General features: G+C 50.3%; 362 protein-coding genes and 8 non-coding genes across 370 annotated transcripts in view, besides 318 other annotated features; 194 read left to right on the top strand and 176 right to left on the bottom strand.

Moving 5' to 3' along the window:
* The first annotated feature begins 716 nt into the window (after positions 1-716).
* Positions 717-759: a microsatellite.
* A 29-nt stretch (positions 760-788) lies between these two features.
* Positions 789-1,121: a mobile genetic element.
* A 1,584-nt stretch (positions 1,122-2,705) lies between these two features.
* Positions 2,706-2,730: a microsatellite.
* Positions 2,731-3,300: 570 nt separating this feature from the next.
* ACLA_029120 (uncharacterized protein) lies at positions 3,301-4,232 on the bottom strand (the record flags this gene model as incomplete). Its single annotated transcript, XM_001269609.1, has 2 exons — positions 3,301-3,993; positions 4,221-4,232. 2 exons carry the CDS (start codon positions 4,230-4,232, stop codon positions 3,301-3,303), a joined length of 705 nt encoding a protein of 234 aa, XP_001269610.1.
* A 1,509-nt stretch (positions 4,233-5,741) lies between these two features.
* ACLA_029130 (PXA domain-containing protein) lies at positions 5,742-7,113 on the bottom strand (the record flags this gene model as incomplete). Its single annotated transcript, XM_001269610.1, has 2 exons — positions 5,742-6,544; positions 6,615-7,113. The coding sequence occupies 2 exons, from the start codon at positions 7,111-7,113 to the stop codon at positions 5,742-5,744; spliced, it is 1,302 nt and encodes a 433-aa protein (XP_001269611.1).
* A 360-nt stretch (positions 7,114-7,473) lies between these two features.
* Positions 7,474-8,856, top strand: ACLA_029140 (uridine-cytidine N-ribohydrolase; the record flags this gene model as incomplete). The annotated part of the gene is made up of 5 exons (XM_001269611.1): positions 7,474-7,525; positions 7,582-7,589; positions 7,666-7,870; positions 7,938-8,254; positions 8,314-8,856. 5 exons carry the CDS (start codon positions 7,474-7,476, stop codon positions 8,854-8,856), a joined length of 1,125 nt encoding a protein of 374 aa, XP_001269612.1.
* Positions 8,857-9,194: 338 nt separating this feature from the next.
* On the bottom strand, positions 9,195-10,414 carry ACLA_029150 (mandelate racemase/muconate lactonizing enzyme family protein; the record flags this gene model as incomplete). Its single annotated transcript, XM_001269612.1, has 2 exons — positions 9,195-10,170; positions 10,239-10,414. 2 exons carry the CDS (start codon positions 10,412-10,414, stop codon positions 9,195-9,197), a joined length of 1,152 nt encoding a protein of 383 aa, XP_001269613.1.
* A 1,258-nt stretch (positions 10,415-11,672) lies between these two features.
* On the top strand, positions 11,673-13,935 carry ACLA_029160 (GID4/VID24 family protein; the record flags this gene model as incomplete). The annotated part of the gene is made up of 5 exons (XM_001269613.1): positions 11,673-11,696; positions 11,898-13,464; positions 13,517-13,703; positions 13,754-13,801; positions 13,890-13,935. The coding sequence occupies 5 exons, from the start codon at positions 11,673-11,675 to the stop codon at positions 13,933-13,935; spliced, it is 1,872 nt and encodes a 623-aa protein (XP_001269614.1).
* A 278-nt stretch (positions 13,936-14,213) lies between these two features.
* Positions 14,214-14,713, bottom strand: ACLA_029170 (40S ribosomal protein eS12; the record flags this gene model as incomplete). Its single annotated transcript, XM_001269614.1, has 2 exons — positions 14,214-14,338; positions 14,404-14,713. The coding sequence occupies 2 exons, from the start codon at positions 14,711-14,713 to the stop codon at positions 14,214-14,216; spliced, it is 435 nt and encodes a 144-aa protein (XP_001269615.1).
* A 607-nt stretch (positions 14,714-15,320) lies between these two features.
* Positions 15,321-15,349: a microsatellite.
* Positions 15,350-15,453: 104 nt separating this feature from the next.
* Positions 15,454-19,306, bottom strand: ACLA_029180 (putative histone deacetylase complex subunit (Hos4); the record flags this gene model as incomplete). The annotated part of the gene is made up of 2 exons (XM_001269615.1): positions 15,454-15,693; positions 15,764-19,306. The coding sequence occupies 2 exons, from the start codon at positions 19,304-19,306 to the stop codon at positions 15,454-15,456; spliced, it is 3,783 nt and encodes a 1,260-aa protein (XP_001269616.1).
* Positions 19,307-19,746: 440 nt separating this feature from the next.
* Positions 19,747-19,828: a microsatellite.
* Positions 19,747-19,832: a microsatellite.
* Positions 19,758-19,832: a microsatellite.
* A 1,775-nt stretch (positions 19,833-21,607) lies between these two features.
* On the top strand, positions 21,608-22,744 carry ACLA_029190 (putative 3-oxo-5-alpha-steroid 4-dehydrogenase; the record flags this gene model as incomplete). Its single annotated transcript, XM_001269616.1, has 3 exons — positions 21,608-21,706; positions 21,813-22,284; positions 22,344-22,744. The coding sequence occupies 3 exons, from the start codon at positions 21,608-21,610 to the stop codon at positions 22,742-22,744; spliced, it is 972 nt and encodes a 323-aa protein (XP_001269617.1).
* Positions 22,745-22,792: 48 nt separating this feature from the next.
* On the bottom strand, positions 22,793-23,711 carry ACLA_029200 (uncharacterized protein; the record flags this gene model as incomplete). Its single annotated transcript, XM_001269617.1, has 2 exons — positions 22,793-23,422; positions 23,607-23,711. The coding sequence occupies 2 exons, from the start codon at positions 23,709-23,711 to the stop codon at positions 22,793-22,795; spliced, it is 735 nt and encodes a 244-aa protein (XP_001269618.1).
* A 563-nt stretch (positions 23,712-24,274) lies between these two features.
* On the top strand, positions 24,275-24,897 carry ACLA_029210 (peptidylprolyl isomerase; the record flags this gene model as incomplete). The annotated part of the gene is made up of 3 exons (XM_001269618.1): positions 24,275-24,397; positions 24,585-24,687; positions 24,743-24,897. The coding sequence occupies 3 exons, from the start codon at positions 24,275-24,277 to the stop codon at positions 24,895-24,897; spliced, it is 381 nt and encodes a 126-aa protein (XP_001269619.1).
* Positions 24,427-24,463: a microsatellite.
* Positions 24,438-24,462: a microsatellite.
* A 166-nt stretch (positions 24,898-25,063) lies between the features above and the next one.
* Positions 25,064-26,428, bottom strand: ACLA_029220 (UDP-galactose transporter HUT1; the record flags this gene model as incomplete). Its single annotated transcript, XM_001269619.1, has 2 exons — positions 25,064-26,135; positions 26,199-26,428. The coding sequence occupies 2 exons, from the start codon at positions 26,426-26,428 to the stop codon at positions 25,064-25,066; spliced, it is 1,302 nt and encodes a 433-aa protein (XP_001269620.1).
* Positions 26,429-26,813: 385 nt separating this feature from the next.
* On the top strand, positions 26,814-27,476 carry ACLA_029230 (uncharacterized protein; the record flags this gene model as incomplete). The annotated part of the gene is made up of 1 exon (XM_001269620.1): positions 26,814-27,476. The coding sequence occupies one exon, from the start codon at positions 26,814-26,816 to the stop codon at positions 27,474-27,476; it is 663 nt and encodes a 220-aa protein (XP_001269621.1).
* Positions 27,477-27,803: 327 nt separating this feature from the next.
* ACLA_029240 (putative transcription factor SipA3) lies at positions 27,804-32,301 on the bottom strand (the record flags this gene model as incomplete). The annotated part of the gene is made up of 6 exons (XM_001269621.1): positions 27,804-28,783; positions 28,843-29,064; positions 29,126-29,212; positions 29,261-31,754; positions 31,818-32,181; positions 32,246-32,301. 6 exons carry the CDS (start codon positions 32,299-32,301, stop codon positions 27,804-27,806), a joined length of 4,203 nt encoding a protein of 1,400 aa, XP_001269622.1.
* A 417-nt stretch (positions 32,302-32,718) lies between these two features.
* ACLA_029250 (KRI1 family protein) lies at positions 32,719-34,661 on the top strand (the record flags this gene model as incomplete). The annotated part of the gene is made up of 2 exons (XM_001269622.1): positions 32,719-32,893; positions 32,953-34,661. The coding sequence occupies 2 exons, from the start codon at positions 32,719-32,721 to the stop codon at positions 34,659-34,661; spliced, it is 1,884 nt and encodes a 627-aa protein (XP_001269623.1).
* Positions 34,662-35,893: 1,232 nt separating this feature from the next.
* Positions 35,894-35,916: a microsatellite.
* Positions 35,917-36,275: 359 nt separating this feature from the next.
* Positions 36,276-37,896, top strand: ACLA_029260 (ADP/ATP carrier protein; the record flags this gene model as incomplete). The annotated part of the gene is made up of 6 exons (XM_001269623.1): positions 36,276-36,314; positions 36,518-36,539; positions 36,661-36,737; positions 36,965-37,210; positions 37,273-37,650; positions 37,711-37,896. The coding sequence occupies 6 exons, from the start codon at positions 36,276-36,278 to the stop codon at positions 37,894-37,896; spliced, it is 948 nt and encodes a 315-aa protein (XP_001269624.1).
* Positions 37,897-38,394: 498 nt separating this feature from the next.
* On the top strand, positions 38,395-39,162 carry ACLA_029270 (uncharacterized protein; the record flags this gene model as incomplete). The annotated part of the gene is made up of 1 exon (XM_001269624.1): positions 38,395-39,162. One exon carries the CDS (start codon positions 38,395-38,397, stop codon positions 39,160-39,162), a length of 768 nt encoding a protein of 255 aa, XP_001269625.1.
* Positions 38,642-38,693: a microsatellite.
* A 26-nt stretch (positions 39,163-39,188) lies between the features above and the next one.
* Positions 39,189-39,219: a microsatellite.
* Positions 39,194-39,220: a microsatellite.
* Positions 39,221-40,050: 830 nt separating this feature from the next.
* ACLA_029280 (uncharacterized protein) lies at positions 40,051-41,178 on the bottom strand (the record flags this gene model as incomplete). Its single annotated transcript, XM_001269625.1, has 1 exon — positions 40,051-41,178. The coding sequence occupies one exon, from the start codon at positions 41,176-41,178 to the stop codon at positions 40,051-40,053; it is 1,128 nt and encodes a 375-aa protein (XP_001269626.1).
* Positions 41,179-42,038: 860 nt separating this feature from the next.
* Positions 42,039-42,076: a microsatellite.
* Positions 42,060-42,089: a microsatellite.
* Positions 42,090-42,706: 617 nt separating this feature from the next.
* Positions 42,707-42,735: a microsatellite.
* A 2,430-nt stretch (positions 42,736-45,165) lies between these two features.
* ACLA_029290 (CAIB/BAIF family enzyme) lies at positions 45,166-47,081 on the top strand (the record flags this gene model as incomplete). Its single annotated transcript, XM_001269626.1, has 4 exons — positions 45,166-45,544; positions 45,609-45,907; positions 45,969-46,469; positions 46,533-47,081. 4 exons carry the CDS (start codon positions 45,166-45,168, stop codon positions 47,079-47,081), a joined length of 1,728 nt encoding a protein of 575 aa, XP_001269627.1.
* Positions 47,082-47,421: 340 nt separating this feature from the next.
* ACLA_029300 (uncharacterized protein) lies at positions 47,422-48,320 on the top strand (the record flags this gene model as incomplete). The annotated part of the gene is made up of 3 exons (XM_001269627.1): positions 47,422-47,602; positions 47,719-47,830; positions 48,203-48,320. The coding sequence occupies 3 exons, from the start codon at positions 47,422-47,424 to the stop codon at positions 48,318-48,320; spliced, it is 411 nt and encodes a 136-aa protein (XP_001269628.1).
* Positions 48,321-48,616: 296 nt separating this feature from the next.
* Positions 48,617-49,585, bottom strand: ACLA_029310 (40S ribosomal protein eS19; the record flags this gene model as incomplete). The annotated part of the gene is made up of 3 exons (XM_001269628.1): positions 48,617-48,908; positions 48,976-49,100; positions 49,556-49,585. 3 exons carry the CDS (start codon positions 49,583-49,585, stop codon positions 48,617-48,619), a joined length of 447 nt encoding a protein of 148 aa, XP_001269629.1.
* A 503-nt stretch (positions 49,586-50,088) lies between these two features.
* Positions 50,089-51,633, bottom strand: ACLA_029320 (F-box protein; the record flags this gene model as incomplete). Its single annotated transcript, XM_001269629.1, has 1 exon — positions 50,089-51,633. The coding sequence occupies one exon, from the start codon at positions 51,631-51,633 to the stop codon at positions 50,089-50,091; it is 1,545 nt and encodes a 514-aa protein (XP_001269630.1).
* A 451-nt stretch (positions 51,634-52,084) lies between these two features.
* On the top strand, positions 52,085-53,641 carry ACLA_029330 (putative disulfide isomerase; the record flags this gene model as incomplete). The annotated part of the gene is made up of 3 exons (XM_001269630.1): positions 52,085-52,237; positions 52,303-52,310; positions 52,366-53,641. 3 exons carry the CDS (start codon positions 52,085-52,087, stop codon positions 53,639-53,641), a joined length of 1,437 nt encoding a protein of 478 aa, XP_001269631.1.
* Positions 53,642-53,903: 262 nt separating this feature from the next.
* Positions 53,904-57,193, bottom strand: ACLA_029340 (ribosome biosynthesis protein KRE33; the record flags this gene model as incomplete). Its single annotated transcript, XM_001269631.1, has 2 exons — positions 53,904-54,111; positions 54,195-57,193. 2 exons carry the CDS (start codon positions 57,191-57,193, stop codon positions 53,904-53,906), a joined length of 3,207 nt encoding a protein of 1,068 aa, XP_001269632.1.
* A 2,111-nt stretch (positions 57,194-59,304) lies between these two features.
* On the top strand, positions 59,305-62,712 carry ACLA_029350 (putative capsular associated protein; the record flags this gene model as incomplete). The annotated part of the gene is made up of 6 exons (XM_001269632.1): positions 59,305-59,348; positions 59,511-59,880; positions 59,951-60,370; positions 60,449-60,598; positions 60,648-61,078; positions 61,140-62,712. The coding sequence occupies 6 exons, from the start codon at positions 59,305-59,307 to the stop codon at positions 62,710-62,712; spliced, it is 2,988 nt and encodes a 995-aa protein (XP_001269633.1).
* A 121-nt stretch (positions 62,713-62,833) lies between these two features.
* Positions 62,834-62,865: a microsatellite.
* Positions 62,866-63,023: 158 nt separating this feature from the next.
* Positions 63,024-64,241, bottom strand: ACLA_029360 (glycoside hydrolase family 16 protein; the record flags this gene model as incomplete). The annotated part of the gene is made up of 3 exons (XM_001269633.1): positions 63,024-63,281; positions 63,360-63,783; positions 63,880-64,241. 3 exons carry the CDS (start codon positions 64,239-64,241, stop codon positions 63,024-63,026), a joined length of 1,044 nt encoding a protein of 347 aa, XP_001269634.1.
* An 836-nt stretch (positions 64,242-65,077) lies between these two features.
* Positions 65,078-65,113: a microsatellite.
* A 223-nt stretch (positions 65,114-65,336) lies between these two features.
* ACLA_029370 (CORVET complex membrane-binding subunit VPS8) lies at positions 65,337-70,197 on the bottom strand (the record flags this gene model as incomplete). Its single annotated transcript, XM_001269634.1, has 3 exons — positions 65,337-69,319; positions 69,385-69,817; positions 69,874-70,197. The coding sequence occupies 3 exons, from the start codon at positions 70,195-70,197 to the stop codon at positions 65,337-65,339; spliced, it is 4,740 nt and encodes a 1,579-aa protein (XP_001269635.1).
* A 1,236-nt stretch (positions 70,198-71,433) lies between these two features.
* ACLA_029380 (uncharacterized protein) lies at positions 71,434-72,412 on the top strand (the record flags this gene model as incomplete). Its single annotated transcript, XM_001269635.1, has 2 exons — positions 71,434-71,986; positions 72,051-72,412. The coding sequence occupies 2 exons, from the start codon at positions 71,434-71,436 to the stop codon at positions 72,410-72,412; spliced, it is 915 nt and encodes a 304-aa protein (XP_001269636.1).
* Positions 72,413-72,672: 260 nt separating this feature from the next.
* ACLA_029390 (DEAD/DEAH box helicase) lies at positions 72,673-75,960 on the bottom strand (the record flags this gene model as incomplete). The annotated part of the gene is made up of 9 exons (XM_001269636.1): positions 72,673-72,704; positions 72,793-72,907; positions 72,957-73,377; positions 73,436-73,882; positions 73,933-74,094; positions 74,145-74,316; positions 74,366-74,849; positions 74,900-75,082; positions 75,154-75,960. The coding sequence occupies 9 exons, from the start codon at positions 75,958-75,960 to the stop codon at positions 72,673-72,675; spliced, it is 2,823 nt and encodes a 940-aa protein (XP_001269637.1).
* Positions 72,707-72,731: a microsatellite.
* A 443-nt stretch (positions 75,961-76,403) lies between the features above and the next one.
* Positions 76,404-76,424: a microsatellite.
* Positions 76,425-79,476: 3,052 nt separating this feature from the next.
* Positions 79,477-79,509: a microsatellite.
* A 533-nt stretch (positions 79,510-80,042) lies between these two features.
* Positions 80,043-80,072: a microsatellite.
* Positions 80,073-80,540: 468 nt separating this feature from the next.
* Positions 80,541-80,580: a microsatellite.
* A 297-nt stretch (positions 80,581-80,877) lies between these two features.
* Positions 80,878-80,918: a microsatellite.
* Positions 80,882-80,910: a microsatellite.
* A 970-nt stretch (positions 80,919-81,888) lies between the features above and the next one.
* Positions 81,889-81,918: a microsatellite.
* Positions 81,919-82,486: 568 nt separating this feature from the next.
* Positions 82,487-82,516: a microsatellite.
* Positions 82,517-82,799: 283 nt separating this feature from the next.
* On the top strand, positions 82,800-88,113 carry ACLA_029400 (DNA-binding E3 ubiquitin-protein ligase SNT2; the record flags this gene model as incomplete). The annotated part of the gene is made up of 3 exons (XM_001269637.1): positions 82,800-83,571; positions 83,642-84,125; positions 84,186-88,113. The coding sequence occupies 3 exons, from the start codon at positions 82,800-82,802 to the stop codon at positions 88,111-88,113; spliced, it is 5,184 nt and encodes a 1,727-aa protein (XP_001269638.1).
* Positions 88,114-89,803: 1,690 nt separating this feature from the next.
* Positions 89,804-89,836: a microsatellite.
* Positions 89,813-89,836: a microsatellite.
* Positions 89,837-90,163: 327 nt separating this feature from the next.
* Positions 90,164-90,197: a microsatellite.
* Positions 90,164-90,198: a microsatellite.
* A 520-nt stretch (positions 90,199-90,718) lies between these two features.
* Positions 90,719-90,741: a microsatellite.
* Positions 90,742-91,373: 632 nt separating this feature from the next.
* Positions 91,374-91,397: a microsatellite.
* A 936-nt stretch (positions 91,398-92,333) lies between these two features.
* Positions 92,334-95,606, top strand: pdeB (3',5'-cyclic-nucleotide phosphodiesterase PDE2; the record flags this gene model as incomplete). The annotated part of the gene is made up of 5 exons (XM_001269638.1): positions 92,334-92,514; positions 92,593-93,196; positions 93,257-93,319; positions 93,374-93,540; positions 93,595-95,606. The coding sequence occupies 5 exons, from the start codon at positions 92,334-92,336 to the stop codon at positions 95,604-95,606; spliced, it is 3,027 nt and encodes a 1,008-aa protein (XP_001269639.1).
* Positions 95,607-95,894: 288 nt separating this feature from the next.
* Positions 95,895-95,923: a microsatellite.
* A 416-nt stretch (positions 95,924-96,339) lies between these two features.
* ACLA_029420 (SelT/SelW/SelH family protein) lies at positions 96,340-97,139 on the bottom strand (the record flags this gene model as incomplete). Its single annotated transcript, XM_001269639.1, has 3 exons — positions 96,340-96,524; positions 96,621-96,777; positions 97,002-97,139. 3 exons carry the CDS (start codon positions 97,137-97,139, stop codon positions 96,340-96,342), a joined length of 480 nt encoding a protein of 159 aa, XP_001269640.1.
* Positions 96,803-96,827: a microsatellite.
* Positions 96,918-96,975: a microsatellite.
* Positions 96,918-96,992: a microsatellite.
* Positions 96,920-96,987: a microsatellite.
* Positions 97,140-97,553: 414 nt separating the features above from the next.
* Positions 97,554-97,582: a microsatellite.
* A 124-nt stretch (positions 97,583-97,706) lies between these two features.
* Positions 97,707-97,743: a microsatellite.
* Positions 97,744-98,215: 472 nt separating this feature from the next.
* On the bottom strand, positions 98,216-98,728 carry ACLA_029430 (guanine nucleotide-binding protein subunit gamma; the record flags this gene model as incomplete). Its single annotated transcript, XM_001269640.1, has 3 exons — positions 98,216-98,278; positions 98,393-98,450; positions 98,577-98,728. The coding sequence occupies 3 exons, from the start codon at positions 98,726-98,728 to the stop codon at positions 98,216-98,218; spliced, it is 273 nt and encodes a 90-aa protein (XP_001269641.1).
* Positions 98,308-98,334: a microsatellite.
* A 158-nt stretch (positions 98,729-98,886) lies between the features above and the next one.
* Positions 98,887-98,940: a microsatellite.
* Positions 98,941-99,316: 376 nt separating this feature from the next.
* Positions 99,317-99,351: a microsatellite.
* A 121-nt stretch (positions 99,352-99,472) lies between these two features.
* Positions 99,473-99,497: a microsatellite.
* Positions 99,473-99,498: a microsatellite.
* Positions 99,499-99,657: 159 nt separating this feature from the next.
* Positions 99,658-99,689: a microsatellite.
* Positions 99,658-99,724: a microsatellite.
* A 933-nt stretch (positions 99,725-100,657) lies between these two features.
* tif32 (putative eukaryotic translation initiation factor 3 subunit EifCa) lies at positions 100,658-104,040 on the top strand (the record flags this gene model as incomplete). The annotated part of the gene is made up of 4 exons (XM_001269641.1): positions 100,658-100,699; positions 100,813-101,037; positions 101,106-103,480; positions 103,548-104,040. 4 exons carry the CDS (start codon positions 100,658-100,660, stop codon positions 104,038-104,040), a joined length of 3,135 nt encoding a protein of 1,044 aa, XP_001269642.1.
* Positions 104,041-104,962: 922 nt separating this feature from the next.
* ACLA_029450 (uncharacterized protein) lies at positions 104,963-106,343 on the bottom strand (the record flags this gene model as incomplete). The annotated part of the gene is made up of 2 exons (XM_001269642.1): positions 104,963-105,536; positions 105,619-106,343. 2 exons carry the CDS (start codon positions 106,341-106,343, stop codon positions 104,963-104,965), a joined length of 1,299 nt encoding a protein of 432 aa, XP_001269643.1.
* Positions 106,344-106,680: 337 nt separating this feature from the next.
* Positions 106,681-106,707: a microsatellite.
* A 207-nt stretch (positions 106,708-106,914) lies between these two features.
* On the top strand, positions 106,915-107,640 carry ACLA_029460 (peptide alpha-N-acetyltransferase complex B subunit NAT3; the record flags this gene model as incomplete). The annotated part of the gene is made up of 3 exons (XM_001269643.1): positions 106,915-107,083; positions 107,177-107,408; positions 107,469-107,640. The coding sequence occupies 3 exons, from the start codon at positions 106,915-106,917 to the stop codon at positions 107,638-107,640; spliced, it is 573 nt and encodes a 190-aa protein (XP_001269644.1).
* Positions 107,641-108,096: 456 nt separating this feature from the next.
* Positions 108,097-109,481, bottom strand: ACLA_029470 (MCT family MFS transporter; the record flags this gene model as incomplete). Its single annotated transcript, XM_001269644.1, has 2 exons — positions 108,097-109,225; positions 109,282-109,481. 2 exons carry the CDS (start codon positions 109,479-109,481, stop codon positions 108,097-108,099), a joined length of 1,329 nt encoding a protein of 442 aa, XP_001269645.1.
* Positions 109,482-111,373: 1,892 nt separating this feature from the next.
* Positions 111,374-112,111, bottom strand: ACLA_029480 (DNA-directed RNA polymerase core subunit RPO26; the record flags this gene model as incomplete). The annotated part of the gene is made up of 4 exons (XM_001269645.1): positions 111,374-111,407; positions 111,474-111,593; positions 111,650-111,946; positions 112,077-112,111. The coding sequence occupies 4 exons, from the start codon at positions 112,109-112,111 to the stop codon at positions 111,374-111,376; spliced, it is 486 nt and encodes a 161-aa protein (XP_001269646.1).
* Positions 112,112-112,513: 402 nt separating this feature from the next.
* Positions 112,514-114,250, top strand: ACLA_029490 (C2H2-type zinc finger protein; the record flags this gene model as incomplete). The annotated part of the gene is made up of 2 exons (XM_001269646.1): positions 112,514-112,595; positions 112,656-114,250. 2 exons carry the CDS (start codon positions 112,514-112,516, stop codon positions 114,248-114,250), a joined length of 1,677 nt encoding a protein of 558 aa, XP_001269647.1.
* A 1,321-nt stretch (positions 114,251-115,571) lies between these two features.
* ACLA_029500 (uncharacterized protein) lies at positions 115,572-116,983 on the bottom strand (the record flags this gene model as incomplete). Its single annotated transcript, XM_001269647.1, has 2 exons — positions 115,572-116,338; positions 116,395-116,983. 2 exons carry the CDS (start codon positions 116,981-116,983, stop codon positions 115,572-115,574), a joined length of 1,356 nt encoding a protein of 451 aa, XP_001269648.1.
* A 1,096-nt stretch (positions 116,984-118,079) lies between these two features.
* ACLA_029510 lies at positions 118,080-118,163 on the bottom strand. The gene has a single exon. It is a non-coding gene; the product is annotated as a tRNA-Pro (tRNA).
* Positions 118,164-120,453: 2,290 nt separating this feature from the next.
* Positions 120,454-120,485: a microsatellite.
* Positions 120,454-120,486: a microsatellite.
* A 1,991-nt stretch (positions 120,487-122,477) lies between these two features.
* Positions 122,478-126,114, top strand: ACLA_029520 (PH domain protein; the record flags this gene model as incomplete). Its single annotated transcript, XM_001269648.1, has 3 exons — positions 122,478-122,814; positions 122,881-123,038; positions 123,094-126,114. The coding sequence occupies 3 exons, from the start codon at positions 122,478-122,480 to the stop codon at positions 126,112-126,114; spliced, it is 3,516 nt and encodes a 1,171-aa protein (XP_001269649.1).
* Positions 126,115-127,113: 999 nt separating this feature from the next.
* ACLA_029530 (retrograde cargo receptor ERV46) lies at positions 127,114-128,582 on the bottom strand (the record flags this gene model as incomplete). Its single annotated transcript, XM_001269649.1, has 3 exons — positions 127,114-128,056; positions 128,121-128,301; positions 128,390-128,582. 3 exons carry the CDS (start codon positions 128,580-128,582, stop codon positions 127,114-127,116), a joined length of 1,317 nt encoding a protein of 438 aa, XP_001269650.1.
* Positions 128,583-130,473: 1,891 nt separating this feature from the next.
* Positions 130,474-130,582, bottom strand: ACLA_029540. The gene has a single exon. It is a non-coding gene; the product is annotated as a tRNA-Met (tRNA).
* Positions 130,583-131,079: 497 nt separating this feature from the next.
* Positions 131,080-133,330, top strand: ACLA_029550 (mRNA export factor mexA; the record flags this gene model as incomplete). The annotated part of the gene is made up of 3 exons (XM_001269650.1): positions 131,080-131,496; positions 131,695-133,215; positions 133,283-133,330. The coding sequence occupies 3 exons, from the start codon at positions 131,080-131,082 to the stop codon at positions 133,328-133,330; spliced, it is 1,986 nt and encodes a 661-aa protein (XP_001269651.1).
* A 582-nt stretch (positions 133,331-133,912) lies between these two features.
* On the top strand, positions 133,913-136,611 carry ACLA_029560 (putative GARP complex subunit Vps53; the record flags this gene model as incomplete). Its single annotated transcript, XM_001269651.1, has 3 exons — positions 133,913-133,988; positions 134,053-135,848; positions 135,913-136,611. The coding sequence occupies 3 exons, from the start codon at positions 133,913-133,915 to the stop codon at positions 136,609-136,611; spliced, it is 2,571 nt and encodes an 856-aa protein (XP_001269652.1).
* A 718-nt stretch (positions 136,612-137,329) lies between these two features.
* On the bottom strand, positions 137,330-138,411 carry ACLA_029570 (60S ribosomal protein uL10; the record flags this gene model as incomplete). The annotated part of the gene is made up of 3 exons (XM_001269652.1): positions 137,330-138,027; positions 138,103-138,172; positions 138,238-138,411. The coding sequence occupies 3 exons, from the start codon at positions 138,409-138,411 to the stop codon at positions 137,330-137,332; spliced, it is 942 nt and encodes a 313-aa protein (XP_001269653.1).
* Positions 137,368-137,392: a microsatellite.
* A 411-nt stretch (positions 138,412-138,822) lies between the features above and the next one.
* Positions 138,823-140,422, top strand: trm82 (putative tRNA methyltransferase; the record flags this gene model as incomplete). Its single annotated transcript, XM_001269653.1, has 3 exons — positions 138,823-139,250; positions 139,304-139,969; positions 140,029-140,422. The coding sequence occupies 3 exons, from the start codon at positions 138,823-138,825 to the stop codon at positions 140,420-140,422; spliced, it is 1,488 nt and encodes a 495-aa protein (XP_001269654.1).
* A 294-nt stretch (positions 140,423-140,716) lies between these two features.
* Positions 140,717-141,995, top strand: ACLA_029590 (uroporphyrinogen decarboxylase HEM12; the record flags this gene model as incomplete). Its single annotated transcript, XM_001269654.1, has 4 exons — positions 140,717-140,771; positions 140,835-140,876; positions 140,950-141,873; positions 141,925-141,995. The coding sequence occupies 4 exons, from the start codon at positions 140,717-140,719 to the stop codon at positions 141,993-141,995; spliced, it is 1,092 nt and encodes a 363-aa protein (XP_001269655.1).
* Positions 141,996-142,119: 124 nt separating this feature from the next.
* On the bottom strand, positions 142,120-142,715 carry ACLA_029600 (cytosine deaminase; the record flags this gene model as incomplete). Its single annotated transcript, XM_001269655.1, has 3 exons — positions 142,120-142,141; positions 142,222-142,487; positions 142,557-142,715. 3 exons carry the CDS (start codon positions 142,713-142,715, stop codon positions 142,120-142,122), a joined length of 447 nt encoding a protein of 148 aa, XP_001269656.1.
* A 1,544-nt stretch (positions 142,716-144,259) lies between these two features.
* ACLA_029610 (type I HSP40 co-chaperone YDJ1) lies at positions 144,260-145,692 on the top strand (the record flags this gene model as incomplete). Its single annotated transcript, XM_001269656.1, has 4 exons — positions 144,260-144,295; positions 144,355-144,424; positions 144,494-145,309; positions 145,376-145,692. 4 exons carry the CDS (start codon positions 144,260-144,262, stop codon positions 145,690-145,692), a joined length of 1,239 nt encoding a protein of 412 aa, XP_001269657.1.
* A 3,591-nt stretch (positions 145,693-149,283) lies between these two features.
* Positions 149,284-149,307: a microsatellite.
* Positions 149,308-150,105: 798 nt separating this feature from the next.
* ACLA_029620 (SLC26/SulP family anion transporter) lies at positions 150,106-152,787 on the top strand (the record flags this gene model as incomplete). The annotated part of the gene is made up of 3 exons (XM_001269657.1): positions 150,106-150,406; positions 150,468-150,613; positions 150,691-152,787. 3 exons carry the CDS (start codon positions 150,106-150,108, stop codon positions 152,785-152,787), a joined length of 2,544 nt encoding a protein of 847 aa, XP_001269658.1.
* Positions 152,788-153,463: 676 nt separating this feature from the next.
* Positions 153,464-155,763, top strand: mfs56 (putative MFS multidrug transporter; the record flags this gene model as incomplete). The annotated part of the gene is made up of 7 exons (XM_001269658.1): positions 153,464-153,791; positions 153,845-154,184; positions 154,282-154,333; positions 154,394-154,790; positions 154,836-154,943; positions 155,002-155,621; positions 155,680-155,763. 7 exons carry the CDS (start codon positions 153,464-153,466, stop codon positions 155,761-155,763), a joined length of 1,929 nt encoding a protein of 642 aa, XP_001269659.1.
* A 173-nt stretch (positions 155,764-155,936) lies between these two features.
* ACLA_029640 (EMC6 family protein) lies at positions 155,937-156,503 on the bottom strand (the record flags this gene model as incomplete). The annotated part of the gene is made up of 3 exons (XM_001269659.1): positions 155,937-156,052; positions 156,089-156,317; positions 156,429-156,503. 3 exons carry the CDS (start codon positions 156,501-156,503, stop codon positions 155,937-155,939), a joined length of 420 nt encoding a protein of 139 aa, XP_001269660.1.
* Positions 156,000-156,116: a microsatellite.
* A 55-nt stretch (positions 156,504-156,558) lies between the features above and the next one.
* Positions 156,559-156,587: a microsatellite.
* Positions 156,588-157,307: 720 nt separating this feature from the next.
* ACLA_029650 (RNA-binding protein VTS1) lies at positions 157,308-159,259 on the bottom strand (the record flags this gene model as incomplete). Its single annotated transcript, XM_001269660.1, has 3 exons — positions 157,308-157,364; positions 157,416-158,698; positions 158,758-159,259. The coding sequence occupies 3 exons, from the start codon at positions 159,257-159,259 to the stop codon at positions 157,308-157,310; spliced, it is 1,842 nt and encodes a 613-aa protein (XP_001269661.1).
* A 1,034-nt stretch (positions 159,260-160,293) lies between these two features.
* Positions 160,294-160,329: a microsatellite.
* Positions 160,294-160,330: a microsatellite.
* Positions 160,331-160,433: 103 nt separating this feature from the next.
* On the top strand, positions 160,434-163,935 carry ACLA_029660 (tetratricopeptide repeat protein; the record flags this gene model as incomplete). Its single annotated transcript, XM_001269661.1, has 5 exons — positions 160,434-160,741; positions 160,800-161,835; positions 161,889-162,720; positions 162,774-162,989; positions 163,049-163,935. The coding sequence occupies 5 exons, from the start codon at positions 160,434-160,436 to the stop codon at positions 163,933-163,935; spliced, it is 3,279 nt and encodes a 1,092-aa protein (XP_001269662.1).
* Positions 163,936-164,797: 862 nt separating this feature from the next.
* Positions 164,798-166,995, bottom strand: ACLA_029670 (patatin-like phospholipase domain-containing protein; the record flags this gene model as incomplete). Its single annotated transcript, XM_001269662.1, has 2 exons — positions 164,798-165,502; positions 165,562-166,995. The coding sequence occupies 2 exons, from the start codon at positions 166,993-166,995 to the stop codon at positions 164,798-164,800; spliced, it is 2,139 nt and encodes a 712-aa protein (XP_001269663.1).
* A 4,902-nt stretch (positions 166,996-171,897) lies between these two features.
* Positions 171,898-171,929: a microsatellite.
* A 1,104-nt stretch (positions 171,930-173,033) lies between these two features.
* Positions 173,034-173,056: a microsatellite.
* Positions 173,057-173,853: 797 nt separating this feature from the next.
* ACLA_029680 (leucine-rich repeat domain-containing protein) lies at positions 173,854-176,335 on the top strand (the record flags this gene model as incomplete). The annotated part of the gene is made up of 2 exons (XM_001269663.1): positions 173,854-173,895; positions 173,984-176,335. 2 exons carry the CDS (start codon positions 173,854-173,856, stop codon positions 176,333-176,335), a joined length of 2,394 nt encoding a protein of 797 aa, XP_001269664.1.
* Positions 176,336-177,592: 1,257 nt separating this feature from the next.
* Positions 177,593-177,612: a microsatellite.
* An 808-nt stretch (positions 177,613-178,420) lies between these two features.
* Positions 178,421-178,444: a microsatellite.
* Positions 178,441-178,469: a microsatellite.
* Positions 178,446-178,476: a microsatellite.
* Positions 178,477-178,566: 90 nt separating this feature from the next.
* Positions 178,567-178,612: a microsatellite.
* Positions 178,613-178,730: 118 nt separating this feature from the next.
* Positions 178,731-178,768: a microsatellite.
* Positions 178,735-178,762: a microsatellite.
* A 751-nt stretch (positions 178,769-179,519) lies between the features above and the next one.
* Positions 179,520-180,838, top strand: glcA (type 1 serine/threonine-protein phosphatase catalytic subunit GLC7; the record flags this gene model as incomplete). Its single annotated transcript, XM_001269664.1, has 4 exons — positions 179,520-179,696; positions 179,768-180,169; positions 180,349-180,648; positions 180,743-180,838. 4 exons carry the CDS (start codon positions 179,520-179,522, stop codon positions 180,836-180,838), a joined length of 975 nt encoding a protein of 324 aa, XP_001269665.1.
* Positions 180,661-180,688: a microsatellite.
* Positions 180,661-180,689: a microsatellite.
* A 1,120-nt stretch (positions 180,839-181,958) lies between the features above and the next one.
* Positions 181,959-181,980: a microsatellite.
* A 148-nt stretch (positions 181,981-182,128) lies between these two features.
* On the bottom strand, positions 182,129-183,200 carry sar1 (Arf family GTPase SAR1; the record flags this gene model as incomplete). The annotated part of the gene is made up of 6 exons (XM_001269665.1): positions 182,129-182,169; positions 182,222-182,521; positions 182,584-182,649; positions 182,724-182,763; positions 182,881-182,984; positions 183,182-183,200. The coding sequence occupies 6 exons, from the start codon at positions 183,198-183,200 to the stop codon at positions 182,129-182,131; spliced, it is 570 nt and encodes a 189-aa protein (XP_001269666.1).
* Positions 182,812-182,855: a microsatellite.
* Positions 182,827-182,854: a microsatellite.
* An 809-nt stretch (positions 183,201-184,009) lies between the features above and the next one.
* On the bottom strand, positions 184,010-186,037 carry ACLA_029710 (DUF2457 domain-containing protein; the record flags this gene model as incomplete). Its single annotated transcript, XM_001269666.1, has 1 exon — positions 184,010-186,037. The coding sequence occupies one exon, from the start codon at positions 186,035-186,037 to the stop codon at positions 184,010-184,012; it is 2,028 nt and encodes a 675-aa protein (XP_001269667.1).
* A 682-nt stretch (positions 186,038-186,719) lies between these two features.
* Positions 186,720-186,752: a microsatellite.
* Positions 186,720-186,753: a microsatellite.
* A 3,623-nt stretch (positions 186,754-190,376) lies between these two features.
* Positions 190,377-190,409: a microsatellite.
* A 1,290-nt stretch (positions 190,410-191,699) lies between these two features.
* Positions 191,700-191,720: a microsatellite.
* Positions 191,721-192,340: 620 nt separating this feature from the next.
* Positions 192,341-192,381: a microsatellite.
* Positions 192,341-192,385: a microsatellite.
* Positions 192,386-195,100: 2,715 nt separating this feature from the next.
* Positions 195,101-198,203, bottom strand: sha1 (putative calmodulin-binding protein Sha1; the record flags this gene model as incomplete). The annotated part of the gene is made up of 2 exons (XM_001269667.1): positions 195,101-195,477; positions 195,539-198,203. The coding sequence occupies 2 exons, from the start codon at positions 198,201-198,203 to the stop codon at positions 195,101-195,103; spliced, it is 3,042 nt and encodes a 1,013-aa protein (XP_001269668.1).
* A 1,910-nt stretch (positions 198,204-200,113) lies between these two features.
* ACLA_029730 (vezatin family protein) lies at positions 200,114-202,226 on the top strand (the record flags this gene model as incomplete). Its single annotated transcript, XM_001269668.1, has 4 exons — positions 200,114-200,428; positions 200,500-200,981; positions 201,039-201,490; positions 201,559-202,226. 4 exons carry the CDS (start codon positions 200,114-200,116, stop codon positions 202,224-202,226), a joined length of 1,917 nt encoding a protein of 638 aa, XP_001269669.1.
* A 507-nt stretch (positions 202,227-202,733) lies between these two features.
* ACLA_029740 (proliferating cell nuclear antigen) lies at positions 202,734-204,108 on the top strand (the record flags this gene model as incomplete). Its single annotated transcript, XM_001269669.1, has 6 exons — positions 202,734-202,749; positions 203,076-203,081; positions 203,136-203,176; positions 203,250-203,679; positions 203,753-204,039; positions 204,091-204,108. 6 exons carry the CDS (start codon positions 202,734-202,736, stop codon positions 204,106-204,108), a joined length of 798 nt encoding a protein of 265 aa, XP_001269670.1.
* Positions 204,109-205,376: 1,268 nt separating this feature from the next.
* On the top strand, positions 205,377-205,448 carry ACLA_029750. The gene has a single exon. It is a non-coding gene; the product is annotated as a tRNA-Glu (tRNA).
* Positions 205,449-206,273: 825 nt separating this feature from the next.
* On the bottom strand, positions 206,274-207,254 carry ACLA_029760 (SEC61-beta family protein; the record flags this gene model as incomplete). The annotated part of the gene is made up of 3 exons (XM_001269670.1): positions 206,274-206,308; positions 206,371-206,716; positions 207,135-207,254. The coding sequence occupies 3 exons, from the start codon at positions 207,252-207,254 to the stop codon at positions 206,274-206,276; spliced, it is 501 nt and encodes a 166-aa protein (XP_001269671.1).
* Positions 207,214-207,243: a microsatellite.
* A 613-nt stretch (positions 207,255-207,867) lies between the features above and the next one.
* Positions 207,868-209,066, bottom strand: ACLA_029770 (uncharacterized protein; the record flags this gene model as incomplete). Its single annotated transcript, XM_001269671.1, has 3 exons — positions 207,868-208,413; positions 208,475-208,916; positions 208,984-209,066. 3 exons carry the CDS (start codon positions 209,064-209,066, stop codon positions 207,868-207,870), a joined length of 1,071 nt encoding a protein of 356 aa, XP_001269672.1.
* Positions 209,067-212,431: 3,365 nt separating this feature from the next.
* ACLA_029780 lies at positions 212,432-212,503 on the bottom strand. Its single transcript has one exon. It is a non-coding gene; the product is annotated as a tRNA-Glu (tRNA).
* A 96-nt stretch (positions 212,504-212,599) lies between these two features.
* ACLA_029790 lies at positions 212,600-212,671 on the bottom strand. Its single transcript has one exon. It is a non-coding gene; the product is annotated as a tRNA-Glu (tRNA).
* A 1,162-nt stretch (positions 212,672-213,833) lies between these two features.
* ACLA_029800 (sodium:solute symporter family protein) lies at positions 213,834-216,264 on the top strand (the record flags this gene model as incomplete). Its single annotated transcript, XM_001269672.1, has 7 exons — positions 213,834-213,955; positions 214,057-214,229; positions 214,286-214,792; positions 214,848-214,857; positions 214,919-214,953; positions 215,013-215,631; positions 215,691-216,264. The coding sequence occupies 7 exons, from the start codon at positions 213,834-213,836 to the stop codon at positions 216,262-216,264; spliced, it is 2,040 nt and encodes a 679-aa protein (XP_001269673.1).
* Positions 216,265-216,592: 328 nt separating this feature from the next.
* Positions 216,593-217,545, bottom strand: ACLA_029810 (rhodopsin family protein; the record flags this gene model as incomplete). Its single annotated transcript, XM_001269673.1, has 5 exons — positions 216,593-216,924; positions 217,019-217,051; positions 217,127-217,216; positions 217,351-217,404; positions 217,515-217,545. 5 exons carry the CDS (start codon positions 217,543-217,545, stop codon positions 216,593-216,595), a joined length of 540 nt encoding a protein of 179 aa, XP_001269674.1.
* Positions 216,639-216,672: a microsatellite.
* Positions 216,651-216,699: a microsatellite.
* Positions 216,934-216,955: a microsatellite.
* Positions 217,546-218,369: 824 nt separating the features above from the next.
* Positions 218,370-218,978, bottom strand: ACLA_029820 (dynein light chain DYN2; the record flags this gene model as incomplete). Its single annotated transcript, XM_001269674.1, has 7 exons — positions 218,370-218,434; positions 218,488-218,557; positions 218,611-218,637; positions 218,690-218,724; positions 218,775-218,808; positions 218,863-218,885; positions 218,948-218,978. The coding sequence occupies 7 exons, from the start codon at positions 218,976-218,978 to the stop codon at positions 218,370-218,372; spliced, it is 285 nt and encodes a 94-aa protein (XP_001269675.1).
* A 291-nt stretch (positions 218,979-219,269) lies between these two features.
* Positions 219,270-222,161, top strand: mrd1 (RNA-binding ribosome biosynthesis protein MRD1; the record flags this gene model as incomplete). The annotated part of the gene is made up of 4 exons (XM_001269675.1): positions 219,270-219,497; positions 219,627-220,376; positions 220,614-220,886; positions 220,944-222,161. The coding sequence occupies 4 exons, from the start codon at positions 219,270-219,272 to the stop codon at positions 222,159-222,161; spliced, it is 2,469 nt and encodes an 822-aa protein (XP_001269676.1).
* A 1,063-nt stretch (positions 222,162-223,224) lies between these two features.
* On the top strand, positions 223,225-225,765 carry abaA (transcription factor AbaA; the record flags this gene model as incomplete). The annotated part of the gene is made up of 3 exons (XM_001269676.1): positions 223,225-223,666; positions 223,728-223,904; positions 223,979-225,765. 3 exons carry the CDS (start codon positions 223,225-223,227, stop codon positions 225,763-225,765), a joined length of 2,406 nt encoding a protein of 801 aa, XP_001269677.1.
* A 112-nt stretch (positions 225,766-225,877) lies between these two features.
* Positions 225,878-225,901: a microsatellite.
* A 195-nt stretch (positions 225,902-226,096) lies between these two features.
* Positions 226,097-226,124: a microsatellite.
* An 8-nt stretch (positions 226,125-226,132) lies between these two features.
* Positions 226,133-226,158: a microsatellite.
* Positions 226,159-226,347: 189 nt separating this feature from the next.
* Positions 226,348-226,372: a microsatellite.
* A 329-nt stretch (positions 226,373-226,701) lies between these two features.
* On the top strand, positions 226,702-227,831 carry ACLA_029850 (aldo/keto reductase; the record flags this gene model as incomplete). The annotated part of the gene is made up of 3 exons (XM_001269677.1): positions 226,702-226,846; positions 226,939-227,726; positions 227,772-227,831. The coding sequence occupies 3 exons, from the start codon at positions 226,702-226,704 to the stop codon at positions 227,829-227,831; spliced, it is 993 nt and encodes a 330-aa protein (XP_001269678.1).
* Positions 227,832-228,288: 457 nt separating this feature from the next.
* Positions 228,289-229,148, top strand: ACLA_029860 (uncharacterized protein; the record flags this gene model as incomplete). Its single annotated transcript, XM_001269678.1, has 2 exons — positions 228,289-228,429; positions 228,561-229,148. 2 exons carry the CDS (start codon positions 228,289-228,291, stop codon positions 229,146-229,148), a joined length of 729 nt encoding a protein of 242 aa, XP_001269679.1.
* A 535-nt stretch (positions 229,149-229,683) lies between these two features.
* Positions 229,684-231,092, bottom strand: ACLA_029870 (putative protein phosphatase PP1 regulatory subunit Sds22; the record flags this gene model as incomplete). Its single annotated transcript, XM_001269679.1, has 6 exons — positions 229,684-230,127; positions 230,199-230,273; positions 230,331-230,627; positions 230,719-230,790; positions 230,853-230,884; positions 230,957-231,092. 6 exons carry the CDS (start codon positions 231,090-231,092, stop codon positions 229,684-229,686), a joined length of 1,056 nt encoding a protein of 351 aa, XP_001269680.1.
* Positions 231,093-231,131: 39 nt separating this feature from the next.
* Positions 231,132-231,158: a microsatellite.
* Positions 231,159-232,495: 1,337 nt separating this feature from the next.
* On the bottom strand, positions 232,496-234,535 carry psrA (putative general stress response phosphoprotein phosphatase Psr1/2; the record flags this gene model as incomplete). The annotated part of the gene is made up of 5 exons (XM_001269680.1): positions 232,496-232,708; positions 232,773-232,871; positions 232,929-233,078; positions 233,138-234,330; positions 234,436-234,535. The coding sequence occupies 5 exons, from the start codon at positions 234,533-234,535 to the stop codon at positions 232,496-232,498; spliced, it is 1,755 nt and encodes a 584-aa protein (XP_001269681.1).
* A 4,639-nt stretch (positions 234,536-239,174) lies between these two features.
* Positions 239,175-241,634, top strand: pxa1 (putative peroxisomal ABC transporter (PXA1); the record flags this gene model as incomplete). Its single annotated transcript, XM_001269681.1, has 1 exon — positions 239,175-241,634. One exon carries the CDS (start codon positions 239,175-239,177, stop codon positions 241,632-241,634), a length of 2,460 nt encoding a protein of 819 aa, XP_001269682.1.
* A 409-nt stretch (positions 241,635-242,043) lies between these two features.
* Positions 242,044-242,073: a microsatellite.
* Positions 242,044-242,074: a microsatellite.
* Positions 242,075-242,123: 49 nt separating this feature from the next.
* On the top strand, positions 242,124-242,772 carry ACLA_029900 (uncharacterized protein; the record flags this gene model as incomplete). The annotated part of the gene is made up of 2 exons (XM_001269682.1): positions 242,124-242,319; positions 242,636-242,772. The coding sequence occupies 2 exons, from the start codon at positions 242,124-242,126 to the stop codon at positions 242,770-242,772; spliced, it is 333 nt and encodes a 110-aa protein (XP_001269683.1).
* Positions 242,773-242,963: 191 nt separating this feature from the next.
* On the top strand, positions 242,964-244,775 carry ACLA_029910 (uncharacterized protein; the record flags this gene model as incomplete). The annotated part of the gene is made up of 1 exon (XM_001269683.1): positions 242,964-244,775. One exon carries the CDS (start codon positions 242,964-242,966, stop codon positions 244,773-244,775), a length of 1,812 nt encoding a protein of 603 aa, XP_001269684.1.
* Positions 243,051-243,120: a microsatellite.
* A 207-nt stretch (positions 244,776-244,982) lies between the features above and the next one.
* ACLA_029920 (uncharacterized protein) lies at positions 244,983-246,200 on the bottom strand (the record flags this gene model as incomplete). Its single annotated transcript, XM_001269684.1, has 3 exons — positions 244,983-245,860; positions 245,918-246,070; positions 246,137-246,200. 3 exons carry the CDS (start codon positions 246,198-246,200, stop codon positions 244,983-244,985), a joined length of 1,095 nt encoding a protein of 364 aa, XP_001269685.1.
* Positions 246,201-249,018: 2,818 nt separating this feature from the next.
* Positions 249,019-250,311, bottom strand: ACLA_029930 (cyclin family protein; the record flags this gene model as incomplete). The annotated part of the gene is made up of 1 exon (XM_001269685.1): positions 249,019-250,311. One exon carries the CDS (start codon positions 250,309-250,311, stop codon positions 249,019-249,021), a length of 1,293 nt encoding a protein of 430 aa, XP_001269686.1.
* A 12-nt stretch (positions 250,312-250,323) lies between these two features.
* Positions 250,324-250,370: a microsatellite.
* Positions 250,324-250,371: a microsatellite.
* Positions 250,372-252,072: 1,701 nt separating this feature from the next.
* Positions 252,073-252,106: a microsatellite.
* Positions 252,107-252,364: 258 nt separating this feature from the next.
* Positions 252,365-252,402: a microsatellite.
* A 946-nt stretch (positions 252,403-253,348) lies between these two features.
* Positions 253,349-254,124, bottom strand: xgeA (putative endoglucanase; the record flags this gene model as incomplete). Its single annotated transcript, XM_001269686.1, has 2 exons — positions 253,349-253,754; positions 253,805-254,124. The coding sequence occupies 2 exons, from the start codon at positions 254,122-254,124 to the stop codon at positions 253,349-253,351; spliced, it is 726 nt and encodes a 241-aa protein (XP_001269687.1).
* Positions 254,125-255,633: 1,509 nt separating this feature from the next.
* erg2 (C-8 sterol isomerase ERG2) lies at positions 255,634-256,509 on the top strand (the record flags this gene model as incomplete). The annotated part of the gene is made up of 3 exons (XM_001269687.1): positions 255,634-255,985; positions 256,092-256,118; positions 256,172-256,509. The coding sequence occupies 3 exons, from the start codon at positions 255,634-255,636 to the stop codon at positions 256,507-256,509; spliced, it is 717 nt and encodes a 238-aa protein (XP_001269688.1).
* A 343-nt stretch (positions 256,510-256,852) lies between these two features.
* On the top strand, positions 256,853-258,106 carry ACLA_029960 (putative PP-loop ATPase superfamily protein; the record flags this gene model as incomplete). Its single annotated transcript, XM_001269688.1, has 1 exon — positions 256,853-258,106. One exon carries the CDS (start codon positions 256,853-256,855, stop codon positions 258,104-258,106), a length of 1,254 nt encoding a protein of 417 aa, XP_001269689.1.
* A 492-nt stretch (positions 258,107-258,598) lies between these two features.
* On the bottom strand, positions 258,599-258,928 carry ACLA_029970 (LYR motif-containing protein; the record flags this gene model as incomplete). Its single annotated transcript, XM_001269689.1, has 1 exon — positions 258,599-258,928. The coding sequence occupies one exon, from the start codon at positions 258,926-258,928 to the stop codon at positions 258,599-258,601; it is 330 nt and encodes a 109-aa protein (XP_001269690.1).
* A 518-nt stretch (positions 258,929-259,446) lies between these two features.
* ACLA_029980 (putative Ras guanyl-nucleotide exchange factor RasGEF) lies at positions 259,447-262,782 on the bottom strand (the record flags this gene model as incomplete). The annotated part of the gene is made up of 6 exons (XM_001269690.1): positions 259,447-259,530; positions 259,591-260,019; positions 260,077-261,605; positions 261,969-262,154; positions 262,271-262,595; positions 262,675-262,782. 6 exons carry the CDS (start codon positions 262,780-262,782, stop codon positions 259,447-259,449), a joined length of 2,661 nt encoding a protein of 886 aa, XP_001269691.1.
* Positions 262,783-265,341: 2,559 nt separating this feature from the next.
* Positions 265,342-265,992, bottom strand: ACLA_029990 (zinc finger HIT domain-containing protein; the record flags this gene model as incomplete). Its single annotated transcript, XM_001269691.1, has 2 exons — positions 265,342-265,846; positions 265,922-265,992. 2 exons carry the CDS (start codon positions 265,990-265,992, stop codon positions 265,342-265,344), a joined length of 576 nt encoding a protein of 191 aa, XP_001269692.1.
* Positions 265,993-268,534: 2,542 nt separating this feature from the next.
* On the top strand, positions 268,535-269,633 carry ACLA_030000 (NifU family protein; the record flags this gene model as incomplete). Its single annotated transcript, XM_001269692.1, has 3 exons — positions 268,535-268,804; positions 268,867-269,403; positions 269,478-269,633. 3 exons carry the CDS (start codon positions 268,535-268,537, stop codon positions 269,631-269,633), a joined length of 963 nt encoding a protein of 320 aa, XP_001269693.1.
* Positions 269,634-271,166: 1,533 nt separating this feature from the next.
* Positions 271,167-271,189: a microsatellite.
* Positions 271,190-272,577: 1,388 nt separating this feature from the next.
* Positions 272,578-272,602: a microsatellite.
* Positions 272,603-273,589: 987 nt separating this feature from the next.
* Positions 273,590-273,630: a microsatellite.
* Positions 273,592-273,629: a microsatellite.
* Positions 273,631-276,041: 2,411 nt separating the features above from the next.
* ACLA_030010 (PSP1 domain protein) lies at positions 276,042-278,739 on the top strand (the record flags this gene model as incomplete). The annotated part of the gene is made up of 2 exons (XM_001269693.1): positions 276,042-278,176; positions 278,232-278,739. 2 exons carry the CDS (start codon positions 276,042-276,044, stop codon positions 278,737-278,739), a joined length of 2,643 nt encoding a protein of 880 aa, XP_001269694.1.
* A 1,115-nt stretch (positions 278,740-279,854) lies between these two features.
* ACLA_030020 (60S ribosomal protein eL15) lies at positions 279,855-280,913 on the top strand (the record flags this gene model as incomplete). Its single annotated transcript, XM_001269694.1, has 4 exons — positions 279,855-279,941; positions 280,240-280,396; positions 280,475-280,701; positions 280,773-280,913. 4 exons carry the CDS (start codon positions 279,855-279,857, stop codon positions 280,911-280,913), a joined length of 612 nt encoding a protein of 203 aa, XP_001269695.1.
* A 1,230-nt stretch (positions 280,914-282,143) lies between these two features.
* On the top strand, positions 282,144-285,873 carry ACLA_030030 (HECT-type E3 ubiquitin-protein ligase; the record flags this gene model as incomplete). Its single annotated transcript, XM_001269695.1, has 3 exons — positions 282,144-282,684; positions 282,750-284,888; positions 284,954-285,873. The coding sequence occupies 3 exons, from the start codon at positions 282,144-282,146 to the stop codon at positions 285,871-285,873; spliced, it is 3,600 nt and encodes a 1,199-aa protein (XP_001269696.1).
* Positions 285,874-286,175: 302 nt separating this feature from the next.
* Positions 286,176-286,210: a microsatellite.
* Positions 286,211-288,046: 1,836 nt separating this feature from the next.
* ACLA_030040 (zinc-dependent alcohol dehydrogenase family protein) lies at positions 288,047-289,540 on the top strand (the record flags this gene model as incomplete). Its single annotated transcript, XM_001269696.1, has 8 exons — positions 288,047-288,084; positions 288,147-288,216; positions 288,299-288,367; positions 288,434-288,449; positions 288,504-288,704; positions 288,771-288,916; positions 288,970-289,282; positions 289,347-289,540. The coding sequence occupies 8 exons, from the start codon at positions 288,047-288,049 to the stop codon at positions 289,538-289,540; spliced, it is 1,047 nt and encodes a 348-aa protein (XP_001269697.1).
* A 547-nt stretch (positions 289,541-290,087) lies between these two features.
* ACLA_030050 (uncharacterized protein) lies at positions 290,088-291,060 on the top strand (the record flags this gene model as incomplete). The annotated part of the gene is made up of 2 exons (XM_001269697.1): positions 290,088-290,482; positions 290,625-291,060. The coding sequence occupies 2 exons, from the start codon at positions 290,088-290,090 to the stop codon at positions 291,058-291,060; spliced, it is 831 nt and encodes a 276-aa protein (XP_001269698.1).
* Positions 291,061-291,575: 515 nt separating this feature from the next.
* ACLA_030060 (RING-H2 finger protein) lies at positions 291,576-293,116 on the bottom strand (the record flags this gene model as incomplete). The annotated part of the gene is made up of 3 exons (XM_001269698.1): positions 291,576-292,282; positions 292,365-292,850; positions 292,999-293,116. 3 exons carry the CDS (start codon positions 293,114-293,116, stop codon positions 291,576-291,578), a joined length of 1,311 nt encoding a protein of 436 aa, XP_001269699.1.
* Positions 293,117-294,380: 1,264 nt separating this feature from the next.
* ACLA_030070 (histone acetyltransferase NGG1) lies at positions 294,381-296,543 on the top strand (the record flags this gene model as incomplete). Its single annotated transcript, XM_001269699.1, has 3 exons — positions 294,381-294,924; positions 294,983-295,509; positions 295,566-296,543. 3 exons carry the CDS (start codon positions 294,381-294,383, stop codon positions 296,541-296,543), a joined length of 2,049 nt encoding a protein of 682 aa, XP_001269700.1.
* A 444-nt stretch (positions 296,544-296,987) lies between these two features.
* On the bottom strand, positions 296,988-298,887 carry ACLA_030080 (nitrogen permease regulating protein NPR2; the record flags this gene model as incomplete). The annotated part of the gene is made up of 4 exons (XM_001269700.1): positions 296,988-298,100; positions 298,157-298,293; positions 298,351-298,779; positions 298,845-298,887. The coding sequence occupies 4 exons, from the start codon at positions 298,885-298,887 to the stop codon at positions 296,988-296,990; spliced, it is 1,722 nt and encodes a 573-aa protein (XP_001269701.1).
* Positions 298,888-299,598: 711 nt separating this feature from the next.
* On the bottom strand, positions 299,599-300,510 carry ACLA_030090 (uncharacterized protein; the record flags this gene model as incomplete). The annotated part of the gene is made up of 1 exon (XM_001269701.1): positions 299,599-300,510. One exon carries the CDS (start codon positions 300,508-300,510, stop codon positions 299,599-299,601), a length of 912 nt encoding a protein of 303 aa, XP_001269702.1.
* Positions 300,511-301,043: 533 nt separating this feature from the next.
* Positions 301,044-301,073: a microsatellite.
* Positions 301,044-301,074: a microsatellite.
* A 113-nt stretch (positions 301,075-301,187) lies between these two features.
* Positions 301,188-301,213: a microsatellite.
* Positions 301,188-301,214: a microsatellite.
* Positions 301,215-302,605: 1,391 nt separating this feature from the next.
* Positions 302,606-305,262, top strand: ACLA_030100 (putative DNA repair protein; the record flags this gene model as incomplete). The annotated part of the gene is made up of 6 exons (XM_001269702.1): positions 302,606-302,633; positions 302,690-302,997; positions 303,048-303,201; positions 303,261-303,529; positions 303,581-304,177; positions 304,240-305,262. 6 exons carry the CDS (start codon positions 302,606-302,608, stop codon positions 305,260-305,262), a joined length of 2,379 nt encoding a protein of 792 aa, XP_001269703.1.
* Positions 304,613-304,645: a microsatellite.
* Positions 304,895-304,937: a microsatellite.
* Positions 304,895-304,950: a microsatellite.
* Positions 305,263-305,561: 299 nt separating the features above from the next.
* On the bottom strand, positions 305,562-308,476 carry ACLA_030110 (urease Ure; the record flags this gene model as incomplete). Its single annotated transcript, XM_001269703.1, has 7 exons — positions 305,562-305,822; positions 305,879-305,938; positions 305,995-307,674; positions 307,749-308,126; positions 308,195-308,221; positions 308,298-308,384; positions 308,456-308,476. 7 exons carry the CDS (start codon positions 308,474-308,476, stop codon positions 305,562-305,564), a joined length of 2,514 nt encoding a protein of 837 aa, XP_001269704.1.
* Positions 308,477-308,907: 431 nt separating this feature from the next.
* Positions 308,908-308,952: a microsatellite.
* A 628-nt stretch (positions 308,953-309,580) lies between these two features.
* On the bottom strand, positions 309,581-310,971 carry ACLA_030120 (putative HMG box protein; the record flags this gene model as incomplete). The annotated part of the gene is made up of 3 exons (XM_001269704.1): positions 309,581-310,036; positions 310,099-310,485; positions 310,897-310,971. 3 exons carry the CDS (start codon positions 310,969-310,971, stop codon positions 309,581-309,583), a joined length of 918 nt encoding a protein of 305 aa, XP_001269705.1.
* Positions 309,821-309,858: a microsatellite.
* Positions 309,822-309,877: a microsatellite.
* Positions 310,972-311,246: 275 nt separating the features above from the next.
* Positions 311,247-311,275: a microsatellite.
* A 1,568-nt stretch (positions 311,276-312,843) lies between these two features.
* On the bottom strand, positions 312,844-314,016 carry ACLA_030130 (cytochrome b5 reductase family protein; the record flags this gene model as incomplete). The annotated part of the gene is made up of 4 exons (XM_001269705.1): positions 312,844-313,412; positions 313,475-313,549; positions 313,618-313,897; positions 313,972-314,016. The coding sequence occupies 4 exons, from the start codon at positions 314,014-314,016 to the stop codon at positions 312,844-312,846; spliced, it is 969 nt and encodes a 322-aa protein (XP_001269706.1).
* Positions 314,017-314,780: 764 nt separating this feature from the next.
* ACLA_030140 (60S ribosomal eL20 domain-containing protein) lies at positions 314,781-315,675 on the bottom strand (the record flags this gene model as incomplete). Its single annotated transcript, XM_001269706.1, has 4 exons — positions 314,781-314,939; positions 315,002-315,178; positions 315,250-315,466; positions 315,614-315,675. The coding sequence occupies 4 exons, from the start codon at positions 315,673-315,675 to the stop codon at positions 314,781-314,783; spliced, it is 615 nt and encodes a 204-aa protein (XP_001269707.1).
* A 579-nt stretch (positions 315,676-316,254) lies between these two features.
* On the top strand, positions 316,255-317,897 carry csn12 (the record flags this gene model as incomplete). Its single annotated transcript, XM_001269707.1, has 6 exons — positions 316,255-316,826; positions 316,878-316,950; positions 317,008-317,160; positions 317,222-317,283; positions 317,333-317,753; positions 317,811-317,897. The coding sequence occupies 6 exons, from the start codon at positions 316,255-316,257 to the stop codon at positions 317,895-317,897; spliced, it is 1,368 nt and encodes a 455-aa protein (XP_001269708.1).
* Positions 317,898-318,598: 701 nt separating this feature from the next.
* Positions 318,599-319,507, bottom strand: ACLA_030160 (BTB/POZ domain-containing protein; the record flags this gene model as incomplete). The annotated part of the gene is made up of 3 exons (XM_001269708.1): positions 318,599-318,637; positions 318,704-318,977; positions 319,098-319,507. 3 exons carry the CDS (start codon positions 319,505-319,507, stop codon positions 318,599-318,601), a joined length of 723 nt encoding a protein of 240 aa, XP_001269709.1.
* A 1,422-nt stretch (positions 319,508-320,929) lies between these two features.
* On the bottom strand, positions 320,930-322,377 carry ACLA_030170 (ubiquitin-protein ligase RMD5; the record flags this gene model as incomplete). The annotated part of the gene is made up of 4 exons (XM_001269709.1): positions 320,930-321,148; positions 321,210-321,977; positions 322,048-322,175; positions 322,257-322,377. The coding sequence occupies 4 exons, from the start codon at positions 322,375-322,377 to the stop codon at positions 320,930-320,932; spliced, it is 1,236 nt and encodes a 411-aa protein (XP_001269710.1).
* A 1,932-nt stretch (positions 322,378-324,309) lies between these two features.
* Positions 324,310-326,901, top strand: ACLA_030180 (putative Sin3 complex subunit (Stb2); the record flags this gene model as incomplete). Its single annotated transcript, XM_001269710.1, has 1 exon — positions 324,310-326,901. One exon carries the CDS (start codon positions 324,310-324,312, stop codon positions 326,899-326,901), a length of 2,592 nt encoding a protein of 863 aa, XP_001269711.1.
* A 440-nt stretch (positions 326,902-327,341) lies between these two features.
* ACLA_030190 (Tim10/DDP family zinc finger protein) lies at positions 327,342-327,757 on the bottom strand (the record flags this gene model as incomplete). Its single annotated transcript, XM_001269711.1, has 2 exons — positions 327,342-327,522; positions 327,660-327,757. 2 exons carry the CDS (start codon positions 327,755-327,757, stop codon positions 327,342-327,344), a joined length of 279 nt encoding a protein of 92 aa, XP_001269712.1.
* Positions 327,758-328,071: 314 nt separating this feature from the next.
* ACLA_030200 (putative lysyl-tRNA synthetase) lies at positions 328,072-330,153 on the top strand (the record flags this gene model as incomplete). The annotated part of the gene is made up of 4 exons (XM_001269712.1): positions 328,072-328,118; positions 328,333-328,844; positions 328,904-329,329; positions 329,384-330,153. The coding sequence occupies 4 exons, from the start codon at positions 328,072-328,074 to the stop codon at positions 330,151-330,153; spliced, it is 1,755 nt and encodes a 584-aa protein (XP_001269713.1).
* Positions 330,154-331,134: 981 nt separating this feature from the next.
* On the top strand, positions 331,135-332,109 carry ACLA_030210 (uncharacterized protein; the record flags this gene model as incomplete). Its single annotated transcript, XM_001269713.1, has 1 exon — positions 331,135-332,109. The coding sequence occupies one exon, from the start codon at positions 331,135-331,137 to the stop codon at positions 332,107-332,109; it is 975 nt and encodes a 324-aa protein (XP_001269714.1).
* A 370-nt stretch (positions 332,110-332,479) lies between these two features.
* On the bottom strand, positions 332,480-332,761 carry ACLA_030220 (uncharacterized protein; the record flags this gene model as incomplete). Its single annotated transcript, XM_001269714.1, is given in 2 exon segments — positions 332,480-332,692; positions 332,708-332,761. 2 exon segments carry the CDS (start codon positions 332,759-332,761, stop codon positions 332,480-332,482), a joined length of 267 nt encoding a protein of 88 aa, XP_001269715.1.
* Positions 332,762-334,146: 1,385 nt separating this feature from the next.
* On the top strand, positions 334,147-334,561 carry ACLA_030230 (uncharacterized protein; the record flags this gene model as incomplete). Its single annotated transcript, XM_001269715.1, has 2 exons — positions 334,147-334,180; positions 334,215-334,561. The coding sequence occupies 2 exons, from the start codon at positions 334,147-334,149 to the stop codon at positions 334,559-334,561; spliced, it is 381 nt and encodes a 126-aa protein (XP_001269716.1).
* Positions 334,562-335,582: 1,021 nt separating this feature from the next.
* ACLA_030240 (putative aspartate aminotransferase) lies at positions 335,583-337,083 on the top strand (the record flags this gene model as incomplete). The annotated part of the gene is made up of 3 exons (XM_001269716.1): positions 335,583-336,755; positions 336,845-336,950; positions 337,019-337,083. 3 exons carry the CDS (start codon positions 335,583-335,585, stop codon positions 337,081-337,083), a joined length of 1,344 nt encoding a protein of 447 aa, XP_001269717.1.
* Positions 337,084-337,599: 516 nt separating this feature from the next.
* Positions 337,600-337,629: a microsatellite.
* Positions 337,630-337,797: 168 nt separating this feature from the next.
* Positions 337,798-340,210, bottom strand: pab1 (polyadenylate-binding protein; the record flags this gene model as incomplete). Its single annotated transcript, XM_001269717.1, has 3 exons — positions 337,798-337,954; positions 338,021-338,637; positions 338,720-340,210. 3 exons carry the CDS (start codon positions 340,208-340,210, stop codon positions 337,798-337,800), a joined length of 2,265 nt encoding a protein of 754 aa, XP_001269718.1.
* A 124-nt stretch (positions 340,211-340,334) lies between these two features.
* Positions 340,335-340,358: a microsatellite.
* Positions 340,335-340,359: a microsatellite.
* A 597-nt stretch (positions 340,360-340,956) lies between these two features.
* Positions 340,957-340,997: a microsatellite.
* Positions 340,998-341,584: 587 nt separating this feature from the next.
* Positions 341,585-345,325, bottom strand: ACLA_030260 (HECT-type E3 ubiquitin-protein ligase; the record flags this gene model as incomplete). The annotated part of the gene is made up of 2 exons (XM_001269718.1): positions 341,585-342,256; positions 342,317-345,325. The coding sequence occupies 2 exons, from the start codon at positions 345,323-345,325 to the stop codon at positions 341,585-341,587; spliced, it is 3,681 nt and encodes a 1,226-aa protein (XP_001269719.1).
* Positions 345,326-346,166: 841 nt separating this feature from the next.
* Positions 346,167-346,624, bottom strand: ACLA_030270 (mitochondrial 54S ribosomal protein mL41; the record flags this gene model as incomplete). Its single annotated transcript, XM_001269719.1, has 2 exons — positions 346,167-346,376; positions 346,442-346,624. 2 exons carry the CDS (start codon positions 346,622-346,624, stop codon positions 346,167-346,169), a joined length of 393 nt encoding a protein of 130 aa, XP_001269720.1.
* Positions 346,625-346,936: 312 nt separating this feature from the next.
* Positions 346,937-349,893, top strand: ACLA_030280 (UTP14 family protein; the record flags this gene model as incomplete). Its single annotated transcript, XM_001269720.1, has 2 exons — positions 346,937-349,633; positions 349,711-349,893. 2 exons carry the CDS (start codon positions 346,937-346,939, stop codon positions 349,891-349,893), a joined length of 2,880 nt encoding a protein of 959 aa, XP_001269721.1.
* Positions 349,894-351,529: 1,636 nt separating this feature from the next.
* ACLA_030290 (uncharacterized protein) lies at positions 351,530-352,017 on the top strand (the record flags this gene model as incomplete). The annotated part of the gene is made up of 2 exons (XM_001269721.1): positions 351,530-351,688; positions 351,739-352,017. The coding sequence occupies 2 exons, from the start codon at positions 351,530-351,532 to the stop codon at positions 352,015-352,017; spliced, it is 438 nt and encodes a 145-aa protein (XP_001269722.1).
* Positions 352,018-352,025: 8 nt separating this feature from the next.
* ACLA_030300 (glucan endo-1,3-beta-D-glucosidase) lies at positions 352,026-354,629 on the top strand (the record flags this gene model as incomplete). Its single annotated transcript, XM_001269722.1, has 6 exons — positions 352,026-352,140; positions 352,195-352,307; positions 352,362-354,089; positions 354,153-354,214; positions 354,280-354,539; positions 354,607-354,629. 6 exons carry the CDS (start codon positions 352,026-352,028, stop codon positions 354,627-354,629), a joined length of 2,301 nt encoding a protein of 766 aa, XP_001269723.1.
* A 690-nt stretch (positions 354,630-355,319) lies between these two features.
* Positions 355,320-355,351: a microsatellite.
* Positions 355,320-355,352: a microsatellite.
* Positions 355,353-355,612: 260 nt separating this feature from the next.
* Positions 355,613-355,638: a microsatellite.
* Positions 355,639-355,836: 198 nt separating this feature from the next.
* Positions 355,837-355,856: a microsatellite.
* A 30-nt stretch (positions 355,857-355,886) lies between these two features.
* Positions 355,887-355,906: a microsatellite.
* Positions 355,907-356,138: 232 nt separating this feature from the next.
* Positions 356,139-356,170: a microsatellite.
* A 380-nt stretch (positions 356,171-356,550) lies between these two features.
* Positions 356,551-356,601: a microsatellite.
* Positions 356,555-356,600: a microsatellite.
* Positions 356,602-357,124: 523 nt separating the features above from the next.
* Positions 357,125-357,147: a microsatellite.
* A 238-nt stretch (positions 357,148-357,385) lies between these two features.
* On the top strand, positions 357,386-358,851 carry ACLA_030310 (putative calcium ion transporter Vcx1; the record flags this gene model as incomplete). Its single annotated transcript, XM_001269723.1, has 3 exons — positions 357,386-357,775; positions 357,862-358,718; positions 358,779-358,851. The coding sequence occupies 3 exons, from the start codon at positions 357,386-357,388 to the stop codon at positions 358,849-358,851; spliced, it is 1,320 nt and encodes a 439-aa protein (XP_001269724.1).
* A 693-nt stretch (positions 358,852-359,544) lies between these two features.
* Positions 359,545-360,743, top strand: ACLA_030320 (mitochondrial 37S ribosomal protein uS7m; the record flags this gene model as incomplete). Its single annotated transcript, XM_001269724.1, has 3 exons — positions 359,545-359,853; positions 359,920-360,252; positions 360,321-360,743. The coding sequence occupies 3 exons, from the start codon at positions 359,545-359,547 to the stop codon at positions 360,741-360,743; spliced, it is 1,065 nt and encodes a 354-aa protein (XP_001269725.1).
* An 896-nt stretch (positions 360,744-361,639) lies between these two features.
* On the top strand, positions 361,640-364,868 carry ACLA_030330 (putative plasma membrane phosphate transporter Pho87; the record flags this gene model as incomplete). Its single annotated transcript, XM_001269725.1, is given in 6 exon segments — positions 361,640-361,743; positions 361,752-362,090; positions 362,187-363,381; positions 363,446-363,790; positions 363,867-364,644; positions 364,723-364,868. Coding segments are annotated over 6 exon segments (2,907 nt in total).
* Positions 361,703-361,728: a microsatellite.
* Positions 362,098-362,137: a microsatellite.
* Positions 363,840-363,862: a microsatellite.
* A 148-nt stretch (positions 364,869-365,016) lies between the features above and the next one.
* Positions 365,017-365,046: a microsatellite.
* Positions 365,017-365,047: a microsatellite.
* A 448-nt stretch (positions 365,048-365,495) lies between these two features.
* On the bottom strand, positions 365,496-366,293 carry ACLA_030340 (uncharacterized protein; the record flags this gene model as incomplete). Its single annotated transcript, XM_001269726.1, has 2 exons — positions 365,496-365,514; positions 365,584-366,293. 2 exons carry the CDS (start codon positions 366,291-366,293, stop codon positions 365,496-365,498), a joined length of 729 nt encoding a protein of 242 aa, XP_001269727.1.
* Positions 366,109-366,177: a microsatellite.
* Positions 366,294-367,731: 1,438 nt separating the features above from the next.
* ACLA_030350 (uncharacterized protein) lies at positions 367,732-368,702 on the top strand (the record flags this gene model as incomplete). The annotated part of the gene is made up of 2 exons (XM_001269727.1): positions 367,732-368,282; positions 368,690-368,702. The coding sequence occupies 2 exons, from the start codon at positions 367,732-367,734 to the stop codon at positions 368,700-368,702; spliced, it is 564 nt and encodes a 187-aa protein (XP_001269728.1).
* Positions 367,897-368,069: a microsatellite.
* A 494-nt stretch (positions 368,703-369,196) lies between the features above and the next one.
* Positions 369,197-369,856, top strand: ACLA_030360 (DUF2470 domain-containing protein; the record flags this gene model as incomplete). Its single annotated transcript, XM_001269728.1, has 1 exon — positions 369,197-369,856. One exon carries the CDS (start codon positions 369,197-369,199, stop codon positions 369,854-369,856), a length of 660 nt encoding a protein of 219 aa, XP_001269729.1.
* An 835-nt stretch (positions 369,857-370,691) lies between these two features.
* Positions 370,692-371,404, top strand: ACLA_030370 (40S ribosomal protein eS8; the record flags this gene model as incomplete). The annotated part of the gene is made up of 2 exons (XM_001269729.1): positions 370,692-370,765; positions 370,876-371,404. 2 exons carry the CDS (start codon positions 370,692-370,694, stop codon positions 371,402-371,404), a joined length of 603 nt encoding a protein of 200 aa, XP_001269730.1.
* A 765-nt stretch (positions 371,405-372,169) lies between these two features.
* Positions 372,170-372,218: a microsatellite.
* A 228-nt stretch (positions 372,219-372,446) lies between these two features.
* On the bottom strand, positions 372,447-378,770 carry ACLA_030380 (guanine nucleotide exchange factor DCK1; the record flags this gene model as incomplete). Its single annotated transcript, XM_001269730.1, has 1 exon — positions 372,447-378,770. One exon carries the CDS (start codon positions 378,768-378,770, stop codon positions 372,447-372,449), a length of 6,324 nt encoding a protein of 2,107 aa, XP_001269731.1.
* Positions 378,771-379,511: 741 nt separating this feature from the next.
* Positions 379,512-379,541: a microsatellite.
* Positions 379,516-379,540: a microsatellite.
* A 48-nt stretch (positions 379,542-379,589) lies between the features above and the next one.
* Positions 379,590-379,618: a microsatellite.
* Positions 379,590-379,619: a microsatellite.
* A 297-nt stretch (positions 379,620-379,916) lies between these two features.
* Positions 379,917-379,936: a microsatellite.
* Positions 379,937-380,693: 757 nt separating this feature from the next.
* ACLA_030390 (GTP-Rho binding exocyst subunit SEC3) lies at positions 380,694-385,459 on the bottom strand (the record flags this gene model as incomplete). The annotated part of the gene is made up of 4 exons (XM_001269731.1): positions 380,694-381,612; positions 381,673-382,790; positions 382,863-385,098; positions 385,152-385,459. The coding sequence occupies 4 exons, from the start codon at positions 385,457-385,459 to the stop codon at positions 380,694-380,696; spliced, it is 4,581 nt and encodes a 1,526-aa protein (XP_001269732.1).
* Positions 385,460-386,271: 812 nt separating this feature from the next.
* Positions 386,272-387,674, top strand: ACLA_030400 (nucleolar and coiled-body phosphoprotein 1 family protein; the record flags this gene model as incomplete). The annotated part of the gene is made up of 2 exons (XM_001269732.1): positions 386,272-386,316; positions 386,391-387,674. 2 exons carry the CDS (start codon positions 386,272-386,274, stop codon positions 387,672-387,674), a joined length of 1,329 nt encoding a protein of 442 aa, XP_001269733.1.
* Positions 386,627-386,650: a microsatellite.
* Positions 387,120-387,145: a microsatellite.
* A 514-nt stretch (positions 387,675-388,188) lies between the features above and the next one.
* Positions 388,189-390,086, bottom strand: ACLA_030410 (F-box/WD repeat-containing protein; the record flags this gene model as incomplete). The annotated part of the gene is made up of 2 exons (XM_001269733.1): positions 388,189-388,912; positions 388,975-390,086. The coding sequence occupies 2 exons, from the start codon at positions 390,084-390,086 to the stop codon at positions 388,189-388,191; spliced, it is 1,836 nt and encodes a 611-aa protein (XP_001269734.1).
* An 817-nt stretch (positions 390,087-390,903) lies between these two features.
* ACLA_030420 (cytochrome P450) lies at positions 390,904-392,464 on the top strand (the record flags this gene model as incomplete). Its single annotated transcript, XM_001269734.1, has 2 exons — positions 390,904-391,235; positions 391,297-392,464. 2 exons carry the CDS (start codon positions 390,904-390,906, stop codon positions 392,462-392,464), a joined length of 1,500 nt encoding a protein of 499 aa, XP_001269735.1.
* Positions 392,465-393,326: 862 nt separating this feature from the next.
* ACLA_030430 (putative short chain dehydrogenase/reductase family oxidoreductase) lies at positions 393,327-394,088 on the bottom strand (the record flags this gene model as incomplete). Its single annotated transcript, XM_001269735.1, has 1 exon — positions 393,327-394,088. One exon carries the CDS (start codon positions 394,086-394,088, stop codon positions 393,327-393,329), a length of 762 nt encoding a protein of 253 aa, XP_001269736.1.
* A 6-nt stretch (positions 394,089-394,094) lies between these two features.
* Positions 394,095-394,121: a microsatellite.
* Positions 394,122-395,140: 1,019 nt separating this feature from the next.
* Positions 395,141-395,656, bottom strand: ACLA_030440 (mitochondrial 37S ribosomal protein mS37; the record flags this gene model as incomplete). Its single annotated transcript, XM_001269736.1, has 3 exons — positions 395,141-395,260; positions 395,342-395,421; positions 395,530-395,656. 3 exons carry the CDS (start codon positions 395,654-395,656, stop codon positions 395,141-395,143), a joined length of 327 nt encoding a protein of 108 aa, XP_001269737.1.
* A 301-nt stretch (positions 395,657-395,957) lies between these two features.
* ACLA_030450 (DnaJ family domain-containing protein) lies at positions 395,958-397,545 on the top strand (the record flags this gene model as incomplete). Its single annotated transcript, XM_001269737.1, has 2 exons — positions 395,958-396,314; positions 396,370-397,545. 2 exons carry the CDS (start codon positions 395,958-395,960, stop codon positions 397,543-397,545), a joined length of 1,533 nt encoding a protein of 510 aa, XP_001269738.1.
* A 256-nt stretch (positions 397,546-397,801) lies between these two features.
* Positions 397,802-398,557, bottom strand: ACLA_030460 (uncharacterized protein; the record flags this gene model as incomplete). Its single annotated transcript, XM_001269738.1, has 1 exon — positions 397,802-398,557. The coding sequence occupies one exon, from the start codon at positions 398,555-398,557 to the stop codon at positions 397,802-397,804; it is 756 nt and encodes a 251-aa protein (XP_001269739.1).
* Positions 398,558-399,614: 1,057 nt separating this feature from the next.
* Positions 399,615-400,901, top strand: ACLA_030470 (uncharacterized protein; the record flags this gene model as incomplete). Its single annotated transcript, XM_001269739.1, has 1 exon — positions 399,615-400,901. One exon carries the CDS (start codon positions 399,615-399,617, stop codon positions 400,899-400,901), a length of 1,287 nt encoding a protein of 428 aa, XP_001269740.1.
* Positions 400,902-401,203: 302 nt separating this feature from the next.
* Positions 401,204-401,223: a microsatellite.
* A 489-nt stretch (positions 401,224-401,712) lies between these two features.
* Positions 401,713-403,116, top strand: ACLA_030480 (putative proline utilization protein PrnX-like; the record flags this gene model as incomplete). Its single annotated transcript, XM_001269740.1, has 1 exon — positions 401,713-403,116. One exon carries the CDS (start codon positions 401,713-401,715, stop codon positions 403,114-403,116), a length of 1,404 nt encoding a protein of 467 aa, XP_001269741.1.
* Positions 403,117-403,513: 397 nt separating this feature from the next.
* Positions 403,514-403,540: a microsatellite.
* Positions 403,514-403,541: a microsatellite.
* Positions 403,542-403,692: 151 nt separating this feature from the next.
* ACLA_030490 (GNAT family N-acetyltransferase) lies at positions 403,693-405,311 on the top strand (the record flags this gene model as incomplete). Its single annotated transcript, XM_001269741.1, has 2 exons — positions 403,693-405,140; positions 405,194-405,311. 2 exons carry the CDS (start codon positions 403,693-403,695, stop codon positions 405,309-405,311), a joined length of 1,566 nt encoding a protein of 521 aa, XP_001269742.1.
* A 387-nt stretch (positions 405,312-405,698) lies between these two features.
* Positions 405,699-405,728: a microsatellite.
* Positions 405,703-405,729: a microsatellite.
* A 695-nt stretch (positions 405,730-406,424) lies between these two features.
* Positions 406,425-406,448: a microsatellite.
* On the top strand, positions 406,426-407,734 carry ACLA_030500 (uncharacterized protein; the record flags this gene model as incomplete). Its single annotated transcript, XM_001269742.1, has 2 exons — positions 406,426-406,479; positions 407,540-407,734. The coding sequence occupies 2 exons, from the start codon at positions 406,426-406,428 to the stop codon at positions 407,732-407,734; spliced, it is 249 nt and encodes an 82-aa protein (XP_001269743.1).
* Positions 407,735-408,961: 1,227 nt separating this feature from the next.
* Positions 408,962-410,675, bottom strand: ACLA_030510 (3-oxoacid CoA-transferase; the record flags this gene model as incomplete). Its single annotated transcript, XM_001269743.1, has 4 exons — positions 408,962-409,629; positions 409,685-410,071; positions 410,140-410,334; positions 410,411-410,675. The coding sequence occupies 4 exons, from the start codon at positions 410,673-410,675 to the stop codon at positions 408,962-408,964; spliced, it is 1,515 nt and encodes a 504-aa protein (XP_001269744.1).
* Positions 410,676-410,727: 52 nt separating this feature from the next.
* Positions 410,728-410,760: a microsatellite.
* A 2,719-nt stretch (positions 410,761-413,479) lies between these two features.
* On the top strand, positions 413,480-416,384 carry ACLA_030520 (FTFMHR domain-containing protein; the record flags this gene model as incomplete). The annotated part of the gene is made up of 7 exons (XM_001269744.1): positions 413,480-413,555; positions 413,621-413,675; positions 413,757-414,846; positions 414,898-415,020; positions 415,071-415,121; positions 415,172-415,296; positions 415,343-416,384. The coding sequence occupies 7 exons, from the start codon at positions 413,480-413,482 to the stop codon at positions 416,382-416,384; spliced, it is 2,562 nt and encodes an 853-aa protein (XP_001269745.1).
* Positions 416,385-416,622: 238 nt separating this feature from the next.
* On the bottom strand, positions 416,623-417,171 carry ACLA_030530 (uncharacterized protein; the record flags this gene model as incomplete). Its single annotated transcript, XM_001269745.1, has 1 exon — positions 416,623-417,171. One exon carries the CDS (start codon positions 417,169-417,171, stop codon positions 416,623-416,625), a length of 549 nt encoding a protein of 182 aa, XP_001269746.1.
* A 714-nt stretch (positions 417,172-417,885) lies between these two features.
* ACLA_030540 (NAD(P)/FAD-dependent oxidoreductase) lies at positions 417,886-419,275 on the bottom strand (the record flags this gene model as incomplete). Its single annotated transcript, XM_001269746.1, has 3 exons — positions 417,886-418,875; positions 418,977-419,102; positions 419,141-419,275. The coding sequence occupies 3 exons, from the start codon at positions 419,273-419,275 to the stop codon at positions 417,886-417,888; spliced, it is 1,251 nt and encodes a 416-aa protein (XP_001269747.1).
* A 409-nt stretch (positions 419,276-419,684) lies between these two features.
* On the bottom strand, positions 419,685-421,961 carry ACLA_030550 (putative GARP complex subunit (Sac2); the record flags this gene model as incomplete). Its single annotated transcript, XM_001269747.1, has 5 exons — positions 419,685-419,726; positions 419,795-419,830; positions 419,885-420,666; positions 420,723-421,017; positions 421,077-421,961. 5 exons carry the CDS (start codon positions 421,959-421,961, stop codon positions 419,685-419,687), a joined length of 2,040 nt encoding a protein of 679 aa, XP_001269748.1.
* Positions 421,962-422,207: 246 nt separating this feature from the next.
* Positions 422,208-422,237: a microsatellite.
* A 1-nt stretch (position 422,238) lies between these two features.
* Positions 422,239-422,262: a microsatellite.
* Positions 422,263-422,575: 313 nt separating this feature from the next.
* Positions 422,576-423,380, top strand: ACLA_030560 (Eukaryotic translation initiation factor eIF-5A; the record flags this gene model as incomplete). Its single annotated transcript, XM_001269748.1, has 4 exons — positions 422,576-422,587; positions 422,792-423,058; positions 423,119-423,251; positions 423,316-423,380. The coding sequence occupies 4 exons, from the start codon at positions 422,576-422,578 to the stop codon at positions 423,378-423,380; spliced, it is 477 nt and encodes a 158-aa protein (XP_001269749.1).
* Positions 423,381-424,001: 621 nt separating this feature from the next.
* Positions 424,002-426,097, top strand: ACLA_030570 (TFIIB-type zinc finger domain-containing protein; the record flags this gene model as incomplete). The annotated part of the gene is made up of 7 exons (XM_001269749.1): positions 424,002-424,106; positions 424,222-424,275; positions 424,397-424,782; positions 424,851-424,956; positions 425,008-425,146; positions 425,207-425,593; positions 425,718-426,097. 7 exons carry the CDS (start codon positions 424,002-424,004, stop codon positions 426,095-426,097), a joined length of 1,557 nt encoding a protein of 518 aa, XP_001269750.1.
* Positions 426,098-426,651: 554 nt separating this feature from the next.
* ACLA_030580 (ubiquitin-60S ribosomal protein L40 fusion protein) lies at positions 426,652-427,544 on the top strand (the record flags this gene model as incomplete). Its single annotated transcript, XM_001269750.1, has 4 exons — positions 426,652-426,684; positions 426,837-427,007; positions 427,233-427,343; positions 427,458-427,544. 4 exons carry the CDS (start codon positions 426,652-426,654, stop codon positions 427,542-427,544), a joined length of 402 nt encoding a protein of 133 aa, XP_001269751.1.
* A 378-nt stretch (positions 427,545-427,922) lies between these two features.
* Positions 427,923-428,960, bottom strand: ACLA_030590 (Yip1 family protein; the record flags this gene model as incomplete). The annotated part of the gene is made up of 4 exons (XM_001269751.1): positions 427,923-427,980; positions 428,038-428,743; positions 428,806-428,857; positions 428,916-428,960. 4 exons carry the CDS (start codon positions 428,958-428,960, stop codon positions 427,923-427,925), a joined length of 861 nt encoding a protein of 286 aa, XP_001269752.1.
* A 363-nt stretch (positions 428,961-429,323) lies between these two features.
* On the bottom strand, positions 429,324-430,677 carry ACLA_030600 (TBC domain-containing protein; the record flags this gene model as incomplete). The annotated part of the gene is made up of 3 exons (XM_001269752.1): positions 429,324-430,210; positions 430,263-430,394; positions 430,446-430,677. The coding sequence occupies 3 exons, from the start codon at positions 430,675-430,677 to the stop codon at positions 429,324-429,326; spliced, it is 1,251 nt and encodes a 416-aa protein (XP_001269753.1).
* Positions 430,678-431,831: 1,154 nt separating this feature from the next.
* On the top strand, positions 431,832-435,957 carry thtA (the record flags this gene model as incomplete). Its single annotated transcript, XM_001269753.1, has 5 exons — positions 431,832-432,421; positions 432,472-432,586; positions 432,650-434,213; positions 434,275-434,453; positions 434,509-435,957. 5 exons carry the CDS (start codon positions 431,832-431,834, stop codon positions 435,955-435,957), a joined length of 3,897 nt encoding a protein of 1,298 aa, XP_001269754.1.
* Positions 435,958-436,571: 614 nt separating this feature from the next.
* ACLA_030620 (putative mitochondrial translation initiation factor IF-2) lies at positions 436,572-439,909 on the top strand (the record flags this gene model as incomplete). Its single annotated transcript, XM_001269754.1, has 3 exons — positions 436,572-437,018; positions 437,094-439,603; positions 439,666-439,909. The coding sequence occupies 3 exons, from the start codon at positions 436,572-436,574 to the stop codon at positions 439,907-439,909; spliced, it is 3,201 nt and encodes a 1,066-aa protein (XP_001269755.1).
* Positions 437,386-437,414: a microsatellite.
* Positions 439,910-440,602: 693 nt separating the features above from the next.
* On the bottom strand, positions 440,603-441,368 carry ACLA_030630 (rhodanese-like domain-containing protein; the record flags this gene model as incomplete). Its single annotated transcript, XM_001269755.1, has 2 exons — positions 440,603-440,998; positions 441,078-441,368. The coding sequence occupies 2 exons, from the start codon at positions 441,366-441,368 to the stop codon at positions 440,603-440,605; spliced, it is 687 nt and encodes a 228-aa protein (XP_001269756.1).
* A 1,200-nt stretch (positions 441,369-442,568) lies between these two features.
* erg5 (C-22 sterol desaturase erg5) lies at positions 442,569-444,421 on the bottom strand (the record flags this gene model as incomplete). Its single annotated transcript, XM_001269756.1, has 4 exons — positions 442,569-442,604; positions 442,661-443,909; positions 444,003-444,153; positions 444,262-444,421. The coding sequence occupies 4 exons, from the start codon at positions 444,419-444,421 to the stop codon at positions 442,569-442,571; spliced, it is 1,596 nt and encodes a 531-aa protein (XP_001269757.1).
* Positions 444,422-446,515: 2,094 nt separating this feature from the next.
* Positions 446,516-448,480, bottom strand: ACLA_030650 (signal recognition particle subunit SRP68; the record flags this gene model as incomplete). Its single annotated transcript, XM_001269757.1, has 3 exons — positions 446,516-447,020; positions 447,076-448,215; positions 448,290-448,480. The coding sequence occupies 3 exons, from the start codon at positions 448,478-448,480 to the stop codon at positions 446,516-446,518; spliced, it is 1,836 nt and encodes a 611-aa protein (XP_001269758.1).
* Positions 448,481-448,993: 513 nt separating this feature from the next.
* Positions 448,994-452,863, top strand: ACLA_030660 (putative translation regulator (Cya5); the record flags this gene model as incomplete). Its single annotated transcript, XM_001269758.1, has 1 exon — positions 448,994-452,863. One exon carries the CDS (start codon positions 448,994-448,996, stop codon positions 452,861-452,863), a length of 3,870 nt encoding a protein of 1,289 aa, XP_001269759.1.
* A 477-nt stretch (positions 452,864-453,340) lies between these two features.
* On the top strand, positions 453,341-456,444 carry ACLA_030670 (MCM DNA helicase complex subunit MCM3; the record flags this gene model as incomplete). The annotated part of the gene is made up of 8 exons (XM_001269759.1): positions 453,341-453,410; positions 453,478-453,496; positions 453,560-453,611; positions 453,676-453,722; positions 453,783-453,888; positions 453,941-454,204; positions 454,268-456,336; positions 456,408-456,444. 8 exons carry the CDS (start codon positions 453,341-453,343, stop codon positions 456,442-456,444), a joined length of 2,664 nt encoding a protein of 887 aa, XP_001269760.1.
* Positions 456,445-456,855: 411 nt separating this feature from the next.
* ACLA_030680 (Spo7-like protein) lies at positions 456,856-458,271 on the bottom strand (the record flags this gene model as incomplete). The annotated part of the gene is made up of 1 exon (XM_001269760.1): positions 456,856-458,271. The coding sequence occupies one exon, from the start codon at positions 458,269-458,271 to the stop codon at positions 456,856-456,858; it is 1,416 nt and encodes a 471-aa protein (XP_001269761.1).
* A 759-nt stretch (positions 458,272-459,030) lies between these two features.
* ACLA_030690 (putative alpha/beta hydrolase) lies at positions 459,031-460,789 on the top strand (the record flags this gene model as incomplete). Its single annotated transcript, XM_001269761.1, has 2 exons — positions 459,031-459,201; positions 459,269-460,789. 2 exons carry the CDS (start codon positions 459,031-459,033, stop codon positions 460,787-460,789), a joined length of 1,692 nt encoding a protein of 563 aa, XP_001269762.1.
* A 250-nt stretch (positions 460,790-461,039) lies between these two features.
* Positions 461,040-462,224, bottom strand: ACLA_030700 (uncharacterized protein; the record flags this gene model as incomplete). The annotated part of the gene is made up of 1 exon (XM_001269762.1): positions 461,040-462,224. One exon carries the CDS (start codon positions 462,222-462,224, stop codon positions 461,040-461,042), a length of 1,185 nt encoding a protein of 394 aa, XP_001269763.1.
* A 276-nt stretch (positions 462,225-462,500) lies between these two features.
* Positions 462,501-462,522: a microsatellite.
* A 213-nt stretch (positions 462,523-462,735) lies between these two features.
* ACLA_030710 (TatD family hydrolase) lies at positions 462,736-463,824 on the top strand (the record flags this gene model as incomplete). Its single annotated transcript, XM_001269763.1, has 1 exon — positions 462,736-463,824. One exon carries the CDS (start codon positions 462,736-462,738, stop codon positions 463,822-463,824), a length of 1,089 nt encoding a protein of 362 aa, XP_001269764.1.
* Positions 463,825-465,208: 1,384 nt separating this feature from the next.
* On the top strand, positions 465,209-467,579 carry ACLA_030720 (transcription factor domain protein; the record flags this gene model as incomplete). The annotated part of the gene is made up of 2 exons (XM_001269764.1): positions 465,209-466,434; positions 466,496-467,579. 2 exons carry the CDS (start codon positions 465,209-465,211, stop codon positions 467,577-467,579), a joined length of 2,310 nt encoding a protein of 769 aa, XP_001269765.1.
* Positions 467,580-468,569: 990 nt separating this feature from the next.
* Positions 468,570-469,742, bottom strand: ACLA_030730 (nuclear transcription factor Y subunit beta; the record flags this gene model as incomplete). The annotated part of the gene is made up of 4 exons (XM_001269765.1): positions 468,570-468,824; positions 468,920-469,047; positions 469,120-469,230; positions 469,592-469,742. 4 exons carry the CDS (start codon positions 469,740-469,742, stop codon positions 468,570-468,572), a joined length of 645 nt encoding a protein of 214 aa, XP_001269766.1.
* A 2,492-nt stretch (positions 469,743-472,234) lies between these two features.
* On the bottom strand, positions 472,235-472,838 carry ACLA_030740 (putative prefoldin subunit 2; the record flags this gene model as incomplete). The annotated part of the gene is made up of 4 exons (XM_001269766.1): positions 472,235-472,267; positions 472,342-472,534; positions 472,644-472,734; positions 472,799-472,838. The coding sequence occupies 4 exons, from the start codon at positions 472,836-472,838 to the stop codon at positions 472,235-472,237; spliced, it is 357 nt and encodes a 118-aa protein (XP_001269767.1).
* Positions 472,839-473,314: 476 nt separating this feature from the next.
* Positions 473,315-476,103, top strand: ACLA_030750 (putative mRNA splicing factor RNA helicase (Prp16); the record flags this gene model as incomplete). Its single annotated transcript, XM_001269767.1, has 2 exons — positions 473,315-475,699; positions 475,753-476,103. The coding sequence occupies 2 exons, from the start codon at positions 473,315-473,317 to the stop codon at positions 476,101-476,103; spliced, it is 2,736 nt and encodes a 911-aa protein (XP_001269768.1).
* A 365-nt stretch (positions 476,104-476,468) lies between these two features.
* Positions 476,469-477,124, bottom strand: ACLA_030760 (putative oligosaccharyl transferase subunit Dad1; the record flags this gene model as incomplete). The annotated part of the gene is made up of 3 exons (XM_001269768.1): positions 476,469-476,535; positions 476,633-476,808; positions 476,906-477,124. 3 exons carry the CDS (start codon positions 477,122-477,124, stop codon positions 476,469-476,471), a joined length of 462 nt encoding a protein of 153 aa, XP_001269769.1.
* Positions 477,125-477,872: 748 nt separating this feature from the next.
* Positions 477,873-480,422, bottom strand: ACLA_030770 (putative C6 transcription factor; the record flags this gene model as incomplete). The annotated part of the gene is made up of 2 exons (XM_001269769.1): positions 477,873-479,699; positions 479,772-480,422. 2 exons carry the CDS (start codon positions 480,420-480,422, stop codon positions 477,873-477,875), a joined length of 2,478 nt encoding a protein of 825 aa, XP_001269770.1.
* Positions 480,423-481,998: 1,576 nt separating this feature from the next.
* Positions 481,999-483,191, bottom strand: ACLA_030780 (putative mannosylphosphorylation protein (Mnn4); the record flags this gene model as incomplete). Its single annotated transcript, XM_001269770.1, has 6 exons — positions 481,999-482,044; positions 482,104-482,231; positions 482,289-482,600; positions 482,670-482,814; positions 482,869-482,914; positions 483,029-483,191. 6 exons carry the CDS (start codon positions 483,189-483,191, stop codon positions 481,999-482,001), a joined length of 840 nt encoding a protein of 279 aa, XP_001269771.1.
* Positions 483,192-485,138: 1,947 nt separating this feature from the next.
* On the bottom strand, positions 485,139-485,678 carry ACLA_030790 (uncharacterized protein; the record flags this gene model as incomplete). Its single annotated transcript, XM_001269771.1, has 2 exons — positions 485,139-485,255; positions 485,616-485,678. 2 exons carry the CDS (start codon positions 485,676-485,678, stop codon positions 485,139-485,141), a joined length of 180 nt encoding a protein of 59 aa, XP_001269772.1.
* Positions 485,679-486,704: 1,026 nt separating this feature from the next.
* On the bottom strand, positions 486,705-487,430 carry ACLA_030800 (uncharacterized protein; the record flags this gene model as incomplete). The annotated part of the gene is made up of 3 exons (XM_001269772.1): positions 486,705-486,851; positions 486,902-486,999; positions 487,361-487,430. The coding sequence occupies 3 exons, from the start codon at positions 487,428-487,430 to the stop codon at positions 486,705-486,707; spliced, it is 315 nt and encodes a 104-aa protein (XP_001269773.1).
* Positions 487,307-487,330: a microsatellite.
* Positions 487,431-489,324: 1,894 nt separating the features above from the next.
* Positions 489,325-491,704, top strand: ACLA_030810 (C6 zinc finger domain protein; the record flags this gene model as incomplete). The annotated part of the gene is made up of 3 exons (XM_001269773.1): positions 489,325-490,373; positions 490,429-490,706; positions 490,767-491,704. The coding sequence occupies 3 exons, from the start codon at positions 489,325-489,327 to the stop codon at positions 491,702-491,704; spliced, it is 2,265 nt and encodes a 754-aa protein (XP_001269774.1).
* Positions 491,705-492,827: 1,123 nt separating this feature from the next.
* On the top strand, positions 492,828-493,200 carry ACLA_030820 (uncharacterized protein; the record flags this gene model as incomplete). The annotated part of the gene is made up of 3 exons (XM_001269774.1): positions 492,828-492,861; positions 492,938-493,112; positions 493,164-493,200. The coding sequence occupies 3 exons, from the start codon at positions 492,828-492,830 to the stop codon at positions 493,198-493,200; spliced, it is 246 nt and encodes an 81-aa protein (XP_001269775.1).
* A 1,117-nt stretch (positions 493,201-494,317) lies between these two features.
* On the top strand, positions 494,318-497,950 carry ACLA_030830 (DUF726 domain protein; the record flags this gene model as incomplete). Its single annotated transcript, XM_001269775.1, has 2 exons — positions 494,318-496,573; positions 496,631-497,950. 2 exons carry the CDS (start codon positions 494,318-494,320, stop codon positions 497,948-497,950), a joined length of 3,576 nt encoding a protein of 1,191 aa, XP_001269776.1.
* Positions 494,322-494,350: a microsatellite.
* A 1,973-nt stretch (positions 497,951-499,923) lies between the features above and the next one.
* ACLA_030840 (uncharacterized protein) lies at positions 499,924-500,451 on the bottom strand (the record flags this gene model as incomplete). Its single annotated transcript, XM_001269776.1, has 3 exons — positions 499,924-500,183; positions 500,244-500,391; positions 500,437-500,451. The coding sequence occupies 3 exons, from the start codon at positions 500,449-500,451 to the stop codon at positions 499,924-499,926; spliced, it is 423 nt and encodes a 140-aa protein (XP_001269777.1).
* Positions 500,452-502,030: 1,579 nt separating this feature from the next.
* Positions 502,031-503,782, top strand: ACLA_030850 (protein kinase domain protein; the record flags this gene model as incomplete). Its single annotated transcript, XM_001269777.1, has 5 exons — positions 502,031-502,327; positions 502,391-502,718; positions 502,805-503,157; positions 503,305-503,545; positions 503,607-503,782. 5 exons carry the CDS (start codon positions 502,031-502,033, stop codon positions 503,780-503,782), a joined length of 1,395 nt encoding a protein of 464 aa, XP_001269778.1.
* A 2,921-nt stretch (positions 503,783-506,703) lies between these two features.
* ACLA_030860 (RTC4 family protein) lies at positions 506,704-508,164 on the top strand (the record flags this gene model as incomplete). Its single annotated transcript, XM_001269778.1, has 2 exons — positions 506,704-507,815; positions 507,891-508,164. 2 exons carry the CDS (start codon positions 506,704-506,706, stop codon positions 508,162-508,164), a joined length of 1,386 nt encoding a protein of 461 aa, XP_001269779.1.
* Positions 508,165-508,872: 708 nt separating this feature from the next.
* ACLA_030870 (M28 family metallopeptidase) lies at positions 508,873-511,332 on the top strand (the record flags this gene model as incomplete). The annotated part of the gene is made up of 3 exons (XM_001269779.1): positions 508,873-509,764; positions 509,841-511,216; positions 511,276-511,332. The coding sequence occupies 3 exons, from the start codon at positions 508,873-508,875 to the stop codon at positions 511,330-511,332; spliced, it is 2,325 nt and encodes a 774-aa protein (XP_001269780.1).
* Positions 511,333-512,102: 770 nt separating this feature from the next.
* Positions 512,103-512,126: a microsatellite.
* A 338-nt stretch (positions 512,127-512,464) lies between these two features.
* Positions 512,465-514,339, top strand: ACLA_030880 (MFS transporter; the record flags this gene model as incomplete). Its single annotated transcript, XM_001269780.1, has 6 exons — positions 512,465-512,513; positions 512,574-512,597; positions 512,700-512,728; positions 512,795-513,313; positions 513,379-513,748; positions 513,819-514,339. The coding sequence occupies 6 exons, from the start codon at positions 512,465-512,467 to the stop codon at positions 514,337-514,339; spliced, it is 1,512 nt and encodes a 503-aa protein (XP_001269781.1).
* Positions 514,340-514,787: 448 nt separating this feature from the next.
* Positions 514,788-515,430, top strand: ACLA_030890 (TMEM14 family protein; the record flags this gene model as incomplete). The annotated part of the gene is made up of 2 exons (XM_001269781.1): positions 514,788-514,889; positions 515,095-515,430. The coding sequence occupies 2 exons, from the start codon at positions 514,788-514,790 to the stop codon at positions 515,428-515,430; spliced, it is 438 nt and encodes a 145-aa protein (XP_001269782.1).
* An 813-nt stretch (positions 515,431-516,243) lies between these two features.
* Positions 516,244-517,693, bottom strand: ACLA_030900 (putative C2H2 finger domain protein; the record flags this gene model as incomplete). The annotated part of the gene is made up of 3 exons (XM_001269782.1): positions 516,244-517,017; positions 517,085-517,461; positions 517,531-517,693. The coding sequence occupies 3 exons, from the start codon at positions 517,691-517,693 to the stop codon at positions 516,244-516,246; spliced, it is 1,314 nt and encodes a 437-aa protein (XP_001269783.1).
* An 876-nt stretch (positions 517,694-518,569) lies between these two features.
* Positions 518,570-520,780, bottom strand: ACLA_030910 (uncharacterized protein; the record flags this gene model as incomplete). The annotated part of the gene is made up of 1 exon (XM_001269783.1): positions 518,570-520,780. The coding sequence occupies one exon, from the start codon at positions 520,778-520,780 to the stop codon at positions 518,570-518,572; it is 2,211 nt and encodes a 736-aa protein (XP_001269784.1).
* Positions 520,781-523,295: 2,515 nt separating this feature from the next.
* ACLA_030920 (carboxymuconolactone decarboxylase family protein) lies at positions 523,296-523,859 on the bottom strand (the record flags this gene model as incomplete). Its single annotated transcript, XM_001269784.1, has 1 exon — positions 523,296-523,859. One exon carries the CDS (start codon positions 523,857-523,859, stop codon positions 523,296-523,298), a length of 564 nt encoding a protein of 187 aa, XP_001269785.1.
* A 1,255-nt stretch (positions 523,860-525,114) lies between these two features.
* Positions 525,115-526,699, top strand: ACLA_030930 (DUF5427 domain-containing protein MTC1; the record flags this gene model as incomplete). The annotated part of the gene is made up of 2 exons (XM_001269785.1): positions 525,115-525,664; positions 525,720-526,699. 2 exons carry the CDS (start codon positions 525,115-525,117, stop codon positions 526,697-526,699), a joined length of 1,530 nt encoding a protein of 509 aa, XP_001269786.1.
* A 2,255-nt stretch (positions 526,700-528,954) lies between these two features.
* ACLA_030940 (5'/3'-nucleotidase SurE) lies at positions 528,955-530,170 on the bottom strand (the record flags this gene model as incomplete). Its single annotated transcript, XM_001269786.1, has 3 exons — positions 528,955-529,024; positions 529,109-530,103; positions 530,159-530,170. 3 exons carry the CDS (start codon positions 530,168-530,170, stop codon positions 528,955-528,957), a joined length of 1,077 nt encoding a protein of 358 aa, XP_001269787.1.
* Positions 529,321-529,349: a microsatellite.
* Positions 529,325-529,348: a microsatellite.
* A 1,693-nt stretch (positions 530,171-531,863) lies between the features above and the next one.
* Positions 531,864-531,894: a microsatellite.
* Positions 531,864-531,895: a microsatellite.
* Positions 531,896-532,056: 161 nt separating this feature from the next.
* Positions 532,057-532,081: a microsatellite.
* Positions 532,057-532,082: a microsatellite.
* Positions 532,083-532,915: 833 nt separating this feature from the next.
* ACLA_030950 (uncharacterized protein) lies at positions 532,916-535,585 on the top strand (the record flags this gene model as incomplete). Its single annotated transcript, XM_001269787.1, has 5 exons — positions 532,916-533,160; positions 533,226-534,384; positions 534,448-534,556; positions 534,609-534,934; positions 534,989-535,585. 5 exons carry the CDS (start codon positions 532,916-532,918, stop codon positions 535,583-535,585), a joined length of 2,436 nt encoding a protein of 811 aa, XP_001269788.1.
* A 334-nt stretch (positions 535,586-535,919) lies between these two features.
* Positions 535,920-536,505, bottom strand: ACLA_030960 (DUF2462 domain-containing protein; the record flags this gene model as incomplete). Its single annotated transcript, XM_001269788.1, has 3 exons — positions 535,920-536,066; positions 536,179-536,263; positions 536,459-536,505. The coding sequence occupies 3 exons, from the start codon at positions 536,503-536,505 to the stop codon at positions 535,920-535,922; spliced, it is 279 nt and encodes a 92-aa protein (XP_001269789.1).
* Positions 536,090-536,118: a microsatellite.
* Positions 536,090-536,119: a microsatellite.
* Positions 536,347-536,379: a microsatellite.
* Positions 536,347-536,384: a microsatellite.
* Positions 536,384-536,416: a microsatellite.
* Positions 536,506-536,861: 356 nt separating the features above from the next.
* Positions 536,862-536,990: a mobile genetic element.
* A 248-nt stretch (positions 536,991-537,238) lies between these two features.
* ACLA_030970 (protein kinase domain protein) lies at positions 537,239-538,390 on the bottom strand (the record flags this gene model as incomplete). The annotated part of the gene is made up of 1 exon (XM_001269789.1): positions 537,239-538,390. One exon carries the CDS (start codon positions 538,388-538,390, stop codon positions 537,239-537,241), a length of 1,152 nt encoding a protein of 383 aa, XP_001269790.1.
* Positions 538,391-539,057: 667 nt separating this feature from the next.
* ACLA_030980 (GPI anchored serine-threonine rich protein) lies at positions 539,058-539,828 on the bottom strand (the record flags this gene model as incomplete). The annotated part of the gene is made up of 1 exon (XM_001269790.1): positions 539,058-539,828. The coding sequence occupies one exon, from the start codon at positions 539,826-539,828 to the stop codon at positions 539,058-539,060; it is 771 nt and encodes a 256-aa protein (XP_001269791.1).
* Positions 539,829-542,129: 2,301 nt separating this feature from the next.
* On the bottom strand, positions 542,130-543,769 carry ACLA_030990 (aldehyde dehydrogenase; the record flags this gene model as incomplete). The annotated part of the gene is made up of 4 exons (XM_001269791.1): positions 542,130-542,277; positions 542,337-542,779; positions 542,834-543,227; positions 543,303-543,769. 4 exons carry the CDS (start codon positions 543,767-543,769, stop codon positions 542,130-542,132), a joined length of 1,452 nt encoding a protein of 483 aa, XP_001269792.1.
* Positions 543,770-545,027: 1,258 nt separating this feature from the next.
* Positions 545,028-546,000, bottom strand: ACLA_031000 (protoglobin family protein; the record flags this gene model as incomplete). The annotated part of the gene is made up of 3 exons (XM_001269792.1): positions 545,028-545,457; positions 545,525-545,798; positions 545,859-546,000. The coding sequence occupies 3 exons, from the start codon at positions 545,998-546,000 to the stop codon at positions 545,028-545,030; spliced, it is 846 nt and encodes a 281-aa protein (XP_001269793.1).
* Positions 546,001-546,010: 10 nt separating this feature from the next.
* Positions 546,011-546,044: a microsatellite.
* A 2,948-nt stretch (positions 546,045-548,992) lies between these two features.
* Positions 548,993-549,388, top strand: ACLA_031010 (uncharacterized protein; the record flags this gene model as incomplete). The annotated part of the gene is made up of 2 exons (XM_001269793.1): positions 548,993-549,089; positions 549,315-549,388. The coding sequence occupies 2 exons, from the start codon at positions 548,993-548,995 to the stop codon at positions 549,386-549,388; spliced, it is 171 nt and encodes a 56-aa protein (XP_001269794.1).
* A 1,105-nt stretch (positions 549,389-550,493) lies between these two features.
* On the bottom strand, positions 550,494-550,992 carry ACLA_031020 (uncharacterized protein; the record flags this gene model as incomplete). Its single annotated transcript, XM_001269794.1, has 3 exons — positions 550,494-550,623; positions 550,691-550,835; positions 550,896-550,992. The coding sequence occupies 3 exons, from the start codon at positions 550,990-550,992 to the stop codon at positions 550,494-550,496; spliced, it is 372 nt and encodes a 123-aa protein (XP_001269795.1).
* Positions 550,993-551,771: 779 nt separating this feature from the next.
* Positions 551,772-555,264, top strand: ACLA_031030 (putative importin 11; the record flags this gene model as incomplete). The annotated part of the gene is made up of 7 exons (XM_001269795.1): positions 551,772-551,936; positions 552,021-552,121; positions 552,178-552,315; positions 552,369-553,384; positions 553,442-553,914; positions 553,966-554,154; positions 554,209-555,264. The coding sequence occupies 7 exons, from the start codon at positions 551,772-551,774 to the stop codon at positions 555,262-555,264; spliced, it is 3,138 nt and encodes a 1,045-aa protein (XP_001269796.1).
* A 1,284-nt stretch (positions 555,265-556,548) lies between these two features.
* exg1 (glucan 1,3-beta-glucosidase) lies at positions 556,549-557,909 on the top strand (the record flags this gene model as incomplete). The annotated part of the gene is made up of 2 exons (XM_001269796.1): positions 556,549-556,628; positions 556,685-557,909. 2 exons carry the CDS (start codon positions 556,549-556,551, stop codon positions 557,907-557,909), a joined length of 1,305 nt encoding a protein of 434 aa, XP_001269797.1.
* A 321-nt stretch (positions 557,910-558,230) lies between these two features.
* On the bottom strand, positions 558,231-559,703 carry ACLA_031050 (acid phosphatase PHOa; the record flags this gene model as incomplete). Its single annotated transcript, XM_001269797.1, has 3 exons — positions 558,231-559,338; positions 559,397-559,458; positions 559,518-559,703. 3 exons carry the CDS (start codon positions 559,701-559,703, stop codon positions 558,231-558,233), a joined length of 1,356 nt encoding a protein of 451 aa, XP_001269798.1.
* Positions 559,704-561,280: 1,577 nt separating this feature from the next.
* Positions 561,281-562,860, top strand: ACLA_031060 (pex2/pex10/pex12 family protein; the record flags this gene model as incomplete). Its single annotated transcript, XM_001269798.1, has 3 exons — positions 561,281-561,589; positions 561,653-561,916; positions 561,973-562,860. The coding sequence occupies 3 exons, from the start codon at positions 561,281-561,283 to the stop codon at positions 562,858-562,860; spliced, it is 1,461 nt and encodes a 486-aa protein (XP_001269799.1).
* Positions 562,861-563,522: 662 nt separating this feature from the next.
* Positions 563,523-565,512, top strand: ilv3B (putative mitochondrial dihydroxy acid dehydratase; the record flags this gene model as incomplete). The annotated part of the gene is made up of 3 exons (XM_001269799.1): positions 563,523-563,678; positions 563,751-563,964; positions 564,059-565,512. The coding sequence occupies 3 exons, from the start codon at positions 563,523-563,525 to the stop codon at positions 565,510-565,512; spliced, it is 1,824 nt and encodes a 607-aa protein (XP_001269800.1).
* Positions 565,513-566,908: 1,396 nt separating this feature from the next.
* Positions 566,909-569,190, top strand: ACLA_031080 (RNA 5'-triphosphatase domain-containing protein; the record flags this gene model as incomplete). The annotated part of the gene is made up of 2 exons (XM_001269800.1): positions 566,909-567,359; positions 567,416-569,190. 2 exons carry the CDS (start codon positions 566,909-566,911, stop codon positions 569,188-569,190), a joined length of 2,226 nt encoding a protein of 741 aa, XP_001269801.1.
* A 1,049-nt stretch (positions 569,191-570,239) lies between these two features.
* ACLA_031090 (sugar porter family MFS transporter) lies at positions 570,240-572,833 on the top strand (the record flags this gene model as incomplete). Its single annotated transcript, XM_001269801.1, has 14 exons — positions 570,240-570,382; positions 570,440-570,461; positions 570,539-570,557; positions 570,614-570,745; positions 570,808-571,006; positions 571,061-571,094; positions 571,148-571,278; positions 571,337-571,734; positions 571,788-571,804; positions 571,861-571,986; positions 572,037-572,235; positions 572,306-572,386; positions 572,445-572,594; positions 572,676-572,833. 14 exons carry the CDS (start codon positions 570,240-570,242, stop codon positions 572,831-572,833), a joined length of 1,809 nt encoding a protein of 602 aa, XP_001269802.1.
* Positions 572,600-572,626: a microsatellite.
* Positions 572,600-572,627: a microsatellite.
* A 464-nt stretch (positions 572,834-573,297) lies between the features above and the next one.
* On the bottom strand, positions 573,298-575,375 carry ACLA_031100 (DnaJ domain protein; the record flags this gene model as incomplete). The annotated part of the gene is made up of 2 exons (XM_001269802.1): positions 573,298-575,154; positions 575,220-575,375. 2 exons carry the CDS (start codon positions 575,373-575,375, stop codon positions 573,298-573,300), a joined length of 2,013 nt encoding a protein of 670 aa, XP_001269803.1.
* A 741-nt stretch (positions 575,376-576,116) lies between these two features.
* Positions 576,117-577,446, bottom strand: ACLA_031110 (F1F0 ATP synthase subunit gamma; the record flags this gene model as incomplete). The annotated part of the gene is made up of 5 exons (XM_001269803.1): positions 576,117-576,210; positions 576,285-576,319; positions 576,460-576,572; positions 576,631-577,205; positions 577,391-577,446. The coding sequence occupies 5 exons, from the start codon at positions 577,444-577,446 to the stop codon at positions 576,117-576,119; spliced, it is 873 nt and encodes a 290-aa protein (XP_001269804.1).
* Positions 576,235-576,260: a microsatellite.
* Positions 576,235-576,261: a microsatellite.
* A 768-nt stretch (positions 577,447-578,214) lies between the features above and the next one.
* On the top strand, positions 578,215-581,328 carry ACLA_031120 (DNA topoisomerase 1; the record flags this gene model as incomplete). Its single annotated transcript, XM_001269804.1, has 6 exons — positions 578,215-578,269; positions 578,458-578,684; positions 578,777-580,330; positions 580,386-580,625; positions 580,691-581,140; positions 581,194-581,328. 6 exons carry the CDS (start codon positions 578,215-578,217, stop codon positions 581,326-581,328), a joined length of 2,661 nt encoding a protein of 886 aa, XP_001269805.1.
* A 1,014-nt stretch (positions 581,329-582,342) lies between these two features.
* On the bottom strand, positions 582,343-583,630 carry ACLA_031130 (NAD-dependent epimerase/dehydratase family protein; the record flags this gene model as incomplete). The annotated part of the gene is made up of 3 exons (XM_001269805.1): positions 582,343-583,253; positions 583,330-583,491; positions 583,579-583,630. The coding sequence occupies 3 exons, from the start codon at positions 583,628-583,630 to the stop codon at positions 582,343-582,345; spliced, it is 1,125 nt and encodes a 374-aa protein (XP_001269806.1).
* A 315-nt stretch (positions 583,631-583,945) lies between these two features.
* Positions 583,946-583,968: a microsatellite.
* Positions 583,969-585,835: 1,867 nt separating this feature from the next.
* On the bottom strand, positions 585,836-587,176 carry ACLA_031140 (uncharacterized protein; the record flags this gene model as incomplete). The annotated part of the gene is made up of 2 exons (XM_001269806.1): positions 585,836-586,493; positions 586,806-587,176. 2 exons carry the CDS (start codon positions 587,174-587,176, stop codon positions 585,836-585,838), a joined length of 1,029 nt encoding a protein of 342 aa, XP_001269807.1.
* A 642-nt stretch (positions 587,177-587,818) lies between these two features.
* On the bottom strand, positions 587,819-589,244 carry ACLA_031150 (uncharacterized protein; the record flags this gene model as incomplete). The annotated part of the gene is made up of 4 exons (XM_001269807.1): positions 587,819-588,725; positions 588,778-588,905; positions 588,974-589,074; positions 589,142-589,244. 4 exons carry the CDS (start codon positions 589,242-589,244, stop codon positions 587,819-587,821), a joined length of 1,239 nt encoding a protein of 412 aa, XP_001269808.1.
* Positions 589,245-589,654: 410 nt separating this feature from the next.
* Positions 589,655-592,375, bottom strand: ACLA_031160 (calpain-like protease PalBory; the record flags this gene model as incomplete). Its single annotated transcript, XM_001269808.1, has 4 exons — positions 589,655-591,638; positions 591,732-591,830; positions 591,883-592,259; positions 592,325-592,375. 4 exons carry the CDS (start codon positions 592,373-592,375, stop codon positions 589,655-589,657), a joined length of 2,511 nt encoding a protein of 836 aa, XP_001269809.1.
* A 1,039-nt stretch (positions 592,376-593,414) lies between these two features.
* On the top strand, positions 593,415-594,557 carry ACLA_031170 (putative peroxisomal carrier protein; the record flags this gene model as incomplete). Its single annotated transcript, XM_001269809.1, has 3 exons — positions 593,415-593,518; positions 593,595-594,136; positions 594,196-594,557. 3 exons carry the CDS (start codon positions 593,415-593,417, stop codon positions 594,555-594,557), a joined length of 1,008 nt encoding a protein of 335 aa, XP_001269810.1.
* Positions 594,558-595,063: 506 nt separating this feature from the next.
* On the top strand, positions 595,064-596,031 carry ACLA_031180 (thermonuclease family protein; the record flags this gene model as incomplete). The annotated part of the gene is made up of 2 exons (XM_001269810.1): positions 595,064-595,477; positions 595,570-596,031. 2 exons carry the CDS (start codon positions 595,064-595,066, stop codon positions 596,029-596,031), a joined length of 876 nt encoding a protein of 291 aa, XP_001269811.1.
* A 418-nt stretch (positions 596,032-596,449) lies between these two features.
* Positions 596,450-597,268, bottom strand: ACLA_031190 (adenylate kinase ADK2; the record flags this gene model as incomplete). Its single annotated transcript, XM_001269811.1, has 2 exons — positions 596,450-597,021; positions 597,097-597,268. The coding sequence occupies 2 exons, from the start codon at positions 597,266-597,268 to the stop codon at positions 596,450-596,452; spliced, it is 744 nt and encodes a 247-aa protein (XP_001269812.1).
* A 944-nt stretch (positions 597,269-598,212) lies between these two features.
* On the top strand, positions 598,213-599,819 carry ACLA_031200 (DNA primase subunit PRI2; the record flags this gene model as incomplete). The annotated part of the gene is made up of 3 exons (XM_001269812.1): positions 598,213-598,402; positions 598,458-599,008; positions 599,058-599,819. 3 exons carry the CDS (start codon positions 598,213-598,215, stop codon positions 599,817-599,819), a joined length of 1,503 nt encoding a protein of 500 aa, XP_001269813.1.
* Positions 599,820-600,580: 761 nt separating this feature from the next.
* Positions 600,581-603,151, top strand: sec23 (GTPase-activating protein SEC23; the record flags this gene model as incomplete). The annotated part of the gene is made up of 6 exons (XM_001269813.1): positions 600,581-600,673; positions 600,736-600,866; positions 600,925-601,219; positions 601,275-601,748; positions 601,802-602,899; positions 602,954-603,151. 6 exons carry the CDS (start codon positions 600,581-600,583, stop codon positions 603,149-603,151), a joined length of 2,289 nt encoding a protein of 762 aa, XP_001269814.1.
* A 259-nt stretch (positions 603,152-603,410) lies between these two features.
* Positions 603,411-603,432: a microsatellite.
* A 289-nt stretch (positions 603,433-603,721) lies between these two features.
* Positions 603,722-604,382, top strand: ACLA_031220 (60S ribosomal protein uL11; the record flags this gene model as incomplete). Its single annotated transcript, XM_001269814.1, has 3 exons — positions 603,722-603,774; positions 603,861-603,972; positions 604,047-604,382. The coding sequence occupies 3 exons, from the start codon at positions 603,722-603,724 to the stop codon at positions 604,380-604,382; spliced, it is 501 nt and encodes a 166-aa protein (XP_001269815.1).
* A 1,080-nt stretch (positions 604,383-605,462) lies between these two features.
* Positions 605,463-605,492: a microsatellite.
* A 96-nt stretch (positions 605,493-605,588) lies between these two features.
* Positions 605,589-605,610: a microsatellite.
* Positions 605,611-605,624: 14 nt separating this feature from the next.
* Positions 605,625-605,648: a microsatellite.
* Positions 605,625-605,649: a microsatellite.
* A 3,112-nt stretch (positions 605,650-608,761) lies between these two features.
* Positions 608,762-608,792: a microsatellite.
* Positions 608,762-608,793: a microsatellite.
* Positions 608,794-608,861: 68 nt separating this feature from the next.
* On the top strand, positions 608,862-613,980 carry ACLA_031230 (UDP-N-acetylglucosaminyltransferase; the record flags this gene model as incomplete). Its single annotated transcript, XM_001269815.1, has 3 exons — positions 608,862-610,639; positions 610,696-613,297; positions 613,351-613,980. The coding sequence occupies 3 exons, from the start codon at positions 608,862-608,864 to the stop codon at positions 613,978-613,980; spliced, it is 5,010 nt and encodes a 1,669-aa protein (XP_001269816.1).
* Positions 613,981-615,085: 1,105 nt separating this feature from the next.
* ACLA_031240 (putative dimethylallyl tryptophan synthase) lies at positions 615,086-616,431 on the bottom strand (the record flags this gene model as incomplete). Its single annotated transcript, XM_001269816.1, has 2 exons — positions 615,086-615,221; positions 615,284-616,431. The coding sequence occupies 2 exons, from the start codon at positions 616,429-616,431 to the stop codon at positions 615,086-615,088; spliced, it is 1,284 nt and encodes a 427-aa protein (XP_001269817.1).
* Positions 616,432-620,393: 3,962 nt separating this feature from the next.
* Positions 620,394-620,432: a microsatellite.
* Positions 620,394-620,433: a microsatellite.
* A 990-nt stretch (positions 620,434-621,423) lies between these two features.
* Positions 621,424-621,452: a microsatellite.
* Positions 621,424-621,456: a microsatellite.
* Positions 621,457-621,836: 380 nt separating this feature from the next.
* Positions 621,837-621,880: a microsatellite.
* Positions 621,881-621,902: a microsatellite.
* Positions 621,903-621,920: a microsatellite.
* A 1,033-nt stretch (positions 621,921-622,953) lies between these two features.
* Positions 622,954-623,021: a microsatellite.
* A 548-nt stretch (positions 623,022-623,569) lies between these two features.
* Positions 623,570-623,619: a microsatellite.
* Positions 623,589-623,618: a microsatellite.
* Positions 623,620-626,941: 3,322 nt separating the features above from the next.
* Positions 626,942-626,974: a microsatellite.
* A 1,842-nt stretch (positions 626,975-628,816) lies between these two features.
* Positions 628,817-628,869: a microsatellite.
* Positions 628,817-628,870: a microsatellite.
* Positions 628,871-629,596: 726 nt separating this feature from the next.
* Positions 629,597-630,511, top strand: flbD (putative MYB family conidiophore development protein FlbD; the record flags this gene model as incomplete). Its single annotated transcript, XM_001269817.1, has 1 exon — positions 629,597-630,511. One exon carries the CDS (start codon positions 629,597-629,599, stop codon positions 630,509-630,511), a length of 915 nt encoding a protein of 304 aa, XP_001269818.1.
* A 1,173-nt stretch (positions 630,512-631,684) lies between these two features.
* Positions 631,685-631,716: a microsatellite.
* Positions 631,717-632,449: 733 nt separating this feature from the next.
* Positions 632,450-632,485: a microsatellite.
* A 1,085-nt stretch (positions 632,486-633,570) lies between these two features.
* Positions 633,571-633,620: a microsatellite.
* Positions 633,584-633,615: a microsatellite.
* A 2,833-nt stretch (positions 633,621-636,453) lies between the features above and the next one.
* Positions 636,454-636,483: a microsatellite.
* Positions 636,484-636,496: 13 nt separating this feature from the next.
* On the bottom strand, positions 636,497-638,729 carry ACLA_031260 (putative glycosyl hydrolase; the record flags this gene model as incomplete). Its single annotated transcript, XM_001269818.1, has 3 exons — positions 636,497-636,616; positions 636,709-637,784; positions 637,847-638,729. The coding sequence occupies 3 exons, from the start codon at positions 638,727-638,729 to the stop codon at positions 636,497-636,499; spliced, it is 2,079 nt and encodes a 692-aa protein (XP_001269819.1).
* Positions 638,730-640,474: 1,745 nt separating this feature from the next.
* On the top strand, positions 640,475-641,969 carry ACLA_031270 (NCBP3 domain-containing protein; the record flags this gene model as incomplete). The annotated part of the gene is made up of 2 exons (XM_001269819.1): positions 640,475-640,609; positions 640,677-641,969. The coding sequence occupies 2 exons, from the start codon at positions 640,475-640,477 to the stop codon at positions 641,967-641,969; spliced, it is 1,428 nt and encodes a 475-aa protein (XP_001269820.1).
* Positions 641,970-642,276: 307 nt separating this feature from the next.
* ACLA_031280 (uncharacterized protein) lies at positions 642,277-643,805 on the top strand (the record flags this gene model as incomplete). Its single annotated transcript, XM_001269820.1, has 2 exons — positions 642,277-642,529; positions 642,598-643,805. The coding sequence occupies 2 exons, from the start codon at positions 642,277-642,279 to the stop codon at positions 643,803-643,805; spliced, it is 1,461 nt and encodes a 486-aa protein (XP_001269821.1).
* Positions 643,806-644,364: 559 nt separating this feature from the next.
* Positions 644,365-644,951, bottom strand: ACLA_031290 (60S ribosomal protein eL29; the record flags this gene model as incomplete). The annotated part of the gene is made up of 4 exons (XM_001269821.1): positions 644,365-644,400; positions 644,476-644,578; positions 644,784-644,835; positions 644,945-644,951. 4 exons carry the CDS (start codon positions 644,949-644,951, stop codon positions 644,365-644,367), a joined length of 198 nt encoding a protein of 65 aa, XP_001269822.1.
* Positions 644,952-646,069: 1,118 nt separating this feature from the next.
* On the top strand, positions 646,070-646,962 carry ACLA_031300 (F1F0 ATP synthase subunit delta; the record flags this gene model as incomplete). The annotated part of the gene is made up of 6 exons (XM_001269822.1): positions 646,070-646,201; positions 646,279-646,301; positions 646,387-646,517; positions 646,630-646,718; positions 646,781-646,870; positions 646,930-646,962. The coding sequence occupies 6 exons, from the start codon at positions 646,070-646,072 to the stop codon at positions 646,960-646,962; spliced, it is 498 nt and encodes a 165-aa protein (XP_001269823.1).
* Positions 646,963-647,295: 333 nt separating this feature from the next.
* On the top strand, positions 647,296-648,732 carry ACLA_031310 (uncharacterized protein; the record flags this gene model as incomplete). Its single annotated transcript, XM_001269823.1, has 1 exon — positions 647,296-648,732. The coding sequence occupies one exon, from the start codon at positions 647,296-647,298 to the stop codon at positions 648,730-648,732; it is 1,437 nt and encodes a 478-aa protein (XP_001269824.1).
* Positions 648,733-649,573: 841 nt separating this feature from the next.
* Positions 649,574-651,941, bottom strand: ACLA_031320 (uncharacterized protein; the record flags this gene model as incomplete). Its single annotated transcript, XM_001269824.1, has 2 exons — positions 649,574-651,304; positions 651,372-651,941. The coding sequence occupies 2 exons, from the start codon at positions 651,939-651,941 to the stop codon at positions 649,574-649,576; spliced, it is 2,301 nt and encodes a 766-aa protein (XP_001269825.1).
* A 980-nt stretch (positions 651,942-652,921) lies between these two features.
* On the top strand, positions 652,922-653,810 carry ACLA_031330 (putative L-cystine transporter; the record flags this gene model as incomplete). The annotated part of the gene is made up of 2 exons (XM_001269825.1): positions 652,922-653,359; positions 653,448-653,810. 2 exons carry the CDS (start codon positions 652,922-652,924, stop codon positions 653,808-653,810), a joined length of 801 nt encoding a protein of 266 aa, XP_001269826.1.
* Positions 653,811-656,229: 2,419 nt separating this feature from the next.
* On the top strand, positions 656,230-657,006 carry ACLA_031340 (putative C2H2 transcription factor; the record flags this gene model as incomplete). Its single annotated transcript, XM_001269826.1, has 1 exon — positions 656,230-657,006. One exon carries the CDS (start codon positions 656,230-656,232, stop codon positions 657,004-657,006), a length of 777 nt encoding a protein of 258 aa, XP_001269827.1.
* Positions 657,007-657,010: 4 nt separating this feature from the next.
* Positions 657,011-657,054: a microsatellite.
* Positions 657,055-657,661: 607 nt separating this feature from the next.
* Positions 657,662-659,506, bottom strand: ACLA_031350 (uncharacterized protein; the record flags this gene model as incomplete). The annotated part of the gene is made up of 3 exons (XM_001269827.1): positions 657,662-657,940; positions 658,062-658,200; positions 658,260-659,506. The coding sequence occupies 3 exons, from the start codon at positions 659,504-659,506 to the stop codon at positions 657,662-657,664; spliced, it is 1,665 nt and encodes a 554-aa protein (XP_001269828.1).
* Positions 659,507-660,416: 910 nt separating this feature from the next.
* Positions 660,417-660,445: a microsatellite.
* Positions 660,446-660,551: 106 nt separating this feature from the next.
* Positions 660,552-660,595: a microsatellite.
* A 469-nt stretch (positions 660,596-661,064) lies between these two features.
* Positions 661,065-661,094: a microsatellite.
* A 184-nt stretch (positions 661,095-661,278) lies between these two features.
* Positions 661,279-661,312: a microsatellite.
* A 1,922-nt stretch (positions 661,313-663,234) lies between these two features.
* Positions 663,235-663,254: a microsatellite.
* Positions 663,255-663,449: 195 nt separating this feature from the next.
* Positions 663,450-663,473: a microsatellite.
* Positions 663,474-664,363: 890 nt separating this feature from the next.
* Positions 664,364-664,396: a microsatellite.
* Positions 664,364-664,410: a microsatellite.
* A 174-nt stretch (positions 664,411-664,584) lies between these two features.
* Positions 664,585-665,812, bottom strand: ACLA_031360 (phosphotransferase family protein; the record flags this gene model as incomplete). Its single annotated transcript, XM_001269828.1, has 3 exons — positions 664,585-665,290; positions 665,357-665,652; positions 665,714-665,812. The coding sequence occupies 3 exons, from the start codon at positions 665,810-665,812 to the stop codon at positions 664,585-664,587; spliced, it is 1,101 nt and encodes a 366-aa protein (XP_001269829.1).
* A 577-nt stretch (positions 665,813-666,389) lies between these two features.
* On the top strand, positions 666,390-667,056 carry ACLA_031370 (putative dUTPase (Dut); the record flags this gene model as incomplete). The annotated part of the gene is made up of 3 exons (XM_001269829.1): positions 666,390-666,603; positions 666,692-666,864; positions 666,973-667,056. The coding sequence occupies 3 exons, from the start codon at positions 666,390-666,392 to the stop codon at positions 667,054-667,056; spliced, it is 471 nt and encodes a 156-aa protein (XP_001269830.1).
* Positions 667,057-667,261: 205 nt separating this feature from the next.
* On the bottom strand, positions 667,262-668,769 carry ACLA_031380 (pyridoxal kinase; the record flags this gene model as incomplete). The annotated part of the gene is made up of 6 exons (XM_001269830.1): positions 667,262-667,907; positions 667,982-668,099; positions 668,153-668,365; positions 668,425-668,504; positions 668,618-668,628; positions 668,716-668,769. The coding sequence occupies 6 exons, from the start codon at positions 668,767-668,769 to the stop codon at positions 667,262-667,264; spliced, it is 1,122 nt and encodes a 373-aa protein (XP_001269831.1).
* A 1,232-nt stretch (positions 668,770-670,001) lies between these two features.
* Positions 670,002-671,219, top strand: ACLA_031390 (uncharacterized protein; the record flags this gene model as incomplete). Its single annotated transcript, XM_001269831.1, has 1 exon — positions 670,002-671,219. One exon carries the CDS (start codon positions 670,002-670,004, stop codon positions 671,217-671,219), a length of 1,218 nt encoding a protein of 405 aa, XP_001269832.1.
* Positions 671,220-671,640: 421 nt separating this feature from the next.
* Positions 671,641-671,699: a microsatellite.
* Positions 671,653-671,698: a microsatellite.
* An 86-nt stretch (positions 671,700-671,785) lies between the features above and the next one.
* Positions 671,786-671,822: a microsatellite.
* Positions 671,823-671,868: 46 nt separating this feature from the next.
* Positions 671,869-671,900: a microsatellite.
* A 56-nt stretch (positions 671,901-671,956) lies between these two features.
* ACLA_031400 (AFI1/MesA family protein) lies at positions 671,957-674,509 on the bottom strand (the record flags this gene model as incomplete). The annotated part of the gene is made up of 3 exons (XM_001269832.1): positions 671,957-673,672; positions 673,733-673,793; positions 673,866-674,509. 3 exons carry the CDS (start codon positions 674,507-674,509, stop codon positions 671,957-671,959), a joined length of 2,421 nt encoding a protein of 806 aa, XP_001269833.1.
* A 281-nt stretch (positions 674,510-674,790) lies between these two features.
* Positions 674,791-674,822: a microsatellite.
* Positions 674,823-675,162: 340 nt separating this feature from the next.
* Positions 675,163-675,197: a microsatellite.
* A 936-nt stretch (positions 675,198-676,133) lies between these two features.
* ACLA_031410 (putative calmodulin) lies at positions 676,134-677,153 on the top strand (the record flags this gene model as incomplete). The annotated part of the gene is made up of 3 exons (XM_001269833.1): positions 676,134-676,136; positions 676,208-676,670; positions 676,744-677,153. 3 exons carry the CDS (start codon positions 676,134-676,136, stop codon positions 677,151-677,153), a joined length of 876 nt encoding a protein of 291 aa, XP_001269834.1.
* Positions 677,154-677,747: 594 nt separating this feature from the next.
* Positions 677,748-677,775: a microsatellite.
* Positions 677,776-678,041: 266 nt separating this feature from the next.
* ACLA_031420 (putative mitotic check point protein (Bub2)) lies at positions 678,042-679,656 on the top strand (the record flags this gene model as incomplete). Its single annotated transcript, XM_001269834.1, has 3 exons — positions 678,042-678,521; positions 678,584-679,365; positions 679,533-679,656. The coding sequence occupies 3 exons, from the start codon at positions 678,042-678,044 to the stop codon at positions 679,654-679,656; spliced, it is 1,386 nt and encodes a 461-aa protein (XP_001269835.1).
* A 61-nt stretch (positions 679,657-679,717) lies between these two features.
* Positions 679,718-679,750: a microsatellite.
* A 627-nt stretch (positions 679,751-680,377) lies between these two features.
* Positions 680,378-680,401: a microsatellite.
* Positions 680,378-680,402: a microsatellite.
* Positions 680,403-680,439: 37 nt separating this feature from the next.
* ACLA_031430 (RNA binding protein) lies at positions 680,440-681,990 on the bottom strand (the record flags this gene model as incomplete). Its single annotated transcript, XM_001269835.1, has 4 exons — positions 680,440-681,385; positions 681,444-681,639; positions 681,703-681,859; positions 681,919-681,990. 4 exons carry the CDS (start codon positions 681,988-681,990, stop codon positions 680,440-680,442), a joined length of 1,371 nt encoding a protein of 456 aa, XP_001269836.1.
* Positions 680,691-680,740: a microsatellite.
* Positions 681,075-681,124: a microsatellite.
* A 945-nt stretch (positions 681,991-682,935) lies between the features above and the next one.
* Positions 682,936-682,963: a microsatellite.
* Positions 682,964-683,326: 363 nt separating this feature from the next.
* Positions 683,327-683,363: a microsatellite.
* Positions 683,327-683,367: a microsatellite.
* A 274-nt stretch (positions 683,368-683,641) lies between these two features.
* Positions 683,642-683,683: a microsatellite.
* Positions 683,649-683,679: a microsatellite.
* A 2,259-nt stretch (positions 683,684-685,942) lies between the features above and the next one.
* Positions 685,943-685,967: a microsatellite.
* A 13-nt stretch (positions 685,968-685,980) lies between these two features.
* Positions 685,981-686,013: a microsatellite.
* Positions 685,986-686,012: a microsatellite.
* Positions 686,014-686,179: 166 nt separating the features above from the next.
* Positions 686,180-686,206: a microsatellite.
* A 125-nt stretch (positions 686,207-686,331) lies between these two features.
* Positions 686,332-686,363: a microsatellite.
* Positions 686,335-686,362: a microsatellite.
* Positions 686,364-686,445: 82 nt separating the features above from the next.
* Positions 686,446-686,472: a microsatellite.
* Positions 686,473-688,343: 1,871 nt separating this feature from the next.
* On the bottom strand, positions 688,344-688,574 carry ACLA_031440 (uncharacterized protein; the record flags this gene model as incomplete). Its single annotated transcript, XM_001269836.1, has 1 exon — positions 688,344-688,574. The coding sequence occupies one exon, from the start codon at positions 688,572-688,574 to the stop codon at positions 688,344-688,346; it is 231 nt and encodes a 76-aa protein (XP_001269837.1).
* Positions 688,575-689,309: 735 nt separating this feature from the next.
* Positions 689,310-689,339: a microsatellite.
* Positions 689,340-689,448: 109 nt separating this feature from the next.
* Positions 689,449-689,471: a microsatellite.
* Positions 689,472-693,080: 3,609 nt separating this feature from the next.
* Positions 693,081-693,124: a microsatellite.
* Positions 693,081-693,125: a microsatellite.
* A 143-nt stretch (positions 693,126-693,268) lies between these two features.
* Positions 693,269-693,305: a microsatellite.
* Positions 693,269-693,310: a microsatellite.
* Positions 693,311-693,658: 348 nt separating this feature from the next.
* On the top strand, positions 693,659-694,459 carry ACLA_031450 (6-phosphogluconolactonase; the record flags this gene model as incomplete). The annotated part of the gene is made up of 1 exon (XM_001269837.1): positions 693,659-694,459. The coding sequence occupies one exon, from the start codon at positions 693,659-693,661 to the stop codon at positions 694,457-694,459; it is 801 nt and encodes a 266-aa protein (XP_001269838.1).
* Positions 694,460-695,097: 638 nt separating this feature from the next.
* On the top strand, positions 695,098-696,919 carry ACLA_031460 (uncharacterized protein; the record flags this gene model as incomplete). The annotated part of the gene is made up of 2 exons (XM_001269838.1): positions 695,098-695,145; positions 695,225-696,919. 2 exons carry the CDS (start codon positions 695,098-695,100, stop codon positions 696,917-696,919), a joined length of 1,743 nt encoding a protein of 580 aa, XP_001269839.1.
* Positions 695,308-695,331: a microsatellite.
* Positions 696,920-697,815: 896 nt separating the features above from the next.
* Positions 697,816-697,852: a microsatellite.
* Positions 697,819-697,851: a microsatellite.
* A 6-nt stretch (positions 697,853-697,858) lies between the features above and the next one.
* Positions 697,859-697,888: a microsatellite.
* A 131-nt stretch (positions 697,889-698,019) lies between these two features.
* Positions 698,020-698,044: a microsatellite.
* Positions 698,045-698,357: 313 nt separating this feature from the next.
* Positions 698,358-698,387: a microsatellite.
* Positions 698,388-698,556: 169 nt separating this feature from the next.
* Positions 698,557-698,582: a microsatellite.
* Positions 698,557-698,588: a microsatellite.
* Positions 698,589-698,929: 341 nt separating this feature from the next.
* Positions 698,930-698,950: a microsatellite.
* A 212-nt stretch (positions 698,951-699,162) lies between these two features.
* Positions 699,163-699,195: a microsatellite.
* Positions 699,196-699,276: 81 nt separating this feature from the next.
* Positions 699,277-699,297: a microsatellite.
* Positions 699,298-699,327: 30 nt separating this feature from the next.
* Positions 699,328-699,351: a microsatellite.
* A 12-nt stretch (positions 699,352-699,363) lies between these two features.
* Positions 699,364-702,910, top strand: ACLA_031470 (WD repeat-containing protein; the record flags this gene model as incomplete). The annotated part of the gene is made up of 4 exons (XM_001269839.1): positions 699,364-699,521; positions 699,602-702,369; positions 702,443-702,699; positions 702,782-702,910. The coding sequence occupies 4 exons, from the start codon at positions 699,364-699,366 to the stop codon at positions 702,908-702,910; spliced, it is 3,312 nt and encodes a 1,103-aa protein (XP_001269840.1).
* A 776-nt stretch (positions 702,911-703,686) lies between these two features.
* ACLA_031480 (putative MYND domain protein) lies at positions 703,687-705,486 on the top strand (the record flags this gene model as incomplete). The annotated part of the gene is made up of 1 exon (XM_001269840.1): positions 703,687-705,486. The coding sequence occupies one exon, from the start codon at positions 703,687-703,689 to the stop codon at positions 705,484-705,486; it is 1,800 nt and encodes a 599-aa protein (XP_001269841.1).
* Positions 703,930-703,985: a microsatellite.
* Positions 703,951-703,986: a microsatellite.
* Positions 704,952-704,978: a microsatellite.
* A 312-nt stretch (positions 705,487-705,798) lies between the features above and the next one.
* ACLA_031490 (putative cell cycle control protein (Cwf22)) lies at positions 705,799-708,429 on the bottom strand (the record flags this gene model as incomplete). The annotated part of the gene is made up of 1 exon (XM_001269841.1): positions 705,799-708,429. One exon carries the CDS (start codon positions 708,427-708,429, stop codon positions 705,799-705,801), a length of 2,631 nt encoding a protein of 876 aa, XP_001269842.1.
* Positions 708,430-708,786: 357 nt separating this feature from the next.
* On the top strand, positions 708,787-709,082 carry ACLA_031500 (dolichol phosphate-mannose biosynthesis regulatory protein; the record flags this gene model as incomplete). The annotated part of the gene is made up of 2 exons (XM_001269842.1): positions 708,787-708,843; positions 708,900-709,082. 2 exons carry the CDS (start codon positions 708,787-708,789, stop codon positions 709,080-709,082), a joined length of 240 nt encoding a protein of 79 aa, XP_001269843.1.
* Positions 709,083-710,180: 1,098 nt separating this feature from the next.
* Positions 710,181-710,206: a microsatellite.
* A 493-nt stretch (positions 710,207-710,699) lies between these two features.
* On the top strand, positions 710,700-714,071 carry ACLA_031510 (uncharacterized protein; the record flags this gene model as incomplete). Its single annotated transcript, XM_001269843.1, has 2 exons — positions 710,700-710,890; positions 710,972-714,071. The coding sequence occupies 2 exons, from the start codon at positions 710,700-710,702 to the stop codon at positions 714,069-714,071; spliced, it is 3,291 nt and encodes a 1,096-aa protein (XP_001269844.1).
* A 441-nt stretch (positions 714,072-714,512) lies between these two features.
* On the bottom strand, positions 714,513-715,253 carry ACLA_031520 (HD domain-containing protein; the record flags this gene model as incomplete). Its single annotated transcript, XM_001269844.1, has 1 exon — positions 714,513-715,253. One exon carries the CDS (start codon positions 715,251-715,253, stop codon positions 714,513-714,515), a length of 741 nt encoding a protein of 246 aa, XP_001269845.1.
* Positions 715,254-715,881: 628 nt separating this feature from the next.
* ACLA_031530 (uncharacterized protein) lies at positions 715,882-716,583 on the bottom strand (the record flags this gene model as incomplete). Its single annotated transcript, XM_001269845.1, has 3 exons — positions 715,882-716,039; positions 716,100-716,384; positions 716,457-716,583. The coding sequence occupies 3 exons, from the start codon at positions 716,581-716,583 to the stop codon at positions 715,882-715,884; spliced, it is 570 nt and encodes a 189-aa protein (XP_001269846.1).
* Positions 716,584-716,712: 129 nt separating this feature from the next.
* Positions 716,713-716,750: a microsatellite.
* Positions 716,751-717,937: 1,187 nt separating this feature from the next.
* Positions 717,938-717,965: a microsatellite.
* Positions 717,966-718,131: 166 nt separating this feature from the next.
* On the top strand, positions 718,132-721,507 carry mph1 (3'-5' DNA helicase; the record flags this gene model as incomplete). The annotated part of the gene is given in 2 exon segments (XM_001269846.1): positions 718,132-718,206; positions 718,223-721,507. 2 exon segments carry the CDS (start codon positions 718,132-718,134, stop codon positions 721,505-721,507), a joined length of 3,360 nt encoding a protein of 1,119 aa, XP_001269847.1.
* Positions 721,508-721,817: 310 nt separating this feature from the next.
* Positions 721,818-722,968, top strand: cap2 (F-actin-capping protein subunit beta; the record flags this gene model as incomplete). The annotated part of the gene is made up of 5 exons (XM_001269847.1): positions 721,818-721,846; positions 721,986-722,365; positions 722,434-722,703; positions 722,789-722,836; positions 722,895-722,968. The coding sequence occupies 5 exons, from the start codon at positions 721,818-721,820 to the stop codon at positions 722,966-722,968; spliced, it is 801 nt and encodes a 266-aa protein (XP_001269848.1).
* Positions 722,732-722,751: a microsatellite.
* A 416-nt stretch (positions 722,969-723,384) lies between the features above and the next one.
* Positions 723,385-724,019, bottom strand: ACLA_031560 (mediator of RNA polymerase II transcription subunit 11; the record flags this gene model as incomplete). The annotated part of the gene is made up of 2 exons (XM_001269848.1): positions 723,385-723,825; positions 723,936-724,019. 2 exons carry the CDS (start codon positions 724,017-724,019, stop codon positions 723,385-723,387), a joined length of 525 nt encoding a protein of 174 aa, XP_001269849.1.
* Positions 724,020-724,335: 316 nt separating this feature from the next.
* ACLA_031570 (putative transcription initiation factor TFIID subunit) lies at positions 724,336-727,134 on the top strand (the record flags this gene model as incomplete). The annotated part of the gene is made up of 4 exons (XM_001269849.1): positions 724,336-724,521; positions 724,980-725,118; positions 725,176-726,034; positions 726,084-727,134. 4 exons carry the CDS (start codon positions 724,336-724,338, stop codon positions 727,132-727,134), a joined length of 2,235 nt encoding a protein of 744 aa, XP_001269850.1.
* A 337-nt stretch (positions 727,135-727,471) lies between these two features.
* Positions 727,472-728,994, bottom strand: ppe1 (carboxylesterase-mitochondrial 37S ribosomal protein YmS2; the record flags this gene model as incomplete). The annotated part of the gene is made up of 5 exons (XM_001269850.1): positions 727,472-727,701; positions 727,786-728,039; positions 728,095-728,185; positions 728,255-728,739; positions 728,801-728,994. 5 exons carry the CDS (start codon positions 728,992-728,994, stop codon positions 727,472-727,474), a joined length of 1,254 nt encoding a protein of 417 aa, XP_001269851.1.
* A 1,158-nt stretch (positions 728,995-730,152) lies between these two features.
* ACLA_031590 (uncharacterized protein) lies at positions 730,153-731,792 on the top strand (the record flags this gene model as incomplete). Its single annotated transcript, XM_001269851.1, has 2 exons — positions 730,153-730,299; positions 730,368-731,792. The coding sequence occupies 2 exons, from the start codon at positions 730,153-730,155 to the stop codon at positions 731,790-731,792; spliced, it is 1,572 nt and encodes a 523-aa protein (XP_001269852.1).
* Positions 731,793-732,458: 666 nt separating this feature from the next.
* npl4 (nuclear protein localization protein 4) lies at positions 732,459-734,631 on the bottom strand (the record flags this gene model as incomplete). The annotated part of the gene is made up of 4 exons (XM_001269852.1): positions 732,459-732,791; positions 732,814-734,272; positions 734,329-734,459; positions 734,530-734,631. 4 exons carry the CDS (start codon positions 734,629-734,631, stop codon positions 732,459-732,461), a joined length of 2,025 nt encoding a protein of 674 aa, XP_001269853.1.
* Positions 734,632-735,362: 731 nt separating this feature from the next.
* pst2 (putative NADH-quinone oxidoreductase Pst2) lies at positions 735,363-736,367 on the bottom strand (the record flags this gene model as incomplete). The annotated part of the gene is made up of 5 exons (XM_001269853.1): positions 735,363-735,509; positions 735,561-735,647; positions 735,725-736,121; positions 736,186-736,271; positions 736,341-736,367. 5 exons carry the CDS (start codon positions 736,365-736,367, stop codon positions 735,363-735,365), a joined length of 744 nt encoding a protein of 247 aa, XP_001269854.1.
* Positions 736,368-737,441: 1,074 nt separating this feature from the next.
* yth1 (cleavage polyadenylation factor RNA-binding subunit YTH1) lies at positions 737,442-738,209 on the bottom strand (the record flags this gene model as incomplete). Its single annotated transcript, XM_001269854.1, has 1 exon — positions 737,442-738,209. One exon carries the CDS (start codon positions 738,207-738,209, stop codon positions 737,442-737,444), a length of 768 nt encoding a protein of 255 aa, XP_001269855.1.
* A 2,119-nt stretch (positions 738,210-740,328) lies between these two features.
* On the top strand, positions 740,329-740,583 carry ACLA_031630 (uncharacterized protein; the record flags this gene model as incomplete). The annotated part of the gene is made up of 2 exons (XM_001269855.1): positions 740,329-740,403; positions 740,485-740,583. 2 exons carry the CDS (start codon positions 740,329-740,331, stop codon positions 740,581-740,583), a joined length of 174 nt encoding a protein of 57 aa, XP_001269856.1.
* An 807-nt stretch (positions 740,584-741,390) lies between these two features.
* Positions 741,391-742,478, top strand: ACLA_031640 (glycoside hydrolase family 18 protein; the record flags this gene model as incomplete). Its single annotated transcript, XM_001269856.1, has 3 exons — positions 741,391-741,598; positions 741,667-742,321; positions 742,442-742,478. The coding sequence occupies 3 exons, from the start codon at positions 741,391-741,393 to the stop codon at positions 742,476-742,478; spliced, it is 900 nt and encodes a 299-aa protein (XP_001269857.1).
* Positions 742,479-742,729: 251 nt separating this feature from the next.
* Positions 742,730-742,754: a microsatellite.
* Positions 742,755-742,821: 67 nt separating this feature from the next.
* Positions 742,822-742,845: a microsatellite.
* Positions 742,822-742,846: a microsatellite.
* Positions 742,847-743,190: 344 nt separating this feature from the next.
* Positions 743,191-743,223: a microsatellite.
* A 114-nt stretch (positions 743,224-743,337) lies between these two features.
* On the bottom strand, positions 743,338-744,593 carry ACLA_031650 (asparaginase ahrA; the record flags this gene model as incomplete). The annotated part of the gene is made up of 3 exons (XM_001269857.1): positions 743,338-743,595; positions 743,662-744,362; positions 744,413-744,593. The coding sequence occupies 3 exons, from the start codon at positions 744,591-744,593 to the stop codon at positions 743,338-743,340; spliced, it is 1,140 nt and encodes a 379-aa protein (XP_001269858.1).
* A 946-nt stretch (positions 744,594-745,539) lies between these two features.
* Positions 745,540-746,744, bottom strand: ACLA_031660 (DUF3712 domain-containing protein; the record flags this gene model as incomplete). The annotated part of the gene is made up of 4 exons (XM_001269858.1): positions 745,540-745,833; positions 745,890-746,014; positions 746,076-746,494; positions 746,587-746,744. The coding sequence occupies 4 exons, from the start codon at positions 746,742-746,744 to the stop codon at positions 745,540-745,542; spliced, it is 996 nt and encodes a 331-aa protein (XP_001269859.1).
* A 2,535-nt stretch (positions 746,745-749,279) lies between these two features.
* Positions 749,280-749,311: a microsatellite.
* Positions 749,312-749,695: 384 nt separating this feature from the next.
* ACLA_031670 (putative cell cycle inhibitor Nif1) lies at positions 749,696-752,033 on the bottom strand (the record flags this gene model as incomplete). The annotated part of the gene is made up of 2 exons (XM_001269859.1): positions 749,696-749,849; positions 749,911-752,033. The coding sequence occupies 2 exons, from the start codon at positions 752,031-752,033 to the stop codon at positions 749,696-749,698; spliced, it is 2,277 nt and encodes a 758-aa protein (XP_001269860.1).
* Positions 750,565-750,598: a microsatellite.
* Positions 752,034-754,089: 2,056 nt separating the features above from the next.
* Positions 754,090-754,112: a microsatellite.
* A 1,054-nt stretch (positions 754,113-755,166) lies between these two features.
* Positions 755,167-756,123, top strand: ACLA_031680 (uncharacterized protein; the record flags this gene model as incomplete). The annotated part of the gene is made up of 2 exons (XM_001269860.1): positions 755,167-755,619; positions 755,752-756,123. 2 exons carry the CDS (start codon positions 755,167-755,169, stop codon positions 756,121-756,123), a joined length of 825 nt encoding a protein of 274 aa, XP_001269861.1.
* Positions 756,124-756,321: 198 nt separating this feature from the next.
* ACLA_031690 (DUF1776 domain-containing protein) lies at positions 756,322-757,895 on the bottom strand (the record flags this gene model as incomplete). Its single annotated transcript, XM_001269861.1, has 4 exons — positions 756,322-757,179; positions 757,233-757,396; positions 757,453-757,801; positions 757,863-757,895. The coding sequence occupies 4 exons, from the start codon at positions 757,893-757,895 to the stop codon at positions 756,322-756,324; spliced, it is 1,404 nt and encodes a 467-aa protein (XP_001269862.1).
* Positions 757,896-758,855: 960 nt separating this feature from the next.
* ACLA_031700 (metalloendopeptidase WSS1) lies at positions 758,856-760,154 on the top strand (the record flags this gene model as incomplete). The annotated part of the gene is made up of 2 exons (XM_001269862.1): positions 758,856-759,139; positions 759,191-760,154. 2 exons carry the CDS (start codon positions 758,856-758,858, stop codon positions 760,152-760,154), a joined length of 1,248 nt encoding a protein of 415 aa, XP_001269863.1.
* Positions 760,155-761,242: 1,088 nt separating this feature from the next.
* ACLA_031710 (snoRNA-binding rRNA-processing protein DIP2) lies at positions 761,243-764,257 on the bottom strand (the record flags this gene model as incomplete). Its single annotated transcript, XM_001269863.1, has 3 exons — positions 761,243-763,850; positions 763,918-764,172; positions 764,241-764,257. The coding sequence occupies 3 exons, from the start codon at positions 764,255-764,257 to the stop codon at positions 761,243-761,245; spliced, it is 2,880 nt and encodes a 959-aa protein (XP_001269864.1).
* A 297-nt stretch (positions 764,258-764,554) lies between these two features.
* ACLA_031720 (actin-related protein 2/3 complex subunit 2) lies at positions 764,555-765,767 on the top strand (the record flags this gene model as incomplete). Its single annotated transcript, XM_001269864.1, has 5 exons — positions 764,555-764,616; positions 764,706-765,376; positions 765,432-765,532; positions 765,589-765,637; positions 765,688-765,767. 5 exons carry the CDS (start codon positions 764,555-764,557, stop codon positions 765,765-765,767), a joined length of 963 nt encoding a protein of 320 aa, XP_001269865.1.
* Positions 765,768-768,315: 2,548 nt separating this feature from the next.
* On the top strand, positions 768,316-769,511 carry ACLA_031730 (F-box protein; the record flags this gene model as incomplete). Its single annotated transcript, XM_001269865.1, has 2 exons — positions 768,316-769,229; positions 769,283-769,511. The coding sequence occupies 2 exons, from the start codon at positions 768,316-768,318 to the stop codon at positions 769,509-769,511; spliced, it is 1,143 nt and encodes a 380-aa protein (XP_001269866.1).
* Positions 769,512-770,165: 654 nt separating this feature from the next.
* Positions 770,166-771,773, top strand: ACLA_031740 (uncharacterized protein; the record flags this gene model as incomplete). The annotated part of the gene is made up of 3 exons (XM_001269866.1): positions 770,166-770,396; positions 770,472-770,672; positions 770,745-771,773. 3 exons carry the CDS (start codon positions 770,166-770,168, stop codon positions 771,771-771,773), a joined length of 1,461 nt encoding a protein of 486 aa, XP_001269867.1.
* A 592-nt stretch (positions 771,774-772,365) lies between these two features.
* ACLA_031750 (uncharacterized protein) lies at positions 772,366-773,800 on the top strand (the record flags this gene model as incomplete). Its single annotated transcript, XM_001269867.1, has 4 exons — positions 772,366-772,808; positions 772,902-773,566; positions 773,619-773,663; positions 773,727-773,800. The coding sequence occupies 4 exons, from the start codon at positions 772,366-772,368 to the stop codon at positions 773,798-773,800; spliced, it is 1,227 nt and encodes a 408-aa protein (XP_001269868.1).
* Positions 773,801-774,396: 596 nt separating this feature from the next.
* Positions 774,397-774,485, top strand: ACLA_031760. The gene has a single exon. It is a non-coding gene; the product is annotated as a tRNA-Asp (tRNA).
* Positions 774,486-775,678: 1,193 nt separating this feature from the next.
* ACLA_031770 lies at positions 775,679-775,767 on the bottom strand. The gene has a single exon. It is a non-coding gene; the product is annotated as a tRNA-Asp (tRNA).
* A 395-nt stretch (positions 775,768-776,162) lies between these two features.
* On the bottom strand, positions 776,163-777,875 carry ACLA_031780 (rRNA-processing protein PWP1; the record flags this gene model as incomplete). Its single annotated transcript, XM_001269868.1, has 2 exons — positions 776,163-777,525; positions 777,601-777,875. 2 exons carry the CDS (start codon positions 777,873-777,875, stop codon positions 776,163-776,165), a joined length of 1,638 nt encoding a protein of 545 aa, XP_001269869.1.
* A 474-nt stretch (positions 777,876-778,349) lies between these two features.
* On the top strand, positions 778,350-778,692 carry ACLA_031790 (COX assembly mitochondrial protein; the record flags this gene model as incomplete). Its single annotated transcript, XM_001269869.1, has 2 exons — positions 778,350-778,383; positions 778,451-778,692. The coding sequence occupies 2 exons, from the start codon at positions 778,350-778,352 to the stop codon at positions 778,690-778,692; spliced, it is 276 nt and encodes a 91-aa protein (XP_001269870.1).
* A 335-nt stretch (positions 778,693-779,027) lies between these two features.
* Positions 779,028-780,148, bottom strand: ACLA_031800 (rRNA-binding ribosome biosynthesis protein UTP23; the record flags this gene model as incomplete). The annotated part of the gene is made up of 3 exons (XM_001269870.1): positions 779,028-779,839; positions 779,913-780,002; positions 780,061-780,148. 3 exons carry the CDS (start codon positions 780,146-780,148, stop codon positions 779,028-779,030), a joined length of 990 nt encoding a protein of 329 aa, XP_001269871.1.
* Positions 780,149-781,586: 1,438 nt separating this feature from the next.
* Positions 781,587-781,611: a microsatellite.
* A 1,636-nt stretch (positions 781,612-783,247) lies between these two features.
* Positions 783,248-783,274: a microsatellite.
* A 737-nt stretch (positions 783,275-784,011) lies between these two features.
* On the top strand, positions 784,012-784,776 carry ACLA_031810 (uncharacterized protein; the record flags this gene model as incomplete). The annotated part of the gene is made up of 1 exon (XM_001269871.1): positions 784,012-784,776. The coding sequence occupies one exon, from the start codon at positions 784,012-784,014 to the stop codon at positions 784,774-784,776; it is 765 nt and encodes a 254-aa protein (XP_001269872.1).
* Positions 784,777-785,759: 983 nt separating this feature from the next.
* ACLA_031820 (RNA polymerase I-specific transcription initiation factor RRN3 family protein) lies at positions 785,760-787,898 on the top strand (the record flags this gene model as incomplete). The annotated part of the gene is made up of 1 exon (XM_001269872.1): positions 785,760-787,898. One exon carries the CDS (start codon positions 785,760-785,762, stop codon positions 787,896-787,898), a length of 2,139 nt encoding a protein of 712 aa, XP_001269873.1.
* Positions 787,899-787,980: 82 nt separating this feature from the next.
* Positions 787,981-788,019: a microsatellite.
* Positions 787,985-788,014: a microsatellite.
* A 276-nt stretch (positions 788,020-788,295) lies between the features above and the next one.
* Positions 788,296-788,328: a microsatellite.
* Positions 788,329-788,423: 95 nt separating this feature from the next.
* Positions 788,424-788,467: a microsatellite.
* Positions 788,426-788,453: a microsatellite.
* A 150-nt stretch (positions 788,468-788,617) lies between the features above and the next one.
* Positions 788,618-788,643: a microsatellite.
* Positions 788,618-788,644: a microsatellite.
* A 693-nt stretch (positions 788,645-789,337) lies between these two features.
* On the bottom strand, positions 789,338-790,357 carry ACLA_031830 (alpha/beta hydrolase; the record flags this gene model as incomplete). The annotated part of the gene is made up of 1 exon (XM_001269873.1): positions 789,338-790,357. One exon carries the CDS (start codon positions 790,355-790,357, stop codon positions 789,338-789,340), a length of 1,020 nt encoding a protein of 339 aa, XP_001269874.1.
* Positions 790,358-791,720: 1,363 nt separating this feature from the next.
* On the top strand, positions 791,721-794,597 carry erdS (aspartyl-tRNA synthetase, cytoplasmic; the record flags this gene model as incomplete). Its single annotated transcript, XM_001269874.1, has 1 exon — positions 791,721-794,597. The coding sequence occupies one exon, from the start codon at positions 791,721-791,723 to the stop codon at positions 794,595-794,597; it is 2,877 nt and encodes a 958-aa protein (XP_001269875.1).
* Positions 794,598-794,954: 357 nt separating this feature from the next.
* On the bottom strand, positions 794,955-795,817 carry ACLA_031850 (uncharacterized protein; the record flags this gene model as incomplete). Its single annotated transcript, XM_001269875.1, has 2 exons — positions 794,955-795,407; positions 795,518-795,817. 2 exons carry the CDS (start codon positions 795,815-795,817, stop codon positions 794,955-794,957), a joined length of 753 nt encoding a protein of 250 aa, XP_001269876.1.
* Positions 795,818-796,788: 971 nt separating this feature from the next.
* Positions 796,789-796,817: a microsatellite.
* Positions 796,818-797,001: 184 nt separating this feature from the next.
* On the top strand, positions 797,002-798,799 carry ACLA_031860 (tubulin alpha chain; the record flags this gene model as incomplete). Its single annotated transcript, XM_001269876.1, has 6 exons — positions 797,002-797,026; positions 797,110-797,150; positions 797,277-797,303; positions 797,416-797,491; positions 797,563-798,517; positions 798,577-798,799. The coding sequence occupies 6 exons, from the start codon at positions 797,002-797,004 to the stop codon at positions 798,797-798,799; spliced, it is 1,347 nt and encodes a 448-aa protein (XP_001269877.1).
* Positions 798,800-799,792: 993 nt separating this feature from the next.
* On the top strand, positions 799,793-804,017 carry ACLA_031870 (EF hand domain protein; the record flags this gene model as incomplete). The annotated part of the gene is made up of 6 exons (XM_001269877.1): positions 799,793-799,805; positions 799,950-800,107; positions 800,187-800,310; positions 800,382-800,570; positions 800,646-800,868; positions 801,143-804,017. The coding sequence occupies 6 exons, from the start codon at positions 799,793-799,795 to the stop codon at positions 804,015-804,017; spliced, it is 3,582 nt and encodes a 1,193-aa protein (XP_001269878.1).
* A 259-nt stretch (positions 804,018-804,276) lies between these two features.
* Positions 804,277-804,305: a microsatellite.
* A 672-nt stretch (positions 804,306-804,977) lies between these two features.
* ACLA_031880 (plasma-membrane proton-efflux P-type ATPase) lies at positions 804,978-807,969 on the bottom strand (the record flags this gene model as incomplete). Its single annotated transcript, XM_001269878.1, has 4 exons — positions 804,978-805,024; positions 805,078-807,163; positions 807,225-807,455; positions 807,541-807,969. The coding sequence occupies 4 exons, from the start codon at positions 807,967-807,969 to the stop codon at positions 804,978-804,980; spliced, it is 2,793 nt and encodes a 930-aa protein (XP_001269879.1).
* A 1,257-nt stretch (positions 807,970-809,226) lies between these two features.
* Positions 809,227-811,211, top strand: ACLA_031890 (uncharacterized protein; the record flags this gene model as incomplete). The annotated part of the gene is made up of 10 exons (XM_001269879.1): positions 809,227-809,257; positions 809,321-809,424; positions 809,482-809,743; positions 809,796-809,826; positions 809,874-809,970; positions 810,045-810,082; positions 810,140-810,237; positions 810,308-810,702; positions 810,783-810,948; positions 811,009-811,211. The coding sequence occupies 10 exons, from the start codon at positions 809,227-809,229 to the stop codon at positions 811,209-811,211; spliced, it is 1,425 nt and encodes a 474-aa protein (XP_001269880.1).
* A 187-nt stretch (positions 811,212-811,398) lies between these two features.
* Positions 811,399-813,186, bottom strand: ACLA_031900 (origin of replication complex subunit 5 family protein; the record flags this gene model as incomplete). Its single annotated transcript, XM_001269880.1, has 3 exons — positions 811,399-812,559; positions 812,641-813,018; positions 813,100-813,186. The coding sequence occupies 3 exons, from the start codon at positions 813,184-813,186 to the stop codon at positions 811,399-811,401; spliced, it is 1,626 nt and encodes a 541-aa protein (XP_001269881.1).
* A 931-nt stretch (positions 813,187-814,117) lies between these two features.
* Positions 814,118-817,902, bottom strand: ACLA_031910 (putative RNA-binding protein; the record flags this gene model as incomplete). Its single annotated transcript, XM_001269881.1, has 5 exons — positions 814,118-815,232; positions 815,301-816,240; positions 816,395-816,641; positions 816,865-817,298; positions 817,630-817,902. The coding sequence occupies 5 exons, from the start codon at positions 817,900-817,902 to the stop codon at positions 814,118-814,120; spliced, it is 3,009 nt and encodes a 1,002-aa protein (XP_001269882.1).
* A 1,283-nt stretch (positions 817,903-819,185) lies between these two features.
* Positions 819,186-819,211: a microsatellite.
* Positions 819,212-825,032: 5,821 nt separating this feature from the next.
* Positions 825,033-826,741, top strand: ACLA_031920 (putative MFS sugar transporter; the record flags this gene model as incomplete). Its single annotated transcript, XM_001269882.1, has 4 exons — positions 825,033-825,082; positions 825,158-825,460; positions 825,521-826,025; positions 826,133-826,741. The coding sequence occupies 4 exons, from the start codon at positions 825,033-825,035 to the stop codon at positions 826,739-826,741; spliced, it is 1,467 nt and encodes a 488-aa protein (XP_001269883.1).
* Positions 826,742-827,093: 352 nt separating this feature from the next.
* ACLA_031930 (DNA-directed RNA polymerase III core subunit RET1) lies at positions 827,094-830,889 on the top strand (the record flags this gene model as incomplete). The annotated part of the gene is made up of 2 exons (XM_001269883.1): positions 827,094-828,025; positions 828,081-830,889. The coding sequence occupies 2 exons, from the start codon at positions 827,094-827,096 to the stop codon at positions 830,887-830,889; spliced, it is 3,741 nt and encodes a 1,246-aa protein (XP_001269884.1).
* Positions 830,890-831,312: 423 nt separating this feature from the next.
* ACLA_031940 (DUF4246 domain-containing protein) lies at positions 831,313-833,398 on the bottom strand (the record flags this gene model as incomplete). Its single annotated transcript, XM_001269884.1, has 4 exons — positions 831,313-831,888; positions 831,955-832,989; positions 833,070-833,169; positions 833,208-833,398. 4 exons carry the CDS (start codon positions 833,396-833,398, stop codon positions 831,313-831,315), a joined length of 1,902 nt encoding a protein of 633 aa, XP_001269885.1.
* Positions 833,399-834,259: 861 nt separating this feature from the next.
* Positions 834,260-835,141, bottom strand: ACLA_031950 (TMEM53 family protein; the record flags this gene model as incomplete). The annotated part of the gene is made up of 1 exon (XM_001269885.1): positions 834,260-835,141. The coding sequence occupies one exon, from the start codon at positions 835,139-835,141 to the stop codon at positions 834,260-834,262; it is 882 nt and encodes a 293-aa protein (XP_001269886.1).
* Positions 835,142-835,826: 685 nt separating this feature from the next.
* Positions 835,827-837,147, bottom strand: ACLA_031960 (polyubiquitin-binding protein UFD1; the record flags this gene model as incomplete). The annotated part of the gene is made up of 3 exons (XM_001269886.1): positions 835,827-836,699; positions 836,758-837,075; positions 837,145-837,147. The coding sequence occupies 3 exons, from the start codon at positions 837,145-837,147 to the stop codon at positions 835,827-835,829; spliced, it is 1,194 nt and encodes a 397-aa protein (XP_001269887.1).
* Positions 837,148-837,548: 401 nt separating this feature from the next.
* On the top strand, positions 837,549-838,916 carry ACLA_031970 (GYF domain-containing protein; the record flags this gene model as incomplete). Its single annotated transcript, XM_001269887.1, has 1 exon — positions 837,549-838,916. One exon carries the CDS (start codon positions 837,549-837,551, stop codon positions 838,914-838,916), a length of 1,368 nt encoding a protein of 455 aa, XP_001269888.1.
* Positions 838,917-839,282: 366 nt separating this feature from the next.
* Positions 839,283-840,806, bottom strand: rvb2 (RuvB family ATP-dependent DNA helicase reptin; the record flags this gene model as incomplete). Its single annotated transcript, XM_001269888.1, has 3 exons — positions 839,283-840,236; positions 840,295-840,741; positions 840,798-840,806. 3 exons carry the CDS (start codon positions 840,804-840,806, stop codon positions 839,283-839,285), a joined length of 1,410 nt encoding a protein of 469 aa, XP_001269889.1.
* A 504-nt stretch (positions 840,807-841,310) lies between these two features.
* Positions 841,311-843,791, top strand: ACLA_031990 (uncharacterized protein; the record flags this gene model as incomplete). Its single annotated transcript, XM_001269889.1, has 1 exon — positions 841,311-843,791. One exon carries the CDS (start codon positions 841,311-841,313, stop codon positions 843,789-843,791), a length of 2,481 nt encoding a protein of 826 aa, XP_001269890.1.
* A 309-nt stretch (positions 843,792-844,100) lies between these two features.
* ACLA_032000 (putative alpha/beta hydrolase) lies at positions 844,101-845,299 on the bottom strand (the record flags this gene model as incomplete). Its single annotated transcript, XM_001269890.1, has 6 exons — positions 844,101-844,132; positions 844,191-844,494; positions 844,557-844,752; positions 844,818-844,942; positions 844,996-845,035; positions 845,115-845,299. 6 exons carry the CDS (start codon positions 845,297-845,299, stop codon positions 844,101-844,103), a joined length of 882 nt encoding a protein of 293 aa, XP_001269891.1.
* Positions 845,300-845,830: 531 nt separating this feature from the next.
* On the bottom strand, positions 845,831-846,353 carry ACLA_032010 (uncharacterized protein; the record flags this gene model as incomplete). Its single annotated transcript, XM_001269891.1, has 3 exons — positions 845,831-846,004; positions 846,116-846,165; positions 846,221-846,353. The coding sequence occupies 3 exons, from the start codon at positions 846,351-846,353 to the stop codon at positions 845,831-845,833; spliced, it is 357 nt and encodes a 118-aa protein (XP_001269892.1).
* Positions 846,354-846,860: 507 nt separating this feature from the next.
* ACLA_032020 (fumarylacetoacetate hydrolase family protein) lies at positions 846,861-847,990 on the top strand (the record flags this gene model as incomplete). The annotated part of the gene is made up of 5 exons (XM_001269892.1): positions 846,861-846,888; positions 846,948-847,186; positions 847,253-847,568; positions 847,629-847,725; positions 847,783-847,990. 5 exons carry the CDS (start codon positions 846,861-846,863, stop codon positions 847,988-847,990), a joined length of 888 nt encoding a protein of 295 aa, XP_001269893.1.
* A 1,227-nt stretch (positions 847,991-849,217) lies between these two features.
* On the bottom strand, positions 849,218-851,120 carry ACLA_032030 (putative MFS transporter; the record flags this gene model as incomplete). Its single annotated transcript, XM_001269893.1, has 6 exons — positions 849,218-849,350; positions 849,407-850,083; positions 850,160-850,326; positions 850,384-850,628; positions 850,696-850,778; positions 850,869-851,120. The coding sequence occupies 6 exons, from the start codon at positions 851,118-851,120 to the stop codon at positions 849,218-849,220; spliced, it is 1,557 nt and encodes a 518-aa protein (XP_001269894.1).
* A 1,231-nt stretch (positions 851,121-852,351) lies between these two features.
* ACLA_032040 (C2H2 type zinc finger domain protein) lies at positions 852,352-854,168 on the top strand (the record flags this gene model as incomplete). Its single annotated transcript, XM_001269894.1, has 6 exons — positions 852,352-852,466; positions 852,640-852,698; positions 852,777-852,912; positions 852,968-853,012; positions 853,070-853,164; positions 853,350-854,168. 6 exons carry the CDS (start codon positions 852,352-852,354, stop codon positions 854,166-854,168), a joined length of 1,269 nt encoding a protein of 422 aa, XP_001269895.1.
* A 1,453-nt stretch (positions 854,169-855,621) lies between these two features.
* On the top strand, positions 855,622-856,033 carry ACLA_032050 (uncharacterized protein; the record flags this gene model as incomplete). The annotated part of the gene is made up of 2 exons (XM_001269895.1): positions 855,622-855,719; positions 855,781-856,033. 2 exons carry the CDS (start codon positions 855,622-855,624, stop codon positions 856,031-856,033), a joined length of 351 nt encoding a protein of 116 aa, XP_001269896.1.
* A 1,908-nt stretch (positions 856,034-857,941) lies between these two features.
* ACLA_032060 (sugar porter family MFS transporter) lies at positions 857,942-859,905 on the top strand (the record flags this gene model as incomplete). Its single annotated transcript, XM_001269896.1, has 5 exons — positions 857,942-858,382; positions 858,468-858,898; positions 858,971-859,328; positions 859,405-859,544; positions 859,668-859,905. 5 exons carry the CDS (start codon positions 857,942-857,944, stop codon positions 859,903-859,905), a joined length of 1,608 nt encoding a protein of 535 aa, XP_001269897.1.
* A 469-nt stretch (positions 859,906-860,374) lies between these two features.
* Positions 860,375-860,398: a microsatellite.
* A 1-nt stretch (position 860,399) lies between these two features.
* Positions 860,400-860,426: a microsatellite.
* Positions 860,427-860,456: 30 nt separating this feature from the next.
* Positions 860,457-860,479: a microsatellite.
* A 98-nt stretch (positions 860,480-860,577) lies between these two features.
* On the bottom strand, positions 860,578-861,816 carry ACLA_032070 (uncharacterized protein; the record flags this gene model as incomplete). Its single annotated transcript, XM_001269897.1, has 1 exon — positions 860,578-861,816. One exon carries the CDS (start codon positions 861,814-861,816, stop codon positions 860,578-860,580), a length of 1,239 nt encoding a protein of 412 aa, XP_001269898.1.
* Positions 861,817-862,253: 437 nt separating this feature from the next.
* Positions 862,254-862,302: a microsatellite.
* A 140-nt stretch (positions 862,303-862,442) lies between these two features.
* Positions 862,443-862,475: a microsatellite.
* Positions 862,443-862,476: a microsatellite.
* A 34-nt stretch (positions 862,477-862,510) lies between these two features.
* Positions 862,511-862,597: a microsatellite.
* Positions 862,511-862,652: a microsatellite.
* Positions 862,574-862,614: a microsatellite.
* A 48-nt stretch (positions 862,653-862,700) lies between the features above and the next one.
* Positions 862,701-862,805: a microsatellite.
* Positions 862,736-862,771: a microsatellite.
* A 143-nt stretch (positions 862,806-862,948) lies between the features above and the next one.
* Positions 862,949-863,000: a microsatellite.
* Positions 863,001-863,593: 593 nt separating this feature from the next.
* Positions 863,594-864,626, top strand: ACLA_032080 (thioesterase family protein; the record flags this gene model as incomplete). Its single annotated transcript, XM_001269898.1, has 3 exons — positions 863,594-863,709; positions 863,769-864,306; positions 864,363-864,626. The coding sequence occupies 3 exons, from the start codon at positions 863,594-863,596 to the stop codon at positions 864,624-864,626; spliced, it is 918 nt and encodes a 305-aa protein (XP_001269899.1).
* Positions 864,627-864,990: 364 nt separating this feature from the next.
* ACLA_032090 (uncharacterized protein) lies at positions 864,991-865,874 on the bottom strand (the record flags this gene model as incomplete). The annotated part of the gene is made up of 2 exons (XM_001269899.1): positions 864,991-865,698; positions 865,800-865,874. The coding sequence occupies 2 exons, from the start codon at positions 865,872-865,874 to the stop codon at positions 864,991-864,993; spliced, it is 783 nt and encodes a 260-aa protein (XP_001269900.1).
* Positions 865,761-865,788: a microsatellite.
* Positions 865,761-865,789: a microsatellite.
* A 1,235-nt stretch (positions 865,875-867,109) lies between the features above and the next one.
* On the top strand, positions 867,110-867,924 carry ACLA_032100 (uncharacterized protein; the record flags this gene model as incomplete). Its single annotated transcript, XM_001269900.1, has 3 exons — positions 867,110-867,145; positions 867,205-867,271; positions 867,332-867,924. The coding sequence occupies 3 exons, from the start codon at positions 867,110-867,112 to the stop codon at positions 867,922-867,924; spliced, it is 696 nt and encodes a 231-aa protein (XP_001269901.1).
* Positions 867,925-868,316: 392 nt separating this feature from the next.
* Positions 868,317-868,840, bottom strand: ACLA_032110 (uncharacterized protein; the record flags this gene model as incomplete). Its single annotated transcript, XM_001269901.1, has 3 exons — positions 868,317-868,573; positions 868,680-868,752; positions 868,805-868,840. 3 exons carry the CDS (start codon positions 868,838-868,840, stop codon positions 868,317-868,319), a joined length of 366 nt encoding a protein of 121 aa, XP_001269902.1.
* Positions 868,841-869,425: 585 nt separating this feature from the next.
* On the bottom strand, positions 869,426-871,048 carry ACLA_032120 (cytochrome P450; the record flags this gene model as incomplete). The annotated part of the gene is made up of 7 exons (XM_001269902.1): positions 869,426-869,591; positions 869,640-869,803; positions 869,852-869,936; positions 869,984-870,009; positions 870,063-870,383; positions 870,444-870,973; positions 871,030-871,048. 7 exons carry the CDS (start codon positions 871,046-871,048, stop codon positions 869,426-869,428), a joined length of 1,311 nt encoding a protein of 436 aa, XP_001269903.1.
* A 2,553-nt stretch (positions 871,049-873,601) lies between these two features.
* ACLA_032130 (CVNH domain-containing protein) lies at positions 873,602-873,984 on the top strand (the record flags this gene model as incomplete). The annotated part of the gene is made up of 2 exons (XM_001269903.1): positions 873,602-873,734; positions 873,797-873,984. The coding sequence occupies 2 exons, from the start codon at positions 873,602-873,604 to the stop codon at positions 873,982-873,984; spliced, it is 321 nt and encodes a 106-aa protein (XP_001269904.1).
* Positions 873,985-874,302: 318 nt separating this feature from the next.
* Positions 874,303-874,344: a microsatellite.
* A 198-nt stretch (positions 874,345-874,542) lies between these two features.
* On the bottom strand, positions 874,543-876,748 carry ACLA_032140 (uncharacterized protein; the record flags this gene model as incomplete). The annotated part of the gene is made up of 2 exons (XM_001269904.1): positions 874,543-874,570; positions 874,635-876,748. 2 exons carry the CDS (start codon positions 876,746-876,748, stop codon positions 874,543-874,545), a joined length of 2,142 nt encoding a protein of 713 aa, XP_001269905.1.
* A 1,824-nt stretch (positions 876,749-878,572) lies between these two features.
* On the top strand, positions 878,573-880,992 carry abp2 (putative ARS binding protein Abp2; the record flags this gene model as incomplete). Its single annotated transcript, XM_001269905.1, has 2 exons — positions 878,573-879,220; positions 879,283-880,992. 2 exons carry the CDS (start codon positions 878,573-878,575, stop codon positions 880,990-880,992), a joined length of 2,358 nt encoding a protein of 785 aa, XP_001269906.1.
* A 582-nt stretch (positions 880,993-881,574) lies between these two features.
* On the bottom strand, positions 881,575-882,160 carry ACLA_032160 (uncharacterized protein; the record flags this gene model as incomplete). The annotated part of the gene is made up of 3 exons (XM_001269906.1): positions 881,575-881,905; positions 881,976-882,028; positions 882,089-882,160. The coding sequence occupies 3 exons, from the start codon at positions 882,158-882,160 to the stop codon at positions 881,575-881,577; spliced, it is 456 nt and encodes a 151-aa protein (XP_001269907.1).
* An 849-nt stretch (positions 882,161-883,009) lies between these two features.
* Positions 883,010-883,659, bottom strand: ACLA_032170 (uncharacterized protein; the record flags this gene model as incomplete). Its single annotated transcript, XM_001269907.1, has 2 exons — positions 883,010-883,492; positions 883,564-883,659. 2 exons carry the CDS (start codon positions 883,657-883,659, stop codon positions 883,010-883,012), a joined length of 579 nt encoding a protein of 192 aa, XP_001269908.1.
* Positions 883,660-884,460: 801 nt separating this feature from the next.
* Positions 884,461-885,182, bottom strand: ACLA_032180 (uncharacterized protein; the record flags this gene model as incomplete). Its single annotated transcript, XM_001269908.1, has 2 exons — positions 884,461-885,024; positions 885,090-885,182. 2 exons carry the CDS (start codon positions 885,180-885,182, stop codon positions 884,461-884,463), a joined length of 657 nt encoding a protein of 218 aa, XP_001269909.1.
* Positions 885,183-886,592: 1,410 nt separating this feature from the next.
* On the top strand, positions 886,593-887,442 carry ACLA_032190 (uncharacterized protein; the record flags this gene model as incomplete). The annotated part of the gene is made up of 2 exons (XM_001269909.1): positions 886,593-886,744; positions 886,809-887,442. 2 exons carry the CDS (start codon positions 886,593-886,595, stop codon positions 887,440-887,442), a joined length of 786 nt encoding a protein of 261 aa, XP_001269910.1.
* A 1,135-nt stretch (positions 887,443-888,577) lies between these two features.
* On the top strand, positions 888,578-889,296 carry ACLA_032200 (uncharacterized protein; the record flags this gene model as incomplete). Its single annotated transcript, XM_001269910.1, has 2 exons — positions 888,578-889,089; positions 889,212-889,296. The coding sequence occupies 2 exons, from the start codon at positions 888,578-888,580 to the stop codon at positions 889,294-889,296; spliced, it is 597 nt and encodes a 198-aa protein (XP_001269911.1).
* Positions 889,297-889,833: 537 nt separating this feature from the next.
* ACLA_032210 (ketohexokinase) lies at positions 889,834-891,069 on the top strand (the record flags this gene model as incomplete). The annotated part of the gene is made up of 6 exons (XM_001269911.1): positions 889,834-889,880; positions 889,949-890,345; positions 890,401-890,559; positions 890,621-890,682; positions 890,740-890,850; positions 890,901-891,069. The coding sequence occupies 6 exons, from the start codon at positions 889,834-889,836 to the stop codon at positions 891,067-891,069; spliced, it is 945 nt and encodes a 314-aa protein (XP_001269912.1).
* A 460-nt stretch (positions 891,070-891,529) lies between these two features.
* On the top strand, positions 891,530-892,667 carry ACLA_032220 (ribosome biogenesis protein BRX1; the record flags this gene model as incomplete). The annotated part of the gene is made up of 2 exons (XM_001269912.1): positions 891,530-891,756; positions 891,821-892,667. 2 exons carry the CDS (start codon positions 891,530-891,532, stop codon positions 892,665-892,667), a joined length of 1,074 nt encoding a protein of 357 aa, XP_001269913.1.
* Positions 892,668-893,477: 810 nt separating this feature from the next.
* ACLA_032230 (F-box protein) lies at positions 893,478-894,666 on the top strand (the record flags this gene model as incomplete). Its single annotated transcript, XM_001269913.1, has 2 exons — positions 893,478-894,545; positions 894,619-894,666. 2 exons carry the CDS (start codon positions 893,478-893,480, stop codon positions 894,664-894,666), a joined length of 1,116 nt encoding a protein of 371 aa, XP_001269914.1.
* A 1,110-nt stretch (positions 894,667-895,776) lies between these two features.
* ACLA_032240 (Rab family GTPase) lies at positions 895,777-896,704 on the bottom strand (the record flags this gene model as incomplete). Its single annotated transcript, XM_001269914.1, has 5 exons — positions 895,777-895,907; positions 895,963-896,043; positions 896,106-896,495; positions 896,547-896,616; positions 896,684-896,704. 5 exons carry the CDS (start codon positions 896,702-896,704, stop codon positions 895,777-895,779), a joined length of 693 nt encoding a protein of 230 aa, XP_001269915.1.
* A 798-nt stretch (positions 896,705-897,502) lies between these two features.
* On the top strand, positions 897,503-901,334 carry ACLA_032250 (putative Chromo domain protein Chp1p; the record flags this gene model as incomplete). Its single annotated transcript, XM_001269915.1, has 4 exons — positions 897,503-899,089; positions 899,216-900,286; positions 900,338-900,669; positions 900,722-901,334. 4 exons carry the CDS (start codon positions 897,503-897,505, stop codon positions 901,332-901,334), a joined length of 3,603 nt encoding a protein of 1,200 aa, XP_001269916.1.
* Positions 901,335-901,684: 350 nt separating this feature from the next.
* ACLA_032260 (putative ATP-dependent Clp protease) lies at positions 901,685-903,600 on the bottom strand (the record flags this gene model as incomplete). Its single annotated transcript, XM_001269916.1, has 2 exons — positions 901,685-903,081; positions 903,156-903,600. 2 exons carry the CDS (start codon positions 903,598-903,600, stop codon positions 901,685-901,687), a joined length of 1,842 nt encoding a protein of 613 aa, XP_001269917.1.
* An 850-nt stretch (positions 903,601-904,450) lies between these two features.
* Positions 904,451-905,284, bottom strand: ACLA_032270 (FAM207/SLX9 family protein; the record flags this gene model as incomplete). The annotated part of the gene is made up of 3 exons (XM_001269917.1): positions 904,451-904,978; positions 905,039-905,068; positions 905,159-905,284. The coding sequence occupies 3 exons, from the start codon at positions 905,282-905,284 to the stop codon at positions 904,451-904,453; spliced, it is 684 nt and encodes a 227-aa protein (XP_001269918.1).
* Positions 905,285-905,597: 313 nt separating this feature from the next.
* On the top strand, positions 905,598-907,220 carry ACLA_032280 (glycerol-3-phosphate dehydrogenase family protein; the record flags this gene model as incomplete). Its single annotated transcript, XM_001269918.1, has 3 exons — positions 905,598-905,893; positions 905,969-907,101; positions 907,165-907,220. 3 exons carry the CDS (start codon positions 905,598-905,600, stop codon positions 907,218-907,220), a joined length of 1,485 nt encoding a protein of 494 aa, XP_001269919.1.
* A 684-nt stretch (positions 907,221-907,904) lies between these two features.
* Positions 907,905-907,933: a microsatellite.
* Positions 907,934-908,161: 228 nt separating this feature from the next.
* ACLA_032290 (putative glycogen debranching enzyme Gdb1) lies at positions 908,162-912,912 on the top strand (the record flags this gene model as incomplete). Its single annotated transcript, XM_001269919.1, has 3 exons — positions 908,162-908,379; positions 908,439-912,762; positions 912,826-912,912. 3 exons carry the CDS (start codon positions 908,162-908,164, stop codon positions 912,910-912,912), a joined length of 4,629 nt encoding a protein of 1,542 aa, XP_001269920.1.
* A 576-nt stretch (positions 912,913-913,488) lies between these two features.
* Positions 913,489-916,218, top strand: ACLA_032300 (putative DUF221 domain protein; the record flags this gene model as incomplete). Its single annotated transcript, XM_001269920.1, has 4 exons — positions 913,489-913,665; positions 913,753-913,917; positions 913,988-915,161; positions 915,218-916,218. The coding sequence occupies 4 exons, from the start codon at positions 913,489-913,491 to the stop codon at positions 916,216-916,218; spliced, it is 2,517 nt and encodes an 838-aa protein (XP_001269921.1).
* A 2,358-nt stretch (positions 916,219-918,576) lies between these two features.
* ACLA_032310 (F-box domain protein) lies at positions 918,577-920,772 on the top strand (the record flags this gene model as incomplete). Its single annotated transcript, XM_001269921.1, has 1 exon — positions 918,577-920,772. The coding sequence occupies one exon, from the start codon at positions 918,577-918,579 to the stop codon at positions 920,770-920,772; it is 2,196 nt and encodes a 731-aa protein (XP_001269922.1).
* A 1,653-nt stretch (positions 920,773-922,425) lies between these two features.
* On the top strand, positions 922,426-922,633 carry ACLA_032320 (class I SAM-dependent methyltransferase; the record flags this gene model as incomplete). Its single annotated transcript, XM_001269922.1, has 2 exons — positions 922,426-922,431; positions 922,484-922,633. 2 exons carry the CDS (start codon positions 922,426-922,428, stop codon positions 922,631-922,633), a joined length of 156 nt encoding a protein of 51 aa, XP_001269923.1.
* An 884-nt stretch (positions 922,634-923,517) lies between these two features.
* ACLA_032330 (3-deoxy-7-phosphoheptulonate synthase) lies at positions 923,518-924,829 on the bottom strand (the record flags this gene model as incomplete). The annotated part of the gene is made up of 4 exons (XM_001269923.1): positions 923,518-923,669; positions 923,730-924,632; positions 924,695-924,749; positions 924,824-924,829. The coding sequence occupies 4 exons, from the start codon at positions 924,827-924,829 to the stop codon at positions 923,518-923,520; spliced, it is 1,116 nt and encodes a 371-aa protein (XP_001269924.1).
* Positions 924,830-925,469: 640 nt separating this feature from the next.
* Positions 925,470-929,867, bottom strand: ACLA_032340 (uncharacterized protein; the record flags this gene model as incomplete). The annotated part of the gene is made up of 3 exons (XM_001269924.1): positions 925,470-925,799; positions 925,856-929,036; positions 929,752-929,867. 3 exons carry the CDS (start codon positions 929,865-929,867, stop codon positions 925,470-925,472), a joined length of 3,627 nt encoding a protein of 1,208 aa, XP_001269925.1.
* Positions 929,868-930,280: 413 nt separating this feature from the next.
* Positions 930,281-930,301: a microsatellite.
* A 3,976-nt stretch (positions 930,302-934,277) lies between these two features.
* Positions 934,278-935,582: a mobile genetic element.
* Positions 934,999-935,048: a microsatellite.
* Positions 935,583-940,284: 4,702 nt separating the features above from the next.
* Positions 940,285-940,382: a microsatellite.
* Positions 940,285-940,383: a microsatellite.
* A 3,465-nt stretch (positions 940,384-943,848) lies between these two features.
* ACLA_032350 (Zn(II)2Cys6 transcription factor domain-containing protein) lies at positions 943,849-944,951 on the top strand (the record flags this gene model as incomplete). The annotated part of the gene is made up of 3 exons (XM_001269925.1): positions 943,849-943,918; positions 943,978-944,107; positions 944,171-944,951. 3 exons carry the CDS (start codon positions 943,849-943,851, stop codon positions 944,949-944,951), a joined length of 981 nt encoding a protein of 326 aa, XP_001269926.1.
* A 1,620-nt stretch (positions 944,952-946,571) lies between these two features.
* Positions 946,572-946,671: a microsatellite.
* A 996-nt stretch (positions 946,672-947,667) lies between these two features.
* Positions 947,668-947,769: a microsatellite.
* Positions 947,770-950,320: 2,551 nt separating this feature from the next.
* Positions 950,321-951,685: a mobile genetic element.
* A 2,830-nt stretch (positions 951,686-954,515) lies between these two features.
* On the bottom strand, positions 954,516-955,687 carry ACLA_032360 (ceramidase; the record flags this gene model as incomplete). Its single annotated transcript, XM_001269926.1, has 6 exons — positions 954,516-954,720; positions 954,780-954,897; positions 954,951-955,235; positions 955,300-955,420; positions 955,477-955,582; positions 955,632-955,687. 6 exons carry the CDS (start codon positions 955,685-955,687, stop codon positions 954,516-954,518), a joined length of 891 nt encoding a protein of 296 aa, XP_001269927.1.
* A 200-nt stretch (positions 955,688-955,887) lies between these two features.
* On the top strand, positions 955,888-957,570 carry ACLA_032370 (putative MFS transporter; the record flags this gene model as incomplete). The annotated part of the gene is made up of 3 exons (XM_001269927.1): positions 955,888-956,001; positions 956,049-956,459; positions 956,515-957,570. The coding sequence occupies 3 exons, from the start codon at positions 955,888-955,890 to the stop codon at positions 957,568-957,570; spliced, it is 1,581 nt and encodes a 526-aa protein (XP_001269928.1).
* A 404-nt stretch (positions 957,571-957,974) lies between these two features.
* On the top strand, positions 957,975-959,131 carry ACLA_032380 (sterol desaturase family protein; the record flags this gene model as incomplete). Its single annotated transcript, XM_001269928.1, has 3 exons — positions 957,975-958,524; positions 958,579-958,868; positions 958,967-959,131. 3 exons carry the CDS (start codon positions 957,975-957,977, stop codon positions 959,129-959,131), a joined length of 1,005 nt encoding a protein of 334 aa, XP_001269929.1.
* Positions 959,132-960,180: 1,049 nt separating this feature from the next.
* On the top strand, positions 960,181-963,633 carry ACLA_032390 (bifunctional cytochrome P450/NADPH--P450 reductase; the record flags this gene model as incomplete). Its single annotated transcript, XM_001269929.1, has 6 exons — positions 960,181-960,286; positions 960,335-960,577; positions 960,634-961,074; positions 961,133-961,530; positions 961,594-962,721; positions 962,776-963,633. 6 exons carry the CDS (start codon positions 960,181-960,183, stop codon positions 963,631-963,633), a joined length of 3,174 nt encoding a protein of 1,057 aa, XP_001269930.1.
* A 333-nt stretch (positions 963,634-963,966) lies between these two features.
* Positions 963,967-965,076, bottom strand: ACLA_032400 (putative short chain dehydrogenase/reductase family oxidoreductase; the record flags this gene model as incomplete). Its single annotated transcript, XM_001269930.1, has 4 exons — positions 963,967-964,406; positions 964,472-964,763; positions 964,814-965,011; positions 965,059-965,076. The coding sequence occupies 4 exons, from the start codon at positions 965,074-965,076 to the stop codon at positions 963,967-963,969; spliced, it is 948 nt and encodes a 315-aa protein (XP_001269931.1).
* Positions 965,077-965,259: 183 nt separating this feature from the next.
* Positions 965,260-965,301: a microsatellite.
* A 55-nt stretch (positions 965,302-965,356) lies between these two features.
* Positions 965,357-967,025, top strand: ACLA_032410 (aminotransferase class I/II-fold pyridoxal phosphate-dependent enzyme; the record flags this gene model as incomplete). Its single annotated transcript, XM_001269931.1, has 4 exons — positions 965,357-965,562; positions 965,627-966,249; positions 966,306-966,448; positions 966,516-967,025. 4 exons carry the CDS (start codon positions 965,357-965,359, stop codon positions 967,023-967,025), a joined length of 1,482 nt encoding a protein of 493 aa, XP_001269932.1.
* Positions 966,960-967,005: a microsatellite.
* A 566-nt stretch (positions 967,026-967,591) lies between the features above and the next one.
* Positions 967,592-968,783, top strand: ACLA_032420 (NAD(P)H-quinone oxidoreductase; the record flags this gene model as incomplete). Its single annotated transcript, XM_001269932.1, has 4 exons — positions 967,592-967,622; positions 967,682-967,948; positions 968,003-968,094; positions 968,157-968,783. 4 exons carry the CDS (start codon positions 967,592-967,594, stop codon positions 968,781-968,783), a joined length of 1,017 nt encoding a protein of 338 aa, XP_001269933.1.
* Positions 968,784-969,187: 404 nt separating this feature from the next.
* ACLA_032430 (uncharacterized protein) lies at positions 969,188-970,372 on the top strand (the record flags this gene model as incomplete). Its single annotated transcript, XM_001269933.1, has 1 exon — positions 969,188-970,372. One exon carries the CDS (start codon positions 969,188-969,190, stop codon positions 970,370-970,372), a length of 1,185 nt encoding a protein of 394 aa, XP_001269934.1.
* Positions 970,373-970,870: 498 nt separating this feature from the next.
* ACLA_032440 (ubiquinol--cytochrome-c reductase catalytic subunit CYT1) lies at positions 970,871-972,199 on the bottom strand (the record flags this gene model as incomplete). The annotated part of the gene is made up of 5 exons (XM_001269934.1): positions 970,871-971,136; positions 971,193-971,590; positions 971,671-971,733; positions 971,856-972,013; positions 972,125-972,199. 5 exons carry the CDS (start codon positions 972,197-972,199, stop codon positions 970,871-970,873), a joined length of 960 nt encoding a protein of 319 aa, XP_001269935.1.
* Positions 972,200-972,797: 598 nt separating this feature from the next.
* On the bottom strand, positions 972,798-974,438 carry ACLA_032450 (putative pachytene checkpoint component Pch2; the record flags this gene model as incomplete). Its single annotated transcript, XM_001269935.1, has 7 exons — positions 972,798-973,160; positions 973,215-973,566; positions 973,617-973,713; positions 973,770-973,825; positions 973,881-974,139; positions 974,191-974,269; positions 974,325-974,438. 7 exons carry the CDS (start codon positions 974,436-974,438, stop codon positions 972,798-972,800), a joined length of 1,320 nt encoding a protein of 439 aa, XP_001269936.1.
* An 890-nt stretch (positions 974,439-975,328) lies between these two features.
* On the top strand, positions 975,329-978,092 carry ACLA_032460 (exocyst complex component Sec10 family protein; the record flags this gene model as incomplete). Its single annotated transcript, XM_001269936.1, has 3 exons — positions 975,329-975,440; positions 975,494-977,768; positions 977,822-978,092. The coding sequence occupies 3 exons, from the start codon at positions 975,329-975,331 to the stop codon at positions 978,090-978,092; spliced, it is 2,658 nt and encodes an 885-aa protein (XP_001269937.1).
* Positions 978,093-978,867: 775 nt separating this feature from the next.
* ACLA_032470 (putative extracellular SCP domain protein Pry1) lies at positions 978,868-979,707 on the top strand (the record flags this gene model as incomplete). Its single annotated transcript, XM_001269937.1, has 2 exons — positions 978,868-979,140; positions 979,219-979,707. 2 exons carry the CDS (start codon positions 978,868-978,870, stop codon positions 979,705-979,707), a joined length of 762 nt encoding a protein of 253 aa, XP_001269938.1.
* Positions 979,708-980,228: 521 nt separating this feature from the next.
* On the bottom strand, positions 980,229-982,664 carry EifCb (translation initiation factor eIF3 core subunit b; the record flags this gene model as incomplete). The annotated part of the gene is made up of 4 exons (XM_001269938.1): positions 980,229-980,657; positions 980,726-982,256; positions 982,323-982,515; positions 982,592-982,664. 4 exons carry the CDS (start codon positions 982,662-982,664, stop codon positions 980,229-980,231), a joined length of 2,226 nt encoding a protein of 741 aa, XP_001269939.1.
* Positions 982,665-983,542: 878 nt separating this feature from the next.
* Positions 983,543-984,639, top strand: ACLA_032490 (SWIB/MDM2 domain protein; the record flags this gene model as incomplete). Its single annotated transcript, XM_001269939.1, has 4 exons — positions 983,543-983,695; positions 983,797-984,267; positions 984,332-984,385; positions 984,454-984,639. The coding sequence occupies 4 exons, from the start codon at positions 983,543-983,545 to the stop codon at positions 984,637-984,639; spliced, it is 864 nt and encodes a 287-aa protein (XP_001269940.1).
* Positions 984,640-985,496: 857 nt separating this feature from the next.
* ACLA_032500 (E3 ubiquitin-protein ligase HEL2) lies at positions 985,497-987,973 on the top strand (the record flags this gene model as incomplete). The annotated part of the gene is made up of 3 exons (XM_001269940.1): positions 985,497-985,961; positions 986,026-986,264; positions 986,320-987,973. The coding sequence occupies 3 exons, from the start codon at positions 985,497-985,499 to the stop codon at positions 987,971-987,973; spliced, it is 2,358 nt and encodes a 785-aa protein (XP_001269941.1).
* A 281-nt stretch (positions 987,974-988,254) lies between these two features.
* Positions 988,255-991,215, bottom strand: ACLA_032510 (MutS family protein MSH4; the record flags this gene model as incomplete). Its single annotated transcript, XM_001269941.1, has 7 exons — positions 988,255-989,684; positions 989,735-989,822; positions 989,872-989,966; positions 990,015-990,194; positions 990,238-990,282; positions 990,339-990,657; positions 990,709-991,215. The coding sequence occupies 7 exons, from the start codon at positions 991,213-991,215 to the stop codon at positions 988,255-988,257; spliced, it is 2,664 nt and encodes an 887-aa protein (XP_001269942.1).
* A 245-nt stretch (positions 991,216-991,460) lies between these two features.
* Positions 991,461-993,139, top strand: ACLA_032520 (WD40 repeat domain-containing protein; the record flags this gene model as incomplete). The annotated part of the gene is made up of 3 exons (XM_001269942.1): positions 991,461-991,685; positions 991,755-992,836; positions 992,896-993,139. The coding sequence occupies 3 exons, from the start codon at positions 991,461-991,463 to the stop codon at positions 993,137-993,139; spliced, it is 1,551 nt and encodes a 516-aa protein (XP_001269943.1).
* A 166-nt stretch (positions 993,140-993,305) lies between these two features.
* On the bottom strand, positions 993,306-993,913 carry ACLA_032530 (putative IgE binding protein; the record flags this gene model as incomplete). Its single annotated transcript, XM_001269943.1, has 2 exons — positions 993,306-993,617; positions 993,683-993,913. 2 exons carry the CDS (start codon positions 993,911-993,913, stop codon positions 993,306-993,308), a joined length of 543 nt encoding a protein of 180 aa, XP_001269944.1.
* An 862-nt stretch (positions 993,914-994,775) lies between these two features.
* ACLA_032540 (velvet factor family protein) lies at positions 994,776-996,038 on the bottom strand (the record flags this gene model as incomplete). The annotated part of the gene is made up of 4 exons (XM_001269944.1): positions 994,776-995,052; positions 995,107-995,598; positions 995,657-995,736; positions 995,811-996,038. The coding sequence occupies 4 exons, from the start codon at positions 996,036-996,038 to the stop codon at positions 994,776-994,778; spliced, it is 1,077 nt and encodes a 358-aa protein (XP_001269945.1).
* A 932-nt stretch (positions 996,039-996,970) lies between these two features.
* Positions 996,971-997,002: a microsatellite.
* Positions 996,971-997,008: a microsatellite.
* A 5,866-nt stretch (positions 997,009-1,002,874) lies between these two features.
* Positions 1,002,875-1,002,899: a microsatellite.
* Positions 1,002,900-1,002,910: 11 nt separating this feature from the next.
* On the top strand, positions 1,002,911-1,003,882 carry ACLA_032550 (uncharacterized protein; the record flags this gene model as incomplete). The annotated part of the gene is made up of 1 exon (XM_001269945.1): positions 1,002,911-1,003,882. One exon carries the CDS (start codon positions 1,002,911-1,002,913, stop codon positions 1,003,880-1,003,882), a length of 972 nt encoding a protein of 323 aa, XP_001269946.1.
* Positions 1,003,883-1,004,989: 1,107 nt separating this feature from the next.
* On the bottom strand, positions 1,004,990-1,005,586 carry ACLA_032560 (DUF3602 domain-containing protein; the record flags this gene model as incomplete). The annotated part of the gene is made up of 3 exons (XM_001269946.1): positions 1,004,990-1,005,150; positions 1,005,258-1,005,467; positions 1,005,544-1,005,586. 3 exons carry the CDS (start codon positions 1,005,584-1,005,586, stop codon positions 1,004,990-1,004,992), a joined length of 414 nt encoding a protein of 137 aa, XP_001269947.1.
* A 974-nt stretch (positions 1,005,587-1,006,560) lies between these two features.
* ACLA_032570 lies at positions 1,006,561-1,006,671 on the top strand. Its single transcript has one exon. It is a non-coding gene; the product is annotated as a tRNA-Leu (tRNA).
* Positions 1,006,672-1,007,345: 674 nt separating this feature from the next.
* Positions 1,007,346-1,009,609, top strand: ACLA_032580 (uncharacterized protein; the record flags this gene model as incomplete). Its single annotated transcript, XM_001269947.1, has 4 exons — positions 1,007,346-1,008,268; positions 1,008,332-1,009,121; positions 1,009,200-1,009,464; positions 1,009,527-1,009,609. 4 exons carry the CDS (start codon positions 1,007,346-1,007,348, stop codon positions 1,009,607-1,009,609), a joined length of 2,061 nt encoding a protein of 686 aa, XP_001269948.1.
* A 1,002-nt stretch (positions 1,009,610-1,010,611) lies between these two features.
* ACLA_032590 (bZIP transcription factor) lies at positions 1,010,612-1,011,844 on the bottom strand (the record flags this gene model as incomplete). Its single annotated transcript, XM_001269948.1, has 1 exon — positions 1,010,612-1,011,844. One exon carries the CDS (start codon positions 1,011,842-1,011,844, stop codon positions 1,010,612-1,010,614), a length of 1,233 nt encoding a protein of 410 aa, XP_001269949.1.
* Positions 1,011,845-1,013,188: 1,344 nt separating this feature from the next.
* ACLA_032600 (MFS transporter) lies at positions 1,013,189-1,014,825 on the bottom strand (the record flags this gene model as incomplete). The annotated part of the gene is made up of 2 exons (XM_001269949.1): positions 1,013,189-1,014,379; positions 1,014,442-1,014,825. 2 exons carry the CDS (start codon positions 1,014,823-1,014,825, stop codon positions 1,013,189-1,013,191), a joined length of 1,575 nt encoding a protein of 524 aa, XP_001269950.1.
* A 1,412-nt stretch (positions 1,014,826-1,016,237) lies between these two features.
* On the bottom strand, positions 1,016,238-1,017,494 carry ACLA_032610 (uncharacterized protein; the record flags this gene model as incomplete). The annotated part of the gene is made up of 1 exon (XM_001269950.1): positions 1,016,238-1,017,494. One exon carries the CDS (start codon positions 1,017,492-1,017,494, stop codon positions 1,016,238-1,016,240), a length of 1,257 nt encoding a protein of 418 aa, XP_001269951.1.
* Positions 1,017,495-1,018,450: 956 nt separating this feature from the next.
* ACLA_032620 (uncharacterized protein) lies at positions 1,018,451-1,018,837 on the bottom strand (the record flags this gene model as incomplete). Its single annotated transcript, XM_001269951.1, has 1 exon — positions 1,018,451-1,018,837. The coding sequence occupies one exon, from the start codon at positions 1,018,835-1,018,837 to the stop codon at positions 1,018,451-1,018,453; it is 387 nt and encodes a 128-aa protein (XP_001269952.1).
* A 1,264-nt stretch (positions 1,018,838-1,020,101) lies between these two features.
* On the top strand, positions 1,020,102-1,021,237 carry ACLA_032630 (enoyl-CoA hydratase/isomerase family protein; the record flags this gene model as incomplete). Its single annotated transcript, XM_001269952.1, has 4 exons — positions 1,020,102-1,020,427; positions 1,020,492-1,020,602; positions 1,020,673-1,021,029; positions 1,021,084-1,021,237. 4 exons carry the CDS (start codon positions 1,020,102-1,020,104, stop codon positions 1,021,235-1,021,237), a joined length of 948 nt encoding a protein of 315 aa, XP_001269953.1.
* A 930-nt stretch (positions 1,021,238-1,022,167) lies between these two features.
* Positions 1,022,168-1,022,962, bottom strand: ACLA_032640 (presequence translocated-associated motor subunit PAM17; the record flags this gene model as incomplete). The annotated part of the gene is made up of 2 exons (XM_001269953.1): positions 1,022,168-1,022,344; positions 1,022,399-1,022,962. 2 exons carry the CDS (start codon positions 1,022,960-1,022,962, stop codon positions 1,022,168-1,022,170), a joined length of 741 nt encoding a protein of 246 aa, XP_001269954.1.
* Positions 1,022,963-1,023,491: 529 nt separating this feature from the next.
* On the bottom strand, positions 1,023,492-1,024,353 carry ACLA_032650 (putative integral membrane protein; the record flags this gene model as incomplete). Its single annotated transcript, XM_001269954.1, has 5 exons — positions 1,023,492-1,023,678; positions 1,023,729-1,023,888; positions 1,023,957-1,024,008; positions 1,024,065-1,024,260; positions 1,024,331-1,024,353. The coding sequence occupies 5 exons, from the start codon at positions 1,024,351-1,024,353 to the stop codon at positions 1,023,492-1,023,494; spliced, it is 618 nt and encodes a 205-aa protein (XP_001269955.1).
* A 496-nt stretch (positions 1,024,354-1,024,849) lies between these two features.
* Positions 1,024,850-1,025,327, bottom strand: ACLA_032660 (uncharacterized protein; the record flags this gene model as incomplete). Its single annotated transcript, XM_001269955.1, has 2 exons — positions 1,024,850-1,024,975; positions 1,025,301-1,025,327. 2 exons carry the CDS (start codon positions 1,025,325-1,025,327, stop codon positions 1,024,850-1,024,852), a joined length of 153 nt encoding a protein of 50 aa, XP_001269956.1.
* Positions 1,025,301-1,025,344: a microsatellite.
* Positions 1,025,301-1,025,353: a microsatellite.
* Positions 1,025,354-1,025,691: 338 nt separating this feature from the next.
* ACLA_032670 (Zn(II)2Cys6 transcription factor) lies at positions 1,025,692-1,028,450 on the top strand (the record flags this gene model as incomplete). Its single annotated transcript, XM_001269956.1, has 5 exons — positions 1,025,692-1,025,753; positions 1,025,811-1,025,837; positions 1,025,907-1,027,300; positions 1,027,351-1,028,309; positions 1,028,364-1,028,450. 5 exons carry the CDS (start codon positions 1,025,692-1,025,694, stop codon positions 1,028,448-1,028,450), a joined length of 2,529 nt encoding a protein of 842 aa, XP_001269957.1.
* Positions 1,028,451-1,028,555: 105 nt separating this feature from the next.
* ACLA_032680 (putative thiamine pyrophosphokinase) lies at positions 1,028,556-1,029,643 on the bottom strand (the record flags this gene model as incomplete). Its single annotated transcript, XM_001269957.1, has 2 exons — positions 1,028,556-1,029,543; positions 1,029,603-1,029,643. 2 exons carry the CDS (start codon positions 1,029,641-1,029,643, stop codon positions 1,028,556-1,028,558), a joined length of 1,029 nt encoding a protein of 342 aa, XP_001269958.1.
* A 544-nt stretch (positions 1,029,644-1,030,187) lies between these two features.
* On the top strand, positions 1,030,188-1,030,448 carry ACLA_032690 (uncharacterized protein; the record flags this gene model as incomplete). The annotated part of the gene is made up of 1 exon (XM_001269958.1): positions 1,030,188-1,030,448. The coding sequence occupies one exon, from the start codon at positions 1,030,188-1,030,190 to the stop codon at positions 1,030,446-1,030,448; it is 261 nt and encodes an 86-aa protein (XP_001269959.1).
* Positions 1,030,449-1,031,395: 947 nt separating this feature from the next.
* On the top strand, positions 1,031,396-1,032,627 carry ACLA_032700 (uncharacterized protein; the record flags this gene model as incomplete). The annotated part of the gene is made up of 2 exons (XM_001269959.1): positions 1,031,396-1,031,794; positions 1,031,851-1,032,627. The coding sequence occupies 2 exons, from the start codon at positions 1,031,396-1,031,398 to the stop codon at positions 1,032,625-1,032,627; spliced, it is 1,176 nt and encodes a 391-aa protein (XP_001269960.1).
* A 741-nt stretch (positions 1,032,628-1,033,368) lies between these two features.
* Positions 1,033,369-1,033,409: a microsatellite.
* Positions 1,033,410-1,034,309: 900 nt separating this feature from the next.
* ACLA_032710 (putative MFS transporter) lies at positions 1,034,310-1,036,229 on the top strand (the record flags this gene model as incomplete). The annotated part of the gene is made up of 7 exons (XM_001269960.1): positions 1,034,310-1,034,468; positions 1,034,525-1,034,604; positions 1,034,666-1,034,846; positions 1,034,901-1,034,954; positions 1,035,010-1,035,504; positions 1,035,599-1,035,869; positions 1,035,931-1,036,229. The coding sequence occupies 7 exons, from the start codon at positions 1,034,310-1,034,312 to the stop codon at positions 1,036,227-1,036,229; spliced, it is 1,539 nt and encodes a 512-aa protein (XP_001269961.1).
* Positions 1,036,230-1,036,419: 190 nt separating this feature from the next.
* Positions 1,036,420-1,037,193, bottom strand: ACLA_032720 (uncharacterized protein; the record flags this gene model as incomplete). The annotated part of the gene is made up of 1 exon (XM_001269961.1): positions 1,036,420-1,037,193. One exon carries the CDS (start codon positions 1,037,191-1,037,193, stop codon positions 1,036,420-1,036,422), a length of 774 nt encoding a protein of 257 aa, XP_001269962.1.
* Positions 1,037,194-1,037,518: 325 nt separating this feature from the next.
* Positions 1,037,519-1,038,685, bottom strand: ACLA_032730 (NAD(P)-dependent alcohol dehydrogenase; the record flags this gene model as incomplete). The annotated part of the gene is made up of 3 exons (XM_001269962.1): positions 1,037,519-1,037,840; positions 1,037,905-1,038,334; positions 1,038,397-1,038,685. The coding sequence occupies 3 exons, from the start codon at positions 1,038,683-1,038,685 to the stop codon at positions 1,037,519-1,037,521; spliced, it is 1,041 nt and encodes a 346-aa protein (XP_001269963.1).
* Positions 1,038,686-1,039,005: 320 nt separating this feature from the next.
* ACLA_032740 (putative short chain oxidoreductase/dehydrogenase) lies at positions 1,039,006-1,039,967 on the bottom strand (the record flags this gene model as incomplete). The annotated part of the gene is made up of 3 exons (XM_001269963.1): positions 1,039,006-1,039,385; positions 1,039,438-1,039,619; positions 1,039,675-1,039,967. The coding sequence occupies 3 exons, from the start codon at positions 1,039,965-1,039,967 to the stop codon at positions 1,039,006-1,039,008; spliced, it is 855 nt and encodes a 284-aa protein (XP_001269964.1).
* A 683-nt stretch (positions 1,039,968-1,040,650) lies between these two features.
* Positions 1,040,651-1,040,909, top strand: ACLA_032750 (uncharacterized protein; the record flags this gene model as incomplete). The annotated part of the gene is made up of 2 exons (XM_001269964.1): positions 1,040,651-1,040,775; positions 1,040,822-1,040,909. The coding sequence occupies 2 exons, from the start codon at positions 1,040,651-1,040,653 to the stop codon at positions 1,040,907-1,040,909; spliced, it is 213 nt and encodes a 70-aa protein (XP_001269965.1).
* A 47-nt stretch (positions 1,040,910-1,040,956) lies between these two features.
* Positions 1,040,957-1,040,992: a microsatellite.
* Positions 1,040,957-1,040,993: a microsatellite.
* Positions 1,040,994-1,041,345: 352 nt separating this feature from the next.
* Positions 1,041,346-1,041,367: a microsatellite.
* A 412-nt stretch (positions 1,041,368-1,041,779) lies between these two features.
* Positions 1,041,780-1,042,737, top strand: ACLA_032760 (uncharacterized protein; the record flags this gene model as incomplete). The annotated part of the gene is made up of 2 exons (XM_001269965.1): positions 1,041,780-1,042,261; positions 1,042,329-1,042,737. The coding sequence occupies 2 exons, from the start codon at positions 1,041,780-1,041,782 to the stop codon at positions 1,042,735-1,042,737; spliced, it is 891 nt and encodes a 296-aa protein (XP_001269966.1).
* Positions 1,042,738-1,043,350: 613 nt separating this feature from the next.
* On the bottom strand, positions 1,043,351-1,045,365 carry ACLA_032770 (WD40 repeat domain-containing peptidylprolyl isomerase; the record flags this gene model as incomplete). The annotated part of the gene is made up of 3 exons (XM_001269966.1): positions 1,043,351-1,044,783; positions 1,044,839-1,045,224; positions 1,045,289-1,045,365. The coding sequence occupies 3 exons, from the start codon at positions 1,045,363-1,045,365 to the stop codon at positions 1,043,351-1,043,353; spliced, it is 1,896 nt and encodes a 631-aa protein (XP_001269967.1).
* Positions 1,045,366-1,045,635: 270 nt separating this feature from the next.
* On the top strand, positions 1,045,636-1,047,440 carry ACLA_032780 (chaperonin-containing T-complex subunit CCT2; the record flags this gene model as incomplete). Its single annotated transcript, XM_001269967.1, has 4 exons — positions 1,045,636-1,045,638; positions 1,045,696-1,045,853; positions 1,045,931-1,047,305; positions 1,047,381-1,047,440. The coding sequence occupies 4 exons, from the start codon at positions 1,045,636-1,045,638 to the stop codon at positions 1,047,438-1,047,440; spliced, it is 1,596 nt and encodes a 531-aa protein (XP_001269968.1).
* Positions 1,046,041-1,046,073: a microsatellite.
* A 2,044-nt stretch (positions 1,047,441-1,049,484) lies between the features above and the next one.
* Positions 1,049,485-1,049,515: a microsatellite.
* A 252-nt stretch (positions 1,049,516-1,049,767) lies between these two features.
* Positions 1,049,768-1,051,315, top strand: ACLA_032790 (glycoside hydrolase family 76 protein; the record flags this gene model as incomplete). The annotated part of the gene is made up of 3 exons (XM_001269968.1): positions 1,049,768-1,049,867; positions 1,049,949-1,050,643; positions 1,050,728-1,051,315. 3 exons carry the CDS (start codon positions 1,049,768-1,049,770, stop codon positions 1,051,313-1,051,315), a joined length of 1,383 nt encoding a protein of 460 aa, XP_001269969.1.
* A 58-nt stretch (positions 1,051,316-1,051,373) lies between these two features.
* Positions 1,051,374-1,051,403: a microsatellite.
* Positions 1,051,374-1,051,404: a microsatellite.
* Positions 1,051,405-1,051,555: 151 nt separating this feature from the next.
* Positions 1,051,556-1,051,592: a microsatellite.
* Positions 1,051,556-1,051,593: a microsatellite.
* An 87-nt stretch (positions 1,051,594-1,051,680) lies between these two features.
* Positions 1,051,681-1,051,713: a microsatellite.
* A 473-nt stretch (positions 1,051,714-1,052,186) lies between these two features.
* Positions 1,052,187-1,052,223: a microsatellite.
* Positions 1,052,223-1,052,262: a microsatellite.
* A 390-nt stretch (positions 1,052,263-1,052,652) lies between these two features.
* Positions 1,052,653-1,052,681: a microsatellite.
* A 142-nt stretch (positions 1,052,682-1,052,823) lies between these two features.
* Positions 1,052,824-1,056,328, top strand: ireA (bifunctional endoribonuclease/protein kinase IRE1; the record flags this gene model as incomplete). Its single annotated transcript, XM_001269969.1, has 2 exons — positions 1,052,824-1,055,810; positions 1,055,872-1,056,328. The coding sequence occupies 2 exons, from the start codon at positions 1,052,824-1,052,826 to the stop codon at positions 1,056,326-1,056,328; spliced, it is 3,444 nt and encodes a 1,147-aa protein (XP_001269970.1).
* Positions 1,056,329-1,056,783: 455 nt separating this feature from the next.
* Positions 1,056,784-1,056,816: a microsatellite.
* Positions 1,056,817-1,056,988: 172 nt separating this feature from the next.
* Positions 1,056,989-1,057,018: a microsatellite.
* Positions 1,057,019-1,057,121: 103 nt separating this feature from the next.
* ACLA_032810 (uncharacterized protein) overlaps positions 1,057,122-1,057,155 on the top strand; it is a gene marked incomplete at both ends in the record, with an annotated part of 3,284 nt that continues 3,250 nt past the window's right edge. Inside the window, one exon of the mRNA XM_001269970.1 lies at positions 1,057,122-1,057,155. This exon is cut by the window's right edge and continues 229 nt beyond it. Coding sequence (XP_001269971.1) covers positions 1,057,122-1,057,155 — 34 coding nt within the window.

Below are 1,057,155 nucleotides of genomic sequence, written 5' to 3' on the forward strand. Positions count from 1 at the left end.
TACTTTTCTTCTTTAAACTACTTAGCGGCCAGTCCAGACAAGTTCCCTGGTTGGAATCTTCCTGGGACGCTGTTGTCAACACTCCTATAGCTCTATTCCGTCCGTTCCATTTTCCCGGACTTCAATTTCGCCCTTGCTCCCTAGCTCTCTCCTTGACCATGGATACGGAGAGCTCTCACACACAGGACAATGAATTTGCACAGTCACCCTGGATGGACATGGGGGCCTTCCAGTCCCCCGCCCAACACTCGCCCCCGATGGACTACTCAGGGTTCGGGTTTGGGGTGATGCCACTAGACACAGGCTATGGGGTATCGATACCTCCCCCATATACATCGTTGCCCTTGACAATGCCCTCGCACACATGGCCCAGCATGCTCACAACCCAGTCACCATTTCCCGAGTCAGGTCTGCCGCCTGTGCCTATTCCAGCATCGGCTTCGCCAGTCACACCGGTTCAGCCGCCTCGCAAGTCCTCGACTAGCGGTTCCACGCCGCGCAGGACCCTAACGGACGAGGATCGTCGACGCATGTGTCTCTATCATGAAGAGCACAAGTCGGCTAAGCAGACAGACATTGGAGGTAAGTCCTTGCTTGTTCACTCACTCACTCAGCCCCCTGTCGGATGGGTCATGCTGACAATCGTCTGAACAGCCCTATTCGGAGTAGAACGAAGGTATAGTCCACCACTCTTGTTGTGATCTTGAGACTCTACCAAAACAAGAAAAAGAAAAAAAAAGATAAAAAAAAAAAAGAAAATCCAGTTCTAACGCTTGTGCTTGCTTGTCAAAAGTACTGTCTCCAAGGTGCTTCGTCAAAAGGAAAAGTACCTCAACCCTGAAGAGGGAAGCCGATCCCCCATCAAGAGGGCCAAAGGCCGGGTTCCGGACATCGAGAAAGCCTTGTCGAATTGGGTGCGAAACTACCAAAAGCAGGGCTATCCCTTGAGCGATGAGATGATCAGAGAAAAAGCCTTGTTCTTTGCCAGCACATGTGGCAGCCCGGACGGCAAAGAAAAGGTCCTTACGCAAAGCTGGCTGGAGAAATTCAAACACAAAAACAACTTGCTGGGCGCAAAGTCCCGGAAAGGCTCCTTTGCCAAAAGTGACTCTGAAAGCCCGACTCGCTTGACCATCAATTCGGCTCTCGCGTCGGCCGTCCAATCGCCCAGTGTGCTCTCCCCCACGTCCCCTGGGTTCGCATCGCCGTCAGCGCTATCCCCCATCCACAGCCTTGAGAACATGCAACAAGAACTTGCAAAGAGCCTGGATCAGCTTGCTGAAGAATACCAGCACAAACATGCGAAAAGCACAACGTCACTTGACACGAATTGCTCGCTTTCGGCCAGCCTTACCAGTCCCACATCCACATTGCTGTCAGAAAGCCCATTCACGCCCACGAGTCAGTCCCGCGGCTCTTTTGCAGATGGTCAGTTCAATAGAGCCCGTAGCCAGACACTACCTGGCGGTGTCCTAGACCCGATCTCGATGCCCACGGACGAGTCTTCCGGACAAACAATCTCGAAGGCGGCTTTGCAGCGGTCACTGTCTATAACGACACTCGAGTCACCGCTCGAGGACGATTACGTTGCAAATAATGATTCTGGCATTAACACGTCCAACACAATCAAGCGCAATCGCAGCAATCCCGAGATCAAGACAAAGTCCATTTACCCGCCGTTCTTCTCCAAGTCGACGACCGTTTCACCGATCAGTTCCCCGGGATCACCAACCCAGGACGAGGCCCGGAGAGCTCTTGAGCTAGTCATGAACTATCTGGAACACCAGCCAGCGAAATGCACCGCGCATGAATTAGTGACCATCGGGAAACTGATGGAGAGACTCGAGCTCGCGAAAGCTCAACAGGCTGCCCTCCCAGGCGGACTCACTCGCATTGACGAGCAGGATGATGTACCCCAAGTGACCAAGAAGCGAAGCATCCAAAACATGGTCTAAGCCGCAACTCTTGAAGAGGATCGTCTTGAGGAATGTACAGCCCACCGATCTACGATTCGTCCATCGTTGAAATCAACATGTTTTTCCATTGAATCTCTGGCGGTAGCCTGTCGAGGCTGAATCCCAGTCATTCCGTTTTTCTCTCTTTTATTTCCCGTCATTTTTCTTATCACGCCCTCTGGGTATATTTCCTTGTTTCTGTATTTATGGGTGGCGTTCAAGTGACTAAGTTTCGCATTGTCCGTGTCAGACCAATGATTTTCTGTTTCACTAGGTACGCTCGACAGCTGCCGGGCCGTGAAAAAGCTATCGGAATATCGGACCATACACTTATACGAGAGGGCAACCTCAGGTTTCATATCGATCTCAATCCCTGTGAGGAACGCAGGGAGTGTTCTTCATACCGACAGACAGCATGGAAATGGTGAACGTGACAAACTACAAGATGGATGGATATTGTTGGAGTATCTTTTGGAATGTCTTTCTGTTTTTCCTTTTTGGCATTTTTTTTTTGACCTTGCATTTTTGATTCCCCGTCTGATTCTCACTTAAACCAGATCGCCCACAAGGGCTTTGCATACTTTATTCCCCCCTTTTCTCTTCACTGTTAGTCTGATCATTGGGGTTTATGGATGGTACAGGACTAATACTTGGACAAACGAGAAACAGTGTAGGCTTACGCACACACAGGCCATGAGGTTTTATTCTTACTACTTACTTGTCCTTTGCATTCTACTTTTCTCCCTTATATTCTCTTATCTTCTCTTCTCTTCTCATTCGTCTCTATCTGCTTAAGGCCCAAGAGATTGATGAAGACTAAGGTGTCTTGGAGTTGGTCTGCATCCCCAGTTGGCAGCGCCACTTGGGGCGGGTTGTCTCTGCAGAGCTGACGTGACAAAGCTTCTCTACGGAGGTTCCCCTTTCCCCCTTTTTCCATATTAATGACCCCTGTCCATTGTCATCATCGTCAAATTTGGTATTGATTATTCCGTACAGCTGTAACAATTACTTCCTTCTCTTCTTTGCTTTTTCAGTTTCTCTCATTATTCTTGAGTCTTGTCATCATGTGATTCAGTACATGGTAGACAGGGGGATTGAACGTTGAACCAGATCGAGTCACAGGTTCCTGACACTTGGACACGCCGGGTTCAGCTACAATTCGCAACGTCGTGTTGGACATCATGGGACGATTTTAACTCTCCCGCTCACGCGCCCTCAGTCCACAGATGAGGAAGGAAGCCAGGGGTCATACTCAAGAGAATATCATATCATTACATTAATCATGCCTTTGCGCTATATCGGCGATACAAGGACAGAAGGGTGCAAAGAAAGGTTGTATCAAAGGTTATGCTGGGGCATCATGTGTGACGAACGCGACGCCCCTGTCCTCCATCAGTTCCGCCACACTGCGTTCCGACAATTCGGGCAGAATCTTGACCAGGACTATTTCGATGATGGAGTAGATTAGATGCTTGTTGCAATACTCGTCCGCAAAGAGGTCCAGGATATCACGCTCAATTGCTTCCAGGAGGAGCGCCTCCTCCGCGTCGTTAGACGAAGTGGATACAGGCGACGAGGCTCGGGATGAATGCTGCTGCTGCTGCGCGTCATTTCCCTGGGAGCCGTTAGGGGTCGTAGAGCCGGAGTTACCGGCTGAAACGCCAAAGAAACTCCGTGCGACTGGCCGGGGAACGAGTGAGAGGATGCGAGCCGCGCATTCTCGCTTTATGGCTGCAATCTCTGGCGCGGAGGGCGCCTGATCCGGAGGATCGGAAGGTGCAGGAGGAGGAGCAGGGGTGCTACCGTGAGCGTGAGCGTTACCTGGGGCTGCTGGTGTTGCATCGCTAGCAGGGTCTTGTTCCGGAGGGGGAGTCGGAGGATGCACGGACAACTGCGGAGGCTGCAGAGCCGGCGTCGAAATGCGATTTACATCGGATTCTTGGCCGGGAGGTGGATTTGGACGAGCATTCGATGGAAATAGCGCCGCCCTGGATGCGCGAAGCAGGTTGGGCAACAAGGTGGGGGTCAGAATATAGTCCTGAATGGTCTCGTGAAGGAACCTGGTGGAGAAGCCCGAAAAAAAAATTTTCGGTCAGGGGTTAGCACTCAGCAGACTCTTGCCAATTAGAAATGAAAGATATGAGGAATCAGCGATCGAATGGCGTAGCCAGCAGCGCGAAAGAACAATTCCAAAAAGGACCCAGATAACGATAGGGAGAAGCTGGCAGAAGCACCCCGGACTGTGGAGAGGCAGACAAATTAAACTCCAGGTATCATTGTTTCTGAATGGACGTGTCTCAAGGACAATAATGGCGTGGGTGTCGAATTAATCAAAGGTCATGCTCTGAAAAGGTTGCATAGGTGGAGAGCTAATAAGATCTCCTTGGCCAGGACCCGCAACTGGCAGTAGAGAAGCTTGGGCCAGTAATTGGTGCGAAATTGCGAAGATGTAGGGCCAATCGATACCGAAGACGACGACAATCTGATAGAAAAATGGGCTGGGCTCCTGGCGGGCAGGGCTCGCATTTGCTTGCTTTTTTTCTTTTTTCTGCGACATTTATCCATCGTCTCGAATCCAATCAATTCGAAGCGCCGTCGAGAGCAACCTCGGCCATGGCTGGGGTTTGAAATTCTGCTGGGAAGCATCTTCTATGATTGGCTCGAAAGGGAAACCAAATTGGCCTCGCCCTATCCATGCGTAGGTCTCAAAGGCCGCATGGCCGTTTAAATCAGCACGGTCGATGATCGTCACGAATCATATTGAGTAGCGTTCTCCTTGGCGTCCATTTGGACAAAACAGGAGCAAGTGGGCTTCTTGCAGGTGCAAGGGTATCTTGACTAATCCCTAATTCGAACCGTTTGGAGTCACGCCATGAGGCTGATGCGCATGCTGCTCGAGTTGGTAAGAGGAGTTTCTTTCTGTCGGCCTTTTTCTTTGCTTCGACCTGTGCTCGAAGCACCTTTCTGCCATCCCCATCAGATCTGAACGGTGAAACTGGCAGTTGAGCGGCACGGAAAGGGCCGGCCCAGGCCAATTACCCACCACAGCAACTGTACGTAAGTCGTAACTCGTAAGGTCGTTGATAGATAGAGGCGAGGATTGACAGGGGATTTCCACCTTCAATACACTTTCGGCCACTCCGGCTCAGCCACCAATCGGGGAGAAGAGGGGACATAGCAAAGAAAATGCCCAAGACAATGGACAGAAAGAGAGGGGAAAAAAAAAACCAAAAGAGAATATGACGACGGCGCTCTTCTGGAATTGTTTGATTGGATCAACATCGAGACTTGGATACGATCATGGGCTGGCTGATGATAAATCGTTCGGACGGTCAGGACAATACCAGACGGTAACATGACCGTACGTGCCGGTCATGGTGGGTAATGACAATACGGTCAGGTATGAAGGTCAATCGCAGGCCAATGCGGTTGAACGACTCTCCACCGGTAGCGGATCAAGTGACTGGTGCAGTATGCGAGAAATGCGCATCCACTGCATCTTCCGTCCCGCCGGCCCCTCTCAACACTCGAGCCTTCGCCAATGACTCGCTTGAGACGCGCTGACGATGAAGTAGCACTGGCATTTGACGACGCCAGCGTAGATCACAGTTCGAGAAGATTGGATTGCACAACTTCTCTCCACAGTCCTCAGTCCTCGCGCGCACGAGGAATTGCCGGGCCCGTAAAGAGTGGTCTGACCTCTTGATGTCTCGGGTGCGTGACGGTGGATGGTACAGAGAGAGAAGGGTGTGATGTCTTAGTAGAAAGCTAAACAAATTACGTGACTCACCTATCAAGAACGCTGCCCGTACCGCCTAACCTGCCTGGACCAGCTAGACCCAATTGTTGGACAAGCGCAAGGGATCCTCCAAGCCAGGGCATTCGCTGAGAAATGTCTAGAAGTTGTGAAAGGAGACCATAGACTCGGTAGTCGAGGACAGGACGCCTAATCGTGAAGATACCTGATGAAAATATTTTATCGGGCTCCAGGGAATTGCCCGAGGCCGGTGGAGACGATGAGGAAGTGGCCCTGGGGCTTCTTGCGACACGAAACAGTCCCATAATGATGAATTGCAGGGCCGTGAAGGCCAGATACAGATATTGGAGGATATTCCACAGCCAAGTCGGGCCGAAAGAGCCACGAGACGACGGATGATCTAGTTCAGGTTTTTCGTGCTTCGAGAGGAGACCAAACTTCTGGAGTTGATCCCTCTGGCCGTTGTCTGCTGTCTCCGCATGTTTGTCCATTTGGTTCGATGCAGGCAGAAGCTTGCTGATAGTCTCCCACACGAACCATCCTTGACATATCTTTCCGCTGACTTGGTTTCCTATGATTAGGTCTGCCAGGATGTCACAGACTAACGTCCGCAGGCAGATATTCTCCAAATCCTCCGTCGGTAGAAGAACAGCCAGCAGCCCTTGAACCAGCAACTGTCGATAGATGGCCTCATTTTCGCGTTGCTCTGCACCGCTCTGCGGATCAGAGGGGATTGGAGAAAGACTCGGATGTGGATTCAGGGCATGATAAACTTCGCGGACTGAAGGGGAGAGCCCAGATAATGTACTTTCGCCGCGGGCCAGCCTGTACGCTAGAGAGCGATTCCCAAAGTGAGCATAGAAGCCTCTTCGGCCGATTGTAGTAAGGGCGTAATTCCTTACAGATGATGTGTGTCTCTACCAGCCCAGGTATGTCGTCAAAGACCAGCTGTGCTATATCCGTTTCCCGTAACCTTTGCTCGAGGGCGCGTGTACAATGCGCAATCACCTGGATGACCTCTTGCGTAAGGACCTGATCCGAGGTGATCTTCGAATACCAAGAAAAGACAAATTCTTTGACAATGACGGCAATCAGAGCATAGAGCTGGAGGTCGACTTCATTCGAACTCGTCAGGGGAGGCAGCAGCTCTTCCAGAGGCTGCTGGCCCGCCTGCGGGCAGAGAACGCGTCGGATCAGAGCGACAGTTGCCTTATCGCTGGTCGCGTTGACCGGTTCATCACGAGTGACATTCTTTTGGGATCGAGAGCGATGCGGTAGCTGCGCAGATATCTGTAAGTTTGACGAATTTCGTAATGCAACCGACTTAGAGTTGAATGTTGTCGGCGCAGCCTTGAGGTTCGACAGCGGAGCGAAACCTGGTTGAACAGATTCGACGGTCATTTCATCTCAGTGGTGATGCGGGAAGGGCAAGACCATACGAGATCACATAGAAAGACGGCTGTATATTGTCAGGAACAACTTTAGTCTCAATTTGAGACAGCCAGCAAATCCGTCATGAACGTGCAGGCTGATGCAGCGTCGCGGCTTCAATCGCAATGACGCCGCAGATCCACCACATGCTGTCTAAAATAGGAAAGTAGGGCTCAGGGCTGGATTCTAGCAGGTGATTGGCGCTCCGATAAGACAACAAACCCGCCTTTATCTCGGGAATCCCCGCATCTTATCAGGCACGCCTTCATAGTATAAATCCCAGGGGGCTTCACGCATTCTGGATCCTCTTCCATCCAACGGAAATTCAGGATGGCTCCTTCTCCCGAGACTCCAATCCCACTATGGCTGGATTGCGATCCAGGTTCGTGGTTCGCACATACCATCCTTACCACCCCTGTTGCTGACCAGTCAACCTAGGCCACGATGTAAGTTCCTCGCTCTGTCATACCTCCACACTCTCGCATCTACATGGGACATTGTTTTGAGATGCAACTGTCCTAGGATGCATTTGCTATTCTCATAGCTGCTCATCATCCATCCTTGAATCTCCTGGGATTAACGACTATCCACGGAAACTCCTCCCTCGAAAACACAACGACCAACGCATTGAGGGTTCTCGAGGCTATTGGCAAACCAGAAATTCCCGTCTATCCCGGTAGCAGGAACCCATTCTGCCGACCTGCTGTTCATGCACCTGATATCCACGGTACGCATTACTACCATTGAAGTCTCTCAAAGCAGCGGATACTGATCCATTATCGTCTCACGCATAGGTGACTCGGGACTCGACGGAACAGACCTGTTGCCCAATGCGACAACACCACCCGTGACAGATGTCAATCCGATCCTCGCAATGCGTGACGCTTTGCTCGCACAGCCAAAGGGAACACCTTGGGTCATCGCAACTGGCACCTTGACCAACATTGCCTTGCTCTTTGCCACGTTTCCTGAAGTCGCAGAGCACATTCAAGGTCTTAGTATAATGGGTGGTGGTATTGGTGAAGGGTTTACAGGTGCCCCAATGAGCAGACTTCCAGGAGAACATGCGAGAATCGGGAATGTGACACCTTGGGCAGAATTCAACATCTACGTGTGTATATACAAGCGATTGTGCTTCCGTGTCGTCAACTAACCGCGCCTTCCTAACAGTGTGACCCTGAATCTTCCAAATCGATCTTCAGCAACCCTGTTCTTGCGCCAAAGACGACAATGATATCTCTGGACTTGACCCACCAAGTCCTCGCTTCCCGCAAAGTGCAGGATCGGATCCTGGAATCAAAGAACCCCGCTGACCCGCCATCCATCCTCAGAAGAATGATGCACGACCTTCTCATCTTTTTCGCGCAAACTTACGACTCCGTCTTTGGCCTAGCAACCGGCCCTCCTCTCCACGATCCACTCGCCGTGGCCGTGGCAGTCTCGAACCTCAACCCGGTTTTCGCCAAACGGCATCCCGAGCAAGCCCTGGCCTTCAATGACAAGAATGGCGAGAGGTTTGCTGTGAATGTCGTCACTGATGGCATTCATAGCACGAATGTACTTGAGACAGGCCAGCTGGGACGGACTCTGGCGACTCCTCTGGCTAGTCATGGAGTAGCCATTCCGCGAGGGGTCGATCTCGAGGCTTTCTGGGAGATGATCTCGGACTGTCTGGAGCGCGCCGATGAGTGCAACCTGGCACGGAAACTGTGATGATGCAGGTCGCACGCTGTTTGACGACGACTCGAGACGAAATCCCTATTCCGTTTTGAACTTTGTTTTTCTGCAGCCTATGATAAACATTATATAGATGGCTTGCTATTGCTTGAGCTCGTGGTATAGAACATTCATCTGAATAAGGAAATCCTTGATCACAGTGCTTCTCAAAGTTTAGCCTGCATATCTCTCACTGACATATCCCCAGGCTGTCCTGTCAATTGTACATTTTATCTAGTCTATATCCCGAAGACACACCGCCATGCAAGACAAGAGAAGGATTCGAAATACAGCACAAAACACATCCAATCAAGTCATGAAATGAATATGGCCGCTCACCATTCGCGAATACCGCCGTCAACACCGAAGAATTCCTTGCAAAGCCACGGCTCAGTCTTCAGTGCTACCCGACGAACAGTCTCCTCATCGACTTCAATACCCAAGCCAGGCGCCGTCAAGACATCGACATAGCCGTCCTTGACCTCAAAAACGCTAGCATCCTTCACGTAGCTTGTGATATCATACTCGCCGGCTTCTGTGTTGTAGTGGATCCCCAGGCTCATTTCCTGGATCACGAAGTTGGGCGTCGCCAGATCAACCTGCATGCACGCCGCCAGCGCAATGGGGCCCATCGGGCAGTGTGGCGCGATCGCGACATCGTACGCCTCAGCCATGGAGGCGATCCGGCGCAGCTCCGAGATGCCGCCGCAGTGGCTGATGTCCGGCTGGAGGATGTCGACGCTCGCGTCCTCGAGGAATCGCTTCACGTCCCAGCGGCTGTAGAGCCGCTCGCCGAGCGCAATGGGACACGAGACCTGGTCCGAGAGCTGCTTGATGGCTTCCGGGTGCTCGGAGAGAAGGGGTTCCTCGAGAAACAGCGGGCGGTGCGGCTCGAGCGCTTTCGCGAGCTGTTTGGCCATGGGCTTGTGCAGTCGACCGTGGAAGTCGAGGGCGGCGTCCAGGCCGAGCGCCTTGACGGCCTGGAGCCGCTCGACGCAGGAGTCAAGCACGCTCGGCGATTCCAACCAGTTGACGTCCTCGGTGGCGTTCATCTTGATCGCTTTGAATCCCTGCGCGAGTCGTGCTTTGCCGGCAGCTTCTACGTCGGAGGGCCGGTCTCCGCCGATCCAGGCATAGACGGAGAGCTTGTTGCGAACTTTTCCTCCAATAAGCTGATGGATGGGGACGCCGAGCCGGCGGCCCTTGAGATCCCACAGTGCAATGTCGATACCTGAGATGGCCGACATGAAGACGGGGCCTCCACGGTAGAACCCCAGGCGCCAGGCCATCTGCCAAATGTGTTCGATATCACTGCCATTGGAGAAGTCGATGAGTCAGTAAGGAAGGCGACTGTGACAATTACTTATTTGAGTGCATACTCCGCTTCGTAGCCCACGAATCTCTTGCACAGTGCATTCAGTGTTCCCTCCACAGCCTCAGTATGACCCTCGAGGGTACTCTCACCCCAGCCGTACTGGCCCTCTTCGTCCACGATCTTGACGAACAGCCATCTGGGAAGAACACGGAAATACTCGATGCTCTTGATCTTGACCATCTTGATATTGTTTGCGGGGTAATGCGGGGAGAGTGGAGGGAGGATAGAAAGCTATTGCACTCGTTGAACAACCTCAACTGAAGTAAATCGCGCCTTCTTGAGAAACAGAGAAGAGTGAGAAAGGGGGATTTCGAGAAAGAGCAAGAAAAGCTTTAGATAACCCACCTCTCCATGACTCTCCACTCCTCCAGTATGTGATGGGATGTGGGGGTGGAGGAAGTCAAGCTTGTCGGAATTTCTCCGCTTTGCTTGGGAACAGAATGCCGACCGTGGGATGTCAACAGTCCTTCGCCATGATCGCTCAGAAGGCGGCAGACCATCTTCTAGACAGATGGAAGTGTGCAGATGGAAGGACAATTCGGACTCAAGCCGGCCGAGGGCCTCCGTTGCTCGAAGAAGATGAAGTCGAGATTCTTCCCTCATCGAGTATGTATCTCTCTGAGTGTGAGAAAGTGTCTCGCCTTTGTCGTCCAGTGGCATCTCGTGTTGATAGAAACTCCTCCCCTTCCCCGGGATTAGCACTCTGATTGATGCAAGGGGATTTGGAGAAATTAATGGCTGTTGAGATGCTCATCACGAACGAGGCCATAGAAGAGGAGAATTGAGCACAAGAGCGCCAACAGAAAAGGATCAAAACATGCACTTTTGAATCAAAGGAGATTGTAGATATGCGATCTCGAGCTCTCAGCGAAATGATCATCGCCAGTAAGGACCTGGTGGAAGAGGGTGAGAATCTTCCATGCATCAAGTAACTAGTTGCTCTAGTATACCCTTTGCCACCCAAACACCAACGTCAAACAACCACATGGTTGGCAGTTTATTGTCCAGCAAGTCAACCGATTGTGGTCATACAGCAGATTTGATATCTTGCGCCTCATGATCTAGCAGATCTCCAGCTTGTCGGTCGTTTGTTTGATGAGACTACTCGGCTGGGAGGATTTCCCAAAGAGGAAAAACCAAGGCAAACGACACAAGACTTGCTCATCTTCCTTTCATCCTCATCCAATTTCCATCCGACCATCTCATCATCCACCATCCTTTCTTTCACCATCGGATTAGTATTCATATCCTGAAAGTGCTCACTCTTTCTGTCCAGTCTTTCTTAATTACTCAAGCCAAAGCGGTCCCCGCACGCCTTCGCATCCACCTCTTCCTCACCTCCTATCGTCTTCCGTCTCCCCGCCGTCTCTCCTCTCTGCGCCAGTTGTGTCTCAACGGCGGGCTTTATCGACGTCCGAGATAGTCTATCCTGAGGACCATGCCCCCAGCCAATACACCTGCAGTAAGTATCTTTTTTTTCTTTTTATCTCTTCAGCTAGGAGATGTTCCAAGTGTCCTGTCTGCCCAAAGTGAGACCGATCAACTCCACAGTACCGCACGTGGCACGATTAGATGTCCGCCACTTCTCCTTCTGAATCTTCAGTTTGCTGTTCGTCGCTCCAGTCTCTGTGTACTTTAGCTCATGGATTCTTTCAAATAGCAGGGAAATATTGTTCATTCTCCATCGATTTCTGCATCGCCCCTTCAGCATTTGAGCGTCGTTTCTATCCCTGTTTCAACACTCCCAGCGGCCGCCTCCGATGACGCTCATGATGATAATGTGAGCTTTCTTCGATCTCGTGTTCGCTCTCCTCACGGGACCTCCTCCTCAAGTCGCCCACGCCGTCGCCGACACCAGGTCTTATCCGAATTCGAATCTGATCCGATGGAACTGGACGATCCGACTGGTGTACGTATGTCCGTGGAAGTCAGTCGTCGCATCCCTATCGTGCGCCGACAGCGGGAAGGGCCGACCGATATGCCGAACTATGAAGGTCACGTCTCTAATATACGTTCGTTGTATGGTTGGGCACCAGGCTCTGATGACGAAGACGAGGACGACTTGGTTTATGGGCCTTTGCAGGATGCCAGCACCATCTCATCGTGGTTCGGTCCCCCTTCGGATCGCAATGCGACTTCAAGACGCCACATTCGACAGGATCCAAATGGACGAAGCCCCCCTGTACCTCGCGTCGAGCTTTCAGAGAGTAGTACTCAGCCGGTGGATGACACTGCCGCAACGGCGGCGACGGCGACGACGGCAGAGACCTTGCTACAATCAGTGAGGCGTCAACCGCGCTTCTCGAGGACACGAACCCTGCACAACTATCTCTTAGAGCGGGACCAGACCAGTCAGGATTTGGAGGGCAGTCGGGAGCGAGGAGGAGCAACATCGACTTCTCGTGCATATCGCTTTATACCGAGCAGTCGAGGAGAAACACAACGGCTTCTGACACCGAGTGACATTCGTGCTCGAGTCAACGCCCACCGGCAGTTACATCTAGAGCATTCCCCCAGTCCGCGCTTAAAAGAGACTATTCGATATCTTGACCGTCTACGTTACTCCACTTCTTTCGAAGAGAGTTTGTCATCGGCTGCCGCAGGCGGATTTGTCCAGCTCGATTTCTTCCCCTGGGACGAGGACGATTTTATCTTGGATACAACCTCAATTCCCCCGCCGCCGCCATGTTCGTGGCTCCGTCCGGGAATGGTATTTACAGGCTCGCAGATGGCCGCATGTACTCCCAGCTCGATTTTAGCGCACCGTGGACCGACTTCACATCCAGCTGGTGAACCGATGATAGTAAATGGTAGTGAGAGTGGCCGCGTGAGTGTTTACACTACTAGTGGTCGGCGTTATCTAGCAAACAGCATCTACAATCTCGGGACAGGCAAGGATGAGAATTGGCCCGTGAAGGTCACCATCCATAACATTAATTACCAAGACATGACTCTTTCGGGAACCATGGAGGCTTACAACATTCCTGACAAAACCTCGCCAGCTCATGATGCACACATTGTTACTTTTTTAGAGGGGGAGATCATTGACTTCAACACGCATACTCTCGAGACGAAGAACTTTAAAGCCGATGCTGAGACTGATAGTACCTACTGGCGGGAGCTGCAGCCGTTCAAGCACCTAACGGATGACGAAATGACAAGGAGACTTGTGAGTCGGAAATGGATAACAGAAGAGTTATCCAGGCGATGGATCTTGATGAGATGGAAAGGTTTGTTCTTTCTTCATGTCGTTCCTTGATCTTGGCTAACGTTTTATGACAGAACGCTGTTTCATCACGCCAACTGACGTTCGTCAAGGTCTCACGATTTCTGGATTCTACTACATCTCCCTTCGTCGGGACACAGGTCATATTGAAGGTCTCTATTATGATCCAGGGAGCTCGCCATACCAACAACTGTCTTTGAAGCCGGAGACGGAAAAGATGATCCGTCCTTCTTACGGTTTCAGGTAGCCTTGCGGTCTTCCATATTTGGAAAGGTTCTATGTTCATACAGCAGCTGCTTCAACTTCAGTGCTGTCACTCGGCGACTACTTGGGTCGACCAGGTATTCGCTATCGCATAGCTTGGGAGTTTTTTGCATTTGTTTTCTTTGGTGTACATATTTCGCTCGACTACACTTCTTGGTTTTCCAGGGGCATTTCTGGATTGACTCGTTTATCAGGGGTAAGCAGTGCATAGTATCATGCTACTACTGGCTAGAGCAATTATATCTACAATCTCACCATTTCTGAGTGATCTACATGCAGAACAGCTTATTTCTTCAATGATATTTTCATTGTGAATGCGTGAGTATTTAAGACGTGAGGCCAGAGTGAACTGATCACGAAAATAGGATAGATGGAAGGTCTCCGATCCATAGACGAACAAGTCGACAGTGGAAAAGACATCCCCCGCTTCACATTCCGCAACCAATCAACTCACACCCCATCCGCGGCGGCAGGATGGAATGGAGCAATTTACTGCTCGGTCTGGAAGTAGTTGAGGAGGACGGAGCGCTCCTGGGACTCTTCTCCCCAATCCTTGACAACGACGCAAGAGCAGTTGACGACCTTGCGAGCGTTACCCTCACGGTCGAGCTGGCCTATACCACAAAGAAAAAAACACACCCGTTAGCCTCATTCAACCAATGCGGAGGGGGCAACATACAAAGACCAACCCACTCGCCCAGCATCTTTCCATCGGGAACCTTGATGAGGGGGATCTTGTGCTCGGAGCACAGGGCAATGACCAGCTTCTTGTAAGCCTCCTCCTCGCAGCCCTCGTTGAGGACACACATGTGGGCCTGGCGGCGGTCGAGGGCCTTGGCGGCCTCGCGCAGACCACGGGCAAGACCATCGTGGATCAGCGAGATGCGGAGGACACCCTTGAGAGCGTCGAGGACGGACATCTGGCCGCCAGCACCGGCATCGGCGCTAACCTCGACCTCATCGGCAGCGGCAACGGGGGGGTTGGACATGGTCTCTTCTCCGTCCGACTGTGGAAAGGTGTGGTTAGCTTTGCTGGTTGATTTGTCTAGCGAGCTGCGATGTGCAACGAGGACATGTTGGGCGGAGGTTTCGGACTGGATAACGCTGTGTGAAGTGCACCGGTACACGCTTTCAGACCGTTCTGGAGCACTTGTTCGTTCGTCGATGAATCTTCAAAACTTGCGTGATCCATTGTCCGCTGCTTCCAACATGTTCCGTGTACACAGGGGTTTGGATATCGAATTCCAAGAGGTACATACCATTTTGGCTGTTGATATTTCTGACGTTAATGTCGGATTATCCTCAAAGAGTTTCGTGGAGAGTGTTGATCTGGGATCGAAATGTGTGCGGGCGGGAAAATTCGTGGTGGAGGTCACTCGGCTATTTTCTAAATTGTGGTCTTGCCGTGTGCCCTACCGCCTGTAGCTTAGATAAGCCACCCCGTCCACGTGATCTACACTCCCATTGAGTCGATGTGGATAGAGGCATGGGTGATGAGCTACACTTCCTTTACGATTGAAAGACGATAGGTAGAATGACGAGTGATAGATCGACTCTGTTGACTCTATCCAATAGACCGCTACCCGAACGATTGAGACATCACACATCACATCACACATCACATCAACAGTAAGAGGTATCATAGTCATACAATGAAGGAAACAAGCCGCCTGTACATCCAAGGCTGTGCTCAATGATCGCCAAGATGATGAGAGGAAAAACAAAAGCACTAAGCACTAAACATATGTACTTGGCCGTGGTGACCATATCCGTTGGTGAGGTTTGGCAACTCAACAGGGATGCCATTGGCATCATCGAGAGGAGCAGGTTCGGGTCCATGCCCATTAGGACGCGCTAAGAACACGGGTGTTGCTTCGGATGGTTCCTGGTCAATGTGCATCCGAAGGAACTGTATATCGAGGCCGTGAAGATGCGGAACGTGAGGAACGAGATCCATGAAGTCGGAAAGCTAAATAACCAGACATGTTAGCGGCTTGTACAACATCCGATAAGAGATGCTGTGATGAAAAATAACTTACCCTAACCCAAAATACATGTTCCATATCAAAGTATTTTGGACGTGTTTCGCAATCCTTCTGCATCACTTGCCCCAAGGACGAACTCATGAACTCTGTCTCATCGGCTTGGACCAGCATCCTTCGGGTGACACGCCACAGATTCTCCCGCTGAGTGGGAGTCGCGCGGCGCTTCTCCCAACTGGTATACTGAGACAGCTGCAGATCATTGGTCGCCAACAACGGCGCAACTAGATAATTCGGTACCCATTTCTCATTTGCAACAGTCAGGTCGCAGAAAGGATCGAGTTGCTTTGTCTGAGCAGTGACCACAGGCATGAACTTTTTCAACCACGTATGGCTCTTTGCCTGGGGGTCATGAGAACCAACAAGCTGGGCAGCGAGACGAAGTCGGCTAGGCAGTGCCTCGCGGCGTCTTTGCTCCTGCTCTTCCTTCTCCCGTCGGAGTTTTTCCAGGCGCAATCGTTCTTGCTCGAGTTGTTTTTGGCGTTCTTCCTCGGCTTGCTTGAGCCGCTTTTGCTCGGCCTCTTTCTGCTTACGTTCCTCTTCTTCGGCCATTTCTTTGGCAAGACGAGCAGCACGCTCCTCTTCTTCCTTGGCCAGTTGAGCCTTTTGAGCTTCAGCAGCAATACGCTCTTCCTCTACCAAACGCTCCCTTTCAGCTCTTCTCGCCTCGGCCCGACGGAGTTCGTCTGGATCCGGATTCGGCCCCTTGGGCGCGCTTCTCGCGTCTTCTGTCGGAATATCGGCCAGGTGGCTAGTCTCTTGTCTCTCTCGCTCTTGTTTCACAGCCTTTGAATCGTTCACTTTGGGCAATGAGATTTCAACGTGCCGGTCTCGTTCGCGATCTGGCAATCGACTTTCGTCTTTCTTTGGGCGAGCTATCGATTTATAGTCAGCCCCAGGGCTGATTTCGTGAGTCTTCTTCGTCCCGCCATTGGTTATATTTGGTGTTCCATCTTCGGAAAGAACGCGCCGTTTCTTCTTTTGCATATCGCGAGAATTATGATCGGAATCACGACCCCGGGAATGGGGACGCTCAGGGCTCGCGCTGCTTCGTCCACGTTTCAAGAGGGGAGGCCCATGCTTGACGTTTGGGTTTTCAGTATGATGATCAACTCGAGGTTTGACGGTTTCCTCACGCCCTGACAAAGAATCCGACGATGGTATGCTGGGCCGTCTACGGTCACGATCCTGAGGAGGTCGCCCTGGAATCAAACGTCTTCTCCTAGGGGCGTCCTCGTCTTTGGCAACCGCTCCTGAAGGTTTGGAGTGGACTGTCTCTTGGCGAGATCCATCATGATCCGATCCTGTCATCACATGGTCGCCGTTCTTGTGGGATACCTTGGGGCGCGTAAGGTTTGTTCCAGACTTTTCCTTCATGTAGGTCACGCCGTCTCGTCTTTTATCTTTAGACAAAGCATCTTTCGAAGAAGAGTCCCGATGATGGCCGGCACTCGGACTTCTGATAGCCTTCCTGGAAGAAGCCACAGGTGATGCCGACTCTCTGCGCGCTAATCTTTTGTTTTCCTTTTCTCTGTCCCGCGGTCGTCGAGGCGAAGGAAGATCCTGTTTGCGCGCTCGTCTGGCCCTAATGTAATTATCATAGGCATCCCGTAAAAGGTCATATTCTTCCTCCCAATTGTCGGCTCCCCGATCGCGGGATAACTCAAAATAGGTACGATCCCGATAAAGCCGGCGACTTGGATTGAACTTGGGCTGGTCCAGAAGAAGGCGAATGACAGCAAGATTGCCTCGGCCAATCGCAGCCAGCATTGGGGTGTTGTAACCAGGTTTTTGGTTCCCTCCCTGTACCGGTTCAGGATCGGGATCTGCGTCTCCCATCCCTAACAGCAGAGACAAAACTTCATCATGGCCACCTTTGGCTGCAGCGATCATCGATTCCGGGTCGGCTTTCTGTCCCACGTTTAGAATGTTAGCAACTCCAGCAATATCGCCTTTAGCCGCGAATGCTTGTAAATTCTCAGGGGTGGCTTTTGTCCAGAGGAGATCGTTCCGTGTGGCTTCACTTCGCACACTCTTTCGCTTGGTAGCGATACCAAGAGGAGGGCTACGTGGCCCGTTCACTGGGGGAGATTCGCGCGGACTCGTGGCAGACACCCTTCTCGAGCTTGTTTCCTTGTTGCCAGAACCGGCCCGTTCTTCGGAGCGACGACTAGGCCTTGGATTGGACTTGGCCTCCGCGAGGACACGCCTAATTTCAGTGTAGTCTTCCGAGTCAGAGGGTACCAAATCGTATGGCTCATCTCCCTCCGCATTGACGGTGCGCGGGTTAGCACCAGCTTCGAGTAAAAGCTTCACAACATCCAGATGACCGTTCTCTACTGCGTCGATCAAAGGAGTATCTCTGTCAATGTTTTTGGTGTCGATGTCACAGCCAGCCTCAAGGAGGAATTTCACAATAGGCGCACAGCCCTCGAGTGCAGCAATCTGAAGAGGCGTATTGCCAGCGTTATCGGCCACGTTCAGATCCTCTGGACGTTCTGCGTGTCTAGCAATCGCTACTTCCAGCTCCTGGGCAGCGCAGGCTCTTGCCAGGCGTGTCCTCCCGTTCTGATCGCGCTGTTTCTTGTGGCCTGACGGTCTGGCCGGAGATGCTGAAGCACCATCAACACCAGTCAGTCTCCGAAGGTGGGCGCTTGGCAGAGGAGAGCCACTGGTGGAAGACGACACCGATTGTCTGTCTTCAGAACTCTGGCGTTGAAAACCGGAGATGAGAGGAGTGGGAGCCTTCCTTTTCTTTTGTATATCAGTGCCACCGAGCTGCGGACCAGACGCTGTTCGCTTGTGAATAGAGCGAGTAGGGGAAATGGAACGATCGTTGGACTGCGGACGAGGTAGAGCTATGCCATTTATGTCTCTTCGCTCTTTGTCGCGTGGTGCCGCTGAGTGACGACCGGGTCGGGCTCTGTCTTTATCACCATCAAGGCCGTCGCTGTGGCTACGTTTTCTCGAAATCTGAGAGCTTTCACGACTGATCCCGGTTTCCCGGTGGTAAGGAGGCTGAGAGGAGTCGATTTTGCTCAGTGAAGGATGCGCGTCCTCGGGCTTCTCTATTTTCACACAGGATGGCGAATTTGTCCTTCGAGATTGCAGTACAGGAGACCCATCAAGGTCGCGTTCGACAGAGGACTCATCGCTCGATCGCTTTCGCTTTCTGACCTGCGGCTCATGGGCTGGTAAACTGCTTTCCACTGGATGAATATTGCCATCTCCGTGATCGCGCCGTTTCAACTCATGCTGAATATACTTCCGTCTCTTCTCTGGGGACAGAGATTCACGACCCGACTGGATTATCGTTTCTGCCTCCGAGTCAGCTTTGGGGCTCGGTGGTCCATCCCCTTCCCCAGCAGCAGATTCAACCTCCTTGGTATAGCGATCAGCTCCTCTGTGATGGGATGGCGAAGAGAATCTCTTGGTAGGCAATTGACCAGGAGCGGACCGGGGGTTCGCCGTGACAGAAGGGGCATTTTGTCCGGCGTGCAAGGCAGCTGGGAAGGAGGAGAACGCATCGACATCACTCATAGCGGAATTAATCGATGTCTGGGTGTTCTGATCGTCATTTTCGGGGGCCGTGGCGGACAGAGTTGACTCGCAGTCGAAACTACCAGCAAACGTGCGCGGAAGCTGGTGCTCAACCACGCCTAAAAAACGGAAGACTTCTGTCGTCGTAATTTTCACAAAGCTCTGAAACACCGGGCAAGGCCGGGAGGTAGATCAGGAGTGGCGTGTGATCGTCTCGGAGTCGTCGGTTATGAAGCAGTTCGTTCGGAAGTATGAAGCAAGTCGAGGCGGGAGAGGATGGAGGATGGAAAGATTGGGAGGATGGCGCGGAATAAAATAAAGGGTAACCTTTGTGATGGAAGGGAGGAAAAGATGGAAGAAGTATTGTTATTATGGGAGAGATAATATTCTAAGAGAATGAGGGAAAAGCGGATAGGAGAAATAGGAAGAGGGAAGATTAAAGAGAAGAGAAAGAGAGAGAAAGAGAGAGGAGAGAGAGGAGAGAGAGGAGAGAGAGGAGAGAGAGGAGAGAGAGGAGAGAGAGGAGAAGAAATGGTGGAGATTGAAAAGGAAGAGAGAAAGGTCGAGTGAGAGAGGGAAACGAAGGAAGTTGAAACAGCGGGCTTTCGGTGGTTAGTCACGTTTAGTTGGTTGGTTGGATTAGTTAGTGAGTACTCCGTAGTGTGTGGGAAAAAGAGCATCCCTCAGTCAAGTCTCAAGTCTCGCACTCTCCAGACATTGCGGGACTCCAGACTAGATGAACTAGTCTGATGATAGTGGGAGTCGTAGACAGTTAGTAGTATCGTATCTTGTCAGTAGATAGATGAATAGTAATTAACTCATTAGTGGTCCTATGCTGGATTCGGCTGTCTTTTTGCAGTATTGAGTCTGGAGACCTGAGGGCATTCTGGGAGCAATTCGTCAATAACGCCTACAGAGTACAGACACACACCAACTATCTCGGCCGCTCACTAGGGAGGTACTACTAGGTAGCAGTAGGTACTACTGGCAACCTACGAGATACTACTGAGGAGGCGCTCCAAGAATAAACGGAGCCTACATTGGGTACTGTACGGACTTGAGTATCGAGGTATTCCTATTACAGTACTCTGTACTATTATTTGGCCACCGACCAGAAGGCCGCCTCGGCTACTACCTAGGTAAGGTAGGTAGATAGATAGTTTGGGAGACTGGAACTTGGTTGGTGAGTCACGAGAGGTCCGTTATGCAGGCGTAATATTCTGTAATCATCGATCATCAGGTCTTGCCTCAGTATGTAGATAGGTATCTACTCCGTACATTATAGTTTGCTTCCATGTCTTCCATGGGGCTGCTGATAACGTTATTTTTCAAATCGAATTATGGAAGCATCCATACAGAGCTCTCTGTCACGATGCTTATATTTCAAGATTCAAGAAATTCGTGATTCTTGAAGCAAACAGACCAGGGGATGGAAAAGTGGGTTCCACCCACCCAAATGTCACCTTTTTTTTTTTTTTTGTTCGAACTCTCGTACTTCGTAAGAAAATGCGTACCAGGCAGTCGACCACACCAGGCATCAACTGGGGCTCCAGTCAAACCAATAGTTGCGGAGGTAGCAGAAGAATTTACTGCTTCCGGCCTAGTTTGCCTCAACCAAAGCCGCTAGCGTCCCACTTGGCAAGTGATCTGCTTTCTCTCGGCCAATTACCGGGCCTAATCCCTCAGCTTATCGCCCCACCTTTGCCCCTTCCCAGTAAGTTTTAACTGTTGCCAGGTTTGCAAAAAAGAGAGGGGCGAAATCTGATGATACACCCGACAGTTCAAACAAGGAAAAGTGTACAGACTAGGTGTCATCATCATTATCCTCATGTTGTTGTTGTTGTTATTGTGGTGGTGGTGGACAGCTTGTGGTTCGAGAGATAAGATCCAATCGGACTAGAACATATCATTAGATGATCTATCTACCCTAGGTGCTTGATATACTGATAGATATTATCTCGCAAGTCACAATCGAGTTTTCACTGAGACACCTATCCCGCTCTTCCGATCGATCCTGGCTGAAGTTGAGCCTGAGGCCAGCAGGAGTGTGTCCGTAGCTTGGCGTGGTGTGAGGTCTCAAATAGGCCAAGCCAGTACGTAGTTGATACCGGATGTATTACACTTGGTCATTCTCAATATCCATCATAACAAAACTAATAACTATTGCATACAAACATGCATGTGCTTCTGACAACGATCATCTGGTCGTTCAAGAATCTCAATCTGATTTGAATTTCTTCAGCTTCTGACATTGACAAAAGTCAGATAGTATCCAGCTACGCCTGGTTCGAGTCCATCGCAATGGATCTCATCACCAAGCTCGTGGACACAACACTCTCCATTACACACATGGATGCCGTTGATGCTCTTCGAGCTTTCTTCATCTTCGCAACCTGCTTGGTACGAACATCTCGATATTCACAGTGATGCTTTGGACGGCGATCCGTCCATCAAAACAATATTTTTGCCATGATAGGACTAAATTCATATCGAACCCTCCCCCCAGATCCTGTCGGTCAGCCTGCCAGATACACTTCGCTCCCGCTTCGTCACCTACGGCGCTCGTGCAACCTCACCCCCGATTAAATCGGAGTCCCTTGCGCGCAAGGCTTCGGATACATCACTCGTCACACTCGCTCTTGACTACCTTGCCTCTCTGCGAGTCCCGCACAGCTATTTCCTCCACTTCTATGTCGCCGCCGTGCTCTCTTCGCTCTTTTGGGCGGCGCAGTTGGTTTCGCGAGGTGCTGTCTTCCAGGCCATTGCAGCGAGGGTCGGTCCGGAGCATCTGGAGAAGTCAATGAATATCAATCAGCTCTTTCTATGCTGGGTATTGATGTTCGTTCAGGGGGTTCGGCGGTTGCATGAAAGCCGCATCTTTGCGAAGCCGTCTTCTTCTCGGATGTGGTTTGTTCATTGGCTTTTAGGCCTCGCTTTTTACCTCATGGCCACAACTGCCATTTGGATTGAGGGGACAGGTACGCGCGAGTCGGCCGGGTTTGATGATTGGCAAGTCTAATGGTTCTGGACTATCTAGGTACGCTCATGATTCACAAGTTGAGCCTCGACGACGTTCAAATAGCCACTATCCCTACGCTGCGCACCTTCCTCTGTCTTCCAATTTTCTTGTTTGCCTCGGGGATTCAGCACGACTGTCATCACTATCTCTTCTCTCTCAAGAAGTATACTCTTCCGACCCATCCGATGTTTCGTGCAATTGTATGTCCCCACTACACGGCTGAATGTGCGATATACTTGTCATTGGCTCTGTTGGCGGCACCGCAGGGCGAATGGGTCAACAAGACCCTTTTGTCGTGCTTCGCGTTCGTCATCGTGAATCTGGGCGTAACCGCTGCTATCAGCAAGCAATGGTATAAGCAAAAGTTCGGGCCCGAGGCTGTGAAGGGAAAATGGAACATGGTTCCTGGAGTTTTCTAAGATGAGCCTGGATATACGCGGGCGGATTCTTCACACTCAGCTGTGAAATCACTGTGCGCCAAGGAATTTCATCGTGTTCCCTAGCTTGGAGACTTTGAGCACATCTCGATACGTTAAGCTGATGCGAGTCCCCCGGTCATACCGGCCGCACTGATACCGATCCTTCTCGCGCAGCAAATCCCAGTTGGATATCATGTCAGGCGATAGGCCCTCATCGCTGTTAACGTCCGCGATCCCATGCAAGAAATCCGTGTAGATTTTTCTCCTCGTAACCAGCAAACTACGTCTCTCTTGCATAATCCGATACTGAGGTTGCCGCACCCCTGCCGCACCATCACCATTCGCTTCGCTACTTGATTGGTCTTTCGAGTACAGATCCAGTACGATCGATGCGCCCAGACTCACAGTCGCTACGAGCGGGTAGTATGTTGCCCCGTCCTCATGTGGCATGATCCCTTGTCCTGGACGGTACTCATTGATCAAGACATGGTTGGGAGAACCATGCGGCGCATCAGTAAAGATACCAAGTGAATCGAATCGAGGCGCGATGATGGGTGAGACAAGCCATGAAGGCAAGGGAGAGGCGATGAGTGTGTTCGATTTAGTCAGAGCGGAGGGCCATGTCTGCAAACGCCGATGGGAGAGCTGTGTCCACCGAGGAAGAGGGGCGGTGGTTATCTTGTGGAGTTAGCGTTGTCTCGTACATGATGGGAGTGGGACACTGCGTCTTGCAGATATTGAATATCAGTGACTTTGACATATCACATCCGACCATCTTGTTTCGAAAGACCATGCCACCGTGATATGTGGTGAAGGGTAGCTCCGTTGGGCTACACAGGCTATCTTAGTGCCAGTGTCATACCTTGTGCAATAACAACTCCTCCTCATCTTCGGTAATGAAGTCTGCAATATAAAATGCATCTTCAGGCAAGGAAGTGATTCGGGCTGCCTCAAGATTGAACTCCATTGTTGGGAGGTTTTCTACAGTACTTCCACCTTCGAAGCTGTATAGTAGCGTCGGTTCAATGACTTCAAAGGGGATGATGTCCAACAACACAGAGCGTCGGATTCGGATGCGAATGGCCCAAGCCCGTCCCCAGATAAATCGGGGCATTTAAAGGAAAACAAAAGCAATTTAACCTGCAACTCACAGTTCCAAATCTAAGCCTGCTCAGATCACAACCTAGGAGTGCTCTGTTGTCCTGTCCTGAAAAGGTGACCGAGTACTCCGTACCTTAGCATGTCTGCGCCTCTCCCGTAGTCCAAAGCAATGTCTGCCTTAGGCCACCCCACCACACCCACCCCCCACCAACTCCAGCATCATTCTTAGATCTCTGAAGCTTGAAAGTCCTATCAGAGATCTTCCTCCCTTGAAGACACATCTCCAGACATAAATCGCTAATCGCTAGCCGTCCAGTTTCATCTAGATCTATTTTCCCTGTTGCTTAGAGTTTCTGACAAGTCTGACTGGCCACTCCTCACCGATTATCTTTCCTGCTCCGTCAACATATCAAACACCACGCCCCCAGCATGGCACCCAAGAACAACGCCAAAGGCGGCGACAAGAAAGGCAAGGCGAAGGAAGCAGGCGACTCGGGGAAGGGGGGAAAGGGGTTGAAGCCCGCTACTTCGATTAATGTCAGACATATTCTTGTATGTACTCAACTCCGTAAGAACAAAAGCATCATCATCGTCGTCATCGTCATCGTCATCGTCATCTATGTGTATCAGTGTGCGATATATACATATATTTATATGTATCCGCTACGCGACGCAAACCACACCCTCGTACCAACTTCCTTCGAGATATCGCAAGTTGAAGCTAATTCACCACCCTTAGTGCGAGAAATTCTCCAAAAAGGAAGAAGCGCTCGAGAAACTGCGCAACGGGGCCAAATTCGACGAGGTGGCCAGGGAGTTTTCCGAGGATAAAGCCAGACAAGGTATGCTGTCCTCTCTGATTTTTTTTCGTGCGCGCAACTTGCTGACAAGCTGTAGGCGGCTCGCTTGGCTGGAAAGTCCGTGGGAGTCTCAATGGTGACTTTGAAAAGGCGGCGTATGACCTTGAGCCCAGCACGACGGCGAGCCCTAAGTATGTGGAGGTGAAGACCGGGTTTGGATATCATATCATCATGGTTGAGGGGAGGAAGTAGTGTTACGGGGTCTGGGTCGTCTAAATGCTTATGTGACCGAAGAAATGCCGTGAAATCATCTATGGAAAGCTCCTAGCGCAGATCTCTATTTGGTTGAGACGAAGATCTAATATAATGTGTATATGTACAATGAACGGCGAAGCGGATCAACAGCTCCCCTCAAAATTTATTCCTTCTTGCCGGCCAACGCCTTCGCCCGCTCCTTGGCTTTCTTTTCCTGTCTCTGGACGGCCGCCTCAGCACCGATGCCGCCAAAGACAAGGCTGATGCCGAGCCACTGGCCGGCGGACAGAGAGTGTCCGAACCAGAACACGCTCAAGAGCATAGTGAGCATCTTGCGTGTGACCGTCACGGTCACCAGAAGCAGCGACGAGAAGCGGGAAAGCGTGTAGAAAATGAAGAGCTGACCCACAGCGCCGCACGCAGCAAATCCAAGGACGTTCTTCAGGGTCTCTGGGTGTCGTGACAGGAAGGAGATGGCGGATGCCAGCTCCGTGTCGGTAGAGGGTGGAATGGGAATGGGGAGAATTGCATGCAGCAGACCAGTAGAGGACAGATGGGGCATGACCAGGAGATAGGAGGTAGTCAGGATAGTCGAGAGGACGTTCTGGGCGACCATCATCTGTGGGCCGGTGAAGCGCGTGTAGATCTGCGGGGAGCTGAAGACATGGTCTTGGGTTGTATTTGTGAGGCCGTCCAGGAGGAGGTTGATGGAGAGCAAAAAGATTCCGTACATAGAGGAGCCCGACTGGTTCTTTGCTGCCGAGGCGGCTACCTTTTTGCTCGTTCCAGGATGGTGGAGGGTAAAGGTTGCGACTCCCAAGGTGACCAGCAAGACCACACCATACTTATACAACGGATACCTTTTCCGAAAGATGGTCAAATGGAGGAACATGACAGGCAGAAGCTTGCATGATTTGGCCAGAATGAAGGTCAAATAATCAATATGCGCGAGACTGGCGTATCCGAAGGGCGATGCCAGGGACGAGGAGATGCTGACCAGAAGCAGGGGGAAGAGGATCTTGCGAGTCGGGAAGATGGAGGGGACTTTCTTGCCCGCAGGAGTGGAGAAGTAGAGGTAGAGAAACCCGGTGATCGCTGCAAAGGTGGACTGGATGGTATTCAGGACGATCGAGAAGGTAAAACGTTCTGTTGGTGGTTCTGGTTCCGCAGCGCTGGGAGGACGGACGGGATACTTGACAGTGGTGATCGCTTCTTGCAAGACACCCCACGATAGGCTACAGATTTCGTCAGTCACCTATTCAAAAGTCCTAATTCATGCGCCGGGATATAACACATACAACGATGCATAAATTCCAAGGACGCAGATTGCGAGTTGCGTCAACCCTGGAGTCTCCAGGGGAACTTCGAGCATTGGCTTCTTCGCAGAAGCAGATCCAGTTGTAACGACAGACTTGTGAGCGTTGCCATTCTCTTGCCTAGTTTTCGATTCGGATTCTCCAGATTGTAAATGCATCAGCTCAGACGAAGTGGTCCGTTGGAGAGGCACTGCCTGTTTTTGGCGCGCCATTGGTGCAAGCAGACGATGTTGCATACAAAGTGACGGAATGAATTGACAAAAGGACAGAACAACGCGATCTACAAGGTCTATGCCAGAATCAAAAGCAGAGCATGAGATTGAACAAGCGCGAGGACATAGGACAACTCAACAGACCCGGAGAGGGAAAAAAAAATAAGAAGGAGGACAGATCAGCGTCTTAGTTCGAAACACAGATTGATTGATGATGATGATGCCATGTGTTCTTCTTTTTAAGCCAGAAACGCGCTTCTGCGGAATTTCGGCGCGATCGCCCTAGATTTTTCCTCCCCGCCAAAAGATAAGAGCTTCGATCAGCATCAATGCCTATTCCTTCAAACAACAACCTTTGAGAACATTCAGTCCTCAGCGATTAAATATGCCTGCTGTCATCAGGTCATCGCCCCAGGCGCCTGAGTCTTCTGCACTCACAGCCCTCCTGGCGTCCACCTCCGCGGCCTCAGATCCTCACTCTGCAACCGCAGTCCAAGTCCTCCACAACCTCCAGCACCAGCACCTCTGGACATCCCTCCAGATCCACGAACTGCCGAAACCTAGCTCACCCATCTCCGACTTTCCATCTTCGGCCTCCGCCGAACAGCAAGCTACCACACCCCCGTTCCTAATTTCCGGCATCCCCCCGCACCGAGTCTACACCCATCCCGACGAGCAGCTGTTCATGCTTGAGCGCGGCCTCCGCGACGATGACATCGAATTGGAGCGCATGTATGTGGTCCCCACTGCACACGGCCAGTCATGGAGTTTGCGCAAGATGGCCGCCGTTTTCGATGCGCTTCCGGAGGACGGTGATGAGGCGCACGCTCAGTCATTAGATGATGCCAATGCCGACGAGTCTGGGAATAATGCTGAGAAGGTGGCCAAGCTGACTGCGTACTACGAGTACCGGAGAGTGGCCCGACTCTCGAAAGAGTGGGGCGGGAAACGACTCCTCCTCGCTATGGTCGATCGCGGGATGGGTGGTGATGGTACTGTGGTGTACTATGTCGTTCAGGAGGGTGCTGTCAAGCCAAGGCAGAATTAGTGCAATGGCTGCGATACAGTGGAAAGTTGTCTACGCCACCGCTTCTCCATGACCAGGTCATTGGCTTGAGGCCATGCTCCCAAGTTGGACTGAGGCAGACAGACACGAGCTTGAGACAAACCCGTCGAATTCGCTTCAACGCAAGTGACCAAGAAATTATATACACTGGGAAAGTGGAGAGCGACAATTGCCCGAAAACAGCCCAATCGACGCAGTCGGCAAGACAACAGTTTAGCAATAAGCTGGTCAATCACAACCGGGTATCGTTCAAAAACTATCACACCGTCAAGAGTAAAGAAAACGAACAAACGGCCCCCTATGTGCTTCCTAAATACCATATATACGACCAGTCTCGTCAAGCTGCTTCTGTTCAATCTGGCAACTGGTACAGTACTTGTCGTACCACTGCTCGACATCATCCGCAAGCTCAGCAAAGACAGTCTGGCCAGCCTGGCCCGCATGCTCGTCGGTTTCAGCATCCTTGTCACCCTTTCCAAGGAGAACCTCGACTTGGTGGCAGCGTCGCAGTTCCTGCCGAAGCCAACGCTCCCATTCACCTTGGATTACCTCCCTCTCGATACTGTTCACCACGCGAAGTGCCACCAGCAAATTGTGCCGATACTCCGCAAGTCGTTCGCGGGTCTGCTGTATCCGCCTGGCTGCGCTCTTTGTCACTGAGTCTCGCGGACCCGGGGCACCAAATGACAGGCCTGTGCCCGGGTCACGCACCGTTTGTTGGTAAAAAGTAGAGAAACAATTGCTCATATTGTTGCTGGCTTGACCCACAGTCGAGTTGGCAATCACCTCATCAATATCGCTCAAATAAATCGCTTTGCTCATCACATGATCGGGGTGTACCCCGAGACGAGCCATGAAGTTCCCAGCGTTCCTCTCATGCCACCAGTCGTAAGTGTACCGCGAAGTAAAGAGTCCATTGACTATGGCGCTGCCGATAAGGAGCGCAATAATCACCATGTTGGCGTTTGTGGTTTTCCAGGCCCAGCGTAGGAGACCAAAAGTCCACATCATCACGGATGAAACAGCGCTCTCAATGAAGGATAGGAGCGTCTCAAGCAAGAGTTGAGTCAAAGTCCTCTGATGTCGAGGCTTGCGAGGTTCGAGTTTCAGGACTGATTCGTTGCGCGACAACTGAGATGCATGATGCTGCCTTCCGACGTGACCGAATATCGTGATGGCTTTCTTAGTCCGACTGTGGGCGCCCAGTTTGCGTACCTGGTCGCTGACCAGATCAACTAGGTCTAGGGAATCTTGCTCCAGGTCCCCTGTTGCTTGCTTATCGATGATCTCTGGGAATAGGTGAGCGACTGGGTGCTAGAAGGTCCCACGGTGTCAACAGATTACTTACTCTGAAGGCCGTAAGGCGAGGACAGCCACTCCACTTTCGTATAGACAGCGAGCTTGCTCTTTCCCTTGGCGACGAATGTAATCACGATTTTGCTGACCAACCTGAACGAGCGCTTGAAAGGAAGATGCCATGGGGTTCGCTTATCCGTCACCACATAGCATAGATGGTCGTTGAGAACATCGATCATTTGATAATCGGAAATCGTCTTGTCTTGGGTACGTCCTAGTGAGATGATATGTTAGTGATATGCGTAGGCTGGCAAGCGACAACAAAGCTTGCATACCAAGCAAATCCGTCGTCTCGATATGATATTCAAAGTCGCGTCTCAAGTGACGAGATTCGTTCCTAATCCATGGTCCTTGCTTGATATCTTCGACATAATTAGCTCGAGCCCTAGAAGAGTTCATGTGAGGCCTACCCTTGGATCTTCTTTCATGTAGAAGAAGCTGCCACACGGCACTCTTGTCTCCGAAAAGAATATGGAAGATAGCTTTCGGGCTGATATCGAATATCTTTTCCGCTGCAAGATGGAGATTGCCCTGAGGAACATATTGGACAGGTTGTGTTGGCAAACGGAATCTTGTCGTATGCTTGCCATGACCGCCATTCTTCGAATGCAAATCAAGATCATTGTCGATGTAGATTGGGGGTCTGATATCTTTCCGCAGCGCTGTATCAACATGGTCCTCCCCGTCGCCATTATTATCATCCAAGGCAGCCACATCTTCCCAGCTATTCATGCTAGGACTACGCGTCCTTGTATCTGTCTCCATCTTGATCAGAGCTTTGAAGATCGCTTCCAAGCCCAAAGGCTCAACCGCCGTTGAGTCATGAATCAAGAAATTGAGTCGTCTTTGAAGAAGTCTCAAAGGCTCGAGGAACGTCTTCACCGTGACCCGCCCAGGAGTATCACCACCAATGGGAGGGATAGTATGTAGGAACAAAAAGTCACAGTCTCTACCGGAGGCAGCTGTGACCTCCTTAATGCTCTCTAGCGAGACTCCCGTCGTCAATACCAATCCGAAGTAGTGACTATAGAAGTAAATGCTCCTGGTCGTGACATAAGCCCTTCCTGGAAACTCTTGCTGGTCGTTCGGATTCCACGTGGCACGGAAGACCATAACCAGAGGCTCTTCTCTCTTGACATCAGGGAAAAGCAGACGAAACTGTGCATCTTGTTGCTTGAGTTGCTGAGGATAGTAACTGGGATAGTCGTGCGAGATACCAAGGATCGCCCTCTGTACCTTGGATGCATCTCCATCAAGACTGACAGTCTGCCTATGGCGAGGCCCAGATACCGGTTTGGTTGCTGTAGAGCCATTGACCGCGTCCGCACCATTTGGCTGTTGGTGTTTCGACGAATCACTTATTGGAGATGATGTGAGTTGTACGGGGGTGGTTTCATGAGCTGTATCTGCGGCCTGGGCTTCGTGTTCGTGTTCTAGCCGGTTCATGAAGCCCCAGTTGGAACTTCCCCACAGATTCGCCATCATGCCACTGGGCATCCCGCCCGTCTTGTCGGCTTGTCCTAAACCAATACCCCGTTCATTACTTACAATCACGGCCGCCTTGCTCATGCTTGTGGGAGCAGGTGGGTTCGCTAATGTCGGCGGCGCAAGTGTTGTAGGGGGAAGGCTGTTATTCGTCAAGCTACGGCCTCTGTTCACGTCGCCTTCTAATCCACCTGTTGAGGGATTGTTGTGGTGACAAAGGACACTATGGCCGGAGGACAGCAAACCCGCTATACCGCCACCACCCCCCGGTAGAGACACCGAGGGCGGGACTGCATTGTTGGACTTGCGGTGGAGATCTAATTTTTGAATAATTCGGGATGTATGATCTCGCGCGGAACTCTCGGAATCCAATGCAGTCATCCGGCGAGGGCTGCCGAGATCGCTGCTATTGCGGAAGACAGATGGGTCCCGCTCCGGAAGAGCTAGGATTCCGCTGCGATCCGATGATGCCTGTTCATCATTTGCGTGTGGTGTGAGAGAGTCAGCTGGATCTGCGGCAAATTCGGGGGCTGGAGGCTGAGAGATCGCAAAGGCTGGATCTTGAACGGTCACTTTCCCGGAAACCGAAATATCAGTACTCGTCGGGTTCTCCAGCGCTTTACGTTTGGCTGCCTCGAATGCGGCAATCCATTCCATCAACTCCTTCTGCGTCTCCGCCTGAAGCAGTATAGTATTGCTCTTGGTCTTGACTTCGAAGCAGAATCGGCGCTCTTCTTGGAAAGCTGGCCGTATACTGCACAGCAGCACACCTATTCTCTCGCTTTCTTCAACACCACCAGTCCTGGAACCCTGCACGAGGCAGCCAAAGATACCATTTTTCAGGAAAGCCCAGCGTCTTACCCAAACAGTACGGGTTGGTTTGGCTGACAATGTTCGCAGATACACCCATCCTTGTTTCTCTGGGCGGGGCTCCTTTGTCATATTGAGGGTTGATAGAGGCCGTGAGCCTAGATAGGGAACGGTGGATATTGAATAGTCTTCCAGCTCCCGAGAAGGTCGTGCAGCCAGCTCCGCTGCTTCTTCAATCTGTTTCCTGGCAGAGAGAAGTTCTCGCTTTGAGAACCTTTCACTGCCCTCCATTTCATGAATCCACCCCTTTATGCGATCCATTTCCTGGCCCCACTTAGCGAAGGATGCGCCGTTGTTATGATGGAGAGCCTTGAATTCCCTCCACTGGTCGGACGAGACCCGAACGAGCAATCGATCGAGGGAGTTTCGTATTTGGGGGGCTTGCACTGAGAAATCCATTGATGCTTTGAGATACGCTTTGCGGGCTTCGTGAAGCTGAAAGGCATCTTCTCGAAGGGACGAAGGCTCTTTCGACTTGGATTGCGAGGAGAATTTCGACAACAGGTAGTCGTATTGTTTTTGCGCGAGTTCGAGGGCTCGTCGAGTCTCCTATTAGTGGGGTAAGATATTGCACCTCCCATACGTTTTGACAGGGGCAGACAGCGCGTGTACCTTGAAATTCCGTAGATCCTCGTGTATGAAGGTCCTGATAGGCTCCGCAACAAGCGACTCTATTTTCTTCGTGGTCGCAGTCATCCCATTCCACAGGTCCCTCGCGCTCTCCCCATATCGGCTCATCGCCTGTAGAGTATAATCATGGTCGAGCACGGCTTCGGAAACAGCGAGAGGGTTCGACGAATATGCCAGGAATGTGTTCACGACGGTATCTATAGCCGCAAGCTCTGCGACAAGCTTTGACGCGGCCTTTGCATAGCCATCCAGCCATTTTTCGACGTATTCAATCTGATCAGAGAAATGAAGCGTAGTTGCACGGAAGGTCGGGGAGTCGAGAGCAGCCTCTTTCAATCCCACCGGGCTGTATCGACAGAGCCAAGTCAGCATCTCGTCTGCGATTGCGAAGACACATTCAAAAAGCTTACACCACACTAATGAGCTTCCCGACCAGGGGCAATGGGTTCTGCGGCTGAGTCGACATCTAGTGAATATCTCCAGCCATACATTTGATGCAGATAGGGGGAAGGTGCGAGATGACACAAGCAACAAGACCTCGAATTACCCGAAATGAGAGGTCAACGCGCCATTTAAAATCGATTGGTAGATAGGTGACTGCGAGCAACGGTCATGATGAGAGAAGGACTTTGGAACGCTCTCTTCAAGCCATTCGGGGTCAAACAGTCCGCCCATGATCTAATTGGCTACGTCAGTGCTCCGTTGTTGCGGCCTGTATCCTCAGGCAACTGATGGGCGGATCGCGGGCGGTGAGCGCCGGAGGAATATTTTTTTCTTTTTCTGCCACTAAATCCAACCTTTTTTCTTGAGGAGCAATTTCGCAAATTGGGCGGGTTTCACAGAACTAATCCTTGATTCTGCTTCTCGTTTGGCTGTAGCGAAAATGGAGCCCCCAGCTAAGAAACCGCGCAAGCTCCTTGATGATGATAGCTCCAGCGATTCAGGAGACGAATCTGGCGGAGTTCCCATCACCGATCAGTCGGAACCTGGATTCAAGATCAACGAAGAGTATGCGCGACGCTTTGAACACAACAAGAAGCGGGAAGAACTACAGAAACGTATGTATTCGCTGCTTGCAATTATCACTGCAGGTTACTAACGATGCTGGCCATCTTAGTGGAATCGAAATTAGGGAAAACTTCTGCGCTTGGGAAACGCCGTGACCGCGACGAAGATGAGTCGGACGGTTCGGAAGACTCGTCGTCCGATGAAGAGGAAGATGAGGATGGAGAACTGATTACAGAGGCTGTTGACCAGGAGATCATGGCAACACTTAACGCAATTCGATCAAAAGACCCACGTGTATACAACAAAGATGTGAAATTCTACACTGCCCTCGAAGAAGAAGAAGAAGAGCCCAAAGCGCCGAGCTTGGAGAAAAAGGATAAGCCCATGACACTGCGGGATTATCACCGTGAAAATCTTCTGAGTGGCGCTAATCTGGCGGAGGACGATGCAGCCGAAACCCCCAAGACCTACGCCCAAGAACAGGAGGACCTGAAGAGTGCAATCGTCAAGGAGATGCACGCCGCTGCTGAAGACGAGGACTCGGTTGCGGATGAGGATAACGAAGATGGAGGATTCCTCATTCCGAAGTCAACTACTAAGCGGGCCCCGGAACCAAAGGAGGAAATCAAGTTAGACGTCGAAAACGCGGACAAAGATCCTGAAACTTTCCTCTCGAACTTTATGTCTTCCAAGGCTTGGATCCCCGCTGGTCGATCTGATCTGCAGCCGTTTGAGTCTGAGGATGAGGAGGAGGAGGAGCGTGCCGAAGCTTTCGAGGAGGCATATAACTTCCGCTTCGAGGACCCTAGCAAGATGAACGCGGCTTTGATCACACACGCTCGTGATATGACCAACCAACAATCGGTCCGAAGGGAGGAAAAGAGTACCAGGAAGAAGCTTCGCGAGGCTGAGGGTATGCGCAAGGCAGAGGAGAAGAAGCAGCGCGATGCTGAGAAGAGCCGCCTGCGCAAACTCAAGATGGAGGAGCTCCAGGAGAAGGTCAACAAGATTAAGGAAGTCGCTGGCTTTCGCGCATCTCATTTCACAGATGAGGATTGGGCTCACTTCCTGGACGATGCTTGGGAGGACGACAAGTGGGAAAAGGAAATGCAGAAGCGCTTCGGCGAGGACTACTATGCAGAGGATGATGGCGCCGGTAGCGATGGTGAGAGCAAGGGCAAGAAGAAGCGTCCAAAGAAGCCTACCTGGGACGATGATATTGACATTAAAGACTTGGTACCGGATTTCGAGGACGAGGAAACGGTAAAGCCGACATTGGAGGAGTCCGATGTCGAAATGCAGGACGGAGGCGACGATGATGACGAGGAGAGCACAAACAAGAAGAGCAAAGCTCAGGAAAGACGAGACCAGAAGCGGGAAGCTCGCAAGGAGCGACTCCGGATTGAGGAGGCGCTCGACCGCAACTTGGATCTCGATATTGCTCTTCTCCCTGGCGCCACGAAGAAGAACACGACGCGCTTCCGCTACCGCGAGACCTCACCTGAAAGCTTTGGGCTGACAGCACGAGACATTCTCATGGCAGATGATGCAGCGCTGAACCAGTTTGCCGGTCTGAAGAAGCTGGCTTCTTTCCGGGACCCTGAGAAGAAGCGCCGTGACCAGAAGAAATTGGGCAAGAAGGCTCGTTTGAGGCAATGGCGCCAAGATATCTTCGGAGATGAGGAAGGGCCCGTCTTCAAGTTCGGTGGAGAGAAGCCTGCCGCTGACGCCGAGCAGGCTGATGCTGGCGATGGCAAGGTTGACATTCGGGAAGGAGAGCCTAAGCGGAAGAAGAGAAAGAGGTCTAAGAAGCACTAATGGTAGTATTCTGTCCGAGTTGATATCTGTCTTGAAAATACCACACGCATCTGCCAGTACGGTGGCTTTGTTTATATATGGTTTCTCATCTGTAGTGTACCGACCTTCTGTCTGTATTCCATGGTCTTTTCCATCAAGCGGCCTGACCAGGCGGCACCATGCTTCACCTCGAAGAAATTCAGTATGCTATCAAGAAGACAGATACTGGCCCAGTAACTATTTGATACAACAGGGTTTGGTTATGCAGATTACCTTGTTCCCCCATGTTATGTGGGTCTCTTTACTACACTCTGTTTCAACGCCGACCGGAGGGACTCCCATCAACCGGGATGTGGAAAAAATCGGCATGAGAAACAATTGACTATGTCAGGGCCCCCAGATTCAGCTAAGCAGTAGATATCTGGAAGTTTAGATCAACTCCAAATGAACAGTTGATGAAAAGATCGAGATGGGAGTCGGACGTGATACCTAGGTACCTTTGACCTCCCGAGATGTATCTAGGAAAAATATTACCAAACCGGTTGTAACGCATACGGACCGCGGCAGAAATTTCCTCATGAAACGGATATCAGAGATCAACCAGCACTGCTTGAAGAGAAGAGTTCTGATGATTTGGATATTATTTAGAGATCCTGTAACGGCTACTACAAGGACACTATCTTTTATGTGCCTAAGTCAATTATTAGCAGTGGTTGATCTTGACGGAGTTGTGACTCGGCTACTCCATGTTTCTACCCATCGATTGCATATTATTATTGTTTGGGTGGCTAAGATTTGCCATCGGATACTCGGGACCAGGGCGAGAACTAACTATCGAAGACTAAGAGAGATAGATATTATCGACTGGAAAAACTAAGTTCATGCGTTTCCCCGTGTGGATGCTGTTCTTCTCTGTGGGCGGAGGCTCTCCTGGTCACGGCTGGCTCAGTCACGGGGAATCCAAGCATCCACACACCTGCCATAAAGAATAGAATATGGAGACCAATGATGTCTGTTATGACCGGTAAGTGAATAGGATTGATGGTATTATATCTGAGTTATATTTAGACTAAATATCTACCAACGATGAGGAATCCGAAAAGAATTGTCGATGGAATTAAACACCTATGTTTGCATGCTGTATTGAAATTGCGGTTGTTATGAAGCAACGTCGTCGTTACTCTCGATCGGGAGATATCGGCTGTCGTTGCCTGGGCCGGCGTTAGCGCCGGATCCAAATTTTTCTCCTTGGGTTTTTTTTTTTTTTTCTTTTTTTGAGGTGTTTTTTTCCAAAATGAAAATTTTTCTCCCTTGGCCCTTCGTACCGCCTGGCAGAAAGAGCAGAGAAGGCAAGCAAGAAACACCAAACTTGCTGCGAAAAACTGTTTGGAGTTTGGACTCCTGAGGCCAGCAAGCCAGAGTTTTCCTAGACCGTCTTAGCGGCTCCACTCGCTTCCTCCCGCTTACAAGAGCCCTTCGCTCGCTATTTTTCTTCCTTCTCTTCCCCTTCCCTTCTTCTCTTTTTTTTTTTTCTCTTTCATCCCCTTTGAAGTGTCCGGTCTTTCTTGACACTATCAACCCATCTCCCCTCTTTTTTTGTGTTTTTCTTAGTTATCGTCCTTCACAGCCGTCATCATGGCCTCTCAGGGCGACAAGTCGGTCTTCGGCATGCCCGTAAGTTGTTCTTCCAACCCTGTTTTGGCAATATGCGGTGAGAATCGAATCTTGGAGTTTGATGAAATGAGGAAGATGTTGGGGGAACTTGAGATCGGGAATCTTGATATCCATCGCCCTCGTTTTAACATCTTCAATTCGATTCTGCTGGCGTGACGCCGCTGCTCAACAGTCGGAATGGCTTGCTGACAGAATTTTCACAGGGATTCGTGGTTGACTTCATGAGTATGTTTCATCCCAAATCATCAACAAACCTCGTCCAATCGTCAACAAATATCAATTCCTAGCGTTGGGAATTGGGTTGGACCCTCGTTTTATTGATGAACTCATACTGACGAACTCCCAGTGGGTGGTGTCTCCGCTGCCGTCTCCAAGACTGCTGCTGCCCCTATCGAGCGTATCAAGCTCCTTGTCCAGAACCAGGTTGGTAAACTCCGCAAGGCTCTCAATTGAGCGACAGTCCCCTCGCGACCAGTTTTCGATCAGCCATTCGAGTGAAGCAGAGATTTTGCGATGTCGTGTATCCTCTTTTCCTGTCGCTAAGGGCCCAGACGCGTGGACCTGCTCGCAAAATCTCCACTTCGCAGAAGCCGGCCGATCGGATCATATCGAACCCAATTCGGAACAACGACTAATGTCATCAACTACAGGATGAGATGATCCGTGCTGGCCGTCTCGACCGCAAGTACAACGGCATCGTCGACTGCTTCCGTCGTACCGCTGCCGCTGAGGGTGTTATGTCTCTGTGGAGAGGTAACACCGCCAACGTCATCCGTTACTTCCCCACCCAGGCTCTGAACTTCGCCTTCCGTGACACCTACAAGGCTATGTTCGCCTACAAGAAGGAGCGTGATGGATACGCCAAGTGGATGATGGGTAACCTTGCCTCCGGTGGTGTATGTATTCCCCAGAACAAACATGTCTCCGGTAAGGACTCGGGCTGATGAACTGATTGCAGGCTGCTGGTGCCACTTCCCTCCTCTTCGTCTACTCCCTCGACTACGCCCGTACCCGTCTTGCCAACGACGCCAAGTCCGCCAAGGGCACTGGTGAGCGCCAGTTCAACGGTCTCGTTGATGTCTACCGTAAGACCCTCGCCTCCGACGGTATTGCCGGTCTCTACCGTGGTTTCGGTCCCTCCGTTCTTGGTATTGTTGTCTACCGTGGTCTGTACTTCGGCATGTACGATTCCATCAAGCCCGTTGTCCTGGTTGGCTCTCTTGAGGGCAGCTTCCTCGCTTCTTTCCTGCTCGGCTGGACTGTCACCACTGGTGCTGGTATTGCTTCTTACCCTCTTGACACCATCCGTCGTCGTATGATGATGACCTCCGGTGAGGTATGTATCTCCTGAATTCCGTTTTCAGCAACATCACGATATCTAACTTACTCTTTGCAGGCCGTCAAGTACAAGTCTTCCATGGATGCCGCCCGCCAGATCATTGCCCGTGAGGGTGTCAAGTCTCTCTTCAAGGGTGCTGGCGCTAACATCCTCCGTGGTGTTGCTGGTGCTGGTGTGCTGTCCATCTACGACCAGGTTCAGCTCATCCTCTTCGGCAAGAAGTTCAAGGGTGGCTCTGGCTAAGCGATTGATTTACTTCAAATCGTTTCCGTCGATGCAGAATCTCTGGGGAAGGGGTTGGTCGGTGCCAGGTGTAACTGCCTGAAACTGGATGCTGTGGATGACTTATAGAAAATATGCTTCAAGAAGGGTGTTGGGAAATCTTGAGCATAGAGCAGTGTGATATTTCCCTCTTGTACCCGTTGTACTTTACTGCCTGCAAGCTTTTTTTTATTTTTCTCTCAATCTGTACTTCCTTCTGGTCCAAAAAACCCGCCTGCTTTGTTTTGGGGACTTAGTTCGCCGTGTCTCGTACGTATTCAAGGCTCGTAAGGGAACCGAACTTCCTCCCTCCGGTCTACCTAACCCGTCACATGCCATAATATCACGTGATCATAAATCACTCAAATGACGTCGGCGACTCCAATCCCTTTCATAGAGATTCCCTTGCTCAGAATTATAACCAACCCCTTCCACTGCAGTAATATCAACCTCTATAGGGCTCTTCACATAGTCCGCATCATGACTACGACCGCACTTCCAGACGGCCCCGAGCCATCCACATCAAGCGCACCGACACCCTCCAAGCAGAACGAACCAGCGCAATCCGAACCCGCCTCCACAGCAGCCACCGCAACAGCACCCTCGTCCTCTCCAGTTCACACAACCGCGCAAGCCCAGCCCGGCAGCGTCCCATCCATACCCGCGCCAACCGCAGCACCCATCCCGTCATCAAGCGATACCTCTCCCCTCCCAACCCCAACACAGCCCATCAACACCCCCGCCACAAGCACCAGCACCAGCACCTCGCCGCCACCACCCCAGCCCGGCGCACGACCCCAGCCAGCACCCCACGCGGCGCGGGCTGCGACTGCCATGGCCACGGGGGTGGAGCAGCACCCTGCGGCTCCGAGGGCAGGCGCCGTCCCTGTGCCCCACAATCACCAACAGGCTCAGCTGCAAACGCGAGCACCAGCTCAGCCCTCAGGGCATGCATATGCGTATCCCGCCTCAATTCCCCCAGCGGGGACACATGCGCCGCCGAACTCCACGACCACTCCCTACGGCTCTGTCTACCAGCCTCCTGCTGGGGCGGGCGGCGCTGGGTCGGCGCAGCTGCCGCTGTACAATGACCAGGGGCTTGATGGGGGTGGAAGTGGAAGTGGAGATGGAGGTGGGATGGGCGGGTGGATGGAGAGTGCGAGGGGGTGGGTGGCTACGGCGGGGAATAAGTTGGCGGAGGTGGAGGCGGAGGTGTGGAGGAGGATTAATGAGGCGCATGATCGATGAGGATGAGGAGTGAGAAGTAATGGGCGTGGATTGGATGGATGGATGGATGGATGGATGGCGTTTTGGTTGTATTTGTATGCTTGGATTAATATGGGGTATGGGTACAACGGAGGATGTATTAATACTTTGTTCATGATATGCTAGGTTTTGGATAAATAAGGATATACGCTGGAATTATTATAGATAAATGTTGAACAAGAAGCAGTGTTGAATAAATAACTTTGAAGAATATATAAACACATCGGCAGGACAGTGTCATCATTAGGTCTTGCCAGAGGCAATTTTTATTGTTTCTTTGTATGCTAAACATACTATCTATATAAATATACTGTTGAACTATCTGTAAGTTCAGTCCACCAGGAACAAGTACGCAGTGTCAAACTGGATCAGAACAAAATAGGAGATTAGAGTGGAGAATGAGGAATGGAATGTCCATCCTGCACCAGGCACATGCAAGCGAATAAGAAAATGGGCGACAGCATCAAAAATAAAACCGCGAGACCCAGTCGAAGAATTGCAAAGACAGCAGCTGAGCAGGCTATGCTCAGGCATGGTATCAACAAGGGGTAAATATCATAAAGTTCATCCAGCCACCGAAAGAAGAAAGAAACTCCATAACCTGTCCCATATGCTTCCAGTCCCAATGCATTGAGGGCCATTCGGTCGAACCAGTCGACCCAAGGATGCCGTGTTGAAGTATGTGGCATTTCTCCCTTGGAAAAAATGTATATCGTGATGAATCGTAAAAAGGATAGAGAGGTATGTTTGGAGACCATCCGTCCCGCCTCTTGATCGTTGAAATGAAATCAATCGTTGTGTAAATCGGTGATCGAAACCGTGCCTCTCGCCAACGCCGACCCAAAAAATAAACATAAAAAATAGAAAATATCATCGAGATCCAAGTCGTAACAATGCTTCGACTGCGGCACGTTCCTCTCTATCGCCGACCATACCATCAGGCACAGAAAACCCGAGCTGTTGAATGGGGATGTGCCGTGGTGCGGATTTCGCCAGCGAGGAAGGAGCAGGCCCGCCACCTCGCAAGAGAGGCGACGGTCCATTCACAAAGCCTCCGGTCCCATTCAAAGACCGCGCGCGGAGTGCTGCGGCACCTATCTGTGCCCAGTCTTCCTCGTCGGTGATGTCTTCCTCATTCCAATCCCCATCCGGAATCTCATCATCAGGAGCCTCCGAGGAGGAACAATATTCACGCTCCTCCCCGTCGAGGGACATCTTGTCTGCTTCGTGTTCCAGCATGCTGAGATCACCATGTCCGCCATACTCCCGCTCCGTATACGAGAACACAGCAGAATCGCCAGTCATGCTGCTTCCGTAAGGGTGAGAATCTCGTCTCGTCGGAATCATCATGCCTCGTTGAGAGAAAGAATTCGAGAAGCTGGCAGGGGGCGAGACAGCCAGATGCGAGGCGCTTCGCAACGGCTCGCCACGACGTCGCGCATCCCAGCGACCCCATCCGACTTTCTCGAAGATGACATCGCCATCCTGTCCGCCACTGTCGTTTCCGCGCCCCTCGAGCGCTGCCACGACGATTCTACGCGCCTTAGCAGGGGGGATGCGCGAGAAACCGGGCACCGAAGTGGTCAGGTACGCCATAACATGACGGATGGCCAGAGGACCCTGGTTGAGCATGATCTCTGGCAGGTGATACTTGGCCAGCATGCCCGGTGTAATCTCGCCGACAGTATCCAAGCCGTGCGCCGCAATGGCCGACTGGGTCTGGCCACCAATGGCATCGCCCAAGTCAAGGTCAGACTCCTCATGCGATGTGGCGAGCGGAGGAGACCCTGGAAGGGCAACCGCTCGTTGCTTGAAAGTCTGCGGAGGGAGAGTCGGAGAAATGGAGTTGGGGGGCGTGGGCAGCATGGCAGGATGGCCTGGACGAAGCGAGCCACGTCCAGCGGAGGAAAAGCCAGAACGGGGCTTGGGAATATCAACAGAGGCGGTCTTGCCAGCCAAGGCCATGGCGATGCTGGATGTAGCGGTCTGAGGAGCCATGATTGTAGGATGGGATTGTTGACAGAAGGAGGAGGATGCTCAAGTATGGACTTCTATTTATCACATGAGTCAGGAGGCCGCCAACCATAGATCGTCGCAGATACGAGAACAATGGAAAGGGGATGACTAAAGGGGCAAGTCGCAAATAGGGTGCCATAAAGCCAGAAATGAACCGAAAAAAAAAAACACAGAAAGACGACAAAGAGAGGAACAGGAAGGGGAAATTACTCACGTCACAGTAGAAGACAGATGTGATATGAAGTTCAAAGTGAAGATGCAGACACAGCAGTCCAGCTGGGGCTGAGTATAGTAGGAGGAAGTAAGGGAGATAAGATGCGATTACGACGCGCGGATAATGGATTTGGGAGACACGCGACCGTCCAGACAACGGAAGAATTCTTAACCAAGCGGAGATGGGATGACTTGCTCTTGGGATGAAGGAGAGATGAAAGATAAGGAAGAGAGAGAGAAAGAGAGGAAGAGGGGGATAAGAGGTAGGTAAGTATGCGTGACAAGGGACAGAAGGGAGAACTATAAGCAGGTGCAGTGAAGCATACCCGGGAGTTCAACAGTGTCAGCTCACGCGGGGGAAAGGAGTCGCGTATTATGGTAAAAATAATGTAATAAAAAGGTTCGATTAGACCCTTGGACTATTAGACGAATAGATGACGATTGGGAGTCTCGATTTGAAGAAAGATGTTCTTCATGAAGTGAGGGATTAATCATGTTTTTAATTCTATTCATCTGTCTATCTATAGTTATACTCGGTGGTATCTTGTCTATCTGCCTTGGGGGGGTGATCCACGACAATCCTTCAACAAGCGGGCAGTAACCTAGAAAGTAGAAACTGAGGTAATGCCCCATACGGTCTCCATACAGTCTCCATACGGATCCATACGAATCCATACGGATGAAAGCAGGCCCATGCCAATGATAGGGGCGCGTGGTCCTGGTTATTGGCTGTCACCTCTTAGGGCCCGCTTCGGTGACAGCGCCGGGAGGTTCCGGGGCCATTGTGGGCTACGGCATCATTACACTTACAGTATCAATTTCCATACCTTACCTGCCTGCGGGAATCTGGTTATATGCTGGTACCTATATAGTACCCAATGTACTTTAGGGCTGGATTATTGTCCCACAATTTCCCAATATCACAATAAGATAGCGAGATATGATTTGGAAGGGGTAGATGCAGATTGTATCAACTGTATTGAAGCAGGCAAACATTGGCGTCATAGCAATATACTTAGAGGGAAGTAGTAAATCAAGGAAGTCCAAGGGACTTCCCACATAGTACAAAGTCAGAGGGACCTTGGTATCTCCGCACGGAGTCCTTCTCGGGCCTCATTCCTGCATGTACTACTCGGTGGACAGTTTCAGTAAGAGTCAGCAAAAGGAAGGAACTTCCAATGTCATCGACGATGATGTACTCCGATGACTACAATACTACATGGAAACACACCGGTAAACCCTCACAGCTGGGAAGTAGTAGTATGATCCGCGGGGCTGGCCATGGGGAGCGAGAAGTAAAACAGAAAAAAAAAAAAAAAAAAAAAAGGTACAGTCCCGTACCTCTCAAGGATCGACAGGCATATCAAGAACGATGCCTCGTGCCCGTGCATCTGTCTGCACTTAACAGTACCAGGCGTAATGTTGCCACTTGCCATCCTCCCCACGGCTCAGATGTGGTCAGGCAGTCAAGACGAGGCGATAAGCATCCTTGATTAGGGCACGTGGGATCTTCGACTCAGCACATGCATTTCTCCTGCTGATGACTGGCTGCGCTTGTCACCCTCCTATAGGTATATTGTGCTGAATGTCATGATCATTGGTGATCATGCATTCCCAATGTATTGCACTTAGAGTCTCTGGCCGGGAGCAGAGTCCGCCACTGCAGGTAGATATCTATATTCTATCTATTATATCATGCTCCATCTACATCCGCTGTCTAACAATAATATTAACCCACAAATAACTAGTCCAATACCCTAATCAGGTATGCTTCCGGATAAGCAGCGGGTCATGGTCGCGTAAGGTAGTCCTCGTAGGCTTGTGCCATCATGCCATGAATGGAGGGTATTTATCCTTAAGTCGCGCATCTGGGAATGAGGGTGCCGTGGATACTCCGGAGTCCAGACAGTGGGGGTTGGGATTCGGCGCATTGTCCTGGTTGAACTTGAACCCCGCAATGGTCAAGCAGTAGATACTCATACTAGATAAACTATCTATATCGATATCTATCTAATAACCAGTGTTGTGACTGTTCGCGAGGTTGCTTTCATTCATCAGGCCAACCAGTCGATCCCACAGGACGTCAGCAGTGCAAGAGTGTACATTTAAATGCATCGAACTTGCTGGAAGCATTATGCAAAGTTGACACTTGACGGACTAGACTACCTCCCCCTGATGATGCCCAGGGAAATTCATCGACTTAATCCAAAAAAAGAAGTCTGTGCTCACAGTGGCTTTTTCCTGTTGGTCAGGGTGGCTGTTGCCCTTACTAATTCCTAACCACTAACCAGGCTCTCAATAATAATAAGCGAGCAGTGAATTGAATGTCTACTCTACCCGTAGTAGCAATGCCGTTGCGATGTGGAGGGATGGATACATGTTGAACGTGGGGACTGTCTATCTAATCAATTATCAATGTTCAATGCCACTCAAATGATTATCAAAGTACTCTGACAGTGCAGTGACATGCTGAGTCCATCCCATCAGATCGAAATCATTCGGTATGATCACGTTTAACATGCATCGACTTTGCCTACGTATACCTATCTTAACAAAGTAAGACTAGGATAGATACTCTGGACCTCGGCGGATATCCCTCGAGTCTACGGAGTATTTCGGATTGTCTTGGAAATTGTTTGATTTCAGTATACTTGGCAGATCAACAACGGGATGACGCAACATTGTGAGATCTTTTCTTGACTGTGGAGACTCAGATCTAGTAGACAGTAGTAACTGTAGTATATAGGTATTCACTTCTTCAGTGGGAGTACGGAGTATGAAACTGGAAGTATTCAGGGACGCTCCCTGTAAGCGTATTCTCATTACATACGGAACAAGCCAGATGGACCAGTTTGAAATGACACACCCGATATGCATACTGAGATGCTAGTATCAATAGTTCTCACCGATTCTGCATTCTGATTTCATTTGCGCCCCTCGAAGAAGGTGACTGAGATGAAACCCATCATCTTTGATATCTATTTATTGCAACTCGAGTCACCGCATCTTGAACACTAGAGACTATCACTATTCTTAAGGTGTCGAACAATGTGGCGGGAGCACTGAGCCATTGAACGATAGAGTTTGCACTTCTTGAGTTCAAGGACTGCATATCCACTAGCAAGGAACATAAAATCCTTTCTCATGCCTATACTGATTTTTATGTATCTTCAACTCTTATCTTCCAGCAATAAGAGAATACTCTATAACTTCGCTGACCGGCATCTCCTGGATGTTCCAGTCAACATCCGTATACACTGTAGACCAGGTCAATAACTCGTGACACCATCCGCAGCTGACATAATCAGGGCTCTTCCGATCTTATCGCCTCTAAAATCTTCACATCCGATCAAAACATCATCTCGCATTGCTTTCGGATGGAGATTTTCGTCTCGCAAATCTCAGCCATGATTCGTTGTCCCATAAGTCTTTCCAATCATGATTATACTGAAATTGTTTGCAGTGCAGAATCACTTGCGTCCACCCGACGGGCGATATCTCGGAATTGAACCGGACATGCGCATAGTATGCTTCCCGCATCATCTTCCACCTCGCGTGTCTTTGCCGAAATAAATTGTTCTGGATGTAGTCCTTATATTGAAGACTATTGACCTTTCGAAACTTGCTTTTGCTTTTGTAGAGACGCCATTATATTAGAACGTACAACACTTGCAGCGCGTACCCAGCTTACCCCTCACATCCTTTTCTCTCTTTCGCAGAGCTTTGCACCTGGCTTGGGTACGAATCGAAGAGATCATGACGCATACAGAGACCGGGAAGAGATACTCACCTGTCCAAGAGGCAGGCCGAATCTTTTCGTATCTCTGTGACCAAGCCGAACGACTCAGCCTGCCGCCCCAGATCGCGGAGCACAAAGATGCTGTGTCGTTTTCATCCTCCCACGACGAGATCTACTACCCGATTCCGTTCAAGGAGACAGAGACTTTGGCCGCATTGAAGGGTATCGAAGGCGCCGTAGCAGGCGCAATTGCGGATCTGAGATATGGCGAATCGCAACAGAATCGGAATGTCAAGATCAATCTGGAAAAGGCGACGGCTTTCGGATGCCAGGCTTACATGGCCAAGGTGGATGGACTCTCCAAGTTGGACCTGGCCGTCAAGTCGAAGATCAAGGGTGAGTTGATATTGCATTTGAAGAGATCACACGCACTGTTCTCAGCTTCCAAATTATCTGTCAGACACCGATCTGCTCGCGGCGCAATCCGATGGCTATCGTCGGATGTCCGCCAATCTCTACAAAACTAAGAACGAGGGTGAATTCTTTCATATTCATGGCTCGCTTGAGGCTACCACAACCCTCAACATGATTGGCCTGGAAGGCCAACGGCCCGACCTGACGGATTACGAGGAGGTCATCAAGGTCATCGAGAGCCATGTGCAGAAATACAGCGCTGCGGAGCTGGAGGAGATGAATAGGGAGAGGAGACAGGCTGGTGTCACGGCCTTCAAATACGAAGACTTTATCAACACTCCACATGTACGTTTCGCAGCCGAAGGCTGCGTTCTTTTCCAGGAACGTTTAGCTAATCGGATCATAGGGCAAACTTAACGTGCAGGAGCCCCCATGGAAGGTGAAGCGTCTCAGAAGTGACCTACCCCCGACTCCCTTCCCTGCTAGCCGCAGTGGAAGTAAAAGGGTCCTTGAAGGAGTCAAAGTCTTGGAGCTCTGCCGTATCATTGCGGGCCCAACAGTCACGCGCATTTTGGCCGAATATGGCGCAGATATTCTAAAGATCACTAGCCCCAATCTTTCCGACGTTCCCTTCTTCCAAGTTGATGGTAATATGGGCAAGCACGCTGCGGATCTGGACCTGAAGACTGAGGAAGGACGCCGTCAATTCGAAGTACTTGTTGCGGACGCGGACGTCATTATTGATGGTTACCGTCCCGGTGCATTGGAGAAGCTCGGTTACGGACCTGACGCTATGGCCCTCTTGGCAGAGAAACGTGGCAAGGGTATTGTTTACGTGAACGAGAACTGCTTTGGCTATGAAGGAGAATGGGCTGGCCGGCCAGGCTGGCAGCAGATTGCAGACTGTGTGAGTAATGCTTTTACAAGGTGACTTCTGGGCAAGCGACTAACTCTTCTTTCTCTTTTCTAGGTGACTGGTGTTGCATGGGCCCAAGGGCAATTTATGGGCCTGTCCACCCCAGTGGTCCCTCCCTTCCCTATTTCCGATTACGGCACAGGTTGCATGGCTGCTGTTGCCGCACTCACTGGTCTCTATCACAGAGCCAAGACTGGCGGTTCCTACCATGGCATGGCTTCGTTGATGCACTATGACCTCTTGCTCTTCGCCGTGGGCAAATACTCGGACGCTGTTCAGGAGAAGATGCGGGCAGCCCAACCTGCAGAGTTCTTCAAGCTGCGTCACTGTGACAGCGTAGATCGCATTTCCTCGACAGTCCTGAAGATCATGCACTCGCGGTTCCCACATCTCTATGTGGCCCCAGATAGCGAATCTGCACAGGAGGCGCTCACCGAGAAGTGGTTCTCCAAGGCGTACAACGCCGACATCGAGGTTGTTCGACCCATCGCGGAGATTGACGGCGTAGACAACAGTTTTGTTCGAGCCAGTCGACCCAATGGCGCGGACCGCGCCAGCTGGGAGGATTTCAACCTACCCGAGGAGGACCACAAGAAGGCTTGAGTGGTTTACATCTGTACATACTTTGCACCATCAATATCATTTGATCATCGGCAGTCTCTACTATCTGCTTACATACCATATTCCCACCATCCATTCCTGATTCTCCACATGTCCGACCCTTCACATCGGAAATCGGATACGAACAACGAGCCATCGGCCCGAAGCTCTCTACAGCCCTCGCATACTACCACTGACATCAGTATACTAACTAGTAGATAGTCCAACCCATCCTATACATATTCACAACCAACATATCAGAACCTCACTATACAAACCCCCAATACACCTTAATAAAATAACACCCCTCACCGTCCCCAACCCAATAAGCAAAGGAGAAGAAATGACCTACCAAATCACCACCGACCCCACTCTCCTCCCCCCCAATGCCCAGCCCATGATCTCCTTCATGGAATCCTTCTACCAAACCAGCGACACAGAAGCCTGGCACGACAAATACGTCGCCAGCTTCACGGACGACGCAACCCTCATCATGGGCCCGAAGGTCGCCACCGGAGCGGACGGTGAGTTTGCGTCCCCAGTCCCTAGTCCCAACCTTTTTCACGCATCGGGGGAGGAATATAGATCTCTCTATATGCTTTGATGCGGGGCGCAATGCTAATGCACAGCGAATAAACAGAGATCCGCGCCTTGCGCCACGGGCTCTGGACGCACGTTGCGGCGCGGAAGCACGCGCCAAGCAAGATCTTCTTCGGGGGACCGCGGGAGCTTATGCTGTATGGCACGGTGAAGTATGTGTTGAGGTCGGATCCGGGGAGGGAGGTTGAGGTGCCCTGGGGAGGGAGAGTGGTGTTTGGTGAGGCGGAGGGGGAGGAGTTAAGGATGAAGTTGTATCAGGTTTATCTGGTAGGTCTTTTTTTTTGGGGAGGGGGGGGGGGGGTTTGGGGCTCTTGCTTTCTTTCTTGGGGTCTGGGCTTGGTGACGGCAGGCTAATATTAGAGTATTGTGTAGGATACTGCTGCGCAGTCGGGGAAGAAGGGAGGGATTATTGTGGTAGGGGCTACGGTGTATGTATGTATGGGATGTGAAGCAGCGGTGGATAGCTCGGTTTTCGGAGAGAGGGCGGATGCGATGTACATTGGGAGTATAGTCTGTAGACGCAGATGTCTTCATCTGTCTCGGCATGAAACGTTTCGTCCTGATAACACAACACCCGAGGAGGGTACTCTCCGCGTGGCTCCATTTGGTCACGATCATGATAGCGAATATAGACAAGAGTAGATGGTTGGTGTGAAGGGAAGGTTTTTAAAAAAAGGGTAAAAAAAAAGTTTCATTTCCTCTCCCGCTGAATCCCACATAGTGTATCAATCCAACTCATCCACGTTAGCCCGACTTGTATGTAAAACTTGACCGGTGTCAACTCAAAGCCCACCCAGATTTCTTTCCCCTTTCGCCCCCGATCAAAACAGGGAGGAAGAACTGTGTTTTAGACAGGATGAAGAAAGGACAAAAAAGACCAGAGGTTCAAGGTGAAGACATCAGGGACTTTTTTATTATTTTAGTAGGAGAAACTAAATTTACTCCTCGTCCTCCTCCTCCTCGTCAACGGTGGTCTTGGCGATCCGGTCAAGATCACGCTGGCCGGACTGGGTGATGCGGCGGCCGCCCTTGTCCTCATCGTACTCAAGGACACCGATCTTCTCGAGAGACTGGATGACCTTGCGGTCGACGGAGCCGGAGGCATCGACGTGGTGGTTGGGGCGGGAACCGCGGTTCTTGACGGAGCCGTGGACCTTGCGCAGGCGGCCAACACCGACGGTCTTGCGCATGTAGATGTGACGGGCGACAGCAGCGGCGCGGACGTAGTACCTGTGATCGTCATTAGAGGGGATTTTTCTTTTTCGATTTGTTTGTTTCTTTTCTGAGTTTATCGTACCAGTCAGCGTCCTGGGGAGGGAGCTCGTTGGAGCAAGAAGTCTTGACAGTGTCAACCCATCCGGGGATGGGGAGCTTGCCCTGACGCTTCAGGAAGGCAGAGTAAGCAGCAATGAACTTCTGCGCCTGTAGGTGAAAAATCTCGTTAGCACCGGATCTGGCCCTTCACATGTGTGCGTGTGCATGTCTTTCTCGTCGAGGCTTGTCCCTCCTGGATGATTGGCAATGGTCTTCCCTGCAGACGCGTCGTTCTTCTTTTTCTTCTTCCATTTATTCCCGTCGAGTACATTTTTTTCCCCACGTAGTCGAATGCAACCCGTGTGGTTTTCGAATCCTCCGACCGTTGTCTGAGTCCCAGAACCTTCCTTGCCCTTTAGCCGGCGTAAATGTCGTAGATCCCAACGCGCAAACGAGTCGTTCATCGAGATGTATCCCCTTCCTCACTTCATGCAGGCTGCTTTCTTAAATCTCCTCCTCTTCCCATTGCCAATCATCCAGAGCGGCCTCTCCCATCTGCCAAGAGAGAGACAAGATGTCGCAGATTGCAGGGTATGAACTGAAGCAGAACAGGACAAACTTACGTCCACATCGCGAACGGTGACACCACCCATTTTTGCGACTTATAACCTCGAAGGTGAACGGTGGGAGTTGAAGAGGAAGCCGGGGGCGTGAGAGCGGATGGGTGTCGTTGTCGTCGTTGGAGGGAGTCGGGATCAGGTCAAACCTCGAAAATTCGCACACACACACACAGAGAGAACCGCCTCTCGCAGGGCCCGTTCTGTGCGGGCGCCTTCGCTTAGCCTGTTCGGGACTAGCCGTACCCTAACCACCTACAGTCGCCCGTTGCCTCAGGCACTAAGGCACTAGCCAATCAGCGGCTAGGACTTGGCACTACCATACAATAACCAGACTACCACCATTGTAAGTGCAAGTCTAGTACAGAGTAGTACTATTCAAATTCTTTCTAATTGAAAAGTCATGGGACGACAGCTTCCTATTGATGAGTGGAGGAAACCTAGTCTGCTCAACAGACCCGGATGCGAGAGTAATTGCATTGCACCCTGAACGCTCCATTTGCCGACGATTTCTTCTTCTTCTCAAGATCATATTCACATCAATCAAATCTCCAAATGACAAGCTCGCGGTTGCCATTCTCACCTAACACGAATTTTTCATTCCCACAAATCTTGCCCTTTCCAGCTAACTCATTTGCGTCGTCCGGCTTCAAGACGACCCGGGAGGACGGTGTTTGGACGCTCAAGTAGGTTTTGTAGTCAAAGGGCCAGCCAAAGGGAGATAGGTGCAACGCAAATCCTACCTGCGGCGCTGTATCATATGCCTCAGAGATGGCTGTGTACCAGAACTTATCGCACAGCAAACTGAGAGGCTCCGTTTGGAGCCCGCTGCTTCCGCGGTAAGGAGGAAGAACATAATCAACGTCTCGCCTCCAGCAGGGTCCGTCGCCAATCAAGGGGATACTCGTGATTTGAACCTGAGATGTCCACTCTGCCGGTCCAACGAGGCGGTCTAGCGGCCCCGTGCATAGATTCTCGATGATCTCAATGGACTGATCATCCTCGGTAATTTCTAAGCCATGTATTCCCGGTATTCCTCGTTGCCTCACAGAAAAGAAACCAAGTTCGCGGAATCCAAAGCGCGAGACGATAGAGGGACTTTGGCCCAATTCATCATCCCGTTGACGTCCGGCTGGATCTAGAGAGGGCCTATAGGGCGATGGCTTGGAGATATCCCAGACAAACAAGGACTCTATCGGAGCGTCTTCGTCGGCAGTGTATAAGCTGCGATTTGGTTGCCAGATGTAGATCACATAATGTGTTTTGCTGTGCGTGGAGTAAAATCGGTCTCGTTCACTCAGCGGATGCCCGAGAAACATGATCTTCCATTCATTGCGGAATGTGACATTCCACCCATCAGGACCCTTGACCACATCGAACGACGAGGCAAAATGCCGATGAACCCCATCGCTGTCGTTCAGCCAGTGGAAGGCCTTCGGTTCCGCCCATTCCACCACTAGAACTCGTCGCTGTAAACGAATCCTCCTGATGACCTTGCCAATGATCAAGAATGGCACCATCGTCTTCTTATCAGCCTCAACATCTAGAAGAACCAGCGAGGCATAATCTGCGCTCGGATAGACCAGCAAACCATCCTCATACGTCCAGAAGGTCTCCGGGTAGACACGATCAACGCGTTGCATGAGGTGACTGGCATGGTTGTCCCAAGGCTGAACCTGGAACCACTCTCTTTCTCCGGATATACCAAAGTCCTCGCACAGCTTGAGCTTCTGCACCGACTTTGGTTTCCCGCGATGTAGATAATTATACCGAGAGGCAACCTTGTCGAACAGCTTGCGCCAGTGTTGGTCATCAAGAACATTTGAGACTAAACCCTTCAAGGGCTTGCTCGATTCTAATTCGCGAACCTCTTGAGCTTGTGGAAACAATTCGGTCATGAGTCGAACCAAATACTCTGGGTTCGTGAACGCCTCTTTCCAGCACCGTGATACTCGACGAGATCGAACAATATCGACAGGGTCGAGGTACTTCAGAACCATCCAGAATATTTCCAGTGGCATAGATGGCAGCCCCATCACTCGGCCCCGCTGGTGGCATTGTCGCGTGATTGTAGAATCCGCCATGGTTGGGAGTATGCTATTGACTGGGGGAAACCAGATAACAAGTTGCAACCTGAGTCACCTAAGAACATACTAGGCTCACTGCCAGCTGACCTCAAAATAGGCATCTGAGCTAGATAGAGGCTGGTGATTGTCGAATGCGCTGCTGGTCTGCTGTAGTCGTAGTCGGTCGTAGTAGTAAGGGTAGCACAAGCAGCGTAGTAGGAGGAGTCTGGGGAAGCCGATAAGAGTGATAAGAGGATTTGCATGGTTTGCATCTCAGCGGAGGTTACTGCTGCTTATCCCCGTCGCATGCCAAGAGCTTCAGGACACCTTGCTTCAACATCCCAAACAAACAGCTCATATACTGCTCTTGCCCTTGCTGACGGACCTGATTTTGGTCTGCTATGTACATTGCTACATTGACTTACTACTAAATATCCCTAGCCCAGGACACTGACATCCCTTCTTCAACATGATGCAGCCAAGCTCTGCACTTCTTCTTGTTGCATCCCTTCTGACAGCTTTGCCTGTCAACGCGGATGGACTGTATACTAAAAAGTCACCTGTACTGCAGGTCACTCAGAAGAACTATGACCAGCTCATTGCTAGTTCTAACTACACATCGGTAAGACCCTCTTGCATTACATCAAAAATGGGAGGTCTTGTCGGATCAGCTAACCGTCCTCTCAGATCGTAGAGTAAGCTTTCTCCCCCGCAATCTGCATAGTCCCTTGACGGCTTCTAAGACGAGAGTTGCGCCTCTTTCAGATTCTATGCCCCGTGGTGTGGCCACTGCCAGAGCCTTAAGCCTGCATACGAGAAAGCCGCCAAGAACCTGGAGGGGCTGGCCAAGGTTGCCGCTGTAAACTGCGATGAGGATGCGAACAAACCCCTGTGTGGTCGTATGGGCGTACAAGGATTCCCCACACTCAAGATTATCACGCCTTCGAAGAAGCCCGGCAAACCCAGGGTGGAGGACTATCAGGGAGCTAGAAGCGCCAAGGCGATCGTCGATGCAGTTGTGGACAAGATCCCAAACCATGTAAAGAAGGCCACGGACAAGGATCTGGATCAATGGCTTTCGAAGGACGAAGACAAGCCTCGGGCAATTCTGTTCACTGAGAAGGGTACAATCAGCGCTCTTATCAAAGCCGTGGCTATCGAGTTCCTCGGCTCGATTCAGGTCGGTCAGATTCGCAACAAGGAGGCCGCCGCGGTGGAGAAGTTCGGCGTCACACAGTTTCCCACTCTGGTCTTGGTTCCTGGAGGTGGCAAAGAGCCCATCAAATACAGCGGCGACCTCAAGAAGCAAGCCATCGTCGAGTTCCTTAGCCAAGCGGCTGCCCCCAACCTGGACCCTGCCCCTGCCACACCAAAAGCCAAACCTACGAAGTCGAACAAATCGGCCAAACCCGCCAAAACGTCGACTGTGCTCGACGATGAAGCAGAGAACCTGAAGCCCACTGAATCCCCCGATCCCAAGGTCGTCTCGGATGACGCGACGGAATCCAAGCCCGCGCAGGTACCAATCGCAGCACCACCCATCGCCGCACTCCCCACCGTAGAGGCGCTGGAGACTGCCTGCCTGACCCCCAAGTCTGGCACCTGCGTCCTCGCTCTTTTCCCCGAACCCAGCGAACCCAACGCCGAGATCCCCAGCTCCGCGAAAGATGCGCTTCTTAGTCTGTCCGAGGTCGCACACAAGCACGCGCTGCGCAAGAGCAAGCTCTTCCCCTTCTACGCTGTGCCAGCCATGAACAGCGGCGCTAAGGCTCTGCGTGCTGGGCTTGGATTACCCGAGGACCAGACCTCGATTGAGGTCGTTGCTGTGAATGCGCGCAGGGGCTGGTGGAGGCGCTACGATGCCTCGGAAACTCAGGACTTTGGGCCTGCCGCAATGGAAGCATGGATCGATGCTATTCGACTGGGAGAGGGTTCGAAGAGCAAGTTGCCTGAGGGCATTGTGGTCGAACAGAAGGAGGCTGAGAAGCAGGCTGAGAAGGAGACATCCGATCATGATGAATTGTAAATCTGCAGGCAAGAGATGGCGTGGCCGTTTTGTAAATTAAGATCGAGATAGGAATATGAATAGGTGAATACTACTATGAGCATTTGTCATTAATAGTCCGAGAGTAAAGGCGTTGGAACTTGGGAACTAATCTCATGTCTATTCAAACTTTTTTCTCGGATATACAAGGACCATATATACAGAAATATTGCAACCCCAGGAAGAAGAATCCAGAACACCACCCCCATCATGCAAAAGACAAGGATATCTCTCAGTACGGAGTTCAAGCCCTTGCCTTCTTTCCCTCCGTCCCCTTCTTGATGATCTTCTGTCTCTTGGAGTCAATCTCCTGGTCGAAGATTTCCCGCGCGCTCTCTCCCTTCTTGCGCTTACCGCCCTTCGAAGACTTGATGCTCACAGTTGCGGCTCCTCCGGCCCGGATCTGCTTCTCCGCGTCCTCCCAGGCGGCAGAGCCATTATCGATCTCGTATCTGGAGGCTAGAAATCAGTTATTGTTCATTCACTGGGTATGTTGCTTGCAGGGGAAGATGGAGGGGCGGGAGTTTCCACTCACTTGTCGAGAGGCAGTGCGTCGATCAGAGCCCTCTGCTTTTCTCTCAGCTCAGCGTCGATTTTCTGTCCACCCTCGCGGAGCTCTTCCTCGAGTCCCGTCTCCAGCGGCTTGAAGCGGTCGTCGACGACCTCATCGTGTGCCTCGACGGAGGACTGCATGACAGGCACCTTCTCGGTGGGCAGCGTCTCTGCGACAGCGCCCTCGACGAGGCCACGGAAGTGCGTCGACACCTTGCGGACAATCTTCAAGAACATGGCCAGAAGCTGCGAGGAGGGAAGGCTCAGCTCCTTCTCGACATCGTCGAGGTTCTTGCGCTGCAAGCCGATGGCGAGCAGGATGGACTGTTGGACGCCGGAAAGGTTGACCTTGCCGCTGAGGCGGCCGGAGAAATAGTACTCCGCGACGATGGGGACCATGTCGAGGATGACATGATAGTCAAGAAGGTTGTTGGCGTAGCTGTCGAGACGCTTAAGGTCGAAGGGGGAGAAGGCCGCGTCGAGGTCGCCTTTTGCGAGCAGAGAGGGGGTGAAGGACGTATCGAGTTTGGCGCCGGCGTTGGCGGACTCGCAGATGCTGAGGGAGAGGACCGAGGGGAAGTCTCGGAACTGGTAGGACAAAAGCGCCAGGAATCGCTTGTGGAAGTCGCGAGAGAAGGCACCGAGCCAGCTGGAGTCGCTGGACGCACTGGCCAGAGTGCGCAGCATCACGCAGGAGTGTTCGCCGGTCAAATCGTTAGGCGTCTGGCGCAGGTAGACGGGAACAAAGGACGAGCGCTTCCAGAACTTATGGAGGGAGGGGGTCAGACCGTAGCTGACACCGACGTAGTCCAGGGCGTCCGGACGACGTTCAGAGAGCTTGCCAAAGAGTGGTGGCATGGAACGAATATCGCGGACATGGATATTATCATCCAGAAGAGAAGAATTAGCAAGCTCCTCGTCAGTGACCCTGACCATCTCCTCCTGCGCATTAGGGATGTTTTCAGACAAATCTGTAAATTTGCCCTCGTAGAAATCGACCAGCAGCTCCAAGGCGCGAGATCCGTATCCCATGCTCAGGTACTCTGGGTTGGTCGCGATGCGGACAACTCTAGCACCGGAGAGACCAGCGAAGTCCTCATCCTGGTACTGTTGGCTAACCAGCCACGGGATCAAGTCACCACCAGCTCGTTGGCCTCGACTCAAGCTGTTGAGAACACTTTGTCTGCTGATGCGCCCTTCCAGTGCGACCTGGACTACGCACAAAGGCTCAGGCAGCTTGGTGGCTTCTTCATCGATGGGGGGAACAAGCACGAAAAGTTGATGCGCAGGCGCATCGCTCATCAGCTGGAGATCGTTGGGGGTGTTCTTGTAGTGACTGGCAACGTAAAGGGCCATCATCTGCTGCAGGAACTTTTCAGAGACAGGGTGGAACGAAAACAATGTATCCCGGTTGACCTGCAGGAGTTGGCATTGGGATGGGTGGGGGCAGCCTTGGGTGTTCATTCTAGATTTCGGAAGTGTTGCGTCGAGACACAGGACCTTGTTCAGCCACTTCTCCACGGAATCCCCAGGGGCGTAACGGATAGGCTCAGACAAGGTTATTTCTCTGAGCGAGCGTCCACCCAGATTCTTCTCTGCGCCTTTGGCGGCTTTACCAGTCGCGCGGTCAGCGATATCAGTATCGTCCTGACCTGCGGTCTTGATGCCTCCTCGTGACTGCTCGCGGAGCTGCTGGATCAGCTTCAATGACAGGGATCGACCTGTTCCTTCATAACCGTTGATGGTGGAAGCCATGAACACCAGATAAGGGCCCATCAGCTTGCGCACTAGAGGGAGGGGAATCGCTGCGGCTTCATCAATGACCAGAAGCTCCGCCTGTCCAAGGACATGGGCATCCTGGGGTTGGATGTACTGGATCGTTTGGCGGTGCTGGCGGTGAATGTTGACTCTCACGATGGCCTTGTTGAAGTCGGGGTTGGTGGATTGCAGAATAGTGTAGTCCACGTGATCGAGGTATCCCAACGCATCGAAACCCTTGAAGATGAACTCGAATAGCGTCTTCAAGTTCTCGGGGCTGGGTGACGTGATGAAAATATTACTGTAACCATGGGCGACCGCGGCCGCGATGGCCACACCAAGAGCTGCGGACTTTCCTCGTCCTCTTGCAGCCGTCAGCGTCACAGTGCTGCGGAGCGTCTTCTCAGCGATCACATCGACGAAGGTCAAGAGCGCTTTCGCCTGATCAACAGTCCGAGCCAAACTAATCAAGGACCCTACAGGCTGGGTATCTGCGAGGCTATCCTTAATTTCTTTCAGCTCCTTCTTCGGACCTGAAAGGGTTTCATCGAGAGACTCCGGAGGCGGGAGGGGCTTCACGTTCTTTCCGCCAGATATCGGCAAGACATTCATTTCATCATCGAGCACCAGACACGAATCACAGCTGCCCAGCGAGAGAATGAATCTTTCATTGAAACGGGCTACCACATCGTCGTGTGCTTCGGTTCGGTATCTCGAGTGAATGTCCATGGAGAGCGTGTAGAGCTGCTTGAGACTGCTCATGCCCTTCAACAAGAGGATGACCATACCACCTCCTTCGACAGTTTCGATGGTGCGCGCTAGTAGGTTTGGCGTGATGGCCTCGAAGTCCTGAAGGATACACATGCCGTATGTGTTACCGAGAATCTTTTCCGTCTCTTTATAGTACACATATCTGATTTGGTTGAGGGTCACGAAGAGTTCGAAGGCGTCTTCTTGATTCGGTTCCCGGATACCTCGCTTGATTTCCTTCTTGATTTTAGCCTCACGCTTCTTCCGGTGACTGGTGAACCCGAGAAGGTCCTTTTTGTACGCCCACAGGACGGACTTGTTCTGCTTCACGTCGACGCTGGACATGAGCCAGTGCAGGTTCACAATGACATCCTTGGCGCGATCGCCGACGACGACGAAGAAGCTTCGCTTTTTCTCCTGGACACCATTTCGGATGAGCGCAGGAATGCGCGAATCAATGGCCTTGCGTGGCATCTTAATCGTCTGTCTTTGTTGAAGGACAATGCTCGCGAAGGAGCAGCGAAGTTTTGTCGACTCCCACGATCTCTGACAACCCGTAGAAAAGCTCGGTCGGTGCGAGATTTTACCGAAAGTGTGTTAATAAAACAAGTCTCTAGCCCGTGAGAAGACAGAGAAGACTTGGAAAGATTGGACTTAATGGGCAGCGACTTCCACTGTATTTTCACCCTCGACTGATTAGAGGGAAAAAAAATGCTATCAGCGAAGATTATACTGTCAGCTGCTACCGCCTGCCGTTAACATTTACCGCCCAGGGAGCCAGGCACGTGCTCCGAGCTTGGTCTTGAAACCAAGCTATTCCTAAATAAGACAGAATATCTCGTGCCTAACTAGATATGGCAAGGTACAATGGACCCTCCGCCACTAATCCTCTTTTAAGCTAGTGCTGTGACAAAAGCAGCACTGAGCCTTTCTGAGTTAAAAGCAGCGCCTCATCAGACCCAACTTGGAAATTAAATCAGCAGTAGCCCATCCTCATAGGGGATGTATTGTGAGCTGTCTTGCTTCTTAATTGAGTTTAGGAGATTCATTGCTTGAGGTCCCCAGAGCATGTGCGCGATGCTGAAGAGGAGTCCGAGGAGATACAAGACGAAGGCTGCGATACTGGTACGCCACAGATGGGCCACGGACAGATTCGCAATGGCCGTGCACCAGGTTAATGGGTATATGGTGAAGATGAGAACCATGCCCCGGTTGTACCACACGGTGATATAGGATGGGAGAAGGTGATCGGCAGCTCCGACAACCGAGGGCTCTAGGTAGGGCTTGAAGTAGAGGTCCTCGGCGATCGTGAAAGTAAGGTAGGACGAGGTGATGAGGAGAGGAAGAACGCGAAGGAAGACTTAGTGATGCCATCTTCACTCAAACTGATGCTTTCCCAAACTATTGGGTGTTGTTGCCGCCATATTTCCTCGTGAATTCTCTTATACCTCACGCTGATCCAGTGGTGATTGACCCCGAACACGCCTTGTGCTCAACATGGTTGGAGTATGTCCCTTGCTGTCTACCGCACTGTAACCAAAATAGCTGACAGTATAGCCTGTTTGCAAATATGGGACACCTGTTGTGGCAGCCTGTATAGAGCATTCCACTGCTTATGTGGATTCCATAGGATAATATATAAAGAGATAAAGTGTCCTAGCTTGAAAGAGGATTAACAGTGGAGGGTCCATTGCATCTTGCTGGATCTAGTTAGACTGTCTTATTTAGGATTAGTGTGAAATTAAGACTAAGCTCTAAGCACGTGCCTGCCTGGCCCCTGGGCGGTAAATGTTAATAGCAGGCGGTAGCAACTGACAGTATGATCTTCGCTGATAACTTTTTTTTTTTCCCTCTAATTATCATCAGAGCCTCTTCATATTGCAGCTGATGGCTCTGGAAATCATCAAGTCTCTGTTACTTACTCTAATCCTCCCAGCGATACAAGGAGGACTGTTTATATTTTCTCAATGATTATCGAGTCCCCGCCTGTCATGCCCTGTTTCGACATCGCTTCAAGTCTTGGTTCTGCCAATTTCTCACCAGCCAAAAAGGACCCAAAAAGCTCTGTCCCACACAGCCCGCCCCACGGGTCCAGAAGATTAATGCTACTGCTAGGACACTAGCAGATTAGTGCACTCGTTGACGCAATCCTGCCAGGTCCAACTGCTAAAAACTACGACCTACGTGCTCGATACTATCAATTCCAACGGTTATCTGGTCGCTATCGATGCTTCTACCAGGGGTTCTCAAGCCTTCTCCACTGCCTTTCCCCCTTTGCCCTGCTTGAAGGGTACTGCAGAATCTCACGGTTACACTTTGCGACGCGCCTGGCCCTGTCCCCCCCTTGGCTTTCCCGCGCTTTTATTAAGTATTCTTATCGCCTGTCCGTCGCATGTCGTCCTGGCCATACGACTTGTTCTTATCCTTTCATTTTTCGGTACCCCCGGTCGCCAAGATCGCCATATCCTCCTCGACTCAATCAATCTTGTCTACATACAGTCGCAAAGAGTTTTACTGCGACATGACATGAATTAGCAATGGCTTCATAGTGGTCCTTGAAGATACTAACATAACATTCCTTCATAATGATACGGCTTTCCGCTGAGACCGGGCTCAAAGCCTCAGTGGGGTAAGTAGACATCAATGCCCAATAAATCGTCTTGAGCTGACCGGCTTCGATAGGGGTTTTCTTCTGAGTTGCATGTTTCTCACAACTTCTTATAATACGACTTTTGTTTTTGGTGAGTCTAGCCTGCCAGTGTAGCAAAAGATATGAAAAAAAAAAAAGAAGAGGCGCATACGTTACGAACAAGTGGTGCTCACAAAAGCTCTTTAAAGACCAGCCCCTCCATTCTCTAATCTTCGCCTGCCTCCTCTCCGGGATATCTCTCTTGCTTCTTAGCAGGTTCAGCTCATCTGCTCCAAGGATATCGCTCGCGACGCACAAATATTCCGCTATCCCTCTCGCTGAGCGCATTGACGCAACACTTGCGGAGATACCTCCCTCGTCGAGCAGTTTCACTGGCGAGTCTCTTGCCATCAATTCAAGCCGTCGAGCATGGTGGATCAACATTGGCATCGTCTCGTTGCTTGCGTGTGTTCGGGTTGAATTATACCGTCAAGTCACCGTGAAGATCGAATGCGCACCAGCTGGATACACAGTAAGTGGGTGTCGAAGAGAAGCAACGGCCCTATCGATATCCTATTGATCACATGCCTTGTTTCACTTAGTATGCCATTCCTTTTCTCGTCTCGATCTATGACTATTGGCGAAACCAGCGTTCACGACCAGCTCCACAACGGCAGGACGAAGATACAGATCTCTCTTCTAATGCGCGCATTCGAAAATTTATGACGGCCGTCAGGCGTCTCTATGGCTTTCTTTGTCAGAGTCACATACGATACGTTATATCAGCTGCCTTCCTTATGATCGGTGGATATCTCGCAACAGAATTTCAGGAAGGCATACAATCAACTTACATCTGCCCAATTACGTCTGGCCAGTATTTGCAATTACGTTTCGTTAGGATTTTCAGTGTCGTCCTTGACACGCTGGTCCTGATCGCTATTGGCGAGCTATTTGGGGATGCTGCTCGGCCTCGAGAAGGCAGAAGAAGACATCCGTTGGTCGCTTGGGGCTATGCCTTTCTTGTAAGTGTCACAATGTTTTCCGATTGTCTGGTCGCGGACAGCCGCAGAGTTGTGCGATCTGACCATGAATATCAATAGGGAGTCACTGCATTTTGGACTCTGATAGCCATTATACTTGCAATTAGATCCAGGGGTCAAAGTAATGGATTCGTCGACGCTCATTATCTACGAAGTGCATTCAACCAAGGTCTCCTGGTTACACTTCTTGTGATTGCCGCTTCTCAGATGGTTAGCCACGCGACCCTCTTTCTGCCTGGATTTTGCTGAACAATTTTAGATTCCCTTCTATGGAGTGATTGGTGTTACTATATTAGCTGGGTTTGTTTTTGGTTGCTTCTCATTGTCTTCCACCTTATTTAACGGGCAGGAGCCATTCCCGTTGATTTTCCCTTCCCATGCCTTCTTTTCACTCTTCGCTACATACTTGGGAGGCATGCTGTTTCTTTGTAGTCGGATGGCATCTGAGGAAGAGCCTTCATTCCTGTATGGCGCCAATATCGTGATGCGGACATCCTTCTCGGTGTTATTTGGCATTGGCCTTATTCTAGTTGCCAATCAACCAGCGGAGGCCAACCTCCACTCTATTAGCCTGCTCATCCATCTGGCTAGACCGCAACATGACACATGGCTATCCCAAGCGAAAAGCAGCAACAGCATCGCTGATGCTGTCGCAAACTACCGAAAAAGATATAAACAACATCCTCCACCGTGAGCCCGCCCATCTGTTTTATGACTGTACGTTTAATTCAGTTCACTGACTGCGTTCCAGAGGCTTCGATAAATGGTACGATTATGCTGCGAGCAGATCATCCGTGGTTATCGATGATTTTGATCAAATTCATGCGGATCTCCTCCCATTTCGAGCATTTTCACCCGGAAGGATTCGCGAATTAACGCATGAGTTGGCTACTAATCCATTCAATGACATTGGCGCAATCTCAATCCGGAATGGCACCGCCAGAGTCCAGGAGGGGATTAAACCCACCCACGCGTGGATGGTCCAGGGTGCTGCCAAGATGATTGAGAATTTTGCTCAACATCTTCCCGACATGGATCTCGCATTCAATCTGAACGACGAGCCGCGCGTGGCAGTACCATGGGAAATGACCTCCGTCATGAGCAACCAAGCGAAATCGCATCGCCTAGCTTCCGATAATTCGCTTGCCAGCGAATGGTCGGTAGACCGTGATTCGCAATGGGCTGCTATTGAGCCTGCAGACCAGACCACCACGACCGTCTTTACGGATAGCTCTTTTCGACGAATATTCGATCGTTACGTCAGCGTTCTTTGTCCACCCTCGTCAAAAGCTCGATCTCAGCGAATCTGGGACCGCCGCCACATCTGCTTGAGTTGCATTCGGCCTCATTCGATGGGTCAATTTCCTTTGGATTGGAACAGCATGACCGACATATGCCACCAGCCCGATCTTGGTTCACTTCATGGCTTTTTTATCTCACCCGCATCATTTAAGGTTGCTCAAGAATTGACGCCTGTTTTTAGCCAAAGCAAGGTGTCTGGATTCAACGACATTTTGTTCCCTAGCCCGTGGAACTATGTGGATAAAGTCAAGTATGATCCGTCCGAAAAGCATCCCGACCCGAACTACCTCGAGAAGGATAACACATTATTCTGGATCGGCAGTACGTCAGAAGGCGCCAGTCGTGCGGGAGAATGGAAGGGAATACCTCGTCAACGCTTTGCACATCTCATCAACAACAACACTCTGAACCATGTGTCGGTGTTGCTACCTATTGACAGAGGCAATGAGACCTTTCAGTATCGAATTATGGATGGCTCATCGCCCTCAAAGTACCTCGGATTGAACACCACCGTGCACATTGCAGACCCTATCGTCCGGTGCGGCATGGATTGCAATGCGCAAAAGAAGGAGCTGGGCATGACGTCGAAGGTCGACTTCCAAAGCCACTGGCAGTATCGGTATCTGTTTGACCTGGACGGTGCGGGCTTCAGCGGACGGTTTCTCCCATTCCTGCAGAGCCATAGCCTCCCCTTCAAGACGGGCTTGTTTCGACAGTGGTTCGATTCGCGCGTCACCCCGTGGCTGCATTACGTCCCCGTCGACATCCGTCTTCACGGAGTGTGGAGCACCCTTGCCTATTTTGCGGGCGTCGACGTGCCAGTCATAGGACACGCTGACGGCCAGCGCAAGACTGTAATGGAGGGACATGACCTGCGAGGCGAGTGGATTGCCAAACAAGGACGCCAGTGGGCCGAAGCAGCCCTCCGGAAGGAAGACATGGAGATCTACTTCTTCCGTCTGCTTCTCGAATGGGGCCGATTGACCGATGACCAGAGAGACACGCTGGGATTTAAACTATGATGATTCATGCCATTTAGATTTCTTTTCATGATTGCCCTTTTATGTGCGCCTCCAGCCAGTGTGTACATATAATGCCAGGCTATCTACCACAACTATCTTAGTACCACAAATAATTGAAAAAATATATACATATATATATATATATAATATATAAAACAAAATAAATACAGCAATGGACACATGTACATCTCTTCGTCCGGTATCCATTATGAAAAAAAGGTATATCGATCATCAAGCCATAAACATCTCAAAGTCAAAATCACTTCACCCAACCCTCCATGCGGCTGCACAAGTCAGATTCAAACCGCCATCTAATGACCGTGGTTGTGCTTGTGCTTGTGCTGCGACGCATGTTTATGCCCCCTCGCCCGCGCCTGGGCGGTCGTATTGCCGCCATACGCGCCAGCAGCATCCTGGTACACCTTCAACGAGTTGACTCTCCAGTACGCCTCTTGGAAATCGCGAGGGTTGTTCGCGACATAGTCATTGCACGTGCCGGCCTTTGCGGCGCACGCGCCAGAACCCCAGACGGCGCCGGCCCAGTCGCCGCAGAAGGTGGTGTCGAAGACCTACACACGAATACTATTTTAGCTTCGGCCAGGGCCAACAAGGGAAAGAAAGAAAAGGGGGGGGGGGGGGAAGGGTACAATCTGCAGCCCACTGAAGTGCGAGTCGATGTTGCAATCTCCCGCAAACCGCGCCTGGGGCAGGCCCCACGAGCTCGGGTCGGGATACCCGCCCGCGATGTCTGCGGGGATCCCGGTGCGCGGGAAGAACCAGACGCTGATGGCGGAGGAGGTCCATTCGGTGGCGTAGACGCCGCCGCCGCCGGCGTTAAAGGGCGTGCCGTAGGTGTTTGGGGCGGAGGCAGCGATGCCGCAGCCGGTGTTGGCAGGCTGGCCGGGGGCTTTGATGAAGCAGTTCGAGGTCTGCAGGGTGCCGGAGAAGCCGGAGTGGGCGATGGAGCAGCCGTCGGCGGTGTGCAGGGTCATTGCGTTGTTGGTTTGGTCGTTGACGCCCTCGATGATGTCGATTTCGCCGTGGTTGGGCCAGTCGGGGCCGACCATCCAGCTTTGGGGAGTCAGCTTGGGTCTGGTGGTTGATGTGTGCGAGGTCTGAAGGGAAAGGGAGGAAGGGAAAGGGAAAGGGGAAGCGAATGCGACGTACAAGGCAGGCCAGGCTCCGCAGATGCTGGCTGGCATGTGGGCCAGATCAATGATGACAAGGCCGTGCGTGTAGCTCTTAGTGCTAGTGAGACGCACGCTCTGCCGGCCAGCCGGGGCAGTGTTGGTGTAGTCAACACCGAGGTAGACTCCATTATCCGCGGCAATCAGGCCGGCGTTCTGCGCAGTAGCACGGTCGACGTAGTTGACGAAGCCGTGGGTCGGGTCCTCGCCGGTCCAGAAAGAGAACTGATTGAAGAACGAGGCGGTAGTCGCATAGTCATCCTGGAGGACGTAGGCAGCCAGAGCCTGCTGGGCTGAGAGGCCAAGACCGAGGACAGGAAGAAGGGTGGACCAGACGTGCATTTTGAGCCGTTGCTTTGCGCTTCTTCTTGCGTAGCAGACCAGTGGTACTCCGAAGTGTAGACGCAGAAGGGCAGACGATACACCCAGTCACTTCACAAGGGAATGTGTGAATCAAGAGACAGCCTAAAGAAAGAAAATAAAGGAGCGACAGGACCACGGCCAGCGGGGCAATGAACGCGACAGAGCACAGAGAATTGAGGATGAGAAGCATCCTGACTGGGAGATGTATGATTTATAAACACTCATATCCGTATAGAACATTAGACGCCTGGGTACATGGCTCAAAAATTCTCCAAACAGAGCTCACACGCTAGTGAAATGTGGCGCTCAATCATGATGCATCCAGCCGACTGGGCCTTGAGATCTGAAGCAGCAAATTGCATGGGTCTCGCGTACTCCGATATGGAGGGGGAGGAGATGATCCTCCCCATGTGAGCGGGGCCATGAAACGCAGGCCATCCGTTCGCTGGGAGTACGGCACGCATCTATTCGCGGTCAGCCTTCAGTTCGAAACAACATCGCTTATTCGTTATCAACGACCTTACCGGTGAGCGACGGAGTGCTGGCGGCCTTCATCTATCAGAAGAACCAGGGTATATCCACAGATAAAGGATACTAAGGTTGGCGGCGTCGATCACGTTTCAACCCATGCTAGTCTTATCTGCACCACTTGAAGACGCGGAATCGAGTTAAAATGGAGGTGAAGGGGATCGGTTGGAGGAGTGAGGTTGCAGAGTGCAGACGGTCACTCCGGCCTGTCACTTGTTAATCAGCAGCACGTGGGGAGGAGTACTCGATCTTCAGCCATCATCATCACCATCATACTCCGTACTTACCTGCAGATCGATCATCTGTCTGCTGATCGATCATCTGCAGTAGTTAAGCCAGTAACCTCAATTTTTAGGGGGAGTCTTAGCAGCTGTCAAAGTAGACGCCGTGGAGCAGTGGCGTCGGTCGCACTGCATCGTGGCTGCATTTCAGTCGTATTGGCAATGTCAGATTATGGGGGGGGAAAGGCCTCAGGGCCTCACCCACAACCGATGAGAGAAGGTATATATTATCGAAGATATAGAATTGAATGACAATCCGAGGTTCCTATATACATGTCGGACACGACAACTCCAACGTCCCATCCAGTGGAAAATGCGCGGAGTCCCGTTTATTCTTGGTCGTGTCCAGCAAACACTGCCGATGATACAGATGGCGACAGGAGAAAACCACCGCAGGCCCAACAGCCTTCTCTACGCCATCGCCGGTGGCCTGACCGGTTCCAGCTGCTGTACCGGCCTCGTTATCGTGCAAATGATGCGGATCATGATCTACACGGAACCGGGGGTCGACGGCCGCGTCCACCGCAGCGGCCTTTCCCTTTCCGCGAGCAGCGGCAGGATCGAATCTGCCTTCAAGATGTTTAGCCACACGGGTCCGCGCCTCCTCTTCTTCCCGTTTCTCCCACGCCTCCCAGAATTCCGACCCGACCCCTGGCCCCCAGATGCGCTGCCGACAGATCTCGCACGCCTGGCCCCGAGGTCGCCATCCCCTTTGGCGCAATCGTGTGACCTCCTCCACATGCACAAAAAGATCTCGGTCCAGCATGCCGTTGGCTAGTGCTAACAGCGATTTCTCGTAGGTGTAGGCGGAGAAGACCGATGCCAGGACGGCACGCAGCTCCAGGAGCGACGGGGACCAGCTGGCAGCACGAGAGAGGAACGCGCGCAAGATGCGCAGGAATGCGACATCACTGCGCTCTGTGGTCGCGCTTGCTCCGCCAACTTTAACAGTGCTGGAGAGCAAGGCCGTAAAGACTTGCTGGACCAACGTACGGACGGATGATATGAGGCGGGCGGCATTGCCATCCATCGGGGAGGGTATGGTAGCCAACTGTGTCAGCTTATCGGGCTCGGCCTGCTCTCCCCGCATCAGAGCAAATACGCTGCTCGCAATGCGGACCACTGCCTCGATGAGGTCCAACCACAGGATTTCATCGAACGAGAGCGGTTGCTCAACTGCGTTCCTACTGCCTGTACCATTCCTCTCCGGCCGGGATTTCTTGACCGATTGGGATTGGTTCTGGCACAACCATGTTCCGATTCGGGAATATTTGTCCAAAGACTCGAGGAGATCAAGGATCGCTTCAGCCGTACTGGCAGAGTCCGGGCTCTGCTGCACGCTTTGCAGGATCCCTACCAGTCCCGATTCGAGAGTACTCAGATGCGCCGTGAGCCGATCCATTGCGCCTCGCACCTGCCCTTGCCGCGCGAGCAGTATGACCGCGGCATCCACCACTCCGCTCTCTTCCATTGGGGGCAACAACTCCTCCAACCGCACGTCGCCGGTGCGTAAGTCATCCACAAAGTCGGCAACGTGCGAGGGATTGTACTTGCACAGCAGCTGCACATATCGCTCAATCATCCAGTTTGCGACGGATTTGGAGGGTTTCCCCTCGGCGTGAACCTGCTGGGGTTCGACGACGATGAGCAGGTACTGGTACTGCTTGTAGCTGTCCTCCTCCAAAGCCTTCAAAAATGTCTCGTGTGTCTCAGGGGCGACGTCGTCCATGGTCAACGCCGCTTTGCTCACATCGATGCTGACCAGTTGTCCAGCATGACTTTTGATCACGTCGATCACATCCCGCCTTTGCTTTTTGCCCAGAGCAGAGCCGGGGCGGAGGCAATCTTGCAGACACGTAAAGACAGCATCTTGCTCGTTGGGGTCTACCAGGTATGTAAGAATCAACTCGGAGAATTGTCTCTCTGAGCGATAGGTCGACTTCAGAATCCGGTAAAAACGAGCCTCTTTGAAGAGCGGGATCAAGCTCTGCACGTCGGGAGGGCGGTAGGAAGACAAGAGATACTCCGCACTGAGCTCACAATCGTCCGCCATCTCTTCGTCCGGATACCGACAGAGCCGCTCGAGGACCTGGTGCAGCGTCGTGCCGGAGAGCAGGATATACTGAGGATATTTGGGCAGGTTGCGCGCAATGAACATGTCCAGATAGATAGTATCCGACGGAGCGAAAGACGTATGCGCCATGACTTGCAGTAGGATACTGATCAAGTACTGGCGGTTAACCGAAAGGCCATGCAAAGAGACCCCCTCGGACTCCTGGTCGTTTAGAAAGCTATCCTCGAAGGCCTCGTTGAGCATGCTCATGAAACTCGACGCGTCGAACCTTAAGATGGTTTGCAGACTCGAAAAGGATCCAGGCTCCGTTCCAGACAGATTTCCCGAGAAGAGATAATCGTACAGCGATGTCTTGGCTTGTGTGGCCTCGGCTTCTTCCATCTCTTCGCCCGTAGGGTAGATGCGGCCGGTCAGCACGAACGAGAGATAAGGGAACATTTTCGTGGCATTCGCGCGTCGAGTGAACCCGTCCACTGAATCTCCGTTGACCAACCCCGTGGTCGACGGGACCAATTTCAAGAGTTCCTCCAGTGGACCCACGTAGTCCCCTAAGCAGCGATTCCAGACGTATATAAATGCATCGTACAGATTATAGTGTTTGCACAGCGTCGTGACCTGGTCAATGTCCATTGTAGTGGTATCAAGCAGGCATATGATCTCTTCCAATCGGCTGGCGGAGTGGCTGGTCGCAAAGTGATTGATCAAAGCCTTGACGGCAGTAGGAGGTAAGGAGCGCACAGTTCCATCTACAATGTATGACTCGAGAGCATCGAGGAAAACGCCCTGCGAGTCGTTCTCCTCATACCAATTGAAGACTTCATCCCAGAGGAACTCCTCCTCTGCCATGCTGACACAGGCTGAGATCGCTACTTCGGCCAATTCCTCGAGCTGTCGGCTTTCGAGACGCTCATTGTTCGCTTCTGCGTTCCGGCCAAACGCATACTTCAGGGAAGCCGTGACCATCTCGAGAAGTTTCTCTCGGACAATAGGCTGCCGTAATGCGTCCTCTTCCGGTAGACCAACGGTAAGTTTCTCTGCATCACCTCTGTAGTAAGATGTTGCCAGTTTCATAGCCCCAATGAAGTCGCCTGCTTCCATGAGCGCAATTAGCCGATCGGCCCAGTTCGAGAGCCCCCCAACCGATGCTTCATTGAAACCCATCAAGAAAAGGCGTCCCTTGTAGGAACGGAAACTCATGTAAAAGGCATCAGCCACCACACCATGCATGGACGTGTCCTCCTCGTCGAATTGCTCGACCAGAGAATGGAGTTGCGACGAGAACAGGTCAACATGATAGATATGTCGATTCAGAAGGTCAACTGCGTCAGTAACCCGCATGGAATAGTCCTCGAGAATCAGCAGCTGCTGGGTGATTGTCAGCACGGCCAGCACGGAGCGACTCAGCCACTGCACTGCAACAATGGCCTCCTCTGCTTTCCAACGTCTCCTGGGAATAAACTCCAAAGCCGGCGGCTTGTCTCTGCTTGGCGGTTCGTCCGTCTCCACCTCGGACACATCAAGCACTGTCAGCACATTGGACCAGCAATAGGCTAGTTTCGTCTTCGACGTTTCAGACTCCTTTCCCTTCAGTTTAATCGCTGGAAACCAAGCCAGTGCACCCGTCATCGCACCGTGAGCGGCGACCTCTTTGGGTCGCGGGCACTTGTATTGTGTCTGCGCAACGGGGGTGGTAGAGACGATCACCAAGAGATACGGAGTGAGCATGGCGACCAGTCCAAGGGAATCAGTTGACTGCTCGACGTTACCCAGGGGAAGAGGCGAGAAGGCGAGCACCGAGCTCGGCCTCCGTAAACGGTGACCATCTACGATGGTTTGAGGATAGCGGCCCAGGATTCGGGTTGTCTTCACCGTCCGACCTACGGCGCCCATCCCGCGGGTGGCTAGGTGGGAGAATGCCATCCCTCGCTGGTCAGCTGACACCAGAGCCGTGCGCCTTGTGCCTAAGAAGCCGAGGTGGATCACAGCAGTCGCCGCGATATGACCGTCAGATGATCGAGAATCAATTTGGCTCGCCGGAATAGGGGGTATGTGAAGGAAAGGCCGCGCGGACCTCGAGATCTCCCACGTGTATATATCGCCCGAAGCATGGCCCCCAGCCACCGTGGTGTGATCCGCCGAGAGCGCCAACGAGGTGATTGCGCCGCATTCGACAGCTATTTGGCGATGAGTTAGCAGTGAGCCTGAATGTGAATTAGAGTAGTCGAGCTGCCCAACCTACCCTTTGTCCCTGGCCCAATGATAGTCTTCAAGCTCTGCTGGTAATCAAACACGAGGATGATTCCTTTCGACGTCCCAACCACAATACTGGTAGACACAGCCATACACGTGGGATGACCAAAATTGCGCTTGCCCACTTCTGAGAACGCTTGCCCCGTAATCTTTCGAAGCTTAGTCCACCGGACCACATCCCAGGGCCCTTGCAGGGGTTCCGCATCCGAATCGCCGGTGATCAAGGAGATCCGACTGGTAAAAGAGGACTTGCGCGAGTGTATGTGGGCGAGAAACGGGGAGGATGGGCGGAACCCGGTCGGTGACAAGGAGAGCCTCGATTGGAAGCGCAGATCGAATGGGCGATGCGAGGGGCTGGGGCTGGGACGAGGGGATGCTCGGAGCGCGAGAGCACTGCCGCTTTGCGACGAGAGAATGGAGCCCTGCAACAATCAGCAGTGTTCGTTTACGAAGCGTGTTCAGACCATGGCAAACAGACATGAAGAGAAGGAGTATCATCTGGGGTCGAGGCCGTCTCATCGACACTGCCGGGAGCCCCGAGATGCCCGAGACGGGGCGTGGATGGGAGATTGCCAGTCTGACTGTCCGCCGGGAGCGCCGTCTTCTCTGTGTAATCATGGGTCGTCACCGGCGATAGATCCTCCTCAGTGTAGACCGTTGTCCCATTTTCAGCTCTTTCACGTGGCCCAGGACTTTCTAGGACCCCATTCCGCGAGGGCGGGAAGGGTCCCTCGTCCTCCTGGCCCAGGTCAAGCTCATCCTCGCGTTCCCGGTCTTCACTGCCCTCGATATTGGAGCTCATCGGCAGGACGTTCGAATGACCATCGCTCCCACTTCTGTTGTTCGATAAAAGCGATGTGAAAATCGAGAGCTGAGGCGGGTAAGAGTCAATGGCGCTTCCTAGATCTCGGATGAGAATAGAGGTGACGAGGGTTGAGGCCAACCGAGGGAGCCGATCGCGCGGGATGGTGGTGTGATTGTCTAGGATGGATCGGGATGACGATAAGAATCACTCAGAAGGAGGAAAAGCCGAACGATGGAACTATTGACAAAACCGAGGGAGGATAATGGCAAAGGCCGTGCAAGTGATGATAACACCAACGCCGTCGTAGCAGATGAAGCAATTCAGTGGACGGAGGATCGTCGGCCAGAAATGGGGAAAGGCAGTTGGTTGTTGGTTGTTGGTTGAAGGGGAGAGAAGTGGTTGGCTTAAGCTGACGGCTTCAGCTTCATGGCCAAAATCCCCACAAGCACCAGCAACGAACAGAGACTCAAACATGATATGGGATATCTTCGCAGATATCCATATTTGATCCTCTATTTGAATAGTAATTGGCTTCAACATTCAACCAAGCTCATCATGATTTCAATCCATAATCACCCAAATCTCCCGTTGAGGTTCATTAAACTGAAGAGTGTATATATACCTTATATGCCTCAGGCAGCAATATCCAGACTTCCACCAGAATCAGCAGTCCAGCACCTCTAATCCATATCTAAGATCCCATCATCCATCATATATCATCTATATCATCTATAAGTTATCCATTATACTCTTCCGCAATCTCGTACAGCCAGAATACTAACCTAAGGAGACACAGCATGAACTCCATCATCAACCAACCCAGACCACCTCTGACATGATATGCATAAACCACTTACTGCCATCACCAACCCACGGGTCTTGGAGCACCGATCCTCAGACAATTCAGTGAAACTTCCATTGCTAGAGAAAAAAGAATCCACGATATGCAAATATCACCCGAAGTCAGGAGCCGCTGGTCAGTAGTTAGTGGTCACAAGAGGGGCTGGTGAATGATCCCTCTTGTGCGCTTCTACAAGTAGCACATTTTCTCGTTGGACGGGCATGATCTGATCATTCCGAGTTTGAGAAGATCGAGTATCAGTCGTATATGCTTTCTATATAAAGGGCAGGACAGATGCGATAGAGACTTCACTCTGACTAAACGAGCTTGCTCTGCCTGATATCCTCCTCCCTGGTAGGTTTAAACAGAAGAGGAAAAAAAGACTCCCATCAATGTCTCCCTACACATTCCTCCTCCTCCCAATTCTCGCTCTCCTCCCCATCCTAGCCCTCACCACCCCTGCTGTAGCAACAACAACCTGTAACGGCCATGCCTCCTACTGCGCCCGCCGCTACTCCAACCTCGTCCACCTCGGCGCCCACGATAGCCCCTTCGTCGGCCCCCTGCCCCAGCATAATCAGAACCTCAACGTCACCGAGCAACTGGACCTAGGCGTCCGCTTCCTGCAAGGCCAAACGCACCAGGGATTCGACGACTCGCTGCGCCTCTGCCATACCTCATGTCTGCTCGAGGACGCAGGAACGCTGGAATCGTTCCTGGATACCGTCAAGGTGTGGCTGGATGCGCACCCGGCGGAGGTCATCACGCTGCTTCTCACCAACGGGGATAATCTGCCTGTTGCGAGATTTGACGAGGCGTTTGCGAGCGCCGGGGTGAAGGAGGTTGCGTTCGTGCCGGAGTCGGGTCCCGGGGTGTTGGCCATGGATGCGTGGCCGACGCTGGGGACTTTGATTGAGAAGGGGACGCGGATGGTTGTGTTTCTGGGTGAGTTGGAGGATTTGATACTGTGGTTGTTAAGATCTTACTGCTGATGATGGGCCATGGACAGATTACGGCGCCGACACCAAAGCGTATCCTTACATCCTCGACGAATTTGCGTATTTCTTCGAGACTCCCTTTGACGTGACGGACCCGTCTTTCCAGGATTGCAGCATCAACCGGCCCCCTGGCGCCTCGGCCGGCGGGCGCATGTATATTGTCAACCATTTCCTCGACGTCGACATTCTGGGGGTTCTTATCCCCGATCGTCTGCGGGCTCCCAAGACCAATGCCGTGTCTGGCAATGGCAGTATCGGTGCGCAGAGTGCATTGTGTAACTCTCTGCACGGTCGCGTGCCTAATGTTGTCCTCGTGGATTTTGTTGATCAGGGCGAGGTCATGACAGCGCAAGACACACTCAATGGTGTATAGTTTCTGCTGCTAGTCCGTAATCTTTTGGTTCCTTGATACCCGCTGAGCTTCAGTATGTCAGTATAGTTAATTCTATTGGAGATGCCAGCTCTATGTCTGCAAGATATGTCCAAGAAATTTCTTCGTTTCCCAGCTTCTCCGATCCAAAATGTGAAAACTGTCAATGACCTGCACTGGTCACATGAAACGCGACCAATAAGTAGCGCTCAGATGATATGCAAGGCCCATGAACTGTCAATGTGGTGAAGGAGATCTAGCTCTCATTCTTCCAAATCCACTTGCATCTCACGTTCTAAAAAAAAAGAAAAGAAAAAAAAAAGTCAGCTGTATTAGCATGGTTGTCTCAAATCTCACCCAGAATTCTGAGGCAGCACACGTACCCCAAATCTTAGTCGCAGACGCCACAATGATCTCAGCTTTGGCGAGCAGCTTTTTCCGGTAGCGCTCTGCCTCTGAGGGGTGCAATTGACTCTTTTGCGTTTTGCGTGGATTCACCTGGGCACTGTTAACATCTCCTACAGGCTCAATATGAAAGATGCCATACCATCATTAGAACCGGAACGATGTCCTTCGCATCTGCCTCCGCTAAGGCTCTCAGGTTCCGAAACCCATTTTCCCGAAGCAGTCTTGCCGTCCAGCCTTTCACATATGTGACCTGTGCCATTTCCAGCAAGTCGGCGCGTGCTCCAGCTTCCAATCGATCACGCATGTGATCCAGAACTGCGGCAAGCATCCCCCAATCCATGCGCTGACAGAACTTGACCATTCCAGCCGCGAAGCCATGGCACTGCTGCGCGAGAGTCTGAACGGCTCCACGAGGAATGTTGTAGCGGTTCGCGATGGTCGATAACGGAACCTCGTTACTCAAGTCACGAAGTTGGAATGCCGTGTAAGCCCGTCGGTAGATGGTGGCTTGTTTGATCTGTTCTGGAGTCTCCTCCTTGAGCCACCCTCCCGTTTGCACCCTGCGGATTTTGTCAGCACTCTTATGTGCAAAGTAGAAACCAAAGGTACACGGCTTACATCATGTTCACAAAATACGGCTGCACGCCAACAAATTGCAACGCGCGGAGTCCACTCTCATCCAAGTTGTCCAGTTGATCCCGAAAGATCAGCCAGTCGATTTGGATATTCATCGCCACCTGGATGGGAGTGAACATATAGAAGATATGCATCTCACCGTCCATGACGAAAGCCTTCAATGCACGTTTCAATTCCTCGTGAACGAACAACCCATCCTCGGGGGCAAACGCAGAGGCAACTACGGCCTGTCCAAGTTTTGTCGCCTCGTATGATTCGTCTTCCCTCAAGATCAGGAGCTCTTCGTCAACCAATTCCTGCAGCGATGAGGCCATAATCGTGTAGGCGAGTTTCTTATCCACTGTCCGGTAGAGGAGAGTGCACCTCACATATTCTTTGATCGCCTCGCAACCAGAAACCAGTCCTGTCGCGATAGCTTCCAAAAGCGCCCTGTCCCCGTGAGCTTCTGTTACAAGCATTAAAAACTTGGGGGCACGTACCTCTTTAATCCTCTCTTCTCTGGGGCGAGACAGCTCTCAATGGCGGGCATATCAGCTTCAAGAAGATCGCAAACCGCTTGTATGTCTGCCTTTCCGCATATTAGATATGTCTCTCCGGCGTCATCCTTTCCTTTGCGACCAGCTCGTCCACACATTTGTCGTCTGGGTAATCCGTTAGCTTCAGCCCTCTTGGAGTCCTAAACAGATCTTACAGCATCGCTGGTCCAACGAGTTCCCGGCCCATGCGTGCCCCATTGATAATCACCCTTCTTGCCGGGAGATTGACACCTGCAGCAAGACTACAGGTGGCAACGATGACCTTCAAGACCCCTTGGTCATAAGCTTGAGCTATGAACTCCCGCTCTTCGGTAGTCATCCCAGCGTCTGCGATCAAGTTAGTCCAGTACAATCATCTCAACCGCTTATCACTCACGGTGGAATCCGACGCCCTTTAGAGTAATATTCTCGAGAACTGGGTCAAGGCCACTTGGTAGACTTCTAAGTTCCGCTAGGAGATCCAACCTTTTGCTCAGTTCTTCAGCATCAATTTCAGATACCGTGGGCATTGCTTCGCTGATGATTGCCGCGCTGATCTGGCAGCCTTGACGGCTCCCGCAGAACACCAAGGCACCATATCCGGCAATAGCAGTGTCAACAGCCAGGGCCACCATCGCATTAGTCATAGGATTCTCAAGTTGTCTAAATTTTGAGGGCTGTATTAAACGATGCGGGGGCATGGTGTCCGTTAGAGAGGCTGTCTTTGTCTGCTGCAACCGGGTGATGGTCTGGAACAGCTGTCGGGAAGTTGCAGCTGGGTAGATTGCATTTTCATAAATGAGGTATTCGTCGATAGGAACCGGTCGATAGGTGGAAATAAAGAATTTTGCATTCATCCAATCGGCCAGGAGTTCTGTATTCTGGTTTTTGTATCAGATGGTGGGTTCAAGGAGAGGAGTTAACAACCTACCGAGAGGGTGGCACTCATGCCAATGATTTGAATATCCTGCCTCAACAACAGTAATTTTGTGACCATCAGCTCCAGGATGTACCCGCGATGCTCATCATCAAGCATGTGCAGTTCGTCCAGCACAACCACACCCAAATCTCCAATAGTGCACTCTTCGACAGCGGTGTTAATTAATGAATTTGCCTAAGGAGTAGATTAGCGATGAAAAGGGCTCAGAAACTTTTAGAACAACAGGGAAAATAAAATAACGCAACCTTTTCTATCGTGCAGACAGCAATGTCCGTGTCTGCCCAAGAGGCAGCGGTGCGACTGCCACCAAAGTACCCAGTCACCCGAATCGATTTCTGTAACTTTTTCCACCGCTGATAATACGGCTTAGACCGAGTGATCTCATCGTCATCGTCAGGAACTTTCTTCTCTACGTCCTGCACAATGCGTCGGAGCCACTTGAGCTTCTCTTGCACCAGTGCGACATAGGGAAGCACAAGGATGGCTTTGCGAGACGGTTTCTCAATGATGCGCTTTAGCATCAGCACATCCGCCACCAGAGACTTTCCGCCACCGGTCGGGGCTGTATAGACCAGATGCCGCTCCCCTTCAAGAAGCCCCCGGAAAAGCAAACATGATGCCTGCCACGGGTAGATACTGGTGACGCCGAGGGCAGCAAAATTAGCCACTAGCGATGGGGGCAGGTTGTATCGAGGATTCTTGAGAAACAATAGAGGATTCTGACTAGAGCCTGGTACGGAATGATCTGCCCGGCCCTGTTGGCTGCCTCCTGGGAAGATGGCGGCTTCAACCGGTTGAATCTCGCTTGCGACCATTCGGTTTTTAGGTAGGGTCAGCGATGGACTTGAGAAATCAACAGAACCAGACGCCAGGGATGCAGAGTGAGTAGAAGAAGCCACTCCTTGTTTCAAGGCTGAGACTTTAGAAGATTCATCTGGAGGATGCTCTGGCAGTCGCTTGTGGCCGGCGAGTGGGGCTACATCATAGGCCTGTTGGCGGGCAACATCGATGGAGGTTTGGAAGCCATGAATCTGGAATGGCTGTCCCGACATTCCTTGAGCATCTGTCTGTGAAAGCAACAGCGATTCGCAATGATAAGTAACGAGTCAGTTTGCGAGATTTGGGGAGCCTTGATGCGGGAAATGGCACCAAACAACGATGAAGCGGATGCACTAGGTATGTATCAAAGCTTCCATAATCTTTGTACAGGAAAAGTCACTCTTCACTGCGATGTAGTGATGCGAATTTCTATCAATTCGATCTCTGACGGTCTCAATATGAGGTTTCCTCTACCCTTGAAATCCTTCCCATAATATATTTCTTCGCTGAACTTCGCAACGAGCCAACGACGCGCGGGTGTTGCATCGCGTTATTAATATCGGGAAACTGCATGCGGGACATAATAAGAGTTGCGGCCTTAGGCATCTGTGGCGGTGGCATTTCAAGCCTGAGGGTTCAGGCCGGCAACTCTAGAAATCCAACTTCATTTAGATACAATAATAATAATAATAATAATCTGCACTCTGCAGACTACTCTGGTCTCTGAGTGACCCAGGGCGGAACGTTCCTGGATCGGATCCATCCAGCCAACCGGAGCCCTCTATTGAAATGCTGATCCGCAAGTGGCCACCTTGACCAGTTGACCTCCAGCCCACTATTGACGCTAGGCGAAGTCGGCAATAGTGCCATGAGAGGGCTTATTTTTACCTAACCCAGCAGGTTGGACGCTTACCTTAGTGCGAGTGGCCTTAACAGTTGTATAAGCCCGTAAAATGTACTACGTAAGTACTACAGTCTACCGTAGTCTAAGTTCACTTTGAGTCTGCCCGCAACAAAAGGAGATAGTTATAATCTGTTCCCACTTCTCTTGTTCTGAGTGGCTTCCGTAATTTCTCCAGAGTGCTCTGGGATAGTTTGATCTCTTCTCGGTTACTTCGATCGTTTCCACGAAGGTGGTGATTTCAAGAGAGGATTACTTGGGTCAGTCTCCCTTCATCGGGAAAGTTTGAATCACCTGACATGTCTAATCAGGACAGTGGCTTACACACCCGACGATGAGCACGTCCTTCCAAGTCCAATCCCCTCGATAGTGTAGGTAGGCTACTCCATACTTATTGGCGACATCCCTTGACGCGAAAACATCCCCCTCACTTCTCTCCTTCGATTCGGTCACCGGGAGATGGTAACAGAGTAGGTTCGAAACAGTTCGCCAGAAACCCTGATGAAAAATTCAGTGCAGTTTAGCTTGGTTCACTGGGAGTATATAGGACGAATCGCGACCGGCATGGAACAGTCCTTTTTACATGTGCCCTATACCTATTTATCTGAAGTACCAAATCACGGACAAACTCATGTCAGCTCAACACCCATATCTGGTGTGGTATGCTCTTCTACCCACAAGATAGGTTATATACCCATGTGTGCCCCTATATAGTTTATTTCGAAAGGTACCATGCCTGGAAACTCAGTCAGAGGCAGGTACTAGAGTTCGTGGTCTAGGAACTGTGAGACACGATACGTTGGTTCGCATGGCTTCAGTACTCGATATCTACATACTAGCAATCTAGACGTACCTACTCTACATATTAGTCGTCGACGTCAAGATTACAGTGTCAAATAGTGCAAAGGGGCTGTGATCCAGAAAAAGAAGGGGAAACAATGGAAGCAGGCGAGGGAAAATAATGCCGACGGTCCCACTCGCACCTGTTCAGTGGTAACGGGGAGTTGTAACCGCCATTTGAACACTATATCGACGCCTTTCGAGTCACTGATTGAGTGAGAACGAAACACGCTGGTCGATGTCGGTAATTATGTTGCATATTCAGGTTTTGATTTGGAATATCATATAGTTCAGAAAAATATCTTTTTAAACCATAGATAGATAGATATATTGGAGATATTCTGTGGAGTATCAATCCCTTTATGCTTGGTTTCGAGGGATATATATATATTGCCAAGCTTGACCAACAGCATAGAGCATCAGCAGCACTAATCACATCATCTTCCTTAAAATTCCCTATCAATAAATAATAATGACGACCGAAGCCAAGTGAAACGAATCTAAATCGTGTGATTGGGGGTCTAAGTATCGTCGACTTGTCATGTGCTAAGAAAAATGCCTGCAAAGTGTCGAATCCGAGAACTGAGAGGAGAGAGCCAGCTATCGAACATCATGACAGTTGGACACGGACACCGTCACCAACAGATCGCTTATGTACTCATAAATCGCATACCTACGAACCGCTGTATCCAAGGACAGCGAGAAAAGCTCCTTTCTGGGCAGGTTTACCCCCAAGCGTCAAGATCGCGTGGCAAGCTTCCATCAATCAAGGACAAGACCTCCCCGTGACTCTCTCTCACGCAACTCTCAACTTAGCGCCTGCTCCCATTCGACCCTAACCGAGAGAGGACAAACGATTTTTTTCTGCTTTTCGCGATGTGGCACAGTGGCCGACTAGTAATAGATGAGACTAAGGTACCGAAAAGATTCCCAATAATAATAACTATACGATAGGTTCCTCTCCAGCAGTGGTGGCGACCATTCCAAACAGCAAATCATCGGCTGCGGAGGTATTTTGTCGTGGCACGATGCTTGTCATTGGTTGCGTTGGGCGTGGTTCATGATCTCCAGATAAACCAAGGATTTGGGTTCTCAACGGAGAAGAATTTGGGAGGGGGTTAACATTTCTTCATCCCGTCCGGGATGGATATGGATGGTGTGTCTGATTCCTTGACATTGAAGCAAAAGGGGTGATGGCATGTAATTCTGTCTTAAACGGCACAGGCTTCAAGGGGCTGTGATTGTGGAAGAATGAATTCCTGCTTATCACGGACGGAGTACTTCCAGGACCAGCCAAGACTGATGGATGGAGCCAAAACTAAAAGTCCGCTGTCGCGGGGAGAAAGAACCCCAGCAACATTCGCTACTCCCTGCATCGGCCAGATTGAGCCACAATGATTAAATAAGCCAGTGTCACAGTCAACATTTCCAGCCTCTCCCAGTCTTATCTTGTGCTGAAGCGTTCTCTCTCAGTAGTAATAATGTTGGTTTCAACGCCAGTAGTCATTGTTTGCTGAGACTGAGAGTCTCAAATCTCCGGATAATGGTTGTGACCTCACTAGCTTGATCATCACTACCCAAGTCCGTGGACATTGGTTGGTCCGGCAAATCAATCTTTTTCGTCTCACTTCCGTCTTTTCTAGCCTAGAGAGATATCTAGCTGAGCCTCTGAGGAGCAGCGAAGGCCCCTCACTCGACCGTTTGAGTTGTGGGGGGGCAATTCTCTTTAGTTGTACAGAAGGATCATAACCATACCCCTCTCCTTGGGCCTTGACTTTGAGTAGTTTAGTGATTCTTCTGGGGTCAGCAAAGGAGCAGAGTGCAGGCTGATCGGGAGCCGAGACCGAGTAAGTGACTACTTGGAACACTTATTTAGTGGTAAGATGAATGGTACAATTTGAAGTACCCCCCTGGGTGAGAGTTCATGGAGACACTGGTGGACTGGCCTGATACTGTACGGACTACGGAGGGGCCATAGTTACCTCAAGTATTGGATCCATACCAAACGAAAAAAAAAAAAAAATAAAAAAAATGAAAAAAATGAAACTTGTCGGAAATGAACCTAAAATATGCAAGCCTCCCTTGACTTTCCAAAGTACGGAGGGCTTGATTCCCCAAGTCAGCGTCTGATCAGAATAGGCACCGATTTATCGAAGATGGTCAGCTCCATTAACTATCAGCTATCGAGTTTAAATTTCCTCGTGTCTAGAATTAAACGCGATTTGAGCGGGATACATGATTCGAGGGATCCCCCAAGTCCCAACCGACTACTAGCTTAGAATGTCATCGGCCCAAATTCGTCTCATCCTCGGTCACCTTGAGAGAAACCCTGCAAAGAGCCCCGGCGCTTCTATAGGGTAGAGGGAGTTATACATATACTCATGATGTCGACATTTAGATGCACATAGCATGGTGCCTCTTACTAGCGACTATTAATAACCCATAGAATGCAAGTACTGTACTGTATCTATCCGTCAGGTAGACTCCTATATATACTACTCTGGCGCTCGGGAAAGAAGCTCAGATCCAACACGCGCATGCGCTGCCCTACGTGACAACATTCCAACCACTGGATTTTTTCCTTTTTTTTTTTTTTTTTTTTTTGATTTCGATTTCCTCTTCGATACTGTCCATACTCAATACCCATTTCCATCCTTTTTCTCCGGAGTATACCGAGTCGATACCATAACAATTCATCCTTTTTACCATACACCTCTCGTGACTAGGTAGTAACTACTAGGTACTACATAGGTACCTAGGTAGAATTACCATCTCCAGGTAAATTGTTTTCATGCGGTGTACACTGTACAGTCCTACCGACATCAATCAATAGATATCCATCCTGTGTCCTCTTATTCCTTGATATCGAGATTCAAGTACCCATCGAGGATCTTCGTCCTCTCTTGCATATCCATCCATCCACCATTCCATGGGCAGTATCTATCTTCTCCGTATATTCTCACCTCTCAGACTTGCTTTCTCCGATCAGCAGTGAGAGCAAAAAGACGGAGCCTTTTCCATGGGCTTCATCTTCCGATATCATCATCATTCTTTGCATCGGGTCGCTCGGCCCACATAGACAGACACACGCACACACACACACGCACACACAATCCCTTTCAAATCAAATCAAACAAACCCAGAGCGGGAACCGTCCATTAAAACCCGCTAAGAAGAGTTAGTTACCCAGAACCTACCACACTAAGTAAATACTCCCGCTAGCCCCAATATGTAGATCGCCCAACGGGTCAACAACCGCCTTAACTCTTTAAGCCTTGAGCAAGGGACAGCGTGGACGGAGCGAAAAGACAGAGGAAGCGTCTATCTATCTCTAGTGGTTATATTAGGAATTTTATTATTGAGGAAAACCGTATGATTATATATGACAGTACCATTGGAAAAGTTAGGTAGATAGAGAAGAGAGAGAGAGAGAGAGAGAGAGAAAGAAAGTGGTATTGCCTTCCCCCATCACTAACTACAGTAGCCAGACTCCAGTACTCCAAATATGCCTTGTCTGATACAATCAGTCCATCAGAAGGGTAATTTATCGAGGATATCCTGCAGGAAGATCAAGAGGGCTGCGCAAGTCGGTCAAGTCCAGGCTTTCGATCTCTTCCAATTCTTTTCTTTTCTTCTCTTCTGCTTCTTGCTCTTATCCAGTACTAGTACTAGTATCTATCTACTACCTACTGGGGTCACCAGCCAAATAAATAATAACAACCATTCCCATCTCCTCTGGTTCGTCTTTTGGTGGAGGACCCGTCATATTAACATATCGGGACTAGGGGGGCAAAAGGGACAAGATATGGACTGGTCGGGATCCTAGACGGCTTTCTTGTCTTGTCTTGTCTATCATCCATTTCGTTCTCTCTTTTTTTTCCCTTTCTTCAATTCATGCACCGTTTCCTTTTCCTCCTCTTCTTTACTTTCCTTTCCTTTCTCGTCTCTTCGTCATCTTCTTCTTCGTCTTCCTTGCCGTCGCCGTCGCCTTCCTCGTCCCGCTTTCGCTTCGGCCGACAACTTTTCCTCCTTGTGTTTCTTCTTCCCTTCCCGCCCCATCAACAAATTCCCCATCTTACCTGGTTCCTTTCCCGATTTCCCCTTCATCGTTCGGTCTGGGCAGTTCCTGGTCTTGTTCTTGATTGAAGTTGATACACGACTACTACTACGACGACGACCCCAACGACTGTATGAGAGTCCGAGGACTAAAGCGATCTCCCCTAGTCTCAAGTATCGATCCATCTAGGTAGGGTAATCTTCTTCTCTTCCATCTACCGGCAATCCTGCATATACCCATCCATCCCCCCCAATCCATCCATACCTTATTACTAGGCTGCGAGCAAGCCACTCTTTTTCGGCTTGTTCCTCCTAGTTCCTGTAACTTGACCTGGTCCTTTTGCCTCGATTCTTTTCTTCCTCCCTCCCTCTCCCTCTTCCTCTCTCTCTCTCTTCTTCTTCTTCTTTCTTCTCCGTCCGTCTTCCTCTCACGAACTCACTCGTTCGATTCACCCCACGAGTCTAATTCTCCCACCCTCCCCCCCAACACACCGGTGATTCTGTGAGACTGTTGCTCTTGTGTTGTTCCCTCCCACGCGCCGTCACTTGAACTCTATCCATCCTATCATACTTCTTCTCTTCTCTTCTTTTTCTTTTGTTCTTGTTCTTTCTGTTCCCCCTTCATCGATCTCCATCTCCCTTGTGGCCATTCTCTTCACATACCCGGGGTCCTCATATCTTTTACCTCGCGACTTCTCTTCCGAACACTTTGAAGCTTTGTCCCCTCCATACCTTGTAGTCTCCTACTGTGTGGTCAGGTCAGGTCAGCTTCGAGAATTGTCGATCTGGGACTTCTGCACATCCACCATCTCTGATACGCGATTGACCCTTCTTACACAATACACACCCCTGCGGGAACCAGGCAAAGCTCCTGGCACCAATTATTTCCCTCCCCCATCTTTCCATACAACCACTTCCCTTTCCGAACTCATCTTCGGTAGGGAGACTATCGCGTCACGGGACTTTCTCTCTCTCTCTCTCTCTCTCTTTCTTCTCCTTAGTTTCGCTTGCATATTTGGTTCCTTCATCGTTTGATGCCTTTGCCATCCACGCAATCCTCTACACAACCCAGTTTCATGAGGGATCGTCTTTCCGTCACGGCCCGTTGCTGAAACTTTTCTTTTTTTGCCTTTTCCGTGTTCAAGGCCAATTCGGGTGTTTCTGACTCTGTTCTCCTGCTAATACGAACACAGCACTGGCGGTACGCTACATTAGCCACCCCTGTCCGTGTAATTTTTTTTATCATTCGCTTCTGCCGCCATCTGAGGGCTGGTCATGGCCTCCTCGGACAGGTCGCCGTCCCAGAAGCTTTCTCATCACCAACAACACCAATCGCCCCACGTGAAGCCTCACTCTTCACCTTCGGGTGCAGCGCGTCGCATGCCCACCCCTGGTCAATCATCCCGAAGGGGATCTACAGATTCTTCCACCAATGTCGGCACCGCCACCACCAATGAATCATTATCACAATCTATGACCGCCAGCGCAACTCCAGAAGTTGCAGGTGCCGAACCACCCAGCACCTCCGCCACCCCTGCGCCTTATGGCACTCGATCTAGGGGTCGCAATGCAGCACCCCGCCCCAACTATGCGGAAGAGCGTGACATCGACATGGATTTAGAGATCCTGACTCCGGCAAACAGAGTCAAAAAAAGTAGTGGCGCCGCAACCCACAACAGCACTAACGGCGCCAAAGCTGAGGGTGAGAAGACTGTCTCGTCTTCAAATTCCCGAAAGAGCCTGACTACGGTGAATGGTTCCAATCCCGCTTCCGCGAAGGATGCGATCCCCGGCACATCATCCTTTTCTGCAAAACCGGAAGATGGATCAGCTTCCTCGGGTTCGTCCAAAAAGCGGAAGCAGCCAGCCAGCGCCCCCAATTCGAATTCGGCAAATGGTAGCGCGGCCAAAAAATTATTTACCACCGCTCCTGGTCTCGATTCCAACCTGGCACCTGTGACTAACATGGTTTCTTTCGAGAAACGTGGAGCCCGCCTGAAGGATGGCGCTTTGGTTGCTGACGATGGCACAACATTCGCCGTAAATGGTAAGCGCTTGCTATGCTGTGCATGTTCAGCCCCCACCAGGCACAAGATTTACTGATATGTTGGAACCAGATCATGTTTATCTCATATGTGAACCTCCGGGAGAGCCGTATTATCTTGCTCGAATTATGGAACTCCTGCCATCCAAAGACAAGCCGAATGGGCCGATAGAAGCGCTACGCGTGAATTGGTACTACAGGCCGCGAGATATCCAGCGGACTGTTGCGGATACAAGAGTAGTCTTCGCCTCGATGCATTCCGATACGTGCCCGCTTACCTCCTTGCGCGGAAAATGCCAAATCAAACATCTTTCAGAGATTGAAAATTTCGAAGCGTACCGGAAAACGCGCGATTGCTTCTGGTTCGACAAGATGTTTGACCGATACATCCATCGCTACTACGAGGTCGTACCCACGAAGAAGGTGATCAACGTCCCCGCCAACGTCAAGAAAGTCCTCGATGAGCGATGGAAGTTTGTCCTTGTGGAGATAGGGAAGCGGAAAGAACTGTTCAGCGCAGTCAAAACCTGCACAAGATGCAGTTTATACGCTGCAAAGTATGTGACTGCAAGAAGATCCCGATATGGCACGAGGATTGCTAACCTCTTTTTTAATAGTAATGATTCCGTCGATTGTGCTGTCTGCCGCAATACCTATCATATGCATTGTGTGCGTCCTGTTTTAACCAAGAAACCCGCCCGAGGATTCGCTTGGGCGTGCGCAGCTTGCAGCCGTGCGCAGGAACGGAAACTCGAGGCTCGGAACACGCCGACCGTTGGTGAGGCTCCAGCCGAGCCAGAGGAGGAGATCGTGGAAGAGGAGGAAGAGGACCTCAATGGCACTGCTAACGGTACTAATGGCAGTACGCCGGCTCCGACCGAGGAGGTTACCATTCGACCCGCGACAGCAGAACAGATAGCGCAAGCTCGGATGTGGCCATATCGCTATCTGGGAATCCACTGCCGCGTGGAAGATGCGCTTGATTACGATGACCGCATTTACCCGCGAGCCAGCTCGCGATTGGGACCCCGCCACCAGGCAGTGGTCAATCCATGGCCAGGTCGCCCTGTTGAATACGCCAAGCCGATTGATATCAAGAAGAAATATCTGACCAAATCCGGTCGCAAGGAATCCAAACTCTCGAAGGAAGCCCAGGCTGCTATTGAAGCAGCAAGACAGGAAAAAGCGAACCGGCCAAAATGGGTTCAGGATGAACCGGTCGGATACATTCGTCGCGGCGAAGATGAACCGGTCTCAGTTAATGGGAAGCCGACCCGTACCGCCGAATTGCTGTTCAAGATGCCCACTGCGTCACAAATATCCTCTCGTGGCGAAGACGATGCGCCTGCCGCAGAACTCAGCGCTGCTGATCGCGAGAAATTCATGGATGAGTATATGGAACGGGCCAAGGAACTCGCACCCCAGCTGGGGGTGGAGAAGTATTCGACTAACTTTCTCGACAAGGCTTTGGAGCTTTTATACGCAAACAGTTTCGACGTTGAGGCCGCTTTGGCGAAGTTGAAACAGCAAAACAAGTACAAGGATCTGAAGGAACCACATTTACGTCCTGAGGAAGTCAAAGTTTTCGAACAAGGCGTTGCCAAATACGGTTCCGAACTACGCTTTGTGACCAAGCACGTCGGCACTGTGCCGCATTATCAAATTGTTCGATTCTACTATATGTGGAAAAAGACCCCTCGCGGTCGGCAAATCTGGGGTAACTACGAGGGCAGAAAGGGCAAGAGAGAGGCTAGACGACAGAGTACTACCGCCAAGCTTGTTGATGACGTGGCTGACGACCAAGACGATTCAGCTTTCGACAATGGGAAGGCGGTTGAGAAGAAGCGCGGCTTCCAGTGCAAATTCTGCTCCACGCGTTCCTCACGACAGTGGCGACGCGCGCCAGGTGTTCCCCCAGGCACGACGACGCCGAGCGAGTCGTCGTCCAAGAAGGCGGATAAAGGGCCACAGCTTACGGTGGCTCTTTGTTTGCGATGTGCCCAACTCTGGAGAAAATATGGAATCCAGTGGGAGAGTGTGGACGAAGTCGCAAAGAAGATGGCTCAAAGCGGCAACAAGTCCTGGCGCCGGCGGGTCGATGAGGAATTACTGACACAGCTTCTCGCCTCCGAGGATCCGGCTAATATCAACAGTACCACAGCAGCCGCAGCGGCATCGATCGGCATACCAGTCAACGCCACTCCGCCAGCGCAGCCACAGGAACCGGTGAAGAAGAAGGCAAAGAGTGGCGAGAAGGACAGTGCGGCCACCTCGGCGGCCACGTCGGTCGAGCCTGCGCCCAAGAAGAAAGTACCGGTCGAAAAACCGCCAGAACCGGCACCCATCGTCCCAGATCCCCCCAAGGCCAAGGTCCTCCCCTGTGCCATCTGTAACAAATTGGAGCCTGTGGGTGACCAGCATCTGTCTTGCCGCGACTGTCGCCTGACTGTTCATCGTAATTGCTACGGTGTCAGTTCATCACGGAATTGTGCGAAGTGGCTGTGTGACATGTGTTCCAATGACAGAAACCCCATGATTTCGACTTGCTACGAATGCGTTCTGTGTCCTGTGACCTGGACGGAACATGAACTGATGGAGGCGCCCAAGGTTTCGCACAAGAAGAAGACGGAGAGGGATCGGGAAAAGGAGCGTCTGGAGAAGGAGATGGTCCAAGAGGCTATCAAACTCTACCGACAGAGGCAGGAGGCCGTTGGTAAGCCTATCGGGCCTCGCGAGCCACTCAAACGAACGGCCGGCAACAATTGGGTGCACGTGACATGCGCAGTTTGGACCCCGGAGATCAGATTTGGAAACGCCAAAGAACTTGAGCCCGCAGAAGGATTCGGGCTCATTTCCGCCGACAGGTACAGGGATGTGTGCAAACTGTGTAGGACCAGCAAAGGCGCGTGCGTCACCTGCAATCACACCGGCTGCAATGCCCGTTTCCATGTTGGATGCGCGTTTCAGGCACAATACGTGTTCGGATTCAACATTACGCCCGTCAAGAGTTCCCGACGGGACACTGTGAACAGTATACGGTTGGGCGAGGAGGTGGGAGCAGCCACTGCGGGGATCTGGTGTCCCCATCATGCACCCTCATCTGGCGTTCATCAGGTGGGAGAAATGACCGGAGAAACCGGGCTCAATGCTCTCCAGCAGTATGTCCAGTCGTATAAGCAAGCTGACCTGACTTTGCCTGGAACCGTCCGAAGAGCGGCATATGTTCAACAGGCTCTGAACGCTTCCCAGCCTGCCACGACTGCCAGTACACGCCGTTCTTCTACCATCAACGGCCTTGTCACTGCCACCTCGCATCCACCACCACCCCCGAAGGACAGCCAGAAGGTCATCGTGACTGCGGCCCCCGAGCAAAATCCTGATGGAATGGTGATCGATTCCGGCAATCCTTTCCCCCGCCAGGTTGCGAGCCCCGAAATGGAGCGCAAATGCTGCCGTTGCTCTACGTCGTTCAGCCCTCGCTGGTGGCCCATCGACAATGCCCGGCGAGCGGCCGTTCTCAACAGCAGAACATCAAGCGTGAACGGGGTCGGCATGAGCGAACCCGCGGGCAGATTCCCCCATCCATCTTCTGCCAGCCCACCATTTCTTTCTCGCAACCTGTCCCAGCACTCGTTGTCCAAGTTGAACGGAGAGTACAACATCGGCATCGAGGGCCCGCTCTATGAATGCCACAAGTGCTATCTCAAGACGGCCGTGGCTCAACCGTCCCCCGAGCCTCGCCCTTCTCCATACCCCGCGCAGCGGCCTGTGTTGCCAGCTCCCCGAATCTCGGAATACCAGGTCCACCCCTATGGGACACATGCGCACCCGACGCCTCCTCCGACTGGGCCCACTGGGGTTCTCCCAAGACCGCTTGGAGCAGCGCCTTCGCACAATGGTCCAGAATGGTATTCGGGATACGACCAGCGTTCGACCGAATATGGGGACGGGAAATTGCGCAATGGCTTGCCCATTCCGGGATATCATGGGGCCCCCCCTGCTGCCCCAACCCTTCCCATGAACGGGTTCCCGCATCCGTCCACGGCTCACCATGCTCCTCCCCCGCCACCACCTCACTACCCCGGCGGAGCGCCTCCACCTCCTCACCAGTCGTACTCGGCTCACCAGAGTCCGTATGCCCCGGTATCGATGCCGTCACCCCATCCTTCACATGCGCCTGTGTCCATGCCATCGCCCCATCCATCGCATGCACCGGGTCCCCGCCCGTTTGCCTCGTCGGCATCACCGCCTGTGGCGCAAGCGACGATCATCCGTCATTCGCCGCAGCATTCGCTCAGCGCGCTGAACGGAGGTCCCCCTCGGATGTACTCGGTGGATCGCGTCCTGGGCGCGCCTACTCAGTCACCTATCGTGGCGCACGCGCGGATCGATCCCCGTGGGTTGACACCTCCAGGAAAGTTGGAAGAGACTTCGGTGGGGCCGGCGGGAGGAGCAATGAGTACTGGTCGCAGTGCGACTGTCAATGGGACGAACGGGGGGTCTGGGGCCAGTGCCAGTCCGTCGTTGAAGAATCTACTTTCATAAACCATGAGATCGTGGTATAGAGTACGGCCATGTATGATATTTTCTTTTTCTTTTTTTTTTCTCTTTCTTTTTCATCTGATGATTGTTCTGTTGGAGCCCAAACTGTTTCTGGCATTAAAATGGGGTTGGGATACTCAATTATGATTCTGAGCGCCGTCTGCATTTTGACAGGTCTCCCTTTTGTTCATTTATTTATACGCTGGAGATTTTCTTGTTATTTGTTTTACCTTATTGGGGGGGGGTGCAGGAGGGTCTTGACAATCTTGATCGCTAGACTATGGATGAGTGGATAGAGCAATGATCATTTTGGGGTGTCATGTCTACCTACCGTCCTCCACATATATACTGTCACGCATGGAATTCCTCCCGAGTTCAACAAGCAAGAATCCGTTAATAATCCTCGCACTCCAAGTCGTCCCGACTCCCGAGTCTAGACTATTCCTTTCTACGTTCCTTATAGTAGTAGATTGGTAAGTTAACAAGCGAGATAGAATGCGGGGTAGGCAACTAGGCATATGTCAAATACGATCGACTAAATCCTACAATCGAATGAGTATCATTCTCCGTCCTGAATCCTGGCGAGATTTCGTCGGACGGGCTGACGCTAGGAGGGTTGGAGCAGTCTGTGGTCTACCTTAGTTGCCTTTCTAGTAGTACCGTCGTACGGGGCTAAGGATATAGCTAGATGGTTATTGATTGTTACTCAATACTAACTTCCCTCTGGTCCCCGACTCCCCTGTAGTACAGAGTAGAGAAGATAGATAGTCTGAAAAATAGTTCCCTCGATGGTTGATCAAGTTGGGATGTTGAAATTGGACTTGACTGGATTAGAGTTGGGGGGGGGGAGCAGTCATCATGCTTGCCAGTTGCCACCATCATCACATCATCTCTCAATATCACTTATAGATGGAGTAGTAGGTAGGTAAGTAGATACTAGATACAAGGGTAGTAGTAGCGACTAGCGAGCCTTGGATCACGTCAGTGGCCGCCACTGATAAGTTTTTCTTGGGACTTGGAGTGGGAAGACTGGGATGAAATGTGAATTTGGGCAAGGGGCTGAAAGGAATACGGAGTAGGTGGTTGTTGATTGATTGAATTAATTAACATTCATCAACGGGACTCCGTGGATTACGCCGTGCTGCGCCTCGTCTCGTCCTGTTTTCCGTTGACTCGGTCCTGAGGACTCACAGTTTACTGATGTCTACGGAGTACCTGTACATCTTCGATACCTATTCTTGACTCCCACTGTAAATCAGGCCAGGTTTACCTAAATAAAAGCTCTGATTATTTCCAGTATTGTGTAATAATCTCCTCGTTACAAGCCATCGTCCACCCAGGGAACAAGCACTTGGTGACTCAGCAGGGTTATTTCAGAATACGTAGTACATCACGGGCCCACCGAATCCGCAGATGCAAAAATTAAATTACCTTGCACTCTATCTCCCGTCGCCACTAGGTAGCCCCGGTCGTACTTTGGGTTTTTGCAAATGCAAGGTAATGGTTTAGCCGGGATTCTAGAAAAAGTATGGATACGGACTTAGTTGCAAGTTGCAGCAACCTTGCACATGTCCTGCGAGCTAATTGCTTGATTGAGCCCAGTGTCATCTGTTCTCACTTCTCAGTCTCTCTTGTTCCCAGTCGCTCTCCACTTAGTACGGAGTAGTATCTACTTAGTCAGTTCAGCCTGTCAGGACTCCGAACTCTGGACTCTGGACTCTGGACTCAGATGACTTGGGCTGCGCTTCCCTTATCTTGAAAATTTGACATTTTTTTTTTTTGGTGGAAAGAAAAAAGTACAGTATGTTATAACCTATAATACAGCGGCTTTTTAGTAAGTTGATATCTAGTCCTTCTGCATCTCCTTGCATTTCTTTGCAGCCCACTACATATGTGGATGGTGTTGTGACTCGCCAGGGGGGGAGAAAACAGGAGATGATTAGAGTCATCTGTCACGTTCTCTTCTACTGATCTGATCGACTGAGTCTATCTTGATTGATTCTTAAGATCGTCAACGTTCAGTCTAGCCATATTTATTACCGATGAGTTGTGTGATGTGATGAGATGAGATGAGATGAGATGAGATGATTTTAAAATGAAATGAAATGAAGCCATTTGCAAATATCAGATATGCAGGGTACGATACCGTATGACGGTATGATACGTGCTGTGGTCCCCGTACGAGTGAGTGAGTACCTCAGGATCGGCCCCATCGCCGAGTCTCTGACGACGCCCGCAGCCGCTGTGCCGCGACCTTCTGGAAGACTCACAGAAAAAGCCAAAGACACGAGTCTGAAGTCTAGATAGATAGATAGTCAGAGATATTTACGGAATAGATAGATAGAGAGTTGATGGTCTGGAGGGAATCATCAGATCTTAAATCCTATGGGATCATACCCATACTAGATATCCATTCGAGGATCCTGATCTTCACGCCATCGCAGTCAGTTAGATCTACTCCAGTCCCAGTCGTCTGCCTATTCGACACTGACTCTTTCTACCAGAATTCCATCGGTGGACTCGCCCAAAGAACCTCATCTCATCCATCCATCCACTCTGGACTGGACCCTCCCTGAGATCGACTGGACTGAACTGAAACTGAACGGATTCTCTCTCTCTCTCTCTCTCTCTTTTCTACTCTTCCTTTCGCTGGTCTTTTCCCTCCTAAAGTCTATCGATCTATCCTATCATTCTAATAAGTCTACCTCCTACCTGATCACCACCACTACTACGACTTCGACTATCAAACCATCACATCAGACCTCAGTTTGTCTGCCATCCCCATCAACTATTCTTCATTTTCTCTTCTGTTCTCTTCTCTTTCTGTTCTCATCTTCCCTTATCTCGGTTTCCATTTCCCAATAACTCCACCCCATTCTTCATACGGGATCCCCGTCGCGTTTCTTTCTGCCACTCCGTCCCAAGTCCTGCCCGGTGGGTGTCGTTACATCAACAACAACCTCCATCCTCACTTCAAAAACCTGCCCCCCCCTTTCCTCCCTCAAGAACCAACTCGTGCGACAGAACTACTACAAGCTTTTAACTCCCGTCGAGTGATCCTGATCGCTCCGTCTCTTTACGTCTTTCCCTCTGACCCATCTCGTGCCGTCTTCTGTTCCCCCGTGTGGCCATAACCGAGGGCCCATCATGGCATCCTGAGCATTCTCTCCTTGGACCTCGAATTATCCTGTCCTCCTTCGTCTAGACGACTCGCGGGAAATACTGCGATTCCGACTATCACCTGGCGCTTTCGATTCGTCATTTTTTATTTTATTTTATTTTTTTTTTCCTTTTGGACGGGGGCTGCGAAACCGAGAACCAATTCGACGGCTTCTGCTGAGTGTCATTCCCTTGCGAAAAACCCGCTGGGGCGACCTTTCCGACCGTTTCACCTGGCCGCTCATACTACGCAAACCTATTTCTGCTGTGATCGATTTGACCCGGCCCCCCCTTTGCGATCGTCGCAACGTGCGTCGCTCCTCGTTATATTGATCTAAGAAGATTTTTGATCATTTCCTTTTCTCATTCGACCTATCTCCCTTCCTTTCCCCTACCTCTTTTTCTTTTTCTTTCTTTTTTTTTTCTTTCTTTCTACAGTGTGAGTGAACCCGAGTCCTATGTTGTGGATATGGCGATCGCGGTCAGCCGGCGTCTTGTCTTCTGTGCCATACTGCAGGGCTGGATTGTCTCAGAACGAGACATCTAGGCAAGGGACTGCTTGTCTTTCCTACTCGCCCATCCCCCACAGGTCAACAATCGAAAACATAAAGGCCAAACTCCTTCTGGTGGAATTCTGCAGCGAACAAACTCATTGTTCGAATTTGCGCCGCTGGTTGGGGTTGCCTTTCGTTTGTTCTCTGCCTTGTCGCTTGCCCTCCTTTTTGTCCTTCTGCCCCCCTGTCGGCTTGCTCCCGTGTCGCCTGCACATGTAGTACTCGATTATCTGGACAATGGGGAATCTTGAGCGCTGACTCCCAATTTACAAAGAATCTATAGAATCAATCACCGATACCGAGTCTCTCATTGCCTACATCGCTTTTCTCGCTTCTCATCCAGCCGCTCGTTTTCCCTCCTTTCCATCGAGTCCATACACATCCGTCTCTTGTGGTTCTCGTCTACCATATGAGACCTCAGCCAAATCGGGCACCTCCTTCCTCCCTTCTCTCTTTCGATTCTTATAAATTCGTGTGAACTGCCGTCAACCCCCAAAGAAACTCTTGGCGATGGGCATACCCAATCCGGCCGAGACCATGGATCGCGTCGAGTGTTGCGCAGTATATATTGATGACCGTGTTCAATCGGAACGCTGGGTGTATCGCGATTCACCCGTGTCCTCGGCAGGGGATGACGAACCCGAGTCGCTGGGATCAGACGTGGCGCTTCTGCTAGAAGTGTGCAATAGAAGTACGCCCCCGGCGCTGGACCTGATTTGTTTCGTGCTTTGCTGACTATCGGGGGCTTTTTTTTTGGGGGGGGGTACAGTATATCTTTGTCACGTTGGAACCTCCCTCGCTACAAAACTTGCCGAACTGAGCGACAGCACTAACAGCCGTTGCACACCGATTTTCGCCTTTTTTGATATCGAACTGGGTCGCAATGAGGATTCTGTTCAATACGACCGTCGGAAAGCTAGCCGCTCTTCGTGGCCCGACGTGGCGCCTCCCTCTCCGTCCTCCCTTCGCCGCGGATTCACATTTTCCTCCCAGTCAGACACCTCCTACGGCCTGCAATTGCTCTCGGGTGTATCCGCAGATATCCAAGTCTCAGATATCCCGAACCTTGTCATTCCGATAGCTGTACTGCGACACTCCCACGGTGGGCCGACCAGCGCTCCGACGCAACAGACGGCCACTACACCCCTCTTTGACCCGCTGCAGATCTCCAAATGCTTAGATGCAGGCGCCGCGGATGTCCTTACCACACCACTTGACCGAGCTCGAGTGCAGGGCTTGGTCGTCCACGCGTACCGGGCGCAAAAATCGGCGCGCAAGGAACAATCGCGCTTTTTGGCCCGCAAGAAATCTCGGAAACAGTCGTGGGTGGGTGTTCACGACCAACAACCGTACGCTTACCTTCGAGAGGCAATGTAAGTTCAACCCTACAACTGCAGACAAGGAGCAATCGCTGATATGTATTGTTTTTACAGGGTGTCCAAACTCATGAAAGGCATATGCAATCCCGAGGAGGTCATTGAAGAATTCCAGGATCGGTGGGTGCATTTTGATTGATTGATTCTGGAAACAGTCGGCTAACGATACAACAGGGACCTAGACGTAAGCGCTGAGCGGCAAAAAGCCGTGAGGAAGCGCCTGGGCAACTGGAACTTTACTGCTCATGCGTTTTCCGAGGACGAGCTCGTTTATGGAGCCTGCCAGATGCTTCAGCATGCTTTTACCCTACCCAACCTGGACCGTTGGCAATTGACTGCATGTAAGTGAGCTATCGTGCCCATCAAACAGGCCAGTCAGTTAATACTTTCTCTAGGTGAACTGCGGACCTTCCTACTCGCGTGCCGCGCTTCCTACAATTCCTTTGTCCTCTATCATAACTTTCGACATGCCATTGACGTGCTACAATCGGTCTTTTGCTTCCTGGTACATATCGGAGCTTTACCTCCATACGGAGACATCTCTCCCAGCCCTGGCTCCCAGTCTCCGATTGCATCTCTCCTGACGCCGTTCGACACCCTGACCCTGCTCATTTCGGCAATTGGTCACGATGTCGGCCATCCCGGAGTGAATAACTTCTTCCTGGTCAAACTCAATGCACCGCTGGCGCAACTCTACAATGATAACTCGGTCTTGGAGGCTTTCCACTGCGCGGCCTTTTCGCAAATCCTGCGTCGCCACTGGCCCGCGGCTTTCAAGGACAGACAGCTGCGGAAACTGCTCATCAGCTCGATCCTTGCGACGGACATGGGCGTACATCAAAAGTTCATGGAAAGGCTAGGGTCACTGCAGGAGAAGTTCTACGCCAACAACAAGTCGGTTGATGGCTGGAAGCCGCAGGACATCGAGATCTACAAGACGCTGGTGTGTGGCCTGCTGATCAAATGTGCCGACATCAGCAATGTCGCGCGGCCATGGGACGTTGCCGAGAAGTGGACCAAGATTCTGCAGGAGGAATTTGCCAACCAGGGAGAGATGGAGCGGGAGGTCGGCATGGAGACGGCTCTGTTCGGTGGGCCGCCGGAGCTGGGAAATATATACAAGCTGGCGACCGGTCAGATCGGGTTCATGTCTATCTTCGCCCTTCCCTTGTTCGAAGGCGTGTCGGACATCCTGCCCCAGCTGCGGTTCACTGTCGAGCACATTCGGACGAATCAATCCCGGTGGCATTACCTGGCCGACAATGAAAGAAAGAAGCAGGCGCTGACAAACCCACGCTACGTTGAGGGCGTCCTCTCGCCCCGTTCCCATAGCCCTGCTGCCAGTTTCCGCGGTCTTCGTCCTCCATTGGCCGACAGCTCTGCCAAATCGGCGCTCTTTCCAGATGACGTGGCGGCCAAGAAGCGCGCAGCCACGGACGATTACTTCGGCACGCTGGACCCGGACATTGATTCGGGGTCGCCCAGCGACTACAATGAGAACACCATTAGTCCCGTGGTGTCGCCGGACACCCCCGGGCCATCCATGGACATCACAGGCAGCCCTCTCCCATCTGCCGTGGCCTCGCGGAAGTCCTCTGGTGCTGTCCCCGACCTCACCATGATCTCCATTGCGGGCACGTCTCCAGAGACGAACGGGGGACAGGCTGATCATCATTCCAATTCCGAGTCCCGGCGCTCGTCGAGGGATGCCGTCATCGCAGCCGTCCTCTTCGCCGACACGGCAGTACATGATGCCGCTGCCCCGGAACTTAACACCAAGCAGGTTGATGGCCATGGGGTAGCTGACGGTCAAGCAGAAAGACCGAGCAGCTCTCGACAGGGACTGCCGCATCGACGTCACCATGCCAACACCAACTCGTCCGGACGCGGCTCAGGCGCGCCAAACTCACAGCGCAACAGTTGCACACGCACGCATAGTGTGAGCACGTACAGCAATACCATGACGCCGATATCCCCTGTGACGAATGCCACCAGTTTCATCACCGCGGACAGTGGCGATGAGAAGCGCGCTTCGCGGGAGGATATGGCGGGCGAGCAAGACAAGTCCGAGGCCCGGCCGGGGTCGTCGAAACAGCACGCGAATGCTGATAAACCACACGAGAGCTATCGTCATTTCAGCGACAGCAATACCTCTCACTCGCACCTGGGCGATGGCAGCAAGAGCCCCGTCACAGCTTCCATCGTGGGCAACGGGTCGAACAGTCCCACGCACTCGATTACCACCACTCCCAGCATCCGGAACGAGGGACATCCTCATTGGGAGGACTCGATGGGCGGCGAGCAGCCCCCCCGGCGACTGCCGAAGCGACGCAGTCGCCTTCGCCTGGCGTTCTGGAAGCGAAAAACGCATCATTCGCATCAGCACGAGCTGAGCGGGGAGACCTAAGCGGCTCCTTTTATCTCGGCTTCTTCTTCATCTGGCCATTGTTTTTCCCTTTCTTCGTGTTTTCTTGTTTATGGTATTTGGCTGCTGGCGATTCATGGTTGGGCCCAAAATAAGAGGATTGACGATGGACTCATGAATGGTATATCCGCTGACGAACTTGGACTTTATGATGGATTGCACGAACTCATGACTCGGTTGGAGGGTTCATCTGCTATAGGGGGAAAGGAGTTGCTGCTCTTGAGCTTCTTGAGTTACAGCTGGCGAACAGTTGAAGGGGAGACAACAAACCTCTCTCTCTTTCTCTCTCTCTCTCTCTCCAACCATTAAGTCTCATTCTTTAACCCCCCTTTTCTCCCTTTTTCCTTTAACATTCGTTTCTTCTTTTTCTCTTTTTTCTTTGATCTATTTTTTGTGGGCGTGTGCATTGCAGCGCCCAATGATGCAACGGAGGCCGGGTGGGAACAGGAAATCAAACTACTACTAGAGATGGGGCGTGGGCTGGCGTTTCTGAGGATCGAAGAGTCCCAACCATAGGTGGACTGGACTTTTGTATCATCTTTTGTTGACATTCATTGATATCATCCGCAACGGTACACAGCCCGTTGCTGAACCCATTGTTCATTTGTTGTTTTAGAACGAGTCATTGCTTTTGCCAGTTGGTTTATAGAGTCGGATGATCTTGATCAATATTGATATTGGTGCTGAGATATTGGTATATGGCTCGACCCCGTAGCTATTGGCAATCCTCGCACTTTTCTTTCTCTTTCGTTGCCTTCTCCGGTGTCTGATCTCCAGCCTGATCCTCCTGATGCTCAACAGTCTTCTTCTCCTCATCCCTCCTCAACGCCCGATCCGTATGTCCCAAGTCCCGGCTGGGATCAATCACATTCCTCACCCGTGCCTTCAACACCTTGACCTCTGTTCATCATCATCGTCATTCATCAGCAGCAGCAAATCAAAAGATCCAACCCCAGAGCAACAAGAAACCAAAAAAAAAAAAAAAAAACACCATACCAGGAAACCCCCCCTCCGTCTTCCGATCCCAAAGCACCACCCCGTCTCCCAGTCCACGTCCACCCCAAATCGTCACCCGGAATAATCCCCCCGTCGCCGGCACAAGCGCCACCTCACCAATCCCCGTCCCAAACGTCGAGAGGAGTTCCTGTGCGAACTGGATAGTTCGCGGGATGGGGAGATTAGCCATGTTAGTTAGCCATGTTAGCCCGGGTTTGATGGGGGTTACCTGGCTGGTACTTGCTGGAATTGCGTACTACCCCCGCACCCGCCATTGTTTCTTGTAAGGGTGGCGGCAGGGGAGAGGGAAGGGGAGAGGGAAGGGGAGAGGGAAGGGGAGAGGGAAGGGGAGAGGGAAGGGAAGGGAAAGGGGGAACGTACGTATGCGGCGCGCAGCATCCATTTACACTGTGTGCAGTATTGGATTGTGATTCGGGGGTGGGTGATGCTACTGCTGCTGGTGGTGGATTGGAGAGGGGGAGGGGCATTTGATTCGAGGGGGGTTATTGGTTCTGTCATTGTCTTTTCTTGTGTGGTCTCTGTGGGTGATGGTGAGGTGAGGTGAGGTAAATTGGTAGATTCAGATCGATAGATAGATAGATATATCGAGATGGACTTGCCTTAGTTAAGTAAGGATGGACTGATGAGCTCCGAGAGCGGATGATGTCAGCGAGTGGAATGATGGGCTATTATTCATTCCATTATTACTAGCCCTGGGCGTAGTACATCTTTCTCTCTTTGCAGGTCTTCGTATGATTGCTTTGCTGCTGCTCTTACGGTTGGAAGGAAGGAAGAAAAAAAAAAGTAATACACACAAATGCTGGGATTGAGCGTCTGCGTTGACTCCTAAGCCAGCCAAATCTACTTTACAAGAAAAAATCTGGGGACTTCACCCGGCCAGGCCGAGGAACGTACTTTTGGAACCCATGATATAAAAAAAAAAAAAAAAAAAAAAAAGAGAACACCGTGCCATATGACTCTCTCCACAGAACAAAGGAAATTGATGCGATCAAAACCACACAAACTCGCGACAATGATCCAGTCCAACCAACAGAGCCAGAAAGGAGGAAGTTTTGGAAGAGAAAGGTAGTAGAAGAAGAAGTAGTAGTAGTAATAATAGTAGAAGAAAAAGGGTAGATGTAGAAGTAGAAGGTGAAACGTCGGCGCATCCTCAAGTGCACCAGATAGCGCACCTGGTGAGATCGACGATGTTTCGCTGTTGAGTGGTAGGCCTCCCGGAATCCCTGCAAGACCAGCGCGCGTTCCTCCAGTCGACCCGTCATAGCCTCCTCGGCGCCCACTGCGCACAGCACACAGCCGTCACGGATTATCGGGTTCATATTCGGCGGATGAGGGAATTCGGTGATCGTCGTGATGGTAGAGAGAAGAAAGAAGAAGAAAAGGCGAAACGCAGTCGCATTCCAAGGATCAAGAAGAAGATGGTGAAGATATTAGACGGCAAACAACAAGAGGAAGAAAGATGTGGAGGAAAGAGGTCATTTCGGCGAGGATATAATAAATGGACGAAGAACAGCCCAAACGACAAGAATCGAGTCGATTGCAATTCGGAAAAGCGTTGAAATGTCATGACACCATTACATGACCGTGCAGCAACCGCCCTGTTGCTGAGGAGCATAGGGGTCTTCGCGCTTGTCGACCTGGAGGGGTTTGTCAGCCTCTTTCTCTTTTTTTATTTTTATTTTTATTTTTTTTTGTGGCTAATCTGTCGAAAACAATTATGTATCGACCGGGGGGGGGGGGCGACCGCATACCTGACCCCATACAGACGGTACCATAAAATCACGGGTGTTGTTGCAGTAGTTGATGAGGCTGAGGAGCAAAAAGCGGATGGTCAGCGTCTAGAGATCCAGTCGAGCGGGCGGTCGGCATTTGCACGCAAACCACCGCGCGATGGAAAGTGATGGGCCGACGAAGAACGCGGACCCCAAGACTTACGACATGGAAGCCTCCGAGACCTTCACCCGAGGACGATCCAGATCCTCCTTTAAACGAGCATTGAGCTCTGTCAACCGACGATATTTAAGATCGGCCACACTCTGCTTCTTGTTCTTAACGTCTCCCCCCGATCGGAGCTCGTAGGGAGCCATCTTGAGGGGGAAAAAAGTTCCGGCGACGGGCGATGGATTTTTATCGGACGAAGTGACGAGTGGGAACGAAAACCCCTCGACGCGACAACGAGGGTGACAGGAGGGGATGGGGGGAGGGGAGGTGAGAGGAAGATCGTGGGAGAAGAGTTGGTGCGTGAAGAGGGAGAGAGGGAGAGAGAGAGAGGGAGGGAGGAAGAGAGGAAGAGAGAGAGAAAGCTTTTTTGGCGCTGCTGGATTCGGGGGAGTAAGGGGAAGTTCGGTAAAAGCGGGCGAGGAAAAGGGAGGGGAGGAAGTAGATAGTAAGTAGTTAATTGAGATGGAAGTATTATTAGAGAGACCACACAGCACACTTCTCTCTGAAAAGGAAGAGAAAGATATGAATCAGAGGAAGGGGGTGAGGCTGAGGGTCAGTTGAAAAAAAAAAAAAAAATCCAAAGAATGAATGGATGAGTGAACGAGAGGAAGAGGTGGGAAAATAATGAAGGAGAAGGAAGAAGAAGAAGAGTTCAATCCAGATAAAAGGGAAATTAGAGAGGATGATGGGATGGCACTACAGTATTAGAGTCGATACTGGATTATTAAAAAAAAAGAGAGAGAGAGAGAGAGAGAGCGAGCGAGCGAGATTGAAGAATGATCGATCGACTCCTGCAGAAAGGAAGAATCCAACAGATATAATCAATCGTGACTAGACAGAGATCCAATGCTGATCGACTGACTCTATATGATCATCAACGATGGCCTCATAGACAGACAGACAGACAGACAGACAGGCTGCAAAAAAGGAATTGTGGGCGATGAGAACGATCCCCCTGAACGAGTGGTGGGCCTGCAGTTGATCCGTGCTAGTGAGAAGATGCTCCGTTGATATGCATGTTTCCAACCACGCAACTGTCAACTCTTGATCTACTACTACTGAGTCCTGACTTTTATACTACTACTACTACTACTACTACTACTACTACCCACTATCACACAATTACTAACTACTCCTACTACGGACTGCAGAATATATCCTCTCTCTTCAGAGAATTCATGAAGCATCTCACGTGGTCCTGTAATCTTGTCAGGAATGGAATGTAAGAAACAGGAATGTATCAGCATCAGCCCGTCAATACTACTCAATACATCCCATCCCCCCCCACGTAAGGTATGGAGTATGGAACTGTACGGGGTCCGGTATGTGTAATTATGTATGGTATGTATCAGCTTCTAGTCTCCATCCGACATCATATCACGTGATATGGGCATGTTCCCCAGCGGTCCTGCTGTCCGACTGTCCTGCTGTCCTGCTGTCTAGTGCCGCATATACAGTAGATCTATCAGATACAGCCTCACCATCAGGCTCAAGTGTTCACTCAATGAGACGATCAGGAGGGAAATGAGTGCCTGAGACTGATCTGTCACTCTCAGAAAAGTGATGTCTCAGAGTCCGGAAATAACTTGGGTTTGTTTTTGTTTTTTTTTTTTGCCCAGAAACACACCAGGGTGGTCCTTCGAGATTGACATGAAGGAGAACTATAGACCAGATATCATACAGAATTGGTTACCTTATATATTATATGATTCATTGCCGTCGTTGTAGTGTGATCGAAAGCCTACCTGCCTAACTCTTGTAGTAAGCCGTCGAGTATAGGCCTCCCTCACGTGACTCCCATCGCTTATCCCAATGTGGGAACCCCCATCCGGGCCTGTTTTTTTCGTGATTCTCTCCCACAACGACGCTTCGCCCGCCGCCCACACCTTTCCTCTGGCCGACCGTCGCGTGGCAGCGTCATCAAAACGAAGAGAAAAAAAGGGCCTTTTTTACAAAGTCAAATCTTGCTGCCCGCCCGTCGTTGTGCTGACTCGCTATTCTCGAATTTTCCCCTGTGTTAATCCATCCGAGAAGTCTCTTTTTTTCTGTGCACCCCAAGGGTCCCATCGCCCACCATGCCGCCTCCACCCCATATCAAACCGGAGAATGTCCTGAAGGTGAGTGATTATCTGGAGGGGGTGGAACATCAAGCAAAAGAAAAGAAAAAGAAAAATAAAAGGCGTCGCTGGCTGGATTTTGGTGAAACTAACTGGTTCTTTCTTCATCGCAGAGGGCTCAAGAGCTCATCGCCGTGGGTCAGGCTCCCGCCGCCCTGAATGTCCTTCACGAACATGTCACCTCTAAGAGGACGCGCAGCACCCCTATCGTTTCGCTCGAACCTGTGATGCTCCTCTTCGTGGAATTGTGTGTCGATCTTCGCAAAGGAAAGGCTGCCAAGGATGGTCTCTACCAGTACAAGAACATCGCCCAGAACACCAACGTGGGAACGATCGAGGTAGGCAGACACTCTTTCCCCTTTGCGCTCGTCGTCGGATACATGAGACTCACCCATCGCTGCTACAGGTCGTCCTCAAGAAGTTCATCGAGCTCGCCGAGAAGAAGGTCACCGAAGCCCAGGCCAAGGCCGACGAAATCCAGTCCTCGCTGGAATCCGCCGCCCCTTCGTCCAACGTCGAGGATCTGGAGGCCATCGAGACTCCCGAGACCATCCTGCTCGCGACCGTCTCCGGCGAGCAGTCCCGTGATCGCACCGACCGCGCCGTCGTGACCCCCTGGCTCAAGTTTCTCTGGGAGACCTACCGCACCGTTCTCGAGATCCTGAAGAACAATGCTCGCCTGGAGGTGATGTACCAGACCACCGCCCTGCAGGCCTTCCAGTTCTGCCTCAAGTACACCCGTAAGACCGAGTTCCGCAGACTCTGTGAGCTGCTCCGAAACCACGTTCAGAATGCCGCCAAGTACTCCGCTCAGATGCACGCTATCAACCTCAGCGACCCCGATACCCTGCAGCGCCATCTGGACACCCGTTTCCAGCAGCTGAACGTTGCCGTCGAACTCGAGCTCTGGCAGGAGGCTTTCCGCAGCATTGAGGATATCCACACCCTTCTGAGCCTCAGCAAGCGCCCCGCCAAGAACGTCATGATGGCCAATTACTACGAGAAGCTGGCCCGCATCTTCCTCGTGAGCGAGAACTATCTGTTCCACGCAGCCGCCTGGAACCGCTACTACAACCTCCTCCGCCAGTCGGCCGCTGCTCTCGCCGCCGGTCAGGGTACCAAGAAGGAGAACCCCTCCGTGACCGATGCCGATATGACCAAGGCCGCTTCTTTCGTTCTCCTGTCGGCTCTCTCCATCCCCGTCATCAGCACCTCCCGTTCCCGCGGTGCCCTGGTCGACGTGGATGAGGTGCGCAAGAACAAGAACACGCGTCTGACCAACCTGTTGGGCATGGCTCAGGCCCCTAGCCGCGCCGTTCTGTTCCGGGATGCCCTGAACAAGGGTCTGCTCAAGCGTGCCCGCCCCGAGATCCGCGATCTCTACAACATCCTGGAAGTCGACTTCCACCCTCTGTCCATCTGCAAGAAGATCACTCCCATCCTCAAGCAGATCGGCGCTGACCCCGAGATGGAGAAGTATGTTCTGCCTCTGCAGCAGGTTATCCTGACTCGTCTCTTCCAGCAGCTGTCTCAGGTCTACGAATCCGTCGAGCTCAAGTTCATCTACGAGCTGGCCCAGTTCCCCGAACCCTTCCAGGTCACCCCCGCGATGATCGAGAAGTTCATCATGAACGGCTGCAAGAAGGGCGACCTCGCCATCCGTGTGGACCACATCTCGGGCGTTCTGACCTTCGATACTGACATCTTCTCGTCCGCCAAGGCTCTGCACCCCGGCAGTGCGGCTGGCTCCGCCGAGAGTGAGGCCGGCTCCGTTCAGCGCCTGCAGAACACCCCGGCTGAAATCGCTCGCCTTCAGCTCACCCGTCTGGCCAAGACCCTCCACGTCACCTGCATGTACGTTGATCCTTCGTACAGCGAGGTCCGGATCCAGGCCAAGCAGGCCGCCCAGGCTCGTGCCGCGGCCGGTGTTGCCAAGGAGCACGAGGAGACTCTGGCTCGCCGTGTCATCATCGACAAGAAGAAGGAGGCTGCTACCGATGCTCTGCAGCGTAAGCAGAGAGAGGAGGAGACCCGCAAGCGGATCCGCACCCAGCAGCTGCAGGAGGCGGAGAAGCAGAGACTGCTCGACGAGCAGAGAGAGCGTGAGAAGAAGCGGATCAAGGACGAGCAGGACCGCATCCGCCAGCAGGAGTTGAAGAAGCAGCTGGAGGAACTCAAGTCCGGTGTCAAGGGCATCGACATCAGCGAGCTTGACCTGGAGGATCTGGACGCCAATCGCCTGCGCGCCATCAAGCTTGCCCAGCTTGAGAAGGAGAAGAACGAACTCAACGACAAGATCCGTACCACTGCCAAGCGTATCGACCATCTTGAGCGTGCCTTCCGCCGTGAGGAGTTGAAGCACATTGCGGAGGACTACGAGGCCCAGAAGCAACACGATATGGAGGTCTACGAGGCCACCAAGGCCGAAACGCTGAAGGAGGCTAAGGAAAAGCACGCGGAGGCGGTCGCGCTCAAGCACCGTCTCAGCCGCCTGGTGCCCGTCTACAGCAACTTCCGCAAGGAGGTGTCGGAGAAGCGCCACGAGGAGTTCGAGAAGCGCCGCAAGGCTGCCGAGCGGGACTTCGAGGCCAAGAAGAAGCAGCGTATCAGAGAAGTGCAGGAGCGCAGACGTCGCGAGAGAGCCGAGCGCGAGGCCGAAGAGCAACGCCAGAAGGAGGAGGAAGAGCGTGCCCGACGCGAGGAGGAGGAGAGAGTCGCTCGCGAGGAAGAGCGCAGACGCGTCTTGACCGAGGAGAAGGCCAAGCGCGAGGAGGAGAGAAAGTCAGTTTTCCCCATTCGCTCTCAATCGCTATCACCATCGTCTCCATGCTAACGTGGCCTCCTACAGGAAACTCGACGAGATTGCTCTCAAGCAGAAGCAGCGCGAAGAGGAAGCCGAGGCTCGCCGTGCCGCCAGAAAGGCCGGTGTCACAGAACCCCCTCCCCGTGCCGCGGAGCCCGAGCGGACCGCTCCTCGCCTCAACATCGCCCCCCGCACCGGTGGTTCCAGCTGGAGAGAGCGTCAAGCTGCCAAGGAGGCTGCTGGTGGCGCTGCCCCTGCTGCTGCCCCCGCTCCGGAAGCTCCCAAGGAAGAGGCCCAACCCCCCCGCAGGACCGGCGGCGGATACGTGCCTCCTCACCTTCGCTCCGGCGCCGGCGCCAGCGCCGCTCCCGCTGCTCCTCCCGCGACCGAGAAGTACGTGCCCCGCCATATGCGCGACTCGAGCTCTTCGCAACCCCCCTCCCGCACGCAGACTCCTCCCGCCCCGGCTGCCGAGAAGCCCGAGGGATCCGGCGCTCCCCAGAAGTGGGTGCCCCGGTGGAAGCAGCAGCAGTCCTAGAGTGTCTGCACAGGCCACTCTACTGCTTTGCTAGCCCAGCAAAAGCCAAACAAAGCAAGGAAGGTAAAAATAAAAAAGTTCTCTGTTTGGGAAACGTGGCAAGGGCGTGTGGGATTGTGTCTTTGTCTTGGCCTTGGTTCCCCTCTTGCATTCCTTCTCTTAATCTTAACGGTGTCCCTTTTCTCTCTCTCTCCCCCCCCCCGTCTTATCCCACTCTCTCATTCTTTCCCTCCCTTTTTTCCCCTCAGCCGCTTTCGTCTGGTTTATGTTCATGTTTCATGAAGAGAGAAAAGAACTCGGGATCTGTCTTTCCCCTGGTTTTCTCTGGGTTGCCTCGTCATGTTTTGTTTCGACTGCATTCTGTTCCATAAATGAAGTCCAGGTTTTTTTTTCCCCTTAATTCCTTTCCGAACCTTTCTTTTCTTACTTTCCCGCCGCTTCGTATCTTCACGTCAGAACAGCCATGTTGGGATAGATAATGTAGGAAAAAGGGAAATAGGATGTTCTATCTATCACTTCTTTAGTTCTCGCCAGGGACGGATTGGTCCCGTCCTTTTACGCCATGGGGATTTCTCCTGCGCCACACGCTCTCTGGTCCTCATTTTGTAGGTCAATGACCGAGAAGAGAAGACGGGGGGATATCTACTAGAAACCACCCTGAGATCACAAAAGGAAATGTCAAAATGTAGGTATGATTATTTCGTATGTCTTATGTCTTATGTCTTTTCTATGAGGAGCCGAAACCCAAAGGACCGAGTTGGATCTAGATCAACAAAAAGAGATAGAGAGAGAGAAAAAGAGAATCTATATACGGGGGAAGAGAAGAAAAGGAGGGGGTATGTTGCAGGTTATGTAGGAAGTCCCTAGATAAATCACACGCGAGCAGACGCAGAAACAAGAATGTTCTCCGAGGAGGGATGGATCAAGCCGCCGCCATTTCCGCGGCAGCAGCTGCACCGAACAGCCGCTCCCTCCATTCGCCGCAGACGGCCTCAAAGCCGCTGACGACGTCGTAGCAGACGCGGCCGGCCTCGCGGTCGCGCAGTCGACGGTCCCAGTCCCCCTTTTCGATCCAGCGGGTTCCCTCTTCACGGCCCTCTTCCTCGCGGCGCAGCTCCGCAACCAGTTCGCGCGCGGACCGCAGCCGGCGGGAGGCGGTGGCCGTGAGTTGCCGGGATTCGTAGAGGGTGTCGCTCAGGCCGCGGAGGGAGAGGGTGAGCTCGGTGGTTTGGGCGATGAGGGCTTGGAGGGAGATGAGGGGGTTGAAGGAAGGGGATTGCGAGGGAGTGGTGGGTCGGGAGGTGTGATGTGGCTGGCCTGGGAAGGGGTGGGGGAGGTTAGGCAGGAGGCCCTCGTCGATGAGTGGGATCAGGGCGTCAATGGCGTCGGGCGAGAGAAGCGGGTATGGAGAGAAGAGGAGCGGGTGAGTGAGTGTTTGGAGCGTTCGGGTTTGATGGGTGAGATGGGAGGTGATTGAGGTGTGTGCCGTAATGAGTCTACCAATGAAGTCAGTACACACGAAAGCTATCAAAAGAGCTTCCCTATCGGCATCGCAAGCAGGGGTCTCGCCAGACATACCTCGTTGCATTGTTCTCAATGCCACTTTGACCACCGAGATCCCGCAAGGCCTCAACCGCCCGCTGGATAACATAGTCGTTCTCGCTACCGTTGTTCTCGATCCCTCGACGCGCCAGACTCTCGATCTCGGCCATCTGCCCCTCCAGACCAGGCGATATATCTGCTGCTTCCTCGAAGTCGGACTCGTTCCCGTAGTCGGAGCCGTCGTATTGCGACTCATGCCGCCGGTGACTTCTCTGTGTGCCGTTCCGCGGTTTTGCTCTGGGTGGCTGAAGCGAGGCGTGCTCCGCGGCGAAATCCGACAAGGGCGATCTTCGTCCCATATTATACCCGTCCTCTCCGTCACTGCGATCCATGTCGTGTTGTAGGTCCCCTGGCCCATTGTCTTGTCCAGAGACATACCCATAGCCTCCTTCTTCCTCGTCGTCCCAGGCGTCTGCAAGCTCATCTGCAAGGTTTCCCAGCCCCCCGCCGGCATCTGTGCTGCTCCCGAAATCACCTGATAGTCTGTATGAGCCGTTCATGGCCTGCGAATTCCGCTGGCGGGGAGTCATCGGGGAAGGCGGGGCAGACGAACGCGGCGTCCGCGGCGACCTTGGAGGGCTGTGGGAGAAACCATTGGGGCCGTAGGTTCCGGGAGAAAGAGGTTCGAAATCGAGGTTGGAGGACTGGCTATGACTATGGCGGTGAGATAGCCTCAGGGGCGATGGTGGGATGGCCGGCATGATGCAGGTTGGACGATCGAAGGAGTTCCACGTGGGATTCCGGTCAAGAATGAAGCCAGGAGGTGATTTAGGTTCCCTTCCTTGGATATTGACAGCTTTGAAGTCTGTGACAGGAACCCTGTTGTTGTGTTTATCGATCTTAGGTTATGAGAAGATGATGATCTGCAAGAGTGGCAGCAGGGGCTGCACTGAGGAGAAATACGACAGACAACTTCATCACCACATCACCAGGATGTAGGAAGGGAATAAAGGATACAGAGAAGAGAAGAGAGAGAAACAAGGCCACTGACGAAAAAAAGGAAACACCAACCGGGAAGAATAAGGAGAAAACTAAAGAATGATGATGATGATGATAATGATGATGGAGCAGCCGTGGAAGATGTCCATCTTCTAAACAAACGACTGCTTTTTCCCGTGACCGCCCAAAAAGCCCCCAATCAGATCAGCTTCGACTTTCACTCTCCCAACCCCACACAGTTGTAGATCTTGAATAGCTTCACCTCCCATTCCCTCCATGCTCCATTCTATCCATATCTCCTGATCTTCCCAGCACCAGGTCCCGTCGCACAAAATGAGTTCCATCCGTCGCATGTCCCCAACGGACCTCCTCTCCCTGAACCTCACCAATCTCGACCCTCTTACCGAAAACTACGACCTGGGCTTCTACCTCAACTATCTCATGCGATGGCCCTCGCTCTTCAGCGCCGTCAAGGATCGTGACGAGGGTGTCGTCGGCTACAGTATGTCTCCGGACACCACTATTCAGAAACTCGGAATGCGATGAGGAGAAACTGACATACCCCGCCAAATTTTTTTTTTACCAAAAATTAAAGTTATGGGCAAGCTCGAAGAACAACATCCGTCCATGCGCCATTCGGAACACTACACCCCCTGGCACGGACACATTACCGTCCTGACTGTCGCACCTGCATGGCGCCGCCTGGGTCATGCGCGGCGCCTGACGGAGCGGCTGGAGCACGGATCGGACATCAACGATGCCTGGTTTGTGGATCTGTATGTGCGCTCGGGGAATAAGGTCGCCGTGGATATGTACAAGGGGATGGGGTATGATCTCGCGCGTTGTTGGGGAGAAGGAAAGATGGAACTGTGCTAAAGCTGCTATAGGTATTCCGTTTTCCGGCGCGTGGTCAACTACTACAGCGATGATCCCACGGGCATGTCGGACTCGGGTGAGGATGCGTTCGATATGCGCAAACCATGCAGTCGGGATAAGAATCTGCAGCATGTACGGGACAAAGGCGAGGACTTTTTGGTCAGTCCTGAGGATGTCTCGTAGCAGACTTATTAGCGGTATAGTGCGGCGGGCGAGGGGGGCTTTGAAAAGCAGTCCGCTATACTGGTTTCAGTCGATTTAGCAGTCTGGCGTTGGGGAGTTACATAATGCGCTTTGCCGAGGGCTACAATGTGGTCTGAATAAGACATTCGTGATACAGGTACCTAATGATGCTCACATCCCCTTTTCGCATGAAAAATGGTGATATGGTACTCTATATTAGTATATGCAAACACAGCCAAAAAAGAACTTTTTTTTCAACGAAACATCTGCCCAAGATGCAAACCCGAAAACCGCTATTCCGTCTTATAGATGCAAACAACCCTGACCGAGATCCCAGACTTGAAAAATGCGTCGCCTGCCATGTTCTAGATATTAGGTATGAAGTGAGTGCGCTTGTGATAAAAACAAAGTTAAAGGCATATATTCATGCAATAACGACGGGCACACGGACTGGTTTCACGCCCGAACCAGCAGCCTGAACCCAGTCCGTGAGAACCGCAGCGCCGCGAAGATGGCGGCCGATGTGACCAGGCAACAAGCTGTAAACAACTGAACTCCGAGGTATTGATGGGTATCGCTCAAGATGGCACCTCCAATCGGGGTACCGATCAACAAGCCTATCGAAGTCATGGAAAAAATCATGCCCAGACGAGTGCCCAAGTCGCGGATGTCTTTGGTGAGAGTCACCATCACCACTGGGGGAAGCGACACGAAACCACCGGAGCAAAGCCCGTAAAGAACGGCGAGACAGATGATGCCAGGAACGTTATGCACGCCAATCCAGGCAAACGCCAAAATGGCCGTCGCCGTGGCAGCTGGTGTCAGCATGTTCAATGGACCTGCATGGTCCGCGACGAAGTTGGGGAAGATACGCCCAACTGTGGACCCTGCGTTCAGCATGGCGAGGAGGTAGAATCCGAGGTTCCCATCGACGATTCCTGTATCAATCGCAAAGGACTGGACATAGAACAGAAAGTTATAGAAGCCCAGGAAGCCCAGAAACATGGCAACGCCAAACATCACGAACGCTGGCTCTGTAAAGGCCGACAGCTGAACCAGTTTCCGTTTCTCGGTAGGCAGGAATCGCACGCGCATCAGGGAAAGAGAGAAGCAGCAGGTCCCAAAGGCCACAAAGCCCAGCGCTCGGGTTGCCCATGCATATCCGACTTTCTCTTGCAGCTGATTGAACATGATCGGATAGACCACACCACCGATGCTACTTCCTGAAGCCGCCAATCCATTTGCCAACCCTCTCTTCCTTTTGAAATACTGGGGTAAGATGGCAACGGAGGGCACGAACAAGCAGCCAGCCGCCAGACCGATACATATTCCCTGGGAAAGGATCAGATGCCAATACTGCGAAGAGATACTGGCCATCATCAGACCGAAGGGAAGGACGATGGTACCAAAGATGACGAGGGCTCGAAAGTACCCTGCATCGAACAATGGACCAGTTACTACTCCGAAAAGCATAAGCAGAAAGGATTGCAGAGACCCGATCCAGGCGATAGTCGACGACGAAACGTCAGAGAGAAGAGTCTGTTCATAGTATGACTGGAAGGCACCCCAGGTATTGATCATACCCCTTTAACTCCGCAGTTAGCCAGTTGCTGAATCATACTTGATAGCTTGCGTACGCACCATGAATTGAAAAATAGGAAGAAGGACCCGAGGACTTGCAACCATGTCACGAGGCCTGTATCAAAAGTTGGCTCCTCCAAAGGCCTCTCTTCGGATGCATGATTTGGCGCATCTGGTACACGGTTATTGCTACCGTCATGGCTGCTGAAGTTTGCTGAAGGCGAAGGCGCAACCGCCTTTTCATTCACATTCGCATTCATCCCCGTTTGTGGCACTCTAGATTATGTGTAGTGATGCGGCCAAAAGCGACAATCTATATGACTTGGATACTTAGTATGCAAATAGGAGCTAAGAAAAGGAAATAGAAAGAGATGGTGACGATTGTTGGAGAGGCACGCCCAACACACTAAGAATCATGTCTCTCCTTTATATCAAAAAAAAAAAAAAGAGAAAAAAGGGAATGAAAAAGCAGACGAATAATTACAACTTTCTAGAATTATATAAGATTAGGATTTATCAGCATCCCTGGACGCAGCGGGGCATATAGAAGAGTAAGCTTGTTGACTTTAGAGGCCCGAAAGTCGAAAGATTGTTAGTTCAACTGCAGCTACCGAGGGACAAGGTCCACAAGGTCCACTCGAAGATAGCCATCCGTATTTCATATTCCTAAAGAGGCCAACAAATTGAGTCAAGACTCAAGACTCAGATCCTGACCTCAAAAGGGCAGTTCATAATGGAAGTGTTGGACGGTAAACGCATGGGATCAACCCTAATGGCCAGTCTCTCTGACACGTAAGTTGTGTCGGTCACGGTGTCATTCCATACCGCTGGTTTTGGACATCCCCATCCTTATCCTGGGGGAGAAACCCGAGGCCTGAAGGCTTCACATTCACAACCACACAAGCGACAAAAGTGGAGGGGGGGTGTGGGGATCCGAAAGAAGCGACGAGGACCCAATGAACGGCTGAAGTGTGATAGAAGCATAGTACGGCAACTATGTGCTTCCCCGAGTTCTCTATGGTTATACCCGTAAGCCTACTAAGCGCGCAATCATGGATCAGGGTATAGGCTGAGGGGCGCGAATCATGATGAATCATGCATGATTCATGGGTGTATGAACTATGGAGTATGGACATGGGACATCTGTGCCGACTGCCGATTTATCCAGCGAAGAAGGATGTTGCTTCTGGATATTGATTGCCATTAATAATGCCGAGTCAGCTGTAGAGAGGCGTAACTCCATGAGGCCAACCTATGAGGTTTCGTCGATCCTCGGTTGCTGGACATGGACATGAGACTCATCTACCGACACTCTCATCAATCTGAATCCTAGAATGGAAGTTAGTCTATAGGCAGTCTCTGCTCATGCAAGCCGACAGATAAAGACTTCGGGTTCGGGGGTTAGGGTTGAACTTGCACATAGCTACCTTCGGGATTTTGCGCCAAACTCCGAGCCCAGTACCCACGGCCACAGCTCTAATCTCCGACACTCGGATGTCTGGTCGGTGGTTGCAGCTTCCGTGTCATACGTCAGATTCGGAATCGGTTGACCAGATCATTCGAGTCTTAGGGGACCGCTGACATCCGGAGAATCGCGAGTTGTTGGGAGTTGCTGGTGTTGGTGACTTGGTGTCACTCTACTCACTACTCAAGGACCATGGACGTCAAGAAGTTCAGGTACTATATCACGTGACCGATGAAGGGATGCTCATGGACATTGGATTTTGAACTTCAGCAATATCAACATCGAGACTGATCTTCATTAATGATAGTAGCTGATGTCCATCCTCAAATGTCTAGAGGGTCCTGGCAGTTTGTACCAAAAAGGGTGTCCCCTGAGAGTGCCAGAACTCATTGGAACACCAACGGCTAAGCAATTCCGATGCTGGACAAAAGAAAAGCTGCAAGTATATAACATGATTTTATTCTATTTATCACAGGTAATATGTACGTCTTTTTTATTCTTTTGTGATTTCCCCAGTCCGGTGACCCAATGGCTGGCAAAGCCATGAGATTCCGTTTCCCTACTCCGAAACTCCAAACGCTATGCTGGACATCAAATCCCACGACGGCAATTCGAATGAGGAATGAAAAAAAAAAACAAATACCCAGTCTCAACACACATCCACCAAAATCCAAAGATAGTCGGACTCTAAAGCAGCTCTTCACACGTCCAGTCCTCATAGCTGCATCGGTTAAGAATGATTAGCCTTGTACTCTTCCGTTGCAAAGGCAGACCGTGGACAACTTACGTTCCATCCGGCAGATATCTCCGCACAATGAGAGGAATCTTCTTTTGATTGAGCTCCTTCATGGCAATCTGCAGGGGATCGGTCTCGCCTTCGAGATCCACAAGCACGGGAGCATTCATACTGCAACATTGTGAGTTCCACGAGCTAGTTTGCTTGGCACTTCCGAGTGAACAAACCTGATCTGCAGAGCTCTGGTACCCAAGACTCGCGCCCTTTCGTACTTGGTCATGTACGGGGTCGTCTTCCGTTCCTCGTTGGGGATCTTCTTCGCCCGGGCTTGTTCCACCACCTTCCCTGAGTACCCAGCACTTGGGTCACCCGAGACGACGACACGATCACCATTGACGGCCGGCGCATAGGAATCGTCACCATATCCATCGGCGCCACCCTCGGCAGCTTCGATATCCTCGGGGTTTATGAAATCTTCGGGCTCATGGTCGTCGAACACCTCCTCCGCGGGCTCGTAGTCGTAGCTATAGACCAGGGCAAGTTAGCATTGCAAACATGCTTGCAATAGCGCTACTCAACAGCAGAAGGATGCCGCAAGCCAGTTCAGATGAACCAGTCTGCGTATGAGAAGAGATTCGGTCGAGGTAGTCTTACGTCTCCTCAGCGTCGTGGTCTCCGTAGTCAGACATGGTGTCAAATCAATGCCAATCCGGCGAGTCAGCTGGTAAGAAAGTTTACGGGCGTGTACTGCGGCCACACAAGCGTAAGGACAACCAAGTTCGCGTCCGGGGACAGAGACAGCGCGGAATGACCGACGTTGCGACAGGCTTCGTAGAGATGAAGATTTCAATGTTGCGACCCTCCAAAAATGGGCGGCGGAAAAAGTTCCTTGGTTCTCTTGGCGCTAGTCTGTTTTGGGCAAGATATCTCACCGCTTCCAACATTCCGACCGGCAGAATCTTTTTTTGAATGGCTTCATTATTATCAGGCTGCGTTTTCATTGATTGTGTGATCTATCAGTTTCTTTTTTCTTCCCCTCCATTCCCTATGGTTCTATCGCTGTGAGAGCCTAGTCGGAAGGCTGAAGGGCCATGGGTGAGAAGCGCAAGCTCGAGTCCGATGGACTCACAAACCCTAACAAATTTCGAAAACAGACGGCGCTGGACGATGGTGGTAAGATGACCGCAAATATGCGACTTTTTTTTTTCTCCCAACTAAGATCATGCTGTACAGATCCGATATATGAGGAACCTCAATCTGATGCAGATTATATATCTTCAGATGAAGCCAGCGTCAAGAGTGAAAGTCTCCACGAGACTCCGGCGACACCTTTCTCAACGACCTCTGCCAAATACCCTTCCGAGTTGAAAACTCACCGCTGCCCCTTCGATTACTGCTCAAAGGCATTTAATCGACCAGCACGTCTTCAGGAGCACCTACGCTCTCACAACAATGAGAGAATCTTCAGCTGCACACATGAGGGCTGCGATAAGACCTTTCTTCGTGCGTCGCATCTGAATCACCACATCAAAAGCGCCCACACTGGTGTCCGAGACTATGTCTGTGACCGTCCAGGCTGCGGAAAGAGCTTTGTGACTGGCTCGCGACTCCGTCGACATCTGGCTGCCCATGATGGACGAGACAAATACCGCTGCACAGAATACCCGCCGTGCAATGAGACATTTCGGAAGCACTCGACTCTCCAAAACCACGTCATGACCGCACATCTCAAGCAGAAGCCCTTCCAGTGTCTACACACGGACCCGACCACCGGCCAGAAATGCCCAATGGCTTTCGACACAGCCGGGCACTTGCGAGCACACGAGAGCCGAGTCCACACTGAGAAGCGATTCAGCTGTACCGAATGTCTTCAGCAGTCAGAGGCCACCTCGTCCGAGCTGTCCACCGTCACATTTCCGTCTTACGCCCTTCTACAGGCCCATATTCGTTCCGTCCACCCTCCCCAATGCCCGAACTGCTCCCTTACCTGTGCCTCATCCCGCGAACTGCGGCGCCATCTCGAAGTCGCCCACGGCGACGTCAGCCTCGAGGAAAGAAAAGTCTTCCCCTGCACCGTCTTCGGCTGCGACCGCAGCTTCACCAAGAAAGGCAACCTGACCGTCCACATCCGCACGGTGCACCAGGGCGAGAAACGCTTCGCCTGCGGCGAGACGGACCTCTCCTCCTCCAAAAAGGTCGTCGGGTGGACCGGTGAGGGTTGCGGCAAGCGCTACGGCAGCAAGCTCGCGCTCGAAGAACACATCCGCACCGCGCACCTGGGGTATCCGAACGCCAAAGCCGAGCGACGCGAGCGCCTCGGCTCAAGCGCGACGCAGCCGGATCCAACCTCCAGCGCCAGCAGTACGCGCGGCTTGTCCGCGCTGGCCGCGCTCACGGGCGAGGGCTACGCCGAGGAAAGCGGGCGGCGTATCGCGTGTCTGGACGCGGCGTGCCTGCATCGCTTCCACAGGGACTACGATCTCTGGGTCCATATGAGCGGCAAGCACCGCCTCTCCGAGGACGAGATCCGGGATCTATTCCTGCGACGCGCGCTGTTGGCAGACGGCCGCGGCGGTCCCTCGGAGGAACTTTTTGGCGGGATATACGGGCTCGAGTTCGATAACGATGACCCATCGTCTTATGAGCCGTATGTGCTCAACGAGACCGTGCCGTTCTCTGGGGTGGGTACGGCTGCGGCTGACTTTGGTGGCTTGCCGACGCACGACTCGGATGTGCTGATGCAAGACCATGTTGATTCTACGATACCCATGAGCGATGACATGGCGCTGATTGATCCTGTTTTGGCGTATAATATGATTGATGCATAGGGAATTTGTTTGGAGCGGTTTTGCGATTTGACTACTGACTTACTATCTTGGAGCGTTTGCATACTCAGTACACTTTCCCCGCGCTTTCTTTCTATGGGCATCTATTTCTAAAAGAAACATAACATATCATGTAGAGGCCACTCTGGTCCCCCGTGCCTGACCGGGGCAGTCTGTACCAGTCACGGCCATGAATGAACCACCTGGCTACCAGGCTTGGTCAAAATATTCCAGCAGAGGAATAAACATTACTCCTTATTGCTGTAGTGTAGCCCTTCTCGCCCGTTGAGGTCCGTAAGTAACACCTGCTGCCCACTTACATCTCAAACAACTCATGTCTCAGAGTCGCCTGCATGAGGCGTTGAATGAGAATCCCTAGACTGAGTCATTAGCATTCACAAAGCAGACCTCAGCATGAGCAAGCATGATGCCATAGGGAGAGAAGCCTAGTCTACCTTAGTTAGTGAAATGGTTAGCAGCTGATCTTGCTTTGCGTAACGTGAGTGGGTGGGAAGAATGATGAATGATCAATCGATCAAACCCATGAGGGAAGTGTGAGGGTAGAATGACTGCAACAAACGAAATCTTTTTGGATACATGGGTTTGTCTTCTTTATCTCTCTTCTCTCCGTTTTTTTTGTTTTTTTTTTTTTCTCTTGAAGACCATGACCTTGGAAACGAGCGTTGTTGTTTCTTCAACATGGAAACTAGATAGGCCGCAATGCCTCAACAATTGCCAATTGACAGGACCAGCCCCGAGCGTTTGCAAGGATGGCAGCCCAAAAAAGCTTCAGGAAGACAAAAGGAATATCCTCGACAATGAAGAAACGTGAGTTGGAAGCCAAGGGATTTGTGCAAAATGAGAACAGATGCAGGAAGATAGAAGGGGTACCATCGTACCAAACCAAATCGAAGCTGATACTTGAGACTGAAAGTAGCTCAAAACCGCCAATTAGAATACTCCTTTCCACCGTTTCTTCGTGCCTCTGGCTTCTTGTTTTCTGTGGTGAGGGGAGATTGGTGATGTTGCGTGTCGAAAGGATAACTGGCTGTCAAACATTCACCAAACTTGAAGCTGCTAGCAGTTTTGTAGACATCGAAACAGCACATCCTCCGAGTCACAACCATTAGTTACTAGACTGAATGTGGATAGTGGAGAGCAGCGCCAGGCAGGTTCTCGCCCACGACATGAATACTTGAATGAGAGGTTCCTCCCTGAGAAAGGCCGCCTCTGGGACGGGCACTCAATGGGCCGTGTCTGGTAGCCATAGCCTACCCGAGCAAACAGAAGATTAACACTCGATTAAAGGGGACAAATTGAGGGGTCATATGAGTAGACTTGCCGTTGCAACATCCTGCCATGCACCAACGAGAGACCCACGAATCTCGGGAAACTCTCTGACCATCTGGATTTCTTTATTGACGGGACGCTGAGGCTGGCCATCGGAGCTAACAACACTCGGGCCACCGCTCTTCTTCTCGAGGAAAGACGTTTGCTCCACCAGGCAGGACACCAAATCATTAGCTGATTTGAAAAGATCGATGTAGTAGTCCCGATTTCTGTCGGCAAATTGCTTGTCCCGATAAGGAAATGGAGATGGGATCTGGGATTTGATCGAAGTGTCACAGAGTCTGATCTCGGTGAGATTTTGCATGAAGAAGATATAAGATGCGCTGGGCGTCTTGGAAGGCTCGTGGATGGTGAAGTATCTGGCAATGTCACAGAACAAGTGAACAGCAGGGAGTCCTCTAGCCAGGCCAAGCCATTGGGCAACCTTGAACATCAGTCTCAAGACCATCCTCTCATGACTGTCCAGCGGCCACTCAGTGAGATCGACAAAGTCCCTGCCAGTGACAGTCGAACGAGGAACCTCGATGTTAAGAGGTGGCAGCCAACCTATCTCTCGGGCTCTTTCGGGGTTTGTTTCCATCAGATGCTTTCTGTAAAACTGATAGAACACCGTCAGAGCAAGCTCCGTTCTCAAGTAATCATTCCAAGCCAATGTGGCCCTGCAACAGTCGTAACGCTGCGCTCGCACGCTCGTCAGAATGGTGCGCTCTGTGGAAACCGGAGTGTCACTGTAAATCGTTTCTATGGAGAGACAGGTCAGCTTCAACACCGAGGATATTCTTTTGTTGTGCACTTACTGTCCTCGTCCTCCTCTTGTATTGCCTCCCAAATATCATGTTCAAACGCTCGAAGCACTTTGATGGATGCCTCGAGGTGCTCACAAGATCTACCAATCTCCAAGGGCCTACTAGTGATCCAATAGATGGGCTTGCAATCATCTCCACGCAAAGTAGACAGCAGCCGTCTCAGCATCTCAATTTCGGTGACAAAAAAGGTCTCATCGGTGATGCTGGTGATATTGGGCTCGCTGATAGCAGTGGGATAACGGGCACGCATCCACAGAGTCAGGTTTACTTGAGTTGTTTCCATCTTTCCACGGGTCTCCAGCAACATGATCAGAAGGTGGGCGTACGAGCCTGGAAATAGATCATCCGCCAACAATGGGAGCACGGCCATGATCTCCCGAGCAAGAGCATCAGGATCGAAACCTCTAGCGAAATCGTCCGTCAACTCGGCAATCATCTGACGCTCGGCAGCGGTGATCTCCCTGATCTTTTCATCGAACAAACTGTGAACATCGTAGTCACTTGCCTCGTCGATAGACCCGGTGGAAGACTCGAAAGGATCTTCGTGCTCCAAGTCTGGCGAGAGAGGAAACACTTCCATTCTGGCGACAAAGAGCTCAGACACTGGTCATTTGAAAAGTTTCGAACAGATAAAGCAGATTAAATCACAAAACGCCAAAAAGAAAACAAGCTGGAGGGTTAAATAAGTTGTAAAGAAAAACTCCAATGCAGCTAAATGGAAACAGAGCGAGAAATCAAACTGAAAGGGGCTTGTGCAGTCGATTTGACAGCTTAGTTGGGTACTTGAAGCATACACAACTCCACGCTGTAAGAAGATAAAAAGGGGACGATCAAGGAAACGATAACAAATCCCGATGGTTTAAATAAGGGGGATTGAGGAGGCAGCAGACATCGGAAGAAGGAGTGAAAAGAGCAGAGAAATGCTGAAAATGAATGAGTCTGGAGCAAGTGAATGTCTGTTGTTCTGGTGAGGATCCCAGGCACGACATCATCTCAATAAGAAAAAAAAAAAAACCCCCCTGCTCTGAGTCAATGAATATCTACTCTCTGACAAGCTAGAGCTGAATCCGTTGTTAATACAGAGGAAACACCAGCAGTGAATGCCAATATCCTCGAGTTTCAAGGCAGAACTCATTGGATGAGGCGATCTCAACATACTGAACTTGTACCTTTCACTCTAATAAGTGAAGGACCTCTTGATCATGGAGGGGGGCTCTCATGTATCTTCACTACTCAGCATCTTCAGCATCATCTCCATAGTTGTAGAGATCTTGTTGATCAGCTATCTTCATGCTGGGACATCATCTTGAGCTACATCGATAGCTGAGACTGATTCAACGCAGACTATGATCTGCAGAGCATATCCCAAGTCTAGTCTTAATAAGTAAAAAGATTTCCAAGTCAAAGTAACAGCTTAAGTTTAGGATCAGAGAGCTTAGAACCTAGTTGAAAGACTTGTCGAAGCTGTTGGATCCCTTTGTACAGTCATCACCATATGGACCTCGTTGACTTCCTATTTGGGGACATGAACAGTCAGCCTCAGACTACACCGATTGGTCAATGATGGGCAGGGTTTAGAGAAATTGTGGCCTATATCTCGTCTATCATGCTGGCTGTGAAGTATTAGTTGCCAAAGTTCAATGGTCCAAAAAAAAAAAAAAAAGAAGGAAAGGAAAGGCCTGAGCCGCGATTCGAACGCGGGTCTCATCGAGACAGTTATAGAACCCGAACGATGAATCGTACCCCTGGACCACTCAGGCGAAAATTGTTTACGTAATCTGTAAGTATTGTCCCAAGACAACCACAAAGTAAACGTAGATAGAAGGATCTCGATTTCATGTCAATGGAAAAAGCAGTTCAAGATGGAGCGACTTTTTAAAATTATGCGCTTTTGCCTTCAAGTTGGAAATACTATCCGGGGTGTCACTATTATTGGACTGGAGGTAGAGGAAGTTCAGGTTGTCGTTAACAACAACCAGTGATTGAAACCGAGTCAACCCTTCGAGTTCGATTCACTGCTTGAAGCATCCTGTAACGTGCTGGAGTATTTGATCAATGGAGATCACAATCGTCTACCTCAATCCACCGATATTCTTGTTTCAGGAATTGCTTCAACCGAACAGTCCACGTTGACGACATTGACTTGAGTGCCACGTTACTCCTCCATGTATGTTCCCCGCACACTCGAGATGGAATGTGGGTATCAAGAGGGTCTATTCCAGGCTACGCGTTAAGGATCGATCTTGACCCTGGAACCTACAAGATCGAATTTTGCCTACTCCGTAGAAATTGCAAGGGAGGTTGCAAAGAAAAAAGAACCCTACGGCATCACATTCACATGAATTCGCTGGAGCCAAGAAGAAGATGAACTGTCAAGGATCAAAGATGCAATCGACGGCCTGACGTAAGCTCCTCCCAAAAGTAGCCGGGATGCGATGACAATCACTTTACCAAGAACACAAACCTGGATAGTTACGCCTTAGTCTAGTGCACACATGAGATCTCTCATAAGCTCGTGGATGGCTATGAGGAAATGTCTATCTCATGCATTGAGCGATCCATTACGTGGTTGATATCGCGACGCGCAGAAAGTCCCAGCAGTCCTAGGTCTGAACTCTCCAAAAGTGCAGATTGATCGTCATGGCCCATGGATCGAAGAAAAAATTAAGTCCACCCGCTGAGCCTCTGAGGTCATCTTTGCTATCTGAAAAGCCATTTTGAGCAAGGATCGCTGCCCCCCCAGTGCGCGTCCATATGGGTTTCTTTTTTGGAAAAGCTCCGCTGTCCAGCTTCCTGTCGAGTTTAAAGCGACCAGTCGCTGTAGAGGTCTAGAGTATATATACCTTGGCGTTAGGGCTTTAAAACTAGCCAACGGTGATATTGGTGGATCGCTACCACATATCACCAGTTGATCATCTTTTGCTAGTACGGAAGAGTCCTTTATTTGATCATCGAGGTAATCTACATGTGCAACTCAAAGTACGTACTTGGGTTCCGGATCCGTTCGGTAATCGGTAGGACACAGATAGATATTAATTCACCAGTCACTTAGATGTGGTAACTGGCAACTGTGCCTTTTTCCCTCTAACCATGGGTAGTCGAGGCATGGCTCGATCCGTGGCATACTTACACCCAGGGACTGGCTGTAAGCCCTGGAACCCCTGTAAGCAATTGCCGGCTCCAGTACACTGACAATACTAAAGTACCTGTACCGTGGTCCGTGGGATTCAAGGGCTCCGACCCCTCTGGGAGTTGAACGTGGACTTTGCCACTGTTTTGGAGTAGGTTCCCTGATCTGATGTTAGCTGTACTGTAAAGTGTAAGCGCTAGTGATCAGCCAGGAGCAGGGTCAGGATGATATCAATCCCCTTTTCAACTACCTAACTAACTAACTACTCCGTACTCCGTAGTCTAGACTAAATTATAGTTCTTGAACAAAGCGATCAGTTCGTGCAAGTGTGGCTGGTATTGTATTGTGGCAGTACCCGATACATTACTTACTCGACACTTACAGTCCAGTATGATTGACCCTTCGCACACTGCTCGAAATGATTAGAAAGGAAAAACATGTGGATAGAATATCTATCTAGTCTTGAATAGATAACCAGTCGGATCCAGACGGCTGCAGATGGATCACAGCGCTGTTGAAACGGCACTTGGCGCCGACTCTATTGTGGACTGTAGTCGCTTCACCTTGCCTCGTGGCCTGTAGGAATGGGGGATGCTCCAGAGTCCTGGAGAGGTCTGGACACACAAAAGTAGTCAGTCAGTAACACAACAGCGAAAAAAGGGTCAAACATCAAGAATGAATAAGGACAACATTACAGGATCTGAGAGAAGACGATGAGCGTGCCAAGCACTCAGCCATCAAAATCTGGAGGAATTCTTTAGCTTTTTTCCCTTCTCAATAATAAGACATGCATGTTTCTGTGTTGCTATATTTGGGGGTTTCCGGAGAGGATGCAGTACGATAATCACCCGATGTAGTAATCAGTAAGTAATTGTTAGTAGTAGTATGGAACCACCATCTTCGTTTCTTACGATGATTGACTCTCTCTCTCTCTCTCTCTCCCTCTCTCTCTCAACTGCTCTCCTTTTCGATAGTGAATCAATCTCTTTGACCCCTATTCGATATATTAAACTACTTTAGTCCGTCAAGAAGGAGAGATAGAGTGATGTTATTTATTCTATCTGCCTACTCCCGTACCCGCGGGGGGTGGTTGGATCTTTCAGGATGAGCATGGCGTATGGCCGCGTCACAAAAGGAGCCAAGCGCCAATGATGATGGGTAACGGTTAGATTTGTCGAATCTATGAATGGACTTGTGGCCATAGTACGGATACTAAATAGTCTGGCTGGGAGAGAGAGAGAGGAAAGGTGTCTGATCACATCATGGGGGATGGAATGATCCAATCTATTATTTTCTCTTACATTCAGTTACTGTAGGTAAGTAAAATAATAGTAGTAGTAGTAGTAAAAGATTCAAGGAAGAAGAACAACCCTCAATTCAAATAGGTACAAAAGTAGGTACCTCATCAGATATGATTAGCAGATCAAAGGAAAAAGAACGATGACGCCAGACAGAGACTAAAAACTAAGCGTCGAGCCGAATCCTTGAACCTGTTGGCTCTCGAACTTGATCTTGAACTGTGTGTCTGGCAGTTTTGGCTGATACTCATCACCATAATCATCATAAGAACTAAGTAAACGATATCTTGGAACTGATCTCATTCATGTCTTTCTTCCCCATAGTACTATCTGTCTATCAACTATCCATTCCCACTGATAATTATAATACTCTAAACTATCTATCTATCTATCTACCTCCTCGTCCTTCTCCTAATACACTATCCCTCCTATTGAGGGTCTGAACTAAAAAATCCAATATTTCTCCTGACGGGTCTTCAGTGTCCACTGATCTTACTATTCTTCTTCTTCTACTACTTGTGACACCGCCACACAAGCTGAAAGAATCGAATACCGCACAGTACACAAACAAGCGAAAAGAAAGCGCAATATCCTTCCTGGTGAATCAACCTACGGAGTAGGTAAGGTACAAGACCTTGTCTGAGTGTGGTGAGTGTGCTGTGTAACTGTATTACCCTTACCATTACCGCTCTTCCTTCCTGTCAGACCCACGCATTAGAGGATCCTCATCCTCTTAGGTCCCAACTGAACTACTACGACTGTACGCTACTATTATTATTATTACCTACTACTCTGTATTCTTACGACTATGGAGACTAGGTACCTATCTATCTACAGAGTACAACCTAACGTTCTTCTCTTTCATCTTTCATCATTATTCCTTCCCATATCCTCTCTCTCAATTATTATTTACTTTCTTCCTCTTCATTCGTTTCTCCGAATTTCTCTCCCGGTCAATCTTTCTAACTATATCCTATCAGTTTTCCTTTCTCATCAACCCTCTTCCCCGATTTTACTCCCGACTTGCCGCTTCCCCCCCGCCTCACTCTCTATCCACACTGATCAAGAGGTTAACTGAGACACAAGGTGGCCCAGTGACTGCGAATATCCAAGTCAGGCGCTTGCAAACCAGACTTTTCCCTCATCGCCCGCTTTCTTGGCTGTCATTGTCCTTCCACTCCTTTCTTACGCTATATTTGTCTCTTTCAGCAGTCGGCAAGGAATATAACCTACATGGAATCGTCTTGCCAATAACTACTACTCTTGGCGGGCCCTGAGACCCCGTTGCTTCCTCCGTGCGGAGGAGCCGGATTCAACACACATCTTCTCCTTTCCTTTACTCTTAACTCCTCGTTGTTCGTCCTGATTCTGTAACGGCCTGCTGCGATTTTCCCATCTTTTTGACCTGGATTGCGTGGCTGTTGAGCGATATCTCCGTTGTCCTTGTGTGAGTCTGGCAGTTGCGCCAGTTCTTTTTTTTCCCCCTCTCATATCGACGAGAGAGTGTATCCTTCCATCATAGGTCAGGTTAGGGTCTAGACCTCGAACAAGATGGTTCTTTCGCGTGGTGAGTAAATGATCGTCTTTCGATCCACATTCCGGATGACGGTGTCTGATAACCCCTTGCGTTATCAGTGCGCTCTTTCATGTCGGCCTTCGGTGGCTCGTCCCGCAAGGAAAACGCCGAGAAGCATCATCGTACAGCATCGGCCTCGATAGCGTTGAACAATTCCCCGCCCAGATACGATACTCTATCTCTCGATACGCCTTCACCGATCGATGGCTCACCATTGCAGTCAACGACAAAAGCAGAACGGCGGATGTCACGCCCGGCATCGACCATCTTCACACATGATCCCCCGTTCATGGAACTGTCAGAAGATACTCCACCTGAACTGCAGCCTATATTCACCTTTCTCAACAACCATGCAAACAAACTGTACCACGAAGGATACTTTTTGAAGTTGAATGATCTGGATAACCGTACGTGGCTCCCGGAATAAGTCGTTTTCGAATTGCGAAAGTATAGACTGATTCAAACTCATCCAGATGGCCGGCCTTATTCTGACAGACAGTGGGTCGAATGCTATGCCCAGCTCATTGGAACGGTGCTTTCAGTATGGGACGCTGCTGCGCTGGACGCAGCAGCAGAGGGAGAAGAAGTCCCATCGACATTCATTAACCTGGCAGATGGTTCCATCAAAGTGGTGAGTACTGCTGGAAAACATTGCATGCATTCTCTCTTAACACATCTTCTGTGAGGCGCAGATCGAGACATTACCTACCAGAAATCAAGCGATGGAGCCGCTCAAGAATGTATTGAGCGTATGCTCTGCCGGCCAAAATCGGTATCTCCTACATTTCAATTCGTTTCATTCGTTGACACAGTGGGCATCGGCCATTCGTCTGGCTTTATTCGAGCATACCTCTTTATATGAAGCCTACACGGGTTCAATCATCGCTGGCAAAGGCAAACATCTCAACAACATCCGTTCGATTTTGGACCGCAACCGATTCAAGCAGGAAGACTGGGCCCGTGTCCGATTTGGAGCAGGGACACCATGGCGACGCTGCTGGTTTGTCATCACCCCTCCTAACGAGAAAGAATATCAGAAGGCCCAGAAGTCACTGAAGAAGTCCGCCTACGACCGGGCTCCAAAAATGATCACCGGGGATATTAAGTTCTATGACACAAAAAAGACCAAGAAAGCCAAACCGATCGCGACTATCACCAATGCCTACTCTGCCTATGCCATATACCCCCAGTCCAAAGCTCTGATTGACCAATCGACACTCGTCAAAATTGAAGGCACCGTTACAATCCATTCACAGCCGGAATCGGCTTCTGAGGGATTCGTCTTTGTTATGCCCGAGGTGCATCCCGCCATTTCTGGTTTTGAGATGATGGTTCGCTTCCTCGTTCCCACCTTCGATACCTTCAACCTCTACGGACGGCCGACACGTCTCATTGCCGCAACAAACCATATTAAGAGCATCATGTTCGCATTCCCGAACCATCAGCGCTACGGTTACCTGGACATCTTGGATGTCGCGAATCTGATGCAGGTGCCCGGCAGCCACGACTGGACCGAGGCGGAGTGGAGAAAACAGCTGAAGGATGCGACAGCGCGCCATATGGCCGCGGTGGGTAGCAGAACCAGCAGTATCTCTTCCAAGAAGCCGCGCTTCAGAGCTAGCCTTCCAAGCCGGTACAGTAACGTGTCCGCTGGTGTTTCTCGTCTCAATGGGCTACCCGAGAGTCGACCTGAATACAACCAGTCCGCGGATACCATCCTTCATGAATCACCGAAGGAGGATTCCCTTGCCTCAGCTTACCATGCCCGAGGCTCTTCGGATACAACTGGTATAAATTTCATTCGTAAACGGGCGCAGACTTCGGCCTTGGAGAGCTCCCCATCATCCTCCGATCAAGATCTGGCCCCAAGTGAACGGGGCCTGACTGGTACTACCCGTGTCAGCGATCGTAGCAGTGAGAACGACTGGAAGCTGCATCCAGACCCTGAGGCCGAAGCCATTGGGGAGGATCTCCGCCCTCAATCTCCTCCTGACCCTGTTTCGATGCCACCCGCATTTATGCATGCTCCCGGAGACACTCCTTCTCATCGGCCGCTGCCTTCGCCGGATCTAAGAAAGATGAACAACAGAATGTCGGACACTACCCTCACTCAGCTCGCTGCTGCTGGGAAAATGAGTATGGCCAGCTTGGCCTTGCATGCGTCGGACCGTTCTGGGATCCAGGAATCTGACGAATCAACTCAACACGTGTCAACTGCACAAAACATCTGGTCCTTGGGGTCTGACAGCACTGACAGCTCGTCAAATTCAAGCCGTGAGGCACTCAAATCTCAAGAGCAGACTCCCCCAGCCACCGCAAACCCCAACAGCGTCTTTGGTCCGCCACTGGTCAAGCCAACCGGAAACAATGTCTCTGCAGATCCCGTAAAAGTCGTGAAAAGGAAACCATTGCCCTCACAGCAGCCCAAGGAACTGGACTCTCAGAGCCCCGCCGAGCCCACCTACGATGACCTCCGCCACACGGTGGACGAGGAAGTTCTGAACTGGGTCACATCACGTCAGTTGTCGTTCCCTTCGACTGATGAAGATCGCCAGGTCGATGACGAGAGCGTTTACGACGATGCGTCTACAACGTCCCCTGACTACGCTAGTACCCACGAGTCGGTTTATAGCAAGAAGTCTGTACGCTCCACGAAACCCAGAATGGGGGTAATGAAAACCGTCGGAATGGAGCCCAAGAAAGACCTTGTCATTGGGGATGCACACTACTCGCTCGACCAGGAATCGCGAAACAACTCTGACATTCCAACCGTGGATTTTGGACCAACGCTCACCTATCTGCCGACCACTGGACGGCCGAGCACATCAGATACTCTGAAGAAATCCGCACACCACAGGACTGATTCCGATGCAACGGAGAAGCAGCGATACGCAGTGCCTACTCATCTGAAGGACCTTCCTCATTCCCGGTCTCCCAGTCAGGACGAATTTCGTCGCAGCATGTTGTGGCAACCTGGCATGGCTGCTACACGCCCAGTCACCCCTGGCGGTCTAACACCAGAACAGTTTGTCCAGCAACGCGCAGCTCCCAGCCCGCCAATCCAAGTACATCACCATCGCACAACCTCTACGACGCCTCCACCGCGGAGACCACTCTCCGGTGACTGGATGGCACATACCCGCTCTCAGTCTCAAATGACAGTCCCCAGAGAACCTCATCCCCGACCTCGTTCCCGTGGTGCCAGTAGCATGCTGAATTATAACGATATCTCATCTCATCTCTCCGCTCGGGAGCAGGAGCATGTAGCTCGTATGACGGGATCCTCCTTCTTCAATATCTCTAGCGAGAAGAGCAAACAGTCGCCTCCCGTCGACCCCATGGGCCTTGTGGGTGCGATCGACGCTCGTGAGCGGGAGAAGAAGCACATCAAGGAAGGAATGTCGAACCAGATGGTGCAACATGCGATCGCGCAGCGCCAACAACATTGGCAGCACCAGCAGCTCGCTATGACACCACCAGCCAACTACGGGCTGCAAAGCGGTCAGCACAGCAGTGTTTACAACCTTCCCGCCGCGAGTCACACTTGGGATGCCCTCAACCAGTCGTACCACGCTGATGAGCCACGACGTCAATCTTGGTTTGGGCCATACAATCAACCACCGCAAACACCACCCATGTATCCACCAACGCAGCCTGTTGCCCAACCTACTGGGTATTTCAGCAATGGGGCTCCTATGCAATATTAGTCTTTCTCTCTCTCATACCTTATCGACCTGAAAACATCCTCTCATTGTCTTACATCTTTCTTTTTTTTTCTACCTTGATCTCCTTTTGTCTCTTGCATCAGCGTCTGCGATTGCGTCCAACCGTTGTGATATCTTTCCTTATCCTCTCAACCCTTCCAGCCCTCTACTCTTTCATCAATTTCCTACTATTCCCACTTTGATGACGCACCCTAGAGCTAGACTGCCTAGAGTACCCATACGGGACCTCAACTTGCCGTTTTGTTCCTTCCACTTCGATTTGTCATAGCATTTGCTCCACTGCATTGCGCATTTCATGGAGTTACGAGAAAGGGTCTGGCGTCCACGGTACTGCTTCAATCTGCTGTCCTTCCCTTATTCCCTCCTTTTTCTGCTTTCGGTGCGGTGTGGCGGAATGGGTGGTTCAGATTTCTCTTTTTTCCTCTTTTGCTTTCTGGGAAAGAGACCCCTTCTTGTCGGTGGTCCTTTGACTGGCTTTTGTGCATCTAGTAAGGACATGTCTTGCATACAGATTGACCGAATATGCAATATACTTTGCTCCTCAAGAGTCCGTAGTGTGGTTCGGTTCGCCTATCGAGAACTTTATCTTTTAAACCATAGAAGACCGGCCTCGAACTCATGTTAAGAGACACTTTAGATGCTGAACTGATTCTGATCCACTCGATCTTTGGTACAGTAAGGTGATGGATGTACTGTCACACTTGGGCAGAAGACTTGCGGCTGCGAAATAGAAACACACAACGATTGCTAAAGTAGAATACCGGAAGAAACGCCTACGTGCCCCCTAGAACCCGCTATCACACGTCCCCCAGAACGAGTTAAAAGAGAAGAAAAAGTGTGAAAGGTTACATACAGCCGATGTACTATACTGTTTTTTCTAAACGTCGAGTTCGGGATGTAAGTTTGGTTTGGTGTTTTCTTTTTCTTTTTTATAATTTTTTTTTCCCCCTGGCTTCTGATTGTGGACTGGACTGGGGATATCTAGTTGGAATGCAACTTCTTCACACGCAAGGCACCCTCGTACAGACCACGGTCGATCGCCGCGGCAACGGTCAGCGTACCACCGATGATGGCGCAGACGCCCGTCAGGAAGCTGGAGAGGGTCTTTGGGCGGGCCTCGCGGTTGATGACCTTCATGGGGGAGATGTCGTAGTTGAAGAAGACGCCGGGGATACCGTTTGCGGCGTGCAGGCGTTCCTTGTGGCCCTCGTCCTCGGCGTCGCCGCCGCGCAGGGAGCGCTTGTGCGAGGTCACGGAGTACTGGTGCGTCTCGATGCTGCCGGAGGCGCCGTAGCCGATGCCGTGGGCGCCGAGGGGCGCCTTCTCGTAGGTGCTGTGGAGGGCGGAGGAGAAGAGCGGGTCCCAGCCGAGGGGCAGATAGGAGGTGGAGACGACCTTGACGAAGTAGACGAAATTGTAGGCCGGGTCGTTGGTCTCCTGGTGGGTGTTGTCGAGCGGGTTGGTATGGTGGTGGTCGGTCCACTGCCAGCGGGCGGACAGCTCGTCCGGCAGCTGGGGGCCGAAGCGCAGCTGGTGGATCTCGTGCTCCATGGTGTGCTTTGCATCGTCGGGGAGGTCGAGGTCGAAGTAGGCCTGTGTGTCGTGCACGTGGATGTTGCCGTTGGTGAAGCTGCGGCCGGGCGCGATGTGGAAGTTGCCCACGACCTTGTTCACGCGCAGCACACCCTCAAGCCGGCATCCTTCGCGGCGCTGCGCGTCAATGCGTGCCGTGTAGCCCTCGCGCTCGCACTGCTCGATGTTGGCGCCCTTGCCAAAAGCCCAGTTCTTGGCCGCATAGGCCTCCCGCACTTCGTCGCAGGTGTTGCAGCATCCCGGCTTGATGGCGCCAGGGAGAGGGTCGGCGCCGCCGCAGTCGCCGCAGTAGTTGGGATCGAGGTGTTTGGCGACCTCGTCTTTGGAATGTCTGTGAAATCGAAACGTCAGCGATGTTTTCACAGTATTCCTGGAGAAATTGAGGCACGTCTTACAGATCCAATGATCGGATGTCCAGCACATGGCCTCCCTCCGCAGGCGAGCTCAGGCGCACCTTGTTCACTCCGTGGGCCACCCCGACTTGCTGTTCGCCCGAGACATCCATCACGTCAAGGGTTACCAACTCGCACGGTAACCGAGGGAAAGTGATGTTCATATGAATTTCCATCCGCTCGCCTATTCCGACACCATTGTTCACGATCAGCTCGATTCCCTTCGGTCACCTCCTCTCTCATCCATCACCGAAATGCAGCGCTAATCGTACCTCTAGACTTGTCCACAACCAATTCCGGAAGAACCACCACCCTTCGATAATCAACCCATTCTCCCCAGACCAGATACAGTATGACGATTAGAGAGGCGATGGTGACGATGCCTCCGGAGGTGGTTCGGACGCGAGCATCCTCGACTGTTTTTGCGAAAGCATCAAGCCTCGTAAATCGGGACTTGGCAGGCATCTCTTCAATGTGCGACAATCATGTGGTCGCAAGCAGGAGTATGTTGAGCAATGGTTCAAGAATCGATCAGCAACCAGCTGGCTAGTGCCCGCACGGAGGGAATGTAGGGTAACGGAGCTATCGGAGTATAGAAGTGAGCTCAATTGCTTCCATCAAGCGTAAATGGAAGAGAACAAGGGAGAAACTCACATTTGGACAGGGTTAATGAGCGGAATGAACCATTGGCAAATGGCAGAATCAAGAGTTCGCGGGGCTTCACCTCTTGGACGCTTGCTTGATCTTTGGAACAGGCTGTCCTGATGAACCTCAAACAAACTAAACGATCACTGCCTCAGAGCGAGTTGCAGTTCGTACTTCGTAAGCATAATTGAAAGGGTAACGAGCGTAATTAATACACGATAAAGCGTGGGGGAAATGGTGTGTAAGTATCGGTATTACAAAAGGACAGAGAGCATTTGCTGATTGGTTAATTCAATCCATAGTTCCTCAGGCACCCGTTGACACCTGATCACGTGGCTTATACTACATCCTCCATGCTTTCTCTTATCTACTCCCTCTCTTCAACACCTGGCAGTCAGAACACTCGAGACCTTCATAACCTCAAGGACTACTGACCATCCCCGATGGGAAGCATGCATTATACTTCGTGGCGCCAGCCTTGGGTCTTGGTAAACTATCTCACGCGATAGGTTTCAACCCCGAGACAAAGAGAGCTGCGGTTCTGCCACTCATGGGTATTCAATTTCTTGCTGTAATATGACTCCCATTGGGCATGGATGTGTATACTGCTGCCATCGGAGGCGATACCGATTGACTTGACGTCTGAGCCGGGGGGGCAGGGGGGCAGGGGCATCTCACATCTATCGTCTTTTCCCTTCCCACACGATGCGGTGCTGGGGGAACGCCCGCCATATCTCTACGGGGACATGGAGGCAGTCGGGATAAAGTACCACCCTGCGCAGGGGCAGGTGCTCAACACCAAGGATGTGGTGCTTTGATCCAAGGCGCAGAACAACAACAGATCTGTCGAGTAACCCTTGACGTTGACCTTCACTCGGTCCGAGACGACCTCGTCAGCATTCGAGCATGCGCATGGCTTCGAGCTCAAGGTGGGGACCACCTGCGAGACCGGAAATCCATTTGTACTGGATAAGAAGGTCTGTACGGAGGTTTCCACCAAGCATGAGTTCAGGGTGGTTGGGTGAGACGACCATCAAGGTGACCATAATCGAGGCCCCTGTAAGGGGACCACTTCATACAAGAGTCGTTGTCAAGACTGTAGCGAAGCGCTCGGAAATGGATGTTCCGTATACCCTCACGTTGAAATTGAAGGCTTCCGGAATGGTCGTCACGTCTGACGGCACGTTCAAGGGTGTCACTCATTGGGACATCCATGATGATATTGAGGAGGAAACCCTCAAACGATGGACGATGTGGCTTGCCTGTTGCTCAACATAGTCTATTTTTGCGTTGGGATGCTCCTTCGATATTGCTGCCTATTGTGTTAGTCCTGAGGTATCTGTCAATATCAAGCTTGAGTGTAAGTTTGTTCCGATGGGGATATCAGGATATATGGAGTAACATCGCTGTCCTTGTTTTAGTAGATGGTTACTAGGCTCGCTTGAGATCCTGATCCAGTCAATCGAATATATATATAGAGTCCATATGGGAAAAAAACAGAAGCGGAACATACAGTATATGTGCACAAGATTCCAAGTAGGACCGAACTAGAGAAGTAGGGGAAAAGCTACGAGGCCAATCAGTGATAGGACCTTATATGGTCAGAATTGAACAGCACAGTCCATTGACGCTGACCAGCAAGGACATAAAAGTAGTGCAGTATATTGAATTTAAAAATGAAGGGGGAAAAAAAGAGAAAAGAAAAAAGAACTGCCTCCGGGGAGGATCGAACTCCCGACCTTGAGATGTCTCAGAAGTTGATCTTCTGATCATATTCTGTTATATGAGACTCACGTGATAACCAACTACACCACAGAGGCAATTGATATCTACAGCTGCAGGATTTGATATTATGAATGACCGTGGACTTTTTGTTATAGAAGGCGCCCACCCCATTGTACCAGGCACCAATCGGAGTTGCACTCAGGCACCAGCGACATCCAGAACAAACGGCACGTGACCGGGCAGGAGCCTGCGGAAATGCTTTCATTGATTCACGTCACCTTTTTTGTTCCTCGACTTTTGCTGAACAGTCTTCAAACCTCACTCAGAGGCTGCTCTCTCCCACTTTTTGTCCAATATTAATCGACACATCTACTCCTGCCTGCTTATTCCTCGCAATTAGCAGGTCCTTGTACTTGCTATATCCTCTTCTGATATTCCTACCCCTCGTCATTCTTTTTGTTGCATGTCGCATCGCTAAGTGGAACTCGGGTTCTCGAGGCGCACGGCGCTTTTTTCGCCTCTTCCTACCTCGAAACGGTCACCACTTTTCACCTTAAACCCCTCGATATTCTGTTCTCCTCAATTATACACCATGAAGGGCAAAGGCTCCCGTACTCGCTCCGGTGCTTCTGATCGCGGGGGAATTCGCAAGCGGGGTGCGACTCGGATTGACCGCGATGGTGACTTGTCAATGGATGGGGGTGCCGCTCGAGGTCGTGGAAAGAGGGCGCGCGGCGACAGTGGTCGTACCTCGACTGGTGGACGGGGTCCGACCCGGGATAGGGCATTAAATGCGATTCAGAAAGCGATTGCCAGCAATACGGACTCTCAGGCGAATATTCGACAGGGACCCCGTGGAGGAGGCTTGGAACAAGTTAGCGTTCGTGGCTGGAAACAGAGCAAAGCAGCGTCCAACCGTGATGGCGGCCTCGAAAGCCTTCTCGCCTTTCTCGAAAAGAAACTGTCTCCACCCGACTCGAAAACTGGCCCCCGCGCAAGAATATCCAAGGTATGTGCAACACCAGATTTGGCGGTCACCGACAGAAACACGCAACAGTCGTACTCTCCGGTCTGTTTTCGTTTTCACAGGGATGGTCATCCAGAACGACGATCAGCAATGCCTACAAATCGGTTTTCTCTTGAGCGTTTTATTTGTTTGGGTGACTGCGGTTTCAAGGTCTCTTAAGCCTTGCTAACTTTCCATTAGTCGCGGGTTGAAGGCGATTCTATCATTGTGTCTATCCGACCAGAGTTGTTGGATAGAATGCTCCAGCTCAATGGGTTTAGTTTTGCAGGTGCACCTCTCACGATCGAAACGTATGGGCAATCAGCGAATGGCATGGCGGATCAACCTATGCTATCGGACATCGCGCAAAGCGGCGGCGCTCCCTCAACGGCCGACACGAAGAGCAAGATGACTGCGATCTTGGGCAAGCGATACTACCAACAGACGAAATTGCTTGACCTCTCGAAACTGGGAAGCGACCCGGATCTCTTGGCCATGGGTATATTCAACAGCACCTCTACCGAGTCGAAATTTTTCCCGGCATTGATGAAAGTTTGGGAGATGAATTTTGATAATTCTACAACAAGGCGCGAGGCCGTCGAAAGTGTCAGCCTGGCGGACAATCAGCTCGCAAATATCGCAGTTGTCACAACCCTGGCCCAGACAATTCCAGACCTGAAAAACTTGGATCTATCGAATAACAGTTTCAAGGACGCCCAAGCTATGATTGGCTGGCGATGGAAGTTCCGGAGCCTCGAATTTCTCGACCTCACCGGAAACCCTTTCAGCGCCGACCCTACGTTCAAGGATACTATGATGAAGTGGTACCCGAAGCTACGGGTGCTGAACAACGTCGAGGTTCGAACTCTGGAGGAAATTGCGGCCCAGAAGAAGACACCGATCCCCGTCCAGCCGCCTCACTTCCTGGATGAAGGTCAAATCGGAGAGAACTTTGTCCGGGCTTTCTTCATGGGCTATGATAACGACCGCAACGACTTGCTCAACGGGGTTTACGATAATCGGTCCACTTTCTCCTTAAATGTCAACACATCTGCGCCAAGAGCTCAACAGACTGAGACCGCCGGATGGGATCCATATATCAAAAAGAGTCGAAATCTGCTCAAGATCAGCCATCTCCCGGCCAGGATGTCCCGTGCTTATGTCGGAGTGGAAAAGATTCGCGAGGTCTGGAATACTCTACCTAAAACCAAGCACCCTGAGGTGGTTGCTCAGCCGGAGCAATGGCTTATTGAATGTTTCCCGGTTCCTGGTCTTCCTGACCCTTCCGGGCAAAGTGGCACAGGAGTGGGTGGGCTTATGATTATGGTGCACGGAAAGTTCGAGGAACTTAGTGGTGGAAAAGTGGAAGTGCGGAGTTTTGATAGGACATTCATTTTGGGTCCTGGTGGAGGAGTCGGAGGCATCAGGGTAATCAGTGATGTTCTGTGTCTACGGGCCTATGGTGGCCATGAGGCATGGGTCCCCGAGACGCAAGCTCCGGTTCTGCCGGTTCAGCCTGCAGTGGTGCCGGCTGCTCCCCCGGTGGCACCTGAAGGATACGGTCTGCCGGTGCCTGGAAAGCCAGAAGCCCAGGTACAGCAGGAGCAGCTTGTGATGCAGATGAGCTCGAAAACAAACATGACCCTGCAATATTCCGAGATGGCGTTGTCCGGGAATGGCTGGAACATGGAGGCTGCATTGAAGAATTTCGAGCAACTCAAGGTAAGTTCTCATCAAGACTCTCCACGACCTTGACACACACCATGGCTGACTCACCTTCACCTTACAGGCACAAGGTACCTTGCCTCCAGAAGCTTTTCTTCCTGTGGCGGTCTAATATCCAGACGCCACGTCTCATTCTCCACGATAATTTGTCTCATATCTATTCCAAATGCGCCACAAGTCATAAGGAAGGTGGTCGCCTGGAGTACACAATTTATCCCTATCATATGGGTGGTTAGCTTTGCTGCATGGTTTTGGCGAATGGATTTGGCTTCAAGATCGCTATTTGGGGTCTATCTCATCTTATGTTGTTGTTTTCTTTTTTTTTTTTTTTGTCTCAGAGGAGTATTTCTTGATTAGGAGCTACGATATCATGTCCACATACATAGAAGGGAAATAAATATACATCAGCCGCACATTGCGCTTAAACATGCCATAGCTTTGATGGTCTAGAAGTAGTTGTTGATGAATGAATGCCTGAGCGCCAAGGCACACACCACCGTTCCCGCACTGGCGTTAAGTTATCAATAACAGCTTTCCGCAATCAACAATAATAGTACCCCAGAACCCCATCGCTCTCAAAACGCCTGTTACATCCTTTGATTCTGCTCACTGAGTCCTCGCTTGGGCAAGCGACAGATGCCTACTCGTCACAACTACAGCATGCGCCCAGCGAGTACACCGAAGAGCTAATGGAATGTCCGTCTCGACTCCCTCCTCTACCGGCCATATGCCGCCCAACGGCGCGGCGGATCTTGACCCGTTGGACGCCGGTAAGGCAATGCATCAATCCCTTGATTATTGGGTGATATATGCTAATGAGATGATATGGCCTAGCCGACTATGACCCAATTGACCATCTAAATACGATTTTCTCCCATCCTTCCACCCTCTCCTCCGTGTCCCACGTTTCCCAGACCCTCCGCGAATACGAAGACGAGCTCGACAATGACATCGCTGCGCTGGTGGAGGAGCAGGTCACCTCCAACGCGGAGAGCGTTGAGCGCATCCAAACAGCCAAGGCCGATCTCACCGAGCTCTTCAAAAAGATCGACGATGTGCGCGACCGCGCATCCAAGACAGAACAGGCGATCACGGAGATGACGGCGGACATCAAGCAGCTGGATAATGCAAAGAAGAACCTCACGCAGTCGATGACAGCGCTGAAGCGGCTGCAGATGCTCACGACGGCGTACGACCAGCTGCGGGCCTTGAGCAAGACGCGGCAGTACCGTGATTGCGGCCAGCTGCTGCAGGCCGTCATTCAGCTGATGGCGCACTTCAAGTCGTACCGCTCGATCGACCAGATCGCACTGCTGAGTCGCAACGTGGCGGATATTCAGCGGGAGCTGCTGGAGCAGGTCTGTGAGGACTTTGAGCTGGCGTTTGCGAAGGGCGAAGTGGCGCAGAAGCGGACGACGCTGTCGGAGGGATGTCTGGTCATGGATGCCCTGGGGGAGAGCGCGAGGTCCCGGCTGGTGACATGGTATTGCAACTTCCAGCTGCGGGAGTACCGACAGGTGTTTCGGAATAACGAAGAGGCGGGCTCGCTGGACAACATCTCCCGAAGATACTCCTGGTTCCGGCGCATCCTCAAGATCTACGATGAGGAGTATGCGGCCATCTTCCCGGCGGCGTGGAGAGTCAATGAGATCCTCGCCAACGTATTCTGCGAGGGAACGCGTGAAGACTTCAAGGGGATCCTTTCGCGGTCCGTACGGAATGGCCAGGCAATTGATGTCAATCTTCTACTTTCTTGTCTGCAGGAGACCCTTGACTTTGAGCATTCGCTTGAGCGACGCTTTGCGAGCCCGTCCCGTCCTTCCACCGATACCTTTGCCTCCACCGAGACGCCTGTCTTTGGCCAGGCGATCTCAGAGGCTTTTGAGCCGTACCTGAGCGTATGGGTTGAAGCCCAAGACAAACAGCTGGCTGCCTTTATCCCCAAGTACCGGCAGCAGCCGCTGCGGCCGCCGGATGAAGAATTCGACTCCAACATCGTGATCTCGTCTTCCACGGAACTCTTTACTTTCTATAGACATGCCTTCCAGCAGTGCGCGAAACTATCGACTGGCGCCAGTCTTGCGGACCTGGCCAAGGTCTTTGCAAAATACTTAGATCAATATGCACAGCAAGTGCTCCTCAACTACATAAGCGAGCGGCCGACAGGGCACACTCCATCAAATGTGCCGTCACTGGAGGACCTCATCCTGGTCCTCAATACAGCAGATTACTGTTACACCACTTGCAACCAGCTGGAAGAGAAAATCAAAGGCAGACTCGATAAAAACCTCGAGCAGAGCGTGGACCTGCAGAGCCAAGCCGACTCCTTCATGGGCATTGCCTCTGCCGCAATCCGTGGCCTTGTGCGGAAAGTTGAGATCAATCTGGAGCCCTCATGGCGCGAGATGCGCAATACGCCTTGGAATCGGCTTGAAGCTGTTAGTGATCAGAGCCCCTACGTGGTTGAGCTCGTGTCCAAGGCACAAAACACCTCCTCGGAAATCCTGCAGTTCCTACACAAGCAGCAATACGCCAGAGCTCTTGCCGACCATGTTGTCGAGCTAGTGTCCACGCAATTGATCTCGAATATTGCCCAATGCAAACCCATTTCAGAGACCGGGGCCGAACAGGTATATCCTCCACCTTTCATCTCCGTTTTGTGGCTTGACTAAGGATGTCTGACTCAACGCTTAGATGCTTCTCGACGCCTACACCCTCAAAACCGGCCTCTCGTCTCTCCTACCCGCACCGGCCCCCGCAAGCTTCGTTAAACGCGTTAACAGCAGCTTCTCCAAGATAGAAGCCCTCCTCAAGACCCTGCAAGTGCACCCTTCACCCCCCGAAGCCCTCGTCCAAGCATACCTCATCCACATCGCGGACCGCAACAACGCCAACTTCCGCAAAATCCTTGACCTCAAGGGCATCCGCAGCCGCCAGGAACAGAACCACCTTGTCGAACTCTTCCAGGTCCATCGCGCCTCCGATCGCTACGCCTCTAACCTCCAGTCAAGCAACCCAATCCTCTCAGCCATGCAGACCACAGCCCCTCCCACCGCTTCCTCCGTCTCCCAGGGCCTGGGCTTGGGAGCTGCCGCGTCCATCAGCGCCTCGAACCTCCCGACTCGCTTCGACCCGACCATGCTTGGGTCGGCGCTCATCTCCGCAGCGAAAGATGGAGTCGATAGATTCGGCACGCCCCTAAGTTCGTCGAGTGCAGCGAACCCCAGCGGCGCTGGTACCGGCGCAGCGTCTACTACGCCGTCTTCCGGCGCGGCCCAGGGACAAGGTCAGGTGGGGGAGACGGGTTCCAATCTCAACGAAAATCTGAAGAACATAGGGAAATTCTTCCGCCGGGATCTGGGCGGGTTTGGGGGCAGATTCGGGGGGAGTTGAGAGCTTTGTTGATTGTTTTTCTTATTCGTTTTTGTTCATATGCGTATAGATATCCCATTGGGGGTTGGGGGGGAAGGGGGGGGGATGTAAACTTTTCATACAAACAACTACGGATAGCATGAGCGTGGATACCAGAAGATATTCTTCTATGTGATATTAAACATCTGTTCTTGTATTGATTGACTGTGTAAAGTATTGTTGGCTTAATCGAGGAACTACGGCTGCCTTTACGGGAGCATTCCATCGGTCAAGTATTTCTACGCAAGGCAGGTTTGGAGATAATCCTGTAGTCACAGTTAGCATCAGTCATGTAAAACCGGTGCGTGATTTTGGCAAAAAAAAAGAGGCAAGGTAGAAGTGAGGCGTCATCAAAAAATTAGAGTGTTTGTTGTTGCGTGTTTTTGATCTTCAAAGCCACCCCGAGGGTAGCTACGAGTTAAAAATGGTATAATCATCCGCCAGGAGAAGGGAGAAGAGAGTTGTGGGAAGAGTGATTTGGTGCAAGATAATCAAAAGACAGAGATATCATGTCTTACCTGTTTACTCATCAACTGATAGTGGAGCGCGTCTACGTCCACATATCTAGATGAGTTGAGAATTTTCCATCATGTTCACCATGATCGTCATTTTTTTCATTAGCCCAATCAATTAAGATTGAACCGGGAATGTTCTAATACATGGCAACCAGAACCCGCGCACAAGACTTGTGACGAGTTGTTTAGTCGAAGAGACCGAAGCCCATGTCCTCATCGGACGCCTCCTCCTCCTCCTCCTTCTCCTCAGCAGCGGGAGCAGCACCGCCGGCAGCAGGGGCAGCGGCAGCGGCAGGAGCAGCGGAGGCGTAAGCGTCAGGGTTGGCGATACGGTCCTTGAGCTCCTCAATCTCGGGCCAGCTGTAGTCGGTCTCGACGGCAACGGCCAGAACCTTCTTGTAGCCGTTGACGAGAGAGTGGATGACGGAGGGCAGAGTGGGGTAGTTCAGGGCCAGGGAGACGGTGGTGATGGTCTGGATGGCGCTGGTGAAGGTAGCAAGGAGCTGAGACTCCTCGATGTCAAGGACATCGGAGCTGAAGCACTGGCCATCATCGTACACCTGGGTAATGGTCATACCGTAGGTGAAGGGAGAGATGTTCAGCATGTTCAGCAGGGTAGCCTCGGAGGGGCCGACCTTGGAACCAGCCTCAACGAGCTTCAGATCGGTGGTAATTTCGATGGTACCACGAGCAATCTTGGTGGGGACACCGAGAGCCTGGAAGAAAGAGGTCTTACCGGGTTCCATACCGGTGTTACCAGCGGGAACCCAGACATCATCGGGAGCGATGGCACCAGCACGAGCGGGAGCAGCGACACGGTTGGCCAGAATCTTGCTCTTGACGTCCTTAAGATCGCCGTTGGTGAAAATGAAACCAACGTTGCCTACGGAGCACCCAAATTAGCCATTTGTTCCTTTCAGATTTAGAATTTCACAATTGTTAAATCGAATAGGCTTACCCTTGACGAAAGGAAGCAGACGCTCGTACTCCGGGTTGTCGGTGACGAAGCCCTTGATGGCACGGCGAACCTGGATTCATTGTCAGACGACCGTTTCCTTTTTCTAGACGCAGAATTGAGCCGGATTCAACATACCATGGTGTTCTTGCCCATCAGGACAACAGCCTCACCACGGAGGGAGACACGGATCTCGTGCATCTGCTGAGAGCTGACATTGTCGACACCGACAATGAAGACGGTCTTGTACTCATCGAGAAGGTTCTTAAGCTTCTCGAAGTAAGCGGCCTTGGTAGCAGACTTGCCCCCCATTTCTTCTTTAGTTCAATGAAGATAGGTTATTTAAGGGCAAGGGATATTTTCGTGTGATTTGGAGTTGTCCGATGGGAATCGTGACGTTGGAAGTTCATCAAAAGAATTTCCGCCGGCTGCGATTTTGGGGGAATTCTTCGTGTGGATTCGCGAAGCGAGCCGGTCACGTGGACTCCACCCGTCGCGGTGCAAAAATGCCCCATACAGCGTTAGGGCCGGCTTCGGTGTATATGGCGTGTAGTTGGGAACTTGTGCTTGTTTGCTCTGGCATTGCATAAGTCCAAATCTAGGCCGGATAGCTATCCACGGACCATTTGCCCGACTCTTTTTGCTGTATTGGTGCTACGGAGTTCTTTACCTTCTTTTGACGCATCTATATCTGCAACTGTTCTCAAGGTTATATCTTCCAAAATGGCTGCGACATTCCAGTATCCTTTCCAATGTATCAAATCCGTAGAGCGACGGAATTCTGGGAGACAGTTGATCATTGGCTCTGCTGGACCAAAAATCTACACCTACGCTGCTGAGACTGGCGAACGCCTCGGTATCTGGCCAGAGACCGCCAATACGGCAGAAGCCAAGGCTGCCCCCAGCACCACGGGCGAGGAACCGCCTGAGAAGAGGAGGAAGGTGTCTCCGCCTCCAGACCAGAAACCTGAAGATTCAGAGCCAGCCAGTCAGAAATCAAGGAAGCCGGAGGCCTCGCCGGCTTGGTCAACGATTCCCATCCTGGCCGTGTCCGCTGATGGAGAGTATGTGGTTGCGGTCACTGCTGAAGACAAATGCATTCGTGTCTTCGAGGTAGAAGAAAATGGTGCTCTCAAGCAATTGAGCGAACGGTAGGCTTAGCGCTGGCGCTTCATACTAGACTCCGTGCTTACACTTCTTATAGACAAATGCCAAAGCGGCCCAGCGCAATTGCCTTGGCCGATGATGATAGAACCATTCTGTGCGGTGATAAGTTTGGAGATGTCTATTCCTTGCCACTCATCGACACAGGGAAGGGATCTGTTGCACCCAGGGCTCCTGCTAAGGTCAGGCCAGACCAGCCAGCAGCAACAACTCTTACTGTTCACAGTAAGCGAAACTTGGCCTCGCTCGAGCAGCAGTTGCGGCATTATGGTCAGAAAGACAAAAATTCTGCAGAGGAGAAGCCTAGTTCTACGTTTGAGCATCATCTACTCCTTGGGCATGTGTCGATGCTCACAGATTTGATCTGCGTATCGATCCCGATGGATAGTTCATCTGAGAAGAAGCGATCCTACATCCTGACTGCGGACCGGGATGAGCACATCCGCGTATCCCGGGGTCCTTCTCAGGCGCATATTATTGAGAATTACTGCCTGGGACACACTTCATTCGTCAACAGTCTATGCATTCCTCAATGGGCACCAGAGTATCTCGTCTCTGGAGGCGGTGACAACTACTTGCTTGTGTGGAGATGGAATGAGGGCCGTATCGTACAAAAGGTCCCACTAGTCGACGAGACCTCGGATTCTGAAGTGGCTGTTCGTGGGATTTGGGTCACAGATAAAATGGTACTTGTTGCAATTGACGGGTAAGTCAAAACACATCTGATGCACCCATGGAAAAAACGATCTGATTTGTTCGTTCCAGGTCTGCAAAACTTTTGTGCTTCACACTTGAGTCCGATGGCACGATGAAGGCACAGAACTCGATCCAGGCGTCTGGAAACGTGCTCGACCTGACGATTTCCAGCAAAGACAGCGCAGTTCTAGTGTCAGTTGATGCGGTCCATGTGGCTGGCTCGACGCAAGAATGGCGAGCAACCCCTTCTTCTTCCTCGACTCTTATTGAAGCGTTCCGCTTGAAGTCAGACACGGAAAATGTCGAATGGGAACCGATGTCTGAGGCTATCACTTCACAAGTCAATTCTCAAGGCACATCGGAAATATCCGCAACCCTGGAAGAGAAGCAGAAGAAGGAACTCAATGATGCATTGTATAGCTCGGGAAATCTGCGGAAAAAGAACCTGGGAGAGGACGAGTGAAGTATGAAACAATTGTAGTATAGATTTATGATCAGCGAATACATAATTCAGACTCGGCATTTATAATATATTGCTCCCTTCGGGTAGATAGTAGTAGTTAGTTAACTAGTTGAAGGTTGAAGAACGCAAACTTCTCGACCTCTGGGCAACATCTTGGGAGAGAACCGTTGGCGGAACCCGCGCTCTCAATGGCCCGAGGATCCGACCCGTGAGACTTGAGTATATCACCCCTCCTCAGGCCATCTTTTTTTTTTTTTCTTTCTTGATCTAAAGACATATATTCACTTCTTCAAAATGCAGGAAAAATTCGAGCCATTAAAGAACGACCTTCTGCTCAGAGCCGCGAGAGGTATTAGGAACTCAGATAATCTGGGTGCTCGCAATTGAGGAGGCTGACTGATGTAATTCCCAGGCGAGCAAGTCCCGCGCCCACCAATATGGGTTATGCGGCAGGGTAAGTCGCCCAGAGTCAAATATTTCCTTTGACCTATCTCCCACCTCTCGTTACTGACTGGTTTTCATTTCAGCCGGCCGCTACCTCCCGGAATACCATGAAGCCAAAGCGAACCGCGACTTTTTCGAATGCTGCCGCACCCCGGAAATCGCATCCACGCTGACTCTCCAGCCCATCGAGCGGTATGAGGGGCTGATTGATGCCGCTATCATCTTCTCGGATATTCTGGTCATCCCCCAAGCGATGGGAATGCAGGTTGAGATGGTGGACAAGAAGGGCCCCCACTTTCCGGAGCCGCTGAAGTCGCCCGACGACGGACAATACGAGAAGGTGATGCAGAAGGAGGTGGATGTTAAGGAGGAGCTGGACTATGTGTACAAGGCCATCACCCTCACTCGGCACAAGCTGAAGGGCCGGGTGCCTCTGATCGGCTTCTGCGGCGCGCCGTGGACTCTGCTGTGCTACATGGTTGAGGGCGGCGGCACCAAGATGTTTGTGCAGTCGAAGACGTGGATCTACAAGTATCCCAAGGAGTCGCAGGCGCTGCTGCAGAAGATCGCCGAGATCTGCGTTGAGTATCTGGCTTTGCAGGTCGCGGCGGGAGCACAGCTGGTCCAGGTGTTTGACTCGTGGGCCGGAGAGATGTCTCCTGCGACCTTCAAGACCTTTGCGCTTCCGTATCTGCGGTACATCTCTGCTAATCTCCCCAAGAAGCTTGATGAGATGGGTCTGGAGCGGGTTCCCATGACGGTCTTCGCCAAGGGAGCGTGGTATGCTCTCGAGGATCTCTGTGAATCCGGCTACAACGTTGTCGGCCTTGACTGGCTGCATGATCCTGCCGAAGCTATGAACATTGCCAATGGTCGGGTAACGATCCAAGGCAATGCTGATCCTGGTGTGCTCTACGGTGGCCGCGCAGCTATCACTGAAGCCGTTGAAATCATGGTCAAGGGCTTCCGGGGTGGCAAGCAAGGGTGGATTGCGAACTTGGGCCACGGTAATTTTTGACAAACCTCCTCTTTCAACTTCAATTGCTAAAAAACGGCAGGTATCACGCCTTTTGTAAAACCGGATGACCTCAAGTTCTTCTTCGAGGAGATCCACCGTTTGACGGTATAGACGACATCGACACTATTCATGAGAAATTGATCTTCGCCATTATAAAAAAAGCTAGCCTATTTACATGTCATATAACGGGAAAGGTGTGTCCCAATGGGGAAGCGTTATGTTGAAATTGATAGATTTAGACGGCAATATCCTCATTCCTGCAATGAAACGATGAGCATCAGAATACGGGACCGTGCGAGAGCCCCAGATTAGGACGGAAAGTAGGGCTCAAACTTACCAAAGCTCTGGTTTCTCCTTGATGAATGCCCCCATAAATTCCTTGCACTCCTCGTTATCCAAAACAACCACTTCCCTACCCCGGCTCAGCAGATACTCCTCTCCACCCACGAAGTTCTTGTTTTCCCCGATGACGACTCTCTTGACATTGTACAGTATGCACGCGCCTGTGCACATATCGCAGGGCGACAGAGTGGTGTACATTGTTGCGCCCTCGTAGGCCGAGCCGGGAAGACGGCCGGAGTCCTCCAGAGCAGCCATCTCAGCCTACAGCAGTCAGTAAGCCACAGCTGCTCCGGGCAAGCCAGAGTCAAGCAGCAAGTGAAGTGCACTGACGTGTAAAACTGCGCTTCCCTTCTGAACACGCATGTTGTGTCCACGGCCAAGGATCTTGCCGTCCTTTGAGACCAGGGCTGCGCCGATGGGCACTCCACCCTCCGCGAGGCCCTTCTTCGCCTCTTCCACGGCGGCAATGAATCCAGGGTCCTGCTCCATATCTAAAGGATAGTCGTACAATATTGATCACAGAAAGAAAGAATTTACTAAACCTTGGAAGCAAGCTGGAAGCAAGGATTGTATTCTGATTAAGTAGTTCAATGTTTGGATGGTAAGTGGGGCCATTATCGCGATAGCACTGATAACTCCAGATAGATAGCTGAGGAGCATTCAACTACAGAATGATAAGGAGAATGGAGCTTTGATATGGCTCGCTTGTACATATCTAGATGATAACCGGTCCAGAGTTCAAGAAGTAACTGAGCTATACCTCATACTTTACTCAGATAGACCAAGGCGACGATGCCATATGAGTTCAATTTCATTAGTTTCCCCTCCTTTTTTACTCAGACTATCTGTTATCGATAAGAGCATCCCTATGCCGCTTGGAGTAAGAGACGAGGGCACTTCCCTAAACATAAATAGATATATCATCTTTGGCATCAGCCTGATGGTGAGACATAGAAGTCTTTTCACTTTTGCCTGACTTCGCCTCCTTATTAATTCGCAATGGGTTTCCCAAGATACAATGATGGTGAAACTGTTTACGCAGACAGGTTGGTAACAATCTGATAGAAGCCAGAAGAAGGCTAAGAGGAAGGCTGCACACCTCAATTGGTAAAAATTACAGATCAAGGCAGTGGAACACCGTCGAAAATTACATACAAACAAACAGCATTACGCAGCCAAATAGGTAATATCGATGCTCTTCATACTGACATACTGAGGGCCTGTCACAAAACAGAGACAATACCAAGTCTCACTCAGCCATCGAAGCTGGTGGAAAGCCGCAGAACTGGATCGAAAGCAGTCGAAGAACGCTCGGGCCATGGATTCAGGCTGTGACGGAGTCAGTCGAAGCAGCGAGAAGATGGAATGAATGGAAGCTTCTTTGGCTCTGTACGCCTTGACAGGCGCAATTTCGCTTTCCTGTAGAAAAAGCGTAAGACGAGCAGACCTTTTTTCTTCTTCTTCTTCTGCTTCATTTGGATGTGTAGACATATATTCTCTTGATCCTCTTCTTTTTTCCTCTCAACCTCTCGGAGTTCTGCGTTATCATATCTCCGGTTTGAAATACGCAAATCTTTTCCATTGGGGAAGAAAAGCTTGGCGTATCAGAAAACCAGCCTTTGTCAGTGGATCAATACCTAGATTATACAGCCCAGGGCTCTGCGGTGTCCGTCGGTAATCGGATTACATAAATTACGAGTTCCAGCCTGAGCAGCCGCCTCGCCGCTCCTGTCTTGATAATAATCTCGGGACTTCTCCAATCCCTCAGAGCCTTCCTTCTCATCCATTTTCCAGTCCCACCTTTAATTCCTCTATATTTGCGATCTAACTCATTGGACCCTTTCTACGCCTCTCCTTTACCTCCCCCTCCCCTTGCAACTTTTCTTCGCCTGGCCAAATTCTACTTGGACCTCCGTTGTCGTTTAAAAAAAAAGTTTCTGTTGTTGTCGCCAGTCTCAACCGGACGGCATTTCTCGTCAATTTTTTTTTCCTCCCCCTTTCTTCGAAGAAGGTTCATTTAGACACATATCACAATGGTCAAGGACACTAAGCTCTATGACACCCTCGGGGTAGGCGACAACAGACGCTTTTGCTTGTGGGAGTTGAGATTGACGTGCGTTTCGTCTAGGTTCCCGAGACGGCCTCTGAGGCTCAACTGAAGTCGGCCTACAAGAAGGGTGCCCTCAAGTACCACCCAGGTACGTTCATTTACTTGAACCCACATAGGAAAGTGGATAGAACATGAGGTTTTGACGAGTCCTCCACAGACAAGAACGCCAACAACCCGGAAGCCGCCGAGAAATTCAAGGAAATGTCCCACGCTTACGAGGTTCTCTCCGACCCCCAGAAGCGTCAGATCTACGATCAGTATGGTGAGGAGGGTCTGGAAGGCGGTGCCGGTGGTGGCATGGGTGCTGAGGATCTCTTCGCTCAGTTCTTCGGTGGTGGCGGTGGTTTCGGCGGTATGTTCGGTGGGGGCATGCGGGATCAGGGCCCCAAGAAGGCTCGCACCATCCATCACGTTCACAAGGTCAACCTGGAGGATATCTACCGCGGCAAGGTCTCGAAGTTGGCGCTGCAGAAGTCCGTCATTTGCGCTGGCTGCGATGGCCGTGGTGGTAAGGAAGGTGCCGTCAAGTCCTGCACGGGCTGCAATGGTTCCGGTATGAAGACGATGATGCGCCAGATGGGACCCATGATCCAGCGATTCCAGACTGTCTGCCCCGACTGCAACGGAGAAGGAGAGATCATCCGCGAGAAGGACCGCTGCAAGCGCTGCAACGGCAAGAAGACCATTGTTGAGCGCAAGGTCCTCCACGTCCATGTCGACAAGGGTGTGAAGAACGGCCACAAGATCGAGTTCCGCGGTGAGGGAGACCAGATGCCTGGTGTACTCCCTGGCGATGTGGTATTTGAGATTGAGCAGAAGCCTCATCCCCGATTCCAGCGCAAGGACGACGATCTGTTCTACCATGCTGAAATTGATCTCCTTACCGCTCTCGCCGGTGGATCCATCAACATTGAGCATCTCGATGAGCGGTGGTTGACCGTCAACATCGCCGCTGGCGAGGTTATCACTCCTGGTATGTATCCGGTCATTTTCAGCGTCTGACGTGGTTGGTTGAATGCTAATCTCATCTTTTCCATAGGTGCGATCAAGGTGATCAAGGGCCAGGGTATGCCATCTTTCCGTCACCACGACTTCGGCAACCTGTACATCCAATTCGACGTCAAGTTCCCCGAGAAGGACCAGCTCCAGAACCTCGACCTTCTGGAGAAGGTTCTGCCTCCTCGCATGGAGCAGCCCCAGGCCCCCGCTGATTCGATGGTTGAAGACTTCAAGTTGGAGGACATCGACGCCAGCGAAGGCTCGCAAAGACGGGCCCACGGTGCTGCCGGCAGCATGGATGAGGATGATGAAGACGTTCCTCCTGGTGGTGAGAGAGTGCAGTGTGCTTCTCAGTAAAAGAGGGGGCGCTTTGGTCTGGCCATTGCAGTTGATGTGCCAGTGCAACTTTTTTTGCACGTCGCTTATGATACCATGTGGGGATTCATTCCCGGTACACTTCGGTTTTCTACGTTTCTGACCCTAATGATTTGCTTTGCGAATGGCGTTGCTCTCATGAAGACCCGGGAGATGACAATGGAGAGAAATTTCTCTTGTTCTTTCTTCTTCCTTTTTCCTTTTTTTTCTTCTTTCATACCTCAGATTCCCTTGCATAGGATGTTTCTTGTTGTTTCGTGGGAAAGGGAGCATTGATGATGTGGGTGTTGTCTTTTTCCATCGGAGAACCGGCTCGCTGCGAGAGATGCCGCGGGACTGGTTCGTTCCTGTCACGTTTATAGACTACAATGCGGATTTGGGTATCATGGTCATGCTTTTTTTCTTTTTTTCTTCTCCTGAGTCAGGACTGTAATGGCACAAGTAGAGCTCACCACGGCGGAGATAAAGAGTAGCCCCGCATTTCTCTTGCTTGGGCACTGGTCAACAGCGTACGATAGATACAAGCATTAAGCAGGTTGCTGTCTATACCTGCGTGGTGTCAAGAGATATATGCTGAAGATAATGGATATCATCCGGTCACAAAGAACGATTTGTCTCTCCAAGTGAACTCTCCGAACTAGGTATCGTACCAGCATTCAAGACCTACAAAGAGAGGAATCCCTGTATGGATGCCGGCTCGGCCTGTAGAGAACACCGTATCTTGCTAGGTTAGGGCCAAACAACGCCTACTATGGGAATGGAAATCTGACTGATTCCCAGAAACATTGGGGGATGTGAGGGGGAGGACATCAGTGCTGATATGGGAGGGGGCGCGAATCCAACACCTTGCGGGGTGTTTGAGCCTAGAGGGGGGAAAAGGTCCAGTATATCCGTAGAAAACTCGCTTATCGATGCGCTGTGGTCGGACTCGGATGACCTCGTCGTACTCCGTACATATTCCCGGCTGCCTGCAGACCGTCAGACGAAATTTTGCCTTGCGGCCCTGTGCTGCACAGTGCACCGGGGGGGGGGGGGTGGAGATCCCAAGTTCCTTCGATCCCGCGCAACCGCGAAGGAGTAGGGTCAGAAGAGACTGGCAGTCTGGCACATTGGGAATGGGATAAGACTATCCTGCATCGACCGCCACGTGGATGGAGCCCGGAGATGATCGATCTCCTGCGCAGCTCGCTTGAACCGTGTTCTTTTTTTATTTATTTTTTATTTTTTTTATTTTTTACTCTCTTTCTTTCATGTACGAGAAATGCTCGCGGTTCTTTTGAATAAGTCGCACGCACGAGGGCAGCTCCATGGCCTTGGCGGGTAGGATCAGCAGCGCCTAAGCTCAGCTGCTGGGACGCCAACTCCCAGATCCAAAGGGGGGAGAGGCAGGATCTGTCTCGCTTGTGGTTGCCTTTTCCATTCCCTTGCCCCTTATGAGGTTTCAGGGATTCGATGGATGGCTCATCCGCCGTCATGAGCAATGAGCCATGCTCTGTCTGGTGCTTGTGAGGGCGAGCAGACCGGCGACTGGTTTGGTGCTACCGTGATCTGGATAGGTGTGGTTCGATAGTCAGGCAGTGAAGCGATGCGGCGACTCGTATATGCTGTGAGCCTGTGCGACTGGAGCTTAGACGGGGGGTAAGGCCACGGGACCATAGCGTCGGACCATGCAGTCCTTTGTAAGTACTAAGTAGGTAGCATTATCAACTCATTTCCGCGGCATCAGCAACCATCATACGGCGGCGGGTGAGGCGATGTGATGACAGACGAGCTGGTTAAGGTGAGATGCATCTTCCCAGGCGTTTGGGGCCGCGGCGGCTGACGGGATGAGCTGGTTCAAATAGGAGAAGGGAGATGCTGGGCTGTGATAAGATGGTGATGATGTGATTTCGATCTTGATGGTGTCAGAGTGGGGAAGATTACAGTGTAGGTTGATTCCTCAATTCAGGAAAAGCTTTTTTGGGTTCTGACGCCAGACGGTGGTTTCTTGCATTCTCGTTATCCGCAGTTGCCTGCCTTTTGATATATTTGAGACTTGAAGTATCGAGCAGGGGAAGGCGTTCACCAAAGTCATTTTTGATCTAACCGGAGGGACAAAGTATGGAGGGATTCGACTTGTTGATTATTGAATGAAATCACCGCTATTGGGTTTGATTCTTGCAGTAGTTACTGTAAGAGTGTACCTACGTACTCCTACCTACTGCTACTGTAAGTGCTAAGTAAGATACTCCCTGGAGTCAGCACAGACTCTCTCTCCGAGTCAAGAAGTTCGAGATTTTTAAGATTAAAGGTGGTCATAAAAGACTATCATCCTTCCTGCAGACTGCAGCAACCCCCACATTGGCCGCTTACACAGTAAAGCTTTCTACCTCTGTCCTCTGGTTATAGAGTAGTACTAACTACTAAGTAGCAGTAGCCTAGTAGGACAGCAGTAATCAGTATACATCCGTAGTAAATACAGGTCCTGAATCTGATGATCTGATCATATCCACCAGCAAATCCACCGATAATAGTTTAGTACAAAAAGGTAATTACCAACTGGCATTTGCAATTTGCACAATAAACACTCTGCAGAATAATAATCAATAATCAATAGTCAATAATCATTATTTATAATATTGTTTGGTGAAGATGCAAATTGCACAGGTGGTGCACACTGCATATGTGGACTGTCCGACTGATGGACTGAAGAAGCTTTGTCATCTTTCACCATCACTGCAGCCGATGGCGTGTTCTACCGCGTTTCCTATTGGTTCGTGGGCTTTTGTGGAGTTTGGAGGAATCTGCAGCGGATGATGTCGTGCTGAGCACTGTGACTGGCTGAGCTTCAAAGCGGTGAGATCTTTGAGGCTGGAGAGTGGAGAGTCAAGCGGCAGTTCTCCACTCAGTCTTGGCATTTACGACTCCAGCGAAAGTTAGTTTGTACTTACTACTTAGTAGTAGTAGGTTAGATAGACTTCGACCTCTCTCTATCAGAACTACGAGTCCTGTCTGTTTAGCGAGTGCGAAAAGGTACACTGTCGCCCATCGTGGTGAATTTTGAGCGTACTTGTGGCAATATCCCCTACTACTGAAGACGGTGACAACATCGCTGGGAATCATATCCTATCATGAGTACCTACTGCTATGTCAATATCATCCAGATCGTACCTATCCAGATTCTAGATAGACACAGATTCTACTACTCTCGGATGGCCAAACCATGGACCCGCTCGGTCTCTGCAGCTCCACGGCCCGTCATCATCTTGCTGCGGTTTCCAGAAATCCAGACTGTTTGAAGGGTTGAACCGGGGACCCCCATCGAGGCGTCCACTATTGAACGTCGCTCTGACACCAGGATAACTTCGGTCAAGTTTCTCAGCTGGATATTTGTCAATTCCTCTGCAAATGCCAGTCAAATTGATAGGCCCGGAAGCCAGTTTATACTTTTCCTCCTTCTATCCTTGCTCTTTTTTGACTCGACTTTTGCCATTCGCTTGTTCTCGATGTGGATCTGACTGTACCGTCCATGTCGCCATGCGCTCTTGGCTTAATTTTTTTTTTTTTGGAAATATAGGAGAATCTCTTGACAGCATTCCTATTTTTAATTCCTATTTTTTTTTTATTTTTTTTTTTCAAACCACTTATCGTGTTGTGTCAACGCCATGTTCATTATTATGATTAAATGAACAATTTCGCGGATTTCTCGAAACATCCCATGATCTTTCCAGCCTGTTTCTTCTCCTCCTCCCCCCCGTTGATCTACATCCAACCCACTTCTCTCTGCTCATGTTAACTCTTTTTTAATTCCATCCTCCCATCCTCCGTCTTCTCTGCTTTGCTTCCGTTTGCTTTTTCTTCCTCGTGTTTGAACGTCTCTGTTGGCTAGATTTCAAAAGAAAAGAACGTCCTCCGGCTTGATACTCCTGCATTATTTATCCACGCCTCCGTCTGCAACGCTTGTTCCCATCACCATCCAGGATCAAGCTCCCCCACGTCTTTTCTTACTTTTTCTGTGTTATAGACCATCTGGATTGGTTGCCTTTGACGCTTTTCAACTATATCTTACTTTGAGCTTGGGCTTGTTCGTCGCCGAGAGCTAGCATTTCGCATTATCAGCTCGGGATCACGACATCGATCTTGGCTCTCGGAAGCTTCCATTTAAGCTGCTGGACCCCGACACTTTTTTTTTTATATTATTATTACTACCACGATATCATTATCATCAACACCACCATGGAGTCTGCTTGAATATATCAAACCAAGTTATCAGTGTCTGATCAACCATCTCAGTCCTATTGTGTACCAGAACTTCCTTTACACATACCCTCCGTTCAGCAGCTCTCTACCGAGCCCTCCCTCTAGCCCTATTGAGGCTTGGCATATATTTGATTTGCTATCTGCCAATTGTCCATCATGGGTTCCGATTTCACGACCAAAGTTGGCCATGGGCTGGCCAAAGGCCTAGGGATCACCCTGCCTTATCGTGACCCTCTGGGCGCCAATGCCGACCCGGTGACCCGCGGCGAGTCCATGTTCTCTGTCGGCACCGTGGAAACTTACTCCTATGTCGAACCTGAACCTACATCTGCCGATTGGCTCAAGGAGCTTTGCCCTACCTGGAGGGATGTTGGCAATTATTTCTACAGACTGTTCCCTTTCCTGACCTGGATTACACGGTACAACATGCAATGGTTCATCGGAGATTTGGTTGCTGGTAAGTGTCTCACCCTGTGATTCCGACATACAATAGTGCACCACTCTAATCCCCATTGCAGGCGTGACTGTCGGAGCTGTGGTTGTTCCTCAGGGTATGGCGTATGCGAAACTGGCAGCATTGCCGGTGGAGTTCGGACTCTACTCCTCCTTCATGGGTGTCTTAATCTACTGGTTCTTCGCTACCTCCAAGGATATCACCATCGGGGTGTGTATACCCCAACCTTGATCCTCCTCCTCCTCCCCCCCCCTTGACCACACGCTAATAAAAAATGTCGATCTTAGCCTGTGGCCGTCATGTCCACTCTGGTTGGAACCATCGTCCTTAAAGCCCAGAAAGAGATCCCAGATGTCCCGGCCCACATTATCGCCTCCGCAATGGCCATCATTTGCGGTGGAATCGTCTGCGCCATGGGTCTCCTGCGTCTCGGTTTCATCGTCGACTTTATTCCTCTTCCGGCCATTTCCGCCTTCATGACTGGATCTGCTCTCAACATCTGTTCCGGTCAGGTGAAAGACTTGCTCGGAGAGACCGCCGATTTCAGTACAAGAGATGCAACCTACGAGATCATCATCAACACTCTCAAAAACCTCCCCAGCGCAAAAGTCGATGCGGCCATGGGTCTGACTGCCTTGGCCATGCTCTATATCATCCGCTCTGCCTGCAACTATGGCGCGAAGAAATATCCTCAGCGCGCCAAGACGTTTTTCTTCCTCTCGACGCTCCGAACCGTGTTTGTGATCTTGTTCTATACCATGATCAGCGCTGCTGTGAACATCCACCGTCGCAAGAATCCCGCTTTCAAGCTTCTTGGTTCCGTTCCCCGGGGCTTCCAGCATGCCGCCGTCCCAGTCGTCAACGCCAGGATCCTCAAGACCTTTGCTTCGGAGCTACCCGCTGCCGTCATCGTCCTTCTGATTGAGCACATCGCTATCTCGAAGTCGTTTGGCCGTGTCAACAACTACACCATTGACCCATCCCAGGAGTTGGTCGCCATCGGTGTTAGCAACTTGTTGGGCCCCTTCCTGGGTGGCTACCCGGCTACTGGTTCTTTCTCTCGCACAGCCATCAAATCGAAGGCCGGCGTGCGGACTCCCCTAGCCGGTTGTATCACCGCCGTGGTCGTGCTACTTGCCATCTACGCCCTTCCCGCCATGTTCTTCTATATCCCCAAGTCGTCTCTTTCGGGTGTCATTATCCATGCCGTCGGTGACCTGATCACCCCGCCCAACGTCGTCTACCAATTCTGGCGCGTTTCCCCGCTGGACGCGATTATCTTCTTTGTGGGAGTCATCGTCACCGTCTTCACCTCCATCGAAATCGGAATCTACTGCACGGTTTGCATCTCTGTCGCCGTCCTACTCTTCCGTGTTGCCAAGGCCCGCGGTCAGTTCCTTGGCCGAGTTACCATCCACTCAGTCGTGGGAGACCACCTGGTGCAGGGTGATGGCAAGTATGGTTCGGGCAATGGATACACCCCCGCCGATGATCAGGGTCGCTTCCACCGGTCAATCTTCCTTCCCATTAACCACACTGACGGCTCGAACCCGGATGTCGAAGTGCAGCAGCCCTACCCTGGCATTTTCATCTACCGATTCTCCGAAGGATTCAACTACCCCAACTGCAACCACTACACCGATTACCTCGTCCGGACCATTTTCCAGCAGACTCGCCGCACGAACCCCTTCTCCTACACCAATCTCGGTGATCGGCCGTGGAATAACCCCGGCCCTCGTCGCGGCAAGGAGGAACCCGACCGGTCGCATCTGCCGACCCTGCGCGCCGTCATCCTCGATTTCTCTTCCGTCAACAATGTCGACGTGACGGCGGTGCAGAACCTGATCGACGTTCGCAACCAGCTGGATCTCTATGCCGCGCCTCAACCCGTGCAGTGGCACTTCGCCCACGTTAACAACCGCTGGTCCAAGCGGGCTCTTGCCGCCGCAGGCTTTGGCTACCCTACTCCAACCTCGAAAGATGGCTTCCACCGCTGGAAGCCCATCTTCAGCGTCGCGGAAATCGAAGGCAAGTCCTCTGCCGCTGCGCTCGCCGAACTCGTGAACAATGAGCAGGTGCACAGGGCGGAACACAAGATTGACGACATCGAAGAGGGTCTGAAGTCCAACTCACATGCCACGGAGCGCGAGACGCACGGCATCGAGACCTCGTCCGACGGCAGCAGCCACCAGGAAGACAAGCTGCAGCGCGATCTGACGGACAGCGAGGCGTACCGGAACCGCCGCAAGGTGGCTCTGGTGCAGGGTCTCAACCGGCCCTTCTTCCACATCGACCTGACCAGTGCCTTGGAGAGTGCACTGGCCAATTCGGCGCAGGATCTTCATGTGGATCCGGCCGAAGTGAGTGCCACGACTGATGCTTGATTGAGTTACATATGCTCCCTGGATGGAGTTTTGCGATCTATGATTTTTTTTTTTTTTTTGGTGTGAGAGGATGTATTGACTTGTAATTGGGATGCATTTCTTTCTTTATCAGCGAGTTTTAGTTTGGTTGGACCAAGTCCCTAGGTATACCCCTGACGTTTGGTTTTGTATATAATTATAGACTCAATCTGGATATATTCTAGAACACGATTTTTTCTTTGACAATGACCATTCTTTTGTATTATCTTCCCTAGACGAGTTCCAGTTGTTGAGCGGCTGAGGTTAATGTGGCAGTGCATTGACGATCGACATCACGAATTCCATACCCAAAAAAGCCGATACGAGGTGGCTACCCTTTTGGGTCAGGGGACGGAACTACACCAAAAATCTTCATCCACTCTACAGTCCATCTCACTTCGCCAAACCATGCTGGCTATCTTTCATTCTCGAACAACGTCTAGGACATGTTATTGGCTTGTCACTGTGGCTGAAGGCTTGTCCATGCCTTCAGCAATACGAAACTTGCCGCTTTGGGTTGACAAGAGTCTTGACAGCAGTTTCAATATGGTTGAGCTGACAGGAAGATGGACGGCTATAAAGTGGAGGATGGATTCCATCTATCCATCCCCTGGCTAGCTAATTCACCTCCGTTATACCCTCCATAGACCGTTGTCCGATGTATATAGCCGCCAAGTACATATACAACAAGACGCGGACGGACACATCGTCCAAGTCCCGCGCCCACGAGCCAAAGAGCTGCCAGCACCGTCAGTCTATAACTGAGACGGATGCTTCACCATACACCGTGGGACTTGCCCCAGCAGAAGAGCAGAATATACTCCCCATCCTGCCTACTGAAAAATGCTCTCAATGCAAAAAACACCAGCACCGCACCCGCGTCTACCGCTGGAAACTCATCTGCGGCCTAGCCCTGCCATACATCCTCAGCACACTTGACCTCACCATCGTCGCGACAGCGGTCCCCACCATCGCGTCGCATTTCAGTATGGCTCCCTTTTTCCAAACCACCCCACTTACGCAGCGCTAACAGGCCCAGACAAATTCGACCAGCTCAACTGGATCATCACCAGTTTCACCTTGACCTCCACCGCCTTCATCCCCCTGTTTGGGCAGCTCGCGGACGTCTTTGGACGCCATGCCGTGCTGCAGCTGGCCATGCTTCTTATGCTGGTGGGGAGCACGCTTGCCGCGGCGGCGCAGAGTTGGGGCATGTTGTTGCTGGGGCGCGCGCTGCAGGGGACTAGCTCCGCAGGGATCATGAATATCATCATGATTGTGCTTGCGGATCGGGTGTCGCTGAAGGAGAATGCGAGGAATAACTCGATTTTTGTGTTTGTGGGGGGTTTGGGGTATGGCATTGGGCCGGTGGTTGGGGGGTGAGTTCTACGTGCCCTCTTTGGGGTCTGATGATGATGCTGACAGTTGTTAGATACCTGACTGATGTGAGTCTGGAAGTCTTTGTTGCAAGGGAAGTACTGATGGGAACCAGAGTAACTGGAGATACTGTTTTCTCGTGCCGATACCGGTGAGTAGGAGAGGCTGATGATGAGAGGATTGGTGTTTTGCTGATTCTTATACTTTGTAGATCGCGTTCATATCGCATATTCTGATCTTCGTGCTTCTGCGCGGTGAGCTTGTCGAGGGAACCGTGTTCAAGAAAGACGCTCGATCTTCCACCATTGTTCCCGCTCTGGCCACGCTGGATATCTTCGGCACACTTCTTTTCATCTTTGGGGTTGGCCTCGTCATCTTGGGCACAGCATGGGGTGGACCTACGTACCCGTGGTCCTCCCCACAGGTCCTTGCTCCGTTGATTGTGGGTGGGATATGTTTTGTGCTGTTCTTCGTGTACGAGTACCTTCTCGAGCCCGGTCGGTTGTTCGCTCGAATCTTCCCCAAACAGGTGCCCATGCTGCCGTACAGCATGTTCGCTCGTCGGGATACGATCTGGCTGGCAATATCGGAGTTTTCTAGCGGAGCAGGTACGTTCTCTCCTTCCTTTGTATGCGCTATACTGATATGTCTAGCAATGTTCTCCGTCTTTTACTTCATTGGGATCTACTTCACCCTCGTCGAGGCCTATCCTGCCTCGCAAGCGGGTGTCAACCTGCTCTACTACATTCCCGGCCTAGGAGGTAAAAGCTTCCCGCCACACGGTTCCCTTAACAGCCAACAACGCTGACATTCACTCAGTTGGGGTCTACATGGCCGTCTTTTTCTGCAATGTCTATCCAGCTCAAACCTTCTTCACCATCAACTTCGGCGCGTTGACTGAAACAATTGGATTCGCGCTTCTCATCTGGGCAATCAGTACGCAGAACACTCGCCTCATTAATGGGATGATGGTCGTCGCCGGTGCGGGCACCGGCCTCCGCTTGATGCCCATCAACCTTCACACGGCGGGCGTGTGGCCAGAGAAAATCGCCCCGGTGATGTCACTCATGCGTTTTGCGCTACCCTTTGGCGGTACTGTGGGACTGACGATCATGGGCAGCGTATTCAACAACCGCTTTTCAGGCTCAGGCACGGGCTCAACCTCGGGCACAAGGGTAGATGCGCATGACCGTGCCTCATTGGACCTCATTGCTTTGCTTCCTGACTCGGAGCAGGTCGCCATCCGCGCGGCAGGCAAGGAGGGCGTCATGTGGGCGTTCATTGCCATCATGCCGATTGTCGGACTGAGCCTTGCAGCGGGACTGATCATGGGCAATGTCTGGATCAAGCCGAAGCCACGGCAGGGGCAGGGTGAGAGCGTGGATGGCGGTGGACACAGCGAGGTTCTATATGTCCCGTACCTATGGGCTCTGATGAAGGTATGTTCGAATCCCATGGGCTGAGTTTCACACGGATGAACTGACATGATATATACAGGGCAACATCAAATCCCACAAGCATGTCAACAAACCGTCCTTCATAGATGAAACCGAGCTTCGCCCGGTCACCACCACCACCTAGCATGGCAAGACGAATAGCATAGCATAGCAATAGCATTGATATACAAAATACACAGATTTAGCCAACCCTCTTTCCCCCCATCTCTTCATCCAACCTAACCAACAACCCAACGACACCAATCCACACCCTCCCCCCTTCCCTCATAAACCAAAAAGGACAGACGAAAAAGAAAATCACCTCAAAACACCCCCAACACCCGCCCACCCCAGAATGAAGCCCGAAAGCGCCTCCCCCATCACTCCACCCCCAACCCACACATCCCTCCACGCCCCAGCCCTCCTCACCCCGCCTCCCTTCCCCTTCTCCCCACCCCCAGCATTCGCACCCGCAATCCACCCCCTCTCATCTAACCCAGCAATCTCCCCCCCAGCACCAGGGAAGTACACCCCGGCGCCCAGCCCCCGCGACCGCCGCAGTAGCACCAGATGGAACAAGCCCGACACAAACACCGTGCCGAGGAAGTAGAACACGAAGCCCGTGACGGACTGCAGGGCGAGGATCCCCGCCGTCAGGCCGAGGAGGAAGGAGGTGAGCGAGTGTAGTTGGGAGAGGACCTGAATTCATCAAAAAAAAACATTTTTTTTTTTGGTTAGTAAAATGGATTTCTTCCTTTCTTTTTTCTCCCACCTTCCCCGGGGATTGAGGGACGAGGGATGGGGACGTACGCGGTTGTTGTGCTGGACGGATTCGGGGACGAGCGGATTGATGAGGAGGGAGAGTTCTTGTGTTGAGGGCGGCATTTTGGGTCCCTTTTTCGGGGGTGTTTGCTGTTGAGTGGTTGAGTGGATTGTAGATTGCGGTGCGATGTGATGTGATGCGATGCGGCGAAGCTGAGAAGAGCTGTGTATGGTGAGGGTGAGGTGGTGATGCTCTTGTTGTGGGTTCGTGGAGGTTGGGATTCGGCGTAAGAGGACGGGAATTAGGATAGAGAATGTTTCGATTGAACTCCGGAGTAAGAATGACTGAAGGAGATAGAGATGTGTGATATGGAGGACTCCGTTGGCGAGATGGTCCAGAGTTGAAGAAGATCAAGTGAGGTTGAGTTGCTGAAGTCGAGCTTGCCGCCCAGGCACCAATCAGAATGCTTGTTGCCTCACCTCCGGAGAATTACTGATAAGACGCTAATTCAGCGTATCTACAGCCTCACCTTCTCTGAATGTTGCCCAAAAACCACGCTAACATACTCCGTAGTCATGGAATCATATTAGTTGAATTATGTGCATAACTTTAACAGTAGATCAATCAGATTCGCATGTCCGGGTCATAATCCATTCAGATCGCACCGACATTTGAGACACAACCGGGCCTCCCAAATACTATGCGCTCGTTGATCGGCTGCGTAAAGCCAGAAGTACCTCAAACAAAATAAAAAGTACACACATCTCTCCTCCCAAAGTTCATTCCAATGAGATCGCTCATAGGTCGGATCCTGCCACTTATGCCAAGGCCAATCTAGTCAAATTAATGCAGTTGAGAGAATGTTAGAATAAAAAGACGAGATAAATCAAAAAAAGAGAAGGAAAAAAAAAAGGTCATTCGTGTCTTCACGCAATGTTGTCGAGTTTTCCTTCAGCCTTGGCCTCTCTAACTTGCTCAAACACCTGCAATTATCAGTATCAATCCGAGCAGGGGTAACTTCAGACGCAACTCACCTTGAGCATCTTGTTGCGGGCACCAAGAGCATTCACACCACGCTCCTCCAATGCCTTGTCGTTGAGCTCAACCAGCTCAGTCCACTTGAGATCCTTGAGCTGATCGGTGTATTTATGCAAACGGAGAGACCGCAGCCAGCTGGGGATATCCTTCAACAGAGCCGGGTCAGTGGGATCTTCTGGCGGCTTGGAGCTGCCACGACGACCCCGTGGAGAACGACCGCGAGTAACCTCCGAGTGGTCGGACAGATAACCCTCGTGGCCACCAAGTCCAAACTGGCCGAGACCCAAGGCGCCCAATCCATTACCCAGTAGAGGATTGTTCGGGTCATACGCAGCAAGGAATCCATTGTTCTGCGGTGAGGTGAACCCCATCGCGCCAAGGCCACCCTGCATCGCAATGCCAGGAGAGGTGGGGCGGGACCGGCGACCCGCCATCGCGGCCTGCTGCTGCGCTTGCAACGCGGCAAGCTGCTGAGCATTCAGAAGCTGTCCCGCAACCAGGTGATTTGCCCCTCCCGGAAGACCGTGGCTGGCGAGGCCACCCTGATGAATGGTTTGCTTCATAGATGCGGTAGTATTTCGCCCTTGCCCATCGTTCGAGCGAGCACGGCGGTACTTGCGCGCATCGTCCAGTGCGATGCGGTTATTGACCGTAGACAAAGCGGCCAGCTTCATTGCCGTCGCGTTCGCGACCATGTCGGCCTGCGAATTCGCCGGCTGATGCACCTGCTGGCCAAATGTTGCCGTCATTGGAGTGTTGGTCATGGACGCCCAACTGGCATTTCCCACATTGTACGGCGACAGGAGAGGTGCCTCGATTTCAGGGGCAGGCATCGTGGCCGTCTGCGTGGGATGCGGAGAGCGTAGACCCGACGACTGGCTGAACTGTCCCATCGGCTGGTGGCCAGACGAGGACTTGGGCCGAGCAATAGGCGGCTGCGGCTCGTTGGCACCCCTCTGGACCCATGGAGAAGCGGGGGGCTGGCCCAGATTGTCCGTGTTGTCCGGGCCGGAGATGGTCGGCGCAATGAATGAAGACCGGTCGCCAAACACAGCGCTGTTGCGGTTGGAAGGCGGCGCGTTGCCCGTCTGCTGGGTGAATTCAGCCTTCTTCTTGGCGATCGCCGCGGCGGCATCGGGGAACATGGCATTGATGGTCGAAGAGTCGAGGCCCGAGTTACGCTTGGCACCGGGGGAAGGTGGAGGCCGACCGAGAGAGTTGCGCGAGCTGTCAATGTTCAACTTCGACATCGCATCGTTCAGACGGTTGGACATGGCATCTAATTAGAATGACATGAGTTTTAATCCACGACGAGAACGACTTCTCTCCTTGACGTACCTTTCTCGCCAAAATTGGCAGGAGACAAGAGTCCCGACATCGGATGGCTCTTGGCCATCTGCTGGAGAACCTGGATAAAGAAACGAATCTGCACCTGCGTGGTCTGCTGCAGCAGAGCGTAAAGAGCAGCGGTTCTCTCGGCCTCACTGAGCACACGGAACCACTGTTCGATAGCACTCAGTTCGTCCTTGAAGTCCTGGTCCAGCGTGGCAGCTGCCATTTCCTCCAGAGTAGTCTCATACTGATCGATATCAGCAAGCCACTGCTGGGCCGCACGGTCCAGGGGATCCTCCGCGTTGTTCTGAGCCTGAGACTGCTGGTTGTAATACACCTCCGACGACGGACGGATGCTGCGAGAGGACAGCGGAGATGGAAAACCCGACATATCGGCTGATGCGCGTAGCTGGTGGGTGCCCAGATTCCGAGAAGACGACGGAGGACGGAGGCTGGACTTGGAGGCGTCCGGCGTGCTGTTGCGGTTACCGATGAGGTGGCTGGCCATGAGGGCAATTTGATTATCAACGGACACGGTGAAAGAAGAAAGGGAAATTCTCTTCACAGCTTTCCAAGAAATGGGAAAACAATAGGTACAGAAAAAGGAATATTACTGCAAAACACCTGCAGTACCTGCTGAGTTTGCGCGAGAAAGACAACGGAAAGAGGCCGTATCACAACGAAACAGGAAGACCAAAGGTTCTCTCTAAGGACGGAGACAGGGTCTTTCTTTGCAATGGCGAGAAACCCAACCGCGACAGCTCTAGGCGACAACGATCGGGGCACAGACCAAGCCAGTGGCTGCACTACTTTGATTCGAGACTGCGATGGTAGGGATCGAACCGAAAGGGCATCAGCGAATTCTGTTTCCAGATGCGTGTAAGTTGTGGAATCTCGCGTCGATAGAATCGTCAAGAGGATCGTGCGAGGCGTAGCAGACAGAGAGTCAGAGGATTAACAGGGAAGGATTTGTGGTGTCTCCGTAGTTTTCCTGAGGGGGGACGGCAGTATTTGGGGTCTTTTTTCTTCTTCGTTTTTTTTTTGTGGTGGTTTAACGAAAGGATGTCAGGATCAACTGCAATAGTGTGTCAAACACAGCAAGCAGAAGATCTGAGCATCAAATAGAAGAAAAAGGAAAGTGAAGAAAAGACGAAAGGAGATGGAAATTGGGGGGGAGGGAGGATGGAGAGATGGAGATGGAGGATGGAAGAAGAAGAGAAGAAGAGAAAGAGAAGAAAGAGAAGTAAGAGTCAAGGCTTTTTTTCCGGTTGGGCGCTTTTTTTTTCGTTCTCGCCGCATTTCGCGTTCCTCTGGGTCGCTTTCATTCGACTTCACCGAGACTGCGCATCAAAGCAGCGCAACAGTATCGCTTGGAGATCTGAAATCATCAACATCTTCTTCTTCTTCTTGATCGTAATTGCTCTCTGAATGAGTATTGTTCTGACGATTCCCTTCGTCGAGTCGGCGTGAATGTATCTCAGACGCATCCTCCGCCCAATCAAACCGCTCGCTTGCAAACTACTCTGATACCTTTATAGCGGGGATGATGATGATGATGATGATGATGATGATGATGATGCGGTTGTTGATGTTGCTTTGAACTACAGGCATTTGGTTTGGTTCTATCTCCAAGCATCAGACTCACAGACCCCGGTGCATAATTGATCACTGTCATCTACAAAATGGATTATCCTGATGGAGATCATGCGGAACATCCGCCTCCCTCGCCTGAGTTCGCCTATCCAGACATCGACGAGACGGTACACTACCCATGGCAGGGTCCTCAATCAACAGTCCCAGGAGAAGCTCCCTTACAATCTGTAATAGATCCTCGTCTATACAGAGACTTGTTCACTCGCAGCGAATCGCATTTACCTGACCAAAATGGTATGGACTTTGAAGAAGATGGCGAGAATGCCGTGGACTATGACCAGATGGATGACTCTGCTGAAGACTCGAATTATGAGTATTCAGCAGAAGAGACCTCAACGTCAGTGGATGCTCCCAGTCTCCTCGTCCGATCCTGCTATTGCTGACTATTCCTGCAGGGAGGAAGAGCCTTCAGATGTGGGTGAAGGCGCCGCAGAGGATGGCGACGATGGTTCTGTCGGACGGAGGAGGCGCCGCAGACGAGGCACAGGGCCCTTTTCGGGTCGATGGGGTGCGCGTGGTGGAAAAGGCATCAAAAGAGGACCCCGAAAGCCACTGGAGCCCAGTCCGGAGTTCAAGATGCTGCACTCGGAAGCTACCTCGGCCTTCATTGATGGCGACTATGACCGTGCCATCGAACTTGTGAAGCGTGCGATCCAAATCAATCCTGAAATGTTTGCGGCCCATTCGCTGCTCTCGGAGATTTTCCTGGCGCAGGGCCAGAAAGACAAAGCTTTAACCGCTCTGTTCAACGGAGCTCATACGCGGCCCAGAGATGCGTCGGTGTGGTCCAAAGTGGCAAAGATGATCCTGGAACGCGCTGGCGACGATCGGCCAACTGCCCTGAACGATGTCGTTTATTGTCTGAGCCGTGTAATTGATATTGAACCCAAGAACTACAATGCGCGATTCCAGAGAGCAGCTGTCTATCGAGAACTCGGCCACAACGGCCGCGCTGCCATAGAATACGAAAGAATACTCCGGGAGATCCCGCATAACACCAGAGCTTTGCGGCATTTAGCGGAGACATACATTGACCTCGAAGATGTCCAAAAGGCCGTGGCCCAGTGGGCAGTCAGTGTCGAGTACTACATGACTCTGGATCCAGACGACACCCCCGACTTTTCTTGGTCCGATGTCAATATCTATGTCGAGTTATACAGCTACCTGGGCCAACATGAACAGGGATTGAAAGCCCTCAGGTCCGTCTCCCGATGGCTCCTTGGTCGGAGAGATGATACCATGTGGGAGGATTTCAACGAAGACGACCGCGAATGGGATGCCACTGACTCGCCACGGCGTATCAAAGTCGATGGATATATCCCGGGACGCTGGCCGCGAGATTCATATGGGCTAGGGCTCCCACTTGAGTTGCGGATAAAGCTCGGTCTGTTCCGGTTAAGAATGGGCTATGATCACAAGGGTGAGGCGTTAGTAAGTTTCAATATCGCTCTGTGTTCTCCCCAACCCCACTGACCAGTCTGAAGCACCACTTCTCCTGGTTGAATCCTGACGACACTTCTGAGGGCGCCAGACTTCATGATTATGGCGACCTGTTCCGCGAGGTTGCCGATGCGCTCAAAGAAGTCGGTCTCTTGGACGAAGCGCTGCGGTATTATACACCGATCCAACAAACCGCCGAGTATGCGGATATCAGCTACTTCATGGCTATGGGAGACTGCTTCATGCAGTTGGACAATCTCGAAGAAGCGGAAAATTGCTATCTTACCGTAGCAGAGCACGACGCGAGAAACATTGAATCGCGCGCCCACCTGGCAAGGCTGTATGAAAGCATTGGGATGAACGAACAAGCACTGAGATATGTCAATGAAGCCGTTTTGCTAGGACGACAGGAAACCAGGTCTCATCGCCGGAGGAAAGATACTCGACTTGAGCAGCTTGCGCTAGAATTCGGCGTCGAGACCGATCCAGAATTTACGGGGCTGGGGGCAGTTGCACAGCCTGAAGGTCCTGAGGGCCTACCCTCAAGACTTACTACTGCGCCTATCGCGGCCACGAAGAAAAGTATGGAAGACCTGGAGGGGGCAAGGACGCAGCTTGTCCAATTTCTGTATGAAAAGTTATTGGCACTCCAGCCAGGTGTCAAACATGGCAATGTCGAAGCCACTGAGGATTGGCTTGACATTGCAGATGCTTTACTGCGTGAATTTCGCTCAAACCGTGTGTTTTACCCGATGCAGCGCAATGTGGTTTTCTTGGGCTATTCTAGGGAGACGCAAAGGAAGGCGGGGAAGTATAAGAATAGAACCATCATGGACGAGATGGAGGAGATGGCTGGTCGTCTTCAAGAATCTCTAGGTATTATATAACCTAAAAAGAACAACCGAGCAGAACTAACTGGCGAATGATAGGCACGTTGGCGGAGGAGCCCCTTCAAGGAGTCGTACCAACCGACTACCATGGTATCAGCTTTGACGAGTGGCTAGACCTATTTTTGCAATATGCCTTGGCCGTGGCAGGGCAAGGGGAATCCGAGGAGGCATACGATAGTCTTGCTGCTGCCGCAGACGCAAGCATCTGGTATCACTCAAAACCCGACACTCGATTGATCCATGTTTGCTGGTTCAGTAAGTTGACGTGCCCGGCCCGGCCCAGTCCACTGGACACATAGACTAATCTAGCACAGCATGTGCCTTGAGGGTACAAGACGAAGAAACGCTTGCAAACGAAGCGCGCTGGTTCATCAAAGAATACCAGTTCGTCACTGACACTTACCGTCTTTTCTCCATGCTGAGTCGCCTCTGCGGCGACCCTCACCGGTCCCTCTTCCATTCCTCGCCCAACATGAAGTTCATGCTCCGGCAGATCAAAGCCATGGATTTTTCAATACCAGACGGCCCAAACGACTCGCGACCCAGCAAAGCTGTCCGCGAATCAATCTACAAGGAGCGCGCGACCCTCACCACGCGCGACGAGGCCGGCGAAGCCATCCCCGCGGAAGAACTCGACGTCGCCCTGCTCGTGCTCTACGGCCATATCCTCTACTCTGGCAACAGCTTCTACCCGGCCCTCAACTACTTCTTCCGCGCCTACGCCCTGGACCCGCAGAACCCAGCCGTCCTCCTCTCCATCGCCCTCTGCTACATCCACCACTCCCTCAAACGCCAGTCCGACAACAGACACTACCTTATCATGCAAGGCATCTCCTTTCTGCACGAGTACCGCCGCGTCCGCGAGAAGAAGGGCAGTTTCCCGCAGGAACGACAGGAGATGGAATTCAACTTCGCGCGTGTGTGGCACCTGCTCGGGCTCGCGCACCTCGCCGTCGAAGGATACCAGCGCGTCCTGGCGCTCGGGGAACAGATCCGCGCGGCGACCCAGCAGCACATCGCGGGAGCAGCAGACGGCAAGGACGTGGTCATGGAAGATATAGGGTCCGAGGACCGCGGGCCTCCGTTCGTGTTCGTGGAGGACTTCACCCGCGAGGCGGCCGTCGCGCTACAGAATATCTATGCGCTGAGCGGGGATCTTGCATCGGCCCGCGAGGTGACGGGTAAATTCTTGGTCATTTAGATGATTGACCTCCGAAAGTCTCCATTTTGTGTGACTCGAGCCGCTCGGAGGAAGCAGTTGGTGTACTACTTACTATATAGCCCTGTACCAACTAAACATTTTTTCCGAAATGAAGCAAAGAATGACAATCTAATGTTAAATCTATCTATTACTCCACGAGTCCCCGACGTCGGCCAGACGTACAGAGAGTACCCAGCATGTAACATGGGCAGGGTATCTACTTACTAATACTGCCGATGTACCCCGAAACTAAGTACTACGTAGCCTAGTCATTAAGATCTGCCCATATAGCATGATCCAAGCGGGTGGCAAATTCAGATCCGTCCTGCCGCTCCTGTACCGCTACGCCTGATGATCATGAACATCCAGAGTAACGCTTCATGCCCGCTTTCTGCTGAGTCACGGTGGAGTAGAAGTCTAGCAGGGTGAGAGAGAGGGGAGATCATACGTTTTGCCTGTCTTGATCTGCCATCTCGTAGTCGCATCTACTCTAGAGATAGAAGTGGTTGATTTGCTCCGCAGATGCGGATACAGACTATGTAATCAATATGTCTGGACTATCAACTGAGGACTCTGTGAGCGCACAACCCTCCATTACATCATAATGCACAATCCATATTTCACAAAAGTAGATAAAATAAATACAGTACAAGAACTTCAGTTTACTCGAAGGGGGTATGTCCGATGGACAACGTGTCGTGTCCACCAAAGAAAACCGTACTACTCCGTAAGCAGGCTGGAGTCATTCGTGAAGATTCTCGGCGGACCTGCAGCCACAAAAGCCTCCGGCCACCAGCCAAAATATGCAGGCATCCGAAAGCAGAAATCGATGACCGAATGCTCAAAGACAGCAGATGTGATGCTAAGTTGCTATCGCATCTTCGTCCCCGTACATGTCCGGATCGTCGAAGAAGACGGCTGACTGGCGCCGCATTTCTTCGAATATACTGCCGCGTCGTGCGTCCGGGGTATGGGGGCGAGAGGAGTTGGTGGACAGGCTGTCGGAAACTTCTGTATAGTGGGATTCGTCTTTGTAGTCTGAGTGGCGCTCGGGGAAGCTATGGTCGAGGCGCTCGACCATGGCGTCTGCGTGTTCTTGAGCACGGTTCTGGAGCCGGCGAGACAGGATGGGTAACAGTACCCGATCTCCGCCAGGGGAGGATTGCTGCAGTCCCTGCATGATTGTGTTCTCGATCTTGAGTCGGTTTTTGATGAACTGGATCTTCGGGAACGCGCTTTGCTTGCCCACGTGCAGCATGCGCGCCAGTCGCTCTGGACTGGGGTCCGAGAGAATGTGGTAGAAGTCGGAGGGGATGCTCTTGGGCCAGATTGTAATAGTACCGCTAAACTTCTGCAGCCAAATTTCGCTCCAATCCTGGCCCAAAGGTCGAGGTAATAACTCCAGGTGTCGTAGTACCCTCAGCCATTTGTTCATGTCCAATTTGATGTACTGTTCGATTGCAGATCCCAGAAAGCCTCCGCGCCATCCTCGGCCTTTCCTGTGGGTAACGGGTCGTCCGACAGTGCCTCGGGAGCTAAAGAAAAAAAGATTGATGTGTGGATTGACCTATTGAGAAAAAAGTGTCAGTTAATAATCGTCGACCAAGCCGAGGACCGATATCTCACCTGTGATACTATCGTGAAATTCACATTGAAATGGAGATTGAGCGCTTTGATGGGTATATCCGTCCGCAGACTACCATCTTTCCATTTGTGCCCGAAAGAATATGGCGCAAGCGTCCCGTCCCGCTTCTTCGTCATCAGGACAACAGGATTCAATATTCCAGGAACAGCCGCAGACGCGAGGACGGCGCTCCAAATAACACAATCAGGCGAGGTCAGATAATTGGCGAGAATCGTAGGCGAATGAGGATCAGAAGGAACACAGGAAACATTCAGGATGCGCCCCGTTCGTTCATACGCTTCTCGGAACGTGGTAGAGCCCCTGCAAAACCAACTACATTGACGAGCCCAGTCAACTGTATCGAATCGCGCACCTGTTCGCCACCAACGCCATACCCATGTTGTGAAGCCTTCATGGCATGCTCTGATCCGGTAGGCCAATGCCGGAACAAGCAGCTGTTTCAGTTCCTCGTCGGTCCTCGTTGCCACAAGCGCTGCGACCAATGCTCCTCCCGACGTTCCGGTGATGATCTCCGGTAGGACATCGTTATCGAGCAATGCCCTAATCACGCCGAAATGGTAGTATGCAAACGTAGCACCGCCAGACAGACAAAGAGCAGTACGACCAAAGTTGGTGTCGAGATGCTTGAAGTGCTGGTATTTCTCTTCGGCAGGAATCTGCTTGCTGTCTAGAATGAGCTGCATGCAAGCTTGGACTTCATCGATATACTCCTGCACCAGATCCTTCGTTCCCGAGTAAGACTCGCTGTATAACCGGGGATTCTCCACACCGGCAAAATTATTCTTCACGCAAGCCTCCAGGAGGGCACAGAGGTCTTCGACCGCAGGCAGATCGCTCACCCCGGAACGCCCATTATGCACCTCAGATTCAGCCGCCTTCCTTGCCTGTTTCAATTGGGCCACAACTTTATTGATTGTAAGATGGTCGTAGTATGCGTATTCGTCCGTTTCCTTCCATTTCTGATTCCCGAGATGAGTGTCGAGCGCCTGCGCTGCTGTCAGCCAATCTCGGTAATTGGTCTGGACCGAGAGTTCCCTTCGAAGCCGTTCTCTTTTGCCTCTCCATGTCACGCACTGCTCGTACAGGAAGATATACAAGCGCGTCAGGGCATACGCAATCCCCAGCACCGTGATCCAGGCGAAGACGATGAAGAGGAAAGGCCACTTGAGGACCGTGTAGAGCACCCCCTCCCGGGTTTCATCTTTGCTTCGTCTCGGTTTTGTCCGACGGTTCTTCCGCACTCGTTGGTTAATGGGACGCCAGTCATTGATGGCGACGAGAGGAGCGGCCGCAGGGGCGTTCAGCGCCTTCTCGAACTGGTGGAGCTCGTCTGGTTTGATGAACTGCGTATCATAGTCTGGAAGGGCACTCGGGTCGTATATGTTGCGAGTGGCAGATTTTTCAGCCGATGTCATTGTTGGAGATAATTCATAATGGATGGATGGTGAAGTGGTGAGATGGCAGTCAAAACAGATGAAGCCTGTTCGCAGGCCGCAACCGACTGGTATCGACGTCAGACGGTGCCACAGCCCCACGGGTCGGTGTCAAGCCACAATTACATTTCCCAGAATAGTGGATCAGTTGTGGCTGATGAGCGCTAGGTCTATCTGGTTCTAGCGCACAATTACTTTATCTCATGATTAATCAGACTAGTGGAGCACAGATAACGTTGATAAGCCGATACTCCATCCACAGTTTCCACACCTCGTAGTAGTTCTCCGCTCAGCGAACAGCGACGGACCGAAAGGACCGATACATAAGAACCATAAGTCTGGGGTGACAGGGATAAGGACAAAGGGCTTAAATGAAGAGCAAGAAGTCAAAAACTTTGGTGGAACTACTTCAACAACACATATCACCTTTTAGGGAGACTCTCTCCCCTTCAAATAACATCAGATGCTCATGTTCTTGAGACGGTGGCACGTAACGGATACTTTCGACACAAAGAACTCCTTCAGTGCATAATCTCGAGGGCTATGTTATGCTGCAAAGGAAATTCCCTCATGGAATATCAGACCAACCAAAGGTCGGCCTTCCAACATCTGCTACTCCATACTTTTCTGATGGATATGTTCAACCCAAGTGGCTTATTAGTAATCGATCAACATTGCAGATAGCAAGCCCTGCTAGCAACTCCTTCCCTAGTCGCCCATGGTCATCAAAGCCAAAGCATGGTTATCAGGGTATGAGAAAATTCCGTCGATCATGTGTATAGGAAGCACTTTGTAAGTTTGTAACAGATAGCAACGGCGCACATTCCACGCAAGTACCGATTCCTTATCCCCCAGATCCTGCCACAACGATCCGGGGAGCATTGGAATGTGTCCTACCCACATCTGCCTACAAGTTTCAAAACACACGCGGGGTCTCAAAGAAACCACAACGATAGTCAATATTGTTTACCTCTCCTTGGAATGCCGAGTATCGCAGAAAAGAAAAAGACGACATACTTAGTGAAACATCGGCGCCGAAACGACCTCCAAATCAGAATCCCAGGACACAGCACCATGCATACCATTGGTTTCCGTAGTTTTAGCCTCGGGGCAAGGACCTGTCTGCGACACAAGCCATTCAGGATCCCAACATATATTCCAAACCTGACTGGCTTTATCGGGTCTTCCACCATCCGGAACAAAAACCGTTTGAGGCCATGCAGCGCAAGCCGACATTAGCGGGCCAATTCTCAATCATACAGCCAGCCTTGACAGTTGACGTAGATGTTGGGAACTGGGGGCAAGGGTTCGATTTGTCCTGGAGAGTACTACAGGAGATGTAATTGTAATCGACGGAGTTTTGAGTATGTATCTACCAGCCACGTCTCTTGTCATCAAGCATTGCGGGGTATCCGGTAATCAAAAGCAGTGGCCATTGAGGATGGCTAGTTAGCGGTTGTGGTGCAGACTGTGCAGGCAAACAGGCATCTCCCATACACCGAAGTCCACGGAGTAAAGAACAAGTGTTCTGACTTCTGAGCCATGTAGCTAGGGAGTAAGTACTCCATAGCGACGGCTGTATCTGATAAAAGATTGGTCCGAGCAGTATGGAGGCGGTTGATTTGCAGCTAATGTTGAATATCCTGGCTAGCGCTGCAGGCGTGACCCCGCTGGCTGATTACTTGATCAAAACTCTCTCAACAAGATACGATTATTATGAACAGCAATTCGTTCCATACGAGGTTCTCTGGCGAGGGGGACGTTGTCCTGTAGACCCAGTGGCAATCCAGCATGGCACTGTCCAGCCTATTAAACCTGTAAACCCAGGATGATGGATTGGGGATGTAGTCGATGCAGCGTTGGTGGGTTTGATTTAGCCTACTCGGATTGATGCTGCCTCCACACGGACGTTGATCGCACTGAGGTATCTCTTTGCGGATTTGACAATGCTCTTAAAGAGGAAAAAGAAAGGTGTTCTGATGGTTCACTTGCATTGCAATACGTTGATCTGACTTGACACTCATATCCATCTGCTCAAGCTGGAACTGTAAGAGGCTCTACTTTCATTTCTCGCCATGGCTGTCTCTCTTAAACAGTATCATCAATACAGTACTCAATAAATATTCCTTGTACCAGTATCAGATCTATACCTAGTGTTATTATTCCGCATCATTGCGCGATAGCCGCTTAATCCCATCAATACTACCTCAAACACACACACTCCGGGCCGCCGTTGAACCCCCGTCCGAGTCAGGAGGAACCTCCTTTCCGAACTAATACAAAATCGAAAGAGCCATCGCCTTGCCCGAAAGAGCAGCCCGCATGAGGTTTTAATCTTAATCTTGCCACCCCTCCATCAGACGGCTGCCCCATCCAATAACACACATGATCCGACCTGCTTCGTCCGATTTCTTCCTCTTTTTGCACCGTGCATGAAGATCGGTCATTTTATCTCCTTTGGACTCCTTGGTATGACCGTATGATGGTATGTGCGCGATCACGGATGCAGGTAGGGATCATGTACATACCACTAGTCCAGACCGAGTCTCTTGGCGTTGGTTTGTGTTTTGTTCATTCGCTGATATTATTCTTGCGTGGCCATGGCTTCGAAAGCTTCCCAACCAAGGGCTTATGAAAAACTTTGTAGTCGTACGCAGGGATAGTGGGAAGTGGGTGGGTTTTGTATCCGTATGACTATGACCCGCCACGTTTGGGAGGTTATCATGTTACAACTTAACTACTGGCACGAGAATCGCTCCTCGCGTTAGGTTCTGCTGATCATTCGTGTACGCGAGCGGTTGACTGCAGTGGATAGGCAGACCCTCCCATAGAAAAATCCCGGCAGACGCTCGATCTGCCATTCCTAAACGGGTATTCTATGTATCCAAAGTCTCCACGTCCGGCCCGGGTTCTCTTCACGACGGAGAACAATAGGGCGGGTTTCCTCCACTCAAGGAAGGGATGATGACTTCAACTTGAAATATGGAGACCCGGATCAGATGTCATAGCTTGTTTTTTAAAGGTCATGTGAAAGTCGTCAATTCTTCTTTGCATCTTGAATTCATCAAAGAAGAATGTGTTTCCAAGCCTTGGATATCGTCAACTTTGTCGCCTTGGTCATTGCAACCCATGGAGACCACTCCTATATTGGAGGACTGCTCAAACTCAAAAGGCCGTTGCCGCCAAGCCCCTTCACCACGTTTACTGAAACACAGTTGCCTGGGATCCCAGAAGACAAGAAGCAACATCCTCCTCCTCGCATGATATGAGAAGTTAATAGAGGCGCTGTACCTCCTCAGGCAATCGTCAGATCGATGTGCTGGACGTTATAGCAGGGATCTGTGCATTCAGACTTCGTGTCTGGGGCGCCTTCTGCAAGTATGGGCCGCGTATTGCAGCTGCACAAAGTTGCCATTAGATAGTACCTCTTCTCTAGGATTTCAAAGGCGATGATTTCCTTGCCTGGCAATCACCATGCAGCTATTCGAAACGATGTAGGACGTCAAGGTTTTCTCCCGAGGTAAGGAGGACAAGGGATGCATCCATGTTTGAAAACCTTGTCTGATCGCTTCAACCTGAGAGACTGGAGATTTTTCCCCAGCAAGTCTCAGACAATTGAGGAATTTCATACGAGGAGCATGGATTGCGCCCACGCGTAGAATCACAGACATTGATCAGCGTCATGCAATTAGATACGGCCAATACGGAGTCTCAGGATTTCGAGAAGTTTCCGGCGATCATAAGAACGTGGGGCCTTTGTATGGACTATGGACTATGGAGACATTTTACAAGAGATAATATGAAAAGGATGGGGAATGTTCGAACCATGGATCGAGTGATGACTTTTGTCGCCTATCTGAGTCAAGGTGGAAAGCATGTGGTGTGATGATGGAGCGGTGTGCCTGACTACTGACAGCGGAGGAGCAACCTTTCTTACAACTATCCAAGATCTTGAATCTTGATACTCTCTGTTGCTGAGCCTATCAATCAACTTCATGAGAACGCTGTACCTACCTCTGATACTTGATCCTGGTCAAGGCACGTAGGTGTGTGATCTGAGATTCCAAGCTAAATAAATCGCCTAGGTTCTCAGCTAAGACAAGAAGGGTTCATTTCAAGCATTGGATGGCCGATGACATGATCATCGAGCGCCCACCAGCCGCAGTCGGGTCATTTGACAGGGAAAAGTGAAATATATCAAGAAACAATCAAGTAGAATATCACCTAATAATACTCCACTTGAGCCTCTTGAGAAATGTCAAAGGTTAGTGCGAGACTACTTCGTAACTAGGCAAGTGCAGGTGAAGAAGAGTTCTGTGCCGAGTTTCAGATAAGAACACCAGTTACACTACCCATGGTTGCTGATACGGTGTTGATATACAGACAGCGGAGTAGCTTCGATGCATCTATCTTTTGATCCTCACATTGAGGCCACTAACAACGGACTACTGTATAGTCTTTTTGTACGGGGATGAGAGGACCTATGTAGGTTTGTTTTCTTTTTCTTGTACCCCTAGGTAGATAACTACGGAGGACACGACTTAATATCCCTCTTCAAGGTGACTTCGCCTCTGATCGCTTCACTGCCTAGTATGTCCTAGGTAAAGCGTTTATGTAGGCAACTGGGGCAGGCCGATGATTTGTCCAATACACTTATACTTACATGTCCCGCCCAGGGCGCTATCAGGTTATCAGCTGCACGCCGCAATTCCTCCGGCCAACCAGGCGCCGGGGCGCAGAAACCACAGACCACAGTTGCATCGTAAAAATGCGGACTTCCAAGCCAGCACGGGTCAAGCGAACCACCGGGCACTTGCTGGCGGTTGCTCCTCATTCCTGCGAAATCCTTTCTTTCCCTCTAGCAACCATCTGCTTAGGGGCAAAAAAATAAAATAAAAATAAAATAAAACAAAATACAAAGTTTTTCTTACTTTTTTTTTCAGCCGACCTGCATCTTGAGTTGCTGGGACTCAAATTGGTGCTGGTGATCAGCTCGTCTGCCGTCATAATGCGTGTCGGTCTGTCTGGTTGATTGGGTTGTTAGGATTGATGATGGCCTATTTGTGAATCAATCATTAGATGCTCCGTGGTGAGGACTCTTAGGAAGTTAGAACTTAGGACAGTGATCGGGATATCCACAGTCTTTTGGGAGATTCGGAAAGATACTCCACTTAGTCACTTTAGACCCAAAGAATGATGGCTGATAAGTTGATAACCCATGACAATAATATGGTTATATATGGTTGTACCAGCGTTTCGACGATAGCAACGGGGCGGATACAATCAATACAGTCGAACGGGATATTAGATATCCCACTCACTAAGGTGCTTAAGTCCTCCCCAGATAGTTGAAGATGAGAACAAAGGACCAAGATGATACATCATAGGAAGGGATCCCGACAGAGATTACCAATAATAAACCTCGCGTACTATCGTTCACTGTCCAGTCATGTACCATGGAGAGTTTAGCTGCCTTAGCCTATCTATTTCTCAGTACTTAGCACCTGCACTAGCATCACTAAATTTGATAGGGGCGGCAGAGAGAAGGGGAATGTCCACGGACGTCGACATTCAGCAGCAAACCCAATCCAAGCCTCTACCACGTAGGTTGCTACCAGGTATTTTGTACATGGCGTGGAATGAATGCAGACTCGATGCACTCAGTGATAGACAGAAAGAAGAGGAGAGAAGTCTCCGAATAAAAAAAAAAGAAAAAGAAAAACCGCACATCCATTACCTATAAACATTGATGGTACTAGAGTCGATCACTGGGTATCCGATGTCGTAGGTTATTTTTACTCTTACGGAGTACCTCCTACTAGGTACTACTGTACGGAGTCAGTATGATGGTATCATCCGTACCACGGGATATTTCTCATCGACAGCTCCGGCACAGCGGCTCCCTTTCAAAACCACAGAATAATAAACCAGAGCTCATACGATAACAGAATCTATTATACGATAATGGTAATCATCCCTCTATGACTCTCTCTCTCTGTCTACCCGCTGTCTCCGGCGTGATTATTATTATTATTATTATTATATTGACCTCTGAATCCTCCTCTGACCTCTGATCCTCTTGATAGTTTTTCACTATTTTCTTATATCCAAAACTATCAATCCTCATCTCATCGGCTTACCCTGTCATACTCGGTATTATTTATTGCTGACTGCCCCCTCGAGCCCCTCAGCTGATTGATTCAACGCACCTCCGTATCCGCCCTCCCCCCCCAGTCACCTACTCACACTAGGTGGTGGTACTTGCATATTAGCTTCCAGAAAAGAAAAAAAAAATACTAAAAAAAAAAAAAATAAGAAGCACACCCCCTGTCCCTGTCTCGAGAATTCCATCCCGTCCTATTTCTGTCATATTCTTTTTCGACAGTCAACTGCTTCAGCAAGCCTCTTTTCCTTGGGATCTGTCCAGGCGACAATCTTCTATCTTCCTCCCCCCCTAAAGAAAAGAACCACATCCGGTTTCCATTGTTGTGGAAGGTCTTGTGAACTTTTCAAGTTCCCTTCACTTCCTTCTCTCTATATCTTGCAAGGTATTTCCTATCCTTTCTCTTTCCTTCTCCATCGACAACTTTCATCCATTCACTCATATCCTCCTCTGTCCTGGAGGATATGGTTGCTTATGGGAACCCAGGGGGGGAATCGTTACTGACTGGTCCATACTTTTTCTTCACTGCAGGTTCATTCGCGCTTCGATCTCCTCCTGCCTGTGGCCAGCAAGATGTCGACTTTTGTTTCTCAACTTGCGAGTACCTCCTGAGCGTCCCTCTTCAGAGTTCGCCTAGCTAGACCCCCCTCGTCTTGTTGGGCAAGGCACCTTCCGTAATGGAGAAGCTGAACACTGAAGATGGACAGCTTTTCATAAAAGTGCGTACACACCAGTCCTTCGATTTCGTTGTGCACTTGCTGTGGGTATATGTACATGTGCTGACCGTTTGAGTCTCCTGCTTCCTAGAACCTCGCAAGCTTCGTACGCACCCACGAAAAAGCTCTCGCCAATGCACTGCAGCTGAGACGCCAATCGACCAAAAATGTACAATCCTCCCAGTCCGGCTTGTCTTCAAGCTCGGCCTCGTCTACCCTGGCGGCTGCCTTGTCCTTTGGGGCATTGCGGTTTGCCTCTCAAAACATCAAGCCCGCCAAACTCACCCTCACCCCCCATCATCTCTTCTATCTCCTTTCATGCTTTGAAGATCTTTCCATCGCAGTCGGACCTATGAATGTTAGACTGGAGAACATTCAAACAGACGTGTCACAGTCGTATGTCTCGTTTCTGAACAAACCCCAACGGTCCAAAGGCGACAGAGAGTCTATCCACTCTGTGTCCAGTGTCCGTAGTGTCATGTCTGGGATGAGTGCTCTCTGGTCTTCCATCGGTCTGGGATCCAAGGATTCTGCGTCCAAGTCGGAGAAAGCCAAAGCCGCTCTAGATGGCGATCTCAAATACCTGTACTCTGCTTTTACCAAGATACCCTGTCTGCGTTTAGCCCCCGATCATCGCGCCCGTTTAATACGCGGGTACGAGGAGTTTCCCTTCGACACTGCTGTTCCTCTCCACTCATTCAAAAACTTGAGCGTATTAGAGATCATTGATATAGACTATCGCTCATTCTTCGGCTGGGACCGATTGTCTGAGCAGTTGCGGACACTGACCATCAAGAGGGCGAATCTCGAGGATGTGGCAGATATACTGACCAGAATTGTGCTGGACGACATCGATAAGCGTCGGCGCCGATCCTCGAAAAATCAGCACTCGCCAGTTCTCGGGTGGAATGGGACCGCCAACCCTCAACCCGTTCACAAAGCCAACTCGGCTGGCTCTCTTTCCGCTCCCGGTTCCCCAATCGCCGACACGGCATTTGGAACAAGCACGAGTCCCAAGGCTGTCTCCATGATGAGGACTGGGTCTGAAGGCACCGCCCAGAGTCGCGCCCGGAATGGAAGCCTCTCGCCCTCGCGCCCTGGCAGTTCGAAACATTCGAGCTATCGTCATAGTCGCGGAAATCCCTCGCGAATCAGGCGGACGGGATCCGGTAGCTCGAACTCCAGTGAGAACTCTGTTTGTCGAAACGGGAGCCCGTCGAATCTAGCGGCCGGTATTCTTCCACCCTCGAAATGGAGATTTCTGCGCCATCTCGGTCTCCCTGACAATTCTCTCACCTCCATAACTGCGGCTAGCCTGGCACCGGTTGCCAACAGCCTGTATTCGCTCGACTTGTCGGCGAATCTCTTCACAGAAGTTCCTGACAGCCTGTCGTCTCTCGTGGCCTTAAGGGCTCTCAATCTCTCCCATTGCATGATCGATTCTCTCCATTCCCTGTCTCGTAACCCACTTCCTGCTATCACGGCTTTGAATCTCCGCGGCAACCGCTTGCGTTCGCTTGCCGGTATTGAGCGTCTTCCTTCTCTTGAGCGATTGGATCTCAGAGACAACAATCTCTTTGACCCCACGGAAATTGCCAGGCTCACCAATCTCCCTGAGATACGGGAGATCTGGGTGTCTGGTAATCCCTTTGTCAAGACGCACTCCAACTACCGGGTTGTGATCTTCAATCTGTTCCGCCGTACACCAGGTTACTCCGAAGACATCATTATTGATGGGTCTGGTCCAGGGTATTCTGAAAGAAAGCAGTTGGTCGAACGCGCCGCTGAACCCGAAAGCGCGCCCGTGATACGGTCAGCTGCAGCGGACCATTCCGCCGTTGCTATCGTCAGCAAGCCATCAAATGGCACTCATGGAGTTTCTGTTCCAAACCCTTTCCAGGATCATGTATCAGAGAATGACCCTACAGTTGGATCCAGTCGACGAAAGCAGGGGCCGCGACGGAGAATTATTGATGCCTCATTGGATAAGTCCAGCGGTGGTATTGGCAGCGATTCAGGTGCGGTGGTGCCTTCTGTTTCTTCCACCCAGCATGCTCAATTACCCGTTGATCTGTTTGTCACGACGCCTTCCGACGGTCAATGGAAATCTGATGGTGGACCCCAGGCCGCAATTTCCGCCAAACCTCTCCCTGATCCGAAAGTCGACGATCGCTCCGCACTGCAGGTCGAGGCAGCCCCCGCCGTGCAGAGCACCCCTCGAAATACCGACTGGAAAGCCGATGAAGAGTTCTACATGCAGAAACTGGAAGCCCTCAAACAGCAGCTCGGTAGCAGTTGGCTCACACTGCTTGAAGACAATGTGTGGGACAAGAATATGGGCATGCCTCGCACTGGAACGAGTATTGGCGAACCGCACATGATGACAACTGGCTCATTTCCGCGAGCGACAAGTCAACCTATCCTCAGTGGTGGACACCCTTAATTCTGCTGTTATAGATTAGCCGTGAACATCCACGGCTTGACGTCGCGTGGTACAGTGTTTTCAGATCAACTGAAGGAATCGGGATCAGAGAGGAACATGATGGGCCTTCTATCTCCTTTACTTCGACGATGCGAATTTCTCTTTCTCAAAGACGTTTGGGACATCAAAAGCATCTTTCTTCTGACTTTGGAGAGGATTCCGAGGGGACAATGAACAGCGGTACTCTCGACCCCGGTTCGATGTTCTGATTACTTCGGATCCCCACCATCATGGCTGGCTGCCAGACTCATGCCCCATTGGCAATCAGCAGCTCGACTGCATTATTTATGGCGTTACACGAGACTTCAATTTGCGGGCTGGTTGTATGAACAGTTTTGCGCCCTCTTCCTCCTCCTCGACATACTCTTATGGTCCTCTTCCTCCTCGCTCTCCACACTCAAACCTCAACCCGATGAGGAGCAACACTCGGGTGGTGCCATGAAAGGCATTTGCCCTTTTTAGACAGTTTGTATTGTATTTGACGAAGGCTGCTGGGGTTGGTGTCAAGGCGTTACTGGATGTTTGTTTCTCGCGTCATGATCTTTTTTTTTCTTCCGGTTCATCTTTGTTCCTACCCTCTCTCCGACTCTTCTTTCCGCTATCCTACTTTCCGCGAGTCTTCTCGGGATTCTCTTGACGATGCGCACTGGTTTTGAGAATTGCTACTCATGTTTGGATGACCTTTTGCTTCATGTATACCTGCGTGCCATTTTTGTTTTTCTCTTTCGGTTTTTGGTCAACGCTCCAGTGATGAGTTACTGGGCCTAATGCATGAGACATGAAGTTATCTGTGATGAGTCGGATTCTCCCGGGGGAATCTGTGGCTAATGCGAAGGTTTATCTATTCCAAGCAATTTCAGAGGGGAAGCTCCCTATTGATAATCTACATAACCATTCCTCCCAGTAGAAAATCGTCTTAAGTCTCCATAGGTAGGTGTATGTACTACTCCTCCGTAGTGCTCGGCATCAACATCCGGATTTTTGAGATTGTGTTGTCACTGATACATCGAAGCTGTCTCAGGAGAGATCCATGTGGGGCAGACATCTCCCATTCATTGCTTGCATGCAGATACATAGTATTCCACCGTCAGGACTCAGGAAGCTTTGGAGCGTTGTCCTGGGGATAAATGGGATCCGCTGACTGAAGCTTAATCGGACGCCAGAGCGCCAACTCCTTGCAGCAGTTGTGTTGACGCCATTTCACAATTCTGGGGGAGTGTGGTGGTGGTGGTGGTGGTACTCATTGTAACGAGCCATGTCTGAGCGCTATTTTTGGTTGGGTGTTGCGGGTGGGATCTAGACTGGAGTGGCAGGCTCCAGAGGTACCTACTATATCTCATTCATTATTAATCAACACAAGGAAGTCGGGGATGAATCGAGGTTGAGATTTTTGCTTCCTTCATGATTTGGATATAGATAGATATAGGTAGGTGGAAGGGGGAGGTCGGGATACATTCTTCTTTTCGTAGATCTATAAAGTAACCTTGAGGCAGGAGATACAGGGTAGGAGGTACCTATGGATGTAGGTATGTAAGTTACCACGAAATACACCCGCCGCCTTGTTGCGCGCGCCAATCCGCACTCGCAGTAGCGAAAAGAAAATACCTCCAGCTCTCTCTTCCTCTGCCTTGTCTTCTTCCCTCAGCCGATTGCCAGTTCATAGTCTGATTTGTACTCCCTGGGTTGCTGCCTGCATTTGCCCTTGGAAACCCTTGGAAAAAAGAAACTCTCCGGTAAATTGCTGGCCAGGTATCTTTAAATCTTCTAGAATACTCAGATAAAAGGATCGCCGACGGAGAGACTAGGCCAAGATATACAAAACGTCAGCCCGGGACTGAGAAATCTCTGTCTGCTCTCTCTCCCTTTTGCTTGGCGGTTAATAGAGAGAACGAGAGAACAGGAAAGGACGGAAGAGAAGAAGAACATAGGAAGAGGGAAGACGATACAGTCGAGAAGAAGAAAACACGACGAGGAGAACGACGAAGTAGTAGAAGAGATAGATCCCTTGATTGACTCTGTCTCTTCTCTCGCAGTACTTACTACGGAGTACTTTACTCTGTACTTTACTCTGCTCTCTCTCTCTCTCTCTCTCTCTCCCTTTCCCACCCCCTCACGCCACACCACAACCCAGGAACAGTCATCGATTTTCTTCTTCCCAAGCTGTGCTTCCTCCATTCCATCATCTTCATCTCTCTATCTATCTATCTATCAATCCATCCATCCATCCATCCATCAATCAATAATCCATCTTCTTGTCTTGTCTTGTCAGGAAAACCCTCCCACTCCCACCATCGTCGGATTCTTTCTTGTTCACCTTGGTCTGCTGGTTTCTCATCCCACACCCGCTTCTCCCTAATCCAATCCAGTCCCATCCAGTCCCATCCAGTCCAGTCCGCTCCTCACAGTCTCCGTCGCTTGTTTTCCCGTTACACGCTTCCCGTTTTTTTTTTCCACCCGGTCCAAAAGCATTAAGCAACCCCATCCATCAACACCGGTCTCTTTTTTTCGACGCCTGTTCTTCCAGATTCTGCGACGAGCCGCATCAAGTCGTCTTGCAATCGCGCGTCATCGTTCAGGGATCCTATTCGTTTTTTTTTTCTCTAAATTTCCTGAAAGAAAACTTTTTTCTCGGAGGGGGCTGCTACGACTTATCACGTTGTCTGGCATCGCTGCCAGATCACATCCTTCCTCCCTCAACCTCAACTTCCCCCCCTCGAGGCCATTTGGCCTGTTTGGAGCTCCCTTGGAGTCGATATTTTCTTCTAGACCCTATTCGGTAAGCAGGCCACACGTCTTTTCCTATCCGCCGTCGCCCCCTCGAAGATGGGAAAGGTGAAAGAGGGAGTGAAAAAAAAAAAATCCCCCGGGCGCATTTCATCACGCGTCTGAGCTTACACTTTTATCCATCTTTGCATCGCTGATGATATCGCTTGCACTCTGCTAACATTTGGACGCTTCGTATCACAGTTCATAGACACCGCGTAATCCTGTTGAATCGCTACTGAGTGCTCCGAGAAGACCACCACCTCCCTTTTCGGCCTTCTTCTCCACTCGTTTTCCTTCAACGCCGCTGTATTAATTATCGTCTTTTTTCCTCCCCCTTTTCTTTCTCTCTTTTCGTCATCGTCGCCAAAAGCAGCACACCATGGCCGATCAGGAAGTGGATCTGGACAACATCATTGATAGACTGCTGGAGGTGAGGGGCAGCCGACCTGGAAAGCAGGTTCAACTTCTGGAATCGGAGATTCGGTACCTCTGCACTAAGGCCCGGGAGATCTTCATTTCTCAACCGATCCTGTTGGAGCTGGAAGCGCCCATCAAGGTAAGATGCTGCCGCCTTGTTGATGACTGTCGGGTCGATATCAAGAAACTAATGCTCGAGGGTATCATCAGATCTGCGGTGATATCCACGGCCAATACTACGATCTCCTGCGTCTCTTTGAATACGGTGGCTTCCCGCCTGAAGCTAACTATCTCTTCCTCGGAGACTATGTGGACCGTGGCAAGCAGTCGCTTGAGACCATCTGTCTCCTCCTCGCGTATAAGATCAAATACCCCGAAAACTTCTTCATCCTCCGTGGTAACCACGAATGCGCCTCGATCAACCGTATCTATGGCTTCTATGACGAGTGCAAGCGCCGGTATAACATCAAGCTCTGGAAGACGTTCACTGATTGTTTCAACTGCTTGCCCATTGCCGCTATTATTGACGAGAAGATCTTCACCATGCACGGCGGTCTTAGCCCCGATCTGAACTCGATGGAACAGATCCGTCGCGTGATGCGTCCGACTGATGTAAGTCCCCGATCTTTTATTTCTTGGGGCTCGGAGGAGTATTCTTTCTGTGTCCCTCTTCTGGTCAAAGTCCTTCGGATGGTTATCCGCTTTCCCCATCCAAGCAGCGCGGAAAGAAAAAAAAAAGGACTTCTGCCGGGCTCGGTGCAGCTCAAGGCCTGATTTGCTGACTCCAACAGATTCCCGACTGCGGTCTTCTCTGCGATCTCCTCTGGTCCGATCCCGATAAGGATATCACGGGCTGGAGCGAAAACGACCGAGGTGTATCGTTCACATTCGGACCCGATGTCGTCTCCCGTTTCCTTCAGAAGCACGATATGGATCTGATATGCCGTGCGCATCAAGTGGTCGAGGACGGTTACGAATTCTTCTCGAAGAGACAGCTTGTAACGCTATTCAGTGCTCCCAACTACTGTGGGGAGTTTGACAACGCTGGTGCCATGATGAGTGTCGACGAGAGCCTTCTTTGTTCGTTCCAGGTAGGTTCTGTCTTTTTTTTTTTTTTTTTTTTTTTTTTTTTAACACCCATACCCATTGTCGGTCAAACGAACTAATGATATCCTTTCCCTTCAGATCTTGAAACCCGCAGAAAAGAAACAAAAGTACGTTTACGGGGGCATGAGCTCAGGCAGGCCCATCACTCCTCCGCGCAAACCAAAGAAGAAGTAAGAAATCATACGAGCTTTTCCATGTGCAGCAGGTTCGGGCGGAGATAAACGCCATCAATTCCATACTCGTCACCACACGACATAGCGATTCCCCACAACGAATTCCCTGAAGACTCACCTCGGACGATTTCGAACGCGGATACACCAGACCATCCAAAAGACCTCTCAACATTGCAAGACCGTCACCATATCCTCCTTCCATAGCAACCCCAGCGACTCCGGCCTCAAGTGTTTTCCCTTTAGTTCCTTTTTGTGCGCCGAATGTTCTCTCTTCATCTCTATATGGAAGGTACTTTCTGTTCCGTGGAAAGGGGAGGGTTTTAGAGGTTTCTATCATTTTCTCTCTTTCTTCCTTCTCCTGTCCCATTCCATTGTCCCTTGTTTATCTTTTCTCTCGTGTCACCTCTTCGTTTTTGTCCGGGATCTTTTTTTTTTTTTGACAAGGTGAAGGGAGAAGCGACGGGTTGCATCTGGTGTTCTTCCGTTTGCTTCTTTTTACTTTTCTTTCCTCCTCTTTTCTCGCAATTCTGAACAATCTTCGTGTGAGTGTAATGCCAACCGAATAAGCAGACGACATGTCCGTATCTTTCGAAACCCCGTTCACTCTTCCATTTGCTCTCCGCCTTCTACCGCCTCTCGAATCTAGCTACGTTTTGCTGGTGCTAGGGCTCTAATGACCTCCTCTGCTGTGCTGGGGAAGCTTCGGACTTGAGATTGAGAAGGGGGGGGGAGTTCAATTGTGTGGGATCTAAGATACGTCATGGGGGGGAGGGGAAAGCGATGAGATTTGTACGAATTGGCATTGACATTGACATTGGTATGGTATGGCATGGCAGTATCCATCTTGTGGTTGACTTTACACGCGGTGTTGTTGTTCAGAGTAGGGTAGGATTGCAATCCACGGGTTTATCGATTTTGTAGTATCATTTCCCTCTTGAAAGATGTTTGCTTACTTGCGTACTGGCGTGCGGGTATTCCGCAATGTGCATTGTTACCAAGAAGGAGAGAGCGTAGAACAGCATATTTGGGAAGCAATTTCGTTCGAGAGATCAAGTGGGTGTGAAAGGGGGGAAAGAGCTTGCAGGCTTGAAACTGATCGCTAGAATCTGCATTGGACAGAGGATAGATAGATAGATAGATAGAGTAGAACAACGGAGCATGGACGGATCGGGGGGCAAAGTATCCAGCATCATGAGATGAGGGAGTGTGTAGTGTAGGTAGGGGGATAGTGAGGAGGTAGGAGTGGTCGTGAGAAAAGACCATAGGTATCAATGAGAATCCGATTCATCGTTTAGACATATTGAGACAGCCACCTGATACCTTCACCGTATCCTGCCAAAAACATCAGTACTTCATTCAACCGGAGGTAAGGAAGGAAACATACCCTGTCTCATCACAACACTGCACATGAACACCTCGATGGGCCGGATTCCCTCCAGAGGCACCTTGCCCTTACCCGTGGTCTGGTACAGACCCAGCTGGTGTCTGAGCTCGTCCTCGCTGACGGCGTCGGGGTGGTCGATCTTGTTGCCGAGGATGAGGAAGGGAACCTTGGAGAGTTCCTCCATGGCGAGGAGGGCGTCGAGCTCGGCCTTGGACTCGGGGAAGCGCTCATGGTCCTTGGCGTCGACGAGGAAGACGATGCCGCTGACTTCGGGGAAGTAATCCTTCCACAGACGACGGGCTAGATCACGAAACAAACCATTAACACACCCCCTTCCCGTTAAACTGAGTCAAAATACTCACCCTGCTGATGACCGCCCAGATCAAAAGTCGTGAACCGGTTGTTGCCGATGGCCAGCTCCTCCGATGCTAATTACTCCTCGTCAGCTCTTCACTCTCCCTCCCATATTGTCTCTTTTCCTGGGCTGGTGTGGAAAACGTACTCGGATGCGCCGTGGGCTGGAGCGTCGCGACACGGTCATTCTATTCCATCCATTCCACGTGTCAGCCCACAACCTGCATTTCAGACATCTCCTCCCCCTCCCCCTCCTCCTTCTTCTCCTCCTTCTTCTCCTTCCACCCGCAGACTACCAATCTCACCTTCAACATGTGCAAAAGGGTCGTCTTTCCGGCATTGTCCAAACCGAGGAAGAGGAGCTTGGCGTGCTTGTTGAGCAAGCCAAGGGAGGCCAGCACATCGTAGACTAGAGTGGAAACATATCGTCGTCAGCAATGAGATCCCCCAGCAATGAAGAAAAAAGGATTAAAGTGGGAAGATAAACTCCCCAGAAGAGCTGGCTGGGGAAGCTGCAAAGACCAAAAGGCGGAACGAATAACAGGCAAGCTTGGATGCTCGCATGTGCCAGGGAAAATAGAGCAGGAACACCAAGGGACTACCTACACCAGTTGATGATCCACATGGCGGAATCGATTTCAGACCTCAAGAAATAGATGTGAGGAAATTGCTGACGATCACGGAAGTAATTAAACAAAAGGCCAGAGGTGTCGTGGCGAGCAGGTGGGCTGGAGATAAGAGTAAAAGAAGACAGGTTGCGGTGGCCGGAGCAGAGTTGACGTTGACCCTTGGCCGACTCGCTTGCTTTGAACGCTTAGCCGAGCGCTAAAGCCTGCTTACCGCCGGAACGATCAACCTTAAGACCAGTGGCAAGCTGCACACCTGTTTCATCATGATCGAGTTACAAATGACTTCATATTATTTACTGGAAAAAAAAAAGGGATTGATTTGTAAATGTTTCTTTCATTGTAATGTGCCCCCATCTTCATCAGGGCAGGTTTTGGTCTTCTTGTCATGTTGTGGCCTATCTACAAACGCAGCAACAAAAGCAGGGGGGGTATCCTCCATATGAACCGGCAGCATGCAGAACAAAATTGAAACACGGGTTCCGGCCACAACAAAGAAAGGAAATAAAAGTGAGGGTTTAAAACGATAAGGCAGGGGGTAATATGTATAGACGAAGGCAAAGAAAAAGAAAAAAAAAAAGCATTAGAAAGGAATCTCCCTGTAAATGCATGGCAGTTGTCCTCCGAGCAATGCTGAGAATTGTACAAATAGCACAAGAGACCATGGAAATGAGCGCGGACAACACATCAGTCCACTTGGCTGTCGAGAATAACAAATAAACTTTCAGGGAGGGAGAAGTGAAAGGGGGAAAATAATGGTCGAGTATGTACAAGGAAGACACAAATCCTTTTCTGATGGAAAAAAGGCCTAAATGGATAGGACGAGCTGGGCATCTTCACCGACACCGTAAGCTCTGCACCTCTCAGCAACTTCGAGGCCAAGCTCCTTCATCCGTTCAGCTCCCTTTCCGGGAATGGGTCGCCGCTCCATCTGCTCTTTGGCAGCTTTGCGGCAGTGCTGGCGCCAAAACTTCTCCTTGCGCTTCTGGCGTTTCTTCTCCAAGCCCTCGACGATGTCGATCGGGCCTCTGGTGTGTACCTCGCGGGTGCGGGACGATTCACGCTCCGGCGATTCCCTCAGCGTGGCAATAGACGACCACCGGTGAGACTTGTCAAGAGTGCTGAAGAAAGGGTTGGGAGTCCGAGGCAGCGACTTGGTGCGACTCATGTGTGGACGCTGAACCAATTCGCTAATGTTGACCCCTTGGGAGTCTTGACGACGAAGCTCGTCATCCGAGGCCTTATCGCCGCTTTGAGTCGATCTCAGCTTCATCGGAGGCGGCGGTGACCGAAGCCGTCTTGGGGACATGCGACCAAGACGACGGGGAGGGGGAGAGATCATTCGCTTGGGAGACAGACGGGGGGATAATTTGTGGGTCAAGTCTCCAGACTTTCTCCCACGAACTGCTTCGTCGACCATCAACGACTTCTCCATCTCATCCTCTTCCTGGTCATCCTGATTCTCGGGGTCTGATGTGGGGAAGCTCGGGTCGATATCTTGGGGAATGAGAACTTGCTTAGAAAGACGACGTTGCTCGATGCATGATTTGTAGGCGGCTTCCAAAGGACGATCCTCATCCAAAGTTCCACAAACAAAGTCCGTGCTGTCGGGGAGGTTGGGAGTACCAGGACGCATCTTGGAAGGCTTGAAGGGCGACCGACCGTTTGCCTTCCAGGCCAGGACCGGAGGCCATTTCTTGCGTGGGTCGTCAGTCATCGAATCCATGGAGGTGTTGGAACCCCGGCGGTCGAGTGGTTGACGGGAAACATCCACGGTCTGAGGACTTGTGGCAGCGGTCGTCGAAGCTGGAGCCCAGAACTCATACTCCGAACCATCACTCTCCTCATCGGAATCAGCAAAGCCGGCCTCGTTGTCAGATTCATTGCCATCATCCGAGGAGAAATCGTGAATGGTCGAATCTGCGTCGTCATCTTCGTCGTCTTCCTCCTCATCCTCTTCAAGAGCTTCCTCCTCAGCTTCTTCAGCAAGCTTTCTGATAGCAATTTCTTTCTTCATACAATCACTCATAGTGATCTTCTCAGTGAAATCGTCAGCCTTGGTCACCCATTCATCATCCTCGCTACCGGAACTAGCAAATTCGTGGAACCGGGTCGCTTCAGATTCTTCGAACTTGCCGAGACCTTTCACGGGAACGCCCCGTTGATCGTTCGCCGCAGACGGTTTCTCAGTTTTGCATACGTTGGCCAGGGTATACGCAACTTTCTCGGGAGATGCCTTGCGCGCAACAGGGGCGGGAGATCCACGAAGCCGTGACCGGAGGGCAGTTCTGCGAGGCGGGGACCGTTCTCTTCTCGAATCGGAGTCTCGGGCCGGACAAACGAAAGTGAGCATCGTTTTCCGTTTTGTGGGCTCCGTAGACCTAGACTCGGTAGTGGGTGCCTGTGCTGTGCATCGTTGGGGTTTCTGGCCCTCAACCTTGCGCCCACACGCGAAACTGATGCATCTCTTACGTCCGAGGCCTGCCTCAACGGTCGACTCTATCGTATCTTTTTCGGATCTGCTGTTCAATCGAGGAGACAATGGAGGGCTCGGTGTGTTAGACAAGGAGGGGCTGGTAAGACCGCCGTCACTGGTCAACTCGGCAGTCGATATTCCACTGGTGTTGCCGTAGTGGTATGAGCGGTAGAATGAGTGATCCTGGGGGTCGACAGGGCTCAGTTCCGGACTGTGTTTGAGCGCACGGGTGAGGAGAGATTCCTTTCCGCGACTCATGGTGGTTGGAGACTTGACGTAGACAACACCGTCATCCATATCCATGGGAGCCGTGGTAATATGTAGGCGGTGATCGGCAGGCTCATCCATGTACTCAGCCATATCGCTTTCCTGTTGCATAGGTTTGTTGGATTGGTGAGGTGAAAGTAGCATCTTCAGTATGTTGTGTATTGAGGAAAAGGGTCGGTCACCACCGCGTAAGTATGCCATCCCTATAGTCGAAGTAAAGTCGAGGTGAAAGGAGGACGATCGAGTTCAAGATCTATGAGGGCTGATGGTGGGTTCGATGTGAAGCTCGACGATATAGTGGTGGCGGTTGGTAGTATAGTAGGACGGAGAGCCAATGGAGGATTCCGTTAAAGGATCAGGATAGTGAATTAGAAGGGTGGTAAGAAGATGCTCTCTCGAAATCGATCAATGATACCATCGATCGACCCAGGGGGCAGAATATGAGGGTGTCCTAGACAGGACGACGATTGTCATGATATACAACACATGATGTGAGGGGGGGGGGGGGGGGCGGAAATGGAAGGGAAGTAGAGAGAATAGCAGAAGGCAGTTAGGTATGTAGCCAAGAAGCACAGTCGTACAAGTCTTCTTCTTCAAAAGGAGTGGCAGCTCAATAGAGCGCCAGAAGAAGACGCGTCGAGGGAAATCAGAGACGCAATGTGCTGGCAGTGTTCGGTAGATGGAGATGGAGAGGAGGGAGGAATGTTAAGGGAGAGTTGAAGTGTAGTAGTAGATGCAGGTAATACTGATTAGCGGAAAATGTCCAGCACAATTTAAAAAAAAAAAAAAAAAAAAAAAAAAAAAAAAAAGGAATTAGGGTCGCAGTACAAATACTGTACGAAAAACCATACACTACTGTACACCACAGAGAGGGGGAACGGGAATTTGCTGGGGGGCGATCGTCTTTCTATGACGGGGCGGGAGAGCGGCACCAGGTTGAGGAAATCGATTTGGTCATAGAGAAGAAACCAATGAGAACCATTGGTGGTGGTTGCCACACCCAAGGAAACACCAAAAAAAATATGAATAAAAAAAAATGAAAAATCAAAAAAGTCAAAAATTCAAAAGAATAATAAAATAATAAAAATCAGATTATTACACTTTGGGGATCTTCTCTTGGGCTTCTTTCGTTCTGCAGCCAGCTACTGACGCTTGGTCCAAGTCAAACTCATCCTTAACCCACGCCAAGATGGGATCCACCCTGTCGCTCTTTCCCACCAACCCAATGCATACTTCGGTTCCTGCGGCTACGTTACGACGAAATGTATTGTCACACAGTAACCTTGACGATCAATACGTACAGGGAGGAATACGAGCAAGACTTACCAACAATTTTAAAATAGAAACATTATTATGTATGGGATGAGGAGGTCATAGAAACTGACTCTGTATACAGTGCAGCAAAACGGGAGTCTCTACAGAGCAATGTCATTGAGCGGAGAAGATCTCGATTATCATTGGATTTGCTTCAGTTTCTTTGACCGTGAATTTGGAGGAAAAGTGGTTGCAGTGCCGAACGCGGTTCCATCAACTGGGTGGAACAACGATAGCGAATACTCCGTATACCTAAATGACTGGTAGAGAAGCCTCCGAGTCCACTTCTTCACTATGAGGGATTTTGTATATGGGACTAAGCCCTGCTTTACTATACTCGAATTGATCAAAGACGATTGCTCTCTTGGATCATGATGATAAAGGAAATGAAATCCACACAAAGCAACTCTTCAAGTATTCTTAGTTACATACAAAGACAAAAGACAGCATGTCAACAAGTTTCACAGTCATAATAATGATCCGGATCTTGCTGCTGGACTAGATACAGCCTACAGCACGATTATCCTGCAGACTTCGATCTCCCATGTACTCCGTACTACTCATCAATCGACAATCATGTACACCATTTTAGGTCGTCTCTATTACTGTAAGTTGTAACGCCTCTCCACGGGACAGACATCAAGGCGGCACGAGCTGCTGTCAGCTCTCAATCTCTTCGTAATTCACCAACGACCGGCTAAAGCCAGCCAACTGCTCATCTTGCGGTCTGCTGTAGTGCGGCTGCCTCAGTGCGCCTTCTGGGACTGGGAGGTTTGCCCTAGTTTTAGTGCCCTCGATCCTCAAATACCGTACAGCATTTACATTATCTTACCAGTCCACCCACGCCAAAAACACCGGGCGGGCAGGCAGGCAGACTTGGGATTACCACAAAGGGAAGGCGAGTACTAACGCCAGAGCCTTACTCCGTACAAGTACAAGTTACAGACTTACAGTCGCCCGTCGCCCCGAAGCTGTGAAAACGTTGGCTCTGCACTCTGCAGCCTGCCTAGGGAGTCCGGGCAGACCCTTTTACACTGCAATATTACTTAACCCCAAAACTGAACACTCGCGACTGGCTGGTCCCTCTATGCGCCGCTATCATCACTGGACAACAGAACTCCCAGGCTAGACAGATTATAAATTACGATTCGCTGCACTCTGTATGGTTCCTGAACCAGGCAGATTTTACTTTTGGGTCAGAAGGCAGAGTTCACGATAATAATAACGGGCGCTCTGCGCGCTTCGTTGCTCATGTCTGTAACCTTCTTGGTTTCATAATCTTAAGTTTCTCGGTAGACTAGTTAGTCACTGCTGCATGATACTAAGAGTACATATCTTCTTCAATAACAACTTCACATTATTTTACTTTCGTCTTCCTATACTTGAGATAACTTGCAATGGCATTATCCAATGCCAAACGTTCTGCGACATGGTCTTGACTTGGGGACGGCTCGTTTTTCGTGACCTCTGCCGAGCGTTTTTCCCTTGCCTGGCGACTAGGTAGACTTTTCTCGAACGCCCTCCAGATCTGGAAATCACGGGTCTTGGCCCCTCTGACGTACTGTGTACGGAGTAGGTTGCACTCTTAGCTGAATGACAAATTATCCTGGGGGATTTGTAGTAGAGGGGGGGGGGGGAATATTCTAAGGCTGTGAGATACTTAAGCATGAATAAGTCAACAACAATAAAATAAAGGGAAAAAAAAAAAAAAGGCAAGTAGTAATCTCACATCATGTACAGAAGGTTCTCGGAGGGTTGTCCTCCCCTGTAAAGAAGCACGCGGGTTTACCCGATTAATTATCTTCCCATAACGCTATTCGAGTTTGGGCTGGGATAACAGTAACAGTCATACTCAGGTGATTACTTTTATCCAAGATATGCACAATCCATGTACCGGAGTACAATCAATTGAATATCAAGAATCTTTTTTTTTTTCTAAAAGAAAGACAACCTGGGTTGATGTTTTTAAGAAGATGACCGCAGAACATCCTGAAGAATAGTCACAACTCACACAAATAATTGGTACTATTTGACTCTCCTGCTGAATAACTATCTGCTACTACAGACTTGGAAAAGCATAGTTTTGTCTTGGCTGTACGGAGTAGATACTAGATACAACACCAAATTTATTAAAGATCAAGCAGGGGCCAACAGGCTGCCAGAAATAACCACCAGGTGGTCTGGGAGACCTGCAGCTAATACTGATCTCAACTGATCATGGCGGATGGCTCACATGGGGCACAGGAATAGTAGCTACCTAGTAATTTGTAGACTTCACTAGTATCTAGAGCTTGCCAGGAAGGGTCATCTCTCATCCCATCATCAATAGTGATTGTTTCAAGTTTAAAGATACGTCCAGCTAGGCTGGGCTGTTGGCAAGCAGTATTTCCATCAACTTGGTCCATTGTTATTTGCCGTTATGGTGACCCATCAGCTACCTGAACAACGTCCGTTTCAGTGTAGGCAACCTCAATTCCGAAGCTGACTCCAGAGTATGGAGTAGAAAAGGGGCATCATCCATGTCTGCTAACTGAAGGATTGTTGGCTTTGGACATTTTCAGGCTGAGAAAAGCCGAGACAAAGCGATGCATACTGTGTACACAGTAGATAGTGGCGATGAGAAAAATCCACCCTATGCACGATCTCTGCCCTTCGTCCCCTGTTGACTTCAGAAACCTTCCGATTGTGGTGTTTTTTTTTTCCCAATGCCCCGGATCCTCTGGACAGTACTCCCTAATTCCATTCCCCACAAGCCAACAATAGAGATACAAGTTTGGCTGGCAAGGTGACGATTTCAGCCCGAGGAGATAGGATCATGAGGTTGTTGCGCCGGACAAGCGGTCAAAAAAAGCAAAGACAGCAACCCTTCTCTCTGATTGATGGCGAGCGTTGAACGCCAACAGACCAGTTCGCCAGCCTCGTTTGGAACGATGGGAAAAAGTGGAGTCCAGCACAAGGCTAGGACTAGGTAGGTAACTACTATGTACGCCGCTACAAAATACTACGAGTTACGAGCTAAGTAGGAATATTGCAGCGAATGGTCGATGAAGTATGAGTCCATTAGGCTGTCAGTCTTTCGCAAACCACAAGGTTCAGACTCCAGATAATCAGAACCCAGAAATCAAATCAAATTAGATGAGATCAAATCAAAATTCATCGTTAGATCCGGAGTAGTCTCGTAAGTATCTATGGAGTGCTGTACTAGACTACTAGTCACTGGTAAGTCTTGGTCAAGCTTCAGACAGTACAAGGATAACCCCCACTTGCGCCAGATGGAATATCATAATATGGATATCGCGGTTGTTGTCTTTAATTCACCCCCTCCAGTGGCCAATCTGATAAAAGTCTGATCATCGATGGTATCTTTTTAGTTTTTACAGTTTTAGATCTGCCAAGATCCTTGCAGGGTCAAAAGGTGCAACCGGGATGATTCAACTTTCGAAAGAGTTCAGACGATCAGCTGGTCAGATTCGCTCCAACTCGCCGTCATGGATGGATGATGGGTGGAAGCCGAAGGAGAAAGTTGTCCGCTACGAAGAACGGTGAGCACTGAGCACTGAGCAACAGCGACACTGTTACCCAAGCGGGCAGCCGTGGACAAGGGAGGCGAACTACAGTCCCAGCTCCCGGTTTCCCGTTCAGGGTAGCGAGAAAACGTTCGGATTCTCCAAAACTCCAACGGGCTGGGTGCGATTTCAATCCGGTGATCAGACCATTGCGGTATCCGACTGCTACGGCCTACTCCGTTGGGATTCGAGTCTATTGTGCATGAGAGAGATTCAAACAAGCATCCATGACGGAGCTTGATGTCGACTCTTGAGTAATTCTGGCTCTCGCAGCGTTACACGCGTCGTATCGGAGACTCAAAGCGCGTGGGCACTGCAGTTAGACCTGGAGACGATCGAAGTGCCGTCATTCGAGGCTACGACCGAACTCCAATCATCCTAGCTGAAGAGCAAGGGCAGGGTAGCTAGAGGACTCGTGGCCAGCACACCGAAAAGGGCCGGTGTTGGGGGGGCTCGCAGTCGCAAGAGGGCCGGGCGAACAGACTGCGTTGCTCGTTGTCCAGTGTCCACCATCCACCGTCGGTCACCGGTCAACCGGAAAGGGGATGTCCCAGCGTCAAACCTGGGAATGGATCAAGAATATGTGGCATACAAGACATCCTATCGCTAATCGCGAGTCTTCCCCTCCCAAGTTGATTTCCTGCGATTGGAGAAGGCAAACTGCGATTACGTCCTGGGATAAGGGTCGGTGGAGGTTGGTGAATTGTACCTCTCCTGGACATTTCAGCCCTTCCAATGCAGCGGAGAGGATCTTATGGCTATAACCAGAGACAGTCGTAGCCTTAGTTTACAGGTTGTGTAGTTGTCTCAGTGGCCGACGTCGGCCCATAAGCCCCCCAGCTTCACGGGATTATTAACAATAGCCGCATGGCCAGTTTTTTTTTTTTTTTTTTTTTGGTTTTGTATGAGGCATTTATGTCAGTTGCCAGTTTGCAAGTCGCGCTCTCCACTCGAGCAACCGCCCTTTCTCGCTCAGGCACTTTTGGTGCATGCAAGTGTCACCAAATGCAGTAAGCGAAACACCCTAAAAACGCTGACCAGCAACGCCGGCAGCTGAATCAACTGATCGAAGAGCACAGACAGCTGTCAATGATGTCCTCGTTTGACAGCTGCTTCGTTCCAGGACATCGGGTCGTATATCATCTTCATTAAAATGAAGATTTCATCTATCGGGGGTTTGGGGGGGGGGGGTTCTTTTGATGATTGCCAAATCATCGTGGACACAGGGGACGGGGGACAAAGGACTAAAAGGACGGGTTCGCACCAGGATCATATGCGGGGTGGATGTATGGTTGCCTGTCAAAAGTTCTAACAATGCTTTTATGTCGATGTCTCGACTCTCGACCCTTTCGGCCCTCACTCTCCAAGGATACTCTTCCTCCAACCCCAGACTTGAAGCCATACGGAGTACTGATGCTCAGCTGTGATGGAATCCATACTCTGGTTGTACCTTGCTGACATTGTGTTCTAAACTTACAGCTGTCGAGTATCGTCCTGAAAGTTCGATACGGTATCAACCATACCATACCATACCATACTATACTATACTATACTATACTATGCCTACCTACTTCAGTTCCCTGGGCTATTCTAGTACATACCACAACACTGATCATGGGAGTGAGGTTAAACCTCAACTGTGTAACAGACTAACAGAATATGCTCTACACATGGACTCGCCCTTGCTTGGGCCCAGACTCTGATCTGTCATGGAAGAATTCCAGATCGAAAAAAGGGCCCGATCTCAAAAAGGAGAGAGAAAGGGAAATATCACGCCCGCTCCTGAAGTCATACAAAAGCAACTGGCGGGGGGTAACTAGATTACCAAAGTCTCCGTACTCAGCACAGTGGCCCCAGAAAAAACCTCAGCCAGCCGCCAAGACATAACAACAGACAGGCAGGGGAGGGTAGCCCTCCTGATCGACTGCACAATGCATTCCACCCGTTGAATTCCAAATCTAGAGAAGCAACTGCATGCTTGATGAGGCAGCCAAGAGCTCCGCCAAGATGCGCCAAGCGGAATAGTGGTTGCACAGTTATGCGCGCCCAATGCACTGTCCCAATTCGACTTGGGCGGGCGAGGGACGGATCATCATGACGGTACACAATAAGTCGAAAAGACAAGGGCCTCCTATTATACTTTCTTAAAAGAGAGTGGCCTCCCCCTTTCATTCCACAGCAGCACTTGGCAACGTTCCTAACCTCTCCCCTCAACTCTCCGCCAAGACGACGACCTCTCCGTCATCCAGGTCGAATGATGACCAATGTGGTCAATTCGGGCGTCGGTCTATTATCAATCTGCTCGGATTATGCTGGCCGGCTACATACTTTTCTGGCCGTGCCCCGGGTGACCCGTCGGCAGCGGAGGTGGTAGTGAACGCTGGGCAGACGTTTTTGCTTTTTTTTTTCCACCTCCTCTCCTCCAATGTGATGGTCGACCGGATGTTCCGTATTCGAGTTACTCTGCTTCTTGCCAAGTGCTCTACCAAGACCTGCTCATTCTCTGTTGTTGGACAGGAATGAGATATATTGTAAAGCCGGGCCTGGGATCTGCTATCGAGGAAGGGGGAGGCGCAAGAACTGCGGTCTGCGCCGCCCCCTTTGCCTACACACATACATATGTAGGTTCGTGAAGGAGTGAGACTCCTGATACTAACGGGTCGATCATTGTCGATCATTTTCTTCAAAGCCATACATGATACAGGGCTTAGTCAACAGACAATGCTACAAAAAGCAATTATACCTACCCTTTTTTCCTGAATTGTGGTAACGTACTGCCTATCTACTCCGTACTATCCAACTATATGGTGATCACTCATCATCAGCTTGGCATACTGGCTATGGTCTAGAATTCTAGATTTTAGTTACCAAAGGGTGACAGACATCTCACAGTCTCAGGGACCAAGACAATTGATTCACCAGGCCCGCAGGCTAGAACCGCAGACCGGAAAAGGAACTGATGAAGTTGTCTCCAGCTCCAGGACATATTATTCACCAGAGTGGGTAGCTACACTAGATTGATAATACCATTATTCATTAGCATCGGCATTTGCTCATTGCTCTCTCTTGTCCTTATCTTCTTTCTTGGGGGGAATCTACTCTTGCTTGGAAGCCTCGGTGGGCGTTTGTGATACTGTAGCATAGCGGATCTCACAGTCTGATCGCGGTAGTCACGCAGTGATAGTACGGAGTATACGGAGTACTACTACTCCACCGATTGGTGTTAAAATGACCTATCTCGATAGACCAAGATTGACAATCGGAGTTAATGTTCGATTATCTTCAGTACTAGTCAGGTTTTCTAACTAACAAGTAACAACAGTATCTTCCAGCGCTCTTCACTCCGTAATCTCATCCTCTACCCAAGCAAGAGACTTGACTTCCAGGTCCTACCTACATGACTACAGAGTCCGCCCCCAAGTCATACTTACGCCATATGTACACCAAACAAAACCAGACCCTGCACGCCGGAGAATCCCTCGGTAGCTCTTCCCTGCCCATAGGTACATATTAAAAACAACGATCCACGTGATCAGACTCCAATAGGTAAGCCCAAAGAAAGCTCATTTCCTCATCCACCTCAGTCGGCCCCGAACATATCCCACAGCCCAACACCAACCACCAACCACCAAGCTCAACCATAACCAGACAATGAAACAATCCCAGTGACTTTGACCCTTTGGTGATCGCCCGTAATTCCATAGACGCTTACAAGGCATGCTCAGTTAGAAGATTAGATCAGCTGGCTGACTTTCCGTCTGCCGACGGCCGACGGCTAATAGGCATGGATGACATCATCTGGTGTGGCGATGAAACTCTGAGTCTGCGAGTTGCAGCTCAGCCCAGCCCAGCCATTTAACTATCGAGATACTGAACCCAGCCTCGTCTCGTCATTGTGAGATGACATAGGATGAAACATCCAGGGTTCTATCTACTGGTGGAAGTTGGATAGCTGTGGTTGGTGGTGTTGGTGTTGGTGATCGTCGCAGGGCTGAGTTTTTAAATATACTTTCAGGTGATGTCGGAGAGAATATACTAGACCAGGCATCATGATTAAGATGCAGTTGGTATAGAGTACGATTGACTCAAGGATATTCGCAGCATAGCAGTACCGGTCCATTCAGAAATTATACGCAATCTGATCCGCTGTGGCCTGTAGCCTCGTGGGTACCCCCCAAACCAAACACCAGATCGACCAACACCTAAAATCATATGCAAAGTATCCCCCATCAGCATTAACCAGTCCCCATGCTCTTTTCCGCCCCCAGGATCGTGGTTAAACGCGCGTCCTGCCATCCTTCCCAGTACCACGTTGAAGATCTCGTTTTGCTGTTTGGACACGCCGCCGGTCACGTCGCTGCCTCCTCGCTTTGACTGTCCTCCACCACTGCACGATAACCGCTTGGGCCCAAAGCAGTCGATCTTGTGTCTGTACTACAGCTGCACATTGAACCGCCAGGTGCCTTGCCACTGCCCGCCGCTGGGCTTCCCGATGACCGAGGACGCGTCTCCATGCATTCTGGAGGACTATCGCGGCCCGAGCTCGTTTACTAGCGGAGAGCAGTCGGGAGCAGAGGAACGCCAGTGCTCCAACTGTGAAGTCATTTCCGAGAATGTGTGTCCTGCTCGAAGCCTTGGGAGATAAGAGGTTTGCTGTGCGGTCATCACGGGTTAGCTTTTCATTTCATGATTGCAGGTTCTGGTATGTACTCACCGAACTGAGAGCTGCAGCCCAACGCCTGAAGACGGGATGCCAACGAGGCCGATTTTCCATTCGTGGAGCTGGTACTCTCTTCTTCTGGCTTGCTCAGAATGTAGCCCTCATACTCATTCACAATACTCTCGTAAATTTTGCCGTTCGCAAGGCCTGTGCTGAAACTCTCAAAGCGGAGGCCGTCCAGGTGGGCCAAAACGGATACCCACTGCGTGAGTAGTAGAGTTGCTTCGTCGCTGCCTTCCGCCGAAGGTCCTGAAATCTCCCCCTTGAGGCGATATAGTTCGTGCAGATGCTCATATCCAAATCGAGAGATTGCCTTCTGCCTCAGTCTCTCAATCTCCTTCTTCACATCATCCCATTCCACAAGCTCTGACAATCCCCATCTGCTGACCAGTCCCCATAGCAGCGCAATGGTCTTCTCACGATGCCCATTGACAATGTCTTCCGCATGTATATTGCTGATGAGCGTTGCAACATCCTCGGTCGCAGCCAATGCATCCAGAGCGACCTGTACATTGAATAGCTTCACCGCACGGCCCAAACAAGGGAATTTCAAACGTCGGGATAGTGGCCATGGCCCGCTCCCGTCTGGCGAGGCCAGTCGCTTCTCGGACCCCGCTTGAGATGGGTAGAGAAGAAGCTCCACAATCCTTGTCAACCTCACACCGTCTCGAAGATCAACCGCAAGATTCCCCATCTGATACTCGTACTCTTGCAATCGATGCTGCTCATAGAATAGGTGGCAGCCCAAATGCCCAAGTGATTTCATGATATCCCCCGATGCTGGTAGGAGAAGGCGGGCCAGTCCCTGCATCACTGCGGCAGAAGATTTGAACGGTGAATTGGTCAGAAATAGTCGGCCAGGGAGCATCGTTCCTGGGCAGCATCTTGCCTGATCCAAAAGAACGACAAGCATGATGCTACGCAGGACAGTCCGACGATATGCCTGAACCGCCACATGTGAGTCTCCATCGGTGTTATTCTGGACATCTCGGTCCATGTCCTTGTTCTGCACCAAAAAAACATCCAGAAACCGTTCCAATTTCTTTCTGAGCATCTTCCCGGTGTCTGCAGTTGCTTTATCCAAGGAGCACCGAGAATCCTCACCCAATGGCTTTGGACTACTAACAATTTTCCTGCCAGTGATAGCTTCGATTGCTGCTTTCAAAGCTTGAGCGTCGTATGTCTCCAACCAGATATCCAAAAACTTCCGCTTCAAGCCTAAATCCTGCCTTAGTCGCCTAGTGTGCGTCAAAACATCTTTGGGGATGCTCATAGAGCCATAAGACAATGACGCCTGGATTCGCTTGTGCAGCTGCATGAGCGAATCGCTCTGGTAGAGCCGGAGAAGCTCATGTCTCAAGATCTCAGGGTCGTCATATTTCGCATTGTCACCCATATGGTCAAACAAGCCGTTGAACATTTGAGTTATAACCACCTCCTGGTGTGTAAGCCAATTGTCCTCGTACATTGCGGGATTGGTGATATCTTCCGTGATGAGCGGATGTTCGTTCAGGGCGATCTGTGCTTTCGAACGCGAAACAGCGTGTTTGTATCCCCCAGACTGCTCGAGCAATTTGGCAGGGGTCACCGATTTCAGCATAGATAAACCTGAACTTTCAAGCCGTGACCGAGTTTTGGCCATGTCGCTCACTCTGGCGTTGACATTGACCACGGGTGCGTTGGCGTTATTCCACTTCTCGCCCAGCACTGGTTTTTGCCTTGTCTGGATTGGTTTCGCTGTCAGTTTATATATAAGCTCCGGAGAATGATGAGCTCCATATCCTTGATCCTTTATCGGATTCGTCCTTGGTTTATCTCCCATCTCATTCTGAAGACCTTTGTCCTTCGAATCGAAGAGGACTGTTCCTGGAGGTACGTTCTCCTTCCCAGTGTTCTTTCCAGCAATATCAACTCTGATGGCGTTTTCTTGTCTAATTTTCACACTTGCTTGTAGTGGTGTCTTTCGGCCTGAGTTCATTGCTTTCTTTGCTTGTCGTTTCTTCACAATCTGTGCCTCCAAGCTATTGATCTCTGTATCCTCTTGGATGTTATAAGTGGCGTCATCAGATTTGAGTGGGCTAAACATGTCCATGAAAACACTGGCCACCGTAGTATCCTCTGGTGGAATGAAAACCGTGTTGCGACGCACATCCCGCTTGAGCAGATCCCTATGTCTGCTTCCATCTCCGCCGTTGATCTGCATCAAAAGCGACCTGTTCGTCTCTGTGTTTGAATCTATGCTCTGTCTCTTGTGCGCGAGTCCTTCTTTCTGGCTCGATAATTTGGGTGCTGGGCTTGATGCGAAGCTCACTTTCGGACGAAATCTTTGCGCAGGCTGCGCCAGCAAGGAGGACTTGCGGCCTGGAGCTGTCGCTGTGACTGTGTTCTCTCTTTTCCGCTTCTGCATCGCCTCTGTAGGTTTGCCTTCGTTGTCATCATGGATTGCGAAGGATGTTCCCGTCTTTGTCCTTCGTCGTGGCTTGACTCCAATCAGCGTGGATTGTTTGATCTGGGTGGTGAAGTCGAGGTTGGCTGTTTCGTCGGCATAGCTCAAGGTATCTCCCCAAAGGCTGTCAAACGCGTTGCTTCCACGGCTGCTTCTTGAGGGACGAAGCCCAGGGGGACAAGGAGTTCCAACTTCTTCCAATATACCCGACATGGTGATGGATATGTTTAGACTATTCCATACAGATAGCTTCAAGAGTGTCAAGGAGTACCCCCTGTTGATGGGCGGACAGTTCCACCGGGATTTCGGTTCGAAGGGATATATTTGTTCGAGGAGGGGCAACTAGAATGAAGGGATACACACGACTCGAAAGTGATAGAACGATGCTGATAAGATACAGACGATGACTCGATACTTTGGAACAGACTGCTGCGGATACTGAGATATAATGGAACTAGTTAATCAAATGAGACGCTGTCTAGATATAGTTTCATGGAACGACTTCTTTGTATGGAGACGCGAGATCGAGACTGTTGATGGAGGGCGGTTGCTCGGGTAACAGCCCCGTACAGCCAAGGCAGCAAGGCAAGCCCCTCCGGATATCTCGATCAGATCAGCATATTCACCATTATGTACCAGTCTGCAGAATAATTGATATAAATTATTTTTGTTCGTTACGAGAAGCCAAATTCCTCAAGATATTGCTTCGGCACTCAAATGCATCAATCGCGGATATCCCGACAGCATGTCAACTTGTGCGATTTGAATCTTACAAAGGAGCCAAGAGACAACGAAGCCGCCATATATGCTTTGGTAACGATATTACCACAAGCGGAGGCCTTCAACGTGAGGACCAGAGGGCGCGTCATAGGGAGTATCAAGGTAAACCATAGTCAAAGCGCATCTTGCAAGCTCAATTAGTACCCAGGTATTATACGAGATAAATTGTAACGACACACGTTCCAGACGCGTCCGGTTTGATTGAAGTCGATCTTTCATGCTTGTTCCTGTTTCGTAGCGATGCGAAAAGACTTGCCTGCGTATCAATCTCTGAATCATTCGCTAGTTTATTGTAGGCGCAGGACCTGAGTACCTGATCTTCTGGTGGCTAACACTGTGGCTTCACGGATCAGTCAGGGTCATGTCCATGTGCTCGATGAGGACCCCTATCCAGACGTCTTCATAAGAATGTACGGAGTAGTTTATCCCACAGACCACCAGCAGGGAAGCGGAGTAGTCCGAGGTTGACATCTGAAGAAGCCTCCTGCAGCAAGAAGTGATCAGAATGCAGCCTCGGTCGGATCTTGTGTCACTTGAGCATGGATATCTATTGTCATCCGGGCTGGTCATTGGATAGACTCACTGGGTTCGAATGCAGAGCATCAGATGTCATCTTGCTCTCTTGTACTCCGTAGTAAAGAGTTACATCCATGCGCCACGACCCGAATAGTACGGCGATTTGCGATTCTTGTCCCTGAGTTCAGTGGGTCCAAGAGCGAAACTAACAAGTTAAAGCCAAAATGGCTTCGCAAAGAGATGTCCTCCGTGTGAACTCCGATTCGATCAACTGCAAACCGTCCATTGAGACTTCCCCAGAAGGCCCAGACGCATGGTCGGATAGTCCGATTGATCTTCAACGTGGCCCTCTCCCTCTTTCTCCCCTGGCGACTCTCCGTCTCCTGTACCTTGCATGTTGACCAGACCAGGGCACGCAGCTAAATAATTGCTCCTATTGTTTTTTTTCTTTCTTTCTACTGTCTACTCCTATTTACCATCTAATCCTAGATATCCATGTGATGAACTAGTTCGTCTACTCCGCAGCTGTTCTCTCATTAATCGTCGTGTGCTTCCGTCCTCCTCCACCACTCCAGACGAACTGATACACAATTGACGTCGGTCGTCTTTCAGTTACACTGCGCTTTGAGGTCGCTGCGGAGATGGGCAGATAAATAATCTCCGTGCCACTCTTTTCCAGTCTTTTCCATCTCCTTCGTGAGATTTGCCTCATTTCTTTCAACAAACCTTCGCTATCCCGTCACCCCTCATCTTACGATTATCCGCCTTATCCCGCCTGAATCCATCCTCTCCTCCCAACATACAATAACTCGGAATGATCGCGGGCCATGGAAGCTTTGGTTTATGAGAATTCGCCGCTGGCGGAATATCTTAAAGGTGAGATCTATCGCAAGGGCTTTTCTATGCTGAGATCATTGAATAACGCGATTGTTGGCCACTCAGGGGAAGGTGAATATGATGCAGACTGGCCGGCCCAGGAGACAGACAACACCGATGATCCTTTCCATTCGACACCTTCGGAGTTTGCGCCGCGCGGGACGTCAACATTTCAAGAGCGTGTTCGAAACAGGCTGCCTAAGCCCCTAGAGCTGAAGTCCTCGCGTCAGGGGGCAGTTCTCGGCAAACTTTACGGTGCTTGTTCAGTATGAGTCCATTCTTCCTGTCGCATCAGTCATTTTCAGGCCCAAACTGATACCTTCCTTCTACCATTCAGGCCGCATTGAATTCGCGCCTTGGACGAAACGACAACGAAAGGTTTCTGGAGCAGTTTGGATACGTCATTGTTGCATCGCAGTTATTGAACGAACACAGCGCTCCCTCATACACATCAGCCGCAGACGTGCTATCGAACTCTCACCTTGCCGATCTCCCATCGCTATCCACAACTTTCGGTGTGCAAGGAGCCGTCGTTACGGCATCGACATCCTTCTCAATCGCATGGTTGTTGCACTGGAGTCGGTCTCGGACAGGATCAGGGTTTAATCCGCGGAAAGTCGGTGTGCTTCTGGTGCTGGTCCCAGTTCTCGGAGTACTGTTCTACGCGTTTGCCAGGCGACAGTGGCTCAAATATCTGCGGCATCAAGCGGTCGAGGCAGCTGTGGTGTTCATAAGCAATGCGCAGGGATTCGACTCGGCTGCATCGGCATCAGTTGTGTTCATACAGGAAGTTGAGCTGGTCTCACGAGGTTATCGCATGTACGTCCTCCCCATTTTCCAAGCAAGGAGCGCGTTGAAATGCTGACCTCGCATTAGAAGTACGCCCTTGCCTCCCGTAAGCAGGCTTGAGGATCAAGCGCAAACACGACGATGTCTGAGACTGCGTCGTACCGTCTCGGAATGCTTCTACTCAATGTTGGCTCGCTACCTACAGGCGCAGCGCACACTGCAACCCCTTACTGACAATGATAATCTTGCAAAATACCATGATATCTACGACGTCTCACTGGAAGAGCTCGCTGAAGCTGCAACAGCCCTGGCCGACCGGGAGACAGAAGACCAGTATTCATTGCGCGCGCTGCGGACTCTTTTCGGAAGACTTTACACTGTCAGAAAAAGTATCCTTTGTTGTCTGCTCGCCCTGGGTGCTGACGGCGGCGGATCTGACATCGCAAGATGGAGTACCGCCATCGAGCAGATGAGAGATCTCGCTCAGGTAACGGGCGCGAATGTTCAAAAAATGACTAATATCCTCAATGAGGAAGATCGTGAGTTTCCTCCCTGGTGCCGAAACCATACATCAACTGGAAGCCTTCCATAGTTGACCGCGCGCTAGGTGACGCTATTCCTCCGTCGCCTCTACCGACAGCCTCTCCTAATAAGGAAAACCTTCGTGCTCAGTATCGAAAGCTCAATACTCTTACTCAAGGCATCCGCGCCCTCCATGCGAAGATGCACCTCATTCGGGAGCTGTCGACTTCGAACCCTGAATCCGCAGATTCTGGCGAACTCGAAGCGGCGTTACTTTCTCAGTACGAATCGATTGGGACTGACATCAGGGGTCTTTTACAAGAATGGGAGGCTGGCAAATCTGCATTGATGAACAGCATTGACAAACGATCTTCGGTAGACCACCTCTCCCGTCCGCCGAGCGCATTGAAAATACCTCTGTCGCCGACACCAAGCCTTGGAGGCGTCACTGCAGTGGAAGGGAGCCCGTCGGATGCGCTTCGGGCCTTGAATGGTGAATTGCGCCCAGATCCGAGCATCGTCCAAAGTATGGATGATGATGAGGAGATATTCGAATCCATAGCTCTTCCCGCTCGCAACAAGAGAGCCTCTTTAACCAGGGAGGAGCGCATCGCGCGTGTCAAAGAGGACCGGGCAAAGCAGGCCGCCGCACGGGATCGTGTGGATGCAAACACCAGCATGCTCAAAGAACTCGAGATGGTCATTAAACAAAGACCTCGTGTCACAGCTTCCAAGCGGGTCACGAGTATCTGATGCTCGCGGCTGCCCTCCAGTTTCCTGCCATCCTTTCTCGTTCTCTTCTACACTTACCTTTTCCTGGATATACTTCCTCTGTAAGCGAGTATATAATGTCCTCGAGCATGCTATGTTCCACACTGCCCCTGAGTGCGCATTGGTCAAACGAACTCCGCTCGCTGATACCCGATGCAATTAGAGCGGACTGGCGTCACTGGCGTTATTCTTTTCCTCCTTCTTCTTACCTTCTTTCACATTTAAACTCCTTCTTCAGACAATGTATCTACTTTTCTGTCCTTCTTTGGGTTGTTCTTGTGCTGTCTTGATGTTGTATCTTGTACCTCTATTCTTTCATTACTGAGACCGGCAGTCGCTGGGATTTCATATGTACTATAACGTTCTTATTCTTGCATATAATAGGAATCAAAAATTGACTATTAACCTACGGTCAGACGTTCAGGGCCGACAAAGAAAAAGCACCCCAATGATCCTCTGTATGGAGGACTACTCAAGGCAGCGATGTTGATGCCTAAGGCTAGAGGTGAGTCTAACCGAAGATGGTCATATCAGCCTAAGGCCATCCAAACGAATGACGCGCGACCCGCGAACGCGTCCGCTCCCCACTAAACCCCGAACGCGAATTTACAGCACTTTAGAACCTCAACTCTCGCTTTTTTGGCTTCTGTCCATCATTATTTCCTCACACCACTTTTCACGAGTAAGTCTTTCTGGTTCTGGGGGTCAATAAACACTGCAGCTAACAAGGCGTGTTTTATCCACAGACATTCATCCTATCTGATCATTCCTTCTATTCTCTTCGTCTACCTCTAATACCCCTCTAATCCACACACACCTCCATATACACAGTCAAAAGTAAGCATCTAAGTTCCCTATCCCGTCTGAGCGATCCGCTGACCGTCGATTAAGTGTTGGAAGCACGACTAGAACAGGCAAGCCTTCTCAAGCGCGTATGTAAAAACCCTCAATTCTAGACTAGACTGCAAAAGTCCAGGACCAACCTGACACTCGAACCCTCTCCAGGTCGTCGACGCCATCAAGGATCTCGTGCAGGACTGCAACTTCGATTGCAATGACTCGGGAATCGCCCTCCAGGCGATGGACAACTCACACGTGGCCCTGGTCTCCATGCTGCTCAAGGCCGAGGGTTTCTCGCCCTATCGCTGCGACCGCAACATCGCGCTCGGCATCAACCTGGTCTCCCTGACCAAGGTTCTGCGTGCGGCTCAGAACGAAGATATCCTCACACTCAAGGCGGACGACTCGCCCGATGCCGTGAACCTGATGTTCGAGAGCGCCGAGACAGATCGGATAAGCGAGTATGATATCAAGCTGATGGACATTGATCAAGAACATCTGGCTATCCCCGAGACAGAGTACGCCGCGTTGGTGGAGATGCCGTCATCGGAATTCCAGCGGATCTGCAGAGATCTTTCGGGGCTATCTGAGTCTGGTTCGTTTTTAATCGATCGAGAATTCCGTTTGCTTTTGGTCCCCTGCTAACTGTTTTCTTTTTTTCTTTCAAGTGGTCATTGAGGCTACAAAGGAAGGTATCAAGTTCTCGTGCCAGGGTGATATTGGCAGCGGCTCGGTTACCATCCGCCAGCATACCAGTGTGGACAAGCCCGAGCAGAATGTTTCCATTGCCCTGAACGAACCTGTCGCTCTCACTTTCTCCCTCAAGTACCTGGTCAACTTCTGCAAGGCTACGTCTCTGTCAAGCACGGTTTCTCTTGGCCTGTCGCAGGAGGTGCCACTGCTCGTTGAGTACGGCCTCGGAAGTGGCCACCTGAGGTTCTACCTCGCCCCGAAGGTATGTCACTTCTTAAGACTTCGCAATGGATCGATGCTAATTTAGATTTAGATCGGAGACGAGGAGTAATCGGTGGATGCGATTGAGGCGAGATGAGAGCGAAAGACGATAGCAAGCATGACATGAGGAGGGAGCGCTACGGTGGCACGAACTTTTTGTTTTCTGTTTCTTAATATCCCTGAAAATATTCCTGAACATTAGCCGGATAGGACAATGGTGGAAATCATCTTATAATATTTATCAGACGTCCGGGCTTCTACTTATTGAGTCGGGTGAGGGCCAACATTCGCAGATCATGGACTACAAATCTACATGTCAAGGCAATGGACAAGGAAAGTATACGAGCGATGGTCAAGGTCCAACATGCATTTCCCATTTGCACAGTATGCGTACAGCAACAACGACAACAAAGACCTTGTGAGATCCACAGATATCATCACCATCACTATCACCATAATCATTCAGAGTCCAACAACACACATGTACACCCACAAGTCACGACACAACCCTAAACAGCCCGTAGGCCCAAAACCCCCACAAATTAGCAGGGGCATAACAAGTCCTTTCCAGTCCACACAAGCATACACCCAAGCGCAAAAAGTCCACAGGCAGAAATAAACTAACCTTGAAAAAAAAGAGAGGGTGAAGCGCCACCCCAACCAGAATAATCGGAATCGAATGCTACCATCCCCCTTCCCTCCCTCCCTTCCTCCTCCAGAGAGAAAGAAAGAGAATAGAAGAGAAAAAGAAACGGCACGCCGCGCATTGCACTAAAGTGTCATGACACACAATCTTCGCAACGACTCTCCCATGGGGTAAAGAAAAAAGAAGAAGCAGATGCACGTGAGTACAAAAGCTCTTCTCCCCCTCTCCCCGATGTTTCTGATGCCAATTGCAGGTGTGGTAAATCACACCAGGCCCTCACGGGCAGCACCGGCTCTTTGTCTTTCCCCCCGGAAGGATAAAGACAAAAAGAGCGGGTTACTGTTTTGGGTGAAGATTCCTCCGAATTTCTCATTTGCGGGATGTCCCTCGTGTGATGCGGGGATCACGCGAGGGGACGACGGCTCGAAGAGCCATCGCCGTATGTAGCAAAGAAGCGCAGCATTGGTTGGGATGGCGCTTGGAGAGAGGAAAAAGAAGAGGAGAGGGAGACTGGCGAGGGATTTTATGTGTGGTTGGAATTTTTTACGCGGGGGTTTTGGGTGACTCACCGCCTGCCTTTGTGGGGTTTTCGATGCTGTAGCCTGTGTTGGAGGCCAGGAAGAACAATCTACTAGAACTATATATATAAGTTGCAGCTATATAGTCAAAAATGTCGTCGTTTGTCAGCTTCATCCGATATGGTGTAAAGGCTAACATCGCCGTCTTTCACACGGCAGCTCGGGGTTCGATTCCCCGTATCGGAGCTCAATTATTCTTTTTGTCTTATTTTAAATACCCTTTCTCACCTACCTACTGCGAGTATTTTTTTGATCATAACTACACTGGTATATTTATCGCCTGCTAGCTATTCTAATACATCCAGTCATATCATTTCGGTGTCTACAGATGGCGACCTATTTCCCGGATTATGCGATGGCAGGTCGCAGTAAAAGCTTGTAGTACAGCAACCTGGTCAGATATCTCTTTCTTTGAAAGACAAAAATACTAATGGGATTGGAAATACTCCGCAATTTTGTTGTCGTTTCTCTCACTCGCTTGACAGAGGCTACATTCTCTTTGCCACATACGAAGGATCTTGCGAGAGTACATGCACCTTGCGGTATAACAGCTACGTTGACCATCACACTTCAAAGCACGCATGACATAATATACATCTAATATTAATTCTGCCCTCTTCGAGCTCAGTCGCAATCGCCAGTGACAATATCATAGATGGCAATATATTCAACCTATTCTGCAGATAGGTATGAGCGCCAGCACTTCCAACGAGCTCACAGAGAGGGGTGTGCTATTTCTCAGATACTCTCCCTGTCGAGTCTTCAATATGCTCCAGTCAAAGGTAGGACAAAGGGACACCGCGGGGTATATGATTGAAAGGTAAAAACATCGAGTAGAACTGAACGAAAAGCTTTTGCCTGGGATCCTGGCTTCGCTTCTGAATCATCCATAGTCGCAAGTTGGCCCCAAGATATGTCATGCATTGCCACCCCTCAAAGGACCCCCAACACACGGTATAGTGGCGAAAGCTGAAACGACGAGGACCAGGCAAAACAATTCGATTGAGCAGCTCACGAAGAGAACTTGCGGGTGATCTTGGCGATAACTATGTAACACCTAAATTAGAAACCCTCTTCCTTATCCTCCAGAGACACAGATCACACATACCATGAAGACCGACGACGGAGAAAATGAATCCCAAACTGAGAACGAGGACAACGACGGGGTCGACTCTCAGACCGGGGCTCTCATCAGTGTAGAGCTTCAGCATCGTGCCGGAGGAGCCACCGGCGCCAGCAGCGCGGGTGGAGCTGGGTCTAGCATTGCGGAGCGACTCCTTGTGGTCTGCGGCCGCGCGGCGACGCATAGCAGCCCTGGGACCACCGGGAGGAGTAGGAGACGAAGGACGGTTGATGGAGGAGGAGGTAGAGGCTCCAGCACCGGCGCCGGCGGACTTGGTGTCGGGACCGGACTCAGCGCCGGAGGTCAGGGGAGAAGCAGCACGAGGAGAGGCCTGAGATAGGTTTGATTAGACTCGACTTCCCAATTGAGACTAAAGAGTATATATGGAAGAGAGGCGACTCTGGCGCTATCTGAGAATCGACGTCGACGAGCGTGACCTCTCTCAAGGGACGACGATCAATGGGACACTCACCATCTTGAGCAATTGATTAGAGAAAGCAGATGAAGAGAGAAGTCAATGAACGTCGTGAAAAATTAGGAAGTTAGAAACAAGAAGAAGAGAAATAAAGAGAATGAGAAATGAGAACAGAAAAAGTCCACTGATGGGAGGAAGAGGATGAGTTGATGTCGAATTGAGAAGGGAGAAAGCTAGCAAAGGGCACTTTGAGGTGAGGTCGTGAGTTGCCAGAAAGAGGCCACGATCACGATTTCCAGGCCATTCGGTATGGTCACGTATGGTATGGCCATACGGAGTTACCCCAGTTTGTTCTGCGCCAATCAGCGTCGCCCTTGATGTTCTGCCCCCTGAAGTCTGAATTGGATCTCTTATATGCAACGCCTATGCAACGCCTATGGAACGAAGATAACATAGTCAAGGATAATTCAAATCATTTTTAAGATAGCCAGAGGTTGCATTTCTGGAAAAGTGCCCATCTTGAGGTAGACATGTTACAGCTCTCGAGTGATGTTCCCAGTCGGTCCCCAAGTAATCGATAAATGACGGGATGTCCACAAAATATTTGAAATTAAGTTAGTTACAATACATATAAAATGAGATGCACATTCGTGATATAACACATAAACACTGGGAACCGGGATGGGGAATAAGGAATCATCAATTTGAACGCCATGGTGCCATCAAGGAACAGGAAGAGATAGAAGGGCAAAGCAAGCAAGAGAAGTGACACCAAACAAGTGGGCCGGTCACAGTAGAGCAATGATGGTGGAAAATCGTCAGGCGGGCAGGTCAATGATTGCAGGCAAGGTAGGTATCATATCGCAAATTCCGAAAAACACACCACGGGTTCGAGATTGAGTATCCAACAAAGCACCCGACGGGTGCCACGGTGATAGTAGTTGAACCACCGCGTACTGGGGCAGACTCATCTATGACTATATGGAGAATAGTAGAACGCAAGGTCGCAGATTGGTAATTTTCATTGGTTGGGTTGTAATCGTGCATGAGAACCGGGATGCCAACGCTCAATCGATCATCATCCGATTGGGCATTCCACTAGTAACGTTGGTGGACAACTCGGTGGTCTTCTCCTCCTCTTTGGCGGAATTCTTCTTGTTGATATGGGGCTTCAAGCCCTTATGGAAACTGTGCATGCACATGCAAGCATTGGCGATGGTCATGACGATCAGAACGAGTGTGATGATGGCAAAGAATGTAAGGGATCGCCGAGCCGGCAAGTAATCCGCATAGGTCGCCGGCTGGTACATACGTACGAGCTTGAAGAGGAAGTACGCCATCGCTGCGAAGTATAGCAGCTGGTCAACTTGGTCAGCAACGCAGTCGACGAGCATATAAGGACTCGAGGCGGGACATACAATGATCATAACCATTCCGAGTGAGCTCTCACGTCGAACAAAGATCGCTGCGCATACGAGAATCAAGATCGTCACTGGAATCGCAGCGATGGTGAGAGGGAACTCGACGTCGGTCCTGTTGGTCACAATGACGAGGAACTGCACTGTAAATCCAAGGAAAAAGAAGAAGTCGAACTTGAGAAGCGTAACATAAATCTGGAAAACCATTTAGCAGCCGTTCGACTCCATTGTTGGAATATTGATGGCAGCCACCAACCTGATATGTGAGATATCGGCGTTTCATGCGAAGGTCGGCACTGATGTGCTTATAGATCGACCACGCAAATTCGTCATAAAGCTTCCATGCCACAATTATCATTAAAATGGTGCCCATCGCCACGACGCACGGGATGATGATCAAGAAGGGTTCTGTTTCTCGCCAAATCTTGGGGTTGATGGCATGATTCACTGTTAGAACCCCAATGGCCTCCTTAACTTGTTGTACCTGCACGGCTCCGTAAATCAACAGCCCGACGTTGCATATGCATAAACCAATGATCTGAATCGTATTCTTCATGCGTAAAGCATCGTAGACAAGTACCAGCTCGTAGAGGAACCCGAAGCTATACAACGCTAGGAAGATAGGGATTGTTTTGGATGCGATGACACCGGCGGCGATCTTTTCGTCAAGCTGTATTTGAAAATTGGCGAAAATATAACTGTAGAAGGTCATGAATCAGCATCAAAAGGCAAGTACATGTGGTGTGGCTACCAGAACATGCATACCATTCTAGTGCAAGGGTGATGACGGTCTGGACGAAAGTGACGATGGAAAAAGACCACGTCCACATAGAATTTGGGATGTACATTCTGCGTTTTGGTGGATTCGGCGGCACATTCGTGTAACCCTCTCGAGAGCGAAAGCCTCCAGGACCTCGTCTAAACGAGGGATCAAAGGACCCCCCGAGAAGAGAGGCTCGCGAGGTATGTGAATAAATTTTGACGAAGTGCTCCGTGACGGAGCTCGAGTCCGCCGGAGTATTGGTCTCAGGATACAATATGGCGGTTTGCCCACCTATCGGCGGCGTGAGGGTAGAGGCTGCCGTCGTATGGATGACAGGGTTGACGGCAAGTCCTGGAAGAAAAGGGTTGGTAGCCTTTGTCAGGCTTCTCGCCTGAGTTGTTTTGACGAGCCCCTAGTGAATCAGGAGGTCACGTTGCGTGGCTTTGTTGATGCGAGAGAAAGCGACGACTCGTTCGTGAACAGACAGGCGAGCCTCAGCAAGCCTTCTGGAGGTCGACGCAAAGGAAAGGGGGATGGAGAAAGGGTCGACGAGAGGATGAGGGCAGGTGGACAAAAGATAGAGAGAACGGCTTTGTTTTCTGTTCCCCAGGAGAGGATGGGTTGTTGCCAAGCCGCGTGAAACGTCGTCTATCAGGCGGGGACTGGAAGAGTCGCTCCGATCATTGATCACTTTGAGACCGAGTGTAAGGCTGAGCACATGTGGGAATCACGAGTGTAAGGGTTCGTCTCTAGCCACAAAAAACCATGCAAAGAGACGGAAAGAGGAGGCTGTACTGCGTATGGAATGATGGAAGGCTTTTGCTGCGAAGTGAAAGTGAATAGGCTGAGATGAATGAAGGACAATAATCAATAATGAACTGCCTAATGGGAAGATGGCTTCATTGGAAGCGAGAGAATGGTCGATCAAGGAGATAAAGAAGGTAATAATATGAACGAAATGAAAGATGAGGAGAATGGAAGATGAGAAAGATGTGGCTTTCGTTTGCTTTGCAATGGAAGTCCTCCCGGAAGATGTTCTAAGGCGCTGTGGACTGTAGGCAAATAATAACTACCTACATGTGTACCTTACTTGGAGTTCTGTGGTTCTGGTGGATTTGTGTGTAACTAACAGTGTATGTATGTATGAGTTGATGGTGGGTTTGTGGGCTTGTGGTACGAAAGAATGCTGGGCAGTAGTGGGCACTGTCTGTCTACTGTGTACTTTATTATTCCCAGTGGTGAGATGCTGGGGATTTTCAGGCCTGCATCCAGGGTTCAGCTTGAGCTTCCGAAGTCCAAAGTCCAGACTTTCAGATACAGCAGAATAAATTATCATCATGCTAATAATATGGGGCAGGAAAGCTGTCTGCTTTTTGTGAACACTTCCATACAATTTCGTTCTGCTCCTCATTCCCATAAAAAAATAAAAAAAAAAAATAGGTATGACTCTATTACTATTCTCTGTATGGTTGACAGTATTATTATGGAGCCGACTATGTGAGTACCTACTACGTACTCAGGAAAGTCCCAAAGGCTGGAGGACTCAGCTGTATGTAACTTACTACTACACAGTCAGAGTCTGGACTTTCTCCCTCCAAATTAGATTCACCCCCGTGTCTCCATCTCCCTAATTTCCACTGTCTGCTGCACAGAACGCTGTGATGCTTTATTTATCCTCAAATTTGCTTGTTGTCCCGCTGAATCCTCTTGGTCCAAAATTTCTAGCAACAGCCAAGACGTTCCGTACGTACGTACTTACAAGCTAGTCACAATTCCTCCATCGCAGCCTCGAATGATGGGTCCTCTGTGCCTGGGGTTATGGAGAACAATTAAACAAAACTACTTACAATAGAAAACTAGTTGATTTTCTCTTGGGACGGCGCGGTGGGTCCGATCCATCGAATTTCTGCCTGTAAAACAGCAGAGCTGTGGGATTCGGATCTCTGGCGAAATTTTTCTGAGTCTTTTCTGTAGACTGTCCTATGTTGAAACTAGATAGGGATCGATCCGGATCCCCGGCTGACGGCTGTGGCCTGTGAGGCTGTGAGCCTCTGACTGTCACTGAAGGCTATCTAGTATCTACCAGTCAGTGGTAACTTCTCCAGACTGTGGCTCTAAGCAGCTTTACAGTTGTGGCTATCCGTGGTTCGAGAGATACAAATTCTATCCTTCTACAATTATATTGTATCTATTATCTACTGCTTCATGCTAATCAATACTTCTATAGATAGTTCAACCCATATAAGCTGCGTTGTTTAACACCAGGCATTGGAGGATAGCCCCTTCTCATCCCAGGATCATAATGCAATATCAGTGGCTCTAACCATGACCACGCTGGCTTACTGCTAATTTTACTCACACGGGCTGAGTGCAACATTAGAAAGCAGCGATCGTTGCTCCTTTCATTCCTCGCATGCCGATACTTGATATCACTGGTTCTCCATCGATCCGCGGTCTAGAATTGTACTGTTGCGAGTTGCGACTACTCCGAAGCCTGTCATCCCTTCTTTAATCATCAGGTCGATATTCTAGCAGATAAACATCTCCTGAATACGCTGCATTCTTATGTTTTTTTTTCGTACCATCGTAGGAGACTGGGAGTAGCCTACAAAGTACCACAATTCAGGCTACCAAACTTATTCATTGACGTGGAGGTACTCTACATGGCTCTGATCAAAATCGCTGTGCTGTCTGAGTATCGATTATGCTCGGCAGACTGTATGGTGTACACTTTGACCTCTTGTCTCTAAAAGTTATCTACACATGTCAACTACATATCTATCTACACGATGGCGCTAAGACCCTGGTAATTAAGGTTGAGCTACCCTGTACTGCCATGTATAACTCCTCGAGCCACCGGGAGAGATCGCAGCATCACCAGACACCAGCATGCTGCTATCCATAAATTATCCTTATTGCAGGGTTTGCGGCTCGGGCACATGTCTGGCCGTAAGTTTCTTAGGTGGCTGTGGCTGTGCCCTCCTCCATTCATCAGCCACTATTGCTGAGTGTCGCAAATTGCGGCCATGCCATGCCCTGCAGATGAACTTGGCGGGTTCGCATCATGAACATCATGTTCCCTATGGACGATGCTTATTCTGAACGTGCCATGGGCTGTGACATTTGCTAATACTTGTGCTAGAGATGTGCTCTCGATCTCGGTGATATAAATCTCCATTAATATTTTCGCTTTCCACGTACGTATAGCCTAGTATGAGAGAGCGTCCTGCATAACTTAACTGCCGAGTATAGTAATAGAACCATCGCCATATGCGATGATATTCTACGTAGGAAAAAGAGACTATAAGTCCAAGCAAAAAAGGAAAAAAATGAAAAGGAGAAAATGCCAAGAGGCTCTGCCCCTTAACCACAAGACAATAAATAAGGAGCATTGACGCTACACGCTGGTAGTAAGAAAGAGGGAAAAAAGGAGAAAAAAAGAATGCGATGCTCCGATACGGGGAATCGAACCCCGAGCTGCCGTGTGAAAGACGGCGATGTTAGCCTTTACACCATATCGGATGTGATGATGGTTATTAACCATAAATTGATTTGATAGCACAAAGGCCTCTCTAGTTGAGGAAAGAAAGAAAAAATCAAAAAAATCAAAGCGAATGTCTCCGATACGGGGAATCGAACCCCGAGCTGCCGTGTGAAAGACGGCGATGTTAGCCTTTACACCATATCGGATTTGATGATAATTTCGTCCCTTTTTGTCTTTATATACTTCAAATCTTTCACTCAGGATATTCTTAACGCATGGATCCCGTTCCGCGTTGCGTTCGCGAGTTCCAGTCTCATAATTTTGGAAACACTCAAACCTGCGATATGCTAATAACCGAGTCCAAGTAGTACATTTTGAAAGTATCTTGGCATTCGGAAGTTCCGCTCTTCGTCTCGACAACAACCTATGTGCACTTAATGTCCAATCAAGCCTTGTCCTCCTTCGGAAGCCATCCCCTCCAATGAACGGTGCGGTCCCGATCAGATACCAAGGACACAACTTACTTAGGCACCTACCTACCTCCTGGGGAGACAGTCTATCTTCAATACATTTTTCTTGGCTTGATCAGTGACCACAATAACGATATTGCCAACATTTTACATAACTGCCCCGTAATCCAGACTTCACCCCACTATCTTGATATCAGAGGGCGCCAGGGTTCGGAAAGCAAGCTTATCAAGCCATCAACCGCGGAGCCAATCGCAATTCTTCGTTTGAAGAGCTTCCACTGATAAGGACGAACAACGAAAACAACATCCGCCAATAACGCCCGGCAGGATGTGATCCGTCGGTAGTGTCTGGGTGATAACCTAGTTACTGCTCCTCGTACCAAGATGTCCCGGCTGGCTAATTCGAAAGAAGAAGTCCAAGCTTGACGGAGTGACTGCCATGATATCCCATATGGTGCTGTGTGCTTATGCCTTACGGGGGTCACCGAGACCTAGGTATTAGTCTATAGTGTGACGAGATCGATAAGATGTCGCTGCCCAGAGCCTGAGGGCATGCCGATTACGAAAAAGATGATCTTATCGTGCTGTCGACACACGGCTCGCATTTCCTATCTGACTTTCGAGACATGATGATCAGAATGATGATGTCTGCGAGTTCGGAGATTTTCTCTTTCTCTACTTGGTCTTGCAGGCTTCCCCATGAAGTATATGAATGGGCGCACCCTCCTGCTACTGGGGTCTCGTCTAGAATTATACACACAGCAAGCTAACAGGCCCACCTGCAGCCCACTTGGTATTCTGAATTCCTATACAAGCTTTCCGCTTTAATCCACCCACCACTTCCCCAGCAGGCCACTCGAATATATAAATATACATAGTGACCTACGGGCTAACCAACATGTCCTCATCGGACGCCAAATTCGTTGCTCCCCTTTCCCAAGGGTTCGGCTATGGCATCATCATTGGGCTGGGATTTGCTTTCGCTCTGGTGATGATTTTCATCACATGGGCCTTGAAAAGGTAAGCCATTATCCACGAGGTCCCATCATTATCCAATCCAAGATGCACATCTTGGTGCTTCTCCAAGTTACAGCTAGCCTGACGAATTGGTTCAATTGCAGATATCAGCATGAAGTCCAGACTTCGGAGATGTTCTCGACCGCCGGAAGATCTGTGAAATCGGGACTGGTTGCTGCAGCCGTCGTTAGTAGTTGGACATGGGCAGCAACCCTCCTCCAATCCTCGGCGGTGGCCTACCAGTATGGTGTTTCCGGGCCCTTTTTCTACGCTTCAGGTAAGGGAAACCATGCAAACACGGCTTAGTCTCATGAGGATGCTAACCGGGGACAGGTGCCTGTGTCCAGATTATATTGTTCGCTACACTTGCCATTGAGCTCAAAAGACGAGCTCCCAACGCGCACACCTTCCTAGAAGTCATCCGGGCTCGCTATGGCACTATCGTGCATCTAGTCTTCATTGTATTCTGCTTGATGACCAACATCCTCGTTACTGCCATGCTACTCACTGGCGGCTCGGCCGTCATGACTTCCTTGACTGGAGTACCCACAGCTGCTGCCTGTTTCCTACTCCCCATTGGTGTCGTGCTCTATACTCTTTTTGGTGGTATCAAGGCAACGTTCATTACCGACTATATGCACACTGTGGTCATCATTGTTGTGATCTTCATCTACGCATTTTCCGCCTACGCGACGAACTCCGAGCTGGGATCCCCCAGTAAGGTGTACGATGCACTTGTTGCAGCCTCAGAGCGCCATCCAGTCGAGGGTAACGCTCAAGGCAGCTACCTTACCATGAGATCCAAGGAAGGAGGAATCTTCTGGGTCATCAATCTTGTCGGTAAGTGTTCCTGAGCTGTTTCTAATTAGACATAAAGCTGACGAATGGCTCACAGGAAACTTCGGGTTCGTGACATCCCACATCCTTGATTTGAGTTCATCACTAACAACCGATTCTCTTGGATAGTACCGTGTTCCTTGACAATGGATACTACAACAAGGGTAAGTTTGACTGAATGGCAACAGAAATACCCTGGAGTCAGACACTAATAACTGTCTAGCCATCGCTGCAAGCCCTGTTCACGCCTTCCCCGGCTATGTTATTGGCGGACTTTGCTGGTTCGCGATCCCATGGCTCTGTGCCACCACAATGGGAATCTCTGCGCTTGCTCTTGAAGGCACTCAACGGATTAGTCCCGATGACGTTACCGCCGGTCTTGTTCTGCCATTCGCTGCTGTCAAGCTTCTCGGACACAGCGGCGCAGTGTGCACCACTCTCATGGTCTTCATGGCAGTTACATCGGCTTTCTCGGCTCAGCTGATCGCTGTCTCCTCAATCGTCACATACGATGTCTACCAGGCGTATATTAACCCTGCTGCCAAGGGCAAGAGACTCGTATGGGTTTCTCACGTGTCTTGCATAATCTTCGCTATCATCATGGCCGCCTTTGCAACGGGTCTCTACTACGCTGGAATTGGCATGGGCTATCTTTATCTGCTCATGGGTGTCATCATCTCCTCTGCTGTCTTCCCAGGAGCTATGACTCTTGTCTGGAAAGACCAGAACTGGATCGCTGCCGCCAGCTCTCCCGTCCTAGGTCTTGCCGTGTCACTCATTGCCTGGCTAGTGACTGCGAAGAAGGAATATGGAGAGCTCACAGTCGCAAGTACTGGTTCAAAGTAAGTCCAGGGCTGCTCTGGCTGCATCTTGGTCCCGGATTGCTAACGACAATTCATAGCTACCCCATGCTTGCTGGTAATGTTGCAGCTTTGCTGAGCCCCATCATTTTCTCACCTGTTCTCACCTACGCTTTCGGCACCCAGAAGTACGATTACGAGTCAATGCGTGCTATTCGCAAGGTCGACGACACCGACGTTGCAGCCGCTGCACACGTCGATATAGAACTTATCCCCGGCGAAGTCACCGTGCACAACGCCGAGGCAGAGGCCGAGGAAGAGCGCAAGCTGAACAAGGCCGCGTTCTACTCCCGGACACTGACCATCGCCATGGTAATTTGCTTCCTGCTCTTATGGCCGATCCCAATGTACGGCTCGTCATACGTCTTCAGCAAGAAGTTCTTCACGGGATGGGTGGTGGTTGGCCTGATCTGGCTTTTCTGCACAACTTTCGGTGTTGTTATCTTTCCTCTCTGGGAAGGTCGTGAGAGTATCATCCGCACCGTCAGACTCATGGCTCTCGATGCCCAAGGCAGGAGACCCGCTCTTGTTGGGCAAGCGTCCAAGGAAAGTGAAGATACACCCTCTGGCGCTGCGACGCCAACGGAAAAGATGCCGACAAAGTCAGATGCTTGATGCAAGTGTTATTTTAACTATACCCTGGATGATGGATTATGTGGTTTATTCCGACCTGTGTTTTCATGACGGGGCCCACGAGGTCCCTTTCCTGTTATGCTTGACTTATACCCCCCTTGTTATCGGATTAGATAATGTTAATGACGTTTTGACTGAACCAACTACTTTCTGATTCTCCCTCACTTCGTAATCAGTAAAGGATAAATCACAGCAACAATTGCATTAAAAAATCAAGGTATCTTCACAAAACACAAAAGCAACGACCCACACAACGACGAAAAAGCTCGGAACCCCACAGATAACTAGTCAAAGAACTACATCATCATCATCATTTATACGCGTAGTTTTGCTGCGGAGGCGGCGACTGCGGCTGCCCCTGAGGCGGGTATCCCTGAGGCGGGTATCCCTGCTGTGGATATCCCTGTGGTGGATATCCGCCCCAAGCGCCACCTGCAGCGTTATATGCCTGCGGCGGCGGGGCGGGACCCGGGGGTACACCCTGCGGGGGTCTTGTATCGGGCGTGATATCGGGGCGATCGCTGTTGAAGTGGTTAGAAAGAGAGCTGGGAATGGTGCCCTTGGCCATGAGGGTGGGGCTTGGTTTAAACGTACCGAAGGTCTTGTGTATAGCGACACGTGCAGCAGGTGACTTCCTGTGGACTGGGTTAGTATATATATATATATATATATACTCCGTGGACGTTCTTGGGAGACTGAGAGTCGCGTGGAAACGAAGGGGATTTACATCACATACCTTGTACTTGTGCATCGCTAGTGGGATACAGGGCTGAATGGGGTGGGTTAGTTTTTTGTCTCCAGCACTATTGCGTGGACGGGTGCATGAGGTGCATGGGGTGCATACAATGAAGCAGACGGTGAACCAGGGCCTGGGTATTCTTGTCAGCAATGTTGATTGAATGAAGGTTTAGGTTGAGCATAGTGTTGGGAACACCTACCAGCGAGTTATACAGTGTCCGTTGTAGTGTTGGCCTGCGCGCCGGATTAATTGATGTCCATTCATTCTCTGGGTCAGGTATTGGGCAGTCGACTGCATGTTATTGGCATGGGACGGGTCCAGGGACTCACAGTTGTAGCAGTATGCTCTGACATTTTCATATCCCTCGAGCATAGAGGTAAATTCTAGTTGCAGAGTTAGTCTAATGCTATGAAATATTGTAAAAATTGTCCAGTTGTGGGATATATTGGACATGTCGAATAAGATATATAGCTGGATCCCGTGGAGACCTTACCATGTGTTCCAAATGTGATGCAGATAGCCATGACGGTAAGTTTGAGCTGCGTGACCAGCAGGGAAGACCTTGATTCAGATATTGCAACACCCTATCGAGCGGTTTTAGACAATAGTTACAGATATCGCACCTGATGATCAAGGACAGGACAGCTAGAAGTAAAATAATGTTTAATGTTCATCCAAGGGGCAAGGCAGCGCTTTATCCCGTCCATATATAGTGAGTGACGTGTGGCGCGGTGGCTTGGCGCTTGGCGTCTGCGTTCAGAAAGAGATATCTCCCAGTCTCCATGGTCAAATTGTGAGACATGTTGGCTTTCACTACGGCGTACAGAGCATATATTTCTAGAGAGAGCACTGCAAATTATCTACGAAATACTCCGTGAAGATCAAAGATCAGTTCAAGGGGCAACCTGCGGGCATTCCGAGGCTTATACATGGAAGCCATCTAGGGACTATGTGGGTTGTACACATCCGAGCCAGTATCTTTTGAGATCTATAAACATGATTCGAAGATAGGCATGGCTGTCTGCTCAGCAAACACCGCACCTCATCTATCTCAACAATATGTCACCGAAATTGAAGGATAGCGCACAAGCAAACGATTCAAAGTCGCTCAAAGGAAGCAGAGAAATCATTCACGCAGAAAATTGTTGTTGATGAAGGCACCGTGGAGGCAGTGCAGGTTTAAAAACGACAGCCGGAGCTACTCAAAAGTGGTTGCAACCGAGTCCCTGTCAGCCCCCACTGGTCGTAGAAGGGTCGACCCCGAGTATACCATTCCCCCATTTTGCAGCATCCGGGGTTCGCCAGGTCGATTGTCTTTCGGGCTATGGGAGGCGTTATAGGTGTGTATCTATTGCGTCTTGAAGAGTAGGATGGCGCAGTGTCCGAGGTAGAAGTAAATAAAGTGTTTCGTCTCTAGATGGACGTTAACAGCAATTCAAAGCGGTCAGTGTACAGCAGGTACCTACCATGAGTAACGAAGCTGCCAAAGTTTCTCCCCACAACACAATGCCACGTAGCTCCCTTGCGAGAGTCGAACTAGAGAGCCGTAAGTCACACATTTCGCGGTATGAATCGTGGGTATGGCGCACTTCTCTCTTGATGTACTGAGCGATGTCCTGGAGATAATGAGCACCTCAAGGTACGTATATATCAAGCAAAACCGCCCACCTTCTCGATGTGATACTTCTCCATTGCCTCGGTTGCTAACGAGATCAGTTACACCGCACTCATTCAACAGCAAAAGATTTCGTACCAACTTCAACAGCCTCTTGCTGCATCTCCTCCGTCTAACAAGACCGGTGAGTACCCATATTGTAATTCGACCAAGCTTGCATTCTTACCATATCGACGGACTTGATTTGAGCTGAGAGTACCTTTGGTTAGCTAGACTCCAATCCAAATCCCAGATTGCGATGCGACACTTACGCTCCAGCTTCTCCTTCTTCTCGGTGGCCATCTTTTGCGGTATGAGTCGGTGATTGTATGTATAGAAAAAAACCAGGCTTGAGTGGTATTGTCGAACAGAAATGAGATCTCAGTTGACAAGATTTAGGTGCAAATTCAGGAAGTCGTTATAATTAGATGGCTAAACACTGGTTGCGACAACCGCCATGTTGATGCGCACGGACCATGCCCACACAACTTCCTCACCGCTTTCGGCACTATAAGAAAGATCCAACCAAAATTTTTTTTTCGAGAATTTCGGACTCTCTCGGTATAACTGCAGAGCCAGCCGCAGAGCACAATCATGGAGAACACAAGAGTGTTCGTGTCTGGGCTGCCGCCCACATTTACGAATGATCAATTGAGAAACCATTTTTCCAGTCGCTTCCAGGTCACAGATGCTCATGTACTACCAAAGCGCAGGATTGGCTTCGTCGGCTTCAAAAGCCCGGAGGTTGCCCAACAAGCCGCTTCTTATTTTAATAAAACATTTGTCAAGATGTCCAAGATCTCAGTAGAGATTGCTAGGCCGGTATGTGGACATTCTGCCTTTTTCATGAATCTTGAACCATGTTCATTCTCTTATCGTTATCTTTGTTTCTTCGCCCGCTGACTTTTTTCTTTTGAAAGTTGGTCTTGAGACTGACCAGTATCATTGTAGATTGACTCCGAGCCTGTCCAGAGGGTAGAGAAGCACAATAACAACTCGACCTCTAACGATGCATCAGCAGGAAACGCACTCAAGCGTAAGCGGGATGGGGACAATCCTAAGCAGGATTCCCAATTACAAGAATATATTTCTGTAATAGAGCGCCCGTCGAAAACCAAAACATGGGCCAATGGCGAAGACCTGTTCAATTCAGTTCAGAACAGCACTTCAACAGCTGGGCAGCGCGATGATACGACTGAGCCAGTCGAGGAGCCCTCTGACAATCAGCGGAAGAAGGCGAAAGTGGACGAACAGCGTGTGGTAACTCGTCACGAAGAACCTGAGCCGATGGTCGTTGACCACACTGGAGAAGATCGTGATGAAGCAGCTGCAGAAGTGCAGGATGGTGCCGGTGCTTCTCAAGAGCAAGAAGAAGCAGAGCTGGTTTCCGACGCCGACTGGCTCCGATCAAAGACAAGTCGTCTTCTTGGTCTGCTCGATGAAGACGAGCAGGCTGAATTCGATTCCGTCAGCCATCAGAAAGCCGAGACACCGTCACAGCCACTTGCAAAATCACAGCCTGATGCTCCTCGTGTGGATGATATCAAGGCTGATGTCGAACAACCGGCCGACACACCAGAGGTTGACACAAATATCGACAACATCCGCATTTCCTCACGACTTTTCGTTCGGAATCTTCCATATGATGCAAAGGAGTCGGATCTGGAGCCTATATTTTCTAAGTATGGCAAGGTCGAAGAGGTTAGTACCATCTATCTCTTTTCTTTTTGCACAGAACCAGATACCTCTCTCTCGATCGAGGGTTGCTCGCATGATGATCTTCCTGATAGGGACATCTGATGCAAAAGCATATGATGCGAACAGGACAAGAGATTTTAGTAGATGCTTCTTGAATATCTGAAGAGCAACCCTGAGAGACACGCATTCTTCTGCTTGGACTTGATAGTGTAATTCGCGAATATTTGCTAACAGTCCTAGATTCACGTCGCGTTTGATACAAGGTCTACCACCAGCAAGGGGTTCGCCTACGTTCAGTATTTCGACGCTGATGCGGCCGTCCAAGCCTACAAAGAGCTGGATGGGAAACATTTTCAGGGTCGCTTGCTGCATATTTTGCCGGCAACTGCGAAAAAGACCTATAAGATCGATGATCATGAGTTGTCCAAGCTGCCTTTGAAGAAGCAAAAGCAGATTAAGCGAAAGATGGAAGCTGCCTCATCATCATTCAGTTGGAATTCGCTTTACATGAATGTAAGTTCGCTCTTGCAGATTGTATCATCTGGTCATGGTCTAACAATATCTCTATAGGCTGACGCAGTCATGTCCTCAGTCGCTGAACGCCTAGGTGTTTCCAAGGCTGATCTTCTAGACCCCACTTCAGCAGATGCTGGTGTGAAGCAAGCACATGCTGAGACGCATGTCATTCAGGAGACCAAGGCCTACTTTACTGCGAACGGTGTCAACCTCGACGCGTTCAAGCAGCGGGAACGTGGAAATACTGCTATCCTGGTAAAGAATTTCTCCTATGGCGTTAAGACTGATGATATCAGGAAGCTCTTCGAGCCATATGGCCAACTAACAAGGCTACTGATGCCGCCTAGTGGCACAATGGCTATTGTTGAATTTTCACGGCCAGATGAGGCGCAGAAAGCCTTCAAAGGCCTTGCGTATCGGAAACTTGGGGATTCGATTCTTTTCTTAGAGAAAGCTCCAAAGGATCTCTTTGAGGCGACGGGTGTGCCGCAGAAGCCTGTTCTTGAGACTAAGGCCGTGTCTCAAGGATTCTCAACCGCTGACACATTTGCGGCTGAGGAGGCTGACGGACCCGTGGTCGCCTCCACCCTTTTCGTAAAGAACCTTAATTTCTCCACAACGAACGACAAGTTCGTGGATCTGTTCCGACCACTGGACGGCTTCGTGTCTGCCAGGATTAAAACCAAACCTGACCCTAAACGGCCTGGACAAACACTCAGCATGGGCTTTGGCTTTGTCGATTTCAAGTCGAAAGCACAAGCCCAGGCTGCTCTTGCTGCGATGGATGGATATAGGCTCGATCAGCATGAACTGGTAGTAAGAGCGTCGAACAAGGCCATGGATGCTGCGGAGGAACGAAGACGGGAAGACACCGCGAAGAAGATCGCAGCGCGGAGAACGAAGATCATCATCAAAAATTTGCCGTTCCAGGCTACGAAGAAAGATGTCAGATCGCTCTTTGGAGCCTATGGGCAGCTACGCTCCGTACGGGTTCCTCAGAAGTTCGATCGGTCTGCTCGTGGTTTCGGTTTTGCTGATTTTGTAAGCGCTCGTGAAGCGGAAAATGCCATGGACGCACTCAAGAACACCCATCTGTTGGGTAGAAGACTGGTGCTGGAATTCGCGAACGCAGAGGCAATTGATGCCGAGCAGGAGATCCAGCAGATCGAGAAGAAAGTAGGGGAGCAGCTGGACAGGGTCAAACTGCAAAAGCTCACGGGAACGGGGCGGAAGAAGTTCACCGTAGGGGCGCAGGAAGACGAGGAGCTCTAGACGCCCTTTCTCCCTGTCTATAAGGAAACTGTTTACTTACAACAATTATTATTATTATTCCCACCACTTATCTACCACCTGTTCACTTTCTTGATCCCTTGCTTGAGCGGAAGTCGAGACACGGGGCAACAAGCAGACCTGGCCAACACGTTCCTGAGTCTCCTGTAGCTGTCAACACGTACCTACGCGTTCCTGCAAAGCTCCCGACACGACACCTCGTGCATCTCGATCGATTGAGCCTCTTTTTCTATCCCATGTTCGGGTTGATATCGCGACATCTCGTCCATCCTAGGATTATCCCCCCTCTTCCTATATACACTTAGCTTCTTTTTCATCCTGGATTCGCAATACCTCCCCACCCCCCCCCAGATTCGAACCAGAGCTTCTGTTGTGCTCCTGATCTACATTCTTGAGATCCTTTTGGTAGAGAGCTTCTGCATTCCGCACTCTATGCTGTTCAACCTGTTGCATTCTTGAGAAGGGTCTTTGCCACCCCTCAACCTCGTCACGGCTCTTTCGTACCTGCTTTAGTAGCGGACGTTCGCTCCGTGATGTGCGGCAGCAAAATCCCCGAGCAGTTGCTCACTGGAGCGTGCTCCCTGAGAGCGAGCCCCTTGCAGTTTTTGATCTTCGCTCTTCTCATCATGGCTTTTCTTCACTCCTGATTTGTTGCGGCAAGGCGGCTGCTGCCCTACCCTCCTCATCACCTTGTTTGAACGCGTGAAGTCCAGGGAAAAGGGTCGCCTTGGATGGGCTGAGGGTTGTTCTCGAAGGGCGAGCATTCAAACAAGCAGCGCGGTCGAGCAATGCAGCTACTGGCGCATCGATAACCCTCTCGTCGTCAAGGGAAAATGCTTCCCTATAAACATCTTGCTGCTCGCTCCCACATTCTCTTTCCCAGGCTCTTACATTCTCTTCCCAGCATTTGCGTTCTTGATCGCTGTTTGGGGCCTGCTGCGTTCTTTGCCAGGCAGTAGTAAGCATTTGGCGTCCCTCCAACACACCTTCTCTTCGGAATCCCTCATTCTTCCCAAGAAGGCCCTGCGTTGGTGGTCCACCCCTCATGGCTACTGACTGGCAGTCCGAGTGTCTGGCGCCTCCCCATCAGGCAGGACTGGGGAGCATCGGACACCATACAGATCGAGCTCTCCAGAACACCTCGGGCAACGTGCAGTCGTATTCGGACACCGTCGCCGCCAGCGGGATCACAGGGCGTGATGACCATCTTCAGCATCTGACCTACAAATATTCTCACGCTCCTGTTCCTCCTTATCCCATGCCCACCGCTGCGAGTGCGCACCCTCACCACGTCCTGGACGCCCGAGCCCGGCTCAAGAAGCTTCGGCGAGTTCAGTCAGTCGGTCCCAACCATGCCGGTGCCCGTAGGGTGAGGAGCTATCTCAAGTCCCAGAAGTACTTGGAGTATCGGTCACGACCTCGACGGGACACTGGCAAGGATGGAGAAGCGGTGTGGTCTGACGAACTCGAGGACGCTTTCCAGCAAGGTAAAGAAACATCGGTCATGATCAGTCTCTCTGTACAGTGTGTGGTAACACGGTTCTATAGCGCTTGAAGCCAATCCTCCCATGGGCCGAAGAAAGTGGTCCGAACGAGGAAAGTCGTATGGCCGGAACGAACTCATTGCCGAGTATATCTTCAACTTAACTGGCAAGAAGAGGACGAGGAAGCAGGTATCCAGCCACCTGCAGGTCCTCGACTCTTTCCTCAAGGGTGATCCTGACTGTAAGACCTTTGCACCCTAGTGATGTCTTCCAAAAACTCTCTTCTCCAGTACTAACGCTCGGGGCTGCTTCCAGGGGACAGACTCACGCGAGAGCAGCCAGCAGATCGCACCAACAATCAACACCAGCCGGTCGGGCCCAAATGGAGAACGGGATTGGATCAGTCAATGCCAAATCACTATGGCGGCCACATTCCTACAGCCTACCACGACCACCTAAGGCCGGTGCAGCCTTACGCTGGGGAGCTTCCACCACCCCTTTTCACATTGGGCTCAAACTTGCATGAGCGCAACAGCAACACGATTTACGGGTTCAACTTCGAAATGTGGGTGAGCCCGCCGTCTCAGCGTGATCAGCTTGACAATGCCTTGCACAGATATACCCGTCTTCAAGGGGACGCGGCCGCACCTATGGCATTGGAGAATCTCCCGCGCTGGCGGGAAACTTTCCCGCACCTGAGCACCATCATGGCAGAACAGAGCGGCTCACTGGATTGCGATATCATTTTGCTGGAGGCGAGTCTAGAGCTGATGGATGAATTCCCGCCCGCCGGCTCCAAACTAGGGATCCAGTTGGAGTTGGACTTTGCGCATCCGGCTACTGGGGACGCCCCCATGCTGAGCCAATTGGACAATTGGACATGTAGCACGTACATGTATGACAATGGGCACCTTGAGGATGAGGACCGGATGTTGGAGGCCTACCATAATCTCGCCAAACCGCAGTCGACCAAAGTGAAGCCCCCCTTCGAGTCGTCCTGGTGGGCCAAGCTTTTCACGGAACTCACGCAGCACAAGCTGATGAAGGAAAAGTCGGGCCAACATCAAGCTGCGGAAGACCATGTGAGGCATTACTTCCGCACACTCTCCGCAGTGCAGGAGATCCGAGCAACACCCCAGAATACCCGGCGACTATCTCATCAGATACCGGGTGCATCATCGCCCGACGACAGCAAGAGAATGGCAATTCTGCTGTGGCAGTTTCGGCAGACTCGATCCCCCGAGGTTGGTCTGACCACTTGGCGAAAGTTGATTCCTCCCGACCGCATTTCCACCAACAGCCCAAGACCCCCAACGGGAATCGACCTTCCCCCGTTGCCCCTTGACTCGGCTTTCCCAGAGCGATATCCCCCATATATGTATCGTGCAACCCAGCCGCATGAGATGCTGTCCCACCCCGGTCCGTCTCATTCGCATTGGCCGCTGTACCCACCGCCGCATGAGAACATTCCCAGCATGTATCACTCAGCAGGGTCCTTTGATCTGCTGAACTCCGTTACCAGACCTGAAGACGGCGGGCTCCCGGACCGACACGCGGTCCCATCGCTGCTGGACAGCTACTCTGGAATCCCGTCGCAAGAGACCAGCCAGCCGGCCAGCCTGAATGTTTCCAGCGGCGGACCCGCCATGCTTAGCGTTCACGATCTGGGGCTATCGCACCCCAATCTCGCTGGATACACGTTGAGCCACGGCAATCACTACGCGCCATCCCCGCAGAACGGGGTCGGCGTTCACGACAGCAACAGCGTGATGAGCAATATTTTCGGGCCCGGATCTCAGTCGCTTGACGGGATCGGGCACAGCCAAGGCGCATGGGGAACGCCGATGACGTCGACAGCGATTCCGAGCGATGTCGGCTCCAGCAACCACTACACACATCTGCAGTACCATCCTACCGGCCACCAGACGCCGGTATCCCGAGAGGCGCACCCACCCAACGGCTTCGAGGGCCTGATGGGGGCTCCCGATGACCTCATGGACAAGATAGTGGGAAGCATGCCCGATGATCCCAGCATGCATGGGGCAGGTCCCGATCATGCCAGTTCCGCGTATGCCGATACCAACGCCGTGCAGGCAGTCTAGTCACTTACGAAGGAGGCTGATTTCCAACTCCCAACACCATACTATTACACTGATTCTTCTATTCTTAATGGTAATCATATTGTCAAAAGCCTTCTTCGAGATACCTTTTCTGTTTTATTTTTTATTTTTTATTTTTTTTATCATTTTTTTCGGCTCTAATTCCTCCATTCTCTTCAATGTCTTCTATATTAGGATCTGAGCGGAGCATCTGGTGGAAAGGGGTGGGTGTTGCGGACGATGTCCTTAATGTTGTCTTTCCATTGTTTCTTGACTCGTTTGGATACTTGGAATAGTCGATCTGTATTATAACTTTGAATCTCCATACTTCATCCATTATCATCATAATCATCATCATCATCTATTCATCTTTTTTTTTTTTTCTTTTTTTTTTTTCGTCCGGAGCCATCGGCACCCTCTCAATCCCGACTTCATCCACCACTTTTGGCAGAATACTTACTACAGGTGGGTTTTCTCACACCCACGGAACAATTGCTGTTAAGGGCCCAGAGGACTTGTCAATCGGCTTGGAGAAGCGACAGCCAGGATACGTGGTCTTTCCTGGGGAACCTCCTCCACTCTGACATATAACATATATAACATATATAACAAGAGGAACAACCAATTTAGCCGGCGGCAGAACAAGCCATTGAGCAGAAACTGGTGGAAGTGAAGGCACCAGAGGCGACCCCTGTTGCATTTAGCAAGCGTTCAACATGACGCTGCCGTGTACCTTTTCTCTGTTGCCCCTCCCCCTCCTCCGATAAGTATCCAGTCTCTTGTTCTTTTCCTGTAACTTCTCTTTCTCTTCTCTTCTATCCCTTCTCTGCATCTTACTGCCAATCGAGTACGTGTCGGACCTGTTTTTTCCTCCGAGAGATTCTTTCTTACCGTCAGATTCCTCCCCAAAAGTTATCAATTCACACAAACACCATCACAATGTCTACCCCCACCGTCAAGCTTAACAGCGGATATGAGATGCCCCTTGTGGGCTTTGGCCTCTGGAAGGTCAACAATGACACCTGCGCCGACCAGGTCTACGAGGCCATCAAGGCCGGTTACCGTCTGTTTGACGGCGCCTGTGGTAAGTTTTGTCTTTACTTTCCTTTTGCGTCTTCCCAGATGCGCGCGCATCGCATCGCAGAGCAAAAAGCACTGACTGTACTTCCGTCGCAGATTACGGCAATGAGGTTGAGTGCGGTCAGGGTGTCGCTCGTGCCATCAAGGAGGGCATCGTGAAGCGTGAGGACCTGTTCATTGTCTCGAAGCTGTGGAACAGCTTCCACGACAGCGAGCGCGTCGAGCCCATCTGCCGCAAGCAGCTGGCCGACTGGGGTGTCGACTACTTCGACCTGTACATTGTCCACTTCCCTATTGCCCTCAAGTACGTCGACCCCGCTGTGCGGTACCCTCCCGGCTGGATGTCCGAGAACGACAAGCTCGAGTTCAGCAACACCCCTATCCACGAGACCTGGGCCGCCATGGAGAAGCTGGTCGACCTCAAGCTCGCCCGCAGCATCGGGGTCAGCAACTTCAGCGCCCAGCTCCTGATGGACCTGCTCCGCTACGCTCGCGTCCGCCCCTCCACCCTCCAGATCGAACACCACCCCTACCTGACCCAGAAGCGTCTGGTCGACTACGCCCAGAAGGAGGGTCTCGCCGTCACCGCCTACTCCTCCTTCGGTCCCCTGAGCTTCCTCGAGCTCAACCTCAAGGATGCCCACGAGACTCCCCTGCTCTTCGAGCACCCCGCGATCACCGCCATTGCCGAGAAACACGGCAAGACCCCCGCTCAGGTGCTGCTGCGCTGGGCTACCCAGCGCAAGGTTGCCGTCATCCCCAAGAGCAACAACCCCACCCGTCTGGCGCAGAACCTCGACGTCACCAGCTTCAACCTCGAGGCCAGCGAGATCGAGTCGATCAGCGCGCTCGACCGCAACCTCCGCTTCAACGATCCTCTTGCCGTAAGTTTTTTTTTTTACGTTCTATCTTGGTATGACGGGATTCAGATCACTAACTTTGTTTCTTCTCTCTGCGCACAGTACGGCTTCTACGCTCCTATCTTCTAAACGCACGGATTGGTCTCCGGTGGATCGAGTCACACGCCCTCTTCCTCGCAGGATGAACAATGGTTGCTTGGCCCTCTGGTGATGCGATCAATGATTGATGTCCCCGCCTTGAAGTAAATACCATGTTCCATACTTTCCGTAAATAGTTATGACCTTGCAATGCATTCCAGTGAATATATTTTTCTTCACTTTTTCTTTGATCCAGATTCTTGTAAGATTGTGCAGGACGACATTTTGGTAGAGAGATAATCTGCTTTGTAGATCTTTCTGTACTCCGGAGATCGGCCATTGGACCGACAGCGCCAAGACACCATTCAGCCGTGGCTTATCATAATCATAATTTCTGTAGAATACACGACAAGCTACGGAGTGAATAGGTACATTCAACTTCACTACCTCTAACATTTCTCAGACTCACCATCGCTACAATCCACCCACTGACAAAAATTTCAACACAATGGCCTCCCCTTTAGGACGCCTCGCGTCACAATCAATTCACATCACACCGACCCCACAACCCACCTCCCTCGCCGAAAGCAAACTCATCCTCTCCGCGCTGCAAAAATTCGGCGAAGTCGTCACCTTCCGCAACCTCAAGGTACTGCGCCTGCTTCCCCCCCCCCTCCCAGAGCCTTCCCTAAAACAAAAAAACAAACAAACAAAATGCATTTTCCATAGCTCATAGCTCATACCCCATACTAACTACTGTATCTTCAAACCAAAAAAAAGTACGACACAACAAACTCATCCACCATCCCCTTCCGCCCCATCCTCGCCATCTTCGACTCCCCCGACGCCGCAAAACAAGCCCTCGAAGCCTCCCCGCTCACCGTCCCCCTCCGAAGCCGCAACAAAGCCAGCACCAGCGCCAGCGCCAGCGCAAGCCCCGAGTCTGACTCCGGTTCCAGTCCCCAGCGCGATATCGCTGCGCGAGGACCCAGAGCCATCAAATGCGAAATCCACCCCTCGCGGCACAACCATCAGTCCGCGCTGGTGCGGAACCCGTTCTACACGACGTTCCGCGTGCTCCAAGGGACGTACCAGTTCCGGGACCTGGTGGGGACGGGGATCCCGCTGCGGGAGCTGGCGGATGAGACGATGGCGCGCAAGTGGCGTGAGCCGATGAAGGTGAAGAGGAAGATTGCAAGGGAGAATCGGCGGCTGGGGGCTTGGTCGTTGATGAAGTTGCATCGGAAGGGGTTGGGGGAAATGGTGGAGGAGGAGGAGGAAGATGGGGGGGAGTTGGAGGACATTGAAGGTGACATTGAGGGTGGCACTGAGGGTGATGTTGAGAGTGAGCGTGTTGGTGAGAGATGAGGATGATGGCCTTGCTTGGCTGTTTTTTTGATGATGGTATACCCTGCGCCTGGAAGTCTGGAACAGAGTCGCTGGGCTGTGCAGGAAAGGAAAAAGCATCGCCGCTTCTGGGTCGAGGGGCTTGTGGCTTGAGCACCATACCATATCTTGGATGCCTGACTCTTGTCGTTTGATCTGGACGAATACGCTGACTGGATGTCGGATACATTGTGCGCACGTCCAGGACGTGACAGCGCGAGACTGCTGATATCGGATACGAAATTGTCCATGGAGTCGTTCAGCAGTCGTCCTACGTGGTATATTCCGGGATAAACTGTACCTTCCTACAGAGTCGGTCCATGACGATTAGCATTAATGTGGTCATACATTATTTTAGTATCAGAGAGCCTTCTGACTAGCTCCATAGCTTAAAATGGAGACATGTGCGAAAGGGGATCAGTCCTCCACGCAAATAACATCAATTCATCAGGTCCATACCCATGCCACACCATGCCAACCCTTCACCCAAGTCGCACAAATGCTTGAAGTGATACTATTAGCCTCCATTCTCTTCATATAATTTCAGCCCAAACTTACTCGCATCAATTTGCATGATCTGCGGCAGCGCCAACCGCACCTTATTCCGATATACCGCCGGGCCCTTGGTCTGCAACGGGTTCCCCTCGAAATACACCGTATTGAGAGTCTTTGTATCCTTCAGCTCGCGCTCCACCTCCTCAAAGCTGGCGAGCTGGTTGTTCGATGCCCACAGTTCCTCCAGGTTCTTCAGGTGCGAGATGTGTTCCAGCTTCGAGACCTGATTGTTAGAGAAATCCAGGACGCGTAGCGCGGTATTCGACTCGAGGCCGCTGAGGTCCGTGATGGCGTTGTGCGATAGGTAGAGTTCTTCGAGGTTCTGGAGAGAGGAGAGGCCGGTGATGCTGGTGAGTCGGTTCGATTGGATGGAGATGATGCGGAGGTTCGAGAGCGCGTCGAGGTTCTACCGTAGTCAGTCAGCTCATATCCCCCCACTTCCGGAATGTCAGATAGCTCATGCGCCATTATACATACCTTCATCTCAGTGATCTTGTTCTTCCCCAGCCACAGCTCCTCCAGCGCGGCCAGAGTCTCCAGGTTCTCGATTTCCTGCTCCGATCAGCCTCAAGACCCCCCCAGACTCCCAAGCGAATACAAAGCACGTACCCGGATCCTATTCGCCCCCAGCTCCAAATTCCGCAACTTGGTCAGCCCCTCCAGCCCCTCAATCTTCGATATCCGGTCCTGCACAAAGTACAAATCCGTCAGATGCACCAGATGCGAGATGTTCTTGATATGCTTGATCTTGTTGAAGCTCAGATCGAGACTCGTCAGGTCCCGGAAGTCGTCGAGACCCCGCATATGCGAGATGAGGTTATCGTATAAGTCGAGCTCGAGCATCGTCGGCGCGATCTCCGAGGGAAACTCGATGCGCGTAATCTGGTTTTGTCGGAGGCATATTCTCTGCAAATCACAATCCACAGTTTATTAGCATGGGCGCTTCCCCCGCTTTCTTTTCTTTCTCTTAGTAGAGGATCTCAAGCGATAGACGTACCTGCAACTTGGTAAATCGCTCTAACCGAAGAGCTGGGATAGATCGGATGCGACAATGTACGAGATCGATGTCCTGCGTCCGATGATGAGCTTCGCGAATCCTTCCCCCATCCTTAATCCAACAAAATTCCATACCGGAGTGTCTCTATCCTCATCCTCAAGCAAGTCTATACAAGTCAGATTCTCTTGACTCAAATCCAACCCCCCCACCACTCCTAAGTCGAAACGGTTCAGCTTACCCTCATCGGCCTCGATTTCCTCCACCGGCGGCGCATCCGAGTCCGAATACTCCGGATCCTCCAGAGCCTCAGGGTTCGTGATCGTGGCTTTTGGTTCCACCCTCAGCTTCCCATCCCAGCCTTTGCTGTCTTTCATTGTTGCGTTTGCGTGTTCGGGGGCGTCGATTATCGGTACTTTTTTTTTTTTTTTTTTTCCTCTTTTGGTGGTTGCGTGACGGAATGCGGGGAGATTGGTAAGAAGAGGGGCGGGAGTGAGTGAGAGCTTAGTGAGGAGTTCTGGGAAAATCGTAGAAGCGTGTTTAGTTCAAGGGATTGGTTTAATCGATTATGATAGATGGAATTATTAGGAGGCGAGTAGGAGATTTGTTTCTTTGAAATCCAGACGCTTTCACGTGTCAAAGGCGGCGTTGCCTGTTTCGAATGATATCGATGGTCGTCGTCAGCTGGGCCGCATCTTCCCGCCTTTCACGTATGCATAACTTTGAGGACATACACGCATTTTAACTCATCATCCACTATCATAGATTACTGGGAGATATCAATTGAGTTTTATCTATCTTCTCTGGGTTTAGAAATTGCCATCGAGACGCGGTGGAAGCTGTATTTCGGGGATGCTTTTATATACAGCATATACGCCGGGGCCATGAGGTACATATACATTTGAGGTCGCAATAACCAAAAGTGCGCATTCGACCAAAGGCATTGACATGCATACCGGGACCTGTATGAAGATGCCACTCGCTCAGAAGATTTTCGACAAAATGAACCATGGCTGAATGATGACAACTGGACACTGGATCGAAGAAGGTGGATAGGAAACAACAAGGAAAGGTATCGATGGATGGGACAGCGTCAGAACCAATCTGGGACGATGGTGATGGTGAGAAGAAAATAAAAATCTGACGCAAGAGAGAAGAGATAACACAAGAGCGTATACATGAGATCAGCTAGTCTTCAGCTGATGGCCAAGACGGACGCCTGCGTGATGCAAGAAATCTCAACCAGGCGAGGGACTGGTGTGAGACAACTCAGGAAAATGAATCAGAACAAGGGGGGGAATATGGTATCTGCTCGCTGGGAGTTCAGAAAAAGACACAAGAACATGGGTAGTGCAGCAAAGACAAGGTAACAATGGTGGATGCAAATATGGATGATCGATGGGTAAGAGTCAAGTCAGTGGGCTAACAGACAAGCAAAACCAAGAATGCTGGTCTTACATAGTCCATAGGGGTCACAGAGAGGAAGAATGGAAGAATGCAAAAAGGGGTGCAAGAAGAAATACAACAAGGTGAAGGCTATGGTAGATTCAAACACAAGCTGTGACCCGCGCAGAAATTCGAAACCGGCTGGCTCCTCCTCCTTCCCATCATTCTTACTAGCGGCTGCACAGCAGGATGAGTATCTCCGTATGCTTTGAACAAAAAGGTATCGGTTGCTGTCATCTTGCTTTTCTTTTTTGGAGGATGCGGAAGGGGCAAAAAAAAAAGATCAAGATCGTAGTTTGCTGGAAGATTGCCGGAAGAAATAAGGTTACAGACATTACATGGCAACATCCAGGACCAGGCTGACGTCCTTCACTTGTTCGCCGGCAAGGTCTTCGAGGACGGGAATCAAATCAAGAAGCTCGTTATCGTGGGCGTCAGAGAACCAGCTGCTGATGGGTATCGCATGTTGGGGATGAAAGATATACGAAGTGGGAGAATTATCGATAATGATTGTCTCTCGGAGGTCACGACCAACTTGAGATAGATCCTATCGTATCAAAGTCAACGAATGCACGTGGGACCATTACCAATGATAATTGAAAGTCACTGACCTTGACGTAGTTTCCTTGATGGTTGTAGCAACTGTCTCTGAACAGTCTATGGTGAACAACATTATGGATGTCAAGTTGATCTAATAGAGGATCACCGTACTGTTTCTGAAATCAGTACGCCTGCATGGAGCATGGTTCTGCGAAGGGGCATCATACCTTAGAAACAGAGGCAGTGAAGACAACAACTTCGTACAACTCTCCCACACGTTTCATGAACTGGTCGACTCCAGGTCGCTTGATCACGTAGATGTTGTGATACTGGCCTTCAATCTCGACAGGTATGGTGAAATCAGCACGTTCAAGAACCTGTGATGAATTTTTTTTTAGCATGTAAGCGACCTCCGTCGGACGAGGTGAAAACTCACTTTGAAGCTGCTGTGGACCAGCGTTTCATCCAAGTCAAGAACCAAACACTTTCGATCCCGCAGATGCGGTAATGGAGGTGGCAGCAGCCATTGCTGGTGTCTTTCAGGTGTCGCTATCTGTATTTGCTTCCCTGGAAAAACCTGCGGGAGTGGCGGCGGCGGGGGCATGACTGCCGGTAAATTGGTCTCCTCTTCATGGGACGAGTTTGCCTCGTTTTTTTCGACTGAAGATGTTTCGGCAACTGCTTCATCAGATTCCACGGTTTTTTCAGGGGTATGTGGTGGCAATGCGGCATCAGGTTCATTCCCTTTGGCCGCGACATCGCTGGCCATCTCCGACTCCGCGGCCACTACAACAGCGGGTTGGACGGGAAGGGACTCGTCAGGCCTAGACGTCTCAATATGATGCTTTTCGGAGAGTGATTCATGATCGGGCTCGGGTTGTTTGGAGGACACAGGGCCATCGTATTGCGTGCCTTTCTCTGAGATATCCGCCAATCGCTGCTGCTCCTCCACCTGGGGCAGAGAGGGAGGAGATTGGTTCGACGACAATGTCAAGTTAGGCGTTTCTTCGCCGAAGAGATTGGGCTCCTTAGTCTCATTTCGACTCGGAGCATTGGTGGCATCAAGATCGGCTTTTTCCGGTGTAGGCTGGGTGTTTGGGATTGAAGGCCGCCGAGTGGTCTTCTTCGGCGGGATAGCAGATTCGTCCGGATCGACATCAGAGGACGAGCAACAGCTCAAAAAGGCGAACAGTCTGTGCGAGACCTTGGGTTTGATATCCGACTTAGGAGGATCCCGCGTGTCAGAATTCGTCGCGGCCTTCTGTTCTCCCATGTTTGATGCCCCCTGAGTCGGCCGCCAAGATCTCTTGCTGCTCCCTCTACTCCTGTCCCTTCGGCCCTTCAGAATGCTTCTTCTGGAACCCCGGAGCGTATTCTCCGAGTCATCGTGCGCGGCATCCTGCGCGTTATCCAGTGTAGATTGTCCGTCAGCCTTCGATGACGATCGCGACGAGCTGGGCACCAGCAAATGTTGCTTCTTGATCGAGTCGGCTGTGTTAGTCGCAGAATGGCTCTCAGGGGATTGAGTGGATGCGACGGTCGTAGACGCAGGTTCGGCAGGCTCTACAGCGTGTGGTTGGAGAGAGGTACTCGTGTCTTTGGCATTGTCCTGAGACGACGATCCAGGGCCTAGTGGGGACCAGTGTCAGCGATCCGTGTCAAATGCTCGCAACAGCGCACGATGAAAGGATGCAAACGGCGACAAAGCGACAATGACAGGTGGGAGACTCTTACCTGGCTCGGGGTTACCCACGGTGACAGACATGGGCACTTCTCCTGGGGCGGTGTTGGAGAGTTGGGGTGGAGAATCTCGCTCGGAGCTCCCTCCGAACATCTGGAGGCTAGCAGAGCGAGATTCACAGAAACAACAATGACAGAACTAGAAGAGTTGAGAGTGTTGATACCGACGTGTTTTGTTGAAGCACACACTTTGATGGCCACCAGGGTTCCACCGAGAGGGGGCAGAGCGGCTTGAGAGATGTAAAGACGCAGCCTCCTGGGTCGAGTAGTCGTCGTAGGTAAAGAGTGCTTGCTTAGCTTCCAGGTCGGCACTACCGCCTTATTTGCGGCTAGTGCGCAGCACTAATAAGAAACTCCGTAGTGACCGTACAGAGGAGGTGCTAGTCTAGTCGTTGAAGCGCTCAATCCACCTTTTGAGAGGCTTTCCAGATATCGCACAAAGGGCGAGGGTGGAAAACTGGACGCGCACCTGCTCAAAGACACTGAATTCGACTGGGAGGGTACGGCAAATTGGGGGTTGATGGATGGAGGGATTCAACTTCAAGAATGGGTCGGAGCAGTCACGTGGCAAACCAGGGTTGACGGGGGGGGAAGAAAGCAGTGCAGGAGTCAGGACTGCAGGAGGATATCACTCGAGCTCGGCGGCTATAGGCTGAATGAGATGCGCTCGAGATCCTTAGGTCTACTTCTTTAGTGAGTTAACATAGGTCATCTTACTAGTATCTTCTATTGTCCACGGAGTAGGGAGAAGATGATCGATTATTATTCAGATTTTAGGATGGAGAGTTATCGGATCTGCAATGAAGGATTTCCCTTTGAGAGGGTGGGTTCGTGCGCTTGATACAGGATACTGTATCCGTAGTAGCTAAGGTACCTACTATTAGTAAATTACTCAATACTGTTACCTACCTACCTGGGTACTACCTAGTAGGGAGGTCCTACCCAGGGGCCTACGGAGTACAGAGTAGGTAGCAACCTCAGAATCAGCCTGTACGGAGTAAGTACTCCGTACGGAGTAGGTACCAAGTAGTTAGGTAGGTTGTTCAGGATAATTAATTACTGATGGAGAATATTAATGGCTTCCGTCTTTGCATGTTGACTGGCTAATGAACCTGTCTTTGGAGGGTGGGAACGGGCAGAAGGAGGGGAGAGAAACTGGGAAGGAAAAAAGGCCGCATGGGTCACTCCGACTCGCTAGGCCTGGAAAATTATGGAGAAAAGAAACACGAATTACAAGCAGCTGATCTAGTCTAGACTCTAGATCTGTAGTAGACTTACTACGGAGTAAGTTACTACGGAGTACTACCTAGTAGACTAGTTATGATATCGAGGGTGCAGGGCTGCAGAGTCAAGAATAATGCAGAGTGCAGGGTGCAGTGCAGATTATTACCTAAGGTATTCAACCTAGGGTACCTAATAATACGACGCACCTATCAGTTACTTACAATCACCTCCTTATTGTTTGCCTTAATTATAGTAAATGCTGCTGCTTTTAAGGTGTTAAAATGGACGAACCAGGTGATTTGAACCCCTAAGGTTTAAGGTACCTTATGAAGTTTATCTGGAACGGAGCAGGCCGAGAGTTTACAGACAAGTTGCTGCAAGCCTGCAAGACCTCAGGTGTGACGATATGACTCAACTGATTGTACGAATATATTGATTTCTTGACCAAGTGTCTACTCTTATATGGATGATAACCTCATCTTAACAAGCGCTTTAACGTTCTTAGACCTGGCTGGAGTAAGCAAAAGATAGCCCAGCACCGGTCTATACCTAGAGAGGTCTCTACAGAGTATGGTTCAGAAGGCCATTCAGGAGCTGATCCTGAGAGCATCAACGGCTCATTGTGGCAGGCCATATATAACTTGGTGAGCTTGGGCCTGTATAGTCAAGATGACCTAGAATTGTCATATCATATTAAGGTCAGGAGGTTCTATTGACTTATATCCATTGAGAGCTGTCAATATTGAGACATCTCTCTCGACTGTATCTTGTAGCTGCTAGGAACTAACAGATTATCGCCCCTTTTGTCAGGACTATTATCGTAGGTATTTTCCGAATCACCGCGTTGAGAAAAATCCTGGTGAGCAGGCCATGATGTCCCTCCCTAAGGCTTTGTCGAAAGAAACGTCTGATAGTCATTTCGAGATACTCGTGGTTGGCCATGTACTCAGAAAAGTGACTGTAGGCTGTAGCTCAGGAGCTTAGGAGCAGGATAGGTCAAAAAAATCGAACAGTGCTGTATTTAAAATCGGCGATCGACGATTGTGTGGGGAATTTATGTTAGCTCCCGTTCATTGTGGCCATTCAAATTGCGAGTTACCAGTTTTATTTTTCTCAGCTAAAGTACTTAGTTACCTAGGAGGCTAGGATGCCATAAATCCAACCTCATCGCTAGGTAAGGAATAGCAAACCGATACAAGGGGTCAATTAAATAAATACTAGTACATCCGTAGAGGCTGGTTACAACCACCAACGACATCCTTGCGAGAACTTTTAAAATATGATGAGAGCATTATATTTCCTGAAACAGACCTGAGTGAAACAGGATAGTGTCAATGCTGACAGGCCCTTTCAGCATGTGTTTTCTCATGTATCTTCTGATCAAGTCATGAAGAATTTCCTCACCTTCTCATGCTAGGTAGAATCTTCATTACATGACGTGTATCCGCTTAAGAAATTCCCAGCTGTTATCTCGTAGCTGAAAGAATCGATCTTTTCGAATCCATGTCCGAGCACCTCACAGTCATACAGTCATACTACCTACGGAGTAGATATCATATCTACCTAGGTATTGACTGTTTAAGAAACTTCAGATACATGGAAATCTTTGCGCATACCATAGTGGAGAACACTCAGCGTTGCACGATCTTGATTTGACGCAATTTTTCTCAGATCCCTACCCTTCCTCCCCACTTTGGTCCCCATACTAATGAGCTGGCGCCAAATCCTCACTCAGGAATGGACAATCTGAGGATTCAACTTGGAGCTTGCGAACCATTGATATTTCAACCACCGGGTCTTTCTTGACTACAGCCCATGATTGGTTTCTTGAGAGGCCCTTCCTCAGCCTTTTTTGGAACTCTCGATCTCCTAAGAATTAAGATAATCATTTGTTAAGCCACTGCATGTCGCCATGTTCTTTCTTGTCATGCCAAGATGTCTCTGGGTGCTTCGACTCGTGGAGATGCATAGCGTGAGTACAGACTACATCCGACTGCTACAGAGCAGTTCATATTTTGTATAGTCCAATAATAACTGTCATGACTGATGACTTGAAGTGATTCCTGTATAAGCATGATGGACTCCATCCACACTCGGAAGGTAGATAGTTGATATAACTGCCGAAGGCCTAAAACTCGAAGAGCCTCTCCCCTAAGCCCGGAAGAAAATCTGCCATGAATTTGTAATTGTTAAGATCACTCTCAGTCTCTCGGCTCCGAGCAGACGCCGACCTACCATTGAATCCTACAGATTACGTGGTCTCATTCTATATACAACCTGCACAAGAGTTCTGGGAGATGCGTTCACAGATCCGATCATCCGTAACTACAATCTCAGGATACATCTTTGGTACTTGAGCTTATATTAATGCTATAAAAACGGGTTGACTCCAATGAAAAGTGCATCGGGAGCATCACGTGGACTTCATTCTGCACGAACACCAGAAATGTGCCACGACCCTTGCGACTTCGTCCTTCTTACTTTCATTCTATCTCAATTCGATGGTGAGAATATCGGGACGACTCTACAGCCCATGCCTTTCCAGAATAGCAGACTGTGCCGCAGGGTACTCATCTTGTACGACAGCGAAAACTACATGGTCACATGACTAAAAAACCTTGTATATCAAGGGGCATGTCGGCTGATGGAGACTATAATACGGCTGAGTAGGACTGCCGATAATTTGTACTACAAGTAGACGATATATCATGTCCAGATTACTATCATGGCTTGATAGGAGTTGTACGGACTTCAAGGTGGTGCAGCCAAATAGCCATGCGCCGAAAACATTAAACCTTACTGTGACCGTGCTCCAAATATGCTGTCGATCAAATTAGTAGGCTACAACTTGCCCGTCATCAAATCTGTTTCAACAATACTCTGCATCTCAAAATGCTCGCTTATGAAGAGCCCTAGAAGTGTATGAAAGTCTTTCGCACACCTGAAGAGATCATCTCTGCATAGTCAAGACTTCTTCAGGCACCCCAGAGAGATCGACTTTGGGGCTAAATTAACTGAACATGTATAGTTTGGATATCCATTCCAGATGTTTTTCATATGTTGTTTGGCATGTCAAACAATTTCAATCAGTTATTCATATCATACAGAGACCTAAATGCCAATGCAAAGGAAATGATGTCAGGAAAAGTGCCCAATCCTGGGGTCTCCGCACGTGAGGTCAGTCACTCCGCATTTCTGGCCCGAGGTCTTCACATGCCAGGGAAACTGCAAAACGAACAGCATCAACCTTCGTCAGCAGCATCATCTAGCACATCTCGACTTGCTCGACTCACATTTCAAAACGACATAACGGCTTTTTAGTACCTCTGAACTTGCTGATTTCGTTGTTCATGAATCCTTTCGTACTGATTATAGTACACTGCGCGTCTATTTTGTAGGCGCCCTCATGGCTCGCGACGCCTTGGCTTAGGCGTGCCAGCTATCGCAATCGGAGCCCTGACAGAGAAAACATACACGATACAAAGGTTCCAGCACCCCTCTAAAGAACGATGGCCGCTCAGTCGACGCTCCGAGCTCGGGAAGACCCCCTCGTTGCGTTGTACACTCATTACGCCAACCTACTCCGGTCTCGATTCAAGCGATCATCGAAATCTACCAAGCTTATCGCAACCGCCATCTTGCTTCTCTCTATAGTGGGAAGTGGTTATGGTGGAGTCAACTGGTACCGAGGGAAGGTCATGGAACGCGCCCAGGGCAGAAGATTGCTGCGTCGCAACTCAGGAATCAGGGGCAAGGATGGATCCCGGACGATTTACGTGCCTTACAAGGACTCGACCTCCAAGGTCAAGATCAATCCGACAAAGCCGACTACGTTCGATGCGCATAGGCGGTTGTTCTTGAACCCACCGTCCTCTGCTCGCCCTCATATTGGAGAAACCGGTTCGATGGTCCCTCCCCCAACAACAAAACCGGGATTGAATCTTGCGTTTCTGCACCAGTTTCTCAGCCTTTGGAGTATCATGGTTCCTCGATGGAGCAGCAAAGAGACCGGCCTGCTGATGGGACATGGCGTCTTCTTGCTGTTGAGAACGTATCTTTCACTACTGATCGCGCGATTGGACGGTGAAATCGTGAGGGATCTTGTCGCGGGTAAAGGACGGGCATTCATATGGGGCCTTGTGAAGTGGTGTGGCATCGGGACACTGGCGTCATATACCAACGCCATGATCAAGTTCCTACAGTCAAAAGTCTCGATTGCCTTCCGAACACGACTCACCCGATATATCCACGACCTCTATACTGCAGACAACAATTACTATAAATTATTGAACTTGGATGGAGGTATCGACCAAGGTGCAGACCAGTTCATCACACAGGACCTCACTCTCTTTTGTTCGGCAGCCGCCGCACTTTATTCTTCTATGGGAAAGCCACTGGTTGACTTATTTGTCTTCAATTACCAGCTATATCGCTCGCTTGGACCTCTGGCCCTCGGTGGTATCCTCACTGGATACTTCAGCACGGCAGTGGTATTGCGCAAGTTGTCACCGCCCTTTGGCAAACTCAAGGCTGTTGAAGGCAAGAAGGAAGGGGACTTCCGAGGTCTGCATTCAAGGTTGCTTGCCAACGCCGAGGAAATTTCCTTCTATGGAGGTGCAGATATTGAGCGCGTTTTCTTGCTGAGGAGCTTCAAGGACCTGCAGCGGTGGATGGAAGGTATCTATAGTCTTAAAATCCGCTACAACATGCTGGAAGACGTCATCCTAAAGTACGCCTGGTCGGCCTTCGGTTATCTTATCACATCTCTGCCAGTCTTCCTCCCCGCCTGGGGAGGTGCGGGTGGTGTCTTGGAGCTAGCGGACGCCTCTGAAGATACCGGTCGCGAACGGGGTCGCATGAAGGAGTTCATCACGAATAAACGCCTTATGCTGTCTCTGGCCGACGCTGGTGGCCGGATGATGTACAGTATCAAAGATATCTCGGAATTGGCTGGCTATACTTCGCGTGTTTATACCCTGATTTCAACTCTCCATCGAGTCCATGCGAGCGCCTACTACCCCCCACGCGACTCTCATGCGGAACTGTACTCCCTGGCGGACGTACAGGGTACCATTCACAACGGCTTTGACGGAGTGCGCCTAGAGCAAGTGCCGATTGTTGCACCATCTCTTTACCCTCGTGGCGGAGATGAATTGATTGAATCATTGTCCTTTATCGTGCATTCTGGGGAGCATCTGTTGATCTCGGGACCAAATGGTGTCGGAAAATCGGCAATTGCTCGAATCGTTGCAGGCTTGTGGCCAGTTTACCGTGGCCTAGTCAGCCGCCCCAGAGGATTTGGGCTGGATGGAATCATGTTTCTTCCCCAAAGGCCCTACCTCAGCGTGGGGACTCTGCGTGATCAAGTCATTTACCCTCATACCGAGATCGACATGCGCGAGGCCGGCCGAACAGACGCTGAACTCCAGAAAATTCTGGAGGATGCTCGTTTGGGGTACTTGCCTACCCGCGAGGGTGGGTGGAATGCGCGTAAAGAGTGGAAGGATGTCCTCAGTGGTGGCGAGAAGCAGCGCATGGCTATGGCGAGATTGTTCTATCACGAGCCTCACTACGCGTTTATGGACGAAGGCACCTCGGCCGTCTCGTCGGATGTCGAGGGCGTGCTCTATGAACAAGCCAAGGAGAGGGGAATTACCGTGATCACAATATCCACGCGTGTCTCTCTGAAGAAGTATCACACCTTCAACCTCACATTGGGTCTAGGTTCCGAAGGGGAGCGGTGGGAGTTCGAGCGGATTGGCACAGAGAAGGAGAAGTTGGGAGTGGAGAAGGAGATCCAAGAACTTCACAAACGACTTGACAAAGTCGATGAGTGGAAGCGACGGCGAGAGGAAATTGAGAAGGAGCTGCATAGGGTTTGGGTTGACGAGGGCGAGCTGTCTCCACCGCCATATGTGAGGGAATCTGGAGAAGCCGAAACTGAGGCTGAGGATGATAGGGCACCATAAGGAGCAGCTATTGACGAGAAGCAAGATTAGATGATTGCCTCAGAAGCTTACGTGGTATCTACTGTAGATGAATTAGATATGGATGTCATATATCATCTCAAGCAACTCTCAATTCTTCAGACCATCTCAGACTATCTATCATCCTGTCGTCTCTATCGGTCACATGACCAACGCGAGTGAAACCGCGGAAGAGCAAGCCTCCTTTTGCAGCTCACCAGCAGTATCATCAGCACAGTTAGAAAGTACCAGAAAATCAACTCGATGCAATCGATATCTCTCACTTGAGGGTCAAATTTTCTCAGGAAGTAAAGCGCAGAAGCCCTTCTTCTACCTCATTTCTCCCAGCATGTTGAACTCACCACTTTGCTAGCCTTCTGCTTCCCGCTATCTCAATTCCATAGCTAGACCCTTTTTTTTTTTTTTTTTTTTTTTTTTTTTTTATGTTTTCCCCTCTTCTTCTTCTTTCACTACTACTTCATCGCTATCATCATGGCCTCATCTCATGAACCACAGCAGACCTCAGCAGAGGATGGGAACGCGATCGTAATCCCCATTGAGCGGTCATTCAGTGATGGCGACAAGTCCACTTGGCCCACAGAGGCCCGGTTCGGCATGCCAGACGATAGAGGGTATCGTGAAAAGGTCGCTATCATGTGGCTGAGAGAGATTGGTGCCTATGAGGAGGGTATGTATTGACCCTCATATTGAGAAAATCGATTGTATTTTATGTATGAGGACTTGCTTTGTACTCCTATCTGGTTGCTTTCACAGTCTTGCGTTTGTTTATTGGAGTAGTTGAGCGTGATTCTATCCTGTTTCAAACCCACACATGCCCTTTCTTTTGACTCAATTGATTGATGATATGGGTGATGGATATACTTCTGTCATATCTTGAGTTCAATGACATGAGAACATTGGATTTTGACCCTATCCGCCCACCTATGGAGGTTCCGGGTTGTCTGTTTCAGTTCGACATTCAAAATACTAACTCTCACTCCCAGGCATGGACTATGTCATAGACACTCTGCCGGATGGATATGCTATCTTTGACAGGCCGCGTGGAACAAACCCTGATATCGTAAGTCTTGTTCCAAAAGCCTTGAACACGACTCCGCTGACTGAAGACATAGCGCGATAAATTCCTTTGGGGACACCCGGTAGGGCAATATTTTTCCTCAACAATCCAGTTCTTTCCGCACTTTCTGTATCTCATGAAGGGCGGAAGCGAACCGTGCTTCTGCTCTCTCTGTGAAAAGCTGGCAAAAAGGAATCAGCGCATCAAAGGTTAGCCCATTGATCCCCTCGACATGAAAAATCAGACCTAATCGCATGCATGTAGAGGGCATGCCTACAAGAGGCCCAGGAAGGCCCATTGGATCATCTAGACAGTCTACTCCTGCCAAATCTGGTCGGCCACCTGGTAGACCACCAGGCCGACCCCCCGGTCGACCCCCTGGAAGGCCACCGGGCCGGCCTCTCGGTCGACCAGGACGTCCGCCCGGAAGACCGCCACTGAATCCTATTGTTGATCGAGAAGGTACCCCGGACGTTTTTAAGATGGCCATTATGAAGCTCAGGAACGTGGGAGCGCTGGACGAAGAGATCAAAGAGCCCTCCAGCATGGACTGGCAGGCAGAGCGACCTGGCCTTGAAGAACATCTGCAGAACATAACGATGCAGCCTTCTTATGTCCCCCGTGCCGGAGAAGTTGTGCTCTGGACGCCTAACTTTGACGGCGATTTATCCTGGAACCCTGAACACGCATGTGTGGAGATTTTTGATCCAAACACGAATCGCTGGCTGGGGGTACCCGAGTGGCGAGCAGGCATCGTTGGCCAGCCCCCAGAGGAGGAAATAGTACTCCGGGACCTGGTCGAGACGGCCTCCAAGGGGTGGGGGGTGAATTATTCTGGCTTCCGCGTGGAGACGTTCCCAGACCCGCACAGCGCCGACAAGAGCTACTCATTACAGTACAAATACGTCCACCTGAAGTGCATTAAACCTTTCAATGCATTCGAGCTGTTTCTCCAAGGCATCCCTCGGGAAACCCTGCATCCTTCAATTGAATATGCCATGACTATCATGTCCTCATTCAGCCTGCTGGAGAAATTCCACTTTAGAGGACGGTGGCCGAACGCATCGATCTACTGCCGGGGGATCTTCATTGGCGCGGAGCTTCTCATTCTAGGCGATGCAATCCGCCTTAAACCGACGGGATACACACCGGAAAGTGCGCATAAACCAGTCGTAACAGATGTCATGGTGATTGACGAAATCCGGCTGGATCTCATCCAGTGCACCGATGATATCAAATCCGACCAGCTCGCAGAGAAATATCATGTCCGTATCGGGGGCAAAGTCTACACGAATAACCGCCAGCGAGCTTCCACGGAAACAGATCCTCCAAAGCCGCCGCCACGGCCCCTGTCACCTGAAAAAGTGCTCAGCACTTTCCAGTATATTGGCATGGGCGGGTACGGGGAATGGTACAGTCTGTACTCAGGAAATATGGTAGACATTTCGCAAGCCATGGTCATCGGCCGGTGCTACGAGCCTGATGCCATGCGGTTACTCTACGGCAGTCTGTCGCTTGGACGGGACCTGCGTGGTGTGTTGAGTGGACGGAAGTACTCTCGACGAACGGACGAGCGCATCCCCGAGGGACAGGATTGGCTCTGGGGCGACTTCCGCACACAGACGCTTGCGATCGAGTCTCTAAACGGCGAGGACGTCGGGCACTACAGCGAGGTGCGCGACGTGAAGATGTGGCGGGCCAACCTCAAGGTCCTCGCCGGCAAGGCCACTGCAGCTGATTTCCGGGACGCAAAGATTCCAGGCGAGCTGGGACGGCCGAGCCACAAATCGCGCTCAACGTTTGACCAGGTGCGCAAGACGAGCAAGATGGTCAGTGTTGGTCTGGGGGCGGCCATTACGGACGTCAGCAACAATGTCAGCTCGGCGGACGAGAGCAACGTCCAGCTCCAGCTGGGGACCGACGATGAAGCGGATGAGGAGTCGGAGGAGGAAGAGGATTTTACTTTGCGTGTTGAGGACCTGCGAGGGGGAACGGAGGAGTCGGAGGGCGGCGATTATGCGCCTGGGAACCACGAGCATACAGCGAAGCGGCCAAAGCATGAATGATTTGTAAACAATGCCTGATAGCCGGGAAGATAAAATTCTTTCAACCATAACTGGTGAGACAAGGGCCATTATCTACCCTGAAATAGTGCGAATACGTATATACAATACAACACGAAGGCCGAACCGCCCTTCCTCTCCCCACTTGCGCATAAAGCCCCAGCGCTCGCAAGAGTACCCAAAAGGGGATGAAAAAAAAAAAAGCAAAGCCTAATAAGTTCTCTTCACCACCTCCCTCGCAAACTCCCCAAAGCTCTTCCCCGGCTCCACCTCCTCCCCCAGATTCGGCTGCGTAAACACCGCCAGCGTATTGCGCGCGATCCTGCCCCCGCCGACTGGCCGCGCCCCCTTCACAAAATGCGGCACAGCACGGAACTTGCCCCGCGTGATCAGCTCCAGCGCCTCCCCGGTCTGGAACGCCAGACAATCGCGCGGGATATTCACCTTGACGATGGCGCCCGTGCGCGACCGGATATACAGACCGGCCTTGGGGTCCGGGGAACACGGCAGCTCGGGCAGCGGGGCGGCAGCCGACGCGGAGGTCGGTGAGGGTGGGGTCGCGGCCTCATCGATGAACATGGCGGATGTGAGGCCCGTGAGACAGCCGTGGTCGAGGTGTGTGGCGCACCAGTCGTCATCTGTGTTTGCGTCTGTGTCTGTGGGTGCGGGTGCGGATGCGGATGCCTCTGCGGTGGTCGGGAAGTAGTGCAGCAGCCTTGCCTTTGTGGTGAGGCTTGTCTTGACGACGTGCTCGAGATATCCCGGCTTGTAGCCGTCGATGTTGGCGAGGGCGTAGCGGTCGCAGGCGCGGGCGACGAGGGCGGCGGTGTCGATGATGAGCGTGCAGAGGTCCTGGAGGGCGGGGCGGAAGGTGGGCAGGCGCTCGGCGGGCGGCCAGATGTTGGGCGCGGTGTACTCGGAGAGATCGGGGAAGGAGTCGGCGGGGGCGCCGTGGAGGTCTGGGTTCTGGTAGAAGGCGCAGTTGACGTAGTAGGAGCCCTTGAGGGTGTCGAAGTGGCCGGAGCGCAGGGTTTCTTTGCCGCAGGACCAGCCGACGAGGTATTTGGCGGAGGGGCTGGTGAGGGATTCTGAGGGGGAGTGAGGAGTCAGTATTGGATCTGGGAGAGGTGTTTAGGGGAAAGCACCTAGTTCATTGTCTGGGAGCGCGGCCAGATACGAAGCGTTGGAGAGGACTTGCGCGCGAAGACGAGTAAAGGCTGGGTCCAGATCTTTGACGACGATGATGCCCAGTGAGGCGGGACCGAATGCCTCTGTCAGAGTGCCAAAGGAGACGGAGCCTGCAGATCATAGATGAATGAGTATACATGTGCTTGAAGATATGGTAGTGGTGGTCGGCTACATACCATCAATGAGCTCCTGAAGACTCACAGTGACTGGTTGGGCTTGTGGCACGTCAGTTGAAGCCATGTTGAATCTATATCACTGCGCGCAATGTTGTAGGGATGACAGCTGTAGTGCTTTGAGACTACTTGTGGTGGTGTTGTTTGTTGACCCCTCTCTGTGTCCCACTTCCAACGTTACATTCTATCGCTTATCAACATGACCTTATCTCCCCATTGTGGTCGTTTTTGACTCTATCCAAAGTGACCTCTCTATAAGAGTGACATTGAGCATCAGGGGACAAGAAAGAAAGGTATGTTTGCTTCTAGACTAAGTCAGAGCAATAAATAACACCGTTTACATAGTAAAATGAAAGAAATCTGGTCAATAGTCCATCAATCTATTCAATATCAGCCAGCTATGCAAGGAGACCTTTCACTCTACACAGACAATATCAACGAGGGTATATTGAATGGCTCCTTCACTGCATCTGCAAGCAGGTTGACAAGCTGCCCCAGCGCAATGGCATATAAAGACCATCTCTTCCCCCATAGGGATTCCTTCTTCTACATCAAGCCTGTCTACTTCCTGTTCTCTCAGACCAGAACTTTATATACCCAGACCCACTCTTCACTATTGTTCTGGATGATATCAAATTCAAAGAGAGCGTTTATATACAACACTGATCTCTTCTTGCTAATCTGGCGAGTATATGGGACTCATGTGCGCCTTCATGGCCAGTGCCATGTCTTGGGAAACCTTTATCCTTCAACTGAGATATGGCCATAAAGGATGAACATTCTTCAAGCATGGCAATAATGAGACCCCAGGGAGATTACAGTTACATCACACTCACTTGGTTCAAGGCATTTGGTGCCTAAGTTTGTCAGGGAGAGACATCATCAGGTGATGTGAGGTTGAATGACGCATGGTCTATGACTTTGTTTTGAATTTTCCTTATATCCCTAGCCCTCCTTCACCAGACCATACCACTTCTCCATTCCTTCACAGCAGGATTTCAGAGCCACCACACAGAGACTTTGATCCAACATGTCGCAGACAGAAGTGTGGACACCGCCACACGAGTGCTGTTACTCAACCTTGGAGGATGATACTTCCAGAACCCTGCGTCAGCACGTATCTCCTTAACAACTGAACTGCCCAAATGGAACATCAGCCACGGTGTCACCATTGCGTTGGAAATAGCCACACGCGAGCTCGGTGGATGATAACGATACGAGAATTGGACGCGAGCTCCTGCGTTAGGCGTGGAATATGAAATCTTTATCTGGGACATTCCCTGAGCATGAAACCTGACCGCTCCTGCTTCAGTATACTGAGCCATCCTGGTTTTCTTACCACCCCCTAGGGATCTTCTATCACGACGATGCCGCGGAAGAGAAGTCCACCATTTCTCGCAACAGTCAGAACAATGGCCTCGCGAACTACAATCCTAGTCCAGTACCAGATGAGGACAATGACAGACCCGACGGTAACGAAGGTACTCTACAGTCACATGGAGCGAGTACCTGGATACGGACCGCCAGAGTCCGTGTTGACCTTCTAAACACTATGGAACTCATTTCAATGATGAGGCGGCACTAGGCTCCGACGGGCGTTAAAAAACGCTCGGTCTTGATGGATATGCCTCATTTGCGGCAGGTCTAGGAAACCTCGCCCACTGATTACCTGTTGAAAACGTGAATTCGCTGCCAAAGCTTGCTTGGCTCGATGCTGATGTTCTCGACCAGTATCTAGATATTTCGATAATAAAAGCCCATTTGACCTTGGAAAAGGTAATTTGCAACTCTCTCTGTTCAAGATGTTCATACCCGTACCGTGACGATTCCCTAGATGACGAGTCTTATTTCGAGTTATCGGTGCAGACAACATCTTTTTTTTTTCTAAGTGCTTGCTAACTACTTGGGAACTACTTAGCGTCGTATGGACAATTTTGAGGCCGCGAACAGGACTTCGGCTGCCGGTCCTTCCCAGGCAGGGCCAAGCACTGTGACCCCTACCAAGCCATCGAAGCCCCCCCCCCCCGGAAGAAGGATGGCACAGTAAGTAGTTTCCAACTGCTAGTTAAGCATTTCCTAAGTAGTTGCTAACTGCTCAGGTGCATATCACGCATATGCGTCAGCAGGAACGCATTTACAGATAACTACATCTGGGATGAATAGCGGCAGAAGCAGTGGAACAAGACACCAAGGGCTTGCATGGTGCCCGTTTGGCTGCCATGCAGGTCACTGCAATTTGGTTGTGGACGTTTGGATTGGCCGGTAGCATCTGGGAGAGGCCATCATTGATGAGTACGGACGGCCTGTGATACAGCATGTATTGTTCCTCGCGCAGTGCAAGATCCACCCATGGACCGCGACGAGCTGCAGCTGCACGGGAATCGAGAGCGATAAGGGAACCCAAAACTTAATACCAGCATTTATTTGAGCGAGTCATAGAGCATCATTGATTTGTTCGTATTAAGTATCAGCTACAGTGTGATGATATCCATCTCCATGTCAATGACAATCATAACACACAAACATACATGCGTTAGGGGGGGGAAGACAGATCCTATCTAATGGCAAATCAATTTTGACGGGGGTAGAAATCGAAAAATAGACATACAGGAAGACATAGCACATAAGCATAAGGACGCCGTACCATAGCCATAACCATAACCATTAGATGCAATGCAACAACCAGTCCAAATATGGTATGAGGGAGATGAGAACAAATGGAAAGAAAAAAACGGGGGTATTCTAATCATAGGTGCCTTTTGCCAGTTAAAGAAAGGGAAGTGAAGAAAACATCAAGAGATCTAGCGAGTGTTGGTGTGTTTGTTTGTCCTTGTGAAGGAAAAGAAACTAAGTGTCAGTCAAGACCAGCTTGACTGACGAGGCACCTAAACCTGGGCACGGCCACGAGCGCCCATATGATAGCCTGCGGCAGATGCCAGGAACCTCGCCATGAAGCCGGCGCTGCCGCCATGGGCAGCCGTGCGCACCTTCTTGTTTGGTTGCTGATGGGGGTGGAAGTCGTCAGGGCAAGCCTTGTCAGCGTGCATGACGGGGATGTTGACGTAGCTGTAGGCCAAGGACGAGGCAGCAGGGCTGCTGGCTGCGTCGGCGACGAGGACCTCGTCCATGCTGGTGGAGGAGTAAGAGGTGCTGATGCTGGCGGGCGTGCCCCGGGAGCTGGGAGCGATGCTGGAGGAGCGCGAGCTGAGCGAGTTAAGTGTCTCCGCACGTGAGAGGCAGGGGACATCTGTGATAGACGGCGGCGAGATGGAACGGCCGGAGCGGTGGGGCGGGGTACGCAGGCGCTGATGGTGAGGATGGTACGGGGCGTACCGGTCGCTGTCACCGATGGACTGCGGCGAGCCGCTGAGGCTCGATGAGGAGACGTGGCTGGGGAGACGGCGGCGGGGCGATCCACCCTCTACCATGCTGCGACGAGCATCTGCGCGCGCCTCAAGTTTCTGGCGGCGAAGGCGATTGGCGAGAAGCTCGGCAGAAGCATGGAGTCGGCGCCATTCACGGTGATGCTGGTGCTGTTGTTGGCGGCGCAGCTCTGCCTCGCGTTCCTGGGCCTTGGCGTGCGCTTCAGCCCTTGCCTGGTAGTGCTGACGAATGGGAGCCAAGAAGGGCTCGAGATGCTGGAACAGATCGTCCTCGGCGACGCGGGTGTCCCATTCCAGGAGGAACAGCAGCTGGCGCTCCATCAGGTTGACCTCGGGCAGGGAGAATGAAAAACCATCGTATCCCTTGACCGCCGTATAGCGGGCCCAGTGCTTGTTCTTTGGACTCGAGTCGTTCAGGTTCTTCGCAGCCAGAATCAGCGAGGCCAGGAAGATCCGGTGGACGGTGCACCGCATCCCCTTGGCGACGGGGGGGAGGCGGGCGCGCAGACGAGCCAGGTAGACCAGGGAAGTCATCAGCGTGGGGACCTGCACCGACGACCGGGTGACTAGCGAGGTAATGAATGTCTCCAGAGAAGGCAGGGGAGGCAAGTCATCCAGTGGAGGTGTGCTCGGAGGTGTATGCTGGCCGTGACGGCTGACAGCAGAGGTCACATGCGACTCGCAGCGGATGACCAAAGAAGCCTGCTGGGCCAGATATGCGACCATCTCCCGTGATACGGGACGTGTGATAAACTCATTTAGAGCAGCTCGATTGAGAGCCACGGAGGCGTCCATGGTTGAAGAAGATTGTTGTTGCGGTTGTTGTGGTTGTTGTTGTTGTTGTTGTTGTTGTTGGAGAAGTATGAGTACCACCGTATAACAAACGGGGATTAATATATTGAACAACGTCAACCCTGGAGATCTCTCGTGTTTGTCTCGAAATTGGTTGATTTCCTCTCCCTGTAGTCACTGGGGGCGAAAGAAAAAGGAAAGCTGAAATAGAAACGTCGACAACGAAGCTTGCGAGGTGTTTGGGGGCGATGGGGAGAAGTGCCAACTGCCAACAGCGAGAGTGGGAAAAGCAGGAAGCTGAGAGAGAATACGATAGAAAGCTGACCAGGAGGGGACAGCGGCAGTTGAAAGGATTTTTAAGAGACTGATCCAAATTCCCGTCCGGCAGGAATGATGTGGTTCAGGAATGCTGTGAAAGAGAGGATAAGGTTGTCGTGTCAACCTGGAACGCTGTGAGAGCGAAGGGCGGTTCTGAAAGAGGAATTGCAGGATTAGACGCGGTAGACTCTCTGAAAAATGTGTCAATGGCCAGTCAGGAGATACTGGAATTGATTCTTGTGGAGGACGTTGATTCGAACTGAGGGAGAGAGTGTGTGATGGTGAGTCTGGAGTGACTGGATAACCTCAAGAGGGAAAGACGACTCGAGTTGATTACGGGGTAAGACCGATTATATTAGAAGGCAAGAAATGGAAAAAAGAGTAACGAGACACGAGAAAAGAGAATCAATTAATGATTACGAGGCAAAGGAAAGAGAAATGGCGAGCGAGATTGAGCATGTGGATGACCGCGTGAAGAATCCCAGGAAGTGGTCCAGTGGAAGTACTTTATAAGACTTCATGAATGTAGTAGCTCCATCATCCGCCATTCTCGATCCAGTCAGTAATTAGATACTTCATCGAGAGGCATGCGTATGCGAATAAGGTGGTGGTGGAGGGCGGCTGGACAGCTGCAAGGACAACAGCAGCATCCACAGGGATAACCGACTCGATACCTGCCTGTGTACCTAGCTAGAATCCTTGATAACTTACTTCCAGCTCCCTAGTCTCCTAACTACAGTGGATGGAGCAGCAAACGCATGGATTGATTGACTGATTGACTGCAATTCTTCAAGGGTCCAACTGGAGTGGTTTAGCGCGCGATTCGAGAGAAGAGCAGCCATGCATGCGATGATTGGTGTTTGGGGTTGACGATGAACCGGTCAGTCACAATTATAGAACAGCTGCGAGATGTTTGGACACCTAATTGTTGATTATTTCATTGCTGAAAATCATGCCGAGGACATCATTATTACTGAAATTGTCTTATATTCAGTATGCTATGCTATGCTTTGCTATAGAATAGATATACTCAGAATCCAGTGGCAGGAATCCAACACGCACCACCACCAACGAATCATCCCGCCCTTCCAGTTTGTCGCTCAAACACGGATCTCCTTGACGTTGACCTCTCTTGATTCTCTTCTATCCATGAATTCCTCAGCCTCTACCTTGCTCTGAAACCCTTCTTGCTTCCCTCAGGCGAAACGTGCTCCTGTTCCGGGCTGGAATCCCAGCAACGCGTTTGCCCCCTTCAAGCGCATGAGGTCGATGGCTTGGAGTCTGGAATTTGTGACTGTTTTTGACTCCTTCTTGAAGGAGCTAAGCGCTTCTTCGTAGTTCGTAGCATTAAATCTATTGTTTTTGTTAGGCATCCATGAGATGGGGACAAGACGCTCTCTCTGTCGTGTACATTCCAGGAATAGCCTCAGTTCAGCTACTACTGCGACTACTACTACTACCACCACCACCACCACCACCATAACAACGCCACTTCTGCATCAACCTGTAACCCAGATGCATGACATGGATACATTCATGATATCATGGCCAACCTCACCTCAACTTCATACAATTCATTCTACTTCATGCATGCACTGTGATCATCACCTTGCTTAGCCCTCCCTGTACCCCTCATGTCATTCATCCCTAGAAAGTGCAAAACCATCCTCCCCAGGGGAAACTGAACCAATTTCTCCCATAGCAAGGTACTGAGGTACACAACATCCCACCTCCTTCTCTCTCTCTCCTCTCTCTCCACTCTCTCCTCTCTGTCCTCGTGTAAGACGCAAAATAACTCCTACGAACCTAGATCAAAACGCGTATCGCTAGACTCACACAGACACGGACACGGATCGTATTCTTGCCACCCACAAGAGCATTCCCCAAGTCTCCTAAAATATCACATTACTAACCACCCACTCAAGTTACTCAACTAAATCTCATGCACACCATTGCCAAATGCTACTATTTTCAGCCCGTTCCTGCAGACAAGAAACTCTGCAGTTCGACCGACGACCTGCGCTGGCCCATTAAGCGCCCCCCCGTCGGCAGGACCCTCGTGGGCGCTTAGGCTTGCATGCTCATCACTATTGAGGTTCTCGTAGTCGTATCGCATCGCTCAAAGGCTATCGGGGACTGTTGGGATCTGTCATAGAAGAAACTACTACGTACTATTACTGACTAACTAGAGTCTGGACACCTTTTTAGTGCAGCGGTAGATTCCTACTAGTACAATAGGATTCCCCTCCCCCCACCCATGGATCGCTGTTCTATATATACACACAACACGCACTTCCTCCCCCCCCCCTGTATCGTCTTCTGTAGCTGTGTCGTGATTGATGGACCCCCATTTGTTATTCCTTGGTGATCCGGACTGGGGACTGGGGATTGTTTGCCGTCCAACAGTGGGGGATTGGGGTGATTGGGTCCTGCCGGTAAAAAGCTGCTGCCGCCGGGGTGCATGTCGTGTTGATAGTCAGGTCGAGAGGACTTATGCCTGAAGGGGGATTTGAAACGAGCTAGTACCCCCCCCCCCCGGGGCGCTTGATGGAGCAATTGTGGTTTTGAAACGGCGCGTAGATGGTTTTTGTCTAGGGTTGGAGAGAAGCGTCTGAGAAAGAACATGTCATGAAGAGCTATTTACATTTCCCATCACATTTCAGAAAAAAAAAGGAAGAAAAAAGTGCTTTAGGCACCTGTGTCTATAATCCACATATCTAAGCTAAGCAAGATTGACTGAGTACTCCGATACCGTCAGCACCGCATCACTTCCGCTGAATGGCTCAGTTCCGGCCTGCACATCCAGTAGATACAGGTCTTTCGACAGACCCTGCTCGCTCGTCAGGTAGTCGATAAAGCCCTTCATGTCACCAGCAAAATTTTCTGTCGATGATGGTGCCACGAAACTGTATACCTGCATTGCGCCGTTCGGGCCCAGGTACAGGTCCCACTGGACCCCGTTAATCGTGGGCGTAGCGATGGGCGAGCCCGTCGAGGAAATAGGTCCAGCACCGCCCAGAGCGGCCAGCCAGACCATGATCTCATACTCCTCGCTGCCGGTAGCGGAAGAGCTGAGGAACATGTCGTATGCGACATTGGCGACGATATCGGAGCCGGTGTAGCTGTCTCTATTAGTCCCCAATGGTTCTCTCACACTGTCAAAGGAAAGCATGCATACCTCCACTTCCAGGTCGAGTCGATGCTGCTGACGCTGCTCAGGGTCGTCGGGGTGAACTGCAGAGCGGCGTTGGCGTAGCTCTTAACCTGACCTGGGCCGCCGGACCACGCCCACTCGGTGCTCCAAACAACAGTGTCTCCTGAGATGGACTTAACAGTCGTGCACTGGTGACCACCATCATCGGCGTTACCCTGGCCCCAGAGGTTGTTGTACACGATAAAGTTGCCCTCGATGATCGAATCCCATTGCTTGCAGAGTTCAGTAGCTGCCTCGGCGGTCGCCACGGTGAGCGAGAGGGCAAGAGCGAGGTTGAACTTCATGTTGAGCAGATGGAGGCTTATGATTCAATGAGCTGTGTTTGCACAGAACAGACCTTGCCAGGGGGATACCCACGATTCTTATATGGGCTGAAGGATATCAGGCCTTCATCACGACCTGACTCTTGGACGCCTAGAGTTACCCATTTCAAGGTATGATTATCATCTCAATCTGCAGAATGGTTTAGTGGACCACTGAGTGGTGGATTATTCAGTATCCAAGCCTCATCTTGAGACACAGAACCGCTTCCCACAGTCCACATTCGGTGGTCTTCCGCTGAAGAAGCATACAATGAGCCAGTTTACCCGGATGATCACAGACAATCCATCAGTGAGAGGTCATTAGAAGGTGGAAACATTGAACAAAACTAACGCGCTCTCCCAGAGCGACAACGACATTGGTGGAATCAGAGCAGAAAAAAGAAGCATTGTGGCCGAGGCATGTCTGCAAGAAAAATTGATTGACATACGTAAGTGGCCCCCGCATTCTGCACTCCAGACTGAGACGATGCCACACTTTCAAGTTTCAATCTGATGAATAAATCGAAGGATAGTGAATCGTCCCGTTGCCGATTGTGGACATGTGCCGACCTCATTGCTAGCGGCATCCTCGACTCTTGACGCGGACGGGCATGCGCCCGTTTCATCCATGGGGGGGATCGACGGCGGTTTGAAATTTATCCTGCGAGTCAGTGCTCGCCGGTTATTTGACTGCGATATTTGAGACTTGAGTTCCTTTAAAATAGTCCCATTTCCACGTCGGGTACGGAGTACTCCATACAGCCGACGGTTTTATCAGCATGTATAGAAGTTTGATCATAGATTGGTGAACCGGGTCCAGAGTCGGGAAGATCTTCCAGATATTTAAACAGCGAGAATCACAATCTCATCTTTGTTCTTGCTCTTGGGGCGTTTGAATCGCTTCCTAGCATTGAATTGCCTTCTCTCTGGTCTCTTCGAGATGGCCAAATGTTGATACTTCGTCTCAGCTTCGAACTGCATCAACCACACAGATGTGTGCCATAAAAACGTCCAATATCGCCATCAATACATTGTCTACTTTCAGCAAAAGAGCATCATAGACGCAATGAATAGGTTCTGAATCTCAAATCGGTTGAGTCTTCGACTTAGCTCAGTTGCTCCTGAATCTGGCAGTAACTGGCTTTACTGAAGCAACCGACAACTCTCGTTGCACTGCCTCAACTGAAAAGGAGCATCTCGCCTCGAAAAGATGGAATTCCCTATTGTCGATCAGCATAAAAGTGATGCCTACCGGATCTCTCTATCCGTCGTGGTCTGACTCTCTGAGAGTATTCATTGATTATTAGATATTCCCAGAAAGCCAAGACAAACAAACAGGGGAAATCCGCGCGCTCCGCGGGCTCCACCAATATTTTTTCTAATCAAAGCCTCTTTTCCTTCCCCAGGATTTAACCCTTTATTATCCTCAATTGGACCATTCATTCATTCTACAGTCCATCGATCCTCTCGCGAGCTATCTACGCGGCCACAATGCCCTCCAAATCCTCCCGTCAATCAACTCCTCCCCGCAAGAGCTCTTGCGGCTGTTGCTGTTTCTCCATGCGCAAGCTCGGTTTCCTCGCAGCCTTCGTGGCCATCTTTGCCGCGCTGTACAGCTACCTCGATGCGCGTGTTGAGCAGTTCTATATCTTTGACCCGGAGCATCTACATGATCTGTCCCAGCGTGCTGTCCAGACCCATGGCAACGACACCCGCGCGATGGTCGACTACATCGTCGCCGAATTGGACCAGAAGATCCCCGGCAACCACATCAACAAGAACGAGGAATGGATGTTCAATAACGCTGGCGGTGCGATGGGCGCCATGTATATCATCCATGCCAGTAAGTTTTCATCTCTGTTCCGAATCCACGGTCTCTCGATCCGTGAATCAGGCACAGAGACCGATCCGTGGATCAGGCACTGTATTTCTTACTGACCATTATGCAGGTATTACCGAATATCTGATCATTTTCGGTATCTCTACCTATTTTCTTTGTCTGCAATTGAAGCATTGCTAACCAGCACAGGCACCGCTGTCGGCACTGAGGGCCATACCGGCCGTCACACCGCGGACGACTACTTCAACATCCTCCAGGGAACCCAGCTCGCCTACGTCCCCGGCACCTACGAGCCCGAAGTCTACCCTGCCGGCACTGTCCACCACCTCCGCCGCGGAGATGTCAAGCAATACAAGATGCCTGAGGCTTGCTTCGCCCTTGAGTACGCGCGCGGCTGGATCCCTCCCATGCTGTTCTTTGGCTACGCCGATACTTTCTTCAGCACCCTCGATTTCCCGACTCTGTGGACCACTACACGGGTTACCGGTCGCGAGATGATCCAGAATCTGTTGCGCTGGAAGCTGTAATGGATATGATGAATGGGAACGGTGGACATGGAATTTCTGGAATATTTATTGTAATGTGGATACTTTGTGTGACTATAGATTATGGTAATGGTATAGACAGGACATAATTTCTACTTTCTGTATGTCTCAAGGCTTCAAGCGTTTCCTGCTTCTGTCTTTCAATCCCTTTTTCTGTTTTGTTTATCTAAATTTTCGCTGACCAAGCCGGTGTGCAAACCGTGCAAACCGCGCAAACACCAATAAATTATCTTTATCGCTGTTTTAATCAGTGATTATCGCGGGGTTCGAAATTCTTCCTCAATGTTTCATTACAGTCCAAAACCTCCATAGAACGGTCGACAACATGCCACCTACATCATGCTTCAACTGCAAGGAGTCGAGAGCGGTAGTTATCCGTCCCAAAAACCGCCATAAGCTCTGCCGCTCCTGCTTCCTCGAGATCTTCGAAACCGAAGTCCACGAGACCATTACCGCCTCCTCCCTCTTCTACCCCGGCGAACGGGTCGCCATCGGCGCCAGCGGCGGTAAAGACAGCACGGTGCTCGCCTCGGTTCTCAAAACACTCAACGAGCGTTACAACTACGGCCTGGAGCTATGTCTGCTCTCCATCGACGAGGGCATCAGGGGATACCGCGACGACAGCCTGGAGACGGTCAAGCGCAACGCGGTGCAGTACGACATGCCGCTCGAGATCGTCGGGTACAGCGAGCTCTACGGATGGACGATGGACCAGGTCGTCGAGCAGGTCGGCAAGAAGGGCAACTGCACGTACTGCGGGGTGTTTCGGCGGCAGGCGCTGGACCGCGGCGCGGCGCGGCTGGGCATCAAGCATGTCGTGACGGGTCATAATGCGGACGATGTCGCGGAGACGGTGATGATGAACCTGCTGCGTGGAGATCTGCCGCGCTTGTCGCGCGGGACTAGCATCGTCACGGACTCGGCGGCGTCGGATATCAAGCGGAGCAAACCGCTCAAGTATGCGTATGAGAAGGAGATCGTGCTGTATGCGCACCACAAGAAGCTGGATTACTTTAGCACGGAGTGTATCTACTCGCCGGAGGCGTTCCGGGGTAGCGCCCGTACGCTGATCAAGGATCTGGAGAAGATCCGGCCGAGCTCGATTCTGGATATTGTCAAGAGTGGCGAGGATATGGCTGCGCTGGTGCCGTTGGAGGTCAGCTCGAGTGGGAAGAAGTGCGGTGGCCGTGCGGCTGCGGTCGGTGCCGAGGATGAGGAGGCCGGGGGCTGTGGAAGCCAGAACGGTCGGTCCAGCGGAGGCGAGATGGCGGCAATGGAGAAGCAGCTGGCGGAAGACGAGGCTGCTCACCCCAGAGAGACGGAAATCAAGCTCCCGACTGCCAAAAGAAAGACGGGCAAGGCGAACAACCCGAAGGCCATCAAAAGCCAGACCATGGGCAAGTGCGAGCGGTGCGGATACATCTCGAGCCAGAAGATCTGCAAAGCGTGCATGCTCCTGGATGGACTGAACAAGAACCGACCCAGGACTGCGATTGAGGTTGGCGTGGGGATGGAGGATGAAGAAAGCAGCACAACGCTCATGCGGCAGATGGAGCGCGTCCAGCTGACGACTGGCTAGTAGGATTGGGGACTCTCTGCTCAATTTTACTACCTTTATATGCCGCTTCGCCCATTGCGGTTGCACCCATCTCCGTTAGGATTCGGATCGGATCACGACAGGTCCAAAAATCGGTATATGCCGTCCAGTCGAACCATATTGTCAAGACGATCTCCCCCATATATGAGTCGTATCTCTATACCCACGACACAACATGGCGGCTATAGATATACCAATCATCCACCAACTCACGAATAACGCTAGATAGCCAGTACCAAGCCAAACCCAATGCAATCAATGCAAGACACACAAAAATTCGCAATTCATAATACTGTACAGGTCATAAGTCAAGGGTTGTAGCTATTATACATTTTCCACAATCCATTCATTCCATCCACCTATCTCCCCCTCTCTTCTCCTCTCCTCTCCTCTCCTTTCTTTCCCTTCCCTTCCCTTCCTTTCTTCACCTTCACCCTCTCCTCCCATCTCACACAAACAAAAAGAAAGAACCCCTCACTCCTTCTTCCCCCCCTCCTTCTCCCCCTCAACCGGCAAATCAAATCCCACCCGTCTCGCCGTCAACCGAATCTTCTCCTGCTCATCCATCGTCATCCCCGGATTATACCGCTCCACGAGCGCCGCATACGTCCGCTGCGCGCGCGCATACTCCGCCAGCTGCGCCGCTTCCTGGATGCGCTGCTCGCTCTGGGGATCGTGAGGCGCCGCGGCCGGGGCGCGGAAGGCTTCGCGGATGCGTTGCTGGAGGGGGGTTGGGTTTGCGAGTTGGCGGCGGGGGAGCTCGCGGAGGACGGCGCGGTAGGCGGAGCGGAGGTGTGTGGTCATTTTTTTTTGTTCGCCCTCTTTTTTTTTTTCTTTTTTGTGTATGTGTGTGTGAGGGCGGATTGAATACTGGATAGGGGTGGGTTGGTATGTTTGTGCCGGGTTGGATGAAGTATGCTTTGGAGAATTATTATTTAGGCTGGGGATGATGGATCGGCTTCGATTGATGATCGAGTCACGTGATACCATTTTTCGGATGAACTTGGGGGAATACTAAGAATCCTAAGGCATTGCAAGAATACTAAGGAAGATGACGGGGTAAATTGTAGATATATTATATCAATTATGATAGCTATAGATACTGTGTATATGTACACCAAGAGGCTCTACCGCTTGTAACCGTCATTTGACCTCGTCAATCAGTCGTTCATAGAAGGCATTTCACATCAGGGGGTAGGTGGTATCAATGAAGATGAAAAATAGATAATGTGCATGTTTTCGGGTGCGAGGTTCGTATTGTATATTGTGTGATAAAGAAGGTCGTAAGGCCGAGGGAAAGTCGGTTTGCAGCATGATTCTGGTCAAGACCGTAGCCAGCTGAATTTCTTTCGTCCTGTGTCAGCGCCGGTACCCGGCTCAACCTGTATACTGCGAGCATACAAGTCCTACTGGGGTCAGCAATATCCTTTTTTTTTTCTTTCTGAGAATGTGCCTGAGTAACGAACCTCTTCATCGCCAGAGAGCTTGATATCCAGAATCAACCGCTGCACATCCTCATACTGGTGCATATGTGCGTAAGGAATCTTTTGGCTGCGCTGAATGCCCAAAATCACTTCGCCCATAACCTCGAATTTCTTCCAATTGATCCGCGACCGATTGTCCCCGATGAAAGTCTTGTTTCCTTCTTCGGCTGACACCAGATCACGGCGATGAAGGGGGAGGAAGGGGATGCGTTCTGAGAAAGAATTGTCCCAGGCTAAGCGATATGCGAAGTGGCTCTTCTGTGTACTCATCAGGATGACAAGTCTCATGAATTCCTTTTGGGTCTGCACCGGGACCAGCTCTCGGGTTTGGGCAAGGCGATGCACCGGGGTTCCATTGATGCCAGCAATTAGAGCACCAAGTGAATTGTAGTTGTTCAACCGACGCAGTTTCTATCCAGGAGAGATTAGAATTTCTTTCCCTTCTATGTCGAGAACAATGATACTTACCTGTGCAATGTTCATAAACTTCTCCATCGCACTTGCTCGGTGCTTCGGCTTATCCCGAAACAGGATCATGCTGGCAACAAAGAAAGCGATGTGATTGAACTGCTTGATCATGCGGTTGACATGCTTCAAGCTTTGAATCTTGTCCTTGTCAGGGCCCGAGATACTGACATGCCGTACAAGATCTCGTGGCCGAAATGAATTGAACATGATCCAGTCAATGCGGGTCAACTCATGAGCGAAATCCTCATCGGGGATCTCCATAAACAAGCGCCATTGCATTTTCGTCAGCGACATGGATGGAGTCAATTCTAGATTCTGGGCCTCTCTTTGGGCCGCTTCGAGACTCAATAGAGGGTATGACTGACTCAAAATCGTGCCGGGTTTGTCCATGACTGAGGACGTCCCAGAAAGTCTGGTATTCGGTTCTGTCGATCCTTCGCTGAGATCTAGAGCGCTCATGTTGTAGATAGGATCCTCCTCTTCCTCCTGCTCCTCATTCTCGGCCTGCTCCTCATGAGAGATAGGTCCTCCTAGGTACATGGACGGTGAGCTCCGGCCGGAGTTGACGTAAAAGATATCTTGATCATCGAACTCCTCCACGTCGCCATCCCGGAACGGCCATCCGACGTCATCGTCTTCCACGTTCATTTCCAGATATGATCCGATTTCTTTCGCAGCGAACATGTAGAAGTGACTCTTCTCCAACGTCGACACAAAATCCATGATTCGCTTTCGAGTCTTCGGATAATCCACGTCGCCGGGGTACTCCGACACCCATTGTGCCATCACGTTAAGCAATCTCAGTTGATCGGCAATGCGTGTCAGTTGGTCGCTAATGTTTTTCTCGTTGCGTTCAAAGCGATTGATCAGCGCATTGAGCAGACTGGCAGGCGCTGCGAACTTGCGGTACAGGCACAAGAAGATCGACGAGAACTTCGAATCTTGCTTGGACATTGGCTGTGCAATAAGTCGATCAACCAGCTCATCAAACGTATAACCTGTGTCACTGAAAGTTCCGTCGCTTGTTGACTTGGCTTTGCTGCTGCCACCAGGACTCGACGGCGCGCTCCGTGCGCCCTCCGCATCATCTTCCATATCCAAAAAGCTGTTGAACGCGTCCGAACCGCCACTATTCCGCCAGGCGGAATGCAACCGTTGCTGTCGATTGCGATTTTTGGCCGGGGAGGATTCACCGGAAGCTGACGGCCTACGGGACTTCAACGCAGCTCCGGAGGGAGGTGTATGCGGTCGCACCGGAAACGAGTTGCTCCGGGCATATCTCAAATTGTGCGGATTGGAAGCCAGATTTGGAGAGTTGTTCTGGTCGGTGGGATAACGGTCGTCACCGTACCCATCGACTCCTGATTCGAACGTGCCCGTGGAGGATGAGCCGCCCGCAGCTCCGTTGAAAGCGGCTTTTGGTACTTCGGAGTTGGCACGAGTATGATGGCGGTCTTGTGAGCGAGGTCTATTGTGAAGATCGCTAAAAGTGCCCTGATCAAGCTGGTCGTTCAGCAGGTCGATAGAATCTGGGGGGAAGAGATGATTAGCACTTGTGTGTGATCTAACCCAGCAACAGCCACAACAAAAATTTACGTGGCCCAACAATGCTCCTGCTGCTTCCGACCTGCAATCAGCGGTCGGTCTCTGTTGGAAAATACCAGCAAGAAAAGAGTGCTGAACGCTAATTCAGGCCGTGCCGCGAATTAGCGCGGTTGCTGTCGCGCCAAAAAGGGGCTAGTTTGTTTGGTTGTCCCAAACTTTGTTGCAAAGGACCAAAAGCGGCTCCAATCAACGAGCGAGGATGATAAAGATATAGGGGAAGTGGCTTCTCTTGCCATGAACTGGAACAGAATGGCTCTAATAGTCATCCAGATATAGAAGGTACTTACCGCATTTTTGGCTGATGACGGATCGCAAAACCAGTGCCATGCACATCTTCTGTGATTTCGGAGACTCGGGAGATGGCCGATGAATTTCGTAGTTACCAAGAGTAGGCTGGGGAGGTCCATTTTGGCTGTGGACATCGCATTTGCTTGCGATCAGAACAAACGGCAAGGATGACTTGGTAAATGAGTCTAAACACCCAGGGTGTTAGCATGCTGGGTTCCACAGAGTGTTTGAAATATATGAAAAAAAAAAATGAAAAAAAAAAAAGATTTTCAAGGAATAAAAGATATAACATCGAACATACCGAGTAAGCCCGTCAATCCAGAGAACGCTGCAGGCTGAGTGACATCGTGAAGGACCAGCGCCCCGTCAATTGTGTGGGAACTAGAATCGGAGCCTAAACGAGGCCACTGCAGCTCTCCACGAGTTCCAATCATTATATCCTTGCTGCATATCTCGACCAAGCGAACGATGTATACGGTGCCATCCAAGGACATTTTCTTGGTTGTTGATCGTGAGGACAACGGAGTCTTCAAATCTAGGGCACTCTGGATAAAGGTAGATTTGCCTGCCTTTTCCTGACCGATGACTGCGATGGTCACATGCGGAAATTTAAGTTTGTGCGAGACCTAACAAAGAATTGGGAAGTTAGCCTTCTGACACGACCTGCGTTGGAATTCTTGGACATCGCATGCAGCTAAAACACACCTCTTCAACATCGCGAGCTGATGATATCCCGTTATCACTCTTCGACGCTAGATGCTCGTCTTCTTCTAGGAGGGACTTGGTCGCTTGATTCCTTGGTGCTGTGGCCATCTTGGAAGAATCGACTTTGTGGAGTCCCCCAGAAGGGGCGGATGTTGTTCGTCCTGGGAGACGCGGCCTTTGCGGAAAAGGAACAAATTGCGCTCTGTCAAGAAACGACCGCTCTCTCTGCGTTTGCTGGAAGGTCATCCTAAACTTGTTCTGGCGCAAATGATTGCACGATTGCGGTCGATAGGAAAGTCCAACACAGCTATCGAAGTGCGACAGCGCAGGGTCAGATATAGTTTAGGCAAGTGACTGGTATATGCACGACAGCTCATCCATTGCCGCTTGAAACCGCAGCTCAGTAGTGATTCAGAGACATCGAAGGCTTTTGACTGGTTCTGAGTCACGCCTGGTGTGTGATCTCTTTCGACTTCTTTCAGCTCAAAGCACGATCTTGGTAACAAAGACAGGAAGATTAGCCAAGAACGGTCACTGGCTGAAGGTGTTTTTAAATGAGGCTTACTGGGGAACTCTCTCTGACCCCAAGAAAGGCCAGATTGGATTTATTCGACTCGTCCTTGCAGATCCCACAGGCGGGTTCGCACTTCCGTGAAGGCGGAAAGAAGTCTGGCACAAAGAAGAACTTGAGCAGTCTCGGAAGGCTCAGATGGACGTCAAACACGCAACATATCAGAATAAAAACAGCAATGAGTATCAATAGGATCGTAGAAAAGTAATGCTGTATCGCTTGGTGCCAAATCAAATCAAATCAGCGTGAATCATGACCAGGACTCAACGGAATCTTCTGTGTGTGATCGCGGCCGAGAAAGAAGGCGGCGGGATCCTCTCTTTAGTAAGAAAGCCTCCACTGTATGCATCCAGCTCCAATAATAATAGCACCGACTGTCGATAGGATCAGTAACGCACTTTGATGCTATCAACAGAAAGCAGCAGAGAGGAAGAACGGGTCAAGAGAAAAGACACGCGGGCGAAAAGAATAATCGTAAGCTGGTTCAGGGCTGACAATAAATGGAGAAAGCCGGACGAATCGGAGCCGTAACTATCTACAATAGTGGTACAGGAGAAACCAGACAGCAAAGGTGGCTTCAAGAACCTTTCCGAATCAGAAAAGGAGGACTGGAGGTTTAATTCTCTTGCTCCATGTTCTTTTTGATTCTCTCCCAGCTTTGGTTACATACTCCGTGGATGTTCTTGGGAACTGTGCGCGAAAAAAGTATTCCTCCGTACAAGAAGTATCAATCAAAATTTGATGCCCCGCGCCACTGGTTCATTATCCTAGAATGTAAGTGCATTAGTATCGTTCGCTTATACCCATCAGCTTCGCAATCACATTTTTAATCTAAATATCTACGCCGCAGCTCTCCCCGGAATATCTACTGACCAGTCTGACACTGACAGGTCGCCTAAGATGCCAGTCACTCTAACTGAGCTAAGGAAATGGAGGCGTGCCGGGCATATAGCCTCCAGCTGTCATTTGTTCCAAAGTCTGGTACTCCGTACTTTGACCCTCATGTCTCTTGTAGTCTGGAAAATATATGGAGCATCGGTTTAGACCACTAGACTAAGAAGATAGCTAGCCTTGCTGCTCCAACTCCAAGGCCCTAGATTGGACCGGTTCTGTCCACTTGCCTCCGCAGGCTTCACCATTGACAGTCGAGAGCCAGATCTTTGTTCTCTAATTTGTGCTCCTGCTCCCCTGGGCTGGTTCACTGTCCAGTAATTCCATATTTGCCAGACAGACAACAAGGGGTAGACTGAAAACCATAGGAGTGATCCCCGAACCTGGGAAACACGGGTCAGGAATGGAGAGAACCGGGACTGGGACTGGGAGTCATGGTCAGCAGAGTCTCTAACTTCTCAGCCCATCATGAGTGAAAGACGGTTTTTCTAATTCTCGTCTCATGCGGACTGCTTCGGGCTCCACTATGGCTAGGTATCTAGCCGACACCTTCTGATAGATGAGAATAATAGAGATTCACTTGATCTCGAGGGAATATTGTCGAAGTTTGGTGTTGCTATTATTTGACAAAAGTAACCAGTCACAAGGTCATTTCGAGCGCGTATGGGATTCTCGCCCACCGTATACTAGGTAGACTCTCTTTTACAAGTTACAACTGAATAACCTCTTTTTATGCAACATTTGGTCCCCCGATCACATCGATATAGTGGTCCTGGTTTCGGGCTGGTCATCTGTCCCTTACTCCCCCTTGATGACACTCTCACGTCTAAGACATGACATGATCATCGCGTCCAGCCGTTCGTTAATCCGGAGGATCGGAGCTGAGCCTCAAAATAATATCGACGTGGGGAAGCCGGGGTTCTGGTCCCGTTGAGATTCGCCTCCTTCTACTCTGTACTATTACTGTAGCCCCGCAAGTCGAATTCATGAAATACGGCTCAGTTGGGCGGACTCGAGCTAGATATGTAAGACGTTCGGTTCATATTTCCTTTAGCAAGCCCCCTAATTCATGCTCCCGATCAGTCGATCCACAAAGATCGCTATGTTTATCTGTTTTTAAGAATATGCTATCAAGCTGGTCTCGCTTCAGACGCGAAGCTGCGTGACAGCGCTCGATTTCCAGTCAAGCTGTTGCACTAATGAGCTCAAACAGACGTTTGATTCTGGTCGTCACCGTTGATCAGAGTCCTGAATTTCATAAAGTCCTCGGCATGCTTGCCGGTTTCCAGTCCTTCCTCACATCTCTCTCTCATCTTCCTGACTTTGCCCAGACCCCGGTTATATCCCTTTTCCCAGGTCCATGAACCCCTGTTCTGGTGGCCCCCTCGTCCTCCTCGTCCCCGTCGGTAGGGTCGGGATCGGCCTGCGTGCCCATGTTCTACCCACTCTTCTTCCAGTGTAGTTTTGTAGATATCCTGCAATTGATCACGAAGCTTGGGGTTTTGGGCGAGAAGATCCTTGATCTGCGGCGAAGACGCTAGGGCTTCCACGTCGAATACATCTCGTTTCGACTGGGCGTTCTCGTTCGCATCAGGCTCGTTGGTGGTATTTGACGGTGACTGATCAATATTCGCCGCGGTAGTGGTATCGGGTGCTTGAACGTTGGGCGCGCAGTAGATCTTATGGGATTGGGTGCAGGCGAGCGAGCAACTGTAGATTGCGCATGAGTCATTTTCATGGACCATCGGACACAAATTCAAAAGTCCAGGTGACGGATAAGCATACCTCATCAGCCCACAAGTGGGACATTTGTACTTGGAAGGCTCCGAGACGCAAACCTCGCAGGTCCCAGGCATTTTTCTTTTGTCAGTCTTCTCAAGACTCCGAAGCCAGATGCGCTGCGATCAGGCTCCGTCAAACATGGCTAGATAGCATCTAGCTACAGTCGAGGGACAGAAGCAAGAGAGTAGAATGCAGCCAAGTAAGAGGGCTTTGGGTAGAGATTGCTCAAATGAATCGAGTGTGTTGGAAGTTTTGTCGATGGTGCACACGGTGACACCGCGCAATCTCCGCAGACCAAAAAAATTGATGCCTCAGGATTCAGGAACCACCAATGTCAAATACATGGATTCAAGTGAAGCTGTCGCCCCCAATGACGACGTAGGTTTAAATTGCAATATTTTGATATCAGATGAATGTCCAATAATAAATGACGCGGATCAATTGAGTAGAGACAATATTAAGTGGTTGGCTTTGGCCTGATTCAGTCAACATATATATCAATGATGCATTCCGTAGTGGTGCATCTACTAGCATATTGATTGAGCATGAGTGGTGTCCCTTTCACATCAACTAGATGCAACACTTGCTGACGCCGAAAATTGAAGGCAAGATGTGAGTACTCAATGCTCCATAAGATGTACTTAAGACTGATATCTCTCCCATGGTGCGAAACCAAGCCAGATTGCCTACGATGGGTAAAAAATGGCCATGTTTGCACTGGGTATGAAAGAAAAAGGGTCTTCATCCATAAACCTACGGATTCGATGTGCGAGAAAACAGACTAGCTCGACTATCGACTAAAAGAAAGTACTGAAGAGAAGGTCAAGCCTTAAGAGCTGGTTCGGGCTGACCGTGGTGTTTCATCTATGAATACCAATATGAACGTACCAGCCTTACAGAGTACCTATCACCTTCACATTATCTGACGCATGGACAGGGAAGAACCTGCTCTAAACACTGCTAGATGCCATTGGGAGTAGCTCACTGCTGGATAAAGCTATTGCCTCTCTTTCCTCGGCCTTTCTTTCAAAACAGAATATGGACGATCACTTGCTGCATTACGATACCGCTCTATACGGCAATGCTATGCGACAAACTTCATGAGAAAATCACATTGGGAAATAAATATGGCAAGGATCTTCTCTATACAACTGTTCTCGTTTTAATATACGAAGCGAGTTTGCTGATGGTTGTGTTTCTGTGGTATGATCAGATCTGATGACACACATTCAATTGCTCGCTACCTGAGTCTATGGCATGTATCGCACATGTGCAAGGAAGCAATGCAACAAGAAACCAGTGCGTCGTCCGAAAAGAAGAGACTGACATGGAAAAATGAGTTCATTGCCAACTTCAATTCATCAAAGTCAGTACCTCAGCCTCAACAGTCTGGGCTAGGAGAGCCCTCACAAGGTGCTGACGCCTACTATTGCACCTGTGTGATGCGACTGGCAAGCGTGAATCAGCAAAGTTCTACCAGTCTGAGCTATGGTACGATGATTCATCGCACGCCACAACAATACAAGAACCCTTTGATCAGATTATTCATCTGATAGCGGTGCTCCGCTCTACTAGAAAAAGTTGATCATTTCATGCAGCATGAACGATCAACCATAGGAGAAGACCAGCAGTCCGGGCAAAAACTGCTCGATGCCTGCTTGTCCTCAGAGGCAAAGCTCCATCGATATTATATGGCGACGCAGGACAAGCTCAAAATGCCTTCAGTCCTTGACTCACACAACCTCCCTGGAGATGCGATGAATGGTGCTGCAGTCAAAGATCCTTTCTTTAATGTACTGCAATTCCTGTACCTGACATGTGCAGAATCTCATCTGATCTATTGGGCAACATTGGTTCTTCTATAACCGCTAACTGACCAGCTCCTTGACGTACTCGAACCTCCAAGCGGCGAATTTGCATGGCCCAGATCGCATATGTTCAAAGATGAGCGGAAAAGCCCTGGAGTCACTCTGGGCAGCCAGCCATTGATGAGCTTCGAAGCACTTGCTGAGCACCATGCCGACGAGATCTGCCGCTCTGTGACATATTGCATCCAACCAGGCATGAAAACATTAGGTCTAGTTGCTATTGGCTCCTCTCAGTCTGAGCACTCAGCTCTACATTGTCCACGACTCTGTTGACAACTATGACTGGTGCCGAGGAGTCTGTATGCGCTTGCCACGAGTTGGACTCGGCATTGCATCTCTTCTGGGAGACATGGTCTGGTCGAAGTATGAATCTGCTCATCGACGGATGTCTATATAGGCCAGTGCTGGAGGTAACTAAGTTCTAACACCAGAAAGAAGTTAAGCGAAATGTTCTGAGGTCCTTCACAGCAGACTGATCAATCAGCGTGTTCGCAATTGTTTTAAATTGGGAATGGGATATGCCGAACCCCTGTGGTCTGATTGGGTAGTTTGTGTATATTCAATTTGTCATCAAGCGGGATTTTGTCACAATTCCCGAAGTCATGTGACCATTGATTGCGTCAGAGCTTGATCGGAATAGGACGCGGAAAAGAAGTAGACTTTCGGCCATTTTTCTCTTCCTTACTGTATTCCCTGGAAGATACATAGAAAACATAGAAATATGTCAGTCAGCTCTACATCCACGAACATGCTCAGGAGGGCTCTTCTGAGCGCCCGCTTGTCAGCGCAATCAGTTGCCGCCGTTGAGTCTTCGTCTCGGATTGTTCGACCAGCACTCGGATCTTACAAAAGTATCCATCATTCTGCTCGGCTGCCTGCCATTACGCCTTCAGAGACTCGTCACCGGCCGACTTTGCGCCCTCATCATCAGCCCGCTGCGCAAGCTCGGGTGAACGGACCGTCGCCCGTCACCAAACGAACGATCTTCATCCAAACGGAAAACACGCCCAACCCTGATGTACGATTCAGACCGTATCTAGCAGAACTAGGAGATTTTGCTAACGCTTGATGGCTCTACAGGCATTGAAGTTCATCCCAAACCACCGCGTGCTACCCGAAGAGTTCCCCACGTCTTTCCTCGAGTATCTCTCGCCCCGGTCCACGCTCGCACCCCCTCACCCCTCGCCGCTCGCGGCGAATCTCTTCAACGTCGAGGGCGTCACATCCGTCTTCTATGGCCCGGACTTCATCACGGTGACCAAATCGAGCGATGCGAACTGGGCGCACATCAAGCCCGAGGTCTTCAGCCTGATCACCCAGGCCGTGACATCCGGCGAGACGATCGTCAACACCGTCGAGAAGTCCGGGGAGCATGCGCAGGAAGGCGGCGAGCAGGATTCGTTGAGCTTCAACGAGGAGGACGACGAGGTTATTGGCATGATCAAGGAGCTGCTTGAGACGCGAATCCGGCCCGCGATCCAGGAGGATGGCGGCGATATTGAGCTGCGTGGGTTTGAGAACGGGATTGTGAAGCTGAAGCTTCGTGGCGCGTGCCGGACGTGTGATTCAAGCACCGTGACGTTGAAGAATGGCATTGAGTCGATGCTGATGCATTACGTATGTTTCTGTCCTACGACGTGATGTCCGGCTTTTGCGCTAACTTCATTTTCTTTTTTTTTTTCCTGTAACAGATTGAAGAGGTCCAGGGTGTTGAGCAAGTTCTGGATGAAGAAGAGGAGATCTCTATGCACGAATTCGCCAAGTTTGAGGAGAAGCTACGTCAGCAGAAGGGACCCCAGGCGACTGCGTCGTCTGGAGGCAAAGGAACCTTGGACTCGGCGCCCTAGGTCACTGATACTTAGACGAACTGCCCTCTCTGGCTTTCTTCGATACCTTGGGTCATTCTCCTTACCGAAGTGCCTTATTTGTACAATACACAGAATATGAACGTACACCTGCCCAAATACTGAAGAAAAGTTGATGCAAGTGGCTTGAGCGTGTTCGATATTCCGTCCACTACCATTATGCAGCCGAGACGAATTCTTCAAGGTTCGAAGCTTGGGAACCCACGGATACATCTGCCATAGGTATAGAATCCAATCAAGCCAGTCTGGGGGGACTATATATGTCAATATGCGTCATTCGCCGGACACAATGTACCACTCACGAAACGTCTGCCAAAACAAAGTCACAAGATCCGGATGGAAAAACAAAAAAAAAAAAAAAGCAGAGGCAAATGACTCATATAGCATGATTGTGGTAGCATGATTGTAGTCGCAGAGAAATATCAGGTGATGTAAGTTGTGTCTGTAGCTCAGCATGGATCCTCTTCTCATTCTCCCTCGGTTCCCCTTGGTCAATCCATCTAGCTTTGGAACAACACCAAACGCAAAAACCTCGGGGGCAAATCTATGTTATGATATGATAGACATCCAGACTGCCAGCCTATCTTGCTCAATGCTCACTCACTACTGTATGTCAGATAGTTAGGTACCCGCCTCCCTTGTCCCTTCGCAATCGCCACCTGACTTCCTACATGCCTTAGTCTGATAAAAGAAAAAGGTGTGGGGTAAGCTGCGCTGCGTCCTCTGTGCTACATACATTAACCGAATATTAGAAAACATGTACCTACGCTTCCCATTCTCCTATAGACTATCTAGATAGCTATGGCTTATTCTTCCTTGGTCGACACCCAAAATCTACCTAGGCACTGGGGAAGCAGCGGGGTCGGTGCAAAAGTACCAAGCCCACTGCAGGGGGGAAGTCTACTTCAGCTTTGCAACTGTGTGGGCGAATGCGTTGAGTTTCTTGTCCTGGTTTTCTCGTAAACCTTGCGGTTATAGGAGGGTATAGACGGGGTCAAACTATAGGCTACATATGCTTAGATTGCAGCTGGAAGGGGCTGGACCATGGCTCTGGACTCGAGGTGAAGGGTGCTGTGCGTAGTGGACTGATTCCCTGTGCGATTGAATTTGATGAAGTGCTGTCAGTTGAGCGGGGTGAGGGGGGTTTGGTGAGAGAACGGGATAGGAGGGATGGGGGATGGGATGCTCGGAGTGAGAGGCAATTCGCTGGAAGAGAAGATTTAAAGTACTCCGTACATTGATTAGATTGAGCCGGGTCAGAGAGCCGGTCTTGCTCGACTCGGATATCAACTCTATAGGCGTGTCTGGATGGGCGATAACTTCTTCATTTTGGTTGTTTTGGGTCGTTATGTTCTATTTAAGGTTTCTTTATCTTGTCCTGGAGCGTCTTTTTTTGTCGCGGTAGAAGGATGATTAAGCGCTTCATCGCAATATCTTTTCTTACCCAGAGGTATTTTGGTTGAAGAATTGGTTTACGGGCGACAGACGATGTCAGGCGACACCTCCGGAGCACAGGAGCAGAGCAGAGCAGAGTAGAGTTAGAAACCACAAATGCAACATCCAAAATTGACCCGTGGAACATCATGTCCAAGCTCCAGCAGCTGGTGTCATTCGCCCTCGCAGACGAGGAACCGGAGAGGGGCACTCAACTAGCCTCAAACCATGGATAGCCTGGATCTGATGCTCTTTTTCATCGAATCATGGGCGTCAACTTTAGCGTCGATGATTCTTACATTTGTAGGCATATCTACCGTCACCAAGTTGAGGATACGATATGACAGCTGTCAGGAGATAAGTCTGGGAAAAAGAGAAGAATTTGGCCATTGCAAGGATTCAGCAATATCCAATGAATACTTAGACGATAAGCACCGTTTGGTCAAGAGCGTGGAGAATTGGTCGACTCCGGTGGTGGGCTGGACGATGGAATCCGGACGGATCCAGCATGCGGCAAGCTCTCTCTCCGCAATGCCAGGCCGGCCGATCCTGATTCCTGCATAGCGCATAACCCAGAGAGCAGTGGGACACAAATCATGATAACCATCGCGATCGGATCGGTTGCTCCCCCACAATCAGGATTCAGGAAAAATTACGTGCATTGCGATGATATGGAAAGAACGACCTACTGTAGTAGTGGGTTATAAATACGAGACAGGGTGTCGAAGAAATAGTAGTAGGAATATCAGCATGATTCTTGACAGTGTTAGTATTTAGCTAACTATCCTGTGCGTCGTCCATTGTGCCTGGGCACTGCGCATTTGTTTGCTACTGACTAGTCATAATGCTCCTCGGAGGGTCCGAGTGTAACCTCAGTAAACGTCGTGATCGAATGACGTTGACGAGTATGAAGAAAAAAAAGATGGATGTTCTGCAACCTTACTCCGTAGAACCGACGATACTTGTTAAGCTGTTTCTGAATAATGCACGCGGTGAGTATCTACGTATAGATACCCCATACCAATCTCTGGTACCTACCTTAAGTGCTGGAGTCTTAACGTGATCCTTCATCGACAATTTTGATACTGGGCTCAATGCCATTGGTCGGCTTGGATATTACTGGGCTGTCCGAAAAGGTAACCGAGCATACTCGCAGCATAAAATAGTCTGACACTGACAGCCTCTCCGCATTCTTCGAAATTAGCGCAATATGCACGCCCTCCACCATACAAGACTGAGATATATCCAACTACTACATGGATTGAGAAGGATTCACACAATGCTCCGTAGATAGATGTAATCTAGAATCTTTCGCTTTGACTGTTAAGGACCCGGAGCATCGTCTTCAAGTGAGTATCGCGAGTCAAGTCATCCCACCCCACTTTCCAGAATCCCCTCTTGACTGGTTATAGTTATGAGGGACCCCGATCCTAAATTTCCTAAATCCAAACTCTCAGCGTCACTGAGACTTGCTTGTCTGCTCCAGAGAGTGTTTTTTTTTTTTTCTCTTTTTTTTTAGTATTCAAAGAACAGACCGAGCCGAGAGGCGATTGGTGTCTTCTTAGTCCTTTTCCTCCCTTGTGCCCACTGCCCAGTCAAAACCCCAGACGATCTTCAGGATGGCCTTCAATTTAAGACCCGCCAGGACCCGCTTAGGAACATGTCATTGCCCTCCAGTGGCCGACCTGTTAGATACTGTCATAGGTGCTACTAGCCTACTACCTTACTAGCCTACAGGGCCTAATAGTAGTTTAGTACCGAGTAGATAGTACGGAGTAGTAAGTGCTAACTGCTAAGTAGTACGACCAGCGAAAAGAGGTAAATATCATGATCCTACCAGATGCAAGAGATTTTTATTAATATTAACAATATTATTGCATTGATGGGAAAAAGCATGTCAGGTCAGCTTGTTGTAACCTTACATGAATCTATTTCCAGCTCCACTGAAGTACTCCGTACTGTATGGAAGTCAGGTACCTAGGTACTACCCAAGTGACTCCCCCAGCTCGGAAGTTGCCTCCATCTGGCGAGGACCACGAACACTAGGATTTGATCCTAAGGTACAGAAGTCTAGAAAGATGGTCAATCAAGATAGAAACTAGCTGATTATTATCCAACAGAAAGTAACTGACTGCATTGCATTGCCATCCACATCGGATCATACCTACCGGACTAGCTTCACCAAGATCCATCTTGCGCCACTTCTGCTTGGTGCCCCGACCCGTGGCTCCATCATCATAATAATATTGTCTCCTATTGCTCTTTGCCTTTAAAATCGTAGGACCCTCAAGTGGCCTGAGGTTCGTTATTTAATTAAGCTGGGTAATTATCACTCCTAACATTGGAGGGGTTTTCTTAGTAGACCTGACTCTTACTACTTACTTGCTCCTCTTAGCTTCGACTTTCTTTCTGGTCCTTCAGTTGGTGACGGGGGTGTGCTACAACCCAATCTACCTTACTCCTCTTTTTTCTTCGGTGGTAGGTAATATCCTCCTTCTCCCCTGCTCTCTCTCCCTCTCTCCCTCTCTCCCTCTCTCCCTCTCTCAGCTCTCATTTCTTTCATCATCATCGTCTTCTTCCTCATCTTCTCCTTTCCCCCTCCTCTAGACCACTGTTGATCTGCTTCCTTTATATCCTCCCCATCTTTCACCAGAACCTTCCCCCCTCTGAATATCTCCCTACTTGATATAGCACTCAACGTTATCCTCTCCGTTCTTCATCTATTGCATTTTCGATTTGGAGATTTCTCGGACAAGCATTGCTGCAAATCAACTCGCCTTTCCGCAGTCACTCACAGTCGTCTGTATCCAGGCTCCCTAGCGAACTTGCGCCGCTTTTTCTCTCCGCACCAGCCGCAAATCCTCCCCGCGGCACAGAATTGAAGTCCTCTGGTACTTTTGTAACCACCTCTGACTTTCCATCTCTCGCATCTAACAGTGCTCAGCCAGAACTCATCGGCAGGCGATCGCTCTCCATCGATATCCTTTCCTCTCCTCAAAATGCGCTGCTCCTAAGCGGTCTGCCACAGTCCAGGCACTCGGTGTACTTCCAGACGTCATCCGAGGTCACGCTACCACCTTCGCACTACATCTTCAGCTTCACTCCGCACCACCTGTGACATCGACTTTGTCGCAAACAACGTTCGAGTACATTTATAGATTTCCTTTTTTCATGAACAAATACGGAGAGTTAAAAGAGAGAAAAAAAATTAATCAAAAAGAAAAACGAAAAGAAAAACGAGGAAAGGTCATCGCAGTGCGCCTCGAGAAACCAGACGAGTTATTGTCGCCATTTCACCTACTGTCCCGTCGCACAACACTTCTACCGCATAATTCTGTGCCCATTTAGACCGGAAGCCTGGCCGCTTCTCTTGTCGCCATATTCACCTTCAGTTCGATAGGGAACGATTAATTCATCATCGCGGGGATTGCTTGTTCGTTTGGGTTTGGATAGATAATAAAAGGGTTTCGTTTTTATCTCTAGACTGGTATGTGCCCGACCTAATGATGCCACGAGACAGTTGCTGACACATGAGGGACACACCAGCAGACGCGATCACGAAATTCATCTGCTTTTTGTACTCGCTGAGGAGTGCCAGTGATACCCACGCTCATAAAGGGTTTTGCATTGAAACCGAAATTGTGTTCTGCTGCTGTTTTATGGTAAGTGATAGATTTCGCTCTGCGCTTTACCCCGGTTTCCGCCCCCGCAAACCCCACAGATTGTTCCACCATACTTTTATGCTGCATGTCGCCTTGGTGTAGCCCCTACTGTGCTGCTTGTGTTTCTTCTCTGCAAGGTGCGAAATGCTCGATTGGGCAATACCCGAATTCAATATCGCATTTGAGGGGTTGGTTCCTCCGAGTTAAGGCCAAGGGCGCAAGGAGTGGCACTCTCCACTGTCCTATCCTCTTTCTGGAGACCCTTCTTTTCATATGCTGTCGATATACCTGGGTCGCCAGTCAATGGGGCGAGCTTGCCAGATGTCGCCACGCACTGAGAATCAATCCTATTGGCCACATCTACACAGTATGGTCTGCAGAATGCCTTTCGAGGCGCTAGCTTTGAGGTATTTCGGCTATACTGGTTCCTACTGCCCATGGTATCGCCACCGCAAGCTGTACTTCATGCTCCTTCAGTTAGAAGTATATTGTCGACTTTGTTCCGCATTCGATACTATCTTCCCTTCCACTTTCGTCACCCTCATTGCCTGCTATCTCTAGTTCATCATATTTCTGATGCAATGTCTGAATACCATCCTTGCAAACGGGACTAACTTATCATGCAAGCTCATAATCTCCCACGGTCCCCTACCTTCGTTCACAGGACCAGAGCTCTGTCGGTCCATCTGTTAAAATCTATAGAATCCACGTCCTCATCTGCCTATTCCAACCCCGTTCATTTTCAGAAAAGTGACCTTGCAACCGGTGAGGTCATTCAGGTTCAACTTGCATCTAGTGAATACTTTGTACTGCTTTGTCTCGGCGTCGCCCACAAGAGGGGTTAAGATAAATCTCTACTTCTTTATCCTCTCTTCCTCTCTTTCTACTCCCCTTAACACTCTCATCCAAAAACAGTCATCACTTAACAAAGGTAGGCAAAGACTTTTTCATCTGTGCGCACTTAGTGGCCTTCAGCTGTGCTGTTCACAATGCAGTCTTAAACAGCTTTTCTTGCCGAGTCCCTTCATTTTGTACTGGGCTCATTTGTTTATTTCTGGTGTTTATCCTTCTGGGGGCTTGTGTTTGGCTGTCAAAGCACTGAGTATCCTGTCAAGCTTCCTAAATCCTCCCGTTGGGTTGTATCATTTCTCACAACCATCACAGCTTTTGCTTGACCTAGTACTGATTTGCTTGTGGTTAGTCTTCTCCAGCCTTTGTCAGAACCGAAACCTGCTACCAACCGAATCTTTCACCCTTTTGGTGTTGCGTGTTGCTTTCGAGCTCATAAGACACCATGGCTGCACCACCTGAGAAACCGACGCAGGGCCCAAAACCTGCCATCCCAGCACCTGTCGCCAGTACTGCCTCTGTCAGGCTCGAAAAATCCCACCCGGGAGTTCGCCGCTCGACGCCTGATTCGGAGGCTCTAGCGTCTTCAGATGACGATGTTGAGCACTCGCATCTGCCACAGACCTCAGCGACTTTCCCCGCTGCCAAGCCTGCCAGACGTACTTCGTGGTTGAATGAGATACCGGTTAATATGCCCCGAAAGGCGTCGTTGACTACCACCGGCGCTTTACTTCCTGGCTCTGGCGCATCTAACCCAACCAGTCCCGCAGCTGATCAGTCGGGATGGCCTTCAGGCGCGAGTCCTGGTCTGAGTGCCTCCATGAGTTGGAATCATGTCGGAAACAGCTCGTTTCCGTGGGGTACTGGTATCTGGAATACTGAATCCAGGAAAGAACCTCCACCCCGTCTATCCGAGATTGTTCCATCTCCTACCATGACTGCACCTACCGCCAACAGCTACTTCGCGGAAGAGTTGATGAGTCCAACCACGCGCACGACCTCTGGAGACTCGGCCATACCATTCTCCATCCCTCTTCATCCGACGCCGAAAACATATCGTTCTCAGTCTTACTCCGTGGGTCAGCTTGATCCGGAGTATTTGGCCACGATGGCTAACAAGGCTGCTGCCCCCCATCCAAGTGGACGCGCTCGGAACGCCGGGCAGTATTCTGCGCTCCAGCATCGGTCTTCCCGCCCTAGTCTTCTAGGGGAACTCGGTCATGATCCTGCCACTCTCGGTCGTGTTCGTGAGGATGATGATGATGGCGGTAGCGCTAATAGTTCTGACGGTAGCCTCAACGCCTATTCCGTGAATCAGGCCCGTACTATTGAACAGCTTGCTCGGGAGAATGCACTTTTACGTCAGGCTGCTGGGCAGCAGATCGATAATCGACTGAGGGACCGTGCCATGTCTTCTGCGTCCACTGCCAGTGGGTATGCAATTGGTAGCAACCTGCGCAATTTGCACCGTATTCATGGAACCGTTCCCGAAGAAACGGATCTTGCCGTGGAGGATCTTGATGAGCTGGGTGATATACCCGGTTACACAAAGATCCATAGCAATCAGCGCAGAAGATTTTCTGAACATTCAGCAAACCTCGAGAAGCAACTCTCCAATATCGGCTCGCTTGAGAACCGTGCTCTGGACAATGCTCGAAAGGCTCACTGGCAGACGACTCTTGGATTTGGCAGCCTCGCCGATATTCCTCAAAGCAGGCGTCATTCTTTTGCCGACATTCCCATCCGCCACGGTTCAATTTCTGGCGATCCTCAGGCAGCTGCCGGCGCCAGGGCTGGAATGGGAGATAGGGAAGATCATTACGCGAGCGTTGGTGATGTACCCCTTCCAAGTGCCCAGAGCCAGAATCGTGAGTATCACCGTTTGCACATGGCCCCTCGTCCCGAGGAACATGAAATGGAAATGGAATATTTACGTGCTCGTCAATTCGCAGAATCGTACTTTGCTCGTGATCACGCTCTGCGCGCTGCCGATGGACCCTCCGCTACTTCGCTTCAACAGCCTTATTCCATGCCTGGCAATTACGGTCGCCACCAGCCTGGTCTTGCACATAATCATGTCAACCAGACTCTGTACATCGTGACATTCAAGTGCCACCGCGCCGATGTCTTCTACATTCAAGAAGACACCGGCTTGCAGGTGAAGCCCGGAGATCTTGTCATTGTCGAGGCTGACCGTGGCACGGATCTCGGAACTATTCAGCATGCCAACGTGTCGTTGCAAAGAGCTCGCGAATTGAAACAGCAATATGCCGAAGAGCATTATAAGTGGCTCATGATGTTCTCGCGGCAGGGTCAGAATGGACCAGCGAATGTGTCTGCAAGTGGTCCAGCCCTGAGTGGTAGAAGCGCTATTGGTGGCATGGGTCCTCATGGCCCCCATGGTGTGCAGGACCTTGCTGGAGACATCAAGCCGAAACTCATCAAACGACTTGCTCAGAATCATGAGATCCTGACTTTGCGCGACAAAGAGGGTAACGAGGCGAAAGCCAAACGAGTGTGCCAGCAGAAGGTTGCAGAGCACAGACTAAACATGGAAATTCTCGATGCTGAGTTCCAGATGTAAGATTGATCTTCTCTTTATCAAATCAATATCCTTTGCTAACTATCGATCCAGGGATTGGAAGAAGCTCACCTTCTACTACTTTGCGGACTCGTACATCAATTTCAATTGTCTTGTGACTGATCTCTTCAAAATTTACAAGACCAGAATCTGGATGTCAGCCATTAACCCGGCATCATTTGTCACCCCGCCAACTGCCGGTCTGCCTGCCCCAGGTGGTGCCGGAACTGCGGAGAGCAGGGCCTATGGCGCTGGCCGCGAAGGCATGGACGTCAGTAGAGATACGATGGGTAGTCAGGCCAGGCTCTTGCGTGGCAATTACAACGACTCCAACCAGTCCCTTGGTCAGGGGCCTCGCCAGCTTGAATCCAACGTTGGCGAGCTTGCACCTAATGCCGACCCGTTCTCCCCATACCAACCTAACACATATGGCGGTGCCATGGAGACTGGTTACGTTGACTATGCCGCGCACAGTCCCGGCGCAGGCGGCGGTCCATCTCGCATGCACCAAGCCCCAAATGATTGGGCTGCCCGATTCCAGGGACTGTCTCTTGGTTCCTAAGAAGAGGGCAATGGTTTTGATCTAGAGGACCTTTGTCGTCTCCCCCTTCTCTCGCAATTGACACGGTTGAATCAGTGGATCGAGTCACTCAACTGTGCGCTGTGTATCTTCTTTCTTTTTGATGCTTTTCGTTTTTGTGTCGAGCCTCCAAACTATCTCCAAGCTCGCCGTGTATCCAGTACTTCTCATTTCTCTAGTCACTCCTTCTCCGTTTTGCCCGCATGCTTTCTTGTGATTGTTCTCAAGACATTAGAAAATTGTGCGGTGGATCTACAGGAAGACTTGAGATCTGTCGCGCTGCTGATACCTAATAGATCTCGAACTTACGAATTGATGGCGTTTCTTTGATTAATTTCCGGGTGATTCTTCACAGACTGCAAAGGCAACTGTGTCTTCTCTGTATTTCCACTGAGCTTCGAAATGTGGTTTTCTGTCTCCTGTCGGTTTCTTTGGTATCCTGCATACTGCTTGACAACTGTGGGCTAGGGATGGCTTCAACATTTGACTTCGGTTTTAACGAGAGTGTAGAAACTTGAAGATAATCTGAATTTTGCAAATAGCTAATTATGAGAGGAACTTGACATTAGATGAAACATAAGAACTTTTCCACCCCTCGTAGAGAGAGTAGGTAGTTGATATCTAGTTGATCCCATCTACAGATACCAAATAGTACACAGTAGAATGAGAATCCTGGACCCACTGCTGCTGCTGCCTTGTAGCCTTAGGGCTAGGCGAGGCCGCGAGACTAACCTCATCATTGGCGCCAAGCCCAATCTGGAAAAGGCAAAGTCACGCTTCCGTAAGTAACACCTCAGGCACCAACAAGGGCTAGCGTCGAACGGTGGTTGGTGGATGCAGATGGGCTCGCCTAATTTGCTAGCGTCCCACACACAACCGGCTCGTTGAAGAGTCTCTATCTCCTTCTTTCGAACTTTTCCAGAAGTGACAACGACGACAATCGACGACCTGCCACGCCGACAAGGTACGTTTTTCTTGGTGATTTTCCACGATTCCGGCTTGCGTGAAGATATCGCATTGAATTCTCAATTGCTCGATAATTCGCGAGACGGTCGGGTTTTTCTTTGAAGGCTTCAAATCTCTAACGCTCGTTCCAGATGGGTGCCCTCAAGTACGTGGAAGAGATCCAGAAGAAGAAGCAGTCCGACGTGATTCGCTTCCTGCTGCGTGTCCGTTGCTGGGAGGTGAGAATCCCCCCCTCTATTTCGAACATTTGACATCCCGCCGGGGAAGGAGAAAACTTCGTGTGTGTGCTTTGCCAATAGGGATACCCTCGCCTTTTTTTTTCTCCCACGAGGAAAGATAAAGGGTGTTACCGGGCGGCCTCGCAAGGAAAGAGATTACCGAAAACTTCTTGCTTGCAAATGCGGAAACTTTCGCCGGCGGAATGTGGATGTGGCACACAAGACAAGAACAGAACTTGGCTGCTTGTGCTGTCTTGCTATACACTCGTTGAACTTTGCTGAGAGTGCATCAATATAGCTCCGTCAACTGAACACTATCCACCGTGCTTCCCGTCCTTCTCGTCCCGACAAGGCTCGTCGTCTCGGCTACAAGGCCAAGCAGGGCTATGTTGTCTACCGTGTCCGTGTGAGACGTGGTGGCCGCAAGAGGCCCGTGCCTAAGGGTGCCACCTACGGTATGCGCTGAATTCCATACGATGCGGAAAGCGAAGTCGAAAAGAAGAAGGGAAACTAATGGGTTGTTCGATTTGCAGGCAAGCCCACCAACATGGGTGTTAACCAGCTCAAGTACCAGCGCGCTCTCCGTGCCACCGCTGAGGAGCGTGTCGGCCGCCGCTGCGCTAACCTGCGCGTCCTGAACTCCTACTGGATCAACCAGGACTCCACCTACAAGTACTTCGAGGTCATCCTCGTCGACCCTCAGCACAAGGCCATCCGCCGTGATGCCCGCATCAACTGGATCTGCAAGGCCGTCCACAAGGTTCGTTTACATTGTGTTGTCCAAGAAGATTGCGTCGTTCTTGTTTTTTTTGCTAACGAGACCTTTTCTAGCACCGCGAGAACCGTGGCCTCACCGCCACTGGCAAGAAGTCCCGTGGTATCAACAAGGGCCACCGCTACAACAACACCCGCCGTGGTCGCCGCCACACCTGGAAGCTCCACAACACCCAGAGCTTCTGGAGATACCGTTAAATTTAGAGCGCGGGGTGCTTTTGGGGGTTTGTGGTTATGGAAAATCTCTGTTGTTGAGGATGTGTTTATTCCAACAAAAACTCGCTTCTGTGACTTGGTCATTGAATCAACACGTCGCGAGCCTAATGCAACAGATCCTACGGGTCGGATGTTAGCAAAAACCTTTCTGCTCTCTGTTCACTTCTATGATTCCCTTTTAACGAAGTATGACGGCTGTTTCTCTCTGTTCAAGAACGCTTCCGCAGCTTGTAGTCACACGGTAGCCCAGATGCTGAGTCCTGACGATCGGGTGTGTTGGGATGACAATTGAACCCCCAAAAGTAGAAGACGTCAAGACTCCGAAGAGCTGGTGCATTACCATTATTGGAAGTTAAGAACCTGGAACAGGGTCTCAAGCAAATTAGCGATACCACTTTCGTCGGGACATGGGGACCACTAGGTGATAGACAATTCGACTAGACAGCCGTGGTGTGCCCAAAATAGCAGCAGTTCGTGGTATCCAAGCGTCACACCCAAGACCAGCGCCTAAACCGCGGGTCGACCCCCATGGCCGTGGTCCAGTAAGGCGGTCGGCAAAGGTGGGCTGTCGCAAGCGTTGTAAGACATCAATCAAACGGTTAGTTAGCTCAGGATTTGGTTGATCTTCTTGTTCACCCTTGTGTTTGCCTTGAGTCCGAGGTTTTCGAAATAATTAAATACTGAATCTCTTAAGGCTATCTATAGATAGATAGATATATATACCTTGGAGCTTGAAACTCTGGTTGATACTTGATAGATCATAGAACCCAACCCACCTGCCCTGACTAATCTGTTTCCTTACTCAGCCTTTATCACCATTATTATCGCTAGAGTTGCATCCGTTTCTCTATCCATTGCGGCTTCTTCCTCTGCTTCTGATGGGCATTTCGGCTGCCTGAGGTCATTTGCTGCCTGTCGATCTTGTTCCAAGTTTTCGCTCGGCAGGATCCGACCTTCTTCGCGTCTGCTTCTTCGCTCCTTCGTCTCTTCCTAGTCTCCTACTGTATCCTCTTCAATCAACCGCATCCCTGTACACGCTCTCTCTTATATTGATCAGACAACCCTCGCGTGCACCGTGCAATAAATCCCTCAATCTCCTAAGTGCGCCAATATCGTCGTCGTTTCACCTATAAACGGGCATATATTACCAACCCTAGAAGGTCGCGTCAATATCCATTTTTCAAGAGAGAGGCACGAGTAGATGCGCCCCATATGCCGTCACGGTCCGCGTACAACCAGCCTCACCCTCCGACTCTGAGCTCAACCGCCATCTTCCCGGACGCCACACTCCTTTCGTCGACGGAGAGGACTGCACCACACCATATTCGGCAAGATGTGCCCAACCTGCCAGCAATGACCGGCAATATCGCGGCGTCGCCCCCTGCCCATCGGGCCCATTCCCGTTCGATCAGTCACCCGTTCCCTGCTCCCTTCGGCAAGAGACGCAACCAGTCGGCTTTGCATCAGGAATTTCTGGACTCCGACGACGACGATGATGACGGACTTGAGGTGTCGCGTATGCCCGATCTACTCTCGAGTAGCCCGAGGAAAGGCCCTTCTCGTCCGATGCCGGGTGGGGATGTGAACTCGACGGGGGAATGTATGACATGCAACTCGACCGTGCGGTGGCCGCGGGGTCTCATGGTCTTTCGATGCACGGAGTGTTTGACTGTCAATGATTTGGAGCCGTATACTTCGAGTGATGTTAAGGCGGGAACGACTGGGAAGCCCGGGGCATCAATACCCAGGAAAGGTGGGTTTCCTCTGTCTAGTCCATCCCATTGTGGGCTGGAGTAAGCTAATGGGTTTGGATCATAGCGGTTCCCCTGTCGGTCGAAAGAACCAAATCGATTATCGACGGTTGCATCTCGACCTACCTACGACGGATTCTAGATGCGCCCGTGCCTCGGAACTTCGAAGTAGGGAATGTCGGCAAGCCCCCGATCGTGAGACAGGATGAGAATCGGTCGTATACACATAATCAAAACTCGGGACTTCTATCTGCGCCACGCGTGGATGCTCGAGCGCGCAGTTCATCTGCGTCCGGTAGACCCGGGAAGCCTGAATGGATTCATGGGACGTCGAATCACCCGAAACCCATGCCTAATCCTTTGGTACCGATTAGGGACGGAAATGATCCTCGAATGCGTAGTCGCAACAACTCGGACGTTCAGGCTCGGCCCAAGGCTGATCCCTCGCCCCGCGAGGCAGGGCGTCCGAGCGAACGAGAGCGTCCAGATCAACTCAGCCATCCTTACATCTTCAAGCCGCTGGAAGAGTATATAATATCTTCATTCCAAGGGTGTGCCTGTCTGAATGTGTCTTTCACTACAGCACAGCCGCCACCACCTACCAGTGTCAGTAGCGACAATTGTCCTCCGAAACCGAAGACTGAAACCAATGACTCCTCGTCACACGCACATCCCCCGGTTGAACCTGATGCGAAAACACTTCTGATCGGAGATCTGGGGGAGAATTCGTCCTGGTGGATGAACGACGGCGAGGTGGCCTACGGATCAAGTCACGGACAACCAAAGGAGAAGCCTTCTACGACTTCCTCAAGAGCAGTCACGTCCAGGAGTCCGCGCATCAACTGGTCTGAAGTCGTACAATGGTACCATCTGATTATGACGGCTGGCTCGTCCTGGATTGAAGTTTGGTCGCTCATGAACCCGCCGGACGAGCCTACTGAAGAAGCGTACAAGAGGGGCAAGAAATGGGAAGTTGCTGACTTGAGCGTGATGGAGAAAGATTTCACAGAAGCGCGCCTGCATTTGCATCGCACTCTACTCAAAGCTACTGAGAACCTAGTGAAGCGACCACGACGGCCTCTGCAAAAGCCCGAGGACATTCGGTTCCTTCTCATACTGCTTGCGAATCCATTAATACACCCATCAAGTCAGTCCATGAAGTCTGCATGTACCGCTTCGCCTGCGGCCCGAAGCGGTCGGCGGCCGTCTCATCCGAAGGATAGCGATGGGCGACTGGCTCCTCGTGATGTCAAGAACCCCCGCAAAGAGCATCCTGGGCCCCCTGCGCGAGGAGCAGGAGTGCCTAATCACCATTTTGGGATTGTCAAGCGCATCGTGGGCCTGATCGCACACTTACCCAACGATTGCCATCATTATCTCGTGTCTTGGTTCTCGCGCTTTTCTACAGGGCAGTTCGAAAAACTTGTCGATCTAGTGGGCAGTTTCGTCACCTATCGTCTGAGCCGGCAACATGGACGCAAACGCAGTGAGGCGATTGAGAACGACAACAGCCTAGTTCCTAGTTTCAATAGTGCTGCTGGAAATACTCCCGCTGAGTTGCACGCTGCCATCAATGGCCGGAGTCCAAGCAAGCCAGCCAAGGACAGCCGTGAGACGCCTGTGGTGTACGGCGATGATTGGCAAATTCGGGCGGCAGCCAGGTTGATGTCCCTGTTGTTTACTGCTAACAGCACGCATGTCGCTCGGAAACCGGATGCAGCATTAGGTCAAGAAGCCGGCTCTGCGAGTAGGGGTGTTGCCACTCGACGAGGCCACAAGATCCCAATCAGCTCATTCTACAACACGCTCTTGGATTACTCTGATCTTGTAGCGGATTTTGAAGCCTGGGAGTCGAAGACGACGAAATTCTCCTTCTGTCAATACCCTTATTTCCTTAGCATTTGGGCTAAGATACATATAATGGAGCATGACGCTCGACGACAGATGGAAGTCAAAGCTCGAGAAGCGTTCTTCAACAGTATCCTGAGTCGCAAAGCTGTCAGTCAATACCTTGTGCTGAAGGTCCGACGAGATTGTCTGGTCGATGACAGTCTGCGGAGCGTTAGTGAAGTAGTGGGGTCAAGTGAAGAGGAGATCAAGAAGGGTCTACGCATCGAGTTCGTGGGCGAGGAGGGCGTTGATGCTGGGGGGCTTCGCAAAGAGTGGTTTCTCTTGCTTGTTCGAGAAATCTTCGATCCTCACCACGGTACGTTTTATTTCACGCTTCCTGGAAGATGAGAGAGACATTATGAGGCTGACTGATAGATGAAGGACTCTTCCTTTACGATGAGGACTCCCAGTTCTGTTATTTCAATCCCTTCTGTTTCGAGTCTTCTGAGCAGTTCTTTTTGGTGGGAGTGCTCCTGGGACTGGCTATCTACAACTCGACAATTCTTGACATCGCTCTCCCTCCATTTGCCTTCAAGAAGCTCCTGGCTGCGGCGCCGCCAACCAGCGGGCCGCAACCCACGACTTCTCGGTCAAATTTCAAGTGTACGTTGGATGACCTAGCGGAATATCGGCCCGCGCTCGCCAAGGGACTGAGAGGTCTTTTGGAATTTGACGGGGATGTCATGGATACCTTCTGTTATGACTTTGTCGCCCATGTCGACCGCTACGGGGAGGTGGTAGCGGTGCCTCTCTGCCCTGGAGGCGAGAAGCGGCCAGTCACAAACGCCAACCGGCGAGAATTTGTGGACCTATATGTACATTACATGCTAGACACGGCGGTCGCGCGACAGTTCGAACCCTTCAAGAGAGGCTTCTTCACCGTCTGTGGTGGCAATGCGCTGTCGCTGTTCCGGCCCGAGGAGATTGAACTGCTGGTGCGCGGCTCGGATGAAGCGCTGGACGTGGCCTCGCTTCGCGCGGTTGCGACGTATGATAATTGGTCTCACCCGCGGCCAGAGAATGTGCCAGTGGTTCGGTGGTTCTGGGACTTCTTTGAGCAGGCTGATCCGCAGGCGCAGAGGAAGATTCTCTCGTTCATTACGGGCAGCGACCGGATCCCGGCTATGGGGGCTACGAGTCTGACGATCCGGGTGGCATGCCTGGGCGACGATACATCGCGGTACCCGATTGCACGAACGTGTTTCAACACGCTGGGGCTGTATCGATATGCAACGAGGCAGACGTTGGAACGGATGCTGTGGGACGCCGTGGGGAACAGTGAAGGGTTTGGACTGAAGTAGGTCGCCGAGTGAGAGACCAGTGTATACCCGAGGGGCTGGACCCTGTATAGTAGGCGGATGAGTTTGCTCCAGGCCATTTTTAGTCTATACATACTTTCTGTTTTTGTGATTACTTCCTTCGGTGACTGAGACCGGTCACCGTATGATTTCGGCGCCTGCATCTCATCCCACATGAGGACAGAGTAACCAGCCTTCTTATCCGACCATCGAATGGCTGTTTACTGCTAGTTAGGAAGACTCGAGTACGAAGTCCTCTGTATCTCATCTTGATCAGCTGAGCACGGGGAGGGCCCTCCAGCAGGAAAAAAAAAAAAAAAAAGAAAAAAGAAAAAGAAAAGACAGCTCAGATCAGCAAACCAGCCTCATAAATCACACAAGTCACCACTCATAGAGGCATTGGCGTGGGGTTTGGCCGGAGAGTTCTAGGCTGTGGTAACTTTTATTCTATTTGTATTTCCTTTTTTTTTTTTTTTCTTGAGACTCAAGGGCTATCTACCTGTCTACTTCATGCTCTCTGTCGGTGTCCAGTTGTTCATTTGTTTCTTTTGGTTTTTCAAGGGTAGTTAGGTTTATGGAGGAGGGGATATGCAGGAGACAGATCGTTTGACTATCCAGTGGGCTTCCCTTCGTACTTTGTGCCTGTCGTGGTTTGGGTTGGGGACCAAGACCAAGCCTGAGATAGTCTAGTCTAGTCGTCTGGAGGACTGGTTTTAGCATGAAGCTTCTGTGGAGAAGCGGTGAATTGTCCAGAGATCGGAGACTATAGCCTCAAGGCTGCATGTACCTAGGCTGTAGGTACTAGGTACATCCTATAAAGGATGGAGGAGTAGTAGGTAGGTGCCTTAGGTATGTACGAGGTTCTGTTGTTTGTTCTGAACTCTGAAAGGCCTGAGGCATGCAAACCACATACTACTAGTACACTGTAGTATGTGTGATCTGATCGTCTAGTCAGGAACTCTAGTTGAGTTCCTCTTTTTGCCGCCCTGCGTACCTACCCGTACCTGAATGGCATTCTCGCGGGCTCCAGAATAGTCTACAATCCAGACTGCTACTGGGTTAGTTAACTGCCATGTGGTTAGAAGGATTGTCTATCTATCCTGCTGTACAGTCTACGGAGTAGGTACACGCTACGGAGTACCGAGTCAGCCTCCATAGGATGAACCTGTTTCCCCTATGACGAGGTCATAGCGGGGCTCAATGGGCGGTCGTGTGGGGGAGGAACGTCATTGCGGATCCTGTGAGCAACTTTTAGGTTGAAAGTTGAGATGGGAAAAGCCCGGTTGATTTGGATCGAAAGACAGACATTCAGTAATTATGTAGTTAGTAGGGAGAGGGGGAGGGAGGGAGATAGGGACCAACTCGATGTCAGGGGTATGATGAGTATGACTATGAGTTGAATGAAGTCATGCTATCCACTTGGGGGAGTCGATGTCGAGAGAGAGATCCAGGACCTGAGGTTATTCCGGTGTACGGAGTACTGGTATTTTAAACCAGGTACCGACCCCAGATACTATCTGGTCAGAACAACACGTTCAGCGCTGAATCAGCATCCTGAATCATGATATTCTAGAGTACAAAGACGGAAGATAGTACATCACCTGATCGCATGCTGGGCACTGGTGACTGGCGGTTTCCAGGAACAGTTCCAGGGCAGAATACCCACTGGTACTGACTGGTACATACCATACCGGTACCGTACCATCTTGGATTTCTGATAGTGTCTGGTCTGTGTCTGTCTTTGGCGTTCTTCGGATGGATCCATGCAGATGGAATAGAATCACCCAGAATCCCATATGGCTGGGGCTGCGTGGGAAGAGGCAGAGGAAGAGGAAAAGATGAGCAGTCTGACTTCATTGGCAACCTGCATGCATTACTCTGTCTGGCTTGTCGTTTTCATTCCCATCGGTTCCCCTCCTTGGGTGATGAATCTTTTCAAGAGTCCCCTCGACATCATAAGTACTCGGGTCTTCCCTTCTGCTTTTCCCTTCTCTTCCGTCTCCTCTTCTCTTCTTCACCTTCCATCCTTCATATCCTCCCCGAGTCTAAATCCTTTTGTGAGTCCGCCCTGCCATCGTCTTGAGCTTCCGTTCTGTATCCTCCTCAGCAACCTGGAGACTAATGCCTTCATCGTGATAGACTCTTCATATCACTTTCCATATCAACCTCAATCACAATGGGTTCCACTCTTCCTCAGACCATGAAGGCGCTCAGGTAGGTTGTCATCCCAGTCAATCGATCACCAGGCCACCTTCGCTGATCACACCTCTCTATAGATATGAGAAGCCCGAGGTTCACGGCATCGTCCAGGTCCCTCTGCCCACTCTCCGTGACAACGACGTTTTGGTATGTTGCATCTAGCAATGGACGATCTTACAGACTCTTCTAGAAATCAATTGGCTGACCCGGTGATGTGGGTGGGTAATAGATCAAGGTCAAGGCCTGCGGTGTCTGCGGTACCGATCTGCACATCCACGAGGGTGAATTCATCGCCAAGGTTGGTTGATCCCTGATCCCTGTTGGACCCAATTGAAGAAGAGCTTTGCTGACCCTTTTGCGATAGTTCCCCCTGGTTCCTGGTATGCGCGAGTCCATCGAAAATGCTGTGGTAGAATGATGACTGACCTCTGCAGGCCACGAGACTGTTGGTGTTGTTGCTGCCGTTGGCCCCAAGGTCAAGGGCTTCGAGATTGGCGAGCGTGTTGTTGCTGACAACTCCGAGCTGTGCGGAGAGTGCTTCTACTGCCGTCGTGGTGATGAGCTGTTCTGCGAGCACTTTGAGGCTCACGGTGTCACCATGAACGGTGGCTTCGCCGAGTACTGCGCTTACCCAGGTATGTTGTGTCATCTTGGATTTTTTTTTTCTGGGGTAGTGACGGTCCCATTGACTGAATTTTTAGCCAAGCGTGTTTTCAAGATCAAGAACCTCTCCGATGTTGACGCCACCCTTCTCGAGCCCGCTTCCTGCGCCGCTCACGGTTTGGACAAGATCGCCCCCAAGATGGGCTCGTCCGTTCTTCTGTTCGGTGCTGGTCCCACTGGACTGGTATGTGGTTTACCTGGAGAGTTGTGACAAGGCTTAACTGACTGGGGAAATAGATCCTCGCCCAAATGCTCCGTCTCAACGGTGGATGCAAGGTCACCGTTGTTGCTCCTGAAGGACTGAAGATGGACCTCGCCAAGAACCTCGAGGCCGGTGACGAATACATTGCTCTCTCCCGCAAGGACCCCTCTGCTCAGTTCGAGCAGCTCAAGTCTGCGAACCCCTACGGCTTCGACATCGTCGTCGAGGCCACCGGCAACCTCAACATTCTCAATGACTCAATCAACTATGTTCGCCGTGGTGGTAAGCTGGTTGTGTACGGTGTGTACGCCAACAAGGACCGCGTCTCGTGGCCCCCTGCCAAGATCTGTAAGTGCCCCTTTTTTTTTGCCCCCTTTCGTCTTGTCGGGCATAGACTCATGAGGTTGTCTAGTCGGCGACGAGATCAACATTGTCGGCAGTTTCTCCGAGGTATACAAGTTCCCTGCTGCCATCGACTACCTTGACTCGGGCAAGGTCAAGGTCAAGGGCATTGTGAACAAGGTCTTCAAGCTCGAAGAGTGGGAGCAGTGCCTGGAGTCGATGAAGAACAAATCCGCCATCAAGGCCGCCATTGTTTTTGATTAGATGGGTTGAAACCCGGATAGACTTGGTTTTGGGGTCAGATAAAAGCGTCTGGATTACGGAACTGGGTTTGGAGATAATTCCATGTAATGACTTATGAGATTAGCAACACTATTCAGTGAATAATAGAAGATACCTACTGTTCATCATCGATATCCATAGGTCTGCGGTTTGAGATTAAAGAATGAGTAGTGATATATATTGTTTCCAGCAGTGAGGACCTTGAGGATATCTAAATCCCCAAAGAAGATGACGTATTCTGACAGGCATTCCGATCACAACACAAACCCTGTCAATAATAGAAATAAGCACACGAAGCTGCAATTATCTACAGAGGTTCCCCGTGTGCCACTATCATTTACTGATGCATAGTCTGTAGTGCATCCATATCTAGAAAATCAAATCATCCACCAGACTACACCCTCTCTTATCGGCTTATCACCAAGCATCTCCGCTCCACTCCCCTTCCCTCCCCCAAAAACCACAACCCAGAACCCACGCCCAACATCCATCCCATCCCTGCAAGACGAAAAGAGACAGACAAAAAAAAATGGTCAAACCCCTAACTTTCAAAGGCGACAAGCCCAAAAAGCGCAAACACCGCGAATATGCCGACCCCGAGACCAAATTCGGCCCTTCCGCCGCCTCCAAGACCTCCGACTCCACCACCCAGCCCAACACCAACACCGACGACACCGCCGAAGACCAGAGCTGGGTGACCGCCGACGCGCCCTCGGATATCGCCGGCCCCGTGCTCCTGGTTCTTGCCTCGGACCCGCCGACCTGCATCGCCAGCGACGCCAACGGCAAGGTGTTTGCGAGCGAGCTGGAGAATCTGATCGAGGGGGACGCGGCGACGGCGGAGCCGCACGATGTGCGGCAGGTGTGGGTTGCGACGCGGGTGGCGGGCACCGAGTCGTTTAGTTTCAAGGGACATCATGGGAGGTCTGTTTCGCTGGCCTTCTCCCTCCCCCCTCCCTCTCTCCCGGGCCTTTTCTTCCCGCCCTATTTAACTATGAAGGGATGGGAGGATATTGTACCGCAGGCTGACGCTGGTTGTGTGAACTAGATACTTAAGCTGCGACAGCTACGGCATCCTCAGCGCCTCGGCGGCGGCGATCTCGCACTACGAGTCCTTCCTCGCGCTGCCTGGCGACATCCCCGGTACCTTTGCGCTGCAGACCGGCGGCGGCGACAAGGAGGCGTTTGTGTGTGTGCGGGAGGCCGCGTCGAGCAGCAAGGCGAGCGGGAAGGTTGTGGAGGTGCGCGGGGACGCGGGGAGCGTGTCCTTCGAGACGACGGTGCGGATCCGCATGCAGGCGCGCTTCAAGCCGCGTATCAAGGCGAGTAAGGAGACGAGGGCGCGGGAGAAGATTAGTCGGAAGGAGCTGGAGGAGCTTGTCGGGAGGAGGTTGGGGGAGGAGGAGGTGAGGCGGTTGAAGAGGGCGAGGAGGGAGGGGAACTTCCATGAGGAGGTGCTGGATGTGAGGGTGAAGGGGAAGCATGATAAGTTTGCGTGGTAGGTTTTTTTATTTCTTTTTCTTCTCTCTGTTTCTCTCCTGTGCTGCTGATGGGGTGATGATGCTAACGGGGGTTTCAAGAAACTTGGTGCGATTTTGGTGGGAAATTTACCATGGGCTTGGTCCTGGATGAAGAAGATATTTGCATACATAAATGCGAAGGAAGCGGCATGCAGTCTTCACGTGCTGCGATGGCCAACTCGAGCCCGAGTACGAAGCCATGTTGCTGCTTGATTATACGGCTCCAGAGCTGTGCCAAGGGTGCCGAGTTTCAAGCCATTATGATATACCGGCACTCCAAAGCCTTTGAGGCTCTTCTTAAAGCCGCTGCACTGGCAGTATGCAATCTATCAAACATGTATTCATCTCTATACATTATGGTCTATAGACTGAGCAAGAGATATGAACTCGAAGCATAAAATCGTAAACATTGGGGGTATCGTCACCAGAACATGGTGCCAACTTTTCTTCATTTCCAGAATCGCGCCAGTTAAAAATGGAATACAGCCCAGAGAGAATCAGTCCTCGGTCGCGACATAATCCCGATGCACAATCATATCGTTCATGGGCGTCGTGTAGTATTCTGGCGGCAGAACGCTCTTCTTACACAGCGGGCAAAGACTGCTGATCTGAGTGAGAGAGGTATCGATGCAGTTGAGATGATAGATGTGACCGCATGGGAGTTCCCGCACGATAGACGCCCCCGATACAAAATCGTCAAGGCAAATTGCACAGGTCGACTGTGACCTGCTGAAAGATTCGCTTCGTTCTCGCACGGAGGGAGACCGGCTGCTCTCACTAATGACCACGGACTCGGGCAACCGGATGGTGGAACTGCTCGCATGAAGTTCTCTCTCCTGGTAAACTTGATAGTTTTTGAGTGTGGAATCGGCGGATTGGATGGATCGCGTATCGTTCGGTTCGGTAACATTGTTGAGATTTGTGTGGCCATGACTGTCTTTTAAGGATACTTTCGGTGGAACGTCCAGGTGTGGGTAAACGTATGTTGGTATCTGGTCCAGGACCTCTCGCGGAACCTTTATCTGATGTAATCCGAGGCTCTCGACATCGGCTTCGCCAGACGCAATACTCCTCCGTAAAGCTTCCCGGCGTTTCCTCTGCACGAATTGATAGCACAAGAGGAGAATGATGCTGAGGACCAAGACCATCCCAAGAATCGCGAGAATGAATCCCCAGAGACTGGGCATGTTTCGACGATCATCCGCTATTGTGAAAGAAAGTACATTCAAAGTCAGCTTACTAGGTACTCTCACGGTGATGTTAGTAGTGAAGAAGGCTAGACTTACACAACTCTATGACAGTGAACAGCCGGACGACGCCTCGCTGGTCCTGCCCCAAAGCAACCGGCTCCTCGACTGGAGCATTTGGGTCGAGGCCGGTTGTCCCATTACCAGAATACCAAGACAGCTGGCGCATGAGGGTCTCGCCAGCTGTACCGGGGATCGCATAGATAGGGAACTTATTCTGACTTTTCCAGACTCCGCCATCGCCCAAGTCCCAGATAGAATCCGCTGCTGGCGGTGGTTTCGAATCATTGCTCAGAGGGAGAAAGAAGATAAGCGCTTCGATATCATCTCGTCGCGACGCATTCAGAAAAGACTGGGTACAATCGATAGACACCCACGGCGCTAAGCCGATGTTGGTGAATCCAAACGGAGAGACACTGCTATACCGAGTCGCATTGGCCGGCACAAACGAGGCAGTGTTGTTGTTGCATGGGTCTTGCGGTTCAAGACTGGGCACGTAAAGAAGTCCTTTGATTGGACCTCTGTCTGGTGAATTTTCAGTTGATAGCGTTTGAACGGTATCACTGATTTCGAAATGGAGGCTGGCGCTCTCCTAGTGAAAGCCGCGGTGTAAGCCATCAACTCAAATGTGGACGCGCACCGTGAGCCGACCTAGTTCGTTGGCAGTACGTACATTGAATGCAGAAGTTGTATTCGTAACTCTGTCGGCTCCCGCGAAAAGCATCGCTGACGTAGCGAGCGACCGGGCTGCTGTAGTTATCCAGACCGGTTAGTCCTGAATTAGAGCTCATCATATGAGAAGTGCATATGTATATGCAGAATGTTGTTACGAGTAACATGCACCGCTCATGATGTGCAGATGACAGTGGGGGGGGGATCATACACATGCTTGCGATCAGCCACTCACAGTGTGTCCTTCAGCGTTGGGAAGCTGTCGAAATGAGAACTGGAAAGAGTCAAGGCTGAATTGACTACAGCATCTCGTATATTCGATTTCAGAGGACTAGAACATGGTACGCATATATGGGAGTATTATCAAGGTAAGATGCCAAAAAGAGGGGGAAGAAGACATAAAGGTTGTTCTCAATAGTCACAGATGATGGATTAATAGTACTGAATCCGACGATCAGTCCGAGAGTCTTGTGCTCAGGTACCGCAAGGTGGACAAGGCTCATCCAATTGGCTCTGCTCGAGTGAGAGACTATTCTTTTTTCTTTTCTTCCCCCTCCCAAGCTCTTGATAGGCACTGATGCACAGACATTGATTCGAATTCTCGTTCGGGGTTGTAGAGGTTGCAGAGCAAGAGACAAGCCGTTTGCGGCCACACTTGAATGACGTTTGCAGGGATGCGCCGTATCCTCAAAAATCGAGTCTGCAACCTGGAAGAGCTCGAGGATAGAATTCCTTCTTCATGTTTTATCCTCAGAGATGTAACCATACATAATGGCATCATCTGCAAGAGTTCGACCCATCTTCAGCTGTTTAGCAAGCTAGCCGACTGTGCCTGATCGACAAGTGGAGCTGCTACAATAGAGTGGGATAGATCGATCCATGAGAAGAGCCGTATCCATCCAAAGTCTTGCTAGACCAGGACAGGTAAAGAAGACTGTGTAGCTTCACAAATAAGATGATTATCTTTAGGAGCTTAATGACTGTCGCAGTCTGGGATGGTGAATTAGATAGAATATTGGTCTGAAGGAGACAACTAGAAAGTTAATGGACTATCATCACGTGGAATCACGTGCACTCATCACTATCAACAGCGCGATAACAGTTGCGCTCTTCTTCCCTGTAAACATCCCACCACTTACCTGCTCCTTCTCCTCCTTGCTGATTCTCTCGATTCAATCTGCTTCTAGTATGGCCTAGAGGACAAACAAGCCATTACATTCTTATCTGACTCCGGACCTATGGTCTTCGAGTAGGATACTCTTCTTTCAGGGACAGGGTTGTGCCTTTGCGCACGTCAGTCATTCTTCTCCTCCGGATACCACACGCATATCACCCGTCTTCTCAATCATCGAATTGATATCACACCTCCAATTCTCTTACAGAATGCCAGGTGCAAGCAAAGGCAAAGGTAAAGGCCGCGAAGCCCGCCCTTCGCGTAGCCGCAACACCACCCCCAGTTCCAGTTTCAGCGCTGCGCCAACCTCCGCTGCTACTCAGGCAAGCTATCTCGATAACGATGTCTCAAAGCTGCTCATCCCGGGTACCATCCAATATGGAGAAATTCTCGATCGCATGAACGGAGTTGGCCCAATTCCAGATTCCAAGTCGCTCGAGTCGTTGATGGAACATCTCAAGACCCTCAGTCAGCTGGCAGAGGCTCGTAGTGATGCGTGCGATGCCGGTATCAGAGAGCTTTCGCAGAAGCGCAAGGAAGTTGTTGAGGAGCAAGACTCTTACGATCGCGAAACCACATTGAAGATGAAGCGCGAGGCTGATGATGAGGAAGAGGAGCCTTCCAGAGCGTCCAAAGGAGGGAAACTCAAGAAGCGCAGGGAGCGCGGAGGAAGCACAAAGGAAGACCGTCCGTTGGCTCATGGTGCCCATGACATCGCCAGACAGGATGGTGGTGAAACTAAGGTTGAGGGAGGTGAGTTACTGTGCTTCTCTTATGGTCTCATTCACATGGCAGACGTCCTTTACAGCAGCACTCGCTGCTCTCCCCGGCCCATCTCCCATTATAAACCCAGCTAACGAGTCCAATCTAGCCGCTTCCCCAGCCTCTAAGAAGTCGAAAAATATGGCCGCCGAAGAGCCTTCTTCCCTTTCTCCCCCGTCCCTCACTTCTCCCAAGCCTGCCGTGACCGCTGCCGAAGCTGCTGCCGATGATGAATCTGCCTCGGACGAAGACATCGATGAGCATCAACCCGACCCTGCTCCTGCCATCCCTCAGCTTCAAGTTTTCGGTTCTAATCCACTTAAATTCGATGACCCGACCATCTATCACATTCGCGATGTCACGCCTGAGATGATGGATGATGAGAAGAAGGATATATACTGTGTCAATCGGTTCCCTAGAAGTGATCTCAGTCATATGATGGCGGGTGTCCCTCCCGATAAGGATTTCAGTAATGCCAAACCTACCAACCAGGTCAGCGCCAACACTTTTCTCGCTTACATCGATCCTTATGTTCGACCTTTGACCGAGGAGGACATTGCATTCTTGAAAGAAAAGGTTAGTCACTTGATCCTACTGTCCGATGTTCAACATGGTCGCTAAACATGGTACAGGGTGATCGAACTACCCCTTTTATAATGCCTCCTCGTGGCAAGAAACATTACACTGAGATCTGGGCCGAAGAGGATGGACTGATGAACGTTGATTCAGCCAATGGCGATCGCGAACATCTCCCCCTTAACCAGGGGCGCGGAAGCATCGACCAAGTCACCGATGAGACTGTTGAAACCGACAAGGTCTCTGTCGGGCCCCTGGTCAGCCGCCTCTATTCCCTCCTTCGTTATGAACACCGTGCCGACCCCGAGGATACATCTGCTACTGGCGCTACCAATGGAGAAGGTTCTTCCAGCGGCTTTCTCGGAGAATCTATGGACATTGATCAACCAGCGGGCGACTCTGAAAACAAACCACTTCCTTCGGCAACCTCATTCCCCGATGCTTCCCCCAGCGGCTTCAAAGTCCCAGCAGCCAAACTCGACCATGCCCAGCTGGATGAGCGCCTCAAAGCAGAGCTTCGTCATATCGGCTTCCTCGGGGCAGATGACAATCCGGACTACGATGCTCACTACGACGATGACATTGCACAGCGCCTGCGTTTGCTGCAGAGTGAACTGAAGAAACAAATGATCGTCAATCATGCGCGTAAAACGCGTCTTCTGGATATCGCTCGCGAGCGCATGGCGCACCAGGAATACACCACAATCCACGACGATCTCGACTCCCAGGTGCAGCAGGCCTATCTCAAGCGTACCCGCACTCTAGGCAAGAGCAAGAAAGGCTCGCAGGCGAAGCACCGACCTGGCGGAGCCGGCGGAGCCGGTGTCGCCGCAGCCGGGGTGGGCCGCCCTGCCATCGGCGATGTGGCCCGCACACTCATGGACCGTCGCAAGCGTTGGCAGGAGTGCATCGGGCCTATCTTCAAGGACTCGAAGACCTCGGTCCCGAGCAAGGAGGAGACCATCTTCGACCCAGCTGTCATGGCCGAGTACGAGAAAACCGAACTCGAGGGCTGGGACGAGGAGCAGGAGTAAGGTTCTGCCGGCTGGTTACCGGGCAGACCTTCGATCCTTGGTCTAGTTTTCTAAACTTTTTTTATTTGCTTCTCTCTTCTTGCGATTTTTTTGATGACATACCCCTGTACCAATGAAGGCGTTTTTACAAGGTGGGAGTCATGGATTGGAGTTTGGGAGGATATCCGTGGCAAGTTTTGATCTATTGCTTCGGCTCTTTATGGGTGCTCAGCGCTTGCTGGGCTGTCGAGAACTGCGCTGGAGTGTTATGGCGCAGCTGCCTGGCTTAAGCTTTTCGTTACGTGCCAGACAAGATGAATCACGAATGCAAGTGTAAAAAATTTCCTGGTGGAATACTGTTATTCACACGTGCATGTGTATTATCACGACATCGTAGTCTTCATCTAACGGAATAGGGATATGGGTATCAAATTTTTACTTTTTTTTTTACACATAAGGGAGCGCTCATCGGTGTATGATCAGGACTTCTCCAGGGTATCTCTTTAGCGCGGCTGTGAGGTCCTTCTCACTGATCTCCAGCTCGGTACAGATCTGATCGAAGCAATGCATGCCGTCCAGATACTTCGCCAGCGTCTTGTTATCGACAGGCTCCTCGTCCTCCTCGTCGTCGAAGACGACCCCGTTCCGGCTCCCACTGTGCACGGAGGTCGAGTGTTCCTTGCCGTCGTCGCCGCGTGCTTGCGCAATCGGCGCTACCTCGTCGCCAACGCTGGACGCGTAGGGGCTATGCGTGCCCGTGCCCGGTCCGCGCGACGAGGCGCCGGATGGTGGCTGTGTGTGCGAGTGTGAGTGCGAGTGGTGGCTGCCAGGGCCGTGGCCGTGCCGCGAGGGCTTCAGCGGCGGGGCGGGGAGGCCCGTTGCGTAGGCGTATTTGTGGACGCGGTACAGGAAGCCCTTGATGATGCCGAAGGTGATGAAGCGGCGGATGTCGATGTGGGCGAGCTTGCGGCTGTTCTGCGCGTACCACTGTCGCACGCTCTGGCCTTGTTTCAGGCAGGCGTAGAGCTCGACGATCCCGACGCCGTCGACGAGCGCGGGCGGCGGAGGTGGTTGCGTCGGGTCGTCGGGGATGATGGTCGATGTGGATGCGGATGTGCTGGTGGCATTGTAGCTGGCGCTGCGGCTGGGGCTGGGAGTTCGGCTTGTGCTGCGGTGGTCGGTGTAGTCGGCGAGCGGGGGCCAGACGGAGTCCGGATCAAACTTGGAGAAGCTGGCGAGGTTGCCGGAGATGAATTCACCATGTGCGGTGGACGAGAGGGCGGATGTGGAGGCGGATGGGACGGCGGCCGGATTGCCTGCAGCGTGGACGGCCATCGGCGGGGCGAACAGGGTGTTGACGTAGCGGGCGCATTCTCGCTGCATGTCTTCGTCGCAGGCGATGGTCGAACTGAATTGAGCGGTGGGCGCGTAGATGGCGGAGAAGGAAAAGATGTCCAGCAAAAATATGCAGCCGTAATAGAGGAGATGCTTGATGGCGCGGCATGTGAGGGAGAAGTCGGTGTCGGCAAGGATGGAAATGATGCGGACGCTGTTGACACCGTTGATATGAGGCACAATCTACTTGCATGTGAGTTGCCTTCAATATCTTCTGTTGCTTCTGCTCAACAACATACCCGTTGCATCGTCAAATCCCAATTCTCATCCATAAACGCCTGGTATCGGACTGTAAACAAAGGAACCTGCCATGCCCTCACCGGTGGAGGAGCAGGGTACACAGGGAAGAGCTTGATATTCAACGTGTTCAATTCATCTGCGTCCCACCGTCAGCCAGCAGCGTCTACCATCGCAATCTGCAGAAGAGACTCACCGATCGGGATCATGCACTCGCAATAGTTATTCAAATCCTCCATCAACGTCTCACACAAACTATACACTTTTCCTTCCCCGCTCTTCGAATGATCCCTAGACAGGAACCCGCTCTGCTCTTCCAACCCATGCATCAGATCCGCCAGCTTCTGCACCACGCTCTTGTACGAGCTGAAATCCTCCTCCTCGGCGAGCACAAGGCAGAAGTTGAAAATGAACTCGTTGCGGTCATACCGCAGAGACTTCATGCAGATGGGGTAGCCCAGGATCCGGTAGCCGTTCGTGCACACCTGCATCAGGTTGCCGCAGAGTTCTTGCCGGGGGATGACGAAGAAGGAGATGTCGGAGAAGGTCAGAAAGAGAGGCTGCGAGGGCGCAGTCGCGGAGGGGACGATGGCTCCATCGGGGACTTGGTGGACGACCTTGGGGCCTGGATCGTCAGTATTTCCTCTCCCCGGAGAAGTAGATGTGAGGGTAAAGGATCAGGTCGCATACCCTCTTGGGTGTCGAATTTGCTGTAGAAAATGGCCTTGATCATGGTGAGTCGCGCAATGTGGGATGCAAGCAATACGCGATTACCGAATCGTGGGCGAGAGCCACGAAATTTCAGCTTGGGAGTCGATAACAATCACCAAAGCATCTTCTTATGGCAGAATGGCACCATTCCATTGTGCAGATGCCATGAATTGTTGATAGATGGAGGTGTTGATGGTTGCTGATAGAAGGTTGCGGGGAGAGCTTCTGGAGACTGGAAGCTCGTAAGTCGGAACGCAAGCGAGCTCCGGGATTAAGAGATAACAACCTAAGGATCTACTATTTGAGCAATAGGAAACAAATCCAGCAAATGCCGTTCTTTGGCTATTTGAACTCCAATTTGACATTCTACCGCTTTTTGCTATTCACGTTGAGCTGAAAATCTCTCACACCGAAAATTAAAGCGAAGAGTCAAACTTTCGCAACACTGAACCAGACACAGATTCAAAACAAACATAGGCAGAGGGGTATTAGAAGAGCCACCAGGGATATCTTTAAAGAAACCAAATGGATCTATCAAAAGCACGAAAATTGGATGATGGGAGATACGCCCGCGGATGACAAACAAGACGCCAGACACAACTGCGGAAGCGCCAGAAATGCATCGAATGGAAAACCCTGCCCGCTAGCGATTCCTGAGAAGCAAGAAGAGATGTGTGAGAGAGAAAAAAAATTTAAAAAAAAAAAAAAAAGAGCGTTGGTCTTGCTCTGTTATTTATCGTGCAGTTCCCGGGGGAGGGTTGGGAGGCCGCCGAATGGCAACCCCCGAAGAAAGCACCCTAGGCGGTGCTGGAGTCATGAAACGCTCCGGAAGAGATGGCGAGATTTGTGCAATGCCTGTCCGACGCAACTGTGCTAGCGGAGAGGCCATGTTGGGCAGAAAGTTCAGCGGCTGGCCCGTTCGGATGGCATTGATCAGGTCTGCGTAACTCCCGCGTTCCCCGACCTCCTTGAGCCATTGCTCCCAGTCTTCATCGAGTGGGACATTGGCACCCTGCTCGCGCGCAGCGGTTGCTGCGAGCAGACGGTGGTTCAATTCCACGCCACAGCTTTCCATCTCCTCGTCGCTGGAGTCCTCCTCCACCTTGTGGGGTTGTGGCAACCGGTCGATAACCCGGTCATCAACGGTATGGGCGGTTGTGACGACATCCTCGAACGGTTCATGTATCGTAACTTCTGGTGGTTTGATTGAACCGGCGACACCATCGAAATGAATTTCCACGGAGGGTCGCGGAGACGGCGTTGCTGGTCGGATCGCCTCAGCGGTGGTGTCCCGCACCTTGATGCCTTCTTCCTTCTCGTAACGCTCGCGTGCGGATTTGGTACCTTCCCATCGGCACAGGGATGAGATCTCGGTCTCCGTCAGACCAAGCTCGTCGAAGACCTTGAACAGCTTGCGATGCCAAGGGAATCGGCCTAATCTCATGCGGTGGGGGCCATAAGAGTAATCCAGACCCGGATATTGGGCTTCGATACTGTCCAGCGATCCATAGAAAGTGGATGTTTCGATACGAACTTCTGGGACTAGATTGCGGGTGATATGAGCCGAAAAGGTGGCTGGATCACTGGTTCGGGGGCGTGGAAAGATTGCGCTGTGCACAATTTGAGCCAGCGAGGGTTTATGCATATTTGATATGACCTCGGTTGATGAAAATTGGGAGATGGAGTTCTGAACCGGGGGGGATGGATGAGAAGCTGGAGCAGGAGTAGTTGTAGTCGTAGTAGTAGCAGTATATAGCTGGGGTGATCCGATGATCTTCCAGCGATGATGTGCAAAAGGAGAAGTAGTTAGAGCGAGCGAATGGGTGAAAGCAGAAAAGGTCCTCTCTAAGAGGACTTGTTTAGAGACTCAAAAAGAAAATAAGATAGAGAGAAGGAATTGCAGAATGGAGGAAGATGAATGAGCTGAGAAAGTCTGGCAGATCACGCTTTGGATGTTATCGCAAGGAGAATAATCGATCAGCAAGGGGAAGAAGGATATGCAGAGATGGATGCATCAAGAGAATGCAACCAGTATGCACGGTGCATATAAGAACAGGCAAATAGCACTGCCAATAATAATAGAAATGAGTGAGGATGCTCTGCTTGGGGGGGGAAACAGAACAATGAAATTTTGAGGGAAAAAAAGGGGGGACAGATTTGTCAATAGTGGCAAGATGTAGAGAGAGAGAGAGAGAGAGAGAGAGAGAGACCGAGAGGTATAGATCGTCCCCCAGACGTTTCGAGTTCGAAAGTGGTAGTGCTTGATGCTATTTAAGTAGATAATGTAGAGATATGGCGAGTTTCAACAATGGTCCGGTTGATTGATGATGATGATGATGATGATGATGAAGAGGAATCTTGGCACGAGGGTGTCCGATGTCCTCTGCTCTGTTCTTTCCTGCTCCTTGTCTGTTCTTGATCCTGTTTCACTGATATCAATTCGAACTTCTGATCCTTTTGGAGATAGTAGATAGATGGACCAGATGGGCGGATAATAATGAACAGGAGATCTCCTCAGGTCCGTAGAGAAGCCTTGGCTTCAAGTACGGTCCAGGCCCCAAGTCTAGATCACAGCCTGGGATGTTTTTTTTTACAAGGAAGAGGAATCCATCGTATCGCTAGATTCTCAGCGATGCTTTTCCTGTGGGATTTATAAGTGGTTTGAGGCAGATGTCCAGAATTGGAGGACGTGGTGAAGAAGAAGGAGGAAGAAAAGGAGAAGAGGAGAAGGGGGGGAAAAGAAGGACAGGAGGCAAGCAGCACACACTTTCTTTCTTATAGCATTAGAAACGATTATAGACAACTAATAGATAGATAGATAAATGGTTCTATTATGATGATGATGATGATGAAGAGGAGGAGGATTATTTGTCTGTTGAAGCTGACACGCATGCAAACCGACCAACGCATCAGAGGCAAAGGGAATGATAATGGCCAACGAGGCAGCTGGATGATACCGATTCCAGCGTCATTTCTACTCTTTCTGGTCCATTTCTGTTCAATGGATCCATTCTGAGACCAGCCAGGATGGCAAGACAAGCGTCCTCAAATGCCAAAAAAAAACAAAAAAAAAAAAACAATTGACAAATGTGTTGGCGAGCGGGTCTGCTTCATCCACTCGCCTCACCATCGTGTACTGTGACCTGCAAGGCCACTTGGTCAATGGTCCGACTTATCCTTTTGGGCCTCCTGCTGGGACCCTTGTACATAACAGGCCTGGTGGGCACAAAACCGAAAGGACTGGAGAACTCTCTCGGTAGATATATTGATCATCAGGAATGGTCTAGAGTCTAGACAGGATCGCTGCTGTTGTACAGAGTACAATGTTGTTCTTCCGACGGGATGTCCTCTTCGTAGTTGGGAGAAGGCCCACCGATTATGCAATTGCTTCTCCGCCGTTCCAGGCTGAGATTGAGATTGGGCTCGGTGAGATCGGTCAATTTCGGTAGTAGGTCGAATGACCCACGATAGGATGGAAAAGTCACGGAGGATGTGTCTTGACAGGAATTGTTCCTGGGAGAGATTCTGCTTTTCTGACAGGGCGACAAAACGGCGATGCAGTCACGTGAGAGTATCCTCGTTGGACTGGGCTTCATCATCCAACGCTTCTATCCAGCAGTCTTGTCAAGCAGCAAACATTGGGAAAACGCTATGAACAATCAGAATCAGAATCAAAGTCCAACTGTCATGCGTCCCATATAGACGATAAAACCCCATTGCTAGGACTAACAAGACACCAGATGTCAACTTTTGATGGAATAGTTCCAGGTATGTCCACTGCAGCACCCAAAAATTCGCATCAATCGTCTAATAATGACACACAGAATTTCCCTTTATTCAGAGTGAGCTCCAGGCTGTCATCCCTGTGGATGAAACCCAATTGCTGAAAAGTTTCACAGTTGACTACTTTCGCAAAAACCCTGATCGGCCTCCTCCCCTCGCATGCTTTCTCAGCCATGTGCACAGCGACCACCTCCAAGGCCTGGAGTCGTTCCGGGCTCCTTTCATCTATTGCTCTGCCGCCACTCGGGAAATGCTCTTGCGCATTGAAAAGTATCCCCACCGGATGAACTTCAGCAAGGGAATTCTCGAGTCTCGCAGATTGCACTACAAGCATCTCTCTAGGCTCTTGGTGAGTGATTCTCCGTTGCAGCGAGATGTGATGCCAGCTTACGCGAACAGCGGCCGATTCCACTGAACACACCCACGGAGATTGAGCTGACACCTCTTCTGTCGATAAGAGTCACCCTTTTTGATGCGAACCACTGTGCCGGGGCGGTGATGTTCCTGATTGAAGGGGACGGGAACGCGATTCTCTACACCGGCGATATTCGCGGTATGATACGGGCATACGTGCCATTTTCTGTAGGGCTAATATACTAACAAGAACCACAGCTGAGCCCTGGTGGGTCAACAGCCTCATACGGCACCCCGTTCTCATCCCCTACACCCTGTGTGGCAAAAGGCTGGACAAGATATACATCGACACCACATTTGCCAGGGCAAATCATGTGTGCCCGAGCTTCCCGTCAAAGGCAGAAGGATTGAGCGAACTGCTGCAGATGGTGGAGAGATATCCGCAGGATACGGTCTTCTACTTTCGGGCGTGGACGTTCGGCTACGAAGACGTCTGGGTAGCACTCTCCGCACGCCTGAATTCCAAAGTAGGTACTTCATCCCCAATCGCCCAGCTTCCCACTGTGCTGACGTGCTAGATCCACGTGGACCGGTATCAAGTCGGCCTTTACCGATCGCTCGGCTCATACTCCCTCGGGGGTACCGCTGAAGCACCCGCTCTCTGCGGATTCGAGCTCGGCAACCGGTTCGTTCCAGGATGTCTCAGCGAAGACGAGAGTGCTCGAGTCCATAGCTGCGAGCCGGGCATGCACTGCTCTGCCTGTCGTACCCAAAACACAGTTTACATCTTACCCATCGTCGGACGGGCTAGGGATGGTACGAGAGTACCTGAGCTCGGAGCAGGTGGGGGAGGGGGCGATCTGTATCAGACGCACGAGCTTGAGCTCCCGGATCAGTCGGCTCTGCAGCAGCTAGAGCGTCTGTGTCTCGAGCAGATCCCCGACCTAGAAACACTCTCGCAAACAAGAGAGGTGCTGGCGCAAGCCTTCAAGTCGAAAACCAAGGCGCTTTCCCTGGACAGATTTGGGATGAAGGATGTGGCCGACATGCCGCTGGAGGAGCTCGTGCGGATCCTCAGTCGTGGCCGCTCCGACAAGGAACTCTGGTCGATGAACCCGGAAGTATCCCCCTCGACATTGCGAGACACGGCGGGGAACCGTCTTCCCAAAGTCATAGTACGAGCGTCGTCATCCCCTCCTGGTATACGAGTCTAGACTCTCTAACAGGGGCGTTACAGTACTTCCCCTACTCGCGCCACTCCTCGTACGAGGAACTCTGCACCCTGGTCTCAGCTTTCAAACCCAAAGACGTCCACCCGTACACCGTCGACCCCCACGAATGGACTGAAGATATTTCGATCCGCGCTCTCTTCGGCCACCTCTGCTCCGGCGACGACTTCGCCCATGACCAGTACATGCGCGCCACCATCGCCGCCGCCGCCGCCGACGGCGGCGACTACAACACCCCCCACCCAAGAAAGAGAACCCGACACGATGACGAGGTCTCCTCAACGCAATCCTCCAGCATACCCATAGCCATAGCCATGCCCGATAGCATCGACCGCGCCAGCCCCAGCAGGGCAAGACACGAACCACCAGCAGCACCCGACCTCCCCGTCCCCATCCCCATCCCCATCCCCATCCCGCCTTCCACCGCCGCAGCCCAGAAATCCAAGCGCAACGAGATCCGCCGCGCCTGGCACCTCCTGCACGCGCTGGATCCGCTCGCGCACCCACACATCCACCCAGGCGCCCTCCCTTCCTCCTGGCCCACAGCGGAAGAAGATGGCTTTGACCAGTTGGACGAGAAACCGACTCCGGGGGTGGACCCGGACGCCGAGTCCAACTCAATCCCCAATTCGAGTTGCGTCGACGCGTCCCAGTCCCCGCAAGCCTCCTCCTCCTCCTCCTCCTCCTCCTCCTCCTCCTCCTCCTCCGCCGCCGCCTCCGAAGAAGCAGACGTCGACGCCGGAATCGAACCCGACGCAGAAGCCGGGGCGCAAGCGGAGGTAGAGGCAGAGGCAGAACCAGACCAGCAACCCACCAGCCAAATCTCCCTCTCCTCGTCCGCTTTCGCCTCGCAGGACCAGGAGCGGGAGCGGGAACCAGGCTCCGAACCACCCCCGCTGCACCGATCGTCTTCATCCTTTGCGCGGCGCGCGGCGTATCTTGCCGCGCGAGCGGACAGTTACGAGACGTGGGCGCTGGCGGGGCTTGTATCTGTCGGGGAGAATCATAGTCGTGAGGAGAGGGAATTATAGGTAGGACGGAGTTATAATCCCCTCTTCTCCTCTTTCCTATCTCTATCTTCGAATCATCCCTCCATATATTAAAGACCAACCCTATGTGAAGCAGAAGACTGTTTGATTGGAAATTTTTTTGTATTAATCTATATATATCAGTTCATTCATGACTCATTCATCGCTGCATGCTATGGTATATAGTCCAAACAACCCAACCCAACCCAAGTTCAAAAAAAAGAAAAAGAAAAAAAACCTGAACGACGAAAACCAAAACCAAGGGGGAAAAGAGAAAAAATCTGTACATGGAAGAACAAAACTTAATAGACGAAATAATCCTGCGTTAGGGGTAACTCGACGGCCGGCTCGGCTTCGCAGAGCACGCCATCCGCCTCGACGCGGTAGCTCTCCGGGTCGACGTGCATGCGAGGCATGAGGTCGTTGAACTTCATGTCCTTCTTGCCGATGTTGCGGCAGTTCTTGACGGCCTCGATGCGTTTCTTGATGCCGTAGGACTGCACGATGCCGGCGTCGATGGAGGCCTGCGAGACCCACATGACGGAGGTGCTGGGGACATAGGCCTGTTCTTGTTAGTGGGAGGGTTAAGGAGGGGGAGGGGAGGGGGACAAAGACGTACTGCGAACTGGGTGCGCATGATTATCGGCTCGATGGTCGGGATGGAGCCGTTGGGGTCGCCCTACGGATAGATTAGTATGGTTGATGAAGGAGGAGGAAACAAGAAAGGGGGACTACCATTTGCGAGGCGACGATCATGCCGCTCTTGAGGATCTGGGCCGGCTTGGTGCCAAAGGTGCCCGGACGCCAAATAACCAAGTCGGCCAGCTTGCCGACCTCGACACTGCCGATGAGATGGCCCATGCCCTGCGCGATGGCCGGGTTGATGGTGTACTTGCTAATGTACCGCTTGACACGGAAGTTGTCAGCGCCGGTGCCCTCGTCTTCCTTGAGGGGCCCGCGCTGCGCCTTGTTCTTGTGCGCCGTGTTCCACGTGCGCAGGATGACCTCGCCGCAGCGGCCCATGGCCTGCGAGTCTGAGGACATCATGCTGATGGCGCCGATGTCGTGCAGCACGTCCTCGGCGGCGATGGTCTCGGCGCGGATGCGCGACTCGGCGAACGCCACGTCCTCGGGGATGTTCTTGGAGAGATGGTGGCAGACCATCAGCATGTCCAGGTGCTCGTCCAGCGTGTTCATGGTGAAGGGCCGCGTGGGGTTGGTGCTGCTGGGGAGCACATTGGGGTGTTCCACCACGGAGATGATGTCCGGGGCGTGGCCGCCGCCGGCGCCCTCCGTGTGGTAGGTGTGGATGGTACGGTTCTTGAAGGCCTTGATGGTCTGCTCCACGAAGCCGGACTCGTTGAGCGTGTCGGTGTGGATCATGCATTGCACGTCGAATTTGTCGCACATTTCCAGACAGGTGTCGATGGCCGCGGGCGTCGATCCCCAATCCTCGTGCAGTTTCAGCCCGGCCGCGCCGGCGAGGATCTGCTCCTCGATGCTCTGTCCCCCACAGTCGTTACCTTTGCCCGTGATGCCGACGTTGATCGGAAGGCGGTCGCACGCCTGGATCATCTGGCGCATATGCGTGGAGCCCGGCGTGCAGGTGGTCGCGTTCGTGCCGGTCGTGGGGCCCGTTCCACCACCCAGGAAGGTGGTGACACCGGACGCCAGGGCTTCCTCGACCTGCTGCGGGCAGATGAAATGCACATGCGTATCGAACCCTCCGGCCGTCACGATCTTGTTCTCGCCCGCGATCACATCCGTGGACGTGCCGATGATCATGTCCGGATGCACGCCGTCCATCACATCCGGATTGCCGGCCTTGCCGATCGCTACGATAATCCCGTCCTTGATGCCGATGTCCGCCTTGAAGATCCCCGACCAATCGATAATCAGCGCATTCGTGATGACGGTATCCAAGCACTCCTTCTCGGACCGCTCGGAGGCCTGACCCATGCCCTCACGGATGGTCTTGCCGCCGCCAAACGCACACTCATCGCCGTAGACCGTATAATCCTTCTCCACGCGGATCCAGAGGTTGGTCAGGCCCAGCCGGACTAGGTCCCCGGTGGTCGGACCGAACATGCGCGCATAGGCTTCCCGGTCCATTGTAAACGGCGCGATTGGCGCGGCATTCGCCGACAGTGGCTCGGGGATGTGCGCGAACCCATCCACTTGCAAGCGCTGCATGATCTCCTCGGCGCGGCTGACCTCGACCTTCCCCGAGGCGAGGCAGTTGCCTCCCTTGATGATGCGATGGCCGGCAATTTCCACCAGGGTCACAGTCTTGGTATCGCCGGGTTCGAACCGTACCGAGGTACCGGCGGGGATATCGAGGCGGTATCCGTAGGCGCGAAGGCGATCGAAATGGAGCTGAGGGTTCGTCTCGATGAAATGATAATGGGAGCCAACCTGACCCGTCGGACGTCAGCGACCATTTGACGTGTCGTGCCCCAAGGAAAGAGAAAAAAAAAAAAAAAACGAACCTGGATCGGCCGATCGCCCTTGCTCGTCACCTTGAGCCTGATGCGCTTCCGCCCCTCGCTCAGGGTAATGCGCTCCTCCTTGAGCGGCAGCACGGCGCCGGGCATCTTCTCCGGGCGGTAGTCCTCCGGGTTGGGGTCGGGGAAGGCATCGGCGGGCGGAACGGGCAGGAAGCTGCCGTACAGCGCCTTTTCCAGATCGCCGTCATCGGAACTGATGGGGTGGTGCACGGTGACGAGATAGGTGCCAGTGAGGAAGGTTCCTTCGACCTGGAGTTCGACGAGACTGTGGACGACGGAGGGCAGGACGTGGCGACGGCCGAGCATGGTTTTGCCGATGGACATGAGATCGGCGACCGAGTAGTGGCCATCGCGGATGAGCTGGGGATGTTAGCCGACCAGGGGTGTCTTTTCTTTTTTTTTTTTTTTGTCAATCAAGGGTGAAAAACCTCGTGAATATTCGATGAAATCAAGGCCTGTTGTTTATCCCCCAAGCGGATTAGCGACATACGAAGTATTGCAAAGGGGACTCGGACTGTCTAAGACACCTACCACTGCTTCGGCATGGTTGAGTCGCACCCCACGGGCCAGACGCCGCTGGGCGAGAAAGCCCAGTTGCGAGATGACGAGCTTGTCCAGCTGGTGATGATTAGTAGAGTGCAATGCACAGTCGATCATTGAATTGACGCGGGATAATATGAGATCCGTACCTCCTTGGGAACGAGATGCATCTTTCAGGGAAATAGAGGGCGTAGTAAGTAGTATACTACTGTAGGAGAGAGTCTTGGCCTGCGAATCACACGCGGCCCCTCAGCCCTGTCGAAGGCGAGAGCAACCGGGGGAGGTATGAGAGTGTAGAGATATGTAGATGGGTTGGGTGTTGAAGGAGGGAGAGAGAGGGCGAGAGAGAAAAGAGGAAAGGACTGATATATTAGATAAATAAGAATTAAGTATAGGAGAGAAGAACAACTAACGACTCCAGAGGGCAGAGGAAGAAAAATAAAATAAAATAAAAAACAACAAAAGGAGGGGCACAACTCTGGATTTAAATAAAGATAGAATGAAGCCAAAGAATTCAGGCGAAGGCCGGCTGGACCAAGTGGAGCAAGTGATGGCCGAGATAAGAAGCCGTTGTCTTTATAGTATATCGATGGAGAGAGGGATACCATGTAACCATATACCATCTACCATATACCATATACCATATATTGACTACTGTATCATTGTATGTGTGTCTAATGTCTCTAGGTAGCAGTCCTCAGACTCTCTGGTCTTTACTTTTAGTACTGACTAAGTCCGGAGGACAGATAGGAGGACTGATAAGACATCGGCGGCCTATAAGCATTGAAGCAACGGTGTACAGTACACTGTACAGACTACAGAGTTAGTTGGCCGCGACTCTCTTAGGCTCTTAGCATTCATATTTCATTCATATTCGGTGACTAAACGGTCTGCTCCTTGCTTGGCTGCGATAAGTCCTGTCTTCTTCCCCAGATTCCCCAGTCTATCGGTTTGGTAGGAAGCCGAGGAGTATCTTCACGAGTCCTTACCTACTTAGTACTTAGTACCGACATTCCTGATCATGGCACTCCGACCGCAGTGACTAAGAGAAATCAACTGAATCAACACTAATGGATAAACAACCATTGATAAGAATAAGGTAAACTCCCAGTAATAATCTGACCCCCCCTCCCCATAAATACAGTCCAGTCCAGCATGTATGTGAACCCTCAGAGACAAATACCCATGGCGTCCCAAAAAAAAAGACAAAAACAAAAAGACGCACGGCATCAAACAACAACATTCTCAACCAGGTAGAGTATAGCGGCCCCCATTTACTCATCGCCTCCAACCTCGCTCTTGCGCTTCTTCTTGGTGCGCTTGGCCTCTGCGCCTGCCGGCTTGCGAGTCGACGCAGGCTGCTCATCCTCCTTTTCCCTCTCCTTCTCTTTGCGGGCAGAAGTGCGCTTCTTCTTCTCGGGGGACTCGTTCTTTTTCAAGGGCGTCTTCACCTCACTGCGGCGGCGCTTAGTGCTACGAGGCGGGGTGGGCTCCTTGACGGGCTCGGGGGAGGATTCCTCTTCTTCCTCTTCCTCCTCCTCCTCCTCTTCTTCAACCTCCTGCTCCTCCTCGGAGTCATCACCGCCCGAGCCGGAGACGCCAGCGATGTCCTGCTGGAGCTGGCTAGCCGCCTTGGAGTTGTCGTCCTGTGACCACGGCAGACCGGCTTTGTAGGCCTTTACCTTCTCCTTGTAGACGGCCAGGTTGTCGGCATACAGCTTCTTCCACACCTATCATACCATTAGTCAGGGTTTGCCTCTCAAAACAAAAAGAAAGAGAAAAAAAAACCTACCTCCTTCTGCGCCTCGGGCATCTCAGCCCAGCGACGAGTGCCCTCATCGGACACATCCTTGGGCTTGGCAGTGGGACCCAACTCCTGCGCAATGAGCGGCCGGTTGTGCTGCATGTACAGGAAGTACGGGGTCAGGGCACGCTTGGGGGCGTTGGGGTCAGGAGGAGCGCGCTTGCGCTTCTTCTTGTCGCCGAATTCAGACTTGGCGCCGGGGCTGCTGGAGCGATTGGCCAGCAAGCCATTCTCCAACAGCGCAGCGGTAATGTTGTTGAAGCTACCCAAGTCCAGGTTGGAAAGACCGGGGTTGAGCACTGTGTTGGTGTGGTTGATGTAGGCGCGGGTCAAGTCCGAGACCGCGGCCTGCAGATTCGACAGGCTGACAAGAACCTGCGAGGGTTGGTTAGTTGTGTTTGGAATTTCCAGTGTCTGTTTATGCGGATGGTGGCATCATGATAAGGGTATGTAGGCGCCGAGGGGGTTGAGAAAGGGCAACACCAAGAAGAGAACACGAATCCAGTTCAGGAGCAGAGAGGAAAGAGAAGGGTTGATTTAAAAAAAGATGTCTGATCATCAATTTTATCATCACACAAGCAACCTAATAAGTTTTCTCCTTTGCTCGACAGCATCGGTAAATACCTACTTGGTAGTTGTTTACGGGGAGGGGGGGATGTGTGCTGGGAGTGGGAGGCCGCGCGCGGTACGCCCGGACACCACCAGGTTTCGGGGAGGCGGGCGGGCAGCATCGCGTGAAGAAAGACAGAAGAATCAAAGCAAAAACAATGGGATTAAAAGACTCACGCTCTCACGAGTTCTAGCAAACTCATCGACGTTCACAGTGACCTCATGGGCCTTGGAGTCATCCTTGCGTGACATGATGCAAAAATAACAACTGGTGTCAAGAAAGCGTTTTTTTCCTTTCTGTTTTGTTTTGCTGTTTGTTGGAAGCAAGTCAGAAGGAAAAGAGACGGGGCGCGACAAGAGGGAGAGGAAAAGAGAGAAATTTTTTTCTTCGTTTAGTGGGGTTGGGGCGCGGTAGGGGGGGGATGGGAGGGGGGAGGGAAAGGGGGCGCACTAAATAGTGGCTGCCGGGCAGCACCGGGCCCAGTGGTCGCTGCTTTAGGCTTAGGGGAGGGGGATTATCCTCAGTCTTCAGCAGTTCAGCAGTTCAGCAGTTCAGCTCGGCCTTCGCGTAGTCTGTGGCCTGTAGTGGCCTGCAGGCCTGCAGGTCCTATTCTAACCCAGGTCACAGGTGTCTAAGTCCTAAGCTCCCTTAGGCCTGAGCACTGAGCAGTACTGGATGTACGCACTACCTAGTACCTACCAACTAGGGGCTTGACAAGCCCTCGTCACTCTTGTGGTGATGGGGCACCCGGACACCCGGAATAGCAAACCCCCTACGGCTAGGCTCCGAGCCCCTAGAAGACCAGCGACGCCGCCCCTAAATCTCAGGCACGGTTCATCCAATCCTCCCAGGGCCGCTCGCACCTGCTCTGTACACTACAGTACTAGGCTTTGACGGCGACCAGCGCCTAACTCGCGTTTCATCTGGCCTTGTGGCATGATCCTTCAAGAGGCTCTCAGCCTTCAGAAATCTCGTCAGCAGTTAGTTACTACTAAACTACCTACTGACTACTTAGGAGTTATGTATCAAGGTTCAGAAACTTGGAATCCCCACTAACTAACCAGACTGCGCATTAGCAGACTGAAGGACAGAGTTCTCACTAACTGACAGATCATTTCCATCATCATCATCCTTGATAACCCTCAATCCCGGTCGGACGCGATACTTAGTCTTACAGCGTATGTGTACGGACTACGGAAGCATCCTAAATCCTAAACCCCGGCAGCCTGGCGACCAGCAAGCACCCTACTGTGTAGTAGCCCGTCATGAGCCGAGTATCTGGCGTTTTGGCATCCCAGAGACCCAGACTCTAAAAAAAAAAAAAACTCTGGGTTCGGCTGCTTCCCGTCCCTAGAATACTACTAATAATAATCCCATGAATTCCCATAATCCCATCCCTATTTCTACCTTTTACCTTTTACCGCCCAAATGTTTTTAAGTGTACTTCGTGCTGTAGTGGTTCCCCCTTGGCACTTAGCACTAAAGTTTGACGGCGAAACACGCAAAAGCACCAACTCCTTGGAAGACTACTAAGAACCGGTGGGCAGCGAAGGCTGAAGGCTGAAAGCTCCCGACGCCCGGCAGCTTCAGGCGCAAACTATATCGCAGAGGGTAGTGACGAGTTAGCAGTATGTACTACGAAGTTATAGGTAATAGTTAAGAGAATAGATGGAAAGGATTAAATCTAGTATCTGGAACTCTCTGGGGGTCGAAATCGTTCCGTCTCGGAGTATATCCCGTAGTAAATATATATAGTTCCACCCGCTCTGCACTTATGGTGAGGCGCGAACTGCGATTCCTGCGATGATATGTAGCAGTATGCGAAGATGATATGAGATGGCGGGGAATTAACACCAGACGATATATATATTAGGGCACAGGGTGTAAATTGACTCTCTAATTGAGTGGTAGATATCGGCGCAAGCCATGACCTCTGAATGGGGATAAAACCCATTACTTTTCCTTGAAAATGAATTTTCAACAACTTATAGATATACTCATTTGATACACGTAGAATATGTCGCATTTCGCTCAAGGGTACTTTCTAGTTGACACAAACCAAAATCGCATGTATTCCAGAAATGACCGAGAATGCCGGCCCCTGTCCCTCGCAGGCCACCCACCTAAAACTTGTACACCTGGTCCTTGTTGTATCCGAGCTCCGCAAGGAGACCCGTCAACTCACCCTGGTCCTTGGGGCTGACCTTGGGGCCACTGATGGCCTTGTACATGCCGGGAGGCCCACAGACGAAGATCTTGATGTCCTCCTCCTTGGGCTCGGGCAGAACGGTCTTCAGGAGCTCCTTGGTGACATAGCCCTTGCCGCCGGTCCACTCCTTGGGAGGGTTGTCCAGAACGTAGAATGCCTTGAAGCGGCGGGGGTGGGTGTTCTCCAGCTCCTGCAGCTCCTTCTTCAGCAGAATATCCTCCTCGCTGACGTTGCCGAACACCAGCGTGACCTTGGTCTGGTCCTCGGGGTTCTTGAAGATCTGGCGGGCCAGCTGGTACATAGGGGTGATACCAGTACCACCGGCAATCAGGCAGATGTGCTTGTGCTTGTTGGTCTCCCAGGGGTACTTGGGGATGGGGCCCTTGAACTCGAGTCGCTGATCGACGTTCATGCTGTGGAGGTGCTCGGACATGGGTCCATTGGGGTAGACCTTGACGACGAGGTCAAGGTAGCCGGGTTGATCTGCGGCGCGTAAGTTTCATCCCCCTTGCTAAAGGGACACAGCCTGAATTGCTACAACATACCTTCATCGCTCACGGGGGTATAAGGACGGATGACAGGCTTGCCCTCAGCGGGCTTGAACTTGGTCAACAGGGCAGCTAGAAGGAACAACAAATGAGCAAAAGCGATCAAACCTCCGACACCGCAGCCCTCAGGATCAACTCACAGGCAACCTGCAGACCGGAGACAGCCTCCTTATCGGCGAACTCGAAGCGCAGTCTCTTGGTGTTGTGGCTCAGGTTCTCGATCTCGGACAGCTTGAGGTCAACCCATCCCTGCTCTCCGCCGGTGAAAACCTTGGGGCGATCGACAACGGGCGTCTCAGCGCTGGCTGTGCTGTAGCGATACAATCCCACACCGAGACCAGCAAGACCGACCGAGATGTAGATCGGAGCGAGAGATGACTTGCCCTTGGCGGGAGCCTCCGTGGAATACTTGCGGAAGCCCTGGTTTGCGACATCAGTCAGCAATGTTTTCCCTACTTCGTAATGCAATTGATCCGGGTATTTTTAGTCATTACCTGCTTCAAGGGCTGAGCAAAGCGGAGAGGTTGGCGCGCGAACATTGTGTATGTCTGATAGGCACACTGTTGGTGGTCAATTGAGTGAGACGATGGAGAAGAAACAAGAAATCCGTGCGGATGATGGAATCAATCAACAACAGTATTAGTAACTGCTCCTCTTCTCCCGTCTTTTTCCCCATTGCCGAATCCCGCTTACATGACGCAATCATACCGGTACCTAGTCGTATTTCCGTGACCATGACTAATTATTCCGAGCATCCATTTTGTCATTGCGGTAACAAAATTACGAACCACAGCCAAACTCATGCTAAACGGATGGGATGGGCTTTGTTTAACAAGCTTGTATGCGATGTTATAAAGGATCTCGAATGAAGCTTGAGATGGCGCTGTGCTCATGGTCGAATATCCCAGGGGAAGGGCAAAACTGGGCTCGCGTAACCATCCGATCCGATGCCACTTATGCGTGGAGATCACATATCTGTCCGTCATGGCGAATATATGGCTTAGGTAGATTATCAACGAGAATGATTGGCTTGGAGAACCATGATGTCAATTGAGGATTTACACATGCTACTCGACAGAAGAACCATGGTATTAAGAAAGAAAAGGAACCCCGATCATTTTTTAATAATAACTTGCAAGGGTCGCTGCAGAGGACTAAAGAGACATCAAAACCATCCGTCCCATCTTCTGGGCGGTAGATACACGCCTTGTTCTCCGCGTGATCCGTGTCCTTCTTGCATGCTATGGCCATAACATAGTCATTGATCCGCACACTCCATCTCCCATAACCCAAAATGTCATATCTAAGCGAAGGTAGAGGGTCTCGAGTAGGCGAAGACCTTCTTGCCAGCAGGCTTGGCGGCACGGTGGGGGAGGGGGAACTTGAGGTTCTTCTGGAGGAGCTGCTTGATGTAGGGGCGGCGGATGGTGTCGGCCTTCTCAATCTCAACAACCTTGAGGATCTGCACGTGGGATAGTTTGTTAGACGACAGTGTAGAATCAGATCGAAAAAAGCGCAACATACGTGGATGGAGCCGAAGCGGGCACGGTGACGGGCAGCCATGTCCTGGTAGAGAGCCTCAACGGCCTCGGTTCTGCTCATCTCACGGAACTCCTTGTACATGTTGTGGGTACCGGAGCGCGAGTCGTAGCGGAGCCAGATGCCGAAGTTCTTGACCTTGAGAGGGCGCTTTTCGTTGATCTATAGAGCATAAGCCCAGGTCAGTCGATCTCATCCTTTGACCGAGGGGGCCTGTCCGAATGAAGACATACCACATTGAGGCTGACGATCTCACCGTTGGCCTTCTTGACCTTACGGAGCTGGGTCAGGAAGTACCAGAACCGCGACTTGGCCACAACAGTGTTGGGCGCAAAGATGCGCATGCGGTACAGCTTGGGCGTGGGGTTAGCCTCGGTGGGCAGGTGACGCCCAATGACCTGGTACTCGGTGAGACGCCCTATTGAAACAACACCAGTCAGCGACTGTTCCCTGGGAAATTCTGTTCGACTCGAGATAGAAGCGGCGTGTATCGTTGCATTGATTTCCGTGCGAAACGTCAAAAGTCGATGATGTGCGTGCTCATTTTCGAATTAAAGGGAAATTTCGACCATCGTGCGACCGCAAATCAGATCCCACATATTCCTTCCAATACACATCCAACACTTCATAGTGTTGTCAAGGCCGCTCAAATCCGTCATTCTTCATGTTTTTTTCCGCGGCAGATCCTCCATATATCATCTTGTCCGTAGTTCATTCTCCGAGTGCATGTCGTTCAACGTTCGCAGGAAATCATTGCAGGCGATCTCACGGGAATAGATCTCGAAATGAAGGGGAAAAAATTCACTCACCCATCTGGAATTCTGGTTAGTAACGATTTCCACGAGACAAAAACGTAGATAATGAGGGTGTTGCTTACTTTTGTCGACTTGTTGTGGTTGACTGTCGGGATAGGTATGCCGGCTGGTCTGGTCGAAAATGAAGATTTGTGAAACTTGTTGAGTTAGGGCTGCCGCCCTTGGCCTAAGCGATGGGGCGCTTGGGGCTTGACTGCTGCGCTATTCCCGATATGGCAATGCTCAGCCACAGCGGCTGATAAGGACTTCTTCCGCCTTCTGATTGTGACGCCGTGTTGTTTCCCCACCTTCCCCCCAATCAGCATGGAGCAGGAATAAGACCGTGAACCGGCGCACTCGAGGTTGTCCATCGCGGATCGAGAGGAAGTTGACTGTCTAATCATCAGGACCTCATCAAGGCACTCGACCACACAATAATCCGCCATGGCATCTATCTTTGAGGACTTCAAAGAAGGCCAGATGCTCGGATCTGGTCCGCGTCTGGCAGCTGCTCTTACGCCCATTGCACCCTCCGCATACCCCAATCGATTGTTATCGTTCTACAACTTCACCAACTCTAATCGCCTTACGGTAGATCTTCGCTATAGACTCTTCCAGGCCAATGGCTTGAAGCTTCCGAAGCAAGATCAATCCTGGTGGATCGACATTTTTATCCAGTTTTGGAAAACTGTGGGAGAGATACTAAAGTTGGAGGAATCTATCCCATCAGCGAGCTGGAGTCGGGTGTTCGACCATTGGAAAGATCTCGCTGGGTGCCTCCACCGTTGCTATACACACCACGGCATGCAGGCTTGGACGGTGCCGTGTCTCTACGTGGTTGGGAAATACTTGCGGGTCTTTGCTATCAAAGCAGATGCGGAGTCGTCTTCACAAGGGTCTATGAGTTTTGGGGGTCGCTTTCAAGATGATATCACGGCGGACTACGAGAAGAATGCGAAGCTTGAGGAGGCCGCGCGAATCATCAACCGGATGTTCACTCTTTGCCTTAGCGACAGGTAGGTGGTGGCCTCGGCCTGTGACGTTGACCGCTGCTCACGCTGGTTTAGAGCACCTATTGAGGAATCGCGAAAGTGGGGTGTTTATTACACAACGAACCTCCTATTCAAGACATACTTCAAGGTATGAATGGACATCATTGGGTTGCTCGCAGCATCAGCATCTGACAAATTGGTCTAGCTCAACTCGGTCGGACTCTCCAAAAACCTACTTCGTGCACTGAGTGCTTCGTCTGCCGATCTTCCACCACTGGAGGCCTTTCCCAAGTCTCATATTGTCACTTTCAAATACTATGTCGGTCTCATAAACTTCCTGGATGAAAATTACGCCGAGGTAAATCGTCACCTAGAGCCCGGGCTGTTGGGACGCTGACGCTGATGTTGATGGACTCTAGGCGGAAAAGCATCTGGCATATGCGTATAACATGTGCCACAGGAATGCAATCAAGAATCGAGAGTTTGTTCACACCCTCCATCTTCATTCTGCTACGACTAACTGTCGGAAGGTTAATTCTCATGTATCTCGTCCCCTGTCATATCGTCACCACCCATACTCTCCCAAGCCAAAAACTTTTAGCACCTTTCCCACGATTGGAGAAGTTATTTCGCTCACTGTGCAACTGCATTCGGAAGGGAGATCTGGTTGGATTCGACGCAGCAATGTCTGCGGGAGAAGAGGAATTTGTCAAAAGGCGCATCTATCTGCCTCTTGAGAGAGGGCGTGATATTGCTCTGCGTAACCTGTTCCGAAAAGTCTTCATTGCTGGGGGTTACGAGGAGTCCAAGGATGGCCAGCCTCCCATTCGTCGAACACGTGTTCCTGTCGCCGAATTCGCAGCCGCTCTAAGGATTGGCACTCATGCTGATGACAGATCTCGTGTTGATATCGATGAAGTTGAATGCCTACTCTCAAATCTCATTTACAAGGTGAGCCGCCTCTTCTCCATCAGAGCCTGACGAGGAGACGGGCTAACATTGAAACAGGGCCTTATGAAGGGGTACATCGCTCGGGAGCGCGGCATGGTTGTCTTGAGCAAGGGTGGTACCGCTTTTCCGGGAACAGGCGTCTAAACCTCCCTGTGATTATGCAAGATGATTCTTTAAGAATCAATACACTGAAAACACGACTCGATGCTTCCCCAAGCCTGCGGTCGCCCTGTATGCGGCATAACAGGTCGGTATGAGGAAGAAGTATGCGAAGCGCCGACTCGACCTATGCATAGCTTTGGAGCTTCTCATAGCCGAGATAATCCCAGTATCTGTGGCACGCGATGGCCTTACGCAATCTCCGTCTCCTGAGGCATTGAAACTTCAGGGTAGTACACATGATACGACACAATCTTTTATCGCTCACAGAAGACCGCCTATCATCCACAGTGATTTCATGTTCCCATGGAAGGAAGATGCTATCGCTATAGCCATAGCTGTTGTCAACCTGCGACTTGCATGGAGCAGCCGAGCAATCGTGATATGGCTAGTCGGCCTCAGGTTGCAGATAACTATTTATGGCCATGATTACACAACATATAGATGATTTGGGGGAGATAGACCACCCACAAAACTTCATTCTAACTGGTTCAGTCATGGTGTTATGTTACAGGGTACGCTCTAGGAAATCCTTGACCAACTTGTACAGCATCAATCAAGCTGCCTTTGCCCCAATGACAACTTTCCAACGATTAAAGATATAAATGCAATCTTCAGAGTAAAGAGGAAGAAAAGTAAGAAATTACTCGTAGATCGTCAACGAAATCCGTATACCAAGCGAAGGATTAGCCAAGAGAAGATTTCCCAGCGGACGCAAGGTCATCCTACAGAGGAAGGTAGACAGTCAGCCTCAATCTGACCAGTCAGTTACACGCAGGACTGGTACTCACCATATGATTACACATCGCCACAAACAAATCAAAGAACAACTTGCCCCCCTTCTCCATCTCCATCTGCATTGTCCCGCTGCGCTTAAACGTCCCGCGGCTCCGAATGATCAGCGCCAGGTAGTGCGCGCGCAGCTTCGACTCGGTATCCGGGGTGTTGGCGTAGGCGTAGCGCGCGCTCGTGAGGATCGTGCTGCACTGGATACCCGAGTGCAGGCCCTGTTTGCGCAGCGCGAGGCGCTTCAGGGGCTCGAGGCCGTATTTCTGGGCTGCGCAGCTGCGGAACGTGTCAGTATTCTCTCGATTCACCTTGTCTCCTGTTTTGAGGGAGAGTTGATTGCGGGGTTTGAGGTGGATAGCGGTAAAAATAAAAAAAATAAAAAAAAAGGAAACGTACTATATGGCGGTATCTCTCAAGATCACTGCGCCGGTTGGCGGGTGGAAGATGGTCGCGCCGGTTGTCTGCCCGTCCCCGTCGAAGCCGATGTTCTCGAGTTCCCAGGTTTCGCGATGTTTGTTGTAGACGGCGCGGGGTGTGTAGTCGCCCTTGTAGAGGTATTCGAGGATGCAGGAGAGGATCTCGGGCTGTTCGTCTGCGAGGGTGATGCGCTTGTGCGGGGAGCCGGGCGACTGGGCGCGGCAGCAGGCGGCTGCGAAGAAGGGCGATGTGCAGAGGACGTCCTCGTGAGCGGCGAAGAGACGCTGCTCGGGGCCGACGGAGATGGTGATGATGGATGTATTGGATGATCTGGAGCCCGAAAGAAAGGGGGCCTGGTTAATGGGGGCATTCTTCATTGTTTTGCGCATTGGAGAGGAGATGATTGTTCTTACTCCTTTTGCGGGGAGCTGCTATGTGTCCTTTGACGTCGTTCAACCCGTCGCGATGAAGTCGGGGAGTCTCGAATGGGTTTTTTCGCTTGCTGTGTTGCTTTTCCGATTCTATATCTCGATGATAGGCTGTTGGGCGGGCTTTGAGATGGACGCCTGCTGGAGAGCATACTGGAACTGCTGTGTTGCGTCAACATCTTGGGTGGGAGCGGGCGATGCAGTTTTCTGGGAGCTGAAAGAAAGGAGAGAATATGGGCGCCGGTGCCGATTAAAGGGTGGGAAGGAATCCTCGATTACCTATGAAACAGCTGGTCCAGGGGGGAGTTTGGCAGGCTGTAAGTACCTGCGTCTGTCTGTAAGTATGAATGACCACGGCAGAGACCCTATGATATTGTCACCAAACACCTGGAAGATGAGATGAGACAGTGGAACCCTCCACAATCCCCCAGCACCTCGAGGAATTGCATCTTCTTATGTCTTCTGAGCCCTTGAGCCCTTCTACCATGGTGTTCATCACCGGTAGAGCTGGCGGTTCTCCCAATGCACCTGTCGCAAAAAGTCGACGATGGGAGGGGCGCAGACTGGAGACGCGTAATAATGGGGTATTTCACGCGTAAAGTGGTTTTTATGCATCGCCAAATAACCGCGCAGTCATGAGGATACCCTTGTCCAATCAGACCACAAGATCCAATTAAGGAGGAGTGGGGCAGTACTACCTCTAGTTGGAGACGTTGGGGGTGATCGGCAGCCGATTGGGTCGTCGGCGTTGCAGAGATCAGATGCCTCGATGCCTCGATCGCAAACAAGGAGAGACAGTCGATACATCAGCTTTTGAACAAGCATCATCCACGTAGAAGTCTCAACCACCTCCAACTACTTACTTCGGTATTGACCTGTATTGGTAAATGATTGAGATGATTGGAAACTGAGTAAGATAAGGTACTAAGTACCTACATACCTACCTACTACCAACCTAGGTACCTGGTACTGTACGAAATGAGCAGGTACCAGCAAAATACTCCGTACAACATCTGGATGGTAAGGTAGGGAGAATGCCACAAGACTGGAGTCTGGGGATCTCTCTATGCAAAGCCCTTGTTCGTTCCTTAGGATGTATCGATCTATATGCAAGCGTTGAATTGATCGATGACCTGCTAAGGACTACGAGGAAGACTATCGGAGAATATGTGCACAGGAGGCAGACCCAGCATGCCTGATAACCACAACGCCGGGAACACCGCCATGTCCTGAAAGTTGATGATGACAGAAAAAGAAAAGACAACAAGAAAGTCCATCGGCTGATCCATTGGGACGGGCCTTTTACAAATGCTGTAGTCCGAATGCGACAGGGGCTCTGGCAGATCAACGCTCAGGAAGTAATGTCACAGGGCTTGTTTGCCCTCAGAGGAAAACCTTTCGGGCCTCTCGAGGATGGCTCTCGCTGGGACAATAAGGGCACTTAAACCGATTGCCCTTGCACAGACGCTTCAACGACTCTTCTGCGATCACGTGTCCACATGGCATCATCATAGGAGGATTCGCGTCCGTGGTTTGTTCTTTGGAAACAGGGCAGACGAAAATGGAATGAAAGAGATAGGAGGGTGGCAGTGGGATTTCGACCTAGTAAAGTGTGTGAGCCACAAATGTCGATTTGGTCGCGACAACGCGCAGATAGACTCACCGGAAGTTCATTTTGCGTAGTCCACTCAGTGCGTTTCGCTTTCATGATTGTCTGCAGTTTCAGTAGGGTAGGGAGAGCTATTGCACCAGCAGTAGCAGCGATATATAGTGGCGAATCCGCAGAAAGACCAAGGAGCGAGCAGAATTCTCGCGTGAATGACTGGGCCACATCCGTCCATGCGGATGGATTGTTGAAAATAGCTCGGTAAGGTGAGCTTTGCAGATTCGGGGCAAATGCCATGGCTCCCATCAGCTGCTGGATTTCCGCCAGATATCTGGGCAAGAACGCCTGGAACTCACGTCGGGCGTATTCCAGAGCAGCCTGCCGGCCCGCGGGCGTGGAGTCTTGGGAATCTTGCCCACCGTGGAATAGCCAAACAAACTGTAACCGGCACAGTTCAAACTCGAGATTGCTGCCTCGGGCCTCCAGGGCCTCCTTATTTTCCCTTGACCAATGAATGGCCGGAAGCAAGTTGTTGTTCTCCTCCATCTCGTGCAGTATGTAGTACATGGTGGCAAATTCTTTCCGTACTTCATCCGACGGAACCTCTTCGATATCAAGAAGCGTCACACCATTGTCCGTACTGCCTGCGTTCATCTCCTGGTCCTGATTCGCAACCTTTTTCTCGGCTATTTCGGAGAGAAATGTCGCAGCGACGGAGAATTGCCCCTCCCGTAGGAGATGCATGGCGATGGCGCGGTTGATGAGATGTTCTTGGGACGACAAGGCATCGTGCTCGGTGCTTGGCAGTGGTTTGTCTTTGAAAAGCTGTTCAACGTCAGTTGCTCAAGTTCCGAAAATGTGAGTCGATCCGAGGGGGAGGGGGGTGGGGGGAGACCTTATCTAGTGCTTTGCTGTATTTGTTCAGCCCACTATGGGTCTCTTTGAGACTGTCGTTGATCGAGTCAAACGATGACTTGGCTGAGTTCTGAAGTTTTGCAAGAGTGATGGATGCCTGGCTCGGGTCTATAACCCTATCAGTTAGCCCACTTTATCGGGAAGCCTTTAAGAGTAGCAGTGAGTCGGGGCGAACAGAAGGCATCGTACCAGCGGCAATTGCATCTCGGGCGGACTGAAGGAGGTCTATGGTAGCTTGGACATTTTTAGTGCCCTGCGAGGCCTTGAGCCTCTTTGCCAGCCGTTCATGCTCCTTTCGAACAAGATCCATGACTGGCGTGGAGGGCAATCCAGAGATAAGTTCTTGAAGCGGAGAAGGACGAATACCGCTACTCGACTAGCACGACGGGGAAAGCCATACGGGGTATTCGATGGAGGATTAATTTTGGTTTGAAAGACGAAAAATCTTCACGGCCATTGAACTTATGGAAGATGGGATGGATGAGAACTATCAACTCCACGGGAGAGTAATGAGTATGATCTCGATAAAGCTTCCAATCGGCGGCCAACCATTGCATTACGACATGGAACATCACGTGTCCCCGTACAGTGCCATCCTTACCCCTCTTTCGGGTGTCATATGCATCGGATGTTGCCAAGTTTGGATATTGGGAAACAAGTCAAGTGAGTGGACAGTATCTTTGTGAGAGACTGGAATGGATGTAGTCAAGGCTCAAGATATTCGAGCAGACGGACAGGAGCATTGAAAGTCTTACAAAGCCAAGTAGAAAGACTACGGAGTAAGAACCCTCACTACTATGTGGTGGAGTTACAAGGCACTGGCTCCAAGCCTCCAACACAGTTCTCTCTCTTTCGACAATCGATGGCAGCCAGGGCCACAACATACAGCTTATCTGCTTTACAAACTGTATTCTTACGTAGATATTCAGATAATGCCGAAAAGCAGATATCTACCTACCGGCCTCCATCTTACTTGACATACCTCGAATGCTCAGTCTGCAGTGACGCAGTCACATGATGCACGAGGGCCTGTAGCTTACGTAATTTATTTTAGGCTGTAGCTAAGTTTACTTCAGCCAATGGGATCTTGTCTTCATGAGGGAGGCGATCTCGCTTACGCTAGTGCAAGCAACCAGTCTTGGCGATCATATATAAGCCACTCTCCCCCTCCACCCTTTTAGAATCTTTTTCTCCTTTTCTTCTCCATCCTGGTGCACGGGTTTTACACGTATCAGTGAGGAGACATCCGAGATCGTGTTTTTGCTAGTTGAAAACTACCTATTTGACTGCTCCAGTTGGTCTTCGGATCGGCTGGGAATTTTTGAAGAAAAAGGTTGCCCCTGGCTTCCAATGTTATTGGAGTCAGTTTGCGAGTTGTCTGCCAGACAGATACTCGAAAAATTGGTCTTCTTTTCATCACTGTTTTGCTTCCCTTGTTGGAAGCCTGTGGAGAAGGGATTTCTGATTATCACAGCCTTGTAACTCCATTGAGAAGTAACTCAATAGATCTGTCTTAATTCGGGCATTCATCGTGTCGTTCTGTTTGGACCGTAGGATTTGAGTTCTTCGAGTGCCGAGTAAGATCATTGCTTTGGTTCGCACTGTCTCCATCACTCTCAGCGTCCCATCTCTACTCTTGATTTGATAGTTTTATTACTGTCAAGTTGCAACATCCGACCCACTTCAATCTCAACAGAGGATATCCGATTTTCATTCACGAGCCATCGTCCATATCAAACAATCAAGCGAATACCGTTCTTTGTAGATAGTAGATCCCCCTGTCCGGAGTAGCCTGCAGATGTGCAGATATCAGTTCGGAGGCCTGAGGCTGCATCCGACTCACCGCTCCCAGGAGGCTGTGAGCCTGTGACGTCGCATATTGCCCACTGGTTGTCATTCTGCCGGGAACTTCATGGATAAAGTCTTTATATACCCATCTAGTGCTTCTCAACTGAGACTTTCCCTGACGATGGCATGGCAGTCCCTTAGAACGACCTGTCTTGGATATCTTCTTAACTCAGAAAAGATTGCTGGAAACCTATTTTGACATGTCCCGTTTCTCCCTTACCTATTCAGCAGTAATAGGAGACCCCAGGAGGGTCAATGCTTCCATTTCATTCCCTCCCACCTGAGCTAGTCCTCAGACTTTGACCAAGTCAAGAATAATAACTGATTTTACTGCGAGAATTCATGGACATGACGCTACCATAGCTTACGCGATAGTGTCTGGCCTGTTTTCAAAATGCCCCCGACTGTTACCAGCGCACAGGCTGCGCCGCCTGCGCCGCCTGCGACAACTCGACGTGACTCAACGAAAGCCCCAAGCAGCGCTCAGGAAAGCCCGTCTTCACATTCGAACGGTCTTGAAGAGATCGCTCCACAGCATGGGCACCAAAAACTCGTATTCACCGACCCTGTCGCACTCCGATACTTGGAAGAGGACCCTTCGACCATCGTGCTGCATCGGCGTCTGGTACTTCAGGGGTATGAGGTATACATTGTTGAGCAATGGGCCTGCTCGAGAATCCATCCAACCTTTGTAATCACAACTTATACAGGGGATCCCAAGCACACGGTATCAGTCGGGGTGTTAAGTGTCCCGACGGACGAATCCACGTGGTCTCCGCGCCTGAAACTATACTTCAATGCCGTTACGCAATACCAAGCTCGAAAGAAGGAAACGCCTCTGGGAACTGTCATGGTCACTGACCTCAGCTCCTTCCCATCTGCTCTTACCGTGATCCCAGTTCCCGAAGGCGATGTGACTCGGCACAAGGAGGACTTTGTTGTGAATGAGAACCTGAAAAGGCTGTCGTGCGCTGGTCGGGCCGGCCTGAAGCTCCAACACCCTTCGCCCGCAACAGTGGCAAAGTTTTACCAGCTGTATCGAACGAGTGAGCGGGTACCCGTTTACAGTGCAGTCATTGAGCTTGTCAAACAGTGCCAGATTGCTCTGACAATGTTCGGTATCTTACCGCCCGAGTATGTGGATGGGCTGCTTTGTGATGTCACGGAAAATGCGATTAGAGAATGGTGGACCGATATCGGCATCGATCTGTACAACATTGAGCCAGGTGACGGTGTGCTGGGGCCGACTACAGTGGCTGCCCTGCTGGGCACATACATGGGAGCCCGGAACCGCCTCCACGCTTACGGCGCTCCAGTCGGGAAGGATGCGTTTGACACTCGAAACCTCAAGAGGGCGATTGAGAGTTTCCAGAAGTCGCAGAAGATGGAGCGAACACGAAGGCTGGACAGACAAACTCTCGATCGGCTACATCGTGCGACTGCTAAAGCGGCAAATGCAGAAGGGTGGACCGATGCTGTTAAGTCAACGATGGCGGAATTGAGCGGACACGGCGGGGAGATGGTCATGGGAATGGTACGAGGACGGGAGAAGGGCGGTATCGCCGACATCGAGACCTTGGAACTCGATAACTTTGCATCCTTGGTATTCGGTGAGCGAGCAAAGTGGTTGTGGAGGGGGAAACCGCGGAAAGCAGGAGTCGGCGACGGCTTCTTCTCCCACGATCCATCTGCCGCGGACATGATGTTTATGAAGAACGATCAAGGCTATGTCTGGACGAGTCGAAAGCGTCACTCGCACGAGGATCTAGGGGCGGATCGCTCTGCACAAGGGGCAGATCGGGCGTGGAAACAGTCCGAAATGACAAGCGGCTTCGACGAGAAGGACCAGAACCTGGGCCGCATGGTTCGAAAGGGCGTCAGCGGGAAAGTGTCAGATGCACGAATCGGGTTCGGCAGATTTAAAGAAGCAGTTGGGCTGCCTAGCCTTCGGTCTCAGCACCATCGACAGGCAAAGGACTGTGTGGAAATGTGCAACGATGCAGCTTACATGCCACAGGCAGACAGCGATGCGGAAGTGCCAGTCTGCAAAGCAGAGAGGGAGGGAAATCTGAGCGATCGAGAAAGCCTTCGCGACCATCACGACCGATCACAAATCGATCGTGCAGAGGCAGAGCCATCAGCCACCCTCGGCCCATCGACAACATCTGAGTTGAAACCCCCTGAGATCACTATTCAATCTCCTGGAGAAGGCGATGAAGACGAGTCCGAACGGAAACCTTGGACAAGTCCATCGGAGGAAGATGATGGACCTTTGGCTCGTTGCAGGACCCAGTCATCCGATGCACCGGCTAGCCAGGATGAATTGCGCATTTCGGACATGCTCTTGTTGCGCCGACCCCAAAGCTGCCTTGAGCTCAGGTCAGCAGAGGAATCGGAGCATAGAAGCAATGGCTGGCCTCGCCATCTCTCTTTCAGCGTCGTTGAAGAAGTTGTCCTCGGCTGGAAAGAATTGGCAAGCCGAGAGGCCCTGCAAGAGAAACCGGGCGCCACGTTGGAAGAGGGCGTTGCTTTTGAGGACATGATGGCTTCGGACGCGCACATATTGAGCTCCCGGATTGAAGAGTTGGCTCAGCGCACGGCGCCCTGGGTTGAAAGGCAGGTGCTCGCTGTGGACGAGCTGAGCCAAAATCTCAGCGAATCGCAAGACCAGATCAATGCCCTCTACCTCACTCAGACCGAGAAGTATCAGCAGATCCGGGACCGCACCAGTGACCTGCTCACAGAAGAGCATACCTCCCTTCTTGATACCATGAAACGTGTTGAATTGATGGGCGCCAAATTGGATTATGAGCTGAGCGCCCTCGAATCGAAGGTCGAGGATGTGGAGACTGGTCTTGGTGAATTTGAGCGATATGTCCTGGACCTGGAGGCGAGGATCCAGGGATTGATCAGGACCGAAGAAGAGAAGCACAGCAACTCATGGTTCTCCCGACTCAGGAGTCTTTTCGGAGCTCCCTCACAGTGAAGGTGTCATTTTAAGCGTTTGAAAACAGATATCCCTGTATTTTTATCTAACAGATCTAGTGTACATATTCCGAAATAGAGTTTCAATGACCATGTCAATCGCACACTGCAAATAGAACCGATTCGAACACGCAGGCTTCTAGGTGTTAAGCTTCCGCCACCAGTGGCACTCATGAAGGACAGCCAGCAAACCGCCAGAATCAAATGAACTCCGCAGCCCCATGAGAACATAACGCCGAGATCATTCAATTCCGACAGACCACACGCAAGCATAATCGTTGATTGAATCCACGCCCAGCATGAAAGTGATGAATAACCCGGCAGACCGGGGAACAGGACGTGGTACTTCGTAAGCAAACCAACCCCATTTCCGACGCAGCCCGGATCACGCGTGCAAACAACCCATCGACTACCAAGTAATGATCACGTTATGTTCTTCTCTTACATGCCGAAGCCGCCGCCCTGCTTGTTGGCCGCCTCGCCCTGCATCTTCTCGCTGACCTTGATGTTGACCTCGAAGAACTTGGAGACGCAGCGGTCAAGGCAGACAGATTCGCCTTTGTTCAGGTCGCCTTCGCGGTAGTCGGTGGGGATGCATTTCTTGGTGCAGGACTCGGTCAGACTGGAAGTAGAAGGTATTTGTTAGTTTTTGGTTTGTGAGAAGACGGATGGAGGTTTGAGCTTTGGCGGTGTGATGCTGTCTCTTCACGAGGGTAGAGTAGGTTTCCAAGTGGATGGTTTATATATGGAGCATCTTACCGGTTGAACATGTCCGAGACCATCTCGACTTCTGTCTCTGCGGCAGCAATCTTCTCTGCCGAGGACATCTTGGGAGGACCGCCGAAGAGGAAAGACATGTTGGCTGTGGTTGACGGGATGGGTTTGGGATAGGTAGTGATTGATCTTTAGAGCGGTTAGTAAATTCCCGCTCACAAGGAGCCGTAAAGCGTGGCGTCCTACTTACTTGGATGAAAATTGAGGCTGTTGATGAAGCTGGAGTGTATCGTGCAGTGCAGTATGAGCTGCTGGGCGGAAGTGAGGTCGGAGCTAAGACCATCTTTTCTCACCGCCTTCCACGCTTTTATCCGCCCTTCGTCAAGCACAATTTTTCTTCCCTCTTCTTTTTTCCTCCAGTCCTCGCGATGTGACCGCGTAGATCTGTCTTTTCCAAATGCAATCACTTCGCCCCCGGTGGGCTTCAGGAAGTCTTCGTATCAGGTAAGAAACTTACTTCATTGCTTTCTTTTTGTTAGTTCGATGCAATTGAAGGATGAGAACAACCCTGCCTTTCAGAACCGCTGCAAATGATGCTTGTTTACAAGCAATTGATCGCACCGGAGTCGATTTATCTCTGATCAAAAGTTTTTACATTGCCTTTTGGAATTGAATTCACCTCTGTTGGGATACATTTGCTAACATGGATGATTTCCAGTGCAGGACTGCCGAGTACTCCTCGTATCCCTCGTACTTCTCACATAGCAGGTAGTCTACTTCGAGCAATCAAACCACTCCCATCAATCTTCACAAATACAAGGCATAGCAGCAATGCGGCCTCTCCAGAAAAGGCGTTCAGGGAACGATTACAGGAGGTCAGAAATGCCTGTCCTGATCCATACCCCCGTCTTCCCAAAGACCAGCGCTCGGTGAGCTGTTCGGAGTTTCGTGACCGATACAGCCACCTTGCCGACAATGAGATAGTAGAGGATGACTCCGTCGTTGTTCATGGTAGGTTGCTGCCTGCTCTGGCCCTACCTGGTTGTCTTGTACTTAGATTAGTAGGAAGAATTCGTACCTATAGACTGGCCGGGAGCAAATTGATATTCTTCGATATCGCCCAGAACGGACATAAAGTCCAGGTCATGTGCAACATTCGCCGACTGGATGGAGTATCGCCCGAGTCTTTCAAGAAGTTCTACCGTCTGCTTCGCCGCGGTGATGCCTTCTGTATGTTGTACCACCGAGTTTATCTCCAGTGTCACTTGAGACTAAACGACCTGCCATAGCTGTAATCGGTAGACCCCATCGTACGGCACGTGGAGAACTCACAGTTCTGGCCACCGAACTGCCTCGGATGCTATCTCCCTGTCTACACGACGTTCCCGTTGATGCCAAAGAGCATGAGACGTCGCCTTATCCCCGGCATGTCCAGTTTCTCGCTGATCCAAAGACGGCGGATATCATCAGAGCACGATCGGCCATCATTCAATTCCTGCGTCAGTTCTTCCTCGATAGATCCTTCATGGAAGTCAGCACACCCATCGTTGGCTCAATTGCGGGCGGGGCGATTGCCCGTCCGTTTCATACCTCTGCCACCGAATTTCCTGATCGCCAGCTCTCGCTGAGGATTGCGCCAGAGCTCTGGCTGAAACGCCTGGTCGTCGGCGGGTTTGATAGAGTGTTTGAAATCGGCCCGTCCTTTCGCAACGAAGGTAAGTCAGGGTGTATCCGGACCCAAGGAGGGGATGACTGACAGGCTGCGACAGGTCTTGACAAGACTCATAACCCCGAATTCACAACGTGTGAATTCTATCATGCGTATGCAAACCTGGAGGATTTGATGTCCATTACAGAGAACCTTTTGTCAGGAATGGCGGCGCATATCCAGGAATTTAACAAGAACGCTACTCTGAGCCCGCCAGAGGTCGATTTTTCCACACCCTTCCGTCGAGTCGACTTCACCACCGGCATCGAAGAGAAAATCGGCCGCAAGCTACCTGACCTTGATGCCCCGGATGCCCTAGACCAAGTCAAGCAGCTATTTATAGACTTATCCATCTCCATTCCCGAGAACCCTACCCTCCCTCGTCTCCTTGACGAACTCTGCGGTACCTACCTTGAACCAGAATGCATCAACCCAACATTCATCATCAACCCTCCCGAATGTCTCTCCCCACTCTCCAAGTCCTTCATTCACCCGGCCAACCAGCAACGCGTGGCTGCGCGTGCAGAGCTGTTCATTGAAGGCCGGGAGATGGTCAACACATACGAGGAGGAAAACTCCCCCTTTGAACAGAGGCGAAAATTCGAAGACCAAGTCCGCTACAGCAAGGCCGCAGATGAGTCTGCTGAGGTCGACGAAAGCTATCTGGAGGCGCTGGAGTGGGGGCTGCCGTCGACTGGCGGTTGGGGCTGTGGCATTGATCGTCTTTGCATGCTCTTCACGGGTGCAAAGAGGATTGGAGATGTCCTCCCATTTGGAAATCTACGCGCTGTTACTCGGCGCCATGATGGTCTTCTGAAGAACAACCAGTAAAGATACTCTCCGCTCCTTCCGAAGGGATTGCTTCAGATAAATGTACTATATGATGACTACAAAATGTCCAGTGCTGGACAAAGCTTTTGCCAGGACACGTTCCAATGGCGCTGTAGATAATAGGGTCGATCCTAGAAAAGAGCGTGTGTTACCACCGGGCCGAGCCAGAAAGTCCACTGTACATGAATGAAGTCGAGGACTTCAACCCTACCCGCTAATAATAAGCCACCCAGTTGAACTCGATACTCAGTCTGACGACGTGATCGATCATCTGGTGCTCCCCTTTCTCGGTCTCTTGCGGCAGCCAACAATGCTAAAGCCCCGAATTGGCAGTGCCTTTCCTACCTCCTAGATAAGTGAATGCAGCAGAACCGAAGAATTAATATTGATTCCAACACCCTCATTCCAAGCGAACTAAGCTTCAAAGAGTCCCTGCGCGTGACTGTTCAAAACTTCAACACGGGTTCGGAACAACTCGCGAAGGTCTAGGAAGTTACCGGGTAACTGGCTACCCTTTTAGTGAGCTTTTTGCGCCTCTTGATGAACTACCACACAACTATCACCCGGCTTTTAGAAATCGCTACAGTTCGTCATTGGGAATAGCGCATGTTTCGCATAATGTGACTCAGAGGGGACGACACGTAGCCATGCTTATAGAGGGGATCCCTCCAGTGCTGACCGAGAGGTAGTTCTTATTCTTCCAATCCCATTCCTCTCGTCTCTGCTATGGTTTCCATCGTGATTTGGCCCACACAATAAGAGTCGACGAAACCCAAATACCATCTCGACCCAATTATCGTCGATATATACAAGGTCCTGCGCCTCCATTAAGCACGAGCAAAGTCTCTCCAGACGCTCCAAGTCCAGACTTAACACACAATCGGATCACGTACCCCGAATCTCTGGCTGCAAGAGCAAGAAGTTCCAACCAACCACCCCGATTTCTTCTTCTCGTTTACACCATCCCAGCTCTTCACTCTCATGAGCTTCTTCGCCTTCCTGCAAACCCGGCCTCGACTCACGGGTGCGCTCACCCTAGCAGCCGCCGGCGGCGTAGTCGCATATCTTGGCAAGCGGCGCCTGGACCGGTCCTGCCCGAAAGTCACCATCACAGAGCTCCCCCAGTCAAGCGCATGTCGCAACCTCATCGCGAGCAGCGAGGCAGTGCCCCGCCCTGCCTGGGGGCTGGACCAGCCCGCTCTGCTGGCCGCATGGTCCAATGACGACGATCGCAAAACCCGCTGCATCCCCTCCTTCATAGCGCTGCAGGTTGAGGTGCCGGTGTCCCTGCTGGCTGGATACAGGGGATCCCGTACCAAGAATGAGAATGAGAATGAGAACGAGGGCGAGGAGGATGAGGGGGACGCGCATCATCTGATGCGGAATCTGTTTACCGCGTTTCTGGACGCTCGCGCGCAGGGGCCCGAGGCGCGCGTTCTCGATAAACAGGTGCCGCCGTTGTCCTTCACGCCTGGGAGCTTGCTGTTCGGTGATCAAGCCGGCCTGGGAGCTTTCCTGCTAGGTACTTGGAGTACGAAGCGGGGTCTTGCGCTCCAGCCTCGGGAGCTGGGTGTGGAAGCCCGCGAGCCAAGCGCCGACTTTCTCTCGAACAGGGATGCTATTCGAGGCAGTCCTGTGGATGCGGCTGGGGCGGTGATGTATTGGAATGCTCACGAGGGATTGGTCCGGGCCATGGATAAGGCGGCCTCGTATGGTCTTCCGTGGCGGTTGATGGAGGGCGGGTTCCAGGAATACATCGTGGAGAAGGTGTCGGAGGAGACGGCGAGGGTGACGTACGTGACTATTGAATCCTTCAATGTGCATCCTGAGGGTCAGTCTACGAGGGATTTCAAGAGGCCGCCGTGGCTGCTCTATGAGCTTCACGTATTGTATGCACAGATCCTCTGGTATAAGACGTTGAGACAGCTTCGTAAAGTGCCTCACACTGTCGAATAGATCTTTTAGAACCTTGTATAGTATAAATATTCAGATAGATCACTCTTCGCTCATACTGCGTCCACCGTCCTGCTTCGTGTCCTATACAGAGCAGTCGTCTTCCGTCTGGTCTCATCTCGACAAGCTGATTGGCTTTGAGCATATACCTTGGAGCTGCGAAGATGAACGGGCAAATTGGATCAGCCTTCAAAGCTCAGTTGATAATGGACAAGCTCCTATTTGCCTATAGGCTTGCTTTAATCGCCAGACTCGAACTTGTGATGACAGGACTAACATTCACAACTGTCCAGGTATTTCTATCTGACCACAACAGGCAAGAATCATAAACTGGGTCTAAAGGTCGCTCCCAAGCTGGGTCAAACCACCCTGCCTACTCAGTCAGATGCTCTGAGATCCGATCATTCTCTCTCAGAGCATCGGCAGCGGCGGGAGCATCGACAAACTCCGCGTCGGAATCAGAATCGCCGGCAGCACGAGCCATTGCGGCCTGAATGTCCGAGATCGCGGCGGCAAGGGCACGGCGCTGCTGCGGCTGCTGAACACGAAGGGCAACGAGAAGCCGCCATTTCTCGGCTTGCGGAACCTATTCAACGTCAACACAGCTGCCAAACTCAACGAGAACGCCGCAAAAAGCATCAATACCCCATGTCATATCCGGGTATGATAAAATCGAGACTGCCACTTTGAGTTCCGTAACTAGCCCGTAAATTCGGGTGATACAACCATACGCCTCAGCTAAAAAGGTGTTTAGACATCACTTCCTAGCTGGTGGTGATATGTGTAGTTGTTGACACAATCGCACTGCAAATGAGGTCTCCATCTGGTTACTGAGCTCATTCCACCCTGGCTGCTCATTTGGCATGAGAACTGTGGTTAGAAGCTGTAAAGTGTCCCCACCAAGCACAATGCCAGAGATCAGGGAGGAGAATTTGCATGTTGTACGGGGGATAGAATCAACACCAATGAGTCGGCCACCGTTGTCGGCGAATTCGTAGTACGGTCTGGTTAATTTCTGTCGTAGAACTGAAATCTGTGTAATACCGCTACACTAAAAAGGTATCCGGATGCTAGTTAGTGGGATACAGTATTTCATCTATGTTGACAATTTCAGCCGCATGTACGCTGTTACATAGGCATTCGAGGTAATCACAGTGCCGTTCTTGGTTGATAGGGACAACTACAGGAGGAGCAGAAACTATAACTGCAGCCCAGTCGGACAGTGGCGTGTGCCTCGATCTCAAGGACTGCTTCACTTTTGCTGATTTGGTGATCTCATGGATGAGATCGGCTCTTTTGAGCGGCTTGTAGTCACGTCGTCCATCTGTGAAATTGGGAACGACCCGAATATGACTTCAGTCCTGCTGAGAAATGACAATTCTCTTCGCAGTGGCTCGTGGAACCCAACATGGCGGCACCGATAATGGAAACCGAGCTCCGTAACTCAACGACAACTGCAGCCGTCGGTCAATGTCGTAAAAAGTAATGAATCTGACTGCAATCGTAGGGCAACCTGGGACCCGATTTTGGATGATTGCATTTGCGCCTATGCTATCCTTTCAATAGACTTTCTCATTGAACGAGACGGGTGAGCACATTGAAATCCGCATATTTGCTTCGGAGCTGGAGCAGTGATAAAGAAAGAAAGCGCCCTGTTATAACAGGCAATTCGACCAAGATTAGAACGAAGAAATGGCTAAGGCATGTTTCTGTTGTAGTGGTGGCTTTTTGACAGATTCGTAGAGAAGAGATGTTGTGGGAGGCGTGATGGGGGGGATTTTATACAGCCAGTGGAGGCTGATGGTGAATGGAATGAGAAGACAATAAGACCGCTTGTTTGATGTCAGCCTTCACTGGATTGACAATGGCAGACTCAACAACAAAGGGAGATAGACTATTATCTTGGGGAGGCTCATCAGGTCCCTTCATTGTGTTTGTGGTTGCAACATAGGGGCTGGCTATTCAACACCAACAGTAGAAGCAGAGTAGAAGTAGATTAGTGACGGATTCATTGAAAATTATTCAACTCCATAGGAAGAAATGATCCCATTATTCTGTGTCACTTTCTATTGTTGTCTGGATCACAGGAACCACCTTTGTCGCCCTAGACCCTTACGGCCCCGGGGCCCTGACGCCATCTGGTTTCGACCTGACATATATCAAAACCAGAAACACCGGCACCGGCAAGGTGGATGTTAACCTAGCCTCACGCAGATCCAACTATGAAACCTCCACACTGGAAGTCGGCACAACCTTCTCACCTGAAGACAACGGGGTTCGGCAGCTCATCGACGCCGACAGAGACGATCACGAAGATCTGATGTACATCAAGACTCGAAATACGGGTACCGGCGGTGTTGAGGTGCACGTTGCCTCAGCAGCATCGGTTGACCCAGTGTTCTTGTTCTTCTGCAGCTCTGTGTTGCTACCACACTCAGCAGATTTCAACAGATGACCAATCTGATCGATTTCAGGAACGTCGATATAGCCCGTCGCAGGTGATCCACCTGGTAAGCAAATTAATCCAACCAGGCATCATAAACGATAGTAGTGACTAAGAGCCGCTCCATGCAGGATGGCGTACTCTGAAACCAGATGGCCGCAGAAGCCGCTAAGGCCCCCAAGGTCACCTGGTATATGATGTCGGTAGATGCGATGGTGATCTGTCTGCAACCCAATCGTTATTCCTTATACCAGGTTGGTTAACCATCTTGGGAGTAGCAGCACATGAACTCAGCCAGAGCGAATCTCGCTCTCTCTCTTTAAGGCCATATTGATGCGCCTTTGACATCATGGCTCGGAGACAACCAATCCAAATCCCCTGCACTGCTGCAGACAGCCGCTGGAGGGTTAACACCCAAGGTTGGAGGCATCTTTAAGTCTCCAATTGATGGAATATGCAGGAGGTTGTTTCGACGAGCGCTTGGCTCATGAGTTAGTTGCCATTAGGTGATCGCTGGGTCCATATAGATTGGCAGTCTCAGTTAATGATAATAATAATAGTCGAATATACAGCCTCATTCCCGACAATGGAGGGCTCTTCTTTATCAATTGGTCTCTTTTCTTCTTTCTCTTCGTGTGTTTCATCTGATATCTCCGTAGAAATTATTCCACGTTTGATCGCAACAACTGCCAGATACGCGGCTGACGGCGGTTGGAAGCGGCAATCTGCAGCTCCGACGATAAACGCGGATATTTCGCGTTTCTGGCCGCAATCGGATAGTTTGACTCCATCCAACACTGCATCACGGTTTTCTCTTCGGATTGGGTCTCGCTCTAGGGTCCACAGATTCAGAAGGAAAACCCCCGTTTCTCATGCGGAGTACGATATGCGGCGCACGCGGTTCGGCGATAGGCGAAAACCACCTTTCCCCCCCCCTTGGGATGGCCATAAATACCCGGGTTCATGCTGGGATGGGACTGGGGAGTAGCAGATTGCAATATCGCAGGACACAGACTCTCTCTAGACATTCACCATGGCTCCCTCCCAGATTGATGAGAGCATCCGGCAGACCGCGATTGTCGGTGACGCATCCACCGTCAAGTCCGTCGCCACAGGTACCCCGTCCCGGTTCTCGAATCTCCCCATCCCACCCATCGAGGAGCCGTTCAACCTCCAGGCCGAATACCTCAGCGATGCGCATCCCGACAGGGTCAATCTGGGTATCGGGGTGTATCGCACCGAGACAGGCGAGCCGTGGCCCCTGACCGTGGTCAAGGAAGCCGAGGCGCAGCTCTTTGCGGCAAAGAACGCTAACCGGCATGAGTATCTGCCCATCCAGGGCGATCTCGAGTTCCTAGCGCACGCGCGCGACCTCGTCTTCGGCTTCGGCAGCGCCTCCGAGCTGGAACGCCAGACCGCTGTCGCCGCCCAGGACCGCATCTCCTCCATCCAGACCATCTCCGGCACCGGCGCCAACCGCCTCGGCGCCGAGTTCCTGGCCCGCCATCTCAAGCCCGCAACCGTCTGGATCCCCGACCCAACCTGGGCCAATCACTTCACCATCTGGGAGCTCACCGGCGTCGCCGTCCGCACATACCCGTACTACGACCCGGACGGCAAGTGCTTCGACTACCCGCGCACCTCGCAGCTGCTCTCCGCCGAGGCGCAGCCCGGCGACGTCGTCCTCCTGCACGCCTGCGCGCACAACCCCACCGGCGCAGATCCAACAAAGGACCACTGGCGCAAGCTCGCCGTCCTCTGCCAGCAGCGCAGCCTCATCCCCTTCTTCGACCTCGCCTACCAGGGCTTCGCCTCCGGCAGCCTCGACGACGACGCCTGGCCCATCCGCCACTTCCTGGCCTGCCGCCCGGAACTGGAATTCTGCGTCGCCCAGTCCTTCTCCAAGAGCTTCGGCCTGTACGGCCAGCGCACCGGCGCTCTGCACGTCGTTACCCGCGCCCGCTCCCACGACCTCGCCCAGGTCATCCTCGCGAACCTGTGCCACCTGGTGCGCGGGGAGTACTCGGTTCCGCCGCGCGGCGGGTCCGAGGTCGTGCGGACGGTCCTCGGCTCCGAGAAGCTGCGGCAGCAGTGGTTCGATGATCTGCGGCTCATGAGCGGGCGCATCAAGGAAATGCGCCAGGCGTTGTATGATGAGTTGCTTCGTTTGGGGACGCCGGGGTCCTGGGATCATATCCTTTCTCAGGTACGTACCTGCCCCTCCCTTCCCTCTTCTCTAACCCTCGAGAGAGAAAAACCCCCTCACTAACAAGCTTCTTCCCGCTTCCTCCTCAGATTGGCATGTTCACATACACCGGCCTGACCAAGAACCAAGTCCTCGCTATCAGACAGCGACACCACGTCTATATGCTCAAATCGGGGCGTATCTCCATGCCAGGCCGTAAGTTCTCCTGCTCTGGCTTTTCTCTATGATACCACAGAGACTAAAAAATTGATTCCCTGAAATAGTAAATCCCGCGAACGTCAAGCATGTCGCGCAGGCTATCGATGATATTGTCCGGACGGTTTCTTGAGCATTTCAAACTGATAAATGAGTAGATGATGATGCGTTCATGTATATACGATACCATGCATGTATTACTTACGGTCTTGCAGTGTTAGAATGTGATGACCTTATAAATCTTTATACACCTACAGCCACACTCGGATCGTTTACCAAAGGATAAATCCCTGAGGAAGTCATAAGTCTATATTACACTCATACGAGAGTAGCTGTGTTAAGTGGGATAGGAAGAGAAGAGACGTCACAACTTCCTCCCCTCATAACATCAAATGAAAACCCATAATTTCTCAGCAAACTTTTTCTCCGACCCCAGCGTAATGCGGAAACTCAAGTTTTGTCTGGCCTCTCTTTCCGACATGTAAATCAACTCCTGCATGTTGCACAGAATAGTGGCCACAACGCACAGTAAGGGAGGTGCAACGACGATGGGGTCCGGGTAAAACAGCATGTCGCTTGCAAGACATAGGCACGTGACACCACTAGCAAAGAACTTTTGGAAACGGAGGGATATCAGGACCGGGAGGGGAAAAAATAAAAAAAAAAAAATAAAAAAAAAGTCGAAAGGGTAGGAAAAAGGAAAGGGATAAGGTGGAGGTAGGAAGGAGAAGAGAGGAAGATCGTTAATTCGGAAAAAAGAGAGAAAGGGAGGTCATCAAAAATAGACGTGAATCAAAAATCTTCCAGAGTTGGGACAGCCAGCTCAGCAGACACCGAGACACCTAATCTACGACTTGTTCTCCTCGGTAGCGGTCTCCTTGGCAGCCTCCTTGGGCTTGTCGGCATCTGCGGGGGCCTCGCCCTCGCCCTTGTTCTTCATGTACTCATCATAAACGCTCAGGGCCTCGTCAACCTTGGCGCGGAGGGCATCATCGTCCTCAAGACTGAAGGATGATCAACGTTAGCAGATATTCGAATCCAAGACACGAAGATGCAAGAGTAAAACTTACAGGCCAAGCAGTTCAGTGTTGTCCATCTCAAGCAGCATGCCAGTGATCTTGCCAGCCAGCTCGGGCTGCTGAGCCTGAATCTTAGGGTAAAGAGCCTCACCCAGCATCTGCTTCTGCTGGGGCGGGGCGGCGGCGTTGAGAGCCTGGGCAGTGAGGGCACCAGCGGGGGCTTCCTCACGACCGGCGGCGGGCTGAGCAGCGGCGTTCTGGCCACGACCACCCTGAGGACGAGGGCCACCCTGAGGACCGCCACGGCCCTGGTAGCCAGGACCACGCATACCCTGACCCATAGGCATACCGGGGACCTGACCGCGGCCACCACCGCGACCGAACTGCACCTGACCCATGGCCTGGGGGTAACCCATGCCGTTGGGGATGCCACCAGGACCCTGCATAGCACCCATGGGGATACCCTGGAAGTTAGGAGGCATCTGCTGGTTGGGACCCATGCCACGTCCACCCTGCTGACCGGGGAAGGGACCGGGGTACTGGCCAGGGCGTCCACCAGGGATACCCATCACCATACCGGGCTGAGGAGCGAAGGGCATGCCGCCACGCTGGCCGGCAGGAATGAAGCCCTGCTGGCCAGGACCATAGAAGACAGCGGGCTGCATGTACTGGAGCAAGAAAAAAAAAAAAGTTAGCAATCTTCAAACGACATAGTAATCAGATAAAAGGCGATGGACGAGAAGAACTTACTGGTTGGGGCATACCAGCGGCAGCAGCGGCCTGCTGCTGGCGGATGGTGTTGCGGGCCTGAATGCTGGCCTCAAGCTGGCTTCTGCGGACATCCTTGCGCTGGGCCAAGGCAACGTAAAGAGGCTTGCCGTTGACCATTCTCTGGTTCATCTCAGTGACGGCCTTGGAGGCTTCGTCAGGGCTGCTGAAGCAGACGAAACCGAAGCCCTTGCTCTTTCCGAGGAGCTTCTTGTCGGACTTCTTGGTCTCATCCTTCTTCTCCTCATCGGACTCCTTGGGCTTCTCCTCGGCGGCCTTCTCCTCGTCCTCCTTCTTCTCGTTCTCCTTGTTGACCTCCTTCTCCTTCTCGGAGTCGGGGGTCTCGGTACGCTCAGCGGGGGTGGAGTCACGCATGACCTTGGCGGAGGTGATGGTACCGTAGGGGCCGAAGAGCTCACGGAGCTTCTCGTCATCGACGTCATCGGTGAGGTTCTTCACGTAGAGGTTGACACCCTGGTACTTGGAGGCCTTTTCCAGACGAGCAGCCTCGTACTGCTTGCGCAGCTCCTCCTCACGCTCGTGCTTCTTCTGGGCACGGCCAACGTAGAGCTTCTGGGTCTTGACTTCCTTGTCGTGCATCTCGTCGACGGCGGCCTGCGCACTCTCGTGGGTGGAGTAGTTGACGAAACCGAAACCACGGCTCTTGCCCTCCGGGTCACGGCTCAGGGTGGCGGAGGTGATCTCACCGAACTGCTCGAAAATCTTGCGGAACTCCTCTTCGGTGACATCGGGATCGATGTTCTTGATGTAGATGTTGGTGAAGTTGGCCTTCATCTCGTCGAACTTGCTCTGGCGGTCCTTCTTGGAGATGTGGTGGCCAACGAAGACCTTCTTGTCGTTCAGCAGCATGCCGTTGACGTGCTTGATGGCGTTGTTAGCGGCCTCGGCGGTCTCGTAGTGGACGAAGCCGTATCCCTTGGAGTTGCCGAACTCATCCTGAGCAACCTTGCAGCTGAGAATGTTACCGAAGGCGGCAAAGGTATCGTGAAGAGCCTTGTTGTCAATCGCACTGTCCAGGTTCTTGATGAAGACATTGCCCTGGCCAGTCTTGCGCAGAGCGGGGTCACGCTGAGACCACATGATACGGCAGGGCTTGCCCTTGATCAGGGTGTAGTTCAGATCCTCGAGGGCGCGCTCGCCGTCGGCGGTGTTATTGTAGTTGACGTAGGCATATCCCAGAGAGCGTCTGGTAACGGCGTCACGGCAGACACGGATGGAAGCGACCTGGCCGATGGAAGAGAAGAGCTCGTAGAGCATAGCCTCAGTAACGGAGGGGTCAAGTTCACCGACATAGAGGGAAGCGGAGTGAGGCTGGTTGTTGTTGTTGGGAGAAGTAGGAGAAGAGCTCTCAACAGCCGTGACCTCAGGAGCGCTGGTGGCAGCGGCGTTGGTAGCCTCGGGGGTGCCGTTGACATTGTCAGCGGCGGGGGTGGTGGAAACCTCGGCAGACATTTTGAAGATTTTTCGTATTTTTTTTCTTTTACTGTTATGTGAGAGAATATGTGTTAGCAGGCAATCACAACACTTTTTGAGATGCAAGTGGGATGAAGTCGGAAGAACGAGCAAAGAAAAGGGTAAAAAAAAAAAAAAAAAAAAAAAAAGACGACGACTGAGTAAAAAAGTCAACGGAGGCCAAGCTCTAATCAACCCAGCCACACAATGACAATATTAACTTCTCAAAGGTTCACAGGAAGGGTAGAACAGGAAAGCTGAGGGTGATAAGAGGTTGTCATTAACCACCCGTGTGCGATTGCGTTGTGCTGCTGCTGCAGGAATATGCTTCAAGTGGTGTGTCCAAGAGCCACAGCCCACTGATCAAAAGCAGATCAAGCAAGATGACCAACACAGTCAGACGTACAGAGTATAACAAATCGCAAAGCGAGGTCGGTAACAGCAGGAAAGTGATGATAGAGATGGAGGCAATGCGAAGTAACGCGAACACGAGGGATGGGAAGAAAAAGGCGGCCGGGAAGAGGAAAATCTTCAACGCACACACACACACAACGTACAGTTTCGAGATGGACCAGACGGGAGAGAGGGGAAAAGAGTTCGACCGAAGAAGAGTCAGACACCTTTTTTTTTATGGGATTTTCCGGATTTTTTTGGAAGTTTTTTATATCACTCTTTCGATAAGACGATTCGAAAAAGAGAGAAAAGGAGGAAGAGAAGAAGCTGGGAAGAGAGAGAGAGAGAGTAAGGAAGAAAGAGAAGAAGAAGAGGAAGAAGTCAAAAAAAAGAAAGAATTATTATCGAATTTGCTGGTGACAGCAAAAATTGAGGTTTTGAGACCGAGAGGTGGAAAAAAAAAATTTTGAGAAGAAAAGTTTCGGAGGGAAATCCACTTTGGGAAAGCGCAAAAGAGATTTTCGCTCTGGTCGATCTTTTTCGCAAATAAGGGGATTGCAAATTTCTCTACAAACTTTTTTTTGTTCTGGAAAACTGAAAGACAGCATGCGCTAGTCCCAATATGGCAACTGTCTCTCTTGCCGCTCCCAGGAAACGACTCACCAGTTGGCTCCGTTGTTCCATACATTGTCCTACGGAAGATTGACAGGTAGGTACTGTAGTCTACTCTGAACCCAGGATCCACATCATTTGTAGAGAGATTTATCGACAAAGAAGGGGACACCCCTTCCCCCCAAGGCACTCAGAACCGGCTTACCGAAGCAAGACAAAGAAACCGACTACACAAGCAAAGAATAATGAGACCATTCATGACGCCCCAGCTATGCAACCCAGAAATAAAGGGATGTTCTATCATCGTGAAAGAGTAGAATAGTTGTGGGATCCTCGATGGATTTGTTGTTTGGCAGAAAGAAGCCTCCCTTAACTGAGATCAAAGCCCGCTCCCGAGTTGATCGCATAGAGCAGCTTCTCCCGGAGAACCTTGGCGCTGGAATATCGGGGCAGTTTGAGGAGGTTGACGCAGGTGCTCGTACTAGGTAGACGCTCTTGGTCTTCACTCGAGTCCCGGATGCTGAAACGCGGGTTCAGGTGGCTAAATCCCAGCAAGGGAGCCCGGGGGGTGGACGTCACAAAGCGCAGCACTTTCTGTCGCTCCTCGTTCGACATCTTCTCCATGACTTCCCAGAAGAGCTTGACTGTCGGATGCTCTTCTTTGTCGTCGCCGATGGTATAGACTCCTCCATACAGCGTGTTGCGTCTCAGGTCCGCTACGTCGATGTCGCCCGATTCCCCGCTGACCAATGTCTGCAATTCCGCCTGGTTGAACATCGATAACCATGAGGGCTGGATAATGTGGCCCAGGCCTTGGAGAAAAGCATGTGTCTGGAGTGCAGGTTGCACTTGCAGACGATATCGGGCAATGTAAGAGATGTACACAAGACGGTTCTGGTTCGTCACCGCGATGTCCGACCCATGGCTCTTCAGATCTCGCGTGACCGTGCGACTGCCTCCGTCCGGAAGAGGGATGGTATCGGAGACGGTGAAATTCAAGGCAAAGTCTTCGACATCGCCAGGGTAGTTCTTCAATTGCAACTGTAAGGAACTCATTAGCATGCCATCAAGTGCCTCTCATCGAATAACAGGCAACCCTACCAGTCCCTGATACAACCCCTGATCCAGATCCTTCAGGTCGTTCAGATTGGCGCGGTAGGCCGTTTCTCGCTGCGCCGATCCCACGCCCCCCGTCAGAGCCCATTTCAATAGGAAGAAGGGCGCAAAATTAACATCTACGAGTATCCCCTCGTATAGACATTTTCCGATGATCCGACCCAAGAATTCATACCGTCTCAGCAAGTCTCGAACGCGTTCATTCCACTCCGGGCTATTCTCCACAAAGCCGAGCTGCCGCAGGGCTTCTCGTCGCTGCTCAACCGCGGCAGGATTCGGGTAGAGCAAATGCTGGTCGTTCTCTTCAAACAACTTCGGCCCGCTTCCTGCCTTGAAAGCTTCGGTGGTGACACTGGTGAGAAACTCTTTAGTCACACCGCCCCCGTCAATTCCCGCTTCCACCGTGTCAAATTTGTCAATGAAGCTGATCTGGATTGGCTCCTTCAGACCTTCGCCTAGCTCGTAGAACTGTTCAAATGCATCCTCGAATACGCTCTCACGTCTGATGTTGGCGTGGTGGCGGCTCAGTATGTCTTGGGCTGCAGGTCGGCCATCGATCATGCGTCCCATGGAAGCCTGAGCGACTGACATCCGCCACGCATCCGGGTCAATAAATCCCTGTCTTCGGCGCATCTGGTCGCGGTATATGAATTCGCGGAAGATTTGAACTCGTGTGGCAAAGGGAATAAAGAACGGCATATTCCTCAGAATCTCTAGTCTTGGCGCCACGGCTTCAAGCTGCTTTCTGCGCGCGGCCTGTTGCTGGCGTCGCCTAAGAGCCTCGATACGACGCGCCTGTTGCACACGGCCAGTCCCAATGAGGCCCGAAGTAGGCTCATATTCGTCATCTCTCATCCAATCGGTTTGGTCTTCCTCCTCGTCCTCATCCTGCAGCTGATGCCGATTCTCTTCCTCCGCCACGACAGCAGGGATGAAGCCTTCCATATCGAAGCGATTGGTCATCAACCAATGCCCATCAGGAAGAAACTTGCGTCTTGAATCGCGCTCGTGGATCATTCTCAAAAGACCTGTCACGAGACCTTTGAAGTAGTCCAGTGGGATCCCGGTGACTCCGGGAAGGCCCTTCTCCTTGTTTCGCAATTCAAGATCCTTGACACTTGTGATGGGGTCGGAGGATGGGGCAACGGAAGTAAAGTAGCTTTGGATGCCCGCATTTTCCTGTGGTGCTTCCCGTTCATTCAAGTCGGCCGAATTCCAGTAGAGCGTGAATGCCAGATTCTTGAGAAACACTGTCATATCTTTGATGTCTTTCAACGGCAACGCACTCTCCTTGGTCCACGAGACCCGAGTGTTGGAGGAAGCAGTGAACGAAGACTGGCTGGAGAAGAACTCGTCATCATCCATCACTTTCAAAACGAAAGTATAGAGCTCAAGGAAAAGAAGAATAATGGTCCACTCCTCATCCCGCTCAACTTGGGACATTGATACTCCGGAGGCCGCTGCTTCTGCAGCTGGTTTCAGGAAAGGAAGCACCTTGGTAGAGTCCTGGCTAATTTTGCTGAAAATTCGGCTCGATCGCGACGCGTGCCAAAAGTATTTTATAGCGGGAATCCGCGGGCCTGGATGACCTGCTCCCTGGTCTCCAGAAGTAGCTGAGCCTAGATAAAGCCACATGCGAATATCATCTCCGCGACGAGGAAATACCCTCAAGAGGGTCAGCGCGTAAGTAGCAAGAATCTTGGCCTCTTTGGATGCGTCCGAGTCGGAATCTGCCAGCTCGCCTTGCGAAAGATGCGCCGACTGAAGTTGTGACAGAAGGCCTGTAATCCTGCCCTGGTTCACAAGGCTGGATATCTGTTCTTTGATAAAGGGGTGCAGCGGCGTCTCCTCTGGGCCGTCACCATCCACAGCATCATCCGCCTCTAGGCGCCGCGACAGATGCACGGCTGTAGAATTGAGGAGTTCAGAAACTATCTTCACGAACTCCGGCTCCGGTGCTTGGTGACCAGCCTGAGTCCCCAGGGCATATTGGTGGAAGTAAATGACATACGCCAGAAGCCAGAGACGTGCATCCATGTCCACAGCAGTGTGTGGTCGCTCTTGGAATTGAGAATGCAGAGGTCCCAGGGCAGATATCAACAGTTTGTAATTAATGTTATTCGCTAACAGATCAAGCGTTCCGAGATACGCTGAAAGGTTGGGAATGGTGAGATAGCTTCTGGCAAACCACTCGTAAGCGGTAAGGGTCTCCGAAGTGATAGGCTGCAGAGGAGCAAGGACGCTTTGGACTAGGGTATCCTGGGATAGATGACATCTTTGAGACAAAGATTCCATGTTTCTCGTGATGATTGCCATAACAGAATAGTAATCTTGAGCTATGCGAGCCATCTGCCTGGGGATCAGGTTTGTAAGAAAAACCAGCAACTGGACAAGATAGGCCACTGCAAAGTCGGGCACCACAGAAGATGTTGCTGAGCGTAGCACGCGCAGGGTTAACTTCGCAAGGCGCTTCAGCAGAGTCATCCACTCCCCCTCAGTTGCGATCGTGGGTACCTCCCGCAACGTCATTTGGAAGACATTTGAATAGTATACCAGGCGAATGATATCTTTGGAATTCCAGGGTTCCAAAAACTGGACCAGATGCCGCAACTGTGACAAGCATTCGGCCGCTGTTCCATACGGCATCGAAGCTTTGAAATTATCTTCACGATAACCAGCCTTGTCCTCAAATGGTAGGGAGGCCCCAGTTCTCTGTCGCTCAGCTGTATCCCACTCGGTCCGCCATGTGTTGTGGGTTATCTTTCTGCTTGAATAACCCCGCCATGTCCGTTGTATCTTCCGAGTCGCCCCCAACCGCTCCCTCTCCTGCTGTCTGAGAAGTCGTTCTTGTTGCGCGATTGCAAGAGTATTCTGTGGACCTGGAGCAGGTGCAGAGTGTCTACCGGGAGGGTAAGCAGCGAAGGGATTCGTATTGCGGCCCCCGAGATTGACCTGCCGTGGACGGCGAGAGTTCCCCGTGAATGATTGAAACATAGCTTCTGTTGTTCTCGCTTTGGGAAATGGCGAAAGAAGGTCGGGTTCATAGGTTAGAGGGGGCGCTGAAAACGATGAAGCAGGGCACAAGCGACCCCATGCCTTGGTTGCGGGACGATGGGATACTCCGAGATGATAGTTATGAGTTGATGAGATCGTTGGAGGCGATGACATAGAGCTAGACAGCGGTCGCTGTAAGAGTAGTGGAAACACGCACTCCGTGTCCATATACAGTGGGCATTATGTGACTGTCAGCATGTGAATAGTCTATTGCCACGCACGGAAGCAGGCTCGAGCACTCCACAATAGATTATTTGTTATCACCGGGCCGAGAGTGTTCTAGATATATCTCTGAGCACGAAGGTCGATCGCTCTACCTTTTGTTCACAAGTTCAACTGATACTGTTCTTCACCTCAAATGGTGTTCAGGTATTTTGATAGTATTCTAAATGGTATAACATGACAGGAAACCATAAACAAGCACATAGCCATGCAAAAACCCACGATGCGCCATTGAACAAAATAACCCTCAATAGACATGCTGGATCGCCCAGGTGGCTTCATCGGCTAACTGATAACCATGAAAATCCGTTTTACTTGTCGAAGCCCGTGTAGAGATCATCGCGATGCCGCGAGCCAAAGCTCGTACTGTACATATAATACACTCTTGACCCAGAGATTGTGGGGAGAAGGAGCCCGGTACGATTCCTGGGTGATCGAGGACACTGGAACCGAAGAAAGCCAGTCTCCAAGTCTGCCTTGCACTAACTGCCGATATCGCGCGAAGGATAGGACATATTCGTAATTTGTGATATGTCGTTGGAATCCGTGACCCAGGCATTTATTGACGAGGTGGCACCGCGCTTGAAGACGCTTCCTGTTCAAGACGCTCTTGCTCCAGCACTTCCTGGCCGTTATCCGATGCCCACATGTCGAGGTATTCCTTTCCACCAAACGCACGCTCAACAATAACCGTCTTGCCGTTCTTCTCGAGCTCGCGAATGTACTTGCCCTTTGTCGGGGCCATGCGTTTCGTTACGAACGGTGTGAGCTATTTGACAACTTAGCGCATCTACTTGACAAGCTACATCTTCAGATCGAATTCGCATAACATACCTTGAAGTCGGCAAGGTTCTCAGGAACAACATAAGTGCGGACTTTCTTCCAGTCAATCACATAGGAACCGTTCTTTGCGAAATAACCCATGGACCCAGTCCGGTTTCCCTTGTAGTAGCCTCCATTGACCTGCTTCGTGGTCAGGCGCAATCGCGCCATCATTGGTTGCGAAGGCTTGAACATTGCGATAGTATGACTGCGTCCTTGCAATGATGCTAACACAGTGCTGTCGTGGATCTGATCGTCGTCTCGTTGTCGGAGTAGAGAAAAGGTCGTGGAAGTCGGGCGGCGCTACTTAGCTCCGTCGCGCCGAGAACTTTTTTTCCGTTGCCCGCAAGTCTGCAAGCAAAAAAAAAAAATATTCTATAGAGTTGACAAGTGCAGCTCCCGCACCTTCTTCCTAAAACCGAGTAGTCACTTCTTGATGCTCTCGGTGAATTATACCAATTTGACTCCTCATTGTATTTAAGAATTTTTTGCGGTAAAAAAGAAAAAATGCCTCGCAAACAAACACAGTTGCGGGGTCCGAAGGACCAGTCCTTCAAGAAATCGGCGCCCAAGAAGAAATCTGGAAAGGCGCTCAATGCCCTCTCGATCGCAGAAAAGCAGTTCCCAGATAAGCTTGGTGTCAGGCGCAACCGATTAGGCAAGGAACTCGATTTCTCAAAGCGAAAGCGAAACACCGGCCGTGAGCTGGACGACTTAGACGGCCCAGATAACAAGCGCCGTCGAACCGGAGACGACTCGGATGACGATGACAGCAATGCTGGCAGCGACGGAGAAGGACGCAGGTGGAGGCTAGGTCAGGTCGACAGTGACGACGACAGCGAATTGGACAGTGATGAGGCAATGGGCTCTAGCGATGAAGAACGTTTCGAAGGCTTTACATTCCGCGGAAGCTCCAAGACCGATCCTAAGCCGAAGCCGAAAAAGACTACACGTCGTGAGCGCGAAATAAATTTGTCAGAGGATGTGGATCAGTCCGAGGAGGAAGATGAAGACCTAGACGACGAGGACGATCTCGGAGAGGATGCTATAGACCTTACTACCGCCTGGGACTTGAACACCGCCGAGGAAGAAAAGGCTGCAGCTGCATCAGCCAAACAGAAGAAGACAGAAGACGACGATTCCGACGAATACGATTCGGGTAGCGAGGATAGCGACGAATCTGACGAAGAGAGTGACCTGTCGCTGTCGGAAGATGAGGCTGACGAAACAGACGCGCATGGGCTCTCAAAATTGCAGAGCTTTGTCAATGCCATGGAAACCAAAACTTCCAAGAAGCCGACTAGGAAAACAGGTGGTGGACAAGAACACGCAAAGCCTACAGAATATGGATTGACATCATCGCGAAAGTTGACTATTGCCGACCTCCTGCCCTCAATCACGGATTCTCGCTTAAAGAGTTCTCTTAAGCACGTCGATGCCGCTCCCTCTCACAAGCAGGCATCTGGAATTCCTGGAAAACTGGATGCGCCTCTTGCGAAACGTCAGCAGGATCGGTTGGACCGAGTAGCGGCGTATGAGAAGAGCAAGGAGACTCTGAACCGCTGGCTTGAAACTGTCAAGGCCAATCGCCGAGCAGAGCACCTTACTTTCCCTCTCCCTGATCCCAACGCTCAACAATCGCACAAAATTGGTCCCGTCAAACCGCAGACAGATCTTGAAGCTACAATTCAAAATATTCTAGTGGAGAGTGGCTTGGCGGAAGCAAACGGAAAGTCAACTGAGGAACAGGTCCAAGAGTTTGAGGAGCTACAGGCACGGAAATTACCTATTGAGGAAATTCGAGCCCGTAGAGCCGAGTTGCGCAAGCGGCGAGATCTGCTTTTCCGAGAAGAGGTCCGGGCTAAGCGGATCAAGAAGATCAAGAGCAAGTCATATCGCCGTGTCCACCGCAAGGAGCGCGAACGTATGGAAGAGCAAGAGCGACAGGCGCTCCGTGAAGCCGGTGTCGACCTCGAGGAAGAAGAGCGGGAGATGAATGAGCGCCGCAGAGCTGAAGCCAGAATGGGCGCAAAACACAAAGACAGCAAATGGGCAAAGAGTCTCAAGCAGACCGGTCGGACGGCTTGGGACGAGGATGCTCGGCAGGGTGCTGCAGACCTGGCCTTGAAAGAAGAAGAGCTACGTAGACGAATTGAAGGGAAGAGTGTGTCTCGTGCGGACGATGACTATCTTGGCTCGTCGAGCTCAGAGTCGGAAGACGATGATCCATGGACGGAGGATGCTGGCTCTGATGCTGAAAAACGCAAGCTACGCCAGAAACTCGAGAGACTTGAGGGGGGTGAGGAGGATGATACGGAGCTTACTGGTCCCCATGCCAAATTACTTTCCATGAAGTTCATGCAAAACGCAGAAGCTTCCCGCAAGGCACAGAACGACGCTGAAATTCGAAGACTGGACCGAGAACTCCGCGGCGAGGAGGAGTCGCAGTCTGAAGCCGAATCTGAGGTTGGTCGTCGGAAATTCGGCAATACGCAAGGCGACAAGGCCGAGAAAGCCAAGAAGTCAAAGCCGATGCCCAAGAACGAGTTTGAGGAGGCGCTTGGCTCTGATGAAGAGGCTGAGGCTGCGGAGGCGGATCCTGAGGTTGACATCATTGTCAACCGCACTAATAAGCAGAAGGGTTCGAAAGCCACGGAACCTTCTGGCAAGAAAAATAACGTCCGGCCATCAAACACCACGGCCGAGCAGAAGGAGACTGCTGATGTGGAAGAGAACCCTTGGCTGGTGCAGACAAAGCGAAACAACCGTCGAACAACTGCAGACGACTCTCAGCAGACTATCGATGTCACTCTCGGTGCTGAGGCCGCGGACGGCCCTAAGAAACAGAAGGATCGACCTTCTGTTGCCTCCAAGAAGCAACAGCACGTGGAAGATGACAACGACAGTGATGAGGAAGATGTCCCTGTCCTTCTGAAGAACCATGACCTTGTGAAGAGAGCATTTGCTGGTGATGAGGTGGTGCAAGACTTTGATCAGGAGAAAATTGACACCATCGAAGAAGAAGGAGACAAAGTCATCGACGAGACACTCCCTGGCTGGGGCAGCTGGGCTGGAGACGGGGTTAGCAAAAGGGAGCTGAGGCGACAGAAGAAGGTCTTGACTAAAGTCGAGGGTGTCAAACCTGAGAACCGCAAAGATGCCAAACTTTCTCGCGTTATCATCAATGAAAAACGCATTAGAAAGGTGGGTGACCTCTCCGGGATACCTGTTTCCTATAAATCCAGTCGGATCTACAAGCTAACCCCCTTCCTCTTTTCTAGAACAACAAGTATCTGGCTACTCAGCTTCCTCATCCCTTCGAAACCAAGGCACAGTACGAGCGATCTCTGCGACTCCCCATCGGCCCTGAATGGTCTACCAAGGAGACGCTTCAAAACGCAACCAAGCCTCGTGTGATGATCAAACAGGGCATCATCAAGCCTATGGAAAAGCCCATGATCTAGGCATTGGCCCTCCAGCTCTTTCCATCCGAATAGTTCACAGTGGTTTTTATTATGGGGATCTGTCTTCTGATCACTGCTGCTGCGACAACAAAGCAGCAGAGTCATTGTTAATAAAAAAGGATATGGGCGGCGTTCTTGGAGCTTATTGGACTCGTAGATCATTTCCGAGTCATCTTTGCTTCGTCTTGTGGTACAAAGCATAGGAAAATTTCAACTACTTTCAACTCGATACTTCCTGTCCTTATCAGTGTCCGCATATAGCGTAGATGATCAGGTCGGGTGAGCGCATGATGGGTGTGACCGTAGTACAAGCAGATCAGCACCGGGAACATACTGCTTCGACAACCCCAATTGTACCCTATCTATCCATGTTAAGAACTTCAACTGACGCGGTCATGGAATGAGGGCAACCACATGGACATCCAAATAATCATTGATGACGTGACAGATTGACAGCTGAAGCAACCCAGCAACGATCTGCGCGGCCTGTTTGACTGGGTCGTCCAGGCGTCCAAGACAGATTCACATTGGAATGTTTGGTCAAGCTTGAATCCAAGTATGCATTCTGTGATCTGTATATCCCAGGTCGCTGACGATCATAAACAATCCGGGCCATCAGTAATGAGCTTCAAGATGAGATTATATTACTGTCAATCAAAACCGACTGTCTTGAATCGGTGCCGTTTCTTCTCACGTGTTCCTCTACTATTTAGTTGCCTGAGGTGCCTTTGCTCCACCTTCTAGAATGGACGCGACCTCAACAACCCACCATCTTCTCTCAATCCCAATTCTGTTGGTTCGGTTTTATCTTCACTTTCATCGGTCCATCAGTGGATTGTATCAGTTGCATCTTGTAAGTCATCCATGTTCATTCCACAGGGTGGCCTCTTCTCCAGCAGACGTCACTTAGGGTTGCTTGGGACGCTGGATCGCCATTATAGAAGCATTCCAGGTTCCCTCGCTCCCTACATTGTTTTGCCCTTTTGAGCCACTACTTGTCTCATGGATGATGGACCTCTCATTAACTGCCACAAGATAACTGACAATCTGCTTAGATCGGCACTCGCGTAGTCCCTATCTGTCTGTTCACTAGACAACATCTTGGGTCATCCAGTATCCCTTCCTAGCCAGACAGAAAATAACCTGCATGGGAGATTCTCGAAGGTTTTGGCTGGAATTTGACACTTCCACGGTGGTGAGCAATGTTTGCCTTTGTGTATTTGAGGCTTTGTCGCCTCCTCCTTCGTTTGTTTTTGTTTGCCATACACGATTGAAGTGGTCTGGCTTCTTCCTCCGTGAAATATACTGGGGTATCAGATCCCGTGTGCCGCATGGTTCGAGTTTGTATACACTCCTTCTGTATCTAGCCTTTTCTCTGTGTCTTCCTTTCGTTTATCAGGACTCTGCAACTGTCGTTCTTTTCCTCCTTCACCTCGATCCTTCAATGATCCTGCAGAAAAGCACTGCGTCCTTAGCGAAACCGGACAAAAACTTGCTATCCATGCACTCGAAACATTGGATTGTTGATTTACCTGTTTCTCTTTTTTGTTCTCTCTTTCTTTTGAAGTCTTGAGACGTTTGGATCATTATTATCTGTCCTCGCAGCCACGGCAGGAAGATGCTGGCAACAACGACTATGTGGCAGTACTCAGTCGTACTGACCTGGCTCCTGGCTGCAGAAAGTGTTCATTCTCTTCCTAAGTCGCTTGACGCAACTAGCTCTTCTTCGCTAAGAACGCAATACCCTCCTGCTCCCACCCCGGAGGCTAGATTGCTAGAGCCGGAGACACACGGCGTAAGTTGGTGATCATTCACATTAGGCTCTTGTCACTCACTATTGCATAGTTCTATCCAACGAGCTTGGAGCGCGAGGGTCGCCTGTCTGAGCAGCCCTTTCCCACAGGGTTCGGTTTGGAACACCTGCTAGATCCGTTGCTGCATCCTTTCGAGGATTCGGAGGACTCTGTTGATCTGCTAGATTGGGTATTATCAGGCCTACAACCGCAGGCTTCGGACATTGCTATTGAAGCCCCAGGTCCTTCGACCGCCAGTCCACCCTTGACTTCGCCAAACTCCCACGGCGCAAGCACTTCATCCGGCTCTTCAACAACTGGTGAGTCGTAATATACAAGATGCAAGAATTTCGGAACCCTGACCCGTCAGTAGTCATTCAAACTTCTCCAACTAGCGTGGCTAGTTCAAGCCATTTAGCGCAACAAAGCCAGTCGCCTAGTAAGACAGAATCAGGTCAGTTAACAATGCGCGCCCTTTCCATAAGCCCGAACTGACGGCAGTAATAAGCTACTCCTACACCAATGACGGAAGGTCAAGATGTTTTCGTGCCAGTATCGACCGGTTCGATACCTCAGTCGATTCCCTCTAGGAATGATCATCCAGTGCCCAGAATTGGAATTGTAGGTTTTGACTTCCTTGAAACAAGACTGCAGAAGCGTATCTAATTCTCGCAGGCCAATGCAACAAGCCCGGTTGAAACGAACAAGTTTTACAGCGGGTTATTTCTAGGCACACAAACCAACAACACTTTCACGCACCCTTACAGCCTTGCATGGGTGAGGGGCAATGCAAATCCGCGAAGCTTTGGCATGGCTGTCTCACATGTTGAGAGTGACGTGATGGCACAGGGCCCAGTCAATTCCGCGATTCCCGGTAGCCCAATATCTTACTATGTCAATCCGATTGGCATTCATTCCCTCATCTTATCAGCAACAGAACTGGGGGAGTCCACCGTACTCACCACGGAAAACCCGCTTCCATTCTCGGCAAACGCGGTCCTGCAACCTCAAGCTGGTTCATCTCAGAGAATCACCTTGCCTGTGGTACAAGGCATGGGATTTGTGACCGCCGTGTATACTAACCTCCAGCCTCGGATCCAGTCCGGTGTACTTTTCAGTAACGTGGTAGCTGCAGGATCTCCGCGACCTGGGATATTCAAGTACCGCGCCTCCCTCGAGAACGGAACATCCTGGCTCGTTTATGCGACTCCGGACAGTGGAAATGACCCTGACCTCCGTCTGATCTCCAACAACGAGATCCTGGGACCTTCTAGTTGGTCAGGCACAATTCAAGTAGCCAAGAACCCCGCAGGTACCTCAGGTGAAAAGTTTCATGACAATTCCTCCGGTGTTTTTGCCGTTGAGGGCGCCGTCATGGGCTCGGTGTCCGGTAAAACTGGAACATACAAGCTGCTGTGGGCCAAGGCAGGAAAGGATGTTGACAGCACTCCATTGCTCATGTATGCACTGCCGCATCATATCGAGTCGTTCGACAGCAGTACGAGGAGCCGGGCGACCAATCTCACACTCCGAACGACCACTAAAGGGCAGGCAACCGCAGTGGTTGGAGAATACTGGACTATGGTCGAAGGCGATCTTCCAACTGAGATGGATTTTGCGCCATGGTCTGTTTCGGCAGGCAGCGTCAAGAACATATCTCCAACTGCTAAGAACGTGATCCTGACTGTTGCACCGACGGAACTTCAACAGAACATGGACAACCAGACCAATCTCAACAGCATGTATTTCAGCGGAAAGGCTCTCAGCAAATTTGCTACCTTGATATATACAGTCGACAGGCTCGGTGGCGATAAGAATCTTGCAGCTGACGCACTACAGCGGCTGAAGAATTGTTTTGCCCGTTTCATCAACAATCAGCAGCAGTTCCCCTTGGTATATGACAATGTCTGGAAGGGCGTGGTGTCGTCTGCCAGCTACGCGTCCGGCGACGTGGGCGCTGACTTTGGAAATACTTTGTATAATGACCACCACTTCCACTATGGATATTTTATCCATGCCGCCGCCATTATAGGATCTCTGGACCCCCAGTGGCTTCAGACTAGCAAGGACTGGGTGAATATGCTTGTTCGGGACGCAGGAAACGCGGCTGGCAACGATCCCCTTTTTCCCTTCTCGCGTGGTTTCGACTGGTTCCACGGCCACTCGTGGGCCAAGGGCCTGTTCGAATCATTTGATGGCAAGGACGAGGAATCGACCTCAGAGGATGCCATGTTTGCATACGCACTCAAGATGTGGGGCAAAACCATTGGGGATGCTAGTATGGAGGCCAGAGGTAACTTGATGCTGGGCATCCTGCGCCGAAGCCTGCACAACTACTTCCTGATGGAAAGCAACAATAGGAACCACCCCGCAAACTTCATCGCAAACAAAGTCACAGGCATTGTAAGTGCAAGAAGCAACTGTACTATCTGTGGGGAGTATCCGGACTCATGATCTCTTTTCCAGCTGTTTGAGAACAAGGTCGACCATACCACTTATTTTGGCAACAACCTGGAGTACATCCAAGGGTTCGTACTCGAGATCATCCCCTTGATCCTCATTATATGTCGAGAGTAACTGACTGGGGCCACAGGATTCATATGCTACCGCTCCTTCCGTCTTCTGCATTCGTTCGCAGGGCGCAATTTGTGCAGGAAGAATGGGATGCGCTGTTTGCAAGCCATGGTCCCGCACCAGCCGAGAAGGTGGTGGGAGGTTGGAAGGGGGTGCTGTATGCCAATCTCGCCCTGATTGATCCGGCTGCTTCGTGGAACTTTTTCACGCAGCCCAATTTCGATTACGGCTGGATTGACGGAGGCGCCACCCGGACCTGGTATCTTGCCTACGCCGCAGGTAAGTTCCCACAAGACCAGCGGGCCAAGAGCATCCAGGACTTTTTACTGATTTTGACCCCTACCAGGACTCGGCGGTGCTCCATCATAAATGAGTCTTTGCTTTGGAGCGACTCCCATTATTCTTTTTTTTTTATTTTATTTTTATTTTTCGAACCCCCACATAGAGCATACCTATTCTGTACTGATGGGGGTACTCGCTTATGGGCGTCTTCGTTGTATCTTGTTGCTTGGTCGGGTGAACATTGTTCAACGCAATTGTATCTATTGATTATATATGCATAGGACATTTTCTATGCTCGCCGCTTCTGACCGAGATCCATGTCCGTGTCGGTAGGACAGAGTAGAGTAGAGAGTAACAAGAAAGAGTGGACATGAGAAGTCACTCAAGAGGGAATGGAATGGCTGGCTGAGCAAAGCCACGGGGTCAGTCTGACCGACTGATGGTGCCAGCAACACTGATGGCCAGATTGATCTGTGTGGCTTGGGGGAATCTCAAGCCGTCAATCCCATCTGGGGGTAATCCGAAGAGTTGATCAGTGACCATGGATGCATGTTGCATGCAAAGTGTCACTCTTGTGTCGCATGATAGGTATTTTTTTTTTTTTTGGGATTCAGTCCAGCAACCACCCAAGATGATACTGAGGACTGCCGGATCTGATAACCTCTCAACCCCCTCGAATCGGGCACGTGTTTATTATGGATGGCTTCATCTTCCATGCGTTGTAAACTGTAAGTTGGTAGCATCTGGTCTCCTCGTAAAGGTAGTTGTTCATTGTTACTTCTTCTTCTTCTTCTTCTTCTTCTTCTTCTTATTTGATGTGATCCACCAGACCAGGATTTAAGCGCCGAGTGGGCTGCTGTATCACTAACCTCCTACACAGTACTCCGTACTCCGTACTCCGTAGATACTAAGATAGTGACTAGACTAGTGACTAGTGAGATACTGGTGAATGTTGTTGCATTGTGGCAGTGCAAATTTGGCCAGTCAGTGATGAATGCGGATATGTCGGATGATTGCTCTGGCCTGGGATCATATCCTGCTACAGTATTATTAGCTGTTTACTGCGTGCTTTGTTATTACTATTATTATTATTATTTGATATCATCTCCTCCGTACCTACTACTGGAATAGATTTGACAGAGTCTGTCAATTGAAAGACTCTTGGAGACTTGGAGAACAGTGAACACACTGTCCATGTCGCTGTCTGTCGGTTTTTTCGTAATAATAGTTAAGCTAGTGGCTGGAGCTTCCTGCAGGCCCCACTCCTCTCTGATATTCTGTACTCCGTAGGCGATCTTCTTCTTCTTCTTCTTCATCATCATTATTGCATCGACTTGATATAACGACTGACTGACTGACTGACTATGCAGTTCCGTGCTGACCGCAATGTCTACGGTTTGTATATCTTCAGTTGAATATGATTCCATCCATATTATTGCATCTCCCGTCATCCACCGCAACCATATATTTCTCCCATTAACTAACTACCTGGACCATCTTTAAATCCCCAAGTCCAAGAGCCTTTTGCCGAGACTACTAATTTCCAAATAACTTCTCACCATCTGCATAAGCCCCGAGCTTTCCTTTGGACCCCTGGCCTACTAGCCTACTAGCCTACTAGCCTACTAGTACTACATACTAGCATCATCAAAAGAGGCTGTGCACATTCTCATCCTGGTCCCCCAAAGGACTTCCTTGACTTTCATAGTTCGCTCCTCGTCGTCATTCTGCTGCGAAACTTCCACTAAGGGAGACCACCAGAATGCTACAGTATCGAGGTCAGAAGCTCAAGTATGAAGTAGTATCTAACTAACCCGGACTTCGCTAGCTGGTGAATTCTCTCCATAGAGTTCCTACTTCCTAGTCATCCAAAACTTTGCCATCCTTGGGCATCCGCATCGCTCCGTGGACCCTTTGGGGAAACTAACTCTTGGGAAGAGCATCCAGACTCCAGAGACGTACGTGGCTGGGGCCCCGTTAATCCCTCCTTTTCGAGAAAAAGATTCGTTCTGTCTCTCTCGCTCTCTCTCTCTCTCTCTCTCTCTCTCTCTCTCTCTCTTAATTTTAATTTCACTTGGCATCATCGAGAGATTTCAACCCAGTTGACCTCACCTTCTTTAGCCGAAGAGTGATCTCCTCTTGTCTGGTGGACAATTAATTACGCATCACCTCGCCTCCCCTCCACCAGTTGCCAATCCTGCTAAGACGACTAAACGAACTTTCGCTCATTTCACCCTGGTTCCAGATTCAGATACCAAGGATCCTGACAGTGATTCCAAAGATCGTCCGACATTAACTACCGGATACATACCTGAGCGAATAATAGCGATCTGATCCCACCTTTTTCCCATTTCCTCCCTACGTAGCTGGTCGTGGGTTCCTTGGTCGTCTCCGCTCCTCCCAATGTGTGGTACGTGCCAAAGAGTTCCTGTTTCGCTTAGTATCATCATCACCATTGCTCCAACTCGGTCTTGATTACTTTCTTTCTTTGAAGTCTTCTTAGTCTCTCCTTGTTCTATCCGTTCCTTTGACTCTACCCTATCTCCTCCGAGGTGTCCTTCAGATCTCTTCTTACGGGATTAAGAGAGAGAGAGAGAGAGAGAGAAAACTCCCCCTTCTAGTCTTTCCTTTCTCTCGAAGTTGACCTCAGTCTCTTGATTTCATCATCACCTCTTCGTCCTTTTCTACCTATCCAGCTGGATTGCTTTGCTCTGGATTTTCATCGGCTGGAACATTGAAAATCCCCAAGACAAAAGCTAATTGGATCGATTGTGTCTGATACAGCGGCGAAGAATTTCCGTTCCATCTTTCGAAGGTACTCGTGGGGTCCAAGTCGAAGAACTATGACAGGCCTCTCTTCGCACAATGGCGCTGGCGAGCCCAGCGAGCGCGATGCCTTGATCAACGAAACGGTCCGCATCAACTCGGGTCTGCATCAGCATCTACGCAACAAGCGCGAACGGTCCTGGCTGAATGTTCCCGCCCAGATGGTGCATCTGACCTGGTCGACCCTCGTGCGCGACTATGTCAACTTGCTTCTTGTGTTCGTCCCCTTGGGCATCGTCTCCGGTGCCCTTCACTGGGACAGCACCGTTGTCTTCTCGCTGAACTTCATTGCGATCATCCCTTTGGCGTCTCTGCTGAGCTTTGCGACTGAGGAGCTGGCAGCCACCATGGGACAGGCGCTGGGTGGATTGATGAATGCGACATTCGGCAATGCCGTGGAATTGATTGTAGGTTGGAACTTTTTTTTTTTTTTTGGTCCCTCAATCGTACGTGTTTGCGCTTTGGATGGGACTAACAGAGCGATCCTGATTAGGTTAGCATTATTGCTCTCAAGGACAACCAGATTCGTGTCGTCCAGGCGAGTATGCTCGGCAGCATTCTGTCAAACATTCTGCTCGTGCTCGGCTGCTGTTTCTTCATCGGTGGTCTCCGGTACTCTGAGCAGACATTCAACACGACCGTCGCATCGACCATGTCCTCGCTGATGACCGTGGCCTCGGCTTCGTTGATCATTCCAGCCACTCTATACGCCTCTTTGGTCTCGTCTCGCTCGGAGAACACGGCCAAGGATATTGCAGACACACAAAAGAATATCTTGTTTGTATCGCATGGAACCGCCATCATCCTCCTCGTTCTGTACGTCATGTACCTCTACTTCCAGCTTCGTTCGCACGCAGAATTCTTCGAAGCTGCCCAGGAAGAACTCGGACCCGACTCGGAGAACCAGGCCGAACCGGAAGAGGAACATATTCTCAGCCCCTTGGCTGCCACTGTCGCACTGATTGTCGTCACCGTGCTGGTCGCCATCTGCGCCGACTACTTGGTTGGAAGCATCGACAACATTGTTGAGCAGACTGGTATGAGCCGCACCTTCATCGGTCTTATCTTGATTCCCATCGTCGGAAATGCTGCGGAACACGTGACGGCTGTGGTGGTCGCCTGGAAGGGCAAGATGGACCTGGCCATTGGCGTGGCCGTCGGCAGCAGCTTGCAGATCGCCTTGTTCGTTACGCCGTTCCTTGTTATCCTGGGCTGGATCATGAACGTGGAGATGACGCTCAACTTCCACATCTTCGAAACGGTCGCCTTCTTCATCTCTGGCCTCGTTGTCACATTCCTGATCCAAGACGGAAAGTCGAACTATCTCGAGGGTGGACTATGTCTGGGAATGTGAGTTATCCCATCCTTACTGGACCTTTTGAGTCGTGCTAACGTCTTTCTTCTCCAAAGGTATTTGATCCTAGCACTTGCATTCTACGTCTACCCAGACAATGCCCCTGGGGATCCTATCTTTGCAGCTTGAAAGCCATCTTCTTGATCAGTCCGAGCTCCTCTTTATCTTCTCCTCGTCCGCCCATTTATCGACATGGCAGGCGTTGCTTTAAATTCCTACACACATGTAGCGTCAATCTACCCTCACACCTTTCTTTGCTTTTGTTGTACCGTCATCACGCTGCTCCCGACTATCGCCTGCTGTTTTACTACACTCACCGAGGCCAACACTGCTGGTCAGTTTCTTGAATTCAACGGGCGTCAATCTTTGACTATACGTTCCACCACCCACTCTGCTACTATCATACGATTTCTTCTTTGTACATTGTTGCACAGACTATCTAGCTTCCGATACAGATTCTAGGTCTCACTACGGCCCATTCATCGGATATTTCTGAGTAACTCGGATACTGAGCCACTACAGACAAGTCCGGTACCAGACCCTTGACAATGAGTAAAATCCTTCAAAATCTTGTTATATAATGCTGTAGTGTGGAATAATCCTCGTGGTAAATCAGTCTAGACGACAACAGATGAACTTCATCTCTACAGTGAGTTGGGAACTTGGGATGTCTTGGCATGTATGACTAAGCGAGAGTGGAGAGGAAAATCGTTCTTCGCAAGTCCGGCGCCGCAAGTCAACGGGGAGAGAGGGCAAATCGAATCGAATCCGATTCTCAATCAATCTCTCTACCCATTCGCTTGGATAGCGAGAATATTCGACATGCCGCCACGTATCAATCTCTTCACGGCCAGCAAGGCCCTGCCCGCTTTCCGCCCGTCCACATCGTCGTCCATCTGCTCCCGCCTGAGCATCAACCGGCCTCTTGCCGCATCGCCCGTCCCAGCACAGAGACGATGGAACTCGTCAAAGTCGGATGAGAAGGATGTTTCGGAACGGCCCAAGGCCCCGACGGAGGATCAGTTGCCACATATTAGCGAGGAGGCTGCGCAGATGGACAAGATCCTGCATGGCAAGAAGTATGCGGCGGGATCGAGCCCAGAGTTGGAGCAGGGGACTCCCATTGCTGAGGTGTGTAGCTCCTTGTACGTCTTCGTCGTCAACTAGATTGATTGCTTATCTGTCGTTGATTTTTAGATTCTACAACGCGATGAAGAGGCCCTCAAGCATATGCCCAAAGTGATGCAAGATCAACTGAAGCGGTCATCCGGCACCCGGTCCTTCTCGACATTCACGCGCCGGTACCAGCCAGAACTCCAGGGCCAGGATCTGCCGGATCCGTCGGCCGCCGTGGTCGCCAACATGATCTCCCAGGTCAACCAGGAGGTGGCCGAGCTGCACCCCGGCCTCAAGTTTCCTGCGCCGGAGACCCTGCCCAAGACGGAGAACTTCCGTACGCGATATGATCCCTTGCTGGATCAGTTTACAAAATTGCTCATGCAGGACGGGAAGTTGAGCAAGGCCCAGAAGGTATGTATTCTGTGAGGGCTCTTGATTTACACTGGGGTCTTTCGATGCTAACGAAATTCCGCTGCTAGAACATGTCTTTCATCCTGGATCACCTCCGCACCGCTTCGCCTCCTCAACCCCACCCTAAGCGTCTTCTCCTCCCCGGGCCCCCCGGCCCTCAGCTCCCCCTCAACCCCGTGCTCTATCTCACCCTGATCGTGGACTCGGTGGCTCCGCTGATCAAGATCCGTCAGCAGAAGGGGATCGCGGGTGGTGGTGCCGCCGTGCAGATCCCCGTGCCCCTGGCTCTGAGACAGCGCCGGCGAACGGCAATCCGGTGGATCATCGATGCCTCGGACAAGCGGCGGGACAGCACCTTTGCGCAGCGGGTGGCCAACGAGCTGGTTTCTGTGGCGGAGGGCCGCAGCGGCGTGTGGGACAAGAGGGAGGCGGTGCACAAGCTTGGTGTCTCGGGTCGGTCGAATCTTAGTATGGCCATGCAGCGCCGGTAGAGACTGGCAGGCTCTCTTGTGACTTCTGGCGAGGATGGTTGGTATGGGGGTTTTTTTTTTGTACTTTAGGGCTATGTGAGTACCATGATGCAAATTGTAAATTATTTTGGCATTCGCACGTCTCGCACTGGTCTTTCTACGCAGTGTACCCTGTACTCTTGTAGACTTTTTTTTTTTTTCTCTCTCCATTATTCTTCAATGTCTGTCTACGGAGTATACTTAAGAGTCAGAATTGGGGTAACTGGATCGATCTGATTCTTCTGAGAGTCGTCGTGTCGTGGATGACTAAACCGCTGCAAGGGACCAGCCCACAGCGCTAATATTATCATTACGAGAAGAAACCCCCTAGTCCCTTACAACGTTCAATAGTCTGGATTCTATCAGCCGGGATTGTTGCAATCATTCACATATAACTACGGAGTTGGTAGTTAACTACTACTATTATTGTTATGTTATGGATTCCCTTGAATCTGCTTGACTCTGAGCCTCTAAATCTCCCCGAGTCCTATCTCTCTATCTTGCCACTTGCCAGTCCAATTGATTCCTCTCTCTCTCTCTCGATCTCAGACCATACGACACGCCCCCCCCCCGTTTGCCTTGATGCCTTGTGTCCACACTCCCGTCATCCAACCACTCAGCACACGACGCAAATCGTCTGGCGGAGACTGGTCCAGCAAGTTCAGCAACCTGCAACCAGACCGTCCCAACTAAGTTACCCAAAAAGCACCCCCCAAAAAATAACCGACGTTATCGATCTTAGTCAACCAGTTATCTACGAGAACTACTACGGACGACGGAGTTGGGAGCACCACTTTCCTAGCTACCCGTCCATCATCCTTCGACTCCCATCGTCCCATAACCATAACCCCCCCCCCCACCCGAAACCGTGTCGTCGAATGCTGTCAGGCGGACTGTGGCACACATCGCGTCCGCGACAAGTGCCTACGACGACTATTTCTACAAGAACAACAGCAACAACAACAACCCCGAGTCCGAGCACGTCCCGAGTCAGATTTTCGAGCTCGCCGAGTTCAGCAAACCTGCCACACCCGCACGAGCTGGCAGGAGAGCGCCGCGGCGTGTAGAGGTAGACTTAGACTTAGACGCCGCATCGCCATCGACCGATCCCGATCCCGATCCCGACAAGGAGAAGGAAAAGGAAAAGAGCGGTCGGGTTTATCCGAGGCAGGTCAGCGTTGTCTTTTGGGCGGAGGCTCTTCGGCGTAGAGCGCAGACGCGAGAGAAGAGAGGAGGACAGGGCAGGATGAAGTTCTCGCATAGTCTGCAGTTTAATGCGGTGCCGGATTGGAGTGCTTATTACATTGCGTATAGCAATTTGAAAAAATTGTGGGTGTTTTTGTTTTTTTGTTTTTTGTTTTTTTTTTTTTTTTCTTAGAATTGGGAGGTTGGGATTGGCTGACTCGGGGGCTCAACTCCTCACAGGTTATATTCGTTGGAACAGCAAGCCCATCGAGGACAGGGGCAAGCGGATGTCGAATCCGCGCCGTTGCTGCATGACAACCTCTCTCCCGATGCCGTCTTCCGACGAGCCTTGGATGCGGAGTTGGAGAAGATCGGTTCCTTCTACCAGGTCAAGGAGTCCGAGATCCTCAAGGAGGTGGAGGAGGTTGTGCGGGATGGCGAGGAGTACGCCTCCAAGGCGGACGGTGCCAACATCAATCCCATGGGCGATTCGATGATCAAGTCGCGGAGGATCAGCTCGGGGTCTCCGCCGCGAACAAGCGGCTCGTATCGTGATTTCCCCACGAACGGGGACAGACGACGCAGCACGATCAGCGATACCCAGGACGAGGACGATGATGACGATGGCGCGGATAGCGATGACGAGCAGCCCCCCTCGGGACAGAGGCGAGTCCGCTCGGCGAGTCGAACGGACGACATGGGTGACTCGCGGCTCCTGGGCTACAACGGGCGCTCGAGTAGCCGGCACGACGAGCATTGCAAAGACCCGCGGTTCATGGATCTGTACAACGAAGGGCTGTCGCTGAAGCAGCGAACGGTCAACGTCTATGTCTCGCTGTGTGGACTCAAGTCGTATATCCAGCTGAACAAGACCGGCTTCTCCAAGATCCTGAAGAAATTCGACAAGATCCTCGACCACAATCTGCGCCGCGAGTACATGAGCTCCACGGTATCCCCAGCCTATCCGTTTACGGACGCGACCCTGAAACGGATCGACGAGGAGATCGGCAGGATCGAGCAGCTGTATGCGGATCTGATCACGGAGGGCGATCTCCAGCTCGCGAAGCGCGAGCTCCGCTTGCACCTGCGCGAGCATGTCGTCTGGGAGCGAAACACCGTCTGGAGAGAGATGATCGGCATTGAGCGAAAGGCTCAGGCAGCGAACGTGGGTATCCGCCGAACTCTCCTGGGCATAGATGAAGATCCCGCGGCCGCGCGACGCCAAGGCGATGAGCAGGAGGTCGTGGCCACCGAGATCAAGACGCCGTTCGGTCTCTACCGCGTGCCGGAGTGGCTCTGCAGCTTGAGTTTTGGAACGCTGATTGCGATTCTGATTGTGTTTGTGACGTTGCTGTATGCTCCCATCATGGAGAAGCCGGAGCAGCAGAACTGCTTGGCGATGCTGGTGACGGTCAGCTTGCTATGGGCCACCGAGGTAAGTATCCTTTAAAAGGTGATTTGGCGGTTTGATGAGATACGCAAAAACTGATCATGTACAGGTGATTCCTCTGTTCGTCACGTCGCTGCTGATACCCTTCCTTGTTGTCATGCTCCGCATCATGAAGTCCGAAGCCGAGCCTCATAAGCGCTTGGGAACGAAGGAGGCCACCAGTGCTGCGTTCAGCGCCATGTGGACACCGGTCATCATGCTTCTGCTTGGAGGCTTTACCATCGCTGCGGCCCTGTCCAAGTACGACATTGCGCGTCGGATGGCCTTGTTTGTCCTGAGCAAGGCGGGGTCCAATCCCAAAGTGGTCCTTCTGACCAACATGTTTGTGAGCATGTTTCTCAGTATGTGGATCAGCAACGTGGCGTCGCCCGTTCTCTGCTACTCCATCATCCAGGTATGTTTTTCTCCTCCGGTTCCGGATGATTGAAAGGCTGGCTGACTCCTTTTTTTTTTTTTTTTTTTTTTTCTAGCCATTGCTTCGAAACCTTGCGCCCGACTCGAACTTCGCCAAAGCCCTTGTGCTGGGGATCGCGCTGGCGGCGAATGTCGGAGGCGCCGCGTCGCCCATCGCCTCGCCGCAGAACATCATTGCGCTGCAGAACATGTATCCCAGCATCAGCTGGGGGACATGGTTCTTTGTGTCGCTGCCGGTCTGTATCATCTGTATCTTCTTGGTCTGGGGTCTTCTGGTGGCCACGTTCCAACCCGGTCGCGGCACGACCATCGTGCCGATCCGGCCGGTCAAGGACCGGTTCACGGGGGTGCAGTACTTTATCACGGTGGTGACGCTGGTGACGATTGCGCTGTGGTGCGCCAGCCACCAGCTGGAGCACGTGTTCGGCGACATGGGGGTGATCGCGATCATCCCGATGGTACTGTTCTTCGGCACGGGGATTCTCAACAAGGAGGACTTCAACAACTTCCTGTGGACGATCATCATCCTGGCGGCGGGCGGGCTGTGCCTCGGCAAGGCGGTGACGTCGTCGGGCCTGCTGCACACGATGGCCGAGGGCATCACGGCGCACGTGGAAAACCTCAGCCTGTACGGCGTGCTGCTGGTCTTCTCGGCGCTGATCCTGGTCGTCGCGACCTTCATCTCGCACACGGTCGCGGCGCTGATCATGCTGCCGCTCGTGCGGCAGATCGGCGTCGCCATGGACGACCCGCATCCGAACCTGCTCGTCATGGCCAGTGCCCTGATGTGTTCCGTGGCGATGGCGTTGCCGACCAGCGGCTTTCCCAATATGAGTGCGTCCTTCTTCTCCTCTTTCTCCCTTCCTATCCTAACAATCCCCTGATACTAATTGTTTCTTTTCTTTTCAACAGCTGCTATCATGACCGAGGTCCCGCAGACGGGCCAGCGATACCTGCACGTCCGCCATTTCTTTACGCGCGGCATTCCGGCCAGTTTGATGTGTTTTGCGGTGGTCGTGACGATCGGATACGGGTTGATGTATATCGCGGGATTGTAAAGACACACCGGTGTTCTTTTGTGGTTGGATATAAGTTCGTTTTATGGATGTTGCTTAGATTTGGGAGGGGTTATGTTAGAAGGGGGGGGAGTATATAGAGGTGGTAGGGATCTGCTTTGTGTGATGTATTTAGATATTGCTCTCCATCTTTTTTTTTTTTTTTTTTTTTTTTTTCTTTTATCCTCAAAGATGGAAAGTGAGGTCAATTGAATAATCAGAACTTATCAATGTCATTTCATTAATCATTCCCAATAGGAATATAACCCTCCTTCTGGAGGATAAAATCAAAGGTATAGTAGGTGCAGGTGCAGGTGCAGGTACAGAAGAAAGCTACTTGTACACACGCAGCCAGGGCCAGGTCAACAACAAAAAGATATACAGATGAGAAACAGCAACGGCCAAAAACACCCCCAAGCCATTTCCGTCTCGAAGCGAGGAGCGAGAAAAAGAAGAAGCAGCAAAAGAGTCTAGACCCGTGGGGTTTTTTTTTCGTCCATGGGCAAGAAGATGGGGGAGAGAAAAAAAAAATTAAAGGGAAAGGTTCATCACGGAGTCATGCCAGTCTTTCGAACATAAAACAAAACAGTAACAGCAAACAGTTCGTCAACGGACGGGACGAGGTACAAATCACTCAGTTCCTAGATACCTTGTTAAACTACCACACCGATGAGGGTAAGGGGGGTGGGGGGGGGGTGGGGAAAGGAGGAAAACATACAATAATCCCAGGGTCAAATCACCATGAATCTTTGCCTTGAGCTGCACCTCGATATCGAGATTCAAGTCTAGCCGCAACCGCAACTGCTCGTCACGGCCGCCATCGTCCTTATCCTCCTTCTGGCCGCCGCCCAGCAGGCCGCCGACAGCCTTGCCCGCGGACCCGGTGACGCCGTTCAGGGCATTGCCGGCGGTGTTCTGCACGAGCTCGCCGGCCTGGTTGACGCCGCCGAGGCCCGGGAGCGGGCCGCCGCCGCCGCCTTGCTGCTGTTGCTGTTGCTGGGGGCGCTGGCGGCGACGACGGGGCTTCTCGGGGTTCCCGTTCTCCATTGTGGTGGGGCGAGGTTTGCGGCGACGAGGAGGTTCTGGTTTTGATTGAGGTTGAGGTTGAGGTTCGGGTTCGTCGTCGTCGTTGTCTGAGTCTTGTTCTTGTTTTGGTTGGACGTCTGCGTCTGCGTCTGCGTCTGTTTCTGTTTCTCTCTTGGGCTCGGGATCTGCTTTGGGATCCTCGTCGTCGTCGTCGTTCTCAGACTGGGGTTCTTGTTTCGGTTCCGGTTCGGGATCAGACTCGGCGTCCGGCTCGGACTTGGGCTCGTCGGTCTTCTTCTTGTTGAGCTTGGGGGGTTTCTTAGGGGTCTGGGCCTCCTGGGCGGGGGGGTTAGGGTTGGTACTGGGGCTCTGAGGACGGCTTGAGGATTCCTGATCGGGCATGATGGGAAAAGAAGAAGAAGAAAAAGCGAAGCAGGAAGGACGGGGGGGAGGGGTTGCGGGAGGAGAGGCGGGTTATTATATATTTTTGAGGGGGTGGGATGGAACCAATTGTCCGATGTCGTTTATATGATTTCAGATGAGGATTTGGCGTCTGGCAGACGAAATGTCGCGCGGGTCAGGATATGGCAAGCTGGGATTGACCGGAGAGTCCGCCTCGTACGTCAGACGGTAGACTAAGTGTACTGTCGAGGAGGGTCGAGATTGAGGCAGGTACTACGGAGTAGGCATACAGCACTGGGGATTAGGGACGAGACCAGTGGAGCGTCATCTGGGCAGAACCAGATATGTATGATTGAGCTTCCATGAGTCCAGAGTGGATGGTGGATGGAGAATGCAGGAATGACGTCTCTGGTGCAGTAGTACATGGTGAATACTAGAATATAGACAGAACAAGAACTAAGGAGTACAGAGTAGGTACTGTACTGTCGTTAATTAGTTAGTTAGTTAACTCTCGTCAAGTCAAAACTCAAGAGAGAACAGAACTCAGAAGACACTAAAAAAAGCGCCAGATGGAGTGGCTCTCAACGCACCAATTAGCATCACCCTCGGAGAATTACACGACCAACTCCACTGTTTTAGCGAGAGAGGATGACGCCAGACGACGTCAGTTGTTAACTTGGTATACTTTGAAGATGATAGTAGTAGTAGTATAGACTAGATAGTACCTATAATCTATGTCTAGACAACAAAACAATGTCATTCTGATGCTGTTTGTGGAACCGACCACGCGAAGCCTGGAGGTACCTCGACGATATCCATGGATTCACACGCTGTCATCGTCAGAGTTTTCCGTATAAACCGGATAGGGCAGTTGTTCTTCCGAGGTGAGGTAGAGTGGTGGTAGTCCTATGTCCTGGATAAATACTAACACGCGTAGACTAATTGTAGTAAGATACAGTGGACTATTCTGATCATCTCCAGAGTAGTTGGTTGATATATAGTGGCGGATGCTTGAATAGTCTAATACTACTTAGTACTTACTCCTCCAGAGTACGTACTACGTACTACTTTAGTCAAAAACAAAAAGATCTAGTCAAAAGGGTCTGACTGACCCACAACCTAATAGACGAAACCATTATCCCCGAGTCGACAGAATAGAAGAGGAATTAATCTCAAATAACCATGAATTCCGGGTTGTTGCAACGTCATCCGTTGTCCATCGCGTAGGTGGCTGCCTTCACCTGTTCTGTTTCTACTGCTCCAATGAATGGATGATGGACAGCTCTCTCCAGCTCGCAACCTCTTTTTCATCATCTTCAATATAATTTGATCCTTCTCTTCCTCTCCTACACACCTTTCTCGTTTTTTCCCTTTTCTTCCCTCTCATCTTGTAATACCACCCACCCCCCAACTATATATATACTAAACCATCTCCATCATGGCAACCGCCGAGAAACCCAAAGAACAGCAGAAACAGCCTCAAATAGAGGAGGAAAACGATTATTCCGACGACTATTCGTCCGATGACTACTCCGATGAAGAATACGAGACAGATGACTACGAGGTCTCGGGAGACGAGCACGATTCCAAGCCGCAGAACCCCCAACAACGTCGTCGCCAACAACAACAACAACCGCAACAAAGCAAAAAGCAAGACGATGTAGAAGAAGCAGACGACGACGATGACTATTCCGACGACTACGACGACGACGACGACGATTACTCGTCAGAAGAATACGATGACGACGAAGATGACGAGGACGACGACTACGACGAACAAGTCGTCTCCGGCCAGGCCATGCAGCCCTACCAACCCGCCGGCGGCCAGCAGGCTATGAACAACAGTGGTTCGATGAACGTGATGCCCCAGGCCAAGCAAGGGTCCAGCTTGGACGACGCAGACGGCATGAAGCTCAAGCTGGAACTCAACCTCGAGATCGAGGTCGAGCTCAAGGCTCACATCCACGGTGATCTGACTCTCGCTCTGATGTAAGTCCCCTTCTCCTCTTCTTCCCACCCCCTTCTCCTGGACGTATCCCCTCCCCTTGTGATTCTTGTTTGGCCATTGCCCGCTCAACCTGAATAGGAGTTGACGCATCGATTGCAGTGCATGAGTTGTACATCGATGTCTCGACCACGGCATGTTTCCATTGGGAACAACCTCGTCTCGCACGAAATTCATCCGCCACTTTTCGACAGTGCCACTTTCCGGCTATGAAGTCCATGAACCGTTTCCGTCACGATTGAATCTGGGAATCTTCTTCCTTCGAATGTTCTGTTCGCTATAGAGTCTACTTACCCATAATATGTTGATGTTTGCTTGTCTCCGGGTTCGGAGTTGCTCTGTGGATCTGGTTTTGAATTGTATTCTAGCGTGTAACGAATTTATCAATCAGTGAGATCGGTTGAGTAGAGGCGGAGAGATACATATATCTATGTTATATCGTAGCGCTTGGCATTGTGTCTGGCTTGTCAATCGTGGATAGTTCAACCACCACCTTTCAATTGAGGTTATAGAGATTGTCACAATCCATGCATGTGGATTCTCAAAGATCAATCCACAAAGGAAAATCGAATTTGAACAATCATGAAGTTATAGATACAAATCACGTGACCATCATCAGGAGATCCATTGCTCCCGACCTACGGAGTATTAAGATGATTCGAGTAACCTTCGCGATCAGCAGTAGTTAGTACCGAGGTTAAGAAACCATACCGATCTTCCAGGTAAGCCAGAGCCAGCAAACCCGAATAGCATGTGTGCCACGCTGATCACAATATTTCCACTCCTCGTCACATAAAAGGTCGAAAAAAAGCAGCCTACAACCCGGCTGCACAAAGCACACCCTCTATAACATCATCAAACCTACATTACATACCAAGAAGAAAAGAAATCCACAACAATGGCCGACAAGAGCAAAGCCTTCATCATCAACCACATGAACACAGGCCACCAGGACTCACTCGTCCTCTATCTCCGCGTCTACTGCGGGCTGTCCGCATCCGCCGCCGCCCCCGCCCACCTCGAGGACCTCACCCTCTCCGACCTCCTGATCACCGCCCACGGCACCCGCTACAGCATCCCCTTCCGCCCGCCGCTGGGGTCGCTGGCCGAGACGCGCGCGCGCGTCGTCGCCATGCACCAGCACTGCCTGCGGGAGCTGGGGCTCTCCGACATCGTGGTGCGCGAGTACCGGCCGCCGCGCGGCGCGTTCCAGCTCGTCTCGCTGGGCTTGATTGTGGCTACGCTGGGGGTGTTTTGCCGGCGCGGGAATTTCGTGCCGGGGGCGACTGTCTACGAGGCGCTGGGGATGGGGCGGGTGGATTGGTTGGCGCGGTTCTGCTACGAGGTGCAGCCGTGGGTGGTTGGGTTGTTGCTTGGGGCGCATGTGGTTGAGGCGGTGTTGTTGGCGGTGCTGCGGTTGCGGCCGCATGGCGTGGTGGTGTTTTCGGGGTTGTGGTTTATGTGGATTCTGTCGAATATGGTGGAGGGGTTTCCGGTGTGGAAGAGGATGGATGGGTTGATTCGGGAGGAGAGGGAGAAGAAGGAGAAGCGGATGTAGTTTTGGTTTCTTATGGCTATGCGTGGGGACTAGATACATACATGTACATGTACAGGAGTAGAGTTCAGTATAGTTTTCAATATAACCCAACCAAATTGTATCTAACTACTAGATAACTCTTCCTGATAACTGATCTGATAGTGATTGTCGATAAGTGGCAGGAGGCGAGTCACGGGACCACAGCTAGTCCCCATACGGCCTAGCGCGCACTTTGGGGTAGGGCAACTTTCGACAAGCGAGCCACACTGCGAAATTCACGAGTAGTCGACGACCAGCAACCTCAACTCCACGACCACCCAACGACCCTTGTTCGACGCGTTCCTGGTGAAGGGCTGCAGAGTTAGAGGTGAGTGCTACACTGTCTGCTTGATTCACGTTTTTTTCCTGGTCTCTTTCGACGGCTTTTTTTTTTTTGGGCCTTCTCTTTCCCGCGTGCGTGGTCCAAGGGAAGTTCCGTCGGTGCGTTCGTGACAGTCGAAACAATTATCGGATTGGGGAATAGGAAAGAAGGGCAATCATCGTCGACAGAAGAGAACAGACATATTCAGCGCAACCTGTCGCTTTTTGTGTTTGATCAACAGGAGGAGTTAGTTTTGTTTCCATCTACGACTGTTGCGAGTGCATTCGATATCGGTTTCCTTTTCCACGTGCGAACGAACGGGATCATCAAGAGAAAGCAAGCAAGAACGAAAGAAAGAAGACGACGAAAGGGATCAGGGAATCAATATCATCAGCGTCAATCAATATTTCCCATTGAGAGACTGACAACCGAGCTGACTTGGGAGATCTTTTTTTTTTTTCTGTCGACAATTAGTTCCCTCCATCAACCGCAAACATGGGTATCTCACGCGACTCCCGTCACAAGCGCTCGGCCACCGGTGCGAAGAGGGCCACCTACCGCAAGAAGAGGTATGGAAGATGATTCCAAGCAAGACAAACCCAAAATACACAACATCCCCCCCTCCCCTCTCCCAAAAAAACAAAGCCATCATTCTTACAGGTATTCTTTGATAATACAGAGCGTTCGAGAAGGGTCGCCAGCCCGCCAACACCCGTATTGGTGCTAAGAGAATCCACCTGGTCCGCACCCGTGGTGGCAACCGCAAGTTCCGTGCTCTGCGTCTCGAGACCGGTAACTTCTCATGGGGTTCCGAGGGTGTCTCCCGCAAGACCCGTGTGATCGTTGTGGCCTACCACCCCTCCAACAACGAACTGGTCCGCACCAACACCCTGACCAAGTCCGCCGTCGTTCAGATTGATGCCGCTCCCTTCAGACAATGGTACGAGGCCCACTACGGCCAGCCCCTCGGCCGGAGACGCCAGCAGAAGACCGACGCCGCCCCCGAGAAGAAGAGCAACAGCGTCGAGAAGAAGCAGGCCGCCCGCTTCGCCGACCACGGCAAGGTTGAGGGTGCCATTGAGAAGCAGTTCGAGTCCGGTCGCCTGTACGCCGTCATTGCCTCTCGTCCCGGCCAGAGCGGCCGTGTGGACGGGTACATCCTGGAGGGCGAGGAGCTGGCTTTCTACCAGCGTGCCATCCGGAAGTAAAGAAGAGATTCTTTTTTTTTCCCCCTCTCCCCTTTTAAAAATTATCTAGTCAATGAAAGGTCGTGTAAACGGGTGGTTTCGGAGTTTTTGCCAGCAAAAATGTTTTCCCAGAAAGAAAATCACTGTCATGAATAAATTCTGGGGCATCCTGCGGGTGCAAAGTGTTCTGTAGAAGCAAGCTCTGAGCTGTCAATTTCAATGGGGAATGACCCTAGTTACGTTCAAAATGGATTATGTGTTTTTCTTTTCAATTTCCTCGTACTCACTCACTACTGTCTATCTACTCAACTTGGTGGCTGGTGCACATTTGAATCTATCGATCTTCTCCACTCCCTTCCTTCTCCCATGACGTACGGAGTACATCCCCAAATCCAAATCCCTTCCATCTCCTCTCACCAACAACCACCTATACACCGGCGATATCACCAAACCTCGGCCGGCGCTCCTCAAATCCGCACCCCCCCCTTCTTCCCCCCCTTCAAGCTCGTCATCGCCGGTAACCACGACATTTGCCCTCGACGCAGCCAGCAGCAGCCTACTTACTACGCCCGCCCTCGCGACCGCTACCGCACCGACCACCGCCGGTCGCGGGAAGGGAGGGGACGATTTTTACAGAGCAAGTCATGATTGGTAGAATTATGATTAGTATACAGCAACGACATCCATTATTTACTACTCAGGTAGATAGTGCAGAGGTATCAGAAACGAGTATAGCAATCATGTCAAAGAAAAAGGTGGGTGAGGTGCGAGGATAAGGCACAGGTGGAGAAGAGAAAAAAAAAAAAAGAGAAAAGAAGAGAAGAGAAGAGGAAAGTATATCCCAACTGAGATAGAAAGAGAAGAAAATGGGGTGTATGAAGATACAGTAGAAACGCTGCAATGCAGGCTATGCATGAGGCGTAGACGACGCTGTGGAACAGTAACCTCGTTTAATAAGAAAAAAAAAAAAAAGAGATAATGTCCAGACATTAAAAACGAATTAGAGCAGGAGATCGGTCGTGTAAGGATTTGATTTGGAAAAGGGTCGGATTGATTGGTATTATTATTCTTCGTGAACGACCATGCTGTTCTGCGCCCGGATCTCCACACGGCTGGTCTTCCGGCCTACCCCCTTGAGCAGGCTCAGCCTCTTCATGACCGAATTGCGGACCCCGCCCGTCTGAGATGGGCTGTGGGAGTGGCCGTTCGGGGAGCCGACCTTGGCCTTGCCGCGCTCGGGCGACTGCACCGATTGCTGACGGTCCCGGACCGACGCTGCTCGAGCCACGCTGGCTTTGGTGCTTGCGGTGGGCGGCCGCTCATGGTGCTGAGAATCACTGCGGCTGCGGGCGTCATGCGATTGTGCGGCCGTGTGGTGGGAATGAGAGGTACTGATCGACCGGTCCCTTGGCTGGAGCTCCTCGGCGGGAGCTCCCGCCCCCGTGGCGATGGACACCGACGAGCCGTGCTTGTGCACCGTATCGCCGAAGAAGCTCCGGCGCTTGGTGTGAGTGTTTTGCGAGTGTGCGGTGGTGCGGCTGTTGATGGTAGCCGTCTCGGCGTCGTGGTCGGCATCTTCCGCCTTGAGGTCTAGCACCGTGGCGACCGAACCGCTGGCCGCGTGGTTTGATCGCTTGAACGGGTTCATGATGCTGATGCGCTGGCTGACAGACGGTTTCTCGGAAGGCTTGCGAGCGTGCTTGCACGAGGAACGCATCAGCTCCTGCTCCGGGCTAATCGACCGCTGCAGCGCGTACCTCTGACGGCTGTCTACTAGGCTGGGAGACTGGCACGCCGTCGTCTGGGGCGTGTCCACCACCATGGGACTGAGCGAGGCCAGCTCTGGCGCGAATGCCTCTTCAAATTGCCGCAGGAGCTCGGCCTGGGTGGCCTGGTGCGCTGGTCGCGAGTACAGCGCGAGAGCATGCTTGATGGCCAGGGCATGATCGACCAGAGCTACGGCCAAGGCATTCTTCATCGGATCGACTATCTCCACGGGCTTCTCAGACTCTCCGTCCTCGTCTTCACCTTCGCCTTTGCCCTCGTCGCCAGAGAGGAACTGGCGGTAATGGGCCACGCAACTTGGCGACGGAGAGGCCATGTCAAGCAACTGCTGTAGCGCCTCCGTCAAACCGGACAAGCCCGTATCCTCCCCAGAGGCAGCTCGCCGCTGGAGCAGCGACAGTTCCTGGGTCTTCCGCCATGTCCGTTCGATGGCCGTCTGGAGTGGCGACAACGCGACGGCCTCCACGGCGACAATCTCACTTCTGCGTAGGATATTAGGAAACGCCTCCGCGGTGGTATACAGAGACTTCTCCACCCACTGCTCCTGCACATGTCCGGTACGCACATGTCTCTTCAAAGTCGACGAGAATCGGCAAGGCTCCGAGATCATGAGATGGTCGCGGACAGACTGCGGCACCTTTGACCGCTGAAAGACCGGATGCGTCATGTCCCGGTGAGCACTGACCGGAGTAATGTGCAAGAACTGCCCCTCATAGTCCTGGATCTCCCCGGACGAGACTATCTGGGCCGAGGGATGCTCTCTCTGCAGGCGATCGACAAACGTGGCCATCCGTTCGTGGGGGAACCCCTCAAAGATGAACTCCTTATCCCGTAACGTCGCGGGGAACCCAAGGCCCTTGTAGACCACGCGGAAGTAACGAGGGAATTGCTTCTCCTCCTTGGCAATGGATTCATGGATCTTCGCCATGGAGCTCTGTGCTCGCGAGAGCTTAGCAAAATCCATCACCGTGTGCTCGTACTGTTCGGCAAGCTCCTTGTAGCACACAAGCGCATGAGCCCAGGCCCGTGCGTCTTCGAAATACTGGATAATAGAAAAGTATAGAGACTCCTTCCGCTCAAAGCACGTCTGCTCCGGGAACGCCGGATTGAGCACTTCGGGCAAGGCTAGTCGCGGATCCCAACCATAGAGGTCCGCGTGCAGCTGAAGAGCAAGACCAGCTTCTGTGTAATTCCCTGCAGCAGCCTGCAGGTTCGCTAGCTCATGGACGTAGCGGACGAAGATATCCTCGCGGCCCATGTCCTTCATGTATTCAATCAGTCTCAGCGTGTGCATACTCTCGGCCATGGATCCACTCTGGGAGGCGACGAACAGGTCCAGTAGCTCATCGACCGTCGCAATGAGGCCATTGACGGCCTCGGACAGATCCTCATCAAAGGCAGCGCAGCCTTCAAAATACTCGAGGAGTTCGCCTACGAAGAGCTTCTGGATGATACTTTCATTCATCTTCTTGGTCTTGAACAGGTTATCCAGACTGGAGATGATCTCCGTTTCGATGACAGAAAGTTCCTGATTCAGGCCCCATTCACTTAGGATCATTGTGCGTAGGATCTCCACCGCGACGTGTCGTAGCCCCTCATGGACGCTGAGGCAGAGCCCAATGATGGGAGCCAGAAGACCAGGCACATATTGGACCTGATAACCGCCGAGCTTCCTCAGGCCATAGCGCTCCCTATCATCATCTGTTGTATCCCAGCCGATGGCTTCCCAGCTGGAGCGCAGAAGCTCGGCCCCGTGCTCGCGAACGTCGCCCGCGATCTTCCAGATGGCCCGTCGTCTCTGCTCCGGAAACGTTTCCAAAGCCAATGCATCGCTGGACACGACCTTCAGCAAAGTCATGAAGAAACTCTCCCACAGCCTGGTATCAAAGCTCTCTGCATCCTCCGGCGCAGGCAGAAACTTGCTAGTCATGAGGGTGGCGAGATACTCCAGGCTTTTCACGGTCGCCCGATGATTGTAAACATGAACACTGAGCCAGCTCTCGGGATAAGCTTCGCAGTTCAGGATGGAATTGTGGACCTCCAGGGCTTGTGTGATGAACGTGGAAAGGTCCAGCCCCTTGAGCGGTGGCTTCTTGGGGTTGGGAATCGCTGCTGTCGCGGCCATAATCGCGGAGAGCTCCACCAGTGCCTCGTCGAACCTCTGACTGGTCTTACAAGCTTTGACTTGGAAGGGGAAGGACTTGCTGAAAAGAAGAGAAAGATAGTCAGTCTCCTCCACACCGTCTGGGATGATGGAGTAGTACGACGAGACGATTTTCGGCATGAAATGGTATAGATACGGATTGGGCTGCTTCAACAGCTGCGCCACAATCGCGCAGCTCAAGCGGACTTGATCTCGATACTGATCCGAAACGGCCCCCGTGGCTCCCCAGTAGGGTTCCAGCCAGCCAATGCAACTCGAAACCAGGCTTCGTCTCTCCTGACCGGAATCGAAAATCTCGAGCTGTGTGTAGTGCCGGATCAAGACCAGCTTATACAGGACCAAGAGGCCTTTGACATCGCTGCATGAGTCCATGAAGCTGAGGGCGATCATGATGATCTCGTCCCGCCCAATGACCTTGGATAGTTCAGGCAGCCACGTATGAAAATGCTGGACAACAAGTGTTTTGCTTCCGACCATGGCGGGCGACGGATTTCTCATGAGAACTTCCAGCGACTTGAAGATGGTATGCAAGTCCCGGTTGAAGGTGGACTGGACCCGAGTGATGCCGATGCCTTCCTCTTTGGCCTTCTGCTGCTGCCGAGCGTTGATGATGAACTTGAGCACATGGCGCCCGACCTTGAATGTGGCGCGCAAGTGACGCGACTGCTGGACATCCGCACTGGCTTGGAGGAGGCGGAGATAGCTTCGAATCAAGCAGGGTGTCGCAAAGGGGAAGTTGAATTGTGTGTCGGCATAGTTGTCAACCAGCGGACCAAGGTTGAACCGACGATCATGAACGATGCCGAGCACTGTCACGAGATCCTGGAAGATCAGATCTTCATATTCCTCATTTCCCGCGTTTTCCACCAGGATTCCAAACAGTGCGTCGAACACATTGCGGAGCTGCTTGACGATCTCAATCTCTGGCACAAAGTGGACCCTCTTCAGAGTGTCCAGCACCTCATCCACGGGGCGTTCTCTCCAGTTGAGCAGGCTTAGGATCACCTGATCCTGTGAGTATTCGGTGCTGCAAAGGTAGGTCTCGAGGCGTAAGGTGGCCAGTGGCCCTGTAATGGCTTCGTCTTTGGCCGATTCGTTTTTGCCGAGTGAGCTCCATGGGAGCGACAGATAGGCGCCCTTTCCATTCTCGATGTTGGAGGTGTGCTTGTCGTAGGCATGCAGAAGCAGGGAGTGCGGACCATCTCGTATGAAGGCCTGGCTGTCCCACAAAGGCATCCAAGCCAGGGCAAACGGGAACTCGGGCGCGTCGGCGATGCTCATGATCAGATGAGACCCGGGAATCTCATCCGTAGGCACATTCAGACGGATGGTCTGGTTCCACGGTACGCCCCGTTCGGTGATCGTGGTGCGCCATGCCGTCTGTGCTATATTGTTGGACGAGGGGAACACACATTTCTCTACCCGGGCGCCACTGGCGGTGCGCACTTCCAGAGTCAATTGGAGATTGCGAAGGCCCGTGTTGGTCGGAACCGGAAGCTGACCAGCCTGGGGATGTGATAGAAGAGCCTCCGGTGGGAAAGTGGCATGAGAGACGGTGATGTAGATGTCGGATCGCGGCTTCGTTGGCGCCTGAGAGAAACCGATCCTCTTCGTCTGCATGACATTGTGCATGATGGTGGGGTTTTTGCGCACCAGCACATCGGAATCGCAGTCTACAAAGGGATACAGATGGAGATGTATTCGCGCTGCACGGTCGGATCTCACATACTGGCCGGTTGCGCTGGGGAGCAGTGTCCGAATCAATCCATCAAATCCATCCACCTGTGCAACCCCTTCCTCACCCTCCGCCGAAGGAGACCAGATGTTGACAATCTGTTCGGTATCCTTCTCCTGTCGAAGGATATGCGACACTTCCAGAAGGCCGACTCCGAGGGTGCGCAGGGTCGCTGGAGGTTTGGTCGGTTGGCTGTTGGTCCGGTCTCGATTGCTGGCGGTACTGTCGGCCGATTGAGGTGGTGGCCCTATAGCGGATTCCTTCCCCTGCTCGGGACTCTGGATGCCTCGAGGCTTCGAGCTCCAGATCATGCTGCGGCGCGTTCGAAGGCTGCTCTTGCCCGCCTGGTGGGCGGACGCGGGTGACTTGACCGCCGAAGAACTGCCTCGCGACAAGGATGGCCTGGACTGCAGAGGGGCGCCGGTGATGGGTGTTTCCGGCGCTCGCACCTCCACCATCAGGTACAGCTTGGGGCCGTTGGCCGAGCCCTCGCCGATATCCGTGGCGGACAGATCTGTAAACAGGGTTTTCAGCTTGCTGCTCAGGCCCATGCTAGCAAAGGACTCAGGCGACGGGATATCCAACAGATACGTCTCCGACAGAGGCTTGATGATGGTGCCGTTATCAGACTGAGAGCAGAGGTGGACGGCGAGCACGACGGGGCCGGGGGCGTTGCCCGAGACAGCATTGACCTCCAGAAGCAGATGATGGAGGGTCGCGGCCTCGGAGTGCTGCGTGGGACTTTCCTCCAGCATGCTCATCTCGGACTGGAGCTTGGTCAGTTGGACAGCCGAGTCCTCGCCGGTCAGTAAGCGACCCCCTTGGTCAGGGTCTCGGACAATCACGTCTCCACCCAGCATCTTGTTCCCACGGACCAGCTTCCAAACCACCTCATGGCGCAGGACTTCCTTCTCCTGAGCCGTCAGCACATTGTGCAAGAGCTGTCTCCGTGCACAATCCAGCTCCTGAGCGAGGGTTGACATCTTCGCAACCACATCGTACTGGCGAGCCAGCAACAGTTCGTGGAGGTTGGTGGAGTGCCATTCGCGCAGACATGAGGCGATCTCGTCGATCAATGGCTCGGACAGCGAGGTGGGCGTCTCGTCACCGATCTTGAGCATCGGCACGGGGGCGGCCGGCTTGGGTGCATTCGGGTCACGCACGGGGGTCAGGGTCAGAGGGGTCAGGGGCAGCGAGGACGACCGGAGGACATGGCTGACGGAGACCGGGCTGGTCTGGCCGTCGTCGAGCCGGTGGATGAAGATCTGCGACGGTTTCCCCTTCTTCGCGATGATGACGTCCGACACCTCGCCGGCCAAGTGTTCGTCATCCTGCGAGTAAGCCACGCTGCTCCTTGCGTCGGTCCCCAAGCTATCGCCGCGGTCGACGCTCCACCGGTCTCCGTTCGTCAGCGCTTTCTGTCCATCCGTATTGTCCAAGACTTCCCGTATCTCCACGCAATTGCGAGGGAAGATGCCGGAGAACACCCTCGCCTCCAGTGTTTGGCCCTTGGTGCTCGTCAAGCCCGCCAACAACGAGGGCGGAGCAACCAGGTAGCCACGACACCATTCCCCATTCACACCCCCCTGCTCAATGATATACAGTTCATCGCCTAGCTCTAGCGGTAAGTCGGCGGGGGTCGACGGCTGGAACGGGTAGATGGCAACGGCGAAGGCAATTCGAGGCAGAGGCCGCCAGGGCATATCTGGTTATGGAAACGCAGCGACAACAGGACAAGCCCCGCAGCGGTCGTCAACGGCCGTTGAGAGGGAACAAGGTAGCGGGAACACCTATTGGTGAAAGCAGAGAATGGAAGAGCGATTTGGAAACTTTGGAACGCGGGAAATTGAGGGGTGGGAAATGGTGGGTTGAAAGGAATGAGGGCCGGGGGGGGGGGCCGCTACATGCGAGTGATTGTCTGCACTCCTGTCTGGACTCGAGGATTGTGCGATGCCGGACTGCGCGTGTGGTTCGAATCGTACTCGATGCAATCGACGAGATGGAGGTTGGAGTTCGAAGTTCAAGGGGGGGAGGGAGGAAATATTAATTAATTCGTGAGCTGGCCAGACATCGAGGAAACCGCAGCTGGGGGGGAAGTAGTGTGCGTCGTTGAAGTTCAAATTAGAAAACGAGCGTCGGTGACGGGGGGGATCATGATCTCGAAGGCTGGTGAGAGAGAGAGAGAGAGGTCGCAAGGTACCTAGAGTTGTTTTGATATCAGAGATCCATCATCAGTAGAGAAGTCAACGGACTCGTCTAATCATCAGAAGTGCAAAGTGTCAATATTTTTTGCGCCATCTGTTGCGATGATATCCTCCGCGCGGGATCCCCCTTGATAGCAGTGGATGCAATTATTATTACTGGGCTGTGGAGCAGTAGACGACATGTGGAGAAAGACGATATAGACAGATAGACAGATAGACTTACCAGATTGAAAGAATCGTAGATAGAGAGAGAGAGAGAGAGAGAGAGAGGATGTGGGAAGGATTGAAAGAAGGAAGAAAAGAGACAGTAGATACTCCGTAGTAGTCGTAGTAGTAGTAGTAGTAGTAACTAGGTAGTCAGTCCAAGTCAAGACTGTAAAAAGGGTTCGAAGAATCGAGGGAGAACGACGAAAGGAACAAGAGCCGATCGTCGGATTTGGTTCATTGATCTTATTTTTAATAATCGATCTATTTAGTATGTATTTTCGTTACTGGGCCTGAGCTCCAGAGGAAATGAAGCCCTGTCGTCTCTCTCACTCTCTCTCTCTAACAATTGAAGGCTCAACCAAAACATTATGACTGACGTTTCCATGATGAAGATATTCCAGTCATCTTCCACGGCCATCGATCCATCCTCCCGTCCATACTGACTGACTGACTGACTGGAAGGACTTCCATTGCCCGCACGTTCTCCGGGTCAATATTGTCAGTGCTCAGCACTTGCTACGAGTCATAAAAGAGATCAAATAGTCCATGGCTGCAGTCTCGGCCCCTGAACCAGACCCGAAGATCCCAGATCCATACAGAAAGAAGTACTGACTTACTTCAACATGTCCAGCCATTGATGCTATTTCGATCCCGACCAACCAAAAAAAACAAACAAAGCTCCAGTACGGAGTAGTTAATCAGTTACCTAGATATATATCGATCGTCAATCAAAATCTGAAACAGACGGGCCGGCGAACATGTTCGTGAAAGTCACTTTTGCGTAGATGGAGTTGATGGCTCATGCTGCCTTTTTTTTTTTTTTTTTTTCGACAGGAATCCAGATCCTGGCGAGGCCCGATTGATATAGTTAAACGCAGTGCTTTTCAGAGCTACAGGTTTCTATTGATTCATCTCTACGTGGCAAATTCTACCATCCCATAACACGACAACAACCAACGAGAAATGGTATATGCGAACAGCTGAGAGAAAAAAAAAAAAAAAAGACACACAAGGTAAACCCGATGATAGCTAGATAGATATACAAGTCCAGGACAAATGCTGCCAACCAACACCCCCCATATGCGCCACGACCTCTTGGAATCATCACAAGGTCCACCATTACCTCGCAGCCCAGGCAAAAGAACAGGAGAGGCCTGGGATACAACAAATTTTGAAAACAAACAGAGTAAAAAAAAAAATAAACACCCAAGCAATTCATCGCTTGAACATCGCTATCGCGTCCTCCTTGCGCCATTCCAGCTCAAGCTGTCCTTCGTATACCGCATCCAGCACCCGTCGGGTCCGATCATACACTTCCTCATACCGGCGTTCGCACTCGTGAAGGACCTTCATCACGAGGCTCCGACTGAGTCCCGTATCGTCGCCATCGCCAAAGTGCTTCTCCACCCGTTTCTTCAGCAGTTCAATGCCCCGCCGAATCTCCTTGCCATCATACATCGCCAAGACCTTCTTCGCCACCGAGCGCGTGTGGCTGGGGCGACTGGAGATGTCTGCTGGGTTCCCACCGCCGGCCATCAGTCCTTCGGTAGACTCAATGAACTCGAGCAGTTTGCCCAGGGGCCGATGGATCACCAGGTCCAGATACAGTTTCAGATGCTCCTCGTAATCCTGGTGTGCCCGGTCCCGCCATCTCTCCAATACCGGAAGGCCCCGCACGTCCACCTCTTCAATATAATGGTTCATGTTCTCAATGAGGAGGATGTGATAATTCAAGACTTCTTTGTCCTCGTGATCCCCACCAGTGGCCCCGGCTCCGGTCGGGGCCTCTTTGGCGATAAACTTCAGGGACTCCCACATCGCCCGATTGATGCGGTCGTAAGCATCGTGGACACTCACCCGGATGTCAAAGAATTCCTGGTTCGGCTGGGAGAGCATGTTCTCCACCGCCGCCGAAAAGTGCGGGAAGACTCGCATGAACGAGATGACACCCTTGCGTTTGTTGACCTTGACTTTGGTGTCCTCGATGCCGCGAATCTGTTCATCCACAAACCGATTAAACAGCCCGTTGAGACGAGAGTGCAGCTTCTGAAGACAATGAATGATGAACTCTTGGTTCGTGTCGTCAAAGTCCGACATCGCCTTCTCCAGGGCGGATAGGATTCCAATCCCTTGTCTATCTCTCGTGGTTAGCTTGCATTACGGGCCGTCGAAGATGGAATTCTCTGAAACTTACAGAGGATCGGATTTAAGGGCCCAGTCCACCAGATTCTGCATGTCACTGGACCAGAACGAGTAGACCTCGTCCATGATCTGCTCAACTTTCCGGGCCATCCCACGGTCAGGGTCATGCGATTGTCGGGCCCTGAAATCAGGTAGGGGGCGCTCATCCGGGTTCCCAGAAGCCACGAGGTCAGGGAACTCAACATGAGCCAGCGAGCTCAAGTGGAAGAAGAGAATGATAAAGTTCTGCTCTTCGGAGATCATGTTCAGGGTCTCATGCAAAGTGCCGGCAAATACTTCAAAGGGCTCTAACTTCCCATGTTGCTTCTCCCCGAATGAGAGCCTCAGACCAGCGGCGGCCCGCATGGTCTTACCTCTGCGCACAGTCAACTTGCGCGCTGCCATTGTAATCCCCTCGCTCTCCTTTTCTTTCTCCTGGTGGGTGAAGAGAAGCTCCTGTTCCTCCCCAGTAGGCTTTCGGGCGGCTCTCTTCCACGCTAAGGCATTGTCCCGGAATTCATTCTGGTAAGGCAGCTTGGCTTGTTGTTCGTAGAGATTGATCAACCCCTGCCATTCCGGCGCACTGACCTCTCTGGCAAAGAGTGTCAAGGCACTGTACATCCATAGCTCCTGGCGGAAAAAGGCTCGAGCCTCGCTGTCCAACTTGAGACTGTCTTTAGACCCATTGGCTGCTGCATCGATCCTCTTCTGCTCGGCTACCTTGTAGGCGATGGCCATAAACTGGCGAAGCCGCTGCAGGAACATCCGAGACTGCGCGCGATACTCCTCCTTCTTTTCCTTGATCGCGCGCATTTGCCCGATTTCGGTATCGGCATACACCCCAACACTTCCTTGTTCCCCAGCAGCATCCACCAACCGCTTCTTGTTTTGCCAAACGTCCGGATCGATCATCACCATCGCTTTGTAAAGGGTCGACAATGCCATTTCAGTGTCTCTCAGACCATCCGGATTGCTGAGCGAGGACTCTTTCAATGGCTGCAGATCAGCAGAAGATATGGACAGCGTTTTCAGAAGGTTCTGAAGCTCATTGTGAAGCAATTTCTGGTTTGCAGTTTGCACTTGCAGACCTTGGGATTGAGTCTCAATATACGAGACATCGTCATGCAAAGTCTGTGAAACCATCAGAATAAGAAATTCACAGCCACACAGGAACAGAATGAAAGCGGCAGATTCAAAACTTACGTTGAGTTCGTGCGAATACAAAGTTAGCAAGCCCTCTAGCTCTTCGCACTCTTCAATGGTTCTTTCAATTAGCTTTGCAAGTTGGTCGACCTTGCCTTCCTGCTGCTCGAGGTTTCCAAGCCAGCTCGTAGCCTCGACACGTCCTATCTCGCGGCGAATGTCCGCTTCGAGATCCTCAATCTTTTTCTCGTCGTTCAAGCGACCATTCCAGCCAAGATCAGTCAAGATGTCATCGAAATCGACTCCTCGCCCTTCTAGGATGCCGGTTTCGATTCCCAGAGCCTGACAGTATTTGATCGTATTGTCCTCCCGGCGTCTGCGGCGGCCGTTGGGTGAAGGAGAAACGGATCTTGCTCTTTCATCGGCGGGGATTTTGACCGCATCTCGAGCACTGTCCCTCATTTCATCCTCGGTCACCGTTATGGTCGTTGCAGCATCGTCGGCGACGGCTTGCGTAATCTCAACCGTCGGTGGCTCCACTACAGTCGGCACTACAGGAGATGGTAATTCTTTGACGGGTGATGGAAGGGGCGGCGGTGCCTCCTTGTCCGGCGTACCAGGTGCAGAAGCAGTCGCACTGGCTGGCTCGTTTCCAACCCGGAGAGAGGGTGCAGGAATAACGCCGGTAATACCATCCGGTTCATCAGACATACTTTGTTGTTTTTTCGCTGCTGCCAGTAATCTTTCACCAGCGCCACCGGGTCGGGGTCTGAATGCCCCATATGCAGTAGCAGCTTTGCGAAATGCCCCCGCAATATCCCTACTTGGTTTCTTCTTGATCATCGGTCCAAGTCCTGGTCGGTGTGCATCCATCTCTTCCTCTACAGATTTGTAAGACTCTGGGGAGCTGAGAACAGGAGGGCTTGGTAATTTCTCTGCCGGTGGGCCGCTCGGTTCTGTTGTCTGAAGGGGAGCAAGGGGAGGTATCGTCTCGGGAGCCTCAGGGGTGACTGATGGTTTAGGTACGTTGTCACTTCTCGATGAAGCTGGTCGCAACGCGGGCGGTATATCAGGGGCCTGCATGGCGACCGGTCCAAGTGATTGGTCTTCCTGCGCCTCCCGAATTGATAATTTTTCCATACTTGGATTCAAAGGTTTGTCCAAGTCCAGGCCACTTGCCGCAGGTTGCGCAAGTTTAGATTTTTCGGTTGATGTCGAGCCTGGGGTACCAGCGGGAATGTCCTTGTTGTGGCCGACATCGCGCAAACTGGAACTTGGTTCCTCAGTTTGAAGAACGGGATTTGGCTCAGATGGAACCTGACTGTCTGGCAGCGGCGGGGGTCGCGTATCTAGGCTGACACTAGCTTGAATACTAGCATCTGACTTGACATGCGACAACGGTGTAGAGATAGACAAGCTACTGGGAACTTCTTTGGTCCTTGGTTCTGGAGGAGCCAAAACAGGTACCTTGGGGACCCGGTTTTCTGTCGTTAGACGCTCATTCGAACGCGGAGGAGGCTGATCACGGTGATCAGGGGAGAATGCTGGCAGTGGTTGTGGAGACGGCCCTAATGGCGAAGGTGCAGGCACTCTTCCAGAATGGCTGGTGGACGGCCTTTGCATCTGGTCTCGGCTTCTCTGGGCTCGTAGAACTTGTTCTTCGGAGGGCTGCCGTCGGAACTCCCTGGGTCCGTCACGGCTGGGTGCGCGACCGGTGTATGGCGACTGAGGGCGACTGCCTTGCGAAGACGGTGATCGAGGCACGGGGAAGGCTCTCTCAGCGCCAGGGAGACCACCACCTCTCGACCCGGGCGGCCCGGGAGACGGCGTCCCGGCAAGCAGTTGTCGTTCACGATCGTCAAATCCAATAAGGTTTGGGAGTTTCCCGCCGGTATATTTTCTGTAAATCTTCACGAGGCTGCCAATGAAGAAATCCTTCTCCTTGGAGCTTCGAGCATGCCAGTAGTAAGGTTTCCCCACTGTCACCACAAAGCCAACAGTAGCAGCCCATTGCTTATGTTGTTGCTCCATTGGCGTTGAGGGAACAAATCCGGTATATGACTGAACAGCAGACAGATCATCGAGCATCCAAGTCTTACCAATAGAAAATGTGCCATCATTGTTTTCTCGAGCTTTGTGCATACGAACTCTTCCGGACCTTCGGACAGCAACGACTATCACTCGAACCTTCTTGTTCTCAGGAGGTGAATTGGGCGGCGCGGGGGTAGACGGATATGCGGCATCTTCTGTGATGCGAATGTGTGTGATGTACGACTCAACCACTGTTGTAGCAAACCTGTCAGTCGGAAGAATTATATAGACGTTGATGAATGAGCGAATCATTCGCACCAGAACTGCGAACGGAAGGGAAGAGGGAGCTCAAGATCAAAATACTCCCGAAGTCTCTCCGCCAGAACCAGGTAGGGGTTGATGATTTGCGAAAGGCAGAAAGCAAGCGTATACGCACATGAGCCGTCACTATCCTTTTTCGAGAAACAACTCTGAATAATTCGTCTCTTTTCATCCTCAAATTTCTCAGCTCTTGACGTTGTCGCCTCACCCGGACCCGTGAATCCGCCATTGCCCACACGACGGGGCTCCCTATGCGGTACAAAGTCGCCAGAGGGGGGCCCACGCGAGCGATCACGGGCGCTCATGGTTTCTTTGAACCTCTTATCAATCTCGATCCCTCAACGGCTCCGTGTATTTAGATGTTCATTGTCAATATCTGGTGGTTCAGCAGTACGGACATGCGGCGGTACGGAATGGGAGGTTTAAGGAGGCGGAGGTCGAGAGACGCGGTATGCGATATGCGATAGTTTGAAGGTGATCGAAAAGGAGGCCGTGGGAAGTATTTTGGTTCCTTTCTCCAAGGACCAAGAATGTTGTCCTCTACACACGGGGGAAGCAGAGGAGCAAGTCAGCGAATTAGCTCATCAGCCACCGGAGATGGGACACTTGCGGACACTAGTAGTAATTCAGAGCGGGCGGAGAGCTCGTGCCTATGGAGCACTTAGTTACTAGGTATGGGATAATGGGAGTGCTTTGCTTCGTGTAGTATCGTCAATAATGGAGAATATCCCTGCTCATGTAAGTCGGTTTCCGCAGAACTCGTGTTTGTTTTGGAAAATTTGGAGCAAGTACCAATTCCATTGTCTCCTTCCCACCAAAGGTGACAGTGTATTTGAAATGCTCGTATCTCTATTGTTATTTTAATGATCTCTCAGTCTCAGGTCGACTTCGACCTGCATCATTCATGGATGTCACGAGGACCCACGTGAACGCAGAGCTAGGCCAATGGATAATAGCCAATGACCAGGCCCATACTACTGACCGCCTTTTTAGTGTTTTTTTTCTGCCCCATTTTTTTTTCTCTCTCTTTGCTCTTTTTAATGAAAGAACAAAGATATCGGCTAGACTCGCTCAATTTCTTCTTCACAGTGAAGCCATTGTGCAGGTCTGATTAATCATGGCGGCTCAGAAAGTCAAGAAAACTCCTCAGGAGAAGAAGAAGGTAGAGTGACAGGCAATTTTTGGCGCAAATACGTTTTTCTGGTCTTGTTGGCTGACAATACTCTGATCTTACAGGCCAAGGTCAGCAAAGATGCCAATTCTACCCCAGCGCCTCCGGAATTGATCGCTTCCATCGGAGCTTTCCTTTCTCAATATGGGTTCGAGTCTACGAATGAGGCTTTTGCCAAAGAGCAGACGAAGAAGTCTGTCTCTAAGGCCGACTCGAAGAATGTACCATCGTTGCTCGAACTTTTCCAGAGCTGGGAGGGTCAGAAGGGTGCTACGAAGCAAACCAAACGTTCTTCTCCCAGTTCCAGCTCTTCCAGCTCTTCCAGCAGCTCTAGCAGCTCCTCAAGCGAGAGCGGTGACGACAGCTCCAGCAGCAGCTCCGACGAATCCAGTGATTCTGATGTTGAGATGGAGGATGCTCCTAAAGTGACAAAGAAGCAGACCAGAGAATCTTCTCCGTCCTCATCTTCCTCGTCTTCCTCTGACAGCGATGCCGATGATGAAAAGGAAGACGAAGTCGCGGCTGCACCTACACCTGTGTCCAAGTCGACTGGGACCAAGCGGAAGGCCGAGTCGAGCTCTGAATCATCTTCGGACTCTGAATCTGAAGATGAGGCTCCCAAGACAAAGAAAGCCAAAATCTCGCGCAAATCAGAGACGTCCTCATCCTCATCTTCTGATTCTTCGGATTCGTCGTCCTCGGAATCCGACTCCTCCGACAGCGACAGCAGCTCTTCATCCTCAGGCTCGAGCTCCTCGTCTGACTCCTCGTCTGATTCTTCATCCGACCCATCTTCCGATTCTGACTCCGATTCTGACTCCTCCTCTGAGTCTGAGAAGGACGCTAAGAAATCTGCTAAGAAGGTCTTGAAGAGTGCCGCCAAGACACCATTGCCTGAATCCGGTTCCAGCTCTAGCTCGTCCAGTGACTCCTCTTCAGATGACAACTCCGATGACGAAAAGGAGAAGAGTGCCACCAGCAACGCTTCGTCGTCGCAGAACTCGTCTTCCGATAGCAGCGGCACCGTCCAACCCTCAGATTCGGATGACAAGACCACACTGCGGGCTCTAGAAGCTACCTCTTCTAGTGCCAGCCCGGCTCCCGGAAAGGGTCCTGTGAGGAAGCACACTGGAGCCCGTCCTACACCTCTGGCTCTCCTTAGTGAACTCCCTCACGACCACCCTTCCAATACTTATATTCCCTATGCTTATGCTGAAAAGGCATTCGCTGATCTTTCGGTGACCCGTGGAAAGGGCTTCACTAAGGAGAAGAACAAGAAGAAGCGTGGCTCGTACCGTGGTGGCCCCATCGATATCTCTGGGGGCAAGTCTTTCAAGTTCGATGACTAAATGCAGATGCAACATACCCTATTCTGGTTCGATAGTCAATACTCTAGCCTTTCTTTTTCTTTAAACCGCTTTCAATTGAGAACGAAGGACATGGGTGGACATGACCAATTTTCCTCCATTTGCTTTTTTCTTCTTATTGGCAAAAGTTCGTTTGCTACACGAGACTAGATCTAGACATGATCTTGGGGGCTTTTCTTCGGTGATTTCGTGTCATTTCTCACAAGCAAGGCGCTGACGGAGCTAGAGCGAAAATTCTTATTTCACGGATGGAAAAGCTAAAAGAAGTGTTCCTTAAACTTTCATATATTTGTTTTTATTTTATTTTTATTTTTTTAGCTACTATAGCCAATTGCTTTACATATCACATCACTGTTTCGAGGATGTGCAGCGCGGTCTGTTTGCCTTTTCACAGTAGACAAACAACGACCACATTTGCTTTGGATGCCTTCTCCACGCTCTTGCCGCACTCTTGCCTTCAGCAATTGCACCTTTCAAACTGATACATCGCTGAAGTCTAACCATCTGTGCGTCTCCAAGGAGCCGACGGCCCTAATCGCTGCCATCGTCTATCCCAACCAGTCTGTTTCTCGTTCTCGATATCGTCGGGTCCTATCCGACCAAACGGCATCTGAGACCTCAATCTGGACGCACTAGTGGAATCCAAACGCTCATAGCCCGACAACTCCAGAACGCGATCAGCCTGCGATGCAGGACGAACCAAGTCAGCACCTAAGCCAAGATAGTCCCGATACCAGTCTTGACAAGAACCAGTCAGGTCATCGGAGGACGCGAAATCGAGCCGCATCACACCGTCGACGATGCCCGTGTAGACGGTTGAGGAGATTGGGGAGGGGGAGGACATGGTATAAACTGGTCCGCGGTACTGGCGCACGCGCGATCGCGCCGCGGTCGAGTTCCCGCGGCCAGTGGGGGTGGGAGATAGGAAGATTGTGAAGTCCTTGCATGGATATGTGACGGTGTTTCTGAAGCCGTTAGTGTGGGGGATAGGTCCGTTCGTGGAGTGATGTGAGTTGTGATTTGAGGGATAGGGAAGCTTTGCGTTGAGGTAGCTGAAAGCACTCTCCATGCGAAGATCGTAGATTTTGACGACCGCGTCGCCCCCTGCTCCGGCTATGAATCGGTCCTGGCCAAACGGATGGACACAGTAGATAGGGTTTGTGTCGACTGTGTCTTGGTATGTGAACTCGAATGGCTGATGCGAGCGTCGATCATGCAGCCTACCGCGTGCAACTTAGCATACTAGCTCTGGTCGGAGGATTGACAGGGTGAGTGGACGTACCTAACGCAGCGATCACCCCAAGCCGCCAGAAACACTTGGCCCGGTGATTCCATAGTGAAGTGGGCATTCAAGGGTGCGATCGCGCTAACATTGGCCTTCTGAGACAGCCCAATCCTTTCCTCGAGATCAAGAGATGTCACTTCAATCTCGCGTTCCAGGGATACTCGTTCAGTTGATATAGTGGCAACAGTCAAGGAGCTTTCAAGGCTCCCTGTCCCGAATGCGATACAGTCAGAAGACAGGAATTTGGAACATTTGTTCCGGGCTGTACCATCTCCAGCAATCTCACAATATGCGAACGGCTGTACTTCTGCTTCCTCTTTCGTCGTCTGGTATAATGCAATGGAGCCGTTATTTAGATGTGCGGCCAGAATGGGTTCTGTACCTTCACTCAGTTCCGTGCGCTCGAGACCATGGCCCTCGGTTAAAAATTGCTGGTGGTATTTGCGGCTCGCTTTGTCTGGAGAAATGGCGAGATGGAACAGATCACCATTCAAACGGCCGAAGATCATGTGTTCATCCTCGCTGGACTGTTGGCTATGAATCTCTGGCTTGAGAAGATGTACACCACAGATGTCATGATAGCTGCTAATCTTCTTCACATCATTGAACACAACCCACTTCTCTCCCGGGTGTGAACCAGACTGCCGTATACGCAAGAGTAGCTCATCAGCCGCACCCCAGACGAGCACTTCCTTTCGGTCTGACCATGAACTACCATTCCAGACTTCGTATGAATCAATCGCAGGGCGATACCCGTGCGTGGGATTATCCTGCCGGGTGCCTGCATGGAGCCCAATCTTGATAGCATCACGCCGCGGGAAGACATGGCGACAAAGCAGCCCATGCCTTTCCAGAGCTCGGGCGCGTGCAGTAAGCGCTTGAGTCGTGTCTTTCCAGAAAGGTGGCGTGTCAACAAAGGGGAATCGGGTCTTCAGATGGGCATGCAATATTCGCCAGTTTTCAGCGGCAATGATAGCATGCAGACGGTGACAGGTTTGTGCTAGTGCAACTAAAGACTTGAGAGACGGAAGATACTTTGCGATCACATATATGATATCGGAAGGTAGATCCGAAAGCAGCATCTTCGGTATCTGAACTGACTTTTCCATCTAAGTAGTAGAGGCTCATATGAAGAATGAACCAGGGAATGACGTATTTTTATCTTGAGGACTTTCAGTACATGTTCAAGGTGAAGAGAAAAAAATCCCTGGAAAAGCATACCTATATCTATACCTCTAGGAACTCAAGGAAATATTAGCAGAGAATTTCTATATCATCATGTCTCCATCGCAGTGAATGTAATCATTTTCTGTGGGATTAAAAGTTCAGAACTAATAGGGCTATGCGTGCCCATCAGTAATCCCAGAGATGACCACTAGTATGGACTCATGGCTTGACTCATGCAACACAACTTTTCTTCATGTAGTAGATTGAAGTCTTGAAGTAGTTTAATAGTATCAAATCCTCGTCTTCACCATTCATAAGGATATTGTATGAAGGCTCGTCAACCATCGGCATCAAACAAACTTGACGTAAGGAGCAGAGCACCTTATGTCATCATATCTGCCCGACTGCCTTGTTGCCTTATCGCCTTATCGCAACTTCCTTCCTGCGGGGTTGTTGGAGTTCGCCGAAGCCTTCCAATATTCCATATCTCCAGCGTGCAGTTCCACAAGGCGAGTATCTATGACTAACAGCCGTCAGATATCCCCTAGATCATAGGATCGCCTCCAGCATACCTACAATCCGCAGGTGTCTCGTTCCGATGATAGATGATTTCTCCACTTCCTGCTGTCGATTCGCTCATGCGGGGTTTGAAACATATATATCCTCACAAGGCAGCTCTTCCGTACGGATAATTCCTATCTCAAAGACACAACCTGAATCCCAACCAGGACTTCCATCTGCTCAGCCATACATGCTAAGATGGGAGTCTCTACCGTAACCTCGCTGTCCATTGTGTCAGTATTCCTCTTCATCGCGTACAAGACAATCATATACCCGGCTTTTCTGTCCCCATTGTCGAAGATACCAAATGCACATTGGTCAGCCTCGGTATCTCCTGCCTGGATACTCTGGAAGAGATTCAGGAGTCAAAACAATCGGACAATTCAAGCCGCCCATGAAAGACTTGGACCCATTGTTCGGCTGAGTCCGTCCGAGATCTCGGTGAACTGCGTTGAAGGAGGGATCAAGACCATTTATACCGGAGGCTTCGAGAAGCATGATTGGTATCCCCGTGTATTTGGGTCATTTGGGTAGGAAATCCCGTTGATGAGCTGTTAGAGCATGGTGTCACTGACTGGAATCAATGTAAAGTACTGTCAGCATGTTCACTATGACGGGGAGCAAAGACCACTCGGTTCGCAAGAGGATGATCTCAAACATTTACAGCAAGTCGTTTCTACAGTCGTCTCCTCATATGCGTATCATTTCAAAGACAATGATCTACGACCGTCTTCTCCCAATCCTATATGAAGCAGCCACTTCCGACACTCCAGTTGATGTTCACGATCTCAACCAAGGGTTAACAATGGACTTTGTTTCTGCATACCTATATGGCCTGAAGAACGCCACGAATTTCCTCCAGGACACATCTTACAGGCAAAGGATGATTTACCTTTATCAATGCAGAAAGCCGTTTGAGTTTTACCACCAAGAAGTCCCCAACCTGATCTCGTGGGCGAAGTCCGTGGGCATCCGCCTGATACCGCGCTGGTGTGACCAGGCCAACGAGATCCTTGATACTTGGGCACTGGGGCTCTGCGACAAGGCAGAGGCATGCCTGAGCTCGACCAAGCTCGAAGATGAGCCCACTGTATATAGGCAACTCAGACAGACTATTTCCAAGCAGCTCCCTGCGAAGGATGATCCAGAGTCCTATGCGCAGAATCCCAAGCAACAACGGCTTGAGATTGCCTGTGAATTGTATGACCATCTTACGGCTGGCCACGAGACTAGTGCTGTTGCTCTCACCTACCTTTTCTGGGAACTCTCGAAGCATCCTGAACTGCAGAAAGCCCTTCGCGAGGAACTGTCTACTCTCGACCCGAAGATTGTATATCCTCCACCGTCCGCTTCTGCAGAGCTGCCCTCGGCAAAGTCCATCGATTCGTTGCCTTTACTCGAGGCAATAGTCACGGAGACATTGCGCCTGCACGCACCAATCCCAGGAATACAGCCTAGGGTGACACCCTCTCCATCGTGCACTCTTGCTGGATACAAAGATATTCCTGCAGATACCAGGGTGAACGCACAGGCCTATTCCCTTCACCGCAACCCGGAGGTTTTCCCAGAACCCGAGAACTGGGAACCGAAACGGTGGCTGAAAGGAATCAATTCCCCCTCTGAGCTGGATGAGAGAAGAAGGTGGTTCTGGGCTTTTGGAAGTGGCGGCAGAATGTGTGTAGGGAGCAACTTGGCTTTACAGGGTTCGGCAGGTCTTTCCTCGTGTGCAAATATCAAGCTGACATGTCCACAGAGATGAAATTGACTGTAGCGGCGATCTACACAAACTTCCAAACCTCGGTCATCAGTGATGATAACATGGAGGCGATTGATGCATATACAGTCAAGCCAAGGGGAGAGAAGCTGGTGCTCAAGTTTCAGACAATATAAAGAGAAACACTCTACGAGAGAGTACATACGACCATAGGGTGTGGAGAACAGGGCTTCCCATCCGCTCAGCCGTACTTAAGCCACATGTAGAACGTGGCCAATCCCAAGAAAGCCCCTTTACCTCTAAAGCAGCGGCGTGATGCTTTTAGTATGAGTGCTGGTGATGTGGGTGAGGACTCTTTAGGCCCCTCATCACCCCTGGTGATGATGGCTCACCGGTGGTGAGGAGGGCTCCAAGGGGGTGATGAAGGCCGACTCAGCAGCTGGTCGCCGAAGAAAACAGTGATTTAGCTGCTTTTAATGGGCTCTGCGCCCTGAAGGTCAAAAAGATGAAATTGAATATTACTGAATCCATATAAGATTAATCCTCACCCCTTCCCCCTCTGTTATTACATGTGATATTACATGACTATAGCTTCTAAAGATACTAAGTGATAAAAATTACTAGAGGAGTATTAGAGACTTATAGAGTTATATAGCTTTACTCTTAAATATTAAAGTAAGAAAGAAAATGTCAACGTAGATGAAATACTGTATCCCACTAACTACAGTGTATCTCTGGGCCATTCCAGCCATCCTACGATTTGTAATGAACGGATTTTCAGAAACTCCGACAAGGACGCTGCGTCACTGATGGTATTTCAGCCCTAAAATCTTCGTCTTTCCTGACTTGTCCCAAGTCAGAACCCACCCCCATAGAAAGCAACATTCAAGTTCCAACAATATTCAATCTACTGAACCAAGTCCCCCCCGCTGGTACTAACACAAGTGCCCGTGTTGTTTGAGTCCTTCATCAGGTAGATGTAAGCCTCGCCCACCTCCTCGGGTGTTCCAACCTTCCCCAAGAGCGCTTTCTCCGCAGCGGCCGCCATCCTTTGTTTGCGCTGCTCGTCGGGGCCTTGGATTTCCGTATCCGTCGTCCCGGGACTGACGAGATTGACCCGAATGGGGGCCAAGTCGAGCGCAAGGGTGCGCGTGATACCGAACAAGGCAGCGCCCCAGCCCGCCAGCACAGCCGCTCCTTTCATGGGTTTCTCTGCAATGCGACCACTGGTGAAGGTGATGGATGATCGATAGCTTTTGGTCATAAAGGGCGGGGCAATCTTGGCGATGAGAAGTGGCACAAAGACCATAAACTGCGCATCACCGCGCAGAAAATCGACGGTCACGTCGTGGAGGAATCTGAACTCGAGCTTCACAGCGGTATAGACGATGTGGTCGAGGGGGCGGCCCGTTGCTGTCGTCACCTCCGACAAGAGTTTCTCGAGTTGAGACTCGGCATCGTCCCCACTGACATCAACCGTGAAGCCCTTGATCTGGGCGTCGGGCACGGCCGTTTGGATTCTTTGGACCGTCTTTTCCACACGGGCGAGATTGGACGAGGCAATCGAGACGTGAACGTCTCTCTCCGCGGCGGCCAGCCGAGCTACCGCTGCTCCGATCCCAGACGAGCCGCCTATTACAAGGATGTTGGAACCTGTGATTGGAGGCATGGTGGATCAGATCAGGTCAGGTCAGGTCAGGTCTGTTTTGTTTTCCTTTTTCACCGGCGGTCGTGGAGGATTGTATGCTACTGGCGGTTTTCAAGATCCTTAGTAGCGCTGCCATCATCGAAATGGTTGACTTTATGTGGTCTTTCGGCCGTCAAGTCAAGCACTCGAAGCAAGTCCGCCAAAGTCCGCTATCTACGGTATCTGCGATATCTCCGGTCATTTTAGTTCCCTGTAGAGAACTAGAGATATAACTAGAAAATAGATATAGTAGTACAACGCCATACCGTATCAGCTTGCTGTGATGGCCAGTTAATCCCTGACCTCACCTGGTCTCCTTGAGATCCTTACGGAGTAGGTTGCCAATCATTGATGCCGGAGCGGAATTCTCGGCACTACGATATACCTAGTGCAAGGGGTTCATCTCATGTGAAATACAAAGCCTAGTCCAAAAAAAAAAAGAGAGAAGACTAGGGTATGTATGTACTTCGCCCCGGAGTTTCTTACCCGCTGGTGAACCAGATACCTGCCATTTGTGCAAGGGTATCAAGATGAACCTTCCATGAAGCTAATGGTTCTGAGCTGGTGTAGTGGCCTCGGTTCTTTACTGTTTGAAGCCATGCACCGCGCCAGTTATAGCTGCTTTCGTCACGGTATCTGTTGGCAATTGGCCAAATGCCCGCCTATTAGACACTCAATGCGAATGATCAAGTCTGAAAAAGTATTTCTTTCCAGATTGCAATAGAGATGATTCAGTAATGTACAGAGAAACATATACAAACTCCCACATCCCCTGAACAAAAAAATCACAGCCTGTAGATGTCATTGCCGTAAATCAAGACCCAAACTCCAGTGACAGATGTGTTTCCTCGCGTTCATCAACCATGATGTCCATCAGCTACATCTCGGCTTATAAACCAAAGGCGGTTCGGTTCCCAGGTGTTCAAACCACAGCCAAGAGAGACCGCACCCAAGCTCCGATTTGTCATGTAGTCGACGTCCATTCATGCTGCCAACGGGCGCGAGTAAAGCGCAAGGCGTTGTACGAAACCCGCCTAGCCGAGACGGCCTTCCCTCTTCTGGGGCCCAACGACCTTGGGATACATTCTCATCAGGTGGTAGTTGATGGTATTCTTCTTGTCGCCCTTGGGTTTCTGCATAATGGAGAAAATCCGCTGTTAGCACAATCGGGCCCAAACGACAGAGAATTTCGGGGTGTATAGGAAAGATAAGGGAGTGTAGGTGACGTAGCGTACCGGTGCGTCCATGCATTGTCTCAACTGCTGTTCCAGGGCTGCGCAGCCCTCGGCGGCGTATCCGGAAGAAGCCCAGCAGCCTGTGATGTGTGAAGTTAGCGCTCTGCTCTCCAAGTGCGATCGCCTTGCTTTGGCGGGCATGCGATCAACTCAAAATCCCAGGGATAGGAAAAGAGTATGAAACATACTCAGCATGGAGGACATCACTGTCACGCAGGAGTTCTGCTCATGTTGGTTCGGACGACGAACCCGCAGATGGGGGATGGTCTGTAGGCGAACCGCGTTGAGACGAGTCGAGACACCTTTCGGAGGCATGTTGGGCAATTGAATCAAGACACTCGATCTTCGAACCACAAGAGGGAATGAGGTATCGATTTGCGCGGAGTCTGTCCTGGCCTCTAGACAAAACAAAAAGGCGTTGGCTAACGTTTGTCGGGAAGCACTCGGAGGTGCCAAGACTTTCGGCAATTTTGCCGCCGCGGAATTGGCTGACATAAACAGCTCTGGATGTATGAGGTAGAGACGGTCGAGAGCTCTCTTTCCAGGCTTCTTCGAAGTACTTCACTGTTGTTTCGAAGCGTTTTATTGTTTTATTACTGTGTGATTTATTGGAGAAATGAGCTCGACGAAAATAGCTATCGTGCGAAATGCGGCGTTGACACATACACCCAGAAGCCTGATACCCAGACCGTTTTCTACAGTGACCAGGAGGCAAAATGCAGGTTCGCAGGCGAACGGAAGCGCTGAAGCCTCAGATTCACAGGCGCACGATAAACCCGAAGAAGAGAGTGCCATGCAGAGAAGACTAGCCGAAATGACCGAACAAGCGATGCTCGAAGGAGGTCGATCAGCAAGCAAGAACATGGAGGACGCGGGGTTCTCGGAGGATCTGAAGAAACAGCTACAGGAGAGACTTGCAGCAACCGAATTTAAGAATGCGTACCCAGCTGCCCATTCCATCATAAATATGCCAGTGAGTTGCGACCCAGGGAGTTCGGCGTGATGATGTGGACGCTGACAGCCCAAAGGACAGCGCAGGTAAAGGTACTCGCGACATCGCCGGAGCTGCGCCCTGGACAGGAACGGAAAACCTCCACGATGTCACTCTGCGCATGCTAGACAGTTCGAAGAAACCGATGCGCGTCCCTTATAAGATCCCTCAGCCCGACCCCGTCGACATGCGCATCACCCCCAAGTCCTCGAAACCCGCCGGTATCCGGATCGCGAGTGCAAAAGAGCGCAGTGCCGCATACACACTTAGCCAAAGCCCTGGTATTTCAGAGGAAGAGCGCGAGGCGATGCGGAAGGAGATGCAGGATAGATTCACGGTTGGGGCTCGACCGATGCCAATGACGCTTCAAGGGTTGACCTCGCTTGCGAACGAGCGGATAGAGGATGCAATAGCGCGGGGACAGTTCAATAACATCAAGCGAGGGAAGGGCGTCAACGTCCAGGCGGATCACAACGCCAACAGCGCCTTTATCGACACTACCGAATACTTTCTAAATAAGATCATACAGAAGCAGGAGATCGTGCCACCGTGGATCGAGAAGCAACAAGAGCTAGCCAGGGAGGTTGATCGATTTCGTCAGCGCTTAAGAGTCGAGTGGAGGCGACATGCTGCAAGGTTGATTGCCAGCGAAGGAGGGTCCTTGGAGGCCCAGATGAGACGCGCGCAGGCTTATGCGGCCGCCGAGGCTCGACTCGCGCAGAAAGCCAAGATAGAGCGAGCTTTTCGAGATGGCGAAGGCTCTGCGTCTTCCGAAACACCCGCGGAAATTACGATTTCAGGAACTGACCTAGAGCTTGGTCATGAACACATACCATATCTTTCACCCCTCCGTGATTCGCAGTATATCGCGACTGAGCGTGCGTATCACGAACTGACAATAAAGCACCTCAACGCACTTACTCGATCCTATAACCTTCAAGCGCCACCCGTCGCACAAAAGCCATATCTCAATTTGGAACGAGAGCTCTCGAATTGTTACGCAGAAGTGGCTCCAAGTTTGGCTGAGGAGATCCAACGTCGCGCGACTGAAAGAGCCAGCAGCTCTCGGTCAACAGCAGCATCCAAAGCAAGCAAGGTATTCGATGCTCTCAGCACAACGCAGACGTCTCGAGTATACGACGAAGATGAAGCGAAAGGTTATGGGTTCAAGGAACTGGTGCGGGACTGGTTCTCAAGAAAGAAAGATAGGTAGGTCGCTTGTACAGTGGTACAGTTGTTCTTGGTGTACGATATGTATGATATGAGACCACGGCTTGGACTGGATTCATCCTATCACTTATGCTATCTCTAACAACAGTATTAAAACGGGGCTTCCAGAGTAATGTTGTTGGTTTGAACTTTTAGGTATGAATGAGTAACGACGAATGTGCTGCCCGTGCACAACTTCTAGGTTCTCATGATAGGGCAAAACCAATAATAATACATGCCACACCAATGATTTTGAGACATCAAGCTCGATGCTGTCTCTGAAGCCATGACACGAGGATTCCAGGAAGTTCTTTCTCTACCAACTCTTGGGAGAGGTCCTCAGCGGCTGCGCGGCGGGCATCTCTCCAGTCCAACCAGAGCAGGGTCACAGCCTTCACGGCGAAGAAATGGCCGATGACACCTACAGTGGCCCAAGTGATTCCTAGTATCAGGAAACCAGCGCCCTTCGCTGAAAAAACATAACGAATCATTGTCCAGAGGTGAAATTGCAAGGCCGTGATGACCAAAGCGGCGAAAAGGAACACCGATGCGATGGAAGTGCGCGTGGCCAACCGCCTTTTCTGCTGCCTGCGCCTCTCCGAATCCGTATCCCAACCATATGGCGCTGTATGTTGTCGGAGTGCGACTGGCACGTAGACGGCCGACAGGAACAGCAACGAAAGAACGGTGACGGCGATAAGTAGCTTGCCTCGAGAAAGATGAACGGATGGCCTTGCGCTGGTCATGGCTTCTTTCGAAAGCGGATGAGGCCCATCGCCATCTCCGTCTCCCACGTAGAACGAGAAGGCTCTTCGCTTGAGAGGAATAATAAAGTTGTGCCATGGAATTTTGGGCCAACCACCAATTGGCCAGGAAGCTTGGGCGAGGTCGGAGTCACCGAAGGGAAGACGAGAGAGCAGCTCTACATTTCCGATCCAAATCTCGTTGATTGCATTTCCTTTCTCGTAGTAATTCTCGGACTTGACACTATGGATGGCGGAGACTCTCTGTCCCATTTCGATACGAAGACGAATATGAGGAGAAGACTCTCAAGTGAATGACGACGTAGTGCTATCGAGGTAAAGAAGACTAAAGAATGACAGGCGCATTGAAACTTGCAGAATCACTGTAAAGGTTGTGTAGATTGCTGGGAGAGACACAGTACGATCCATGATGTTGCCGAAGCAAAAGTCCTCGAGCTCCTGGATATAGATCGCGATTTCCTAATCAGGTTGCCCATGAGGCTTGAGGCATACACGGATGCTGGCCTCAGGCATCGTCAGAGCTGGGTCAGAAACCAAACTAACCAGATAAAGAATAGTGGCAGATTGCTTAACTTGACCAATCAAAGCTGAGAAGTCATTTGCATAAAGTACCTTAGTCAGGTAGTTACTTCCATGTGAGCATCAACAACAGACTCAGCGAGTGAGAAACTGCCCATGATGAATCAATCAATCATTCTTCTGCAGGCCAGCAATGGGAAGAGTCATGGCGGCTGTCTATTTCAGTCAACTGACCCAAATAGATTGAATTCTTCAGCATTTTTTACCCACCAGATGGCTATGACCTTGCATGATCGGAGTATGGATCTCTTATCGACATGCAGTTGCTCAGCACGCTGCACACTACTATTCTTGTAGTGTGATGTCTCACGATTTGACTTCGAGTTCACACTGGAAACAAATCAGAAATCTTGATCAAGCATAGTTTTACCTGTCAGAGACTGCAGGCGCCCTGTCCTAATGGCCAGAACAAGGTGTGACAGGCGTGCCGTGTGTGCAGGTGGGCGCGTAAATGCACCAACAAGCGTCGTCCATTGCTTCGTCGCAGCACAGTCACCGTTCTCTCCAAACTCTCTGTCAACCAACCCTGCAGTCCTGGAGGCCTCGCTCTTGAAGCTTCGCAATGTCACATCCAATAAATCGGCAATATATCCGCTGTGTCCCCCTCGCAGTGAAAGGCTGTGTCCCTTTTGTGTCTGTTTTCGTTAGGGATTTGCAGCCTCAATTGTAATCCTTCGATATGTACTTTGATCCTACTTAATCACCTGTGGTCGACGGGTCATGAATCATGATGTCTTTTTCGATATTGCTTACGTTGGCCCTCTCTCAGATTGTTGCTGCTGGCGCAGTATCCTCAGGACATCTGGATCTAAACGTCAACCTGGAGCGTCGGACTGTCGATTTATCCACGGAGTATACCGTGGATAGATCCTTACTGGCAATCCAGATTGGCGGCCTTGTTGGAGCCTACGTGATCTTCGTTGCCATTTTATTGACCCTTCTACTGCTTGTTGGACGGCGACTGCGAAGAGCAGTGCAAGCATCAAACTTTACTCTCCAGGTCGAGATGATGAGACCGGCCAAACCACCTGTTAGCATAGATCCCAGTCCTATCACCCCGATGTCTGCCCATTTGCCTAGCCCTGGCAAGCCAAACTTCAGCAGGTCCTGGAGTAGCTTGGCCAAAGGCCCTAAATCTCATATATCCGGCAATGGCAGTGCCGCGACCATCGATGAATCGGTGGTGGCATACGATCGTCGCCGGGCTCAGGAGGAGATGGAAATGCTCTATGCTGCAGTCATGGAGCATGACGCGCAGAGAGCAGCTGGGATTGATACCTCAAAGCAAGAAGTGGAAATCCAATCGCCGGACAGCGTGCATACCAATCCTTTTACCGATCGCTCCTCTCACATATCAGAAAGAGCTTCGATCTCACAGATGAAACCTTCAATCAGTCCTCCCCCGATGAGCCCCAAGAGCTCCCGGTTGTCGAGAATCTCGTCACTGTCGTTGTTCGGTTCGAACTCGCGCCCGCAGGCCAACGGTGGCAAGATCCGATCCCCTCGCCTGCCACTCCATAAGCTGTCCATCTCCTCACCTGTGGGTTCTCCTGACGTGACGGCAACTATCTCTTATGGCGAAGATCAAATACCGTTGACCCCTCGACTTTACAAGCCGGCCCCCCCTCCGCCACCCCCGCCCATCACAATCAGTCAAGCGTCGAGTGAGGTTTCGTTAGGGAAACCGCCCGGACGCGCCCCTGCTCCTGCTCCGCTGAGCCTTTCTACTCCGACGCACGGCTCATCATCTCTACCTTTTCGTGAGGCATTCCCCTTGCAAAGCGCTCCACCGACCAAAACGACTGTGTTAGAGCGTCCTCTCCGGCCCCTCAACGGTCCTCGAACCGGCCTCCCGACGCCGTATAGTCCTTACATGCCCTTTACTCCCTTGACGCCGCTTACTCCCAGTCGCATGGTGACCAAGCGACAGCGAAGACGTGAGACCAAGGAACACGGCTTGCGTGTTCTTAATGAAGACGATATCGTCAAGGATGACGAGGACATGTGGGGTTATTGACAGCAATGTTTAATGTCAGTCACATAGAATCATGGCGTCTTGATCTAGCTTTCGGATCTTCATATTAGATGAGGGACGCCTTTCTGGGGGAAGAACCCAGTGTTGTGCTTTTCCGTTTTGATATCCATTCCGAGTATTTACAAAAGGATTCTAATAATACTGCATACCATGTGAGAATGGGGTATGTATGGACGCTGGAATAACCCTTCATCCAGTCCTCATTGATGCATGGCATTTGTAATAGTATTAATGAGCAGCACTCAGCAACACCAAAGAATTCATAAGCGTATTGACTCCTTCCCACTACTACTACTACTACTACCATAGTTATCTAGTAGTAGTAACTTACGATTGTTGCCCTGCGTGTGCCCGGCAGCTGAGCCAAGAGCCCAAGACACGCCTGTCTTTTCTTCCACCGGTTGCGGTCGCTGATTCCACCTCGATGCGGGTCACTAGAAGCGTCGCAGGCTTTTATTAGCTTAGACTTCAAATTTGCTTTCACGGCGGGTTTTTATTATTTACTGATTAGTAGACTACTAGGCGGACTACCGGGCTTTTTTCCGTCTATTTATTTTGCTGCCAAGAGCAGGGTGGGAGGCTGTCTGGGTCTCTACTACTTGGCTCGATAAGTATCTAGGCGGCCGCTCCTCTGAAACACCACGGCGTCAACTCGTACCACCTCTCCCAATTTCCTCTTTCTTTATCTCCTTCAGATCTCTTGTCCTTTCTACTATCCCGGGGACTTCTAATCCTAAATTCAATTCAGAATCGTTTCTCGCACGCTATCGCTTCGATTCCCTCCTCTCCCCTCATGCCCCTCACTATCCTCTCCCAAGCGCAGCTCCGCTCGCTGCTGCTGTCGCTGAGCTCCGATGAGATCGCCAAGGTGCAACAGAGCCTGGCCCAGGCGCTATTAGAATACTCGACCGGAAGCCAGGATCAGGGATGCGCCGCGACCTATCAACCTCTCAGAACCGCTATCACTCGGAAGAATGGCTGCACGACACTGTTCATGCCTGCCAGCACTGGCCAGACGATCGGCATGAAGATGATTTCTCTGCAAGATGGGGGTGCGGCAGGGTGCAAGATGGAAGGTGCCTTTGAGATACCTGAGGGACCGAAAACGGCCTCGCGACCGCGGACCGGCCCCAGAGACTCCATGGCTTCGATAGCTTCGGAGATGAGTGATTTATCTATTTCATCACAGGAAGGTACCGCGTCGAGCTCATCCAGCAGCCAGTCTCTGCAGTCCGGCACGGTGAACTTTCAGACAGTCGGCTCGAGCATGTCGAAGACGTTGGGTGCGTGGCCCGGGGCTGGCAGCCGAGACACCTCCCCGCAGGGCACCGTGACGCTGCTGGACTGCGACAGCATGCCAATCGGACTGATCAATGCACATGAGCTGACGCCATTCCGCACCGCGCTCACGACGATGATGTTGTTCAACAAGCGCAAGCGAGTGCGCACGATCGTGGTGTTTGGGGCGGGCAAACAGGCTTATTGGCACATTCGGCTGGCTCTCGTGCTGCGTGGGGCGGACATCAAGCGGGTGGTCATCATCAATCGGTCGTTCGACCGCGCAGCCAAGCTTCTGAAGGAGATCTATTCCCCCGAGAGCGCGAGCTGGCGCGGTGATGTGAAATTCTCCGCGCTCAGCAGTGATTTCGGCGAGTACAAGCGTATCATCAACGATGCAATCCACAAGGCGGATGCGATCTTCTGCTGCACTCCGTCCGTGGAGCCTCTGTTCCCGGCAGAACTTCTCACGTCCCGCGACGGTCGCCAAAAGGGTCGATTCATCAGCGCCATTGGATCGTACAAACCCCACATGACAGAACTGCACCCGGATATCCTTCGCCACGAGGTCAGCGTGGATCACTCCGCGCGTCATTTCCACAAACACATCAAAAGGAGCGGCGTCATCGTGGTCGACAGTCTCGACGCGGCGTTGAAGGAGGCCGGAGAGTTGATCCAGGCGGGCATCAAGCCGAACCAGGTTGTCGAGCTGGGAGAGCTTCTGATGGTGCGAGACGCATCCCAGAAAGAGAGTGGTGACCAGGAGGTCGAAGACACCAAGAGCCTGCGCGAATGGGCCGAGCGCGGCAATGTCATCTACAAGAGCGTCGGGCTGGGTCTTATGGACCTGGTGACTGCAGGCGACCTCATCAAGCTGGCCCGGGGAAGGAAAGTAGGAACCGTCATCGAGGACTTTTGAGAGGGCTGTATGAATTTTCCGATGTTTGGGATTGTAGTTTACTAGACGAGGCTGGCTACTGTGCTTTCCGTGTGTCGTTTTTGTACTGTGCTTTCTATACCCTGAAATGATTATTTGCTTCTCCACCAAACAAATGAATGAAATTGACAATGGCAATATGGGACGCTGACGGCTTTTCCCTTAGACCCTTGAGCTCATCTCTCTCTATCATATGTATATATTCATTCTGTTCTAATGTTAAGGTCGTGAAGCCATTATTAGCGGAACCGAGCCTGCCTGGTAGACTGATAATAAGCCTTTGATACCCGTCGTCATCGATGAGGGGCAACAGGAAAATCATCCCACTTTTCGGGAAACCAAGTCAGGTCAGGTCTCGCTCCAGGAGGTAAAATTTTTGTTCTTTCTTTCTTTCTTTCTTTCTTTCTAACTATCTTTGCTCGTGTCTCTCAACTCTCAATCCGTTACCCTTTTTCTGCTTCTTCATGTTTTGTCCCGTATTCTTCGAGCTTTGCGTCTTTTGTCACGAGCTGTTCCTTTCTGCTTCTCCAATCAAATACCAGGTGGTCCACTGTCACCATGCGTAATACCATCTGCCGTTTACCCAATGGCCAAAGCTATACAGTGACGCCCGTGTTTGGCGGCTTCAATTTCAAATCCAATGACATGCACTTGAAGAGCTCGATCATCCCCCCGGGCTGGACAATTGTTCTCTATACTAGCCAGGATGTGGACCAGCCGATTCCAACGCTGTCGGAGGAAGATCGTGGTCGATCCCTTTATGCCCAGGGAGAAATGGACGAGAATCGGCTGCGGACCACACGGTTCACGATTCCGACCCTGGACAATGACTGTTTTTATATCTCGTATATCGTCAATCCGCCGAGCACTGACTTCAAGCCTCCCACCTCGCCCACTCGCCAGATTGCGATGATGCTCTGGGTTAGTCTCTACTGGTACTTCCAAGAGCCTGAGCCAGACCTCCGCCTACGGACGGAAGCTGCGTCGCGCACGCCGGAGACAGGCAGACCGAAGGGGGAATGGCGCATCAGTCTCAAGCGGGAGGGGATATTCAAGGGACGCAATTTGTTCCAGAAGCTGGAGCGGATGGGTCTCATTGCGACGGAGGACTCGTCTGTCGGACATCAGCCCGTTGAGACGCGAGACTCCCAGGCGTGGTCGCGGATGTTCGTCAGCCGGCGGAGCTTCTGGCAGATCGACCCCCGTCTTTTCGTATTCACCCCCACCCCCACCAACCCTCTGCAGTCTGCTCTGTCGTCGCCTTTCCTCTCGCCTAGATTCGCGTCCCCCTCGCGGGACAGTCTGCTGGGAACGGAGTCTGGATCCGCCGTCGGGAAGGATATCCTGCCGCATACGCCAACAGAGGGCCCGTTTGCTTCCAGCAGCCACCTTCCGACGTATTTCCCGCCGCCGCCCACTCAGTATACGTTCACCAACGGGTTGCGACATCCGGTTCGGCCGAAGCCGCCTCATCAGGGAGAGGTGTTTTACATTCGGTACATTCCCAGTGTTGGGCAGTATCTGTCCTTCCGTGTGCCGAATCTCCCCGCCAGCGGGCCGGCGTCACACCTCGGCCACAGTGAAAATAAGTCGACGAGCAGCATTGAGATACCGCCGCCGAGCTCACCGTCGGATCTGGACTTACTCCATAAATGGATGAATGATGCACGGGTCGACGCCGCGTGGGGAGAGGGCGGACCCATCACCAAGCAAGAGGACTTTCTGCGCAAGAATCTGTCCAGCCGGCACAGCTTCCCGGTGATCGGATGCTGGGACGGGAAACCTTTCGGGTACTTTGAGATCTACTGGATTAAAGAGGATCGCCTGGGGCCACTTATTGGCGGAGCCGATAATTACGACCGAGGCATCCATCTGCTGGTGGGAGAACAGGAGTATCGGGGAGCACATCGGGTGGCCATCTGGCTCAGTTCCTTGGTCCACTACTGCTGGCTTGCAGACCTCCGCACACAAACGGTGATGCTGGAGCCCCGAGTAGACAATGTGAAGTTAGTGATTGCCCTCTCTCCCAGATTCTTAAAGGATTTGCTAACAGCACTAGAATCATTCGGTATTTGCAGGATGCTGGATTTTACAAGGAGGGAGAGGTGACTTTTCCCCATAAGCAGTCGGCCCTGATGAAGATCAAACGCGACTCCTGGGAGAGCCCAGTGCTGTAGAGTAGACTGGCTGGACCAGGTCTTCCACTTCAGTCTTTGTTTGAAATCATTTCATTGTATATACCCTGGCATGTTAGCGTCACATCCTGCATGGCAGTGAATCTTCACTCACTTCTTGCAGTCAGTTATGCATCCCCCGTTAGCTAATATTATTTTCAAGGACAGAATAACACCGCAGTGAATATGGCTGGATCTATTGATGCTTAGGTTTGCTGCATTCTAGCTTTACTAACCCTCCATTGTTGAAGATTCTAACAGTATATTAATGCTCCTTTCCCTCCCTAGACACTCATCCTCTCCGTTCACTTTATATAGAATGAATCAACTTGAGACATGCTTCTCCTCATATAAATACTGTCTCCACCCCCATCATACTATCTTTCTGCATCTCCTCTCTCTCTCTCTCTCTCTCTCTCTCAAACACTAGCTCTTCTTCTCTCTATATAAGTCATACAGCATGTTATGACCCCAAGCAGAGAGAGAAAGGTAACACCACACCACGAAACCGAGAGATTTCAAACCCCCTCTTCATCAAGAACTCGATTTTGCAGCTATGTACTTGTTCTGCGGTCAACCTCATATGGGTGATGGAACAAACAAAGCTGATGCGAGGATCATGCCATGGTGTTTTCACCTGCCTCCATCCCCCTTGCAAAATGCAAATTCTCCTCCCTGATCTCTAGCACTGTGCTTGGTGGGACACTTTACAGCTTCTACCCACGGTTCCCACGGCAAAAGAGCAGCCAGGGTGTTGGAATGAGTTCAGTAATCAGATGGACACATCGTGTGCGGTGCGATCGTGTCAACAGCTACTACACATATCACTACCAGCTAGGAAGTGATGTCTAGACACATTTCTAGCTGAGTCGTGAGGAGGTGTCAGATTGATTCGCGGAATCCATCATCGGCTCATGCTACATCTCTTATTCAAAGATAAATCTTATACTTTATTCGAACTCACTCGTTTCCAAACTCCGGTCGAGATGCAATTTTCCCACTGTAAGTAAACTTGTGTTCCCATCATGTTCAGCTAACAACCTGACAAACGCAAAGACAAGTCAAGAGACGTGATTAAAGATGTGTTATCTCTGGTCTTGAAGCGCTGGAAGCCGACATGGAGGACTTCATGGAGGACTTCGACGGTTTTGAGCCCGCTCATATTATACCAGTAAGTAGCTCATAAAGCGGTCCTTCTTGCTGAACATCTCGACGTCATCCACCCTTCCTTCCGTTTTGTCATCAGCTGTGGCGTTTCTCAAGGAATAACAATATATGAAGCCAGAGTCGAGTATTCTCAAGAGGACATCCTCGTCGCATGTCTCGATCTTCGACCCTCAATTTCCACCTTTGTCTGCGTTGCAAGGCACTCGGAAGATCGGCAACCAATTCGCAGGTCCTCTTACCGTCTGGACTTCCCGCCTGAATGGCGTATACATCCAGTAGTATCCATCGCACATCCGGAAACTGGGCATGGTTACCAAAGTGATTCGAAAGAGGCGGATCCTACGAACTACACAGGCTCCCAGAAGGCGACACCGAACGTAAGTAGGGTGGTACGTATGTGGCTCAACTCGCTTCCGCTATCTTTTTTGAAGGCAGCGGGAAAGTCATCGACCGCCTCCGTGGCAGACTTGGCGACGACTTTAATCCACTTCACCCCGAAGCCTAAAGGTCATGGATCCTAGGCACCCTCTGGCCCTCGGCATCCTACCTTAGGGAGCAGGTCTTATGCACTTTTGGCTCCTCACAGGGCCCTCAGCTGCCCTAACATCTATATGTCTGCCCCCTAGCGGTGGCCTATAGCCGCCACCTGTCAAACCGGGAGCTAGCGTGGATTACCAGGGTCCCGCTGCGATCCGTTGACTGGTGTGGCTTCGGTGCACCCAGTCAGCTGGGAATTCGCTCCCAGCTCCGCGAGGCCATCCTTGTAACTCGGGCTGGGGCGAGACCTCCCACCGGTGAGGAGTGTAGCGCCTGTCGCGACCCAAGCACAAGCTTGGCGTTTGCGGCATGCATTTCCGGCGGGTTGGCCAGGAAGTGTAATAACTGTCTCTACCGCGGCCACAAGAGCTGCTCTTTTGAGCGGCCTTAGGCCCGGTAGCCACCTTCCTGGCCCCGCAAGCTGTGTTGCACTCGCGCCCGACATTGGGTACCCTTGCAATGGTGGGTGCGGGAGTTGGGGTTTTCATGTATTTCTTATTTTTATTTTTGTCTTTTCACAAATGGAGACAAGTTCCCCCTTCTCGCAGGATTCCCTACAAAAGTCGGAACGAAGGGTCTCCACGTCCTCCATTCCTCGTCCCTCGAAGACGGACAAGGAGCGACTAACCCGGGATGACCGGGCGATCTGTGTTTCTTTGCCCAAGAAGGTGCGGAACAAACGGGCCTCCACCCTGACCAAGTTGCAGCAGCATGGGGAATGATTCGCAGTTGGACGGTCACGGGGGGATACGGCCACACCGCGGGCTCAATCGCCGAGGGCCTGACAGCTAAGTTTACTGAGCACAATAAAGACCTGCGGCTAGATATGAGCATATACCCGGTTCTGAGGTTCGGCATTCCAGTGGGACAGTTCATGGTGGTCTTCGGTCCTAGCCCCCCGTGGTTCGGTTCGCGTATTGAAGCTCGCCTCAATGTCCTTCGTCCCCCGGTCGAGCTCGTCGAACGTGACGATGAGGCTGATTTCTGGGATCAGGAGGCTGTGCAGGATGCGGAAGGTGAGCGACGGAGTGACGGCACAGGAGGGTCAGACACTTGTAGTTAAGGCCTCGCGAAAGGGGGAGTGATATGCTGCAATTTATCGAATGAAACGCTAATCTCCCCCTCGGACCTAGGTAGTGCTTTGTAGACAACCATTGTAAACCTGGTTAAACAAGAGACTGGCTACCCTAAACCTCCATTTTCAGGGCTAGATCATTCGGCCCGTAAACCAAAGAAGGCTGAGGTGTGACCTTCGAGACTCAGCTCGAAGGCATGGCGACGTTGAGGTCGCAGAATCATGTTGGGCTCGTGCTCTATCTGGATGGTAGGAAAAAGTGACCGGCGCATTATGAGATTTCAGCACCATACAGAGGGATTCGAGATATGACCTTAACCGGTACTCTGACGGGGGGGCATGTTTCGCTTTTCCCAGGCGCAGGCTCGGAGGGGGAGAAGAAGGGGATGTTGAGGCTAACTGGAGTAAGCTGATTGCCCGGCTAGAATAGCACCACGAATAGCATCACCTTTCATCCATCCTAGGGATTTAGATGCCTTCATCTTCCTGTTTCCGTGCTGCTGGTCCCATGGTGCGTTTGAGAGGTTATGTTATGGGTGTGGTATGAACTGCAAGGTTTCTGATACAACAGGCTTGGGGTTAGTAAAGCGTGCTTGATGCAATGCCAGCTATGGGTCTCAACCCTCTGGAAAATTGCCCGGGTGCTGCCCTATTCGTCTGGGGGATCCTGATTGCCTGGGAGAGCTTGATTCCACTATGATTGGAATCGATATATGGGAATCTCTGAATCTCTGAATCTCTTAGTAATTCAACATCGGTAGCTTCGGCTAGAAGGATATCAAAACCGTAAATTCAACTCTATGGATATAACATCTAAATTACAAGACGTTGGGGGAAAAAACAAAACAAAACATATACTCTTGTCGCAAATCATTTAAAATGTTCCAAGAGTCTCGGCGACCTTAAAGGGAGCCTCGGTCTTGCTGCGGATCTCCTCGACAGTCACACCCTCGGCGGTCTCGACCAGCGTCAGACCATCGGTGGGGCTGACCTCGAAGACGGCCAGATCGGTAATGATCTTCCACACGCAGCGAGGACCGGTGAGGGGGAAGGTGCACTCGGACAGAATCTTGGGGTTGCCCTTCTTATCGGTGTGGTCCATGGTCACGACGACCTTGGTCTTCTCAGGGTTGGCAACGAGGTCCATGGCGCCTCCGACGCCCTTGACCTTGCCGGGGAGCATGAAGTTGGCCAGGTCACCGTACTGGCTAACCTGCAGGGCGCCGAGCATGGTGAGATCGATGCGGCCAGCGCGGATCATGCCGAAGCTCTCGTGGGAACCGAAGACCGAAGCGCCGGGGTTAAGGGTGACGGTCTCCTTGCCGGGGTTGATCAGATCGGGGTCCTCCTGGCCGGGCTGGGGATAGGGGCCCAGGCCCAGGATGCCGTTCTCGGCCTGCAGAACGACCTCGACGCCTTCAGGGAGATATGCGGGGGCGATCAGGGGAATGCCGATACCGAGGTTGACGTACATGCCGTCCTTGAATTCCTTGGCGGCGCGCTTGACGATCCGTTCACGACGAGCAGTGGCCTCGCCAGAACCTACAACGATTAGCCGGGGGAAACATACATACCGGATAATGTAGAGTTAACATACCAGCCTTGAGCATTTCACTGGGATCCTTGGCGAAGGTGGGGTTCTCAATCATGGTCTTTTCCGTGCTCTGGATAACCTTGTTGACGTAGATGCCCTGCAGGTGAATCTCCTCCGGAGCAAGCTCGCCAACTTCGACAATATGTTCAGCCTCGACGATGGTGTACTTGGCATTCTTGGCCATGGCCTCGTTGAAGTTGTTCATGGCCTTGCGGAACTGGCAGTTACCGAGCTTGTCCGCCTTGTGGACGCGGATCAAAGCGTAGTCGCCGAAAATCGATTCTTCCATGATGTAGTTCTTGCCGTTGAATTGCCGGGTTTCCTTGGGCTTGGAGTATTCCTTGACGGTACCATCCTTGTTGTAACGCACGGGGAGCTCACCAGTTTGCACTAAAGGGGCCATGGTCAGCGACATCCTCAGTTGTGCAGTCTGTACCATAGGCGCGCAAAAGACCTACCAATTGTTCCATAAGCAGCGGGAGTGTAGAAAGCAGGGATACCAGCTGCACCAGCAGCACACTTTTCAGCAATGGTGCCTTGGGGGGTAAGTTCCAGAGCGAGATCGCCGTTGAGATACATCTTTTCGAAGACCTTGTTTGCACCGATGAAAGAAGCAATCATTTTGGTGATTTGGCCAGATTCGAGCAATTGGCCTGGAGATTGTCAGCACCCGATCTCTATCTATCAATCATTGGTCGCTTCATGTCGAAGCTCTGAGCACAAACATACCCAGACCCGCACCAGGCATTCCAGCATTGTTGGAGACCACCGTCAAATCCTTGATATCGGGACGATCACGCACAGCATTGATCAGAGTGTTGGCGACACCGGAGAAACCGAAACCACCGCAGAGCACGGTCGAGCTCCCCTTCATGTCCTTGATGGCTTCCTGAGCCGACGCGCATACTTTATCAATGGCTCTTCTGTTGGCGGAGACGGAGAAGTTCCGCCGCCCAAAGATGGGGCGGAAGACCGCTGGGAGAGGTCGCGACATGGTCGGACCTCTAATGAATACTCCAACAAATGAGTCGAAATTAAGGAAAGAAAGAAGAAAAGAGAAGAGAAGAAAGAAGAGAAGAAGGAAAAGAAAGGGATAAAAGGAAGACAAGAAGCCGAAACCACGAAAAAGAACGCTGGCGGTTCTGGGGCACCTGGGGAAGCTCTCTCGATATCTACTCCAGAGGATCCAGAAGGCATATCGGCTAGCGAATAACGCCAGGGTTGCCGACAAAGCGATTATCCGCCATCTCTTTCTGGGCTGTACAAGTTGGCTCACAGAGCAGTTTGGGACTAAGAAATGGAAGCAGTTAGTGTTTAGTGTTACTAGTAGTACGTACGGAGTACTAGTACCTACTACCTAGGAGCGATTAGACTGTTTTGCCGCCTTCCGAAGCCGGCCCCACGTCCGGAAATAACACGTGGGTACGGTAATTTACACCCTGATACCTAGGTGTCGTCTCGTAACTTTCTTTATTGTGATTATTACCTAGGATGGGAAAGTGTTCATCCTGCTTGGAGAAGAGTCCTCATATTGTAACATGATGCGCTCTCTGTTTGTAAATAGAAAGGGCAAATGTCTGTGTAGATCAAAGGTATTATGCCATGTTTTCTACCTCTATCAATGATACCTATGCTCTCTATCGTATATAGGTACCTAGGTAGCTTGCAGTACTAGAAGATGTGTATGAGCCAGCCGTCCATGTAATGTATACAACTGGCTTACTTCCGACTCGGGATCCGCATCGGCAAAGAACCCTGACAACTCGGTTACAGATCGATTGGTAGCCTGAGGCTCCTACTATTTGGTGAAAAGAGGAATTTCTCTCCAAAGAGGAAGAACGGGAGCAGCTTTCAGTCTCGGGAAGCTCCTCAAATAGACTCGCCGGCAGCATACGGGTTCTGCCACAGCTCATCAACACCACCCAGCAATCTCCCCGACAACCCGGAATTGGATAGGACATCACAATCGTCGGAAAGATGGTGTGAAACGACGGATTATGCTCGAAAGGCCGGAGAAGTATCCGGAACTCGGGAATGGTTACAATACTACGTATGGATATGAGAACAAAAAATCCCGATATTCGCCTTATGTCAGCTGAATTGAGCAGAGAGATTCGTCGTCTGTCTGGATCGTGGAATTGGAGTCTGGATTTTCTGGGACTTTCAAGAATATACTTATTGCTCTCCTCCCCAGTCCACATCAGATCTCCGTGGGGCACGCGGATTGTTGCCCCACTGTTATAAACAGCAATTTTTTCTGTAGTGGCTTTTGACAGCTTGATAAAGAGCCAGTGTCTTGTATGACCGATGAGTTCTGAAGTTCTTGCATACTTACCAGGGGCAGCAAGTGGAACACCTACAAGTCCACCCCAGGGTTGCGCTCTCGAAGGATACATCGACGCGATATGTCAACGCCATCGATTCATGGGATTATCATGCGATGCAAAGTCAGGAACAAGTGCAGAATCCGGGGGATAGGGTGTCGTTGCTGGCATAGTCTGGCTCAGTCCACCGGAGCGTTTTGGCTAGGTGTCACCTTCGACAGCCAAGTCATTTTCTAGATCCGCGTCTAGAACACTTTGAGGCTCTGCTGGAGCGACATCGACTTTGGAACCCTTTGAACGAAGTTCATAGCACTCCACTAACCTCACAGTCCGCCTATGAACCAACTCTTCGCACTGCGCGCCGAAGCGGAACAGACACGCAGGTGAATAACTGACTCTAGGATTCATAACCCTCGTGAGCTACTAGAAATTCACGAGAGAAATGGGCCACAAGTGGTCCAGCAGTTCATGGAACATCAAACCATACCGCTCTGCCGTCAGCTGGGCATTTCCCAGAATCTTGAGTTTTGGTCATCAGATCCTCGTCCTCCAAAGTCCTTGGAAATCATAGCATGAAGTGCAGAACTCTATAGACGAAGCTAGCATCTCAATCCAAAGTCACAGGCAATATGAGGATGTTGAGTTGCCAGTTAGACTTGAAATATGAGGTCGGGAGATCAAGGATCAACAACTGCCGACGACGGCATCCCCTCTGTGCGCGGCGCTGACTAGCATTGTGGCTGGAGTCATATGGGCTGTCAACTTTGGATCAATAAAAATCAAAATTCGACAGCTGGGCGTTCTTCCAATTTAAAGAGAAGCCAAGTGCTAATGATGATTTGATGATGATGTTGCAGGTCGATGGAGAGGAGGAAATAATAGTAATTTTCCCCATGGGGTGTGTCTCAGTCTACAATATCAATACATGGAACCCGAGGACAGACCCTGTAGGTACTCGGTCATATCTAGGAATTCAACTACCGCGCACTGCATGAATAGATTAGATTGTCCATCTGTATATCCTACTACCATACTAATATACCAAGCATCAGTGATTCTAAATATTTGAATGACCATGGTTTGGAGTCATGAGAGTGTCCAGAAGAGCAAACTCAGCAAAGACATACACAACCTGTAAGTGCGCGTACCATACCGCATTTGATACCGCGGCTCCCACGTTGAACCCGCATCTCCATAGGAGCACTAAACCGTATCAGACATAACCTGACCAAACGGGTAACAACCAATCCCCTCAGCATTGGCCATTAAGTAAGTCGACCTACTAGTTGGTTGTTGAAGATATTCAAGAGCGCGCAACATCTTCTGCTTCCATCTCCTTCGCTCTCCCCCTCCCCTTGTCACCATCATCCAGTGTCTTCTTCCTCTTATGATTTGCATACATTGATGTGGTGGTGATGTGATCTTGGATCCTTCTCTCCTTTTTCGATCACCTCGCAGTCCTGCGAGATTCGTCATGGTCCTGAAAAAGTGTAACATCTGTGACCGCCGGTTCAAAAAGACGGAGCACTTCAAGCGTCACGAACGATCGCGTTAGTAAACCTTGCTCTTCACTGGCCATACGTGTCTGACGCTTCTGACCCTCGGGTTCGAACAGATACCAAGGAAAAACCGTACGAGTGTAATGTCTGTCACAAACGCTTCTCCCGAAGGTGGGTCATGCAGCATGTCATTGGCGTTGGCTGCTTCAAGCAGAAGCTTCGAGATATCATCTGCTAACCTCCCTCCAACAGCGATGTTCTCAGCCGTCATGCAAAGGGCCACAACGGCGCCTCCGCAAGTGCTACCACCAGCGTTGTAAAGAGTCAACCTCATCCAGCGCCCAGTCAGATTTATGACCAGCAGCACTCGCTAGTCAATGACAGTAGTCAATTGATCCCTAATGTGAATTCCTGCGACGTACAACCAGTGCAAAGTATGCCAGTCATGCCACGCGATGCCCCTCTACCAACAGCAGCTGGCATCCAACCATCTTCTCTTGACTTTCTGGCGGACATATCCGCGCACCAGGCTCGGACGGGGCCGCAGATCAACTCTTTGTTAATGGATGAGCAGCAGAATTATTTTGAATGGGGTGACGTGGGAGCAACAGAAGCCCCCGCATATAGAGCCTCGCTGTTCGACCCTATGCCAAATGACGTTTTGCAATTCTGGCTGGAACCTCGAGGCGATACCACCTCTCATCATAGCTCGATAGACCTCGCGCCTGAGGCCACTATGGGTTCGATAAGCGATCGAGCTACAGTACCGCCCGATGAGCGGCTACATAGCCATCCGGTTGAGGGGATGAGCATCCAGTCCGGAAACGACATCCCGAGTGAACGGTTTGCCAGGGTTCAGCGGTATTGGCTTGCTCCATCCAATGGCGCTGGGCGTCTCATGAATGCTCTATGGCGAGATGTAGTTCGCATTTCCCTGGACAATATCTTCAACCTATATTCCGGGCAATCCTATAATAATTCCCCTGCCCTGCTAATAGGGTCAAGGTATGGGCTGGACGAGGAGTGCAGGCAGCATCTTCACGCAACCTTTGGCCAGATTCAAATCTCAGATCCACATTTGAGACAGTCAGATGCAACCCCGGTTTCTTCAGCAGGGTCTGCGGCAACCTTTGGCTCCCTTCACACCTTCCCCCCGGCCGAGGTCTTAGACATGGCTCTGGACTTGTATTTCCGCAACTTCCACCCCCTTGTGCCTTTCATCCATATCCCTACATTCACTGCAAAGAAGTCCCGCTCGTCAGTGCTCTATGTCATGTGTCTGATTGGTATGATCTTGCTGGGAACCAAGGGGACGACAACCTTCGTCTCAAAGAACTTCAATGTGGGTGAGCCATGTGTATACAGTCTGACAAAGCTAATGTTTTTTTAACAGCTGGTGCTTGCACGAATTACGGGCGAGCTGGCTAAGTGTGCGGCTGGAAATCAGGACGCTGTGGGCACTTTGTCTACCTTTGCAGCGGCATTTCTGTTTCTTAATCTTGCTGCGATGACCGGGGTATGACAAGCTTGATCTCTGACTTCGGAGTATGCGCTAACCTATACCAGGAGAAGGAACACATAGCGCAGAGCCAAATGCTCTATATCAGCCTCGTTACTGTAAGCGCCACCTGAGTTTCTTTTCAAGAGTTGAGCCAACACATTTTTAGGTCGCGCAACGACATGGGCTGTTTGCAGCAACAGAAGGCCAAATACTTGATATGAGCATTTTTGAGACCGTGCCTGATGTCGACGCGAGGTGGAAGGCATGGAGTAAAGTCGAGTCGGTGAAAAGGTGTGTACCTATGTCGCAAAGAGTTCCAATTTCTGACCTCAAATAGACTCATCACCGGACTCTTGCTGCTCGACTCTTGGTATTCTTCCTTCTTATCGATGAGCCCTGTCATTGTGCCAGATGCTATACAGCTCATTCTCCCATGTGATGAAGCGCTTTTCAACGCGAAAAGCTCCATGCAGTGGATGCAGCTGATTCGCAGTGGCAAGCGAGTTCTAATGCCAACTGTTGTTGCTCCGTCAGAAAATGTCGATCTTCCGGCACTGGACGGCTCAGTGGATGGCTTGTGTATGCACGGGGTGCTAGCAATGGTACAATTACGACTATCCGAGGCTTATCATCGTCTACTGTCGAATCGTGCGAGCTATCCGTTCGCGCCATGCCACACATACGCGATGGACGGTCGAGCGAGGTGCCTACCTACCCTCCAGTTGCAGATCACCAATAAGTACAGCGAGGCTCTTGAACGACTTGACGTGAATGTTGCCGTTATGTGGCATAACATGTGCATGACGCTCACGGCTGACATCCAAATATTTGACCTGGCCGCTGGACGTGCAGGTCCCCTTCCTGCTCGAAAGGCTTTGGATGATATTGCGGCGTGGGCTCAAACACCTGCAGCCAGAAGAGCGTGTCTCCACGCAGCACAAATCTACAAAGCCATGATGAACCGAAAAGCCTCAGATCATACCATGTTCCACTCCGTGTTCGCACTCTTCTCTGCGGGGCTTGTGCTGGCGCTGTATACATTCATGGCACCGAACCCTCCCGCGGCATCGGCCGGAGGCACTTCAATAGAGCTGCTGGACAACATCAACTGGCAGTCAGTTGGTCGAGAGGGGTTCACTAGTTTCATGGAACCCCGAGGCAGTCAGTCCTTTATTCCCTCGGATAACCCAGCAGTAAATTTCATCCGCAACGGAGGGACGATGTATCTTCGTGGAGTCCCCATCCAAGGAGGCTATCAATCGGCACGACGGATCATGCTGGATTACGCAGGGCTCTTGAAAGATGCTGGCAAATGGAGCGTCCGGAAGTTCTCCCATATCCTTCATATCATGGGCGACGTGCTTATGGATGTGGAATGAGCATCTTGCTGGCTCAGACGCATCGTATAATGCTAGAGTTGTTGACTAACAGGACCACCCCAAACCTGTCAGGCTATTTTTTCCAAACCAACGGAGATAGTATGCTTCTCGACTACGAGTACCCTTTGGCTCTCGAGTTATAAGTTGATGAAATGATTGTGGATTGACCATCCTTGACGAACGGCAAACCGATTATTTACACACATCGTATGCAAGGTTGTCAGACAAGATCAATTAATCACCACTGTCGAACTCGGCTATGCAGCTTACTCAGTTCCTCTGGTGTGGCGCTGACGTCCAGCATATGACCCTGACCATCCCGAAGATATGAGTCTCCCTCTGGGTTGCCCGCCAGCACTACCCTCGACAAGCCACAGTACGGATCCCCAAACCATTGCGCCTCACCATCTTCCTCCTTTTTCGCCTGGCAATGCTCCCCCTGTGTCTCAACCGACAAGGGCGGATTTGCCGCCTTGTACGTGGGAGCGCTCAACCCGTTACACCGCGCATCTGGCATGTGCCATACATCCTCGAGGACAAGCTTGTTGGAACGGGGATCACGAGGCGCACGCTGAACCTCCAGCTCGACTGTACCGATGCCCAGGACGCGCGACCGGCCGATCCGCCCTGGTGCGCGTCGGTAGGAGCGGAAGGTGGAGCGGTTTTTGGCGTAGTGGCAATTGCCGTCAACGACAATCCAGTCCCAGCAGCGGTTATATTTGGAAGAATCTTGGCTGGTGCGCTGGTGCGGACGTCGTGGATGGCTCTGCGATTGCGGTCGCTGCATTTGCTTATCGCGATAATCTCGCGCGTAGATCGTTTAAGCTCTGTGTATATAGCAAGAGATGGTAGACGTTTGATGACACGACTGGATGACGACTGGACTTGAGGTGAATTCTAACATGGACTCATCCGTCATCTCTCTGCAATTGTTCGATATATGTACAGTGTTCAAAACCTCCAGCGAACGGACCAGGAAGAAAAAAAAATTAATACCAGCCACATTAATACCTCAAGAACCCCATATGTGGCAATTCCTACCGTATGGAGTATGTATCTCCCTCAGTCTGGCGGAGTCCGCGATCTACGTGATGTAACTCCCACTCCACAGTCCACACTGAGAAGCTGAGTAACAGTGCATACAGTGCGCAAGCGGATATGTGTGGGTGAACCAGCTATGGGATTTTGGGGTTCACGTCGTTCGGGAAGGAGTGCTTGACGTCAGAACCAGAGTATGGATGGATGAGGATCTGGGTAGAGAGAGAGCTTATTCTCTGTACATTCTGGTTCAGATTGGGTGGAGGGAGAGGTTTCCTAAAAGGAGATTTAGAGATGTGATTGAAAGTTGTAGTTTTTTTTTTTTTTGTTGAGATTGCTGTTGTCTAGGTATCTATGCGTGCTGGGTCATAGAGATTATAGCCAAGCAATGGACCGATGAACATATGCATAGGGTATAGGACAAGGTCAGCGCTGGAAAGTCATGTCATCATGCAACACCCCATCATCGATAGAGAAGCCCCTCGACCATCTCCGCAATGGCAAGCGAACTCGTCAACCCCGGGCTCTCAATGCCCAGCAGATTGATGAACCCAGGAAATCCCTCTTCCTCCTGGATGACAAAGTCCTGGAACCCCTTGCCCGTGTTCACGGCTCCGCCTCGCCCCAGCTTGGGCCGGATCCCGCAGTAATCCAGCGTGATGGCGTCCGGGTCCACGTGAGGCAGGTAGGCTTTGATCTCGGGCAACGCCTGCTGCAGCCTGGCCGGGCTGGGCTTCAGATCCGTCGGATCGTCCACCCACTCGACGTCAGGCCCGAACCGGATCCTCCCCGCCATGTCGAGGGTCAAATGGGTGCCCAGCCCGCCATGGCCCGGCAGCGTCGCCGGATACACCAGGACGGACGTCCTGGGAAACGACGCCGAGTACCCGAAATACGTGCCCTTGGCGTAGTAGGGCGTGCGGTGCCGCTCCCGCGGCAGCACCATGTTACTGACCTGGCACGCAGCGTTTCCCGCGCTGTTGACCAGCGTCTGCGCCGTGATGGACGTCTCCGCGCCGTCCGCCGACACAGCCGTGATGCGGTAGCCCGCGCGCCCGCCCTCCAGCGCCTCGATCCCCGTCACGGCCGTCAGGAACGCGCAGTCCCCACCGCGGTCTTCAAAGTCGCCCTGCAGGTACGTCATGAGCGCGTGGCTGTCAACGATCCCCGTCGAGGAGCTCTCCACGATCCCCGCGAGCGCCTGGACCTCTGGCTCGCGCCGCGCGGCCTCCTCGCGCCCGACCGGCCGCGTCGGGACCCCGAGTTGCTGTGCGAGCGCGTGCACGGCCATCGCGGCGCGCCATTGCTCCTCGTTCTGCGCGACGATCCATTTCATCGTGTTACGGTGCGGGATGCCGTGCTGAGCGCACAGGTCGTACATCAGGTGTTTCCCTCGGATGCATAGTTGTGCTTTGAGCGAGTCGGCTCCGTAGTATAGCCCGGCGTGGATAACCTAGTATCAAACCCAAGTTGCAAAGCGGCATTAGTCAAATCTTTCTTTCCTGGTCTGGCGACTGGCGACTGGCGCAGTTGTGGATGTGGAATGAAAATCACCTCGGAATTACGGCTGCTCGTCTCTGTTCCTGCCGCTTCGTGCCTCTCCAGGAGGATGGTCGAGGTACCCTCTCGCGACGCCAGTTGCCGCGCAACCGCAAGCCCTACCACCCCGGCGCCAATTACCTTGTCATCGATGAGTATCCATTGTGTCAAGCTCGAACCGTCTGCGCCAAGGCGTTGCGGGGAGAAGGGTTTACCGCATGTGTGACGTCGGCCTTGGACGGTCGCGTGCTGGAGAAGTTGCGCTGCGGGCGGAATACCCTACTAGGGATTGAGAGACAAGCGCGAGTAGCCATGGCCCCGAAATGCGTGATGGACTTCAATTCCAGAAATGCGCAGAGTCCTGTATTGAAGAAAAGGTTTGCGAGACTTGGGAATCCCCCCGCGGTGATATGGATATGAGCGTCGGTGCTGGAGCCGATGGCCGATAACGCCGAGATAAGAACGCCGTGTCAGATCTTGATTGCTTCATATAACGAGACAGCTAGGCTTTGCAATTCGAGTGATCTATCAGAGTGTTACTGCTCCCGGTGCTAGTATGAGAACACCTTACGGTCGCAGGTTATATTATATCCAGCTGGGGAAGCCGAGATGATTACATGATTCTTCCAAGTCAAAAGAATGGTATCAGCATGAATATGAATCGCTAATGGGAATAATGTACAGCCAATTCTCTATGTCACATCTGCATCGAATTCGGAAAAGCTAGCCTCGTTTTCCGACGTTCTTGAGCATCTCATCCAAGTGCTGGGGGCAAGTCAGTATTCAGCAAGATCCCTGATAGAAGGTAGACAAGACTCTGAATGGTTACATACCTCTTTTTGCTCGGTGGCCATCTTGCCTTGGGTATCCTACGTCGATGTCAGTTATCGGCAATATGGCGGTGAGGGGATCAAGGCACTTACACTAATGATGGTCAGGACCAAAGAATAATTATTAAATAGGAATCGCTCCCTCCTCTTCGCGTCTCCGCCACTCCGACTCAATTTGGTCAAGAGATTGTCGAATTCGGAGGTCAGCCGTTTCAAGCTGTTCGAGACTGGCTCGTCATCCCCGGCGTCGCTGCTAAGAACCAGAATGCCATGCACGAGCTGGCCGAATCGTTGTGTAAGGAAGTGCGGTGCAGACGATTTGGTCAAGTCATCGCCACCTGCTAACGACAACGCAGAAACAGCACTTCGACCCGTGTTGGAAGCTACCCGTTTCAGGGACTCGCGGTGAAGATCCATGATCACCTGGAATCTCGGCCATAGCTGCATGTTGGTCCCGTTGACGTAGGAATCGGCCACTGGCACCTTCCGCCGTTGCAGCTCAAAGGCCGCATGTTGGTTCAATCGCACGCAGATCAAGACTCCCAGCGAGTCCGTCGAATTCTCGATCAGCTGCTTGGTCAGATTCTGACCGACTGCAAAGACTGGTTCGAAGATCTCAACCGCCTTGCGAGAGATCTGATGAAAGGACAATGTCGAAAACATCTCGGTCATGAAAGAATACTCGGCGGAGATATTGTCCACCAAAGCAAGGTTGAAGTTACGGAAAGGAACTTCGATTCCATGGAACGACTTATCCTCCTCGGCCAGATATGCCGACATGGCCATGTGGTTGCTGGTTCGCAGGATGTCAATCCTCCTGCCAAGAGAAAACGGATCGTGTGCTGCTGAGCCGGAGCGGCCGGTGATGATATGCCCTGTACAATATTTAGCCCCGGTCGAAACCGTACCCAATGAACAAGGGGTGGCCCACCTGATTTCTGCGCAGAAGGGTCCCCTCCGAGTATATCATTTCGATCGCTTGGGTAGACTTTGATCTTCTCGAGAGCTTGCAAGTAGCGTGTAAAATGCGAAAGGTAATACCATCGCATGGTGTTAATATATGCCTGTGTGATTTCTCCCGTAAGTTGCGGGTGAGCTCGAGAGATGTAGCTATAGATGTCCTTGAATCTGACCAGGCGTTGCTGTTGTAGAATTTGGGCGTTGATGTTCGGGGAGCGGAGCGCTCGGATTTGAGACACCAGATAGTCCCTGATTCTTTCTATTGCCTGCAGCACAAGTTATCAGCAATGGGACGACGGCCTGGTGCTGGCAGTGGTTCACTAACTCTGTCTTTGATATCGCTCAATAATGGGCGTACGTCTTCGATTGATTTCGTGCTACCACCGCTAGAAACCTTTGCTTCTATACTTGCTGTGCGCGCCTCGATCTCACTCAAGGCCTTGACCCAGTTCTCATCAATGGGTCCCTCGGCGATCAGCCGAACAGCTCGCGGTGAGATGCTAATCTCCTCCACGGCAGGGCCAAGAAGTTGCTCTACATTGCGCCGATTTTCCAGCATCGCAGTCAGTTGTACAGATCGGGTCTGGAGTGTCTCAATCTCAGCAGAAACGGCACCAAGCTCGCTCTGGAAATCACTCAGATACACCTCAACTGACTTGGAGACATCGTCACAGCTCGTGATAGCAGAGTGTAGATCCTGGAATTTATCTCTTTCCTTCTCAAATTGCTGGATTGTCTGGGCACTGACTTCGGTTGAGGATGTCGTGCGTGGCTCGTCTACTTGGGATGCGAACTCCTCCAGACTGAGGCCTCCGAAATCTATTGATTCAACCAGCGTCGGAGGTTTTCCTGATTGCGGCGATACCGATGTAGCAGCAGCAGTCTCCAGCGTGCCCCCCTTCTGCTTTCCAATTATACTCTGCAACACCTCGAGCGGATCAGCTACGTCAGACGGGCGGGACCTTGCAGCCGCGCCTTGTTTGAGAACTGACCCATTACCCTCACGTGCGGTTGCCGAAAGGGATGTAGTCGAGTCGCTCGGTGTCAGCAGTAACGATAAAGAGGAGCCCTGCCGATTAGGACCGGGACGATGGCTCGAGGGAGCAGGAGACAGGTAAGAGGGCGATCTCCGAGGAGCTGGTGAATTACTGCGACTATCAAACGGAGCGCCCGATGGGATGGAATGACCCGAGATGCGGTCCAGCCACATATTGAAGAATCAGCACGAGGGATCGTGCTTGTGGTAAACAGCTCACAGATCTCATTGAAGTCGATCGAGGGACGTCACGCTATCTGGAAGTATGCCAATGGTACCTGGGCGAGCTCGCTCTCTGTACCAAACGCATTGACGGATCTTCTGGAGACAACAGAATCGGGGACAATGCAGCAACCAAACAGCAAAGTACGACTCTCAATCCCACATCATAATTCTGACCTGGATGTGGCCAAGAGATGCCCTGTTGGCCTGTTGTCCTGTTGTCCTGTTGCTACTAGCCTACTACTAGCCTACTAGGTACAGTATACTCCAGCTCTCCCAGGTCGAGATGCTACGGTCGGCGCGGCGGACCACAGATGTGGTTTCTCCGAGACTAGGCCCGTTTGGGCGCTAGCGACAGCAAAACCCCGCCACAACAAAACTGCCTTTTTTCGCAGGCGATTTGGCGATTTCTTTTTTCGCCCGTCTGTCTCCTCCAACCCTCTCTGAACTTTTTTTCTCCCTCCCCCCTATCTCCCTCTTCCTAATTCGAAAGAAAATCCATCCCAGGGTCCTCCTGCTATACTTTCATTAATCCCTATTTTCCACTCTCCTCCCACACATTCACAATGGCTGACGAGGTATGTTCCATCCTCCCTCCCGATACACTCAACTCGAAGTACTTTTCGCTGCGTTGCTGGGTTTCGATGCAAGCCCCGCATCCATCCCAAATGTCCCCCCTCGTCTGCTCCATCGCTCAACCCAGAGTGATACAGGCATCGACCGATACTATCTGCCATCGAAGTCTATTTTGGTAATCTGTACTGACGCTCTATTCTGTTCAGCACCATGATACCTTCGAGTCTGCCGACGCTGGTGCGTCCGCGACTTTCCCCATGCAGTGTTCCGCTCTGAGAAAGAACGGTCACGTTGTCATCAAGGGCCGTCCCTGCAAGATCGTCGACATGTCCACCTCCAAGACCGGCAAGCACGGTCACGCCAAGGTCCACATGGTCGCCATCGATATCTTCACCGGCAAGAAGCTCGAGGATCTCTCTCCCTCCACCCACAACATGGACGTCCCCAACGTCAGCCGTCGTGACTACCAGCTCGTAAGTACCCGGTGGAAGACGGAGTGTACTCCCTGTGACTAAGATACTAATCCGGTCCAGCTCGATGTTACCGACGATGGCTTCCTTTCCCTGATGGACGAGAACGGTGCCACCAAGGACGATGTCAAGCTCCCCGACAACGAGATCGGCGAGAAGATCGTCCGCATGTTCCGTGAGGAGGAGAAGGACTGCAGTAAGTGACCGACCCAAACCTTCATCACGTGACGAGTCTGATTCTAATTTTGATTTCCTTCTAGACGTCTCCATCCTCACTGCCATGGGCGAGCAGGCCGCCATGGATGTCAAGGAGGCCCCCAAATAAATGATCACAATTTTCATGGATCTCTTTCTGCTCCGTCGGCCATTGTGTATCTCAAGGTCTCCTTTCATGTATGTCCTTTAGTGTGTGGATGATGCGACCTTTTGGGCGATTTATGGCATGTCTGTTGCTTGACTCGAGTCCGCCAATCTAGCCTTGGATGTACGCCGCATCAGCAAAAGGAATTGCTTTTAAATTGACGACACAATGTGCGCCCACCCGGAAACGGTTCAATTTAACGATAGTCTGACGATCAAAATAAAAAAACAAGAATTACATGTCTAATTTTGAGCTATTTCATACTCGTAGATTTTCGGTTTTCCGTTTGTCTGACTAGACATCTATGTGGACTGTAGGACGGAGATTTTTTGGCTGCTAATCATGGTATCTTTGCATAGTGTGTAGAGAGATAAAGTAGATATTGGATCGTCGGGCTGTATCAGGTTCGACGTGACATGGGAAAGAGAGGTACTTGTCCAGTTGACGGTAAGTACTTGGATCCCGAAATATGAGGCGTCAAAATTCTCTCAATCAACGATTTGCGACCCGAACCAAACTCCTGTCAACATGTCATCCACCTTTCCGCTTCATCTCCCCATCCAAGAATGAACACAGCTGTTCGAGATGGAGTACACCACCCGAGGGGTCTGTGGGCAGGAAGGGTGCCGTGAGACTCGATATTACCTTGACAATGGTCTCTGGTTTTGCCGGCGGGGTCATCAGCAAGAGGTACAGTCAAGTCAACCTACCCCAACCCCCCGCCCTATTTTCTCTTGCATAGTATCACGCGAAAGATTTCTGTTTCCGGTTGATTAATTCCCCTGTACAGGGTTTACAAATCGAGGAAGACCCCGAAGATTTTGGGACACAGGGCAAGACCAGCCGTGTGAAGAAAGCTGTCGCCGAAAAGGGCCAAAAGAGTATGCATCGGGAATCGCTATATATCCTGAGTGGTCGGAGTATTGCTAACGATCGCACCAGCGTACCGTGGGCGCCAGGCGCATACTCTTTTCTTACAGATCTACCAGCTGATACTCTGGAAACAATGTCATGCCTTGGTTCAGAGCCGAGGGTTTCCGGTGCAGCTTGAGGTACCCTGCAACTACAGCATACCCGATTGTCCATGTAGATACTGGTATCTAACTCCTGATGCGCAGAGTATCGTCCGTGATCTGTGGGCTCTTCGGTTAGAGAGTCTATCGGATCGGCTCAATGTCTCTGCAGAGAGTGATAGAGAACCTGAACTCTTCAGTTCTCAGCCTGCCGCGTCCTTCGACAAACAAGAGGATGCTTATAGACCCAGTGGGAGGGCTACTCAATGGCCTCGATTAATTGACACAATTGGACTCTGCTATCTCGGTTGCCTGCTGATGAGGCTTCCGGTCACTGTTGGAGAACTACATCGGTAACAAATACTCAGTTTCAACGAAATTGACGAGTCTCATCTGATGTAAATCTTTTTTTCCCCTGCAGAATGATCATGCGAGAAGATGTTCCTTTTATCAGGGTCCTCAGGTCGATTCCGCGGGAGATGAGAGATAAGCTACCGCAAGAGTATCTCTCTCTGCTGGAAACTACTGTGAGCCGATTACTTCAGCCCTAGCTTTTGCGATTACTGACCATATGATAGAGACTGATCAAGGCGGAACATCTTCACAAAGCCACACTTGAACTATCATTGCTATACCGCATAAAATTTGGTGTTCAGCTTCCCCCTCTAAACACACCGGCTCTACTATATCGCTATATCAGGCGCCTTGCGCTTCCAGGTATGTATAGGTTTAATTATGCCCTGGATGCTGGACAGCCAATTGACTGAATATCCTTAGTCGAGATATATCCCGCCGTCAAGAGGATACAAAGCCTCCTAGGCTTTAAGTTTGAATTTCCAGCAAGTATACTGGGCAAAAGACGGCCGCTTCACCTGCCTGAGGTACAAATTATCACCCTCGTTGTCATTTCTACTAAACTATTCTTTCCATTTGACGACATCAAGAGATACCCTGTGTCGGTACGGGAACCCAGTGCACAGGTGCTCGATTGGGAGCTCTGGTCACAGGTCCAAAGACATTTTGATAGCCGAGAGACGGTTGGAGGACGTATTGGGAAAGGAAATGAGATATTGATCACCGAGAAAGATGTTTTCAACATGTCACCGGCTCAGCTGGATGAATATATGGATTGGTATGAGAACAGCTGGCTGGACCACAGCAAAAGTAAGGAGCGTCGTCGAAACCAGCATTTGCACAGTGTTCTAATCTTTATCTCCAGTCTCAAATCCGTTGGCAGACTTCTTCCCAATTGGTCCGACTGCCTCGCAAAGCCAGCCTATTTTTTCAGTGGAAGATGATCATGAAGCTATGCACACGATGTTACAGACAGTCATTCGCCAACTGAAACCCAGAAAAGCTATACCGGATCTTGAATCTGATGTCGCTCGTCCAGGATCTTTCTATCCCCGCTACCGGACCGAGTCAGACCTGCCAGAGACGGCAAGGTCCTTCTACGAAACTGCTGCCAAGGTGGCAGGAATCTCATTATCTACACTCGTCAGGGCCGTATCACAAACCGAGGCCAAGCTCTCCCGATGGTTGGATGATCAGAGGAGGACCGAGTACCACGGAGATTCAATGGAGATGGATATAAATGACGACGCAAGCACAGATGATATGGAGGCGATTGGGGCCCAAGACATGTCTGACTCGAGTGACGAACAATGACAAATGTGTCGTTTAGCAGACAGTCATGTTATATAACCTTTACTATACAGTAGTAACTAGTACTCAAAGAGCGACAACGTTCAGCTGTCGACAAATTAGACGGTTGCTATTCCCAATGCATGGTCAGGTTATATTAGGGCGGATTTTAAAGCAAGAGAGTATTCATAGTGGAAGACGATATCATACTAGGAGCAGGCCGTGTCCATCCTAGATCCTCGATCTTGATATTAATGAGGATCATGGAAACCCAAGATATCAAAGACCGAAGTGGCTGAGAAAGTTCTATGTATGGAAATGCGGAGAAGGTCCCGAAAAGGGAAAGTGGCACCTGCCGGCGGCGGCCAAGAGTGGCGATGACAAAACCAGAAGCTAGGGCTTAGGGTATCACCAAATCAGTCCACCCATTGCTAAGCGAGAAATCCTCAAATTGACATTGCATTCTACGCCTGCGTATTCAGCGATCGTCAGCCAGCAACAACGAAAAATCGCAACCAGTATGTTGACCATCGTGTTATTACACGCTGTCTATTTAATCCACGAGTTCATCAGCTAACATGCATTTTTTTCTGCGATTTTACAGTGCAGATGTAGGTCTTTTAAACCCTTGAACCGCACCATCCGGAGACTCCTTTGCCAGGCCCCCGAATCTACCGACGCGATACACGCGAGAGAATACGAACACCCATGCAGGAGAGAAAATGGCCATGACTGACAAGTTTCGGTTAATAGTTTCGTCAAGACCCTGACGGGTAAGACCATTACCCTCGACGTCGAGTCGAGCGACACCATCGACAACGTCAAGGCCAAGATCCAGGACAAGGAGGGCATCCCCCCTGACCAGCAGCGCCTGATCTTCGCCGGCAAGCAGCTTGAGGATGGCCGCACCCTGAGCGACTACAACATCCAGAAGGTACGCGAATTCCTTATCGGACGACATTTGGATTGAGATTCGGTGATGCGGAAAGTGAGAACTTGCCGCATGAAGCGTGCGGTTTCCTCGTTGCTGGAGTTGATGGGAATTATCCGGATCCTCCGGCACGAGAGCTATCGCGAAGAGGAGGATCGTCCATGAAAGGATTGGCATGGTTGTCGCATGGGATATGTTTTGCTGATGGGTCGCTTTTCACTCTTACAGGAGTCCACCCTCCACCTCGTCCTCCGTCTCCGTGGTGGTATCATCGAGCCCTCGCTCAAGGCTCTCGCCTCCAAGTACAACTGCGAGAAGTCCATCTGCCGCAAGTGCTACGTACGTCTAGCCTCTCCATCCGAATCCCGCATCGACATATTTGTGAAGACGGCATTTATGAACAGTGTTGGGTCACGGTCGCTGGATACGCTGCTAACTGGATGTCTTGAATAGGCCCGTCTTCCTCCTCGTGCCACCAACTGCCGTAAGAAGAAGTGCGGTCACACCAACCAGCTCCGCCCCAAGAAGAAGCTCAAGTAAACGATTTCTATCTTGTTACGGTTTTTCTGCGTTGCTGGGGGAAGAAATGCTCAAAGCTACGACTCGATTGCAGCATGGGAGGTTTTAAAAGGCGTTAAGATGACGATACATTATAGCCAAAGTCAAATGTTATTAGTTGACTCCTCTCGGAAGAAGTTGCAATCAAAACAGCTGTAAAAATTCAATCTTGCTCTCATGACGTTAGATTGCTGTTATACAGATACATGTGCGTGTTCATCAGAGAAAGAGTGAAAGCAGTAAACGCAGGGACGAATGACGTGGTTGCTTCCTGAGCAAGTCAGCGTGCCTCGGCCGTTGGTGAAACTTGAAAACATTTGTATATCCATCGCATCCATCTTCGCAACACAAGATCCGCCACTAGTCATGATGGTCGTCGTCCTTGTCCTTGTTCTTCTTGGAAACAGGGCTTCCGTGCCTGCAACAACATTAGCAATGATTAAAGACATTCAATCAAGGAAGATGTCAGACGTACGCAAAGAACAGGATCTTGATGGCAATCGCCAAGCCCGCATGGAGAACAATGACCAGGATCAAGAGAATCTTGCTCGTCTTCGCATCCGTCGCACTCAGCACAGGATACAAGTTCCTCAGCAGGAAGACGACAGTCCAACCGAAGCCCACGCCAACAAGCGCCCAGTTGAGCGCTGTCAGCGGACTCCAGCTCACCAGCGCAACAGCAATCCAGACCAGGTTCGAGTATCCATACAAGGCCCAGCACTCAATCAAGTCCGCGGTGGAGCTGCCGAACCAGCGCAGCGCACCCCACAGCGCGATGGGGATGATGCCCGTGTATCCGTAGATCAAGCCCGCGGCCCCCGACAGCAGGGTGAAGTCGTACTCGAAGTGCTTTTCGCCCCTGTTTGACATCCACTGCGAGATAGTGCCTGTCAGGAACAGGATCACCACCACCGTCGTTGCGATCCAGAACGGCCCGTAGAGATCGGCGTTGCCTTCCAGGACGTCGAGGAAGTTGCTGCGCGGGTATAGTGTCGCGAGGCAGCGCCGGAGCACCTCGTTCGTGTCAACATCGAAGAACTGCGAGTAGTAGTGGATGGACCACCAGGCGTGTTTGGTGGGTGTACCGCCCGGCGACCTGTCGCGGGCGCGGGAGGAGCCTCCGCCGAGGAAAGGGGTGGAGTCTTGCTGGGCTTTTGCGTTTCGTTGGTCGTTTTCAAAGTCTGGGTAGTTGAGAGGAATGACAATCAGTAACTGGAATCTGTGTTGGAAGGAATTGGCTTACTGGATGGGTGAAATTCAAGGTCCTCTTGGAGGTCGGTATGCCCGAGGTCGCCCTGAAGCAGCATCAGATAAAGCATTCGCTTGAGAGCAAGTATCTCGATGGGTGATTACCTCTGCATCAACGTCTACGACCACATCGTAGCCCTGATTCGCCATGTTGGGTCTTCTGTGTCTGTTGATCGAACTGTTGTTGATTCCAAAGCGAGAGAGTGGTGGAAAGTAGAGTACACATCAGCTGTCAGGGCGTTGGATGGAAAGCCACGCACCAGCCACACATGTGGAGAAAGCAGTACGTATGCCAAATGCCCACCGAGTTGGCGACTCGTCTAAACTGTCAAGATATCGATTCCGTACTCCGTATCCGTACTTTGAAGTAATCATGAACAGGTCTTCTAATAATGATCATATAATTTTGATGATCCTTCATAAATTGTTGCATAAGCTATACTAATACATTTGCATCAACAGTTGATGACTTGCTTCTCCTGGACTACTCAAGAGAAAGTAACATCCATTCCATCAAAGCCAGCCATATCGATGAAGAGCCGATTTGAATCGAGCGAGAGACGCCCAGACGGGGGTGTCGAAGCCCTTTCTCTTGATCCAGATGGACACAGCACCAATGAAAATGGTAACCACTACCGAACCGATTGTCCTTCTATTAGACCACAAGAAAGCGAGGGCTTTCTCTTTCAACTCCTCATTTTGCAGTTCTCGCGTTTGCTTCTCAAAAAGCCTAACGGCTTCTTCTCTGGTTTGCGTTGCAAAGGGATCCCGTGAGGACTTGAGAACACTGTTCTGGGAAATCTTCTTCCACGCGCCGAACGGCAAAGACTCCGGGGGATATTCATTGAAGAGCTGCATAGCATGCGATATCAGCCCATCAAGATTCAGAGGTTGGGGCAATTTCGAGAGAGTGAAATGTAACATTTCAGGTTCATCGACAGGTATTTCCAGTAGCTCCTTTTCGCGTGACAGTATAATCGCTGCGAATAAGTAGATGGATATGACGGGTTCTGTCGCCAGTAGGAAATCAAAAAGCCGTGCTATGTCACTATATTCCTGGATGTCATGGGCATATAATGTAAGGGTTGCTGCAAGCGCAAAGAATGGTCGAATCTCTGCAAGGTGCTCTCGTAAGGCAGGATCGGCCTTCTCGATGATTGCTGGAATAAGCTGCAAGTGCTTCAATGCAGGCGAGAGAGACGGTAACATATAATCTCTGATTCTAAACAGAGATATCTGCGTCACGGCAGGAACCGCCTGCTGTCCACCGAGCACCAGCAACAGAACCTGTACGATATCATGATACCCCTGAAAGTAGCAAAGCATGGGGTACTTCCGGAGTCCTTTCCTTATGAGGACCGATAATTCGTCCTTCTTCGAGGACAACTCATCCTCGGCGCCTGGAGACAGGTAAATGATTAAACCTTGGGCTTCTGAGTTTCAGACACGTACACTGAGGGTAATATACAAATGAACGGTTCACATCGAGTTGGACCTGGTCCTCGTCCTTATGCGACGGAAGGTCTTCCCAAGACACGAACTCCGAGTCTTCTACATCCGTATCACATCGAAGAAGAATAGGCCCTAGGGAAATATTACTCATATGCCTCTCTGAGCATGAGGAGATTGACTTACAAGCTAATCGTCTTAAATCATCATTCAGAAAGCCACCTTCTGAGGTCGCATATGAAACCAAACCATCAAAGTCGCGCAAGTCGCATGCCCTGCGGATAGCTTCTTCTTTCTCCGTTTTGTGAGGAGCACTCTCACTCTGAGAGTCTAATGTTTGTGCAGATGAATTCACAGGAGACGCCTGTTGCTTTTCCCCCAAGGAGTCGTTTGGCGGATTCCTCGAAGAACCACCCATTTCTGCTCGACGACAGGTCAATCAAACGCGTATCAAATCACCAGGCTTTACTTGACCATAGGATGAGAAGCGAGGATTGAAATACAAAAAAAAAAAACTCTAGTTGACCGTTGGAAAAATCCACAGAAGATCTATGTCCAACTTGCGACGAACCACCAGTCTTGCATAAACGGGAAATTGTATCCAAATTATTGAAATAAGTAAGGACCTCAAATCAGCGATTTTGGTGCTTTTTGCAGTAATCTGATCATCCCAACCAATGATGGCCAACACAGACATGAACCGTGCTCGATGATGATGATGGAGTTATTGCGCTGCCAGCAATGGCAGCTGTTTGAGGCCTCAGGCCAGCATCCGCGGACGTCTCGTGATTTGACTGGTCCATCCACCGCCCAGAGATGCAAAGGAAACAATTCCCGCCGAGATGGAAGGAGCAGACCATCAGTTCATGGGATTTTCGGATTATTTTATCCTGAAAAGTATCGAAATTTGATAGGATTTAAGGATACTGTGGCTAAACCTTTTGTTTAGCTATCGGAAGGGGAAATACACCACTTCGCTTTGTCCAGGCCGCAAAGTGGTGGTGCAACTACTGCAACAGAGGGGCATAGAGCAGGATATTGATCGCTTGATCGCTGTTCGGCAAAATAATTGATGAAAGCCAGCTCATTGCTTCGGGCATCACCCAATTCACGATTACAGCATTCCTCGGGAATGAAAAGTCTGAAGCAAGGCGTGCTAAAGACATAGTACTCCGCAGCTCAAGCTCATCTCGCGAAGTATTGCAGGTTGTAAGTACCATCGATCTGTTGATTTATTCCTTTCCGCGCTCAAGGCAACATTCTCACTCCTCGCTATACAAGATACATGCTTATTACATGATATTTGCACTCGTTTATTCATCCACACTTCTGTCATACGGCCAAGATTGCTGCTTGGTCAGCAGGCTGCAGAAGTATTCATTTGACTGCTCAACCCTATTCCCTTGGTGAAATCAAAATGAGACATGGTTGTGAGGCTTCTTCGGCGTGTGAACATAGACATCTATTTGAGTTTTAAATCTTTATTCAAAACTCGTCATTCTGTGTCTTTAGTCGTCATTATCTTGTTCCAAGCAAGACTGTCGGCTGCGTCGAAGGTGTCTTTAAGCCACCATGTCCCTTCCATTGTTTCCTCACAGCTTTGATGGCCAGCCAACAATTGCATCTGGTGAGCGTGGGCAAACCAGAAATCAATATGCCTCAGAAGACATGGTGATAGAGCAACCAGACCCTTTTGGTACAAAACCAGTAATTGGGCTGCTCTCCCAGACTCTTGTTTCCAGCCCAATCATCCAATGGGTACTTCCAGCACGCCTGAGAAGCAAGTACCAGAATGATGTCGTGTTTGTTGGCGAGAGACACATACAAATCAAAGAAGCACTGTCGGGCGTCCACTTGGAGGATGTCAATTCAAAATCAGACTTTGATGCCTACATTATGGCTGCAAAGGTGATCAACGTGAGCACGGAATTGCCGTGGGAAGCTCAGATGAAGCTGGCTGCCCACAACGCGACTGCGCCTACAAATCTAGATCCACGGCAAGAACTGCCCCCACAGATACTAGTTCTAAGTCTTGCATCGAGGGAATTAGTGTTCATTTATTATTCAACCACAAGCGGCCAATTCATCCATCACCATCGACCGCTACCAAATGATGTCAGTACATTCGAGAGATTCGGCCGCAACATCGCTGTGGAACCGCGGTAAGATTTACAATTTACCCCATGAGAATGATTGTCTAAACGTTCAACAGTTCACGCGCTGTAGCAGTCAGTGCTTCGGCTGATTATTTCGGAATATTTATGTTGAGAAAGCCACCAGGTCTCCAATCCCAAATGGTTTCTGGTCGACTGGACCCCATTGCAGAGGTACGCAGGTCGTTCCATGATCTGATTGGGAATCGAGGGTTCTAACTAGGACTATTTTCACAGGAACGCTTCTTTCGCGTCGACGGTGATATCATGTTCATGGAATTCTTGTACCCGAAATCTGAAGACGGTAACAAAATAATCCTACTGCTGTTGGTCTCGCACGAACAGATGACACACGCCATCTGCTACGAATGGCACGCGGATGAGACAATACGACAAGCTTCTCCAAGGATGACCAGGAGAGTATTGCCACTTGAGGACAGGCTACCAACAATGTTGATCCCATTGACGAAGACATCCTCATTCATGCTTATCACAACGACTTCAATGGCTGTCTATAAAAATAGGCTGGATCCTCGAAGACAGCCTAGCCGATATCCTCTGCCTGCCCCTGACCGCGAATCCCAGAAAGCACCCCTCTGGACACGCTGGGCAAGACCACTACGCAATTGGCTATACAACCAGAGACATGACGATATCTACCTCTGTAGAGAAGATGGCAGAGTCTTCTACTTGGGAATTGGCAACGAAGGTGAACTGGAGAATCAAGCACATTTGGGACGACTTTGTTGCGACGTCGATGCCGCGTTCGATATTTTAGATATCGGCCACGAGGGTGGTGATCTTCTTTTAACCGCTGGAACTACGGGAGACGGCGGTCTTTTTGTTCAGAAGGCTCGGGACCATCCAAGGTGTGTCCAGAAATTCATTAATTGGACCCCAGTCACAGACTCGGTCGTTGTGAGCGGTAGTCGGGATCCGTCGGCCTCTGAAGCTGCCAGTGATAGGGTATTTGTTTGTTCCGCATCTCCATTCGCTCGAGGCGCCATAGTTGAGCTTCGGCACGGCCTGGAGGCACAGATTGGATTGGTTGTCTCTTTGGAAGAACTGACAAGCACGAGAGATATCTGGACGATGTCTAACGAAGTAGGCGGTGGCGTCTTCATCCTATTCTCCGACCCTGTTTCCTCCATTCTTCTTTATCTGCCTTCTGATTTCGGGGAAGAAATGTGCGCCATTGACGAGGCAGATTCCGGGCTGGAATTCAGTGCCCAAACGTTGGCTGCCGGTTGCACCAGCTCGGGTGTCATCGTACAGGTAACCGAGAAGGCAATCCTTCTTGAAACAGTGAGCGGATCGACACTTAAAACTCGTTTTGACTATGACGACGAGCAAAGTGTTGCTGTTGCGGCGATCAACCGCTCGGCATCGCTCATTGTGACCGCCGTGCGGACGCGACATGAAGTACACCTCTACGCCAAAAGGGCCGGTATCTCGGACGATGAGGTCCAACTTTTCGACTTGGAAGATCCATCAAAGCTGCCCTATGAGCCGGTGTGTATGTCTATTGAGACTTTGGGCTCCTCTACTTTTATATTTATAGGTACAGGCAATGGGAAAGTCTTGATCTACAGTATCAAAGAAAGAATCACGCTTGAATCAGAAACCTCAGTTGCAGTACAAGAAGGGGATGATCTGTCCAAGGCCATTGAGAGTTTGGCAGTGATATTCACTCAAAGCAAAGAACATTCTCAGAGATACACCGTCCTATGCGGACTAAGAAGTGGCGTCCTCGTTCCTTTTGAGATGGCGGTAGACGTTTGTGATTTGGGATCTCCAATCGGTATATGGCCCCGAATCTTTGAATAGCAGAGCTTCCCACTAATCTACATATTGTTTTATAGGTTTGAAACAAGGGAGCCCGCGCCGGATAGGAAGCACCTCGGTTAAGATACAAGGCAGGGGCCATTTTGCTTTGCTTACTTGTGGACATGGTTTCTGGCAAGCGTCATGTCCTGAGGAAGATGGCCTTCTGGACCCAAATCTACACCTACAGAGGATCTGGATCACCGATAAAAACAATGTAAGATTGCATGCCTATCTTTGAAGGCCCATGGCACTGTCTGACCTTTTTGTAGCCCGCCTACCATCCTAGTAACATCGACAGTTTTGCCATGGCGAAGATCACGGATCCCAATGTCGACGGCGTATCCGACACCTTGTTCTGCATTGCGGATGGTCAGCTTCTGATCTGTACTTTGGACCATGCAGCGAAGACAGTGCCTCGGAGGATTGATCTACCAGGCAGTGCAAACAGGCTGGCTTATTCCAGTCATTTGAAGAGCCTAATTGTCGCTTACACTCAGACCGAACTCGATACCGATTCTGACCCTATCCGGCGGCTGACTCGGCCTTTCATCGAGTTCGTGGAACCCGATACGCAACGTGGGATAGAGAGATCCACGGAAGTGCCCGAGGAGGATGAGAACCCGGCATGGAGGCCTAGTGGGGCGGCTGGAGAGAAGATCAGCTGTATCTTGGAATGGACACCCAGAAAAGGCGATGAAGAATATCACTTCATTGTCATTGGCACAGCGAGGAAGCAGCAACAAGACCGAGGGCGAGTCATCTTCCTGCAAGCAGCTCGTAACCCATCCAATCCTTCTAGGATTGAATGCTCTGTGAAGTATGTCCACAAGTTCGAGGGTCCAGTCTACTCGATTGCGCCATACGGCGACTTTACTCTGATGGTCTCCACCGGGCATGAGATCGTGCCTTTGGAACCCAAGTTCTCACAGACACGCCGTGCTCGGGCAGCACGATACTCAACGCTATCTCCGGCCGTTTCCATGAGTTGCCATGAGCCATACGTGTACATGTCAACATCAAGGGAATCGCTGATGGTGCTCAAATTCTCTGAAGACAAAATGGTGCTTCATGCTTACGACCGCCAAAAGCATGATGGACTGTCCCATTTCCACCTTGGCGGAGAGTTCAATCTAACCATCACCAGCAGCAGAGGTGGCAGAGTCAGCGTACTTACAGAGAGGGGAATCACAGAGAACGACAAGATGATGCCGGTGGCGCTCTGCGAGGCCCATCTTGCTTCGTCTGTCATGAAACTCAGCACTGGATCAAAGCCCTCTCCTCTATCTTCCCCATTTCCTGTGCTGTACGGCATCGCCATGAACGGTACAGCCTACCGATTCCTGACTTTGAATGAGAAAGAGTGGCGTCTGCTACGTTTACTTCAGAGTCTTTGCATTCGCGATATCCTTCTATGCCCTTTCACGCCGAAGCGAAAACGCAGACGGAATCCAATAGGCAGTGGCGCCGCAGAACCCCAGCCTTCCCACATGCATATCGATGGGGACATACTAAGCCGCCTCGCCATTCGTGGGTCGGATTATCTGACGCAGATGTTGATGACCCAAGCTTTTGAAGATACGGCATCTCCAGAAAATGGTACAGCACAGGCCACCATGGAGCGATTCGCCGAGCTATCCAATGAGTTGCTGGGAGAATGCCCAAATCAAATCGAAGAGGTCATGAGATGGCTGAAAAGAACACTTCATGTGGAGTTCTAAGTGTGAGGAGATTTTTGTTGACACTGTTATCTTGTAGTAGTCACAACCAGTGCATTCAGCGTGCTAGAAGTAGTCCATGAAAACAACTTTTCGACTGCTTATCCGTAATTAACTACTTATGTTGGGGAGTTTGAAGAAGATGCGGCCAATAAACACCTATTTTCTATTTAATTCTGAGCTATATCTCTACCAAGGGTATGGTGGCAAGAAATAGGTATTCCTCCCAAGTCGTGCCACCAACTGGCGGACTTCGGCTCGCATAAACCTCGTCCCCACCAAAACCGACCCAAAATTCGTATTTCCCCAAAGGCAAACCGACCCCGTTGCTCCCGCTCGAGTCTTATCATACCACCAGAAAGAGGGGGGATTCAAGTGGTTTCTGTACCTTTCTCTCACTGTCTCTCTTTTCAGACTCGCCGTCGAGCAGGATTCCAAGCCTGCAGGCCACTCCTCTTTGTTGATCTAACCGACTTGCCGCATATCGCAACGGAGAGAGTTCAATACTGTTCGTGTGCCCGCCACAGCTCGTTCAAAGCCATCACAACGGACGACTCAATTTATTAACTGACGTATGATTTCAGATTTATCTACGCTCACTCATCTTATTCTCGAAAATGGCGCCAAAGAAGAAGGGAAACAAGAAGCAGGAGGAGGACTGGGAAGCCGAGCTCGGAGAGAGCGCTCCCGCTGTCGATCAGCCCCAGGAGACTCCTGCGGCTGCCGACGAGGAGGCAGAGAGCATGGGTGGCGGTCTGCTCGCTGCTCTGCGGAAGAATAAGACCAAGAAGGCGAAGAAGGGCAAGCCCACGAACGATTTCGTTGAGGGCGAGGATGCGACACCAGCCGCTGACGCAGCGGTCGACCTTGCCAGCAAGCAGCCCGAAGAAGGCACATTTGACGACGAAGATGATGTTTTCGCCGGAAAGAAGAACCAGAAGGCTGCGAAGGCCACACCGGCGGCTCCTGCCGAGCCTCAAGACGATGGCGAATTCCGAGTGAAGAGTAAGAAGGAGAAGGAAAGGGAGAAGAAGGAGAGAGAGAAGCAGCGTAAGAAGGAACAGGTATGTGCTTTGCCTCTGATGGGTCTTTGATGATTGTCTTGGCTGTAGTACTAATCTGTGATCTCCGTTGTATAGGCCGCGAAGAAGAAGGGAGCCGAACCCAAGGCCGAGCCCGCCAAGGCTGAGAAGAAGAAAGAGGAGGCCCCTGCTGCTGCTGCCCCCGCACCTACTCCCGCCGCTCCTGAGACGACCGGCAAGAAGAAGAAGCTTCCTCCCCACCTGGCTGCCCTTCAGAAGCAGCAGGAGGCGCTTCGGAAACAGCGTGAGGAGGAGGAGCGACGACTAGCCGAAGAGCAGGCCGCCGAGGAGGAGAGATTGCGCATCGAGGCTGAGGAAGAGAAGAAGAGAGAGGAGGCTCGCCAACGGAAGAAGGAGAAGGAGAAGGAGAGGAAGGAGCAGCTCAGAAAAGAAGGAAAGCTGCTCACAAAGGCCCAGAAAGAAGCGAAGGAGCGCAATGAACTCCGTATGAAGCAAATGCTGGCGGCCGGTGTGGGCAAGGTTGCTGGTCTGGAGGAACAACAGGCCGAGAAGAAGAAGCCCGTTTATGATAACAGAAAGAGAAAGGGCCCCAAGAAGCAAGAAGAGGATCTTGAGGCTGCCGCTGCTCGTGCTCGCGCTCAGCGTGAGGCCGAGGAGGAGCGGCGCAAGAAGGAGGAAGAAGAGAAGAAGGCGAAGGCTGAGGCTGAGGCCGTCGCCGCCGCCAGCGCCTCTGCTGCCGGCGAAGAGAGCGATCTGGACGACTGGGAAAAGGCCGCCGATGCCGAGGAGGTGAAGGACAGCTGGGATGCTCCTTCCGAGGATGAAGAAGCAGAGCAGAAGCCAGCCACGAATGGTGCTGCTAAGACTGAAGCCGCTGCTAAGGCGAAGGCTGAGGAAGAGTCTGAGTCGGAGGAAGATTCAGACGAGGACTCAGAGACAGACTCGTCGGATGACGAGGAGAAGACCGCCGCGCAAAGAGCCATCGCTCAGAGAAAAGCGGAGGCTGCTGAGCGGAGGAAGAAACAGCATGAGGAGGCCTTGGCGGCTCGGTCAAAGGATAATTTGCGGTCTCCCATTTGCTGTATTCTGGGTCACGTCGATACTGGTAAGACTAAGCTGCTGGACAAGATTCGTCAGACGAACGTCCAAGAAGGTGAAGCTGGTGGTATTACGCAGCAAATCGGTGCTACATACTTCCCTGTTGATGCTCTGCGCCAGAAGACTGCTGTTGTCAACAAGGACGGCAAGTTCGAGTTCAAGATTCCCGGTCTGCTGGTTATCGATACTCCCGGTCACGAGTCTTTCTCCAACCTGCGTTCGAGAGGTTCTTCTCTCTGCAACATCGCCATTCTGGTTGTTGATATCATGCACGGTCTCGAGCCCCAGACTCTAGAATCCATGAGACTGCTTCGGGACCGCAAGACCCCTTTCATCGTTGCATTGAACAAGATCGATCGTCTTTACGGCTGGAAGAAGATTGACAACAACGGCTTCCAGGACAGTTTGGCCATGCAGAGCAAGGGTGTTCAGAACGAATTCCGTACTCGCCTTGAGCGCACCAAGGTTCTCTTTGCTGAGCAAGGTTTCAACGCCGAGCTTTACTATGAGAACAAATCCATGGCTCGCAATGTCTCCCTTGTCCCCACTTCGGCCCACACCGGCGAAGGTATTCCCGACATGTTGAAGCTGTTGACCACATTGACCCAGGAGCGTATGACCAACTCGCTCATGTACCTGTCCGAGGTTGAGTGTACTGTCCTTGAAGTCAAGATCATTGAAGGTCTGGGTACTACCATTGATGTCGTTCTTTCGAACGGTATCCTCCGCGAGGGTGATCGGGTTGTGCTTTGCGGTCTTAACGGACCTATAGCGACAAATATCCGAGCATTGTTGACGCCCGCTCCTCTTAAGGAACTTCGTCTCAAGTCGCAGTATGTTCATAACAAGGAGGTCAAGGCCGCTCTGGGTGTTAAGATTGCCGCCAACGATCTTGAGCATGCCATTGCTGGTTCGCGTTTGATGGTCGTCGGCCCTGACGATGACGAGGAGGATATCGAGGAAGAGGTCATGTCCGATCTGGAGAACCTCCTCAGCAAGGTTTCCAGGGATCAGCGTGGTGTCAGTGTGCAGGCCTCAACCCTTGGTTCCCTCGAGGCCCTGCTCGAGTTCTTGCGTGTTTCCAAGATTCCCGTTGCCAACATCTCCATTGGTCCTGTCTACAAGCGTGATGTGATGATGTGCGGTACCATGTTGGAGAAGGCCAAGGAGTACGCAGTCATGCTCTGCTTCGACGTCAAGGTTGATAAGGAAGCCGCGGCTTACGCCGAAGAAGTTGGCGTCAAGATCTTCACGGCAGACATCATCTACCATTTGTTCGATGACTTCACCAAGCACATGGCCGAGCTGACCGAGAAGAGAAAGGAGGAGAGCAAGCTCCTCGCTGTCTTCCCTTGCGTACTCCGGCCCGTTGCCGTCTTCAACAAGAAGGACCCCATCGTCATTGGTCTTGATGTCGTTGAAGGTAGCTTGAGACTGCACACGCCTGTTGCGGCTGTGAAGACCAACCCCACCACGGGTGCTAAGGAGATCATCGATCTTGGCAGAGTGTAAGTTCATATCCGTTGTCTTTACATGATCCTCGACTCTCAGCTAACCATCTACAAAATAGTGTATCCATTGAGCGTGATCACAAGGCTATCAACGTCTGCAAGAAGGGTCAGCCCTCTGTCGCTGTGAAGATCGAAGGACCCAACCAGCCCATGTACGGCCGTCAGCTCGAAGAGAAGGACACACTGTACTCGCACATCTCGCGTGCCAGTATCGACACACTCAAGGAGTTCTACCGGTCAGACGTATCGATGGAGGAATGGGCTCTGGTCAAGAAGCTCAAGCCCGTGTTCGACATTCCTTGATCAGCTTCACCACTTTGTTGAGTGGCGCCTGCTGGCCTCTCACAGCCGTCACTGGGGCCTGGTTGCCCAAGGCTACCAACCACAGTGTGGCACAACATACTGTTGCGACGGTGCCAGCTACGGCGTAGAGGGCAGAGCAGGGGTTTTCTGTGTAACGAGGGGGGCATTTGTATTTGACCACGTACAGCGGTCTGCCACTTGATGTTTCGATATGGTTATGGGGTTGAACGGCTCCCCGGATCTGATGACCATGAAAGAACACGACGATCTTTTGGGGAAAGTTCAAGGAAAAGCGCTAGACCTACATGAAAGAATGACCATGACTTTGATTACCCAAAAAAAAAGCAAGATATGCCTGTATATGACATGAGGTTGAAAAGAAGGCGTGGTCTGGGCCTTTGTTTATGCTTTGTTTCTTTTTTTTTCCCCCCTCTTTTTTGGTGTTTCAATGAACCTTCCATTTCCAATAGATATGCTTTGAAGTCCTGATGGGCTCTGGACATTACCTGCCAGATAGACCCTGTAAGCGCAGATAGCACATATCCAGTGGCAGAGCTTCCTGTTGCTTCTAATCTGAGCAGGTGTATTTAGATTGGACAAAATCAAATCTAAATCTTAACCATATACAACCCTCCCCAATCTCAATCTGATTACCCCTACTCGAAAACCCCAGTCCAAACAAAAACCTCCCAATTACTCAAGCTCCCCCTCCCACTTCTGCACCCTCCCTCCCTTATCCGCCCAGTCCAACCAACTCCCCTCATAAACGCCGATCCGGTCCGCATCATACCCCGCCTGCACAGCCAACTGCGCGGCCGTGCGCGCCCTCACCCCGGCCTTGCAGTAGAAGACGATCTGGTCGTCCCCGTGGGCGGCGGGCTTGGGGAACCCAAACCGCGTCTCGAACTCGTCCGGCGAGAGGAAGAGCGCGTCGGGCTGCGAGGCAAGCGGGACAGCTACCGCGGACGGGATGATGCCTGTGGAGATCAGCTCGGCGGGCTCGCGGACGTCGACGAGGATGAGCTTCTTCTGCGGCGTGGCGGGTGGGGAGGGCGGTGCGCTGGGGTCGGCGGGGAGGGCGGCGTTGATCTAGAGGTTTTTTGCAGAGGTGGTTAGCATGCTGTGGTTGGGTTTGCTTGAGAGTGCTGGGATTGGGGCTGAGACATACGTCTTCAAACTTCAAGCTCCGGAAAGGGCGTTGTTGTTGGCTGGCATCGTCGCTTTGGCGGCGGATGGATTGCTGCTGGAGAGCGCGCGGTGCGAGTCTGGTGGTTTGAGACCGGAGGTGCCTCGGCGGGAGCGGGAGAACGCGGGATGTTGCGAGGCTTCGGGGCGCTGCGGGCGAGAGGTTAGGGATAGAGAAAGAGGTTGAGAGGACGGCGCCGGTCGTGAATGGCTGCTTTGCGGCGCGGGCTGCGAGAGTGGCTAAGGGCCGCCGGATGGGGAGTATCGAGGCCATTGTTTCTTTCTTTCCTGGTTTGCGCGGGGCGGTTAGCCCGTTGTACTGGTTTCTCGACGCTGAGAAGGGGGAGTTACTGCTGGGGAGATGCAGAGCTGCAAGCGTTTCGTAGAGTGCAGAACCAGGCTTGGGACTTACCGCGGTGGATGTACTTGTGGATGTGTCTTTGTGAAGGCAAGTCTGTATATGTATAGGCTCTGGGATGGAAGCTCGGCAGTCGGCCAGTGATGTCAGTTATCAATCTGTCGCAGTGCGACCGCCTACCGTTTTTGTCCGAGGCTGTAGCATGGCATCAACTCCATCCTGCGTCGAAGCGATGGCAGTGAGAATGTCGTATCAGTGGGGGTATCAATGGCATGGATAGATGTCCCATGTTTAATTGAATGTGTTTAGTTTTGTGTCAGTAGCTGGAATGGCCTAATTTGGCTGACGTTTCTAATGCGCTCTTCGATATATATATCCTTGAACCTCAGCATATCATACCCTTTTCGTCGCTTGAGGATCTCTCCACGAGTGATCAGCCTACTGAACAATATCACCTATAGCCGTCAAAATGCAAGGATATTACGGCAAACAGTTTACTCATGACTATTATGAACAGGGTAGTTGGACAAATGCCAACTACTGAGGATATTCTACCAGGGGAACATGAACATAGACCCACAAGATTCAGATACAGACAGTCAAATCCACGAAAAGACTAAACATATGGACATAATCTATTTACAACAAACATGCTTCGAATACTAAGGTACTCAAAACCAGACATGACAATAGGAAGATGAACCTAAAGATTACTATTAATATAAGAGGGCATAATCTAACAATGCCATCGCTTCAGCTGTCAGGCCGACGCAGACGATTCCAACAATCGCATCAAATCATATACCTCTGGGACTGCTTCTGAGCCTCAGGATAAACACAGTTCGTCAAGAAGAATGCCGCCGATACCAATCCACGCCATTCTTCCGCAATTGATACACCTAGGGTCTTGTTGTATGTGGGGGTAGATAGAAGAAAAGAAAATAGTACAACTGTGAGAAAGGAAGTGTCCCCGTCACTCTATCTCCAGGATAGGAATACAATGCTCGAGGATCACGGAGCCGCCCACAGTACGCAACACCGATGAATATTGCATGGTATTTGGCGGCGAAAATGAAATGACCGGGTAGGACCTCTCAGGATCAGAGTAAATCAACCTTACGCACGAGGGCGGAAAGTCAGATGGCAATCATCCTAGATTCAGGTTAATCGAGATTCAAAAGGAAAAGGGCGAGAAAAAAAAATCATACCTGAGGGAAGATAGTGGCGAACACCTTGATGTCCTCGGATTCGGGAGTGGGGGTGTGGACCCAATCCATCTCCATACTGGCCTTGCCAATCATGGCCATCAGATTCAACTGAGCGTAGGTCTGCCCCAGGCAATAGTGAGGACCCGTGCCGAAGACCAGCCAGTTCTTGGGATGCTTGTCGGCGTCACCGGTGATCCAGCGGTCAGGATCGAAGGAATCGGGGTTGGGGTAAGCCTCGGGATCGTGGGTGGCAGGCCAAACAGACGGGATGATCATCGAGCCCTTGGCAACAGTGACGGAGTCGGTGATGGGGAAGTCCTTCTTGACTAGATAGGGAACCATGATGACGGGTGGGCGGTAGCGCAGCGTCTCCTTGACCACGGCACGAGTGTAGGTCATTTGGTCGAGGAGATCCATAGACAAGGGAGCGGTGATGTCGCCGTTGCGCACGCGCACATTCTCTTCGCGAACCTTATCGAGGATTTCAGGGCGATCAGCCATGAGCTGGAACAACCAAGTGCAAGCCGCGCTGGTGGCGTCCTGCGAGGCGAACAGAAAAGTGAAAATGGTCTGGGCGATCTCGTAGTCGGTGAAATCGCGGAGGAGGTGCGAAGGCTTTCCAGCTTCCTCAGGAGGAACACCGTTCGCGATCTTCTCCCGGTATTTCGCAGAATCCAGCTGTGACTTGACCCAAGCGTCCATGATACACGAGATCTCTCCGCCAGCAGCCATACGAGCCTTGCTCTTGGCAGCACAGTTTGAAAATTCCTGCAGGACCATGTCGGAGGCCTTCTTTCCGTACCAGGCCTTGGTGAAAGGAAGGATGAAGGGGAAGTTGACCAGCTCCAACGCAGCGGTGATCATGTAGTAGTCATCGGCAATCTTCTGCACGGCCTCGTCGGTGATGTAGTGACCCACGAAAGTACGGCAAGAAACCGCACACATTAGCTCACGGAACTCGGGCATCCAGGGCTCGGGCTTGTACTGGTTGGCCTTGGACTTCTTCAGGAAGCGCTTGTAGTACTGGTTGTAGCATTCCTCCATCTCGGGGAGGTAGCAAGAGAGGGCGGAGCGGGTGAAGAGACCGTTCAATCCCTTACGGAATTCAACGTGGTCCTTACCATCCAGAAACACCCAGTTGTCGGCGCCTAGGAGCTTGTGCGCGACATCAACGACACAGGGCTTGACATAGGCCGGCGAGTTGAAGATCTTCCGAGACATATCGCGAGTGGATGCAATGACGACGAACCTGGAGGAAGAAATTCAAATGCTGATTAGCGTCCTGGACTAAACCAAACCACTCGTCTCCTTCTACATTGGTGGTGTTTCGGGGAGTACTCACTTGTGGAAAACCGAGACGCAGCTCAGCTCGCCGCTGTCCCATTTGGCTTTGTACTCATGGAATTTGGGATTGACCGACTGCAAAAAGGGTCCCATGAACGGCAACTTGAAGGTTGGCCCAACAAGGGAGCCCTTGAGATAGAAGTAACGCACTACATTTGAAACCGCCTCAATCAGTTACAGGATTCCAGGACAGCGATAACGCGAGAGAGATCTTGTGCGCGGCGCGTGAAGATGTGCTGGGTAATGCTTCAACTTACGCTGGTCATAGATAACAGCGGCGATGAACAAGGTCACCAAGGCCTTCCAGATGGTGAAGCCATTGAGAATGGCTGGGAGGAACTCGGCGGACTGAAAGAACTGGGGCGAGAGAGTGGCATCAGCCGAGGGGGAGACAAAGCTCCCATTGATGTTGGCCATATCTAACGATCAAAATCAACCGGAAGACCGCGCGCTCCAAAGGGGAGAATGGATGAAAGAGATGGCTATTCGCGTCAGAAAACTCAGGGAGATGCGATGATAATAAATTATTATTAATAATGCACGGGAGGGGACAGTAAAATAATACACGGAGACTAGAGACGAATTGTGTATTGTGATTTGTGACTATCAGAACTAGTTCCTGCGGATGGGACGGTTCCCGCTACGGCGAGCCACAGCGGACCAAATACGCAGGTTTCTTAAGTACAGTACAGTACAGCTGGTAAAAATGGACGCTGGCTCCCAGAGTCCCAAAGGATTAGGCTTCAAATTAGGATTTAGTCGAGACGAGGATCCGGATTGGCATATGTGTGGCTTGTTTTTAGTGTTGGAAGAAAAAGAGGTCGTACCGTCATTGCAATAGAGAGGAGAAGAAACTTACCAGGCGCCCAGCTGACGGCTTGTTGTATGGAGTTATGCTGTTATGGACACCACCAAATCATAATAATCGTAATTCTTCTTTTTTTCCCCTTTCTTCCCGCTTTTACCCCTGAGACTTGTAATTTATTTAACCCCGATGCCAAAATTTAGGGGTCTCGGAACTGGGAGACGAAAGTTCCGTTGAAAATTTCATACCAGGAGTCACGTGAGCGGTGTTATCGCATGGACGCAATTTCTCGTCAGCAAATTTAACCTGGACGAATGGGATTTGTGGTTAATATCCGTTTCTACGATCCACTGCATCCTGCAAAGCTGAGTGAGTGGAAGATATTGAAAGTATGGAACTTTGTTATACTCTGTAAGAAGTGAATATGTGCTACAGCAGATGAGCAGACAGATGATATCTGCCTGGTCCCTCAGATGAGTATGTACTCCGTAGGTACCTACCAGAGGGAGGGTCCAAGTACAGAGTACAATAATACAGTGTAATCTATATGGAGCCATTGGCGGTAAATCCCATTTAGGCAACTGATAGCCATCAGGCTTAGCGCAGTGATGGAGTACTATCTAGATGTTGTACTCCGTACTCCGTCGATAGATACTCGATATCGCTTCTGGCCGAGACGTCGCCAATGCATTGATCAGGGGTTCAATAATGGTCTGACCTGTCCCCTGGCTTGATCAACATGCAATGGCTGGATCCTCTCGATCTGACAATGTCTCGCTGAGCTTTTGAGAAGAATGATCCAGGCTGACTGCAACTACTCTGTACAATGGTCAAAGCACGTGCCTCCATTGCCCTAACCGTCATTTGTGAGCTTCGAAGGGCGAAGTTCGCAATTCCCAATTGAGTTCCATTGAGTCTTGTCGCAAACTAGGAAAGCTTAGCATTCGGTGGTGATGAAATCGAAGATGAGGAAGATCTTGGAAAAATAGTGGTATCTCTAGCTGACTGGTGTGGAAGACAGACTGATATAAATCACCATACCGAAAAAAAAAAAAAAAAAAGGTAAGATCATAATTACTGCTCATCCCAAGCTAACAAACACAAACCTACTTTAGGTACCTTAAGGTACTGACTACTGTCCTTACTCCTTACTCCTTAGCTACTACTCCGTACCTAAGGAAGTAGTAAGCAAGGCTGCAATGAACCTTTGAAGTAGCGGCCAAGTAATCCGGCCAATGATAACCAACATTGATGAATTTCTGCACAAAGGGCTCCAGCCCTTGCATACATAGTAGAGGTTCTTTCGTGGAGAAATAAATAAAATCGACGGAGGATTGAAGAAAAGTCCCTTCTCAGTTCTCGCTCTGTGATTATTGACAGCTGATCCGGCTGTCAAAAGCTCCGAGGACACGTGCTTCTTTCGACTCACCAAGTCATTCAACCATGATGGTTATCATCAGCTGTGTATCTACATGAGACACTGGAATTTTAATAATAGCGAAATGTCTGGAAACGGAGTTTTCAAACAATTGCATGACTTCGAAGGACTGGATCAATGATACAACTTCATCCACTCGTAGTCTCATCTCGATTTTCACGCTACAACATCTCAGTCATAGGTCATATCCATCTATTGCTGCATGGCTGTAATCGTTATGACCAAAGATGTTAAGTGGCCATGATATTAACAAATGCGAGTTCCGTCATCACCGTCCAAATCCAAACCACCCACGCCGTCCTCCCTTCTTCTCATCTGCTGCTGCCTCTGCCGGGACCGGAGCTGCAACCGGAGCTACCGCACCTTCCCGAGGATAGTCAATGTAGTTCCATGCGACGTCTAGGAAGAGTGGCTTCACTGGGATAGGTTGCATCTGAGGTGGGTAGGGCACGAGGTTGCTCAAATCCACCTTGTCGGCAGAGTATTCATGCAGACGCTCGATCAGCGGGCGTTCACCTCCGGCCCGGGGCTCTTCGGCTGCCAGCTTTTCCAAGGTGACGAGGCCACGGTACTGTGCGACTAAACCTTGCAAGGTAGACTCAAGAGTTTGAACCTGTTTGCGCGAGATATCGAGTCTGAGAGGTCCCTCCGAAGACGCAGTCGACTGGCTGGATGCTGTAGACTGTGACACTAGCTGCAGGGCTTGCGAGAACAGCGCGAGCGCGTTCTTTGAATTACCGAGGTAGCAGTGAGAGCGAGCAATCGACAAGCACCTATATATCATGTTAGAATAAAAATCATGGAAACGAACATGGGAAGGATTCGAACCTCAAGGCGCGGAAATAGCTGCGCTTTGCCTCGAGCTCCTGCACAAATGTCGAATCGGCGGCAACACCAGGCAGTTCAAGGATGAACTCAATGCTTTGCAGGATGGAGTCATAGAGCACAGCTTTCTCACGCAGTTGTGTCAACCGCTTGCCGGTCGATTCGTCACGGCTAATCTCTTTTCCGTTTCTAGAGCCCTTGCTGCGGTCGGATTCTAGCAGCATGCCATCGCTCGTACCACAAAGGACTCGGTTGCGACCAATTCGCCAGGCCACAAGCGCATAGTTTACAGCAGTGCGCGTGATTTGCAAGCCCTGCATTCTCTTGTCGCTAGGATCCACCCCTTCATTGAGAAGATCATCGATAGCGGTCTTAGTGGCGTCGACGGCGTCCTGGCTGGCAATGATCACATTGTCATAAGCTGCAGCCTTGTCCTTTGACGACGCCGACTTCCCTTCCGCATCGGCAAGCCAAGATGTCAGGCGTACCTCTGCTGCAGCTGCGGAAGCGAGAGCTTGTGAGATTGTGGCGTCTTCCAGCGGAACGGTCCGTGACCTCCAAGTGATATTCTCAGGAAGTTGCTGGATCTCTCCGTCTGCGGTCTTTCTTGTTCCCGCCGCATCCTCCTTGAGACAATTGGGGTCTACCCTCTCGACTTCTGATCTGATGATCGCATCTGAAGGAAAATACTCGATCGCCAAAGACGATAGAGGTTTGGACCGTGGAAGCTTCATCTGGTACGCTGCGTACCTGATACTAGGATCAACGGTGCCTGTGAGTAGGTCCCGGAATGCGTCCTTCCGCTCCCGTTGTCCCAGAATGGTGTAGATAACCTTAGAGATAGCATAGCTCTGGATGCATTGTTCCCATTTGCGCTTCTCCAGATATAAGGCTCCCAAAAGAGAGGCGAGGTAAGCGCGAGCTTCGAGGATATCAGTATCGGTCGCACCGGAAACTGACTGATCCTCCAGCAGAAGAACGAGTTGTTGGGAGTAGCTGCATGCTTTGTTTAGGCGAGAGATGATATGGCGCCTAGCCGAGCCTGCGATTCCCTTTGCCGATGGATCTGCAGAATGCGTAGATTTCATGTGCATTGCTTGTGCCCAAGCACGCTCGGAGCTGAGAAGAAGCGTATGTACGTATCTAGAGGATAGAATTGTCAGTATGGTGGTACATAATGTTGCGCAGAAAAAGTGGGCTTATCAAGAACAACATACGCCACATTATTGCTGATCCCCTCTGCGCTGACGGGGGGTTTGGCTGTATATTTGCGACCCTTAGGGGTGGTCTGCCCAAGCTTCTTGCGGAGTTTGTGAAGCTTGCGGGTTGTGTGCGCCCGGTAAGCATTGTAGTCCCCGGCCAGGAGGACCTCCTCTCGCTGTTTGAAAACAAAATCGGTAATCTCCATTGTCGACTAGAAGCTAGACACCCACAGCAGTCAAACTGGTTCTGGATAATCGGGGTTACTTTGGATCCAGCGTGGAGAGTCCAGAGTGCGGGTTGGCGGCGTGGTCAGATCTCGGCCAAACGAATGCCCGGCTGAGTTCGCGGGATCGTCTTTTGCTGCTTCCTTTGAGCTCACATTGCCAGACCCGTCAAAATTTCGTTGGCAACCACCACCACGTCACTTCAACCATCAGATTGGCCTCACCTATTCCTTTAAACGTCTGATACCACTGGGAAAGCATTGTCGTATCCTTTTGTTCTCCGGCGACTTTGTTGGTGGCAATTTTCCCAGTATCCTATTCGAGATTCCTCACCCTGGTACTCCTTCGTTTCTTTCCGGAGCCTCTGTAAAGCCTCGAAAGAATAAGTACCTGTTGGACAGCTCGATATAATCCAGGTGCTTAGAAGCGATATGTTACGCACTGCGATTGAGCTTCGGTGATTTCAGGGTTTGGCACCGTGATTGGTTAAGGTAATGCTGGAACGGGCTGCCGGATGCCTTGAGAACGCAGGTCGGCGTTTCTTCCGGGATGCCAACGGGGTGCTTCGGGGTCGAAGATCGTGGTATTCTCATATAAGGCAAAAAAATGGAACGAATGCGGACGGTGCCCCTCGGCCACATTTACACACTTCGACATCAGACCACCGAGCTTCGAATACCGACGATGCCACTCCGAAAGCAAGCAAACTTACGGCCAACATGCGGGCTCCGGTCCTCGATTTCCTCTATCCCCCACGTACCCAGGAGTTCGCCGCCCTGTGTTTGTTACGTCCATCTCGGAGACTTGTCCTGCGACGCAAGAAGAAGCAGATCTCCGCTCTTTCCAGGAGTTATACATCTGAAGCCGCAGATCTATATCACCCCGCGAATCTAGACAAGACAGCGATAGAAATAATTGGTGGGAGAGCGGACGAAGCCGATCGTAAACGGGCAAAGCAAGACCTTCGATCACTGCTCGACGACCCTGAAGGAGGACAGTATGACAAGGCTTGGGGCCTCTACGCGAGAGCTGGTCATCCTCCGGAGGTGAATACGACTCTCCTGGCGCGCTTGAGCACCTCGTCAAGCCCCAATGATAATAGGCGGGCTCAAAGGTTGTTTGAAAGCATCGCTGCGGATACTCGATCCGCTGAAGACTATCTGCACATGGCAAGATCATTCGTGGCTGTTGGGCAGCCCGCTGAAATCAACAAGGTGTGCGGGGATGCCAAAAGCCGGGGCCTTGATATTCCTTGCTGGGCTTTTACCTTTGCACATTTTGTCAACGAAGCACAATGGAACTCTGCCGAAGAGGCTTGGGATTCGCGACCACCATCTTCGGAGAAGGAGCTATTCGACGCTCTCACCTCTCAATTGGACGAGACTAGCCTGCCCAATACTTTACTTGCATTCGCCGGAAATTTAGAGAGACGGGAGCCTTCTCGGTCTTCGCACGGCCTCGCTCGATTCTTACTCGACTGCGCTTTCTCCAATTTACGAGTAGCAGAAAGTATGTCGACAGACCACCTCCTTCTCCTCTTGAGGGAGTACAATTCCTTGGGTATCATCACAGTGAAACAGTATTTCACACTCATCCGGACCCTTCAGTCATCAGATATTCGATCCACCTTCATCAAGTCTATTGTGGTGTATCGCAACTTCCGCTGGCAGATGGAACACGAAGTGCCCTCAACACACATTCTAGGCGGCTTTTTGCGATCCCTGACTCATTTTGAGATTACAACTGGGATCCAGTATTTTCTAGATGAATACACCCGTTTTTATGGCAAGCCATCCATCGATGCATACAAAAACGCGCTGATTGTGTTCTCAAGAGCCGGAGATGTGGAAAATATCAGCAGTGTGTTTGATAAATTTCTACAGGACCATGGGAAGCCCTTGAGTCGAAGACTCTTGACTCCTCTTCTCTATGTTCACGCTAGGGTCGGTGACGTGCGAGAGACCCTGCGCCAGTTTGAGAGAATTTCGAAGGAATTTGGTCTCAAGCAGAATACTGTGTGCTGGAATATTCTTCTCACTGCGTATGCCAATGCGGATGACTTTGAAGGCGCATTCGCGACTTTTAAGAGGATGCTGAAACAGGACGTGGAGCCGAACTCACATACGTTTGGAACGTTGATGGGTCTCTGTGCCAACCGGGGAGATATCGACGCCGTTCGCCATCTGCTTTCCCTCGCGAAGAAGCGCTCTGTGCAGATCACCGCGCCCTTGCTTGACACGATTGTTGAAGCTTATTGTAACAACCAAGAGTTAGAAATGGCCGAGAGTGTTGCCGAGAGCTGTCTTGGTCTGGATGTCAAAGGATCGCGGGTCAGAATGTGGAATCTTCTTCTGTGGAACTACGCCTTTAGAATGGATTTGGATTCCATTTCCAGAATACGTTCTCGCATGGACCACGCTGGACTACAACCCGATGGCATGACATACGCGGCTCTCATGCTCAGCTTGGTTCTTATAGGGCAGACGGATTCCGCGCGTCGCATTCTCAGAACCCTCCATCGGAGTCACCGGATGTACGCAACAGAGTTCCATTATGCCATCATCCTGTATGGCTATGTGAAAGATCGGAACCGAGACATGGTCCACATCATTTTCCGCGAGATCAAGGAACGTTTCAACCGACCTGGTTTCAGCTCGAGACTCCTTGTCCTCAAAAGCCAGTTGCAGCGTGACCTGGAGCTCATCAAGGCCGGCGGCAGGGCAGTTAGTGGTGCGCATGTACGGCTTGAGAATGCAGAGAAGTTCCTCGCAGAGACTATTGCCGATTTTGACAGGACTCAAATGGCGTCGAAGCAACCATCACCTGGCGCAGGAAGACAACCCCCTACCCGAGCTTTTCCCGCTATGTACTACGAGTCTATGATCACGGCGTACGGTACTAGGGGTGCTTCTGAGAAAGTCCGAGAGCTGTTCGATCAATTTCTTGACGGCCGACAACCCTCCGCCTCTGGAGAACATATCTATGATGTGGCGCCACTACGCCTCGTTTCGGCACTGATGCTCAATTACCTGAAGTCGGAGCAGTATAAAAAGGTGGAAGAGTGTTGGAAAATCACATTTCCTCGTGCCATTAAGATGGCCACCGCGCCCGATCTCGACAGATGGCTCTCCGATCAATTACGACCTACGGAGACTCCAGAGCCACCTCGCCCTATATTGCCAAAATCTGCCAAAGGCCGTAGGGAGCTGCTAGTCAGCTCCACAACCTCGGAGTGCACTGCATTGAATCGACCCTCTATCTTGCCAGCATGCCGATTCCTGCTATCGCGCCCCCTCTCCCTGTACATGCGGTCACTAGCCTACCGCAATGAGTCTTGGAAGATACCCCATCTAGTAGCAGAAGTACAGAAAGCGGGATTCAGCCTGACCACGTTCAATTGGTCCACTTTTGTGCAGATGTTGGCCTCTTCCGACAAGGCTTCCGACCAGGTTGAGGCGTTTACTGTCTTTGAAGATAAGTTTATGCCCAACTTCCCAGGATGGAATAACATCCGCCGGGGCTATGGACTAAAACCTCTCGGCGTGCCTTCTACCATCGATGTCATGGAGAACCCGAGGCGTGGAAAGCCCCCCAATGTGCTTGGCAAGGAGTCTCGACGTTACTGGAGCAAAATCCAGCCCGACTTCATGCAGCCTACTTACATCTCGATGGTCTATCTGGCGTCGGCCTTGCATGGTTTCCGAGAGAGGAGTATCTTCGACGGAGGGGTGGAAGTGGAATCCCTCTACAAGACTGCACCCAAGACGATTGCGGCCATCGCAGAAATGCCCTATCTTCGTGAGAAGTTTCAGGGAGTCTTGCTCCGACGTCGTGAGGAGCAAGGTGACAGAAAAGATGATCTGGGAGGACGTGATCCCTTCGTCTGGACTGGCGGCATCCTCGGCGTGGGTGGTAAACCAAGACCCCCAACGGCGGTTGAACAGCTAGCTGTCGAAGCAAACAAGGATGAGCAGACGCCGACCAACGACCAATTGAAGTCAGAGCCAGCTCCTACGGGCACAAACAAGTTCGACGTTAACACAGAACCTGTACCGGAAGGCCTGGTCTCGCTTCGCGCTAAGACCATTGACTACCAAGACGAATTCGATATTGAGGCAGAGACCCTTCTGGGGGCCGAGCGAGAATCATTAGAAGCGAACGAAGAACTATTGGATAATGAACATCGCGTCAACATCGATGAGCAGAATGAAGCGGAGATGACCGATGAATATCTTTATGAAGACGAAGAAGTGCAGGATGAATTTGCATCTTGGCAAGAACAACGAGAAGAGGAAGAACCTTCCGAACTTGAAAACGAGCACGCAGATGAAAACCATGACGGCAGCGTGAAGCAAGATGCATAGGATTGTTATATTACTGATTTGTTCCATATTGTATATCAGAAACCCCTGATTGTATAGTACATAGATATATAGAACCGGCTCGAAGAAACATTGTACAATATAACTTGATAATTAGACCACAAACAGATATTCACACACTCTAGTAGTACTACTACTCCTCATAAGACCCGATATACTTGGGATCTGTTCACGTGACACTTTGAGTTTTTGCTGAATCAGCACACTTTATGCCGCGACGCGTTGACCCTCAAGACGGGCGCGTTTCAATTATACCAAATTTGGATGTCGTGTTTCTCAAAGAAGAATCTCCACCAAACCCACCCTTCCATGAAGAGGCTGAACCCTCTACACAACCACGCTGTATGCGATAGCTCACGGTGTTGATCAAACATAGCCACAATCTTTTGCAGTTTGATACCCCAGTCCAATTACTCTTTCCTATCCTTTTAATTCCACGACTTGTGGGTATCCTTTGCCATGGATGGGCCACTCCGCGATGAGGCTGCTCAAGATCGAGTGCGAGCCGCAGTCGAATTTCTCGATCCTGGTACGGTCTGCCCATCTCAATGCGCTCTGAATGAGACTTGAACAACTAATCTTGCTTTTCTCTATAGGTGATGCTCGCGCGCGAAGGTCCGTTGAGATCTATCACCCGCCTCCCTTGCTGTAAACCGCATTGTTCTGACGAGCGAATAGCTACCGTGCCGATGTTGTGTTAATGCTCAACCGGGGGCTGCGCCGCTTGATAGTACGTTATGCATGGATGTCATAATCGAGGGATTGGGACTAATCGGTGCTCTTTCCGCACATAGGTTAGCATCGATGAGATTAGAGCTCACAACCGCGAACTGGCAGATGGGTAGGTCGAATTCTGCTTTGTGTATTAGCAGACTATATGGCTCACTGATGGTTTTGCCAGCCTCCTCACGTCGCCTTTTGATTATTCGCAAGCATTCGACAAGGCTCTCAAAGAAGTTATCAAGACGTTACCCAACCGACCGTCCAAGGAAACGGGCGATGATGTGGTATGCTCCTATATGTTCGGCCATTTGGCTTGTGGTGTCTAATCGATCTTAGAATTACTATTGTGCTTATGTTGGTGCTTTTGGAGAGTTCTCGTGTAACCCTAGGACCCTGGGGTCATCGCATTTGAACAGAATGATCTCTCTGGAGGGCATTGTAACGAAATGCTCTTTGGTGCGTCCGAAAGTCATACAGAGTGTGCATTACAGCGAACGCAAAGATCGTTTCTTCGCCAGGCGGTACAGAGATCAAACTATGACAACCACCGGTATCACAAACATGAATGTTTATCCCCAGGAGGATGATGAAAAGAATCCGGTATGCCATGATGATGATTCGGCTTGGGTTGGGCCGCTATAGCTGACAGTTTTCTGCCTTTAGCTTATCACAGAGTACGGTTATTCTACATATCTGGACCACCAGACGATCTCGATTCAGGAGATGCCCGAAAGAGCGCCAGCTGGTCAACTCCCTCGAAGTGTGGACGTGATCCTGGACGATGATTTGGTGGACCGTGCGAAACCTGGAGACAGAATCCAGCTGGTGGGAATCTATCGTTCCTTGGGTAACCGAAATACCAGCTCTGGCTCCTCGACTTTCCGCACAATCGTCATGGCCAACAATATCATTCAATTGTCTTCGAAGTCGGGCGGAGGAATTGCGCAGGCTACTATTACGGATACTGATATTCGGAACATCAACAAGGTCTCAAAGAAGAAGAATGTGTTCGAGCTGCTCTCCAATTCTCTTGCACCAAGCATTTACGGGCACGATTATATTAAGAAGGCGATCTTACTCATGCTTCTTGGTGGTATGGAAAAGAATCTTGATAACGGCACACACCTGCGTGGTGATATCAACATCCTCATGGTTGGTGACCCATCGACTGCCAAATCCCAACTTCTTCGGTTCGTTCTGAATACCGCGCCTCTCGCGATTGCGACTACTGGCCGAGGCTCTTCAGGTGTCGGTCTCACAGCTGCCGTTACTTCCGATAAGGAGACCGGAGAGCGCCGATTGGAAGCTGGTGCCATGGTTCTAGGTGACCGCGGTGTTGTCTGTATTGATGAATTTGACAAGATGAGCGATGTGGACCGTGTGGCTATTCACGAAGTTATGGAACAGCAAACAGTCACCATCGCCAAAGCTGGTATCCACACAAGTTTGAACGCTCGTTGCAGTGTCCTCGCAGCTGCCAATCCCATCTACGGACAGTACGACCCCCATAAGGATCCCCACAAGAACATTGCCCTTCCCGATTCACTTCTGTCGCGTTTCGATTTGCTCTTTGTCGTGACGGACGATATCGAGGATGCCAGGGACCGAATGGTGTCAGAACACGTCCTGCGCATGCACCGCTATCGCCAACCTGGGACTGAGGAAGGCGCGCCAGTCCGGGAAGAGCTTAATCAGAGCCTGGGTGTCGGGCTTGAGGATAGCCAGGACTCCAATCAGCCGACAGAGGTGTTTGAGAAATTTAATGTCATGCTCCACGCCGGAATGGCCAATTCGAGTCGGAAGGGAAAGAGCATTGAGATCTTGAGCATTCCATTCATCAAAAAATATATCCAGTACTCGAAATCGAGAGTCAAGCCGGTTCTCACGAAAGGCGCTGCCGACCATATTGTTGCGACTTACTCAGCCCTGAGAAACGATGAGCTTTCACGTAACCAGCGCCGGACGTCGCCTATCACTGCTCGTACGCTCGAGACATTGATTCGTCTGTCCACTGCGCATGCAAAAGCTCGTTTGTCTAACCGGGTTGAGGAGCGGGATGCTAAGGTTGCCGAGTCTATTCTGCGCTTCGCCATGTTTAAGGAAGTCCTGGAGGATGAGCGCCGCAAGAGAAGAAAGGTAACGACGTTCGATGAAGACTCTGAGTCGAGCGAGTCCGACTCCGACGATGACAACACGCCTGCCAACCAGTCAACCGCCACCCCTCGGTCGGGCCCCCGTGGTGGAACCTTGAGAACACGATCGACAGCTACTCGCTCGACCACAAACGGCGATGAGATGGATGCAGAAGGAGACGATGTCTCCGAGGATGGCGACGGGCTGTACTCGACCAGCCCACGTGGCCAGCGACTGCGATCTAGCCAGACTACACGGACGCAAACACAGACACAGAGTCAATCGCGGATGTCCGTGGCTTCTTCTCAACCAGCCTCGCAACTCGTCCAATCTCAGACAGACGATTCACAGTCACAGACGGCTACCAGATCTACCGCTCCATCCCAGCCCATCCAGGCTGCGCGGTTGACAATGTTCCGCCAGGCTCTGGGACCTCTCATGGGTACGCGGTTGTTTGTAAGCGGCGATACCGCGGATGTGGAAGAGCTCATCGGAGCCGTCAATACCGCTGTGCGGACGTCTCTCGGTGCTGGTCATGTCTTCCAGCGCGCCGAAGCAATCGAGGCTCTGAAGGCCATGAATGAACGAAACGAGTTAATGTAAGTGCAACTTGAGAATTATCCTCCATTGTCATGAGGACCTGACTAATGATATCTTCTTTCGCTTATAGGTTCCTGGAAGACGACGAGACTGTTTACCGTATTTAAGCACGTTGCTTATGGATACTTTAGAACTGGGATGTTGGGATAATGACGATTTATAACTTGGGCTTGACTTGTTTGGCGTATCGGAGTTTCCTATGCGTGGGAGTGACTTGATGAACCATGTTGGAGAATGGGCATCAAGCATGGCCCCTGACCTAACTTTGACGAGGTTTATCCTAGCCTATGCAACAACAGCAGCTATAGTGCTGCAATAGACACCAAAGAATGAGAACATTCCTCTATTATGTCTGGATGGAGCCTAAGAAGCTGTATGGTTGAGAAATGGTAAAAAGGTAGATGGACCAACAAAAACGTAACATGAAATTCCATTTGTACATACACCAACGCGTCCACTCAACACATGCAATGGCTCTAAGCAGAGATATACTATCAACATGAGACGAGACAGCCACACTACGCAGGACTCGGCTCTCGGGATTCACTGCCTTCCTTTCTCTCTCCCGGGATGCCCATGAAGGAAGAATCGTCGGAAGAGAACGAAGGGGTGCTGTAAATGCCCTCCCTGATTTGAACCTGGGTCAACGGCGATAGCCCGCGAGAAAGCGACTTTGTGCCCTTCTTTTTTCGCTGCTGCGAGCCGTGCTCTGTGCCTGACGCGGTCGAGGACGGGGTGGTGCTTCCGCGACGAGGACGGCCGGTGCCAGAAGAGCGGGAGGGGGGCCGGTCGTCGATGTCCACTGGGGTCGAACTACGAGAAGGGGTGCGCGAGTGAGATTCGGAGCGCGTGCTACGCCGAATCGGAGACTTGAGGTCGTGGCCGTGCTTGGAGATGCTGGAGGAGGAATGGTGGTGGTGAAGGCGGTGCTTGTCGCCTTCGCTGGCTTTGAGGCTTGCCGCGACAAGTCGCCGCCGTTGGGATGCCTTCCAGCCCAAGCCGAGCCACCAGAACCAGCCGCCCTCCTGCTGCGCCAGCTGGCGTTCCTTCTGCCGCAATTTCTCGCGCAGCTGAGCGCGTCGCTCGTTCTCCTTTTCCCAAAACTCAGAGCGATAGTCGTCCCAGTTCTCGCGAAATTCGGGCGAGAAGGATTTCGGAAGGAGGAGCAACCGGATGTAATCGCCGCCGGGGCTGAGATCTTCCTCCACCAGACCCGATTCGCTGTCGACGTTGTTGTAATACTGCTGATAGTGCTGCCGACTACCGCGCTTCTCCGACGACGGGCGCTCAAGATAGTGGAAGTTCCCCGTTGGGGAAGGGAAAAAGGGGACCGAGAACGGGAAGAGAAAGGAGAGGTAGGATAGCAATTCCTGCCACCAAGGACCTCGGATGATGACGATCTTGGTGTTCATGGTGCGTAGACCGCGGTTGGCGACGACGAGCCAGCGCCGGGGCCATCGGATTCCCTGCTCCCACTGTCCTGTACCCCAAACCAGCAGCGCCGTGATGACACCTCCTAGAAGCGCAACTTTCTCTCCCATTTCAACCATCCAGTAGACAGATCCTCCCACCCCACTGCCATCTTCCCGCGGCCGAAGGTAGAGCGCGTAGCCAAAGTAGGCAATCCATGCGGCAAGCAGGAGAAGGAAGAAGGTATTTTGTCGTCGGCGTTCGCGTAAAGCCAGGTATTGAGCTCTCAGCGAGCTCTCGAGGATGAGAAGATTTAGGTAGATTTGAGGCGGAGAGGAAGGTAAAGTCGAGAGCAGATCCGGGGTCGACGAACGGGGTGGGGACGAGGCGTCCGGCGACTCTGGGGAGAAGGCCGGCTGAAGCGGGCTCAATTGCTTGGAAGCAGTCGAGGATGACGGTGGATGACTGCCAGAAGCTGGAGAACCTTTGACTAGTTGATCCAGGCTCCGACTCGGTGAAACCATGATGCTGTAGAGGGTGGAGGGGGGCCAGAGCGGACCAAAAGAGAGCAGATCGATCCCCTTGAAGCAGCAGAGGATGACGAGATTTAAAGAGGAATAGCACGGCCTTTGCGGCCAAATATGATTTCACCGCATGAGAGACAACGAATGAGTAGATGTAGGTGGATAGTGAACGGATGAATTGTGTCTACCTAGTACTCAACAACAATATGATATAGCTGTTGGTCTGCGGGAAACGTTGAAGAAAATCGACCAGCGAGCATCGTCATCGTGGAGTCTCCACCCCAACACCCGTCAATAAATTAGTTAATAGTCAACCCATCTGGAAACAATCTTTCTCGACATATCGATCTATCTACTTAGGGTTCTACGACGACTTCAAATACCCAACGTCCCCATGAACCTCTAACCGATTCTCTCTCTTGTCTACCATCGTCATTGCTCGCTGCCTTCGGGGTTAAGCGGTCTTTGGCTTCGTGTCTTACCGCTTCGATACGCCTCGACGCCTACCTGGCCTTCTTAAATCCATTGCTGACGAGTCGATGACCTCTGCGCCTCCCGTGTATAAATCTGCCTTGACTCTTCCTTCTTTGGGGGTGACGGGAATCGTTCCTCTGTCACTCTGAACTACACCGCGACAAGCTGTCGGCCACACGACTTTTTTCGCCCTCTTGCCAGGTCTTCCGACCCTGGACGTCATTTGGTCCCCCTCGCGTTCGTTCTTCGCCGAATTCGACATTTTTCCCCCGACAAACTTCCTCAATGGCATCAGAGTCATTGAGATCGTCGAAAGACGATCTTCATGATCGCAGTCAGCCTGAGCCGTATACCGCTCAGCGAGACGATACGCCACATGCTGTCCGAGCCGCTCACACGGCCGCGGCCCGCTCCTCGTGGTTTCCACTGGGTTACAAGGAAGGCTTCAGTCAATGGGTAAGTCCCTGAAGTGGGAGAGGGAAGATGATCAAGTTGTTGCATAGTCACTGAGCTTTGGTTCCAGTGGGCTAGTATGCCAGCTGCCGCGGCAGAACACACAGTCCTTTCATTCTTGCCCTATCTCCAGCACGAACCCCCTACCCATCTGCAGACTGGTAAGACCAGCAACCGGACCGATGGCGTAGCGCAGAGTCTCCAGTCCGCCGATACGAGTCAGCAAGGCGAGGTGGCGACTAATTCTCTCGACGATCCGTACGGACCGCGCCGTTGGCGATCGAGCATGGTTGAACTGAGCGGCAAGAATAGGGCTCTCAACGAGTTCTCCGTGGAAAGAATCGGCGAGGAGGCTGATCAGCACCTGGTCATGCTGCACGGATACGGTGCGGGACTGGGTTTCTTCTACAAGAACTTCGAACCTCTGAGTCGACTGAAAGGCTGGCAGCTACACGCCTTGGACATGCTGGGTATGGGCCGTAGTACTCGCCCACCGTTCCGTATCAAGGCGAAGAACCGAGAGGACGCCATCAAGGAAGCAGAGGATTGGTTTGTTGATGCGCTGGAAGAATGGCGCGTGAAACGCAAAATTGAGCGCTTTACGTTACTTGGTCACAGCTTGGGAGGCTATATGGGGGTTGCTTATGCCCTCAAATACCCAGGCCGCTTGAACAAGCTCATTCTGGCTTCTCCCGTCGGAATACCGGAGGATCCGTATGCTGTCACAGCCGATATGCCCGAGGCGTCCGATTCCACTTTGGCCAACGAGTTCACCCAGGATCAGCAAACCATCGCAGAGACATCATCGTCCGTCCCTCCCGAAATAGCGCAGAAAGGTGACAACAACGTTCTCCTCAGAGGATACGGCAATGCGGCGACAGCTACGCAAGAAGCTCGTGCACCCCGTCGCACTCTTCCCAAATGGTTCGCGTATCTCTGGGATGCCAACATCTCTCCCTTCAGTCTAGTCCGGTGGGCTGGGCCCCTGGGACCCCGCATTGTGTCCGGCTGGACCTCACGACGCTTCTCCCATCTGCCAACCGAAGAAGCAAAAGCATTGCATGACTACTCATACTCGATTTTCAGCCAACGCGGCAGTGGAGAATATGCTCTCGCCTACATCCTTGCTCCGGGAGCCTTCGCTCGCAGCCCCCTGATCCGGCGCATCCAGAACGTCGGACGGCAGATGATCCAGCCCTCGTCGGGCGGCTGGGAACCCGCCAAAGTCACAGACGCCTCTTCTGTGCAATCGCCATCTGCTTCTGGCCCAGCAGAGCCTACATCTGGTGCCCAGGCTTCTTTGCCGCCGATCAAGCGCGAGACAGGTATCCCGGTGGTCTTCATGTACGGCGACCACGACTGGATGGATGCAGCGGGTGGTCTGGCAGCGAAAGCCAAGATTGAGGAGGAGAAACAACGTGTGCTCCAGAACGCTACGCCAGAAGAGCGCGAGGCCGACAACGGCTCGGCCAAGGTGGTGATCATTAAGAGATCGGGACACCATCTCTACCTTGACGGGTGGCAGGAATTCAACCAAGTCGTATTGGACGAAATGCAAGAAGTGAGTCAGAGGGATGGGGCTCGGACGTGACCATAAGACAATGTGATATATGCTGTTTAATCGTGAGCGACATACCTTGTTTCCCCCCCCTGCGACACATCCCTATATCTGTCAACGGGGCGCTTTTTTCGAGTAACTTACAAGTATTATGGTGTTTTGGACATAATATATACAGAACGTACCAATACCTAATTCATAGATACAAATGCAACAGCATCCATCGCTGATATGCAAGACTACCAGACCTTCTTTCCCCCAGATGAGGCAAACACCCAATTAATCACATCGTCCGATCTCTACCCAAAACAGGACTAGGCAATTGAGAACCAGAATATGACCCCGACATGCTTTGCCTACGATACCTAACCCCTGTGGGGTAGTGAGCCATAAACCTACCAACGCTCCCCGAAGCGGAGCGATCCTCAACCGGGGTCGTGGACCCCGGTGTTGTGGTCGCACTCTCACGACTATTCACCCCAGTCCCCGGCCGGAACGCAAAGTAACCACCTGCCGCGTCCGACAGACCGGATAGATGCGCATGCGTCTGCGGTGCACTAGCCATCGCACGGAAGAAGTCGGAATGCGTTGACATGATGTGCTGAGACTGTGGCCGCGGTGAGACTGCTCGCGAGCGGTGTGGCCGAGCCATGGACGGGGAAGGTGGTGCTCGTCGGGTCTGACTCGGGAGCAGGGAGGTAGTCGCGGCGCGGTGATGATGGCGCTCTGTGCGACCTTCGGGATTCTGCGAGGCGGGCTGGCTGTGGGTCCAGGGGAGGAAATCTGCCGTCTCAGAATGGTTTCGGAGCGGAAATGGCTGTGAGGGCAATTCCAGGCGATGGTTGATGGAGAGCCAGGCTCGGTCGTCTGCGCCTTCGCTCAGGCTATCCTTGGAGGACGATGATGCGGAGCGCGAGGGATGACTCTGCGGTCGAGCGAATGGTGGGCAGCGCCAGCCACCCAGGCCTTCGAAGTCGCGGCCTTCATCTCCGCTGATGAGACTCAGCAGGGGAGCTGGGGGGGTCGTTGGTGTCTTTCTGCGCCGATTGTCTTTGTGCGGCGGTCGGCTGTGATCGCCCTCGTGAGGTCCCAACGAAATCGAACTTGTACGCCGTCGGACTGATGCCGAGCGGTTCTGGTCATGGGATAGAGGGGCCGGCTGGCGATGGATTGTGGATTGTGATACAAGCATAGTAACGCCATTATCGATAGACCGCCGCTTAGGCGTATTTAAGGCTGCTGGTGTCGTCGGTTCAGAGGCAAAGTTCAGAAGAGAGGAATTGCTTGATGTTGGTATCACAAAGTAGCTTGATATTATGGCATAGCATAGCTCGATGCAAATGACGAAGAGCCGCAGAAACAATGCCACCGCAGAGAACCATATGGTAATATATGCAAAGAAGACCAGAGGAATGGAAACCAAGGCCAGAAAAGGTGCTGTAAATATAGTGGAGAATGTACCTGACATAGAGCTTGTATGTACGACGACGGTGGTTAACCCAAGATAGAGGGATCATGAAGAAGTTCACGAAGAGATTCAAGGATTTCCAGGAAGGGGATTCCTTGCATGGCTGTAACATCGATCAGGAGATCGAAGCCAGGACATCTTGAAGCAGAACCTGAATGGCAAATCGAGCGTCCAAGCATCTCTTGTCGGTTCATCCGCAGCACTCACTGCGGAGAAAAGCATGTGATATGGTGCTGCTGATGCTGATGCCAGGATGCCCCAGGCATACATTACAGCTACTGTACTGTACTGTACTGTATCGGTATTCCGATATGCTTTGGTCCCTATTACATCATCGCATCACGCTTCGGTTTTGTTCCTTCTGTTGCTCATCCCCATCTGAATAATAGGGTCAATAATAACATCTCAGTAGTACAGCAACAAGGCCATGTCTGATAAAGAAAGAAACAATGACTCCGCATTCCCTTGGGAGCTTGGGATCTATGATGCCCATTGTCATCCCACTGATACCATGTCATCCATTGCGGATATCCCACAGATGAAAGCGACAACTCTCACGGTCATGGCTACTCGAGCAGAGGATCAGGACCTAGTATTCAATATAGCTCAAAGTACTGCAGAGGACCAATCAAACATGCAGAGCACAAAGGAAGATCGCGTACTGCCTTGCTTCGGATGGCACCCGTGGTTTTCGCACCACATCATCGATGACCAAGGAGCATCTTCTGAAACGGCTGCTGGAAGCAAAAAAGACCATTATCGCAAAGTCTTGACACCGGCCCCAGATGATGAGGAATTTTTATCTTCTCTACCAGATCCGCGAACGCTCTCGCAACTCCTCTCTGAAACACGCACACGGCTCCAAAAGTTCCCTAGCGCCCTAGTTGGCGAAGTCGGCCTTGACCGCGCTTTCAGACTTCCACAAGCCTGGACCCAAGACGAGGCCGAAAGTCGTGATGCACAGATGACGCCTGGGTCTCGTGAAGGCCGGAAGCTCTCCCCCTATCGAGTACAAATAGACCACCAGAAGGCTATACTCAAAGCCCAGCTGCGCTTGGCTGGTGAGCTTGGACGGCCAGTCTCTGTCCATAGTGTCCAAGCACATGGTGCTGTATTCGATGTTTTCAAGGAGTTGTGGGCGGGCCATGAGCGCAAGATCCTGTCTCGGAGACAGAGACAGAGACGGCTTAGTATTGAAGATGCGCACGCAGAGAGCGACGCCGAAGATGAGGCGGTAGGGAATTCAGCGAAACGAAATGACACGCCACTACCATACCCGCCCCGAATCTGTATGCATTCCTATTCCGGGCCAGTGGAACAATTGAAGCAATTTCTGAACCCGTCAAACCCATCGGATGTGTACTTTTCTTTTTCTAGCGTGATCAATTTCGGCACGTCTTCGTCCCGCAAGGTCATCGAGGTTATCAAGGCTCTACCAGAAGACAGGTTGCTCATCGAGAGCGACCTGCATACAGCTGGGCAGCAGATGGACGACTTATTGGAGGAAGTTGCTCGCCAAGTTTGTGATCTTCGTGGATGGCCCCTCAGACAAGGGGTCCAACGACTAGGAGACAACTGGAGACGGTTTGTCTTCGGATAGCAATACGTTCAAGGACTGGCACTGAAGCTGAAACCGTCATTTTCAGTTCAGGAGGCCTAACGCGGCACAGAGAGCAATTCTTCTCTTCAACGACATGGCAAGCTAGAGGTCTACGCATGCGGAGAGAACTGCGAGGACATTGTCAAGATTAAGGCACCCAATTCTCCACGGAGAAAATGATCTGAAAGCTTTGGCGTATCTCCATTGAAGATGAAATAGCCGATGAGGACCCAAGCATCACGGCAAGTGGCACCTTACGCAATGAGTGACGTATGCCAGAGGGATTGTGGAGGATTGCACGTTATGGAGAGAATATGAATGCAGATTACGGAGACCAGCAATACAAAGCTTGTCATTCCCCCAGAGGATGATGCGTTGAATCAAGCTCGGATTCAAAAGGCGAGTCAACAAGGCTGCAATGGCTAGCTTTGGTACCGCAAAGGAGATAATAGCAAATATGAAGCTGATATAGTTAAGTAACAGGATGTACTCAAGTCTGTCTGCGATCACAGTGGCACGTTTACCATACCCCAGCGAGACATTGACGGTGGTGAGACTGGCGCATACGACACCTACAATCTTTGGCAACCATGCGTCCTTAGTGTCGGTTCACTCCATCGAAGATATCCAAACCCAGCACAAGCAGAGGCTAGAATCAACCAGTCATCGGCGCCGATCTTGCGTAGAACCCTGGCATGAATCCAGAGCCAACAAATCAGACCGTGGATCGCACAAAGTGACCAACAATTGATACTCACATAACACCTATGATTGGCCTCTTCAGAAGACATCCCACTTGGTCGTGGAGACTGGTAGTGGTAGATACTAGATAACCTTTAACTAGTAGCCTAGGCCAAGCGACTGATAACGAACGAGTTGCCGATGGCGGAGCATATCGCTAGTTGACTACTTCCATCAAAAACGCTGGGAATGGCCTTCCACACCACAACATTGTGAGATCCTCATCGCAAGACTCTCCATCCTCTTTCGACTGACTGCCGTCTATTTCTCAAGCACTGCATCTCCCTTGCGTCTCATCAGCTTCACTCTCCAGCTCTCCGTTATGATTTCGCTTTCTCCGCACTCCACGTGATTCTCCCCAACGCAGCTTTCCCCACTCGCTTGTTCTACTTCTTATTATTATTTCTCTCGACCGTGTCTTCTTTCTTACGTCTTCTTCTGACTCACTGTCACGGACTGCTTGGCCATGACGGGCTCTTGATTCAAGCCTCCTCCATTTCGGGCCTTTCACGCTGTACAGCATGAGGTAGAGAGTCTTCGGGCCCTGAATCGGTGTCGATGTTCTGCCTTTTGCTATGTCATCCACAGCGCAGAATAGCCATTCGCCTACCGGCAATGGTGTAACTAAGCGGAAGTCAGGTAAATGACGCCTCTGTTGACTCTCCATGGCCGTCGTCTCATCGTCCATGCTGATTGTCCTATCTTTCTAGGCTCCGCTGCCTGTGTTCACTGCCATCGGCGCAAGGTCCGATGCGATGCCCGCATTGTCGGTCTCCCGTGCTCCAATTGTCGCTCCTCCGGGAAATTAGACTGCCGCATCCACGAGAAAAAAAAGCGTCTGGCGGTCCGCTCGATCCTCGATCCAGTTCCCATCCGTTGTCGACCGATCCCCAGCTCCGAATCGGTCACTGAAGCGTCCCCCGCATCAGCCGGCGAGCCTAGCGCTTTCACCACTGCTTTCTGCGGAATACAGCCCGAAGAATCAACATCCCCAACGAACAACAACCCGGCGGCTGAACACAGCCGACACAATCACAATGGCACAACCCACCATAACAGCCCCCCGCAGGCACAGGAACATCACCGCCCGCCTGCTTCAGAAGGCTCTGTCGAACAGGACGCCCACACCGACTTGGAAAAACGCTTGGTGAGATTGATTGATGACGAGGAAGGGTCAGGCAGCCGGGAAATTCAGCGCGGTATACGGGCAATTTATGTTGGTCATGAGCTCTCGAACATGTCCTTCTTAATTCGTCAACAGCGAGACAAAGATGACGACGTATACCATTTCGCTGGCAACGAGATTCCCCGACGACAGTTGAAAACAGGCCATGACCAGCTCCTTGTGGATGCACTCACATTACCGGAGTCGACTCTTGCCGATGAGCTTGTCCAGGCTTACTTCACCCATGTGAACCCGGGATATCCCATCGTCGAAGAGGACCTTTTTATGACTCAATATCGCAATCGGGATCCGTCTGATCCCCCACCTATCCTATTGCTGCAAGCCATCTTACTTGTAGGTTGTCACATTACGCATCCAAAGCCAGAGCGTGACGCTCTCAAAGAAGTCTTCTTCCGCCGCGCCAAGTGGCTGTTCGACAATCGAATTGAGCGCAATCGCGATATTTTGGTTCAAGCCGCATTGCTGATGACCTGGCACTCAGATAGTGCCGATGATGATGTGGCTGCCAATGCCCACTACTGGGTTGGTGTAGCTGGTCGTATTGCGACGGGCCTTGGTATGCATCGGAATCCAGTCTCGAGCAGATTCGTGCCCAGAGATCGCCGTATGTGGAGGAGATTGTGGTATATCCTGGTTCAGTTCGATGTCATGGTCTCTCTTTCGTATGGTCGACCTCAGGCTATGTAAGTGTAATACCGCTCATTTTTGAACGCCTCATCGCTGATTCTGACTCTCTTCTCTCAGAAATCTTGAGGATTCCGACGTGTCCCCTCTGACAGCTTCGGATTTTGAGGGCTGTGGGCCTCGAGTTCAGACCGACTTTGTTATCCATTTCTCGGAGCTCTGCACCATGATATCCTACATTGTGCGCGAGCGATTTGGTTTACGAGTCAGCACGGAACGTCGCAAAGCCGTCTTGCAAGAAGCTGATGAAGCCCTTGCAAACTGGTCTTTGAGGCTTCCCGATGATCTGCGACTGCGTGCCTCGGATATGGACCCCTGGTCTGCCATGCTTCACCTGACCTACAATAATTTTCTCATTCTGCTCCATCGGCCCCATCCTAGGGCATCTGCATACTCCGACGACTACGGCCCACATGATGCTGAGATCTGCAGCGCAGCGGCCGGGGTAATCGCATCAATCTTTGAAGAACTCCGGCTTAACAATCGCCTAAAGTACCTGTGGTACTCCGGTGTCCACACCCTCTTCACGGCCATGATCCAAGTTCGCGTCGAACTACGATTCTCCAATCCAGTTCTAGCCATCAACGCCCTGCGACGTTTTGATTCCGCATCCTACTCCCTGCAAGAACTCGCCAAATACTGGTCCCACGCCAGCACCATCTTGCGCTTGTTCGAAGACTCCAAGCGCCTACAAGAAGACCTCCGTCTAGCCACCAGCGAACGGCCCCGACGATTCAGCATTACCCACGATCAGAACCAAACCCATATCAAGAACCGACCCGTCTCTAACACCACGCCAACAGCCCTACAACCCTCACAACCAGACCGACACCTCCCTTCCTACGAGGTCCCAACCCCCGATTCTAGCCAGCTCCCCCCAACTACAACAACCGTCTCCCCACACCAGAACCAGCCCTTCGATAACTGGATTCCCTCTACCAACCTCGCCTCAGTAGACCCAATGGATCAACCCAGGGAGTTCCTGGACTGGCGCCAACTCTTCTCCTTCACCGATCCCGATCAGTCTGTTCTCCCAGTGGCCATGGACGGCCTCACGGAACTGGAGGACGAATGGCGTCAGATCTACTGGCAGGAAACGCCCATGTCGGATCTCCTCCAGGATGGAGGTTGGATGCATGGCTAGTCCGGCGCTTCTACGGAATCCTTCCTGTCCATCGCATCGTTGACCCTTTCACGTGGTGATGTGTGATGAATGGAATGATTTCCAAATTTTCATTCTTAACGGCCGTATGCATCTCTGCATTCAACTTTTTTGTCTATGAACATATCATATTTCCTTTTAATAGGTTGATCAATCTACATACGCCTCCGAGTCAATACGAAAGGGGCGGCAGTGTCAGATATACCCAAGAGCAAATCTCTAGAAAATGATACGAAAATTTTCAGTCAAGATTTCAATAAAACATGTCCAATCACCAGAAACCAATGGTACAAGCCCATCTCTCACCAGGACAGCGAAGTCCTCTCTTTCTCTCTATGGATCTGTCAATGCCGCCGTATCACTCCAAAATTCTCATACATCGGTAGTCAAATCACTGACAACTAAAATAGGTGAAATACACGTAAGTAGCCCACAAGATTGCGAGTAGCTGTTCCCTTCCTCCCCTTCCTTCCAGAAGCAAATATCCCATCCGCTGAAATGACTGTAAATGAAACCAGTGAAAATGTTTTCCACACGACACCTTTACAAGAAGTGTACAGATACCGTTGTATATGGCATAACAAGCAGAAATCGAGAAAAGGGGGCCATGGACGTGGTATAACCCGGCCTTCAGAAGAGAAGTAAGAAAAAAGACGGGTGTAAATGAGTACAGAAGCGCCCTGAATGGTCCTGTTAAGCCCGGAACCTGCCTGTTCCTCCGTTGATTACCTTATAAATATCCCAGTGTGTCGTACCACGTCGTAAAATAACTGTGCATGCAGAGTATGATCCAGAGAAAGGATCAGAAGTGTCCCCGTACGCGGTGACTCGAGACTTTGTGATGCTAGACTTGATTCGACGCGGGAATAGCCCTAGCTTGCGAGACTCGAAGGATAGACTCTGATTCTGCCGGCACCGGCCTGAAACTGTGTGAGAGTCTCGCACGGGAATCCTGGTCACACAGAAGATCATCTAGTAGGATTCACCTCCGGCCCCGTTATGAGGCTGGCCGACCATGGGAGGGTAGCCATAGGCTGAAGTATCCTGTTCGGCGGGGTCCAGGCCGGGGTTCATCATGTTATTTGTGCTATCCGCAGCTTCAGGAAAGGCGCCTGAAGCAGAAGCACCAGGTCGTCCAGCCTGGGGCCCAGGCCCGCCTACGGGGCCGCCAGCGTTATAACCACTGCTTGTTGGTCGGTTCGGATGTTCGCCTCGGGCGGACTGAGTCTGGAAGAGTCTTTAGCACATGTTCACACAGGCCCATGAGACCACCAGCCGATGGTGGGGAGACAGGCCGTCTGAGCGCGTTGTACAAGTCTTACCTCACGGTACTTTGACAGGTAAATTTTGAGGGCCTCCGCATAGTTTTCGAACCCAAGTGAGGTCATGGCAAACAAAATGTCCTCTCCATTAACGGTTTTGCGCTTCTCTTGTTGGCATTTTTCGGAAGCTATTAAAAGGTACAAATACACGTCAGTAAACTCGACGAGACAGTATTCCTCAGAAGAGGCATTTTACTGACCTTCACTGGTGATGAACGAGATAAATTCGCTCACGCATTCTTGCATGCACTCCTTAGCTTCTTTCGCGATCTTTGCATTCTCTGGAAGAGCCAGCTTCATAATGCGGGCCACTTGATCATGGGTGTTAGCATCCAAAGTCAACACTCCATTTCCTTTTCTCAGAAGCGCAAGTAATAACTGCGGAGAAGGTCATGGCGGATGCGGAAAGCACATTGTGAGGGTATAACGGAATGGGCGGTTGTCATCGCATAGGTAAGACAGTCCTTTGTGTGCCAAAAGACACTCGAACCACAGAAATATGATGGATTTCATAGTACCGCGTTTGTTCGGTGGGGAAGAGTTGAGGATTCTAATGGACAGATGCAGGGTGCAATGAAAGTATAGTATGGCAGACGGCTGTTGGCCAGCAGTTGGACGTAAGGTACGCGCAAATCAGAAAGACAAGAGGAGCTGCAAGGGAACGTAACTAACCATTTGCGATTGGAAGCCATCGATCTTGTTCCTTCACCTCAAATTCTCCCTGGTTCTGCGTTTGATCCTGCTCTTTATCCATCTGTTCCTGGTCTTCGCCTGATTGCGCTTCATGTTCCACCTCAGGTTCTTTCGAAGGGGAGGTCGACATGATTATTAGCTATAGGTATACGCGCAGCGAGTACGCGATAGGTGATGGATGAGGCTTCGTCTAATTGCTCCGTTGGCAGACCACGTCAGAGATGCGTGCCTCGATGTATCGACCTCGAGCGCTATGATACACTTGCGTCAAGGGCAAAATAGAGTTGTGTCTGGCTGGGCAGCGATTCGCTTCACGGCAGCCTGAACAGAAAAACAACTATCAGCCGTGCGGGGGATAAGCAATGCTCCCTGCGGTAGCTTCTACCCTGGCGGTGTGGGCAAGGTTCGAGAGTATCGTTATTCGACAAGAGACGCGACGGGTGGGAAGGGTGACTCGATCGAACAAATCCGATTTGACGCCTAGTCGCAAGGATTGATGAGCCGAGAATCCGGAATGTAAGTATCGTTAATTTTTATTCCCTTGCGACACTTCTCACTTGTTGGATGGTTCCGCTTTACAACGCTGCAGAGAGTAGTGGTGCAGTGGTAACGTCAACTATGCGGGACGCTCGAGACGCGGGAGATCTGGGAACCCGGAGAAACTGGCTGTGACGCGGGCCTTCCGTGCGCTGTAGTCAATGCAACAGTAGTGGGTCAAATTGCCAGTGGCACGTTGCGCAGAAAGATAAACAATCCCACGGGAAGCAACAAAGAGAACGAAGGGGTTATTTTTAGGAAGCAAGGCTTGAATGGTCCTCGCGTGGTAGAATTCGTCCACCTCGTCCACTCAGAAGCTAATCTACACTGCGACTGTCCAGTAGATATTTCAAAATATTACTGGAGACGGATGCAATGCGCGCGGTAGTCAATTGGCGAACCAGAGCTGTGTGGGCAGAACGGGGGAACTCTCACTGGTTGTCGAACAACGCCAATAAGATGGGAGGGAATCAAGATACTAGAGATCTTTCTCCGAACAGAGAGGAAGGATACGACACAAACGAGCTTGATGCCCGACGATGATGAGACTTGCTTTAGTCCAACTGATGAGCCCGAGTCATCGATGGTCGAAAGAGCTGATGAAAGAGAGGATGTGATGAGACTCGAGAAGTTGCAGGGAAGGAAGTGTTGGGCTGGTGGCCTCAGGACTTCCATTACATGTAATTACCGTGGACCACGATATACAACTTCCAGAAGTGGCCTGCCTGATCACGCAAGCTAGGGAGGGGTCTGTATTGATACGGTAAGACACGTGATGAGCAGCATCTACACAGTATAGGGTATCAACAGGACTTGGACAATTGCACTATATCTTATGCTGCTGCGTTTGCTTGATCCCCGGTATTATTCGGCATGCTGTTCATATTCTCGATCAACAGGGATTCTGTCTTTTAACGGGACTATAGACAGAGTTGGATTACAACTCACCAGTGAGGCTATTGGGTGTTGGACCACCTACGATGCGCATTTTAGGCATTGACAATGCATATCAGGAGACAATATTCAGCCTTCGAGACTGTTCCAGAGTCAGAGTTGGCCGTTTAGTCTGATTTGCCCCGATAGGGCATCGAGAGCTCAAAGGCCAACATGTCCGTCATACTTCGTCAGATCTGAATTCAAAAGTACATATCAGGCACCAATGATGCAACCAGACATATCAAGAATTCTCCAACAATTTAGAACAATTTCAGATCATGCGCAGCCTGACCGAGTTGACGATTGATTCTGCGACATATCTGCGGACGCGTGATGCCCAGTACTTCTGTCTTTTGCATAAACCGAAGCTATTTCTCCCATCAGGTCGGCAACTGATAGATCGAACGTCGTGGCGGGATAAGTTGTGATTTTGATGAAAAAGAAGAGCCAGCCAAATGACAATGCACGGCGAAGTGTACACCAGCAACCATAAGGAGAGTGTCAGTTGAGTAGTTGTTACCAAGTAGGGCAATGTCAATATGGCGCAATTACTTCAGATCTGCAACCTCTCACACAGGTCTTTGCTAGAGCTTAATTGTAGTTGAAGCATCAGAATCGGGATATAGAGATTAATATCTGTTCCTCGATCAGGAAAGCCTTTCAGGCCTCAATAAGTTGTGGCTGCCTATAGACAAGGAAGAGTTTAACAAGAGACTATAATTATATCCCTCGCCGTCAAAATCGTTGTCCTGAACTTAGCCGAGCTCGATGGTGATTCCCAATGGATTCCACTCTCATGTAAGACTGCCAAGGTAGCCTGCTATGATATCCCAACGGCTCTGTAACTGGCCATCAGGCACGAATACGAGTTGAATTCCAAACGTACTGCACTGACCTCTCACCTCTTTATCCGCAGTGAGCAAATGATTACAGCAAAGCCGGCAAGCTGGTTGAGTATGGCTCCCGCAGGACACTAAGAGGTGTCCCAAAAAGGCTGAACCGAGACATGCAAGACCCTCCGAACGCCGTTTCCTATCCTGACTCCCGTTTATGCTCATGCAGAGAAACAAACAACGCCTGAAAGCGAGAATAGAGTGGATAAGAAGCGATATCCAAGAACAGCATCACAAGCAGTGAGGAAGAGGCCGCTCAAGGCTGGACCACCTGGACATTATTCTTCTTCTGTAGAAGGACACAAATTAATCATCAGTATCAACCATCAGAGGCTACAGCCTAAGGATACCAGGAATACTGACCTTCCAGCTGTCCAGCTCGGACTGCTTGCCCTGGTATTGCTTGACCAACTCTTCCAACACCTGCTTCAGACCATCTGAATTTGTCTTAAGCGCAGGCAAAACATCTTCAATTGTCCGCTCAACCAACACTCCGTTAACCATTCGGAAGCACTTGCGCTCTCGTGGAAGGGGTTCCAGGGTTTCGATGACGAGCCTAAGTAGCAGTTCATCAGCATTAAATATCAATCATAACACCATTTGAAAGGAGACCAGTATCATGGGAATACCACTCAAAACTGAGCATAGAATCGGGAATAGCTCACTTGTGTTCCTCAGCTTCCTGCTCAATGTCTCCAATCTTTTGTGCCATCTGCGTCAGAGTGTTCTTGAAGTTCGTATATTGGAGCTGAAGCTCTGATTGACGTTAGGATCAATTCCGCCGTGAAATTGAGATTTGGAATACACCGAGTAGGCTTACCCTGTTGCTTCTGTGGGTTAATTTGAGCTTGAGTCGCCATTTTTTGTAGCAATAACGTCGTCACTTCGTGGTTGTAATGTTGAAATTGTAGTGCGGGGCGTTGTGCTTGACTTGAGTTGTCGCGCGGAGAGAAGCAATCCAATTTACGAAGTGCGACCAGAGCCAGGTATCTCGATACAGCATCACCTCTACGGGCTGAAAAGACTTCCACATATATAAATCCCTTTGGTAACATATTCCATTTTTATTTTCTCACAGCAACCCACCTAATCACCTTGTTTAATCGTTCAGACTGAGGACCGTCTAGACACCTCATACTAAATATCACGTGACTATAGTAATTGAGTTTGCATCGTTTGCCTCAACGGCGATAGTCCAGTCCGAACATTATTAGATCCTCTTCGGACTGATCAATACTGAGCTCTGAGCATACATTCAATACCCATCTGTGTGCCACTTCAGATACCTGTGCTTGCAATCCTACATAAACGATTGTCTTCCTCACGCCATTTTACAATGGCGTCCGATGGGCCTCCAGCCAAAAGGCTGAAGAGCTCCAATCTCCCGCCACATCTTTTGCGCGATGCGAAGCGCAAAGACATCGACAACTGGGAAACAAACCGGATGCTCACGTCTGGAGTTGCCCAGCGACGCGATTTCGAAGGCGATTTTATGCCGGAAGACGATGAAGGCACTCGCATTCACTTGCTCGTCCACGATCTGCGGCCGCCGTTTCTCGATGGGCGCACCATTTTCACCAAGCAGTTGGAGCCTATTTCAGCCGTCCGCGATCCACAGAGTGATATGGCTGTATTCAGTCGAAAAGGCAGCAAAGTTGTACGGAACCGACGCCAGCAACGGGAGCGACAGAAACAAGCGCAAGAGGCTACGACAATGGCGGGCACGGCACTGGGAAATCTCATGGGTATCAAGGAGGACGAAGGCGATAGTGCCGTGGCTATGCCTGTTGAGGATACGTACAAAAGCGGGAACAGGTTTGCGCAGCACCTGAAGAAAGATGCAGGCCAGAGTTCATTCAGCAAGAGCAAGACGCTTCGTGAGCAGAGGGAGTACTTGCCTGCATTTGCCGTGCGCGAGGACTTGCTACGAGTGATACGGGATAACCAGGTGATTGTGGTAGTCGGTGAGACCGGATCTGGGAAAACGACCCAATTGACACAGTTCCTGCATGAGGACGGTTATTCTAAGTATGGTCTCATCGGGTGCACGCAACCCCGACGTGTGGCTGCCATGAGCGTTGCAAAACGTGTGAGTGAAGAGATGGAAGTGGATCTCGGCGCGGAAGTTGGATATGCCATTCGCTTTGAAGATTGTACAAGTAAAGATACAGTCATCAAGTATATGACAGACGGTGTGCTTCTCCGAGAGTCCTTGGTCCAGCCGGATCTGGACAAGTACTCATGCATCATCATGGACGAAGCGCACGAAAGAGCTTTGAATACAGATGTGCTGATGGGCCTTTTGAAGAAGGTTTTGGCCCGACGAAGAGATTTGAAGCTGATTGTCACGTCTGCTACGATGAACTCGGAACGCTTCTCTCGATTCTTTGGCGGCGCTCCAGAGTTCATCATCCCTGGAAGAACATTTCCGGTGGACGTCCACTTCTCTCGTACCCCATGTGAGGATTATGTCGATAGTGCAGTCAAGCAGGTCTTGGCAATCCATGTCTCACAGGGTCCAGGCGATATCCTTGTTTTCATGACTGGCCAGGAAGACATCGAAACAACATGCGAATTGATCGATGAACGATTAAAAATGCTTAATGATCCAGCGAAACTCAGCATCTTGCCTATATACAGTCAAATGCCGGCAGAGCAACAGGCGAAGATCTTCGAACAGGCGCCACCTGGAGTCCGAAAAGTGATTGTTGCCACCAATATTGCGGAAACAAGTTTGACTGTTGATGGAATTATGTTCGTTGTGGACGCAGGATACTCGAAGCTGAAAGTATACAATCCGCGCATGGGTATGGATACGCTCCAGATAACGCCTATCTCCCAAGCCAACGCCAATCAACGGTCCGGCCGAGCAGGACGAACGGGACCTGGAAAGGCGTATCGTCTATATACTGAGGCTGCCTACAAGAACGAACTATATATACAAACGATCCCCGAGATTCAGCGGACAAGTCTTTCAAACACGGTGTTGCTTCTCAAGTCGCTTGGCGTGAAAGACCTGTTGGATTTCGATTTCATGGATCCTCCACCGCAGGAGACTATTTCGACGTCACTCTTCGAGCTCTGGTCTCTTGGCGCATTGGACAATCTGGGCGACCTCACTCCGCTCGGTCGTGCCATGACTCCATTCCCTATGGACCCACCACTCGCCAAGCTTCTTATTACTGCGTCCGAGGAGTACGGGTGCAGCGAGGAGATGCTGACAATTGTGTCCATGCTCTCTGTCCCGAGCGTATTTTACCGCCCAAAGGAACGTCAAGAAGAATCGGATGCGGCGCGCGAGAAATTCTTCGTCCCAGAATCTGATCATCTAACACTTCTCCATGTTTACACACAGTGGAAGACCAATGGCTACTCCGATTCATGGTGTATCAAACATTTCCTTCATCCCAAAGCTTTGCGGCGAGCAAAAGAAGTCCGTGACCAACTCCACGATATCATGACGGTGCAGAAGATGCCGCTCAACAGCTGTGGCACAGACTGGGACGTTATCCGCAAGTGTATCTGCTCCGGCTTCTATCACCAGGCGGCAAGAGTCAAGGGAATCGGCGAGTTTATCAATCTTCGGACTAGCGTGAGCATGCAGCTTCACCCGACAAGCGCTCTGTACGGCTTGGGCTATGTGCCTGAATACGTGGTGTATCACGAGTTGATATTGACAAGCAAAGAGTACATGTCGACTGTGACTGCTGTTGACCCACATGTATGTTTTATCTTCCCCTCTAATAACACACATCAGACTAACTTCTTTTCTAGTGGCTCGCCGAACTAGGTGGCGTCTTCTACTCAGTTAAAGAGAAGGGCTATTCGCAGCGGGAACGCCGCGTCACGGAACACGAGTTCAACCGGCGCATGGAGATCGAGACTCAGATGGCTGCCGACCGAGAACGAGCCGCGGCAGAAAAGCAGCGCGAGCAAGAGCGCAACGACCCGTCTCGACGGAAGATGGAAGTGGAGGTGGGATCTGTTGTGCGCCGCCCCCCTGTCACCGGCGCACGACGAGTCGGCGGTGTCACCGCGTCTTCGGCCAGAAACGGCGCGAACGGGGCAGGAGGCAGCGTGGTGAAGAAGCCCCAGATCAAGAGAAAACCAGGGCGAGCATTCTAATATGTCGATTTTTGCCGAATGATTATAGAGAGATTTACGATGTTATCACGGGTGACATGGTGTATAGAGCGGGCTCTGAAATTTGTTCATACCCTTTAGAGAAATGTGATATGTGATACCCCTTAGCGCATCAACCAGATAAGCAGACATTGATAATCCTTTTTGATTCGAAATGCCTAGTGGTCAAGCACCAATCCAGTAAAGTACAAGCAAGTTTCTTTTAATGCTCAGCCCAGCACCGCACCATACGGCACGGAAAATGGCAACAGAGCAACGACGTAAATAGCCGATATACTCCACCAGGGAATCTCAAAAACCTCAGCAGCACTTCTATACCGACCCAACCACCTCCTCTCTTCCCATTTCTAGTTAATGAAATTGATACAGAAGAAGTGCAGGATCAGACTCCCAAAGATATAATCCGCAAACGCCCTGAACACAACCAAGTCAGCATAACCCCTTCCGCTATAGCCCTGCAAGGCTACCAGATGAACAAGAAGAAAGAAGGGAGGGAAAAGATCGAACCCACCTCTCATGAGAAACCCCCGGCTCCTCACCCTCCAGCGCCGCAAACCGCGCATTCTTCCCCTTGGAGCTGGGCTTGCGAGCCGTCTTCTCGTCGCTACTCGTCTGCATGCGCAAGCTGGCCGTAAGCACAAACTGACCGACCGCGGCGCAGAAGCCGCTCAGGAATGCGTTGAAGGGCTATAGATTCAGTGCAGTGCGTGGTTAGCCTGCAATCCCTTTTCCAAAAAGAAAACAAAATAGAGAAACAGAAGAAAAAGACGAGGGAACCACTCACGTAGTTCCCAGCCACAACACAGTAGACGAATTGCACGGCGCCGACGAGGAGAAGGAACGCCATGAAGGCGTCAAGAAGCAGAGTGCGCTGTGGTGTCGTGGTGAGGTATTGCTGCCATACATGGTTGGCGATCTGGTATATGGAGGAGCTGGAGGTGAGGACGGGCGGGCCGGAGGAGAGGGGGGTTGAGCTGGGCGCTGATGTTCGTTTGGAAGGCATGTTGGTCAATTGGGCGGGATGGTAGGGAGATGGATCGAGAAGATAATTTGCGATCGCAACAGATGAGTCGATGTTGACGTCTGGTAGATGAATTGAGCAGTGAGCTAGCTCTTGATGAAGCTACTGTGTACACATCCCGATACGGAGTATTGTATGCTCCACATGCCGATGGTTACGTAGACTGTTTGGCTATATTGCATGCACCACGTGACCTTTTCTCAGCATTGTGAGAAGAGCACAAAATAAACGCATATAAGGAGAATTAACCGTGTCGGTCGCTTGAACTAGTTTACGGTTGGCTTAGGGTCTTGAGATTGTTGGTCATGGATATCATCAGTTTGATCTATTGCAGACCGCTCATACTGTACAATATGCTATAACTAGTATACATGTTCTCAGGTGTGCCATCTGTCAATAACTGATATCTTCCGGATGTGTAAACGTGATAAGATCAACAACAGGATATCTTGCTGTCAAGTCATGCAGTTAGCACTCGATCAACTTGAGGCCAGTATGGACCAGCCAATGCGTTCATCATTCGTCATGAGTGGAGAGTAATTCGTGAGAGGGGAGTTTTGGTCGAGTTGAATAGCGACATGGAAAATCAGGATGAAGCACTTTCCATGAAGCAAAAAATGCGTTTATCGTTTCGAGTATTATATATGAGTCCTTGATAATGGCCACCTGGGCCGTAGGAGAATGTAAAAGGCCATTAAATCCGTTAGATCCGCAGGACGATCGGTTGTAATTAGGCAAACCAGTCCGATATGTTGCCTAATGGATGGTTCGTCTGTGCTTCCTGAACATCCATCTGAAAGTCGCGCATAATTTGATCCCATGCAGCCCAATTGTGGTCGAGTAGGGCTGGATCTTGACTGGTCGAGGAGGAAGGTAAGAAGCTCGCTGATATGCCAGATGATGAAGTTGCACTGAAAGGCTCTTGAGTTGGCATTGTCTGCGAGCTGGATCCACTAAGCCAATTGACGCTCGGGAGAAACTCGCTGAAAGTCTCGGTGTCGAAGTGAGCACCGGTGCTAGGTGGATTTGCGGGTTGGGTGCTTGATGTCCCCGCGCCTTGGACCTGAGCTGCCAGATGAGGTTGGCTCATACTTTGCCAAGCAGGACCATGATATGGAGGGAGGGGAATCGAAGGAGAGCTGATGCTAGGAGAAATTTGCACCCCTGCCTGCTGCTTTGCTCGAAAGGCGGCTGCGCGCTTCATCAGCCGTGAAAGCGGGCGCCAGAGCATTCCCTTCTGATGCTTGGCGGTGCGGCCCCAAGTCTCGTACAATGAACTCACGACCAGCCACGCCCGGTCTGTGATCGGATTAATTGGACGAACGCAGAGCTCTGACAAGACAAAGGCAATCAAGTGCCACTGCAGATTTGTCACAAAAAGCCAACTCCATTTGGAGGTGTTCTTGTTCTGTCCCAATAAGCGTGTGAATTCAGCAACTTCCACTGACGTAACGAATAGATTCTCTCGAGACGCCATGGTTAAATTGCTTGCCCCGGGATTAATTCGAGTCATTGGGTGGTGGACTATGAGCCATAGCTTTGCCAGGATCAAACGAGCGACAGTAGCGCAGACCCACTGCACTGGTACATTCATGTCGCAGTGCCTGGTATACCGCTCCTCAACCCGTTTGTTGACTTCCTGTATCAACTTTCCACAAGCATCGGACGGTCGTTGTGCATTCTCAGAACGATCTTGGCCGCCAGGACACATGTAGCTGACCCGACGTAAAGCGGCAGTGATCTCACAGCGGACCAGGCAAAAAGTCATTTCAGTGAAACCCACTCTCTCCTCAGGTGGCTCCAGCATACCAGGCGTGAGATCCTCATCGTTGATATTCAGCGGCAGATGGGTATCGTACATTATTTCGTGAACTTGCGCGTCCGTCCCATGATCTTCGGCCGACCTTATGTCCAGGAGGCAGATATGCCACCACAATCGGCGGCGCATCTCAGTCTCGAAAGGCCTCAGACCAAAATTTGTGCCATCTCGATGCAGGCCGAGGCCCTGCGCAAGGCGAAGAACAATAGCAGTCATGGACCAAACAAATTTTGTGTCATCCTCACGACGTACCCCAATCAGGAACAGGACTGCAGCCTGGAGAAGCATCAGGTTCTGTGTATTGAGTAGGTTTGCTTTTGACAGCGCTTGCTCGACTGCAAATCGATAACGCGTGACGGCAGTATCGCGATCTTCGCCTAGTGTCGATAAGCATTGTTCGGGAGACATGCTAACCACGGTGACCAGGTAGATCGAAAGAACTAATGCTTCAGAGTTCTTGTCCAAGAGATTTGGGCTCTGAGCAGCGCTCATGAGAAGCTGCTGGACGGTGGGCTTGTGGAAAAGAGGTATGAGCGGTGCTACATTATCCTGATAGATGTCCCATATCAATGGCACTTTGCAGGGCGGGGGATGGTAACTGCGAAGGGAATGTGAAAGAGAGTAAAACCCGAAAAGAAATCCATCATGGTTGGTAGACAATGTCGAAGACGATTCGGGGGAGGGATAATCTTCCTCCTCTGATGACGACGGATCCAAGATATCTTGCAATTCCTCAATCTACCCAACAGCAATCAGCGCAACAGACCTCAACACTAGCCCCCCCTTCTCCCCTCGGAACAACAAACTCACCTCATCTCCCAAGCTCGCCCAAAACCGATTACTCACATACCGACTCCGTCCCTCGTCAATAACCAGTCTCCCAAACTCGTGCTCCAAGGTCCGCGGCTTCGCAGCCTTCGGATCGGGATCCAGCATGAACGGGCACAGTCCGGCCTCCTCGCTCTGCATCTGCGGACTCGTCTCCGCCCCTTTCTTCGCCTCCACGGCCCCATGTTCCTGCTGCAGAGGCGACGAGACACTAGACTGGGACTCGGCAGGCGCAGTCTTCTGCCCGCTAAGATGCTCAATGACACCCTCCAGGCGTCTCAGTCGGGACAAAAGCTCCGCATCATGAGGCCGTTTTGTCTTGCGCGGGGCCCGCCCCGGCGGAGGAAAGATGCATTCGATGCCTGCCTTGGCGCAGTTCGAGCATGGCGTGCGCTTGTTGCAGCGGACTTTTCGTCGGCGGCAGGTCACGCAGCTGCGGATGCTAGGGGCGTCCGGCGCGAACTGCGCAATCGCATGGCCGTGGGGATTTGACGACGCAGTATCAACTGTGTTTGTAACCCCGCTGCTAATCGTTGTAGGACCTGTAGGGTAGCGCGATCGGGTACTTGGCGGCGATTTCGGCAGAGGCTTATTCGCAGATGAGGTGGGTTCAGAAGGCGGGAATGATGACATGATAAGAAAGGAACACTGCTACATTCTTGCCAGCGGCAAATATTTACTTGAAGGAGAAAATACAGAGGAGACCATTCCGGCCGTGAGAACTATCATTGTGATATAAACCCTGTAGAATTAGCTATCAGTTCCCTCTTTTTCTTTTTTTTCTTTCTATTCTGTTTTGAGTTGGAGCTTCAGTCATCGACTCATAGTGGAGACTTGACAATATTGCTGGCTATTGGCTGCCTGAGGCGCTGCGCTGGTTCCTGGGCCTATCAGTGGCTGCCCAGCCTCGTTTCATTATTAATGCCTCCGATGCAGGTAAGACATCCGCCTCCATCTACGGCATCTAGGCAGAAAGTGATAACGGTAGTACGCTGTGGCTTTCAATTCGAGATGATGGATCATGGTGTGTTTCTGCCACAGCTACTCAGCTTCCTCGACCTCATTGCTATCTGCGATATCTATATAGAACGCTATGGCTATTTGGAGAAGGAAGAATGTAGTCTGGATTCTGGAGTAATCATCGTGATGGGGCTGACGTCACAATCTTGCAACTCTTCAAAGCACCAACTTTAGATGCTGACAGCCTGACACTTCGTCGCTCACAGCCTTTTTTTTTTTCGCACACACAGTTATTTCGGACAAAGTAGGATCAGATAAACAAGGATCGGCCAAAGCAACGACTGCACGGTTAGCAGATGACCTCTGCAGAAGAAAACGACACGTAGATTACAATGAAGTCTAGCAAGCCCTTTCCGGGCACGTGTTCTCCATCCCGAGAGTACTTTTTATGAGTCACCCCTGAGCTCCAGGCAATCTCTTCGCTTATCCCCGATCACGGTCTCGGGAATTTCCGAAAGGGGAATTATTCTTGTTTTGTGGAGTTGACTTTTGCAGTCCATGCGTAGCGGAATGTGGGCTTCTAGTCGTATTCGCTCTTTGGAAGCCGGATTATCTTCGTGTCACCGGGTTCACCACATGGACGGGCTTCATAGCTCCGCGGTGTCCTTGATCGGGATAGCAAGTTGTGCCTAAGATAGAGATAATCAGGCTCTATTTCCATCATCATATATGTGTCAAGTATATATATCAAAGGTACTGTTCAATGCTATACGCATCGAATGGATTAAAGTGAGATCAGACGGCAATAGCTCAGGGGACATGTTAAAGACATGTGCAGGAGGGAGAGCCTTGGAAAGAGAATCGTTGAGAAAAGCCACAAAAGTCCACCATCCAAATTGCAGACAAGAGGCGATGCGATACAAAAGTCCAGGAAATATGTACCGAACATTGTGAACACGTCGAAGAAGCAGTACAACGCCGTCAAAATGCATTCTAAGGGATATGGGCAATGAATTGAGTCAGGGGGTCGTCATCATGGAGGCCGAAGGTATGTATCAACGAGAACGGATATCTATCTACATTAAGGGGTCGGGACGGTCATGTCAGGCGATATAGAAGCGGCGTTGTTCGGACGGGAAGGTTGAGGATTCGCCGCCGTCGTGAGCGCTTCCGTTTGTTTCTAAACAGGAATAGAATTAGCGGGAACCTCGAAAGCCTCCCTCCCCCCACTCCAAAACACTGCTGGCACTCACTCGGTTGGCTCCCAGATCTTGGTCTCCTCGTTGAAATGATAACTGAGAGAGAACACAGGTCAGTCGATTGCACCTCTAGTGAAAGAGGAATGGAGACAAACCCTTGAAAGTCAACAGTGGTCAACGCCTTGGCACTGTATTCTTCCTGAAGAAGCTCGCTGTACTTATAGGGAATCTTGACAGGAACATTTTCGAAATAGCTGTTCCGCAACGGGAAGATTTCGGATTCCTAGGGACCGTTTAGAGTCCTTCGCAATGTTTCACTCCCTGTCACTCAGGCACTTACGTCGAATCGATGAAGATCCTTGCACATCAAGGCACCGGGTTGACCTTTCTCTCGCGCCTCGTCGTCCTTGCGCACGGCGGTGATATCGATGAAGAGCCCCGAGGATTTATCGATCCATCGCGCATCGATCACGTTGTCCTCATCTTCGCTAGTTCGGACGACAAATTGCGGGTTAATTTCGAGCAGATACGTTCGGCCGCCCTCGACTCCCGGGAGGTCGAAATGATGATCGGTCATGTTGTAGTACTTGGCGAGGAAGTGGATCGTGGGCTCCGTGATTTGCACATCGAGGTCGTTGTCCCAGGGAAAGATCTGAATGCTGGTCAGTATCCCATTCACGCCACCTTCTGGTTCCGAGCCCATGGGATTGGGCATACCAACCTTCTGGTTCCACCACCACGCCAGGAGCGTTCCATGCATTATCCACGTCTCTGCGCCCAAGTCTGCCATCATCTGTAGGTAGGTCTGAATGAGCGCCACCAAGTGCGGTATTGTCTCTCCGTCGGGGAGAGGCTCGGTTGCGAAGCTAGAGAATGATCAGAATACGTCGAGGCGGGGATCTGGAGGGGGGGAAGCATACCGTCCATCATAGTGATAATGGAAGCTGGCATGATCAGTTAGCATGGCTTCTCGACAGGCATCATATCCGTGTGGTTCTTCTTGACATACTCAGACTCCACTAACAAGATGTTAGCATGATACCCGACGATTGCGGCTCACAAAAAGGGAGAACCCCTCACCAAAATACTTCTTCCCCGGCTCACCCCCTTTCCCACTATAATCCTTCATAAACTCCCCTCGCACGCTCATAAAATCGACATTGGTTTTGGCGCTACCGAGCGCCACCAGCGTGAGAAGCAATGCATGTAGATAGAGCAGGCATGTTGTTGAGAATAACTGCATAGCGCATGCAATTAGGCTTCGGTGTCCGTGGATCGAATTTAGCGACTTAATGACAGCATGCTCTCATTTGATGTACAGGGGAGGGACGTCGACCAGGTCCAGTGTGTATAAAAAAAGACGATGATGTCGGTACGTGCACAGCGCAGGGGGGTGGGAGCAATATGATATCAGGTGGGAGGTGGAAGTACAGCAATCAGAGCGAGTTTGGGGGGGGGATAATATCAGGCAGAAGAAATCGCGTACTGTACCGCTGAGAGACGTCTTCTTAATATATTAAACAACAGTGGTTAAAGATGCAATGAGAGATCGAAAGGAGAAAAAGACATCAAATGAATGAAGTATCTAAACTAGTTATCAAGACTGGAAATTCATGACCAGTTCAAGAACACAAAATCAGGCCCACAGTCGCGTGCTTATTTACTCAACCCTGTTCAAAAATTCGTTGGATAATAATCACTCTCCAGTCAGTTAGTTAACTAGTACCACTCACTGTCAATCAACGCCAACGTCCCAGTGGTCAATGGTCGCAGAAAGTGGCACTGGCTCTCCCGTCACTCGTCAGTCCATGGCTCTGCCAGTTCGCCGGTTAGGCTTCAGTCTGCCAACTTCTTGCCAAGTGCCAGCCCTGCGGAACCTTGGCACCAAGCCATCCGGCTCCTTCATTGATCATGATTCATGATTTCCATCCAGATTCCTGTCAATAACTATCTATATATGCCATGGTGCTGTGATGTTGAAGGGCATAATAACCCCTGTGCTAGTATCTCGAGATAGGAGACGAGTAGTAAAATCGTCGTAATCCTCATCCTTGAAGGCTTGAACTCCTTATTTCCTTGTCCTTTCTGACTTCTGGAGCTGTTCGGTGGCTTGAGGGCTTGAGCTAAAGATTCCTTCCACCATGTCTACGTAATGTCAACTTAAAATACAGCCATTTATCCGCCGTATGGCCAGTGGTGTCGCGTACCTAGCCTCGTAGGTATTTATCTAGTTGAATCGTGAACCTACTTAACAAGGTAGATAATGTAACTACTTATATGATTCAGTTCTTGATATGCATACGTAGGTACTTACTAGATAAGAGACTAGAGTAATCCAGTTCCATTCTCCGTCTGATTTGTCATGTTTTTTTTCCAGTAAAACACTCACATATCAGTACAAAAACCACGTCGTGTCATAAGGTACATGGCGCTTCGCAGTCTGTTTTGAAGGCACGCTGTTAATGGGTAATGACATATGTCAAGGACTGAGGTTACATTTACCGTTGAGATTTAATATCCCTGGCTTATACTCCACAAACTCGTGCGATACTATTCAGAAGCTGAATTCTTTCTTTCGCCAGAATCTATTAGTAGTAGTGTAGTCAAGTCAAGTCTATCTTCTTAGCACACTTTTCTCATTCTTCAAGAATGCGTCGTGTACTCATGTCGTGTGTGGAGCCACAATGTATCCACCACCCCTCCAAAAGAAGAAAAAATAATATCGGGAAATCAAGAACAAGCCACAACAAACTACAAAGCCTTTCGATCGTCGTAAGCGAACAGTTCCAGAAACAAGAAGACCGCGACGGAAAAAGGGCGTTTGTCGGAGTAGTTCCTATGCACCATCGAGATTCGAGACATGGCCGTGGCTGATAGCGAATTAGTGATACGCAACGTCCACGACATCCCCCTGTCTGAGTTCCCCACTAGAGCGTCGCCTAATAGTACTAGAAACAAAATACACGTACTCCGTAGGACGCAGGTCGCGACTCATGTCACTCGTCTAATGCGGGCCTCCAATAACATCGTCTGCTCAACGACGGCGTCTGCTGGTAGCCACGCTTGGACTAATTCCAACGCAGCCTTGTGCAGCAAAGCCTCCAATTGCCTTCGTGTTCGTTCTCCGGCTGTAAATAATGAGACCGTCACTAAGAGATCGGTTAGAGCAGACAATAACGGCACTTTATGCTCAGGGCCAGGTGTCAAATGTCCGTCGATAAGGAGGAGAGACTTCGGGCCTCGGGGTCATAGCGTCACGAACTAGATTCGGGATCTGCACGACTTGCTTGTCGGGGCCAGTCCAGTCCTGGTGCACAAGTAGTATGCCTTTGCACCTTGGATAGGTCGTTTTCGGAAGAAATCATGTTCCTGACCTTCGATCTTGGCTGGTAGATTCTTAATGCCCTCGCCCAAGGACAGGCTTTCCCGGGAGCGTGGGGAGGAGGGGGTCGTTATCGGAAGGAAACGAGGTCTTCTCCCTGGCTACCGCCCGTCAACAAGCAAGCCGCTTCTTGCATACTTAGCCTCTCCTCGACGGGAAAGAACTCAAGCCAGCTTTGAACGCGGCGAGAGTCTTATGGCCGTGTTGAACACTGCCTGGTAATATGGAGCATTTGATAAGGGTTGAAATAATGCGGCTTGGTGTTCATGGCGAACTGGAACGGACCATTTTCCACTCGATGGGATCCTCCCAGTCTTTCTGCTCATAATACTCCGGGACCTTGGTCATTTATGGGGTACTTGCAACGGCTACACCATGAATTGGGTTCACTAATGAGACTCACTGTGCCGATGACGCAGTAAAAAATCGATAACTGCTCGTTCACAGCGTTCCTATTGCTCGCTAGACGATCTTGCGGAGCAATTTGTACATCTGATTTCACAGACTTGACAAGCCTTCGACTCCTCGCTTATGCCCATGCTGAAAGCACCCATGCAGCACTGCACATGGAGCCCTAGCTGCCATCCAAGTGAAATTTCATACCTCCTGAATAAATAGATTAGATATTAGGGGGCTACACGCCCCCTGGACCCCAGCATGCTAGGTGCTGGGGGTAAGGGGTCTCATAAGGTGTGAGAAGTGAGTCTAAATAGCGTCTCCTAAATAATCTATACCCTGGGTGGCTGGCTCTTAACCTTGCTAGCCTCCTTATAGTATTGAAGGTAAAAGCCTATAAGCCATAAAGTATCCCTGTATAGGCGTGGTATTAGGGGGGGTAGGGAGACAGCTGTTAGGAAGTCGTTAAGCTCGTGGAAGTGATGCCCGGCTCAGCGATCTGCCACAGCTCAGGGTCAGTTGCATTGAAAATGGAATCGAAACGAAGCTGGGCAACCTCTATACTTAAATGCGCAAAAAGCAAACTCAATGCTCACTGGAGCGCTCAAGTAGGCCATTAGAGATATCACCACCTATGAAGTAGCACACCAATGTCCAGGCATATCAACTCCTAGGCATAGTGACTCCCCGCCCTCCCAGCACTCAGCGGCTGGGGGTTGGGAGGGGTAACTCTAGTGTTGACGGCGGCTCCTGTGCACATTTGAAGATCTCTCGGCCAATGGAGAACCCAATACAGCACTTTCCTATACTCTTTTCTCTGGTTCGTCTTGATTATAGCGGGAGGATATGTTTGAGGGTGCAGACGCGTGGCAAGTTGGAACTCCATGTGTGCTCCTGGGTTTGGTCCGCGCAGAATTTCTCCAACTTGGTCTGAGCCAGGAGGAAAGTCATCCTCAAAGATAGGTTCTCCGGCACCCCTCATGTTAGCAAGCACTGCTTGCTGGAAGTGCCACCACAATAGTCTGTTTGAAACTCGATGGGGATCGGTGGGTTGGCGGCACACTGGGTCAAGTACATTTCCGTATAAATGAGTGTCCGTGAGAAGGTGTGGACCTTGTATCCATTCTGACAGTAGATTCAGTACTTGTCTAACTGACAATGACGGTTTGACTTACATATGGGTTCACCGCAAAACGGTACTGGTCAAACCACTTGTGTAGTGTGCTCTGCAACCTCAGCCGTTCTGTACTGAATTGATCCGGATTCTCTTGGTCTTTTGCCGGTTATATACACGTTGAGATTTTCAGCAAGTAGGACCGCTTCATGAGCTATTGGTATAATATGAGCGGCCTCAAAACCGCCGAAGTACTCGATTTCGGCTTCTAGCGCTTCAAGACCAGAGATAACACATCCCTGATCATGTCTCTTGATTTGTCTTTGCGTTTGTCAGGTAGTTACAGTGGGAAAATTGCAACTCGACCGGAGTTTGGAAACGACTGAGTTCGGATATAATATTTGTTCGTAGACAGCTGGACGTCGTCTTTGAAAAGGACACAGTTAATGCATTTCCACCAAGGATACTCTCTCTCTCTCTCTCTCTCTCTGTGTGTGTGTGTGTGCAAGACCATACTTACCGTACGCGTGAACAAGCTTCACCACATAGATAGCATGCTCAAGTAGGTCGTCATTATAAGGGTTGGTCATCTTTGAGTTGGTGAACAACAAACCCGTGGGGCGCGTGGAGACAAAGTGTCATCATTAGAAGAAACTCTCGCTTTATGAGTGTCGGCCCTGCGCATAATCCGCCCTTGATATTCTCAAGATCTGAATGGATGATGAAGAAACTTTTCTGTTAAACTCGCGATTTGCAGAAGGCATTTTGCAAAGCTGGTCGTTGATAGAATGTTGAGTGGTCTGTGAGCATTGAGAGAGCGTGTGTTGATACTTCCTGGTTATCTGGGAGTCGTTCTAGGCAGCAAAAATAGACTCCGTCATGATTTGTCGCTAGATACTATTCGTGTAGCTCATTTGACTCGTCTCAGCCATGATAGAACCTTCCATAAAAGATCATTACTGAGACGCCCCTTTGCTGATATCTACCAGAAGGAAAGAGGTATGCTCTCCTACTTTCATATCGTCCATTACTATACAGATTACAGGTCCCTAATTGAACCTCAGCTGGCTAGGTATCTATCTACGGAGTACGTACAAAATCTGGCAACTGGCAGGCTGCGGACCCGCCAGCACCTAAGCTTTTTCTGATTGGACGGATAGAAAGCTAGGTTGAATGGTACCTAGTAGTAGTTGTTGGGGAATAATGCGAAGTGATTTGGTAAGTTTCAAAACTCTATGAAGTGGTGCCCTTGATCGTCAGGCTATTCTTTGACTATACCAAGTCTTCCAGTTCTGGACATGGGGAGAGAAACAACTGAAGAATGGGATTGTTGTTTGTGGCATTAGTGGGAGAACGTACTATAGTCTTTCGAAAGATGCAACAACTCCTTTTACCAATTGCATAACAATGCAATGACCACTCTGAAAGTTTGTTACAAAGCACGAATCACAGATACTACCACGGAGTACAATCTTTTAGTTAACCCCCCCTCACTGTAGTACGGAGTAATCATGGATGATGGTAGAATCTGACTAAGGTTGGTGACTGGAAGTCTGGAACTCCGTACTCCATTAGTTAGGTGGTTAACACCTTAACACCTAGCGGAGGTTGTACTAGATTTCCCAGTTGATCCAATCTCCAGCCAGTCCTGGGCGGATATGCCCCAATAGCCCTAAAGGGGAGCCTCCATCTCGGCATCTCTAGTGTGCAGCGTGCACCCTGCAGTCTGCCAATCTGCCATAGTGCATATCTGGCCAGTCACTGACCAACCTTCCCGCTGCCATCATGGAGTGGCGACTTCAAGTGTCCCTAGTTCAAATAGTCCAATCCAGATCGATCGATCGGAGAAAGGAGACTAGTTAGAAGGATATCTCGCTTTGTGATTCTCCCTCAGAGTTCTGGGGCGGCTGGACTACGTCTTACATGATTGCGGCTTGCTATCTTCTTGAGATAGGCATTAGGCACGGTTTCTCTCTAACTAAATACCTACGGTCCAAGTGGTAGCTAGGGCCCGACTAGGATGAGGTGAAGTCCTGTCAGTTAAACAGCCATCCAATTGGGTCTCACCTAGAACTGTGCACTTGTGTAGGGAATCGGCTCATCGTCATCAAATCAGAACAGATCAGAGTCCTCAAAACAATTTTTTTCGACTGCAGCATTCTATCGTTTCATCTTATCTTTCCTGGGTGCCATGTCGAAGGCGTTCTGACGAAGAGCGTTGTCTGAAATCGTTTCGTGATTGCTCATCCTTCCTTTCTTTTTTCCCGCCGCCAGTTTTTCATGTTTAATGTCAGAACGACCACATTCACTCAGGACATGGGGCGTCGACTCAGTCCCCATCGTTGCACACACTATCTGATGTTCCCGTCTTCCAGAATCAGTCCTTACATTTGCTAATAATACTACCTACTCGGACCTGTACATCCCCCCCCCCCCGCGCCTTCCTCCCCATCCATCCAGTGTGGGGGCGGTCAGTGGACAAGAATGTCATCAACCCCCGACATGAATCCTACCGAAGGCAGCCTACAGCAGCAATCGGCCTCTTCGCAGCAATTGAATCGTTCGTGTGAATCATGTAGAGGTCTTAAAGTTCGCTGTATCCTTGATCCGACTCTGCCGACCCAATGCCAGCGATGTGCGAAGGCTGGTCGGGCTTGTATCTTCGTGGCGCCTCAGAAAAGGCGGCCGAGAAAGCGCACCGACTCAAGAGTGGCTCAATTGGAGAGGGAAATGCGGCAAATGCGCTCTCTTTTGAAGGATCGTTTCCGTGTGGATGAAAGCGATGCGGAAAGTACGGACAGCGAGAAGGAAGAATCACCGGAACCTGACGAGCTCGGTATCGAATCGAAAGAACGGCTGTTCTCAATCCCAGAGGCTCCTAGCAGCGTATCGGCATCAACCAGACATACAGACCAGCCCGGTGTCCCACTTTCTTCATATGCCAACACTGTCGAAAGCAGCTCTGTTTCTGTCCCATCATTCAACCCCATCAGCACCGCGTTCTCCCCTGAAATGCCATTGGGTGACGACGTGATCGACAGGGGTTTGATACCTTTGGAATATGCCAATGAATTGGTTGCTTTCTTTATCAGTGAATTAATGGCCTTCGCGCCCGTCATTGTGTTGCCTCCTGGAACCTCAGCTGCGCAGTTGCGTCGTTCGAAGCCTGTGCTATTTCTTTCTATTATCGCTGCTGCGGCTATTGCCGTCGATGCAAGCATCGCGACCGTTCTGAATCAAGAAATGGTTCGACTCTACGCCGAGCGATTCTTTGTCCACGGCGACAAGTCATTAGAGCTCGTTCAGGCATTGGTGCTAATGACAGTCTTCTACTTTCCTCCCAACTCTCCGTTGAAATTGCAGCACTACCAATACACACATGTCGCTGCTACTATGGCCTTAGAAATTGGGTTAGCCTCAAAGCGCAGGGTATCCCGGGTAGCAAGTGGCAATAAAGACAAGCAGATTCCGTTTGACGAGCAGATGGCAGAACAAGCAAGAGCCATTTTGGAATGTTACCATCTGGCATCTACGTAAGCAGTCCAGAACCGTGTACTGAAGGGTCGTGTCGCTAACTGATTGAAATAGTGTTGCAATGAAGACTCGCCGACCCAATCTGCTCTTATTCAACGATTGGATGGGTGAATGCGTCAAACACTTGGAAAATTCACCACACGCCATTGACCGACATATGGCTACTTGGTTTGAGCTCCAGAGGATCGTTGACGAAGCGATGGCCTCCTTCGGCCTTGACGACACAAGTTCCACCACGCCGTTGACAGAAACTCGCGTACAAGCCGTGTTGAGGTGGTTCGATAGTCGAATGCAAAGTTGGAAGAAGAAAATCCCGGTAGACATGCTTACAGGTAATTCCTTTCACCGAAACGTGACACGCGCGAAGGTAACTTACTCCCTTTTCTTTTTAGTTCCCATGAGCTTCGAGTATCATTTCACCAATCTTGCCGTATATGAGCTGGCCATCGGGGAAGGGTACCGGGACCCTGATGCGATCAAACAGCAGTATTATACGCTTCCTGCGCCCGAAGATCACCGTCAAGCTGAGCGCGCCTCCCCTCCGCTGAGTGCAATTCGCGTTGACATCACCATAAAATGGATGCATGCAGCTCAAGAGATGCTCGATTACTTTCTCGGCTGCGACACGGAGCTCATGCGTAAACTTCCCAACATGATATATTCACGTGTTGGAGTTGCGATGATGTCTCTTCTGAAGATATATTTCTCCGTAATAAGCGGCGCCTTGGGAGAATTCGTGTCTCCTCAGACCGTCAAGGTTGAGCTGTACCTGGATGCAATGACCAGACGACTGACTGAGGCGAGCGGTGGCCAGAAGTACAAAATACCTAGCCGATGGTATTATGTGCTTGCTATCAAAGCCCGAGGCTGGTATGACAGGCTGCAGCAGCGGCAAGCGCAAGCAGAGGGCAATTTTGCGCCCCATATGGATGTCAGTCAACCAATGTCTCAGATTCATTTAACCGTCCAGGCCCACCAGCCTTTTGGTCCTCACGACCCGCATGGCTCTGCAGAGGCTCTCGCTATGACTGCCGGTGTTCCTCAAGCGTCGACATATTCCACTATGGGTAGTGGCTATGCAGTTCCCATTGTCATGAACCAGATGTGGCAAATGGACCAAACCCGTTCGGCAGCGCCTGTTCACTACCAATATTCGGAATATCAGCCACCGACCATACCATCTCAGTACGGATATGAACCTCAGCACCGAGGGGTGCCTTCGGACCACAGCCAGAGCCAGTCTCCGCTATCTCGTAGGACTGGGATGGAATTGGATGGATGGCTTCCAGATGGGAGCATATTTGGCGCACCGACTTTACCAGGGTTTTGATCGGATCACGATTTCAGAGGCTGACTCTGTCACCCTTGAGTAGCACCTACCCAACAAGGACCAAGGAAATACCGACTGCATTGGTCCACACTTTGTATATCTTCTTCTTGTCTATCTTTCAGTCAAGATACCTTCACATACGACCGTGGCGGCACTCTGACGATACCATTCAGCAGAGCTCAATGACGCTCTAATCATGCCTAACGAAGAGGAAAATGAACAGAAAATTTCAACTTTCCAATGATAAGCAGAAAAGCAGAGGGGATACCCTAGAATTTAAATACTTTGTTCAGTGGCTCAAACCTTGGCACGTACATTTGCTCCATCCACGATCCCAGTCCACCCTCACGGGGCGTCGGTAGACACGGAACTTCCGATATGGAGATGTAACCGAATTGGGTTCTTGTAAAAACGAATGCCATGCCCCGGGCGTGTAGCCAACCAGCGCACTAATGCCAATCTCTCTAAGACAGCGGATCTATCAAATCATCTAAATTATCACAGAAATTGTGTTGGATCTCGTGGAGTGAATATCCATCGATGGTCAATGGGGTCGATGCCACGACACATGTCACTGCCCGGAGGTTACGATGCGTCCGGTTCCTCGTTGAGGAGCCTTGGAAAATCGTGAGAGTAAGCGGATTGGCTGACTGAGGTTTCGGCTAGTACTCACGTATTAACATCTTAATATCTAAAAGGAGGATTGAACATAATTCCGTCAATTGTACGGAGTAAATATCTACATATAGACGACGGAGTACGGAGTAGTCTAGATGGATGTGTGGCTTGACGACATGTGTTACTGGGCTGGCTGGGCGGAGACTCCGGTGGACACTGGGGGCAGTGCTCTGGGGGCATTCTAGTATGCGAGATCCTGGCCAGCTTCTCTGAACCAAGAGCAACATTGCAGCGCGTATACACATATGAACATGGCCTCAATATCCATAGCAATGTTTTAACCTCGTAGCAGGTACCTTACCCTCAATCTTATGACGTGTAATGTCGTCAACCCTCAGCGTTCTCGCCGCCCATTCGAACTCTGCTGGGGGACTTGTACTAAGAAGGTCCAGCAGAATCACTAGGCAAGCCTTACACAGACCTCCTATCCATTCCGTAATCGATCATGTCCGATCTCTCCCGCAAGGAACCCTCAACTGGTAACTCCGCTCCTCTGCTCCGCGGCACCTAGAGCCTCGAGCCTTAGACAACGGCCCGATACTGACGTGTCTGCAGCGGCCCTGTTAGAGAGAGCCAGGAACCAGCCTGACAGTATCAGAGAGGCCCTTGAGAACCCTGCTGAGCACCCGGCTGGCGTGCAATACGATAAGAGTGATTTGCCCTCCGAGCCTGTGTGGGACAAGGGTAGCACGACCAAGGTGGCTGTTGATGCTCCTCCTGCAACCAAGATGTAAGTGCTCGGTACTCTGTCTTGGAGGCGATATGGCTGATATGGCGGCAGGATGGATAAAACAAGAGATCCTGCTGGGATTCGGTGATCGGGAAAGAGATGTCCTTTACTGCAGATTGGTAGGCTGAATGGCCCTGTAGTCAGTACAGATTTACCTTGTGGCTGAATTGATGCTGGGTGATATTGATCTCCGGGTCTGTTTCCTCTTATGGCGGACTGCTTTTGCTATGTTCATGGAATAGATCAAATCCCCCTTTAAGCACTGGTGTACTCGAATGTTGAGACCTTTTGTCTTTCAGGCGTGTATTCAAACACTAGCTCCATTGACAGATGAATTTCTGAGCAAGAAATCTTATTATCTTTGTTGAGCATGCTGCACCATCATTTCAAAGTACAGTAGCTGGGCAGGAAGAAGCTGTCCTGATTGTTGTCCGTTGCCTCAAGAATGCATGGGCATACAAGAGAACGCTCAGATCACAGAGGGATCTTGTCTCAACTGGTCGGAGACTCGAATACCCAGGGAATATATCAAACTGAGAGCATTAATCGGCTCTAAAATCCCCTAGAGAATTCCGAGTTACCACCAATGCAGCTCCAGATAGCGGGCAGCATGTACCTTCAAAGCTGTGGAGGCACTCCTGACGTGATGGAGTCGCCCACCACGACCGTTGGTTAACTCCAATTGCCGCATTCGGGTCACCCCATACTAAATCGTTCTCCTAGTCGCAGTCGGATTCCCAACAAGCTTCCGCAATTGTTCGTGTCGACAAACAAACAGCATCGAAGGGAACTCGGATCTCGATCACTTCAAATTTTACCAGCTTCACCGGTGTGTTGCGAATTTGAGTATGCGATCAGCTTAATAGTTATCTTGCTTCTAAGGATTTCCGCCCCCTCATTATCTCAGCTCCCGTGGCCTAGACATCCTCCTTTCACGCTACCCCTTTAAGCTTCCAATGACCGGAAATAAACTTGCCTGGAGAGGCTTATATTATTGAGTCAACTATTATCTGGGCTCAGGGCACAGGAGGGAAAAAAAATCGCTACGTGGATTCTAAGACTCGGAGACGTGTGTTTCCCGCGCGGATGGGCGATTCTCTCATTGGTACGAGTAGGATTACGCACGGAGGTATCTCTTCAGGGGAGCACAAGTGTAGGAATTTGGGCAGACCGACACTAGCCATCTCACCAAACGTCCATGAATAATGACCTCGCCCTCGCCCTCGCCCTCGCCCTCGCAACCCGCTATTGACCACCCTGTCGACTTGTCCGCCGGTCCTCCGCACCCCGATTCCCAAGGCTCAGAGAATGCTCAACCGTCGACCACCGTTGTTGACGCAAAGGATGAGAAAATAAATGGCCGCAAGGATGAGAAAGTGGCAACAAATCCATTGAAGGAGATACCGGGAAATACACCGACGGTGAACAATGGGAACAGGGATACCGATGTGAGCGAGGAGGTGGATGACTTTGGGCTTCCGATTCGGGTCCGTACTAGACCTGGACTGTCAACGAATGCTAGCTCTGACGATCCTGAAACTTTTCATGATCTTGAGCAAACGTATTCGGATCAGAATGGGCACCGCCAGTCGGAGAAGCAAGAGAGCTCATTCCACTCACAAGAAGTGAGCTCAAAGCATCAAAGCGAAGAGGTTACCGCTAGCGGCGATCAAGGTCCCATCGAGAAGAAACAATCTGCTAGCGGACAACAAGCGCAGACTTCGGAAGTGACACCTCCCCCTACCGAAAATGGTTTGGCATCGCAGAAGAATCACGATACTGTCCAGAAGAGCGATTTGCCAGCCACGTCCGAAGAACCCTCGCTCAAAGAGCAAGACAGCCAATCCCCCTCAAAAATACAACCGAGCTCGGACGGTCAGGATGCTTCGCCTCAACCTCACAGTACCCACCAACGACAAACGAGTCTCAAGCCATCAGAGTGGTCGCATCAGCGCTTAAGCGAGAATAAAGAAGCAAATACGGAAAGCGACGAGGAGAGTGAAGGGGAATGGAAAGATATGCCCGCGTTGGGCGAATTTGATGTCTACGATGATTACGGACGACTAGTCGCCCGTGGGGATAAGGCGGAGGACAACGAAGCAGTTTACAGAGGCCTAGGCGGTGCCGGAAATGGTTATACACGAGTGCAGTTCGATGAAGACGCCCAGTCAGTTACAAGTCTTGATCAGGATACAAGTTACCTGTTCAAGGAACCCGGTGGTAATTCCGTGGGTGTTGAGGAGGAATTGCGTGATCCTACCAGCCAACTTCAGGCTACGAAAGATCTTCTTACTGAGAGCCAACGGATTGCGTATGTCGGCGTGACACGGCTGGTCATATATCAAATGACGCGGGATCTGGAAAGGATACCGACAACAAGAGCCACGCGCAAGGCAACGCAGAAAGCTGTCGATTCTCTGAGAAAATGGGGTCAGCTGGTGATGGGTAGGGTGTATACTCACATGGAGATCGATCCGGCCGAGCAAATAATGATTGAGCAATTGGCCGAGCATGGTGTAGAGCCTGCAGATCTTGTTCGACCGTTGATGCAAAATGCTCGGGTTAAAAACCCCTTGGCGGACGACGAGCTAGATTCGCCCAAGGCGTCCATGTCTTCGGCTGCGTCTCTTGACATGAAGGGGGGCAGCCGCACAAGCTTGTCCAGCGAGACTGATGGATATTCCGACCCACCTCCACCCTACAAGGCGCATGAAGACGATGATGATCTACCGGAAGTGCGAACCCCTTCGCAAATGCCTACCTCCGCCAAAATTGACATTGACCTTCGTTGGACCGTTCTGTGCGACTTGTTCTTAGTTCTTATAGCGGACTCATCCTATGATGCTCGGTCGCGGGCATTACTGGAAAGGGTCGGCAAGGCTATGGAAGTGTCGTGGCTTCAAATCGCTCGCTTTGAAAAGCGAGTCATCGATGCACTCGAGATGCAGGAAGCTGCAGAGAAGGAGACCTGGGATGAATCAGAACACATGGAAAAACGACGCAAGATGGCTTTGAAGCGCAAATATATGGTCATGGGTCTAGCCACAGTTGGAGGAGGCTTGATAATCGGACTTTCGGCCGGTCTCTTAGCACCTGTCATCGGCGCGGGCCTTGCGGCTGGTTTCACTACCGTTGGCATCACTGGAACCAGCGCTTTCTTGGGAGGAGCTGGTGGTACTGCTCTGATTGCTTCTGGTGCTACCTTGACTGGAAGTACAATCGGGCTAAGAGCTTCCCACAGACGCACTGGTGCTGTCCAAACATTCGAATATCGTCCTTTGCATAATAATAAGCGGGTCAACCTGATTGTTGCCATATCCGGTTGGATGACTGGCAAAGTTGATGATGTACGACTGCCTTTCAGTACCGTCGACCCTATAATGGGTGATTTGTATTCAGTCCTGTGGGAACCCGAAATGCTTCAGAGTATGGGTGCCACCATCAATATCCTGGCCACAGAGGTAATTGTTTTTGGAATTGCTATTTCGTTATCAAGAAGCTGATCATATCTTGCACAGGCTTTGACTCAGGGTTTGCAACAAGTCCTGGGAAGCACTGTCCTCATGGCTTTGATGGCGTCCTTGCAACTGCCTCTCGTTTTGACCAAGTTGTCGTATTTGATTGACAACCCTTGGAATGTCTCCTTGGCTCGTGCCAATGCAGCAGGACTGATTCTCGCCGATTCCTTGATGGATCGCAATTTGGGGAATAGACCTGTCACACTACTTGGTTTCTCCCTTGGAGCAAGGGTGATCTTCTCTTGTCTGAAAGAACTCGCGGACCGAGGCGCCCATGGACTGGTTCAGAATGTCTATCTCTTTGGGTCGCCCATGGTGGCGAGTAAAGACGAATATATCAAGCTACGCAGTGTGGTCTCTGGTCGCTTTGTGAATGGATATTCTTCCAATGACTGGATTCTGGGGTATCTCTTCAGAGCTACTAGCGGTGGTATCATGCGTGTGGCCGGCCTCGCTCCAGTAGAAGGAATTCCCGGCCTTGAAAATGTTGACGTTACAAGCCTTGTCAACGGCCACATGGATTATCGCGCAGCGATACCCCGGCTGCTGAAGGAAGTCGGCTGGGAAGTCCTCAGCGAGGAGTTTGCTGAAATCGAGGACCCAGACCCGGAAAACCACGGTGAGCGGCAACGGGAGCTCATCCGTGAAATCGACGAGGCCCGTAAAGCAGCCGAAGCCCAACCTGAGAAGAAACGATTCGGCTTGTTCAAACGCGGAAAGCTGGCTGACAAGAAAGGATGGGAGACATACGACGTCAGCCGCAATGATTCGGGCTCGCGGAACTCTACCGACAGCAGTGGAACCGGGACGGTCCTCTTTGATATCGATGCAATCCGGGCTGAATTAGCCTCAGAGATGATCGAAGTCAAACAGCTCGAATCGACGCTTCCCCCTATGAAGTTGGACCTCAACTCACCTTCTGCCCAGTCACCTGCTGCTACAACTCCGTCAGAATATAGACCTTCCAAAGACAGTCTCATGACTCCGCCTGTCTCTCAGACGCCCAATGAACCTTCTCCAAGCCATATTCCGTCAAGCAAACGTCAGTCTCCATCGCCTGGCCAGGAGGAGGTCCATATGACCTTCGATGTCTCTTATAATGACCCACCACAGCGCCCTCATTCTTCTTTTGCGCCGGCGGATGATATATCACAACCTACGAGGCCGCCTCTTCGATCCTCGGCAACCATGCAAGCTACTGTTGGTGCCACCGCACTTGGTGCTAGTGCCTTCGGAGCCATGGCTCTGGAGCCCAACGCCTGGGCCGAACACGACTTTGGCCACTGTGACGAGGAAGAGATCTCAATGACTTTCGAGTGATGATATTATGAGCCACACGCTGACGTGTCTCACCGCATGAGGTCAGGCTGGTCTGGCAAGGTGCATGCAAGACCTTGGACAACTCACACCTGCATAGTCGCGCTACTTCCATGGGACAGACCAAGGTATAACTATGATCCGCATGATTTTCATATCTCTGGCATATATATCGAAACCGCCCGTCTACTGGTGTCAAGAACAACCAAAAGATGGTGAACAAGAAGAAATCTGACTCCAAGAAGTCTGTTAACGGCGAGCCAAATCCGCACCTGAAGTAATTCTCACGCAAGCATCTCAGAGCAATCTCTTGGAGACTCGCTGTTAATATGGCTTTGCTGAGGCAGAAATATGTTGGTTATGGTTTTGGCCAATGAGCTGATGTTATGAGTGAGGTATGTTTTAATTTATTGATGTGGTTCGGACTGTATGTTGTAGAGTTTAAGGGCGTTTGGTGTTCCTTTGGCCAAATGAATATATTTCCATAGTTGGTGGTTTCTTGTGCCAGAGCTGCGGATGTTAAGTGACGTTGGCCTGAAATCGTATGCCCAAAGGAGTTTTCATGGCTTGCAGTCATTGTCTTTAAGCTGACTCATCCTCATGATGCCCCTTTTAGTTAGCGCTTTCGCCCCTATCAGAACCCTCTCGATTCCGTGGCCTCGCCTCGGTGGTAAGGTAGGTGGTTGAAAACTTTTGCATCCCCACGGTACAGTACTGTAAGAGTAGCACGATCACTTAATCAACATGTTACATCTTCGCGCATTGCTGAAAGTGTTCGATTTTATTGAGTACAGTGCCCTTCTCCGTTACAAGGTGAAAGGAAAAGTGAAAGTTCTTGGTGGGATGGGAAAGGGGGAAAAGCTCCCCGTTGTTGGAAATTACGGGGACTTCGAGAGGGACTGCTTCTTTGATAACGTCCCCAAGACCCAGCTTTTGGATAACCTCCCAAGGGTGGCTTTGGTATTTCGGACAGCAAATTCGTATGGTCTAGAAAGTTAGTACATAATGAGGAACAGGGAGACTACTCACCTCTAGGCGACTCGGATGAATGAGCGACAAATGAATATCAATTCCAGCCAGTCTTTCAGCAACCCAGACTTTGGCCATAGGGCCAAGGAGACAGCAATCTTCACAAAGATAATAAGAATACCTCTCCAACATATCCTTATAAGCAGCAACCTGCTTGTCTTGCATTATTTCGCCAGGTTGTGAGAGAACCACAGGATCATCATTAGTCATGAGAACAAAACTAGTAGGTCCATACTAGAGCAGAACCCTGCGGACACCCTCCTCGTGGACAGCTAGGTCTACAAGGATGGCGCCGTCTGGATGGACTGTCTTATCATCAGCAACCCATCAGTAGTTAGGATCTTGGAGAGGCACTGCTGCTCTGACCACATCCTGAAGGCCTTTGGATCAAACACTGGCTATGGGATACTTTTAGTGACCGCAACACCATACACGTATGGCCTGTATTGTTAGTGTTTATTTGAATAGAGGTCAACACAATGTTACCTCACAACCATGGATTGCTTTGATACAGCTTTCAAGCTCCATCATACACTTACTAAACCAGTTGCTAATATGCTCATTCTCAGGTTCCAGTATTTGACCCCGGGACTGTTGGATTCTCTGTGCTTTATCATATCTTGAAAGGACTCTTCTAAAAGCTAGAGCTCTCTTCAGGTCAACATCGTCACCTGGCTCTGGGCAGACCAAAGGATCATGGCCGCTCAAGGGAGCAAAGTTCACCAGCAAATATTTGGAGCGAACAGTCGCAGCATGTTCCAGCAGAATGGCCAAGTCAACTAACATAGTACCAGCTGGGCGATGGCTTTGATATGCTGGAGCATATCCATTGCTAAGATCTTCCAGCTGAACCTCTGCTAGGATCATATGTCCTATGCCCTTATCTTTGGCATCTTGCGTCAAGCGTCCTTGGCAAACAGGGTACCATATTCACACAGTCTTCAATATCAGTACTCTGCGCACAGGCAGGAGAAGGGACATACCTGGACGCTGTTTTGAAGATTATCTAGGACCTCGCCTATTGATCGGAGTTGTTGTTCAAGCCAGGTGCGGCTCTGGGCATCGAGTTGTCGTTCAAGCCGGGTGTGGTCTTGGTCATCGAAGTCCATTTTCACTAGACGATCCCGGTAGGCGTCACGTAGCTGCTTGCAGGCCTCGACTCTTTTGAGGGTTAAGTCTCTTGGTTTCTGAGCGAGGACCATTGGGTCTCTGTTGCCTAGCGGCAAAGACCTCACAGCTTCATATCAACTGCGGACCCTTTCAACACCATCCTTGTCCACAGCAAGCTCTGCTAGCTTTTTGTTTCCACACTGGCACGGGAGAGGCACTATGAGTTTGACGACATCGTTCAAATTGTGGTGCCAGACGGCAGACTCTGGAGATAACTCGGGATCAGTGAACCAAACTCGAACAACCTGTATTATTAGCAATTGCCAGAAATAAATCAGTTGTAGACATACTTTCAGGTCATCCATAATGGTATCCTCTCGTTTAGCTTCCGCAGAGAGACCGGGTATACAAAAGAGATCCTCCGTATAATCAACCAAGTCCGCCCCAGAGTAATCTGACTTGCGGTGTGAAGTTTATGACATAGGAAAGCACTGTAGTACGTTTGAAAATAGCTCAGCTTGCCGCTTCAGAGAAGCAACAGAACTTGACCAGCTGGAGAAGACCATGCCAACGTGTTTTGATGAGTCTCATAGTAGAGAAGCGTCGAGGTCTAAGGGTGCACATGGCCTCCTTATATGTCAATTCAAGGTGACATTTGAGCCATTCATCATGGAGAAGTATGAGCTCGCTAGCTACTATGGATTGGGCAATTTAACAGATCTCTTACCTGATTGAATGAGATCGCCTCTGTCATGAGTTGCGAAGACTGACTTATGTACCCAACTTCACCTCATAGGAAAAGAAGCAGCTGCTATTACTATGCAACATACCGTGATGACCGTTGGCGGATGTATCTGCTGACAATGTATCGAGAGATAGTTGCCGTCAAGCGAAATTTACAGAGCTGGGATTGATCTAAGTCTCCTGGCTTCAGTGCTCCATGACTACCATGCCATTTCCACCGAGCAGAGAAGGCACGGATGGGGCTATAGATCGAGAGCTCGATCGTATTGTCATCGTCTCAATAAACAAAACAAGAATAGTCAATACCAGCAACAATGCTAATCTTTCCTCGATTGGTGGGCTTCTGGGTACCAGTTGTACGGTTATGCAGGGACTATGCGAGAACGATCACAGAGCAATCATCTCGCATTTTCCCTTCTATTATGGGTTGGGACTTTTATCCCGGAGATACACGAATGTTTCCTACGACTAATGAGGGATAAATTGGTATGTAGCGCAAAAAGCCTAAGGTGCTGCGAAGCAGCTCTTGACTGTGGCTCATCTTACTGGTAAACCTAGCTGGTTGGAAAGCCAGATCGTATATCCGTAATGATCTACACGACTCCGAATATGGTTCAAGCAAATTAAAGCGCCACTGCATTCGTCCCACCATGAGATCTTTATGTCATTGGTTGGTAGACTGTCCGTGCTCGCTGTGCACAACGAGCACAGACCTCTAGCCCAGCCCAACAAGCCTCGTAGCGTATTAGCGGATTGCGCGGGATTAGCCCTTGGTACACAGTATGCCAGAATAAAGTTCTAGCCAATAGAGTACTAGACTACCCATAGCACCTCCAGTGAACTTCGCTTACTGCATAGGCGGCCGTGGAGGGCAGAACGCCATGCCTGGGCCTTGACTATGTGAATAAATAGACCGTAGGCGTTGATGCAAACGCAGAGGACGCCAGATATTACTAGAATAGCAACAATGCTCATTATCATTTAATTATATCAGTTCTCGAAATAGAAAATGGCGTATCTTTAAGCGCTTTCGATATCCAAATTGCCAGCTTTTGAATGCCTTGACTATTTCCTATTGAACTTCCTCTTTGAGCTTGCAGTTGAGCAGCGGACCATTTCATCACACACCAGAACGAGCCATCGCTTGCAACAGCTCCGTTAAATAGTCCATTTCCCTACGCTGTGTATCCCACAGCGCGCATGTTACTCAGCTCTATGACTGCAGTACGGTCCATAAGCCGTATGATGAAGCGCACGCTTTCCCTCCACACTAAACCACTCCAATTCCCCCCGGCTCAGTGTGCCCCTCCAATTCCTCAGCACGAACTTGTTGATGAAGAAGCCTCCCCAGCTTACAACCCCAAATACTTTTATCCAGTTGAACCAGGGGAGATACTTGCCAATCACTATCAGTTACTAGTGAAGATCGGTTGGGGCACACGTTCGACTACGTGGCTGGCAAAAGATATCACAAGGTATACACCTGACTTTGCTCCTGTCATGCCAACTGCAATAATAGTCTAATATACTAAGGGTTTTTTATTTAGATACAGATGGCAGTCTGAACATTTTGTAACACTGAAAATAACAAACAACCGCAGCCTTGATGAGGCCTACTGTGAACGTGATATTGAGGAGCACATTTCAAGGCAAAATCCGTCTTACCGCGGCCATGCAATCATTCGGACCCACCTTGACAGTTTTGAGGTGACAAGTTCTGAAGGGAGCCATCTATGCCTTGCATATGAACCTATGCGGGAACCTCTGTGGATTCTCCAGAAATGCTTTATTGATCAAAGACTCCCTCTCCCCATTGCAAAGGCATATCTCCTTATTCTCCTTGCTGGTCTTGACTATCTCCATTCAGAATGCAGGGTTGTCCATACCGGCAAGTAACTAATTTTCATCTACTACATTGAACACCAAAAGACTTTCTTTAAGAAATAAGTTGCTAATCTTTCTGGTTCCTGCTAGATCTAAAGCTTGATAATATTTTGATGACCTTTGAAAATGAAGACATCCTCCCCAACTTTCTCAAAGAACAGATCAATAACCTGCCCATGCAACACAAAACAATCCCGACTGGGCAAACAATCTATCGCTGTCACAATGATTTTGGGCCCCTAGACTGGAGAGAACTAAGAAAAATGGTGCCTAAAATCATTGATTTAGGGTTGGCGACTTCACTCAAGAACAACAGCCAAGGACAAGCAGGGAAGAGTGAAGTTGGTCTTCACCCAATACAACCGGACCAGTATCGTGCTCCAGAGGTCATACTTGGCTGTGGATGGAGCTTTAGTGCAGATATATGGAATTTTGGGGTTCTGGTATGACATCCCTATTTTAAAGTTATACTTTTCTCTAGTTGTTTTATCATCCTTCAACAATGGAAATGGGTCTATTAGTCCAGACCCTACATCATTCCCAGGTGGGGATATATCATGAGTTGCAACTGACTCCCCTATTGGTAACAGGCCTGGAACAATATTGAGTGCACGGAGCTTTTTCGTCAGGTGAATGATGCTCAAGGGCATTATGATGCTAAAGCGCACATAGCAGAAATGATCGCGTTGCTTGGCCCACCTCCAAAAGAGTTACTCGCAAAATCTGATGCCATGACAGAGTTTAAATGGCCCAATTCTATCAGAAATGAAAGAGGCAAGCTCTCCAGAAATGGGCGAGAGTATTTTGAGGGACCCTTTTTTAATAAAAGAGGTGGGTGGTGCAGAAACATCTAATAGATACCATTATTCTTTGCTGACATTCATTCTTACAGGTGAATTCTTTTATGATGATCTAATACCCAGCCGAAAACTCGAAAATTCAATCCAACTTTTAGAAGAGGAGGAGAGGCTAGTCTTCTTATCTTTTGTTAAACAGATGCTTGCCTGGCTTCCAGAAGATAGACAAACAGCTGGTGAATTAATGGGACACCCTTTCTTAACCTGCTGAAAGTGAGGGCGGGGCTGTCTAAACATGTCAAACCTCCTCAACAATATCCAATGAGATAGGGGCTGAGACCTTTATATGATTATTTCTGTTTTGAAATCTCTCCAGATACACATTGCTCTATCGCCCAGTTATTCATGTCTTCCACAACGTCCGGTCTGTTCCTTGAGTGACGATACTGGCTCTTGATTTTTGAAGCGCTCGGTTGTTTACCAGTCACATGGATACATGGCGGGCCATAGTTAAGTTACCTGCTTGGAGACTTACTCAGCGAATCAAAGAATAGAACCCCAGGTGGGTTTCTCCACATCGCACCGTCCCTTAGGTTCCTGGGCTGAACCACTTGGTCTTTGATATTGACGCTATATCCGAAAAGGGATTGAGAGTAGTTCACGCCATGTCTCCTAAGTTTGAGGGGTTAAATCCATCAACCTGCTAGGCTAACATTAATAGTGGCATCACCTACATTACAAATGTCAGCCTCTTTCCTAAATTTTCATTTCCAGCCAAGAGGATATGGATATTTTAACTGCTTTAAGACTTCTACAGAAGGCAAGAACTGAGGATCTTCAGAGCCATTATAACAAGGTGTTATTAATACTGGCTGATATAAGTAAGTAATTAAAAGTGAGAGGGAAGCCTAGTTCTGTTAATAAAACCTAATATTCTTACTTAAGTTAGATAATCCTTCTATCAGTGACTGTAGAGGCAAATATATATCCATTAGATTGAGAGATATTCCATTACTTTAGATGGCTCAGGCCAGTCTAGTAATAAAGAAGCATCTAATAGTAAGAATAGTAATACAACAAGTCATAATACACCACTATCTGGTCAGCTCTTCTTAGATGATTTAGAGAAGGAAGCAGGGCCTACAGACCCTAGCACTAGGGATTCTAAACCTCTCTAAGATCTAATATCTAAACCTAAATCCCCTGTATCCTAGCTGAATAAATTATTTAAATCATTCGCGGATACCCTTTAGTAGCTTTATATATTCTTAAGAGATCGCCCAAAAGATGTTATAAAAGCACGAAGAATAGAGAAAAGGGACTATAGGATTAAGGATATCTGATGTGTGGAAGGTAGTAAACTCCCTGGGAAGATTAACTAATTTTTTAGGGGGATTGCGCAGCAGTCAATAGGCCTTAAATATATAAACTACTAACTTGCTGCTAGAGAACCTACACGAGTTAGCAAACCTTGTGAAGGCATTTAATATTCTAATTCCCATCTTATTAAGAAAAGACCAGGACTTGCTAGAAGATACCTCACAAGTATTAAACTTGAATCTAACAAGAAAGAGGCCATTCTGCTTGAAGCAACTAGTGCTTGAGGAGCTCTTTAGGAGGCAACTGCAGGAATCTAGAAGATCTAATCTACCAAGCATAATATCTGTATTTACTGCCTTAAATGTAAATGCTTTTATTCACCTATGTTTTAAAGACTTCCCTTAGTTTATTAATCTTATACTCCCTCCTGAGCCTAAAGCTAAAATCCCTTGTATATAATTATCCACAGGGCTGAATAGTCTCAAGTCCTTCTAGATCCCAGATGTCTTAGTGTCTTTATCAAAATAGTTCAGTGAGTTTTAAATTACTTATGATGGTAAGATACCTAGCTCACTTAACCCCTACAACTCACCTAATAATATCAGCGGACATATCCTCTTCTGTGTTGCCTAAAGTTGATGATCCTCTGCAAAAACATGTGCAACTAGGCTCAGACTCTAGGAATCCATGCCTCCTGATGCCAGGCTTGGAAACAAGGACTGGTTCAACATCCAAATGGTGACGAAAATCAAGCCGACCGGAATAATATGGGCTGGTTGAATCAAAGGTTAACTCCAAACAGAATACTTAATGAAATAACGCATGCATCTCTGCATACAGCATCTATGACTTCAGATTTTATGCTAAGCCTTCATTAAGAGCTGCTTTCCTAAGGAGCTAGGCAGAAACTAATAGACACTATAGCCGCCACTTCATTGCTTTAGTTGTGGGATATACTTAAGCAAGATGTTATGAATTGGCAGCCATTCCCTAACTCTGATATGTGGTGGGGTTTTCCAAATTCTGATGCTGGGTGGCATGATACCTGGTTAAGTCCCTTCTCCAACCTAGATACGAACTTTTTCTCTAGTTGTTGACATTGTCTTCGATACATATCCATAATCAAAATGTGTATCTCGATATACGACGCTATATCAAGAATCCAACCTGCCGTCATCATGTTAAATATAATGCTAGAACTAGTAACTATAGAAACTAGAAAGAGTAGGGGAGTGGGGGCGGTAGTAAGGCATATTTAACTTTAGAGTTATTCAAAGTTATAGTATCTGCGTCTTACTCCTTTAGAAGGGAAAGTTAAGTAAATAATATAGAGGACCGTCCATGGAACTATAGCTCTTAAGTTAACAGGGTTTACTATAAGTTGAGGATAATCAGGCAATGCACCTTTTTCCTTAGGATATGAATGATTTCACTGGAAGCAAAAAAAGGGGAGATAATCAGCTTAGCCAGCTTAATGACAGGTCAAGGCTGACGGCGGGAAAAAAAGAGGGGGTTGGTAGTAGCCATAGGGGCAGATGAAATGACAGCAGCGACTGGAAGGGTGTAGAATATTTGGGGGAATTGGGGAGAAAGAAGAAGTTGGGAGAGAGGATGGTTAGAACAGCGAGGGGACAGTTCTTATATACTGGAGGTCACAATGCAGGCGGTGTTTACAAGACGGCGTATCGAGAGACCATACCCAAAACAGCAAAACTAACCAGAAAAGGGAATTCACAGGTCCTCGCTTTACACTCCCAATTACAGTCATCAATGCCAATTGTCTTTTTTGCAGATTGTCGGTTGACCTCCCAGCTTCGCTGCTGACGCCTTTCATACCGTACACCCCGAGCGGTCCGCATCGAAATATTCACAATGGTCACTCCTCGGTCTAGTCGTGACCCCAGTCATGCCTCGATTCGGCTAACGAAGAAAAACTATCATGGGAAATCGCTTCATTCATACCTACGCAAAGATAGCGATAACGAGGATATACAAGCCCAACCGGCCAGCTCGCCCGGCACCTACTCCGATGACCAGGAGAACGAGGCCCCGCCCGGTTTCGAGGATTTCGACAGTGAAATGGGGCAGAGAAGGAGGTCACACCGTGGGAAGAAGCACAAGCTAGACTCCGAATCCCCCCCCTCGAGCCGGAAACGAACCGCGGAAGACGCTGCCGACAAGGCTAAGAGAGAGGCGGAAAAGGAAGAGTTTCTGTTCTCTCAGAGCTCGCAGAGGAGCCAAAAGAGGAGTAAACATGGTTATCTATCGAAGCAGAAGCGCGACTCGCTTTCCTGGAAGGCGCGGAGCTCCAATGCTACTTCCCCGCGGCCGAAGTCCTCACCTTCCTCCAGTGCTCCGGAGCCCAAGGCAGCTCGCAGCTCGCAGGAAGTTAAGGATGAGGCCAAGAACCAAGCTGCTACGGAACCGCAGTTCATTTTTCCACCGACCAGCTCTGGAGTCACATCATCTGCGCAAATACCTACGATCTTCGACTCTGACGACGACTCGACGGACGTGCCACTTAGTTCTGCTTCCGAGGCAATGCTCGAAGAATTCGACCTCATGGAAGATATGTTTCTCTCCGAAAGGAATGAGACAGAGCCAGCCGCTCCCGAGCCGTCGCTATGCCCATGGTGCAAGAAGTCAGTGGACCCCGAGGCGTTGATGAAGTTCAAGGCGCAACCCAAACAAAGAGTTCGGGAACAGCAGCGCTTTTGCGAATCACATCAACAGACGACGGCAGCGAAAGAGTGGAAAGAAAGAGGCTTACCGTTTATCGACTGGGATAACTTCGAGGGACGTATCAAGGGTCATTTCGATGACCTGGACAAGATCCTGGTTCCGGATAGCTCTTCGTACTACAGGAATGTCCTCGACACGACTTTGAAAGCGGGCAAGGCCAAGAACTTCCGTCTCACGCTCGCGGGTGACGCTTTAGAGACAATTTGCTGTGGCTACTACGGCACCCGGGGAGCTAACAAAATGTATGGTGGTCTTTCATGCCTTTCGGTCCCCCAGTCTCTTTTAAACTAACCATTTTTATTTTTTCTTTGCAACAGGCTTGAAGCAATCACTGCGCGATTCTCTCGCAAGCTCCGTCGATTAGCAACAGAGGATCACATTGTTAAGCAAGCCGGAGTGGTTGGCTACGCTCAAGCCGTGCTGGTTCCGGAACTGGCATTGAGGCTGGTTAAAGAGGATATGGGGGTCAATGATGATTCGGCGCGGCAGATCCTGCGAGAGAGTATCGATATCGGCGAGAAGGTGAATTTTGCCTTGAATGATGTGGTTCCGATCCCGGTGGAAGACGAAGCGGAGGTTATCGGTGATTGAACGCAACGATTTTGCCGGTTTGCATTCTTGCGTACAAATTAGCGATTGTATATACATATTATTTCGGCTGATACCACTTTGTTTGTGTCTCTTACCTCCGAGAGCATTATATCAAATCATTTTATATGAGCGTTATCGGTCACTGTGATGTTGTATTTCTGCGGGTGGATCTGACTGAGATGAGCATCGCGAATAGAAGGTTGGTGATCAGCTAGTCATGAGCAGTGATGTGATGAGAATCTTCATCCATTGGTCCTTCGAAAGCTATCATTCTGGATCTGAATGGTGTCATGCTGCGATGCTGTAGCAACTAATAATGTTGCACTAGAATCCCCATCACAGCCTCGGGGGCTTTGCATTTGTTATCAAAAGCGCTCACTTAGGCAGGCTGATAAGCTTCTCCAGAGCATTTCTCATCCACTGATTCAACCAAGACGACCCACTGGAACGGCATTCCGGCACCTAGTTTTGAACTTGTGGATGTTGTGGACTGGATTGTGGATCCCAGCTTGAGCGGAGTTAATGAGGGAGCGGCCGAACTGATAACATCAGCAAGCAAGCAGCATTGGAGGATTGGGGCATCCCCTCAAGTATCCCACTCGATTCTTCATCAGCGTGTCATGGCATCTTTCTAGCTTTTTTATTCTAGACTATCACCATATTTTATATCTGCATCGTTTTCTAGGCTGCTAGGCTCATTCGGTCGCAATGAGGGAGAAAGCCATGGCTCCCTCCGAGACAACACCGCTTCTCGTGGTCAATGTCGCTCCCCAGCGACATCGATACCCCCATCATACCTTACGACGGGCATGCAGCTGGTCCCTCAGCCTGGTACTTTCCATCGGCCTGATTCTATTCCTCATCCCGTCTGCCATCTTGCCTCGCGAACATGGCTCAATCTGGTCGTATCTTCCCGGCGCCAACCCGTTCCCATACACGTCATGGCCCCACGGCCACGGCCTCACCTATGAAGAGCTGCAGGCTGTTCTCCAAAACACCCCATCCGCCGCCAAGGCCCGCGACTGGAGTAAGTATTATACAGCCGGCCCTCATCTTGCCGGCAAGAATCTCAGTCAGGCCCTTTGGACCCGCGAGAAGTGGCAAGAGTTCGGCGTGACAGATACCGAGGTCGTCGCCTATGACGTCTATCTCAACTACCCCGTCGACCACCGTCTCGCTCTGCTAAAGCAAAACGGTGATCAAACTGAGATTACTTTTGAAGCTTCCCTGGAGGAAGACGTCCTCGAGGAAGATCACACGAGTGGGCTTCCTGAGCGCGTGCCCACTTTCCACGGCTACTCGGCCAGCGGGAACGTCACTGCTCCCTTCGTGTATGCGAATTTCGGTACCGTGCAGGATTACCAGGATTTGGTTGATGCCAATGTCAGTTTGGCGGGTAAGATTGCGATTGTCAAGTATGGTCGCATTTTCCGGGGCTTGAAGGTAAAGCGGGCGCAGGAGCTCGGGATGGTCGGTGTGGTGATGTACGACGATCCTCAGGAAGACGGTGAGATTACGGAGGATAATGGCTACAAGCCGTATCCTGAGGGTCCGGCTCGGAATCCTAGTGCGGTGCAGAGAGGCAGTACGCAGTTCTTGAGTATGTTTCTCTATCACTTTTACGGTGCTCTGTGTGAACTCTTGGGGGACCACGCTGACCGGTTGTGTGATGATAGGCATCGCTCCTGGTGACCCTACCACTCCCGGTTATCCATCTAAACCTGGCTGTGAACGACAGGACCCCCATAACACGATCCCCTCGATCCCTTCCTTGCCAATTTCCTACCAGGAGGTGCTGCCATTCCTGAAAGCCCTCAATGGGCATGGCCCCAAAGCCTCGGACTTCAATAAGTGGTGGCAGGGTGGTAAACTCGGACCGAAGGGCGTGGAGTATCATATTGGACCTTCTCCGGACGATGTTGTCATCAATCTCTATAATGAGCAGGAATATGTCACGACCCCGTTATGGAACGTGATTGGCACTATCAAGGGGGCTATTGCAGACGAGGTTGTGATCCTCGGTAACCATCGCGATGCGTGGATTGCAGGTGGAGCTGGAGATCCGAACAGCGGATCTGCTGTACTTAACGAGGTCATTCGCAGTTTCGGCGAGGCACTCAAAGCAGGATGGAAGCCACTGCGCACCATTGTCTTTGCCAGCTGGGATGGCGAAGAGTATGGACTACTTGGATCTACTGAGTGGGTTGAAGATATGCTTCCCTGGCTGAGTAAGACCACGATCGCATACCTCAATGTCGATGTTGCCGCATCTGGAACTACATTCAACCCCATGGCAAGCCCGCTACTGAACGGTGTGATCTACGAGGTGACGGGACTGGTCCAGTCGCCAAATCAGACGGTCAAGGGCCAGACCGTACGGGACACGTGGGATGGTCAGATCGCCACGATGGGCAGTGGAAGCGACTTTACTGCTTTCCAGGACTTTGCTGGCATTCCCAGCTATGATCTAGCGTTTAGCCACGGGCCGAATGATCCCGTGTACCACTATCACTCGAACTACGACAGTTTCGACTGGATGGATCGGTTCGGTGATTCAGACTGGCTCTACCACGAAGCAAGCACCAAAATCTGGGCTCTGGCCGCAGCGAGGCTGGCGCAGACGCCCGTGCTAGCCTTCAACGCTACGGATTATGCCGTAGGACTGGGCACGTATCTGGACCGAATCAGGCCTGCAGCGGAAAATCTTCCCGACCACGTTTCTTTCGATTTTGGGCCCTTGGACCGGGCTATTGCAGAGCTTCGAGAAGCTGCGGCCAGATTCGACGCTGAAGCCGCAGAGTTGACCTCGCAACTGGACGAGAACCTCCCGTGGTGGCTCTGGTGGAAGAAGGTGCGACTGTACTTTTTGATCCGGGGAGTCAACGACAAGTACAAGGGTATTGAGCGCAAGTTCCTGTACCAGCCTGGCTTGGACGGAAGGAACTGGTACAAACACGTGGTGTTCGCGCCCGGCATCTGGACGGGATACTCAGGCGCGACGTATCCCGGCCTGGTGGAGAGTCTGGAAGCAGGTGACTTAGAGAATGCCAAGGTTTGTCTCATTGATTTTCACTGGGGTGCCTCTTGAGTGTGGTAACTGATGATGTATAGAAATGGCGCGCTATTATCCGCGAGCGTATTGACGACGCCACGAAGCTGTTGCAGTAAATATGCGAAGTTGTGGGAAGAGCACGGCAGCATTCTGCCAATTCCATGAGCCTAGACTCTAGACTGACGAACTGACAAGGCCAAGGAATCAAGCGGCCTGCAAAGGTGGAGGGAGCGGCAAGGGCGTAGCTTTGTCGCAGGCGTTGGGCCAATAGTTACTCTTTGGGTTACGAAGTACATGAAACTGTTGCACATTTGAAGACAAAATCACACAGCGAAGTATCTGGGTTGGAGCATCAAATCGAATCCACCATGAATGTGAGTAGTATCTATACAGTGTGTGTCAACGATCTGCACATCACGAGTCGAACAAAAATCCATGTATATCCGCCCCGGAAAAGATTCCGCGTGCAACGGTACTATTGACCTCGGGCAATCGGCCAGTCTCTCGCGTCCTCTGTGATAAAATAGATGAGATGAAGGGCCTGAGCGATCCTCCTTGGATCTCAACTTTCAAGGAATATGCTTGAGTCACGGCTAGGGGTGGCCAACTGACCTGCTGCATGCATGTCGAGTCTGGGATAATAATCTGCGGTGTGCACACTTTGCGTATACTCTTAGTGATTCAAGGCTTCCACTCCGAATCTCCGAAGGCGTTGGCAGAAGGATACTGCAAATCCTGAGTGGTGATAATTCCGGTGGATGTCTTGCTTGAGACAGAACTCGAACCTGTTGTGATTGTTTCTAGCATAGTAGACAGTCTCTCGTTGTTGCACTGGACTGTTGATCTGTACCCTGTATACCTCTTTTTAACTCCAACTCCAACTTCCAGGCTCCAAGGCTCCAAGGCTCCAACAGGATCCGCTTTCCCCACTCTCGAGGCTGACCAATCACCAGACACAAGAACTCAAAACATCTTTCAAGTCTCAGTTATCTAATCATGCACCATCGCAACTAAATATTGCTCTTCGCTCCTTTTCTTCTCTTTGGTTATTTTGGCTTCGTTTCTCATGATCACTCTTGTTCTCTCGCCGAGTCTGTTTGTTAGTCTATGACTTTGGCACAGACACCCCATGCTCTAAGTTGCCTTCCCTCGGTTACTCATCTGCCTCTTCGGGTTGTACCGAGATCTCTCTCGTTCTATTGATAAGCAGTGATTGGTACTCCGTATACTACGGACTAGACCTTCAAGATGCCTGGGAAAACTCCCAAGCTGCCTGTCTCGCAGCTGCTCATCCTCTGTAGGTAGCGTCTGGCTGAGTCATATCTCCAGTAAACCGACTAATTCGTTCTGAATGCAGCAATCTGTAGATTCGCCGAGCCTGGTATGTCCAGTTCCAAAGATACAGATTCAAATTCCACTTGATAGACGATTGATCTCCCAAAACACACCAGACCTAATGCTGAACTTGTTCTCTTCCAAATAGTCGTGTACACCTCCGTTCTGCCATATCTCGTATGCAACCCACTTCTATAACTTCCCCACTAAATGCGCAGTCTCACTCTAACACCATAACCCCAGCCCGAAATGATCGAGGATATCGGCATCCCCAAAAACGAAGTCGCTCGATGGGTCGGCATCACCTCCGCCGTAACCTCCAGCTGCCAGGCCGCCATGGCCGTTAGCTGGGGTACGGCGTCCGACACCCTCGGCCGAAAGCCCATCATCCTGTGCGGGCTCACCTTCACCATGATCTTCTCCCTAATGTTCGGCATGTCCAAGACCATGGGGATGCTGCTCGTCTCGCGCGCGTTCCTGGGCTTCATGAACGGCAACGTGGGCATTATCCGGACCATGGTCGCGGAGATGGTGCCGGAGAAGGAGCTGCAGCCGCGTGCATTCAGCATCATGCCGCTCGTCTGGACGATTGGGAGTATCTTTGGCCCTGCGTTTGGCGGGGCGCTGGCGCGTCCGGCGGAGAAGCACCCGGAGATCTTTGGCAATTGGGACTTACTCAAGGAATATCCGTTCTTGCTGCCGAATATGGTGTCGGCTCTTTTGTTTGTTATTGGGATCACGACGGGGTTTCTGTTCTTACATGTGAGTGTGCTTCCGTGAGAGGGTGGTATGGTTGAAACGGAGGGAACTTAGCTGATGGTCGTTAGGAAACACTGGCAGCTAAAAAGCATCAGTCCGACGTTGGGGTACGTCTGGGCCAGGCGTTGACGAGCGGCTGCACCGGGCGCAGACAAAAGTCTTTGTACTTGGAAACGCAGGAGGATGACGAACGGACTGCTTTGCTAGGGAATCATGGCAAGGCCAGCCGAAGCACGGGCAAAGCTACCAAGAGGCCGAGCTGGAAGGAGGTCTTTTCTCCCCAGTCCACCTTGGTGCTTGCCGCTTATTCTATGCTGGCGATGCACAACATGGCGTTCGACTCCCTGCTTCCGGTCTTTCTGCATACGCCGCTTCAGCGACTTGATGGGAATCCAGACGTTAAGCTGCCGTTCAAGTTTATCGGAGGATTTGGAGTTGGTATGTTGCATTTTGTTCTTCCGTAATTCAGTGACAAGTGAGCGAGAGCATTCCTAACTCATTCGATTAGACTCTCAAAGAATCGGCATGTACTACACCCTCATCGGCATCATCGGCATGTTCGTGCAATTCTTCATCTTCCCCACCGCCGCCAAGCGATTCGGCGTCCTCAACTGCCTCAAAGTCGTCAGCATCATTTTCCCCATCATCTACTTCCTGACACCCTTCATGGCGCTCACCCCGGCCTCGGTGCGGAGTTACGTCGTGTTCATGCTCATGCTCACAAAGCTCGCATGCACCATCTTCGGCTTCCCATGCTGCACCATCATGATGACCAACTCGGCCACCAGCCTCAGCGTTCTAGGCACATTAAACGGAGTCGGGACGAGCGTCAGTGCCGTCGGACGTGCGGCGGGGCCGGCCCTTGTCGGCGCGACCTTCTCCTACGGAGTCAGTAGAGGCTATGTCATTCTCCCATGGTGGATTTTGGCCGTCTTTGGCGCCTTGAGTGCCGTACCCCTCTTCTGGGTCGTGGAATCGGATGGATTCCAAGGTGATCAGAGCTCGGAAGACGAAGAGACTGATGACTGATTGCTCGCGACCTACACCCTATATCAACTTCGACCAAGCACTTTTACTACAGGACTCCAACCGTACACTCACCACTTTCCTTAACTAAATTTCCAACACTTATAAAGAAGAACCGGCGTCTAGACTCGCATTTTTGTTTTCGGATACCATTTCACGATTTGACGCATTTGTTCCGGAGATGTTTAAAAGAACCTTTTTTTGTTTTTGACCTTTTATGTTTTATGAGTTACGGTTGCATGTTGCATGTGTATATGAATCTCGATGTCATTGTCATTTAGCACAAATACATATCTATCACCTGCGTTCTCAATTGCAACCCACACTCTCTATCTGCCCGATACCTGAAGTATGACTATGATGGAGGACCAGATGGCATGACACTGTCAGCTATACGGAAAATGCTGCCGCGGCTCGGGACGAGAGGCTGACCTACTCCGCCCCACAGCCAATGACAAATTGGCATTTGGCAATAAACCAGCTCCAGCCTCGGAGTTTGGACTCTGGACTTTGGAGCTCCGACATCCAAACCCCAACCCAGTCCCATACCTTAGTTAACTCCTCAGTCCTCACCATCAACGACCCGACCCATCCACGAAAACAACAACCATCCCACATCCCCATACCACTAACTAACCAACAAAATAAATAAATCAAAACATGGTACTCCTCCACACCACCCCCTTCCTAGAAATAAAACCAAGAAAAAAAAAAAAAAAAAGAAAGCATCCCCAACTAACAAAACGAACCACCAAAAGTCGCAATCCTCGGTCCCCACCACCTCCGCCGCCGCGCTCTCCCTCCTCACCTCCCTCGGCGGCATCGTCGGCTACGCCCGCACAGGCTCCGTCCCCTCCATCGCCGCCGGCCTCTCCGTCGGCGCCCTCTACCTCTACAGCTTCCTGCAGCTGCAGAACGGCCAGCCCTACGGCGCGGAGATCGGTCTGTTGGCGTCCGCTGTGCTGGGTGGGAGTTCCGTGCCGCGTGCGATTAAGAAGGGTAAGCCCGTGCCTGTGGGGCTGAGTTTGTTGGCGACGTATGGGCTGGTGGTGTTTGGATTGGCGTTCCGCGAGAAGAGGGCTGCGCGGGTTTAGGGACGGTGGGATGAGGGTATAGATAGGGGAAGCTGAAAGGGGGGGGGAGGGGGGTTACGGGAGGTTACGCTTGTACGTTAGGTTTACTAGGATATTGAAGGCTGAAATATGATGTGACATGAGGCCATTGATTTGTGGTCTTATGGTTGGTATGGTATGAATAGATAGATTCATTGCCTACCTTTGCTAAAGGACTTACAGGAGTAATCATGTAACAGAGTGGGAAAATGACCATGCGGGGCTCAATGTCGATCCGCCCGGCTCAAATGCGATGCAGCGACGCAAGTATATGAGCAATCGGGTTCGCGTTAGACTGGCTTCCAGTCCAGTGTAGCCAGCGAAATCAGCCTCGTTCAGTCAAGGTCGACAGCCCAACTCACCAACACGCTCACAATGCTTCTCCATCGACTCGTTGTAATTGTAATCCGCTGTTGGTGAATTTCACTTGGTCCCAACTCGGCAATCACGCCAACGAAACAAAGCATCACGTGGAATGATGAGGCAGCCCCTGTTCAGTTTCAAAATAATCTCCTTTTGTTCTTGCACTCAATTGCGGCAGTATACTGACAAATCGGGGGGGAGAGCAGCAAATAAAGAACAACGAGCAGGATGGAGGTGAAAAGAATGTAGCTTAAAACTTGATGCATCGAAACTTAGCTGGAGTCTGTGTTTTGTTCCCTCTGCGTGGAGACTAGACGCAATGAGGGATCAATCGCGCGAGGCTTCCAGAGCAGAGACCGTCGTTTTTGTTTTTTCTTCGCAGGTCTTCGATCGCTTCATCGTCTCTCCGTGCAAGGGATTATCTTCAAGTATTTATTGCGCAGGATCGAAGATCGTGTCCGAGTCCCGGATGGTACCCACTACTACAGAACCAGGGAGCTCTCCAAGAGTCGTCTCTCCTCGATGGTCAGGAACAAATGCGTACCTTGGCAATCTAGCCATCTTTTCCTCCGGACTGGTGTCGTTATCGGAATATACCAAACGTGTCGGCTTTCCTTTGTCCTTCTTTGATGGCTTTTCTTCGGTAGTACCGGCACCAGCTTTTGCCGCGGCGGCCGCCTGGTCAGCTTCCTTCGCGGCCCCAGAGACGAGATCGTTAACCGAGGATGAGATCGATGAAGCTTCTGCTCGACTACCATTCGGGGCTGTAGGTGGCACTCCGGACGGAATGGGATGGCCCATATGCATCTGTTGCATCTGGTATGCGTTGACTTGTGGGGCCCCAAAAGCAGGCCGTTGTGGAAGGCTAGGCGCAGCCGGCAAGCTGCCCGGCCGCTGTGGAAACGATGGGGTTATCTGTGGGGGCATGTGCGAGGGAGGAGCTTGTTGGTGTGGCTGGGGTGGGAATGGTGGAGGAGTGCTTCCGTAGACTGGCGTAGGTTGTGCTGGCGTACCAGCCTGGTACGACTGCGGAGAGTACCCCGCCGGTGGATATTGTGTGACAGGAGGATACGGTGCTTGCGCAGTTGGTGAGAAGTTCGGATATACGGGGCTCGCCGATTGCTGGAAAGGAGAAGTGGCGCCTCCGTACGGTTGCGAGTACGTAAATTGGGGCGTGGGAGCAGCAGTGCTCTGGGGGGATTGGGCCTATGAAAGCGGCAGACAATTAGTATGAGAACAAGACGTCAAGCTTCCATAGAAGAAAGAGACCTACAAAGCCACCCAGTGCTTGTGTCTGTCCGGCTCCCACAGGTGTCGCCTCTCCGCTGCTTCCTCCAGCAACAGCCTCAGCACGTTTGGCCTTGTGCTCAGCTAAGCGCTTCTTCAAGTCAGACACATTTTCAAGCTTGGGCTTCTTCGCCGGTTGCCCGCCAGACGTCGTTCCCGCAGGAGGGTTTCCCGTCACGGCCTGCCGTTCGGCCTCCGCCTGCTGAAATTGGGCAATGACGCGCTGGTTGTGCGACTGAACAACATCTTCGGGAACACCCTCCATGCCAAAAATCTCCACATCAAGACCCGAGCGGTTGGGAAGCGCATTATCGACTGCTGAAAGCTGCTCCTTGTGCACTTGGCTCATGTGCACCGACAAGCCTTGATTACGTCGTGGTCAGCAAAAAATGAGTGATCCTCGACAAAGTACTTGGACTTTGATTGACTTACCTCCTGCAGTGTTGAGCCGTCGTCCACACCTCTCGCATTTGAAATGCTTCGCCTTCTGATGGGATATGAGGATTTTGAGGTCATCAAAATCACGCTCGCAGTAGTAACACCATGGACGAGCCAAGAGCTCATCGAGCGTTGGCCCACGTCTCTTTTTGCCCATTGTGATTGTGCTAGGTCAAGAAAGTAGATCCTAAGGATGGTAAGTTGAGCTTATGGCCTAAGGATGAAGATTGAAATCAAAGGCAAGAGAAGAATCCGATGGCGTCAACGCGTTGATATCCCGGCCGCTGGATTGAGAACTCGTGGATCCGAAGTGGAAATCATTGAGTCACGTGAACCGTCTGGTCTCAGCTCCGGCCATTCACGTGATCTGGCATGGGTGATACATGGACAACAAGGGATCAATGGCTGTATGGAATTGTCTAAGAGTGTCAAAGAAATATGGGTCTGGCGTGTGACTGACGGCTGAGAAGAGTGACTATAGGCTTTTTTTATATCATATTGACAAGAGTCTGAAATCAAAATTCCTGATTAAGAGCCTTAAAGTCGACGCGACAATCATCCAAAACAATCTCTTTAAGTGCTTTCGTCATGAAGGAGACACCTCTCTAAAGTATCAAGCCGATTTCAGGTAGGTATTTGTACAAGATCCTCTCGACCAGCGTGGCGAATGATACAAAACAACCATCAAAACAAAAAGTATACATAACAAGAACGAAACCCAGGCGCCTTTCGCTCCAATGCCGAAAAAGGTGTGATGTATAAGATCTGCGTTGCAAAAAGAGATTAGGTGATTGCAATCTCAGCGCAATGACCCAAGGAGTACCAGAAACATCCAGCCGAATAATGATACAGGAAAAGACATAGGGGTCAAGTATACATGCTTTTTTTTCAACTCCAAACGCTGAATTGTGTCAAATGAACACAAAAGTATCGGTATGCATCAATGTGGCCGAGTAAAGCGCCAACAGAAGGCGAGCTGACAGCTAATCTTCGACAACAGCCAAAGCAATAAACCCACAAGGTAGTTGCCTACTCACGCAGGTCGTGTGGGACCTGGTGGAGGCATCCCAGCCGCCGCCGCACCGTATGGGATATAATAATCAGGGTACGGGGTACGATACGGAACTGGAGCAGACGGCTGCTGAAATGGTCCGGGAGGACCAGGGGGGAACGATGACACAGCCCGCGGATCAATGGGTGCGTAGGGAGATGTCAAAGACCCTCGGGCTGTAGGCATCGGCGCCAATCCAGGAGGGCCTGAGGGCAGAGGAAGCGGCACAGGGGGGACCATTGGAGCTGGTGCGATTCCCATGTCGACTCCCGAACCCCCGGGAACGGGAGTCTGGGACCCGGGTCCTTTCATCCCAATCTTCCGGGGCTCGATTGCCTTCTTGGCGGCCTCTGCTGCGCGGTCCGCGGCCACTTGGGATTTCGACCGCTTGGGTCGGCGGATCCGGCCCTCCCGATTGAATCGGGCCCAATGGTTGAGCATAGCCTCAGTACGTCGAGGGTTTTTGGCGTTGGCGATCTTCTCTCGCCTGGCAAGCTCAGATGGATCTAACGGCATGTTGATGTCTGCATCTCCTGTAAGAGTGGTCGCGGGGGACACCGCCGCAGAACCGCCACTGGGTGCCGGCTCAATTGGAGCGAGTTGGGACAATGTTCCAGATGAGATGGATGGAGGACGAGCCTGCAAAGGCACGGGTTGTGTCGCTGCTGAGGCAACCACTTTAGCGTCGCGGCCGCGGCCCCGAACTGGAGCTGGGGTCGCATTCGCCGTAGGCTGTGGCGTCTCCGAAACGGCCCGCGAAGGGGCACGGGCGGCACCTCGACCGCGTCCCCGACCGCGTGCACGACCGGAGCCCCGGGCAGCAACAGAAACAGGAGCAGGAGAAGCAGGGGCCGAAGGTGCAGGCGTGTTGTCTTGTGTTTGATCTGCATCGGGCGCCGTGCGGCGATGGCGAGTTCGCCGCTTCGCTGGTGGCAGAGAGTCGTCTCTGTTCTCTGCGGGCGTAGGCGTTCCTATATTGACTTCATCTGTCTCGTTTGCTTGGCTTGCTGCCTCCATCTCCGCTGCTTTGCGTCGGCGAGTGTTCTTGGCGACAGTTGATTGGGCGGGTGGTTTCGGTAACATGGGCACGTAGGCGGCGCCGAATTTGTGGATTATCGGCCATCCATCAGGATTAGGGTCACCCTTAGCTCTGATTTTAAGGGCCTGGGAAGTAGTGGGCGTAAAGCCACCTTGCTCGAAAGGATCCTGGATGCCACCAGGTGCTTTGGGATCATATTTGTAGCCGTAGAGCATTGCCTCCTTTTGGCTCTCAAACACAGCGATCTCTTCTAGCTTCCTTGGATCCGCGCTAGGCTTGCCTTGTTGGCGAGTTGCAAGCTTGTAAAGTTTGTCGATAGCAAAGTACTCCTCTTGCCATGTCTTCAAGGCAAGATTAACATTCGCTGTGATTGCATATAGTTCATCTACATGCCGATACTCCGGATCACGAAGTTGGGATAAAAGATTTTCCAGGTGGTTAACCTCCAAAAAGTCTCCCTTGTTGCCTGTATTCTTTTTGTATGGGCCGGGGCGAATTGGAAGGTCAGATGCATCCCGCTTCGTGCCACGCTTTGGATTGCGGAATGCCGCATCCCAGACGTCTTCAACCTCGGCTAGAGTGTCCTCGTATGTTGGGGAGAATTTGTGGACATCATGAATGTTCCAAAGATTGTGGACACGCTGTTCAATGATCGAAGTCTGGCCACGAGCTGGCCCCAGAGACGTATTGGTCAATGCTATGTCAGATGCTACATCGGTCTCACCATCCGCAGCACCCTCGTACGTTTTGACGGTGCCAGCCTCTTCAGCTTCACCAGTTTCAATTTCATCAACGCCGGAAGCTGCAGCCTCTTCTGATGGCGCCTGAGAGACTTGCAGTCCTCCATTAGCCAGATTCTCGTCAACAGCACCGTCGTAGAGAGAATATCTTTGAGCTATGTGCGGATGTGCTGCGACGATATGCTCCTTCAGAGGAGTAGATCCGTTATTTGTCGTCTTGGAGCTGCTGAAATATTCACCGCACCAGTAGCATTTGGACTTTAGCGTCGATGAAGAAGGAGATTGTGATGTCTGGGTTGAAGCAGAATGAGCAGAGAGTGGTTCGGAGAATTGTCGGCGGAGAGAAGAGGCCTGGCTGGCCATGTCCGAAGTATGGGTGTTCATCTCAAGGTCGCTCTGAGCGACAGGAGCCATAACGGCACAACGGAGATATCAAAATGAGATGGACAACGTATAGTCCCAGGATGTTAGCTCAGAAATTATTAGTAGATAACGGATCCAGGTCTCTTTGGATATTCCCCCCAAAAAAAAACAAAAAGGAAAAATGAGCTCTAGACATACAGTTAGTCCAATGCACTCCGAAAGGGAAAAAAGTTCGCTTGCAAAATGCCAAGACGCCAGCAGTATTGGATGCTGTGCGAGCCGCCACAGTATGAAGGAGTGAGAGGAGCAGATACCAGAGATATCTAATTATAAGGGGGAACAGATCTGAGATTCAATTTGAAGGTGATAGTGATTTGGTGAAATTAGGAGATGCGATGGCATAAAAGGTACAGAGTATTGCAAGTTTCGAGCAGTAAAAAAGCAGTGTGGTGCTGGAGCACACGATCTTCCCATACGTACCTTGGAGGAAATTCGAAGCAGAGCCAGTCTGTAATCGAGTTAAAATGATGAGAGATATTAGATTCTCAGATCAGAAGAATCGTTCGAGGAAGATTATTTGTCCTGAGAGAAGCCTGTCTTGTCGATAGGTTGACAGGGATAGTATGAAGGATGGAGTAGATTGAAGTAGAAGAATGGGTAAGCAGAGATGTTTCCAACCACGTCTAAAACACAGTCGAGTCAAGAGAAAAGATGATAGGCAGTAGGTATATTGATAAAAAAGTCAAATTGAACGTATTTCAAGATGCTTGATTAAAAAAATGCTTTGGAAATGCTTGTTGAGGCGTGGAGTCGGTGTTAGTAGTAGTAGATGATGTAGTAGGAAGATGGAGAGAAAAAGGAGAAAAGAGTAAAGGAGGAGAAGAGATAAGATCGAAGAAGAGAATGTATACTAGACACCATCAATAGTGAATGCATCCAAAGCTACTTGAGGCACAGCAGATGAACAACAAGGGGATGGAGGATATGGAAGTAGTCAAAATGAATAGTAGTGAGGCCAAGAGAAGAGTCTGTAGAGCCTAAAAAAGGTGTTGTTATCATGAATGGAAGTAAGGTAAGGTATTTGGGCTTTTACTAGGCGTTAGCCGTACCTGCTTTACCATACAGAAAGACCCACACCACCCGCAAAATCGTGGCCTTGAGCCATCCGGAAGAGGACGGCCGCCCACTTTACTTAATCCAGAAACCAATCACGATGGTTGAGATTTGTATATCTTCTGTTTTCCGTCATGTATTCGTTACAATATATTACCATAATACCATCATGAACAATTGATTTTACCTATGTGACTGCACGATCACGTTGACTTCTTTAGATTTTTGGCTTTCCAGCATAGATCAAATCAACCATGGCTACATGATCCTAATGCATTTTAAAGGATAACTGTGGCCGGTGCATCTTCAATGAGCCATATTCCGACTCCCAACGCCCCTATAGCTAAGTAGATATACTCTGGTAAAGCTACCTTACCTAGTACCTTAGGCAGCCTGTAAATTGCGGGCCACCTACCTCGTAGAGAGACCCTTTTTCGACGCCGTTAAGAGCCCATTTATCCCTCCACGTGACCCCCATGTCGCTACTCAGTTTCAAGCATCAGCGCCATATTATTTGAGTGTCCTCCACTCCTCTTTCCCACCATGCGCTTGTTTAAACTATCTTACTTCCTAGTAACGACGGTAGCCTGTAGACTCTACTGTAGCTCTTCCAACCCTAGGAAGCAAGTGAGCGCAACCCAAGAGGGCTGCTAGTGATGGGGCCCATCTCAAATGAATTATTGGACATATGTTGGCATGGACTCAGCTGATTATGATCTTTCAGCAGTAGGTCATCTACATCTCGATTGCAAAGACTTCATCTGGAATTGTCATGAAAAGGTCTCCATGCAGCATCATAGTGCAGCAACTCGGTAAACTGAGCGCCAAGCGCCCATGTCGATTAACCTACTATATGGACTCCTTGTATCTCCTGTAATATGAGGACTACTCTAACTATTGCAATATGTTTGTATTAGTCATTGTACCACAATGTATATCCACACTAGCAGTCCCTGCTTCGTTGATTGCCGAAGGTTGGCTAAACTGAAAGTTCAAACGAGGTATTGAAGAGGTGAAAGCTTGGGACGAAGTAGAAAAGCTGTCGAGAATCCCAAGTCCCCTAACTCCTATCAGACCTTATGGGCCTCATATTAAACTCGTATGCCGGCATAGGGTTCGTTGGTGACTTATTTTTCTTATTTGATGATTTCTGACTATCTTTCCCGAATCACAAACTGCTTTTTCATCATTCTGTATGACTGGCTGCTGGTGAGATGCTCCTTGTCCTTGCTCCCGGATTAAAATGGCAACTATGTAGTCCTAGGAAGGTCAGTATGCCTCTCTCCATTTGCAGTGCCAGTGCCTAGTACTCTTTCTTACGATCTATTGCGCCTTCTGCTGGATCATCGTCTACTGTTAAGGATATTGTTGAGTCTCCATTTTTGTTGTGATGTGGAATATTAATTTGACAGCTTTTGCCCTCGGCTAGTCACTCTCCATGCTCAGTATATACTCAATCCTGAATATTTCTTTCACCAACATCCAACGCAACAAGGAATCGACTGACACAGTTATACGCCGCCGAAGTCGCCGTGATCTCCACAATTTCCTTCTCGTTAAAAAAGTTTTTGAGATCCTGGAACACTAGATCTGGCACCGCAACCGTCTGAGTCATAGCATCTGTATACTTCAGAACCGCGCCTTCAGCTGGACTCAAGACCTTCTCCTCGACTTTCTGGGCTATATTTGCCCGCGCATCTCGGACAACGAGCATCCCGTCCTCGCTGAATCCACCCTCCTGCAGCAAAGGAGCATGGTGTTCCCACTCGAACCATGCTCCGTTCAGAACGGCCACGCGGCAAATGATCAGTTCCTTGATGATAGTTGTCAGGCTTGTCTTTGTCCGAATCGCCCCAATGAATGAATTCCACCCGTCTGCCACTGGAAATGAGTGTAGAAGGGCGCGATCAAGTGGGATCAAGCCCCCGGGAGTACGTCTCGCCTGTACTCGGGCCAGAATATCTGCCTCTTCGGGTGTGGTGGTGGGAGGAGGCTCTGGAACGTATGGAAGACGCATTGTGATGTTTCGGGAGATATTCTCGGTTCAAGGAAAGTTGATAAGTTCAAGAACTAACTCCAATCAGCCGATGTCTATACTGTATGTGATGAGTCATGCACTTTGGTTTTGATATCGTTGTAGTTGACACTTACTTCGAGGGATATTTGCACGAGAGTACCTGAATCGGACTGAGATGGCACGTCTTCGGATCTTCCAAGCCTTGGTTTATGATACTATACACGTCTTGTGGTCCACTGTTGAACATGGGGTTCTGCGTTATTTAAATGTTCATCATCGAGATGCCCCACGGCCCTGGGTTGATGACACTCTCTCGGGAAGGGCCCCGCCGCGGGGAAGAAATGGGCCCGAACCGCGGGTTAATAACTATCAAGATGAACGAGGAGCCGTCAACTGTGCTTTGAAGAAATGAATGCTGCTTTGACAGAAAGCAGGCTTGGTTGGATATAGGATGTGTCGATTCTTCTAGAGTTCTTTCCCTTAATAATCATTCCGCGTCTGATATAGAAGCCAGCCACTGTAAAGACATTTATCTACATCTGAAAGCTCCTCACCCGACGTACCGAGAACCCGATATTGACATTGAAGTGCAAGCGTTATGATACATAATTTGAGCTCACTACAATCAACCAAACTGGACTCAATGGGTCTGTCGAAGAGCAGCCAAAGGAGGCTTTCCATTTTTCTACAACAAACATCGCGGAATTGCTCCGCTTTTCTCGGATTCAACTTGAAGATACAGATAATCTTTTCATGACCCTGACGAGGATGGCGAGATCAGCAGACAATGGTTTTGAAAAGACTGGCAGATACCAACCTAACCTTCTAAGAGAGATACGTGGTACGGAGATTTGTACGTATATATTTTGATTGGTCTTAAAAACGTACTTATGTACTAACCAAACCATCATGATGCCTTGGACGCCGAAGAGGCGGCGAGAGAAAAGGTTGAAAGAGTCTCTGACTTGAGTAAGCTAGAGCTAGCTGCATCGTATCAAAGGATAGACTATCATAGAATGATACTAATCCTAGCATTATTGAAGTTGTAGTATGGACTATCTACACAGTACTCTGTAGATAGCTTCGTTGTCAAATGACACGCTAACGGTTCTTGGCGCAGGTCATCAGTTCCCCACCGCCAAAACATTAAATTCCCCCTCAAGAAGCTCTGACCAGCATCTCTCCTCAAACATACTACTGTACAAGCATTCTAGTGATATCAAAAACAGGGCCTAATACTTACGCCACAAGGGCAATGCCTCCCAAAAGCACGAAACCAACGAGCGATGAGCTTCTCGCTCAATTCGACGACCTCGGCATCGATTCAAACACTGATAAGCAACCCCCGAAGACGGCAGCTGCACCTACTGCTACACAGTCTGAACAAGACATACTTGCGGAACTCGACAATCTAGCCACGCAACGACCGAGCAGTGGCCCCGGCACACCCCGTCTGTCGACGACTGAGCCCAGATCGGCTACTAAGTCACCGAAGCCTGCAGCAGCAGCATCTACCCCCCAAACCAGCGAAGAGAAGTCGAGCACTCGTAAATCAGGGGAGAGCACCCGTTCATTCCGCGCCGGAAACAAAGCTGCGAATACACAACCGCCTGAGTCTGAAAAGCCAACGGTGCAGGAGGCCTCTGCTAGCACAGGCGGTGGAAGATGGTGGGGAGGCTTTTTCGCAACCGCCACTGCGGCCATGAAGCAGGCCGAAGCTGCAGTTAAAGAAATCCAACAGAACGAGGAGGCCCAGAAATGGGCTCAGCAAATGCGCGGAAATGTTGGTGCTCTCAGGGACCTGGGTAAGTGTCATCTGCATTCTTTTCGTCTTGTACCTGTGCTAACAATGTGCTGCAGGTGGTGAGCTCAAGAACAGAGCGCTTCCCACGTTCACGTCCATTCTTCACACTGTTGCACCTCCCATTTCCTCGCACGAGCGTCTCCAAATACACATTACCCACGATATCTCTGGTTATCCCGCTATCGATCCTATCGTATACTCGGTTTTCGCGCGCGTGATGGCGCAAGTAGAAGGTGGAGACCTCCTGGTCGTTCAGCGGGGCCAAGAGTCGGGCCCAAAGCGTGGACTTGATCTCGGTATCTCGTTTTCCGGGACAGGCTGGAATGACGGTCCGTGGTGGCGTACAGTTACCCCAGGGCAACCCCGCAGCATTTCGGCTGTTCGGGGCACTGTGGAAGCGACCAAGCTCGCCCGGGCGAGTGCGGAGTCCTTCGCCACGGAATACTTCGCCTCGAGGGGCGGCATTGAAGAAGCCGCGAAACATGCGACTCAAATCCTGAGCGAATCAAATCCAGTCCGGAGCAGCGATATTTTCTTGGCTATTCAGGCCATCAGCCAGACTTCCTCCCCCGAGCTGTTCCAGGCAGGAGCAGCAACGGACAAGGCGACTCCGCCGGGCGTAGTTGATGTGCCTGAGGCCACAGAAGAGGAGATTGCTTTTGCACTCTATCTCCACGACCCAATCCACGGTATCGCCTTTCACACCATCTCCCAGACTATCCCGCAGAAATGGATCGATTGGCTCGAGGCTGCCGCTCCTGCATCTGCAGACAATGACGCAGGGGATGAGGACGTGCCGCGTGCAAGTGTCCCGGAAGAGATCGCTGAGATTATCGAAAGCGGGGCTGTCGATCCGCGTGAATGGGTGTCGGAGTGGCTCGAGGAGTCTTTGTCCTTGGCTGTTGGCATTGTTGCACAGCGCTATGTGGCTCGCAGAATGGGAGTGGGTGAGGGAGGCGTTGGCAAGGGCAAGATGCGAGCTGAACAGGCTTCGGTTGTGGACAGTGGCGCGGGAGAAGCTGCAAGGGCGCTATAGGTTATACATCAGCTGTCTCCTCTCTTCCATGTTTTTACTTCTTCTGCCTGTTTGTGTGATTTAACATGTTCATACCTTATCCGTAGAACCACGTTCCGGCCTTTAATTTTATGAGCCATGATCTGATAGCAGAGCCCAACCACTGTGCCTGAATCTTGTTGCATGCACACCGATATGCATACAATTGGTTTATTGTTATTAACATGTAGATGTCCTTCGTCATTTACTCCGGGTGAGCTGGCCGACCTTGAGGATACCCAAGTACATCACGTCCCATATCCTTGTCAGAATCTCAATTGCACGCTGTCGCACCCCAAAGTTTGGCCTTCCATACGGAGTCAATTAAGAAGAATAGAAGGGCATGCAGTGCCTGAGGCAAGAGATTTGAATTAGATCAACTTGCATCGTTTACAGGTATAGGTGGGTGAATGTACTCTGTTGATTCCATCATCAGTTTTCAACCATGGGAGGCAAAACAAGGCAGAAGAGTATAATAAACAGAAAAAGGGAAGAAAACAGAGGAGAAAAGATTTAGTTGGTCCTGATGGACATGATCAAACGCAATGCATCATTCCATCCAAGTCGATATTGCAATAGTTGTCCAACTCAACCAGATACCACCACGCCAGCACTGTGTATTGCCTGAGCGCCTATAGATGGGAACGAATCTAGAGGGATATATCAAGTAGACGCTAGAAGAGGAGTGTTCTTCCATAATGGCACCACCCCCCACAAAGCATCAAGAAATCTCCAGAGCATCCCTTATTGTAGAACCAGGCAGAAAAGTCTCATTGAATTTGCTCATGTCTTCTGGATCCACATACTGAGGATCTCTTCGCTCGTCATAGAACAAAAACTGGCAGTGTCTGCCTTGAACGGGCTGGGTCTTTTCTTTCTGAAGGCGTCACAGTGAAAGAAGAGAGTGAGTGCCTACCAGGCAGGCACGCAAGCAGCCCACCCAAACCCACTACTTATACCACCCCTTCCCCCCCCCTTCACTCTTCCTCTTTTTCTTCTTCTTCTCACCACCAGGGCGCAAGCCTATCCACGGGGAATCAACCTTGCAAAGCATTGTCCTACTCACCCAGTGCTTGGCTCTTTCTTTACCGACAGGCTGTGCTAGGAGGCCGTGTTAGCACTGCAGATACTGCCTGGCCAGCAGAGACTGCAACTCAATGGATACATCCATTGGGGAGTCGCACTCATACAGCGCCGGCCAAAGGTGAAAGAGTGGAAGTGTCAGTATCTTCATCATCCTCAACTGGTCTGTGATCGTTTCTGACTTCAGCAGTCTTAGCGGTACCGCGCTTCCTTTGCGAGCTGGTGTGGGTGGTATGCTGGTGATTATCGTTCTCCTCTCTTGAGATTGTTTGTTGTGAGAGAGGCCTTGGTGACCGATATGTTTTCTGTTCTCCAAACAGCTTGGGGACGCCTCATAGATAACATATAGCACCTACTATATCGATACCAGTATCGATAGCGGTACGACAGCAGCAGGCAGCAATATCAGGCAGCAACAGCACAACAACCGACACTCACATCATACACGCCATTTCCCTAATTGTCGACGTCACTATTAAGCGGCATATAGGGGATCGGGGGCTTTTGACTCGCACTTACAGCACAACCAAGTGCCACCATTGACACCTGCAAGCCTGCAGTGTCAATAACTGTCGACAAACGTATATCTAACAATGGGGCTTCCGGGGGCTTGTGGGATTGTGGGCAAATCCTACTGATTCTTCAGTAGGTGCCTGGCCGTCTGGGTCGCTCGACGAACCGACGGACAGGCCTCCAGCGACGAGCTCGCACCTCACCGTGGTGCTGGAGTCTAGTAGCTATACTGGCGAAGCTAAGACGAGCTCATTCTTGTATTTTAATTAGCTTGTGACATAGTAGTTCACTTGGTTCGGCAATGCAATCGACCCGAAGAAGTAAACATAGTAGTACCTCGTGCATAACATCTGTAGCCTTGGTGGCTCTATCTCACCATCTGGTGGCTGAGCTTCCGTAAGCGTCCATAGAACTTAGAGCCCCGTCCAATGCCACCGATGAATATCAAAATCAAGCTTCCGTTATTGTATCTTTCTTACATAGGATTGTTCAACCAATAACCACCAAAGTTATCCAGCACAGCGTTCAGTCAATAGTCATGTCAAATGTTTCTCATAACGCAAAAAGAGAAAAAAACCTTTGCGGGTATCTATCTATCTCAATCAACTAGCTCCCCCACCTTCCACAAATCATAAATTCAATCAATCATCAAGTTTCAAAGGTCCAGCGAGGCCAGGAACATGCGAGAAGCTCGCAGTCAGGGGAGTCACACTAGAAGACAGGAAAGTTAGCAAACCGCATGCACGCGCTGGAGTTATCAAGAGACACCAAAGAAAAAAAAAAAGAGCTACTGACCTGGTACTCCCATTCAGAACCGTATGCGCATCCGTCCCCTCCTCACTCGCCTGCAGCGCCTTCTTCATCTCGGACAATTCCGCCGCCCAGACGAACTTGCGCTTCTTGAGATGCGCGCCGCCGCACCCGTTGACGGCTTTCGCGGTGCCATTCGACAGTTTCACACGCTTCTCGTCGCCGCCGACGTGGTTCGAGTGTCCGTTGGCCAGGCCCGATGACGACGACGACGACGACGACGACGCCGCCGCCGTCCCATTCTTCTCGGGAGCAGCGACTTCGGCGTACAGACAGCCCGTGGACCAGTAGTAAGGGAGGGTATGGGTGTAGCGGACGGGTCTGGACTCGACGTCGTCGCGCATGGGGACGTTGATGTTGTAGAGCTCGACGCGCGGGTCCCAATTGCGGGCGAGGTGGTTGACGATGCGGACGGCGAGGCGGGCGGCGGCGCGGATGACGGGGGCGGGCTGCTCGTCCTTGCTGCCGAAGGAGATGGCGATGCCGCGCTTGCCGCAGATGGCGGCCTCGAGGGCGCCGCCGACGGTGCCGGAGGAGAGGTTGTAGATGGTTGAGGCGTTGCGGCCGTGGTTGGGCCCCGAGATCACGAGGTCAATGGGGGCGCGGTCGGCGAAGAGGTTGAAGAGGCCGAGCTGCGTGCAGCTGGCGGGGGTGCCGTTTGTGATGACGGCCCATTCGGACTGGGAGGCGTCATGCTCGTGCGTGTCGTCCCAGGTGCCGTCTTCCCGGAAGGCGTCCGGCGGCACGTAGGTTGCTTCTTGGGTGGCTTCGATGATGTGCGCTTTGCCGATCCAGGATCGGGAGCGGGCTGGGATTGCGACGGAGACTTGGTGGCCTGCGGCTTCGAGGGCGTCGACGAAAGGGCGAATGTATGGGGAGAGACGCCGCGAGGGCGGTCCGTCGTCGTTGACAACCTGGAGATCAATTGGGTCACATGAGTATTTTCCTCTTTCGTCTGTTCGCTGATGCGCCGATAAGGTCTCGCGGGTAACTGTAGAGGAAAAAGCAATGGAGGGAATTAAGTAGATAGCTTACCAATATATGCATGCTGAGTTGTCAATGCTCTCAATAGTACCCTTTTTTTTTTTTTTTCTTTTGGAATCTCCGGGTCCTTTGCCTGGTTTGAGATTGGAACTTTTGTATCGGCGATGCGGATGCTTCGAAGAATGTGATGTGATGCGGAGAAAGATCGAAACCGAAACCGTTTCCCCCCACGTAGCAAGATATGGATGATGATATGGTTGCCCTCGTGCTGCGGCTTGGTCTGTTCAGCACTGGGGAAATAAGTATTTATAATAGAGACAGCGATGGGCAATGATCGAGCCATGCAGAAGCTTGAATCAAACGATGCTTCCCCCCGACTACCGAAAACATCCCGGGGAGTCTCCAATCTGGCTACGGTGAAGCTGTTTTGCGCTGCGGGGGCACCGGAATTTGCGAGTTGGGAACGCTGGAGTAAGACTCGACAAGGAGCCCATCTGGTATTGAAAAGACCGTCATGGCAGGTACCATACTGGACGATATTGTCAGGATTGGGGGAGACTTGGACAGTGGCAAAGGGGGGTCGTACTGTATGGAACATGACATGACGAGACACAGGACAACCGAAAAGAGGCTGCGGTGAAGATGATAAGCAAACTGAGAGCGCACCGAAGGAAGTCCAGCGTTCCTCGGTAGAGAGATACTCCAGAAAGGTATTGTTAGTCAGGAGATGAAGACGGTGGTCAGCGGCTCAGTGGAAGATTGAAGACTATTTGAGAGATATGAAAGGAAACCAACCCTTGGTCAGAGTCCATCGTGGGATGGTGAAGGATTTTTATTTATTTTTTTATTTTTTTACCCCTTGTGGTAATCTGAGATATGTACTCTGTAGATAGATCAGAGAGCAACAACCTACGGAGTACAGGGAACGGACTACAGAATAGGGCACGGAGGAGATATGGGGTAGAAAGGCAGATAATACCAATAATGACTACGGAGTACCTCAGTACACTAAAGATACTATATGGAGTATGGACTATGGAGTAAGGAGAAAGCCTCTTTGTCTGAGTTTAAGCCCAGTGGACGATTTTGATTTCATGCAGTTTGGGGGATTCGATGTCAATAATAATAATATGAAGTCGTTAATGTCCTGGATCACGGCAAGGTGGAGGCTCTTCGACTGTCAGGCTGTCAGCATGTTTTGTGATTGTATAGGGTTATCCACGGCAAGGTATCCCTCAAGATTTATGCTGCTAGAAAATAATGCTTAGAATAGATCGAACCATAGCCGACTTGAAGCGAAACTGATCAACCCATACACCCACCGTATGAGAAGTTGAGAAGTCCGTCCTCTGTGGCATCATCTGCAGTGAGACAAAAGGGATGGGAGGAAGGACGACAACGGACACCCCCCCTCCCCGTATCGTGTTTCGATGAGATGATACCGTCGCGTAATAATTATCCGCTACATCTGCAAATCTGGAAATCCTTTGTTCACGAATAACGACTAACCAGAACGTTTGCGACCTTGGGAGAGACCTGAGCCTTGGCCCCCTTTAGGAGGTGGGAGTTGGGGACGGAGTTGGCATTGGCACTGGTACACTTTGCTCCGTCCGTTGTAGTAATATGATTAAGTGGATGATTATTGCAGCTCAGCCAGTCAATGGCAACAGAGGCACATCGTTTTAAATGACTTGGCGCTTGGCTTAGCTGCGAAAAAAACCTAAACCAAAAATCATTAATCATCATTCATCCATCGTAATAATAATAATAATAATAATAATAATAATACCAGAGGAAGAATAATGCCCAGAGATTGGGAGTGGACGCCGCCCGTAGCGAGTCCAACTAGCAAATGAACCATCTCAACCCACCTCGTGCCCGCCTTGATCTTCGCTACATTTGAGCATCCCGTCTGCCGCCCCTGACTGACGTTCTACGCTTGACTCTTTCTACTACTACTACTACTACTACTACTGAGGACTGACTAACAAGGATGTCCTCCGTGGCATCCGATCATCCGTAGCCTGCAGTCACCCAATGCCCATCAGATGGTACTATGTAGAAATGCTGATCGAGCACCTTGAGATAAGAATAAAAGAGTGCATAGGACCCCCCCAGCGCCCCCCCCCCCTCTCGTCATCTCTTGACACTGTAGTGCAATAACAGCAACAACAACAACATCCAACAAGACCTTGGTTGAAGCCATTCAAATTTTCTATACCCCCTTCTCCCCCCTCCCAAGCGACCCATTTATTAATGGTTCTGGGCCAGTGCGGGCTTATCAAAGCGCGCCATTCTCTTCTTAGTGAACGCTGAACGGTCTTTTCACCCAGTCGCCATTTGCAGGGCGGCCGCGTCCCACTAAACGACAAGCCTCACAATCGGAGGCCGATCGCCGCAAAATCTTTGGTGGGGAATCGTCAAACACCACCAGTCAGTCAGTCAGATCAGCCACGCTGTATGAAATTCTGTCCTCATTACTAGATTACTAGAGTCAGACGAGAGTTTGAATCCTGTTTTCTATTATTATTTCTCGACCAACTCCTCGCTCGTTCATCCATCTCAACCAACTCATCTCCGTCTCCATCATCGAGTGACTTGGTGTCACTTCCAAGTTCTTCCAACCCACTTTCCATCGCCTCTCGCTATCTGGTGGGAAGAGGTCCTCTTCCCGCTTCGCCAACTACACGTCAAAAAAAAAAAAACCTTGGTCTCTAGGGAGTCTTGTTCCTTTCGAGTCTCTACCGGCTCGAGAGGTCATCGACGCTTTTTTTCCTTCCGATATTTTTCGTTTCGCATATCCCCTGTATGGACTGCGGGACTGCTGGCACGGCTGCGGGCATTGACCCCAAAATACTCGATAATTGGCAATCCGATACCGCTTATTCCATCTCGTCGTGGGAACAGACTGCTTACGAGCAGCAACTCGAGTGGGATACCAGCCAGGATTCAAATCAAGATGAGGGGGATATTGTAGATCTAGGGATCCTGCAAGGTTCTCTGGCTGACGATCAGCCCAACGCAGCTCTGTTTCGACAGAACTCTGACCTGAGGTTCGCGACTTGTCTCTTCCTGTACAATGCGCGATCGCTAGCTGACGGATTCGATGTGCTTGCAGCAATCCAGGAATTACCTCCCCCGAGAAGTTCAGCATCGCCGATGCCGCGATCGAAGGAACCATCAGCGGGACGGTGAGCCCGAGAACCTTGCCCTCCTCGACGGACGACAACTTCCACCTGGACGAGACATGGCCGCAATTCCAGTTGTTCAACTCCATGGCTGCTGGGATGCCCATGGATGCGCCCCTGTTCTACCCATACGCTAAAGACGCGGCGGCCCCAAACAACACCGTGATCGTTGACGACGCTGGGGAGCTGTCGCACGGTCAAGGTTTTCCGGACGTTCACCCGGATCAGTACCTGACCTTTCAAAATCTGTCTCAAGCATTCTCCTTCACAGCCGAACCTTGGGCCGAACAACCGGCCAACCCCAACTCTGATGTGTCGGCTCAAGGATCGCTCCCCCCTCCGTTAGGACCACAGATCCTGAACAAGAATGTCGGCCAATCTCGCGCATTCCAGGGCTCTCCGCGCTCACTGGAATCGCGCTGGCTGGAAAGTCTTGAATCACAGCTGCCTACACACATGACATCGCCGGTTTCGTGGTCGACGAATCCGCAAGACTCTGGGTTCCACAGCGACGAGGGGAGAGTGCAGGATGCATTTCAATACAAGTCGGAAAGCTCATCGGACTCAGGCGACGTTTCGGGAGTCTATGATTGCTCCTACTCTTCCTTGAGTGAGGAGGTGCCCGCCTTTGCGGAGAGACAACTCGAAGATGACAGTTCCTGGAAAGATGAGTCGAAGGAGGGATCTCCCTCCGAGACACCACAGTCGATTCCAAACGCCGCCGCATTTATGGTCAGCGAGAATCCTCAGGAGACTTTCTTCATGTCAGCTTCCGCTCGGTCTCGGGCTTCATCATCTGCTGCCCAGCGAGCATCAAGTCGCCCTCAGGCTCTCGCTCTGCAGTCGGTGGCGACCGTCAGAAAGCGCAAGCAGCGAGCCTCGAACGTGAATCTTGACCAGAGTCAAGCCAAACCGCTGCAGATTGTTCAAGAGGACGGCCAGGGTGGTTCGATCGCCTCTGCGGACTTTGTCTCCCCACCGCGCGGGGCACGCCGCAAGGGGCCCTTGAGCATGGTCGGAAGGGCCAACGCTGGATTGCGGAGGAAGAACAAGGATACATGTGTTCAGTGTCGCCTGAACAAGCGAAAGGTTTGTCTCCATCTCTTTTCTGTCGATCGTTCTTTTCAAGAATGTTCGGGCTAATGGTAGTAGTGTGATGGTAGCTCACCATGCGACGCTTGTCGTCCTACTCTCCACGAACAGCCATGCGCGCGAGCTTGCTTTGCGAATATCGTCGAGTACGGAACATGCAATTATATCTGTATGGATTCAGTATTCCGTTTGTTGGATCCCATAGCTAACTTAGGAATCAGCTCAACGCGCCGTGAATCATCCAACTGTCGATCGGTCGGGTCGGGTGCGGATGGAAATCCCGTCCCAGTTCGACTTGAATGATCTTCTGACGTTCCTTGGCGAGCGACAAGGACGATTCAACATCCGTGCTAGCCAAGCGTGGGGCTCGCTGTACGTTCTCGACCTGGGAGAGACGTACAAGTTTTTGAAGTCCCTGAGCGACTTCAACGGTAACTCTCGGTCTACCTTCATCGAGTTCATCGACCGCCGGATCGTGGAGTCGAAGGACAAGTCGAAGAACTGGTTGAGCTGTGTCAAGGATTGCGATCCAATGAACAATGTCTACGTGAGTTGGGTTCGGCACTTTATACTTAGAACCTGCTGCTGATCTTTTCCCCAGTCTTTACTCTCACAATGGAACAACATGCCCAGCCGCGCTAGTTACAGCTTCGTTCCGCTGCAAGCCGGCGGTCAAGAACGGCCGATGGACATCCACAACCCCGAGGATCAGCGAGAGATTTTGCTGGCAGCGCAGCTGTCTCGCATCATTTGCCGCATGCTGGAGGTTGAAGGGTTCCGGAAGCTTGAACGGGACTTCTACAACATCAAGTGGAAACAGATCTCACAAGAGACGCACCTGCGCTTCCTAAGCCAGCTCGGCCATATCCTCCTTTCCCTCCGGTGGCGAGTGTCCTGGTGGAGGCGCCTCGGGGATGGCGGGCGCGAGCCCGACCCGTCGAAGCAGCACTACGTGGACCGGGTCGACTTGCTGTGCCGCATCCTCTATGTCTACTATACCTGTGTGCTGGCCAAGCTTCCTTCCTGGACGACCGCCGACGTCCCCAAGGGCGTCTGGTCGACCTACGCGGACTCGGAGAATGCCGTGTGGGACGACTTCCCGATGGACCCTAGCGAAGACGGCTTCAGCAACTGGATGGAGCGAGGCCGCGAGCTCATCGAGCAGGCGGGTGTTCCCAACCGCGTCTCGAAGATGTAGACACGGAAGAGGGAAAAAAAAAAGATCATTGATGGATTGGAACCGGAGTTTTTGATACGATACCCTATACAGCGTCTTATATTTTCTTTGTCATGTTATTTATGCTCAAGTACGAGTGACGGTGATGATGCCATGTTTATTCTTTTCTGTACATAGCCGCATAAGATCCATGATACTTTACATCTTCAGCCCGTCTCGCACCCAACACCATATACGGGAGTAAATACAAAGTAAATCAGGGTATCTCACTTCATTAAGTCATGGATATATATCGATACAACTCTTCCCCTCTTCCCAAAATAACTCCATTTCCCTCCCAGAAAACAAGACCACCTCACTTCTTCCCCTTATCCTTCCCCTTCTCCGCCGCCGCCGCCGCAGCAGCCTTCTTATCCTTCTTCCCCCCAGCAAGCAACTCCAAATGTCCGGCCTTCTGCGCCAGACTCCGCTCCGTCTTCGAGATCAACCCAGCCGTAAGTTTCTACTCCGGCCAAAACCCATTAGCCCTCTCCTTCTCCCTCTCCCTCTCCCTCTTCTCCCCGCCCCCTAATTCCCAAACATCCCCGAAGATATACATAAGACGCAGATCATACCTTGGTAATCTTCTGCTGTTTGATCAGCGTCGCCTTCTTCGGCGCGATCTGGCGAGGCCCGCGTTTCGGGGCGAGCGCGGACGGCCTAATACACAGAACAGAACGCGAAAATTCATCGTCAGCATGTTTGCTTTCTCTTCGTTTCATCACTTGACTCGGGGTAATATCCCACGCCACGCCACGCCACGCCACACCACACCACACCATGATATGATATGGTATGGTATGATACGAGATGGGGGTTTTGAGGTAAGGTGATGGGGGAGAAAGGCGAGGGTACCGTTTCGCCGTGCTCGGCTTTGCTTTCTTGAGGGGTCCTTGGGCCATGGTATCTGGTATCCGGTATCTGTTCCTCTGCTCTGCTCGGATTCTGGTTTGGGGGGGGGGGGTTCGGATGTGTGTACTGCCTGCAGCACTCGAAATGGAGTTTTGGGGGGGTGAACTGGTGGACACGACTCTGGACTGGGCTGGAGGAGAAAATTGCTTATCGGATGGGGAGATTTTCTTTTTTTGGTTATCGGGGGTTTTGGGGGGTTATCAGTCACGTGATGTAATTGTTTTGGTTGTTTGTTTGTTTGGTTTTGGGTTTTGGATGGGATTTTTCAGTTGGGTGTTCTTTGCTTGTGGGGTTAGAGTTTGATTGGGGGAGATTTATCTGAGAAGACTGCCCGGATTTTGTACTACAGTATGTACTATTTGAAGAAAATCCTGACCAAGGCTTTAGCACATTTCTTGAGTGGTGTGTTGATACTGTTGGTAGAAGGAAGCAAAGCGCGGAAGGGCACTTTCGGAATTCTGGCCTAACAATTGAGTACCTACTTGCATAGCTAGCACAGTCGCATTTGACAGGTACCTACATACAATATGAGACGAAAAGGCACTTGATTGGGTATTTGGCCTCTTGTACCCATGTGATCCAAAAGTATTCGTTGTCAATGAGGGGGCAGGCCATTTGCGGGGTAACCTGTCCGATCTGAGATGATTTGGCCATGATACCTGACTACTTTGTAGTCTACTAGTACAACATCCAACCGCTATCTACTTTAACCTAGCCTATTACCTATCTGATTGCCCATGGTAAACTCATGCGTGATTGGGGATTGTCTTTCATTAAACACTCTGCAACCTGCTCCAAGGATTTCGTGAATGGATCATCTCTCGCATGCAATGCGATCTCGGACAGAAGTTTCCCATACGCCCAGACATCGTTAAGTCGGCGTTGTTCAAACGAAAGATCAAAGGGAGCCGCCTCATCTTGGATTTCTGGGGAGCACCATTCCCGAGTTATACCGCCAATGCCGCTGATGTCAATGACCACTGCATTTCCTCCGCTGTCAATGACTATATTTGAAGGTTTTACGTCCATATGGGTTTTCTTTGCCTCATGAAAGCGATTGAGCGCGGTTCCGATTTGGACGGGCCATTTCTTCCAAGCGTACTCCGCAACACGGTTTTCCAAAAGAATCTCCCGCAATGATCCATCGGAATATGCCTTTAGTAGAATCCCAGTCACAACTAGGGGTCCATCGCTACCACTCGTAGTCATATAGGGGTTCCTAGATACGGCAACCCCCTCAGCCTGCACAATATTGGGCACGCCTGTGAAGTACTCGAGATTCTCCAGCTCCTTCTGAAAGACATGGGTATCTCGAGGTTCGTAAAGAGGACGGTTAACTATCTTGAGAATATATTGTACCCCGTTGTGGTATACTGGAAATACTCCGTCTGATATTTCCGTGTCGCGTGTCAGCTCTTCATCGTGAATCTTTCGAAAACAAGGGTAATCGGCGGACGCGGGATAGACAACACGAAGGGGATCTTCTTGGATCTTGTATTTCAGAAATATGTTGAGAACTTCCATCGTGCCCAGGGTGCCAACTAATCCGACCTCTAGATTGTGCTTTGTTGCTGCCGTATCTGCTTCCAGTATAAGCTCAGTCACAGTGTCGGCAAGGAGAGGGAGTTGCTTGTAGTTGATTTGCCTAATGAGGTCTTGGAATAACACGCGGCGTTGACGCTTCGAAGCCTGCTGGATTTGGCCATTGTTGAGAAGGTTAGTGATTGTACCAATCAGAGTTACTTTGATCCACCACCTGGTGTCCTTCACAAAGTAGATCAAAGTCTGCGAGCGGCTGTTGGGTTCTGTCTTTCCTTGAACAAGAAATTCCTCGTCCTCCGAGTATAATTTGAGCTCAAGATGGTCTGTTGACATGGTAAAAGCGGAAGACGGGGTGAATGTTTGTTTACTTTGGGGATCAGCGTCGCTGTTGAAGCTGGTCTTTGTTCTGCCGTTGCGGGCGGTCAATTAACTAACTAGAAAGCAAGTAATGACTAAGCTGATGAATTATGAATGCTGATCTAAGCTAGGACTTCACATGAGATTGCATAAGTATAAGATAAGAAAGTCCAGCCCCGCCACTTAATCAGAGATGAGTTTCTGAAACAAAAAATGAAACTTAGGGGTGACACTAGTTTCGACTCTCCCTGTGTAGTAAGTTTTATGTTGGTGGTGTAAAGGCAAGAAGGGCTGAGGGTTCTCGACAAGATAGGTCTGGTAGGTAGGTTCAGTGTTCTAGAAAAAAACGATAGACGCGAGGACAGGTCGTCATGCATTGCTTGGCTATGTAAGATGCTATCTAATCTACTACTGGTGGTCGTGGCATGATTCATTAGTCCATCTTCTTGCTGCGTACAAGGACCATTACAGATGGAAAGACCTTCAGGGGTAGAAAAATTACATCATATTTCAGGCTACGCTGAAACACAGACGGAAAATAGAAAAAAAAAAAAAAAGAAGATAAGCTCAGCTTCAAAGACTCAAGAAGAATTATATCCACCGAAAAATGTACACATCATGGAGAGAGAGTTGCCCGAGCACTTTAAAAGGCGAGAACGGCGAGGACACCGGCAGCAACGGCACCGAGGCTGATGGCGGTACGGTCGGCAGCACCAGTGAAGAGGGGAGAGGGGCCGCTGGCGGTGGGGGTGCTAGTGCCATAGGTGCTCTGCAGGGTGCTGGGACGGTAAGGGGTCTGAGTGGGCGAGACCACGGGGACGGACACACCACCGGTGCCGACGATGATGGGGATGCTGGTCAGGCTGACGTGGGCGGTGGGCGTGGTGGCAGTGGCGGATTCAGACTCCGGGCAGTAGGTGGTGCTCTCGGTGGTGATGATGGTGACCTCGGAGGCAGTGGGCTTAGCAGTGGCGGTGGGCTCAGCAGCAGGGACGGTCTCGGACACCGAGGCGGAGGAAGAGGAGGAGCCAGCGTGGCCGGGGTTGGAGACACCGAACTGGGTGGACCACTGGTACTGGCCGGTGCCCTCAACGACGAGCAGGAGACCGTAGTGGGTGACGTCGTCATCGAGCTTGGTGCTGGGGGTCCAGACGAAGTGGCCCGAGTTGGGGATGGCCTCAGCGAGAGTGTCGATGGGGACGACGTTGGTGCTGGGGCCGCGGAGGAGGACCAGCGAGACGGTGCCCTCGGTGGTGGGAGTCCATTCAATGGTGTAGGACTTGCCAGCAGACACCTGCTCGTTCAGACCAGGCTTGAGGATAGGGTTGCCCAGAGGAGGTTTGGCGTAGTTGGGCTCAGTGTAGGCGGAAGCCAGGGCCACCAGGGAAGAAACAGCCAGGGTGATGAAACGCATTTTGTGTATATGGTTTATTGCTTTCCTTTTTTTTTTCTTTCTTTCTCGGTTTTAGAAATAGAGATACGTGGGTTATGGTCAAATGTAAAGAGTGACTGGTATTGATTGGAACGAATGACTGGGTTGGTTAAAGGAGTGACTGTCGTGGGAAAGAAACGACGAGAAGAGATGCCAGTGTTTGGAAGGGGGAAAGGGAGAGAAGAAAGAAAGGAAGAGAGGAATGAGAAAGGGAGGAGGAGGGATTCAAATTATTAGATTCGAAGAGCAGTAAGCTAGCATTCGAACTAAGCCTTAGGTTGTTGTCTCTCCTGGAGGAGAGGCAGAAGGGGGCTCGCCAGACACCAATCACCCGAGGACCCTAGGATTCTAGTCTCAACGCCAACGGTCTCAGGAACATCTATTAGGGATGGAGATTGGAGTGTCAACATTTCTGCCGTTGGTAAACAAGAAATGTCGGCAGAGTCGCGTCGAAGACAACTGAGGAGGATTTCCTTGCTGTTGTCGTGGGAGCAACCTGGTGGAATGTCCCACACGCGCAGGAATTCAAACACAACCTCATCTCACAGGTCTCACTGGTCGCAAGAGTAAAATGAGATGTGCTCATCCCATGATGAGAGTGGTTAAGATAGTTGGCCCATCAGCCGCTAAAACGATGTCCAAAACTGAGTCGGAAGTACATACTCTGTAGAGTCTCAACCTGGATTCGGGGGATTTCTCATCGTGGCTGCGTTGAGGCGTGGAGGAAAGGGGAAATATTCTGCCAAGTGCCAAGGGAGATTCATCATTCATTCAGCACGCAATATGTAGTTACTCGGAGTATGTCAGTTGTCTCAAGAGAGTATTATTCACGGGATGAATTCCTGAAGAATTACTCAAGTCACTCTGGAGTCTATTATTCCCTGCAGTAATAAATGAGCTACTTCCCTTTCCTCCTCTTCCGTCTACTTTGCCCTCGGTTGATCAATACCTTAGTCGAACTGACTGCCACCTCAAATCTCCGGATATTACCCAGTCTATGATCATAAATAGATTCCTACTACCTTAGCTATTCGTGTCGTATTCTGTATAGTAGTATTTAAACCAGAACCATCTTTTTTCAGTCTCCCAGTCCCATCCCACTGGCGTCCAGGTGCGCCCACACTGACTCCATATCATCTCATCCAAATGAAACATACGCCACCCGGCCGCAACACTAACAAAAATACACTTTTTGGCAACCACAGCTGAGCACTCCTTATTCTTAATCCTTATGCCTTTACCCCTGATTCCCTGAATGACAACCTTCGGTCGCTCGTTCCTTGTTCCTTGTTCCTGACATGGCTGGTGGAGCCGTTGGGGCAGTCCAGCGCCACTCGAAATTGTGCCTGAGCCTTGAGCCCTGGGAAGTTGATCGGAGGCTAAGCTGTCGCTGGTTACCATTGGTTGTGGACCTGGCATTCCATCCATACCTACCTAAGTACCCATATTCCAGGGACTATTGAGTCCATAATACGCACTCAAGGAAGTCAGGAGCAGTACGGAGTAGATCCTAGATTCTAGATACTGAGTTGCATATGCAGGTCGCAGTGTAACCCTCAATCCTCAAGCAGTCCTGGTGTTTCACTGGCCATGTGTCGGGAGAAAACAAATGACTATGGTGTCTCGCAAGTTTCCAAGCCGGCTATTCGCCATTTGTATTGCTGTATTGGCTCATCTGCTGGGCACTTGGGGCACTGCGTGGAGACGATTAGTGATCCTCATATAGCGGTCGCAACGGAAATGCTCAAATTCTATGGAGTCCTAGGAGTATGCATTAGAGGTACTTTTAAACTGGGGAGGATACGCGGGTTGGATTTTTGAATGAGTCTGTAAGGGATTCATGGACCAGTTTGTCCTGGAGTGTTGGGGGGGTTCATATCGCTTGGTTCACAGAATTTCCAGAGATGTTCTCCCAAGTGCCCATCTTCTTCCTGAATTCTGGGGTAGAAAACCCTTGTTATAGCTCGATTGGCTTCTTCAACAAGATCATATTGTGTACATGACATGGGACAGAGCAGCACACGGTATACCATCCTGACCATCGGCCATCCTAATTGTGGTATAGACCGAATTATCTTCTCGGGATGAAGAAGAGACAAAATCGTTTGAAAACAAGGGCAAGTCTTCCGTACACATGCTGTATACTGCATGATAGCTACTATGGCAATGACAGGTGAACCTCCAGGTAATGGAATGAATGGCAAAGACGCTACAGAGAAAATTGTGCCGCCAGTCCTGTACACTGTGACATATCTACGAGTTCTGGGACGACACGCATGTACCTCATTGCGTCCAAGTGACCGTCTTGGTCTGCAACCACTCATCATAAGCGGCCGTGCCGCCTCCAAAGCGACCAAAGCCACTGCTCTTCCATCCGCCGTGTGGAAGGACAGGTTCATCGTGCACGGTCAGGGAGTTGATATGAACCGCACTAGAGAGAGACCGATGATCAGCAAGATGCCCCTCTATCTTCAGAGTCAGCTGACTTACCCAGCCTCGAGTTGCTTGGCTACTCTCAAACCTCGGAACAGATTGTCCGTGAAGACGGCAGACGTAAGGCCATACTCGGTGTCATTGGCCAGCGCGACGGCCTCTTCCTCGCTGTCAACGACGATGAGAGACACCGTAGGACCGAACGACTCGGTAGAGTAGATGTCCATGTCCTTGGTGACATTGTCCACAACTACGGGCCGCAGGCTATGCTCAGAGGATTCTGTGGCGTTCGCATCACCGAACAGAACACTGGCGCCCTTCGAGAGGGCATCAGCGACAAGTGCCTTGTTCTTCTTGACGGCCGCAGATGTTACCAACACAGGTGCCGGTGTCGCCTTGCCGAAGAGCTTCTCCGAAGACTCGGCGAGTAGCTGACGGAACTTGTCTGCAACTGCCCGCTGTACCACAATGCGTTCGGTCGACATGCAGATTTGACCAGACTGGCTTCTGATCAGCATTCACCTACGGGAGATCAATGCGGATTCGCCACTCACATGCATAAAGGACCCCAGGGCGCAGCAATATGCTGCCTTCTCCAGGTTTGCATCATCCAGGACGATGGCCGATGCCTTGCCTCCCAGCTCCAGGAGGACCGGCTTGACATACTTTCCAGCGGTCGCAGCGATGATGGAGCCGACCTGGGTACTTCCAGTAAAGTTGACCTTGCGGATAGCCGGATGAGCAATGAGAGCAGTGGTGACTGCGGCCGCATCCGACGTCCGATGGTACAGAATATTCAAACATCCTGCGGGGAGACCAGCTTCCCGGTAGATGTCGCCAATGGCCCAGAAGCATTTCGGCGCCAGTTCTGAGCCCTTAAGAATAGCGGTATTACCAGCTGCGAGAGGAAGCGCAACGGCACGGACTCCAAGAATAAATGGTGCATTCCTAACCAAGTCGATATGTCAGTTTCCACACCTGGCGAAGTGAAGCAGCACAGCCGGAAAAGAACGGAAGACCTACCAAGGCGCGATTCCCAGAATCACTCCATATGGCTCTTTGAATACCATAGCGCACTCGCCATCCTTTCCAACCGAGGGCACTGAGCCCTCAATGGATGGGATCCTAGCGGCAAAGTCTTTCAGGAAACCAGCTCCCAACAGACATGTCTTCTCCGCGAACATCCTCCCCGCGCCAGTCTCTTCCATCTGGTATCGGATCAACTCCTCCCGTCGAGCGTACATGATATCGGCGGCCTTCATCAGGATATCCCGGCGGTCGTAAGGCTTCATCTTGCTCCACGCAGGGAACGCGGCCTTGGCGGCTGCTACGGCACGGTTGGCATCGTCGACTGAGGCGGCAGCGGAGCGGTAAAGGAATTCGCCCTCTGCAGGGCCATAAACATCAAGAAGGTTCTCGGTTACGACTGAGTCATTGTTGATGATGAGAGGGATGACGGCGTGCTCGCCAGCAGCTTCGTTGGCGGCCATCTTGACCAAAATCTTCCGTCTGGCGGGAGGGCGGAGTTAAGGTATGGGACGAAGAGTAAAAGAATATCAAAAGGCACAACCGAAAGACTATGCGATGGGGGGGGTATACACAAGAAGCAAAAACTCGAACAAAAGCAACGATATATGTATCCGACAACGGGAGTGAGGGGGGAAATGAAGCCGAATTTCTCTGTAAGACGCGCTGAGGGTGACCTATCCGCACTTAGAGATCCTTCATACCTCGACTGTTGATCCTTGCGATTGGCAGTTTGGTTCTTCTCTCCAATAGTGTGCGCGTTCCATGTAAGTAGTGGTTCGGCTGTTAAGTGGGGGACAGAATCCGACAACCGCAGAAATGATATCGGAGAATCTACTCCGTAGATGAGATCGTCAAAGTAGTTCCTTCAAAGTCCGGGTTTTCAACCTCGGGTTTCTTTTGTGGATAGAGCTTCTGCGTAACTGGATACCAGAGGCAATACCTGAGAACAAACTTCGACAGCATTTGAAACCTTTCACTGAAGCCACAATGTACTCATCGTTTCAGGGTCTTCGATATGCCAAGCACCATATAGTTTGGAGTAGATAGTATCTAGTTGATGGTGATGCTGCTTAGAAATTACATGCTAACCCCTTTAATTCCGCACATCAGCGGGTCTCCCAGAAGGAAAAAGGGGAGATTTCCGCTCGAAGCCTCCAACTTCACTGGTGAAAAGCCCTGCTGACACACCGTAGCATAAGCGTCTTGCGCTCCCAATTGCCTTGAGCATCTGCCACTGCTGCACCCGCTATTATTAATTATTAGCATCGCGCACGATGCACCTCGGGACTCCGGGACAGTTGAACTATTGTATTTGCATTTTGCAGCGACACTAGATCGGGAGACGAGGGTTGCTGACTACCCTGGGACTCCTCGATTACTAAGAAAACGGCAATACTGTGTCTCCCCCAAGTGCAAAAAGTATAGAGCAAGAAGTCATGATTATCAATATATAGGATCTCTGATGTGTTTTGATGAACCATAAGCGGAGTGATGCCAATTATCGGCGGATATCTTCAAAAGGTTTGTGTGCCAAGTATGAGTCCCCAAAACACCAACGCATGCATGCCTTGAAAACGAGAAACAAATAGACGGAAATGAGAAGGAGAAAAAAACGACCGAGGGGAACAAGAATATTGGATAAAAAAACCCCCACGCCATCTATGCGCCTTTTTTATGATGATGAGTTATGCAGAAAATGTCGCCGAGGCGGGACTGAGATCACTTTCCAGCCCAGATCTTAGTCTCTGAGGACGATCTCGCCACGTCGGAGAACGGACACGCAGAGGATGTAGACGGCGCCATGCTGCAGATACTGGACCGGTCGTCGTCGCTTGAGCTGGCGGACGAGCTGTTGTCGCCCAGAATCTTCTTGTCGCCAAGGAAGCCCTCCTTGTCGTCGATGATAATCTCGGACATTTCGTCGGCATACTCCTCGCCGTCGCGGACTCGATACCGGGCGAACAGATCGTTCTGAATCCAGATAATCTTGCCGATGGCGCGGACGAGCGCAACTTTGCGCTGCAGAGACAGAGTGGGGTGCGACATGAGGGCTTCGGTGAAGATGTCCTGGATGAATCCCAGCATGACACCGATGTGGATGTACTCGATATTGAGAGGGACGCGGCGTTCTTGACCAGAGTGCATTACACTATGAGGACGCAAAAGTCAGTGACCTGTTTGCACTGGATGGAAGCTGAAGCAGTGGTCAAACTCACCCGACTTTGTTCAGATACCGCCAGAATTCCATCTGGGTGGGATCGGAACAGAGCTTGATCAGGTACCAGCGGAGGAACATCTTCCGATTCTGGATCTGAGGGCTGTTCTCGGTGTACCAGTCATCGACGTGTGTTGTCTCATCAGCGGTATCTTTTGTAATAAAGGCGCGCGCGGTAATGTCTTGTTCGAGCAGCTTCTTGTAGACGATATTGACGACAGCAGGGATCAGAGCCTTGATGTACTTGGAACCGGTCGTCAGGGCCTCAATGTCGCCTATGCGCATGCGGTTAGCTCTGATCAAAACAAACATGATAACGACAAACATTGACATACTGGAGTTGAAGTCGAGGAAATCACGGAGATAGTTGATGCGAGCTTCGAGTCTGGTATACAGCTCTTTTCGGCTCACGTGCTTCACAGGACGGCCTCCTTCGAGGAGGGCCTCCATCTGTCTCCTTCCCTCAGAGGCCTGCATGGTTGGCAGTTGTGTGTGTATGTGTGTATGTGTGAGTGTGTGTGACGGTGTCGTATACCTCCGAGGAGATACGTGATACAAATGTGGATAGAGATCGATCAAGAACCACTTGCGGGAAGGGGACACGGCTATCGAAGATCGGTGAAACAAGGGGAGGCTATTCTTGATGTTGGAGTTCTCGATGGTTTGAAGATGATTTCAAAAAAAAAAGGTCCAAGGAATGAGCAGGCTCATAATATGAGGCAACTTGTCCCCTTTATACGCTCCTTCGGTGTCCATACTGAGGGATCGCACGTATCAATATTTTTTTTTCTTTTTATTTTTCGTCCTCCACGCCAGATGGCATGGCTAGATCCGGATACATGGAGTATGGAACCAGCAATAACCTCCGACCCTCCCTGGTCTAAGAGCACTCCACACGGAAACCGTTGCGAAAAGGGTTATCGCACCAGAAAAATCATTTCGAAATACAAAGATTACCGGCTACTCCATAAAAGTGAGAGAGTGGGGGGGTTTCCAAAAATCGCCATTTAGACCTATCATGAGGACAAGAAGTGTCATGAACCCCGGAAACTTCTTTTTTTCTTTCTCCTACTTTTCCATTCCTTCTTCTAGACAGCTTCCGCCTCCGGGATGTTCGTAACTGGAAGGAGGTTTCCAGTGGTATGATCCTTGAATCTCAGACAGAGATGCTGAAAATGAAATAATCTGGAGAGCTTAAGATAGGCATAAAACACGTGCTATTGTGGGGCCTCTATCGTGACGGTTTTTTTTTTTTTCTTTTTTATTTACTTTGTTCCCAGATCTCTATTATTGTTTACTCGTTACAATATGCCACTTTTAATCTCGAACAATAAGATAGCTCATATAGATGATACGGATCTATTCTGATCGTTCTCATATCGACCTCAGATTTTTAATGATCTTTCATCCTCAGGAAATAAAATCGTCATTCCTTCGAGCTCGCAAGTCCTAACATGCGGTCTGCAAGGCTCCAGACTTTTGAGTTTGACCCGTTGAATTCCGAATCTGCATGTAGCCTTGTAGGTCTCGATTCGGAGCCGAGGGACCGAGTTTACAGCTTCAACTACCAGGCAGTATGTAGTATTACTCATTAATGTATCTTGGCTACTGTCTTCACTCTTCAGCCTTGACTACGGTCAGGATCATAGGATGAGATCATAATGAATTTCCCGGAATACTGATTAAATTCGCCGAGGATTTTCCGGATCTGTCAAATCATTTCTGTGTCTTTGTCTTGAGCTCTTTGACGTTTGTTTCGTATAGGAAGAGGAAAGCAGTATCGGTATCGGACAATACATCACATCGGAATCATCAGGAATCCAGAATATCACCTACGTAGTACGCAAAACCCAACCAGATCTAAGCGAAATAAGCGACGATGACTCATCACTCAATAGTTGGAGCATAAACGGGCAACTGGCGATCTTGGAGACAGATAGATAAGCGTCACAACTACTCTGTAAATAGCTCAAATAATCGGAATCCGTTGTCGTGTGATCTTTCACCCGACTCCCGTGAACCTTCCATGCTAGACGCTGATAGTAGCGGCAGTTAGAGGGGGGGGTGGTTGCACTTGGGGGCCGTAACCCCCTATTGATCGGCCCTGGGGTGGGCCTGTAGCTACTAGTTGTACGGAGTAGGTGTTTACCAGTTAGGTTACGACTCTACATGGTAGGTTTTCCTCTCATTATTACTGGAGTACCTACTACCTACTCTGGTTATCTGGTAGCTGCTAGTCTGGTACCTACGAAGCGTTAGCATCAAAATTTTCGGAGCGGGTATGGCATGATGTCGACTTGTCCATTCTTAGCAGGGAAAGGCGAATTCTCTCAATCAGTCTCGGATGCGTCATCTGGAAGGTGGTCAGAAGATTTCAAGACAGAGCATTTTCTTGTTCCAACTTCCAAGGCCCAAGCGGAGTTGCTAAATTTGAAACTCGTAACACCAAGATGCATCATGAATTCATGATTCATGAGGGCATCCAAGACGGAATAAAGTTGTGTCAAAAACCTGACAGCTCTGACTCCGGTAGGTGACCTGTAAGCTGTCAGCTCATGGATCAATCCCGCCCAATGTTAGGTACCCTAAACCAGTGGGTAACTACCTAGTAATCGGTACGCTGCTCGTTCGGTAATTCCCCAGCCGAAGTGGCTTGACGTAATGATACCTGAGGCAGCTCGCCGATTGACCCTGGCATTCTCTAGCCGAAGCATCACGTTGCATTCCCAGGCCTCAGGAAATAAGCATATGGAACGATTATTGCATGCATATCGCTGATCAATCTCCTCGGAGCTTATAGGAAAGAAGATCATCAGATGTGTGGCACTATGCTGACAATGATGACAACATCGAAGTTCCGAAGTTCAGTTCCCGTTCAATCTCCAGGGAAAGAAACAAAAAATAAAATAAAATAAAAATACAAAAAGAATTTTACCAGATCTCACTTTCACGGTATAGAAGTATGTACCTAAGCGGATCCTGAAGCCTAATTTGCAATTGGCTAAACGTACTTGCTGTTAGCAATAATCATAATCTACTGCATGGGACTGGTCTATATCGAAGACTCAACGACGGTAAGACCACACTTTATCGAAGGAATATCGTGAAATATCAGACACAACAGCTTCACTGGTTTCAGTGGTCATCTGATTACTTGATCTATACCCTAAATTGGGCCATGGTGCCAGTCGTAGTGTTCATCGAATGAGCCTATACCTACCAATTTGATAATGTTTCTGTAAGCCCATCTCTTTATCAGACTTCAAAGAGGATGCCGCAAGCCTTTCCAAATGAGGCCTGAAGTCCCAACCAAAACTTTCGTATCGGGTCATCGCATGGATGCCACTATGTCTAGCTCGCCTTTCGGCGAACACACTGATCTATGAGGCAAGGGGGCATAAGTCCCAATTATCGCAGACACAGCCAGCTCCTGGATATCCAGCATCCAGACGAAGGTACTTCATATTCAATGCCTTTGAAAACTTTGGCCGTGGCTTATGCCTATGTAGATCCCGATCCTCTGCAGAATGAATCTAGGTCAGTGCGTCAAATTCGCACCGTTGGACGTAAGTGATAGAAATGGTTATAAGTGCGGTGATTGGATTGATATCCTTGCCAAAGTCAAAGATCTTGCAGGAAATCGAACGCACTACTCCGAGATTATATGGTGTCCTCGAACCGCGAGTCTGCAAGATGCTCGCCTCAGCATTTACTGATAAAGCTGATGAATCCAATCTCATGGAAAGCCCGAAGCTATGGACTGGGAGGCGATATTTGCTCTTCGACAATAGGGTCCATAACCCTGACGGGCTATGAAACAACCCCGATGGTTGGCCCCATTGTCTCGGCTATCAAAGCCCTGTAGGATGGGGACTTGTATGCCGCCTGTATTGAGATAGCTGCGGGGACTGAAGAATAGTCGCTAAGGAGACCGTCAATTTAGGAACTCAAGATTCCGTGCAGCTGGCCCGAATATCAAGGTGGATATTCCCTAATCCAGATCGAGTATCCTTGTCATGCCCACCAGCCGTACTCCATAATTGTCCAGATCTCTTCGGAAACCATGTGGATATAGCCCCTGTCACAAATCGATAGCGTTGCTGTGTGACCTCTGTGGGCTCACTCTGACTTCCGAAACGAACTCTGGGGCCTGTCTGGCCGGGTATGGCCCAAGCTCGCTAACGGCTAGAAAGAAGGGGGAACGATTGAGCATACCATCCCGTATCTATGCCTTACGCTCAGGGCAAGCCTCTTTTCCCGTCTGATTGGAGCATATGTCCCGTCTCTGAGATTGCTCGATTGAAGACTTTCAGCGTGGTATCAAGCTGTATCACTGCTATGATCCGTCTTCTGCACCGGGGTTGGGTTTGTTTGAATTGTAAAGCGTCGTCTGCAGTGTCCTCCAATTAACAAGCCCCAGGACCAATTAGTCCTCGCCTCAAGAGATTCATAGAATCATTTTTGTTTCTTCACTGAGAGTCTCTTCAAGTCTGCGGGATGCAGCCAAGTTGTTTTTTTGAATCCCAAAGCCTGGAAGGTCCCTGTCACAACTTTAATTTGTTTTTGCAAACCTAAACAAGGTCTTGTCGAATGCACGGAGTATGTGGTGTAATGATACTAACATGAATTGCAGACGTTGTATTCGTGAAAGGGTTGATTGAGAGGATTGTTGTTTTGAGGACTAGTGGAACTCTGCAGAAAGGAGGCAAACCTATGGAAAGCTTCAGGCATTTTTCATCTATCACGGGCAGTATTAACTCGTCTCGCATCCCATGATTCTTTCATGAAACGTCCCTTAGGACCTAGGAAAGTTTTGTGGAAGCTTGTTTACTGGAATCATGGAAGAGCCAAGAATAGAGAAAAACATGTGTTCCGCTGTGGGACATTGCATTCTGTCAGAAAACCAAAATAGTTGACTTTGTGTAATCGGTGGCTAACCGTACATATATATTACAGAGATTAAGATATATCTAGACCAACCCTTCACGCTTCATGTCTTGAAGGTTGAGAGTATTGTCATCACCAGGACGACGTTCTGACTCTATCTTCACTTTATCCTCGGGGCCACCTGCACCCTGAAATTGTCCAGCTTTCGAGATCCTATCATGGCGAAGAATGTTAGCTTTTACCCAAGCAGCTCCAGCAGATCAATTGAAGTTAGTCTCACCTGCCACGGTCATCTCTGCTACCACCTTCATCCTCAGGGATCGGCTTGCGATCACTGCTCGAGGCACCCGCTTCCCTGCCGGTTTTAATACCGGTCAATTGACCGAATTTCTTGTCGACCATTTCGTTAACGCCAGAGTCAAGGGCTTGATAAGTTAGTTTTGGGCTAATGAGATGTTTAGCCTTGCAAAATGAGCTGAACATACTGGAGTCGCTCTTTGGACCAAGACCCTGTTTGGCCTGGTAGCTGTTCAGGTCCCTCTCTGCCTGGTGGGCGAGTCTGAAATTCTTGTTACTGGACATATTGACTGATATATGTGCTTGCTTCGAAACGGAATAGAGCTTATTTGAAGTTTAATTGTAGTGTAGAGCTGGAGTTACTGATCCAGCGAGTTCACCCCATACAATATATACCCTAAGAATGCTCAGAGAACTGATGTCGACTTTCATTAGGGATCTTAGATATGTAGCATTGCATCATTGCCATAACACATCATGGCGATGTCACAAACCCACCACTGTTTTCAGATCCGTAGTAGTAGGAGTAGTAGGAGTAATTCTTCTTTGTCCTGGAGTTGATCCTCTTGGTGAGGGACTGTCTGGCTTGGGTCCTTCAGTCAGGGTGATTGCAGATCCTTCTGCTAAAAACTGGCCATGCGACGAACGATGATCTTCAGTCGTCTGACTTCATGCTTTATGGTCCATCTGCTCATACTTCCTCAGCCCTAACTTGATATCCAAATCAAGTCTAGCGCAGAGGGTCTAAACCTAGGGCTGGCGCGGAGCGGAAGAACGGTCTTCCGGTACATCCCGCTGCAGAGCTGCGGGGACTAGTTCATAGAAACATTGTACAAAGAGAGCTTCGCGGTTGCGTTGTTGAGGTATCTAAGCTGGTCTAGTCAACTGCAGCAAACATCTCTCTTTCTTCTTGCCCTTCAACACAAGCCGAGACTCCCCGAAGTCGAATTTCCCCCTTAAAACATATGGCATACTAAATCTGTGAACCTTCTTGACGTGGCCGAGATTTGGTTTGGATTCCCTACAGCCAAAGTAAATAGATACAGCGCCAACGATCGTCCATGATGTCTCACGTCGTCGAACTGCACGGCGAGTCAAACCCGCTGAGTCCTCAAAATCTTCTTAATGCGCTTGCCCTCGCTGCGAGTTCGACGCAGCAGCAAGTCCAGACGGGTACCAAACAACTTCAATTCTGGGAGAAGCAAGAAAAGTACTTCACCTTACTTCAAGTACGTTGGTTTTCTTTGTTCCAGCGCCGGCTTCTAGACATGTCCCCCTTCTTTTCGGTTAACTAACATACCCTCTTCTACCAGGATATCTTCTTAGACCAATCAGTACCAATCGAAGCCCGATATCTAGCTATAATCCAACTAAAGAACGGCATCGACAAGTACTGGCGAAAGACTGCAACGAAGTAGGTTCTCCGGCCGCTGGAACAGCCAGGATATTCAACGCTGACATCTGCAAAAGCGCAATAAAGAAAGAAGAGAAGGAACAGATCAAACTGAGGGCGTTACAGGCTGGTGTTGTCGAGCCTGCTCCTCTGCTAGCACTACACAATGCGTTCATGATTGCCAAGATCATGCGTTCTGAGTTTCCACAAGATTGGTCAGTGAAATCTTTTATCCGGTATGGATTTTCATGTCTCTAATGGCTGCCAGGCCCGATGGAATTTCCTCGATCATTTCCTACCTTCGGTCGTCGACTCTGCCCGGTGTTAACCCTCTGCAATTGCCCCGGACGCTCACAATCCTTCTACAAATAATCAAGGAGCTGTCAACGGCTCGGTTACAAAGAAATCGCGCCAGTCTCCAGTCTGTTACTCCCGAAATCTTCCACCTTCTGGGGGGAATTTACGTTGAAAAAGTGAATAAATGGACAGCGATTTTAGAACATGGCGGCACGGATGAGGCAGCCTTGCTGAATGAGGCAGAACAAAGCCTTGTTTGTCTCAAAGTTCTTCGGCGTCTTGTAATTGCCGGATTCGAGCATCCAAACCGTGATAAGGAGGCCCGAGACTTTTGGCTCCTCACCCATTCTCATTTCAGCAAATTTTTTGCCTTTATTCATGGTTCCGTGCCTCTGTCAGAGCAAGTGCAAAGGTCAATTGAGAAGCACTTATTGAAATTGTCAAAGCTCCACGTGGAAATGGCGAAGGAACGTCCTGCATCGTTTGCTCTTTTGCCGGATAGCATCCATCTTGTCCAATCCTACTGGACCTTGGTTGTTAAATTGGGAGAAAATTACAGTCAGCTGGGCGAAGATAGCGAATCTGAGGGCAAGTCTCTCATGGAGAAAATCGGACTTAGAGCCCTTCTTTTGATCAGAGCCTGCTCGAAGATGGCATTTAACCCCGCGCAATCGTTCAAGTACCAAACTCCAGAAGATAAAGAGGAGAAGAAAAGATCTATTGAGCTCATCAAGTCGCAGCTTTTCACCCAGGAGTTTGTCGTCGTTGTTATGGAGCTTCTGGTCACCCAATTCTTCCGCTTTCGAAAAGCCGACTTTGAGGAATGGGAAGCTGAGCCCGAAGAGTGGGAAAGGAAAGAGGAGGATATTGCCGAAGCCTGGGAATTTTCCATCCGATCATGCTCCGAGAAGTTATTCCTTGACCTTGTCATTCACTTCAAAGAACTGTTGATCCCACGTCTACTCAATGTCTTCTACTCGTTTGCTAGTAAGCTCCAAACCTCAAGACGCGAGCCGCGGTCTACGCTGACTACTGCACCGCTAGGTCCCGACAAGCGCGACGTACTGCTGAAGGACTCTTTATACTCTGCCATCGGACTGGCGTCCGCCAGTTTAGAACAACAGTTGAACTTCAACAGTTTTCTTGAGGCCACACTCGTCCCTGAAGTTCAGATTCAAGAACAGGGGTACAATGTCCTCAGAAGACGAATCGCTATTCTCCTTGGACAATGGGTTCCTGTCAAGCCGGATGAGCTGAATAGGGATGCAATCTATCAGATCTTCCAACATCTTCTTAGTAAACAGGACTCACTGAATGACCTGGTTGTCCGGATTACCACCGGTAGACAGCTTAAGAATGTGCTGGACCCCTTCGAATTTTCTGCTACAGGTTTCATGCCATATGCGCAATCCATTCTCCAGGATTTGATGGCACTCATCCAGGAAGTTGAGCTCCCCGAAACTAAGATGGGGCTTCTGGATAGTGTTCGCGTGCTGGTGGTGAAAATGGAGGATCATGTATGTTATCCTATACGTTGACGCTCAAAAGATTTGCTAACGAAAGTCTAGATTGCGCCCTTCTCTGACCAAATATTAGCTCTTCTTCCTCCCTTATGGGAGCAGTCCGGCGAAGAACATCTCATGAAACAGGCTATACTCACATTGATCTCGTCACTTATTAACTCGTTGAAGCAAGACTCGATCAAGTACCATTCCCTCGTCCTACCTTTGATCCATAGCTCGGTCGAACCAGGTTCAGTAAGTGGTCTACACCCTATGGTCATTAGATTTCGGCGACTAACTAAGGAACAGGAGACGTTAGTATACCTTCTTGACGAGGCGTTAGAGCTGTGGTCTGCCATCCTCACGCAGACTCCAGCGCCCGCATCACCTGAGCTTCTAGCTCTCATCCCCGCCCTTTACCCCATATTCGAAGCTGCCATCGACAGTGTTCCTCAAGCTTTGCAAATTGCGGAATCCTATATCTTTCTTGCTCCCCAGGAAGTCCTTAGTGATCGGATCCGACTACCCCTTCTCGCATCCTTCGAAGCTCTACTGCAGTCCACTACCCGCCAGCGGCTTGGGGTTGTTCCCCGCCTTGTAGAGCTTATGATTCGTGGTGCCGAAGCTGTTGACGGCGGCAGTGAGAACACCTACAACATCATATCGCGCTCTCTCATCGACAGTTCTTTCCTGCAATCTCTTTTGGAAGGTCTCCACTCTGCCCACGAGGCGAGTCAGACCACGGGCCCACGCCGTAAACAGACCGCTGTTTATGGTGTTGTGGAGACGGATTACTTCTCCGTCCTCGCCCGTCTGGCTCTGGCGTACCCCAGGATCCTCGCGTCGGCCGTCTCTGCCGCCACGCAGACACCCGAAGAGCAGGTATTCTCTTGGCTTCTCACGGAGTGGTTCTTGCATTACGACAACATCGGTAGCGTGACACAGAAGAAACTGCATGCACTCGCACTCACACAGCTTCTCGGTTTGAATGGCCCAGATACGCAGCCCCCAGCCTACATTCTCAATCACCTGCAATCATACTTGAATATCTGGACAGATATCATCACTGAGCTCGCGGAAGGAGCAGAGGGTGACCCCAACGACCCCCGCAGTGGCGACTATCTGATCTACTGGAACAATGGGCAGACGAATAAATACGACGAGCATGAACCGCCAGAGAACGAACGCCGACGGCATTGGGCAAACGCCGACGTTGTTCATAAGATCAATATTCGCGACTTTGTTCGACAGCACCTACATTCTCTCATTGTGGGATGTGGGGGCGAACAACGGTTCCAGGAAGATTGGCTTCTCAACGTGGACCGTGAGGTGGTCGCCGCGTTTGGAGCGTTGGGATTGCTGTAGTTGTTCTTCTCAAGAGCGAGCTGATTATTTGCGCCGAGCATTCCTGTCTGTGTAGTTCAGAATACCCCATATAGATGAACATACAATGATGCATTGATGAAATTACCAACTCTAAGACACTGTTTACCCAGCAGGCGGTTAAAAGAATGATAGCCTCAGGCAGTGGAAGGACCTTCAGTCAGACCTATCTTGGTAAATCTGTAACAAAATACGTATAATTCCCCAAATACGCCCAGGCTGCACACAAATAAGCTATCAATACGGTAAATACATTACTACTGCCATGTGCCTCAACCGAATCCGTCGCCAACATTCCTTTTCAACGTCAATCTCCATTCTTATTTCCTTAGCCTTAAACATGGTCTTCCTCTTTGCTCTTCGCAAGCTGATTCCGGATGCAGAGATTATGGGACTAGCATGGTAAAATATTACTATGCTAGACGCCAGTCTCACGAAACGCTTCATGTCAAAACTGAGGGTCTGTCCCTAGAGCATCACCTGTCTCAACCGTTCAGTCTTAATTGCTTCACTGTACTCGACCACCGGGTAATCAGAGCCCCTTCAGTGGCGCCTAGGTACTAGGAAGGCTCAACTACGTGGAACTAACTATAGTCCAAGAGACTGCCCGCAATGCAATCGTACAACGTAGGGGTGCTCTTTCCAGCACTGAGAGTCCAAATGTTGCCCGGATGTTTTCATCTGGACATTCGGAAGGAAGAGGAGAACTCTTCAAGAGTATACCTATGTTCTCTTTACTTCTGAGAAGCACTCCTTCCCCGCTTCCAGGATAATGTCGATACCCGAGGCTTGATTTGCAGTGCTACGTCAGATTCATGTCAGTTCTTTTAGGCCCCAGATAGAGGTCTGGAGAATCTATGACAGGAACAAAGTGATTGACTCTTCTCCACTTCTTGACATAATGTTTTGCCGTTATTGTTGTCCTTGTTACTCGTTTGTTTATATTTCTTCCGTTTTCGGGTGGATCGATTCCGCTTTCGACCCATCTTCGCTCTACGCTCCAGTGAAGCTCGTGCAATCTTGAGAGTACTCAATCTGAATCTCTCTTCTTTACCCCTCTCAGTACCTGTCAGGGCTGGTTGCGTTCTTAATCAGTTCCGTCAGACAGCCCAGATCTGAATGCGGTCCAGGCGCAACCGCTGCTTCTATCTATTTGTTACTTAAACCAGGGGATTCCCATTCCAGCACATATCATCAGCATCAACAATCATTCTTCTCCCAGCCTCCTCATTGCTGCGGTGCAAAGACTATTGACTTCGGGGAACAATGCTTTCCAGACTCTCGCAGACGGCGCTTGTGGCGCTGTCGCTCATGACAGTCCTGACAGAAGCCGTCCCATCTAGGATGTAAGTTGCTATTTCATTGTGTTACTTGCACACAGCGACTGAATATTATTTGATAGGCGCATCCAGACGAGAGACTCGGTCAATTATCAGAGTGAAATTGTTCGCGGTGTCAACCTCGGTGGTTGGCTAGTCCTCGAGCCATGGATTACACCCTCGATCTTTGAAAATGGTGGAGGCGCTGCAGTTGACGAATGGACTCTGGCCGAGGTCCTGGGGAAAGATAAAGCCAGGGCTATTTTGTCTCAGCATTGGTCGTCCTTTATCACACAGGATGATTTCAATCAGATTGCTCAAGCGGGAATGAACCACGTCCGTATCCCTGTCGGTTATTGGGCTGTCTCTGCTCCTGATGAGCCATATGTGGATGGCCAATTGGAATTCCTCGACAATGCAATCTCCTGGGCTAGAGCCGCTGGGTTGAAAGTCATGATCGATCTGCATGGAGGTAAGTCTCCAGAGCAAAACGTTATTACTGAATGGGATGCTGATCAGGTTGAAACAGCTCCGGGATCCCAAAACGGCTTCGATAACAGTGGACGCAAGGGACCTATTGCCTGGCAGCAAGGCGATACTGTCGCAAGAACCGTGGACGCCTTTAAGGCTTTGGCCGAGCGATATTTACCTGAGAGTGACGTGGTTACTGCAATTGAGGCTGTGAATGAGCCCAACATTCCGGGGGGCGTGAACGAAGGCCAACTGAAGGAATACTACAACCAAGTTCTGGAGGTGGTGCACAGCATCAATCCTGATGCCGGCGTATTTCTGAGTGACGGCTTTCTGGCAACAGCATCATGGAACGGATACGCAAATGGCGAGAACGTGGTCATGGATACGCATCACTACCACATGTTCGATAACACTCTGATCAGCCTGGACATTAATGCCCATGTGAGAGCTGCCTGTGAATTTGGCAACCAAATCAAGGGATCAGACAAGCCGGTCGTTGTCGGCGAATGGACCGGCGCGTTGACTGACTGCACCAAGCACCTTAATGGCAAAGACATCCCTACACGGTATGAAGGGCAGTGGGCCAACAGCCCTAGATATGGCGACTGTGGAAACAAGCGCCAGGGCTCTAGCTCGGGTCTGTCGGAGCAGGAGAGAAGTGATACTCGACGATTCATCGAAGCACAGCTTGATGCATATGAGGGAAAGAACGGCTGGCTGTTCTGGACGTGGAAGACTGAGGGGGCGCCAGGTTGGGACATGCAGGATTTGCTTGCCAACGGGCTGTTCCCCAATCCTCCCACGGAGAGGCAGTACGGGAATCAATGTGCCTAGATAATTATTCTTACTCCTTTTTGCGATTGTTATTATTAGTTGGACTTCTTCAAGCAACTCAGCAATTCAGCAAGTCTCTTTAAATCTTACGGTCAACGATGTTCAAGTATGGTAGGTGATTTAATTGCGTCTTTACCAAGGGAGTGCCAATTAGCAGGGGTCGTTGAAGTAAAGGCCATGACGATTTAAACGAGTTAAATTAAGATCGTGATGTATGATACATTAAAGCTATCTATTAAGCCCTAACTTGATAGTTGCTGTTTCGTCTCTCTCATGAAGGCATACCAACTCACTGGGTAGTTGAGGCCTTGTCAGCATCATCTAGATCAAGCTCAGGATCAGTCCCAGAACGAGGCCGGAAACACCAGCTGCAGGAGCAACCATGGAAGTACCAGCGTTGGTGGTCTTGAGACCCGCAGTGGAGGAAGAAGACGACGACGAGGAGGATGCCGTTCCGTTAGCACTCTTCTTGGTGGCAGTCACCTTGGTGTTATAGCCGCTGGCAGTGTCATAGGGGAAGGGGCTTGTGTAGTTGTATGTCGGCTTGGTGTTGGCGTAGGTCTTCTTGACGATGTCCAGGATACCGTGGCCGGCGGAGCAGTCGCCGGAGGTCAGCGGGTTGGGCCAGACGGGGGAGAACTTGGAGTATTCGCCAGCAGACATGGGACCAGGGTAGGTCTCGTTGAGGTGGAGGTTGGTGGTGTCGACGTCATAGTTGACGTAGCCGGTCTTGTTGGCGACGATCTGGAGGAGGTTGGCACCGCAGTCCCAGCGACCCAGGGAGGGCAGGCCCCAGTTTGCGGAGGCGGAGGCGATGACGGAGTAGTGAGTGTAGAAGGTGTCGTCCTGGGTGCCCTTCAGGTGATCGGGGATGGCGCCGCCGAGGAGGACGCTGAAGATCCGGTTGGACTTGGGGTAGGTGCTGTCCTCGTCGAAGGTGAGCAGGATCAGGGTGTCGTCCATGAAGTAGGAGTTGCTGAGCAGGGGGGCGATCCAGCTGCGCTCCCACTTGGCGCCGAAGGTGATGTTGGTGTCGTGGGCGTCGTTGGTCATGTTGGGGGTGATGAAGGCCCACTGAGGGAGCTTCTTGTTGGCCAGGTCATCTTCGAAGCTGGTGAAGTTCTTGATCTGGCGCAGGCGGGTGCTGTCCTGGGTGACCGAGTTGTAGAGAACGAGGGGGTTGTGCTTACGCACGTAGTCGTTAGCGTGAGTTCGCTGGTTAGAGTAGTTGAAGCCCTGGAATCCGGCATGTGGCATGTGTTCCTGGTATTCTCCCCAGGCGATGTTCTTCGTGTCGAGCAGATCGGCCACGGTAGAGACATTGGCGGGGATCTGGTTGAAGTTGTCATTGTCCATGCCGAAGGTATCACCACCCGCTGCGGCGCAGTAGTTAGGCTCCGAAGGATGAGTGGCTGCGTAGAAGTTTGTGCTACAGGGGGTGATTAGCTCCTCAGCCTCAATAAATCAAACCAGTGTAGGGGACTTACAGCTGGATTCCTTGCGAAGCCAGCCACTTCATATTCGCATCTGCTGCTGCATCCTCGTAGTCCTTTAGAAATAGTAGTTAGAATTATAGATGATCATCCTATTCAAGAGGTCGTCACTCACAATGTTCTCAAGCCACACCTGGAAGAGGCGGTTGAAGGCGATACCCTGGACGTTCGAAACGGGAGAGAACGGCTGGATGGAAGCGGCCGCAGACTGGATTGCAGGGAGAGAGGGCTCTTTCTCAGTAGCAGTCTGGGCATAAGCCAGAGAGGCAGTAGCAAGCAAGGCGGCAACTTGAGACTTCATCTTGACCGATTTTCTTCCTATCGTGCTTGCTTGGATGAGAGTGATCGACAATCCGAAGAAGGTGAGAGGCCTGGCAGAAGCAGCAAGTCGAATTTATAGCTGTGGAAGGTGGATGGATAAAGAGTCGGCCACACGTGGGAGACACGCTCGTGAGCCAACAGTCCCGAGTAGGCGATGTCAGGTCACTCCAGGGCGTGCCAGTGATTGAACCACGCGGTCAGTGGATTAATTCTCATTCGATGGATATCCCCGAGTAGTAGCAGTACTAGAAGAAGAAGTTAGCAAGACATTTACTGGCCGGGATCGTAAATAACGCAGGCCCCATGATTCTAGCGTTGTTTCTTGCTTCCAGAGAGCGGATGGTGCCTTTTGATGCCAAGGGAGCAACTAAGTAAGCATCCCCAGTGGGTCCATGGCTCTGGGGGCGAAAGCAATACACTGCTCTTGATTGGTCGATGTAATGCTTGAACTAAGGCTTAGCCTGGTCTAACCTGATTGGGATGCGCTCCAAGCGAGCACGTGCTGAAATTGCTGGTCAACAACATTGCAAGGCTGATGGCAACCATGGTGTCTGGGATGGAGTCAAGCAGGTCAAGGCATTCATTATATGCATTTAGATATACACCTGGATACCCGGATAGAAATGATCCGGGACAGTTGAGCGAGGCAATGACTGGAGGCTTCTTGCTTGTACTCTCATTCTAGCTTTCAAAACAATCTCTGTCCACCTCTGGGATTGCAAATGGGTTCACCATATCTCCAGGATGTTCTAAGAACTAACTAGATACATATCAGAGAGCTAGGATGTCATCCAGAGATCCTAGACATGCAGTGAATCCTATGGTTGCCACTCGGAACTCGTCCTCGGAGCGACTGAGAATTGAAGGCACAAACTCTACATTCAGATGCAACTCTCCAAGCCAGCGTTTGTGAACCGGTATCCGATACCCGACAGGTCAAGCCTAGTCTCTCAGCCAAGGGTATGTTAAGCTTTTAATGTCGAACGGTGGGGTTCGAAGTTTCTAATCAACTGTGGAGGAATGCAGCATAATCAGTAATTCTTCCCACGAAAAGCTGTGCTGAAGTTCACCCTGAGAAAAAGCAAATTCTCCGGGCTCTTTTCCTGCATACTTTCGTGTGAAGCTTTACTAAGACAGACTGGGAGTAGAGGAACCAAGGTCATAGAATAGGACCAAACCAGGGTCCAGGTCACCACAAGACAATAATAGTGACATGTGGTCGTATTGCTTCAGCTGGGACTGTGATCTGGGTTTTAAGTGTCAATTGCCGCACATTATGTCTCCCTTTTGTAACTTGAGTAGGGCCGCAAATTTTGTCTTGTAAAGAGGTCAATCGTGGTGATAGCTGGCTGAATGGGGTTCATCTGATACTAACAATCATGGATCTCGGGGAGTTGACCCTGGAAAAGTCACGTGCTACATTTCAACCTCGGCAGCTTCCCATCTCCGATCTGGGGAACCGACCGACGCATTGACGGTCGCATCGCCTAGCGGTTATCGTCTATCGTTCCATCTACTGCTTCCTCAGTCCTACATCTCACACACAATGGTCCTACGATGAGCTCCACAAACTTCGCTGCTGCTCAAGAACGAGTCCTTGAACGCCGTCGCGCGCGCGAGGCCGATTCTCGCGCCCGGCTGGCGGAACAGCAGCGGGCGTCACCGCTGAATCATCCAACGCTGAACCGACTGCCTTACCCATTGAACAAATTACCACAATCAGGCTTCACATTATGGAATTCTATCAAGGGTCGAGAAGGAAACAGGCCGGCGTTTCGTGTGGGTCAGGTTGATGCCGAGTTACTTGACGAAGAACTCCTGGGTTTGCTGAAGAACCAAGTGGGCGATGCTTTGAAATACTTCGGGGTATGGTCAACCATTGTTGCGGTCGCTACATCGCTAACTCCTTTTTTTTTTTCTCTCTGATAGCCTCAACTACGAGAAGACTGGTCTCACGAGATCCAATTTGTTCTCCGTGCACTACTTTTCAAGCTCTCGATATGGGATCATAATGCCTCTTATGGTGCTGCATTACAGGGGTTGCGATACGTCGACTGCCGCAGCAAAGGACCCGTTCATTCGACGCCTACAAGATGGCAAAAGACTATTTATGGACTACTCACTGTCGGTGGTCGATACGCCTGGGAAAAGTGGGAAAGTTGGCTGATCAACCAAGAAGGTGGCTATGAAGAGGTAAGACCTCGTGCTTTCCGGGGACAATTGTCTTGCTCTCATGCTCACCCGAACAGCCATCCCGCGAGGTCCGAATGTTATCACGCATGACGGATCTAATTTCCACCACACACTCGATTGCAGCTTTCACCTCGTTCCTCGTCTTTCTCGTGAACGGCCGATACCGGACATTGGTCGATCGTATCCTTCGCATACGCCTCACCCCTCCCTCGGCCCAGTCGGCCCGCGAGGTCTCCTTTGAATACCTGAACCGGCAACTTGTCTGGCACGCCTTCACCGAATTCCTTCTTTTCCTGCTGCCCCTTGTGGGGATCAGTCGCTGGCGGCGATGGCTATCCAGAGTCTGGCGGAAAATGATATCCGCGATCCGGTCGAGCGGTGATGACGATGAGCCGGTGGAGAAGCAGGGAGAACTGGCATATCTTCCCGAGCGGACATGTGCCATTTGTTACAAAGATCAGAACCCTACGTCTACGTCAGAGAACGAAGTCATGGCTGCATCGTCGGGAGGAATAGTCGGATCCGCACAGACGGATATCACAAACCCCTACGAGACGATACCCTGTGGCTGCATATACTGCTTCGTTTGTCTAGTGCAAAAGGTGGAGGGTGAAGAGGGAGAAGGCTGGGTTTGTCTCCGCTGCGGTGAGATTGTCAAAAGGTGTCAGCCATGGAACGGTGACGTTCTTGAAGAGGCTCGGACACATTCGACGTCTGGAAAGATTGTTGGATTTGCTATAGATGAGGAAGCTGATGCACGTGATGTCAGTTCTGAAAAGGCGAATGACAATCCGTCTGGCGACTCAGAACAAATGCAAGATGTCAAACACGATGAGGCGTTGGAGCATTCTAGCCAGTGGTCCAAAATCGACAAGGAGTCCGAGGACGAAGCGGAGGCTGAGCCAGATGAAGAGAACCAAGAAACCGAGCGAGACACAGCTTAGCTATTGTCATGTTTCCGCGGTCTTCTTTCATGAGCCTGCAGGATGTATATTAGCAGCAACAGCTCGCTGGATGCCAGGCAGCGTTGACACTTTTCTCTCATGCACTAGTTCAACGGTGAGATGGATACGGGGGAGTGCTTTTCCGGACAGATACCCAGAAATATATACCCATTTATGATACATATTTAGTTCTCCTGTTTCAGTCATTATTTACTACATGGTCGTCTGCTCCCGATCGATGACCTCAAGAAGGGAGTCTCCCTCAATGACCGGTCTGACTAGCTGACTAGACTAAAGAGTTGCTCATGCCACTGCCTGGCGAATCACTACGCATGCAAATAAAAGCACTCATCATCCATCTACCAACCTGATAGTGTAGGCCACTTGAGTAGCTACCAGTTACTCCGTCCAAAACTCCAGATGGACCCACGTTCCCACCCCGCATCGGACTGCTCGCCGACCCAACCAGCGGAGAGAGCAGCCAAACTCCGAATTCCCCTCAGTGGTCAACAGCTGTTCGAATTTGGACCGCATCATATATTGGGCTTGGTGGCTGCTGGGGATTTCCCAAGTTGATCTGCTATATTCTAATCCGTGGCTACTCGATATCTAGTTGCCAGACTGTAAGCACGCCGATTGCATCCACCACTCGTCCCATCGTCATGGATGCCTCCAACCCCGCGCTGTCCAGCACATCCGAAGCAAAATATATCAACTTCCCCAGTCTTCCCGATGACGCAAAACACGACGACGGCACGCTTGCGCTGAATAGATACTCGTCCTATATCACTCGCGGCCATGACTTCCCTGGTGCCCGGGTTCGTCCTGTGTCTCTGTGTTTTGCGTTTTGTGTCCTTGCCGGGCTAATTGATCAATCACCCTTATCTTAGGCAATGCTGTTCGCGGCGGGTATCCCAGATCGCGATGCCATGACAAAGAGCCCCCAGGTTGGTGTTGCCAGTGTCTGGTGGGAGGGAAACCCGTGCAACATGCACCTGTTGGATTTGGGCAAGACGGTCAAGAAAGCCGTCACGGAGCAGGGCATGATCGGATGGCAGTATAACACGATTGGGGTTTCGGATGGGATTACGATGGGTAGTGATGGTGAGTGACCGAGTGGCTTTTAAAATCCAGGTTACATACAAGAATTGGGACGGGAAGGAGGGGGCTGACGAAAATGGGGCTTCTTCTTGAACAGGGATGCGATTTTCTCTGCAGACGCGCGAGATCATCGCCGATAGTGTCGAGACAGTGACATGTGCGCAGTACCATGATGCCTGTATTGCCATCCCTGGATGTGACAAGAACATGCCTGGCGTGGTGATGGGCATGGCACGGCACAATCGGCCGTCGATCATGATCTACGGTGGCACGATTCAGATCGGCTATTCCAATCTCCTGCGGAAGCCTATCAACGTGTCGTCTTGTTTCGAGGCCGCGGGCGCATATGCATACGACACTTTGCGCCAACCGGACGACGGAGGCGATACCAGCAAGACCAAGGATGAGATCATGGATGACCTGGAGAGACACGCGTGCCCCACGGCAGGCGCCTGCGGAGGCATGTTCACGGCAAACACGATGGCCACGGCGATCGAGTCGATGGGGCTGTCTCTGCCCGGATCATCGTCGACACCTGCGTCGTCGCCATCGAAGATGCGGGAGTGCGTCAAGGCGGCTGAAGCCATCAAGGTCTGCATGGAGAAGAACATCAAGCCCCGAGATCTGTTGACCAAGCGGTCATTTGAGAACGCCCTGGTTATGACCATGGCGCTGGGCGGAAGCACCAATGGTGTCTTGCATTTCCTCGCCATGGCCAGGACGGCCGAGGTGGATCTCACCTTGGATGATATCCAGCGAGTGAGCAATAAGATCCCCTTCATCGCGGATCTGGCTCCGAGCGGGAAGTACTACATGGCGGACCTGTATGATATCGGAGGCATTCCGTCTGTGCAGAAGCTGCTGATCGCAGCGGGTCTCCTCGACGGCGATATCCCCACAGTCACTGGCAAGACGTTGGCCGAGAACGTTGCCTCCTTCCCATCGCTGCCTCAAGATCAAGTCATCATTCGCCCTCTCGATAAGCCCATCAAGGCGACTGGGCACCTGCAGATCTTGCGCGGAAACCTGGCACCTGGAGGAGCAGTCGCCAAGATCACCGGAAAGGAGGGAACCAAATTCACAGGCAAAGCCCGTGTCTTTAATAAGGAGCATCAATTGAACGATGCTGTGACCCAGGGCAAAATTCCTCGTGGCGAGAACCTGGTGCTTATTGTCCGTTACGAAGGCCCCAAGGGCGGACCGGGTATGCCGGAACAGCTCAAAGCCAGTGCAGCGCTCATGGGAGCCAAGCTCAACAACGTGGCGCTGATCACAGATGGGCGATACTCAGGAGCCAGTCACGGGTTCATCGTCGGCCATATTGTCCCCGAAGCTGCAGTTGGCGGACCGATTGCTGTTGTCCGTGACGGCGATGTGATTACCATCGATGCGGAGACCAACACCATCAGCATGGATGTTTCGGACGAGGAGATTCGACAGCGTCTGAAGGAATGGAAGCCCCCAACGCCCCATGTCACACGTGGCGTACTAGCCAAGTATGCCAGGCTGGTTGGAGATGCCTCTCATGGCGCGATGACGGATCTATTCTAGTAGATCCTTTGACAAGAGCTGGTCGAGATCATTCTGTTTGCCAAAAAAAAAAAACCGTGTGCTTAATCAAGGAACCTATCCCTCATGATCAATGTGCGTGCCCAGTAATGTGCGCCGTAGTTTAACAGTCAACTCAGTGGCAATGCCGGAGAGACCAAGATAGTAAGTAGTAGTTCTGCATCGCCCTTGTGCAAGCCGATAGATAGATAGTCCTCAAGAGTGATCTATACAGAGTAAGTTGATCTGTGATACTCTTTAGGGGATGATCCACTAAGGCCGCCACGGGCTGCAGCCTGACGCCATGAGTGGGCGGACCAGAGGATGATTCATCCGTCATCTGGCCGCCTTTGCGACCGCCACGGTGCTCGTCCCGACTCGCTGACAGGCTGCGAAACATCTCTTTCTCTGCTTCTGGGTGGTTTTACCATTGAAACCTGGATTTTGGGTACTCACACATTGATTTCTGGACTTCTACACAAGTAAGGAGTTTGTTTCCCCAAAAAGCCAAGAAACATACCAACGTCTAGGGGCGGATGATCCTCGGTTGCCGTCTTTCAGGTAAGAAGGCTGCAAATTTCTGTCGCAAACTAAATTCTTTTGTCCCTCATACTTGGAACCTGCTTTGCTTTGCGCCGGGAGTCATGGCTAATTCTTCCTCATTCATTCCACAGTGACAACTACTTCGATATAGAATATCTATCTTTGGTGATCGCTCCTTTCTTCCGATTCGTCTAACCCTCGTTCTTACACGCTTGAACGCGCATAAACACTCCAAAGTGGACCGCAAGCCACTCCCCCAGGTCGCAAGGCACATCGGACAATCAGCAGTCTAGAAGATCGGCCCCTGTTATTCTAGGCTCAAACGGTGGAGGTGTCATATACCTCTGGTGCGTCTCGGGACATTTGAAAGGTCAACGTGGTGGATATCCTACGGTTATTGGTCAATTCGGCCAAACGCCCTCACGCTGGGGTAGTGACAGGCTCATCCACTTCCTTACCTCACGATACCCTTATTGCAGTCTAGGACAAATAGCGTGCAAGGGATATTCCCCGCCTAGTTCCGGATTGCTTTGATCGGCCAGCTCGTCGTCTCATTATCGATATTCGGCCCAGCAAGCACTTGTCTGCCAAGAAGGATCCATACGCCATCTTGGTTACAAGTCCAAATCGGATCCTAGAATACAGTCACGTCGGTCCAGCTGCTTGGGAGCCCCCCAGTTTTGAGGTGGCTTATCATCGCTGGTTCCGAGAAACTGTGGGCCGTGGAAGGTCGGTGAATGACTGCATGAGCCCTTCAGGGCAGAGGATCCCCTAATTGTTGCGCCTGGGCTTGATCGCTAGCCTCTGATCTATTAGTACAAATATATAACTGTTGAATCGGCACCCTTAGTTCACCATGATCTCGGCCGGTACTTCGTTATCTTCGTCTACGTCGCCCCGCTCTTTCTTCGATATTGGCGCCGCTCTACAACTCTGGGATTCTGTTTCTGCAACTCTCTCTCATTCGACTGCGTTCCTTGGTTTCTCACGCTCTTTCCATACCCTTGATGCGGATGGTACAATAACCTGGGGAAAGGTCGTGTTTCTGACTACCTGTCTCATCACCATGGCCGGCTGTGGTTTCCTTTCCTCTCTCGTACGGCGTCGAGTCTTCAAGCGGTCCCGGGACCGTAAGCCTCTTCGTCGTGGAGCTCAAAAAGAGCACTCAACCTCAGTTGCGGGGACGACAACATCCTCAGAAGAAGAGGAGGATGATTATGACAGCAGTGGCTCACTGCGTTTTGGCACCAATGCTGCCATGCCACAAGAGAAAGTGACCCATAAACAACGCGAGCAGTCGACGGATGGTCAGTCGCCAACAGTTCTTCATGCATTGTTTCTTACCTGCTAACAATCCGTGTAGCTCTTAGCACAGATCCCGGCCTTCTCAAGAAGCGTTCTTCATTCCTCTCCTACACAACATCCATCGCGACCTATCCTTCCATCAGAACATTCTTCTGTCCACATCCACAAATGGACAAGCTCCCCACCAAGCCAACACCGCTACCACTGCTGGTCTTCGTACACGGTCTGGGTGGTTCCTTGGCCCAATTTGGTCTTCTGTTGACGAGCTTGGCCAACGTGGGACCCTGTTTTGGCATCGACCTCCCCGGATGCGGATTGTCGACCTTCGCCCCTACTTCTTGGGACGCGTATACAGTCGAAGCTTTGGCAGAATTGCTCTGCACAGCTATTGAAAAGCATCGTGACCGAGAGGCAGGCCAGAAAGTGGTCTTGATCGGCCACAGCTTGGGTTGCTCTCTCTCGGCTCTTCTCGCATCTTCCACGTCACCAATCGGGGCCGAATTGAAGCAGCACATCTCAGGGCTTCTTGCTATCTGCCCCCGCGCAGCACCTCCGACTCCTGACGAAGTCGCCTCTTTTCGCCGTCTTCTTCATGTGCCAGAGACGATCTTTGACATGTGGCGCCGTTGGGACAGACGGGGCGGTCTACATAGTACCAGTGTCAATCGACTTGTTGGCACTGATGCTGATCCAGACACGAGAGAGCTCCAGGTGCGCTACAACAAACAAAGTAAAACTCCTGTTTGGAGACGCATGGCTTGGGGAACGCTTCCCACCTATACCAAGGACGGCAAGGCTGTTGGTGGTATTCCAGGAGAAGAAGTCTGGGCCGGAGTGAAAACACCGGTTCTTCTAGTGGCGGGTGAGTCCGACGCGGTCACCAAGCCGGCAGAGCTTCAGAAGATTCTGAAGTTTTTCGGCGAAACTGGACTGAAAGTCGATATGGGTACCAACGGCAGTGCTGTTATCCCTGATGCTTCAGAAGTGCATGACACTGTTTCTACGACGTACGATCACCTTGCGCATGAGGAAGAATACGGCCTTGAGGCACAAACAAGCGAGAAGACGTTGGTCATCGAACCTGAGGCATCGAGCAAAAAGAAACGTGCTGTCAAGACCGTCATTCTTCCCGCACCAGCCTCACATGCGCTTCTCTACGACCGTGCTACATACCGCACCCTGGCGGGTATCATTCAAGATTTTCTTTCGCAGCATATTGACCAACGCGTGAGTCTTGGGTGGCAGTTACAGTACATGAACACTTCTGGAAAGTGGGATGTCAAAAACCTGGCCAAATGGCAGAAAGTTCCGCCTGTTTCCCAGCGAATTGCAGACACTTTCGTCGCGCTTAAGATGTTGCGAGAGGTGGACGAAGAGCATAATCCCGTGTTGTTCTCGCAAAAGCACCGCGACCAAATATACGCCGTGATTGATATCAGCTACGAGAACCCCGTATACAACCCTGCCTCTCTGGAGAAGGGAGGGATTCAATATCACAAGCACCCGACGGTGTCGAAAATTCCGCCGACCCCCGACGAGACGAGAGATTTTATCGCGCTGGTAGATCGATTACAGAATGAGATCACCGAGAAGATGAAGAAATCCGGTAATACTAGTGGTCCCCGGCCTGTGGTCGGAGTGCATTGCCACTACGGATTCAATAGAACAGGCTTCCTCATCGTCAGCTATCTGATTGAGCGACGGGGCTTCACTGTCCAAGAAGCCATCGATGAGTTCGAGAGGCAACGGGCACCGGGGATCCGTCACGGTCATTTCATTGATGCTTTGTTTGTGCGATATTGTGTTGGGCTCAAGAGAGCGCCTACACTGTAATTTTCTCTTCCTCCTTTTCCAAGGCGTTTTGCAGATAGTGGTTTGTTACATATAGACGGGTTACGGTAATGGTCATGGATTGTTTGGGTTGACGAGTGATGATTTTGGGATAGATTGTACATTAGCCATTGGGATATTTCATGATTATCATTACATACAATTCTTGAAGCTTCCAACTGTAGAGCCACCCACCATTCTAGCAATATGAAGCAATAATAATAACGCTGACAGTGGGAGAGGCATTGGTTGGTCACCCAAAGTTCCTCTCCAACAACCTCCATAGTTATTCCACGGCATCTTTCAAAGAGAGAGCTGCCGAAATATCCTTCTAACATCAAGCCACTGGCCAGAGGTTATTCGCGAGAACGAAGTTAGATATCCAGGAATCTCCCAACACGTCTTTTTCGGTGCGCGTGGCTTTGTTCTCCTCTCTCGTCCAAGCCCTTGGCGTAAGACCCTACGCTGTCTCCGGCCGTTGGATAGGCTCAGGCCTCTCCCCATGTTACAATGGCATGCAACGCTCCCTATCAAAGCTCGACAGCCATCCCGCTCAGAAATTGTCTACTAACTACTAAATGACGTTTATCCGGACATTTCAACCGGCTGGCATAACAAGATCACCATATCCCTTTCGTCCGCATTCATTGGCGGCAGCAGCTTCGTCAAGCCTCGGGTGTTGTGACTGTTGTCGCATGCTTCAAGCCGATCACCAATCTCCGGCACGCCTTGGAGCTGCTAGGCTAGCCCCCCGGACTTCCCCAGACAAGACCCCCCATGCATTTTAGCCAGACTCTTGACCTAGCGGCGCCACGCTTTGTCAACAAACTCGCAAGAGCTAGGTTGAGGATACGGCGTGCAAGCTTAGCGATCATCCAGCATGCGGAAGAATAGAATAGCCAAAATGGCGAGGAGCGCCATGCTATGACTACGCCGGGGTTCCCTCCTTTCTTCTGGCCTTGCTCCTCTGTCCGATTTTGAGGCTTTCGTTCGTACCTGCGTGTGTATACACCTTTTTCTTTTTCAAGCGATAAGACTACATTGGAACAACCATGGGCGGTGCTGTTGATTCCTCAGCGGCGATGGATGCTGCAGCGCAGGCGCGCAGGGCTGCCCTCCGGGGCTCCTCCGGCATGGCAGGGTTGGTTCAGAATCGGAAGGTTTTTGGAATTGCCATGTTTGCGTGCTTGGGAGGGTAGGTTCAGCCGTGTCGCTTTGAATCTTGTGGGAGAAATACTGACTGCGAGGGAAGTCTTTTGTATGGTTATAACCAGGTGAGTCGGGACCGTCCATCATATACAGCGCGTGAAGTATGGGAGCTCAAACTAATACGATGCTTGTTGCGGAACAGGGAGTGTTTTCAGGCGTTTGTAAGTCGCTAGCATGTCGATGATCAAAAGACAGGTCATACTGATGTCTGCCTGAGTGACAATGTATTCTTTCGAGACGCACGTATGGTCTCCTCAACCTTCGCTGTTTCAAGAGGACTTCCTGCTAATATTGTCCCAACAGATGGGTGACGCTGTCACCAATCAAACGAAGAAAGGCTGGTTGACTGGTATGAAGAAAAAGGGACGCACTTTGTATGGTAGTATGACATTGGCTAAGGACGACGTGCAGCGATTCTCGAACTCGGTGCCTGGTTCGGCGCTTTGTATTCTGGAATTCTCTGCGAGAGAATCTCCCGCAAATATACGATCCTCTTGAACGTATGCATCTTCTGCATCGGCGTTGTAGTTCAGACGACAGCTGGTACCAGTGGTGCTGGCTCATCTCACATCCTGGGTGGTCGTTTCGTGACAGGTATGGGAGTTGGCAGGTATGGAATTGCCGTGATGGAATACTTAGATCGATCCCTGACTGTTACCCTTAGTCTCTCCATGAGTGTTCCCATGTATAACGCGGAGGTATGCGCCCTGCTGGGTGCCGGCTACGAGGTGCATATGCTAATGTGAAGCAGATTGCACCGCCAGAGGTCAGAGGTTCCTTGGTTGCCATGCAACAACTCGCTATCACGTTTGGTATCATGGTAAGAAGGCAGCTATCACCCTCACAAACTATGCGATCATGTCATACTAATCGATGTCACAGGTTTCATTCTGGTCAGTCTAGACCCAGCTCGGATGGCTTCTTTTTCTGACAATACTAGGATCAACTACGGAACAAACCATATCGGCGGCACAGGATCGGCCCAGAAGGATACCGCATGGCTTCTACCGCTTGCTCTGCAGCTTGTGCCGGCCGTTGTTCTCGGAATTGGCATGATCTTCATGCCATTCTCTCCTCGTTGGCTCGTCCACCATGACCGAGAGGAGGAAGCCAAGAGGGTTCTCATGAGCCTTCGCGGTCTCTCTGCAGATGATCCGCTTCTTCAACTTGAATTCCTGGAGATCAAAGCCCAGAGTCTCTTTGAGAAACGAACCGAGAAGGAAAAATTCCCTCATCTAGAGAGAACCAATACCTGGAGTTACATCAAGCTGGAGGCGGCGGGATTCGCTAGTCTTTTCACGACCTGGCCGATGTTCAGACGCGTCATGGTTGCTACAGGTCAGTGACTGCACGCCCAAAAGGTATCCAAGCATGCTGACATTTACCCAAAGTCACGATGACATTCCAAGTGAGCCTCCATTCATCTTCCCTTTGGGCCCACGACCCCTAACAAATAACCTCCAGCAATGGACCGGCGTGAACGCCGTGCTCTACTACGCCCCATCTATCTTTGAACAGCTCGGTATGAGCAGCAATACCACCTCGCTTCTCGCCACCGGTGTCGTCGGTATTGCCATGTTCATCGCAACAGTAAGAAAACCAACCCAGTCCCCTCTTCTTCCACAACTCAACCATCACAGATCCCAGCCGTCATCTGGGTCGACAACCTCGGCCGCAAACCCGTCCTGGTAGTCGGAGCCATCGGCATGGCGGCCTGCCACTTCATCATCGCGGGTATCTTCGCCCAGAACGAGAACCAGTGGGACTCGCACAGAGCCGCTGGCTGGGCTGCCGTCGCCATGGTCTGGCTCTTCGTCGTCCACTTCGGATACTCATGGGGTGCGATAATCATCCAACTCTTCCCCCCCCCCCCACCCGCTATTCAATTTATGCTAACCGCATCACTCAGGACCATGCGCCTGGATCATCATCGCGGAGATCTGGCCGCTCAGCGTGCGGGCAAAGGGCACAGCGCTGGGTGCTTCGGCCAGTGAGTCTTTCCCCTCACAACCCTCTTCAATCTCTTACTCTAAATCATACATGTTCAGACTGGATGAACAACTTCATTGTCGGCCAGGTCACACCCGACATGCTCCAGGACATCCGATACGGAACCTACATCTTCTTCGGCGTCATTACCTTCTTCGGCGCGTTGTTCATTGCGTTCCTGGTTCCCGAGACAAAGCAGCTGTCTCTCGGTGAGTTTTTTTTTTTTTTTTTTTTTTTTTTTTGTGTTACTTTCTTAGCCTCTAGGGCAGTGCTAATGGGTTGGTTATCAGAGGAAATGGACGTCATCTTTGGCTCCGAGGGAACCGCCGTCTCCGACTTCGAGCGCCAGGCTGAGATCTCGCGCGAGATTGGTCTTGATGAAGCCCTGGGGCGGCTTACCAGTTCTGTTCCCGCGGAACTGCGTGAGGTCGAAGTGAAACAGGCTTGAGAGACCCAATGGGTTACCGTCCTCAAATTCTAGAGGACGAGATCCACAAGGGCTGTTCTAATTTGGAGGACATCAACAGCGGTGGATTATCATGGTTCTGGGAATATTGGAATGATCTAGTTTTCCTAAATACAGACTGATACAACAATTACTAACCTTGGAAGTATTCTGAAGTAAGCAGAAAGTAGAATAAACACCAGAATTAACAATTCACTCCGATACCTCCACATCCAAATCCACCCTCTTCAGCAACTGGAGTCTGATAATGGTAACACAAGCCAATGGACCCGGGCTCAAAAGATAAGAGCATAAAGCAAACAATCCATTCCCAAGCTCACGGACAAGAAGGTCAAAAACACATCACAGGAACCTCAAATATGACCCAAGGTACAGTAATGTGCAGAAGATACAGAAGAAGAAAAAAAGGCAAGCGGAAAGCGACCAAATTCTCAGTCAGTCATCCTCTACTGAAATCGACAACTAACGCAGGCCTTAATGCCACATCCGGGGCAGGTAAGTGTGTAGATCGGCTTCCAGCGATGACAGGTCTTGCATTCCGGCCGATCAAACCGCTTCACCCAGGCTCCAAGGTGGGGACACTGCTCTGGATCGTTGCCGGTGGCTGGGATCTCTGCATGAGGAACCGCAAGGCGAAGATTTTCGAGCCAACCGCAGAAGATCTCCATTACAATTCCTCGGAGTTCAACGCGGAGGTCCTCTTCCGTGTAGCGGCCGCTGGGATCATCGAGCTTGCCTCTGAAGTAAGGAATGAAAGGAGCAAGGATGTGCTGGAGATTTGACTCGTTGATGAAGTCGTTATGCGGAAATCGCGGTCTGTTCTCAGTCTCATGATTGTTCTCGATTTCATTAGGGTCATTCGTTGACGGAGGGTTTGTGTTGTATGATGTGTGGGTTGCGTTCGCCTCGCTGAAGTCATAGTATACGCCTGTATCTTCTTCTGGATTGTGTGCCTTTTTCAGAATATGTCTGTTATTGTCATGAGGGACAGCGCCAATGTTTCCCTTGTCGGAGCAGTTTTGGAACTCGGAGTCGTTGCTCTTCGCAGTTGCGTACTCCCCTTCGGATTCGCAGACAGACGGGAGATACTCAGAAAGCTGATCATCAGGAAGGAAGGACGAATCTCCAAAGTCATGGTCATGCTCACTGTATTCCTGTTCATATATGCTCTGATCACCATCCTCGCTCTCATAGTAGGCCTCCTCTTCATACGAGTCCTGGTAGTGATCGGCTTCTGTTTCGTAGAAACCATGCTGCTCTTCAGCATGATCGCCATAGGCCTCTTGTTCGTCTTCGTAGTCTACTTCGTAAGCCCCATACTTTTCTTGAGCTTGGTCTCCGTTGTTAGTTTGTTCGCCATCAGCCTCTGCCTCGCTCGGACCTTTTTGATATTCATCGGGCTCTGAATCGTCTTCGCCCTCCTCAGCGTAAGATTCTTGTTCATCCTCATCGTCTCCCTCATAAAGCTCATTTCGGTTTTCATAGATCTCTTGGTCATCTTCGTCTTCTTCAGCATAGAGCTCATGCTGACCTTCCTCTTGGTTCTGGTAGAACTCTTCTCCACCTTCGGCCTCTACTTTGTGGATTTGGTTTGGGTCTTCATAGAGCCCTCGCTCATATTCGTCGCCTGCGTAGCGCTTATGTTCATCTCCAGCATTCTCTCCATAGATGTCTTCGTGCTCTTGAGCTCCCTGACATTCATCCTGGTAGTATTCTTCTTCTTGCTCTTCTTCGCACTGTCCCCACTGTGGAGCCCTTCGTGCACACCTATCCCAGATGTTCCTGTCCTTCCAGTGAGGTCCTCCAGGAATTTCCCAGGGTGAGTAAAAATCATACTCATCCTCTTCTGCCTGGAACTGGTTCTTGGTAAAGGTGTACTGCTGGAAAGGCCCAGGATGACCATGCTCCCAGGGCTGTTGCTGCTGCTGTTTATCGTTTTCGTTCCATCCTCCCTCCTCTTCCTCTTCCTCTTCCTCCGTTGCCCTCTGAGCCCGCATCTGTTCCTGTTCCCTCTGCTTCGCAAGATTCTTCCTGTACTCTTCTTCCGCCTTCAACATCTGCTCAACCCACGCCATGTCCTCTTTCGATTCCTTGTTCTGGGGACTTACATGCACGCTGTTCTCATAGCTGTACATGTAGCGACTACCATCGTCATACCGTTTGAACCCGTAAGCGGACCACTCGGCGCCGCCGGCGCGCGGGAAAGTCGTTTCCTGGACGGAAATCTTCCCCAATCGCACGAGTTCCAGATCATGTGTCTTGCGGCGAAATGGATCGCGAAGCGTTTCCACGGCCTGCTGGATCTGGAAGTGAATGTTTGCGTTAGCATAGTGTAATATTTCTCTTGGCCTTCCTGCGCGGCTGATACCTTCTGGAACTCTGTCTGAGATGTGTCAACTCCGCCTGCTTTGTCTGGGTGATACTTAAGAGCAAGCCTCTTGTACGCGGTATTAATATCCTTGATAGTCGCATCGGACCTAATGCCAAGGATCTCGTAGTAATTCACGGCTGTCGTTCGGGACATAGTGAGGTCGGATCCAAGATTGGTTTTCTTGTTGTCGAGAAAAGAAGAGATTCCCGGGCTGTTTACGATGCTCTCGAGCTGGACAGTGTGCAAGAGCTTGCTGAATGCGATGGATGAGGAAGGCAGGGAAATGTACTAGAAAACAAGCTCCAAACCCGATATTGAGTTTCCAAGGGAAGGAGGTCTCAGAAACACGCACAGAGTCCTCTTCTAGGTGAAAGATGTCCTGCAGCTCAGAACAATAGGTCACAATCAATAAGAAGCTGTTTGTGAGTGATGGAGATAGATGAAGGTGGGAGTGAATTCAAAAGCACACAATGAGAAAGAAGATGGAAAGAAAAAGTGAAGTCAACTTGTATCCAGCTCTCTAGTCCAAACAAGGAAGTCCTATTAGAGCATCAGCTATCGATAATCTCTCTTGAGTGAAGAATAAGATCGCAGTTGCAGACTCCCAGGTGGTCTAAGATGGTGAAGTCAACATCCATCCATCAAAACTCACAAAGGGTGTTTCAAGGATCAAAGATAGGAATAAGCAGCATCAGACTTGGGACATCAAAGGCTCACTGCTGGTACCAGCGATATTGTTGTGATTGTTGATATATGTTGAATTGATGCAGAAAAAGAATTGCACAAAAGAAAGTTAGATTGAGACTGATTTTACAGGCGGAAAAAGAATCTAGGTATTGTTGAGTAAGTCTACACAAATGGCGACTCCTTCCCACAGAAGCTTCATGCAAGCTCCTACATGTCCTCACTGGCAGTGGCACCGGTGATAATTTCGACCAGTTCGTTGGTAATGACGGCTTGACGCTGACGGTTGTACAGAATCTGGAACCTAAGGGAATCATTAGCCTCGCGAATATATATATATATATATATATATATAACTCCAGGAGATAGCGTGCTTACTTGTTGATCATCTCACCAGCGTTCTTGGAGGCGTTCTGTAAATGAAATATTGGTTAGTTTGTTGTATCTTCACTCTCATCCCCCAGGTATACTTGCCTCCATGGCATTGCGACGAGCCTGTTGAGAACATTAGTACGGATTCTTCTTTCTATCTCAAGGAGCAGAGAGGTCTTACAGAAACTTCACAGGCGTGACCCTCAGCCATAGCCCAGTACAAGCTGTTGGCAAGGGCGAATTCGCGAAGGTTGGCAAGAGCAGATTCGTCGACCTCGAAAGTGGAGAGGTTGGCTGATTAGGCAATATTAGTATCCCAGTTGGACCATTATCAACATTACGGATTACTGACCAGACTTGGTAATGGCCTCCTCGGAGTAGGCCTCAACAGTGCTGGCCTCGTAGCTCTGAGCGTTGATGAACTTGTTGTAAATGATCTTGATGCTAGCGTAATCGGTAGGCAGCAGAGAGATCTGATCGGCAATGGCCTGGGCTTCAGCGAAGGTAGGAATGTCCTTGCAAACGTTGGCAAAGCTCAGGACGAGAAGGTCACCGCTGGATCTGGACAGCTGGGCCTTGGCCTTGTCGCCGAGAACGACGATGTCGGCGTTGGGGATTTGCTGGAGGATACGGCGAGTGGCCTTGCTGAGACCCGAGTGAATACCACCGCAAAGACCCTTGTCGGAGCTGGCAACGACGAGCAGGGTCTTCTTGTCCTCAAGGGGCTTGGTTTCGGCTTCCTCGAAGACCTTGTTGGAGGTCTGACCGTAGACGCGAGATTCGTCCATAGCCTTCTGAGCGCGGGTAAGACGGGTCGAGGCAACAATCTTCATCGTGTTGGTGATCTTCTCGATGTTCTTGATGGACTTGAGGCGGCCCTCAATCTCACGCAGAGTCGCGAAGTTGGCGGCATTGGGGGGAGCAGTGCTTCCAGGAATATCAGCATTCACATTTCCTCCAAGCTTTATCTTCACAACACAATTCCATCCGTATCGATTGGGCCTATTATAATGCTGACGGGATGTCCGATTCGAGGTGGGGGAGTGTTTGGGACAAAAGGCGTATATATGATATGGCTTGGTGGATTATGGACATCCGGAAGAGAAACTTACCGGGTCAGAGTGGCACTGCCAGCCTTCACGGCCGGACGAATAGCACGAGAAAACATGGCGAATCCGAAAGGGAAGATAGACCAGGTAGTAACGAAAGCGGAGGGGAGAGCCGCGAGGTCAATCGGGAGGAGTGGAGGGCGATGAGAATCCTCTGCTTTTGCGGGAAGAGAAGGTCGTTCACTTTGGAGGTTGGACTCCTGTTTCTGTTCGTTCTTTCCGACAAGCCGGCGAGACGGGAATACAGCCGCACTAAGCCTGATCAGGCAACTCTGAGCGGATAGCGAAGTAGACCAAGTGCGCAGTCCACACACATACACACGTGACGTAGCAAGCCCCAGGCATTCAGGCCGCCAAGCATACGGTCATAGTACTCCGTAGTAGTGAACCAAGGCACCAAGGCAGATAACACGAGTGGCGGCGCTCCGGATTCCGGAGAAACGTGAAGATCGCCTCAGCAGCAGCCTCAGGCCGCCAAAAAGACCCAGGCCTCGTTTTCCAGGTTCCATTCCATCTCCTTCTTTTCCCTCAATTCCTCTTCTTCCTCTCGTCAACCTTAAACCTCGCTGGAGTGTGGGCTCTTCCCCCTTCACCTTTCTCTCCTTTCGTCAATCATTGACTTTGTACAATTATCTCTCGCCATCATCCTTTCATTCTTCGCGTCTTCATCGTTCAAGGTCTCATTGACCTCATCATTCTGTCAAGCGCTGTCTCGGTCCTTCAGACTTGGCAGGCGACCAGCACCGAGTCTCTGCACCTCTCCGGCCCGTGTTTACCTGCATTTGCAGTATTCGAACTGGCCATTTACTGCTCAGCGCTTTGCAATCATGAGTTCCTCGGAAGATGATACCCCGCTCGTTAAGACAAATGGTCGTTCTGCAGGTGAGTACCCGTCATCTCACATAGCCCTCAACTTTCCGCGACTGAGCGCATGACTGGATTATTTTTTTCCTGCCCCTTCACTTCTCACCCGATTTTTCAGCGCGCGCCTTCTCACTGATATTTTCTAATCTAACTCTTTATCCATTGGATTCACCGATTTCCCTCTCTCTGACTATCGTACACTCTAGGCCCCGTTACGGACATGAAGATGGATAACACCCCCGAGACTAACGGCCATGTGGACCCGGGCGTATCCCTCCGTTTTGGCCCTGTGAAGAGCGTGGGAGATGTGGAGATGAAAGATGCTGCAGATGCCCACGCAGGTCTGGCTGGCAAGAGGAAGGTGCGGACGAGTGTTGGTCAGAGAAAATCCTATGCAGAACCGGAGAGCAGCGAGGAGGAAGATCAGCCTTTGGTACGCCAGTCCTGCCTACGCCATCCCCCTCGTTACCCTTACGTCGCGACGCATTTGTCGCTGTTTGGTTTCAGCGGCTGACCGTTCGACAGAGCAAGCGCCGTCGCACATCCGTGAAGCATGAAGATCCTGAGACGGATGAAGACGTGCCCCTTGCGCTCAATGGAAGAAAACTTCCTAAGGCTTCGGAGACTCGTATTGGTGCCGAAGAATCCGACTCCGATGTTCCGATCGAACGGAAGCTCGCGTCGGAAAAACTGAGAATCCAGCAAAAGGCTGAGAAGGAAGCCAAGGTGGCTCGAAAGAGCGAAGCAGCGCAAGCGACTAAGACCACTGCTGCCGCGAAGAGGAAGCAGGTCAATGGAGTGAAGAAGGAGCCGGTGGATGAAAAGAAACCGGTCGCTAAGAAGGCCTCCAGACCGACCAAGACCGAGACTGCAGCCTCCGCCAGGAACGGAAAAGCAAAGGCGACTCCAGTAAAGAAGGAGGAAAGCGAAGAAGTCGAAGAAGGTGAGGAAGAAGAAGAAGAGTACAGGTGGTGGGACGATCCGACCAAGGGTGATGGCACCATCAAGTGGACCACCCTAGAACATAATGGTGTTGTTTTCCCTCCTCCCTATGAACCTTTACCACAGGATGTCAAGATGAAATACGATGGTATTCCGGTCACCCTTCACCCCGAAGCCGAAGAAGTGGCGGGATTCTTCGGCAGCATGCTGAACGCGACTCAGCATGTGGAAAATCCGACCTTCCAAAAGAATTTTTTCTCGGATTTTAAGGACATCCTGAAGAAGACAGGCGGCGCGAAAGACCCTAAAGGCAACAAAATCGAGATCAAGGAGTTTTCGAAATGCGACTTCCAGTCAATCTTCGCTTATTACGATGCCAAGCGGATTGAAAAGAGGAATATTCCTCCAGCTGAGAAGAAACGCTTGAAGGCTGAGAAAGATGCCGCTGAAGCGCCCTATATGTACTGTCTCTGGGATGGGCGCAAGCAGAAGGTTGGTAACTTCCGAGTCGAACCCCCATCACTGTTCCGCGGCCGTGGCGAACATCCCAAGACTGGCCGTGTCAAGGCGCGAGTCCAACCGGAACAGATTACAATCAACATTGGAAAGGGCGCACCTGTGCCTCCCCCGCCTGAAGGTCATCGCTGGAAGGAGGTCAAGCATGATCAAGAAGGCACATGGCTCGCCATGTGGCAGGAGAACATCAATGGCAATTACAAATATGTGATGCTTGCCGCCAATTCAGATGTCAAGGGTCAGAGTGATTTTAAGAAATTCGAGAAGGCCCGTGAACTCAAGAAACACATCGATCGCATCCGCAAGGATTATCAGAAGAGCTTGAAACACGAGTTGATGGTTGAACGCCAGAAGGCAACAGCTGTCTATCTCATTGATCAATTCGCTCTGCGTGCGGGTAATGAAAAGGGTGAGGATGAGGCTGATACAGTCGGTTGCTGTTCTCTGAAATACGAGAATGTGACCCTCAAGCCTCCAAATAAGGTCATCTTTGATTTCCTGGGTAAAGACAGTATCCGATTCTATGACGAGGTTGAGGTCGATGCTCAGGTCTTCAAGAATTTGAAAATCTTCAAGAAGGCGCCCAAGAAAGAGGGTGATGAGATTTTTGACAGGTTGACGGTACGTTTCTTCATGGTTGGGTCAATTCTTTCAGAAAATGCTGATTCATTGCCAGACATCCGCCCTGAACAAGCATCTTTCTACTTACATGCAGGGCTTGACCGCCAAGGTCTTCCGTACATACAATGCTTCATATACTATGGCCACGCTTCTCAAGGATATGAAAGCCACGGGCAACAATGCAGAGAAGGTAAAGGCATACAACGATGCAAATCGCAGAGTTGCCATCCTTTGCAACCACAAGCGGACCGTTACCGCGTCACATGCCAATCAAATGGAGAAGATGAGCGAACGTGTAAGTCGATCAATCCGCAGTATTCTGCTACCATTCTCAATACTGATTTGAGGGTCCTTCAATAGATTAAAGGGCTGCGTTACCAGAGATGGCGGCTAAAGCAGCAGATGCTCAACCTGGAGCCCACTCTCAAGAAGAAGAAGGGTGCCAAATTCTTCGAGATGGATGAGGACATGGACATGGACTGGGTCAAGGAGCACCAGGCCTTCCTGCTCGAAGAGCAACAACAAAAGATCAAGAAGAAATTCGAGAAAGAGAATGAGAAGCTCGCCGCGGAAGGAGAGAAAGAAATGAAAGCCAGCGAACTCGATAGCCGGCTCGAAGCGGTCAAGGAGATGGAGCTCAGGTTCAAGAAGGAGAACAAAACTGGTAAAGTGGAAGCCGAGGGCAAGAGCCCAAGCGTGGCGAGGATTGAGGCTGCCATCACGAAGCTCGAGCAACGTATCGAAACGATGGAGCTCCAAGCTCAGGACAAGGAAGACAACAAAGAAGTGGCCTTGGGAACGTCCAAGATCGTGAGTACTTTGTCTCTACCTTATTAAAAGGGGCTTCAGCTAACACCAATTAGAACTATATCGACCCTCGTCTCACGGTCGTGTTCAGCAAGAAATTCAACGTACCCATCGAGAAATTCTTCTCCAAATCGCTGCGGGAGAAGTTCGAGTGGGCGATCAAGTCCGTCGACGAAAACTGGGAATTCTAGATGCCGACTTTTTTAAGGCACCTGAGTCATATCCTAACATTTGTATTACTTCATGAACCCATTTTTGCTTTTCTTCCTCATCAGCATCACCCTTCATAGCGACTAGATGGAATGGACCATAGCATACTCTGCATTTCATGCCTTTTTTCTCTGATCGCCTTGTTCTTCTGCCATGCTCTGCTCATTACATGTGATATGGATGGCACGTGGATTCTAGACAGCGCTCTATCCAGATTTGGATTTTTTTCCTTCCGTTTGACTTGGTTGGTATTAACCAGCCATACGGTCTTCTTGGGTCCTTGAAACAATGCAATCGTCGACGGGAATCACACAATCTCAGTATAAAATGTAGATGTAGAGCTTTCTCTCAGAACAAGTGCAATCATCCCGATGCCTTGTTGCGATTCAACGCTGCCCTGCCCTACCCATATCTCACCAGGGTTACAACATATCAGGGGAAACGCGAGCATTTCTACATGATATCCTATAAAGACAACAATGCTCTAATGTATATTTTCAACTACAAGAAAAGACGTATATCAAAGAGAGATGGGAGGTTTCAGCGCAGCTAGGGTGCGAAGCTATGTACACCTAGGTCTAAATGTTCATGAGGGTCATGCGCAGGGGGTGAAGCATGATGATGCAGAACGCAGTCCGGATATCTTGGACATGCTGGGTGATTTGAGAAGAGGGGGCTTGGGAAAGAAGAATTAGATTACAGAGAAAGGGATTTGGTCAGGATAGAGAAATATCGTTATCTGACGGGCGGAAAGCGGGTAGTTTGCGTCGTTGTTGACGGGGATGGTCAAAGTTCGTGCGTCTTCTGCCTGGATGATGCTTTTTTTTTTAGGCGAGGGATCATGAGACAAGCTGGGATTTGTCGTTGTGATTTTTCGCTCATCCCTTGGTCTGGCTGGAGGCTTCAGGAAAGAAAGTTTCTTCTTTGGTTTCTTGCTCCTCGGAAGCAAGGTGATTATTGAAGTAGTTTAAAGGAAGACGAAGAAAAAATTCTTCTTAAGGCCACCAGCCCATCCGTTTATAGCTTTCGACCATTGCCCGAACCCCGTCCGCGTCGAAGCGCTCCCGTGTGGGTTTCCAGCCGGTTGTTGTTTCGAACAATGAGCCATTGAGCGACATATCTTGGTCTTTGATGACGTCCTTCTCGAGGAACGGGCTGATAGGACCGGGGCGGGCGATGTTTTTCTTCTCCAACAGCTCGGCCCAACCCTGCAGACTGACCTCGTTCATATCGTCGACGACATCGTCCAGGTTCAATTTGGCCAACTGGGAGACCAGCGAGCCGAGGAACGAGCATTTGAGCCCGAAGACTGTGGACAGGGCTTCTGCGACATGCTCCTGGCGAGTGTTGCCGTGGTCGACGACGTTGAATGCAGTCGGGACGGAGGCGTCACCGGCGGTTTTCGCTCTCCATTCAGCTGCCTTCCAAAGAGCGCTTGCAGCGTCCCTTACATAGACCGTATTGATCTTGAGATTCTTGGTGTAGAGAAGCTCCAGGTCCGTTTCCATATCCAGGTGGACTCGCGCAAGGCAGATACCCATGGCAAAATAACCCGAGTCGTATTCACCGTAGACGTGGGGGAGCCGCAGGAGACAATATTTGAGGCCGGGGATCTTGCTTAACTCATCGGCAGCCTTCATCTTCCATTTGGCGAGCCGATGCCACGGCTCCAGTTTGTCGTTTTCTTTCCGTGGGGAAGATCCAGATTTGTATACGTGAGCAGTTGAGCATTCGACGTACGAGCCGATGCCCCGACGGGCGACTTCGCGACCCAGAGCCACCGTGAGATTGTAACTTCGCAATTCGTAGACATCGTCGGGTTGAGAGTGTCGAGTCTCACCGCCGCAGTTGATCACATAGTCGAATTGCTCCCCGTTAGCACGGTCGAATATGCGTGAGAAGTGCTCTTCGGTTCACAAGGCCGCAAAGTTAGCAGCAATACATTGTATGGATATACTTGATATTCGGATTCAATCACTCACGTTCTCGACTGGCGTCTGCCTGAACGAACTTCTCTTTCGAGCACGCCTCTTCGAACTCCGGTGCCAACCAGGCGAGCTGGGGAAGTACCTTGTCCACTAACCGGACTTCGGATGCGAGATTGTTTTCATGGATATAAAGAGCAAGATGGCGACCAATGAACCCTAGAGAATCGTACGTAGGTTAGTCGCCGGATCTGACCATTTCCCCCTGAGAATTGTGCTCGAAAAAAATAAATCGATTAAGCGTACCTAGTCCTCCAACAATCAGCACGGCCGGCTTCTTCCCTTGATCACTAGCCATGGTTGTATGCAACAGATTGGCTCCAGGATGCGGTCACAAATACTCCGGCTCGACCACCTCTTATCTTCGGTGTGTATTTAGCAGTATAGTCAGATTGGAATCGAAAAGTCGACTCGAGCAAAGAATACTTTATCTCAAACAAGCGATAATGGCTTCAACACCCCGCACCAAGACTCAAGAAGCAGGAGAACGTGGGGGGAAGATGGAATAGGGGGAGGGGGACAACCGGACAAGAAGAGTGACGATGAGGCTGGACTGGATGATCGCGGGTAAATGAAGCTGTCGGCGATTCGAGATCAAAATGGAAACCGCTTTTTTTATTTTATTTTATTTTATTTCCGGTATGAGGAGTTATATTAACAACACGGTCGACTCTCAAAAGAAAGAGGGAAGAAAAAGGGGATGCCAGGCACGAGAGTCACTGGGGGGGGGACTTCGGGGGCAGCCATTTTGGGACTAACGAGACGCTTTGATGAGCCGGGGCGTATCAGCTGCAAGCCTAAAGGGAGTCAGAGCCCAAGTACTCCATAGTCCATACTAACCACCAACGCATCCACTCGCCAGGCCTCTGAAACAGTCCTCTTTCTGTTCTTTGATTCGGATCAGCCGTAGATGGCTGCCATGTTGGACTCCTACAAAATATACAAAATACAATCGGAGAAATGGATAATGCCTTCTTCATCCTTCTATAAATTCTCTGAAAGATCGCCTTGACTCGAGACGCGTCGACAACACCATGGAGATGATCACCCCCAATGACGGCATCCCATCCATAATCTTTCCGCTGTTTCTCTTGGATTGGATTGACTAAAATCTCTGGTTATCTAAACATCTATCTAGTTGACGGTATGAGCCGAGCCAAACCCAAGGAACCGGCATTCAAGACTATTCATGGTTAGGATTCTGTTCCACCAGGACTCTTGACTCTTGAGCTTACTGACTCTTCCAAAACCGAAGTCTAGTCATTGAAACGTGAATTGTCCCCTAAAAGAACACGAAATGCTATAATGAGTATCACTAGCATCGAGGGACTGCGAGAAAGGACAGAGGCCTAGAGGGTTGTCCAAACTCCATACCCCCCAATCCCAAGGCCTTAGGTCCCAGTTCCAAACTCCGTCCGCACTGCATCTAGAAATTTCGCCAGCATGGTGGAGATTTTTCATTCTCGCTTTCTGGAAAAGTCCCCGTAAATGATTTATCATTTCTTCCCCTGCCAAGCGCGCGGAGTGGGACGCCCTCTGTTCTTCAGGGACACCGTGCGACCATAGTTCCGCTACTGAGTGGGCTTGCGATCAGGAGGTGCGAAGCCACAATCCGAAAGAGAGGTAGTCGCGCAGGGAGGGGGGTGTCTATCTAGTATTTAGTGAGAGGAAAGAAGACGCAACGTCGCAAAGGTCCTCCTCTTCGGTGAAGAACGTCGTGACAGAGCGAGGGGCTTCTAAAAATACGCAAAATGAAAGGACACGATGGTGGATACTTCACTGGATATGGAGTACTGTCCCACCGGTTAACGCTCATACAGGACACCTGTGCACAGGATAAATCCTGGTTGGCGGACTGGAAACTCGAGTTGTGGTCAAGCTTTTGAGGGAAAAGCTGATCATTTCGGGATTCACATTCATATGATCGACATCTATTCATTTTAACTCGTCACTGTCGCGGATCTTGGCCGGTTGCCCCCTCTGGGCTCTGTGGCATAAACAGCGCACGGTATCTGAACTCTTGAGCAAGAATCTGGTTCTCTAGTACCGATCAATTTGACTTCAATAGGGCTTGAGCCACAACTGCGCCATTCAAATCCCGTAGATAGTCTCGACGGTGCGCGCTACTGTAGTCTGTCGCAATACAACTCCATTTTCTGACCCCTTTTGTCTAGACAAGAGATTGGGAATTGAACAATCGAACCATTGTCTGAATCTGAATTGATTGTAGGCAGACCATGCCATTTATTGTCTCGGGTCTGATATGAACTATTGATTTCTCTCGGGCCGTCGCACCAACCACTCCCAATCTTGATCCGGTTCCTGTACTGTGTATGCCTCAAATATGGCGTAGAAATTGAGCTAAGCTAGCCAGAGGCTAGAGCTACTTGTCAAATATCCCATCCACAATGATCAGATCGCAGCACACACTCCCGCCGTCCATGCCCAACTATCTAGCCTCACATTTCCTGTTCCCGTTGCGTTCGAACTGCCATGATGTCCATCAAAACACATGGAGCATAACATGAATATGGAACCGCTGGGCCACTCCCTCACTTCCATTCTCCATCTTGAGCTTCCACGCATCGAGAAGTTCTTGCATTACAAGTTCCCAATCTTCATCCCGGTCCTGGCGAACGCGAATGTGCAGCCCGGACCAGCCAAATTTCACCGAAGCCGCAACGACGGTCTGCGGTGCCGAGGGGATGCCGTCCCACTTTGAGATCTCGTTGTGCAACTGAGCGCTAGGGTCCCATTCGTGGAATTCGCACTCATCCGCCATGTGGGTGAGAAACGAGGATGCAGACTGGTAGGCCTGGAACGGGACCCAAACTGGTGCCATTGAGCTCTGGGTTGAAGCTAACACGAGGAATTTTGTCTCTTGCCTGAACCTGTGTTCCAAGCTCTTAACAACGTTCAATATGTCCGAGCTTGAGTGCGCGTATGCAGAAAGGCCCCCATTGGAGTGTTGTATTCTGGTGAGACCGCCCATGGTTGCAACTCTTCTGTCCATTTCCTGATGATTGCCCTGGGTCTCGTTTCCCGCAACGCTGCCACCTGTGTGGGCAATCGAGCTGAAAGGTCGTATCTCGCTGCCGCCAGCACTGGCAAGCCAAGAGGGTGAAGCATCGGGGCCATCTGGAGCTCTTCGTTTGCGTAAGCTGTCACTGTTGTCGCCCGCTCTCGATGATAATCTTGTCGACCGTCCTGCCGTGAGAGCGTGCATCGAAGAAGAAAGCACGGCGTTCGTTGGTGTTTCAGACGTGGGGACAGAAGCCTGTGTCTCTCGCGCATCAGTACCCATACCTCAGGCTCCGGGAATAGTTATTCTACTGACCATACTAGTCCTCAGAAAGCTCCTCGCCTTCTTCTCCAGCAACATCATAAGCACCCTAGTGATACTGCTCTCACGATGAGAAAATCAGCCAAAAATCTTCCATACTATACCAACAAGCAGGGAGGAGGATACTCACTCATCCTTCTTCTCCGGATAGACACAAAGTATCTGCGGCTTCTCAATCGAATCTCCCATCAGATACCGCTCCCTGTTCAACTCCGTGCCCCAGTAAAGCATACCATACTGGTCCAAGAAACTCTCAGCACACGACTTACGCTCGAGTTCAGAATGCTGCAGCATCTCCCAGTTGTAGCCAAAATGCTCGGCATGGTCGAAGAGGCGCGAGAGGAACTCTTTATGGTGCTTGCCTTTCAGGTCAAGGAAGAGGGTAAAGTCGCGGTATCGCTGGTTGATGCGCAGGGCGCCCTCATCCAGAGCTTTCCCCAAGAAGTTGTCATCTGAGAGGTCAGTCGACGCGGTTTCCTGGCTTCTTGTGTTGAGAGTCATTTTGGATAGAGCGTGCAGAGTATCTTGACTAAGATCTGCTTTGGGGCAACATGAGCTTCAACTCAGAGGAGTAGAGAGTAAAGTGTTGCCTGAAAGAAAGAAGTGTTGCAATGAAAGGGTGCAAATTTATTGCGGACATCATTGAGCCGTGCCAAAAGTTTCGGCTTTTTTCAGTGTGCATCGAAAGAGCTTGCTATTCTTCTCTTCCCTTCTGCTCCTTTGTAATGATGCGCCAGACTTGGTTATGAGAAGTGATCGATTTACTCTTGTGCTTATGGCGGACTCAGGTAGTCTATGGGTTTGAAGAAGCCCAGGATTGTATAAAAATGGGGCTGAGTCCTAGTTCTTCCAATACCTGAGATCTTGCGCGTGATATACATGACTCAACAACAGTGTTCACTCAGTATGATAGCCTCATGGTTCCTTCAGCTGAGATTGGATTAATGTATTTAGATAAGGTAAAAGAGCTATATACTATCATTGTCATCATTATTCATTCTTACAATGAACAGAAGTCTTCCAGAGAACACATTAAGAGCAAGATCATTCACACATAGCTTGGTAATATGGCTGAGGATGCACCATTCTGAAGGGCAATTGCTCGGAACGACGTTCCCAGAAGGGCATTACTCCTTCGCTCTGCTACTCCGCCCCGAGGTATCTCAGAGATTCCCTGAGTTCTTTGATTGCGGTGTTGACATCATCAAATGTAAGTGCAGACACTGCCCAGCGGGCATGCTTTTGTGCCAATGATATGGCGTCGTCACTGACGTTGTGTGAATTCACCTGACTCGAGGTTGAAGCCGCAGGTGCAGGGGTATGTTGCTGAGCCGGTCGTGAATAAACCGGTACCGACCGCGAATGGGATTGCGCAGGTGGCGGGGTTAAGACTCTGGCACTGGGTTGGTTATAAAAAGCATTCGGATCATGAGAAGAAGCAGGAGCGCTTGGCGGGAGGATGTTCGACGGCGGCGGGAATGACTGGAACGAATCGGGAGCAGTGCTGTGATGAGCACTCAGGTCCACGGGCGTATCTGGCAGATTCGGTATCGATGCTGAAGAAGACGCGAAAGTGGCCGGCGCGGAAGGAAGGTCCAACGTCGGGCCATGGTCAATACTGGGGCTTGTTTCTCCAGCAGGCGTGCGTGGAGCGCCTGTCGGGACATCCGGTATATGGATCGAACCGTCAGCATGCTGCGGCCGAACCGTCGAGGGGGACCTTGAAGGATGCAGCGACTCATCCAAAGATGACTGCCGCGCAATGTCATGCTGGATACGGTCTGATTCATCCGGAACCTCCTCCACAGACGGCTGTCGCGCTTGCACATCGAGTTCGCTTTCATCCACTGGCAATCTTTCTATATCTTTATCCTCCTCAATGACCGGGTTTGACGCGTTCGGATCCTCTCCAGCTTTGAGCGCTTTCACGATTCTGAGCGCATGGTATTTGGCGAATTTGACTTTCGCGGCGATTTCGGGTTCGAGGGGGTTCCAGACCTGGCAGAGTTCGAGAAACGTAGCGGCGGCCTGGAAGGTATCTGCTGTTTGTCTTTACCCCATTAGTCGCTTTTCAAGCAGCAACACTACCGATTTGTACACACTTGGTCACCTTGTTCGCTCTCATCGTCGCTTCCGCCCGGTTGAAGACCTCCAGGCCAAACTGCTCCACGTAGGCATTCGCAGCGACAGCATCAAGCACCGTGTCGTTATCAGGGTTCTCACTTTTGAACTTGGAGACCAAAGTCAGTGCTCCAGGGCAAGGTGCAGATACTTCGACAACTCCCCCGCTCAACGTACTTGTTCCAGCTTCTCCACCAGCTCCGTCGTGTAGAGCTTGACTTCATCGTCGGACGTATGAAGACCTCGCTCAATTATCTGATTCACGATCCAGAAATTACCTGCAACCGTAAAAGGGTATCTGTGAGTCCAGGTATCTCCTTAAAAGCGATGAACCAGCACACTCACACCAATAGGCCACAACGGGCTTCACCCGCTCAATTTGGGCTGCCCGGATGGCAAAGCGCCCAATGTCCGCGGACTTTAGACTGGCCGGAATATGACTCGTCATGGAGATAGTGAAGGGGATTCAACAGCAATTTTGCAGGGTAGAGTGGGCGATTGTTTGGGTGGAGGAGCGGGACAGACGCACCCAAAGCGGGGATGACGTTGAAGCTCCAATTTAGTCTCTGTGCCGAGCTTGGTGGAGTTACGTCCACTCAGTGTACATACTAAGTATTCCTCCGCATCTACAAACTACATACAAGGCAGAGAAATAAATTTACAGTTACAGCGCGGTCGAAGAGTCGTCTTCACTTCAGTTTAGCAATGTTCACATTATCGCTCAATTGTCCCCGCGCGGAGCATCTGACCAAGGTCATGTCTCGTTATCATGCTATCGTTCCATATCCCAGGTTGACTTGATAAGCACATGGTCATGACAAGACTAATCAACCTAGACATTCATTTGAGAAGTCCTTCTCAAGCGTCTTCAATAATCCATTCTCCAATCCCAACTCGTTCTTCGGCCAGGGCTTCCACCTCAAAGTGATCTTCTACCTGGCCACCAGGGCCTCCGATCCTTTCGAGGACAATCCAGACTCCGCCACTGTCCTCTAGACCCGGTTGCAGGTCAAAGTCTTCGATGCGTACTCCGGATATGGCATCGCTATGATCTCCGTCTTCTGAGGTGGCCAAAATCTCTTTGTAAGGACCCTGGCCCAGTTCGATTGTCATAAGCACTGGCGAAGGGCCGACAGGATGGCTTCCGATCGTGGACTGACGACTTCTCGCAATAAGTTTAATTCTCGTAAGGCGAGATACTTGAAGAGGAGCCAGCATCCTGTCTCTCCCTGGTGACAAGATGCCAATGTCTGAGATAACGGCTCGTCGCCCTGCTGCTTCTGGAGCGAGTGGCTTGACCTCACAAGGAACCATTGACGAGACCCATAGCGTGAACCGACCAAGTTGGTCTGAAGCAAAGGTGGAACAAACAATCGTGTATACGCCCTTTTCTAAATGTTTTGTTTCCGCGAGAGCCGCGCCACGTCGGTAGTCGCCACTGTCAGTGATGATATCGCGATTGCGAACTCTAGACACGCGCTTGCCGTTCGAATGAAAAAGCTTGGCGTGGATGGCAAGCTCAGTGTCAGACGATTCCAACAAAATGGAGATATCAGTCGCCTTGGAAAGCATGAGGCTAAATTGCGGGTTTAGAGGATACCGGGCCGATTCTGCATTACCGCCTGCTGTTGATGGCGTCCAAGCACCCTGTACCTTGCTCACACACATGTATTTATTCTGTGATGGTGCAATATACACAGGTGCAATTGCGAGGGCAGACAATGTAAAACTCTGGCTCGCAGCAGGGAGAGATTCTTCGGAGACAACTGCAGTGAAAGTCGTTTTAGGTGGCATTTCCAGTCTCATGAGCGTGTTGGGTGAATCCACGTAAGGCCCACGGTGGAGCGTCCCGTCACTCAGGGAGACTCGCTTGCCATCTGCATTGAAAACATACAGACTAATGAAGCCAGTTTGGCTGTTTTCTGGCGAGGAATGACCGGAAAGCTCAACGGTCTTGAAGTGTTTGCTGAGTAGCAGCCAGACAGTACCTCCAGTCTCGGTGGATACTGCAAATTGCGGATTTTTCACGAAACAACCAGGAACTCCCTTACCGCTTGCGAGATCCCATGTGAAATGAATGTCCTCTCGAAATTTGAACAGTGTAGGATTCCAGTTGAGATAGAGGTTCTCGAAATTTTGTAGGACATTTTCGCAATCCATCCAGAAAGTCCCAGGTGAGAGAGCAGACCGGTCTTCGGGTATGTTTCTAGGCTCCCAGTGCCTTTCTCCGGTAGCAATGTCCGCTCCAGCCCAGGGATTTTTCACAAGCATTTGGCGACGGCCTCGAATTTCTTTCATATCAAGAATCGCATAATCATGTTCACTGACTAGGCCCAGTTCTTCCTCCTCCCTTTCCGTTAGTTTCCCAGTGCCAATTGTCAACAATACATCGCCGTGGTGGAATGATTTGAAGAGACGCTTCCAGAGCTGCTCGCACGTCACGTCCTCATGATGGAGGAATACTTGCTCTGGTATCCAGCCTGTTAATACCCATAAATCGGTTCCGGAATTGCTCCCGGGGAAGTCATAACCTCCTCGAACCTTCAAATATGCCTTCTCCACGAGCGCTGGCCACAGAAAGTTCGGGTTGTTTCGATCCACTACGTGAAGTGATCTCGAGGTCTTTGTCGATGGCAAACGATCGTCAATGATCACCTTTCTGAAGCACCCATTGAAGTAGAAACGAAGGATATATCTTCCTGAAGGTGAAGGTTTGGGATAGCTTGTGTAATATTCGCAAGGATAGATCACAGGGAGATAGTTCTTATTACAGGTCAAATTCCCGAAACAGAAGGCCGCAAATATCGGAATAACTCTTACCTTGTCCAAACCGCGTTCAGATCTCGAGGTAGTAGCACATAGACTGGCGACTACTGAGCAGTCTGTCAAGACATCCTGTACAAGGTCGGTTTTCTCTGGGGCAGACATTACAGACATTGCCCCGACTACAGACTTGGACAGTAGTTCATAAGGCCGCTTCCAGCCATTAAATATGGCCTTCTGCTTCTCAGAGAGATGAAGGTCGGGCTTGTCGCTAGCCATTGTTAGAGCCCAGAAATCCAGAGTAATACATCACATGAACTTACGTGAACAAAGCTGACCCCTGTAGAAGTTCAAATTCTTCTAGACTGGGTGGCCCTGCCCATGGTGGAAATATGAAGCCATTTAGCTTGGCCCCTTCGAGAAGAATGATTTCTTCCCTAGTAGTGAGGGTGCGTGTAGACGATGGCGTTTGTAGTTCAGATGTATTTTGCGCATGAGCACGGCTCACAGATCGCCAGTCTTTTGCTTCTTTGATCTTTTCTGCTCTGGAAAGCCACTCCTTGCATTTCGTGTCGAGCGTCTGTCTATCTTTGGTATTATCTGCCAGACTTAACGCCTTCATGTAATGCTCAGCAACTGTAATAGCAGCCTCCAGGGCTTGCCGTTGAGAGGTTGCTGCAGATACATCCCGTTCAGCTTTCTAGTCATCGCATTAGTTGGGATCATCTCTAAATTTGGATCGCCAATGGTGGAGGCAGTACCTACCAGAGCCTGGGAGATCAGATACTTCTGCGGAGAGGTGTGGGGTCTAGACATCCTGCCCCACGAGGGGTTATTATCGCGAAATAAGCGTCTGAAATCGAAATGTCTATTCACAGTATCTAGATTCCCAGCGTGTAATGACCTGTCAGAGCTGTAACCCCCGCAACAGCCATCCGCAATACAAAAACAAGCTTGCAAAAATCACCTATCAGAACCTCGAAAGGATGAAAGTGGTAGACTCTGCTTGTGACTGTTCCGAAAGGTCCCAGGGGATTCCTCCGAGATTGACATCCGAGGTCAATACTGCCCTCCCTGTGGGTGTGTTAGTAGTAAGTATCTCGATCTCTCAACCAGGCTTTTCTGATTGGCGAGGAATAAACAGTGTGGGTGATATGACACAAGTTATAAGCGAAACCAAGTTTAGAAATGAGCTTGGAGCCTCAAGATAGGAGATAATAAGCAAGAGATGCACTTGATTTGTATGAAAGTCTGAGAATGTGGATGATCCCATTCCAATGTACAATGATGATAGTAGTTACGCTACTACGAAGTAGTACTAGTGGGCAATTCGGCGGGGAGGAACGGGAGTCGGTGGGCGGTGAAACTGCCAGTGGACAAGCAAATCTGAGTTGGACACACCTCCGACAAGATACCTCGGCTCGTTTCGTCATGCGTGGTCCACCGAGGTGCTACGAACAACTCCTAAAGTGTTTTGTATCTGGTTAGAGCAGATGCTTGCATTGGGGTCAGTTCTGATCTTTTTTATCCCCTTGCGCATATTGTCGCATATTTTCTTTTTAAACTCGGAGTGATATGCGTCCAGTGCATTTGCTTCCTTCTTCCAGCTGAACGTTATTGGCAACACGAGTCACTCAGCATAATCGTTCTTGTTCTCGGCCTCTTTATCGGACTCCACATTTGAGATTGTTTCTCTTTGCCAATTACTGGTTTGCCTAGAGTTCAGTGGGAACCTGAGAAGCGGATATACAGACTCTTGAGATTGTGTCTATCTCTTTTCTTCTCTCCTTTCTTCTTTACTCTCCACTCTATCTTCATAATTGTATATCCGGGAGCACTTAGCTTGTAGCGAACAATGACGGGTCAATCAAAGCCGATGCGCCTTTCTCCGTGGCAGAGTGCCGTTGCAGGTGCAACTGGTGCTGTCCTCGCCAACGCCATGGTATATCCTCTAGATATGTACGTCAAGGTTCCTTCTCACTATGAGGTTACGAACGATGCGAGACTAATACCAAAAATCTTTATGGACATACAGAGTCAAGACGAGGCTGCAAGTCCAGGTGAAAGGCGAAGAGACCGAGGGTTCAGACGGCGCGGTACACTATAAATCGACTTGGGATGCCATCAACAAAATTATGGAAAGCGAGGGAATCGAGGGTCTGTACTCTGGAATCGTTGGGTCATTGATTGGTGTCGCGTCAACCAACTTCGCCTACTTCTACTGGTACAGCATTGTGAGATCCATCTATATGGCGTCAAGCCGGGGAAGCAAGACTCCTGGTACCGCCGCTGAGCTGAGCTTGGGTGCTGTCGCAGGTGCTGTTGCTCAGATTTTCACTATTCCGGTCGCTGTTATCACAACCAGACAGCAAACTCAGCCAAAGGGAGAGAAGAAAGGCTTGATCGAAACCGGCAAGGAAGTTGTCAACAGTGAGGACGGCTGGACTGGACTATGGCGCGGTCTCAAGGCCAGTTTGATTCTCGTTGTTAACCCCGCCATCACCTATGGAGCCTACCAGCGGCTGAAGGAGATCATCTTTCCGGGAAAGAACAACCTCAAGCCATGGGAAGCTTTTAGTAAGTGTCAACCATTCTTTGAATTGGGACCTCATTGAAAAACTAATGCATATTTGCAGTCCTTGGTGCACTTTCCAAAGCGCTTGCTACCATTGCAACTCAACCATTAATCGTTGCGAAAGTCGGTCTCCAGTCTCGCCCACCTCCAGGTCGCGAAGGAAAGCCCTTCAAGACCTTTGGTGAAGTCATGCGCTATATCATCGAGAAAGAAGGAGCGCTTTCATTGTTCAAGGGTATTGGACCTCAGATTACCAAGGGGCTCCTGGTCCAGGGTCTTTTGATGATGACTAAAGAACGGATGGAGCTTATGTTTATCCTCTTCTTCGCATATCTGCGCAAACTCAAGCAAAAGAAGCTTCAGAAGGCGATTGATACCGCTGCTTCGAAGGCCAAGACGAGTCTCCCTGCGACCCTGAAATAAACATTCTGAATCTCTTGGTTTTTGTTCGTCCATTATCATACGACTCTCTTGATCTGCGACTGTTTCTGTTTATCTCTACATGGCGCTTGGGTTGTAGATTTTTTTGGGCTTTCCTCCTTCAATGTTTCTTTGACCTTCGTGTATTTTCTGAGAGGCAGCCACGATTTATAGAGCATGACCTCTACCTCAAGCATACTACCAAGATAGACTTGTACACTGCAACCTCCGAATAACAAAAGTGAATGATAAGGGAGCGTATATACAATTTTGGGACTAGAAACCTTCCAAGTCGTTTGACAATAATAGAGGTTGCGGGGAGGCTGGATCATATGCCCGCATATTTATATTTCGGGACTGACCGCCATGGAGCACTCTACCCCATAAACAATTGTCCTCTGTTTCTCGACGCCGGGTCTGGGGAAAACTCATACCACATAACACATACTCAACCAGGCACAAATTTTCTATCAAACCCCGACCGCAAAGGTACGAGAGCATGAGCCGTCATGAGATGGCCGCCATGGGCTTCCGAATCACAAGCCCAACAACACAACACGAAACCCCCAATCGAACACAATGAGAAAGAACACGGCTCCAAGAGCAAGAGCTGGGAATCCTCGGTCACCGCAATTGACTGGGCTGCCTTTGCAGAACCTCGAACGATCATCCCTACCGTAATCCTCACAAGCGGGTTCCTGGGCGCATTCCACATACACCGCCGGTACCTGCGCCGTTTCCCCGACGCAGGGAGCATCACGCCGTCACATTTCCGTCGCAGAAGTCTGCTGGGCCGGGTCACGAGTGTTGGTGACGGGGACAATTTCCGCTTGTACCATACGCCCGGGGGAAGGCTTGCGGGGTGGGGATGGCTGCCGTGGAAGAAGGTTCCGACGTCAAAGAAAGAGTTGAGAGATAAGACGGTATGTCGACCGAGATCAAAGGCTCTGTTTGATTGACATCACACTCGCCGGCGCAAAATTGGGGAACTGGCTGTCTAACACTACCTGTATAGGTGCATATCCGTCTAGCCGGAGTCGACGCCCCCGAGCTCGCACATTTCGGCCGTCCCGAACAGCCTTTTGCTCGCGAAGCCCACCAGTGGCTGACCTCGTATCTCCTCAACCGTCGGGTCCGCGCCTATATCCATCGCCCAGACCAGTACCAGCGTGCGGTAGCCACTGTCTACGTGCGGCGGGCTCTGGACTTTCCGATACCATTCCGCCGACGCGACGTGTCGTATGAGATGTTGAAGCAGGGACTGGCTACCGTTTACGAGGCGAAGTGGGGTGCGGAATTTGGCGGCGAGGCTATGGAGCGCAAGTACAGGAAGGCAGAGTGGTGGGCGAAGCTCAGGGGTACTGGACTGTGGAAGGATTTTCGCCGGAATGAGAAAGAGTGGGAGAGTCCTAGGGCATATAAGACGCGGATGGGCTTGGAAGAGGCTGTACAGCCTCGGGTGGAGAGTAAGAAATGAGGCCATGACGCGGTATATGCTTTGGCATCAGTAAATAGACTTTATGATGAATGAACGATCTATTGTACGACACCTCTGGCTCGCAATGTTGATGATCGCAGATATTTGGCATGCATGCCGTCGTCTGACAGGAGGGTGTGCATTTCTTATATTATGCAGTGAGATCTGCACCGACTGATTGATCACTTGGTGCTATAATAATATCCGTAGCGACTGATGTGCGATAGAAGCCCTGAGAACGAAAGATTTCAAGACCCTCTTGATAGGGGGTTTCGACATGCATTATTTCATGAAATAGTTGTACCCAACCCATAACAATGGAAGCCGTAATCGTGGTTTTTGCCAACCAGCAGAATATGATACAAAAGTGAGAGAAAAAGCCCGCGAAAAAAACGATATGTCCAAATGCTACAAAGTTCTAACAGAACTTGCGTTCAACCTCTGCGAATACCTGCGGGCTGATCTCATCGCTGGAGTTGCCCTCCACTCGCCATAAGCAGCCCTTCCGTTCGTAGTGCTCTAGCAGCGCCTTGCTGGTCTCTTCGAACTTTTGTAAACGCTGCTTCCATGTCTCAATCGAATCGTCTTGTCGTTGCGTCAAGGGCTCACCGGTGATATCATCTTTGCCGGGAACTTTGGGGGCGTTGAAATCGGTATTATAGACTCTTCCGGATGGCTCGTGGACCCAGCGCGATCCGATCCGAGAGAGGATGACAGAGGGAGGTGTGACAAGATGGACGACGAAATTGACGGGGACAACGGAGTCCAAGCTTGATGCCTGACTCGCCGTTCGGGGAAACCCATCCAGGATAAACGACGCGGAGGGAGATAATGACGGGACTGGGCGCGAGGTGTGATGTGATGAGGCTGTTGCGAGAGGTGCTGTCGCTGGGAGCCAACCCTTGGATTGAAATTCGGAGGAAATGAGTTCGAGGATCATGGAATCGGGGACAAGGTTGCCAGACTGCATTGCAGCCTCGGCCTTGAGACCTGCGCAGGGGGAGCAGCTTAGAAGTCATCTTTCTCAGAGGTGTTGGATGAGAGTGAGAAGGCGAGGTGAAATACCTAGGGGGGTCTTGCGCCGCACATTTTCGCGCAGAAGATCTCCTGAGCTGATTGAGGATAATTCCGGATATCTGGCGAGTAGTCTCTCTGTCTGTGTTCCCTTTCCAACTCCTGGAGCGCCAATGAGGATGATGCGGGCAGCCTTCCTCAGCTGCCTGGTGATGGAGTTCATCCCCTTCTTTCGTGTGCCTGAAACGCTCTCGGTGTTATTGAATTCGAAATTATGCGATGTTCAAGTCGTCGCAGGATAGGGAGTTCTTTCGCTGTGAGATACACTGCTATTCAATATACTCAATCGAATGCGACAGGATGTTGAGACTAGGTGAAGTGCCGTCTATGGTCAGTCTGAAGGAATCTCAAAGTGAGTTTGGTTGGCGGAATTGGTAGAGCAGGACAGAAGTGGACAAGCTAATATACAATGAATACGGCATACAAGATGTTTGTTGGAGAATATTGTTGTATGCACGGGTGACTTTTTTCCACTCCGATACTTTATCGCCAAAATTGGGGAAAGTCGCGACGTTTCCGTGGGGTTTGGGGATGTCTGCTGTATTAGGAAATCGGTGAGCGGAGTTCGGAGAACAGTCCGGGAGGATCTCTCAACCAGTTACTAGCAGTTGAGGACCTTAGTTATACAGGCGATGCCAAAAGAAAAGTTCGAATTGAGCATCATTTACAGTGTTGAGAGGGGTAGAGATGTGTCACTCTGGGGATATACAGCATAACTACATTCTTTCACATGCGTGTCTTGATACACTTCCCCAGTCCCAGTCCAATCGCATACCTTGTCATTAATCATGATGGCCTTTGCCGGTGATCAAGACTCCACCCGGACAAATCCCGTATTCAAAAGTCCCCGACTCCATCTGGAGTCACTACTTGAAGCTTCCTCGGCTGTTGGCCAAGGCAGTGCCTGGCAGCCTGAGGCAGAGACGGCAAGAACCACATGATATCACGTGCCTAAATGTCTGACGCGTGAGAGGCGCGTCTCGCGTTATCTTCGTGAAGCCAGCCGATAACCAGTCAGTGGGAGCAATATTGGTACACTTTTTGACGACTGAGTAGGGAGACAACGAAACGCTTCAAGTGGCAGTTGTATAACAACTGCAGTTCAAAATGATACGACAAGACTTTCAAAGGGTTGATCCAAAAAGGAGAGCGACGCTGGACCATAAAAAGAAGCAGTTCGCGTCGCCGGTATACAAACAGCAGGACTACCCACATCGATTGAATTTCTACGATGTTCCACCCACTGCAGAAATCACTCTGGAGCAATTTGAGCAATGGGCTATTGACAGGCTGAAGAGTATGAACCCTAGCTTCGAGATCAACTTTTCTCCCTAGGCTCACAAGGTTCGCAGTATTGGCTGAAATCGAAGCCTGTTCATATCGAAACAAATCGGCTACCGAGACAGCCGCACACATCACCCCTCTCCTCCAGAAATATCTTCCACTTTCGTCGAACACATCCTCTTCCTCCGGTGCGGCAGATCAACGACTGAAGAATGAGCGCCAGAAAGATCACTACTCCCATTTCATCCTCCGCCTGGCGTTTTCGGCGACGGAAGATCTTCGCCGGCGGTTCGTTCGCGCAGAGACAATGCTGTTCAAATTTAGATTCCAACTGGACGATTCTCGAGAAAGACGCGCCTTCATTGAGTCCCTGAATCTGGACTGGGAGTCTGTGAGTGACGAGGAGCGACGTGAACTCGCGGAGAAGCTGGCGAATGCAACTCCCGGTCTGCGCCGTGTCGACGAGGAATCTTGGTACAAAGTAGATTGGGAGCGAGTACCGGAGCTGGTGGAGAGACGGGCAGTGCTCTTGTCCAGAGGCAAGGCCTATGTCCCTGGCAGAGAACAGCTAAGCATGATAATGGCTGAGTTCACGGCTCGCCTGGAACGCGCCCTGGAGGTATGTACTAGCAGTGTGTTGAGCTTGATTCACAGCTAACAGCTACTAGCTCACAAGTCGAGCACTACCCCGTCTGGACGAAGACGACCGTCTGACTCCAATTCTGAACCACCTGTCGAAGAACTTTGGCAGCGCAGAGTCTGTCTACTCGGAAGGCGAGGGCGTTGTCGACGGCGCCTCTATCACTGCAAACAATATCGATCGTCTCTCACAACATTTTCCCCTCTGCATGCGCAATCTCCACATGACTCTGCGCAAAGACAATCATTTAAAGCACTTTGGTCGACTTCAATACACGCTCTTCTTAAAGGGAATCGGTCTATCCTTGGAAGAGTGTATTCTCTTTTGGCGACAGTCATTCAAAGGCTTTACGGACGATGAATTCAATTCGAGATACAAGTACAATATTCGTCACGCCTATGGTGACGTCGGTGGTGATGTTAACCGACGAGGTCGGGGATATCCTCCATACTCGTGCCAGAAAATCCTCAGCGACTCTAATCCCGGGGTCGGCCAGACCCATGGGTGTCCATATCGTCATTTCTCGGTGGATAACCTGATTGGACTTCTCCAAGCCACAGGTGTGAACGACAAGGAAGTACTTCGCGGAGTGCGAGAAGACGTTGGAAAGACCCGTTATCACATCGCCTGCAACAGAGTCTTCGAGTGGGCACACAAGGCAGACATCAAGAGAGTCAAAGAAGATGGCACTTGGAGTCAGACGGATTTGGACACCATTGTGCACCCGAACACATACTTCAAGCGCAGTTATCTTCTTAAACAGATGAGGAAGCCGACCAAGGATTCTTGAAGCGCATTGAAACTGTTTTAACGAAGCTACGCTTTCTTTTCTCCTGTTTATTTCCTCCTGTTTCTCCACGAGGCGTTTTTTGGGGATGGGCACGGCAGGTCGCACAAGTTCTCGGCTTGAGTAAAGAATGCTAGATGTTGAGAAGCTTATGTCTGGCCAGGATTTTTCCAAAAAAATCAATTCCAATTTCATGTATATAATCTAAGATATCAAGCACCAATTTGTACGAAGAGATTTGTAACCACTGCTGATTCCCGTTTTATCGAAAAGGATCGGAACGACCTTTCAAAGCCAGGTGCCCAGCGACGGGTCAAATTATTCTTCGCGCGACGCGAAAACAACTTCATCATGGAGGTGGACAGAAGTTGCCAAAATAATCATATAAAATGACATGTTGTCGGCGGTTTATAATTTGGAAAAAAGAAGAGAAGAGAAGGGTACGGGAGTGCGGACAGTTCGAAATTTATAGCAGTGCGGCCGCGCTAGTGGATACTGCGGCAGCCCGCAGTGACCAGGGACGCTGCAACCTGGCCTTATGCCAACAGTACCAGCTTCACACAACATATCCCCAGATCTACGCCTGGTCCCGGGACAATAGCTGCTGGAGCTGCCTATTCGAAGACAAGACTATGCTACGGGAACCTCTTACTCTCTATAATTGACGGGACCATAGAGCTTTTTTTCCCCTGCCGAGTATATTGGATCTCGAGCAATAAACACCCCCTCCTTATCCAAGAACACCCCCCCCATCACCGCCCACGATGGACTATGAAGCGTTGAAGGATCAATGGAGCGATGTCGAGGAACGTGATGGCATCAGGCTCAGCTGGAATACATTTCCCAGTACTCGCATGGTTGGTTTAACGGCAGCCATTCATTTCTATGCGCTCCCCTACTCATCCACATCCGTGCACAGGAAGCATCCCGGCTTGTTGTTCCCATTGCAGCTGTCTACACTCCCCTCAAGGAGAAACCGGAATCCCCATTATTACAATACGAACCGGTGACTTGCAAAGCACCTTGCCGGGCCGTCTTGAACCCTTACGCGTATGATTTGTGCCCCTGTTGGCTGCGGAATCTCGACGACATGACTGACAAAGAGTAGCAATGTTGATGTCCGAGCTCGGATCTGGATATGTCCCTTCTGTCTGATGCGCAACCCCCTCCCTCCCCATTATAAGGATATCACCGAGAATGCGATACCGCCGGAACTTCACCCTCAAAGCACGACGATCGAATACCAACTGGCGCGTCCCGCCCCCGCTCCCCCCATCTTCGTCTATGTCGTCGATACCTGTCAAGAGGAAGACAGCCTGAAGGCGCTGAAGGATACTCTGATTCTGAGTTTATCTTTGCTGCCACCAAACGCCCTTGTCGGACTGATTACCTTTGGCACAATGGTACGAACTACAGCTTCCGAGGCGCATGGAGTGACGTATTGACCTGTGCGTATAGGCTCAAGTTCATGAGCTTGGTTACACCGAGTGTGCCAAGTCATATGTTTTCAGAGGCAGCAAGGACTACGCTGCGAAGCAAGTCCAGGAGATGCTTGGGCTCCTTGCCCCTGGTCCTCGCCCGAACGTGCCCCAGCAACCTGCCCGTCCGCCTGTCGGCCCCGCCGCGCGTTTCCTTCTCCCCGTCCAGCAAGCTGAGTTCCAAATCACCAACGTCCTTGAGCAGCTGCAGCGTGACCCTTGGCCCGTTGCCAACGACAAGCGTCCCCTCAGATGCACCGGTGTGGCCTTGAGCGTTGCCGTTGGCCTGCTTGAAACATCCTTCCAGAACGCCGGTGGGCGCGTCATGGTCTTCACCAGCGGTCCGGCCACAGAGGGGCCTGGCCATGTTGTTGGACCTGAACTCAAGGAACCTATTCGGTCCCACCACGACATTGATCGCGATAACATCAAGTATTATAAGAAGGCCGTCAAGGTAGGCACCAATTTAGCCTCGGTACAGATTGTTATCGCGCTGATGTCATCTAGTTTTACGACGCTTTGGCTAAGCGTGCAGCTAATAATGGACATGTTGTCGACATCTTTGCCGGGTGTCTGGATCAAGTCGGTCTTCTGGAAATGAAGAACCTCTCCAATTTCACCGGTGGTCACATGCTTCTCACAGATAGCTTCACGTCCTCGCAGTTTAAGCAATCATTCGTCCGAGTGTTCGATAAAGATGCAAACGACAACCTTCTCATGGGCTTCAATGCCTCTCTTGAGGTATTGACCACCAAGGAACTCAAGGTTACTGGTCTCATTGGTCATGCCGTTTCTCTCAACAAGAAGTCAAGCTCGGTTGGAGAGACAGAGTGTGGTATCGGCAACACTTGTGCTTGGAAGATGTGCGGCATTGATCCGGCGTCGAGTTACGGTGTCTACTTTGAGATCGCCAACCAGGGAGGTCCTGCGGCAGTGCAGCCCGGCCCTCAGAGAGGAATGATGCAGTTCCTCACCTACTACCAGCACTCGTCCGGTCATTATCATCTTCGTGTCACGACAGTTGCCCGACCCCTGAGCGGTCCCACTGGAGACCCCGCACTCGCTCAATCCTTCGATCAGGAAGCCGCTGCGGTGCTCATGGCGCGTATCGCTGTCTACAAGGCAGATGTCGACGATGGTCCGGATGTCATCAGATGGGTAGATCGCATGCTTATCAGACTCTGCTCTCGTTTCGCAGATTACCGGAAGGATGATCCTACATCTTTCCGCCTGGAAAAGAACTTCACTCTTTATCCCCAATTCATGTTCCATCTCCGTCGAAGCCAGTTCCTGCAGGTGTTCAACAACTCGCCCGATGAGACCGCATTCTACAGACACGTTCTCAACCACGAGGATGTGGGTGACTCGCTGGTTATGATCCAGCCCACACTGGATTCGTATTCCCTTGAACACGAAGGGAGCCAGCCGGTTCTTCTGGACTCGGCTTCGATCCAACCTACCCACATCCTCCTTCTCGACACTTTCTTCCATATTCTCATTTTCCACGGAGAAACGATTGCGGAATGGAGGAAGGCCGGTTACCAGGATCAGGAGGGTTATGAGAACCTGAAGGCTCTCCTGGAGCAACCTAAGGAGGACGCTAGGGTTCGTTGACCCTTTCTTGGCACGATTCAAAGTCTACGCTAACTCGCGAAATAGGAATTGATTGCGGACCGTTTCCCGCTACCCCGTTTCATTGTTTGTGACGCCGGTGGTTCGCAAGCACGTTTCCTCCTGTCAAAGCTGAACCCATCAACTACACACACGACAGGAGGATACGGCGGAGGCGTGACATCGCAGACTATCTTCACCGACGATGTCTCGTTGCAGACATTCATGGATCATTTGATGAAGTAAGCTCTTCATTCTCGACCCCCGATCAATGATTTGTGCTAACTGTTGTTCTAGGCTTGCGGTTTCCGGAACCAGCTAGATGTGACGAGGTAATGGCCGTAGCGAGAGCAAAGGGCGGTTTGACGTCGGTCCTCGGGTCTCTTGTATCTTTAGCGGTGATTTGCGGTGATTTTGGTTTCTTTTCTTTTCTTTTATCTTTCTGCCCTTTACCCACTATACAGTAACCATCCAAATCCCACCAGTCGGTACTTCAAGAAAATTTAAAAAAAAAAAAAAAAAAAAAACCGTAGATGCCCGCGAGGTCGTACCTTCCATCTGAACATTTCAATCGAGGTCAAGTTGATATCATGTCACGTGACCATGGGCGGGCTCAACCCTAGTAGCTTTTCCCAATCAAGTCTTCGCTTAGGCTGAGTTGCGGGTCGAGCTAAAACATCCATGACTTCTTAAGAAAATTCGGGGGAACTTTTCTTTTGCTTCTTTGAACCATCCACCCCGACCAACTCTCCAAGGACGATTGACGACCTTTCGCACTCGCCATGCGTAAGTATCATCTCCTTGGCTATAAGCAAAATGGCGACTAACATAACACCCATTGGGCAGCTCCCAAGTTCGACCCCAATGAGGTGAAGGTCATGTAAGTTTTGCCTGGTGTTCCTTTTGCGCAAAAAGTGTGCGATGACGATACTAACAAGACGATAAGTCACCTGAGAGTGACTGGTGGTGAGGTCGGAGCTCAGTCTGCTCTGGCTCCCAAGATTGGTCCTCTCGGTCTGTCTCCCAAGAAGATCGGTGAAGACATTGCCAAGAACACTGGTGACTGGGTAAGATTCCGCACAAAACATCGAAGCATTGTCACAGTGATCAATTGCTAATATGATTATCTTCGGCACTATAGAAGGGTCTCCGTGTGACTGTCAAGCTCACCATCCAGAACCGTCAGGCCACCGTCTCGGTTGTGCCTTCGGCTTCCTCCCTGGTCATCAAGGCCCTCAAGGAGCCTCCTCGTGACCGCAAGAAGGAGAAGAACATCAAGCACAGCAAGTCCATCGCCTTCGATGAGATTGTTGAGATTGCCCGCACCATGCGCCACCGCTCCCTCGCCAAGGAGCTCAAGGGTACCGTCCTTGAGATCCTCGGTACCGCCTTCTCCGTCGGTTGCCAAGTTGATGGCCGCAGCCCCAAGGATGTCTCCGACGACGTCAAGGCTGGCGAGATCGATGGTAAGTGTTGACTTGGATATATTCTGACGAATTTGCACTAATTCTGGCTTAGTTCCTGAGGAATAAATGATCGAAATTCATGGCGGTCGTCAATTCAGTTTGTAACGGCATGCTAGTTGCATAGAATATGATCATTGCCTTGGACCAAGAACTTTTTTAACGAGTTATGACCTCCATAAGATTCCCAGTTTGTTTTCGTTTCGAGAAATCCTACGCTTGTCGCTGGACACTCCCATCTTCCTTTTCTCTTCCTCCATCCTATGCTTCTCCTGGTTCCCTTGCTTCCCCATATGCAAGCTGGGATCATGACGACTCGCACCCTCTCAGATGACCTTTGCAACACTCTGGCTCTTACCGTTCTTTCCCGCCTTCGGGCCCGGACTGGACTATTGCAACGTGGTATAGGCTTATTTTACGCAAAGAAGATCAAACTGACCCTCTACTCACCGCGGTATTCTTGGAAGGAAGCTTGCTTTCGTCTGTGGATACAGTGGTCCATATTTTGGGTCAACACTCCTACCAAGTAGGCTGTCAAGTTATTTGACCTCGTAGGCTGTCCATAGTCAATACAATCTGAAGTCATTTCTTCTAACAATCCAAATCATCAATTTTCTTTGAACTTAGTGGAGCGATGTCGCTGTGATATGATCCTAGGGCTTTTCTACTCGTCGCATTGACTGGAGAGTTGATAGAGACTCACGACCACAAATCTCCAGTCTCCATGTGATAAAACACACGAATCATGGAAAATCGCTGATGTGTCATCCTGGTATCCACTTGTATACCTCCTTCACGGCCACATCAAATAGACACGCCGATCTTGATCTCCCATCAAATCCCCACCGAACCTCAGTAGGACGATCATCGCAAATCCCTCGCCCTCCCATGCTTGTCCCGACTCACGAGTCACGACAATAAAAACGCCCCTCCGCCTCCGGGAGAACAAATTTCATGGGTCTCTGTTATACAGGAGGGTCGGTTGTGCGAGGCGAGATTAGATGCCGAACCAAGTCTCGCGGAACACAAACATCGATAGTTGGGTTTGTTTGGTTTTTTGCTGGGGGGAAGGGTGGGGGGGAGTTTTTGGTAAAATATATATATATCTATGTAAATATATATATCTGCCAAGCGGTGACACGGAAAGGAGGGATCCTTTTCACATTCCGCGGTTGCAGAGGGATCTGGGCGGGAGTTGTGAGATTTTGATTAGGTAGGTTGTTGGTTGGTTGGTTGGTTGGTGAGCGGCTGGGTGGTCTATCTATCTATCTATCTATCTATATGCAGATGGGGAAGTTGTACGGAGTCATCTATTCTGCTGTGTATGTTGTTCATGTTCATGTTCATGAGTATATCAAGTAGATAGACACTGGGAGTTGAGGCTGCAAGTGGAAGTTCTACTAGTGTGGACTTTTGGCGCTGATCTGGCCATCTGGGTTTCTGACACTATTTTTTTTGTTTTTTTTCCTGATTTTGTTTTTCTTACGAGTTACGACTTACGATCCAGATTCCAGACTCCCAGTCCGAGCAAATCATGGAAAAAGAAGGAAAAGCCGAAAGGAACCATCTACAGGCTAACTATTGGTGTCGTGGAGGGGAGGGGGGAGAAAGCCATTAAACTAGTCAAGCCACTCCACCTGATATGGATTTTGAGTTTGGGCCCGGTGGTTTCTTGGTCAGGTCAGAAATCAGAATACTATCATACTGTGTATAATCATACTAGTTATGAAGGGGAGGAAGTAGTATGTCTTTCACTTGGTCAGAACAAGAATGATATGGGGATATCGTTGTCTTTGAGATCGTGGGGGGAGCAGGGAATATTTTAATTAGAAGATGTAAGAGTCCCAGAAAAGGCTGATAGTCATATAGATAGTAGGGGGGTGTGTGTGTGTTGTCTCTGGAGTATTGTGCTGATCCCCCATCACTACTCTTGGATAATGGCAGATATGATTTGCTCCAGCCATGGCATGTGCGTCTTTCAGCCTCTGGATGTATTTTGTGGCTACAGCATTGGCGCCGACTGCTGGTGGAATCTTAGCCCGGTCTCACTAAGTGTTAAGAATACCGGAGGTAAAGAGCTCTATGACTTATGAGAAAGATATGTGTCTATCATTTCCCAAGAGAAATGACTCAAAACCAATGATAATGGATAGACTGCCTGCCTACCTTACCTAAGGTACTACATACTACTAGGTACATACCAAATCCCACTCCCACATGCCAACAACCTACTCGATATGAACAACAAAACGAACAGAGGCCAGATTGCAAAGCAACTAACACGGCAGCTCAGCTTAGAGCCCTTTAGTAGTCTGTGACTGTGACTGTGAGTGCCAGATCGGCCCTTCCGCCGGCCAACGGACCAACCGCATGCCCAGAAACCCCCTCTCCAAGGCTTAGGTTGGTCCCAGCGGGCGCCACTGGACCGGGGGTCTGGTGGGCGCTGGTCCACTGACGTTGGACAGCCCAGCTCGCTCAGTCGGTGGCTCACACTGGCTGAGTCTCTAGCGCCGTCTTCAATCCTGGCCGTTGGATCGTAAAGGTGGGTCTGGTGGAAATTGTCGTTGTTTTTCTTTTTCTTTTTCTTTTTAGTTGTTTTAGGGGATTTTGGAGGGGTGGAAATAGTACTACTATCATAGTAGTACTATCTATGTAGGTGGTCAATTTGGAGGTGGCTATTCTAGATCTCTATCAATTCTCTCAGCATAATCATGGATTTAATATTGTATGATCCCTAGAATGATATGTCCATCTACTTACTCCCTCTTGAGGATCTCGATATATACAGTAGTATCTCATCACCCAAGGTTCAGGTCGTCTCCAGCATCCATCGACTACGGAGTAAACCTCAGCTCTCTCCCATTGGCTCCACTTCCGCTGCTCCATTCGCACATATCACAACATCACCACCAGTCACCACTATCTAGCCTCTAGTAGGATTCTAGGTACAGTAGTAGACTAGTAGTAAGTAAGTAAGTACTGTGTAGGTAGTACCTAAGATGCTCTGTAGTTCCATAGATATCTCAGGCTCTAAGGCCACCCACTGTTTTCGTTTGAAGCTCCGCCCGCTTCCACTCTGGGCCCATCAAAGTCGTGGTATCATCACCTTTATGATTCTTCCATCATTATCATTATCATTTTTTTTTTCTTTCTTTTTTTTTCCCCCCCCCTTTTCCCCTTCCCTTTCTTTCTTTCACCTTCATCTATTTTTTAAGGTTCCTGTTGAACTTCTCTTTGTTCAGACTTGCGATTTGTTGCACTTGGATGGGCACATTTCCCACCCTATCCCATCTTTATTAATACTAATTACTATTCTACCCCGGACTTCCTCTTCCCTCTAGAATCTAGATGACATCCTCCTTCCGTATCAACAGAGTACTCCGATGCTTCATCTGTCCGCCCACCGTTGCATAACCTTCGCTGCCGCCTCTTTCCCTGCATCGGCTTCTCCATGAATTTTGTTTGATTGTCTCATGTCTACCGTCTACCCCGTACATCTACCACGACAGCAGTAACCATATCCTCTGTTCCAGTGGAATTAAAACCGGTCGAATGAGACAAGCCGGACAAGAGAAATAAAGACGGGGACACCTTACTCGCTAAACCATTCAGATTAATCCAAACCAACCAACCCATCCATCATTATTTCTTGTGCTGTCATCCTCTCTGCCTGCTGAATTCAACTCCCCATCTTTCTTCCATCGATCGATCTCTCCTCCATATCTCCATCCATATCTTCTCCCTGAGCGCGCTCGCGTTTCATTTCATCATTTCTGCACTCCCGACTCCCGGGCCCAGCATTTCTGCCAAGATCGGTCAAGGTTGTCCTTCCCCAGTTGCTTGTCGATCGTTTGTCTCACGGGCACCTGCGTCAGTGTGGGTGACTCTTCTTCTGGAGTCCCTTTCCTCCCTTGCATTCGTTCTTCACGACGACCAAATAGCAAATCACAATAGTGTCCTCGGCGCGGATCCGCCTTTCTGTCAGCCTTTCCACTTCGATCTCAAAGCGATTTTCTTTCTTGTTTCTTCGTGAATGCTCCCTAGTCTTGAACCGATCTCCTCTCTCTCTCTCCGTCCCCCTCCTTTACCATCTGTTCCCGCCCACATCGGTATCGAAACCTTCCGACCATCATCAACAGCTCTCATGTCGACCCAAGCGACAAGCGGTGGGGGGCTCCGTTGAGCATCAAGAGTGCCGGCTTATGTCCAGGATGAGGTGTAGGAAACGTTTCAAGGAGGTTGCCTGTTGATCGATCCAGCAAGCACCGAGCGTGCGTCTGTCAACCTTTTTGTGACCGCTCTCAACAACCTCTCGCTTTTTGCTTCTTTTGAAGATCCCGGTCGAATTACTTCCACCTTAACTATTATTACCGCCTCTGCCCTTTCTGATTGCTTTTTTTTTTTTTTTTTTTTTTTTTTTTTTTTCACCCCCCCCCCTTTTCCCGCTCGTCGGAAGTTTTCATCGATATCCTTGGTGGTCATTCGAGTTGACCATGTTGCCCTCCGTGGCGGCGTTTCCGTCGGTACAACCGCATCATCATCTTCCTCACTATCACACTACCGACTCCGCTAATCCACCCTTCGACTCTAATGCTGCATCTTTCCTCCCATCGCTTCCTCGCGGTGCATATAGCAAGGAGTCCTTGCTGTCGCTTTCTCGCACCCGATTCCAATATCCACATCCGGTTCAACGTCTGGGACTTCATGATCCTGCTAGCCCCAAATCCAGTTCGAAAAGCGACGCTCAACATGCATTGAGGAGGAAAACGCCGAACGGAACTCTGGCTGCTGGATACGATGGGACCCCAGGCGATACTGCGATTCAACCACCGGCGACAAAGCATATCCTGGTTTCACCGTTGGATTCTAACCAGCTTGTGCCCCCTCAGGCGGGGTTCGCCCTGGACAACTGGCAGCAGGCGATGATGGACCAATCTTCTACCGCCAAACACATGAACTTCCCGCCTGTTTACAAAAATGATCCTGGTCGAGTTAATGTCGCACCCGGGGAGATAGTACCGGATTTCAACGGGGCGAGCTGGGTCCGCTCACTGAACTATATGCCAGGGGCAGACTCGATGCTCAACCAGTCCTTGCCAATGCAGCCAGCGCAGCAGAGATTCTTCATGCAAAATGGCTCCTACGTCCCCACCGTTCTACCAGCGACTTTACAACCATGTCTCGGCCCCACAGCGTCGGCCGGAGCTGGTCCATACGGGCCATATTGGCCCGACGGTGTGTACATTCCTTATCGTCCGGCGGCCTTTCGGGATACGCGCTACAACCTCCCGGTCTCGCTAAGCAAAACAATAAATCACCACTCCGCCCTGCCTCTTTTCGATACTGGGCAGCAGCAGTGTTTGAACCCGATCCCTCTGCCAAATAGCCATGGCGAAGCGGGTTTCGGGTGGAATGCCACCCCTCAGGGAATGCTCTGTCACGATGCGTCAGTGAAAGCAAACTTCCCTCCTCGTCATTCTGATCAGAAGCCACTGGACTCCACATTGAATCACCGCATTTTGGCATATCATACCCGTACTGATCCTAATGCCAGCTTTGCAACACAGCAACATGGCGCTGAATTCTCGGCACTGCCTGGGTCGAACGGGCAAGGGTACCCGAACACATATACCAGTGTGCTGCACTCACGCACTGCAAACGTTGAATTCAAGGAAAAGATTCTGTCATGGGCTCATGGTGTCTATGTTGATCTACTTGCATCCATCCATCATGCGCGACGAAACAGTGTCTCAACTGCCGATGGTGATGGGCAAGCCCAGCGATTCATGAAACCAAGAATATATCCTAAACCACCACGTCAACCTGGCCTAGATTTCTCTCAGACCAGTGCTCCGGAATTCCATCGCCACAACAGCTACCCCTCAAGCCAGTATGATGCGCCTGTTAGGGCCAACTCCATGGGCAACAACAGGCCAACGGCTTCCACGTCCTCCTTTTCTGGCCATCACCGTCCTTCTGGCGGCCATTTCCAACACACTGCGGCGTCGGATACGCAGATGATGGACAGGCTCCGACATCCTGGTCGATTGGCAGTTCCGGCGCCCGCCTCTCGGTTCTCCCTTACGTCACTCCGCGAGACCTCACCCACAGCGAATGCTATGTCTGCTCTTGAGATGTTGTCAAATCTTTGCATGGAGAGTGGCTGGGAGTGGATCGACGGGATGCTCCTAGGCGGTTGCCTTGCGTATGGACTTGGCGATTACCACAAGGCTATGAGATGGTATTCGCGGATCATCGCACGGGATGCAACGTAAGTGAATGCGGTGAATACTTCAAGAGGCATCGGGAGTAGCTAACTCCTTCTAGACATGTAGAGGCGATATCGAACCTTGCAGCTACGCTCCTTGCGCTTGAGCGCCGCGAAGACGCTCTGCAGCATTGGCTTCGCGCTGTGAAATTGCGCCCTAGCTTCTTCGAGGCTGTCGAGCACTTAATCGGACTGTACTGCACCAGCCACCGCGGCAAAGAAGCCGTGAGGATCATCGATTACGTCCAGAACTCTCTACGCTCGCCCCAGAACGGAGACTGTTTCACCGCCGATGAGCATGCGAGCGAGACCGAGAGCGATGCTGACAGCAGGGCGTCGAGCGTGGGATCTTACGAAAAGGCCTCATTCGATTATGATGACGACCTTGGCCAGTCAATGGTTGGCAGTCGGAATCCATCAGAAGCAAGTTCCGTTGGTTTTGGCTCGAGTGGCTATGCCATTCCTGGGTGTGACAATGGCAGGATGCTTGCTCTGGTGCATGCCAAGGGTAACATGCTCTATGCGCTGGGTGACAATACAGGCGCTGCGGCAGCGTTTGAGGATGCTGTTTTGATTGCTGCGGGGAGAAGACGCCATGGTATCCAAAGTCTGATCAAACAGATCTTTGCTGCTTTCTCTCAGGGATCCCGTCAAGGTTATCCGCCAATGGATTCTCATGATTTCAGAGAAACCATTCTTCTCTACCCGGACAAAGCTCTCCAGACTTCGAAGCTGGTCTTCGCCCCCTGTGGAACTCCCCCGGGGATCATGTTTGTAGCCGAGGGTCTCGCAAGGAAAGCAGCATTGTCGACTACAAGCAATTCGCTGCTCTCATTGGCCAAAATCTACCAAGATGGTATGTCCAACGTCTCTGGCTCAGGGCCCCCCCGAAAATCTCCTGGCGTTCGGGATATCTTGGCTCTTTATTACCTCTCGCTATCTCTTCAGCCGAGCCCGTCGACAGCGAACAATGTCGGTATATTGCTCGCGGGGATCCAGAATAATGCAACCGTCAGGCAGCCATCTCGCCCCAGCGGGGAAGTTCAACACCCACAAATTCCTGGTGTAGTTCCGGGCAGTGGAATCTCACTTGCATTGGCGTATTACAACTATGGGTTACACCTGGATTCGCGGCACGCGCATCTCTACACTAACCTTGGTAGTCTGCTCAAAGATATTGGGCAACTCCAGGCCGCTATACGTATGTATGAGCAGGCTGTGCATTGTGACGGTACTTTTGATATAGCCTTGGCAAACCTGGCGAACGCCGTCAAGGACGCTGGTCGGGTCAACGATGCGATCGGCTATTACAAACGGGCCGTGAAAGTGAACCCTGATTTTGCCGAGGCAGTCTGCGGACTGGCGAATGCCCTGAATTCCGTCTGCAACTGGGTTGGTCGTGGCGGCGTTGCGAAGGGCCACGGATTCCGCGATCGCTGGCACGTCAATGAGCAGGGCATGCTTCGGGATGCGTCCAGCAACGAGACCGGTGCCGGTTGGATATCGCGTGTTATTGATATAGTTAATCGCCAGCTCAAAGAAGGGGAAACCTGGGGTCGTGGCATCTTAACACCGGCTATGATTGAACAGTTTTGCGCTCAACTTGCCCCCGCGCTGGAGTCTCGTCGGTCGGCGTCGGGATCTCTGGCTGCTATCCTGCAGTCCTGGGCGGGCCAGAAATGGGAAGGCTCGCGGATCGTGAGACTGGTCGAGCGCGCGAACCGGTCAATTACCTGGCAATGGTACCAAGATCGCTATATCTATGGCAAAGAATACCCGCTTGCCAAATACCAGCGACCCCAACTTCCATTGGGTCTTGTTGCGCCGAATGCGCCCACTGTACTTCCGTTCCATACCTTCACCTGCCCACTTTCCGCCAAACAGATCCGTCAGATCTCGCAAAGGAACGGGCTTCGGATCTCGTGCTCGACCCTCCGTTCACCATGGCTTCCGGCCACGGTCTACCCACCCCCACCCCCACCGAACCCCTACCTCAAGGTCGGTTACGTGTCATCGGACTTTAACAACCATCCCCTCGCACATCTGATGCAATCCGTTTTTGGCCTGCACAACCCGTCCAAGGTTAAAGCATACTGCTACGCGACCACTGCGAGCGATAAGTCGGTGCACCGCCAACAGATCGAGAAGGAAGCCCCCGTGTTCTACGATGCCAGCGGGTGGCCGGTCGAGCGCCTCGTGAAGCAGATTGTTGACGACGGGATTCATATCCTCATTAACCTTAACGGATACACACGAGGCGCACGCAACGAAGTCTTTGCTGCCAGACCTGCGCCGATCCATATGTCCTTCATGGGCTTTGCAGGGACATTAGGCGCGGAATGGTGTGATTACATTCTTTCGGACGAGCTTTCGATCCCTTTCGAGACGCTTGGGCCCGGAAGGCGCCACGCTCGCATCGAGGATCGACTCTTGGAGGAAGATTACGGTGAGGAGCTCGAGGACTGGGTCTACGGGGAGAAGATTGTGTTTACGCGCGACACCTTCTTTTGCTGTGACCATCGACAAAGCGCCCCCGATGCGCAAGATGCGCGCATCTCCTGGGAAGAGGAACAGGAGCGACGCTGGCGGATGCGCAAAGAGCTGTTTCCCAACCTCAGCGATGACACCATTATTCTTGGCAATTTCAACCAACTGTATAAAGTGAGTTGTTTTTGTGTGATCGGCAAGGATTTGATTCACTGACGTCTTCCCAGATTGAGCCAACAACTTTCCGTACGTGGCTACGTATATTGGCACGCATCCCGAATGCGATTCTTTGGCTGCTTCGCTTCCCGGAACTGGGCGAGCAGAATCTCCGCGAAACGGCCATTGCTTGGGCTGGCCAGGAGACCGCGTCTCGGATCATCTTCACCGATGTTGCGCCGAAGAACACGCATATAGCTCGGGCGAAGATCTTGGATTTGTTCCTCGACACTCCCGAGTGTAACGCCCATACAACCGCGACGGATGTGTTGTGGAGTGGGACGCCGTTGTTGACCTTCCCCCGCTATAAGTATAAGATGTGCTCTCGGATGGCGAGCAGCATCCTCAGTAGCGCGCTGCCCAACTCCGAGGCAGGCCACAAGGCTCGCACGGAGTTGATGGCGGTGTCGGATGAGGATTACGAAGAGAAAGCTATCCGCCTTTGCCTCAGCCTTCAGTACAAAAACGGATGCGGCGGACAGGCGCGAGGCAGGCTGACCGATCTCCGTCGGATGTTGTTCGAGGAGAGATGGGGCAGCCGGTTATTTGATACCCAACGCTGGGTTCGTGATTTGGAGAATGCTTATGATCAGGTTTGGAAACGATGGGTGAATGGCGAAGAAGGTGATATCTGGTTATGATCTACACATTGGAATATACCCCTTGAGCGTTCTTCTTCTTCTTCTTTCTGTCTTGTTTTCTGGGTTATTTGGGTCTTTGTTCTATGTATCTCCCCCCCATGCGTGTTTACATTGGTCAAGCCTCGCGATTTATCATGTGTGCATCTTGGTTTCACCCTGACTCCCTATTTAGAGGGGTTTGGAAACTGTGTTTCTGTCTCGATCTTAAGAGCGAATACTGGGTAATTCCTGATGTGCATACCGGTGTTGGTGTTATTTTCTTCTTTCTGTGGTACGGATCCATGACGAATCTCCATGACCAGCTGCGCAAGCAGCTCAGCCGGGTTTGACGATCTAAAGAATAGGGGAACGGCGTTTTATCCTTTTGGGGATGAATCTCGACAGACGGACATGCTTCTTAGAGGGTCCTTCTGCTTCAACATGATAGAGCAAATGATGCAAATGATTTCACATGGCCCCAGAACACTCCGTCTTGTCTATCCCGTAGTCCTCCACATCGACCTCACACCCTACTCTCTTCACCATCCGAAGCCGAGAAGGTCCTGCGTCGCCGTGGTACCACACAGCACGAACAGGTCTGTCATCTTGTTGGACTTCCCAACGAAGAGAGGAACGGGCCAGTGTCTGGTCAAATCTTACTGATTCAATGAGGTTATCTTGGTTGGCTGTGCCTTTGTCCATTGGAGTTCATGGTTTGTAATCCGGGGTAGGAAGACCCTCGTCTATCACAACTTAGTCCACTTTTTCTTCCCTGGAGTCTTTCTTCTCAAGGGGACGTTAAGCTCGAAATCATCCGCGTCCTTTTTTGATTGTTTATTTGAAAAACCTGTACAGCAGCTTTCAACTCGAGCGGCTACTGAGGCATATGAGATGCAATAAGCAGAAGGATATGCATCAGTGATTCCTCACGAGTTTCTGGAGTGGTTTAATGACCTCGTACGGGACGATTTCGCAAGCAATGTCTTCTAGTGTGTACGTTCAAGCACCTGATATCGAAGAGACTGCTGCTATGACTCTCTGTCGTGATATAACAGCTAAAAATCCCCCATCCCATCACTCCCTAGTTTGCAAACCAGGTCATGATTCTCCCTGTCCTTGGGGTCGATCACAATTTCCAAGACTTTCTATAACCACCTGTCTCAAAAGTATGCAGATATACGCTCAAATAGGCTTTCTCGTTTCGATATGAGAAGGATATCAATGACTGGAGATAGTTCATTTCATTGACATCTCCATCTGGGCTGCAGGTATGGTTAAGCATACGTATAGTCAAACAATAGGTAAGGTATGGGGCTATACTCACTAATATGAGAATAGATTCGCCTTGTATGATTCGGCCATTTCCGTCCAACCTCTTCGGGCACAGAACGTGGCGACGGCATCTGCAACCGCTGCATCGCTCATACCAAACGTATGGAAGTAGATTTGAGGAGCCGGGTATCGCTCTTTTGGCGAGAGAGTAAAGTTGGCTAGCAGGGGAAGTCGTTCATCGACCTCGGATCCAAGATTCAGGTATCCATCTCGGAAGTGCGAAGGCCCTTCGGGGATGTTGATCAGATCCCAGAGCTCCCGAAGTTGCTCCAGCCCCCTCATGGCGACGGGATTCCGACGTCGGTGTCCCAGGGTCCAGATGTCCTCGAGATGCTCCCAGTCCACCGACTCCTCCGCCACGTATATCTTGATACGTGACTGGCTCGGATCGACCAGGTCGCAGGAGATCAGGCGCGTGGACAGCGTCTTATTCCTGTGAGACTTGATGTACTCTTCCAGGATGGATAATGGGCCAGCCAGCTTCTGACCCCGGTCCACCTTCCGGACCGAGTCGAACATCAACTGATCGATCGGGACGCCCGTCGCCACTGACTTCAGGTACGGATACATATACATCTTGACCTCGAACCTGCTCCCGTCCAGATCTAGGCCGAGCTTATTCTGCGTGCACACCTGGCCCCGATCCAGGCCGCGTTCTCGGACAAACCTCGCCTCGTCATCACCCAGCACCAGATCCTCCTTGAACTGCGTAAACCACTGGAGGTCGATCGACGGATCCAACCGTGCAAGCATGTCAAGACACTCCCAGATAACATGCGCATTGAAGGGATCCTGCTCGGTCCCGCTCAGGGGCCCGATGGGCTCGAATGCGAAGCGTACAACCGACCTGGAGCAATTCAGGCTCAGTTCATACGGGAGACCGAACCGGCTGAGCACGCTCATCCACCGCTCCTGGCCGTTCGCCGGATACGGCCCCAGATACGGGACGATGCATTTGTGGTGCACGCAGAGGTGCACGTACTGGGCGTGGATGTCATAGCCCGCGTCCCGGAGCATTTTGGCTAGCATGGGTCCGGTGCTGTGCCACCAGTCGCGCTGGTCCTCGTTTGGGAAGGTGAGGACTTTGCTGAGGAGCTGGAATGGCTCGAGGGTCGTGTTGGGGCTGTTTTGGTGAGGCATGTTGGGCTGTGTTGACAGAGTCCTTACTTTACTATGGGAAGGAAAGGTTGTTGCAACGCCGGGTTCTGTAGACTCTTGAGAAGGAACAATGATCATGGCGCATCGCTTTATACTCCAAATATTCCACGCATAGAAAGTTCACAGTATCATTATACAGTCTACGATCGTCTGCTGACAGGAATGAGTCGAATCCTTCCTTGGCTGCTAATATATGATGTAAGACAGACACCCTACTAGCATCGAATAGCATGGAGAGACAGCATCTGACCCCCTCATTATCCTGTCAGCTTCATCTTCACAACCGTGACTTACTGTCCTACCTGGATCAGTTCAATGGTCAAAATTGCTACTACCACCGGAACTATGTGTTCACACACACACACACTCAGGCATGCAGACACATATCGTTAACTCCGGACTCCCGACCCCCGTAGTTCCGCACACAGTATACTAATTGATAGCTTGGCTTGGAACCCGTCAGACGCAAGCGCCAACATATTCACCACTGGCTCTGGCTCTGGACAGGATGCCAGTCGAGGGATCATCATCCATGCGTCGGTGTCAACAGCGGGAGGGTAGGTCAGGTCAGGTCAGCACTACTTCCAAGGCCTGTTTCTCGATTCGGCTAGATATAGTCTGACACAATTCCCTTGACGGTACTCCGTATTAATGTGCATTTTCCCCGGGTCCGGTATGTGTTGATTTGGTCTTTCGGGTTTCTGTCAGCACCTCTCATTGGCAATCTAGATTGAGCGTGTCGGATACCGTCGGTGCAGAATGAGGATCTGGAGATAAGCAGAAGCAGCCCAGTTGTGATCAGGATCGGAGTCTTGGCTCTTGAGACGAAGAATGGACGGACGCTAATGCATCCTCAGAAATGGGAACAATGTCAGAGCCGCTGGAGAGAGATACCCGGCCTATCTGAGAAATTGGCACCGTTATCGAAGTCTGCGTCTGTTCGAATAGCCTGCTCGAGTGCTCAAGCGACCTTTTTAAGGGTTACCGGTACTTCAACGCAACCAGGTGGGGTTTTCTTTGGCATTGTTGGATGAAATTCCAGGCTTTGGTGCAGAGTACTGGAGTCAATGAAGATCGAAATGGAAATCAAGGGATCACATCAATCTACCTTTGTTGGAGGGCGCCAGGATATTTTATCTCGTCTTAGAGTAGACCTTGGCTAATCGTTGAACGCATCTCGAAGTCGCCTGTCATATTCGGTTTTGTCTTGTACTTTCGCTCCCTATGAAATCTCAGGTCTTTTCTGCCCAGTAGTACATCAGAATTCAATAAAAGTCCTCATCGTCCTCATGTCTCTTGGCGAAGCTCAGTTGGTTGTGATCGTAAAAGACACGAAAGAGGCCACTAGGGCTCCTAAGGGCAGCGGTATACCAGAATGTTCCCCTTTTCCCCAACTGTCTCTCAGGATTGATGAAACTGTAGCAAGACGCCGTCATCATCGATGATGATAAATGAACCAATTTTCGTCACAGGCTCTCGGGCCATAGCTATCAAAATCTGAGACAGGCTTCGAAAGAAGTTAGTCCTTATCGTCGACTCACAGTGGCCGAAGAATTCGGCTCTCTGGCTCCAGTACGCGAGTGTATGAAGTATATCACTCTCTTTCTCTTTGGCAGAAGACTATGTTATCTCTTTGCGAGGTAGGTGACGAGATTTGGCTATGGTGTCCAGCCTAATGATAAGTATGGATCTCCAGTGTCAGCGCTCAGTCATACATAGATGTTCAATGCTTCAATGGAAAATATATTTTCAATTCTTACTCTCTCTATATGACTTCACATATCTGGATGCAGGGCTGAGCATTTTGCGTGGTGCGGGTTAAATAGCTTCACCAGGCGTCGTAGATGATAATAGTGATGACCATCACCTCGAACCTTTCTGTACTGGCCGCTCCGTTCTCTTTTAACCCAATACAGCCTGTAGCACGCAACAGCCTTTCGCCATGTTTACTCCCGAACATGGCCATGAAACACTATGCTTGCCGCCTTCTTGGTCAGCATGTCAGGCTGAGACTATCATGAAGAGAACGGCAAGACCGTCCAGCGAAGGTAGGAAACGGAGCATCTACGAGCAATCCGCAAGATCTACATCGCAAAAGTTGACGCACCTCCCTGGCCCGGATGAAGACGAGGACGAAGCTGCTTTGCTTACGGCGGCCCACAAGCGAAACCTGGAGTGTATCAAGATGCTGATGGAGTACCGTAAGTAGCGCAGCTATAGGTGATAATCGAGTCCTTACTAGATCCTGGAGCCGACCCATCATTCGCGTCAACTCCCGAGAGACCATAAAGCGCTCCATCCGGAAGCTGCTCCCATATTGTGGTGGCCATTGGGCCCTAACTGATGACAAGCTGGATGACCCCAATGTTTGTTGAGTATCTCATTCAACATGGTGTTGATATCATGGCACCCGCAGACAGACGGTGCTGCGGTTCACGCAGTCTGATAGAAAGCAGGCCCGCGAGCACCTGGACGATAGGTCAGAGGAAGAGACAGGTCAATCTGACATAGTAGTCTATGTCCTTCGCTTAGTGCCATCCAGAAATTACAAGCGATCCTATCAGCAGGCATCAGTATCCATGTCAGAGCTACCCCAGCGGGCAAGGGCAGTGCTCACCTGGCTGCAGAGGATTTCTTCCAAAAAAGAGGATCTGTTGCCTGATTCGGAAAGGCGCAGATCATCGACTTTACCGATAGTAAGAGGCACACGGTGGTTGACTATCTGGCATTGGCAGGATGTAACAAGTCAAGAAGTGCTATCGTTTTCCTTGTTGCTGGGAATCTGTATGACTCCTTGATAGAATCTGGGTTCATTGTTTCTAATGAGGAGCTGCCATGGCAGACCATATTCAAGTTGATTCCTGAAGATTGCTATCAGTCGTGATCCACTCATGGTTATTATTATGGAGAGTATAGGAGATAAAACTGAAGAGATGATGATGTACCTGCTTGAGAGCACCTAAAAGGATTCATCCATTGGATTGGTCAAACTGCGTATCGAATGCGGAATATAGAATACTCCAGTCTCCAAGATACAGGAGATACAAGAACAAAACAGAGTGAAGAGGCTAAAGGACAAAATTGCCCAAGCCTCATCTCCCTCTGACCCAAACAATCGTGAATGATACATCCACAATGCTATTATCCTCATTGCCGACTCTAGAACTACGACACTACCAGCTCCGCTTAATCTGTGCAATGTCTAGAATGAGCTGAAGACTGAATAGTCAAACACATGGACCATCGATCGACGAGACGAGTCATCTTCCTCATGCACACAGGTCCATATCAGGGCGGAGAATTTGTCAGAAGAGGATCCAGTGGGACCGTGGACGTTGCTTTTGGCACAGAGGGTGGATACAAGAACGGCGCTATCAATTCTGCTGGCTTGATCACAGCGGCAAATCAGCAATTTATGAAATGCAAAGTGTGAAGTGAACTAACGGGGAATAGTCTGGACTGTGGGATCTGATCCTCCAGTGGGCGTATGGGATCGACCATCTCAATCCTTCGCATCTCTCCTGAACAGGACAAAAGACAAATCGATCGATCAAGGCTAGGCTTAGCCACCATTACCAGGAATTGGGATCAAGATGTCAGATCGATGGAGCGGGATTCGTCGCACTGACGCCCTTCCTTACAGGATAGACTAGGAAGAGGCCGCGCTAGTAGAGTCGATTGGATTCGGCACGGACGCCCTGAAGTCTGGATCCTGGTTCTCGTGTGATCCTCTTCCATGGTCCCCGACTTCCCGGCCTCAGAGTAGCCCAAGGCCATGGTAGGTGATTCGACGCTCTTGGGAATATGTAGCACCAAGCTACGGATGACTACCCATCCACTACTGCAAAGTCCACCGTGATCTCTCTCGCAGTTAGCGCTACTCGGGATCCAGTATTTCGTACATATACGGAATAACAAGGGGTTTATTATGTGCCTATCTCTGACTCTCTCTCTCTCTCTCTCTCTCTCTCTCTCTCTCTCTCTGTGTGTGTGTGTGTTTTGAGCTCTGGTTATACGATTTCCATCAGGTAGTTGACCTGCGCCTAGGGTCTGAGATTGAGTTTCGACGGAGACGATTGGCTTCTCTTCTGGTGCATCAACCACCTTATCATGGTTGGTCCGGATCAGGACGGTTCGGTTCGCCCACCGATTGGGAATACTCAGTGAAGGGTCAGGAGGATTTCAACCTTTTGGGTTAGAGTTTGTTGGACTGCGTGCTGTGTCCGATATGCAGCCGCACAAACACAACTGTCTCTGGTCTCTATCTCCATAGACTTTAGGCGAACTCCATTGAATCTCTGGCACGGCCCGGTGGGGGAGTTGGCAAGGTAACTTTCACATTGACAGCGGAAAGCCTGCCCCTACTGGAGATAGGTTATCCGCTTCCGAACGGAGAAACGGTAGAACCAGATGTCTCTACTTTCTGGGTCCCAAAGGGGCCGTTGAACCAGACCCAAACACTCTGAATCTATACCAAAAGAGATCTAAGAAGGGGAATGCAAGTGGACACCATTTGTCAGCCATGGCGAGTCATCCGGAGTTGACTGCGATGCAGCATCCAAATACTCAAATACTCCGTAGTGCTATCACATCACATTGCATCTGAGCCAATCCTACCTCCGGAAAAAAAGCTCGACGACCAAGGAAGTGGCAATTGGTGGCTAGGGAAGGAGAAGAGAAGAGGGTCGTACTCGCATAGCGACAACGCCTAATACAGATCCATAGTAATTACATGACCTCCAAGAGTGCGCTGGAAAGTAGCACGCTGTCTGAAGCGGACATCCACAACATGCATAGCTCATATGGATCCTGTGGTGATAGCCATGATGGCGATAACGCTGTCCAGTGGTCTATCAAACACATGCCTCCGCAAGCATTCAAAGAAGGGGAAAGTAAGTGGAACAGCAGCCGCAGTCTCACCCATCAGACAGCGTATTTGGAATCCGGAGAAGACAGGTACCTGCCTCCTCCCGACTCCTCCTCCTCCTTCTCCTCCTCCTCCTCTTCGCGTAGAGTCAGGAAAGCGACACAGCATCACAAGCCTGGGCTGTGCACAAGACCGCCCTCTATCAAGCAGTAAACTGCGATGAAGTAGGAGGAGGAGTAGCACTACAGAACACACTCCTACTGACGGTTTGGGAGTTGAAGTTCGTATTTGACGGGATGCGACAGTAATTTCCCAAAGCGGCAGTCGGCGGCGCTTGGGCGAATCGGGAACCACTCAACCACATGGTCCCCGAGCGGGTACAAAAACTAAAAACTGGAGCCCGATCAGTTCTGTAAGACTGTAACATGGAAGATACCGTGATACATATGACAACGATGAACAACTCCTGCTCCTGGGAAGGTCGTACACAGGCGGCCTACCCGTCGTATTTAATGTATTATTCATTTTATCTTTCTTCTCATTTCATTTCATTTTAATTTTTTAATATATATATATATATATATATTTAATGTCATTTGATATCCCTTGTAAAGAAATATTTTCATGCTGAATAATGCCTCCAGTAAATAGTAGTATGCTTGGATCTGGTTCTTCCTCTCTTGATAGTCGATTCTTTGGGATCTTTTATTCTTTCCTGCCTCTACGACCCCCGCTTAACCGTTTCCCGGCCCAGAAGCCAAAATGAACTGGAACTCTCAGTCAAATAGTCCCGAGAAAACAGCAGAATGTACTACTAGGCATGACTCCATCGTCCATACATCCTATGATCCTACCCTAGTTTGCAAATAGTCTGCGTACTTTTTGTTCTACGTAGTACTTCCCCCGCCGGCGTTAATCCGCACGATCCTTGAGGATCGTCGCTGGTTACGTGTTGTCGGATCGAGAGCTCACGCTTTCCAAATCGGAATACTACTATGTCGTCAAGCGGGATGGAGTTCTTGAGAAGGGTTGGAATTTGAATTCTTGGACTCTTGATCTTGATATTTGATAATCGACATTCAGCTTTGGGTGGATAAATGCTCTTACCTTTTCCGGCCATGACCTGATGGTAAGGTAGTAATAATCTGCAATGCATTAGATGACATGTGTTTGACGGAATCTGCTGCACGACTGTTTCTAGGGTCATTGATCGGGGGTGGTCTAGTTACTCTGAGTACACTCTCCAGAACGCTCATTATCAATTACCCTTGTCAAGGGTTCCATCTTCCTACGGCCATAATCATGGTCATGGTAAGACAGGCCGAGGTAATTAATACATCCACTACAGTGGAAATCTGTCTTTACTCTCCATCCACCGTAGTGCCCAAGCTCGTATTTCCAAACCGCATTTTCCATGTTTCACCTCAAAATCTAGAATGCTCAAGGAGCCGCAGGATTGACAGGTGGGGTGCTCAGACCCTCCCCTTTGAGGTTCGCAGGCTCGCAGTCGCAGCTGCTGGAGGCCCGACAGTCAGGAAACAGCAGCGGGATGCGAGAGGACCGTTCGCTCCACTCCACTCTTTGCAGTCCTTAGTCCTTACTCCTTTTTGTCTGCCCTTTGCCCTCTGCCCTTTTAGTGATTTAGTTTTTCATTTGACTTGATTTGATTTTTTTATCTGCTATTTAATTTATTTTAATCCTATTTTTTCGCCCTCGTCTCACGCCCGGGCTCCAGGTACGTTACACCGCCGCTGGAGGAGCCTTTTCTCATGATGTTATCTTGAGGTCAGCGATTCCATTTTCAGCCTCCTCTTTTGTCTTGTTCTACTGCCGCCTTCATGATTAGAGGCAGTTGCACTGATGCGAGTTGAATATCCTCATTTTACTGACTCTCACTCAGTCAGTACCTTCAACCTTGTCTACTCAAAGCTGGTATCGATGGCCCCAGGCATCAATATCAATTGCTAATCATTTATCGTTTTATCGTCAGCACAACTGACAGGGACCATCCTTGTACCCGCACACTAAGGAAGCAGACTTACCAGGATCAATCTCAAATACTTCCCGTGTCTCTGATTGGTACCCAGGCTCAGGGTACGCTGGGGAGGCGTAGGCACTAGGCAATAGGCACAGGGTCATGTGTCTACTCCGTACTCCACCAGATGCGACAGATGGGGGGATCCTATCCTGGATCAATAATGATAGTCGCGCATTGTTCAACTCTAGTCTTGGTCCAGTTGGCTGGATCGAGGAATGGTGATGCTGTTGCTAGTGATGATGATGATGATGATGATGATGATGATTTTGCTAAACAATCCAAAATATGACAGGTCAACTCGTGGTTTCGTAAAACCACGGCTATTCTCAATCTCCCCTTTTTCTTCGAACTTCTAGAGCACCGTGGTTTTCTGGATTCATCGCTGATCAACTGATCGACTGAGGAGTTCTCACTATTGTCTCTGATCCTTGGGACAGAAGAGTAGGGAGTAGGGAGTAGGGACTCGGTATTATTATTGATGCATGGTTTTTCATCTCGTTTGTTGCTTGATGTAGCCTGTAGGTCGCACACTGTACCACGAGGGTGGATCACAACGACTCCGTCCACATGGCTTTTCTCGTTGAACCCGCTACGGCCCAGTAGAGTCTAGAGTGTAGACACTAGAGTGACAGATTTGACACCATTGATGATGACTCAGTCTGTCGGTCATCGCCCGGCGAAGAGATTACTGGATGGGGTATGAGGATGAAGACCAATCCAGACCCTCACTGGGCTGTCAACTGTCAAGAGTGTCAGTCAGGTAACAGGTTAATAGAATTCCTCGGTCCTCCATATGATTTTAACCTTACTCTGGAGATGTTCGGCTGTTACTTTGCTGCGTAGATCAAACATCCTATGGAGGACAACCATTTTATCCGATCAAATGCGTCTAGTTGCGATCGAAAAAATAGAACAAAAGAAAATAAGGACAAAGCACTTGGTACTTACAGTCAAGGCCATTCTCCAACTTCTTTGAAGTATCAACGCTTATCCGAGAGTCGGTACCAGTCGGTGTCCTTCATACTGTACTCTAGATACTACTAGATAGGAGATAGATAGTAGCTTACCAGCTCACAGCTATCAGAGACATTCAATCTATCTCCACACTCAATACGCGACACGCAGGGTTCCAGACCAACCAAGTTGACCCGTCTATCATTTCCTGAAACAAGCTTAGTCGGGAATGTCCCCGAATGACAAATACCTTAAAGTAGTTGACCAATCAGAAGCTTCCTCAAGCGAGGAGTTCGTCATGTCATGCGGTTCAGGGGTTCGTGCTTTCCTTAGCCTGTACTAATTGTCTCTCTTTTTTTTCCCTACCTCTCTGTTTTTAATGCTTGGAAAATTGTGGCTTTCTTCTATGATACAGTAAGAAATCCTTGTCAATAATACATGGTAATTTATGTCACCAGCTACCTCTATCCATATAGGTACTCCGTAAGTGTACTCCGTATACTTGCATTGCAGTATTGATAATCAGGTACCCCGGAGGTACAAAACCCTGCAAAAGACAAGTCAGATTACCCGACTGTCCATTCTGAGCAATCACTTCCGAGATAGAAAAAGGTCATTGATCTGGTTCCCTAACGGCTTTTCAATCTGAGTTCCTGAGGGGCTTAGGCTATGTATCCAATCCTTCTCTCTGCGAACTGCATCTTCGATCTCGTTCTCCAGGCTAACCCCGATCCACAGAGTCTGTAGCAGCGATCACTTTGGAACCAACAATCGGGGGTGGCACTACTTTCTGAAATAGGACCAGAGCTAAGAGCTAGGCTACGGATACTCCTGCTCCGACTAATGAGTAATGAATGGGTAATGGCCGACCCTCAAAAAAACAAGGAAAGCGCCAGCAACGATCACTCCGATCACAGAGCATTAACTTGGTAGTTGGGTCCTGATCGTTGACAAAGCTTATTATTGCCGTGCCCATTGCTGCGGTTCCATGGTTCAGCAGGGAATAGTCGATTAGCCATCTCGATGAATCAATCACCATGTACGAATCGGATTGCGCTATAGAATTCTCCGATGCCATTGGGGCGCAAATTCCCATAGCCGACCATCGGCACATCCTATATCAACATGTCAATCAATGTTATCAGACCTTGTTGGGATTCGATTCATGCTGATAGTTAGGTATCATAGTCCCGTCATCTAGTCTTGACTTTCCCGGTGATCTTTTTGACTTTCCGGCTTTCTACCTTTTGGAGGGGGGGGGGGAGACTGTGGCTCAGTTTGACAGCCGATGTCACTCTCGTTTTTGTTTTCTTCTTGGCCCTCTCATGTGGATATTTCCAGATAGCTTGAGTGGTAGCCTGGTAGGGCCAGGGAGGGGGGCCGCTATGAGAGAATCCCGACCTCCCCGATGCTGTATCATGACCTGACCTGGAGGGTTGGGATTTAGACCAGACACTGTACGCAATTGAAAAGGGTGTAGGACAGTTCATCAGCACCGGCTGCATCATGCTGACGCGCGGCCTGATTGGACAGCGCTGCCGAGACTTCCTATTTCTAAGTAGGTATGTAGTGATATATCATCATGCCGGGCGTCACCTCGCTAAGGTACCTGTCTACTCTGTCGCCGGTACCTAGACGCTTGCATGCTCCCTCGCGATCTCCTCGTCTCAGATTTTTCGATCGATCACGCTCCCGATCCATTTCACGTTGTTCAGCATTGGACAGGAGAAAGACTCCCACGGGAAAACCCTTCCAAAGGAGAGAGGGTCCGGAAAGGAGGTGGGGGGGGGAGGGGGGAAATCAGACCTGTCAATCTTCCATTTGCATTCTCGAACGGAAGCGAAGTTGACACCCGCAATTCGAGCACGGTCCCTGCAGCGAAACGTGAGTCAGGATCTCCAACATGAGGTAGGTGTTGGTGGAGCGTTTGCACTGTTTCCCTTCTTTCTACCTTTGCTTTTGGACTGCCCTGTACGCCATCGCGCTGTCGGACATGAACTATTTGAAGGTTGTGGGAACCTGGGGCTGCGCCATCGCGGCTGATCGCGCTGTAGGCGATGCGGTTGTTGTGTGTGCAATTGTGCGAGTTGAGCTTTGAGGGGCTGGGATAAGAGTGTTATTTCATCCTCGAACTGTAGGATGCCATTTGATTCTCTTGTTGGTCATGGAGAAATAATTGTATATGAGCATATGAGCATATAATTCTGTACGAAAAGTTCGGATAATAGTATGAATATGTAATTAATAATCTATGTGTATGAAGACATACGGAGTACATAAATGACCAGGTTCGTAAGTAGCTTAGTACGGAGAATGTACGGAGTAAGTAAGGATAATGCCTGTCAATATTGGTGGCGCCGACAAGCAGGTAGCTACGTCGATTGAAAGCAGCGGATTGGCCAGATTCCCGACGATCACAGCCAAAGAGGGTTAAAAGCCAAAGACAAATGATTCCAAATTCCCAAAAAGACGCTTGATGACCAGGCGCCAATCATCACCCCCACTCAACGGTTCATCTTCATGTCTGGGTAACGGTCCACGGGGAGTGGAGAGATCAGGATAGCAGCCCAGAGCCAATGGTGGTACGCTGTGGCCCAAGGGTGGACATGGCTGGCTGAGCACTGGAAGACTCCTTTTTCTTTTTTTTTTATTTTCTTTTTCTTTTTACCCTTTTCAGTAATATGGGTATGAGATATGGGGTGTTTTTGGTCGTCATCTCTCCAGCCTGCATGTGTATGCACTATCTACTATGTAGGATTCAGGAGATGAACGCTGCTCTTGATGACCAATTCTCAAGGATTCTACTCATCCCTCTTTCGGACTTGATCAACAATAGTTTTCTTTCAGGGATTGTAAGCCTGAGAGGATGGAATTCTACCAGGATGAACAATGCAAGCAAGAAAGAAGATGACCACATCGCATTACTCTCGGCTACTCCTCCTGTCCAGTCCAGTACGTACCATCATTCACATTTCGTAGGATATCCTCTCCTGCTCAAATCTGACTTCCAATTGACTTCTTGGCACGGGTCCATTCGTCCAGATGTCCATCCAGGCCGTTTCTGCCGCTCCCGTTTTCCTGTCAGGGCCTGAACTTAGAAGAGCATGGACCAACCGCCCATCGGATCTCAAGACTTGTGGATCTGGAAAAAAACGAGAAAAAAAAACCTAAGCAGACTGACTTCGCTGATGGAATCACGGCAGCAGATGATTCAAAAAAACTTTCCCCTACATGATATACAAATCGATCAATGAAACTGACGACATGACATGATCGGCCGAGAGAGTCATATCCTATCTACCCCTGACACAATCTTCTCTCCGATACTGAAATGTGGAGCACTATCGATTCAAGAGGCACACCCGCTCACTCGATCTATCATACTATTTAATCGCCTCTCTATAATTACCAAGTGTCGGAGGATTTGATTTGGGCGTCTTGCTCTCTCTCTCTCCTCTTCCCCTGAATTAGCGTGACCCACCGTCGATGCCTGGAGTTGGGTCAAGATGAAGAGTCATCACTAGTCTGGTGACTTTATACGAATGCGAGTGCGAGGATGGATCTGATCTGGACACTCAGTCCAGTCTCCCGGAACCATCGTAGCAATCAGCAAGTAGATAGCAACTAGCAGCAGGATTCACCAAAAAAAAAAAAAAAAAAGATAGTAGAATGTATGACATTGGGATCAGCAATGGAGGATCGATTTTGTTTCATCGCATCGAATGAGCAGTAATCCAGACCTACCGACCAGAAGGTCTCCCCGTTGCAATACCGATCTGGTGGAAGACTACGAATCTACGAATCTACGATGAGTAACTGTACTCCGTAGTGGCATTTTTCCCCCGCGATCTGCAAAAAGCCCAGTTACTACTGACTACTGCTCGCTAACAGAGTTCTGTCTGTCTTAATGCAGGCCTGCAATGAACATTATTTGATAGCTTGGTGAACCGGGTTCTTTCTCAAATCTTTCCTTCCTTTTTTTATTTTTTAATGTATTTTTTTTTTCTCTTCTCTGCGTTTGCTGAGTTCGGATTCGGTTATTGATAATCGGTACCCCTGTCAGATTGATCATTGATGGCTTGGTAAATTATCTATAGTTTACCTAGGTAGGTTCCCAGGTTCCCAACAGTTGCTCCGAATCCGATACAGTACGTGGGAACATACCCAAAGAGGATACTGCACTTGGACGCTCCATTCCTGTTCATTCTTTACTGCCCCACTACGCTGTGTACTGTACCTAGGTATTCTAAGAGTCAAAAGACCTGCGTTAGGTATTGTTTGGTCGATAGAGCTCTCTCTTGTAGTATCCCAGGAGAACGAATATTGCTACTTATCATCAAAGTATCCCTGGCTGATGATTATCATGAGGATAGTCGTCCGAGTCTCCCTCTTACAGCCTCCCATGTCCAAACTAAGCTTACAGGCGAGCTGTCGTACTGTAAATCTTACATACGGAGTACACGTCATGTAATGTACAGGGAAGGTGGAAAATCGAAAATCAAAAATTAAAAATAAAAAAAATAAAAATAAAAAAAATAAAAAAAAATCAAATAAAATCAAATCAAGACAGAACCCAGAAAAATCAAAATAAAATATTTTCTTTTGAAAAAATAAAAATCTATTATTCCGATAACTGTCAGCTCTCCGAGATCTTGGATCAGATCTTCTCCTATAGCGTGCTCTTCTTGTGGAGCAACACAGCAGTAGCCATTTCTTTTCCTCTGACCCGTCTCCCTGGTCAATTGTCTGGATTGTGAGAATAAATAAATCCATGGCCATCGTCGTCTCCCTTAGACGGATCTTCATTGTTCATATCATTTTGATGCTTTGACCCCCTTCTGGTATCTTCAGCTCTGCATCATCATCATCATAGCCTATATCTATACAACCTTCGGCACCGCCCATCGACCCTGAACTGTCTCTCCATCGATCAGAAACTCAAAAACATCCACCCTTCTCGTTCACCCTGTCCAAGGCTTGGTGTTCGTCATTCTCCTTCCACCGTTACTTAGCAGAAATACTCAGCCTTTTGAGTTGCGCGCTAAACGTCTGCTCCCCCACTGTAAGACCCCAACTCCTTTTCAGCCAATCTATTCCGCCCATCCAAGTATATTATTACCAGCCCAGCCCCAAGCCTTGCCGCCCCTCGTCCAAAAAACCCTCTTCTATTATACTGGTTGTCAACCCGTATACATACTTGGAGATGCCATTCCTCTGACTCTTTTTTTTTCACAGAAGAAAGAGATAAAATAAAATAACCGAGATACATACCGACTCATTTACTTGACATGGCTCCCACTCATCGTCGAGGACCCTGGGTCCCAGAGGAAGATCAGTTGCTCCTTCAACTGGTGCGCGAGCAAGGCCCCAACAACTGGGTTCGCATCTCACAGCACATGCACTATCGGTCCCCCAAACAATGCCGGGAGCGATTCCACCAGAATTTGAAGCCCTCACTGAACCGGGAGCCCATCTCCGCTGAGGAAGGTCTGATGATCGAGCGCATGGTCAACGAGATGGGCAACCGGAGCGACAACGCAGTCAAGAACTGGTGGAACGGCAGCATGAACCGGAAGAGAAGAGGCCTCTCGGTGTCGGCCGCCAGCCCCTCCCGCACTTTCCACGGCCGCGTGGAAGCACCCTATCCGCGGGCATCGATGGCCCTCAGCAGCCCTCCCAGTCGATCCGGCTACTCCATCTCCCACGACAGACCCCTCACCTCGTGGACTGATTCGCCCACTATCGAGGCCCGACGAGACTCCTCCGCTGGTTGCTCTCGGCAGCTGAGCCCCATCTTCACTCTTCCTACTCTCAACCGACCCGTTGAAACGCCCTTGACTTCCCCAACCTACTCAGACGCCTCCCGCGCCCCTTCTCTCGGCTCTCCCTCGATGGTCTCGGATCACAACTCGGTTTCCTCCGCCTCCCCACGAACCGTTGCCTCACCGCAGCTTCTGCCTCTCCTGGGCGACTTTCGCAGACAGAGCCAAGGGCTCGAGGACGTCTACGTGAACCATCCCTACGCCCGCCTGAAGGTGCTCGAACCCTTTTCCGACGCTGCCTCAAAGCCACGCTGGATTCCCGACCCTCAGCCCTGGAATCAGCCATCCACATCGCTATCGCAGAGCTGGACAACTTCAGAGCCTGTCAAGGCCGAGCCTCGTCGAGATTCGCGGATGGGCCTCGACAACTTGCTTAACTGATGATGTCTGCAACGATTGGATGACTATTCCTAATTCTCGAGGTTTCTTTTTTTTTTTTCTTTTGTCTTTTGGGCAGCGCCTCTGTATATATGAATTTCCGACCTCTTGTCTCTCGCTACATCAATTGCCGTCACTGATTTCCTTTGTCTCATGGTCTGTACAATTTTCTTTTTTCTTTTTTTTTTTCTTCGTCTTTTACTCGATGGGTTTACCTCCACGGCGGGCCACGTGGAAAATCCTCCCTACGTCTTTAACAAAAAGCATGATGGTGGTTCCTTGGAACAGTTTTGTTTTGTTTACATGTGTGATTCCCAGGGAAAAGGGACAAGGCGTGATGAGCCTCATTAATTGTTGACTGTGTTTTATGGACTTTATAATACCCCCCATTGTTGAGCGCCACCATTCTTGCTCTGCATACCAAAGGAACCAATGAATGTAATGTTTATTTTACGAGTTCAGGCTGGAATATCGGATATCAATAATTCAAAAAAAAACAAAAAAAAAAATCCAGATTAGAGATCTTGTTCGAGGGTTAGAGATTGGCCAAAACAGGACATGGAAGAATATTCCGTAACCCATTCAGAGCACCAGTGGCTGTGGCTGGCTGTCATGTCTTCCCTGTGGAATGCCAACATGCTCACGAGGACTATGCAAGGGGTGGCCACTCTTCAGACCAAGGAAATGTTCAGCTCCCCATATACGTGACGGAGGTTGTCTGTAAGTTCAGTATAGGTTAGGTAGCCTATGCAGGTGGGAGAGACTGAGTACCTAACCTATCTTGCAGACATGGTTCATGCTCATGTTCATGTTCATGTTCCTCGCATCTCTTGAACCCCGACTTGTTGGGTCTCGTATAAGAGGGTACTTTCTCACACGACAAGTCACGGTTTCTTGGTATCCGTTCCCCTTCCATGGATCTTACTTACTATCTATCTATCTATCTAAGTAGGCTTCTGTGCCTTTTCCCACCCACCCACCCATCGGGCTTGGTTTGGTTTGGTCGATCTGGAAAGGGTTCATCCTAGGACTGGACCTGGACTAGCTGGGTCAGAAGACTGCGATCACTGGACAGAAATGGATCAGTGGTTAAGCGAGTGCGCAGACGCTGGGCTTTGCTGCTCTTGTCGCCTTGTGCATGCAGGAGACTAGAACCAATGGGGAGGGGGAATTGGGTATTTTTTTTTTTGTTTTTATTTTTTTTTTATCCAACGGTCTTCTGGCGAGGGTTGGGAGTGGAAAGAGATGTGGAAGGGGATGTGGTGGGAATGGGGACGCGTTCATCAAGGCCATGGACATGGATATGGATATGGATATGGTTCAGGTTGAGCGGAGCCCTTGTTTGCTACTTCGCTTCACTGCTGCTTTGCTCCTTTTTTTTTCTCTTTTCTTTTCTCTTGCGAACAAATCGAAGCCGGATCGTGTGTGCAGCAGAGGCAGAGGCACATGTCTGTTACTCAGCCTGGCTTTGGCTTCAAGGGGACTAACTACTGTATGGATGGGCTATGGAGTATGGAGACTAACTGACCTTCCCTGTTTGATCCACGATCTCCTGGTCTGCTTCATCGGCTGTGGAGTCTACTCCATATGGCGTACAAAGTCCTGGGACTGGTGGCATTGCCACTCCAGTCAGTCAGCCACACAGCTCGTTTTGGTTTCTTCTCCTCCAGTCATCCGTCATCAGCTTCCTGTGGCAGAATGACTCGCCACCGCAGCCTGCAGCTGCAACACAGCGAGGACTGACTACTGAGCAGTCTAGCTCGCTAGGGTTTTGATCCCTGCAGGAAGATCGTTGTGGCCCCATTGTCCAATGCCCACGGCTGAGAAGGATGAAACGAGCCCCCAGCTCTACTACTAGTTGGTCGGGCCTTAACAGAGCCCAGTATAGTTATGGGGAGCAAGCCCTCCAGCCACTTTTTCAGGCGACTAGTGAAAAGGGGGAAACAAACAAACAAAAAAAAAAAAAAAAAAAAAAAAGTTTAACGCCTGTGGTATCGCCTGGATAAGTGTGGCTGCTAGGGAGATCCAGCCAGCGCCTCAACGCTACGGCATTCCTTGTCTCACTCTCAGCCCTCTTAGCTGATGGGGGAGGCCCGATTCGATCTGTAGCTGGGTTGTGATCACTGCCGGAGAGTTCTGCCACTAGTGTATCCGGTATCCAAGGGATAAACAATCAATAGAGATATGCACCTCGTCTAGCATACCCGGATCGAGAACGATGAACGCCCTGTCCTGTTTCTCCAAGAGCTTGAATCCCTCTATGTATGTATGTCGACTGCAAGATAAACGTGATCTGCGCGAATCGACCGACAGACTTTTGACGCTGGAATTTGGAATTCTTCCCAAGTAACTAGTCGTTCTCTCTAGACTGCTTACGGAGTAGTCTGATTTCGCTTCGGCGCACTGTGACGTCGATTATATATATGGCTCTGATCTATCTACAGTCTACTACAGTCTACACCCAAGAAACCATGAGATCTTCTACCATGGAAAATCGTCGGTAAATCATTGAGACGCTGGTATCCTTCTTTCAACTGCCGATTCTCTTTGAAACGGTGGTGGTGCTCGAAGAACAAAGGCCCAGAGATATAAATAACTATGACTGACCTGCATGAGAGTGTCTTGTTTTTTTGTTTTGGGGTGTTGGGTGTTTCGAAACAACCGCTGCGTAGATCACTTTATCAATTTGATTTTTTTTTTGTTTTTTCCCGAGGGAATTCCTCTCGATCCCACTTGCGGTTCTCATTTGTCACACAGATGGGGGATCGAAGCGATAAGCGAGATCGTTCTCCTCGACCTGTGTGCACTGTGCAGTACTGCGGTTAGTCGTTACTGTTGGTTAAACAGTCAACAATAGACCCCTGGATTCTGGAGCTACAGAGTGTAGAACTCAAATTCTTTCTTGGTAGATAGAATATAGATACTCGCGGCGTACATAGTCGGTAGATTCATCACCACGCAGGAGCTGACTCGTTCTGTTCCAGATTGAGAAATAACCTTGATCACCAGGTAGGCACTGTGCAGTAAGTAGACTCGATTTCGAACAACGATCTGGAGATATCCATTATTATCACTATCATCATCATCATCATCATCATCATCATCATCCTCAGCTGAGAAAACTTCTTCCCTTCTCCCTTCCCATTCTGGAAAAAGATCTCCATCTCCATCCGGCTACTAGATACAATGACCAAGTATATACTCCTTATGGCAGTCGTACCTCGTAAACCCTTAAGTAAAAATGGATCTGTACTGGGTCCATTACGGGCCGGGATCCTTTGAGTGGCCCCGATTTACTCGCAGCGTTGCACTCGTCGTATTTCTACGGAGTGCTTTCTATCGGACTATCCAGTAGCTCACGACTAGACTACCAGAACCAGGATCCATACTTTTACAGTTTATCTGGTGAGATTTCTTATGTGAAACGGCCAGGCGAGGGGGAGTCCATGGTTGTCGTGACTCGTGATCGGTTGGAGGTGGCTGTGGGGCGGTTTGACTGATGGATCTCGGATAATGAATGGAGAGGGCTTTGGGGAAAATATCAGTTTTTCTTTTTTTTGTTTTTTTTGTAACTGTGTTTCATCAACTTACACAGTACTCTGTATCCGGTAGGTTCTTACAGTCAGGAAATATCCGGTAGATGGATAGATCCAGTATCAACCCCCGACTCCGAGTCTGGTCTCTGGGCTGAATCCATTCTTCCGATCGACATGCATACTACTACATACATCAATGGCATCCAAATCTACGGATAGCTCTCCGTCCAGAGTCCCAATTATTCGATCACGATGAGACTCCAGAGACGAAGAGAGTATTCCCGGGACTTCTGATAGGTCTCTTCGCCTCACGACTATTGATTTTTTTAATATACTCCGTATGTACTCTGTATGCGGAGGCTGGAACACTGACAGGGGTACATGTCCCTGCCTCAGTACTACGTAGTTAGCGTCTGGTATATCATACCGAGTACGTCCGATGATCGCTAGTTCTGTTGACTGTGGTACAGTACGGAGTTCTCCGTATGTGTTTATTATTCCGTACTAGTGGATCATTGGTAAAGTAGCAAATAAATAAGTTCTGTCAGTGTCAAGCAGACGTCTAACTAGTAAATAATTTAATCTCGAGCGAAATGGGGTGAGGGATGATTGGGTGTTGGGCTCTTTCGGGAAGCTCGAAGATACCTTACCAGGGCTATGCTGGATGAGGTTAGTGTACCCGCCTTGCGGATCCAGCCGCGCTCGTCGACCATCCATGACCTGGGTATGGTATGGAGTATGGGGTATGGTATGGTTGGTAGGATTGTATTCATACGTCGGTACCGTACTACAAGGCCAGTTGTATCTTACTGTATCTGTATAGCTCGCAAACCAGTATCCGTATCCGGGCAATTAAGATGAGGAGGTATACTACTAGTAACGTACACCAGTTATGACACCCCAGATATGGAGTACTGTGTAGGGAAATGAATTCCAACTCAAGGCAAACAGGTCAGTCAAAAGCCAACCTCAGTACTCCGTAGTCAGTACTCCGTCATCTTCCTGTTTTCTTTGCCCTTAAGCCATCGTCCCATGATCCCCTAGTCCCCACAGGCCACAGCAGGTAATACAAAACCTAGATCCCCGCCTGCAACTATCCCCGAGTCAATCACACAAGCCTCGCTCTGGTCAGCCGGTGGTCTCTGTTCCGCCTTGCCTGGCCTGCTTGGCGGACTCCTAGTCACTCCTCCGTAGTCTATCTAGTTTCTACTGTATGTGTGAGTGTGTGTTGTGTGCTACCAGACTAACACAGACCAGCGAATAACCTTCCCTTTTTCGGGGCGCATTCAGCGAGTTCACTAGATCCAGCCACAGCCCCTTTGCTGTGCCATGCTGGTTTGGACTTGATCTACCAAGTACCAAGTGCCGACTGACAATCAACGACAACATCATCCAGGCAGGACTCCGTATTTGTCACTGTGGAGCCTATCCAAGTCCATAGATACTCAGAAAAGAGCTTGATACAGCTCCCTACGTCAAGATTTAGTGACTTGCAAGCGCCGTGGAGTGTCTATCAGATGCACACTTACACGACTAGCTGGCGAATCAAAGCAACCTCATATGCCACTACAAGTACTCCTACACAGTAGATACTAGATACTAGATACACAGTGCACAGGACCTAGTAGCATCCTTCACGGACGCCCCGAGGTCAAAGCACAAACTGCTTGCGCCCAAGGGGTTCTCCCTGTCAACCCACGTGGGTCTGTCACATACCAGCCGTTGCGACGATGGAACGACATAACTTTACTGTATGCTGTGTACCTAGGTTTTGTTACGTCTGTATTCTTTCTTTCTGTATTTGTCTGATCCTGGGTTCCCTCCCCCGACGCAATATTTCATACTTACGCTCCGTACGTACTCTGTAATCAAAGCACAGGAGAAGAATCCTGTCCAAATAATCCACACCCACCATGCTCTCTAGCTCAGCATTTCTCCTCTCTCTAGTCTCAAGTCTCAACTAACTCCCTACGCCGTAGGGAGCTAGGACTTGACTGGGGGCCCGGAACCCCCGGACTCAGCCAGCCAGCCCTCGCCCCTTCAACGGTTTTGGTTATGGCTTTGCGCCTGGACAGGGGTTCGCGATGATGGGGCATGGTCGGAGTTGCCGAATTATCCTTCCCCCCTCCCCCCTGGGTGCTTATGCTGATGGCGTGCATGGCCATGGCTACGTTTCCCGCAATTACGTCGTCCGGTGTGTGCAACTGTGCACTAGGATGTCAAGGATTGTGTCGGCATGACTTGCAGTCTGCAGCTGGCTGAATGTGCAATAGTGTCTACTGTCTACTGCCTGTCTAGACTAGTGTCTACAGTTCAATCTACTCCGTACATGTGATCCTCCGCAATCCTGGCAGCTGGCTGGCTGGAAGGATTCGTGTTGGTTGGTGATCCGCGTTGGCTATGCTGGTATTATTTATTTATTTATTTATTTTTTTCTTTTCTTTTTCTACTTTCACCCCTGGGCTGTGAATGGCGCTTGGGGTGGCGGAGATTCGGATTTCAAAGTATGGAGCTTATGGGCTCTGGGAGGGTTGGGGTCAATCTGGTAACCAGGTGTTGGCTTAGCTAGAGGCTATTCACTTTTTCATTGCTATTGCAACAGATGGATTGGTAGATGGATGGGAAGAGGGGGGGCTATGGGATAGGCCGCGACGGACTTTATACCCTGACAAAGACTGGCATCGTCTCGATAGGGCACGCGACCTCGACCTCCTGTCCTCCCTCGTGCACTTTGTCATCCCCCCAGAGTTTCCACGATGCCCCTACAGGCAGATACGCCGAGATTTTCCGCTGTCCAGCCTCGAGCACCGGCACGATGAGATACTTGGATCCAAACAGGTACTGCATTTCAATCTCCCAGGCTTTCCTGTCCTCTGGGAACTCATAGAACAGAGTCCGAATCACCGGTGTGCCTCTCTCATGCGCTTGTCTCATCAACCCCCTGGTGTAATCCCTCAGCTCCTCGCGGATGTTTATGTACTTCTTGCAAATTTCGTACACCTCCTCTCCGTACGACCAGATCTCATTGTCAGCGCCTGAAGCGGTCGGCTGGCCGGCAGGTTTGGGCTCACGGTCACCGTGGAGCCGCATTACGGGGCAGAATGTACCCCATTGAAACCATCGGGTGAAGAGCTCCCGAAATGCGGGATCATCTGGATTGCCCCCGTGGAAACCTCCAATATCTGTTGTCCACCATGGAATCCCCGCCAGCCCCATGTTGAGTCCCGCGGCGAGCTGGTTGCGGAACGAGCCCCAGGAGGAGGCAATGTCACCGCTCCAGACAAGAGCACCGTACTTCTGACTGCCAGCCCAGGCGCACCGCAGCAGGTTCACGATGTTCGTCTGCCCTTCGGCCTCCATCCCTTCGTAGAACGCCCGGGCGTATTCCTTAGGATAGATGTTGCCGATCTGCAGGTTGCTACCAGCTTGGTAGCGGTAGATGTCAAAATCGTAGATCGAGTATTCTGGCTCTGCTTCGTCGAGCCAGAATACCTTGATCCCCTTGTTGTAGTAATGCTTCTTGGCCTTCTCCCAGATATATTTCCGAGCTTCGGGGTTCGTTGCGTCAAAATGGGTGATGTCCCCGTCACACTGCATGGCCACTCGAAGGCCGCGGTCGTGCCGGATGAGGAGACCCCGTTCGAGCATTTCAGGGTAATTCTCAGACAAGTTCTCGACCGTTGGCCAGATGGAGACCATGAGTTCAACGTTCATTTCCTTCAGCTCTTTGACCATTGCGTCTGTGCACAAGCAATCACATTGTTAGTATTCCGCCGCTCCTACCAACGGGTGAGGTACTCACCTGGGTTCGGCCAGAACTCGGGGTCGAATTTCCACTCCCCCTGATGTTTCCAGTGAAAGAAGTCTACCACGATCACGTCCAAGGGAACGTTGCGTCGCTTGTACTCCCGTGCAATATTGAGCAATTGCTCCTGATTCCAATAGCGGAGCTTACATTGCCAAAACCCGAGACCATATTCCGGCATCATTGGGACATAACCGGTCACTTTGCTATATGCCTCCTCAATCTCAGCCGGAGTATCACCGGCAACAATCCAATAGTCCAGCACCTTGGTCGAATAGGCTTCGAAACTCATGGTGTTTGTTCCGAGCACCGCTCGTCCTATACCAGGGTTGTTCCACAGCAAGCCATAGCCGAGAGATGACAGAGCGAAGGGGACACTAGCCTGAGAATTACGATGTCCCAGTTCCAAGTCGGTACCCTTGAGGTTCAAGAAAGGCTGCTGATACTGACCCATACCGTAGATCCTCTCGCTAGCGTCGAGCGACTCTAATCGCATTGTGAGATGGTAGTCTCCCCCCAGAATGGGCCGTAACTCGCGCGCTTCGATCTCCAAGGCGCTGCATTTCGGGTCCATTGGATCGCGTCGATGGCGCGCGTATTCCTCGAGCAATTTCTTGCCTTGCGAGTTGTAGATTATGATCTTGCCGCGGTGGGAGACAATGGCTTTGATTTTACCGTTGGTAATGCTGGCTTCCTTGTCAGCTGGGGTTTCAACAATTGGTTTGTCCGTGCTCGGTTTCGAAGAAAGGGCCCAGTCTTCGTTGGGCATAGACGCCAGCTTGGTAGCCCGTATGCGGAAAGCATTTTCACCCCATGGCTGAATCCAAAGAATATGATCGTCGAATCTATAGACGAGCTTATCGTCTTCGGCATAGAGCATTTTGGGCGTCGTGGACGGTGGATAGCGGTTGGAAAAGCACAATCGGTGACCACTTCAATTGTTCTGGTGGATTGTTAGATCGGATAAAAGTGTTGGGGAAGCAAGTAGCTCGGGTATGGTACATTGATATAGTACGCTGAGAGATCAGCTGCGTCTTCAATCATCGGCCAAATCGGCCAGCGCATCATTCCTGATCGTTAGAACGGAGGCCCACACCGTGTGCGGTTCCAGCGGCCACAATACCCGTCATCCTCTCCTTGTTGCGAAATGGCCACAGGGGCAGGATATATGGTTGTGGTCAATCAATCTCCTCCTCGGGAAAAGTCCTGTGGAGGCGGAGGTGGAGGTGGGGGGGATAGTTTCTTGCAAACATGATAAGAGTCGGCCAGCTCATGGATGCGGAGAAGCGCCATGCTTTCATATTCAATCCAGTTGGTTGAACCTCTTCATGAGAGCAAGTGAATTTAGGCTAAATTTGCATGGGTTGCAGGGCACAGTATGAGGGGAAGCATCATCAAGCGGGGAAGATGGATTCGTAAGAGCATATGGCTTCCGTAGAAGATGCTATCATCAATGCGCCTTATTGGCATTGGCATAGGATATAAGATATGTTGCAGTATGATGCAGAGCATAGCACATCTTGCTGCGCCCTACTGTTTCGAAACTCTTCGAAGTGCTATATTGGAGCGGAGAATATGACCAGAACTTCTGGTTCTGAGACCTTAGCCGCCAACATAGATTGAGAGTGACCATGGCGTTGCTGGCAAGCTGCATGGCTGGCCAAAATCATATTTAGACAGGGCTTGGGGCTTGCCGATGTAGACTGAGCTGGAAACATATGTGAGCAAGCTGGATTCCTTTGACAATCAGTATCTGACCCGAACCGTCTCTACAGTCAATGCCAATGGCCTTTGACATTGAATCAGTAAGTCACTTATCAAACTCATCCTTGGCAGAAGATGGTGGGCTTTGAAATAAGCCTGCATTCTACTGGGTGAGTGGGACTGGAGAGCACAGAAGACAGTCGGTTCTGCGACATATTGTCCACTGAAGCCTCTTCCACGAGTCCCGTCCTCAGTTCATGGCGATGAGGACTCTTGAATATCTTCAGACAAGCACAAAACGGATTAGAACTCGCTGGATTTCGGTCGCAACTCATAGTCTTCAGTTTTCCTTCTCTCTTGCCAGGAGCAGGGCATTTCACAGTTGTTCGCAGGACACCCTGTAAGTGGTGGACACCGAGCGATATTATGACAAAAAAGATCCCTCGATAGATCAATTGCTAGAATCTCAATTCTAAGCAAGAAATGAGTGAAGAGCTATGGGCTTGTGGTTATTCTTGACCGATTCCTTGAGAATGGAGGCGTCCATCACACCTCCTTGACCACTGGGTTGACATGGGAGCGAAATCACTCTCTTGAGCATATAACTCCGTTTGTAAATCAATATTAGCTTGTTGAATCCAGTCCACTAATGATGGAAATTGCCCAAGAGAGTTGTAGATGAGAAGCAGTTGAAGCTGAAGTGAGCCGGAACTCTCAGTTTACTCCGCCCGACGCCTTTCCCATTTAGGCAGAGAGAACAACTTCGTCACCAGCCGGACTCAGAGAAGCTTCATTTCCAGTCGCACTCTCAACTAGCTTCTTTCTCTACTCGCTTATTCTGTGACTGATACGAATTACATTTCTTGATCGTATATATTGCCATATATTCCCTTTCATCCCACGGGTCTTGCCTCCTCCACTATGGAGGTCTCCAGCAGCATGCCACAGCCTGATCAGAACGGCGCTCACTCAAATGTCAACGCCATGGATGCGTCTATGGACATCGATATGGATATTGATCTTGGGCCGCTTCCAGAACCAGAGCTCATTGAGACTGTCAGTGATTCTATCCCAATTCATTCGTTGGCTTTTCCCAAAGACTGACCCCTGTTGACTTCGAAAGGAGCCAGCAATTGCAACGACTACAGCGGATGGCGCGACTGATCCATCGACGGCAGAAACACAGCCGGAGAAAGTCCATATACGAGGCGTTGACGATTTAACTACCGATAACATCAAGCAATTTGCGATTGACAACTTCCCTCTTGAGACCCCTACGCGCATCGAATGGATCGATGACACATCCGCCAATATTATTTATTCATCGCCGGAGATTGGCTTACAAGCTCTGGCGGCCTTGACTCAACCGAGCGAGGAGGAGGATACATCTGCGCTTCCGGCTTTGCGTCTGCGGACTGCCAAGGCTTTGTCCACTCACCCCGAATCTGTACTTCAGGTACGATTGGCAGTGAAGTCAGATCGCAAGAAGCCTCGCGCGTATGAAGCCAGTCGGTTCTACCTCATGCATCCCGAGCACGATCCTCGGGAGAAGCTACGCCTAGAACTCGCGGATCGACGGCGTCAAGGCGGCGGGGATTCCAGTGACGGCGACTACAGACGAAGACGGTTCGACGGCCACGAACTTCGCCGTCGAAGGGATCGTGACGCGGACGAAAATTTCGGCGCTAATATGTACGACGACGAAGGGCCAACTGCTACCACCAGTTATTCCGACGCGGATAAGCCTCGTGGGGAGCGGAGACGGAGAGGACAGCGGGAGCTCTTTCCTGAAGAAGGATCATCCGGGCGGCTTCGGAACCGAAGTGCTTCTCCAGGTCGCGACACGCTGGCTGAAAGCGGACAGTTGGACAACGAGGAACGCGATAATCGAAGACGGTTCAGGGAAAGATCGCCGAAACTTAACCGTCGCAACAAATCCATCGAGCTCTTCCCCTCTCACGCAGACAAGGGCGATTCCAGTACCCGTGAGCTGTTTCCCAATAGACCGACGTCGAGTTACATCAAGAAGGAACTCTTCCCCAGCAAAGTCAGCAATCATCGCCGGTCCGATGCGATTGACGCCGCCGACGAAACGGCCGATCTCTTCTCGCAGAGAATCTCTGTGCCTCTGGTGGACGGGGCTCGCGATCAGAGCTCGTCGCATCGCAACACGAACGTCGAATTATTCCCTGAATCAAGGGGTCGATCCGGGGTCAGTATTCGTGGGGCTGCTGGTCAGGATCAAGGTATTTCAATTCGCGGTTCGGCCAACGGCCTGTCAATCAAGGGCCGCGGCGCATCGGTTCGAGAACTCTTCCCCTCCAAGTTCAATAACAATGCTGGCAAGGAGCTGTTCTCAGACAAGATTGAGGGGCGAGGAGGTCCCCGGCGGAGGGCAGAGGACATGTTTAGTTGAGCATAATCGGATATGTTTTCGCAGATAGTGTGATCCTGGATTTTGCTCCTGAAACCTTACACAAAGGCTCAAAAGTTCCGAATCGCACGAAAAAGCAACTCCATATTCTCCTGGGGCTTTGCGTCTTATGTATCTCTCTAGAAAGTGATTTTTTTATTTTTTTTTTACCCCCTTGAAGCTGTATCAATATAACCAAAGCTATTTGTCCTTGAATTAATCAGCATCTATCCAGTCGGACTAGGCTCAGTATGGCTTGAACTTTGCCAACCAAGAGTATCGAAGTCCCTTGACCTTACAAGTCGACAAGATGACATCGACAACACAGCTAGCCAGTGTTCTTGTGGCTCGTTTTCTTCGATCGAATAATTATACAGAAACCCTTGAGGTGTTTATCCGCGAGGCGGGACTTCCGGCGAACGCGGGGCAATCCGGTGCAAATGACGATGAGAAAAATAAATGGACCATCGAGGGAGTACTCGAGGAGAAAAAAGCATTCGACGAGAGCGTAGGGTTCGAACGGTATGGCGCAAACGAGGAAAAAGATGTGTGGACTGTGCCAGGTAAGTCGATCTCATTGTTTTCAGTCCTCCGAGCTCTAAATTATATATGTTCGCTGACATCCAACAAGCGCCATCAACACCGAACATCATCCCCACACCAACTTCTACCAATCTTTTGGCATGCTCTGTGGAGCCCTGGCACATACCCAGCCAAGAGGGGAATCAGGGTGACACAGTACCTTACTTAGTTGCCACAGGTGCCGACAGACAAGTCCATCTCTTCCAGACGGACGATGGCAATGATGTCGCCAGCTCTTTGACTGACCTCTTCGACTCCCCAATCCTGTCATACGCGCCGATTCAGAACGGGGAATATGTCCTTCTGACCAACATGTCTGGCCAGCTGCTCCTTCAACGCGGCGGGAAAATCATTTCTCGCCGGAAAGACCATGCCAAGTACGCCGTGAAAGTGGTGGCATGCGAAGAGGATGACCAGCCGGGCGAATCGGGAGCACGAGGGATATGGGCTGCCACCGCCGGTTGGGACTCAAAGGTCTTTCTTTACCGGCTTCGTATCCCCAGCAGCACAGCGGACTCCGACACGCTGGAAATCAACGAGCCCGTGGCACATATAACCCTGCCCACGAACCCAGAATCGATCCTGTTCGTCCGCCACCCGGATACACAGGAACTGATCTTGCTCGTGTCACGGCGCGACTCGACATACCTCTTCTATTACCAGGTTCCGCCGCCAACCAGCACCGGCGTCTTCGGCGAGTGCCAGCTCCTCGGCAAACAGAACCTGGCGCCTCATTCGATCGCCTGGGTTGCGTTCTCGCCAGCCTGTCTCGCTCTGAATCCTCATGACCCCGGACTTCTCGCCGTGGCAACGTCAACCCTCCCCCATATGAAAGTGATCATAGTGCGTTTACTATTCCCCAAGTCCGACTCTCCTGCGACAGGGGAGACATCCGCAGAGCCTGAGACACAGGCAACACAGGCGCTGGCGGCACTTACGCTCCAGAACCGCGAGGATGCAGCCATCATGATCCAGGCGAATACGTTTGCGCCGCAGACGGCCTACTCCACCCCGCAAGTGGTTTGGCGGCCGGATGGCTCTGGGGTGTGGGTTAATGGCGATGACGGTGTGATCCGGGGGATTGAGACTAAGACGGGGAAGATTGCTACGATGCTGAAGGATGGGCATCAGGCGGGATCCAAGGTACGGACGATCTGGGCTGGTTGGGTTGAAGTACGCCGGGGCGACGTAGTCGTGAAAGAAGAATGGCTTGTCAGTGGAGGGTTTGACAAGAAACTTATTGTTTGGAAAGTGTAGACTTAGTCTAGGCTTTCTCTTAGGGAGAATTTCAAGCAAGTAAGGAAACGGCACAGTGTAGCAGGAACATTGATATTCAACACTATATAGGCTTACGGGAATGTAGCTCCTCGTCCATGCACCCTCTTGCCATGGGAAAGAAAAGAGGGTGATTGGTAGTAGAAGGGCATGGGATTTGTTCTCGGCACGTAAATAAATCCTTCAGCAATCGCGCATGGAGTAAAGACACGCAGCTGTACACACATATGCCTGAATGAGATGAGGAACAATCAAATGATTGAACCCTGCGAGGGGAAAAGAAAAGAAAACCAGAAGCACCGTGGAACCGTGTCCGGGAAAAAAAAGCAGTGCAAAGTCGACGCCCAAGTCTACCTGCTCGTAGACGGACCATGCACCAGGCAATCATCACAGATGGCCAAGTCGTGGAATCGAATCCATTTTTGTGTTATTTAACAAGCCGTCGCGCGAACACCAGCCAGGCTATTCCGACATGACGGTTTGTGTCATCGCACGTTAAACCAACTCAAATCGCTTTCCCATTTAATTTCGATGGATTAATTTATGCGACCTCCCGCTTGCCCTCCTTTCTCTCCTTCTGTAAGTTCGTTAGCCGAGGGCTGTTCCGCAGCACTGAGATTCCCAACTTGATATGCAGCTGTAATCAACGTACCAGAGCCTTCATGGTGCCGTGGAGAGCGTGTCTGTGGTTGCGGCGGAACTTGGGGTCAACACCCTTGAGGGAGGGGTAACGGTTGGTCTTAGGCTTCTTGATACTGTTGCACACAAAGAATGAAAATCAGCGACCTGTTCATCCGCTTTCAAAATGGTGGTTGGTGGATATGTTGCATGCTGATCTTGCTTCGATCATAGGGAAACCGCCGCCCGGGAGAATGTCGAATCCCAACACTGCAACGTGATCCTCCCTTCCTCAAAACAACGATATCTCGATTTCTGGGGTTTCTTGGAGATTGTACGCACCCGTTACGGTGAGCCTTCTGGCTGCGGTGGTGCTGAGACGCGTTCTTAGACTCTGTTCAAAGTGAGATGCCCGTTAGCGATTCTCGTCCCCATTTCTTCGGATTGACCGGCGACGAAATCAATCCGACAATCTCAAATATCCGGAATTTCATGTAACGTACTGGCCATCTTGACGGGTTGTGTCGCAACGAGAAAAAAGGGTTGACGATGAGTTGGCGGATCGAGGATGTCCTTGAACTGAGCAAAAGGCTAGAGACCCCCCAAAGGTTCAGGCTAGGGCTGCCGGAGGAAAGATTTGTGTGGGATTTCGCTTACTGCTCCAGCGGCTAACGTCATTGGTCCATTTGGTCCCGCGAAGAGCGGCAGCGCCAGATACCTTATGTTTACGGCAACGATGTCCTAGTTACTATATGGAGTAGAGTAGATGCTTTTTATTCTAGATATACTGAGTTTGGCTTTTGGATACTTGTGAGTATCTCAATCAACTGCCATCGATCCTAATACCGGTTGGTCCTCACAAGGAATTATCGGTATGTCGAACTGACAGCACTGGGTCCCGTGACCCGATTACTCAGCACATGCCAAAGATTGCTTGGCACGGAGATGAGAAGTATTTGATACTCTGGATGGAATGCCATTCCTCTCCTGCCCCAATGATGGAAGCGCTCACTTCGATACCAATGGATCGTTCATGTGTGATGAAGAGCTTACTACTGATAGCTCCATCATAGCGCTGTCGTATAGAGTCGTCTCACATGGCGAAAGAGGATCCCCGTGATTCGAGATCTAGGTGCTCAAATGTTACTAACTTACTTGTATTGTGATCTCATAAACCTTTAGAACCGAAGCAAACTCCTTCCATATGCTTCTTGATCCTGGCCATTCGTAATCAGGTAGAGTTAACCAAAAGAGAGTGTACTCGAAACGATCCAAGGCCGATACTTGATGGATGATATGTTCGTAGGAGTATCACTTGAGATCTGAAGAAATGGCTGGACTGCCAAGAAAGCGTTCATCTTATACTGCATCAGGGTCAAGCGATTAAACTCCTCATAAAGAGCTAGCTGGAATGCAATTGATTGACAGAAAGGTCCTTGAGGATTGACTGTTGTGTTGTTGAACGAGTTGACTTGGTACCTGGTAGCGGAACCAGAAGACAGACAATGTCTAATCACGTGACTAAAGAGCCGCTAGGGAACAACCGGCATTCGGACTTCGACCTTTGCATCTTTAACTCAGGTTCAAGAGGGATATCACCACCACCTGCTCCCATCCACCATTGCAAGATGAGCTCTCTTCGCTTCGCTCGCTCTGCCCTCCGGGCTCGTCCCTCTGCTTTCCGCGCTCCTTTCCAGCGCAGAGGCTACGCTGAGGCTGTGCCCGACAAGCTCAAGCTTTCTCTTGCCCTCCCCCATCAGGTACAATCCCGAAATCATTGACTCCCTCTATTGAGACAACAAGCGTCTCTGATCACTAACATGCGTTCATTGAATAGACTATCTTCAAGTCGACCGGCGTGTATGTCCTGAATGACCCTCCCTGATCGACGACCGAGGACCTACAAAACCGGCTTGACACCGTACTAACTATCCTGCCTATTCAGTGTCCAAGTCAACATCCCCGCCGAGTCCGGAGAGATGGGTGTTCTCGCAAACCACGTTCCCTCCATCGAGCAGCTCAAGCCTGGTCTCGTTGAGATTGTTGAGGAGGGTGGTGCCAACAAGAAGTTCTTCCGTACGTCCGATGACCCTCGCGAATATTTGCGACTATGACTCTCGACGCTTTGTTTTGCATATGCCGGCCCGATTCACATTTTTGAACAAGACTAACATATTGTGTGCTTCAGTTTCCGGTGGATTCGCCGTTGTTCAGCCCGACTCTACCCTGAGCATCAACGCCGTCGAGGCTTTCCCCCTCGAGGACTTTAGCGCCGATGTAGGTTTCAGCAAACCAAAGCGCTCAGATGCATATCGTTGACTTGAAATCTTTCCTTCCAGGCCGTCAAGTCCCAGATTGCTGAGGTTCAGAAGATCGCCAGCGGCAGTGGCAGCGAGCAGGACATTGCTGAGGCTAAGATCGAGCTTGAGGTAGGTCAACCGAGATCGCGTCTGTCAGACCATTGGTTCATTGGCTAACGTCTTAAAAGGTTCTCGAGACCCTGCAGGCTGTCCTGAAATAGATACCTGATGTACATAACCACTCGCGATTGCAGTTCTGAACTTGTAGAATTATAGCAGTTCTCCGGAACGGTCCTCCTAATGATATATGCCCGTCTAACAATCAGGACATAAGTTAGTCTCTTGAGGATATCGCGCTTTCCCAGGCTGGAAACTTAACCCATCATGTCGCCCCTACCCCGTTTAACTTGCAGTCGTATTGCTTTTCCTTTCTGAATCCTCCTCCTTGACTGACCATGAACTAGAGTCGGCCTCTTACTTGTTAGCAAACCCACAAGTTCTCTCTGAGTACCCTGCATCACATCAAAGACTCAATACCATGCAATCCTGAGATTATGGCTGACCAGATATCATCTCATCCGCGTTTGTGCCCCTCATGGGCCTCGCAATTTGCGTGGAAGGAGCATCAGCTCGGACAGATCCCGACAACTCCACTAGCATCGCCAAGCAGACTCCGATATTCGAAGGCGAAGACAGATACAGCCGATGCACCTGATGAGAATTCACCTGCACCAGGTTCATCTCATGCGAGTGAGAATGATGACATTCGAAGACGCAATTGGACGGATGCCCAAATATCCACTTCGATACAGCTCTCTGATCCGCTGACTGATGCACACACTGTCTGTGTTGGCTCTCAACTTGCCAATCCACATAATACACCAGTGTCGGATTGTGAAGAATCGAATCAAAATTCCTCTACGCTGCCCTCCGGTATAAGAGGCGGCAAATGCACTCTTTCGCCATCTAAATCTAGCAATACCTCGACTAGCTGGCCGTACGTTTCGCAGAAAGGTTATAGCATCAACGCACCCGATACCACTCGGACCGCGTGGAAGCCACCCCGGCCACCGAAGCCTTTCTTCCTAGCCGATGCTGCCTTTGTCGTTCCGGAAACTCTGGGGATTACTCGGACTTCTGCAGATATATTCCCAACGGAGCGCAAGCACGTCAAGCATCCTTTCATTAGTCCTCCATCTGATCATCAACAAACCCCTGCACTGCATCCCCTCTTTGTGGAACATAAATATCTGGAAGAGGAACCTGTTTCTGCCAAGCAGCGGAAACAGCCGGAGATCAGAGGAAGGCATTGCCCGCGTTACCATCCACGGCCTATTGTACGCCGCAGTGTTGAGACTGCGGGCCATGTCTCTTTTAATGAGGCGGATATGCCTTTTCCAGCGCCTATACCTACTATTGATAGATTGCCACTACGCCGACCAATACTTTCACAGGAGTCAAAAATGGCCTTCTTGCGGTCCCAGAGCGCTATTAATCACACCAACTTGAGAAAGACCAAAGGAGATACGGTGTTGAAGGGTTTAAAGGGTCTCTTGGAGCGTCTGGTTGGAGTAAGCTTATTTTGGCGAGATGAACGTGAGTCGACTACGGTGACTTTGTCTTTCTACCGATTCCAGGATAAAGCACAAACTGTGCCATCAAGTTCTTTGTCCTATTTGCTGCGCATGGAAGTTCTATCAATCGATTCGAGGCGTCCAACAGACGAGTTTGCTGTGGTTTCAGAGTCTTCGACAACCCAAGTTACATGTCTCTCTCAGATTCGTCTTGTTCTTCCATGCACATTTATCAATATTCTCAAGCCATTCGTCATGGGTATTCAACATCCTATCTTTACGACCATCACGTCGATCTTTATCTGTTTGTTTGCGATCCTGGTACGAGCCTTTGCGAAACTGAGCTTACGGAAGCTCGACAGACTCTGCCGACACACACTTGGTATCAAAGAGAGCGATCCGGAATGTTCTGAATGATGAACCGGTTTTTACATGGTTGAACTTACGAGGGCTTGAGTAACTTGACAGCGAAGTCTGAGGAAAACCTCACTGTGCTGCTTGGATTCTCTTGTTTCATCAGGGGAGCACGAGCTCCGTTTCTAAGTAGATGTGTTGTGTGTTTGAGCATTCAATATTGAAGACTTCAAAGCATGCTTGATCGAGGAGTAAATTCATTCTTTCTGCAGGATACATGACTCTTGAGCAAAACACAACCCCGAGCGTATGGTAGAATACCACAGTCTGAGACTGGAAGTGAGCACTCGCTCCGTCCATTGTAAGAGCCATTGATATCAACAAACGAGTAATACAGTGAAAGAAACACCGGCCGAGAGAAAAATTTCCTATACCGCAAGTGGATAGTGAAGAGAATCTAGCAGTGGGAAGGGCATAAGAGAAGCAGGGGAATATCATCAGCATCCTCAAAAACTAAACATTGTCATTCCAGGGATATAAACTTCCAGGTACATTCTTTTCCATACACGTAAGCTATCCCAAGCCATAAACCTCATTTGATCATCAAAAAAATTCCTGTGAGTATGGTCGTTCCGCGTTCGTGGGTATGAGAAGGGGTCGGGGGGGAGTAAGGGTAGAAGCAAGGCGCAGTGGAACATCAAGATAACAGAAATTCAACGCTCATATTGACCGACATAGCATTTCATCAATTTGCCAACGAAAAATAAGTAGAAACAAAGGGATCAGGGGTAGGGGGGGTATAAGGATAATAGAGTGATATTAGCATGCCAAATCGGGGGTTTTCTGTACAAGGGTGAAGCGGAGTGGGTATCCGTGGATACTCTAAGTCTTTAACAGACGCGATTTATGTAAAGTCGACACTACTTTGCTGTCGCTCTTGTCGAGCACGAGCCCTCTCCGCTCGTCTTCGCCGCCGGTTGTTCGCATAGTCTCCGCTGGCATCGGTGCCGGTAAATGTGCCAGGAGAGGTAATGCTACCCGCCCCGTACGGTAAGCTGGAGGGTGCAGGTGGTGGCCCAGGGACGTGGCTCATTGAAGGTGGTACAAACGACGCTGGCGGCACGGTCCCAGGTGGAACGCCAGAGTTGCCAGCGGCGGCGGCAGCAGCAGCAGCCTGCTGCTCTCGTTGAATTTGTTCTTGCTGTTGACGTTCCAACTCTTCCACGCGGCGCCATCGATCGTAACTTCCCTCGTTGCCCGATAAAGAACTTGCACTTCCCGCGCGTCGACGCGAATTCCGTCTTTCTCGTCGTCTTGCTTCGCGACTAGCGGCGACTTCTTCCTCGGTCAATCTCCTCAGCGTGACATGTCGACCATCGTTGTGCATCTTCACTTTCACTGACACCGGTGGGGACTCGACATTGTCGTCCCGGCGTCTGCTAGTGCTGCGGTGGCGACGATGGCTGGATGCGCCATCCATGGCTGCTCCGGCCACCAAAGCTGAGCCTGGTTCGGACAGTTCATGCCGAGATCGGGTCGGGGCTGGCAGATCTGAGACCGGTCCTGGGTGAATTGGTGGAGCAGGCGGCATATCAGAGTGTGCCCCGTCCACAGGAGGAGGAACCGAGGGTCCGACTGATATAGCAGACTCACCATGCGAAGGACCACGCGGTGGGCGTGTCATGTCCGTCGATGAGAGATCGGTAGCGGTGAAGGAATCTGCTCTTCTGTGCTTTCGGGGGTAAAAGCCATCTCCAGTGTGCCGGCGTTTGCTGTTTGCTCTGGCAATTCTCTCTTCCTCGATGTCATGACGCCGCATGTCCTCTACGCGGCGTTGCTCGTTATCTCTCTTACGACGGTTGAAGAGGCCCTTGAGAGCTGCGAACGCTCCAACTCCAAATAAGGCATTGCGCGCCTTATGAGAAGGCTCCGGCTCATGGTCCGTCATATATGTTGTGTTGTAAAGATAAGAAGACCCTGGACTTTGAGGTCTGCTCGCGGGTCCGCCCGGAGGTCTGCTCGGTGGCCGATTGAGGGGAGTCTGGTAAGTGGGCTCCGGTCGTCGTCCGTCTTCTAACCTGCTCATAGTTGCCTCAGTCATGCTATCACTTCGGGTATGCGCCCGGCTATACCGCCCCGATTCGGCGTCGCTTTCTCGGTCGCGTCTTCTGTCGAACAATCGTTTGGCGAGAAGCGCGCCTCCACCAATGGCTCCAAGTTTGAGAAATTTATTTCCCCAACCCTCGCGACGCGGTTCTGCATCGGAGTATTTATCTTCTGAATAGGATACGTGTGAGTCTTCGGGACGGTGTTTTGGGCGTGAGCGACGTCGGAAGAGCTCAGCCAGACCCGCCCCAGCTGCGCCTGCTGCAGCCATGCGGCCAAAGCTGCCATGGCGCCTATCCTCGACAGCTGATGGTCCCGAGACGTAGCTATGCCCAGCGTCGTATTCACCTGCAGCTGGGGCTCCTTCGGAGTCATACAAGTATGATAGGACGAAGAACGTTGCGAGGAGTGCGAATGCAGCGATAGAGAATAATATGAAGAGTACTTTTGGTGAGCCATAGAGTGTCAATCCCAGAGGGATTTGCACGATACCTAGAATAGCAAGGGCACGGCCCAGCCATCGGTGGATCTATGAAGCAATTAGCTAATCAAGACAAGGCTGAGAGGGACAATGGTTTTGTCTGGCTCAAACTCACGACCAATTTAAGTGGAATACGGTATCTTTTTCTCCTGCTTTCGATTCTGTGCACGAAATAACCCCAAAGGACTTGGAAAACAACGATGACGTAGATAGCAAGTCCAATTCCATGATGAGGATTTGTCAGGCTTCTCTCTGGTCCGACAGCAAACCATCCGAGGACAAACACAACAGTGCTCAGCAGCAGTGTAAGGACTTGGCACCAAACATGCAGCTTGAACGCCCAGAATGGGTTCCATCGAGAGTAGTATCGTATAAGGAGAACTGAGATTGGGACCAAGCCGAGGAATACGATTGTTGCAATGACACCATGGGCGATTATCATGGTACGATAATGGGGCATATCTCGGAACCGGTTCCCCATGCCTAATATGAATGTGAGCAAAACCTGGCCATTCCAGAATCCACGATTGAACCCACCGTTGTATTGCATAGTCTCAAAGTTCACTCCCATGAGATTTGGCAGGAGGAATGTATCGCGGCCTGAGTCCCATGTGCCGTCCCCAACATGCAGTGTATTGGAGGCATAGGTGCTGCTCCCTGGAGCCGTCAGGTCCGAATTCGACATGGCGCTCGTGTCTCCCGGAATTCCAGATAGTCAGCGCTTCAATGGTGGCCTTTGAGACGGGGAATGTTGGGCACAGCCGGAGGAGATCTATCTAGATCCCCCACTCCGAAGAATGCACCATGCGCTGGAGGAGAAAACCTAAGAAACTCGCGAGGTGATCGACCGACTCGTGGCAATTAGCTCATCCGATCTAGATAGTTCGATGGTTTGTTTGACTCCTCAAGGCGAAGCTGATGAACTATTCAGTTTTGTATGCTGCTGAGGCTGGCGGTGAAGCAAGAAACCGGAGCGGGGACTGGACAACAAGGATAGGCTGGCTAGAAGGTTTTAAGTCAGGCAAAGCAAAACAAAGGTACAATATGCAGAACAAAGAGCCTTACCGATTCAAGCTATTCAAGCTGTATTCGATCTCGATCTGGAATGAAAAGCGCCGGAAAAGAGCAGCAGATGGCTGGATGCTGGGAAAGCCGACCGTTTGAGCGCCTGATCAGCATCACAACTGTTTGCCATTTACGGTTTAGCGTGCCGGCTCATATCCCAAGCAACCAACCGCTGACTCATCAACTGCTTTGGCTGACCGCCTGCCCTTTAGGAATTCATCGCGTGGCTATCTTATCATATCACATGCCGATTGCGATATCAACAATCACCAGACCGCCGCTCGCTGGCTTTCCTTCCCTCTCTTTCATGCATCGAAGGATTTATCTTCCGTATCCTCTGTGTCAGTTATAGATTTACAGGCATCTAGTTAAGTAAGATGGCTTCTCAGCTCGAGATCTTTGTGAGAGCACTGTCTCGGTGAGTTCGAGATGTTAATCACCAGTTCATCTCTGGACGTCATACTGATAAGCACCTATACGACAGTCTTCTAGGATGGATATAGTATGTTATCTGTTCATCGGACACAAGCAAATATTGGTCAATGCTGTGGCAAGCTTGCTACCTTGGTGGATATTCGCTCGCTGACTTGATCATCAAGTATGTTTTGTTGGTCCGCATCCTTCTATCCCCAGCCGATCAGTAACTTTCGTCGGCGATCAACAATCGGGCTGGCCATTGACTTTCCCACTATCAACGTTCTGGGCTTCGTCTGCTATACAGCATACACTTCTGCGTTTCTCTATTCCCCCGTGATTCGACGCCAATATGCTGCCCGTCACCCTCAGGCGGAGGATTCTACCGTGCGCTTCAACGACTTTGCCTTTGCCGTTCATGCTGTTATCCTTAGCTCCATTGTGTATACCCAATTCTGGCCCAAGATATGGGGGTTCAAGGTTTCTCGATTCCAAACTGTTAGCAAACCAGTTGCAGGTCTTTTCTGGGGCTCCATCATGGCGATTGGTATAATTGTCTGCATTGTTCTTGCCAGGAGTCCCGATGGAGGATATGAGCCGTCAACTTGGGCGTGGATTGATGTGGTGAGTCACTCTCAGCGCGCGCTCAAGACCGGAAGGGTTGGAGGATCGGTTTCTGGCCACTCTTGATGGTTTTAACACTATGACTTAGGTTTACGCTCTTTCCTACGTGAAGTTGATCATCACCGTGGTGAAATATGTCCCTCAAGCATGGGTTAACTATAAACGCAAGTCCACACAGGGATGGAGTATTGTGCAAATCCTTCTTGATCTGACTGGTGGCGTCCTTTCTTTCCTTCAATTGATTTTGGATTCGAGTTTTCAAAGTGATTGGAGTGGTATCACTGGAAATCCTGTCAAACTCCTCTTGTCCAATGTGACTATTGTGTTCGACTTGGTCTTTGTGGTTCAGCACTATATCCTCTACCGGGACCCCGTGGAGGACAAGATTGCGCCTCGGCATCCCGACCTTATTACCCCACTCTTATCAGACCCCAGAGGTGCCAACGCCTGAGGGCGATTTTGGGGGTACCTGTACTGGGCTGGATCGACTCTCATGCTTTTTGGATTTATATATATACACACCTATCTTAAATCATGTCTCCACGTTGGAAATCATTTGCTCACCGCTGTATTTCGGAAGCCGTTCGAGCCTTACGTGTTTGCTCAAACGGCAAGCACCTATGTTTTCATGTCTTCAAAGCCAACGGCATAAGCAGACGGCTCAACAGTAGGCAGTGCATGCAAATGAGGCTTCTTTCCAACTCAGGATTCCGATCCATTGACGATTAGTGAGACGTGTTCGCCCAGTAGGGCTGAGGCTCGCAGAACCACTCACTCGGGATGCAGGAGAAGGGACCAACGACTACACCCCCTTAGAGAATATCATGCAGCTCAAGTGCCAAGTCATAGCGCGCTAGACGCTTACAGGTCAGCCGCAACTCCTTCTACAGCCACTGATGTGCGTTTCCGGGGGACCGATATGCCTCTCCATTTTTATCCCATCAATATGTTCTCTGGGATTACTCGGCGATATTTAAGACAATAGGGTTGCATTGCAAGCACTGAATGTCACCGTCACAGCGACTTATTTGTCCATTCTCTGAGTCATGGCTGGCATGTCTTATCAGGGGTCAGATGGGGATAAGTCCGGTTATTCTCTCGATCTAAAGCAAGACATACATACAGGCTTAGATCATGGATTGGCTGTACCAGAATCCCCTGTTGGGAGGCTTTTTTTGCGACGCGCAGCCTTGCTGTTGACTTGGTGCAAGGCTTCTGATGGTGAGGTGACAAGATTGTCATTTCCTTCATTTCCTTTTCCGATTAACTTGACTACTGGTCCTAGGTAAGCATGAGCCTAAGTGTCGATGCCTGGGTCATAGGTGCTCACTGCTCAGCCTGGGCTCTACGTACTACCGTACATGATGGGCGAATCAACACCGCATGGCTTTGCCATTGTGTACCGTTGTGTAACAATCAAGCAGGCCAATGGAATCTTCTACCCCCATAAGTTGCTGATTGAACAAGACATTTTGTGCCGCCAACACTCAACTAATAATAACAGGGGAAACTCAACCGGGCACCGGGTAGACCTCTTGGCCGTTAACTGGGATCTAAGACAAGCTACCATGCGTCTGTGTGGATGGCAGAGCTCGCCCACATCTCAGCCCTACCAGGTGTCCCACAATGAAACAATGATATCCCGACCCCGCGATACTGTGGCAGGTTGCGCAAAGATTGTTCGAGTCTTATTGCTGTCTATTGCCTAATGTCACCCGTTTCAGCAGCGATATTTGAAGACAAGGGAGGCTGGCATCTTGGGCCAATATTCGGATACGGGTACCATTGACTTGATGGCGGGGCCGGATGAATGATGTGCAAGCAATGCATGAGGCTACCAATTCACCACAGTAATCGCTAGTTAGCTCATTCCGGAGATAGAAGCGAGTATTTCCGCGACCCCGACTGCAGATCAAAGGAGCTACAGAACAAATGGAGATGAAGAATGGCCAGCACAAGCACCAGACCTTGATCAACTAGCTACATAGTGCGGAATATGTGCGGATATTCCGTCAAACCATAACCACTAAACCGAACTCGAACCGATGGTGGGATTTGTCTGCAGATACCGGAGAATGCTATTGGATTACTCGTGCAGTCTAACTGCATGAAGCCAAGGTTACCTAGGCCTTTTAGAGAACCCGGCGGAAGGACATATGCACCGGCCGGTGATGATTCTGACGTTTCAGCCATCATCGCAAGCCCCCAACAGTCTCAGTGCATATTGACTGGTCCATCATGCTGACCCCGGAGCGGCATGTCTGGAGTTACTGGAAAGCTGCTTCGGACCCTAGCTATTCTCACCGACTTGCTTCAAAGTACCACGCCGTTCATCGCCTAAAGAAACCGAGGTAAGCGGGAGGCTAGAATAGCCACTACAGCACGTCGATGACCAATGGCAATGGCCTGAATGAACTATTCTCCAGGGCTCAGAGCATACCCTGAAGTATAGGAATGATGAACAGCATACTGTATTGGGCAAATTTGTCAGCTCTCCGAAGCATGACATAGCCACGTCTGACGTTGAATAATATTCTTCAATATTTCCGAGTCATAATGGTCATTGCTGGATATCTTTAGAGCGAGGAAAAAGAAAACAAATCGGTCGTCATCCTGAAGGAAACAACGATAAGGATTTCCATTATTGGCACGAGATGGACACGCTGGATTGCTTCGCGACGAAGTACTTAATGACATTGCATGGACTCCGGATCGATTGGCGCATCATCCCAAAAGAGCAATTCGAACGCTTCATATCTGTTCTAATCCCACCGTCTGCTAGCACCAAGCCAAAATCAATTGGGTCGTCCGATTGTGCGGCCCGCGAGAACATGTCCTTTCCTCTCTTAGATCAACATCTCTCTATCGCCATGTCTTCCCACCATTGTGCCTATGCAGATCTGCAAGGGGCGCCCGAGACGTACGCATACCATATGGGCCGAGCCGAGATTGAGGAAGACATGGCAGCTTTCTACGCACCGGCCCATTCAACGGGGTCCTCCTACATAGACCTGGACCTGGACCCTTCCCTCCATGCAACCCACGCCTACGACAACGCCATGCTATCAGGTATAAGCAGCCCCTACCTCGCCTACGCAGACCAATGGGCCCCTCAGCCTCCTCAGCCTCATTCTCGACCCCCAACAGCATCCCCATACCAACAACCAACAACATCAACATCAACATCAACAACCTACTACACCGACTATTACACCCAAGCCCAACCCTCCCCGTCCCTCTTCCCTACCAGCCCCTCGCCCCTCCCAGACCCAATGCACTCCTCCCCCCACACGCACCCGCAACTCGACCCCCACCAACCCAAGGACCTCTCGCCTTACGGCCACCTCAACGCCGACGGCAGCTGGCGCTGCGCGTACCCGGGCTGCACCTCCCCCGCCGTGTTCCGCCGCGGCTGCGACCTCCGCAAGCACTTCAACCGCCACCGCAAGCACCTCTTCTGCCGGCACGAGGGCTGCCCGCAGGCCATCGCCGGCGGGTTCTCGAGCAAGAAGGACCGCGCCCGCCACGAGGCGAAGCATAACCCCGGCGTGGAGTGTGAGTGGCCCGATTGCGGGCGCGTGTTTAGCCGCGTGGACAATATGAAGGATCATGTGAGAAGGATTCATCGGAAGGGTGGGGGGTGTTGACTAAATATGGATATGGATATGGATGTGTATGTCTATGTGTATATGTATTCTGGTGTTGGTGCGAGTTCTTGTTAGGATGGAAAGGGAGGGCTGTGGGCTCGGAGATTGATAGAGTTGGGGCTTGGTATGGTTTTGGGCATAGCGATGCGCGCTGGGATTTGGTTGCATGGTTTGCTAAAGTAGCGTCTTGTGATACCTGTTTCTGTATTTATATGCGTTGATTGTTCTTTGAGTCTGTTGCTCATGGCGCAAGCGGGTTAGTTATCTTATCGTCACGTCAACCCAACTGATCCAACTGATATATGTATGACTGTGTGCTTGAACTGAACACTCCATTCCTCAGACGCCATAAGGTATGTATAAGCAGTAAGTGTAACGAGGCTAAGATGCAGCTTTACACAAAACAAGAAACAAAACTGATTTCAGAGAGCCAAAGGGAAAACAGAAACATGGAACATGAAACACCGACGCCACTCGTACACCACGCTGTACCCCATGCTGAGACGAGAGCAATATATGCTAATACAAAGCGAATGGCAGCATACCGTACAACGCATGAAGAGAACAGGACAAAAGAAGAAAACGACGAATCATGATTCTAAGCATCTGGTATCATGTGGGAATAGCAGGAACACGAGGAAGATAAGAAAATTCGTCAGCGCATATGCAGGTGACAAGAGAGGGCGGTTTTCGGGGTAAGGTTGTCCGCGTTCGTCCGCGACGACCGTGAGGAGCCGTCGTGCGCGAGGGTGTAAGGATGTGTTGTGTCGACATGGCCGTATATGAGGATCTGATCTCGATGCCGTGAAAAATCCGCTAATGCGCGGTCGTGCGTCGTCGTCGGCCTCGCGTGCTGCCCTCTGGTCTCAAGGCGAGGACTCGTCTGAGCTCTGGATCGTCTTTGCTTTTGTCCACATGGTGGACTCGCACATGTCTGGTTTTTGTTTGTTAGACTTGATCTGAGGTAGAGTGAAGAGTACACATGGAGAACCTTACCTTTGGAGGTTATCAGGTCGCGGATATTTGTGCTGCTGGTCCGGACAAAACGGACATACGTATCCCGGGGAATTATGCACGAGGCCGTGTCTGATCATCTCGTTCTTACGCTTGAATCCCTTACCACCCACTCCGCGCGGACATCCTTCGATCGGACAAAAATGGGGCCGGTCTTGCGAATGAACATTGGCATGAGAACTGCAATAGAAGTGAGCCTAGAACTTCGAGAGGGGCCGTCCGCCGTCATATCAACCTACTTGAGCAAGTATTGCGTTTGGAACGGCGCAGCGGTACAGCCAGGATGATGACATTTGAACGTGCCTGGAGGAACAGGCGCTGTGGACGGTGGCGCCGGGTTGAATAGTGCCCGATCGCTGGATGGGGTCTGATCGGTTGGGGTCGGATAGCTGGTCGCTGGACTTTTGACCGCAGCCGGAGACGGTTCGTAGTTCGGAGTCGTAAGGTAGGTGATATCGGATCGGCTTTGCCGCCAATGGGGCTGTTGCTGCGATGCGGGAGAAGAAACGGCCGACATGCCCTGAGAACTGGCCGGGGACAAGTGGGAATAGGGACTGGGAGGCACCTGCGCCGGCACAAATTGCCCCCCGCGCTGGTGATCCCAAGCTGCATCGCTGCGTGGGATGGATGGTGAGGCGGCCGAGACGGGCGGAAGGGGGTAAGGAGATCGGCCAAAATGATCCTTCGGCGGCCCAGCGAAATCACCCAAGGCGGTCTGGATCGATGGCAGGCTGGGTTGCTGATGATTCTCCGGCGATTTCGCAACGGCCGATGGAGGCGATGTTTGGAGTGCCGGAAGTATGTCCTGCACCGGTACCTCCGAAGGCGGCAGTGCGAACTTTTTCAAAGGTGAAACCTCTGGAGATCGGCGCTCGACGCTAAACTGGTCTGGTTCGAGAAGAAGAGAAGTCCCGGGAAGGGGTTCTTCGATTTTGATGCTAACAGGCTCGTTCTGTAATGCGGGCGGCCCCAGAGAATTCCTGCTTGCCTGTGGAGATGACGGAGGCTTTGGGACTGGCAGAGGGTTCAAGAGATCAGGTGATTCGGGGGGTAATGCTGTGGACTCCGATCCGAGGAGTTCCAAGGCCTTGACCGCCACTGACGATACATGCTCCTGTGCTTTAGCCTCACCATCCCGTGGAGGTTCAATCGTCGTTCTCTGTCCATTGGGCTCATCGTCAATCCAGGGGCTCAAAGAATGCGAATGCTCTATTTCACGACGGGCAATTTCAGGGCGATTTGGGTCTAGTTGAGCAATCAGTACCGCATTGCCCTCAGCTATCCCGGACTTGGATGTCGGCAAAGGCTTACGGGGAAGGTCCGAAGACGTCCCCTCGGGGCCAGGATATTTATCAGGAGCGTCGTCCTTGGGCGGCGAGTCCTGGTTCACAAATGGAGGCAAGGACTCGTCGCGCTTGTAGTTGGGCTGCTGCACCTCCAGCCCCGGAGTAAGCCGACTGTCATCTGGTTCGTATGCGTCGGTCATGGAGGCGGGGGTTTGGGGGGCATCAGGTAGGCCCCCGATTTAGTTTCTCTCCCTTTTCTTTTGTTCTTCTTCTTCTTCTTCTTTTTCTCTCTCTTCCTTTCCTTTCCTTGCTTGAGAATTTGGTCTCTTCGTTCTCGCTTCGCAGACGTCAAATGGGGATGAAACCAATTTCAAGTTCAGAAACCCGCGATTGAGAAGATAGTCGAAGATTGAACAAGGGCACGTAAGACAGCGGTGCGGTTCTTCAAGGGCCAATACCTGTAGATATGATCAGTACATGTCTAAGCTAAAAAAAAAAAAATCTCGCGGATATGAATGCGAAACATCTGATCGTAACAGGTAGACCGCTGATTGGATGGCTGATTATACGCCGGAGGCAGAACACTGAGCTGCTTAAGAAGCGCTCAAACATTCACCGTATTCCAGTGGGATAACGACGGGATAGGATCGCAGTGGTCCGGAGATCCTTTTTACCTGGGCAATTGGTTGGCCACGGACCAAAGAGAGGCAGCGTGACATGCAATGCGCCGCAGATCGTTGATGGAGGGCTCCGATTGAAGGTCGCAATTCCATGTTGTTCGGAGGTTTGATAGGAAAAGACATTGATATTGAAATCAGCTTACCTGTTACACCCACGATAAAGCCTGCGAGTTACTGGTCGGGACTCTTGGAGTCAAAAAAACTTCGTTGAGAACCCAATCTGGCGCAAGAGCCAGAGCACCTGCAGTGAGGCTCTCACAAGGACCGAATGGCACGTCACGGGCACGGCTGGCAATGATGTACCCGATGCATGAGAAGGCTGGTCGCGGCCAGGCTAAAACAGAAACCAACCGAATGGACGAATGAGAAGCAAAGGATAATAATGCTGACGGGTTGAAGTTGATTCGGTTTGACGAGGTGCGACGTGGTTAGAGGGGGAGAGAAAGAGAGAGAGAGAGAAGATGATAGTCCCCAAAATCCCAAGTCTGGGAAAAAAAAAAAAAAATGAAATAAATTAAAAGAAAAATGGTCCAGAATTGGGGAAGAAGCGGAGTAACAGTTGTTGATAATAATAACAACAACAACAAAAACGACAAGGACAAGGATAACCAGGGTGCCACTATAACGGCTGTGGACTGGTGGACATGTGGGAGTGGTGGTGACGACGCTGCAGTAGTCGGGTTTGTCGCAATAAGACTGGCGGCGGTGGATATAGGAGTGACCATCAAAATATATCGAGGAGGAGGAGCCGATGGAGAAATCGTCCAGAAGGGCGCGGGTTAGAGAGAAAAATTGAATCAATATTGATCAAAGAGGAAAAAGAAGAGGAAGGATAATAATAATGATGATAATAATGAACCGGACTATGGTCTATGGCTTCACCACGATGAGGCTACCTTTTAGTTAGTTAGTTCGGGCGGGAAGAGGAACGTTGGCTTGGCAGGCAGGATCGAGGATGAAATGGGAGAGACAACAGAAGGCGATCAAGCGGTCAGAGATGATTTGATGGCCAGAACGGGGGAGATTGATTTGCGTCGTGGATGGGACCAGAGATGATTATGGTGCTGATGATGCCGATGGAGGAGGAGGAGGAAGAGGAGGAGGAAGAAAGAAAGAGACTGGATGGCTCGATAGAATAAGGAGGAGAGAGAAGAGTGAGGCAGATTCCAGTGTTTCAGCCTCGACCATATTATTGGGGAAGAAAAGAGATCCTCTTCGTGTCGGATAGGTAGACTGATAGAGAGAACGGTGTATGTGTATAATGGGTGTCAAAGTCCAACTGTCAAGTCAAGTAGGGGACTAGGGGACTAGGGGACTAGGGGACTAGCAGGAGGAGACGGAGGAGAAGAGAGGATGTGATGATCATCCTGGAGAGAAGAGGAATGGTGGCATAGAAAAGAGGAAAGGAAGAAAAAAAAAAAAAAAACGAGACTTGAAGTGTCCAGACGCGCCTCAAACAGGCAAAAACAAAGTGGGGTGTTGAGAGAGGTAGAAGGGATACAGATTAGTCTACAGAGTACAGACATGACTGAGATACTACTAACTAGTAACTACAGGACAGGATTAATTCTTATTATCTTGCCAGCATTCAGCAATAATAATAATAATAATCAGCAGAACTAAAGTAGTCAAGGTCCCCTAACTCAAGTAATCTAATCCAGCCCGGGATAAGACAATTCTCCTCCTCTGTGACGGGGGACTGGTCTGAGATTTCACCCCAGAAATGAGGAACGATAGATTCTACAGTCTATGGCCTCACTACTTTTCTAGTAATAGATAAAATGAGAGTAAAAGTTGGTCTCCTCATGATCGAAAGAAAGAGGCTGCTGCTGCTATCTCCAAAGTACGCCTTTCTCCAGCCCGTAGTCCACATTCCACACAGTCCACGAGCCTCTTCCGGTCCAGCCGCATTATCCAACCAAACAATCTCCACGTTCGGGCCATTTTGAGGCTCTCTGCAAGATTCACCGACGGTGATTGGTCCGCTGACGAGGGCAAAGAAAGGAGGCTGAAGCTGCTCATCTGCACCGAACCGACGTAGAAACTTTGATGATACAAGAGGCGACTTTTCTGCTCGGATCTACCCTAGTCTTGTGATGTATTTTTTAGCTAGCTAGAGGGGGGGGGGAGGGGATTTTACTGAGTGATCTGACTGATGAGGACAACCATCTCTGATCTTTCCCCTCATCGGTTCTGGTACATGACCCAAAGGATTCTAGGGTGAAGTCTTGTTTATGCGGATGTCTGATGTTGGGTACCTAAGGCGACAAGGCTGTCACAGGCCACCCATTTTATTTATTTTCTTTCTTTCTTTCCCTTGCTGTCTGTCTGCTGACGTTGAATCTCTGACCGCATATTCCGTTTTTTTTTTTTGTTTTTCTGCATGGTTTGATTTCAACTCAAGATGGTGGATTCAAGACTGTCCTGATTCTTGACCCTTCAAACTCCAGTCTTTACACAAAGGGTGTGGAATAGAGTTCCGGTTGAGAGAGATGAGGTACTACTGAGGTCCGGAGAGGAGAGGACATATCCTACGGAAGAACGAGTAGATTGGGGACTGGTCAAGGACTCAAGAAAAGTTCTACATTCGAGGCTGGAAAACTGAAAAAGTCCCCGACCTAGACTAATTAATGGCAATCGGCCATGAGCCCATCAACGAATAGCCGGTTGATGTTTCCGTCAAGACCTGTCTGTCAGGATACGAGGTTTTTTTTCTTCCAAACTGGGAGCGAAATTATTATCAAACATAAGATCCGTGATCGTAATTCAAGCATTTCCCAATTTAACGAATTAACTGTGTCTCGATAGATCTAGATACCTAGTACTACTGTACTAGTATCTAGGTCTTAGGTAGATACAGTAGAGCTGCCAGAGAGTCAGAGAGTCAGCATGCATGATGACTGCCAGAGTGTGACGGGACCAGGGTATTTCCGGAGTCCGACACTTGATCGACAGCTGTTCTTCTGCAGAATGGTTGCGGGCAGGTGATTGGGGATTGTCCAATTTCCCCTCCCGTGTGCTCCACTACCTACACAGTATAGGGAAACCGGGAAATAATATGTCTACTAGATACCCAGTACCCAGGAATTCTTAGGTAGGTACCTAGTCCCCTACTAGTACGGAGTAGGTAGGACCTAGGACCGGGACTGAGCCTAGTAGGGGGGTCAGTGCCTCAGGCTCTTCTCGATGGACAACAAGATAATCACATCACTAATCACCCTCCTCCAGGCAGAGAGATAATAATAATAATTATTATTATTATTATTATACTACATAGTACGGAGTAATACTAATACTAATAACAATTTCTTCCGAAACCCTCATTGTCATCCCCCATGGAGAGTCATGGATCTCCATCGATAATCCGCGGATGTTACCCTCGACAACCCCCGGAGACATACATCAACATGCATCTCTAGACACTTCTTCAATTTCGGCTTGAAAAAAAGGCTTCATTTCTCAACCCTAGTCCCTAGTCCCTAGTCCCTGCTCCAAATGCAACGATGTACACAGTACTTCCAGATCATCCTCTCAGCCTCGCGTTCTTCCATCACCGCGCATGATTCGTCACTCATCCCCCTCTTGACAGTTGACACATCTATCAGAATGAGGCTGTCCGGATCGAACAGAACAGCTTTCTTTTGCATTTTCAACAGGTAGCAGACGAGCAGTAGTAGAAGATACGAGTAGACACCTCATAATCCCCGCAGCCGCAGGCCTCCGTGCTTAGTCATGTGACTCCGGTCTCTATCATCCCACACACGCTATGAATGAATCCAGTCTCAAGCGGCCCGCCCCGAATCCACCCGCCGCGCTCATGAAATTAGGTATCGATATTCGATTCGTATCAGAAATGGATATGATAATATAATTATGATTATGATCAGGCTCCATCCTTCACTATAGTCAGTTATAATAAAAATCATTAAGGCGTACTGCAGCTCAACCAAAGCCCCCTTCATCAGACCATAGCTTACACAGACACCGAACACAAGACAGCCCAACGCAAAACAAACAAAAGCATTGTTTTGGCCCCAGTGTCACGAAGTGCAACAATCAATCCCAATCCCATTTCTCTTTCTCAACCGCAATCATATAGGCACTAAGCCCTAGACAGGGTATGGGTCCAGTCTAGTCGGTTCTTTCAGTCATCGCGACGATAACGCTCGCTTCAAATGATCATATTCATGTCTAGGACTCTAGGTAGGCTGGATTGAAATTCCCCACCCGAAAGACCAGTCGGTCACTGGTCACACAATCGGGGGCAAAGGGCAAACAACGACTATGGAGCCGCACCCAATTACCTTTATTGCCCCGGGGGTGGATCGTTGGCCGTTGCGTTGCGGTGAGGTGCGTGGCAGATTGAGTGGTGAGATTTTTTCTTTTCTTTTCTTTTCTTTTCTTTCTTTTCCTCTTTTTTTTTTGGGTTGGCTTCGGGGTTAGTACATGGTGTTGTATATTTGTTTTGGGTTGGGGTGAAGGGGGGATGGAAAGATCTTTTTTCTTTCTTTGTTTGCTTCAAGAATAGATGATTCCGAAAAGATCATATCACTGCCGGAAGATTATCTAACTAACTAGCCTAGGGGTCCTTTTACCCATTATAGCTTCCCCCTCTGGCGCACTTGCACCTGCTCCTGGACCTTCTTGACCCGTTCCCACGCCTCCAGCGCAAACGGCTTCGTCTTCCTCGCATACTCCTGCGCCCGCGCACTGCTGGCCTGCCGTAGCGCATACCGCGCCGCGATCCCCTGCATGATCACTGAGCTCCTCCACGAGAAGAACGCATCCCCCCACAGGATATCCGGCGTGGGATCCCACCCGGCCACCTCGGCGTACCATCGCAGACAGTCCGCGCGCCTCGGCAGGCCCGGTGTCGCGCCGGGCTGGAAGTCCGCCGTCTTGTGGTCCGTTCCGTCGAGGAAGTACGGGCTGGTGAGGTTGCAGAAGTCCGACAGCGGATGCCCGACCGTCGCCATCTCCCAGTCTAGGATGCCGATCACCCGCGGCTCCGTCTTGTGGAAGATCATGTTGTCAATCTTGTAGTCGCCGTGCACCAGCGTGCCCCGGTCCTCCGGCTGCGTCGCCTTGGTCGAGAAGAACCGCACCATATCCATAAAGTGCGGCAGCTCGCCCACCGGCTCGTGTGTCTCTACGTCCACGGCCTTCGATTGCGCGTTCGACACCGCCGTGAACGTCGCGATCTGCCGGTCGTAGTAGCCCGCCGGCTTGCCGAAGCGTTCTAGCCCGACCGACTTGGGGATGACCCGGTGGAACTTGGCGAGCGTGCGCACGGCATCGCGCCATCTGCGCAATACGTCAGCAGTCTAGCCTAGTTTAGTGGCAGTTGTAGGATGGGAGGCAATTTCATACAAGGCTGTGCGCTCCTCGGCGCTGACGCCCGGGATGGCGGGATCCGTGAACATTCGCCCATCCAGGAACTCCATGATGTAGAACGGGGTGCCGATCACGCTGCTGTCCTCGCACAGGCAGTATGCCTTGGGCACGGGGACGTCAGTCTGCTCCAGCGCATGGATGATCTTGTATTCTCGTTCGACCTGGTGCGCGGTCTTCGACAGGAGCTTGCCTGGGGGTTTCTTGCGCAGCACGAATTGGTGTTTGTCGGCGCCGGTGATAAGGTAGGTTGGGTTGGATTGTCCGAAGCCGAACTGTGAGTTACCAGCTATTCAGCTTAAGTCGAATTAAAATGGGATCCATGCCAGAACTCACCTGTTTCAGATCAATCGGGGTCTTGATGATGGGTAAGTTCTGGTTCAGATATCGCTCCAGCGACGGGATGTCGATAGGCTGGCGTATAGCTCCAGCCATGGCGCGCCGAGTTGGTCTCTCAACAATTCAACTTGAAGGATTTATCCGCCTGCGAAATACTGGGTTTGAGGATATGTCAGTAAATTAAGTAGAATCTTCCCCGGAATAATAAGGCACAGACATCCCCAGCTCTCCAACGGCAAACGGACCGAGGTTCATTCAACACGCCCACTGTCTCGCCCGAGCTTAAACCCTTGCGGGGAGTTCCTCAGTCCTCGGTTCTCCATAGGGCGCGACACCCGATTCCGCAGGCACAAACAACAGCCAACCAAAGCAAACCCGCCAAGCCAATTAAACGCGGTGCGCGTCCAACCCTCGTCTTCACCGCCAGACGCGTCTCCCAAAGCCAACAGACCAAAACCCGATCGCTATGCTCCATACTCCGTACACCACAACCATCCATCCCACTTCAACCTTCTACTCTGCCCTCCATAACCTCTCGTCAAACCCCCAATCCAAACATCAAATGACCAAAGAATCAACACCATCCCGTGAACAACCCACAGCTCCCGCCCACCAACCCCCCTCCCTCCCCGCCTCACCTCTCGCCAAACGCACAAAACCCAACACCACCACGATGACAACCAGCACACCAACCCCCGTCACCTCCATCTCACAGCCCCTCCCCCCGCTCCTCGTCAAGAAACTCATCGACACCGCCAGCGCGCCCACCCGTGGCTCCGCATTCGCCGCCGGCTACGACCTCTACAGCGCAAAGGAGACCGTCGTCCCGGCCAAGGGCAAGGCGCTGGTCGACACGGGCATTGCCATTGCCGTGCCTGAGGGAACATGTACGCTTTCCCCCCTCCCCCCTTCTCATTATCTCCTAGTGAGAAAAAAACCCCTCCCCCATAGACTAATCCAGATCACGGTGGACAGACGGTCGGGTTGCGCCGCGCAGCGGCCTCGCCTCGAAGCACTTTATCGATACGGGCGCGGGCGTGATCGATGCGGACTACCGCGGGGAAGTCAAGGTGCTGCTGTTCAATTTCTCGGATGTGGATTTCACAGTGAAGGTTGGGGAGCGCGTTGCGCAGCTTGTGTTGGAGAGGGTGAGTGTTTGGTCCTCCTTGTTCTTTGTTCTTGACTGGTTTTCTTTCTTTGGTATGGCTGGGGTTTCAAAGTGATGGGGCTGACTGGGTTTGTTTTGTGCTTTGTAGATCTATACGCCTGAGGTTATGGTTGTGGAGGAGTTGGAGGAGAGTGTGCGTGGTGCGGGTGGGTTTGGAAGCACGGGTGTTTGAGTTGGGATGCTTGCGGATGGGATGATCCGGATACAGCGTTTTTATTATATAGGATTTTTTTGATGAATACTAGAATGATTTCCCCCTGATGCATTGGGATTGGTTGTCTACCTGAGTACTCCAGAGGTTGGTTCATGATATGTACGAGTCATGGAATTCCAGGGTCTATCGTGATCTATCAGACGTCTACAGTCCCCAACAAGAGCTATTGCAGCCGCGCCGGCAAATCAGCCTTATCCCATTCCTGCGCCTGGAACTCGATCACCGGATCGCGCAGGTACTGGACGTTGCGCACCACCCGCACCTCGGCCGCTTTCGTCCGCCGCAGGTACTCGCGCTTCTCCTTCTCCTCGCCACTCAGCCCCGCCGCACTCTCGTCCTCGATGGCAGCAGCGCGCAGCTCCGCATCCCGTGCCTCCAGCGTCTTCTCCAGCACGCTGTGCATGCTCGCCAGCACCTTGACAGTGGCCTTGGCGAGGGGCAGTTCCGTGGCCGGGACGTCGTCCGGCGAGACCCACGACTTGGTGCTGCGGAGGCTAGGCCCCGCCGCGAAGACTGCCTCTCGGAGCCGGGCGACTGTCAGCGCAGCGAACATGTCGCCGGTGCCGCTGAAGAAGCAGTCCAGGGCGGGGACGTCGACGCGGAAGAGGCGTGGCGAGCCGTCTGTTTTGGTGGTGGATCCGATGACGGTTAGGCTGTTTGGTGGGGTTGCTGGGGTTGAGGAGGACCGGGAGAGTTTGGAGAGCTGGACGGAGGTGATGATGACGTGGGGGACGGAATAGGTGGCGTGGATGACGGTGATGGCTTCTGCGAGGGTGCTGAGCGAGGTGATTTTGATTCCTGAGAGGACTCTAGCGTGGGAGGGGGTTCGGCGTTAACCATAAGAGTTCACAGCACAACTGGAAGAAAACGCAGATCTCCTTACTCGGCTTCAAATTGATTGGGAAGAATTAGATCAGCGTGGTGGATGATCTTCTTGTAGGCAGGCACTACATCGTCGTTGACGTACAATCGGCCCTGGTCGCCCATGACGGGATCCAAGACTTCGACAGTCAGCTGTTGATAGGGAAATTGGGGCAAGGAGAACTGCACATACTCCAGAAGAAGGAGCCAGGCTTGGCTTCGGCCTTGCGCTGCAGATCTAGACCAATGGCACCTACTGCCTCTACAGCAGCGGCGCTGGGCGCATAGCCAGACAACATCACGTCAAAGTCCGTGAGAAGACTCTGAGTGAGACCTTGGTACAGGTCGCTGATTTCTTCAGCGGTTGACCTTGTGCCTTTGAACTGTCTGTACCCAGTATGATTGCCTGTCGATACCAGTCAGTTCGGGCCCACAACGGTGGGCAGGAGGACAATGTCAGCATACTGAAGTGAACTGTGTTCAGGGCGGCAACGTCACAGCCCAGCGACTGCATGACCAGCGTCGCCATCTTATTACCGACATATCTGATTCGTTTCCCCCTGGGTTAGCTGAGTCTGACGAGATATGGTTGAAAGGCTTGCATTGTGGCATTGTAACTCCAATAAGCAAGATACCAGTGACACAGCAGAGCACGTACCCATAGACAACCTACTCTCCGTCAGTACTGCCATCATGACTATGACGATTGTCAATCAATCAAAAGTTGACCTCAAGGGACAAGCAACGGATACTTACATGGCTGGCGATGGCGAGCACCCGAGTCTCGGGTACCGAAAGATCAGAGGACATGGTGGGGGTGGAATGTAATTATTGGACTTCGATCTTAAGTGAACGATTAGGGATGGTCGAGATATAGGATTGATGATGCTAATCACTCCATGCACTCAAGGTGACGATGATGATGATGATAATAGGACCTAACAATAACCCGCGACGTCTTGATATCCCATCAGCCTCAATGAAACATACTCTGTACAGATTACTCTGGATGGGGAACCGATGGAGGGGAATTTTCCCGCGCCCTGATTGGTCCTTCGGTATCTGACCTCCGATTTGTGTACTCACAGGTATCTCTGCTATGAATGGCTGTGAGGAGGTACCGCCAAGTACCTCCAACCATGGTCGTCGCCTGAGATTGACGAACTCCGTGCTGACTAACCACTACACCCCTCTCAGGGGATTCAACAACGCATCTGCTCTTCCACCCTCTTTGGATTCAGAATCATCTCAACAACAAAGACGGATCATCTCCAATGTAAACTGGGTCATATCCAGAGCATGCTACTGGTCTCCACAAGATCAAAGAACCTCAACGGAACGCCTTTTTCAGGGTCTGGAGTGTGGTCAGTGCAACAGACCCAACAGTCAAGACCACGATCAGCCTGCAGTTCGCAGCTCCACCAGATTGCCAGACTGTCTTACTCCTAGTCCCAGACTGTCAGACTAACGATCTGATGTTCTACATGCGGCCAGACCGTCGTTTGGATGCTGCTAATTTTGTCTCGTTCGGGTCATATCATTCGGATTTCGGAACTTTCTCTATTCTACTACTGGTCCCTGGGCCTGAGTAGTACCGACGCCCCCAGAGGCCACAGCCATGGCCTGGCTGGTAGTACGTGCCACCAAGCCTGCTAGACGGAATAGTCCAAAGTCAAAGCAAACAGTTACACGAACTTCTTGAAGTTTTTCTTCTCTCTTTCTCTCTTCCTTGCGTTCTGGTCTGATAGGGACGCCTCCTGAACTGCTTCTTTCTTCTTCACCCTCTTACCCATCAGAGGAGGCTGGATCATGATTGTCTTCTGTTCCCCCCAGGGGCAGTCATAACCTTCCTTGTTCTACATTACCTTCTTTCTGATGATTCTGATAATTTCCAGCGGATAGTCACTCGTTCCTATCCTCGCTTGCATTACTTAGATGATATAGCCAGACTGAGGACGCCGTCCCTCTGCTTACGCTCTCTCCGTATTAACTCTTTTCAAAAGCCCTCGTTGGCAACGTCATTCATTTACTTCTCCGCCGTTATGAAACTCTTCATACAATCTAATCTCCCCGGTTGGGGCAGGATTCAATGTTTGCAGCGGTCTACAACTGTCAACCGGCGGTGTCGGCAACCAGCCAAGGCCATTCCGACCGCTCGATATGTGATACTCATCGCCCTCCTGATGGCCCTGATCATGTCTCCCCTGGTCTCTGCATTTGTGATTCCTGATGTCGCCCCACCACCCACTTATGGGATGCTCCTCCCGCGAACCGATGCTATTCGAGCCCCAGAGATCGCCGCCGCCGATCGTCTAGACGCATCGTATTCTGATACATTGCCATTTAATGGCCGTGCGCAAGAGGAACGATTCCGATACGACCGCTCATGGGTCCTCGAAAACAAGCCCAGCGACGAGACATCCAAACGTCCCATCCTCGTCGCCCCAGATGAGGACAATGGCGATGCCAGCAACGCATTGTCGCTGCCGCTGGTCGCACGATCAGGCACTACAAGCAACGACTCGCTCCCCACAGCGTTCGACACCAACCTCTCCACCAACTTCACCACCCAGAGCTGTCCCAAGTTCTTCAACGAGTTCCTCTCCGACTCCACCGTCACCAAGTGCCACGCCATCTCCCTGCTCCTCCACGACTCCACCTCCTTCTTTCACACCCTCACCTCCGCCGCCGCAACCTCGCACGTCCTCGACCTCGCCTGCGCCGCCTCCGTTGACCAATGCAAAGACACCATGGCGCGCCTCGCCACCCGCCTCACCACAGACGACGCCTGCGGCAAGGACTACAAGCTCGGCAACCCGCTCGTCACAGACGCCTACACCGCCATGGTCACCTACGAACCCGTCTACCGCGCCACATGCCTCAAGAACCCCACAACAAAGGACTACTGCTTCGTCGACGCTGCAACCAACACCTCCAGCCCGCAGAACCTCGACGCCTACTCCCTCCCCGCAGGCTTCGCGCTCGGATCCCCCTATCCCACCTGCAACCCCTGCCTGCAGGCTTCCATGGACATCTTCAGCCGCTGGGCCCAGGTCGACGGCCAGCCCCTCAACAGGGCTTACCTCCCCGCCGCCCAGACCCTGAACCGCCGCTGCGGCACCAATTTCGCCAATGTCAACATCACCGTCGGCAGTCAAAATTCTGCTGCATCGGTGATTGGCTGGGCGCCCGCTGATGCGCGGTTCCTGGGATCGGTGCTGGCCGTGAGCTTTGCTGCGTCGCTGCTGGGGCTTTTCTGACCTTGTCTTGAGATCCTGGATTCTCCAGCTGATTGTTGTTGTTGTTGTCGTTTTTCTTCTTCTTTTCTTCTTGAATGCGCCGTCTTCGCCGGTTGTATTTTGCGTCTTGCTCTGGGCTAGGGTCACGGATATATGGGTCACGACAGCGGATTTCTCTGGCTTTTTTCTTTCCCCCCCCCTTCCCTTCTTGTTCCACCTATTTTTGTTTCTTTTTAATCTACCCTTTCTTGTCCATAGTATTTGATTTTAATTTTAATCACTTCCACACCTTGATGCCCGTTCTCTTAATGCAGGTACTGCAAGCAGAAAATACATTCTATTACACAAGGTATCCGACTATAATGACCGACATGTCAACCCGACCATACCGCCATGACACGCACACACACGAACACGAACATGAACACGACTCCGAGTAGACAAGAAAAAGAGAAAAGAAAGAAAGAAAGAAAGAAAGAAAGAAAGAAAGAAAGAAAGAAACCAAGACAAGAATATCCAAGAATGGCATGGTGTATTTACTGTCGTTACATTGAACATTGACATTGACGGTGGTATCATGGTTATGTAAAACAAGAAAAGAAAAAAAAAAAAAAAACAAACAAACAAGGGGGAGGGGGGGAAGATTAGAGGCAAACGCTCGCCCCGGCAAAACAACAACAACAACAACAAGAACAAGAACAAAAAAGAGAAGGGGGAAAAGAAATCGGGGAAGAAAACTGCGCAACAACGCAAGGAGGCTAACTTCGTCTCGAGGCTGGCAGCCCTGCCGCTGCCCCCGTCGCCACCCCGACGAGAGACAGAGGGATCCCGGAGCTTGAACTTGGTTTTGACGCCGACGCGGACGCGGAGCCTGAGCCCGAGGCGGCGGCGGAGCCATGCACGGCATCGCGCTCGCGTCGGACGCGGAAGTACGCCAGTTTGGTGAAGCGGCCGAGCTGGGCCCAGAAGTGGCGGCCGGCGGGGTGCGCGGCGAGGCGGTCGAGGAGGTCTGCGGTGGCTTCGCGGACGGTCTGGTCAGGGTGGAACAGGCCCATGCTGATGTAGAAGAGGCCGGCCTGGCTCTCCGGGGTGACGGTCAGGAGCTGGCAGATGCCGGCGTAGTCCTTGACGGCGTGGGCGAGGGCGAGGTAGATGGCGCCGGCGTCGGGGTGCGAGAGGCGCAGGGTGCGCAGGCGGTCGTGGTGGTGGTGCAGGTCGGGTTTCTGGATCGGGCGGGCGGGGAAGTACATGGCTGCGATGTCTTGGATGAAGGAGTAGTACGAGCGCGTGGTGCGCCAGCCTTCAATACGAGAGACCGAGGCGACTAACTCGCGCTGTTTGGCCGCCTCGTCGGGCCAGATGTAGCCGTGGCCGCGGAGGGTCGTGGGATCGAGAGGGTCGGCTTGCACACCGCTTGGACTCTCCGGGGATAGTTCCTCGTTGGGGCCGATGATGTATAGATTCGAGGCCCCGTACACGGTTTCTTCGAACGCGGCGGCAACACGCGTGAATTTGGTGATGTATGCGCGCCACTTGGCGCGGATCGCATTCTCTCCGTACCGATTCGTGATGCTGCGCTGGACGTCTTCCATGAACGCATTATCGCCCGTGGGGTCCGGATGGGGGACGGGCGCGTGGTTCGCAAGAAACGAACTCTGTTGGAAATACAACAGGCCCTCCGTCACGGGAGCGGGCTCGATACGGCTGCTGATTTTCATCCGGCCGGTGGGTAGGTCGCAGAGGAGGTCCCACCACTCGGGATGGTTCGCAAAGGTGGGATTCGTCACGCCCGCGATAAAGCCAGGCACTTTGAGAAGATCATCAATCTTGGTCAAGTCGGTGTAGGGAAAGGCATGTCTCGTGAAACCGCGCAGGATTCCACCGGATGCCAGAGCGCAGGCGGCCAAGACCGCCTCGGCCACTTCTCCCGAGGGACGGTTGTGGCCGAGGAATATCACCCGCTTCTGAGTGAGCATGGCATTGACAAGAACGATGATCGGATGTGTATAGGACCCATTGGTGGTCAGGTGAGGGTGAAGCGGAAAAGGCTGGGGTGTAGCCGCATGGACAGAGGCAAACGTCTGGATGAGCTTGATGAGCGAGAAGTCCCCCACGATTTCCGGCCAGATCACCGTCGGCACTTTGACCGGGATCGGGATATCGTTGTACACCACTCGCGATTCGAACTCGTGGGTGTCGCGGGGAAGCACACATCGCGAGGCGGCTTTCCTGGGCGACGATGGGCTCTCATCCCCAGCGGGTTCATCGTCCACCGCCACTCGCTGCTGGATCATCTGTTCAAACTTCTCGATGAACATATCCTTGACGTTGGTGGCCTGCAGTATCTGTCTTTCCAACAGCGAGAGCTTGGGCATCAGGGACAGGTCCATCTCATTGACGGCATTGTAGAGGGTAGCAAGCGTTTCGGGATAGGGCGATTTGAAGTAATCCTCCAGCGCCAGTAACAGCAGGGGCTGTGCGACTCAAAAGGTTAGTGTATCTCAATGGCTTTCAGTTGAAGGATGAGTGCATACCTTGTAGATATGAAGAAATGAATGGCGCGTACAGATTGCCATGGCCTTGACGACCGCCCCTCTGCCGGTTGATCTTAGCTGCGCCCTGACATGAGTTTGAAGGGAGAAGAGGGAGAGAAAAAAAAAAACATACCGTCTGACTGTGTTGTCTTGCTTCGTATTGACCAGATTCAGCACATACATCAACGGTGGCCCCTCGCCACCGTCGTCCTCGTCCTCGTCACTGCTCTCTTCCGTCAGAGCATCCGTATCCTCCTCTTGGCTATCATCACCGGCATCGTGGTCGGCGGGCGCCCGTTTCCGCCGTTTCTTCTTCGTAGCCGCCGAGCCATCCTCATCCTCCTCTGTACTGGTATCCTTGTGCAGAAAGAAGATCGTCCAGTCCTGGCTCCGCACATGTGTTTGGTCGGGGAGCATCAGCTCCGCCAGCATGCTCTCGTCTCCGCTGATGGCGGCGGGATACTGATGCTCCATGATCGGGCCACGATCAATGTGGAAGGACGCAACGAGGATGTACTCGACATGACGCTCCGGCGAGTCCAGCGGATATTGCGACCTGCATCGTCGGGGTTTTGAGGCACGAGGAAGGGCGGCGACATTATGATCTCCGGAACGACGACGCACGGATCGGGAGCTGCTGGGGGATCGATTCTTAAGGACCGAAGGGGAGGGAGATAATTGGGGCAAGCCATTGGACTTGGAAGAAGCACTGGAAGCTGAAGGGAATGTGTGTGGTGCGGTATCATCAGACGGTCGGAAGGGAAGAGTCGTGGTCATCTTTTATTTCTTGTAGTGGGGGGAGGGATAAGAGAGATAGATAATGGAGGGATTTGAGGACTGCTGCTCGCAGAGAATCAATGATAGAATTCACCACATGGTTTATTGCTTCTTTTCTTTTCTTTTGTTTCTTCTGCTCTTTTTTTTTTTTTTTTTTTTCTTCCCTCACATCAATGGATGAGGATAGACAATCCCCAGGGTGTCGTTTGCCATAGTCAGTTAGTGATCCGAGGCTTAGTTTGATCGACCAAACGGCCATTCAGGGGTTGACTAAAAGAAAGGAGAAAGAGATGAGCGAGAGAGAGAGAGAGAGGCTTCATCACGGTTATATCTCTTCTCTCAGTTATTCATTAATATTTTACCACAAATTCAACTACACATGGAGATGGTTCCTCCTATTATTATTTTCACACAAAGAAGATGAACACACATACATTGCTCCACAGCGGGGAATATTCATCAATTCTCATCGTGAGAGCCAGAAAGTTGGCTGGAGTGAAGCACACAGCAGGAGGTCGCAATAATACTCCGTGTGGCCCTTGCATGATAGGAAATTATTCTAAAACCACCTCCCACCCCCAGAGTAACTATCCATCTGCAATAGATAGTGGCAGGATACACTTCCTCCAGAGTACATGCAGTGAGTCTCACTCAGTCAAGAGTCAAGAGTCAAGAGTCAAGAGTCAAGACCTCTAGGGTAAATCCACCGAGTCCCCCCTTCTTCGACAAAAGTACGGCAAACTGTGGAGGCGTGTTTTACTGCTCAACCACTCCAGTCGAAGAAGTGGTTGTTTGCAATTTTTCCTTTGTTCCCTGACTCGTGGCCTGTTGCGGCTTCAACCAATATTCGAAGCTGAGAGAGGATCTCGTTTGCATCAAGTGTGAAAGGGTGGAATTGACTGGTCGATTGTCCAGGTGTTTACGAGATGGAAGCGAGACTGGTTGAAACTCTGTAGAGTGTAGATAGTCGGTAACCTTATTGATAGATTTGCGCTTCGCAGAAGCAGCATCGCTTCTGCCTAACGGCAATCTAAGTAAGTGAGTGCTGGTGGACTAGATCAGGATTCAGAATCCCACGTTCACTACTCTCAAACTGATTGTGGCTCTCTGTGTGGAATATGAAACCATGCCAAGGCCATCGTTCTCAGGGTACCAGGCCATGAATTCCGGCAGAGGGAAATAATGCATCTACTACGTCTGCATGATCCTGGTGGTAACATATCCCCGTCAGATGGACAATTGATGAGACGAGAGGGAAATAATACCCCGAGGAATTCTATGAAGCACAACTGCACAAGACAGCGGCGGATGAAGAAGGTCAAGAATCCCTGCAGATCCAGCACGTGCCCAAAGAGACACCGGGCCGACTCTCCGCCGAGCTGTTGTTTTGTTTGTTTGTTTGTCTGCAGATACAATCATACACAGTCCAGCAGAGGAGAGAGAGAGAGAAGAAGCAAGAGGAGCGAGAGGAGCAACGGAGAGCGCAGATACACCACCAACATTCTCCCTAGCACGGTGATACCGCTCCTAATCAACCTTGCTGGAAGTTTTCCTGAAAATTCTAAGCTCCAAGTATACTGGAAGACTCTCTGCTGAGCATTCCTGTAGGAAAGATCATTGCATCATGGTGTGTGTTGCTGTACTCCCCCGCAGCCAGTTGACAACAGCGTCATCAAGCTCACAACAACCAAAATCAAGGTCTCAAATTCGCCCTTTCGACCATCTCCCCTCTCCTTCGGTTCTCCTCGAGCTTCGCCGTTTCGTCGACCTTCGACACCCAATTCCCCCCCCACGCTCCGTCAAACCACCCCCGGCAGCTCCCCGAGCCGAGGATATACCCCCGTCCAGTCCCCCAGCAAACTGAATCAGACCTATACAGTTGCCGAGGATGACGACGCTTCGCTGAAGAACCATGATCCCATCCCGCAGCCTAGATTCACAAGGGAAGTACCACCGTCGCCTACCAAGGGCGCGAATTCCCCGGACTCATCTTCAATCATGGAAGCCAAGACCGCCAGCTTGATGGCGGCTTCGAGCGACGCCGCAGCCCAGTTGACGCCTGTACAGCTGAGAGAGATCAGAGAGGCATTTCAGGTCTTGGACAGAGACAACGACGGTTCTGTGGACAAGGATGACGTCGCCGATGTCCTTATCAACATCGGTTCGTCAACAGCCCTCTCCGGGCGAATATTGGCCGGCCATTCCTCCCAGCTGACTTCAATGATTTATGATAGGCCAGGATGCCTCTATCATTTCCCAGTTCTTCCCTCCCGGTGCCTCTCAAACGATCAACTTCCCTACCTTTCTCAACATCCTATCGAGTCTCCTCGCCCCTCTGTCCGCTCGTCAGGAGTTGACTAATGCTTTGGCTGCCTTTGACGACGATGATAGCGGTCAGATCGACGTTGCGGAGCTCCGCGACGCCCTCATGCACACAGCAGCGGACGATGGACTGTCTCCGCTGACGGAAAGAGATATCAATGAGGTACTAAATGGGTTTACCGGGCGCAGAGTGTTCGGTGGGAAGGGCGGGAAGCTTCCAGGAGGAGGAAAGAGAGGAGAGGTGTTTCGCTATCAAGAATTTGTGGATAACGCTTTAGGAGGGCCGACTGGTGGGCGGCGGGATCCTGATGCCCCCCGATGAGGGGATAGGTGCCGTTTCATGAACTTCAGCCGCTATTCTTTCTGGTTCTCACCGGCGTTTTCGGATAATGGAGGCAAGCAGACTGTTGTTTTGACATCTTAATGTATACAACCCCATGGCTCTGGAAGCTGTGGCACGATTTTCCCTCGGTCGACAGTACCTAGATAGTTTCCAAATCGAATCAAAATCAATCACGACCCGGTCTTCTTGTAGATAGGCCGCAAAGCTCATCTACAACAAATGACGTCTCGCGTTGGCGGGTCGACGGTGGTGGTTGATCACTGAGTCGTCCACCATCACTCCATTTAGGCTTCACCATACGAAACATCACCAATGACTCTGATCTCAGTCTCACAGCCAGAGTCTTGATCACTGAGATAGTTCGCCGTAGAGGAATAACCTCTTCAGACTCAACTATTAATAACCATAGCAACTGCCACTAAACCCGTGGCGCGTCGCGTGTCCCCGCATTCCTTGATCGAGAAAAAGCCCGCCATTGTAAAGATTGGTTGCTGATCGCCCGAACCTGCAGAATAATATCACTATTCAGTATTCACTAGTCATACTACCTGCTAGTCTCTACGGAGTAGTACTACTAACTAACTAACTAGCTAGCTAACTACTACTATCGCTGTCTCAGTTGTCTCACCAAGATCTCTTATCCTCGAAGCTCAACCACGATCCTTCCTCCCCAAGCGCTACTCTCTGTGCATGCCTGTCCCTCGCGCTTCTTTCTCAGCTGCTGTTTCTCTTCACAGGAAGATGGTCACTTCTTGTGACTGCTTCAGCAGAGATCAGTTGCGCTGGTAAAAGAAAAAAGACAAGAGAGATAAGAAAAAGGAAGATAACAAAAAAGCTGGAGAGGGAAAAAAAAATCCAAACAAAAAAATGGCCCAGGGGCATAATATTCCCAGATTCCCAGCCATGTCCCAGCCCACACAGGCCCAGCTGGACCTAGCCGCCCTGGCAGGCTCTCCATCGCCCCGGACGATGCGGACGCTACGGAAGATACAATCGCATCAGATCCTCTCGTCTTCTCTGCTCGGCGGCCAGACATCACTTCCTTCCACAGCACGAACGTCCGCCAACACCGAGGAGCTGTCGCAACAGGCACAGCTGGAATCGCCCGTTCGGCTACGCACACACCGTCGGGCCAGATCGAATAGCGATGCTGGTTCCGGCGAGCGACCCATTTTACAGACGCAGAAACGGCCGGGGAGGAAGACGGGGTCCGGATTCGGGGTTAAGCGATCGGTTCTGGAGACTTTGCTGCGGGATGGACCGCAGAACGGCGATGTCCTCGAGGGACTGCAGGAACTGAGATACCTTGTTTTGTCCACAAGGGTGGAAGCTGATGGAGACGGCATGGTATGTGGACTGCATCGTTTGGTTGATGCGCGCCGGCTGACCCTTCTCTCTCGCCTCAACAGTCGACATACCGCATTTATTTATGGCTCACGCTGCTCGATATCCCTCCCGTACCAACCGACGAATACCTCTCCCTCATCCACCGCGGCCGATCCCCCGCGTATACTAAAATCCGCAATGACACATTCCGCACCCTGGCGACCGACCCCCTATTCAAGCGCCGCGTCACCGAGGCCAGTCTGATCCGACTCCTCAACGCCGTCGCATGGAAGATCCACGACGCAAAGACCAAGAAACGACCCAAATCACGACCTTCATCCTCCCGCCGACGCGAGATGGAACTCCTGATCAATACCCCACCGAGCATCGCCGAGGAGGAGCCGACGGACGAGAATGGCGTCTCGAAGACCCCCAGTAGCAGCAGCGACGACCCGATCAGCACCGACTCGGCCATCTACGTGCAGGGCATGAACGTGCTCTGCGCCCCCTTCCTCTACGCGGCCCGCAGCGAGGTCGAGGCCTATGCGCTCTTCCACTACTTCATCACCCGCGAATGCCCCGGCTACATCCGCGGCGCCATGGACGGCGTCCACCGCGGCCTGCGGCTCGTCGATCGCTGCCTGGAGATCGTCGAGCCCAAGCTCGCCGCCTATCTCTTCTCCAAGGGCATGCCGGCCGAGCTGTACGCGTTTCCGTCCGTGCTCACCCTGTGCGCGTGCACCCCGCCGCTCCCCGAGGTGCTACACCTGTGGGACTTTCTGTTTGCGTATGGTCCGCATTTGAATATCCTGTGTATCGTGGCGCAGCTGATTCGGATGAGAGATACCATCCTCGAGAGTCCAAGGTATGCGTAACTTCCTAGTGTTTCCCCGCGCGATATCCTCTCCTCGGTATATGTGCATGAGCAGGAGGCTCGATCGGTCACATACCCACCTCCTATCCCATCCATCATATCTATCATATCAAAAACCAAACAACAAAAAACTGACCCATCTCAAAACAACCCCACAGTCCCAACAAAATCCTCCGGTCCTTCCCCCCGCTCGACGCCAAAGAAATCATCGCCCTGACCGTCCTGATCGTCCGCAAGATCCCTGAATCCCTCTACGCCGAGCTGGTCGATCATGCCAAATAAGCACATCGCATGCGTCGGCGCTTTCCCCGTGTATACTAACATTACCCAAGGTAACCATGTACTATCTATCTATCTATCTATCGATCGATCGATCAAGGTGCTCCGTTCCCCACGAGAGTATCTTTGTTCTGTTTGTGTTGACTCATTGACTGTTATGTCTGTATGAAACGGCGTCTTCTGTTTTATCTTTTTTTTTTCCCTCCCTTTTTTTTTCTGTTTGGCTACCTGTCTGTTTTGCTTGTTTTTGACCTTCACCATGTTCCTTCCCCCCCCCCTATGCATTGAACGACCCCCTGTAATATCGACTGAATGAGATAACGAGGAAATGGACGCGAACACGAGAGCCGAAAGGAGAAATGTTGGCCATGATGGGATGGATGGATGCATATGCTTACAATACCTAGTGAGATCAGAATGATTGATGAATGATGACTTGATCCGTTTTGTGTGAATAGAGAAGAAGAAAAAAAAAAAGAAAAAAGCCATGCATTCTATATACGGCTACGCACTCGCAATGAAGACTGAGACAACTAGAAGGGGGGGGGGGGAAGGGATGGCAAATGATGCTTTTTAAAATGCAAGGATAGGGCAAGCCGCGACACAACACGACACGACATGCAAAAAGAAAAAAAAAATAGATGAAAAAAAAGACCAAGCAGGAAGTCAGTATACATACAATCAACACCAGATGCAAGGAAGTAGTGTCCGTCGAGAATGAGGCAAAAAAAAAAAAAAAAAAAAAAAAAGCACAGGGCCAAGTTCTCAACCTATCCAATTTCCCGCTCACGTCGCCAACGCCGTCTTACTCCCCCTCCCAGATCCATTCACCACCAACGGCTGACACCTCTCCACCGTCCTCGGCCGCGCAGCCATCTCCCTCGCCTGCGTGGGCGCGAGCACGGGCACGGGCACAGACACAGGAACCGCCATCATCTTCCTCTCGGGCCGAACGGGCATCACATTCCAATTCCCATTCAGGGGCCTGGGGCCCTGCATCCCCGCATCCCTGGCGGCGGCCGGATCACGCACGGGCCCGCCGGGGACGGCGCCGGCGGCAGTGGCTGCGGCTGCGGCTGCGGCAACGTGGTTGGCGCTGCGGTCGATCTTGATGCGGATTTTCCCGCCGAGGAAGAAGGCCGCGTTGTAGAGGGCGACGGCGCGCTTGGCCTCCTCTGCGGTGCGGAAGGTGACGCGCGCGAAGCCCTTGCAGCGCCCTGTGTCTGGGCTCAGGGGCATCTCGCACTGTTCAATTGTGCCGGCGTCTTGGAGAAAGAGGGTGAGGTCTTTGCTGGTGGCGGTGGGATTGAGGTTCTGGACGAAGATGGTGCGCTTTGGCGTGAAGCGTGGGTAGGCTAGGCCGGGTGGGGGGTTGTGGGAGGGTTTGGGGGGGAGGTTGTTTCTTCTTCTGGTTGTATTATTGTTGCTGTTGCTGTTGCTGGTGGTGCTGCTGTTGCTACTGGTGGTGCTGGGGTTCGGGCGGACGGGGGCGAAAGAGGCTTCGTGGTGATGGAGAGGTGGGAGAGGGTAGGTGGGGAGCATGGCAAAGGCGAGAGAGTCGCAGAAGGAGTGTCGGAGCGCGGGTGAGTGTGGCAGGGTCGGAAGCTGCTCTGTGAAGATGGGGAGGTAAGGTTGGTGGTGATAGTGAGGTGGCGGAGGGGGTATCATTGGGCTCAGCACCGGGCCATACTCTGGACCCTGGTAGACCGGAGCTGTGGCAACGAGCGGGCTACTGCTTTCATTAGTCTCAAGGCCTGATTCTGCGGTATAGGGTATAGGGAGCTGCCTACTCTGGAGAGATGGGGGAGGGTGGCATGGCCAGGTTCTGCGTGACTCGCGGCGGCGTCGAGTAACCAGCCACGTAGGTGGGTGGGATCACATAGCTTGGGCTCTTTGTCGGTCCAGCAACAGGTCTGGTCGGGGAATCGGTGCGAGCCAGTGTGACGACCAGGCTCTGGCCATCCCACCCATTGGTGGACAGTCTATCTGATCATGGAGTCAGCACCAGCGAAGCTATCCCGATGGGTCTGGCAGGGATGTATCACGCACGGTATGTACGCCATGCCTCATCCTCGTTCTTGACAATGATCTGACCCAGCCCGGTGGGAAACCCGTGCTGGTCGTCGTATACAACCGCCTGCCGAATGTGCAAAGCCGTCTGGCGCACCATGTCCTTGAGCTCCTGCCAGCGGCAATGGGCCGGAATCTGTCCTCTCAGTAAGAAAAGGCAACCCAGGCTTGATGATGGAAATGATCAATGCTTACCCCCTGAAGGAACAGGACGAACTCTTCATCCGACGATCGAGCTTTTGCTCGTCCTCTGTCGCGGGAAGGCATGTTGGCGGTTGAAGAATTCGGGGAGGTGACAGATATCCCGCCACAAACGGCTGTGCGTCGCTTGATATATATCCTTGTCTAGAACAAATCCAGGCTATTCAGGTCAAAAGAGGACCCTTGAGACCCAAAAATATGTCACACGGGCAACAAGGGGATCAAGTCGATTGGATGACTGCCCGAAACGGCAACAGTCTAGAGCCGTTTGGAATAGAGTCAGCATGAATGTTTGATGCCGAACTCGATGGACAGTGGTCACGTTTCAAGAGAATCGGTTCGACAAGCACCATTCGTACCTAAGAAGAACCTGAAGGACTTGCTTCACTTTCACAGCACACAGGTGGCGAAATTCGACCTGATAGCTACCTGATCGTAGAGAACGAAGACGAATGAGATTTGGACCAGGAGCAAGGACGAATCAAGCCAGCTCTTTATGACAATGCCAGACAGAGATGGTGAGGAAGAAGGAGAAGAAGATAGGAGAAAAGAATAGAAAGCAGCAGGCAGTCCAGAAATGTTTTTGTATACACCTTACGAGTGCCTTCGAGTCGGGAAAATGCGATCTGATATTCACTCTTGGACAGACGAAGACGACAGTGGAAGAAGATACACGGACGCCGGCCACAATAGCCACAGATAACGTCGCTTAACGAGGTAAATTCGTTGAGTAGATTAGTAGAATGGATGGGTTTGATGTCCGACAATGGGATGTATCAATATGTAGACTGTTTCGAATGGGTTCCCGCTCTGCAAGTTAGCATTGGTGGAGCAACGAAAGGGCGTTCAGTTCCAGTGACTGGGAAATCGTAACGAGAGCAGTGATAGATACCTGGTAAGGACGGTATGAAGTAGGTATTCGAATCTGGATAGATGACATGCATTGATCAACTATGATGGATCAAATCGAAGACGGAGAGAAGGGTTATAGAAAAGAGAAGTTGGAATGGAAAAAAAAAATAAAATAAAATAAAATAAACGGGTCGATTCTTCTTCTGTCACCCTCTGGACGCTTCTGTCCTATCTTATGGGATCTGTCTAAGGTGATCCTCAGCTCTCTTACATGGTCGATAAATGAAGATGATCGAGTCGTCTGTCATAAGAGAGACAGAGGAATACTCATCAGTATGTATCTTGGCATCTTTGAGGTTACACCGCCAGATCTCGAGTAAAAAAAGAAAAGCAGTGGTGAATTGGTGAATGAAGCGAGAGAAGTACAGGGCGGGGGTCAGTTCGCCTGCATCTCCAGCGATGAAGTTGATAAACTTCATGGATTCGTGCTTCTTTCCCTTCCAACTTGCCTTTTGATCAATTTTTTCTTCAGACGCTCTAGGTATCCAAAAATAATAATAATAATAATAATAACAATAATAATATAATGATTCAAACAAGGCAAACCATATGAAACAGAATATAGAAGATCATATTGAACCTCTCACGCGATGGACTGTTTTGGGTCATTCGAATCGGATGCTGTTGTTCTCTCTCTATCATCCATCTATCCAAATATAGATTTTAAATGACCTACCCACACACACACACTACGAATCATACATACGCCTACAGTGATCATTCTGCAACAAAGCATCAAATCACCCTTTGCAATGACAAGAAATCCAAGTGCAGGAACAGACAAGACATCGAGCCATCAACCGCCGACACTGACACTGACACTGACACACACTGACATTGACACTGACTCCCATCCTCTAGATCCCACCTAGAATCATCCTTGGGAGTCCCCGTCGTGCATATGAGGTATCAATCACCACGTCGCCACAGAGTCACCGCTTCGCCGGTCCAGATCCCTCTCTCCTCATTTGTCAGAATTGACAGGGGAAGAATGTCGCACGGCAAACCAGACAATGGCAATGGTCGCCTTGCTTGCAGGTCGAGGGCTGAATGAAGGCTGTACGGATACCTGGGTCTGAGAGAGCGCCGAAGCAGGGTATCCCAGTTGACCACGTTGTTACGAGGAATACTGTGCTCAGTCGTAGTGTATCTACGAAGTCAGTCAATACCGTATGTGCAATTGTGCATCAGATCTTTGAGGCTGTTCAAGGCTCAGCTGAAGATGTGTCACTTGACTTGTCAGGGAGATCAAATTCTGGATCCTGGACGGCTCGAAGCTATTCTTCTAATCAGAGGCATGGAGCGAATAGCAGCTGGATCAATCAAATCTACGTCTGCACTTGATCTTTTTTTTTTTTTGTAGCAAGTGACATGGAGTCGCGCTGTTGGCTGGAGAAACAGAGAGAGAAGTAGTGCAGTGAAGACATCTTCCTATCCACAAACAAGAGACGATGTATGATAAGCAAATGCTCTGACTGTGCAGGGTGCACAACTGACAACCAGCCATTCCTCGAGATCCTTGTTGATACGCCGTTGTCATCTTCTTCTGAAACCAAAAGAGGAGAGAATATCTAATATATGAGTGGCTGAAAGATTGATCACTCCGGATCTCCCAATCTTGGGTGCTTCACATCAATAGCCTCATGCAGATCGATCAATAGACGCCTCCGTGGTGCTAAGCGAATCTTCTACTGGATAATCTGCAATTTCAGCCACCAAGGCTCCACCTCCCTTCAAGATTGGGTGTGCAGATCATGTCCTCGATTTGCGACTTTTTGAGTTCTGACTTTGAAGCTGATGGGTTTGCAAGGCGAATGGGGGTTTTAACATATATCTGATAGGGGCACGGCGATGTCGCCGTCAATCATCGGGATGACCTTGAGTACTCAGGCTGATCATCGTGAAGATGAGCTTGAGCTTGTTAACCTATTTTGGAGTGTGAAGCTTGGAAATACTTGAATGTTGTACTCTTCAATTGTTTTCCTGGCAATTTGAGATCGCCACAAACCGTGCCGTCCGCCCCAATCTAAATCCTCACCTAGGAGCCACCCCTGTAGGACTCAAAAAAAAGTGCACTTTTCAGATCCTCCTGTCCTCCCGTCAAAGATCACAAGAACATCAGGTGGATTCACTCGACCAGTGCTCCCCTGAGGATCTAACACTTCCTGCCGCTAGATCTCTTCAAGGGAGAGAAATACCCCTGAAGTCAATCACCCTGGCGGAACAAAACATCGGTCATGGTCAATGGGGGGGGGGGGGGTGGGCAAACAGAATGGTCAAGACGGAATCCCACCCACTGAGCTCACCGACAGCATCAATCTGCAACCCATTGCTCCTGCAGCGCTGAGATGAGATAAACATGGCAACGGGCGGTCCTCTCGACATCGGGGAGAAACGGTTACTGTGATCTGCGCCCTTTCATCGAAAGTAGTTCTGATGCTTCCCTGCCAATCTCTCGCACGCGGTCTTCCGTCTGCGCGAGCACAAAACACGCTTCCAGTCTTCTGTTCAAAACTGTCATGATGAAGGCCAATCTCGAATGTTGACAGCCATGTCCTGGTGAAAACAGCCCTCGCCCCCGCCCCCCACCACACTATGCATCCAATTTAAACATCTTCTCGGAGCCCTCCTCCCACACCTCCTTGCCGTCTTCGTTCTCACCAGCAAGTAGCCACACAATCGGCCTCAATACCGGTAACACTCGCGTGTCTATGCCCCTATGTATCCAGGAGCATCCTGGAGCGCGTAGACGGCAATGCGCAGCGTCTTCCGCCAGGAGTAGAGATGTTCGTTAGCCCCGATGTTTGATTCCAGGCTATCTTCGCTTCAAAAATCCCAGACTTGCGTCCAACTCTAAGTCAAAGCAGTCGATAGAGACCAGATTCATCCAGCGCGATAGACCTCCAGTCCTTTTTATTGCATGAGCAGGTCGAGAAACACGGAGTAGATATGAAGACAGATATCTCCTATCAGAACCCAATGCACGGCGTGACAGGACTGCACGGCAGAGCCGTGGATCGCATCATGCCCACCCACACCCACTCTACCAACCTACGTAGTATGTACAGGGTCAGGGGTCCTCATCATAATCGAATCGAAAATCGAGACCGAAACCGAAACCGAAACCGAAACTCCACGCCGCTGAAATGAAACAAAACAAAACAAAACAAAACAAAAAAGTCCTTTGCCGCGAAGCCCATCGCATCTCAGGTCCCTGACCCCCCCTTCCCAACCTTGCCAAGTAGTCAAGCCAGACAGCCAGGGGATAGATAGGTTAGATAGATAGCGAAAAATCAAGATGCTTTTCCTTAATCTCCAGAGTTTCAAAATCCCAAGACCCACTGTGGCAGTGGCAGTGGCAGTGGCAGTGGTAGTTGCATACCCCAATTCTCTCTAATCCCCCGCCTGACGATCAGCAATCGGCAATCAGCACAAATCGCGCGATTGCAAGCCGCGACGATCCTCAGCACGCCTGTACGACATAAAGGGGGCCCGGGGGGAGGAGGAGGAGGAGGAGGAGGAGGAGGGTGTGTATCACACGATAGTGAGCAAACCGAAGCCCTCGATCAATTATCGAGATGACATTCTTCAGGGCCTGCGGGTAGATAGTCCATCTATCTATCTATCTATCTATCTGGCTAGCTGGCTAGCTGACGATGACTAGGCTATGGCTATGGCTATGGGTATGGCTGGCTGGCTGGCACGAGCCGTGTTACTTATCTCGGATAACGTGACCGCGAGTGTGAGTATGCATTCCGCAAGGGGGGAGGGGGAGGGGGTGGCAAGTATGTACTCTGTACTCTGTCGACTGGGGGAAAAATACTCGGAATGGAGGGGTTTATGTCGTTGTCGGTGTCGGTGTTGTTATCTACCGGGGTTACGGTTACCCGGTTACCAAAACTAGTAGGTAAGGTTAAGCCAAGCTATATAGCATGCGTGCCCCTTGGAGTCGGAGTCGGAGTCAGAGTCGGAGGTGGGATGTACGCTTGCGACATTTGTGGGAATACAGACGGGCTGGTTTCCTAAGAACTATCTTTCTGCATTCTACGGAGTATAGGTACCTAGTCTGCTCATTTGACGATTCAGTGATAGACAGGGGAACGGGTGGGGAGGGTGGTGGAGCGGGATGGATCATATCATGTATCATATCGTGTATCAGACTGTGAAGAACCATTCACCATTAGGAGTGAACCCCCGTGAGCTCGAGATGCAGAAGGTGCAAGGTGAGGGGTAGAGTACTCCATACTAGTCTATACTGATCACCTGATTCACAAAATGTGTGCACTATGGACTGTGGCACAGACAGACACTGGAAGATCGTGATCAAGGGGGGCACCCGTTCGAGGGCTCGAGCTTGGGTTGATCTGAGGATGAACTATGAAGAAGGCAGGGGGTGGATAGGCTGGAGGTAGATACGGGATTATGGATATGGCTGCGGAAGCGCACATGGGTGCGGATTGCGGAATGGCTTGGGGCAGGGGAGGTGATTGGTGCTGACTGCTGATCGCTGTGCGGAAGGGGGAGGATTGGCGTTGCGATGGGCACGTCCGCGGCCCAGAGGATGTCTGCTATGATGCTATCTATATTCTATCGAGCCGCTGGGGGTGCTGAAATTAGGATATGGAATGGAATGTGGGGGTGGTTAGTAGCTAGTCAGCTAGACAACTAGGCAGCATGATACTTTGTCTTTCTCAGTTTATGCGTATTAGGTTTACTGCATAAGAGACAGATCGTGATGATCATATAGTGTGTATTGATGGCCAAGACAGCCTCTAGCTGAATAATGAAACATAGTGTAGCTGGTAACATGAAGAAGCCTTCTGGGTATTGTGGATGATGGAAAACAGGTCGCTAAAAGCTAGAGTGAGAATGCCATGAAAACTCCGCTAACTCATACATGAATAAACAAAGGAATGTTGATGTTGATGCAAAGGGTATAGTTTGTGGCGCCGGCGAGTTGGTGGAAATATTCCTCTCTTGTTCTTCAAGATCCTCACTGCCAACTGCGAGGTCATGGAGTGTCGACCATAAGCTCGCTGGCCAACAACCGGTGGTGCCAAGTAGCATAGTCAGACATAATGTGTAGTGAGTGTCGTAGGGCAACCGTTCTGAGCTTTCCCGATCAAAGCACAGAAGTCTGCCGCAAGAGCCCATGCAATAGGGGGGTTGGACACTGTTGTACTGAATCATCCCGGCTGACGGATCTCGCGCCCGCTCACTTGGAGCGTGGACCGTCGAGTCATGGTAGTATGGTGGTGGTGAGGTGTGTGTAAAGTCCAATGGTCAAAGGCGGCTGATCTGAGCGAACAACGAACAGAGAAGTATCACAGGGCTATGCCAGAACCCATCGTATCGCGCAGGGAGCACTGCTCGAGGTAGACGACCAAGAATGCATGTTCGAAAGGACGAGTATCCCGTTTCTTTCTTTTCTTTCGTACAGTCGTGATATACTTTCCGCTCCAAATGTCCTCCATTTTGTGTTGTTGTTTGATCCGAAACGAAGCTGTTCAGCGGATGAACCCGACCATGGATGCACAGCGGCTACAGTAGTAAGAGTTCATGCCGAACCGAACAACGCCGGGGGAGGATTCATTCTCGAGACTCATGGAGCGCTGGCAGCGAGAGCAGCGGACGATGTCGAAATTCATCGAGGCAGGTCCCGTTTCGGCGGATGAGGGTGAGACAGGTTTGGTGCTGCCGGAGGGTTGATGTTGAACCTGGACGGATGGGGAGCTCATTTTCACTCTTATACGGTCGAGAGGAGGAGAGAGCAAAGTAGAGCGGGTGGCGATAACAGACGGCAGTTGGTTGAGATATCTGGGATATGCGACCGACAAATCACAAACACCAGAAGGCCTAGATTTGAGATCTGAGACTTTTGGGAAGAGTGGAAGAAAACAGGGAATCCGAGACAATGCGAGGCGGAGAGATTAAGTTGTAGGTACGGAGTAGTGGAGTATTGGATGGATGGATAGATGTATGTATTGGATAAGCTTCGGGTTAAAGCAGGGTTTGCAGAAGGAATTCACTGAAAGATGAGGAGGCAGAGTGGGATGGTTTTTGTTGTAGGTGGGGGGGGAAATCAAGATAGAATTTCAGTGAATCCTTAAGCAACCCGAATGCTGTTTGGCAAATGTTGTTGAAAGAAGAAGAGTGAGGAGAGAGAGACAGAGAGAGGGATGGGAGAGGGAAAAGGGAGAAGTTGATTGTTCTGATGGGGAAGAGGTAGAAATACAAGTAAGTTAGTAGTAGTCGTCAAGACTCAAGAGGGCGCCAGGAGACTGGAGGGGAGGATAGTGGAAGTTATCTCCAGGCAGGTACTTAACTTAACTATATGTAGATAAATTGTGAGTAGAGAGTTCCACCGATCCAGCGCCAAGGGTTGCCCGTTGTTGGTGTTGTTCTTGTTGACTGTGATTCAAGGGTCAGATTGATCCACTCTTGGGCCTTTTTTTTTTATTTTTTTTTGGTATTTTTTCTTTTTCTTCTTCTTCTTCTTCTTCAAAACAACTAGTCTCTTTGACTAGCTAGAAACTAGGACAAAAGACAAAAAGAAATAGACTGGATGGTCTATCAAACAGAAGAATAATGCAAGTGTAGTGCAATCGAGTCAATAATAATAATAATAATAATAAGGCGAGGTAAGATGGAATGTGGATATGTTTCAGGCTGCTGTCATCCAAAATTCCATCGATCTGGAAGATGAACGTCCGATTGCTGACGATTTTATCCCTGGGATCGGAGGGGAAAAAAAAGGAAAAGATAGTGAACTAGAGAAAGAGTTATGCAGAAATGACGACGGTGATGATGTAGAGGGATCGCGTCAAGAGAGACTTAGGTACTAACTACTAATAAGATAGTGTTGCGCAGTTGACAGGGTATGCTGGAGGTACGGAGTACATAGTAGGGAATCCTAGAAAGCTTAGAGGGCCAACTAGCATATTATCATGAATTGATGACGAGACTCCTCTATGACCCAAAAAGCACACAATAACATTGACAGGTGCCTATCATGAGATGCCCTGAAACCCTGTCTAGTCACTACGAGTGGTGTCGCAGAACATGCCAGACGATTCACTGACTGGCTGCCACCCCCCCGAGTAACAAGAAATCGGACCAACCCGTCCGTAGTCAGTACCACCGAGGTAATCAGTCCTGGATTCTGGGGGCTCCCCCCTGCAACGGTTCACCCGCTAAATCTCACGATACGAAGCTCAAGTCACGCCATGGTCCAATCATAATGGTTTTTACAACCAAGGGTTGTGTCGTCATGACCAAGTTCACACTTGGATAGAGTCAACTTAGTCTACGGATACGTCTTCTTTAATCATCTATCCCCGTCAGCCACTTATTCAAGAGAATCTCAGTTCAAGCCACTAGAGAGGCCGGCAACCCTGCTAGTAAGGTAGTAGGTAGACACTAGACAGCAGCACGAGAAAGCTACTCGTCCTTAAGCATTTAGACTAGTCTGTCGACCTGAGAGTATATGCCTATATGGGTTATGCGTGACACTTGTAAATTTGTAATTTACACATGAAACAAACGGAAGAAACCCCCTAGTCTACATAGCAGGTTACTCTGGATCATTCGATTGGGGGGGGGGAGGAGTGATTTCAAAAGTCAAGAGTTAGACCCAAGAGTTGATGAAAGATATCGACTAGGTTCTCTCCATAGTTCAAGGAAATTGGCGGGACATGTGGCTTGACTGATCTCGTAACTGGCTGGCCGAGAGCCCGGCGAGTCGTTGACACTGACAGTTCATGCTAATGAAAGCTGGACGCCGAATGTTCCATGGTACAATCATTATGTGATCCTCCGCTAGTGCGGTGTGGGTTGGAAATATTTTTTCCTAAATGTAAGGCCGAAGTGTAGGGAGGTTCCATATCCTGAATTGAGTGGTTGTAACTATAGAGTCTGGGAGTATCTGTGTTGGATAATAGACATTCATTTGTATGGGGTAGAAGAAACCAACCCCGGTTGCTCCGTAACTACAGTATGTGAGAACAAAAATTGGGATGAACTGCAGCTGTACGGAGGTCTACTATGTATTTACTACTTAGGTAGCTACTTACAGTTTACTACGTCTACAGTCTTCAATCAACGTCCCCACTCCCAACTCCCAATCCACTCCCCGGCGTTTCAGAATTGCAGTCCGACTCGACCGGAGCTGGGCCACCAACACTTGGCTGGTTGAACAACCATCAAATCATATGAGTTCAGGGCTGACAGTGGCAAATCTCAATCAAAACAGATCCAGTAGTTACTAGATAGTTCAATTTCTCGTTCTTGAGGCATTGTCTATCTATAAACTAGTCTATCTATGGTCTATCAAACTATCGCACTGTCGCACTCGTACATTGTGATTCTCCATTTACTGAAAAGGCAGAACCCGGGGTTTGGGCCCGTTTATGGAGTACCACTATGGACCCTGGCCTTACTCAATTCAGGAAGAGCTCTGTTCTCCGGAGTACTTTTGCCAGTTTGCCTCATTCCCACTGAAGCCTGAGGCAGTAGGCACTGGACTAGTGCCTAGTAGGCTAGTGGACGCCTGCAGGTCTGACTCTGATCATTATATCAGTTAAGCGACTTAGAGTTAGAAATGCGACGGTTGTGAGACTAGTTCAATAGCAGATAGGGATCGTGCTCGAACTATTCTACTAGATGCTCAAGGTCACATTACTATTCTTTCTGACTAGGGGCTGAGAGACAAGGCAAACAAGGCTATCGTGGTGATCATTATGTGGAGGAAAGGATGCTGAGATTGATGAAGACTCAAGACTCAAGAGAGCAGAGGGATAGTGATAAGCTATAGGAGATTCCCAAGTCAACTGTATAAGGGTTTGCTCATTCAGTGTCAGCATCTCTCACCGTTAACGTTAAGTCTGATTCCAGTGTCCACAGGCAGAAGCACCCTGTCCCGGCTGCATGGAACTGTGCCGATGTCTCCGTGCTGAACCCACATACTGCTCGTCTCCCCAGAGTCAACAAAGTCAGCATAACGAGACCATGAACAGCTGTCCATTTACCATTATCCCGTCTGATATGGAAAAATCCGCAATGAAAAAATAACGACAAATCTCACAGAGGCGGGACGATGCCATCCAGCTCACGAACCATCGAGGCGCCAAATGACTTAAAACTCCCCATTGAGCCTGTGTATAGTGTATACGCAATTCTCCCACGCAACCTTTTTATTATTATTATTTTTTTTTTCCGCAAGGGTGCATGAGACCAACTTCCCGTCCTGCATCTACGCCCGCCGCTAGATAGACGCCACGAGGGGGATTTTGTGATGTCGCTCCACGCTCGCTTGCCAAATTCAAAAATGGCTAAAAGGGCCATAGCTAGACTATTCTTAGCCTACAGAACGGAGTCACTTACGGGCACAAGTGCTCCGTTCCAACCGGGGGGGTGAAATTCCAGAGAGAAGCAATATTTTTTTTTTCTTTCTCCACAGTGACTAGCAAAATATAGGATGCAATGGACGCAGTGAAGGCAGCAGTTTGGCTGCAGATGGTGCTGCAAGATGTTGTCATGGTATGCACATTGCACACCTTGAGAGGTGCAAAATGGCAGCGATGCAGGAGGACGAAAAAGTACTCCGTAAGTGGACATTGTTGTTGATGTCGATGTCAGTGGATAGGTGGTCTTAAAGGGGGGGATGACAACCAATAGTTCAGGGCAATCTGCTGTGACCAGAACAGATCAGCACTGGGGGGGGGAACAGTTCTTCTTCGGGATTATTATTATTCTCGGTGGAGTCTCCAGCGCTGAAGAGTAAAGACTACCTAGATAGAGAGTCTGTCTGAGTCTGCAGTGAACAAGAGTCGGGGTGTTCCGCGTGTTAAAACTGGGAAATTTCTTGATTTTGGAGGGTGCGATGCTGCGGTGACATCATCGCACATGGATCGAAATTACATTGCATTCACTATTGGCACTGTCAGTTTGGCAGACTCGTCATCTGCCCGCGGTCAGAGATTAACCGGTCCTCCTACTGAGAGATGTTAAGCTCAAATTCAGAGTAGTGCTGAAAGTAGGAAAAAAAAGAGGGAACAGAAAGAGAAGAAAGAGGCGAGGGAAAGGGCAGGAAAAGGAACTCTATATATACGATTTTTACTGCTCTACTTTTAATTGATATCAGCTCAGATCGGATGAAGGGTCAAGTCAATGCTCGTGGATGGTGGTGGTTTCCCCTGGAATCATGACGACGTCATGGAAGCTGTCCGAAGAAGTCAATACTCTGGAGTAGTAGTAGTAGTAGTAGTAGTAGTAGTAGTAGTAGTAGTAGTTTACTAGCTAGAAAGAATACTAACAGTAGGTAGTAGATAGTGGTGGTAGGTAGGTAGGAGATACCCAGAGTCAATTACTCAATATCGGTGGATTCTTCCCCTTCGACTAACTATTATTCCCATTTACAACAACAACAACAACAACTACTACTACTACTACTACTACTACTAATTACTACTATTACAACGAGCGGTTTGAAGCTCATTCCGACCACCTAGTAACTAACCCGATCTCCAAGGGGGAAAGAAGAATCTGACTGCACGCCATCCCCCTCGATACTACTAATCAGTCTTCGGTGGAAATTGACACGGAGGCCCTGCCCCGCTATTATTGTTGTACGTAGTACACACTACACACAGCACTTACCCCGCCAAGTCGCAGTGCGCAACTTGACCGATTTTCCGCCAGCGACCATTCCTTTCCCTTCTCTCACCAAGTATCACAAAGTACATCTCCTTTCGGGCGGCTGCAACGTATCCTTGATCCTACGAACCGTTTACGCACTTTGTCCCTAGCGAAGCTTTTACCAACCATGACCGGCCCCTCGCCCAATCTCTACAGCTACCCGAACACTGGCGCTTTGGCCCAGCAGCTGAGGGCCTATGTGCTCCGGTGTCAGAACTCCGCTCTAGAACGTCATGATACTTTTCGGGTTGCGATCTCCGGTGGCTCGCTCCCTGCTGTTCTTGCCGAGGGTCTTCTAGCCCTCGGGAACGGGTCGCCAGAAGACACCCCCCAGTTCTCCAAGTGGGACATTTTCTTCGCGGACGAGCGCGCTGTCCCTCTCGACCACGAAGACAGCAACTATCGTTTGCTCCAGGATGAGCTGATCAACAAGATCCCCGCCGAACAGGGCGCCCCCAAGGTGCATCCCATCGATGCCGACCATGTCAACGACGATGACCCGCAGGAGCTGGCGGATCTGTACCAGGAGGAGCTGATGCGCTCGTTTGCTGCCAAGGACAGTGTGAAGCTGCCCGTCTTCGATCTCATTCTGCTCGGCTGTGGTCCCGACGGCCACACCTGCAGTCTGTTCCCCGGACACGAACTGTTGCGCGAGAAGGATGCCTGGGTGGCTGCCGAGGCCAACTCGCCCAAGCTCCCACCAAAGCGCATCACTCTGACCCTGCCTGTTGTCACGCACGCCGTCCACATCGCGTTCGTCGCCACTGGTGCCGGCAAGAAGGAGATCCTGAAGCAGATTTTCGACGCGGAGGAGGGACGGGACCTCCCCTCGGCGCTTGTCAACCAGGGCGCTGGGGACAAGGTGAGCTGGTTCACCGACCATGCGGCTATTGAGGGAGTGTCGTTCCCCAAACGCGGAAGCTTGTAAGCAGTGGGAAAGTTGTCTGTCCAGGCGGGACGATTATCTATCACCATCACCGGTCTTTTGAGCTTTCCTCTCTTGGCGTTACAACCTAGACCTGGGAATACGGAGACATCGACTTGAAGGATTAGGTTTATCCTTACTAGATATCTCCTATATCCAATTGTGTGGAGTGGTTGGTTTGACCTGGAACTCGGATTGTCGAAAAGTTGGGCCGAAAAAAGAGAGTCGGCAGAGAGTGGTCTAGAGGCTCAGAGGCCATGCTCCTACGACTTGTACACACAATCAGATAATAATGAAGAAATGACGGATTAATTTTTACCAATATCAGTAGTACCCAAATGCTGTTGTAGTTTCAACTGAAACTATCTACATAACATTAGTTGCTGACTTGGACGATCACGATGATCACCGCCAAGCCGTACGTAGCTAGCTGTGTTTGGTGTTGATCTATCTCCTCCGTACACTCCGCACGACGAGCTCCAATCCTCCACAAACAGCACGTCATCAACATAACCACCAGCCCGAATTATCCCTCGTCTCATCTCTCATCCCGCTCGAGCACCTCGCTCTCACTCCCCCCCCCCTCCAAATCCACCCCGACCGAGGCACAAGACAACACACAACACACAGCATAGCCAACAATGCCCATCCCAACCCGCTCCCTCTCCCTCCGCGAACCAAGTAAACAGGTAAAGTCTGGTCGCTCCCCTTCCCCTTACCCATCCCCATCCTCCTAGTCACATACACCTTGGAAAAGAAAAAAGATAGGGCCCTAACCCCCCATCCAAGCCCAGCAGATACACAACCACAGCCACAACCACAGTCACAGGACCAGGACGCATACCCAAACCCGCCAACGCCGACGCCAACGCCGACTACATCCCTCCCCCGGCCGCGCAGGACGCCTCGAATCGCCGGAAAAGTCTCCTCCCGCAGCGGAGTCTCGGGCGCGAATATGACGCGCCCCGGTTGAGGCCGCCGCAACAGCAACAGCAACAGCAGGAGAACCGGCGCCGGGAGGCAGGGGTGCCGGTTAAGGAATTGCAGCCCCAGCCGCAGAAGGCTCTGGTGGAAAAAGGGTTGGTGGAAAATACGACGAGGCGGCGGAGTTTGATGATGAGGCCCGGACCGGGCCTGAGGCTGACGCCGAGTCCGTTAAAGATGGGTAGTACGAGCACTACGGTTGGAAGTACGGCGACGACTACAAGTACGGCGGGTGTAGGCACAGACACAGCAACGAGAAAACCCCCCGTCCCCACGACGCCCAAGAGCGCGACCTTCGCGCCGCGCTCTGCATCCCCGCGGAAGCGGGATCTCGCGCCCGCGTCGCCGAGGAAGGTCGCGGCGGATACCTCGATGCCGCCGCCGCCGCGGCCGAATCGGTCGGCGTCGCTGAGGCAGCCGTTGGTGGCTGGGTCGGGGACGGGGACCGGGATAGTGGGGGTGAAGGGCCATGTGCGGCACCGGAGCCAGGTGATTGCGCTGTCGACGGGCCAGACGAGGCGGAGTGAGTCGCAGTCGTCTGGGTCGGTAACTGGGTCGACGGCGACGGCGACGGGTAGTCGAGGGACGCAGTTTACGACGTACCAGCAGCAGTTTTCGCCGAAGAAGGTGGGGAAGCCGTCTTCGGGTACGGGGATGGGGACGCCGGCAGAAGAAAGTGCTTTGCTACCCGCGACGTGGCCGGAGATTGCGACGCTGCAGACGGAGCTTCTACAGTTGAGTTTATTGCACTCGACTTCGGTGCAGCGGACGGTGCAGGCGGAGGCCGAGTCGCAGGCACAGCTACGGGCTACGTATGGGGCGGTCGCGAAACGGTATCGCGCGATGGTGGGCCAGGAGAAGAACAGCCAGCGGATGCTGAATGGGCTGGCGCTGGATCAGTGGCTGGCGTATGCAAAGGAGCACAACGGTCGCCAGGGGTTCGCTGCGCAGATCCAGGTGTTTTCGCAGGTGGTGCAGGAGGTCTGCGATCTGACGGATGCCCGGGACGGGCGTTATACACGGCTTGTACAGGCGTTTGAGGACTGGTATGATAAATCTCAGGCGATCGAAAGCATGCGGCTACACTGTCAGCCGGGGGATTCGAGCCATCTGGTGTTCATTGATCCGCTGGGTCCCGCGTGGAAGGACGAGGTCTATGCGATGATGATGAAGCTGGAACAATGCGCGCGGCAGCTGCAGAGCCTGGACATCCTGGGGTACGCAGAGCTAGCAGCTACGACGATGGGCGAGTCTGCGCTGCTCCGGGCGGCCCGGGGACTGGACGACATGCTCACCTCGATGGTGGAGGAGCTCCGGACGATACGTAGGATGGAGACGGCGGTCGTAAAGTCGGAGAGGCAGTGGGTTAGTCAGCTCACGGGGGAGTTGACGGCCACCCACACCCACACCCACACCCATGCACGCGAGGCGAGGGGCCCGCGGGCTGGAATGTGGAGAACTGCGCTGTTCGGCTGTTGAGGTCATAGACGCAAGTGGTGAACCATTGATTCTGGATGGATCGTACTATGTTCTGAGGATCTTCTACCGTGGTCGAACTTGTACCCTGCCGAGGGGTGATTGCTGCAATCTGCAGTCGTTGAATCTTCCGACACACAGTCGATAGGAAGAGGGGAAACAAAAAGCACGAAATTTCGACGCTAGCCAGCACATCATCCACCAGAAAGGGAGAACCCGGGAGAGAAAGGGGGGTTTGGGAGGGAAGTGCGAAGTGCCAATCGTCTAATGGCAAACCAGCGCGATACATCAGACTCCAGACTGATGGAGATGTCTATCTATCGGATTTCGAGCAGGGCGACCGGTAGGAATCATGCAGGGAATCAGAGTTTCACAAATGACACTTTTTTTTTCTCTCCCTCTCTCTCTCTCTATCTAAAGGAGCAAGTGTCATTGACCAGGGACGAGGCACACGCATATCAGGATCCGGCCATGATTTGATCCCACCTGGCCTGGCGCATTCTTTGGGAGGATGCTGATGGGGATGAGAGTCTGATCCTGTCCCCCCATAGTGATCCTCCCTTTTTTCCCCCTTCACAGCTTTTTCTTTTATCTCTTATTCGTTTCTTTTATTTTTATTTTTTTTATCTGGGTGATTTTCTCTTGCCAATGGTCTAGATGGCAAAGTAAATCCTGCTCGGTTGCAACGAGCCGCGGGTTGATATTTGGACGGGCTGTGCTGTGCCTTGGTTTGAACGAAAGCACACTCTGTCTTCGACACAATTCCGGTCGATCATTGACCTTACTTGGACTTGGGGACTCCATGCAGGTTTCTGACCTGGACTTCTGGAACAGCAGTCGAGTCAGGAGTCAGGACTTGTCGATATGACACCAGCCCACGAACCAGCATCCTCGGTATGTTCCTTTTTTTTCTTTTCTTTTCTTTTCTTTTCTTTTTATTGTGTCTCAACTGCGGAGTCTCAACTGCGGAGTCCCAAGACCTCTTTTCCCATCCATCCTTTTCGATTCAGAAATGGCGAAATCCGGATTTTAATCCTGCGAGATGGAAGGTTGATGAAATGATGAGCGGAGGATGACTGAGCTGACTTCATGTTTGCCACGATAGTCAAGTCAAGTCAAATCAAATCATCGGTTGAGTATGGTTCTTGGGGAGGCATGAGAACAAGAACAAGGACAAGAGATGAGATGTGTGGTGGGGATGAGTACATAGATACAAATGGAGAGTTCTTCTTCTGCTACTAATAATTGCAGAATAACGTAGACTACTATCCGTAGACTCTAGACTACTCAGACTACTACTACTACTAGTCTAGATGTTGGCCAAACTGTTAAAACTGACAGGTGAGAGACTGCGTGACTGACTAAGCGCAGCAGTGCCGTCATTGATCATCGGCTCCGACTCGGATGTCACATTGAAGAAGTAAGTAGAAGTCTTATTGAAGATGAGAATGAGAGGATGAGAATGAAGAGGAAGATCAGCTGAAGCAAAGCAGACAATCTTCATCAATTATTATCATGATCATCCAAGCACGATGCAATAATATACACCAGCTAACCTAAGTATAGTACCTAGTAGTAAGTAGTAAGTGCGCCTAACCAACCGGGGTCTGGACGCAAGCAAGCAAGCAGAACTAATGCTGTCTCTCTCTCTCTCTCTCTCTCTCTCTTTTTCCTCAGTCTTCTCTCGATGAACCACGATCTATGAGTTCTGGACCCAGGTCTGCGAGGGGATTGATTTGATGGATCTGGCTTGGTCCATAAGGTTGTCAGTCCCCTCTTTGCATCGTCCTCTATCTCTCTTCTTTCTTCTCTTCTTTTCTACCTCTCTTTTCTCCTCTCTTCTCTTCTTTCCCTCTCCTCCGCTTCACCACCGGCACCATCACTATCACCCCATCTCGCTCTTGGATCGATCGATCAGCGGTACCTGGGGGTAAGCTCCATCTGATCTTGCCTCTTGCTTTCTCTTGAACTATTCCCCCCCCCCAGATTGTTCTTTGTTCTTGGCTTCCTCCACTCTCTCTCTCTCTCTCTCTCATTTTCTTCGGCTCCGACTTAGTGTTTCTTGTTCTTGTATCGCTGTCTCTTCACCTGCTTGGTGTTCCTGGCCCCTGGAGGCTCTGAACTGACGTCACTGTTCAGCACCCAACACAAAAAAAAAAAAGAGAGAGAGAAAAAAAAGCGACCCCCAAAAAGAATCCGCCAACACGGCACGAAAGTTCTTCGCTGGGGTATAAAATCCTAAGGGTAAAAAAAAAAAAAAAAAAAAAGGAGAAAAAAAAGCCATGATCCGAACACCGGGAGATTGATTGCATTCCCACTCCCATTCCCTCCCCTCCCTCGTCCGCCTCTTCCTAGACAGCAAAAAAAAAAAAAAAAAAAAACACTGAACTAAGAGCTTCTGATCAACACCCCCCCCGTCCCTCCCCCGTCCCTCCCTCTCGGTTGTCATGAAGAACTCGTTGTATGATCGTATCTGGCGTCGGGAGTCGGGTGATGCGTCGCACTCGGCTAGTATTCGTGGCGTCTATGGTTCTAAGGAATGGGTGGATGATCTGGACATTGTCAATGAGCTCGGGGGCCACACGGGCTGTGTCAATGCGCTATGGTAGGTTTGCTTCTATCCTCATGCAAGGTCATTGTCGCGAGTTCCCTTTTTTTTTTCGCTGATTAGTCTCGGCGCCGTAGTTGGTCGCGGTCTGGTCAGCTGCTGGCCTCGGGTTCCGACGATTTACATCTCAACATCTATTCCTACCAGCCGGAGTCTTCTTCCGCACCCTTTGCGCTCAACACCACCGTCTATACCGGCCACAAGGCGAATATTTTCTCCGTCAAGTTTATGCCGCACTCCAATGACCGCACGCTGGTGACCTGCGCCGGCGACTCGCAGGTGCGCGTCTTCGACATCGAGCATTCTGCCAGGAGTAATGTCGCCGCCACGTCCGCCTTCTCGGCCTCGTCCCGGAGTCGGCGCTTCAACAACTTCTTCAGCAATGCGCGCTATCTGAATGAGACCAACACCAACGCCCGAGTGTACCGAAGCCATGCGGACCGCGTCAAGCGCATCGTCACCGAGTCGTCGCCCTACCTTTTTCTCACCTGCTCCGAGGATGGCGAGGTGCGCCAGTGGGATTTGCGCCAGCCATCGTCCGCCTATCCGCAGCCGCGTGGAGGACAGGGCTTCATGGCGTACCGGCCGGGATTGGAGCACGACGATTCGAATGTCCCGCCGCCGCTGATCTCGTACAAACGGTGTTGTCTCGACCTCAACACCATCTCCTGCTCGCCAAGTCAACCGCACTACATCGCGCTGGGCGGCGCGCATCTGCACTGCTTCCTGCATGACAGGCGCATGCTCGGGCGGGATCTGCTCGCCGAAAAGGGTCAGCCCGGGAGCTACCCCGATCTCGGGAACCAGCACCAACAGGAGCTGATGGGACAGGCCACGCGATGTGTCCGGAGATTTGCTCCCAGTGGCAAGAGACGAATGCACCCGCAGGACAATGGCCATATCACCGCCTGTAAGATCAGCGACGCCAATCCGAACGAGATGGTCGCCAGCTGGTCGGGAGATCACATCTACAGTTTTGATCTGATTCGAAGCCCCGATGCCCTCGATGCAGCAGCCTCAACCGGTGACAAATCCGCGCAGGGAAGTCCTGGTTCGCGGAAGCGCCGCGGTTCCAAGAACAGGAAGCGCAAGCGAACAAAGGGGGCGTCGCTGTCCTCCCAGTCCAGTGGCCACCGACATTCCTCCCGGCGCCGCTCCGCGGGAAACAACGGCGACAGCGAGCTGGCGTTCAGAGTGCGCTATGGTAATGGCGAGATGGAGGATCTTCCGTTTCCTTCGCTGTCCGAGACCGTGTCCGATGCCCCGCCGCAGAGCGTTCTGGAACAGGCGCATTATTCCGTACTCAACGAGGCGCAGCGACTTAGCATGCGGATCGCCAAAGGACTGGTCAAACTGCGCAAGGCCCTCTTCTCCTTGGAAGTGTCAGTGCGCGAAGCCACCGAGTCTTCGGCCGACTCGGGTTTGACCCCGTACACGGAATCTTTCTCGACTGCACTAACCCATGCAGCGGAGTACTTGCCCCAGATGAGCGAGATCATGCGGACATGGAGATACCCTCTGGATCCGAGCCCAGAAACTGTGGACTTCCAACAGTCCCTGCGGTGGAACCGCGAAACCGCCTGGCGGTTCGTGCAGGCCGCTGGGACGGTGGCCCGGTTCTTAGGAGGTGAGATCCGAAGCTCTTCCGAGGATGAGACTGCGCCAATGAACCTCTTCCGGCAGATTGTCCCCGCGCCCGGCGAGAGCAATGTAATTGGAACAAAAGAGCAGTTTGGATACGACTTCGTCAAAGCCATTTTGCTGTTCTTTGAAGGGGGGAGGGGCGCAGTATTGGCCGGTTTCAAGACCAACGCTTTCCAGCGCCGCAATTCGCCGCGGTGTCCGATCCCCGAAGCAGCCGACGACAGCGCCATTGAGTCAGTCCTGATCCCCTACCTCCAGAGTCTGGCGGGCGACTTCCCTGTGGTGAACGTGGACGCCTCGCGATTCGAACATGACAGTTCCCGCGTCTTGTTTCAGACACAGCACGCCGCCGTTGTCGCCTTTGCAAACGCTTTGAGGTTGCCCCTTGAGGACTTGGGCGATGCCGCAGCCAGAGTCAACGGTCACAACGGGCCGGACACTGCTCATGTGCAGGCCCTGGACCGCGCTTCGTCCATGCGATTCTGGGTCCTGAAGGTCGCAAGAGGCGTTTTAATGGAGACCGGCACTGGGGTCAATTATGCTTTTGTGAATCGGGCCTTTGGTGGCTTGCGCACCGAGATCGCAGATGGGTCGGACAGCGAGCTTGGGCAGGAGAGATTACAGGACGAGGTGGACGGCAGTGTTGACGAAGAGTCGGTGCAGGATGTCCGCCTGGTGGTGCCTGGCTCCTCGGTGAACGGCAATCATGGACGACCCGGGAATGGCAGAAGGTCTGGGCTGGGGGCAGCTTCAACGAACGGAGGGACCGAGGCCAGCGACGATAGCTTTCTTGACCGCCAAAGTACAGATATGGGTAGCAACGACGAACCTGACGAGTCCGCAGAAGACGAAGACGAAGACGAAGAGGATGACGACGACTCGGACATGGATCTGGGAGGGCTATCCGATGTCGATGACGACGAGGATGAGGATGAGGCCGAGGAGCGACTAATCAACCGATACGGATTCCGGCGGACGCGCAGAGAGGATGTGGAGCTCGACGTGCCTTGTTCCTCGCATTCTCGAGTATACCGGGGCCATTGCAACATCAAAACCGTCAAAGATGTCAATTACTTTGGGCTTAACGATGAATACGTGATGAGCGGCAGTGACTCGGGCCACATCTTCATCTGGGATCGCAAAACAACCGATCTTGTCAATATACTCGAGGCGGATAGCGACGTTGTCAACGTTGTGCAGGGTATGCTTTTCTTGCGCAAAATCTGCCATTTTATCTATGGCATGATATGACATGGGACTCACTCTTACTGCAGGACATCCATATGAGCCCACCATTGCCGCCTCTGGGATAGATAACACCATCAAGATCTTCTCGCCTGACCGCTATTCGCAGGAGAATGCTCGCCGCGGCATTAATATCCTGGACCCCGACAACCCGGCAAACACGCTCGGTTCGAACGTCGCTGGCATCGGCGGGTTGAAGAGCCGCAAGCGGATCCATGACAGTTATCGGATCATGAGCCAAAACGACGTCGATCGCCAAGGGGGCATGAGCGAGGCGCACATTACTGTAAGTGGTGTTCCCCCCCCCCCCCCCTCCCTCTTAATCTCATTCAAAGATCCTCAGCAGTGTCTAATATCATCCCTTGCAGAGGAGTATGCTAGCCCAGCTTGCTGCAACCTTGCGACAGCGACAAACCCACGGCGGCGAAGGAGTGGTAGACGGCGCAGGCGAGGGCGCGACCATCGTCCTAGACGAGAATTGCAGTGTAAGTTTCTGATCAATTCCAGCGATCGCGGCTTTTACCGCCTTACTAACCATCTTTCTTTCCCCCCCCCACAGGTGATGTGAGCCGGGATCCGCGGGGCGTCGGCGGAATCATAAAAGTGCGGCGTCGGAAGGCGATATGGAGCTTGGGTATGGTATGGGACGTTATCTTCCTTCCATTCTTCGGTGTCATTATTATTATTATTATCATGGAACTCAAGTTGCCAAACGTCGGAATATATATCGATCGGTGAGGAAAGTTTCCCGTCCTGGTGCGGTGTATGTAGCCTAGCTGGGTTAATTGGTAGTGTGACTGCAACATACTGAGACCATCGCACGGTCGGAATTGTTATATCTGACTGGAGACTGGAAGAACATCATAAATCCTCCCGTAAGGTCCATCAAGGAAAGTGAAGCGATGTAATTGCACTTGATCGAGAGTCAATCATCACTCAAATCATTCATTCCTGATAATTTTTGCTGAACAGTGTTATCGCCACGTGATGATAGGCGTGCTACCCCGCGTTTCCTTTTCCTTTTTTTTTTTTTTTTTTATCTGAAGCCTCAAGTCAGTCTCAAGTCAACGTTCTACAAGGAGTCCGGAAGGTCGAATCATGCATTGATCCCGAATATAACCATCGCAAGTCCATCCGTCCATATACCGTCCACCAATCCGGTACCTGCGCCATACCCCTCACCCTCCTTCAGTAGTAATAACCAACACCGAAATTCCCCTCACAGCTCTCACCCTCCTACCCAGCGAAGTCATACGGCGATACCACCACCACCATGGACCACGCCCTCCTCCAAGACCGCGCCTCCACAACCACAACCCTCCACTCCGACCCGCACAACCCACACCTCTACCTCGCGCGCGGCCGCATCCACGCCCGTCTCGGCTTCCCCGATCTCGCGTCCGCGGACGCCTACCGCGCGCTCTCGCTGCTCGAGGCCGTGGTTGAGCCGGAGGGGTGCGAGTTTCATGCGCGGAGACGGATTGCCGAGGTCGAGGCTGAGGCTAATACCTCTGCAGATGCAGACGCCGACAACGATGATGAAGATGAAGATGAAGATGAAGATGAAGATGAAGGACAGTTCGAGGCGCTGACGCAGGACGAGTACGATGCGCTGATCGGCCCGGTGTACGAGCTGCTGGTGTGCAGTCTGGTGCGCTGCGGCTGCTACCGCGACGCGTATGAGTTCTGTGTGCGCGGGCTGGCGGTGCTGGGCGATGTGGGTGGCGGATCCGCGGAGGAGGCGGTGCGTGGGTTGAAGGGGTTGCTGGCGGGGATTGTGAGGGTTTATGTGGCGAAGCGGGGAGATACAAATGGTGGTGTGAATGGGGATGTGGATGTGGACGTGGATCCGAGTGTGCTGAATGCGCAGGGCTTTGCGAGGCGTGTGCTGTACCCGTGGAACACGCACGAGCCGGACCGCAAGGCGCCCGAGACGCTGGCGTTGCTGAATGAGAGGTTGAAGGAGGTGGCGCCGAAGTGCGAGGTGCGGGCTGTTGCGCTGCCGGCGCTGCATGGGACGGCCACGAGCACGACGGAGGCGGTTGCGGCTGCTGCGGAGGCAGAGGCAGACGCAGACGCAGAAGTCTCCGTGCAGCTCGGCCTCTTCGCCAAAGAGGACATCGCCCCCGGGGAAATCCTCCTCCGCGAATCCTCGCTCCTCACGGCCACGAACCGCCTGCACGATGACCTCTGCGACGCCTGCAACGCGCCCCTGCCGGACCTCTCGGCCGCCGCGCCCCCCGTCGCCTGCGCCGGCTGCGACGACACCATCTTCTGCAGCCAGCAGTGCCACGACCACGCGCAAGCTGTCTACCACGGCGCCGTGTGCGGCCTCATGGAGAACCTCGAGTCCATCGGCAAGGACATCCCCGACCCCAAGGATAAAGCAGACTATCTGTATCTCCTGCTCCTGGGCCGCGCGCTCGCCATGGCCGCAACGCAGGACGTGCACCCGCTCGAGCTCCCCGAGATCAAGTACATCTGGGGCGACTTCCACGACCTTGACCTCAACACCTCCCCCAACCCGGACACTGATCCCACCAACACCAGCACCAACACCAGCACCGCTGCCACTGCCGCCGCCGTAGCAACCCTCCCCTTCTCCTTCCAACTAAACATCCTCCAGCCCATGCGCCTCCTTGAGGAAATGGAGATCGACCCCTACGCGCACCTCGCCCGCTACGACACCTGGGTGCTGAACACCCTGTACGCGAAATTCCGCGGCACCGCGTCCGGCCGCCTGTCCACCTGGGACGGCGGGCCGGAGCTCTGCGCCGTGCATCCGCTATGGTGTCTGGCGAACCACTCGTGCGACCCCAATGTGCGCTGGGAATGGGGCGGGGAGATCACGTTCCGGGCGCGGACGGTGGACGAGCGGGCGGTTTGGAAGGGTGGCGAGTCGGCGCCGGCGGGGAAGAGAAAGGGGGCGGGGATTAAGGCGGACGAGGAGATTTTGAATCATTATTGTGATATTGGGCTGAGTGTGAAGGAGCGGAGGGAGTGGGCGCGGGGCGCGCTGGGGGGGCTGTGTCAGTGTGAGAGGTGTGTTTGGGAGGCGGCGAGGGAGGGTTAGTGATGGGATATAGATGATGGTACATAGAGAGAGAGAGAGAGAGGGAGTTGGTGGCTGTGATGTTCTCAGCGTGGACCAAGGATAGATACCCTATAGATGAATAGTTTGTCATGTTCGCATGCTTACTATTATAAAAGCGTACGCGTAAATTCAGATGGATGGTAAGAAACTGGTATTTGCCCATTTCTCCACGAAATTGAAAACCACGGAATATAGATACACCTTTACAACCGTTGGACCATCCTATGACCATATCGAAGAAAACAGATTACCAACTTATTGCCCATCTCTAATAGCAGGCCTGCCTTCGCCTCATAGGTAATCGGAGGCACGACCCCGACGGGGTGGAGTCCGGGATGGAGATCTGCGCTTATTGTATCCGCGAGCAGGAGGTGGAGATGCTGAGACTGAGCTCGAGTTTCTCCTCCTTCGAGCAGGTCGAGGGCTCGGGGAGCGCGATATGGAATCGTCACGGGGACGACGGCCGGGAGGCGGACGTCGAGGAGGAGAGCGAGATGCTGAGATACCCCTTTCAACGCGTCGACGAGGAGGCGAAAGAGACTGCGAGGAGTAGCGTTTGCCACGTGCGCCTTTTGCCTGCGTCCGAGGAGGTGGAGTGACCGAGCGAGAGGGGGATCTGGAGTAACTACGGTCTCTGCGGCTGTGCGAGCCGCGTCTGCGCGGCGGTGTGACGGAGCGGGAAGGGGAACGTGAATCGGACGATTTATCACGTACCCTTCGAGGAGGGGTGCGAGAAACCGACGATCTGCGACGACCTGGAGGCGAGCGTGACCGACTATACGAAATCGAGCGGCGTCGAGACTTCGAGACCGGGGATCTCGACCAAGAACTGTAGCTGGGGGTATAGCTCCTTCCGCGCGACGATCCCGACACTGATCTCGAGTAAGATCTGCCTCGACTGACAGATCGAGCACGGCCACGGCTCCGCGAAGGGGATCGTGAGTATGATCGCGAGCGCGAGCCGGTGCATGTGGAGCACGTAGAATGGGAACTGACAGACTCCGAGTCGGACTCTGCAGCGCGCGCAGGCAATGCAGGAACGGTAGGTTTTGGAAGATTCTGTAAATGCTCCCGCATGTCTTCGGTCAGAACACCAAACCCAATACTTGTGAAGTAATTGATCGAGAAGCGGGTATGCCGCGGGTTGTCCAAGGGGAAGAGACCCTCGAAGCTGGGGCGCAGAATCTCGTCCCTCATGCGCTCCTTCAACTTGGGTAGGCCAAGGTGCTCTCCTAGATCCTGGAATAGAATCTTGATGAAAATACGACTGCTCGATGTCGTTTCATCCTCATTCAGGTGGACAATGGACAAGACATGCCAGCCGATGGCGTCTGTGCTCAGCATATGGCCGAAGAAACGCGCGATATTACGTAGACGATTGGTCTCAAACCGATGGATGGTGTCGTAATATTTGGCAAATGCTGCTTCAAAGAGATCGGACCACATACGGTTGATCTTCGCGAACCGTTCACCAATCAATCCATAGAACTTCGAGTATGTTCGCTCCTGGGAACAGCACTCAATGATCATGGAAGGAAGCTCTGGCTCCAGGCCAGGCGGCAATGAGATCTTCATGAGTTTGTGGCAACATTCTTCAAAGTCGATGCTAGACATGATTGTCAAGTAGATGGTTCGCCGGAGGTTGACGAGATCTGTGTTGCTTTGATCCTTGATCTCCATCTGGCGTTCTTCAGCCTCCTCCTCGTCCGAGCTCTCATCTGTCTCATCCTCGTCCTCTTCATCATCACTACCCTCCCCGAGGATTTCGGCCTTGAGCTTCTTGTAGGCCTCTTCGTGTTCCTCCCACTGAGGATCGAACTTGAAGACGTTGAGCCCGTCCTGCGTTTCAATCTCATCATCCAGGCCGATGCGGTGAGTAATCTGATCCTCTTCCTCGACCAGATCAAGCTCCTCCTTGACAGCTGGATTATCCTTGTACCTGTCCTTACGCACTTGGAACAGAACTTCGATCATATATTGTACTCGTTTGTCGATATCGGCTTCGTGAAGGATGTTCCTGAATTGATCAAATACCGCCAAAGCGATAGGACCACTCATTTCCTCCAAATGCTGGCCAACCTCTCTTGTCAGACCGACCGCGATTTCAACACTGTCATCGGTAGGCTTGTGGAGCAGGAGGAGAAGGATCTGAGCGGCAAGCATTTCGTGGGCAACTTGCTGGTTGCACAAATGCGCGATGAAGGTAGTAGACGAGATACAGACGGCTTTGTCGTTTCGCTTGAACGCTTTCCGAAACTGAACAATCAGGCGGTTAAGAAGCAGTTCTCCGACCTGCGGTAACTTTGTGTTGACAATGGCTGCCATTGCAGCGTAGATCGGAGTAAATGGCAAACTCGCCGCTTGCGCTTTCATAATGCTTCTGCAGAACAGACCTCGTCCGCGAACCAAATTCTCCCCAAAGAGCTCGGGCACGATGAACTTGATGTTGGACACGTTGACCTTGTTGATGAGACCGTTGATGGACTTTTTCAAAGCTTCCCAAGCCATGCGCTGGTATTCCTTGCTGGTCTTATCCGTGATCTGCGCCTGGAGAGCGCGCAGCCGGGCAGGCGGAATGTATGTACCTCCAGAGCGCATGTTCAAAAGCTTTTCATATTCAGCTTTGGCTGCAGCTTGCTTCTCCTCCTCCGTCATCGGTTTCCGCGCAGCTTCCTGCTTCTCATGCTGACGTAGACGCTCCGCGAGCTGGCGTTCTCGTTCAACCGCGCGCTCCGGGTCGATACGCGGCGCACCCTCATCCTCCTTCAGCGAGTCGCCGGGTGGCGAGCGACGACGATTAGGGGAAGGGGAACGAGATGGAGGAGAGCGTTTTCGTGATGCTGAAGGCTGTGGAGAGTACGAGATGCCTGGAGGAGGTGTAGGCACGCGAACAGCGGACTGCAACACAGCAGAGTCCGTCATCACTGCGATGTGGCTGAAACTACCCCGGAGTTTCTAGAATTGATCATCAACTCGAGAGTTGAGATACAATTTGGTGTTCCAACAAAGTCCCTTCAGCCAGACGTGAGGCGGCGAAGGGAGGAAAGTCTTAGCGTCGATTATCATCACGTGATGGAAAAGGAGCCAAGCTGGCCTGGACTGTGTTTGGCAAAGAGAAGTACTATCAAACACGCATTCGAGTTTCGAGTGTACACGTCTTCCGCGCCGTAGGGGAAAGCTCAGTTTGAATATTCATAATGGTGAGTCTCAATTAATACTGAACTACCGCTCTTTCACTAACATGCTTTGGTGCAGCTGGGTCAGCTCGTGGGATCCGCCATGCTCCTGGTCGCTACTGCGATCTTCCTCTACTATACGGCTTGGACTCTTCTCATGGTATTTATTTATGCTACTTCACAGGCGACTCAAGCAGGTTACTAACACTCCGATAGCCGTTCGTGGACACCGGACATCCTCTCCATGCTCTATTCCCTCCCCGCGTGTGGGCGATCCGCATTCCTGTTATCCTGACTCTACTGGGCTCGGCCGTGGTTGGTACATTTATTGGCATCGTGATGATCAACAGCAACAGGAAGAAGGCTGCCAAAGCTGCAGCGGCGAAGAAGAAGACTTGAGTTGCGCCACGGTATACCCCGGGAGATAAACAAGCAAGGTTTTGCCGAGGTCGTGCAAGGAGGCCATCCTTTACTTTCTGATATAAACCTGTACCAATATTAATCCATATTATTGACCGCTCTGGCGCAGCTGTAAAGATATCTTGTTTTCTCATGATGAGGTGAAACATGTGGAAGCGTGTCGATGACGACCCAAAAGGTCACTCGACAAGAGCTGAACAAGTCTATGGTACGAAGTCTCACGAGAAGAGGAACCGTCCAAGAGGCGACTATCCAGAATGACTAGAATGACGGCCATCATCAGTTCGATCTGACCGTCAGCGTCATACTTCGGTGGTCTCTTGACTGCTCACCAATGACAACCTGGGGCCTTACAGACGATGGCCATGTTGCAGTGGTTGACCCCGTGACAAAGTCGACCATGCACAGCTGATACTTGGCTGATAAATTAAGGATAATGAGTCAAGTACAGGGCAGCCCGCGCCTGGAGGACCGTGGAAACCTGGAATGCGCGATCCAAGTTTCAATGTACAGTAAGGACTAGTCGTTGATGATGACCGTGACCTGTCCATGTCCCGATGGAGCAACCTTGGACAAATCACGTGGTGCCTGCTGACCCCGTGTTTGAAACTCTCCAAAAGGCGCGTTGTTGTTTGCACTGTTTGGCCTACCCCTCATGCGGGATGGGGCTGGTAATTCTGTTACATTCATGCATACATACAGTACCTGGCTTTATGCAGTCTTTGCTATAATAGTGTATCAGAAATGATCTGTTATCTTGCAGTAGCTTCAAAGGAATCGCTATTGCATAGGCATACACATTCTTACCTGTCTATTATTCTCTGAATCCTGCAAAGAGTGTTGAGCTGCCGCCTAGAGCTGGCCAATGAACTGGGTATTAGGTATAACCGCCCTGGCACTATGTACTACGGAGTAAGTCAGAGTACCTAGTGATTGATGATAGCTGATAGGAGATAAGTAAACTTTGGTTTAGTTACGTATGGGACAGTCAGCCTACCATACTCCATACTGAGAGATGTCATCCATGCTCCTGACCTGAATGAAGTCCCCCCTCCCCCTCTCCTGCATAGCCCTCATTCCTTCTCTCTCTCCCTCTCCCTCTCTTTCGAACAACTATCTCGATCTTATTCTTGACACTGTGTTTTGGACCTGACATACGAACTTTCTGCTTGGAATACCTTGGATTACATCTCTGGTCCGGACGTCTTGGATGTACAATACGACATTTGGCATCCGAGTCACGCTGATCCCGCCTCTAAGCGTAGTATCTGAAGCAGCTCGTCGCGATATTACCCACTCGAGTGGGAAGTGAAATAACTGAACCAAATCATCCTCTTTTTAAATCATCAGGGTTTGAACCAACAGCCGATTTGTATGCTACGATAAGCCCTTCAGTCTGTCTTGACCTTTTGTGACTTATTCTGACCAGTGTATTGTTCATGCTATCAGGATCTACACTTCCCCCCTGAAGAGATCCCAACCTTCACGATCATCCTCATCGGTTGAATTGTCCGTTCTCAGACCTCACCAAAGGTCCTGAGAGCGGTTCTCTTCGCTGAAACTTCCATTGCCTCTGTGAGGCACTCTTCCAGTTGAATGCCCCCGGCAGCCTCCGACGACTTCTTCCGTCAGCAGAACCGGGCCTCAGGCGATCAAAGCCCCTACCCGCAGGACTTCATTCAGCCAAGTCAAGAGAATAATGATAGCGGAGGAAAAACGAAGAAAAAAGGTAAAAAGGGAAAGGATAAAGCCGCCAAAGCGCTGTCAAAGTCACCGCCCGAAGACCTGTAAGGATTACTCGAACTATTTCCTGCTGGGGTTTATACAATCCGTTGGATTTTGACTGACTGTGTGTCTTCTTGATTGAGCAGGCTAGCAGCTTCTCCCCCCCTGCAGGCTGAATCTTCTCCATATTCGGGTCATCCTCTGGTTCCTACCAGCAATCAGATCCTATCGCCTGTGTTGAACGCACTCGAGTCTCTAACGGATACCACAGACCATGACCTTGCCATCCGTACAGATACTTGGGCCAAATCAATTCCCTTCGGGAAGAGTCCCCCGAATGATATCGTTCCCGGAGAACTCCCTGGCGGATCTCCTCTCAGCTTTCCCACCCCCTCAGACAAAGGCGGCTTTAGTCAACCATCCTCCAGCTCTCCTCCTCCACGAAGGAGACCTTTGAGCTACGGGAATGGATATCTGAGCAGCAATCTTGCCAGTGGGCAATCCGCAGACAGACAGAAGACTCACTCTTTAAGCGCTCCGTACGACAACCAGATACCCCTACCTCATTTGCCGCAACCTCATTTCTATGGAGCACCAGATATCGACATTCCTCTCTTTCCAGGCTCAAACCGAGCACCGGGAGAAGAAAGCTACTCATTCTGTGGTTTCGATACCATCTCCGGCCCGTTGTTCAAGTCCTCCAGGATGGGGGCCACCGTCTTGCTTGTGGGCAGCGATGGGGTTCTGGAAGTCCTCGCCATCGAAGACCGGAAGTCTCGCCTTGTGGGAGAGCTTAGCGGCCTCAAAGGCCGAGTGATAGATGCAAAGATAGTAAATTGTATCTCAGCGGATGACCCTTATACAGGATCTCGACCACACATCGCCGTCATAATTCACGGACCATGCGCACCTAGTGAAGAAGAGGGGCGTACGTCTTCTACAGCATCAGAAACGAATGAAGTTCCTCCCAGCCACGCTGGAAGGCGGTCGTCAATTGGAAGGCGGCCAAATGAGGCGAAATTGTTCCAAACGAGGACGGAGGTATACTCACTCAGAAGCGGAGAACAGGTTGCAACTCTCTTCGCTACGAGACCGGCACCGTGTTTCGAAAATATCCCCGGATTGCCTGCTGTGGCCCCATCTCCGTCTGGCAATCTGAAATTGTATGTCAGCGGAAGTCATATTGTGTTGGCCTCCGGGATCAGCGGCGAGGTTTTCATATATGGATTGAACCATTTCTCGCCATCCTGCGGGTATCAGTGCATGGGTAAAACCTGGACGAGCATACAAACTAGAGAAGCTCGGCGATACTCAACGTCTTCGAGCTCAACCGATCCGGATGCTTCTCGAAATGATTCTCCAAATGGATCAGCCAATTCAGATACTCCAATCCTTGCACTCAAGGGCAGATGGCTAGCGATAGTCCCACCGTCTTCGACTTATAGACCCTCAATACGTGGGACTGTACCGGCTTCCTTGATCCAAGGCAAGGTCTTTGGGCTTGAGACGCGTAGCCCTCCGGGTAAGCCGGCAGTGACCTCTGCTACAGATGTTGGTGAAGGCGAAAGCCTTTTCGACAAAGTTGCCCGCGGAGTCACGCAAGAACTTGTCCGAGGTGCACGCTGGATGGGGGACCAAGGACTCCAAGCATGGAACAACTATTGGAACAAAGACCAGGCTCAGAATATGTCTAATCGCCGGTCACCGAACCTGATGGACCTCCCACCGCAGGGATACGGTATCTTTCCCCCGACTCATGCCCAGGAAACTCAACTCACATCTCCTTCCGAGCCCGATATTGTCTCGGTACTGGATCTGAGAAAGCTGGAAGACGGGAGTGAGACCAAGAGTGTCATGCTTAACCCACTTGCCACCTTCCAGGTCCCCAATGGGTGTAGCTTCCTGTCATTCTCTCCAAATGGTCTAGTGCTGCTCACCGCGAGCAAGAAGGGTGATGTGCAGTACGTCTGGGACTTGATGCAAGCTCGGTACTGTCGAGCAGGATCTTTTCTAGCAGAGAATTCCACAGTGCCTTCTGCGAACGTGCGACAGATTGCGCGTTTCGCGCGCCTTACCACGTCGTTTATTGTTGATGTAATCTGGTTTCCTCCATCCGGTGACCGCCTGGCAGTGGTCACACGCAAAGGCACTGTACACGTCTTCGATCTTCCCCGCAGTGCTTTCCAATGGCCACCGTTCCGTCGAGCTCATCCTCCGCCTAGCAAGGCCCAATCTAGCGCTTCGCCAGTGGGTGAAACCACGGACAAAGCGGGCGCCACGAATCCTCTCTCTGCGGCATTCAAGCTTGTGGGGGGTAAGACCCAGCCTATTCTGGCTGCTGTCAGAGGCCGTGCTCCGTCGGCCACTTCTGCGTTTCCAGCTGTTAGCGCATTTGCAATTCCGTCTGCGGCTGGCGTTCGAGGTGGTAAGGTTGTCGCTGCTGGTCTCAGTAAGTCGATGGGTGCAGCAACTGGGACAGTCAATACTCTTCGCCATGCAGGTGAGAATCGGCTGCATCTCTCTGGCCTTGCGCGTGACCCTGCCGCATCTCGAGTTGTGTGGATCTCGAATAAAGGGCAGCCTTTCTTGGGACTGGTGGACAACGGGTTCTTCCGGCTGTATCGGATTAAGAGATCGTTATCTGCTCACAAGGGCCGTCAATGGCAGTCGGTTGTTGGAAGCAAAGAAATTGAATATAAATTACCCGCGAATTTGCAGACTTCGTGTGGCCCTTTGCCGGTTGGGGCCTTTAGCCAGGAATCTAATGTTTCTGCCGTCTTGACTCTGCCCTCGTCAAACCTGAGACCTTCCACAACGTCGAAGGTTGCCAACCAGCCGCTGTCTCAAGCCGAAATTGAGACGAACGCACCATATCAGCCTTTCCATACCGATCATCGAGTCAATCTTTTCGTTCACTCGAACGAGAACGAGCTGAATGACCCGTTGTCAAGCTCAAGTGGACAGTGGATCTTTGGAGACAGCTTTTCACTGTCGAAGCTTCATGTGCGACCATTCAGCGCCGGTGGCGGCGAGGATGATAGCGATGTGGTACATGAGCAACACGACAGCTTCGGCGACGAGATGGAGAATCTCATCAGTCTGGGCAACAGCACAGGGAACGTTGGCGAGGTTCTTATTACCACTCGCAGGAAGAAAAAGCATTCTTCAGCGTTCTCCGCGGCTCCTGATGGCTTTTTTGAAGACGATTGCGAGGTGTTGGACTTTGCCAGAGACAGAGTCTGAGATGCAACACTGCCCATTTGACCTGCTCCCATCTTGGAATATTTCAGAAACGGACAATTAACATAATTCTAGACATTGATTTTTGGTTTCAGGCGTTGGTTCCCGGATTTTTCTTCCCATGCTCATTATATTGAAATTTATACACTGTACTCGACCGCATGGGGTCGCTTTGCAGTATCAGGGCCACTGGAGTTTGTTACAAGGTGGATTCTTCTTCTTGGGTTGAATTTTGAAGTCTGATCAGATCAACATCCATCGCACGGTGGTCTTCCTCAGAGTTTGGTTTTGGTTTTTGTGATTTTTCTGTACGCCAGATCTCGCTACTACTACTACTACATATTACATACCCCAACCCTGTACGGAGAATTAGATAGAACAGATTCCGCAGTTGGAGAAATGGATTGCTTTTGGGGCAAGGAAGCGCCTGAGAGTATTGGATAATCATTCTAGAGTCCCCTTTGCTATTTCCATTTCCTCCTCCCACCACTTTCGAAACTCCACGAGCCGCTGGGTGCGCACCCGAGCCATCTCCCTCCCCGTCTGCGTCTTCATCATCCCCTCCAACCGCTCCAACTTCTCCCCAAAGTGCTGGATCGCATTATCCATCTCCCACTGACCCCCTGGCCCGACCATCTTCTTCCCCTGCGCCCCCAGAAACGTAAAGCAGCGCCCGATCCCCACCGCCCCCAGCGCATCCAACCGGTCCGCATCCTGCACAATCGCCAGCTCCACAACCCCCTCCTCCTCAATCAACCGGCGCACCCGCTCCGGGTCCGCGGCCTCCTTCGTATACGACACATGCGTCACGATGGTCTGCACCTTCGCCGCCAGATCCGCATCCGCCCCGTGCGCCAGCAGCGCCTCCTGCACCATCCGCGCGGGATCGATCGCGGCGGTGCCTGCGCCGGCACCTTCCGCCGACGCGGCCGCCACCTGCGTGAGATACTTCCGGTCCCCGATGTCGTGTAGTAGGGCGGCGAGCGAGACGAGCGTCGCGTCGTAGGGTGTGGATGGGTGCAGGGCTTGTTCGGCGGCGAGGATTGTGCGGGCCAGCGCGACGACGCGGTGGACGTGTGCTGGGTTGTGGGAGGGATCGTGGGCGGACATGCAGGAGGTCACGAAGGTGGCCATGGAGGTGAAGAGGGATTGAACGTGGGGTGGGGGTTGGTGTTGGGGGGGCATTTTGGGAGAGGGTGTTGTTGGAGTGGGTTGGTAGGTTTGGATGGGGTTGATTGAGGGGGTATGCTGTTTTCTGAGGGTGTATGAGTGATTGGGTTTATTCGGTTGAACTGGGATAGATAGTATGGTACTGATGAAGCTGACGATGTAACTATTTGCGTAGTTTAGATGCCGTGTCAGTCAGACGCGATGTGATGCGGGGAAGTGGCGGGCGGAGCGGACGAGCCAGGATGGATCTATGATCTCCACCATAGTGATAAGTGAGCAGCAAGTCAACCAGACAGCAACACTGTCGAGTGATTGACATGGCAATGTCGATCAGCTCTTCTACGTCAGCTAATCATACTCTAGCAAGAAAAAAAACACAAAAGAAGACAAATTTATCCGAAGAGAAAAACGCAAATTGGTATTAGAAACTCAAAAGGCAGCTAGCCCACGGCTGAGCACCATACAATCAAATATCATCACAGAAGAAGGGAAAATGCACACAGCATATTAAGTAAGAGGAGGCAACCGTGACCATCCTATTATTACTTCGACGAAGAGGGAAAACTCCCGCCGTCTCAGAAACCGAACCCAATCCCTATTAACTCCCGTCGCAAGTTTCGTTACGCGTTGGGATTTGCTCCGTCTACAGTGCCCACGCGGCGAGAACGAAGCCAAAGAGACCGGCGGCCGAGACGCCCAGCTGTAGCTGGCTGATGGGAGCAGCGTTGGCGGTCGAGCTGGCGGAAGAGCCGCTGCGGGTACCGCTGCTAGAAGAGCCAGAGGTCTTGGAGGAGTCGGAGCCTGTATGTCTCAGTTAGTGTACCATGAAGCGATACATCTGGCGTTGAGGGAATAGCCTACCAGACGAGCCGGTCTCCTTGCTGCTGCCAGCAGAGTCACTGTTGGTGGCAGTCGCGTCCTTGGAGCCGGAGCCAGTGGCGCTGGAACCGCCCAGGGTGGCAGTCGCAGGGAAGAAGTGGCTGCTGTAGCAGCTGCTCTGGCACGCAGCATACTTGTCGGTGTCACTAGGGGAACCAGAGCCCTGGGGGCAGGCAGCAACACAGCTGACAGTGTCGTTGGCCTGCTGGTCGCTGGGGCAGGGGACTTTGTAGCATCCAGCACGGCAGCAAACGTCATCAGCGTTGCCTATGGTTGTCACATTGGTAAGTATTGATCCCTAATAATAAGCGGATGCATGCAAAGACGAGGGACACAAACATTTGGCTGCGCACGAAGCCTCGGGCGACAGAGTAGCGGTAGCCGTAGCTGTGGAAGTGGTCGTGGTGGACTGGGCAGTAGCCAGGACCAGAAGGGAGGAAACGGCGAGAACACTGTTGAACTTCATTTTGGCAGGCTGGAACTGAACTAATTCAGAAGCGACAGACGTGAGGATTACTAAAGAAACGAGCTGAAGTAAAGGAGGATCGTTGCGAGAAACGAGAGACTGGTGGATGAAGACAGGGACGAAGAAGGAAGAGAGAGAGAGAGAGAGAAAGAAGAGAAAGAGAAAGAAAAGCAGCTGGGGGAAATGGTGTGAAGTAAATAGAGCAGAATCAAGGAAGCGATCGATATTACCCTCAGGCAAGAATAATAACAAAAATAATAAATAAATAATAGTAAATAAATACATCAAAGTATAATAAACCGCAACGAATCATAACGATGGCCCCAGTCACTCAAGCGAGGATCGAATTGTCGTTGCGCCTTTTTCATTAGCCGGGTTTCACTGTTGCAAAAGTGCCATGATTTTTGGGCGTATCCAAAGACTTTATCCATAGCACAGGCACAGCATAGCATCGTGGGAAGACCCAATCTGCCGACCTATCTACTTTCTACGAGATAAGTACAGTTTCATTATGGTCTTGCGAGAAGATAGAGAGTGATGAGCAGCAGGGAAGCAAGCAGAACCCTCTCGTGAAGTCGTCTACACTGTAGGGAGAGGCAACTGAGGAAAACGAGCGCCACCAGTTGCTATTCTTGAAGCAAGCCACCTGAGGTTGAGTTGGCTGACACAGTGACACTGATAGACACTCAGACAGACACAGGCAACCATGATGGATCACCACGATAAAAAACCAACCTCGGTGGAAGACCAACATTCTGTGTAACTGTCTTCGTCCAGTTAGTTTGGAGGCGACCCTTGCCTATCCGTACTCTCTTGGATAACGAGAGACGAAGGAAACCAGAGACATCCAGATCGGTCATAAAAGTCAGAACAACTTAGTGAAGATTGTGGATAGTGGTGGAAGGCAAAAGTGGATGCCGATAAATCTGGGGTCGGAATTCAAAGCGCAGAAATCTCAGGCAAAAACTGCCAAAAATAACTAAAAATATAGTCTAGTTCAGGTATCAGCGGGCGCGGACCAGGTTTCATTGGACCTCTTAAAAGCCTGTGCAACTGTGATCTCTCATCCTGTGTGGAAATGAGGCTGTGGCTCTGAAACAACAATAACGGGTCCGTCAAGGAGGCACTCCTGCAAAGCTTCATGGTGACAGCAACACACTCCTGCAATGTAGTGCCTATGGGACCACCAAGCAACATCTAGATATCTCGAATCTTCTGCGTTGAGTCAAGCATACTGTAATGATCGTATGTTCCAAGTGGAGCTGCTAAAATGGTCTCCGTCTCTTCTCTCGTCAGCGAGAAGCGAAAAGGAACGTGCGCCGCCACTGATTCACTTAAGAGTTAAGACCAGGAGTTGGAGACTTGGAGACTTGGAGACTGGAGTAGTCAGTAGATAACTCCATATGAAGCAAACAGAACAAATATCAATTAGAGGCACGTGATGTCGCGATACCGCGTCACGTCTGTAGGGCTTCACATAACAATAATAAGCCAGCTTGGAGTATTGGATAGTCCCGGGTTGTTTTATGGATAAACAGAGACCACGACATGTCCGATTCTGACAATGGTTCCGCCGACTCTTTTGACGACGAAATTGATGACTTTGTTGTTACAACGCCCAGGGTGAACGCTCGTCCAGCAAAGCGCCGGCGCTTGGATGCTGGCGACTCGGAAGGCAAGCTATGATAAGAACATCGTCACCAGAAGACTCGAATCTGACTCTGTGAATGCATTAGGATCTGATAGTTTTATTGACCGAGACGAAGAAGATGAATTGCCTTCCCCCGACCATGCGTTATTTGAGGGAATCGACTTCGAAAATGTCGAAAAGACCTCTAGGTACAAGGTCTTCGTTCCAAAGCATAGTAATTACCAGGAGAATATTTTTGTCACACAGTTGACCCAACCCCCATCGCCACCTGAAATGATCCGAGGGCCCAGATGGAAGAAACCCGATCCTGAACCTCCTACTCCCAAGCCTCCAGCAACCATGACTATACCAGCGAGTCGCGCAGACCAGTACCGTGATGACGAGAAAGAGATAGAGGCTGCAATCGCAGCATCGCTGCGCTCGTTCGAAGAGGAGAATTGCGGACCTACATCCGCAATGGTGGACAAAAGTTCGGCAACAAGAACTGCCGCAGTACCCTCGAATGCGCAGAAACAGCATGTCGCAGACGTGCCATTCGATGTGGATGACATACCGGATGATGCTTTTGATTCCGACCTTTCGCTTTCACCACCCAGATCCAACTCTCAAGCAGCACTAAGGGGCCCAGTACAATCGCAATTCAGTACCAACCGCCCATTGGGCTTACGTCAATCCACATTATTTGGTATGACTGCGCGTGCCTCGGAAGCTTCTATTCCAAGGGGTGAGCAGGTCTTCTCTCCACCGGACAAGAATGAAGCTCCAACACACCACAAACTCGACGAGGAGGCTTTAAATACCTGGATCTACCCAACCAACCTGGGGAAGACGAGAGACTATCAGTTCAACATTACTCAACGAGGTCTATTCCATAACCTGCTAGTCGCACTACCGACTGGCTTGGGAAAGACCTTCATTGCAGCGACTATCATGCTAAACTGGTATCGGTGGACTAAGAGCTCCCAGATTATCTTCGTAGCGCCAACCAAACCTCTGGTTTCTCAACAGATCTCTGCATGCTTCGGGATCGCCGGTATCCCCCGATCCCAAACAACGATGCTCACGGGCGAAGCCGCGCCAGGCATCCGCGCGGAGGAATGGAAGGCCAAGCGTGTCTTCTTCATGACTCCTCAAACCCTGATTAATGATCTCAAATCTGGGATAGCTGATCCCAAGCGAATCGTCCTGCTGGTGGTGGACGAAGCGCACCGTGCCACCGGTGGTTATGCATATGTGGAAGTCGTGAAATTTATCAAGAGATACAACAAGAGCTTTCGGGTTCTCGCGCTTACCGCAACGCCCGGCTCAACCGTGGAGTCAGTACAAGCTGTCATCGACGGGCTGGATATCGCCAAGGTTGAGATACGCACTGAGCAGTCGCTCGACATCCGTGAATACGTTCATGCTCGAAACACCGACGTACAGACATTTCAAAATTCCGATGAAATGGTATTGTGCATGGACTTGTTCTCTCGTACATTACAGCCTCTTGTCGACCAGCTTTGCAGTCTTAATGCTTATTGGGGGAAAGATCCTATGGCGCTTACCCCATTTGGTCTCACCAAAGCCCGGCAGCAATGGATGCTCTCTGACGCGGGCAGAAATGCAAATTATGGGTTGAAGGGAAAGGTGAACGCGATCTTCACCGTCCTTGCAAGTCTCGCGCACGCTATCGATCTCCTCAAGTACCACGGCATCACTCCCTTCTACCGGCATCTCGTGCATTTCCGGTCCAACACTGACGGGCAAAAAGGAGGAAAGTATCAACGCCAGATTGTTCAAGACGAAAGCTTCAAGAAGCTCATGAACCATCTTCAGCCCTGGACCAAAAATCCAGAATTCATTGGTCATCCCAAGTTGGAATACCTGAAACAGGTTGTCCTGAATCACTTCATGGATGCTGGCGAAGGCTCGGGCGCGGATGGGAACCACACTCGATCGGCAACACGCATCATGGTCTTCGCACATTTTCGTGACAGTGCCGAAGAAATAGTCAGAGTTCTAAAACGTTATGAACCCTTGATTCGACCCCACGTCTTCGTGGGCCAGAGTAGCGCGAAGGGTTCAGAGGGAATGGATCAAAAAACACAATTGAGCATCGTGCAGAAGTTCAAGAAAGGGGACTACAACACAATCGTCGCAACATCAATTGGTGAAGAAGGCCTTGACATCGGTGAGGTGGATCTCATTGTCTGTTACGATTCTTCGGCGTCTCCAATTCGAATGCTTCAGCGCATGGGTCGTACGGGCCGTAAAAGGGCGGGTAACATAGTCCTACTTCTGATGCAGGGCAAAGAAGAGGAGTCTTATATCAGGGCCAAGGACAACTACGAAAAAATGCAAGAAATGATTGCCAGCGGGACCCGATTCGCCTTCCACGACGATACTTCTCCTCGCATCTTGCCTCCAGGGATTCGGCCTACGGCTGATAAAAAGCAAATCGATATTCCGGTAGAGAACACACAGGCGGACTTGCCGGAGCCAAAAAGGCGAGCGCGGCCCCCCAAAAGACCTCCAAAGAAGTTCCACATGCCCGACGATGTCGAAACTGGCTTTTCCAAAGCGTCGAGTCTCACAGGGAACAAAGGGGCGAAGAAGACAGACAAACAAACTACTATCCGTAAACCGACCCCTGAACCTGTTGCGATCCCTGCTCTGGAAGAGGTCCTTCTGACTCCAAGCCAGCAGAATGATCTCGAGCGCCGCTACTGTCATATCGGAGGCACGAGTCCACAGTTCATCCGTAACCCCCGTGTTGACGCCTATCCTCGCCTACAGTCTGTTCCAAGACCTACCAGAGCTGTTAAGCATGGGGCCCTCACCAGCCGCATGATCGGAACCCTACAGAAAATGCATCAGGTGGGCGCTGACTGTGAAAGCCGCTACAAGGATATTTTGGCTTTGGAGTCAAGCAAGCGGCCGGAGGACTCAGTGCTCGTCCAGGAATCTGCTCGCCCTAGGCAGAATAAGAAACTATCCGTAGGCGTATCTCGACCCTCGAAAGCACAGCCTCCTCAAACACAATCCACTCTCGCACCGATTCGTGAGGGTCTCGTTGATGATGGCATCTTGGAACCAACGGTTCCCAACGAGCTGGCATCCCTGCTGGGACATCAGAACCCCAAACCATTCTACTCATCGCAAATAAGTCAAGACGATCTTGAATCGGACTTTGATCTCCCCGATTTCGACACACTTATCAATCGCAATGCAGAGCGTACCACTCCTCGCAAACGGAATAGGTTCGTTCTTGGTGATGACAGCGATGAATGATTTGGGCTGGCACGACTGTACACAATTTTAGCTGTTCTGGAAATAACACTTTTGGGAAGTAGGAGATAGTTTTTTAGATGTATACCCCGATACCCTCACTTGGAATAGAACATCATTCTGATTGTTGTCCTTCCCAAATGCACAAGAGCAATGGCGAGCTGTAGGGTAGAGTTGCCATGTTTCTGGGCCGGTGGTAATTGCCACATCCGAGTTACTCCGCGCACGCAGCTCAAGCGGGCCAACTTGGAGATCCAGCGTCACAACAGTCGAGCTATACAACTCCCAAGAACCTCACAAACATCATTCAATCATGGCCGACATCCAGTTCGATAGTGCGCTGTATGTATTGAGATCCTACTCACCAGTGCCTCATCATCAAATGACCCCCGTCCCTATTCCACTCCCCCTTTGGAACAGCCAAAGCATAACCCCGCTCGGAGACCAACAGTCGAAGCTGACCATAACAATCGCCCTCTAGCGACCTCCTTCGACGCCTCAACCCCCGCGATACAAAAGAGAACCTGCAAGCCATTACAAAGATCGTTCCAGACCTCACCGAGGACCTTCTTTCCTCCGTCGACCAGCCTCTCGAGATCCGCCGGTGCTCAAAGACAAAGCGCGACTACCTGCTCTGCGACTACAACCGCGACGGGGATAGCTACCGGTCGCCATGGAGCAATGAATTTGATCCGCCCCTGGAGGACGGGACTGTTCCGAGTGAGCGTGTGAGGAAGCTCGAGGTTGCTGCTAACGAGGCTTTCGATGTCTACCGCGAGCTGTACTACGAGGGCGGGGTGGGAAGCGTGTACTTCTGGGATCTGGATGATGGGTTTGCGGGTGTGATTCTGTTGAAGAAGGGTAGGTTTGGGGACTTTGATTATTTGCCGGAGGAAGGAGTTGGTTTTTGCTGACATCTTGGTGGGCAGGAGTTACACCCGGGGCGAAGAGCTCAGGGGAATGGGACAGCATCCATGTCTTTGAGGCCACCGACCGGGCGCGCATGTCACACTACAAGCTCACGAGCACGGTTATCCTGCACCTGGCGAACGAGAACGAGGCCCTCGGCGAGATGGACCTGAGTGGTAACATGACCCGACAGATGGAGGTGGATTTGCCCGTGGAGTCGGATGCGAGCCATGTCGCCAACGTGGGTAGACTCGTTGAGGATATGGAGTTGAAGATGCGGAACCTGCTGCGTATGTTGCCCCTACGTAGATGCACTGGAAAAAAAAAAAAAAAAAAAACTCACTCTATTCCATATGCTAACGGGGCGTGGTGCAGAGGAGGTCTACTTTGGAAAAGCCAAGGATGTCGTCGGTGAACTTCGCAGTAAGCTTTCCTTGAAATCGGATATATGGATGATTTCTTTTTCTAACGAGAGATCCAGGCCTCGCACCGCTGTCGGAAACCAACAAGGAGAAGGCTGCGCATCTGGAAATGATTCGGTCTATGCAGCGGTAATATGCTAGGCAGCCGTTGCTTTTGTTCTGCTCAAGTAGCATCTGTACATGTCATTTTTTCTTTGGCCTGCCTGGTTCTAGTTCGATTTCGCATTCCGCCATAGCCTTCACCGCAATCTGTCAAGCTCGATGGTTCTCGTTCTGTGAAGGGCTGCGTTTTCAGTAGATAGCGTCAGTTCTACCTAAGATTATTTTCAGCTGCATTCATTCTCAATGTTCATATTATGGATGAATGTGCTTCAACTCGAATACATTGGGTATCATAAAAACACTACTATCCTAAAAAGGGACTCATTACTCCTGGGTCCCTTCCCTTCAGAAAAGCATTGAGGCAGCGAAAGATGGACAAAAGGACTTGCAGCCGGTTGCACATGTAGCCTTAAAAACAGGCGATAACCACCCCCTCAGCATCAGGATTCAATCGACCTCCATCTTCTCCTGACCATCCTCCATCTTCACGTCAACAGTCGAGGTTTTGCCAACCTGCTCGACAAATCCCCTAGCTGCGGCCCACAGCTCAGCCTCCTTGTCTTTCCCTACGGTATCCTTCCTGCTGTTAAGCCAGCTGACATCCAGCGGGTTCGATGCACCTGTGGCTGCCGCGCTGCCCGCACCGGCTAGATCGCCCGCTCTAGAAGTCGACTCTGGGGCAAGGATGTTGGCTTCTTCGAGCGCGTACACTTGACGGCGCAGTCTGACATCGATAGAAGAGAGGAGCGCAAAGTATTGCGACGTAGCTTCTCGGAACCGCGCTTTATGCGACTCAAGTGAGCTGTCGGTGGATGAGGTATCGGTCGATCTAGCGTTGGTCAGGGCTTGGACTGCGAGGCCGGCGGAGTGGATCAGTCTTGCCACATCCTTGGGGATGGGTTAGCATTTCACTGTAAGCTGGTGATCATGGAAGTTCTGGGGGATGTTGCGTGTTCTGAATGTGTTGGAGTGAACGCTTTGCGGAGGTACACTCTTACCTTGTCCACTTCGTTAAGTTGTCGGATGCGATCCGCTGAGGTGAATACTTGGTCAGATTGTCCGGAGTTCCCGCTCTCAGCCATCTCTGTGATCTTGCTAGACTCGCACTAGAAACTTTATCTCAATGCCAGGTCAACGGAAAGTAAGGTCAAAGTAACCCGCAGATGGAGGAATAGCTGTTTATCACGTGCTATGATGCTGCAAGTTGACAGTTCGCTTACCTAAGTCAGATTACTTGCGCTAGTTCAAATCCAGACTAGTCCAATATCAGAAACGTGACATCGCAAGCCTCCCATTTTATTGAATCCGCCTATCACTTTCCCTTCTTCTCTTTCAAACAACATCGCTGCCTTTGGCTTTGACGAAGGAGCGTCCGTCTGTATCTGGACACACAGCGCTATGTCTGCGCCAGGCGGGGCCCCGAGCCCTGCACCTCGAAGTGCAAGTATCGGCCCCGGCGGTGGTGGAATGTCTATGCCTCCCCAGCAGCCGATGGGTGCTACTACCCCAGTCGGCACGCCGACACCAGGGCCACCACCTCCACCACCGAGTGGTGCGATGTCGCAACAGAATCTGAATCAAATAGTAAGTCTTGGTTGTTCTGTTTAACCCTGTGCTGTGCGCGCAACCATCCTTTCTTGCGCTGGGATCCTCGCCTTTGGAGCTGGAACACGAGTATTGCGATGTTGGTCTGAGGTTGGGGATCTATATGTTCCTGCTGTGCGACCATGGCTGCACTTGAGGCTCTGTGTAGAAGTGAGCCCAGGTAGTTGGCCATGAGATCTCCTTCCGAAGGTGTCCGTTTTGGAACTTTCCGTCTTTTGATCAGGAGTGCAAACATGCTGCGCTATGGTTGTTTGCGCCAGATATCTGGCCTTTCACTGGATACGACGCTTTTGAGCGCTTGTTATGAACTTTGTCTACTCGCTCAGGTTGTTCAGAGACGAAGAACTATTCTGCTTGCCTCTCAATGTTTCGGGCCTTTCTTGAAAGACGACATGCACCGATCCCAGCTTTGTCAGTTGCTAACTTTTTACCCTCAGGTCATTGATTATTTGGCCAAGAAAGGCTACAGCCGAACTGAAGCCATGCTGCGCATGGAATCGGCTAATCAAGAAATCGATGGCCGACCTTTGCCTCCTCTGGGCGAGGATGCGCGGCCCAAGTACAGGCTTGGGTTCGGTTAGTAAAATTTGGCATCATTACAGCTGGGCGCATACTAATCTGAACACGCATTAGACTTGCTCAAAGTTTGGGTTGAGGATAATTTAGACCTATACAAACCCGAGCTTAGGCGTGTCCTGTGGCCACTTTTCGTCTACTCTTTTCTCAACATGGTTACTTCATATTATCCCCAAGACGCGAAACAGTTCTTCGAGATGAATAAGAATCTGTTTCTTCCAGAGCACACTGAGGACGTCCGCAAACTAGAACCCATTAATTTGCCAGAGCATGTGCAGGATAATTCGACGGCCAAACTCTATCGCAACAACAAGTACCGCCTAGTCCTCAGTAATCCAGCGTTTTCAAACCTCATGCAATTCTTGGAGAGCAAGCAGAAAGAGGGGGGTTCTGTTATGTCCGCTATCTTGAGCAGCTATTGTACCATTATTACTAAAGAGCGTGCTTCCGATGATCGATTCAGCTTTGCTGCTATGCTCGGCCAAGCCAGTGACGGGCAAACCTTTCCAGCAGAAGACGAAGGTATCCCTGGTCATCATCCCGGATCGGCATACACTGGCGACAACCCGGCAATGGCCGGTACTTTGCCCAGGCTCAGACTGGGTAAACTCCCCATGGAACAGACACTCGAGACCGACGTCAGGGGAGAGCTGGCAGACGAAGATATGAGAAATCCTCCGCCCCCGGGATCCAACAGCCTCGTGCAGGAGTTTGACCAGATGATCAAAAAGGAGGAAGACGAAGAGGCTCCGACACGCGCGGATATCCCTTATCCTCCTTCCACTGCGCGCGATGTAGCCATGGAAGTTCAAAAAGTGAAAGAGAATCGTGATCGATTCCGGATCGAAGGCCGGACGGGTGGAGTCGGTCCTGCGGTCAGCGTTTGCATGTTCACCTTTCATAACACCTATGATGGGTAAGTAAAACTCGGGCTTGACTGGATCACATTACTGATTATAGCATAGAATCAACTGCCTAGATTTCTCAGATGACAATATGCTCGTTGCAGCTGGTATGCAGGAGTCATATATTCGTGTCTGGAGTATGGATGGAAAGAAGATTCAAACTACGTACGACGTGGATGATGCGCCTCCCTCAAACTCGCGTCGTCTGATCGGTCACTCTGGCCCAGTTTACGCCGTAGCATTTGCCCCATCCGCCACTCGCTCAGAAAACGCTGGAGCCCCGACCAATGCGCGCTGGCTGCTCTCATCATCTGCGGATAGGACCATCCGGCTTTGGTCTCTTGATCTGTGGCAATGTATGGTCGTTTACAAGGGTCATGACCAGCCCGTTTGGGACATTCAATGGGGGCCTTTCGGACACTACTTCGTTTCTAGTGGGCACGATAAAACCGCTCGTCTTTGGGTTACAGACCACATTCGTCAGCAGCGCATATTCGTCGGCCATGATCAGGATGTGGACTGCATTTGTTTCCACCCGAATTCCGCATACATCTTTACGGGCAGTTCCGATCACACTGTACGTATGTGGGCGGTAACGACCGGCAATGCCGTCCGTATGTTTACTGGCCACACCGGTAACATCACAGCCCTGGCTTGCAGCAGGGATGGCAAGCTTCTCGCATCTGCCGATGACCAAGGGTCAATCCTGATGTGGGATTTGGCCCCAGGAAGGTTATTGAAGCGCATGCGCGGTCATGGAAAAGGAGGTATCTGGTCTCTTAGCTGGAGCGTTGAGTCGACGGTCCTCGTCTCCGGCGGTGCGGACGGCACGGTGCGTGTATGGGATGTCACGGGGCCCGCGCAAGAACCGGCTCAGGGCCGCGTGGTTGGCGAGGGCGGTTCAGGCGCGAAGATCGATGCTGGCAATGCTGCTGTTACTACCACGCAGTCGGCCACATCGGTTGCTCCCGGCATGGGCAAGAAGAAAGGAAAGGATTTTGTGGTGACTCCCGACCAGATCAGCGCCTTCCCGACGAAGAAAAGCCCAGTCTACAAAGTGAAGTTTACCAACATGAACCTCATCATTGCCGGCGGCGCTTATCTTCCTTGATGGACCGTGTCAGTTGACTTACGTTGCAAAAGTGGCGTCAGATACCCGTATCGTGTTTTCTTTTATTTCCTTCCCTTTTCCTTGCATATTCCAAGGCTCATTGGACTATCGATTATGATCAGGCTTGCATGTAATTGACGGCTTGACAATTTGGCGGCGTCGTGGTGGAGACGGCATCGGTGTTATATTGGGAGAATGCTCAATCTTTTTTTTTTTAATAGGGAAATATGAAAAAAAGGTTCTGGGGCCCTGGTTTGGATTCATTGTAGACCTGCACATAGGCTTTACCTCTTATTTACAGTGCATTATACATGAAAAGACAATGCATTGACTCGTCTTATGTTTTCTTGAATGGACCCACCGAACTCCCGCTGGGGAATCCCCCAGGCGCACCAGCGCCCTTCTTCATAGCGGCAGAAGCCTGCATGTCTGCCACCTTGGGCGGAAGCACAAGGGCACTTCGATCGTTCCGTTTGTAAAAGTCTACCAGGATCTGGGCAGTCTTGGTGGGCTCGTCTTCCTGGACGAAATGGCCTGCCCCCGGGAGAACTTGAAGTTGGTATTTGCCTGCCCGTCGTATGTTAATTAGCCCCTTCGGATCAGAACGTGGATGATGGAAGAGAACGAATGTAACAAAACATCTTCGCGTACCCTGCATTTGCCCAATCATCAACTCCTTGTCAAGTCTGTCTGTCCCGGCTAGGAGGAGGAGTTTCCCCCCGCGGGCCTCGAGGAACTTGCGACTCAGGCCGACGAACCAGTCTTCCCAGAATGGTTTCGTTGCTGAGAGGTTGGTCCGCCAGACCCATGGCTTTGAAGGGTCGGTGGGGTTTTCCTCCTCGTACAACAAGGATGGGACGGAGACTCTTGCTGAGGCTCTGTTTCTGATTGTTCGAGAACGGGTACTGTTACAGGTGGTCAGTGTGTGGTGTTGGAAAGGAGAACAAGGGTGGAACGTACTGCCACTCAATGCCTGATGTCAACGAAGGAAATTTTGACGGGCGAGTGGAGAGGTATTTCTCCATGCTCTGTAGAGCATCCATCGCGGAGCCTGTCTCGCATTAGACATATAATGACCATGGGAGAAATAAGAAAAAAGGCCGTGGTTGGTCAGGCATACCCTCGACAACATCCAAGACCGCATAAGCCAGTAGCTTGGAGCCCAGCTCGCCCTTCTTTGCAACGTCAGTGATCACAGCGCCTCCCAGGCTGTGGCCGACGAGAACCAGATCCGGCAGATCCTTCCAACCCATCTCCGTTTGGGTCTTGCGAACGACATAGACCAGATCGCGGTGGAGGGTGTCCAGGCTGAGATCTAGCTCGACCTCGCCTCCATCCTCCCTTTGCACGGACGTGCGGCCGTGGTCGCGCGCATCGAGCGACAGGATTCCTGCTTTAGGGAGGATCTTGCGGATTTCCTCCGCACAGTTCGCAAATGATAGACCCGACGAACCCGCTCCATGGTGCATGACAAAGAGCGGGCCCGAATCGGTGGGTGGTGTGAGATACACATGGTGGACGATACGGAGACTGTCCGTTTCTTGTGTCAAATAGAGCTCTTTGGTGAAGAAGTCTTTCCAGCTCAACGAGGATGATGCAGATGATCTGGTACCTGGTTCGTTAACCTGTCACTCGGGAGACGTGTGGCAAGAGTGCGTTCACGTACCCTTGTCTCGTTCGAGCAAAGAGCTGCCTGCTCGGTGACGGAATCACGGTCCCCGCCGATGATACTGATGAGGAATCATCGTCATGACTGGTTTCATCGTGAGGGTTCATCGACGAGGAATCGAAGGTAGCAGGAGCCTCGGGCGGCAATTTGGCCAATTTTGACTTGGCAAACGATTTGTGAAGGTCGCTCATGAATATTACTACGCTTGCTGGAGTATATGAGTCTCTATTTTACAGTCAGGACCTGATTTATGGGTGCTGGCTGAGATGCCAGCGAGACATATGCGTTGTGGGCGTGGCAGGGGGGAACCCATGATCCATGGAGGGGTCAACAGTGACCATCATGACATTCGACCCATTGGATCTGGCAGGGATGGAAGTAGAAACTCACGACTACAATACTGAGCTCATGACACCTGTACCTGATGTCTCTGATAGTGATGGTTTATGCTGACTGAGGAACGAGAATCTGCAGTATCTAAGAAGTTGTCGATGGACGAGACAGTCGTCATGGTGCCATTTCCTAATTAGGCAAAACCCCTCCTCCCCACGTTCTCCTCTCTCCTCACCAAATCTGCCTCTCTTCAGCATCACAACCACCTTGATCAGATGCTTTTGATCGGTTACTTTGATGAAATGAACACTAATTTCTTTCTCATTGGATTCGTGCTTCTTTGTTTTTAATTCAGTTCCTTACTCGAAAAATGAGTGTCAACCAGGCTTTGAGCTGGACTGACCAGCTTTCACTGTTGGTCGTGGGCATCGAATTCTCAATCCTCAGAAGAAGCACAGAATCTCCATTCCAGTCCGATCCCGATCCCCGATCACCGATCACGGTCTATTGTGCAGAGCACTATTCTTCAGTGGGAATCAAAATGTCTTTCGGATGCTCAAATGCCGATCTCACCGAGTATCCAAGACTTCATCTCTCCGGCCCGCTGAGGATGTCTGATCGTCGCCTCCAGGATCGTGGATCGTGGATCATGCACGCTGGTAGCGGCAACTAGACTATCTAGTATCTAGATAGGCTATCTGGATGTCATAAAAACAAGGCTTTTTGCTCTCATTTCAGGGCGGCAAAAGGGCGAACTCAGTCCTTGGCGCATCAGCCTGCGTTGTATGGACTCCAGAAGTCCAGAGTGCGTATACAATGACGTCAACAACTCCTTCAACGCAGCAGGAAGTCCATCGTTCCGGCGCTGAGTGGCACATTCTTCCATCTTTCTTTACACCAGACATCCGATTTACCTTGCACGATCAGAGCCCTTGACGGTGGTAATAAATATTTTTGGTTCTATACTCTTGAATCACATCCTGCTGCCGGTGATATAGCACTTCGCGCAGAGCACGATGGTTTCATTCTGGCAAAGAAACGATGATTCCGAGAGGGATGAACTAGGGGATAATCACTCCAGAGAGCAATACCATGAAGCCGATGAACGGACACGACTGTTACCAAGAGACAACCAAGCTTACCTGAGTCCTGATGATCCTGCAGTAAGTCACATCTTGTAGAGACTTTGGGTGTCTCGAAGAACCGCTTATCTGACTTCCTTCTCCATCAGGTCTCCCCCTACAATCTCTGGAGCATTCGGGCCCTTAGAGCCTTCTCTTCTTTCTTCCTCGCGATTAGTTTCGTGTGGTGGACTTTCTTGCTCGTCTCCCTATTCGTCAGCCCTCCTATGATGCACAGCCGTGGCTCCGGCTTTTTCAGCTTTGCCTATACTACACTGACTGTCGGTTATCTCATCATCGCGCTCCTATTCTTCACCGTGCCTTCAAAGCCGATGATTATTTCTGGGATAGTGCTGTCTGTTTTCCTCTTGGTGGACATGTGCATCATCCTCAGCGTTCCCCGGCTCCGCGTGGAAGAAGGCTGGGTGGGAATCGCCTCCGTCGTCTGGGCCACTTTGATCTCCATCTTCAATATTCTTCAGAGTCGCATTGTTGCCTGGGGTAAAAAGGAAGAAGAAGAACGTTTGACAGGGCGGGAGGAAACCCGTCGATCGCTTCGGGAATGGATTGCAGTGCTAGTCGAGACAATCTTCATGGTCGTCATCGCCATTGTCTCCGTCCTCTTTACTGCCACTCTGATCATCCGCGCGCGGGATGCTTCCCTCGCTCCCCCCGGTAAGAAGTACTACGTGAACGGCGAAAACTACCAAGTCCACCTGGCCTGCGTGGGTAATATCACCAACGGCATCGATGGTAAACAGCCTCCAACCGTGCTCCTCGAAGGTGGCGAAGGACCCGTGGAACACTCGCTGCAGCCATTCATCGATGAGCTCCACCAGCAAGGCATCATCGACCGCTACTGCTACTGGGACCGGCCAGGACACGGCTGGTCCGATAACGCGCCATCCCCGCACTCCGCCGGCATGTCCGCTGACGCACTCTCCGAAGCGCTCGCGCTCGCTGGCGAAGAGGGACCCTGGGTCCTCGTCTCCTCGGGCATCGGCGGCATCTACAGCCGCATTTTCTCGAGCCGACACCTCCTCGAGACAAAGGGGATCTTCCTTATCGACGCCATGCACGAAGACTACCTCAACCAAGTGGGTAACTCAGGCCGCGGCTTCCTGCTCTGGCTGCGCGGCATCCTCTCCCCACTCGGCCTTGACCGACTCGCCGGCGCCATCTTCAAAGGCTACACGCGCGAGGACCGCGTTATCGGCCGCAGCGCGTACCAGACCGGCAAGTTCCTCAAGGCCAAGCTGCAGGAGAACCTCGTCGCCGAGTCCATGACCGCCGCGGAGGTCCAGACGGCGCGCCACGTTCAGATGCCTGATACGGCGCTCATGGTTGTCAGCTCCGGGATCGAAGTACACCGCAGCGACAAGTGGGCCAAGACGCAGGAGGAGTTGACCAAAATCACGAAGAACCTGAAACAGTGGGATATCGTCAAGGGTGCGCCCCACGAGGTCTGGAAGACGACTGAGGGTCGCCGCCTGTTGAAGAAAAGATTGAGGGAAATGCTGAAGGGGGAAGAGTAAGATCAGCCAGGCAGCTCCTTTCTTGGGTTCATGCACTCTGCGGCTTTTTCTTCCGTTTGCATTATGGCGGGTTGTAAATGTATCCAACCAAATTGTCTTACGATCGTGATGTCTTATGAGTAGGATTGTGAATTTTTCTTCCGTTCTAATGTGAGTTTCTATGGCGTCTATGCTTTCCGATAATGTGATGAACCGAAAATTGCAGATGTGATATCTTGAGTTCTATCTAACACTTCCGAGAAACAGCATGAACCCTTTGTAGTGACTATTGAGTACAACCGAGATTTTCCCAGCCGGCACAAGCACGGTACGAGGTTCACGGAGAGTCGTTGCTATAGACGCAGAGCCATTCATGCACGTATTGTAAAGATTTGCTCGTGAAGTCATATAGGCATTGGATGCAAGAGGTTTGAATTTGCTAGGGTGAGTTCGAGGAGAAGGCGTTATTCAAAAGAACCTCGTTGGTCTATTCAGAGGTTGTAGACAGGTTGTAGACATGGTTCCCTTCGCCCAGCGCACGACGAACCAAGCCCACTCACATTCGATGCAGTTCTTATGATGGAAAAGGAGACAGGGGGTCTTGACTCTCGCGGGGCCACGGGGGGTGTCCAAGGACAAGGACGTCGGCTGGGCCACGGAGAAAGGCATCGGGGGAATGACACGGGTTCACTCTAGACTAGCTCCCTTGAACCTCTTAGCAAGCTGTTCACTCTCTGACTTGGGAGATTCAGGTCTGGAGGAGAGATGACGTTTCCCTTGTTGGGACAAAGGGCGTGGAGGATCGGCCGGGTTTAGCCAGGGGCGCTTAGGGGGGCGCTCACCACTTTCCTGAAGAATAGTAACCAGGGTCGCCCACCCGGGGGTGTTTATGAGCTTCAAGCCCTCCGTGGGATCGTGCGACGTTGCGACGCGGCAGAGCAATTTTTCTTCGTCCTGGGGAGTCATGAGGTTAGTTGTCACGGTTCTAGTAATCTTGGAGTGCAGCCTATTGGCGTTGGTCTGATTCCCTTGAGATACTCACCTTGCTGAAAGTCGACAGAGAGTGGAGGTAACACAGGAGGTGAAAGTCTGATACCTCTGGGATTACCTCATTCGAGTCACGGTGGGAAACTAGCTTTTTGGCAACGCTGCGAAGGTCCTGGCTTTCGCCAATCACTTCACGGTTCTCGATTGGAAAGGTACTCTTCGTGAATAACGGGTTCGATTCGGTCGGGAAACCATGTGTCAGGGTGACAAGTAGGAACTCGACCGGAAAACTGGGCTTCGCATTCTGCTGAGCACTCACGCCGTACTCGTTAATCTTCCGATAGAACACCTCGGGGATGTACCGCGATTTGTTGTCGCTGTCATCATCCTCCGACTGCACCAGCATGACAGACGGCTCAGCGGACGGTTCGACGATATCAGCTCTCACCATCTCCACGGCAGATACAGACGCCTGATAGGAGCTGATGGTGATAGCACCTTCTTCATCTCCGCTGAGTACGCAGGTCACAAAATTCGACCCGAAGCGGCCGGTGCGGCTCCACTTTGTCGTCTTTGGATATTGCGCCTGCAGCCGGGATGCGAACGCGATTTCTAGTGACGAAAGATAGTATGAATCAATGTGCCGCTTGCATACTACCGAACCGTCTCCACGCCCAGCATCAAGCAGATCCGTGAAGATGACTCCGACTTTCTCCAGACCACATAAGCGCGCAACCTCATCCACTTCCTTCTCGTTCGGCCATTCATGGAGTGTGACCCCATCAACCTCATCCACTTGTGGCGGCTCGTAGATTGCCTGTACCACTGCCTTAACACCAAGAGGCACCTCGGTATACTCTTCGTATGTGCCGTACAAAAAGCCCAACCGCTGGGAGCCGGATTTCCGCCAGAAGTCGAGCAGTGAGTTGATCAGATCAGGCGAGGAGAACTCCACATGGTCTACCATGCGGAATTCCTGCGGCTGCAGACTGATGGCGCTCGGCTGGCACTTGGTACAGATGCCTTCCGGCCACGGAGGGTGACCAGAGGGGCAGTCGTGCCGCACCCGGTAGTAAGGCTCGCTGAGCGGCGGCATGAACGAGCTTTTCAGCTCCGCTTTGTTGGTTGCAGCATTGATCTTCCGCATATACGAGTGGAAAGACAGGTGCTTGATCTTCTTCTCTGCGAGGTACTTGGGGTCGTATGGCTCGAGGGGCATGCAATAGTCACACATGCCCTTGGGGCCGTGTTTGCACATTTTCATATCACGCGGGCGCTGGATCTTCCCATCTTTCTTATCCAGTTTATCATCCAACGGCGACTGTTGCACGACTTCCCAGGGATTCTTGACCGTTGCGGAGGACGAGGTGGGCGGCCGGAATGTGACAGTCTCCGTCTGTGGCACTAGTGCTCCATTTAAACGGCGCAGGGAGTCCGCTGCAGCATGGGCTTTCGCCGGAGTAGTCTCTCCTCCTTTTCTTTCTTGGTAGCCAACGAAGAGCTTATCTCCGTGCCTTCGAAGTAGCCCACTGTCAGCCGGAACACGAGAATAACACCACCAGATACTCACTTCAGGCCGACCTGCTCAATCGAGACACCTTCCAAGCCATCCAGTGACCGTTCTTCACCTCCGGTTCCTATGGGTTTGTTCGACAAGGTGATGGAAGATGGTTCGACATCTTTGGGGAGGTTTTCTAGGATCTAGCAGAGGTCGAATAGTCAGCAACGAACAAGCCCATTGCACAATCATCAACGCCGTTGATGGAGCTACCTTCTGCTTTAATGTGGGAAACAGCTCCTGTGGGCTGACGCTGAGGCGAAACTGGCCATTTCGGCTCTCGAATCTGAGGATGATCGGCCGGGTAGCCGCCATGGTGGGAAGTGGCTGTGTGGATTACTGAGATTGGTTACGGCGGTAATATCAGTTCATGGGTTCATAATGCGACGTTGTTCAGAAATGGAAGCCGTTGGAGATGTTTCTAAATAAGATTGATGGCGGAAGGGGTGGTTGTCTTGTATTTGGGCAGTGAGGAAGTAGCAAGTGAGAGCTTCGGCGGAGGTGATTCCAAAGGCGGGCAAAGGCAGCGGAGCTCTATCGTCATCAGCTGTCATGGTATTACAAAACAATATGTAACTTGCCTCTCACAAAAGAGAGGTTTCCGGGTGTAATTATGGTATTCTAATTACTCTACAAAGAAGACAAGCCACATTACATCTACTATGCTCTCACTGCTTGTTTTCTTTCTCATAAGCCTCTATTCAGCATGTTTCAGCATTTTATGCATCTGCAGAGTTGGCCCATTGGGTTATCTCTAACTATTAATAGATTCTTACTTGGAACATCTGTCTCTACATGCTTTGACTGGAAGCATCACCACACGTGAGAACACTGCAAGAGAATGGAATGTTTCTTCTGAATAATAAGTGGCAGGTATCAGATAGACCCATTACTACTTATGTGAATATTGTTTTTTATATTCATGAAGATACATAACTACAAGTATCTCAAAGATAGAATTTAAGCTCCCAAGACCAACGCCGTATGAACAAAAGAAACGCGACAAGAAAACAATCGAACAAAAGGGGTATATAAATCAAAGCCAATCAGGAGATAGTGCACTTGGGAAGCCCACAGGGTCCCTCGTTGCTCTTCTCTTTCTGTGCTCCTTGTGTACCCTGTCCATTGCCCTGTCCATTTTCAGCAGGCTTGGGAGTTGCCTCCGTCTTGGCCTGCTGCGACGCGGCAACAGGCTGCGACTTGGGCTGCACTTCCTCGCCACCATGTAGTCACGCGAAGCTGACCTTGGCGACGGTCTCGTAGAAGGCCTTGCCCTGAGCCTCGGCGATGGAGAGCTCAAGAGCGGTGGGCTGGCGGGAACCATCGGCACCCTATGAAAATCAAAGAGTGTTAGCATCAAACCAAATCTTTTCGAGTTCTCGGATTGCAAAAGAGGAGAAGAACTTACGGCGAAGGTACCAGCACCCCAGGCGCTACCACCGTGGATCTCCTCCAGGTTCGACAGCTGAGGGAAGACGGTCTTGTAGCCGAGAGGAACGTAGATGAAGCCGTGGTGGGCGAGGGTGCTCATGGCAGCAATGGCTGTCGACTCCTGGCCACCACCGAGGGTACCAGTGGAGACGAAGAGACCAGCATACTTGCCCCAGAAGCCACCGGTGGCCCAGATCCCACCGGTTCTATCCCAGAAAGCCTTCCACTGGGCAGGGAAGTTGCCGTAACGGGTGGGGATACCGAACAGGACGGCATCGTACTCCTTGAGCTTCTCGCCATCGATGACGGGGTAGTCCGACTTGGGAGGGGCGTGCATCTTGGCGAGGACTTCCTCGGGGAGGGTCTCGGCGATCCTGGGGAGAGAAGGTAACTTGTTAGTCGGGCAATGGCGCGCAATGGCACAGATAATGAACATACTGGAAGATATCGGCCTGGCCACCGGCAGACTCGATACCCTTCTTCTCAGCCTCGGCCAGCTTGAGGATGTGGCCGTACATCGAGTACTAGACTCATTGTTAGTAAAATACAAGGGAAAAAGTGCCACAAGAAAGAAAGAGAATAGGGTCACATACGTAGACGATAGCAACCTTGGGAGCCATGGTGACGGTGGATGTTCGGGAAAAGAACGGGAGAGTTAGGATACAAAGGAAGTGAGGTAAGTATTTACAGGAGGAGAAAAGAGGAAGAAGAAGCTCAACTGGGTGCTTTATATAATTCTTAGTAGCAAATAATACTATTACCAGCGGGGGAGGCCAGCATGCCCCTCAGTGGAACAGATTATCAATATGGGATGATAGGAGTAGTCAGCAATAGAGTACAGAGTTACTAACTAGTAGTAACTACAGAGTAGTAGTAGTACCGTTCACTCTTAGGCTTAACCGGAGTAGTAGCACGGGTAGGTACTCAGATGGGTACCTTAATGGAGCTCCTGCTGATTTGCTGTATCTGTAATCGATTACAGATGCACACCTGAGCGCGCTGATTCGCTGAAACGCGCATTAGGAAGTGGGAACTGCCCCGCTCGGAACAAGAGAAGATCCACTCTGAAATCGGGAAGCCAATCACAAGCTCATTAGATGATTCTTACACATTCCTGACAAATGTTTATCAGCGCCTCCTGATCCCTGAGTAACGGATATCATGCTCCAAAGCCTCCAATCGTCTGGACAGTTACCAGGGGTACAGTACGGGAACTTCGGGGAGGACTGATGAGACATTGCTGAATGATCTCTTATTGATATTCAGATGGGAGCGATGTCGATTTCCTCGTGTTGATCAACCTGGTTGTTCCTGGTCTAGATTCGTTGTCATCACTGAGAGAAATAAAGTGTGATTATCCTTCTGTCATGATGTCATGCACTCTGTCTATAGCCTCATCGTTTCATTCACGAAGAATGGAAAACTGCATCAGTCTTAGACTTTAGAGGTATCCCTGGTACGATAAGATCGGTTTGATACGAATAGATGAATGATGGGGCCATTGAACCAGAAACGAAAGAGCAGACTACATCGAGCAACATCTTCGAAGAAAGTTTTCGGCACCGGAAAATCAAATGTTGAAGACTTTCGAATTGGGTATCTTAATGACTGGCGTAGGTCTCCTGAATCCATGAACAACAAATAAACACCTTCTCAATAAGCCTCTCCTCCTCCAATTTCCAAAGTACATTCCTCTATCCGCGACCCCGTCCGCGGAATCGACCACCACGCATGAAGCCGCCGCCTCGACCACGCTCGCTCCTCCACTCGCGCTCCCGCTCCTTCTCCCTCTCCTGCTCTTCTCGAATAAGAGCCTTTTCCCGCTCCAGTTCCTCCTCTGTCTTATCAACCCTCATGGTCGGTTTGGGGAGATTCTCCGACCAGCGCGGATGCGCATCCGTACACGCTTTCCCCTCCGGGCAGAAGCCAGCAAGGTAGTATTTGCAGATCCGACGGCGGACATGGCGCTTGGAGCAGAGCGGGCCCAGCTCGCAGAAACCTTGGTCGTAGTTCTCGCAGGGCGGTAATCGAGCTTGTTCGCGCACGTGCTGGTAGAGGCAATCGTCGCCATTGGGGCAGTAGCCGGACCGCGTGAACGACTGGCATTCTGGCATGCGGCGGAGGTTGTATTCATGAAGGTATTCGCACTTGAGGCCCTTCTTGCAGAGACCCTTGAGAAAATGCTTGCACACGAGGGAGCCATGTGTCGTCGACGGAGCCAGCCCGGATGCCGTCGTCGTTGACGTTGTAACCCGCGATGGAGTCGGGTGTCGGTCCGGACAGGCTGGTCCTAAGGGACAATGGCCTTCGCTGTAGGCTTTACACACTGGGACATCGCTGGCGAGTCCGAATCCGAAGCTTTGGCGTAAGAAGGGGCCGAAGGAGAAGTGGTTGTAGCTAGGGTCTCGGGTACTGTCAGTGTTTAGGATCCGCACTGCAGCGGACTGGACATCTGTCGCCATGATGGTTTATAAGAGCGTGATGAATGCGACTGAGTGCTATTTGGTGATTTTCGTACGTTGTACGTCAATTTCTCGATGTTGTCGGCAGCAGTCCGTCAGGATTGGTCTCAACAAAGCTCTAGATGCAGGAAAGAGGACCTCCCGTTGACACTTAGGGCAGTAGAAGAAATATAAAAAGCCGCGCGAGAGATCGTTGTATTGAGTTGGAAGAATGATAGCATCAGAACTGATTTTACGCCTGGGGCAGCAAGGCACTAGTGACCAAAACCAAAGGCGGTGGCCAAAGCTGAAGAAAGTTCTGGCAGAACCGACCCGAGCGGTGTGCCTCGAACAGCAGCAGATCCTCCACCAATCAGCGGCAAAAACCAATACTGCTCTCACCAGTAGAGAGGGTAATTCCACACGAGAGAAGAATTGATTGTCCATTACATGAGAAACCTACTACTAGTCTACTGAGATCGAATGAGTAATTCTTATCAAAACTCATCCAGGCTTGTTTGTTGTATGTTTCCCAGATGGGTCTGCCAACTGCCAAGCCCTGAGAACCCATGCCTGCTCCAGATGGAACGTCACGAAGTTGATGGAAGGATTGGTCATTCTTGCTTCGCGATGCCTGTTTTGCGACGGATCCGTATGTTCGAGAAGTCTCAAACTGATTTGCTCTGACGCATCATATACTCTTAGAAATGGAAGGATTCTAGCAGCACCACCGAGAAATCAGCGTTGTCGCCAACTCACCCTCCCCTGAACACCAGGGCGAAGGCAATTTGCGCAGGGTACTTCACATCCTCTACTTTTTGAAGGGTCAAAGAGATTGTGGGAGACACTCAATTACCACTGGCAGTGTTGAGATATCTTGGGAATCAGAACAACAGCTGGGGTCAATCAGATCCGAGTCTAAAAAGCCATCGGCAAGCCTTGTCAGTACTGCATAAGCGCCTCTTTTGCTGGTATATATATGAAATATTTTGGGGTCAGCACAGGAAAGAAGAGAACCATGTGGTTGAGTCTTGCTCATTAAGTGGCATATTTGTTCAAAGAGATGATGACTGTGATTTGTACTGTAGACCTTTTAGCTTTCCTGTCCAAATCATCACCTGCTTGTATGGTTAAAAGCCAAGACACGTACCCCACACATGACCAGACCAGTTTTGGCAACATTTCTCCCTTACCTGCATGGGGGGCTTTGATACATATCTGGGCTGGTCGATGAACATCGAGGTATCTAACTATTCACTGTTTGAATGATCCACCAACTCGATCGGGCCCTCCTGTTCCACTCCATTATGTGGGAAAGGGATACTATTGAACAAAACTTAGAGCTTGGATGCAAGATGGCTTAAAAATTCAGGGGGAGCAGAAAAAGGGGAACTTTTTTTTTTTTTCTTTTTTTCGTATGGCACGATCTGACCGTGGTTTCCAAGCCACCACAGGCTCTCCGTGTTTCGATCATGTATGCCCATCTTTTTTTCTCTCAGGTGTTGGGAATCGTCTGTCCGGACTCTGGACATTCGGAGCTTTGCGACGCAGATCTTGTCAACTGTTCCTGCCTAGCCCTAGTCATTCCAGTCAGGATAAGTGTTATGGGGTACTTATGTCAAAATGATCCACTTCAGGGATCAAAATAGAGGCTGAGCCCAAGAGGTGAGAGATCACAAATTCACAATGGGGTTTGCCACTACTATCCGACGTAACTACGCGTGGCCAGATTCTCACTTCAAGAGGCAATAGAGCCGTGTTGGGCGGATGGGAGCACCGGCTGAAACCCGAATCCAGGAAAGCTTGACGAAGCTTTCAGGGCATCCAATAAACATGGGAGTTTCCCTGCGACTCGATCTCTCCAACGGACCATCGGAGCTGGAACCCAAAAGGCGGGGGTGGGCATGATCATCCGGGGCGTTTTGACCCTAACAGGCCTGGTCACGATGAGGCTTTCCCTCTCATCTGGATACACTGATTCGACGATTCCAGACTGTAGTCAACCATGTCTGCATTCTCTCAATGGATTATTGACGTGTTTTGTGTGAGAAAGAAAAAGTTGACGCACTGTGACCCTAGAAAGAGATATTCGTTCCATTTTTCATACAGGATGTGAAATCAGAAACAGTAGTGTGGCGGAATGGCAGCCTATCTGAATGGCGGGGTGGTTGCCATGTTGATGACTTCCGTGTCTGACAGTCTGAGTGGTCTGAAGGTTAGAGTCGGTCAAGCTGATTCTCGAGCTCTCTGCGACATTTCTCCATTCTGGTTGCTGGATACAAACGAATTTATAAAGCATGGAGCGATTGCTGTCGGATATTCCAGGATAATTGACTGGAGGCTGTGGGTTGCCTGGCTCTTTGCCGCAGCATCGAAGGATTTCGCATTCTTGTAGGCTGTAGATACATCATAACGATGCTCCAACCGGAGTCTCTTGTAAGGATGACGATGATGCCCGTTACATTATTAATTAACAGAGGACAAGGATAAAGGAAAATGAGGAAGATGAAGCTCAGTCAAGTCGAAACCTTAACAACATCAACTCAGACCCAAATAGGACTGCCCACACGTGACGCTGTCAACAGTTTTGGCAGCTGCTTTTTTCTTCCACTTCGCCTTGCTCTCTTCAACCTCTATTTGTTTTTAGATATTCTAGATCCACAGCCTAGTTCACTATTCGAGGACATCGAACTCGTCCACAGCTGTCCCATCTTGTCTGTTTTGTTGCACCATGTTCTCCGGCTCCATCTTCCCCCACTGGCGTCGCAAAGCGGCACAGCGGTCCAACAGCTTCAGCAGCTCGTATGAGGTCCCGTTTTTCGCAAATGCAGCCTACTATGCAAATTGGAGGATCTACCGAAAACAGCCTCCGTCGTCCCTCAGATTGGGATTCATATCTCATGTTTTCTACGCATTTGCTTGGTATTAATCACACACGCACACACACATAAACACAACCGAACGGATCATGCCGCCGGGGTCTATGTAGAGATACAAGTGTTAACCATCATGTCTTGTTTTCTTTTAGGGTCAAGGAAGACGGCACCGTTTATGTATATCCCCCACTCCTTGGTGCTATATTTTCTTTTTTTTTTTTTTTCTCTCTCTTGCTTCTTTTGCTTTGTGCTTTTCTCTCCTTTCCCAGGTCATCTCACTAATCCGGTTGCCTGTCTAGTTGAGCGATGAGTGGGCAGATTCGCAAATGCCTGTCGACGGCACCAATGGATGCCTCCGGGCCTTCACACAACTCAAGTCACAGTACTCGAAGATGAAAATCATCCTATCCGTTGGGGGAGGTGGCAAAGGAAGTGAGAACTTCGCTGCGGTGGCGCGGAGTCAGACCCGTCTGGAGACATTTGTGCGAACCGCCAGGGAGCTGGTAAATCAATTCGGACTGGACGGAATAGACAGTAAGGCTGCTTTTTTCTTTCTTTTCGTGATCACACTTTTGGAGGCAGGCAATCTGACCAACAGCAAGTCGACTGGGAACACCCCTCAAGTCCAACAGAAGGAGCAGACTATATCCGGCTACTCGCCCGCCTGCGCGACGTCCTGCCCTCACCGCGATATGTGCTGGCCACATGTCTCCCCGCCGGCGAGTGGGCCCTCCGCAACATCGACCTCTGCAAGGCGCAGAACTACGTCGACCTGATCAACATCATGGCATATGACTTCTCCGGGCCCTGGACCAGCGAAACAGGCCACCAGTCGCAGCTGTATAACCCGCGCGGCGACTCGTCGAGCTCGTGCCAGTCGGCCGTGTCCTACGTCATCGCGCAGGGTGTCCACCCCAAGAAAATCCTCCTCGGTGTCCCCGCGTACGGTCGCTCGTTCCTCGGCAGCAGCCATGTCGGGCAGCGGTATGCCGGCTGCGGCGGGGAGGACGGGGTCTTCGACTACTGCGACCTGCCGCGGCCGGGGGCACAGGAATACCACGACGAGAAGGCCGGGGCGGCGTGGTGTGTGGGCGGTGACGGCGGCTTCGTCACGTACGACACGCCCGAGACGGTGACGCAGAAAGCCAAATTCGTGACCAAGACGAAGCTGGGTGGGCTATTCTATTGGCATATCGGGGGGGATGCACGGGGCCCGCGCAGTCTGATCGAGACGGGGTTTAAGACTCTGCATGATATGTGAGATGGGGAGGAATACATTATCTGCAAATGACCAGCAGATAAAAGAAAGATCAAAAAACGGAGGTCCAGTTTGGTTGTTTTTCTTTTTTTTTTTTTTCAACTTATATTCCATCAGAGCCGCAATGATGTGAAATTAGCCCGAGTCGCGCAATGATAGGCATGCATCTTTTCTCGTTTAGTATTTTCCCTCTGGTCGTAGTCTATCTAATATCTACCCACTCAGATTCGCGTTTCAGGGTTGGTTTGGTTTAGTTTGGTTCAGCGTTCGCCTGTCCTGTCATATGGTAACTACCTATATCCCTTTGTCTAGCTGGCTCCTGGCTCGCGCGAGTCATACACCACCAACACGCTAGCACCTGCCGTACTCGATCCAGCAGATGGAACTCCTGTTCGTAGGGGCTCCCGTACATAACTACATAACTACATAACTATATACATACTACACGCTATGTCAAACAACCATCTCGATCATCCCCCGAATAAACATTTCCCGATATACCCCACCCCACCCCACCCCACCCCCCGGTCTTGCATGGGAATGCAATGCACGCCGTGAGTGGCGCGGATGCAGCCGACAATGAGGCTACCTGCACAGGTATGGCGTGCTCGAGATCCAATTCTGCGTCGACGATGCCGACGCGGGGGGGGGGACTAGATGGGATGGGATGGGATATGCAGGGACCTGGGTTCGTGTGCTGAGAAAGCTTGCGCATCTATTTAGGTAGTTAGTTACCCATGGACCATGCATAGATCATGTACTGTACTCCGTAGGATGACTAGTTCTATTTTCTGCTCGGTTGAGGGTTGATGATGGAGGCAGAGTGATGGGTTGGTTTGATCGTGAGATCCATTATTACTCTATATATATCTAATCTAATCTCATCTCATCTTATCTAATCAATACAATCCTCGGCGCTGAAATCTGATACATAACAATCATCAAGTCTTCATACATTATCAACGTCGGAGACAGAAGAAGGCAGAAGAAGGCGGAAGGAATTATGGAGAGCGATTTAAGCAACCCCGGCCCCCGAAAACACCTCCTTGATCTCCGCCCACGCCTTGCCCTCCGCGAGCAGCAAGCCAAGCAGGACCCGCGCCTTCTGCGGGTTCAGGAACCCGGCCTCAATGGTCGTCTTGCTGTCCGTGGGCGGGGACTCGCCGTTGCCCGTGCGCGTGCTCGTCACGATGGGGAGGGCGTGCTTGTCGACGACGTCGCGGATGGCGGAGGAGAAGGTGCTGGAGACGCTTCCGGCGCCGGAGCCGGCGATCTTATCACATCACTTTTAGTATATGGGTTTCTGGGGCTAGAGGGAAGGGGGGTGGAGGGGACTTACAACGATGCCCTGGGCGCCATTGTCGACGGCGTCGTAGAGGGTATCATTGTGCATATCCTGGTACGAATAGAGGATGTCGACGCGGGGGATGGCGGTAATGTTGGTGACGTCGACGGCGGTCTTGCCGGTGGGCAAGACTGGCGGGTAGTAGAAGTACGCCTTGTTGGAGACGATGGCGCCGAGGTTGCCCATTTCGACGGCCTTGAAGGTGTCCATGGTATTGGCGTTGGTCTTGCTGGCGTAGAAGGCGGAAACGATACGGTCGTTCATGACGATGAGAGCGCCGCGGTCGCGCGCGGCCGGGTTGGTGGCCACGGTTACGGACTGGAGGAGGTTGAAGGGCCCGTCGGCGGAGATGGCGGTGGCGGGCCGCATGGCGCCGACGACGACGATGGGCTTGCCGCAGGTGACGGTGGCGTCGAGGAAGAAGGCCGTTTCCTCGAGCGTGTCGGTGCCGTGCGTGACCACAGCGCCGCTCATGGTTGGGTCGTCGCAGACGACCTTGTTGAGGGTCTGGGCCATGCTAAGTAGGATGGACGAGGAGACATCCGGGCTGCCGACGTTGGCGACCTGGATGCCGGCGACGTTGGCCACGTCGAGCATCTCGGGGACAGCATTTATGAGCGTCTGGATGCCGATGGAGCCAGCTTTGTAGCCGGTTGTTGCGGTCTTGTCGGCGCTAGATCCGGCGATGGTGCCGCCTATGCCTTGTTAGCTTGCTAACTTTAGCTCAAGATCCAAAACTGCTGACCTGTTGCAAGAATGGTGACATTAGGAAGGCTCGAGTTCATCTGTGTGAAGTTCAAGCCATTGGGATTGGTAAAGGCGTAGGTGCCATTCGGCTCGGCTGCTCGCGCATAGAGGACGGGAGAGGCCACCCCAGAAGCCGCCAAAGCCGCCAGAGAAAGAGCCTTGAAGCTAAGAGAGTTCATGTTTGCAACGCGTGGTCGTGTCTGATGTGACAAGTCAAAGATACACTGCTCGAACAAGACAAGATCCGACTGCTGATAGACACCAACTCAACCGACACAACAGGGCAGACAACATCATTTATATACCCCATCCACCGTCCTGCCTCCTGCATCTTAAATCAATAAACGACCGGAATCACAGGAACCCGCAGCCTGTGGTTCTCCCGATAAGGAACCAGTTCTCACGGCTTCACCCCAGGCATCTCGTAATGGGAATCTCAACCAGCACTATCAGTTGGGGTCATTGCGGTGAATCATGAACCATGCCATGTGGCTAGGCAGGTCTCCATCCTTCCTTGGCATCATGCACTTATCTGCACTGTACATCAGGGATCTAACGCGAAGGAGAAGCTATGGCAGAAGACATCTCCAATCTTCTAGATAACCGGGTCAGCGCCAAGGATGGATGAATCTCCATCCGCGATAAGGATTGCCGAAAAGTTGGAGAATATCGTTTGATAAGAGCGGCTGATTCATCGATAGATAACTCGGATCTGGGAATCCGAGAGATTTTCTTAGTATGGGGCATTATTATTTAGTAGATAGAAGGTTGGAGGTTGTCTCTGACCTTCTGAAATGTGTCTGACTCGCAGGTGGGTTTGGTAATCGTTATCGCCCCAGGCAGGGCATAGTTTCCGCTGACACACAGTAAAGTGATCTCTGTTCAACAGCACCAATTTTACATGGAATTCAATCATGATATCCAGGATAAATCCTCGAGGACAATAGAGAGAAAGGCCATCCATCGTCATAGCATTAGCATAGCATGGTATATATCAACATTAGATTGTACACATGGCCTCACAAGGCGAGAAATAAAAGAAAAAAGAAACTTGCTATGTATATATAAATATATATGTGGAATTCAACCCAACAGCACAATTACCTCAAAAACCATATCCATCCCTCACTGGTCCGTCATGAGCTTAGCAAGGTCCAACTTCACATTGAGTTCGTTGGAGGCCAGTGCCTGGCTGAAGTACGGGATAGGCTGCTCGTTGTAAACGCTCGAGTTGGTCGGGTTTCCAGTGATGGCGACAGGGAGACCGTCAGGGTAGGCGCTCAGGAACTTGATGACGGCCCCCAGATCGATCTTGGAGGTCATGGGGTGGTGGTTGTCGCCAGGAACGATCACCAGGTCGTCCAGGTAAGAAGTGCCGATGGAGGTCCCGTTGACGGCAAGATCCAAGGTGACATTGCCCTAGGTTAGTTAGTTAATGGACACCAATGCACCGAAGGAAGAGAAATTCAACGTACCATGGCGATGGTCATAATAGATGGGTTGGGGATGAAGACGGTTCCGCCCATGTTGGGGCCGTCGCCTGATTTACCATTTAAAAGGTGCATCTCCTGGATGGCGAATCCCTCGAGCTTGTTAAGAGCTATTGGTGAGAGTGAGCTTTGCATGTCTTTTGCAGTAGTACCACGGACACCATCGCTTACCCTTCAGAGTAACAGTCTTGTTGTACTTGATACCAATCTTGGGCAAGCCGCCCTCCTTCAGGTCTGGCTCGCCGTAGACATTCAGCTTGAGCTCATCATTCAACATGACCGCCTTGGAAAAACCAGCAAACGCATCCGGGTCACTGAGGTCTAGGTGCTGGTCGACGTGCACCAGGGTGCCGTCTCTGGCCTTGGTCTGTGGGACATGCAAGTGTGCAAACGACGACGCAGCACCAACAACGGTAACGGCAGCCTCGAAGGCATAGATGGTCGGCTTGAAAATGCTGTGCGATCCAAGAGCCTGCGTCAAGTTGAGGGTAAGCCCCTGGGGCGTGGGATTGGAGATGATCATCTCCGTGATGTCCAGAGTGGAATCATTGATGTCTCCCTGTGCGATACGAGGATAGCCGACATAGGTCCTACGAGCGCAAGTCAACCACTGGAACTCCAGTTGTCGTCGTCGTCGACAACGACAGACGCCGGCATCGCGCAGAACGGGGGGGGAACATACAAGGGAAGAGTGATTAGCAGCACGACGGCAATGATGACGATGACATGAACCCACCACCAGCGCTTGTAGTGGGCGGCCACCCGTCGTCCAAAGCTCGGTTTGGCAGACGGGGAAGCCACATACCCAAGCTCGGTGACATCTGGCTTACCGCCGGCCATCTCGGATCGTTTCTGTGCCGGTTTGCGTGAAGCCTGTCTGACGCTCTGACGTTACCTTCCAGAAGGAACGTGTGACACGAAACGGTCTGGAACTGGAGCAAGCCCGTATACACAACCGCCGATGAGATAGTCGTTGTAAGACTATGCGCGATACATCAGCATAAAATCCACCAGCGGATCTTCAAAAGACAGGACGACACAAGTCAAAAAGCAAAGATATAGGAGCAAAAATGAAACGATCAAAAAATTAAAAACATTTAATAAAAACTAGAAACTCAAGAGCAAGGAAAAAGGCAAGGGCAGCTGTTACCTCTTTGGACTGTTCGACCGAGACGGAGGCGAAGTAAAATGTACTAGGGACGGAGGGTCAAAAGTCTAGACATTAGACAAGCAGACCGTCCGATGTTCCCAGGGCCCTATAAGATCCTATATCTACCCTCGCAACTGCAAGAGGGGGGGGGCGAGGTTCCATCACATGTAGAAAAATGGTAGCAGCCCCAGTTCAAGCACCGCGGATCTTTCCACTTGACGGAAATTTGGGTCTGACCAATGCCCAGAGACCTGTGTAGGAGAACATTCCTGCCGGACAGCTTAATTTTGGAGCTGGTGGAGCAAAGGACGAGGAGAAAAAAAAGGGGGGGCGAAACCGAAAGTGACTGGGGTATTCACATTAGGGCCTGAGCAGAGGCCGTTGACAGGACAGAGAGACAGAGGGAGAGAAGCACGATAGATTAAATGATAAGACCTCGGTGGAAAGAGTCCCCCACGAGCATGATCCAAAGTCCAGCAGACCATGAGGGATCCGATCATGACTGTTTAAGTGTTTATGCATGATTTGCGTTAGAGTTGCGAGGCATGTTCGCAAGCCAACCGAGGCCTGGGGGGGGGATGAGGAGGTTGAAGGGCGTTCAAGAATGGCTCATGGCTTGACGGGTTGCAGGCAGTTTCCTGCTCCTGGGAAATCCTGGCTTGTTTCGCAACAAACCAGGCTGGGTTTCATTGGTCTGGCGCGAGCGATCAGAGTTGAGTCTGAGAGTGCCTAAGTAGTTACTAGTACCTTGACCCAGTCAGAAGTGAGGGACTTGACACTCTGACCACTGAATCACTGACCAGGTACTCCGTACTTACATATGAGAACCTTGGATCATAGCCCATAGGAGTACGGGCGATGGGTCAAATCCTACCTCGCGTACAAGATGGAGCCCAATTTCCCCATGGTCGATCTGACTTGGCCGGGGAGAGGATCAGAGGATCCAAAGCAGAGGAGATGATTAGTTAGACAGTGGTTGGACATTGGCACTAGCGACGACTATATCACTATAGACCGGGGTAGACTTGGAGAAGTGAGACCAAGTGGGATGAGCCGAACAATGGACCAAACAAAGAGTGTCTGAGCCCCGGACTAACTACCTTAAACTACTAGAAGAAGACGGAGGACGGTCAGTTTACTGGGTTAAGTCTGTTGAATTCGCCTCCAGACTAGTAGTAATTAATTAGTCAAAGCCCTTGCTTGGCCTGCTCTACTTCGGTAGGTTACGACTTACAAAGCAATGAAATAAATAAATAGTTACTAAGTGCTATCTCTGTCTATGTCTATGGATATGGTCTACGAATAATAAGTATCTACTACCTAAATAATTATTCAGACTCGGAAATCAGGGCCAAGTGTTCGTGTTAGAGAGTAATGAATGATTGTCGACCATATTATGATTATTATTATTCGTAGTAACAGTAGCTTGTCATTCCTTTTCAGCAAGTGGCAGAGACAAGGATTCCAGGAATATCGGAGTAAGCCAATCGCAACAATACAATTGGCAACCATGAAACAGTTTGCAGCGCATCCCCGCCGCATGGAATGGAAGATGATGACTTTTGAGGTCGCACAATGACACGCTCGCTATCGTCAGCATTATTCCAAATTAACAATCCCCGTCGTCCGATTCAAGTATTCAAGAACTCGGATATAACCGTCTGCAAGAATAAAGGTGGAAAGATGGTTTGTGATGCTGTGTAACTTGGAGAAACTCAGCAGCTGAAGCTCAACCACGACCCCTATCGTCGTCATCTTGTACTGATCGTGTCGTTTACGAAGGCCACTACGTGCAACGTGTCCGAAGATTCTATGCATATTCCAACCGAATCGAATGCTATCTGCCTATCCACACCACTTGTGTCTAGGTATCGATATACAATCTCCGTGACGAAAACTACATCCATCCTCCGAGAAAAACAGTCCGTCTGGACGGCAGATATACCTGACTTTTCACAAGATTCAAGTGAGTTTGATTATCATGAGAATCATCAAATATGATCTTTGTAAAGGTACACATCCCAGAGCCGGGAGAGAAGAAGAGAAACTAGGGAATAGGTCCGTCAAAAGTGAAAGAATGGTCAGGTCGGAAAGAAAGAGAATGGACGCACGTAAAAAAGCCAACAGGTCAAAATGATCAAGGGAACACCATCACCCAGTGATTAGAAATTAGGGGTATCTAGAAAGAATCAACCGTGCTGCTCGCAAAGCAGCCCGACAGCAAGAAGAGAAAAATAGAAAAGAAAAGAAAAAAAAAAATCCAGAGCGTCTATCGTAAGTGCTGAGGGCAACTCAGGAAGACTCGCTCGGAATTCAATATTTGAACAGAGAATGGAAAGAAGAAAGAGAGAAGAAAAGAGGGGAAAAAAAGGAAAATAAAAAGGATGACCAAGAAGGGAAACAAAGTGGAAAGTAGGATCGCGAGCGACAGCTCTAGATAGTACATGCAAAAGATTGTAAGAAGTTAGGACAACCCAAACAGACAAGCTGAAATAGGTGTCGATGGTGGAGAAATCAAGTAAAGACGATCAGGATACAAAAGGGGGAAAGGTAAACCGGATACACAGGAATCGGAAATGAATGCTTTTCTGTGTCGCGTTTCTGCTCCCCAAACAATGAGAAGCAGAAGATTACACAACTTTCAAACTTCGGCTGCCAAAGACTTCTTGCGATGGAAAAGACTGCGAGCTCGGGACTTCGTATGGGCGTTCTTTTCAGGAGTGCCGCCATGTCGCCCCCGGCCACGCGAATGAGGGGTGGATTCATCGTCAGACTTATACTTGTCCTTGTAAATCCTGTGGGAACATTAGTATATCACCAAAGGAAAAAAAAAAAAAAGATGTCGGGTGCACATACCAGCTGTTTCCAACCATATTGATCCCCTTCGCTTCGGCCTGGCGATAGAACTTGGCCGCCTTCTTCATATCTTTTTTGCAGCCAATCCCCTCCACGTAGCAGAATCCAGCCTCAGTCAACGCATCGGCATCTCCCCACTGGCCGGCAATCTCGAAGCAGCGCAAGGCTAAAGCCTTGTCCTGCTCAATTCCCCATCCGTTGAGATGGCTGACCCCAAGCTCATAAATACTAAGGGCAAACTGCGCACGATAGGCTTTCTGCATCTCCCTAGCTCGCATTGTCACAGAGCCGCTCGAGTCGTCCATCAGCTCCAAGCCCACGCAATCAACAGCTCTGCGAAGCCATTGAACTCCCTCCCGCTGGTTCGGCCGCATCCCCCAGCCGTGGCGGCATGCCAAAGCATAAAGAAGCATTCCAGTCGGGTGGTTCTGTTTGGCAGCAATACGCAGATGGTAGGTGGACTCGTTCAAGGATCCCTTTTCATGGCATTCGATACCCTTGGCCACATGCTCGTCGGCACTAAGCACACCAGAAATCGTTGCTGCTCTGGTGATCTGCGGCCGGATCGTGGATGCAGAGTCCGCTGAAGAAGTGGTATCCTCTTTGTCGTCATTGATAGAGACTGTCGGTTCTGGTGCAGGTGTATCGGATGGTGGCTCAGACGGCTCAGACGGCTCAGACGGCTCAGAGTCGGGCGCGGGTGCATGTTGCTCAGAGGGCATGGGGGCCTCGGAGGCCGAGGTCTGTGACCCCGATGTCGCCGGAATGTCATACATCGAACGCGCCTTTTGCGCATGCACAGACTCCGAATACACAGATTCGTGGCGTGAGGGCGGAGGGGATGGTGTCCGCGTAGCTCTGATCGGTGCTCCTGTATCCGCGGGAGGCGAACTCTCAGATAGCGGTTCTACCCATTCAAAGCTCGGAGTATGAGGTTCAGAAAGTACAACAGAGTCCCTGCAGACCTTGCGTCCGCGAGGCAGCGAGTACTTTGTGTAAACATATGACAGAGCGGAAGACGGTTCCTCATTCGAACAATTGGCAAGATCCAGGCGTGAAGGCACAGTGATGGGAGCAGGCTTGTTTCCCCTATGCATCACGTTCGATTGGCTGGCAGGCGTCGATTCGGAAGCACCCATTGTGACAGGAGCAGACAGACTCGTGCTAGACCTGCTCAACGGTCGCGAGAAATTGAACGACGGACGCGGCAGATAGCTGGTATTGGATGTTTCTGAGCTCAGCGATGGAGATCGTGGATGCGAACGGGGATGCGATGACATGGGCGAGTATGGTAACGACATGGCACTGCTGGCGGAAAATTTCCGAGGATGTGAAAAGGTCGAACCAGCATTGGAGCTGCTGTAATCGTCATCAGAACTCTCCGGCTGTGCGGTCCTGGGACCGGTGGAAGGTCTCGACAGTGGGGAAGGAGGTGGTGCCAGGCCACGGGGGACATTGAGCCGTGAAGCGGAATCGGTTGGCGAGTTGCGAGATGGCGCAGCGATAGCAACCCCAAGAGAAGATACAGGGCTCGGAGGGCTGGCAGCATAGAATCGAGGGGCCGGCTCTGTGACAGTGCTCAGAGAGGTATCTTGTTCTGGCGACTCCGTGCGGGGAAATTCGAACAGGCCTGCTTCTACGGGAATCGGGGTTAGATCGTCCGTCGAAGTCGTCTCTTCATCATCCTGCTGGTCACCATCTTCGCTCGCGAGAAATGAGATCGCACTAATGCGAGGGTGCTCAGAGTTTGGACGAAATTTTGGTTCCTCAACTTCGGGGTTGTTCCTCTGCGTCGGACGCCGTGCAAGTCCACCACCGCCTCCTCTCCCATATTGAGACTGGTATGAATCGCTGGATGAAGGAGAGCGAAAGTAGCCTGGTCGGGGCTGCGACAAGGACCGTGCAACACTCGCAGGAGGCAATCTGCTCATGCGCCTCTCTCCCCGGGCGGATTCTTCCAGCTGCCTGGCCAAGAGGCGACCCTGGGCGGCAAAGGCATCGAGAGGGGACAGCGCGGGAGGGATCTCGCCGTCAAAGTGTTCGATGCGCGGCGAAGGGGCCCCGCTCCGCAGGTTATCGTGTGAGGCGGAGCGGTAATCAACATGTTGCGGCCGGGAGGCCATGGCTGCCGTACAAGGACTTCCAATGTGCTGGAAAACTCGAGATTGATCGTTGGGGATCGCAGGTGGATTCAAAAATCAAACCATCTACCCGGAATCGCTAGGGTCGCTAAAGAAGGCAGATGTTTGCATTGGACGGGAAAGGGAAGAAGATCGCTGGGGCTAATGAAAGCTGAAGATGGACAGGCGAGAGCGCATCGGAAGATTCCTGACAAGCAGAAAAGGGTGAGCGGAATCAACCAGGAGACAAAAGGGGCGGAGAGGGGCAACATACAGGAAGTCCAAAAGGGAATGGCAATCCTATCAGGATAAGGAATCTGTTTCAATCAAGCGAATAGTACAGCAAGCCAGGCTTTTAGTTGGATAGTTGAGACAGACAGACAGTTAGTTGGATGGACGGTTTGTTGATTGAGACGGGTTGGATAATGAATGGAAAGTGGATTGCAACAGGGTGCGAGACGATAGATTCAAAGTCGGGTAAACAATAATATCAACACAATTAAAGGAGATCAGACAGCAGATAGGATCACAAGCCAAGAAGAGGAACGATGATCAAGCATCGCGACTCATCTAGAGCGAGATGGTATTTTTGGGGGGGGGGGAAGATTATTTGAAGAGAAAAGGGAAGAGGAATAATAACAAGGGAAGAGAGAAGCGGATAGGTAGATACGTAGAAGGAAAGGAAAGGTACACGGCGACTAGTCAGAGAGCGCAACACTAAACAGTTGAACACCCCGTCTACTTACGTCGACGGAGGATTCGTTTGGACTAGCAAATTGGATCCTCAAACACGGCCAGGAGAGTTTTCCATCCATTCAACTCGACGATTTGACGATCACTAAACAAAACGAGGGGCGGAACGGCCAGATGCAAAGTGACAGTCGCTCTGGGCATTCTCCACGCGGAGGATGGATGTATTGACGCTGTATAGATTTGTATCCAACCTGATGTGTATCATTTGTTACAGCAAGCTTGGCCATGAACCATGGTGAGAAATGATCACTTTTTCAATGATCTGGGGTGTTTTGTTACGATGGAAATACACATACCCAGTCTACTACCTAGACACCCAAGTCCATACCCATCCACAGAGTCAGGGGCTTAGCCTGCATCATGTTATTACCCTACATGGCTTGCATGCATCAGTGAGAGACACCATATCACAACTACCTGCTATCTCCCTTTGGGGTCACTACTTTACCCATACAATAATAAATAACATAAATAAACAATCTGATTTAGAAATGATCTAGACTATCAAACTCATCTAGAAACTATGGCCAGATACTTCCAAGGACACTTTGATGATCGCCCACTGCCAAATGACAATCACAACAATGCCCTTGAAAGCTTCTAATCTCACAGCGAGGCTAGATGGTAGATACTCGAGTAGTACGAGTAGATAGACCACTACGGCACTACCTAATACTTACAGTTACTAGTAAGTTGTCAGACACAATGGAGATGGGGAGTGGGGCAGTGACTCTATATATAACTCTTCCAAATTTCTGGCCCCTGGACACCGGTTGATCAGAATCATAACAACCACGGCTACAGAGTAGATAGAGAGTAGAGATGGCATAGTTAGTTGATGCTACTTAGGTCATCAATCAAGATGATCATACCCTCAAGGATCATGGGTTATCAAAGGGGATCACAATGAAAGGAGTGGTGGTTACTGGTGTGCTGTATGATATATCTACTCACTTCTCCTCTCTCTTGGCTCTGAAACAGAGAGTGACTAGCTCATTCAACTACTCTGTAATGGTTCAAAAAAAAGGCACTATTAGGTGATTCTGACTTATTATTCATGCTTTGTCACTTTAGTTAGTTGAAGTTTGAGAATGCCCTTCTATGTATCCTAACTAACTCATTCCTAAGGTAATTTGTCAAGACCAGCGGGAATCTTATTAGATGACTTTAATCCTCTCTGTTCTCAGAGTGGGCATATGAAGCCAGACAGGGGTACCATAAATGAAGACACGAGTTATTGATTCTGATTGAACCAATGGAAGTCCTGGATCTGATTTCCACTATTAGGGCCCGATATTGATCATCCTTTTTTTTTTTTTTTTTTTTTTTCCAGTACTCTTCAACAGTTCGAGTTTCATCATCAACAGCGTGTGATTAAGGATATTCTAACACGATGGTGATTTTCTATTAGACAGTAGTAGTAGAAACATAGAATATTGTCTTCCTAGTATGGACTATAATATTCTCATGGTGGCTGCACATCCTCTAACAATATCCGTTTGAAATGAATTTCTATGTTGGATATTAGATCTTAGTACTTTGAGGTAGTGTATGCTTAGACTGAATCACCGTAGTAGTAAAAGCATCAAAGCATGTTGACAACTTGACAAGCCGAATAGTCTAGTAGTTAAAACATGATTGTGGACTGCAGAGTATCAACATGGAACCTACAGACTGACGACGGTGGAGAACCCCCGACAAGGATGAATCTGCAGGAGATAAGATTGGAGGAATTTCTAAGCGAAAGAAAGCTACTCTAAATGCATAGTAGACTAACTAGACTACTCCGTACTCTGACTGGCATACCGCATACCGAAGCCCTTTCTTGATCATCCTGCTTCTCGGATTCTTTCCGTAGATTCTGATGCTTGGGGAAATTGATCTTGTGCCCCGTGGAGCTCTTCTTAGCATCTATCAATCAATAACTACTGAGATGATTGATGCTTTCTTCTGCTACCACTTCATACAACCCAATATTATTACTGCGTAGTACTAGTAGTCCGTTATTCTGACATGCTCACTCTTCCCTTCTCTCGATCCAGGCTTCAGCTGATGGCTGTAAATGACTGGTCTCATTTTCAGCGCCTGGATCTGTTTAAGTCTGGCTTACCAAGTCGATGCTGCTGGTATAACCGTACAACTAGTTAGTAGTTACTACTAAGTGACTAGCAGGCAAGCTATGAAACACCAACACTAACAATAATAAAAGATTAATTTATATTAAGATGACTAGCGAGAAATTCCTTCGCTCCAATAATCCTCAGGCACATCTCAGTCTCCCCAGAGTCTTATCTACGGCTTCATCTCTCCCCAGTCCTCCAGTCCTTTGGGGAAAAAAAAAAATCCCACCTCCACAAATGCCACCACCACAACCAGTCCTAACATGAAGTTATCCAAATCCTTCTCCTCCCTCTTCGGCGTCGACGCCTCCCTCGACCACATCCACCCCTTCGAAACCTCCTGGCTCCTCTCCCCGCTCCCCTTCGCCCTCCTGCGCGGCCTCATCGCCCTCTACATCTTCGTCACCATCTTCTTCATCTGGGGCTGGTCCGGCTCCCACGGCGCATCCCACGCCATCGGCCAATCCTTCAGCTACTTCACCTGGCTGACCTACTGGGGCCTCGGCTTCTACTATCTCGCCGCTTGCATTCACACCGCATGCTACGCGCGCTCGGGGCGCAGCCTCCTCTTCGACCGTCTCCCGCGGCCCCTGCGCGCCCTGCACGCCCTCTTCTACACCACCGTCACCACCTTCCCGTTCCTGGTCACCATTGTCTTCTGGGGGATTCTGTTTAGTCCGCCGTGGTATAAGTTGACTTTCTCCGCGTGGTCGAATGTACGTTTTTTTCTCTCTCCCCGCACGCAGTTTTGCGAAAAAAATCCAATGAAAGAGAAAGGAGAAGAGAGGGGGGGGGAAGGGTTAGGTGTCTCCATGGCTAACATAACACACGCACATCTTCTCCTACAGATCTCCCAGCACGGTCTCAACTCCCTCTGGGCCCTGCTCGAAATCATCCTCCCCACCACCAACCCCCACCCGCTCGTGGCCTTTCCCTTCCTCGTGCTGATCCTCCTGCTCTATGTGTCGCTGGCCTACTTGACCTTCCACACGCAGGGTTTCTATACGTATTCGTTCCTCGACCCCGGCCCACATGGCGAGCATAAAGGTCTGGTCGCCGGGTACTGTTTTGGGATCTTTGCGGCCATCCTGGTGATTTTTGGGCTGTCGTGGTGTGCGATTTGGTTGAGGAGGAGGCTTACCGGGGGGAGGATCAAGAGGTCTGTTTACGATAAGGAAGAGATGGTTGGGAGAGCGGAGATGGCCCATGTGGGTGTTTGATGTGACTACTAATGTATGCGAGATGTTTTTTTATGTATTAATGTGTAGTATGTCTGGCCTCTGGGTTTGTGGTCAACGTTGACATGTAATCCAGGGGCCATCATTTTCATTGATTGCTGAGGGGAGAGTAAGTTCGCCTGAGTTGAGTATTATCGGTATATCCAAAGGCGCAAAGAAACAAAAAAAGGGGGGCAATGCTCATCGCGCATCGTTGACCTTGTCCCAACCAGACTCGCTGTTACTGCTGTTGCTGGCACTGTCAGGTACCGTGGAAGGCCCACTGCGAAGGCCCAGCATCCACCCTACCAGGCCGCTTGGTACCCACTCCCCGATGATACTATAGGACCGCGCACCTCGCCCGGCATATAAGACGCGTTTCTTAGATACTCTTCGCCCAAAGATATTCTTGGATGCCGGTTCCAATGCTTCCAATATAGCGTAGTGGAGCATTTTGGCTGGTGACCCGCGCACCGTGCTGGGCCCAGCAGATGCCACCGGCCGCTGTTCAATGCTTGAGAGGTACTGCGAGCCATAGAGCGACCGCTGTTGAGCGCTCCATGCAAGGACCTCCGTTCCGGTAACATGGTTCTGGGCGTCCCGGAACTGGGGGCCGAGGTCAATATTGCCGAGTTTCAGTTCCACAACATCAATATTTTTATGCTGCAAAAGGCATAGTTCTCTCCTAAGAGAGCTTGCGAACCCGGACAGCGCACGCGCTGTAGTGACCTCGGGCCCCGCGAAAGGCGCCGAAAGCGATGATGAAATAGAGGGGTAGAGGAGAAGGATAGTGCTATTGGTCTTGCGAAGAGTGAGGAGAGGTAGGAAAATTCGGGTGGTGAGAATAGGAGAGAGGAGACGAGTATTGATAGTATCGGCCCAGGACGATGCTGGAATCGTGGCGACAGGGCCAGACACATAGCTAGATGATGGCACCAAGATAATACCACTCAGCTGGCAGGTATGGGGTGGCACGCCGGGCATCGGGCACTGGGGTTGTGTGATGAGATTATGGATTTCACTCAAAGAAGGATGAATTTCTGAAGGTGATGAGGCAGTCTGTTGAGGGTTTCAGCATAAATTGTCGTCCCAACCTGCGGGGCAAGCCTTACGGCCGTCAGGTCAAGCCAGAGAGCTCTAATATCCATCCGATTCTCCGACTGGACTAGGTGCTCCTCCTGAGCAGATGTCACAGTAATATAGACGATATAGCCTCGTCGCTCCAGATCAGTCGCAATCGCTCTGGTCATCGGCTCGTGGGGAGAGCCAGCAACAACTGGACAACACGTAAGTCAACGTAAAGAGACAAGCACTCTCCATATAAGGACATACCAACTATCTCCTTCCGAGCACCATTTCCGGCCCTCCTTGCCTTTCGCCGTCTTCCATGGAGCTTCTTATTTCCAAAATACAAAGCGGTACCGGTTCCGACGAAGGCGAGGATAGCAGCGCTCCATGCGCGATTTCGGATAAACCAATCATGAACGCGATCCGTGAAGGACTGCAAAGGAGGCGCACGAAAACCAGGATGTGATTTTGGCGCCGGCCTAACGGCAGGAGGTAGCCATGACTGATGAGAGAGTGTATCGCGGATCACCGTTGCAACATGATCGACTTGTCGGTCGATCGAGTCTGCGACCTCGAGGGAATATCTCCTTACGTCATGCGGAATGGAGGCAAGCTGGAAGGTGAAGCACTGCGTGAGTCTCAGAACTAGATGGGGTGGACTTGATGGGACTCACATAATCGAAGAAAAACTGGTCGTCACTTGTCATTTTGAAGATGCTTTCTTGACCAAAAGGTAAATAGCTGGAAGACTCAGATGTTGATAAGATTGGAAAAGTCCCACTGATAAGTGCAGCAATGTATATCGGCCAGTCACATGAGCAACACTACTCCACCAGCTGGATAAGGATATGAAGCCTATCCTTTGTGCAGCATCAAAATCAAGAAACGTCAAAGACTATTGCTATAAGAGCTCACTGTTTCTACCAGTCTAGCCATATAAATTTTGATCTCTCAGATGTGTGGAGCAGCATTTAGATCTTGACGATTTGACTCTTGTGTCTGTCTGTTGTATCAACAAAAAGGCTTATTATTGAGAGTTGAGACACTCGCATGGAGGGATAGCACTAGTCCATATTCGTACTAGCCTTGGAAGTAAGTACTTATGGATATCTCGCTCTTCATCAAACATCGCCAGTTCGCCACATTTGTCCAGTCGCAGTCAGTCACTCGCTTCAATCTCTCAGGGCGTCTTGCAACTGCTGCAAGCGGGAATAGAAGGATTCCAGTAACCAACCAAGACCTTTTTGAACTACCCTTTGCCTTGAACGGAGTACAAAGAGTACATTTCTCACGTGACCCAGTCGAAGGCAGCTTGATTCTAATTCCTTCTTTTGATTATCAATCCAACAGGCATCGCAGAGCTTATTGAGATCTTCAGCTCATGATTGAAGTCTGCTAGTATTTTGCGATGTGGCGGATGTTTATTCCTGGTTGCTTAGGCTCATAACACCAGGTTATTGCCAGCCTATGCACCTATTCTTGACAGATTCCCCTTCTTTCCAGAGACTTACCTGGTACTTCATCGACAGAGGCAGTCTTCCACAACGTATCACTATCAGGACCCTTCTTGATACGTCTTGGTCAATATTCATCGGATATCCGTCTGTCGTGGTTTTGTGATTCTTTCACAGTTCGGTACATCTATCAACCCACTACATACAGGCAGCATGCGTGAACTAGATCCGTTGGTCTCTGAGTACCAGCATGACAAGCATAGACCTAGGGAAGCAGAGGCTTTGCTAATGCTTCGCAAAATTGCCTCTCTTGTGAAGCCTATCATGCGACAGAGGTCCTGGAGAGTAGGCACACTTTGCGAATTCTATCCCCACCAGCGGAACCTACTAGGCTTGAATGTCAATGCAGGTCAAAAAATATGCTTACGACTGCGATATCCCTCCGATGAGCGTCAGTTTCTGCCTTTAGAGCAGGTGGTTGACACGATGCTTCACGAGTAAGCCTATAGCCCGCTTCAGATTTAGACATGCTTCGCTGACGGTCATAGGCTTTGTCATATCGTACATGGTCCACATAATCAGCAATTCCATGCCCTTTGGAATCAGCTACGTGACGAACACGAAGAACTCGCCATCAAGGGTTACACCGGGGAGGGGTTCCTATCTCAGGGCAAACGTCTGGGTGGTCGTAATATGCCAATCGACGAGGCCCGCCGCGTAGCCAGAGCAGCCGCGGAGCGGAGGCGGACTCTTTCAGCCGGATCGGGGCAGCGGCTCGGCGGTGCTCCAGTTCTACGTGGCACAGATTTGCGAAGAATAATTGCCGACGCTGCGCAAAGACGCATTGAAGTGACAGAGGGCTGTGCTTCAGGGGCAGACAACAGCGTTGATCTGGCAGAGGAAGCCTCGAGGAACGGGTTCCGTACTAAAGCAGAAGAGGATGATGCAAACGAACGAGCGATCATGGAAGCCTACATCGATTTAATTCAGCAAGAAGAGCGGGAGAAATACGGGCCTTCTTATATCCTTCCTAGCCAGGAGATACCCGCAGGGCCTCGATCAGCTCCGTCTCCGCCGCCTGTTCCAGCAAGCACCAAACCTACACCTTCGCAACAACCGCTGGAACCAATTGATCTCACATCCGATAATACCTCGTACGAACAACCCTGGACATGTCCCACCTGCACGCTCGAGAATCCCGCCAACTTCCTGTGCTGTGATGCCTGTACCTCGGAACGACCTCGACCGTCAGCTACTCGATCAAGTTCTGGACCGGCTACCACTAGCTCCAACAATGGAGGCACACGTAGCACGAAAAATAAGCGTCCGATCAGTCAGACTGCCAGCGAAACTCTTTTCAAGAACCGGACGAGGGCGGCGGAAACCCTCGCTGCCCTCGACAGCAACATCGCCAAGCGACCTCTAGGCTGGGTGTGTAACACCTGCGGCACATTTATGGAAACTTCATGGTGGACGTGCTCAAACTGTGGGATGATGAAGCAGGCTTCATAGCATTATGTTACACATGTCGACTGCAATGAACTATACGATATCATGACTTTACAAACACGACACGCTTGAAACAGGAATATAGAACTTCCTATACTATCTAACTCTATAAGAATACCTCGAAACAAACTCAAAGCAACGAGTCAATATCCTCAAGAATGGCTGTAGATCGAAAGAATTTATCTTTCACCATGAACAAGCCCATCCCAATCTCAAGCCACGTGACTTGCCGTGCTCCACCATACTGGTCCTTGGCGCACTAATTCTTTTCCCAGCCAACAATAATTTTCACACTTTTTCCAATCCTAAACCTTTCCTCTCTCACAGCTTGCATAAAGCCTGCAGACTCTCTTGCTCAAACACACCCTCCAGCACCATGAGAACTATATATTTCTAACAGGTATGCGAACACCAATTATCCCCCAAACCACCTTCAATACAGTCCAGTCTTTCGCAAGAAACAAGATGGAACAGGCAAGCGAGCCAAAAAAAAAAAAATAAAGGAGAACCAAGTGCAACAACCCCAACTCTTAAAATGATGAGAACATTTTCATGAACCGGTATTTAGGAAGAGCCGGAAGAGGTATGGCAGGAGGAGATTTCGACAATAATGATCGGGTCTCCCCTGTCGTCGATGCTTATAATGGTTCTGCTGAGAGGAGTTACGGGGTTGTTGACTTGGGGTGTCCTTTTCCGGCTGCTTCTGTTCTTTCATTGTTCTTGTGAAGGATTCGGGCTGGAGTTGATTTGCTAGCCGTGTTGGTTTCAAATATTTATTGTTCGTGATGAATGTGCTGACATGGTTTAAAGTGTTTAGGTTTCTGCCTGTGAAGTGCGACATCGAGGTTGATCGATGGATGTGGATATAGCACATCTTCAATTACCACATACTGGTTCTTAAAATAAGAAAGGAATGGTCATACAGATTGAATATATGAATCTTAAAATTATGGAATCTCTATTGATAGACCAACTTTTATCTCCAAACTCCTAGGATATAAAACTTTTCGTAGCCGAATCATCCGGTATCATATCAACGCCTTCATATGCCCTTATACACAATACTGCAGTCCGCAAACAGAGTACTTCCCTCAAGCAATATGAACAAACGACCGCTTCTTGCCGGTACCTGACACCTGTGGGTGTTCCTGCTCCCAAGTTTCCTCGTCGACATAGTCCTTGGTGCTCGATTCCCGCACTTGCTGGCCGATGATCTGTAACGCTGACAGGTTGAAACCCATCTCGTCTTTTTGCCGCGTGAGGACCCGACGCAAGGTTGCCCGGATGTCGTCCAGCATAGGCTTCATCATCTTGCTGGCGATGATCTGACGGTGGTGCGTCTTGAGCATGAAGAAGAGAACCCGGCAGGTAAGAGGGATGTTCCATCCCCGGTTGGCCCAGATGTTGAGGAATGTGAAGAGCGCAGGTAGTTTGGAGAATGGCAACACAAGAAGAGCGTCCTGGAGTGCTGCAGCAGGGATCTTCTGGACCACATTCAGCAAATATTGCTCCGCGGAGATATCACCGAGCGCCATATATAGAGGGTTGCGGCTCGGTGGTGCAGCATTTGGTTGACTGGCTTTGACAGCACGCCATTGCCGCATGACCTCCAGATCCTCCATACCCAGATCCAGAGCCTCCATGATCTTCTCTCCGGCCATAAGCGTAGCGGCTGTCTGCTTCCCGGCATCAACTGCTTCGGCCTTCTCTCCATCTGCGTCCTCCTCCTGATCGAGAGAAGCTGTAAGTGTGTTGTCGTACATCTCTTCGAGCTCCTTCTCGCGCTCTTCTTCCAGGAAGAGTTGCTCATCGGTCTGTTGCCAAGTGCGAATACTCTTATCGTGACTTGCGCTAACAATGAACTCGCCCATATGGCTGATCGCAAGAGCCCAGATCTCACCATGGTGGCCTTGGAGTTTTTGAATATGCTCAAATTTATCGCCATCCCAGTATTTGATCACACGATCTTTGCTGGCACTGAAAAAGTTGTGACCATTTCCTTCCTTGTTGGTGGGTACAAAAGCGACAGCCATGATGCTGTCCTCATGGGCCAGGAATGATTTATGGCAGTCACCAAAGTCCAGACCCCACAAACGTACCGTCTTGTCGGCTGAGCACGTCACAATGAGTTTGCTGTCCCAAGAGATGTCCATGCTGAGAACGGGAAGTTTGTGGCCATAAAGGTTGAGGAAGAGTTTGAGGGAGTCGGTGAAGAAGACCTTGACCGTGTTGTCTAAGAGGGCGACAGCGAGCAAGCGCGCGTCTGGAGAGAACCGAAGGCAAAGAATGTCATCGGCAACCTTCAAAGTTCTGGTGTGCACGAGCTTGAGACGTGGTGTGGTTCTTTTGGTGCCCGGGATTTCTTCCTGGACGACCTGGAAACTCCAGAACTTGGCAGTCTTGTCAGCACTACCAGTAACCATCGACTTGCCATCGGGATGAACATGCAAGGACCAGACTGGTCCGTCGTGGGCTTTGATCGTGTCCAGCAAGGTTGAAGACGCAATGTCGAAGACCTCCAACTCGCCGTTCTTATTGCCCACCACCACAATTTTGTCTCCAGGAAGGAAGGCAGAGCACAAGGAATAACCGCATTCCAGGGTACGGAGGCAAGTCTGCGTGCGTACGTTCCAGATCTTCAAGCTACCGTTGGAGGCAGAGGCCAGCATGCGGTCATCAGAGCTCAAGGCAATGGATCTGATATCGGTGCGGTGACCAGGAATGTCGACAGCGAGATTGCGGCTGTAATCTGAATCCTCCTCGTCCTTCTTCTTGTTTGCAGTGACCACGCTAAAGACTTCCAGCTGGTTGTTCGTGGTAGCAGCTAGAAGCTGAATATTTCCAGTTGATTTCGTTCGAATCCAGTCAAAGGAACGAATCTTGCCGCCTGTGCGAACAATAACATGGGGAACGAAGACCTCCGTAACAGGTGCGGCAGAAACATCATCGGCCTTGTCATTGTCGACTTTCACCAATTCTCCGTCCTTGGCACGCTGCGCTTCTTTTTCCTTTCTTCTCTTGCGCTTCCTTGCCAAACTCTTCTGCACCTCTGTCTCTGAGCGAATGCGCCAGATTTCTACGGCCTTCTCCGACCCGTGGAATCCAACATAATCAGCGCGCGGGTGGAAGCTGATACCGATCGTTCGGTCCTTGCCGTTGCGATAAAATGTCCCTCTATCTGTCAAGATCTTGCGGCCTTCCGAGCCGACCTTTTCTCTCGAGATTTCGAGCATTGCGCTTTCATCAATCGACCAGACTTTGAGTTCTCCATCATTTCCGGCAGTGATGCAGCCGCTCTGGTCGGGAGAAAGACCCAGGCTCCAGCACTCACCATTCGATTGCGCCACGTGAGTCTCGATGCAGTGTTGCGATGCCAGATCCCAGACTTTGATCAAAGAATCCTTGCCAGTAGTGAGCAGGAAGCCAGCATGTTCGCTGAGACCCGCGGCTTGGAGTAGCTCCGTAGACAGATAGAGGAAATGAAGCGAGGTAACTTGGTCGGTGTGTCCACGCAGCTTGAAGAGTCCAACTTCTGCAATCAAGTCCCACACGATAATATCTGTGTCCCTCGAGCCACTTGCAAGGCGCACACCGGCATTGTCGAAGGCGAGCTGAGTAATGGCCGATTTATGACCGTTGAAGGAAATGATAACGGTTGCTGTTCTCGAGTCCCAAATACGGATACTTCCATCATCGTATCTGAAAAGCACCAATACCCTTGGTTAGAATCGTATCTCGCATTGAAATCAGGAGAGAAGAACCCTACCCGACCGCGAAAACATCCTCGTCTGTCCTGCTCTGGGTGATAGCCGTGACCTGCGCTTTGCAGGATGTATCTCGCCATCGTGCCAGCAATTCTCCCTTCTTGATATCCCAGCATAGAACTTCGTCACTGGCACCAACAATCGCTCGTCCGGCACCTGTCCGGCGCGCAGTGCCTAGGAAGTCATCGTCCCGAGCCCAAATCGCATTCGACGAAGCGGACGCAACGAGCCCGAACGTATTCGAATGCTCGAATTTCCTGAGACAATTAGCTTAACCGATCAATAACACCCAATATATAGATTCATTCTATGAGATCGCACGCACAAATATGACTTCACCATCGTTGGACACCCGAATCGATAACGAAGAAAAATTTAGGAGCACCAAAACTGACTGCTATCGATAGGCCAAAATGGGCCAGAAAAAACTACGGGCGGCGAGAACGACCAGCCCGGCAGAATCCCCACCGCCTGCCCATCAGTCGTCACTGCCCCCCAAACACCCACCTCAGCATCTTGGTAGACTAGGTACCAATCAATCATTCGATCTACAAGCCACGGAGAGGAGGACATCATTGCGGTAGCGAAGTTAAACTCGGAATTTGAATTGGTCTTCCTGCGCTATATTATTTAGCCATCATGCTTCTGCTTGATTATCAGAACGTCCTTATCCAGAACCTCCTGACGGAGCGGTTCTCCGGGTATAGCTCTCCTCCCCACCTCATTCGGTATACATGTTCCAGTGCTGCAACGTCGGCTAACAGCAATGCTTGTTTGCTTTTTACTGCAGATCCCAGCCAGTCTCGATTGATCAAGTTGTTTCAGACTTTGACGGAGTGACATTTCACTTGTCGACACCAGAATCGAAGACCAAGATCCTTATCTCTATCAACGTGAAATGCTTCAAAGAGCTGGTCCAGTATGGTGCTCAGGAAGTATTGGAACGGGAATATGGACCCTATATTGTCACACCAGAGCCTGGCTATGACTTTTCGGTACAAATTGACTTGGAGAACCTACCCGCGGAGCAGGAAGCTCGGGACGAGCTTATTATGCGGCTTGCGCTGATGAAGCGCAACGCAATGGCTGCGCCGTTCGAAAGGGCATTCGATGAATTTGCGAAGCTGTCAGAGGAGGCATCTAGATATACATCAGAGTCTGCACCTCAGGGAGTAAAGGAAGGGGGAGAAGTGATGACAATTCATTATCGGGAAGAGGAGGCGATTTACATCAAGGCCAGTCATGATCGAGTGACGGTGATCTTCAGCACCGTATTCCGCGAAGAGACAGATCGTATCTTTGGCAAAGTCTTTCTACAGGAGTTCGTTGATGCGAGAAGACGTGTGGTGACATTGCAGAATGCGCCTCAGGTACTGTTCCGCAACGATCCTCCCCTGGAGCTCCAGGGTCTTCCCGGCCTCCAGGCCGCCGGGAATGGCGAGATGAGTTTTATCACTTTCGGTAAAGAAAATCCGTCATCATTCAGCACACTCGCATTGACTGGTCTTCCGTATAGTGCTTTTCCCTCGACACCTAACCTCTCAGCGACGCTACGAAAACATCTCCCACATCCAAACCTTCCGTGATTACTTCCATTACCACATCAAGGCGTCCAAGGTAGCTTCCCATGGAACCATTGCTTGCTTTGCCCGGTTGTCTCACAAGTTGTATAGGCGTACATCCACACCAGAATGCGCAAGAGGACAGCGGACTTCCTCCAAGGTAAGTGGCAGCGGATTCCGATGCCTAGTGCGTATGGCTAACAGCAACAGTCCTCAACAGAGCTCGGCCCGAAAACGAGGAACGCGAGCGAAAGACGGCCAGCGGTCGTACCTTCAGGGTGCATGGGTAAAGCGGTCAACGGTTGTTGCTGTTGTATATTGTGGTCCCAGAGCAATACAAGGCTTTTACCCTTGAAAGGGCGAATTGAGCTTTTTTTCCCCCAGTATTTAAAGCTGCACAGAGCGTTTTTCTGATTATACCAGCAAAAGCCTGGCTATTTTTGACGGAGGTAAGGGGCAGAGCCTGGATCCTGACCTGTCTCAGGACAGTTGCACCCATTTTGGCTCATCTCTTCGGCCTTATTGCTTTTTCTGCCTTGGGAAGTAGATAGTAGATAGTCATCAACATACTATGTACATAATGTGGGACTAGAATATTTGTCTCATACTCGCATAAATATGAGTCTACGACAGGGTTCCCACTTTCCTGACTGCGACGAGATACTAGTTTCTTCATATCTTCACCGCCACCTTGGTTCTTCATGTCGGGGTCTTCGATCTTGTACCCCCCTGCTGATCAGCCACGATGTCCTTCTTTCTTTCTTCCTTGCAGGGTGATGACGAGCCCTAACAAAAGTGCACCGTTTCTGTAAATGAAAGATTTCGTAGACAACTGCTTATTTTTGGTCCAACGGTCACCGGATGTGTGCTTACCTCTCATATCATGTGTGAATTGTTATTTGGCCAGCCCCAAAGACACCAAACACCCCCAAATAAATCTCGTCAAAGCCGGATAGGCGGGAAAACCGTCGCCCACTAACTAGTTAGATGGTCGTCTTCGTCGAGAGGAATGTTGGTCCATATATTCTAGCCAGTAAGACGGAGCCGCAACCACTACCCCTGGCAGCCTGTAATCACTATTGATGCACCTGCACCACCCTGGCCAATGATGCTCGAGATTTCCGAATCGCATCCGCAGAGTTCTCGTGCGTTAATTGGGCACAGGGACCCGACAGTCTGGTTCGAAAGTCACACATTCATCACAAGTGCGACAATATGCACGATGGAATCTTGAAGCACGGGAACGCTTTTGGAAGATGTGATTCAGCCTGCCGGGCTGACAAGAGGACAAAGGAAGGCGCTGGTGTATGGCTCAGGCGGCCGTCACCAGTCCAGATAGCTGATAACATGGAGACCTCAGCCTTTCAAGAAAGAGGGGCTGTTTGCGCCAGGCTGCGCATCATCTTTGTGTTGTTTGCTGTGGTGAATGTTGATGGCTTTTCATGGCAATCTGCTCCTAATGCATCCTAAATTAGCCTTCTTTCTAGTAACAATGGTATCTTGGGTTTGGAGTCCGTGGCTCATATTATCCTCGGTCCTCACTTCCCGCAAGAGCAGACATGCAACAAGCCCCAGGGCACTGGGACTGTCGAGATTTGAGTTTTGACTCAGGTGCAAGAAAGCCCGAACGATGTCTCGGGGAGAAAAAGGAAAAGAAAAAGAACAAGGATGGAATGCAGAATTTGTGTAGCTCTGATCCTGCCTGTCCATTGTTTTCCTCGTGTATCCCACCCGGTTTCCAGCTAGTTGGATGGGATCCATATGCACTTACGCAGTCATCCAAACACCGTCTGCACCATCCAGTCATTCATCATTATCGATATTGCGCCGCATAATCTGGCCTGATTATCGGTTGTCATTGCATGCCTTTGTCCTACAAGCGTCCATACCTATCTGTCCATTTCCGTCTGCTAAGATATATAGTAGGCGGGCGGTCCAATATGGAATGTCGCAAAAGTTTCAGAGCTTGTCTTCTTGTGCCTGTACAAGAACGACTTGACTTGCGCACTGAAACATCAGACTCAAGATACCTATGATGTTCCGGATTGTGTTTGTATGATCAAGTGCATCAATCAAAGCGCACTCTCTGCCGCGGTGTCAGTCGAGCTGTCATCATTCTTGGTATCTTTTGGCACATTCCTGTCATCCCAATTTTCGAAAACGTGGAAAATCATATTTTTGTCGACTTGATCGGGTGGTCAGCGAGAGACAAGTTTGAGGAGAAGTAGTGAGGACATTGAATGAGAGAGGAAAGAAAGACAGAGGGAAGAGGGCCTACGCTGCTGTGGTTTGGATGCTTGCATCATCCCGCCTCTTACCAGCAACAGAGTATGTTATACCCCGTGATTGCTGGTTTCGTTTATAGTTTTAAACGAATATCTAACTTTATTTCCAGGAAGTATAAATATTGCTGCAATCGTAACAAGTCCGGACGGTGTTACTGGAATCGTACCCGCAATTCTATACTCATTGCTCCTTGAAGCTTCTTGTTGAAGCTATAGTAAAAACCTGCTGGTAAGCCCAAACTGCTTGCCCTTCTATAATATCGATGCGAAGCAGCCAGGAAGCTTGGCTGGAGTTGTTACTCTTATAAACCTGTATTGACTTAGAATCGCCCAAATCGTCTTAGGCAGGTTCGAGTGCTACATACTACCAAACCACTGTTTTCTATCCGCAAGGGATGCGCCACTTTCGATTGCCCATTTGAGATATCAAATAGCAAGTGATTTACGTCTTGGAGCACCACTCCTCCTGAATTTAGTCCGAGAACTGCCGAGACGTGACGAGTTCACCCTTCACTGATTGCGGCTGAAGAGTGAGGAAGCAGACAGTTACAACATGTCGGACAAGATCAGTCGATTACCGTTAGAGGTTCTCCTTTCTATACTTGCCCACCTACCTTTTGAGTCACTTCTTGCTTTTGGGGGAACTTCTCGGATGAATTTCAAGTCCCATGCCCTCTGTCTCAGACGTCTTCGGATCGGCGTGTTTGAAAAGCGAGTTCACTCGGTCATTTCTCTGCTTCAAGCAGGCTGGGCAACTCCCGATCAGCTATCTCTGTCACAGGAAAGTGATGGTCCTGGGGGCGATTATACCATTTCTGTGATACAACCGGGCATCTACATGCAACAAGAGCACAGTGAGAAGGCACATATCAAGTCCAGAGAGTGGAGAAGGCGAGCTATCACCCCCCGAGAAGCACTGGATCAGACAATCAGAACTCAGAACAAGGTTCTTTCTCGGTTGGTGAATCGATATGGCTCCTCGCTAGTAAAGCTTGAATTTATGGCCTACGATATCGACTTGCATGGGGCAAAAGCGCTAGGTACCAGATGCAGGCATGCACTCCGCCATCTCGCTCTTCGCTTCGAGCATCCTCATATTCGAGACGGGCCAATGAGACCAACCGCCTGGTACCATCCTGCCCCCGGCAGCACGGCATGGAACGTGCTGTGTGGTGTAGGCAACTACAAAGCTATCGGATTGACTGGTTTGGAGACTCTCATATTAGAGCGGTCCGGCATCACGCCGTGGCAACTGATGATGCTTGTGAAGAGAAATCCAAAGCTCAGAGTTCTGAAATTGAGAACATGCCGTGGCGCTGAGCCGGAATTCTTGGATTGGCTGGGGGGTATTCAAAAGGATGAGGACGATGCAGTGACAGATGAAAGCCAGCCAGCGCCTGGCGCGAAGCTGGAGGTTCTCTGGCTGGAGAATTGCAATCGAATCCTCACTCCAGTTGGAGACCAAGGGTGTGAAGCTCTCCCAGATGAGATCTATGATGAATGCTTGAAATGGGTCAGAGGACTGACACAGCTACAAGTAAGTTGCTCCTTCGGACTAGCTATTCTAGGTGTTGCAACAAGCTGACGATTTATACCCTCCAGTCTCTATCTTTCAGGGAATGTGCATGCATCTCGTCGGAATATGTCGAAAAATCAAGTAAAACCATCTGGGATATCCCCGAGGTCATTTTGCCATATGCTTTCGTTACACAAAATACCCCGATTGAGGTTGATCCTCTTCTTTCATAGTCAATCAATACTACTGTATGAAGTTATAGAGCCAGGACACACATTGTTGACCTTTTTCTCTTTCATCTCTGTTAATTATCCAATGAGTTGCCGCATAACAATGGCAACCTTTTACTTGATAATATCGAGCAAGCTTGAAGAGAAGTTTCTGTCCTACCTTGCGGTCTTTCTTTGACTCTCCCAGGAGGGACTTGGGCTGGAAGTAACTTGATACCTATTGGCAATGTTATACTCTATGACTGCTCAGGTCTGCAAACCCAGGACATCGTAGCCCAAGGATAGCGAACCTTCTACATGGTGTATCTTATGGAGGCTTATGTGGTGAGAAAGTATACTTCTTTACATATAAAAAAGGTTCTTGATGACTGTCTGATGTAAGAAAGATCCCTGATATCAAGGTTGGTTGGAGGACAATCAGAACCAGCCATGTGTTTTTCATTGCACACGGGCAGTGATGATGCTCTGGGTTCTTAGATATTGCATTCACTCATCCAAACCAAGAGACCATCTCCTCTGGTACCATTGGTATCCATCGATGCACTCAGTTTCTCTTACATCTTTCTTGCCTACCAGCCGCAGCGCAAACCTCATCCACGCGGCTTGACAACAGAATAAACCACAACAGACAAACGACACAAACGCTTTCTACTCACTATGGGTAGATCCTCTTCTCACCTTTGGCAGACAGCCTTCCACAAACTATTCCGCAGACACTCCTCTCAGACAAAGGGCAAACAACGTGCACTTCCTGACGACTCTGAAAATAGTGAACACCCTGACGGCTTCTGTCTATACTCTCAAGAGATGCTTGAAGAGGAAAATAGAAGGCTCAAGGCTCTGGGACTGCGGTCCTCAGATAGCACTGACGTTTCTTACGCCTCAGCTGTAAGTAAACACAACGCCTCAAGCTCGCGAAGACCTCCAACACACGCACCAAAACACTCACAAAGGGGTCGTTAGATGGAAACCATCAGATCCCCTGCTCATGTCTATACCGTGAGCTCCTCTGAATGGGCTTCTTTTGCTGCTTATGAGCAGCTTCTCGATGATCCTTACGATGAGGCGGCGGCACAGAGACTGCACAGCGTGCTCAGCGTGTATTCCAAGATTTACACCATTGCCAAGATTGTTGTTTGGGCTTTGATGATGTATGGCGTCGAGGTATGTGATTCAACTGCTCCAAGCGGAGCGGTAACACACACAGTGCTGACCTTTTGGTTCTTTGACTTACAGTTGGACGAGACTTCCGACGACCTTCTTGCCCACATCAGAGCAGCTGAAGCTGCTGTGGATACTGACTCTCTTCCTGAGCTCATCGAGATCACTGAAAACCTCTATTATTCCTTGTATGCAAGATTGATTATGGAGATAGCCAATGTCGAGCTGTGTAGCTACTTCGATCTTGATCTTCGCCGCATGGTTATCAAGGAAGTTTTCACACTTCCTGAGCCCGGCCACCTTATCAAAATCCTCATTACCTTCAAAGATTTTCTGGACGCTCGCGAAGTTTGCGTCGATCTTGATCGCACGCTCCTCAAGGAACGCCAGCGAGAGATCATCCGCCGTGCTACTGCACGAATGGCCATCACTGGCTTCTCCACGCACGATCTCGTTGGTTATCGTACCTTCACAGTGAGGATCGTCTCTGATGACACCCACCCTTTCTGTCAGAAGTGGAGGGGCCTCGCCTACCTGTATCAAATGCCGGGCGTGGAGACACTCACCTTGTTCTCTGAAAAGTATCTCACCATCATGCCCAAGGTGATGTTCACTGGTGGCTACCCAATGACTGATCTTCCCTTCACCAACCGCAACGCAATTGCCCCAGATGTGTGGGAGCGGGAAACCATCCTCGACAACCGCACAGCGACCCTAGCAAAGCTCGAGAGCAAGACTATCGGGGATATCAGACGCCAGGACACCAGGCGTCGCCTGATCGACTACGTCAAGGAACACAAATGCATTTGCCGTTCATCTTGCAAGTGCTCGGCGGACTGTACGATGGACGTCGAGCAGCCCTGCCCCTGCTCTGAGCGCATTCTCTGCATCGCGCTCGCTCAGCGCCGCCGTGGTGCTGGCGAGCAGGACTTTGGTCCCAGATGCGGTAGTCTGGCCAGAGCCCTCTTCGAGGGGCTGGCGATGGTTAGCCGCGACGTTGCTCACTATGAGCTCGTCGCGCAGCTGAACCACGCCATGCAGCTCCTCGAAGAGGAAGTGGGCAAGCAGCGCCATGCAGCTGCCAGGGCCAATGGACTGGCTTGAAGTGGCCCGGAGTTGGCGTGGAAACTCCGGGGGAGGGGGAGAGGAGGGGGAGTCGACGTCTGGCGTCTGGCGTTTGGTGTTTGGTGTTTGGTCTTGGGTCTTGGGTGTTCCCGTTTTTTTTCTTTTTGCCGTTTCATGACATTTTCCCCCTTTTCTTTGGCCGTGTCTCTTGACACGAAGACAGCCCGGATCGGGAGAGTTGATTTGAAAGACACCAAACCCTGATGATGTGCTACGGATCCGAGAGGCGAATCGGAGACCCTTGTGTAGAGGGCCACGGCTTGTATTTTTAATCAAAGGAGCAAGCTATGCGATCAAATGGAAACTCAGCGTCGACTGGCTTGGCAATCATGCTCCATGCGCTCATAATTCTCACCGAGCGTAATTACCGTAGATAGTTGGGCCTCCCTTTTTTATTTGACGTTTGGCTCAAATCAAGCCTCGGTGATCCAAAACTCAAACCGCCTTTTCGGCCTTCTCTCATCAGGAATGTGAATCAGCGATAACAGAGAAGAAAAGAAAGGAAAACCCCCTCCCATCCGCGAGGCAATCTCAGTGTGCTGAGGGAGCGCGCATCGAATTTCACGCGGGCATGGTGACCCAGACTCTAGCCACCACGATATTATCAATTCGCAGCCCGCTGTGGACCGCATCGCGCAAAAGCTCAACCAAGCTTATCCGACCCAGCACGCCTGTGCGGCAGTACCGCGCCGTCTGGCCTTCATACGGCATCACAACTTCGGCTCCCGACCGTCAAACCCATTCGAAGCTTCCGTTCCGCTTCCAGACAGGCTATGCTCTCTTCGCCAAACGGCCCTCGCGCCCCTTCCCCCCACCGTTCCTGTCTCCGCCGTCATCCTCCTTTTCCGACCCCCTGACCACCCACTCCCTGAGTCAGGATAAGAGATTATCCGTTCGGGGTGAACTGATCCGCGGACTGAATAATGGAGACGACGCAGTATTGGTTGCGGAGAATTTCATCGGGGTAAACGATGGCGTGGGGGCGTGGGCGACGAAGGAACGTGGCCATGCTGCGTGAGTACCCAATATCTCACACACCACTCTCTCTCTCTCTCTCTGTTTTTGCCAGGCGGACCATTGTCGCTAATGCTATGTTCGTCAAACTAGCCTCTGGTCCAGACTCTTGATACATTTCTGGGCGCTGGAAGTCGAACGGGAAATCGAGAAACCTCCTAAGCTAGATCCTGTCGAATGCCTGCAACGAGCCTACGAGGAGACAGTACGGGCGACAACATCGCCGAGCGAGTGGCTGGGAACCACGACGTCGGTGACCGCGCTTCTACACTGGGAAGGGAATACTATAGATGATGCACGACCGTTGCTCTATGTGACCAACCTGGGGGATTGCAAGGTGCTCGTCATTCGACCAAGCGAGGAGAAGGTCTTGTTCCGGACCGTTGAGCAATGGCATTGGTTTGACTGCCCCATGCAACTGGGGACGAACAGTGTGGACACCCCTCGAAAGGATGCAGTGCTATCCGAGATTCAGTTAGAGGAAGATGACCTTGTGCTGGCAGTGTCCGATGGTGTTCTCGACAATTTGTGGGAACATGAGCTCTTGACGATCACACTTAACAGTCTTAAGAAGTGGGAGGCAGGAAATCACGAAGAAAAGGACCACCACTTTGAACCCCCGGCACATCTGGCAGAGGATCGCATGGTATTTGTGGCTGGAGAGCTGCTCAAGGCTGCACTGGCTATTGCTCAGGATCCGTTTGCGGAGAGTCCGTATATGGAAAAGGCCATCGATGAGGGTTTGGCCATTGAAGGAGGTAGGTTTTTGTTCCTGTGGTTCGCTGCGACCTACGATTGACAAGATGCTAGGGAAAATGGACGATATCAGCGTGGTCGTAGGCGCTTGCAAGAAAAGTGAAAGAGAACGCTGACATCCTTGATCACACGCCTTCGAACAACTCGAAATTTCCTCGCTAGCGGCATCAGTACTGCATCTGCTGTCACGAATGTGGCTCACGGCCTCCGGAGCGAACCACTATGTCCCGAAATGATATCCTAATCTAAACCGCACACCTGCGATGAAAACTGCTAAGCCCAATAACCACCAATTTGAATACCGGGAAATCTCAACCTCCATTGGTTCATCCAGCGTCCACGCAGCAGCGTGGACGCTTGACTGCTCGTACTATCGAGCTTCATTTTTTCCCGCCGCTCAGCGAACGAATCTTGGGAACTACGGCCTACCTACCGCATTCTTCGCAATATACTCCGTGCTGGCTCACGACGAATCAGATTTTCCTTGCAGCAGCCATTCAATTTTCACGCAGTCTCGTGGACAATTGACGAATTTACATTTGGTCAACGCAGCAATATGATGCATCATGAACATGATATTAACCTTATGCATGCGGCCACGATCTTCGAAACCCGTCTCAATACCTTTTATGTCCTGTTAGTACTGTTAGATATGTGCCTCACTATAATGACCTAGGAGGCCGCTAATATGAACAATACATTGCCTTATGATCTGTTATTGGCTATACGGTTTTCAATCATCTGGTATACCGACGCTTCCAGTCACGATGGTACGCTAGGTCAATCGAAATGGGGAAATGATGTCAAAAATGTCAACCAACGCCAAGAAGCATCCTCGATGGTCTAACGGTCATGATTTCCGCTTGTCACTCTCTCAGAGAACGAGCGCGGGAGACCAGGGTTCGACTCCCTGTCGGGGAGATGCCTTTTTGTATCTTTTTGGAACTTTCAACTTTATCTTCAGAACTTTTGATTTTGATGGTAAGGTGGACTGCTCAATTTCTTTATTTTTTCTTGTTCATCCCAGCTTAATATAGTATTGTCTATCGACCCCACAACTACGGGCTATTAACGCATTCGCAGCCATGCATCATATTCAATGGCTTCTTACAGGTTGTTAGGCATCATGCGCATCGTTGGATAGATATACATATAAATGGGGCTCCAACTCCGCCAGGCTTATTCCCCCGACCGAGAGTTGCTTTGACTTCATTGTCCAGATTCCTCGCAACTAGGATGAACATTGAGCACCGCTAGCCCTGACGGCAAGCCGAACCCATCCATCAGATCTCACATGGCCATACACGACAAGAGAAACGGGAGAGTTCCCTCCGCCTCCTCACCTCCGTGCTGGAAGGGACAAGGTCACCAAGACGACAACATCCTTGCATATGTGGTGCTGTGTCCAGAGCTTGGACCGGAGTTTCTTCGCGAGGGTGTAGAGAGACACCATAAACTTAGGGACATTCACACCTGCGGCGGGTCAATCAACATCGGATCTTCCCTCCAGGTTCAGTGCGCCTGCAGTTGATTGCCGGCAGTATTGCAGCTGGGAATGCTTCCGATGTAAGCATTGACACCATGCGCCGTGCTCGCCTGGTCGAAGATTCGCAGATAGATGGCACCTGTCTAGTGACTCCATGGATGGTCAAGCAGGCGGTATACAAATTACAAATCATAATGCATACCAAGTGCTTAGAAATCTCAGAAATCTCAGTCCTATACTCGCCACTAGCATGCACCCTTCGACATAGGTAAGTGGGCGACTTGGACACACTGAATCGATGCCTATGACAGATCCATCACCATTCACAATGGAAGGGCACATCGTCAAAGGCATTTATGGAAAATTGTGACAGGTGTACAATGCGCTCCTATCCCGTCAGACACAGAGGAATTAGTTTGGAGTCTTAGTTGTATACCATATCTGGACTATGACGGCAGCCTTAACAGTCCCATCCGACGACACTGCAATTGCATACAGAGTAGAGTCAAGTAGCACCCCTTCACCCAACCCAAAAACCCAATACTCCATAGACTCTTTCTACCATAAGATCGTTCTGGTAACTTTAGCCCGAGAGATGGTCACAAAAAAAGGAAGAGGAAAAAGATATCTCCCCGACAGGGAGTCGAACCCTGGTCTCCCGCGCTCGTTCTCTGAGAGAGTGACAAGCGGAAATCATGACCGTTAGACCATCGAGGATATTGGATGACACGAGCCTTAAAGGTTTGTAATATAAGCAGAAATGCAGGGATTAAGCTATTATCAAGAGCCCTAATAGATCACTCTTAGGTAGCCTGTTTTATCAAGAGCTCGACGATTTGGGTGGTGTCTTCTATGTCGGGCCGGTGTTCACTCTATTTATCTCCACTTGTGTGTCTACCTAGTACGCAGATGACTTCATTTATTCGTGTGGTCCAACTTTACGATTCAAACACAATGAGCTCGGTCGACATTTGACCGGGTATCTCGATCTTCTATTGAGAACAGTGACAAATGGTATTAACAAAAGCGAATTCGTTTCATGTACTATTACCCATAACATAACTTTTTCTTTTCCCAAAATCGTGCCATCCGTATCAACTTTCTCCTATTCCTTAGTCTTCATCCATCGATTCCCAGCCATCACCGCCCTGCGCAGCGCCAGCCTCCTCGCCTCCGTCATCGTCATCCGACTCGTCGTTATCAGCAGGCAATCCAATCATGCGCTCCTTGACTTCGCCCTCGAAAGCAGGCATACGGGACACAAAGGCCCGGCGAACAGCACCGTTGGTCGAAGTATCCCAGATCTGAACCACTCCCTTGCTGCCGGCCACCGCCAGACGGAAGCTCACCTCCGGATCGGGAGCGAAGGTGGTCGAGAACACCTTGCCGACCTCCAACTTGCGAGAGACGACCATGCTGGGCTTGTCATTCTCGACATTCCAGAGCTTGACCTGCTTGTCGGTGGATCCGGTAACCAGGAAGCCTGGGATGGCGGGGTTGATGTCGAACGATGATACAGAGGAATCGTGCGCCTGTAGGGTCCAGACTGGTTTGGACTCCTTGGGTGTCGCGGGGATATTCCTTATGTCGAAGCGGTAGACCATACCACCGTCTGTTGTTACGTAGAAGAAGTTGGGATCGTGCATGTCCCAGCGGACGGTCTCGACGTCGGCGTCCACTCCCCAGCGGGCCTTGGCGTCGGGGGCTCTCATGTCTGCCGCCACAACGGTACGGTCGTAACTACCGGTGAGCAGGACTGTCGATTCCTTGGGATGCCAGTCGAGCGAGCACACCTTGTCCGTATGATGTGAGTAGGATTTGGCGCACTTGGTGGTGTTGAGGTCCCAGAGTTTGACGGTGCGATCGGCCGAGGCAGATGCGAGCAGATTGCGGTGCTGGCGGTTCGCGGCCAAGGCAAGGACCGAGTCGACGTGGAAATCATCGTTGGCCTTGGTCTTCTTCTTCGGTTTCTTGGCCTTTTTGCCCTCTCCCTCGAGGTCGGCACCGCCTTGTCCCAGGATAGCGTTGGGATACATGCAGTCGACAATGTCCAAGTCCCAGATCTCGATATCGGGCTCCATAGTTCCCACAGCGACGAAGTTTCCAGTAGTCCGGTCGCCTGCGTTCATACCGACAGGGATATCCAACCACTCGACGCAAAGGGGAATGGCAGGTAGCATGATATCGTGGTGCACGTAGAGATTATCTTCCCTATCCTCGTAGACATAGACTTCGAGATGAGCCACCTCATCCTCAACCTTACCCGCAAGAAGCAGGTTATCGGAGGGAAGAATCTGTAGCTCTTCTCTCTCCTCGTCTTCCTCATCTTCGGGAATAACAAGGTATGGGTCTTCCTCGTTGGGCTGATGATATGCCAGCGACTTGACATTGCCGAACATTGTGACCTTCTCTCCCTCCTCATCGACCTCATCACTGTCGTAATGGTCGAGGTCGTATTCCTTGAGATCATCATCACTAAAAAGCAGAAAGACTTTGTTAGCCCTGACTTGCTTTTTATCTTTCTCCACCAGGGGAACGGACATCACCTACTCATTAAAACTTGTCTTGCCATTCTTCTCCGCGTTCTGCGCTGTGTCTTCCTCCATAGAATCCTGACCGCCCTCCTTTTTATCCTCATCCATGTCTTCGTCTTCCTTGTCCTTGCCTTCTCTAGCGGCGCTCAACTCCCCCTGGGCATCCTCGAGCTGCATCTTCGCAAGCTTGGATATCCGGTTCATTTCCTCCTCGTCGATCTCATACTTCGTGGGAAATTGGGCAGCGACGCCTCGCCGCACCCACGCGGTCGCAGTGATCATAGAAGACATCGTAAATCACTTTCTCGGGGTGATTTTCTCTGAGGTCGAGATTTCTCGCAGGTATCAGCAATACCTGCTGGTTGGAAATCCACTGACGGAAACGACACAGCGAGTTCAGAGATAGCAAGAGAACCCCCGTGTATTCCTGAAAATAGTCCCCTCCGATAAGAAATAAAAAAAAAAAAAAAACTGCCTTATTCCACAAGGCCTTTGTTATTGTTCAGTGTCCACCAATTTCTGTTCCCTCCGCTTTTTACTTTTTTTTCGTGGCCGACTTTCCCCCCTCCGCCCGGCAGAATCCCCCTCTCCGCTTCTCACCGCTCGGCATCGCCTTCGGAGATTTCTTGAACAGCTCCGATCCAAAACTCCGGACTGTTAGCCCACAGCTGGAAAAAAGCGACTCGGCACACGAATTGAACGATCCAAAGCTCTTTCAAAAAAAAGCTCAGTTACACGTCTTGTACACTATCCTACATTCACAAGATGCATTCCCACCTCCACACCGCACAAAATGCCAGTACGGTTATCCCCTCAGCTTCTTTTACCCCCGGAGCCAATTAGACTAACTTTGTCCACCAAAATAGACTGCGAAGCCATCATGACGGCTCTCGACGAGTGCCACGCCCGCGGGTTCCTTCACAAGGCGCTGGGGAACTGCAACGACATCAAGCGCGACGTCAACAAGTGTCTCGCGGAAGAGCGGTACCAGCACGCTAAGGAGAACCGGAACGAGGCGCGCAATAACCGGAAGCGCATCGAGAAGATCTGGGCTGAGGAGAGGGCGTTGGAGCAGGGTATTTCGCTTAATGCGGAGGCTAAGCAGTAGTGAGGGGCTGGCTGCGGGCATTGGTGATGTGGTGATTCTGCGAATGTTGCTGTACTAATACTGATTAGCCGGGATGGTATGGGTGGTGCTTATGGGCGTTATATGGGCTTTCTCTCTTCTCCTCCTTTTTTTTTAGAGTGATATGTCGTCACTCTGCGACAATAGATCATACTTGTATATATAGTGTAAACAAAATGGAGTCTACTGACCATTGAGTACTAAACGGTATCATATTCTTGAAGATCAGGATATACGGAATTCGAAGATGGAACTTTTTCAAATAAATTTCAGCTCCCCAGCCAAACGCCATGCCGATGAATAGAGTTGAGAACGGATCAGTCGCTCATGTCTGCTGTGGCGGCCTGCCCTTCATTCGAAGGGGCACCATCGGGCCCATCGTTCCCTTCTCCCTTGGACCCTTTATGGTGGCGGCGTCTCCTCTTTGGCTTGGGGACGCTCGATTCCCCATCTTCCTGTGCTTTATCCGGGGTCTCATCGGCCGTACGATGAGCTTCCTCATTCCGCTTCTCTTGCTTAGCCCCGCCGGCCGCTTCCGCGCCCTTCTTCTTGGACTTCTTCACACTCAAGGGATTGGGCCCCTTGGCCTTCTTCGATGCCCGTTTCTTCTTCTCCTCGCCCTCCTCACCCCGCTTCCTCTTCCCTAGGGTTGCTTCATCGTTTAAGCCCGCGCGGAACTTACTCCTCTCGACCCCGTCCCGGAGATTCTCCGACGGCGTGCTCATCGGCTCGAGAATCATGACGGACCGCTTCACATACACAATCGGCACGCCGGGGATTGATCGGGCGCTGACCCGTAACTTCTGCGCGCGCCGCAGCGCAGCGAATCCCTCATCGTCGCCGCGCTTCCGCTTCCTCGCGTCGCCGCCGGAGGTGGACTTCGGGGGTGCTGGGGGGTCGGCGGTCGCGAGGATATAATGCTCTTTGTTCCGCTTGGCGTCCGCTGATGGCGAGAGTAGCGAGAGCAGGCATTCCACTTCATCGATGGGGGTTGAGTCTTCGTTGTGGGAGCAGTGTCGTAGGGGTAGTATCGTGGGAGGCGGGAGATGCATAGGACGGTAGGGATTGTTGGTTTTCGGGTTGATGGGCTGATTTGCCATGATAGCGGCCAGGGAACATTTCGTCAGTACTGTTGAGCGGCAGGTTAGCAGGTGTCTGTATCATTGTTTGCTAGCGGTCGGATCCGGGGATTAAATGCATACGCGGCTTGGGGGTTCCCTGGAGTGTGCGCTCGAGTGCGGGGATGAGATCCATTTTGAATGAGTGAACCGCACGAAGGAAGTTGGAGTCCACTGCAAAGATTCATAAGCCTATGGTTTGATGAATGGATTCTATTGCGGGTGGTCATACCCAGGACCTGGTAGGGTTCGCGAAACCCGAATGCCATCTCATACTGATGCATGAGTTTTCGATACTTCTTTGAACGTTTGGCTCTCATCTTGACAAGCTTGCCAACGAGGTTTCAATGGAGATGAAGTGGAGCGATGTATAGATTCGTAGATCCAATTCAGCTGTATCCTGCTTGGCTTCGAAACTTTTTCTGGACGTTCTTTTTTTCTGCCGGGCGGAGTGAGGGTGGTTTAGCTGTGGTCTGTGCTCTGTGCAGGATATCATGAATTCATGATAACGATAGCATCGAAGTAAACATTCCACAGCCCACCAGCACCACTGATTGATTCTCTTAATGCTCTTACATGCTATACTACAGGAGTAAATATGTGACAGTCCGCCTCTTTTTTTTTGATTGACATGTTGGTAGTACAGCCTTGCTCAGTGCCCCAATCCCAAATGCCCTCATTCTCAAAGATATATCTTGACTACATTTGGCAGAGTTTAGTCAAAGTCTTTCCCTGTTTAAGCTTAATTATCAAGACGCAATGATGCTCGGCCGAACGAGTTCCTGTTTTTTTAATACTACTGCTCACCAAAAGTTCGCTTGACCTCATTATCGAGATGTCTAGATAGATGGAAAGGACAAATCCAATGAGTGCAACCACCGACGTTTATGCTACCCCGCTCGAGAGTGTGCACCAAGCATGATAGGGTTGTAGAGAGAAACTTCATGATACTACATCAGATTGTACATGGAACTTCTTGATGAACAGCGATACGTTAAGGAAAACTAGAGGACCTAGCTGTAGAGACCATGCAGCAGGAATAATAGCCAGCGTTTCTGAGCATCTTTCTCTGATGTGAGACCTAGAGTTCGCTCCGAGAGAGATAGAGAAGAAAAGCCATTCAGTCCATGAGAAATCCCTACGAGTTGCATATCTGGAGTGATATAACATGCAGCCAAAGGGCTGCTATTCAATATATGAGAGTACAAGGTAGGAGAGGAAGAGTTGCATGTACATTACATTTCTTCACCGGCAAGGGACTGAGGTAGTAGCTGCAAGTCAGGAAATGATTATATGCAGGTGGAGAACGCTACGCTGTTCTGTGAGAGTGAGACTGTGACATCTCTGCAGTGGGCGGATAGACATCACTTGATGAAGTATTATGACTGCTCCCATGGCCAATTGATACCGTACAGCAGGGACAAAGGAGGACTCCGTAGCCCATACTCCGGAATCCGTACCATAAAGACCATGGCTGGGCTGGCTATCTACTGCTAGATAGATAGATAGATACATTGAGTATCCGAGATGTACAGAGTAGGTCATTCTAATTCATGTTAATTGATCCAGCCACACGCTTGGTAGTATTTGAGTCGAGATCAGCATCGGCTTCGAGAAGGCAGGATTTGCATGTATCATATGCAAGGGAGATAAGGTAGTAGATATTTTCTTTTCTTTTGTCTGCAGGCTGCAGCAGCTTGACATAATAGATAGTCGCAGTATGTTTATTTAGTCCTTAATACTTAATCGTCATGACAAAGACAGATAGATAGATGGATAGATACAGTGCACTGGCCATGGAGGCACTCACTGAGACACTGACTGCAAAACTAAAAGTGCAAAGGCCAAAGAGACAAAAGGTCTTGCCAAGTTGTCCACAGTGGAGTAGGTCCACCATATCCGATGGCCCCGTCTAAGCCTTGTATTTTAGCTGTTGGATTTGGGGGTTCATAACTTCATTCATCTTCCTTGTTGCCCATGAAAAACCCGCCTCAATAATAATGTGCAAGAGATCGTGGGTACCTACGATCAGATGACTCTTCGACGATAGTTAACTACCAATACAGCCACTCCAAGACCGACGACTGTCGGTAAGTAACGAACTTCTAAAAAAGCATCAGGCGATGTGATCTGAATAGAATTGCAGAATGCCCATCAGTCCGATCACCCGATGTCATAGCCTCATAGGTCACAAATCCCAAACAGAGTTAACCGCAAAGCCTAGCATGAGACAAGTCAGCCGGCTGGACTGGTTTCACCTTCAGCGATCACAACTGTTGAGCGAGCGGCACATGGCTCATCTAGTCTTCTTACAGGCTGGTTCCTGGCGCTACACCGACGCCGTTGCTTGGCCTGTTTCCAAAGACGGGGCGACCAAGTCACCAAAAAAGGTACTCCGCAGCATTTTGGTCCCCACGTATCTCCCTCCCGTCCTACGTTGTTCATTCATGCAGGGAATTTTTCTATTTTAGATCCGGACAAAGATGGAGGCTATGAAGGGGATTGGATGCTTTTTTTAGGGGGGAGTAGATACATACATGAAGCAGGGGGAGACGTTGTCAGTTTACAGTCAGCCTTGAGTTGGCTCTTCCACGATGCCAGGGCCAGTAGTCCCATGGTGGTACTGTACTTCCCAGGTGTCATGGAGAAGTGATGGCAATCCTCATCTGGCTCAGAAATGTGACTGCGCAACAAGCGTAGCAGACAGGGACGATCGCTCCAACTGTGGTTGCTTAGACACATCAAATTGCAGTGTTCGATTTGGCGCTCTGGCGCTCGAAACCGCCATCGCTTCGAGAGAAATCGACGGACTGACTCGCTGGACCTATCCGTCGGAAGACCGGGAAAATTAAAGACGCATAGGTTTTAGATGTCTTCAGAGATCGGTATAATATTAATTATACAGACCGTAGGAATGCAGCGCCTGAAAGTCATGATTCCATAGAACTGGTTACTGGAGACTGCGAGAACCACTGTTCTTCCGAGTTCGCCATCCAGACATCCAAAGGGAAAATAGCGCACTGGAGACGAGAGGCAAAATCGAGAAGCAAGGCGAGAACCTTTCGGACAATTCTCTGTCCTCTCCCTCTGGATCATCCAATACAATTTTGGTCCAGAAAAGTGGGAAACACAGGACGAACTGTCCTGGACCCAAGGGTCAGCGCAGTTCACGGTTGTCGCCCATCGCTGGCCTCCACGGGTTTGTGGGTTCCAAAGCCCCAGCGAGCCTGAATTGAGGATCGCAAAGATCCAGAAGGGCTCTGTGACTCCCATAAGGCACAATCGGAGAGTCTGGACAGCCAATCCTCTTCTAAGGTAGACTTGCTGGTTGGTGATCTCCGACCGAACAGCCCAGAACTCTTGGTGATTCGCCTCGTCTTCCCCCTCCCATTAGTGAATTTTCCCTCCTCCTCCTCCCTTCTCTCCCTCTCTCTCTCTCTCTCTCTTCTCAACTTCCTCCTGGGGGGAAATCCGTTATCCTTCTTCTTCAGTTTCGCTTCTATTCCTTCGATTCTATTTTTCTACCTTTTTATCGTTATTTTTATCTGTGATTTCACGATCTTGCCTAGATCTCGGTATCTTAGGTCACCTTCTTTTCTACCCAATATTCTAAGTGGCGCGTCCTGGTTGTCCGCCTCTTTGAGTTTCGCTGTATAGAACAGTCACAAGTTCCAGCAGCGGCATTCTCTCTATCCCTTGAGTCACCTTCAAAAGACGAGACAATAGATCCAACCTTCTGAATTTCTTCTGCTGTGCGAGAAGATACGAGGACATCCGATCCCTAAATTCATCTCATCTCTCTTGTGAAGAGGATACTCACTAGAAGTGACAATCTTCTGTCATATTGAGATATCTGATTAACGGACATTCCATTCCGTTGATCGACTTCCATTCCTTCTTTGAACCCCCACCACCCGCGATTATCGGCGTCAGCCACACGATTCTTTGTCTTCTCTGCAGAAGTCGATTTGACTTCGCCAACCGAGGCGCTTAGTATACTCCTAATCTTAGGAGAGCATACATTGTACAACGAGACAAAGAACACTCCCTCGGATTGGGACGTCATCCTCAAAGACTAGGCTATATACGCCTGCTCATCGACTGCGTCGTGATAGTTGCTGCGACTTGGTCATTGCTGATCAACCACGCTTTGTGAATCGATTTTCATACTTCTGCAATCAACATGTCGACCCTAACCCGAGCCTTTACCAAGCGCCACAAACGCCCCGAAGTTTCCGCACCAATGCCCTATCGTGAGGGACAGGTCAAGTTCTCTGCGGGAACCATCAAACGGGGAAAGATTTCTGGACCTGTAGAGTTGTTATCAACGACGAACATGTTGGCGTACAATGCCCCCGATCTTCACTCGGCTGTCTCGTCGTCATCCTCATCATCATCCCTGCAGTCTCCTGATGACTCGGAGATTTCTTTCTCCCAGCGAAGCTTTGGCTCTCCGGTCACCACTCCCTCTGATTCTCCAATTGAGCCGAATCCCTTGTCGTCATATTTCCCCAAGCGATCCGCCACAGTTACCAGCCATCCTCGCTCGTCGACCTCAACGGCTTCGTCGGCAGATGCGCCTCTAGTTCCCAAGCGCGCGCTATCGCACACGAAACGATCCCATCAAGAACTGGCTCGGCAGCGCTCCTTGTCTCGCTTCTCTCCACCACCACTCAATTCAATGCGCAGTAGTCCTTCCATTAGAACGACACAAGACTTCTTCAAGCCAGATCCCCATCCGTTTGGAAAGGAACTGGAGCAGGTCAACGAGGTGGTTGAGGAGTTCAACAGCGCTAACACTCGTGTTCTTGATGAGGAGGAGACTATTCTGCTCAACAAGGGTCTCCGAAAATTCGCAGCCAACGACTACCTCGTGGAGATAGAGGAGCTTTATGGCAGTATCTTTGACGATCAACTCGCGCCGGTTGGTGCTGGAGCATGGTTTTAAAGACGAAATCTCTCCTTCACGCCCATCCATTTCTCCAGTTTGTTGCCATTTGAAGCGGGGAAGAAGAACTGGAATTCTCCTTCTCCTCCCAAGAGCCTCTTTTTCGTCACGACCTTGTTGATCATCTCGTTATGTGTGCCCATGTAATCTGCCTGTTTTATTGATCTCCTTCTTGCTTTACCTGCTATATACCATGGGATGGTTTTGATTCCTCCCGCATTGAATGTAAATATTACTGTTGATGCCCTTGATGCAGTTATCTCTCCTGCATCCCAGAATGCACTTACTCCACTGGTTTGATGAGCAATCAGTTTCTTCCCTGATAGTACCTTTTGAATTAGGCTTTGAGTATCAGAATTCTTGGTCTCCAATCATCTTCAAGCATACAGCTCGCACGATCTACACAGATGCGTCTTTGATAGAATGACATCTTACCACGACAGGAAAAGCGTCGATAGGGTTTCGTGGACAGAAGCTCGGGTCACGCGTTGGTCACGCGCCAGTCACGAGCATTGTGGCCTCAGGCTCCACAGCGCCCCACAGACCGAAAAATTTCAAAGTGGATGGATTCTCCGCTAACTGTCTGGGAGACAACTCTATCATCGGTTTCAGGACCTTCATCTCTGATTGTCTACCTGTATATCTACTATCTTCTTGGCTATTCCTTTTTACTCCCTGTTTAGATAGATACTCGTTGATCAGACAGACCGATGAAGCTGGTGTCATCGTCTCCACCCCCTTGACGCCCATAAGTAACAGTTCCGGAGTGGATCAAAGCTTCTGCCCAACACGCATCGGTCGTGTCGTGTGCTTTGCCTCTTCCGTCGACAACATCGACTCTTCCTAGAGAACACGACTCGTGAAGCGGCTGATTTCATTGTTCTCTTGTCTGGTCAAAGGCTTTGAGCAACAAATGACACGGCATTGTGCTTTGTGCCGTTCACCTCCATCCCAGCCTTCTTCCTAATACGATCCAGACTGTCATGGTGTCCTTCGCCACCGTGTCGCGCAACCCTGCCGGGGCAATCAAATCAGTCAACTCCTCGAGAATGCTGGCCAGCCCCTCGCCAGTGCCCATTCTGAAAACTTCTAAATTGAACAACACCGCGACGCCCGGAAGAAAACACTCATTGGCCGAGATGGAACTTTCGCTGTCCCCCTCGTCCTCTATCGCGTCCGACGCTGGCGATGTCACCCCCAGCCCCAAGAAGCGGGCTCGGGTTCAGTTTGATAAAGATGTGGAAATGCGGGAAGTGTCTTGGAGTGGTCAGGAAAAAGAGAGTACCGGGACTGCGGAGAAGAGTGCGGCCGTGGTTCGCGAAGAGGTTCGCAGAGCCATCCAGCGGCATGTCTCGGGCGCGGACAGCGAAGCCTACGACCGCATCAAGGAGATCTTCTCGGTTGATCCTCGCCGTCGGGACGAAGATGGGTTGCTTTCTGAAGATGTACCTACGCATACCACATTGAAGCACCACCTGATGGGTCTGTTGTCAAATGTCGCCTCGCTGGACCGCAGTTGCAATGGTCTGGTCAACGCCGTCCTGAACAGTGAGTGGCTTGGGCGGGATGGCTCGTATATCAAGCTGTACATTCGATTTCTAGGTAATCTTGCGGCCGCGCAAGGAAGCTATCTGGGCTCGGTTTTGAAGATGCTGGCCAACCACCTGGGCGAGCTTCCTAAGGGGACAGGCAAGCTGCCCGGATACGCCCCGGTCCATGCGGCCGAGATCTATAGCAGAATTCACACTGCCCTACGGCATGTGATGCAGTTGATTCCGTCCGGTAGTGGGACGCTATCACCAATCCTATCTATGCAATTCCCCTTCGATACGGATTCCGCCAAGGCCAATATTGCCTACACGCGGAATCTGTTGAAGGTAATCAGCTATGCTCCTGAACTGCAGGCGGATATCCTTGCCCTCATCACGGAGAAGCTTGTCAAGATCGACGTCCAAATCCAAATAGATATGGAGGATATCGAGGACGAGGTAGGGGAGGATGTTCTTCATGCTGTCTCACCCGAAGCTACCATGTTCGAGGATGAGGACGACGACGAGGATGACAACGCCTCCGTCGCCAGTGATGAATCCATAGACGCCGAGTCACGGCGCGTAAAGATCCTCAAAGATAACATTCTGAAACTGGATGGCATGATTGACTCCTTGTTCGAGTACTACGCTCCTCCCTTCCGATCGGGCACCTTGGACGACAAGGAGAATGCCCTTGATCTTCTTCTGAGCCATTTCCAGAGTATCATCCTCCCGACATACCGCTCGCGCCACTCCCAATTCCTTCTGTTCCACTTCTCGCAGTCTTCACCGATCCTCGTCGATCGCTTTGCGGCCACCTGTGTCCAGCTCATCTTCAACAAGATGCAACCGGGAATTTTGCGCCAGTCCGCCGCCGCCTACCTCGCCAGCTTTGTTGCACGCGGTGCGCACATCTCTGGCGAGGTTGTTCGGGATGTGTTTGATCTCCTGGGCACGCATCTGAACAATCTCCGTCTGGACTACGAGGCTACCTGCCGGGGCCCTGATCTGCGTCGCTACGGCCCTTTCTACTCCACCGCGCAGGCATTACTCTATATCTTCTGCTTCCGTTGGCGAGACCTGACCACCGCGGCGGTTGAGGGCGATACCCCAGAGCAGATCGACGAGCTGGAACCGGAAGAGATTGCCTTCCCTCCGTCGGTCAAGGAAGTGCTTCACCAGGCGATCCACTCCAAGCTGAACCCGCTCAAGGTCTGCTCCCCGGCCATCGTGTCGGAGTTCGCCCGCATGGCGCAGCATCTCAACTTTATGTATGTGTTCAGCATCCTCGAGACCAACAAGCGGCTGCGCGTCTCGTCCTTCCGGAACATCTCGGCGATGGCGGACCCGCGCTTCAGCCAGATCGAGCGCGAGACCCGCGCCGGCGATGACCTCGGATACCAGCTTGATGCGTATTTCCCCTTCGATCCCTACCAATTGCCTCGCAGCCGTCGGTGGCTCGAAAACGACTACGTTCATTGGCAAGGGATACCCGGGCTGGATGACCAGGACGATGATGACTCGGACAGCGACCAGGACAGCGAGTTAGAAGACGATCTCAGCGACGTGACCGAAACCGACGAAGAGGACTGATTTCGTCTACCTCTTTTTTTCTTTTCTTCTGCTTCTTAACTTTTCCACCCTCTACACCCAACGAAGGGATTCAAAACCCCTCATCGATCTATCTATCTATCTATCTATCTATCTATCCATCCTTGCTCTACGCAAAATACCCCTACAGCGTCTTTGCAATTTCTGTCGCATTGCGAGTTACGACCGGCTACCTAAAACAAAAAGGGATAAAAAGTGATCTTCTCCTCATCTACGAGCTTTGTTAGCGTGGCGTATCGGGATTTTTTGTTTCCCTTTCCATTTCTCTTCCCCATTTAATTCCAATTGATCTTTTCACGTGTTGACCCGCCATTCCGAACCGGATCGGATTCTTGAGGTGTTTTGTACCAAGCGTTTTTTCTTTTTTTGATCCGACTCTTGCTTCATGCTTCATGCCTCATGCTTCATGCTTCGATGTACATGCATGTAAACTACGCGAGTGGCGGGTGGTCCGCATCCATGCAAGTTAGTGAAATGCGAGATGAAACAGAATCTTAGATGGAAAACCTCTGTCCCTGTCCCTGTCCCTGTCCCTGTCTCTTCTGCTTCTGGGCGTCGGGGAGCTAGTAGCTACCTATACCTGCCACTCCTTTCACCGCAACGTACCTAGGGTAGCTACTGGGTACCTTAGGCATCAGTAACCTCCCCAATGACAATAGGTACCACCTACTCCGTTAGTTAGTATCTTAGGTATACACTATCTAGCCTAGCCTAGCCTAGCCTAGCCTGCTCCATGTCCATCTGGTAGATGGATACATAAATGTCCTGATTCCTCATTCCATGCCTGACGTCAAGTGCCTAGCTAGGTCCTAGGTAAGTAGTGGGTAACACAATCCACCCTGGCTCTGTTCCTGCTTTGGGTGCGGCGGGTGTGAGAATTGCTTGAGAAAATCAGAATCAGAACCAGGGTCAGCATCAGGGCAGTGCTATGTAGTAGGTACTGGACCTAGTACTTAACAGTAAGTAGATAGTTAGGGAGTCGATGGTTGTGGTTGGTGGATGGAGATGCCGGGTCACGGTGTGGAATCGTGATCTGCAGTCAGGTATGAGTAGGACAACCTAAGCCAGGTTGAGCGCCGATGGTGCCTGAACCGTAGGGCAGAGAGATATATCATATAAGGTACCCTCCTAGGCAGGCAGGCATTTAGTCTACTCCGTAAGGCGTAGGTACAAGGATGGGTCATAGAAATAGATCTATTGGCTTGATACAGCTATTATACACCCAAACGCCTCGCCACCATGGCTAGGTATGGTGTCATGTCATCTCATCTAAACGCCAATTGAACCTGAGACTAAAGATAAACAGAAGAAAAAAAAATACAGAGAAAGCGCTAACCGATACGAAGAAAGAGTGACGAGGAGGCCATACATAAGCAGGGATACAGATTCCAGATCTTGCATCCCCCCCCCAGAAAAAGGACCTATCTGTCAAAGATGGCCTTCATGTCCGCGCAGGCGTCGGAATATAGGATGTTCACCTTGGCTTGATCGCGGAACGGGTTCGGCGACTTGTCCCATGCATGTCGGGCTTTCTCGATCATCATGGCCCGCACGTGCTTCCCCGCGTCCTGCAGCCGCCGCATGAAATGTTGGCTCTCCTTGAGCAACATGTCCCATTCGCAGATATACAGAAAGATGTCGTGGGGAAGGGCATCATTGAGGATCTCATCGGTCGCCCGTACCGGCGATGCATATGGGGACCGGCGCTCTTCATGATCCGGCAGGTAGGAATTGTCAAACAGGTCCGTGAGTATCTTCGGCAAGGTCTGATCGGGCATGATGCTCTCGGCGCGACGGAAGGCGCGGGACTCCTCAAAGTCGAGGATCGGGTACCAGCAGAACAGCGCGACGATGTTCATATCGCCGGATGTGTCCACCAGGTGCTGCGACGAATCCGCCCGGTTGAGCGAGGGCACCGGCCGCTCGGGGGTGGGCAGGCTGCGCAGTCGCAAGGGCACCGTGACCGCCAGATTGCCTCCAGCCGAGAACCCACTCAGAGCGACACGGGTCACATCCAGACCCAATTCCGCGGCATGCGCCGCCAGATACTGAAGGGCTTCGACGCCGTCGTCCACGGCGGCGGGAAACGGGTACTCGGGTGCTCGACGGTACCCGACACTGACTACCACTGCTCCGACTTCCCCGAGAACGCATTGGGCCCAGCGCGAGTCATCGGTCGCAGTCCCCAATGTGAAACCACCCCCGTGAAAGTTTACCACAACGGGCAATCGGCGACCTTCTCCCCGACTTTGGTCGTAACCCGGCGGACAGTAGAAATGGAGTCCAATCTGGGAGTCACCGGAGGGAATTGAGCGGACGAAAGAAGGACGCGGAGGACGGGGAGCGGGTAGGTCATGAATGAACATTCCTATGCGCATCAGAAAGCGCCAGAAGACGGCCTGGACGTACAGCCACCATCGCGAGGGGTTTTCAGATGCCATTAAATTTTTGGTCGCGGAAGGAGAGGGGTGGAACTATGGTGCCGATTTTCACCCCAGTCCCATATATGCATGCAAAAGGGAAGGGTGCCGAGCGAGCCTGGTCTAGAAGAATGCAATCACCCTGAGTCAGCGGCTCCGAGCATACGCCGATGATTATGCGGAGAAGAGTGATGATTATGAAATCAAATGACAGGACGACTCGGGGATCAGGTAATGTTTGCTCGGAATCATAATTGGAATACCTATCAGATTTTCAGAAGAGGAATTTCTGAGTTGAACGTAACCGAGGAAGAAGAAAACGAAGAGGAATGGAAGAAATTGGTCAAGACTGAGGAAGAGTAAGGAAAGGGGGAAGAAGAAGCTTATGGCTGCGTACAGGGTCAGATGATGATGGTGGTAGTAAGAGGCCGGCAGCGTTAGGAATGGGGAGATAACTGAATTATACTGAGTATCTTAGTAGTAGTAGTAGGAGGGGAGTGTAAACTAAGCTACGTGCCGGACTGCCTGGCAGCCTGGCCTACTGGAAGAGTGTCTTACTGTGATCCCCTGAAACTGAAAAGAGAGTGGTGCTCGGGAACATGAAATTGATATGATCGTATGATTGGATTTCCTCCTAGAGTCGAATGAATGATTGATTGAAGATCTATACTGTTGGATCTTTTATAAAGGCCACCTCGATATACTGCTGTGTTCTTCAAAATCTACGTCCCTAGATTGAGAGAGTAGATAGATACCTGAGGTTGACTTCCTGCGTCACTTTTCCCAGTAGTAGTGGGGGACGCGATGATATCATCCGGCCGTTTTCTTGCTCGAACCTTGCGCTTTTTTGGCGATTGATGGAAAAAGCTTCGACGGGCTTGATCAGGGAAAAAAAAGAGGGAAATCCAGGGCGTTGGTCTCATTCCTGTCAACAACTCAACATACATAACAAGACTTTCTTCTTTCTTCTCCCCCCTCAACTTCCCTTTCTCTCTGACTTCTCTACCACTACCACTACCACTACTCCCGGACTAGACTAACTACACTGTTTGTTGTCGATCACCATCGGCTTATCATTTTATCACTAATCTGATTACTGATAAACTAAACCCCTCTGTGGCTGGCTTCGTTTTTCCTACTTCGGCTCGACGGCTGACTAAGTATCTACTACCTCGCCTCGTGAGAAGAAAAGTTTCCAGGTACTTCTGGCCTGACTATCTCCGACTCGACCCCGTCCACACATCCTAAAGCCATATATTTATTCTCGTCTTTGTGTGAATTGGAATCTCTATCTTCCTTCCCACCCCCCCCCCTAAGATTCATTAGAGAGGAGTGGTCTTGCATGGTTTCTGGCCATCTCTCTTCTCAATTCTAGGCCACCAACATGTCGATCAAGCGCGCTTTGTCCAAGATCAAGCCCAAATCCGATGAGGATTCTACGTCCTCTGGCGGCGGCGGCAGCACCAACAGAATATCGATCTCCTCTATCGCCTCTCCGCGTCGCAGCATCTTCAGCGGTTTCTTGCGCGACCGCGATGATGTCTCTTCCTCGGACGATATCTCCGATGACTCTTCTAACGCCGGCTCCATGAGCAAAAACCAGCAGAAGCGCTTGGCTCGGGAACAGCGTCGGAGAGAGCGCAGCCGGCTCAGTGAGGAACACCATTTAGATGATTCCGAACGACGCCAGAAGGAGGAAGAGATCGCAGTCGCCGCCAGCCAAGAGACAGCCGAGATGAAGCTGCGATATGGAGAACTGCCGTTGATGCAATCGAGCACCCGTCTGCGAGAGCCCCGCGTTCGCCTGGAGAACATCTCCGCCGCCAATGTCGGCCAGGAGGTCCTCTTCACCACTCGTCTGCACATTGTGCGTCGCATGAGCTCGAAGCTGGTCTTCCTGATCTTCCGTCAGCAGCTCACCACTTTCCAAGGTGTGCTCCACGAAGTCCCCGGGGCGAAGTCCATTGCCATGATCCAGTGGGCGGAGCATCTGCGACTGGGATCCATTGTGCATGTGCGCGGCATCGTCCAGGCCCCCGAAGTGCCCGTGTTGGGTTGCAGCATCCACGATGTCGAGTTGCGCATCGAGCAGATCCATCTGGTGGTTCATCGGGAGGAACCCGTGCCCTTCAGTGTCTACGAGGCCGAGATCCGCACTGCCGAAGAGGAACGCGTCGAGGGCCGTCGCAGCCACATTTCGGACCGCACCCGACTCAATAACCGTCTCCTGGACTTGCGGACTCCGACGGCGCAGTCCATCTTCCGCATCCAGTCCGCTCTGAGTAATATCTTCCGATCGTCCCTTGACGAGCAAGGTTTTATCGAAATCCATACCCCCAAGCTCCAAGGCTCGGCCACCGAGTCGGGCGCTAGTGTCTTCCAAGTCAACTATTTCGGTCGGGATGCCTTCTTGGCCCAGAGCCCCCAGCTCGCCAAACAAATGTGCATTGCAGCCGATTTTGGCCGAGTCTATGAGATCGGTGCCGTCTTCCGAGCGGAGAACTCCAATACCCACCGTCACTTGACGGAATACACTGGTCTGGATCTCGAAATGGCCATCGAGGAGCATTACCATGAGATGCTGGAGGTGCTTGATGCCGTCATCAAGAACATCCTCACGGTTGTCTATGGCCGTTACCGCAAGGAAGTGGAGATTGTGAAGCATCAATTCCCGTCGGAGGATGTCGTGTGGCTGGAGCAAACCCCCATCATCCGCTTTGCAGACGGCATCAAGATGCTCAATGATTCCGGCTGGCGCGACGAAGATGGAAATCCGCTGCCCGATGATGAGGATCTACACACCCGCGATGAGATTCGTCTGGGCGAGCTGGTCAAGGAGCAGTACGGCACCGATTACTACATCCTCGATAAGTTCCCCACCGGCGCGCGTCCTTTCTACGCCATGCCTGACCCCGAAGACCCGCGCTTTACCAACTCCTTCGATATCTTCATCCGAGGCCAGGAGATCGTCTCCGGTGGCCAGCGTATCCACGACCCTCACATGTTGGAGGAAAATATGCTTCGCTGGGGCATCAACCCGGAGTTGATGGATGATTATATGGAGGGTTTCCGCTGGGGTGCGCCTCCCCATGCCGGCGCGGGTGTTGGTCTTGAGCGTCTGCTGATGCTGCTCCTGAAATTGGGCAACATTCGCCTGGCCTCGCTCTTCCCTCGTGATCCCAAGAGCTTCCCCGCGAAGCCCCCCGTTCTGCAGCTTCGCCACCCTGAGTCGTCGACCGTTGAGCCTCCATGGGTACGAGAGAAAGAGGGCCAGCGCGCCAAGGACGAGAGCCAGCTGCAACCATTGGAACACTTGATCGCCAACTACGGAGATGCTACTTCCACTTCGTGGGGGGATGAGCGGTTCAAGATTTGGCGAGACATGGCCACCGGCGCGGCCGTCTCCTACGTCCCCAGCACCAACAACTATGCGGTGATTCCCGGCAACCCCCTCTGCGACCCCGCCCAATACAATCGTGTCATCACCCAATTCCTGCACTGGATGCGGCGCGAGACCAAGTACAAGCCCATCTGGCTTCTCTGCTCGCCCGAAGTTGAGACTATCCTGGGTGAGAAACTGGGTTGGCGCAGCTTGTCTTGCATTGCCGAGGAGCGCGTCGACCCATCCCGTAACCAGGCCGCATCCGACGGTGAGATTGCCCGCAAGATTCGCCGCGCACAAAATGAAGGCATCAAGGTTGTGGAGATGAAGTATGGTGAGATGGTGCCGGACGATGCTCGTGAGAAGATCGAAGCCCGCATCCAAGACTGGCTTGCCAACCGGAAGGGTGCTCAGGTGCATCTGTCTGAGATTCACCCTTGGCGCGACCCCGAGCACCGCTGGTATTTCTACGCGGTGGACAAGTCTGGCACCATCTGCGCGTTTGTTGCTCTGGCCATGTTGTCCCCCCAGCACGGCATGCAGGTCAAATACAGCCTCGACTTCCCGGGCTCCCCCAACGGTGTCATCGAGTACCTTTTGACGCATGCCATCCAGACTGCGGCCGCGTCTGGCGTCAAGTCCCTCACATTCGGCGCCGGTGCGACAGCGACCCTGACACCTGGTCACAACATGCATGGAACCAAGATCAAGATGCTGCAGCACACCTACGAGACTCTGGCCAAGCAATTCCACCTGGTGCGCAAGAGTGAATTCAGAGCCAAACTGGGAGCCCACGACGAACCCCTCTACATTGCCTACCCGCCCCACGGCCTTGGCTCGAAAGGCATCCGGGCCGTCTTGCACTTTTTCGAGGATTAATTGAACCGATCTCCAAGGTGCAGGCATGAGCATGACATGCTGACGATCGATGAGATGCCTTGCTGGCTTGCCCTTTTTCTAGACGAATGATTGGGAGTGGAGGTGTCTTGGATTGATTAGGAACCCCCCAGATGTATCCGAAGAGTTGGTAATACTTCTTCCCATTGCTTGATGACATTTTTATTCCCCCTGACGTTGATGGCTTGATGATCTGAGTGAGCATTTTATTTGTGCATAATCCATATTTGTCTGATATATGTTGCTTATTCAATATCCTCAACATACACCTTTCCGCCGTTTTTGACTCGGTCCATTAGCTAGCTAGTATACAAGAAGACGGGTAACCCTCCCCCCTTCCTACCGGATCTTCTTCCCATCATCCCTCAACCCAACCTCCCTCTCCATCACCCCCCTAACCACCCCCATGACCCACCACGCAACCCCGACGGCCAACAAAGCCACCACACCCGCATACACCGCCGTCCCCACCAACGACCGCGGGAACACATTCCCCAGAAACGGATCCAGAATCACATCCACCAGCACGGGCGGCACCCGCTCCATCAACCCCTCATCGGGCGAGAAGTACTCCGCCGCGGCGCGCACGCGCAGGAAGAGCACCGAGTCCGCGCCCGCGCCCGCACCAGCGGACCCCCGTGCTCCATCGGAGTTGGGGTTACTGGCCTGGCGGACGGGCAGGAGCGAAGCCTCCAGCCGCGCGGCGGAGTAGCGGCTCACGGATGCGAGGAGGGTGGGGTCATCGAGTGCGTTGGCGAGGGTGTAAGTGTCGAGGGTGAAGATTGTGGGTTGCTTGTGTACTTTGTTAGTGGAACGTAGGTTGTTGGGGTGTGGGTGTGGGTGTGAGGTTTTGTAGCTGGGGGACGGCGATGGTGCCGGGGGGAAATGGGACTGCGACTCACCGTTGCGAGATAGCAGACGCGGACCTCGTAGCGTTGGCCCGGGGTCAGGTTCTCGAGGAAGAACCAGGAGTCCGTGCCGGGGGTTTCTGGGGTCGGGAAGGAGGCGTTTAGGTGCGTTCTTAGGGATGGGGCGGAGGGGGAGAGGCGGTTGAGGCCGAGGTCGTCGAGGGTGGGATCGGTGGAGGGGAGGGGAGATGGGTGCGGGGCGAGGAAGATGGTTTTTTCGACGTTGGCGGCCACAAAGGGGAGGAGGGAGAAGAAGAAGAAGAAGAATAAGAGAGGAGTGAGGGGATTCAACATGTTTGTTGCTTGGGATTGGTATTGATGGGATTGGTGGTGGGCTTATATGGGCATTGTTGTTGAGTTGATATTGGGAAGACGAGGTTTGAGGCCTGGGGAGGTTAGTTTTTTTTTTTATGTCTAGGATGTTTTCTTGGGAGGGCTTAGATACTGTTGACTATTAAGGGTTATTCGTCTTGTAGTGAATATAGCAGATGATGAGGATGACGAGGTGCTAGTCTACATGGTCATGATCAGAGCTCGCCTTGATATAGATGGATGTAATTGAATAGCAAGTGGCACAAGTCGTAGCTTGTGTACTAAAGCGATGATTTCTATAAGCGTACCTTTGAATACTCCTAGCTTCCGCTCAACAATATGTCTAAATTTATTGCTAATGGAGGGTATATTGAACCCTAGTATGTCGATGTTGATGTTGTTGAGCTCATGCTGTCTGTAAGCCACGTGACCCAATCCATATGGGGTGATCTCACGTGATAACTGCCCGCTGAATAAGCATTGTTGATCCTTGTCACGGGACCGTGAGCGAGACTCGGGCATCAGGCGGTCACGAGAGGCTCTGCACCAATCACACGGCGCGAATGGCAACGCGACCCAACGGACTGATCAAACAGCGAACAAGAAAGTCCAGCTTGGGAGGTGACAGCGCATTAGGTACGCAGTAGTACAGCCGGCGAGGGTGACTAGTAACAGTAGTAAGGGCGATAGTACCTCGAAAGATTCCCTATCAGCGGCTATCCCAACTCCCAAGTGTCCCAAGTGTCCACCGTCCGCCGTCCGCCATCCACAACAATCCCATCTTTGCCTCGACTTGGGCTTCTCCCCCTCCCCTCCATTCTTCCTAATTATTATTTCTCTACATAACTCTTCAATCTTAATATTCTACCTGTCCTATCCCGATATCCCTCTTCCCCAAGGGTTTGTTGTTCTCCCTTCCCAAGGTAAATTACCCTCCCCCCCCCTCTGCCCGCTTGTTGTGTTGTGTTGTTGTTGTTGTTGTGTGTTTGTTTCCCACCCGTTCCTCGACGCCTTTTTTTTACCGTTTTGCTGGTGTTCCGTTTACTTACCCCTGAAACAACCCATACAGCAGATCGTCTTGGGTTTTTTTCGTCCTTCATTCCTCCTCCACCCACCCTCTTAATCTATCCCTTGTGAATCGAATTCCGTCAGTTTGACTCGACAAAATGAGAGAAGTCATCAGTTTGAACGGTTTGTCCCCCTTCTACGTCTTCGTTCGACGTGTTGTTTGTTTTGTGTGGGCCGTGTCACTGATGTTTTCTTCCTTGATACAGTCGGCCAGGCTGGTTGCCAGATTGCCAACTCTTGCTGGGAGGTATGCATTGACTACGAGTTTCCGCCATGTAAATACAGAAAAAATGGGGACGACAACATAGGCGTCGATGGATAAAGAACTTCGCTGGAATGACGCTTTGCTAACTGGTGGTGGCATGATTAACAGCTGTACTGCCTTGAGCACGGTATCCAGGTATGTGGGATGGCAATCTCGGCTTCCTTGCAACTTTCAACCCCATCAATCCCCCCTCTTCTTTCGCCCTTCGACGCGTCAAATCAAACTGACCCTCTGTCATTCATTATAGCCCGATGGTTACTTGACCGAGGAGCGCAAGAAGGCCGACCCCGACCACGGTTTCAGCACTTTCTTCTCTGAGACTGGTACGTTTTACGCCTTCACTCTCACAGTCCAGTCTTCTTCCCATTGCTGTGCTGACAGCAATTGCATCAAGGCCAGGGCAAATATGTTCCCCGTACCATCTACTGCGATCTCGAGCCCAATGTGGTCGACGAGGTCCGCACCGGCACCTACCGTAGCCTTTTCCACCCTGAGAACATGATCACCGGCAAGGAGGACGCCTCGAACAACTATGCTCGTGGTCACTACACCGTTGGAAAGGAGATGATCGACCAGGTCCTCGACAAGGTCCGCCGGGTCGCTGACAACTGCGCTGGTCTCCAGGGTTTCCTGGTCTTCCACTCCTTCGGTGGTGGTACCGGCTCTGGTTTCGGTGCTCTGCTGATGGAGCGTCTCTCTGTGGATTATGGCAAGAAGTCGAAGCTGGAATTCTGCGTCTACCCTGCTCCCCAGAACGCCACCTCCGTCGTTGAGCCCTACAACTCCATCCTCACCACCCACACCACCCTGGAGCACTCCGACTGCAGCTTCATGGTCGACAACGAGGCCATCTACGACATCTGCCGCCGTAACCTCGGCATTGAGCGCCCCAGCTACGAGAACCTGAACCGCCTGATCGCTCAGGTCGTCTCTTCCATCACCGCCTCTCTGCGTTTCGATGGCTCTCTCAACGTTGATCTGAACGAGTTCCAGACCAACCTGGTGCCCTACCCCCGTATCCACTTCCCTCTGGTCGCCTACGCTCCCGTCGTTTCCGCTGCCAAGGCTTCCCACGAGGCCAACTCCGTCAACGAGATCACCACCGCCTGCTTCGAGCCCAACAACCAGATGGTCAAGTGTGATCCCCGTAACGGCAAGTACATGGCTACCTGTCTGCTCTACCGTGGTGATGTCGTCCCCAAGGAGTCCCACGCCGCTGTTGCCACCCTCAAGACCAAGCGCACCATCCAGTTCGTCGACTGGTGCCCTACTGGCTTCAAGATCGGTATCTGCTACCAGCCTCCCCAGCAGGTTCCCAACGGTGACCTTGCTAAGCTCGACCGTGCTGTGTACGTTTCTCTCTTCCCATTGTGCAAAATAGTAGAACGAAGCTGATCCATTTTTATAGCTGCATGCTGTCCAACACCACTGCCATTGCCGAGGCCTGGTCTGCTCTTGACCACAAGTTCGACCTCATGTACTCCAAGCGTGCCTTCGTTCACTGGTACGTTGGTGAGGGTATGGAGGAAGGTGAATTCTCCGAGGCCCGTGAGGACTTGGCTGCCCTCGAGCGCGACTACGAGGAGGTCGCCAGCGACTCGCTCGAGGAGGAGGTTGAGGCTGAGTACTAGATGGATGTCATCACTCGGCAGGATTCCGAAGAATGGCTGTAGAGGTTGGCTGTCCGTCTTGGTGCAGGGGCTCCTTTTGGTTGTCTCTATGCTCTTCTATTGGGGACAGGCGTTTGCCAAGGTGATATACCATGGACCTGTGCAACTCGGGTTGCATGCAAATACATAGGAGAAGAGATTGGCTTAGCTCACAGACTATGTTTTTCTTTGTCTGATATATTTTTAATATCCCGAAGCAGCGATGAAATTCACCCACTCGTTCATATAAAAGACACTGCGAATATGAGATTGTAATTATGTTTTTTCACTGCAAATCCATCGGATCTTTAAAGTATTTTCTTATCTTGTTAGGCTGTGAATACTGAATAGGCTCTGGTCCAGAGAGGTGGAGAGGAGAGGAGATTCCCAGGGGGGGTTGACTTGACAAATGAAGAAATAATGCTTAAAATATCGAACAAACACCAGGGATTCAGTTAGAAGAAATGAAAGACAACAGAAAAAAACAACTTGTATAGACTCGGTGAAGCGTGAACGCGGTGGTCCCAAAGTATCTAAGCTATCGAGAGGTACTCAAGGTCAGTCAGTAATTTAGTTCTCCCCCGGAACCCAAAAGGAAGCTAAGGAAAGGACATCATCATCCATCCCTCTCACTACTCAAACCCACCTCCACTCTTCCTCTCCTGAAGCTCCTTTCCTGCTGAGTCTGCTGGTTCTTGGTCCTCTCTTCTTTCATTCACCCCGACCTCCTTTCAGAAGCCTCTTAAATAATTCTGTCGCCTGCTCAATCACCGGGTTTCCCCTCGATTTCGTCATCCCGTCGACTCCGTCCCCCGTGTTCCCCCTTACCAGTCGGCGATCCATGCCCGTGGCAGCATCATCTCGATAGGTCCCACGGCATCTATTCCTCCACCTTTTACGCCCCGATCATTCCCACGAAGATCCTGGAATCAGTGTCTGGAGGGAGGAGAGGCGCACTCCTCCGGAGCTACCATCATGGCTGACAGTGGTAAGTCTCCGCCCCAGCAATGGCAGATTAGGCTGCAGGCTGGCGAGCTCTCTCAGGAGAAACAACCAACCCTGTCCATCTACATGTCTATCGAGCCGCGACGGAACTGACGGAATCTCTCTCTCTCTCTCAATTACCTTATAGCACAACGGCATCCTAATCTCAACCTGTCTCCTGAAGAGAAACGGGTGTTCTACCAACTCTTCCAGGCCGCTGATACTACCAACCTTGGCGTCATCACTGGCGAGATCGCTGTTCCTTTCTTTGAGAGGACGAAGCTTGCTCCGGAAACTCTCGGCTTGGTATGTGGCCTATCATATGCTTAGAATATCTTTTCTTTCTCTAGCTTAATGGTACGCTGACTGGTAGTGTGTGCTATAGATATGGCAGATCGCGGATAAGGAGAACAGGGGGCTTCTGACCCCTTCGGGATTCGGTGTCGTTTTGCGCCTCATAGGACACGCCCAAGCTGGTCGCGCGCCCACAGAGGAATTGGCTCTGCAATGTGAGTTTAGCTTTTTCATGGTTTGCAATGGAATTGAGTGTCGCAGCGACCGATCATTGACCCGCCTCTAGCCGGACCGCTGCCTAGGTTCGAAGGTATCGTTGTTGAGCCTACATCTCCTACTCCTCGCGATGCTGGTGCGACCAGTCCGCCGCCCGCTGGGGGGCCAATTCGAGTTCCTCCACTGAATCCGGACGATGTCAATAAATTCACTGCGTTGTTCGAGAAGTCAGATGTGTCTCGGAGCGGGGTCATCCCTGGTATGAGTGCTGACTCCTTGTTATCGTGAGACCATAATATGAGATCAAAACTAATGCGGTGTGCTTTCCATGCAGGCGACATTGCGAAGCAGATCTTCGAACGAGCAAGATTACCAAATGAGATCCTTGGTCGTATTTGGAATTTGGCAGACACCAAACAGCGAGGCGCTCTCGATACCACAGAGTTCATCATTGCTATGCATCTCTTGACCTCTTACAAGTCAGGCGCCATGAGAGGCATTCCTCAGGTTCTGCCTCCTGGTCTGTATGAGGCTGCAGCCAGAAAGGGATCAGCTCGGTCCTCGGTGGGATCTCGACCCGGCCTTGATGTCCCACCTGTTCCTGCTATCCCGAGACAATTCACAGGTCCGCAGCGAACCCAGAGCCCTTTAAATAGATCGCAATTCGGGCCTCCTCTCACGGCCCAATCGACTGGCGGAGATTGGCTCATTACACCTCAGGAGAAGGCGCATTTCGATACTGTCTTTGCGACAGTAGATACGGCGAAAGCAGGCGTCATCACCGGAGACCAAGCTGTGGCATTCTTTATGAAAGCACAGCTGCCTGAAGAGACTCTCGCCCAGATTTGGGACTGCTGATATCGATGCTGACGACATGACAAGGACGAGTTGCGGTAGCAATGTATCTCGTCCGTCTGCAACGCTCCGGAAGGAATCCGTCCCGCAGACCCTTCCACCCGCTTTGATTCCTCCCAGTATGCGTCGCCCTGCCTCTGCGCAGGCAATTCCCGCTCCGGTCCAGGCTCCAGCTCCAGCCCAAGCGGCGGTGCCTCCACCAGCTGCCCGATCTGCAGCGGATGATCTCTTCGGACTCGATGCATTCGCCGCGCCGCCCCCAGCTGTGGCTCCCTCGCAGGTACCTCAATCCACGGGTGGCTCCAACACAGCCTTCCAGACCCCCGCATCGCCTTCTTCGAGGGCATCCCCTCTGAGCAGTGCAACGACATTCAAGCCTTTCATTCCAACGTCGTCTTTCGGCCAAAGCCTGCAGCCTCAGATCACCGGTGCTTCGGCTGGTGCTCCACCGACAATCCGGTCGCCCCCGCCTCCATCGGATGACCTTCTTGGTGATAATGACCCTGAAGAATCGAAGAAACTCACCCAGGAGACGACCGAACTCGCCAATCTATCTAATCAAATCGGTTCGCTGGCAAACGAAATGCAGAACGTCCAAACCAAGCGAACATCAGCAGAGCATGAGTTGTCCCAAACATCCCAACAGAAGCGTGACTTTGAGACTCGCTTGGCACAGGCCAGAGCCATGTATGAGCAAGAGGTCAAGAACTTCAAGGCGCTTGAGGGACGACTCAACGCTTCCAAGGCGGAGACCAAGAAGCTGCAGCAAGAGTATGCGTTGATCGAAGGCAGCAGACAAGATTTACAGAATCAGTTTGAACAAGTCTCCGCTGCATTGACTGCTGACCAGCAAGAGAATGCGAGTCTGAAGGAGAAGATCCGCCAAGCCAACGCCGCTGTTGCCCAGCTCAAGCCTGCTCTCGAAAAAGCACGTTCCGAAGCTCGGCAGCAGAAAGGTCTCGTTGCTATCAACAAGAAGCAATTGGCTACAGTGGAAGGTGAACGGGAGAAGGTCCAAGATGAGATCGATACCCTCGCCAAGGAATCAGCTCACGGATCGGACGAGAGTGTAGCATCTCCAAGTGCTATCCCAGCAGTTGCCAGCCCTGCTTTGTCAACAGCTAGTCAGAACACCAACCCCTTCTTCAGACGGCAAACTACGGGATCCAGTGAAGGCCAGGCGTTGTCCCCACAGGTCTCGAACGAGCAGCAGCGTGCGTTCGATAGTCTGTTCGGTACTGCCTTTGTTGCTCCTCCGACCACTGCCACCCCACCCCCTCCGACTTCATTCCGCGCTGATTCTCAGCAAGCCTCGGTCCATTCGCCCGTTACATCGGGAGTGCCGACTCCTTCAGTCCCTACACCACCTTCTCTCGGCCCTGTGCCTGAACCTCCGCCATCCAGACAGTTCACGCCGAATGTCCTTCCTCTGGCTGAGACACAGTCTTTGACCTCCTCTGTCAAGGCCTCCCCTCCCGCTAGCAGGTATGGTGGCCCCGATACACCCACTTTCGATACTCCGGCACAAGCTGCCGACAGCGAAGCGGCCTTCCCCACAGGCGACCAAAGTGCCATGCGGTCTCCCTTTGAGGAAACTGAAGAGTCAAAGGGCTTCCCTGAGATTCCAGCCCCTGTTCCAGTCCCGGGCTTGGAAGCTGTAACAGCACCTGCATTGCCGACCAGCAACGAGAAGCAGGTGGCTGCAAAGGACCCAAGCTTCGATGAGCTATTTGGTGGCCCCGCGCATCAAAGATCCCAGTCTCAGAACGCCAATGACTTCGAAGAAGCCTTCGCTGCCATGAAGCAGGGTACTGGTGCAAATAAGCCTAATGGAGCAGCCCCTGTCGCGAGTACCGAGTTCCCACCTATTCGTGAACTTGATGACGATGAAGATGACGATAGCACCGTGAGCGAGGCGCCCATGGGTTTCGACGACGATTTCGCGTCCGCTGTTCCGCCTCAGCCTCAGCAAACCGAGGCGCGCAAACCTGATCCCTTCGAATCATCTCACGTCCCGGCCTTTCCCGACCCAGCATCCGCAACCTCGGAGACTCAGCCTCCTCCAGCGGAAGCCCAGAAGAGCCCCCCGAAATACGAGGAAAGCGTAGGCAAGCAGGAGCCAGGCGGTATGCCACCTGAATTCAATGGTCTCTTACCGAACCGCGAGGACCCCACAACCGCTCCAGATGCTCCTCATTCCGTGGAATCAGGTATTGGTGCACCGATTGTCGGTGGTGAGCCGCAGCGGGTTGCTTCGCCTAGTGCACCCGCAGCAGGCGTAAACAAACCCAACGCCCCCGACTTCGAAGCTGCCTTTGCTGGAATGAACCTTGCTCCCGCAAAGGAGGCGGAAGACGATGACGAGGATGATTTCGAGCCGTCGGACAACAAGAACGGTGCTGGTTTCGATTTCTCATTCGACAGCCCTTCGCAGAACAAGACATCGTCTCCCCCCGCCAATGCCGGGAATGCCCCGTCGTCCGAGTTCTTCAATTTCGACCAGCATATCGTGAGCTCTCCGGATCACGGCAGCGCTGCATCACCTCCGGATTCCTCGTCGCAAGCGGCTACACACGATTGGGGAGCCCTCTTTGCGCCTCTCGACAATGCTCAAACCGCATCCGGGGCCAGCGGAGCCCCCAAACCGACAGCTGCAGGAGACAGTAAATCACCAGGATGGGCTCTCCAGACCGACTCGGGGGAAGACGACCAGTTCCTCCAGAGACTAACCGGCATGGGCTTCCCGCGCGATGAATCCCTCGCCGCGTTAGAAAAGTTCGACTACAATCTGGACAAGGTATGTCCCCTCTCCATAAACATCATGTCATTCCACACCCAACCACCATGCTAACGAAATCAATCACTATAGGCCGTGGACTTCTTGACCAAGTCCTGATCCCCCGTTCCTGCACATACGCCCACACCCCTTGCAATTCTTCGATGTTCGCCTTTCCCCCTTTCAATCTGGTTCTAGTTGAATGCATATCCCTCCCTCCCTTCCGAACCCTTTGTATATTCCCCTCCTCTTTCCCAGCGGTACCCCTCTTCCCCAAGATCACCTGTCATTCAATATACCGGGCTTTGATGTAATCTAGAATCCGGAGGATGGAAACAGCAACAACAACAACAACAACAACAAAGGACTGCTATTGAAAGAAACCGCTCTAGGAGCACCAGCATACTTTCCCCATGTCCTACTGCTAGCTCAGCCTAGATTTATAATCTCATTAATTTTCTTTATTCTCCGCTTGAACTTTGGGCTGCTTGGGTGTATTTTGCGAGTTTTGAGCCTCGTTGGGACGACCCAGTGTAATATGATGGCAACACATTACTGGATTGTTGTGAGATGGGCCTGCTGCTCATAGTAGTCGCATGGTATGCAATGGCCAATGGCGATACGTTTTATATATAAAAAGGCAGGGACATATCTCTCGTATGTCTCATGGTAAAGTCCCATCTTAAACTACGAGATCAAATCAAATACCCATTAATAGCATCAATCCATCATTGATTGGACAAAGCTCAATTGCTTGGTAATGCATACAATGCTTAACTCAATCTCTTCCACAGCCCACCCATAAAGCCATTGCTAGACACATTTGATCCAACATTAAGATAAGGAAAGGAAGGCACTTCAAAAGACCTTAGCAGAAATATCATGACAGAAACTGCCGGATAGCAAGGCACACGAATAATGCTATAAACACTATGAGGTAGGAGAGACATCGGCGCAGAGATGGCGCAGCACCAGGAAGTCATATCCCAACTGATCACGATGGACCACCAAACGAAGATCACTTTGGATAACGCTTTATGAGTTCTTTTCATGTTGCGTTGAAACCCTCTGCAGAGCGACCACTGATTGAAATAAGCAGATGCCAGATGACAGGGACGGTTGGATGTTCACTTACCGAAGTCTTCGAGCGATCGTTGTTTTGTGCTCTTCTTGCCATTCATGAGATTCTCGAAGCCCGTTGAGCCCTGCAGCAAATAATAGAGACCGCCCATTATACAAAACACGCCAAACGAGAAGACCCAGATACGAACAACGGCAACAATTGAGGTCTGACCGCCGACGAACCAGCCGAATAGACAGAAAAAGGTCGCAACCAGGTCGACCACCAGAATGGCTCCCGTCAATTGCCATGACGGAATCGATGACCAAAAAGGTCCATTGGCGCGTGTGATGAAGATGAGCCAATTCTCGGTGAGTGATATTTCTAGGAACAGAACCTCGTCACGTTCTCCAAAATTTTGAATGATACCACCCTCCTTGCCAGTAGTCAGAATGGTGGTCAGCGTGATCCATGTTCCTGCTGCAAGTACCAGGCCAAGGAGGATCGACATGCCCCATAGCTTGGGAAGGTTCCATTTCACGGGCATTTTGGAGTAGGGTGCATTGTCATAAGCAATGGCAAGCGTTGCAATATCGGCAAAGATGGCAATGAAAACAACAAGCTGTAAGTTAAGGCTTTCATTCATTGTCGCAATCCATAGGCCCAGGAAGATCTCAAGGTGCAATGACAAGGCTATACGATAGACCACATATGCATACATACGGTGGAAAATCTGGCGAGAAGTTTTCAACGCATCGATGATCGCCGACAAGCCGGGAGCAAGAAAGACAATATCAGCCGCAGACCGGGCTGCGTCAGAAGAACCCTCGACAGCAATACCAGTGTCGGCTTTCTTGAGGGAAGGGGCATCGTTGACACCGTCACCGGTCATTGCCACAAGGTAGCCTCGTTGCTGAAGTATCTCCACAACATTGTATTTATGCTGAGGAAAGACCTCTGCAAAACCGTCCGCGGCTTCAACGAAATCAAAGACCTCTGAGCCTGGCATTGTTCCCCTTCCACCGAGACCGAGCCGCTCGGCATTATACACGTTAGTGCCCAACCCTAATTGACGAGAAGTCTCGCGGGCGATCCCAACTGCGTCGCCAGTGAGCATTTTGATTGAAAGCCCAAGCTTCTTAGCCTCGTTGATAGTTTTGGCAGTGTCATGCCGCGGAGGGTCTGAACAAGGCATGATACCGAGTATCTCCCATTTACCCTGGCCGCGCTTGCGAGCAACACCAAGGGAGCGAAAACCTCGAGTTGCGAATTCAGCCACTTTGTTCTTGTATGCTGCATCGACCTCTTCTGAGATCGGATCATCTTCCTCAACGGTTTTCAGAACGAAGAGAGGAGCGCCCTTGACACAGATAATTCGCTCACCCTGGGGCGACTGGACCACGGCCATAACTTTCTTCGAGACCGGATCAAATGGGTGGAATTCTAACACTTTATACTGTGTCAGTGCAGCTTTAGCATGAGGATAGTCCCGGAGTGCTTTGAAGAATGCTTTATCAATGGGATCCATGCCCTTCCTTTTCCTCGACGCAGCCAAGCACGCAGTCAGCATGAGATCGTCCGGGTCAACACCTGCAACCGTATAGGGCTCAGACAAGGACAGTTTGTTCTTGGTCAGTGTCCCAGTCTTGTCAGAACAGAGAATTTCAACGCCGGCCAGGGACTCAATAGCGGATAGTCGTTGCACGATGGCCTTTTTCTTTGCCAGATATGCAGCGCCTACCGCCATGGTAGTCGTGACAACCGCAGGTAGACCAACGGGCACGCCGATGATTGTAACAGCCAAAGTAAATTCAAGTATTGTGATGATGTTGTTTGACCGATAGAATGATGACACCCAAACGATGAATAGGGTAATGATGACTAGGACCAGTAGAATCGCTCCAATCCCGTTGAGCACTTCAGTGAAGCGACCGGATCCAGAGGAAGCAGCGTTAACCAACGCAGCAGCTTGACCGACGAATGTATAATCACCAGTGGCGGTGACAAGCATAGTTGCGCGGCCACGTTTGACGGCAGACGAAGCATAACAAGTATCTCCTCTATGCTTGTCGACTGCCAAAGACTCCCCAGTGATAGAAGATTGGTCCACTTGAATGAGATTTTTTGAAACGAGCCGACCATCGGCAGGTACAATGGTGCCCTTGTAGATGTCAGCAATCAAATACAAGCGTCCGAGTCGGAAATTGTGGTAGTGGAATTACCTCCTCGAGTTTCACTATATCTCCAGGGACAAGCTCTAATGCATCGATCTCTTTTTCATCGCCATCACGACAAACAACTGACTTGAGAGCTAGTGTTTTCTTCAGCTCGTCGACGATAGAACCTGCCTGAAATTCCTGGATGAAGCCCACGGAGGCGTTCAGCAGAAGAAGCGCGCATATCACACCGAGGTCAACCCAATCGCGAAGCCCAGCAGCCAAGATTGCAGCAGCCTGTGGCTCATCATGTATCAGAAAGTGGTCGAAATAGTGAGTCAGGGACATAGAAGGGGAAAAACTCGGGATGATATTTTCTTACCTCCATGACAAATTGTACCGGACCAATGAAGAAACTCAGGAACTTGCGGAACTTGTTCTCCTTTTCCTCTTTCATTCGATTAAGACCGTACTTTCTCCGTCGGTATTGGGCCTCACTCTCACTGAGACCCTTCTGCGGATCTGTCTGCAACATTTCTTCGGAAACGCGACGGGTGACACCAGGCTCGTTCGATATATCATCTTCTACATCGACAGGGCCGTCTAAGGTGAGGAGCTCTTCAATGAGAGTGTCCACATTCTCCTCCGGCTCATCATCATCGTCATCATCGGTGGGCACAGGTCTTTTCTCGTCTGGCGTGCGAGCCACAAGAGGACTTTTTGTATTGACGCCATTTAGCTGACGAATAGGCTCGGTGTTCTCTTGGTATCTGAAGACCCCAAGAGGGCCTGTGTTAAATTGGCCAACCATTGACGGCGATGAGGCAGGCGAGCAGGTGATTAGATTGAGACATATAACGCATAAAGTGATATGGTATGGCCCAAGATACTATAAAGGAGAGCCTCGAAAGACACCTTTCAAGCTGTAGAGAAAAGAATGAGGAACTGGGGGGAAGTTTGTCCATGAAGGAAGGTGCTTATAAGCCAGTGAGGGAAAGAAGCAGCTCCCCATCTTGTACTAAACTCCTTCCCTAGGCCGTGACCTGGTGGCAAAGAACTGTTAAGACATCGAGTCCATTCAAGAGACAGGAAAGAGATGGGAAAAATCACCAGAGAGGAAGAGGTCAGTCTGTCAGGTGCAGGTGGATTACCCAATCCAGAATGCCAACCAGTCTTCCAGCAAGTCTCTCTGTCTTCCCTTCAACACAGCCTACTTCACTCTCCAAGCCACAAGGACACATTGATTCATCATCTGTGCATTTTTCTTTGGGATTGGAAGAAGATCATAGGTATGTAGTAGTGTCTTCTCATCCCGAAGCGTTCTAGTGTCTCCCGCAGACGCATCACTGGTTTCCTGCTAACAGTGAAGAGACTTCCCCAGACTAGAGGTATCCTAGACAAGAATCAAAGAATATCGAAAGTCGAAGGACCCTTCCGATGAGAACTATTGAAGCTCAGAAAATCTTTGCTGCTGAACGGTTCATCAAGGAGGAGTCCTCCTGTCTGCTACAGCCATTTAGCTTTGTCGCGATCAGAGGAAGACCCATTGGTACGGATACTCTCAGCTCTCGATAACCACCAGACGGCCGCCATTTGGAAGAATACAAGATGTGAATGAGGTCCTCACCGTGCATTCTTAGCAGACTGGTTAACGTACATAGACCATTTGGTTATGTACAAGGTACAGCCAATCAAACATCCATTTCGGAGACATCCAATTACATAACCAATAATATGCGGTGGACGTCATTGCAGCCAGAGAACATAAATTCATCATCTCTGATGCATCTGGAATCTATCTATATCGCACCAAGTCACTGTCGCCAAAAGCAAACTTCAGCAGATGGGTGGCCTTGTCACCAATAGACTGAGCTAGTCTCTTTTACCTCCATTCCTCCCACCATACGTTGTTCCTGTTGCAAAGCTCAAACTCCATGAGAACCCAATTTCTGTCATTCGGGCGAGCTTGGCTCTCCACCCTCTATTGAGGACAACATTTATTCTTGCATAGCGCCGACGTACATATTCTGCTTGACCTATTCCTAACCGCTTGTATACCTGAAGAATCATGAATCGGGAAATCCCTGGGTTCTATTACGGTATGTGTAAACTATCGCCCAAGACGCGATGTCATGGCGGACTTCACATTGACCATACAATAGATCCCGAAAAGAAGAAATACTTCAAAATCCAGGCTAGCCATAAAGCTGCCCCTGGGGCGCAGTATTCGAAGGATGCAGTGAAGAGAAAGCGGGTAGAACATGAGGTTGCCCACTTGATTCCAATCATTCAAGATGAACCATAAAACTGATTCCCCCTCTAGAGACGTCAAAGAAAGGTTCGACTCACACAAAAACTAGCAAAGGAGAAAATCAGAAGAGCCCCTCTGCTCAGACATCCCCTACTGGGAACTGAACGAGAAGTTGGAGCCCAGATTTGGTCAAGACCGTTTCGACAGGAGCAACACGGCCTGACCTATGCGAGTCAAGTCACGCGAAAACAAATACATCGGTTCGAGCCATGGCCAAACGATTATTCCATCAAGCATGTAATACGTAACAACCGTTCTGGTATCCTGATTGCCAGTAAGTCTGGATCATTATCCGGAGCCTCAATCTTGGCTAATAATGTTCTAAGGTGGTTATCGTGGTGGTGAATCTTCTGTCTCGTAAGTTCGGACTTTCCGACTGCGTTGCTATCCTCTCTTATGCTTAGCCTTTCTTTAGGGTGTGTTTCCCGGACTCTGTCCAGGAGACGTGGACATACAATCGGACCATGGAACGAGTGCTGTTCAGAGAACCATATAGAGTATGTGTGTTCGTCACTCCTCAAAAATTGATGTAGTGATGTGAGGCACATGCTTATACGGCTCTCCACAATCTCCAGCTTTCTTCTATATCCCTGAGTCATACCGGGTACTTGCTGTAAGTGCTTACAGAAAATCGGGTTTGGAGGTGCTCTGCTAACAAAAGCGGCAATAGAGCCACGATGGATAGCGGTCCAAATGGTGATTCCTTTCTAGCTCCGCGAATGCTACCTGATCTTGGTGAAGGAGGCGACTACCGTTGGCCTGCCTTCTGTACGTAGTGGTACCCCACGCAAGAGCCTACCAGAAGGCATGAAAACGGCTGACATTGTTCCTTGACCAGTTGCACATCCAATTCGCATCCGCACAGAGTCGTCTCTTTGGTGCTCGTCACCCTGTCCAGAGGGCAGCAAAGCACTGTTCGCCATCGGAACATCCGAAGGCCTCCAGACGTTAGAGGGCTTAGGCAGTTACTGGGCCCTCTTGAAGAAGCCCTTTGCGAACGATGTCATCACAGGGAAACCGACCTCGCATCGACGTACCGATTCATCTCATGCACTTGTGGCAAGCGTCGAATGGTTATCAGCGCATGTCATTGCTGCTGGTCTCAAAGACTCGGCAGTCTTCCTCCACGATCTACGAAGCGGAGGCACTGCGACACGTCTTCAGCACCCCCACGCAGTCACAAAGATCAGAAGAGTCGATCCTTACCGAATGGTCGTCGCAGGCCTAAACTCAGTATGTACTCTCTCTCTCTCTCTCGTCCCGGCAAAGTTACACATCAACCACAAGCAGCAGACAAACTGACAGCCTACTAGCTCCAAATGTACGACATCCGCTACCCAGCAAACGGCCTCCAGCGCAACCCAAACCCCAACCGTCCAAGCCACACCTCTACCAGACCCTATCTCTCATTCTCCGATTACTACCCCGAAGTCATCCCCGACTTTGACCTAAGCCCTGAGCTGGGGCTGCTCGCAAGCGGTAAGACCCCACGGCCCCAAGCTTCTTCTCAGAAAAGAATGAATCAAGTTGCTAATCTAGGACATCAAGCCTCCGACGACTGCAAGGTTCAGCTATTCTCCCTTCGTACCGGAGACCAGGTCTCCTCTCCTCTGTCGAAATACCAGTACTCGCACTCCATCTCTTCGCTTCGGTTCGAATCGGGCGAGAAGTCTTTCCAGGGACCTCAGACGCCCAGTCTGCTGGTTTGTTCAAGTGCCACTGTTGATGAGTGGATTTGGTGAAGTCTGTTCTGTTACTTTTAGTATTATGGTAAAACGACAATCATGATTATGAATCGAACATTATTGGGGTTTATCCCAAGGTGATCCAAATTCCTATATATCGTACACTTGTGTAGCTTGTTATGAAAACCATGGACGGTGATCGCTGTACTCCCACTGTATCCAAGAGTGTTGAAAGTCGTATGGTTCAATCTAGCCCACCCGCCAACCACTCGCCAACCTCCACGCCAATCCCCTTGGCCATCTCCCCAATCCAGTCCCCGGATACATTGACACACCATTTCTCCCCAGCGTCAGAGGTAGTATTCCCGCTGCTCGTGCCACTCGCTCCCATGCCCATACGGCTCGAACTGTCGCGGCCTGCCGAGGGCACGACGAGCCGGAGACGCCGCAACGTCGCCAGCTCGGCGTAAATCGCATCCGACACCGCTGTCGTGCGAATTGGGTTGGCGGGCGGGTTAGGGTCGATGGCGTGGTAGATGGCGATGAGGCGCTCGAGGGGGAACGGGCGGGCGGTGAGGATGGTCGACGGCCCCGTGATGCCGGGGGCGCCTCCGGCGGAGGTGGTGGCGGAGGTGGTAGCGAATGCAGATTCGAGGGTGGATTTCGTGATGCGCGTTTTTGTTCTCTTGCCCTTTCTGCCGGGGGTTGCGGGGCCCTGTGTCGCGGCGCGGTAGTCTTCGGCTTGGGCCTGCGAGAGGACCTTCAGACGACGTCGGTGGTGCGCGCGCTTGTTGCGCGCGGAGAGGGAGGAGGAGGAGAATTTCGAGAAGAAGATCGTGTCGAGGCGTTGGGGAGTGTGCGAGGCGAGGTATGCGGATGTGAGAATAAGGGTCGGGAAGTAGGGGAGTGATGGCAAAGGGGACGGGGCGGACACGGCAGTAGCCATCGAGGCCTTGAGGGTCGAGGCAGAGCCGGTGCCAGGGGCGACGTCCTCGGTGACGATGTGATGCACCAGCGCTGCTTCGCCCTGTTGGCGGAACAGCGAGCGGTTTCTGACCAGGAGACGGGTGAAATCCCACTCTGCACCTCCCGGCGCCGAGTCGCCGCTGGTGATGGGGGCAACAAACTGCGGCCATAAATTCTCGCATATGGACTGGAATGTAGGTATTGAGCTGGCCGTTGGGCCGACGAGGGAGTCGTAAACAGCTGATACAAAGTGCGGGTAGAGCTTGGACGCTGCTTCTTGCGGAAGCCCGATGACTGGAGGCGGCGCGGAGTTGAGGATAATGGTTGTTGCTTCTTTGCGCGTATATGGAGGGAAACTAATATGGGGCACAGCCGCAGACTGCAGGAAAAGCGGCCGTGGAGAGGAACTGAGGATGAGGACCACGCATAGGGACGGGATCTATACAAGTCAAGTCAGCATGCGGTTCATCCCTGTTTGCAGTATACGCAGTTTTTCGTCTCCCTTTCCCCCTCCACTTACCAGCTCGCCAAGTCTCGCCAGGGCCGACAGAAGCGTCTGCGGCGCCTCGCGCTGCTTGTCAATGCCATCCAGCACTAGCACAAACTTGTCCTTCTTTCTCCCGGCGTCGGAAGCAAGGCATTCGGCGAGCAAGACCGCAAGCGTGCTGATGTGCTCGCATCGACCTTTCCCGAATTTCTCCCACTCGTCCTTAAGACCTAGTGCCTCCAGCATCGCCCACAGTATCTTCGTCAGCAGATGACGGCCGGTGATGCACTCAGTGCTCCGAACAATCGCGTGTGGCACATCGAGGGCGGAGAGAACGGCGCGAACGATCGTTGACTTGCACGTTGCCGAGATGCCGTGTACGACCACGGTGGATGGACCAGGTGTCCCACGCTAAAGAGAGATAGACGGCAAGTTAGAGATGCGACAAATACAAGTCGTTGAAAGTGCGATAAGGCAGTGGTGCAAACATACCCCGAGAAGACAGGCAAGCTGCCTTGTCTGAACTTCTCGACACGGCCATTGCTGGCTGATTGAGTAAAGACTCTCGATTCGAAGCATAAGGGTTGGTGAAAAGCTGGTGATATTACTACTACCATCAAGCTCTTGAGGGTCCTGGGAAGCGCATATTGCTGGCAAAAGATAAGGTTGACTATCGCGCCCGCAGATCAAACGCGCTGCAGATGCGAACTCACGTGACCATCAAATGCGGAGGAACTGCTTGCCATATTGTCTATAATTTGGGGGTGAAATAGTCTACTCATTATATCTTGGAAGAATTGGCTGTGCCAACATATGGATTTTGAAAATATGGGTACATCTAATCTACCGAATGTGCTGTTGTGACAAGCGTGGGAAGAGACAGTTGAGATCAAGTGGTACTGTAAACAACAACCCCTGAAATGCATGGAAACAGATGAAAATTGCTGCCAATGCTCCTGGCCCTGGTAATGAGAGAGGAGGTCGATTCAAAACCGATATGTGGCAATTTCCAGAGTTCAAACGACTGTTTCGTCTCGCCTTGACATGGAGAGGCGGACTCGATCAGCTGAAGGCCAACGCTTGATGCAACCGTAAAAGGGCACAGATTCGAATGATAGAAACCAATAAAAGAAAGAAAACATCGAGGAAACTAGAAACACATCTGGGGGATCATATGTGGGGGTGGGGGTTGAATGCAGAGTTTGACAATGCCATGAAGAAGCAGGAATAAACATTCCGGGTGGTGTTGAAAAGAAAAGGGCGAGAAAAAGAGCAAAAATACAAGCCAATAATGCAATTCATCATCTGCATCACATTGCCAGAAAATATGGAACAAAATGCAAAGTATTGCATGAAGATAAAAATCTTGTCGTGGTATCAAAAGCCGAGTCCCCCAGGTTGACTAACGATGAGTCAAAAGGTGGCCGTAAGTCATCAAGATCGTAGCATCATCTCAATATGAGTACAATTCGGTGAACAGCAACTACGATCCCAGACGCAGTGTAACGCATTAAAAGTAAGCGTACAATTGACTCTGGGCCCCGAGGTTGCCGTTCGGCTGCTGAGCAGCAGGGGTATAAATGCTGGATGAATTCTCGCTGGCGCCGCCAGACGCGGTATTCGAGGCAGATCCAGATCCAGTGGCAGGCACAAAATTCTGTGTCGCGAAATGTGTTCCAACAGCAGGGGCAGGGAACGAGTTGTGTTGATACAAGAAAGGCTTCTGTGGGCCTTGCAGGGGACCGGGAAGCTGGGTAGAGTTCATTTCGTTCGGAGTGACCTGTCCGCTGGTTGCAGCGCTCCCTCTTCCAGAGCCCTCGGCGGCCATCATCTTTCCAGCAATTCGGCGGCCATGGGGTGTCTGGCGAATCGAAGGCAGGATTGGGCGAATTGCATCCACGATGCGGCCTCGGGTTTCCGGGTCGGCGAAGTCCATCGCGGTCTGAACGACATAATTGGCAAACGAATCGCGAAGCATCTTTTCAAGCTCAACTCCGACCAACATTTCATCAATCATCTGACGTTTGATCTGGAAATCCGCCGTGCGGAGACACTTCTCAATAACATTGGAGCTGAACTTCTGTTTCGAAAGCGCCGGGATATTGCCGCGGAAAGACTGGCAGAGGGGCTCCGTGAAATGAGGCTCGGCAAGATCCAGGATGTACTGCACAACGTAATTTCCAAATGGATCCTGAACCAAAGCGAAGGCATTGCTAGTGATCTGTGCAATCAGACGGGCTCTCTGTTCACCCGAAGCATGATCAATGCAACGCTGAAGCACACAGCAGCCATGACGGTGGGTCCCAACGACGACACAATTGCCACCAACTGCATCGTAAATGAACTGCGCGTCCTCTGCAGAAAGACGATTGAGACATTTCTGAATGACGTGGTTGCCGTTAAGATCCTGAACTAGCTCCACAACATGATCGCGTAAAGCCTGAATCACAGTCTGAGTTTGCTCGGCGGTGGAGATGAACTCAATCATTTTCTGCAACGCCCGAGTTCCGTGTTGATTGAGAGCTATCTTTACAAGCTGGTGCGCAGCGTTGTTAATAAGAGCAGTCCGCTGGTCATCGTTGGAATATTCAAGCAGCTTCTGACATAAGTAGTTGCCGAAGGGGTCTGTGGGAACAAAACTCAGTTAGAAGATAGGGACACCGCATATCAATAGAAACAATGGATTCACGAACCAGTCATCAGTTCAACGACATGCAAGTGGGTTTCGTCGAATATCAGCTGAACGTGCTCCGGGTCGCGCTCCTCCAGCTTTCTTTGCAAATACCTGCAACCATGTTGATCCTTGCAGAGGCTGTACAACTCGCCTCGATAATGCTCGAGTGGAAAGTTGGTAAAGCGAGATAATTGGCTCGATTCCGTATCACCGTTTCTGCGAGGAGCGGCGCTTTTCGCCTGACCTTCTGCCAAACGGAATCCAGCGTAAGGAGGGTATGCACCATAGGAGGCAGCCGCCGAATTAAAGTTTTGAAGCTGACCGTTGACGGGAACTGGGTATCCCTGAATGCCATAACCATAGAAGGGAGGCGGGAAAGTGTTCACAGCGGGGGCACCCACGTTATTGGGAGCTGTTCCAGTGGTGAGCTGGGGGCCAAAAGGAGGAGCGCTAGCCTGCAACGTGGTTGGCTGGGACAAGGTGCTCTGTGGCTTCGTATCGTCATGCTGCAGCATGTCCTTCTGCGGACCATTGGTGGCATTCGCTGGGATCCTGCCCATGGTGGAAGTGTGCTGCTTAAATTGGTCCACGTGGGTCTTTGGAGGGGTGATTGCAGGATTGAAAGTGTCGCCCTTGACAGTGGGTACATCGTTTGTGGAGTATGAAGTCTGCAAAGACATGGGACGGCTGGAACCAGCTTGACCCACAGTTGCGTTACCTACCTCGTTGTTATAGTGAAGATTTGCCTCGAGGGAGTGTCTAGCAATGTGACGTGGAGTAGACGACGCTTGAGAGTGGGGTTCGCCCGTCGAGCTACCGAGCTGATCAAGACGGAACATGTTCAAAGCGTTCTGTGGCATGCTCTGATGGGAAGAACGATGACGACTATGTGCGTTCCAAGTCTCTGGATTTGGAGTACGTGAGTTTGCCAGGTCCAGGGCATCAGAGTTTGCAGAAAGCTAGGAAAATAAGTCAGCAAAAGTCACAAGCTGGTTGTGGGACAAAAAGGAGGTAGACCAGGTAGAAAGAGAGAAGTGAGATAGAATGTGTGTGTGTATGTCTGTAAGACAAGAGGAACCAAGGTGGGGGGAAGACATAGCATTCAAAACCTACCAAGCCTGAATCGTCCCTGCGTGACAGGGTGGGAAACTTGTCGTCAGGATCGGTCAGTTTGAGGTAGCTCTTGATGTCCGGAGTAGGGATTCGATCGTCTTCGGTCACAGTTGCTCTGTCATCCTCGTTCTGAAGTAGGTATTTGGCTGCGGAAAAGGACTCCAGGCCTGTGTTATTGCTGAAAGCAGAGATATTAGGACGAATCTGAGAACCCAAGCCAGAGGCAGGCATTGAATAGCGGTGAATCCTGGCAGAAGAGTGTTAGCCAGGCATAACCCCAAGCAGGTGACGCAAGCTTGAAGGTGAAAAGCATAAAGGAGAGATTTCATATAAGAAACACGCCATGCCAGCATCACGTGAATGTTGAGATAGTGACAGCACCCCTGTGGACTCATCCTCCACCACTCCATGCCCAACAGACAAAGGGACGATGCAAACGAGGACGAGCATTCGGGGAGAAAACAACTTACGAAGGTCCAGGACGAAAAGGAGAAGCAGTTTCTTGACTAAAGTCCTCCTTCTCAGAGTTTCTACGAGAGCCAGGAACCGAGTGCACAGAGAAGCGATTGGTGGGGGTCTGGACAGAGCTGTGGCTTGCTTGGCTGGGAGGAGAGGTCACTTGGGAGGGAGCAAAGACATTGAAGAAGCCGGGAGAAGAGGTCACGCTCGAGGTTGAGAAGCGGGTGGGACGAGTGAATGCACCAGCAAAGGCATTTTCACGGTATTCTGGGGGAGTTGTCGGCTCGCTGACGGGGCCCGACAACCCCGCTTTGGCCAGATCTCTAGCCAGCTGGTCCATCTCCTGCTTCTCTTTCTCGTGCTGCAAGTCCAGGAGTTTCATATCTTCCTCGAAACGTCTCCTCTGCTCCCGCATGTACTCTATATGCTGACGCTTCTTCTCGAACTGGAAATGAGTCAGAAACGGGGCTTCACAGTAAATAGACCATAAAAATAGCGCAGGCTGACAACGATGTCATCACTTGGCAAGTTTGAAACACGAGATAGAAAGGGCAGCGGGCCCTATGATGTCAAGCAAAGTGAATGAGACAGCAGGGCGGGGAGGGAGTGAATGACTACAATAGAAGGGGGGCTGTATTGAATAGAGGTGATGCTGAATAGATGAAACCAACATGCAGACGACACTCAAAAGCAGCGACTACAATATGAGCTCACATGCGAAATGGAGCCAAATCGCATTCTTGACTAACGGCGGATTATGACCATGGGACGCTTACCGATGACAGCAAATCCAGCGGATCAGCGATGTGAGACGAGCTTCCCACATTGTTCAAGTAGCTCCAAGACGAGAGCTTACTCGAGTCCGTAGTGAATCGTCGCTGAAGGTTGGCGCGCACATCGCCTGACGGCCGCGAAAACGCCGGGGCGAAGCTCGAATGGCCTGGGGAAAGCGGATTATAGCCGGGGAAGGTAGACTCGGAGGGAGGAGATCGCGGAGAGGGGAATCGCAGCTCATCGAGGCGTTCACTCAGCCCATTTTTGAAGGCCATTATGGGCAAGTTAGAGTATATTCACGGACTAATACCATTCAGGGGTTGAGATAACAGGTTAGAGGACAGTTCTCTAATCGCATTATGGACGACGCAAGATTTAAAGATGGAGTAGAAACGACTGAAAGCAATAGGGCATCCCTACGTAAGACAGCCCCGGGGAAACAACAGTGAAGCAGACAGAACAGGGAGAGGATATCAGTTGGCGGTGTGCCTCCTCTTTAATGGGGGTGCAAAGTAAGGGAGTCCCAAGAGGGGCTGAGGGGAGACTTCTGGCGGAGCAAATCTTCGGAAAGAGGGCCACGACTCACACACAATGAACGCCTCGAGAGTTATAAATCCAAGCCTAAGATGAAAACACCGTCGACCGTAATCCGATCGGACAGCACGAGAGGTTATTTCGAGTGTGGTTGGCACGTTCAGCAACGTGGTCCTAAAGATGCGGAGATCTCGATGTTGGCTCTCGCAGGGCGGGATTTGCACCGTACACACTCGAAACGAGCGGCAGGCGAATGGGGAGCGCAATGGGAAACGAGTGAACGATATGCAATGCAATTATTTCCAAGAACCACAATGATGAAGGGGTAAAAGAAAAAGGAAAGGATAGTAAAAAAAAGAAAAAAGAGAAAAAAAAAGAGAATAGATGTTGTACAGATGAGTTAGGGGACAGAGGCGAGGATGAAAGAACAAGCGAACCCAAAGGGCAGAGAGGGAGGAAATGAGAGGGGGGGAACCAGACGAGAGAGTGGGCGGCGGCTGGGAGTCTAAAGCGGGGAGTTTATAGCAGTAATCAATCAGTATGTATGGTAGTAGTATGAACTGGACTTCTTTAGGAAAACGGTCTTTTTTTCTTCTTTTTCCTTTCCCTCGTTGTCTCCTTAGTTGTGTGCCTGATTTCCTTGTGTATAGAGTATTTTTTTTTTTTTTTTTTTGGTTAATTTCTTACGGAGTAGTGCTGCTTAAAATCCGTGAGCAGATCATTGATGATGATGATGGCAATGCAGACCAGCAAAGTTGGAGATGCAAATATACTTCAGTAGATATATCTATCCATCCCTTTGGGGTCTGTGTGTTGGATCATCCTAGCTCTTCTCTTATTTTTTTTTCTTCTCTTTTTTATACTGAGGACTAAGTCAAGAGGAGCGAGAAGAGGTCCTGACTCCTAAGTCATCCTAATCCTATCCTCCACAATCAAAAGTGATGACTTTTCCATCGCCTATTCGTTCTCGGTCAACGCAATCAATCAATTAATCAGCGTTGAAAGAATGCTGGATGAGCTGTCATCTCTCTCTCTCTCTCTCTCTTCTCTGACTGATGACATGATCCTCGTTCAGAACGAGGATGATTTTCTTTCTGACGGATCCAAAATCTGAATGGACTCCTGGGCAGCCCTTGATTGGACCTTACATTGCTCTTCCCTGTGCAATTTTGATGCTACTGCATGCCTTGAACTAGTTGGGGAGGGAGTGGTGGGAGCTCTCCCTGGAGGGGGCGCTGACTGGGGCTTGCTGCGGCTGGCAAGATTGGCTCTTATCTTGTCTTCATCTTCGCCTCCTTTGAAATCAACATCACAGGTCATATTATGATGGGATTACTGACCACCTACTATCTAGTTACTGAAGTTACTGTAATTGATGAAGTCTCCTTTTTCGGGAGGTTGTTGACTCGTGCAAGGGGGATTTTTTTTATTTGGGTTGTGCACCTGTGCTGGTTGAGAGCGTGGCCACTGCACGTCTTTCCTTGTGCATTGAGTGGAGAGAGAAAGAGAGAGACAGAGCAGAGTCATTCATAAGATATGACAGCGGATCCCTTCTAGCCTCTGAGAGAGTCCCAGGGGTGTCTGGGTGAGGCCAACAATAGTATCACTAGTTATTATTGATTGTTGCTTGAATGGACAATACATACTCTCTAGTCTCTACTACCTTAGCTGATACTAGGTACCTAGAATCTACTAAGAAGCGACTGTTCTAGACAACAAATCCATCAAGACCATTTTCAAATTGTCCACTGTATCCCTTGATCATCACCCTGTATCTCATCCAAGTTTATTCAATTGTGGTTGTTCAATAATAATCACATCAATAAATATGATTATTGTCAATTGTGTCAACATGGGTCAGTGGTTACTGGGTTACTGGTTAATTGGTAGAGTATCTGACCTTACTTTGTATAAGCGTGTCCAAACCACCAAGTTACCAAGTTATCAAGTACCATTCTGGATATCTTTATGGTTTGCCACGCGCGTCCCAAATGGTTTCGCGACTGAAACCTTGGTTAACGCTTATGAATTTTCTCAGACTCTTTTTCTGCCCGGGCTCAGTCTCTGGATCTAACAGAAATTGTTGAGAATCGGAAAGGGTTCCAGGGTTTGCTCTCGGATACCTTCTGAATAAGCAGATTTAATTTGGTGTTCTTTTCCTCCAAGTCTAGTCCCATGGATTAAGCGACTGACTGGAACAAAGGTTGGTCGATCTCTCCAGTGATATCTCTGACTCTTGATTGGAGCCAACATCTCATACTCTGTTTAGCTACTGTACTCCCTAGTCTGGATCAACCCCTATTTCTCTTGAGCTTTTCATGCAAAATACCTATTGAATTAATAATTCAACCCGGTCAGAGACTTGACTCCAAGATCTGTTCGCTGTCACAAGACACGAGGTGCTCAGGACCGATTCGCTTGTGGCTCTTTGCAACGGGCTTCTGCAGAAAGACGTCAATGGAGCTTGAATGGATGCTCAATCTGACTGGTGCAGGACAAGCGGTGTAGTACATGGAAACACAGGGAACAAATCATTAGTGAGCTTTTTGGATTAGGTGATTTGGTATGTTTCCTGGACTTCATGACAAAGAATCTTCCAGTAATGGATGTACTCTGAAGATACCTGTAGATATTTATCATGAAGTACTTTTTTTCGGGGTATTCATTTTTATAAATGAGCTCTTGGAACTAAAGTCCCATGGACTGAATGATAATGATTGCTTAATTTTGTAGAGGCATAGTCCCCTTTTGTTGACTATTATTAGTAATAAGGCTGGCTTCTTCACCAGGCAATAATGGAAATATATAGCTACTTCATAGATGGATCTGGCACTCCACTCCCAAAATATCCATTGGTGTATTGTTTTCATCCTCTGGCGCTACACAGTAGATCCGGTGCTTCAGGTTTTATCTATAAATCACTGATCAGTCATTGGATGTCCATCTATATTCCAATCCGATTCCTAGCAAGGTACCAGGCTACCAGTGACTCAGTGAGTCAGTACTCACAGTGCATGACAGACTAACTCCTGGGTACTTACTTGCCCCTCACTGTAACTAGTTATCACTTTGCTTATCTATGGGCCGTTTCATGTCCCTCTCCATCTTAACGTCCCAGGATGATGAGAGTAACTACTAACTACTCATACTGCTGTCATGCATGCCTTTCTTCATCACCATTATTAGTTGAGCAAACAATAGAATGGTTGTAATATGCCCTCGTATGAGCAGATCATCGCTTGATAGTCAAGTTTCATCTCATCGAAACCCCTGTGCCATGAAACCATCCACCTCATACCTGCAAGCGATGACATGATGCTATCTATCGAGTTACCAAGCCTCTTGAGTACCCCGCGCTGCCGAGGACGACAAGACTATGGTCAGAAAGACAGAAAGGTAATCATAATGTCAAAATGACAAAAATGACGTGTCATTTTGACTTTTTTTCCTGACAAAATAATATTTTGTTAGCAAAAGTTGAAATGTATTGGTAAAATCAGGGGGAGATATGACACAGTTGACCAACCCCCACAACAGAAAAAGAATATATGAAAAGTGATGAGTTTTGAAGCTATTCAAACCCAGGAGATAGCGAATATAGTCAAATTTTAGGTGTAGAATTCAATTCTAGGCTGCCCAAGGCCGTTTTCCAAGCACCTGCGGTGGCTCTGTCAGTTAAGCAGGCGGAGAGCTCTCTATCTCAGGCTTCTCAGCCTGTATGCTCATATTATCATGAATATATATGTCCGAATCATCTCTTCTTCTTCAAGCTGAAGGTCCTAGGTAGGTACTGGGTAATTGACTACTGGAATCAGGTGATAGAGAGATCTATATAATCTGATTGGTTGAATTTTGAAATATTGCTCTCCCATTGGTTACAGGAAAGTATCCACTTTCTTCACGTGACATTTGTCATTTGACATCTTGGCTAGACTTTTGACATACACCGTCACCACCCCTACTATAGAGATCGACTATGGGTCATACTCATGGCTTCTCTTCTACCCCGGCATTGGCCCGGCACGTCCCAACTGATCTCCACGCCTGTTCGATCTAATTCTAATGATTTCTGATTTTAACTCTGGCCAGCCGTCTGTACGATTATGCCCGTCAGGATAGCACACGCATTGAAGCAACCCACCGGCTGTCTTCAGAAGAACGCTAATAATACCATTGGGTCTTCTCAACCACTCTGCATTCGTCTTGAACAATCGAGACCTTAAGAATACACGTTATACGACCGTCCGCCACAGAATGACCAGTAAACCGTCATAATGATACCACCGGCATTCCATAACTATTTTACTTCATCACTCGTCAGTATTTCACCAGTGTATCAAGGGACTCTCTTACCTCCCCCCAACTTCGAAGGACATGAGCATTGTCACTCATGATGGCCTGGTGGCGAAGAACGTCGAAGTTGCGGTCAGAAGAACTCACGCCACAGGTTTCTCAGATACGGTGAACCCCACATAGTCTGAAAAACGATTGACATCAAGGGCTTCTAGGCTTCTGGGTTTCTCTGCCCTTCACTAGCATCTTCGCGGTCCTGGGGTCTCTATCCTGTCGCGCGTACCCAAAGCCATGCAGTACCCAACAAGTTCAAGCAACTAGGCTTGCTTCCGGACCCTCACTGCCCCCCTTGTGGATTAATTGAGCCGTTAGACTCAGACTTATCTCCTTGCGAGGCTGTCAGATTGTTGCCCAACTCTGCAGGTCTTGAGATTTGACTCACCTCCCGACGGGAGTGGGGATGCGCTGCCGACTCGGCATAAACTTTAGCTGCACACAGAGGAGCAAGCCTTGGCTCTCTTAGAGAGGGTGCTGAGAGAGCAAAGGCCTATATTCTTGTCCTTACAAGACAAAGAGGGATCTCTGTACTGGCATTAGTCATGCTGGGATACGCGACACACACAGAGGATGTTAAATGCTGCTGTTGGCGGTTGCGGCTGCTACAGTAGCCATCATGTGCAATCGGGTCCTAGTATATTCCCGGCAGAAGCGGCTAGGCCCCTAATTTTCAATGCCAATGCCAACTCACCATACTCGAGACCATCCTTAGGGCTACTGGTCCTGTGTCCTGTGTCCGCTGGCGACATTGTCAGCTTGAACTATCCTAAGAATGCTACGTCGTTGTCCCAAGCATGCATTGTCGGACATCATTTGGGTTGACAGGTCTTCTTCGTTGGCCGGGGTCGCGCCTCCAACCGCCCTTTAGGCTTCTGACAACTCTTCACATGTTCGTGGTCGTACCTAGTTTGTTGCGGAGCTGCAGATGCGGTTTACAGCTGGACAAGAAGCAACAATCCGAAATGCAGCAGGCTGTTTAGGGAACAGCGAGGTATTCCTTTCTAGCACAGAACATTCTCTCAAAGCTTGTCAGCCCTGTAAGTTGGGCACCAGTTGTGATGTCAAAAATGGTCCGGCGCCACCCTCCCTGGGTGACGGAGACATTCGATGCAGACAATCGTGGTTTCAACAGCTTCAGCATGTGACGCTGAGAACCCGCGATGCTGTGCCCAAGTCAAACCGGCTATTCGACGATGAGTCGATGTAATGTTCTCATGTCGAGTCTCGGCTCTGAGACCTCTCTCATGCAGCCACTTCTAAAATGACGTGCCTTTGGTTCGCGGGTTGTCGCATTGATCTCCGGATCGGACCCCATGATCAGCAATGGTCGTTGTTCTTTGAAACATGATCAGTATGGCTGATTTTTGTCTCATACACATCTTTCGCATTTCGTACCAGACGGATAAGTTGCACCGATGGACCGGCTTGTAGATGTTGTTTATATGGAGGAAGTTCCATCCAACCCGGTCGACGCTTGACTGAGAGTCATGCCATAGCCAACGTGAGGACTTAGCGATACTCATGCCATTCATTCTTGAAGGCTTTGTGAGCAAGCTCCGTCCCTCGCGTGTGGTCTGAAGATGTACCCAGAAATATCATACCGCACAGCACGATCGAAGCAGTTCCCGACTGCGATTGTTCAAAAAATGCAATCCAAGTCCTGAATACTGACCGGCTTTCTTTGTACTCCGTAGCAAGGTACCTACGCTCCAGAAGCCGCCAAAGCACCTCCATCAGGCCTTCGAATCTTTCCGTGCGCAGAATCCAAACCATATCTGTCACACCAACAACATCACAGCAAGCGATCAATTCAATTCCAAGACGAACTAGAAACGCCATCGACCGGATATGTATCGGCCTCTCAGCCTCACATCGATCTCCGACTAGCCGTTCTAATAAGATTTCAATGCTTGCTTCCCATTCCACTCCCACGCCCTATACACAACACCACATCTACTCCCTTTCCCCACATCCCCGGCGCGTGGGATGCATCATTATGCATTCACCCGAGATTCTCCCGCCCAGAAGCCCTCAAACACCAGAGCCGGACCATACTACTCCGCATCCCGAGCCTAGATATACTCTATGTAGTATCTAAAGTCCTTCCCCCCCCCTCTCCGCTTTACACGCCCAGATGACCTGCACTGTGACTCAACCGGGCTCTAAAACTACGCCCTGGGCTTCCATGTCTGTGCTTTAGGGCTTCGGAGGCCCGTCTATTCAATGGGTACCCCGGTGGGGGTGGGTCGGTTCTCGGGTCTCCATCTGCCAGAGCCAGGCCCCCAGGTAAGCTGGGTGGGTTCGGGGTTCGGATGTATGACAAAGATTTTTTTTCTCTTTTCTATTTATGAGTTGTGGATTCCGTTATTTGCTTTGTGTTGTGTAGTGAAGGGGTTATAATAACTGGACTACATATATCTTCTGCGCTTGATGGGTTCCGGATCTCTTTGACTTTGAGAGTTCATTCAGCATAGCTACGGAACAAGTCTCACGATGGTACTCTTCCGCAGACCTCCGAGATATGTCCTTGCGAGTATACTTTGCTTGTGCGGCGGGCTTCTCTTCGGGAAAGTCTTCTATGAACCTTCCATGGCCCTTCCGTGATGTGGGTTAGATGGGATTTGATTCTGACGAGAGATGATTCAGAATGGACACCGGTATTATCGGCCCGGTTACCGTGATGGAGAGCTTCGCGGCCAAGTTCGGGATCCAGTCTGCAACTGTCCACGGGCTGACGGTCTCGTCCATCCTGATCCCCGCGGCGATATCCTCGTTCTTCGCTGGCTTCTTGGCCGACGAACTGGGGAGGCCGACGGGTATCAGCATTAAGGCCCTGATCTTTGAGATTGGCGCCGCGATTGAAGGTGCGGCTGCCCACCTAGCCATGTTCATTGTAGGGAGGTGTATTGAGGGGATTGGCGAGGGGCTGTACCTCGGCACCCTGGTTGTGTGTGTACGCCTGTTTTGCTACAGACGCACTGCCCATTTGGTGTCGCTGACTGAAATCAGGTATATCTGCGAGATTTCTCCGACCAGCATCCGAGGCACTTTAGCGACAGGCCCTCAGTTGCTCATCACCTTGGGGCTAGTGATTGGGTTCTTCACCTGCTACGGTACCGCTCGCGTCAATTCGTCCTTGTCGTGGCGCACGCCGTACATAATCCTGGTGTATTTGTCTGTTCTGTTCTCCGCAGCGTCGTACCTCTTCCTGGTCCCATCGCCAAGGTGGCTAACGCTTCATGGTCGTCGTGAAGAAGTAGCAAGAACTTGGGATATCTTGGGTGTTGGCCAGGCAGAACGTGAGAAGGTCGAGATCGAGCAAGTCCGGCAAGATCGCATTCAAGCCCAGGCCATCCAGGAGTCTTCCGATGCTGTAATTGCTCCACAACCTCAGATCAAATCAATGATGCACAAACTGTTGGATATTTTCTCCAAGGACGTTCGAGCTCGCACGGCTCTCGCGGTGTTCCTGATGGGAATGCAACAGCTCTGTGGTATAGATGGGGTATTATATGTAAGTCCTCCGTGCCAGAAACCCATCTCAAACCCCTGGAAGCCTCGATCAGTCAGAAGCAACGTTAGGAAAACTGGCAATGGTAATTCTGACACGCATATCTGCAGTATGCACCTCTGCTTTTCGAACAGGCCGGTCTGGCTTCTGCCAGTGCCACGTTCTTCGCCTCTGGTGTTTCGGCCATTGTGATTTTTGTGGTGACAATCCCTGGTCTTATCTGGGCTGACAGATGGGGCCGCCGGCAGAGCACCATCTGCGGAGGAATCGGAATCTGTACCACCATGTTCTTGATAGGAAGCCTTTATGCAGCCAATGCAGTGGATGGTTCCTCTGGAGCGGGCCGATGGGTGGGCATCATCTCCATTTATATCTTCGCGGTGATCTTCTCACTTAGCTGGGCGGTTGGCATTAAAGTTTATGCCACGGAGATCCAGCCGCAGCGCACGCGAGCATCCGCCACGAGTCTCGCGCATGGCGGCAATTGGGTGACCAACTTTCTGGTGGCTCTAGTGACACCCATCTTGCTCTCAAAGAGCAGCGTCGGCGCATACTTTCTGTTCGGTGGACGCGCGCTGATCACTACCGTCGTCTGCGCGATCTTCATGCCGGAGACGCGGGGAAAGTCTCTTGACGAGATTGAGGAGGCCTTCAAGTCGAGATCTCTGGGTTCCCATTTTGCAAAACTGGTTCGCCCCTTTACTCGGCTCTTCCCTTGATCAGATCAATTATGTCAAGGATCCATAGCTGAAAGTGTTGTTGACATGTCTGTGAGGACGTAGATATAAAGATAGCATCTTGATAGTCAAGAACTTGGCCCCATTTGGTTAGTTCCATCTTTGTAAGCTTTTTGGTGCGCTAGCCGGATCGAGATAGCTCACTGGCTTACATAACCCACCCCTCCGCTCTGCGTGGAATTTCTAATTCGGATTTCGGACTTTTCCCCTCGACGATAAGAAATTGCACTCTAAATATTTCCCAGACGCCATGAATTTCCCTTGATACTCGCCCCCCTTTCGACTCATAGCCGTCAATAGTCATATCTAAATAAATTGTCTGTCTTCAGCGCCAATGCCTCCCCGTAGGAGGCCCCAGCCCTCCGCGGCCAGCCAAGCGCGATCCGCGCAGCCCTCAGAGGTATGGCAAAAGTTTCTCCGCACTTCGGAATTACACCTGTCGACGGGATGTGCTAACCATAGCGACTCTGATGTACAGACTGCAGCTTCTTCTAGGAAAGGCTCAACCGATGCCTCTGCAAAGAGAAGACGTTCCATCCAGTCTAAACCGCCTTCCAACCCAACAGCCGCGCAACCTGTCGAGCAGGACGATCCCGTGGACGAGCCTTCAGGACCTACCTACCGCCACAGAGATCCCTTCGATGCTCTCCTTGAACCATTCTACTACAACAAATCGCTCACGGACCCGATAAATACCGCAAAAGATAAATGGAATCTGTTGCCGGCTTTCTTAAAAGTGAAGGGATTGGTGAAGCAACACATTGACTCATACAACTACTTCATCGAGGTTCAGCTCAAGAAGATCGTTGAATCCAGTTCGACGATTCGCAGCGACATCGACCACAACTTCTACATCAAGTTCACAGATATCTATGTTGGGTCGCCGTGTCGAGCGGACGAGCCGCAGGATGCCAGTCTCGACGCTTTCCCTTCGAGTGTGTCGCCACACGAGTGCCGACTCCGTGATACGACCTATGCAGCCCCGATCCTGGTTGATTTCGAGTATATCCGTGGCCGTCAAAGGGTTATCAGGAGAGGTGTGTCGATTGGTCGAATGCCGATCATGCTGCGAAGCTCCAAGTGTGTGTTGGCCAACAAGACTCCGTCAGAGATGACCGTGTTGAACGAATGTCCATTGGATCCCGGTGGATATTTTATCGTCAACGGTACGGAGAAGGTTATTCTTGTCCAGGAGCAGTTGAGTAAGAACAGAATTATCGTCGAAACGGACCCGAAGAAGGAAATAGTTCAGGCCTCCGTGACCAGGTAAGTTGTGGTCATTCTTCTGATTCTTGTCAACCGTGGCTTACCTGGACTCTAGTTCTTCGAACGAGCGCAAGTCCAAGAGTTATATTATCTTGAAGAAGGATAAGCTCTACGTGAAACACAACGTCCTCAACGAAGATATCCCCATCGTCATTCTGCTGAGGGCTATGGGCATCCACACAGAGCAGGAGATGTTGCTTCTGGTGGCCGGTGTTGATAGCCTTTACCAGGACGACTTCGCCATCAACTTCGAAGACAGCATCAAGCTGGGTATTTACACTCAACAGCAAGCTTTGGACTGGATTGGTGCACGGATCAAGATCAACCGCAAGCAGATGTCCTATCGTCGGACCCATATCCAAGAAGCCGTTGAGGCTATCGCCTCCGTCATCATCTCCCACATTGAGGTCAAGAACATGAACTTCAGACCAAAGGCCGTCTACGTTGCCCACATGGCGCGCCGTGTTCTGATGGCAAAGAATGATCCCTCTTTGGTTGACGACCGTGACTACCTTGGAAACAAGCGACTGGAATTGGCCGGGCAACTTCTTGCTCTTCTTTTCGAAGATTTGTTCAAAAAATTCTGCTTTGATATCAAGATGAACATTGATAAGGTGCTGAATAAGCGCAACAGAGCCGAAGCATTTGATGCGTGGAGTGTCATGAGTATGCACGGTAACCACATTACCCAGGGTATGAACCGTGCTATCTCGACGGGAAACTGGAGCTTGAAGCGTTTTCGTATGGAGCGTGCTGGTGTTACCCACGTGCTCAGTCGGCTGAGTTACATTGCCGCCTTGGGTATGATGACCCGTATCAGCAGTCAGTTCGAAAAGACCAGAAAGGTCTCCGGTCCCAGAGCCCTGCAACCTTCGCAATTCGGTATGCTTTGCCCAGCAGATACTCCTGAAGGTGAAGCATGTGGTTTGGTGAAGAATTTGGCGCTCATGACCCATATCACGACCAATGACGAGGAGGGTCCGATCAAGAACCTGGTTTTCATGCTGGGAGCCGAAGATATCCTGGCACTCGGTGGAAAGCAGCTGTATACTCCCGGTTCTTACACCATTTCCATCAACGGAACGCCGATTGCGCTCACTCGCCGTCCCAAATTTTTCCTAAACGCTTTCCGCAGGCTACGACGCATGGGCCGAATCTCCGAATTCGTCAGTATCTACATCAACCACCACCAGTGTGCAGTACATATTGCAACTGATGATGGGCGAATTTGCAGACCCCTCATCGTTGTTGAGAATGGCAAATCCCTGGTCACGGGCGAACACCTGGAGAAGTTGCGTGATGGAACGATGCAGTTCGATGATTTCCTTGCTCAGGGTCTGGTGGAATATCTGGATGTCAACGAGGAGAATGATTCTTTGATTGCCATCTATGAGGACAGAATCACCGATACGACGACGCACTTGGAGATCGAACCGTTCACGGTCCTTGGAGCAGTCGCTGGTCTGATCCCCTACCCACACCACAACCAGTCGCCCCGTAACACCTATCAATGTGCCATGGGTAAACAAGCTATCGGAGCTATCGCCTCGAATCAATTCCTCCGTATTGATTCGATCTTGTACCTCATGGTGTACCCGCAAAAGCCGATGGTCAAATCACGAACCATCGAGTTGACGAAGTATGATCAGCTCCCGGCCGGTCAGAATGCCATGGTGGCTGTCATGAGTTACTCTGGTTACGATATCGAGGACGCCCTAGTTTTGAACAAGGGCTCCGTTGATCGTGGCTTTGGTCGCTGTCAAGTATTCCGGAAATACGTGACCAACTTGAAGAGTTATTCCAACGGTACCAAGGACAGGCTAAACCCACCGACATATGAGAACGGAGCTCCCATTCGTAAGCACGCGCTTCTTGAAAGCGACGGTCTTGCTGCTGTGGGCGAGCAGGTGAATGCCGGAGAGGTGTACATCAACAAGAGTACGCCCGACCAGTCGCACATGTCCGGTATTGGCTCCGACGCAGGCCGGCCAATCCAGTACACCCCGACACCTATGACCTACAAACTCCATGACCCTGCCTACATTGACAAGGTCATGTACTCCGTACAGGAGAACGAGAACCAGCTGGTCAAGGTCCTTGTCCGCCAGACCCGCCGACCTGAAGTCGGTGATAAGTTCTCCTCTCGTCACGGTCAGAAGGGTGTCGTCGGTATCATCGCCGACCAGGCCGACATGCCTTTCACTGACCTCGGCATCAACCCGGACATCATCATGAACCCCCACGGTTTCCCCTCTCGAATGACAGTTGGGAAGATGCTGGAGCTTGTTGCCGGTAAAGCAGGCGTTCTCGCCGGCCACCATGGCTACGGAACGTGCTTCGGCGGGACCCCCGTCGAGGAGACGTCGCGGACCCTCATCGCGCACGGCTTCAACTACGGCGGCAAAGAATACCTCACCTCCGGCATCACCGGCGAAGCCCTCCCCTTCTACGTCTTCACCGGCCCCATCTACTACCAGAAACTCAAGCACATGGTCCAAGACAAGATGCACTCCCGTGCGCGCGGACCCCGCGCCATCCTCACCCGGCAGCCCACGGAAGGTCGTTCCCGCGACGGTGGTCTCCGTCTCGGAGAGATGGAGCGTGACTGTCTGATCGCCTACGGCACCAGCCAGCTGCTCCTCGAACGTCTCATGATCTCCTCCGACCGCCACGAGATCGATGTCTGCGAGCAGTGCGGTTTCATGGGCTACTTGAACTGGTGCCAGCGGTGCAAGTCCTCCCGCAGCGTCGTCAAGATGACCATCCCCTACGCGGCCAAGCTTCTCATCCAGGAACTGATGAGTATGAATGTGACGGCCCGCTTGAAGCTCGACGACGAGTTCCCCGAGTCCAAGGGGATCTAAGCTTGATGGGATGGCGTATGACTGCGGAATGAATACCTAGCTCTGTTTCGTTTGATGTTTGTGATGCTCGCAAAAAAAGGTATTGTAGAGGATATTTGATGGCGCGTGAGGTCATTTGCTTTTCTACCACTTGTGCACTTGAGTCTGCCATGTACATTTCTTTGCATGCATAGCCCCGGCGACCTGGTTTATTTCCCTCACCTTGTTAAAAAAGCTTATCATATTCCTGGATAGAAAGGGCTCTTACTGGGCTACAATCTTATACGAAGATTCGTTGAAAGCAATTCTCTCTTGTGAGCAGTAGATGAAACATTTCTTTTTTTTGATCTCGCACTTGTAACACAGATACCAAACGAGAAGGAAATCATTGTAGATTCGATGAAAACGACTGTCAACGACAAAGGAGCCCAAGAGCATAGACTGTTAGAGACTGACGAGATTCGAACAGAACGCAGCCTGTTGGTACTTGGTGTACTCAGCTCTCTCCCAGTAGACCTCGTCGTGCAACCTCCTGGCCTCATTCATCGAGATGGGCAGACTGTCTTTCCTCTCCCTGAACTCCCGGGTGAGTTTGTCCAGCATGTGGTTCAACCCGTCCAGTTCCTGCGGGTTGACACCGTCGAAAGTCCAATCGAGCCTCTGCGGCGGGATATTGGCCGTGGAGATGATCCGGACATTCGGGTCAATTAGGAAGATGATGACTGCCTTGGCAGAGCCTGGCCGGGTCTTGTCGACGAGACCGAACCGGTTCATGCGGTGCTGGAGGGTGCTCGGGTAGGTGACGGCTCGGCCAAGAGTCGATCTGATCTTGCCTATTACTTGGACAGAGGGTTCACCGACCTCGAGGTCGTAGACTTGCTTCAGCCACGCGTGGTCGTTGTGCTCATGTTCGACGTCTAAGAGAGAGGCGATTTCGGATATCTGACGGAATTCTAGCACGGGATCTTGCACGTTATCCATGTGGAAGACGTAATGCATCATTGCGATCACATGTTCGTTCTGTGATCTCACAGGTCAGTGTACATGGCCCCCTAGGTAGGCTTATATTCCGGAAAATTGGCTCACCATTTGGCCCTCGCAGTGCCAATCAGATTGGAAATAAGGGCGCTCCGGCGTCAAGTCATAACTAGCGATCCTAAGAAAGAACTGAAGCCCGCGCCGTCCGTAGTCTTTGTCCAGTTCCACCCCCTGCTCAATTCGGACTGGAGTTGGCAGATCCGGAGGCAACATGGACATCATCCAAGGAGGCACCGCCCAAGGAAGAAACTTGCCGGCATCGGGCTGGACCACTTTCATATGCGCCATCCTCCATGCTTCTAGTCGATCTTCATATTCAGCTTGTGCCTCACCTGGTCTTGTTTTGGGTAACTGCTCCTCCACCTCCTTGGAAATGGGGTAGTATTCAGCTTTTTTGAACTCAATACGCGCACGCGAGTGAAGCATGTCCTTGAGCGGTGTCAGTGTTGCGTTCCACTGACACACGGTCATATTGAACAGATCTTCAATCATCGCGTAAATACTGCGATGATTCACCGGATGTAGATTGTTGATATAGCTGACAATGTGCCATTTACCATCTTCCTTCAGCTCAAGGTCAGTCGGGAGTATCTGGAACTTGCGACTATAAGGTTGGATGGTTAGATCGGCGCGAGCCGCGACTCTCCATGTCATAGCTTCGCGCGCTAACGTCTCTGAGGGAACTGGAATGACCACTCCTTGCCCAGCATTTTCCAACGCATCATCTAGCCCGATGATTTTGTCCTTGAGGATGCGAGTTCGCCCATAAACCAGCGGAAAGAAAGCAGTAGGAACGAGATCCCGTTGCACATACTGAGCCCCAGGATTATAGAACTTCATATCTGGTGGTACTTCGTCAAGTTCTCTGATCGCTGTCTTGAGTTGGTCTCGGAACGAGTCAGGCACAGTATGATCAGATTTGGCAACGTCACCGTTGTAAAGTGAGACGACATGGGTATGCTCATAGATCGTTGCTTTGAATTTCAGCTCTTCGATTATCCAGTCGGCCATGTTCTGCGTGATGTCTTCCCCAACCGACATTGCTTCTTTTTTCCATGTCTTCGCGACTTCGGGATCGAATATCTACTCAAATATTAGTCAAGAATTTGGGAGAATGTTGGGGAACCTCGTTTTTCTCTAAGCACCCAGGATAAGAGACTCACCATTTTATGCCAATCCGGCAAATCCGTGATGCGTTCCATGACTCTGACCATCCCCAATTCACGCAAAGTGAGGACAGGCTGGCTGCTCGATATCAGCATCCTGACGGTGAAATGAAGCCTGCTCTGAGGCTGCCTTACTCGACGTCTCCCTTGGCAATATCCCGATCGTCCAGGGAAGTCGGAAATAAGCTGCGATTTTGGACTCCATAGATGTTCTGCTCCATCGGCGCATAATCAAGCGGCAGTCCAAATCCAGGCAATACCAACTTGCTGTCTTGAGATTTAGGCATAGCCATAAAAGGTTCCTGGAGAGGAAGACTCTGAAACATCTTGACGCTTCGGTAGAGTACCAGTATAGTCACAAAAAAACAATCAGATGATACGGACCGTGATGAGTGAGGTTCCTTGACTTCAGGGTGGCAGACTGGTGTAGAAAGGGGGGGAAATGCTGCAAGTTGCTATCTTATGACTGCTTCTTAGGACTCTTCTTCGCTCTCAAGTTAGCTCAAAGCCTTCAGTGTTGCTTTCAAAGGAACTCGGATGACACATCTGATTCCTAGAGATAAGTGCACAGAGCTGTGTATTGAGAGCGAGATCCTGGCTGAATTCGGAGCTCATGACGTGTGGCCAGAAGGACAGAGTCACTGTGATAGTAAGATGATGTCTTTTTCTTCTTCTCCAAAAGTAAAGAAGCAGCTTCAGTTTCAGATCGATCGAGCGACATCCGCTGGTTCCGAGAAGATGTGAGGCATTGGACAGGCCCCAGACCATTACGCGAGATGCGAGCTCGGAATTATCCTCCGCTTTCGTAAAGAGTTCTGTACTAGGATATAAAGTCATATTCCACGGTCAGGGGGAACAAAGTCAAGGGAAACGCAACTAAGATGGTTGTGTTACGATTCCCAACCTTGGTTCCGGCTCGAAGCCATGGTTCGTTCAATTTTGAGGTGCTCAAGTACATTAAAGTACCATCACTCTAGAGAGGTCCCATAGCGGGTGTCATAACCTTTCGGCCGTGATGTCAAAGCCAGCTTCCTTTTTGCGATGATGACGGTAGATCTGGAGCGAAATGACAGCTCTACCGCTCCCTGAAGAATCACGAGTTTGAATGGTGTAGTTGACAAGGGTGTGTGGCCTGTGGCCTCTGGAAATGAATTCAACATAATATGATTGCCAGCAAAATATTGTGATTATTCGGAGTTATCAGGGTTGAAGGGTTTGAGATATCCCTTGACAATGCCCCAGTAGCGTTCCGGATCTGACCTCATATGACACACATGCGCTGATCCAATAAACTTCTCGCGCTGCACAACCCACCCTTTGGACTGCGCGTCATAGGCGTGTGTTTCCACGTCTTGCCAGTTGGCCAACTCATCTGCATCGGAGTATATGTAGCACCGCTTGGGGCTATCGTTCGGTCCAGATCCTTGTAGCAGATGACGATCGTTGATCGCATCACGGGCGATACTCACAGCGTCCGATGTGCGGGTGAGTTTTCGGACCAAAGATCCCACTACCAAGAAGACATACAGCAGGAATTGACTCAAATAGCGTAAGAGCCACATTTTGGGTAGTGCAAATGAGAACGCTTTGAGGGCAGCAGAGATTGTAGCCTTACCAGGCGCACTGTCTATGATCATCGACGAGACACGGAGTGAATGACCTGTTGCCCTCTTGTACGCCGCCAGAAGATGAGTGGTCGATGAAACGCCCCCATTGGAGAATATGTGAAGGAATACAGGAGCCTCCGGAGCGGTGGAAGCTCGGATGGCCTCGACCGCAGGGACTAGACGGGCCTGTTGTGCCTTCTTGGAGGTATGAAGCATGAAGTCGCTTGAGGAACTGAGTATAAAGATTATTCTGGCAGAGGGAGCCAGGCGCCTATACTCAATCACGTATTTGACTAGCGCACGTGGAGAGGCGTTCATCCAGAAGGCCAGAACGATGACTATAGGAAATTGCTCAGAAAGGGCCGCTGAACCATCAGGATCTTGGAAATAGACAGACGGAGAGAGTCTGGTATATGGTGACAGAGGATTATCACCACCGTCCTTGGAGCCTGTGGAAGTCATTGGAGTGGGAGGAACCGGTAGCCGGCTGTCAACAACTATGGATCTCGAATACTGTCCGACAGGCTTGAAAGGACAGGCAGTATATCCTGAAAACAACAGATCCTACTCTAGTTATGAGCAGGTGGGAAGTTGAAGTATTGCGTTAACTGGTATCAAGCCACGATGGAAGAAGGCACCAAACGCTGACACAAGAAATAGTGCTGACGGATCTCCACTATTTCATGAGATGTCGAGACATCAACTTTGATACGCGGCAAGCCAGACAATCAGGATAAGATGGATGAGAGGCCGAGAAGTTCCTTTCTTAGGGGGCTGTTGACAAAGAGGAATTGCTCTGAGAGCCGTTTCTCGCCGTGGAGTCGGCTGTCTTGGCCTCGGCAAAAGCAATGTGCGCCTTGAGAAATTGCCGACATAAAACACGATTACCGCAAGAATCAAAATCTGTCAAAACGTTGTTTGACAGCATTTCTCCAATAATAGCCTCATGAAGGATACAGGGGGAAAAATGATTGGTTTATGGTTGCAAGTCGGAGAGTATATGAAGATTGAATACCAACTCCTTTTCAAACGCCACCCTATACCCTGCCATGCTTGGGAACGAAGCCGTCACGACCTGATCACATACTAATTTCAAAAAAGGGGCAAAATTCATAGCACACTGTATCCTGAGGGAATTGACTATAAATTAACGGTTGGTAGTACCGCCAAGGGTACGCCCACTCCCATGGGATTTCTGATAGCGCTCTTTGCCTTTTTGGCTTTCTACATCGCTTCCTGATGTTGGAGTAGCGGGGTCTCCTGGATCTTTCTTCTTTCCCCGCAGTGTTTGGCCTGTTCCATGGAACCGTGGCTTCTCCTCAGTGACCTGATCGTTTTCGTCACGCTTCTTGACGGGCTTGATCGCGTAGCCAAAGAACAACTGGTTAGGCGCCAGTCTGAGGGGTTGTGGGCCATTTGCTCGTCTGATCGGAGGTGGATACTGAGGGTTTGTTGCTCCAGGTACTGGAGTTGAAGGCTGGGGGGTTGGGGCTTTGCTGCCTTTCTTCGCATTCAGGCGTTGTCCTCCAACAAGAAAGTTGGATGAAACGGCCTTCGCACCCGAGGTAGCGTCGGTGGATTCTGGCGCAATGGCCGCGTAGTTGATCGATTGAGCCATTGTCCCATGTGAATGAAGCAACCCCCCGGCGGGCAGTCTCCCGCTCACCCCACTAAGAGGAGTACTGGTGCCACTGGGGCGTTTGGGTTCTTCATACCCTACCGGCGGTGCAAAATCTACCTCTAAATCGGTCTCCAAAACGGATATCGCATCAGTTGGATTCGACGGCTTGGTTTCCAGAACCGCCATCTCATAAACCTGGTCGTTATAGGCAAAGGTGAAAACATCGCCTTTCGTGAGACAGGAGAAATTCCGAAAAGCGTTTTCCAGTACAGCCTTGGGGTCGCTTATGTCGAGGAAAGAGGTAGACTGGGCCTGAAGCTTGATGAACCGGCCGGAGGGAAGGTCGGTCGATTTGACTTGGACAAGATCACCGGGTTCGAGCTGTAGCGTTTGCATAAGCTGAAAGGATATAAAACGTCAGTGAACAGTCAAAATCGTGCATAGATGATCATCCTACCCAAAATGGCAAATATATCTTCCCTTCCTCAGCAATGAATTCCAGCACACCGGCATGCGTCATTCTTTCCTTCGAGCCATTAACCAACTCAAAAAGCATAGGATAGGTGATGTGTAACCGAGTCAACTTGTCTAGAGCACTTGGTGGCATGATGACCTTGCCGCCATGGTTCACGTTTTCTCTCTCCGGACCAGGAAGCATCGCGACGGGGTAACAGCGGTAGTATTCATCAAAGCGGCGAGTAGCCCCTGCATGACGAAGCATAGAGGAACCTAGGACTCCATCCATAGGATCATCATCCCAATAGCCAGAGCGAAACTACGGTAGTTAGAGAGGCCGAAACAACAGGATCGAAGTAAGTCATGAAGGGTGAGATACGTAACTTACCATTGTGAGGCTTGCGAGGCTAGAGGGATGCTCTGGCCTGTAGGACGGCTGGAACAAGGATGAGCCTACGACCTCTGGAATAACTTTATCAGTTTATAGAAACAACGCAGCAAGAAATCTGCTGGAAAATCGTAGGTGGTAAGTTTGACTTGCACACTGTCGGTGTTGGTAGTAGTGGGAGCTCAGAGCTGTTTCTTATCGCCGCACCAACAGTGACGCAAATGGCTCCGCTCTGATTTTCCGAGCCGACCCCAGATAGACAAGAATCAGCGGATGGTGATGGTCAAGCTTGGAGAGCTTTCCTCGAAACCTTGATTGTGTTTTCTTAATGTTCCCATGGTGCTGACTTGAGGTGAACATATCTGAACTCCCCCACAATTTGATCATAAACCCACATCGTTTCTATGTCTTTTTCTCAACCGCGCCCCAAGCGGGCAGGTGAAGGCTTCACACGCACCCACCACCACGACGAAGACGACCAGAATGGCCCCTCCGAGCACAAGAGGCCTCGCTTTGATCTACGAAATCCGTCCGCGCTCGCACCCGACGCTCTAGAAGAGGATGCTATACTAGATGCAGACGAGATCGGGCGCCGCGGACAACAAGTGCGTCGCAAAGCTGTAAACCTTGATGGCTACGATTCGGACAGTGAGAATGAGGGATTTAGCGCGCGCATCGAGGCCAAAGCGAAAAGTAGTCGGGCGAAACATGACGCAGAAGACGACGACATGTTTGCAGAGTTACAAGAAGATTTTGGCGCTGAGGAGATTGATGCGGACGAGGCGTTGCGGAAAAACAAGAAGAATGTACGCTTTTTACGGGATGATGAGATCGAGGGCCAAGTTCCTTCATCCAAAAGTGGCGTGGCACTGCGGGCAGATCTGAATGCAACTGGAGACACGGTCGAAGAGGATGAGGTGGAAAGTGAAAGCGATGTTGCGGATGAAGATCGCGCGAGGATCGAGGACGGTATGGATGAGGAACTGGGCGCTGGCGCCAAGAAGAAGCATGCGCCGTTACTGGATGCGTTCAATATGCGTACCGAGCAAGAAGAGGGTAAATTTGACGACCAGGGTAATTACGTACGGAAGGCAGCAGATCCCGATGCGGTCTACGACTCCTGGTTAGAAGGAGTGTCGAAAAAGGATATCCGTCTCGCAAAAGAGGCGGCAGAGAAACGAGAAATGGAGAGGAAAGAAAGAGATCGATTGAACGACAGCATTCTTACAGCCGACGTCTTGAAGACTCTGATTAGCCACTTGCAAAGGGGAGAAACAGCTTTGGAAGCGCTGGCGAGGATAGGCAAAGGGGCCGCGAAGAAACCGAAATGGCAAGTAAAGAAGAATAAAAACCGATCGAAACAAAACGGAACAGCGGCAGAGGATACAGAGATGACAGAAGACGATCCGAATGAGGTTGCTCGAAAGCAAGCGATTGATGCCGTAACTGGGGCGGCTGATATCCTGATGACCAGAGGTCAGGTTGAAATCTACGATACCGAACGCGAGATACTCACTCGACAATATCGACGTGAAACAGGTGAGAATTGGGTTGATCCCCCTTCCGAGTCTGCAGCTGCCCCCACCACAGAGGAAGGGCCGACTATGTGGCATTTTCGTTGGTCGGATGCCCGAGACGGCGGCATTGAACATGGCCCCTACGATGTCCCGACAATGGAGTCTTGGAAGGATGCCGGATACTTTGGCGAAGGCGTCGAGTTTCGGAAAATGGGTGATACAGGAGACTGGAAGAAAGAGGCTACGTTTGGATGACGGGGGTACTTGCTCACGAACTGATCTCTCCGTGTATACTATTCCGACTGAACGTTGCGCCAGGATAGGCATAACAATATCATAATTATCATTGAGGTGAATACTCTTTTCCCGGAACAACCCAACTCAGAACCCAAAGACCAGACAAACCATGCACATGGGTACGGAAGCAGCGCCAGCTTTATCATACATCACTTGATGTGTAGAACGCAAATTAGGAAAACATGGAAGATAACATGGAAGATGGAGATAGTTAGGACGGCTTTTCAGGAAGCAGTAGGCTTATTAGTCATGCCGTATTGCTCATGATTTGCGCCACCCTGTCTAAGAAGATATCCTATTGCAAGAGAGTCTGTTCAATCAACTTCAAGAAATCTCCATGGCATCACCGTTCGTGGGAGCAGAAAAGCTCACAGCACCTTTGTCACCAATGAACCGCTGTTCATAGGCATCGACGAACTTCACGCTTCGAGCGGGATCATAGAACAGCTTGTAGCTTCGCTGCACATCGTCGATACTGACTTCCTTGGCCTTCCGTTTCTGGCTAAGGAGATGAGAAGTAGTGATAATATTGCTGGCATAACGAAGGTTCGACTCCTGGCCGATCTTCGTCAATAGTGCCAGGGCATCCGGCGACAGGTCGATCTCTTCTTCCTGTGCTCGGATCGCCAAGATTTGCCGGATCTCATCGGCGGAGTAAGGCTGTGTGCTGACGATGACGACGCGGTCGAGGAAGTCAAGAGGAAGGCCGTGGGGCGAAGTGTATGTTGTTCCCCGGATCCGCGCTTGACCACGGTTGCTGGCCATGATCACAATTGGCGCAAGCTCCGCCTCCAGGGCGCGGTTGACGTAAGAAAAGCATTCAATGTCCAGCATGTGAACTTCATCGATGAACAATACGCCAGGGATGATCTCCGCCTTGCCCTCTTCCTTCCATTCGGCCACCTTTGTGTTGATTTGGTCTCTGACTTCGCTGCGGATCTCGCCTGTGTCGCCTGAGAAAAGGGCCAGGAACCCTTGTGTCCGGGAGTTGATGACATCAATTTCGTGAAGGCTAACAGTGTGTACAATCTCCTTGCGGACCTGGAGCTCACCCTCGGGACATTGAACGAATTTGGTGTCGGCACCCATCGCATCATAGTCTCGAGAACGAGCATACGACCGCCCAAGTTTGGTAATCTTGCCCGATGACTTGTCGATGGAAATCACATCTCCAGCCATCACTCGCTCTTTGGTCATTGAGTCGATCATTTTTGTTCCCATATCGTAGATGGTTTCCATATCGGTGGTCTTGATCGTAAGCTTTCCTTGTTTGTTGCCCTATATAGATTAGCACACAGCTTGGCAGGAAACCGACGGAACGGCGAGATTGACTTACACCAGTGACACTCCGGTCGATCTGGATTTCCACAACCTCACCCTCAATTATCTCACTTTCCTCCTTGATCCGAACACCAATGGATTTCCGGAAGGCTTGTGTGAGTGCTTCTGTCTTTGACATTTCCATCGAGAAGATTTCCGACGCTGCGAGCATAGTAAAAGGGACGTCAGATCCGAGGGATTGTGCCATACCCATTGCGATCGCTGTCTTTCCGGTGCTGGGGGGTCCTGCGATAAGAACAGCCCGACCAGCGATTTTTCCTTCCTTGACCATCTGTAGTATGACTGCGGCCGCCTTCCGCGCTTTCTCCTGGCCTACAAGGCCCTGAGAAGATGTCCTGGGTTGCAGAGAGTCTGCATCGACACCAAGTCCCCTGATGTGCGAATGAGCAGCGATGAGATTCAGACTACGGAGCTCCTGGGTCTCCGCGACAGTTGAGATCGACTATAACAGAAGTCAGCAAATGTTGGCAGAATATATAATCATGAGTGCCAGCATACCGCAGCCATGTTGAGGAATGATTCGCGATGTCTTCTGTATCTCTTCTCGGGCGTCGATGGAAACTCGCTGGTCAACTTCTCAGTTTGCGGTCTGGATAAAAGAGCTGCGCAGGGCAGAAAGGCACAAGTTTGAGATACCGCCTCATATACCGCCCGGCAGAATAATGTGACCTGTCAAGGATAAATGTTTTTGTCCAGCGTTTATGGCGCATGGAATGATAGCGTGTAATAAGAAGATTGATTTTTCTCATGTCCTTTGCAAATTTCCTTCAAGACTCTATGTGTTGGACCATTTAACCACTCGATTGAACCCTACTCGATGCGCTTCATGACGCGTTAATCACTGGAAGGCTTCCCCCATAAATGGGAAGATGAAAGAACTGAATTTGTAAGAGAGTTCTAACGGGCACGCCTTGTATTATGAGTTCTAACCACTGTAAGATGCCATCGAAATCAAGATAGGACTGGGGAATCTCGTTTGTTGCCTTTCTGAATGTGAGCATGGCGGACAGAATGGATGTCGACAACCCAACCCCCCCGACTACACGCGATCCCCGCCTCAGTCGCAACAAGCCGGCCCTCACGAAGGCTGCATTGTCAGATGTTGGCGCATCTAGCTCTCCTACCGCTCCGAGGCCCGGACCGAAAGCATCTGTTGCTACGCCCGCCGATGAGCGAGACTTGACGTCCGGCGACCAGCTTCTCCGTGGTCTTTCCGAATTAATCAGAACTGCAGCGGATTCAGTCATACAGAATGCAGAGAAAGAAAAGCTGGTAAAGAAGAAGGAAACGACAGAAGGGCTGCTGAAAAAGGCCAAGACCACACCAAGCTTCCCGTCTATTATCACATTCTTCCAGCAGGCTCGAAACAATGAGGATCTGGATTTGGCCCAAATGGATGACACCATAAACAGAAACCAAACCCGATATCGACGGTTGGAATCCTCTTTCACTTCGAAGTTGGCTCAGTCACTATTACACAACAGTACTACCGCCGACGAGAGGCTCGGGCAACTGCAGGATGAGATCCGAGAGTTGAATAACCGGGTGAAAGATCCAATGGGTGAAACAAAGATCAAGTCACTAGAGGCAGAGATCAGAATGCTTCGAGATCGGCTGACATTACTCGAAAAGACTTCTGGAAATCACACGGCGTCGATCAACTCGCAGATAAAGCAAGGCAGACAGACCACGGAACGTGTCGACCGGCTGACCTCAGACCTTGCTCAGCTTCCATCCGAGAGCACTGTGCCTCCTCGCGTCTCCTCGGAACTTGAAGAGTTGAAACGGATCACGACTGCCTTAGATACCAAGCTTCGCTCTTTTGAAAAAGCACAACAGGACTATTCGAATTCGATCTCGACAATCAGCAGGAGCATGGACGCGCAGCATAAACGCCTCGATGCCAGTAGCGAGACTTTCCAGTCTCTCGAGCGCAGATTTGGGCAGACCAATGAGCGCATGGCCTCATTAGAGAGAATTCGGGCACTGCCGCCGCCCCCTCCCCAAGCTGCCTCGCCATCTGCTCTATCGACCTTAGACAAACGTCTTGTTGATTTAGAGCGCAAGATTGCAGCTTTTCCCAGGCCAGACACGGGCTCATTCGACTCCAAGGTCCAGGCTTTGTCTGAACAACTTGACCAACTACAAAATCTCCAGGCCATGAAAGACGAGCTCCATTTTGCGGAGTTGGAGGAGCTCAAGAAAGCATCGGTGGAGAAGACTGAGATCCAGCGTCTGAAGGAAAATTACACTCGCCTTGCTGAAGAAACGGCAAGAATAACTCAATGGAGTGCCACGGCGACTCAGAAAAGCAACTCTCACAACACATTGATAGAGAAGACACTAAAAACCCTTCAAAGCCTTCAAGTCGGTCTTCACTCCCTAGAGACGCGATACAATCATCTTTCAACAGAACCAATCGTGCAGAACACAATCGCTGCAGTGCAAGAATTGTACCCTCCTGCAGCGCAGTTGAACAAGCTAACGGAGCAAATTGCGGCGTTGAGGAATGAAGCAAAGGAAGAGATTCCACCATTGAAAAGGACTGTGGAGCAGCTCGTTCAACTTCGGAATAGCCAAGAGATCTTAATAAAGCGATTGCAAGAGGAAACCAGCCAACGTGCAATTGAAGCGAACCAGCTCAGAGACATGACTGGAAAGATAGATTCTCGTGTCACTGCGATCCAGGAGCAATTGATAAAAGGAGGTGATCTGCCCGACAAACTGCAACAATTACACGCCAATTTTGATTCTTTAGCTGAAAAATACCATGAGCATTTCTCTAAGATTCAGGAACAGATCCAATCTAGAGAGGAGGCAACTGCTCAGACCAAGATTGAACTGGAAGAAGCACGCCACAGACTGGAGGAGCAGGTCCAAACCCTGTCCCAGGAAGTCGACCGAATTGGTCATGCGGTGACTGGGGTCAAAAACACGACGATGACCGCCGTGAATTCCATTGCGAACATCAGATCGACTACTGAACAAAACCTACAAACAGCCGCTTCCCAGCAAGTCGGTCTCAAGTCCCTCATTGATCGCTTCAGTCACTTTGAAAGGACGATGCTTGCCGATCACCAAGGGTTGTTGGCACAAATGGAGGCGCTGAAAGAGTCTCTAACCCTTGCGTCGCAACGTTCTCCAGTGCCTGTACGAGAAGAAACGGTGCCGGAGAGTAGGCTGCAGTCTCCGAAACAGGAGGAGAGTCTAGCAATATCCGATACCACGAGTCAGGTCACCTATGCAGAGATGGCCGAGTCCAATCCCACGCTCGCATTGCGTGGAAAGAAAAAGAAGAAGCGGCCCCGTCCGTCTGGTATATCGGACGATGAACGGTCGTCTACTGGTGCTCGAAATGATTCTCCACGAATTTTTTCATCCCCGTCTCAGATAATGGACGCAGAGAATGCCATGCCCTCGGAGAGCAAGAAACGGTCCAAGAAAAAGAAGAAACGCAGGTTGGAAGTGGAGGAGCCCATTACTATAGACTAGTTGGGTTCTAGCGTATAGATTGGCTTCAAACTTGTCTGTATTGTGATGGCGTTCATTGGACTCAGCGGTCACGGTTGTCATGAATATATTTGTACAGGTTGAATTAGCGACAAGATATCCCTTGCTGTGTCTTGTTTGCCATTGGCCTCTCTCGGGCCTTGTATCTTTCCCTTTCTCTGTCTATTCTATGTGGATCACTGTCTATTGAGAAATGTCTATCAAATACCCCTGAACATTACCACAAAATTTACATATCACCAGAATCCAAGCACAAGCTTCACATGCACAGCAACTGACGGCAATTGCACACTAAGAGACGTTCTTCAAGAACTTGACAACAGCTGGAAAAGGTCCGTCAGTACACACGGAATTCAAACATCCTGGACGGGAAGCAATCACCTTGTCTGAAAGCCTCCGGATTCTCCGAAATCAGCCAGTGGCCTGCCTCGACGTCGGCTATCTCGGCGTTCGGGAAGAATTTCTTGATGGCGGGGATCGTGTCGTCGCTCACATATTTACTCCTTGTGCCTCTAACGAAGAGCGTAGGGCCGTCGTAGGTGATGGAGCCAGGCTCAGAAAATGGGAAATCAGCCATGGCGGGGATCGCTGGTCCCAGCACTGAGAGGGGAATGCGGAATTTCATGGTTTGGTTGTCCTCCCCGCGGATTAGATTGGTCAGGAGAAATTGGCGGATAGGGAGGGCCTGGGGATATGTTTATCAGCCTGGTCCGCGTCACGTTTGGCGAAACAAGCTCTAGAGCTTACCTCTTCGTACTCTCGCAGAATCTTGTCCGCGTCCGATTGTTTCGTAACTTTCTGCGATTCGACCTCTTGCATGCCGCGCACGTACTTCCCAAAGTCACTCTTCAGCGGAGCGTTGACGGGCGCGTTGTCGACTGGGATAAGAGCCGATACCAGATCGGAAGACCGTAGCGCAACAGTCATTGCAGTCTTCGCTCCCCTGTTGTCCGGAATCATTCAGTACGGTCTTGGTCTCCTAGGACTTTGAGCAGAGAAGAAACGTACATGGAATGCCCGATCAGGATACACTTGGCCAGGTCGTGCTGATGGATGAACTTCTCCACATCATCCGCCATGGCAGAGTAGTTATGCTCTGGATGATGGAAAGAATGTCCATGATTTCTCAAATCCTGGACAGCATTAGTGAAACGACCCAGTCGCCAAATTTGATCAATAGACATACCAGAGTGAAGACTTGACGGTCGAGGTCACGTGCAAGAGCTCTAGAGAGATTGGTGAGTATCCCATCAGACAGATAACCGAATTGTAACCTGCAGAAAGAGATACGAGTCGCAGACGTACTTGCTGATGCTTCTATTGTTCTGTTTGGAGCCAAAGAGACCATGCAAGAAGAGAATTGGACTCCGACTGGCTTGCTCCTTCTCCGGGCCAAAAGCTTGATACGATAGTTCCGATTGGAGAATACGCGATGTAGAGAATGCCCGGAATCCGGATGCACCCCGTAAAAATAGACGAGAAGCAACCATCGTGAAATGCTAACGATGATAGTTGATAAAAAGATGAGGCATAGTAGTATATAGCAGACTGAATCCTGTAATGTAGACGGCCAAGTCCGGCTTGGTGGGTGACTAAGCGAATCATTCCAGGTTATCCGAAGACACTCGACTGTTTGCCGTTTCAATAATAATAATAGTCCATTCAAGTATTCAAGCGATCTTATGTGTTGATGAAATGATCCATTTTCAAGACCTCGGTTTGGTATGAGCATCACTATGCCTAAAAGCTTCATGCAGTACTATATATGTGCTGAATGCTTCTCTGTCCCAATTTCACCTATGGCCTAAAACCATGTATCCGCAAAGAAACACATCGATTAAACAATGCTGGACGTTCGTCTTTCCCCAAGTGTCGCAACCCAGAGAACTCATATATCTTCGTCTATATGTAGCGCGCGCATAGTAATGGTTCCAGAAAATATATACATGAATACGATATAATCATTGGCGATGGCAATAATGCAGTCCAGGTACCCGGTCGATTTAAGCTTGGCCTCCTTCTTAACTGTCTAGAAGTGGCGGCACCTTCTCACAGAGGTACTCGACGATAGCGTCGGGACCTCTCTCGACCTGGAGGCCTGTGGGAATGGCGTGCAGCTTGATGTTGGGATTGATTTCCCGAGCAATGCCGTGGATCTGACGGGCTTCCTCTTCGGTCCACATGGAGGCACTGAACTGTAGGCAATCATGTCAGCTTGATATCAACCAGTTAAGGCCACGGAAAGGCTACAGAGGCACCGTTGGCTAAAACTAGAATGGATAAATGCATTATGATGCAGTACATACCAGAACGTCGGGCATATGCTTCTTCACTTTAGGGGCAATCTCCTCGATTTCTAAGCCGTTGAAGTCAGCATTTAGTCACTCAATATCGTCCATAAAGCCCCATACTCTCGCAATTGTGCACATGGATAATTGTGTATCTATCTTTCAGTGTGTCGGCGACCCGTCCGATGAGACGCTTGGCTCTCTCAGGAGCTGTGTTGACAGTGACAAGACGGAAGGGTCCCTTTGGGCTAGCCATAACGATAGTCGATGAAGTGTGAGTTGATGAATAAGAGATATATCACATTTCTGCTGCTATCAACACAGGGAAATCCCAGCTCTTTCAACAAGCTTGGAGATGCCGAGATGTCAAGTTGGTTTATCCGCAGCACCCCTCAAAATGGCGGCATCCCCACATTCCCATCGTGGGGACTTTGGGGTATGATGGACTCGGACCTTGAGGCTGATCCAATGGCATTGCAATGATGGAAGTTATGAGGGATCTTTAAAAGTAGGGTACTTGGAGCTTAGAGGGTTTGCTTGCAATCTTCCTGCTCTTAATTCCGACTTCACGGTTGTACCCCTCCCCCACATTTCTCCTATTGGTGATATCGGCTCCATTCCGAGGTGATTAGGGATACCGTTCGCACCGGTGTCGGGGTAGGATTCCTCATGGAAGCTTTCAAAAAGGGAGGATAGTGTTCAAGCTGTTGGACGACGTCTCTTTTATAAGCTATCATTTGCGATATCCTTGCATTCGAACATCATGTCTAAGATCGCATCCACGTTTTCGCGTACGTTGCGTCACTACGTCTTGACAATTTCCTTACGTGAAGATGCTGATTTTGAGTAGGCCTCGTGCGCTTCATTCCGAGATCCAATCCTTCAAAGATCTTGATCGGTGAGCCGGTAGACCACCAGGTGGATGTCGGTCTGGCCGTCTACCAGGGCAAGGAAGTCTCCGTGCGACCCTTCACGGGCACATCGGTTCTCAATCCTGGGCAAAAGACGGATGCGACAGAGACAATAGATCGCGTTCTTTCCCCATTGGCGCAGAGCGAAGTTGGATCGATTCGATGCATTGGTTTGAATGTGATTTTTCCCTGGGTACATGGATCAGGCGACGCCGAAGGATACTGATCGTGTTTCGATTGACAGTATGTATCCCACGCCGCAGAGATGAAGCTGGATATTCCCAATGTACCGACCCTCTTCATGAAGCCGTCAACAGCGCTTGCAGACCCGTGGCCGGCTCCCACCATTCTACCGAAGATCACGCAAGTTGACAACACGGGCGACTACGAGTCCGAGATGGTCATCGTCATCGGTCGTGATGCGAAAGACGTCAGCGAAGCGGATGCTTTGGACTATGTACTGGGTTATACTGCCGCCAATGACATCTCCAGTCGAACATCGCAAACGAACCAGAGTCAATGGTCGTTCTCCAAAGGATTCGATACCGCGTGTCCTATCGGTGAGTTTCTGTATATCATCCCTCAGAAATGACCACGCTGACCACCTTTGTCGTACGAAGGACCTGCCCTTGTCTCTTCAGCGCTGGTCCCTGATGCTAGCAAGTTCCAGATCCGCGGCCTGAAGAATGGGAAGGTCATGCAAGATTGCCCTCTAACGTACGGGATCCAGACCACCAACTTTCGACGGATGAGCGCTAATCAATCTCTTCACAGTGACTTGATTTTCAACGTACCCCAATTGATCAGCTTTCTGTCCCAAGGAACGACTTTGCCTGCCGGCACTATCATCCTGACTGGCACTCCTCCAGGCGTGGGAGCCGCCAAGAATCCCAAGGAGTTCTTGACAGCTGGTGATGAATTCGCTGTGGAACTACTCCCTCATGTTGGAACATTGGTTACGAAGATGGAGCACCAGAAATGATCGAGCATATAATAAGGTTGAATGGTTTATAAAGTATATACTGTTTTTGAATGCAAAATGGTACTCGTTGCGAATGAAACACCTTTCATAATTGTAGGCGCAGTAATGTAATCGAACTAATTTGCTGGTCAAAATAGCCAGGCATGCAATGTACGTTTATTCAAGGCATCATCTAACATCAATAATAATAATAATAATGTCCGATGTTCAACCACCTCGAGACACAGGTGGAAGTACTTAACACCCACACCCACAAACACAAAACCCCACGCACCAGAGCTAGGTAGACATCCCCACATCCATATTCTTACGGGCAATGTTGTAGGGGCTCTACCACTGTACTAAAAAGGTGTCCAGACTCTAGTTAGCCAGTAATAGTAGTTCTTATGACAGGCAACGTGAACTAAGAAAGTCAGACATGCTAAAATCGTGACTTCTGCCACCATCACCCAGTATCATATTCAAGCAAAACCCCATGTATTTATAGGTAATGGGGTATGTACAATACTCACTACTTATGTACAATTTTATCCGTACCTCGAGCCGAGCTCGCATGAATGAACTAAATGTGCGGAAAGGTCATTACTCATTATTCCACGTGGGAATGAGTTTATCCCTCTTCCAGTCCTGGCTCAGGGCTTTTCCATCCTCTTCTGGCGAGTGACGACGGACGACTTGACATTCTTCGGGAAGGGAGTTTATTGCCTACCTTGCTGCCTGAGGTGTCTACTATCTACTTGCTAGGCTGATATGGTTACATGGCATTCGCGTGCAGATAGAATGAGCATGGTCTACGTTGGCAACATATGGGGAATCCAATGGAAGAGCATCTCAGTGCAGTAGGGCACTATTACAGTTGGTATATAGTTTGATCACATAACATCGCCAACTGGTGCTATAACAACCCCGACCATCTGAGCCGTTCGGGTTGGGCAGCCGTGAATAATGGAATAGACGAGGACTCTATCTTCGAAATAGTCTGTTCTGGATGGGCTGATCGGCCAGCGGCTCGGGAACAGAAGGTATGTTGGTAGTATGAAATTTCTTCGGGGTTTCTCTTTGTCATTTCTGCTATTATCGACTCTTCGTGCTCTATGTTTGTTTCTTATATATTCCATTTCCCATGCCTGATTTATTTACCATACCCGGTTCTATGACCCAGTCCCAACCAGTCTATTCTCAAAATGTTCACATTCAGTATCGACGAGGGCAAGGAGAGATCTCTGTCTATTGACTCGGACGCCATTTCTGGCCTTGCCAGTGGATGATGATCGTCGGAAACACACTGGCTCCGACAATCAGCGCCGCACAGACACCGGCACTGGCTGCAATTCCGACATTCTCGAACATGGCAGGGAACCTGCCACCGGCGTTAGTGATCGAGGCAATGAATGAATGGATAGGGATGCAACTCACCAGAACGGTCCGAGGAATCCCCACACCTGTCGAATGAACGTGATGAAAACACCTACACTGCCAGCCTCCTGGGGATAACAGTCGACAGCGAACGTGATAAGCACCGTCGTGACGACTTGATTCCCCGCTGCTCCAATAGCGATACCGATAATAGGGGCGATTTCCCAGTGATTCGGCTTGGATAGCTGGGTACAGACAAGGAATACAACCACACCAACGATGGCGAGGATGTAACCGATGTAGCTGAGCCACAACCGGTACTCTGGCTCAGGCTTCCGGTGGATCTTGCGCTCCCGCTGTCTCATCCACAAGTCGGAAATGGTACCACCAAGTTGCTCTCCAATGATAGATCCAACAATAGGGCCCAGGAATTGGAGACCCAACTGCTCGGTGTTCAGGCCCCATTTGAATTCCAGCAGCTGTGGCACCTCGACAGTGGTCAAGACATTGCTCAGGCAAAAAACCATGGCATATGCGGCAGCGGGGATGGCAATGCAGGGTTGTACGATCATTGACAGCGGCTTGATAAACTCATACCAGGTGAACGGGGTGGGGTCGATGCGTCGCAAAGAAAGATACTCGCGTTTCCAGGCAGGCTCTTTGGGATCGTAATTGCTGCCGATATAACGGGTCTCTGGCCCGAGGAAGAGATACAGAATGAACTGACCGCCATTGATCTGCATAGAGCATTAACAACCCATTGCCAGAACATTTGCCAGAGCAATCATGGACCTAACAATTATACGGACTCACCATTGCTAAGACCCAATAAATCCACACATATCCAGCGCGTTGTGCCACGAAGCCAAAGATGAATGGGCCACAAGGGATGCCGACAGTGACCATGAGAGTCCAAATTCCCATGTATCTTGCACGGTCCTTCTTGAAGGTTGTCTCCATCACAATAGCACTCCCAATGGCTGTATGATTGTTAGCTCGGACAAATCTCCAACATACCCACTATCTAAAAGCCTTACCGGAAGCCGGAGAGATGAAAAATGCCTGCAAGGCCCGACAGGCAGCAAGCGATGCATAGCCAGAACTCTTGGCACATCCAATGTTACAGACACAACTGCAGATCAAGGAGATCAAGAAAATAGGGCGACGACCGAAACGGCTAGACAGGGGTTTCCAAAAGAGGGGGGCCCCGCCCAAGATCGCAATTTGAAGGGAGGTCAGGTAGCTTGCTCTTTGGATGGACACGTCGTACTTTTCTGCGATACTGTTTTTCATAAGATCAGCGAGCTGCTACAGCACATTGGCCTTGCAAATGCCGTGGTGATACATACATGCTATAACCCGGGATGATTCCGCTAGCAGCGAATGTCCCCATGCATGCGTGGAAAGCGACAAGAAGAAGATTCGCCATTTTCTGACCGTTTGAAGCCCACGGTTAGCATAGGATATTTCTTCACGCGTGCTTCACCTCTTCGACGTGGGGAAATATCCTAAGACAACGAACCTTCCAGGTGGGCCAATTGTAAGGGTCTGCAAGATCCATACTAGGGATAGGATCAAGGTCTAAGGTGCCATGATGTTCCATCAGGAAGTCGCGGTGAGCCTGAGAAAGATGAGATGTCTTCAAGTCCGCGTAGTTAGAAGGGGTACCAGCGTCTGCACTCTCGACAAAGCTGATATCGGCCTTTGCAGGCGCAGAGGTATGCTGAGTATCATTTCCCGCTCCTTGCGGTTGCAGTTCCATCGAGGTGGGCATTGCTTCAGAAACAGCCTGCTGTTCGACGAAGAAGCTGGTTTCAAAGCCAATGTGGTTCTCGATAAATGTTGAAGCCTCACAGTCAATTACGTGATTGTAAACGTATACCAAAATGGAGAAGGATGTTAAGAGCAAGAGAAGAGAAGGGCCAGCACCGCGACCTTGAATATTGCTTTGCCGATTACACACTACACACCGAGTACTGGGTCCAGTCGACAGGTGGATGGCTCTCTAAAGACCTTGCTACTCAAAAAGAATGGCCGAATCATCGGTCAAGTCTGTTTCCTCCCCGGGGAGTTTTTCGATTTTTCTGGGCCTGCTCTGTTGGGGTACTCTCCAGTCTCCATAGGAAACCCCATAATAGGCAAGGATGCGGAGGAACTCCACGGAACTCGTCGAGCCAGAAAGCCGATAATCATCAAAACCCCGCTGTCATCACGGCAGTCTGCTGGGTTACGCCGAGTTTGTTGATTGGATGAGGCATTCCCAGACTCTCGTACATCACTAGGTAGAGGACCCGTTGATTCAAGGCCGATGGAGCAGGAGTTCACGACTCGTGGGAGAATAATGGACCAGATTTCGCATCTTCTCCAGCCAGTTGTGGCACAGACGCATCTGAAACATTCCAGTAAGTGATAAATCAACAGAACTCTTGCTGATTTATACGTGATCAAAGACGCTGGCTATCGCTTGAACACTCGAAGACTTTGGCTATTCCACGTAGTGCAATTGTTTGAGCTTTGATTTCGCTGATTAGTTTTGACTTTGTGAGGCGAAAATTGGCTCCCTAAGACTTCCTCGGCGTAATTGAGTTTTCTCTAAGCTTGGTCATTCCCATTCCTTAGAATCTCTTGGTCTGCAAGATTCGATGGTTGCCGATTGGGGTCGATACGCTTGCCGATGCCTTCTGCCGTGATGAGTGACTAGTAGATGAATGATTGATTCTTTGTCACCACGAGAAGTTTCGACCCATGAAAGGAGAATGGATGACAGCGCAAACTGCCACACGATACATGGTTAGAGTAGTTGCACTCGCCATGTAGCTCTGATAGGGTGGATTATTGGAGTCTGCTTTGTTAGTGTCCAGGTACGGAGTAGTTGGTATTATTATTCATCCTTTGACGATGACTCCGGCTGTTGTTGCCTGAGGCCTCCCATGACTCGCGAATTAGGGCCACGCACCAAATCCTCGCTATTTCCACGTTCCCCACAGACTCTCTCAGAGATAAACATGCTGCGTCCCCCACGCTTCTCCAAGACTGTTCCCAGTTTTCCCATTCTTCAGTGGGATCTTGGATATCAGAGAATCGATGATGTTCTCTCTGTCGGTCGTCAATCAAATCTTTGTATACTCGTAATTACCATCACAACAGCAGGGATGAAGAGCCTTGTTTGTCGTATCTGCCAGAAGGCCTTTTCGAAAGCTGAGCATTTGAGAGTAATCTCCCATTTCTTGTATCATTGTGGGGACATCGCTGCTAATATCACCGGTAACAAGAGACATGAACGCTGCCGTAAGATAGCCATCCCTTCTGTACTTGTTGTCGTTCTTATCTTGCAAGCATGCTTGTCCTTTGCGTGATCCTTTTTGCCTGAAAACCGCATCATCGCTGACTGTATGCTGTAGAAGACACCGGATCAAAGCCACGACACTAGATACCCGTTCTTGGGACACACCTTTCCTGTTTTGCACCGAGCAATCTTCGTGCTTCGCGAATGTTCTCACCCTCTTCTCTTGAATGCCATAGCACTTGGGTCATTGTATTTAGGACCCAAAGACTCTATTGCAAAGGTAAGAGAGCTCCTGTGTGGGGGTCTCCAAAGTGCCTGACTAAACATCTGCTTAGGGAGAAGCTCTATGGCGCCTGGCACATACCGCTGTTGCAACGTCGGTAAGAATTCTCCAAACATCATCCTTGGATCAAACAGACCTGCTGAGATTCTTCTAGTGGCAATCAATGATCACCCACCGTGGTCCGCATGGTGCTTGCAAAGCTGTGCAACTCCTCATCACGGCTCTTCTTTGGCAGATCTACGGTGCATTGTGCAAGGTAAGCTAATCGTCAGCTTCGAGCTTGATCTCATTTCCTTGACCCTATTTTCCATTCAAGAACCGGGTGATACGCAAAACCAGTCAAGTTTTTCGTCCGCTTGGCTCCTTCTGGGCAAGGCAGTGTGGCATGCTGGATCGTGAGCCCTTCTAATTGGAGGATCTGCCATTTCCCACAGCCCTCCAATGTTGAGAAGGATCATCAATGGCGATCCTGGGCGGCAAGGGAGATTCAACAGCGCGCCTTGCTTGCATATTGCATTCTAGATGGTCTTGTGGCACAAATGTCGGGCGACGGTGCGTCCACGCGACATGTCGCCAATCCACTTATTCTCCCTAGCGGCGAAGCTGCATTAGGCGCTAACAACGCGGACGAGTGGCTAGCTTATATACACTCTCAGAAGGCAGAGCAGCCATCGCTTCGGCTGGTATTTGGCTCCTTATTTCCTCCCATTGGCAGTCTTAGCCCTCTCGACTATCAGTTCTCCGCTTTTGCCCTTCGCGCCGTCCTAGAAGGGATACAGTCGTTTGTTTCGGATCTGGACAACAGCGATCTCGCAGCCGTCGGGGTCCTAGGTCGTTCAGACGTAAGGAGAGCTCTGGTGCAGGTCCATGAGACCATCACTATGAGAATCCACCTGTCATCCCCGGAACGACTCGAGGTTCTTTTGCGTTGGCATACGATCTGCCTCGACGCTATGGTTAACTCAACGATGCTTTGCCGGCATGTTTGTTCACGGTACAATATCCCCAAGGAAGTATCCGGAGGCTCACGAGCGCTGAAGTCTGGGTTTGATATGGTGAAATGGGTTAATACAGAAGGCGCTCGTCGCGCCTTATTGCACGCGATTGCGATCCAGGATATTATTGAGCAGCTTCCCAGAGGATGTGCTCATGTCATCCACATGCCTAGCTCCCTTTTTGCTGCAGCGACGATCTATGTAGCTTTCTCACTCGCTGGAATAGCAAACATTCATCTACCCCGCACGGTCGTCTAGCAGGATGCACTTCTTTCGCTCTCTGACTTGAATCTCGGTAAGGATAGTTATCGACCATTGAGTACTTCCGAGACTAGGCACTTCGTGGAAGAAGGCCGTGCACTCTACCCAGCCGGCATGGGCGCTGTGCGGAATCTGCTGTATGAGATGAACTCCATGCAAAAGCTGTTCCGTTGTCTCATTTCTCAATGAGGAATCGCGCATGACATGGAAGCCATCATCGACCAATGGATCACGCTGTGCCATGGGAAAACCTATGAGGGCCTGAGGGATTGACCCCTCCGATACAGTGACTTCGTTGTGGAATACGAGGCTAGGAGGTTGGTGGGGGCTATCAGACTGAAGTCACACTAAGGTGGGTTCTCGACTTCTATACGGACTACGGAGCACTCGGTAGCTATTTATACTTCATATGGCACACGAAGCGTCTGTTTCCTGATCTAGACCAGATGGAGTTCATGCCCCGATACGCTGAGATAGAAACCCGCCGTCATTGTGCTGAGCCGATGTACTCAACAATAACTTACACGGAGCCACTTGATGATGACTTGAGAACTGTTGTTGCATTTGAGCTCTGTCATTTTGATGTCTCACCTACGGTTCCTTTCTCCTTTCAGTAACAGCCAAAGAACAGACATTTTTCGGTTGAAGGAATACAGCCCAAACGAGAGATTCGACAAGCCATTCCTTTCTACACCTGCAACGCTATCTGCATCCACGAATGCTCCGTTTGTGCTCTTGAGAGGCGATTCAGGAGATTTGGGTATGAACTCTGAGTTCCTTACCAAATCCCATTGCCTGACCCGACCTCAGCTGAACAAAGCCAAGAGTCCGTCCTTAACTAGCCTGGCTTTAAGGCAGAAAAGGACTTTTGCATTGGTTGTTAGATTAACTTTATTAACGTTACAATATGAGAGGTTGTGTATCTAGATGGTGGCTCAAGGCCTAATTCTAAGGTTTTAACACTAACAGACCCCTTATCGCCCAAGTCAATCAGCCTCGGTTGAGCCTCTTCGAACAACTAAATCGATCAACGGACATTCTTGACAGGTCATAAAACTGAGCAGGGCGAGAGATTGGATGCTCAGCGAGCGATTATTGAAGTGATGAGGATCGTAATTCATGCTACTGTCTCTGAGTACCATTGAATGCTGGAGACCTGATCTATTGCGTTGTCCGTGCCAAGATTGCTAACACCTCGTTGTATCGAAGGATCATGAAGGAATCACTATTGGAAGCACCACCAACGGTGCTGAAGGGCCAGTATGGGTCTGGGTCGCTTCATACAATCACCGAGTGTCGGCTCATTGCTCCTTGAGCCTCTGTCCAAACACTATATATATCCCCGCGACACCCCCGTCTTGACCTTTCTCAGACAGAATCATCATAATCATCACCATCTTCTTCCCAAATCAAGAACCTAAAGCGAATACTCAATTGAGACCGTCTCAAGATGCAGCTCACCCATATCCTCGTTGCTCTCATGGCCACCGTGCCTTTTGCATCCGCGCTGACACGCGCGAAAGCTAATGAGTATAAAGACAGCCACTGGTAAGCCGTCTGACTTGAACCCATCGATTCATCAAACAACCATCTGACTGTGACTCTTTAGCAAAACATGGAACTATGGACACAACAGCTTTTTCCTCGGAGATACCACCATGGCTGATAACACGCACTCCGTATACCTGACCCGGGGCGATAACCTTCAAAATGCCAGAAAGAATGGACCCTGGCTGGCCTTTGCCTCAAAAGGTGTGATCTGCGAGGGCGAGCAACTTGGCGAACTGCCGGACGGATGTGTGAACCTTGACACACACTTCAAGAAGCGCATTCGCTGCCTGCGCCCCCAGTTCCCGAAATAAGCGTCTCGCAACCACCTGCCCGCTAGATGTAGGCTGTTGCTGCTACTGGTTTTCTTGGTGTTTTGGGATTCATCAATGCACTTCCCTTTGTCAGGCTGCTGTATCACTGGAATCGTTATGCGTGTGGGATGTGTACTGATCAGCTTTCGCTTTCGCGACAGAGCGGTTTCATTGCTAGTGAAGTCGCACAATCTTACTCATGAACTTCTTTTCTCAAGTTTTCAAGTCATTGTGTTTTCCTGCCAAAGGGTCTGAGATAGCTTACGCTTATGATTGATCGTTCTTTTCACTTGTCATGATTGGGACTATTTTGCATATATAATGATAATCACTAGGGAGAAGCATAAGGTGCATGCTTAACCCATGCTCCTCTTGACTTGTATCTTACCTATCACAAGTGTGGCAGATCTATAGAGCATACGGAGTATGATAATCCTAATGATAGGACGATACTAAGGAAGAGGCATGGATGGTCACTCAGATGCTTGATCTCGTCTCGAATTTGAAATTTATCCTGTGAAGGTGGTCAAAGAGTCAGAGCACATCGCCCCTGCTTTAAAGAAGTCGAGTAACTAGGCTCAAAATCACTTATGGCTGTACAATATACTTACGGTGAGCCAGAAGTGTTAAATACCCTCGATCTTCAATGGTCACGGAGTATCACTCCGAGGTCGAACGGTACAGGCGCTGCTGACGCCTGGCCCAAGATTGCTAATTCATGACAAAGAGAAGAAAAACTCGTAGTGCTCAATGTTGGAAAAAAAAAAAAAAACGAGGCTATCCATAGATGCCTGGCTCTATGGATCACGTGCTTTGGTAAATTGGGCATCTCGGCCTACGAGATCCTCAGCAGTACAACACCACATCATGGCAATGATGTCCCAGGGATACAAGAACCATCAACCATCTAGCCCTTGAGAGCAGTTTTACTTCTACAGTTGGCCGTCTATACCGACTCGAAGAAGACCGGCAAGTCAACGTGTCCGTTCCAGACCCCCTAGTCCATAATCAGTCGATGCTTTGATTACTCTTAGTCCTTAGTCCTCTGATCCCAACCCAGTTGGGCCTGGTTGCTATGCAGATGACTGCCAATTTCCACCAACAGCAGCAGAGCAGAAAAACAGAGCCAAAATCCTTTCAACACACAAAAGGCGTAGCTTTCGGAGCTCCACAGCGCACTGAGCAATGTGCCGCTCAGTGGCATACGCTTATTGAGGCTTCGAGCAGAATGAGTGGCCTAACACGAAACGCGGGGATACCATAGGCCGGGGCCCCAAGCCTCCGCAAGCCACCCCATATTCGTCTCACTACACCCCGCGGCTTGTTGCTACTATAATGCCTCAGGGATGCCGAGATTGCGCCTATCAGCGTCAGCACTGCGTAGGGATAAGGTAGCAGGGACAGGGATGTAACCTCTCCTTGATGAGGGATTCCCCCAAAGTTGGACAAAGTCCGGTGGGCAGGTTACATGTGCCCGTCTCGCCCTGCGAAACTCGAGAGTAAATTGCCTTTAGCCTGTGAAGCGTTTCTGAATTTGGTGATCTTGACTCGAGGATTCCGGCACCAGCTCTCTCTAGCTTCGACGCCTCTGTAGTCATCTTATATCAATGGGATGACCTGACTCGGTGGTTCGAGCACCGTGTATCAGACTTTGATGCGGGCGAGGAGCAATTTCCAAAGCTCAGCACATTGGCCTGACCATATGCAAACCGGCTAAATAAGCTAAGCGACTCGATGTTATTTTGTGGCCCTGTGCTCCGTCCATGACGGTCGTATAAGATGTGCTTTATTGCCCCTCTCGACATTCTTTCTCCGCATCTTGACTTTGGATCAGCTCATCCTTTAGGCTTCATATTGCCCGAGTTTGTGTGAGACTAAACTGGGTGCTACTACCCTGTCTTCATCACAATGAAGCTCCCAACCTTTCCCAAGATCTACAATGTCTACTTCGTCGCCATTGTTGCGACGGTGGGTGGTATGCTCTTCGGTTTCGACATCTCATCCATGTCCGCAATCATCGGAACCCAGCAGTACATCGACTTCTTTGACAATCCCCATGGCGTGAAGCAAGGCGCCATCAATTCAGCGCTTGCAGCTGGCTCTGTCTTCGGCTCGATCATCGCCGGTCCCATTTCCGATAAGATTGGTCGCAGAGATTCGATTATGTTTGCTTGCCTGTGGTGGTTGGTTGGTACTGCGGTCCAGGCCGGCGTGTCTGGCTTTGGGACTTTGATGGCTGGCCGTGTGCTCAACGGTGTCTGTGTTGGGATCACCTCATCCCAGGTACCGGTATATCTGGCGGAGATCAGTAAGAAGGAGAAGCGTGGTTCCCTTATTGTCATTCAGCAGGTGAGTACGACTGGGAGCATTTGTTTAGGCCTCTTTTCTTTGCCTCCGCCATGTTTTCAGAAATTAACGAGGTCTATTGCTGTAGTTGGCTATTGAATGGGGTATCTTCATCATGTTTTTCGTCGGCTACGGCTGCAAATTCATCGCAGGCCCAGCCTCCTTCCGCCTGGCATGGGGTCTGCAATTCGTCCCGTGTGTGCTGCTGATGATCGGCCTGCCATTCCTTCCTGAATCGCCCCGTTGGTTGGCCAAGGTCGACCGCACCGAGGAGGCCATCACCACCCTGGCCAGAATCCAGGCCAAAGGCAATGTGGATGACCCGCTGGTGGTTGCAGAGTGGGAGGAGATCACCACTGTGCTCGCAGCTGAGCGTGCAGCAGTTCCCGGCTGGCGCAAGTTCTTCCACAACGGCATGTGGCGCCGAACCATGGCCGGATTCACCTGTCAAGCGTGGCAGCAGCTCTCGGGAGCCAATGTCATGACATACTATGTCGTATACGTCTTCCAGATGGCAAAGTAAGTTCAGGCAGGACCTAGGGTGCCTCTTCAACAAACAGGAAGTGCAGCTGACCCAGTTGGTGTATGTAGTCTGTCGGGAAACATCCTGCTGATCTCGTCGGGTATCCAATACGCGCTCTTCATCATCTTCACGTCAGTCATCTTCTTCTACATCGACAAGACCAGTCGCCGGAATCTCCTCATCTACGGTGCGCTGGGCATGGCCGTCTGCCATTTCGTTGTTGGCGGCGTCCTGTCATCAGGGGAATACGTTCCAGGAGGCGTGGACGGCAACCTCAACGTCCTCATCCGCGTGCGAGGATCCAGCGCTCACACCGTGATTGCATTCTCCTACCTGCTGATCATCATCTACGCTCTGACCCTGGCGCCCGTGGCGTGGGTCTACGCGGCAGAGGTTTGGTCCCTGGAGACCCGCGCATCCGGAATGGTAAGCCCAGCGGGCCCCTGTCACCCACTTACCTGGAATCAGGATTCAGTAATACTGACAAATGGAATGTGCCCAGTCCATCGCCGCCGTCGGCAACTGGCTTTTCAACTTCGCGTTGGGCCTCTTCGTGCCCCCGGGTTTCGCAAACATCAAGTGGAAGCTGTTCATCGTGTTCGGCGTGCTCTGCGTCGGCGCTGCAGTCCAGGTGTTCTTCACGTAAGTCTTGCCTAAGCACACCCATCACTGCCCCCCCCTGCCCTTACCCTACCACCACCCTCACCGTGCCAAGCACCATTATTCCCCAAGCGTCGACTAATCCACGCCATCCCATCCGCACAGCTACCCCGAAACCTGCGGCAAGACCCTCGAAGAGGTGGAGGAGATGTTCAGCAAGAACGGGCCGAAGCCGTGGCACACCAAGCCGGGACAGTCGAAGCTGGATCATCTGATCGAAGAGGCACGCGAGAAGGGCCTGCATGTCAAGGACGTGGGGGCAAAGGCCGATCTGGAGATGGTGGAGAATGTGGAGAAGACGGCCGGCACGACGACGGAGAAGGCCGCGGATGCGTCTGTCTAGAACTCTAGACCTCTAGACTAGACTAGACTCTAGGGGGGGGGGGTGCATACTCTGTAATTAGTTTGAAACTGGCTTATGGCATGTTGTGCCGGGGGGAGGCGAGCCTGCCGTTCCATCATTCCATGTCATGAGCGGAGATTGGTCATGGCGCATGTGCATAGACCAGGGGGGCGGAGGAGGGTGTCATCATCTCCTCAGCATTGCTAAATTACGATCATTACTCATATTAATAAAAATCGGGCCATGGGTACGATGCCGATGGGTGAACCAGTTATCAAAGAAAAAAAAAAAAAAGAAGATTGAGTGACCTGATTAAATTAAAAAACTCCGACAGTCTATTGAGAGATGCATCAGATGACAGAACAACGCTGGAAGCAACAAACAGGAACGCTGCAAAGGACAATCATGCAATGGGTATCTCGGGCCAGTCTGGTGCGCATGGGAAGATGCAAATAGATAAACCACAGAGAAAAAAAAAAAAAAAAAAAAAAAAGGGAAATGGAAATGGAAATGGAAATGGAACATGCAGGAAACGTAGAATAGAGCACGTCAAAAAAAAAAAAAAAAAAAAAAACATGAGATACCGCCGATGTTCGTTTCAGGGGGAGAAAAAGAGAGAAGAGGGGAAAAAAAAATTCATATGCAGAAGAAGTAGGAGAGAGACGAGCTCGATCACTGCACATCCTCGGAGATGGACTCGTCCTCCTCAGAGTAATAGTCGAGTTTGGAGAGGCGGTTGACGGCCGTGTTGAACGCATGGCCCAGGTCGCGATAGAGATCGTACAGCACCAGACCGAACTGCCGGTTTGTCTGGGGTTGGTTCCGATGTTCCTCGTAGTAGGGAGCGATGCCCTTGGCGAACTGCAGCCAGAGGTTGTTGACCAGCCGGTCCACGTTCTTCTGTGCCATGGTGGCGCCGGCGGATTTCTTCTTCTCGGCCGACGGATCGCCGGGGATAGGCTGGGGCAGCTGCTCGGGGGCCAGGCACGGACGCTGCGCCGGACGCTCCAGGTCTGCCGGGTCATCTTCGCGGGGCCGCTTTCGATCGTTAGGGATGGGGTGGTTGCCGGGTTCGCCTGCGGGCTCGGGCTTCTGGTCCTGCACTGGAGGCGCGTCCGGGTCGGACTGGAGTTTGGCAGCCACGAGGGCCAGGCGGTGGTTCTCGCGGGACTTCTTGCACAGGTAGTGGGCGAGAGGGATGCCCTGCAACAGTTGACCGTCGCAGACGACGAAGCGGTGCGGCGGAAGACCCCAGTGATCCGGCTGCAGTTCCATCTCCTCCGGCGGGGGCAGCCCGTTGGCCCAGTCGAAGGTGCGTTGCAATTTGAGGGAGCGGGCCAGCTCGGCCTGTTCAATCTCGGCCTGGTAGGCCTTGTCGCGGCGCTCCTTCTCTTCCTTCTCGAGTCGCTTCTCGCAGCGGGTCATCCAGTCGTCGATATCCGACGCCAGGTCTTCATCCATATCCCCCAGGTCCGGTAGTGTCTTGTCGGCGTCAAACGCGGCCCAGAAGGCCTTTCGCTTCTCGACGTATTGCTGGATCCGCCGGCGGCACGACTGCCACGAGTACTTGCGACCGGTGGATTTCAGCAGCAGGTCGGAGATCTTGATCCAGAATCGCTTGGGGTATTCGGAGGCATCGTAGCGGTTCATGTACGTTTCGCAGAGGCGGAAGAGCGACTTCTGCTCGGCCAAGGTCAGGCGTTTCCCCCGACCGGAGAAGTCCTGCGGCGAACCACTCTCGTCGTCTGGCATCACGATGGGACCGGATTGATTCGGCGTGGGCAATTGAACGGGCTCCTGATCCAGGAGGACGGTCGGTTTGGACATGGAGGCTGAATAGTGGTGAATTGGGCGGGATTGCGGTGTGAGGCCCGACCGGTGTTCGGCGGGGAGACAGGCGACCTGGTCCATGGCTTTGGAGGCGTAGGGAGTAGAAATCGGAGTGATTATATGTGTGTCGACCCTTTTCTTCCCTGAATTGTGATTGTTATTATTATTATTTTATGTTCTTTTATTTTTTTATTTTTTTTTTTTGTCTCACTCTCGCTCTCTCTTTCTCCCTTTCTGTCTCTTGCACCAGCGCCGTCCGACCGAGGGAAGAGAGAGAAAGAGAGAGAGATATAAAAAGGGACCTTTGACCGAGCCGGCGGACGGCGAGATAAGCAAGCAGCGGCCGACTACTTAGTCAGATACTGTACTGGTAAAGTGTTTTCAGCCAGTGGGAAAGTCGCTTTGGCAACAGATTTGCCGCTGTAAAATTTATTCTTTTCGTTCCGCGTGGCCGCGTCTCGCGTTGGGCACGTGATGGTGTAGAGAGGATTGCGTTGATGGAAATCATAGAATAGAGGAAAAGCAGAAGAAAAAAAAGCAGAAGAAAAAAAGCAGAAGAAAAAAAGCAAGGCATGTCTTGCAGGAAATAAATCATTCAAATCCAATCCCCTGGATGGATCTTATGATCTGGCTGCAACTTGTGGTTTTTTTTTTTTATATAATTTTTCTTGTCCTTGTCTTGTCTCCTCGTACATCCATCCTGCATCAATAATAGTAATAATAATAATAATAATAATAATATATTGGGCATCGGATCGTACGACTGCCATGCATCACTCCTACTCCTACACAGTACTCCTACTCCTGCTCCAACTCCTACTCCCTACTCCATAGTCCATACTCATACTCACTACTCACTACTCACTATTACTACTCACTAACTGACTAACTCACTGACTAATACTACTAACTCTACTCACTTCCATCGATCCGTCACCGCCAGCGTCAATTTCCCTCAACCCAACCATCCAACCATCCAGCCATCCAGCCATCAAGCCACTCATCTCATCATTCATCATTCATCGTTCATCATTCATTCTATTATTATTGATTTCTCTATATTGATTCATCGGTGGACAGTACAGTCTCCACTTTCCCATCGGAAAGAATACCTAATAATGTGTCTTGAATATTAATCGTCCCTCCGGTCGCGAGACTAACTGCTCCGTACTCGCTCTGCGTTCACGGACTGAACCATCGGCATTCCAGGCCTCCTTAGTCCCTTCGTCCCTTCGTCCCTTCGACCCTTCGTCCCTTCGACCCTTCACCCCCCCCCCCCCCCAGACTAACTACTTAGACTCAGGAGACCCTCGCGACAATCTACAATCATACCTCGGTTAGATTCTGGTCATTCTGCCTCCTCCCTGCACTCCTCCCATTACAGATCTGTCTAGGTCCGGTCCGGCCTGAACACTCTACGGACTAGTTACCGATCATCTTCTATCTACCACAGTTGGCACTTGGCAGGTCATCACTACCCGGAAGGTCGATCGTTTAGACTTCGCCGAACCAAATAATGAATGCATGTTTGTCGCCGACTCGTTGGGTTTTTGTCGCCCATGGCGCTATTCACAGCCTTTGATTAGCCAAGCTCCCTCATCTGTTGACGAACCATTTGGACAGCAACCCCCTGTAGATTTTAGATATTTGCACCAACCGTAGATAGAGTAAGAAAGGAGTTGGAATACGTGGAACCATTGGAATTGGATATCACATCACGGCGTTTGTGGGGATCATCATCTCCTGTTGACTCTCCCGGCCCTGGATCAACCTCCATACCCCTGGAAAACCATACCTACCGACCTGGACACAACTCAAATCCCTTTGTCATCCAGCCAGCCTGGTCCAGTTGATTCACATGGCCTCCGGACTCTGTTCCTCCCCGCTGTTAAAAGCGGTTTCTTCCGTGTCCCAGGATGATGAGAATCCATGCCGATTTCTGGCCACCGTCGCCCGGGAATGGACGACCCAGCAGTACGTCAACAACTTGTGTTGTGACCAGCTCATGCAGCTAAACAGGCTGACGGGAACAGCTCCGTCCTTGGAGGTTTTCTGCAGGCGCTGATGCTGTCAGCTGCGAAGAAATTCGTGGTCGCCGAGCTCGGCGATGGACGGTTTCCCGATCCCATTCATGCCTTTGTGCAATTTCTGAGCATGGTCCCACCTGGTCCGGTTGCCATCACCTGCAAGATCTTGCGCCGTTCGTCTCGAAAATGCGTGGTCAGTGTAGAACTGGTGCGCATTCGTGCTTCGCCGGCTCCGAAGCCGGACCCTCCCGCAACGGTTGGCGTGTTCACTTATGGAGACCTGTCCAGGGAGCGAGGTCTGTCGCAGCCCAGCGATCCGGCCTTGACGCCTCCTGTGCCCCTGCGCGACACGGACTGTGTCCCCATTGACGATCCCGTGGTGGATGCCACCCCTGTGACACGGAAGCTGCACTGGGTCGCGCCGCGGTCCGCAAATGGCTTGTGGGGTCATCGCCTGGGGGGCCATCATCGCGAGGTCTGGTTAGCGTTCCGAGACGGATCGATGATCGATGATGTTTTGCATCTAGCGTTGCTGTCAGATATGGTGAGCCCGGATTCCCTGGAACTTTGTATTGGAAGGTAGCTTAACCGGTCGAATAGCCACTTCAACCTGCCGCAACACATCAACCCGGGTTCTACTCCCGCTATGCTCTCTCCACCCTCTGCCTGTCCATTGAGTTCAAGCAGCGGCCTGATCCTGCCACGCGGTGGGTGATGATCCGGTCCAACTCTCACATGGTGTCCAATGGCCGCTACGATGTCCACTTGCAGATTCTGGCGGAAAACGGCGACCTTCTCGCCTTGAGCAACCATGTACTCAATATCTGGGACCTCCGTCGAGGTCCGGCAGCTGCCAAGATATAAGCCGTATCATTCCCCCCGTCTAATACTTGAGCTTGTTTGTTGAGTTTCATGATCTACACCGCAATCGAATGAACGATAGGGCTTAGGGCTAGGGCCCATCATGCAATTTTGCTGTCAATAATGCAGCTGACGAGCACAGATGATCATGGTCAGACGGGCATGGTATCTTTCTGAGCTATCAGCTATGTGAACTCAGAAAATGCATGAAACCGAGCAATGCGATGTATTCAATATGTATGTGATGGGTCACATCCCCCCCCCCTGCAGCAAACTCTTCATGTAGCTTCATCACGCATATCACAAAATCCCAAGCCCATCAATCAGACCACATCAATTGCCCTGGCGCATCGATGATCGCTCATCTTTAAGCCGCCCCACCATAGATATCATCCATGTCATAGCCGCCCTGGCCCTGCGAAAAGTACAGCCCGGCCATATCAAACGCATCCTGCTCCAGACCCGCCACCCCGACATCACCACCATGCACAAACCCCTCCACCCTGCCCACCTCCTGCTTCACCGCGCGCCCCAACCCAGCCCCAAGCCCCGCCTCCTCCCCATCCTCAAACCGCATCGACACCGCCGACGACGACGTCCCAGACACAGACATCGACGCAGTCAGCTCATGCCCATACCCACGCACCGCTCCCCCACCCACCACAAACCCCGACAAGATCTCCGCCGCCTCATTCTTCACCTTCACCTTGACCTCCTCCACTTCCTCCTCGGCCTCCGCATCCACGAAAATCGCATCCATCAGCGACAATCCCGCCCGGCCCGCGCCCCGCCTACTCGGCGTCCCCGGCACATCCTTCACGCCGCCCTTGCGGCTGCGCCCCGTCGAAGACGCGGACCCGGGCTTGGTGATGCCACCGCGTGGGCCGCGCGGGGTGCGAGGCGTGCTCGACGCCGAGGCCGTGCCGTTGCGGCCGCGCGGCAGCTCGGTGATGCCGCGGCTCAGCGCGGAGGATCGCAGCTCGTCGGCCATCTTGCGGTAGCGCCGGAAGCGACCTTCGATTGCGTCGTAGGTGGCGCCTTGGCCGAAGAGCGTGGCCATGGCTTGGTATTCGAGCTGCAGGGTTAGGAAGAGCGGGGAAGAAGTTGTTAGTGGTTGTTGTGTTTGTTTGTATGGAGGTGATGTGATGTGATGTGATGTGATGTGAGGAACTGTACCTTGAGGCCTGGGTTTGCGGCAATGAGCGCGGCGATGAGACGGTCGGTGGACTCGGTGGTTTTCCAGTTGACCATTTTTGGGCTGGAGATGGGTGAATCCGGGTTGGATTGTTGTGAGAAGTAGAGGAGATTTGGCTGTGAGGTTGAGGGTTCTTGGGTTCGAGGCGATACACTCCTTCGACCTTTATAGGATGTTCTGAAGAAGATGTGTTTCTGGCGGTGGTGAGAGCCAGTGTCACAAATCACAAAAGTGACCTATAGACTCAGCAGTTAGCGTGGGCTGGACTTGGGTCTCTTTGCAAAGATGCAGACAGCTCGCGGAGGAGGAGTCTGTACAATCCTCTGTTGATGAAAGCGGTTGTCAAAACTCACAGGTTGGGGAATGGCGTCGGCTGGAGAGGGTGTGGGAAAGGTAGCTGTACAAACCAACACAGGGAAAGGGAAGTACCAGGTTGTTGTCACAGAGGAGAAGAGAGAAAAAGACAGGCTGGTGCAGAAACAATCTCTGAAGCTACAAGAAAAAGACCGAAATATCCCACAAACTGCCTCTAGTCGTGTCGTTCTTGAGACGCAGTGAATGTACACTGGCAGCACACCCTCAAACTCAAAGTCTACATAGATCAACACTGATGAACCAACTACAATGCATGGAAAAGAAAGGATCAAACATCTAACGCCGCAAATTCCACGCCATCATGCAATCTGGCTGGACGCAGAGTTGATAGATCTACCGGACGGGCTTTGCGATGCAGGAACATCCCAGACAGCGATGAGGCCAGGATTGTAGATTCGAGAGGTGACTCGTTGGAGATGGTGAACCTGGGAGATCTGTATCCTTACACCGCTTGTCAACAGGTTGAGGAGAAAAGTGACAGATGGGTGATGCTTTCAAGGATGTTATCCTGTTGACATCGTGACACTGGGTTGTGGATAGTGACAGTCAGGCCTATATGAAATGGCTGGGGGAGCTGTGGATGGCTACAACTTCCTGTTTTCCTTCACAAACCAAGGTAAGGCATTTTGAATATTGGCTGCTATACCTACTACAGACTTGGAAGAAAAAAAAAGGATCAGCTTCTCTTCTCTTACAACACATACTCTTCCACACTCACCTTCTCCCTCTTCTTTTCTTACTCTGCCTTGATAGTAACACACACTCTCTCTACCTACTTCTCCTTTCAACTTCCCCCTTCTGCTTCTTTCTCTCAATCTGCATCTCTTACTTGACATACTACTTCTTCTCCAGCACCTTACTCACAATCTCACTCTACCTCTGTCATACCCATCACCGTGAACTCTCTGCTGCAACAATGCCCATGCGCTGGACCAGTGAGAATGACCAGCTTGTGAGTACATCCAGCTTATAAACAAAGCCCTTCTCTAACAGCATTGCGCAAACAACCAGCTTCTTCTGAAGATTCTGGAGACCCATGAGCTCTCGGTCGACTCCAACAAGGTCGCAGCAGCCTGGCGTAAGTTCCATCCCCCCCGCCCCCAAACCACCACTAAAAACTACCACTAACACACAACAGCCGGAACTGACCCCAATGAAAGACCTACTCCCCGCGCTATCCGCGAGCGTCTTGTGAAGATGCGACAGATCGTCAAGGCATCCGGCAGTGATGGTTTCAGTATTGGCGGCAACACCGCTGGCAATACTCCCACGCCCAAGAAGACTCGCAAGAATACCACTCCTGCCAAGACCCCTGCTTCTGGTAAACGCAAGCGTGGCGGAAAGGCTGGTCTTGCAGTTGGCGAAAACGGAGACCTCGCTCCCGAGTATGGCGGCAACACCAAACAGGACGTCAAGCATGAGTCGGATGATGACGAGATTGACACGCCGACTAAGAAGATGCCTTTGCAGCCCGGCTTTACCACTAACCAGCCCGCGATGTGTGCCATCCTAGTCAAGTCGGAGGCGGATGACGACGATGTGTTTTCCGCTGGCGTGGATGATACTCCCTCCAAGCGCTCGCGCAGAGTGAGTGCTCTTCCTCGTGGTATGGTGAAGTACGAAGACGACGAGGACCAGCCGAACAATGGATATGAGAGCTCTTCTTCTGAGTTTCTACCAGAGGGGTCGGCCGTTCATGGTGAGGATCTCGATATGCAGGGATATGCTTGATTTGCTGTGTTCTCTTGGGATTTCTATCTTCTTGGTAACCGGATATTTTATGCTTCCTGCAAAAAGAATGGCGGCACATTGCTGCTGTATTCAGGCGTGCGTTGGGAATGCAATGCGTTCTATTGCTAGTTTTACTATTGGGAACACAAGCCCGAGAAGCAGGGTATTGAATCAATTCGAGATCCAGAGAGATCAATCAATTCATGGAGTTTAAACTACAGGGGGAAAAAAAGCTACAAATGTTGTTCATCCTTCCCAGAAGCGCATATCCGGCCACCAACAACACACAAACCCACCTATTGCCAGGAAACCTCGAGAATCAGAGAGACCAGTCAGTCCCAGAAACATCAAGTCAAAAAAAAAAAAAAAACAAAAGGCAACAGAAAGAGAGCCTAAGCATCCTCAATTCCAGAACCACCACTGACACCATGCTCGCCCTCATTCTCCACAGCCTTCTTGGCAGGGCCCTGCTTCACCTTCTTGGGAGATCCTGTCTCCTCGCCAGCCGCGCCCTCGTAGGCGTTCTTCCTTGGACGGCCCCTCTTGCGCTTCTCAGGAGAAGCAGGGGCAGAGTCGCCGCCAGGAGAACCGGAGTTCGCCTTCTCCTGCAACTTGCGGATGCGGTGCTGGATGGCGTAGACAGTACATTCTGTAGAAAGAGCAGCGTATATGTCAACATGTCTAATTCCTTTTTTTTTTCTTTTTTTTTTGGGGTTTTTTCCCGAAAGCATTTTTTAAAAGGGGAAAGTACGGACCAGGTCCCATCCATTTGGCGAGAGCGTCGAGGTCGAGTTTGACGTTGCTGGTGTTGAGGATACCGATCAGAAGCTGGGCGGGTTAGTTGTGTTGGCTGTTGGGAAGTGCTCGGTTTGGCGCGTACCTTGGCGTCAGCTTCGGGGCTCCAGGTCATTGGCATTCTGGCTGGTTGTTGGAGGACTTGAAGGTCTTGAGAAAGTTGACGGCTTGAAAGGAAGCTTGACTGAGCACTTGGTCGTGGAAGATGAGTCTTGAAGAGTGAGGCACAGATATGGAGAGCTAGAAGAAGGTAAAAGGCATGCGTGAAGAGAAAGCAGAATGGACTTGCTTGAGAAGAGGGAGGGGAGAGAAGGGAAAGAGAGGAGAGCCGAGCTTCTTGTGTTATTATGCTTGGGGTGCTTGTTTTTGGTGAGAAGCTGAAACAATGCTGGCTGCCCTTTGTTCACCTGCAACAAGCACATTAAGTAACACTAGAACTTCTAATTATGGTGCTAGAAGACTTCATTGGAGCTCTAATGACAGCTATTGTTCAATTGAGCTAATTTAGCCGTTAGATTGAAAAAGAAATTCGAATCATATCAGAATATCAATACCTCATCTGACTGGTAGGAGAACTACCTTCAGCTACAGTCAAAGAGTATCATCTACCAGGAGACCACATCCTCTGTACAAGCAATATCCCGAGATACAAGACCAACAGAGGCATTGGTTATACTTGACCGTCTTCAAGCCTGCTGTTGTAGGGCTATCGACTCGCACGCTCAAATATAAACTTGCTATATGCTTCGGGATGGTAGGAAGAGAAATAGTCGTCATAGATGAGCTCCTCCTTGGTCCTCTTTCGCGTCTTCAAGTCATCGAATTGCCGAAATACTCGACCAAGGGTTACATAGAGTTCGGAGTAAGCCAGCCTTGTAAAGTTAGCGAGTGTGCAGAGGTCCACGGCCAATGATGCGCACTGCATGCCAACACATTGTCTGGTCCCCTTGCCAAATGCGAACAGATACTTGTCCAGCGTATTGTATGTGACAGGATTTAGCCAGCGCTCGGGATCGAATGTTTCAGAGTTCGGATATAGCCCCTCGTTGTGGTGCATTATCCACGAACTCATGCTGACAACCGTCTAATATAACTCAGTATTGATTCTAACAAACGTGGAAGATCCTCATACCCCTTCTGGTACCTGGTAACCATTGAACTCGGCACCGGGCTGGGGAACGACACGTGGAAGCCGTCCGACGACACCAAAAGATAATCTGGATCGCGTGAGTACTGAGCGTAGGGTATCACAGGAGATATATACCGTAGTCCCTCCTTGATCACAGCAGTCTGTCTGGAAGTCAGCCATAGTCCCGTTCCCGCAGCATGTATTTTGAACCCACCAGATAAGGCAGCTTCTCAAGTGCTGCAAAGTCCATTTCTGCTTCAGGGTCAGGAAACCTCTCCTTGAGCTCTGCTGTCAACCGCTCATATATCTTCGGATTCGTCACGACGTTGTACGTCGCAATAGTGAGCGCATTGCCCGTAGTATCTGCCGCGGCGGTTACGATAACATATGCCTCATCAGCGAGCTGTTTAGTGGTTGGCACTGTATATGCGTCTGCGGCATCTGGTCGAAGAAGTTGGTGGAAAATCGTCTTTCGTTCAACCTTCTCGCCGCTGCTCACAGAGGCCTGTACGCGAAGTACCTGGTCTTTCAAGTCCTGGCAGGCGAGCATCGTCAGCGGTAGTTTGTGAAAAAAAGGTAATAGGGACAGACACACCGCACGATAACACATCAGCTTCGCCAACATCTGGTTGCACAACCTGGCGGCCCAGAGTGGCATATTGAGGGCGAAGTCGTGTAGAAAAGAAAACTGTTGGAAGAACCACAATGCAGGGACTGTATCGCGAATCACGGTAAAAAATTCAGCGCCAAAGTCCTCCTTATCCAGTGAGTTGAAGCAGTTATTGAATGCGTAGTCGGTGATAACATCGATGGATATGGCCCGATATGCATAATGAAGGTCAATCCTCCCGCTGGAGACGAACGCCTTCTGCATCCGAGTCACCAGCTTCTTTGCCTTTTGTTGAACAACGTCTTCCAGTTCAAAGACCATCTTACGCGAGAAGAACGGATTCAAAGCTGCTCGCTTCACCCGGTGTAACTCATGACTGGCAGTCGAGAAGGTCGAGCTGTTCACGCCAAAGCCATTATAAAAAGGAGCACTTTTTCCATATCGTGACCGGACGTAGTAGACCTTGTCGAGATTCTCGGGGTCGCTGAGGTGAATCTCGTCTGGTGTGATCCGTACTATTGGGCCTATTACCAAGTGTTAGCATGCATGCCCGTGGAACCGGGCCATGCACATTGGAATTGGCTTGCCATATTGCTGATGAAGTTTCTCAATCTGTAAATAGAACCTCCCGTCATGGTAATTATACCAAAAGGAGTAGAAGAAGAATGCTCTTGCAAGTAGAGGACCTGGAACCTTGGATAGAGGGTGGAAGTACAACCGATAGATGACAACCCAGATGAATCTAACCACACTGACTGCACCAATGATGGCAGCAAGGTGGGGGATGTCAGGCAAGGAGGATAGAAACATAGTAACAGCTGTTCTAAAGGTGTGCTCTCCGTTTTGATAATACCTCAAAGGAGTAGACTGTTGCGAACACGGAAAAGCGATGGACAGCACTTTAATACCCTGTCCTGCAGCGTCGGTGGCACACACACAACGGTTGTACAAACTGCCCCCAGAGGCGAACAGTGCGTCAACACTCAACCACAGAAGGCGGATCGACGCATTGGGTAATTATGCAAGTCTTCCATATTGGATGCCTCAGTAGAGACAGAAAGAACCCCGCTCAAACAGGGTGTGTCTGTGAATGATTCATCAGCATATCTATAGGTCCACTGCATGCAACGGCCTCGCGGCTGGTTTGGACTGAATCAGTGGTTATAGCCAATAAACAGTCGGATCCATCAAACAAGCCGGGGAGGATGTAACACAGGGGATCGTGATCAACTCTTCGTTGAGGTCTGATATCATGTTCATGCAATTATCAATTGCTTCCATGCTTCTATACAGCCCTGTGGCCACTCTTTGTAACGCTTGAGCCCCTTCAAATCCAAGTATCCAAGGCTGGTGACACCGAGTCAGGTAAGCTATATCGTTTTCGGGCACAAAATTGTGGCCATCCCCCTGATAGGAGGAGTCGACGGTCCGTGAGTATGTGTGAACTTGCTGGGCCTTGTGGGGACGTTTCGTCATGGAAAGCTTGTCCTACTGAACCTTCGAAAAAGATATAGTAATAATGGATTCAACATCGGTCGGTAACAATAATGATCGAACATTAAGATCAGTCAAGGGTAGATAGAGAGCGACAAACCAGAACTCCCACACCCCCATTATGTGCCATCAAGATTGGCAACAGAGCGCCTGGATAGTGAGTCGACTTGTTGGCACGCTTCTCAGATTGATGCAAAGTAGTTGAAGGGTCTCAAATCCACTGACATCGGCTGCTTGGAGGACTCGAATTTAAACTTGACCCTGGACTGTTGAACTGTGATCTTCACCTTCACCAAAGAAACACCATCAATCAGCTGATCAAGAAGCAGCCATGACCACGACCGCGCGACTTCTTTGATGTGCCACAATCAACCCAATCTGTCCATCACATTCAAGGTCTTTTTATTCCAGAAAGCTGCCTCGGCTTAAATTCGGAGAAGCCCATCTTCAACCCAATAGGATGCCTTTACGAATCTTCGTGCTCGGGTTGTCAGCAACACTGGGCTAAGCGCTCAACACCTACTTTGACCTCTGTGAACGCGATTCGTGGCGCGCAGGTGTCAGAGAATGTGCATTGATTTGTGATGAGACATTTCCTTTTGCAATGGTACTGACATGAGCTCCAGGTTTTAGCTACCTTCTCGTCAAATGAGAAATCGGATCCGATTGAGCTAACTTGGCGGCAACTGGCAAGGTACAACAGTCCAGCATCATATTGTGTTTTCATTCGATATGCTATCCAAGGGGGTACTGGCCCCCTATCTAGCTCACCTAATGCTGTCTTTACTCGTTAGACGCTGACCACCTTCCTTCGAACGCCACCATATTATCACACCTGAGCGACCCTTGTCCCTGACGGCATGTTTCTATCTAGCCAACAAATCATAAGCCAAAAGGTAAATCAGCCCTACAGCCGCTACAGTCGCAGTTTCAACCGGTCCTTAGCTGTTGGCTGGTAACAACATCACGATGGCCAATGGCAACGATTCCCAGCGCCGCGAATTGCAACACCGGAGACGGAGACCTCATAAACGACACGCATGTCGCAATCTCGCCAGTGGAAAGGAGTCGAGATTCGAGAATCATCCTGATCGACTGATTATCGGCCAAATCCAACACAAGTGCGGGGTCCTCTGGCAGCACAGTCAAAAACATAGGAGTACGGAGTACCCCTCAGGGTCCCACTGGTGAAGTGGCTGCCAAGCGCCACGATGGCAGCACACAGGTGGGGGGGGGGGCAGCTCCTCACCACACCACAACAACAATATCGCGCGCATTTTGCATGCTTCGATGCAATCGTGGCTGGTGGAAGGAAATATTGTTGCCTAACAATCTCGCGGCCCCTGGCCGGAAATGATCACACGCGCAGGCTGCGACGGATGCTGTTTGTTGCTCGTTGTCGCAGCGGCGACAGGGGCCCCCACTGCGTCGAGCGACGCGCGACATTCGAGTAAATGGATCGGAGACAGGTGGTTGGTATAGTCTGCCCTTAGTATACGGAGTAAGGGTCCACACGTAAAGACGGTGAGGGTATATAAAGGGCGAGCTATTCTCAATCAATCGGTGCTATCCCTCTCATTCATCATCCCAAATCTCCCAGACACCTTTCCACATAACCAAACCCCCACTACATCCATCCTATTTTCAAAATGAGCTTCCATCTTAGCGCCGAAGACATCCGTATCGAGGACAACCACATCCTCGTTGCTCGCCTTCGCAATGGCAATGGCGACCTCCAGGATGCTTCGATTGATCTGAACCAGTTCCTCGGAAACGACAACGGTAGGCTTGACCCCGCCCCAGTCCCCCACCAGGCTCAGACCATAGATACTGACCAGATGTAGGCCGCTTCCAGTGGGACGGCGTCAACTTCTCTGAGTCTGCCGAGAATGTCCACTTCGCCATCGAGGGCGGTGGTGAGGTCCCCGTCCTGCGGGCTCGCCTGGCCGATGGTGAGGGCAACTGGCACGACGCCGATGTGAACCTGTCTGAGCGGGTTGAGAACATCGATGGTCGTTTCGAGTTCCACTGATTGATGGTAAGGTCTTACATAATTAATCTGTTTGCATGGTCGGTCTTTGCCCTAACAATTTCGTCTTAGAATGTCCGTCGCCTATCTTTCGCTAGTTAATGAATGATGGTGAAAGTAGGCTATTGTATATAGATCAATGAATTGAGGTTTACTCATGAAACCCGCTTTGTCATGAATATGTTAGTGGCTCTTTTAAGTAGTCCGTTCGGTGTGAAAACATATCTTTCGCATTTGAGATTAGAACTGTCCATGTGGTTGGAAGTACAGGGTACGCGGGAACAGCTTAGAATGGAGCAGAGAGAGGCATGCCGATCAAGCAAAAAAAAAAAAAAAAAAAAAGGAAAGCAAAAAGAAAAGAAACCTGTGATTTTTAAATGCGTCCATGCCAGAAAGCATATCAACAATGAGTTGTAACTCCAGTCCCAATAATTCCTCCCGAGACGCCGCCCGCTTCGTCCGTTTAAAACATGCTTAGAAGAGTTCCGAGTTGGAGATAGTACCGACTGGTAAACAGAATAAAAGACAAACCTGGCCGCCCAATCAATAAAACAACATGTATCAAAACCCTAGGTCCATCATGAAAGAACTCATGGAACGTCGAAATAAGAAATTTTAGGAGTCAAAGGAAGGTTCAAACACGGGAGCATCACCATGCATGCCCCCCATTGTCAGCATCGAAGTCGTTGCCATTCCAGTCTTCATCGCCACTGCGCTCGTCATCAAGGAAATCTTGCTCATTGAACTGTGTCTCTGTTGGGCGCTGGTTATCAATTCGAACCATTACAGTGTCGCACATGCCTTGAATGAACAGATCCGGATCGTCGGCGTTTGATGCACGATAAGATGCACCCGATTCGGCCTTATCCTCGGCTTCGGAATTCTTGCGCTGGGCAAGACGTGCGCTTTTGCGCTTAGACGGCGTAGATACGCTACTATTCTGTGCCTCAGACTGAGTCGCAGGATCGTCTTTCTCGACCTGTAAATCCTTCTTTCGAAGTGTACGAAGGTTGGGATTCGGCGGTGTTGTTCGTCGTAAGAAGACCTTCTCCAGTTTTCCAATCCATTTCTCCCGAAAGGAAGCACGGTCACGCCATCCTATCCTTAAAATAGCACTGATAGCCAACCGGCGCAAATAACGGAGCTCTGGTGCGGCGTTGATCAGGGACGTGAAGAAGACCTCGGCTGTAACATCATCCCACTTGCGCAACTGTATCAACTCAATTTCTTGCAGGGTTGCCGGCCAAGTCGGTATATCGGAGGGGCGAAGCAGTTCGGCAAAGTGTGGTTCAATATCGTGATAGCTAGACCAGTCATATATAGAGATGTCCATCTTGAATTTCTCCAGACTCTGACAACACTCCGCGAGGCTCACCATGAATGATAGACTCAAATGCCGATTGTGACTCAAATCCAGCTCGCGCAGGTGCTGTCCATGAGAAGCAAGAAACATGCCGAAATTCAATGCGGTCACCTCATCACAGTTGTTGATGGTCAATGAAGTAAGTGTGGAGGGCATGTGGGGTAGAAGATGCTCATTAACAATTGAGCATTCTAGAAACTCGAGATGACGCAGATCTGGAAGCTCTTTGATTGCCGTAGCGAGGATAACTTCTCGTTCGTTTGAAGACTCGACAACGCCGTCTCCATCAAGATCTTCTGACGCAATATGCAACAGCCTCAATTCCGTCAGCCTGCGGAATGCTGGCTCGTAGTGTTTCCCCAGTATGAAGGGAAGTAACTGTTGTGTCTCCATGAACCGGCTATTCCAGTCCCAGCTGCGCAAATGAACCAAGCTCGAATTCATCGTATCAAAAAGTGTCTCGGGGTAGACCCATTTGGAGCGTGGGATTTGCCAGGACGGAAGACCTACAACAAAGTCATCCTTGTGGTAAAGTCGTACTCTTCTCACTTGTGGTGTCTGCTCAAGGAGCTTAGGCAGATCGAAATACCCCAAGGTGGGCCCACTCTTATAAAGCAAGAGAGTCTCCACATCAACATGCAGCTCTTTGATCTTATTCCTGTAATTTGTCGAGAGTTCTTCTTGGGGTCGACATAGTAAACTCAACAAAGCATGAGATTTGATAGCTGGAATAAGCGGGGGACAATGGTAGAGAGCCGCCAATGCGGGCTCATGAAAAGCGTGACACATGAGAGCGATGTTCACAAGCCATTGTGGTGAGCTGCTCCTCATCATCGTCTTCTCATCCACCAGCGGGTAGAATGCACGAAGAAAGATATCAAATAATATGTGATAAGGAAGAGACTGCCATGGTGGGATGATCCCGGAACCGATGAAGTGGATGTTGTCCTCTTTGATCTTTATCCGCTTGCTGAGAGGCCTCCCTAGTTCCAAGCGGTTTTTCCTGGGTGGCCGTTTCGACCCACGGGTTTGAGACCTGGTTTTCACGGTGCGATTTCGTCTAGGTCTGGCGGGGGGCCCGTTCCTAGCAGGCCCGGAGAATGGATAGGTAAATTGAATTGAAGCTTCGGCGGGCATGACGGCCGTAGGATCGCCATTGGAACTCTCTTCGAAGTCATCGTCAGTAGACTCTTCGCGGTAGGATGGAGGTATTCGGTTCGAACTGCGTGGGCGCAGCGACAGTGACGCTCGCCTGACTCGGTCCTCATCAGACTCGGTGTCCTCGTCAAGCCGACCATCCGAGCTGCTATCTTCGTGGTATGACTGGACGCGAGTCCGACTCGCCCTAACGGGCCGAGACGATCTGGATGATCGCTGGCGAGAAGAACGAGCCGTCGAAGACATAATTCCTCGAGTTAAACATCCGTAATTCGAGCAGAAGGTTAAGCCAGTTGCAGAGAACACATGATCCGTCAGTCCATTGGCTACTCAGTGGTTGTGGATTCAGGCAAGAGACGAGAACAAAAGAGCAATTCCCCCACGCATTCACACAGTCAGCGAGCAGCAGAAGTCAACAGAGGTTCTAGTCAAATTTAACCAGAGGATTGAAGAGGTGTCGATTCGATGCAGGTCCGTCAACTGATCAACGGTCGACTTATCACCCTTGCGGAGGTTTATCGATAAGAGGAAATCGTCATCATCCTCGATGCCTGAACCCTGAGGCCACCTTACACCTGATATGGTTTAGTGCAGCATGTGACAGCAGCATGCCATTTAGAATTTTAGATACTCATCAAGCAATTAAACCATCGGACCCGCATGCCACGACGATCATGGCTCTCCTCCTGTTGCATAATGCATTTGTTTCTAGATTTGATCTAGATTGTACAAAACAACTCAATCTCCAGGGAGAATCACCAGCTCTTGTTTGCTCCAAACTCTGATATCGATATGGATCTTAAAGAGCGAGAGGACCAAAATCTCAATCCTTGCGGTGGTCTTTACACGACAAGGCGGGCTTTGACTTTACCCTCTCCTGACAAGACACATCTATCATCCAGAGAGCCAGATCAAAAATGCAAGGCGATGCAAGATCATATGAAGCTCGATACCATACACAGTGATTCTTGTTCTTGACCAATCTCTGAAACCATGACAACAGGTAACCTACTTACTCTGCTGGCGTAGCTATCAGGCTATGCAACTTCCGAGTGTTGAACTTAGCGTCAAGGATGGTCTCGATTCTGCCAAGGAGACATCTTTTCCCCAACGCTGGCATTGTGCCAAACGCTGGAAATGTTCAAGGCAATGGCAAGGAAACAGGGGGTCAACCATAAAATGGCAAACACACACTGGCACTTTCCCATATTTTACTCGTATGGAATGCAGTCAATGTCCAACTCCAAAATCATACATCGACAACATCCCCCAAGTCATCACCTGTCCTTAACTCCTTAGCACAAAAAAGAGAAGAATCTCTGCTTGGACGTACACGGTTGTAGAGACTCCAGAGGCAACAAGCATGGTATACATAATAGGCCCTTGCCATCGCAGGGGACATTCAGAATCTCACTCTATATATTATGCATGCAACGAGTGGCAATATTAGAGTAGCCACTGTGAGGTTCATGCATAATTATAGTTTTGAGAGTATTCCAGACCTGGGGGTGGAACTGGAAATTGCCTGAGGCCATGACGGGCCCAATCAGGACTAGCGCTACATGTGACAGCGGCATCAACTCCCCCGCCCTGAGGCCACCACGCTAGACCATGAAAGGGAACAAGCACTTCCCGAAATAGAAACAGTCTTTTGGCCGTCTGCTTCTCAAGCGCCGTCTTCCAGCCACCTTCTTGCTCTCCTCTTTCTGTTCATCTCAAGATGGTGATAATGGCGCATCTCTCTTCAAATCTGAGAAGTACCAGGTCTGATTGCCGCTGAGTCTACACTGTTCATCCTCCTTGTTTGGTGACCTGCAAGCTCCATATATCAATGCGCTGATTTGGGCTGGTCCCTATTCACCTCGCGTCCATTGCGACTCAGTCACGCTTGGCAATCACAGCATCTAGCGTTTAGGTGATGCGCATCCGAGCTTGACGACTTGTAATGATCAATCACGGATGCAAATGATATCTCTGCATCTCGCTTTCCACTAAATCCACCTCTTCTGTTCGGATCTCGAATTCGATCAGTCATTGCTCGGAGTCATCTTGACTCATTGATTGTGCGCCATGGAAAGCTCATTTTCCAGTGTGATACCGCCCACCGATCGGAATGACATTGGAGGAACGCCAGGGGTTATTCAACAATATGCCAGATATCCCTCCACATTGGAGCCGGGATTACAGAGTTCCTCATCGTTAGGCAGCGCACGCAGTCGTCTGGGCGCCTCGAAATCTCCTCCTCTCCACCGGAAAGCAACACCTCGCAGCATACAGTCGTCCCCAACTGGGCTACGTTCGGTCATCCCCCCGGTATCAGCAACGCGCGCAGGGCCATCGATGTCTCCTCCGATGTATGATCCTCTCCGTCAACGACAGGGGAGAGACTCCATAGAGCAAGCAGAATCGAGAACTCTTCCATCTCGTGACGTTAGCGACGACACAATTGACGACGCCTATGTGATGTTTATTCTCTTCTGCAACCCAAACGTTCCCGTCTCCGTGGATACCGCTGAGCTTCGGAAGACCTTCCGGTCACCTCCTCGGAGTGATGGCAAAAGTTTCAGTATATTTACGCTCTGGGAACTCATACGGAAGTTAGACAATAAGGAGTTGAAGACATGGATCCAGTTGGCCATTGAGTTGGGTGTGGAGCCTCCTTCGGCGGAGAAGAAACAGAGCACGCAAAAAGTGCAACAGTATGCTGTCCGACTGAAGGTTTGTGCACTGGTATTCATCCTGTAAGGCTACTCCTGTGGTTACTAATCGATACTTGCTAGCGGTGGATGCGCGCAATGCATGTCGATGCATTCTTCGAATACTGTCTTGGCCATCCGCATCCATACTACACCCAGCTTCCCGCGTCCAATGCTGCAGTTAGCGAGACTCGCGATGGAGTGCCGCTAGAGGAAGATCTCGCCTTGCGTGCGCTTGTTCCGGAGTGGAAACCAAAACGTGGTCGAAAACGCGCCGACGAAAGAGATCATGCTCTTGATAGGGGAGCTAAGAGACCTCAGCTAGACACATCTGTAGGAGTTTTGCAGGCTGGTTCGTTCACGGACCATTCTGCAACATTTCCACATAGTGCTATCCCATTCAGCGCCTTCCCCAATGACGACCATTGGATGACTGCAGCGCCATCCTTCCCAGCCGATGGCTCAGACGAGCATGCGGTATCCCAACAAGGACAAGAGCTTCGGTGGAGACCTCTTGGAAGAGATGCGTCTCCTGCTGGATATCCACATTCTGCCATAATTCCTCGTGGCCATCATCCATCTGATGGTTTTCTCCCGTCTGCAGAACCACGCTCGGCGGTCGATCCATCGCCTGGTGAAAAGTCGCGATCTAGGAGGCGGCATGGCCCAGCAGTGTCATCTGCTTGGCCGAACAGCAACGCATCGATCACGGGAAAGACTCGAGGCAGGCCACCGCAGAGAGGTATTATCTCCGGCCCTTTCTCTACCTTCCCTCTGAATCCCCCCCGGACAGACTCAAGCCAAGCCCAAGGCCCTGGGTCTAGATCATCGCCCGCTATTATACTAGATCAGAGCTCTGCTGCTCGATCCGGAGATACGCCATATCAACAGTTGCCCACACCATTCTCTCATACAACCGCTCGGCCGAACAAGCTTCAGCTACAGGTTCCACAGCATTCGGGCGGGCCAGTCCGCCTAGCCACACCACCAACGCTGATGGTTAATGGGATTAGCAATCCATCCGCCTCTCTTAAAGTAGAACCGAACAAAAGCAATGGTTCTGCCGCTCCTTCCAATGGCATGTGGAACGGCAGCACTATGGCCCACATTATACCCAATGCAGCTCCGCACGCCCAGGCTGACCAAAACCCGAGCGCTCAGATCACGTTTGACGACGTGACCCGTGTTCTCTCCAGCGAGTTGCTCCGTGCGAAACTGACGGGCCGGCCAGCTCCCCTTAGCGCTGAGGAAGCTCGTGCTCTGGCATTTTCTATAGTTAGGAACCTGAGCGCATCGTATGCACGGCTGCCTGCGGGGCTCTCAGGCCTTGCGTCGGCCCTTCACCTTGGACTTGGGCCACAATTCGGCTATGCTACGAGCACGCAGAGCTCCATGGTCGTGAATGTGGGAAAAGTGCCTATCACTGCTGTCGATGCCGCGGGTGCCTCGGGCAACACTAGAACTTCACCCAATTATGCTTATACTGTCTCCCATGAATTCAGACATGGTTCTCAGTTTCTCACCAAAACTGTCTACAGTGATTTGGGTGTTTTCGGTACCGAGATTGGCAAACCTGACGATGTGTCCAGGATAACTGATGATATTGGCAACAGCGTTGTTGAACTGGACGGTTTAACCGACGCGGAATATGAGATAGATGGCGCCGAGGGTACAGGATCTGAAACGACTTGGAAGCAGCGCTATATGAAGCTTCGAGCACAGATGCAGAAGAGGGAGCGTTCACTGTCCCAATATAAGCGCAAGATACTCGAATCGGTCATGGCCGATATCTGAGAGCACCGGCTGCTACTTAAACAGTCTTCGCTGTGAGCTGCGCAAGACCTCTATATATTTGGAGCGTGTCCTTCTCAGGCACATAACGATACCCCCTATGTTCCCGATCTTGACAGACCTGCTTTTTTGATTGATTATGATACGGTTTCTCAGTTGCTGGCCTTTTCGATTGGCAAATCCCCTCTGATGACGCATTTTGATGCTTGAGTTCAAGTTGTGTTAACAGATACCCCTTATGCAAATACTTCGCTGTACATGTCATCATTGTTTCCTTTACTCTGTGATGTTGATAGATTATCATATAAAATTCATTTATTTTCATTGCGTCCTTTTGTAGGTTGGTTTGGTCTTAAACAAGATAATTCAGGATGGCAAGCGAACGCTGAGAGCACCGCCAAATAGACATTCAAACGGAGACATGTAGTAAGTTGAAAGAGGTAGGTGACCCACTTGTCCTAATCAAAGCTGGGTAGATGCAAGAAACGATGAAAACGACAACATAACCCTATCGGCTCACGATTTCTCCCCTGATGTCAGCAAAAAGCAATCGCCCTCCAACTCACAGTACTACGCAGCCAAGAGCTAGTCCTCCATCTCCTCAAGTTTGGGAACCATGAGAGCATCCTCGTCACTTTCGGAATCCTCCTTCATCGGACTCAGCCTCTGCTCAACTAGCATTTCCGCACTCACGAGAACGCTATCCTTAGACACCCGTCCTCTCTTTGCACGAGGTTCGCCATCACCAGTGGCAGTCTTGCGCTTGGACGGTCCGGCGCCCCCACCCGCTTTACCCTTTTTCGCAGGACTAGATTTAGTCTTTTTCGGACTGGCATCCGTACCAGTGTCGGATGCGCTGCCCTTCGCAATAGGCGAGGCATTGTGTGCTTTCATGAGGCGCTCGTAACGCTTTGCACTGGTGTTTATCAGTCTTGGAACGTTGGGATGTACGGGGCGGGGGGAGGATGAGCAGATGGAGAACTTACGCCGCGGCTTTGGTGACAATGTTGCATTCCTTGGCGACTTCGGCGAAATCGACCTGTTGAGCTCTGTTAATCGGGTGCCAGGAGATCCGGGTTGAGGGTCAGAGATGACTTACCTTGCCGCTGTTGGAGAACTTGATACATGCTATAAGGAACTGGACTGTTTCGTCGTTGCTTGTGGACGGCATCGTGATTATTGAGACGATCTGAGCTTTCTAGGTTCGTAGGGGGAGGTTTGGTGTGATGTGGACGGCGGATGGATGGAAGGGAGAAGGGAGAAGGATGGAGAATGAGGGAGAGTCAAGAGATGTGTTAGATAGGTCAGGGAGCGAAGGCGAGCTTATTAGAGAATTGCCAGAGAGAGGTGAGTGAGAGGGGATATGGCTGCCGGATTAACACAGATGAGTTGAGCGGAACCGGGGTAGTCAAGGGGAGGTGATGGTAAGATGTTGTCAAGAAGACGAAGCAGATGAAGACTCCGATTGTGATAGCTATAGCAATGAAAAGATGAGTGGGCAACGTTACTCTAGTGTTCGAGTTGCATACAATAGAAAGTAGATCACCAGGATGCATAAACAGATGTGAGGTTATATTAGCTTGTATGTCATTTCTTCGACTATAGATCACTGATTTTAGTGGAATTATAAATGCTTTGCTGTGACTAGGAGAGCTATTGTATTAATAATTACTCTTCATGAGGTCCTAACAAGCACCGTTTGTTTCATTGATATGGCATCTATCCTACTTCCAGAGAAAAGCTCCCAACCACCTTGCTATCGAAAGGCTGTAGTACAGAATAGTGCCTTGAAAATACATAAAAACACCAAAGTAGACCCATCAACTCCCGAAATAACCGTATGCCCTTCAAAATGTCCTGAATTCATAAACTCAAGTTTGAGACCTCCCTGCCCCTCTGGTGCGAGTCAGCGATCCGTGAACTCGAGCAATAGAATAGACCTTACGCCCCGATAGTGTTAGTCACCGTTATTGATGGATTTGAAACGAGAGTAACGTACAGTTCAAGATGAAGAGCTTTGTCAAACTTCAGTCTTGCCAAGGTCATCGTCTTCAGCTTTTATGCCGTCCCACTCTTTCTTGACTGGGATCTCGACCGAGTCCATCACGGCTAGCGGATTTCCAATCTGTTTACCCCTACCTCTAGGGCCGCGCTTTGCAGCAGGTTTCTTGGATGGAGAAGCTGGGCCCTCGGTATCCATGGAATCAGTCGCGGGAATTGGCTTCGAGGTAGCCTTTGCGCCCTTCCGTCCAGTAGATCTCTTAGGCGGCTTAGTGGGAGAGGACATGACCGTATCGGCGGCAGAATCATGTTCTTCATCGGCATCGAGGCCTTCCTTGCCAGCCTTGCCGTTGTTCGTGAATTTATTAGCTTTAGTGGGAGTGGAGGAGTTCTTGCACTCGAGGTTGACGAAGCCATAGCGCTTGCGCAGAGCACGAAAACGGTTACCGGCAGACGCAACATTGCTGTACTTGAGAGCCCCTGCGACTTTACTGATGTCGACCTATTCGAAACGTGAGATGCTTTGTACCTTTATGACTGAGGGAGGGAGAGGTGAAGTTATGTAAAACTAACCTGTTTGGACTCGTTTAGGTGCTTCAGACATTCTATGATGAAGGCGGTATCACCGGAGGGAATTTCCTCTCCATTTGTCTCTGGGTTGGAAGACATTTTCGAGGAGTCAGAGAAGCTGTCTCGAAAACACAGGAAAAGAGAAGTTAGGATGTTCAGAAGTCTGGTAGAAGATCAATTCAGCAGACGGTGGGTGTAGGAATATGCAGAGTGGGTGTGATAGTGTCTGGAGAGATGGTTGTAGAATAGAATAACAGGGGAACACAGAGAAGAGGGAAGAGAACAATTTTAGGTGATATCTGGGAAGATGAAGAACAAGAGAAAGGGATGTGAGGTGCGTGTTTATGTTTATAACAGCTTGCTGAGAGGTCAGATGAGACTTTTGTAGTAACAGAGAAGTGAGCTGGGCCGTGACAGAGACTGATATCTTGAGACTAAGGGGTATTCTGGGGGATAAATAACAGGAAATCTCAGAGTAATTATGTTAATGATCAATAAAGCTTCCATATCAACCATATCAACCGGATATTGAGGCCACTCTGATATTCTGTTCTTGTCTTTGTCTCTTGAGCCTCGACCTTGGGCACAGTTTCAATCCTTCTCACCAGACGTCGATTTACTCGGGCAAATGAAAAAGCAAACCAGTATAACTTGCAGTTCATAATTCAAAAGAGAGAAAAAAAAAAAAAAGAATATACTCCATCAGCTATGCAAACATTCTCAGAAAACATGCGCTCCGAACACACTGCAAGCCATTTTCTATCAAGTCAGAGACCATCGAGCACATCCAAAACAACACGATATAAGACAACATGTCTCATTATGGCCGGTTTTAAGCTAGGTAATCTGCACACATCTTGAACCATCTGATTCTCTCCTGCAGCATCGCTGGCTCGGTGCTTATTGCTCTTGCGCCGGCTCTGCCTTTACGGGAACATCAATCACTTTGTTTCCCGCTGGTGACCCTGGCTGAGATTGAGGTTCAGCCTTGATCGGGGCCCAGGTGTTAAGGCCAGGCTGTTGATGGTACGCCAGGGGCGGTGATGGTGGAAATGTAGGAACAGGCGCATACATTGTCAAGGCGCCCGGGGCCATGGTCAGTGGAGGATATGGTACCATCTGCGGTTGCACTGGCTGTGAAGTCATCATTTGAGTCGAAACATGAGGTATATTAGCCAGGTTAAGGATCTCTTGAGAGTACGGATCAGACTTGATGTAGGAGCTCAGCTGGTAGGCAGGGCCGGGGTTTTCTTGTTTCACTGGTGGCTGGGGAGAGCTGACTTTCTTCAAGAGATCAGTTTTGCTGGTAGCTCCTTTGCCGGCTTTTGTGGGAGTCTTCTTGGGACGAGACGTTCGTGGTGTAGACGTGGTTCCTTCCATCTGCTGTCGGAAGCGCGAATATCGCATTCGAGCAGCATGCCCGTTGGAGATTTCAAGCTGCGATGCAACGAGGTTCCAGTCAATCTGTCAAATAAGGTTATCAGTATTAATATCCGGAATTCTTGAACCATCCCTCTGGGATAACTGACCGATTTCAAGTCTAGCTGTTTGATGATCGTGTAGAGGAACTTGGCCGTTGGGCCATCCGTTGGCATTGCCTTGCTGCGTCTGGCAGTTGTCATGGCTCAGCTGGTACTAGAGGAGAGAAACGGTGGACAGGAAAATTGACTTAGGATGAGAATAGACAACTCAGCTGTGCTAGAAAATATGAACTCTTGAGATTGATGGAGGAAGATGCACTCTCCTGCACGAAAGCTGGATATATATGATCATCATTCTGATCTCTGCCAACAGAACACAACACCATGATTAGCAGCCACAACGGCTTCTTGCAGCAACAAAGAGGAGCACTTTGAGGCCTACTTCAGAGCTCTGCAATAAAACAGAAAGAGGTAATTATTGAGGGTCTTGCTAGGTTAGATTGACTAAATCAAAATGGCTGCATGATGACAGGGTTTGCCTCTTGTCTAATCTTTGTCCATATGGATTCTCTTTCCAATGACTATCGTACTTTTAAAGGATATCTTGTTACTCAATTGGCCTGAAAGAGAACCTTTTGTCAGAACTTGAAGCCATTCCAAAGTACTTATGCAACTCTCTGCACGTTCAACCAAGGGTCTCTTTGCACCTCTTCCGTACAAGTGTTTACCACTTCCGATTGTCTCAGAGCCTTGGATATAGTTCCTTCAAATCTGATCAACCACCAGATCAATTCGGAACGCTCAGCAATACCAGATAATGTCTTTTGTTCTCGCAGTTGGCACTTGTCCAGACAAGAGATTGCCCTGCGGCTCAACCAGATCGGAGCCTTAGGAGCTTTCCATTATCCTCCGACTCCATGGATTTCTCTGCAGTTGTATATCCACTTAGACATGCAAGTAGGAGAAATAGAACGTCTTGGACCACAAGAGCAGAATGGACCTATCAGGCCAGCCACATCCTCGCAGCGCAGGGTAATGTGACTGATCGATTCTGTAGGCTGTCTGAAAATTTTCCTCAAAATAATTTACTGCTTGTCAAACAGAATAGCCTTAAGTACCAATATACTTTTACCAAAGCTAAGTATCAAAAGGCTAGTCTTTCCTGAATACGAATACAATTGAGGGTCTCGTTTGATCTAAGCTGACTGCTTAGGTTGTCTGCTCCTGCTGATTCGAACTTTTGATCAGCTTCCCGAGCTGCACACGGTGATATCCAACCAAGATGGTTCCTGCAGCTTCATCCCCGCTATCTTATATCTATCTCAAATTAACTATGCGCCTCCCATAGTGCTTTTTCTGCTGCGTATCGTCGAATCCTGGCAGTTAAACGCGTGCGCGTCTCTACGCGTGCAATGGCGACGGTGCCCTTTTCGAGCCGAGCACTCTATATAAGTGTCTCAGTTACGCTGCTTCTCTTTTTTTGTTCTAAGCTTCAAATTTCTTACTTTCTTCATCTGGGTCCTTTTTCTGAAATCAAATATCTACGCTTCGTGTGAAAGCATTGAAGTGTGTGGAAGACTCCTTCAACCAATTTTAAATACTCGCAGGACGATGCCAGGCAAACGGCGTTCTCCAGTCAAATGGGACGACTGGAAAGATAAGGTGATGCTGCTGGCGATATTTGAGCAAATGAATATGAGCTCTCTCGACTTCCAGCGCCTCTCTAAGGTGATGTGCGGAAAGTATACTCCGGAAGCTTTGAAGTATAATCCCCCCATGCTATATCTCCTCAACTCAATAATGCTAATGTTACCTGTTGATTTATAGGAACCGATTCAGAGTGCTTAATAAAGAGGCTACTGTCATTCTGCGAGACCGTAGTGAGCATTTCGAGCTGCCAGACACAGCCAGCGAGATCCTCCCCTTCATGTCCGGTGGCATAGCCAGCTCGGACGATGATGAAGGGATGTTTATTCCCGAAGTGGTGGTCAGAGGCGAGCTGACGCCCCCTCCGAGCGAGCCGTCACCAAGCATGCAGTCGAAACGAAACGTACCACAAGAGGCCGTTCCAGAGAACGTAACGCCGAATGCTCCGTCGTCCAGCATGACCTGGCACACACAAAGTAACAGCATGCATCCACAGAGAAAGACAAATCCTAATTATACCCCAATTGTCCCACGGCGTCCTGCGGGAAATACTCAACGACCTCCAACAGCACCATTTTCCACAACAGACAGTTCTTTCTCTCCACCTCGCCAAGTTCAGGCTCAAACTTCTGGACGTTGTTCTCCTCCGAGGCAGCAAGATCAACGAATAACTCGGAGCCAGAAGTCTAAGAAGAGTAGTGGAAGACCCTTCAAGGCTAGGAGTCAGCACAACGATCATCGGATCAACCCGAATCCACCCATGACACGCGTGGAGATTAATAATGGGCCTGTATATACGCATTTTCACACTTAAGCTACTTTGTTTCATTCTCGTCTTTATAGAATTTAGCGCTGCACTTTGACTGTTGTTATTTCTTTGGATATTCTCCTATACGATGAGATTTAGTATTTGCTAGGTATCAACCTAGTCTCTACCAGAGAAGCCCCCGTATAGTGCCTTGCTCACCTCTAACGATATCTCGAACGCAGGGAATTTAATGCTTTGGTTGACCCCTGATCTATCGCAGCATGATGCCTTCTGAGGAATGCAAAAGACCGGTTGTCTGTACCTAGAGAGGTAGAAATTCCTCTGCCATATCCCTTCAGCCACAGAATTGCTGCTAGTAAGATTAGGAGAATGAAACAGCAAGGAGAGCATGACCTGATAAAATGCTACAATCACAGAAATGAACAGTCCTGCATGATGATGCATTAGGGCTACACGGAGCAAACTTTATCCGGCACAATCTATAAATGAAGCCTGGAGGACAGCTTCACTTCTCTCTTTCTTACTTTCTATACATCTAGCTTAATAGGACATCAGAAGTAATGCACTCTTTTGAGAAGAGGTGAGGATAGTCTTGAGAACCTGTCATGGGGTAAGTGACTTAATGGAATATACCCCCCTTCATTCAAGGAATTGTTATTGACATCATGGGCCAGGTCCAGGGCATGGTTATGAGACAGTTATGGAAAGAATTAGTGAAGTTCTGCCTCTTCCATGGCACTGTGGGAACAATGCAATACTACCTTCCAGCGACACAATACCATTAGCTCCTGCTTAGTTTCCCTTTCCTTACCAAAAGTCTGGTTAGGAGAGACAGAAAGGAGGCAGCGATGAGGCCCGGACAATGAGGTGGATTCCCACAACTCAACCATCTCTTGGTGAATGACCAGTTCAGGCAGAAAGATAGTTTCCTGCTTATACTGGAACTCTTCACCAGGAAGTATGAGCAATTTAGGGCCATACCGTGCAGCCCACGATGAAAAGATTTACACATCTAGTCTCGGCGCTGGATATATAAACAGAGATGACTCCCACCTTCATGATCTCCTCTCCTCTTCTTTGATGCTGACAATCACTCTCTCTTTTTGCTGTTATTCTCCAACTTTCTTTGTCACGCAACAAACATTGTGTATTAAAATCCCATCTGCTTACCCTGTCTGAAATGGCCCCTTCTAAGAAGTCTGCTGGCAAAGGTGTTGGCAAGAGATTCGCTCCCGTCAATAGAAAGGCTCCTGCTAAGCCTCGCAACTCGAAGAAGATGACGAACAACCTCACCGCTGCAACAGCATCTGCCGGTCCGACTCCTCAGTCTGAACCCGTCGATGCCTCAGTGAGCACTCAAATCCAGGCAGTAGATACCCTTGCGAACACGCCATCCCAACCTGCCTTTGTCACTTCAAATACTCAGTCTCAGCCTACTCCAGTTCTTGTGAACATCCAGCCACAGCCAGCTGCATCGTCTGAAGACATTCCAGCCCAGCCAGTTGCAGCTCCTGCAAATGCCACGCCTATCAACGCAAATGGTCATAGCCGGGCTTGGAACAATGAGTTTAGACTCCAGATGCTACTGACTCTTCTTGTGAAACTTGACCAAAGAGTCTCTGAACAAATGTGGCACGATGTCGCCCATGAACTCGACGCCATCCGCCCAGGGACGAGTTGGAACGCCGTGCGGTAAGCTCTTTTCTAGTCTTCGTGATCAAAGAAAAAATGTCTTAGGCTTGACATCTCGAGCTATCCTACCATATCTTCCATCTCGTTTCCCTTCAAAGCCAACGATGCTGACAGAACTATAGTCTTGAGTTCTCGAGATTGAAGCGTGAGCATTTTCAAGAGGCTGGTAAACAGACTTCCTCCGACCAGCAGGAGCAGGAGCAGTGATACTTTGGGATCTTAAAAGCTCCACGGCGTGGTATGTTCTATGAGGTAGTTGGTTGACGACTTTTCTGGTGACATCTGGGGTGGGACAGGCATGCTTCTTATCGCAAAGCAAAGTCAATATCAGCATAACCACACACATCAGAACTGCATCGTGCTTTTCTTTCTTCTTTTGCTTTATGCGAGCGGGATAATAGGTGGATTGGGGCGAGGCCTGCTTGTATCGAGATTTTAGGTGGTCGTTGGTTAAATCGACTGGATTCATCGAAAGCGCTATCAGTCTTAAGAGTTCGGCAGATAAGTAGGAGGCCGATACACAAATTGACTACCTTCTTGCAGCTTGCCATACCTGTTCTCGGCGTTGTTGTCAACAATTCCACGGCCACAGTTGATGTCGCCTGTGGGTCATGACTAATCTGCATCAACAACAGCTGCCCCTCCTTGAACATTAGTGGTTGGAGTAGACAGTGCCTATCATCATCATCATCAAAGCGAGCTACTTTTAACTTGCTGTTTTGTAGATATTGGCGCCTGGAAATCATGTCGTTGATTGCAGTAGGTGCATGCTATGTTGACACAATCTTAACGTCGGTTGGAAACTCATCCCGAATGCGTTACCTTCAAAACATGAATCTGGCTCACCATCCTGTCTCAGGATCCCTCACTATCCAGGAGAAGATGAGAAACTGCGTGCCTCACATATTACTCGTCGACGGGGAGGAAATTGCCCAAATACACTAGAGGTGCTCCAGCAACTGGTAGCACATAGTTCGTCCCCCTCGAAGATCTCCCTGCATCTGGTTGCAGTTCTTCCTTCAAAAACGTCCATTGCCTCGCAGCAGATTGTTTCAGCATTCGAGCCTGGCGTTCGATTGGATCATTGTATTTATCGTGAGGATTTCAGTGAGCCAGCGTCAAGTTACATCATCAAAAGCCAGTCGTCTGGGAGCAGGACGATTGTGAACTACAATGAGCTCCCAGAAATGACAATTCAGGAGTTCGAAGCCATTGCAGACCAAATTGGTGCTCAAGCTACCTGGTATCACTTCGAGGTCTGTATCTTCTACTTTTAGTTCACCAAGCAGGAAACTCATAATATATGTACAGGGCCGGATTCCAGAAGTAACACTAGCTTGCATCTGTTATCTTCGTCAACAATACTCCTCCGTTCGAATCAGTGTTGAAGTTGAGAAGCCTGCACGCCCAGGCTTACAAGAGCTGGCTATGGAGGCCGACGTGGTCTTCTATTCGAAGAGTTGGGCTCAGGTGGGATTCTTCCTCTTCCTACCAAATATGACTTCGCTGATATGTGCTGGATGGTGTTCAGGGACAAGGTTATGCTTTTGCTGAGGAATGTCTACAGAAGCAATCAAATTTAACAGCCAACGCGTACGTCATCTCGCACATTAATCGAAGGCCCGTTAGAATTAATTGATACACCACTAGGACCCTTCTTTGTTGTACATGGGGCCAGGATGGTGCTGTTGCTCTAGACACGGTATCTGGCAATATCATACACAGTCCCGCATACACAGCCTCAGATTTTAAAGTTGTGGAGTAGGTCTTTCTCTCCTCTTATGATCGTCATAGATGCTAATTGATGAAAGCTCTATCGGTGCCGGCGACACATTCAATGCTGGAATGTTGTACACATTGCTTTGTCGAGAAGATTGGGGCCTCACAAAAAAACTACGCTTCACGAATCGACTTGCAGGGACGAAAGTAGGACAGGAAGGTTTCTCGAACCTTGATAAAGTGTTAGATCATTTTTCTTGAATATGAAATATGGATGAAAGACGTTATCCCTAGTACCACGTGTTTCCTCAGCTATGTGTATGCTACACATGTTTCTCCAAATGTAGTTATATATCTCGGGGTGGATGAATGTAAGCCCTGGGTTCGCTCTGATCGCACTCGAGTTTTGGCGAGTAAACCAAAGATTGCAAATTTGTGGCACTTAAAACAGATTCTGATATGTGAGAGGAATCAGACTCGCGCCGCCAGATCAATAGTCCGCTTCAGAGCACTTCAAAGTGGTTGTGTGCATATCTACTGCATGCTAACGGTTTCCTGTTCAGACAGAATCACGTGCTCACCGAGCTACTCCAAAGGCGGTGAACTCTAAAAAATTATTCTGCCCGAAACTTTTCGGTCTCCATCAAGCGCATTTTGTTGCGACGATCCGCAAAGCAAAACTCTACCTTTTGACCTCAATCTTCTCATTCCATAATTCAAGATGGCGGCAGTATATAAGACAGTCAACAAGAAGAAGTCTCGGCAGCCTGCCGAAGATGACGAAATGGCAATGGAAATCGAAGAACTCCTCGCCGGAGCGGACGATACCAGCGATAGCGACGAGGACGAAGAGGAGCAGACTGCCGAAGCGGCCAAGAAGCAGCTCGCTGCTGGATTCATGCCCAAGACTCGGGTCCTCATGTTGACTTCAAGAGGCGTGACATACCGGTATGTGCATAGTCTTCCTCCTGCTGTCAAATTCATACATAAACTGATAATCACGATTTTTTAGCCATCGGCATTTGCTGTCGGATCTCTGCTCCTTGCTCCCACACACACACAAAGAAAGCAAATTAGATACGAAGAAGAAGACCGCCGGCTACAACCTACTCCTGAACTCGCTTGCGGATCTGCATTCCTGCAACGTCATTTTCTTCCTCGAAGCTCGCAAGCGTGGTCAAGATTTGTATCTGTGGCTCGCTCGTCCTCCTAACGGCCCTACGATTAAGTTCCACTTGACCAACCTGCATACAATGGGTGAACTGAATACCGGATTCAGCGGCAACTGCTTGAAGGGTGGTCGGGGTGTCGTCGTTTTCGATCGGTCTTTCGATGAACAGGGCCCCGTCATGAGTGAACCCGGCAACGAGTATAGAGGTTTGATCAGAGAAATGCTGCGTGGGGTTTTCTGCGTCCCCAAGCGCGGTGTCAAGGGACTGAAGCCTTTCATCGACCGTGTTATTGGTGTGTTTGGCGTGGATGGAAAGATTTGGATCAGAGTCTACGAGATCAGAGAGTCCGAGGCAGGAGGCAAGAAGGATCAGGATGATGAGACCGTCAAGCCTATCCCCAAGGGCAAGGACAGTTTGCCGGAAGTTTCTCTCGTGGAGGTCGGCCCCCGTTTCGTTCTTACACCAATCGTTATTCTGGAGGGCAGCTTTGGCGGTCCCGTCATTTACGAGAACAAGGAGTATGTGAGCCCGAACCAGGTCCGCAGTGAAGTCCGCTTGAGCAAGGCCGCTCGCTACGCGAAGCGTCGTGATGTCCAGACCAACCTGATCTCGAAACGGACCACACTGGGCTTGACGGAGGGCGAGAGGAAGCCTGATGCGCTCGACACCAAGAAGCTCTTTTCTTAGAATCACGGCGACTTCACTTATATTCACGCTGCTTTCTTGTCTTCTTTTCTTCCGTGCGCATTAGATTTGATATCCTGAGGGGATGTACATGTGATGCAAGGGGTACATTGTTTTGGTTCATACTAAGGCGTCCAGGTGTGAAAGATAATTCAAAAGTTCCACAAGATTCAATAATCTGCCTCACATGATGTGTTTGGAAAGGATGGCCAGGCCATATCATTATTTTGTCCTTGTAGCAACATATCAAGGGCGAAGCATCTGCGTAGTGTATACTCTCGAGCAGTGCGGTTAAAGCCTACATTCTAATCAACATTCTCGTCTAGTACCCCTGGTAGATACACATCATTATTCGGGATCCTGGACATCAATGAAGACAGCCAAGTAAGGGACGTAGATTAGATAAGCGGGGTATATATATGGACCGTTCACTGTTCTGTCCACGGCGTCTCCTCATCAACCATCATGGCAGCGTTTTTGCCATTCAGCCTTTCGTGGCTGCGGTGCTGTCAAATTTCTTCTTTCGTTATGTCTCTCACTATGTCTACGCTGGATCAATCTACTCTCAGTTCTGTTAGCCCCAAAGGCGGGGTCTGCACTTAGATATATATCCTTGTTGCGACGACAGCGTTGAGTCATTAAGACGACGACGGTGTCAGCCTCTGCGATTCCACCTACTACGCAGTCTATAACAAGGCTATCTAGAATATTCTTTCGACAGACTTCATAATAGGTTGGTTCCCAAGAGTCTTTGCTGTCGCCGAGTTGTGCTGACTTAGCGCTTGATACAAGACTATTGAATCTATCTTCACTATGTTAATCGACCATCTTGCGACGGAGCTTTTGCTCCATATTTTCCGTTCTTGCGACAGAGTCTCTGATGTCCTTAATTTGGCTGCAACCTGCCGGCGATTTCGGCGTGTCTTCAACCAATCCAACAAGCTACAAATACTCATTAGCATCGCGGAAGTCGAATTCGGGCCGCTCGAGGATGCAGTCCAACTCGTCACGCACAATGCAAGTCAGTCGGCGCACATCATGCGCAAATTGCCTATGTCCGAATCGCTTCTGAAACAGGTGGTTCAGGTCGGGCTCGTGGCTCGGAAATGGGAGGCCATCTACCCAGTCAAGAAATGGAAGGCTGATTTCGAAGATCGGCGCTCGCTCACTGATGATGAACGATTCCGCTTGCGTCGCGCGGTCTACCGCTTGTGGTTATATCACCGTGCGTTCCATACGTGCAACTTTGACCGTTTCTCCCGGAGCCTTCGCCATGTCGTCACCGAGCGCGCACAGCTCCTGCATAACTGGTCCACACTCGAATTGGCAGAAGTCGAGGACGTCCGCTTGATTATCACAGACATCGTGCAGAACCATATCTGCCCCAGTAATGGGACGATCCAGCGCAAGTTCCGTAAGCGATATCCAGAGAGCAATCATCAATTGTCATTCAATATCCATCTGAATTATCCGCCACCGAGTACTCATGGCGATTTGACCGGATCATCGGACAAGAAGTACCAGTCAATAGATCAGTATTTTTATTCCGCTCACCCTGCGAGTGCGAGAGAGTCACCGGCAAAATACAGGTCGCGATTCCGCAATGATTTCTTCCATGACCCCGGGTATGAAGGCTGGGGCGACGAGATCCCCCATTACTACGTCGTTCAGGACATGATGAAGCTTGACCCAGGGCAGGTTCTCTGGCTGCGTGAACATGCGCCTATGAAAGACCAAGTAGAAGCATTTATCCGATCCTTGGGTGACTGGTTTCGCGACAACGGAGAGACCTTCGGAGAGACACTTGAGTGGGTGATGAATGAGCGGGGCGATGACATTAAGGAATTCCGGGCTGCGATAGCAGATAGAGCGGTGGGAATCGTTTGTATTTTAGATGATTGAAATTGGGATTATCTCAGAGACTTGAAATGCGACTGCATAACTATCTACACAGTCTCAGCATGAGACTGCTCGCCCAAACAGGACACCCGAAATCCAGTAATAGTTAACACCGAGGCTAAAACAAAGTCAGAGTCTGGACTGTGGGCAACCTCTGACCGACTCGCAGATTAACAACCCCCCCCTGAGGCACCAAGACCCGGAAAAGTACCTCGCTAAACCTCTCAGACCTCAGTAGTCAGTTGTCAGTACTGTCTCACTCTGACGCTCCCCAAATATCAACGGGCCATGAGGCTAATCAACCCATGAAACCAGAGTCCACCAATAAGCTCTCTTGCAGCGGGGGATTAATGTGAACTAGGATCCTCCCTAGCTTGAAAGTTAAGCGTAAGGTAGGATCGCTTATTTCTGAGGCTATGGATGAGAGTCTCGTTCTCGTAGTTTGGACTGACTGTGGCGGATTCGATGGGATTACCAAAAAGTTCAGGAACAAGGATATCTATGTATGCCAGATCCTTTTCCACTTCCATATCGAATTCAAGGCGTTATCAAGCATATGCAAGTCGAAGCACAATTAATGTCATTATTAACTAGATGAAGCGTGTGGGGCACCGTCGATGTGGAAAGTGGAGCCTTAGGCCCACAAGAACGTCGATGGTCATTTACGTGAGCACTCAGCAGCCAGAACAGTCAACAGAAGGGTAGAGTTAGATAGATAAATTTATTGATTGATCATGGATAGATAGTCGCAACTATTTTTTTGTGGACCTGAATCGTCTGAAACCGAACTGTGAGCATATACTACTTATTGACGTTTAGCAAGAGAAAATCCAAACCCCCAATGGAGAGCAAGTCGCAGACAAGCACAAGAAAACCCCGACTAGAAAAGATGGATCAAGAAAGAAGCAGAAACGAGAGGATCGAGGATAAAAGAAGAATCGATTCCACCAGGGCAAATAAAGACAGGTGAAAAAAAAAAGAAGAAAAAAAGGGAATAAAGAAATGGTGGACGAAACAGTGTCCTGGGAGTAATCGCCTACAGTGCCCATGTCCCTGAATTGCCGTTCCCAACGTTCCTCTTGTGTATCATATCCGTAGGGGCTAAGTAACAGACAAAAAGAAAGATCAAGACCATTCAATTATCACATTGCAGAGTAAAAAGTCGTTGCGCCAGGCGTGTCATCCCTTGAAGTGGCAGAGCTTGCCGAAAATTTTAACAGCAACCCTGCTTCGACTCAGTATCCGGTGTCTTGCTGACTTCGATCGTGCGTCCGCTGCTCAGAGTAGCCTGCCCAGAGTCACCTCCCTCAATAATAGCCTTGCTGGAGACAATGCGGTAGATTTCTAAGGATATGTTAGTACTCGGAGGACAAAACCATAAGTATGTGAAGAAACGAACCTGTCAGGATGTTCTGGAAAGCAAGCTCAACGTTGCTTGCATCAAGGGCAGATGTCTCAATAAAAGAGAGGTTGTTCTCGCCTGTCGAGTTCAAAACATGTCAGCAACGCCTAGCTAAATCGTTGATTGAATTCGCAACATACTGGCAAACTGCTTGGCCTCATCTGTGGGCACAGCGCGAAGATGTCTCAAATCACTCTTGTTTCCGACAAGCATGATGACAATATTGGAGTCAGCATGGTCGCGGAGTTCCTTCAACCACCGGTTGACATTATCATAGGTCTGGTGTTTGCTGATATCGTATACAAGAAGGGCACCAACAGCACCGCGATAGTAGGCAGATGTGATGGCACGATAACGTTCCTGACCGGCAGTATCCCAGATCTGTGCCTTGATCGTCTTGGAGTCGACCTGGATAGAACGAGTTGCGAATTCGACACCGATGGTAGACTTGGAGTCCAGGTTGAATTCGTTGCGGGTGAAACGACTCAAAAGGTTAGACTTGCCAACACCGGAGTCACCGATAAGCACCACTACTCCAGCAAAGGAGGGAGATTAGTTGCAAGCGCTTGCGAAGGGAGCACCGTAGCGGAAAGGGATGAATAGTTGCGGCGACTGCGCGGGGAAAGTGGCAACATTACCTTTGAAGAGGAACTACCTCATATCGAAGTTAGTGATACACAGATCCTTGGCAAAAGAAGCAATTTCTCGAAGTACTCACGTCATATTCATCATTAGCCATGGTTGTGAGTATGGGAGCTAGAAAGCTCGAAGAGGGCTTTCAAATCGGGGATTTGACGTGGCTGAATGAGGAATTGCAAGGGAAACTTGAAGTCCTAAGAGAGCAGAAGTATGAGCTTAAGGGCAGAAAGAATTATTGACAGAGGAACTCAAGACTCAGCAGATAAAGAATCTGAGACAGTATACTCACAGTAAGATCCAAGAAATAAGGTGAGAAAGGAAGATAGGAGTTATCCTGATGCCTTTAGGGATGAGGCATCCTTGTTCTCCCTGACTGCTTTCCCGTGCTTGTTGCTAAGCCGAGTGGACACTGCCTGTTGCGGATTAGTGCTCCAGTCACGTGTTGATGGCTTTCTGCTTCACTACTAATTACTGCTGTGCTGTATCTGCCTGATATATCCATCCTGTCATTGAAGAGATAATAGAAGTCTTTTGATGAACTGACTAGGTGAAGCAAGGCGTATTAGCGAGGCCTGCAAGGGGAAGACTCATTGAGTTCCCATTTATTGTCATTGTTGCTGTTTGTGAAAGTCTTCATACAATATCTTCCCTCCGCGCACGCCCTCTTCACAATAGTCCCGACCAATCTATGTAAGGAAAGCCAATTTTCCATCAATCGTGAGAGTCACAGGTCATCATACAGCCGTTATTTTCACCTTGACAGGCTACTCGGATCAAATGAAAATCCGGGACTGAATACTTCCCTCACACTGGCGGCTACATCTTGCCTTGTTTCTTTCATCCCAGCTGACAGGAACCAATGCGAGTTTGCTAAAGATCATCTCCATCCAATGTCGATATGAGTGATGAGGATGATATCTCAATTACTTCGACAGCCCCCAGTGAACAGGAATCCGAGTATGAAGTGGAAACAATCCTTACAGAACTCGAATTTGATGATGGCATTAAGTATCTGGTGAAGTGGGCTAACTATCCCATCGAGAGATGCACTTGGGAGCCAGCCGACTCTTTCTGCGCTGACCAGACCCTGATTGATTGGAACAAGAAGAAAAAAGCGATTGCGGAAGGCAAACGTATGGAATTTGATCTTGACGGATTTGAGAAACATTTGGCTGCCCTTGAGGACGCCAGAGAGGATAGGAAGCGACGAAGGGCCACAAAGAGGAGAAGACTTGGCTTGGAAGAGCCTCAACAAAGCCCCTCTGCTGCGGAGAGACCCCTTATTGATATCGTACTAGCACCAGAAAGCTCTGGATATGCTGCAGTGTCCCAGAAAGGACCATCTGCCGATCAAGTGCCGCAGACACCTGCAAACGCAAGAAGTACCCAACCGAACCATCGATTGTTTCCTACAAAACAGCCTCCGCCCCCTGTATCATTTGGAACTGCTCCTGCCCCCATTCGCCCCCGGAGGATGAACAGCTCTGAGACACCAAAGTTGTTTAATCTGTCCACAAGGTGGAGGTATGAGAAGGCAAAAGCTGATGAGCCACCTCCTGATATGAATAAACTGGAACTCTTTCGACCCTCTGACTGGCCGATGAGAAGTGGGCTCACTGTGGCAAAGATAGGGCCTCACAAGGTCAATCCACCGACGTTGGCGAGTGAACCCAACACTGTCAGGCTGGGACCCCATAGTGTTAGCTCACCAAAACAAGGAGATTCAGGCCCAGCGAGACTAGGACCTCATAATGTGAGCTCGCCAAACTTGACTGAGCTGGGCTCCTCAAGATTAGGATCTCATGATGTTAGCTCTCCTAAGCAGTTTGATCCCAGTGCAGCAAGAATCGGCCTTCATGATGTCAGCTCTCCGAGGTCTCTACACCCTGCTTCGGAAATGCTTGGATCTCACAATGTCAGCTTTCTGAACGGAGCTGACGAAACAGCAGGGAAATTAGGAGAGCATGACGTCGGGTCGCCGATGGACCTTGATTCAGAAGGGGACGCTCAACCACAGGATGGTGGAAGTTATGCTTCAAGTTCGCCCCAACTCCGACACAGCCCACGGCACGAGTCGCACAGATCTTCTAACCTGGGCTTGAGACCTGATATATGGAGATCAGCTAAGCAAACCTCAGACGATCGGTCATCAACTCGTATCCAGGGTAATAACTGGAGACTGGACACCCAGTCTTCCAGCCGCCGCATTGAGCCCGAAGATCCCGTTATACGCCAACTTCCGTCAAGAACCCCTGGCCCCAAAGCAATTTATACCCGACGACACAATTATTTCTGGAATCCGGGAGAGATCATGGTTGATATGTTCTATGGCCCTGACAAGAAGGAAATTGGACCGGCCAGGCTTTGTGGACTCAGCCAGACCAGCAGGGCGAAGCTCATGACCTCAAAAAAGGCTCACCGCATCGAGGCTAGGTTTCAGCATGTTTGTAACATGGAAGAGCACGACATTCTATGTGCATCGGTGGTAAGTCATTTTCTGAGCGTTTCTCATAACCAATAACCCTCGATTAGTACTTATTCCTCCCTCATCTCCCTGGTGCCTTTCGTATACATAGCGAGCTTTCTGCGTCGATCACTGACGGTTTCCCAGCCATCTAACCAAAAGTATAGCACTGGGTGGATTGAAGGTTTCGATGACACTGAGCCGAGCATCTATAAAATCGGAGAAGAGCTTTGCCGCAATCAACTGGTCGCAATATTATACCCCGCGCATCGGAAGCAAAACACAATCCTTGCCTACTCCCCTGGATCAGATTTTGCGTTCCTTGATGGAAAAATGAGAACGCCTGCTGGTGTGTTTTTACATGTCGCGGTCAGAAACGAGTTGCCATCGTTTGATGTGATCACTGCTCGACGTGAGGAGGAACGAACCCAAGCCGAATCGCGCAAACTGGAATCGTTGACCCGCCCTGTTCGCCAGAACGCGCCAAATCTGGATCATCCTTCGAGCACCAATATTGAAGGCGACAGATCTCACCCCACACATATACCGTTGATCTCTGAAGCCACAAGTCTTGTGCGTGAACGCTCAAAACTCCAGTCCCAAATACCAAAAGGAGACTCAAGCAACACCAAACCTACCATCATTGAGAAACCAGCCGTGCCCAAAGAGTCTCTGGTGCAATCATATAGTCTAGAGGTGCAGGGAACCACTCACCCATCCCCGCAGGGATTGAACAATCGGGAACGAGTGCCACCAGTTCTTGATCCCATGACACAGGAATCCGAAACACATGTTTCCTCACATGAGCTGGAAAATGCGCAGCTAGTCGACGAGCCCTTCTTGGTGCAACCTCAGACACATCTAGCATCTGAACGTGAAGTTTCTCTGATTAGCGCACATGACACGGGCCTGACAGAATCCAATACAAAAGCAGAGAACTCGCGACCCCAGCTAAGTGAGGGACCCGTTGACTTGGACCTTTTTTTCAAAGAGAAACTTGGCATAACCTACGATGTTCTTGCCACTGTCAATGGCCAGGTAAAAGCTCTGCCCACCGATGTGTTCTACCTCATGTTTCCTCTTGGATCTGAGATAGTCCAATCCGAATGCAAACTTCTCGAGGCATTCTTAAAACAGCACAATGCTCTCACATACTCCAGCTATCATCCCAATGACTGGGAACGCTTTGCAAGGACGCTGAATACGGGGATTGTTCTGGTGAGTCGAAGATTGGAGTGACAATGTACGGCTTCATTGACTTATTGATAGGCTCATGAGAGCTTTATGGATTATCACGCGTTGCCGCATTTCAGGGACCTTACCCGCAAGCACTTCAACTTTTGGAGTGTTTCTCTGACCAAACCACTCCAATTTGCTAGTCGACCTTCCCACTTCCAGCGCCTGTTCCCACACGGTGGTGTGATCCTAATCACGGAAGATTTCATGGTTCGTGAGCCAGACGCGACACTCATCATACTGGCATGGTTCAGGGATTGGATTAAGCCAAAGTTTCCAGGGAACTGGAAGATTATGTTTCGTCCAGACGTGCTGAACTGGCTTCTTCAACAGCCCGAACCAAAAGATCCAAGCAAACACGGAGTGTACGTTGCACTTCTCATGAGCATGTCCCTTTCCTGCTTCTGACATTCCTAGATGGTGGGCCATGTATGCTTTGATAATCCAAATCAACTCTGTGGGCTTAGAAGGAATGCCTAGAGAGACCCTCAACGGCACCAGCGACGAACATAGTGAAAGTGTCGTGATCTCACCCCCTAATATTCCACTCTACGGGTCTCGTACCGAAGATGACGACCCAAATATTCCTAAAGGCCTTACACAAGAATATAGGAATACCGATCATCTGGCGGAATTCTTCGCGGGCTGGGCATTGGTCCACAACCATTGTTACCGGCGGTTTGTTATCGCCACGGCAATGAAGCCCCTCCCGAGATGGGAAGCGTGGGAGCATCTTGAAGTCAGGTACGGAGCCAAGGACTTCCTCACGAGAGCATTCAAAATCGACTACAAATCCATATGGAATAAACTGCGCTCCGCGCCTGAGAAGGCGGACCATGTCTCCGATCCGAAGTCCCCAGGCCAACAACAGCAGAACCACACACAACACCCACAACACCCTCAGCACCCCGCATACACACCGCGAACACCTGCAGCACACGGACCTCCTGCGAATGCAGTCGACGTTTCCAAGGTCACTGGGTTCTCACATACTCCATCCAGGCTCCGCTATCCCGAGCCATATTCGTGATATGGGGGTGTTTCTAACTGCGTTTTGCTACATATCTAGCTGGTGATCTATCCAGGGGGGTTAACTTGACCGGCGTTTTACCCGTCAGTGCCCATGTCATACTATGTATCATACATATCATTACATCAGGAGCCTAAAGGGGGAAAGGTACTTTCATAATATATGAAACGAGCATGAAGAGTGTGCGGCGCTATTTCCAAGGTCCCCAAACGTCGTACATACTCCCAGACAACTGAATCAATACATTTCTCACTGTTCAATGGATATTTATTGGTCATTGGGTATCCAGCATGTCGTAATTGTATATATCACCCATAGTTGCTGCGACACAAGTCATCAAGCTCTCTGGTTCAGAAACCAGCTGCTCGATTACGGTATTCCCGAAAATTCGAAGTATTCTGTTGATTGACCGGACTTTGCGCCTTGGCTTTCCTTTCTTTCTCACTCTTCTCTTGCCGAGTTTTCTCCTCCCACTTGCTTTCCTCCGCCGCGATCAAGGAGTGGAATCGACCACCTTGCCCGCGGGCAAGGTAGATGGGTTTCTCTTCGCGGGCAGCAACCGCCTCAGTAACAAGCACGAACTTCACGCTGGACCCTGGCGTCTCGAACATCGCGTCGCTGAGGATAGTCTCCATCTCTGTGCGGAGGGCACGGGCCCCCGTCCCCATTGTGAAAGCATTCGCTGCGACTCTGTGCAGGGCTGAGGATGTGAAGCGGAGCTCGATGCCGGAGAGGGAGAAGAGGGTTATGTATTGTGCTAGCAGTGAGTTGCGGGGTTCGGTAAGGATACGGACAAGCAGAGATTGTGATAGGGTCGAGAGAGCAGCGGTAACCGGTATGCGCCCGACTAGTTCGGGAATAAAGCCGTAGCTTTGGAGATCAGTTGGGTTGAGAAGATCTAGGGCGTTGAAGTAGGTTGGTTCGCTATCAGGCGATGTAGGCGAGGATGCTGTGAAGAAGGGGAGGTACTTTTTGTACAGAGCCTCCTCTTCGGATCCCGACAGGATTGGAACCGGTTCGTTGCTGGTGTGATGAGAAGGATCGCCGGGACGGTGAGAGGTTGAATTTGACTGAGAGCGAACGGGTTGACCGAATCCCATCGACCCGCGCGATATCCGATCCATGATGACTTTGTGCAACCCCACAAATGCACCTGAACAGATGAATAGAATATTATCCGTGCGCACGTTATAGACTTCCCCCTTTTGTGAAATGTTGCCCGTATTTGATTGCGAAAATGATGCGTTTCCGAGAGGGTTATTAGATGGATATGAGTTGGGGGCGCCACTCGTTCGAGGAGCGCCCTTCTCCTGCTTTGCTTGGACTTGGACTGTTGTGCCCTCAATGATCTTCAGGAGTGCTTGTTGTACCCCTTCACCACCGACGTCCTTCCCATGACTGACTTTTGCGGCAGCAATCTTGTCCACCTCGTCAAGCACGATGATTCCTCGCTCAGCTTGCTCAACATCGTAGTTGGCGGCAGCGAGCAGCCGGTGAACGCATACCTCAGCATCTTCACCGATATACCCTGCTTGCGTGAAGGGAGTACAGTCCGATATGCTAAACGGTACTGAGAGGACTCTCGCAAGCGTTTTAGCCATTAATGTCTTGCCGACACCGGAAGGCCCTAGTAAGAGAATATTGGATTTTTCTAAATGAAGTGCAGAGGAAGCGCCGAGGGCCGAGTCATCTGGAATAGATGCTATCGGCTTCGGGTGGGGTGGCGGATGAGCGGTGCGCTGTTGACCTAGAAACTCATCTTTCAGATTGTTATAATCATTGAACTATGAACCAAAGCATGCGCACTATTTGAGAACATACCCTCCGCAGGATGGTGCTCGATTGCTTCCCTCCGAGCCCGTCTTGCTAGTAACTCCGCATTCTCCTCGTCTCTGCGTTGAAGTTCTTGCACACGCTGATAATGATTGAAAACAGCGACACTGAGTATTTTCTTCGCCCGATCTTGTCCGACGACAAATTGATCCAGGTATTGCTTTAACGTCTTGGGGGTGATCCGAGGAGCTCCAAAGGCTGGAGTAGAGCCTAGGGGCCCAGCGGTCGGCAAACCCGGCTCATATACCCCGGTCCATGGTTGATTTGTGAAATCTGATCTATTAAACTGTGAAGAAGTAGGATAAAGTGTGGAAGAGGAGAAGCCACGATGCCCAAGGTAGGATTGGCAGATAGTAGTAGCTCGGAGTGCGTGGGTATGCTGTGCCCTTGCAGCACAGTTTAAACTACGAGCGCGAATAGGTGGTCGCAGCATCGCCAGGTGCCAGATAACCAAAGGGTTACCTGGGCGACTCTTCAAGTATGAACAGTTAGAGAGCAGACTGAAGTTGATGGGAAGTTGGGGAAGCACAGAGGATGACGCGGTTGAAGGCAGATAAGCTGATAGCTTTCCCCGCAGCACGTGAGCCTTATCGGCCGACGGTATCCGCCGGGCAAAGACTTCTTCTTGATAAGGCGGTATTGTCAACGGCAGGCAAGGGGATGCTGGATGATCTGGTTGGAAATGCTTAAGTCTCAGAGGCACAGAGGAAGTGATGCGAGGGATACTGGATCATCGGGTCAAGGAAGAAAGATATGCCTGGCATAGAGAGCTGGGTTGGCTTAGCGGTCAAGGCAAACGATGGAAAATGGTAAACCACTTTCTTTTTTATCCTGGAAGGGATGGTTGAATTTCATATGGTCCTCTGGGAATAAGACAAAGTGACAAAGTGTATCCTAACAGTCATAAGAGGCAATGCATTTTTCGAAGACAGAGAACGATCAGAGATTCTGTGAGGGCCCCCGAGGTATCCATCGACGATAGTAACGGGAGTTCCTATAAAACGTCCGTGCCTTGGATATCGGCACCTTCAAAACAAAGTACTTTATTTCCTGATAAACGGTGGTGTCGTCCTAGAGCTTTTCCATTGCGGCAGATGTCCGGAAAGCCCTGGAAGAGGAATCCTCCGCACTGGCCAAATATAGGTAGGAAATTGTGCGACTGTTCATGTCCCGCATGGAACAGAGCCTTTATCCTATATAATCAACCATAGAATCATCTCGAACCAACCGGATGGCAGCGATTTAATGTTGCACTTGTGCATCTCTCGTCACAGCAGGCATCTTCATGAATTGGTTTTAAAGGCTGGCTGTTGCTCTATGGTTTGAGAAATGAAGTTCCGTAACGCTGCCCAACGGTTCGATGTTGAGCCAGTTTCGTCCTTAGACTCTGCCTCTGCTGTTGCATTCGTTTGGATACTGGCCATCTGCGCCATGTTCTTCGCAAACCGATCCCGCTCAACTTTCTCCAGTTTATGCCTGCGCTTCATCGCACCTGGTTTATGCTTAAGTGTCTTCTGTTTGATGATGTTCACTTGATTGCTGGGATCGTTCATCTCCATTTCTGTCTCGGGTAAGGCATCGGCGAGTGATTCCAGGTTGGCAATGAGCTTCTTTGAAGCGCGCCGGCGCTTTGGAGCCTTCGAGGAGCTCTTCTCAATTTTTGATACAAAGCTGGCGTGTTTAATCGATCTCTTATCCCTTTTTGTGGTCCGAAAGTCGTCCTCGAATGCACTAGCTTTGGGGGATGGGATGCCCTTCCCGCTGGAGGGCTTCTTGGCGATTGTCGCTTTCTTGATTGAACGGATCGGAGCCTAAAAGAATTCTGGGTCAGTGCATCATATAGCCGCGATTTGCGACAAGAAAGCTCTTACCATTTTGATAGTGATATGCTTGGGAGAATACTGTTGCGACTGTCAAGTGCAGAAACGACACAGCCAAGAACTGATCAAATGCATTTTCTTTGCACTAGTCTTTATACAGGCTAGTCCCACCAGTATCTGATAACAGATAACGAGATTGTCAACCGCCTGGATGACTAACCCGGTGCGTGATTTTCCCCTTTTCAGTTGAGACAGACAACAGTTGACCCCGTTCGCCTTAGTCCTGTTCCTAATCATTATTACCTAGTTACCTAGTTACCTAGGTTATATCATTTGGTCTCCGGCGTCTTCGGTTTGCCCCCCAGTCTCAGGCTTAGGCACAGTGACGTACCTACTGCGCATCCTGACCGAAAAACTGATCGCCGTTCATTTATCTTAATTCCCAGTATTAAATTTCGATTGTTCTTTGCGCTCCCAGCCGCCGAGTCGGGACAAGACAGATCCACAATCACGGGTACCAAACCCGCATCTTCATCTCGGACTTATATCAGAGAGCCACTGAAGGGTTTCTGATTGAGCGATTTGCCATTTGTCTTGCAGCAGTGCGTGGATGCTGTCCCCTGTACGCTTGGTATCTCGTCGGATCTGCTTTCCTGAATCTCGTGCCACGGCCATCCTACCTCGGTCCCCGGTGTCTCAATTCCAATCCACTCGAATCATAAGAAAAATTTCGCCATTGCCTACGTACTCCAGGGGTTTAAATCCTCTTTTCGTCACTCCTGTTCGATTCTTCTCCGGTTGTCGCACTCGATCTACTGCCAACGTCACGAACGGAATACCAAAGATGGGCTCTCTCGCACCTTATCAGCGGAAGCACAAAGTCACTGTGGTGGGCTCGGGAAACTGGTAAGGATATTTGGATACTACAGGCTATCTGCGGCATATGTGCGAGCTGTGATACTGACCGTGGTGTTGAAATAGGGGCACTGCCATCGCTAAGATCATTGCCGAAAACACGGCTAGCAATGACGGCATTTTCGAGAAAGAAGTTCAGATGTGGGTTTTTGAAGAGAAAGTTGAGATACCCCAGACTTCACGTCACTACGATCCTTCGTCGCCCTTGTGTCAGGGCCCTCAGAACTTGACAGAGGTGATCAACAAGACCCATGAAAATGTCAAGTATCTACCCGGAATTGCTCTTCCCGAAAATCTACGCGCCAACCCCTCGTTGGTGGATGCTGTCAAGGACAGCACCATCCTTATCTTCAATCTACCTCATCAGTTCATCATCAAGACTTGCGAACAGATTAAGGGTAACATCTTGCCCTATGCCCGCGGTATTTCGTGCATCAAGGGTGTCGACGTGAATGAAGACGGTATTAGCCTGTTTTCCGAGACCATCGGCAAGACTTTAGGGATCTACTGCGGCGCGCTCTCAGGAGCGAACATTGCCAACGAGGTCGCCCAGGAGAAGTGGTCCGAGTCGAGCATTGCTTACGATCCCCCTCACATGGATTCCAAAGCCCCGTCTCCCACTCTTTCCCCTACTGCGTCCGATACGGATGTGGTTCATTTTGAGCACAAGGATGTCTCCGGCGAGTTCTCACAGGTTAAACTTCGGCCCCTTCCCTCTGAGTATCCTCCCGTCGACCATGATGTTTTGAAATCCCTCTTCCACCGCCCATACTTCCACATCAGCGTGGTTAGTGACGTTGCAGGCGTCTCCCTTGGCGGGGCTCTGAAAAACGTTGTCGCGCTCGCTGCAGGCTGGGTGGATGGCATGGGATGGGGTGATAACGCCAAAGCTGCCATTATGAGAGTCGGCCTGCTCGAGATGGTCAAGTTTGGCGTGAAGTTTTTCGGCGCCACGATTGACGCGAAAACCTTCACCGAAGAAAGTGCTGGAGTTGCCGATTTGATTACCAGCTGTAGCGGTGGACGCAATTTCCGATGCGCTAAGCTTAGCGTTCAGAGGAACCAGCCCATTGAAAAAATCGAGGAAACCGAGCTCAATGGCCAGAAGCTCCAGGGCACGTTGACTGCGGTTGAAGTGAACCGGTTCCTAAAAAAGCAGCGTCTGGAGGACGAGTTTCCCCTGTTTACTGCAGTTTATCGTCAGTACCCCCTTATCCTACATGCAGCGGTTTGGCCGTGGCAGATCACTAATCAATCCTTAGGTGTTCTTGAGGGCTCCATGTCTGTTGCTGATATTCCATCCTACATTGAGCGGTAAATATTGACCTTATGTCATTTTCCCCTTGTCCATTATCGAGTGGTGATTGACTGGATCTTCCTCTCCTCGTGATAGTCAACCGAACTCATCCTGCGTCGGTGGTGGCGCACAGGGTCCGGACGGCGTGAAGGGCGGTGGCGCCAGCCAGGCTGTCATGTCCAGGTTATAAGCGACTGCAACACTACCTATAGAAGAACATGGTACATATCTATTTTAATACCTTAACTACCTATTGATTTTGGGATTGTCGGGCTGGATGGAGAACAATTTGACACGGGGCATTTTCTGGCGCGGAGAGAACAACAGGGGAACAATTAATTACTAGTACTTCCTGTATAGAGCGCAATGAGGCACGGTCGCGTCTAATTGATTTTGCCTATATTCTTCCTCCATCTTTCATGTTGTTGACAGGATTCATTAAGGATAAATCATTCAATCTCAGTAGCCTGTTCTTCTGTTATGTGTCCTGTGTTCAGACCAGCTCACCAAGCATGCAGCATGGAGTCCTGTGGTTGTGCGCTGTTGTGTTCCAGACCATCTTCTTCCCCGCTGCCAGGAAATGGTTGGATGCATGATGTCACACTCACACGGTTCGCGGGGCGGCCAACAATGGTCCAGGCACAACAAAAACGTTGATAAGCCTTCGCACTGCTTTCTTTGTCCCTTAAGGCACATCTCATTTGCTTTCCTTTTTTTTTTTTTTTTTTTTTTTTGTCTTGTAGGTATCCTTCCCAATCTCACTGTGCTATTATTCCGTTGACGGGCGGATTCCTCGGGTATCTCAACTGAGACAGAATCACAAGTCCGCACGCTGACAAGCTCTCCTCCGGCAGTCCCATCGTCAGACGATTACTCGGTGAGCAGCATCCAAGCACGCACAATACAAAGCTAGCCACCGCAGTCTCGCATAAATTGCTCCCCCAAATCATCTGGAAGAATCAATGTCATCTCCTCGGCAGGTTTACCTGCTGCCTTTGAAAGACGATGGATCTCCTGATGTGCCTGGAGGATACATCTACCTCCCAGCACCCACTGAGCCTGCCTACCTGCTTCGCTTCGTGATTGAGGGAAGCAGTTCCATCTGCAGAGAAGGAACGCTATGGGTGAACATCCCTGAGAGCGGCAAGGAGTTTGATCGCTCGGTTTACCGAAGCTTTAGGTGGGAAGAACATTGTCCCCTATGAATGCAGTAATGCCTGTACGCTGACTAAAGCCCAGATTGAAGCCCGATTTCAACAAGAATATCCAAATAGATATCCCCGTGACTTTGCCTGGATCTTTTTCGTTCTATACCACCTTTTCTCCGCTGCCTGAATTCTCTGTTGACCCTGTTCCAACGCCCGAACCCACGAGAACACCCACTCACTACATCGATGTCGCACCGAGATTGACGCTCCATGGGAAAGATCTGCCTCTCAATGCCCTCTCGATATTCTCCGTACTTTCCAAATTCATGGGGAAATATCCCACGGATTGGGATAGACACTTGAATGGCATCAGTCAACGCAATTACAACATGGTGCATTTCACGCCCTTGATGAAACGCGGAGCTTCGAATTCCCCCTACAGCATTTACGATCAGTTGCATTTTGACGAGGGCTCATTCCCAAATGGCGAGGCAGATGTGGCAGAAATGGTCTCGAAGATGGAGAAGGAATATGGACTTCTATCATTGACCGATGTTGTCTGGAACCATACCGCGCATAACAGCAAGTGGCTGGAGGCACACCCGGAAGCCGGTTATAGTGTGGAGACTGCCCCGTGGCTCGAGGCAGCCCTCGAACTCGACACTGCTTTGTTGGAATTCGGCCGAGAGCTCAAGAAGCACGGTCTCCCTACTGAGTTCAAGTTTGAGGATGATCTGTTGAGAGTGATGACCGCACTGCGAGAGAAGGTCGTCAGTGGTATACAGCTCTGGCAGTACTATGTCGTGGACGTGAAAGCCGATACGAGAAAGATCGTGGAGCAGTGGCAAGCTGGCGATCCAACAGGCGCTGCAGCCAGCAAATATGCCCATGTGAAGGTCAATGAATTTGCCGACTTGTCTTTAAAGCAGCAAGCAGACCTGATCCGAAAGCACGCAATTCCTACTGCCAAGCAGGTATTGGGACGCTTTAGTCGCGCAGTCGACCCTGCGTTTGGCTTGTTAATTTTGAATGTCCTGCGCGGAAAGTTCGACTCGCTGAGCTCTGACATTGACAATCCCGAGAAGACTATATCAGCCATCCTTGATGAGGTCAACCTGCCTTTCTATGAGGAGTACAATGCAGATGTCGCGGAAATCATGAACCAACTTTTCAATCGTATCAAATACGTCAGAATCGATGACCATGGCCCGAAACTTGGTCCGGTCACAGAGGAGAACCCTCTCATCGAATCCTACTTCACCAGATTGCCTCTGAACGATGTCACCAAGAAGCACAGTCCCAAAGCACTAGCTCTCGTCAACAACGGCTGGATCTGGAACGCTGATGCCATGCGCGATAACGCCGGCCCTGGTTCGAAGGCGTACCTGCGTCGCGAGGTGATTGTCTGGGGCGATTGTGTGAAACTCAGATATGGATCCTCCCCCGACGACAATCCCTTTCTCTGGGAATATATGGCAAAGTACACCCGCCTCATGGCCAAATATTTCGCCGGTTTCCGCATTGACAACTGCCATTCTACACCGTTGGTGGTCGCAGAATACCTGCTGGACGAAGCCCGCAAAGTTCGACCCAATCTTACAGTCTTTGCCGAGCTTTTCACTGGCTCTGAAGAAGCCGATTATGTCTTCGTCAAGCGTCTTGGCATCAATTCTCTCATCCGTGAGGCCATGCAAGCATGGAGTACTGGAGAGTTAAGTCGCTTGGTCCACCGTCATGGTGGTCGTCCTATAGGAAGCTTCGACGTTGAGTTGCCTTCGGCAGGCAGCAGTCATGCGATTGCTTCAGCTGACGTTGACCAAAAAGAAAAGATTTCTCACATTCGGCCTTCCCCTGTTCAAGCACTATTCATGGATTGCACTCATGATAACGAAACCCCAGCGCAGAAACGGGATGCACGAGACACATTACCTAACGCTGCTCTGGTTGCATTGTGTGCTTCTGCTATTGGAAGTGTGATGGGCTATGATGAGATATACCCTAAACTTGTGGACCTTGTCCACGACAAGCGAGTCTATTTCTCTGAGTTCTCTGAATCCGCTGAGGTGAAGCGTGACTCTGTGACAGGAGGAATCGGAGGTGTCAAGAAACTCCTGAATGAGCTTCACACGATGATGGGAGTGGAGGGATATGATGAAACTCATATTCATCATGACGGAGAATACATAACCGTCCACCGAGTACATCCAAAGACGCGAAAGGGCATCTTCTTGATTGCGCACACTGCATTCCCTGGCCAGTGCAGCAATGCTATCTTGGCTCCAACTCATCTTGTTGGGACTCAAGCCAAACATATTGGAACCTGGCTGTTGGAAGTGGATGCGAGCGACAGCACCAAGGCGGAGACGCTGGCGGACAAGGAATACCTGCGAGGACTGCCGAGTCGGATTCACGAATTCGAGGGCACAAAGGCAGAGCAACAGGGCGATGATACCGTGATCTCCGTTCTCGATACTTTCGTTCCAGGATCAATTGCTCTGTACGAAACATCTATTCCTAAGGCTGAGCATGTGGCAGGATTGGAAAACCATCTCGGTCAGGGTGCAGATGAAGCCTTCGCGGACCTCGATCTGGTGGATCTCAATTTTGTCCTTTATCGATGCGATGCTGAGGAACGGGATTTAAGTGGGGGTCAAGACGGGGTGTACAACATCCCCAACTACGGTCCATTGGTTTATGCTGGACTTCAGGGCTGGTGGAGCGTCCTGGAAGATATCATCAAAAACAATGCACTTGGTCATCCTCTCTGCGATCATCTTCGGCAAGGTCAGTGGGCGCTCGATTTCATCGTGAATCGAATGGAAAAAGCGGCGAAGAAGGACGGCTATACCTCTCTTGAGAAGCCCGCAAAATGGCTGCAAGAGAAATTTGCAGCTGTGCGCGATCTTCCTAGTTTCCTGTTGCCAAGGTACTTCGGGATCATTGTCCAAGTTGCTTACAACGCTGCTTGGAAACGTGGCATCCAGCTGCTTAGCCCCGAGATCAAGCAGGGGCAAGAGTTCGTTCATCAACTGGGCATGGTCAGTGTTCAGCAAACCGGTTATGTCAAATCTGCATCCTTGTGGCCAACAAAGAGTGTTCCCAGCCTTGCAGCTGGTCTTCCACATTTCGCTGTGGATTGGGCGAGATGTTGGGGCCGCGATATTTTTATCTCTCTCAGAGGCCTCTTCCTTTGCACTGGTCGATTCGACGACGCCAAGGAGCATATCCTTGCGTTTGCTAGTGTTCTCAAGCACGGAATGATACCTAACCTCCTCAGTAGCGGTAAGCTGCCGCGGTACAATTCTCGCGACTCTGTATGGTTTTTCCTGCAAGCAATCCAGGACTACGCAGAAATGGCACCCAACGGCATCGAGATCCTGAATGAGAAGGTTGCGAGGCGCTTTCTGCCGTATGATGACACCTGGTTTCCTTTTGATGATCCTAGAGCATACTCGCAACAATCGACGGTCGCAGAGGTTATCCAAGAAGTGTTCCAGCGACATGCACACGGGATGTCATTCCGGGAATACAATGCAGGCCCGGAGCTCGATATGCAAATGAAACCCGAAGGCTTTCAGATTGACATCAAAGTGGATTGGGAAACTGGTATCATATTCGGCGGCAATCAGAACAACTGTGGAACCTGGCAAGACAAGATGGGAGAGAGCGAGAAAGCTGGAAACAAGGGCGTTCCTGGTACACCCCGAGACGGTGCTGCGATCGAAATCACTGGTCTTGCCTATAGTGCTTTGAAGTGGGTCACCGGCCTGCATGAACGGGGACTTTACCCTCACGGAAAGGTAGACCTCGGCGAGGGCACGTCCATCACTTTCAAGGATTGGGCTGCAAAGATCAAGGAGAACTTTGAGCGCTGCTACTATGTTCCAGAGAACCCCGAAGACGACAGCAAGTACGACGTCGATCCCAGCATCGTTAACCGCAGGGGCATTTACAAGGATCTCTATAAGTCAGGAAAGCCATACGAAGACTACCAGCTTCGTGGCAATTTCCCAATCGCCATGACAGTGTCTCCGGACCTTTTCACTCCCTCGAAAGCACTGGGTACCCTGGCTCTTGCTGACTCAGTGATCGTTGGACCTATGGGCGTTGCTACGCTGGACCCGTCCGACCTGAACTACCACCCCGATTACCACAACTCTGAGGATTCGACCAACTTCGCAACCTCCAAGGGTAGAAATTACCACCAAGGCCCTGAATGGGTCTGGCAGCGGGGCTTCTTCCTCCGTGCTTTCTTGCATTTTGATCTTGTCCGCAGACAAACGGCCGAGGAACGAACGGAGGCATACCAGCAAGTGACCCGACGCCTGGAGGGATGCAAACGTGCTTTGAGAGAGAGTCCATGGAGGGGTCTCACGGAGCTTACAAACAAGAACGGCGCTCACTGCGCGGACTCTGTAAGTCCTGGTCTTTGTTTAATTTGCTGTCGGAAGACAAAGCTAACAAGAATCTCGTCATAGTCACCCACACAGTCATGGTCGGCAGGATGCTTACTCGATCTCTATTATGATGCTTCCCGACATGCCTCGAAGCATTCTCAGACATAAGCAATTTCTTCGAGAATGGTTGGATAACAATAGTAGTTGTTTTTGGAAGGGAAGATGGACATATGGGCTATATGTTTTGAATGATGAGAATCCGCATTAAATACTACTCTACTAATCCTCTGAAACGGTTGCCCACTTGTAGCCTGTTGTTTGGTGAGAGCACGAACCAACAACAGCACCAGGGCCACTTTATGCAACACCAATTACATTACTTGGGAACTGGGAGTAGCTGAGTAAGCAGCGTGCACAACTCATGATTTCCACTAGCACTACTTTGGCGGTCGCCTTCGAGCTTAAGGAAAGAAAGAAGCCAAACTTAAATTGAAATCTCATGATCCTTGACACTTCATCACAGATATCAAAGATCCCTCTTTGCATCTCCCCAGCTAATTTGAACACGTCCGGAACCATTGTATCCCTACCGAGTCCGCAGGCCGCTCATCACACCCAATCCCGTCCCTGACGTCAGTTGTTTTTGTCCAAAACATCTTCCCGAGGTGACGCACACCACTCGTGTGCCATATGTCAAAAACGAGATAAAGGGACTCGATATCGATTGACAGCATCTTGAGGGGTATGTCTCTCACTGAGCCCGCCGCGACGGCTCTAGCAACAGTCGTAACTGCTGCTGCTGCTGCCCAGACCGGCGGTAACGAGCGGAAATGGACCGATCAGACCAAAAATCAGCGCGATACATACACCCAGCTTGTGATTAGTCTTACCCTTGGGCTGAGTGCTTTCATATCCTTCTGTGTATGTTCTTTTTTCTTTTCTTGTTGGGCGGGGGGATGGGATTGTTTCGGGGAGTGTATGTATGCTAACGGCGCAATGGGGCGATAGATTCTACGGCCGAAATGGAGAGAACTGTATGCCGCGCGAAGGCGACAGCGTTGCGCTGCGTCACAGTTACCGGAACTCCCTGACAGTTTCTTTGGATGGATACCGGTTCTCTTTGGGATAACGGAGGAGCAGGTGCTTGGTTCGGCGGGGTTAGATGCATTCGTTGTAAGTGTGGCTTTTCTTTTGAGATTAGCCATGTGGGTTGGATTGGTCTAACTGGAGAATGTCTGGATAGTTCCTTTCCTTCTTCAAGTACGCTATTCGGTTTCTTACAGCGGTTTTCATCTTCGCCGTCGCCATCATCGGTCCGATTCATTTCAAGTACACTGGCAAATATGGAGTACCGGGCTGGGACCATGACGACCCGGACGATGTTGTTGGTCTGAAAGAGAAGAAGAAGTTGATCTCGGACCCGAACTATCTATGGATGTATGTCATTTTTGCCTACATCTTTAGCGGCCTGGCAATCTATATGCTCGTCCAGGAGACGGACAAGATTATCAGCATTAGGCAAAAGTACCTTGGGAGTCAGACCAGTACGACAGACCGCACTATTCGTCTCTCCGGAATCCCTTCTGAGTTGGCTTCAGAGGAAAAGATCAAAGAGTTTATGGAAGGGCTCCGTGTCGGAAAAGTTGAGAACGTGACTTTGTGCCGTGATTGGCGCGAACTCGATCATCTCATTGACGAACGCTTGAAAATGCTACGGAACCTGGAATGGGCGTGGACGAAGCATGTCGGGTACAAGAGGCCTAAGCCTTCCGGGAGCTCTATTTCGCTGACGCGCCAGCAAGCGCGAGGTTCGAGCCTGTTGTTCGATGGAGATAGCGAACAGACTCAGCTGCTTTCCGAGAGTGACCGCGATCATGTCTCTAATTATTCGCAACAGCGCCCGACGATACGTCTCTGGTACGGGCCACTCAAATTGAGATACCGCAAGGTGGACGCCATTGATTATTATGAGGAAAAACTTCGGAGAATAGACGAGAGGATTCAGGTCGCTCGTGACAAGGAGTATCCAGCCACGGAGATGGCTTTTGTGACCATGGAATCTATCGCTGCTTCTCAAATGGTGGTCCAGGCTATCCTCGATCCACATCCTATGCAGTTGTTCGCTAGGCTGGCACCGTCCCCCGCGGACGTCGTCTGGAAGAACACGTATGTCCCTCGCTCGAGACGAATGATGCAATCATGGTTTATAACGGGAGTTATTGGCTTCCTGACTGTCTTCTGGTCGGTGCTCCTGGTTCCCGTTGCCTATCTTCTGGAGCTCGAGACCTTGCACAAGGTGTTCCCTCAGCTCGCCGAGGCACTTGCTCGAAACCCTATCCTAAGTTCGCTTGTCCAAACTGGTCTTCCAACTTTGGTCCTCTCGCTGTTGACTGTCGCGGTTCCTTATTTGTACAACTGTAGGTCTTGACCTCATCCGTTCGGCATATCTAACTTTTACTGACCATCTTTGCAGGGCTTTCAAACCAACAGGGTATGATGTCGCGGGGCGATGTCGAGCTGTCCGTCATATCCAAGAACTTTTTCTTCACGTTTTTCAATCTTTTCCTTGTCTTCACGGTCTTCGGTACCGCGACGACGTTCTACCAATTCTGGGAGACATTACGCGATGCCTTCAAGGATGCGACAGCCATTGCATTTGCGTTAGCGAAGTCCCTTGAGTCGTTCGCGCCATTTTATATCAATCTTATCATGCTGCAGGGCCTGGGACTGTTTCCCTTCCGGCTTCTGGAGTTTGGAAGTGTTGCGATGTACCCTATCAACTTCCTCAGTGCCAAAACGCCGCGTGATTATGCTGAGCTGTCAACACCCCCAACTTTCAGCTACGGCTATTCCATTCCGCAAACAATCCTCATTTTGATCATTTGTATGGTCTACAGCGTGTTTCCCAGTTCTTGGCTGATCTGCCTTTTTGGTCTGGTATATTTCACCATTGGCAAATTCATCTACAAGTACCAACTCCTGTACGCCATGGACCATCAGCAACACTCCACTGGGCGGGCATGGCCGATGATCTGCAGTCGTGTGTTTGTGGGTCTGATAGTCTTCCAGCTCGCTGTGATCGGTGTGCTTGCCTTGCGGAGAGCTATCACTCGCTCATTACTGCTTGTGCCTCTGTTGGGGATCACTCTATGGTTCAGCTACTTCTTCGCCCAACACTATGAACCCTTAATGAAGTTCATCGCTCTGAAGAGCATTGACCGTGACCGACCCGGCGGTGGAGACATCTCTCCTTCACCGTCATCGACCCTCTCGCCTCCTTCTGGCCTTGACCGTGACGCTCTCCCAATACAACTCGGCGGTCATGAACTTGGCTTGAGATTGAAGAAATATGTCAATCCAAGCCTCATTGTGCCACTCAACGACGCATGGCTCCCCGGTCGCTCTGCTGCGCGCGAGTTTCAGGGGGATTTTGAGGCGTTTCCAGCCCCTAACGACAACGGAGCTGCTGTCTGATTCATGCCGCGCTTCGGTGATATCCTATCCCACCACTCAGCAATTGCATTGCCCACATTCGTTTCTCCCGTTGCACATATCAATGTTATACTAATTGTAATACCCATCCTATCCAGTCAGCACTATCCCTACCCTGACGTTGCAAAGCATACCCTATTTTCATGACTTCATGATGAACGATCGCGATACCACCCTGTGAGATTATGGTTGTCTGGATGATTCCCCGGTGGCTCATCAGAATGCACTCGTTATCTATTGCCTCATTGTTTGAAATGTACTTCTTGTTTTCAGTCCACGCCATGCGACTGACACTCACCAACTCCATAGTTTAGACTGTCCTACTGCTCTGCCGCTTTCCTTTTGCCACAACGTGCTAGCGTTCTATCTCATAGACCTTGTTCACACAGTTTTCATTGTATTGTCGATTTCTCATCCGCCAAAGACTATGGTATCCTATGGAGTAGGGCCGTGTCCCGCTATTATCCCGAAGAATGAAAATAGGAATAGCCACGTGTATGAATAGAAGAATGTATTGTCTCAAGTTTTCCACCCATAACGCGTAGAAGTGAGGTGAGCAATTCAGTCAAGCCGACATCAGCATTCCTGTGAAAAAGGCACTACGAGGCCCATTTAAAAGAACTGAAACAGACGCAAGTCTTCTACAGGAGTTGGATGGAGAATGGACAAAGTCTTGTAGTTCGTAGGTACAGATGCGCCATCGTCGTCTTGAGCAAGAACAGGGAAGATGATCCGAACTTTCCGGAAACTTATCTATCATGGATTGGTGTTCTAGACCCTGAACTTGTGGAAGACTGAATGTAATGATGAGATGATGTGAAGTCAGAATCGTATGTTTGTTTGCAGAATAGTCTAGCGTTTATTTTTCCTCGATATGCCTTAGCTAGAGCTGCTATGTGTATTGCATGCCTGAAGTCCCAGGCATCGGCAAGCACGTGGACTGATGGCACAGACATTGAGGAAGGGAAGATGGGAAGATGTTGACTTGGACAAGATCCAAGCACAGTCAAGCTTGCTTGTTACAATCGGCCTTTGCTCCTTTAGCTTGATCTGTCATCTATCTATCCATTAAGTCCAGAACCCCACCAATATGTTCAAGTGATCAATCCGATGAAGCCAAATCTATGGTATCTATCTACCCTCTACGCCAGCTTCTTCTAGTCCAGCGTCTATCTTTCGACTCTCCAACACACCATGGCCAGAAGCCAGCTCCACCCATGCCGCGTGCAATCGTTGGCTCCATGCTCACATTCCTCGGCTACGCTCAACAGCTCACACTCATCGCATGGTATTTTGTGTCCATTGTCTGAGAGGTTGTCCTCTCAGGTTTTGTCTGACCCCTGAACCGATCATTGGAGGCTTCATCTATCCCAGCATACCAGAAAAACGAAACACTTCATCCTCTTATATGCTCGATTTTGCCTCTCAGATAAGCTGAGTGTACAAGGTTGTCAAATTTAGGATACAGGCTGAGATTCGCCTCCCATTCCCCGGAAGACCAGCTCGGGAAGCCAGCGGCTCTCTGGTTGGCCCATCTACTTACTGAGTTTGACGCTCGCCCAGCGTTTGTCCTGGGTCCACCCCCGGGAATCAGGATACGGTTCCATGAAACCCCTCGTCCCGTCGAACTTGCCTCTCTGCTTGTTCCAGCGAGCAGCAATCGGTGTCTATAATCAATTGGTCCGCACTAATTCGCATACCATGGAACAGATACCATCCCAAAAATCTTGGCCAAATCACACATACTTTTACATCTCGTTTCCGGATTGAGTAATCGACGCTGCGTCGATAGTCTTTGACAGTCTGACTTTACTACAACCGGGTGGATCATTACTAGTTCACTACGATTACTGCTCCACCCCTCCATACCTGGGTGGTTCAAGTCTAAAAAGCCGACAAAAATGCATTCTATGTGCCATTCGCTTATACCTCGTTGACATCTGGTATCGACGTCAGAACGGCTATGTCGGGGAGATATATATTCTCATCCATGGTACCGGGGGAGGCGAACAGTAGAATTCTGTTTTTACCATGTTTGCTGCGGTTTGTTGATTTTGCCTCTATTGATCTCTTTGAACCTCGAACTTTTCATCTCCAGAACAACTGCTTGACGACTTACTTGACGACTCTCCTATATTGTCTTCAAAGTATAGGATCCTGCGCTGTTTCTCTCAGTGACTATATTGTATCTTCCTTCGGGGCTTCCCTTGGGGCTATTTCTTCGAGTTTCAGTCTCCAAAACACTGTAGAAGGAAGTTGGTGAGACGAAGCGAAGAAGCCAATTCTATACGGCGAATTCGCCTTTTGAAACGTTTCCGTCTGGGGCATCACGCATATACCATGATTCCAGCTGCAGCTCCAGCAGCCGGGGTTACTTTGGTTTGTCAAATGTCTCCTGTTCCGGCAGCAAACATCACACCCCCAGAGATATTGTTACAAATATTCTATTTGCTCGGTCCACGAGATTTTGACAATGCCCGACGGACGTGCTCCCAGTGGATGCGTGTTAGTCTATGCGAAGATTTGTTGGAGGGAATGCTCAGGCGAGCAGGTTGGTGGGATGCCTGGCGACACGATTGCGAGATCTACGATACCAAATTCAACTTGAACAAGCAAAGCTTGGTTTGGAGAATGAGCAGACGTTTTGCCACAGAATGTCTCTTGTCGGGGCGAGAATCGAACGTGGAGAGAGCCGGTTTCATGACGACTGGAGTCATGGACTTCTCACGACTTTCTCAGGGACAGCCTACGGCGAAACACCGTGTGCCATTCTCTTTGGGAGGTGATGCTATCTCAGACACCTACGCCAGACCTCTCGCCACCTCTAAGTTCCATGTCAGTAACTGTTCCAACTACTTACTGGTAACCTGTGGCTGCATGATATATGTCTATCGATTATTCTCCCGATATTTCGGAAGTGATTTACCGCCAAAGCTTGAAGAATTGAAAGACTTCGACATTGCGCCTGTTTCGAGCATCACTTGCCCCGTTGAGGTGATTTCAGCTACCATTGATACGAGTACCCCCAAGATGGTTGTGGCAGCCCTGTTGCGCGAACGTCTAGGACTGGTTTGCGATCTAGTCGAGTCACGAAAGAGCTTACCCGACTTGGATATCCTCCAGAATACGCCGAGCAGGATGAGACGACTGGAGCCGACATCGATGCACTATTTCCGCAATATCTGCTCCCTCGAAGATCCTCCTCGCAGCGTATCGATTTGCCCAGGCCGACGATGTGTTGCTTTTGGCTCCCTTGCTGGCGTTGAGTTGCATTGGGTCGATGAAAAGACAAAACTAAATCAGAAGAAGCAGTTTCCAACGTCGCAACCGTCAGAAATTCTCCACTTTCTTCCCGATCGACCAGGGACCTCTCATGAACTGCGCATTATCTCCTCACTGGCTGGTCCAGGAATGCCAGGGTGCGAGTGCTACAAGAGACCACACAGCGAACAACGAGCACCTTGCCAGTTCCATCTTCTGACAGATGTCCAATCTTTCACTCGATGGATTCCTTCTAGCAATAGCACAAGTTTGAGCGTGGTCAGAGCAACCCATTGCCATCACTACAGAGCTATCCCAGTTAATGATGGGTTACATATTCTGTTTATCGAGCCACGAACAGGTTCGCTTTGCATCGGCTCGGATGCCCCGATCGGTGGACCGACAAGTTTGACAAGGGCTCTAGTTTGTGTTCCACCGTTTGAGAAGAACACTTTGGGCGTGTCTGAAGACAACATGATTCCCACTGTTTTCGCGTCTGGGTGGAACCTGGAGTGGGGTTTGCGCGTCGTGGCCGCCTATGGCGATAGAATCGTCATGTATTCTGTGCCACTCGATGTGTTTAACGTGATTCGAAAGGAGCGTGAACGACAGGGTGACGGCGTCATGGGTGACAGCGACCTGGCAAGAGACTGGTTCCTTGACCAGTCACGGCCTTCCAAGCGTCGAGATAGTCTCGTTCAGAACCAGAATGGTGACTGGGATTTCCTCCTCAGCGTCAGCTACCGGCCAACGGCGATGATGTGGCCTTTCAAGATATACGGAAAGGAGATCGCGCGAATGGAAAATGTGGTGGAACTAGGCCTTCAGACGTCTTTTGGAGGCGCCCGGGTCTGGGCATTCAGTGCCTCTGGTGAAACGAATATCATTGACATCGACACTTTCACATCACGCAGCCAGCGGCTCGCCGACATGTCTTGCAGGTCTACCTCCGTCGGCGTTGATGGTAGTATTGTATCGGCTCTATCAGTCAGCCGGACAGAATCTGGCTTGCTTTCAGCACAATCGTCGCGCAAGCGCAAGCCAACTGAAACCCGAGACGACTTTGGCGGGCAACAATCTGCCATCTGCCGCCTACCCAGGTTCTTGAACGATGGATACAACATCTCTGCGAAAGGTCTACCGCAAACCCTTCCTGCTGTCATTGGACGGCGCCCTTCCTTTGCTGCATGTATTGTGGATTTCAAGATCCCCGAGTTGGGGCCCCGCGAAGGAGCCTGGGTCGACAGGCCCCTACCTAGGGGATTTACTTCCTAGCAATATGTTCGATCTATCTCTTTCGTTTCATATGAATTAGCGTGGTTCTTATTGACTGGATGCTTTTTATATCAACTATTATTCATGTTCAACTGTGAGCTTTGAAAATTTGGCGTCTGCTTAATTCTTGCCTTGGATGTCTTTGGTCTTTGGCGATGTGACTGCAGTCGCCTGTTACGATTCACGAGTGCACCGATTACCCACTTTAGGATTATACTTTTGCATTTACACCATCATGATATATTCTCGAATCCTATCATAACTGACCCCCGATTTTCTCATACCCCCCAGATTCATGCTCAAGAGATCGACGTTCAATGTGGAGGTGGCGACACCAGTGGGTTGATCAGCCACGATTCTCTGCCACGCAGCCATTCACTAATTTGTCTCAATCCTGGCGCGAGAACCATCTTGCAATGTGTTTAATTTGCGTGCATAATGCTGCATCAATAGCGCCCAATCTCCACGGAGGCCAACTATTGATACATAAGGTCTGCTCAAATGACCTTGTGCTATAGCCAATCCTCGACGTCGTGAACATTGCGTGTCAAGATCCAAGCCGAATCAGGCTTAAGATTGGATCTAACATTAGTTCTGTGTAACTGTTGGTATGTCTTATTTTATGCAGTTCAAAGCCCCTTCTTTACCGCATTGTTGGTAACTGCATGCTGTGGAGTACCCAAGGCAGCGCATGCCGTCTTGAAAACTGCTACGGAGTATACAGTAAGATTTCCTAATACTCAGCATGCGACCCTGCAACCTATCCCCGCAGAAGCAAATGATAAAAACTCACTAAGTGACATCCCGATCCAAAACACATTCACAAAAACACAAAATGCTCCCAGAAACCACCCGGGGCGCGAACACGTCACCCTGAGACGGGATCCTCGAAGTAGCTCGTCCCCATAGTACGGCACCTCACCATACAGCTGGGGCAGCGAGGTGTCAACATGCAAGGGATGCCGCAAGATGTGAACGGAAGCAATCAGCCCGGCCAGCAGGAAGGAAAGCGGACCCCAACAGACCGCCGTGATGTGATGGTCTCCATGCACAAGATGAAGACGCAGGGGACGAAATGCCGCGGGTCCGAGAGGGCGTATTCCTTCCAGAGTTGGCCAAGGAGATCATGCTTGCTCATAATGGTGTCGAAGTCGTGGACACAGTAGCCGTTAAGGATGAAATAGATGCTGCCACTTCGTGTGATTGTGATTATATCTTGAGGCATGGTTGTAGAGGTATAAAGCTTACGCACGAAGACCCATTTTATGGCCCAGAGATTGCGATCTATGATGCGATAACTTGATGTCAGTCCCGCGAGGCAGGTCTTGCGAAGATGGAGACCAGACTCTGTGCAATTCTATCATTGGCGACATAGCCGATGGTTTCTGCGGCGGGTGGGTAGCACGGGTGAATGGATTTAGTTCACATGGTGGAGATTATGAATCTGATGGTCGACAAGATGCTGTATGCGAGAAAAAAAAGCTCTGGACCAGAGACTGTGAGATGATGTCGCCGGTGCAACAAGGATCAGGACACTAAAATGCGTCCGGGGATCTGACAACGGGTGAGGTATATCAAATAAGCTCTCTGACTTCACGAAGCAGCGTTGGTTGTTTCCCTCATCTGCTACCTCCCAACATCTCCTGGCCGACGATGCCAGTGCGCACAAATGCCAACTGACGACTAGTAAGGGATATAGCACCGTGTATAGGCTCATTCTCGCCGAAACAGGGACGTCCTCGACCTCGCCTACGGCATGGGCTTCTACTCCCGCCACTTCGCCAAAGCAGGCGCACGCAAAGTCCTCGGCATCGACATCTTCAATGCGATGGTCGCGAGCGTCGCGCCGCCAGGCCCTTGACGACGGCGTCTGCGACGTGGACTCTCCGAGTTCCACGTCGCAGATAAAAGCGAGCCACTGCGTCTGGGGCAGTTCGATCTCGCGTCCTCGCCGCGTGGCTGCTCAACTATGCGTGCGAAGTCGACGAATCGACTTGCAGACCATGTGGTAGAATCTGTTCGGCAGTCTCAAGCCTGGAGGACGCTGCGTTAGCATCGTGCCTGATACGAACCAGGTGCGGACGGCTCAGACTCCCGGGGACGAGAAACGGTTCGGTCAGAGCTCGAAGCTCCTCGATAGAGTGCCAAGGGGGGTTAGGGTGCGGACAACGCTGCATGCTACTACCCCCATGTCCTTTAATTGCTATGCCAGGGAGCTCGCGGTCCATGCGGAATGCGCTAGAGATGCTGGCTTTTCGGGCGTCCAGTGGATGCCACCGGTTGATCCGCACGTCTCGGGAGTGGACTTTGCCAGTTTTGTGGAGTCGCCGATTTTCCAGGTCTTCTCGGTGACTCGTACTAGTTGCGTGGCTTAGGATGCTTCATGGGTGGCCTTCTGTGGACGGTATTAGCGGGGGAGAGTGGCAGCTGTACTTAGAAATACTGGCTCAGACAAAGCAACAGTACTCAGAATGATCCTGATTATTTCAAGTGTCTTTCCTGCCAAATATCGTAATCCAGTTTGATGGAAGGGTGGTAAATCCTTCTGAAATGTGATTCATTCTCCATAAGGATGTAGGCACTGTAGGCCAATTCAATTAGATATGTCAAGTATATAAACCCCGAAACGAAATTTTGTGGACAGCGCTGGCATCAAGCATCACCTGCACCTATGCAGAACATGCTTTTATCTCGAGAGAAGAACACACAGGAAACACGGCGGGTCATAAACGCTGAAGTGGAAGTTCAGTTGACAGCAAGCTTCTCTTTCCGAGCACGTACGGCCTGCGCAAGGTTCTCGAGCACCGCTTCCGAATCCTCCCAGTGGATGCAGGCATCGGTGATACTGACACCGTACTTGAGGCCAGCCTTGCCCTCAGGAGGAACCTTCTGGTTGCCTGGACGGAGTTAGCACTGAGAACATGTGGCACATGATCATCAGGAAAATGTGGGCTTACCCTCGTTGATATTGCTCTCAATCATGACACCCATGATGGCACTCTCGCCAGCAGCGATCTGTTCCGCCAGAACGGCAGCGACCTTGGGCTGGTTCTTGTGGTTCTTTTGCGAGTTGCCGTGGCTGCAGTCGACCATGAGACGGGGCGTCAAACCCTGCGCGGACAGCTTGGTCTTGGCATCGGCAATGCTCTGAGCGTCGAAGTTGGGACCCTTCTTTCCGCCACGGAGGATGACGAAGCAGTCGGGATTGCCCACGGTACCGACGATGGAGACGACACCAGGCTTGGTGACAGAAAGGAAGTGGTGGGGGTGCTTGACGGAGCCAATGGCGTCGACTGCAACATCCAACGAGCCATCGGTTCCGTTCTTGAAACCGACCGGGAAGGACAGACCGGACGCCAGCTCGCGGTGAACCTGCGACTCGGTTGTCCGCGCGCCAACGGCGCCGACGGAGAGACAGTCGGCGAGGAACTGGGGAGAGATGGTATCCAGCATCTCACTGGCGATGGGCATGCCCTTGTTGGTCAGATCGACGAAGAGCTGGCGGGAGGTACGCAGACCCTTGTTGATCTTGAAGCTGTTATCGATATCGGGGTCGTTGATCAGGCCCTTCCATCCGACTGTGGTGCGGGGCTTCTCGAGGTAGGAGCGCATGACAATCAGCAGTTCATCCTTGTACTTCTCCTTCATCTTGAGAAGTCGATCGCAGTACTCGAGGGCCATTTCGGGGTCGTGAATCGAGCAGGGGCCGATAACGACTAGCAGACGGTGCTTGTCGTCTGTGCCGTGGACAATGGAAACAGCTTCTTGACGGCCTTCCAGGACCGTCTGTCTGGACTTCTCTGTCATAGCGATCTCATGTTGCAGGAGGTTGGGGGGTGTGAGAGGGTTGTATCCGCGAACTATGCAGGGCCAGTGTCAGGCAATTGGTAGTATTCGGAGAATCTGTCTGATGGGAACCTACTGCGCGAATCTTCGAGGTTGTCATGGTTCCCTACGTTAGGGTTCTCGATGAAGAACTGCGTAGCAAATGTGAGATTTCAATCCCGTGTCCGATTCACATAGATAGTCGGCCTAGCTGGACTCTACTTACAGACATGGCGGGTGGCGGGGTAAAGTATGTGTCTCACACGATGGGGGGGTTGACGATGCAGGGAGGGGCAGAAGGGATGAGGAAGAGAGGTCGTCCGGATCAACCGTTGACTTGGCAGGGAGGAATAGGTGGTTAGTGTGGGAAGATGAATTAAGAACCGATGGTCAAGACCAGCTTTAAACCATCCCCAGGTTTTTTTTTTTTTTTTCTGTGCTCTATGACTCAAAAATGCAAAAAGTCTCTTTGGCCTGGTCCTTGCAGTACATGATCAACTGCGATTTCGGCGACCGAGGTTGCTGGCACGTGATCATGGTCGGCCAATCGTGCCTGCGTGCCTGAGCAAGAAGGCATTGCATTCCTCGCATCACCATTGGTCTACTGTGTATGCTGTTGGAGACCTGAAGTTACACGGCATCAGCTGAGAAGTATGGAGTAGATAGTCATTTTTGATTCTAAGCCGGAATCACATTTGGCTGCAAACTGCATCCATCCTACAACACAAATCCGCTTCAAGTATCTCGGGATCTACCAGACCACTGGCGATAGTGGTGAGTACGTACTACAGTAGATAGAACCTCCCATATCACCATAGCAAACCCCACTTGTATCTTGCAGCTCTCAATCCGATTTTTTCTTCCCTGGCCCCTTAATTCATGCCTGGGCCTTTCGAGGTTGCCGATCTGCAGACTGGGACACATTCATGAGACCTGCAGGTGCTCTTCTCAAAATTAGGGCTTGAGTCTCCTTGGCCAGCGTTCTTCGTCAGACGTTGCTCGCTCTCCTGGAGACGATGCAGCAACTCTTGACAGAGGTCTGTGTGATGTTTTTTGATCGTCTTCATATGCTGTCTACACAATCTTATTCGTTCTTCTTGTCGTGCAAAGAGTTGATCTAGTACTTGGTAGTATTGCTGGCGGTATGCATCGAGGACTTTGCTGAAAGTTGCTCTCTCCCGGTCCAGCTCACGCAGTAGATTCTGGGTATCCAGTGAGCAACGAGACTTGAAGTATCTTCCCCGATCAGCAGACTTACTTCGTTTGTAACCAGGAGCACGTCGTGGGGTTTTTCTTGGAGTGACTGTATAGGCTTTTGCACATAGTCATGTTCAGGCAGTTCGCTCCATGAGCTCCTTTCATCGGATTCTGAACTTGAATGAGTGGGATACAAATTGCCCTCTGATGAAGACGGCGCCAGCTCATCTCTGTTTGTTTGCAAAGACTTCGGCTCCTTAGGTGGCGGCAAGGTTGGAAAATATAGTGTGAACACATCACCTGATGAAGTAATGATATGTCCTTTTGCGGCACATTTCTCAGATGGGGTCTTTTCTTTACCAAGGGGAACTTGATGACTTCCCGTTTCCCACTTTGTAGGCAGGGTGTCCCTGCGACAGGCTTCCAACTTATCATGGAAGCAGGAAATCTTAGGGCTGTCCTTAAAGCTTCCTTGCTCAACGACTTGATCCAGATCCGCCTCGCATCCTGATTCAATTACCTCTCGCTGTACACGACTTACTCCAATTTGCGTGGATTGTTCATATCCATGATTGAAATCAAAGGCTGTTTCATCAGGAGAATAGCCTCTAGTGATGTGCTGTAAGACGAGTCGGGGACTTCCATTCCTGTCTACTATTGTTTTTCTGGGCGTTGGATCCAAGGACGCTGTCACTCGAAAAACACTGTGATCAGTAGAATCTAGTGAATCGGCTTTCTGGCTTGCCGTCATGGCCTTCGATTCAGAATTTCGAGCCTGCTGGTGACTGATGTGTCTTCCTTCTGCAACCGACAGAACCCCGTCTCTCAGGCCTGTTACTCCTGGACGATGACATGCAATTTTGCTATTCTTCGTGATAGAGCTATTGTGGTTGCGGGAAATCTGCATGTCAGACTGGCCTTGAGGTACGCATTCTTTTATTAAACTGGGCTCGTCGTGCCAGCTTCTTTTCCTTGAGGGGTTGTCTGACTCGACATTAACGGAACGCCTTTTTCTGCTCTTATTATTTTCGATCATCCCAGTACTGCCCTGGCTTCTGCTTGGTTGATGTCCTTGGACTGCTCTGCCATCTGATGATATGATATTCACGTTGATCACTGGTGGAGCTGAAGCCTTGCAACGTGAATCATTGGGCGATAGCGTCTTTTTCGCATACGCTGCGGAGTTTGTATGTTGAGCTATCTCATCGTCTTGTCCCTTGTTGTCAGCATTTTCTTGTGATCCCTGCTCTTCATGCTCTATCTTTCCGTGGGCCGCGGGGCTGTTTCTCGCAGCATTTGGCACCAGGTGCCTGGAAGAGTGGGAGCTGCTGTCGTGAAAACCTGCAGCCAAATTCTGGCCAAAGGCTTTCCCTCCTGTTAGCTCTTTATCGCTTCTCAAAGCAGGTTTCATATTGCTTGCAATGCTCTCATTAGAATGCCCGTCTCTATTGCCCGAATAGTGTTCTCTTAACGACTTATATGCAAGCAGGTAGCCCATATCTTTCGCCTCGTCGGACAGGAAAGCAATGTTCATCTCAACTCCTGACACGTCAGTGTTTGCAACGAGACCATTGTCCGGCGCGTTGTTTGTCGAATTCTCTGGCTGAGACTTGTTTTCTTCTTCGGGCACAGCAATTTCAGTGGCGAGGCATTCTTCCAACCTTTTGCTTCCGTCCTGGCATTTCCTTCTATCTGTGGGACCTTTTATATCCTTCGGTCTCGAATTTTGTGCTAGATTCAGCCTCTCCGCTCCATACTGGGGACAATAATGCGCCTCTTTCCCGCCGTTCTTTGCCTGGGAACTCTTTCTGCGCTTCCTGGCTAATGTATCGGCCTTCGGTTTTCTTTTTGCGCCTACTTTCTTCTGGTTTCGATCAAAAAAAGACCTCTCTCCAGGCAAAGGTGAGGAAACCGAAGTAACCTCGGGATCTTTCTGGCTTGACGGCCCTTTCGCGTCGTCACTTGGTCGAAGGTCCTCGTCCCAGTCAATTGTCCCTCTGGAATGAGTGTATTTTTTCCTGGCTGAATTGCGCATTGGAAAGATCAAAGATTCCTGTGTGTCTGGCCCCAACGCTCTACCACTTGATTTGCTTGCTCTTATTTTCCGCCTTTGTTGCTTTTTGTCTTGCATGTTCAGGTTACCTTCTACAGATAGCTCTTTAGCATCTTTGCTGTTGAGGACTTCAATATGATGATCTTGCGATTTCAACAGTCCATCATCGGTTACTGTGACTGATTTTGTGTCAGTGGGTTTCCAGCCAGAGGGCTCCTTGTGCGAATGCATTGCTGACTCCTCAAAGTTATAGGCAGTCAACAGATTCTCGCCGTCGTTCTCAGATAGAGACTTTCGTCCACTTTCTATGGGAGGTTCTGAGGCGGTAGGTTGTTCGACCAATTCTTTTTCACTCGGCCTGTCACCCTTTGGAACCTGTGAACTTCCATCTAAGTGTGAGGCCCCTGCGTGAGGTACCGCTGTACCAGATCTGGAGTCATAACCGACTGTCCTGTCGCTCACGGGTTTATCGAGTCTGGTAATTGAGGCCGAGCTTCGCAAGAAATAGTGCTCTTTAGGCCCGCTTAGTAGATATTCGTGGTTGGAGGACTTCGCAGTTATTTCCTCCTCGCTATCGAGTGATATTACTATCGATGATGTCTTTCGAGTGAGTGAGGTGAGGGAGCTCAACTCGGTGCTCTGTCTGTTGAACTCCTTGCCAGCTATCTCTATCACTGTTTGAAGATCTGTCAAGTCATCGGGTGATGTTAGGCTGAGAGTCGACGCTCCCAATCCCTGCCTCTTTCCATTCAGTGACACTGAAGCCTCCGCATCAAAGTGTAAGATCAACTGTGATATTTCTCCGTTGGTGCTTTGCTTCAGTCTTCGTGCGTAGCGTAACGAAGATTGCACCGAGATAAGGAAGAATTGATAGCCCGCTGTTGACCGCCGTGTAATGATATGTATAAATGTCAATGTCTCTGTGCCAACTAGCGCAACTATAGTACCCTGTGCCAACACCTCGCAATTGTCCTTGCTCGATTGGACAAGTTGGCAGGAAGTGAGCAGAACAACCCCAACGCGCCTTCGTTCGCTTTCATAATACTGAAAGAAGAGAACCAGGTCTTCCGGATGAGCTTTGAGACAATTTACGAGTAAAGTATTGTGTTCCGTGTCAATTGAATGCCAGATACTGTCGATATCGGTCTTGGAGTGAGTCAGTATATGTAGGAGAATACCAGCGAAGAACCTTAGTACGGCATCAGGATCATCAAGGATAATAGAAACAGCTCTGTTATTTCCAAGGTCAGATAGAGTATGGGCCCCCCATGGAGACATTCCACGCACCGGGAAAGATCATGATCCTGGGTGTTAAAAACCACGCAGCTTGAATCACCAGACTCAGATATAACCTCAACAAGGAGTTTGCCCGCCTAGGATATCTTAGTGGTGTATTAGAGCATTGAGTAATCACGACATACTAGTGTCCGAAGCTGTTTATCGCGGTAGTCATCGACGAACATGCGATATAACGTCTGCACGAGCTTGCGTTGAACGGTCTGTGATTGATTCCGAAACCGGAGCAGTGACATCTCAGGCTCTTCATCTTCTGGACCTACAACATAGCTGGATTCGTTCTGCGGAAATCAGTTTCTCTGCGACAACCATCAAAGCACTAAGACACATAGGACCCTACCAGCAAGAGCTCCAGCCCACTTTTCTGTTCACTCTCCGCATCCAGGTTGAGGAGCAGGTAGGCTAGACAGCGAACAGAGTTTGTATTCAGCGATCGAACTATACTGGTCTCGAATTCGTGTAAGACGGCAGTGACTCGACGAAGATCCTGCGTGGAGATAGGCGTTTCAATTCGTAGTAAAGCATCAATGAGATAGCTGGGAACACTTCATGAAGTCAGCGCATTGGAGAGAGAGAAAAAACAAGCTAGTCTTGATCTAAGCACTTACAAACACTCTCTATCGTTCTTCTGTTTCGTAAAGATTCGCTCTAGTCTTGTAGCAAGTTCTGTGAGCTCAGCCAGTTGCTCGTCGCGTCGAACTATCTCTGATGACGAAGAAGGCATCTTGTATCCTGCAGCACCGCTCCGATGTCTGAAGCCTTGGTTCGATAGAAATGGACTTTGTATGGACGATGGAAAGAGCGTTGAGAAGAGAAGAAGACATAAGCCATCACATGACGGGACTGTCAGCCGAACGAGCATCTATGTGCGCTTGATCAAGGTAAAGGTCTTCAACAAATGACACTCAGTACGCCGGTATGCATTCAAGGGCTGTTTTGCTCTCTGATCGATCTCTTGGCCAGGTTCTTGACTTTGGTTTCCAGGTAAACATTCTCGAAAAGTGATTGGCATCTCATGATATTTGACTGTCCTGGCCTGATCCACAAGGCACCATCCTATGCGCAGATACCCATTATAGTCAGTCCACTGTGTGGGTGACCTGGACCCATTTCCTTGAAAACTGGGGCAGTTAACTATCAATTCAATTCAATTCAATTATCCATTCACGCATCTGTCAGCCTAACAGCTGAGTGGCGGAATGTCCCTAAGGGTAGCTGGGCTATCTACTATTAGAGGTATTCTGTAGTCATGTAAAGCAGAATATAAATCAGCTTTTAGTATAGTATTAGCCTACGTAGTTAAACCCTATTCTTAAAGTAGTTATATTACTATATTACTAACTTTATAAGTTCCTTAAAAAGAGAATACATTTATTCCCTATCTTTATAATATTAGATAATAATAAGGAGTTATTTTAGGTGTAGTATAGGTTACTCTAAAGTTTAGATTAATTTTAGGTTATTTATAAAATTTATATAGTAGTTAGTAAAGGCGTCATTAATATTAAAAAAATAAATTAAATATCTTATTAAATGTAGGAACTTAGTAGTATTATTAATAATTAATCTCTTACAACTAGGATCTACCCTAATAATATCTATTATTATTATTATATCTTTATCTTCTAGCCTATATTTATGAAATAGGCTAATACTAGTAAGACTGTCTAAGTCCTTTCTTTAATTATTCTAGTCTAACTAATTAGAAGCTAAGAATAATAAGACGGGATTAGATAATGTAGTCATAACTCATATACTAAAACTACTAGGGAGAACTATTACGTCACTATCTTATCTAGTTCTCCTAATTTCATCTAGTTCTTGATTCTTCTACTTTAACTTCTATTAGATAAAGAAATTTAAAGCTATTTAGAACCCCTTTTTCTTCCCTTTTTATCTTAAAAGATGGATTCATCATAGAATTCAGGCTATCTTACTACTAGCTAGCCTACCTACCTACCTATCTTCCTGAATCCTGCCTTTCACCCCTAAAGCTATCAAAATAGAAGCCTAAGATATATATTACTTACCTAATCAGTATATATGTTTAAGCCCTTACTTTAATATCTATTAGAGTTAATATTAAGATAGTTTAGATAACTCTTTAGCTCCCTTACTAGATAATTTAAACCTAGGTTAAAAAAGCTAAGGATTTGTAAGACCGGTATAATATCTGATAGAAGATAGTAATAGATCAGTGTGAAGGGATCATAAGGTTATATTATTATTAACAGGAGAACTAATTACTAGTCTATGGAATCTTGCTCTGCCAGTGAGGTTTTACACCAGGCTGTCATGTGCTAAGCCGGCCCTACTACTTGCCAGTATGCAGCCTTGGTGCCTTGCCCAGCTCATTTAGTAGAACTATTCTCCAGCACCGTCCCTAACAGGATTATAGCTATAATCTATAGATTAATTTATATATCTTTCCTAAATATATAGAAGATAAGAAGTATATAGGCTGCCCTAAGGAGATTACTAAAGCTACTAAAAAAGCTATCCTTAAATTAGGAAGAAAGGATTAAAAGAGATATAAAAAATTATCTAAAATACTTATATTTAAAGTTAGTATCTTTTATTCTTTTATTTTATATATCCTTAAGTAGTATAGCTTAAAAATAATTAAAATAATTACTAAACTAAATCTTATTAATAAGATAAAGTAGAAAAGACTTTTTTTTTACTTTATTTATATAGATTAAATTCTCAAAGATTAAAAGAATATAATATTTATAGATAAAATCTTAATTTTACTTAATTAATTATATAAAGCCCTAAAAATATAGTATATAAGCTAGAAAAAAGATAATTCTATAATTATATAATAATATTAGAAGAGAAGTAATAAATTTATAATATAAAGCATATTCTTCTATAATAAGAAGGGTCCTCTTTATATTTAGACTCTAAAGACTACTTAAGATAAGAGACATATTTAATATAAGATTAAAGCTTTAAACTAATAACTTAAGCCTATATAGAAGATAGAATAAGAAATTAATATAGCTCTAGTATATCTAAAGCTTTAGAATAGTAAGATATCTAGTTAGTAGTTATCTATCTAAATATAAATAAAATAAAAAGAATAGTTTACTTATATAGGATTTAAAGAGAGGGATTAACTAATGTGATATTAGTGAACACATATTAGTAGCAATATCTGGTGAGTATCTGGGTCAACCTTAGTGATCTAAGGTTAATAGTGAAATCTCTGTAATATCTATGATTATCTATTATATAAAGTAACTAGATAGTATAGATATAAATAAGAGTATCCTCTCTAATAATAAAGAGAGTAAGACCTAGCTTATCTCTCTTTTTATTCTTAATAAAATTATATAATTATAGTAATTCTATCTAGTAATATATCTAAATTTATAAGAATATAATTAATTTCTAAGAACTTTATAAAATCTAAAGTTTATCTTTAATAGATTTATACTACTCTTCTCTAAATAGTAACTACTAAATTATAATTAAGATAATAATTTAGTAAGTCTAGTTATTAGGAATGATGCCAGAGAATAGTTCCACTAAATAAGCTGGGTAAGGCACCAAGGCTGCACACTAGTGAATAGTAGGGCCAGCCCAGCATATGACAGCCCAGTGTAAAACCTTACTGGTAGAGGAAGATTCTATAGACTAGTAATTAGTTCTTCTATTAATAGTAATATAACTTTATAATCTCTTTATACTAATCTATTACTATCTTTTATTAGATATTATAGTCTTATAATTCTAATTACTTCCTAAAATCTAATTAGCCTACTAGCCTACTAGGATACTATTAGAATACTAAATATCTATAGCTAATCTACTCTAGGATCCTCCCTCTAGTAAATACTAAATTAAAGAACCTAATATAATAGAGAAATGCCTTAAATTACTAAGAAGGTTACTAAGATAATAGAAATAACTCTAGATAGTAAATAGAACCTAAGTCCTAAGTAGCTAGGTTAAGAAAGAAGATATTTAACTTCTCCTAGAAGAAGAATACTACTTAGAGCTAGAAATCTAGAGAATAGAAATCTAGTAATAGCTAAATAAGAAATAAGCCTAATTATAGGATTATACCCTAGAAAGTATTAGGGAAACCCTACTACTAGAGAGAATAACTCTAGTAGATAAAGATATACCTAAAGTAATAAAGAAAATAATTTATATAGAATAACTACAGAAATCTATAAATATAAAACTATTCTTAGTTATAATAATATAGAAGTATATTACCTTTATAAACTAGATATAGATATACTTTAAGGAGTATTCTAGCTAGTTTAAATCTAAAGATAATTAGATAGTAGTAGCCTTAGTCTAACTTATAAATAATTAATATAATAAATAATATATATATAAGGCTAAATTATCTAGACCCCTTTAGTAATCTAACTTTATAGACTTTTATATATACTTAGTTATAGCCCTAGAATACATATATAAGAAGGCTATAATCTAATTTTATAATACTACTTAAATACTATAGTGAAGTATATAAGAATTTATAACCTATCTAGATAGTATTTACTCTTAACTAGCTAAGCTAATACTAGACTTTTATTATAAAGATATCCTATACTTCTATATCTTCCTAATTATTTAAGCTAAAATAATAAGATTTTTTAATATACTAGAACTCCTAGAAGCTTATATCTCTTACCTAGCTATAATTAAGAATGGTATCCTAGAAAGATAAGAGATATTAAAAAAAAATAATTTAACTAGTTAAAGTAGGCTTTAAAGCTAGAATATTAATATCTATCTAAACTAGAAGACTATAGACCTAGATAGTAAGAATTCTAATAAATAAGTCTAACTAAGAATTACTAAAGGAGGGACTCTTTAAAGAGGAAGTTTTCTTACTCTTTTAAAAGAGATAAAGTAAATTAAGCTTATTAAAAATATAGATAACTTAACTACTAGATATATAAATATACTAAATCCTAGAAAAATAACTAGCTAAAAACTAGAGTATCCTATACTCTATATTATAGTAGTACTAAAAGTTAGAAAAAATTCTAATAATAATAAGGTACTTACCTACTAAATCATTATTATAGTTAAATAAAATTATTATATATATAGAACTCTAATTAATTATAGAGTAGAGAGAATCTTTATAGATTAATAATAAATAAAAGAATTCTTATTAAAGATTAAAGAACTCTTATAATTAATATAGGTTAATAATAGATACTCTATGACTTCCTATAATTAAAGAAGTATTATTATTAAAATTACTAATTCTATAGGAAATACTAAGCCCTAGGAACTAGTTATAGAAGCTATTAATATAGTTAAGTATAACCTAATCTTAGGGATAGACTGGCTAAAAGCTACTAATTTAGATATTAAGTAGAAAAAACTCTCTTAGTATTATTATAATAGAGAATCTAAGGAAAAAGAACCTAATATTAGGATAATATTAATAGTAGAGGCTATAAATAAATTAAAAAAAGGTATATTCCTATATACTATAGTTATTATTCTTAAAGGAATTAAAAAACCCTTAAGGTTACTAGTAATCTAGGAGGGCTTAAGATCTAAGGAGGTACTACTTCTAGAATAGAAAGAATACTAAGATATATTTAATATAGAGTAAGTAGAAATTATACTATAAAATACTATATATAATTATATAATAGAGCTTAAGAAGGGTAAATAACCTCTATATAAGCTACTATACTTATTATCCTAGGAAGAACTCCTAGTCCTTTAGAAATATATTAAAGAATATCTATAGAGAGGATAGATTAGACTATCTAAAAGCCCTATAGATACTCTAATTTCATTTATACCTAAGAAGGATAGTAGATTATAACTATATATTAATTACTATAGATTAAATAAAATTACTATAAAAAACTATTACTTACTATTACTAAAAAACTATTACTTACTATTACTAATAAGTATGTTAATAAATTAGCTAGCTAGTATATAAATTTATATTAAGCTAGATCTCTATAATACCTATCACAGAATCTATATTTAGAAAGGAGATAAATAGAAAACTATATTTTATATATGATATAGATATTTTAAATATGCTATAATGCTATTTAGCCTAGCTAATATATAAGTAATATTCTAATTATATATTAATTAAGCCCTGAGTAATCTGCTAGACACCTACTATATAGTATATCTAGATAATATCATAATTTATTCTGATAGTATAGAAGAATATATATAATATATTTATAAAGTACTAGCTAGACTCTAAAAAGATAGACTTTATATTAAGAGGAGTAAGTATAAATTCTATACTATAGAAATATGTTTTCTAGGCTTTATAGTAAGCATAGAAGGCATAAAAATAAAGTAAGGCTATATTATTATAATTATAGAATAGCTAGAACCTAGGAATATCTATAAAATCTAGTAGTTCCTAAGCTTTACTAACTTCTACTAGAGGGTTATCTCCTACTACTCTAAAATTACTATTATAGTTATAATGCTAGCTCTATTAGCTTCTTTTCTTACTACTATAAATTTATTAAGTCTTACTCCTATAATCCCTAAGGTACTAGAGACTCTACTTATTAATGCTATAGACTCTAGCTCTATAATATCTCTAATATTAAGCTTAATACTTCTACTCTCTGCCTTAGAAACCCTATAGGGTTAGGAAAGTCCTGCTATAATAGGTACTAATTCTTCTATTCTAGATTATTTTATTAACTAGGTTAGTAGACTTTTTAGCTATTAATTATAATATATAGGCTAGTTAGATAGATAGGTATAAAAGTATAGTCTATATATCTTTAGAATCTTATTTTATTAATAGAGTTTTTTATTAGGGCTATTATTAGCAGCTAGTATTTATCTTATCTATATTTTAGTTAAAGTTTAATCTTTTCCTGTGTTATTAGTACTTATTTAGTATATTTTTTATTATATTATATCTTCTTATAGTAATATAAGTTTCTAAAGCTATAATATTAGTAATATAGGCCTCTAATTCCTATATATTTTTAGAGTCTAGCTATCCTAACTACTTAATTAAGTAGTACTACTTTCTATAGACTATCTTATTTATTATAATTTTTTCTAAATATTACTCCTAGCTACTATTAAGCTCTACTAGGCTAGGTTTTAGATCTATATTTAGAGTTCTCTTATATAATTTTAGTAGTAAGATATAAAAGATAAGGTATAATCTATAATAAAGTAATAAGAGTTTTAGCTTATAGGCTTATTTTCCTATAATATTTATTATCTAAAATAGTCTAATTTACTAGTTATCTAGCTTCTTACTTAATCTACTTATTTAGATATTCTTTATATAGAGTATTACTTAGTCTCTAACCTAGAAGATAGTATCTAGTCTTTTCGAGTTATAGCCTTTTTTTATAGCTTTTTTTACTAAATCTAACTTAATTACTAGAAATTCTCTTATTATATATAGGTCTTTAACTCTTTCTATAGTATTTAGGTTTAGGTTATTTATATTCCTTAGAATATCTATCTATATTCTAGTTAGTATCCTATAAGGGCTTATACTAGGGAGATCCCTAGTACTAAATATTTAGAATTATTATAATTAAATTAGGTATATAATAGCTATCTTATCTAGTCATCCTAATAGTAGTTAATATAGATATAGAGATAGTATTTTAGTATCTAATTTTATCTTTCTGTCTTCCTATCTATCTATAGGTAGAATACTATTAAAAATTAGTATTTTATTACTAGTAGGTAGGAAGTAGAGTAAAGATTAAAATTTTAAGATAAATAGTAAGCTATAGTTATTTACTAGATTCTATAGTATTCTAAAGTAAGAGATATACCTAATATAGAATAAGTTAGCTAGTGTAATGAGTAGACACTGGGCTGCCTACTTACCACTGAGGCAAAAGACCTACAATGATTTGACCCTATGTCAAATCATGGCCCAGTTCCTATATATATATCTAGATAGCCTAACACTTACCCACCTTGTTTGGTGGAACTATTCTCTGGCACCGTTCCTAACAAGATCTTAGTAATCCCTTACTACTTGGAATCTTATAAGAAATACTAGTTTTATAGGTCTAAATAGCTTTAGAGTTGAACTTTCTATCTTATCTCTATAGTAAAATCTATTAAAGTAAGCTGCTATATAAATTACTATAGAGTTAAACTTACTATAGTTTTATAGCTAAGCTTACTAGCATGCTGTATACTTTTGCACCATAGCTCCATACATCAGGAAAACATTATGCAACATATCAGTATACATGTCCAAGTCTGCTGCAGTTGCCACCAATGAGATGTAAGGACTAAGGAGGCCATGCCAAGGGTTAAAACACATGCCAGGGAAGAGATCGCCTGGGAAAGGTACCATCCCATGTCACTTGTTACACCTGAGCTCGCATTACTCCGTACATCACATAACCTCTCTGGTAGGCAAACACAATATACATAGTCGCCTAACTAATTTGGAGCTGAGGAATGGCAGACAAAACAGGCGACACTTCGTTGTTCTGATGTGATCGAGCTCAAAGTGTGACGGTCTGGTCTTACCTTCCAGATCATGTGACATAGTAAGATATCTCCGACATGGAGATCAGTCTAATGAATGATCTTTCCATCCACCAGCATCTTGACCCCTACCATCAGGTAGACTTGCAGACATGTCCATAACACAAAGTTAATGAGGCATTTTCTTAGTCCGTACGGCCGACGGACTGAAGGAAGATCAGCTGGCATAGGCTGGTGTATTAGCGAAAAGATGGCGAGGTCCTGGGCCCTGCCAGTTGAACGCGCCCATCCAAAGGGCCTCATCAGCCACCCAGCTGAGAGGCAATAAGGCTAAGCAATTATGACTGCGTGCCAATAATATCTCATCTCTTGCCGCCCTAGCCCCATTTTCATGCTTAATGTTCACCACAAGGTAGGGGGGATTTTTTCAATGACTACTGTGGTCCACCCTGGTAACTTCATTAAGTCAGTGGGCCCGGCAGGGGGTGTAGGCGCTTAGGGCTTCCACCTCACTGCCTTCCTAATTAGGTATGAAGGAAACTTCATATCTTCAAGATCTGGGGAATCCAAATAGTAGTAATATAGTGATATTCAACCATGCCTACTACTCCTAAACCTACTACTCCCCCTAGATCATCTAAATCTAAGTAGTATTCTGTATATCTTACCCAGGATGATTAAATTTAAATCCTAGTATTAAGAGATGCAGGGTTTACCTACTAGTAGATATCTTCTTAGCTTTAGATTATTTATTATTAAGCCTAATATATATATTAAGCTTAATAAGCCACCCTAAAGAAGCCTTATAGCTAGCTATTAAAGCTCTCTAAAGAAGAATAGAAGATATAAATATGATTATTATCTTTATCTTATCTTCTAAGTAGGCCTACTAGATATTATACTATAAGATAGTCTAAGAGCTTATTCTCTTAGTTAGAATACTAGCCCTATTAAAAGCCCTTAAGAAATAAAATTATATATAGTATAAGGCTCTATAAAAGCCTCCTCTCTTAAAGAAGAATATATATATATATTTTATCTAGACTCTTAAATATATAAATTAAATAATAAAACAATAAAATTAGATTCTTTAGACTAATAAGACCTAGGTAATTTTAGGCTTTTATATCTAGAATTCTAAATTTAGATAAGAAGAAAAATAGAAGCAGAGCTAGATAAGATATATCTTTATATTTCTTCTTCTTAATAATATAGATAGATATTTTAGGGATCTTTTTATATAGATTAGAGAGATCTCTATCTCTTCTAGAAGAAAGAATAAGACTTTATTTATATAAAGAGATACTATAAGTAGATTATATCTATAATTAATAATTATCTATATTTTATCTATTATTAGAATCTAGATAAATAGCTTTATCTTATATAAGATAATACTCCTTAATATACTAGTAAAGAGACTTTTTAAGAGCTTTATAAGTATAGGATCTACTCTATCTTTTAGTCTACCTACTCCCCTAATCTAAATCTAATAAAGATAATATAAAATTAGATAAAGCACTAGATTTAAGATAGATATCTAGATAATAATTAACTATCTTATAATATTCTATAAGATGTTATATAGGTAGTATAGGATGTTATTCCAGATAAATTTCTTAAGGGTCTTATTTAATCTATATAGGCTAGATGTAAGGTAGTCATTCAGGCAGAAGGGGGTTATATAAAATATTAGAAATCCATAGAATTTCACTATCTTATTATCTTCCTATCTTACTATTCTATATATAGATTAGATAGTGGCAGTATTCATAGGATTACTACCCCTGCCAGGCCCACTAACTTAATGAAGTTACTGGGGTGGACCACAGTAAATACTAAAATGACACATTATTTTAACCTTTTTACAGCTAAAAGTATTTTTATTGGAGAAAAGTAAAATTTAAAGCCTTTTAGGCCTAAAGATAGTGAATCTAATTAAATATTAGATATAGAATTTAATTTTGGACTAATTAATAAAATCTAAAGCTATTTATACCTAGAAGATAATAAATCTAATCTGATTTTTAATATAGAATCTAATTTTAGGCCTCCTAACTCCTAAGGCGATTTTATAAGTATCTATAATAGCTTAACAAGCTAAGAAGCCTAAGAATTATCTATCTTTAGCCTCTTAGCTACTAGCTCTAGATAATCTCCTCTTTTTTAAGCTAAATATCTTTATCTTCTAGTATAGAATTAAGGTTATCTATACTAAAATTAATATCTTTAAGTCTATCTAGAATCCTAGTATTTATACTTATAAATATAAGCTTATTTATCTATTTAATATTAATAAAATTCTAAATCTTTATATACTAGAGGTTTATTATAGAGAAGGAGTACTTAGAGATTATCAAATTAGTATTAATATTAAAAAGGTAGAAAATAAGGAAGATAAAGGCTCTTATAGTAATAATTTATAATTAGAGATAGATCTAATATTAATATTATATAAATTAGTATAGAAGATAATTACTTACTATCTAAATATAATATTATGATTCCAACAGCAGTTTGAAATCTAATAACTACTGATTTAAAATTGATGGGATTCCTCTAGGTAGGGATGAATAGTATTTAACCTATCTAGATACTAATCTTACATTCCTATCTATATATAAAATATTTCTTATACCTAAATTATTTATGTAATATTCTTCTTTCTACTCCTTAATTAGATAGATGGATAGATAGACAGATAGATAGATAGATAGACAGATAGATAGATAGACAGATAGATAGATAGATAGACAGATAGATAGATAGATAGATAGTACAGAAATACTATATATAGTAGTAAGAAACTAAAGAAAGAAGAGGAATATGTTTTAGATAATCCCTAATATTGATTATTAACTTTAACTACTACTCTACTATAGTGTATTATATTTAGTTATATATCTAAAAAGGAGTATATTATTAAAACTACTTAAAAGGAGTAAATCCTATATATAAAAAAATAATATATACTTCAAATATAGGGATACCACTGACTAATAACTATATCTAAAGATAATATTATATTTATTAGTATCTAGGACCTATAGATTAATAAGGCTAGTCTATTACCTAATTTATATAGATATTTTTACTTATTAATTAGTACTTATTATTACTTTATTTAGTAATTAGATAGCTAAGGATATATCTCTCTTATAATAATAGAACTCTATAATAGCTAGATAATTAATAACTACTTATAAAAGAAAGGAGTAACTAGCTCTATAGTTCATAAGAGTTTTTAACTTAATTAATTACTCTTTTTCTTAGACTTCTATTAAGTAATATATAGAGTTAATACCTATAGTATTTAAATAAGCCTAGTAATTTTAATCTTCTATAAGTTAAATACTTTCTACTATAATTAAGTATCTTTATATAGTCCTTTCTTTTTATTAATAAATAAGTCCTACTAGGTATCCTAATATTTTAAAGCTTTCTTTATTTAATTAATAAGTACTTCTAAATTTATTAATTATACTTAATTTTTATATTCTTTAAAGAGTATAGATATAGATATCTTACTTTATTATAGTTAAAATATACTTTATTCTAGTAATACTATATCTTCTATCTATATAAGCCCTTCTTTAGCTATTAGGAGCTAGTAATTATACTTAGGTCTATTAAATTACTCTTATAATTATTAAATAATAATCTTAACTATAGATTATTACTAAGTTATTAAATAATAATTAAATTATTCTTATAAAAAGTATAATATCTAACTACTATATTATATAACTAAAGTTATATTTATTCTTTTATTTATCTCTTTTTAAGCTTAGGATAACTCCTAATAATAAATTTCTAAATAAGAGAAGCTTTATCTATTAATAAAGAGATCTAAGTAATTACTTTATCTAGGATTATTATATATAGCTATACTAGCTATAATCCCTAAGTAAGCTATTTATATTCCTTCTATCTTTTATTATTAATATTATACTTCTTAAAGTTTTTTGGGAGTTATATATAGAAGGCTCCTATATTAATAATTATTAATATAAGATTAATTTATACTTAGGTCTTATTAGCCTTCTACTATTTATAAGTATATTCTATAAGCTTCTACTTAATAATAATAAGATATTCTTAATTAAAGAAAATCCGTTTTATTAATAATAAAATATTCTTAAAGTACTTCTTAATCCTCTTTTATTATTTCTAGATAGTATTCTTTATATATATATCTTAGTATTCTAGGATAGGGATAAGATTTAAAACCTTAAAGATAGATTATTCTTAAGAATAATAATTTATCTCTAATAGTCCTAGAGGTACTATTTATTTACTATATTATTCTTAGTAGAGAATTTAGAATAAGCTATTAATATTAATAAGAGAGGCTTCTTAAGCTATTATATTAAATAATTTATTAAAGACTTATCTTATATCTTCTAATTAATCCATTACTAGATTATTTACTATAAGTAAATTATTATTATTAATTATTTTAGTAGGAGAGTTAGAGGGTATTATCTTATAATAATTAATATTTCTAATAGTTAATTTTAGTTAGGGCTTATTAAATAACTAAGTAGTATATTCTAGCCTAAAGTTATTATATCTTTTATTTTTTTATCTCTTTTAGATATCTATAATAAAAATTCTTTATTATACTTACTAAATCATCCCCTTAACTATGGTTTAGTAATTAATATTTAGGGAAGAGTAGTATAAATTTATTAGAGATAAACTTGAGGTCTTATAAAGTTTTTATAAATTAATTATAGTTCTATAAATTTAGATATACTACTAGATAGAATTACTATAACTATATAATTTTACTAAAGATAAAAAGAGAGATAGGCTAGGCCTTATCCTCTTTATTATTAGAGAAGATACTCTTATTTATATCTATACTATCTAGTTATTTTATATAATAGATAATTATAGATATTACAGAGATTTCACTATCAACCTTAGATTACTAAGGTTAACCTAGATACCCACTACCTATCACCACTGATATGTGTTCACCATATCACACTATTATTAGTAGCTATCTTTACTAATTTTTATATTTATTCATTATCTTAGAATAAGGCTTACAAGCTTGAGGTTATTAATCTAGTAGTTTTTAATATTGAAGTATTTATAAAAAAAATATAAAAATTATATATATATATATATTTACTATTATAAAATTACTTAAAGCGATCTAGTTACTAGGAGATAATATTATTATATATAATTTAACTAAACATAATATTCCCATAGAACTATAAGATTCTAGAGGTATATTCTATGAGAAATACTCTAAAATACTTCTACTATATTAATATTAAGATTATATAATTAATATAAGTATTAATAAAAATCTTTCCTTTAGGTTAATTGTAATAACTAGGCACTGGGCTGCCTACTCATTACAGAATATTAATAAAAAGAAAGAGACTATATTATATAGTTATAATTTAGTCTTAGAAGTTTTTGAGGGCTAAATTAAATTAGAGTATATCTAATTAAGAGCTTTTTATTAGCATTTATATATTTAAATATTAGTAATAATGTATAAAAGGTATATATTATACTATTAAAGTTCTTTTAGATTATACTAATTTATAATCCTTAATAAAATAGCTAAAGCTAAATAGAAAATAGAGTTATTAGTATATGTTATTAATACTCTATAATTTTATTATAAAATACTAGCTAGGAAAAGGAAATTCTACTAATATTTCTTTATAGATGAATTTTAATTAACCCAAAGGTTAGGGAGAAATAAATAATCTAACATTATTATATAAGTAAATAGATCATAAATCTCCTATTATCTATATTCTTAAATACTAGAAATTCTTAATATTTACTTGTAATTTCTAGTTAGGGGCCACCTAGCGACCTGGCGATCTGGCGAGCAGATGACCTCCATTTGTGGTGTCCCACATCAGGACTGCAAGCTGATTAGTTACCATGTACCCCGGTATGTTTGTGAGGCCAGGGTAGGTTACATTGGAAACGGAGTGGCCGAAGGCACACCGAGCTTGGCCATTTAGGAGAGACCTTCAACTTAAGCATGAGGGGAGTAAGACGCGCCGTGCATGCATCAGCGACAAAACCAATACTTTTACTGCATTTATGGAAATCGTTGTTGGGCCGGAAAACGTGATAAGAATCCTTCCCAAGTAGCTTATATGATGTGGGTTCACCCGGCCCGAACTTGATCAATGACTTTTGTAGCACCGGTCTAGATTTGACCAAAGCCGAATCGGCAAATCTTCGATTCCGATACAATGCCCGAGGATGGGGTCCGCTTAGACCAAGCAGAGCCGCAGGCTCCCATGTGGTCTACGCATGATCCTGGTATGAAAATTCCATCGAACATAATTGAGACATAGCTAAAGAAAAAATATTGAGTACAGCCTGCGATCAGTGTCGATCTAAGAAGCAACGCTGTGAACGGCAACGGCCAGTATGTAGCAACTGTAAACGGTTGAACCTAGTCTGCGACTACTCTGGGCGAGGAAAGAAGCCCAACCAGAACACCGAACTGTGAGGACCCAGTATCGAACAGTCTGAAGCTCTCTTGTGCATGGCTGCTGACGTGCTAACCAGTATTCGCCGATTACGCCAGGCAGAAAGTCGCATTAATAGTCTTGAAACATCTCTGTCTCGAATTCAACCCTACCTCGACAGGATTGAGGCTGAATCAGTGCTGTTTAGTCTTCCCGCAGCGGGAGAGCTATCATCGACCTGTACGACTGGTCTCGAACTTACCCAAAGTGACAGCTTTGAATGGCCACCGAGTCCTCCTGAGGTTCAGCAGCAGCTCTCGGAAGAAAGAGGCAGCATCACATGTCTCGCAGTAGCCTGCACGAAGATCGCAGTTGCAAAATATGCTGGAAACAATCAAACAAGTGGACCGTTAGCCACGCTGACCTCATCTCTGCGACAGATCTCCGAGCTCCAGGAGAAGCTCCAGGACGGAATGAATATGAGGGTCACAGTATTGAGACCTCCGTTGGCTATACTGCAAGCGATGGCGATAACATACTTCGACATGCTGAACGATTCGTTCCCTATGTTCTCCAGGGACAAAATTGAGGAGCACATGGAACATTACGACGAGTCTTGGAACGACAGCCAGGACGTTGCCTACTCGCTCTGCTTCAATAATATCATTCTCCTGACTCTTATGGCCAAAGTTCGACGCCACCTTGCACAGGATGTGCCAGCTGTAATTGAGTTGGAGCTCCTAAAAACATTCTCGGACAACGCGTTGGGAGCGTTCGGGAGCCTGGAATCCCTTCTTTATCCCAGGATAGCGAATGTGCAAGCATTGCTTTCTCTGGTGAGGCCGTTGATTCTCTGGAGCTTCTGTCAAAACCTGTACTGACACAATCAGTCCCTAGTGTGCCAGTCTATGTGCCTCACGGATCTGGCACGAAGATGCCTACAGCTCTCACACACTCTATGGAGACTCCTGGATTTACGGAGCGGTCTACTGCAGAGTTCTCAACGCCCGGTACTCGACGAGGAACACATCAACGTATTCTGGTGTATCTTCGTCCTGGAAACCTCCATCTCGACGAGTGCATCTAAACGAATACCCTCATCCGCCATGATCGAGATGCCCCTGCCGCTGGAACAACCGGGCAGCCGTGGCAGAGAACATTTTCTTGCCACAATTCGCGTCGCTCAGCTTCGCCATGACGTGTTGGTTTCTCGCACATCCTTTCTTCATGTGCCCACGGCCCAAGATCTTGCAATACGCCATCTCGAAGAACTTCAGAAACTTCAGTCAACTCTCGGTATTGATGTTGGCCCGTTCGCATCATGCCCTATAACGGATGGCTTCCAACTCTGGATTACCCTCAGCTGCTTGACGACCAGACTGATGATCAACGAGGTGTTTCCGGGGAGTCTATATCGCGACACAGTCCTCTCGACTGCGCAAAATACGATCTTGATCCTAACATCTATAGGAATGGACACAGGCGAAAACCTCAAAAATCAGCCACTTCTACCCCTATATCTATAAGCTCGGATCATTTCTCTTAGGGTTTTATCCCTGTCACTAACTGGACTTTCTAGTCTATTTTCCACCGAATCGCTTGCCGCCATCTCTGCGCTTGCATCAAACGTTATTCAAGATCCCCACGCCACCAGCGACGTCGAGTTGCTCAAGAGCTTCCACCAGTCGATGAAAGCCAACCTGATATGTCCCCATATCACCTGTTCCACCAGACTTGAGGCTCTTGTGGGTGCCATAATGGAATTTGTGTCTGTGGTTAGAACGCTCCCGGATAGCTGCCCGAGCACAGATCTCACTCCTGGTATGTTGGTGTCCGTCGCCCACTCTAGCGAGCTCTAACATCCGCTGTAAATTAGGATCTAGTGATAAATCGGTTGATTTCACCTTCTTAGATACAGACCGGCTGCTTTGATGGGTTACTACTTCTCTCGCGGTGTCTTCTCATGCTTTTCCAACCCACTGGCCACAGGGTATAGATTATATAATCAGCCAGAGCGCAATAGAAAAGGAAAGTAGACTAGAGTTGAATAGATTCACAAGTGAGATGAAGGGATGCATAGATGGTGAATAAATCTCAGGCGCACTATGAAACCTACAGCATCAAGGCGTAAAAGATGAAACCTATCTTAGTCATCTAAATAGGTAGAACTAAGAATAGGACTCGTATATGTGGTATTACTAAGGGTAAGGTAGTATCACCAGGGGTGAAGAGAAATAGGCTGGGCTAATACCTCTTTACTTACCTGAGGTAAGATCTTCTATTTATACCTAGCTACTGGCTATCTATTTAAAAGATAAGTTATAGATATTATAGAGATTTCTTAGATTAATCTTAGTAACCTAGAGTTAATCTTAATAATTATTAATCTACTTATAATATTTATTTACTAATATCACATCCTCCCCTACTTAAGATAAAGCCTATTCTTAGTAGGTTATCTAGCTCCTTATTAAAAGGTCCTTATAGTCTAAGGGAGTAATATTATATATAGTAAGTAGAATTTAGTTCATCTTTAGTAAGTAATATTAGATTATATTTAGTAAGTAATATTAGATTATACTTAGTAAGTAGTATTAGATTACTTTAGAGGGTAGTATTAGATTACTTAGTAAGTTAGGTTATTAATATAATTATTATAGTAAAGATAAGATAAGATTATATATTATTTATTTTAATTTTAAGTAACTCTACTTTATCTTACTTATTTTTTTTTATCTCTTATATTTCCCTTTCTCTTTTCTCCTCCTATAAGTATCTTTCTTTTTATTATATTAATTACTATCTCTCTTTTAGAGAGTCTCTTTCTTTATATATTAGTCTCTTATATTCTTCTTATACTTAGTAAATATAGATACTCTATAAAAGAAAAGTAAAGGCTATCTTATTTACTAAAAAAATATAATTACTTTTAATAAGTTTAGTAAGTACTCTTCTTAGCTTTAGTAATTATCTCTTATTAATAATAGAAGCTTATCTTAATAGAGCTAATAAAAGTATATTAAAGGTAATGAATATTATTTACCTAATTATCTAGAAGTTTAATAAGAAGGGGAAGCTAGATATAAAGAAATATACTTATTTAGATTATATATTAGCTATTATTCTCTAGTAGTAAGGTGCATCTTATAACTATATACTAACTTATAATAATTATATTTTAGATAAAGATTCCTTTAGGGGATGCATCTCTACTCCTAGTTATAATAGATTTATATTCTTTTAGGGGTCCTATGCTAACTATACTTAGAGTAACTAAGAATTAGTATATTTATTCTATATATAGGGTCTTTATATATAGGATTCTAATACTCTTAATAAGTATATATTCTCCTTAGTAAATATTTCTTATCTATAGTTACTAATTTTTTTTACTTTTATAGACTTATTATTTAAGCTAGTAGTCTTAGTTTCCTTACTAGTTATAGTAATAAGTTATATAATTAGCCTGCTAAGCTAGCAGTAGTAACTAATAATTATAATAAGAAGTTAGATAATAGCACTAGTAAAGGTTCTCTAGATAATAATAAGTATATATAGTCTAGTATAAAAAATAATATTAATTCTTCTACTATAAAAATAAGTTCTTTTAGTATTTCTTATAATAAAAGCTCTTCTCCTATAGTAGAGATAAGTTCTTCTAGTATTTCTTATAGTAGAGGCTCTTCTCCTATAGTAGAGAAGGCTCTAGCTAAGAAGTATTATCTTTTCTTAAAATATTTTATAGTAGTAGTGATTAGTCTAGCTAAGAGATATTATTCTATTATAATAACTTCCTCTTATTCTTAGATTAGTTCTTCTTTAATAACTTCCTCTCTTATTTAGGATAGTTTAGTTAGGTTAACTCTCTCTCTTTCTTAGGTTAGTTCTACTATAATAACTCTTTCTTATATTTTAATAAGTATCTTATTAGCAGCCCTAATAAAGAGTCTTATTAGATATTATTCTTCTTTATTATTATTTAGTTATAAAAATCCTTTTAATAGAGTTTATATTCCCTAGCTAGTAAGTTATATTAACTAGGGTAATTATTATAATCTTTTTATAGTTCTTTAGGATCTTTAGGTATTTACTTATTATATTAAGGCTTATCTAGAGGAATTAGCACCTCCTCCTAGTAATAATAATAATTTATTCTAATTAGCTAAGGCCTTATCTTATAGAGTTCTTAATATAAAGTTTAACTTAGACTTTTAATTAGTAATTATTTATTACTTTAATTAATTAGTATAATTCTTAATATCCTATTATAATTAGTTTTTTTTTTATAATTAGTAAAATCTACTAGTCTATAATTCCTTTTCTTCTTCTTAGGAAAGTAATTCTAGTATAGTACTATTTTCTAATCTATCTATATAAATATATTATCTTTATACTACTCTATTTACTCCTAATAAGAGAATATTATAACTATAAATAGTTCTTTAAAATCTATCTCTCTAGTATTCTTTTAAGATATTAATTCTAAATTATTACTTTGAATTCCCTCTTAGTCCTTATTATCTAAAATAATTAAGTCTTTATTATTCCATAGCTTTAATAATTTTATTTATTATTATATAAGGTAGCTATTCCTTACTAATTTTTATTTACTAATATATTAAGTTTTTTACTTACTTATTTTATACTATATTCCTAATCCCTCCCTTACTTATTATAAACTTTCTCCTAAATATTTTTATTTATTATATCCTTCTACTATACACTATAATAGTTCTTTATATAATAGTATTAGGGGGTTAGTCTTATTAAGTATCTTTTATATTTTAATTAGATTAAAGATTAATAAGCCTACTTTTTATAGCCTAGTATTAAGGCTTACTAATATTTATAGATATTATAGATTATCTTTTATCTCTGCTTTTACTAGTCTCTATCTATTAATAAGGTTCTTTAGATTATATCTATCTAGTTCCTATAATATATATATTCTAAGGAGGTGGGCCTTAATTACCTTATATAGTTTAAATTACTTACTCTTAAACTTCTAAGGGCTCTTATTTTATATAAAGACTTACTAGCCTTTCTTAAGATAACTTTTTTTTACTTATAAATCTTAGATTATCTCTCTTATAATTATATATTCTAATAGCTTCTTATTTACTAATACTTATATATATATTACTCTTATAAGCTTATTATAATTATTTTCCTTTATAGGTTCTCTTATATCTCCTAGTAATCTTAGTTTAATCCTATATAGTAGGTAGAAGGGGCTTTTATTAGTATTTATATAGGTATATATCTATACTATAAATATAGCTAAATAAAGATATTTATCCTATAGCTATATTAGTTTCCCTATTAAATATTTTATAAGTATTCAGCCCAGGAGTCTATTAAGGTTTTTATTCTTTCTATTTATATAGGGATAGTTTAGTATTATTATATAATATTTTACTTTTAAGATTTTTATAAAGATCTCTACTATATATAATAGAAGGTTTATACTATTATTAGATACTATCTTATTAAAAGCACTATACTAAGTAAATATCTCTTTATATAGGAACTTTACTATTATTTTATCTATAGCATATAAAATAGCTTTTATAATAACCTATCCTATTACATAGTTAATGGCAGTAATAATCTATTTATTACTATTTAGTATTACTAATAGGTATCTAATAAGGTTAATACCCTAGTGTTTAAAAGGCTAGATATCTTTCTTTACTATATAGTATTACTATTCCTATTTAAGATATTTCTTTAGCCCTTATAATATTTAATAATTTAGGCATTCCTTAATTATAGCTTAAATATTATATTATAGAGAAGGCCACTAGGCTTAAGTTTTAATAGCTCCTAGTAATACTAGGTAGCCTATATAGCTATATTCTCTATATATTCCTTATAGGAAGTCCCTTTAGAATAGAATCTCTAGATATAGGGTATCTCTAATATCTATAATATAGATTAATTTCTAGTAATATATAAATCATTCTCTTAGATATTATCTATCTATAATTTAATTTAGTAAGAGATATAGCACCTCTTTTTTTAGTTTAAAAGATAGGGCTATTATTAGTATAAGCTCCTACTTCTTTTTATCCTATAGTAAGACCTATAGCTCTAGGTATTCTACTATAATATTATACTATTTATACTCTATAAGGTTATTTAGGCTTTTAAAATATCTTATCTCTATTATCTCCTATACTTCTAGTATATTAAGTAAAGTTCTTTTAGTAATATTACCTAGCCCTTCTTCTATAAAGTTAGGATATTAGCTAATTATATCTAGTACTATTACTTTACTATTTTTTTAATAGTAGATCTCTAAGTTATAACTTTAAAATTCTTCTACCTACTAGGTAAGCTACTTTAAATACTTAGTTATATTTATAAGATATTAAAGACTCTTATAATTAGTTACTACTATTATTATCTTTCTATTATTAATATAGTAGTCCTATCTCTAAAGGACTTCTTTTATTATAAGTAGCTTTTTCTTTTATATTAGATAGTTTCTTTTTATATTACTAAGCTTCCTTCTATTAAATATAATTAGATAAAGTTTATAGTTCTTATCTTCCTATATTAAAACTATTCCTACTACCCATTCTGAGGTATTAGTCTTAATTTAATAAGATTAATTAAGGTTTAGAATTATTAATACTAATATAATAATTATTAGTTCTTTTAAGTTAGTAAAGGTATCTTAGCATCTTACTATTTAGGTAATTAAGTAGAATTTCTTCTTCTAAAGGTCTTTATCTAACTTCTTTAGTAGATTATAAAGAGTAGCTATAACCTATATAAATCTTAGTATAAACTAGTAATAATATATTATAAGTCTAAGAAATTATTATACTTTATAGATATTTTTTAGTTTTAGCTATTAGGTAATAACTTCTACCTTAGCTAGTATTAGCTTTATAGTTCCTTCTCTAATAATATACCTATAGAATTTAATTTCTTATTAACTAAATTTATACTTTAAGGCTTTTATAAATAGCTGGTTTCTCTATAGTTAGGTAAGGACTTCTTATATATATTATTTATATTTCTCTTTACTTACTAAGAATATTAAGATATTATTAAGATATACTATTATATATAGGAGATCTTATAATTAACTATTTATATATATCTAGAATATTATAGATATATTACAGAGTCTAAATAATATTATAAGGAACTTATATTTCCTAAAGAAGGTATTAAATACTATCTTAATAATTAAATTATTTACTATTTATAATTACTAGTACCCTAAGAGAAGATTAATTTTTAATAAGATCTTTACCTAACTAACTTAGTTAATTAACTCCTAAATTCTTAGAAGTAGATAAGTATTCTTAATAATAACTTTATTAAGTACTTAATAATCTATATATATTTATTATTTTCTTTTTAACTTTAGGACTAATACTACTAGTAAATCCTACTAGCTTACTAAGGCCTAGATTACTTCCTTTTATAGTAGTTCTTCTATTTAGTAGTAGGTTTTCTTAAACTTCTCTAATAATTAGGGGTAAGTATTTATATTAGTTAGTTTAGTATTATTAATATTAATAATATAGTCTATCCCTTAGATAGGTAGTATTCCTAGATTAAGTTCTTCTTAGAATATATTCTTAAAGTCTTTTATCTATTTATATAATTTATGGTTATTAATTTCTTTTTACTAGTTTAAAAAAGATATAATTATATTATTAACTTTCCTTTCTATAAGATCTACTTTAGTTATTTTATAGTTACCTACTATACTAAGTTATCTTTATAATATTTAATCTTATATTAGAGGTTAATAAAATAAGTAAAGTATATTCTTCTCTTATTTTAAAGGATTATCTAACTTAATTACTAGTTAATCTATAGATTAGTAACTTTTAGCTAGTTATAACCTAAGATTATCTTATATTTATTAGTATCTAAGATCTATAACTTAGTAAGATTAGTCTATTATCTAATTTATATTAGTATTCTTATTTATTAGTAGGTATTTATTATAGCTTTATTTAATAATTATATAACTAAGGATATTTTTCTTTTATTATAAAAAGGCTCTATTATATTAAAATAACTAGTAGTTATTTATAATATAAATAAATAACTAGCTCTATAATTAATAAAAGTCTTAATCTATATTATTTATCTCTTACTTTATACTTTTATTATATAATATATAGAGTTAATACCTATTATATTTAGATATATCTTAGTAATTCTTTATAATAATTAAAGATTCCTTCTCTTAGGTAGTTCTTTCTTCCTATTTTTAAAGAGATTATATTATATATTTTAGTAGTTAGAGGCTTTCTTTATTTAATTAATAAGTATCTCTAGATTTATTAATCTTTCCTATTTTTTATTATCTTTAAGAGATATAGTTAGAGATATCTAGTTTTATTATATATAAAATATACTTTATTCTAATAATATTATAGTTTCTACTTTAATAAATTCTTATTTAGTTATAAGAAGTTTCTCCTTAGCTAGAAAGAGTTAATAATTATACTTAGATTTATTAAATCTTTATTATATTAATTAAATTATAATTTTAACTATAGGTTACCTCTAAGTTATTAAGTAGTAACTAAATTATTCTTATAAAGAAAGAAGTATTTAACTACTTTATTATATATTTATAATTATATTTAATTCTTTATCTATCTTTTCCTAAGCTCTAGTTAACTTCTAATAATAAATTTTTAAATAAGGAAAGCTTTATATACTAGAGGAGAGATATATACTATAGCTTTATCTAAGATAGTAATATATAGTTATATAAATTATAGACCTTAGATAAGGCTTTTATATTTCTCTTATCTTTTATTATTTATATTATATTTCTTAAAGTTCTTTAGTAGCTATATATAAAAGATTTCTATATTAATAATTATTAATATAAGATTAATCTATAATTAAGTTTTATCTACTTTCTATCTCTTATAAATATATCCTATAAGTTTCTACTTAATAATAATAAAATATTCTAAATTAGAGGAAACTCTCTTTATTACTAATAAGATATCCCTAAAATATTTCTTAACTCTTTTTTATTATTTTTAGATAATATCTCTTATATATATATTTTTATACTCTAGGATAGGAGTAAGATTTAAGACCTTAAAGATAGATAATAATCTATAATAATAATTTATCTTTTATAATCTTAGAGGTAGTACTTATTTATTATATTATTTTTAGTAAATACTCTAAAAAAATATATTAATATTAGTAAGTAGTACTCCTTAAGCTATTATCTTAAATAATTTAATAAAGGCTTATTTTATATCCTCTAATAAATCTTTAGTAGGATTATTTATTATAGGTAGCTAGTTATTACTAGTAGTTCTAGTAGAGAGAGTTAAGAATATTATCTTATAAGGATTATTTTTAGTTAAGACTTATTTTAATAACTAAATAATATTTCTCTAACCTAGAGTTACTATATCTTATTTTATTTTTATCTCTTCTAGTAAGGCTTAGTAGAGAGTTCTTTTATAATAAAAACTCTTTATTAAGTATAACTATCCTACTATCTTTTAGCTTAAATTTAGTAGTTACTTATAGGGAAGAGTAGTAAGTATTTATTAAAATAAATATAAGTTTAGTAGAGTAAGAGTATTTAATTTCTTATTATTTATAATTTTAGATATACTATTAGATAGAATTACTATAGGTAAAGTAATATTACTAGGGGTAAAGAGAGATAGACTAAGTTAATATCTCTTTACTTATCTAGAGTAAGATCTTATATTTATATCTAGCTACTAGCTATCTATCTAAAAGATAAGTTATAGATATTATAGAGATTTCTTAGGTTGACCTTAGTAACCCAGGGTCAACCTTAGTAATCATTGATCTACTTTCATTCACTGATATCACAAAGAGAAGTCTTTATATATCTAAATTTGAATAAATGTTATTTTAAATAATAATTATTATTATATAAATAAGTATTCTAAAATTGTATATATAAAAAAATTTAGATTTTAAATAATAATTTAACTAATCCAAATCTAATCTAAATCTACCTATAGTAAGTTAGCTCTTAATATAAATAGATTAGTTATATTCAGCCTTAAGTTTTAAGTTAAAATCTATACTAAATTAGATTGGGTTAGAGTAGGTTCCGAGTCCTAAAATTTCGACTTAAACCCTGATCAGTTTGGTGCCATGAACTGGCCACGAACCCGCCCCCATCCGGACCAAATGCAACTCCAGGAATAGTTTTAATTAAATCCCTAAATAGAAGGTAAAGGCTTATAATCTCTTAGATATATCATAGACTATACAACCTATAGCATTAAGGCGTAAAAGAAAATTCTTAATGCTATCTAAAGGAGGGAAACTATCTGACAAAAGCATCTACCTCGATGGGTGGTGCTAAGCTAAGGACTAGGCGAGCCTCAAGAATAAGCAAATGAAACATCTGAGAGTCTCTGGCCTCACCCTCTCAGCCTCTCCTGTCTTTAGAAACCTAGTCGTGATTTCACTTTTGCTTCTCCCTTACCCCCCCCATCCACGGACGGACCTCGTCCTGCGAAGATTGACCTCGACGCCCACGGAGCAGGCCAGGCAAATGACTGCTGGATATCCCTTAGATCCTCGCCCGAGACCAGGTGATCTACAACAGCGATGAAGACATAGGCGCCTATTCCAGTACAGATATGCCACCTATTCCAATTCGTTTAGTGTCCTGGGGAAGAAAAACATATAGGAATTCTGAAACGTACCACCCGTGAAGCTCCAATACAAAAGCCCAAGGAAGACCTATTGCCTCTCGCGCGTCTCTCAAGAAGCCGCAGGCCCACCGATCAATCAGCCAGAGCCAATACCCTAGGTTGAAAATTGCTATCCACGCATGTTAGTCTTTTCGCATGTCATTGCCGGATCGGATTACCGACCAGCTCCAAACCGAACCATTCCCCAGATTTGTCTTCGGGAAGCTGAGCCCGGCAGCGTCCGGTTGTTGACGAGCCGCATAGTGTGAATCCCAATGACCGTCACCGTGCCGACAAAGGACACGGAGTGGAGGATCAGCTCATCGGTTCTTACATGGTATGTTACCAGAAACAGCAACATAGACCCCAGTACGATAGCCATGACGACTGAGTCGCGGCGATTAGAATTGGCTGTCAAAATACGATGTAGGACAGGGGTCGTGGCAAAATGCATCGAGAGGTCGTCCACTAGTGAAGGGAATAATGAGCCGGATGGTTAGCTGATGGGGGAGGGGAAATACGCGGCACATACTCATTTGGGTGTGGTACTTGAGGCTGACATGGAATGCCAACGAGCACAGACCGACCGCCATTAAGCCCCAATAAGGAAGGACACGCAAAGAATCACCATGTTTGTTCGCTTTCTGTCGCAGCTAGCGCAATCCGTAAATGCCGTAGATTACTGATGAAAATGATTAGTTGCACACACTCGTTCCGGTATACCTCGCTGCCGTTGCTTACTGTAGACGACATTTGTCAAACTGTTGATAAACTCGGCGATGTATCTGCTCACCGCGTAGTCCGTCTCGCAGAAGCTTTGTCGATGGTCAGCAAACGAAGAAACGCGCGAGATGGCATACAGACTTAGCCTTCGAAGTCGGAGGGCCCCAGAAAGGCTCTGCAGAGTCGACAGCGTTCATTCTGGATTCGACTGAAGTGCAGGAGAAGTGGTAGAAAGATGGCAGAGGGGTAAACCCCGGTCTTATGCACAGTTAGCGTGTTTACTCGTCTCGGGGGCGGAAGCCGCTCCTTGATAGGTATCCATATTTTTATAACCCGCGTCCTTCCTTTGTTTCTGATCTCCTGGCCCTCTTAATCTTGGAACCGGCGAGATTTTGCCATGTCCCAGGCCACTGAAGGCAAAAGCGTGGGATTCTATCTTACCTTCCTATCCCTCTCACTCTACGCCTTCACGCATGCGCTGGAGACTACGATCTTTCCTATAGCCCTTCCGGTAGGAACCCCCTGAGAGACTGCGATGCTGATTCTAATTTCGCGCAGAGTATTCAAAACGACTTTTCCGCGTCGACCGTGCAATACTTCTGGGCCAACTCGGTCTTCCTGCTGTTAACTGTGCTGACCCAGCCTCTCGTCACCAGCTTCTCCAACATCTTCGGTCGAATATATCTACTCTACAGTTGCGTCTTCCTATTTGCAGCTGGAGCGGCCCTTGTCGGTGGGGCGCCGAACATCTATGTGCTCATTGCCGGCCGGCTCGTCCAGGGGATTGGCGGTGGAGGGGTGGATGTACTGACTGAGATTATCGTCACCGATATAACTAGCCTGAAAGAAAGAGCCTTTTATGTCGGCTTGTTAAACATTCCCACCGCTATGGGCTCCGTTTTGGGACCTGTGGTAGGGGGAGCTTTTTCGACGTATGTCAGTTGGAGATGGGTTGCGTGGATAGATCTGGTAAGCAAGAGTCTTCCCAGTAGAGGAAATAGCATCATGCGCTAATATGTCGAAGCCGCTTCTAGGCGTGGGTGCAGCACTCAGTATGCTCTTTCTTCGTCTGAAACCGGTCGAAATGTCCTCGCGAATGAAATGGGAGCGCATTGACTGGGTCGGGATGGGGCTTTTTGTCATTGGGTTTGCTGCCACAATCGCTCCCCTTAGCTGGGGAGGCGTGCTTTTCCCATGGAGGGCGTGGCAGACATACGTGCCACTGACAATCGGGCCGCTGATACTAGGAGTCCTTGTACTCCATGAATATCGCGCTGAAGACCCCATGCTTCCTCATCGGATCCTTGCAGGCACAACTTCTGTGTGCTGCATGATTGGGTCTCTAATCCATGGGCTGATAACAGCCTCTGTTATCTATATTCTCCCTCTTTATTTTCAAGGCGTCCAGCAGGAATCACCGATAGATTCCGCCATCAGTGCCTTTCCACTCAGCTTCCTGGCCGTTCCTTCTGGTTCAGTTGCGGCGTTCTTGGTTACTTTCTGTTCCCAGTACAACTGGATCATGTGGACAGGGTGGGTTACCATCAGCGTGGGTGTCGGGATTATGTCGCTTTTGGACCTGCAATCTTCCAGAAGCCTTCAATTGAGCCTCCAGGTTCCGGGGGGTATAGGTGTGGGCATCTTGTATACGATAATCGCCATTCCCTTGCAGGCGAAGATGCATGTTGATGATGTCGGTCTTGCAGTGGGCACCCTGGTTTTCTTCAGGCTCACTGGCCAGATACTTGGCCTTGCAATCAGCGCCGCCATCTTTTCTAATACGTACACTGCTCGTGTTTCGCGCTTGGAGAACCTCCCGGCGGTAGCGGAGCAGTATAAAGACGGTGGTACAGCAGTCTACGCCATCGAAAAGTTGTCGTCTCTTGACGGATATCCGTTAGCCAAACAAAAAATACTTGAAACTTACGCCGTCAGCTTGCATTACGTCTGGATAGCACTGGCGGTACTGGCGCCTGTTGGGCTGTTGACCAGTCTCTTCGTCAAGTGTAAGCCATTGAACAGGGATGAGACAGGAAGGCAGGGCTTTGCCGACATAAGGCTTCAGGAGCAACGTATCTAGCATTGTAAAATAGACAGGGCGAAATTTTATCTCAGTTAGGTTGGATGATTATCCAAGGTAGCCTGATTTATCCAGCAGTGTTTGACCACCGGTTGACAGTAAGCAGAAACAATAGACACCTACGACCAGGATCGATATAAATCACATAACGCAAGATAGCGTAGGGATATTCCTTGACCTTCCACATACTGCCGACGACGACAGACTTTCTGCGGTCCGTCGGACTCGGAAGCCGCCGCTCTTGCTCACTCAATTGAGGTCTCCATCACCATGTACCTAGCTAGTCACACCGTCCATTCGCCGGAGCCCGAAGAGCCAATACGTATTTATACGTCCGACCGGTTAGGAACGACTTGACCTAACTACTCAACTCGATCATAGTGCCTTATAAAACCACTCTAAAGATGGGCTCAACCCAGGAACTCACAGGACTCTTCCAGTCCCTGATGAAATCCTTGCACAGCCGCGTTCACCGGCCAGATTTATACTTCGGATTCAATGAAGCCCAGCTCACAGCCGTCATCCCTGTCTCCAGTTACTGGCTGTCGGCGACATTCTACGAACTTCTCGCCTACTTTGATCTTTTTCCTGAGTATCGCCTGCAACCGACGGAAGAAGAACACCGCCGCAATATCCCCTCAAAAGCTCATGTCATCAAGACGGTCCTGACCCTACATGTAGGCCAACTACTCCTAGGATTTGTTATGGACTACCTTGGGATCGGCTCAGCAGGCGATGAGACTTCAGCCTGGTGGACAGACCTAATCTGGAGCTATTACCCGCCGCACCATCCTTCTACTTACTCATGGGATTCCCAAATTTTACTACAGAGAATAGCCTCGACTATCATCCATGTCTCATTCCTACTAGGCCGTCAACTCCTCGCCCTGGCAGTGATAGATACATGGGTTTTCTGGTTCCACTTCACCGCACACAAGGTCCAGTGGATATACCGTAAGCCCATTCTTCACCCAAGCTAATGTAGTATCTGACATCTTGCAAATAAAGGTAACATCCACTCCATCCACCACGAGCTACACACCCCGTACGCCTACGGCGCCCTGTACAACAGCTTCACCGAAAGCTTCCTCTCGGATATCATGGCGTGCGTGATGGCGCAAGTCATAGTCGGTCTGAGTAATCGGGAAGCCATCGTGCTCTTCACCTTCGCTACTATGAAGCAAGTGGATGATCACTCTGGATACTGTCTCCCATGGAGTCCGTTTACGATCTACGGGCGTTTGACCGGTGCGAGTGGTGTGTATCATGCAATTCATCACCAGATGTGGGGAATGAAGGTATGTCTCCATTTCTTTATTTTTTTCCCCTTGGCTTCATTTGTGATTCGTGGTCCCTCCAGCGCAGCGCTTGGCCCCTTGCTAATTTGGTCGTGAAGAGCAATATGGCGAACTACTTTACTTTCTGGGACCGTTTTATGGACACAAAGTATCTTGGAAAGCGGACTTTGCAAAGTCCACCGTCGAAAGCTGAAGTTGATAGTTGGCCTTCCCAGAGGAAGGCTGTGCATCTCGCCCAGTTGAAGGAACTGAAGGAACAGTGACTTGATGCAAAGTGAAAGATTACAGTTGGTAGGCTCGTTGGGTAAAGGGGTAATCTGAATTGGAGAGGTGAAGGTTATTGGCATTGGAGCGAACAAGTCCGACTACTAAGTAGGGCACAACCATAGGGCAACGTGAGACTGTGACGAAATAGCTTCATGTTTACATAAAGTGAAAAGCAGCATATCATACAAAATAGTGACGCCTGGCCCATTGCTAGACTCCGGAGGTAGATACTCAGCAAGGGCGGCAGTGATGTGGCCATGGTCGCGGTCCCGGAGGCAGAGAAAAAGAGCCCGATGTGGGTGTTTTGGGGTGTTGCCAGAGAGTTTTGATGTTATTTTTGCTAGTGCAGTGACAGAAGAGAAAGTCCTATCAGCAATATTGGAGACGGATACATGAGAAGGGTAGAAGACAGCTGATTTCCGGCTGGCAGACAAGCAAGAGACCTGGTTTCTCCGTAGAAATCTCGGAAAGCGTTGGCCCAAGATTGAGATTGGTTTAGACCTAGCTTCTCTACAGGTTCGTTTCATCGATTGTTCCATCCTTTGATCTGCGGCTGTCGTGAGGTAAGTCCTTTCTCCTTCATACACTAAATTTGTTCATTCCTTTTTGATCTATACACTTTTGCTCCTTGTACACCTGTAAGCTGATATTGACTCTTAGTCTTGAGTATGGGCTTAAGTATCTGGATGGCTAGACTATAGCATGGCACACGCGTAAGATGTATGTTTTGCGATGCGTCCACTCTAACCGCACCGTTCATGGAGATATATTGTGTCCTTTGAGGGGTATGTACTGCCATCTTTCTGCTATAGAACATGATTCGGCTATTTTGCTGTCAGGCATGGTCCGACAAACCAGGCCGGTAACCCGCCAGACGGAGACGGAAGCCGTATAACGGTGTGCTCATAATCCTTCGATTACGAAAGACGGCGTACGGACTCGAGGCTGTAAGTGTAGATGGAATTAAATACCAATCTCTGGAACGAGAAGTCCGAGGTAGGCAAGGCCTTTGAGTCGACAGCACTGACCTTGGGGCTAACTTGCAATGTCGGAAATTCCACAACCACCAGGGCTCCCCTATATCGGGAGTCTACTTGAAATCGATCCTAAGTATACCGTTAAGAGCCTTCGGCGACTGGGGGATATCCATGGTATGTATCTTTATGACCCCGGTCGATACAGAAGCTCATGGGGCACAGGGCCTATATATAGACTTAGTATTGTCAACATCACCCGCATAGTCGTCAGCAACCATGAGCTATTCGACGAGCTGTGCGACGAGAGTCGCTTTGTAAAGTCGGTGTCTGGTCCGCTATCACAGATGAGAAACCTCGTCCATGACAGCCTGTTCACGGCGCATCCAAACGAGCAAAATTGGGGGATCGCTCACCGGATTATCGTGCCTGCTTTTGGTCCCGTTCCTATTCAGGATATGTTCCATGGTAGCGACTAAGTGTCTTGATGCGAACTAGAATAGAATCACTAATTAAACGTGCAGGAATCTACGATATTGCGTCGCAGCTTATCCTAAAATGGGCCCGTCAAGGTCCGTCAAAACCGATCAATGTGCAAGAGGACTGTACCCGATTCACGCTTGATGCTGTCACTCTGTGTGCAATGGGCGTGCGGTTGAATTCCCTCTACTCGGAAGAAAAGCCCCCCTTCGCGCAGGCAATGGACGGCTTTATGAGGGAGTCCAACTATCGGGCGCAGAGACCAGCCTTTGCAACTCGTCTCTTATGGTGGTATCGGCAGCAATATGATCGCGATATCGATTTCATTCGCAAGTTTGCAAAGGAACTGATCAATGCTCGACGGAAAAATCCGACTGAGAACCAGGATATATTGAATGTGTTGATCAAGGGTCGCGATCCTGAAACTGGTCGACAGATGTCCGAGGAAAGTATCATTGACAATATGGTCACATTCCTTATAGCAGGTATGTAGGCTCTGGCCAGCCATGACGATGCTCATCCAGTTCCGGCTGACGGTAACAGGCCATGAAACAACATCCGGTGGGATTGCCTTTCTTCTCTACTATCTTGTCAAAAGCCCAGATGTCTGGCAAAAGGTCCAGAATGAGGTAGATGCTGTCGTCGGAAGTGGTCGAATCACCTCCAAGCACCTTTCGAAACTTCGCTATATAACTGCCTGCGTTCGCGAATCGCTTCGGTTGTGGCCGACTATTCCTGTCATCGCCTTTAAACCCAAAGATAGACAAAATCCTACAGTAATCGGCAAAGACAAGTATTCCTTGATGCCAGGCCAGACGATCATTGCTCTCCTGCCGGCCATTCACCGGGACCCGGACGTCTGGGGCGAGGATGCAGATGAATTTCGGCCGGAAAGAATGGTAGACGAGGAGCTGAGTGCTCTGCCAAAGAATGCCTGGAAGGTACGTACATACATCTGTTTCTCATTAATCTTTTACCGGTACTCATTTTAGCCGTCCCTTAAGGCCTTCGGAAATGGTGCACGTTCCTGCATCGGTCGACCTTTTGCTATGACTGAGATGGTGTTGATCACCGCACTGCTAGCGCAAAACTTCGACGTCGAGCAACATGACCCCGACTATGAACTCGATATTGACCAGATTGTGACTCTCCGGCTAAGGAACTTCTTCCTCCGCGTGAAACCACGACCAGGCATCGACGCTGTGCAACTCGCGAATCGGCTGTTCAATGATCAGGAGGCCAAAAGTAGGCCTGGCCCAGAAGCAACAATGACCCCAGCTGTGAGAGATAAATTAAAGCCCATCACCGTTCTTTACGGATCCAATACCGGCACATGCGAGTCACTAGCTCGTCAGTTTAGCCGCGATGCGTCCCGATATGGATTCAATCCCACAATGCTACCGTTGGACTCAGCATTGGAAAAGCTACCAACAGACTGGCCGGTAATTATCCTAGCAGCCAGTTACGAGGGACAGCCAGCTGCCAACGCGGCTAAGTTCGTCTCCTGGCTGCAAAAAATCAAGAAGCCCATTCTGTCCGGAGTCTCGTTTGCAGTCTTCGGTTGTGGGAATCGCGACTGGACGGCGACATTCCACCGCATCCCGAAGCTTATTGACAGACTGTTAAGTGATGCGGGGGCACATCGCTTGCTCGAGTTAGGGCTCGCTGATGTGTCCTCAATGGTTGTGCAAGAGACATTCGAAACTTGGTACGGAAACCAACTGTGGCCGGCCTTACGAGCTAAATACACGATCTCAGAGCTCCGACCTTTGCCCAGCAAGTTAACAGTTGAGTTCACCAACCATCTGAGACAAGCCACCAACGGGCAGGAGTTTATTGAAGCTTCCGTGATCGAAAACAAATTGCTTACAGCATCAGGTGTAAAAGCAAAAAGACACCTTGAGCTTGCGCTCCCACCCAATGCGGAATACACAGTCGGTGATTATCTGCATATCCTGCCAATGAACCCCCCAGTCACTGTTCAAAGGGCGATGGGATTTTTCCGCCTTGCGGAAGGCACATACATGAAAGTGACTGGAGGACTATCCACAGTGTTACCCATCGGCAAAGAAATATCCGTGGAGGAGGCCTTGAGCAGATATGTTGAGCTCTCCCAGCCTGCCACACAAAAGGTAAGAATTCCAATCTAATTCAACTATATTATTGTTCATACTAACTTACCACAGATTCTGGAACGCATCTCACTATCGACCCCTGTTTTGACAGAACGAGAAAAGTTAAGCCACCAGGCCGCCTCATCAACCTCTCTTCAGGACAAGAGAATCAGCATCTTAGACCTTCTGGAGCATGCTCCATCGTCTACGATATCCTTCGCGGACTTCATCTCCATGCTTCAACCTCTTCGAGCCCGGCCATACTCCATCTCATCCTCTCCCTTGAACTGCGCAAGATCATGCTCCCTAACCGTGTCCATTGTAGACAATCCAGAGCCAACAGCAAGGGAAACACGAGTCCTCGGCATCTCAACCCACTACATCACCCGCCTGAAACCGGACCAACGCATCCTCTGCTCAATCCGTCCATCCAACTCTGGTTTTACTTTCCCGGATAATCCAGAAACAACCCCCATGGTGATGATCTGCGTTGGATCCGGCATTGCGCCATTCCGCGCGTTCGTCCAGGAACGAGTCTGTCGGGCCGAAAAAGGACAGAAACTTGCACCCGGACTTCTTTTCATCGGCTGCAAATCACCCAAACATGACAGGCTTTATGGCTCGGAACTCGATCAATTGGAAGAAGCGGGTATTGTCACTGTGCGGTATGCCTATTCTGGACTTCCGTACCGAAAGCACGTCCAGGATAAACTGTGGGATGAGCGCGAGACACTCGTTGATATGTATAAGGGCGAGGCGCGCTTCTATCTATGCGGACCGGTTGAGCTGAGAGACTCAGTTCTCGCGGTGGCGAGGAGAATCTATATGGCTACCGTTGAGGCGAATGGAGAGGTCAGGGGCGAGGACGAGTATCAGAATTGGCTGGCAAAAATGAATAAGGGGAGGTTTGCAGCAGACACCTTTGCTTAAGACGTTATGATGTATGCAGCAAGAGGTGGCGTTGTGTTTAGACCGCGATACACGTCCAATATATTCATTGTGCTCTTCTATTGGCGTCGATGGTCCGCAATCGAGGACCATGTCAACCCCTAAGAGAAGAATAATATGATCGGAGTGTCAGGGCGTGAGACTATATTGTAGGCTAGGAAGCGTCGAGAGAGTCATCCGGCCAACATCGTTTATATACGCACGTTGGTAACCCAAGTAGTTCTTATAGTCTGTTATGCCTTTTACCTTGGACAGCGATGATGAGATTCATCGATAACGTGTCCTATATTCGTCTATAGAGCAATGGTCCCATGTTCAACCGGCTATACCATCCTTCCGACACAATTCATCATGCTGTCTCCGCACGAATGGCCAAACAATCCACGCCAAAACCATAAGCAACGAGTCCACAATGCCAAAGCCCCTCTTTGGCGTTGGGCCAAGCATGTTACTCAGAAGGAATGAACTTTCAAAATCATACCAGATAGCATACTCGTCTCTATGCACGCCGTCCAAGATCCGTCGCGCCACTTCAGTAGGCGAAGGCGTCTTCTCTATCAAATCATGAACAGGTTTATCCGTACCTTCTATACGCTTGGTAAGCTCGGGCTTGTATTTCTGTTCTTCGATGAAGGAAGGGGTCACGAAGTTCGCTGGGAAAGCGCAGTGAACTTTGTAGTTAACGGCGGCGGTGTTGTAGCGGAGGACCTCTTGTCGGAGGGTGTCTGCTACGGCGCGGACGGCGCATTTCGTGGCTATATTTGAATATCCGAGCTCAGTTTCCTCTTGTAACAAGCTAATAGGAAGGGAAAGGGCATACGTGTGTAGGCAATATATCCCGGGACCCCAACAAAGGCCGTGACACTGCAGGTGAATGCTAGATGTCGGGTTCGGGGCTTGCCATTAGGGCCTCCTTGGGGAGACGGCGGCGCATTGACCCAGATCCGTAGCATGGCCTGAGCCATGAAAACGGCCGTGAAGTAATTCGTATTCATGCATGATCGGATATGCTCAGGGTCTTTGTCGATCAGGTAGCCTAACTCGACTGTCGCACCGCCTACGACACAGAATAGATAATCTGGGATTGGAAAGGCGCCAAAGGCATCATCGATCTAGAAAGACACATCAGCGTGCGAGACTTTTGCTCGGGTAGACTTCCCACCTGTGCTGGATCAGAAAGGTCGGCAGATCGTGTCTGAACCAACTGATTCTTCTGTGCCAACTTCTCGAGGGAGGTTCTTGCGATGTCGAGTTGTTCCTGGTTCCGCGCAAAGAGGACTATATGCGCGGCATGTGCTTTGATCAGCAGTACAGCGAGCTCATAGCCCAGCCCTTTCGAGCCACCACCAATAAAGATAGTCTGCTTGTGTCAGTTGTTGTATTCGTATTGAGATGCACAATTCTAACCTGCCCAGAGAAATTCATAGCGGCCTGTTCTCTGCCTCCTTGTCTGAAGCGTTGCAGACGGGGGCTATAGTCTATGTAGCGGCGACGGAAGCCGTCTTACTCTGTCGACGGCGTCCCCTTCCCCGTCCGTCCGTCTTAGCCCTAAGTCTGTACCGTTGCCGTTCCCGAGTCTCCGATGTATCCAGTACAAGTATATAAAAGTGTGTTTGGGTAGTTGTGTTTGGGTAGTTGTGTTTGGGTAGTTTCTAGTGTTCAACAATCATCAATCTCAGCTCAAATAAGTGAAGCAACGAACAACATGGCTGACCAATCAGCTGTTCTCATGATGGCCAAGGTCTTGGAAGCTCAAAAGCCCAAGGCGCATGAGATGAAAGACGCTCCTTCATTTTACCTGAACTTGGAGAAAGTCCTAGACAAGCGCCGCAGGGACCAGACAATGCTGACTCTACTTCCCGCCCGTGAGGTGGTGGACTTCTCTTCCTGCGACATTTTGTCGCTGTCCAAGTACGTAGCCCCGTCTCTATCAACTATAGGAGTGAGAAGCAGCCTACTGATGTGTGCAACATAGGTCCGGGCTACTTCGAATGGCCTTTTTTGACGAGCTGGCGAAGAAACCCAACTTTGTCCTGGGGAGCAGTGGCTCCCGTCTCATGGATGGAAACCATGCATATGTCGAGGAACTGGAGCACGAAGTTGCAGAGTTCCACGGCGCAAAGACTGGCCTGTTCTTTGATAGTGGATTTGACGCCAACTGCGCTGTTTTCTCAGTTATTCCTCAGCCAGGAGATGCGATTGTCTTCGATGAACTCGTGCACGGCAGCATCCACGAGGGGATGCGGACCAGTCGTGCCACAGTCCGCAGGCCCTTCCGGCATAACAATGTAGAGTCTCTTCGTGAGGTTCTTACTACTTTACATGAGACTCTGCCATCCATCTTATCTGGGAAATCCACGGTTCTGGTATCCATCGAGTCGGTATATAGTATGGATGGAGATATCGCCCCGGTGGAAGACCTGCTCCAGGCTGCGAAGGATATCCTTCCGCTTGGAAACTTCCAGTTCTTCATCGACGAAGCGCATAGTACAGGGTTAATGGGGCCTCAGGGGAAAGGCCTTGTCTGTGCTTTAGGGTTGGAGGAGAGCTTTGCTATCCGGCTGCATCCGTTTAGCAAGGCACTGGGATCTCATGGAGGTGAGTGAGCTTTCTAATTTGTGTTCTTCTTAGCACCCGTTGGTTAAACTTGATAGCGGTCGTTCTGTGCGACCAAACGATCAAAGACATGCTCCTCAACTTCGCCCGCTGTCTGATCTTTTCTACGGCCCCCTCATTCCCGGCTTTGGCCGCCATTAAAGGAGGCTATGCCCTTCTCAAATCCGGCTTGACTCGAAGGGTAACTCACACTCCTCCTGAAGCTGAAAAAGAAGAAAAAATGCTGGTACTAACGTACCCATCCACAGCGGCAAAACCACATCCAAGACCTCGTCCGATACTTCTTCAAAAACATTCTTGCCCACCCAACCTACATCCGCGCCGAAGCAGCCGGGATCCTCTCCCTCCCACTGGGCAAAGACTGGGAACAGCGACGGTTCCTCACACACATTGTTCCCATCAATCACCGCGGCCTTGAGAATCATCTCCTCTCCGCTCATTGCCATTTCGCTAACTACTGCGTCTGGCCTATCGACTATCCAGTTGTTCCGAAGGGAGAGGGGCGCGTGCGGGTCGTCTTCCATGCCGATAACACGTTTGAGCAGGTCGAGCGCTTGATTGGATTGATTACGGAATGGGCGGAGCTGATGTTGAAGAGGGAGGGGCGTGGCGCTGAACCCCTTATGGCTGCATCAGAGGGGGTCAATCTAGATTGGCTCACTCGAGTAGTTGCGACTGCAAACTCGACTATGGATGAGAGTGTTGTCTATGCAAAAGATGAGACTGTTGTCTATGCAAAGGAGGTGGAAGTTGCTTGATCTTTCACGTATCTAGACATGATTTCAACCTTTTCTTTAGTATTGCCATCATGATCAGAGTCATTAAACCAGCAACTGTTAGAATCAGATGCCCCTGCCACACAATCTTTTCAAGGGGTTCAAAAGATAGGAATACAGCAATCATCTGTAAGCCAAGGATATCGGCACAGCACAACTGACGTGATTTAACTTCCCTCGGTATTGCTTATGTCGAGGACGTGCTGATACCCAAAAAAATATCGGTGCCGCTTCGGTCTCCTGCAACAAGCTACTGGAAAACCAATCAAGTAGTGTACAATTAGCATTCTTGCTAAATGCACGGCAATATCACTTCCCCAACGACGCACCTACCGATGACGGTAGTGGGGCACGATTATCAATCACAGCGAACATGCCGGTGGAGCTCAAGAAGTATTAAAGATGATATACCCTGATTCCTAAAGCTGCTTCGAAGGGTTTTCTTCCAACTGGAAAGCGTATATAAAAGGAATATTTCCGAGGAAGGCTACCAGCATACAATCAACTTCCGATCTGATAAGTGACACCGTTTTGTTTCTATCCCAGAAATGGCTCATCCAAAGACTATGCGGGCAGTTGGTCAGTTCGAGTATTCTACTTCTTTACCAGCCATGAACCGGGTGCTGATACAAGAATAGTTGTGCGAGGGGGCAAAGGCCCTGCGGATGCCCTCGATGTTGACGATATCCCATTGCCTACCGTCAGCGGCAACCAGGCACTCGTGAGGATCAAGGCATTCGGCCTAAATCGCATGGATCTACTTCAGCGAGAGGCAAAATATCCACTTCCACCTCAGGCACCAGAGACGCTGGGAGTTGAATTTTCAGGTACTATCGAAACTCTGGGGCCTAATGCCAACAAGGACTTCAAGGTCGGAGACGAAGTGTTCGGTCTGGCTTATGGAGGTTAGCACATCGAAGGTTCCCATTACATATCACTGCTAAATTCCCGCTCCATAGGTGCCTATGCTCAGTACATTGCCGTGTCTACTAATATGCTTATTCACAAGCTATCGGAGCTTTCCTGGGAGGAAGCAGCGGGAATTCCAGAGGTAAGTTGCATCTCAAGAACAATTCGAGACACTTGAAGGCGGCTCCCTAACCTTCTTTTTAGACCTGGATCACAGCCACTCAGGCACTGTATTTAGTCGGAGAGTACAAGCCGGGTCAGTCTGTCCTCTGGCATGCCGGTGCATCTTCAGTCTCGATCGCTGGTATCCAACTCTCAAAGGCAGACGGGGCCAAGGCAATCTATGTGACTGCCGGCTCTCAGGAGAAGATAGATTTCTGCGTCAAAGAGCTCGGTGCAACTGCTGGGTTCAACTACCATACGCAGGACTGGTCCGCCGAAGTCCTGAAGGCGACCAACGGAGAAGGTGTGAATGTCATCGTTGATTATATTGGAGCCAATTATTTTCAAGGAAACTTGGATGCTGCCGCCAAAGATGGTCACATCGTGAATCTCGCATTCCTGGGAGGAACCAAGCTTCCTGAAGGTGTTGACATTTCTCCGTTCCTTCGCAAGAGGATCCGATTCGAGGGCAGCACTCTGCGAAGCAGAGACGAGGGATACCAAAAGAAGCTACGGGATACTCTCGTGGAACATGCTCTGCCCAAATTCAGGGATGGAAGCTTCAAGGTGTTTGTGGAGAAGGTCTTCCCAATGGAGCAAATCGTTGAGGCGCACAAGTTGATGGAAACTAATCAGACCAAGGGGAAGATTATCTGCACCGTATCATAGATAGTAATTCAGATAATAATGCGAATTATACCTTACTTTTCCCTACCTCCGCGAAATAATAATGACTTGGGTCACGGGTGAAATAGCCAACTCCGCCGGCCACTCCAGCGACATGAGCTGTAAGATCATCATGCTCCGTTCTCCGTTTATACGGAGGAATAAACGGAGAACGGAGTTAGCGGACTCCGTGCCGAGGCGGGCTTCTATTGCTCCGCATCCCGATGATCCGTGCAAATGACTATGATATTCCTTGATTAGAAAGAAAACGCATAAGCAATGGCTGCCTCAAATGAGAAGGCTTTAAATGCCTCCATTGCTGTCGTAATAAAGAGATGAACTGACAAATTTCACAAGCAAACTGACGCCAGGAACGATAGCCCCTTGCGCATGAACCGATAGACAAGATGGCCATACAGCCACCTAGTACCCCGGATGCAGAAGAACGCTCTGGAACCTTTGCTGCTTACAAGTTCAATGCCATCCAAACGTTCTGGTGGTTTTGGGAAATAGCCAGCCCAAGCACCGAGCAGGGCCTCTCTATCCAAGAGACCAATCGACACCCTCCCAAGACCACGGTTGCAAGGCGGCGGGCCTCAATTACGGAGAGGTCGCTGGACAACGACGAATACCTCGCCGAGAAAGTCGCAACCCACCGCATCGAAGAAGTCGCACCTCCCGAAGAGACCGTCCTATACCTTGCTTACGGCTCAAATTTGGCCGCGAAAACCTTCTTGGGCCAGCGAGGCATCAGGCCTTTATCGCAGATCAATGTCGTCGTGCCGAGCTTACGGTTGACCTTTGACCTTCCCGGATTACCGTACGCGGAGCCATGCTTCGCAGGAACCCGACACCGTGCCCACACACCGAGTGATATACAGACAGATGGGAACGGGAATACCGAGCTAGTCGATGCAGGTGTATCGGAGAAATCCACTCTTATCTCGCACGAGAAGAACTCCATCCCTCTTGTCGGCGTCGTATATGAGGTCACGGTTGCCGATTATGCCAAAATCATAGCTACAGAGGGCGGAGGACGCGGTTACCGGGACGTCGTTGTCGATTGCTACCCCTTCCCGCAGTCATACAGCCCCGCCGACCCAATCCCCGAATATCCCGGAACGAAGCCCTGCAAGTCTCACACCCTCCTCTCCCCCGTCGACGACGCAAGCTCAAGACTCCCGGCCATGGGGAAGCGTCCGCTTTCCTCGCCTTGGAAGCCTGTCCGACCCAACCCTGGCTATGCCCAGCCCTCCGCTCGCTATCTCAATTTGATCACGACCGGCGCGGCTGAACATAACCTGCCCCTTGCGTATCGAAATCATCTTGAGCAGATCAAAACATATCAGATCACCTCTGTCCGTCAGAAGATTGGCAAATTCGTTTTCCTCTTCTCGTGGGGCCCCGTGCTCTTGACGCTAATGACATTGTCCAGAGTGCTGGCCGGTCCTGATGGCCGCAGCCCGCCGTGGCTAATGAAATTGGCGGATCTGGTATTCTTCGCTATGTGGAGTGCTTATGACAACATCTTCGCGAGGGTTTTTGGCGATGGGGAGAGGACAATCCAAGATGGGAAGTCATCTCTTCAGTAGATAATCCATTTATTAATCTAAGTACCCGCTAGTCGCAGGCTCTGGTTGTACATATTACTATTTGACGGAAATAAGCAGAGAAATCCACAAAAAAATAAGTACAAATTTATTGATTATGTCATCCCAGTGTTGACGATACTCCTCATGGACAGGTTTGGACGAATTCCAGGTCAGGGGAGACGGATGCCTCGGAAATAGCCACACAGTGCGATATTGTACCGCGCAAAGTGCGCAAGAAAAGAGGGCTCTCACATGACAAAGGAAAATGAAATTGACATCTTTGAATCTTCAAACAAGATTTTCGAAAGGAGAAGAAATATCTAGGGTACAGATACAGGTGTCCTGAGTAACGTGGAACAAACAAACACGCAGCAGAAGCATAGACAAAAACCGATGCATGAAGGTGCACCAACGACACGAACCTAGCAGCATTCAAGGTTCCCAGTCCCGGCACCTAACCCTTCGCTTTTGGTATTTCATACATGTCCGCTGCAGCATCTAGCGACGGGGAACGGGGGGGCTGTACACGATCTTTCTCGTCTTGATGGGAGACCACTTGTAGCGCTTGACCCAGACGCTCAGGGCGAAGAGACCGGTGAGCATGGTAATGGCCTTGGCACCCATCTTCTTGCGGTCGTCCATCTCAGGCTCAGCGGCCCAGTTGAGGAACTCGACAACATCCTTGGCCATCTGAGAGGTGGTGGCAGGGGTGCCATCCTCGTACTCAACGACACCATCGAACAGGACACGGGCCATGGCAATGGCTAAATTGAGGTTAGTAAAAGATCTGATAGGCAAAGAAGCTAGATTCACGACATACCGGTTCCGGGGAAATAAGGGTTGAAGTTCATGCCTTCTCCGACGGTAGCACCAGCTGGGGGCTCATCGGGGTAACCGGTCAGAAGGCTGAAGATGTAGTTGCAGCCACCGTGACGGCCCTTGACGATCAAGCTGAGATCAGGGGGCAGAGCACCGCCGTTGGCGGCACGGGCAGCCTCCTCGTTCTTGTAGGGGGCGGGAATGTAGTCGGAAAGCTTTCCGGGACGCTTCTCGATTTCACCCTGGTCGTTGGGCTCGGTGTCGTATTCGTTCTCTTCGGCGAAGGCCTTCATCTCATCGACGGTGTGCATGACACCGACGAACGAACGCCATGGGACACGGGTGAGCGAGTGGCAACTGGCGCAAACTTCACGGTAGACCTGGAAACCACGGCGGAGACTATGGAAAGAAATGATGAGCAAACAAGAACCCGTGTTGCGCTGCAAGCACACAATATATGAGTGAAGGAACAAACTCACGCGGCGTGATCGAAGGTCTTGTTCCACTTCTCGTGCTCCCAGGGGTACTTGGTAGGGTGCAGACTATGGTTCCATGTGTCAGCCTTCTCTTTATCCTGAAATCGAAAATGGACGATCGGTATCGGAGAAACGGAAAAGCTCATTATATGGCCTGTTGTCCCACCCATCGCGATCGATTGACTCACCCCTCCTCAGCAGGTGTCATAGCAAATGCCTCCTTTCCATAGACAGTGTAGTACCAGGCGGCGGATCCGACGGCGGCAGCGGTTGCGACGGACGCAGTGAGTGTGAGGTGGAAGGGGGAGCTGGCGGCTTCGGCACCGGCTGTCGAGGAAGACGCACGCTGCGTAGTTCATCAGTAAACAACCCTGGCTCCATTTTCACAATGCAACTGTAGAACAATTGTCCTTGTCCATTTCGCTCAATGGACGTCAGATGCCGGGACAGTGCGTACCGTGGTGGTCTTGCTCAACGACTGACGGGCGATACCCCGGGAGGGCACGCTGCGCAGAACAGTACGTGCCAGCATACTGACGGTAATTGGGACCCTCCGATTAATAGGTTAAGAGGAAGGCACAATAGCCACAGACGGTGGAGAGGGGAGGGGAGGGAGGGGGGTTGGAATAGGCTCAGCGCACAGGAGGATGTGCTTTTGGAGGTGAAGTTGAGGTTGTCGAACCGTCAAGTTTCTCTTGGGTTTGGAATTGGCTAAACCCTCGCTCTGATTGGCTGCCGGAGCGGCTCTAGCTGCCTTCGGTGAAAACCGCGAATTCTCGGAACAACAAAATTCAGCAATCGAGCCAGACGATGAGCTTTGAATTAGAAAGAATCAATGATATTTAGAGAAGATTCAATTAAATACGAAAAGCGATGACCATCAGGCTCTGGATAATACTACTTGACCCTTAACATACTGTGAACCTTGTCGGGTTGAGGTCATCCGATCGTCCCCGGCCTCCCGTATGTTACCGTCCTTGGGTAGGCTCGTCACATGGCCTCAGCCTTGGCCTGGATTTCCGAAGCTATGCACATCTGCAATGCTTGAATTGCATGTCGAACATCACATCGAGCGTGATTACTATGGAGCACTATAGAAAGAGCCGGCAGACGTCTGATAGTACGGCCGCTCAATCCCTATGCCCATTGTTAGAAATGGCAAGTCTGTTCTCTTTTGCGATGATTGTTTTGCCTACCATACTGGCGTAAGCAGCATCTGCAAGCTGCTTGGGTATGGCGTCTGAAAACATTTGATAGTTGAGAAGCATCTCGTCAAATGTTGGTAATACGAGAGAATCTCCAGGTTGCTCTACATATTGCAACGCCGTCTGTGGATCATCTGGGTTGGTCTGGATAACGTCGAATGAACCGCCCTCGACAATGCCACGGCGACTCAACTCTTCCAGACATTCCTTGTATATCCCGTACACCGCTCGACCTGACAGGTGGGGGACGAATTGCTTGATATCAACGCGGTCAAGGAAGGCCTGGTCCTAGAAGAACTTCAGTTGGACTTTCGACTGGCATGGACTGCAGATGAGACTCACCAATGCTGTTACCAGGTTGCTCGTGCAAATTATAACGACATTGTGGTGCTGCTTGAGCCGGTCCAGTCCCGTGAGCAAGGCATTCACTGCTCGAACCGCATCAAACGGTTCATTGCCGCTCAGCACACGTTCCCTTCGAGCTGCTAGTGTCTCGATCTCATCTACGAACACACAGACAAAAGTGTCTTCCTCCTCCTCAAGAAGTAGCTCGATATTCTCAATAGCCTTACTAACCAGTTTGCCGCTTTCTCCAAAAAACTTACTTCCAAGGGAGTGTGCATTGATCTCAACCAGCTTACTTTGTGGGTAATGCTTTCCGAGACGAATTGCGAGTTTCTGAGAAAGGCCGCGACTTCGTTTCTCAGCCATCAATAACAAGCGACGATCTTTGGACTTACGCACCATAAACTCGTTTTCCCTGTGCCTGGGGGACCCCAGAGCAGAATGAGTCTGTTCCAGTTGATCGTCCATTTGTCAAGCTTTCTAGCAGAAAAGGACACTGTCTGGTCGTTATTTGAGATCTTCAATGTCGATTCTGCTATGAGGAATACCAACCCATTCGGCTTATGGCTCGGAGCAGTGTTGATTGTAGAGGCTGGTCATAGTGCAATCTGCTGAAGATCGTGAGTCGCTGTCCGTGGCCATCTTTCAAAAGTGTGACCGTACGACTCCCATAGCCCGTCTAGTTCTCTGCTCGGTAACACCAAAACCCTTACTTTTCCCTGATCATCGTCAAGTTCCGTGGCGTCCTCCACCTGTTGAGTATGTTGAGAGCCTTCATTGTCGAGCTGTGTGCGGAGTTGATAGGCTTGGACGTCGAGCTCAACATTCCGAAGACGGTACGCACCAGATTCGACATCACCTCCGGTACACTCTGTCACAGTTATAGAATCTAGAGCTTGTGCATACGGTTCCCTTAAGCCGTCTAGCACAACGTTAGAAGCTCCATATGTCTGAGATGTGGTTTGCAACCTACCAAACGAGTGAATTTCCTGTCCAAGAGATAAGACGACAAAGTTGTCAGTTAACCACTGTGTAATCTCGTTGCGGATCTGCTGTCCTGACTTAGAGCCTTGAAGGATCGCAGCTGGATCGTAAGGTGTTCAGTACCAAGTCTGTTCGGACAATGATTCCATCACTGTTGCCTTTGACGCGAGCTTCGACATGAAGCACTGGTTGATGAGCGACTTCCTTGCAAGGTGGTAAGCAAATAGTGGAGCTCATTCTTTCCTTTCGTTGCTCCTGGAAGCTTTGTAGAGAAGCGATAGGTTTGTATGACTGGAAACTGCCCTTGTGGTGGGTGGTTTGTATTTACTTTGATCTTCAGTCAGGTAGTGCCTGAGGTCTTCAAATCATTCACAAGATTGTCATCACAAGTTGTCCTCGTTCAACTGACAGCATTGGGACGTCCTGCTCTGCAATTTTCTCATTGATTGTGGGCATTGGTTGCTCTGCTAATTCCTTCAAAGCTCTAAAATATTTTTTTATACTTTACTAGAGCAAAATTAGAACAATATGAAGCGTTGTATATATTCTTACGTCTCAGATGGAGGTACGACACATAACTCCTTGCCATAGTCAATCAATTCACTCCCAACCCTGCGATCCTATTCTTATTTTACTAGAGGACTTACCTCTCATTCCTGTAGTAGCTATAAATCCCACTCCCCGTAGTTCTCTGTTGTTTTGCCATTTGCCGTTGAATGCATCAAACTGTCTATCCTGCAGTTTTGATTGGTGGGTGGGGTGTGCCCACTGATGGATCTTCTGGAGAGCTTGCGGCGAGCTCAGGTGGCAGCAGTCATAAATAGCCACAGTAAGAGTCGAGAATCCTTCGATAGTCTACCGGATCTCAGCCGCAAACATAATCATCGATACACACGCCACGGTCCAATCTTTTGGACCTGGATAATGCCTTTCTACCAAGAATGAGTACATACTGCTCATGAAAATGACAGATTGACAATCACATCACATCATATCCTCTATCTCAATTTCCCCGCAGGTTGGCTCGATAGCTCAACAGCCTCGATTGATACGACAGTGGTAGGCTTCTCTACCTCTGTTCAAACAACTACCAGCTCCTCTCTCGATGCAGAGCCAAAGAGCACAAGATGTCGAATGCGAGGAACGGGCCAAAGCCAGGCGGGAAACCGCGCCGAGATGTATTGGCTTCGCTCAAGCTGGCTTCCATGGAGGAAATCTCCAGAGCCTCCCTTCCAGCAGGTATGCTCAGCACAATTAATCACGGTTACGATGAGTAGTCTGACTTGTCTCAGAGATTATGTCCTCGATTATCGACTACCTCTCGCCCGTCGACCTCATTCGCGCCGCACGGTCTTCCAGACTCCTCCGCGAAATGGCCTACGATGATAGCAGATGGGTGCAAAAGTTGAAGCGCATGGGCTGTTGGGACGAGAACGAGGCCCGAAAACATGCCGAGGCGACTTTTGGTACAATCGCGAACGTGGAATCGGTTGAGGAACAGCAGGAGGAGAAGCCGGGACGCCCATCCAGTGACCAGATACCAACGATTAGTTTGAGCACGCTCTCCGACGGATTCGACCAGATCAAGCTTTCCACATCTGCTCCCCCCGACGATGTTAAAGAGCTGGAAAAGGATTCTGTTCTGGGAGTGCTGAAGCAGGTCAGATCAGTGCGTGGGGACGCACGCATTGAGTATGGGAAAGTCCATGCCGCATTGGCGCCATTCTACGAGGATATTGCCGCGCGTGGTCCATCTCCAGATAATCTACTTTTCAAGGAATATCCGGACCCGCAACAACAAGCTCAAATCCTATCCCAGCTGCAATCCTTCGCCAAATGCGATACAACGGAGGGTTGGAGGGAACGAAATGAACGTTTACAAACTGCCATATCCATGTTCGAAACTGCGGCCTTGAATGAATTTCGACAAGGCTATGAGACCGATGATATTGACGGTGCGATGCGCAAATATGCCCATGTCCTATTTATGTTAAATGGGGGAAAGTCCGCGGTCGAGCTCTTCATCCATCATAATCATATTATCACTCGAAAATCCGATCTAGGCACTGTGGCGGACTGTATCGATGTGCAAAACCAGGAGATCAGGCTTGAACACACTCAGGCTTTCTTCACCAGGCTGAGTGTGGCTTATAACGAGGAGGTGTCAATCATCAACCGTGCCTTTCCCCCAGCGCTGAGAGCTGGCCCCGCATTCGTTGAAAAGGTCGGACAAGACGTGCTATATCCGTTTCTGACTGCGATCTTTGATGAGTTGCATCGCACGAACCTTGAATCATACCTCGTTGCCATCTCGGGGACATTCGCTCAGTGTCTCAACTTATCAGAAGCACTCTTACCGATACAGAGCACTACCGATAGTCTCGATGAATTCCTGGATCATATTGTCGCGAAAGTCTACGAGCCTCATACTGATCTATACCTCGCAGAAGAGCTCGATCATTTCCGAAAGAATTCCGCAGCAGTGGTAGATGAATGGGACAGGCAACTTTCAGAACAGGCGGCTTCAACTGAATCGTTTTTGATGTCTAATGTCAACCGACAGGCTGACAAACGTGATTTCTTGACATCGTTCAAGAAGGTGATCATGGCCCCCGTCAATATTCTCCCTAGTTTCTCAAGCTCTAAACCTAGCGAAACCAAATCCGACGAAGAGCCTGTTGCGGATGAGCCTTCCTCGACGATGAAAAGCCCCAATCGGTTTTCCACCATTGCTTCTCCAGCCATTACTCCTACTTTAGAGGCTCCTCCAACAACAGAACTTGCAGCCAAAGCTGCTGTGATGAAATTGAAGATGGAGGGTATTCGATCTCTTTTCAGCATTGAGATTGCTTTAAACTTGGTTCACTCGGCCAAATCAACCCTGGAACGTGCAGCTCAGTTTGTGAAAATCGGCGGAGAGACCGGCGCAGCGGCTAAGCAGCAATGTGAGGCGATTTTTGTGACGCTTGTACGCATTCTTGGACATCAGCATCTCATTGTTGGGTTCAACAAGGCTGTCGACCATCTGTCCAATTATCGACCTCGTGAACAAGGAGATCGCGACCAAGCCGGGGTTGAACCACTGGTCACCTTTCTCGAACTTGTCAACGTCGGCGATCTCATCTTGCAGATGATTGATGTATTTTACGAACAGGAGCTTCTCGGCTCTAAGATCACGGATCGAAGTGACTTCTTGGATCCTGCAGTCAAGGAGAAGAAAAAGTTTGAACAGATCCTGGATGAACGTGTCGCTGCTGGATTGAACAAAGGCATCGATGTCCTGATGGAGGAAGTGGATTATATCCTCGCGATCAGACAGCTAGCTACTGACTTCAACCCTGATGTTTCCACAGACCCTTATCGAAAGACTATGGATGTTGCTGTCAGCGATGCGGCCGCCGCTGTAGTCGATGTGGTGTCATCTCACACGCAGATGCTGATAGGAAGCACTGACAAGAGTACACTAGACGTCTTCAACCAGGAGGTTGGGCTCCGACTCTTTGCAGCCCTGTGCAAGCATCTGAAGCGTCAAAGGATCAGCGTTGAGGGATCCTTGAAACTCATCAGGTATGTTCCATTTCTCTTCCAGAGTATCAATGCATTGTTTCTAATAAGACCAGTGATATGAACCACTACTTCAAATTCGTGCAAAGTTTGAGGAACAGCGACCTTCTCTTATATTTCAAGGCGCTCTGCGAATTGGCACAGATCTATCTTATTGATCCATCCGACGCCAAAGAACTAGCAACGCTCATAGCTGATGCCGATCGGTTCTACGGGATCTGGAGGGTTGAGGAAGTGTACGAGTTTGCCGAGCGACGAGCCGACTGGTACCAGGTCAAACGCGACGTTGAACGCGCCATGTACGGGATCGGATGTAATGTTATGTGATTGACCAGTGTATGTGGTCATAATATATATAAATTAGATGGCCTAGAATACCCACATTGTTATATACAGTCGATGATTCACGGATAGGACGGATGGGGTATGGCTTGTTCTGGGACAACAGCGGCTAAGGATTGATATCACCTTCTGCAGTCATATTGACATACAATCATAGAGACAGAGTCTGATCAATTCTTCAGAATCCAAGCGTTCTAGATCCTTGCAGGTATCCGCATCATGCAAAGTCCATCTTCCGAGTCGATCTGACTTTGTTGTGGTTTGACTTTGGAGACACGGGGCTGACGTCAATGAGCGACTGCTGATACAAAGTGTAAGCGCTGTCATCCAGCCATGCTTCTCGACTCTCGCCTGCATGTTTCATCAATCAAATGATGGCGGTTCTCAATGTTATTTATGGTTCGGACGGCCGACAACGTCTGCAACAGTGTCTCATTGTTCAGAAAGTACATCATATATGGAGCTCGATAATGCATTGAACAGTATGGCCTCACATCTACGCTATTTGGAGTCATTTCTAACGGCACACAGATGGGATTGCTTGACTAAAATTGCTATGAAAGCTGTACTTGTACCTTGATCGAATCAAAGAGCGCCTTGACTTTGTTGTTGCTCCATCGATTGTATAAGCAGCGAGCAACAATCAAGTTCACGCAGCAAGCCATCTATGTCATTGGATGTCGAAGCACAAGATATAAACCTATCATAGCGAGACCGAGGACTTTACGAAGTACCCGATAAACACAGGAAGCTCGCCAGAATGCATACACATACCTCAAGCCGACTACTCGAGCTCCTGCTGTGGTTCCAATTTTGCCTAGCAAGCCATGCGTCAATAACCACACTCTCAGCAGCAGTGACACCCACCATCCCACACCCACCCTCATACACCTCCCCAGAGCTCTTTAAAGATACAATCCTCTCCGCCAGCAACACCTATCGCCGAAACCACAACGCAAGCGAACTAACCTGGAACGAGACACTAACAAAATACGCTAGAGACTGGGCAGAGGGCTGCAAATGGAGGCACTCTGTACGTCACTCCTCCAACACACCCCCCCCAACCACCACCATACACCTCCCCCATGCCTTATTAACGTATCCGCCACAGGACGGGCCATACGGCGAGAACCTCGCCTTCGGCTACGCGGACCCCATCACCGCCGTCTCGGCGTGGGGCGACGAGGGCCAGAAATACAACTTCAAGCTACCGACAGGCTTTACCGAGGAGACGGGCCATTTCACGCAGCTGGTCTGGCGGGCCACGAAAGAGGTCGGGTGCGCGGCCGTTGATTGCGGATATAGCGACGGGAGTGATGCGAAGGATAAGCACGGGCAGTATACGAGGGCGCAGGGGTGGTATGTCGTGTGCGAGTACTCGCCTGCAGGGAATGTTATCGGCAACAATAATGCGTTCTTCCGGGTGAATGTGCAGTCGACGAGTACGTACTCCGGGCCAACGGCGACTGGTGCTGAGACTGGTGCTGTTGCGACTTCGACGGGGACCAGTGGTGTGGGTGGAATGTATGATAACCGGTATTTGGGTGCTGAAACTCGGAATGTTTTGGTTGGATTGATGCTGTTTGTGAATATGGTTTAGTTGTATTCGAGAACGACATCTTCCGGTCAAACATGTGAATTCTTCTAGATGTAAAAGGCGTGTACCAGCTAACCCTGCAACGAGCGAGGCATCTCTGGCTTCCGCCGGGAACCACAGTCGTGGCGAACTTGGACGACTTGAGGATTGTGTAAGAACAGTGAACAGGGGCCAGCTGAATGAAGAAAAGAGCGCCTCATATTACTTTTGACAGATCGGATTTATATACGACGCGAAGGTTGCTCGCTCATGCATTGTCATCTCTCATACTACCAACATTGCGTGCATGACTTCCCATCTTGGGAGATGCAATACATAATCTATCCACTTTTTGAATGTGCCAGGCGCCACTGGACTGAAACCAAGCCAACAGATCATGGGAGAAGGCTCAAGGCGGAGAGGGAAACAAGGAATCCCAATATTCTGGGAGGGAAATTGGCGACAATCTCGACAAACAAGACAGGATAAGAGAAAGGAAAAAAGGTAAATAGAGGATAGCATTAGATACGGAAAGAAAACCCCAATCAACCGATGACCTCTTCGCTCTCTTCGACGATTTCCTCGACAATCTCCTCCACAACGGCCTCGCCTTGCTCGGATGTGACTGCAGGGGCGTCCTTGGCCTTCTTTGGGTCGTCCACATCCTCGGGGAGCCCGTAAGCATCCTTGTCCTCGGACAGAAGCTCCTTCTCCCGGCGGATCCAGGCAATCCACTCGCTGAGAACACGCTTGCGCTTCTCCACGACGGCTGTGTTGGCAATATCGACGGCGTATCTGTCTTCCTCATCGAACTCTTTCGAGTATTCCCGAAGATTCTTGCGCACTTGCTTCTGTTCCTCCTTGCTGAGGAAGGTGGGTGGGCGGGGGCGCCAGAGGAATTGCTTGAACTTCTCGGTAGGGTTTTCGGAGAGTGTGTTGCCGGAGAATGTATGCATGTTCCAGCCATTTTCCAACTACAAAGTCGCAAGGGTCAGTATATTCGTAACTTTATGATGAGAAGCGAAGACAAAAGGCCTCTTACCGAGTGAGTCCACGCGCTAGCACTGCTGACAACGTAGCGACCAGTAGGATCCCAGTCAATGTCAGTTACACCGTAGTGCTCAAGAGTCTTCATCAACTGGACGTTGGCTGTCAGATCCTTCTCTGCCTCCGGCTTCTCACCCTCAAAGTCCATATCCCAGAAGTCCATGTCGAAGCTGGTCTGGGAGTGAACCGTGGCAACAACGACGAAACGGCCCTTCGGCGACCAGTAGATCGCGTTGCTGTTCTTCTTCTCAATGGTGCGCACCAGCTTGAAGTTGCCAGCTGCACCACCCTTCTTCTCGCGAGCGAAGAAGGACACAGCCGTCTTAGGGGCCACGGCGGCACCGGCCACAGTCTCACCATTGGTAATGAGAACAAAGCGACTTCCGTTGGGCTCCCAGGCGAAGTTGATAACGGTATCCTTGAGACTGTCGACAACCTCAACAGGAACACCCTTCTCGCGTACCCGGAAGATCTCTAGGTTAGTGGCCATGGACTTCTTCGACTTCGAGTGACGATCGACCTTGACGCAAACGAATGAACCCTGGGATTGCCAGTGAAGTTTGACGTCCGAAACGTTGAAAAGATTACGAGTTCGTACAATCTCCTTAGATGGTACGCTCATCATAGCGACTCTGGCGGGGTTGCTGCCGATTTCAGGGGTCCAGAAGCAGAGCAGCTGCTCATATTGCTTGACACCTTCACGGTTGACAGTGGCGGGCGACCATTCGAAATCCATCACTCCATCGACCTTAACGGAGGTCTTGCCAAGCAGGTTCATCCGGGGAAGCTCGTAGATCGAGATAGACTGACCCTGCAGCATCCGAGCGACGTACTTCTCATCAGCAGACCACTTGAATGCAGGCCACTGCACCTTCTTCTTGGGCTGCGCGTCGCTTTCGCCTCCCGGCGCGCTGAGATCATGAGAAACGAACGAACGCAGAGGCTTTCCAGTTTCGATATCCCAGACGATGATATTCTTTCCATCCTCCTCGTAAGACAAAATGGGCTGGCCTTCTTCCACTTGGATAGGACGCGCAGACCAGGTGGTCAGATAGCTCTCACCGGGCGAGAATTCAATAAGTTGGACAAATGGGTGAGGGAACTGCTTCTGTTTCGAGAAAGCAGGACCGCCCCAGAGCTGAACACCCTGGGGATGGACGGATGCCAAAAAAGTACCCTTGGGAGACCACTGGACGAAAAGCTGGGTCCAGTGGGCACGGTCGACGACGTTCTCGGGCGGGTTGTTCTTGTTGTTCCAGAAAACGCCAACCTTATCACCACGGTAAAGAGCAAACTGATCACGGGCGTTGGGGTCCGAAAGCCACGAGCGGAGATGTTCCTTCTCCTTGAAAGGCTCGATGGTGGGGGGCTTGTATTCTTCGTCGATGCGTCCCTCGCGGCCATAGCGCTCGATATCCATCAACTTGTTGACAAGGAGAGTGTGCTTCTTGTCGAGGGGGGTGCCGTGCAACTGCTTGACCGCGGCGACGGCCTGTTCTGGGGTCTCGTACTCAACGAAGGCATAACTAACGGAGAGAAACAAAAATTAATGTTCTCAGCTCTCTGGCCCAGTCCTTTCCATCTAAACATACCCTTCAGACATGTTCTTATCGTTAACGGGCATGAAGACCGCATCCTCGGATGTGTGGCCCACTGTGTTGAGTTTCCTCATCAAGAACTTCACGAGCTTTTGTCTGCTCTCCTCGGGCACGACCGGAAGCCCATCGATGACAACAAATGTATCCAAACCCTCCTCGAGCTTCACTTCATATTGCGCCTTAAGATCTAAAAGCCGAAGAACAAGCCGCGTCAGTCGAGAGGGGCAACAAAGAAACACCAGAACCCAAACAATCGCACTCACCGGAGACGTCAATCTCCTCCTCCTCCTCTTCGTGAAGGTCCTGCTCGGACAGAGTATCGAAACTGGGCGCCATGGCTATTCGTAACCGGGGAGGGCGGAGCGAAGGCGATGGGGAGGGGGGGGGAATAGGTTGGGAATATCAAGAATGAGATCCTGTCTAATTTTCTGCTGGTCGACCCCGTTTTTGGCTCGCCGTCGAGTTTAGGGCAAAAAGAGCAAATCCAAACCGCAGCCACTTGTGTGCGATGTGCTGACTCAATTATGACTCAGCTAGTCAGCTGATCTAGAATCATGTGACAGCTTAGCAAAGCAGCTTCTCCAGCTAGGCTTCCTGCATGGTTTCCTGATACAGCCTAGCCTGATCCCTGCTTCGTATGGCCGCCGTAACATACGTGAATTCTACTAGACGCAGCCCAGTAATGATGGTCACACTAGTACACCATGTATCGATCTCCGTCTAGACATCTGGAGAACGAAGAGGAGCAGCATAACAATCAAATGATCTCCGGACGCATTATCCCGGACTTCTTTTGACCCTGCAGGTGAAGGGCACAAGTTAATCGTTGAGTCAATTGCTTTCATCGCTGCCTTTGTTGATAGGAGACTTATATGAGTTCTCTCTTCTCATCCCATCTTCCTCCATAGTATCCCTCTTCTTCTCATCTCATCTACCTCTCGTTGATGCCCCGCTGGTACTAAGCGCCAAGTGAGTGACCGCTTAGATCTAGACGATCTCAACTATCACCACTGTGTTCCTCATTGGACTCATTCTAGGACCATCAGCAGCTTACTTTCGGTCGTACAGCAATTGTATTCTCTCCAGTTATTGCTTTTCTTATTTACTCCCTTGGGAAAACAGACGCGCAACGAAGCTACTTGACCGAAAATGTCGCGTAAGATCCCATATTTCCATGTGCCCAATGTCCGAGTTTGGTCTCTTGAGCTGACATCATGCCTTTCGCGATAGTATCTCCGGATATTCGCAATCAGTATATCGAGGCCATCGACGCGATACTGGCTAAGAGCGATCTGAATACTATTTCCGAGAAGCGCATTCGCAAAGGTCTCCAGGAAGTGGTTGGCTATGACCTTACTCCGCAAAAGGTCTGTGATTGCCGCTCAAGACCCCGTCGCAACATGCTCGCATTCATGTGGCTCCAATGCCGTGACTATGAAATCTCCGCTAATTCGAATTGTGATATCAGGCTGCAATCAAGCAGCTCATCATGGAGAGGTTCGATATATTTGCCGCAAGAAGCGGTATAGGAGCTTCCTCCGATGCGGCTACCTCATCCACTGCCCCTACGAACAACGGCCATGTAGAGAACTATGCCTCAGTCACTCCAGTCGAACCGTCACCCCCCGCTCCGTCCTCCTCTCCACAGAAGCGTCAAGCAGAGAGTGACGAACAGTCCGACACCGCGAGCAAGACCCCACCGGCGAAGAAGAAGAAACCTGATCATGATATTGACGCGGATGCCATCTATGCTGCCAAACTGCAGGCGGAGGAGAACATGCGGGCTCGCCCTACTAGAGGTGCTAGTACGCGTAGGGCGCCGCCAGTAAAGAAGAAGGCAAAGGCCAAGACGTCTAAGAAGGTCAAGGCGGAGGATGATTCGGATCTTGATTCGGGCTCTGAGACCAAGAAAGAACCTAACCGATCTGGTGGCTTTCACGTTGGTCTCCCATCTCTGTCCCATTCTGTCATGTCGGTCTTTGCTGACAAGGACACTCACTTAGAAACCGCTTAATTTGTCTCCCCCACTGTCAGCATTACTCGACGGCGAGGTGACGGTACGCTTTCCCCCTGTTTTTGCGGTTTATCGTTTCTACCTCCGAAACTGACATTGATGGGTTGGTAGCTTTCGCGACCTCAAACGGTGAAGAGACTCTGGCAGTATATCCGGGAGCACGATCTTCAAGATCCCAATGACCGACGTCAGATCCGCTGCGACGACGCCATGCGAGCCGTGTTCAAACAGGATCGCATACACATGTTTACCATGACCAAGATTCTGAACCAAAACCTGTATAGTCCCGATGAATAGTCCATCTCTGAAACATGACCGCCACACGACATCTTCTTTCATTTGCACTTTCCCTTGCAGCGCGCGGATACCGCTCCTCATTACGACCATTCTGAGACTTCCTTTCCTATTCTGTTTTCTTTTCCATTCATCATCTCGCATTGGATTCCAGGCGCTACCATTTTTTTTTTTTACTTGAACAGCCTTTATGGTTACTTTCCTTGGCAAACTGTTGCCTTTTCTCCCTTTTGTTCATTTGCTTCTCCAGCGGGAGTTGGTGTTGCCTCCAAGACAGGCCGACAGGAGATTATCTTTAGAGGTTGAGTGTTGATAGCTCTCTATAGCTTCTCAGTACGAATCATCTCAAGCGATCCCATTCATGCATGACACTTGTACAGACTACTGCGAGACTACCCCAACTTTGGGTCATTTATAATAGGCTTGTGTACCAAAATTCGCAATGAAGAAGGTATTGCAGAGTGTGTTGTAGGTGCACATAATTAATCCATCCGGTACACTATGTGCGCTCATTTTCATTTTCATTAACATTATCGTTGAATGCCGAGTGTAAGAGATTCAGAGATTCAACAATCCAGTAGTACTGTGTAGTAAGTCTCTGTGAACAAGCTCTCCGCATTGTCTCCATGATCACTAAGCAAAGTCCCTTTTTGCTCGCCGCTTACATTTCACCCCACTGCAAACTGCCCGCATTCATACCTGCATATCGATATTTCTTACTCTGTACCACCTGTTTATATCTTATATCGCTCATTCAACAACCAAGGGCCAGCACTGAGCCGCCTCTCAGCATTTAACACACCCTTGTGGGCCCTTGTTCCACTTACCGCATTTCACCTGAGTTCGACAAATCTGCCACGATGTCTGAAACCGAACCCCGACCAACCGCATCGCAAAGCCAGAATCGTGGTGGTGGTCGACGGCGTGGCCGGGGTGGATCCCACCAGGGAGGTCAAGGGGAAGCACCGCAACGCGCGACCGATGGAGGCGGAAGGGGTTCAAGAGGCCGAGGATTCGGGACTAGACGCGGCGCCGGAGGACGTGATAAGCAAAGTCGCAATGCCAACAGTTCTCGCGTCCCTGACGAGAGCGGCCCCCCAGCGGGTGCGGAAGCTGCTTCAGAAGGCGCTGCTGAGCTGAGTGAAACTAAAAGCAAGTTAATACCGGCACCCGCGACAGACGACGCGGATGATGGCGAGGTCTGCTTCATTTGTGCGTCAAATGTCGCGCACACCTCGGTTTCGCCGTGCAACCACCGGACTTGTCATATCTGCGCTCTCAGGCTGCGGGCTCTGTACAAGAACAAAGCTTGTGCGCATTGTCGTGTATGTTTGCGACTGTGATAACTTGGATTTCGTCGACGGCCCCTGACAATTTCTCTCTCAATAGACCGAGTCGAACTACGTTATCTTCACAGACGACCCCACAAAGCGATTTGAGGATTTCACAGACAGTGATTTCTCCCAGAAAGACGAGAATCTAGGTATCGAGTATGAGAACAATGACATCTTTGAGGACACTGTTCTGCTGCTACGGTACAATTGTCCCGATAATAACTGTGATGTGGCTTGCTTGGGTTGGCCTGACTTGCATCGTCATGTCAAGAGTAAGCACGGCAAGGTGATGTGGTATGCATCTTTGACTTCTTGCTATTAAGTGGACCGTCTGCTAATTGTTAAACAGCGATCTTTGCACTCGGAACAAGAAGGTCTTTACACATGAGCACGAGCTGTTTACCATGGCAGAACTGCGCAAGCACGAAAAATACGGCGATGATGTCCCCGGGGCTCTGGACCAAAGTGGTTTCAAAGGACATCCTGAGTGTGGATTCTGCCACAAGAGATTCTATGGCGATGACGAACTGTATGCACACTGTCGCGACCGCCACGAAAGATGCCATATTTGTGATCGTCGCTCGGTGAATCGACAGCAGCAGTATTACATTGACTACAACGCCCTCGAGGATCACTTCCAGCGGGATCACTTCCTTTGCTTGGATAAGGAGTGTCTGGAGAAGAAGTTTGTTGTTTTCGAGTCTCAGATGGATCTGAAGGCCCACCAGCTTGAATGCCACCCGAATGGGCTCTCTAAGGACGCCAGACGAGACGCACGGCTGGTGGACTTGTCGGACTTTGATCTTAGGACGCCATATCAGTCTCAGAGGCCACGCCGTGGCGCTGGCCGAGGCCGAGACCCGAACGCAGATCCCTTACCTGTATCGAGTGCTCAGCCGCTGCGGCGAGATGAAATTGCATACCAGCGACAAATGGCCATTCAGAGCGCGCAGTCTGTCTCCACGAGGAGTTTTGGGGGCCAGCTTACGCGAAACGACACTCAGACTGTTCAGGCTCCCGCTAGATCCGGTGTTGCTACCCCTGTCCAAACGCCTCCCACCGCTGGTGCTCCGGTTCAAGAGATGGACGCTCTCAATATTGGTGCTCCTTCGGGGCCTGCTACTCCTCAAGACCAGGCACGCCGCTTGCGACATACTGCTGTGATTGAGCGCGCCTCCAATCTTCTGCGGAATGATGCAAACAAGGTTGCGGACTTTCGCGCCAAAGTCTCCCAATACCGCACTTCTAAGATTTCGGCCACCGCACTTATTGATGCATTCTTTTCGTTGTTTGACACCTCAAGCACCGAATTAGGGAAGCTCGTCAAAGAGCTTGCCGAGATATATGAGGAGGATGCCAAAAGGAACGAATTGCTGAAGGCCTGGAATGACTGGCGTGCAATCAATGAAGACTACCCGGCCTTACCAGGACCAGGCGGTCTCATTCCAGGCATGTCCCCTGGCACTACGAGCGGGGGCGGAGGCGGAGGAAAGCGTGTTCTCCGACTCAAATCGTCAACAGCGCAGTCATCTCGATCTGCAGTTGGCAGAAGCGGCTATCTCCCTTCGTCATCCTCATCATCGTCCACCAATCCTTTCCCACCCCTCTCTGCTGCTACAGCCCGCTCAGCTCCCAGATCGACTGCGTCTGCTACTCCATGGGCCGCAGCAGCACCCCCGCCTCCTCGATCCATGGCAAGCACCATCAATCCCTCTTCCCGTCCAACCCCGAGCTCCTCACGTGCACCAGCGAACACAAACAATGCAGAAGCCTTCCCTGCTCTTCCTACAGCGCCTAAGCCTAACGTCCTCATGGCTGGCCTTACCCGCGGAACTGTCCGCTGGGACGACCGCCGTGCGTCACCAGCCAATGCCTGGTCTGGATCCTCCGGCAGCGCCACTCCGACCAACGGTTTTGATGACGATTTCGGGGAGTCTTCGGCAGGTGGAGGAAAGAAAGGGAAAGGCAAAAAGGGCAAGCAGACACTATTCCATTTTGGATAACGCATCTGTGCATGTTGCCTGCTCGCAAGTTTCGTTGTCTGAGTTTTGTATTTGAGCGATATTATCGTATTTAGAGGTATTTCGACATCAGGCATGTAGCGTAAAAGTTTTCTCAGGTGGCCATGAATGGTGACCGTACAGATAATGAGAGAAATTTTTTGCAAATAGCTCTGGGCTTGCTGTTGATTTTGCTAATAAGGCTATATTGAGGCTACAGTAGTAAGATGTTTTATCAAGCATAACCACATAATATTACAGGTTGTCATATAATCTTCCCGTCATCATTCATGTTCGAAGTCATTCTCCTGTTCTGTACCCATCACAGCAACCTCGGATGACGAGGAGTCCATTGAGGCTTCCGGAGGAGATGAGGCAACAAGACTAGCTTGCGATCGATTAACAAAAGCATCTGCACTGGTCTCTCTAGAAGGCGCTAAAGCTTTCTGTTGTAGTTCATCGGCTTCTTCCATATCAATCTCATCGTCACTGATAGCAGCAGTCTCTTCCTCGAGGCTCGCCATACGCAGAGCGAAAGTATCCTGCAGTCTTTTCAGCCATTTTCTGAGTTCTTCGCCTTCCAGCGTCCCATCCCGTGCATGGATTAGCTGTTCCCTCAGTGCAAGCATTAAATTTCGCTTGCGTGACAACATCTGCGTTCTAGACTTGCTGTGCCGGCGTTTGGCAAGCTCATTCAGGTTCTCGGATACCCGCTGAGCAGTTTCTAGGACACCAGGCGGTAGGTCCACGAGCCTTGCAACGGCGAGACCGTAGAATTGAGTTGTGTCCGGACCCTCTGCAATCTTGTACAGCATGACCATCTGAGAGGCGTCCGGTGAGATCTCGGCGGCGAGATGGAGGCTCACCACGCCGCTGCGCTCAGCCATGATCAAGGCTAGGTCACGGAAATGCGTGACAAACCATACAAGGGCATGGCTCTCCACAGGTGATTCGGCGATTGCAATGGTGATGGCGAGTCCGTCTGTGGTACTGGTGCCTCGGCCAAGCTCGTCCACGATGACCATACTCCGGGGCTCGATGTTACGAAGAATACATGCCATTTCTCGCATCTCAGCAGCAAAGGTCGATACATTGGCTTCTAGGTCATCCGAGGTTGAGACACGGGCAAAGAGCTGGTGAATCACGGTGAAAGACGCATATTCAGCAGGGATGAAACAGCCAATCTGCGACATGATGGTCATCAAAGCCAAGGAACGAATGTAAGTTGATTTGCCACTCATATTGGAGCCAGTGATAATCTGGAATCGAGACTGTTTGGTTGCATAAGCATCGTTAGGAATGAACTTTCTTGTATGGATTTTCTCCCGTATGGGGTGTCGTCCGGATTTGATGGCAAGCACATCCGTCAGTTCAGGTCTTATATACTCGCTGCAGGTGGCCAGTTGGGCAAAGGCAGCTAGCATGTCCAGCATGGCAATAGCTTCGCTCACCCGGAAAAGACCTGAGATCTCCTTACATACCTCATTGATGAGGCTTTGAATGGTTTGGTCGCTCATGCTAATTACTTCATTATGCGCATCTATGATCTTTTGATTCAGTTTGACGAGATCAAGAGTCTGGCACTCTATGCGGTTCTTCTTGCGATAGACGTTGATGAAAACCTCAGGTAGTGACTCCATCTCTGTGATAGGGATACCGATATAGTATTGGCGAGCAGAATCGAACCTGAGGTCTAGATCGAGATTATGCGATTCTGGACAATGTTAGACAACTAGCTGGGACCTCGTGGTGTCGTGGCACTACCAGAGAGTTTTGACACAAGATCTGCCGCATCCACATTGGCTTCTTTGTACGTCTGCCTTGCAACATCGAGGAGGCTGTTGACACCGGCCTACTGGAGAGTCAACGACATTCGGGTTAGGGATCAAAACAGCACGTACCCTGACACAGTAAATACGTTGGTTCCTGAGGTCAAGAGGCTTGCTTTGGTACGTTACATGCTCATTCAGCGTCTGCTCAATCAGCTCTTCGACAGCTCGATGATTTGCTGGAGCACACAGCTAGCTAAGTTCAGTGATGGAACGAGCTACAGTTGAGTGCACTATTACCTCTCTTACGGTCATCAAGAGACTACTTTGAGCCGCGGTAAGTGCCTTATATACCGACCTGATCGATGACACATAAGTCTTCAGCATAATGACATTGTTCACTGACTGCTCGACGTATAGGAATGTGTGTTTTGTGGGCACAAGAATAAGCTGTCCTTTTAGCTGGCGACACTCATCAACATAGGAAGGTGAGGCAACTGACAGACGTCAAGACTTTATCTGCATCAATGAACCCCTTAAGGGCTATGGAATACCCAAGTCAGTTTGGTTATGAGAATAGATACTGGATTAGATACTACCTTGTCTGATCGAGACGAACATATCCTCTTTGGTAGAGAGATCCTCGACGGCGTCATATCGCGCTAGCAATTTTGATTCCTCTGTTGAAGGTTGTAAAATGTTGGCTCTGAGAAGCCTAGCACCCATCGGGGTCAGAGTCTCATTGAGTAGTCCAAACAGGCTATCCTTTGATTTTGCGTTCTGGAGATTCTGAATGAGCTCAAGTGAAGTTATGGTGGGTAGATCAATTGACATGGAACCCTGAGATGGTTCAAATCTAATTCGTAGCGAATGCGACGTGAATGTCTGGTCAAGCTCAAGCTCGACATACTTGAGTACCTACTAGGCAATCAGAGAATGTTACAATAGACTTGAGAACAAATGCCTTACAGCCGCGAAACAGCAGGCTGCAAAGTAATTTCCTCCAAGGGCGGTCTTGATTATTTCGATGTCTTGCGGAAATGCTAATCGGTCCACATATTCGTGACCAAGCTTCTCTGACCAGTACCTACGATCGAGGATAGTAAATGTAGTATCCGGAATGTTCTCTTGGATGATGTAGAAGAGTTTAGATTCTTTAGCAGTGCCCATGAAAAGAATCTCCGTTGGCTCAAACACGGTGATCTTCGTCACGGTTTTGGCATAGGTTTGACTATCGCAGATTTGGCATAGGACTACCTCTGCGGTTGACAGATTGACGAATGCCAGACCAACTGTGGATGAGACACCTCTAGATTCACTCACCGCGCAAACAATGTCCTGAAAGGCAATGCTTGTAGCGGTTGTAGCGGGTCTCGCTGTCCTCGGACGTTCAGTACCTTGTCTGGAGATGGAGGTGAAAGGTGTGAATGGACTCGGGCCTCCGAGCGAGGGGACACGAGACAATGCCGTTGTCATGCTGAGCAGACTAAAGGGCTAAAGATGCCTCATTCGAAGGAAACTGAAGTTTAACTGATGGAATGATGTTCAAAAGAGAAGAAGAGGATGGTCAACAACCACTGTTGTATACGATAACGAATGGCTGTCCATATCCGGTTTAGCGCCGATTCGCTCCCCGCGATAAGTGATTTTCGGAATGAATTTTTTTCTCCGATCAAGACAACAATCATTGCAGTCGCTGATTATAATCACATTCTGACAAGATGGCGACGCTTGTTCCTCCTCCAAGTAAGCGACAGAAGCTGGAGACTGCGGAGAAGGCGCGACTACAGCAGGAGATCGAGAGTATTCCAGACAATCTGGGAAGCGTCCGAGTACAATTCTTCGATCAAGCAACGGGGTCTGTAACAGGTCCTGCAGTGTCCGTTCCAGTGGCCGATGCCAATGTCAAGAATCTCGAGACGCTCTTGAACACATTACAAGGCAATGTAAGTGCGCGGTGGAAGAATTGATTGCATCGGACGAGTATAACTAAGACATTTGCTTCGAATTTTCAGGAAGACGACGAGGACCGAGTACCGTACCGGTTCACCTACCAATCTGACGGCAAAGATGCTCAAACGATTGATATTCTGGCAGATCTCTACCACTCTCTGCTCAAGCCGGGTCTGAAAACGACCGAAGATACCATCCACCTTTACTTTACCCCGCAAGCAGTCTTCCGAGTCAAGGCTGTTTCACGATGCTCTGCTTCCATTGCTGGACATGGAGAAGCGATTCTTGCGACCTCTTTCTCTCCAGTCTCCTCGTCGACCATGGTCTCTGGAAGTGGTGATTCGACAGCCCGTATTTGGGACTGCGATACAGGCACTCCCAAGCACACGCTCAAGGGACATACTAGCTGGGTTCTTGCAGTCGCCTACTCACCTAATGGAGCGATTATCGCTACCGGAAGCATGGATAACACTGTACGACTGTGGGATGCAAAGAAGGGACAGGCCCTTGGAGGCCCACTCAAGGGGCATGCGAAGTGGATTACTAGTCTGGCGTGGGAGCCATACCATTTACAGGCAACGGGCCGGCCGCGCTTGGCCTCTGCATCGAAGGACTCGACAGTGCGCATCTGGGATGTGGTAGGGAAACGAATCGATATTGTCCTCACTGGACACAAAGGCTCAGTCACGTGCGTTCGCTGGGGCGGGACAGGAAAGATCTACACCTCGTCTCATGACCGAACGATCAAGGTCTGGAACGCACAGAACGGATCACTGATCCAGACGCTTTCCGCGCACGCTCATCGTGTAAACCATCTGGCCCTATCAACAGATTTTGCCCTTCGCACGGCCTACCACGATCACACCGGCAAGGTCCCGCAGTCTGACGTGGAGAAGGTGGCTGCAGCAAAGAAGCGCTTCGAGCAGGCTGCGACCATCAACAACAAGATTGTCGAGAAACTAGTATCAGCCAGTGATGATTTCACCATGTACCTATGGGATCCAGAGAGCTCAAATAAGCCTGTGGCGCGGCTGCTGGGTCACCAGAAGGAAGTCAACCACGTCACATTTTCTCCAGACATGGCTTACATTGCCTCTGCCGGGTTTGACAACCATGTGAAGCTATGGAATGGTCGGGATGGAAAGTAAGTGGACCCCAGCGGGATCATTCTAGGTCTACATAAACTCACATTACGCCCTGCAGGTTCATCACCACCCTTCGCGGCCATGTCGGTGCGGTCTACCAGTGCTGCTTTTCCGCCGACTCACGGCTGCTGGTGTCGTCTTCAAAGGACACAACACTGAAGGTATGGAACGTCCGCACCGGAAAGCTCGCCATGGATCTACCCGGACACAAGGACGAGGTCTTTGCTGTCGACTGGAGTCCTGACGGACAGCGGGTGGGCAGTGGTGGAAAGGACAAAGCAGTGCGGATATGGACCAATTGATATAGACTCATCATAGACCAAATGCAGATACCCTTTTTTTTTTTTTCTCAATGTTCCCATTACTACTCTATTCCTCTAGTTTAAAGTCTATTATAGCCTGCCTAGGGCTAGTGAAGGGGGGGGAAAAGCATGCAGCGCGGTTCCACAGAAATCCTCACTCTCCAACTCAGACATACTGGAAGGCACCCGGCCCAGTCAGGAACGGAATCACCACGGCCACGAACCTCACACAAGCCGTGACATTCCCCAGCGGCACGGTGACGTTGCGCTGCGCCGCAAACACCTGCCAGATGCGGCTGGGCGTCGGACAGGCCATGAAGTCGAACGCGCCGGGCCCGCGGAAGTGCCAGACGCCTTGGCTCTGGAAGAACGGGCCGAGGGTCGAGCCGGGCGGGATGAACGTCGAGTGGGCCTGCGTGAAGCTCACGGCGCCGGCCGGGTTGATGAAGATCCGTTGGCCGCCGGGGACGATCACGTCCTGTTGATATGGGGTTAGTATGTCGAAGACCCTGGAAGTGGGAAAGGAGTGGAGTGGAGCTGTACCAGGGCGCCACCGGAGGCGTCGATCACGGTGTGGTTCCCCGGTGGGCAGCCGTCCTGCAGGGGGCAGAAGGTGGTCGTCTGGCCGCCCAGCGAGAACGAGAGGTTCGACGCGGCGAGCCTGAGACGGTCGACGGGTGTGCCGGGGGCGTTGGCGATGACCTCGAAGGGGAACAGGGTTTGATTTCCTGCGGCGGCGAGGGCAGCGAAGATGGGGAGGAGCGTGAGCTTCATGTTGGCGATAGGCGATTGTGCGATGAGTCTCCGGACGTAGGGTTGGGTGTGCGAACTTGATCAGGAGGATAGTGACGAGGCGACGAGAGATGCTGCTCTTACTCTGTAGGTAGTGCCCCCTGCGTTTAATAGCTGTTCTTGCCTCTGAGCAGATCGGTCTGGCTGTCCCGACGGGCCTGATCATCATGACCACAGATTCGGATAATACATGATAGAAGGCTTACATGTTAGGCTGACGCATCCCGGGTGTAAAGGGGCTGAGACTGAGCTGTTCGAGTCATGACCTCTGTATGCGTTGACATCATGTCATGATGATCTGAAGCTCCGGCAGCAGTTCCTGACCATGGATCCCGCAATGATATGAGCACAAACTGACAACGCCATTGCTCAATCTGATCGGTATGCAGAGCAATAGAAGCCATTCTCCGTTTCAAGACCTAGAACAGCGTAGAAGCCAGAAACATATAGATTAGCAGCAGAAGATAGACCAAAGAGGTGACAGGTAACCTTTCTGTTGATGACAAGATGGCTCTTTTTTAGTTTATTTCATCTCTAATCTGATATATGCATGGCAGCCAGGGAGTCCGGGATATCGCGCACAGTGAAGGGAATCGTGAAATCCACAGAGAAAAGAGAAAACAAGCAACAACAACAGGCAAAAAGCACAGACACTTAAACCTTCGCCACCAGTCCTTATAGCAATACATTCCACCCAGTTGAAATACAAACCCTTCCGTTAACACCGCAAACCAGAATCCCCACATTTTAACCCATAAAAACCGTAGAGAAGAAAAGAAAAAGGAACCAATCGTTGTTGAGGTTTTCATAGCATCGACTGCAGGATAATCGAAGCTGCCGTTTCTCACTCATAATCGTCTCCATCGTCATCTCCGTCACCCCCACGTCCACGGGGCCCTCTGACACCGTCCTTGCGAATAGGGATTTTGATTCCCTGAAGAGCGAAGCACTTGCTCAGCTGCGTGCTCTCGATGACACCCGGGAACTTTTTGGCGGAGAAGACTTGGAATGGCTCGGAAAAGACGGAAGCCAGGACGGGGGCAGAACCGTGATTGATCACAGGAGTATTGTTGTTAGAGTCACCGGAATGCGTACCCACATTGACAAAGCTCATTTTGAGACTGAGACACACGTTAGCTTGGGGTTGGCAGTTGACTCCAGTCGGAGACACTTACCGGAATGTCCCTTCTGTCCGCACACTCAGATCCTGCAGAATAAACCACACACCAATCTTGTTGTCTGGATCGGTGAGCCTGAAGGCACTGGCGCTGAGACTTCCGATCAGGTTGCGCGTGAACATGCCGCCAGGGCCCGCGGTGACTGGCTGCGCAGCGGGCGACATGCCAGCCGGAGGCATCTGGCCTCCCCCATAGTAAGGAGGGTAGTAACCAGCCTGGGGATTGGCACCATATGGGTTCTGATATGCCAGCTGAGGATTCCCGCCGTAATAATTGTTCATCTGAGGGTATCCGACTGTCTGACCATAGGGATTCTGCGCAAAGGCGGGATAAGTAGGGGACAAGTTCTGCGGCGGTGGCGGGTATGAGGAGGACATTGCAGTGGATATCGAGGGAGAGGTAGCCGAATGTTTGACCAGATTCACTTCGCTTGTTCCATCTGCGTTCCACAAATCCACTGTGAGCACGTAGAAAGATGTATCGATCTCGCTGTACCAAAATAATCAGTAACCAGCCCTTATCTAGCGGCGAACTTGCAATGACATACTTAATATCAATCTCTTTCTCCGTCTGCGCATCTCTTACGATCAAGCGGATGCAGGGGGGAGGAGTGATGGGTCTTCGATCCTGTTGGCATCGTCAGAAACACATTTCTCGGACAACAAAAAAAAATAAAACAATCCGACAATATGTTGACCGACCTTATCGCCAAAGCCACACATTCGAGCGCGAATCGGTTGCTGGACCACTTGCAGGGACCAGATGCGGCCATCGTGGATGGTTGAAACCGTGGCCAGGTGGTCCGCAGATCGCAGCGGGCCGGCTGAACCTGGGGTCGGATACGCAGAGGAGGGAGGAGGGATACGATCCATAGAGAGAGGAGGAGGCGGCGGTGGCACTGGATGGGACCTGTCCTCGACGGCGTACATGGTTCGTGAGCTCAAGGAACCGAGGACAACGCCAGTTGAATAGAAAAGAGAATGCTCTGTTTTCGTCGCGGGTTATAAGGGACCGTAATTAGGCGGATGTAGAGGAAAGGTATATATGTGACATGCGACGCAGCGGGATTCCAACGTCACTGTTGAAGCATCGACTCTAGGCCACAAGAGGGGTGATGTCTCCGCGATCGGAATGAAGACTGTAATTTTTACGAGCACAAGCGGGCGTCTGACCGGGCTGGCTCACGTCGAAATTCAAGAATATTTCAAGCGAGTATTATGTGTACAGTTGCGTGCAGGCAGATCAAAGTGCTCGGTTCATTCGATCCCACTTGTAGGGTCTCAATTTCGTGCCGGTTGGTGGGGGTTGACGTCGCAAGAATCTCGACGGTCGCGGGGATGCAGTTTCTGAGCGCGCGAGGTGTAGATGGAGAGGCAGAAAAAGCGGCAGTGGCAAATTCACAAACGGAGAATACTCGGCAACCGCAAGACCTGTGCAGTTGAAGCGATTCAGCCTGCGACTGGCGCTCGAAGACAGCGGGCAATCAAAGTTGTTTCTCCTGTTCGATATCAACAGACGTTCAATCAACCCGTGTGAAAACGCGCAATACCGCTTTGATTTCCCGGCGGCAATGAAGCCGATCGTTTTGGGTGAGCCGTACTGAGAAGCTGTCAAAGTGCGGGAGATTCGCTGAGCCTTCCACGGGTCGCTTGAGGACCAAGGGTTCGCCAGCGCGGGTTTCAGGTTGGTCCGCAAGTGTAACTGAGAGAATACAGATGGTGGAAGTCAATGGACACGGTTCTTGAGCGGCAATGGATTGAGAATCAGTGCAATATGTGAGTGAGAAGCTCGAGAAGACGGACAGTCGCAGGATATGGCGGGGGGTGAAAGTGGAAGAGGAGAGGGAAAAATGGAGGGCGGGGAGAGAGAGAGAGAGAGAGAGAGAGAGAGAGAGGAAGAAGTCACGGGTATGGGTGTACTTCAATCAAAGAGCGCAGAACCACGAGGCACTCGACTGACTTTTCTCGGTCTCTTTGACTGATTCTATCCTCGATATGCTATTCGATAAATACTGTATGTTATACTTCAGCTTCTGGAGCTGCACGATATTTGATTCTGGACTGGAAATCCTTCACCCCCCCCCCCCCCCAAATTGCAGACTGAGAGAGTCAAAGCGAGCCTCACGGATCAGGAGGTCAGCCCGCCGCAGGAACCTCGACCCAGACGGTCGGGTTTTCTTCCCCTCGGTCATACTAGACAGCCTACTACTCCGTACATACATAGTACATCCATCTATATCGATGCCATCTAAGACGCTCATCTCTAAGCTGGGTTGCCATCTTGGATCTCATTTTGTCCTTTAGGAACTCGTTCTGACTTTGTGTGTGTGTTCTCAGCTCGCAACGGTGGTCCTGACAGAATAGTATGCGAGACTACTCGGACATACCTACGCTTTCGCTGAAGACGGCTCCTTGTCTACCACCTTTATGCACAACGGGAATCCGTCATTTAGGCCGGCGATGTAACAGTGTTGATGTACTAGGATGGTGATTTGACGAGAATTTAACATCGAACTGCAGCATGATGCGATGAGTGAGTGGAGTGTTGGAAAATGGATTACAAACTCAACCGATCGAAGCCGCCATCCAACCAACCATCTTCAATGTCTGCTGTGAGCTGTTGAACTCTTACCGGCGATCCTCCTGGCTGGGTCTATCTCTGCTACAAATCATATCCAGACAGGAGTGCAAGTGAAACTACTCTATCAAGCCACCTCCGCATCTGGTTAGACAATCATGAGCTTGACTCGCTCGGCCGTTTTCGTCGTGAACTGCGGGCCGCTTCTCTTGACCTTCTGGCTTCTGCAGCAGAAGACAATAGAGATGACGAACATGAAATGATCATGACCAGTGAGATCGAAATGTCGGAGAATATTCGTCCAGTACTGCCAGCAAATGACTGGGCTACAGCCTCCCTGCAGACAGTCAGACACACCACTTGAGTGAAGTACTTATGTAGCACCCTCAGATGTCAAGTGAACCCCCCTTTTTAGTTGGGCTGCTTCCCGGAAGATCCCCACCGTGGCTGCTCATCTACAAAACTAACGAAATGCCAAAGCTCGACATGTTACCGCCCTCCAATAGCCACACCCCATAATGTGTCGGGTTCGCTGCGACCGGAGCGAATCTCAGGCAAGATCACTTAGGGGATTATGTTCCACTACTGCAGGCGGCCGCTTTGGTTTATTTGGACCGGCTCGGCTTATTTATCCGCTCCTATGAAAGACATTGGGTATATGGCTCGAGCGAAGTCACACTTTCGGTCCCTCCATCGTCACTAACTATTTTACGTCACTAGACAGAAGCGATGGACGATGGGTAGTTCGAAATTCACTGTTCGACTGTCCGATGCTCCGAAAGTAGTATGCAGAGTGTCTTAGTGCCTAACACGACGTGGCATCAAACGAGCCCTGGTTTCGAGAATCGGAAGCCAAGAATGCTCAATGCACTCTCTGGCATAAAAAAAAAAAAAAAAAACAAGATCCACGACCATTCCATCGATGATACTTACCTTCTCCTGATCTTTGCCGATGCAAAATACCGCGGCAGAGAGTGGCCAGTAGAATATTCCGTCCTCCTGACGACATGGCTTTGCTGCTATCTAGAACAAACCTGCCAATGATCTTCACAACTGTTTCGAGCTGGTCTTCTGAGGCATTAAGGCAATCATGGCATGAGCGTTGCAGAGGTAGTCCTTGCAATTAGATTTGAGGGTGACGTGTTCATCACCGGAAATTTCGATGTCGCTTCGCCAATGATCTGATTTGCTAGGCGCAGAGGGAGAGACACTGCCAGCTCCCGGCCGATAATCACGTCTGAACTCTATCGCTGATATCGACCTATAGTTACCGTTGGTGAGGTGTCAGGACTATCCAATATGTCCATCGAAGCCTTAGATGCGTCACTTACAGAGGTCTTGCTGAGGGGCGGGCCATAACGTTGGCAAGTAACTGGAGAGACTGCTTCTCGCCATTTTGCGCCGTCGCAATGCACGCGGATTTGCTACATCACCAGGTCCTAGCTCAACCTTGCGCTCTATCAGTGTCGATGTGGTACATGAGGTATAGTTCTCTGTTATACCTCCACCGGCTTGCAGAATGTGATCTTGTCCATATGAGAGATAATTGATCAAGTTGCCACCCGAAAGCGACACATGTATCATCATGAATAATGCGCTCTTCAAACCAAAGGAGTGCATGCCATGAAACAGGTTTCTCTTGCGTGAGGGTGAAAGAAGTGGGGTGGGTGGAGGTACGTTGCTTGACGATGCCTATCTTGATGATTGCCAGCCCAGCCGTCAGTAGAGTATATGAACGACCGCTGTTATGCCACAATAACAAAGATAGACCTGGAAACCGAAGCTGAAAACCCACACTGTACTCACATCCTCAGTCCCCAATTGTATGACTTTGGCGGTGGTGGTTCTCTTGAATGTCCATCCGTTGTCTCCTTCCATGCCTCAATGCTTAACTCCCACGCGCATGAGCTGACCAAGTGGTCCTATCAACGAGACAATCAAGTTCACTACGAGGTCGGCCTCGTGAGTCTTCTCGCCAGCAGTTGATCTCATTTAAATACCGGTACGAGATCGTCTCCAAGACGTTGACTAGACCTTGGGCCATTTGATGGCCAAGATGCAAGCATTTTGTTGTCTTCAAGTAGATAAAGCTCTGTCAAAGACAGAGACGGCAGGCCAGAAATTCACAAAAATGGGTCAGAAAAAGTGTGGGGGGTGCAAGTCTTCTGTATAATTAGACATGGACACACCTTCTTTGATGCTGCGTCAACCCCAGGATTGTCCATTGCAAAGAATGTCAAAGAATGATTGCGCGCTCGGTGGCAAATATCACTAGCCTGAAGATCATCTTGATTGTAGTTCGTAGTCATGCCAATACCATATGTAGTTGACAATGTGACTATCGATGAGTCTATATAACCTTAATTTAGAAGCTAAATCTATCCAAGATGCTCAAAATCTTTCGTTGGAGCTGTCACTTTATCATTCCTATTTGATCTCGAACCTTTTACCTGTCCTGGCAGCCTGACCCCATTTGGCATCATTTTCCTGCTTTGCCCTCTTCTAGAAGGCAGAGATGCAGGTCAATATATGCGTGGGATGTCAGATTGACATGGCTCCAAGGCCTCGGGGGTCGGGAACAGATTGAATCCTGTCTCCTGCGGAGCAAATCCCGCCGAATGCCTTTTTCTGACTGCACTTAATCTCGTTTGGATATTGACCACAGCGGGGAGTATCACAGCTGATCATCGTAGGACCGCGAGGGATAGACCAGCATGTTGTAAACATACGACTGAACATCCACGTCTGAAACCACCTCCAGATACCCATGAGCGCAACAGTGAGCATTTACCTCTTTGGAAGGATAGTGCATCAAATTAGCGAACAGATATCGTCAATGGGCATGTATTGCTCCCTAAGCCTGCATGGACGGGGTGTTGATGGCCATTGCTCGTTTTCCTCGGCATGAATTTGGAATCCGACTGACTCACGCAGCCTTACTCCGCACTTCGTGTGGTTGTCCAGGAAGAAGTGGTAGCAGTCCTGGCATATGCAGACCAACAGGGGTGTGTATGGTGGATTGGTGGTAAGTAAGTACAGTAAGGTAGGTTGGGGTATCGATCGGCGGAGATTGGTTGATATATTACTGCTTGAAGGGTTGATGACCAGTTAGGGCATGAGCTAGGGTGGAAATTCCATTGACAAACAATAATAGATCCAATATCTGATTCCTTCAACTGGATCACATTGGTCTGAGTTTTTAGGAATGTTGTTTTATGACGATATAACACCGTCGGGTGGTCGATGCTCAGAATGCTGTGTTGAAAACGGGAGGATGTGTTGTTGGGTGATTGCTTGATCTATCAATTTGCATTGGAACACTTTTAGTCGCTTCGAAGATCCGATCAAGATCAGGTTAAACTCCGTCAAAGCGTATGCTAAAAAACGACTCTCCTGATTTAGTGGTCTCCATAATCCATATATTTGATGCGTTGCTCTTGGGATAACCCGTTAGCTGTCTATGGATTCTTGAATGATGGTGATACCTACGGAGTACTCCGTTGATTAGTGCTTCATTAGGTCGTCGATCCAATCACAGGGACCAGCGGGCCCAAGGATACTATTTACCGAAATGGGTAAAAGCAAGTCTCGCCCGGCATCTGCATCGTTGCATACTGCCATACTCCGATAAGAATAGCGCCGGAGTGGATATCTGCCGAATTGGTTTCTAGGTTCGGCCAGTCGAAGAACCAACATGTGGAGCCATGGGCAGATTGTCCGAAGATGGCATTACGAAGATGTGGGACAGTGGAAGCTATGGGGACGATCACCCAATGATATATGAGTCGATAGTATTGACTAGTAGGAGTATCATGCGCATCATCAAACGCGCAATAACTACTCCCCCAAGTACAGTTTGAGGAGGATTCGTTTTCGTAAGAGGCAATGGCCTTTGATCCATCGTCTTTCAGGGGGTTTAGATAGACGGGGCCGAGTGGGAAAAAGGAGAATGAAAGATATTGTCGAACCTGAAGATCGATACATTCGATAATTGTTAATAGCCCATTCGATCTGCATTCCAATCCGTGTAAGCGACGGATATGTGTCTCACTTCAGTAGGGGTCCGGTAGGACGAAAAGACAAACATACTGTGCACCTCATGAATGTTGTCAATCAATAGCAGTCAAGGGGGATAGTCACCTAGATATTGTGCAGGCAAGCAGAATCCGAGCTTCCTGATCGACCCTCCCCTTCCATATAGAACTTGTTCACCTCCTTCCTAGTTCAGTCATTGTGGTCCAACTGGTTGGTCCTCTCCGTGACTTGTTGAATGTTAATCCTCTCCTTGAGTGTGTTGATCAAATGCATGATGCATGGATTTGTCTATCCGGCGCCCGGCAAGCCCGACCGCTGCCGGTGTAGTGACATGTACGGTGTACGAAGAAGAGGATGCATTTACTCGATTTGTCGTTTTATGTCTCGAAGGGAATCGTCAACATCAAAAAAATTGTGAGGGAACGATCGATGTCAGACCCACTGAGCTTGTAAATCCGTTTGTTAGCCTGCCTGCCTGCCGACTTGGGTCTGACTCGTGCTAACGGGTAAGAAGTCAAAATAGATTAAATACCAGACCCTGGAACAGAGGCCCCTCAAGCGTTTGTGGATTTGGTTTAGTTGGAAAGATCTATGTCACCTTCCTTGGTCACAGTGGTCACAGGTGGTCAGAGCGAACTGTGGTTGAGAAGTCCCGGGGACGCTGCTGCTTGCGCTTGAGAATTCATTGATAAAAGAAGACGGTTACCACAATGCCTCCAGTATTAAGTGGTAAAGCGAGGAGCTCTTTTCGAAGGGGAAACGGCTGCATCCAATGCCGAAATCATCGAGTCAAGGTATGTGAGTATGTGTGATGTGTGATGGAGATGATGTTGTTCTATAATTGTCGATGGTGCTCTTGGCTTCCACGACCATGACAGGGATGCCTGGGAGCCTCGGTGCCTGGGGGTGTCTGTGCCACGATCATCAGGCCATGGGCTTCTCTAGTGGATCTTGCGTCTCCTGGAGTTTGTATTTATATATAGTCTCTTTCGCATATCAACCTATGGTTCTGCTTCTTACTGACTAGCTCGGACAGTGCGGGAAAGAGCATCCTCGATGTTCCCATTGCTCGAATCGCGATATAATATGCCATTACATGCCGTCTACTCTTTTAATCTGGAAGCACTCCCGCTCAACCGCTTCACCAGCTCGATCTGCAATGGAGTCTGCAATGGAGTCATTACCGTCAATGTCTGTCAAAAGCATATCTCCACCCCAGAGCCAGATGAGTCCAAGTGCCGATGCGGTCCAAGACAATCTCAATGTCCAAGATCTGGAGTTGATGGTGCAGTGGTGTACGAACACATATCGCTCCATCTCTTACAACACCGAGGTCGAAAGTGTCTGGCAGACTGCAGTGACACGCGAAGCTATGAAACATCCGGCCTTGATGCACGGTATCCTTGCCTTGTCCGCCTTGCATCTGGCCACCATGACTGGAGGAAGCGTGACCGAACGGTACTCGAAGATGGCAACAATGCATCAGGACCTCGCTCTTGGTGGGTTTAAGGAATCATTCGGAGATCTCAATCAGTCCAACTGCAAGGCCGCTTTTGCTTTGTGCAGTCTTATGACTATTTGCTCTCTGGCCTTTCCCCTCGCCGCCGACAAGAGCGACAAGCGTACTTCTTTGGAGGATCTTTGCGAGGCCTTCAGGGTTGCGAAAAATTCAATGAATGTTCTCGCCGACATTGTTGATTTGGTCGAGAACAGCGAGCTGAGACCGTTACTCGGGAAAGACGACTCCGGTCCGAAAATGCCTGACACTTCGCGGCTTGCCATAATGTCCCTCGCCATGACAAATTCACGCCTAGCTACGCGTGATCCTAGCCACGAAAAAGAGATTTATGAGTCCACCATCGCACAACTTGGGGAGTCATTGGAGAAACTCGCGCAGGGCCGAGAAGCCACCGTTGTCGCCTTTCAATGGATGTATCACATCCCATCGACGTTTTTGGACCTTGTCAGAGAGCGACGCCCATTCGCGCTGGTCATCCTGGCTCATTACGCCGTGATTCTTCACTTTATGCGCAGCCGATGGTGGATTGGTGAATGGGGTTCCCCCGTCATACAACAGATCGGTCAACATCTGGACAGTCAGTGGCAGCAATCGATCAGCTGGGTCGTGGATGCCACCGGATGCTATATTCCTTCAACTTGAGCTACCCATTGCACCGAGATTTTCCTTTCACTTTCACAAAACCCCGCCCCCGCTTCCGCAAATTGGTCGCCAGGGATGAACGGCTGACTGGACGACTCTACAGTCGGTGGAAATAAAATTCAGATTCCGGGGGGGTGATGCACCGAATCCCGGACGGCTGGGCCATGGCAGGCCACAATGGACCCATGAATGTATGGGAGCAACAATGCTAAGGCAGAATTGGCCCGGCTCAGAAGTAAAGCTTTGCGAGTGACACAGCCAAAGCGTGGCTCTAAACTATCCCGGGAAATTCTCAAGAGACGCGCCGGCGAGGATACATGGTCATGTCCTCATAATATCTCTTGTGTAGATAAGTTATCAGGTACACTTCAAGCGCTTGTCTTGTATGGAAGATGACCTTGAGCTTTCTGCCATTGTTAGAATAATCAGGCCCAAGTATGAGCTTACTGTTCCCAGTCCGCGTTTTGATCAGATCCCAAGCTTGGATGTGCATAGTCTAATGCTGATTTGGGAAGATGGAAAATACGGGGAAAACCCACTAAGAGCATTGTCACCTGCCAGTTTTTGTGCTTGTGAAGAACCAAGTGTATTGATAAGCCTGTGAAGTGTTATTGGACTTCTCACTAGCGCTCAAGCATGGCCGCATATAGGGATTGTGATGGAATCATGCCTACATATATAGATAGCCCCCTGCAGTCTCAATCTAGATAACCCGAGTCACTCCAGCCATTCCGAACGTTAAGCAAGCAACCTCGAATGAACATGAAAATCAGGGAAATAACCAGAAAGTTCAGTGGATTCAAGAAAACCTTCAATTAGAAAGGGGTATTATCTGGTAAAAAACAAAGAGAGAAGAGGAAAGAAAGAAACAACCACATCCAAAGCAAACACTGAACAGGATACGATCAACCCAGGATCGATCATTCACCCAAACAGAAACAGTTTTCTCAATGGCATTACAATCGAATCATCAAGCACCGCCAGCAGTACTTTTGCTTTTCTCGCGCTTATTATAGGATTGCATAGCGGCCCAGCTGCTGAGCTGCCGAGTCGCTGACAGCATGAACCCGCCTGATCCACCGACCTCGATACGCTCCGCTGCGAAAGCTACCGCGAAGACGAATCCCCGCGCTTCTCACTACTGGCCTGCGTGACATCCTTCAGCCGATCCCTCGACGCGGTCCGCACCCGTTGCAGATTCTCCTCCTCCTGCTCGCGAACTCTCTTCTCCTCCTCGGGCGTGGGGAAGTACGCATTCGCAGCGCCGCCTGTACGGAGACAAAAAACATAGATTAGCAATGTCATCGGAATAGCCATCTGCGAGGTTTCCGGCAGACACAAACGCAAAGAGAAAAGGGCGCAAAAAAAAACATACCCCGACCCGTGTGATGCGGGGCCTCTTCCACCCGCTGCGGCGGCGATTCTACGTCCTGCAGCTCGCGCGCGATCTCCGGTCGCTCAGGATCGTACTGGACCATGTTGCCTGAGCCGCCGCGGCCGGTTGTGAAGGTATCTTGCTTGATGGTTGGGGTAATGAGGTCTTTGCAGGTGGGTTGGGTTTGGGTGGTGGTGGAGTAGATATTTCCTGTGACGAGGGGCGAGGGTCAGCCACGGAGAGTTTCGACGCAGAATGGCATTCTTCGACAAAATGGATCTCTTACCGGCGCCTCCACGGCCGTGGGAAACGTTTCGTCCTCCTGCCATTGTGTGTGTGTTTGGAGTTTGGGAGGTGTGGTTGCGCGATCGGCTCGGCGGGGTTGAGTGAAGTAGTTAGTAGTAGGGTGTTTTCGCGCTGAAGCAGACTTTTTCTCGCACAATTTGGAAGTATGGGAAGAGCCGAGTATGAAGAAAGAGAAGGAAAGATCTGAGATCAAAAGACTTCAAGACGGAGTATAAGAATCTATGAAGGTCAAGGGAAGGTTTGAAACTCGCGCAATCGATAACTATCAGACGGTCTGGTGATTGTCTCTTTTTTCTTTTTTTTTTTTTTCTCCCTGGCGAGACCGCAGCCAAGAGCTTTCATCCTCCCTTGGTAGAACATGACTCCGTTTGCGTCATTGCTGGATTTGCCTTTGTCGGTCTCTTTCTCTTTCACCATATTCTAGTTGTCTAATACTTCTCCATCTACTTCTCATTCTTTTACTAACTTTGTCCAAAACCTACAGGATACAGCTTATTCTCAGAATCGAAGCCTTACTCTCTCCATTCTACAGGGCTCCAGCCTCCGCCGGCTAAAAGGACTTCGGAGTTCGGAGTCTCGGACTGTGGCTGACACCAGCTGCTGCAATGACCCCACCACTGAAATTTCTTCCTGGCGCGTGGATGCTCTCCCCCGCGTTTTCTGGCTCGTGGTCTTCTCCGATGGAAAAAATATAATGGGCTGAGACTGAGAGGAATCCACTATGCACCTCTATGAGTAGGATCCATGGTCCATCTCTATGCGACTCTGCGAATAGCCGCACTGGATGAATACATGCGTTGTCAAGATCAGATACCTTTGGAGTCTACAAATATGGTCTCTAACTTTATACGTGCAGCGCAGCAGTAGATAAAACTGCTAGAGGCTCGCTTATGGCTTTAACAGGGTTCAGATTCAGGCTGCCCAGGCTCCGGTACTACCACCACAAGTTGAATTAGCTTGACTTGTTCTGTACTAAAGTGGCCAACTTTCATCCAATGGCAAGGTGTCCGAGCGGTCTAAGGAGCACGGTTCAGGAACTGAACCTTCAAACTGATTCATCAGTTTCCGTGTCTCGAAAGGGGCGTGGGTTCGAATCCCACCCTTGTCAAATTCCTTTTATTGTTCTATCTTTTTCACTATCATTAGCTAGTCGAAGTGAATGAGAAAAGAACCGCATACCATATATCGTATTTCCCGTTGCATGTTGCTGCGCAACTAAACTCTTAACTTAACTCCTGATATCAGCATGGCACGGTTCAATTCTATTAAGCTCATCCCACAGACCAATCAATGACAATATTCTACAGCAAATACTAGATACTACTATACGTTCAATGGAGAACCGTTGAGATTTTGCAGCTAATTGGATCCGTGTAAAAGGATTTCTGAATCATACATTTCCATTAGAACCTATCCATCCTGCTGACACATGACGGATCGCCGTAGAGATTTTGCTCTTCCTCACAGCCTAGTCGCTAGAGTCGCCCGACCAGCCTCGGTATGGACCGGAGTATGCAGAGCCACCATGGCTACAATTGTTTGAGAGCATGCTTTCGGGGACCAACCTTCCGTACTGGAGCCTTTGCGTAGGGGCGAGTCAGGGAACGATGAATATGTCCTGCAATTTGCCGGGGGAAACGATGTGAACAAATTATCAGCCGCCGAAGAGCTGGGTTTCACCCCATTCTCTCACCACACTTCTCAATACCTTCTCTTCTAATCCCCTAGACTGATTCGTGTGTCTCTCCCTCCTCGCATAGAGACAGCATCCGGCTTTCCACAATGGCGGAGGCAAAGCTAAAAGAACATGGACTTCAGCCAAAGCAGTTTAAACTGCTGGAAACGATCGAGCAGCTACGTGCCCTTGGCATTGGCACTACCTTCGAGTTTCCAAAATTCGTCGTCTGTGGAGATCAATCTGTTGGCAAAACCACCGTGATCCAGGCAATCTCTCGTGTTCGTTTGCCCACCAATAGCACGCGTCTTGCAACTGAGCTCATCATCCGCAAGAGTGAGGTGCCACAGGCCAAAGTGACTATCGAGCCTGGATCTTCTCGAACTGATGAGGAGGAGGTTAGGAAGTTACAGAAGTTCGAGGCTCTAACGCATAGCAATGACCTGGTTCCGTTGATCCAGAAGGCGAAAGAATGCATGGGTATGGCAGAAGGAGCGGAGGAAGGATTTCGAGATGACGTTCTCAAGATCGAGATACAAGGCCCAGATTACTATGAGTTGACCTTGGTGGACCTTCCAAGTCTTCCAGAGTGTATCAAGGAGGACCAGAGCTCTGACGAACCCACTACCGCTCGCAAGCTGGTCGAGGCGTACTGGAAACATGAGGGAAACAGCATTCTGGTTGTGAACAGTGCAACAACAAATTTCGGTGCCAAAAACGCCTTGGACCTTGCTAAGCGCTTTGATCCGTCCTACAGCCGAACGATTGGAGTTGTCACTTATCTGAATGCCCTCGAGCCAGGACCGGAAAGGGAACAGACTCTCATCCGACTTTTGAAGAACGAGCCTTCGAGAACAAACCACAGATACTTACCATTGGGGTGGGTTGCTTTACCAAAGGAATCTGCTGAGACCACAAATTATATCCATGACGCCTACCAAAAGGGTGCATTCGAGGGTGATCAGTGGACTGAGATACTCAAATCATGCGTGGGAATCAGTAGCCTCAGGAACCGTCTTCACACTGCACTGTAGCTTGGCCCATCGCGTGCTACAGTTCAGGATCAGAAAGGTTATCTACTTGGCATCAGCAGGAGATTTGAGCGGATCGTTGGACAAGCATTGAATGGGATGTACAACGACGAGTTCTTTCATGATTCAAACGACAAGGCGAAGACTGTCAATTTACGAAAGCTTCGAGCCGTCATCTCAGATTTGAATGAGGACTTTGCTGAAGCTATGGAACTTCGAGGCAGCAGTTGTATCATTCTTGATCCGGGCGCTCAACAACCAATCGAAGAGAGCCAGTCAATGAGTTCCAACCCTTATCTTCGGGACTGGGAACCTGAGTATATTACTCGCGCTGCCCTTGAGGCAGAGGTGGCTATGCAAATCCGTGAAAACCGGGGCTCTAGCCTCCTCGTGGTGGATCTGTACCGTAACCAGACGAAGCCATGGAAAGAGATTGCTAAGTGCCATTTGAAGACCGTTTGGGATGCCACAAAGCACTTTCTTCACCTTGTGCTTCGGGACCTGACGGACGAGTGCACTTATCCTGCACTCCGCAGCTCGGCCATAGACCCAGCTTTACATATATTAAAGGATGGTCTGCTGAGCAAGCTCGAAGAACTGGCCACAGTCGCGAGTAAAGGCTGCCCTCTACTTATCAGCCAGAGACATCATTCTCGGGTCTTGAAAGCATGGTCGGAGTGTCAGTCGGAAACACTCAAGAAGAAATTTGGACCTCCAACCGCCACGAACAGAGGTCCTTCTGCAGAAGCCTTCTCGCGTGCTGGTCTGCAGAAAGCTTCATGGGACATTGACTCTTCGGATATGGTCATTGTTGCATCTGCGATCATCGATGACATGAAGGCGTATTACGATGTAAGTTCCAGTCTAGAGACATGGCCTGGAAAACGACTACGGTCATAATGTATACAGGACTGATAGACAAATTTACAGGATGCAATAATGATGTTCATCAACAACATCTCAATTTTATCTATCGAGAACTGCCTACTGGAACCAGCAAAGAGTATATTTACATGTTTGACGGTGAATAGCATGGATGATCAACAGATTCAAGATCTTGCCATGGAATCGGATTTAGTATGTTTGGAGCGTCGGCGCCTCATCGATTATCGCGACAAGCTGAGAGCTGGACTGAGCACGTTACTTTCCAACAATTTTTTCGAGCCTCACCGGAAGGACCTGAGCAAGTCAGAAGGTAAATGTGGAGTCCGCTGCTATTATGCAAATGGCTTATAGCTGATGTTCATGGTGATCTAGCTTCCATAGGAGCTCCTGCTACAAAAGGTTCAGCATTCGCTCAGTACATGGCTAGACCTCTCAAGCGGATCTCGATTCGGTAACAAAGATCAAGGACCACCACCGTGTATCAAGTCGGAAACCGGTCTACGCCAGACAGGTTGTCTGTCCTCTTCGGGCAAGGCTGCCAGCGACTCCGTTTGTCCCGCGCAGCCTTACCCTCTTGGAGGTGGCCCGGCCACAGCTCACTCCTCCACAAGATCTGGTACTCCTGCACCTATTACTGTGAAGACCAGCCCGCCTATCGTATTCGGAGTTCCCGCCTTCGGTTCAGCCACACATTCTTCCAATGACAGTTCCCGCTATCCCAGTGTTAACAGCCTTTTCGGAGGTGGCGATTTTCTCTTTGGAGGTGATTCTTTCCGGGGCTTAGGTATTTCTTCCGCATGGAGCTGCCAAAGATACACTATTAACGAGTACCCAGATAGTGGTCATCTGATGGTCCCACCAACTCCCCGTCTCACCTGGGAGCGGTAAGCCCATGGAGAGACAGCGACTCCTGGGATAGTATTCTATTTCGAGGGTGGAACAATGTGTTTGGTTTGAGTGGGAGAAGGAGAAGGTTGGTGCATCAAACAATTTTTGACAAGATGCTGCAGGAACACAAGTGACGAGAAAAGTGTGATTAATCCCTCATCGGTCAAGTGCTATGCTGGGGTATTCTCGCATTCAATTTCTGATATAATGAGAAAATACAGCAATGATAACCATTGTCTTTATAATCACCTTTTGACCCCGGCAGTTGATCCTGGAATAATCTCCTATCTTCTACTTCTATACCTTACCCTGCTCTCTTCCTGCCTTTGGCCAGATTGTCAATGTGTTCATTGTGCACATCCTTATTTCCTAGGCTGCAGAGTGAGACACATTATGGTCGAGAGAGAGCATTGCCCAGAAACAAAAGAAATGAGTTCATTCACTCCGCTTACCAGACAGAACTATGCTCTGATACTCGACTCCGGTGCGATCTGTACATTCAATGAGTCATTTAGATTTGCTTTGGAAATCAGCATGTACAGCGTGGATCAAGTTGCCTTCTCCAATGCTCATTCAGGCTCATTTGGCAGAATCATCCGAAAGCGTAAAGCCTCAATATCAATACCCTCCATCAGCTCCGGATATCGATCGATAAACTCCGAGGTAAGACCCCATCCACTCTCACAGGTAAAAACGTCAAAAAACTCCCGACGCATTTGCAGATTGTCATTAGCATCACGTTCCAGCATATCCTTCCCCCAGGGCCAGCGCACCTTGGTGCACGCGCCCAGATACCCAGTGAGTTCCACGAAGTCGTAGTTGGTCCAATTTCTTATGATATTCGCCCTAAGCTGGGGCCAGATAATTATGTCCAGGGCTGTGGGGTGGCTTTGCTGGATCTGTGTCATGACGGGTTGCTGGAAAGGTGCCAAGCGGGCAAAGGTCGTGGAATTTGGAGAAACACGCCATTTGCTGTAGACGTAGGCAAGCCAACCAAATGCGAGGCATTCTGCGTCGCGAATCGCACGGCGTCGGATGGCGCGGTGGATCTCGTTGGCTAGCCAGTTGCGGCGGGTCCCGTGCAGTAGGTCCAGCGGACACGGTTCGGGTGGGCATGTGGCAATCAGATCTGAGCGTCCAAGCCAGGGTGCGCTTGCCGGCATCAAGGCTGGATCGTTTCCATACTCATTCATGGGGATCAGACACCGTGCGGGAACGGCACTGGGTAGAGCTTGGACGGGGGAACAAGCGGGCAGCCCAGGCAGCCGAATGGCTGAAGAGATGTTTGGCACAGTGGCACGAATATCTTCCAAAGGGTTGACAGGAATTATCACACTCGTGCGATCTGCAGCATATTTCAGAGTCAAACCCGTAATCTGATCAGGATTGCCAGCTGGAGTGTTGTTCAGGACCACGTCAGGAGTAAACGACAATCCCTTCTCAGGTTCGAAGTAATCAGCAGCCAGAAGCCCCCTCCCACCATCTATTGAGCGACGGAGCTGCTGCACCGCCAGCGAAGTCGAGGCGGGTTCAACCTCATCAGTCTCCCACAACATCACCATCTTCCGCAACCGTTCCTGACGGGCGCGCAGCAACTCGTTTTCCCGATGTAGGCTCTCTACAGTCGTCAGCAGTTTCTGCATCCAGACACCCGCATGGTGCTTCTCGCAGTACTCGACGCGTTCTTCGAGCGCTTTGATACGGCTTTCCCGCTTATCGCGCAGGTTCTTCTGCGCTCTCCTGTCCCGCAGGCGCTTCTTCTCGGACGAAGTCAGAGATGCGTTGTGGCGATTAGAGACCATTCTGGCCGCGTGTGCGGAGTTTGTAACATGTCCATGGATGGCTTTAGGACAGGTTTAAGTGGGGTCTACGTGAAGTTTTAAAAGGTGCTGGTGCCTGCTATCTATCTGCAGGACGTTACCCCGTAGTAGGGCAGGTTTTTTAAATGACAAAATGACAAAATGACACGTCATTTTGACCTTTTTTGCAGCTAAAAGTATTGTTGTCAGAAAAAAAGTGAAATTTACTAGTGAAATAAGGGGAGGATATGACTTAGGTGACTTACCCCCACAATACAAAAAGAAGTAGTAGAAATCACCGAACTTTACACCAAAATCTGAAGCTTTTCAGGCCTAGGAGAGAGCGAATCTAATCAAATTTTAGGTGTAGAATCCAATTTTCATTCCAAGCACCTGCAGTAGCTCAATAGGCTGAGAAGCCTGAGAACTATCTATCTTTGGCTTCTTAGCCAGCGGAGCTATGTTATTAAACATTAAAATGAATCAAGATCCATTAAATTCCATACAAATTTACCCTTATCATCGATGTATGTCAGTTCAAAATTCTCTTTTATAAGAGCATCATTCAATCCATGCCTCCTAGAGCTGCCACCCATTTTTGCTGGTTAGTATACAATAATCATCTTACAACAATATATATTCTGATGGGGTGTGATGATATCTCCTAGTTAACTCTACCTTACCTACCTACAGTACTCTGTACTGAGTTAACTGCTAAAGTTAGGTGACTTAACAATCTACATGATTTGATTAGTTGATTTCGGGAAGCCTGCTCTCCTATTGGCCGAAACCATGGTATCCACTATCTTCACGTGACATTCCGCATTTGTCAGGAAAAAAGCAGCTTCAGTCATCTGACATTATGACATTTTCAGAAAATTCATGTCATTTACCACGCCTACCCCATAGGTAGTTACTCCGTGGTTCTAGATTTGTGGATCTGCTGTGGGTCAGATTATGCAAATGCATAATCCTCTGCATAAGTTGTGCTGTCATTCATCATAGCCTGCTTCGAATGCTTCGATCTTAGTGGCGAGGCCGCGAGACACCATTGCCCATCTGTTCAATGACTACCTACATGAAATTGGCATCCATCATGGCAACGCCAACGGATACGATGTTGTCTATGCAAGACGGTACGACACAAACAGCTAATTGTTTCAAAAAAGTCAGATTTACATAAGTCACTTGCCAATTTATTAGCTTGGAACATATAGAGGGAGGAGTTACAGCGACACCCTATATATAAGCACAAAGTAAATATAACATCGGACATATGTGCAGTATTCTCTCTTGCTATACTAAGAACCAGCAATACCCCTGGAAATCTGATAGGGTTGGTACTGATCATCCTTTCTTCCCGTTGAAATCCACAGGGAACTTCTCCCGCACAGCCTTGCCATATCCGGTGAAGAAGATAGGTATCGGAACAAACGCCACAGCAATGAACCCGAGCAGCGAGTTTCCCCAGCCCAGCCCTAGCGATTTGAACATCTCAGGTCCAGCGAGCGGGAGCAACGCGCCTACCAGCGAACGCGTGGCAGTGAGGACGGCGCTTGCGGACGCCGCGTACGCGGGATAGCAGTCAATGATGTACGTCTGGATGGGCATGAAAAGGCCCATCATGGAGATGCCGAACGGACACATGCCGATGATCGGCACGATCCAGTGGACATGCTTGGCTGCTGACCAGCCGTACCAGAAGAAGCTGACGGGGAGGAAGCACGAGAAGAAGATCATGGTGGGCAGTCGCATCTCGGGCTCGAATCTGCCGCTGTTCTGCGCGGTTAGCTTCATCACAATCCTATCGCTCGTGAGCGCAATGATGGCGAGACCGATGAAAAATCCGATGCCGATGCCGAGATATGCCAATCCAGAGAGACCCGTGGTGAAGCCGTACTGGGCCGTGAAGACGGCGGGGATGGTGGTGAAGAAGAGGTAGAGCAGGCCGTAGACGAGAGACATGTAGACGGAGAGCAGGAAGACGATGGGTGACTTGAAGAACATCAGCATGGGTCGCTTCAAACCCAGCTTCACAGTCTCAGCCGCAGAAACATCGTCGCCTTCAGGTTCATAAGCGCTGCGCAGGTCTGTCCGACCCAGCTCTTTGGCCAACTTGGCTGTTTTCCATCTTATCAGGACGGGAGCGTACGTCTCCCGATTCGAACACTCAATGCCGAAAGACAAGGCACCGCTTGCGATCAACAAGATCCAGAATATCCAGCGCCAGCCGATCTGCTGGCCGATGAACCCTCCGCAAATGGGCCCAACCACAGGGCCAATAAGCGGACCCATGCTCCAGATCGATGTGGCCATTCCGCGCTTCTCGACCGGGAACAAGTCCACAATCAAACCGGCACCCAGGGTAATGCAACCAGCACCGCCGATTCCCGCCAACAATCGGAAAACAATCAATAAAGCGATATTGGGGGCAAGGGCGCAGCCAATTTGCCAGACGACGAAGAACCAGTTGGCAAAGCTAAGAAGGATTCTCCGGCCGTAGATCTCGCTTAAAGGGGCAATCAGCAAAGGACCGAACTAGGTCTGTGCATCAGTCCTCATATTCCCCGATTATGTCCGCAAGGAGTCCCGTCACTCACAGTATATCCTAACAAGAAAACCGTTACACTAAAGGACAGTAGCGTCGGATCAGTGACCTTTAGATCAGCAGCCACAAATTCCACAGCAGGAGAGAACATGCTAGACGCAAGAGGCGAGATGAGAGTGATCGAGCTCATGAGCGCCAGCAGACTCCATTTTTGCCCCCCGGAGAAGTTTTGCGGGTTCTCAGGGTCGTCTTGTCCGTCCCATCCTACAACCCCGCGCGCGAGGTCTGTTTCTGGAAAGCGCTTCACTTCAGGCTCCGGGGAGTCGCGTGGTTCGTGAGTGGGAGAATGCCTCGACTGAGGGGGTGAGGAGGACAAGTACTCCGTTCGGTGGCTATGCGAGGGGCTCGGCGGTCGTTGCTTTTCGAGATCGTTCATGTTGCAGGCGAGGATTTATCGATGTATAGATAACAGATAGAAAAGAAAAGTGGCGTAGAAGCAGGCGGGAGTGATCAAAGCCTCAGTAAGGATGCCAATGAGTACTGATAGGTAGAGCTCCAACGAAATCTCCGCTAGGGATGATCAAGAAAAGAAGCTTTGAAGTCAGGTAGCCAGAAAGAGAAGGTTGGAAAAGGCACCGAGGTGACAAGAAGAACGATTTTCAGCAAGTTACAAGTCCCAGGATGATCAGCGAAGAATCTTATAAGAGGGTCATCCCGGCGAGTATGCTCAGACGCTGACCTTGATATAAGGCTGGTCCACTGGCATAAATGCATAACTATGGATCAAATCATCCTTGATTATCATGCAGTAACGAGGCTCTCAGCACCATCCAAGCTCTCAGATCTGAATTAGACATCGGAGAGTCCTAACAAAGCCACCTCCTCCGGATAGTGCATGGCGATGGTGTTCTGCCATAGCTTTACCTCCATATCTACTCCAATTTTCAAACACAACATAGTTTATAGTGGAGCATTGCGAAGACAGTTGATTGTCAACACTGATTCAGTTATCCACTCGGCATATCCGGCTAATCCAATCAATTTGTCTGCTGTAGTTGGATTATGGATCCGCTGATTCATTGCCCACACCTTAATCACTTTATGTTGACAGCTTGAGGGATGTCCCCATTGCCCAGGGGAGAATATACTATGTCTAAGGTAGTGCTCTATGAGATTGAAGATGGAATCGAGCTTGATTGGAGCGGTGAGGAATCTTTGAGAGACATTTGTTTCTATAAAATTGATCTCCCATATCTATAATTTCATAAAGTCCGGCAATCGGATGTTTGTACTGTACAACTATATTGCATAATGGGGGCTATGCATCTTTCATCATGTTGTGCACAACATTCCAGATCATGGGATGAGAACTCCAGATCCATGTAAGTCAGCCTCTCCCACTGTGACAGGGAATCACTTCTGTAGAGCCTCCCAATTATGGATACAAGTTGTTGGTATGGACCCAACGCTGAGGGTCACACAAGAACTGTCATCCTGCTGACAGTGGTCTGAATATGAGAATCGATATCTCCAAACATGAAATTGGTGCGGCATAATGTTCCAGCGGAGATTGTTATCACCTTAAAAAAGCTGCGAGAAAGGAACTCGTTTTGGTCCGCATGCTCATCAGATGGCGACATCTCTTGACATCAATTCTTTGGAGTCTAGTCGAAACAAGAATATATCGAAATTGAAGATGGTGGTACGCTTCAGAGCGACATTTTTGATCACCCGCAGATTATTCGAACTTGAAATGAGAGTGGTGCAGCTAGGTTATCCTGCGACAGCCGGCTTGATATCAGCTCCCGGATATACGGGCTCCATCCAAGGACTTGGGCCCCCAATGCCTCAATCATAGGCCTTCTCAAAGCCCATGCTCCACACGCCATGGGCACCCTTGACAGTATACGGTCCGCCCCAGTCATAAGACTGGCGGTTCTCTTTGTATGAGGCCGCGCCGACGTGTTGCATCTGGGAGGGCGATATGACTAATCTGTCCAACCCTTTCTGATCTGCGAGCATCTCAATGACACTATCCACCGGCTTGGGTCTGACGGTCTGGATCTCTTTCAGGTGATTGATGAGCAAAGGAGCCTTTTCTCGAGGGAAGAGCAGTGCCTGCGAGCAACAACCGTGACTGTTCATAAGATGCACCCCAGGCCGCATCGGAAGAACGGTCGCACGGCCGGCCAAGAAATACAGGCTGATGAGAAGTGGGACGCATAGCAGACAGATGACGGCAAGGAATGTGTTGGTCAATATCCCTTGCATGGGTCGTGTCCGCCGTCGTGCACAGACACCTGTCAAAGCGATAGCTGAAACAACCGCAACGCTGGAGATCAGATAAGTGGGCCAATTCTCCGAGTTCCAACCGAGGAATTTTTCGGTATAAAAAAGGCGCAGGTACAGCCAGTCCTTGACCGTCCCGCGATCTGACCATTGCTTGACCTGTTCCAGACTCTTCAGGGTATGACGGTACCATCTCCGTTGTGCCACCACGTCATCTTCCAGCAGGAGGATCCACCGGGCCTTGGTATCCTCGTAGCATGATCTCAGGGACAGCTGATAGTCGATCAGCGACTTTTCCTTGATATTCTTCTTTCTCTCCCACTCTTCCATTTGTTGCTCGTCAGCGCCGAGATCTTTATAGGTGAGAACGCGGTCTATGACGTTGGAAGTCCATGGTTGCCTAAAGTCTGGGTGATCCGAAGGAGCGCTGAGCGCAAAGAGCACATGGATTACGATGTTTGCACGTTCCTTCGCCGAGAGACCATCAAGCAGCGAACCAACGGTGACGTCGAGATTCTGCTGCAAGGGCCGCTTCACGGTGACAATGCCGGCACAGATGCTCGAGCCGCCTTCAGCCGAAGTGGGGGCCTTCGCGGATGCTTCGGGATACGTGCTGGACTGATTGAAACGGGATACGAAATCGAGGGACTCTTTGATTCTCCTGACGCTATAATGCGGTCGATAGCCTTCATCAGGGCGAAAGAAGAACGAACCAGGGTCGCGTGCGGAATTGAAGTGGCAGAAGATAAGGAGGAGAAAATAGAAGACGGCAAAGGCGACTAGAAGAAGCCTTTGATTCTTGTTGAAGAACGGCATCTCGTCTCCAACATGATGGGACCTTGGGTGAAGATGTGTTGATGGATAGATAGGTCAGAAAATGGAAGGAAGTTCTGGGTGAGATAGTAGTGCGAAAATCACACCAAGCACATAGACTAGAGTCGACTTTCCTCCTTTGTAATGAGATGATTAGATAACCCAATTCAATAATAATCTACGGAGTACTTAGGTAGGTAATTAGTTAGATTCTAGGTACTTAGTAGGCGCTAGGTAGTAGCTAGTAGGTACTGTTTACTACTAGTACTACTAAGACTCAGGGAGTAGGAACTCAGACTTTGAGCCCACTTGGGGAAAAAAATCACCAATGGCCAAACAAGCAATACGACCCCAAAGCCAAGCGTGTCTTAGTTTGGGTACAAAGACCTTGATTGATTGGCCAGGTGAGATTAGGGCGCCATGGCTGCCAAATTAACCAATGTGGATGGGCCAATATGGTTTAGGGACCACCCATAGCCTCTATAGCCCACCAGAGCTAGCACTGATGGGGATCCATATTCCACATTTGATTATAAAACACAATACATTGGATCCATTATTATTCATCGTTTGATACATTGCAAGTCAGCATTATCAGGATGATGTGTCATGTTCTATGATTGGCCTGTCAGAGGATTTTCTGAAACAATGAAGTCAGGTGTGTTCTCTTTGCTGGCGGTTGATTCAGTTCAAATCAAGTTTCCTCGGAAAGGCTCTTGCATGGAGGGATACGGTCAACTGGTTTCATTGAATCGTCTACCTTGGCCTTCAGCAGTACCTCTCCTCGCGAAAGGAACTTCTTTCCAACGACAACGTCAACAACAGTCAGATCAAATTCAAGATATGCGGTATAGTATTAAAAAAAAAAAAAAAAAAGGCCAAAAGAGAAATAACAATAGATACCCATAGTAGTCCTTGGAAACTAGGATCTCATCTTGGGTCTGGTCGTGTTGGGTCTACTATTTCTTCTTTAGACCCCAAAAGTCTTTGTCCTGGTGAACAGCACCGCCTGCAGTCTCAAACACCCTGAGAATCATAGAGTTTCTCTCTTTCACATCATCCAACATAGTATCAATGGCCTTCGCGGCAAACTCGGCCACGTTCCAAGATACTTCCGATAGGAGTATGATGTTCTGCCCGGCCTCTCCGATCCAGGCACATGCAGATGGGAGTAAGGCGGCAATCGTAAGTGCGTGCATTGGTCGGCGAGGATCTTCGTCTTCCACATCGTTAGAGCTACCAAGAGGCCGCGGGTCCTTGCTCTGCGCCCATTGCCGCGCAGTCGTTGATCCAAAAGTTTGATATGCCCGTAGCAAGGAATGGTAGGTCGTTCCAGACAGCACCATCACAAGTTCTAGCAATATCAATGCCGCCACCGCCCGGTGCTGGTCTCGTTAGAGGTCCTCGTCCGCGAGTACGGACGATGTCGAGGACACCCCTATCTTGCTCAAAGCTTTCATGAGAGACATATCTGCTGTATTGGTAATAGATGTACCAGAGATCATGCAGAGGCCGCTCACAAGAATCAATGGAATACCCACTCTGGCAGTACCTTTGACTGATACCCCATGTCCTGTTGTATGCTAGTGATCAGAGGAGGTCGAATTGTCCTTGCCGAGCAGTCTCCTGCAAATCCACCTGGTTGCCCCTGGTAATGAGCTTGGTGAGTCTCGTAGTAAGTTCTGCATCCTGCGTTAACCGTCTACGCTAGTGCAAGAGCTGGGGGTAGGAATTATGGAAGAGGGTGAGTTTTGGGCAAAGAGATGAGCGTTGGAGGGATTAGACACGATGAGTTGTGAGCATGGATATATCTTCTATGAAAAGGGGTGAAGCATGGATAGGGTAATGCTAGTTTTATAGTGGTAGGCAGCAACGTGTATTTGTAGCCTGGGCTCATACACTATTGGTAACACACACCGCTAGTTCACATTGGGGGACCCCTGATAGGATTAAACTTTAGTCCTGTAGTATCTGTACTTTGTATCTCTCAGCCTATGTTCTGCCCCTCCAATCGTATCAAAACATGTCCCTTATTTACGGATGATGATAGAGGACCTCAGTAAGTTCATGAATGCCTAAATTGATTCCGACTTGATTGGATCCGATACTGGTTGCACGATGCATGCGATCTGTGATGCACAGAGACCCTTGTTCATCCTGTGCAATAGCCTATTCCATTGCTCTAAACCCAGACATCCGACGCTGGTAGTGGTGTGTTTAGATGTGGAACTGGAGTGGGATACTCCGTACATGGATTCGGCATCCACTGTTGATAATAGAATCTTCTTCCATCCTCGCCAACAGCTATCACAAGAATGCTATCTAGTAAGACGATACTATTGGATACTGGATTAAGAATGCACCCCGGATCATTTCTCCACTCGCTATGCGGGGCAACCACAGCCGGGCTACCGAGGCAGCTCATCCGTGACATACTTGGGGATACCATCACCAAGCCCATTTTGAGAGTATCAATATTCACCAAGGACACTTTATCAGGGAATGCCTTGCAGGTTGCTCGATTCTAACATAACATTGAATCTTGCGATATTGACTGCCTTTACCTGATTCGCATCCATTCGCCTACCTGCAACTGACTGGACATCGACAATGTATCCCAATCCACCCCCAATTACCATCCCAACCTCATATGAGGCCCTTCCCACCACGCACATCAAAGTCGCCCACCACCCAGCAGGCTCCCCGACCGCAACCCCGGTCGTGATCGTCTCTTTGAACCGGCCCGAGAAACACAATGCTTTTACGCAGATCATGGCCGAGAACCTGGAGAAGGTGTTCGGCATGTTTGACCTGGACGAGCGCGTCAAGGCGGTCGTTCTGACCGGCGCCGGAAACGCCTTCTGCGCAGGAGCGGATCTCGAGATCGGCTTCGGTGGAGGACGGGAACGAGTGAGGACGACGGATCATCGGGATAGGTCTGTCCTTCTTTTCTCTGGGTCTGAAACAGAGAGAATAATCCATGGCCGACGCGCGTTCTAGTGGTGGTCGAGTGGCCCTCGCAATCCACCGATGCCGCAAGCCCACGATCGCGGCGATGCAGGGTTCCGCTGTAGGTGTCGGCATGACCATGACCCTTCCTGCTGCAATCAGGTCAGTCGCAACCACATTCTTCCCCTCCAGCCGCGCTCCTGTCATGCAGTGCAGGTACTGAAAGACCCAGAATCGCCCACGCATCCAGCAAATACGGCTTTGTCTTTGCCCGCCGCGGAATCTTCATGGAGTCCTGCTCCTCCTACTTCCTCCCCCGTCTCATCGGCTACTCCCGCGCCATGTACCTCGTCTCGACCGGCGGCGTCTTCCCCTCCACCTCGAAGCACTTTGACGGTCTTTTCGCGGAAACCCTCCCGGACAAATCACGCGTCTTGCCTCGAGCACTAGAACTCGCAACCGATATCGCCGAAAACGTCAGCCCCATGGCATCCGCACTGAACCGCGCCCTGATGTGGCGCTGCTCCGACTCCGCCGAAGAGGCGCATCTGCTCGAGTCCGGGATTCTGTACCATATGTTCGGAGCTCTGTACGGTGATGTGCATTGCATGTGTTGCGTGGAGAGTGCTACTAACTTGCGCAGGAATCAGAAAGAGGGCGTCTCGGCGTTCTTTGAGAAACGGAAGCCGAATTTTCAGGCCACGTTGGAGCAGGATGGACCAGCTAACTATCCGTGGTGGTCGGAGGTGAATATCGACCCGCCAGTGAAGCCTCTTAAAGAGCCTTCCAAGCTGTGAACAGATGGATCTTCAGTGGTCATATCTTCCGAGCCAATCCTTCTGGCGATCAGCAAAACATGGTGAACCAGCCACTTGATTACATTGTCGAACACCGTATCTGTAGACTTATATCAAGACGAATGTTGAGACATCTGTGGCTCAATCCAACTATGACTTGCAGAAACAGACCTCTATCGTACACGACTTGCGCTGTAGCCCACTTTACTCAGGAGCCTATTCTGCCTTCAACCCTCCGTCGAGATTAGGCGATACCCAAGGCTCCATGGACGAAGCCTTCTGAATGAGTATACACAACAGCCAACGCAAGACCGCCCGACAGGGCCCGTGCAACCTTAAGAGGAAAGAGAGAGCTAATTGACGTATCTCTGAGATCGCGTCACGCAGGAGCCATCTTGGAACATGCATGTGTTCTATTGCGACCATGCACCTTGAACTCATCTTAGGGGGCTGGAACGTATGGACTCACGCCTGGAACACGCAGGGGAAGACGAGAGAGCTTGCAGAATATTAGTTTCGTGTAGAGGCACATCCACTAGGCCGATTTTTGACAGCATCGTATTGCTTTACCTGTGTGTCCTAGGCGAGCCAGATGGTAGAATAGCCTCCAAAGCCCATCTTGTCCATGAAGAGATACCGCCCGTGCAGCATGTCGCCGACCATCACAGGATGATAGGCACCGGGCCTGTTAGATGGAGATGGGTTACTGCAGTAGATTTAGGAAGGCTTGGTTTACACAGACAAATGAAAATGCTATTGCTGATGGTGATACATAGCCTCCGTGCATGGACAAAGGGTGTGCCTGATCGCTCAATCTCAATGGCAGACATCCAACTCGGTACAGAGCAAAAAATCTCAATTGAAGACATGAGGCCGGCTGACATATAAGACCTATCAATGATAAATGACAGGCTAGGTTGATTCATCACATTAGACAATGAAGCTGCGTCTCTTGCGGTTGTAGGCCCTTTGGTCCTTCAGCCATTGCCGATAACCCTGCACGCTGCCAATCTTTTCACCATAGTAGTCCGGCACAGGGTTGGCAATCGAGTTGGACGAGGGATCAACACGAAAACGCTTGATTCTATCGTAGAATTCCTTCTCTTTCTGTAAAGATATTAGCTAGAGTTCAGCTCAGCACGTCAAGCCTCGGGGACTTACCACCGCAACAGCAGGCCTATATCGCCTATATACCAGTCCCCAAACAGCATTCCCCAGGAACGGACCAGCAAGCCAGCCGACAGCACCACATGCCGCAGTGGCCAAGCCCAGCACAACGAAGGGGTCCAGACCCATCACCTGCGCTCCGAGGGATTCCAGATCCTGCTCAGAGAGCACCTGCACCCCGATGATGGTGCTGGCCATCGAGGCGATGATCGACGAGCCAAGGGAGTATCGTCGGCGAGAGGCGCGGAGCTTGAAGAAGGTATTCCAGTCGAGCTTCGCAGGTGGGATGTGAGAGGCATTTGTGGCAGTGGAGTTCAGACGGAAAGCGGTGGTGTTGCGAATAATAGGAGTGATGGTCTTCTGAGGGCGTGCCGATGGCTTGAGCGCCTTGAATTGTGTGGTTGATGTGCTGGAAGGCCGGGCCTGTGGTCTGGGCGAGAGCTTCTGGCAGCATTGGAACAATGGGGTTGTGGCAGGAAGGGGTCCTGAGGCCGCTAGGGAAAACCGACTGCTGAGAGCGGCGGTGCGTAGTGTGCTGTTCATTGAGGTGAGATGCATGGTGAGTGCTGCCGGAATGTAGAAAGAGACTTGTGGTCGCGAGACTGATGGTTGCTGAAGAGGTTCGGAGAACAGGCGGGAGAAGCTACCGGAGGTTATGTAAGCAGGAAGTGGAACCAGAGCTTTTGCACTGTGAGGTCACAGTTAGATTCCCATTTTCTCATCTACGCCTGGACATCTTTGGGATCAGTACAACAGTTGCGTGCTGAATCGATCAGGCTGACTCTATGTGATGGCTCCCGTGATCTATATTGAGGGTGTCTGCAACCACGCTGATACTCTAGATTACGATGCATACTTGAATCTCCAGCGACGTGAGTTAAATATATAATTTTATTGGGTTGGTCTCTGCAATTGAATTCGAGGAATTTTATGCATAATTGCGTTGAGTATCTATGTAGGTCTTTGATAGATGCGACGATGTACAATTTCTGCAAGAAGAGAATGATCATAGGCTCACTTTGGGGGGATTTTGTACGATCATGACCTTATTAGTTGGTAGTTCAGCTGTATGAAGGACCCGTGGCGATCAATGGATACCATTCTGCTTCAGAGCAGCGGGATGAGAACGGGGTCTCGTCGCTGTCCCAAAGCCATTGATGCGCCCATAGAGCCATTTCAGAGTTGCAGTACTCAGCGCCATGACGACAGCACTGAGCGCGAAGAGTCCCACTCGACCTTCGAAAGGCACTTGCTCGAAGATGGGATAGGGATACCTGGTCAGTCAGTCATCATTCGCTAATGGTAGGTGCGTATCATGACATACCAGCCGTTGTGTTTGTAGCACCGCTCAATCCAAAACCAGTATCCAAAAGCGATTGCGCTAGAGAGGCCCAAGGCTGGGAGAATAGTGATTGTCCATGGGGGCGAGAGGAAGAGAAGATCAATCAACAAAACCATGGAAGGGACGGCATGGAAACCAATATCTGATTGTCCGTTTAACACATCCAAGAAGACCAATCGGAATGATCGAAGAGTGGAAGGTCAGGCTCACCAGCATGCATTGGGAGATAGGCCCAATCCGGTACGACGAGTTGCTTGTCGATCTGAACTGTATCTTAGCGATGCGTACTCGAGGGCTAAGGCTCTCCCGACAACTGACTATACGAAGACCCCAGTACAGAATACTGATGAGTACTTCCATGGGAGCACAACATATCGACAAGAGATTCTTGACTAGGAACAGGCGAGGAGACAAAGTCACATCTGCCAGAAGGCCGATAGCAAAGGTGATAGTCGACAAGGCGAGACCAATCACGGTCAAGTACTGGAAATGCCACCCGTAGGCCTCATTATTACTGAATATTGAGCACCCAAGCGATCAATATGTGGGAATTTGCCGGCTCCATGGCGTTGGGTAAGGCTTACACTCGGTTGGGATTGTCATGCATACTGAGGTATTATTAGTCCAATGATAACCATATCAGTCTCGTCCACCATGAGATTCTGAGGGATTTCTGTTGTGGGAATTCCCCTATATAAAGGAAGAGAATAGCACCTACAACTTGAATGACCCAATAAAGCTCGTCAACCCCATCAACTTTTAAGTCCTGGGAGTCAGCCATGGAACACCGGCGCAAGGGAGCAGCAGGCGCTCACATGAACCAGAGCAGAGAAGCCTCTGGATGGATTGGACATCCGTTGTACAGGATGCTTTGCAATCAAAGATGCAGCCATTTATTTGTTTATTTGTTGTTTGTTCTAAGAAAAGGAGGTCATATCAAGTGATGAAGATGAAGGTATGAAGAACTCTCTATACAAATTTGCAATGCTAATCAGAGATGACGCCAGTTGACCCATCATGGCCATCCTGGATCCTGGGCATAGGTATCCAATCCTTTATTCATCTTACTAATAATTAAGTTCATAACTTAAGTGCCTCGTTCTTCACGGAATCCGACCGGCCCGACGGTAGCCGGAAAAACCATGCTGCCGAACTTGGCCGGCGTCATTGACTAATGACAGCGCGGCCTTATCAGCATCTCCCAGAGTCTCAGACACGCTTGGTCGTTCCTGGTCTAGAGAGTAGTAGAGACTCGATGCCGGCTATCGTCAGCTCCACCTGGGGAACACAGAGCGGAACACGATTGATCAGAACAGCCGATAATCAGTTCAACTATGTTACTCCTAGGTTCCTAACTAAGACATGCGGGCGTTGTTATCAACTTGTCTGGGCTTCCAAAGTACGATTAGACCGATTGTAACGCATATTCTAACTTTCTGCATATCTTGGACTGGTCCAGCTTCTCCGCTTTTTCGCGTGCTGTTGAATCGTCAATCGAGGTGTCTCGCTGCTTTGATTCTTCTCCGTTGTTGCTCATCTCTTCTCCCTACTTACCATCATCATCATCATCATCATCATCATCATCTGATATCATCATCACTATCATCCCCGTCAGCGATCTATTTGCTTGTCAGACTAACGACGTAGGCCACACCGTCATACTTATACTAACGTATCTTGGTCTCAATCCATCCCACTCCTCGATGAGGACGAACACTAGGTGTGGGTGTTTTATTGATTATCGCTATCTAGCCAGTTGGAATCAATCATTGCATCGACGGAAAAAGCTACCGATCAATCATCTACCAGTTTCGTGAGGTATCATTGTATCCGGATGGCGATGATACTTTGCAGAGTACGTGCCGTCAATTCATCCAGTCGCTACTGCTATTTTTCATCGGACCTTTGCACGCAGCCAAATATCTCTACCCGCGGCTGAAGTGCAATGCCTCGTCCGAGGAGGCCTGGCGCGCCAGAGCCAAAACGAAGATCCCGTAAAGGGTGTTGGTAAGTGCCCCATCCCAAGACATAGAGCGGACATTTGCTTAATAAACGGAGATCCAGGCCGTGCAAAGCGCGCAAAGTCAAATGGTAGGGAGTCTTCCCGTTTCGCTTCCACATTGAAAGCTATATCGTTGCTAATGGAGATGCGGCCACCAGTGGTGAAGAGAAACCATCTTGTCTTAACTGCAGGCGTCAAAACGAGCCTTGTGACTATAGTATCAGGCTGAACTGGGAGGGAAGAACAAGGCGAAAATCCTCCGTGGGGTCTCCAAGTTCCCAGTCCAGCGGGCACTCTGGTCATTTCCTCTCTTTGGCTCTCTTGTCCTCTGAGACGGCTTCAAGGGACTCCCTGGAATCCAGCCAACCATTCAACAGCCCGCGAGAAACAAGTTCGCAGACCTTGCTATGGGACATGGCGCATGGAGGAATTGTGGCACCAGAGGCGTCTCGCTCTAGAAGTCTACATAGCGTCCCTGAAACTGCATCCTCTCCCGCTCTCTCTGGGAGATTAATCAATAATTCCAGCCAGATGAATGGTAGGAACGCAGTAGGAATTGAATTCCCCTCACGGATGAACGATCCAATAAGCCCATGGCCAGAGCTGTCCCCGAGGATCATGGCGATGCCCCAGGAGGCGTTCTCTCCCCATCTCGCATATTCCCATGCCACGGAAGACATCTCTTACCCTTCGCCAGCGGATACCAGTTCTAGTATTGGATCCTTTGCCACTCTTAACTTCTCTGTTGGCTCCTCCGTCACGCCGGTCTCCTTCATGCCGCAGTCAACAATGGGACCAGATCCATCTATAGGCCATGCTTCTTTGGTGCAGTCAAATCGAGCGAGCGATCAACCTGGATTGGGAATAGTCTCACATGCAATCCACATCGCTCATCCTTTTGCTGTCGCCGAGGAAGTAATCCAGACGGAGAGAAGATCTTCTGTGAACTGTTCCAGCTTGTCCAGCGTACCTCCAGTCGACCCCGCTTTGCAGATCGACAATGGCCGTCATACCGACACATACTTCAATAAGATCATGAATGACCCTCTTCCAATCTCAGAGTGCATGTCAAGCTATCGGCAGGTTCCTGCCCAGTCCCCTCAGATATCATCTCCAGGCGTCATTATTGATCGTAATACCAACCCGCCCGCCGGGCATCCTACCCCGGAGCAGAGATGGCACGTCTACCTGACCACTGTGACAGACCATTATGGCTTGGATCATGGCCGTCCTGACTTGGATCTCAACAATATGAATGACCATTCCGCCATTGATATCAATTATGCTTTGGATCTGATCAATCCGGGGCATCAAACTCATGTGACGGTGGAAACAGACCCCTCGGACCAGGAATCTCCGCGCGTCACCAGCTATGGGTACTACGCGGCCCCTGTTCCCATCAATATCCCGCGATATCTGTCACCAGTGCCGTCTACATTGGTAGAAACTCCTATTAACCTGATGTACTTTCATCATTTCCTAAACCACACAGCCAAGATGCTTGTTGCACACGATTGTGGTGACAACCCATTCATTTCTGTCCTACCATCGAGTACGTTTTCCTTTCGTCTGCTGCATTGTCCGCATCTGACAGATAAATAGTGGCCATTAGTGATTCCAACATCCTGAACTTGGCTCTAGCCTACTCCGCCAGTCATCGCGCCAGATATCTGAACCATCCCGAACCTGCCAACAGGATAGCACACTGGGTCAGCAATGTCTTCCCGACTCTCCGCATGGCTTTGGAAGATTCAGACAAAAATATCACGGACAACCATCTTGCCGCCGCAATCATGCTCTTGTCTCTGAAGATCATCTCGCCAACCACTTTCGAGGTGCCCATACCATGGCAGAGCCACCTGAAGCTCGCCCGTGATCTTTTTCTCGCACGCGGAGTGCAGATGGCGTATGCCGGAAACCGAGTGGGGGCCTTCCTTGCGCGCTGGCTGGGGTATATCGATGTTCTCGGGGCTCTCTCCTGTCGGCAGAACGAGGCCCCTCTGTTCATGTACCAGTCCATTATCAACACATGCTGTCCACCTGGAGCAAATGATGAAGACGTCGTGGACTGCTTCACCGGATATACGCCGAAGACGAGTATGTTCTTGTCGCAAGTGGGTAAATTGGTTTACGAGTGCGATAGCGGCCGCTTTGATGATCTGGGGAATTTCAACCCTAGCTGGAGACCGTCACCGGATGTGATCGCCGCAGCTGAATCTCTGCTTGCGGAGTTTCACGTTGACGATATGCTCGCACACGTCAGCAATAGCCATCAGCAACACTTGGCATCGGCAGACACTCTCGCTATCGATCGAGCATTCCGATATGCTGGACTGCTGCACCTTTATCGCCGCGTACTGTGCAACTCATCTGCGTCCTCTGCCGTCACGGGAGCGTTGACTGCATTGCTGGACGCGCTGGAGCAGATCCAACCCGGCGGTGCCGCGGAGGCGGGTGCCTTATTTCCGTTGTTCACTGCGGGTTGCGAAACACGGGACTCTCATCGGAGGGTTAGCATCATGGAGCGGATCCAGAGCCTAGAAAAGAACGGCATGAAACAGGTGCGTGGGGATACCATTTGGCCCAGCAGTGCTCTAGCTGACCGACTTCAATAGATTCAGAATGCTCGTGCTCTCATGCAGCGTTGCTGGGATGAGGATATACCCTGGTATACTTTGGCACAGGGGGAGTTCTTGGGGTAGTCTTCCGGCTATTTTCTAGTCTACGAGGGGTCAGCCGGATCACAGTTCTCAAACCGCTTAACAACGCGATAGTCATCCCAATGCTTCGCTTAGTCGTAAAATTAGTCAAGACCTTTTTGGTCCCGGACTTCCCGGACTCGTAGCAAACGGCAGAATCCGATGCAGTCGGGACACAATGTCCGCGTAGTCCTCCTCGTCCTCGGCGGTGATCAAGCCGTGTCTCACGAAGAAATCCACCATGACACTCGCGCTCGCCGGCTTGAACCTCCCCTCGGCCATCGCCTCCAGCACCTCCTGCACATCCATCAGACAAAACTCCGCCACGTCTTCTTCATCCACAGGCCGCAGCACCACCTCCGGCCCAACCTCCAAATCATACACATACAGCAACCCCGGATTCATCAACCCGGGCTCCCCGCCCGCCCGCTCATCACTGACGTTCAACCACGTTACCGTCCCCGCTGCGCGCGCCTGCCGCACCAGCCCCGCATCCATCCCAGCCTCCTCCTCCGCCTCGCGCACCAAACACTCCAACGGCGCCTCCCCAGCCGCCACACCCCCGGCAACCGTATTATCGAGCAAGCCCGGATACGTCGCCTTGCGCTCATTCCGCCGGGGCACCCAGAACTTCAGCCCGGCGCTCGTCCGCACATATACCGTCAAATGTACGCCGCGGCCGATGATCCCGAACAGCGAGATAGCGGCGCGGTCCATGCTCACGGGCACGCGCGCCCCGACGATGGGGAACCGCTCCGAGTCCGCGCGCTTCCGGCCGAGCTTCGGGAAGACGGCGGTGGCGCGCGCCGCATCCAGCAGCGCGTCGATGCTGCGCTCGCACCGCTCCGTCCAGGAGTCGCAGGGCCCGCTGCTGCTCGCTGGGTCGTCGGTGTCGGATGCCGACGCCGGCGGCAGCAGGTGGATCTCCTTGTGCGGGGAGGGGAGCACGTGGAAGTCCTCGGTCCAGGGCATGCGCTGCACAACCCAGTCAACGAGGTACCCGTGGGGTCGCGGGTCATTGGGGAGGTAGAATTTCCATAGTGTGGAGAGCTGTTGCTCGTAGGCGGCTGTGTCGCCTGGTTGGTTGTAGGGAAAGCTGGGGGGGGACGTGTGGTCAGTGATGTATTTATCTTTGAGAAATAGGGGATAACTTACTTGTCGCAGTCTCTGACTATTTCTAGGATGCTTTTCGGCATGGTGGGCTATCTTGATAGTAGTCTATTGTGTCTTGCGGTTGTTTTGTTTTGTGTGAGTTGATGGGTGCCCCACAATCGGCGATATTTTTAATTTTTTTTTTTTCGATCCGTCGATCCAGCACGATTCAATCATCCCACTACTTTTGTATCAAGAATCAAGGCGTCTGGCTTCTGGACTAGTTGATCTCTCCACCGGTGGATCTAGATTATTTGGAGTTCTTGAGCTGAGTAGTTCTATTCAACAAAGATATCTCCCCATGCGCTAACTATTTTCAGCACACAGGCCCTGTCTGCGCCAACTTATCTCCAGCTTGGGGGAGCGTTTTCATCTTGACTGCTGGCAAGTAGAGAAGCATCCCTTTGAGAGTCCTTCGTACAATCAACTTTTCAAACCCATGTTATTATGATTAGTGTTGAAGTCGGAGTGAGAAGGAAGCTGTTTGCTCCTACTATCTACTGTTTCGCCAGAGCCTACATCACTTCATCTGGGAGAGATGGCTGCCCGCTTGATCACCCCCGTGGAGCTTGATTCGATGCGGCCGTCATGGCTTGCTACAATGCTTGCATGGCCATCAGAGGGTGGAGTGTTGGCGGTGATCTGCTGGGGAATTCGACTGCGGGCTTCTTGATTGCAGCCATGCATGCGGACCGGGCGAGCTCCATCGTGCCGTTCTATGCGGGTGGGACAGCTGCCGTCTTAATGGCTCTTATGCTGGTGGCCCGGCTGAGGATGGATGCCAACCTCATCGAGAAGTTTTCGTTATATAGTAGTAACAAGAAGCTTAGGACTAGAAGTTCGCTATAATAGTAAAAATCTATTTTAACTGTTTTATATAAATAGTCCACCGTAATGTCTACAATATTGTCTTGCCTTAGCAACCCTGTGGAAGAGCCAAGTGCTGTAATCGGTCTGCTCAGTACTGAGGCCTTATCCTTTCTATCCACAATGGATTCTACTATCTTTAGTTGGAAGAGTACACTCACTCTCATATTGAGGCATTCTAGAGGAACAATGACTGTTGTTGTATGCTTTCAAGGTATTTCACCGGAGGGTGAAGCTTCAGTGTCTACTGTTTTAGGAAGACATCCTGCGTCCCAGCTGGTAATGCTGGTACATTTCTCCCTTCTCATTCACTCTTAATAAGAGGCTAGGAGATGCTTGGGGGAAGCATACCGTGGAGGCCTTCAAGGCTTGAGCTCCCAGCATCCTGATCTCTTCCTTCTACATCTCCCATATGATCCCTCTCTGACAGCTTGTTCACTCTGAATCCTGTGATACCAGCAGTGCGCTGAGAGAAGCCTTAAAGCAGACCTTCCATCCCCAGGTTGCCTGAGACTTTGCTTGCTCATCAATCTCCATTCAAGGAGAGATATCTGTCCTGGCTTCACCACACTGCTTTCTTTGTTAACAATCACTTCCTTGTCATGCTCCAGACAGACCTCACCTATTAATTTTTTTCTTTGTGACGGAACTCTCAGTTCAGATTTTACTCACAAAGCTTTCTTCCAACACAGGTTAAAACATTGCGGAAAAGAGCTTCACTTGCTAGCCCTCACTAATTACTTCTAGTCACCTCACCTCACATATAATAACCTTTTATCTCAATGAGAGCTCACTTATAATCCCAGAGAGAAGAGTGTTTCTATATACCTGATCTCTGCAGACACTGCACAATTCCAGCCACCTGACCCTTTCCTAAAATGGAAGTCTGTAATCCCCTCATCTCCGATCCTCCCCAGGCACATCTCACAATGCTTGGGCCTATTCTGTTTGTTCTCGTCATCTTATTCTATTATTTGGAGGCTCAGCTTATGGCAATGGCGCAATCACCTCACCCTGAAGTCAATTCCTCCCACAATCAGACCAAAGAGGAAAGCCACCAGGGACAACAACACAATGAACTAGACGACAACAATAGCAACACAAAGCCCTCGGAGGAAATAATTGTCATTGGGCTTCAGCCCCGGAAGTGTTCCAATATCCTCGACAGCCACTTAGATGATATCAAAGTGCCGGCATTGCAACCAATACCACCTCAGAAACGGCCGGTCTTTCCTGGGACTGGCCTCACGCAGCTAAAGGCAGGCTGTATAGGCTTGCTGGATGACGGTCTGGAGGATCTAATGATTCCGGTATTGGAGCCGGAGCGAGTAGGTGTCCCCCCTGGTATCTTAAAACAAAATGTCTCTAACACATGTGTTTGAAGAAAGCTATCATCGTCACTCGAATACGCAAGGATAGCAACACCACCCAGCCGAAACAGCGACTACCACAGACCGTGCCCTGGGATGGTAAGATCCGGTGGGCCATGACAGGCTGCACCATCTTCGAGGATGACCAGGAGGAACTCAACGCCTATTTCTATCGCCCGAATGTCCTCTCCCGCCTGCCCGTCTCGGATCTGTGGATCTTTCAATACGGCCTCCGCTATATCCCTGCAGCCAAGGAGACAGATGTGTATCGCACCGTTCGGATTGAGAAGATTCCGACGAATGTGGCGCTCAACCAGATATTGCCTCATGTCACCGGAGATATCTACTCCGCATCTCTGTTCAACACAACGCCCATCACTGGATACAGCAGCGCAATCATCGTGTTTGTTCATGAGCACGAGGCGCTGCAATTCGCCTGGGCGTCACGCAAGGGACTGGCCCTGGGTCTTTTCGTGGCTAATGTGGTGCTTGTCCCTACCCCAACGTATCCCATGACGGCCGAGATGCATCGGTTGATCTTCCACCAAGGCTACACACGGACCCTGGTCATTAGCAACCTGCGGAGGTCATTGAAGGAGGAGACCCAACGTGTCTTGAAGCGATCGGCCTATCACAATTACGTTCAGAGTGTGGAGGATGGCCACGTAGCGGGGGAGGTCTATGTTCGATTTCATTCGATCAAGACAGCTGCGGCAGGGTATGAGCTCTTCAAAGGTCATCCGAGCTTTGGGAACTGTCAGGTCAGCTTTGTGAGGAACTCGGCCGAGTAAATCAGCCCGGGGGAACCTGTCGACTTGGACTAGGCGTTGGGTCTTTTCATTTAGCGCTGTTTTAAGGGAATTCTGGGGTTTAGAGTTAAACGTGTTCCTTCGTCTGTGCTCGTCATCATGCATGAAGCTGATATCCTCTCTCTTTTTGTCCTTTTTTTTTCCGCCCCCCCCCTTTTCTTTGGTGTGTCAGATACGACAGATACTGGTTCCACAAAAGTTGTCTTGGTTGGGGAAGCTAGAAATCGACCAGATTGATTCAACCTAGTAGTTAGTCCCCGGCCCCAATGTAGCATTCACCACTGAAGCGACAAGAGTGGACCCCGAATGAGCTGGATATTACTGAATGCTGATGGAGGGATCATATTCATACCTAGTATCCCTGTCAAAGGACGACGACTGGGCGCATATTCCGCGTGGCCCACGACCATAGAGATTCTTACTACAGGTTCTTCGGGTCTAAGGAACGGAAACTGCCGCTCTTATCAGTCCTCAGCAGAGTAGAGAGTACATATCTACAGACAGTCTCTAGTAGTCTACTCTGTAGTATACTGCTGGTTTCCCGCCTGCGCGGGTTTTTATAAAAAATTTTATAGCTAAAATTAAAACAACATTCAAGAGACGGGTCTCTCCAATGACGGCTGCTTGTATTCAACATCCAGCAAGTTCCCGTGAACCGCGACCACTCAGAGGAGAGAATCATAGAACGGGCCAGAGATAACAAATAACGACGTCGCATTGGCGGTCCAGTGAAGTCCAGTCAAGTCAAGTCAAATCAAGTCAAGCACCGGACAGATACCGAATAGAATATCCCGCATGTCCCGCCCACCCGCGGCTCAGCCCCCGCGGGGTCATTGTGGAGGATGGAGTCTGGACTCTGGAGTATGGAGACGAAGATTGGGAAATGGGAATGGGTGCACTGATGGCGCTAACCCGCACTAGATGCGTGTCTAGGACTCCAGGTCTCCAAGACCGCCTAAGGAGCCCAAGACTCCAGGCGGGTCGTGCTAGAAGCAACACTAAAGAACATGAAAGTTTCCGCTTTGGGGTCCTCGGGCTTGGCGGCCTCGTTATTGTTATTATTGTGTACTTGTTGCTTTATCTGGCGATTGCTTATCAAGGCAGAGTGGCAAAGAGACACTACTAGCGTCACTCACATCCTGGCGTCTTGTGTCGCTCACTCCGTCGTAACTCGCTAGTCCAGAGGGGAAAATGGTCATTGTCGTCGTCAAATCCTCAGTCGGTTCGATGCTCTATTTTCCCTCTGGGGATGATCATTCGTCCTCGCGGAGAATCTGGGGTAAGCTCGCTGTCATCCCGTCGGCAGATACTAGTCACGAGTCACAATAGCCTGGAACTTTCGTGGGATTCGATTGGCAATGACCCTGGTCAAGGTGGATGGAGGGGTTTACGAAGGATGGATGGACCTTGCTTATCCCACTGGTATATTATGGCCGTGAAGAGACGGAGTACGGAGGATGATGGTTAAGAAGGACGACAGCGGACGAAATATAACCCTTTTCGCCTCGATTTTTGTGTCGATCTCTTGCCTCATCTCACTTGCTTATCTATCGTCTCTAAATCCCTTGCGTCCCCGTGTCATCTTTGTTTTTCTGCTTCTTCATCCCCCCCCCCCCCTGCTCGGCCTGCTTATTCATCGTCTGTTATCACTGCTATCTCCCTCCATGTCTCACGCCGCCGAAGAGAAACCTGTCGTCGAACAGGTATCCCGGATTTCCGATGAGGAAAAGGGGTCTGGGCTGGACGACTTTGCTCGAAAGTCCAAACTCGCTCTCTTTGAAGACCCTGATGAGGGTCTCAGTGACGAGGAGCGGGCCAAGATTGTGAGACTGCACCAGGATTGGTCGTCCATGTGCGAAACTCTGACGGGCGTTTCTAGGATCGCGCTCTGCTCTGGAAGCTCGACCTGAAGCTGATTCCGTGGCTGAGCCTGTTGTATCTGATCTCGTTCCTGGATCGGTGGGTCCCCCGGATTCATCTCACCCTGCCAGAAGCGGACACTGACTGGCGTCGTTCATAGGACCAATATCGGCAACGCGAAACTCGCCGGCCTGCAGAGAGACCTCCACTTGACCAACGACCAGTACAACAATTCGCTAACCATCTTCTTCATCTCGTACTCGGTCTTTGAGCCGATCACCAACGTGCTGCTGAAAAAATGGCGACCGAGCATCTTTATACCCACGATCATGCTGGGATGGGTAGGTTGACTGGGGTTGTCTTGTGATGGATCCTGCTGATGAGACATGACGTAGGGCGTATGTATGGCGCTGATGGGTATTGTCAAGAATTATTCTGGTTTGATGGCGGTGCGTTCTTCCTCGTGCTCCACTCGGCCCTTGGCTTTTGTACTGACATCGACAGGTCCGATGGTTCCTTGGTCTCACAGAAGCCGGTCTCTTCCCCGGTGTCGGATACCTCCTGTCGTGCTGGTATAGGCGAGCGGAGTTTGGTGTCCGCATGGCTATCTTCTTCTCCGCGGCTGCTCTTGCGGGTTCCTTCGGAGGGCTCCTCGCGGCCGCTATCGCGCAGATGGATGGTATTGGCGGCAAGCCGGGCTGGTCATGGATTTTTATCCTCGAGGGTCTGGCCACCATCATCGTAGGCCTTTTGTCCTTCTGGATGGTGTATGACTTTCCCGATGAAGCCAAGTTCCTGTCCGATGTGGACCGCAAGCGTGTCCTGCGCCGTCTGGCCGAGGACCAACAGGCTAGTGCCGAGCACGAGCAGTTCAAAATGACCTATTTCTGGGCGAGCTTGAAGGACTGGAAGACCTATACCAGTGCTATCATCTATATGGGAGCAGATGGATCCTTGTACGCCTTCTCGCTCTTCGTCCCAACCATCATCAACCAACTAGTAAGTCGTCGTTTCGTCAATCCCAACCGATATATACTGACACTGTCTAGGGTATGTGCGATAGACTCCACTGCATTGAAGATGACTAACACAGACAGGATACACGGCTTTCAAGGCACAGCTGCTGAGCGTCCCCCCATATGCCGCAGCGGCCATCGTCACGATCGCGGTAGGTTTCATCGCAGATCGAACCCGCCAACGTGGCCTTTGCAACATTGTCGTCTCCCTCTTCGGTATCGTCGGCTTCGCGATGCTCCTGGGATGCAAATCGGGCGGCGCGCGGTACGCGGGGACCTTTCTCGGTGCCATGGGCATCTACCCCGCGATCTCGAATACCATCTCCTGGGCCAGCAACAACACGGAAGGTGAGATATGTCGCAACCCCGCTAGTAGTTCCTGACCAGCTGACACCCACCCCACACGCAGGTGTTTACAAGCGAGGCGTGACCCTCGGTATCGTCATTGGCTGGGGTAACCTCAACGGCATCGTGTCCTCCAACATCTACCGCGGCAAGGACGCGCCGACGTTCTATCCAGGCCACGGCACCGTGCTGGCGTACCTGGTGCTGTTCCTGTTCGGTGGCTCGGTGTTGCAGTATCTGCTCTTGCGACGGGAGAACCGGAAGCGGCTGAACCGAGAACGCGACCACTGGGTGCAAGGATTGGATCAGAGCCAGATTGAGCTTCTCGGAGATCAACGGCCGGACTTCATTTACACGCTGTAAAAGCAACCAGCATGAGGACGATGGGATTGGAGGAGGATGCATACAAGACCCAGAATGCTATCGGCGTATGGTACTGTAAGCTACTACCACGAGTAGATAGAGCTCACGCTTGATCCACCGCAAGCACTAAGCTGTAGATATGTCCCCAAAACAGCCAAGTTGAATTGAAGCAACTCCTCTCATCACCCACTTACTCCTCCAACCTGTACAGATTCACAATATCCTGATTCTTCTTCGGCCCCTTGACCACATGCCGACTGGACCAGCTCACCACCTCCCCAGACGCGCGCCGGATCCGAAACGCATACGCCGTGCGGTACATATCATTGATGCACAGGTGGTTGCCCCTCGCCAGGACAACGTCCGTCTCACCCTGGTCCCCCTCCGCAACCGCCGGGGGCGCAGGCGGCGCCACAAACGTCTCCCCCTCCCCGTCCGCCTCTGGCTCTGGCTCTGCCTCCACCTCGAAATCGAAATCATGGAACAGGTAATCCGCCTCGTCCTCGTCCTCCTCCTCCTCCTCCTTTTCTTCCTCTTCTTCGGCGGTTGTTGCTGCTCCCTGCCGCCGCGCACTCGGCTTCACCTTGACAAACCACACGCTGATCGCCCCCTGCTCGCCGCGCTGCCAGATATACTTCTTCGTCCACCGCAGGCCCATCCCGAAGGTATTCGGGAGCTCGCCCTCCTCGCGGTAGAGCATCTCGTGCGGCTTGTCCTCCGTGGCGGGGCGGCGGCGGCGGCGGCGAAGGGGCGTGAAGGTTGCCGTGCCGCGGAGCTCGCCGTTGATGTCGAGCGGGTTGTCGCTTTGGAGGGTGCGCAGGAGCGACCAGCGTCGGTTGTTGTGGGAGAGGGAGGTGAAGATGCCCGTGAGGCGGTGGGGGAGGGTCGCGGGGCGGGCGGGCATGTCAGGGGCGCGTTGGGTGGTCAGCGGGCAGGAGGCGATCGGTGGTTGTGGTTGGGTCATGATGTGATACTCATGAGGGACTAGTATTGGATTGCTGCGAAAGGTGTCCTGTCTAGGAGGGTGTTGGAGCGTGAGTGGGAGTTGAAATAAACAAAAAAAAAGGTGGTGGTGAGTTAAAAGAGGTGGTGGCCGGCTTGGAGTTTGCCTCAAATCTCGTGTTCGGCGCGGACCGAGTCGATTTACTACGTAGTACTCCAAGTTCCTGCAGCACCTTTGTCTGCGATTATTAGACTAAACTACGGGTCCAGAGCAACAAGCACCACCTAACGAACTAGGCTATTATTCTTCAAATTTCTTCATCTATCGACTGATCCAATACCAGCTATCAAGCCATCCTCTCTACCGCTGGCTTCCCCATCAGATGCCTCTGCCCCACGATCACTCCACGGTACCGCATCTTGCCCTGCTCCAGGGTCTGGAATGCCGCCTGGATGCCATCCCGCGTCATGGGCCATGACATGATGATCGGGCGTATCCTATGCAGCGATACAAACCGCAGCATCTTGCGGACTGCCACCCGCGGCGCCCCCGCAGAGCCTTGAACGCGGATCCCGTTCGAGATGAGATCCGTGATGGGCAGCGGGGGTTGCTGCGTGCTCGCCGTCAGCACATGAATGGTGCCATCGCAACACACCATGGGCATGATCCTGGAAATACGCTCAGCTCTATTCAAAGCTCTTAGGGGGAGGGGGGGAGGATCGGTCCACAGACTTGGAGAAATCAGGAGCCTCATCCACGCACCACAGCAGGTGCTTGACAGGCTGTACTGCGCCTTTCGGGGCATTCTCCTCGACAACATGAAACTCGTTCGCGCCCAACCCAATCGCCTCGTCCTTCTTCGTGGCGCAGTCGGCAAGACAAACCACCTCATACCCCATCTTCGACGCGAACTGGATCGCCATGTGTCCCAGGCCTCCAATCCCCTGCACGCCGATCCGATCCCCGGGCTTGAGATCGTAGCACGTCAACGCGCACCACACCGTGGCCCCGCCGCACATCAGCGGCGCGGCGTACTCGGGCTCCAGCTCCGCAGGCAGCTTGATGAGCATACTCTCGTCCCACACGGCGTGCGTCGCGAACGTGCCGATCTCCGTGTTCTCCTTGCTGTACTGCTCGCGATGCTCGCAGTACTGATCGCAGCCTTTTTATCTCTCCCTGTCAGCCCTGGTCTACAGGCAATGCGAGAGCGGGTTGCGTCCTCACCGCCGATGCAAAAGTCGCAGTCCCCGCATACCTTATGCCCCCAGCCGAAACCCACCTTATCGCCGACCTTGAAGTTGCACACCGCGCTTCCGACGTCCCGGACGGTGCCGGCGCCCTCGTGGCCGAGCGCGACGCTCTTGTTCTTGAAGAGCCGATCCGTGCTGCAGAGGCCCGCGTGCGAGATCTCAACAAATACCTCGAAGGGCTGGATGGTGCGCCGCACCGTGTCCGGGATGATGTCCCCAGTTGAGGAGCCTTTGAAGATGTTGAACTCGATTGTTTTGGACATTGCGGTGCTTGCTTGGAGAGTTACTATGCTCTATTTTTGGGGGGGGAGGGAGTCGTGGTGTTCGCGCTGATGAGCTACGATATTTGTATCTGTGCGTTGATGCGTTTGATGAAGTCATTATCACGCTTTAATGCCAATGGACGCCTCTCTATTATTGACTGGAAATGGGAGGATAGCAACCCGGCCCGTCGGAGATGATCTCCGGTGACGGATTGACGACGGTATCGTTTGTATCAACGAAAGAACTACGTCAATTTACTGCTCGGTTCACAGTACACATTTTCTGGGTTTTTCATCCGTTCGGATGCATGGATGCTCTGCTAATAGTCGGTGCTTGAGGCAATCTCCTCCATCTCATCCAGATTCTTCCTCAATTCCTCCAGCTTGGTTCTGGCCCGTGCGATGCTGTCCCGACCCAGCGGCAAGCGGAGCAGATGCGTCTTGCCCGCGCCAACGCCTGTGCCCTGGGCCACGTCGATGAGACGCTCAACAGCCTTGACTGGATCCCCGGCTTGTCTTCCATCAAAGGTTCCATAGGCCTGTAATGCCTGTTCGAGGATTGTTCCCTGGTAGGCGGGGTTCAACCCGGCGGCGGGGGCTTGAGAGGCAGAGAGGAAGTTGGTGCGAAACATGCCCGGCTCAACGATGAGGACGCGGATGTTGAATGGGGCGACTTCCTGGGACAGGGCTTCGGAGAAACCTGCTGCTGATTAGCCAATGCGCCCATGGTATCCTGCTGGAAGACACGGTACCCTCGAGAGCAAACTTGCTGGCATTGTAGAGCGCGACAGAAGGTCGAGCTTGTAGACCCGCGATACTGCTGATGTTGACGATTGTGCCGGACTTTTGAGCACGCATGAACGGCAAAACCGCTTTGATGACTCGGATTGGCCCGTAGACGTTCGTATTGATCTGTTGGTGGATTTCCTCCTCACTTGCTCATTGGGTCAGACCTGGGTCAGCTGGATACGGAAGGATAGCTCGCGTACCTCATATCCTCCACAGATCCAAACAAGCCGTAGCCCGCGTTGTTGACCACGACATCGATCCGTCCCTGTTCCCGGACGGTATCTTCGACCGTCTGCTTCGCGTCCGCACGTGTGACGTCTAGTTGCAACCAGACGCCTCCTAGCGACTCAATCTGAGGATGCGTCTGTGCGGCTTTGACGGGATCGCGAGCTGTCGCGATGACGCGGTGACCGGCTTTGAGCACGGCTTCTGCGAGGATGGTGCCGAAGCCGGAGGAGGCACCGGTGATGAGCCAGGTTTGAGACGTAGCCATTTTGCGGGTTTTCTGCCCTCAATTGACATCCTGAATTCGTGCAAAGGCCTTTATATCGGTTTCGACAAGGACGCTTGTGATGTACCCGAGATCCGCATTGTGTGTGCTATGAATCATCGCGGGAATGGGCGGAGGCAATTCCGCAGTTCGTATTGGTGGTGAAGGAGTCACAAATCCGGATGGATTCAATCTTTGGAGTCATCTTCCCGTAATCAATCTGGGATACGTGGTCATCCAGGGTCCACGGCGCATCGAGTGGGTTATTCTCGTATCCCAAGGAAGGGATTCTTATTGCGCAAGAAGCGAGTGATAAGATACCTCATCGGTCGGGCGCATTGACGGTAGGTGCGGCACCGGGTGAATGTCAAGATAAGCAGTCAACTCCGCTTGGTGGAATCTTCGATAGAAGGATTCTTGAAGTCAGATTCCAGCTGACATTCCTGCCCCTGGCTGTGTACCTTTTTTTTTTGTGCAGAGTCCAAGATCCGAGAGGTCTACTCTGTAATCTGTAGGAGACTAAGACCCCTTGGAAGGACGATCCGTGGATCCTTTCCTGATGGGTGAACGTCAGCAATGCCAGGGCCGAATCTGTCAGATGTCAAAGCTAAAAGCCACGAGAGTCAAACTCACTCCAAGTGATGAGAGTTGATGCTGAATTGGTGATGGTAATCATAATAATAATAATGTCGCTGTTCCTGTTGCATCTGATGCTTCTGATGCTGATGATGCTGATGACTAATATGGGTTGCTTCTTCCTTGCCAAGTCAGAGCGCCAACAATCTGCATCAACGAACAAGCTGCTGAAGTTGTACCAAAGGTTGCATCTGCTTACCACCTGGTTACTTCATAATTAGCTGGGCTGCTGATGGAGCCAGAGATCTGCACCAAGCTCAAGTCTTGCGGTCTGGCGAGAAAGAACGACTCATCCTGACCCTGAGATGACGGACGTTGTGCCGCAAACGGGCGTCTCATCGTGTAATTCCATGGTCGTAGTGGTAGTAGTAGTAGTAGTAGTAGTAGTAGTAGATCATTATCGCCTATCGTAAGGGGGAAAAGTTGTAGTAAACCTGAAGAGTGCATTGGATAGATCCAAATGTGCCTGACTAGGAATCATTATTATACGGATATGAAACTGAAGCCGGTGCCTGAGGCGGGCACCAAAGGTACATCCAGAGAAAGTCAACAATGGAATCATGGTCTTTCATCCCATCTCTCAACATCTATCTATCAATCGAGTCAGAAACAAATTGATTCAAAGTCCCTTCATCTCCAGCCGCATCCGGAGCTCCTTTCCATCGACAGTAGTAACAGAACCAGGTGCACCGACACCAGGCTAAGGTAGCAATCATTTCCTCGGCACTCCCTCTACTCACTCCTCTATTATTATTATTATTATTATTCTATTCTACACCAGCTTTTCTTCTCGTTCTCGTCTGGCTGACGCCGAATCAATTAGTCCTGTCAAATAATTAATCCGGCTTTCCGTCTCCTCCGTTGATCTTCCTGTCCATCTTGTATCTCACCTTCGATCGTTGCATTCTTTCGATCTCATCTCTCCATCTCCATCATCATCATCACCATCCTCCTCCTCCTCATTTCTTCTCTTTGGTCATTCGTTCCCCCATCGTCGGTCTCCATAAAATCTTCCAGTCTCTCTCTCTCTCTCTCTCTCTTCCCCCTTCCCCCTCTACCTCCTTTTCTCGCTCCCTCCTCATCTTCGTATGATGGTGGGCCATCTGTTCCTGTGAGCTTTCCCACGCCGCGCCCCCCCCGACCGACCGGTCTCCACCGGAGTCTCAAACTTGCGTCGTCATGGCATATGGGCGGTTGGCCTGGACCGCCAACAATGCGGTGCTCAACTCGACCTGTCGACTCTTCCACCTGATCGCCATCGTTCTCGTCTTCACCACCGCCGTCTTCGCGGCGGACGACTCCATCCTCCCATCCGCCCCCTCCGCTTCCTTCCCTCAGTGCGGGCTCTCCTGCCCGCAGCTCAATGCAGCCGCCGACAGTTGTCTGGCCAGCCCGGATCCCGCGCACTCGGTTCACGTCTCGTGCTTCTGCCAGTCGTCCCTGATCGCCCAGCTTCACAATGTTCCAGACGGGACCTGCGATGATACCTGTACGCAGGAATCCGATCGTGTCTTGTTGAAGACATGGTACAACAACTATTGCAGCTCGGGGGGCGCCGCCGAGACAACCACAACCGCCGCCGTCCAGCCTGCAGCAGCTACCACGGGCTCCTCCTCCACCGGCCAGAAAGCACAGCCTGACTCGCCAGCACCCAAGTCCTGGTAAGTCGCTTCTCACGACCAATCGTTTTTTCTAGGATTCGGTGTTTGTCTAACAATACGACTGCAGGTGGGACGGTCACTACCAATGGGTCATCATGGTTATCGTCCTGATCGTCGCATTCAGCGTCATTGCCGCCGTCGGAGTCTGGGTGAAGAAACGCCACGATGCAAAACATCCCAATCTGTACCACGGCGTCGCCGGCAGTGGCAGTGGCAGCGGGACGGGAAGCGGGTTGTTCGCCAGTCGTGCGCAAGACCAGAGTCCAGCACCCAGCCAACCGGGCCACTTCTCGACGAATGTCGGGGCCGCGCCGCCGTCACGGTATAGCTCCGGCCAGAGCGAGTCAATTGCCAGCAGTTCGCGCACGGACGTCGTGCCCTCCAAGGTCCGGTCGGGCATGTCCTCAACGCGGTTGCAAAAGACACCAGAGTTGCCCAATGATGGCGACGTTGAGATTCGGGAGGTACCCCGGTGAATACCGGTGTTTCTGTCTAGCAATCCCTCGGAAATCTCGTAGTATCATCCAGGAGGAAACCATGGGACGAAATACCTCCATCCCAGCCTCTTTCTTTTTCTTTTTTTCTCCGTCCAAAGACGTGTCGCTATCCTTGCATATATCCGGCGTTTACGTTTCTGTGTCTGTATTTGAACTTTCTGTGAAAACATCTTGGCTTCTGTCGAATCAGTACGCATACCCTTCCGCGGTATGCTACGAGGTTTTTGTTCATTGATTTCTTTTTTTTCTGTGCATATCTAGTCCTATCTTCTTGACATTCGTTGATACATCCTTTTTCCTTCTTTTTTTTCAAAATTTTTTCGCGGAACTTAAGTCGCCTTTCAATTCGGATCTTGGCCTCGAGCCGGTTTTGGCTCTCTACATCTTCCTGCCTTTGGGGTTGTGGGTGGAGATTAGGTTATAATGGGTTCGCTGAGATGGTTCTGTACCAGAAAACAAAAAAAAAGTCGTGGGCTGTTGCTAGAAACAGACGGGGTAATATACAATTGGATGCCATGCCACTCATACAACAGGCCAGTCGTTGAAAGTTGAAGAAACGCATAAATAATAGATACAAAACAAGGGGAACAGCTCAGGTCACGGAGATGCTCACGATCTTGATGTCCTGCTCGGGCTTCTCCTTGTGCGTCTTCGTGTTCTCGATCTTGTGCACGACGTCCAGCCCTTGCACGGCCCGCCCGAAGATGGTATGCTTCCCGTCCAGCCACGGAGTCTTCTCCGTGGTGATGAAGAACTGGCTCCCGTTCGTGTTGGGCCCGGCGTTGGCCATGGACAGCGTGTACGGCTTGTCGTGCTTGAGGCTGGAGAACTCGTCCTCGAACTCGCCGCCCCAGATCGACTCGCCGCCCGTGCCGTCGCCCAGCGGGTCCCCGCCCTGGATCATGAACTTGCGGATCACCCGGTGGAAGATGGTGTTGTTGTAGTAGCCCGCGCGCGCGTGCGTGACAAAGTTCTCCACCGCCTTGGGCGCGGCCTGCGGGAACAGCCGCAGGTGGATGTCGCCCATGGTGGTATGCAGGATCGCCGACGTGCCCGTCTCCGCGGCCTTTTTGGCCGCCGGCTCGCGCGCGTCCGCCTGCGTGGGACGTTCGTTCTGCACGTCGCGCGTCGCCTTGGACACCTCCGTCTCGTTCGTGAACAGGTAGAACCGGATCTTCGCGAACCCCGTCGACACCAGGATCGGGTCGCGCTCCTCGGATTCCTGGAGCAGCGGGTTGGCGCTGGCCGCCATCGACACCGTCACCACACCCTTGCGCTGCGGCTGGCCCTGGTACATGGCGAGGTTGAGTGGGCGGAAGGGCTCGTCCCGCGCGTACACGCGCACCACCCGGTTGGTGTAGGTGTTGATGCACTTGACGCCGTACAGGGAGCCGTACAGCAGGAAGTGGCCCGACTCGTCGAAGATCACGTTCACCTTCGGTTGCGTGACCGGGTTTTCCAGCTCGCGTTCGACGGCGAGCCGGCGGCCGAATTCCACCTCGTCCAGCTGGTACAGCGCCGTGCCGGCCTGCTGCATTGTGGTGATCGTAGCCAGGGACTCGTCGTACTTGCGGTAGAGCTTGCCCGTAGCAAAATCGAAGACGCGGACCTGGCGGTCGGGGAAGGAGATAGTGGCGAAGTGCTCGCCTGAGGGAGAGATAGTAATGGATGCGGGCACGGATTTGGATTTCTTAAACTCGAACAGGTTGGTGGAGGATTTCAGCTCAAACACGTTATCAGGCTTTTCAAAGGAGCCGTCGCCTGCGCGCCAGTACTCGATCATGCCGGATTGGTCGGCCGAGACGACGCAGTCGAATGCGTTGTTGAAGGCGATGGCGGCCACGGGGCTGCGATGTATCGACTTGACAGTGTGCAGCGGGGTGTGATTCTCTCCACGGCCGTCAAAGACCTGGATCATCGAGCTGTCTTCGTCCGTCACAGCCAGCAATGGCAGCGATGCACCGCGGGGGTGGACCCAGCAGACGCAGCGTGGTGTGAAGTCAAGGGGGAGCATGGCCAACAAATCTCGAAAAGCATTAGTTCAGTGAACAGTTTAATGAGACGAAAAAAGAAGCCATACCGAAAGTAATAACATCGAATATCTTGACCGTCTTGTCGGCCCCCGCCGTCGCAAAACTTCTCCCATCCGCGCTGACACTGACGCTCTTGATCTCCGCAGGATGCGCACGGAATTCCTTGACGAACTCCACGCCGACAGCCATCTTTTTCCAGAACTTCACAATGCCATCTATTGACGAGGTGATGAGAAAGTCTGTGTATGGGGTTATCGTGACAAAGGACAGCTGGTCCTTGTGCATGAGCGATTTCGAATACCGAGGCGACGCTGGTAGCGCATTCACGTAGACCTTCTCGAAGGGCAGCTTGCGTCGCTTTTTCTTGGGCGCATCGGCCGTAGGAAGAGCTGGTCCGTAATCATCATCGGAGGACGACCCATTGTCTATGTTCCTGCATCAGCCTTTTCTGTATCGTGTCTTAGAATCGCAATCGGAGGCTGGCTGGGGATAGTAACCCACCATCTTCGTCCTCAATGGCAGCGTGAGGACGTTTGTTGATGGCAAGCTTGGCTTGCTCATCCGTATCCGCCATAATAAACAAGATTATCCAGCAAGAAACAACGTCCAAAAGGAATAGGATGACAGAATGTTGCGCTTGAGCCGATGCTTGGATGGTAAGGAGGGACTTTGGGCGGGCGGTCTGAAGCTCCAACTCGAGCTCGGGCCACATCGCGAACTTTTCTGGACGTCCCGCATTAATTGATGAATCCTCCACTGTGTCTTTGAACCAGCATCCCCCTCCTGAGCTGCCTGTCTTCCTTTTTGAGGGTAGTTTCATATTTTTTTTCATTCTCTATCAATCATGGTATGTGATCTCCCATGTTCACATATACTCTTCCGGATAAAAAACTGACCTTCTCAGGCGTCCTTCGGCAATCCCACCCAGATCTTTGCGGACGATGTAGTTGAAGAAAAGGGCGAGAACGCCCGTCTGTCCGCCTTCGTCGGTGCCATCGCCGTCGGTGACTTGGTGAAGAGCACATTAGGACCCAAGGGAATGGACAAGATCCTTCAGTCAGCGTACGTGGTGGGATGTCGTGGGAATGCGGGGTGTTGCCATCGTGGGCGTGCACAGCTGACTGGAAAGGTCGAAATAGGTCGACGGGCGAAATCCTCGTAACGAATGACGGTGCCACAATCCTCAAGGCTATTGCCCTCGATAACGCCGCTGCCAAGGTACTGGTGAACATCTCCAAGGTGCAGGACGACGAAGTCGGTGACGGTACGACGTCGGTGACGGTGTTGGCGGCGGAGCTGCTGCGTGAGGCAGAGAAACTCGTGAACCGCAAGATCCATCCCCAGACCATTATTGATGGCTACCGGATAGCCAGCAAGGCGGCTCTGGAAGCGCTCGAGAAAGTTGCCGTTGACCGGAGCAAGGACATGGAGGCGTTCCGGAACGATCTGCACGCCATTGCCCGCACAACCCTCAGCTCCAAGGTCCTGGCCCAGGACCGCGACCACTTCGCTACCCTTGCCTGCGATGCTGTGCTTCGCCTCCGTGGCTCGACCGATCTCAGCCACATCCAGATCATCAAGAAGGCCGGTGGTAAGCTGATGGACTCGTACCTCGACGAGGGGTTCATCCTCGACAAGAAGATCGGTGTCAACCAGCCCAAGCGCCTGGAGAATGCCAAGATCCTGGTCGCCAACACGGCCATGGACACAGACAAAGTGAAGATCTTCGGTGCGCGGGTCAAGGTCGAATCAACAGGCAAGCTGGCGGAGTTGGAGAAGGCCGAGCGCGAGAAGATGAGGGCCAAGGTGGAGAAGATCAAGTCTCACGGCATCAACTGCTTCGTCAACCGTCAGCTCATCTACAACTGGCCCGAACAGCTTTTCACCGAGGCCGGTATCATGACCATCGAGCATGCCGACTTCGACGGCATCGAGCGCTTGGCCCTGGTGACCGGCGGTGAGATCGCCTCCACCTTCGACCACCCTGAGCAGGTCAAGCTCGGCCACTGTGATGTGATCGAGGAAGTGATCATCGGCGAAGACACCCTCATCAAGTTCTCGGGCGTGGCTGCCGGTCAGGCATGCACCATCGTGCTGCGCGGTGCGACCGAGCAGCTGCTGGATGAGGCGGAGCGGTCCCTGCACGATGCTCTGGCCGTGCTCTCTCAGACCATCAAGGATCCCCGGGTCACGCTGGGTGGTGGCTGCGCGGAGATGGTCATGTCCAAGGCGGTCGAGCAAGCGGCCCAAAACACCACCGGCAAGAAGCAGCTGGCAGTGGATTCTTTCTCGTTCGCACTTCGACAGCTGCCTACGATCCTGGCCGACAACGCCGGTTTGGATTCGAGCGATCTGGTCACCCGCCTGCGCCAGGCCATCAACAACGGCATGACTAGCTCAGGTCTGGACCTGCTCACCCCTGGCGGTGGCATTGCCGACATGCGCGAATTGGGTGTTGTGGAGAGCTACAAGTTGAAGAAGGCTGTTGTTTCTTCGGCGTCGGAGGCTGCAGAGGTAAAAAAAAAAAAAATTTCCCCCCTTCTTGTTTTGTCTCTCGGGCCCTGTTTGACTAACACCTACTGCTTACAGCTTCTCCTACGTGTCGACAACATCATTCGGGCTGCTCCTCGCCGACGTGAGCGTATGTAGAGGATGGATGAACGAGGCAGTGGATTCTTACAACTTTAACGATACGGCGCGCGGATAATAAATAAATTAAGGTCAATGTCATTGGTTTTTGCCCAAATCAGGTCCTAGTAAGGAAATTTGCATTTGCATGTAGTTGAGGACGTTTCAAGCTAGTCTGGGAGGGATCAACAGAGACTCGACGCGATCTACTCGTTTCCGCCGTCTGCATAGTCGAAGAAAGAAGTTGACTACCGCTCCATGGCTCATCAGAACTATATCATCTACGTATGTTTCTAAGAGCATGTTCAGTGATATCCCTGATATTGTTGGCTTCGACGTACTCGACTGAAATGTGCTTGCCTCAACCAGATGCAAGATACCTCAGCTAGTTCCAGCAAGGCGCTCCGGTCTTGGTGCTTGATCCTATTTTGAGTGGGTGGTACACTGGTTGCTAGCTGCAGATTGAGCAGTGAGCAGTGAGCAGTTAGCACTCCATTCACTAACTCTATGGCTTGTGTGCGCTGCTACTGGACTTCAGACTCGGAGGGATCAGTCACGACGGAGACTCGGAATTTTCCTGGAGAGTATTATTAGAGTGGGAGAAACAAGCCTTTGTCTTTGTCCGGTTAGAAGCGTATATACTACAGTATAACTCAATTTTCATTCGTTCTTGTTGATTTACTCCGTATATTTTGAGCAGCTTGGCCATTCTGCTCATCCAGCACCAGTATATACTGTGTATGTGTGTATGTATACATGCAGTGGGAAGAGGGGGAACCCAAGCTGAAAGCCATACACCTAGCTCGTTGAATTAATGAATTTGATGAATTGATGGATATATCTGACTGGTTTCACTGTCATGAATAACTATGATACTACTACTATTTCTGTACTCTGTACTCTGTATGCTGTATGCACATGTCGACCTGTCAAGCGAGTTAAGCACTGGGCCAAGGTCTTGGTGGTGGGCGCTATTTTTAGCGGGCGAAATGCTTCTGTCTGAGGTCTGAGTCCTTCTAGACTTCCTCGTACAGTACGGAGTACTTACTACGGAGTACTACTTAGTAGTTACATTATCCATGCATCCTACCTACTATGTACAGCCAGCCTCGGTGCGGGAAATGGAATACCGTCCATTTGCTTGTGAGCCTGTTTCCCTCCTCCAGAGATACACACTCGTGCAACGGATATTAATCAGATTCATAACCACCATCCATAACTCTCTGACTACCATGGCATGGACTACTGTCCTCTGGTTGATAATCGCCTTGGCTGAAGACGATCCCTGGGTCCATGGCCCGTGAGACAGCACATCGGAACCACTCAGAGGCCTGGGAAACGAGGCTGCTGGGGCTCCATTGCGTGTCTTGAGTCTTGACTCTTGACTCCTCCGTTGAGTCCGTTCCTTAACGATGGAGTCAAGGATGAATGACCTTGGAAATTGGAGTACTGTGTACGTATGAATGGGAGTCTTGGAGTCTTGGACTTGGAGACCCTAAGAGCTCGGCGTGATGCTTGACTCTGGGTTTTTTCTTTCTTTTTTTTCTTGGGCAGGGGAAATCCTTACCGAGAGGAGGACCTACCTGTCCACCGTGGCACTGCCATCATCAGCACCTCTGTAAGACAGTAACGACTGACAGACAGGAAGAAAAGATCTAATCAAGGATTATTAGATACTCATAGTACTCCGTAGTTAACGATTACCTACTGTGTATATTAATTATTATCATAATCATATCCAATCCTCCAGGGCAGTGCTCGCTCATCACTGCGAATTGCCCGCATTCAGCGAATCAATCATCTGAATTAAGATTAAGTCTCCGTCTCCGTGCTGACAGTCAACAATCATCAATCATCAATCATAATCACCTCTGTCTCCCTCCATCCATCCTCTCCTTTCCTCATCCTTTCTTTCTTTTCTTGATCTCTGCAAACCTGCAAATCAGCAAATCACCACGCTTCTCGCATCGATCTCTCTGATCATCTAACCACCCAGTCCATCTGGTGCTTCACCATCGAGTGACGGCGCATCGTGCGCTTGGCTTTTCCCTGGACCGCAATAGTCCTCCTACTCCTACTCCTACTCCTACTCCTACTATTACTGCCATCTTCGTGCCTTCCGGCTGTCGCTTCACCTGACTTGCCCCTCCCTGCAATTGGGTGTGCCTTCGGCTTTTCAGCGCAGTTTACGCTCGTTGGGTTGTTCTTGAAAAAACAGAACAAGAAAAAAAACAAAACCAGAACAAAAATACAAATATTGATTTTATGTTTCGATGCTGCGACGGCTTGCTTTGTCTCTCACTTGATACTTCTAGTAGTAGTATCCGTCTCCCTTGTTTGATCCAACCATGAATCTCCTCGGTCGCTCCTCGTCCATCTTCTTATTAACCGCCTTCCTTGCCGGACAAGGAACGGTCACGTCGCTGAATCTGGACATCAATGACGTTCGTAAGTGAATCGCCTTGTTCGGATCACACCACGCGAAATTCCTCGGATCATGACCAGCTCGCTAATCCCCCTGTCACGCAGAATCCATCAAGAATGCCGCCGCGACCACAGCCTTCAATATGATGAGCGACTACCATGGCAATGAGACCGGCCAGATTCCGGGGAAGCTTCCCGACACCTGGTGGGAAGGCGGCGCGATGTTCATGACTCTGATTCAATACTGGTACTGGACGGGGGATCCGTCCTACAACGATGTGGTCACGCAGGGCATGCTTTGGCAGAAGGGCAACGATGATTATTTCCCCTCGAACTACAGCAACTATCTCGGAAACGATGACCAGGTGTTTTGGGGTCTGGCGGCGATGACCGCGGCGGAGCTGAACTATCCCGAGCAGAACGGGCAGCCGTCCTGGGTGTCGCTCGCACAGGGGGTGTTCAACACGCAGGTGCCCCGATGGGACACATCCACCTGCCACGGGGGCTTGCGCTGGCAGATCTGGCCCTACCAGGACGGCTACCGGACCAAGAACGCCATCTCGAACGGCGGGCTCTTCCAGCTGTCGGCGCGACTCGCTCGGTATACCAACAACGCCACCTACGCGGACTGGGCGGAGCGCATTTGGGACTGGAGTGCGACCACGCCGTTGCTCAAAGAGTCTGACTGGACGATTGCCGACACCACCTCGCCGGATAAGCAGTGCACGGATCATGGCGATCTCCAATGGACCTACAACTATGGCACCTACATCAGTGGAGCCGCGTACATGTTCAACTACGTGGGTGTCCCCTGTTCCCTTCCCCCCCCTTCGTGCCTCCTGGCCCCGTGGGAGGCTATTGTAACGGGACTGACGGACCGATAGACCAACGGAGGTAGCAAATGGAAGAAGGGGTTGGATGGCCTGCTGGGCACCACCTTCTCCCTCTTCTTCCCCTTCCAGAACGGCACGGTGATGTCCGAAGTCGCGTGTGAGCCGAACATGATGTGTGACCGGAACCAGGACTGTTTCAAGGGATTTCTGTCGTCGTGGCTGACGTTTACGACCACGATTGCTCCGTACACCGCCGACGAGATCGTCCCCCGGATCCAACAGTCGGCGCTGGCGGCGGCCAAACAATGCTCGGGCGGCGACAGCCACACCCAGTGCGGGCGGCGGTGGCACCAAGACACGTGGGATGGGACGACCTCGCTCGAGGAGGACATGAGTGCGCTGAGCGTGTTTTCGTCGACCATGATTACCCACAAACAGATGCAGCAGGCCCAGGGACCACTGACCTCAGATACCGGGGGGACCAGCAAGAGCAACTCCAGCGCGGGCACGGGGACCGAACACAGCGCGCCGCAAGCGCTGCCCGTTACCACGGGGGATCGCGCGGGGGCGGGTGTCTTGACGGTGGTCTTTCTGGGCGCTTGGATTGGGGCCGTGACCTGGATGGTCTATGGCCGATGATCCCATCGAGACCTTCCGTTCACCCCCTACTCGCCTGGCGTGTATATAGGAGCCGAGCTTTTTTTTTTTTTTTTTTTTTTTTTTCTTTTCGTTTCGGGAATTTCTCTTTCAATGCAAGGTGCATAGTGTATTCGTATTCTACTTGGGGGGGGGACTTCATCATTCATTGTGGTCTGATCTAGGGAGCTTGGAGTGTGCGGAGTTGGGGTGTCTGGGAGGATCTTCAGGACTCTTGGGGTGTTTTTTTTTTTTTTTTTTTTTTTTTTTTTGTTTTTTTTGCCTCCCCCTTTTCGTTTCTTCTTGTGTTTCCGAGCCCGAGGATCTAGCAGGATCTTAATCAACCATGATTCTTCCGCAGTTTACAGTAGATGGATAGATAGATACATAGTAGATGGATATATCCCTCACGATCCATGAGGGTGTCGGTAATAATAACGAGGGGTGTACTCTGAAGGGGGCCATGTTTCATCTTCCAACCAATTGCAGCAGCCATCATTGCCCCCAAGCCCACTTATCCATTACGCGTATTGTCACAGCACAGCACACCCGCTTTCCAGGTTCTTCTTCTGAGGCAGAAATAACAGTGCCACCCGAAGGGGATGCATATTGCAGGGCAGTGCAGACGAGAAAGAAGACGAAGAAGAGGAAGATGCCTTGTACGGTAATTTAATGTCTATCCGGGTGGAAGTGCAGAGCAGAGTGCAGAGTGCAGATGCAGCAAGATGGAACTGCCTCCGAGGTACGGATACTAGGTACAACATCCTTAACTGACAGTGTCTGTGGATGTCTCAATAATATCTCCGTTGGCTGCCGTCTTCCAACTTCCAAGCCTTCGATCTTTCTCTCATCTTCCATCCGCGTCACAGAATTGATTATTATTAGTGATTAATATTATCATCATTATTATTGCTGATGCTGATGCTGATGCTGATGCTGATGCTGAGTGCTAAATGCTTAATGCTAATTCTGTCTGCCTTGCGTGATTTCCTAATGGGATTCGCTCCCTTTTAGTGCCCCTGATGCCCCCTTTGGCCCTTTGAGTCAGTTACTTAGTTAGCTTCGACTCGCTTGATCGCTTCAGTATTAGAGACTTCGCACATTTCGTTCATCTTCTTCATCTTCATCCATCACATCCTATTCTCTTCGTCTCCATCGCTCTCCTGCGTTCCTCCGATCAACGTATATCTCTCCCCGGCCAGATCGTCCTCCACTCTCGACGCTATCCGTTACGCTTAGTCCCACGGAGAGCCACACATTCCACAGACTAGGTACCGACAGACTACAGTCCAACACAGTCCAGGCCAACCCTCACTCCCTCCCGCTCTCCCTACTACTACTATTCTTATTCTTATTCTTATTCTTATTCTATCATCCCATCCTTCTCCTCTACCTCCCTCGCCCTGTCTTCTCCCGAGAGAGGGAATCCTCATGCCATCCTCATCGTCACCTTCCAGGGACTGATCCATCTGATATACCACCTCGATTCCTCAGCATTGTAGCTTTTCACCATGCGGTGGCGGCTGCCTGGCGCCCGAACAACCCTCCCCGCCAGCGTCGCCCTTCTTCTACTCCCCATTCTTGTTGCTCCGCAGCAGCTGCAGGAACACGATGACCGCCCCTCCACCGTCTCCGCCCCGTACCCCCCGGCCGGACGAGCGTTCGAGTATGACCCCCTCGCTACAATCCACGTGAAATCCAACGATGCGAGCGCCCTTGCAACCATGGCTCTGGCGGGCTCCGGCCGCGCCGTTCGAGCCCATCCTGCCCCGGCCAGCAGTTCCTCTGCCGGCCTGGCACCGCAGCTTCACGCGCGGTCTCTGCAGGATTGGGAGGTTGAGGACTTTGTCCTGCTGGCGACCGTCGACGGTTCCATTCACGCACGCGACCGCAAAACCGGCGCCGCTCGCTGGGCCCTCGAGGTCCCCAGCAGCCCCATGATCGAGAGCATCTACCATCGCGCCAACCATTCGAGCTTCGATCGCACCCAGCCCGAAGACGACTTTCTCTGGATCGTCGAGCCCAGCCAGGATGGGAGCTTGTACATCTACAGTCCCGATCCGGATGCCGGGTTGCAGCGCTTAGGCCTGACCGTCAAGGAACTGGTCGAGCAGACCCCCTATTCGGGAATCGACCCCGCGGTGACGTATACCGCGCGGAAGGAAACGACGCTGTACACCGTCGACGCGCGGACGGGAAATATTCTCCGGGTCTTTAGTTCGCGAGGGCCCATCAGCTCCGGGCAGGGGGGCTGCCGCAAAGTCGATGCATTCGACCAGGAATCGGACGAGTGTGACTCGCCGTCGGGGACCCTGGTCCTCGGTCGCGTCGAGTATGCCGTGGCGATTCAGAACACCGAGACGGGCGACGCGATCTGCACCTTGAAGTACTCCGAATGGACCGCCAACAACCGCGACATGGACCTCCAGAGCCAGTACTTCCGGACGATGGATCAGAGCCACATCTACAGCATGCATGACGGGGTGGTGCTGGGCTTCGATCATTCGCGGATGGACCGTCCCCGCTACACGCAGCGTTTCTCCACTCCCGTGGTGCGGGTCTTCGATGTCGCCCGCCCCGTCAACGTCGAATCGCCCGATGCCGCCCCGCCGCTGGTGCTTCTGTCGCAGCCGGCGCAGCCTCCCGATCCCGACTATGGCCCCTTGAACGACGAGCGAGACGCGCGAGTCTGGATTGACCGCACCGAGGGCGGCGGCTGGTATGCCATGTCGGAAGAGACGTACCCACTGGTCACCGGGCGTGCCAAGATGGCCCAGTGCTACGAGAAGGATTACCTGCGGTATGGACAGCCGCTCAACAGCTTGTCCGCCGGCCAACAGCGGGATGCACTGAGTGGCGTCCACTCGCTGAATGGCCCGCGGATCGTCCGGAACATCCCCAGTATCTCTGGACCCTCTCACCACCTGGAACTCAACAACAACGATACGCCGCGGGAACTGATTCGCAGCCCGTCGGAGCTGGCATTACCACCTGCCTTGCGACACAGTACCATTATCCGAAAGGGATGGGATAATGCCGTGGACATCTTCGTGACGCTCCTGTTACTCTTCTTCGGTGCCTTTATCTATTTCAACTCCCATAATATCCAGGAGCTGGCCAAGCAGAAGCTGGACATCAAGAACATCATGGCGTCGTACGCTCAGCCACCCCTATCGACTCCCGCGAGTCCCGTCGTGGGTGCTACCTTCAAGCGCGATGCCAGTCCGATGCGACCTGTCGCCAATTTCACCGTCGATGTCGAGGTCCCCGACGAACCGCAAGGGGGCGATGAGACGCCCCGGCCCAAGCGCGACCGCAGTCTTGCCGTCCCAGGCTCGACGCCTCGGGTGAAGATCCGAGAGCCCTCCCGCGGCCCCGACGATGAGGAAGATCTGGACGATCCGACCGCCAACGAGGATGCTGAGAAACCGAAGAAGGCTCGCCGGGGTCGCCGGGGCGGCAAGGCACATCGGCGTCGAAAGAAGCCCGGCACTGACGGCGAATCGCAGGCCCAGCCGGATCGAGTGGTGGAGGAGGTGAATAATCTCCAGCCTCCCTCCCGTCTGGAGCCCGATGTGCAGCTGGTGCGGAGCGTGTCCAATGAGTTCGTCGAGATGGACGGCGTTCTCCGGATCGGTCGACTGAAGGTGTTTAGCGACGTCGTGCTTGGCCATGGCAGTCATGGCACCGTCGTGTACCGCGGCTCCTTCGACGGACGCGACGTGGCGGTCAAGCGTATGTTGGTCGAGTTCTACGATATTGCCTCCCACGAGGTGGGACTGCTGCAGGAAAGTGACGATCACAACAATGTCATCCGGTATTTCTGTCGCGAGCAAGCCACCGGGTTCCTGTACATTGCGCTGGAGCTGTGTCCTGCCTCCCTGCAGGACTTGATCGAGCGTCCCGGGGACTACCCGCAGCTCGTGCAGACCGGCTTAGATCTGCCGGATATCCTGCGTCAGATCATCGCTGGCGTCCGCTATCTGCACTCGCTCAAGATTGTGCACCGCGATCTGAAGCCGCAGAATATTCTGGTTGCGATGCCGCGGGGCCGCACCGGGTCCCGATCGCTGCGTCTTCTCATTTCCGACTTCGGCCTATGCAAGAAGCTGGACGACAACCAGAGCTCGTTCCGTGCGACGACCGCGCACGCCGCCGGAACGTCGGGCTGGCGGGCCCCGGAATTGCTGGTCGACGACGACAACCGCTCGGCGATCCAAGGGGAGTCTCAGCATACCGAGTCGTCCGAACCGGCCGTCGTTGATCCCCAGACGAACCGACGCGCCACCCGAGCCATCGACATCTTCTCCCTGGGCTGTGTTTTCTACTACGTGTTGACGCGGGGCAGCCATCCGTTTGATAAGAATGGCAAGTTCATGCGCGAGGCGAACATCGTCAAGGGCAATTTCAACCTGGATGAACTCCAGCGGCTGGGTGATTACGCGTTTGAGGCGGATGATTTGATTCGTTCCATGCTGTGCCTTGAGCCTCGTCAACGGTACGGCGGTGTTGCACTCTTGTGGATGTTTTGTGGAACCCTTTGACTAACGATTGAATAGACCCGATGCGAGCGCCGTTCTCATGCACCCTTTCTTCTGGAACCCGTCCGACCGTCTGAGCTTCCTCTGCGACGTCTCGGACCACTTCGAGTTCGAGCCCCGCGACCCTCCGTCGGACGCTCTTCTCTGCCTGGAGTCCGTGGCGCCGGATGTGATGGGCCCGGACCTGGATTTCCTGCGCCTTCTGCCCAAGGATTTCAAGGACAACCTCGGCAAGCAGCGCAAGTACACGGGGTCCAAGATGCTGGATCTGCTCCGGGCGCTGCGCAACAAGCGCAACCACTACAACGACATGCCGGAGCATCTCAAGGCCCATGTTGGCGGGCTGCCCGAGGGCTACTTGAATTTCTGGACGGTCCGGTTCCCCAGTCTGCTCATGAGCTGTCACTGGGTGATTGGGGAGTTGCGGTTGACGAAGATTGACCGGTTCAAGCGCTACTTTACTCCTGTGGAGTAGGTGATATTGATTTTTTTCCCGTCCTCTTTTCGGCCCTATCTAGCATATTTGCCTGTACTTGTCGTCTTCTTGTGTCTGTATCTACCAAGTATCACTCGCTGTACTTATCCCATGAGGACTATGGATCGTCTGTTTGTAACGTAAGACCGCCGGAATGCAGCAAAAGGGGCAGCGTCCGCTCTTTCCGTAGGCATCGATCGACAGGTCTCACCAGCAGCTCATCAGCGTGCATGAAGCGCCTTCTGATCGACACCTGTCACATTTTGCCGACAGGACCACCCGGACGCTGCTGAATTGTGGTGGCTGGACGTGCGGGTGTGGATGTGGGATTAGGTACCTCAGCAGTTTAAAGTGTCTTTGCACGCGTGGAGTTGACCGCGACGGCCGTCACTTTTTCTCCGTCTCCAACTCCCCCGTCACTTTTTCTCTTCCAGCACCATCGAAACAATCAGATTGTGTGTTGTGTTGTGGTGTGTTGTGGTGTGGTGGCTCTTATTTCCACCCTTTTTGTCTATTCTTCTTTCTGCCTTTGTTATTGTACTTCATCTGTGTTACTGTTACTGCTGCAGAAAACCTCCCCCCCCGTCCTGTTTTCCACCACCACTTTTATCATCTCCATCGCGAAAATCTTCCACCTCTGCTGCTTCCCAACAACTCGCTCACGACACACGACATACGACACACGACACACACATCCTCCTCCTCAAGCCTGTCGAGCATGATAGCCTGATATCGCCCTCCCTCCTTCCCTCCCTCTACTAGACCTCGACCCCCTACAATACTACACCAGGCCATGGTTTTCCTACGCCTCACGGTCAAGGTCTACC

The sequence above is a fragment of the Aspergillus clavatus genome, genomic scaffold, assembly GCF_000002715.2.
Source record: "Aspergillus clavatus NRRL 1 1099423829805 genomic scaffold, whole genome shotgun sequence".
Taxonomy (NCBI): domain Eukaryota; kingdom Fungi; phylum Ascomycota; class Eurotiomycetes; order Eurotiales; family Aspergillaceae; genus Aspergillus; species Aspergillus clavatus.